Source organism: Heteronotia binoei, chromosome 3 (assembly GCF_032191835.1).
Source record: "Heteronotia binoei isolate CCM8104 ecotype False Entrance Well chromosome 3, APGP_CSIRO_Hbin_v1, whole genome shotgun sequence".
NCBI lineage: Eukaryota > Metazoa > Chordata > Lepidosauria > Squamata > Gekkonidae > Heteronotia > Heteronotia binoei.
This window is the reverse complement of record NC_083225.1, coordinates 45,751,534-46,904,966: the sequence shown is the minus strand read 5'-3', so window position 1 is coordinate 46,904,966 and position 1,153,433 is coordinate 45,751,534. Positions and strand designations below refer to the sequence as shown.

The window sequence follows — 1,153,433 nt, the reverse complement described above, 5'->3', positions numbered from 1 at the left end:
TGGACGTTTCTCCAAGCTAAATAGCCCAAGCATTTGAACCTTTCTTCATAGCAAAAGTGTTCCAACTCCTTAATCATTCTAGTTGCCCTTTTCTGCACTTTTTCCAATGCTATAATATCTTTTTTGAGATGTAGTGACCAGAATTTTACACAGTATTCCAAATGAGGCTGCACCATCGATTTATATAGGGGCATTATGATACTGGCTGATTTGTTTTCAGTTCCCTTCCTAATATTCCTCTATGGTTTGATTTTCACCACACACAAAAAAAGCCCCTTAAAAATAGGTAAATACCTAAACTTATGTTATTCAGAGTTCCTGCTTTCTCTCAAGTCTCACCAGATTGCACTGATATTTTGTTCACTGTGGCATTTTGAGTAGTCTTAAGTGTATGCAATGGTTCCATTGAGCACAGAGGCTATCCAGGTAGCTGTTGAGGGCACACGCTCAGAACTGACTGGCCTTCTGGACTTACCTACAGTGAATCATCCATCAGTTACATTTTGAATGTATGTGCTGCTTTTGTGCATGTGAAGAAGAAGATATTGGATTTATATCCCGCCCTCCACTCCGAAGAGTCTCAGAGCGGCTCACAATCTCCTTTACCTTCCTCCCCCACAACAGACACCCTGTGAGGTGGTGGGGCTGGACAGGGCTCTCACAGCAGCTGCCATTTCAAGGACAACCTCTGCCAGAGCTATGGCTGACCCAAGGCCATGCTAGCAGATGCAAGTGGAGGAGTGGGGAATCAAACCCGGTTCTTCCAGATAAGAGTCCACACACTTAACCACTACACCAAACTGGCTCTCCAGTATATGTGCAGTATATAGCATTAAAAACAGAATTACAGAGTTGGAAGGGACCTCCAGGGTCATCTACTCCAACCTCCTGCACAATGCAGGAAATTTACAAATACTTCCCCACACACACTCCCAGTGCCTCCAGGGTCTAGTTCAGCCCCCTGCACAATGCAGGAAATTCACAAATACCTCCCCACACACACTCCCAGTGACCCCTGTTCCATGCCCAGAAGATGGCAAAAAACCCTCCAGGATCCTTGGGACACAGTGTTTGCAATCCAATTCAGAACACTCACTTATCATGAAATGTGCTGGACTTTGGGACTCAGGCAGGCAAAACATAGAAGACTGGAATATCAGAGAAACAAGCTGCATAGTTTTCCCGCCACCATGCCAACAAATTTGAGACAACCTAGGAAAGCTCTTACACATTTCTTGATTATGTTGGTTATTGTTGTTGGAAGGATTGAACTGATATGGACAACCATAAAAATCAAAGCAAGAACATGTGTGTGCAAAACATACAATACAGTTAGAACAATTTTGAGCATTTGGGTGGATTTTTTCAAATCTTATACAGTTCAGTGACCAAATGGAACAGAGGCCTTTTTGCTCCATTTATGAGTATCCTCTTCAGTTTTGTGATATATACTGCCAATGGGAACAGAATAGAGGACTGAAAGTGACTTATGATAGATATGTGTAAGTCCCAGTCTCCTTGAAATGTAACTTGAAAACACAACCCTTTACAGTGTGCACTCGACTGATAGCTTTTCTACTTTGAACAGAGGTGAGAAGTTTGAATAAGAGAGTCTTAATGTATGGGCATTTGGGTATCCATACAAAGGGAAAGATTATAATCTTCCCGCCTAATGTAGCTCTCTTGGAACATGGTGAAGAAAAATGAGATAAGAATTATAAAACTCTTCCTACACGGAGAAACACTTCAGAAAGACTATCTCACAATAGCAGGAAAGAATATATAAGGCTCACAAAAAGGACTAATATAACTCCTGCTTTTCTCTTAGACGGCTGCACTCAGATGTAAGCATTTAAGGAACTTGTATCTACATTACACTGTAATAACAACATCCTTTAAAATCCCTCCAGAGAAATGCTGCCAAAAAGCCAGTCAAAAGGATGCAAAGAACCAACATCTTGTAAGTGGGCATCCTGGAAAGAAATGCTAGTATTCAATTCCTTACTCTGTTCCAGGGGGGAAAGAACTCTTGCAGCAATCCTCAATGCAGGGGGTCAAAAGATGATTACAGTGGCAACTAAACTATGAATGGAACCAAATATTAATGGTTATAGCTCAATTGTGGTCATTTTGTGCTGAAAGCATCTGTACTCCAAGGAAACCTCCCTCACAGTGAATGCCTATTAACTAAGCCATTCAGCAAAGTAGGATGGAGAGAGTTGGATAATGAGCACCCATCCGCACATGCAGAAATAGAAAACTCTTATATTTCATATCTCTTTACCAAGCTGTATGCCATTATTGTTAAAATGCAAATATTCTCTCAGAAGAATGGTATCATTCTGGTGTTTCATTGTGCTCCACTTCAAGGACTCTGAAGGGACTACTATCTGATATGGCTAATTCTACCTATCACTGTGCTGCATAAAGTGGCTGAAATGGTAAATGCACAAAGGCCAATTTCTCACTACGGGTTATAAACCTATGTCAGGGCTATCCCACTTCACCCTGCAGGGAGTTTTACAAGATTCAATGATTTTGCATCCAGAAAATTCCTTCCACATGGAAAACAAAGTGTCTAGAAGAAAGATTCTTCTTGATGTTCATGTATCACCCTTTTTCACAGGGGAGCATTATCTCATGTGATTGCTCACCTGAAGTGGTACAGTCCAGACACAGGTTTACTACTTCAATCTCCACTACCTAACCATTCCTGTGTTTGCAGTTACTATGGAGTAATTGTTGGGTGCATTGATATGCTGTTGTCACTGCATTGTGTTTAGTTGTAACTGACTTGTATCCCAGTGAGAAAAACAAACTGTAAATGAAGTACACAAATGTGACTTAAAAGAAAAACAGCAACTTTACTAAAGCTTCCCTGCCTGGTAGCCTTAAACTGCTTCTTGCAATGCTTACAAGAGAGAATGCTTCACTGATTGTCTCTCCACACACAGACACAAAAGTAACCAACACTCACTGAGAGAAAGAAACTTTCTTTCCAGAGTTCAGGGAGCCCTATAGCGCATGTGGCAGCTTGCCATTGGGGGAGGGGCAGCAGGGACTGCAGTAGAAGTGAGGGCTAAACAGTATTTATTAAAATCTTTTAATGCTGATTTTTCACCTGACCAGAGTCCATAAGGCTGCAAACATTAAAGCAACATTAAAACATTTCAGCAATTACTAACAGTTAAAATTATAAAGTAATTGAATTAAACCACAGAGACAAACAACACTAGAAGGAGGGCAAGTTATTACTGAGTGATCTCGGGGGGTACTTCGGCTTGAGCCAGCTGCTAAGGGATCTTAGATATGATTTTTGGTGAACCGCCACATAGCAAGCTACTTCTGAAACTGACAGAAATTTGAAAATGGGATTGCTGATGTCACCAGAGCTTGCTCTGGACACAAATAAGCTTTCAGCTTGATCAGTCTTGTCTGCATTTACATGAGCATCAGTAGTGAGAACTTCCTTTTTGGGGCACTTTTCATATATTTTAAAGAGCATGGATCCAAAAAACTGCCCCATCTATGCATGAGGAAATCATTCCATGTCTTTTTAGGCAGATATCCCAGATGTCTTCTTGGTAGTGTTTCCTGTGCAGCTTCTATTAATGGTGCATAATGGACATGCAGAGCTTCATGGGGCTGATTCCAACGATCAATCTCTCCTAACAAAAGAGGTATCAAGTTTCACCAATTCCCCCTCCCACAGCAGACCCCCACCCACTTTGCCACTCGTGGTGTTCCTTACAATGCCCCAGAAGCAACATGGTGGGATGGCAAGAAAGTTTAATTTTGCTGATAGAAACCCCTGCATATTATCATCAGATGCTTCCTTACTTGAGTACAAACATGATATGACTATGAGTTAGTTGTCTAATTTATATGCCTGCACTACCTCCAACTCCAAGTACTTTTTCATATGACTGGGAGCTATAAGCAAGGTTAGTAACAGGTAGCTAAACATGCATTTTTTCATCTACTCATCCAGGGCTTTTTTGTAGCAGGAACTCCTTTGCATATTAGGCCACACACCCCTGATGTAGCCAATCCTCCAAGAGCTTAGAGTAGGCCCTGTACCAAGAGCCCTGTAAACTCTTGGAGGATTGGCTTCATCAGGGGTGTGTAACCTAATATGCAAAGGAGTTCCTGCTACAACCCCCCCCCCCCATTTTAACCCATCTAAGCAAAACTCTATCACCTAGATGACAATGTCAACATTAAATTTAGATTCATTGCATGGGGCCAAAGGCCATTACAAAATTGGTATGCAAGAAATAAAAACAAGGTCAAACAACACTAGCAAAAAACAGTAAAACCAGGTTGATTCTGGACAATGTTAGAAGCAATATTAAAAGAGAAAATTACAGAACAGTTAAAATTGATTTACTAAAATTGATCCTATAAAACCTATCAATATTCTGCCATCAATAAGAAGAACTATGGCAAAACATAAGCCTAGACTGCAGGCTCTAATATAGACTGAAGAAACTCTTGTTTCCCTGTCGCAGAACTTGAGTCTAAACTCGCCATGACTGACTCTAAAAAATTTTGCCTAGAGGCTGTATATAGCAGACAGAAAAGCCGATAGTGGGAAATATCTTCCAATTATAGGGCTCCACAGATGCATAAATGCTGTTCCACAGCTTTATTTGTGTAACATCTTATGAGTATGGCAGATTACATACTTAACTACTGACTATAAGGGATGAACAAGGTTTGTAGATGATGATCTCAGATAGATAGTATGCTCTATTATGATCCCTTTTTAATTAATTGGAACTAAGGAGATGATTTGGAACTTAAAATCACTTGCCTGACAAAAATGGCATCATGTGCTAATATCCAGACCTCATAAAGTCAATCAGAGCAGCCCTCTCCCCCCAAATAATAGCAGGCAACTTATAAAGATGAAGGATTTTAGAAGAAGAAGAAGAAGAATTGCAGATTTATACCCCGCCCTTCTCTCTGAATCAGAGACTCAGAGCGGCTTACAATCTCCTGTATCTTCTCCCCCTACAACAGACACCCTGTGAGATGGGTGGGGCTGAGAGGGCTCTCACAGCAGTTGCCTTTTCAAGGACAACCTCTGCCAGAGCTATGGATAACCAAAGACCATTCCAGCAGGTGCAAGTGGAGGAGTGGGGAATCAAACCCAGTTCTCTAATTAATTATAATCCAAACAGGGTCTTATTGGAATAAAATAAAACAGAGATTTAAAAGACGACTAGTTGAAGCTCTCCTTAGTTTAAGCCAATAATTAATTAAGGTAATGTGCACAAGAGCCCAAATGGATGGAAGACCTAATTCATCTCTCACCAAAGCAGCAAGAGTGCTTGGGAGAAAGTGCTAAGAGTTTTTTTTTTCATAAAGAAGTTCTGAATTTTCTCCAAATTACCAACCAGGGTATCATTCCATCCCAAGAGTTCTACAACATAAAGAAGTTGAGAGATTACCTTGCTCTAGAAAGGTTTCAGGACAGGCTCAATCAAGAAGCTCTCTTTAGTGTGATAAAATTTTAAGATGTTCCCATTGTCCAAAGAGCTGATGATTTTGTAGAAACAAAATAGGCCTTCCAAGGAATTGTGTCACTAAAGGTGATAACCAGATATTTGAAGCTTCTTCACTGGTCAACTGGAAAATTATCAATTGATCACTAGAAATTATTTCATCTCAAACATCACCTTGGTCTTTGAGTAATTGATATTTAAAGACTCTTCTTTACAATAGTCACTAAACCCAAGCAGTAATCTTCTTAGCCATTACGAGTAAGAGACAGCAGAACCATATAATCTGCATACAAAAGAACTGGAATTTACTGAGAACCAAGAGAGGGAGGGGGGAAATCTGGGTCAAACAGTCTCTTACTAATATTTTTGGTATAAAAAGTCAAAAGTAATTTTTGATTGGAAAGATGTGCCTCTTTATAATTCCTTCGCAGCAAACCGGTTACTTTTAATTTCCAAGCACTCAATCATTCCCTTTTTTCTGTCCTGAATCACAAGAACATCTATCCAACGTGTTTTTAACAAACTGTGCATGCTCATTAGCCAAAATGTTCTTGCTGAAAATACTTAAATATAAAAGAAGACTCCAAAAGGGATCGATCTAAAGATCTAATCAGTTGGGTAGATTGTCCATCTGTTCCCTTAAAGACTCAGATCAATCCACCTTCAGTAGCGCATTCCATGGAAGAGGAGCTAATTCATTCTTTTAAAGCCTTCTCAGATATTGAGCAATTAGATATTACAGTAAAATTGGTATTACAGAAAAATTACAGAAAAATTGTAATTGGTATTTCTGTAATTGGTATTACAGAAAAATTGGTATTACAGAAAAATCTTGGAAAGGGGCGGTGGCTCGGTGGCAGGGCATCTGCTCGGTAAGCAGAAGGGCCCAGGTTCAACCCCCAACATCTCCAGCTAAAAGGGTCCAGGCAAATAGGCATGGAAAACCTCAGCTTGAGAGGTGCTGCCAGTATGTGTGGACAAGGCTGACTTTGATGGACCCAGGGTCTGTTTCAGTATAAGGCAGCTTCATATGGTCATATGTTAATTTACGCCCCCCCCCCTTTTATGTATATGTAAGTAGAGCTGATAATTTCCAATTCCTCATATCAGTAGTATTGTGTGGGCACAAACGATTTGATAACTTGAACACAAAGCCTTGTTGGTCTTAAAGGTGCCACTAGGTTCAAGCGTTGTTCAGAGGGAAATCAGCCTGTCAAGAGGCAGGCCCAGCAACCCAGTTCCCCGGGTGCCTTGGGCATGGAAGCCCAGCTTTGGCAGGCCATTAGGGGCCAGAAGGATGTTTAGGAGCAGCTGAGGGGCGCAGCAGGTGATCCCATATGGGAAGGGCGCCGCAGGGCAACAGGCCGGTAGTCCCAGCTAACTTCTGAGAGGGAGGTTCTTGCTCGTCTTCCTGCGTTGCAGGGCGGAGCCAGGGACGCGGACTTGAGGCTAGAATGGTGGTAGCGTGGTACCTTCATGGGCCTGGGGTGTGCTTTTGCATTGCCTCAAGGCCAGAGTTTTGTTTGGTCCTCCACGTAGTTCCCTCTACTGACAGTTGCTAAGTTGTCGTCGCAAGGCGCCTCTGCTTATCAAGCAGAGCTGGGCGAGCGGTCATTGTGGGGGCTGCACTAGTAGTTGGTGATACGGCGTTGCCCTTGGGGGACCACTTTGCAGTGGCGACCTGGGATAAGAATTTGTGGGGCGAATACGTGACGTGCCCAGCCCCTCTTTGGTGAGGTGGAGAGAAGGACAAAGGTGGACCTAGACGACAAGGAGAATAAGAAATTGCACCGGGGAAAGGCGGATAGGACCTGGTCCACAGTTTTCCAATTCTCATGTTCTCCTTTGTGGAGATTTTAATGCAAATATGGAGTTTGGCCCTTCAGATTGCTCTAACAATCAGGCCATCTTGCAAGTCTGTTATTTGGACAAATAGTCCCAAAATTCAGTTATAAATTTTTCAAAGCTGCTATTTTTCAACTTCACAATCTCCACGGTACTAGCTTTGATTCTTCCTACCATGGGACTTACACATATCTATCTTTCCAGGGTGCCAACTCTGTTGATTATACAGTTTCATCCTCACGTACCCCACATCTATTACTTTGGGGTACTTGATAGAGATCACTATCCACTTGGCCTTATTTTTAAGATTCTCCACTAAACTTTTTCCCACTGTTTGGTGAAAGGAGAATCAGATGGTCATTCCAGCTATGTTCTTCTGTCATCCAGCTTATGGAAAGTACAGCTGTTATGAAGTTGTGTCAAGAACTGCCTATAAACAGGTTCTGGAAAAAAGCTCACTTTTGCTAGATACCAATGGAAAGAGTTAGGGGCAGCAGTATGCGAAATTCAATTCAATTTTAATACAGTCAACAACAGTTAACACAAATCAAAACAGTTAACATAAGTTAAAATGCCTTAAGGTATTCAAGAGTCACTAAAAATGACAATATAAACCATTTAAAATAATAAACATTTTTCTTCAACACACAAAATATCTTTGCAAATTTTACAAGCAGCTGAACATATGAACATATGAACATATTGAACATATGAACATATGAAGCTGCCTTCTACTGAATCAGACCCTGGGTCCATCAAAGTCAGTATTGTCTTCTCAGACTGGCAGCGGCTCTCCAGAGTCTCAAGCTGAGGCTTTTCACACCTATTTGCCTGGACCCTTTTTTGGAGATGCCGGGGATTGAACCTGGGACCTTCTGCTTCCCAAGCAGATGCTCTACCACTGAGCCACCGTCCCTCCCCATAAAAGAAAAGAACCTTGTGCATGAGCAGTACATAAAAAAAAAGCCACAACTCTTGAACTTGGTTTTCTCAGGTATGGGTAATATATTCCCACTGTTTTATGGCCAAATTTTGTCCAAAGACTGTTACCGTTTTTGCACACAGTTTACCAAGCGGTCACATTCCTGTTCTCTCTTTAGCGTCCATCGGATTTCCCACTATCTGCACCAAAGTTAAAGGAAGTGCCGCGGCTTTTGCGTAGCAAATGCAAACCGCTAAAACCCAGTTAATGTTTGCTACGCAAAAGTTGCGGCACTTCCTGTAACTTCGGCGCAGATAGTGGGAAATCCTACGGACACTGCGGAGAGATCAGGAACGTGACCGCGTGGTAAACTGTGTGTGAAAACAGTCTGGCTTTTTCACTTTAGTCAAGTCGGGGGTCCTTCTTTATTGTCTGACACTGCTAGTTGACATACTTTGTGTTTTAGTTTCTTTGATGTGCCACAGAGACCTCCAGTTACAGTTTATGAGGTAAAAGGACTCATTGCCTCTCTTCTTCAGGCAAGGCTCTTGATTAAGGCATGTTATTCCCAAAGATGTTTAAGCTTTTCTCTCACAGGTGGGCCCCCAGTGTTGGCAAAGGTGTTCACACAGATAAATTCTTCGGGACTTCTCCCCTTCAGCTGTGTGTAGTCATTCCCATATTCAAAAGGGGCAATAAACAGGACTCACAAAATTATATCCCATTAGTCTGTTGAAACATTTTAGTTTAGAATAAAACTAATGTCACTTACACTTGAACAAAAAATGAAGTCAAGAGTTTTTTGTTTTTAAAAAAAAAATGAAGTCAAGAGTTTTTGTTTTTTTAAAAAAACAAACAAACATGTGTGGCAAAAAATTAAGGAAAACAAATGACAACTCCTAAGGAAATTGCATGATACAGTGATTGATCATAGCTGGTTCTGTCATGAGCCCTGACGAGGAGGAGCTGGAAGGGTTAACAAACCTGGAAGAGTTGCCAGTCAGTTCCTCAGCTGAACAAATAGCAGCTGGCCCATCAATCACTCTCTAGGCACCAGTGTCAGCTGTTGATGATCAATCTCATCCAAGCTCTCCTCCTCCCATCTCAAGAGTTCGAAGCAGGCTCCGGAAAGAACTTTCAGAGCGAAGACATGAGGCATGCCAGTGCTTCAGATCTCTCAGCCCTGAGTTCTAGCAGAGTCACTGCCACCCAGGGAGCCCCATCACCCCTGCTGACTGACTACCAGGGCTTTCTGGATCATATGGCGGTAGCCTTTGCTAACCCCCAGCAAGCAGCCACCGCCAATCGGAAGATCCGGACCCTGAAGCAAGGTAGGGACATGGTTTCCCAGTACTCCACCAAGTTCAAGCTTCTGGCCCAAGACCTGGCCTGGAATGAGGCTGCTCTCATTTACCAGTATATGGAGGGGCTGGCTGACGAAGTCCTTGATGAGCTGGCACGAGTAGACCAACCAGCTACATTGCAAGACCTAATCATGCTGTGTCTCCGCATAGATGGCCGCCTGGAAAGCCACCGCCAAGCGTGAAGCAGCGCCGTCCCTCTCAGCTGCCCTGCCGCCTAGCAACAGTGACAACCCCAATGCACACCAATCCCGAGACTGATGACCCTGAGCCCATGCAACTCGGGGCTGTACGGCAGCAGCTCACCCCCGAGGAAAAAGCATGGCGCCACTCACAGAATCTCTGCCTGTACTGTGGAGGGGCGGGGCACTTCACCTCCAGCTGCCCCGCCAAGCACACCCAGTCCAGTACCGTGCCACCACCACCAGTAAAAGATCAACCCCAACTTGGGACCCCTGACTTGGGGCACCTAGCCAGGTCCCCTGAACCCTACGTTACTGTCCAGGGCCTGTTACTTGTACCGGTCACACTCGGCTTGCCGGACGGGCACTGGCTGTTCATCTATGCCGTGGTCAACTCTGGGGCCACCCGCTGCTTCGACGACGTGGTCTTTGTGAAGCAACACCAGATTCCAGTGCAGGACAAAGACACCCCGACCCTGGTCAAAGCCATCAATGGGCGCCTCCTCCACTCTGGTCCGGTGACCCAGGAGACCCACCTGGTCACACTCCAGATCCAGCACCATCATGAGCAAGTACAATTCTATGTTGCTCACATGCCTCACTTTCCCCTCATTCTGGGACTCTCCTGGCTCGTAAAGCACAACCCCTTTGTGGACTGGGCACATGGAAAGCTGAGCTTTAAGGTCCCTTGTCCTCACCAGGCCCAGTCAGCCACCCTGGCCGCCACCGCCCCAGCTACTGGTCATCTACTTCCCCCAGCCTACACAGAATTTGCCGATGTCTTTGAGGAAAAGGGGGCCGACCAGATCCCCCCGCACCGGCCTTATGACTGCGCCATCAATTTGGTACCAGGGGCACCCCTGCCCATGGGGCGGCTCTACCCCATGTCCGAACTGGAGCTAGCAGCCCTGTGGGACTTCCTCGCCAAAAACCTGGAATGGGGTTTCATCCGGCAATCCACGTCCCCACTGTCCGCCCCCGTTCTCTTTGTCAAGAAGAAAGGTAGTGAGCTCCAGCCTTGCAATGACTACCGGGCCCTGAACAAATTTCACCGTCCAGGACCACTACCCTTTGTCACTAATTCGCAGAACTATTGAATCACCTTAAGGGGGCCCAGGTCTGTACTAAGCTGGACCTCTGGGGCATGTACAACTTGGTGCGGATCCACGCAGGAGACGAATGGAAGATGGCTTTCGGGACCTGCTATGGCCAGTACGAGTATCTCGTGATGCCCTTTGGCCTGACCAACACCCCCACTGATGAACGACATCTTCCACAACCTGCTTGACCACTTTGTGATCATTTATTTAGATGACATTTTAATTTATTCCCAAAGCCCTGCCCAGCATGCAGGGCACGTCCGCCAGGTCCTGCAACACCTGCGCAAGGATGGTCTCTACACCAAGCTAGAGAAGTGTGCCTTCGACTTAACAGCAGTCGAGTTCCTTGGCCATATCATCTCACCCCATGGGACACGGATGGACTCGAACAAAGTCAAGGCGGTCCTGACCTGGCAGACACGGTGGGACCACAAGGATGTACAGCAGTTGCTTGGCTTTTCCAATTATTACCGCCAGTTCATCCCTGCCTATACCGACATAACCACACCTCTGACCCAGCTCCTCCGGCCCAAAGAGCCATTTCACTGGACTCCAGAGGCAGACCATGCCTTCACCACCCTGAAAACCTGCTTCACCACCGAGCCGCTCCTGCATTACCCAGACCCGCAGCTGCCGTTCACAGTAGAGACCGACGCCTCCAGCAAGGCCCTCGGTGCAGTGCTATTCCAGCGGGAGGACCCCTCCCAGCCGCTACAACCCTGCGCATATTACTCACGGCAGCAAACGCCCGCAGAGCGCAACTACACCATCTGGGAGCGGGAACTCCTAACCATCAAGACCACCTTCAAGGTTTGGAAGCATCACCTTGAAGGGGCCCACCACCCCATCCAGGTCCTGACTGACCACCAGAACCTGAAGCATCTACAGACTGCTTGACACCTCACCCAGTGTCAGATCCGGTGGTCCCTCTTCTTTCCCGGTTTGACTTCCAGATCACCTACACCCCACAGAACCAGAACTGGAAAGCGGACACCCTCTCCCGAAAACCAGAGTACGCTGTGCCTCTAACGGAAGAGACCCCAACTGGGCTCATACTTGCACCCTCGGTCTTTGCTGCCACCACGACTCACCCGACCTTGGCTTGCAGACATCCAGGCCAGTCAGGCCCAAGACCCCTGGGCTCAGCAACGCCTCCTGGAAGTGCAAGATAGCCTGGCCAGGGACCTCTCTACCCGCCAAGGTCTCTACTGCACCGTGGGTGCCTATACATGCCTCCAGGGCCCCTCCATGCCGATGTGCTCCACCTGACCCACAACTCCCCTCCTGCAGGGCACTTCAGCCAACACAAGATCCTGCACCTGCTCATGCGGGAGTTCTGATGGCCTCATGTCCGTGCTGACGTGGCCCGCTATGTCAATTCCTGTGAGGTCTGCCAGCGGGCCAAGGATGTACCAGCCAAGCCCCCAGAGCTTTTGTATCCTCTACCCACGCCTGCAGGACCCTGGGACACCATCTCCCTGGACTTTATCATCGAGCTCCCCAGGTCCAAGGGGCACACTTGCATCCTGGTGATGGTGGACCTCCTCACCAAGATGGCTCACTGAACAAACAGCAGCTGGCCCATCAATCACTCTCCAGGCACCAGTGTCAGCTGTTGATGATCAAACTCGTCCAAGCTCTCCTCCTCCCATCTCAAGAGTTCGAAGCAGGCCCTGGAAAGAACTTTCAGAGTGAAGACATGAGGCACACTGATGCTTCAGATCTCTCAGCCCTGAGTTCTAGCAGAGTCACTGCCACCCAGGGAGCAGGCTGATTGAGACTCCCATATAGCTCCCACCCAGGACCTGGTAACCTTGTGGAAGCAACAAGTCTATTCTCTGACTTGCATCCACGGTCCTTCCTGATTCCTGATCCGCTTGATTTCCTTGGCACCCTGACCTTTTGGCTTTTGGACATTGACTTCTGATTCCAGTTTGTGATTCTGCTTTGGTGACTTGGCTCCTGCTTGACTTCCTGGACTTTGACCTTGGACGGGCTTTGGACTCCTGCCTGCCTGAACCCTGAGAATGTGACAGGTTCTGTTGTTTATTGGAGCAGTGGCAGGCAATGAGCGGTGTCATAAGGAGGTCTCCCACCAAAGCAGGAGACCTGGCAATGGGGATGAAAATTCACCATCTTGAGATCATTATGCTTTAAAATGGCTGCAAACCATGAGGAATAAAGATACAGAGATGGGCATGGGAGTTGCAAGAATTTAACGAGAATCTTGAACAAATTGTGGGAAGGGGAAAAAATGCTCTGACAGACACCAAGAAAGGAACCAAGAGAAGCAGAAAAATACATAATCTGTCCTCCTCTAATGGAAATGACACACTGAATGCTGGTGCTGAGTGGATAAAATGGAGCTTCTCTGCCAGGCTTGGGAAATGAGGGAACAGGATCACTGAGCTGGGACAATGTGAAGGCAGAGGTGGAGCAAGCACTGTGTTACCCTCTCCTGCTCTATGAGCCTTGATCAAACATTCATTTGGAACATATAGTCCATCCTTCACTGCACAGTGAGGCTGCTCATCAGGGGCCATGCCAGCACAGCTGAAATGGGGAGCAGCAGGAGTACATGAGTGACCAGGAGCCAAACCCCAAAGTCACTTGAGGGTAGGAGGTTTCCTCTGGCACGAGCCCTTCAGGACAGTGGGCAGCCTTCAGGCAAACTTCCTGGTGAGTTCAATGGCCAGCCCTCCCTTGTTTGTGATGGCGTAGCTGATGTTTCCCAATCCTAGGTTTGATAAATTAGCCACTATATGACACTAGTTCTATCAATACGGCTGACATTACTCTTAGTTTGTTTCCTTGGGTTGTCCTACATGTGAACAAGATGAGGTCACAACAGGATGGTGATGATAAGGATTTTAATAGTTCTCATAGTGTTTCACACACATTATTTCAGAAGGCTTACAAGAATCTGTCAGCATAAATCATTAACTATATCTCTACTAAGAAGGGATTAAAGTAGTATTGTAAGTCACTTTGAGTTCTGCAAGGGAGAAAGACAGTTAATAGATATTTTAAATAAACAATTTTAAAACCTAATGTTAGCTATTAGACAACAAGAATCCAGGTTAACTAACAGACAGAAAAAAGCTCCAGAAAGTTCATTAAATATATTAACAGCTAGAAAGTTATTTTAAGCATTTTGGTACAGTTTGGTGTAGTGGTTAAGTGTGCAGTGTAGTGGATAAGTGCGCGGACTCTTATCTGGGGGAAAAGGCTTTGATTCCCCACTCCTCCACTTGCAGCTGCTGGAATGGCCTTGGGTCACCCATATCTCTCATAGGAGTTGTCCTTGAAAGGGCAGCTGCTGTAAGAGCTCTCTCAGCCACACCTAGCTCATAGGGTGTTTGTTGTTAGGAGGGGGGAAGGTATAGGAGCTTGTGACCCCTCTGAAACTCAGAATATAGGGCAGGATATAAATCCAATATCTTCTTCTTCTACTACTACTGATACTAAAATACATTTTTAAAAAATTGAGAAACACTAGGGTGCCAGCCTCCAGATGAGACATGGGAATCTCCCAGATTACAGCTCACCTCCAGACTACAGGAATCAGTTCTGCTGGAGAAAATGGGTGCTTCAGAACATGGTCTCTATGGTACTGTAGCTCAATGAGGTCCTTGTCCCCCCTCAAGGCCACACCCTCAAATCTCCAGGAGTTTTCCAACTGGGATCTGGCACCTTTACCACTCCATCCACCGCCAGTGGCTAGGGGGACCTGACAAACCTAAGAAACAGCCTTTGCTATTTGGTCATCTTATTCAAAAGCGGTGACTTAGTACAAGCTCCTAGCTGATATAGGATAGCAAATGATACAGAAAGCAAAAAAGAATTTATTATCTCTGGCTTCAACAATAAATATGTTAAGTTAAGTAACATGTAGCACACTTTCCTTTTTAGTCCATTATTGCTATAATCTTACCTTCAGTGGTCCCCTGTACCTTTAGAGTATAAAACACAACCTACTGATGCTAAATGGTTTTACTAACTTGTACATTTGTATGCTAGCTTTACCCCTATCCTCTTCTATGCTGTCCCTGTTCACTTAGGGTTTAATCCTACCGACAAGTAACTCATAGCGAGAAGGCAGATCCCACCTTCCCTTCCCTGGCCAACGATCAGGGCTTTTTTTGAGCAGGAACACAGTTCCAGCTGGCTTGGTATCAGGGGGTGTGGCCTAATATTCAAATGAGTTCCTGCTGGGCTTTTTCTACAAAAAAAGTGCTGCCAACAATTACAGCCTCATACATTCTGTCCTTAGAATCATGAAGGGTAGTATATAAAGGTCTTATTCCAAATTTTCCTCGTGAACATTGAACTGGATTTCATTCCTGCATTTGGGTTGTGTGTATGTGTATGTGTGTGTGTGTGTGTGTGTGTGTGTGTGTGTGTGAAGATCGTGTCAAAAAGAGTTATCAAGAGGAAGGGATCAGTTTTCATTCTTTTGACATTTTGGAACTTTGTTTTATACCAGATGCATTTATAACTGCATTGAAGCTTATAAGTGTTTGCATCATGTTGCTTACCTCCTATGACAACTTTAACATCTTCCCTCATATTTTTTCTAACTTTGTTACATCACTGTTTTTCTTGGTACTTGGTTTTTAGTTGGCCCCAACATTTTGTTCTGGGGGGGGGGACATCTTTTATCTCTTACATTCCAGTAAGAATTAATAGCTCCATTTCCAGACTTTGCTCTAATGAAAAGGTTAAGTACAGTGAAGCTTTCAAGGGAAAGCTGAACAGTAAGTCGCATTTGTCAAGTAGAAAAAGGCCATTTATCTGTGCTGTACTCCTCATACTTCTTCAGGAATACACACAAGCTTGGATCCTACAAACAAGAGGAAGTGTGCTCCACACAGCAGAGACTATCTGCGATGCATGGAATTTGTTTAGCTTCCATCCATTTATACAAGATTGATGGCTTTCAATAAGCTTTTGTGCAAACAGGTATGCTAGTGAAGGAGGAAGCATTCTTCACGGCAGAGACTATCTAGCAGGCACAAAACCCATTCCTTGAACCAAGTCGTTCACTTCTACACCCAGCAGGAGAAAAGCAAGGCAAGGAGCCGCTCTCTCCTTTCTCATGTGATGTTTCAATATCAGTGTTTGAAAGCCTTGGCCCTGGGAGGATTCTGTTTTGTGCTGTTGTCTTTTCTATCTTCTTTTCAAAGTATTAAGCACAGGCCTCAGATTCAGCAGGAGCTCACAGAAATGCAGCTCCTGAACCTTTTTGAAGGTTCTCCCTCTTCCTCCCCACCTAACTTGTCCATTGAATAGTAGATGCAGCTGCATAACAATCCCTGGATTAGTCAGCCACCAGGGGCTTTGTCACACCCCAGCAGCCCTCATTAACCCGTGAAGAAGCCTGTGCCACCCTTTCTCCACATCTTATGTGATTTTGGGTGGCAGGTGGCTTCCTGGCCTTTTGACTGTGTGTAGGAGAGGAGTGGCCAAGGAGTGCCCCAGGTGAATGAGGCCTGCTTGGGCTGGCTGAATCTCTAGCCAGCCCAAGCAGGCCTCACTCTCCCAGGGCTCTCCTTTCTTGCATCGGGTAGCTTTTGGCCAAGGTGTGGTGGCATATGCAAATGAGTTATGCGAATGAGCTCTGCCACCTATTTTTCTACAAAACGACCCCTGATTAAGGAGACTGACTATTCTGAGTTAATTGACAGAATATAAAAGCAGTAAATAAACAAACCAAGCTTTACTGTTTCAAAGAAAGGGGAGAAGGAAAAAAAAATGAATAGTACAGATTGAATTTCTATCTTAATAATGTCAAGGGAGCTGCCATAAAGGAAACCAAGTGGGCTGAAGGTTTTAGAATGACCAGCCATGAAGGTAAAAAGTTTCATCTTTATCCAATACCCCAGCAGGACAGGACTGGATCTACATACTTTTTGAGGGGGGGCAAAATTAAAAAATGGCACCGCCTTATGGGCCATTCTATCTTATGGTCCCATAGAATACAATGGACTCCATACCCAATTTGGCACCCCCCCTGGTCGCCGCCCGAGGCAAGCACCCCCCTCTGCCCCCCCCAGATCCAGCCCTGCAGCAGGATATAGTACCTGTGCCTTTAAGAATAGAGGAAGCAGGACCTAATAACTGTCACTTTTCTATTCCTTTCTCTTCCGCAGTCTCAGTGTCCATCTGATGATCCCTGACATTCTGTCATGCTTGAAAGAGGCTATAAAATGAGGACAGCAATGCTTCTGCTGCATCAACTCCTGTTTCCCTAACACTTTTAAAAATAAATGCAGCCTATCCATTACCACCTGACAATTCTGCGTTGGTTGTGGCATTCATTTCTGCATACAATAACAGAAAAATTACCTAAGAACTCAGAAGTTCAGCACAGCCCTTAAGGAAATAATCCTTTGAAATTATATAACATGAACACTTTTTTTTCTAGAATAAAAATACAATACAAGTGAATCAACCAGGGAAAGCAAGTAGAGAATGAAGAAGTAGAGGACAAAATATTGTTAAGATAGAGAGGTAGACACTTTTTAAAGTGGTGGTGCTGAAATTTTGCAGTTCTCTTCCCCAAGATTTGTATTTGGTCCTTCCCCTCTAAGTTTTAGGAAACTACTGAAAAGTGTGCTTGCTCACACACTCTCTGCCTTTAGAATTTTCATTGTGAAATTTCATTCTGGTCTCCATCACAGTTTATTGTTTCAATGGGTTTTTAATACCTTTATGCTCATTCATTACTGGTTGAGAGATATGTTTGATGACTTGTTGATGAGCTTTATGCAGGGCTTTTTTGTAGAAAAAAGTCAAACAGGAACTCATTTGCATATTAGGCCACACCCTCTGATGTCACCATTATTTCACGCCAGGCTTTTTTTGTGGAAAAAGCCCAGCAGGAACTCATTTTTTGTGGGAAAAGCCCAGCAGGTCACACACCCTGATGCCAAGCAAGCCAGAACTGCATTCCTGTGCCTTCCTGCTCAAAAAAAGCCCTGGTTTTATGAGATCATTTGATAGATGTTTTAAATATATAAGTTGCCTTGGTAGTTTTGCTGAAAAGTATGGCATGTTTATATAACAAATAATAAGTAAATTAATATTTAAAAGATTAAGTACTGGGCATTTGTTCATCCCCATGATACAGCTGAAGAGCACATGATACAATAACTTTAATTTACTGCAATAATGTCTTCAGATTAACTGCAGTATATTTCATTTTTAAGGCAGCAGCAGAATCTCCTGAGGATTAGCAGTGTGATGTGACCCTCAACAGTCCACCACTCTTTGAAGACCATTGGTTTGCATCCAGCATGTTTCCACTGGCAGGTATATACACCTTTAAAAGGGGATTAGACAGACTTATGGAAGAAAGGGTCTATCAGTGGCTGCTGGCCATGGTGACTAAAAGGAAGCTCCACATTCAGAGGAAGTAAACCTCTGAATACCAGTACCTGGAGGGAACATCGGGGAAGGCCTTGGCCTCTTTGTCATCTTGTTCAACCTTCAGAAAAATTTGTTGGCCACTGATAGACAGGGTGCTGGACAACATGGACCACTGGTCTGATCCAGCAAGTCTCTTCTTATGCTCTCAAGGAACAAAACTTTTCTAGCTGTCCTCTCCAAGGCAGCCCAAAATGCCCCCATCAATCCTGATGTTGTGGGAGAGAAGACCTGGAAAAAATGCTGTGCTGAATCCAACCCATTGACTTCAATTAATTTAGAAAGGCATAACTACTGAAGATTGCACAAACTACTGAGGAGTGCATCATTTAGATGTGTGCCTTGCATAGAAAATCTCAAGTTGCAGAGATGCAGAAGACGTAGAAAAGACCCTCCTTTTGAAAACAGTGAACAAAACAATAATCTTCCTCCCCAACATCAATCATAACTAACAAGTCAGTTGGAAGGCAGAAAGGCAGAATTAAAGAAAAATATATCATTTTTATATTAGCAAAGGTGGCAATTAATGCTAATAAATGCATCAGATAGAGAGTCAAAATTGTCAAAAGCCCCCACTGGCCACATTGCCTAACCAGGGCAGGGGTCTTTCAGAAGGGCAGGTCAAGTAAGGCAAAAGACCCACACTGATTTCTCACTACCATTGCTCCACCCCCAGACTTCTGTTTTCACCGGTGCAAGTGATCAATTTCCCACCAGTTGCTCCACAGGTGCATTTTGAGGTGCAGCTCCCTCCAATTTCCCTCACATCTTTGGGAAGCTGTCTTTTAAGGATTAATAAAGCACGAGGGGAACTGGAGGAAGCTGTGCTTCAAAATGTGCCCATGGAGCAACTGGTGGAAAATTGATCACTTGAACTGAGAAAAACAGAAGCCTGGAGACAGAGCAATGCTAGTGAAAAATCGGTACCAAAAAGGTTGATGTGTGAGTCCTCACACCCCAGGGCAGAACAGCCACCAGCCCTTACATCCAGAGACCAAGAGATGAAGCCTCAAGCCCTCCTGCAACTAAAGTCAAGAAAGTCACCCTTGCAAGGTACGATGTTTACATGGTGAGTTTTGCAAACCAACTACTTTGGTAGCTATAGCCAATGAGGGCTAAAGTGTTGGATTCAAACTGAAGGTCTGTGAATTCAAGAACTCTACAAAATATAAATGAAGTGATTTATTTCAAAATTGCACCGAAATAATCAAAACAGAGCAGTAAGGATTATATAACAAAGCTAAAAGTCCAGGCCTCAGATTCAGTGGGAGCTCACAGGAGCACAACTTCTGAACCTTTCTTAGAGTTCCACCTCCTTATTCTGAGAGTTCCACCTCCTTGTCCATTGAATAGTAGTGCAGCTGCATAACAATTCCTGGATGAGCTCCACCACCTATTTTTCTGCAAAACAACCCCTGTAAAAGTCTAACTAAGCACTTTTGCAAATAAATTCCACAAGCATCTGACAAAGAGAGCTCTGTTTCTTGAAAGCTTATGCTACAATAAAATTTGTTAGTCTTAAAGCTGCTACTGGACTCTTTACTAAATTCCACAAGGACAGCCTTGTTAGCCTGTTGCACCAAAAGCAAACTGGAGTGACACCTTAAAGGCTGTAAGCATCATCATCAATGTTTATTACAATCAAAGATCAGCCAAGCAGTTTACCAGCACAGTTTACATACAAATATTTAATTATACACCAGGATTAAAATTTATAACCTTATAGGTTTAAAGGTTTGGAATATCTGTTTTCTTATGGTCAAAGCCTCAGCCCAGAATTTGGCCTCTTTAGAGGTGGGGTCTCATTGGACTGGTTGCCAAGAAGGTGACAGGTATAGAATTTATCAGATATTCCTGGGAACTTGGATAGAACAGGAGACCGATACATAGAGGCAGTATAAGGCAGCCCTAAGAGTCCTGTAAACTCTTGGAAGATTGGCTACATCAGGGGTGTGTGGCCTAACATGCAAAGGAATTCCTGCTACAAAAAAAGCCCTGTTTATTCTAGAATAAAAGTTCTGCTATAGTCTTTAAAGTGCCATAAGACTTCTGCTTGATAATGGTATTATTTACAATGGAACTGCTTCAAACTGGATGAGTTTGAGCAAAATGCTGGCTGGATTCAACCCATACCTCCATGGTAGAGGACATGCTTCAGTTTACAAAGGTTAAAAACTGTATACACGCTATATAGCTGAAGTGAGCAATATCATTCCTGCTAGCCCTGGCTCTTCTCTTGGCATTGCAAATTAAGAAAAATGGCTGTTGCAAACTCAACAAAAACACAAATGCAATACAGTCCTAAGCAGAGTTACACCTTCCTAAGCCCATTAATTTCAATGGACTCAAAAGGGTATAACCAGTTAGGATGGCACTTACTAGTTACTATCTCATCTGCAGGACTGGGGATGCTGATTTTGCAATCTTCCTGGGCTCCTGAAGGGCATAGGGCTCACTGCAAGTGGTGAGTTGAATACATGGACCTTACATGCAGCGGCTATGTGATTGTGGAAGAAAGGAAGTATTAAACATGTTCTTCTGTATTGTGATTATTACTCTGACATTCGTGTTAAGTATTTAGATCAGTTGTTAGTGGATTTAATAGGCCAATCTGATAACTATAAATCCCTTTTTCTTCTTTCCTCAAAAACACTGTAACTATTGAAATGGTGGCGATTTTTTTGTATCTAGCTTCAAAAAGGCATGATTTGCTTTAATTGTATTAAGTACTCTTTATCTCCTGTATACTTCTTAATGTATAATGCCATTAAAGGTTGTTGTTGTAGTAAGAATACATGGAACTTGGGAGCAGAGAATGTATGATCCCACTACCTTCTCTGCAGAAGATGTGCCCTATTGCTAACACCTGCCCTGTGCTTCTGCATGTGAAAGGATTCCTTTTCATATTGTGCAGGTTCTAAGGCAGCAAGATTGGGGAAAATCTCTGCCTGCAGCTCTGGCCAACTGCTGTTACCCATATGAGACTACTGGACTGTATGGACCAATGGACTGAGGCAGTATAAGGCAGCTCCAAGTGATGGTGCTTTCGCACTCACAAAGTATTTCCTGTGTGCGGAGAAGGACCAAATTTGCACACGGAGAGCTGTGTGCATATATCAAAGCCCAGCAATCTCAGAACTGATGGAAGAGATTCTCAATCGATTCTCCATTTGTAAAATCAAGAAAAGAAAGTGAGAGTGGTTTGGGCAAGTATGCTCCTAGTAAATATTTTAACCAGGACCTTTTTTGAGCAGGAATGCACAGTTCCAGCTGGCTTGGTGTCAGGGGGTGTGCTCTACAAAAAAGCCCTATGTGAAACAATGGTGACATCAGGGGGTGTGGCCTAATATGCAAAGGAGTTCCTGCTGGGCTTTTTCTACCAAAAAAGCCCTCATTTTAACCATCCAGCGTACAGCTAATTCTCAACCAACTACAAGCAGAGAACTCCATTAACATGTCGCTAAGATGACCCATCATTCCTTTCATTCGTACAGCAGAACGTTTGAGCCCAGTGGCACCTTTCAGACCAACAAAGTTGTATTCAAGGTATAAGCTTTTGTGTTCAATGTGTGTCCAGTGGAGGGGCCATGCAGATAGAAGGGGGAGTTTAGTGGAGAGGCCTGCCCCCCAACAGGGTGCCCTGTAGCTACAGGCCTGGTGTGCTTGCCCATTTCTTCAGACACATTGAAATGGAAGTTGCCAAATCATACATATGGGTAGCAGATTAGCATACAGTATAAAAAGGTGTTTAACAGATGCAAGGACCAAACTGGAATGACAAGCTTAGTTTATATGGTGACTTAAAGGTGCCACTGGACTCGAACTTTGTTCTGCTGCTTCAGACCAACACGGCTATCCCCTTAAATCTATTGATACAGTAGACTAACAAAAGCTCTCTGAAACATCTAAATTCAACAGTGAAGGTGCTTACCTTACCTCTTATGGGTAGCCCATTCCTGAGAGCCAATGACCAGGCAAAAAAAAAATCAATGAAAGTTTTCCTCTATCAGACATAATAGCTAAATGGAACCTCCACATTCAGAAACATCTTTTCAGCTATTACTGGAAGCAAAATGCTTGTTTCAAAAAGCTTGAAGACAAGCAATTTGCCCAAGAATACAAACTTGAGTACAGAACAGAAATAGGTCCAAATGATCCATCGCTTTTCCATTAAATTACCTCCATTTCTTCCCTGTGTCCTCCCTCACCCCCCACAACTGCTTTTCTCTCACCTTACTCATGCCTCCCCAGAGTGCTTCTTCAATAAGGGGACTGATACTCTGTTTCCCACCCTCCAGCCTAAAACAGCCAGACTCAAACAGTGTCTGTCGTTTCAGCAGCCACCCAGTGAGTCAGATTGCCTCTCCAAGATCCTTCATCAGACAACTCCACAGAAACCAGTGCAATTGATACCATATTGCAGGCAAAATGCAGATCCAATAAACCTACTGTGCTCTCCTGCACTAGTTTCAGAGGTTAAAAATGTCTCAGTCCACCATCTTACGAGTAGAAGAAGCAAATGTTAACTTCTGTTCTCCTCTGGATGGTGCTTTGTTGCTGTCTGTGCATAATGTGCCTTGAATCATTATATAGTTATCTCACATTATCTTATCAGGCTGGAAAGCCAAAAGGCTCTTGCTTGTTTCCTATTAAGGGGTTTCAGTGAAAAAGTTTCAGGACTCTCTTCCCATATCCATAATTTCATACTATATACATGAGCATGCTACATAACTGGCGAAGGAGGGGAGGAGGATGACCATGGGTGCAGTCACACTCACCATTAAATCCATCTGCAACGCACCTCTATTATAATCCGCACAACCAATTTCCCAATCAGACAACAGCCAGGCTCCCGTTCTATCCCATGTGGGTCCCATCGCTGGTCGATCAGAGTGCTCTACTGGACTTCGTTTCATGAGACGTCAATCTGCATTAGCGCAGGCGCAGTGATGCCCACTATCTACATTATCGAGTAGATCCAGCGTCTCCTCCCTTCTCCACGAGAGACCTCGCACACCCACCATGACCTCGTTCTTGAGGGCGGGGATGCGCATCACTTTTAAATGGGTCAGATCACTAACAGTTTTGCTAGTCCGTTGGCACTACTTTTCCAGCACGAGCACTACACGTGCAGAAAAAACCCCAGGAATTCAAATCAGTTCACATCTAGTTCACATCTAGTTTCAAAAGTGAGTTTTGTTTCCTGACATAGGGGAGGGTAAACTATTTATCGAGCCAACATTCGCTCGCTCATTCACTGGCGCAGTGATATCACTTGCAGGGGGCTTTGGACGGGAAGCGGTGGTGCACTTCCAATGAGTCACCACGATGGAGCGTTCAAGCAGAGAAATTCCGCTCAGGAACCGTCAGAAGAATTTTGTTCCAGATTTAAAGCAGTATCAAATTAGTCCGCACCCAGTCGTCTCAACACGGGACTCAAACGAGCTAACCACCATTCGCAGATGCTGACGTTTGGACAACTGCTTAAAATCCGACATACTTCCAGACTCCACTCATGCCCGTAGCGGGATTTTCTGAATGTCTGACCTCACCCCTTGTTAACCAAAAGCTAGCAGCAGTCAAGCTTTATCTGTACTACATTTGTCTTCGTTTCCTTACAGGTACTCAAAGCATGAGCAAGGCCAGAGGCACAAGCCAAGGACAAGAGACAAAGGACTCTTCAGGGTTGCCAGATCCAGGCTGAGAAATACCTGGAGATTTGGGGGATGGAGTCTGAAAAGGTTGGGGTTTGATGAGGGGAGGGTTTTAGGAATACTGATGCAGTTACTGCACACTACAAAAAATAGTAAAGTGATATGGCTTGAAGACAAATATACATTCTCCTCCACTATTTTTTTCAAACTAATATGGGTAAACACAATATAAGCTAACTATTACATAATATATCAAGAGTTATGAACAAATTCTTGAAGAAAGTATAGATACCATTTTAGTATCAGAGAGACTTACAAATCCAAAACTTTCTCATGTACATCTTAGATTTGGTTTTAGTGAGTTAAGCTCAGTTCACTGATGAGACAAAAAGTGTTTTTCAGGCCAGGCATTTCTTACATTGAGGCTGTATATCAGGGTGGTCAAATTCGCTTAACGTAAGAGCCACACAGAATAAATGTCAGATGTTTGAGAGCCGCAAGACGAATATCAGATGTTTGAAAGCCACAAGAAAGGAAGGAGAGGAGAGGGAGGGGAGGGAGAAAGGGAGGAAGATGGGGGAGGAAGAATGGAAAGAGAGATAGAAAGAAAGCAACTTTAACTTTAAATACATTCTCCAAGCCACCAGCTGGCTTGGCTTGGACAAGTGATTTAAAGAGACAAATGCCTTCTCCAAGCTGCCCGAAAGGGCAGTGGGGGCTTTGAGAGCCACAAAATATATGTGAAAGAGCCACATGTGGCTCCCCTGCTATATATTATAAATTAAGGAACAAAGCTTTACAAAGCTACTGAAGGGGAAGCACACTTAGAACTTCAACTACAAGTAACTTGAAGTTATTGGGCATGATCAGCAACCACAGTACTGACACAGCAGAAGTGTCATTACTTTAAACATCCCTAAACCATGACCAGCTGAACTGGACTGTGTCCTTGAGATGCAATCCTCTCTTCTCATTCCAGCCCAGCTCCACTGCCACTACCATGATGCCTACAACATTTCTGAAACAAGGAATGAGGACATCTAAGCAAGTGCATGGTTATGCCTGTAACAGACACAAGGCATGAGTAAGCCCTTTATAACACCAGAAGAAGTACAGTCCATGCTGTATTTCCATGTGACTTTTCATTGTATTTGTTTAATTTGTACAGCAGATGCTGGTCCACTGAAAGACACTAACCAGATTCCTCCATTTCACATTTCTTAAACCTTCCCATTTCATTTAAATAGTCACCTTCTACAATATTCTTGGAGCATCCTGAAAATCCTCCCCCCACCAAGTAAAAGGACTGAAAGGAAAGTTAAGGTACATGACACTTTTAGTGAACCCCCATGCAATTATTAAACAGACATAGCCCAATATCGGGGATCATCCAGCATTACTTACAAGTAGGCTCCAATGAAATAAGTGAAGTTTAGGCTAGATCTACTCAAGTAGAATTAAGCAAATGGTGAGTCCAGGTTTTTAAGCCTAGAGATAGGGAATATCATTTTTAATGTCCCCCCATTTATATATTTTAAAAACCCAGAGAGTACATATCAAGAAGAACAGAGTCTGTTTCAGGCATTTTCTTGATGTACCCGTCTAATTTTATGCATTTTATTTGAACCTTTGTATCCTGAATTTGTATCCTGACTTTACAAGGAGATCTGGGCAGTTTGCTCCATAGCTTTAAAGACATCTTCTACTTAAGGGAGTTTTTAAATCTAGGGTAGCACTGAAGATATAATTCCCCCTCCACAACATACTCACAATCTGAAATGGTACACTCCATTCTACCACCTCATGCAGACTTACAGTCATTCTACACATCATGCAGAATGAGGTGGTAGAGCCCTTGGATGTAACATTCTGTATAGACTTTCTAGAGATAATGTTGGATATGCAGGGAACTTTATTACTGTGGGGAAAGCATTCAGCAATGCAGCCCCCGCCAATGTGCAGTCTGAAATGGCACCATCTCACATTTTACCACCTCAGCTTTCCACCTCATTCTGCATGATGTGTAGAGCTTTACCACCTCTTAACTTGTAAGACAGCTGTTATGCACAAATAAAAATTTTAGGGGTCTAAGGAGGTAGTGGTCCCTCAGTGGCTACAAACCCAGACCCATAGTCCAACAGAACCAAAATGACTATCAAGCAAGTGAATTCAGCCCTGACAAGAAAGAAGGTTGTTTCAAAAATTATCAAGTCCTGTTTTATTCACATGCTAACAAAACAGTCACATATATAGCTGATCACACATTATTTCGTATTTGTGAGAGTCAGAAAGAGAAACATATTAAATATCACCAAAAAAACCCATGCTGGTTTGTACTAATTGGATAATAATATACATTAGCATGACTGTCGATTACCACTGTGCATATGGAAGTTCTTTTACTTAGCCATATAATTTCATCACTGAACCGTATAAATAATTAGCGGATATTAAGACTTTCAACATGGCACATATTCATCCATCTGATTCTTTCCTTGCAAGAAACAAGCACTTAAAATTTCTATTTTTAATTCTACTTCTCCGAGTCTATGTGAGCATTTCAGAGAACCTAACACAAAGTTTGCGAGGATAAGCCTCTAAAGAATTACATAGCAAACATCTGGGCTCTTCATATCATAAGAACTGAGTTTATACACAGATTGCTGTCAATAGAGTAACCCCCATTGTGAGACATGCCGGAGGGGGGGGGGAACAGGTTCAAATCCAGCCATAGATCATATCTTATCCTGTTGTCTTCCAACATGTTACAGTCCTTTTCTGTTATGTTCTAATGACACTAATCTTAGTCTGTTTGGAAACTACCCACAACAGTGTTGTCTGTGCTTGGGGGGTTGTGGATAATACCTGCAGATTAATCAAAACTAACCGCAAGTCTTTAACCCAGAGAAACAATTCTAGATGACAACAGGATGGGTTGCTTTGTTAAAGGTTGCATATAACCTGTGCAAATAATAATAATTGCCTCACAAACAAGACCTGTAGTTGATTTTTTTAAAAAAATTGTTCATACATATGTACTCAAGAACATAACAGTTGCTAGAAAGCATCCAGTCTGCCCAAATTAAAACACACACACACCAAATCAACCAGAACTTCTCCTCCCCCAACCTCTCCTCCAAAGTTCAAGCAGAGAAAAACATCCACTTTCGACAATAATTTCCCCTCACAGTGCATCTCACTCTTCAAAAACAACATATAACCCAAAAGTGTCTCTCTAAAGTACCAGGATATCCATGCTGTGATACAGAACAACAGATTCAACCCAAAGCCACATGTTACAATTATAAAATAATAGGACAACTGGTGCATCTTCTGGCAGGTATCAAATAAAAGCAGCTTGCTAGAACCAGAGAGTAATTTCTAAAAAAAAAAAAAGTAAAAAAAATCTCACACAAAATTCAGCTTGGTGTTAACCAGGCATGCTTCTGTGAGCAAAAGACCCTTCAGTTCCAAGAAAGTAATCAAGCACAAACTATCTTCTCCCACGGTTTCTTCCAACTGACCATTTCTTCAACATCACTTCCAAGTTCACCTACAGAACTTTCCCGTTTCCGTACCTCTCTCCTTTTTCTTGGACTACAACTTAAAAGCAGGGGGAGGGGGGGATTTCAGCCTACCTCTGGTATCTTGCAGTCCAGTAGTCTGTACTGTATGTACACAGAGATGGAGAGCCAGGAACTCTTCGGTGATAATCAGTGCAGAGAGGCTGCTCCTGTGAATAATGTACATCCTCCAGCAGCAGGCTCTGTTTCCCGCAGCTGGCAGCAGCCTTCACAGCAGCAGTGATGAGCACAGCTTGAGACTATCCACAATTAACCAAATATTGTATGGCAGCAACAAATCAACAACTCCAAAAAAACCCATTAAAAAAAACCCACCAGCCCTGCTTATAAACAAGAGCCAAAGTACAATTTCAGATGGAAGCGGAAAAAGCTTCAAGTCACCGAGCACTACATTTCGTCTTGAAGATTATTCCAGCAAAGCTCCTTCTGCTATTTTTTTTTACTGTACCATAATGCACTAGGTCTGGCTTTTACCCTATTGAAAGAACATGAATATATTATTATCCACACAAAAGAGCAGGTTATTGTTTATGAATTACCAGCCTTCCCAGCAACAAAGGCTATTTTCATAAGAAAACTCAATTTCATTTTAGCTCCAATTTGATTACCAGCTGAAGAAAAGAAACCCTGTGCCTAAACCTCAAAGGATTTTTATTCATGCCACTGAATGGGCTTTATTGCTTCCCTTTCAAGACTGACGTAGAAAGCTTTTAGAGTAAAACATTGACAAAAAATTATTGCGCTGCTATTTTGTGCAATAACAGAGCTGAAGAGGGGCAATGATTTCTCAGTCATCCTTCACTGTACTTCAGAATAGCAAAGGCTGGAATTAATGACAGACCATAGAGAGGAGCCAAGCTAAGGTCTCACAATGCATGTCAAATCTAAATGATCACTATACATTGAAAAGGCCCCAAAAAAGAGCCTGCAGCTGATTGATTCATGGCTTTCACAAGAAAGACAGGCTTGAAGAGTTTATTGCACCACAATTTACTGGGAATTATCATAAAAATGAATGTAGAGGCTGAATGTCACCCCGGCACACTCCAAAATCACACATCCAATGACAAAGTTCAACCAGGAATTATAGCAAGGCTGTTCATGCTACTGTAGTTAAAGGTCTGACAGTTTTCTCTCCCCCGATTATAGGCTTTTTTAGCTTACTTGTAAAACTAGTATTTAAAAAGAAGTTGGCACAAAGGGTCTTTTTATTTTAAAAGGAGTATTCTTTTAACAAATTCACCTATTTTTTTTTTCTTCCTGCCTGTTTTTAAGTTAAACATTTGGAAAGGAAAAACACAGAGCCACATCTTGGCAGTTCCTTCTGACTCTACCATTTTGTGTCACTAAAGAACATTCTGTGGAGTAGGCTTGGTGGATTGGCTGCTGTTTTTGAAATAACCTAAACTACTATTGTAAAGGCTGAGCCAGATTGGTTCAAATGGGAGCACCTTTTTGAGAGTGGATTACACAGAACATAAAAGGATTACACAGAACACCTCTAACAAATCAATTAATCTCAAATTTGTTTCCTCAAAGTTGCTTATCTTTTGCATTATGGATTGCAACTTGACTTGGACATGGATCAATCAATGGCCTGCCGAAAAGAAATCTTTGGTTTCTACAGGAATATAATGCAAGTCTTAAATATTGGTAAAATGCTGTAGTTGCATTATGCAGTTTCATTCTGTAGTGAGTTAATTTTATGTCACCACATGAATCTCAGGCTAAGAAAGACAAACTACATAAGTTTGGTTAATGGAGATTCTACAGGGAATCTTCAAAAATTTCAGACCCTTCCTTTGCCATTATCCACCACCACCACCACCCCGGGCTTTTTTTGAGCAGGAACACACAGGAATGCAGTTCTGGCTGGCTTGGCATCAGGGGGTGTGGTTTAATATGCAAATGAGTTCAGCAGGAACTTTTCCTACAAAAAAGCCTGTGAAACAATGGTGAAATCAGGGGTGTGTGACCTAATATCAGGGGTGGAATTCTAGCAGGAGCTCCTTTGCATATTAGGCCACACCCCCTGATGTAGCCAGTCCTCCAAGAACTTACACCAACACCAAAGCAATTTGACCATAGGCCTTGCCTTGACCAGTAGTTCTTACAGACAGATTAAGGTTATGGAACATGGACACCTTGATCCTAACCAGTTCAGGAACCCTCTGTGTATACATATCCATCAAAATATTTGCCTTTTAATTGCTCTGACATTAACTATTTAATGGGGAGGAGAAAAACATTGGTCAAAAAAACTCAAATGGAGCATTCCCGCACATTGAGTGAAGCTGACTCAGAATCAACTTGAGAGAAAAGTTGAGGTCCAATCAAACCTACACATGAGGAATAGCCTCAAGTATGTAGTGTAGCTATGTCCAGGGGTCGTTTTGTAGAAAAATAGGTCGCAGAAGAAAGGAGAACCCCAGGCGAGCGAGGCCTTTTTGGGCTGGCTAGAGATCTATCCAGCCCAAGCAGGCCTTGCTCACCTGGGGCTCTCCTTGGCCGCCACACTCTCTCAGTCAAAAGACCAGCAAGCCACCCGACACCCAAAATCACATAAGAAGTGGAGAAAAGGTGGTGCTGGCTTCTCCAGGGGTTAATGAGGGCTGCTGGGGGGATGGCTGGCTGGCTGCCCTCTCTCCTAATCCAGGGATCGTTATGCAGCTGCACCTACTATTCAATGGATGGTAGGTGGGACAGGGTGGTTGTTCAGATCAAAGGGGAGGAGAGGAGAATGATGTAAGCTGCTTTGGTCCCCCTCCCCACTGTGAAGAAAGACTGTCCTTTTCCTATGTAGAGGCTGCAGGGTTGCCAACTTCAGGTTAGGAAATCCCTGAATATTTAAGAGGTGGGACCTAGATGGTGGGGTTTGAGGAGGAATGGGAACTCAAACAGGTATAATAATTTCCTCCTAGGAAACCACAGTGGCCAATCTCAAGGTGAGGGCTGGAGATCAGTCAGAATTACAACTGCTCTCCAGTACCTCCTTCTAGAGCCCATTGTATTTTTCTTCACAAGCCTTACTCCTAGTGATTTTATAGACTTCTATCATGTCCCACCTTAGTCCCTCTCCCCCGCCCTTAGAACACCCAGCTGTGGGCACTTGCCAGTATTCTTCCAGGTGCCCATTTCCCTTTTCACTTGGAGCAGGTGAACCCAGAAACAACTAACTTTATAGTAGGACACTTACCTCACAAATTCCCAACATTCTGTAATTTATTTTACTGTTTACTGGTGGCTCAGGGTGGCTAACAGCAGCAAATTAAACCACATAAAACATTAAAAACAGATTACACAATAAAATCAACCAGTAAAAATGGCCTCAGTATTCCATGGCAGCCATTTGTGCTTGGCCCTGGCCCTCCAAAGCAGCCATTTTGTGGTGATATCCATGCTCTGTTCTCAAAATTCTAAAAAGTGTCATCAGGTTTGATTTCAATCAAATTAAAATATACTCTGACTGGCAGTGGCTCCCAATATCGGAAGCAAAGATGGAGTGGGAGACTCACCAGGGTGGGGGGCTCAATGGCAACATTGTAATATCATTGGGAATGCTGTGCTGTCACTTCTGGTGCAACCATTTTTATAGTTTTAAAGGGGTCTTTTCAGCAAGAGACTTTTTGTACAGTTGTTGCCATGTAGGGCTCCAAGAAAAAGAAATACAAAGCAATACAAAGCATTAATTTTTATTGGTCGCATTTCTTTATTTACAACAGTTGTATATTTCTTTTTCAAGAAGTTGGTGCAGAAATGGGCAAGTTTTCTAGTAACAGAATAATTTTTCAGGACATATGGAACAATTTCGTGATTCATAGGAAAGGTATCTCCCTCTCCCTCACCCCAAAAAGAAATTGTAGAAGGAAAAAAATGGAAATGGTTTTTGGTAAAATGGGTTTGAAAGAAACACAAAAGAACTAGCCGGCAGCCTTCCTACTCTTCTTAGTATAGTGCATTAAGCTTGTTATGTATCAAAATATTAAGAGGATTTCTTTTTTTCTTTTCAAAATCCGCTGTTATTGAACTTGAAACCTTTAATGGTGAGCAAAGCAGTGTTTTTCTTTAATATAATTCTACTATTGATTTCTTCATTCATTTAATCTGAATGATTCTGACAGTTTTGTAAAAAGATACATTAACTTGATGAAAGATGCAATGTTTCCTATCCAAGGAATCAAAAGCAGGTAGCCTTGCCTACCATAAGCTGCAAAAGAATACTTAAGCAAAGTTTCATAGCATCAGGAAATGGGGCAATATGCTTGCATTCCTTAATGATACGTAACATTCAGCAAGCCTACATTAAAATGCCTTCCACCAGTCATCTCTTCTCTCTAAAGCAGAGAAACTTTTTCTTGTTATGATGCCCATGAGATGGCATATTCATCAAATACATCCCCCCCACCCCATTTCAGATTATTTATTCTAACCCTTTTGCCAGCTTCTGGTCCCTCCTATATGAAAAGCTTAACTTTACTCCATGAACTGCTGTCCTCCAAAAAAGAAGCTTGCTAGAGGACAAAGGATACATATTTCATTGTCTTGTCTAGGTGATATGAAAATCCACAGAATTAATTTTTCATGGAAGAGAAAAGATCTGGCCCTCAAAACCAACTTACTACATGGGTATAAACCATGGAGGGGATTCAGGCCCCCACCAAAATTTTTGAATGGGACAGTGCCCCCTTAAGTTGCCAGGGTTGCTAGGTCTGTGTTGGAAGATACCTGGAGACTTTGGGGGTGGGTCTGGGAAAGATGGGGGTTTGAGAAGAAGAGGGGCCTCAGCATGGTACAATGCCATAGAATCCATCCTTCAAAGCAGCCATTTTCTCCAGGGGAGCTGATTTCTGCCAGCTGGAGATCAGATGTAAAGCAGGAGATTTCCAGGCCCCACCTGGAGGTTAGCATCCCTACAGCAAAAGATGAACTCATTGTCTTAGCCTCTGCTTCCTCCTGGCTTGGGCAAATGGTGAATATCACAGGTAAACTTATAACATGGGCTTACTCGTGAAAGTTACACCCATGGCCTCAGTTCTCTTCCTGAGTGAAAGAATCGAGACTGGACTGTTCTTGAGTGGCAGAAGGAATGCTGCTGACTCCTACCATAAATTTTGAACTGTCTAGGTAGATAGCTGGGTTGACTTGGCCATAGATGTTTCTCTTCTCTGTGATATACTAGTGGCAAACTGAAGAATGTTGTGAAGCCATGAGTTGTTCATTCACAGTTGAGTCCTAAACAAAGTCACACCATTTTAAGCCTATAGGCTTCAGTGGATTTCAAAGGGTGCAACTCTGCTTAAGATGCAGCAAAATGCACTGAAACCCACTGATAATTAAGTAGTGCTGAGCTGAGATTGCAATGATTTGTGGGAAGGGGAGGGGGTCTGTCATTTTCACATGGTGATAAACCTTCATTCCAGAAAATCCAGGACTCTTTGGCGGTTCCTGAATGAGAAAAATCAGAAAGGGGAAATTTTGCCAAAAAAGAGCTTGTCTGTCAACCCTGATCTTCTTTAGCAATGCTGGGACATTCTGACATTGCAGTGTCCCAGTTGATCTAAACATGCACTGTTCCAAACATGCACTAGATTCTTGCAAATCTAGTCAATATCAAAAAAATCCCCTGGAAGAAGGAAACAGCTTTACATTACTGATATATGGTAATGCTGGAAAGTATGGTCAAGTTGCTGCCAACTTACTGTGACCTTGTAGGTTCTTCAAGACAAGAGATGTTCAGAGACAGTTTACCATCACCCATCTCTCTGTAGCAACCCTGAACTTCCTGGACAGTGTTCTATCCATACCTGCTTAGCTTCTGAGATTTCATAAGATCAGGTTGTGCAGCAACTGCACAGAGGGTTATTGCCTTCCTGCCCTGTTTATAGGCTACTTAGCACCACTGGTCTGACCAATGTGAGAAACAGGAATTTTGCCTTCCTGCCCTGTTTATAGGCTGCTTAGCACACTGGTCTGACCAATGTGAGAAACAGGAATCTGGATTAGAAGACCATTTGGTCTGATCCAATGGGGCTCTCATGGCCTTTACATGGAGAACATTCCAACACAAAAATGTACAAAGTAGTATATACAATCCAAAACTCGGCCAAGCATTTTATGATTGCTGCCAAACCCTTCCAGGCCAGGAAAGGGTGAAACTAATAGTAAGGCAAGTAGTTCTTGGCTGCCATCTGCCACTCAGACACCCAGAAGCAGCCCCTGATGATCCAATAGCATATCTAAGCTCATAGAGAGTGTTAGGGTGGAAGAACACAGTATGATTTCTAGGAATGGATGCATGCATTTTTTTAAAAAAAATCATCAGACTAATAAATGAATAGGAAGAAAATAGGAAGAAGGAGAGGCAGTGTAGAGATAGCTGAACTGGAGACTAAAGGAGTTTCATTGTCCAGGAACAGGGCTTTTTTTGAGCAGAAACACAGTTGCGTCAGGCTTGGCATCAAGGGGTGTGGCCTAATATACAAATGGGTTCCTCCTGGGCTTTTTCTACAAAAAAAAGCCCTGCTTAGGACCATACCTAGACCTCCCTCCTGTCACAGTCTACTGGAGCCCATCAATTGAATATGAAGACAAGAGTTGGAGAAAGGCAAGTAAGCATAAAATTTTGCCCCTTGCAAAGCACTACTGGTCGAAGCTTATTTGAAGCCACCGCAGGACAATAAAAGCATTGTCTGCCATTTAACTGGCCTCTTGGCTTCCATGACAGATTTGCCTGAGGAGATCCAGGTAGAACCTTGCCAAAAGAGGCATTTGGACAGAATCTATGGAGCAATAAAGCAACACAGTAACAGATGACATCTGTGTAGGTCAAAAGCCTGGGAGAAATCCAGAAGCCCTGCACAATTTATTCCATGAATTATTATACTGTTGGTAGGAAGTGCCAAATCAGTATTATCCTATTTCAGTACACTACAGCTGAAAACAAATGTGAATTAAACTCCAATTATAGTAGCCATAATGCAAAGATGTAAATGTGTGTAAAATCAAAGAAATCATTTATCCCAGGCCAACCAGAGGAAACACACAAGCCAACCAGTGCATCCCAAACCTACACCCAGGATTGGCAAGAGCCATTCAGGAACTGGAAATGCCCATTTGCAACCATGATAATCTTGTCTCACTTACCAGTTTGTTACAGAGAAAGGAAATCCCTCTTCTACCCTACCCCATCAAAATATAATTGTAAACACCTAAATAACATGAACATATATGCACTTTGCATGTGCTTTGGATCGCTTTTTATTCCTCAGAAAAGTGCCAATTTTCACATGCTTCCTCCAATTGGATCAGGACCAATAAACTGATGGATCCTCAACTCTATACCAGACTGTGGTCTTTGGGAAGGATCCAAAAGATCACAGATATGGACTTTTAACTACCACCATCACCAAGCAAGAGCTCAAGGTATACCTTCCTCAGAAATATTAGGACACCCTCTGGAGCATGCGCTGACCTCAGAAGCTAAGCAGGGTTGGCCTTGGTTCTAGTTTTGGATGGGAGACCTCCAAGGAATGCCAAGGTCATGACATGGAGACAGGCAGTGGCAAATCACATTTAAATATCTCTTGCCTTGAAAACCCAAGGGGGTTGCCACAAGTCAGCTATGATTTGACAGCACTTTTCACCACCACTCTGGAACATGACCCCATGAATCACTGAAAATTAAAATTGGATACTGTCACCATTGGGTTTTGAATGTGGAAGGACAGACTCATGTACACACACACACACACAGAGATCATTCCAGATCCTGTCCATTATTTAGTATTTTAACTCTATTTCAGTTTATTGGTTAAGTTATAGCTCTAGATGATGTTGGAGCTATCACTTGTTGATAATTACCTGGCTTCTGTTACATTGAAAATACTGAATAGAGTAACACCATGGAATTGTTAAGATTTCTAGACTAATTTGACAAACATGCATGAAGCTCCCTCATACTGAGCAGCCCATTGGTCCTTCAAGCTCAGTTCATTCTGACTGGCAGCTCTTCAGGATCTGAGGTAAGGTCTTTCATTTGGGGGGGGGGGGGCATCTCAAGCTCGGTGCGGACCGCAGAGCTCACCTTCAGTGGCCCCCCTGAACTGGGCGGTAGGAGGGGTGCCACAGCTGTGGCTTCTCGAGGGAGACCCTGGAGGGGTCTTTTGACAGCAAGGGGCTTTACAGGAGCCAGGGAAACAGTGGCAGCTAGTCCCTGTTCCTCCTGTCCGCTCCAATGCTCCGCTGCCACAGTCGCCATGATGGCAGCAAGAGGTGAATGCCTGACTGCTTTCTTCTTCTAACAAGCTTTTAATACATCATACTTCTACCTTAAACATTGAAATATTATCATGCAAGTAAGTCTTTTTTTAATACTACCGACTAATGGATCTTCTACTATAACGCCAATTGGGACTGTTCAAAAAAAGGGGAAGGTTTCAAAAAGACAAAGAACAAACTTAAGAATTCTCAGTAACTTAAACTGGACTGAACATAGATTTGGCTTACAATTAAACAAGCTATAATGAAAACATTATTTTATTACAATATGATCTGAATAAAAGCTGGATATAGCTTTAAGAGAAATGCATTTGATACTTGATTGGGACTGAAACAATTACAACTGGAATGTAAGAGAAAAGCACACAGCTGGAGGAGATTTAGAAAGATAGTATATCTGGGACTTTGAGTTATTTTTTAACTTTGATTATTAGACTGAATTATACTGTGAAGAACATGGCATTGCAACTTGATAAAAAAGATGTTATGGTTACCATATTCTCCTTAAAGCAGGAAATCGGTCTGCTGACAGAGCTGATACAAAACAGGGTGGAAACTTTTATTTTGAAATACAGCGAAACTGAAAATTTACATGAACAAAGTGGTAGAGAGACCCCAGTGATGTCTACGGAGTCGAGAGAAGTTGATTAAGATCCGTTGGGAAAGGAGACTGACTACTGGGAAGGCCCTTTGGTGAGACACTGGCAAACAAGTTAGCTGTCAGTTTTGTTACAGCAATATTTTGCAATAGCCATGCATTTTGCAATGTTCTCTAACATCTGGGATATGTATGGCTGCTCTTTATTTGACAAGCAGGTCATCAGGCAATAACTTGTATGTGCAAATGAGCTGTCATAGATCCCACACTACAATTGGAACTTTTGTTCTACTCCAAACACAGTATTTTTCCTTAGAGGCAGTTTCTATATTCAGTTAAAGAATCAACTGGACCTCAGGGAAGAATAGGAACTTAGGATTCTCATCTCATTACAGATGCTAGCTTTCTGCCCCCCAAGCATTTCTCCTCTGCTCTAATCAAACTGATTACAATATGCATCGTACCTTTGCATGTTGAGTTCCTTCTTTGCAACACCCCTCCCACCTTCTGTTTGGGATATAAGGACTCAGATCTCCATTCCAACTTGTATCTGACAAAAAGAACTTTGACTCTTGAAAGATTACACTCCAAAACTCTTGCTCATCTCTAAGATGCTACTGGAGTAAAATCTAGCTATCCAATATTAAGTAACTAAGTAAGCAATAATCAAATTATAACAATAATCAAATTATAACCAGCTCTTTAGGAGTTCAGTAGGATTTATATGATCCAAGAATCTGATAAAATGAAAGGTCCCTTGGATGAGTTCTCTAGTCCCAGCTAACATCACTCATGATTTCTCTAAACAATGTATCCTATTATGTTTGCTGAGAGACGGGAATTCTAAGGTGAAGAAAATGAAACTGAAAGGTTTGACCATAAGTCTTGATTGGACTGTTAAGAAGGATCAAACTAAGTTGGTTCAGCAGCCTTATGAGATACAGTTCCTGGAAACAGGTGCGCAGTATATGAACTATGTTCCTATTTGGTGTAGGAACTTCGGTGTAGAGCCAGTTTGGTGTAGTGGTTAAGTGTGCAGACTCTTATCTGGGAGAACCGGGTTTGATTCCCCACTCCTCCACTTGCACCTGCTAGCATGGCCTTGGGTCAGCCTTAGCCCTGGCAGAGGTTGTCCTTGAAAGGGCAGCTGCTGTGAGAGCCCTCTCCAGCCCCACCCACCTCACAGGGTGTCTGTTGTGGGGGAGGAAGGTAAAGGAGATTGTGAGCCGCTCTGAGACTCTTCGGAGTGGAGGGCAGGATATAAATCCAATATCATCATCATCATCTTCTTCTCCTCTCAAGGGTCATTAGGATGCTGTTGGCACAGCTGGATCAGGGGAAAGGAGGCAAATTTAAGCAGAATCTGTTCATAGAATCATAAAGAGATAAGAAGGGCCAAAGAAAAACCCAAGTCAAACACTTTCCCAAGGTCATCCAATACTCAATCAATCAAGGCTGTCATATGCTACAAAGTAGAAATATGTTTTCAGGAGAAGGCATCCTGTGAGGCAAGACATATCCTCAGGGGCAATGCCACTCTAATCTTAGCACTAGTCAAATAACATACACACTAAAGAAACAGAGATAAGGAGAATGAAAAGGGAAAGTACAGAGCAGAGTTATTTAGTTTTATTTACAAAATTTGTATCCCATCTTTCTCACCTTACAAGTTATCCCAAGCTATCCCAATCCTGATAATTGTGAGATTCATAAAATATGGGGCAAATTAAGAACAACTCTGGACCATTATGGGTGCAATTCCTGAAATTCTTTATTTCCATTGCTCTGGAAACTTTCTTTTTAGAAACTATAGCTGAAAATACAGACATGCACCCAGCCTGGTAGCTATTACTATCAAATCCAAAACAGCTGGCTGGAGTCTAGTGCCTCTAATTTTCACTCCTGCCATCTTCTGTGGATGTTGTTGTTGGTGCTATTATATAGAGAAAGGCAAGCTGAAGTGATACACCTGAACTTTGCTTGTTAGCCTTAGGGGGGAAAGGAAAGGTCCCCTGTGCAAGCACCAGTTGTTTTCCAACTCTGGGGTGACGTTGCTTTCACAACGTTTTCACGGCAGACCTTTTACGGGGTGGTTTGCCATTGCCTTCCCCAGCCATCTACACTTTTCCCCCAGCAAGCTGGGTACTCATTTACTGACCTCGGAAGGATGGAAGGCTGAGTCAAGCTCGAACCGGCTACCTGAAAACCCAGCTACCACCGGGGATTGAACAGAGCAGAGTTTAGGAGTGCAGTACTGCAGCTTTAACACTCTGCGCCATGGGGCTCTTCCACTTGTTAGCCTTACTAAACCTCTAAACAATCTCCTTGGACTTCTGATCTTGAAAACACATGAATCATTTCCTACTAAAACAAAGCAATAAATAATTTAACATTTCACTGTACTTTGTACCACAGGGCCCTTGTTACCCATTAGTATCCCATCCAGATCATACCAGAGGTAGCCCTACCCTGATTAACAGCAGCAAGAGAATGAATAAACTCGTTAATTCCATTGGAAGTGCAATTGTCTTGGAAGTGCATTGGAAGTGCAAAGTAATGGAAGCTGTAAAAGGTAAGAAGGATTCCTTTAAGCGGTGGAAAACCAGTCCAAGTGAGATTAGTAAAAGGGAACACAGGCTGTGGCAAATCAAATGCAAGATTGTGATCAGGCAGGCAAAAAGGGACTATGAGGAGCATATTGCAAAAAACATAAAGACCAACAATAAAACTTTCTTCAAATATATTAGAAGTAGGAAACCAGCCAGGGAGGCAGTGGGGCCCTTGGATGACCATGGGGTAAAAGGATTACTGAAGGAGGATAGGGAAATGGCTGAGAAGCTAAATGAATTTTTTGCCTCCGTCTTCACTGTGGAAGATGAGAACTTTTTGCCCGCCCCAGAACCACTAATTTTGGAAGGGGTATTGAAAGACCTGAGTCAGATTGAGGTGACAAAAGAGGAGGTCCTACAACTGATAGACGAATTAAAAACTAATAAGTCACCGGGTCCAGATGGCATACATCCAAGAGTTCTGAAAGTTGAACTTGTGGATCTTCTAACAAAAATCTGTAATCTTTCATTGAAATCTGCCTCCGTTCCTGAGGACTGGAAGGTAGCAAATGTCACCCCCATCTTTAAAAAAGGTTCCAGAGGAGACCCGGGAAATTACAGGCCAGTCAGTCTGACTTCAACACCGGGAAAGTTGGTAGAAACCATTATCAAGGACAGAATGAGTAGGCACATTGATGAACACGGGTTATTGAGGAAGACTCAGCATGGGTTCTGCAAGGGAAGATCTTGCCTCACTAACCTGTTACATTTCTTTGAGGGGGTGAACAAACATGTGGACAAAGGAGACCCAATAGATGTTGTTTACCTTGACTTCCAGAAAGCTTTTGATAAAGTTCCTCATCAAAGGCTCCTTAGAAAGCTTGAGAGTCATGGAGTAAAAGGACAGGTCCTCTTGTGGATCAAAAACTGGCTGAGTAATAGGAAGCAGAGAGTGAGTATAAATGGGCAGTCTTCGCAGTGGAGGACGGTAAGCAGTGGGGTGCCGCAGGGCTCAGTACTGGGTCCCATGCTCTTTAACTTGTTCATAAATGATTTAGAGTTGGGAGTGAGCAGTGAAGTGGCCAAGTTTGCGGATGACACTAAATTGTTCAGGGTGGTGAGAACCAGAGAGGATTGTGAGGAACTCCAAAGGGATCTGTTGAGGCTGGGTGAGTGGGCGTCAACGTGGCAGATGCGGTTCAATGTGGTCAAGTGCAAAGTAATGCACATTGGGGCCAAGAATCCCAGCTACAAATACAAGTTGATGGGGTGTGAACTGGCAGAGACTGACCAAGAGAGAGATCTTGGGGTCGTGGTAGATAACTCACTGAAAATGTCAAGACAGTGTGCGTTTGCAATAAAAAAGGCCAACGCCATGCTGGGAATTATTAGGAAGGGAATTGAAAACAAATCAGCCAGTATCATAATGCCCCTGTATAAATCGATGGTGCAGTCTCATTTGGAGTACTTTGTGCAGTTCTGGTCGCTGCACCTCAAAAAGGATGTTATAGCATTGGAGAAAGTTCAGAGAAGGGCAACTAGAATGATTAAAGGGCTGGAGCACTTTCCCTATGAAGAAAGGTTGAAACGCTTGGGACTCTTTAGCTTGGAGAAACGTCGACTGCGGGGTGACATGATAGAGGTTTACAAGATAATGCATGGGATGGAGAAAGTAGAGAAAGAAGTACTTTTCTCCCTTTCTCACAATACAAGAACTCGTGGGCATTCGATGAAATTGCTGAGCAGACAGGTTAAAACGGATAAAAGGAAGTACTTCTTCACCCAAAGGGTGATTAACATGTGGAATTCACTGCCACAGGAGGTGGTGGCAGCCACAAGTATAGCCACCTTCAAGAAGGGTTTAGATAAAAATATGGAGCACAGGTCCATCAGTGGCTATTAGCCACAGTGTATGTGTGTATATAAAGTTTTTTGCCACTGTGTGACACAGAGTGTTGGACTTGATGGGCCGTTGGCCTGATCCAACATGGCTTCTCTTATGTTCTTATGTCTCTACATGGGGCTGCCTCTGTACTGAACCCGGAAGCTGCAGCTGGTGCAGAATGCAGCAACTAGACTGTTGCTAGGGCTTCCTAAATGGGAGCACATACAGCCTGGGCTGCGCGAACTGCACTGGCTGCCAGTCATATACCGGGTTCGTTACAAAGTGCTGGTCATTACCTTTAAAGCCCTATATGGTCGAGGACCTGTCTACCTTAGGGACCGTCTCTCCCCACATGAACCCCAGAGAGCACTGAGGTCAGATGGGAAAAACTTGTTGACTATCCCCGGACCGAGAGAGGTGAAGCTGCAAAGTACCCGTAACCGGGCCTTCTCCTCTATAGCCCCGAGCCTATGGAACCAACTTCCAGAGGAAATGCAGGCCCTGTGGAACCTTGAACAGTTCCGCAGGGCCTGCAAGACCCTCCTCTTCCGACTGGCTTTCGCTGATGAAAATGGAAATTGCTAAGGAAACCGCAATCATAAACATAAACAGCAAACATAGCATTAGCACTTTACTAATTTTAATTTAATCAACTTTTAAAGCTTACGCAGAATTTTAATTAAAATGTTTACAATGTTTAAATGTATTTTTATCTCTGTATAACTAAACCTAAATTGTGTTGTTAGCTGCCCTGAGCCTGCTCCGGCGGGGAGGGCGGGATACAAATAAAATTTTGTTGTTGTTGTTGTTGTTGCCTCCATCATTCTCTGGCAACAGATAGCCCAGGCTAGCTCGATCTTGTCAAATCTTGGAAGCTAAGCAGAGTTGGCCTTGGCCAGTATTTGGATAGAGGACAACCCAGGAATACCAGGGCTGTGACATGGAGGGAGGCAATGGAAAACCCTCGTTTAAATGTCTCTCACCTTGAAAACCCTACCAGAGGTTGCCAATCAGTTGAGATTTGATGGCAAAAAGAAGAACTATTCTCTACACAATATCTTCGAAGGAGGGAAATTACACATGAGCGCAGGCAGAGAAGAATCCTTCCTGATCACAGGAGGCCATAACTCCAGAACCAGAAAAGTTGCCAGGTCTTTGTTGGAAAATGCCTGGACATTTTGGGGGTGGATCTGGGAGGGGGCAGGTTTGGGAAGGGGCTTCAGCCGGGTCAATGTCATAGAGCCCACCCTTTAAAGCAGTCATTTTCTCCAGGGGAGCTTATCTTTGGCAGCTGGAGATCAGTTGTAAAATTGGGAAATCTCAAGGTTCCACCTGGAGGCTGCCAACTTTACAACATGTGTTTGTTAACGCATACAATTCTGTATCCTCCCAATTGCCACGCACCTGATCTCCCAAACACTTGCATATTCCCTTACAGCAGTATATAATCATTCACTAACATTTTACTTGTGTACACACATTACTAAAAAAGACCTGGCCTAGCACTGAGGTAGAAATTAATCTAACAGAAACTAGTGGATAAGAACAGCACAGACCGTATTCTGGTGCTATTCATTCCCAATGATAGGTTTTTAAAAGGCTATAAGAATATATTTAAAATATCAAAAATTAGAACCAAAGTTCAGAAGAGACAACCACTGAGAAACCAACTTTGCAATCAAATAATATTAATTTTTTGCCTTAACTGTTCTTAAATGACAGGACCAGCAAACATAGGCTCTTGCATTCAAACACTGTAGAATGAGTACCCTTTAATCATCCTATAACTTGATCATTTCTACATTCTAAGAGGGCAGGGAGGGGTATCTATTCTGCACATTCTTGGACTAATACAGTACAACACAGCAGGATTAGGTAGATGCTCCAGCTGGTCAGGAAGTTATGTGGTAGTAGTGTAAAAAGCCTGCTCCACATCCGTCTCCGTGTGTTAATGTTAGACGTATTCTTCCAATGAAAGGGGAAATGCAAATTACAGGATGCTATCCATTTGAATAGGTTTTTCTCCCCCTATTGTTACCCTGTTAAGCCCTGCTGGGACAAGAAATAAGCAGGCTATCTGAATGTGAATTTGGTGGCATGCTCTCCTACCTCTATTCATTTTTTAAAAAAAAACATTAAATATGAAGTGCTTTTCTTGTATTTTGACATTCTTTAGAGTCTTTCAAATAATTGTGCAAAGCTCTATTTATTTATTATTCAGGATCTTGGATTCTCTCTTTGAATTCCCCCTGCTGCCATGTCAAATATCCAGGTCTCTCTCAAGTTAACTAGAAATATTACTGGCGCCTTGCAAAACTGGTAGCGAACACTAGGAGATTTGCTCTGGACACAAACACATATCAAAGGACATCCACCGCATTTAGTATTGTAGACTTCCCAATTCTGCATTGCTTGGAAAATTATCTTTGCTGCCTCAAAGCTGTTGGGCACAAGAACTCCAGTTTCTACCATACTTCCTTACACCTGGGCTGTTCCCTAATAGATAATATAATTATCAGTCAAGCCATATGACTCCACCTGGAGCATTTTTCAACCTTATATCACAATGTTGATCTTTATTTTAAACATAAAATCGGGCGATCATTTATGTCTCCCATGTTCTTTGTGTTTATTCAAGAATATTTAACGGGAGACAAAAGGTGACTTATTCATTATTCATCCCGAACAAGGGAAGTATGGCAATTTGAAAAGGCTGACATTTGAGCTTTTCGCCAACACTAGCAAAATTATATCCTTCCCATTGTAAATCAATGAAGTAGAATCATTGTGCACAAAAGAATTAAATTGCCTTGTCACTTTAATAAGGCCACCTTATATACACCCTTCAGCCAGTGCCATTGTGCAAAGAAAGGGTGCATCCTTTGCCTCAGCTGCCTTAGATCTCAGTAGGCTTTCCAATTAAATGAACATCCTCTTAGTCTTTTGCTCTACTCCGCTCTCAATAGAGAGGAGCTACCATGCCAGAATGTCACTGGCAAAACAACTCAGCAGCACATATGTGAACCAACGTGAAGAAACTCTCCTCCAAAAACCTGCCTCTTGTTTATTTATCTGCAGCTGTAGACATTGAACAACACGTGAGAGAAACACTGGAGAAAGATCTCCTGAAGATTTGCCCTTTGGGGTTAAGAATGGAAGAGAAAGATGGAACAAATATTAGTATCCTGGGCAGGTAACCATGAATGCTGAAAAGTACCACTAAAACACTACGTCTAATCAAGCAGAATGATCAAGAAGGGGAACAGCATCTGGCCATTGTCATTTGATTAACTACAAACCTATTATTATAATCAGACCTTATTTTTCCCAAATACTATTCTTCCTACAGTGTAAACCTTTTCCTTGCCATCTTCACAGGGGTGGCCAAACTTGCTTAATGTAAGAGCCATGTAGAATAAACATCATATGTTTGAGAGCCACAAGACATGAATGTTTGAGAGCTGCAAGGAAGGATGGAAGGCAAATAGATGGAGGGGAGGGGGGAGGGAGAGAAAGTGGAAAGAAAGCAACTTTAACTTTAAATATGTTCTCCAAGCCAGCTGACAGGGCCGGTTGGGCTTCAAGAGCCAGTCAATATGTGTGAAAGAGCCACAGTTTGGCCACTCCTGCTCTAGAATGAACTGCTAGTGCAAATCTGTTCCTGTCTTCAATTCAATGGAGCCACATGGGATGGTTCAAACCACATTTTTCTCAGTAAGAAAAAACTCTCTTTAATAATCTCACTAGGGGGGGAAGATCCTGATCATGCTTCATATTTCAAACACAATACACAAACTGCTGCAATGTCAAAATTCTTTTGTATCAATTTCTTGCACTGTTTTGATAGTTTTCTGGAAATATAGTCAACAGCAGAGTTGAGAGAGTAAAGAGCATATTTTGAACCCTGCCAACATCTCAAGTTTGAGTCAGAAAATATTTGTGTCAAATGACCTTTTTTCTGAAGGGTATTTTAAGGAGACCAAGCAAAAAAGGTCATTTCTGTAATATGGTTACCATAGTGATCAGCCCTTTTAAAAGACTGGAGGGAAAATTGATGTACATTTGTAATCAAGTAGTGACTATAACAACAAATGGGCTTGATAAAGCAACACTTTGAATTAAATTCTAAGCAAGAAAGATACTGTGCTTGAGATAGCAGGGAATAAAAGAAGCTATTCAAAAAGCCAGACAAAAGGGACCTTTTGGTAACTATTTATGATTAACTGGGAAGCATTTTGCTTGAGAAGAATGAACTTGCGCATAATAGCTGCCAGGTTTCTTCCAAGGTACAATTTCACCATATATGCTGCAATAATGAAGCCTTTGGTGCACTGTTTCCCAAATGGTGTGTTGTCAGGGCACACTAGTAAGTCACAAAAGGGGCTGAATTGGGTCTCGGAAAACTAAACCCAACCTGGCAGATGCTTCTCCCACTGTATGAGGCTGGGAGCCCCATTCAGGGCCAATCTGGCCTCTCTCAACCAATATATAGCCAGCAACATCATACAAGAGACAAAGGATGTCTTCATACCAAATAGGGCTATGGGTGCAGGGCAAATCGCAGAATCACCAATGCTTGCCAGAAACCTAACTGGGGAAAATGCAGGGTAGGGGGTGGGAGGCAATAGATTAACTGTATTATCCTGTGGCTGCAAAGGGGGACAATTGCCTTTGTCCAAGAACAGACTAAGAAAATGCATAGATGCCTTGAAGCCTACAGTGAACTATGCTTCTAATTTTAATCTGGAGGAGGGAAACGTTCTCAGAAATTTGAAGATACTGATATTCCCAGGGCTACAGTATAGTCTGTTGTACCAACACACATTTCCCCATTGTTGCTTTCTTTGCATTCTACTTGGTAATAAATAAAAGTTTAAGGCAACCATGCAATTTAAGAATGCAAAGCTGAGCTGATATTTCACCAGCCAAATCAATCTCTAATTATGCAGAAGTTCCAATGCCTAATGCTCCAATTCTTGTAAGTGCTCGGCAGGAACAGGCCTTTTGCATAATGCTTTAGGTTTGAAGAGCTGATCCAGATACATTACAAACAACAGGACTTTTGCCACTCAATGCAGTGAGATGTAGAACTGCATTCACAGCTGTTTTCCTTTTAATGCTACTCACTAGATACTCATGAGCTTGAAAGCAGCCTCTTACAGCTAACTACTGATAATAGCTTACAGATTTCTTCCAAGGTACAATTTCACCATATATGCTGCAATAATGAAGCCTTTGGTGCACTGTTTCCCAAATGGGCAAGTCTAATGTCATCAATTGGTCTTGGAGTCAGAACTTTTGCTTCTCTGCAGCATTTGATTTGTGCTGTTAACCTGGAGCATGTCTTGCACAGCATGTACACTAAACTATTCATGTTAAATATTTTTACCTTGAAGCCTAAGGCATGAGCTGAAGGAAATCTGAATTTAAAAAATAGCAACATACAACCTTAGTTGAGCATTTTGTACAGATCACTTCTCAGAAGTAACTAGAAGCTGAAGTTGCAGTAAGAAGCATCAAGAGGGTGTGGTTTACCAGGCCATGCAATCTGACCTTCCCACATGAAAGCAAATACATGCCCCAGGCAATAGAAGGCTTCTTTCTCACAGATACTCTAATGTAGACATAACCTCAGACATTTTGCTGCTCTAATCAGCTATGCTACATGAACCACACAAAGCACCCTGAGTTAAGTGTACAGGGACAGGCCAGAGAGAGAGCCCACTTACCAGAGACCAGGAGGTGTTCCTCATGAGGAAAGCCCCAAGGCATGCCTAGAGGCAAAGGGGTACACCAGCAGGCTTAGAAAGCTGGCTTAGAAAAGGCAAGACAAGTGCCAGATGGAGCTGGTGAGGACTAACACCATGGAGATGGGCCAGGTCAGTAGCTATTAACAGCAGCTGGGAATAGGGTGGAGCAACAGGTCACCCAAGCCACAGTATTTGTTAAGGCAAAATCTAAAAGCAGCAGTGAAAGGTCTGCTGTGTGTGAACTGATGGAATAATGAGAGGAGCTTCTGCGCCATGAGGCAGGAAGAGTGTTGGCAACTATCAGCTTGCACAGTATGCCTGAAGAACTGAATAAATTTCTGACTGGAGAGTTCTGGGTGTGCTTGGGGGAATGGAACCAGTGGACTCTAGGTCCTTACCCAGAAATCACGCAATCCTGTTCAACAGGATAAGGGGTTGCCAGCTCTGGGTTGAAAACATCCTGGAGATTTGAAGATGGAACCTGGTTTTGAAGGAAAAGGGAACTCATAATGTTACGCCATGCCATAGTCAACCTTCCAAAAGCAGCTATTTACTCCTGGGAAACTGATCTCTGCAATCTGGAGATTAGTTCTCATTCCAGGAGGTCCCCAGGCTGCATCTGGAGGTACCCTAGTACCAACACATGTTGGTTTATAAGCCTTCTGAACATGTCTTGGTTCATACACACATGAAAGGAATGAGAACTATCCCTCATCATCCTTTGTGACATTACAAAGAATTATGGGACCAACAAAGGCCATGTTTAATCTTTACAGGACTTTACCCCTTGCCAATGAATGCAAGGTATCATGTTTGAATATGTCATGATAAAATCTTTGACCTGCACATAAAAAGCTAGAACATAAGGGAGAAAGTCTCTAGCTTAGGCTTCTCTCTCCTAAGTATCTCTAACATTTAATTCCTCCAAATCTGTTCCCTGCTTTTTGGGGTGGGGGAGAGCTTGACCATCCCATTGTCTAGACCAGGGGTGGCCAACGGTAGCTCTCAAGACATTTTTTGCCTACAACTCCCATCAGCCCCAGCCAGCATGGTCTAGACCTATTAGCATTTGTATTAAAGTGAGCTCAGCTAAGTCTGGAAAGCAATTGAACTGACTTCCCCCTTCCTGCCTGTTCTCTGCCCAGAGAGGTTAAAAAAAAACTTTTAAAACTCAGAGTGAATGTTTTGCTCAGTTCAAACCAGGGAGCTGGCCAAGTAGGTAGCTGCTTAGGATGACACCCAGCCTAGGGGTGCCAAAAGGCACCACCTCTCCTCACTGCCTGGTAGCTTTTGCATTTCCCGGGTCTGTTACAGACCCAGGGAATGCGAAAGCCAGCAGCATCTGCGCAGTGCGCCCCTTGGAGCCTAGCTCCTCGAACCGCACTGGACAGGCACTGCCCGGCCACCTCTCCGCAGTCTTCCCGAGACTCGGTGTGGCAGCAAGTGCGCTCAGAGTCCAACTCTGAACGTGCCTGCTGCCATCCTGATCTTGCTGAGGCTTCCTGAGACTCAGGAAGCCTCGGCAAGGTTTGGGGGGGGGCATGGGGGGCATGGCAGCGAGTGTGCTCAGAGCCCGGCTCTGAACACACTTGCTGCTGTCCCAATCTTGCCAAGGCTTCCCGAGGTCATTGGAGGTGGTGTGGCCAGCCGGGGGCAGGGACTGAGGCTCTGCCTGGGGTGGCAGAACCCCCAGCACTGGGCCTGGTTCAAACCTGCAAAGAAAAAATGCATTTGTTCACATCTTCAACAGAGCTTCCAGAATTCTCATGAGAGGAATTTGTGTGAGCATCCTGAGCATTCAATTGGGCTTGTGCCTCTTGTTGCACTGTGTTTAAGGACACCTTTGCAAGTGAAGACAGAAGGAACTGCTCTGGCTGTAGGTAGGAAGGAGCAGGTGAAGTAGAAAAGGATACAGAATTTGGCAGGGAAGCAAGATAGCGTTGACAGTGGAGGCCTCCAAAACCCGCTATCCAAGGTCAGCCCTGCAAATATTACTTCGCCATCCCTAAGACAGCTACACAGTACTGTTATTCCACTGGCAACTCTTCTCCCAAGGATGCTCCATCTGCTTTATTGGTTTGGTTTTCATTTAACAGCCCTGTGTAAGAGCCCCGTGGCACAGAGTGTTAAAACTGCAGTACTGCAGTCCTAAGCTCTGCTCATTACCTGAGTTCGATCCCCGGAGGAAGCTGGGTTTTCAAGTAGCCAGCTCACGATTGACTCAGTCTTCCATCCTTCCGAGGTCAGTAAAATGAGTACCCAGCTTGCTAGGGGGAAAGTGTAAATGACTGGGGAAGGCAATGGCAAACCACCCCGTAAAAAGTCTGCTGTGAAAACGTTGTGAGAGCAATGTTGCCCCAGAGTCGGAAATGACTGGTGCTTGCACAGGGGACCTTTCCTTTTCTTGCATTTAACAAAGCCAGAATGCAATGTTTACTTTTTCATATTTATGCAGAATTTTTACAAAACGTATGGTCCTCTGGTAATTTGAAAAACCGGGTTAGTATACAACATATAAGATTTTAGGAATTACAGTGAGGTTAAATAGTAATGCAAGATGGAATGCTTTAAAACATAACAGATTCCAGGCAGCAGCAGAGAGAAAGATTTATTTTATAACTTCAAGTGACATATTTTCATCTTAATTATTTTGAGTGTATCTGCAAAAAGAAAATCATATAAAGTTATACATCAGCAATCATCAGCAGTGAGATCTCATTTTATTTATGGAGATCTAGTGGAAGAAATGATACATTGGCCATGGATAGCTTTTGACAAATATTCTGAAAAGGCAGGTTGGGAAAGACACATTTTGTTTGTGAAACCATGGACTAATATTTCTAAAACTGAATAATTGGCTTCATCCCATGCCTCCACACCTTTAATCTGGGTATAGTCAACCATCTGCACTAGGGGGATCTGTAACAATTCCAGGTAGCAATTCCAGATAGGGTGAAACCTTCCCTAGCTAATCTGTACAGAAAGGAAGCAGCAACATCATGGATCCTCTGTACAGAAAGGAAGCAGCAACATCCAGTCTCTGCTCAGCTTGTAGACTAAAGAAATCTTCCACCCTTCCTTCCACTGGTTTCAAGCATCCTGCTGTGCTCACAGAGATAACAGCAAAAGGGTGGCTATTTTACCTGAAACCCCCCTATTCTGAAAATAGGTTCTCATTCATTAAATAAAAAGATGTCATAAACAAACTCACTTTTTAGGAAATCCATAAGTGGGGGGGGGGAATGCCCCAGATGGGCAGTGCATTTGCAAGTCCCCACCTGGGTACAGCTCTACTCCTTAGATGCTTCAGCCTCTTTCTATTTCATCATCTTTATATTTCATCAGCAAATTATATAGTGCAGAAAAGAGATGTAAGGAAAGCCCCCTACTTTTCATACATATGGACATCGTGATCACCAGTATGGTTGACAGGGTGCCTGGAGTTTTGACTCTCACACATCTGCTCTAAGAAGTGAACTTTGCTTACAGTTTCTAAGGCTTATGTGGATACTATAAACCTCAGCTTTGCAGCTGTATTCTACATCTCTGATGGGTGTTAGCCAGAACTCTGCTCCTTGTGTGCCCAGTCTTGGCCGCTGCAGTAAAGGAAGCCATGCCACCATGAACTGTACAAGCAAACAGTTTCCATCCTGTTTCCATGAACCAAAGGCTAACACCACCAGAATCCATCTTGCTTTCCTGACTCCATATCCAACAGCTGCTTCAGCTTTTGCATAAGGCAATCAAGCTTATCCAGGCATGGATCCTGCCAGACCACTCAAGCCTTTGTCTAACAAAACCCAGGACAAAGATTGGTGCCAGGAAGAAGACTAAGAAAGAGGAAGACCATCTCCTGCATGAGCCAAGTCTTTTGTCTAAACCGGGTGATACTTAGGTCAATATTTGATTCTCTATTGTCACCTTTTCAGATGTCCATCTAATCTTAAGTGTTCCCCACCCAGTAATCACTTCTATTCTGTCACTTTGGAGCCTACCCCACGGCCTGTTTCAATCTGGAAATTCTTTCAGGTACCCAGGATCCAGGCAAGCTCATTGGTCAAGACAGGTACCCAATTAGGTGCCACCAAGAAACTTGCTATTGGCTCTTCAATAGTCCAGCCCTCCTGGTCATTGCAGAGCCTCCCCTTTCTCCTCCCTCCCATCCCTTGAGGGCTCAAGGGAGTCCTTATAACCTCTGACCCAACTCCACTCATGTGTGCTTCTAGCAGTATCCCAGTTCCGCTGTCTAGATCCATCCCCAATTCTGGCCACAGTTTTGGGTCCACTTCCCCCATCCTCTTTTGTCGCCATTGGAGCCTTCCTTGAAGACTACGATAGGTAATATTACCCTGTGTGTCTACCCTTTATGTTCCCCTATCGATCTATCTATATTTCTAGGACTGTGTGTGTATGATTGTATAAATATTTTTATCTTGTATGGAAGACTATATTTTTCTCAATAAATTATAATTGGTTTTACTAAATTAGAGTCCCTAATATTTTAAGCATCACTCTCTGGTTGGTTGAGTCTTGTATACATTGGGAAAGATCCCTCGTGAGCCAGGTGCCCACCTAACTAATTCCCCAACCTCGTTTGGAGGGCATTTTGGCTTACAGAGAAGACAAGTTAAAACAAACACATTCCCACATCTGGAAGATACATCCTTAATATCTCTCCCCATAAGTACACCTGGGAAGATACATCCCTCCCCATAAGTACACCTACAGGTAGGGATTTGGAGTTTTTTGGTATACATTTATGTGTGTGTGTATGTGCACATACACCTGGAAGTCATGTTGACCTCTGGTGACTGACCCCTATTGGAGGCCTGGAGAATATTCAGAGAGGTGGCTGAACAGAGCCTGCCCCTGTCTTCTCGACTGGGTATTTCAAGGACAGTCTCCCACTCAAGTACTAACCACAGTCAACCTTGCTTAGCTTCTGAAATCTGACAAGATCGTGCTTGCTTGGGCTATCCAGGTGAGGGCACCTATAGGTAGGTGTGAGGAGGAACACAACTGGAATTATACTGTTTTATTTCTGTGCATCTGCTCTCAAGATGTGTTTTGAATACCCCACTTATCACTGCTGGATAAAGAAATAACCACATATTGATTTATTCGCTGGATTTGGCAATATACAGCAAATGCTTACTTTTTATACACAGTGCTTATTTTCCTCATCTTGCTTCTAAGAATCGGTACTAGTGGTAGTGCTGGTATCAGTACTACTTGTATTACTTAGATTCTCCTTTTCAGCTGACTTGTCCTTTTTAGATGAGCTTTTATTTTTAGGCATCTTCTTACTTTTACCTGCAAAACAACTAAAAGGAAATTTCATGATTTGACATTTTACAATAGCTTGAAATCAAAGGCATATGACTGAATTCTAGAGGCAATACTAGGCATGTGGTTTTCAAACTGTGGAAGCCCTGGTTTTCTCAGAAACTCATGAGCAGTTCCCCAATGAGGAGGCTAGGAATGACAAATTCCCTTGAAAGTCAGTTTGTCTCCCCTTGTTGATCTTAATCTATACCATATAGCCAAAAAGAGTGTGTAGGTAGGATTGCCAGCTCTGGGCTGGGAAATACCTGGAGATTTAGCAGTAGAGACTAGGGAGAGCAGGGTTTGAGAAGGACCGGGACCTATAATGCCATGTAGTCCATCCTCCAAAGCAGCTGTTTTCTCCAGGGAACTGATCTCTATTGTCTAGAAATCAGTTGTACTTCTGGGAGATCTCCAGGCCTGACCTGGAAACTGGCAACACTAGCACCAGTGTATGTTGCATGTTCTGGGTTGAAATTCTGCAAGAATGAGTTCCATGGCAGATGTGCAGGGGTCCTTCAACAAAGTGGTCAATACGGAAAGCGTTCCTTAAAAGAATAAAGTCCACAAACTACTGCACAAGAAGAAGAGGCCGGTAAGCACAGAAGATGGTTTAGCAATCATTTAGCAATGTTCATAATACTTATTTTGAAATTATCATATTAGGATATTACACATTTCTGCCATGTATGGTAATTATAAACGATTATCTGTCAACTAGGAATAAGGCCCATTGTGATGAAAAATTCAACAGGCTCAAGAAAGAAGCTCTGAGTAAGTGCCTGCATCCTTGGTGTCTTCCCACCCACTCATCCAAGTGAAGGCATTCACTTTCCCTAACCTTGGTGTCTTCCCACCCACATGAGGCAGTTGTTTTCTGTAGGGGAACTGATCTGACTTCAGCTTTCCATCTCCTCCCCCCTCTCTGCAGTCTCTATCTAGGAAAAGGAAAGTCCTCCACTGTAAGGACCAAAGCAGCTTATATCATTCTCCTCTTCCCCTTTTGAACTGCACAACAACCCTGTGAGGTAGGTTAGACTGAAAGTCTGTGACTGGTCCAAAATCACAGTGTGGACCAAAGCAGGAGGGAGGTTACCATCAGCAGGATATAATGACACAAAGTCCACCCTGCAAAGCAGCCATTTTCTCCAGGGGAGCTGATCTTCAGGGGAGCTGATTTTCAGACTCCATCCCTCAAATCTCCAGAAAACTCCCAACCTGGAGTTTGCAATCCTATCTCCTTCCCAGCAGCAATAGCAAGCATCCAGGCATAGGATAGCCAACCTCCAGGTGAAGCCTGAAGATCTCCTGGTATCAAAACTGAATTCCAGACAACAGATCTCTCTCCCCCTGGAGAAAATAACTGATTTGGAGGGTGAACTGTGTGACATTATATTCAGCTAAGGCCTCTCCCCTCTCCAAACTCTGGCTTCTGTAGACTCCACAGCAAAATCTCCAGGAATCTCCCACCAATCTGGAACTGGCAGCCCTAATCAGGACTGGATCCAATGAGTTCTCCCTCAAAGGCCAAAAAAGCCTCCTTCCCCCACCTTTTACTGACAGAAGCAAACTTGGTTGCCTAGCAACAGCTACTGCTTAGCAGTTTCCCCAGTGGCCCAGTCCTCATCTGTCCTGGAGCCAGCAGTGGGCAGGCGAGAAGAGCAAACCCAGTCAATGGCATGCAAGTTCTCTTTACTGGTGGTTCATGGGCCAATGGCTGATGTGGTATGCACCACAGCCAATGACAGAGCCAGAAAGTGCCAGCTTGCAAGGCTTTTATATATGATTAGATAGATAGGAGAGAGAGAGAAAAGCATTGTGGATAACCTAGACTCCTTTGTGGAAAGGGAGCGGCCAGTCTTAGCAAGGGTGCTGCATATTTTTTGGATATGTCCCTAGATTCAACATTTTTTTTTCAAAACAGTAATTAAATGCAGATGGTGCGGAGTAGTCCAAAGTAGTCCAATGAGATCTTGCTGAGTAGTATTCCTCTGAACCCTAAAGTTATGCAATTTGATTATCTCAAACAGTATGTAACCTCAGAGACACAGAGTTCTGAGTTCAATCACAGCTGCAAAGATAACAATAATGGAAAATCAGAAGCAGAGAGAAGCAACTGCTTTAACCTTGTGTGGCATATTGGACTGCTGTCAAAACTGACACAGTATCAGTATCTTATCGTTTAAATAAGCATTAAACTTATTTAAACTATAAGATACTGATACTGTGTCAGTAAATGTTATCTTTTGGAACAGGAAAGTACAAGATAGAGTTATTCCTTGCCTTTTAAGAATTAATATAATTTTGCTTTGTTTTTTTCTTTGTATTTTCTTTATACAGATTTGTGATGATATTCTAGTAAAATTAGGAACTCGACAAATTTTTCAGTCCTATTCTAATGTCTTAATCATTGACTGCCCTTTTAGAATAATTAAATCACCAAATTAGCAAGCTTCTCCAATTAATTACAATTATAAATGAGCTACAACATAATACAAATAAGGTTAAACAAGAGCAATTTGTTTGTGTACATTTAAGAATCTAAGTAGAATTAATCCCAGGTTTTTTTAACACACATAAGCCATTTATATAGGGAATCATGTATGCCATAACACATTTTATCTTTTTTACATCTCCAAATCCTAATTCCTTATTCTTTATATGTGAAGGATTTTGGCTGATCAACATTAATAAGCAAAATAATCCTGTTCGCCTTTTTACTAGCAATATTTTCTTGGAACTTCTTTCTGAAATGTCCTTAAGAGTCTATGGAAAACTATCAAACATTCAAGTTGAACTAAAGTTTCAACTCACCAATACAGCACAAATAAAATGAAGATCATGAAGATGAACACTATTAAGCCAATAAACGCTTTCATATATTCTAAAAAGAAAAAGCAACAATAATCAGAACTCTAATTTAAAAACTCTACTTATGCTGCTTATATAGAACATCTAGGGTACAAGCATAGCACAGGATTTGTTTCAAACATTTCTAGCTGCCTTTTAAATACTAAAATTATAAAAGCAGCAATTAAAAACAAAAGCCACAAAACAGCTACTTACACTTGAATCAAAACAACCATAACTATTGCCTAGGGCCTGAGAAAACAGAAATCTCTTCACTTATCTCCTAAAACAAAAGAGAATAGGTGACGGGCAACTGATGTAGGCAGAAAGTTCCACTACCACAGAAAAGACTTTATCTTTTGGGACCACCTAGCAAATTTCAGAAGATGGAGGGATATGAAGATCATTGCCAAAGATTAGGATTGCCAGCCTACAGGTGGGGTCTAGAATTCCAACTAATCAACTCCCCCCAGAGGAAACAACTCCTGTGGAGGGTGAACTCTGCGGTACCATATTCTTACTGAGCTTCCGTCCCTCCGCTCTCCCAGGCATCATCCCCAAATCCCAAGGAATTTCCCAAGTCAGATCTGGCACCCCCTAGTCCAAGTGTTCCCAACCCTAGCTCCATGTCCAGTTTCAGAGGACTTCGACAGTGCCCACCAGATTCTGAAACACTCTTCTCTTTTTCAGCTGGATGTTATCTTTAAAGCTGTATTTTATTTATATATCAGTACGAATGTATAAAAATGCACATTCATGAGAACTTATTAAAAGCTTTACAGTGGTCCTAGGAGATGCGGATTGTCTTCAAGGGAAGCACTATGAACAACTCAAGCCCTTGAAGCTACAGAGGCAACCCTTTCCCTTGCCATTTAAAAAAGGATCCTGGGAAGGAAAACTGGATTCAAAATCTGTAAATCCAGTTTCGTTTCCCTCCTCCATCTTTTAAGCCCTAGGCTGTCCCCAGGTAATCTTCAGTTCTGGCTGGGACTTCTGAGGGGAGAAGAGGGGTAATTTCTAAAATACAGTATTTTCTCCATTATTTTGGAATTCCCCTGAGGGCCTGTTTCTGCCCAATTCCTCCACTTTTTTGTGCCTAGTATAGCTGCACTTTACTAATATAACAAGTTATCATTAATTATGTGAAAATACAAACAGACACCAAGTTATGATCCACAGAAATTACAGACTGTCTCATGTAATGGGGGTGTTCAATGTCATGCAGAAAATCACTCCTGGGAAATCTTCTGTTCAAAGAAAGAAGCTCAGGTTACCCCAAAGCACTCTTGGGGAGGAGGGGGATGGAATAGGCCTTCCAATGGGCCATAACTGGGTCAGCCCAGATGGCCTTGAAAGAATTGTTCTCTCTCAGTCATCATTCACCTCAGCAAAATGAGAATCAGTTTCTCTGTCAGATGGTGAATAGCAGGCAGATTGTAAAGGGCTTTACATAGTGAAAAATATGATTATATAAACTGTATACAGAATCATTTCAATACACATCCACGCCTGGATGAAGGGCTCAGACGACGAGAGAGGCTGTGGCGGTGCACTCGTGACGAAGCGACGAGAACATCCTATAGAACGTTTATGAGGTCTTATGAGACGGCAGTCAAGGCTGCGAAGAAAGATTACTTCACGGCCAGGATTGCGTCTGCAAATTCGTGCCCGGCACAATTGTTTAAAATAATTGGACATTTAACTATACTGCCCCAAGGCGGACCAAATGTTAGAGAATTAGAAATAGGCTGTGAGGCTTTTGCGAAATTTTTTGCAGACAAAATCACATCGCTCCACCAGGACCTGCCCATCACATTGGATACAGTACATGAACTGGAGGCTCCGTGCCTGTCTTCTGGTTTAGTCCTGGATCGCTTCGACCCACTCAGCCTGGAGGAAGTTGACGGAATTCTCTCCTCTGCACGCCCAACAACTTGCGATTTGGACCCGTGCCCCTCTTGGCTAATTAAATCTTGCCTGAGGGAGCTTAGATGTCCTTTATGGGACATCATAAATAGATCCCTCCTAGAGGGGCATTTTCCAACATCCTTAAAAGAGGCCATGGTCCGCCCCCTCCTGAAAAAAAGTACAGCAGATCCGGCCGAATTGGCAAACTACCAACCGGTCTCCAACTTACCGTTTTTAGGTAAAATTATTGAGAGGGCAGTGGCGTTGCAGCTGCAGGGTTTCCTTGATGACACTTCCGTCCTAGACCCTTGCCAGTCTGGCTTTTGTCCGGGTCATGGGATGGAGACAGTGCTGGTCGCCTTGGCAGATGACCTCCAGCGGCATCTGGATCAAGGTGGTGTGGCGGTGCTGATGCTGTTAGATCTGTCGGCCGCATTTGACACAGTCAACCATCGGCTACTGACCCGCCGCCTCGCCGACGTAGGGGTTAGGGGGATGGCTTTATAATGGCTCTCCTCCTTCCTCAAGGATCGGGGACAAAGGGTGGCAATTGGGGGTGAGCTGTCCCAGAGGCGCACACTAGATTGTGGGGTGCCTCAGGGAGCAGTTCTCTCACCGATGCTATTTAATATCTATATGCGCCCCCTTGCCCAGATTGCCCGGAGGCATGGGCTTGGGTGTCACCAGTATGTGGATGACACCCAGCTCTATCTGCTAATGGATGGCCGGCCTGGCTGTGCCCCAGGGAATTTGGACCTGGCACGGCAGGCCGTGGCAACTTGGTTAAAGCTGAGTGGGTTGAAGCTGAATCCAGCGAAGACAGAAGTCCTTTGCATGGGTCGGGGCACTCTGGGGAGGGAAATATCTCTCCCGGTTTTTGACGGGGCGCCGCTGAAGGCAGCGCACCAGGTCAGGAGCCTGGGAGTCCTACTGGAGCCTTCACTATCAATGGAGGCCCAGATAGCAGCCACTGCTAAGTCAGCCTTTTTTCATTTGAGGCGGGCAAGGCAGTTGGCCCCTTTCCTAGAGTGTCAGGAACGGTCACCTCGAGACTGGATTACTGTAATGCCCTCTACATGGGGCTGCCTCTGTGCCGAACCCGGAAGCTGCAGCTGTGCAGAACGTGGTGGCTAGGCTGCTATTGGGGCTCCCAAAATGGGAGCACATACAGCCAGGGCTGCGCGGACTGCACTGGTTGCCAGTTATATACCGGATTCATTACAAAGTGCTGGTTATCAGCTTTAAAGCCCTATATGGCCGAGGACCTGCCTACCTGAGGGACTGTCTTTCCCCATATGAACCCCAGAGATCACTGAGGTCAACAGGGAAGAACCTCCTGACCATCCCAGGGCCGAAAGAGGTAAAACTACAGAGTACCCGCATGCGGGCCTTCTCTGTTGTGGCTCCACACCTATGGAACCAGCTCCCAGAAGAAATGCGCGCCCTGCGGGTCTTTGAACAATTTTGCAGGGCCTGCAAGACCATCCTTTTTGAGATGGCCTTCACCGATTAAAAGAGAGAGACTGCTTAAGTAATTTTACCATCTGTTGAAATAGCACCAGGATGTTAATTTTATTAATTTTAGAATTTTAATTAAATTGTTAAATCAGTTATTGTTTTTAAACATTATTGTATAACTTAATGTATTGATCTAATGTTGTTAGCCGCCCTGAGCCTGCTTCGGCAGGGAGGGCGGGATATAAATAAAATGATTGATTGATTGATTGATTGATTGATTGAAGAAAGGACTGACTTTGATTAACTTCAGATTCACTCTTCTGCAGCAGTCTCTTCAGTGTGGTGTGAAGCCAGACAAATTTTTGCCACTAATATTAATTAATTAATTATATTTTATCCCACTCTGGATCTAAGCTGGTCATGGCACTATAAATACCACCCCGCTTTATTCTCAAAGTCATTGAAAGAAATAGGATAGGCTGAGAAATAGTTGCTGACCCACCACAGAGTTATTTGAACCTGAGCTTTGCTGTTCCAAGTCAGAAGATGAGTCCATGGAGTGGTATCCATGGTATCTCCAGGCTTCTCTGGGGTAATTACAAGTCAATTTGCCAACGCCCCAGAAAAACTTAACCTTTAGACTCAGCTTTAAACCAAAAATATTCTTATATGAAGCAAAGAAAACTGAGAGTAATGAAAAAAAACACACAAGAGTTCTACAGCAAGGCAGGTTTCACTGAAGACTCCATTATGTCTTTCTTACCTGGTACAGCTTTCTTATAGCAAGCTTGTTTGTAGAAGCAGCATCCTAACTCTGAACACTCAATTCTTGACACATTTTCATGACATATTTCATAAAAAGGGAGTTCACACACTATAAGAGAAATACCAAAACAAGAAATGGTAAATACCATAAACTGCATTCAATGGCATGAACCCAGCCATTCATGTCCAAAGATGTAATGACACCTCTTTGGAATAAAGGGTGGCACTTGCTGCCCATTATTGCCACTGCAGATACTTACTTTGCCCACCAGTTCTGCCCTGCAGGATCTGCTAGCACCCAGGAACAAATTTCAGGTGGGAAGGGAATCAAGGCCTAACTACATGTTACTAACTAACTACGTTACATCAGATTTTGTTAAGAGTTCATGATGGCAGCTTAATAGCGACTCTCTCATGGGCCCGTTTAGATTGGGATTGCAACTTGCAGGGAGAAAGAGTTAATTACTTCTTCCCATACCAAATCCCTGATCTGAAATTGCCTCAACTATCTGCTGTTTCCTCCAATGGGAAACCTACACATAACCAGTCAAGTACATACGCAGCCCAGGGTTGTTTCAGGTTAGGAAAACAAGGAAGAGGATGAAGACCCCATAAAACTGATTAGAGGAAGGATAGCTAAAGCCTTGCAAAAAGCTGATATGTTAGCTGGTGGCTAGTACCAACAGCTACCAGATACTTTGTGTGGTTTGTATGTGCAGGTTCTATAACCTTGTGGAAAGAGGGAAGAGATAAAATGGTCCAATTATGTATGCCATCTGTGATTAGGTCTTCAGATATCACCTTTAAAAAACTTCTGTAAGCCCCCTCCCCAAGTTTGATTCAGTTGAAGGGGAGTCTTACCCTTTCTCCCCTCCCCATTTTATCGGTCCACTGGGGAAACCGAGGAGGGCACATGTAACTGGGATCCAGCCAGTGTACTTCCTTTATATGCTTGGTAGAAAATTCTATTTAATCCTTTTGCATGGCTCTACCTTGTGTGGCTGCCTCTTTCTGCCCCCTGTAGCAAAGGAGGTGGGAAAGTAGGGACTGAATGCTGGACTGGGTCCAGGACCTACGCTGGCAGGATCACGGGTCTAATTCTCCCTACTGGACCGGAAGGACCCTTCCATTGACTTTTTAGCCATTGCTGGTTAAACAGCTCCCCAAGCTAGTTTGTGCTGGACAGCTCCCAGTTGCAAGGTCTTCCTCACATTACTGTCACTTAGAACTTTTGTCCTATTAGCACATGCCACTAAGAATCAATTATGACAATGCTCATCATACCCACCTTTTTGTAAACAAGTGTTAAAGACATTCTGCTTTTACGACATTTGAAGAGATCCAGATGTATTGCTGTCAGTTGGGTTTGACTGGCTGGAAATCTCAGGATAATTCCAGGCTAATTGAAGAAAATGATGGGAGTTTGGAAATTGAAATATCGCCTGAGGCATTGTCTAATGTCAGGCTGAAGATAAACTCGAACCTGCTCAGCTACTGAGCAAGTGTGTTTAGGAGCTGCATCTCAACAGCCATAATTGGTCTCTTGATGTGTTTAACTGGTGTTTTAAAATATGCAGTGATTTGGAGGTCTTATGATACCTTTATAGTCCTCAGTGAAAATGTCTGAAGAAGAGATTTCATAATGAAATAGGAAGATAATCAAAGTCTATATTTGCATATTTGTTTACCACGTACATGATCATTTGGGTTTTTTCCAATTTAATATACAAATTTGGTTTTATATGCGCATACAGATTTGCATTGGTGAGGTTGTGCTTTTACAAAACATCAATCATAAAATAAGGATCAGTGAAAGAAGGTCAGAGGTAGGAGCTTCAAGATGAATGGGCCCCTATATCCTGTTCCTGTACCAAAATTAGAATGCTTATGTGCCCCAAGGCACCTTGGTGAAACAAACAGAGTCTACAGTCCCATTAGTACTTAAACACAGAGTTATTAACATGTGTCTACCTGATTCTAAGGGCATGGAATATAAGCCTTGTTCTGTCCAGAGTTACACTTCTGTCATTGCCAGCCAAAAGATATGACAGATGGAAATCATGCGAGCAGCAGAGAACCTGCTCAATAAAGGCTGTATGAAATTGGCTCTTATAGAAGAGTACAGATGGCAACTAAATAGGAAATATATAAAGGGATGTAAAGTTTTGGTTGCTGCTCTGACACAAAGGCAGAATCTCTTATGACAGGTAATACTCTCACAACAGCCTGACAATTCTGTGTGGTAAAGGATTTGTTCTAGCCAGGAAGAATAGTTGGTGATAAAGTGGAACTGTTAAAAAGGTAAAATAATGTGGCAAAACAGGAAAAAGAGGGGCTGAAGACCCTCAGAAAGAGAGGGACCACATCTTTTGGTAGCCTCTGGATCTAATCTCCTCAGCAAATTAAAAGCCATCTTTCTAATTTCTGGGGCATCCATGGGGAACAGACCCTGATTAAACCCCAGACTCAGCAGCTTGTCTTTCATTAACTTATCCCAAGATGACTAAGTCCATTTTAAAAACTCTAGTAAGGACTCACGTTATACCAGGAAGAGTATAAATTTTATTGCAGCTGCCAAGGCCATAAGAGAAATTTAACTACAACCTGTTTCCAATAATAACTTAGAATTAGAGCTGCATTTGGGGGCTTGCAGAAATGTGTGCAGGAAAGAAGCCTATAAACTCTTCAGCCCACTTAAGGCTGCAGAGATCGAAATAGGCACTCCATATAATAGGAAGGGCAAGATTTCTGCACAGTAAACCTCCACTGCCATAGGAACTGATTGGCCCCTGTACTGAAAAAAAGACTCTCAGAATAGCATGATAAAGATGGGAAGACTAAATGTTGAAAGCTGTAAAGTGGAACCCGAGGAAGGGCCTGTATATAATAGAGCAAAACCAAAATGGCTTATTTTTTTTTTTTGCCAGATTATAAACACTTTTTAAAAAAATTATTGTGATATCAGTATTCTAAAAGGTCTTTCCATGAGACTTTGGAGAGTTACTTGACTTTATAATATGACTTTATAACGAAAGGCAGAATTTTTGAAACTGCCCACTGAAAGTTGCATGACTCCATTTACTCATGTACACTTCAGTTTGTTAATTCTTCCCATTCTAGTATGTTCATTTTTACTCCTTGCAGATGTATAGGTAGCTTCCACCAGAGGGAGCTGTCCAGCAGGTTGTAACTTCTGTGCAAAAGACATTTTACAAAGTATAGTACTATCTTGCACTGCTAGATGATTTAACTGTGGAATAATTTCCATACTTTTGCTATTTTGGCCCATAAACAGTCAATGATTACAATAAAGAAACACCAAGGCACAGTAAAGCCAAAGAAAATAATTCCACAAATTTTATTCCCCAAAAAATGTTTAACGTGTTGGCTTTTTATATGCAAGTTTCATAGGAAAATGAATCACATTACAAAAGAGAGAGTTATTATGTTGGCGGATTTAATTGAGAATATTCCAGTCAGTAACATTCATTTCAATTTAGATTGTTCTTGGACCTGTTCAGGCAACCTGGGAAAGGAGTCACATAAAACCATCAGTGTCTTAGGAAAGCCACATTAATTACCAGTATCAACGTGCTAGGTATCAGTGTTTTAATTTTTTTTTAAAAAAAAAAATAGATCTCAGGGATAATTCCTGATGGATACAGAAAACCCCACAAGGAATATGGGATACTGATTTGTCGCTCTGCAGTCCAAATGGTACACTCTTCAATTAAAAGGTTCTCAGGTAGAACCAGTATTCCAAGAGGTCTTTCCCTGAGGCCTCAAATTGCTACTTGTCATCACAGCATATAGTACTACACAATGGACCAATGGTTTGGTGCAGAATAAAGCTTCTTTATCAGCGACTGCAATAACTCTCAATTATTAGCTGGTTTAAGGTGATAACATAAGCATTCTTCAAATGAAGAGAGGAAGTGCATTGGCAGATGGCCACCACATGGTCTCCATCTGTGATACAAATTACTTGTTTGCACAATGTCCTAAATGGCCCTTGTTACTCTATCATTTTCTGAGGACAAGAAAATTATGGGTTCTGGGTTTCCTATAGAAAAATACACTGAAACTATCCATTGGGCCAAGCAAGGCAGCACTTGGTGGCTCATGTGAATGCCATCAAAAAAGAACTCCATGGAATAACATTATCTGTAAGATGACAAACCAATCAACAGGGTGGCTCCTGTATGTTTTAGAAGCAGATAGAGAGGATTCCCTGTGATTACAACATGAAAGAATAAAACTAAAGTTGTTTTAGGCGCATAGTTTGTACTCCTCTGATTGCTATTGATGTAGACGTCTATGCCACCTCTCTAGAGACCTACTTCAGACACCTCACAAAGTAAAAACAACACAATAAAATCAGAAAAATAAAAAACCCTCCACATTAAAACAAGCAATTAAAAAGCCTTCAGGCTGGAGGTAGACCATAAAAACAGCTCAAGCAGATATAACGCTTCAGTGGAAAGGGTGAGGAGAAACATTTTGGCCCAAAGATTAGAGAACAAAGCAGTAGTCACCAAGAAAGTAGGCACTCGAAAGAAGAAATGTTACTGTGATGTATGTGTCTTTAAGTAGGAGAGTCTCTATCCTGCCTGCCGAACATTACAGTTACCAATGAAAGAGCCCTGGTCTTTGGTTGCCACCTAAAACTACAGCATTTAATTACTTTTAGATTCAGAAGCCTTGGTTCTAATTGCCTATTAAATGGGGATTCTTTCTCATGTCCACCTAAAATTTGGCAAAGAGGATTTTTTTGGAGTTACGGTCCCTGAAAAACTGAACCCAAGTAGAATAGAAGAAGTTGCAGCTAGAAATAAGTTTCCCAGTGAGATCAATGAAAACAAAAATCACTATAACAGATAAAGACTGGTAATGATATAATAAAATTAATAAAACTATGTATGTGTATTTTTAAAATCATACTTTCCTAAGTAAATTGGACATATGCACTTTAACCTATCCTTCAATTGCTTACATCAAATCCAGGGTGAGATAAATAGAAGAAGTGTTATTCCTTTGTCATGACATGAAGGGAAGAATAGCCCAATAAGTCACCTTGCAAAAAGATAGAGATAAACAGAATGCATCAATGCACATCTCAGGCTACTGTCTGGTGTTATGAACAACATATTAATCCAGACCATTAAGCACACCGCAGGTATCTTGGTTTTAAGAACATTTCCTAGCAGACATTATTGCAGAAACTCTTGGTCTGCAACCCAGCATTAAATTTTTAACACACTATGAAGTTAACATTTCATAAAAACAGTCCCCATTTATAGTAGGGTGATAAGCCGAATTCCATACTCAACTCCATTCTTACCTGCAAAGCCACGACGGAAAATATTACCTCTTTTCTCCAGCTGATGACTCAGCGGTGTAGACTTTGTTGCCCTTTCCATCTTAAGAGGCAATTTAGCATGCACACCAAGAGGCCACAGTGTTAGGAAATACAATATGAAAATAAACCTTGGATTCAGCCCAAGTTCTTCCAAGTCTTTTGTTCACAGAATCAAAGAGAATGGCCTGTAAGAAGTCTTCAATACAGCTGCAAATGAAAACTCTCAATGGAAAAAAGTCCTCAGAAAATTACTCTAGGCAGTTTCAATAAATTTTGAGCCAGTACTGGATGATTTAAACTAGCAAGGAGAACTGGCTGACTTACGACTTGCCAACTGAGATTTTTCACCTGTCAAAGTTCTGTCTTGTCTCTTCCTTGGTATCATGGTTAGCAACTGAAGGATGTTGTAACGTGACATCACAAGTAGAGCTCTGTGTTGTCATTTAAGCCAATTGTTTACAGAACTGATGAGTGTGTTAGGTACAAAAGAAGGAAAGGAAACACAAAAGCATGAGCCAGAAGGTAAGAAATCCAGAAGGTAAGGAAAGAATAAAGACTTGGCAGCTAACCTTGTGCCTTGATCAGCAGCTCCCTGTGGCTTGCAAAAGATTTCCCTTTGATTCCAATTGTTACATAAGAACATAAGTCATGTTGGATCAGGCCAATGGCCCATCCAGTCCAACACTCTGTCACAGTGGCAAAAAACCCCCACAGGTGCCATCAGGAGGTCCATCAGCCATACCCACATCATCCAGGTACAGATAAATAAAATTATTAAGATATTATCTGAATTATTGTTCATAGGCCACCATGAAAAAAAGAAAGTAAGTTTATACCCTGAAACTCTGGTTGGTATTTAAGGTGCTATTGGACTCAAATCTGTCTTACTATAATAACTATTTGAAACTTCTATTAGTAGGTTGTTATCATCATAATGGCAGATTCAGCTGGTTATGCTCTCACCTTTATGACAATGGACAATCAGATGATGAGGTAAAGATACTTTTTTTGCAGTTTGGCAGACAACTACCCATTTAGAGGAGTCTCTTTTCCTGCTTTCTGCTATGAGGACTAAACCACTCCCCCACATCTTTCCCTTTCTCCCCCCCAAGCCAATACCCCCTTTCCCTTTTTCTCTCCTCCCAAGTCAATCCCCCCTTCTTTACCCCCCCCCTTTTCCCTACCTGGCAGTTGTGGCAGTGCCTGGGAGGAGCTGTAAGCCTGGAGCAGCTCCCAATGTTGGCCAGGTTTGGAGCAGTTTCTGGCCAACATCGGGGGCTGCTCCAGGCTTACAGCTCCACTGTCATGGCTGCACCTGGAGTCTCTGCTGATGTTCTGCACTGTCGCAGCTAGGCCTGAAGCCTCTCCCAGCATTCCCCACTGCACAGCTGGCCCCAGAGTGGCTCCCAATATTCCCTGCTGCTGTGGCCAGGCCTGGAGTGGCACCCATTCCGCACCTTCACAGCTGGGCCTGGATTGGCTCCACAGAAGCAGCTGCAGTCGGGCTGTCAATGGAAAGTTGTGTGGTCTGTGCATGTGTAGACAACACTTTTTATTTTGAGCAGAATTTAAATCCCCCCCCAATGTATTTTTAAAAAAACTTTTTGGATTTTTCCAGACCCCCAGAAAAATCTGGGGGGAGTGTGCTTTTTGTTTGAGGAAATAAGTATCCACACACAGAGGCGACTGTTGGGAATTAGATATGTAGATGGATCTCTTGCAGCTTTATATTTACTATGTTTACAAGGTAAGATTTGTCCAGAAGTTACTATGGGCGACCACTGCACTGATCAGCCTACTTCCAAGAGCCCTGTGGTGCGGAGTGGTAAAGCTGCAGTACTGCAGTCAAACTCTCTACTCACGACCTGAGTTCGATCCCAGCAGAAGCTGGGTTCAGGTAGCTGGCTTGAGGTTGACTTCGCCTTCCATCCTTCTGAGGTCAGTAAAATGAGTACCCAGCTTGTTGGTGGGAAAGTGTAGATGACTGGGGAAGGCAATGGCAAACCACCCCGTAAAAAGTCTGCCGCGAAAACATTTATGCGACGTCACCCGAGTCAGAAACAATTGGTGCTTGCACCGGGGACTACCTTTACTTTACTGCTTTCTTTGGAAGTGTAAGTATGCTTCCACATTCAGGGGAGGGCCGATCCTATTTAAGTCATGCTGATATAGCCTCTTCTTACACAAAAAAGGCCGTTGTACCCTCAGACTACAGATTCTAGTTTCAATGTGCTCAGTCATAACGGAGAGGCTTCAGTTGGGCTATACTGTGGAGGTGTGGCACTTAAATGGAAAAGAGGCCTGCCTCCCCACTGGGAGCGTATGTGGATAGATGAAATGGTTTAGTGGTGATCCAGCAGGCAGAGCTGGATGCGAACTTATACTTCTTGCTTTTCAGCCAGCCCTCAGCTTTACTCTCTGAAATGGTGAAAAGTTACTGTATGAAAAGAAGCTTAAGCATCCATCATGCTAGCACCAATATTTGCAGATATATTGTTTTTTTAAATCTCCCTTTTCGCCCAAAGAATTCTTGAAGGGGTTCAGGTGTGCCAGTGTGGTGTACTTTTTAAGACCAGCAGACGCTAATCTGGACAACCAGATTTGACTCCTCATTCTGCTACCCAAAGAGGCGGTCTCCTTCTTAGTTGGGGGAATTAGCTATAAGGAGACAAAGCGAGAGGGGGTAATTTCTCCACCTATATCTATGGGGATTATTCCCTTGAGAGAACTCTCAAATAAACCAGGCAGGTGTTGAACCAGAAAGATTTTTATTAAGAAAAAGAATTTTAAAAATGCACATAATAACCACACACACAAGAACTAAGAGAAACTGAGAAGGAGGGAATGTGATTTTCAGGAAAGGATGATAATTAACTATCTTGGAGAGGTCTGCAAGCAGCAAAACCACCAGCATTTTGAGAAAAGAGAGCCCAGCAAAGTGGGGCTGTATGTGGAGGATCCAAGGCACACACATACGTGCACACGCACACGCTGCTGGGAAGCAGATTGTGTCTGATGAAGGGCAAAATGTGCCCTCTGGTGGGTATGGTGTGATTGCCAGAAAAACAATAACTTAATGGGCTTTTCTGAGGTGGAAAATGATGTGTGAGAGGCTTGATGACCATTCAAGTACCTGGCAGGAAGGGCTGTTTAGGTGAATAGAATTAAGCACTGCTTAATTAAGGTAAATGGGTGCAGAGAAGTGAGGCTGAGTGTTGATGGGATATGCCCAAGGGTGAGTCAGTAGGTTTTTGGGAGATCCATTGTCCTAAATTATGCATCTACCTGGGGCGTGCAGGGGGCAGAAGACAGTCAGCCACTCTTACGCACACTTCTAAACTACATGCCCAGGCTTGTTTCTGACTGGCATCCATTTTGTGTCATTTTGGGCCAGGCCATGTCTTGCACTTACGATTTTTGAGGTGATATTTTAAGAAGGGTGTTTATATTCTAGTATAAACTGTCCCTCAGAAAGAAGAGGGGCCTGACTGCTAACAACTCCTTCACATGATGCTTGCTAGGTGATATCTTGAGCCAGTCACTGTTCTCTCAGAACTCTCAGCCCCACCCACCTCTCAAGGAGCCTGTTGTGGGGAGAGGAAGGGAAGGCAATTGTAAAGTATAAAAATCAACTCTTCTTCTCATCTTCAGCCTGTTTCACATTGCAGTTTTCTTAAGAGATGGTCTCTCCACTGCAGGAAGAAAAGGGGGGATTTCTTACTGCAAATTGCAATCCTCATCCAATCTTCTGGGATTACCTGTTGCCAAAAAGTAAAAGGGTCAGCTTTCAGCAAATGACTCCTCAACCAAGGAGAGGGCCTCTCCTCAAATTGCTGGAAAGGAAAACAGTCTGCAAATAACACTTTTAACAGGATACTAGTGGGAGCCCTGTGGCGCAGAGTGGTAAAGTGGTAAAGCTGCAATACTGCAGTCGGAGCCCTCTGCTCACGACCTGAGTTCAATCCCAGCGGAAGCTGGTTCAGGTAGCCGGCTCCAGGTTGACTCAGCCTTCCATCCTTCCGAGATCTGCAAAATGAGTACCCAGCCTTGCTGGGGGGAAAGTGTAGATGACTGGGGAAGGAAATGGCAAACCACCCCGTAAAAAGTCTGCCGTGAAAACGTGAAAGCAACGTCACCCCAGAGTTGAAAACGACTGGTGCTTGCATAGGGGACTACCTTTACCTTTTTAGTGGGAAGATAGAAGAGGGTTAATCCCAGGGTACCTCTTTTACTAGTGACATATCACCCAGAAGGAAGAACTGATACAAATCAGTATTTTCATGGAAAGAAGAAGGACCTTTCCCAAGGGGGTAAAAACAGGTTTCCTACGTGTAACTGATGATCTTCGAGTGGTCATCTGTGCATTCACACTCATGGGATGAAGCACCAGCGCCGATCCCCTATCAGTAACTCCAAAGTCCGGGATTTTTCACAGCCCGATCCCGGTAGGCATGCGCATATGCCTCAGTGCGTATGCCCACCCGATGGGCACAAATATCCCGCCAGTTCCTTCCCATCGCCACCTATCAAGAGTACCATGACTGGCAGCAGAGGGGAAGAAGGGCGGGTAGTGTGAATGCACAGATGACCACTCGAAGATCATCAGTTACAGGTAGGAAACCTGTTTATCTTCTTCGTGGTCTCTGTGCTTCACACTCATGGGAGATTAGCAAGCTAGGCTTACCTGAAGGAGGGAGCTGGCGGTTATGCAGAAGAAGTGGCTTGAAGGACCGGGGTACCCAGTTGTGCTCTGCGACACTTCCAGATATCCAAGGCATAAAGTTGCATGAAGACATGAGGAGATGCCCAGGCTGCAGCACCCTTCAGAAACACTGTGGACGTAGCCATAACCCTAGTGGAATTCACAAAGATCAGCCCTGGCAAGGGATGCTTAGACAACAGGTAGCAGAGTTTAATGGCTTCCGTGATCCACTTAGAAAGCCTCTGTGCAGAGATTTTGAAACCCAACCTAAGGGCCACATAGGAGACAAATAGATTGGGATCCTTTCAAAACGGCTTGGTGCGATGCACAAAAAACAACAACGCCCTCTTAATGTCCAGGGCGTGCAGATGTCTTTCTTCCGCAGAAGAAGGAGAAGGGTAAAATGTAGGCAGAAACACTTCCAAATTGAGGTGGAAACTAGACACCACTTTAGGGAGGAACGAGATGTCCGGGGCCAAGGATACCCCATCGTCTTGAAAAGAGATGTATGGAGCATCACACCGCCGAGCCACTAACTCACCTGCCCTCCTGGCTGTAGTGATGACCACTAAAAAGGCAGACTTCCAGGCGAGAAGATGTAATGGGCAGGTAGCCAAGGGTTCAAAGGGCTGCCTCAAGAGCCGTTATCAGACCAACGGCAGATCCCAAGCAAAAGGAGGAACCTTAGACAGTGGGTGAAGCCATAGAAGACCCTTCAAAAAACGTTTTGTATACTGGTGTGTGAAAACCGATGTGCCATCCACAGGATCGTGATGAGCTGAGATTGCAGCCAGATATGCTTGAATCAAGGAATGATTAAGCCCAGCATCAACAAGAGTCAGTAAGAACTCAAACACAAGTTCAAGACCAGCATTACATGCACTGATACCCTTGTCCCTCAGAAAAGACAGGAACCTAGACCACTTTCCTGCATAGGAGCAGCGAGTTGACAGCTTTCTACTGTTCAACATCACATGTTTCACTCTGTCAGAGAATTCTAGAAGCTGACCCTCCAAGCCGTCAGTTTGAGATGAGGGATGTCGTAGCAAAACAGGCAACCTCCTTGAGCCAAAAGGAGGTCCGGTTCTGACAGAAACTTGTGGTGACACCCCCCTCTCCACCGCCAAGGCTAGGAGGACAGGAAACCAGTTCTGTCTCAGCCACCACGGAGCAATTAGGTTGCACTCCGGATGCTCCTGGGCCAATCTGTGAAGCACTCTGGTGAAAAGAGGCAATGGTGGAAACAGGTAGAGGAACTTGTTCGCACACAGTAGAAGACCATCCCCTAGGGACTTTGGGTCTGTCCCTCCTCTGGAACAGAATTGTTCGCATTTTCAATTGTTCGCCGTGTCAAATACATCTATTCTGGGATGACCCCAAGCCCGGAACAGAGGTTCGAGGTATCTCCATTTGTGATGGGAAACCACCCCCCTGCTCAGGGAGTCCACCTGAACACTGAACTCTCCCGGCAGGTGGGTGGCTACAATGAAGGTCTGGGAGGCTATGCAGGCCTCCCAAAGCTGCATCACCAACACACACAGTTTTCTGGACACAGTCCCCTCTTGATGGTTTATATAACTTACAGCTGTCGTGTTGTCTGACATCACAGCTACAGTCTGACTGTTGATCAAGGGTAGGACTGACCTTAAGGCCAAATGAACTGCCATGAGCTCCAAGAAATTGATGTGATGGTAAGCCATTGACGGGGGCCATGGGCCGCCTATGCAAAGATCTCCTAGGTACGCTCCCCATCCCCACAGCGAGGCATCTGTTGTTACCTTGACTGAGGGCAGTGGGAGATGAAATAGAGCTCCTCCACAAAGATTGGACTTCATCCTCCACCAACCCAGAGAGCGTAGCACCAGCGAAGGAATTTGCAGAATCTTGGACGGGAGATCTCTCACCGGATTGTAATTCCTGATGAACCAGAGCTGAAGGGTTTGCATCCTCAACCTCACGACATTTGTAGTAGCTGCCATGAGGCCCTAGAGACATTGGATCTGCAGAACAAAAGCGCATCTCACCGTTGATGAGTGTAAGGATGCTTTGTAGAGTCAGCATTCTGAACTTCTGATAAGCGATGAATTTGTTCAGTCCCCTCAGATCCATAATCGTACAAAGTCCCCCGTCCCGCTTGGGAACCATGAAGTATCTGGAGTAAAACCCTTGGCCCCTGAGATGGTCAGGAACATGTTCTATTGCTTGCTTGCTGAGAAGATTTTGAACTCCCTCCAGTAGAACAGCTGTAGGGTGTGTGATCACCAATCTGGGATGAGAAGGGGGCTGAACAAATTCTATCGCATAACCCTCCTGTATGATGGACAAGACCCACTTGTTAGTGGTAATCACCGCCATGCTTGCAGAAATCTGTGGAGGTGGGTGAGTCCGGGGGGGGGGGTGGTTCCAAAGTCAAAGTCCCTGCTTGGGGTTCCTGTTAGTCTTGGACTTTCCCATGTGAGAGGAGAAAGAAGAAAACTTGGCTTTTCCTCCTGCAATGAAAGAACTCTTGGCCTCATGCTGTCCCGCACGCGGCTTCCATGAACTCTCAGGGATTTGGTGTGGTACGGCTTCTTAGACCATTGCTTGGACCATAGATGAGGCTTGCCAGCATGAGAGGAAGATGCAGGTACTCCCAGATTACATGTCATCTTAATGCTCTTGTCCATTTCTTGTAGTGGAGCTGAATAGACCCTCACCTTCAAAGGGGAGATCCTCAACCCAGGATCTGGTGTCTTAACTGGAGGGCAGTGGGACGAAGCCAGGAGTGATGACGCAACATAATGGCCGAGGTAAGTATCTTAGCTGCAGTGTCCACCATGTGTTTTGAGGCCTGTAGCTGTTGTTTTGCCAGGAGCATTCCCTCCCTCTGAACCTTTTTGGCCAGGTTACGTTTATCCTCAGGCAGAGCGGCTAACAGCGGTGAGAGTTGCTCCAGAGGGAATACTGGTATCTCGCCATGGAGGCAGAGTAGTTAGAAATTTTTATTCCAAGCATGCCTGCAGAATAAAAGTGCCTTCCAAAAGTATCAATCCTCTTCCCCTCTTTATCTGGAGGCAAGGAGTGGGTCTTCTTAGTCTTGGACGAGGACGACACCACCACAGAGTTGGGGCGTGGATGGTAAGGTAAGGTAAGGTAAAATTTTATTTGTATCCCGCCCTCCCCGCCTAGGCAGGCTCAGGGCGGCTAACAACATCTTATACATATACAATAATAAGTGTAAAAACTTTAAATTTAACAATAAAACTTAAATTTAACATCATAAAAACCCGTTAATGTATTTAAAAGTTCATAATTTAGTTTAATCTGGCAGCAATGGTGACATTCTGACGCTAATTTCTGCCAATGTGATTAATTCCATGTTGACATAGGTCCTTGGACAGGACCATGTTGGCGGATCTTTAATTAACAGCAATTCAGCAGTCGATGTATGCTTGTTTAAAGAGGGCAGTCTTGCAGGCCCTGCGGAACTGATCAAGGTTCCGCAGGGCCCGCACCTCCTCAGGAAGCTGATTCCATAGGGCGGGGGCCGCTATTGAAAAAGCCCGTGCTCGGGTATTCTGAAGCTTGATCTCTTTCGGCCCAGGGATAGTCATTTTATTTTTTCCAACTGACCTCAGTGCCCTCTGGGGTTCATATGGGGAGAGACGGTCCCTCAGGTAGGCCAGTCCTCGGCCATATAGGGCTTTAAAGGTGATAACCAACACTTTGTACTGGACCCGGTAGGTAATTGGCAGCCAGTGCAGTCCGCGCAGCCCCAGCCGTATGTGCTCCCATCTCGGGAGTCCCAACAGCAGCCTGGCTGCTGCGTTCTGCACCAGCTGCAACCTCCGGGTCTGGCACAGAGGTAGCCCCAAGTAGAGGGCATTACAGTAGTCCAATCTTGAGGTGACCGTTGCCTGGATCACTGTTGCGAGGTCGCGACGCTCTAGGAGAGGGGCCAGCTGCCTTGCCCGCCTCAGGTGGAAGAATGCTGACTTGGCAGTGGCTGCTATCTGGGCCTCCATTGATAATGAAGGCTCCAGTAAAACACCCAGGCTCTTTACTTAGCACACTGATTTCAATGGCGCACCATCGAAGGCCGGGAGAGCTATTTCCCCTCCCAGAGCGCTGCGTCCCACACAAAGGACCTCTGTCTTCACTGGGTTCAGCTTCAGCCCACTCAACCTGAGCCACGTCGCCACAGCCTGTAAAGCCTGGTCCAAATTCCCTGGGGCAGAGTCGGGCCGGCCATCCATTAGTAGGTAGAGCTGGGTGTCATCTGCGTATTGATGGCAACCCAGCCCAAACCTCCGGGCAATCTGGGCAAGGGGGCGCATATAGACGTTGAACAACATTGGGGAAAGAACTGCTCCCTGAGGCACCCCACAATCTAGTGTGTGTCTCCGGGACCGCTCATCCCCAATAGCCACCCTTTGTCCCCAACCTGAGAGGAAGGAGGAAAGCCATTGTAAGGCCAACCCCCCCAACCCCAATGTCGGTGAGGCGGCGCATCAGCAGCTGATGGTCAACTGTATCAAATGCCGCCGGCAGGTCTAGTAACATCAGTACCGCGACGCCGCCTCGATCCAGTTGCCGCCGGAGGTCATCCACCAGGGCAACCAGCACCGTCTCCGTCCCATGGCCAGGACGAAACCCAGACTGGCACGGGTCAAGAACGGAGGCATCATCTAGAAACCTCTGTAGCTGCAACGCCACTGCCCTCTCAATAATTTTACCTAAAAACGGTAAATTAGACACCGGACGGTAATTTGCCAATTCGGCCGGGTCCGCTGTACATTTTTTCAAGAGAGGGCGGTTAAAAAGAAACTCTGCGCCCTGTTCCTGGATTCTGTACATATGATCCATACGTTTGGAAGAGATAGGGGTTGAGGCAGGCTTGGACCAAGGATCTTTAATGGCTTGCAAGATGACCTTAGTAATGGGAAGGGCTACAGCTGTCGAAGTGTCCTTCTGCATAATGTCAAAGACTGTGTCGTCAATGACCAGTTGAGGCTGGACCATTGGCAGAGACAAGGAGTTCACCATTCTTTTAATTAGCTCCCCATAGGATTTCAAATCCTCGGAAGGAGAGATTGGAAGATCCTCAGCTATCTTGGATTTTGGTGACGACCCTTCTTGCTGATAACTCAACTTGTCCTCCTCATCGTTGTCGGAGGTCAATGGAGAGGAAGAGGCACTCTCCGCAGATGGTAAACCTGGGACGTCTATGGTAATCCTAGTTGAGGAAGTTTGCTCGACGTCAGGAACACTGGAATGTGCTGGCTTCCTGACCAACTTCGGGGTCGAAGTCGGCATCGATTAATCCCGTCAACCCGGTGGAGAATGTGCCAAGACTCTGGAGTGCTCCTCAGAACGCTGATCCCAGTCTGGGTTCTGAGGAGGGTACCAAGGGTATGGTGAATGATAGGGATAGCCCCCAAACGGATAAGCCCATGGTTGTGGGTCCCAGTTGGGCAGAGGATGCGAACGTTGAAAAGGGTCTGAAGTTTCCTCAAACCTCTCAGGCTGGAGCATCAGCGGCATCTTCGGTGTCAAGACATCCCTCGGCTACGAAACTTCTAAGTCCGATGCTGAACTAGGATCGCCACCCTCCTTCAAGTCTGCTGACCGTTCTGTAGGGTCAACCTCCTGGTCAGAGCCGGAAAGGGAGGTGTGCGGAACATCCATCGGACCCAAGGGGCTCTTCAGTCGAATCGGTGAAGCGAGGATTTTTTCCGGAAGCTCCCCCAAAACAATCGCCGGGTCCTTCAGTGGCAGAGAAGGGGTTTGCCGATCTTGGCGCCTCTTCTTCTCCTTCTTATGTTTCCTAGGCTCAGCGGAGCAAGAGTCCCGGACCCCTCTGGCCTTCTTGGCTGGAGTCGATGCTTCTGACTGGGATGCCGAGCCCGCACACTTGTGGGGGTGGTCGGCTCCCTGGAGTAGTTGAATCGGTTGGCTCGATAACAAGGCCGGAAACGATGCCGGGATGGCCATCAAAGCGCTGGTCGATGCCAATGTCGACATCTGCGGTGCGAGAACGCATTTTAAAATTTCAAGCAGTGATGACAAGATTCCACCTGGTGACCTTCCCCAAGGCACAGCAAACAAAGAGACTGTCCATCAGGAAGAGGAATCTTGCTCCTGCACTTCAGGTACCATTTGAAAAACCCCCAACGCCTTTCCATAGACAAAGAATGGGGGGGGGACCCCGAAGGGTTGCAACAACTAAACTAACAGTCTCTCTCTCTCTCTCTTTTTTTCAATAACAGGAAATGAAGAAAACAAAGAGAAACCCAGAGAAGCAAAAATGGTAAGTAACTACCGACCGGAGTGACGACGAACGTGTCTATCCGACACGGTGCTAAAGAAGGAACTGGTGGAATATTCGTGCCCACCAGGTAGGCATACGCACTGAGGCTGTCACACATGCCTACCGGGGTCGGGCTGCAAAAAATCCCAGACTTTGGAATTACCGATTGGGGATCGGCACTGGCGCTTCATCCCATAAGTGTGAAGTACAGAGACCACTCAAAGATCTAGAATTTATGGTAATAAATTGGATTTTTCTTTGGTAGGGGAAAGCTATTGCAGAACATATTCTTTAGGTGGGATTTCAGATAAAAAACCCAATACTTTTAACATTAGAATCTTTTGTAGACTCTATGTCTGCAGAGGAACCTGAATTGGCCTAGTAATGGTGTGTACAGATGTCAATATGGTCACACTACAAAACTCATCCAGAAGGGAAGTTACATCAACCCCACCAGAATGAATGGAAACAGCAATACTGAAAAGTAATCTTGACAGCTAAATGATGAGCCAAGGCTGATAAATCCATCTTCTGATTTACAGAGCACAATGCCTTTGATGCACTTAAGAACCTCAAGATGGATCTCCTCTCCAGGAAAAGAAGTTAAGTATGGGAGAGGGAAAGGGATTTTCACCTATAACTCCTCCTCCCCCTTAATTTAACTCCTGACAACTTCTGGCGATCCTGTGATGGCCTGTAGTGACACCAATCTCAAAAAGACAAACACGAACCTGAGGTCTTTTCAGCAGGAAACTTGTTGGAATATAAATTGCCAAAGCCACTCTAGTCAAATCCAATGTGAACTGGAAGAGCTTCTTGCAGGGCTTATGGGCTAAGGAACAGAAGTAATCAAGTGTTCATGTAAGTCCCTCCATGGGACTGAACTCCCTCACTTTTAAACTGAAGTATGTAAAAAGCATGCCATCGAACAACAAGCCACGTGAGCCCTTTTATCGTGACAATTAACATTTATTTGAACTGAAGTATAGCTGCCGTTTCTGGCTGCTGCCAGCAGGAAACAATAAATAGCTGAGTCTTATTGCTTCAGGAGGGAGGAACAGGCTTCGTCTGTTTAATACAAGAATCAATTATACAACACACAGTATATGAGACAAATATAATCATTTGGGGTGGAAACTATACATTATGAGAAATATGAGTCTGCCCTTTGTAACACCACCGCTATACTTGTTTTTTCCTCCTCTATAATGTGCAATAAAAGCCACCCCTACGTCACAAGGTTGTGTATTTGCCCGGTCCACAGGTAATACACAAGGGTGCTGTGAGAACTCTGGGTGACTTTCATCACTCCATTATGAAAGGGGGAAACTCAACATGAAGATGTTTCCAGCAGCCTCATTTTTCTCACAAGACTTGGATCTGCCCTAGGACTCTGCCCCAAAGCCAGCAGGAAGTTTGGAATCAACATTAATGGCATTGAGATTCACTGAAAACAATTAAATCAGGCACCCTAGCAGTGCAATCTTAAGCAGTTCCACGCTTCTAAATCCACTGACATCAGTGGGTTTAGAAGGACGTGACCCTACTTAGGACTGCACCTTTAAAAACCCAAACACATTCAGGAACTTTCAGTTTTGGCTAAAAGCCAAGTTATTTGACCACAGTGGTAATTTCTAAAAATACTGCCTAAACCACACATTGTGGAGTTCCAAATTTCCAATGCAGAATATTATCACAACACACTTAACATGGGAACCACACTGCCCAAAGTAATTGCAGCTTATTTATATGGGAAAGAGAAAATTAAACAGGTTTTGTCTCATGAAGCACTGCTGTCCTTTTTTAATTTGTTGCATAAAAGGACTTAATGATGTGGGGGGGGGGAGGAGGGAGAGATTATTCTTGCACGTTAGTGGAAGACCAGGTGTCAGGCTCCAAGTCTAGAGTTCTCCAAATGCTCTACATGCAAATGTTAACCAAAATCATCTTATGGTTACAATAAAAATAAATAATACATTTTATTCACAAGGGGAAAAAAGATCCCCCAACCAGAGAAGAACTTTTGTTTCGACCAACAGTACTCGAGTGTTCCATTAAAATACCAGCCAGCTGTACGTTTAGGTATAAGCACAATCATGTAAAAATGTAGTAGACAAGTAATCTAACAACTAACAATTAAAAAAAACAAACAGCATGTACATAATTTATGTGGCTATTTTGCATATTGGCATGCCGAAAGAAATTTAACTTAAATCAGTGTCAGATCTTATTAGCTTTCCTATGAAAGTGGTGCCAACAAAGAATTTACTGCATTGCATCTTTGTATTACTAAAAAGTACATTTCATTGTCTGAAGGTTTATACAGACACAAACATTTACATTAATCTTTTAAAACAGGTGAGTGAATACTGTAAAATATAATGGGGACATTACCCCCCAAAAATGCATTTTGCATCTCAAATCTAATATGTCTAGAACACAGTTCAAAACAAGTTTTATCTTGGTGCAGTAAAGAATTTTCATTTACTTTTTGGGGGGTGAGCAACCACGGCCATAATGTCTGCTGTTTGCAGCATCACAGAGGGAAAAAAGTTTTAACACTGTATCAGTTCTGATACACTGATCATACACGCATTCAAAATTACAGATATTTACAAGGGGGATAAAAGATATATTTATTAATTTAAAAAGCTGTTGGAAAACATGGACTTCTTTAGCCAGCTGTTGCACTTGCTGCAGAATGAGGTAATTTAAATGCAAACAAGTTAAGTCTAGTAGAGTTCAGGGTCCATGCTATCTACACTTAAGCACAGACAGCTTCAGTGAATGGATTGGACATACTATGCATTGTAAGGAAGAAGAAAAACCATTCGATCCAGTTAAATCTTGCTTTGCAGTGCTCTTTATGCAGGACTGACTAAATGTCAGAAGGCTTCCCAGCTTGATTTGACAACTGGTCTTTCAATAGAAAGAAAAAAAAAACATGGTAAATTCATTATAAATTAGTTTCATCCCAGGAAGGATCATTCATGCTCTTTAGAACTTTCCGGACAAGCTTTTCAAGCTCCTTGCGAGCTCTTTGTTCTTCTTCCAATGATTTCTTCATCTTTTTGTTATCCTGGCAAACAAAAGATAAACATATTATGCTAACTTGTCCTGAATGGCTAAAAGACTGCTTCTCATCCTGGTGCCTAATTTTGCCAAGGGGAGGCATGGGAGCTCAGCTCAGTGCGGGTCTGATGCAGACTTCTGCTCTTGTGTTGCCTTGCTTTGTTCTCTAGAAAAAAGGAAATCTGGCTCAACTACTAATGGTGGCAATGAGGTTAAAAAGCCCTATTACAACTAAGATGGTACACCATTCAAACACACTGGGCAGTAGCTTGCCTTGTAGTGGAGAAGTTCCTCTAGAGCAGGGGTGTCAAACATGCAGCCTGGGGGCCAAATCAGGCCCCCAGAGAGTTCCTTTAAGGCTCCTGAGCAACTGGCTGCCATCTGCTTCCTTCTCTCTCTCTCTTGCTTCCTTCTGCATGACAGCTTGCTGTGCCAGGCTTGCTCAATCGCACAGCAGAGCTACTGAGCAAGTCTCTCTTTCTTCAATTGGATGAAGATCCTCCCCCCACCTGGTTTCCTGAGGAAGGAAAGAGCCAGAGCTTCCTTTGCCCAGTTCCCTGGATCCCATGGGAGCAATATAAAGAAAGCGCCAGTAAGACCAACTAGTGCCGATGCTTTAAAATAAAATGTTTTATTTTAAGTTTTTTAAAAAAATCTTTGTGTTTGTCTGTATCCTTTATAAAGTTTCTATCTCTGCTACCTGACATTGCATTTTATGACACACAAAGCCCAGCCCAACAAGGTCTCATTCATGTCAGATCCAGTCCTCATAACAAATGAGTTTGACACCCTGGATCTAGACTAAGCAGCCTTTGGGTGTTTTTACATTGGCCGTTTTCGCACTCACGTTTTACTGGCGCCACGACCCTCCTGACGCCGGCGAATCTGCATGGATTTCGCACCAGAAGCGCCGGCGCACCCAGAAGCGCCGGCTACTTCCGTCGCTAAGCCAGCGCAAACGGAAATCGCAAAGATGCAGGAAAACGTTTGCGCTGGCTTAGCGACGGAAGTAGCCGGCGCTTCTGGGTGCGCCGGCGCTTCTGGTGCGAAATCCATGCAGATTCGCCGGCGTCAGGAGGGTCGTGGCGCCAGTAAAACGTGAGTGCGAAAACACCCATTCAGTTTGATCCAGTTTTAGAGTCTTCAAATCGCCTGCCACAGTTCCACTTTATTTTCCTTTCACATTGGTGGATTTGCTCAGCTCATTTTGCGTAGCCAAACGTCTATATTTCTTGCTGAAAGCGTTTCAATTTTTTTTTTTTGGGGGGGGGGTCTCTGATCAGAGGGCAGACGGAATACCAGTGCTTAGTTAAATGTATACAATTGCTTGGAAATCGTGTCAACACTACAAAACCAATACAAATTTAAATTACAAGATGAGGCAAGCAATGATAGGTAAACATTTCAAGTGCTCTCAGTTCTCATGGAAATTACTGCACCTTGTGGCTTTTGGAGGAGTCTTTTAAAATGCATGAAAACTTCCACAAGCTTGAAACGCCTGTAGAGAAATGACCGGATCAAAACTAGTTTTGAGAAAAACATTGTAGCAGCAGCACCAAAACTCATCTCACCAAAACAAATGTAGATGCTTTGGGCAGCAACGATGCAAAACAGTTGTGAGAATGTTAGGTAATGTAAAAGGTGAGTTTCCAATGTGATGATAGAGAGTCACAAACTGTCAGTGTAAAAACACCCTTCGTCTAACTTGAATGGCTCTTCCACTGGAGAAAGGCTGTACTTAGTTGAAGCACTGCCTGTCCAGCAATGGTGACCCATAATAGCATCTGCAACAGCAGCACAGTAAAGTTATGTGGATGCTTGACCCTCACTAACACCATATGCAGATGGAAAAGAGCAACAGCCCAATAGCACCTTAAAGACTAACAAAATGTGGCAGGGGATGAGCTTTCACGAGTCACTGCTCACTTCTGCAGAGCAGTGATTCATAAAAGCACATATCCCTGCCACAAATTTGGTTAGTCTTTAAGGTGCTACTGGATTCTTGCTCTTCTCTACTGCTACAGACTAACGCAGCTACCACCTTGATATGTAGATGGATATGAGAAGAGTCAATAAAATCATTCAGTACCAACTACCTCCCTAAACCCCTTGCTTACACTAGACACAGTACAATACATGCTGGTAGAAGCACAAATACCAATGTGCCTTCCATTCAGTGATACTAGGAAAGAGCACTGGCACCAGGGCTTGCAAACTTTCTCTTGAGCATAGCTATGAAGTGATGCTTTACCTTAGGAATCCCCAATGCGGTGCCCACTGCCACCATAATACAAGGATCATAATGGTATGAGTGAAGGCAAGCTATGACACACATTTTGTGGCTGGTTCCGCCTCCTGTGGCAGCCATTTTGTTGTTGCTCTCACCACATTGTGCCAGGATTCCAAAGATGCCTACAGGCTCAAAAAGGCTGGGAACTCCTGCTTTATCTGTTATCTGCCTTAACCACTGCATGCTACCTGTCCTGACTCTTGAGTGTTGATAAAGAATGCTATGTATCTTTTACCAACCTGTCTTAATTCCTGTACTTCATCCTTTAATGCATATACTGTGTCAACAAGACTTCTGGAACAGAAAATTAAGGTAAAATAGTTTCACAATGTGTAAATGAGCTCCGTAAAGTCACATCAAGAATAATCAACAGGTTTTAAATTACAAAGCATGTAATTCAGAATGAAAACAAAAGTAACTCAACAGTCAAAACATTACTCCCTCCCCCACCCTGTCTACAGTACATTTCAATCTGTTCTGTAATATTTTCAAGTCCTTATCCTTGAGTAAATGCATATCTATGCAGCATAAAATCATTGCCCAGTTAGTGTGTGATCCACTACCAGATGCTGTTCACCTGAAATCCTGTTTGACTGAACAGGGTTTGAGCTTAAAAAAAAGCACCTGTTAAGTGCCTTTAATACACTGTACATTCCAAGAGATACGCAATGCATTTATCATCACTAAAGCATCTATAAACCCTACAAATTAATAATCCCATAGCACTCAAGAATGCCACCTTACCCACAAAATTGATCAATTCCCAGCTGGTACAAGGATGAAGGAAGAAAGATGCAAAAAGAAAAGTTAGAGAACCCAAGAAGGTTGACATTCATCAAAATGGGCTACACAGGACTGGCAGTGCACACTTCAGGAAATTCAGAAATGAATTCCAGTAGGATATTCATCTTTTTAAATACAACGGTAAATACTATGTAAAGAGTTCACAGAAAGCTAAAAAATGATACACCATTTCCTACTTGCAAGAATGTGAAGCTGACCATTTAAAAATTCATCATTTGCTTTAAAAAATTCTTACTTTTCTTCTATCACAGTTTGACCATTACTTTTTGTTTCTTCTACAATAATTTTCTCTTCCTCTGGAAGCAGCACTTGGGGAGCAGATTCTTTACGGGAGCCTAATGCAAAATAATAATAGAATTAAAAGATAAACATCCAGACCACGGTAAGGCGTTTGACAGAATGCAATTTTTAAAAACTCCCAAGATGACGATGATGATTAGGAAGTTCATTTGAATTAGTGTTCATGGAGCAATATAGCATCTAACTCACCAGCCCTTTAACTTTTAAAGGGTGCAGTGATCACTACCATAGTTCCATTCCCATTTCAAAGAGAATGGCCAACGAATTGCTACATGTTTTCTTTCCAGTGAGGAGTCAGTCACTAAGGTTTGATTGTTCTGTTCAGTCAATGAAAACGTTACACACAGAACCAGTAGCAGATCACAGAACAAGGTAATAATTACCTTAAACAAACATAACATAGTTTAAAACATCTATTTGTGGCAAACCTGCCCATAGTTTGACTGACACTGACCTCACGCAGCATAAAGCACACAAAATAAAACAGGAGCCCAAGTGTCACTTTAATGACCAAGACGATTTATTCCCACATAAACTTTTCTGAGTCAGAGCTCACTTCATCAGATGCAGAGGCATATAAATGCATTTCATGTTTTCTAAAAATATTTAGGGATTGCAAGTAACAATGGAGTGAGGCACCCTCCTGTTGCAGTTAGTTACTCAAAGCAGAATTACAATATTTCATTCTGTTGCATCTTCCACACAACCCAATGAAAAACAAAATCAAAAGAAGCCAGAATTTGCCTCTGCCTTTACATTCCCTTTTTGTTAATACACTCAGAGATAAATGAAAATATAGAGGGCACCTAAGAGTAGTTGGGCCTAACCTTGTTATCTACTGTGGCCACTGTGGTAAAAGACTTCACAACAGCTGTGTTGCCAGGCCTATGCAAATATCAGTTTTACCACACTTTACTGCATGTACAGTAAAATTCTCCTTACAACCTGGCAGTAGCGGGAAGAAGAGAAGGAGGAGAATGTGCTATAAAGTTGCAACCAATTCATGGCAGCTCCAACTATGGGATATTCAAGGCAAGAGATGAGCAGAGATGGTTTTGCCATTGCCTTCCTCTGTGTAACAACCCCACAGTCTTCCTTGGTTTTCCGTCCAGGTACTGATCATGGCTGACGCTGTTTAGCGCCCAAGCCTTGGCAAACTTGAGCCAAACTAGAAATTTTGGGCTAATGACAGTAGATTACCAAGTGCTTATTTGCATATGGTGGCTAAGTCCCCTTTTGGTAAATGACCACTGGAATCTATGGTAAAAGGGAAGTTAGACTCCTCAACAAAAACACTTACACTGACATTGCTGCGTTTCTACAAGAAGTACAGCTGCTGAAAGCAAAAGCAAAACCATTTTTATACTGCAAAACACAGAACAAGGAAGATATGAAACAAGTCTGGTTTTGTTCTATGTTTTTCCCTAACTTGCTTTATTTCTTGGAAATTCAAAGTAGTAACACAGAGGACAAATAGGGGAATATAAACCTCATGGTGCTTTTTAAAATCTCACAATACACAAGTAGCAGATTGTGTTCATCCAAAACAATTAGGCAGGAGAAACACTTCTGACCCATTACCACAGCAAAGGATGCTCTCAAAGAACACACAACTAATCAAAAAAGGAACAGGCTGCACTGAATGGATTCTGTGTGGCTTTGCAGACACAGTCATAATACATCCTTAAAATCCCTTGTGTTGTAAATTCAATTCCTGCATATTGTACTCTGACCACTGAGCTGAAATAAAAGCTATCATTACATACATTTAAAATACTGAAGGCAATGAAAACATTTTTGCTCATTGTGCGCCATAAGTCACAAATAATATATATTATTTCCAAACATCTTGAACAGGAGCTTCCTAGCAGCAGCTAAAAATCTAAACATAGTGTCATTTTAATCTACTCCCAAATAAATATGAATAAGTATCCCATTGACCCATTTCACAAATGCTACAATAACTGCAGAGAGAAATTATGTCAAAAATTAATGAATTATGTTAAAATAACAAAATATTCTTACTCAGGGGCCCCCTGAACATAGTGCCCAGGAGCACTATGTCACCCACCAATGCCTTTCTTGGTGCCCACCAAGTGTTTCTAGAAAGTTAAGTGGGGCCAAGTGGAACTGCTGCCCTACAGGGCTTCTGTCTGCTCACGGAAGATTAAAATAATGTTTAACTGAATTTTAAACAGATTAAATAACATTGTTTCAGTGGCAGCTGCCATGACAGTGTTTGTTTTATTTTGTCTCATCCTACTGTTCCAATGTTTGTTTGTTTTTAAATTATTCCTCTTCTTCCCTGCTCTTGGGCTTCCTCTCTGTGTGACGCACCAGCCATTTCGTGTTGCATCCATCACCCTTTGTCAGAATTCCAAAGGTGTCCACAGGCTTAAAAAGGATGGCCCCTCCCTTCTCTTATCAATACATGGTAAATAACGATTATAGAAAATAGTAAGAACATAAACCATGAAAAATGCCAGGACCAAACAGACCCTTTAGGTATGTTATCTCTATTTCTCTATAGCAGTGACCATAACATGCCTCTAAAGCTTCAGCCTGAATTCAGTCATGTTTACTCAGGAAAACATTTCAACAATATGCTCCCGCCCCCCGCCCCCCCCCCCCCCCCCCGCAAACAACACACAGACTATTCATGGTTAAGACTGCAATCTTGGAGTCTCAATCATCTGAATGCTTATAATAATTAAAGCTGATGGAAATTTTTAAGAAGTCTTCCATGCTGTCTTAACAGAATGGAAAAGCATGATTTTGCACTGAAAGAACTGACTGAAATGAAGGCACAGCAAAGCTCTATATGCAAAGAAAATGCTTTTGGTCATCAGAAGTACCATTGTTTTAAAACAGGTGATTTCCAGATAACTAATTGAATTCTGAAAACATCTACTGACATACAGATAATTCCACAATTCAGTCACGTTTAATAACAATGCAGTGAGTACCATCAAGGTATTAAACGAAAGGGAGAAATTATGGATCGGAGTGTTAATTTAATCCTAACTTAAAATGTCATTAAACACCAAATAGCGAGAGTGATGGTAACCTACAAAATGAGAATCCTGTGTTTAAATCCAGTTCTCTTTCCCATAAATCAGAAATCATAGAACTATTCATGCTGCAAAAATACATTATGCAGCCAACAATGTGCAGACTTTATCAACACATACACATGTATTTATCATTACATGAAACGAGGTACAAAATATACAAAAGTTTGACAATAAATTGGCAGAAGCTTAACTAATTTAAAATCCAGTTTTTACAGAGATGTGAGGCAATGTATCTTACTATACACAGATACATAAATTCTGAGCTACAGACACTCAAGATGGTTGTGTGAAAAAAGAAATTTTGACATACAGAAAGGGCCCTTCAGTTCAACTTCTTCCTCCCTCTCCAGCACTTCCGTCAGAGTTTATGAGATGTGTGTGCTGCTGGCTCCATGTTATTACAGTGTATATGAATAATGTAAAATCTAGCTGCTGGGTTTGCAATTTGATCCCAGGACACACACTCTTGCACGTACTGAGTGCTTCCAGCAAGATGATTCTCGTATAAGAGCTTACTTCCATATGCAGCTAAGTCCGCACTGCAAGAGGTGATGACAGAGAGGAGGCCTGCACACATACTCCATATCTCAAATGAAGCAAACCAAGCCAGATGTGCAATCTATTAAGACCTACTTAAGTCACATTGTGAGGGGTTTTTTAAACTCCTTAGAGACCTTAACACGTTACAAGGAAAGTCGTGCCTGGAAATACATGGGGACTCCAAATAAATATTCAGCTGAAATACCATTCCATGCTTCTGTTTCATCAGTTGCTCTTATACACATACATATATATTGCACATCTATACTATTTCTAACGATATCAAATTTCCCTCCACTTTGCAGATGTATTGATGCATTATGCATTAGGACCATTTCAATTACATTACTCTTCAGCCCTTCAGTCAGATCACAGGCAACTTGTCATTCCTGTTATTCTCATTATGCAGGCAGCACAGCAATGAAATGCTTATTACCTCCCCAATTTTCTCTTTGCTTTTCTCTGAAACAAATCTATACAAAATGAGGACAGCTTCTCTTTATTCCACCCATTTGTATCCTGTACATTACAAAAGAGGGGACCATAATTTTTTTACATTCAAAACATTTGTAAGATAAAAATTCCTATGTGGGAAATACATACAGTAAGTTTTAATATTACCCTTTGAGATAATGATTCTTGAGTCCCTCACAAATACACTCAATGAAAAAAGTTATACACACACACATCCAACAAGTGCCATTAACAGCTACAGAACTACTGATAAAAGTAAAAACTAAATAAAAATAAAAACCCTGAGAACAGAGCGCAGCTTTCAAACATCCTACAACATATCACTGGAACCAGGAGCCCTCCTTGCAGAACTACTCATATAAAATGATGTGCTTGCTTCCCATTTTGTATGGCAGGGATTTGAGATTCAGCAGAATTCAGATCACAAAAATCTCAAATTATTTGGAATGAGACTTAAGGGCACTCCATTCAAAATGAAAAAACGAGAGGATTCAACTGAAAACTGCATGCAGAAGGAGGGAAAGATACCATTCAAACCTCAAAACAAAGTCCTGGAAAAAAAGCAACAAAAAAAGGAAGTTGACTGTGTAAGACCAGGAATAGGAATAATGGGATGCAACTTTAATATTGTGCCACAGCATGTCTTGTGGTTCATTCTCCTTCATGTCTGCTCCCACTGTTCTCCACAAAGGGATCCAAGACAGAAACTTCCAAACAGAACTTCATAGCATTTGACTCACAGAGAACTACTGGAGTGTATCCAACATTCACAGGCTTTGCCGAAGAGGGCTTTCCCACTGCCCCTTCCTGCTGCAGCACCCTGAGCCCTCTGAAATTTTATTCCTGGGCCTGCAGGAGTAGCACAGAGAGCAAAGTGGGAGCTTCAAGGAGGAGAGGAGAAATGGCAGAAATCGTTCCCCATCTTCTGAAGATTTAATTCCACTTCAAAGCCATGTGGCCATACATGTCACTGCGGGTGAATTAATGTTTATGGTAACAACTGCTTATTCACCAATTTGTTAAAGTTGCATGTCACCCTTCCTCCTACTGGCTAAGAGTACTATTTGACCCTCTCTAAACAACCCCAGCAGGCAGGTCAGGCCTGGTACCAGCATCCTTCACAAGCCAACTTAGGGAGCTTCATAAATAAACCAGGATTTGAATCAAGATTTTCTCACATCTAGAACCATCTGTGGCTAATTCACCATTGCCAATTAGCAATGGTACTCTGTTTTTTTGTTTTACATGCTTTGGACCAGTAAAGTGATCTACGCCATGGCAAGAAGTGACTGGATGCACTCACTTAAGAAACCACACACAACTTTAATTGCATTTTATCTTCTCCTGGGATATTTCCCAACCATCTGGGCCCTTATTCGTGATCAAAAAGCTTGAATTGTAAGGATTTCTTTAACTGCCAAACACATTATGCTTAAGGGGTTTGGAAGACTAAGCACACTCTTGGCTATGAAACATATTCATTAGAATCTTCTGCTTGGCAGCTAATAATAAAATGTTATCTAAGCAAAGTAGCAAGAAATATTAAGTAAGATCTGGCAAGTATATCTGGATTACTTTGTTAAAACAAAGGCCCTAACTGTCTTTTGTTATATGCACATTGTTTGCTTCCTTACACACACACTTGGCCCTTGGTCTAATGTGGTATTTAACAGAGCTATTGGGTCTACTCAGAATGCACGTCAGGTCACTTTGATGGGGCTTACTCCCAGGAAAATGTTCTGTGACTTGCTACTATGAATGAGCAAGGAACTCCCTAGGTGCAATAAATTCACTACATGGCCTTTGCTACACCAACCATTTTCTCATCCTCACCAACCTCCCCTGCCATCTGCAAAATGGAGTTAAGAGATCATAAGGGTCACAGAAATAATTATATTATACTGGGTGCTCTGACAGCACAAAAAGTGTTATATACATGTTATGTGTTATTTAAACAAGCACCTATGTAGTTATTTCTTCAACCTACCATCATCTTGAGCAAATTTGATGTGACCATCAAACATGTCAAAGTACATTAAATATTTTCCTTTTAAAAACAACATTTGGTATTCTGCATTGATACTATCATTGCTAATGTGCCTGGTGTCATTATAAGCAAGGCCTAATAATCTTACCTGAAGCATTCATCACCAGATCACAGAAAATGACTGGCACTTGAGCACAGGGAAGTATTTAAAAATGCAGGATTGGGTGCTACAGTTCGTAAGTCCCAGACTTACCTAAGGTTGCTTTTGAGGCTAGGGGGCTTGGGAGTGAGGGGGGAGTTTGTACCTAGCTCCCCAGTGGAGGTTAAGGGGCAGCAGTGATCCGACCTGGGCTCCAAGATAGGAGCCCATCAGCAGCAGGCCAGTTGGATGGGGGCAGGCCCCCTCCCCTGGCTGGACCAGGACAGCTGAATCTTCACTGGAATTCAATCCCAGAAGATTTAAGGAGCTGCTTTTGTGGACCGGGCCATTTATTCTGCATGCCATTTGCAGAACGGAGAAAGATCTCACACAGAGGAAACGAACTACAGGATGCAACCCCACTATACCCAATTCTAAGAATTAGAATTCTAAGTTTTTAGAACAAAGTGTATTTCCTTCAGAGAAAACCTTTGTGTGGAATGTTTTACTTTTAAAATAAAAAAAAATCATTAATTTAATGCAGGAAGCGAAATATGTCAAGAACCTGATGAATTAATGCAAGATTTTCTCCACATCACTCCAAAGTGTCTGGAAGAGATTTCTGTGAGTATGCAGAAGTATTCTTAAGGACAGATCACTACACTACATAAAAATATGCCCGAACAGTTCAGGTCAGTCTGTAAATTAGGTCCTAACTAAAACATGATTTTGGGGGGGGGGGGGGGCACATTTAACAGCACAAGGTGATCAAGGCCAAGAAAATTCTCCTCAGGATTTGGCAATCAGTTAGATAACTTTTTAAAGAAATCACAAAAGACTACAAGGTAATATATGATTGGCTCTTTTACCTATCATCATTCCAATTCCCTTGCTATACTGAGCATGAGAAATACAGGTCAAATTTGATCTTGCTCCATTGGCCTTAACCACCTAGCAGTGAATGTAAAAGGGAAGAGAGAGGTTGCCAGAAAGCTGCTCACCAGTTTTTCCCTCTGAGTTTTATCTGACAGCAACACTTGATAATCTGCTTGGCTCTTTATTTTCTTACTATCTGCACAGAGTGGCAAAGCTGCCGTACTGCAGTCCTAAGCTCCACTCACGACCTGAGTTCGATCCGGGCAAAAGCTGGGTTCAGGTAGCCGGCTCAAGGTTGACTCAGCCTTCCATCCTTCTGAGGTCGGTAAAATGAGTACCCAGTTTGCTGGGGGGAAAGTGTAGATGACTGGGGAAGGCAATGCAAACCATCCTGTAAAAAGTTTGCCGTGAAAACGTTGTGAAAGCAACATCACCCCTGAGTCAGAAACGACTGGTGCTTGTATAGGGGACTACCTTTACCTTTAGAAGTCATGAAAATCTCATTGCTGCAAACTAGGATGTTTATTATGCAGATTTTATCAAAAATATGCTAACATCTCCAGCACACACTGTGATGCCACTATTCTTCCCTGGTACTTAGGCAGGAGTGACATCAACGTATTGTCTCTGTTGCTTCCTATCCTTTGCTTCACTTATCTTGTTGTTCCTCAAGAGTCACTTTTTTTCTTTGTTATCCTCTGTCTTCTGAATGGGCTTCCCTGCTGCCCAGGGGCTGCCAATCAAGGCCCTCATCTTGGTCTGGAATGAGAGGTTAAAGCCTTTCCAGAAACACCCAAGTATAAACTGCTCTGATATGGTAGCACATTTCATAATCATCTGGAAAATAAGAGGAGGAGGAGTGGGAGATTGGATTTATACCCCACCCTTCACTACCTGAAGGAGTCTCAGAGCAGCTTACAATCTCCTTTCCCTTCCCCTCCCCACAACAGACACCCAGTGAGGTAGGTGGGGCTGAGAGAGCTCTCCCAGAACTGCTCTTGAGCAGAACTGCTTTGAGAGAACTTGTGGCTGACCCAAGGTCACATCAGCAGGTGCATGTGGAGGAGTGGGAAATCAAACCCACATAAGAGTCTGCCCACTTAACCACTACACCAAACTGGCTCTCTGTGAAGCATTGTAATCGGAGATACGAGTATGTGAGGAATACCAGTCAGTTTTAAACTGGACAGCAATAGAAGCCAACACTAAGCCAAGGTAGAGGGAAGTTCTCAGCTCTCACTGCCCTGGATGATGCTCAGCTGACTTGTCTTGCAGCTTGGTTTAAACTGATATGCAATAGGAGCCAGCCTCAGTCAAGGTGGCAGGGAGCTCTGAGCTCCCACTGCCCCAGTTGATCCTCTCTTGCAGGTCTCCTGCAAGAGATCCTCTCCTGCAGGTTTAAACTGACCTGCAGGAAGAGCCAGTCCTAGCCGAGGCTGATGCTGGGTTGACTTCTCTTGCAGCCCAGTTTAAATGAGGCTGCAGGAAAAACCAGTCCCAATCTGAGGTTGCGGAGGTTGTCTTCTGCAGCCTCCTTAAAGTTTAAAGGGACAGCAGAAGCCTGACAAACAGATGAGAGGCAGAAGATCCTGCCTATTGCTGTTTTCAGATCTACTGGTAATTCCCAAATATAACCAGGGATTTTTCTAGGATTTCTCCCTTGTTTTCCCAAAAAAACCCAGATACATTTGGATGCTGAAATATACCTGAAAAAATAACTTATTGGCATTTGGGGGGTATATTTTCAACTTAAGTAGATCTAAATGCACACCTCTACCCTAGAGGTACAATATGAAAGTGACACAGAAGAGAATGAGGTTCCTTATCGTCTCTGATACAGGCTACCCTTCAAAGAGAATAACACCAAGCAGACAACAGTTGTGGAGAAGCCAATTGCCCTTCCCACATTAGCTTCAATTTTATCCCACAGTTCTTTTCATACCGTTATGTAAACCTGAAAATATACTTAATGTAGTTCATGTACCAAACTCAACAAGCAAGGTGTATCTGATGTTAGCCTATTCAATATCTTAGCAATCATTCCCCCATTGTGGTCTGTACTATAAAAGGGAGGGGGGGGGGGGAAAGCCTTCTCAAGCCCTTCTGAAGAACACTTTTTATTTCTCCTTAGGCTGCTTCATATCATCTGCAAGGTGATGCAACAACCAGCAGCTAAGGAGCTCATTAGCATTCATGGTGAAGAAAAAAGCTTCAGCATATAGTCTTGAAAGTGCTTAATGTACTTCACTTTTGAGTCCAAAATGCACTTCACTCAAGTCAATGGAAGAATGCAACACAGGACAATGAAAGAATACAGGTGTTTTGTGGTGTCGTTACCTACAGCAACGATATACCACAGCGACAGAGAGAGAAAGCATTTGCTGCACCACACTAAATACTGGGCATGTGTAAGGCACTGTAAGCTTCTGCAGAAAGCTCTCCTGATAGTGAGTGCCTGAGAGCTCAGCATGTTGAAAGGGTAGCAGTTGGAGGGGGGAATTGGTTGTGAGAGGGCAGAAAGCAGAGTAAAAACATTTATCTTTATTGTTAGTTATCAGTTATTTAAAAATAATTTACTGTATTGTTGCTTATTATCCTATGTGATAAATAATGTGTGTGTGTATAAATAATTGCTGTTTATTTATTCAGGATATGTATATGCCATCTTTCCAGAGACCTGCTCAAGGTGGCTCATAAACTAATACAACAGTGAGCCATACTTCTGATATGAGAGAGGCATGTCTGAAATTACTTGAATAGAAATGCTACGGAATATGATTCCCAGTTTTAAATGGATTAATCATTCCTGTTATCATGGATGACAGGAAGAAAGAAGACAGCCATTGCCAAAGAATTCCATGCTACGCTAAGCTTTTTAAGGAAAATGGTATAAAATATCTTAAATTAAATGACAATACATTGTCAATGATAAAGCCTATCAAAGGGCAATAGGAAGATATCAAAGAGCAGATTTTAATGCTCAAGGTGGTTTTCAATAAGGCTACAGAATTAACACGAAGCAAAATGCACAGAGGAGTTGAGGAAACTGGTATGCTGAAAGTTCTGACTAATCAACAGCATTTCAAAACAGAACACACAGACAGATGCCAAATGGTTTTCAAGCTGTCTTTTACAACAGCTGGTCAAACAAATTTCAAGAAAATGGAAAAGCCACAAATGAAACAAAAGCTACAACTGATTGATATACTAAACATAGAAAGAACTGGCAAATCACAATAGAACTGGTACAATTTAGAATGGAAATCACTGTTTTTACAGGATTGTACACATACATGCCCCTCCTTATATATACAGATGAAGTTCACATCAGGCTACTTTTCAGTGCATTTAAAGATTTTTGAAACCAGGAGTAAACGATGTTATACCAACAATGGTGATTTGTATGTGGGAACAAGCTTGTATTATTTCCCTGTTGCTGATGCAGCTGCTCATACGGTGCAGTGCTATAGCAGTAAATGTGGAGATATGCCTTTCCTTCTGGCAAAAGCGAGTTTGGTGTAGTGGTTAAGTGCAAAGACTCTAAACTGGGAGAACTGAGTTTGATTCCCCACTCCTCCACATGCAGCTGCTGGTGTGACATGTTCTCTCAGAGCTATTCTCAAAAGAGCTCTCAGCTACCTCACAGGGTGTCTGTTGTGTGGAGAGGAGGGGAAGGAAACTGTAGGCCGCTCTGAGACTCCCAGTGAAGGGCAAGGTATAAATCCAATCTCTTCTTCTTCTGTATCCCTTTGCACCTCTGAAATTGAAGATTAACTTTTTTGGAAAATGAGAACTGGGAATTCACAGGCCCTGTTACCCTTGTTGTTGTAAACGTACATCAATATAACAATATGAAACTGATAACTTCTTAAAAACACAAACAGCTGTTCCCCTGCCATGACAGGGGGGGAGGAAATAGCCACTGGAAGGACACAATGCTGTGGAGATCAGTAAAAACACCTACTTTCCAATTGCAACGAACTCCAGGCAGATAACCCATGTAGAAATAACCCAAATGGAAATGGCCCTAGTTGTGTTTTAAGAGCTTCTTTGGATAGGATACACTAGAAGTGCTTGCAAGCTCATTGTCCACAACTTATATATTTTGGATTTTAACAAGATTATTGTGTGCTTATGGAGGAGTATTAGCACAGGACCATACTAGAGAACCTTTTTCTCTGGGGAAGCCATGGGATCAAAGGACTATGATCTTGAGAAAGGGTTAAAATTGGACTTACTTTACAAGTGTATTTCATATAGGAAAACCACACTTCATTATTAGCAATTACATATAAAGTCTGGCAACTTTTAGGAATATAAACACATGGCATCAGGGCTGGCCAAAGAAGAGTCAAGTTGGATCAAGCTGCTACCATTTTCACTCGCAGAGCTTCTTATGTCAGAAGAAAAGGAAAAAAGGGCAATTTCACCCAATTTTGCCTTCTTTAGACAGCTCCCCATGCCCTGTGGAATTTTCCCCATGAGGTTCCAACAACCAGAATTATTTTTAAGAGGTCTCAAAGGTCTCTGAAGTTGGGAAAGGCTGGAAATATCTGTGGTCCATGTGTGCCTTTGCATTCTTCCTACATAGGACCCCTCAAAATTGTTCATTGGTGATCTCATCCTCAATGTTACACTTCACATCTTATTTCATCTTATTTCAGTTTCTAGAGTCCAAGAGACATACAAGGTTGAATTCAAATGTTGGTTTCTTATCCTGGCAATCAAGTGGTCCTTTCTTGTACGGTAACCAAAGATATTAGCTATATAAGCCATACTTAGCTGTAAGGTTCCATAATCTTCAAATGGAGGGAGATCATTATCACTATCATTCAATACATCATAATCCAACAAAATCACAGAAACTAAACCACCACATGCCAGATACAGACAACAAGGTATATCCCACCAAGGTTCCCATAAAGGAGGCAGCTCTAGGAAACCCAAGCAAAATTGAACAGCACATTAAGACAGAAATATGAAGACTACCAGTCTCTCTCTGTCTCTTGTCCATCTAACTCAGGGAAAAATTCCTTGCCAGCCTTGTGTACTGACTAGTTAGACTGTGAACACAAAGCAAAGCTCATCTACAGAATCTCCTCTCACAAAAATTGCACCGGTCTATACCATTTAACACTATGCCACTGGAACCCCACTCTTCCCAGCACCAAGTAACTAAGTAACAGAATTTTTTTTTAAAGCCCATAAAAAACAGCTGACCTATTTGGCTGGCAGTGTCACAATTAAACAGACAGCACTTCCAAGGAACGTTATGTCATTTTTAGTGCATTTATCAACTTCATAGTTTGGTATTGTTCCGAATGCCCTTCAGTTATGCCTTTATTAGACAACTAGAAGCAAAATGATTAGTGGAGAAAACAAGAGGAAGGTTATGGCTCAATGATAGAATGAATTTATCGAATACAGATGTTCTCAAGATTCAGACCTTCACTCTTTAGTAGCAGGTGCTCTGCATTGGACATTGCAGAGCTGCTCATAGCAGAATAGACAATATTAAGGCAGCTTGACCTATTATACAACTGACTTGTCAGGAATGCAGGAATGGGATCTCAGGCAGGCAGCTAAGACTGAGCCAAGCTACAGCTGTCTGCCAATTCACAAGGAGACTTTGGATGTCCACAAGAAGCATCAAGAGTTGCCCAGCAGGGGCATGTCCAGGTGAAAGTATGAGTTTCCCACCCACCCCCATGCTAAACCACTACAGGCTAACATTCAAACATTATATAAGGAACTGATAGCCCAACTCTTCCATATAGCCAGAGTAGGGTCCTTGATCCTGCCAAACCCTAAAACAGGGATCTCCAAAAACATGGTGCATATGGGTGCTCTGAAGTCCTACCAACTGTTGCTATAAAGTGTGTGGGACCAGGTGGGGCTGCCCTGCAAGGTTTCTGTTTGGCCACTGGTGATATGATTGAATATGTAGATTTTTTTTTAAAGCACTACATAGCACAAGGATCCTCACTGTGTGACTGAAGGTAAGCTGCAGCAGTCATTTTTTGACAGCCATTTTTATGAATGGTCATTTTGTGACAGCCATTTTATCAGAATTTCAAATGTGCCCTTAGGCTCAAAAAGGCTGAGGGTCTCTGCCTTAGAATTCTAGGCTCTCCTTCTCAGTAAGACTGCAGTGTAAGAGGCCTTGAGCTGCCAGGTGTGTGCTTCTCCTCCTAGTCTAAGTTTCAGTTCTGGCTCTGCCTTCTTCAGTTCTGGGAAGACTGAAGTGGGCAGGTCCACCCAAGAATTTCCTGATCTACCTGTACCACTGGGTCTTGAACAGAAGCCTGCTGTTTGTAGAAGAGGTTTGAGGGGGGTTTTTCCTGGAGATCCTACAGTGCATGGAGCCTTGGATCAAGCAGGGAACCATGGGAGAGTCCTCTATTCTTGAGAAGCCTTCCTCTCCCTCTCAGAAATCTCTTCCCCTGTTGAGGATAGCCTTCCATGACTTTGTATGTTCCTACGATAACAACTTGTATGTGATTATTATTTGCTTGAGCGGATGATGCACATTCTGGACCAGTTTACTTCTCGCACAGAAAGGTATCCATTTAAGAGAAACTGCTAGCCCAGCATTTCATTTCTTCAGTGGAGCATAACATTCTGGAGGATCCTGTTGAAAATAAGTGTACTTGATACTGGATGGAGCCCTCAGCATCATTCCCAGCTATGACAACCTGGGTTCTTCCAGGAAACATAACATAGCATGAAGGAAGTAGCCTCTCTCCTTTCTAGGCAACAGCATTCAGAAGTATACTGCCTCTGAATATGGAAGTGCACACCATGGATTAGCCACTGATATGCCTATCTTGCACATAAATTTGTCAAACCCTCTTCCACAGCTAAGTGGCAATCTCTACATCTTGTGACAACAAATTCAAAAAATTAATTACACATTATGTGAATTGTTTCTCTCCCCCAAATTTCTGATCCTCGGTTTCAATGGATGATCTCAAATTCTAGCACTGAAAGAAAGACCTCTCTATCGCCTCCATCCACTTCATGCATACTACTATGAACTTCACTGTGTCCCCTGCTCCAAAGTCTTTCTTTCTGAAAGACCCAAATACTTTCAGTTCCTTTCCTAACAATCCCTTCTAAATTCCTAGGTTGGATTCAGTACACTTATCTAGATAGCCCTGGTTCATCAGGTATGTTGAGATAGTCCAGATATGCATAAACAAGTATGCCTTAGAGACAAACATGACCTACTAGAGAACCATGAGGTCAAATTAGAAGACCTTTTACTTAATATGTTCTACACCAAGGAAGGAACCCGCAATGGCTGTAAGTAAAGAGCCAGTTTGGTTTAGTGGTTAAATGCACAAACTCTTATCAGGGAGAACTGGGTTTGATTCCCCACTCCTCCACATGCAGCTGCTGGAATGACCTTGAGTCAGCCATAGCTCTCACAGAGCCCCCTCCCCCCACCTCACAGAGTATCTGTTGTGGGGGAGGAAGGTAAAGGAGAGTAAGCCGCTCTGAGATTCAAAGTGAAGGGTGGGGTATTAATCCAATATCATCATCAAATGGGAATATGACAATACGCTTTCATGAAATCTATGGGAATGAGAATGTTTCCTTTTCAAAGAGTTTCTTCTATTGTTCAGAGTGCTTCCATATGAATTTGAGATGTCTGATGAACTTGTTGCAAAATATCAGGTCTCAGATGGCTCTGTAGTCTTCCTTTTTTTAGACTACAAAGATTAATACATTTTTCATGATGGTAGTTTTTCAAAGGTTCAGCATCTAGGGTTCTTAGCTTTCAGCAATTTAAGGCACATCTCACATGATCTAAATCTAGGTGAAAGTATTTGTTGGGAGGTAGCAAGGAATGACTTAGGAGTATTGCTATTCCAAATATCCTTCACAAAGTTGTTCATGGAGAACTATTTCAAGGCTTAGGAAAGTGCCCAAGTCTCTGTCTACAGGTGAGGCCTGGTATCGCGAGGCACTGTTCCCTGCCAACATGGGAAATCCCTAGAATTATCAGAGGAGAGTTTAAAAAAGGAACTGAAAGGGAGGGAAATGAACTCTTCAGGTAGTATTTTTGTGCTTATTACTGAATGGGCTGGTATTGTTGTAATCTTGCCAACTAAGCAGAGGCTTATACGACACAAAGCAGATTACACTCAGCCTCCACATTTCACTACTTCAGCCACAAAGTGTTGCATATGACTGAGACCAAAACTAAATGTATGAACACTGTTGTGAAACATGTATGTAATCTAGGCTGTCATCAGCCATGAATATGGACAACTTTAGCGATCTTGTCCCTCTCTCAAAGTCCATCTTGTAGGTGCTTGATGCTGAAAGGTGTAAGTACTTTCTCTAGCAAATCTGCCACTGTGGTCTGGGGATTCTAGTCTTAATATTCTGAAAAGCTGTCACAGGGCCCATTGGCATATCTGGTGCCAGGGCTTTTTTTATTTTAATAGAAAAGGCCAAGCAGGAACTTATTTGCATATTAGGCCACACCCTCTGACAGCACCTGTTCAGTAGGTTACTTTCCAGAAAGAATAGTACAGTGCCATCAGCTGCATTTCATAGATGTGTATTCTCACACAGCCCAATGAGAGACCTTGTTTTGCCCCCAAAAAAACATGGCCAGAGAGAGCAAGCCATGTGTGGCAAAGCAGGCAGCAGCAGGTCTAACTTCTCCCAGGAGGAGGTGCTCATGTGTGGCTCCATGTTTCTTGCTCTCTTTGCAAGCTTGTTAGAGGCTGGAGGCAGCAAAGAGGACAGAGTGTGAGGTCTGGGAGTGCATGGCTGCCTAGGTGCCTTCCCTCTGCCAGAGACCGGGGGTTTTTTTTGAGCTGGAGCCCTGGCCAAGCCAGCCGGAACTGCATTCCTCCTCAAAAAAAGACCTGTCTGGTACCAAATGTTTGTGCTCTACTTTGGCAGCCTGGCACACTCTTGAAACAGCTACCACACTGAGCATTTTAGAAGATTTTGGTATTTAAATACTGCACCCTTCTTACTTGTACCTGACACCCTTTCTGTAGCTACCAGCGAGTTTCTTAATTGCAGGCTCTGGTGAGCTGGTGGTCATCAGCACACATTTACTGGCAAGTGTGTGGTGACTCCATTCACAACCTGACCATGTATATTCAAGGAGAGGATGAAAAGAGACAGAGCAAAAAGTGATCTTCCTAATCTGAGCCTTGCCTTCTTCACTTGGCACAAGTAGGGCTGGAAATGGGTTGTCCTCCCACAAAAAGGAACAATGGAAATTTGAAAAATCCTGCCTTTGTTGCAAGTGAAAAGAGGAGCTTACTCTCAGATACCCTTTCTCCATCAAAGAGGTTTTTTTTAACCAGCTTCCCCCACCATCATAAATTACTATGCAAATAAGTAAAATTAGTCAGTCGAGCACAATCATCAGTCAGAGGACTGATAAAGCACAAATTAGATAAACATATAACCAATAAGATAGTTTCAGAGAATAGCGATTTTGGTCTGCAACAGAAAGGCTAGATTCGCATCCAGTAGCACCTAAAAGACTTTCAGGGTCTGAGCTTTTAAGAGACAAATATCCTTCCCATATCCCCATAATCTTGTTGGGTCTCTCAGGTGCTTCTGGACTCAAATCTAACATAGCCAACAAAACATTTTAAACCACAAAGTATTCTAAATAAAGTTAAGTTCAACAATACAAAACCTACAATAGCTTAAATCAGTTTTTCAAAAACACACCTACAACATATAAGCTAACATCTATTCACTTGTCACAGCAAACTACATAACTCAAGGTTATTTGCAGTTATCAAATTACACACCTTATACAGACTTCCCGTGTAGCCTTTTCAAAGAAATGCTTCTGGGTTGCCGACCAACTGAGAAAAGGATTACACATTTTAACTCAGGAGAATGCCTACATTCGTTCTTTTATATCAGTAGGCTGAAAGGACATTTACTACCAAAACAACTGTCAAGTATATACTTTAATATTGCTTGGTTTCTTTTTCTGAAAGCAACCCAAAGGCCACAGCAGTAAAAACTGTGAGACTGAAAAGAACAAAAGCAGCCATTTGTTCTGGATCACAACCAAGCAGTTTCAGTAAGGAACATCTAAACAATTTTGGGGTTTACACTAAGACAGTCATTTAAATTTGGCATAGCTAAAGATATACTCTGAAATACATTTAAATTAAAAATATGATAAAACCTGCATTTTAATAGAACATCTACAAGAGCTAACTTCACAAAGTATCTTGAGTCAAACACAGACACCAGTGTTATTTGCCAAAAGACTGATCTAGTCATATCAACTATTATAGGAAGACCTGTGAAACTCACAATGGGGGTGATCCCTCCAATTGCACTCCACAGCAGCAGTGGTGTCTGGGAGCTTCTCTGAACTTGGGAGCAACTCCTGGCATATGCTGCTACAGCTGGGCCTGGAGCTGCTCCCAGGGTCTGTTGCTGTGGCAGCTGCCCTGCAGCAGCAACTGCCCAGGCCCCTCTCCAGCTGTTCCACAGTAAGTGCATTCTCTGTGTATGTGCAGACAACACTTTTCATTTTGTGGGGGAATTTAAACCTCCCCAGTGTATTTTTTTAAAAGTTTTCAGATTTTTCTGTAAACCTAGAGAGATTGCAGAAAATACTATTTGGGGTAAGTGTGTCCCCTATTTGTGGATTTAGGTACCTACAGATAGGGGGCACACTTAGGAATTTGATATATAGATTCTATTGTATTTTTACTAGTAATTTTCTTCTTTCTTCCTTACTTTTTTGTGTCAGTATTCAATTTGGCTTTATTTTATGGCTATAGATTACTATTACAATAAAAAATCCCATTTCTCCATGAAATTCTATTGCCTGAATATTCTTCTATACTAACACAACACTAATCTCTCTGCATTTCACTCTTCTTAGCTGAGTAGACTGTTACATACAATGTAGCTGTTCTTGAGGTTTGAACTGTTGACACATCAAATTTCCATATGTGGAACTGGATTTTTTTTTTTTTAAAGAAACTGACCCAGCTAAACAGACATACCAGAGCCCATTTAAAATCACGTTCTTGGAAAGAATTATATGCAAAAACTATACACATTGCATGCATAAATTAGCACAATATAGGGTTTTTAATTATATACAAATTGTGATAATAAAGTCTGTTAAGTAAGTTCACCGTGTGAACTTACATATGAATATTTAAAATCTCAGCCTTTCAAGTACACAAAGAATCATAGATTCAAAAAATGTTGAATTTCAAGATTAGAAACCTGTAAACTGCTCCCAGATGGGAGCAAGAATCAGAAATCCTCAAGCCTGCATTCTTCTTCCTCAAAAAAAGCTTTTAGACTGAAGCCTTGCCAGATCTAACAAACCACAATTTGTTGTAACATTCAGTAGAATTCTGCAATTCATTTTTGCAAAGCAAGTCTCCAACCCACAGATTAACCTAAGTCTGCAATGAGTATTTGCAAGAAGAAAAACTGGGAAATTATTATCTCATACAGCTGGAATGTTAAAATGAATCACAAGTCTGAGGACTTCCAAAATATTGTGGATGTGGTCTGGCCAAATAACACACACAGATTAACCTAAGTCTGCAATGAGTATTTGCAAGAAGAAAAACTGGGAAATTATTATCTCATACAGCTGGAATGTTAAAATGAATCACAAGTCTGAGGACTTCCAAAATATTGTGGATGTGGTCTGGCCAAATAACACACACTTTGTAGAGTCATCTGAAATTCAGGCACACTCACAGCTTTGAAAATTAAGGCACATCTGTGAAAATGTACTTGGGTACACTCTTTTCACCTTCTGAATTACAATAAAGAACACCACTTAAAATACTTCAGATAGAGATCTGTTCATCATTACCTAACTAACCAAGATGCTGGTTTTCTTCTAGTAATCACACCTATGTCACATGACTTGCAACTATAGCAGTAAAAGTGATACTTTCTGTGTATATTTGTATAACAGGTCCAGTGCATATTTGTATTATTTAGCTCACAGAATGAAAATTTTAGCAATTATATTAATGACACAGATGATTTTTAAAACTTAAAATAAAAGATAAAGTAAAAATTCTACCATAATTAAGAGTGAGCTTACAGATATATCATACTCAAATCCTTTGATTTCTCATGGGTACATGAGCACTGATGCAAATGCAAGCTCCCTCACTCACCTGAGATGTCATTGTGCATATGGATCCCCTTCTTCTTTTAATACTAGTAGATCAGCCTGTGTGAAATAATTCTAAGGCTATATTTATATATTTTAAATTTTACCCAGAAAACACCTGAGATGTCCTTCATTTAAATATCTGGACACTTTTCTCCTAGATAAGCATTAATAAGCATGCCCCCTACCAATATACAACAACAATGTTTAAGAGCACACACTACCTCCTTATACAGAATCCTGATAATTTGTGCTTGATCCAGCACCAGCCACATATTCTACTGATACGTAAAATGGGTTCGATATCCACAGTTGTAACAGAAACACTGGATGAAATGCATTTCCATCTGGAGCCACTAGGTGTACACAGTGTGTGGTTAAAGCAGGCTCAAAGTCAAACTCTCCAAATCAACAAATATCTGAAAATATATTCTCATAGAAAGTAAGGAACATGAAAGTATATCTTTGTGAAGTCAGATCTTTGGGCAAAAGATGATTATATTAGAGTACATTAAAGTTATAAATTAACATCTTTCCTGTAGCACTCTGATTGACCACACCAATATTTTTATAAAAAAAACAACAAATGAAATTATGAGGTACATCACCCCCTTCATGGTACAATAATTTAATATTAAACTCACAGGATAGTAAATGCAAAATTTATTTCAACTGTACATAACAGATACCTTTTAAAAAAACCCACTTAGTTGTTATATGCCACCACAAACAATAAAATGCAAACTGTACAATACAATAAACATTCAGATATACATCTATATTTTGTTTTCAAAAGTCAGTAACTTACTAAAAGATGGCTTCTCCTGTTAACAAATGAAATGCACAATATATAGAATTTTTCCCATTTTTAATGTCATATATACATATTACCGTGTTTTGGCATGATAATGCAAAACACACAATTAATATAGCTTAATGTCAACTTATCATAAATACTAATTGAATGCCAATACCATTTAAGCCATGTGAAAGGGATCAATGATGGCTCACACCTACATTCTAATTCAAATTCTGTACGCCTTCATTATAATACTAGCTGTACACACTTATCTTACAGAATTGCATAACATAAGGTACCATTAATTTAATATAATTGAGTTCCACAAAATTGAAAAAAACACTGAAACTTTGGGGCTCAATACCACCATTTTAACACTGGAATTTCTTTAAAATGCTTGTTACATTAATACTTCAGATCCATTCATAAAAAATCAGCGGTCTGCAACAGTGAAAATACCGGCAGGGAACTTTTTAATTGTAAGGTTACAGGGAAGAAAGTCATGGATTGGACCCTGGTGGTCAATCAGAGGAAGGCACTAATGGTCACAGATCTTTCCTGCATTCCCCTCCTGCCAAGCAGTCTTTTCCAATGCCAGGAAAGTTTATTTCCAGGATTGTGGTAGCTTTTCTGTGGTCCCTGGACCTCTGCTACTAGGGCAATTTCACCCCTTTCCCTCTCCGCACTGTGGCCTCCTGAACTACCTGGCTATCAGACCATGCAGTTCACACAACCCCAAGAATTTTCTGAAGCTGGAAAGGACTAGTGGCTGGAGGAGAACTTAGGACAGATATGTGATCCCTGCATCCATGGATCTTGGGATCCAACCCAGCAGCATGCCATCATTGTGATGATGACCCAACAGCTCTTGCAATAATTAATGGTGGTAAATGTTCAAAGTTTGAATATTCTGTTACAGTTAACAAGCATCCTTCTGAGCGGGAAAGTAAAGTTCTGGGGCAGACACAGAATTTCAAAAGATACATCAAAAAGCAATATAAATGTATTAATTAAATAAATAGCCTTTTCCTTTTTTCCCTTTTGTGTTTGTGTAAACCAGAGAAGTACTGCTAAATCACTGGGACAACGGTTTATGCCTTCACTGTCATCATTAAGAAGGGAATAGTAACTTTGAAAATATGAGAATTAAAAGGCTGATAACTACACTATGAGCATACAAACATTCTCCAGGGGTGGCCAACGGTAGCTCTCCAGATGGCCAATGGCTGGGGCTGATGGGAGTTGTAGGCAAAAAACATCTGGAGAGCTACCATTGGCCACCCCCGTTACCACTTCTTCTCTTGACTAAATAGGTCATAAGATGTGATTGGAGAAGAAGCTCCAAAAAGCTTCCAAGTTTGAGTGGGCAGAATTGAATTTCCTTTAGCTTGCATCCTCTCCAGCTCAGAATGTTCCATCTCAGCTTTCTCAAGCACTCAGGATGAGATACAGGCACTTGTACCCTTTGCCCTCACCACTGATGGAAAAACACCTGAGCAGGGAAGTGTTTTGAGAGGAAAATCCAGCCTGCCCTCTCCCAATTCTCTGATCAAACTTGGTGCCTTCCACAGCTGATTTTTACTTTTTAAACAGGTAAGAGTTCACTACTTGCATTTTCTGTGTCATGTATGCTTTGGACCTTAGCACTCTTTTTAAAAAATATACTGTACTCTGTAAGCTACAAACACACCCTAGTGCCACTGCAATGCCATAATCAGTCTCCCTCAGACTGGAGTAGGGAACTGAGCCTGGCCCTACCAAAACAGGAAGTACCTGAACCAAACTTTGGTGCTGTGCCTTGGTGCTTCCAGCTCACCACTGAGTTGTACAAGATCATATGGAAAGTGGAATAAGTGCCCAGCTGTGACAGCCTTAGAACTCTCTAAAGGTGAGGTTGCCTTTGGAACTTGAAGTTCCAATATTAATTCATTAATCAAGGTCTCAACAGTTCTAGCAGCAAGTCTTCCATATCACTGCAGCCACAGCATGAAAGCAAATACCCTCTTTCTGGCCTAAGGATCAGGCTGTCGGTTAATGCCAGGTTCAGCATACAGATACATCTGGCCTCCAAGCTCTTTGGCTCACTGAATAAGAACCCTCTTTCAAATACTTCTATTTAGTAATGTTTATTTATGAATTACTTTATGTAAAATTAAATGCAAGTAATTTTATGCTGCATATCTTTATATGTCAGTTCCAATACCTTTGCTTAAAACAGTAGGTTACCAATACTATATTCTACAATTAAGCAGTGAAAACTGCAGTCTACCTGTATCATCTGAGGATCTGTAAACATTTATTATCAAGCTGTCAGAAAGCCCTAGGGCTTGATTTAATGTGCTTGTAGTGTTAGAACACTGGGTACAGCAGTTTTAATAAATCTGGTATCTTGTGAAAAAAAATATTGCCTTCTCAGGATTTCTAGTCCTTATTAAAAAAAATTAACTCCTAGTAATTTCTTCCTGCACATCAGAGCTACCTGCAAAATCATCAGATTCTATTTTATAAGAACAGAACAGAAAAAGCATCCCATCTCTTATTCAAGAATACTGGTAATCTAATGTATCAATAGATGCTGGAATAAAAACAACAGGGATCTATGAAATATATAAATTACATGTTGCAGATGTAACCTGAAATATAAAGAGGCATCCCTAATTCTACCATTATGGGCTAAAGGGGGGGGGGGACAAAATAGGAATACATGACTTTGGTACTTTGAAAAATTCGACACCCCCTGCCCTGTGGCCTACAAGGCACAGACTCTTCAAAACCAACATAAATATAAGAAGAAATCATAGATCCCTTTTTGTGAAAACAGGAAGACCATCCCAGATTCTACCTGGAGAAAAGACTTAACAAGAAAATTTTGAGAGTGTCTTGCCTCCAAGAAGAACTTAGGGTTTCTCTCCCACCTTCAGAAAATAGGGATCTATGATTTCTTGTAAGTTTACAGGACGTTGGAATGTCTGCAACTCATGGCCCACAACCCAGAGAAAAACAACAATGAAATACATAAGGGTTTTTGCACATGTCCAGAATATGGCTTAACTTATGCCAAGAAGGAAACTACACATTTATGCTGCAAATTGGTTTTGAAACTCTCCTCAACTTCCTGTGTATCTAGGAGAAAAGAGGATCTGCTGTTCAGGATACACGTCTAACTCCCTCCTGGAGGAGCGGAGCTGATTACAACTCACTGGATTATGGCTGGTTTCTTCTACATTGTAGCATAAAATGGCAAAATCTTACTTTGCCAGCAGTTATTAGAGCAATGAAGAACTTTCCAATTTTTGAAAAATGTACTAGCTCAAACTTTTGAAGTATATTATATGGTAAACTGACAGTAATACCCACCAAACCTGCTTCTTTTTTTAAAAACGAACTTGTAATTGGCCAAGATCGTTAGGCTTTTCTTTAATTATTTTGTTTTTTTGCTGTTCATAAAGCCTGTAAGGCTAAATTATTTCCATGCTCATGGCACAAGTGTTGTTTTACAAAACACGAGTAGGTGCTATAAAAAAGTGGGACTGTGCTGGGGAGGAAAGAATAGCTAAAATGATACTTTAAAAACCCCAGACCATTCAAACTTACATATCAATGCTGCCAGTTTTTATATTAAAAATATCCTGTAGGTTTAGCCCGCCAGGTATGACCGAAGTATCAGAAATTTCTTCCAAAGGTGATTCAAATATCACATTAAAGAGACAAGGAAACTGCAAGAAAACATCTAAGAAAAGCAGGCTGTGATACAACAAGCATTTGTTAAGAAAAGCTCAGAAGTGCATTAGTTCTGGTGAGAGATATACGAGCAACAGCTCTTACGAGATGTAGACCCCATTCTGTAACTATGGGCTGTCCATATACTGTCATAGTCAGAGTCTTCAGAGAGGTCGGAAGGCTCCAAACGAGAAAGGCTACTGCGACGACCCAAGGAGTCTAGACTTGATTGGTCATCATCAGCCAAGACGTGATTATGCATCAGGTCAGTGCCTTGCCATGCTAAGGATGTATGGGTGAAATGAAATGGCAGATGTAGACAGGCAGAGGTGGGATGAGGAGGAGAACATACAGGATAAGCCACAACCAAAACACATGAAACAAAAGCAAAAGGTGACGGGAAGAAAAGGAAAAGAGAAAATATTGTTAAAAAGGCACCAACGTTTGTTATCCCCATTTGGGTTGGGTTTTATATAAAAATTATACTTTTTGCACGTACATTTTTTTTAAAAAAACATAGACACAATAAGATAATTCTTTTTTAAAAAAAAAACTCTTGTTTATAAGGTGCCTCTGTTTACATACTCTGTTTACATACTTTGAAATAGAATTGATTACTTTTGTTAAAAAGATTTTGAAAATAGGTGGTAGAAATTATGCTAATATAATAAATCAAATAGCAGCCTTTTTTAAAAAATGGGGAAAGTCCCATTTTGGCTGTGCTGCTTTGCATTTCCATAAAAGGTGTTTTCTAGAAAGAGCTAATGAGTCAAAACATTGTAAACAGAATCAAGTTGTATTTGTTTTTTTTAAGTATTCTAGATTACTGGATGGTGAGTGCATTGCTAAGCAGGTCTACTCAGAATCCTAGTCAGATCTAGTAAATGGAACTTACTCCCAAGAAAGTTTTATCAGAATTGCGCTATCCAGCTATCCCTTACCCAGGACTATCATTTACTCCCTCTAAAGCACCTTTAAAGGAAACACTCATTCTGGCATAGTATTTCCACAATGTTGCTAGAGTGCCTCACAACGTCTACAACACCCCCAAAAGATCAGTGAGTAGGAGCCAGCACTTTACTATCCTACCTAATGACTTTTCTTCTTCTTTTTTTGGGGGGGGGGGATATGTGAGGAAGAAGGGGGGGGTCTTGCATTAGTTCTACATTTATTTTGGAAAAAAGGGGGGACTCTGAAAATGACCTGAGGTCAGAGAAAATCATCTAAGCAACTGCAAACTTAACTATGCAGACAGGTAACATACTAACTGGGCCTATCCAGTAAAAAAGTAGATTATGTGAGAGTGTCAATAGGTCAGTAATTCATATGTGCAGTCTGCGGCCTGTTGTGTGTTTGCAAAGTGCCATCAAATCATAGCCAACTTATGGAGACTCCAGCAAGGGGCTTTCAATGCCAGTGAAAGCAGAGGTGGCTTGATTCTGCCTTCCTCTGCAGTCTTCCTTGGTAGTCTCCCTTCCAAGTACCAATTCTCTGTGCCCCCTGGAAACAACCATATGAACAACCCCATATGATATTAGACTGTATGAGCTGGTTTAACTACGACATCACAAACCCTGTGAAAAAGAAATTTTATGACAACTTGGGGTAGAACCACATGGGGTTATAAAAAGCTTTGCAACATGGAGCTCTCTCTATGCAATTATGTTTTCAGTGATCCCCCATTTCAAATATGGCATATGAGAACTGAGCCAAAATTCTGTGCCCACTAATGGATTCCCCACTGATTTTAATGGAAGGAACCAAGTGTATGCTGTGTTGATAAGTACTAATTATTTTACCTTGACCTCAAAAGCAAAATGATTTACTAGATTTAAGAGAGCTGGGCTGCATCCATTTGTTTCTCCAGTTCTTTCAACGTTACTTCAGGGTCTTTTCACATAATCAGTCAATGGGACACTACAAAAAAAGTCTAGACTTTGGGCAGTGTACCTCAGACAGACCTTATTCAGTGAAGGCATCACAACATCTTGACGACATATAAGAGGCAAGACAGTCTTGCTGAACAAAAAGGTTGGTGTAGGTATGCTGTCTTTCTTATTTCCATCCTAATACAGCCAGGTGTGCATTCCATGTAGAAGGCAACATATCTCTTAAAGGGAGGGTTTTCTAGATGTCTTCAATTTAAGTGCAAAGTTAGCTAAGCACTCCCAATGTTGGAGATTAAAAACAAACAAGGGGAATGCCACAGGCATACACAGTTAGTTCAGGTGCAATGTTCTCAACAACCCAAACTACAGTTAGTGATTAGAAATATGCTGCAAGCTCAATGTGTTCCCTCCTTACTATCCCCTCCCTATAGCACTCAAATTTCATCCTGCCCATCCTCAAACAGCAACCTGAAATTACATGTGAAGAAAGAAAAGGGGGCAATCAAAATATGTGAGTAGAAGGGAAGCACATTGAGCCTAACAATGCGTTTCAACCAAGCCAGGCATTTGTGGCTGCTAGCCATGGTGACTAAAGGGAACCTCCACATTCAGACACTGCCAGCCTCTGAATCCAAGTGCCAGGAGGCAACATCAGGGGAAGCCTTGGCCTCTGTTGTTGAACCTCCAGAGGAACTGGTTGGCTATAGCGTGAGAGAGAGTGCTGGACTTGATGGACCACTGGTCTGATCCAACAGGGCTCTTATGTTCTTAAGCCACAATCTAAAGATTTGTTAAAATAAAGAAATAAAAAACTACAGAGGTTCATAGATCTAAAGGAGCTAGACTGCCTCCTTGGGATGAAATTACCACCAAGGAGAAAGAAAACGCGGTGTTCATCACCGCTCACTGTATCAAAACCCAATATACGAAGATTGTCATGAGAGCAGCGAATGAACTACCTCTAGGAAGAATAGCATTTTCCCCACAGACACAAAATATACATTTTAGTGCTGAGAAAAATGCAATAGTCCCTCCTGAAGAGTAGCAAATCCTTGAAGGAAGGCGTTTAGATTGTACGTAACAAAGGAGAAATAAATGCACACTTGCTGCACAACAAACCAATCCTACCGAAAGGCCCTGAGAGCAGCAGATAGCGCACAGAGAAGAAGACTTAGAAGAAAATAACAAAAACAGATGCTCTCATTTCCCAGCAACTTTGTCACAAAATGTACCTTCCATTTGGAAACTCCTGTCCTATCTCTGATGTCACTGAATGTCAGCCCACAGAGTCCCTCAGTCATGCTGAATTTGCTTTGCTGGAAGCAGCAGCTCCAAAAGAACAACTGGAGATGCTACTAGCAGAATTGCCAGGTCTGCACAAGGAGGGACAGGGACATGAACACAGAACTGATGGCAGTCAGCAGACAAAGAAACTGCATCACATGAAAGGGTACTCTTGTATGGACTCTTGAGGCCAGGGTACAACATTTCCCTGTTTGATAAATATAAAATATTATATGTACATAGGTCTTGTTCCCATATCAAAAGGCCAAAGCCAATTTCTTTTGTCCATTATGGTTTTAAAAATTACATGTGAATAGATGGAGAAAAATTATATATAATTTGAACAATATCAGCAGCCTGGGGGAAAAAAGAAGCCGTGCATCTAAATGCTATTATCTTTGTTTTCATTGCAAATAAATGCAAATAAAAGCTGTCATTCTTAAATGTGAGCAATGAAATTTACTGCACTATGTATATTTACAAAATATACATAGAAAGGAGGGACAGGCAAAAAAGCAAAAAATATTTTACGCCAGTTGTGTGTTTGTAAGCACACATATTTACATTAACTTTTAAAAGTACGCTTCAAAACACATTTGTCATCACCTTGTATTTTTTAAAAAAATTACACACACCAACTGAGCACAGTTGTGCCATTTAAAGCACCAGCAATTTTATTTTATATTTTCTCTCCCACCCTGTACAATCATTCAAAAATATCCTGTACAAGATTATTGTAGGACTGTGAACAGTAACATTTGAGGACAAGGTTTGAATCAGCAGAAATTCATAACATAGCCTAAACAGAAACATATAAAACTATAACACAGCAAGAGACAATTTTACCACTTTGATACCAATAGTTTGTTGTTATGGTTCACAGAGTGTTTATGAACCTTCTCATAAAAGCCAGAAAATCTAAGTATCAAAAGACTACAAAGTAGTCCTACAATAAATTACCACTAATAATGAATGGCTAAATCTCATAGTATTCATGCATGAACTCTAACTGAGGTTTAAAATAAAAAGTAGAATGATAATCAATTGCCAGTCCAATACATTTGGTATAGAAATGTCTACATGCCACTGTATTCATTAACCAACATATCTAACAAAACAGTTAAGCATTAAGGAGCTTAATGGATGAATACCCACCAGTATCTACATCAATTTCTGCCAATAATACTATTCGATAATTTATAATTTGATAATTTGGAGCCTAATGCTATTAACTAGGTTTATGATTAATGGCAAAACTGTGCAAACTGGAACATACCAGAGAGAGTGTATTTCCTCCCTTATGCAGCTATATAACACATGCTGGCAGATTCTCCTGCTAGGTGCAATGCTTTACTTACAATAGAGGATCTCCACCATTGCAGCCTTGTTTAAGATTAAATAATCTGGGTCCCCAAGACACAGTGTAAGTTGGGTATATATCCGAGTAACTCAAAACAGCAGCTTTGCTAAACATACAGATATGTACAAAATACATGTATCTTCTTCTGGAATAAAGGGGAATTATTAAAAAGAAATATTTAATCTGCTATGAACTGTTTATAGCCAGTTACATATTCTCTTAATGGAAAAAAGTCTCTTAAATGTTTTTTTAAGTACATCTCTATTAAAAAAACAAACAAAAACAAAATACAGAGGTCTAAACCAAAAGGCTGAAATACTAAGTGAGCTAAATTCCATATGTACACTTACCATTTCTATCTATAACTAAAAGTAATCAATATCATGTATTGCTGAGTAAAAGATTTATACAAATTTCATATTATGATAGTTTTGCAAACCCAACTCTAAAACCTGGTGAGCATCCACAACTCTGCGGGATTGGCACAACATCAGGAAACTGGACAGCCTGCAACAATTGCAGGTTGACTGTTCCAGCACTGGAAGTTTTAACACTGGGGCGGAAACTCTTGGGCCTTCAATTGCCAAGCGTTGTGCTATGAGAGTAGCTGGTGTACCCTGAAAAATTAACCCAGTGTGTTGGATGCATCTACCATTCTAAGCTCCTCCATGCAGCACTAATACCTTCTAACTTCCAATACATAGACAGTGACAACATTCTGAGGGAAGGGGAAATAAGAATGCTTTGGCAGGTGCTCAACACTGTCAGTGAGAGAACCTACAAGCATGGGGTGTTCCCAGAAGCAACATGCTAACACAAAAATACCCTCCTACTTCTTGGCCTGTGCAGATTATACAAAAGGGGAGGCCATATTAACTAGGCTACTCCAGAAGGATGCCGGCACACTCTCTTCTAGAAGCTAATCCATAAAACATGTATCTACCTTCCTGACTTCAGTGAAATGTGAAGCCAGCTTTAAACCACCCCCATCCCCTCTCCTATCTCCCAAATGTGAGAAATTTGGGGACCCTGGCGTAGGGTCAGCTCAGCAGATTGCAATTCACACTCCTGAATGATCTGTGAGCCTTTTCATGAAATTATATAAATCAGAACTAAATGGAATTTGAAGTACATTTGGTCACAAAAACAAAAAACGGAATATGAGAATAGATTTCTCAGACTATACTAATACCATACCATGACAGCTCCTGCAGTATTACCATAGTATATGTGGTATTGCTGAATCAGTATCACAGGCATGAAAGTGCACAAAGAACTATAAAAAGTAACGGGCTAAAAGGCAAGCATTTACCTATTCTTTTCTTTAAGAGTTTACATGTATATTATTTCCAGCACTTAGATCTCTACAATTAGCTGAAACACTCAAAGAAGACTAGCAATGTCGCCAATGCTGTACTTTTATTTTTATGCCAATAAAGGTATTTGGATTTGGACTAGCAATACTATTTGCTGAATTAATAGGACAGCAACAATTGTTTACTTTTTTCAAAACTTACTTGAATTTAACGTTTGGCGTGTTTTGGCACTTGTACAGTAAGCTTCAATAACTTTTAGAATCTGAGCATCTTCTTCTAATGCAGCTGTACCTGTGTAAAACAAAAATCCAATACATTGTAAGAGGAGTTCAACAGGCTTTTGTATTTTGAAAAGAACTTAAAGGCCAAAAACAAAGTGCATGATTCCATTCTACTGTAGGACTACTGTAATTTTTCCTCTTTTTGGTTTCCTGTTTTTTTCTTGGCTGAGCAGCCCCTTTTCTTCTTTGTCTCTCTCTCTCTCTCTGTCCCATCCAGTTGTTCAAATTCATATAGATATACACTGAGTCAACCTAAGGAATTGAAGGACCAACTAAAATCCTTCATTTGTCTTTTCTGATAATGGCACATTAGATGCTGATGGTAATTCAAAACTAACAAACCTCTTTATTTCACTTTTGAGGGGATATCGTCAGATACCTATCAGGTTTAGGACTTAGAGAATAGGCAACAAGAATGAGGTAACTTTTTATAACTTCATATAAACAACAGATAATTTTTCACAAACAAGTAGGTGTTTTGTTATACAGACAGGTCTTTAAATCAGGAGAGAAATTTCTTGAGTTTCTGCTTAAATAAACAAACAAGCTTTTTTCTCTCAGATACTTAAGTTGGTGAAGGCAAGTTCCAATATCCCTTCTTAATCACTTAATAGTGATCATCCCCCTTTTACTAAAAGCTATTTCCCTCAGACTTGATAGAGATTATACCCCTTTACTAGAAGCGATATCCCTCAGAAAAAGGCCACTTGTCCCGCTTTCATAACTCAGGATCCTTCTTGATCCTCTCATTCCACTTATCTCGCCACACTCAACTGTCAGTCTTAACTGCCACTCTCATCTACAGAATTCTATTTCAATCCTTTGCCACTCAAGATTCTCAGACCGAGTTACAATATTAACCATTTATTGTGTGTTACAGCTAAACTGCACAATGCTATAAAAATGCAGATGATCTTCAGACCAGTCCTATATGCATATCTGTGACAGCAGATAAAGGGCTATGTGGCCACAGGATTCTATGCTTGGATCTAACCAGTGATTTTAAATGCTTCTCTGGGGTAAGCCAACTTCATAGCTTTTATTGAAAGGCAAGGTACACATAACAAATAAATAAATGAAAAGGGAAGAAATATATTAAAATGATAGAAGCCTGCCAGGGATTGCAAGGCAGAATACAGATACCTGTTTGGAGTGTGATAAGCAGTTTCTTGAGAGATTGAATAATCTATATTTGTAGCCTGATCCTATGCTAATTTACCTGAAAAGTCAGTTCTAGTGAGGTTAATAGGGCTGGAAGTACTACGGCCATTACGTTTAAAAAAGTAACACTTAGAACTGCAGTCCTATATGTATTTACATGGGAATAATCCCAACTGAACCAACTGGGACTTGCTTCTGAGCAAACATGCATAAAATCAGGCTGCAAGAGGGTAACACCAACTTATTGCCCCTAATTAATTTGTATTAGTGAACGAGTGCCAATTACACTTTTCTCTTAAAGACCTTTAAAATTACAACTGGCATAAAACAGCAGGTTTCCAAATACAATCAGTCTTTTAAAGACAGACAGCTGAAACAAAATTATTAGCGGTTATACTGCATGTTGTAAATTGTGAATTCTCTGAGATGTATGCTTGACAAACAAGTGCAGCAGCCTGAAGTTGTCACAGCCCCTGTTCAAGCTGCATTACTACAAAGGCATAATACCCACTTCTGAAAATAGCTGAGAATACCAATGTTTGGGTAAGCAAGAGGAATCCTCTGCTCCCCTATATTACAAACACACTTACTTTTTCTCAGTGCAAACTCTTCTTCTGATGGTTTCCGTTCAGGTTTTCGCTTGGGCAGCAATTTTTTCATTGTTTTAGGGCTTTTGCTGAGATCCTAGGAGGACAAAGCACAAAGAGAACTTGTTTGTTCCACATCCTGCAAGATGGCTGCTTATCTCCTGCAAAAAACACCTACGCAAAAGAATCTTGCATCTTCTTCAAAACTTACAGATTTACTGAGGCATAACATCAGTGAACTAAAGTCCACCAAACCCACATTATTTTGAATTATGATTAGATACTACTAACTCTGGTTCACACAAAACTGTTTAGCTCCCTTCCTGAGCCTTTTTTACACTGTCTCCTATCAGTACATTGCAGCATGCCAGTGTTAAAACTACAACAGAATCTAAAAGACATTGTTTAGTTCACTTTGGCTAACAAAAGTCAACTTGCAGAAAGCAGCTGCCATAATCATCTGCTAAACGAAGCAGTGGTTTTCTGTAGGGTGAGCACCACCTCTGAGAAACCAAGAGTCCAATGTGGCACTTCCCTCTGCTGCTGCTGCTGCTATCAACTGACAAAGTTAATAATGTGACATTTTACATTCATTTGGGATACTTAAATTTCTGTTAAGAAGAGACCAACAGACACACACAAAGTCTGCTTACCTATAAATGATGTTCTTCAAGTGGTGACTTGCGCAGTCACACCAATGGGCTCAACACTTGCTCAGAGTCTCAATTCATAATGTTCCAGAGCAAGGTTTTTAGATAGGAAAGCATGGGGCAGTAGATTAACATGTCAGACTTGGAGATGGAAGATTAAAACTCAAATCTCCATTTTGCCACAGAAGCTTTTTGTCACACCCTACCTCCTCACCAGGGGGACCTGATTGGGGAGGTCTGGGGGTAGTCTGGGTCGAGTCCTAGCCGTGGCGAGACAGGATACTTATTGAGTAACAGTTAGCCACTCTTCCTCAGCCTAGTTCACCTCATACACTATGCAAGGATTAAAATGGAGGACACGAGAATGATGTATGCTATTCCAAACTCTTTGGAGGAAGGGCAGGATTAAAATGTACTAAATAAGTAAACAAAACCGTTCTCCATATCTCTCACCTAAGTCTCAGTCAGATTCAGCTGTAGTACTGCACTGGACCAACAGGCAGCAGATCACGGCTGAACTGTCACCAAAACAGGAGGAGGATTCATTTGGCTTGAGGTCAGAGGAACCAGCAGATGGCTGTTGCAGACAAGGCTTAGTTGACACCAATAACATGGTCAATACCAAGACAGCCATGGCTACAAACTCAGTCAGTAGAGCCAAAGCAGACATGGTTCCAGACACCATGGCTAATGGAGCTGCAGAGAAAGACACTGCAGCTTTTTGCCCCAAGGACTGGTTTCAAGAGGCTAGTCTATAGAGTGAGGGTACCAGAGACTGAGGCTGATTCCACAGTAGCCTTTGCTCCGGATCCACGGCTTATTTCCCCTGGGGCAGATGTCGGTTTCCACATGTTCTGCCCCGCATCGTCTGTTTGCCCTGCCTCTAAAGTGGGGTCGCCCCACACCAAGCAGATCCTCATTTTGTGGGAAGTTTATTTTTGTTCCTGGCTCGGGGCTCTAGATTTCTGAGCAGAACTCATACGAACTCGCTGTCAAGCTTCCACAGCAGCAGAACACACCCACAGAAATTCCACACCCATGATTCCGCCCTGTTATTCGTCATAGATTTCCCAACTTGCCCACCTCTACGAATTTTTTTTTAAAAAATGCATTTTGTGTTACAACGTAACCTTTTAAAATGTAACGCGATTACCCTTCTCGTTCCTGCATCCTACGAATGCATCGTTATGTGCTTCTGCCCGCCCCCACTCTTTGTTTTCCACGTGAATTTAAAAGGGTAACCTTTTAAAAAAGAAGGGAGCGGAACAACAGAAAATCATACTCTGCATGGTGGTATGAGGGATGAGCCAATCAGGATGCAGCTGGGATGTGCATGGCTGCTGCACTAATCAATATTCATTTCCCCTCCCCTCCCCCCCAAAAATTTGCATTGCTACGTTATAACATAACCACACATATGTAAAAAAAGAGGGGGGCACGTCCGAGGAAGGGAGGAGGGAGGGGAAAATTGCTCTGATTCTTAGGGCTAATTTATATTATTTCTCTTTTAGAACAGTGTATCAGAATTTTTGTTTGTTTTTTTGTATTGACATACTCAAATGGGGGATATTGGCTGTTTGTCTTATTGCATATACCAACCCATTCTATGGCAAACTATATGGATGTTATAATCTCTTGAGTAAACGTGCCCTCTATTTAAACTAACAAAGCCAGAATGTTACCTAGATTTATGGCACCCCTACGACAGCAGTCTGTTTTTTATCACCTTGTGTTTTTTCAGCCATTTTGTCCTACACTAACAAACACAGATCCTATCTGTGATTCTTTTAATCCGCTAAAAACATTTGCATGATTCCACACTGCAAACTTATATTAAGAATTGCTGCGTCCATTCCCATTTGTTTGATGAAGTCTGCTTAAGAGCATACGAAAGCTTACATTCTGAATAAAACTTAGTTGGTCTTAAAGGTGCATTTATCTACTGCTTTGTTCTATTGCTTCAGACCAACACGGCTGCCTACTGGGATCTGTTTAAGAATATAGCTAGGCAAGGCAAACCACACCTCTCTCAGATTCAACCCATTCCCCCAGATCTGCAGTATGGATGTAATAATACTAACCCACCTTTTGTGGTAAGGATTCCTGATGCAGTGCTCTGAACATGCTATCATAAAGATGGTCAAAGAGAAGAGGCATCTATCATTCAAGCTAAAAGCCTGGTTAATTTCCACAGTACTGACTACTAAAATAATGATTTGTTAGCTTTAAAAAAATAATCTCATTTTGTTAGTTATGACAGTTCAACACTAGCTGAACTCTAGTTTAAAATGCCCACACTCTGCGACACAGTTACAACACAGGATGCACTGAGACTTCAGAGAGGGCTACTCATTCTCACCTCTTTGTAACAGAGCGCTGCTGAAGGCCGCAGTGGTGGTGCCGGTCGCAAACAGCTCAAACTCCATGGCTTAGGAGTCTTAGGAGGCTCCAGGGGTCCCCAGTTTATAGTAGTGTGAGGCGTCCCATGATGTGAAGGATGTGGAAGAGTGTGGTATACTGGAGTCAGTGGTATTTGCTTGCTATCTGAGTGTTTGCTGGACGGTGTTACAGGATGAGAAGGAAGCTGCCAAGTGAGCAATGATTTACAGAAGAAAAAAAAATGACAGAAAAATGACAGTTGTATACGAGATTATGCCAGTTAGCCATCAACATCATCATCATTATTATTACTCTGCTACACAGCCTGGGGCCAGGTTTAAACCAGTTAAACGCATCTGTCAACAGTGTGGCTTTGATCCTTTCTAGAATTGCTGTAGCAACAAGGAAGAGGTGCAATTTCACTGCTTCCTCCAAAGGCAGTCCAGAAATAGCTGAGAATAGGGGAATCAGAGGTCCCCTATGGGAGGGGTGGAAGGAAAAAAAATCAGTAAAGTTTGTCTCACTTTCCTAGCAGCAAGAAGCGGGGTGGGAGGAGGACCATGACCAATCTTACTTCCTATGAGCCAACACTTTTGCACATGACTTTTGCACATCAATTCATACATTGCAAAGTTGCTGTGCTTCCATAATATCCCAAACTGCACCATTGCATCTGTCAACAGGATTGCTATGGCTCAAGCAAATGTCATAGCTAGTTCCCGTGACAATGACCCGACCCCCCCCCCCCTTTAACAGAGGAGCAATGCCAGCTTGACAATAAGCTGTGTCATCTTCCTGGTCCACACTCCTGTTCAAACATCAGCAAGACAGGATGCAACTGATCCTACGGAGGCATGATCTACGGTGGCTCAGTGGTAGAGCATCTGCTTGGGAAGCAGAAGGTCCCAGGTTCAATTCCTGGCATCTCCAAAAAAAAAAAGGGTCCAGGCAAATAGGTGTGAAAAACCTCAGCTTGAGACCCTGGAGAGCCGCTGCCAGTCTGAGAAGACAATACTGACTTTGATGGACCAAGGGTCTGATTCAGTATAAGGCAGCTTCATATGTTCATACTCTGCTCTGCCAGGATATGACTCTGTAAAATTTCTACTGTTCACTCAACTTTATCAACTGAAGGCACTTTCTATACAAACATTTCCATCCTTGGACTAATGACACGCGCCACATGTTGCTTTGCCCTGTAGCTTTAGAGAAGCTGAAAGAAAAGCAGTATAAGGAAAGCCCTGTTACTCTTCCAATTGCAGCATGGATAATATGCAGCAGAAATACAGAAGAGATTCTACCAGCTTCCAAGGGCATGTGCTCAGGACAGCTTCAGACTTAATCTCAGATATTTAAATAGCTGAATGGAAAGGCAGTTTTCCGTATCAGACAATGCAGCATCAACAGAGCTGAGATGATATGAAAACATTTTCATAAATGTTTTCAACAGTGCAGAAAATTGACAAGGGGGAAGGGGGTAGAACCATACTTCAGCATTCCTGTTTATCTTTACTGCCAACAAGTGGCAACCTCATTCTCAATTATTTGTATTTGCCCTCAGCGACATGATTTGACTAGCAAAATTTGACTAGCTCCACTGCAACATCATACCACTCATTGAATAAGCTTGGTTTTCTATCCAGCGGTGGCTCTCCAGATGTTTTTTGCCTACAACTCCCATCAGCCCCAGCCAGCATGGCCAATGGCTGGGCCTGATGGAAGTTGTAGACAAAAACCATCTGGAGAGCTACTGTTGGCCACCCCGAACCGATTTACAGAAAACTGAATTATTCTGACAGGCCTTTAATACCTAAATGGGAGAGGACTGCCACTCTACAATGCTGAGCGGCGTCACTCATGAGGATCATGAGGAATTATGATCACCATAGCATCACTGTCAGAAGAAAGTAAGTTATGATCCTGCCTATACTGAAATTTTGAGTAGCACCATGAAATGTATTTTAACTGTTAATTTTATTGTTTTTAAACTGTAACCTTAAATTGTGTTTTTAAATTGACTGTTAGCCGCCTTGAGTCCACTTGCGGAGAGGGCGGGATAGAAAACTAAAGTAATACATAATACATAATAAAATAAATAATATACACCATAATCTAATTTGATCCAAACACTGAAATTAGAAAATATTTAATTCTGCCCCAAACTAAGAAATATATTAGCACATATCCAGCTACATAGTTCTGTTAGCAGATTGACAGCAATATCCTCCTTCTCACAGCAGCTCCACCACCATTCATTGTCCCCTGTGCTGATCCTGAGAGTTCAATGATACCCCAAGAGCTGCAGCAGAAGGAGGGAATGGTAAAGTCCCACACCGTCAAGTCAACAGTTAGGTTGGAAACATGTTGCTATATTGCATGAGAGTTCAGCTGATATTTCTGGATTTTCATACACTACAGCACAAACCCAAACATGCTGGAATTCTTTTACAGTGAAATCAACAGACTGCATGATACAATAGACTTATTTATAACATTAACAGCTGTTCCTCCAACACACACACACTCCCATACTGTGCTCGCTTTAAGCCAGGTGGTCCCTTACCGTGTGAGATGGCACAGAATGAGGTTTAATAGTGGGAGTCCCAATAGTTGTTACTTTGGTTTGTTTCTGCAGATGGTCCACCCATTCATGCAGATCTTGTTGGTTGTTACAGGATACTAATATTCGTTCAATCATATTTCCTAGATCAAAGCACAAAATTCAAAAGGAAAAAGGTAAATGTGATTCCATTTCTAGCTGTTAAGAATTCTTTCACAAGCAACACACCATATGCTAATATCATTTATGTTCCCCAGATGGACAAGTTATGCTTCTTAACTGATCAGCATTCTTCTACAACCTTCTACTTCAAATCTGACTATCAGAATCTGATAATAATAGTGAACTTCTGGTTAAGAATTGTGCTTTTTTTGTACCCCTGGCTTTGGAGGAGAAGATGAAATCGGATTTATACCCTGCCCTTCACTCCGAGTGGCTTACAATCTCCTTTCCCTTCCTCTCCCCACAACAGACACCCTGTGAGGTAGGTGGGACTGAGAGAGCTCTGAGAGAACTGCTCCTGAGAACAGCTATGAGCGAACTGTGACTGACCCAAGATCACCCAGCAGCTTGTGGAAGAATGAGGAATCAAATCTGATTCTCCCAGATTAGAGTCCACCACTCTTAATGACTACACCAAACTGGTTCTCATCTGTTGTGTTACTTTGGTCCACCTACATCTTTTCAGAGATGAGTAACATTCCTTTCTGGGCAACTGATGACAGAATCTATGGGAAACCAACAAGTTAAAATGCACAATCCTCGCGTTTCTTTCCCTATTGAACATAACTATGTGTACAAGATGATGGCCATGGTGTAGTGAAGTGCTGTCACATATTACAGCATGAGCATAGTACATCAGACAGATGCTTGACTTTCTAGTGTATTAAAAACTGCAGTTGATGCAGGACAAGAGTCCCACTGTGGTGCTGGTGGGTACCATGCTGCTCGTCACCACTCTTCCTGGTGCCCACAAAGTGTTTTTAGACAGTGTGAAAGGGCTCCTGTCCAGCAAGGTTTCTGATTGGCCTCTATATACCTGACTGGTTGCGTGAATTAAAATCTTGTTGTTTCACTAGTGTTGCTTTTATTCTTTCCCACACCACTATCTCACTATATTTTTAAATTATGTATTTTGGGTTTCCTTTGTGTGTGTAGCTCTGCCTTCTGTGGTAGCCATTTTGCACTTGTGCCCACCACTCTGCGTAAGAATTCGAGAGGTGCCCACGGGCTCGGGGACCCCTAATGCAGCATGTTAGTTTTAAGTTGGTGCTGTGTGCTGATTAAAATCAGTAGAAATAATATACAAATACTGATAGACCGTCTACTGTTAATAGCTTAGCCTGCCAGGAGCTCTTATTCAAAGCAGAACAGGGCATCCATTTAAAAGTGACTAATAAATAGAGCATGATAAATAGGATCACTTCAACTTGCTCATTTTTTATTGTAACAATTCTTTTAGGGGACTCTGTAGAGCAGATGCTGCTTGCCTGAAGAATATGGGGACATGCACAGAAAGACAGGAACACAAGCGGATATTACCTGATATTTCAAATGCATTTCTGTGATTTTCACTGTCTTCTAGCTTTGTGATGGTCATCCCTGTCAGTGGTAGTTTTCCCTAAAAGCAAACATATAAAAGATATTCTAGCAAATTAAACACCACCACCAAAAAAGAAAAAAAAGAATAGATTGGTTGCAGGCTCTGATGACCAGCTTGGAGTCTTTATAGATCTTAATCTATGTAACTTTAAAAAAAATGTGTGTGTTCCTTTAATTTCTAAACACTGGATCTCTTGTTCTTATGAATTTTAACATAATCTTTTCCTGCACAGTCTAAAGCTAATTTGTTATATATACTCCTTGGGAAAAAAATAAATGAAGTACATGCATCACTATTCTGAACAGGTTTTTCCCCCTAATACAGTGAAACATGGTTTGTAGCAAAAAAAATTCCTTTTCTTTCAATAACGAGTGAAGTTTCAATAATGCAAAGCTGTATCCAGAAACACTGAGAAACAAGATGGTAACAACCCAGAACAATTCAGAGGTGGGTATAAAAGGAAGGCCTCTAACCAGAGGGTAGGTACAGAGGACAAGCCTCTCTGTGATTTTTTTCTACATGCCATTTGCACACGTGTGCTTTGGCTAAGGATTTATTCTATCTTCTAAACACAATATATCTTGGAAAATACTCTTGGCCAGGGCATTCAGAACTGTTGCAAATATGTCTGAAACAGCAGTTGCATAAATGTCATAAGCATTCCTTGGGTCTGCTCCATGTTTTCTACCCCTCCCTCTAACATCCAATTGCATTCCTTTACTTGACACACCATCTGAGGCAACATGTTTTGGTTTAGTTCTTCAGGGGCAAGGGAAAGGCCTCTCCCTGTCCAACGTGTACAAGACAGCACTTTAGTCTGAGGATTCTTGTTGGTCGTTCTGTGACTGTGCACTTGCAGGCTATCCAACTCACAAAACAGTGCACTATGGCATTTTAAGAACAGCAAGAATAGCTATGCTATCCACCAGCCCACACTCAGTACTCATTTCACACACACACACAATTACTTGCACAGACTTTACAGGATTCATACAATGTTGTTAGGGTACACTTGGCAATATAGCCATTGATGTTCAATAATATTTTGCATTGTACAGACGCTGCCTGTTATGATTCGAAATACTTAAACACACAGCTACCATAAATGTTCAATGAAAGCTTTTTCAGGATTTACAGGAACATCTCAAGACCAGAAGATAGTTTAAAGGAAGCCAGAGACCCAAATTAAATTAAAAACCCCTTTTACCTGATAGATAAACCCACTCATTCTAGGGCTGGCAGACAACATGAGCAAAGTGTTTGGAAACAGAAGAAGGTATCGTTCATTCTTTTCCTTATAAAAAGAGAGAGAAATAACACAACACAATTAAATCATGTGACAAAGCAAGTTAAAAATTCACATGGCATACTGTGGTCACAAACACTGTCCATTCTTTCTAACTTTAGCAATCCTCAACTAAACTTAAGGCATTTTTCAAACCAGAAGTCCAGCCATTTTTGGATTTGTTTTGAAGCAGAGATGCAAATTCTATAAGAAGTCTATCCTAAAATATTTTATATACATGGCAAAACAATAGAAATGGGGAAGGGGCTTGGGAAAAAGGAGATGCCCAATCCTGTTCCAACGTGCATGAATAAACGCTATACTGGACTTCAAGAACATCCTGTTAAGACTTTGCAAAAAAACAGGGACCAAAATAACAAACATTTGCAAATATTGCTTTGGGGGATTCCTTTGGCAGGTTTCATCCATCCCTAACATTTCACTTTCATAAAGAAGACCAAAAAAGTAAAGAACAGAAAACACTGAAGTCAGTGGGTTTAGACTTGAATAGCGCTGCATACACGGCATGGCTAGAAAAGCAAAACGGTATTACCTCGCTACCAGCACACTGTATCATGACTTGTGACATGTAAATAACTGTCCCAAGTGTCTTAATGTCCTCTCCTTCCCAGCAGCGGATAGCTTCTGTTAGTATCTGGAGTTCAAGTTCCTTTCTTTTTCGTACTTCTTGACATTGTGCCTGTTGGACAAGGAGAAAATAACATTGCACAAAGTGCAAGGTCAACCAACCAGAAGTTATTCAGTACTATGTCTTGCAATGCCGCATTATGTCCATTTTCTTTTAATATACCTGTTAGCATATTCTGCTTCTCACAGAAACAGCCATAACCCGGACTCTATAGACAACCACATTCCAAGCAGCTTACAGGTTGCACAGGATGGCAAAGAAGCACAGTGAAAATACATTTAGTATAACAAGTATTAATTTATTTATTAATGAAAATTTGCAATGTAACAAAAAATACATTATTAATTTTATTTCAGTTGTAGCAAGATTGCTCATTGTCCAATGTTGGAAGAACACTGAAGAGATTTCTTTGGACAGGTGGCATATTAAATTAAGGAATATAGTGGCTCTTGAAAAATTAACAAATAAGATTAGATCAATTCAGGAGAGAAAAAAGAAAGATGATTTTAAGATAGCTTGGAATAGTGTTATAATTTATTTAATGAAATTTCCAGAATACAGATCGTTTTAAAATGTTCTTTAGTTGGATGGAAACCCTTATCTGAAAATTTGACTAAGGTATGGAATAGCTATATTAGATGTTACTATCTACAAGAAGTGGTTTTAATGAATTTGTCTAAATTATAGCAAACTGGATGGAAACTCCCCCCCTTTCCCCCCATTCTTTCTTCTTACTATTTACTTGTTCTTGTTTATAATTTTTTGCTTACACATGTGTTTTTTTCTTGATTGGAACAATGCCATAATATGAGGGTACTATCTATAGACTGGATAAAAAATTATGAGATGGTTTTGTTATGTTTTGCTTTCTTCTGTTGGTACCCATTGCGTATGTGAAAAATAAATAAAAATAATTTTAAAAACACGTCTGAGGCAATTTCTGTCCTGACGGCCACTTCTTGAGGTTCAAGCAGAAAAATCCTGGTACATGACATTTGCTCTAGAATATCTATCAAGTAATTTTTCTTTGCATCCCTCCCCCCCTTTTTTTTTTTAATGTTTCCTTCATTTCTCACTCCTCTACTGCATTAGGTCCATCTCAGAGAGCCAATGTGGTATACTGGTTACACTGCTGGCTTGGGATCCAGGCTTGAATCCCACTTCTGCCATGAAAGCTTGCTGGTATAAATGAATAAATAAAACTGTAAATCGATGGGCAAGGACTGTCTATGGAAGTATTCTATGGCCACTCTGCTGTAGGTGACTGACCTGAATTAATATTTATGAATTACAAGGACTGCACCAGCCTAACATGTAACTCATTTTTTAAACCACATTCAATGACAACTTTCTCAAAAACCATCTTCAGGCTTAACAAGCTAAACATTTAATATGCTATCCAATCTATACTTTCTTGTAAGGCTTGCTGACCAGAGAGAGGGAGATTCTGGCAACAAAATTCTGGGACACCCAGGGGAGGCACAAAATGGGACCAATCACATGATCTATGTTTATGTGTTTGGAGTCTTGAGGGGAGCCAGAGGGTTCTTTCTGACTGAGGATCTGGGGCAGGTCTCAGCATCTCTGCCGTCAACGAACACCCTACAGCAGATTCTCACATTTCCCATATTCCAACCAAAAGACACCAAACACAATAAAAGTTTTGTACCTCATACTGTGAGATCAGAACGGAATAAGAACATAAGAGAAGCCATGTTGGATCAGGCCAATGACCCATCCAGTCCTACACTCTGTGTCATACAGTGGCCAAAAAAACCCAAGTGCCATCAGGAGGTTCACAGGTGGGACTAGAAGCCCTTCCACTTTGCCCCCCCCCCCCAAGCACCAAGAATACAGACCATCACTGCCCCAGACAGAGAGTTCCAACAATATGCTGTGGCTAATAGCCACCGATGGACCTCTGCTCCATATTTTCATCCAATCCCCTCTTGAAGCTGTCCATACTTGTAGCCACCGCCACCTCCTGTGGCAGTGAATTCCACATGTTAATCACCCTTTGGGTGAAGAAGTACTTCCTTTTATCCGTTCTAACCCGACTGCTCAGCAATTTCATTGAATGCCCACGAGTTCTTGTATTATGAGAAAAGCAGAAAAGTACTTATTTCTCTTCTTTCTCCATCTCATGCATAATCTTGTAAACCTCTATCATGTCACCCCGCAGTCAACGTTTCTCCAATCTAAACAGCCCCAAGCGTTTTAACCTTTCTTCATAGGGAAAGTGTTCCAAACCTTTAATCATTCTAGTTGCCCTTTTCTGGACTTTTTCCAATGCTATAATATCCTTTTGGAGGTGCAGTGACCAGAACATAGAATAGAAAATACTCAACTAGCTAAGGACACAAATCCAGACAACCATAGAGTTGTTTCCAGAATTGGTTTGCCCTTGAATCAAGTTAAATTTAACCAAACAAGATTAAAGCTCTGATTTAAATGTGTAAAAGATGACTGCACGAAAAGCACTTGCAAGTCTTATACTCTACAAAGCAAGATTCCCATTTAAAATCAAGCTACTTAAATCAATGCTATATTTCCATTAGTGATGGAACTAAAGTTCAGAAAGTAGATCAGATTATGAACCTATCTATACTTCAGAATTTCTGGACAATTTCCAAGCTAATCCCACACCTTTCTAAATTTTGGCCTCTGCTCATACTTAGAACTGCACTAGTCACCTATAACACTGTTATTACCAGTGTTCCCTCTAATCTGATCTAGCTTACAGTTTTTTGGCCTCTGGCTCACACATTTTTGTCTTAGCTCAGGAAAAATGACCCCAGAACGAACTAATTTACGCAGTAGCTCACAACTTTAATCCCAGTAGCTCACAAAGAAGAATTTTTGCTCACAAGACTCCACAGCTTAGAGGAAGTATTGGTTATTACCCATTCTCTTTCCCACTGAAAACTGCATGACAAGAACTGGAATTCAGAATAGGTCCAGACTTAAAAAGAAGGCATTTTTGGTTCAACCTGAATCTTAAGTCATGCTTGGGGAAGCTACCCTGTTAGTTGTTGACATACCAAGGATTTATGGAATGGACAGATAACTGGCTAAGACCTGATACATATGGGAATTTAAACAGTAAGCTGTTGGAATGGACCATGGGATGACTTACAGCCTTATACAGAAATCAAGGGCAAAGATTTGTTTCAAGGGAAATAACAGATACCCTTTGAAGGGACCAGGAAACACTGCGCCAATATCATCCCTCTAAAGCATTGAAATGCACTGTACTGTCTCTCTACCCAAGGACTGTGTGCACTAGAGTTTACTCACTACTCTCCTTCATGTAGTACCACCAGGGACATCGCTACGATGTTTAGAGGGATTCCGTAGGGCCTGTAAGACCCACCTTTTCAAGATGGCCTTCAACTAGCGAAAAACTGTGACAAATCTAGATATGCTGCTAGAAATGCTTTTATTCCTGAAATGTTTTTACTTCTGAAATGTATTGAAACCTGTTTTAACGCCATACTGTTATGTTAATTTTAATATTCTGTAATTGTTTTAACTATTTTATAAGTATAATTGATGTAATGTGTGTTTTATGTTGTGAGCCGCCCTGAGCCTGCCCCGGTGGGGAGGGCGGGATAGAAATAAAAAATTATTATTATTATTATTATTATTATTATTATTATTATTATTATTATTATTATTATTATTATTATTATTATTATTATTATTATTATTTCCTTCTCAAATTAACTGTCTGCCCCTTGAACTCAAAACAAAAAGGGCAGTGGAAATATCTTTTTTTAAAAAACTATACACTCAAAATGGAAGTCCACTTTGTATGTTATCACTATACCCTGTTTAGCTTGCAATCTTATTACTCACAGAAAGATTTTTGAAGGCTGTCATAGACTTCTGAATGTCAGGTCGATCTGGATGGTAATCCTAAAAAAAATTTAAAAGGAAGATTAGTCTGCAATTTCTGTTGATGGTAGCATGAAAGCACTCCTCTTGCATTCCATTCCATATCCTTTCCTGTTTTATCACAACGAAGCAGTACTAATACTGGTATAGAACTAATAATATAAGCATGAACTCAAAAGGCCCATTTGGCCATATGAAGCTGTCTATACTGAGTTAGTCCCATCTTGTTTAGCACTAGCTAATTTGACTGGGTCTTGGGTAGATAAAAGTCTTTGCCGAGCTTGCTATCTTGGACTGTTTAACTGGCAAAGGCAATGTGTCAACCTGCAACCTATTGCAAGAGAAGAGTTACAAATGCTACTTCAAAATTACTCTATTAAATTGTTTAAAAATTGGTGTGCTTAAAAAAAGTACATTGATATTTTGAGAAATGTATGTGAGCTAAAATTATATTCTACTCCTGATCTATGTATCTATTACACTTATTCTATATATTAGAATCATTCCCTCACTAAATGGAAAGTGTAAAAACTTCTGATGAATAATGCTTAATGATTTTTTGTTACTCCTTTCCCTTCTTTTTTGCTGTACCCCATAATTATATAATCAAAATAATCAAAAAGTAAAGAAAAGCATGTGCTATGCCACTGAACCGAAAACACTACACTGAAACATTGCTTTAAACAGCTAAGACATATTTCTCACAATGCTTTATACAACAAATGTATAGTTGTGCTAAGCCATGCTGCAGGAAACATTTTTAAAGACTGTTCCCAAAATTCCTCTCTCTTGACATGTGCAAATGTATGAGCATTTCTCCCACCCTTCCTGTATGGAAAGCTATTTCCTAGTACAGAATTCAAAATTCTAGAACTGGGAATATTAACAGAAACCTATATCCCAGAAGGAATTCTGCTCCAGCTCTAAAGCTACTGAAATGTAATGTTTGAAACTGAGAATCATAGTATTCATTAAGATTTAAAATTAAAACTAAGATTTCAGCCCAGCTGTACATTAAAAAGTACTGTTAAACCAAAAATGCTGTATTATTTTGACAGCAAGGTCCAAGTCTACAAGTCAGACAAATTATCTCTTTTCCAAACAAATTATACAAGAAAATTCATACCCAAAGTTCAGCAATATTGAAGTGTGAAAATACTGGGAAAGCCTTGTGGTAAGCTATTCCCGAATGGCAAGAAAAAAGCAAATATACTCCAAAACCTTATTTTGTTCTAAATGCATGGCAGCTCAACATTCTGAACCAGAGGGGCAAGCAATGAGAAGTGCAAATGCAACAGGGGCTTCTTGTTCTTTTCTACCCAGCCGGGCATTTCTTAAACAGCATAAACAGTACCTATAGAAGCTATATTACATACTATGTGAAAGCTAATGGTGATTTCCCATGGTTTGAAATAAGGCACACCAACACTAATATTAACTGTATAACAGGGCTGTCACAGGCAGAGAGGTTGAAGCAATCATGGGTTCAAGATGGCACATATTATTTTTCTGACAACGATCTCAGAAATTCAATGGACTCCAGCTTTCCAGATGATTACTTCTCTTACACCAGAAGAATGAAAGTAAAGTAGCATAGTTTGGGACCTGTCATTCTCCAAATGTACCTTTAAGATAATTTGTTGCCAAATCATAAATGCTGCTTAGATATACCTCCATGTGTCTTTCAAGTTCTTTGAGTAAAGTGGGATATTTATCCAGACGCATAAAGGGTTTGCTCAGGCCTGTGGTCAATACAAGAATCCCAGGACTGTTGGCTCCTTTCATCTCCATGAATTCTCCTAGCTCTTCACTGTATGTTTTTAAAAAAATGACACAAAGAACTAATCAGCACAACCGGAGCAAAATAACTGTTTCCATTCTTCAGCAATAAACTGATGGGTTCCCCCCACACATACCCCAAAAGGGCAAATGCTAGTAAATCAATGAAAAGGCCTATTTTATGTGACTGTTGCTTATGGTAAAGAAGGTCTTCAAGGCTCAGCTTTCTATCTATCTAAATCTTAACTGAAAAAAATAATTTATTAATTTAGAAGATAGACCAAGATTTTGTTTTTGTCATCAAGTTGCAGTCAACTTATGGTGACCCACAGGGTTTTCAAGGCAAGAGACATTGGTTTGCTATTGCTTGCCTCTATACAGCGACCCAGGTTTTCCTTGAGGACTCCCATCCAAATACTTCCCAGGTATGACCCTGCTTAGTTTCCAAGATCTGATGAGATCAGGCTAGCCTGGCCTACCCAGATCAGAGCAGAATTATGACTAGTAAAAACAAGTTATTTCAAGCAACCTATTATTAAGATTCTTAATAGGAGATAAAATGAACTGTTTCCTCATACGTATGTTTACTCAGACTTTTGTCCCAAGAGACCTACTCTCAAAAAAGTCCACAAAGGATTACAGTTTTAGAGAACTATTTTGAAGAACCAGATTACCGATTTGCCATAGTTGCCTCCCAATCCTCATTCTGAAGAGAGGACAATCTGAATATTAATCTAATTCAGTGAGAATTCTGAAGACTTGGAAAGGAGAAAAACAAAGTAAATTTTTATGAAGCCTCATAAAGCTTTGTTTGTCTAGTTGCAAATCTCCCACAGCAATTTTGTCCACCCTAGCACAACACAAAGAATGTTTAGAAAGCATTTCCAGATAATCCTTTCTCAGCTTTTCAGCACTAGTGTATAACATTTCTTTAACAAAAAATCTCATGTACGTACTCAACATGCATAGTGCCGCATTTAACTATGACATGCTCTAAATAACAGTTAAACAAATACTATTGAAAACGTAGATTGAGTCTCTTTAGCTACTACAAGGTGATACAAACAGTTCCCTTTCCAACCAAAGACACATGTGGAAGCCTTCATATAGGCAATCTGAGGGATAATTTATACAATGTATAATAAGCACTGGATCCCAAAGTGCTCTTCTTCTGGCATAATGGTATGGCAGATGGTGAAAGGGTCATGTTTTTGCCATCCTCCCTTCCTAATGCAGATCCCCGCTATGTTACCCCGCCATGCTCTTCACTTGAAGATCCTTTGCCCCACAGGGATAAAATTTCAGGGGCCCTGCAAACTACAACAGAAAGAGGAAGGCTTCACTCCATTCACAGCAATTTCAGTCTAACCCTATGTAACATATTAGACCACAGCAATGTGTTCTGTGTTGGACTGCCCTGGAAGACTGTCTGAAAGTGATAACTGGTACAGAATGCTACAGCCAGAGTGCTGATCTGAGTGGATGCAGGGACTGTATTGCTCTAGTTTTGTTCCACCTACACAGGCTTCCAATTTGCTTCTGGTCTCAATTCAAGGTGCTGAGGTTGACTTTTAAAAATACAGACCTTTCAAAAGATAGAATATTCTAACAAACTTTGAGTATCTTCAACACATGGAGAAAACATAACTTTTAAAAGTACATTGGTCATAAAAGTATTTTGCTTCTTGAAAAAGCATACTACTTGAACCTAGTGAACTCTGAAAACAGTGTTATCAGTATAATGCATTTTCTTAACAGAGCATTGTATCTATAAAATCAGTGCAGTTAGTTCAAGATCACAGCTGTTTTGGCTAAGACAATAGCTCTTTATAACATGCAGTTTTGTCTAAACGCTGTGAAGTACTGCACAGTGAATCCCCTCTGTATTTAACTAAATGTAACTGAGGAAGGAAACAAACGAGATATACAAAAGACAATCATTTATATAAGGAACAACAGAACAGTGAAATGATAATACTGTGTTATGACTAAAACCTTAACCTATTATTTATTCAAAACAAACGAGCTATACAGAATAAATATGCAGAAAGTATGCTATTCTAATATCATCATACTTTTCTGGAGTTGCTGCATAAAAGGACTTTTTTTCAAATCACTGCTATAAAGATACTCTAATAATTTACCAGTATTAAGTTTTGTGGCTCAGAGAGAAATCAATCCAGAGTCAGTCAAGTATTAAAACAGAGGTCACAGGTTACCTCTACTATCGAATACATTACACTATGCAACTAGGAAGAATGGATTAAGCCACCCTACAATCACTTGTAAAGAAGAGAAAGTTAACCTACAATTCCTAAAACAGAAAATAAAAGACAGTGAAGAACATTTAAGCTCCAACTTACACTTCCAATTCTTGTCTATAATAGACAGAACATGGACTGTCACTGCTGAAAGGTCTAAAGATGTCACACAGACAGTGCATGCTGAAAACCCTCTAGCGAACACCCTTGGCTGACTTAATAAGCGTCTGTGCTGCATTTCGAGATAGAAAGCCTTATTCTTGGGCTGTTGCTTCAAGTATGACATCACCCTCTATGTTCACAGCCTCTGGGAAACAAAGTGGAGGAGGGACAAAAGGTTCTCTGACTCAGATGCTTATCTGTATTCCATGCTCCAGTTATCTCCTATAAACGTGCTTGTCTGAGCTTCATGGTTTGAAACCTGGCATTATTAAAAAGCTATAAATGCAACAATTAAATCTCATATTTAGACCTAGCCATAATACCTAGCATTATGTAAACTGTATGGTGGATTTAAAGCTTGCTTGCATTTACAGATACAATTGCTCATTTGAAGCATGCAGCTTACATTATAAGAGTTTAAATATTTTAAAAACGACCTGCCTTTTTATCTTAAAAGAATCAGTCATATTTAAGAAATATATTGCCATTTTCCTGCATAGGAAATTGCCACTGCATCAGTCTCACCGACCTTCAGAGTTTAACTGTACATTAGAAGAGATTAGGCATTTTAAACCAATATTAAGTGGTGGCAGGAAAGCCATTTTTAGCACAGCAGATCTTTGGCAAAAGAAAATTAATGTTCTTAGCAACGGTTAAAGGAGCTGGATCAAACTGAAAAACTGCACAATCCTTCCCACACCCTGGCCTCTCTTGTGAGGTAGTGCTTCCACTCTCCACATTTGTTGAGCATTGTGACAACCATGCATTTACTTTACTTCCCGTCTCCCCAATGGGGATCCAAAGCAACTTGCATAATTCTCCTCTCCTCCATTTTTCCTCACAACATTGAAAGGTAGGTTAGGTTAAGTGCATGTGACTGGTCCAAGGTCACCCAGCAAGCTTTCATGTTAAAATACAGATTCAAGTCTAAGTCTCTGTATGTCCTAGCTGAACATTCTAACCATACCACCATGCTGAGTCTTGACCACAACCATTAATAACCAAGATTAGTACTGAACAAACTGTCCTTTACCCCCCACCCCTGTCCAGTCTCAACTCTATGCTGAGTAGCAAGCAGGAGGAAGATGGAGAATTGGTATACAAAATGAGAGGGGGCTGGGATTGGGGCAGATTCTGGAGTCAGGAATATAAATCTTTTAAACAAACAAGACCTCATAACCTGCTCTTGATCACTTTATCCAAATTAAGAATAATATGTGCACTGGTCAAAACTATTCATTAATTCTATGAATAGCCACTTGGAAACAAATTCCATAGATAAAAATGGGACCAATATACCAGCAGTGCCAAACTCTGTCTGACCTTTAAAGAACTGGGGGAGCAATTACTTCCACTTGTAGTAGCATGGCAGAGCATTTACCTGCACATAAGAACAGACAAGCAAAATTGTTTAGCATTTTCTACTGGGGAAAAAAAGATCAGCTGCACACTCAAAGCATTTTGACTTAAAAAAATATCTGGAGCAAAGATACGTGATCATCAGATCACGGAGCTGCACTGTACTACTTTACTTCATACAGCATATGGAGGATCTCATATTTGAAAACACTGAACACAAAGAAAGCTCATGACAGGAAGGAGGTTAGGCTAGATCCCTTTCCTTTATGCTGCTTCTCTGTATCCCTCCATGAAGTACTGGTACATGTATAAAATCAGTGAGCATAAGAAGGGCAGCATGTTACCCCTTCAGATGCAGAACTGGTCTTGAGCCTACTTGCCATTGTTAAATTGGCAACAGCAGCCAAATAGAAAAAGATGGTTCCAGCATGTGCAGCACATGGCCTTATTAACTCTATTAACATACTATCAAAGGGATCAGAGAAATCATTTTCCGTGTTCATATGGATCAGGCATTATTTATTATGTTTTGCAATTAAAAAGTAAGACAGAAAGTGTTTCCTTACATTTTAAGAATTTCTTCTTTCTGAAGTGTGTTGTATGAAATGTGTTGAATATTGAAAACCCAATATAATTTTTTTTAAAAATCAACGGGCATAGAGGGGGTGAAGTCACAAACATGGTGTTTCAAGGTGTTAGTTCTGACTTTTAAAGCCTTACACGGCCTGGGATCAACATACCTGTGGGACTGTCTCTTCCCGTATAAGCCCCAGAGGTTGCTTCATTTGGCCTCCCAAGACAGGCTGACTGACCCCGGCCCAAAAGATGCCTGTCTTTTCTCTACCAGGGCCAGGTCCTTCTCAGTCCTAGCCCCAACATGGTGGAATCAGCTCCCTATAGAGATCCGGGCCCTACCTGGCTTGCTAGCTTTTCGTAGGGCCTGTAAAACAGAGCTGTTCTGGCAGGTCTTCGGGTGAGGTGGTGGGCATCTATCCATTAGAACAGTTGGCCTCCCCTACTGTACTATCCTACTGTGCTGATTTGCTGTACTGTCCTGCTACACCATCTTATCATATTGTTCTGCCGAACTATTCTGTTGTATTGAATATTGTAATTGGCTTTTTTAATATTAAGCTGCTGTGATTTTATTATTTATGTTGTGCTCCGCCCTGAGCCCCTACGTGGGAATGGGCGGAATATAAATAAATAAGAACATAAGAGAAGCCATGTTGGATCAGGCCAATGTCCCATCCAGTCCAACACTCTGTGTCACACAGTGGTTAATACACACACACACACACACACACACATATATATATATATACACCTATATATACACACTGTGGCTAATAGCTACCGATGGACCTCTGCTCCATATTTTTATCTAACCCCCTCTTGAAGCTGGCTATTCTTGTAGCCGCCGCCACCTCCTGTGGCAGTGAATTCCACATGTTAATCACCCTTTGGGTGAAGAAGTACTTCCTTTTATCCGTTCTAACCTGACTGCTCAGCAATTTCATTGAATGCCCACGAGTTCTTGTACTGTGAGAAAGGGAGAAAAGTACTTCTTTCTCTACCTTCTCCAGCCCATGCATAATCTTGTAAACCTCTATCATGTCACCCCGCAGTCAACATTTCTCCAAGCTAAAGAGCCCCAAGCGTTTTAACTTTTCTTCATAGGAAAAGTGTTCCAAACCTTTAATCATTCTAGTTGCCCTTTTTTGGAACCACAGTTTTAATCATGTGCCATTTTATGCAGTGTCACTTCAAAGCTGCATAATTAACTGACTTTAACCTTTATTTAACTCATATCAAAGAAACACTCATACCCTTTCACGGGTTTAAAATTCTCCAATTATAACCACTGGACATATTAATCCCTCTAATATATTGGTGGCCTGCAGATCACAGTTGTATTATTATTATTATTACTGAAAACAGATACTATGAAATGTTAAGCTGGTCAATGAAATATATTAATGGAAGGGACAGTATGATGGTGCCAATGTCTATAGTTGATAACATTCTAAGCATAATCTGATTCATTCAACACTACCAATAGGGTAACTTGACATGCCACATCCATTCAGCATGACTAAATGAAACTTCAACCCCCAAGCTTTGAGAATGCTGCAGAATACCTAAGTCATTCAAATAATGCATATCTTTTGAAAACATACATGGTAAAAATGCTTTTAGGAAGTATGTGGTTTATGCTTTTTTTCAAGATTCCAATACTAGTACAGGAAAGAGTTCTTGCTCTCTTGTCCACAATCGCACATTTAAAAGGGGCACTTGAAAGAGATTTTAAAAATGGTGCTATGAGAGTTAGTGAAGGAATTTACATTAGATTCAGACTGCCCAAAGATACATTGGTTGGAAAAAGAGCCCAACTCAATGTTCTACTATTCATGTACACAACAAAAGTTTGCATGAATTTCAACCACAACTCACTATAGAAACATATCAGAAAATCCTTGTTCTGACTGAAACAATAATAGCTGTTTTCAAAAACTACATCCTGAAAAATTGTTATAGCTATAATAATACAATGCATACTTTAAATTAATTATGACTATGAAATTATTCGTTCAGAACCCACACGGTTAGTTCCAGGTACTCAAGGGCATTTTGGCCTTCTGTTTCTTTATCAGGTGCCCCTCATAAAATTAGGCAAACGCCTTAGATACTAGAGAGCCAGGGAGTCAGAGAAGAGAGTGATGTAATCAGGGCTTTTTTTTTTAAAGCAAAAAGTCCAGCAGGAACTCAGTTGCATATTAGGCTACACTCCCTGATGTCACAATTGTTTCACATAGGGCTTTTCTGTAGAAAAAACCCAGCAGAAACTCATCTGCATAGTAGGCCACACACCCTGACTCCAAGCCAGCTGGAACTGTGTTCCCATGCATTCCTGCTCAAAAAAGGCCTTGGGTGTAATATTTCAATTGATAAACCACAGTGACATTTACCAGCTCTGTTTCTAGAGATTTTCACTAGAGACTGGAGTGCTTAGTAGGAGCTCTAAAACATGATTTGGCCTAATTCTTCTTGTCTACCATGGGCTTTACAGCAGAAGTCTGAAGAGGAGTCTAATCAACTTATGGAAAGCCTACTGTTTGACCTTTCAAGAAGTTTCTGATTTAGTTTTTACAATATGTCATTAACTTCTGTTTCATAACTGTCATTAGGGTTGCCAAGTCCAATTCATGAAATTTCTGGGGACTTTGGGGATGGAGCCAAGAGACTTTGGGGGTGGAGCCAGGAGACATTGGGGTGGAGCCAGGAGCAATGTTGTGACAAGCATAACTGAATTCCAAAGAGAGTTCTGGCGATCACATTTAAAGGGACTGCACACCTTTTAAATGCCTTCCTTCCATAGGAAATAATGAAGGATAGGGGCACCTTCTTTGGGGGCTCATAGAATTGGACCCCCCAGTCCAATCTTTTTGAAACTTAGGGAGCATATTGGGGAGAGACACTGGATGCTACACTGAAAATCTGGTGCCTCTACCTCAAAAAACAGGGCCCCCAGAGCCCCAGTTACCTGCAGATCAATTCTCCATTATTTTCTATGGGAATAAGCCTCCTTAGGGAATCATGAGTTCCCAGCAGACATTTCCCTCCCCCTGCTTTCTGATTACCCTGAAGCGGGGGGAGGGCCTCCAAACCGGGGATCACCTGCCCCCACCTGGGGATTGGCAACCCTAACTGTCATTCCATAATCTGTTTGGGGGAAAAAAGAGTTGCATCATCACTAAGGCAACTTCTTCATATACACTCACTCATTGAACAAAACTGACCTACCTCCTGTATATAAAAAAGTATAGGATCAAGCTTATAAAGTTGCAGGCTTATGCACACAGGTGTATGTTGCAACTAAAGTACTGGGGCTTACTTATATTTATAATAGGGTTCGGTTAAATTTTTTTTAAAGACCATGACTGAAAAATGCTACTCTACTTTCACTTTATTTTAATCTTCAAACCTGCACTTCATAAATTATACTTTTGCCCTAAGCAAACAACTGATCTGAATACTAAGAATAACCTTGTATTTGCTTGCAAACACTTCTTTCTACAAACAGAACCAATAGGAAAATATAAAACACACAGGATTAACTATAAGGTGTTTGGCATTTTTTCATGCTTTACACCATTACAAGATGCAGGTAGGACATACCTGTGTTCTGTGAGAACAGTTACTGCTGATGGGTGGTTGGCACAGTACACAAGATATAAGTTTTTCATCTGTGGCATCAGATTTAGAAAGCAACCACCAACTCTCTGCTGAGCTTCAGGCAACCTGAAATAAAGGAACATCAATGTAACTTCTAAATTCTTCTGAGACTTAATGCATAATGCATTCCAAAATCGGCAAGGCAGATGTCACCTTTACCTTGGTAGTCTTAAAGTCTAGGTGTCAGGGACAAGTAGGAACCTGAACAAGTGGCTACTCTGAAACAATAAACTAAGGAGAGGTGCAAAGCTTGGAAAGAGGTTTTACAGAACTTCAGTCCACCTTGTTTGCTGTTTCCCTGGTATATTTGATATTTTGCGGTGTGATTGTATTACTTTATATACAACTGGTATCTTTTTATTGATTTACTATGTTACTTTATATTAGTAGAAAAGTGTAAGAGTCCAGTAGCGCCTTAAAGACTAACAAAATTTGTGGTAGAGCTTTCGTGAGTTGCCACAGTAAGCACTGTCTCATACCCTACCACAAATTTTGCTAGTCTTTAAGTGCTAGTTGACTCTTACTCTTCTCTACTGCTACAGAAAGACTAACATGGCTACCCATCTTGTGGTATTTGAGTCCTTTATATTTAATCCAGTACATTTCTTATTCTGCCCTTCCTTCAAGGTGCTCAGGGGGGCATACACCATCTTCCCTTCTTTCATTTTATCCTCACAGGCACCCTGCTAGGTAGGTTCAACAGAGAGAATGACTGGGCCAACATCACCCAGAGGGCTTCATGGCATAGTAGGGCTTTCAACATAGGTCTCCCAGATCCTAATCCCACACTATAATCACTACATCACACTAGTGTTTGCATTTCTGATTTTCCTGCACTGCATTTGCCAAAACTGTGTCTTGCAGTGAATCATCTAGTAAACATACTTATCTCTGCTGAAGATAGTGGGCTTAAGAGAATGTAACTGAATTCAAAATTTCAGTAAACATTAAAGTTACAGCTAATAACAACCAAAATCAATGGCTCCTTTCAACATTTATTAACAAATTCTTGCAACTGTTTCCCAAGGCTTGCCATTGATGCTGGTGTAATGAAAGCCAGCTCTTAACTAGGTTTAATGAGCAGGCTGTGGGAAGATGCATCCCCACTCCCGTCCCAACATTACTTTCCTTCTTGCACTCAAACCCCTCTATGGCTCCTGATTCTGAATCTTAGTGCTTGTATTGTGCTCAGGCAGGTGTCAAAATTTTACTGGTCAGAAATGTAGCACACTAGGCACTGGTAGCATTTCAAAACAAGATGTGATTTATTTAAAACAGACTGGCAGGGAAGGGATGTGATTTGTACAAGGTTTTTGGGATTTAAAATCTGTGGAGAGACGGAACAAAAATGAATACAGAACTCCTTCACAGGCAACTTATTTCATAAGACACAGTATTTCTCTCAGATGGCTCAACATTCACTAAAAGTAACTTTGATGTTCAAGGTTTATATTTTTATAATTATTCTAGATCTCTGAGGAACCTTCCCTCTTTCTAGTCACACAAGCTTGAGGGTATCTGCCTCACCCTCTTGGGTTAGAAGACACTTCTAGACCTCTTTCCTCTGGCAAACTAGTTATTCTGTTCTCAGTAAGAGCAATAACTCTGGACTTTGGCACCTTTGAGGGCCCTTCTCTGACACCTCAAAACCCTTTGCCAAGTCCTACTCTACCAGACTAGCAGTCTTTCCCTTGGAATACTAAGCTTAATACAGGAACCTCTGAGCCTCTCAAGATGTGTTTCTTTTTTGGTACATAATCAGAGACTGCCCTTAATTTCTGGGATCAATCTCCCACCAGTCTCCAGTATTCAGAGCTATACCACATTCACACTGAAACTGTTTCAGTGACACACTGTCACACACTCGAGAGCCTCACTGTCTCTTGCAGACCCTCTTCAACAACAAAACCCTCCTCAACTGATTCCCTAACTCCCAACTGTCATAGCTTGACTGTTAGAAGCAGTTGCCCAATCACAGCGAGTTCCATGCCCTGTCACTCACTGAGAATTCCATCATATGCATTGCCTCTCACTCATGCATAGGCTTGCAGTCTATCACACCAACCATACAATTGTTAATGCTATTTCAGCAATAAATGAAAGACTGAGCACAAAACAGAAAAACAATACATATTCCCTGTTACAATTCATGTAGCATCATCTGGTTTAATATCCTTTAACACATTACATAAAACTATTAGTGTGTTCACACACTCAAATTCAGTAAGCCTTACAGGATTTTTACATTAATGATTCTGAAATCAATATTCCAACCATGTTTTCTCACATTTATATATTTTTCAATTAAAATAAATACCACACTTAAACCAATCAGTAAAGAACAAATTCCTTTAGATAAAACAGAGTCAGTCTAGACAATTCCAAGAACTGTTTAGTTAGTCTTGCAGTACTCACTTGGTGCATTCTTCTAAAGACTGCACAAGCATTTGCTGAAAGGAACTGATTTCTTCTAGGTTTCCAATTAAATATGAAGTATCCGTAGAATTTAACCTGAAGCCCAGAAAAATGAGAAAGTTAAGAATAAGCATGCATACAAAAACATCCACACACACCCAATAATTTGCAATATTTCTTAAAGCTAGGAAAGACAGGTTGCTTATCTGTAACAGTAGATCTTCAAGTGTCATCTGTGCATTCACACTCATGGGATATAGCGCCTGCGCCGATCCCCCAAATCAGTAGCTAAAAAGCCCAGGATTTTTCACGCTCGGCACCAGTGAGCATGCGCAGGCATCCTAGTACGCATGCTCACCAGAGCCAGCGCGAGGATCCTGCCAGTTCCTTCTTGACCGCTGGAAGCCCCCCTAACATAGGGAGACCATGAGCAGTGGGGAAGGAGGGCGGGTAGTGTGAATGCACAGATGACCACTTGAAGATCTACAGTTACAGGTGAGCAACCTGTCTATCTTCTGTGGTCTCTGTGCTTCACACTCATGGGAGACTAGCAAGCAAGACATACCTGGAGGCAAGAAGACAGTCAACCAGAAGAAACAGCTTGCAGCACCACAGCTCCCAGACGAGTCCTCTGATGAGCATGCACATCCAGAGCATAGTGCTTCATGAAAGCATGTGGAGAGAATCAGGTGGTGGCCTTGCACACATCCGTCAAGGAAACACCCTTCAGGAATGCCACCAACGTCACCATCGTTCTAGTAGAGTGTCGACGAATGGACCAAGGCAACGGCTTCTTTGCCAGCAAGTAGCACAGTTTAATAGTCTCAGTGAGCCACTTCGAAAGCCGCTGAGATGAAATTCTGGAACCCAACTTAGGAGCAGCATAAGAAACAAAAAGATGCTGATCCTGACGAAAACTCTTAGAACGACTCAAATAAAACAGTAACGCACGCTTAACGTCCAAAGCATACCACCGATGTACCTCATCCGAGGAAGGCGTGGGATAAAACGTGGGTAACCAAACGTCCAACTTACGGTGAAACTGGGAAACCACCTTAGGAAGAAAAGAAACATCAGGAGCCAACTACACTCCGGACTCATGAAAAACTAAACATGGATGGTCACAACGCATAGCCATGAGCTCCCCTACATGGCATGCCAATGTGATTGCCACCAGAAAAGCAGTCTTCCAGGACAGAAGCTGTAGAGAACAGGTTGCCATTGGTTCGAAGGAACGCCGAGTCAACCTGTCAAATACTAAAAACAAATCCCACAACTGTGGGGATGATCTTGACAGGGGATGCAATCTGAGTAGTCCTTTTAGAAACCTCTTCGAATGAGGATGAGCAAAAACTGAATGCCCCTCAACAGACTCATGATACACTGATATTGCTGATAAATAAACTTTAACAGAAGAAAAGGAAAGTCCAGCATCCACCAAAGATAACAGAAAGTCAAAAATCACCGATAGACCCACCCGTTGGGGTGAGACTTTAGGGTCAGCCAAAAACTGAAGAAACGTCCCCCACTTCCTGTTACAGGAAGCATGAGTAGACAACTTTCTACTATTTAGAAAGATGTGTTGGACTCTGCTGGAGAACTCACAAGGTCAATGAACCACGCCATCAGCTTCAGATGAGGCACGTTATGATGAAACACGTGTCCTTCCCAGGCTGACAGAAGGTCCGCTTTCACCGAAAACTGATAAAAAAAACCTCGCTAATTGAAGCAAGATCGGAAACCAGTTCTGCCGAGGCCACCACGGTGTCACTAGAATGCACCGCGGTCTCTCCCTCGCAATTTTGTTGACAACCCTTGTCAGCAACGGCAGAGGCGGAAACAGATATAGGAACCAATCATTCCATGGGAACATCAGGCCATCTCCCAATGACTCTGGATCCGGGCCCCCCCCCCCCCCCGGAACAGAACAGAGCAGATTCCACTCGTGCGGAGATGCTGCTCCTCTGCTCAACGAATCCGCCTGCAGATTGAGCACCCCTGGAAGATGCGCAGCCTTTATGTAGATGTGATGCTCCAGGCATTCCATTCACAGTTCTATTGCTAGTGCACAGAGCTGTCGAGAGACTGTCCTGCCCTGCCTGTTGACATAACAAAGGGCTGTAGTATTGTCTGTCAACAGGGCCACCACCTTCCCCGCCACCATAGGACGGAAAGACCGAAGGGTGAAATGAATTGCCAACAGTTCCAGATAGTTTATGTGGCAACTAGTCAGCTGTGGAGGCCAAGGGCCCCCCACACACAGAGAATCCATGTGAGCACCGCAGCCCCACAAAGACGCATCTGCGGTGATCGTAACTGTCATTACAGGTAAATGGAAGGGAGCTTCCTGACAGATGTTGTCTCTGCGTCTCCACCACTGCAGGGTCCGGAAGATCGAGGATGGAATTATAAACCTCTTCAGAGGTGAGTCCCGTAAAGGCCGAAATTGTCGGAGAAACTACAGTTGAAGTCCTCTCATTCTCAATTTTGCGAACAGCAGCACGCTTGCAGTCGCCACCATCAACCCCAGCATCTGCTGCAGTTGCTGTGCTGTGCCCCATTTTCGACTTTGGAAAAGATGGATGAGATTGATAATGTCCATCGCTCTCTGCTGAGGCAGAAAAGCGTGGTGAAGGTTTGTGTCCAGCAAAGCCCCTATAAATTGAACTGTCCTCGCTGGTGTAAGATGAGACTTTGTCATGTTGACCTGCAGACCTAAGGTGTGAAGAAAACGAAGAGTAGTTGCAATATGGCCGGATAGACGTTCTTCTGACTCTGCCACGAGGAGCCAGTCGTCGATATACGGAAAAACGACTATACCTTGAAGGCGAAGATGTGTGGCTACAACACTCATCATCTTGGTAAACACCCACGGTGCAGTGCACAGGCTGAATGAAAGGGCTTTGAACTGAAAATGGTTGGAACCTACTGCAAAACGAAGGAAATGCCTGTACGAAGGATGGATGCTGACATGGAAGTTGGCATCCTTGAGATCCCGTGAAAGGAAGGTCTTCAACATAGGCCCTGGTGTCAGGCTGAAGAGCTGTGGACCGTAGTCAAGAGTGACGTCGCAGGGAGACGGTGGAAGTGAGGGTCTTGGCCGATACATCCACCATGTGCTTTGCTGCAGCCAGTTGTTGCTTAGCCACAGCAAAGCCCTCTTTTTGCAGCTTCTTGAATGAAGAGCGCTTCTCCTCGCTCAACGAAGACATTAGTGGTGCGAGCTGCTCCCAAATGGAGTATTGGTAGCGAGCCATGCATGTGGCATAACTGGAGACCTTTACTCCCAATGCTCCAGCTGAATAGAATTTTCTGCCCGCATTATCTAATTTCTTGCCCTCTTTGTCAGGTGGAGAAGAATGGGTTTTATGCGCCTTAGAGGATAAGGAGACCACCACCGCGTTGGGCTTGGGGTGGGTGAACAAAAACTCAGCACCAGCCTCCTGAACACTATACATATGGTCCAGTCTTTGCGTAGAGATTGGTGTAGATGCCGGCTTTGCCCAGGGCTCCTTCACTGCCTGCAGTATAACTTTGGTCACTGGAAAGGCCACCGCCATCGATGTGTCTCTCTGCATTATGTCGAAGACGGTGTCATCAACGACTGGCTGCGGTTGAACCACTGTAGGGAGAGGGAGTGTGCCATCGGCTTCACCAGGTCACCATAAGACTTCAGATCTTCCAATGGAGATGTGAGAAGGTCCTCAGCAATATGCGACTCTGGCGAAGGTTTCACTGCCCTGTCAGGATCACGGTACCGACCTCAGAGTTTGATGACAAAGAGTCTCCTCTCACCGAGTAATCAGAAAGTATCGGGATCGACGCGTGCTCGGGTGACCGGAGCAATACCAAAGAGAGAGCTTGCGCTTCCTCCACCCGCTTTCTGCGTCTCTCTGCCACTGCACGATGCGTGGAGTGATGTGAAACCCTCAAGAGATGCGAGGCTTCTGACCGCTGATCCCATTCTGGAAAGTCACGTGGAGGGTACCACTGGTATGGCGGTGGGTATGGGTATCCATAGGAACAAGGCCACTGACATTGATCCCATAGCAGCCGGTTCAAGCTCTCTCCGTCCCATAGTCGGTAGAAGAGGTGCCAGGGATTCGTTCGGCGTCAAAGCCTCGATCTCCAATACCCAACCACTGTCACTCCGACGACGCAATCTCGATCTTGATGAATGGGTGCGCTGGGTCAGGTCTATCTCCTGCTCAGATTTCGACAGACAGATCAGCTGCGAGCCTCTGCTTCTCGACACTGAAGGACTCCGTGGACGTGGAGATGCCAGGATCTTCCAGGGTGGAGCAGCTTGAGTTGACATCAAAGCATCCCAAGAAGGAGAAGGAGTGCGGGAAAGTCTGTTCTTCCGCTTCTCCTTCGATTTAGACTTCTGCGGGAGGGACGATCGAGTCCCCAAATCGTCCCAACGTTTCTTAGGCAGAGTCACCACTAACCCTTCAGAGGGTCATTCTGTGGGTCGGCCTCACTCGGTCGGCATGTCAGTCTGTACCGGTGACGATGGATCGACCGATGTAACCGTCAGGGCCTGGGTGGCTTCCCCCATCGATACCAACGGGCCCGTTGCCATTTTCGGCAGACGAAGAGCCGATTCTACAAGTGCTGCCCGATAGCCTTGCTGCCCGGTTTTTGCGGGTTTGCTTCAAGAAACTCGAGCAATGTGGGCACAAGTCGACTCGGTGCCCCTCGCGCAGACACAATAAGCAGTGGAAATGACCGTCAGGAGGTGCAATTTTGCTACCACACTTGCGGCAACGTTTAAAAAAAACCCAACGCCTTTCCATAGGCACCGGAACCCACACAGAAAGATTTCTAAAGGAATGGGGGGGAAATAAAGCCCCGAAGGGCAAAGTCCAACAACAAGTCTTTTTTTAAAAACAACTAACTATAACACTTAACTACTAACTAGGAAAACAACAAACGGGCTATATAACAGTGAAAAAATCCAAAGGATTACCAGTACTGACCGGAGCAATCGAAAGGAGATCCTATCAACGCGGCAGTCAAAAAGAAACTGGCAGGATCCTCACGCTGGCTCTGGTGAGCATGCGTACCGGGACGCCTGCGCATGCCCACTGGTGCCGAGCGCAAAAAATCCCTGGCTTTTTAGGTACCGATTCGGGGGATCGGCGCAGGCGCTATATCCCATGAGCGTGAAGCACAGAGACCACAAAGATCTTGGTTTTTATGTGAGAGGTAAGGAATCTTCTCTCTCATGAGCTCTGGTTATCCCTTTCACTTTCAGTTCACACATATTTAGAACCAGTTCGCTTTCTTTAACCCAACATGAAAGAGGCTCTTTCACTTGCAAGCCCCTTAAAAAAGTCATTGAAGTTCATTTTGGAATTGCTTAAGGACAGCTTCAGGACCAACGTTAATGTTACATCCCCTGTTCCAGCTTTCATCCAGTAGGCATAATATTTACTGTGTGCTGTCACTCCTGTAATGTTGCAAATGAGCCAACAGATGTGGCAAAGTCCTTTAAAGATTCTGCCTGTTGGAATGCTGCCAAAAACATACTGAATTTATGAATATATCAAGCTGCCTTATTCCAAGTCAGACCACTAGTATCGAGAGTGACTGGCACCAGCTCCTCTGTGGTCCAAGGGAGAGGAAGGTCTTCTCTGGCACCTTCTGCTCAAGATGTTTTAGACACAGATACCAAAGACTTACTTTTCACTGGCTTGTAAAGGCCTTAGGTAGTTAGAAAGCATGGTCTGTAGTTCCTTAGCATATTCATTTTCTGTTTCTAATATGTTTTGTAGCACCTGTAACACAAAAAAACCCCTTGGTTTTAAAACGCAAAAACAAATGCCAAACACAACTGGACTATGAAACATTTCCTCTCAAACATTACCTCTCAAAAGAGTCTAGATGCAAGCTGGATACGAAAAGGAAAACATCAAACCATTATGTAGGACCTTACAATGAAGGAACTTAAATTAAGTCAGGAGTAAGTAATGCGATGAAGTTGTGAGAAATGGTTAAAGAAATGGTATTGTACAAAAGTCTTGCTTAAAATGCCTTGATTGTTTAAAGCAGCACTGGCTAATCATTTTGGCAAATGTACATGTCAAAAGTTTAAGGCAGTACCATACTATACTGTATCCTCCAGGCATGTCTTGGTATAATTTTGACAGTATATAGACAGCAGCACAACAGCAGGAGAGGTAGGCAAAAGCATGGGCCTGATGAAACGTGTCACAGCTAGGCCAAAGAGATTTCTACTGCATCCAGACGCACTGCAAACCCCTGCTGCACAGACCATTTGTGTCTCCTGGGTCACCAACAGTAGGGCCCACGATTTATAGATTCATATAAATTATATGTACATGGAACACTAATTCTTCTAATGCACACCATCATAAACGCACATGCAAAAACACACAAATCCAAGTTCAAATGGCTCACTGAGCTCCTTTCAGCTTTTGGGAGATTTATACATAACACAAAGCATAGGGACTGGTTCACACACTCCTTAATTTCCCAAAACTAGATTGTTCCAGTTGAATGTGTAAACTGACTCCACCCAAAGTAATGAAAGTTCTATTTGCGGTCTTTGATTTGCAATTCAAGTCACCACTTGATGCTGTGTCATTGCTTCTTGGAAGTCACCGCCGCCTAACATCAAGGGTGTGAAAGTGGTATCAGCTTTCATGCTTTCAAATAAAGCCTCCGCACACTGTAGATATGGAGAGACTGCTGCTGCAGAAGGCCTCCACCCAATCGTGTAGCACAAAAAAAAAATAATCCAATGCTCTGGGCCTTGCGATTCTTTAAACTGAAGAGAACTATGTATGCTGATTTGCAGCCCCTCTTAAGCCCTGCAGCAACAGCTACCTGGGTAGAGATGCCACCTCAGGTGAGAACCATGAACGTTAATGCCTAGATGAAGGTGCTAAGGGAAAGGAATATTGGCAATTCAGAAGCAGCAAAACACAGAAGAAAGTCACTTTCTCCATGAGATACATAATTTTATAAACTTCTTTCCAGCCCCTCAAATTAGTCATTCTTGTCCCCTAAATTGATAAATCACAAGCACTATAACGTTTTCTCAGAGGGATAGTAATTTCTGATTGCCCTTTTCTTTCTGTTCCCCAGTTCCACAAAATACTTCTTGACTTGGGTCAAATAGAATGCAAAGTATTCTAATGCAGTTACGTCACAAAGACATAATGAGGAGGATTTTTTTCTGTCTGCTGTCCAAAATTTCCTTCATGGATAATCACTATTAATTAAGACCCATTTGATTATTCCTCCTAACCAGTGTTCCCTCTGAGCTGAGTTAGCGTGAGTTGGCTCACAGATTTTTAGCCTCCAGCTCACGCATTTTTGTCTTAGCTCAGGAAGGATGACCCCAGAGCACACTAATTTATGAAGTAGCTCACAACTTTAATGCCAGTAGCTCACAAAGTAGATTTTTTGCTCACAAGTCTCTGAACCTTAGAGGGAACACTGCTCCTAACATACACAAATTTGCACTTACTTAGGTTTAAATTAGAGTTATGATTTTGTTACCCATTCATCCTCTGAGAGAGCCTTTCCAGGTCTGTGAGGTCTTCATGGGATTTCACCACTCATAATTTTATGTCAAGGCAAACTTGGCTTCCTCAGTAGTCATCACAGCACTAACTCTATATGGCTTACAAAATGCAGAGAATATAGTTCGTTTGAGGACCCTCGTTCCCTCCACTGAGAGAATAACTCATTTATTTCTCCCCATTATCCACTCTCTTTAAAATTAGGAACTGATCAGTGTTACCTCTAAGCTCAGTTAGTGTGAGCTAGCTCACAGTTTTTTAGTTTTTGGCTCACACATTTTTGTCTCAGGAAAAATGGCCCCAGAGCAAACTAATCTATGCAGTAGCTCACAACTTTAATGCCAGTAGTTCATAAAGTAGAATGTCTGCTCACAAGACTCCATAGCCTAGAGCAGGGGTGGCCAACGGTAGCTCTCCAGATGCTTTTTGCCTACAACTCCCATCAGTCCCAGCCAGCATGGCCAATGGCTGGGGCTGATGGGAGTTGTAGGCAAAAAACATCTGGAGAGATACCATTGGTCACCCCTGGCCTAGAGGGAGTATTAGAACTGATCCACAAGAGGACTTGTATTTTATTCCACAACTGCTGAACTAACTAAGGAACCTTTGGTATGGAGCTTCTCAGAGAGTCAGTTTGGTGTAGTGGTTAAGTGTGCGGACTCTTATCTGGGAGAACCGAGTTTGATTCCCCACTCCTCCACTTGCAGCTGCTGGAATGGCCTTGGGTTAGCCTTGAAAGGGCAGCTGCTGTGAGAGCCCTCTCAGCCCCACCCACCTCACAGGTGTCTGTTATGGGGGGAGAAGATATAGGAGATTGTAAACCGCTCTGAGTTTCTGATTCAGAGAGAAGGGTGGGGTATAAATCTGCAGTCGTCTTCTTCAAAAAAAACTTTTTTCTAAAAAAAAAATCTAAGTATGTAAGATCAACAGGGCTGCTACTATCTAAATATCTGCAGGCACATGCCAACTCCAGGTAAGACTTGCCTTTGCAAAAACTATACTAACTCATCTTTGGCCAGGCTGCTTCTTTAAAAGTTTGTTTTTAAAAGTTTAGCATTAATAATGACTTCTACTAACTTACCTGAACAGTTAGGTCTAAAATTTCTCAAGCTCCCACTGGGTTCCTTTTACAAATAACATTTTACATTGAGTAGTTTCCAATCCTGTGAGGAAAAGCTCAGTTTTCAAGCTGACTTGCATATTTTTGTTATTAAAAGAGCAATCTCACTTTTAAGGGCTATTTAGTGACCGCCCTGGGTTCATGAATTACCTATGAAATGCTCTCTTTTGTTCCCTCTGTTAGGCATAGGTCATCAGATGGCATCCCTGAGATCCAGCATTCAGATGCAGGAAATTTCCAGGATTTCCCACTGTGAAGTCCTCTTTGTAGCTTCCCTGTGCTCCTTCAGAACTCTTTCAAACCTTTGTCCTGTAAAGATTTCTATATTGCCGTATCTTTACAGAGAGATCTTTTGGCAAAGAATAAGTCTAACCACCCCATACAACAAAATGCAGGAGCATAGGGACTTCCGTGAGGTACAGCAGAACCATCACTGGGCACATTTATGCTTGCAGAAAACAATATAATTTTACAAGTTTATACTCAGGGCTTTTACTCCTTTCGAAACAGAAGTCTTAGTTGCTTTAAGAACTCCAGTATACATGCAATTGCGCTCCCAGCACTGGTAAGGTTTTTTTGGACACACTAGACTAGCTACATGCAATAAGTAATGTGTTCGGGATAGACAAGTTATTCATGCCTCTATGAAAACTTGATGAAACAAGTGACATGCTGAACTATTTAAAACAGGAGAATTCACTGCTTCTTTCATTAGCATTGCTGGACTCCTGTTTATTTCCTTGAATGGGCCTATTCAATTGCAGAGGGGAGGAAAGGGAGACTATTTCTGAGTTCATTCTTTTGTTGGTAACTTGACTCCTGCCCCAAAGATTAAAATGTCTCTATTCTACAAAAAGCACTACAAAAATGTCACAATGCAACCAGGCTATTAATTAGCCAGTTACAAAGAACAATCCTGCACAAGCATACCCATATACAGAAAAATTAACAACTCTTATCTTGCAACGTAAAGATGAGGAAACATCAGTAGACTACTGCAAGTCTACATACAATTGCAATACGAAGCTAAATGCAGAGGTGGGAGAGGCTTGAAAAGAAGGTAAGAGGACAAAAACAGGGATCCCAGACAGAATCACTTTGTAAGACGTGCAGGTATTCAGCTTATTACACTCACAGAACTACACAGGAAGTGAGCATTGGGTTGCCTAATTTCAAAACAAGCCATTAAGAGTTATTTTCATATTCCCATCTTGGGGGCGGGGGAGGGGGAACCCTGACAACTATATTGTGTCAAGTAACTCCTAAAAGGAAGACCTTTCATGGGATTAACCCTATATAAAAATAAGACAAGTTTGTCAAAATTAAGAAAACAAAAAAGAAACAACCATTATATAAACGTAAACAATTTTATACCATTTTAAAATGGCCATCAGCTACTATGGCGCCTCTTTTTCTCCTTGTACTTCCTGGACTCAGCAGAGCGTGAGTCCCGGGCCCCTTTGGCATTCTTGGCCAGGGTTGATGGTTCTGAATGGGATGTCAAGCCCACAGCTTGGGCTTGCTGCAAATTAAGTCCCTAGATTCAAAGTCTGACTATCCGACACTTCTTACATATATTAAGGACTTGTTGCAGAACAGTCTTGAATTTAGATTTACACACAGATTGTACTTAGGTTTTAAACTGCCATAATTCTTGTATTTCCACTATCTTCAGATATACTTTTTAGATAAACATGCCAGGCAGGGATGCAGCACAGGGAAGGCTGTGAAGACTACATCATGTTTACAAACACACACACACAGAGATTACAAAAAATACAGTAACTGCTGCATTTTCAGATTGCAGTGCTTCACGACCTGAGTTCGATCCCCGGTGGAAGCTGGGTTTTCAGGTAGCCAGCTCAAGGTTGACTCAGCCTTCCATTCTTCCGAGGTCGGTAAAATGAGTACCCAGCTTGCTGGGGGGAAAGTGGTGCAGATGACTGGGGAAGGCAATGGCAATCCACCCCGTAAAAAGTCTGCCATGAAAACGTTGTGAAAGCAACATCACTCCAGAGTCGGAAACGACTGGTGCTTGCACAGGGGACCTTTCCTTTTTCCTAAGTGAAGGTCCCTGTTGAAAATACCCCTTGGAGCCACAGAAACCTCATGACAGCTTCTGCCCTTGGTTTTAACATACCTCAGAAAACAGGCCCCTGAAGTTAAGCCATAATATGCAAATGATATTTAACAGTTTAAAAATGTAACGGGAAAATTTTAAACAACAAAAAAGGTAAAAAGTGATGAGATGCATTTCAGACTAAACATTTGAGAGCTCAAGATATGAAAACTGATACAGAAAAATTACAGGTAACACAGGCAAATTTCCACTCAAACTTTCAGCAATCTGTAAACTAAACTACTGAAATCATTCAAGCCATGAACCTTACCAAACATCCTTGTTTACTAAACCAGTTCAGTTTGTAAGGTTCAGGGGAAGATCTAACATCTGCCCTTTCTCAAAGGAGGGAGATCTTGCAAAAGCCATAATAAGGGACTATTCCATTTAAATTGTTTTTGCAAGAAAGCGTTGTGTGCAAATAAAGTCCAAGTGCTGCTTAGATTTCATTCAAACACAGCTTTAAATGGCTTTTGCAAGAGAAGTCCAAACACCTGGATTTAACTCACATGTGGCATCCACTTGCAAAAGTCATTTGAAGTGAATGTTGAGAGAAGAGGGGAACAAAAGGAATTGTTAAAATGGCTTGCATTCTGTTAGGCTGAAACAAATGCAAGCCATTTCAGCGATCCCTCTTGTCCCCCGCCCCCGCTTCCCAACACAAACCCCATGAACCTCCAAAAACATATGGAGGGTTGTGGTCACAGGGATGGACATGAACCTCCAGTTTATGAACTATGAACCAGTGATGTAAGTCCTTCTATCAAGGCAAGATAAAAGTTAAAAGATTAAAACAACTTAGCGTTAGTAGGAGCGAAGAGACAAGCGGCTGCCTTCCTCCGAGTCTGCGCAGCACTCCTCAATGATGTTAGTCACAAAATTAAACTTGTGATGAGGTTTGTGCCCATCCCTAACCCTAAGATCCTTGGAGGTAGGCCTGGGGAGAACAATTAGGTAGATTTCTTTTTGAGGCATCAACACGTTTCCCTAGTGGCTCAATCAACCTGCTTCTTGATTCATTTAGGATAACCCCTTTTTATTTGGGCCTACACTTTACTCATTTGAAGGAAAACCTGCCAAAAGACAGGGCCTGTTTGAACCCTCAAACACAAGCCTATATTTCATATTTTTAAGAGAAGCACTGTTGATTTTGCGCAGTGGTGAAAGTGAGCTCATTCGCTCTCCGCTTTCCATGGTGATTACACTGAAAGCAAAACAAGTGGTCCGTGTGTATGTATGCACGCATGAGGGAGGCACCACACAATGGGCCTCTGTGAGATAAGACATTTGCAGAGAGTGTCTGCTTTGCATTTAGCACGATCACTTTGGCCTAAGTGGAAAGAAAGAGCTTAAGACTGAACAGATCTTTCTACATGTATCAGCCAGTATTGATATATGGAAGTGGGAAACTTCCTTAAAGCTGTCTAAGCCTTGCCAGCTTAGGTCAGATCTACCTCATAAAATGAAGGCCTGACTAATATTCTTCCCCTCATGTGTCCTAAGACCATGAACAGAAATGTCTAACTAGCCTTCAAATGTTTAATCTTTTCAGATGCCAACACAACAACCTGAAGGTCCTATTAGCAGGCATCCTACAGGAAAGACTTTTCAAAATCTGTACTAAATTGGTGTGCTATTCCAAGTTAATCTCCACAGCTCCCCTCTTCTGCTGCTACAATACACAAGATTTTGGAGTGCAGAAAACTTTCTGCACAAAGGATCAACGCAAACATTTTCTCAGCTTTGAAGAATCTGCAATAAGAAGAAAAACTCAGCAGAACTGCCCCTCAATACTGAGTCCAAGGGCAAATCAGAACAGAACCAAAGCCAAGATGAAGCACAAAGGACAAAGAGTTCAAATACCCACCCTAATAACCTTCACATCTAAATACATTCACATTCACATGCAGTTAATCCATCTCATACCTATTACGGCATGCTACAAGCAGAGTGAGTAAAGCGCTCTGCATGTGAAATGCATACAGGTGAAAAACAGAAGCGGCACCTAGTGTCACTGGAAGGTTGTATGCAGCTTGGCAAAGTATTAATTGTACATACCTGGTTTAAGATCATAGGTTAAGAAAAAAGATCATATGTTAAGAGAAAAGATCACTCACCACGTTGTAATAGCTTTTGCTAATAGCCGATGTATCAAATCCTTTTGGAGGACTCTTCAGCGTTCCTGATTTGGGGGAGACAGGTTTTTCTGAAATAGAAAATGTTGTAGCAATAGGATGCAATTCTACAGTTCCAACACTAGAGGTCAAACCAACTGCTGTTCTTAAAGCAATGATGACAGGATTCAGGCTATTTACTTAGGAATGGGACAATTTAAATATGTACTCATATAAGCTCTGTCAAATCAACCAGCAAAGATAACTTTTTTTTTAAATGACATTTGTAGAAGAAACACATTATAACAGGTTCTCTGTGATCACAAATACTGTGACTACCACATTTCATATGAAGGACTATGTTTACTCAAGAGTAGGACAACTTCCAAATACCTTTCATAGAATACATTGCACGGGAGGGGGGGGGGGGAAGTGGTATGAATTTTGACCGCAAAGACCATCATTCAGTGTTTATTGCAGAACTGTAAAATACTGTAACAGCTTCTTTGTCGAAAAGGCTTCCAGAATTGCACTAAAAGATTCATAGATTGCCATTAGAAAGAAAGCAACTTTAAATTCATTCTCCAAGCCAGCTGACAAGGTGGTGGGGGTTTCAAGAGTCACACGGTATGTGTGAAAGAGTCACATATGGCTACTGCGACACAGTTTGGCCACCCTTGGACTAACAGAAGGACTAATGGCTTAGAGACAAATACTTGCACCTCTTACACACATGTACTGTTCAACATCAAGAGACATAGTGATTTACATCCGTAAAAGGCCAAAATCTGCAAAATTAAAAGTGAAACTCTTAAATTTTAAATACTAAATGTGAATACTTTCTCTTTTGGAAGAAATTAAGCATTCAAGATGTTCAAAATGCTTCCTAAAAACTATGTAGTTTTAATATTGCCAGGGACTCTACAAGAATAGAAGCCATGTAATAATACCATTTATTAAGGCCAACCAAAAGAAAACACAACTCATTGCACAAGCTTTCAAGTTCTTCAGAACTCTTCATCAGAGCAGAAGTTCAAAGCAAAAGTGGAGTGCAGAACTCAACACCATGGTCATGAGACCTCTCTTTCCAATAATAATTAATAATAATTATCATTATGACATTGTGTTTAGAATAGCCAGGAGATCCTAAGATGGTCTGGCAGCCAAAAGTTGTAGCACTTTTAGCGTTATGCACAAAGTGGTAAGTTATACTCACCACTTTTTTAAGGCAAGAGACATTTCAGAGGTGATCTGCCATTGCCTGCCTCTGCATCACAACCCTAGTATTCCATGAAGATTGTCCTTCCTAATACTAGTCAAGGTTGACCCTGTTTAGCTTCCAAGATCTGATTAGATCAGGCTATCCAGGGCACATGCTAGCGCTCTCTCTCTCTCCTATGCAAAATGCATAATTGATTATCAATAGGTACCTAGTTGTTATTAAGCTGCACCCTCAGCATGCCGCAAAGAAGCAGCAAAAATGGATATCATTCAATTGGAAATATAAAAACAGATGGTACTGTTTTGGGGTTTTGCTATGGACCAATCCAGCTATGTTATTATCATATGGAAAAGTTACAGACAGGAAGCATATAATTATATATATACCAATACAGCTACTGACTTTTTAATCAGTCTATAAAATTAGGTAATTTGAATTCCAAGGTATACTGTAGGCACATTCAGCATATTTTCATAATTTTCTCCACAATTAATGATACAAGCACATGATGACACCACACTAATGAATCAGGTTATCCGTGGCAGGCAATTTTCCACCCTACCCTGCTTTCAAGCAAATTAGTGTTGGGAGAAAATTGGGGGGGGGGAATGATGCCGTTACTTTTGGTTGCCATATCCATGATGCTCTGGGAATTTCCCCAATCTCTATGGTCCATCCCATGTAGACTGGGGAGAATCCTATAGTATTGCTACCATGGCAACATTACTCCCAGGTAATCACCCAGAAGTGACACTGCCACATCAACAATGCTCCCCCTTCCCATCATCCACTTGTAAAAGCTCCCCAGGGGCTGCAAAGCACAGGGATGGCAGTCTGTTACTGAAAAGGTCAGCATTTTCAATGCTGTCAATATTCAAATATGGTGATAGTCAGATACAAATGACCACTTCCTAATTATTCATTATTTCTATTGCCAGACCTCCAGAGGAACAGTTTGGCCACAATGTGAGACACGATGTTGGACTACACGGACCACAGCTCTGATTCAGCAAGGCTCGTCTTATGTTCTTATTTTCAATTTTTATTTTCCCCCTACTTCTCAGATGCAAAACTTAATGCTTAGGTAGTGGAAGATGCAGCAATCTGCAGTGCTCTCTCTGGGCATATTGCAAATCTTGTTTGAATAAAACAAAGGCACTTACATATGCCAAATCATACTTGATATACTAGCAAAATTAGGAATGATGCATTTGACACCCTTAAAACATTAAAATTTAGGTTTGATAAGAAAATATTGCATCTCTACTGGTTACTCAATGGGAATTAAAAGCCGCTTACATCATTCTCATCCATTTTACCTTCTCAACCACACTGTGAGGAAGCAGCAGAAAAGATCAAGAGTCCATTAGCACCTTAAAGACGAACAGTATTTGAGGTAGCTTTCATGAGTCACTGCTCACTTCTTCAGAAAGCTCATACCCAGCATCAAATTTTGTTAAGGTCTACAAGGTGTTACTAGACTCCTGCTCTTTTCTGCTGCTACAGCTTTTCAGCTGCTAACATGGCTACCCATCTTGATCTACCTGCAAAGCAGATTAGGCTGAGAATGTATGACTGGTCCAAGTGTCATTCACTGAGCACCCACGGCACCATTGGAAGTCTCTCGGATTCTAGTCTAAATTTCTAACCACTACATCATACTGGCTTTTGTGAGGTAGCTGCTCTTGAACATTAACAAGCGCTCTGGCCTGGGTGAGTCATGCAAGTCAAGTAGTAGCAAGTTGCCCAATTATTGCTGCTAGGCCTGATCCCAATGAGTTTTCCCTCAGAGGCCAAAACATCCTGGAAAGGACCCTCCCTTGACTTTTTCTGAAAGAAGCCAGGGCATAAAGGTTTGCAATACTATTACAGTTGCTAACAGCAGCCACTGAGGGCATTCATTTCTTAAAGTTACAGGTGCTCCTATATCATTTGGTAATGCTTTAACTCCCCGAAGTATTTTTTTAAGCTTTTAGTTTTTTCTACAGTCACAGACTTTTCTTGGTTTTCTGGGCAGACCTGTCTTGTCTGCTGTGGCCCCAGTCTTCTAATTTAATATATTGATACAGGACCTCAAAAACAACAAGACTAGACAGAATCTTGAAACTCACCATTTGATTTTACTTCTCTTACATAATTGCTGGGAAACCAACCCGTCTTGCCATTGTGAGTTCCTTCCCACCAGCCTCCTTCTTCCACTCTTGTTACATGAATAATATCTCCTTTTGAAAAGGAAAGCTCATCTTCATTGGTCTGCTGAAAATTAAATTTTGCTCGCACCACCAATTGATGGTTGCTGTTATCGGTCATGTCCTAGAATTGTGGGGGCAAAGAAAAAAAATTCAGGCATGTTCAAAAATACAATACAAGTTTAAAATCTAAGTAAATGAAATATCTCCTGACTTTGCCACAAGACAACTAAAGAACTTTTCACTTTACTGCAAAAGACTGTTAAACAACTGTAGAATTGCAGGAAAAAGTCTTTTCTGTAATACCTAAAGAGCATTTGTGAGTCTCAGAACATCTGACAAAAAATGCTTCTGGCATATAGTTATTGAAAATATTTATATCTCACTCATCTCTTGAATCAAGGCAGCTAATAAAGCAACAAGAGCTGCAGAGACACACACATATACACATACAAACAATAAAAAAATGATACGCAAGTTAAAAACACCAACTTAATCTGGCAAAACAGATCACCCTCCACCCCACTTTCTGAAATAAAACTGACTTATAGGCCGTCCCAAATGCAGCAAGTGAAAGATCTCTCTGCCCCTGCTTTAGTAGGCCATTCCAGAGGAATGAAGCTAAACCACAGAAAATCTAACTGCTGTCATACGGTCAATCTTGGGAGAGGGTACATTTAGGAAATGGTTGTCTGAAGAGCAAGAGAGATCAGAATGCCTAAAAAGATACACTAACATTTTATACAGTAAAACAGTGTCTTTGTTCATTTAAATGAAAGGCCAGTAGCTAGGGTTTCCAGGTCCAACTCAGGAAATATCTAGGGACTTTGAGGGTGGAGCCAGAAGCAAGGTTGTGACAAACACAATTGAACTCTGAGGGGTGTGCTGGCCATCATATTCCTTTTAAATGCCTTCGTTCCACTGGAAATAACGGAGGATGGGGGGCACCTTCTTTTGTTGCTCATAGAATTGGACACCCAGGTCCAATCTTTTTGAAACTTGGGGAGTTTTTTGAGGAGAGGCACCAGATGCTAAGCTGAAAATGTGGTGCCTCTGCCTCAAAAACAGCCCCCCAGAGCCCCAGATACCCACATATTGATTCTCCATTATATCCTATGGGAAATCGGTTGCCATAGGGTATAATGCACAGTGGACACCCCCCTCCAGCTTTCTGATAATCCTGAAGCTGGGGGAGGGCCTCCAAACCAGGGAATCCCCTGCCCCTAACTGGGGATTGGGAAGCCTATCACTAGCACCTTAGAGACAGACAAAATTTGCAGAAAATAAGCTTTTGAGAGTCAAAGCTCCCTTCATCAGACATTTGTCCATTTAAACACTAGGAACAGGGGCACCTAAATTCAGTATCAAAATATTAACAGATCTGAAAAAATCTATCTTGGGATGGGGAAAGCAGATGTTTCCTTCCACCCTTCTTCCTTGTCTATAAAGTTCTAACCATTTGGAATAAATCTTTGTCTAGAGTGTGGTATGCAGAGTTACTTGGGGTCTCTTGGAGTGTGGAATACAGTTACTTCAGTCTAAGTCTAACTACACTGCTTACGACAGTAAAATATGCTACCTGTTATCCAAACAAGATAATTTCAATGCTAAATCTGAGGGCAACAAGCTTAATTATGCAGACAGACTTTAAGATAAGGGATTCTAAGTGTCGCTTCTGATTAACTATTAAATTCACCTAATTATTTTAAGGTTCTGTCCTAATTTTTTCCATTTAGATCAGTGTAGTTTTTCCAAGAAACATTCACAACACTACTTTGCCTAATGACTTGTCCTGTAAGTTTTACTACCGCAAACTGCTATCACTTGCTGATATTCAAGATCTGCATGAAGGAACTGCAAACAGTTCCTCATATCAATAGATAGAGTCATTTAAAAATGACTGGAAGAAAGTAGGAGCCTGATGTATTAGTATTTCTTTGAACGTTTGTGTGGGCTAATACCAACTAGCCAGGAGAAACTCCTGAATAAGGGTTAAGAGGAAACAGTACAGAATGATCTTAAAATGTAGTTGCTTGATCTCTGCTCATTTTCAAAACACTGATGCCAATCAGTTGAGCAATCGCATTTATTTATTTATTAAGCACTAGACAGCTATTGTTCTGCACAATATAGCATTACTGGATGCTAGAGGATTCCTGGACCACAACAGTCTCACCTCTATAGCAAATACTGAGACTATTTACAAGGTGCACTGGAAGGAAGCAACACAATGAGTGATTATGAGACTTCTCATACAGGCCTATAGTTGATTCATCTGTTATTTTGCCCATGGAAAATCATGTCCAAGGACACAGAGAAAGCAATCTTAAGCTGGTCCACTCAGAACCCTACTCAGTTCTTACTCCCTGACCTGGATAGCCCAGGCTAGCCCAATCTCATCAGATCCCAGAAGTTAAGAAGGGTTAGCCTTGGCTAATATTTGTAAGGACAATCTCCAGGGAATACTAGGGGTGTGATACCTTAAAAACAAGTCTAACTCACCACCTACTGGTGCATAACACTAAAAGAGCTAGAGCGTCTGACTGCCAAACAATTTTAGAATCTCCTAGCTATAGTGCTCACAATGCCATATGACGACAATCCCAGAAAAGTGTTCTTAGGATTGCACTGATAGTGAAGACAAAGTTTATAATGTTGACTTACATAAAATTCATGAGAACTGAAGAAGGTGGCATCAATAACAAGAAAAAGTCTCAAAGGCCTCTGTAACTGATCATTACCTTCTCACCTATCAAGTATCTGTTAATGTGAGTCAAGCTTCTCACTTTGCATTACTCATTAAAGAGAGTAAACAACATTTTTAATGAAAGAGTGAAAGAGAAAAAGAAATGGGTCAGTACTTACCAGACTTCGATACTGGCCCTGAAAAAGTTTTGAAGTTCTGCTGTGTAAAGACTGGGATCCCAAGGAATCAAATGATTTTATCCGGTGAGAAGATGGCCTTGCGCACACAGAATCACTTCCTAGCCCAATGTCTGGAAAGGCAAAACACACTTGTACTTCAGAAAGGTAACCATAATTGTCCTACAGACAAGCATTTATGCTTGATTTCCTTACAAACTGTTAGCATATTTCTCTCCCTTACAAAGAAAATGCTTAAAAAGTAGCTGGAAGACAAGTCTGAAACTAATCAATGGCCATTTACAAGTCATTCTCCTACTAAATGAACTTCTCAAAACAGTTAAGGTATTTCCATATCACTCAGAAACCTGTTAGCAAGTAGCCCATAACATCCCAACTACTAACAAAGTCTGGGAAACTGGAGAGTTCAACATTAACATGCAAAATCAAATGAAAGTAATGAGTAATTTTTCTCATCATGAACTCTGTTACAATCGCTAGCTAATGTTTCTTATCTAACACAGCCATTCAGGTAGTACCACTTCCATTATTTAAAAATGTGAGTGGAGTGGGGGACAGAAGAAGACAGCAAAGCAAGGAATGAAACACACTGATATCTTTCTGCACAGTGGTAGCAGGGATGCAGATATCAAGACAATTAGGAGCATACAAAATTCCACTTACCTGCTGTTACTTTATTTAGAGCCACTAAGGAGCTGAGCACCTTGTTGAAGTTTTGTCCTTGATAAAGATCATTTGCGTCAAAGGTCTGAAAAAGAAAGGAAAATACATCAAGTGAAAAGTCATACCACTGAGAACAAGTAAAGTTACTTAAATAAAAAGACCTGTCATTAAAAAAAAATTCATGAGCTTTACCAACAGTTATATTATTTCATAAAATGGCCTTTGAAGATAGTCCAGAATCTGAAGTTGCTGCAAGATTAAGATACCCAGCTCCTAATAGGGGAGGGGGAATTTTACAAATATATCCCATTGCATTTCAGTTGTACTCATTGTCTAGCAGTAAAATAGCTTTGACATTAATTCAAAACAGCAGAACAATTTCAGGCCTGGGTATAATAACACTGCTTAAGAAGTTGTTTCATTATTATTCACATTCAAAATTTATACCCTGCCTTTCTACTCTCACCAGGGCCATCAAGGTGGCTGACAAATAAAAACCACACACAATAAACATATCTTAAAAACCATTAGAACTGATCAAAAACATGTCTTCAAAACAATTAAAATCAAAGTCAAAATACACGTACAAAAATATTAAAACAATTAAGACATAAAGCACGCTTCAGCTTGGGTTTTATTTTTTAAAAATAATATCTGGGAGAGGAAATGGCTCCACAGCCCCCTCTGGAAATCAAAATTATTAGTCCACAAGTGACATAACAATATGTTATAACAAATGGGTGGGATTGTCACTTTCCAACTACATCAGATATTTAGGAAAGACCTGAATAGGTGAGGAACTGGGGCTCAGCAGAAGCTGTAGGGGTGACAAAGAGGCAGCCACTGCTCTCCAGGACACAGGCGACCTCAGCAGATTTCCCAGGATGCTCCAGTAAAGGAAACAAACAGAGGTAGCCCACTGGTAGTTGCTATCGCTCCAGGTGCCACGCCATAAGTCATAAATTCATCCAGGATTAAGCTGTTAATAACATTTATGTCATAACTGCAGCCAAACACCTTCAAATATAGAATTAACGTTAAAATTAATATGCAATGTAAAACCTGTTTTAAGTAATCTGGCTTCTCTTCCTCTTTTTAACCTGTATGAACAACATCCTTACATGCCACAGATACTAGGAAACGAAAGGTCCCCTGTGCAAGCGCCAGTCATTTCTGACTCTGCGGTAACTTTGCTTTCACGTTTTCACAGCAGACTTTTTACACACTTTCCCCCAGCAAGCTGGGTACTCATTTTACAGACCTCGGAAAGATGGAAGGCTGAGTCAACCTCGAACCGGCTACCTGAAAACCCAGCTTCCACTGGGATAGAACTCAGGTCGTGAGCAGCGCTTAGGACTTCAGTACTGCAGCTTTAACAATCTGCGTTGTGTTAAATATTCTCACCTATGGCCACATATTTTTTTGGGGGGGGGGACATGACGCTCAATTAAAGCACTAAAAGCCACCTTCTTCTAAGCAGAGACAGCATCTCCTGTTTACTTACTTCATCTATATTCCCCCCCCCCTTTTCGCCCTAATAAGGAATAGCTTTTAGCATTCTCCCATTCTCCATTTTATTCTCACAACTTTGTGAAGTGGATCAGACTGAGAATTGGAAGGTTTTACAGTATGGTTTGTGCAAGTATATCCTATGATGACTAAAGCACAAAGAATTATTAAACACATAGCAGGATTACTATAATGGTGATTTGGGGTTACAGCAGTCCATAGCTGTACTGGAGATAGGCTGCGCCTTATATAGTACCACATACTTTTTAATGTAACATGAAGTAACAAGTTTTCAGAGAAGTAAATTAAGCAAAGATACAAAGCCCTCCTACCACATGCAGCTTAAACATAGCTTTTTATTAATCATCTGTTTATGCAGGCTGCTTTTTAGTTATATTTGTGTTATATTTTTAATGTATATCCATTAATATTTTAGCTGCTGTTAGCTGCCTTGGCAGCAAGAGGTAGCATATGTTGTTGTCGTAAGAGGCGGCATATGTTGTTAATAATAATATTATATTATTAATAATATTATTATTATTATTATTATGCATATTTTCAAAAATGTGCACATTGATGATCATTAAAATGACAAGCAAAGATGGTGCAGTTTTTCAAAACATAGCAAAACATACGTTATCAAAAATATGTATTCATCAAGAAATGAATCCAATACATTCTACTTTTTATTTTAAAAATTCAGCATCCACAAGGTGACCCATGAAACCACAGATTATCACCGCAAATAACCAGCAGGACAGTTTTCTATGGAAAAAGAACTGTGAGAGACACAAAATCCTTACATCAACAGTTTTCTCTGACTTTTAACGTACGTGCATATTGTACCCAGGATATGTTAAACAGCAGTAAATCTTGCACAGTCACCCAAACTAGAACATTCATTTTCTAGATTAATTTATTTGATTTCTATCCTATCCTCCCCACAAGCAGGCCCAGGGCAGGTTACAACATAACAATACCTAACAATATACCAACTTATAACCTAAAAATCATTCTTAAAACCATGATGGACAATACAGGATGGCATTCTAAAAGAATCATGTCCTGGCTCTGTTTAATTTAAGAAGTTAGGAGGTCTAATCTTGGGCTCTCAGCTGTCTAGGTCTCTGCCAGAACAGTTGAAAACACCCTGGCCCTAGTTAAGGCTAGGCAGATGATATTTTGGGCCAGGGATTACCAGTAGGTGGTGATTGGCCAAATGCAAGGCCCATCAGGTTACACAAGGGGAGAGGCAGATAAAGTTTTCCTGTTTTCACTCTAAGCAAAATTCCCAAGGCACACCAACTAAAAAAGATTCCCCCCCTCCCACATACATGTGGTGTCCAGTGAGGCATACTGAAAATTAAAGCTTTGGAGGAAGAGACACCATTCATAGCAATGGAGACTAGTATCTCAGGCACTGCTGCTAAGTACAGTTCACAATTCTCATATACAAGCAGAAAAATAAGAAATGGGTAATCACCAGTGAGGATAAAGAATCTGTCTGCTGAAAGGACACACAAAACACTCAAGAGTACCCTTCAAAAGTCCTGTTATTTTTAATATGTGTTAAGAAGCTCTCTTTTATTTTGAAGTAAAAAGGAGTAAAGATATTGTATTCCCAAACATAAACTTTCAAAAGTATAGCATGAACACAGTCTCTAGCATGTAGGGACAAATCTTGCATAAGGGCAAATACCCACAAGCACAAAGCTGCCAAACGGATATGCTAATTGCTTTAAATGCTTTTAAAACAACAAATTAATGGATGCAAAGAATCCCTATAAGCAAGAGAAATTGAATTTAGGCTTACCTTCATGGTGGATTCTCACTTAGCAAAAGTAGTCCACAAAACCAGTATGTTAAAAGAACTCAAGAAAAACAGGATGTTCAGAGGCTTATGTTTCCTGTCAAGCTGAGAGTAGCTGGGATAATAGGAGCAGCGATTGGCTCATCCCAACATTCACATCATCATCTTTATATGCGCCTAGTCTATATTAATCGACAGGAAACTGAACAATGGGATCTAGGGAATGGGAGGGAAATAGTGTATATGTAATGCTCTTTCTTCTATCTTCTCACATCACTTTGTCTGACTCTGAATCAGTAGGAACTCTCTGGAGTTTAAGACTGCTAATTATTTAAAGATTTATTCCCCAAGTGCTTTTAATCCACAAAAGGTTCCCAAGGCATTTTCCAAACAGCAATTTAAAAAGTCACAATAAAAAGGCATAAAATTCAACACAAAGTGGCTCAGAAGAATAATTAAAGGCCTAAAATACAGCCAAACCCACATAAATAAAATGGCAATAGTGTGAGGAAAAGCCCCCTTTTCCCCAATCATCATAGTCACCAGTATGGTTGCCAGGGCGCCTGGAGAAGTGAGGTCGCACACGTCTGGCCAGAGAGTGTGGGCAAAGCTATCCAGGAACCTAAAGGGACTTATGTGTACGAGCAGCCCCGAGTTTGCAGGCATTCTAACCCGGTACAGAGTGCTTGCTAACACACGCAGACGTTTCCCCGTCACTGCATGGGTCCGCCATGGAACGGAAGAAGCTGCGCCGCCACGGAGCTATCCAGGCGACCGGTTATGAAGCGCTGAGCATGGAATCCACCGTGTAACGCTAACACCACTCGTAGCCATCTTCCCGCCAGGCTGGACTTCATCCTTCATAGTAGAAGGCTCACGTACACACCCCATGTCACCCTTAGCCCGCAAGCAACCCATCTGCCCCATGAATGGATTAACAGCTCCACGGTTGTTCCTGATTGTCTGGCAAAACCCTAGACAATGGTTCCTGCCCAGAAGATGATGGGATAAGAGGAAGAACATCTCCTGTCACAGCCAAGTCTTTTGTCTACACCAGGGATACCTAGGTCAATATTTGATTCCCTATTGTCACCTTCCCAGATAAGCCCATTTAATCTTAAGTATCTAGCCATTCCCATTCTTCTCCCTGTCTGACACCTTGGAGCCGCCTCAGGCCCTGTTGCAACTTGGAAGTTTCCAGGTTCACAGGACCAGGGCGAAGTTCATTGGTCAAAAGCAGGCACCCAATTAGGTGCCACCCATGGACTCGCTATTGGCCCTGCGGATGTCCACCCTTCATGGTCATCACAGAGCCTCCCCCTTCTCCTCCCTGATACCTCCCATCCCCTGAGGGCTCAAGAGAGTCCTTATAACCTGTGGACTAGCTACCCACAGGCGTGCTTCTATCAGTAACCCACCTTCCGCTGCATAGATCCATCCCCGATTCCTGATCAGTTTCGGGTCCTTTCCCATTCCCTCACTTGTCGCCACCGGAGCCTTCCTCGAAGACTACGAGAGGTAATATAACCCTGTATGTCCATCCTTATATGTTCCCCTATCTATCTGTCTATATTTCCTAGGACTGTGTGAATGTGTGATTGTATTTGTATCCTGTATGAAAGACTATATTTTTCTCAATAAATTACAACTGGTTTTATTAAATTAGAATCCTTTATTTAAGCATCACTCTCTGGTTGGTTAAACCTTGTATACATCGGTAAAAAGATTTCTAGTGAGCCAGGTGCCCACCTAACTAATTCCCCAACCTCGTTTTGAGGGCATTTCGGCTTACAGAAGATATGCTCAGTCAAAAATGAAGAAACAAAAGCAATCAAAAATCTGTGGGAATCCTGTTGCTACAACTATACAGACTTGGCACCAAGCAAATTTCTGCAAGATTAATAATGCCAAAGGGAAGAGAACAATTAGACACTAGAGGTGCAAAAGGACATTTCATACCAGCACCAAAGATGGTAGCAGGAGCAGAGGACCGTGGCTTACAGTGTGCAGTTACTGAATGTTCCAGGAAAAGAAATGTAGGGCAGAAACGTTTCCATTTTGAAAAAACAGTGCTTTATTTTTGCATGCACTGTTTTCCCACTCTGAAAGAATCACTGGTTTCAAAAATTAATAGCAATTAACAGATGCTACTGCCAATATTCCTCTCATGGATTGTGATCCACTGGAGAAGAAAACGGCAAACCACTCCAGTATCCTTGCCAAGAAAACCCCGTGAACAGAAACAAAAGGCTAAAAGATATGGCGCTGGAAGATGAGCCACTCAGATCAGAAGGTGCCCAATATGCTACTAAGGAAAAACATTCAAGTAACCACAGAAAGAGTGAAGCGGCTGGGCCAAAGCTGAAAGGACGCACAGCTGTGGATGTGTCTGTTGGTGAAAGAACAGTCCGATGCTGCAAAGAACAATACTGCATCGGAACGCGGAATGTAAGATCTATGAATCAAGGTAAGCAAGATGTGGTCAAATAAGAGATGGCAAGACTGAACATCAACATCTTGGGAATCAGTGAACTAAAATGGACAGGAATGGGTGAATTTAACTCAGAGGATCACTACATCTATTATTGTGGCCAAGAGTCCCATAGAAGAAATGGTGTTGCCTTTATAGTTAACAAGAGAGTGAGGAAGGCAGTAATGGGATACAATCTCAAAAATGACAGAATGATCTCGGTCCGTATCCAAGGCAAACCATTCAATATCACAGTAATCCAAGTCTATGCCCCGACCACAGATGCAGAAGAGGCTGAAGTGGACCAGTTCTATGAAGATCTACAACACCTTCTAGATTTTTGATTAACACCAAAAAAAGATGTCCTCATCATAGGGGACTGGAATGCCAAAGTAGGAAGTCAAAAGGTGACTGGAACAACTGACAAGTTTGGCCTTAGAGAACAAAATAAAGCCGGACACAGGCTAATAGAGTTTTATCAAGAGAATAAGCTGGTCATAGAGAACACCCTCTTCCAACAACCTAAAAGGTGACTCTACACATGGACATCACCTGATAGGCAACACAGAAATCAGATTGATTATATACTCTACAGTCAAAAATGGAGAAGCTCCTTACAGTCAGCAAAAACAAGACCTGGAGCTGATTGCGGCTCAGATCATGAGCAACTCATCGCAAAATTCAGGCTTAAACTGAAGAAAACTGGGGAAGCCATTAGGCCATTCAGATTTGACCTTGATCACATCCCTTATGAATATACAGTGGAGGTGATCAGGTTTAAGGAACTAGAGTTCATAGACAGAATGCCTGAAGAACTATGGACGGAGGTTTGTGACATTGTACAGAAGGCAACAATCAGCACCAATCCAAAGAAAAAGAAATGCAAGAAAGCCAAGTGGCTGTCTGATGAGGCTTTACAAATAAATGAGGAAAGGAGGAAAATGAAAGGCAAAGGTGAAAAGGAAAGATTCACCCAACTGAATGCGGATTTCCAGAGAACAGCAAGGAGAGATAAGGAAGCCTTCCTGAAGAACAATGCAAAGCAGTAGAGGAAAACAACAGAATGGGAAGGACAAGAGATCTCTTCAAGAAAACTGGAGAAATCAAGGTAACGTTTCGTGCAAAGATGGCCATGATAAAGGACAAAAATGGTAGGGACCTAACCGAAGCAGAAGAGATCAGGAAGAGGTGGCAAGAATACACAGAAGAATTATACAAGAAGGATCTCAATGTCCCGGACAACCATGACAGTGAAATCAATGACCTTGAGCCAGACATCCTGGAGAGTGAAATCAAATGGGCTTTAGAAAGCATTACTAACAACAAAGCGAGCGGAGATGATGGTATCCCAGTTGAGCTATTCAAAGTCCTAAAAAATTACGCTGTTAAAGTGATGCACACATTGTGTCAACAAATTTGGAAACCATAACAATGGCCTCAGGATTGGAAAAGACCAGTTTATATTCCAATCCCAAAGAAGGGTAATGCCAAGGAATGTTCAAACTATTGCACCATTGCACTCATTTCACATGACAGCAAGGTCATGTTAAAGATCCTACAAGCTAGGCTTCAGCAGTATGTAGATCGGGAACTACCAGAAGTTCAAGCTGGGTTTAGGAGAGGTACAGGAACTAGAGATCAAATTGCCAACATTCGATGGATTATGGAGAAAGCACAGGAGTATCAGAAAAACGTCTATTTCTGTTTCACTGACTATGCTAAAGCCTTTGATTGTGTGGATCACAACAAACTGTGGCAAATCCTTAAAGAGATGGGAGTACCAGACCACCTCACATGTCTCCTGAGAAACTTGTATAAGGATCAAGAAGCAACGGTCAGAACGGGATATGGAACAACTGATTGGTTTAGAATAGGAAAAGGAGTTCAACAAGGATGTATATCGTCACCCTGCTTATTTAACTTATACGCAGAGTACATCATGCAAAATGCTGGCCTCGATGAAGCAGAAGCCGGAATTAAGATTGCTGGGAAAAAATCAACAACCTCAGATATGCAGATGGCACTACTCTTAACGGCAGAAAGGGAGGAGGACCTAAAGAACCTCTTGGTGAGGGTGAAAGAGGAGAGTACAAAAGTAAGCTTGAAACTAAATAACAACAAAAACTAAGATCATGGCATCTGGCCCCATCACACCTTGGCAAATAGAAGGGGAAGACACGGAAGTAGTGACAGACTTCACATTTCTGGGATCCAAGAGCACTGCAGATGGTAGCCAAGAAATTAAAAGACGTTTGCTCCTAGGGAGGACAGCTATGGCGAACCTGGGCAGTATAATAAAAAGTAGAGACATCACCCTACCAACAAAAGTCCGTCTAGTCAAAGCGATGGTATTCCCAGTAGTAATGTATGGCTGTAAGAGCTGGACCATAAGGAAGGCCGAGCACAGAAGAATAGATGCTTTTGAGATGTGGTGCTGGAGAAGAATCTTGAGAGTCCCTTGGACTGCAAGAAGATCCAATCAGTCAGTCCTAAGGGAAATCAACCCAGACTGTTCCCTGGAAGGACAGATGCTGAAGCCGAAGCTCATATACTTTGGCCACCAAATGCGAAGGGAGCACTGCATGGAGAAGATCCTGATGCTGGGAAAGACAGAAGGCAAAAGAAGAAGGGGGCAGCAAAAGATGAGATGGCTGGATAGTGTTACTGATGTAACAAACATGGATTTGAGCAGACTTCAGAGGACGGTGGAAGACAGGAGAGCCTGGCATGACTTTGTCCATGAGGTCGCAAAGAGTCGGACTCGACTGTGCGACTGAACAACAACAAACTGCCAATATACCATTTGACAATCTTGGCTGTTTCAAATGTATAATTACTGTTTTTCAAGCAATTGTCCCTAGGAATTGCCAGAGAGGGTTCGTGTAAGTGTTATCTATTTGTCCACCAAATCAGATTTAAAAATCAGGAATTCACTTGATTGACTAACAGGTCTTTTTTAACTTAAATGTAAAACTATAAGATACTGCCTTTAAATTGTTCAAACATTTATTTGAATAAATAATGGATCAAGAATCCCTGCTCTTCCTGGCTCTCCCCTTCTTCCAGCAGTGATTTCCAACCCTGGGAAAGAGGCATAAGGGAATGATTTGGCCCCCTTCTCTCTCCCTTAAGGTACTTTCTTTTATATGTGTGTGTGTGTATTAAAAACTAATATCATTCCAAATAAACATGCTAGATCAGATCACATTTTATTGATGAAACCAGGAAAATTCCCAGTAGTTCCAGTTTTTGTGGAAAGCCTGTGTCACTGCACAGAAGCCAAAGAAGCAGGTTTGGCAACTGTGATAGGAACCAATAAAAGGAAAGGACAGGACAGGTCCCCTGTGCAAGCACCAGTTGTTTCTGACTCTGGGGTGACGTTGCTTTCACCTGCTCCTAAATAACATGAGCAGATGAGAACTGCAACATCTTCTCAATAAATTTAAGACAAGAGTGCCTCAACTCTGTGATCTTCCCTCACACAAAGACATCAGTCATGCCCATCAGTGACAAGGAGCTTGCTGCCACAGATCTGGCAAAGCTTAAATGTAGGTTACTGTATCATTGGTGCATGACACGTAACCAAATAAATAAAAAAGCATAGACCACCTTTACTAAATAAAGGGAAGGATATTTAGAAAGGAGGAGAAAGAGACTAAAGATGAATACCAGAGAACATTCCTTGGGAAAAGAATGCCGTGAGAAGCAGCTTATGTAGTGGATAGAAAAGAACCAAGCAGAAAGGTTCTTCACTGTCCCCTTGTAGCATGTGCTGAGAGGCAAACTTTTCCCTTGAGGAAGGGATTTGAGTACAAATTGGCTCTAGAACATTCCAGTACTACTTCCACCCAAGCACAGTATTCATATCTGCACAGAGACCAAGAAAAACAGCTATCAGCAATATGCAACAGCATCAAAATCAACTAATTCCTGAACGCTTGCCAAATGTAGCAAGAAATGCACCACTTAAAACCTTACTGACATAAGGTTGGGTTGTGACCAAATTTCTTGAGACATGCTCTAACACAAATATGGAAGCTAAAAACAACACATACAAAGGAGCTGATTCACAATTACAGAAAAGTATGCTGCAGAAGGCCCCACATGAAGCACACAATAAAAGGTAAAGATAGTCCCCAGTGCAAACACCAGTCATTTCCAATTCTGGGGTGAATTGAATCACGATGATTTCACAGCAGACATTTTACAGGGTGCTTTGCCATTGCCTTCCCCAGTCATCTACACTTTACCACCATTGCCGGGTCCAGAGGATTGAGGGTGGAATTGTAAACCTCTTCCGAGGTGAGTCCCGTAAAGGCCGAAACTGTCAGAGGAACCACAGTTGAAGACCTCTCATTCTCAATTTTGCAAACAGCAGCACGCTTGTAGTTGCCGCCATCAGCCCCAGCATCCGCTGCAGCTGCTGTGCTGTGCCCATTTCCAACTTTGGAAAAGATGGATAAGATTGATAATGTCCATCGCTCTCTGTTAAGGCAGAAAAGCACAGTGAAGGCTTGTGTCCAGCAAGGCCCCTATATATTGAACTGTCCTCGATGGTGTAAGATGAGACTTTGTCATGTTGACCTGCAGACCTAAGGTGTGAAGAAGACGAAGAGTGTGAAGAAGACGAAGAGTAGCAATATGGCCGGATAGACGTTCTTCCGACTCTGCCACGAGGAGCCAGTCGTCGATATACGGAAAAACGACTATACCTTGAAGGCGAAGATGTGTGGCTACAACACTCATCATCTTGGTGCAGTGGTGCAGTGCACAGGCCGAATGAAAGGGCTTTGAACTGAAAATGGTTGGAACCTACTGCAAAACGAAAAAAATGCCTGTACGAAGGATGGATGCTGACATGGAAGTAGGCATCCTTGAGATCCAATGTTGCCATCCAGTCCCCTTGGTTGATGAGGGGAAGGATTGTTTGCAGGGTGGACATCCTGAATTTCTGGTACACGATAAACTTGTTCAGATTTCGAAGGTCCATAATTGGTCTCAATCCCCCATCCCGCTTGGGAGCCAGGAAATAACAGAATAGAACCCCCCCCCCCCCCCGTTCTGGCCTCTACGGGGACAGGTTCTACGGCTTGTTTCTGCAAAAGGTTGCTCACCTTCGCCAGCAGAGGTGGGGGAAGGGGGTGTGGTGACAATCACTGACTGAGTTGGAACCTGAAAAAAGTCAATCTTGTATCCTTCTGCAATGATGGAAAGAGCCCACCTGTCCGTGGAGATGGACTCCCAAGCCGGAAGATATTGACGGAGGCGGATAGGTGACAGAGGGGCAGCAATGCGTGCTACAAAAAAGTCAAAGACCCTGCTTCTGTGGGCGGGCCCCCTTAGATTTGCCAGTAGCTGCAGATGCTGAAGAGCGAGGTCTCCAAGGCTGGTCAGGGGAGAATTTCTGGTAGAGCCTCTTGGGCCAAGATTTATGCCACTGCTTAGGCTTGCCAGCCCAAGATGAAGCCGGGACACCCAGGTTTCTTGAGGACACTGTCAGTGGTTGAACTAAAAAGACCTTCCCCCTTGAAAGGCAGGTCTTCAACATAGGCCCTGGTGTCAGGTTGAAGAGCTGTAGACCTTAGCCAAGAGTGATGGCACAGGGAGACTGCAGAAGTGAGGGTCTTGGCCGATATATCCACCATGTGCTTTGCTGCAGCCAGTTGTTGCTTAGCCACAGCAAAGAGTATCAGGGTCAACGCGTGCTCAGATAACCGGAGCAATACCGACGACCACACTTGCACTTCCTCCACCCGCTCTCTGCGTCTCTCGGGGGGAATCAACGCCGATGCCAATGCATGATGCATGGAGTGATGTGAAATCCTTGAGAGATGCGAGGCTTCTGACCGCTGATCCCATTCTGGGAAGTCATGTGGAGGTACCACTGGTATGACGGGTACAGGTAGCTGTAGGAACAAGGCCACTGACGTTGATCTCACAGCGGAGGTGGCAGAAAACATCGAGCCATTGTAGCCGGTTCAAGCTCTCTCCGTCCCATAGTCAGTGGAAGAGGTGCCAGGGATTCGTTCAGCGCCAAAGCCTCGCTCTCCGATACCCAACTACTGTCACTCCGACGACGCGATCCCGATGAATGGGTGCGCTGGGTCAGGACTATCTCCTACTCCAATCCCGACAGACGGAACGGCTGCGAAACTCTGCTTCTTGACTCCGAAGGACTCCGTGGACGTGGAGACGCCAGGATCTTCCGGGGTGGAGCAGCTTGCGTCGATACTGAAGCATCCCGAGAAGGAGTGCGGGAAAGTCTGTTCTTCCGCTTCTTCGAGAGAGACGATCGGGTCCCCGAATTGTCCCGACGTTTCTTGCCCAGAGTAGCCACTAACCCTTCAGAGGGTCATTTTGTGGGTCAGCCTCACTCGGTCGGCATATCAGTCAGCACCGGTGACGATGGATCGACCGATGTAACCGTCGGGGCCTGGGTGGCTTCCCCCATTGATACCGACGGGCCCGTTGCCATTTTCGGCAGACGAATAGCCGATTCTACAAGAGCTGCCGACAGCCTTGCAGCCCGGTTTTTACGGGTTTGCTTCGAGAAACTTGAGCAATGCAGGCACGAGTCGACTCGGGTGTCCCTTGCCCAGACACAATAAGCAGAGGGAATGACCATCAGAAGGTGCAATTTTGCTACCACACTTGTGGCAACGTTTAAGAAAACCCCAACGCCTTTCCACAGGCGCCGGAACCCACACAGAAAAATTTCTGAGGAAATGTGGGGGGGTTAAATAAAGCCCTGAAGGGCAAAGTCCAACAAGACATCTTTTTTTAACAACTAACTAACTTTAACACTTAACTACTAACTAGGAAAACAACAAACGGGCTATATAACAGTGAAAAAATCCAAACGATTAACAATACCGACCCGAGCGATCGAAAGGAGATCCTACCAATGCAGCGGTCAAAAAAAACCCTGGGGGGATCTGCATGCTGGCTCTGGTGAGCATGCATACTGGGACGTCTGCGCATGCCCATTGGTGCCGAGTGCAAAAAATCCTGGGCTTTTTAGGTACCGATTCGGGGGATCGGCGCAGGTGCTATATCCCATGAGTGTGAAGCACAGAGACCACGAAGAAGATCTTCTAAGACTGAGTAGCTACTACCAATCAGAATTGACAATATTAAAGTAAGTGGCTGCTTTAGACCAGTGTTTCCCAACTCGTGGGTCAGGACCCAAAGCTTCTGAAAGTGGGTCGTGGGCCAACCTTCCCTAGTGGCATTGCTCTTTTTTGTATTTTGGAAATGAAGACCTTGGAAACAACATCTTTCCTATCATTTCATGTCATACATTAGCTGGTATTTTTTCTTCATACATGTTGATTAAGTAAAAGTCCTGATGGTTACTAGACGGAGTTTCTTAGAACCTTAGGGACGCTAGAGGGAGTAATAGGGAAGGAAAAGGTAATCAAAGGCTGGAATGTAACTTCCATATGCAGTGGTTATATATGTCAGAATGATACTTGCTTTAGGTTCACAGTAGGGGCAGCTGCACCCTTTGTGCAATGTTTGCTAATTAGCCACTGTAGAAAATGGAATGCTGAATGAGATGAGTACCATCATTTGCCTAGGGTGTCAAAAACCCCTGAGCCAGCTTTGGATGGGTCGCTATACCAGGCATATTTGGACTTCTGGGTTTTCACACCAAAAATGTTAGGAACTCCTGCTTTAGTCTGATTCAGTGCAAAGCAGTTTCATGTATACTTTGGATGTCAACATGCATTCATATCAATATGACCAGTCCTGCAAGGATTTAAGGTTGAAACAATGCACAGAATCCCTTGGAAAATGTTTGAAATAAGTGTTAAGAGCACTGATACTATCAACGTTATGTCATGCCAAAATCTTCTAGATTTAGGGGCTAAAGTCATTATTTCTGTGTAGGAGATGAGATCCAAAGATAGCTAAAGAAGCTCAGCAGATGACTCCAAGCAATGAAGTAATTGGCAGGTATCACCAGAACTTGCTAGAAATGTGTGTGCAACACTTCCTCATGCAGTCCAGCTGGGGAAATAGACAGAGAAATCCTAAACCAAGCTACTCGGAAGAAAATCCCAATTTACCCAGAGAGCCTCTCACTGAGGAAAGTACTCTTAAGATTGCAGTCATATTCTTGTGTGGAGTGCAATATGCATAGCACAAAACATCTTGTATGCTTCTTTACCCATAACAGGTTTCTACAGAGCTCCCAATCATTAGGAATATTCCATTGTCTTTTTCTTGTTGCACACAACTCCCTACTTTTCGTGGGAGGGGGGTTAGCTGTTTGTAGCTTTATGTCTGCGCCTATTGTAATGACCCTGTCCCCTCCTTCAGCTGATACCCCCTTGGATAGTAGGGTCCCCCCTCTTATTTTGAATTTAGCTTTACTAGGCACTCCTTTTACAGTTTAAGTGCCAAGAGAATCTGAAACTAGAGGGGTATCATAAAGGCACCTGGTTATAGCACTGACATTGAAATATCCCAGGGAAGACGACGAAGGATGTGCTGTCATTAGAAACCGTAACACGTAATCTCCCCCAACTCAGTGGCATATTGTTCTCAAATTACAAAAGACTTTTCAACTCTGCAAACATCACCTAATATCCCAGAGGCATCCACCCAGCCCAAAGTAGTTGATATTTCCTTAATCAATGCCTGGTTCCTTTTTTTACTCAATCAAGAAGGCATTCAAGTCATTAATTCACACTATATCTTGTTTCTAGAGCTTCCTAACTCACCCCAAGTTTGGTATCAATGCAGATCTGGCTCACTTCAATCCAGGCTCTCTGTGCCCATGCAGATTTGGCCCACAATAGCCTAATCAGAGTATTTCCCCCACTTTTTCTTGCCGAAGTTTGACATTAACTTTAAACCAGCTTGTGAGGTTCAAACTTTTTATCTTGATCCAATCCAAAGCCAGGATGGCTGAAATCCCACCTACCCTGGGGATCTTCTGTTCATAAAATAAAGACCCCATGCCACAGCAAATGGTACTTCAGATTCAACTTTAATAGAGGGATTTCCTGTCTTCAAAATCTGCTGGTCAGAACTCTGGTTTCCTGTTGAGAACCCCTGCAGCACTTCTCCTTGCTTCGCTGGCTCCCAGTCTGCTCTTTGGCCTTCATCTGTGTTTGGCCCCTGTCCCTCTCCAGACCTCAAGCCAAGAATTTCAGGTCCTATATGCCTTTCCTAAAACTTTCTAATTTCCTCCTTCCTTTCGTAAAAAGTCTGCCATGAAAATGTTGTGATGCGACATTACCCCAGAGTCGGAAACAACTGGTGATTGCACAGGGGACTACCTTTACCTTTTTTTACCTTTCATAAGTGTACCCTTTTGTTGATGTATGAATGTGTGCTTACTCAAGGAACTAGTTCTCAGGTGCCTAGTGAAGGCTATATACGTTTTCACTGTTTTTTTCTACTTTATTTTGTATACAACATGCACTCTCTTCCTTCATAATTTCATTTTGGGGTATCCATGCAAAGATCCACCCTGGTATAAACAGACATACAAGGTCCTGCAGTATTCCTTTCCAGAACCCTTTCAAAGCTAATTTCCCCTTTTTTAGGTCCAGTTTGGGTAACACGATGTCAATGGTAGCCTTGGTTCACTTCTAACCAGAGCTTGAAGCTTGCCAACATTGATATTAGCCAAGCATTGTCAGCATTAGCATCAATGCAGACTTAACTCTTGCCAATTAAAATTCAATATGCATTGATTATGGAAGGTGATGTACATAAACAAAAATAAGAAACAAACTTTTTCTGTAAGTTTCACAAAAAAAGACAAGGTGCAGAACTAGAGGGAGATATTTTGACAATACCAGTAAGATGAATTTTTTACAGGCGATGAATTGTCCGCATCCAGTTAGTGCCACTCTCACCTTCACTTGCTGAAGTTCTTGCTGAGATGGAGGTGCTGTAACTACAGGTGGCTTTGATCTCTGGGCCAACAACAAGGGCCAAAATGATCTAATCTCATTATTGCCAACACAAAAACTGTTATAGAGAAGAGATCCCCCCCAAAAAATTCAGTGTTTTATACACAGTCACTGATTCCTCTTGTTTCTTTCTTTCTTTTGCTCCTTCAATAGAGGGATTTCTCTGTTATTTCTCTTTGTACAGAAGTCAGTGCATCCTTTTGTAACATCACCTCTTGCAGTGCTCCATACATCACAGGATGGTTCTCTAGCTGGAAGATAGGAAGATCTGGGAAGACACTGCCTGCCTCTGATCATCTTGCAGGGATGTCGAACTCATTTGTTATGAGGGCCAGATCTGACATAAATGAGACCTTGTTGGGCCAGGCCATGTCAGGCCAGGCCATGTGTATACCTATTCAAGATTAGGTAATAGTAGAGATATAAACTTTATAAAGGACACAGACAAACACAATTAATTTTTTTAAAAAAAATTTAAAACATTAGCACTTGTTGGTCTTAAAGGTGCTTTCTTTGTATTTCTCCCATGGGATCTAGGAAACAGGGCAAAAGAAGCTGTGGCTCTTTCCTTCTTTCCCCAGCGGACTGGGGGAGGAGCCTAGGCCCATAAAAGGAAGACAGATTTGGCTCAGTAGCTCTGCTGTGTGATTGAGAGAGCCTGGAAGAACAAGCTCCGTCTTTTCCCCTTCTTCACCAAGGAAGGAGCCTCAGCCAATTGAATAAAATAGAGGTTTTGCTCTGTAGCTCCTGTGTGATTGAGCAATCCTTGCAAAGCAAGCTGTTATGCCGAAGGAAGCAAGAGATAGAGAGAAGGAAGGAAATGACAGCCAGTTGCTTGGGGAGCCCTCCAGGTCCCTGATTCAGCCCCTGGGCTGCATGCTTGACACCCCTCATCTACAGGGTGAAATTCTGCAGAACTTCAATTCCTGCCCCTCCTGTCTTCAAATTTCTCTTTGATCAAAGAACTGATTAGAAAAGGCCTCCACATTCCTAAAAAGAGGGAAAGAAAAAGGGTTTTGGATTGGGTAAAGGGTTTCTCTTAATAATGCTAGTGACAAATAATGCATACATGCAGAGACAAGGAGAACTACTATAATAACCAGTGTAAAGAAATAGAAGAGAACAACAAAAAAGGAAGAACAAGAGATCCTTCCACAAGATCCAAGAGATTATGGGGGAGTTTAGAGCAAAATAAAGCATGCTGAAAGATCAACACAGAAACACATTAACTAAACAGGACAATATAAAGAAAAGATGGGAACAATACACTGAAGAACTAAACAGAAGAAATGAAAGGATGACAAGTTCCTTCCAATAAGAATCTTTTGAAGAAAAACCTGCATCTTTAGAAAGTGAAATGAAAGCTCCACTCAAAGCAGTTGGGAGAAACAAATCACAAGGACCAATTTCGCACTAGAGTTTTAATCCTGGTTTAACTCTGTCCTCAAACTGACCTTCAACAGTAGAATCATAGAAGCAGAGAAACCAACTTTATGACTCTATGATTCTATGGTTTTAGTGTAGAAAGTCAGTTTGGGGACAGAGTTAAACCAGGATTAAAGCTCTAGTGGGAAATTGGCCAAGAAGTAGAAGCGATATCAACAGAATTATTTTGAGCCACAGAAGTGGAACCCATCAGCATCTTAACAGGAATATATGAACAAATATGGAAAACAAGAATAGTTCACAGAGTGGAAATGCTCCATCTACACTCCAGTTCTGGAAAAAGACTGCAGTCACTATTGGACTATCACATTAATTCCTCAAGTGAAGCTCAAATCCTTACAATAAAGACTGTTACTGTATGTGGAGCTAGAATTGCTAGATGTTCAGGCTAGATTCAGAAAAGGAAGAGGCACTAGAGATGATATTGCAAATTTACATTGGTTACAGGAGCATATGCAAAAATTTCAGAAGAAAATCAACCTGTGTTTCCTAGATTACAGCAAAGCTTTTGACTGTGAGGATTATTAAACACTCTAGTTGGCTTTAAAAGAAATGAGCATGCCACATCTGATTTTTTGATGTACAGCCTATGCGCTGATTGAGAGTCTACTGTTAATGCAGAATATGAAGAAACAGAATAGTTTACAGTTGGCAAAGGGATCATACAAGGATGTATTTTATCTCCTTATCTCTTTGATCCATATGCAGAACATATCAAAAGGAAAACTGGACTGAATTTTGAAGAAGATGGAGTGAAAACTGGCAGAAGGAACAATAAAAATCTGAGATATGCAGATGACACCACATTACTGGCAGTAATAGTAAAGGCTTAAAATGACCACTAATAAAAGGTAAAGCAGGAAGTGCCAAAACAGAATTACAGCTGAACTTCAAGATGACTTTAAGGCTGACAATGAAGAAACTGAAATTGTTCAAGGTTTTCTATTCATTGGCTTCATCATCAATCAAAAGGGTGACTGCACCCAAGAAATCAGGAGACTGAAACTGGGAAGGGCAGCCAGGAAGGAGCTAGAAAAAGATCCTTCGGTGTAAGGATGTGTTGCTGGAAACCAAGATCAAGGTAATGAAGAAAGCTGACAGAAAGTTGATTCATTTGAAAGGTGGTGTTAGAGGAGTTTTATGGATACCATGGACTACCAAAAACCAAATAAGTGGGTTCTAGACCAAATCAACCCTGAACTCTCCCTAGAAGTTAAAATGACTATACTGAGTCTATCATACTTTGGTCACATTAGTCATAGTGACAAGAGTCACTGGAAAAGATACCAATAATAGCAAAAGTTGAAGACAGCAGAAAAGAAGAATACTCAACATGAGATGGATTGACAGCGCTCAGTTTGCAAGACCTAAGCAAAGTGGTTAACAATGGGATGTTTGGAAGGCTGTGGTGCAATAGGCCAGCTCTGGCCTGCAGCCCCTGTTCCAGCCTGCCTATGGTTTTCCCTAACACCTGGAGAGGCTCTTTTTTCTCTAGTCAGGTAACCACTGCCACCACCTGACCTTTGTAAGGAACTGCCTGTAGGTCAGGACTCCCAGCTTCCCTTCCAAGTTGCACAATCAGCCATTTGACACTAAAGACAGATGGACCCAGAAGTTTCAAACAAGGGACACTGTAAACTTTTCTCCCTAAATACAATTAAGTCATTTCATAATACAGAAATTCCCCTCACCTCTTCCCAAAAGATAAGCACAGATGGGGCTTTCTCCCTAAGCAAATAATGATCGAGGTGCAATTGTCTCACATTTCTACTTGTTCATAGGCCTGTTTCAACAAGTTTGCAACATAGCTATACTCACTTGCAGTGTTATAATACAGAAGTACAATTGATCAAATGAGCAAAACCCAGTTGCTGCCTTCAAGATCACTACATTTAAAAAAAAAAACACCAAAAAACAAACAAACCCACATTTGCCAAGTATTATGGCTTGACAGCTTTCCATTCACAGCAGGCACTACTTTCACTACCCCAAGGCAAAGTCGGCAAGCTTAAGACAAAATATTGTTTTAAGTGAAAGCAGAGAGAAAAGAGAAGGGAGGGGGACAGTTCATCAATAAGTTGACTATGAGTCAGCAGACTAGCATCACTGCCAAAAAAGAATACACTATACTCTTGATGGACTATCAGGAGAATCAAGAGAAATTGTGAACTCTAAAGGCTAGCAATTAAAAGGATCTGGTGTGTGTGTATATATGTCAGTAGGTAGGTATGGCCTTCAAAGATTGAAGAAGTTGAGATGGGAACTTAAGAGCAGGAGCGTGGGAATCTGGGATAAAGCAGACTCATTGAAAGTAAATATGAAACAGCAATAACTTAGGTCTATGACTGTAATCATATGGCTGTTTACTTGGGAGTGAACTCAGTAGGTTAAACTTTTGGAGAATTGGACTAAATCATTAAATTAACTTCAATAATGCTTAAGCGTTGGAAACTTGCCAATCATCCTGGTGTCTTTGCACCTGCTCAAACTCGAAGCCTGGATCTTACCAAGCAATTAGGAAAGAAAATGCACAAGCAGTATTCTGTCTACTTTTGTGAGGCTATAATACATACACACTTATCTAAGAGCACATCTACTGAATATAGTGAGACTTGCTTCTGTGTAAACATGCATAAGAGCAGGTTGAAAGGAAAAAGTTACAGTTTCATACAAAAAACAGCAAGGTGGATGTTCAGCAAAGGGCTCTGAAACATCCACAAAGAAGGCAACATTCTACAGGGTACCATGATCTAGGCCAGTGGTTACAGTCCTAGAATCTGACAGTGGTATCAAAATTACCAGAAGGTCAGAGATAAGCAACAGTTTACCAGGAACAAGACAAAACCAGGACAGTAAAACACTGTGGTACAATCTCCATCGCTTAGTCAATAGCTGGTTAAACTAGCTAGAGCTAGACAAATACCTGGTTAAACTAACTAGAATTGATTTAATCCTTGAGGCAGGAGGAAACCGAATGAAAAACTACTTTGTGTCACTTTCACTTCTATTCAGGAACCCAGAGCAATGGAAATGAAGGACACATAGGACTTAAAAAATAATATATTTTGCTGCAATTCCTGCCTAACACATTCCTTTGGATCACCTAAAAATTAATCTACAATGAGAAGTTCAATCATTGATTTCATTGGTTTATTTACTTCATTTATAACTTTCTCCATAATGGGGACCCAAAGCCAATTATACCATTCTCCTCTCTTCTATTTTATCCTCACAACAATTCTGTGAGGTAGATTAAATTGAGAGTGTAACTGACTGGAACAAGGTCCCCCAGCATGCTTCAATGGCAAGAGTGGGGATCTGAACCTCGGTCTCCGAGATCCTAGTTTGCCACTTTAAACACTATCTGACACTGGCAATCAAGCTCCTTTGGATGAACTATTGGCCACACGCAGATGGATGCCACAAGGATCTGGTGTGTGTGTATATATGTCAGTAGGTAGGTATGGCCTTGAAAGATTGCAAGGAGCCTCCACGGTGTACTAATTACACCTGCATCAGCTCCCACTCGGATACGATCACAAATAATACAGTCAACAGCATTCAATAATTGATTCATAATAAGGCAACTGCATACATAACATTGAAAATCTCATTTTTAGAATATTTACTCTTTCATTTCTGGTAGAGACTGCAAGTTCTTAGCCCAAAGGAGGAGTCTATTCTTTGATATGCCTCACATAGGAACAGGCTTGTTATGTTAGACTTCAACCACAAGACTGCTGCCTATCTCGGCAGGTTTCTGTCAAAAGTTCAGGAGAATGGCTGGGGCACAACACCCAGAAAATGTATGAACTGTGCACAGCCAACTTGATAGCTGCTATGCCTATTTCTTTCCACCACCATTACATGCAATGACCCAACTACATCAGGTAAGTGCCAGTTTCAGACAGCCAGGAGACATGTAGTATGAAGTGTGACAACACTGAGGGCACTTTAAAATAAAGACATTTGCATTCATTAAGCAGGCTAGGTCAACATGACAAACTCCAGAAAGTTCCAAGGAGAAAATGAGAATCAGTATGCTGATCCAGACTAGCAAGACCTGTGCAGGTGGCATATGCCAGATCTGCAATTGCAACGCTCCAAAATCTACAATAGTTGATACCTCTTCATATCCCCAATGCAGCTTTCCCCCATCATTTCCTGTTTAATACCACTGTCAGTGAGGGAAGCTGCTGTCTGGACTCAGAATGACACTGGTTTCGATATGTACATACATTTTTGGAAAAACAGGATATATGCGAAAACGTGCAAAATTTACAGAGCATATTCTTAATCTGCCTCTCTCCATAGTTCTCCATAGTTCTCCAGCAAGGAGAATGGAATAAAGAACAAAAAAAAAGATCAAGTACTGTACTGAAGGCAGAACAGAAAGGCAAAACCTGGAGACACTCCCATGCCACCCCACCCCATTGGTGAGTATTGATTTAAGTAACAAAGTACTAGTGTAAATAGAATAAAATGAAAATTAATGTTTTATGTAGAGCTTAAGACCATTGGTCAAGGAAGCTAATAAATAAAAGGAAAGGAAAATTAATACACATAATGATTTAAAGTCAGCACCGCAAAGGGGCAACTTCAATAAAGGAATTTAAATCAAATTTCCCACTTTCTAATTGATCAGTTTCCTGAACAATCATGTATAATAATTGGCTGTAATAAAAACTAAAACATATCTACATGCAACTAAATAAAGTATTTATGCTACCTGGGAGCATAAAATCTGTGGTTATAAACACAGATTTTTATAACCACTGGCTTGTATCTGCTTTGAGGGGGAACATCAGTGAAACAAAACATTTTTGTTTGGTTCTTTTTCTCTCTGACACTGCACAAGATCATTTGTTTGAAGTCTGCCTGCAGTTTGCTTGATGAAGACTAAATACTCATTAGCTGAGTAATAATACTTATTCAGGATCCATATATTCTGAATCATCTTACTAGGTAGTCATAATTTGTGGTCATCACTAAGGCCTCTTGCTTGCAAGCCTTATGTGTTCTAGAAACAGGTCACTGGGGTGGAAGAAACAGAAAGACTACATTATTACATTAGGCAAAGAGAGTATGAATTTCAGTGTCAGCCGTATTTTCCTCAGATATGAAAATCTCTCACCCCTCTGAAGCTGTGGCAGGAGATGTGGGTTTTCTTCATGCTGAGAAAAGGCCCCCAACCTAAAGGGGCAATTGCTCCTGGGAACTGGATTTGTAGAGACCTAAGTACAGCACTGGGGAAGGCAATGGCAAACCACCCCATAAAAAGTCTGCCGTGAAAATGTTGTGAAAGCAACATCACCCCATAGTCAAAAACGACTGGTGCTTGCACAGGGGACTAACTTTAACTTTAAGTACAGCACATAACCTATTGTGTAATATAGAAAATCTTGGACAGCAAAAAGGGGGACTCTGATTTATCCAGTTAATAAGCAAGTTTTAACTTACTGTGTTCAATACAAAGTCACACACCAGGATTCTATACATGATCTATATTACATTCAAATACGAACTTAAATCACAGCAGAGTTATTTAACCAAAATTATTAAAAGTGTCTTCATTCATACCACACCTTTCTTCCCTGATGGGGATCCAAAGCAACTGAAAAGCGTTCTCTTATCTTCCATTTATCCTCAAAATAACATAGTGAGGTAGGTTAGGCTGAGAGTGGGAATTTGAACCCGGCTCTCCAAGAACATAGTCGGACACTATGAAGTTTGAGTCCAGTGGCACCTTTAAGATCAACAAAAGAATCATTCAAAGTATAAGTTTTTGTGTACAAACACACTTTTTGTTGGTCTTAAAGGAGCCCCTGGAGTCAAACTTTGTTCTGCTACTTCAGACCAACATGGCTACCCACCTGAAATAGTCTGACACTGTAACTAACTACACCACAATGTTAAAAATCTAATTTCATTTTCTAAAAGTAACTGATTTTTACTCACCCTGACTTGCCAGTCAAAAAATAAAACGTCAGCTTCTTAGCATACTGAGTTCTGTGTATCCCTGACTGAAAGCAAGCCCCAAATGAAGATTTTATCTTGAGGAACTGGCCATACCTGGAGGCTGACCACATAAGTATTACATAGTATCTGAAGCCATCACAGGAAGGAGTGGCGAGGGGGGGGGGGGAGCGCTCCTAACAAAGACAACTGAAAAGAGGCTAACAAATAAACATAATGTGCTTGCTAAATAACTTTATGGGTAAAAATTCCGGCAGTACAGTTTGGGAAAGAAGAAAAAGAGTGAATAAAAAGAACAAAATACAGAGAAGCTTGTACCGCTAGATACTCCTTAGATCAGTGCTTCCTCCCTTGCATTCCTTAGTCCAGATTGCAACTCCCATCCACCCTTAGTCCTCCTCGGTGTACACCCAACCTCCAAGATTATATATATCTCCCCCATTTCTCCCCCCACCCACCCCACGTTCTCACCTCCAGGCGGAGGGTGGCGCCGCAAGCCCGAAGGAACTCGCGGATATTGCTCAGGCACTCACTCTCGGTGCGGGGCTCCGGATAAACCTGCAAAAGAAAAAGCAGCAGCGGTTCAGTCAGAGGCGGTGAGGGCTGCCCCCGAGGGAGGAAGGCAGCCGGCGGAGCGCTCCAGTCTCCCCGGGCTCCCGGCTGCTGCAATCACATCCACCTTCTGCTCTCTTCCCGCTGAGCGCTTCACTCAGAGGCAGCTTTGGATTTGCTTCGCCCGTGATGGGAGTGTTGAACCGGGAAGTAAACACGACGGCAGGAAATGGCGTGTAGGGAGGAGGGGGGCGACAAGGGAAGCCTGAGTTCACTAAAGGGGGATTTTTCCTTATTCCTACTCCACCTTTTCCAAATGAATGGTGAGGAAAAGGCAGCTGGTGGTCTTGGTGGATCTCTCTCGCTCCTCTCTGCAGCCAACCCCACAAGCGAAAGGAGGGACTAGAAAAGGCGAATAGGCTTCCAATCAGCTAGTTTTTTTCCTCACAGCTGGCAACCTTTGCTTCCTAGATGGACTTCTTTAAACAACTGCATCCCAGGCATGAATGGAATAGGTTCCCCCGTTGCAAAGCAAACAGGGAGAAAGCTGCACCCACCTGCTGAACGTCTGCTATTTATTTAAGGCATGGGAGAAGAGGTGGCAGTCTTGTTCCCGCCCCCAAAAAAAGCAACGGGGTTGTACGAATTCTGATTGCATTACTCCTCTCACCTTTCCCACAGATGGTACTTGCTCAGACTTGGCAGATCCATACAACTGGGAGAGGCGCCAGAACGTCCTATCGTCACATACGGCCAAAACAGAGCCATCTGTGCCAGAACAGTTCCTGTGTCTTTCAGACCATATTTTACCATACACCTGACCTAGCAGTAGTACTTTCCAACAAATAACTGGATGTCAAACAAAGCCAAGCCAAACTCCCTACAGGGGGAAGCATTTGATGGATCAACGACCACTTCCAATAGTACAACCAGCTACGTAAGTCTGAACAAAATATGTGTGTGGGATGATATAAGACTCAAGGGTCTCAGAGCAATATATACAAGGGCTGTGCCCCCCATGTGGTTTCTTATGTGGAACCTACTGAATTTGAAACTGCTTAACATATAGCGAATAGCAAAAAAAATACAAATCAATGTTTCTCTGTAAATAATGTTGGATTGGTGGAAGGTGTGCTGGCAAACTTGTCCTCAAACCAGCACAATTTTCTGTACATTAATATACATTTTTTTCTCATACACTTCCAGAGTAGGTGAAGAAGATGAAAAACGTATCTCAGATATCTACAAGCCCACAGTAAATAAGTAGTGCTGAAATGTCCATCCATGGGGAAAATATATTTAAAAGAACAAAAAAAAATGGACATTGGAATACACTGGAAATGCACCTGAATGCATTTCTGTGGCTATCTGAAAGCAAGGGGGCCCCACCAACACTATGCATTTAATGTATTTGTACCACTCAATTCCAAATATGCTCAAAGTGGCTAACAATCCTTAAAACATAAAAGACATGACCAGAACGAAACAGATTCAGATGGGTAGCTAGCCGTGTTGCTCTGAAACAACAGAACAAAGTTTGAATCCAGTGGCATGTTAAATACCAACAATGTTTAATTCTGGGTATAAACTTTCATGTGCAGCCACACTTCTTCAGATACATTGAAACAGACATCCTCAAGCATTACATATAGATAGAGCGTGGGGGAGGGGCTAGTTGCCAGAAAGGGCTAATTAAAGACAAGATGCATAAGTAACTGAGCAATAAAAGTATAGCTAAAATTGGATTAATGCAATTGGTAAACCCTGTGGATAGCAGCAAATTAGCATACAGATAACAAAAGAGTTACAAACAAGTCAACAGTATGGAAACAGCCTCCTTAAGTCAAGCCATTTCAGCCCCTTTTATCCACTATCCAAAGATTTTTAAAGGGGCCATAGAATACCTGCCTTGCATGCAGAAGACCCCAGGCTCTGCTGTCATTTCCAGTTGAAAAGGGATTTCAAGTAGTAAGCGCTGAGAACATGGTTGCCTATTCATCTGTTTAAAAAGAATGTAACTCTATTAGAGTTGCCAACCTCCAGGTGAAACCTGATCGTCTCCCAGAATTATATGTGATCCCTAGAGTACAGAAATCAGTTCCCCTGGAGAAAATGGCTCCCTTCTAAGATCCTTCCCCTCTCTAAACCCACTCTCCCAAGCTCTACTCTCCAATTTCTAGTTGTTTCCAAACCTGGAGTTGGCAACTTTACAGCAGCACCATCTCTGGCCTGAAGCTAGACTGAATAGGCTGTAGAGCAGTTGAGTTATCTAAGAAGATTGGAGTTGGTCCACTACTCCTCTCTTAATCACTTTGCCAAGAAAGGGCAAGTCAGCGACTGGGCAATAATTGGCCACATTTTTCTGCAGGAATGCTTTTTTTTAAGCAGGTGATGGATTACAGCATCTTTGAGTGGTCAAGAGAAGATGCTCTGAGTTAGTGGGCACTTTCACACACATATAACACATTTTCTATGGACTCTTCAAATGGATTTGTTCTACTGGATTTTACTGTATGAAATTATGAAATCCACTTGCACAGTCACTGAAATGGATTGAAACTGCATTATTTAGCATGTGTGAAAGAGCGTAATACACACTAAGGGTTCATTGATGTCATCCTTACATAATTTTAGCAGCCAGGATGGGCAAGGGTCCAGGGTAAAAGGAGTGGCCTTTACCAAACCAAGAATCTTGTCAATATTCCCCAATGGAAGCTTTAGTCATTCACTCAGGCTTAAAATCTAGCAGAACTCCTCTAACGTAAAGATGCCAAAATGATCTATAGCAGAGGGCAGCTAACTGGTGAAACACAGCTCCCATTCAGGTCCAGCATGGCTCTAGGCACTAAGAACAGACCCAATTCCCTAGTCCCAGAACTACCAGGACAGCTGGTGTTAAAATTCATTTGATGCACTAATGTTTGCAGGACCAGCTTTCAGAGAATTGTAACATTGTAAACAAGCAGCTAATGTCCACCATTATTCCCTGAACAGATAAAACACAGCTGTTCTGCACAGATTATTCCTGTCAGGAACACACATAAATTTCTCCAGGAGTCCGTGCACAGTGGCTATTGTCAGAGAAAAACACCATATGTGTACAAATGTGCAAGCTATGCCTTCTGTCCCAAAGGTAAACAGCTCCTGAACAACTGTCACATAGGATCTATCCAACAGTTTCTCTATGATTGCTAGGATAGCAAAATTCTGCCTCTGGATCAGGCCTCGGATTCAGCAGGAGCTCACAGGAGCACAGCTCCTGAACCTTTCTGAGAGTTCTACCTCCTCCTTCCCACCTTGTCCATTGAATAGTAGGTGCAGCTGCATAACAATCCTTGGATGAGCTTCACCACCTATTTCAATTATGTGTGTGTTAAGTGCCATCAAGTCGCTTCTGATTTATGGTGACCCTATGAATTAATGTCCTCCAAAATATCATTAATAGCCATTCTCAAGTCTTGCAAACTGAGGGCCATGGCTTCCTTGACAAAGTCGACCCATGTCATGTTGGGTGTTCCTCTTTTCCTGCTGCCTTCAACTTTTCCTAGCATTATTGCCTTTTCCAGTGAGTGACTCTTGTCTTCTCATAATGTGACAAACGTACAAGAGCCTCAGTTTAGTTATTTTGGCTTCTAGGGAGAGTTCAGGCTTGATTTGGTTTAGAATTCACTTATTTGTCTTTTTGGTGGTCCACAGTATCCATAAAACTCTCCTCCAACACCACATTTCAAAGGAGTCTACTCTCTTCCTGTCAGCTTTCTTCATTTTCCAACTTTCACACCCTTATAAAGTAATGGGGAATACTATGGCATGAATTAGCTTGATCTTGGTCACCAGTGAAACATCGTTACACTTCAGGATCCTTTCTAGCTCCTTCAGGGCTGTACTCCCCACTTTCAATCTCCTTCTGATTTCTTGGGTGCAGTTTCCCTTTTGGTTGATGATGGAGCAAAGGAATAGAAAATCTTGAACAATTCATTTTCTTCATTGTCAAGCTTACATTTGTGTAATTCCCCAGTATCCATTATTTTTATCTTTGCTTTGTTCAGCTGCTTTGGCACTTTCTGCTTTCACTTTTTTGGGGGGATAGTTGTTTCAAGTTTCATTGTTTTCTGCATATCTCAAATTGTAAGTGTTCCTTTCACCAATTTTCACTCTAACATCATCTAAATCTAATCCAGTTTTCCTTATACAGATTGAAGAAACAGGGAGATTAAATGCATGTTGACCCCTCTGCCAACTGGAAACCATTCTGTTTCTCCATGGTCTGTCCTAGCAGTGGTCTCTTGTCCAGAGTATAGAGATGGAAAGGCCCAGAAAAAAACTGGGGGGGGAGTGTTCCTCAAAGCTATTTTTTTTCCTTTGAAAAATTGAAAAAATGGGTTATCGAATGTTTTCTTTTATTATGACAAGTGTTCATATATTTAACCCCCCATATTATTTCTAAAAACTATGTAACATTAAGACTTTTATGTAAGACTATGTAAAGTATCAAATCATTGCAATTTCTGAACACTGAAGATAAGCTAGGGTTGCCAGACCCCCCTGGGGGAGGCAGGGATCTCTGCTGCCAGGCCTCGCTGTCCCCCCCCTCATCAGCTGGCCAGCAGGGAAGTAAACTTACCCCAAAAAGAGGGAAATCCATCCGATGTGCAGCAGCATGTCCTACATCACGACCTGCATGACCTGGAGTGATGTCATCACATCCAGGTTGTCAGGGTGACCCTATAGTGTTTGGGCAAAGATTTTATGGTAGAAGCCAAATTCACCATAGAAGTTTTACCCAAATACCAGAATGTTGCCCTGATGTTTCAAAAGCGATGATGTCACTTCCAGGCCAAGTAGTTAGTGACATAGCCACATCGCTGCACATTGGATGGGCCTCTTTGCTGCTCCTGGTAAGTCCTCCCCATCCCCTGTCATTGGCCAGGAAGGACCTGGCAACCCTAGGATAAGCAAATGCTGAAATATAATTCAAATACTGAGAAAATGCTGAGGATACAATTCTCAAATGCAAGAGAAAGATGCATTTCTATCTGCAGAGGGCACTGAAGTTGTCACAAGAGAAAGAAAAAGAATTGTTTCTTTTTTTGCTTGTGGACTTCATCATGGTATAGTTGGTGGATCTGTTTCATCCTATCAGCTTGAAAGTACTACAGAGCAACCAAAGGAGCTGAAACTATATTTAATTCAATGGTAAGAGTTTAAATTTATCTGAATTCAGAAAACTGAACCATATTTTAACTGCATTAGTTTATTTTCATAACCTTTATCTAAACCATAACTTAATTCCAGTTAATTTTCTGCTTTGATGCACACACCCCAAACATATTGTTTACTTGCAAACTGACAGTTGCCACTAAATTGGTTTTTGTTCTCATCCATTCAGTAAAATGGTGAGACCAGAGGTGGCCAAACTTACTTAACGTAAGAGCCACATAGAATAAATGGCAGATGTTTGAGAGCTCCAAGACATGAACAAATATTACACACAGATTTCTTAAAACTCTTAATACTTTCTTTGCACAGAAAAATAAAATACATAGAAGACTTTTTTAAAAAAATGCTGGGAATAACAGTCTCCATAAGACCAGCATAGAGAAAAGTTAGGGAATTATTTTTTTGCATCAGTGGTAAAAAGAAACACACATGTACCACATAAATGACTGATCACCGTTGCCTCACTATGCATCTCTCTTTGCCTTGACACCAAGGTTAGTAAATACAGCTCCTACAAGAGCTATGAAACTAAGGGGGAAGCCTGCGGGGCCCTTTTTAATTCCGTCATTGACTCCCTCAGTTCTTGTGCTTTCTTTCTCTAATCTAGGCATCTGAGCAACCTCTGCAGTAGAGGAGAAGAGCTTGCAAGCCTACCCATTTCCCCCTCTTTTCCCACTTCACACACAGAAGAAATATTTGCCTACATATGGGTTAGACCTAGGAGGCTGACTGAGGTCCCAGTGCTACGCATACTTACTTGAGAGTAAGCCTGCATTTCCTTCTTGACCTCTGGGAGTCACACAGTATGTATGAAAGAGCTCTACAGTGGGTGACATAATAATGCCCATTGTTTGCATCACTGAACGGTGTGGCCCTATCATGCTGGCTTTTCACAGACTGATGAATGATCAGCTTGACATCCAGTTTGCTGGATGATGCAGTCGGTGATCTAATAATGCCCACTGTTAGCATCAATGAACTTTGTGGCCTATCATGTTGGTTTCTAGTCAAGTTTCCTGGATGATACAGTTGATAATCTAATAATGCCTTTTTTTTTTCTTGCATCACTGAACTGTGTGGTGCTACTATGTTGGCTTGTAGTACAGTGAGGGCTGCTGAGCTTGACATTCGTTTTGCTGTATGACGCAGTGGGTGATCTAATAATACCCAATGTTTGCATCACTGAACTGTGTGGCCCTATCATGCTGGTTTGTAGCACAGCATGCTCAGCTTGACTTCCAGCTTTATGGATGATGCAGTGGGTGATGTAATAATGCCCAATGTTTGCATCACTGAACTGTGTGGCCCTATCATGCTGGTTTGTAGCACAGCGAGCGCTGCTCAGCTTGACATCCAGTCCAACCCCCTGCTCAATGCAGGATCAGCCTACAGCGGGGGTAGCCTATTTCCCCCTCCTTCCCCACTTCACACATGGTGGAAATATTCACCTAAGTATGAATCAGTGCTCAAAGGCTGACTGAGATCCCGATGCTAAGAAAGCGGACTTGAGAGTAAGCCTGCATTAAGTTCCTCCTTGACCTCCAGAAGCCACACAATATATGTGAAAAAGCTGCATGTGGCTCCTGAGTTGCAGTTTGGCCACCCTTGGGTGGGATCAACATCTAGCATCTGGAAACATTTCCACAATGCAAGTTCTACTGCGGAAAAAATGCAATTTGCAAATACTATCAAATGAAATATGCTTTTCCAAATGCTACTAGGATGACAAAACACATTCTTGCAAGTCAGAAGTGTCCTGAAGAAACTAAAAAATGAGAACCACAGCAATGAAAGTGACTTTCAATCTGTAGAGGACTAATATTGCATTTTTTTTCAATTTTCCAAAAATTCCCTTTTTTTCTGCGGGGAATATGTGGGTAAAGTGTCCCCCCCCCCCCCCCCGGATTCAAAATTTTCAAAAATGTCACATGTCCAGTTGCACATCAGAATAATCAGATGCTGTGGCACACCCAGTACAGTAGTCAACCATAGCTTTTCATGATCCACATAGTCAAAACTTTGATCTATTAAACACAAGCTGATTTTCTTCTGAAGTTCTCTCGAATGCTCCAGTAAGCAATGCTAATTTGCAATATGATCTCTAATGCCTCTTCCTTTTCCTTTAAAAGCTGGTATTTCACGTTCCATATACGGTTATAGTCTTTGCTGTAAGATTTTGAGCACACCTTACCTTGCATGAGAATTACTGTGATGGTCTGATTGTTGCTGCAGTCTTTGATGTCCCCCTTTTTCAGACCTGGGATTTTAATAAGTGTTACCAGTCTGTGGGTCACTATTTTGTTTTCCATATTTGTTGGCACAATCTTGTTAAGATTTTGATGGACTCCGTTTCTGTGGCTTGGAATAGCTCTGTTGGTATCCCATCTACTCCATGTTTCTCCCAATTTCTTTCAGTGCAGCTCTCACTTCACTTTCTAAAATTGTAGCTTCAAAACATTCTTTTTGGAACAATCTGTCATTCTTTAGTCTCTTTTGTATAGTTCTTCAGTGTATTGTTCCCATCTTTTCTAAAATTTTGTCCTATTCAGTTAATATATTTTCATGTTGACCTTACAGCATGCCTAACCATGATTTAATTTCCCCTTGATTTCTTGGATCCTGTGGAACAGATCTCTTGTTCTTCCTTTTTTTGTTGTTGTTCTCATCTGTTTCTTTATATTGGTTATTGTAATAGTTCTCTCTGCCTCTACATGTGAGTTACTGGAAAGCTGCATTTAACAGCACAATCCGGGGGGGGGGGGGGGGGCTGAAAGCTCTGTGGAAGTGGACTTACTGCTATGCCGGCAGTATGGAGACCTACAATGGTGTATCCTTTTCTGTGCCAGCGAAAATGGGGCATGAACCACTCTCCTGCTGCCGCAGCATGCCACCACCACCAGCTAATGGCACCACACCACACTTGGGGCACAGCAGAGGCGCAGGCAGGCACTTCGACGTGGCCACTGCTGGTTGGCTCCCAGAGAGCTTTCAGTGCGAGAACACTGTGCATGTGAGTAGTCCTGCCACAGGGCGGTCTCAAAGCCACAGGCCCAGCATAATGAGGCGGGGGAGTAGCTCGCTAAGCCAAGCTGCCTCCGCTGTGTTCTGAGGCGGCTTACAGCTGCTACATGCCGGGGGTGGGGTTGGTCCTGGCTGAGACTGTCGGCATGATCGGTTCCTCCCAGCCCCCTTCGGAGCAGCCTCTGTGGAATCACACAGGGGCCACAAGCAGGCGGCAGCAAGGGCTGCCACAGAGGCTTCTGGATATGCAAATGAAATAAACCTATGGACTTGAAGGTGCGCCTGCTCAGCCGAGGGAGCAGGTGGGGAGGTGTGACTAGCAGCTATCGTCCCCGTTGGCTGCTGTTTGCTGAGGTGCGGCTTCATCTGGGCATTGAGTCTGTGGCCATTCACACCTCACAGAATGCCTACCATGGTGCCCTGCCTGACAGTTCCATGGCCACGGCATGCGGGAACCCTGCTGAGGCACGCCTGGCATTGCACAGGGGTTCCCAGGTCCCTTCCCTATGTTTTTCTACCTTGTCTTTCTTTTTTATGTCTCCCCCCAGGACTTCAGCTCTGCCTGCCATTTTGTCTTTTTCCTTATGTCTTTTCCAACAAGTGCATGAATTTTTGAAGGGATCCCGAGAGTGGTCCCAACACTACTGGTTTAATAATAGACTGAAGTGCTCAAGAGGCATCATCATATATGGGAGCGCGCAGTGTCCCACTGGTGGCCCCGGGTGTGTGAGCAGCTGCACTCACGGCATGCTCTCGTCCCTGGGTGTCCTGCCCGCGTGCCAACTGGCCCATATGTGAGCTCGCACACAATCCCGACGCAAGTGCCCCCCAAAGTTCTGCTGCGTGGCGGCCCATGCCCCCCTCCTCATTCTCCCCCATCGGCAACCAGGGGTCTGGGAGGGGAAGGTCCTGAGCGGTCAGCAAGCATTGGCAGGTGGTGATGTTGTATAGCATGATGCACACAGCAACCAGCTTAGCCACAAGCAGCGGCTGCATGCTGCATTGGCCACCTGTGTGGTGCAGTCAGCGAAACCTCATCTTCAGTTGCCCAAAGGCATGCTCAATGACCATTCGAGTAGTCCTGTGCGCCTGGTTGTATGCTGCCCATCCTCGGGAGCATCCTCCTGGTACTGCATCAGCAGATAGGGCAGCAACAGGTACCCTCGGTCATCTGTGGAGGACAGGAAGGTGAGGACAGGGGATGGGAGGGGCGCCCCACCCCGCCACCTGGTGGCTTTACCTAGCAACCACCGTTGCCCATCCAGCCAGGCTGCCAGGAGGCGATTGAGGCCTGAGGACATGAAGATCTGGGCGTTGTGTACACTCCCTGGGAGATCTGTGAAGATTCCCCGGTGGTCGCAAGATGCCTGCAAGTTGAGGCTGTAGAAGTGGTGCCTGTTCCAGTACACCCGCAGGGCCACCAGAGCAACATGCGTGCAGTCCACAGCCCCCACGACATTGAGGAACCCTGCAACCGCCGCAAAACCAACTCTGGCAGTCCGGAACTCCTCCTCGCCTGTTGGGAACCGCACATGCTGCTGGAGGCACTGAAGCATGGCGTCTAGGAAGGAGTGGAGGCAGCGTCTGGCCAACGACTGGAAGACCTTCAGGACCTCGGCCACCACACCCTGGAAGGAGCCGGTCACCAGGAAGCGCAGGGAGATGAGGACCCGCTGCAGGATGGAGAAGGGGCCGGTCATCTGGCTGCAGAGGCTCGGCCCGAGCTGCTCACACAGGTCCTGGATGGCAGCATGGTCCAGGCGAAAGCAGTCCAGGCAGGTGGCATCCTCAAGACGCAAAGTGCTCAGACACACACTGTGACACTGGCGGCCGACGTGGTGGAGAACCTACGGAGGGCATCCTCACGCAGACGTTCGATCCTAGCTGCCTCCCTCATGCTGTGGACCCTGGATCTGCCCACATCCTCTCCCCATGCCCTGGGGTCCAGGAATGCGGGCACGGCAGACTCATGTGTGGGGCGGCCCCCATCTTCCCCCCCTGGACCCGGACCCGAACCAGGGGGAGCCGCTGGGGGATCCAGCAGGTGGCAGTGATGCGAAAGGCTGTTCAGATAGCCGGGAACCGGGACCCAGAGCTCAGGGACCATGGCCAGCTCAAAGAATCCCCACAACCCTGTCCTCCATGTGGGCAGCCATAGAGCAGGACTGGCTGGAGGGGCACCGGGAATGGCGGGAGGCCATGGCCCAATGCTGGATGACAGGGATGAAGGGGACTGTGTCCACACCACTGGCCACCTGTCCAGTCTCCTGGCCATGGCGAGGCAGTGGGGCGCAAGGGTGGAGTGGCTGCTCGCCAATATTGACCAGTCCCTGGTGGCTCGCGGAGGGGCTGCTCCTGCCGCTCCTGAGGCGAGGCCCCCGCGGTGAGGCGGGCAGGGAGATGCTGCATGCAGGCACCATCGGGGACAACATCTGGGACAATGTCCGGGAAGCCATTGCATTGAGTCCTTATTCAAGGGGGATCTGGGGGTGGGGGGAAGGCAGGTCCTGCACACAGCCACTTCGAAGCTGTCTCACGCCCCTCATGGGTGTCAAATTCTCAGCAGGCGGGCACTAGCACAAGCCACTCTCGTGACCATTGCCAGCACCTTTGGTTCATGGGTGCCTGCAGCGAGTGGCCTCTTGTGTCTTGGCAGGGGGCCCCCACGGCATGGGGGACGCCATCTGGCCATGCAGCCCACAGGAGGGACACTAACAGCACTCTCTGCTGCCAAGTGTGATGTGAGCCAGCTCCCCGGCCGCCACCAGCAAATCCTTGGCGTCCCTGTGGCAGCACCCCCTCCTGTCCCCACCCTCAAGCTGCTCTGGGAGCCCATGCTCCAGCATATTTAACACATCTACAGGCAGCGGCTGGGGCTTGGCTGCACCGCGCTCTGGTGCCCCAAACTCCTTTGGAAACCAACGAGCAACGCCTTAGATCTGCTCACACCCGAGTGGCCGGCTGCCACGTATGTCTGGATTGGGCTGCCCATTTCTGATTCTCTTTTTGTCATCTTTTACATCTGCTTCTCATCTATTTTAACAATTTTAAGAGTTTCATCAGTGTTCATCAAGGCTTTTCTTTTCTTTCAGCTTTAGTCCAGTTGTGTCATTAAGAGCAGCAATAGTCGTACTTGACTTCATCTCCACCCCGGTGGCTGATTGAGTGACCTGGAGGTTCCATCTTCCAGCTCTATATCATTTTTCATTTTGGATTGTCTCATCATATGGTTTTTGGGTTAAAACAATTTTATTTGGTAACATATGGTAACAAATTATATTTCATGCATCATTAATAACGTCTTTTATCTATACCATATATTACTTTCTACCCACCCATCCCCCCGTTACTTGACCCCCGCCGGTGTTATTTACTTAAAGTACTAATGTTTAAAGGTACCCTTAACTAATAAAAACAAAAATTAATATTCTTCTTTTTTCTAAGACTTAATCATTATCAAAAATTGTCCAATGTCCTTTTATTTTCCACTCTTTTTCTACATATCTTCTGAACTTTTCCCACTCCATCTTAAAAACTTCTAAATCATAGTCTCTTAAAATTCTTGTTAATTTGTCCATTTCACTCCATCTCATAACTTTTACAATCCAATCCCATTTCTCTGGTTTGTTTGTTTTTTGCTTCCACAACTGTGCATATAATGTCCTAGCAGCTGAAAGCAAGTACCAAATTATAGTTCTATCTTTTTTTGGTAAATTTTCCATTTGTAATCCCAACAGAAAAGTCTCTGCAACTTTCTTAAATTCATATCCCAAGATCCTAGAAATTTCTTGTTGAATGATCTGCCAATACTTTTTTGCTCTTTCACAAGTCCACCACATATGGCAGAAAGAACCTTCATGTTTTTTACATTTCCAACATCTGTCTGGCATCTTATTATTCATCTTTGCCAATTTCTTAGGAGTCATATACCATCTATACATCATTTTAAAACAGTTCTCTTTAATACTATGACACGTCGAAAGCTTCATAGAGTTCTTCCACAAATATTCCCATGTGTCCATCTGTATTTCTTTATTTACATTAATTGCCCACTTAATAATTTGAGATTTCACTACTTCATCTTCCTTAGACCATTTTAAAAGTAATTTATATAATTTTGAAATTAATTTTTCATTGTCTCCAAGCAGAACTTTTTCCATTTCTGTTTGCTCTTTTCTCATATGGTTTTTGAGATAAGAATTGTTCCTTGCCTTCTTCTGCTCAATATTAACCAGGGTTAGCTCAGCGGTAGCGTCACTGTCATTGTTTATGAAAGATCCTCCACCGATGTCACCATCCACTACTGCTGCTGTCCAGTAGCTATCCCCTTGAGAATTTTTCCACCCCCATCACCATTGGAACTGTCTGTTCTCTTCTGCCACTGTGGCCATTGATCCCTGAAGGAGTTGGATTCATCTTAGTCTGGTGTGGGGTTGCCAGTCCCTAAATCCAAGCAGGAGATCCTCGATTTCAAAGGCTTCTCCCTGCCATGGACCAGCTGGCCAGTAGGGGACACCCTGCTCCTAACAGAAGCATCGCTGTGCAACATCCCCCAACACAATGACATCACCTGGAAATGACACTATTACATCGGGTACCTTGTGTAAGGATGCTCTCTGGTTTGAGAGCAAATTTAACGTAGAGTTTACCAAAAGCCAGAGCATTGCCCCTGGCATCACCAATGAAATGACATTACTTCTGGATGACATCAGTGCATTGTGCAATGTCCGTCCCCCCCAATGACTCCCAAATCCCCCCCTCTGGAGCGACGAGGGACCTGGCAACACTAGTCTGGTGTCTCAGCTGTGACTATTCTGCCCTGTGTGACTCTGCTAGGAGGTTAGACCCCTTACAGCATTGCTCTCAGCTTTTCTGACACAAACAAATCCCCTCACCATTTTAAGGTGTGCATCCAAGAAGGGCTCATTACTTAATAATTTACCCAACAAAATACTGTTTCTTCCTCTGATCCCTTCCCCCTCCACAATTGCTTCTCTGCTTCAGATTCCAACACACTTTTATCACTCGTAACAACAAAAATATCATATTCCATCTTAACAATGGTGTAACTAAAAAGGCGAGAGCACACTCAAGGCCAGTTTATATATCCAGTAAAGTCAAGTCATAAAGCTTTTCTTGGGCTGTACTATGTTCTCCATGTGTGTGTGTATGTGCATGTGTTAAACTGTTAAACTGCATATGCGTGTTGAATTCTTCTCTGTTAATAAAAATATTACTTGAAGAAAGGAGGACTTTCAAACCACTCTGTGTGCTACTTTTAAAAAAATGATTGGATAGTATAATGGACAAGCCTTCAAACACATTATTTCCCTGCTGCAGCTCAAAATGGTACAATCCAATGAAACCTGTACAGTCAGATGCTGATGAATATATATTAGTACACTTAATGTTTCTTCCTATGGTAAGAACAATTTTTTCATGCTTCCCCTGAGAAAACGAAAACAAAACTAATTGCTGTTCCGATGTAACCCCTAAATTCACCTCTGTTTCTATGATACAACATGAGAGATCCATGATCAATACTGCAACCATTTACTTTAACGTTAAAAGAGAGCTGTAGAGAGAATTAGGGGCACTCTTACAGCACCGGAGCCACTCTCAATATTAATCAATCAGTTAATTAAAAAATGTTTCCATACTGCCTTTCCTCATCCACACTCACAAAAAGCTCAGAGTGCTGCTTATAAAAACAGATTACATAAATAGTTTCAGACTCAGGTTAGTATAGCAACAGGGGTCTCCAATCTTTTTGAACCTTTTGAATTATATAGAAATGTGGGCATGTTTGGAATTCTGACATGGCAGTGTGGGAAAAAAGCTTTCCTGTGCTACATTTTGGTTTGCAAAGCACAAGATCTATGCTCAAAAATAATGTATTAATATCCTAATAGTCGGATTATATATATATGTGGGCATGTTTGGAATTCTGACATGGCATGGTGGTGCAGTAACAAAATGGCTGCCACAAAATGACTGTCGCAGGAGGCAGAGCCAGCCACAAAATTATTGCCACAGCTTAACTTCAGTAATGCAGTGCAGATCATTGTACTGTGATAGAAGCTGCTGCCAGTGCAACATTTTAAAAAATCCACGCAGCCAGTCAGATCTTTAGCTGTCAGTCAGAAGCCTTGCTGGGTAAAAGTCATACCTGGTCCCACCCACTTCCTAAAAACATTTGACGGGGCACCAGAAAAGGTGTTGGGGGTGCCAGCCATGAGCACCACAATAGGAGTCCCTAGTGTCACACAGGAGGAGACCAGGAAGGGGCTTCTACTGGCTACCACCACTCTGGTAAGTGTCGGTATGGGAGGGCCCAGAGCACCCCCAACCCCTGTATCTTCCCTCTTAGTAAATACCTTTTAAATATGACCAAACAGACATGAAGACCCAGGCAATTTAACAACAAGAAATTTATTATAAGTGCTCTAGAAAAAGTGAGTAGTAAAACATTTAGTGCACAGTGAATATAGAAAATAGTAAAGGTTGGTATAAAGAAATAAAAGCCTTGGCATATCTAACTAGATGTTCGCTTCTAATACCAAACAGACTCGCCTTCTTGGGTGAGAGAACTCACAAACTGCCTTCTCTCCAGACTGCAGCCTCTCTACAGAGAACACTCTCCCTCACTAGCAAAGCCTATTTATTCTTTCCTCCCACACCCCACCCTTCTGATCTTTACTGGGCAAGTTTTCCCTCCTAAATCTCTGTCACCCAGTCAGAAAGACAGAAGGGAACCTGGGAGATGTAGGCCAACTAGCAACTCAAGGTAGGCTTGAGCCCAGGGCATGACACCTAGCTAGGCACCAGTGTTCCTTCTAAGCTGAGTTAGTGTGAGCTAGCTCACAGTTTTTTAGCCTCCAGCGAAAACTAATTTATGCAGCAACTCACAACTTTAATGCCAGTAGTTCATGAAGTAGAATTTTTGCTCAGAAGACTCCACAGCTTAGAGGGAGTATTGCTCGGCACCCCTAGTGTAGTGGTTAGAAGGGCTGGACAATTATTGGTCAGACTAGTATTCAAATATCCACTTTACTTTGAAACTCACTGATCTTGGGCCAATCACTTTTTCAGCCTAATCTATCACAAAGGATTGCTGTGACGGGCTATGTGCACTACCCTGAACCCTTAGAAAATGGATGGGACAACTATCAAATCATAAATAAATCTACACCCACTCAAGCTGCTAGTTCCCTGCATGGGAAAAGATACCAGTATAGTATCTGCCTACTGGAGCTAGTAGCAGCTCAGTATGGATGTTAATTGGTTTGGGGGGGGGGGGCGGGGATCTCCCTACCATGCCCCCAGTCTAAATTAGGGTCTCTGTAGCCATTTGTTAACATTACAGAAAGCACCAGGAGATCTGATCAGAGACTTCTCACATAATCCTCAGTGCAAAATCTATAAGAACTTTTTACATATTTATTTCATGCAAACAATAACAAGTAAGGTTTTCATTTATTAAAAATATTTTTAATTTTTATTTATTAAAAAAAATAAATATTTCATTTATTTATTTATTTTTAAAAACTGCTTTTCTCATGGCATAAAAAAGCTATTGCTAACTGCTATATTGCATGGCAAGCAAACATCTGAAATTTTCCAGACATGCAGATGCAGTGTGGAAAAAAGCTTTCCTGTGCTACATTTTGGCTTGCAAAGCACAAGATCTATGCTCAAAAATAATGTATTAATATCCTAATAGTCAGATTATATAGAAATAAAGGGAAATCACAGCAAAGGAATAATAATAATCTTTAATTTGTATCCTGCCCTCCCCGCCGAAGCAGGCTCAGGGCGGCTCACATGGCATAATATAATGTGCTACATTACAACAGTTAAAACAAAGTGATTACAAAACATATTACAGATCCAATATATATCCTACATTAAAATCGTCTAATTAAAAACCATCCGTTAACATTGGTGCTAAAATCTCAGTGTTACCCATCTTAGTTTTTCCTTGGCAACGGTATTTCTTCTACAGTAACTTCCATATTAGACAAAAGCCAGCTGGAAGAAGGTGGTCTTGCAGGCCTTGTGGAACTGAGTAAGGCTCCGCAAGGTCCGCACCTCATCCAGTAGTTGGTTCCACCAGTGGGGAGCTATAATTGAGAAGGCCCTTTCCCTGGTGACTTTCAGTTTGGCCTCCCTTGGCCTGGGGACTACCAAAAGATTTTGAGAACCAGATCACAGTACCCTCTGGGGAACATATGGGGAGAGACAGTCCCTAAGGTAGGCAGGTCCTCGGCCATATAGGGCTTTAAAGGCGATAACCAGCACCTTGTAACGAATCCAGTGCACCATTGGCGGCCAGTGCAGTTCCCGCAGCCTCAGCTGTATGTGCTCCCACCTAGGGAGCCCCAACAACAACCTGGTCGCCGCGTTCTGTAGTAGCTGCAGTTTCCAGGTTCGGCACAGGGGCAGCCCCATGTAGAGGGCATTACAGTAGTCCAACCTCGAGGTGACCGTCGCATGGATCACTGTTGCCATGTCGTCACGCTCCAGGAAGGGGGCCAACTGCCTCACCCACCTAAGATGAAAAAAAGCGGATTTAGCAGTGGCTGCTATCTGGGCCTCTATTGACAAGGCAGGCTCCAGCAGCATCCCCAAGCTCTTGACCTTGTGCACCGTTTTCAATGGTGCACCGTCAAAGGCTGGTAGGGGGATTTCCCCTTCCAGACCGCCACGTCTCAGGCAAAGGACCTCTGTCTTCACTGGAATCAATTTCAACCTGCTCCAATAATATTCCTGCTCCTAAAATACACTGAAATTCCTTGTACCTGGCAAACAGAATTTGTCACCACAGTGTAAATTGTTGATAAAATGTTTTAAGCCTCAATTGTGTTAACAAGCTCTAGCTGTGATTATTTGTCTCATGCCTGGAAAAAGGAAGACAGAGTAACATGGGAATATGTTCATAAAATTATGTTGTGAAGTCCAAACTTGAAAGATGTGTGTTTTCCTGCCGTCCCAGCAAAAAGTGTGCGCTGAAGGAACAAAATTAATAGGGTGCAAGTTGTCCTGTGGCATGCCACAGAATTCTACCATCTGCCCCATGTCCCTCAATAATTAAATGAGACTGTCCAGAGCTTCAGAGTTGGGTCTCATCGTTATGCTCTGTATTTCATCATCTAAGCCCAGGTATGTCCATCTCCTGGCTTTGAATTAGTACTTGGAGGTTGTGCTCAGATGACTAAGGCAGAACAACCTGAATCTGGATCCAGACAAAACAGAAAAGGAAAGGACAATGTTGTAGAGGGATTGGGTTCACTTCTAGCGGGAGGAGTGAGACCCTGTTAATTCCCTGGGTCCTCTTGATGCTTTTTGATACCATTGATCATAGCATCCTCCAGGATTGCCTTTTGGGACTGGTGAGCACTATTCTGTGGAGGTTCCAATCCTAACTCCAGAGCAGGTTTCAGAGTATGGTGCTGGAGGACTTCTGTTCTGCCTCTTGGCCTTCGGTTCCCCAGGGTTTCATCTTATCCTCATGCTTTTCAAAATTGATGTAAAGCTGCTGGGAGAGGTCATCTGGAGATTTGGGCTGAGTTGCCACAATATGCAAATGACACAGTTCTATCTTTCCCTACCAACAGATTCCAGGGAGGCTGAAACTTAATTCTGACAAAAACAGAGATGCTGCTGGTGGAAAAGGTTCTGCCAAAGGAAATGAGTTGTCCCCTGTTCTTGATGGGGTTGCACTCCCCCTAAAGGAGCAGGTTCACAGCGTGGTGGTGTTCCTGGACTCAGATGACATCAGTGGCCAGCATGCCTTTCACCAGTTTCAGCTGGTGAGCCAGCTGCAGCTCTTCCTGGGCAAAAAAACCCACCCTGTCCTTATGGTGTATGCCCTGCTAGCATCTAGATTAGATTATTGCAGTGTTCTCTACATGGGGCTGCCTTGCAGACTGTCTGGAAGCTACAGCTGCTACGCAATGCTGTGGCGACAGTCTTGACTGGAGTAGGTTGTAGGGACCATATTACTCTAGTCTTCTTCCATCCATCTATATCAGCTTTCAATTTGATTCTGAGCTCAATGCAAAGTGCTGGTATTGACCTGTAAAGCTTTGTATATTGTCTGGGACCAAGGTACCTTAAGGCCTACCTCCTCCCATACAAACCTACCTGTACATTCCGGGTGCAACCTGAGAAAGTGGCTTCTCGGTCATGGCACCAAAACTTTGGAACTCCCTCCCCAGAGAGATTTCGCTGCCTCTCTCTATCGGTGTCTTTCACCAGAAAGTGAAATGTTTTTGTTTCATCTGGCACAGTTCCAATAGTGGTTACTGGTCCTCCTTCTAACATTGTTTGCTTATGTGGTTTTAATTGAATTCTTTTAAATTTTTAATTTTATTGAATTGCTGGCGTGTTTTATATGTTCACTGCCTTGAAGACCCTGATAGGCAGCATAAAAATGTTTTAAATAAATAAATTTCTGCTTGACAAGCCGACTGGTGTCATGCTAAAGAGTGCCATCTATCAGCTGTACTGAGTTAAGCAACTCATTACTTTCTTACTCAGCTGATCCATGCTTTTGTGACCTCCTGGCTGGATTACTGTAATGCATTCTATGCTGGGTTGCCCTTGAAGACAACCTGGAAACAGAATGCAAGAGCCACATATTGTCAGAGGACAGCTGACAAGGACATATGTCGCCTGTCTTAAAACATCTGCATTGACTAACAGTTTACAGGGAACTCAAGGTGTTGAGTTATGATATTTAAAACCCTTTACGGACAAAGATCACATATCTAAACGATCATCCCACCCCCCTCTAATATGTCCCCCTGCACCAAAACTGCTGTCCTCAGGCTGCCACCTACTGGCTGTTCCCCCATTTAAGGTAGTCTCGCTAGCATAAATAGTACAGATGCCAGCCTCCAGGTGGGACCTGGGGATCCCCTGGAACTACAACTCATCTCCAGACTACAGAGTCTCCAGAAGACAATGGATGCTTTGGGGCTATGGCACTGTATGCCACTTAAGTCCCTGTCCTTCCCAGGCTCCATCCCCAAATCTCCAGGAGTTTCCCAACCTGGATCTGGCAACCCTATCCTACACATACCCCATCGGAGGCCAGGGGCCCTGGCAACCCTAATCAGAGCCCATGGCTTCTTTCTGTCACTCCCACTTTGTGGGAAAGACTCACTAAGGGGTAAGGGGGACATTTTAACATATGTGCCTCCCCATAATGTGTAGTTTGGATCAGTAAGAGATCAGGCATTCCAGGGAGAGGTTCACTCTTAGGATCTTCCTACTTTCTTCTTAAATTTAGATTCTAGAAGGGTAGCTTGTGCTCCAGCCAAAATTACAAAGAGTCTTCTTGCGACACCTCAAGAAACTGACAAATGTACTGCAGCAAAAGCTTTTTCTGAACCACAGCCCACTTAGTCAGATTCTTAAATTCAGAGGCCTCTAAGAGAAACATCCCACTGAGCACACACTCGCTTTCTGCACACATAAAGGTTCTCTCTGGAGAAAACTTTTATAGCTGCAGGGTGGGGGGAAGGAGGGGGAACCTCCTAATAGTCTGCCAAAGTCATTCTGGCAGCTTCTTACAGGGAGAGGCTATTTTTGTTAAGAGTCCAACAGACTAGTTCAGAACAGAAATTTGCACCCCAGCATGGTCTTTGAACACAGCCATGTGCGGAACAGAAACCTGACTCTACAGGTTTGTTTACTTTACTGGTATCCTGCTCTCAGAGTAACATATGATTTCCATGTGGTCTCCATTCAGGCAGCTTACAAGGAAAGACCTTTAGCAAAGATCCAGCAGTGTTCAACAGCTGAAATGTGCTTTTCAGAGACTGTTCTCATGATACATTTTCAAAAGATCTATTAAATTCAGTGAGACTTAATTTCATGCGTATTTATTCATACATTTATATTCTGTCTTTCAAATAAAATCATTTCCATTTTCTTTTCAATTCAAAGCTTTTTTAAAAAAAGAAGAAGAAAAGGAGAGTGCAGACTTGAGGGGGGTGGGGGGAAGTAGACATAAAATTTAAAAGAGTGAAAATGAACACTATAATTGCCATGGGAATACTGCCAAAAATGCTATTCCCATGCAGAGTTCTGTCCCACTCCTTCCATAGCAAAAAGAAACACTTATCTGTTGTCCCCTTTCCACGCTACACCCCAGCAACAGACACCATGCCACCACAGCTACAAAAGTTAAGTGGAGGGCAGGGGAACAAAACATGTGATGATGTCAAAACACAGACAAGTATTCCTGAACATTGCTTAAAAAACAAACAAACCCTGTAACATGTAAGAATAGCCATATGTCGTTTTAAAATTCAAAATAAATCCCATAAAAGATAGGTTCCAGCTTAGCCAGTTGCAGGTCAGTAACCACTAGGGATTTATTTGTGAAACCCTTCACAAAGTGCACTGCAGGATACAGGATAAGATTAAGCTGTAATTATTCTTACTGAATACTACGGTATGTGTTTGGAAGAGACAAGAAGCCAACCTGAGGATCTGCAATCGGATCTAATTTGCAGCCAGATCCAAGAGAATGTAATTTATGTTTAAAAAGCAAACTGAGGAATATGATCCAGATCAAAGACATGGTGCTCAGGCAGCTAGGGTTGTCAACTCCAGGTTGGAATATTCCTGGAGATTTGGGGACAGATCCTGGGGAAGGTAGAGTTTATGGAGAAGCACAACTCCAGCAGGGTATAATGCCATAGAGTCTACCCTCCAAGGCAGCTACTTTCTCCAGGGAAACTGATTCTGTAGTCTGGAGATCAATTCCCCTGGAGAAAACAGCAGCTTCAAGGGCAGTCTCTGTAGAAGACCATAAATTCTAGGTGCTCAGAATGTAGAAGACCATAAATTCTAGGTGCCAGATAAACCCTGTGGAGACCTCTAGACAGTCGAAATCCCGGGGCCCCCTTGCACTTTCTCAAAAGCCCCCAAAAGGGAGAGACACAGAGAGGCAAACTTAGCAAGGACATCAACAGCAGCCACACCAGGCAAGTCGGGCAAACAGCAGCTCAATTACCGGCTGTGCATGCAAGCTGGGAGGGCTGCAGGGGGGAAATTGGGGGGGGGGGGGGGGGCGGGAAGCTGGCTCGGGGGCCCTAAAGGTGTGGGGGCCCATAAGGCAGTGCCTAGTTGGCCTAATTGTTAATCCAGCCCTGAAAGTGGGCCATAAAATCTCCAGGGATTTCCTAGGCTGGAGTTGGCAATTGTACCATAAACAGGATGGAATCATATCAACAATGGCAAATAGCTGTATGTCTCAGTGCTTGAAACGACTGGTACCTGTATTTACCTCAAGGACAGTAATGTGAGTCATTGAAAATGTAATCCTTGGACCAGGCATAATTTTATTTTTCACTGTGGGTTTGCCTCAAGTTCCATTTACTGGGCCACTAACTTCAGCAGAAGGATCTGTTGTTGCTATTTATTGGTTTAATATGCAAATTTAAGCAATATATATATATACAGTATTAATTCTTTACTCTGGGTCCTGTTCTTCTCCATACTCCCAGGCAGACAGATAGCTTAGCGGAGAACCTGGTATGAGAACGGGGTTGCTGTAGAGTTGCCAGATCCAAGTAGGGAAATATCTGGTGATTTGGTGGATGCAGAGGATGTGGAGGGCAGAGTTTGGGCAGAGGGGGATTTCAACGGGGTATTATGCCATAGATCCAGATTCCACAGCAGCCATTTTCTCCAGGTGAATTGATCACTGTTGCCTGGAGATCAGTTGTAATAGCAAGAGATCTCCAGGCCACCACCTGGAAGTTGGCAAGCCTAGGCTGCCATTATTTAACTAGACCCCTCTAGCCATCCCTTTAATACCAGTGTGATCTGCAGCAAATACCAGGTGATATTATTTATCTCCGTGCCAGAAAAAGTTTCAACTGCCCAACTCCATTAAAGGGACAGTATGTTTTTCACCAGGCCTGCAGGCCTAATTTCAGCTTCAATAGCAGAAAGGAGTAATTGGAAAGAAATTTAGTAGATTTTTACTAGTTCGCTGATCTATTAAACAATTGGGTGGGTAGGATAGAAAATCACATTTACGGAATAAATGTTGCATTTTGTAAGAGATTGCACTATTATTTTTTCTTTTCATTTTTTCAGACCATTATACTTTTAACATTCTCCTGTATTAAATTTAGAAATATATTACTAAATATATACCTCGGTGGGGTAGGGCAGGATATAAATCGAATAAAATAAATAAATAAATAAAAATTATTTTCCAGCTGATAGGAAATATGACATTGGCCTAGGGTAAAGAAGGGAGGGGGGTTCAAATGAACATTCAGCCCCAATATTTTCAGTTTTTAAAAAGTCCACATTTCCTGACATGTAATTTAGTCTCAAAAAGCAATTGCAAAGAGCCCCAGTTTGGACTTGGATTATGGATTGGGACAAGGTGGGGAGGGGGTTAAGTTCTTTCCCCCAGTGCCATTGCATCATGAGAAATAACTCCCTCACCCCATCTATTAGGCACCAGCATGGAAAACAGACGGGTCTATTGTGGGCTTTTTAAGCAGAAGGAAAAGGATAAAAATTATAAATAATAATTAAAAAATAAAAGCAGGTAGTGGTAGGGTTGCAAGGTCCCCTCTGTCTACCAATTTGGGATGAAGGGATGGAGGAAATTTGGAGATGGAACCTGGAGAGGACAGGGACCTCAATGGAGTACAATGCCACATAGATCATGGGTGGCCAAACCTGCTTAACATAAGAGTCACATAGAATAAATGCCAAATGTTTGAGAGCCACAAGACATATTTGGAGCAGAGAAAAAAAATGTATTGCTTTTAGGTTTTTTGACAAGCAAAGGTTACAAAGCAATTCTGGCAAGACAATTTAACAGTAGGAGACATATTGCTATCTGCTGCTAATTATGTTGATGTATGATTCTGTTGTGTTCATCAGCTTTAGTCTTTCTTTGCACTTAGGCAGCATCAAATTGCACTGCCCAAATGTGTTTTACTGGGTGGGGGGAAAACAGTTATAAAGGGGAGGGGGGTAGAATTATGATAGCAGAAGTCACTGGCTTGGATCCTGCAGTAAAATTCCACTGGCTGAGGACATTTCCACCAGTGGAGTGAGACATTCTCACTTCCCCCATCATTCTCCAAGAAATCTGTTTCTAAACTGAAACTGAAATAAACTAAAGGCCAGGAGACCCCCAGGAACTGCATAAGAGGGGAGCTGGAAATCTGCAGGAATGGCAAATTGACAAAAAATAGCTTCTCCCTTCTTTATTAGCAGGAACCTCTGCCAGAGCTATGGCTGACCCAAGGCCATTCCAGCAGGTGCGAGTGGAGGAGTGGGGAATCAAACCCGGTTCTCCCAGATAAGAGTCCGCGCACTTAACCACTACACCAAACTGGATCTCTCATAAGTCACTTTGACCTTCAGAGCAAATTGACAAAAAATAGCTCCTCCCTTTTTTATTAACAGGAACGATCTGCAGGATCCACTGCACTAATTTGTTACTCTCCATAAGAAGAAGATATTGGATTTATATCCCGCCCTCCACTCCGAATCTCAGAGTGGGTCACAATCTCCTTTATCTTCCTCCCCCACAACAGACACCCTGTGAGGTGGATGGGGCTGAGAGGACTCTCACAGCAGCTGCCCTTTCAAGGACAACCTCTGCCAGAGCTATGGCTGACCCAAGGCCATTTCAGCAGGTGCAAGTGAAGAAGTGGAGAATCAAACCCGGTACTCCCAGATAAGAGTCCGTGCACTTAACCACTACACCAAACTGGATCTCTCATAAGACACTTTGACTTTCAGAGTTGTATTATGATACAGTTATGCTACTTCTATCACTATAATTTTGGTTTTCCTAATTGTTGTCAGATGCATTAAAGGAATTTATCATAATCAAGACAAACCACCATATGTACAACAAAACGGCTCTGTGCTAACATACATAGCTTCCCCACATAATCCAAAACATACCAAAACAGAGTTGACATTTCCAGCAGAATGGAGCCCACCTATGATGCAGGGGACAGAAGGTTGCCAGGTGAAAGGGGGGGGGGGGACAAGCACAAATAGATGCACAAACGTCCCTTCTCATGCAAAACCAGAAATTATGTCATTCCATTGAGGCAAGTTTTGAATAAATCCCAGAGTGTCATCCTCCACGTGATGACATCACTTCCAGCTTTGCACCGGAAGTGACATTGCACATAGATGTGGTGCTGGCATGCCCCACCCCATTGTCCCCCATTTTTACCCTGCCATCCGAAGCACTGGTAGGGAATAGCGGCAACTGCTGGGGTGTGTCCCACTCAAACGGGTCAAGGATGGGTCTTCCTTTCCAGCAGCACTGTCATAACTAGGAGGCCCACCTGTATGTGTTGATTGTGTATATGTCTATAGGAACTATTATATATAGAAATACAGTGCGCTCACCTCTAGAGTCTGCATGTGGGGGACACATTTCCTCCCATACAAAGATCCTCCCTCCTAAATGGATAATGTTGACAGACCCATTTTCTCACACACACCCTCTTGCTGGCAAGGGTGGTCCGAGTGATTCTGGGGTTCTGGGCAAAAGTCCAGATTGGGGACACAGAATCACCATGACCCCCATCACCTGCCAAGGCCATCCCAGGCTCAAGCAAACAGACAGCCATATCCCCATGCTTCATGAGAGAGTCAGTTTGGTGTAGTGATTAAGTGCGCGGCCTCTAATCTGGGAGAACCGGGTTTGATTCTCCATTCTTCCACATGCACCTGTTGATATGACCTTGAGTCAGTCACAAGTTCTCAAACAGCTGTTCCTCTCAAGAGCAGTTTCTGTCAGAGCTCTCTCAGCTCCACCTACCTCATAGGGTGCCTGTTGTGGGGAGGGGAAGGAGATTGTAAACTACTTTGAGACTCTTTTGAGTAGAGAAGGCGGATATAAATTCAATCTCCTCTTCTCTTCATGTAAGGCAGTGTGCCGCATGAGTCCTGGAGGGTGATGGTGCTGAGCTGGCTACCTGATAGATGGAGGGGGTGGGCACGATCCTACTCCTCCCTTTCTTCCTTTTCTTCTTGAAACTCTGGGGTTTATTCAAAACTCGCCACAATAGAATGACATAATTTCTGGTTTTCTTCTCCTCCTTCTATTGGGGGAGGGGCATTGTGGTTGAGGTGTCCCCAATGCCCCATGGCTAAATGCGCACCTGTTCTCTGGCTACTTTTTGAAGCGCAGAGACAGTTTAAGGAAGAACTCTTTCAGCCCTTTATTTATTATTTATTTCTCTTTAAAACAAAGCAACATATGAAGCTTTACATACAAAACTGCTTTTTAAATGCAAACACATGGGCAATGTTTTATATGGCTCTTGTTAAATTTTCTGTGCATTTCACATGCAGGCTCTGCATTTCTCATCTGTTTCTAATTAGTACATCCATTTGGATGGAAATGTTCCTGTTGAGGGCAGTGTGTATTATGTTTTACTCAGTTAATGAGCTCAACAGTTAAAACAATGAAAAGAACATATGGGTGGGAGAGTGCAGGAGATAGAAAGGTGTTTTAGCTTACTCATGAAAAGAAATGGGAACCAATCCAGCAACAGTTAAAGGTAAAGGTAGTCCCTGTGCAAGCACCAGGGCTTTTTGGGTAGAAAAAGCCCAGCCAAAACTCATTTTCATGTTAAGCCATACCCCCTGATGTCACCATTGTTTCACATAGGGCTTTGTTGTTTAAAAAGCATAGCAGAGACTCATTTACATATTAGGCCACACCCCTGATGCCAAGCTGGCTGGAACGGCGTTCCTGCTCAAGAAAAGCCCTGGCAACCACCAGTTGTTTCCGACCCTGGGGTGACGTCGCACCATGATGTTTTCAAGGCAGACTTTTTTTTACCAACAGTTAGGCAAGCCTATATCCCATTAAAATCAGTAGAAATAACAGTGTTGGAAACCAGTTTAATTCAGTGAGTATTAAGAGCTTCAATACAATAACCTAGATTTTTTGTAGGTTTCGTACCTGGAGAGGAAAAGGTTGCCAGGCTCCAGGTGGGACCTAGAGATCTCCCACTTTTACATCTGATCTCCAGCTGGCAGAGATCAGCTCCCCTGGAGAAAATGGCTGCTTTGAAGGGTGGACTCTATGGCATCGTATCATTCTGAGGCTCCTCCCCTCCCCAAACCCCGCCTTCTCCTGGATCCACCCCCAAAGTCCCCACATATTTTCCAACACAATCCTGGCACCCCTAAAAAAGGATGCCTAATGGCATTTATTTGATTATTTCAGATGTGTTAACCACTTCATCAGGTAATTTCTACCATCCAAATATGATACTGTAGAGAAAGAAGAATCATCAACAGCTTATTACATCCCTCTTGAGCTCCCCAGAAAGTGCACTAACACCAGCAGACATTTGGCAAGGTAAGAAACATAACATCCACAAGGTCTAGACAGCTTGCATTTATTTTCATAATGATGCACGTCTCTCCAGGGTGGATGCAAGAGCACATGGTAGGAAAGATACATGTATAGACTCTGGAACAGTACAGCTATGGCACCTTTCAAAGTAGTATGTTCAAATACTGCACAAAAGCTGCTTCTGCAGAGCCACAACTCCCTGTGTAGATTTCATTACTGCTGTGCAGCGCAGCGGATGCAATGGAGCATTCTCATGGCAGTTTCCCCTGCATTTTGCCTTGCATTACCCCCTCACAGCCATCGTTTCCCTTCACAACACCAGAGGTGAGGGCAGAGTGGAGAATTAAAATGGCCTCAGGAGCAAACCAAGCTGATTGGTCCCTGCAGCTCTACAAGCCATCATTGAAAGAGCTGCTCAGCCCAGACCCAGCAGCAGTGCAACTATTGTTGTTGCCTTTAAAGGCTCTGAATTGGGCCCATGTAGCACTGGCAGCACAGGCAAAAAAGGCAAATGCAATTTTGGGCTGTATTAACAGAAGTATAGTGTCCAGATCACTTCAAGTACTTGAAGGGCTGTCATACAGATGGTGGTATGGAATTGTTTTCTGTGACCCCAGAAGGTACGACCAAAACTAACGGGTTGAAATTAAATCAAAACAGTGTCCAGCTCAACATTAGGAAGAACTTCCTGACAGAGCGGTTCCTCCGTGGAACAGGCTTCCTCTGTGGAAATAGCCCAAGGTTCTCAGTACATTGAAAATCTAGTGCTCTACAGTACACAGAGTTGCCAGCTGAGGACTGAAAATACCTGGAGATTTGGTGGGTGGAGTCCGGGGAGGATGGGGTTTAGGGAGGGGAAGGACTTCAACAGGGATGTCCTACAGCAGGGGTGACCAACGGTAACTCTCCAGATGTTTTTGCCTACAACTCCCATCAGCCCCAGCCATTGGCCATGCTGGCTGGGGTTGATGGGAGTTATAGGCAAAAAACATCTGGAGAGCTACCGTTGGCCAGCCCTGCCCTAGAGTCCACCCTCCAAAGCAGCCATTTTGTTCAGGGGAACTGCTTTTGGTCACCTGGAGACCAACTGTAATAGTGGAAGATAACTGTAATAGTGGAAGATAATAGTGGATTGGTAACCTATGTGCAGATATATATACATATGAAGAGCTGCTTTTCACTAATTGCTTTACTGCAAAGAAAAAAAATTGTCCTTTCAGACATGTGTCTATAGGCATGAATCACAACTACAAAATAATAAACTTTGACATATTACCTCCATTCCAACTTCATAGTGTCATGGCACAAGCTTTCCAAATCTGAATTCAGGAAGTCCATGATGAAAGAAGGCCTTACTTACAAAAGTTCATGCTACAGTATTCACTCTTGGATGACGCAGGATTCTTCCTCTATTTTAATACAGATTTTTCTGCTAGTAGTTAAGAACCTGACAAAACTCTGTCTTCATCCAATCCAGTGTGAGTCAAGTTGAGCAGTGTGATAATACTGAGAGCCAACCTCCTTCAACATCCACCATGGTAACAGAAGCCTACATGTGCCTGATCTCTCCTTTTATTTGAACTGAATGCCTACTGAGATCTTGGCCGTGTGTGGAACAATTCGGGGCGGAGGGTGGGGGTTCCAGACATACTCTGCATGAGGAATGCAGCAATTCTGAAAATGATTTAAAGACATGATGGTATTTCAAATTAATGAATATAAGGCTACAAAGCATATTTCTCAAAGGAAGCAGGGAGAACAGCTGCTACAGGAAATTCAAGTTTCTACCTTGCCCTCTCCCACCCATTAGCTACACTGGCCTGCAGTCAAAGATCAGTCTGGTCCATGACCCATATAGTGTGCCTCTATGAATAAGCAGCATCCTATGCTTCTGACCTTCCCATGTTCTTCTTTATTGTCCCCTATATGATATTATACGACTTAGATTTCTGGATCCAATTTTGTCCAATATGACAGGCTGCTCGGATGCTGTAAAGGTTTGTCGTCTTCTGATTGATTTGTCATCTGAAATAACTGAAAAGGTTGCTTTATTCTTGAGTTTGATAATCAAGGATTGATTGTCCAATGTATAACTGCATATGTTTTTGTTATTTCTGTATCTGTTTGTTTATAATCTGATATATGCCAATAAAGGCTTTTGTTGTTGTTGTTGTTGCTTGTGACCTTCAACCTACGGATTGGAACTGCTGGATGGGTCACAGAAGCTCACCTATTGTGTAGTGAGTCCCCATAAGGCATTTCTTTATTTTACTGTTGCTGTTTTTTATAAGGACATACTACTATTCCACATGTGCAGAGGGCAAGAACTCTACTCCAAAGCACTGGTCCTCTCAGAATGCATTCTAAGACACCATTATGTCTCCTGAGACCCTTCCTGGTAGGCCAACAGCTTCCTTACTGTGACCCCGGCCAGCCCAGTGGCAGAAGGAGTGTTCCTGACCCTCACCTGACACTCGTACAGTAAGGGGAAGGTGGCACTCACTTGACTCTCATGTAGGGCCCTCACAACAAAGGGGAGGCAAATGCCTGCATGGCCCTCATGCAACTCGCCTGGCAAGGGGGAGGCGGTGCCCATCCAGCTGGGCAAGCAGGTTGCCTCTTCCTTCCTCTGTCCTTGTTGTGGGTGGGGTCAGAGCCTGGGCAGTCAGATTGCCTCATCTTCCCTCCATCCTTTGGGGTGCAGGGCCCTTTTCCAGGGCCATTTTCCTGTCCAAGTCAGCCTCTACTCACTGCATGGATTCTGAGAAGGGAAGCAGGATGGTGTGTCAACATCACTCAGTGATAGAAAGGATTCCTTCATGGCTGTGATCTTTGGCTTGTTCCTGACTGTGGCGTACCTCAGCTTATTTCCTGTCCTCAGCTCTCTTGTCTGCTGCGGATGGCACTAACCTCAGTATGGATGACATCGTTTACTTTAGCTCCCCCCCTTTCCTTGTCATTTGGTTTCATGTCCACGTGTTTGCAGTCTGATAGACCCCTTGCTGCCACCAAGGGCAGGGGTCTGCAACTTCCTGCTTAAGGTAGAGCCAAACATAGCCTGGCACAAAACCAAGTGTGGTTCTTGCGGGGGGGAAAGAAAATGCAATCTTTAATTTAAGGCATTGGAAGGGTAAGTGGGATGCAAGAATAACCAACAGTGTAATCCATCCCGATTCTCAGTGAGAAAGGCGACCCATAAATAGCATAAATGAATAAAACACAATCAGTATCTGAAGAGAATGTTAGGGACTAAAGGGCTTAGAGACGCTTTACAAAAAAGTGAATGATATAAGAGTTGCCAGTAACCCCTGTGCAACTATGTGCAGATTTATGCCAGATTACTCAAACCATTGTGCAGGATGTATTTATTGCATATTGTGAGGCCTCATGTGTGCCACTTCCAAATAAAAGACTCCCAGCAAGCAGCATTTGGGCTGTGGAAAGGTTATGGATTATTAATCAATGTATCAATATCAGGAATGCCAAGTGGTACATTTTCAGTCATGCAAACAGCCTTTCTTATACTGGCTGCTTGTTTGTCTCTTGCTCTGAATTTTGACAGTTTAGCTCTTTAATTATAGAAGGTGGCTGACCCTGGTGCTAATTGCGAGTGCCTGGTCTGGAAAAGGCTGGCCATCACTTTCTTGGTCTGCCTGCTTGTAACAGGCATCTCGGCTTGTGGCTTGACATGGAAGTTCGCTCACAAGTACAATATCTGTACAGACAACCTGAGGGACATTATCTGAAAAGTTAGCAGCTCTTTAATCAGGTACTGGATTTCCTGCAAGAAAACTCAGAAGAAAACTCAGAAGTTGTGGTGCAAACTAGGGCTGCCAACTCCAGGTTTAGAAATACCCGGAGATTTGAGGGTGGAGAGGGTGAACTTTAAGAACCTCAGTGGGCAATAATGCAATTCAGTGCACCTTCCAAAGAAGCCATCTTCTCCAGGAGAAGTAGGAGAAATGTTTTGAATAAATAAACAATAAGCTATCTATGTAGTCTAGAGTTCAGTTGTAATTCTGTGGGATCACCAGTCCCCACCTGGAGGTTGGCAACCAAGTGCAAATGGTGCCTGCTGTTTGTTCCCAGCATGCTGTGTGACATCATGCAGGAAAATAACCACTACAGAAATCATAAAGACAACTGATATACCAAGCATCTTAGTTAAGGTTAAGGTAGTCCCCTGCGCAAGCACCAGTCATTTCTGAACGTCGCATCAGGACATTTTCATGGGAGACTTTTGACAGGATGGTTTGCCATTGCCTTCCCCAGAATCTTATCTTTTTGCACTTCGATCTCATGCAGTTTTAAACAGCCATATAGAAAGAAACTAATTATTAAGAAGTTCTTCAGAATCACTCACCGGCTGGTAGCCATTCTGAGACTTCAGGAGTTTGCTCCTAGAGCCTTGGTCACATCAGCTTCCTGACTAGTAAATCATAACGTACACTACATTTAACTAATCTTCATTAGCCCCTGCCTAAATCAAGCAGGGCTAACAGGATCGAGACTCATCAACCCCTGTCCACATGACCCCATCCAGACTGCTCATTTCAGAGTTAGAAGTGTTCCTTCAGTCCACATTACTGTATTCCAATTATGACCCTTGCAACTCTTTGTGCAGCCCATAATGGACATTCTGCCCATGCCAGGAAAACAGCCAAAGTCCTCTCCAGGTGGACATCTGGCTGCTGCAGCATTTCCTTTTCCTTTTCCCTTCCCTGACCCACCTGTCTTGCTCACCCAAGTGGGACAGGTTGGTAAAAGAATACCCAAGCACCACATTCCCCTGACTGCTCACAAATAAGGTTCTGAGTATATCAATAACACTACAGTAATTTCAGCTTCTAGTGCTTGGCATATATGAGACTTGTAGCCTGATCTTATGTTTTTGCTCCCATCATGTTCAAAGAGGCTTGTTCTCCGGAAAACATTCATAAGAGTATGGCTTCAGTACTTCAGGCATTATGAGCTATCCCTTCTGATAAAATAGCATGGGGCTTGAACTATTCCAGCATGACAATTCTATCCACTAGGATGGACAAATAAACCCAAACAAGGTGATTAGCTCCTGTGACAGACTAGGGACAAGTAATTTATTCATTTCTTAAAACATTGGTATCCTGTGGTGGGATCAAGAAAGCTTAAAAAGCCAGCTAGGCAAGTAACAGAGCAATTAAAATGTCAGAACAATTCAGTTATAAGAAACTGAAACAATAAGCCACCCATGTTGTCTCCACAACACAAAACCCCTCGTATTCTTTAGTCTAGACAACAGTCTTTTTACGTTGACAAAACCCAGGGCTTGTTTTGAGCAGGAATGCAGTTCCGGCTGGCTTGGCATCAGGGGGTGTGGCCTAATATGTAAATGACTTCCTACTGGGCTTTTTTCTATTAAAAAAAAAAAAAAGCTCTGACAAAACCAAACCTTACTGCCTCAGGAAGAGTGTCCCAAAGGGTCAACATCACTGCAGAAAGAAGTGGCCCTGAACAGTGGTGATAGCTTCAAGGGGAAGGCACTTTCAGTAGGAAACTGAAAGGATCAGAGATGGCACATGGATTCATAGCAAGAGAGATGATCACTCAAGAAGACAAACCACAAACTGATGAATAATCCACCACTTGCTGTCAGTAACTCAAGACTGGACACTTTCCTAAACTTTTGCCCATCACATCTTGACAACAGTTCAGGCAACTGGTCAGAAGGACTCTATTATCCAGGCTCCTTGAAGATCATCCTTTGATAACCCAGTTGCTTGCTAATAGTTAGAATTCACAAAGTGATATTCCTTCAAAGGAAGCAAAGGTCTGGAGTTAACACTCTGCTAGCAGGATAAGACCCAAGATTATTGTTCTGCCAGTTGGGTAGATGTAACAAAAAGATGGTCATTATTGTCTAAATCAGGGGTGGCAAACTTGCTTAACGTAAGAGCCTCACAGAATAAATGTCAGATGTTTGAGAGTCACAAGACATGAACATCAGATGTTTGAGAGCTGCAAAACAGGAAGGAAGGAAGGAAGGAAGGAAGGAAGGAAGGAAGGAAGGAAGGAAGGAAGGAAGGAAGGAAGGAAGGAAGGAAGGAAGGAATACAGATGGAGGGGGAAGTGGAAAGAAAGCAACTTTAACTTTAAATGCATTCTCCATGTCAGCTGACAGGGTGGGTTGGAATTCAAGAGCCGCTCAATATGTGTGAAAGAGTCACATGTGGCTCCTGAGCCACTGTTTGGCTACTCCTGGTCTAAATTTATACCTTAAACTGAGAGCCAGTTTGGTGTAGTGGTTAAGTCAGCGTACTCTTATCTGGGAGAACTGGGTTTCATTCCACACTCCTCCACTTGCAGCTGCTGGAATGGCCGAGGGTCAGCCATAGCTCTCACAGAAGTTGTCCTTGAAAGGGCAGCTTTTGGGAGAGTTCTATCAGCCCCACCCACCTCACAGGGTGTCTGTTGTGGGGGAAGAAGATAAAGGAGATTGTAAGCCATTCTGAGAGATAAAAGAGATTGTAAAAAGATTCAGAGAGAAGGGCGGGGTATAAATCTACGGTCTTCTTCTTCTTAAGTTTAGTTCTCAGTTATAACTGGGATGCAGTTAAAACTGAAGCACATCACAGTGCAGATGCAATCTTTGGAAATCAAATGTTGGTGGTTTTTAGGAATCTGCTTGTGTCCAGAAGACTCTATTTACATATTTGTCAGTAAACAGATTATCTCAAACATACATTCTCATCTGATGGATATGAAACCCTGGAGCTACCACTGAATTTTTCACTGCTTAGAAAGGACAGATTGCCTAACTGTGATTCCCATTTGGTAACTCTGGTTTGCTACAAGACCACTGAAAATAGATTCACCATAGCCTATTACCAGTTAGAATTATTATTTCAGATTACTGTTACTTTTGCTTGTTTTTCATGCACATTAGCCCAGAACCTAATCTTTACTGAATGCTACAGGGAGATGGAAGAACAACATGTTACACTCACTTTGTGAGAGCAGACCCACTGTAAGACAGTTTTATATGCAGAGAATTCTGAAGGCTCTTGCCCAAAGGCAAAAGAAAACACAGTGGATAGAAAGCAGACGCCTATGAAGGATGAGCCATTGGCTGCCTTTATTGCTGATCTCCCCTGATTTATTTTCTTAGTAGCTAATTTTTCCTGCTGTTCCTTCTAACTTTTAAGCAGAGCTCTCATGTAGACAATGCAAATCAGTTAATACCTAGGGATGTCAAAATCAAAACAGACCGTGGGGAGCAAACTCCCCACCCACCAGATATTCTGGGGCCTTACCCCTTGTTTTCTGCTGGGGAAAAAATGTTTGGTTTGTGAAGCAGCTGTCTTACCAGCAGTAGTTAACTTCTAAAAACACCTCTCCCAATTCTATCCCAACATTCCTTCTGCATCACGCCTTCTGGATCACCCTTCTTCAACACAACTGCATACTGAAGGCTACTTTACCTTAGCCCTGGGCTGAAGCACCCTCCTACAACTCACAGTTTCCCAGCATCCAAGCCCCTTTTCCACATGTATTACTTGGCCTCCAAAACCCTCCTGCATGCCAAAACACTTCCCTCTCCCAACTCCTGCCAGCCTAAACATCTCCCTGTCAGCAATGCTTTTTCTCTCCCCCACCCCACACACAGATTTCAACATGTTCCAGTATTCCACATGCTCCTGTACTTTCCACACACTGTAAATTGCCAGTTCTGTGAGAGCAGCAATAGGAGAACAAAGTAGGAGTCCAATAGCACCTTTAAGACCAACAGAATATAAGCTTTCGTATGCATGCATACTTCTTCAGACGAGGAATGAGGTACCTCATTCGCTGTCTGAAGAAGTATGCGTGCATACCAAAGCTTGCATTCGGAATAAAACTTTGTTGGTCTTAAAGGTGCTACTGGATTCCTACTTTGTTCTGTTGCTTCAGACCAACACAGTTGCCCACATGGATCTAGCAATAGAAGTTGGTGCTGAGACAATACCACATCAGCTGATCTTGTACTATCCCATTTGCACTGATGGCATCACTTCCTAGCTGTTAAATAGTGGGATCAATACATGAAGAGGCTTGGTTGCGGTGAATTAAGCTCTTTATTGTGATTACAGCATGGTGACAGTTAAACTAGACTACTGTACTGGGCCAATGGGGCCAACTATATACACTCCAAAGTTTCCACGCTAGAGCGTCATTGGGTCATTTGAACCAGCAGGGCGTTGGCAAATGGTCCAGGGAAGCAGAGATTTGGATCCTGCTTTCCATTGTTCCCAAGGCCCCAAGCTCAGTCCTTAAGGCTCCAATGAGTCAGGCAGGAACTAACAACGAAGTCACACATACACAACACTAGCCCTGAAGGCAGCAAGAGTACCAAGATCAGTGGGACTCTTATAGCTCTGATAAAGTCACCAGTTTGTTTTTTTATGTCTGACCAAATCAAAACCTACATTTAAAGTTGTTGTTTTGATACCTAGCAGCCTGCCTCTGACTTCTGCAATTCCTCAGAAAGCTGCAGGGCAGAGGGAGAAAGGGGGAAATGTACAAGCTTCCCCACAGGAAGCTAGGAGGTGTCACAGCTTCATAGCCAACAGCCACAACACCCTCTAGAGGTTACTACCATACAAAATAATCTTCTGAATGCATCAACCTCCCCTAGAGTAGTACCAAAACTTCTGGCTCAGAAATTATTTTTCCCTTACTGAGGTCACTCTATTTTTAAGCATGGTGATTTTCTCGCAATCTGGAAAACACTTAACTCTCCCTCTCCCTTCCCACCAGCCCACTAGTAGAAAGGTAAAGCTTAACGCAATATGTGGGTCAAAGGTCATAAATCCTTTACTCTGGAAAAAAAATCAATGTGAAAATGCCCATGGACCTAAAAAATGAAGATCCAATATGCTCAGCTGAATAACTCGCTTTTATACATGGAATAAAGAGTATACATATTCCATGCTCATATGCAGAATATGAAGAACAACCTTCTCTTCTTTTAAGCTTGTTATTGGAACAGAGAAATAGGCAAGAAAATTAGCTCTTAAAACCATTTTTGCACAACAGAACCGAAAATAAAATGGTCATGTGTTTGTTTTTTCGATGTAAACAATGTTGGCTCTATTAACATGTTATAGAACAGGGGTGGCCAATGGTAGCTCTCCTGATGTTTTTTGCCTACAACTCCCATCAGTCCCAGCCAGCATGGCCAATGGCTGGGGCTGATGGGAGTTGTAGGCAAAAAACATCTGGAGAGCTACTGTTGGCCACCCCTGTTATAGAAGATGCTAAAATTAAACCTAAAAATAACCCTTGCCATAAATCAACAGTGCTTTCAGCACTTCAAAACTAGGTCAACATATTGCAACATGAGCAATGAGGGTTTTTTTAAAATATAAGAAGCCATATAAAAGGATCAGGAGTGTGTGGATTTCCACTCACATACACCCCTAAAGATAGAACTACACATCTCTGAGCATGGAGAATTTTTCAGAAATATATAGAATCTGTCGACTTTTGTGAAAATCAAATATTCAGTACAAAATTACATGCCAGAGCGTCTGTTCCGTACCATCCCATTTGTACTGACGACATCACTTCCTATGTCTATACTTATCCTTTGTCTATGCTTATTTCCCACCCTCCAGGCCCCAAATGGATCTTTGTATTTGTGAAAACTTCAACAGGTGTCTATTGTAGTATCTTCAGGTCACATGCCTATCAGGATATAACAGTTGCCTTAATAATTACTTCTTAAGAAGGAAAATTAAGAGGTTACAATGCATATGCCATTTTAAAACTATAATTTACACTAATAGCTTAAGATGAAAAAGAAAACTATCTTTCTTCAAGCTGAGTGAATGCGGACAAGAGGCCTTAAGATTGTGGCCTGAAACTGTCTGTATGCCTCTCTCCTTCCCTGCTTTATTTTTGTGTTTATTCTTTTAAACCTTCAGTCTGATGAAGAGTTCTGGGGAACTCAAAAGCTTGCACACTACATAGTGATAGTTTGGATGGTCAGAGTAAGAAAGGATTTCATGGCTCTTGTTTCTAGATTCTTCCTATTGCAACCTAGAGTAGAGTACCCATCTTCCGACAATCGTTTATTATTATTATTATTTTAGGTTTTGTTCATCCTATGCATAGGAAGGAGCTTCTCATGGAACTTGCATGGGGTAATCAGGAATACAGTTCTCTTTCATTGTCCAAAGGCATGTTTGTAAACTCTTTCTGGAGTTTCTGTTCCTTTGGGGAGGGCGGGGGGGGGGGAGTGTTGTAAAAGTCCAGCTGCCCACAAATTCGGCTCCCAACTCCATGGGCCTGTGTTTTCCCCACCCATTCCCCTCACACTCACCCCCAACCCCAGTCTTTGACAATGGCGCCTTTGCCGCTTCTCCCAGCTAGATGAGATATCCGCGCTGCTGGCTAAAGACAGGCAACAGATTCCCAAGGCAAAGGCCGCACGCTTCCTGCCTTTGCAAGGGCTGGGGAAGGGGGGGGGGAGGAAGGATCACTGGACAAAGAAAAGGACGTGGATCTATTTTAATCCCCGCTCGGCTCAATTTCCAGCATGTCCAGCGCGACCAGAACGGAAGGCGGCTGCGGGATTTGAACACATGTGTGTGCCGTGCGCGCCTCTTTCTTTGGCAAGGAATCGTCGTCGTCTCTCTCCCTCCCTGCCTAGCTGACTGTTGCGCCTTGTGCCAAAGGGGATCGGAAAGTAAACTGGTGTGTGTGCCGCTGCATTATTCAGCAGCACTCGACCCGGGCACCACGATGATCTGCAAGCGGTTACCGGATCCGCTGGGGCAGGCAAGGGGAGAGGCCAACCCCGGGCGAGAGCTCTAGCGGCGGAACCCAAGGAGTCCAAAGCAGCGGCTCCTTTGCCGGAGAAAGGCTTGCCGGCGGGGAGGAGGCGGAGGGAAAGGAGGGAAAGATAAGAATAGAAGCGCCACTGACCTTATCGATGGTCCCCGGCAGCAGGCGATCGAGCAGCCTGCACAGCACCACCCCGTCTTTCAGCGAGGCTTGCAGGAAGCCCTCCGGGTCCGAGATGCTCTTTTTGGGCGATTCCAGCACGCCCAGGGTGATCAGCCATGTAACGGTCTGCTCCGCCGAATTCATGGCTGCTGCTGCTGCCGCCGCCCGCCTTGTTAATCCCGGCGAAAAGCCACCGCGGGGAGAGGAATCGCACCCCAGCAGGGGCAGCTGGAGGAAAGGCTCGGCTCCTCGGTTTTAATCGGCCCTTCCTCCCTCGATTCCCCCCCCCACCCACGATCACCCCCGTTTGCCCCCTCACGCTCGGTTTTTGCTTGGGGTTTCACATTGAGGCAGCCGATGCTGGAGTCGCCGCCGCCCCCTCCTCCTCCTCCTTCCCCATGTAGTTGCAGATGATGACGATTCGCTTTACGAAATCCAGTCGGTCCAGTTTCTCCCTCCGTGCGTTTTGGCAGATTGTCAAATGCCTTTTCATTATATACACATGAACCTGCAGTGCCTCCTCCTCCGCCGCCTGCTGCCTCTCCATGACATCACTGAAGCAGCAGCACCAGGACGAGGCGGAGAGGGGAGGCGCAGGCGGGGGCCCTTCGCAAACCCGGACCTCCCCCCCCCCCACCCTCGAGTCCGCGCCCCCCTTGGCCAGGCGCGCTGAAGGAAGGGCAGTGGTGACACGTGCGCGCGCCGCTGCTTTTTGCAGAAATTGCATATGCAAATCTTGGCCCTTCTTCCCTGGCACGGCTCCCAGGCCGCCTTCCGCGCCCATGCAGACGTTCCACCGAGCGCCAGTCCTGCACGGGTAAAGGGGGGACATACACGGGTCCAGCCAGACAGCGCCCGGGTGCGTGTTCAGACTATGCAATCCCTGTCATTTTGCTCGTTAATCTGTAGCTGAAATGCTCGCTAGTCTGAGATATTCAGGTAGGCGGGCAATATACTGGAACACCATTTTATAGCCCTGTTCACACAAAGGGGTTGAAAAAACAGCTAGAGCGTTTGCTATATATGAAGCCCTCCGCCCCCCAGCTGAACATTCACATTACGCGTTGAACTACAAAGAGGTCTCCCAAATCCGGCTTTGCTAAACTGGGTCAAACCGGGAGAGGGGAACGACTAGATAATACTGCAGCTGCCTGACCACCTTTTTGCGCATGCCTCCCCCAACCCAACCCAGAGTGCCGAAATCCTGGCTGCAAAGCCGTCCTCGGGAAGCCCGTGCTTTGCAAGAGGGTGGCGAGGGTGCTGGCTTCCATGCGGCGAGGCTGCGGGGGTCTCTTATTCCGGGAGGGAGGGGCGGGGGACAAGGGTTACACTTCTGGGGGGAAAGCGGGGAGGAGGGGTCGCTGCCATAAATAAATGAAATGGGAAGAACAAGGCGCTGCTGTCATGTTCAACCAACAGTTCCTGCATTGTGCGCCCTCCAGCGGAGGGTTAGTATATTCATGCCAAAGGGTGAGCTCATCAAATGAAATCGCAACTAACGGTTTTCAGGCTGAATTAATAAAAGGGAGAGGTGGCACCCCACGGCTAAAAGGAATATTTTGCTGTATAGGAGAAAACAGTAGGCAGAGTTGTTATTTAACGTGGTATGACATCTCTCCAAAATTTTCCAATACTTTCACCAGAAGGAGCAGCTTATCCTCTTAATATCAAAGAACTTGTCAGAAATTGCTTCCTTAATTATCCAATATCTTCTTCTTCTTCCTTAATAGAATGGCTTGGGTCATGGACTAGCAAATACATCCACAGACTGTAAAAGCATTTGAACAGATTCTCCAAGATTATCTGGAAAAATAATTTTATTAATGAAAAGGTAATTGAAAGGCAGATCATTCCTCTCCATTTATTTAACTAATGCCACCTTTAAAAAACAAAACAAAAATAATGAAATGCCAAAAAGTCCCTCTAGCCAGATCTTCATTATCTTCATTATTCATGCTTACTCATCAGAGTAGCTTCCCCCCGTACAACTCAACATGATTACGCTTCTGTTTATCTAAACTGCTGATTATCCCTGCCTATTTGATGAATTAGATGTACCATACACCTTTTTCACAAATTACATTGTATGGAGACTGAATTATTTGTGAGATTTGGCAAGAGAAAGGGACATTTTATTTATTTATTTGGTTGTTTATTTATATTTATTTCCCACCCTCCCTGCAAGTGGGCTTTGGATGGATCTCAACAGTAATTTTACAAAAGCTTTAAAAGCAATTATAACAAATTAAAATTAGGGCTTTTTTTTAGCAGAAACACACAGGAATTCAGTTCCAGCTGGTTTTGTGTCAGGGGTGTAGCCTAATATGCAAATGAGTTCCTGCTGGACTTTTTCTACAAAAAAGCCCCAATTAAAACAATTTAGAAAGCAGGTACTACAATAAATTAATAAGGGTCAACAATCCCAAATGGCTGGAAGAAAATATTCATCAGGGCTTCAGATAAAGAGAAACACTCCCTTGCTGTCCTTCAGGCCAATCAACAATTGAGAGAAGGTGACAGCGAGGGAAGTTTCCAGATTTTTGAGGACAGGACTTGGGAACGGCCCCTATTTGAAACTGCCGAAACTGCCGTTGCCTTCTGGGGAACTGATCTCTGTAGTCTGGAAAACAACTGTAATTCCAGGAAAACTCCAGGTTCCACCTGGAGCTTGGCAACATTAGTGACCTACCCTATTTATTTCAGCATGATTAAAGCACGTATTTTGCAATGCATTTTCCCTTTTGGTGACTGAAGGACTACGGAGCCTTCATGTTTCCCTCCATCCATTAAAACTTCAAGCATTAAATTTTTAGTATTATGGAGACATACAAATTTTGGAACACTGGTAAAAATGTACCAGTGCAACCAAAATGCCACAGGTATATATCCTTCAGAACATTTTATTTCCCTCCCTTGCATTGGATACCTTACCTAACTTATTTTCCTACGGACCACTTCACAATATGCCTTCCAAATGCATAAGTAGCCACAGTCACTCACAACCTATCTTAAAATAAATGTCTTTCCTTAAGACCAACCATGCAGCATGCAACAATGCAGCATGCAAGCATTTGAGCTTTCCAGAGCACTTTATCAGACTGGATGTTAAAGGGGGGGGGGGGGTAGAGATCTCTCAGGCTTCTTCCTCATCACAGAATGCTTTGCTGACCTCAGCAGCCACAGAGTGTGGTATCAGGTTGCACCCTTGCAAGGAACAAAAAATGGCAGCCACGTGATTGAAACAACAACTAGTAGTTGATGAAATGTCCCTCTGCTACCACCAAACAGAATGCACAAGTTCCTTAATACGCTGAAGGGAAGATGCCATAACTCTTGTATTAACAACACTGCAAATTAATTCTAGTTGATACACTAAAGAGTCTGTGTAAACCCAACTGTTACCTGGTGAAACTTTGAAAGTTCTCTTTCTCCAGTTGAAGTGCCCTTACTTTATTGGCTAAAGGACATTAAAAGAGTAGGTAGCCATGTCAATCCATAACAAAAAAACTCCAGTATCCTGGATACAGGTAGGTGTATTCAGGGCTTTTGGGGTAGAAAAAGCCCAGCAGGAACTCATTTGCATATTAGACCACACACCCTGACGTCAACATTGTTTCACATAGGGCTTTTTGTGGGAAAAGCCCAGCAGGAATTCATTTACATATTAGGCCACACATCCCAACACCAAGCCAACCGGAACTGTGTTCCTGTGCGTTCCTACTAAAAAAAAAAGCCCTACATATATGGATATATGACTAACAGATTTGTTGCATTAAGATTTTTTAAACGGCACCTGTAAAATAATTAAACTTATTAAACAAATAATGTGAACTGTGATTATACTTGAAGAGAGATCAGTATATTATAATCTGGAAAAGGAAACATTTTTATTTGCTAACAAATGCTAGAAGAAATGTGACATTTCATCTGTGTACATATTTAGATGTTGTTATTGCTGTTACTTTATTTATATGCCTGTCTTCCTTTGTCTCCCCAAGTCCTTGTGGGAGGGAGAAAAGGCTGATTTTAGTACTCTCAGGGCTGGGCAGCTGGGCTGGTAAGGATCACTGCCGTTACCACTTCCCTCAGGCTGGCGTTGTGGCAGCCACCAATGGTGCAGGGCTGCACTGGCACAGGCTGTGCTGCTGGGGCCCCGGATGGCTGGTTTGGGCGGGGAGAGGGAGGAGCGGGAGGCTTCTGATGGCTCTGTTGCTGGGTGCACAGGCCCAGGGTTCTTGATCTGGATCGCCTTTTTTCTTCTCCTCCTCTTCCTGCAGGGCCCCAAAAGACCATCTTTCTCCCCTCCCCGCCCAGCTGTTTGAGTCATGGGGGGGCAACGGCAGCAGTGGAGGCTGCAGATCTCCCTACCACCAGATGTGGGCTCCTATACAGCATGTTAAGTAATTTAACTAATGTGTGTCTAAGCTTGACCAGATCCATTTCTCCAGAAATGGTTATGCCCATGGCTTGTGAACCCACCATATGTTTTTCAAGCAGCAGAACTAGATCCTATAGAAACTCCCAGACTGCAAACTTGATCCTTCACAGGAATGGAATCCCATTCTGAACAGGCTTACCTCCAACCAGTCCTGTCTGGATTAAGCTTCAGTTTGTTCACCCACACTTAGCCCTCTATCATCCCCCAAAACTGATTAAGGTTTCACTCATCCTTTATTATAAAAATGGAAGAAAACAGCATCATTTTTAACATATTAATCCTGCTCTTGTTAAAGAAAATACTCTTACTTTATTCCCATGTAAGAAAATGGAAATTTAATAATATATTATTTGTGTAGTTTTAGAATTATAACTGTCTAGAGAAACTCGGGATGGAAAAAATGTATAGGACAAATACAAAGAAATAATGAAAACATTTAGAATACGAATTAACAGTATATTGTATAATTCTAAATGTTTTTACAGTCATCCACACTTATTCCTAAGGGTATGCTTTTGGAAAGTAATTAATCCAGAATCAGCTGAGCATGCCCTGAGCATGCCCTCAATGCACAGCAGCCAAGAAGGTCTGAGCGCCTGCTCCGGCTGCAACGCCACTGAGGATGTTCTCCACAGCTGAGAACGAAACGTCTGGAAGGAAAACGTTCTCCAGTAGAACACAGCACTTGTAACGTAGTCGAAGCGGAGACGAGAGTAGGGCAACATAGTTTATTAGGAGCACGTTGCAAGAGAGAGAACACGCGGGCCGGGTCCCACTTATATACAATTCCCGGTACAGCCTACTGGGCCGGTCAGGCCAATCCTGACCGGTTGAACTTCCCGCCACAGCTGTTGATTGGCGGGGGATTCCGCGCCCGGCGCTGGGACGTCTGGGACAGCCCAGTTGCCCCCGCGCCTGGTCGCATGTTGTTACTGATACACTACACCCCTCCCCCCCTGGTTAATGAACATAGTCTTGCAGATACGCGGGAGGACGGCGCTCCCGGGTGGACCGTCTAGGGAGGTCCTGTGGGGGAGGCGCGGCTACCGTGGCTGGTGCTTCGGTGGGCCCTGGTGCGGACGGAGGCGGCGGGACTGGTTCTGCGGATCCTTCGGGCTCTGTCGGTTCCGGTGCTTCCTGCGCCGGCGTTATGGGTGTTGGGGCCGCGTCCTCAGGCCGGCCCCTGGTTGGCTCCTCCCCGGATCTTGCCTCTTCTGTGTCCGCCGGCCCCTCCGGTAGCGTGCGGCGCCGCAACTGGTCTATGTGCCGTCGTAGTACCTGGCCCCCCTCGGTTGATATATCGTAGTGGCGGGACCCGGTCACCCGTAGCACTTGGCCCGCCACCCAATCGGGCCCCTTTGCGTAGTTCCGGGCGTAAACCGGGTCGCCCGCAAAGAAACCCCTGACTGCGTCCCGGACCTCGGGGCTCTCGCGGGTGTCTGAAGCCCGGTCGGGATGTAGTCTGTCCAGTCGGGTTATGAGCTTGCGCCCCATGAGGAGCTCTGCCGGACTAACCCCTGTGACCGGGTTGGGTGTGATCCGATTATCGAAGAGGAACGCGGCCAACCTGTGGTCCCAGTCGCCCTGTACAATTCGGCTCAGGGCTTCCTTTGTTGTGCGGACCATCCGCTCTGCCTGGCCGTTGGTGGCCGGGTGGAAGGGGGCCGACCTTATGTGCCTAATCAGATATCGCTGGAGGAACGCCTGGAAGTCGGCTGAGGTGAACGCGGTCCCGTTATCGGAGACTATGGTGTCCGGGATACCGTGTGTACATAAGACCCTGCGCAGCGCCTTGATTGCAGCAGCTGACGAGGTGGACCCTACGGGAATGACCTCCAGCCATTTGGTGTATGCGTCCACGATTATCATGAAGATCTGCCCCTGGAATGGCCCCGCGAAGTCGAGGTGGAGCCTCGACCATGGCTTCCTGGTAGACTCCCACCGTGTCGCGGGGGCGCTGGGAGGCTCGGGCCGCGTTTCCTGGCATGTCTGGCACCTCCGAACCCAGGTCTCAATCTCCCCGTCCATCCCCGGCCACCAGACGTAGCTCCTGGCTAACGCCTTCATTCGGACTATGCCGGGATGGGTCTCGTGTAGGGATTCCAGGACCCGCTTCTGCAGCGGGGGCGGGACCACCACCCTGCTTCCCCATAATAGGCACCCTTTGTGGGCTGCTAGTTCCTCCCGCCTGGTCTTATATGGCTTGAATTCTTCCCCCATGTTCCCTTCTGGCTAGCCCCTCACCACCCAGTCGAGCACCCGTGCCAGTGTCTTGTGTTTCTGTGTGGCCTTGGCTACCTCCGCTGCGTGGAGGGGCTGCTCCGGGAGGCTCTCCATCAGCATGACCTGGTGTGCGGGGGCGGGGTCTGGACCCGTTTCAGGAAGCGGCAAGCGGCTGAGCGCATCCGCGTGACCCATAGCCTTGCCGGCCCGGTGAACCAGGGTGTACGTGTATGAGTTGAGGAATTGGTTCCACCTCAACACGCGCTGTGAGAGTATTTGGGGGGGTTGTCGGTCTGGGGCCAGTAGACCTAAGAGGGGCTTGTGGTCCGTGGCAATGGTGAACCTTCTCCCGTATAGATACTCATGGAACTTGCGGACCCCCGCCACGATTGCCAGGGCCTCCTTATCTATCTGCGCGTAGTTGCGCTCGGCTGGAGTGAGTGTGCGGGAGTAGTAAGCGACCGGTACCTCCCTCCTGTCCGGAAGCTGGTGCCCCAGGACTGCTCCCACCCCATAAGGCGACGCATCGCAGGCCAGGATGACGGGGAGGGCCTCCTCAAAATGGTGGAGCACCGCATTGGACACCAGGACGTCCTTGACCGCCTGAAACGCGGCGGCCTGTCGTTTGCCCCAAACCCAAGGGGCTTTTTTGTCCAGCAGCCGGTGAAGGGGCTCCGCCAGGGCTGCCTTGTGGGGGAGGAATGAATGGTAAAAGTTGAGCACCCCCAAGAAGCTTTGTAGCTCCGCTTTACACGTGGGGGCCGGGGCTTGCACGATGGCTGGGCGGCACAGCTGGTAGGCTTCTTCCTCCTCTGGGCGGTCGTGGTCCAGCTCCTCGCGGTGGATGGCGTCTGCCCGAGCCTTGAGGAAGGTCCTCGCGTTCCTCTCGAACGCCACTGCTTCGTTGAAGGCGCTCTGGAGGGTGAGTTCTTCTTTGGCGAAGAGCTTCTGCTGGAGCCTCTCGTCGCGGAGGCCCCACGTGAAGCGATCGGCCAGGGTGTCTTCCAGCTGGGGGAAGTTGCAGTTCCCGGCGATCCTGCGGAGGGCCGCCAAGTAGTCGGCGGCCGATTCTCCGGCCGCCTGGTCCCTTCTGTGGAACAGGAACCGGCGGGCCACCCGTGAAGGCTGAGGTAAGAAGTGGCTGGTGAGGAGTCTGCTGACCTCGGCAAAGGACTTCTCCGTGAGGCGGGCGGGGGCCGAGAGGCGGGCGGGGGCCGCCCCGCAGACACTCAGGAGAACGTCCCTCTTCATTCTGTCCTCCGTGACCTTGTTGGCCCTCAGGTAGCATTCGACCCGTTCCAGGTAGGATTCCCAGGCCTCTGGATTCGCGGGTCGAACGGCTCGACGTGACCGGTGTTTCCGCCCTGGCTGGCCATGGTGGCTGCGGCGGCGGTCGTGGCCGGGTGGTGCCCTTGGTCTCCTTCGTAGCCGGTGAGGCTAGTATCCCACCTTCGTCGCCAGTGTAACGTACTCGAAGCGGAGACGAGAGTAGGGCAACATAGTTTATTAGGAGCACGTTGCAAGAGAGAGAACACGCGGGCCGGGTCCCACTTATATACAATTCCCGGTACAGCCTACTGGGCCGGTCAGGCCAATCCTGACCGGTTGAACTTCCCGCCACAGCTGTTGATTGGCGGGGGATTCCGCGCCCGGCGCTGGGACGTCTGGGACAGCCCAGTTGCCCCCGCGCCTGGTCGCATGTTGTTACTGATACACTACACCCCTCCCCCCCTGGTTAATGAACATAGTCTTGCAGATACGCGGGAGGACGGCGCTCCCGGGTGGACCGTCTAGGGAGGTCCTGTGGGGGAGGCGCGGCTACCGTGGCTGGTGCTTCGGTGGGCCCTGGTGCGGACGGAGGCGGCGGGACTGGTTCTGCGGATCCTTCGGGCTCTGTCGGTTCCGGTGCTTCCTGCGCCGGCGTTATGGGTGTTGGGGCCGCGTCCTCAGGCCGGCCCCTGGTTGGCTCCTCCCCGGATCTTGCCTCTTCTGTGTCCGCCGGCCCCTCCGGTAGCGTGCGGCGCCGCAACTGGTCTATGTGCCGTCGTAGTACCTGGCCCCCCTCGGTTGATATATCGTAGTGGCGGGACCCGGTCACCCGTAGCACTTGGCCCGCCACCCAATCGGGCCCCTTTGCGTAGTTCCGGGCGTAAACCGGGTCGCCCGCAAAGAAACCCCTGACTGCGTCCCGGACCTCGGGGCTCTCGCGGGTGTCTGAAGCCCGGTCGGGATGTAGTCTGTCCAGTCGGGTTATGAGCTTGCGCCCCATGAGGAGCTCTGCCGGACTAACCCCTGTGACCGGGTTGGGTGTGATCCGATTATCGAAGAGGAACGCGGCCAACCTGTGGTCCCAGTCGCCCTGTACAATTCGGCTCAGGGCTTCCTTTGTTGTGCGGACCATCCGCTCTGCCTGGCCGTTGGTGGCCGGGTGGAAGGGGGCCGACCTTATGTGCCTAATCAGATATCGCTGGAGGAACGCCTGGAAGTCGGCTGAGGTGAACGCGGTCCCGTTATCGGAGACTATGGTGTCCGGGATACCGTGTGTACATAAGACCCTGCGCAGCGCCTTGATTGCAGCAGCTGACGAGGTGGACCCTACGGGAATGACCTCCAGCCATTTGGTGTATGCGTCCACGATTATCATGAAGATCTGCCCCTGGAATGGCCCCGCGAAGTCGAGGTGGAGCCTCGACCATGGCTTCCTGGTAGACTCCCACCGTGTCGCGGGGGCGCTGGGAGGCTCGGGCCGCGTTTCCTGGCATGTCTGGCACCTCCGAACCCAGGTCTCAATCTCCCCGTCCATCCCCGGCCACCAGACGTAGCTCCTGGCTAACGCCTTCATTCGGACTATGCCGGGATGGGTCTCGTGTAGGGATTCCAGGACCCGCTTCTGCAGCGGGGGCGGGACCACCACCCTGCTTCCCCATAATAGGCACCCTTTGTGGGCTGCTAGTTCCTCCCGCCTGGTCTTATATGGCTTGAATTCTTCCCCCATGTTCCCTTCTGGCTAGCCCCTCACCACCCAGTCGAGCACCCGTGCCAGTGTCTTGTGTTTCTGTGTGGCCTTGGCTACCTCCGCTGCGTGGAGGGGCTGCTCCGGGAGGCTCTCCATCAGCATGACCTGGTGTGCGGGGGCGGGGTCTGGACCCGTTTCAGGAAGCGGCAAGCGGCTGAGCGCATCCGCGTGACCCATAGCCTTGCCGGCCCGGTGAACCAGGGTGTACGTGTATGAGTTGAGGAATTGGTTCCACCTCAACACGCGCTGTGAGAGTATTTGGGGGGGTTGTCGGTCTGGGGCCAGTAGACCTAAGAGGGGCTTGTGGTCCGTGGCAATGGTGAACCTTCTCCCGTATAGATACTCATGGAACTTGCGGACCCCCGCCACGATTGCCAGGGCCTCCTTATCTATCTGCGCGTAGTTGCGCTCGGCTGGAGTGAGTGTGCGGGAGTAGTAAGCGACCGGTACCTCCCTCCTGTCCGGAAGCTGGTGCCCCAGGACTGCTCCCACCCCATAAGGCGACGCATCGCAGGCCAGGATGACGGGGAGGGCCTCCTCAAAATGGTGGAGCACCGCATTGGACACCAGGACGTCCTTGACCGCCTGAAACGCGGCGGCCTGTCGTTTGCCCCAAACCCAAGGGGCTTTTTTGTCCAGCAGCCGGTGAAGGGGCTCCGCCAGGGCTGCCTTGTGGGGGAGGAATGAATGGTAAAAGTTGAGCACCCCCAAGAAGCTTTGTAGCTCCGCTTTACACGTGGGGGCCGGGGCTTGCACGATGGCTGGGCGGCACAGCTGGTAGGCTTCTTCCTCCTCTGGGCGGTCGTGGTCCAGCTCCTCGCGGTGGATGGCGTCTGCCCGAGCCTTGAGGAAGGTCCTCGCGTTCCTCTCGAACGCCACTGCTTCGTTGAAGGCGCTCTGGAGGGTGAGTTCTTCTTTGGCGAAGAGCTTCTGCTGGAGCCTCTCGTCGCGGAGGCCCCACGTGAAGCGATCGGCCAGGGTGTCTTCCAGCTGGGGGAAGTTGCAGTTCCCGGCGATCCTGCGGAGGGCCGCCAAGTAGTCGGCGGCCGATTCTCCGGCCGCCTGGTCCCTTCTGTGGAACAGGAACCGGCGGGCCACCCGTGAAGGCTGAGGTAAGAAGTGGCTGGTGAGGAGTCTGCTGACCTCGGCAAAGGACTTCTCCGTGAGGCGGGCGGGGGCCGAGAGGCGGGCGGGGGCCGCCCCGCAGACACTCAGGAGAACGTCCCTCTTCATGCTGTCCTCCGTGACCTTGTTGGCCCTCAGGTAGCATTCGACCCGTTCCAGGTAGGATTCCCAGGCCTCTGGATTCGCGGGTCGAACGGCTCGACGTGACCGGTGTTTCCGCCCTGGCTGGCCATGGTGGCTGCGGCGGCGGTCGTGGCCGGGTGGTGCCCTTGGTCTCCTTCGTAGCCGGTGAGGCTAGTATCCCACCTTCGTCGCCAGTGTAACGTACTCGAAGCGGAGACGAGAGTAGGGCAACATAGTTTATTAGGAGCACGTTGCAAGAGAGAGAACACGCGGGCCGGGTCCCACTTATATACAATTCCCGGTACAGCCTACTGGGCCGGTCAGGCCAATCCTGACCGGTTGAACTTCCCGCCACAGCTGTTGATTGGCGGGGGATTCCGCGCCCGGCGCTGGGGCGTCTGGGACAGCCCAGTTGCCCCCGCACCTGGTCGCATGTTGTTACTGATACACTACAGCACTTGATCCCGAAAGATTCTACAAACCCTAATCATGCCCTGTTTGTTTACCTAGGAAGTATAACTATCCTGAATTAAATTTCCTTTGGCTTTTGGACCTGAAAAGACTAGGCCAGTTGTGGCAGTGTCTATGGTTGTCCATTGCTTTTAAATTAATTACATCATGCTTTCTTTAAGGTTGTTTCCCAGGGACAGTGAAAGGTAGTGGAAGACCAACAGCAAAGGGGAGAGTGACACATCAGATATGTTCCTGATATCCACAAGGTCAACCAAAATACTCCACCCATGTTCACACCAAGCAACATTGTTCTTAGCTGCTATTTCTCCCAATCCAACTGCTAGCTCAATGGCGTGAGAAGACTCTAATTCTGTATAACCAAGACTGCTGCTTGTCAGAGTATGTTTAGGTATTGGGTGTTAGTCTGATGATAGACGTGGCTGCATTCTCTGCTTTGAGTGGTTGCATGGCAGAAGGCAGGCTGGGCAAATGGCAGAGAAAGAGACAAAGGGTGTTTTTACATTCAGTTTGATCCAGAATTTTAGAGTCTTCAAATCGCCTGCCACTGTTTTGCTTTAATTATTTTCCTTTTACATTTAAGCATTTCAATTGTGTGTGTGTGGGGGGGGTGTCTCTGATCAGAGGGCAGCTGGAATACCAGTGCTTAGTTAAATGTATACGATTGCTTGGAAATCATATCAACACTGCAAAAACAATACAAATTTAAATTACTAGATGAGGCAAGCAATGATATGTAAAAATTTCAAGTGCTGTCAGCTCTCATGCAAATTACTGCACCTTGTGGTGGCTTTTGGAGGAGTCTTTTAAAATGCATGAAAACTGCTACAATACAAGTTTGAAACGCCTGTAGAGAAAAGACCAGATCAAAACTAGTATGGAGAAAAACGTTGCAGCAGCAGCTCCGAAACTCATCTCACCAAAACAAATGTAGATGCTTCGGGCAGCAACGATGCAAAACAGTAGTGAAAACGTAATGTAAAAGGTGAGTTTCCAATGCGGTGATAGTCACAAACTGTCACTGTAAAAAAACCCAAAGGCTTTCCCTGTAGGCTCTGGCAAGCGGGAAGAGCTGCCATCCTACTGGGAAGGGGGAGCTGAAGAGGCCAAGACTGTTTTGGGCTGCTTTCAGTTTCTACTTCACTTCTTACTAGTTGTTTGCCAGCTTTGTAAAGTAGATGTTATTGAGTTTGCATCTACACAAAAGTAGAAAGAGAAACACAAGCAGGCACACATGCAGATGTGGGAACAGGGTGACAGAAAGAAAGATAAGACCTTATCTAAAAGAAGCCCTGGGAGATGCATGTGCCCTGACCTAGACCTCTTCAGATCTCAAGAAGTTAAGCAAGGTTGGCCCTGATTAGCATTTAGATGGGAGACTATCAAGGAATTCCAGGGTCTCTTATGCAGAGGAAGGCAATGGTAAAATACCTCTAAATAGCTCTTGCCTTGAAAATCCTATGGGGATGTTGTAACTCAGCTGCAATCTAAGGTGCTATTATGGGCATTCATACCCAAATCCATTCATGTGTAAAGCATGGGTGGAGATGAGTGCATCTCTTTTACAAAAGCAAACTTGCAACTTATCATGTTGTTTGAAGCAACTTGCCATGTTGTTCAAAGCATTTGATTTTCTACAAGCAAGGTCACCAGGCTTCTTGGTGAATAGTTCCAAGTTGAGTTAAGCAGGGACTGATGAAATATACTGAAATGACTGAAGGCAACTAAACCAGCACAGAGTCCATATGCATGTGCAGAGTTTAGTGTGCCTTCCTAATTCTGTTTAAAAATATGGCCTCATTGTTCACTGCATAAGGAACAGAAAACAACTGAGACAGTGGTGGAGGAAAACGTGAACCAAAGCAGGCTAGAGCAGGAGTGGCCAAACTTGCTTAACATAAGAGCCACATGGAATAAACATCAGGTGTTTGAGAGCCAAGAGACATGACGTCAGATGCTTCAGAACTGCAAGGAAGGAAGGGAAATTGAGGGAGAGGTGGATATAAAGCTACTTTAACTTTAAATGCATCCTCCAGGCCACTGGCTGGCTTGGCGAAAAGTGATTTAAAGAGATAATTGCATTCTTCAAGTTGACCAATAGTGTAGTAGGAGCTTTGAGAGCCACACAATATGTGCGAAAGAGCCACATGTGGCTCACAGGCTGCAGTTTGGCCATATCCGGGCTAGAGCTAATTTGTTGAGCCTGCTTCATGGTAGTGATGTCAGCAAATAAATCTTTCTTTCTGCCATTGCTGTGTTTATTTTGAGTGGTGTGTGACCTGTCATATTCTGGGACAAGGCAAGAATTGGTGAAACCCTTACTGGCTTGCTGTGGCTGATGTGATAAGCAATTTGCAGATAAAGTCCAGTATACCTGATTTGGCTTGGATTCTTTATTAATAACTATCATGATGGATTCAGGCAGGTAGTCGTGTTGGTATGAAGCAACTGAATAGAACATAATATGTGCGTGCACATGAAAGCTTATACCCAGAATTAAACTTCGTTGGTCTTAAAGATGCTAATAGACTCAAACTTTGTCATGATAGATGTTCCTGAGACTTCTCCTTGCTGTTTCTATGTCTATTTTTCAGCTTGTACAGTCTGATGATATGAACAGAATTGTTGGAAGAAGTAAAAAACCCCAAATGTTCTCTATTCTTGCCCTTTGTAGTCAATTAGCAGTGCAATCCTAAACAGAGCTACAACTACTAAGCCCATTGATATGGGTGGATTTAGAAGAGTTAACTCTGTTCAGGGTTGCACTATGAATTGGCTAGGGAAGGACTGGTATGGAAGAGATAATTAATGCCTCATTCCTAAGGGCTTAAAAGAAGCTGTAATAAGACCTTTATTTGACAAACTATTTATAGATCCTGTAAACTTTTGTGTATATATTTTCTGCCCTTACATGGGTGGAAATTCAAGGCTGATTACAACATATTTCAGATAAAGCAAAACCAATAGAAATAAAACTAATCCAAATAAATAACAACCTATAAAGCTTATCAATAAGTTAAAAGCTATAACAGGTACCCATAAAATATGTATTGTAAGAAACCACAGCTGGAATACAAGCAGAAACCAGTAATACTATTTATAAACCTTTAATAGTTGCTGCCAAGTTTAAGCTTATTTTTAGAAATCATGCTCCAGCATTTTAATTAACTGGAAAGGCATTATACTGCTCTAATAAGAAGTCCCATTTCAAAATGAGGACAAATGGGTTTTCCAGGCCTGCTTTAAGGGCTGCTTCAACTGCAGTGTCATGGATCACTGGTATGCTGTTTTTCAAATTAATTTTAAAAGTAAGTTGCACGCTTGGGAGTCACAGCCATAATGTCAGAAGTATAATACATATTTCATTTGGAGAAAATGTGTGATACTCATAGAATCATTGAGTTGGAAGGGACACGTGAAGGGTCATCTAGTCCAACCCTCTGCACAATGCAGGAAATTCACAAGTACCTCCCCCCCCACACACCCCCAGTGACCTCTGCTCCAAGCCCAGAAGACAGCAAAAAAAAAAATCCTCTGGCCAAAATGACCTGTAGAAAAATTGCTCACTGACCCCGAAGTGGCAAACAGCATTTCCCCAGGCATGTAAGAAAGAATCATGAAAACTAAACACTGATGCAACCCTTCCTGCCCTCTTCATGATCTGCCTAAGTTCATAGAATCAGCTTTGCGGTCAGATGGCCATCTAGCCTCTGTTTAAAAACCTCCAAAGAAGGAAAGCCTACCACCTTCCAAGGAAGCCTGTTCCACTGAGGAACCACTCTAACTGTCAGGAAGTTCTTCCCAACGTTTAGCAAAAAACGTTTGGTTTAATTTCAACCCATTGGTTCTGGTCTGACCTGGAGCAACAGAAAACAACTCCGCAGCATTCTCTATATGACAGCCCTTCAAGTACTTTAAAATGGTGGTTATATCTCCTCGGTCATCTCCTCTCCAGATTAAACATACCCAGCTCCAACCTTTCCTCATAAGACTTGGTCTCCAGACTCAAAGCTTTCTTGTTCTGCTTGCTTTTTCTGTCTGTAATAAACACTTTTATTATAGTACTGAATCTATGGGTCTGGTCTTCATAACTCTCTGTGGACTGTGGTACATGCAAGTGCTCAAATAGTTCCACATAAGCACATCTTCAGAAAAATTCTTCATCCACCTTTAGAAGGCAAAGAAGATTTATACAAATTGGGCTTAGGCATGAATGGATATGAATGCAGAGTACTTTGTACGTATTTGTAGGTGTCTGTGCCTGATTCTCACCACATGGACACAATTCCTGTCAGAGTATAATACTTGACCTCTAGTTTTATTAGCCCTCGTGGCTTCACTCTCCAAAATGCACCACACTCAAAAAGAATATAGCTGTCTAAAGGTGTGTATTCAGTTATGTCTTCCAGAAATATCAAAATTGGGAGGGGGTGGGATGGAGAAAAGTTCCCTGTATCCTAAATGAAGTGTACATTAATTCATTTGTTTGGCCCTGCATGTACTCATACAAAATGCTGTATCTTTGCTGAAAATTGAGAAGTTGGAATGGTATTTGGTATACATTCAAGATAATTTTACATTAAGTTTAAATACTAGCTTGACTCTCCTGTCGCAGACCCTGATTGTCATTGGTTGAACATACCAGGCCTGAGAATATACAGCAAAGTTCTTACTGTCATATCCTTGGAAAGACACCTGTGAATCATCAGATGTTCGCCAAGAAGTAAATATTGTAATGTGAAGAATGAACAGATGACTGGTTTGCAACTTTGCTGTGGGAAAGTTAATTCTAAACACTGAAATGCTTACATCATAGAATCAAAGGAGGTTTTGATAGGATCTTGTTAGTTTCATGTAATTGGGCCTGTATAGCCACATCCAAAATACTGCTGAATCACTCAGATGCAGGTCACACGAGACTAGTCCTTCTGAATTATGCTCTGCTGAGAATCTCAGAAACGGTATTTTATCTTTTAATTCAGATAAGATAAGGGATGGTATGTATGGCTACTGATTCTGATTTTGTTTACATATACAATTATTTTTATTCACTGTGAATCTTTCATGGTTACTAATATCAAGAGTAATTAGATTGATTTTAAATAGAGATCTTTAAAAATAAACATAAGTGATTATTGGCTGCAACACAAGGAATAATAATTATCGAATGGCAGTGTGTATAGTATAGCCAGGAGATCCTAAGATTGTCTGGTAGTAAGAAGTTCTAGTTCTTTTAGTGTTATGCACTACTGTGCTGAGCTAGAATTGTTTTTAAGGCAAGACACATTTCAGAGGTGGTTTCCCATTGCCTGCCTGTGTTATGCCTCTGGTATTCCTTGGAGGTTGCCCATCCCAATACTAGACAGTACCAACCCTACATAACTTTTGATGTCTGACAAGATTGGGCTACTCTGGACAATCCAGGTCAGGGCAACACAAGGTTTTCATTTGACACCTGGACTTAACCTGTACTGAAAAGAATAATCCTCTCAGTATAACTCGGTGGTTTGGTGGTTAATGAGTTACTTGTGTCTGTTTACAAAGGAATGCTTCGGGGGGGGGGGGGGATTATATACCATTATACCCCAGCACCAATTTTCAAAGCAAATGGGGAAATATAAAATATATTGTATTGTGATCCTCCCTCGGGCACTGAGAGATTACAGTAAAACTTTCTGAATACATTTATCGCATAATGCTATGTGTAAGGTTCTTTCATCAGCCTGACCACCTAGAAGGGAAAAAACAGAAAGCACAGATCCAAAATACATTGCAATACAACAATATCTGAAGCAAAGTTTCATGTACATTGTGGCTCTGCTGTGCTGTGTTATTTACATGTACTATATTGCACATTATTTTATTTCCATGCATATTGATTTCCAGGGCCTTTTTTGTAGAAAAGGCCCAGCAAGAGCTCATTTGCATATTAGGCCACACACCCTGACACCAAGCCAGCCGGAACTGTGTTCCTGGGCGTTCCTGCTCAAAAAAAAGTCCTGTTGATTTCCATTTGCATTCAAGTATGACAATATAACTTCTGCATGTATTTTTATAGTAGGCACCCAGATTGATGTACCACTGTTTGGACAAGTGCTATATTTGGACACAGAGTGTAAGTCTATACCTACTACTGAGCTGTACACTTGATTGTCCAACATAATTTCTGACAGATGCGTATTTGCTTCTTAGGTTCACTGTACCTGCATAATATGATAGTATAAAGATAGCAATATACCCCACAGCCTAATTAAATTAAAGCAGCCTCTGTACAAACATTCTAGTGATCAAACACAGCACCAGGATTAGTTTCTAATCAAGGGCACCTCTTACAAAGTTCATCTTTGACCTCTATTTGACTGCTTATTCACCTGTCTGCCTCTCTCCATTGGTGACTGTGTTGTGAATGCCTATTCCAGCTTTGTTTTAACTGAATAAACTGAGAACTTTTGGGAAGCAACTGATAAAAAGCTACTGAACAAGCACCTTGGGCAAGAGCAACTTTAGGGAACCCTGGTTCAGGTGGAATAGCCATGTTGGTCTGAAGTAGCAGAGCAAAGTTTGAGTCCAGTGGCACCTTTAAGAACAACAAAGTTTTATTCAAAGTATAAGCTTTTGTGTGCAAACACACTTCTTAAGATACAAACAATGGAATAAAATCTCAAGTTTTGCTTACAGGAAAAGCAAGGGGGGCAGCTATTAGGAAGGCCAAGATGCATTTGGCCAGTAAAATCAATGAATGGCAGCAAATTAGCATGTAAACACAAGAGCTAACAAGGAGATGTGAGAAGAAAGATAGAGTCCAGCAGCATACCTAAAACAAACCAAGGTCAATCCTGGGTACTTGCGAGAAGAGAGCACTGTTATTGTCTGATAGTTGCACTCATTTTACAGCATAATCCTAAATATGCTGATTTAGAAGCAAGCCCTGTTGATTTCAGTGGGACTTGCTTCCAAGTTAGGGTTGCCAGGTCTGTGTTGAAAAATACCTGGAGACTTTGAGGGTGGATCTAACAGAAGGTGGGGTTTTGGGAGGGGAGGGGCCTCAGCATGGTACAATGCCATAGACCCTTCAAAGCAGACATTTTCTCCAGGGGAGCTGATCTCTGCCAGCTGGAAATCAGTTGTAAAAGCAGGAGATCACCAGGCCCCACCTGGAGGATGGCAATCCTGTTAAGTCAGCACTGCTGCCTAAGCAACAACCAAGGCAGAGATGTCCAACAGCTCACATCTCCCCATTCATGTATATAATACAAGAATTGAGTCAACAATTCTCCAGCTTTCATGGTCAAGGCTTGGGGTCTCAAATCAGTCTGGCTGTTTCTTAAAAGCAATATAGCATTCCAGCAAGGATTGCCTGCTGCCCAGTACCTCTGGCAAATGACATCTAGTGCAAAAACATCACTAGTGATCCTGGGCAAGCATTCCTTAGACTCAAACCAGGTTGCCACTGACTCTGCTATTCTTAAAAAGGCAAAAGATGAGGCCTAGCTTTTATCTGAGATTCCAAACATATCTGTTGGAATCGGAATCCAAGATGTAGTAATTGTCTCATCAAATATAATGGAATGGGGATTTTTCCCATGCTAGAGCACAGCATTACACTATGATTTCCTTGCAAGTGATATCTACTTTAGCTGCAATTTCTTCAGCAGGTAGTATTTTCAGGTCTTCAGGATGTTCCTTGTTCCTCCTTGGTATAAATAGTTTTCATAACTATTTTGTTCCACTGTACCTGCATAATATGACAGTATAAAGATAGCAATACCCCACTCTAATGGGCTAGTTCTTCCTTCTCTTCACTTGTGGTGCATTAAGTATTAGGAATAATGGACTGCTGCTCCTGTTTCCTGTCCCCATTGCCCTTCTGTGCACAGTTCAAACTCTTTACTGATCTTAACGATGAGGCCATTCCTTGACCAAGGATGACAGAGTCCTAACAAATCTATGCACTGAAGGAAGGATAGCAGTTAAACTGCCTACAATCCATGCAATTCCAGGTTCAAATCCCTGTTCAACCATGAATTTGGGAAGTCACTTGCCTCAACCTAAGCTCCCTCACGTGGCTGTTGCGAGAATTAAATGAAGGAGAACTGAACTATAGATGCTCCCTGAGCTTCTTGAATGAAGGGGGGACAGGGGGCAGAATGTACTATGCAGATGAGAGTCAATCTGCATAGTTTGCCAAATAACCAGTTGATTTTCTTAAGATTATCTTTATTGGTATCTTCATGATAGGAGAGTAGGGAGGTGCCTGAAGGGGGGAAATTAGCTTTTTGTTTCTTTCCATGCTCCTCCCACATTATTTCATCACAGGTATATTTAGTCTACATTTTACATTTGACAGAGATAAGTTTATCTATGAATATGTAGTGGCCCTTGCAAGGGCAGAAAGGTGGTATATAAATTTTGTAAATAAAAAAGTAGACTTCTGAGTGCAGCCATTCACTTGAAGGCAAGAAGAATGTACATAAATGGACAGCAAAGATTAGACATGTTGCCTGGTTAATATGCATAATTATGACATGAAACAGGAAAGCATTTTAGAATAAAACAAATCTATCTGACAAAAACATAGAGAATGGATGCCTCGAGCATCATGGTGATGTCACTTCCTGGTTTTCAGTTGGAACTGTTGCACAAGGTTTTTTTGGTAGCAGAAACTCCTTTGCATATTAGGCCACACACCCCTGATGTAGCCAATCCTCCAAGAGCTTACAATAGGCCCTGTAGAAGAGCTCTGTAAGATTTTGGAGGATTGGCAACATCAGGGGGTGTGGCCTAATATGCAAAGGAGTTCCTGTTACAAAAAGCCCTGTACACAATGCCATTCCATCTCCCCCCTCCCCCACTAGAGCCTGGTAAGCATCCCTCTGGTTGCCAACCATAGGGTACAACTCATACAATACTTGTAGATCATTTAGTTTTTAGTAATTGTGATTGTGAATTGCCTTAGTGTGAATGTGCAGGTTTTCCATTCAATTTGCATTGACCACAGCAGATGTATAATACCTAAGTTTGGAGCAGCATGGTGACTTTCTCTGCCTCCAGTTTCTTAATCAGTTTTTCTTTTCACATATACTTTGGCAGAAAGAAATACAAAGACATCCAAAATTCAACTTATGCATTCATTTATTCAAGCATCAAAAATCACATCATCAGCATCCTAATTAGAATGACTAAAAAAGAACCCTGCTCAGTAAAAGCTTCCTCTCCAGCTCTGCTTTATGTAGAATTGCTAACAACCTAAGGAGCTCTGGAGATACACAGGCCACTAAAAATGCCAGCATCTGCATCAGAATTTAAACTGCTCTCTGAACAAATTGGACCGGTGCCAGTATTTTCTTTTATAAAAATAGAATCTTAGATGTAACATCCTTGGCAGGCATTAATTGAAAGGAAGAGTGTTTCCTGCACTATGTACTCACTGAACTATTCAGCTTTGCAGAGGATGTGCTCAGCTGAACGGAAGCTGATCTGATCTATCTCCCCACAAGCAGGTCTATCATAATCCCAAAATAAGATCCGGATGTTCTTGTCAACATTGTAAGCCTACATTGTTTACTGGGAATACAGTGTTGACAGCAGGAGTGTTATGTTATATCTTAGCCATGCTGAATGATCAGGAATTACTTTTATTTCCGTTTGGAGCCTCTTGAGGATTTTTTTCACTGTAGCAGGGGTGTCAAATATGCAGTTCAGGGGCTCAATTAGGCCCCCGGAGGGCTTTTATCAGGCCTCCAAGCAACTGGCTGTCATCTGCTTCCTTCTCCCTCTATCTTGCTTCCTTTTGCATAATAGCTTGCTTTGCAAGGCTTGCTCAATTGCACAGGAGCTACAGAGCAAAACCTCTGTTTTCTCCATTGACTGAGGCTCCTTCCTTGAGAAGGAAGAGGGGAGGAATAGCTTGCTTTGCCAGGCTCTCCCAATTGCACAGCAGAGCTACTGAGCCAAGCCCCTCTTCCTTCTGTTGGCTGAGGCTCCTCCCCCTCAGTCCCTTGAGGAAGGAAGGAAAGAGCCAGATATTCTTTTGCCCAGTTCCCTGCACCCATGGGAGAAATACAAATAAAGCATCTTTAAGACCAATGAGTGCTAAGCATGTTTTAAGTTTTTAAAATGTATATATTTGAGTTTATCTGTGTTTTTTATAAAATTTATATCTCTGCTACCTAATCTTAAATAGGTACACACATGGCCCAGCCCGACATGACTTGGCCCAACTTGACATGGTCCGGCCCAACAAGCTCTCATTTATGTCAGTTCTGGCCCTCATAACAAATGAGTTCGACACCCCTGCACTATAATGTAAAGAAGGGAGGGAGCTTCCTGGCTAATCAACTCCTGAAACTCAGCAATTTAGTATATACATATAGTACAGTTACTTAATAGCTTAGTTTCAGGTTGGTAGCCATGTTGGTTTGAAGCAGCAGAACAAAGTTTGAATCCAGTGGCACTGTGGCACTTTTAAAGCCAACAAAGTTTTACTCAAGGTATAAGCTTTCTGAAGATAATCCATTCTTTATATAAGTCGCCTTCTGCTATTCTTTCTATTAATAATTTGGATTCTGAAGAATTTAATCTTTTCAGAGGGACGAGGCAAGGTTGCCCCTTGTCTCCTCTGCTTTTTGCGATCGCAATTGAACCTCTTGCTAATGCTATCCGTAATACCAATATTATTGCTGGTATCCCTATTATAAAGAAACAAATTAAGGTGTCTTTGTTTGCAGATGACCTAGTGCTTTTTGTTACAAAACCTAAGTCTTCTTTACCGGCTGTCTTTGATTTATTATCTGTATTTTCTTCTATATCGGGTCTGCGAGTAAACCCATCCAAAACCATTCTTTATCCCATCACAATTTCAGATGCTCTCCAAGATTCCATCTACTCTAATTATCACTTCAAAAAAATGGATAGATATTGGACATATTTGGGGATCAATATACCTTTAAAATTGGGAGATATTTTAAAAGTTAATCATCACTTATTGATTAAGGACATTCTTACTATGCAAAGAAATAAAAATTCTTCACTTATTCCCTGGAATGAAAAAATTCAGATTATTAAATCTTTTTATTTTTCCCAAATTTCTGTTTTTATTTCGAGCCATTCCTATTCTTATTCCTGAGGATTTATTTGTGGGTTGGCGTAGTTCGTTCTTAAGATATATTTGGAACAAGGGCTTATCTAGAATAGGGTATGCAACTCTTATCCATTCTAAATCCTCAGGTGGTCTGGCTCTTCCGGATCTGCATAAATTTTATGAAGCTGCCATTTTAGGTGGCCTTATCAGATACCATGATGCTGATTTAAATTCAGGCTGGAAGGCCCTAGAAGATACCTATCTAAATAACAAATCGTTTCAATCTACATTATGGGAATTTCCGAAGAATAGACCTCTTAATATCTCCTCCAACCTTTTCCTTAAAGCTATTTTTCAGATTTGGGACAAACGTCGCCTCTCTTTAGCCCCTCCAATGTCTCCACTATCTCATTTTATGGATGTTTCTTGGTTTCAACTGGGGTTTTTTTACAAGTCTTTTCCAATTTGGAAAAAATATAATCTTTATAGGTTTGTGGATATTTTGTCCAATGGAAAAATGCTCGACAAAAAATCTTTAGAAGAGAAAACTGGTGGGACAAAAATCCCATGGTTTGAAAACTTGCAAACTAACAACTTGGTGACATCACTCTCAAAGAAATACAATTTCAATCGACCTCTTACTTTCTTTGAATACTTGCTATATTCTCCTTTTTTAAAGCGGAAGCGACTGCTAGACATTGATGCTGTTGATTTGTTATCCTATCAAGACATTTGGCAAAGGAACAGTTCAATTAATTTTCAGGAGGATGTTTGGCAACAAATCTGGTCATCTCCTTCATTTGTTTCAAAATCATTGAATATACAATTACAAACTCAAAATTTTTTGTTTCGGTGGTATCTAACACCTCAGAGATTAAGCCATATGGCGATGAATCAATCCTCCAAATGTTGGGAAAATTGTGGAGAGGTGGGCACATTTATACACTGCTGGTGGTCTTGCCCGAGGGTGCAGTCGTTTTGGGCAGTAATTGTGGCAAAAATCAAGGATATCACGGGCTATAGTTTACCCTTAAGATTGGAACTCATTTTGCTTGTGTCATGCCTGCCCCTGCTGACTCAGAGCAGGTGCCTGCTTCTGACCCCGCCCCTGCTGTGCAGATGCCTTCAGCAACAGAGGACGTAAGTCCTGAAGGAGCCAGCCAGCAGCAGGGGCCACCTGAAACCAATCTGGCCACACCAGGTACTAGCTCATCTCCCCCAGACTCACCAACACCTGGGGCCCGCCTGCGCGAGAGGAGACGCCTGGAATTCAGGAACAGGCGTAGAGAGGCGCGCATGCGGGCTAGAAGAGATCTGAGCCCGGAGTTCTAACGAGCCAATTAGCCAGCAGTATATCTGGGATCCTGGCCTCAGGCCAAACTGTGCTGGCAACAAGCGAACACCCTTGGATGTGTCTGCGTCTCGCACCCCTTGCTTCGGACAGAACCTGTGCATTCCTGACCCGGCCTGACTCATAGACTGGTATTCTGGACTCTGGCTTTGCTTATCGGACTGGCTTAGGTATCGTTTGATCTCGGCTTTGCTTCCCGGCTTCTGACTCTCGGCTCTGTTTCCCGGCTTCTGACTTTCGGCTCGGCTCCCCGGTTTCTGACTCTCGGCTTCCCTGACCAAGCTTCCGTCTCACCCTCCAGCCTGCCTGTTTACGTTATCAATCAACTGGACTGTTTTACGACCACTCCCTGTGCTTCGCCTGAGCTGTCTGCGAGAGGTCCTGGCTCGTTGCCAGGACGATAGCAGCCGCAGCTTCGTGTCAGAGACTCGGGCCGTGACAGCTTGCCAGCACCCAAAACTCACCAGGCACGCTCATGACGGACCAAGCGGCAGAAGGCATGGACCCCTTGCCGGGGCTCCTAGACCAGGTGCAGCAATTAACCCAAGCGGTGATTACTCTGCAGCAGCAGACTGCGTCCAATGCCGTGGCCTTGGCTGCCGCCGCCGCTCCCCGCTCTCGCTGCCCGGTGAGCATTCCTGAGAAATTCGCAGGAAACCTGGAAGAGTTCCCTGCCTTCCTCGCCCAGTGTGAACTATACATGGAGATAAGGCAGGGCGACTTCCCTACAGACAAAACAAAAGTCTGTTTTATCCTGAGCCTGCTTAAAGGGCCAGCGGCCAAGTGGGCCACTCCTCTGCTGCTAGAGCCCTCGCCGCTGCTAGCAGACTACACACGGTTCAAGGCACACTTCCAGGCCGCCTATGCCAACCCTGTGCGTGCTGAGACAGCTAATCGCAAGATACGGGCTCTGCACCAAGGCCAGAACTCTGTGTCTCAGTATACCACAGAGTTCCAGCTGCTGGCTCAAGACCTGGCCTGGAATGAAGCTGCCTTGGTGGACCAGTACACTGAAGGCCTCTCGGATGCCGTCCTGGACGAACTGGCACGCACCGACCGCCCAGCCGCCCTCCAGGACCTGATCCTGCTGTGTCTACGCATTGATGGGCGACTGCAAGGTCGGCGCCAGAGGCAGAAGAGGGGCGCTACTCCAACAAGGCCCCCCCCGGCGGCTCCCGTTCCAGGTACCCCAGCTTTACCGCCGGCTGTAGAACCCATGCAGCTGGGCGGCGCCCGCCCTCGCCTGACCCCCGAGGAGAAGAACCGACGGCGCACCCACAACCTGTGCCTGTATTGTGGAGGGGACGGGCATTTTGCAAGCTCCTGCCCGGCCAAATCAAAGCGCACCCCGTTCCTGGTCCCGATCCGCCTGCAGCTTCCCGACGACCGGTGGATCTTCGTCCATGCCATGTTGGACTCAGGGGCTGCCTGCTGCTACATGGACAGCCACTTTGCCAAGGAGCATGGCGTCCCCGTTCGGGAAAAGGGAACTCCTACACTGGTCGAGGCAGTGGATGGTCGTCTGCTGCGTTCGGGGCCGGTCCGCCACGAAACTCTACCACTCGTTTTGTGGGTCCAACAGCGCCAAGGGAAGCAGACCTTCGATTTGGCCCGCATGCCACGCTTCCCTGTTATCTTGGGCCTGTCCTGGCTGCAAGCCCACAACCCCCATGTGGACTGGGTGCAACGTGAACTGAGTTTTTCGAGTACCCTCGCACCCTGTTCCCCGCTACCACCCGACTCGACTCAGGTGCCGCCTGTCAACCAACCCGGTTCCCCACGCACCACCAGCCTCCTGGGGGCCGCCACCACACTCCCAACTCCCTACCAGGAGTTCGCGGACGTCTTCAATGAGAAGGAAGCAGACCAGCTTCCCCCACATCGGCCCTACGATTGCGCCATCGACCTGGTGCCCGGCGCTCCGCTACCCGCAGGCCGCCTGTACCCCATGGCAGACCCGGAACTGGCTGCCCTCCGGGAGTACTTGGACAAGAACTTGGCCCGAGGGTTCATTAGACCCTCCACCTCGCCCCTGTCTTCACCTGTCCTGTTCGTTAAGAAGAAGACCGGGGACCTGCGACTCTGCAACGACTACCGGGCCCTCAATAAGATTACCATTCGGAACCGCTACCCGCTCCCACTGATCCCTGAGCTCCTCGACCGCGTCAAAGGGGCCACGATCTACACCAAGCTCGACCTTCGCGGGGCCTACAACTTGGTTCGTATCAAAGCCGGGGATGAGTGGAAGACCGCTTTTGGCACCAGGTATGGCCAATACGAACATCTGGTCATGCCCTTTGGGCTCACCAATGCCCCCGCCGTCTTCCAACATTTTATGAATGACGTTTTCCGTGACCTGCTAGACCGGTTCCTGATCATTTATTTAGATGACATTTTGGTCTACTCTGCATCCGAACAGGAGCACATCCACCACGTCCGCCAGGTGCTACAGCGACTCCGAGCCAATCGCCTGTATGCCAAGCTGGAGAAATGTGCTTTCCACCTCCAGTCCGTTGAGTTCCTGGGGCACATCATTTCCCCCCAGGGAACCCAGATGGATCCGCGGAAGGTCGACGCCATCCTTCAATGGCAGGCCCCTCGAAGTCGGAAGGACATCCAGCGCCTCCTGGGCTTCGCCAATTATTACAGGCAATTCATCGCGGGCTACGCCGACCTCACCAAGCCCTTGACCAGACTCCTCCGACCGAAGGAGCCCTTTCAATGGACCCCCGAAGCCGACCGGGCCTTCCGCCAGCTCAAGCAGAGTTTTTCCTCCAGTCCCCTTCTGCGGTACCCTGACCCGAGCTTGCCCTTCATGGTGGAAGCAGACGCCTCCAATGTGGCCCTCGGAGCCGTGCTCTCCCAGCGGGACGAGCCTAGCCAGCCATGGCAGCCCTGCGCCTACTACTCCCGGCAGCTCTCGGCTGCCGAACGCAATTACACCATTTGGGAGAGAGAGCTCCTGGCTATCAAGGTGGCCTTTGAGGTCTGGCGCCACCACCTTGAGGGGGCCAGGCATCCGGTCCAAGTCTTCACCGACCATCGTAACCTGGAACATTTGCAGACCACCCGCCGGCTGAACCAGCGGCAGATCCGGTGGTCCCTGTTCTTCTCACGATTTGACTTTACCATCACCTACGTCCCGCACTCCCAGAACCAGAGAGCCGACGCTCTGTCCCGCCGGCCGGACTATAACACCTCTAGTGCCACCGAAGCCCCCAGGGCTAGTATTCTGCCACCCTCGGTCTTTGCCGCCACTCTGACCGCACCCGCCCTGGTGGCCGAGATACAGGCCAGCCAAGACACCGACCCGTGGGCGCAGAAACACCTGCAGGAACCGCAGCAAGACCCTGCCGGAGAACTATCCACCCGGGATGGGCTGCTCTACCATCGGGAGCAGTTGTACGTCCCTCCCGGGCCTCTCCGATCCCGCATCCTCCGGCTGGCCCACGATGCCCCCCCGGCTGGGCACTTCGGGCAGCACAAGACCGCCCATCTGTTGACCCGGGACTTCTGGTGGCCTCGCGTCCGAGCGGACGTTAGTCGCTACGTGGCGTCTTGCGAGGTCTGCCGCCGAGCCAAGAACGTACCGGCCAAGCCCTCCGGTCTCCTGCAACCCCTGCCGACTCCCGCCGGTCCCTGGGACGTGGTGTCCATGGACTTTATCGTAGACCTGCCACGATCCCAGGGCCACACCTGCATTTTCGTTGTGGTGGACCTGTTCACCAAAATGGCCCACTTCGTCCCCTGTGCCAGAGTACCATCCGGGCCGGAGACTGCCCAGCTGTACCTAAACCACGTCTTCCGCCTGCACGGGTTACCCACACAGGTCATCTCGGATCGGGGCCCACAATTCACATCCCGCTTTTGGCAGGCCTTCCAGCACGGTTTGGGGACAGAACTACACCTGTCTTCCGCCTACCATCCCCAGACCGACGGGCAGACCGAGCGGACCAACGCCACCTTGGAGCAGTACTTGCGCTGCTATACCAGCTATCAGCAAGACAACTGGGCCACTCTGCTACCCCTGGCAGAGTTCGCGTATAACAACGCAGTCCACAGCTCTACGCGGACCACGCCGTTTGCCGCCAACTATGGACTGCACCCCCGATTCTTCCCTCCGCTCGGCCCCTCCGCCAACGTTCCCGCAGCCACCGACCGACTTGAGGAACTCCACGCGCTCCACGCCCTCCTGCGCACCCAGCTCCAGCGCGCCAAGGACGCTTACAAACTGGCCGCGGACCGACATCGCCAGGACGGAGCCCCCCTCAAGGTCGGAGATTCTGTCTGGCTCTCGACCCGGTACCTCCGGACTCCTGGCCGGTCCTCCAAGCTAACCGATCGGTTCATCGGGCCCTTCCCCGTAGAGGCGCAAGTCAACCCCGTGGCATTCCGCCTACGCCTTCCGGCCCACCTCCGGATACACCCCGTATTCCACCGCTCCCTCCTCCAACCAGCGGCAGCGCCGGACCCAAACAGGGACGTTCCACCACCGCCTCCACCACCGGTGCTGGTGGACGATGAGGAAGAGTTTGAAGTCCACCAGATCCTAGACTCCCGGCTGCACCGAGGTCAACTCCAGTACCTGGTGGACTGGGAAGGCTACCCTCCCGAGGATCGCTCCTGGGAACCGGCTGCCCACCTGCATACCCCTGACCTGCTCCGGCAGTTTCATGAGGCCTACCCAGATAAGCCAGGCGGCTTGGATGAGGGGGGGCCTGAGGGGGGGGATAGTGTCATGCCTGCCCCTGCTGACTCAGAGCAGGTGCCTGCTTCTGACCCCGCCCCTGCTGTGCAGATGCCTTCAGCAACAGAGGACGTAAGTCCTGAAGGAGCCAGCCAGCAGCAGGGGCCACCTGAAACCAATCTGGCCACACCAGGTACTAGCTCATCTCCCCCAGACTCACCAACACCTGGGGCCCGCCTGCGCGAGAGGAGACGCCTGGAATTCAGGAACAGGCGTAGAGAGGCGCGCATGCGGGCTAGAAGAGATCTGAGCCCGGAGTTCTAACGAGCCAATTAGCCAGCAGTATATCTGGGATCCTGGCCTCAGGCCAAACTGTGCTGGCAACAAGCGAACACCCTTGGATGTGTCTGCGTCTCGCACCCCTTGCTTCGGACAGAACCTGTGCATTCCTGACCCGGCCTGACTCATAGACTGGTATTCTGGACTCTGGCTTTGCTTATCGGACTGGCTTAGGTATCGTTTGATCTCGGCTTTGCTTCCCGGCTTCTGACTCTCGGCTCTGTTTCCCGGCTTCTGACTTTCGGCTCGGCTCCCCGGTTTCTGACTCTCGGCTTCCCTGACCAAGCTTCCGTCTCACCCTCCAGCCTGCCTGTTTACGTTATCAATCAACTGGACTGTTTTACGACCACTCCCTGTGCTTCGCCTGAGCTGTCTGCGAGAGGTCCTGGCTCGTTGCCAGGACGATAGCAGCCGCAGCTTCGTGTCAGAGACTCGGGCCGTGACAGCTTGACTGTTGGAAAGGTATTTCTATTACTTCTCTCAATAAATCCCTGATATCCCTTTTACTAGCTGCTGCTAAAATGGTGTTAGCCCAATTTTGGAAATCTCTCAATATTCCTCCAGTTAAAGCCTGGTATGCTAAAATCTGGGAGGTCTATGCTATGGACAAGATAGCAGATGGTTTATGCAATATAAACAATTCAGAAGGTAACGATTCTCTGATGTACAAGTGGCTTCCATTTCTTAAATTTTCTTTTGGTCCTGTAGATCAGATGCGTACATGTATACCTGGTACATATTATGACATTATTAATTTGATGTAATTAATATATGGACAGAGTACTTATTTTTTAATTCAGCTGCCAATTATGTATGTGTGTGTGAATATATGTATATATATGTGTGTGTGTGTGTGTGTGTGTATATATGTGTGTGTGTATATATATATAGTGTTTTGTTGTTTTGTTTGTATTTTGTGTATATATATATATATATTGTTTTCTGCTGGTATGCTATGCTTATACATAAAGAATGATTACAGATACAGTCATAGATTGCTTTATTTGTATGTTTATTAAATTCAATAAAAAAGTTTTTGGACAAAAAAAAAAGGTATAAGCTTTCATGGACATAGTACAGGCTTTCAGGTGCCCCTGGACTCAAGCTTTGTTCATAGCATAGTGTTCAGATTTGGGTCTCAGTGAGCAGGAAGCTCACCTAGCTATGACCCAAAATGGCATAGTAGAAAAGAGGAATATTTTATCTCTCTCAACCTATTCTGTAGAACAGCACTCATCCAGCATAAACTTTTGTGTTAAAATTCACTGCATTGTATGCTTTGGAGTCTACATACATCTGGTTGAGTTACACAAATAAAAAGTGTTGGGGGGGTGGAATTACAAAGAAAGTCCTCTAAGAATGGGTATAAGACAGGCAGAGTCCCACATATTTCAACTAGCTATGGGTAGGAGGGGGGAAAGCCTCCATCCCCTCAAAAGGAGCTATAGATCCTTCGAATCTGTGTCTGCCAACAGAGCCCCTTCGGCTAGTTCAGAGGGCAGCTTGAAGGCGGCCAGCCATATCACCTTGTCACTGAAGGGTGGGCAAAGAGGGGTGGCCGTTATCATATTTGCACTGCACCCCAGAATGGATGTCAGCAGTCCATCTGACTTGTGGCCCGGGCAGGGAAGGGCATGCATGAGTGAGGGGCAGCAGTTTAGAACCCAGATGGACAAGAGAATTAAATTCCTGTGGTTGCGTTGTCTGGGTGTATGTGGCAGCAGAGTTGGCACTTGGGTTTATTGCAAGCTTTGGTACCAGTGTCCATGCTCAAATGAGATGTTGTATTGTAGGTGAGGAGTTGTTTGAGATTAGGGGGCTGTCTGTGGGCAAGAAAAGGTTTGCCCCCCAGCGTTTTTTGAAAGAGAACTGTCACTGTCCAACAGAGGTTGTAAGTTGCTGATGATACATTGAACTGTTTTCAGTTGAGAGTTGTGTGTGACCACTAGTAGTGTTCTGTTATTGTCTTTTTTGGGTCTGTCTTGTAATAGGTAAAAGAGAAAATACATATGTATGCATTTTATAACACAACCATGCTAAAAGAAGACCTTTTTTAAAAAGCTGAGAGAAACAGTGCCCATAAGACCAGCATAGGGAAAGATTAAGGAATTCTTTTTTGGCACCAGTGGGTGAAGGAAATCCACATGTACCACATAAACCACTCACTACCATTTGTGTCATTATGCATCCAGGAGACAAAGATCAGTTAATCCAGAGGAAACTGCTGCATTGGAAGGTCAACTTTACAGCATTATACACCCATTTTACCACACTGAAGTCCCTACTGTCCCCAAATCCTGCCATCCACTGGCTCCACCTCCCCCAAATCTCCAAGTATTTCCCAACTCAAGAACTGGTGGCCCTAACCATCTTTCTATTTATTTAAAATGAATCAAGTATTTCAAAAGAAATTTAATTTAGAACCTGTTTTGTGATTTTCCATGTTAAATAAATGTGTAGTTTAATTATTTTAGCACATTCATATTCATTATATAGATACAATGTAAGCCATATGCAGTCCTGATTGGGGTGGGGCGAAACAGTGCAAATGTTAAGGTAACAAACAAATACACTTTCAGGTAAATTTCATGTCTATAGATGGTGTCTTGATCCCCTGTACCTCTGACCATCCACCAAGAAGCATCATGGCCAATTTATAGGTTGTCAAAAAACCCATTGGTCAGCAAAAGGCAAATAAAATGTCCCTGTGTCCAGTGACTGCTCAACAGCTGTGCTGCTTCAGGCTGTCACATGGAGAAAGCAGCAAGCCACACATGCCTGATGAATGCTCCATTGGGCACACATGGATTGGTGTGCTGTCTTTAAAGGTGCCTGAGGAACAAGGACAGAGGAGCCTTAGCTGCACTGGCATCTGCATGCAGAGGCGATGGCTGCAATGGGAGGCAGCGGTGCCAAATTCTGCCACCATCTAGAATAATCCACCTGAAGCCAATGCCCTACCCCACTTCATAGGACAGGCAGCCATGCCCATAGGTTTGATGAGATTGTTTTTGATATTTTTAAATCTACCCCTAGGCTCAGCAAGAAAGCCAAGCTACAATGAAGTAAATAAATAAATGAATAAATACAATGAAGTAAATAAATAAATCTCTGAGCATGTGTCCTATGAACAAAAATCATCTCTCCCTTCTTTGAAAACAGTTTCCACTTAGATTTATGGTGAGGGGGTGGGGGGAGGCGGTGCTTTATCTCCCCAGCATACATGCAACCCACATCTACAATCACCACATGTATTGTAAAGATCAGGAAAATTGAAATGTGCTTGTAAATCACCTCCTGCATGGCCTTCAATCAATTCTGAAACACAATATAAGCACACATTAATTTTTTTTTCACCCATCAAAAACCTAATATTTGCACTTTTAAAACTGTTTTTCCATATAAGAATACCCACAGCGGATGAAGGACTCAAATGCACTTTAAGTGGCACATGTGAATTCAGCCTTGCATAACATTTAAATGCAAGTAGAAGCAACCAAATGAATTCACTCTCTTTGTAAGCTCTGCCATTCACAGCAGACAACAGCATACAAGGGTAAAATGAATCACAAAAGACTACTAGCTAAGCCCGCAAGACAACAGTTGTGCATATACATAAAATGCTAGCAAAAATGACATAATAACTCCCTTATTAGCAAAATAATGTATAGTGCTTTTTCACATGGATCAGAAGATTGATTCATTTAGAAAACCTTGAGTTTGTAAGGTACAAAGGATTCAGTTTCAGTATCACATCATTCCTATTATTGATCACTAATACTTTTATTCCAATGTACAGAGTCATTACAATGCTCTGAATCATAAACAGAAGAGAAGAAACAGTTGTACTTCAACATTAAATATTTATTCTGTAGTTGGAAGAAGACTTTTAATGGAGGTGTATCTTTAGCTGGGTCTCAAGAAAATGAGCAGCAATGGAAAATCACAAGAAGTATAGAAATGCGGTGGTAGAGAGACAGCAGGGGTGGGGGGTAAGGAAAGGTTGCCCAGAAAGTCATGTGGAACATAATTGTTCTAAGAGAGCACTAAAGAAACCCTGTCTTGGCTTCCCTCTAAGCAGTCTTGCAATTAAAAACATATATTAAATGACACTTCTGGGCTCACTGAGTTCTTCAGTAAGATAACTAAAAGAGATGTCAGTCTGCAAGAGGAAAGCACAGAGTCATCATAATTTTACAAGGGAGATTTATGCAAGTATTAAAACTTTATAAAGTAATACCCAGTGAATCTTTCCTTTCCATCATGAAAAAGGAAACTGCAGTACAGAATTCCATGAAGAAAACATTTACTGGAACTAACTGAGCTTAATTTTGCAGCCAGCAAGCCTGGAGACAGCTGAAGCAAGCTTGACTAGCTGATTGTTAAGATCTGACCTGCTAAAAAAAAAAAATCTGTATTGCTGTGAAAGAATGGCTGAAAAACTAGTGCAACTAGAAGACATTATAATTTAAGCCTACTTCCATCTTAAGCACACTGATTTGAAGGTCCATGGGAGGTATATAGCCTGTGTGGTTGCTAACTAAAACATAACAGCAACTCACATGGGTGGAAGCAGGCCCACAATTAGGCAAATACAAACGGAATTCAAGCAGCTGTGGCTACAAAAAGAATAACAACACATACCCATACTATAGGCATTAACCTTAAATCTGCAGTACCAGGGCAGTTAAATTCACAGCTGGTGTTCTGGACTGAAATGTGTGCTCCCACATAAACACATGCAGCCCACTGGAGATCCCTGGCATAAATCCAAGCTCTTCAACATACGTTTGTACAAACAGCATTTATTAATTTAATTTATTTATTAAATTTGATTTAGAACTGCAGTCCCCTGCAGGATAGTACTCAGAGCAGTGTACAACACAATACATTGATACACCATTAAAATACATCAATAAAAAAACAGATAAAATTAGCAACACAGTAAATAACCTAAAGATGGCACTAAATGTTCTAATAGTGCCACTGTCTCACAAGGAAGTAAGGGGTGTGGGCGTGCAGACGATGATGATTGATGGGTGATGATGATGGGTGTTGATGATGATTGATGGGTGAGAGGGAATGATGATGATGGGGGATGGTGACAATGACTGATGGGGGATGATGGGGGATGGATGATGGGGAATGATGGGTGGGGATAGGGGATGATGGATTATGGGATGATGGGTGATGATGGGCAATACTGGGGGATGGGGGACGATGGGGTGTGCTGGATGGATGGGGGATGATGGGTGGATAATGATGTGATGAGGAGATGGAGATGATGGGTGGATGATGAGGGTGGGTGGATGGTGATGAGGAGAATAGGTGGGTGATGGGGTCTGTGTGGTGTGGTGGGGGATGATGGGCGGTGGTGGTGGTGGGTGGATTGATGATGATGCTGTTGCTATCATCAACCAAATGCCTGGTGAAACAACTCTGCCTTACAGGCCTTGTGGAACTGCATCAGGTCCTTCAGAGCATGGATGTTGTTCAACAAAGAGTTCCACCAGGTTGGAGCCAGGGTAGAAAATGCTCTGGCTCTGGTTGAGTACAGCCAGACATCTCTAATATAATGCAGTTAAAAGCAATGCAAAACTTCCACCGTCATCAGCAAAGGCAGAATGTAATATGCTTCATACTACTCCATATATTCAATCTGCTATCTGAAATGTATAAAAATCACTATGCAAAATTCTTTTTATTGGTTCTGATGTTGAGGGTTGTGCATCTATTTTAAAACTACAGAACTGATGGTTAATTATCAGACGCACACACTGATAAATATCTAGTGTCCCAAAATCACACACACAACTGCTTCAAAAAGACCCCAACAGCTGTTGCAGAACAGGAAGAGAAGACAGCTGTTAGTTCTTAGGCTCCCTTCTTATGTTAGCTTTGGGACATAGAAGATGCAGCAGTTAGGCTCCTTCCCACACTGCTCAGATAACATGAGACATCCCAAACCACGTGGGAGAAGCCACAACCAGGCTCATATTACCTCATTGGTTTAACATTACTCAAGTCGTGTGGGACAGAGCTATGCTATAGCAGTGCCCATGCCACAAAGAAAGGGGGGGGGGGGACAGATTTTGAGTCTGTATCTGAAGAAGTGTGTGTACATATGAAAGCTCATACCTTGAACAAACTTTTGTTGGTCTTAAAGGTGCGCTGGACTCAAAATCTGTTCTACTGCTTCAGACCAACACAGCTACCTACTCACCAGGATCTATAAGAAAGAGGGGGGAGGGTTTGAAAGGTGCTAAGAAATCTTGCCAAACCCTTTATTTATCCCCTTACACCTCTACCCTACCATTATAGCTACAGTAAATGGAGGGGGAAGAAAATCTCCATTACTTCTATATTGTGCCAGCTAACATGGCAAGTGGCCAAAAATTCTACCTACTGCTCTAAAAAGAGTTAACTGGCTTTCTGCTTCAGGTTAAAAAGGTAAAGGTAGTCCCTGTGTAAGCACCAGTTGTTTCCGACTCTGGGGTGACTGTCGCATCATGATATTTTCACGGCAGACTCTTTACAGGGTGGTTTGCCATTGCCTTCCCCAGTCATCAACACTTTCCCCCCAGCAACCTAGGTACTCATTTTACTGACCTCGGAAGGATGGAAGGCTGAGTCAACCTCAAGCCGGCTATCTGAGCCCAGCTTCTGCCGGGATAGAACTCAGGTCGTGAGCAGAGAGCTTGGACTGCAGTACTGCAGCTTCACCACTCTGCGCCAAGGGGCTCTTCAGGTTACTACTCACTAAAGTTATTTAGCTAAAGTACACCCGATTGGCCTCAATGAGGGCCAGGGCCTTTTCAGTCCAGGCCTGTAGCTGGTGGAATGAGCTCCAGCTGGAGATCTGGGCCCTGCGGGACTTATCTAAATTTGCAGGGCCTGTAAGATGGAGCTCTTCCACCAGGCTTTTAATTGATCTAATGGGTGTCCTCTGAAATTTTCACTTCCCCCATACCTTATTATCTAGGTGCTTAAACTGTGCCAATTGTCTGGATTATGGTCCTAAAATGTGCCAGTTATCTGAGGCTGTGCCAATTATCTGAAGCTGTACCAATTGTTTGAATTGTGGTCTCAGGCTGTGCCAATCATCTGAATTATGGTCAAAATGGAGTGGCGGAATCCCTATCAGAGACTCCTGTGAGAGTCGCCCATTTCCCGTGTGGGAGGAGCCTCGGCATGGTCAGACGGTTGTTGTGCACAATCCCTTTGGCACGGTTTGCATTTCTTTTTTTCCATACATTTTTAGTGGTCATGCTCATATGCACTCATGTACTCTGGGCAATTAAAAAAAAAAAAAGAATTCCAGTGAGTGCCTAGAGTGGATTGGCAGGTTCACACCACCAATCTGCCTTGCTTGCATGCTTCTGTGTTCATATGCTGGAAATGCGGAGGGTGTACGGTGCTAAAATTTGCTACCACTTCAGAAGTGGTAGCTTTTTGAGTCATGGCTGAGACACCTAAGGATGGGGTGGATACGGGAACAGGATGGGAAAGATGTGCAGCCCTGGTGCTAGGTGTTCTGCCACCCCAGGCCAAACCTCACCCTCTGCCCCCCAGTCATGGCACAATGATGTCACCCGGAAGTGACATCATCACAATGGCACACTTTGCACAAGTGTTCTTTCTCGGCTCTGATCACTCGCCCATTGCCCAGTCCTCTCCCACTTCAGAGGCAGCAGGCTGGGCAGGGGCTGCAGCCTTCTTTCTTTGCTCTGAGCAATCGGAGTGAAGGAAGAAGGACGCAGGAGGCCACTGCCCAGCCTGCTCCCTCTGAAGCAGGGGAGAGGGCTGGGCAAGGGGAGGGTCAAGCGTTCTCACTTGGCCTGCAGGGAGGGGGCGCCTGTCTCCACCCCCGTGGTGAGGTGGTACCCTAGGCAGCCACCTACCTTGCCAACTCTTATGTGCCGGCCTTGGAGGTCATCTGGAGCCGGAAGTCAGAACACCGAAAGGTACAAACAAGAATGCAAGCAAGGGCTGTGGTGGATGCGCATCATGCCAAAAGTGACTGTAGCACCATATTAAGTTATATTGTGGTTTTAAATTATTTAACTTAAATGCTGTTTTATATGTGATTATATTTTAATTGTTATTGCTTTGAATTTTATTGTTGTATCATGGTACAAAGTACAATGTCTTGTGAGCCGCCCTGAGCCTGCTTCGGCGGGGAGGGCAGGGTATAAATAAACATTTTATTATTGTTGTTGCTTCCATGGAGAGCCCAGCCCTGAGCAGTAAATGGGCCTCCAGTAGTGCTCCAATTAACATGCGGGGAAGCTCCTGCTCAGCCCCTTAGCCAGAAAATTGTGGGTAGAGGGGCCTAGGAGATAAAAAAGATTGTTGGGAGGGCTGCGGGGCTTGGTTGCTTCTTCCCTCCTGCAGCCAGCCCTCCTGGCCCCAGCTCTCTCTCACCTGTAGTAAAACACTTGGGTTGATTGTTTTTTAAAAAGTGGGTTCAGTTCAGATCAAGGTCTCCATAAACGTACAAGGAAGGAGATGATCGGAGGCACTAGGAAGGATGGGTAAAAATGAAAGGAGGGAGGGGGAGAGTTCCCATGGTGTGCTTGACACCTTAATAAATAAAAAATGGGGTGAGGGGGTGGTGCGCGGGGTTATTTTACAGTGTGTCTTCTCTCCTGTGGACTGTGCATTTCTGATCCAGCCCCAGGCTCTCTCTCTCACACACACAGTTGCTCTCTCTCTCTTCCCCTCCCTCGCTGTCCCACACTCTCTCTCACTCTCCCCCTTGCTGTTGCTCTCTCCTCTCTCTCTCTTGCTGTTGTTGCTCTCTGTTGTGCGCTTTCTTTCCCTCCCTTTTCCTCAGGTCCAATGGAGCAGCCCTACAGAGGGAAGGGGGGTCAAATAGAGTGCCTGCCCCCCCATAGCTACTGGCCTGTTCCTGCTAGAACTCAGGACTCCGTGATCGCCTTCCTCGCTCTAAGTCTCAGCATGATTGCTCCCTCAACCGCGCTACCTCTGGAGGTGAGTCAGGTGGGCTCCCTGCTTGCATCTGTGTCTCTTCCTCTTCCTCTGCTGCTGGGTCAGGTGCAGGGGAATGCTGGTGACAAGCTGTCAACCACAGAAGCACTAGAGGGACCGGCTACAGGCTCAGAAGCACTAGAGGGGCCAGCTACAGGCTCAGATGCCAGCTCGAGTGTCATCATTGCCCTGAAAGCTTATACCTTAAATAAAACTTTGTTTGTCTTAAAGGTGCCACTGGACTCAAATATTAGTCTCCATGTGGCTTTCAGGTGCTAGGCAAGCATCACGCAATACACTGGAAACCTTTAATCTGTAAGTGTCCTAAGAAATAAGTCCATCTCTAATATTTACATGTGTATGCATGCATGCACCTTGTACAGGTCCTTCAATTTCCCCCAGGCAAGCCATGAATTAACATAAACCTGCTAAACAGGCCCTTCATCATATGGTCAATGATCTATGTGCAAATGGCAGCAGCAATACCTGTAATTCTGGTTGTCTAAGCAGTCCCAAAAACAATAGCAGTGGTAGACAAATATAACGCTGTAGATCTCAGATCTTCCTTAGGGTGGTATAGGTCAGGACACTTGCTGAGGGAAACATAATTTTGTTGTTCAGCTCCAGTGCCTACTGTCTACTGTGACTTGATCAGGAGACAGATTGCCTAACCTGTCCGCCCCTTTAGGGAAATCTTTGGTATGTAGAGCTTCTGTTTTGTTTAGTCTTCCAAAAGATTTGTCTTTTTTTGCAGCCTCTGCCTTAAAGACTGGATACTATAGGGTTTTTTTGACCAAAGACACTCACAGTACACACTCACTTTTCCTTTGATCTCCATGTATCCATATGTAGGTTGTAGACATGCCAACAACTGAATTATTTCTATAATTTTTCTTCAGGAGAAACGGAGCAAACATTTTTTTTCTTTTTAAAATAGACTCAAGGGCTATCTCACAATGTATCCAATACATGTACTACAGAATATAAAAGGGGATAACATGTATGTCTTCACACAATTTTAAGGTTGCCAACCTCCGGGTAGGGGCCTGGATATCTCCCAGAATTACAACTGATCTCCAGATTACAGAGATTAGTTCCCCTTCAGAGTGGAGAGCGCACTCTACAGCATTATATCCTACTAAGGCCTCTCTTCTCCCCTTCCCTTCCCAGGCTCCACCTCCAAAAATCCAGGAATTTCCAAAACTGTTGTTGGCAACCCTGTCACATATGCAGGAACATTGAGCACGTTTGTAGAAACTGCTGTTGAACTGCAATCTCCCCAGCATGTGTGTGCTCAGAGATGCAGGTGGTCTCCCCTTTAAATTTAATGGTGCTTAGCACTGCAAACACAATTTTGTATACATATGAAGTGCGCTTGTCTTGATGTGCAACGTGTGTACATCTGTCCGCATGACAGTCTCTGATACCTTTCTACCAAAACAAGGAAAGCCCTATGTTCAGATTTTCCTGCAAGTTGTACTTAATCCCATATACCTATGAAGTTGCTGTGTCTATGGTAGAGTTAGTGGCACTCTTTCCTTTTTTCTATTCCAGATTGGAGTTTTATGAAAGCAGAAGTAAACCCTGTTGGAAAACTAAGCCCAAGATTCTCTGATATAGAACAGCAAACAGAGGGTGTTTTTTTTTTTTATGTTTGGTTGAATGCAAGGATAAACAGTTGAGTCATCCAATATTAGGAACTCCCCAGTGGAAAATTACAGATCTTTTTACCACTGCAGTCCCAGCACTAGAACTATCAGTGACCTGAAACTTTTCCATTACAGTGGGACTTGGGCAGCTTTTCCAAATTTATCTGGAGAGTCTTGATGGAAAGACCCAGCTGGTGGAACCATGAGCATCTTGGCTTTTGCTCAGGCAGACATAAAACTTAAAGACTTATGTGTGTATACAAACAAGCCTCATTACAAACCCCAGAATGAACTGCACGATGTATCTTTTACATTCACTACATCAATTTAATGATTTTGCAGCATGGCGTAATTTTGCAGGATGGCTTTGGTAAGAACCCAATAGTACTTTGCACACATAATTTCAGAAAGATCCAAATAACCAAACCCCTGGTTAAATGCACTGCACAAGGGACTTTTAGCTTTGTGCTTCACTGATAGCAGCACACAGCAAATTGCATTTAAAACCAATGGACCATTCAAAAGAAGCAATTGATGACAAAACTGGAGGTGTCTTTGGAGGGGGGGGGGGAGCTTAAAATCCTACAGGACATGCCCGAACCCCTGAGAGTACCTAAAGTAGCTTTTTGTATCCCAATCACTGTAGGTTATTATTAAGGTCATCACCTTGCCTCAAAGACTTTATAAAAATTGGAGCCCTGTCGCATCTTTAAGACCAACAATAAAACAATCTGAGAATTATTAATGGGAGACTGAAGATATAGAACTGTATTTATTTGGCACAATGGAGAAATTGTGTTTGTAATTGGTATGTCTCTGTTAGCCACAAGTGCCCATGCCAGGGTAACAAAAAGAAACATTTTTGGAATGGGGAAAGGAATATAGATCCACAGATGCCTAAATGACCATCTCGCATGGCATGAATGGAGAGTCTTTGGGGTGGTGAGATGACTTGAGCTGCTCTACCCATGGTTGTTTTAACATACCGAAATGATTCCTTTGGTATTAAGAATAAACAGGAGCCTTTGTGGCACTTTAAAGACAAACAGTGTTAATTTCAGCATTTGTGCAATAAGCAGAGCCTCAAGATTGCAGGAATTGTAGGTACAATGATAAGTGCAGGGCCAGCCCTGCAGCTAGGCAAACTAGATGATTGTCTAGGGTGCCGCCAAATTGGGTGCCCCCCACATGACTCGATTATGTTATCAGTACAGTAGGGGGGGGGCGGAAGTTAGCTCTGCCTAGAGTGCCAGATAGTCTAGGGCCAGCCCTGAATAAGTGAGTTCTGTTCTATATTAAACCTACGCAGCAACCTTGATAAATGTTTCAGGTGCCACAAGGCTCCTGCTTCACTTTCCAGAAACATGAGCCCTATTTCTTAAAGACAGACCCTGGCCGAAGATCTTGCCAGCTATGAGAGTGCCCAACTCCTACTTTATTTGTCACTGCAACCAAGGCCAACTTATTTATTGGGTACCGTAGACTCAGCATCTAGAGCCCACAATACTTTGAAGGGCCCACAAAAATGTTTTAACTTCTTTTAAAACCAGAAAGGGAGGGGATTTAACTTTTAGAGTTAAAGGTGTTTCACTTTTCCTTTCATATCAGAATAAAATAAAATTTTAGGGCCTGCAAAAATCTATTAAATTTTGCCCAAAACGGCAGGTAAAGAAGAAGATATTGGATTTATATCCCACCCTATACTCTGAATCTCAGAGCTGTCAAAATCTCCTTGACCTTCCCCCCCCCTCACAACAGACACCCTGTGAGGTAGGTGGGGCTGAGAGAGCTCTCACAGAAGCTGCCCTTTCGAGGACAACTCCTAGGAAAGCTAAGGCTGACCCAAGGCCATTCCAGCAGCTGCAAGTGGAGAAGTGGGGAATCAAACCGGGTTCTCCCAGATAAGACTCCGCACACTCCACCAAACTGGCTCTGAACATGTTGAAGGTTTTTTTTTTAAGGTATATAAAAATAATTTTCAATATTGATACTGCTGTGGTGGGAGGGGCCCACGAAAGTCACAGCAGCAGCAACACACTCGCACAACTCCCTCTCTGGGTTTAATATCACTGGCAGCGCTAAAGCTCGCCTCTGTCCGGCATTGGCGGGTCGCAGCAGCTTCGGGCTTCACCTCGGTGGCCAATAGAGCCGCGCAGGCCGCCCCGACCGGGGACTGCGCTTCGTCGCTCCGCCTTTGCGAGGGGTGGAGCCCGCTTGAAGCCGCCCGCCTGCCTTCCTTTGTGCTCGGCAGTTGCGGCGCTGTGGTGGCAGTCGGTGGCTCGGAGCTCGGCTGCCTCTTTCACGCCGTCGCCGCTCGGTTGGACGGAGCCCGCTGCCCGAGCGCCATCCTCGGGAGAGCTCTGCCGCCATGTCGCTGGGATCCGGGCCGGAGGCGGGCTTCTCGAGCGAGGAGCTGCTGACCTTGCGCTTCCCGCTGCACCGCGCGTGTCGCGACGGCGACTTGCCGGCTTTGTGCGCTCTGCTTCAGAGCGCGCCCCGCGAAGACTTGGCAGCCGAGGACTCTTTCTACGGGTGGACGCCCATCCACTGGGCCGCGCATTTCGGAAAGGTAGATCGAGAGGGGCTGAAAGGAGCCGGTGCGGCGCTGGGCAAGGCAGATCGAGAGGGGCTGGATGGCCGGGTTTTGGCGGGCTGCGAGGCCGGCCAGCCTCTGGCGCTCTGCCTCAAGGCGTTCGTGGAGAGCAGCGCGCGCGCCGCTGCGGCCGCCATTTTAGAGCGTTTCTCCCGCCTTGTTCTCCTCAGCGGGGTCTTGGCCAAGAGGGGGCGGGAAGGAAGCAGCCATTCTCTTTTATGCGTCTCGCTTTTCCTCCGTTGGGAAGCCTTCCTTGTCGCGGGGGTGGGGGACGACGACTCCGGAAGGATAGAAAGTGTGCCCTCAAGAGGGGTGGCGATGGCGCTGGTGGCGGTCTCCAGACTGCCTACCACCGCCTGCCCTTGTTCATATCGAAACTTACAATTTTGAACCCTAAATAATAATTTTTTTAAAAGTCTCGTGACGCTGCAAAGGCGAGCGGCATTGTTGATGCCTAAACTGTCGTGGACTAGGGGCCCCCCTTCCTCCGATGAAATGGGCTGTAGGCCAAAAAAAAAAGCTTACACGCCTCAAGGCAGTCTGCTAGTGGTTTTTGTTTATTTGCGTTTGCTATAGCAGGCTTTCCGCCTCTACCCCCAAAGCCTATTCTGAGCTGCAACGCACTGGCTGCTCGCTGTCGAAATGTTTTAGAACTCACGCGCAGTTCAGACGTGGGGATTTTGAGGACCGCAAGAAGGCCTCGGTCGCCTAAATCTGTTGATTGCCTTTCCGTAGTGTATAGGTGTAGATGGGTTGGGTACAATCCGGGTGGGGGGTGTCAATGACATTGGTCCCGGGGCTTTGGTTTTCTGGTCTGATTCCCATTTTTCCGACCCTACTTGATTTGTTAGGATGAAGGCCAGTAGTTTTGCTGTGTAAATGTTATAGGCTACTTTCTTTCAACCAGGAACAAGAAGAGCTTTCCGAGGTTTACTAATGTCCCAGCCCACCCCGCTTCTCCTCTCCTCTTCTGTGGCTTCAGCCTCAGTATTATTTGCAGAAGACTTCCTAACCCCACCGTTCAAAAAAGCAGGTGTCCTTTTTAATTTAAGGTTGTTGCCGCGCACTTCCTATTAAATGTTTAATGGCAGGTCCTTTTTAGTTCCTAAGGGAGTGTTGTTCATGCTGCAATGTTCTAATATCTGGGGAGACTTGGCTGTTTCTTGGTAGATTGAAAAGTAGGTTTTTCTGTGCCTTCTGGTCTTTGAATGGACTTTCCTACATGAATTTTGTGTGTTCCTCCCATTTTGCAGGTTGAGGCACAGAAGTACTAAATAATACTGATCTCTCGATCATAACTGCCCCTGTTCCTTTCCTCTTCTGAAAGGGTAATATAGTTCAGCCACCCTAAGCCTAGGAAGTTTTAACACAAACAAATCCATAAATTTCAGCCCAAAACTTTTGAAATATGTAGATGTCCTGTGAAGAGTAAAGAGCACTATGTCTGACCTGCTGTTTTAGTCCATCAGCACCTTACATTGTTTAAGGTTGGGTGTAGCCTCTAGATTACACCAGTGGTGTGTCCCTTTTCCCTTCAAACTTTTATCAGGGCTGCTTTGAGTTCCCTAAGAGCCACCTGTGTGTGTAATCAGGCTTTTGAACGCCTGGGGACTGTTTTCCCTTGTTCTGATTTATCTGTTGCTACAACAGCAGATAAATCTGCTTCAACAGTGTTCTTCAGAGTCTTGGAAAGACATAAATGTTTGTTCCGATGGCAGGCAGGTCTGGGCATGTGTTTGGCAACAATAAAGCTCTTTCTGATAGTAGATGGAAGTTAATTTAATCAGGACTCTTACCATATCTCAACTATTTGTTTCCTTGGCAAGTATCAAGTGTTGTATTGTTTTGTTGCATTTTTGTGTAAAACCACACTGAATCTGCTGTGTTGGTAAAATATTTGTGTTTCAAAGGAATAGAGTAGTTTTAAGCAGTATTTTTGCTTACAATTTTAATTGGGGGGTCTATTTTTGAAGGCTTGCTTTTATTATACATACTCTTTTTTACATAAACACTGTTTCTTCCTTACAAGGGCTTAGAAATAAACCACTTGGATTTTATTAACTCCGTAATCTAAAATTATGTTTTTTCAGTAACGTAATGATGTTATCTGACATTGGCCTTTGAGCCCCCTGGGGGGGCACTTTTTCAACTAACAGAAAAATCACTTTACATCCACATAATCCTAGAGTCAGATTTGAATGGGAAGCTTATTGAAACGCTAAGCTTGTTAAAATTGCACCAGGACATGGTCTTAAAGCCCTTTCTTAGAGACTCTTAGCTGTTTCTGGTCAGTGCCCAAGAAGTAGGTTTCAGAGGCATATGCTACTTTACATTAAATAAATTAACTACAGGAAAACCAGGATGTAAATATAATATTCCATTTAAAGAATATTACAAGAGTGGTTTTTGTTGACGATGACTTATGCATTCACTGCAGCTAATCAAATTTGTAATGTATGAGGAAACTGAATTTGCAGTGCGTGATGAGCCGTAATCTATTTATTTAACTTTAGCATCATACAATATTCATTTGATGTTTTTCATGATTTAATAGGATGCACAGATAGACTGGTCAGAGGTTAAAGATAGAATTCTGCTGTCAGTACAACCAAATGCAAACAGCTTTATAAACTGATGCTGGCATGTCAGGCTTGTACTTGTGTGCTATTGTATTGCCTGTTTTTTTTTTTTCTTTCACTCTTGGTAGTGTTTCTGATTGTAAGTACTGGGTTCTGACATTCTGTACAGGCTTGTCAGAAAGATTAAACCCAGGATGTTGTTAGGGAGGAGGAAATGCACAGTATGTGATATTTTTAGCCCTGAGGAAAAACATGACTTGTTTTATGTTTTAGAATATGTAAATTCTTCTTAATGTTAGGATTGTCAGACTCAAAATGAAAATCTGAGAACTTTGAGTTCATGTGGCACTTTTATAGTACCTAAGTATTATTTCCATAGCTGATCCGGGTTATCATGCAGTTTATTAATTTTAATTATGAGTATATTGTCACTAAACTATAACTTTAATTGACTCCTTGTAACATGTGATATGACATGTTACAAAGAGTCAATGAAAGTTATAATTTAGTGACAATGAAACTTCTACTGATATTATTTTAATACTTTCCCCATTTCATTACACTGTTATTACTGTATGTCATGAGAACCTGGAACCTCTGACCTTATTCATAATCCATTATGTGTAACTACAAATCTGTTCCTGTCCCTTACACAGGGAATCATTCCAAGCCTCTTAACATTCAACTCCTGTTCCCTGCTTCTGTGACTCACATCTCAAAAATATTTTCCTTCCAGTAAGCACTGGAAGAAGGGAGCTCTGACTAGTGAAAATTCATGCTGGAATTCTTTAGGGTGCCTCTGTTTTTTTCATGTGTAACTTCACCTACCACATAGTCCGTATTTCAGATGTAAAGTAGTGGAGGGGAGTCAAGAAATGGACTGCTGGTCAATTTCTTGTTCTTCCATTAGACATAGAATTAAACTTTGATTCAGGCTTTTATCAAAGGCCAGGAGAAACATCTGGTGTTTGTTTTGAGAAAGTTAGCAAGTCCCTTTGTACATAAGGCACCAGTGCTTCACAACACTCTTGTAATTTATGGGGTAAATAATAATACATTTTATTTTTTATCCCGCCCTCTCAGGGCGGCTCACTGTTGGAGCAAGAATCTACATAAACCCAGTCTGACAGCTACAGTATGACAGCTGGTGATCTAGCTACCAGGCTAGGTCACAGTGACCTGATCAGCAGACCGGCTTGAGCCGGCAGAAGCCAAGTGATGCAATCTGCTGAGTCAGCACGGCCAGGATTGGCTGCTTGGACTATATATGATCTGTGTGTGCATCACACAGCTCTCTCCCTGTGAGATGGTGGTTAGGCGAAGCACTTTGTCTGTGGAGGTGATATTGTATAGACTGCACAAGAGAGCACTTGTTGTGTATATATGTTAATACACCTTTTGGCACTAGTTGCACGTGTCTGCCTGATTTTCTTTCCTGAAGCCCTGTGTCGGGCAAGTCATCTCCCTCACTCTGCTACTCCCGCTCCGACAGGGTTATGGGCCCAGGGCGGTTCCGCTGCGCGGAGGAGAGAGTTGAGAGTTGAGCTGACTGTGAGTTTGGAAAGAGCCGGAGGCGAGGAACGCCGGTGAAGGACACAGAAGCACCACCGTTCTCCGTTTGAGAGCCAGAGGGACGTCGGCAGCCAGCTGTGAGGAGGAGTCGGCACGATGGCTCAGCAACAGCTTGGAGTAGCCGTTGAGAAGCTCACCTCAGCCAACTACGCGGTGTGGAGCCTGAGAATGCAACACTACCTCAAGCGTGAAGGGCAATGGCTGTTCGTGAGTAACCCCCCTGCTGACTTATCTCCTGCCGAGACTGTGTTATCGGATAAGGCACTGGCCAACATAGTGCTATCTATAGGAGATGACCAGCTGGTTTATGTGCGAGGGAAGGACACTCCCAAGGCGGCCTGGGACGCGTTGAGTGCGGTGCATGTTAGCACCACTGCTGGTTCCCTCATGGCCTTGACAAGGAGGATGTTCCGCACCGTTATGCCGGCTGGAGGGTGTGTGAAAGATCACATCAAACGGCTAACGGACTGTTTCGTTGAGCTGGAGGCAAGAGGCAAGACTGTAGCTCCAGACGACAGAGTGTACATTTTGCTGTCGTCGTTGCCACCTGAGTACACTCCCCTGATAACTTCTCTGGAGACGGTGGACGTAGCGACCCTGACCATGGAATACGTCTGTGCCCACCTGCTTGACTTCCAAGAGAGAATTGCGGCCGTGAGCTGTCCGGGGGTGTCGGCCGGGCAGCGTGCTGTTATCGGTGTGTCCGGGAAGACAGCCAAGAATGAGCCAGCTTTTGCTGCTGGCAGGCGTCCGAAGGTGGAGGAAGTGGAGCCGACTGCGTTTGCAGTCCGTCGCTGCTATGGATGCGGGTCGTCGCAGCACCTGCTCCGAGCTTGCCCTGAGAGGGAGAAGAGGCGGGGGCGTGTGCGGCGAGAGCGGAGGACCGCCAGCCCGTGTGAGGAAGCAACCCGGCTGGTCACGTCTGCAGTAGAGAGCACAGGGTCTGCTTGGATTTTAGACTCCGGGGCAACGAGCCATCTCTGCTGCGAGAAGGAGTTGTTGAAAAACATTGACAGTCCTGAGCATAAGTATGTGAGATTGGCTGATGGGACCACTGCCAATTCTGTTTGCTCAGGCAATGTGGAATTTCCTGCACTGAACTGTATGTTGCAAAATGTGTTGTATGTACCCTCACTGCAGTCTAACCTGTTGAGTGTTAGTACACTGTTTGACCAGGGATACCAGGTGAGATTTGAGAAAACCTGCTGCAAAATCCTGGGAGGTGGGGGAAAGTTGCTTGTGACAGGAAAGAGGGAAGGTAAACTGTATGTGGTCCAGAGTGATTGTGCCCAGGTGGCTCAGGTGTCGAATGAGCCTGTGCACAATAATTGTATACATTTGCTCCATAGGAGACTTGGGCACTGCGGATTTAGGGCGTTAAAGAAAACCCTGGAGCTTGTGCCTAGTTTGAAAGTAAATCCTTGCAAATGTTACTTGGATTGCCAGGTCTGCAAGAAGACCAAAAGCAAGGCGTGTGCTGTTGCTAAAGAAAGCTCAAGGGAAAGCACACGAGCCCTGGAACTAGTCCATTTAGACGTTATTGGCCCATTGCCAAAGAGTCTGTCGGGGAGGAGATACTGCTTGGTGGCCACCGACGACCACACGAGGTACGCGTGGGTTTTCACCATGGTGCATAAGTCTGAGGTGTATAAGACATTCACCAAGTGGGTCAAAGCAGTGGAGAGACAATTAGGGGTTAATCTCCTAGCTGTACAAACCGACAGAGGGGGGGAATTCTTATCTAACCAGATGAAACGTTGGCTGGAGAACAAGGGCATCGCCCACCGTCTGACGAACCCGGCAACGCCCCGAGAAAATGGGCATGGGGCTGTATTGCAGAATGTGATGTATTGCATGTTAGAGGATGCACAACTGCCAATGACCTATTGGGCAGAAACCATACATGCAGCTGTTTTTTTGCAAAATAGGGTTTGGTGTAATACTGTGAAAAATGTGCCTTACAGGTTACTGTTGAACAAGACCCCAGATTTGAGTTCTTTAAAAGTCTTTGGGTCACGGGCTCGGGTTGGCATCCACTCCACGAGTAGCGGGGAGGGGGATGTCCGGGCAGAGAGCCTAATTTTTCTGGGCTACAAGCCAAGGGCCAGGTGTTATCGTTTCTGCAATAGCAAAAGCAAGATAACACTTAGTAAGAGTGCCCAGTTCAATGAAGAAAGCAGCTGGCCAAGGTTGCACTCCTTGCAGAAACAATTTGTCCTGCTGCCAAGTAGCGATAACGATGTTGGAGCGCAGCCCAGAACTCCAGCCCAGGAGGTGGCACCCAGTGGGGCTGGAGAAGGTGAGCCGAATGCTGGCACAGAGCCTGACGAGCAGAGTCAGGAGGCAGAGCCTCAAATGCAGGAACTGGAGGTAAAGTGTGAGAGTCAGGAGGTTCAACACCCAATTACAGGGGCAGAGCAACCAGCCCAGGAGGTGGGAACAGAGCAACCCGAAGAAGACAAAGCTGGTCCAAGCACAGGGCCACGGGTGTCTGCCAGGTCCACCAAAGGCCAACGTCCCGCTAGGTACAAGTGTCCCTATGTCACTCTGACTGTCAATCCAGACCCACCCGGATTTGAGGAAATGTTAAAAGAAAAGGCTAAGAAATGGAAAGCCTGGGTGGCAGAGTGCGAGGCAAGGGAGAAGGAGGCTGAAGCCAAGCGTCTGAAAGAGCTGGCTGAACAGGAACACGATGATGTGTTTTACAATCATGATGAGTTCCTGAACGAATTCCGGAAAGGGTTCCGAGCTACGTAAATATGAACTGTAATGTCGCTGGTGGACATGTATGTAAACTGTGTAAAGTGTTTTGGTGCACTGGGTTTAAATAGATTAGGAGGTGTGTTGGAGCAAGAATCTACATAAACCCAGTCTGACAGCTACAGTATGACAGCTGGTGATCTAGCTACCAGGCTAGGTCACAGTGACCTGATCAGCAGACCGGCTTGAGCCGGCAGAAGCCAAGTGATGCAATCTGCTGAGTCAGCACGGCCAGGATTGGCTGCTTGGACTATATATGATCTGTGTGTGCATCACACAGCTCTCTCCCTGTGAGATGGTGGTTAGGCGAAGCACTTTGTCCGTGGAGGTGATATTGTATAGACTGCACAAGAGAGCACTTGTTGTGTATATATGTTAATACACCTTTTGGCACTAGTTGCACGTGTCTGCCTGATTTTCTTTCCTGAAGCCCTGTGTCGGGCAAGTCATCTCCCTCACTCTGCTACTCCCGCTCCGACATGAATATACAATAAAATCATATAATTCAACAAATACTACATTATATAAAACCATCATTTAAACCAACATTTCTATAAATATTTAAACATTTGTGGTGCTATATTACAGATATTCGATAATCTAGTGAGTGCCTCTGGGACAGTTCTCCCTCATTTGCCACCCTTTGTCCCCATCCATCAAGGAAGGAGGAAAGCCACTGTAAGGCTGACCCCCTAATCTCTGTGTCGGCGGATCAGTAACCGATGGTCGACCGTGTTGAACACAGCTGACAGGTCAAACAACATCAGCACTGCGATGCCACCTCAATCCAGATGCCGCTGGAGATCATCCACCAAGGCGATCAGCACTGTCTCCGTCCCATGGCCCGGGTGAAAGCCGGACTGGTGAGGATCTAAGATGGAAGCATCATCCAGAAAACCCTGCAACTGTAACGCTACTCCCCTCTCAATAATTTTACCTAAAAATGGTAAATTTGAGACCGGTCGGTAATTTGCCAATTCGGCCGGATCTGCTGTACTCTTTTTCAAGAGAGGACAGACCATAGCCTTTTTCAGAGGTGTTGGAAATTTAATCAGCCAAGAGGAGCATGGGTCCAGATCACATGTTGTTGGGCGTACAGTAGAGAGAATTCCATCAACTTCCCCTAGGCTAAGTGTGTCAAAGTGATCCAGAACTGAACCAGAAGACAGGCATGGAGCCTCGAGTTCTTGTACTGTTTCCAATGTAGTGGGAAAGTCCTGGCGGAGTGATGTGATTTTATCTGCAAAAAATTTTGTAAAAGCCTCACAGCCTATCTCTATTTCTCTCACATTTGGTCTGCCTTGAGGCAGTGTTGTAAGATTTCCAATTATCCTAAATAATTGTGCCGGGCACGAATTTGCCGACGCAATCCTAGCCGCAAAGTAATCCTTCTTTGTGGCTTTGACTGCCATCTCATAAGACCTCATAAACGTTCTGTAGGATGTTCTCGTCACTTTATCACGAGTATGCCGCCACTGCCTCTCTAGTCGTCTGAGCCCTTGTTTCAGCTGTTGTAGCTCCGAGGTGTACTATGGAGCCAACTTAACATGAAGGCGCAGAGGACGTTGGGGTGCGATCTTGTTGATGGCCCTGGATAGCCAGCCATGCCAAGCCTCGACCAGGTCATGAAGGGAATCGCCAGGGGGCCAGGGATCCCACAGAGCCATTTGGAACTGCTCAGGGTCCATCAGACTCCGCGGGCGAACCAAAATAGGCTCTCCGCTCATACAGGGTTGGGGGTGGTGCATTCACACAGGCCTTGAGGGCAAAGTGATCCTACCATTGCACCGCTTCTGCAGCAATATCGTCCACCAAAATCCCAGACGCAAAGATCAAATCTAACATGTGTCCTGCCTGGTGTGCGGGAGTTGTAACAAATTGGGAGAGTCCCAGTGTCACCATGGAAGACGCTAGGCCCATCGCCTGACTGGAGGCCGCGTCATCGGCATGGACATTGAAATCACCCAGGACCATAAGCCCTGGGTATTCCAATGCCCAGTCTGCCACGGCCTCCATCAGGGATGATAAGGTGCTGGCCGGTGCGTTAGGCGGATGGTACACCAGCCGGATCGCCAACCCCTCCCCAACATCCCACACCAGTCTAGCACATTCTATACCATCGATCATTGGGGCCGGGAGAGCTCGGAAGGAGTAATCCTCCCGTATGAATAGCGCCACCCCTCCCCCCCGCCCGCTGGTCCGTGATTGGTGAAAGACCAAGTAACCCGGGTGGGAAAAGAGATTGTAGATGAACATTCCATCTCATAAAATGGCCATTCCCCTCTCCTCCCCCCCCCCCCCCAGCAATTTGTTATAACACAGTCACATCAACAGAACTTCAAATGTCTGGATTAGACATGGAAGTTTGGGGTTTTCATGCACCACAAACCTCTACCAAACTCCTCCATTGAATGAACAGGTTTGTGGTTTGTCCAGTTCGTCCAGTCCGCACTGAGCTCCGAAGACATTTAAATGCCTTCAGAGCTAACTTCTGTGCAGCATGGTCAGTTTCAGGTCCAGATTAAATTAATTTAAATCTGTAAGAAAGACTTTATTGCTGCCAAGCACAGGCAAAGACCAGTTGTATACTACAGGCAGAGACAAATATTTTGGTATTTCCAAGATTCTGAAGAAACGCTTGCTGCAGATTTATCTGTTGCAACAACAGATAAATCAGAACAAGGGAAAACAGTCTTTCAGACTTTTATCGTTGCTGCTATGAGTGCTCTAATTGCCACTGGTGTGTGTTCAGGTTTTTGAATGCCTGGGGACTGCTCACACCAAGGGACCCCTGGTTTGGGAATTCTTAATAAGGGGAGAGAGTTGTATACACCACCTGGAGTTCCTTAAAGGAAGGACAGGATAAATATATATTATAGTCGTCTGGGAGAAAACCGTCTACTAGCTTTTTTGTGAAAGCTTTTGATGCTGCCCTTTTCAGTCTATGGTCTTGGTTAGTTCTAATTGTATGTATTCAGAGCTTAGTTACCCTGGTGTTATGTGTTCAGAGACACATATGAGTATCCATTAATTTATTCCTCCACACGCATAAGCTGTTCTCTAAAGGGAGTACTGTAGTGTGTGGAACCATGGTGGATTACTGCCAGTGTTCAAACCCCAAGTGCCAGGTTGCAATGGCAACCACAAATTGGCTTCTGGCGAATGGCAGGTTTACAGTTTTTGCTGTGATGGATAGTTTGGGAAAGCTCAGCGCAGGCTGTTGAAGTGTTTGCTTAACTGTCAACTTTTCCTGGTGGGGTTTCTTTCAAAGGTTCGAAAGGCCAGTTTGCTCAACACCAGATTGAAGAGTGGGACCAGTCTGATCATGTGTGTGTTTACTCAGAAGTAAATCCCATTGTAAACTCACTCATGTATGGTTTGATATTAATTCCTGTATAACTGCATAGGATTTCAGAGGGGTAACTGTTAGTCTGTTGTAGCAGAATAAAACCAGTCAAGTGGTATTTTAAAAACTAACATTTATTTCAATATGATCTTTCATGAGTCACTTACTTCTTTAGTTTATTGTCTCACACATTCAGCATAACCCCATTGTCAAATGTGACTGAAATGGGCTTTGGTGTAAGACAAGTGCTCCTTTGTGTCTCTGACAGATCTGCTAAAGCAAAGATTTTTAAAAGATCTGGCAGTCTAGTCTCTCTGTCAAATTCATTTCAGTATCTTTGTTGTTTTGGGTTTTGATATGGGAAAAGCAAGTTACTACACAGCTGATGAATATTAACAACTGAGAAACATGAAGCATGGAGAAAGGCACCATGACACGCACTTTGGGAAGGGGAAAAATCCTGCAAAGTCTCTCCATCCACTGCCCCTTAGAAAAGCACTTTCATTAGTATTCTTTGCTGTATTTATTTTTGGATTTTTCTTTGGACTAGTGTGGCTTTCTTGGACTTCTATTTTCCATCCTTCATAATATGTGCTCAGTGTTACTTTGCTGGAAATTGTGGTTTCTTGCTGGTTAGTAGGCCTTGTTTGGTTAAATTAGGATTGGTCACTAGGTAATCTTGAAAATTAGGTTGACTGTGAAACAACCGTGGCTTAGCATTTCCAAAAACAACCTTTGCAACCAAACATTTGTAATGAACAGTTTTTCCTTAGTGAGTGGTATGAATTCAAAGTCCTTAGAGAAAGAGAAACAAACTCAGTGAGCTTCTAAATTTGGCACTAGCTTAGTCTCTTCAGAGATCTGCTCAGTGTGTTTTGCATTATAATAAAAATATTGTGTTTGTTGCAGACAATTCTGGTTCCTGGATTAAGGGGCTGGCTTCTAGGTGCAAAGATGGGTTAGTTGTGTTTACATGCCTGTGGTACTAAGGGAGAACTATGATGTATTTCCAAGGTGTTAGAAGAAGTGATCTCTTTTAAAATTCATGAGATATACAGATTAGCTGCTGGGGTTTGTTTTTGTACTTTTTGTGGTTTTTAAATGTCATTGTGGTTAACTTATCTGAGTGAATTTTAATTGTCAAATGTAAACATGTTAAAAGAATTGTGTTTTCAGTGTAAAATTTGTATTTTCTTTATAATCTTTGACAGTAAAGAGTAGAACAAAAAAGGTGCACAGTTTTGTTAAAATGATTAAGATGTGAAGAAAAGATAAACATGTTGCTTTTTAGTTTATGGAAGGGGAAAATAATTTATTGACTTATTTGTATGCTTCAACGTTACTTGTAGAATCAGTACATCTACTGTCTTGTAGTCTTTTATGTCCTACCCCCACCTGTGATTGTTGCAGCACTAGAAAGACCTGATATATATTGGCTCAAATGTGAAACACACGGAAAAGCACCATGACACACAAAATCTCATTTAGGATTATAGCCAGACAACGTATTCTAGAACATTTCCCTTATAAATTTTGTAGCACTAATGTGAAACTGTTTTTCTAAGATTATGGCATACCAGCTTTTAGCTGTAACTAAGAAAGTAAGATAAAGCATCATATAACATGATACCATATGGGGAATGGTTGGCTACTTGTATAGCAGTATCGTTATCAGACTTTGCACTTTCCTGAGATGTTCATACATCATTCTGTAACAGTCATATATTCACAGCCTGTGGTCTGCATATGTTATCCAGCAGTGAATGGCTGATCTTTGTGGCTGTACATTAGAAAAGTCAGATCCCTGTGGCTGCATAGTTTAGCTGCTTTTGTTTCAGAAGGGCTGTTTAATCTATGTCTGAACAGCTTAAATGTTGTGGGGGTTGGCAGACTGAACACTGAAATGCTAAAAGATCCAAGAATCTGTATAACCTGATCTGGTGGATGAAAGCCTTTCTGGCTGTTCCCTTTCAAATCACATGGTCAGATTGAAGGATTCTGAAGCTTTGTAGCATTCATTGGCCAAAGACAAATAAAGTTATAGGTGACATATGTGATATTGGGTTCATATAAATGTATAATTAAATCTCTGTGCTTCTCTCCCTCCCCCCCCCTTTCTAAAGTTGGAGTGTTTAATACAGTTGGTGAGAGCGGGAGCTACTGTAAATGGATGTACCACACGCTTTGCCCAAACACCAGCCCATATTGCTGCTTTTGGAGGGCATCCTCAGTGCCTCATCTGGTTAATTCGGACAGGAGCCAACATAAACAAACAGGTATCATTTTGTTTTAACCTGTTCTTTGCAATCCATTGGTGATTTCGGGATTGCTGTCTGTAAACCCTGCATCTTCTTCATCATTCTTCAGTCAAAACAATACTGGAATTGCTTAACAAATTACTAAATATACTTAATAGTAAAATAAATATCAGCTGTCATAAATTAGTCATGAGTAAAATTAAGCTTTAGTGATTGCTGCATATCACACCATTGTTAGAAGCAGAACACACACAGGTTGCTACTCTTCCTTCAGTCCCCAGAGCCCCTGGGGTTCCCTTTCCTTCCTTTTATCACTATTTGTAAAAATGCAACTGGGGCCTTCATGGCAACAGCCAAACTAGTAAACTGCCATCTACTAGGGGACTTTGGCTGACAGTCATTCATAAGCACTTCAGTCCTGAAGTCCCGATGGGCAACTTCCCACTCACCACTGAGCAGCACAGTGATATGTGTGGAAAAGAAAATCTTTGTCTGTTGCTGCAGTAATAGAACTGTTTTAAGTAATCTCCTGACATTGCCATTATGATAATATTGACTCTGACCCAAGTTTGTTTATTGTTTTTTCAAGACATGGGTTAATATTGCATGTTACGAGAGTATATTTCATTTTATGTAGTATTTTTAATTGCAAGTAAGTACTAGGAACACTTCAGGCTTTCATGGCTTACTTTGGTTTTACTAAAGCCCTGTGGAACTCCAGCTGAAGCTGGGCGCAGAATGGCAGCCTGAGGGGGGATGGGGAGAAACTAGTCACATTTACCTGGTAACTGTTACATTGAACAAAACAGTTATCCCTGCTTGCAACAAATCCACATCTGAAGTCCACATCTGAGAATGTCAAAAGCTAAATGTGCTGTAGCAGAACTGTGCAAAGATCTACTCAACAGGCAGTCAGTACTTTGATCTTGCACACTTTGATCTTACACATGAGGTTGAGAAATGGAGCTAAAAAATTGAATTTCAAAAATTGGTTGAGAAATGTGTGATTAACCTAATGCTGGTAATTAAATTAATGACAAGAGATTCATGTATTTACAATTCTCTGTCCTGATTTCAATGAGACTTATTCCAAAGTAAGTGTGTATAGGATTACAGATTATTTGTGAACACATTTTCAGCCCTGACGCTTTAGTGGGAGAACCTGATTTAGAGCCTAATGTTACATATATTGACATTGAGGTAAGTCCACATTAATTTAGTAAATTTTGCATCTGGTAAGTATGAATGGGGTTGTAACTTTAGAAGTTGAATAAATAAAACCAGCATAGTGGTTGTGAAGCTTTCTCTCATAGACTAAAATATTGCTGTCATTGCAGTCTTTTTTTATTACTGCTGCTGCTACTGACATTTGGAGGAGGGTACAAACCTGTACTTCTCTTTCTTTGGCCAGATTCAAAATCTGTCTGTGGCATGGGAAGCTCATCATGCCTGGAGAACCAAGGGTGGTCATGGCCTCTGGCTGCTGTCATGAGGTCCATAGGTGGAGGTCCGGTGGGGAACCCCATTGCAGACAGGAGAAGACTGGGACATGGAGAGGAAAGGGTGTCTGCAAGTGGCACAGTTGTAGCAGGTTATGCACTCAGTGGGGAGAGGCTGGTTAAGGGCTGCAGCTGCTGTTGGTGGAGAGGGTGTGCTGTTAGGCATCAGATGATGATGATGTTGGATTTATATCCCATCCTATACTCAATCTCAGAGTAGTCACAGTCTCCTTTACCTTCCCCCCCCACAACAGACACCCTATGAGGTAGGTGGGGCTGAGAGAGCTCTTACAGCAACTGCCCTTTCAAGGACAACTCCTGCGAGAACAATGGCTGACCCAAGGCCATTCCAGCACTTGCAAGTGTAGGAGTGGGGAATCAAACCCGATTCTCCCAGATAAGAGTCTACGCACTTAACCACTACACCAAGCTGACTCTCAGGGATCCAAGGGAAGGCAGAAGCAAGACGAGTAGAGGTCATCAGTACAGTGCTGCTTGTTGGGAGGAGTACACCACAAATTAGGGTGGCCAGTTGGGGGAAGTTAAAAAAAAACCCTGTATTTTTTTGGTTTGGGTATACTGAACCTGAAAAATATCAGTATTTCCCAATATCCCTGAATCCCAATACTGATACGGTATTTGGGAAATCCATCTCCGCCCCCCCCCCCCCAGCTCCATTATACCCTTTGGGGCCAATTATAGTAAATGGTTCCCATAAGGTATAATGGAGAAGTGATCCAAGGATAGGGGCTGTTTTTTGAGGTGGATGCATCAAATTTGCAACATCGCTGCTGGTGCCTCTCCTCAGACCCCACCCCACCCCCCACCCCCTCGTCTCAAAAAGATTGGACTGGGGAGGTCCAATTCTGTGGGCCTCTAAAGAAGGTACCTGCATCTTCCAGTGAAACCAATTGAGAAAAAAAGACATTTAAAGGGATTGTGGCTCCTTTAAATGTCTTCTCAAAGCCAAGCTACTCCAAAGTCATTTAAAGGGTTTGCAGTCCCTTTAAAAAACATTCCAGGTGAACTTGTCAGCCCAGGATCAGCCAGGGTGGCAGTAGCTCAGAGCTCCTACAGCCCTTGCTGATCCTGGGTTGGCTGCTCTTGTGGTTCTGTTTAAACTTATCCACAAGAGGAGCCAACCAGCCCTGGCCAAGGCAGTGCGGAGCTGTCAGCTCCTGCTGCCTCAGCTGATCCTGCACTGGCTCCTCTTGGTTTAAACTGAGCTGCTTAGGGGAGCTGTCCAGCTCCTGCTGAGGCAACATGGAGCTCCCAGTTCTGCACCACCGCAGCTGATCCTCTCTTTCACTTCACGCCACCTCAGCTGGTGCTGTCTCACAATATAGCTGAACACACCCAAATAAAAGCTGGGAGAAAATGGGCTTTTTTAGGCTTAGCTATACCAGAAGTCAAATACAGATATTTGATCTGTATTCAGCTTAAACCATATCCCCAAAATACTGATAAAGTGGTTTTTTCCTGTTTATGCTGAATGCACACCCTGGCGGCCAGAGGACAAGCATACTATCAGGATACATAATAAGAGGGGCTGGGTAAAGCTGAACTGCAGCTCTGGTGAGAAGGAGCCACAATAAAGGTGTTACTTGGAATGAATGCATCTTCCGCATCGTTGCCTGGGAAGGGGCCAGCCAGGATGGAAATATACTCTCTGCCAAGTTTACTGAGGGCACTAGTGCTCCGCATGTCCCAGCAGGGAGCAAACACCCCCCCCCCCCCCCGCCGAGGGGAAGGGATAACAAGTTGCATCTGTGTGTGCAATTTTGTTTCAGATTTACGTCCAGGAGTTTCAGGGACAAAGGGTCAGATGAATGGAGCTTTGGCCCTCAAAAGCATATGCTCTGAAACTCTTGTTGGTCTCTGTGGCACTGCTGGACTTGAAGCCAGCTGCAATTCTTGTGATGTTCTGACCATGGCAATAACTAAAATGTTGCAGAGCAACATTTCATCATCTACCACAGAGGAACTTTTCATCATCTACCACAAAGTATCCAACAGGGATCATGGATATTCTGCCCAATACATTCAAATAAGTGTTTACAAAGCTGGTGTGTACAGTTGATGTCTCTTATCACTGCATATTTATCCTATAGTCCGTTCTTTGTTTATTTGATACTAATTTCTAACATTTTTTGCAGGATTATGTTGGTGAAACCCCTATTCATAAAGCCGCTCGATCTGGCAGCATGGACTCCATAAGTGCCCTTGTGGCTCATGGAGCTCAGATAGAGTAAGTAAGGTTTGGGGATGTTCTTAGTAGTTGTGTGTCTAGTTAACTAACATAGAGCAGTATACACAGATATTAACTAAATCAAGAAGCCGAACAGTTGGCAACTTACCAAGAGATTTTAAATTAGACATGTTGAATTACACTAAGTACTATATCTTTAACATGTCTAGTAATTTACTTTTCAAAGGGATGTCAGTTTGGAGCCTTCATTATAACTTTTGAGTTGATAGTATTAATTTCACTTCTTAGAGTTTTTAAAATACTATGTATCTGTCTTTAAAATATGACAGAAAAGCCCAAATAGAATTGTAGATATGCATGTTCAGTACCCTTTTGTTAGAGAGTTCTGTTTTGCAATTTAACTTTTTCTTTAAAGGTGTTCAGAAAATCTCACAAACCATGGCAATATACAGCATGGACAAAGTGGCTGCAGTATTCACTATAAATGTTGAGTATAAGCTATATAGCTTATAATAATGTAAATAATTACATTAGTAGTTTCCTTTTCAGCTAGTTTTATATAAGTAATATTTTGTATCATATTTTGGAAGATTAAGTATTATTAGTTTAGTGAAATAAGAGAATTTACTGCTTGTTTAACCCTTTGGTTTCCATTAAATGATCAGCTTATATTGAAACTCAATAGTTGCATTACATCCTTGTAAATATTTTCTGAATAATTCAACAGTGGGATTTTAAAGAGTATATCCACTTTAATTGTTCCCCCAGAAAACTCTGACTTTGTAAATGTCTTCCTTGAGAATTGACATGTTCCTCTTACCACATTTTAGGGCCTGCTGTCTGCTTTCAGAGATGGATGTCTAAAATGAAGCTGTTCATATTTTTAAGGACCAAAATTGTGTCTTAGATTAAAAACCAGAGATCAGTAAAGTGAATTAAACATCAAAAGGGTTACCAGATTTAATGCTTCAAGATAAACTTTTTATATTAAGACTTTAGTGTAAAACCCCAAAATAATAACATTAAATTGTTTTCAATTCATTCAAGAATTGCAGCTACAGGTTACTTGGTATTGACTTGTTCAGTTCACTGTACTTTCAGACATCATATATCAGGTGAACACTCATTGTTTGAAACCACACAATTCAGTTAGGGTTTATTATGGTTTTACCTGCAGTATTTTCCCCCCATTTATAGAAGCGTTTTCATATAATTCTGTGACAGGCCCATTACTTGGAGCCCATGGGGCTTGGTTTCTACCTCTCTTCTTTACTTATAGGGTCCACCTGAGGGAATTCCAAACACCCATTATCTGCATCCGTTTTCTAGACCAGTAAGGTGAATTCTCCCATCAGTTAGTCAGTACTGCTCCTCTGCTCCACAAAGTCAGAGTTGTATAGCAGTCACTGTTAGTTTTAGAGCTTATTGTAGCCAGTCATACTGCCTGTTTTGCACCTGAGATTTGTTCAGTGTGTGAAATAACAGGAAAGTGAAAGTTTTTAGTGTTGAAACTCAGCCTGGTGGAAAGGAGGAAGGGGAACAGCTTGAACATAGCAAAGCAAGAAAGAAGGGGGGCTCTAAAAGAAAAGGGTACAAAAGAAGCTGAGGTGGAACAGCAGGGGCACTGTACTGGAAAATGGAGTGTGTGAGTAAGAGCTTCAAGTGAGTGGTGGGGTACACTGTAGAATAGTTAACTAACAGAGGGGACAGAGACAGACAGTGTCATGTCTTTTGTCTTCAGTATTATTATTTTCCTTTCAAGCCACTTGCTAGAAAAGCAAGAGCCCAGCTTTTTTTCCTGCTCAGCAGGCCTTTTTCAAAGCTATAAGCTTTAGGTGGGATAAAAAGACTTTGTCCTTCTTGGCCAGTATCAAGATAGCAGAGACAGCAGATGCAATGAGGAAAAATAGGGGTGATGCAGAAGTAGAGTACAGAGGAGAAAAGGAAGGCTATGAGGGCTGCAGAGAGTCCTGTAGGGAAAACTGTAAGAGGAACAGTCATGGGTAGGGTTGCCAGCACTGAGTTAGGAAATACCTGGAGACTTGAGGATGAAGCATGGGAGGGCAGAATTTGAGGAAGGGAGGGAGCTCAGCAGTGTATAGTGCCATATAAAGTCCACCCTCCAAAGCAGCCTTTTTCTCTGGGGGAACTGATTTGATCATCTGGTGATCAGTTGTAATAGCAGGAGATTTTGAGGTACCACCTGGAGATTGACAGCCCTATGGATTAATGGTTGTAGACTTCATTAAGCCACAGACAGATCTGTTTCCGCCGCATCATCCTTGTGATGAAGCTTATAACTTGGTTTCTGAGTGTTTCCATTTCTGAGAAATTACTTAACTGCGGTCATTTAGTTCATGGTGGATCACTCTCTTTCATGTATCCTTAAAGTGAGTCACTGAGGTATATTATGAAACTACTGTACATCTTGGATGTACTAGTTGTAGTGCTCTCTTGAAACTAAAGTAGCTCAGGAGCATTGAAAATACATTACAGACACCATTCACTGGTATAGGTAACCCTATTTTTATATACTATGTCAGCTTCATTAAATGAGTTCTGTGTTTGAAGAAGATGCAGGTGTCCATATCTTGACATTATATTTCAGATGGACATAGAGAAAGTATGTAGAGAAATTATTGTATATGAGCAGATGTGAATCCTGTTGAGGGCTAATGTAAGGTAATATACAAGCAGTCATGTACACCCTGTCCAGCACTCACTTCCCTGGTACTGTTAAGGCACAGACCATACAAAATGTGCAAGTTAATGCCTGTATTTAAATATAATGACAAATCATGCCTTGTTCTTGATGAGAATGAGCCTTGGAGATCATTGTTCTGATTTAGACAAGAATGCAAATCTGGGGACATCCAAGGCTTCTGTGACAAACCGTGCATATGCCTGAATGCAGCCCATAGGGTTAGTAGAAGAGAGCTGAAGTTGCCAAATGACACCAAATTAAAACTTTAATTGATGTCTACTTTGTATCTTTCCAAATAAGTTAACAAAAGTTAATAGCCCACACGTTTTTTAAACCTACCTACCTACACATGTAAATAGGACATGAGATTATGAGTGAAGTGACTGTTCTACCATGTATTTGTAATTGGATTGCACACTGGGATGTGGCAGAAAAGACTACTTAGAAAACAAAACTTCAGGAATCTACCCACCAACCTCTTAATTCAAATATCTGCTAGTGAAAACAGGAATAAGAGGCTTAAGCTTTGAATATTCCAGGTTGCCAAAGACAAAACTCTTTTTTCCTTCTTGACCACGTTAAAACAGATCAGCATGTCACAGCTGAAGGTTTACATTCCTGCCTCACAGCCCAATGCAGAGGATTGTGAAGCAGTCTTTAATCAGCAATTCAGTTTACAGAACAGGAAAGCCTGAATTTCTTCCCGTCTGCTTTTTCCCTTTTCTTCACACACAGAAATTTTAAGCCTGTGACCCTTCTGAGTACACACTGCGTGAAAATATGACCCACAAGCACTTGTTTCTGCTTGTATGGGAATGAGAAAGTTATTTAGCTGTCCCAGGTCTCCAGCCGAGCTAGACTTCTCATGTACTCTTGCTCTTTCTCCTTGCGACCTACTCCAGGGGAGTAGGATATAAGTGCCACCACCCTCCTTTTTTTCCTTTTGTATGCATTGACAAAGAAGTTTAATAAGAAAATTAGGCCCTAAGAAGGCGGGGAAAGTAACTTTCTCTGTTTGGTAAAAGGAAGCAGATAACTTCTTTTAAGAAAGTGCTGTGCACTAAAGGTTAGTTCAGCCTTTTACTGAGGGTATGCAACAGATTTTTTTTTCTTATTAAAAAGCTATAGGGATATCCAATGTTCCATAGGACAATTTCTACTGGGTTTTATCCAATTATAATTTGCAGATCTGCTGAATAAACTCTTATAGCTGTGAAGGCTTTAAAAACCCTGTGAGTCATGTCCTTTGAGAAAGTCCTCAGCAGACATGGTAATAAACAAATTGTTGGATTTTAAAATACTTATATGCTGCCTTTCCTGTTTACTATGGCAGCTCAAAGCATATTGCAAAGCCCAGACATTGAATAAAACCTAGATAAAGCAGCTGTGCAGCTTTGCTGCAGAATACACTCCTCCCCCCACCCAGTGAGGGAATTAACTGTAGAATGCCCACCTAAAGACAGTGCTTTCGTATATCACAAAAGCAGACAAGCTAGGAGCTCACACCTCAGGAAGAGACAATTTCTGCATCGGATACAGCCAAAGAGAACTCATCCTTTGCCATTAGATTTAATAGATCATCTAACAGAAGTGCAGGATCCAGAGTTGTCCATAAGTGCTTTACAAAGGTAGCCAAACATGTTGATGACCAGCAGTTGTAAGTGTAGCAAAAATAGACTCACATGGAATTAAACTGGTATAATGTAGGCATAAAATTAAACTGTGATTAATTTTCTCCTAAACTAGCTCAATCTCTTCAGGATGTAGTAGAATTTAAAGTTTATGTGACAATAAACATACTGTTTGATACTGAACAACATCAGATCTGAGGCACAAACCTCTAATTCGTCTGAATAAACATTCTGTTTGTTTGGCAATTGTTAAAGCAAGGAGTTTTACACAGGTTAGGGATACAAGTCCTGAAATGCTCGTAATTTTTAAATCTAGCTATTTAAAATGAAGATAGCCTAATAGTAGTATTCTTTCGTTCCCGTATATGGCTTTGGCAATTTTAGGCATCCAGATCTGAAAACCCAGGCTTAAACTTGTTCATACTGTTTTCTTACTACCTTGGAAAAGTATAAAACACTTTCACAGTGTTGTCTTTACCACAGAATTAAAAAAAAAATCTTAACTAACGTGGTATGCATCATAGTGTGTTCAGTCAATCAGTTAACAGTTCTTATAAAATCATGTAAAAATATGAACATTATATAGTGTTAACTGGATCTCTACTGAATTTGGTTGCAGCTACCTAAGGAGGTTGGTGTTAACCATACAAATTAAAATGTTATTGACAATTATTGATAATATTTAGTAATACCCCCAGTATTTTCATGTAACTATCATTTTACAATTAAATGAGATAAGCATCATGGTTCTTGAAGAAACATGCAGCTACAAGATTTCTCAATGAAGGCTTACTGTTAAATAAGTATACAATTTTATATTTAAAATGGTTTAAAACATGAATAACTTGCTACCTACAGCAATTTATACTAAACAAATTTATACCAGTTTTGTCGGGAACCGAAGGTCCTTAGCTTGTGGTAATTTATTTGAAACTTCTAGTCTAGTCCTATAAAAAGAACGACCTAGCAATTCTGAAATAAGGGGAATTAAAAGTTTTAAACTAGGGTTATATGTTGCTTTCCCTGTTGCTGAAATTGGATCTTTGAACTGTGTATATTTAATAGAAAGCAATGTTAAATGTACCCAGTGAAAAATATTTTGATATGTTTGTGGTATTTACCTTTTTATTTTAGCTGGAGCATATTCTGTGCACAGTATGCCCAACAGACATAAACATGGTTGCTCCATTAACTTTGGTTCAGTGTTCAAGGACACGTGAAGAGGGGAAGCAGGTGGTCCCAATGTCCTCATATCAGTAAAAGGTTTGAGGTGTAACTTTTTAATGTGGATACATATTTTGGATTATCCATAGTAGTGAATTCATTATGCTGAAATACAAGAATAATACAACATATATGTCAGTATGTAAATTTGTGCCAGCATATATACAGCTTTTGGTGCCATGTTTTCCTTTGACTTTTTAGCTTAACATTTAGTTACACTAAATATAAAATGATTTCTGAAATCCACATTTTATAACCTTATATTCTTTGCTTTAAAATATGGTTTCATAGATAGCATGTAGTTTTCGGAAAACAGGAAAAGGTTATAGACGGCCTTTATAACTTGCATATAGAAAAACAATTTGGAACCACAACAATGGGCCTCAAACTGCATTCTTTGTAGTCTTTCTATATTCTTATGCCTTTTCTATTAGTTATCTTCAAGTTTCCAAGTACCATCACCATTTGGGGGTACTATCTGATGAAGGTTCGGTCTGGATTTTTATTCATCTGAACTAATTATTAGAGGAAAGAGACTGATGCAGATAAAATGAAGAAAGGGTTTAATATTCTGTTAACAACAAAAGATTTCAAAACCTGTAGGTGCCATATGATCATTTATCACATATGAATTTTCAGAACCTATGTAGAGCACTACAGGAACCCTCACAGAATAATGATTCAGTGTGCAGTGTCCCCAAAATTAGAAGCATTGTCTGCAAATCTAAGTTTTGAAAGACAAAATAAGATTGTGAATGTTTGAAAGTTACTGTTTTGTTACAGCCAGTATGTAATGCTATTAAATCAATAGTACATACAGGTTCAACTCAAGACATGATTCCAAACTATTGGTTTTAGAATGCAGGCTATGGTTTCCAAACATGAAACAAGTAATGACTTAGGGCTGCTTCTTTGCTTCCATTTTCCATCTTCTCAGTCAGCATCCCAGCAGATCGCTCCCATCTCCAAGATGCAGCAGCTTTTGGGGGCTGAATGATGACAGTAATTGTTCAGACATCCATGCCAAACCATAGTAAATACTTTCACAATGTACCAAACATGATTTCTCTTTGGGGGCTGAATTCTGTTATGTTAATTATCTTAAATTGTTCATGTTCTTGGAATCTTATTCCTCTTCAACCTTTGTACAGTGGTGACACACAAAGGTCCACATGCAAATATATATTTGGTATTGTGTGCATAAATCACTTCATCCCATAGCATTTCTGCCATAGGCTCCTTCCATTATCTTAGTACCTATTTAATTTTAAACTGAACACTCCAAGATCAACTTTCTAGATTTCTGTTTTAATGCAGACATTCTGGTTGCTTAACTGTAGGTGGCACTAATGAGGGCAATGTTAGTGAGGATTTGTAGATGAGGATTGACAAATCAGTCTTTATTGCAGAGCATCTGGTGTTCATATCTATTGGGATTAGATTAGAATTTGAAGACAGGAGATCTCTAAATTTAGTCATGAGCTGTGGAAATCAGCACTGCTGCAGCTGTTTTGTGATAAATGTTTCCTGCTGAGCAGCATCAACTTCATTTCTAGAAAGCTGTTAGGGAGAACGGTGCATTAATTATCCCACTGCAAGAGCAGACATAGAAAATCATAAAATCTCCAAAGCAAGAGAAGTAATGGAAGATAGAAGACCAGTGTATGCCACCCCAAGTTCCTTTGAGGAAGGGTGGGATAAAAGTACAAATTAAATAAGACACATGTTAACCAAGTAAAAGGAACAGGAGACATTACTTTTTGTCATGATTGGGACAAGGCTTCTAATTTTTTTGGTGCTTGTATCAGTTTTTTCAGAATTATTTTATCTTTGACAGCCCTTCATTTTTATGAGTAGGTTTGCAGAGGCAAAAAACAGATAAAGGCAAAATGATATAGTTTTGCTGAAAGCTGACTGTTCAGGCTAATCATATTCTGGGAATCCCAAGGAATCCTAACCATTCTTCTTTTTGCCAATTGCACTGCTGTTCATTTTTATCCCTGTTTTGGCTTTCCATTTTTAACTAATGGACCAATGCTTTTAGTGTAAAGATCATTGTGTTTTGCCATATTAAGCCTTTATAATTATTACATTTGCTCTAACTCTAGTAATAATAGCACATTGTTGTCTTTTCTCACCCTTTGGTTGCAAAGGCTTTCAAGTTTCTGTCTCTATGTGTAATCATGTAGGCTCTTCTAATGTAGGGCTTAGTTATATTTATCTTATTGAATTTAGCTCCCTGAAGGCTTTTTCTCCCAGGTTTCTTTCTCTCTCTTTTTAAACTGTTGATCTCAGATGACGAAACTGATATGAAATTACTGGTGAATAAGGAAGGAGGTTGCAACTACTAAGCTTGCAAACAGTACCAAGTAATCTTAACAATCTAGTTATTATCTGTGGGCTTTATTTCTTTATGTCATCAGTGATATTACCGGCAGGAGGTGTCACTGTCCAGTAGGTATCCAGTCGCATTCCAGACAGCACTAGCAACAGCAATGGATGTGCTAACTGAAGATGAAAAAGTATTATCTATAAAACCCAGTATTACTGCTTCGGCATTAGGTAGATACAGTCTCCTTTGATAACAGAAGTCTGTACACAATCCAGATGTTTTCCTCAAAAATTGGTACATCTGTGGAATACCCTCTATCATTCAGTATTCAGGAGCATGTAGAAGACGATCTAAATGTTTTGCCTATATACTGCTCTTTACAGCTTCCACAATCTTGAGCATTTCTGTTTTTAAATCAGACCTTTAATTTGCAAGCTAATAATGGAAAGGTCACCTTTCATATCTTATAAATACACAGTTGTTTTATACAGAATGAGTAAGACATGCGTGGTTGTAAGCCACTACTTCTTTTCACTTTTGTTTAGAGCAGAAACAGCAACACTGTCTTTGTCTTTGCTCAAGTAGTCACTTGCATTTTTTGTAGACCATCTGGCAGGACTAACTAGCGCCTATACTTGTTCTGTGTGAGATATTGCCATCTGAGCCATTTTTATTGGTAACTTAATCTTCCTCTTCTCAGATACATGTTCCTCTAATAGAAGCACTATATTTCACCCCACAAAGACAGGATGCTTTGCTACAGGCTTTTTGGTTCTCTTTTTTAATCCCAAACATATGATCTCTATTCTTATTTTTTTCTCAACTAGACTGAAATTTAGTACTTAAAGAAATAATCATTATTAAAGTTCATGTTGCTGTGCAGGCAGTGGCATAGTTACAGGCCAGGAAGCGATATTCTCTCTTGACCACATTACAACTGGCAGCTCCTTAATCCAGAGATTCTTAGGAGAACAGAATTCCTTATCACCTCTGTACTCCTTTCTCAGGGTTTGTTGAAACACTAACGCTGTTCTCTATGGTGTTAGAGAACAGTATTCAGGAATGGTAGAAACTTAGTCAGTAATAGCTTCTCTTAGGACCAGCCAGTGTTCTCTCTCTCACTGCTTTGTGCTTTTAGCAACACTGAACTCCTCCACTTGTTGAATGTCTTAAGAAGAGTGGAAGGGGAAAAGAAAGGTTCTCTGTAAAGTCCTGTGTTAAATTCTACTACAAATTATTTCAGCCCTAAAATGATGGTGGAGGAAACTTTTACAGACTTGATTTTATGAGAAGATACTGTGTTGTACAGGAACAGGTTGGTAGGTATGAAAAAAAGAGGATCTCATTCAAAAATATGGCAGCTACCATATTGGTCTCTAGTATACATTGGAATTCATAGGTCTTTGTTTCTCAGCCTTTCAAAGGAAATCATAGCAAAACTTCTATTAGCAAAGCTAAATATTTTAAATAATATTGTGATAATTAATGTGAAATGAAAACATAGCACCAAAATATCTGTGTCTGCATCAGTTTCTGCAGTAGTTTTCAAGGAATGATTTCTCAGTTTTTCATTAGCTGTTAAATCAGTATTTTGAGATCATTTTGTTGTGCTTAATATTCGTGGATGCCAAAGGGTTAAAACTTTCAGTTTATTGTCTTAAACATTTTGTTTAATAGCCTTGGGCTGGTGGTCTGAAGATTCTATGGAAAACCCTTTTTTACTGTAGGAATAAAGTAGCAGGATAGTTTTACTCTTTAACCCCATGTATTAGCTAGCTTTTCATGTAGGCATAGTTAGTAATTCAGTTAAGATGCCAATTACCAAATTTTAAAGTAACAGAAGCCATGAATTGACAATTTGTTTCTAGTACCTATCATGTTTACATTTCAGAGAACTGACAGAATTACATTGGGCTTCAGGATGAAAATCCGTGCTTGAGAGTCCGTGCTTGAGTCAGGCGCGCTGTCTCATTATTAAGGTGGTCACATGATGATGGCTTAATGATAATGAATTATGTGCTAAAGCACTTTATGTATGTTAATATAACTTTAAATCTTAATGTTGCCTGCAAATATGTGATCCCTTATGCTATAAGTTACCTGTTTTATGCACCATTGCCCGTTTTTTTTTAAATCAAAAAGAAGATTCTGAAACTATAAAAACTACACATGTCAATGTTTTACAGCTACGTAATTCGAATTGACTTGATTTTTTCAAGTAATCCTAGAAAGGGGGAGCATTCCATATAGAAACTGCTGAAACTGCCACAGGTGCTTCTCCGAAAACCTTACAGTTGTGGCATTGAATGTTCAGTATCGCTTCCTTTCTGCACACAAGGCATACTGTTGAGGTATTTGTTGCGGTGATTGGTTTTAATGCTAATCTAGGAATTCAGATATAGAATATATAGATTTGCATGCTTTTGCTTACCCTAATTACAAGTATCTATATTTTATTTGTAAACTAACAATATATTATACGTTTAAATATTTTAAATGGGCATTAAGAACTAAGGTTTTATTTTCTTAAATTGTCTTATGGCATTAATGAAGAAAATGTTTAAGCTGAAGTTATTGTGGCATTTTAGGGGGTTATTTTCAAAATGAAACTGTTTACCCCTTTATTAAAAATAATGTTTTAAGTGGATCAGTGTTTTTGTTTGAAGTATGTGACATTATAAATGGATGGTACCTTCATGTGATCAAATGGCTCATCTACCACTTGCTAGTAGTCTTAACTACTTATCCCCAGCATGTAATAGATCTTCACAAGGAAGAAAACACTAGATTGCCAATGTCCTTCACTAAAGCCAGACGTTTCATATAACTAGACTGATATTTAGGAGACACTTAGGAAAACCATTTTTGAAATGTCACTTATGCATTGATCAATACTCCCTCTAAGCTCTGGAGTCTTGTAAGTAACAATTCTACTTTGTGAGCTACTGGCATTAAAGTTGTGAGCTACTGAAAAATCTGTTTGATCTGAGGCCATTTTTCCTGAGCTAAGACAAAAATATGTGAACCAGAGGCTAGAAGCTAACATGATAACTCAGCTTCGAGGGAACACTGGCCTTGATAGTTGTCCTTGCCGTACTGGTAATTTTGAATTTAAATGTGTCACATTCAGAGGGCTCAGAAGGTGATCTCAAATTTTTATTAACCATTAGCTTCATCCTATTGGAAATACTTGGGAAAGTATGTTATCTGATCATGTGTATAGGATGGGTTATCTTGTCCTTATTTCACATTATTGAAATTAAAATACAGTTATGTATAGTAGATGGAAAAATCTTCAGGTACCTCACAATCTCAGAGTAAAATCCAAGTCACATTTTGATTAATTTTTGCTGAGGTACAAGAATGCCCGCTTGATTTGCTTCAGTGGGATTTGATTTGCTTATGAATCTCTTATCTGAGAGTATTGGAGAATTTATATTCTTTAAAAAAAATTAACTGAATGGAAGTCTAGTGAAACCCACAGATGAGATTCTTTGCTGAGTCCAATCATAGGTCAGGACGATTCTCTGAGCAGCACATCATGCAAGAAGAAAATGGATGAGGCAGATGAGAACTCTAATCCTTACTCTTGCAAACACACATGTACATATACATCATTCTTAAATGTCAGATTTTAGCTTTTAATTCAGATGACATCACGTATGCAATACATTTGCATGCCATTTGCATACATTTGAAGCAAACCAGTAGCCATCTGCAGCTGAGCTCAGTAGCAGCGATCATCTTGCCCTCCCCCCACAAACACTTCATATTATGCACGCAAATACTTTCACGTGAGCATTTATTATGCTCTGGAATTGGTGCCTCCCACAGCCAGACTCGGTCTGAAAAAGTATGAGATCATCTTTGAGTGTACCTCTATTTTTTATGGTAGTATTCTCTTCTCCATTTGTGTAATTTATTTTTATGGCAGAAGTCATTATTGGCAGAATACATTTGAAGAAGGTATTCTGCACACATCTATAGTGATCTTTCTAGTCCACCAGTGTACAGTAACTTTGTTTCACAGAACTGCTGTAGAAGCTAACAAGTGATTTCTCATCAGTAATACACATTCATTGTACATCTCCTTGACATGGTTAGATGAGCTGCAAAACTTTGATAAGATGTGTTTTTTCAGCCATTTTTTTCTATTAAAACAAAATTCAATCTTTTGAGTAATGTTATTCCTGATTAATTATATCTCTGGAGCCCTGCTTTTCTGTAGTAGTATAAAGCTTAGATTAGCTCTATGTGAAACCTTTAGGAAACCTTATCAGATATATATTGAGTTTAAACAAGTATGATTTATTTCAAGCAATCTTTGCAGGACAACTTGTCAGATGTCCTTTCTTTGAATCAAAAACAGATCTTGATTCTTCTGAAGAAGTCATATTTTAAGTAGGTTTCAAAGACTGTTACACTAAATCATTTTTCTAGCATGTTAACATGCAGAAGTGTATACTAATGTTTCATCTACATTACTTTCATGTGAACATTTATTATGCTCTGGAATTGGTGCCTCTCCCCTCTGTTGTTCTAATTAATTTTAATAATGCACTGAAACTTACCCAGGTAATAACTACATTTCACTATTAATATTGTTCCATCCCTTTACTTTGTCATCTTTTGAGTATGTTCGAAATCAAAGCTTTCCGATTTCGTATAATAGGAATAAATAGCTTCTTTACCATTCTCTCCTTGAAGACCTCCTTACAGATTCTTATTGAGTACTATTATTAAAATCATTAAATACTAAGTTTAAATGAACCTTTTTCTTACATTAGGTAGTCCCTTCTTAGTAGAAAATAAGTCTTGATGTGGTTAAGAAAAGGGAGTTTTTGCTGAAGGACTTCTTTAGTTCTGTTGCACTCTCTTAATTTAGAAAGGTTTTGCTGAGTAGGGTGTATTTTGCTGAAACTCAGCACATTTCTTCTGAAAATTAGCTTGCTTTTTTTCTTTCTCCACCTATCCCTTCCAAGAAATAGCGTTAACTGTCTCTTCCTTGTAACTCAAAATTATTGACATGTTTTTGTTTACAGAGTTGCATTCCATCTTTTGTGTTGCATCCTTTGAGTGGACAGCTGCCTTTAATTAATTTCCTACAGTTTCACATTCTTAAAAAAATAATATTGATTCTTTATGATGGTCAGTGTCTACTTGGGGTTTTGTCTTTTATAGGCTTAAGAGATGCATAGAGGCCTGTAGATATGGCAGCTCAACTTTTAATTTCTGTAAGAATATAGTGACATACTTCCTAGGAGCTAGCCACTAAGCTACCATCCCACAGGAATTTTCTTTCTTGTCACAATACAATTTCCCACCTATGAATGAAGGAAAAATGGGTTAAAGGGGATAGGATTTGAACCTGAATATAACTCACCCAAACCTGGATAGATAACTGAGATAAAGTGACAAGCATGAGATATCTCTTTTTTAAAAGTGACAAAGTTTGTTTCAGGAAAAAACAAGGTAAATATTAACACTTAACCAGGAGTTGTAGGATTAATCAGGAAAACAGTCTTGGACAAGTTTATAACATATCACCCAGCACTCTGCTGTACCTGACTTAAACATCAGCCTTAACAAACCCTACTGATTTCCTGACTCACCTCAGTATACTTCTTTCCCTTAGCCAGTTTGGTGTAATGGTTATGTGTGCAGATTCTTATCTGGGAGAACTGAGTTTGATTCCCCTCTCCTCCACTTGCATCTACTGGAATGGCCTTGGATCAGCCATAGCTCTGCCAGAGGTTGTCCTTGAAAGGGCAGCTGCTGTGAGAGTCCTTTCAGTCCTCACAGGGTGTCTGTTGTGGGGGAGGAAGATAAAGAAGATTGTGACTCTCGAGATTTGGGGTGGAGGGCAGGATGTAAATCCAATGTCGTCGTTTTCTTGTAATCCAAGGGACCTCCAGGGTCATCTAGTCCAACCCCCTGCATAATGCAGGAAACTCACAAATACCTCCCCCTAAATTCACAGGATCTTCATTGCTGTCAGATGGCCATCTAGCCTCTGTTTAATAACCTCCAAGGAAGGAGAACCCTCCATCTCCTGAGGAAGCCTGTTCCACTGAGGAACCGCTATAACGGTCAGGAAGTTCTTCCTAATGTTGAGCCAGAAACTCTTTTATTTTAATTTCAATCCATTGGTTCTGGTTCTGGACCTACCTTCCAGAACAACAGAAAACAATTCCACACCATCCCCTATATGACAATCCTTCAAGTACTTGAAGATGGTGATCATATCACCTCTCAGCCGCTTCCTCTCCAGGCTAAACATCCCCAGCTTTCTTCATAGAACTTGGTCTCCAGACCTCTCACCATCTTTGTCGCCCTCCTCTGGACCCTTTGCAGCTTGTCTATAGTCATCTTAAAATGTGGTGCCCAAAACTGAACACAGTACTCCAGCTGAGGTTTTACCAGAGCACAGTAAATGTCATCCTTCTCTCCCAACCTTCAAAACCGAACTACTTCAGACTCTTAACCTTGTCAATTCTTAACTTTTCCTGGTACATCTCCTATCGGCTGATTCAGAGCACTGCTCTAATTTGCTGGCGTGCCTCTGGATGCACTTCTATGCTCCACTTCTCACAAATATAGTCTTTCTTGTTTGTCATTATTTATTACAATTTTTCATATCATTTGGCAGTTTTTTTCTTTGTATGCGACTTCTACCTGTTTTTTGTTTAATATAAAACTTTCAGTGGCTACTAACTTGAGACACAGATCTATGCATGGGGGATGATCAGCATAGGACCTGACAGGGTCCTGTTTGCTTCAACCAGGTAGTTTGCAGGCTGAGAGGGGGAAGGTGTTGCTTTGAACCTTATGCCCATCGTGATTGTGTCGTTTTTTAGTATTTTTAAGATTTTTGCTCAGTGATACGTTAACTTTTGGGGCTTCCAAAAAGATGTTTAAGCTGAATAGCTTTCCCATTTGTTTTCCAGCAGAAGCCCTGAGTGAATATGCCAGCTTTTGTTGCTAAGAGAATGCAGATTTGTAAACATCCTAGAACTCATCAATCAAAGACAGTTCTCAATTAAAATTGTTGCTAATATTGAAATTCACCCTCTGGAACTTACTGCTTATTTATTTCTTGGATGAGTTAGAACAGATGATTACTTAGTCACATCAAGCAGAGCTTTAAAAAGTTAGCTGCCATCATTACATGCTTCTTTCATTGATCCATTTGGTTATTCACAGTAATAGGCATTGTTTCTTAAGTTTCATGATACACAAGTTAATACATCTGTTCTTAGTTATAGTCTTCTCTTTCTGTATGTGGTAGCTATTTTGTGGTTTACTATTACTGGCTATTCTTATACTTCTGCTATGATAACACTTTATTACCCTTTAGTGTTCATATTTACATATTTAAAACCCTTAACTGGAAGTTGCAGAGTTCTCTCTCATCATCTTCTGAATTAGTAAAATTTGTTTTTTTGTAGTGAATGGAAATACATCATAATTCTTCACCTTCCAATCACTTTGTCTAGTCTTGGTTTCTGTTTCATAAGCTGACTTTCTAATGCTGCATCTTTGCCAAGGAATGATCATAGGTCGAAATAGTGGATAATCCATTTATGATGTCACATATCTTGAAATAAGAACTGAGCTGAATAAAAGAACATAAACAGTAGGAAAATAATGTATGTGATACATATGTAAATAATTGATTACACATGCATACCTACTTACTTTAAAGAGCAATAGTGATGTATTTTGTGATGTTAGATTCTCAAATGCCATGGACAACTATTCAGTTCTGTAAATATTGTTTTGGATATTTATTTTCTTTTAGATTATTCCTTTTATCACATTAAATAGTAGAAGACAGGACTTGCACCAGAAGTCTGGAGTTTTGTGTAATGTTTAGATGCTTCAGACTGCAGGCAAGAAACTTTAGCAGTTAAATAGGAAGCTTTACATTTTTATGGCACATAATTATTCTTAATTGTACTGTTTCCCAAACGTTGCTTAGAATACAGATATGTGCTAAGAGATAGTTATATAATTAACATTTGATAACTTAAAAAACCCTTAATGGGGAAGTTGCAAAGTTCTCTCTCATCATCTTCTGAATTAGTAGAATCAGCAGCAGCCTGGCCCTATTTATTATGGGGTATAATTCAATATATTTGTATTGTACAGCTTGAGAAATGCCAGTGGCCTGACAGCTGCAGATCTTGCACATACCCAGGGCTTCCAGGAATGTGCTCAGTTGCTCTTGAATCTCCAGAACTGCCCACTGAACCATTTCTATAGCAATGGCACCTTAAATGGGTTCCACCAGAATACCAGCCCCAGTCTACTCAGTAAAGGCACAAGTCGGAAGCGATCTTTTGAAGATATGGAGAGTGCTGGTATAAAGAAAGCTAGGACTGAAGGTAAGGCATTGGGTTCCTGAAACTAAGAAAAACAGTAAGATAAATATTAGATCATACTGGTTTTATACTTAATCAACATGAAACAGATGGAGTACTGCATAGGTATTGGCCTTTTTATGTTTCTATTACTGAGGGGTTTTTTCAGTTTCTAGACACGCTTCCTTGTGCATTTTAAGAGTGACATTTAGATGGAAGTGTCTAGTAGACTACATGGAGATTTATTTCAAATAAATGCATTGTAAATCATAACCCTTTAAACTATGATTCACTAGATTTAAACCAGTTCAGCAATAATAGTCTTTATGTAGCTTTCTTGTGTGTTCCAGTTTATGTACAAAAACGTAAAGCAACCTTGAAACCAATAGTAGCCCCGTGTTACTGGGAGAACTGGCTAGGATTGATAGAGGATGACTTGCCTCAAGTTCATGACTAAGTTTGTGAATGAGCTTGTGTTTGAAGGGAATCACAGTACATTCTCTTACAGTACAAATGCAAGCAGAGTTACACCCTTCTAATTCAATTTAAGTTAGTGGACTTTGAAAAGTGTAACTCTCCTTAGGGATAGCAGTATAAATCACTTATTTATGAGCCTAGGCATGCATCCTTGGAAATAAGGATACTTCCAGAATTTCAAGGGATGCTGAATTGGTTTACCTGATAAGAACATAAGAAAAGCCATGTTGGATCAGGCCAGTGGTCCATCCAGTCCATCAGGAGGTCCCCTAATGGGGCTAGGACACTAGAAGCCCTCCCACTGTTGCCCTTCCAAGCAGCAAGAATACAGAGCATCATTTTCCCAGACTGAGTTCTATCTATACCCTGTGGCTAATAGCCACTGATGGACCTCTGCTCCATATGTTTATCCAATCCCCTCTTGAAGCAGTCTTTGCTTGTTGCTGCCACCACCTCCTGTGGCCATGAATTCCATGTGTTAATCACCTTTTCTATCCATTGGTAGAAACTGGCTTATTATACTGCTGATTGCTGTAGGGTGGACTAACAGGATCAACACAAGTGTTATAGCAAATGTTGTGCATAAGCAGTGCTGGTAATACCATGCTACTTGAGAGAATATCTTCCCACAGTGTGTCGTTACTTCCCATGCTGACAGGAAACAGCTAACAGAAAGAATGAGTTCATGTTTATCCTTTAATACATGAAAATCCTGTGATAATTACAGGTATGGAATAGCTATCGCAGATCAAATGCAAGGAGTTCTTAGTTCATTACAAACCAAGACAGTATGTAACTTCATGTAGTTAACTGTTGTGTAAAGCACAACCTCCCCATAGAATTTAATTATTTTTTTACCACAGGATCAAAACTGCACAAAATTTTGTTTCTTGTCCATATCATCTCGTTGGTAGTTCAGCTAGAGCTTGGTCTTCCTTAATTTAGACAAGCATATATGTTAGGGTGATGTAATGCTTTTAACTGCTGAAATGATAAGACAATTAAAAAATATTCCTTCAGAAAACTGCATATGTGTTTTTCGTTCTAATCTACCAGACTACTTTTTACTATTGTTGCTATTTTTAAAAGGCCTGTGATAGATATATTATTTTCTTGGCAAGCATTCCCAGTGTTCAGAAACTGAAATTCTTAATTTCCTGTAAATCAAAAAATTGTATGGTGGATGCTGCCTTTAGGCCAGGGCTTCCCAAACTTTTCTTTCCCGTGTCCCGGTTATTTTTACACTTCTCCTTCGCGGCCCACTAAAATTTGGGGGTGGAGCCAGGAGACTCTGGGGGTGGATCCGGGAGACAGGAATTATGTCATTTCCTGTGGTGTCAAGGATCAAGTGATGTCACTTCCGGGGCACACTGAACCAAAACACCTTTTCCTGTGATGTCACTTCCAGGGCATTTTCCCAAACCTGCCTCTTCTTCAGAACTAAATTCATCTTCAGAAAAATCTCTCTGAAACTCATGCTGAGCCAAAATGGAGGTGGAAAGTGGGCGGTCCTCTCTTTTCACCCCCACATCTGCGTGCACTTGTCTGTTTGTGTATTCTTCTCCAGCTTGCAAGCACTCCTAATGCCCATGTTCAATTGCCTGCACCACCTACACATCCCTTCCTCAACAGCACTGGCCAGTGTATGCAATTGGGAGTGCTGTTGCCATTGCCACTAGGAATGGCAGCACTGTGTACCACCCACACTGAGCCCGGGCAGCTGCTGTACCTCAAAATATGTTTACACATTTAGTAGGCCCTTCCTTCAGCTGCTACTACTGGAACCCTGGCTCAAGCTACAACCAAGCTTGCTTGGTTTCAAGAAAATCTTTCGACAGCTATTTTTCATACTTTTCTTTGGTTGAAACACGGGGAAATTGCTGTGAAAGGTAGCAGAGAACTGCATTGCAGTTAACGAAGTAATTTCAAGTTATATGTTCATACAAGCTTTTCTGGAGTTGTCCCAAAAAGGATATTAATGAGGGGCTTGCAGCTTTTTACTGGCTGTGTTTCCGATGCCTTTAAAAGCAACCTGTTGTGCAGATACTTAGCCAGTGAACTACTTTCATCCTTTTTAATATCTACAGGAGGAGTTTAATTTTGGTGTCAGACAGTTGTTAAAAGCAGGACCAGTTAAATGGTGCCAAGTTCATAGTACCATCTCTGCCACTGCTGTTGAGATATACCGCAGTAATCTCCAATAATCTCTTTCTGCCCCACACCTCTTACTTTCACTCACTCACACAGAAATATCGTAGAAGGCCACCTGGCTACAACTGGGGTGCCAACTTTTCATTGGCAGAGATCCTATGAGTGCAACAACAGTATGATGAACAGAAAAGTTTCATCCAGTAAAAATGGAAGGAAAGAAAGAGAAAGGGAAAGAAAAAAAGGGAAAGAATGAGATGGAAGGAAAGGAAAAGAAAGACATGGAAAGAAAAAACATAAACATAAGAGGAGCCATGTTGGATCAGGCCAGTGGACTATCCAGTCCAAAATTCCCTCATACAATGCCCAAAAAGCACTAGAATGTCCACCAGTGGGGCCAGGGCACTAGAAGCCCTCCCAGTGTTGCTTCCCCCCTCCCAGCACCAAGAATACAGACAGAGCATCACTTAAAAAAAAATAGCTACTGGAATGCCCACTCCCCACCCCTCCCGGCTGAAAAAAAACACACACACCCTTCTTTGCCATCCAGGCCTCCCGGGGAAATCTCCCCAAAAGAAGATACTGCAAGGCACATGAAAGCTCATACCTTGAAGAACACTTCACGGGTCTAAAGTGCCAGTGGATGCCTTTCTCTCGAACTCTGGGAGTGGGGGAGAAGGAAGGAGAGGCAGCCCAGCTCCTCTCTGCACAACACAGAAATGAGGTGGGGCTAGCTTTGCTGGGGGTGGGGCTAGCTTTGGCTTTTCTTGTGACCCAGTAGTGAGGCTTCTGTGGCCCGGTACTGGGTCACGGCCCTGTAAATGGGAAACACTGCTTTAGGCTATTAAACCTGAGGAAAGATTAGAGAAGTTTCCTATTCTAGTTGGTATTTTTATGAATGATTTTTTAAATTTAATTTGTATCTAAAAATGCAGTAGTACCACTTTCAGACTATAGTCTTAACATTTCTCATAATTAAATGTGAAATATTCTAAATCTGTTTTAACAGGTCAAAATATTGATGGCTTAATACCAATGACAAATGGAGGAAATGAAGATGATGCTGAAAATATGCATGTTGATAGAGAGTTTGCTGTGATACCAGGTGGGAGTGGAGAGTTGCCTGTTAACCACAACAACATTCAAACGGTTGAAGATACCAAACAGAAGAGTGGTTCTGTTGGACCCAAAGAAATTGAAATTTACACAGTTTCTGCAATGCAAACTCCTTGCCGTTGCAAGAATCAATATGCATTTTATCTCTAATTTAATCTGCTTACTGCCAGTGTCCCAAAGTCTTAAAACTGTTGTGCTGTTGAAAATAACTATAATAAGGCTTTTAACTAGCAATCCACACTGGCGGTTTTGGTAGAGGACATAGCAAGAATCAAGGGAGCTGTTGATTATGGATCTGTTTAGACTGCTAGTGGTTGTTCCACTTCAGTTAAAGATCTGCATGCCATGTGCCTTGATCATAGTTGATCATGCTTGCTTCTTCCAAGAGAATTCATAATTTGTGACAATTTATTATAGAAAACGTATCTTACTGCCCTCATGATAGTCCTGCCTGAACATGATATTACAAAGCTAACTCAACAAATGTACAAACTCTGCTTGAAAATCAGTATGTGTACTTAAAAACAGTATATCTCTTTTGGAGCTATTGTTTGTTGATCTACTGATGCTTTAGGACAGTGAGTTCCATTTAAAACCTAAAGTACCATGGAGGGGGAAAAACCCATCCACATTAGTTAAAGAACAGTTGTAAGTATGATCTGCCAGGGATTGTGAATTTTCCCAAATCAAGGACTCCTGCAAGCACATTGAAATCTCCCTGCCCATAAAGAGCTTCCTGTTCACTGCAGTGGAAAAAGCAGCTCAGTGTCCGCAAAGGGTTGCATATACAGAGTTGCCTTCCCCCTCTCCCTTGGAATGGATGGGGAAACTGCATTTACTTTGGCAGTGAACATCAAGACTCCATACAAGACTTGGGGCCTTTCGTACTTTACCTAAGATTGCATATCAGCACAATTTGCCAAGCCTCAATACCTATATTTTTAAAGGCTTTAGCTTGGTGCATTAGAACACTTTGAAATCTGCTGTTGTACACAGCAGATTGGATGACATAGTCATTACAGTGGGAAAGAGAAGAAAATCCAATGTTAATATTATTTTGAAATAGAAAGCTAATTTAAACTTTTTATATTGTGGTGTCTTTATAATTTCAACATTTACCATTGTGCTCATTAGAAATACTCCTGCCTTTCAATAAAATCATGGCTCTAGAACCATACTAAAATTTTAATAAGCAGTAACTTCTACCTTCTTGCTTAGTAGGCTGTTCCATGTATCAGTCATAGCTCCTAATAGTGCACTTTATTATGTCTTTCACAGTTCAGCAGTGATTTCCCAATAAACTAGGACTGCAAGTTACAAAAATTGACCTGGTCTCTCGTCATTATATTTAGTGGTTCAGTTCAAAATCAACATAAAGCCATGATTCACTTTAATTATGGCTAATTTGTGAGACCAGAATTTGGTTCGGTCCTCATTTGCTTGACATATCCTAGTTTAAGTATTTTCAGTCTCTTCCCTTGCCTCCTAAAAAGGAGCAGTTGCTATTCTTTGGCATCATGAAGCTTAAGGAAAGCTTTGCATCCAGCCTCAACTTCCAACAACACTGGCTATTAGGAAGAACAGTTCCTTTCTGTATGGGTTTGAACTTTAATTCTTTCCTCACATCAGTTCCAAATTGAATTAAACACACAAGCATGCATACTCCCTTGTTCTGTAGGGATAACATACGTCCCAGAGCATCCTTACCACAAGCTGAGAGAGACCTAGCCTTGTGCCCCAGCAGCAGTGAGACAAGTCAGAGTGGGTGGTTGACTCGCCTCCCACACTTGCCCTGGTAGTGCGAAACAATTTGAGCTGTTAAGCAAACTCAGCTGCCTTTCATGCTGTGTGCATGTAAGGAAGAACTGCCAGCATTCCTGGACCTTTAAGAGGAAGGTGGGTAACAGCTGAGCATGGGAATACTAGTGAGAGACAGTGAAAAATAAAAGGGTTAGAGGTTGAGCTTTTCTTGCCAGTTGTTTCTGTAGCCTAGGGAGTGTGAGAATGGTGATGTGGACCAAGCCAGGATTAAATCTTGATGTCGCCATTCAGATGTCATGCACAGCTAAGGTTTAAAGGCTAGCCGTGATTAATGAACCAACTTTAGGTCCTGGTTGGATGATTGTCTTAACTGTTATTGGAACAGGATAAATGCAGATATGACATTTTTAGTCAAATCAAAGTGTGGCTTTGTGTGACATTTGAAATAAGCCAACAACTCTTTAAATAGAGAAATAAAATAATGGCATACCAAATGAATTTTGGTACCTCTTTGCTGTATTTTTAGTATTATCAAATGTTTGAGGTGAAAAAAGATTAGGTATTTTGCCAAAATGCTGCACTGAGATATGAAGCAAAAATATCCTTTATTTGTACATAGACATGTATTCATGTTTACCTGGACCCAGAGAAATCTAGACATTAATGTAAAGTCCTACAATTCTAAGCAGAGCTCCCTTTTCTTCTCTCTGCAACTTAGAATATTTCAGCATACCAAAGTTATGCAAGTTATTTTAAGTGTCAGAACAATACTATTATGGCCTGCTATTGCTTCTAGTCACATTGCATACAAGTTCTTATGTTTAGGAAACTATTACCAGTAAAATATTGTTTGTGGAACAGGCTGTAATTATTGGAATAATTTCTGCAACTGAAGTCCATTGACCTGTTTGAGATTTTAAAAAACTTTCTCACAATACTCTGGTCATTTCCCAATCACTATTTCTAGCTTTTTTTCAAATGGATTGTGTAAATTCATAAAGTTCCTAAATTCTTTAAAAAAGAACATGGATTTATTCTCTATTGCTGGACTTTGAATAAAAAGATAATATGAATTTAGTTGGTGGCACTTGGCATAAACATCCTCACATTTGCATAAGACTTTCTACGGTGCCTACTTAACCATGTGTTCATCTGAAATCCAATAAAATTAATGACGTAACTTTTGCTGCTCTGAAATGTCATCCTATTCACAAGGCTAGATTCTATTGGTGATATTAAATCATGTACATTCTATTTCTTAGCTTTAGAAATACATCTAAAACTGGCTTTGCTGCATTTTCCAAAATAAACTTTGATATTTTTATGATCTATTTATATTGCTATAACTTAAAAATGTGCTTACAGAATGATCCTCTGCATCTTTACTCAGGAGAGAATCACACTGTTTTATAGGGCTTACTCCAAAGTTGCTGTGGGTAGGATTGCTACCTTCATAGTTAATCAGTTTAAACATCTGTTTAAGTGAGAAGTGATATATCAATTCAAAGATAATAGTTAAACTTTATGTAGCAATTTGATCTGTAATGTTTCTTTTTTAGCACATTAAGCACAAATGGCCTTATTTTGAAGATGATTTAGTAAACTGATCACAAGGCCAAAAACGGTGGGATCTGTTTTGGGGTTTGTTTTGATGTTGTTAATTTATAAATTCTTAATAAAAAGTGTGGTATAGCGAAAACGGTTTTTATTTTTGAGTTGATTTGTGGTGACAGGTGTATTTCTTAACGCAGATACGAACTGCAGTAACTCCATATTGAATGCCTTGGCAAATGGATATTTCATCAATGGACAGTTGGACTTCAGCTCCCCAGCACAGCTCAATGGATTGAGTGCCAGGCGTGAAGAATGCTTAACATTGATAGTACCTAATGACATAGTCTCTGCCAATAAGTGCACAATTAATGTTGGTAATGGCATTGAGGAACCAGAAAAAAATATAAATAGTTCTGATATGTGTGGGTTTTTGCATCTGAACGGAAGCCCAAGTAGCCTTGTGTCAAGTAGGCCCTCGTGGCTGGAGGACCATGGAGATACATTGCACTATGGACATTATCATGGTTTTGGTGATACTGCTGAAAGCATTCCTGAACTTAGCAGTGTTGTTGAGCATTCCAATTCTGTTAAAGTTGCACAGAAGTACGAAAATACTGTCTTAGGTACAATGTATCTTTATCATGGTTCCTAAGTTATCAAATTACATTTTGTGGATGTCGAAACATATTTTGGAAAACTACTAAACAATATAATGTGGGAGGAAATATCTGAAGGATGTAGCATGTAACAGTTTTTTTTACACCATTGTTAAGAGAATTTGCCACTTGACAGCCTTATGCTTCTAGTTTGCATGCCCAGGGTTCAATAGTTATGTGAATAGGTGCTTTTACAATTGAATGTTTGGTCTTTTTTATAACAGGTTCTAGTTTTGTACCTTTTTTATTTCTAAGCTATAGACACTGTACCCTAGAGAACTGTGTTCACTTTCATTAAGCTCTGTCAAGACTACACTTTGTGGGAAGAAGTTGGTTTTGGATTTTAGCGAAGTACAAATTCTCTTTTTAAGGTTTTCTGTTGAGGCTATGGTAAGTAATATGCGTACCAGCTGTGAGAGTGACAGGCAAAGACTTTTATATGTCCTCATTTCTTGAAGGGATTTTCTGTTAATCTGTCCATATATTATATGCTAGAAATGCAGTGACAATTGGACAGTTCTTTCAATGTTTCTCTTTTAAAATTACAGTTATATCTAGGTAGCAGTCTGTCCTACTTAGCAGAAAACGCTAACTTTCTTGTATTAGAAAATTCGGAAAGTATATTTTCAGTGTTGTACTGAAGGAAGAGCTTGGGGCTTCTTGATTTTTCACTTTCCAGATATTCACAATATTTTACCATAGCTCACAGAATGGCATGTTAGCATTGTGTTTTATTGTGTATGTAAATTACAAATAACCGTTGCTTGTTGAAATGTTTGTCTGGCCAATATATTTCAGCTTTACCTTTTGTTGTATGCACATACTGTGTTCTTGTTTAAGGAAATTTAATACTGTGTGTGCCCGACCTAAAAAGATGGGCTGGTTTTTGTTTTGTTTTTAAGCCAAGTTTAGTGGGAATTCGTTGTTTAAAAGTTGCATAAATAGTACAAGCAGAATACATAATACATGCACTGCATAACTTTTCTAACATTGTTTTTCTGCTTTTTGTTTTTGTAAAGTTAAGCTGGATAAAGAAAAAAACTAAAGGCAAACCAGGTGTGCGTTTAACTTGTGTTGTATGTTTTTGTTTCTAAAGGGACCTTTACAAATCGAATTTAAAAATAAACTCCACCTTGCAGTCTACTTCAATATTGTTCTGAAGCAGTTGTATTTGTATTTTCTCTGGCTCCTACATTATGATTTAATATAACACTACTTATAAGTTTCCCCTTCAGAATATGGTGAAATTAAACGACAGCTTATGCTGGGTAGTCAGGTGATATTTGCAGAGAAGTCACTTATTTTTAGAGAGAGAGGGAGTATAAGTAACAATCCTGAGTAATTCTGTTCAGACATAGGTCCCATGTACTAATTTAGTGTGTCTCATTCCCAGGGAAGTGTCTTCAGGCTTGCAGCCTAAATCTCTTTCAGTCAGTCAAATTGGCTATAAAGGGTTGGACCAGATTCTCTACCCCAGCAACACTGGAGCACTCCACTGGTAGAAGAAATATGTGCCTCCAGTGTAAGGCTCTCTTATTTAGAGTTGCTGACAGACCTGGAGAAATATATCCTGCCCCTTGTAATGGGGCTTCAAAATACTTTTAGGATCATGGGCTTTCTGTAGCTTGAAATATTAATTAAAATCACTTTGTTCATTAATGCTAGCCAAAATTGTTGCTCAGAATCAACAAGTTGCAAGTGGGTAGTTCCAATTGGCAGAGTTTGGTAGATTGGCTATTTGAATGGCCCATGACACAAAACATGGTTGGAAAGGAATGAATTTTAGTTGATTATAATGACTGGAGGGTGTCAGACATCTAAAATGTGCAGGGTGAAAAGACACATTAGAATAAATACTGTTGTACATACCTCCAGAAGTCTGTAATGCGACAGTTTAGCCTTAGCTTGGTACTGTATTTTTGGCTCTTCCTAATTGCCTTCCCAGTCCCAAAAGTTCTGTATGGACAATAAAGGCATTTGATTTCCCCACTTGTTATGAAGTTAATGCTGAGCCTCCAAAGCTAGCTAGTTCTTCCAAAAAAGTACTTGGGCTTTCTTTAGTCTGTAATGGGAAACAGTTCCTTATATATTGGAGCATTTGTTCCTTACTCAAATACTATCTGGAGTAAACCTTTGAGAGTAAAAACAAATGGGCAAGGCAGTTTTGTGTACAGGGTTGTCTAGATTTAATGGTCAGTTTGAAGTTAGATGTTAACTCCTGTCATTGCTGTAGAAATTATGTTCTGGGCATGTGGGACAAGCACAGAGCCTATTAAGGTCATGATGGGTGAGTCAAACGCAAAACAAAGTGCTGGAAGGTCAATCCAGAGTGCCCAGGGTAATGTGCCATCACCAGCCGCTCTGCTGACTGACCCTCCAGCTGAGAGACTAAAGTTGGGACACTTGTAAGTTGAGTTCCAAAAACTAATGTAGGCCGTAGTACTGGGTTTAGATTTAAACCCCCAAGACCCCAAAACACCACAGAAGTATAATAAGCCTTGCTAAAAGAAAGGTACAAGGAAGAAAATAGTAAAATCTGAGTAACTAAGCTAAATATTTAAACAGGCTGTGGTCCTCTGACCCAGGTGTTACCTGTCCAGACTGAAGGCATGAGACCAGGTAAAGTTTCTAAATCTAAGAACAGGTATTCTGGTTGAGCAAGGCCCAACCTGGTCAAAAGAGTGACCAGTTCTGTGTGCTACTAAGACACAACCGTCTACCATTGTGAGTGGTGCATGCTCACAATCAAGTGACTACTTGGCCCACTCAGAGTTGCTTGGGCTGATGAGATGCAGTGTGAATGCCGTACTCCCTCTTAGTCTCTGCCTTAAAGCTGCCATGATCTCACTTGACCCAAGTGTCCATTTTATCCCCTCATAACAGCAAGTCACCAGCCTGAACCAAAGATTTTAAAAGCTAAGAAATTGCTAAGCAAAGTTCCTTGACAGAGCCACCCATTCAAATTGGCCTCATCTTTGAGCAGAAAAATTACCTACCTTCAGAGTGTGTAGCATTGTTCACAAAGCTTAATAAATTTAATACCTACCTGTCCCACACCATAATTGTTTTATATTCCCTTTGCAATATAGAAGGAATAGGTCAGGGGTGTCAAACACGTGGCCCAAGGGTCACAGAGGGCTCCTATCAGGCCCTCGAGCAACTGGCTCTTGTCTGCTTCCTTCTCCCTCTCTCTGCTTTCTCCTGCATCTCAATTTGCTTTGCAAGGCTTACTCAGTTGCACAGGAGCTACAGAGCAAAGCTTTGATTTTCTCCATTGGTTGAGGCTCCTCCCCTTCCTGGTCCCCTGGGGAGGGAGGGAAGGAAAGAGCCAGAGCTTCCTTTGCCCAATTCCCTGGATCCCATGGGAGAGATACAAAGAAAGCACCTTTCAGACATAACAAGTCTTAATATGTTAAGCATGTTTTATTTTAACAAAAAATTTAGTTGCGTTTGTGTCCTTTAAAAAGTTTATATCTTTGCTACCTAATTTAAATAGGTACACACATGGCCTGGCCCGACATGGTCCAGCCCGGCCCAACAAGGTCTCATTTATGTCAGATCCGGCCCTCATAACCAATGAGCTCAACACCCTTGGAATAGGTGTTCTCACCTAATTTAATTTTGCTATATTTCGTTATCTGGGGTGTAAAGTCATAGCAACAGCCATTGCTCCATCTTTCATCTGCCTTTCTTTAGTTGTCCTAGTTGAACCTGTTAAAGAATCTTCCCTATAATTCTCCATACAGACTTGTCATAGGTTCACCTAATCTCCCATTGGCTGAGCACCCATTGCTCAATCTCAATTAAGAGCAACCCCCACCCTCAAGACCCAGGACAGACAAGGACTGAACCACTGCTCAGAGGAGAAAAAGAAAGTTTTCCCTCAATTGGCTGAGGAGGAGGAGAGAAAGAGCCAGAGAAAACCTTCCCTCGATTGGCTGAGGCTCTCCTCCTCTGGAAGGAAAACAGCCAGAGGCTGGATGGCAGACCAGATACAGAGAGAGGGAGGGAAAGCAGGAGACAGAGATTGAAGTCCTGTACTTAAGACCAACGTTAGAGGCTAGTCCTGACTAAGGCTGCCAGTTCCAGGATGGTGGGAAATTCCTGGAGATTTTATGGTGGAATTTGAGGAGGGCATAGGAGTTAGTGTTCAGAGTGGGATCTGCCAGACCCAAGTTCTTGCTGTGGAAGCTGACTGGATGATTTTTGGACCAGTCACAGACTTTCAGCCTAATCTACCTCACAGGGTTGTGCAGATCAAAGGATGGGAGAGATGAGAATGATGTAAGCTACTTTGGTTCTCCCCCCCACCCCAAAACTGTGGAGAAAGACTGGCCTTTCCCTAGATGGAGGCTACAGGGAGGGGGGAGGCAATAAAAAGCTGAAGTCAGAAGGGTCAAGTGAAGGAGATATGGTTGCCAACTACAAGTTAGGAAATTCCTGGAGATTTAAGGGATGGAACCTGGAGAGGGGGGTGTTTGAGGAGGGGGGTGGACCTCAGACAGGTACAATGCCATACACTCCACCCTGCAGTCATTTCCTCCTGGGGAACCACTGTTGCCAATCTCTAGGTGAGGTACTGGAGATCACTCAAATTACAGCTGCTCTCTCGATGGCAGACATAATCTCCCCTTGAGGTGGGGGAGGTAGTGACTGCCTTCCCTTGGGTGGGAAGACAGCAAGGGGGGGGGGCGCTCACCCAGAGCCTCTCTCTAGAGTCGGTAGTATTTTTCTTCACAGCAGGCCTTTTTCCTAGTATCTATATAATTCTCATACCAGACTGCGATGTTTATTTTGCTGTAGTATAGAGTATTTGGATCTGCATGAATTGTTCCCCGTGTGCTTATACAGAAAGCCCCTCAATAAGCATCGGCCGGCAGCAAATATTTGGCTGGTTGTTTCAAATCATTTGGCAATCTCACTTCTGCAGCTGGCAATTATTTGTCATACCCTTCTGGACATTTTCTCTTCTAGATTTTGTTCTCTCCAGCTTCTTCCTCTGGTCTTGCCATATTCTACTGGGCAACAGCCTTTCCAGATTCTCAGAATGTATTGCTCTTGGCCCACTGTTGTCTCAAGTCCCCAAGTAATGCGTTTCCAACTATTCCCTTTGCTAGGCTCTTCTGCCAATGTGCTTGTCTTGAATTTGATTTTTCTGCTTGCCCCACTCCACCCTAACATGGAACAGCTCACTGTTACAAGCTGCTGATCCGCCACCTTCCACTGTCCCATAACAAGTGCAATATAGATTTGTTGCTCATAGTCTGCGATATTTCTTTTAAGCAGGGCTTTTTTTGTAGGAAAAAACCTCACCGGAACTCATTTGCATATTAGGCCACACCCTGATATCATTGGTGCACACAGCTTTTTTGAAGAATAAGCCCAGCAGGAATTCATTTGGATATTAGGCCACAAGCCTGCCGCAAAGCCAGCCGGAACTGTGTTCCTGTGCGTTCCTGCTTCCCCCCCCCAAAAAAAAAAAAAAAAAAATCATGCCTTTAAGATAGTTCTATTACAAAGGCAGGAAATTGTGGAACTCTTCATGATCAATAAATGGCCATGGAAATTGTTGCCTAATTTAACCAAAGAAAGGCACAGAGGAACAAAGTTAGATATCTTTGTGTATGTTGCAGTGATCCCCTCATTGCAAGGATGGGACAGAAATGGCTGCTATTTATGGTGTTCTCTGTTTTGTATGACATGTAATCCACAGATTATTATAATTCTCTGTTTAGAACGTGGCATTAGAAAGTAGCATTCTTACACTGTTTTTTGTTTTTGTGCATTTTAAAGTTGAATATATCTGCAAAGAGCTGTGCTTTCTGTTGTCTTAGGGCTTCATCAATTCCTGGTGTTTCATTTATTTATTTATTTATTGCACTTGTATCCCCACCCTGCCTGAACAGATATGTCTTACAGGCCCTGCGGAATTGTGATAAATCCCACGGGGCCCTAGTGCCCTCAGGGAGGGCATTCCAGAGGGCAGGCGCAGCCACAGAGAAGGCTCTTGCCCTTGTAGTGGTCAAACGGGGTTCATGAAGGAACTTTAGGTGTTTTCACCTGAAAAATAAGCCAAAAAAGGTTGAGGAGCATAAACTGTTTCAGAAACCTTTAACTACACAAATTATAAATAAAACCATCCAAACAGGCAATCATACAGAACAGAGTTAGGAGATGTTCAGATTAAAAATCATATAGATCAAAAGTAGCAGTCTTCTTTAATGGTCACAAAACACAAAAGTGGCGTAACTTCTGCATGTCTATAGCTGATAACCTGGCAGTATATTTTATAAAACCACTTTTCCACCCTTCCAGTCATCACTCAACACTGAGGATCATCTATCCAGTGGTTCAGGAGCCGCCTGTGGCTTCTCTGGCACTGATATCTAATGTGGCACTTGCCCCATGCTTCAGGGAAAGGGGCAAGGCCCAGAGGGGTTTGTAGTTGGCAGGTGGCTCCGAGAGGCAACTGCAAATGTGGCTCCCTGAGAGTTGTGGAGTGCCACCGATCTAACCCTAAGACAAATAGGCCTCCCCAGTGTGTTTTGCCCCTATAACATGAGGATTATTCCCACAATAAATACTTGCATCTGGTTGGAGCTGATCTTTCCCCCACCCCGCAGTGTTGCCTGCATGGAGCAAGTGTTTTCTCCTCATCCCTGGCACCATAGCTGATTCCCCTCCAAACGTCATACTTGTAGCACGTCCCCCGGAGGGAGAGCGGACGATCTGGCAGCTTCGAGTGCGTCTCAAGGGGGTGGGGCTTCAATGTTACTATTGAAGCCCCGTCCGTTGCCGAGGCAGTCCTCTCGGCATCTTTGGCCCACCCGCCCGCCCTGTGTTGTTATGTAGGCAGCTGCTGGTCGCTTCCATTTGGAGGGGCCAGGTAGGAATTTTTTACTCCCTGGCTATTTGGCATTTGACTGGGGTGTGTTTTTTGCCTACCCTGCATAACATATCAGTGGATTGAGGAATTGGCTTCGGGTTGGTGCCGTGTTAGAGTTTGGTCACTTTTGGGCAGGTTTTTACGGGGTTTATGGCACCAGGCGGCCTGGGGAGGACCGGTTAGCCTCCCCCTTTTGGGGAGTTAGGGGTCTGGCAGGATCAACCTTTGGTGTGGCCCGAGGTGTGTGAATGCAGACTGTCCCGGAGACTCGATTGGATGGGTGCCTTTCGCTGAGACTCGCGTCTGGTGTTTGGGCCCTCCAGTGCGAGCCTCCCTGCTGGGCCTGCCTAACAGGAGCTGTGGCTCACAGCTCCGGCTGGGGTGCCGGGTCTCTAGCCCGCTGAAAAGGCAGGGGAGCGGTCTGAGGAGACCCCTGGCCCTGACCTGGCCGCAGTTCGGTTGCCCTTGCCGTTGCTGTGTTATTTAATAAAAGTGGCCCATAGTTTCACCAATCTAATTGTGTCCGTCTCTTTATTCCGACTTGGGGGGGGGGCAATCTTCATTTCTCATTACAGTATGCCCACAGTCCAAGATACAGCAGCTCATGCACTTTTATTTTGAGATTTCTATCCCCCCCTGCTCCTGCAACGCAGGGCTCAGGGTGACTCACAACATTGTCAAATACAACATCATAGGGCTCATCGTTAAAGCAGTTAAAATTTTGACATTCTCCTGATACCCAGAAAATATTCAAAAGAAAAAAAAACATCTGGCAACCAATTGCCGCTGAAAACAAAAGGATTAACTAAAGGCCTGCTGGAACAATTCTGTCTTGCATGTGCTGTGGAAACTTGACAGCTCTGATAAAGCATTCCACAGGACAGGGCTATGATGCAAAAAGTCCTCACCATGGTGGAAGCAAGGCCATGCAACTGACCAAGATCAAAATGGTCAATTGTATCAAATGCTGCTGAGGGATCTAGTAAAATGTATACTTCTTTAGCCTGTCTTGACAAGATGTGCTGCAGGTGAACGCTATGATTATCTTTGGTGCCTCCTGACTGCTGCTCAAAAACAGTTCTCATTTCTCCACACCCTTGAGTTTTCCTGTGACCAGTACCAGGGAGGGGTAGGCAAAAGTTTTTGCTCCATGGTTTGGTTGGTCATGTCTCTGGCAATCTTAAGGAGATATGGAAAAAATGGATAGTAATTCATGAAAATGCAGACTTTCCCCACCACCACTACCACAGGCAGAGAAAGGTACAGCACTCCATTCTTCTCATTCCAGCTCCAACACCCTCCAAGCTGTCCTCACAAAGTCTCTTCTTGGGCATGCTTTGTGGTCTGGTTCACCTATTTCTCAGACCCAGCGAGCTCACTGGCTCCTTCCTCTAGCCTAGAGTATATTCCCACATCCAGAGATGTATACACTGTGCCAACCACTTGTGGCCTAAGTGCCTTGTGTGTGGCCAGGCTTGGGCAATCAGCTTTTCTTCCTTTGTCCCCTAGTTCCTGGCCTTTGCACCTTAGCCATAAGAGTGTCTACCTTTCCCTGCTGACCTGTTCTACTGGGTGTGTATTCTGCTGTGGTCGAATCACACTCTCCTTCAAGATTGTTTTAAATTCTTTTGCAAACTTGCTGCTGTTATCTCATCGTTACTTTTAACTAGGGCTTTTTTGTAGCAGGAACTCTTTTGCATATTAGGCCACACACCCCTGATGTAGCCAATCTTCCAAGAGTGTGCAGGGCCTACTGTAAACTCCAGGAGGATTGGCTACATCAGGGGTGTGTGGCCTAATATGCAAAGGAGTTCCTGCTACAATAAAGCCCTGCTTTTTAAAATGTCTCCTCCCATCATCTCCTATTTCTGTTAGAAATGCTAGTTTCTTGAACTTGACTTACCTACCAATTCACAGTTTCTGCTGCAAGCTAACAGTATCCTGAGACTCACATTAGATGTTCCTCAGATGCTTGTACTGTGAGATGTGCAGAGGCAGCACTACAGCATTTATTTTCCTTTTGATGGGATTTATGATATCTCAAATAAATGTACGTGTTTTACAATTATACATGCAAAAGTATAGCGGACAACACAAATGGACTTCTGCAGCAGGTAATACAACAGGGACTCCTGAATCAGACACTCAAAGCAACCTCATGGACCTTGTCAAGATAGAATTACAACTCAAAGCTCACTCTCTGTCCTGGTTCTAAACTGCAGCAAATGTTTTCTTTGTCCTTCTAACCCCAGAGTATTATATTTCAAAAGCAGATAAGAAGCACTTCCATTCATTAAGGGCATCACAGTATTTCATTAACTCTCTTTTGTTTACCCATTAATTTGTCAGGCAAAGCTGTACTGATAGCCTTACCTGATCTGATGTAAGAATCCATTTCCTTCCTTGTGCTGTGCTGGTATAGTTGTAGACAAAACATATATAACGAAGACATAAGGCGTTCAGTCCTTTTTGTACTATCCTGTATGTTTCGTCTAACATTTCAGGTTAGATTTTATATTCTAAAGCATCCTTGAGAATTTGGTACTGTTTATTTTTGCATATTCATTTTCTGATTAAACAGTTCAGTACCTGTATTGGCATACATTAAAAAAAACAGTGAATACAGACTGGAAAGCTTCAGATTTGAAATATGTGAAACAGTTTATATCCCTTAAATCCCCCAAGCCTTGTAGCCTGACTGACAGAGGGACGTGAAGGAAGGAAAGTTTGAGTCAGTTTAACCATTCTGACAGAGATATATCCCAGTAGCATGTTTTTCACTGGTGCTACACCAGCAAGAACCACGTCTCGGTGTAATTAAGCCCGTTCACAAGTTGCTTTCTTTGCATGGCTCAGCTAATGGGGCTACCCAGTATAAGAGTCTGCAGGCTTTTGAATGCTATTGTTCAAAAGCAGAAAGCAAAAACACTAGTATGAAGTTTGCGTAGGCAATCCATTCTAAAATAATGGCAGATGGGAAAAGGATGTATGTATTCTACATAATACCAATATAATTTTAATCATAGTTTGTTTATATAACCAAAGAGCTGTTCCCTGCTCTATAGCCCCATCTAGCGGAAACAGAAATCCATACTCCAAGCCAGTTTTCATCGTCATTCCGGTTTCCAAGGGGAGGACTTTCTATGGGCTCAAGAACAAAGTGCACTTCAAGCAATTTGATAATTAGCCGGTTGTGATTGGTACCAATGGCAGAATATTTTCTGTCTACAGAATGCTACTCAGAACAGATATGCTGCTTTGAACAAGTGAGAGGTGGGGAATGCTGCCTGGCTGACCGAATGTTTCAGAGTTGGCCCTGCAACGGACATGAAAAGGAAATTCAAATAAAGGTAGCTGAAAAGGTGAAAGCTTAATGTCCCATAGTGGACAGATTTGCTGCTAGAAAAAAAAAACCAAACCCAGCTGGCCCTGGATGAGTATCACATCAATGAAATACTAATGATGCTTCCTTTTATATGGCACTTTAAGTGTTCATTTGGATTCATGCATATTGAAACCCTTACAGCAGATCTGCATTCTGTTGCAGGAAACACAATACTACAGGAAACTGAAAACGCATGCTGTGGTTATTTTCTTGTTTGGTGTTGCATAATAATATAATGTTGGCAGTGCCTTTGACATATATATCTGGTAAGAATATAGGTTCATTTAATTATTTGTTAACAATCATTCAGTGTGCAGAACCACTAAAGAGTAAGTGAAGGATGCAGCTATAAGCACTCATGTTAAATAATAAATCTCCTATGGTCTGAAATTGGGGAAGAGGAGGAGAGACAGTTTTCCCTAAGTGGTACCTGTGATGGTCACAATGACACACAGAGACAGTCACATTTCATACAATAAACATAAAAGCGCAATGCAGACTATACAGGGAAAGAGCAAATTCAGCATATCAAGGGCTGAGAAAACAGATATTCCCACCACTGACATGCAACCTACAGAAAAGATGTCTTGAATGTGTTCAGCATATGGGTAACATAATTAACAGATCCCAGGAAAAAGGAGGCTTTTAAAGAGGGGGCTCGTTTAAGCTTTTTAAAACTGGTGTCCTTGAATTGCAGGATAATATTATGGTTGTCCCTGATGTTGATTACATTTCAAAATTTCACACATTCATTGTGGACATGTATTTGTTAATGTTCCTTGGGATCAAACATTAGTCCGCATATATGAATGACATCATTCTAAGGGGTGGATGGAGACACAAAAGCAACCCTGGAGTTCAGGAGAACCACGTGGTTGCCTCAGACCCAACTATAATAACCTTCTGTGGTGCTACCAGCCATGCAGCTGGGCTGCTGCTGGCCTCCAGGAGAGCAGAACCCAGGAACTTTCCTGGGATGCTAAAGGGCTCATCCAGCTATGCATAAGTTTGACAAAGTGATTTAGGTTTTGCACTGAGGTCTGCACATACTCATTTCTTTATCTTTCTAGAGGCCTGAAGGTCCAAAAGGGGAGGGGGGGGGAGTTGCTCTTTTTCACTCTCTCTTTCACTTACCCTACATAGATAGCAGTAGTCTTGGATAAAGGAGACAAGTACTAAGAGCTCCAAAACCAGAACTCCTGGGAGTGTACTCTTCAGTTTTAGTGTCATCCTCTCCTCCTGGGCTACCACCATTTCCTTCCTTCCTTCCTTCCTTCCTTCCTTCCTTCCTTCCTTCCTTCCTTCCTTCCTTCCTTCCTTCCTTCCTTCCTTCCTTCCTTCCTTCCTTCCTTCCTTCCTTCCTTCTTCAGCTCCACACAGCAGCTCAGTAGGTTTGCCTTATAATAATAATAATAATAATAAATTTTATTTATATCCCGCCCTCCCCGCCTAGGCAGGCTCAGGGCGGCTAACAACAGTTCAATAAAATTATACAATATAGAATATACAATATAAGGTGATTTAAAACAACACTGAAATTATACATTAATTTAAAACAACAATCTAAAATCTTATTATTGTGGCAGATGACAACTACTAGTTGGCAGAGAATCTCTGAGGTTTTTGAGAGGCACCTGGCTGCTCTGGATGAGTACAAATCCCTAGGTATGCACCTGAGAGTGCTCCAAGAACTTTCTAGAGAGCAAACAGATTTGGCCATCATCTTCAAGATCACTTGGAAGACAGGAGATGTGCCACAAGACTGGAGGAGGGCATGTTTTATTCCAGTTTTAAAAAAAGGGAGGAAGGATGGCCCAGGAGACTACAGGCCAGTCAATCTCACCTCTGTCCAAGTGAAGATATTGGAGCAGATTTTAAAGGGGACAGTCTGTGAGCATCTGGACAAATAGGTGATCCGTGGAAGTCAGCATGGACCGGGGACTGTTCAGCCTTCCCTTGGACTGTTTTCTCAACTGAAATGGCTCACGAGACCCGTTTACCCCATCTGTGAAAAATACAGGTGTTGTTTCCCAGTTTTTTGGGGGGAGAAGGTGGGGGAGAACAGGCCTTCAGTGTCTCACATAGCTCATTTCCCCTCCCTTGAGAAGCAAAATCAAAATAAATTATGCAACTGTGTAAAAACTGCAAACTATGGCTTGCCAAATACGGAATGAGAAATTGGTAATTTACTCAGTTTGTATAACTTATGCATTCATCTTAAAAAGTTGGGTATGGATGTGTGTATTTCAGTTCTTAAACATGGTACACACAGCCTTAAATAGTACCATACAACCATTTGCTAGAACCAATTCTCAGTATATGCAAAAATCAGTAACAGCATCTGCTTGCCATGCTTAATGTGTAAAATCTCATAGTGTTGTGTAGTGGAGGATAGGCCTATCATAAGAACATAAGAGAAGCCATGTTGGATCAGGCCAGTGGCCCATCCAGTCCAACACTCTGTGTCACACAGTGGCCAAATTTTTTATATGCCTTTTCTTATACCTGTTTGTGCCTTTACTAACTTGTGGTATATATGTTATCTGAGCTTCTAGGATTGTAGTTTTAAATAGCCTCCAAGCTTCCCCAAGGGTTTTGACTGTACTTACCTTTCCTTTCAGTTTCCTCTTCACATGCCTCCTCATCTCAGAGAATTTACCCCTTTTAAAGTTAAACGTGGTTGTGCCGGTCTTTTGGGGCAACTCTGTATTTATACAAACGGTGAAATCAATAATGTTATGGTCACTGCTCCCAAGCGGTGCGATCACTTTTACATCTCTCACCAAGTCTTGGGCATTACTTAGGACCAAATCCAGGATCACCCCACCCCTGGTAGGTTCTGAGACCATCTGCTCCATAGCATAGTCATTGAGAGCATCAAGAAACTCAATCTCTTTCTCTCGACCAGAACACATATTGACCCAATCAATCTGCGGGTATTAAAATCACCTATTACGACACAGTTTTTTACGTTTAGCCGCTATCTTTAAGCCTTCCATCCTATTATAATCGTCCTCTATCTTTTGATTTGGTGGGCGATAACCAACTCCCATAGTTAAATTTCCTTTTGGGCCCTCTATTTCAACCCAAAGCATTTCTAGAAGGGAATCTAATTCTCTTACCTCAGTCTTGCTGGACCGTATACCCACTCTGACATACAGAGCCACCCCACCTCCAACCCTTTCCTCCCTATCCTTCCAATATAACTTATATCCAGGAATCACCATGTCCCACTGATTCTCCTAATTCCACCAAGTTTCTGAAATTCCCACAATGTCTATGTTTTCTCCCAACACTAAACATTCCAACTTACCAATTTTACTTCAAACACCTCTTGCATTTGAATACAAACATCTATAATTTCCCAGGCAAGCTAGGCCCGCAACCTTCCGCCTGCCACCTCGAGACTTTGGCAGACAGTCCATACCGTTTGTCGCCATCTCAGTGGACAACTCTGATCCATTACCCGGTAGAAAAGTAACAGCTAACCCTTCATCTCTTTGAGATGAGTCCTCTCGAACCAGAGACATTTCATCTCCAGTCGGCTTTCCCCCAAGATTTAGTTTAAAAACCGCTCTGCCACCTTTTTGATTTTAAGCGCCAGCAGCCTGGTTCCATCTGGGTTATCATTGGCTACTGGCCGTGGTAACTAAAGGAACCTGCACATTCAGAGGCAGTCAGGCATGAGGCATGAATCCCAGAGCCAGGTGACAGCATCAGGGGAAGGCTTTGGCCTTTATGCCCTGTTGTTGGCCCTCCAGAGAAAGTGTGTGAGACAGGATGCTGTACTAGATGGACTACTGGCGTGATCCAGCAAGGCTCTTCTTATGTAGTAGTTAAAGTGTTGGTCTAAAATCTGAGAGACCTGGTGCATTGTTGGCTGACCTTGGGCCAGTTCCTTTCTCTTGCCCTGACCTCCCTTACAGGGTTGTTGTGAACATAAATTGAGAACTCTGTATGCTACACCAAACTCCTTGCAGGAAGGGTGGGGTAAAAATCCACTAGATAAATACAAATCTAAAAATATTCCTGGTGAGGTACACAGACTTCAAGCACATAATTGTGTGTTTAGATCTGTATCATAGACTGAAGGCTCTTCCTCATTCTCATTTTTGTAGCTTGGGTGTTCCTAATGCTTTGGGTTTGTTTGTTTTTAAATTTTCCCCATATGCATTTTGCTCCCTCTAGTGGTTGTTTCTACATTAAAGGTAAACCCTGCGCAAACACAAGTCATTTTCGACTCTGGGGTGACATTGCTTTCACAACATTTTCACAGCAGACTTTTTACGGGGTGGTTTGCCATTGTCTTCCCCAGTCATCTACACTTTCCCCCCAGCATGCTGGGTACTCATTTTATCGACCTTGGAAGGATGGAAGGCTGAGCCAACCTGGAGCCAGCTACCTGAACCAGGTTCCACTGGGATCGAACTCAGGTCGTGAGCAGAGCTTAGGACTGCGGTACTGCAGCTTTACCACTCTGTGCCGCAGAGCTCTTTTATATCACTATATACCCAGCATATTTCCTTGCAATCGCACGCAAGCAATGAAAATTAGAATGCTGAAGAACCCTGAAATAGGAGGCTGAAACTTTGCCTGCCATGTTTAAGTGCATATTACAGTTTAGAGTCACTTGCCATATATAGTTTGGTCATACAAAAGGTGAGGATGGGAAACCTGCCCAACCACTAATAGAAAGAGAACCGAGGACCCCAAGACCTAACTGTATGTCTGTCAGGGAAAAGTAGGAAGTGAATCAAACACTTGAAACAGAATGCATTACTTGAGCCAAACATGTAATTAAACAGAAGAGGAATGTGTGCTCTTGAAATAAATTTATTTGCTACCTTGCAAGAACTGTAATTGAAAAGAAGAGAAACTTGTTGAGTGGAGCATTTGAAATTGACTTCTGTGAGAGCAAGACTGGGAGAGCGCTGAGCAGGAAAAAATTTCCTGGTTGATTAGTAGAGCTGAGCTTTTGAAACATTCTATACCAATTAACTTGAAAGCGGTATACACTGCCCTAGAGAACCAGGATTCATGTGGAAAGGAGAAAGGTAACATTTCATACTACTCAGAGCAGAAATCACCTACTGATGCTGCCCAATTTTTAGTGGATATCTTATAATATTGTGCCTGTAAGACTTGTCTATATATAGCCAGCCAATGCCATTTCTTGGCCATGCTGTGTTCTCAACATTCCCTGCCTGTATCTCAGCATTCTGTCATTACTAGAAACAGGATCTGAGCTATGAGCAAAGTCAAGTAGCTCAGTTCTCAATGGCTCCCCATGGATTCTATAGGCAAAAGTGAATGAAATGCAGTCTGGGACACCATGAAGAGTGGTCAGACCTAGCTTGTTACTTCAAACTCTGAGATAACACTTTTCAGGGATCGATTTTGCTTTTATCTCCAATGCATTGTTGACTTTGAGGGTTGCTTTTCAGTTAGTTTCTCCCATGTAAATTAATAGCTGCCCATAAAATGCAACACTGGTATGCAGAAGCTAGATCTATCTCCAGTTCTTGATGCTGGATGGACTAAGCAGGGATCCCATTTGTCCCATTGAAGTGCCCCTCTTCCCTCCAATGTGCCACAGTTGCTGCGAATACAGTTAAAGGGACACTGTGCTAATTAATCACTTTGAATATGAAGAGTTTGGAATAATTTAATATTATATAAACATCTTTCCCAGACAGAAGGAGATTGGACAGGAACCAGTAAATAATATATCAGGAAATGTTTGCTTAGTTTCAATAATTAATCCTACATCTCCAACACTGGGGATCATATTGCAATAGTATTATTCATTATGAGAGATAGTATTACTAGAGGCACTGGCTGATTCATTATTATGGTACACTTCTGATTTTAAGGTGTATTACAACACAACTGCATACTTGATTTAGGACTAAAAAGGTAAAGATAGTCACCTGTGCAAGCACCAGGTCATTACCAACCCATGGGGTGATGTCACATCACGACGTTTTCACAGCTGGGTACTCATTTTACCAACCTCAAAAGGATGGAAGGCTGTCAGCCTTGAGCTGGCTACCTGAACCCAGCTTCTGCCGGGATCATGGTCATGAGCAGGGCTTGAACTGCAGTTCTGCAACTTACCACTCTGCACCATGGGGCAGATTTAGGACTAAGACATTACAAAACATATCACTGTTAAATTATGTTTGGTGCCTCATTTGGCACAAATAATAAAACATGCTGTAAAGGTTTAAAGACCAGCAGGGATTCTTCTCACATACCATCAATAAAAAGTAAATTATCACCATAACGTTTACTATATTTGATCATTATAGAGTTTATCATTGTCACACACACACACACCCAAATTAGAAAAAAAACACATCCTAGCCAGGTGTTGGAACTCTCATGAGGGAAATGAAGGAGAAACACATGGTGTCCCTCATGAAGTTTTAAACATTTTTTGAGAATTTTGTTTCCACTAAGAGGTTCTGGAACTCCATTCTGCCATGTTCCCCCAGAAAAAAAAGCCCTGGTCCTAGCTCCAAATATTTCATAAGGGTGAGAGAGACAATCATAATATTTCAGTGGTTATGTGTCAACAGAAAGAGGTATGGATTCAGCATAGGTATCTTTAGAAAATAGGATTCAGTGGTATCTTTAGGATTCAGTGGTATCTTTAGAAAATGATAGCTTAAATTAATTATATTCTGATGTAAACCTTGGCAATATAACAATATAGTAATAGAGCAAAGGTGCCACTGGACTCAAAGTTTTATTCAATGTATAAGCTTTCTTGTGCATGCACAGTTCTTCCGATACAATTAAATGGAAATTACCCATCCATGTGTATAGGTAGAAGGTGAGCATTAAACTAACAGCATAATCAAGAAGTTTAACAGATTCAAGGACCAAACAGGAATAACAAGCTTAGTTTATATGGTTACCATTTGTTTGGATTTAATTCCAAGGGAAAACACAAGGAAATAAATATGTCAAAATTGGAGATTGATGGGCAGATGTATCCTTAATTGTGGAATGCTGAGAGCAAATAACCGGGACCCTGCCATTACGTTCCATCTGTCTGCTCTCAAGCATGGAGGCAACTTTACAGCATCTTCTTCTTTGAAGTGGGGCAGTTGGCTGTTTAGAGTTATCTCCCCTATCGCCAGACCAGAGAAATGCATTCCAATCTACCATTCCATGTTACATTACATTCTACAATTCATTACATTATATTACAATCTACTATTCTAATCTATTATTCCAAATAAGAAATAAAATAAAGAGAATGTATGGCTCTTCTGGGGGATTGGTGGGGGAAAAAATGTACAGGTGGAATGAAGGCTCAATGAGGTCAGCAAAACCAACATCCATGTTAAGTCCAGGGGATTCCAGTGTTCTGAGTGCAACTCACCAATTTCCCTTTCTAGTCTGTTCCTGAAGTTCCTTTGCAATAAAACAGCTAATTTGAGGTCCCCCATTGAATGTTCTGGATGGCCGAAGTGTTCTCTTACAGGTTTCTCAGTCTTGTTATTCTTTATGTCGGATTTGTGCCCATTTATCCTTTGGTGTAGGGTTTTACCTGTTTGCCCTGTATAGAGAACCAAAAGGCATTGTTAGCATTAGTGGCATATACAATATTAGAAGATTAGCATGACAGTAAGCCTGAGATGATGATGTCCTTAGGTCCAGTAATTATGTTGTCTGGGTGTGTGCAGCAGCAAAATTGGCATTTGGGTTTATTTCAAACTCTGGTACCAGTGTCCATGATCAAATTTGATGTTTTATTATTGTGGGTGAGGTGTTGTTAGAGAATGTCATATAAACTACCATTGGTGCTTTCTGGGAACTCTAAAATACAGGTGTCTTATTCCTCCAAATTATTTATTTATTTATTTATTTATTTATTTATTTATTTCATTTATATCCCGCCCTCCCCCACCTTGGCAGGCTCAGGGCGGCTAACAACAATCCATAAAACACACCATAATAAATAAAACATTAGAATTACAATATAGAACAATAAAACATTAAAATAAAAACCAGTCTAGTAAATACAATTATACTGCGGTATAGATCTTTAGGCCGCATTGGCAGATCTTTAATTACCATTTTTCTTAGCAGTCCGAATATGCTGATTTGAAAAGGATGGTGTTGCAGGCCCTGCGGAACTGTTCAAGGCTCCGCAGGGCCCGCACCTCCTCGGGGAGTCGGTTCCATAGGGTAGGGGCCGCGATCGAAAAGGCCCGTATTCTGGTGCTCTGATATTTAACTTCCTTCGGCCCAAATTACTGTTGCTAGCACAATCATTTACTCATCTTTGGACACTCCAGAGAAAGTGAGGCAGCAAGCCCATGAATTGGGATTGCTGATTCTGAATTTATGGGTGTATCCCTTAAAAAGCTAAAGGATGTATATAGAAGGTATGGGACTGTGATGCAGCAGTAACTTTGGGTTGGGAAATTTGGCTGTGGATCCTGAGAAGGGACCTCAGGGGAGTACAATGCCATAGAGTCCACTTTCCAATGCGGCTGTTTTCTCCAGGGGAACTTATTCCTGTAGCCTGCAGGTCAGTTGTAATTCTGGGAGATCTCTAGGCCCAACAAAGGTTGGCAACTGTAGGCTGTGATCCTACAATGCATGGATTTCCTACATACAAAACATGAGGGATGTATACATGGCCTATGCAAGAATGAATCCATATCTTTTCCAGGGGGCACACAAGGCATTCTAGTCTACAAGCACGAACTTCTCTGTACCAAATCTGAAAATGCTTGCTCTCCGCTCTGTCTTGATGCATAACAATGCCTCAGTGCTTTCTTTTCCCTTAAATGTACCATTGTGGAGCACAATAGCTCCAGTATGAACAGTTACAGACACTTTTAAAAGGAAATGCTGAAAGAATTTACTGACTCTAATGCTCATTATAATGTGTTGGTAATGTTTTGATCACAATGGATATTTATATCGCTTTTAGTGTTTTTGTGTAGTTTTAAATTGTTTGTTCTTTACTGTGTATGTTTTTTGCTGTCTTAGCATTTTCCTGGGAGATTGCTTGTAAAAAAGAAATAAGATTTCAAGGGTGACAATATTTGATAACTCACTGAGTGCCTATGCTGAGCACTCTCAGAGAAGGGCATGGTGTTTGAAAAATTAACTTCAAACTCAGGGCTTTTTTTGTAGCAAGAACTTCTTTGCATATTAGGCCACACCCACCTGATGTAGCCAGTCCTCTTGGAGCTTACAGTTGGCCCTGTAAGCTCTTGGAGGATTAGCTCCATCAGGGGTGTGTGGCCTAATATGCAAAGGAGCTCCTGCTACACAAAAAGCCCTGGATGAAAAGCAGATTGCACTTCAGATTGTGTTTTATTTTAATGGCTATGTGCGTTTAGGCAAAAGATTGGATTTTCCCCCAAGGATTATAAAGGCAGATTGCTGAGGACAAGATTTCACAAACACTTCAAAATGTTTATGGCTTTCTCTTTTCCCTTGTATGTTTCCCAAGACAGCCCTAGCGTTAAATGTAAGTTCAGCAAAACTGTGTCTCAGAGTTTCTTCATGGCCCAGCATTGTAAACTGATGCACTGAGATTGTATCATAGTATGAGCTTTAAGGGCCCTTCCAGATCTTTGTTGACTCCTGTGTTTGTTTTTTTTAAAACTTTATTAAATTTCAAAAATAACATAAGACAATTTATACAAAAAACACAGCATAAAATACAGTGCAAGACTGACAGAGTCAATAAGTTTACACATAGCTGTAGTTTAAAATGTGTGCAAAAGAATTATGTCCATGGCTAGAGATAAAGAACATTTACAACAATAGATATAATTTAATAATAGTTAACCACAGGAAGAGCAAACCCCTCAATTAGAATCCATAGTAGATCTACTAGAGAAGGCAGATGTAGGAAAAGGTTGGTATGTGAAAAATAAGTAATTACCAGAAGTCAGGTTGAGACAAAAGTAGTGATGTAGGAATGACTCCAGTGTTCAAGTGCTTTATGATATGCTGATATTTCTGGAACACATCATGGACTCACTCCTGAGATATTGACCCCTACTGGGGGCCTGGATGATATTCAGGGAGGTGACTGAATAAAGCCTGCCCCTATCTTCCTGACTCCTGGAATTGCAAGGAGGTTTCCCACCCAAGTACTTGCCAGAGTTGATTGTGCTTGACTTCCAAGATCTGACGAGATTGGCCTTGCCTGGGTTATCCAGGTCAGGGTGCTTAGTATCATTATTAATGTTACTCTTAATGTCAACAGTTAGTCAACAATTAGTAATATTCAGCAACACTCAGCTGTAGCACCTTGCTTACATTCAGGAAAGGCAGATATATATATCTGATAGGGACATTTACTTTACAGCAGAGACCACACAGATGTTGCCACCAGAGTAGGGTTGCCAATCCCCAGGTGGGGGCAGGGGATCCCCCGGTTTGGAGGCCCTCCCCCAGCTTCAGGGTCGTCAGAAAGCGGGGGGAGGGGAGGGAAATGTCTGCTGGGAACTCTATTATTGTCTATGGAGATTTATTCCCATAGAAAATCATGGAGAATTGATCCACAGGTATCTGGGGCTCTGTGGGGGCTGTTTTTTGGGGTAGAGGCACCAAATTTTCAGTATAGCATCTGGTGCCTCTCCCCAAAATACCCCCAAATTTCAAAAGGATTGAACCAGGGGGTCCAGTTCTATAAGCCCCAAAAGAAGGTGCCCCTATCCTTCATTATTTCCTATGGAAGGAAGGAAATTGAAAAGGTGTGCCGTCCCTTTAAATGTGATGGCCAGAACTCCCTTTGGAGTTCAATTATGCTTGTCACAGCCTTGATCTTGGCTCCACCCCTAATGTCTCCTGGCTCCACCCCCAAATCCCCAGATATTTCTTGAATTGGACTTGGCCACCCTACACCAGAGAGGATTGTGCTAATAGGCCTTTCATTCCAAACGTTATTTATGTCAGTTACTTTGCTGCTCACTGGTTTGGTGAGAGGTCTTTGGGTTGATTCTGTATAAGCAACAGTGTCCCCTGTTTGCTTCTATTCTGGTTTCTCTAGGACTGCACTTCCTCAGCAGAGGGGAAAATATTTGTTTGGCAGTGCTGCAGACAGGGAAGAGAATATGTGGGATGCTGTTCTTCCCCTTCCCCAAGCAATAGGCTGAGGGGCTACTAGCCAGACAGAGGCATATATTTTGTTTGCATAGACTAGCCTATGAACAGGCAGTGCTGCAGACTGTGTGGGTGGGGCTGAGAAAGTATGCAAATGTCATTTGTGCTCCCCCTCCTGTAATAGCGTGTGCATACACACACAGGGTTTGCCCATTGCACCAGAAGCTCTTTTCATCGCCTAGCCCTCTGAGCATCTCTTGGCTGCTTTTGTCCCTTATGACAAGAGTTCCCAGACTCTCCTGCCTCTGCCTGTAGCTAATGTGTAGTTGTGCCCAGGACTTCTTAGTCCCCATCTTGCTCACATATTTTAAGTAGAGACAAACTGACTACTTTCTCTTTCCTCAAAGAAGTTGAACTGCAAACTGACTAGTTTCCTGAGCAGCTGTACATTCCTTGCTCTCATACAAGCTCAGCTGAGTAGTGTCACAGGCTCCAGTGCCACAAATGCAATATATTCGGGTTTTAATGTCTGTGTATGCACCAATTTTGTTGTCATTCCTCCCTTGTCCAGGAAGTAGAACTGACAACATATTTAACCATAATTCTGCTTACAGATAATGTAGTTCTACAGCTAAAGCAGAATTCTTTCCAGAGGCATGAGGCAGAGCTATGCTAAGCCGAACTGATGGGTCACCCAAGGTCAGAAGCTTGGGGGTGCTACTGGAACCTTCATTGACAATGGAGACCCAGATAGCATCCACTGCCAAATCTTCCTTTTTCCATCTAAGGCAGGCAAGGCAGTTGGTCCCTTTCCTTGACCGTGGTGACCTGGCAACTGTGATCCATGCTACGGTCATCTCAAGATTGGACTACTGTAACGCCCTCTACATGGGGCTGCCCTTGTCTGAAATCCAGAGACTGCAGCTGGTGCAGAATGCAGTGGCTAGGCTGTTATTGGGGCTCCCCATGCGGGAGCACATGCAGCCTGGGCTGTGGGAAGTGCACTGGCTGCCGATAGTGTACCGGATTCACTACAAGGTGCTGGTTATTACCTTTAAAGTCCTATATGGCCGAGAACCTGTCTACCTTAGGGACCATCTCCTCCCATATGTCCCCCAGAGGGTACTTAGATCAGGGACACGGAACCTGTTATCGATCCCTGGGCCCAGGGAGGCAAGACTGAAGATCACTCGGGAGAGAGTCTTCTCTATAGTGGCCCCCTATTGGTGTAACCAACTGCCACAAGAAGCAAGAGCCCTGTGGGACCTTGTTTGTTCCGCAAGGCTTGCAAGACAGCTTAATTTCAACTTGCTTTTAATGGATAGCCACATATGAGGGTATTCAAGGAGACTGAAATTACTGGAATGTATTATTGTTATTAGCACCAAAGTGTTTTAAAAATGTTTTAACTTTTTTAACGTAAGATTTTAATTAATGTTTAGCCTGTAAATGTTTTTACTGTTGTGAGCTGCCCTGAGCCTGCTTCGGTGGGGAGGGTGGGATATTAATCCAATAAAATAAATAAATAAATAAATAATAAAATAGGAGCTCCTCTGTTGGCACAATGGCTTAGTCTAATAGTTCTCAAACTTTAGATCCACTTTTAACCTGACTCTATTTCCCAGGACCCATTCAAATTAACTCCATGCTACTCTCCATCTCTCCAGCATAAAAATGCAAAAATTTCACATCCATTAACATGGAATGGATTTATATTTTAGTTTTCATTTTCAATATTTATACATTATTGTTGACCAACAGGCTGTATTTCATAGCCATTACATAACATTATGCTGAGACCAACCCAAATTTGTCATCAAGCCTTCTGATGTCTCTTCTTCCAATTCCACTTGTTCCCCCTCCTCCACCCGACAAGCCACATGTGAGAAAAGCCAGACTGACATTTGGGTTCCAATTAACTGTTGACAAGCTCTGGCTAAGTCCTAATGTGTCTTCGCAGCTTCTCTCTTGTGTCGTTATTGATCACGGAGCTCCATCAATGATTCCTTCTTACCGACTGTCATATCCAGTCAGCAAAATGCAGAGATGAATTTTGACAAGTTTCTTCTCCTCTGTGCTACCCAAGAATGGAAGCCTGTTCTATCATCACAGATGTGTCACAGCCCCTTAGGAAAGTATCATAAGAGTTATCTGATTGGATTGGCCTTTGGAGATCAGGGTTAAAATGAGGACACAGGAACAAATCTCACTTTTAATTGTGGTAAAGTTATGTTTTGCTGAGCAGGGGCAGAACTGTTCTTGACTTTTGTGACTTACCTCAAAACTATGAGATGGAGAGGGCTGGATATAAAAAAAATGTGCTTGCTCTAGGAAGGACAGAGCTGTTCCTACAGTCCCTTCTTTACCACCAGATCACCTCAAAGAAATACTTTTGCATGGCTGTGGGGCCTCCCCACAAAATGTGCACAGCTGGACTGTGACTGTCTCAGCAGAGGATGGTTGAACTAAGTGAAAAGGAAAGCGACATGTTTGGTGTATTTAAGCTTGTATGAGGCTGTACAGAAATTGCTCAAGTAGTCTTGAGCCCAACACACTCTTAAGCCTGGTTAAGAGGGCCGTTGGAGGATTAAAATAGCACCCAGAAATACAAATGCTAACAAATAAATAGGCCTGCTCATGTAATTGTTCTATGCCCTTGCAAATTACTTATGTCATTTCATTTTTCATTACATCTTCTCCAAGTAGCATTTGTTCATTTCAGAGAACCATATAATATGGGAACTGGGTGACAAGAGTAGGGAAGACACAGAGCAACCTCAAGGCCAGGGAAATTTTTTTTAAATTGCAGTAGTAATTCTTCTCCCAAGCACAAGTGTGAGAGATAGCTGCATCTAATTTAATTTCTTCTTGGGAGATTCAATATAGGAGAATTCACATCTACTTTAAGTGTATATTTTACAGACCACTCACCACCATCTTTGAAGCCTGCAGGGACCTATTTGAATTTCAAGTGGGAAAAATATAACTTCAGATCTTTTTCTTTTACAGCCTGTTAATTTTCCAGGGGCACGAATGAACTATAAAAACAATTGGGGGACCTGCAAGGATTTGCGGGGGACATTTCATCCCCCCTCCCTCACTACATCCTTTCTCTTTCCTAAAAGCTCCCAAAGCCTCTTCCCTTTTCCTGTTTCCTTCTTTCACCCACCCACCAACCTACCTTTATCTGCCACTGTCTTTCACTTTCTTTCATTTCCTTCCTTCCTGTGGCAGCCTTTCCCCAGGAAAGCTATGACCCATTTGCACTAGGGGAGAACCTGCAAGTTCACCTTTGTCCTACATCTTCTTCTCACGCTATTCCCTCATCTTAGCAGCTCCCATATCCTCACCTTCGCCTGCTTCCTCTCTTCCTGCATACTCACCCTCCAATCTACCCTCTATCTGCTCCCCATCTTATTAGTTCACTTAATTTATATCCCACCTTTATTCATAATAGCGACCCAGGTTCAGCTTACACCATTCTCATCTCTTCCATTTTATTCTCGCAACAACCCCGTAAAGCAAATTAGGTTGAATGTGTAGCTGATCCAATGTCAATCATTTCCACAGCAGAATGGAGACTCAAGGTCCTAGGCTGAGACTGTAACCACTACACCAAACTGGCTTTTTGTGGAGTGGCTTCTGAACAGTAGCAAACAGCTAGACCTGGATGAGCTATGCAAGTCAGAAGATAGTAAGTTGGTTGCTAGTTGCCACTAGGCCTGACCAGGGCCGGTGCTAGGCTTTCTGGCACCCTAGGCAAATCACCCACTAGTGCCCCCCCATTATTAAAATTTTTAATTTTTAATATTTATTTAAGGAATTAGAGTTGATAGACAGAGTGCCTGAAGAACTATGGATAGAGGTTCGTGACATTGTACAGAAGGCAGCAATCAGCACCATCCCAAAGAAAAAAGAAATGTAAGAAAGCAAAGCGGCTGTCTGATGAGGCTTTACAAATAGCTGAGGAAAGAAGGAAAGTGAAAGGCAAAGGTGAAAAGGAAAGATTCACCCAACTGAATACAGATTTCCAGAGAACAGCAAGGAGAGATAAGGAGGCCTTCCTGAAGGAACAATGCAAAGCAATAGAGGAAAATAATAGAATGGGAAGGACAAGAGATCTCTTCAAGAAAATTGGAGAAATCAAGGTAATGTTTTGTGCAAAGATGGCCATGATAAAGGACAAAAATGGTAGGGACCTAACCGAAGCAGAAGAGATCAGGAAGAGGTGGCAAGAATACACAGAAGAATTATACAAGAAGGATCTCAATGTCCCAGACAACCATTACAGAGAAATTGATGACCTTGAGCCAGACATCCTGGAGTGTGAAGTCAAATGGGCTTTAGAAAGCATTACTAACCACAAAGTGAGTGGAGATAATGGTATCCCAGTTGAGCTATTCAAAGTCCTAAAAGATGATGCTGTTAAAGTGATGCACATATTATGTCAAAACATTTGGAAAAAACAACAGTGGTCACAGGATTGGAAAAGATCAGTTTATATTCCAATTCCAAAGAAGGGCAATGCCAAGGAATGTTCAAATTATCGCACCATTGCACTCATTTCACATGCCAGCAAGGTCATGTTAAAGATCCTACAAGCTAGGCTTCAGCAGTATGTAGATCGGGAACTACCAGAAGTTCAAGCTGGGTTTCAGAGAGGTAGAAGAACTAGAGATCAAATTGCCAGCATTCACTGGATTATGGAGAAAGCACGGGAGTATCAGAAAAACTTCTATTTCTGCTTCATTGAATATGCTAAAGCCTTTGATTATGTGGATCACAACAAACTGTGGCAAGTCCTTAAAGAGATGGAAGTACCAGACCACCTCACATGTCTTCTGAGAAACCTGTATAAGGGTCAAGAAGCAACGGTCAGAATGGGATATGGAACAACTGATTAGTTCAGAATAGGAAAAGGAGTTCAACAAGAATGTATATTGTCACCCTGCTTATTTAATTTACATGCAGAGTACATCATGCGGAATGCTGGCCTGGATGAAGCACAAGCCGGAATTAAGATTGCCGGGAAAAACATCAACAACCTCAGATATGCAGATGACACTACTCTAATGGCAGAAAGTGAGGAGGACCTAAAGAATCTCTTGTTAAGGGTGAAAGAGGAGAGCACAAAAGTAGGCTTGAAACTCAACATCAAAAAAACAAAGATCATGGCATCTGGCCCCATCACACCTTGGCAAATAGAAGGGGAAGACATGGAAGTCGTGACAGACTTCACATTTCTGGGATCCAAGATCACTGCAGATGGTGACTATAGCCATGAAATTAAAAGACATTTGCTCCTTGGGAGGACAGCTATGGCGAACCTGGGCAGTATAATAAAAAGTAGAGACATCAGCCTGCCAACAAAAGTCTGTATAGTCAAAGTGATGGTATTCCCAGTAGTAATGTATGGCTGTGAGAGCTGGACCATAAGGAAGGCTGAGCGCAGAAGAGTAGATGCTTTTGAGCTAGGTTCTAGAGAAGAATCTTGAGAGTCTCTTGGACTGCAAGATCAAATCAGTCAGTCCTAAGGGAAATCAACCCAGACTGTTCCCTGGAAGGTCAGATGCTGAAGCTGAAGTTCCAATACTTTGGCCACCAAATGAGAAGGGAGCACTCACTGGAGAAGATCCTGATGCTGGGAAAGACAGAAGGCAAAAGAAAGGGACGGCAAAAGATGAGATGGCTGGACAGCATTACTGATGTAACAAACACGAATTTGAGCAGACTTCAGAGGATGGTGGAAGACAGGAGGGCCTGGCGTGACTTTGTCCATGGGGTCGCAGAGTCGGACTCGACTGTGAGACTGAACAACAAATTATTTTTAAAAATAGGGAAAATGAAGAGCCCCAAACTTGAAACTTCGCATTTTTAATTTACTGATTTTTAATTTTTTTTTAAAAAAATGTGATATATTATTTGAAAATTATGAGAATAAGTGCTTGCTGGCCACAACAGGAAAGAAGGTGGTGGGATAGGATGAGGTGGGAGAACAAGTTGCACATCACGGAGATGGGGGTGACGTGGCTTTGTTGAGGGCAGCTTGGTGATGGGAGAAGACAAGGCGACAGTGGTCAGGAGCCAGAGTAATGTGTTTGGAAGGAGGCACCCTAGGCAACTGCCTACTTTGCCTACTCCCACACACCGGCCCTGGGCCTGACTCCAGTGAGTATTCGCTCAAAGGCCAAAACATCCCTGGAAAGGGCCTTGCCCCATCCTTCACTAACAGAAACTAAGCCCAGAATGCTGTCCAAACTGTTGTGGTTGCCTACCCACTGAGGGTGCCTGTTTATTAAAAGTACAAGTACTATAATTTTGGGTTTTTGAACTCCCCTATGTTTTTTTATTAAGATTTCAGATTTTTCTGCAAACCTGAGAAATTTTTCGGGTTTGTTGAAAGATCTGTCTTGTCTGTTCGTGGCTCCAGTCTCAGGATTTAAGTATCCTCAGATGGGGCCACATTGCACTATTAGAATATACAAGTGTGGGACTGTGAGAATCACCCCCCCCCCTTTCTTGCTGGGCATTTTGGGACTCCTGGTCTCTGCTGCAGTTCTACCACAGCTACCATCAAGTCTGCCATGGCTCCACTGTAGTTGGGCCTACCACAGCTCCAAAGCTTTGCTACAGCTCTCACCGGGCCTGGTGTAGCTTCAGTCTTTGCTGCAGCTACTAAAGACCATGCAGGAGGTAGGTGCATTCTCAATGCTTGCACAGAGAATGATCTTTCATTTGAGGAAAAATTTAACTCTCCAGTGTATCTATGATAATGTTCACACATACCACTCTGAGCACTATTAAATTAACAGATAGCAAAGAGAAGGGGATGTTACACCAGTTTCTTATTCCATGTTTCCCTTTCTATTCTGGACATTTATTAGCAACTAGCTCATATTAGAGACAGTATGGCTTGGGTAATATCAGTTTAGGCTCTATGAGACCCAGTTTTGAATTCCCACTTTGCTATGGAAGCTTCCCAGGTGGCCTTGGGCCAGTCATAAACTAACCTCACAGGGCTGTTGTGGAAGAAAACAACATCAGTGAGAAAGGCAAGGTGTAAATAAAGAAAGAGGTGGCTGAATTGCTGTTGTTTTTGAACAGAAACAGAATTAAAAGAAATCCTGGCCAGGAATATGGCACAATTGCTGTTCCCCACTTAATATTGCAACTTCATGGCTATGAGACAGTTTGGATATCAAGACAGCAACAATGCACTTCTTTTGGTAATTATGGGGTGGTGTTGTGGTTAAAAGTCGTAGACGGGGATCTGGAAGACCTCTGTTCAAATCCACTTGTGCCATGAAAGTTTGCTGGGTGACCGTGGGCTGGTCACAAACTCTCCGCCTAACCTACCTCACAGAGTTGTTGTGAAGATAAAATGGTGGAAAGAACAATGTAAGCAGCTTTGAGTCCCTGTTAAGGACAAAGGGGGAAATAAATAAAATACTAGTATAGAAAAGAAAAAAAACAACAGTATATTCTTCAATAGTACTGAGCCTGGAAGGGATAGAGAAGGAATGGCAGTAGAGTGCTTTGAAAGGAGGAAAAGCAGCAGCAGCAGCAGGTGTAGGGATGTGCATTACTATGTGTGTAAGAAACACCTCTGAAGACAGAAATTGTAGGGAGTCACAGGAAGACTCACTAAGGTGAACAAATATCCACATGTGTTCAGTGTAACCAACATGTGAAAAAGTTATCCAACTTCTTTAATTTATTCCTTAATATCACAGCTGTACAGTTTTCATACATACAGAAAGAAATGCATATTGGCTACACCATGGCATGTGGATGCATTTCCAATTATAATACAAGTTAAGTGCAACTCTACTTGAAAATGTACATTTTTTACAACTTATACAAAGTAAAGACTGCTACGCTATTATCTGAGGACAGTATAAAGGTTGATTTATGATAAGGTTCATTACTAAACCTCTTCCTGGTTAAATACAAAATATACTAAACCATTTTTAAAAAGGCCTTCATGGTACTTGGCCAGTATATAAAATATGCTGTGTAAAATTTAACCATTTGCATTTTAAAAAATAAACTTGTAACTGTGGTTAAACATTTGATATTGAGCTGCTAGACTGGCAGGTTGAACAGGTGTTATACTGCAACTTTCTTTTTGCTAATGCATTGATCATGACCAAACAAATTTAGCACCCTGGTCTCAAACACATCCCTTAGAAACAAGACTCATTAAAACTAATGGGCTTGAGATCCCAGTAACATATTGAAAAAAATGGGGTGCAAGGCTGTAGTCCTAATTCTGGGAAACAACTGTGACTGAAACAACAGGAACTTACTTCCAAGTCAATGGTCACAATCCAACTCAAGAGTTAAAATGTGTCTGTGCTTAATCCCACCAAAATCCAGTGAGATTAAGAATGTTTCACTCTGTGCTTAATTGTAGCCAGTGCATTTAGAATAAGTCTGCAAACTGAATGTTGAACAGTTTTCTGAAAAGACAAATAGCATTCATCTCTGAGGAAAAATGGAATGCTATCCAATACGTGTTTACTATCTACATTTTAATGGGCAGTCTTACCAACTTGTGAAACTGTATTTTTTTCCCCATAAAATGAGCCTGGGCATTACAATGTTAACTCATTACTTTATTATATGTTTTGGCTCACAGACTATTTTTGTGTTAACAGCTATATCAAAGGGGAAACCCCCCAAAACATTTCTTATACTGCCATCCCTGTTAACAAGAATGGTTTGATTTATAACCTCCTTTAAAAATATACATTTTACAGTCCTTGCACCTCAACAAAAGATAACACAGAGAATAAATATATGCTTCCATAGCTTTATCCTCCTTGGATTTAGAAACTACCTATTGTAGGCCCTTTCTTTTTTAGACTTTTCTAGTGCCTTGTCCATTGTTTTCTCATTTTCTCCTCTACATTTGGGGCAGTACCATTTGCCCTTGGGTTTATGATTGAGTCCCACACATGAGAAGTGAAACCATTCAATTGGGCATTCCTCATTATCACAGCCAATCATTTCTCCATAGGAGACCTGATTACACAAACAGTATGTTGGCTCATTGGGGTCAATAGGGAGATCTGCGGGGGACGCCTCTCTCTCTGCTTTGGCCTTGGATCTCTTCTTTTTCTTGGAAGTTTTTGCCTTCTTCTCTTTTGGGGTTCCTGAAGTGATATCATCGTGATCATGGTTATTAGAAGCATTCTCTCGATTTTCATTATTTCTTTGCCGTCTAGACCGCTTGTTGTTGGGCTTCTCTGCCTGAGTGATTGTCTCATTCTTTGACTTGTCTTGGTTTGTTTTGCCACTGTTCCCAGTTGTGTCATTGATCTCTTGGCAGGTTTCAAACAGTTCTACATGACTGTCAACTTGCCTAGTTCTATTCTCAACAAGTTCTACCATCTGACTGACGATCTGGATCTTTTCATCTCCTAGTTCCTGGCTCCGGATCAACGCTCTCTGTATGCAGTGCAACAACCTCCTCTTCTGTACTGCATCAGTCTCTCGCTTGAATTTTTCATAATAATCATCCAGTTCCTTTAAAATATCTGTGAAGAAAGGATAAGACGACATAATTTGCCAGCAAAGTTTCTTCAGCTTTATTAGAGTACTGGTTGGGGGTGGGGAGGGAGGAGGGAAAGTGATAACAACTCCCCAAACTTTCTACAGTATAACTAATACTGTTATTCCAAACACAGATACTTTGGAGATGCATGGAAATATATGACCTTGCATTGAAATGAATAATTTAATGTTTCTAAAACACCAGTATATCTCCACATAAGATTTGTTTGATTTTGCACTAAGCTTCACTTAAATTATAACTGGAGTGGCATCAACTTCTCGCGGAAGTGATTAAAGCTGTACACTAACATTAACTGATTCACACCCTCCCCCCAAATATCTCAACAAGATTTATTAGAGGCTGTTTCTGCACATTTTAGCTGTGCTTGTCTGAATTTGGCTTACACCCAAAAAAGTAATGTGAGTGAAACAAAACAAATTTAGGGTAACAGCTACAGGTATAATCTTCAGAGATCCAAAATGAAATCATTTAAAACCTGGGTTTGCTCAGCCTGTAATGTACGAATATTCTTGTTATGCCAATAAAGGTTTTTGACATTGGAATGAATATTCTTAAAGCGGGAATGAGTGTTCTGGACTTTTTTTTAACGCGCTAGTTTCGTGGTTCCATGAAGAAAACTTTTAAAAAGAAAACAGATTGCTGAGGGGAAAATCCCGCCCCCCGAAGACCGCTCGCTAAGAGACTCTGATAGGCTCCCCCCCCCCAACTGTCAGGCGCACCGTTGAAATGAAGGCACCCCGAAATGGGGGAGGGCCCCCCTCATAGCAACACTAAGGGGCGGGGCTAGAATACCGCGCGCGCTCCTAAGCGGGAAAGGGAAACAAAATCTTTCCATGCCCCGCCCCTCTACTCTTAGCGGGCTCGTGCCTATTCAGGCATTGGAAGAGCGGCTTGTCATTTCCCTCAATTCCCGCCTCCCCATACGAATCACCTCTCCTAGTGGCCCCACCTCTTTTCCGGGAACGAGGCCATCTCCCTCTCCCCTCCCCCGGAGAATGCGATTTCAGACCCCATTGTTCTTAGTGGCGCTGTTACAGTGAGCGGGTTTTTTCCTCCTCCGTCCATCTGCAGGTCGACACACGGCGAGAACCCGAATCCCTTCAGCCACCCAATCGTGATCGATCCTCCATCGCTCTAGAGCCCGCCTCGGAAGAAAGTGACCACTCAGGTTAAAGAACCATGCTAGGAGCCCCACCTACGGCCTCAAGAGCTCCTACACCAATCAGAAGGGAAAGCCCCAAAGTAGTCTCCGCCTATTTCGAAAGCGATTGTTCCGCTTAGGCTTCGAAGGAGGAGCGAGGACCAGCCCGTCTTTCACATCAATGCGTCAGTCACAGAGAGGCATCTTACGCTTCCTGCAACTATGGGAGCCAATCAGCCTCTGAGGAGCAGCCGGGGCAGTTCGAACTATTACAAGAAACCCTCACGGTTCCTCCACCCTCCCCTTACCGTCCGGTTTCGTCAACGTCAGTGGAAGGCGGGCCTCTGTCGAGAATTGGGAGGGGGACTAACCAGAGAGCAACAGGGCGGGGCCAAGGGTGGTCCCTGAGGGATGCTTCAGCCAATCATGGCAGAGGGAGGCGGAGCGAACACAATAGGGTAATAACGGTATCCTATAAAAGCCGCTGTGACGGCGCTCTTCACTCTTTCTAGCGCTGAGAGGTTGTGGCGCCTCCCTTTAGCGCAGTCGAGAGTGTTTAGAGCGGGTAGAAATGCCCGCCCTGTCCTTTAACAGTACTCCTTTCCAGTTCCTTGCTCCGGTCCCTGAACATAACACCCCTTTAAGTTGAGCCCCACCGTGTCCGCCTCCTGTCCCTCACGAGAGGCGAAAAACTCATACCGCCACCAGAGAAAGCTCTCAAAGGGGGACTTACTGCTCTTCCCCACCCCATAAACGCAGCAGTAATCGGCCAGGTTTTCACCACACAAGCACACGCCAGCGAGGGAAAGGAGAGTTAAATGCGTAACGGGCGCTCCAGTGTCACCTCTACCGCCGGCCGTAGCACTCTTTCCCCCCATCTACCTCGCACAGATGACAAAGAGCCTTTCCTCTCCGCCTCCCCCCCCCCGCACACACACTAACTAAAACCACCATTTCCTCCAACTGCAGAGTGAGCGGGGGGGGGGGCACACGGTCTCTCTCCAAGAGCTGCAAAAATACTGTATGAGTTTCTGCGGGGAGGGAGAGGAAAGGGGGGCTCACTCAGCAAGCTGCACATCCCCAGCCCACACAGTATTTATATAATCTACCTCCCACCGCCCCCCTTTTTTTTGCATTTCCCCCCCTCGACTAAGAGACTTGACGGGAGGGAGACTTGCTTTCAAAAGCAAACCCCATTGAAAAAAAAAAATAAGGAGAGGGAAACGAAGGCAACAAGCCCTGCCCACCCCCCTTTTCCACTCTCAGTCTAATTCCACCCTCCCTCTCTCTCTCTCTCTCTTACTAGCACCCTCTCCTACTACAGCCATTGCGAATACTAGAAATTCCTCAATGTTGTGCTGTAATCGCTCTCTCTTTCTCCACCTCGCCTCCCCTTCTTCTTCTTTCTCTCTGCTGTTCACCCCAGCACTTTCCCACAGTGGCCAGCAAACATTCTCTCTTTCTCTCCAGCCATACACACACATACACAGAAAAGAAACAGCCGCCTCGCTGCCCCATGCGTCCTGATTCCCTGCCCCTCCTCTTACCCTGCTGCTGCTACCGCCGCTTTTTCTGTGCCCAGCGTTTTAAAAACCTTTTGTTGCTTAAAAAAAACACACACTGTAGGTCAGTCCCGCTGCCTAAACCCCCCAAAGAAGACCTTTTGTTCCGCCCCAAGGAAAGGGAGGAAAAGCTACCGGCTGCAAAGCAAGCAACAGCCCCCCACATTTCCCTTCGCTTATCGAATCTCTTCGTATGCGTTCTAACAACAAATACACTATTATTTTTGTTTAAAGCTGCCATCCGCTTTGGGATGAAGCGCGGGGAAAGAGTGGGGGGGGGGGAGCAGGAACCCCACAAGAGATCATCTCTGCAGGAGAAATAAAAGGGCTAGGTAGCCTCGAACATACTCTTCCCCACATAAAGGAGCAAGCAGTTTACCTTGATATTTGGCGTCGATTTCCCTCATCAGGGAGACATTTCTCTGTAGATCGAAGGGCAGGGATTCGATGGAGTCCAGGTAATCCTCCACATAGTTCGCTAGATGAAGCTGCTCTCCGTTTGCAGGATTCAACATTTTCATCCGGCCGAAAATATATGTGTGTGCTGTCTATCTCCTTCTCCTCCTCTCACCCCCGAACGGGCGAGAGTTTCCCTTTCAAGCACAGCAGCTTCAAATGGCAGAGGCTCAATCCTCAAGCCGCCTCTTCTTTTCTTCCCTCTCTTGTGCCTTGGATCCAACCGAAAAGACCACGGCGAAAAAGGGGGAAAGCCACCTTGGAGTCTTTTCTTCGGAGATCAGAAAGGCAAGGCAGGCAGGCGTTCACACACCGTCCGCGAGTCCCTTCAGCCAGCAGCTGATTGAATGGCTGTCGTTGTCGGTAACTCACCGAGGAGGTGGTAGGAACAATCAGAGGGATTTGTGCGCGTGTGTGTGTGTGTGTACAGGGGAAAGGAGGGAGAAAAGAGGGAGGGGGGAGGAAGCTCTTTAAAATCCCCGATCGCCCAAAGACAAGCGAATAATTTGTTGGTTTTTATAAAAGCAAAAACCCGGTCGCGAATTGCCTGGCCGAAAAGGAAGGGAAGCGTCTCTCCGCGTACGCAGCTGCTCCTGTTCCGCCGGTGATATTAATGCAGCCTTCCCTCCCTGTACGCCGCACTTGATCCAACGTGGAAAACCCAAATACCAGTTTCAAACACTTGGGAAACATTCAGCCCCGCCGCCTAATGCGCCTGCGCACCACTCCCATTGCCACCACCAACTCCCCCCCCCTCCTTCCCAGCCGAGACGCTTAATGTGCTTCTATCTATATAGTCATTCTTTCCACCCCCCTCTTTCTTCCCCACTCTCTGAGGAGGAAGTGAGATTGCAAAAGGGGAGAGCTTTATAGGTCTTTTTTGCTGCCGAAAGGGCACGGCGTGTGTGTGTGTGTGTGTGGGGGAGTCTTGTGTACACAGCAAAACAATTCTGGTGCGTGTGGGTTGCTTTAATGCACAAAGAGGTGAACGATGTGCCCTCCGTTGATTTAGGATATGAAGCGGAAAGTTGGGGCAGTGTTACAAGACCCCTAAGTCAAAGAGGCGTGCATGTGTGTGATCCAAAGCAGCAAAAGACTGTGAAGTTTGCGGGCACGGTGTTTTCGCTAGACTGTTTGATCCGGCCTGTGTATGACTCGGTCGGTCTAGCGACCGGTAGCTTCAGAGACGCCGAACAAGAGTTACGTTGGTGCTGTTGCACTTGGTTAGCAAGAGCGACACAAACTTTGAGGAGTTGACTTCCACCCCTGCGGTAGATGGCCAAGGTCTCCTCTCTCCTACCGTTTTAGCCTGAGTCTTCATTTTTGACAAATGAAAAGACAAAAGATACAAAGGGGGGGGGGAGAACCTCGCCGTCTGCGCACACTAAGTCATGCACCCCACCACCTCTCTGCGCACTGAGTGCCTCCACTTTAGAGAACCACTTTTGATTTAAACGAAGAGAATTTCTCCTTCCCTCTCTGAAACTAACCACCGGAGCAGAGCAACTGCATCAATAATTGTAATCCTGTAAAGACAGCGCCGTCGCCCAATCAAACTTCAGTTCTTACTCCACCCCTCCGCTCTGCTATCCAATGGCAGGCTGAAATTATAAGGCCGGAAGAGAGAAGCGACGAGGAAAAGACGAGTACATGCGCAAATCTGAGCCGTAGGCGAGGAGAAAATGGAGGGCGGGAGGTGACCAAATGAACTACATTTCCCTACAGCCCCCTTTTTTTCTTTTGCAATGCCGCATGCGCCTGGGCTGTCGCCATTGCAGTCTTAGATGAGGGTAGTCCCAGGACTTTTAAGGTTGCCTGATCTGAAAATCAAAGCACATTCAGCTGCAGAAAACAAAAGGAAGAAAGCGTGTGTATTTAAGGAGCAAGACTACTACTCGGGCCAAAGAAATGTCCTGAATGATAGCTGTTGCTTAATTCATTCGGATGTATTCAAATGCACTTTCCCAATATCTTAAAATTGTCGCCGGGGTAATGATCCCTGCAATAGCCGTGCTGGTTTAAAAGTAGCCTTGTGATAACCTTGGGGTGGAGGAAAGTAGACGGGGGCGAAAATGAGCGCATCGAGGTAAGACCAGAATTGCGGTCTTTAGTTCATGAAGAGGCAGCAGGAGAGTTCTTCTACTGAAGGATTTTTGCAGCCATAGAACCGAATGGCCTGGAGCGATGTAGTTGATACCGGTAGTACAGTGAAGCAAATGTCACTTCTGAAGTCTCTCGCTAGTCTCTTGAATATATCCAAAAGAATTTTCCAAGGGAAAAAGCAACAGGCGTAGGTTATAGGGATTATTTTCAACGGTGCTTAAATCAGTTGCATGTTTTGGAACAGATCTCCCATATTGACTTACTGGGTTGTTCAGAAAGTAAGGCATTCTGTAGCCTGGGATAAATGAACGACAGATGCAACGAAAGCAAACACAAAACTCCCTCCTTTTTGCTCACAGAATTCTGCAAGGTGCACAGAATGAGGGCCATGTATCCCCATATTTTTAAAGTTTAAAAAGACTTGGTGGTAAATGGCTCTGTGCTTAACTGTAGTTAGCCTATGTGGCAGAGATGGCGGTAAATGCCCATTGCAGAGATAAAACATTCAGCAAGCATTGGTCACAACTGAAAAATCCTCGCTGGTATATTTGGGAGCAGAGGAATTGAAAACAACAACAGGCAGCTTCCCTTCCATCACCAAAGAGTGAGACACAATGAAAAATCTTTACTGAAGATGCAAGAGGGAGACATACATGCATTGCTGCCCCACTACACAGATTTACTTATCTGATCTAATATCTCAGCTTCTGGAAACAGAAATCCTCATGAAAGGGGAGGAAGGCTTATGTAAAAGCCAAGATCTCCCAGACAGACCTGTTAAAGGAAGCAGCATCCACAATCAAACTCTCCTCTTCCCCCCCCCCCCCCAAGGCAGCCCAATTATAATGCAATCAGGAAAGAAATCCCCCCCCCCCCAAGTAGCTTCCTTTCTTCTATCTTCTCTTCTCCCAAGGAAAGAACACTGGAGCAGCCCTGATTTTTTTTTTGGGGGGGGGGGAATGTTTCTCAGGAGGTAGAGATTCGCAGCTCTGCTGTTTCTTCTACGATCAAACAGTGAATCACGGTGATGGCAGAGAGAGGAGGAGCTTCTTCAAAAGACCCGGTGCTTTGTTATCTTTCCATGGTTACCAATAAGTAAGGGTTGATTCTCTTCTCCCATCTGCATTTTCTGCACCAAGCAACAATAGCTATTACATTCAGAAGCATTCTAAACCAGTCAACCAACCACCGCCGACAAAAATGTATAGAAAATAGGAAATACATCTCCCCCATTTTTTTTGTGCTTGCTTTGCTGTTAGCAAGCACCTTTCAATCAGTTAGTGGGCATTTCATGCATTCCTTCTTCCCAAATTGTGTGAAGTAATTCTGCCTGGCAGAAAGTGGAACAGGGTCCGCTAAAAGATGTTTGGTGATTGCAGTCTTCAGGAATCCAAGTGGAGCCAACTGTGGCATGGAGGCAAAAAAAAAAATCTGCTGCAAGGCAAGGTACAGTGTGGGCACAGTATTAGCTGGGGCAGGGAGGCTAATCCTAACTTGGTCTGACTTTTTTTTTTTTGGCCACCATGCCCATGATGTTAGTGCTGTTGGTAGTGCTTTGATCCAACCTCATTTATTTGACTGCAACTGAAAGTGTAAAAGCATCTTCACTCTTAAACATTTCTCTGATACATCCTTTGTCTAATTCAGTTTATTTATTTCCTTCATTTATATTCCTCCTTTCTTCCCAAGTGGGATTCAAAGTGCCTTACATAATTCTCCCTTTCTCACAATACAAGAACTCGTGGCACTCAATGAAATTGCTGAGCAGTCAGGTTAGAACGGATAAAAGGAAATACTTCTTCACCCAAAGGGTGATTAGCACATGGAATTCACTGCCACAGGAGGTGGTGGCAGCTACAAGCATAGGCTGCTTCAAGAGGGGATTGGATAAACATATGAAGCAGAGGTCCATCAGTGGCTGTTAGCCACAGTGTATTGTTGAAACTCTCTGGGACAGTGATGCTCTGTATTCTTGGTGGTGGTGGGGGGAACAGTGGGAGGGCTTCTAGTGTCCTGGCCCCACTGTTGGACCTCCTGATGGCACCTGGCTTTTTTGGACACTGTGTGACACAGAGTGTTGGACTGGATGGGCTATTGGCTTGATCCAACATGGCTTCTCTTATGTTCTTTTCTTCAAGTTTACCCTCACAACAATCCTGCAAGGTTAGGTGAGGCTGACTGCATGTGAGTGGCACAAGGTTATCAAGGTAGGCTTCGATAGTAAAGTGGGAATTTGAACAGGGTCTTCCAGGTCCTAGTTGGACACCATTAGCACAACAGACAGAAAAATAAATTTGACCAATGTTTAATAATGTTATTTTAAGATGCTGGCACACAGCGAACTTTGCATTACTGAGGAAACATTCAATAGCCAATGCAATAGAAATCAAGATGTAACCAGAAGGGAAGCAGAGCATAAGTATTAACATAAGTGTTAAATGATGCAAAAATTACATAATAAGATCCTATTTACAGCAACAGGCAGCATGAGCTATACATAGTACAACAGACCACAGTCCATACACTTTATCTAGGTATCTTTTGGATCCATTCCCATTCCATTTCATTTATTAGTTTCTATGACCAAAGGTGTTAAGCTCAATCAGGATGTAACACTTGTCAAAACATGTACTGATATACAACATAACTAACTATATTCACAGAATTCAAATGTTAGTCAAAATATTCAAATCTAAAAGTGAATAAAATGTTAAAACAGGAATTTCTAATAAAACCCTTTGTACAGTTAAGTAAACCTAAAATTGTCATGTTAACCACATATATGCCAGATTCCATTACCATCAGATCAATCCAGATTTCTGTTGTATTACAGAAAAGATTATCGTTAAAAATTTTGTAACAAAATAGGTGGTTTCAGGATTAATATCTGCCAGCAAATAAGGGACCACCCATTCAGTTGGTAATTGGTGTTTAATAAGAACAGGCGTTATCCAAATTGATCTAGGAATCGACCACTGATGACAATGTAATAGAAGGCGGCCAAGATTGCCTATGAGTAAATGCATTATGATTGTGCACAGTTCTGGTTACCATACATCAAAAAAGATACTGCAGAGGTGGAAAGAGTACAGAAACAGACAAAGTAATTAAGGGGCTAAGGTAGCTTTCCTTTGAGGAAAGACTTCAATTTAGAAAAGGGATGACTAAGGGGGGATATGATAGAGGTTTATAAAATACTGCATGGGACAGAGAGTAGATCCCTAATCCCAGGCCACCCAGTAAAACTGACAGGCAATAGAGTCAATAAAAATGAAAAAAGTTCTACCTTATATGAAGAGTAGTGGACTTCAGAACTAAATAATATAGCAATGACAGCTATTTTACTTGGCTTTGAAAGTAGATTAAACAAGCATAATCGGCTGGCCCTGGTTAGTTTTACAATGGGAAGCCACCAAGGAATTCTAGGGGTGCTGCTTGGATGAAGTGTGATGCTGGACTAGATGGACTGTTGCCATGTTCTCAACTGAAACACACTTTTACCCCCCCCCCCCCCCCATGAAGCCTTTTCCCTTAAGAACATATTTGGGAACGGCTTTTTCACATTTAAACTTCAACCTTTACAGAAACGTGGAGCACGTGACTGTCACATTTATGGTGCAGTTCTAAACAGATTACACTCTTCTAAATCCATTGAAGTCAAAGGGCTTAAATTGGTAGAACTGTTTAGGATTACACATAGCATTCTGATAGCTACTTCAAAGGGTGGAAGGATTCCTCCCCCCCAGAAAGTAGCATATAGCAACATTTTTGTTAGATGGTTTCCCCCCATTTTCCCCAGGAGAAAGAGGGTGCATGGCAAGAGAAATGGCAGTCAGGTAGGCTAAATTACCAGGATCACACTGGGATTATTCAAGTTTACTGCAAGGCAATATGGACTCTGCATCTGTGATAGGAAGATGAGGAAGTTTTTATGTCTTCTCGCTGCAGCCTGTCTCCACCTAGTACAAAATATTTACCATGGTAAAAGATATAATTTATGAAATGTGGTGATGCACACAAACAAAAGGAAAGAGATATCCTGGAACAATAATTGAAGTGGTTTAAAATGCACATATGATTTTGTTGTACCACCAAATTCATCAGGGCCCAACATGCTTAATGTTGGCTGGAGCATGGTATTTCTAACAATGACAATGCTTTGGGGAGCGATATAGATTTTGACAGCTTTTGGGGACAGGGTGACACTCAAAGGTATCTTTCAAGGGCATTTCATTTGCAGCATGTTGTACAGATTAGTGCTGGATTTGCATCTGGGAGACCCAGGCTCGAAGCTCCACTGTGCCATGGAATCTCCCTGGGTTTCCGCCGTGGGACTCTAATGAGGATAAAAATGAAGAAGGGGAGAATGTTGGCAATCACTGTGGGCCCCCATTGGGGAGAAAAGTGGGCATAAATGAAATAAATATGAGAATTCTCATATGCCAGCCAAAAAAACTGCTATCAAGAATAGTATTAGCAAAGCTTACAGCCAAAACAAAAAGATTTCCAACCATTTTTCAATATTTTAAACTACCAAGCACTTTTGTTCTTTTAGTAATTGTTGTGGGATTGTAACAAAGCAGTAGACGAGTACCTTTAAGACCAACTAAGTTTTATTCAGAATGTAAGCTCTTCTATGCTCTAAGCAGACTTCATCAGTCAAAATTGGAATGGAAAGCAGCAGTTCTTAATATAAGTGGGCAGTGAGTTGGTATGTAGAATCATGGGAATGTTTTTAGCAGATTAAAAGAACCACAAATTTGGGTCTGTGTTTGTTAGTTAATGTCAAAAAACATTGGAGGATAAAAAGCAGATTGATGTCTTAGGTCAGGTGTGAAGTGAGGTAGGATTGTGTTCTAGGATTCAAGCTGAAACTATATATTTATATCCATATATATTAAATAACTTTTTAAACATTCTGATATTTTGTGGTACAAAATACAGATGATGATGCAATGCCCTTTTCTGGTACAATTTCTGATGATAAAAACATATTTTATATGTTAATCCACTAAAAGGTATCATTCTCATAACGCTTGAAGGGTCTGGCATTTCTATAGCATTCTGCTGAAAAGCTTATAATATATTTAAAAGCTATATTAAAACAATAACGAACGTTCCAGCACAACTGCTTAGAGTGATTGTCATGAACAAATAGAACATTAAAAAGCTGTTACAATGCTTAAATATGCAACATCACTGTTTCACGAGTTAAACCAGAATACTCTTTGGAGTTAGCGGGGGGGAAAAAACTTGATTTTTTGAACAGTTTACCAGGAAGTAAACTCCCTTGCATGCTTCTTCCCTACCCAATCTATATAAGTTCCAGCCGCTGAACTAAATTTATTATGGAAAGACAGTGAAAACCTACACCACCATCGGGAATCCGAGGAAGAAACAGAAAACTGCAAAACGCCGCGGTACCCGAAGCCGTTTATGACGGCGGGAATCACCCCTCCATCCTCCTCCGCTTTTTCCTACCCACTCAGTCAAGGAGCTCCGAAAGCTCCTCCTTTTCCTGCTGGTTTCTGGCTGTAGCTACAGCTCTCCGCAGTAGGGCGCACAGGCGGCGACAGTTGTGCGCTACAGCCGGAGAGGGTTGTCTGGAGCTCCCTCCTTCCTGCCGGCAGCTACGCCTCTCACACAGCGCCTCCCTCCTGGGGGAGAGGAGGAGAAGGAGGAGGCCGGTGTGCGGCTCTGCGCTTCCTTGCACGCCCGCCACGCGTCTGGTGCGTTGTTGAGCAGCTGATGCTGGAGTAGCCATTTCTGCAAGCGCGGCATGTTGGGCGCCCCATGGCTTCCCTGGGGCGGCTGTGCGAGACACGCCGCTTTGCGGTGGTGGCTGAAGCGCTGCAGAAGGCCGAGCTGTGCCGCGGCTGCTGGAGGCCGGCGGGTGCCCGGCGACGAGGCTCCCCCGAGGAGGTGGCGCTCAGAGGAGGGGGCGAAGTGGATCAAGCCCACGGGCCATGACACCGGCATCCAGACCTACAACAGCCTGAACAGAAGCAAAGCGCCGCTCATAGTGGGCAACGCGGATGTGGTGACTTGGTAGACGCTTTCGGAAAGGGTGGTCTTGGGGGTCGGGTTGGCATCGCCACAGCTGGCTTCTGAATTCGCTGCTTTTATTAACACTGCAGGCAGCCAACTAGGCGCATCACTTCGCCTGGTGTGGAGAAAGGATAATTGGTGGAGGTGGGAAAAATCACTTGGGATTTTCTGCTTGCCACACTGTTCATAAAAAACGTCGGGGGATGTGGCAGCCTTTTATAAAAGTCCGCATTTGTTTAAAAACCGGAACATGAAAGGCTTTACCTTGGAAGTAAGTCTGATAGTGCAGTCCTAAACAGAGCGTAGAGATAGATTTAGGTAGGTAGGTGTGTTGGTTTGGAGCAGCAGAACGCAAGGAAGTTTTATTTGGTATACATTTTCATGTGCACACACATCTGGGGTTTCCCTGGAATTACAGCTCATTTTCTGACTACAGAGATAATTTCCCATAGAGAAAATGGATGATTTGGAGGGTGGACTGTATGCCATTATACCTGACTTAGGTGCCTGTTCTGTGCTGGCTTCATCCTCCAAATCTCCAGTCTGGATTCTGGCAACCCTAGCAGAGTTACACCCTCCAGAGTTTTAGACATATGTCACTGTGCTTGGGATTGTGCTGTAGATGAGGCTGTCTGGTTCTAGGGCTTGCTCCTTAACCTGTCAGGCAGTTCTTGACTCGCTTTCAGAGCACCAGACAAACTGCCACATTATTTAGCCCTGAAGTTGCAAAGCATAGTGTCGCAGCCTTATTGCTAAACTTGCAGAGTAGGAAAGAAGCAGCAGGCAATTAGAAGGATTCTGCAGAATAATCGCCTCTTCCAGAGGAGAAGGTAAAAAGGTAAAGGTGCAAGCACCGAGTGGTTACTGACCCATGGGGTGACCTCACATAACATTTTCCTGGCAGACCTTTTGTAGTAAATTGTAAGCAGATCAGGGTCACAGCAGACTTCAGGGCTGAGTAAGTGGCAAATGACACAGAGGATGAATTTGAAAAATGTGTTAAGGAGTGAGCTCTGATCCAGGAGTAGTCTCAGGGAGTTCAGTTCTGATGGCCAGGCAAGGACAGACTCTGGGTTGAAGGTCTACTCCAGAACTTTGTTGCTGCTTGTATATAAAAAAGCCTGATTTGAAGAATCCTTGCTTGGCCTGAAAAAGTCTCTGAAGCCTTAGTGTTCTGCATAGGTCCTGGTTCTTGCCCTGTGTCTCCTAATTGGTGCTAATCTCCCATTTTGAGGTCTGAACCAGCAACTTTGTAAGGTTTGAAAGGTATGCCAAAATTAGTGTGGCTTAGTCCCCTCCCCCCCTTACTTTGTCTTCGCTTTAGCAAGTCACAACATCAACATCCATTTCATTCTACTCATCCGGCTGACACAGCAGTTGATGAGCCTTTTAAAACTGTACATCATTTCTTGTCATTGAAAGCAAAGCATCTCTGTGACTTTCTCAATAGATCTCAATCTTGTTCACAGGTACAGCTGTGGCCCAACAGTGTATGATCATGCACACCTTGGGCATGCTTGGTGAGTTTGATTTTGTTTACATATCCTGAAGAGTGCTTTCCGCAAGCCAGCCTCAGATTATGTGCATATTAGCAGTGATTAATGATATTCAAAATATGCTTTGTCAAGCACGTAGAGTGACTGTAAGCAAAGTGTAGTCTGTACGATGCCTGCAGGATGAGCTGTAAATCTAGTTAGAGGCACCCAAGTGAGATGCAGAGAAGGTGGGAAACTGGGAGAAAGTACCTCCCTGAGAGCGAGAATATAATTGGTCACATTGTCCTCAATCAAGGAGTCAAGAACAGTCTTTCTGCTTTCAAAGCAAAAATGTTCTTAGCTCTCACTTAAGACTGTCATTTATCATGAAATGTCCCGTGTCTCTTCCTAGTGCAGCTGTCTCTGATGCTGAGGGATGAACAAAGCACGTTATATTTTCTAACCCGCAAGGGTCTTTGTGGCACATTTTTTTTTTACGTTATGGATGTATCTTACTCTTTCTTTGAACAGGTGGGAGCAGAACATTTGTCCTTTTCTTTGTGTTCCACCTGTTTGAAATAAGGTCACGAGAGATGGGACCTTTGCTGTTGTACTTGGTTGCAGAATGCACACTCTGCAGCTGTATGACTGGGGCTGAGCCTGTTCAGTTTTGGGTGCACCTTATGACCTTTCTTGCTCATCCTGGCTTTTATATATTATATACCACTGTACTTATGTTCTGTTCAGTAGCCTACTACTTTGACCTTGTTGCTGTTTACTTATTTAATGCTTTTGCTCTTTTAAATTAACTATTTGTTGCTGTTGCAGTTAGATTTTTATGCCTGCTGTTGGTTTAATGGTGTTAATTTTCATTGTTTTTTAAAAAATTTTTTACAAAAGCTGTCTTAGGCTGTTTAGCTGGGGATTAAAAAATAATGTTTAAGTAAATAAAACAATAATGTGAAGGAGGGAGGTAATACTGAACTAAGGCAACTTGCTCAAGACAGCACATTAAAATGGATAGCTAAGATGCTGAATTTCTCACACATCTAAACCTGACACTCTAGTGTGTTTGATGCTCTACTGCAGTTCTTATAGATACACAACTTTTAGAAGCTCTTATGGACATTTATGTACTTGCTGCTGATGAAACCCAGGCAGACAGAGCTGGCAGTAGCAAGGAAGGCCCAAAAGGAATTCTGGTACACACAAGGAACCTGTAGATTGAATCCTAAGTATCGTCAGCAGAAGGTGATGACCTTGGCCATGTTCCATTCCCCTAGCAGTCCTTTCCAAACCCTAGAAAGCAGAATCATGGGACTCGTGTATACTAACAACCATTTGGACAGGGCAACTTGGGTTTGGGAAAAGGGTGAAATCCCATATTTTACTCTAACATCATAAAAGGGGAACACAGAAAGGCCAACTTTCATTTCACTGACTGTTTCCAGTTGGGAGGTGTAAAGAAAGAGACAAAGTTCAGGTTAGCACAGCACTTGCTATTGTTGCTCTGTGATCTGGCCTGCTGAATTACGGTACTTTGCAAAGAGGAAATCAGAAAAGCTATAAAACATAGCAACAGACTGTTTACTGATATTACTTCTCTTCCCTTTTGCTGTGATGAGTAAAGATCAGACCGTGGATTGCATGTTCCCTCTCCACCTTGTGCAATTTCTTATTTGCATTTTTTAAAAATTTCATCATTTTCTTTGTGGCATCTCATGTTCTTTGTGGCATCAACAGAGAAGGTTGAACCCCCTGCCCTCTTGAACTGAATCTGATTGCTTAGCCAGGCTGTGTAATTGAGGGCATTGTTCAAAGAATGCCTTATTGAGTCAGATGTAAAAGCTCCTTCCTTTAATTGTGCCAAGGCACGGTGACCCCTCTGTAAGCACATGAGTGTATCTTAGCACTCCTCCATTCATCAGAGATGTCTGTGGCCAAAGAACTTAGGTACAGTTCTTGGCAGGGAGCAGTGCTGGGTGTCTTGCAGTCCTCAAGCTACTGGTTGATAGGACTGAGCTGTTGGCTGGGATGTTTTCCTGTATGGAATGGAGGGAAATGGTTGAGGAAGCATTGTGCTTTGTTCTGGTTCGAAGGACAAACTGCAGGAGGGGAGACGGAGCTAACCAAATCTTTCAAAACAGTGTAAAGGAGCTTGCTGCTGTATACCATTTTCCCCCACTGTAACCTTGGCATTTTGCTCTTTTCAATTTAGCAAAGCGTGTGTGTGTCTGTTCTAAGGTGTAGGTAGGGGAGACTGATATAGTCACTGTCTTATGCTTTTATGCAGATGTGATGGGGGAAAGGAGAAAGGTTGGAACAGCATTGTGTGTGGGGGGAGGGAAGCATCAAGACACTGTTCAGCATAACTCCATGCTGTGGCTGCCATGGCGGAGTCATGTTTTTGCTTTTTTGTCATACATAACATTGTAAATTTTAAAGCGAATTGTAGAATATGAAGTTCACACCATTTATTGAGAATCATCTTTATGGATTGTCTGAGTAAAAATATCTGAAGCATAACACTTGTTGCTAAAGATTTGCCATATACAATTTTGTTTGCCTGAACTTCAGTTTGTGGCTGTGATACCAAAATGTAGAATATTTTCTTCCTTAGTGATTCATTATGACACTGTTCACACGCTCCATACATGTGTGTGTGCAGAAAAATATAAAACTATGTACCAATTTACGTTAATACGTGTGTTTGCTGGAGTGGTCTCTAGTCCACAGAACTTGCAGTAAATCAAATCTTAACATTGCTGCAAGATTTTTGGGATTTATTACTGCATGCAGGTTATTATTCCCACCATCCAAAGAGACTAATAATTGTATGTCTGTAACCCTTTAATGTGCCATGATTATTTTTATGTTTCCTGTAACATACATGCCCTTTTCTTCCAGCTCTTATGTTAAGTTTGATATTATTAGAAGGATAATAACCAAGATATTTGGAAAGGAAGTAGTAATGGTGATGGGGATCACAGACATAGATGACAAAATAATTAAAAGAGCTAATGAGGTAAGTGGATGAGTTAAATCGGTCAATCAAGCAAACCTTTAATGGCATAATAATACAATAAAACAAGAATAAGTCCAAAAACTAGGCACCTAAAAATATAAAAGGTCACCACCAACCAGAACCCATTGAAATTAAAAAGGCAGAGCAGGCAAGCAGACTAGATCTATTTTGTTGTATTCTCTAGAAAAGTGGATGAGTTATGGAAACATTACTGTTATGCTGTTTATACATAATGCCTATTATATCATATAGGCCTATACATTTAACCCATGAAAACCTTTAGGGCAAAAGTGAGTTTTGGAGAGAAAAACTCTTGCACGTGTGCACATGAACTCACACTCGCACACTGCTTGCCTTTGTCTATGTTGTTCATATATTCCACCCCCCCCCCCAACTGCAGCTTTGGTGCCATTCTTAAAAAATGAACTTATGTTCTAAGCTAATCATGGCTTGCGTAGGCAGTATGGTGGTGGTGTATTGATGCACAGCCAGTTGCATGTGGCTGTATTGCTGAAGGGAGCACTTCATCTTGTACAAACCCACCTGCTGATCTTCTCTGCATGACCTCACACTTTAACAGGCCTTGTGGATGAGCAAAAGTGCCTTGGTTTTTCTGTAGCGGCACCAAAGCTCTGGAACTCCATCTCTGCAGATACTGACATTCACAAGTGTTTAGACAACAAGTGAAACTCTTCCCCCCCTCCCACTTTCAGCATTTGTCAATCTTTCTCACTTGTGAAATTCTATTAATTGGTTTTCGGATTGTCTTGCTTTTATTCCATGAGTCTTTTTAATAGCTGTTCTTGTTTTAAATGTATTTATTGTGTTTTTCTCTGTATCTGCTGCTTTTTCCCATTATTATTTTCCTGGTTATTGTTTATTGTTGTTGTTGGCTCACAAATATTTATATGGAGATGTAGGGCATAAATATTTTAAATAAATAAGTTGTGTCAAAGCCAATTTGGAGTGAGGAAAGGAGGCAGTGCCTTAGCTATGTTGTATCATCAGAAAGTCTATTTGGGGGAAGGGAAATGCTTCTTGCTCTCATCTGAAGTGGTGAACATTTTCACCCTGGCTCCTTTAAACTATAGTGGGTGGGTGTTTGTGTGTGGCAAAGTATTCCCTATTGCAAGGAAATCACTAGTTATCTGTTATTCCTATCTGTTATTCCTTATGTATAATTTTTTTTACTAAAACAAGGTCTTTAATACCCCCCTTTATTTTGGAAATGTTTTAATTTTATATTTGCAGTGCAGGCAAATTTCTGGGGAAAGGGGTTTTTATCCCTGATAAGTAGAATGCTTAAACACTTCAGTGCAGCAATTGATGAGGCTTCTTGGCTTTCCCTTGAATTCATTTCTTCTCATCTGTTAGCCTTTAGTTCTGATAATATTGTGATATTTAAAACAAAGAATAATTTAAGTGTATGCTTGTAGTTATGTGCCTCTCTGTTACAGATGAATATATCGCCAATGGCTCTTGCCCGCTTTTATGAGGAGGACTTCAAGCGAGACATGGAGGCATTAAAGGTATAGATGGTTCTTTTGAAGCTTTTGCTTTGACCGTGGAACATTTTTGGTGATGTTAAATGAGGCTGATTTAAAGTACAGTTTTAGATAAGCCAGTAGGTAGCCTTTTCTTTGGTCTGGTAAGTGTTTCTTTCCTCATGGAACTTTGAACATAATTTATTTGCAGTAGTTTTGGTCATAGTTTTGTGTTGTTTGTGTAATGATGTGATATTGTGGCACTGCTCATATCAGTGTTGCATGAACTGAAATGTATGGAAGCCCTTAAAATTCTATCAGGGCCAAGTTAGGCTTCATATAGTCCACCCCCCTTTACTTCTTGGTGTTGTTTAATCTTTGAATGGCTTGCAAGTGTAGTGGTTTTGGATGAGAGCTGTAAGTGAGATTTACAAGTGTTCAGTTTATTTTGATACAAGATCAGCTTGATGTAAGTATTTCAATATATCTTGCAAGTCTCTTAAGCCAAAGTGATTTTACTGGCTCAAGCATCCTCCCTTGAAAGAAAACCTACCATAGGCCATGAATCATGAATACCTTTGTGCTATCATTTGGAAACATTTTTTTAATATGGTAGAACTTCAGTAGGCCTCATTTGCAGCAAGGGATTTGGAGAGTGTAGACTTGGAGCCCAAACCGAACCATGTTTTCTCAGAACTGAGTGACACCTGTTTCAGTAGGGTTTGATTCCAAGTAGGCATGCTTTGAGGAGCTCCGTGGTGCAGGGAGGTAAGTTTCAGTACTGCAGTCCAAGCTCTGCTCATGACCTGAGTTTGATTCCAGTGGAAGTTGGGTTCAGGTAGCCAGCTCAAGATTGACTTATCCTTCCGAGGTCAGTAAAATGAATATCCAGCTTGCTGGAGGTAAAGTGTAGATGACTGAGGAAGGCAATGGCAAACCTACCCGTAAAAAGTCTGCCATGAAAATGCCATGATGCGACATCACCCCAAAGTTGGAAACAACTGGTGCTTGCACAGGGGACTACATTTACCTTTTAGGCATGCTTAGGTATGGACCCAATCCTTTAGGTATTCAGTTATCCTGCTGCATTCAGTAGTCCAAAATAAAGTGGGCATAGAATTGAAGTCTTTTGAGAATCACTAGTTGCTTTCGAGTTTGTATTTTATTTAAAAGTTGTTATTGTGTTGCAGTCATGCTCCCGATAGTCTTGATTAATCAGATGTAAAGCAAAGTTACATTTTTCTCCCCCTACTTAAGGTTCTACCTCCTACGATATATATGAGGGTAACTGAAAATATTCCTCAGATAATTGCTTTTATACAGCAGCTCATTACCAGTGGACAGGCTTATGCAACCTCCATGGGTAAGTTTTCCAAATAATACAGCCAACAGTTAATGGTGTGTGTGAAATGTTTCTGCATCTGATAATGGTTATTTTTTTAGGTCAGCTTAAAATACAGCTGATCCATTTAAGAAGCAAACAGCGTAAATATTGGTAACCGAACAGCACAAGTTTAATGTTGTCTCTTTGTTACAGTTGAATATATATTAGTTGTTGACCATTCATATCAAACAAAACAAAAAGGGATAGCCTATCATGTCTCTAAGAGTGTGCCCACCCACAGATTTATTATGTTCCCTTCCTCCTGTACAATGTTATATCTCTGTGTACTTGTGAGCCTTTCTGTTTCGAGCTTTCTTTATCCTGGCCAAACCCTGGTGAGGGTTTAAGGTTAGTAGGGCTCTTTGTCTCTGTTAAGAGATGCTGGAAACGGGGGACGCTACAGGCCTACAGAACCATTTTTAACAGTAGCTCTGTGATGTTACCAATCTTTGTTGTTCCAAAGTAGAACTGCACTTTAGGGAAACAGTATCATATTGACTTTGTTTTGCTTGTAGCCTATCTTACCCATTATAGGCACAATCAATACCTTCCTGTTCCACTCTGAAGTGACCCACCAGTTTTCCTTGTGTCTAGTCTATAAACACTTGCCCACTTGCAGTGCCCAGGCAAGGGGTACTAATTAATCCATGCTGGTTGTGCAAGGAATGTGGTGCCACAGGTTTTACACTTGCTGGCCATGAGCAGTGGCAGCTTCTGTGGATGGTCAGAGAGAGTATCAATCAATCAACCTTTAATGGCATGTAATCAGAGAGAGTAGCATCAGTAGATGTTGCGATGTTCAGCCTGTTCGTGATACATACTCACTGCAGGGCTGGTGGGATACTTCAGCACTGTGGCTTCTAGCAAAGGAGAGCCATGTGATAACATTTGTTAAGATGGGTATATAAGCATAAGCACGTTTATAGATTGTGCTGTTAATGAGTAGAACAAATCTCTTCCATCTTTGTAATAGAATTGTTTATTTTCAACAGGTAATGTTTATTTTGACCTCCATTCTTGGGGAGACAGATATGGAAAACTCAGACATGTTTATCTTGATGCTGAAGAAGAATTGGGTAGGTGAATGCTGTTTGTTGACTTCTGTAGAAAGTTTGAATGTCCTTGATTAATATGATAGCTGTAATATGGTAAGTTAGATCTGCTGGGTATGAAGTAGCATTTCTTTTCAGTTAGCCAGGGTTGTTTCCCAGGTATTGTTCTTCAACCTTGTGTTTTGAAGGAATGTTATTTTCATTGTAATTTGTGGTCTTCCTTATTGAAGAATTCAATCTACCTGTTAGATTATATGGCAACCATGAAACATATTTGTCTTCTAAGGTAAATCTTGCAAAACATGATTCAATTAAGGGCAAAAAAATGTAGAAAATGACAACAAAACACTAGTTTTATGATATGTTCCCTAACAGGCAAAAGTAGTTTTACAGTAGAAAAGGCAGATGAAGCAGTGAGGGCTATAGTAGAAGTATGGGATGTCATAAACATGACTGAAATTATTTTTGATATTCATGAAGCTAAAAGCGAGGAAAAGCATTCTTGCAATCTTCATCGAATATTTGAGATTCACTGATTGTGGCATTGGCCGGCAGTACAGCTGCATTGCAGACACAAAAATCACTAGTTAATTGAGGTGGTTCTAAGCATGCAAGCTTTTGTTAAGATAATTCATGTTAAAACCCAGAATTTGTTTATACACTTTCTCAGCAGCAGTCAATTTGCTATTTGGAGTGACTCAGTGCCACTCCAAAGTGATGCAATTCCACTTAGGACAGCACTGTCAGCAGCTGAACTATATGGGCCAGTGGTCTTTACCATAAAATATGAGTGGGTGCCGCATGGAGGTCTGCTTGCCAAGCACCACCCTTTGTCTGCGTCCCCGGAGAAAAGAGGAAAACCATTGCTAGGCTGCCCCCCTCCCTGGCCTCCGGCGATGGCAAGGTGGTGGGTCAAAAGGTCATAGTTGATCATGTCAAACGCTACTGACAGATCCTTCCTCCATCCCTCCCTCCCTCATCTAATGTTCATGTCAAACATCTGGCATTTATTCTGTGTGGTTCTTACATTAAGCAAGTTTGGCCACCCCTGTTCTGGAGCAAGGCTGCTCACAACAGGAGTCATAGGATCCAGTCTGTTTTTTATTTCAAAGTAAGTCTGTAATAAGGGATGTGCTTTTCCTATGGAGACTGCATATAAGTGTACAAAGTAGCATGCAACACATGTATAGGTCCTTCATATATTATCACCAGCAAGAAATCTTTTCACTCTATATGTTCCTGATATCACATGGGGCAATATGGCACAGCTGCTTCTTCACCCCAAAGTGTCTAGTCTGCTTACGTACCTATATGTGTGTGTGACAGGATAGACACACGTCCCATCACTGTGATTTGGATGCAAGCTGCCTTGGTATTTTCTTCACCGGTGTTCTTCCCATGTAGAAAAGTGTGTAAAGAGACTGCAAATCAGTTGTACATTACAGTTGTGATGTTTTAATTCAATAACTGTATTCTGAGCTTCCACTTTGTTAACACATTGCCATTTATTATTAGCCGTTGACAGCGATAAGCATCACGCAAAGGATTTTGTACTTTGGAAGGCAGCCAGACCTAAAGAAATGTGCTGGGATTCTCCCTGGGGAAAAGGAAGACCTGGCTGGCATATCGAGTGTTCCACAATCTCCAGGTTAGTTTTCTTGGGCTTCCTTAATCTTGTTTCTTTTCAAGCAAGTGCTGACAGCTTCCTCTCTTGATCAAGAGAAGCTGCTGATTAAAAAGATTAACCTCCAAATTAATATTAACAGCAGTCTGGGGAATCATACTTTTTAATTTCGCATTTGAAAATATGGGTTATTCTCAGATAGAAAATAAGCATCAATATATTTTTGTTGTTGTCGCTTCTTTGCACACCCAGATATGTTTGTTCTAATGCTGCCTAACACAGTAAAACACCAAGTAAAGTGGTTTGCTGAAATACTTGCAGCATCCTGTTGGAGCCAAAAATACACAGTGGAGCCAGATGAGTGATTCTTGAACTGTAGTTTGTAGCAGCTTTTAAAAATCTTCTGGAAGACCACGGTGGAAAGGGAGAGGCTTACATAAATTTAACTCCTTCTGTATTCTGTGCACTTGTAGCAACAAAGAAGCTGAAGGTAAAAGGGAAGCACTGTTGGGTAGCAGGAAAAAATCTTACCAATACGTAGCATGCACAAACCTGGTAGTGTCTTCCTCTACCTTTTGACCCTGGATGTTCAGAAGTGCTGGAGTATGTAAGAAGTTCTAATTTGGAAGCCTTTTTCTGTGTGCAGGCTTCAGTGTGTACAAACTGTAGCATCTGACAGGCAAAGTAAAGAACAGAACCATTGCTCTTGTGGCATTCCATGTTGTGTACATCATGAAAGAGAATTTATGGAAATGTCAGATGTACATGGAAGAAGGGGGGGATCTTCTGCCAAAGAACACATGGGAGGAAATGGCATGTGTTTGAATACTTGTTTTGCCATCAATATCAGCTTTAGACTCCTAAAGAAGGTGTGTTGCCATAATAAAGCTCCCACCAGTGCCTGGAAAATGCTCCTGTTTAGACTATGTGACTTAATCTCTAGGGGCTGACAAAAAGAGCTGGGTTCTTTTAGATGTTTTAGGGATGTTTCATGCAGTGTATTTCTAATGTGCATGAGCAAAAGATTTCACAGGTAAATACAAAAGTTAATGTGTTTGCATGCAATGCTCTTTCCTGTCATCTGCCTCCTATGGGCTTATATGCAGAGAGCAGGGATAAATTGCAGCATCTGCTATATGAGAAGAGCATGCAAGTCTTGGAGCCATCTTTGGAGTTGCTGCCAGTTGGATCTGTGATTGGCTGCATCATGCAATATGGGCCAGTGCAGTGTGTAAATTGAAAAGTTGGATGTCTTTCTAACAGCGATTCCCAGCTACCCTTTTTACAGCTCTTGCAACTAGAAGTTTCTGCTGGTTCAGCATTCAGGCATATTACATTTGTGGACTGAAAGCACATCCATCAGCAACAGGGAATTTAATGAGTACAAAACCAGTTTGTATGGACTGTTTACAAAATTAAACCTCAGATTCTGTACTGCTGTGTAACATGGATGGTAACTAGGCAAAGGACTTCTCTTAAATTAACTTTGTCTTGTAATTTGCTTTCAATTGGTGACTGTTTATGAATTTTTTTTGCCTGTGATGAGGATGGGGTTTTCATGAGTCTGCTTGGATGCACAGAAACTCTCCTTTGGAGGTTTTTAACAGAGACTAGATGGCCATTTGACAGTAATGCTGATTCTGGGAACTTAGGCAGATCATGTGAGGGAGGATAGGAAGGGTTTCATAAGTGCTTAGCTCTCATGGCCCTTTCTTACATGCCCAGAGAAATGCTGCTCACCACTTTGGGGTTCGGCAGCATTTTTTTCCAGGCTTCCTGGATCCTGGAATTGGATTTGGGGGGGGGGGGGTTGCCATCTTCTGGGCATGGAGCAGGGATCACTAGGGTGGGTATGGGGAGAGGTATTTGTGAATTTTCTGCATTGTGCAGGGGGTTGGACTAGATGACCCCAGAGGTACCTTCAAACTCTATGATTCTGCGATTCTATAATTCTGTGAATGACCACTGCTCCTGCATCTACATAAAAAAAAGAAAAGGAAGTTTGCAACACACACAGGCTTCTTTTAAAAAAAACTCAAATAGACGTAAAGTAGAGGAAAAAATTAGATGAATTGTATCCAGTTGCATCAAGCATTTACACAGTGCAACCCTGCACAGAGTTATTCCAGTTTAAGTTCATTAAAATCAATGGATGGAGTTGGAATCTATAGGCATTGCACTAACAGCAGCAGCTTGCAGTTTTGCCACATTGTTGTTTCTGTGAGAGAAAAGACACCTTGTGCCAGAAAAAGGTACTTACTGCTAATGGAAGAAATGCAAAGGGCCCAACTCTTAGACTAAAGTAACTCCTGCATTGTTACTTTCTGGTCTCCCCAGTGACATTTTGGCTGTCAAATCAGAAATACCTACTTCTAACGAGAAAGTGTTCAATACCAAAATATAGCTCTGAAAGGAATCCCAAGGATCATGTAGTCCAACCCTCTCCTCAATACAGGAAATTCACAGCTGCCTCCCTGCCACACACACATGCCTAGTGACACCTGCTCTATGCCTACAGAAAGACAAAAAACTTACAGGCTCCCTGGGCCCATTTGGCCTAGAAAAAAATCCTTCTTGACCTCAGTGTTTGGCAGGTGATGCTTGGAAAGGTGCTGTGGAGTTTTGAATGAATTAGTAGCCTCCGATTCATGTCTCTTGATCTGGAGCTTGAATTACAAGTCCTGTTAGGTCCTATGCTCATTTATTAATATTCCAAGGGTAACACTGAGCTTCTTTTAAATTTATTGAATGGTATTCTTACAGCCTGGTCTTTGGACGACACTTGGATATCCATACTGGTGGAATAGATCTTGCATTTCCCCATCATGAAAATGAGATCGCTCAGTGTGAAGCTTACCATCAGTGCCAGCAGTGGGGGAATTATTTTCTTCATTCTGGTAAGTTTAGAGTTCAATATACCCTTTCGTATTTTGCTTTGGATTTCTGTAGTACCTTTTTAATTTGATGACTAGAGCATTGTTCATAGAGCTATACTGCATTGGAGGGTGTAGCTCTCCCCCCCCCCCACCAAAGGAAAACAAATACAAAGAAAATAATGCAGAATTAATAGTGGTAATTTAACAAAGCTAATGCTCTATAATGCTTCTCTTACTTCCATTTTTCTGAGACACCAAAAACTGTTCTGTAGTGTGCTGATTCACAAGATTGGAGTCTAAGTTTGCCAGGAGCTTATTATTCCCATTAGCCTAATTTTGTGGAGCATTAGGAGCCAGATTCCCCCCCCCCCCCCCAAAAAAAAGGATGTGTCAGTGTAGTCTGTGTAGTTGGGCTGATTCATAGATGGAGCCTAACATTGTATTATTTTGCATCCCAGCTTTCTTCCATTATGGGCATACAGTAAGCAACTGTATCTGGTTTTCAGGAGGTCCCCTGGCCACGTGTTGATCGAATCTAGACCTGCTTAGCTTCAGAAAGATTGTTGGGTCGTGTACCTTCTAGCCATACCCTGAGCGCAAACAGTGCATATCCCACTGTGCACAGAAATATTTTGGGGCAAGTGGGAGAAGTAATATTGAGCCCACAGAAAGGAGTTAAAGTACAATTGGTGTCCCTACTTTTGAATAGATAGTTGATGGGACTGTTTTGCCGAGCACAGCCTCTCCAGTGTGACTTTTGTCTGCCTCAGAGAGTGACTGTTCCCTCTCTGGAAAATGGAATGAGGGAGAGAATTTCTGGGGTTTATCTCTGAATACAGTTCTCATTGTAGGAGTGCAGAAGAAAGCATGCTCTTGCGCATAGTGTAGGTCTATGAACTAGGGTTGCCAACCTCCAGGTAGTACCTGGAGATCTTCCACTATTACAGTTGATCTCCAGATGACCAAGATCAGTTCACCTGGAGGGAAATGGCTGCCTTGGAAGATGGACTCTGTGGCATTAAACCCTGCTGAGGTCCCTCCCCTCCCCCTGAACCCTGCCCTCTCATGGCTCAACCCCCAAAATCTCCAAGTATTTCCCAACCTAGGGATGGCAACTGTGAGAACTGTGAAGAATAACACACACGTTTGTGAATAAAAAGCACCCCAGGTGCTCTGCTTTTGTTCATGTGAAAAGCCTGTTAATGCAGCTAAGTTAGATCAGTTATACCTAGAGCTTTTTTTGTAGCAGGAACTCTTTTGCATATTGGGCCACACACCCTTGATGTAGCTAATCCTCCTGGAGCTTACAGTAGGCCCTGTACAAAGAGCCCTGTAAGCTCTTGGAGGATTGGCCACATGAGGAGTGTGTGGCCTAATATGCAAAGGAGTTCCTCTACAAAAAAAAACCCGGTTATACCAGTAGTTCCATTTCTGGCTCCTTTTGCCTTAATGAAATAAATGGAACACTAGCTTTACAGCCATTTTGCTGAATCACCAATAAGAAACCATTTGGCATCATACAAAGGATTTTTATTAACTTTTGTGGAGTTTAGCAGCTATTCCTGATTAATACTTTTCTGCCATCTTTGTAATGATTGTGCTTAGGAAGCAGCTGCCTATTTGTGTTATGCTTAGCAGAGTACTGAAAGATTCAGCATTTTCCTAATAAGCAAGAGCTCAACTCCACTGTTTTTAGTATTATACTTTTTTGCATTGTGAAAATCATCATCATTTGTACAGAACAATTTTAACTTTCAAAGTGCTTGAATGAGGTTAATTCGCTTAACGCCAGTAGCACTGTGATGGAAACCAATACAATACATTCTTTAACTGATTTTTTAAACATATCTTTTTAAAATGAATTATTCATAGACCCGTTATTCATGGTGAGAAAATAAATTTTCAGTGTTCCATAATGGAATACCAAATTTCAGCAAGCTCATTAATGGAACCCTATTCAAGAATGTTCCCTTTAGCCTTTTTTGAAATACCTGTGGAAGGTGTTGCACAGTGAAGATACACAGCACGTTTTAGCATTGTACTGTGCTGAACAAAGCTGAAAAGCAGTTTCCCACAGAGCACTTTTCCGGCACAGAAAGCTCTCTTTAGGAGGAATTTGAAAGTTGTGTGGAAATGCTCACATGGGATGATTGTGTGTCTTCATGTTGTAATGTGTTTTGTAAGGGAAAAGTCAGTCATGAGTTTCTAGCACCTTTATATTACAGTGGAATACATATGTGTGGTAAGTCATCTACACGTAGGTTTGGGTTGCATTTGTTCCTTGTTATCCATTTTTGTCCAAAAAACCCGCTGCTTTCTTGAGGTAATGTAGTAGACATAAGAAGTTAATATTTACTAAAAGTTACTACTTGATGTTTGAAAGCAACTATCTTACAGTAATATGCAAATGTTTAAACAAAATCAAATGGCTCTTGAAGAGAAACACACTGGGGCTGTTCAGATGCACAGTTGTCGCTGCTGTTTCATACCGGATTAAAAGTGGCTGATCAGACAGCAACATCTGCCTCCTGGTATTAACTCGTAGTAGCCCCCCCCCCCCAATCCTTCTCCGAATTGGAGTATTTTGTTACCTGCTCCTTTGCAGTGTTTTTTGAGTTCTCCGGTTTCACCTCGTAGTTTCCCTGCCTGGATAGTTCTCAACCAACTTCCGGATGTCTGAAGGCTGTCCTGGAGCAAAAGGAGCCTCAGACATCCGGTTTATGGTCACCATTTTTTTTTTTTTACTACTTAGCAATATGCGCATAACTGCATAACCACATAATGTTTTAACCTATGTGCATGTGCGCATAAAAGTGGAGAAAAAAAGAACTGCATAGTACCATCGTGTGGACGGCAGAAGACGGTTTCACCGTGGAGTGATTCGAGTTGCAGTATGGCAGTCTGATCGATAATATCCGGAACAAAGATATTCGGAACAGAACCGGGTCAGTTTAACACGGACTCAACATGCTGTGTGAACAGGGCCACTATAGAAATTTTTAGCTGGTGAACCCTGATTTTACCATGTTGTTCCTCTGTTCTTGTTGAATTATTTTTATCTGTTTCTTGATACATTAACAAGTTGGTGAGAGATTGGCCATGACTAATGGAATATGTTTGTTTTTTTAATTTGCTGTTTTGTTGCTTCTTGAATTCTGAAATATAATTCTCCCTTGCTTTGCCTGTTAATTCAGTAGTAGAAAGTGTTAATGTGCTCTTGTCATTCCAGGACATCTACACGTTAAAGGGAGTGTGAAAATGTCAAAATCACTAAAAAACTACATTACAATTAAGGTATTGTAAACTTGTATGTACGCTGAACTTTATACTTGAAGCCCCATGAGCACAATCCACCAGGAGTGTTTCCACTGGAAGCTCCACTAAACAGATAGAGCTGCAGAAGAACAGGGCTATTTGTTTATTTACTTTTATACCCTACCATTCCCCTCCAGTAGGGACCCAAAGTGGCTGACATCATTCTCCTCTTTTCCATTTTGTCCTCACAACAGCCCTATGAAGAAGGCTAGGCTGAGAATGTGTAACTGACCCAAGGTCACCCTGCACACTTCTGCGGCACAGTTGGAATTTCAGGCTCAGCCTTCCAGATCCTAGTCTGACATTCTTACCACAGCAACACCATGCTAGTTAGGGAGAAGGGCCTTCCTGTTAGGTGCTAGCATGGCAGGAAGCTTGGCCCCTGGCATTATTGGACGTGGAGAGAAAACCCTTGATGCAGTCCACCAAACTCCGCCCCTGATTTAGCCTCAGCGGTCGATTAAATAGAAGAGAAGCAGGGAATCAAGAACAAGGACCTACGAAGTGAAAACTGTGCTGTTTATTTATTCACTGTTTGTGGTCCCCCTGCCTTTTTTCCTGGGGGTTCTCTGAAGGCACAGATGGTACCAGGACGTAGCTGGAAAGCCTGTGACGCAGCCAAAACCAAGGATGTCTGTTTGGTGCCTGGATGTGAGACCACCTGGAAACACTCACACGGAGCTGCCTTATACTAGGTCTGCCCTTGGTGCATCTGCTCAGACTGAGAGCAGCTTTCCAGGTTCTCTTTCATATCACCTGCAACCTGATTCTTTTAGCTGGAGATGCTGGGTAGTGAACCTGGGACCTTTCTGCATGCCCAGCACAGTCCCTCTCTAAACTCTGTGTATATTGCCTTAAAGTCCTTGATGGAAGAAAAACAATAAAAATATGAGAGCCAGTGTGGTGTAGTGGGTAAGGATGTCAGACTAAGATCTGGGAGACCTAGGTTCGAATCCCCACTTGTGCCATGGAAGCTCAGTGGGTGGCTTTGGGCCAGTCATGTTCTCTCAGCCTAACCTAACTCACAGAGTTGTTGTGAGGATAAAATGGAGGAAAGGATAATAATGTAAGCTGCTTTGGGTTCCCTGTAGGGAAGAAAGTCAGGATATAAATTAGTTGAATAAATTAAATTAGTAATAAAGGATGGGATAAATGGGATTGTTGCATTTCATTTCCTTCCCTTTCCCGAACTGTTCCTTGTATTGGCCTTTTAAAAATGCATCCAGTTGTATCTATTGCAAGCCCTTTCTTCAGAGTCTCTTGGTAGTCCCCCTCCAACAGATGTTTTATATCCACAGCTAACCTGTAAAGTAGACTGAGATGTGGGGATTGGCCCACGGTTAGCTAGGTAGTTGAGCTGATGTCTCCGAGGTCCTGATCCATCTACTAAATCACCTTAGTTTTCAAAGCACTGATTCATATTTGCCAACAGACAGAAGGATGCATTCTTTGGAAGGCAAAGTTTTTTCTTTGGCATAGATTTGCTTTTGCATTTCAGATACGTTCATCTCTCTTTTAATAACTGCATTCCCGATGCCTTCGCATGTAGGCTTCAGTCCATTGACCCAGTCTTCCTCTAAGCTGTGAGAGAACCCCAGGTGGAAATTTGCTTCTGAAGATCTGCAACACTGACTTCCTTTTTTCTTTTGTCTTCTTGGGCTTGGAATTAAGCAGATTCCAAATGACTAGTGATGCATGCTTTTCCCTTTATGCAGTTACACAGAATACCCTCTGTCCAGCTGTGCTTGTTCTTTGCTTCTTTCTTCCCTTATTCTTCTACCCTTCATTCTGCATTTTAATTCATTTTAAGTAGAATAGCCGTTTTACACATATCTGAATATTTATTTACCACCTCATGAGCACTGTGCACTGTGCTGAAGATCTTACTTGTTGCACTGACCAGAGGATAGCTAAGAAACAGTGACATTAATTTTAAAACTCCTTATTGAGACTGTAAAATGAAGCAAACAAATACAGTGTCGAAGATACACAATTTGTGTTTGATGATAACTCATCTGAGTTTTATGTTGAATTTGCAGTCTTAAGTTCCTGCAGAATTTCAGTCTTACTGATTTGTAGTTCCGTGGTAGGAGGAAGAGTAGGGCTACATGATATGAACCTAATTAGGCATTATAATCTTGTAGGACACAAAAGTTTTCTCCTTAAGCAACGGGCCTTTCTTTTGCAGCCACTCTGTATGTGAATCTAGAATGTAATGTAAACATTTCTGCAGCCTTGAGGGCATGAAACTTCATTTACTTTCAGGGAAAGCTAAATTTTTCCAAATTTGTTGTCAGTTGTTTAGAGCCCGTGAAACACTGCAGAACCTGTGGATTTGGAGTAGACAGCTTGACTGTTGCTGTGTAATAGTAGTGAATGTGGAATTTCAGGGTATTGGTTAGGGCTGGGAAGTGTTCTGAGATAAAGAACTTCTTTCAACCAGAGGTTCTGTTTAAGATCCCTTGTGCATGTGCACATGTGCAAAAATTATCAGTATTCTGGTTTTCATCCACAGTTCTGTAAGCTGGAAGTATGCATGAACGTATGATTTCTGGGATTCTGTAGACTGTGTGGGGATTCTGGGGCAGGGGCCATTCTGCTGTATTATCACAGTTATGCAATGTCTTGACTTTTTTCCATGGGTCTTTAGGATTTCCTAAAGAAGTTTTCACCTGATCAGTTTAGAATGTTTTGCTTGCGAAGTGGGTACAAATCAGGTAAGGATTCCTAAGGTTAGAAATTGGGTTGTCCAGTTCATTGTACATTGTGTTCTTCTCAGAAGCATGCTTTGTATTTTCACATTTGAGGCTGAGCTGAAATGTTCCTTTCATTTTAATTTTTGTGTGGGAGAGAACTGATTGGGAAGGGGGTGATTAGTGTAAAGTAAATAACAAATATATCTGAAGATGGGCAGCAGATAAAAGGTGGGTCGGTTGGAGAAGGAGGGTGGGAAAGAGAGAAGGAAGCAGGGAGAGCTGAGGATGTGGGAACTGCTAGAGGAGAGAAAGAAGGAACAGTGAGATTCCCTGCTGTGCAACTGGGCTTGGCCCAGCAGCAAGTACTGCATAACAGGGCCATACTTTCCCAGGCAGAATCTGGGAAATGAGGGGGCTAATAAAAATAGGTTGCCTGGTGAGTAGAAAGGAGAGATAAAAGCACAAAGGTGGGGAGAACCTATGGAGGCCTTCTCTGTCTATTAAGCAAGTGCGCAAACTAAAGATCTCATAACATTCAAGGTTTACCAAATTGCATTTAGTGAATCTGAGCACAGACTTAAAAAAAAAAGTGTGGAGTATACTGATGGATCAAACTAAGGTGCATATAGTTCAGCATTCTCTGCAAGGATTTCAACAAGTCCATTGGAAACATGATTTACAATGTTTACAGTGCAATCCTAAACAGAGTTGCACCCTTCTAAGTCCACTGAAGTCAGTGGGCTCAGAAGGGTATAACTCTCCTTAAGATGGCACTGTTAGTCATTGCCAGAGGTGATCAAAAAGGTATGCTTGGATTCCTCAGAATCGGCCTGTTCTTTTTCACAAAGTGTGACTCCTCCCTCAGCTTCCATCTTAATTTGCTCATAAGCTCGAGGTGGATAGAGCACAATTGCCTTTCATCACTGCTGTTTGTATAATATTGCAGAAACATTTGTCCCATCACATATAATTGCATCTTTCTTTTTAGCTACAGAATATAGTGATGAAAGTATGAATGAAGCAAAGAACATCCTTCATACCATTTCTTCTTTTATGAGCAGTGCAGCTTCCTACATGAAAGGGCAACTCGCCTGCGAAGCCATTAGGGATGATATATTGTGGGAAAGGTGAGTATGAGGGCCTGTTTTTATCATTTGTGTGTGTGTGTGTGGTTTTCCTAGTCCACACACGCAGAAAGAAATATAAGACAGCTGAGACAATACAGTGGGCCCAACCACTTCACATTTTGTGGGTGAGTGGAGGGGTGGGGAGAGCTGTCGCAATTTTTTAAAAATGTGCTCTCCCTCCCTTTGAAAAAATTGCTGAAGTAAGAAAAAATCTAGCACATTAGGGAGAGTGGTTCTAAGCCAGCCTACTTCCTGCATGTTGGTTTTTTGGTTTCAGGAATTTTTAATATAGAGGAACTCCACCTGCAGTTTGAAGTAGCAGAGCCTGTTCTACGACCACATTCTCCTCCATCTTTAGACGGCTGCAGAACATACATGATGAATCCAGACATTTAATATTGCTTGTGTGAATTCACCCTTGAGGTCCAGAGCACAAGTTTTTCAGGCTTCTAAAATGTAGGGCGTGATTTGCGTAAATGAATGAGGGCTTGGCTTTTATGCCCTTCAGAAGGAATCTCCAGGAAGAAACCTCGGATGAACCACCGCTAGTCCCAGCTCATTCACAAGTGTGGTCTGCATACTGTTTACATTTCCCCTGTCTGTTGCATTCACACTACATGTTTTGGTGTATAGCTAAAAATATAGCATAAGAACATAAGAGAAGCCATGTTGAATCAGGCCAGTGGTGCATCCAACACTCTGTCACACAGTGGCCATAGAAACCAGGTGCTATCAGGAGGTCCACTAATAGAGCCAGGACAATGGAAGCCCTCCCACTGTCTCTACCCTCTGCAACATGAATACGGAGCATCACTGCCCCAAAGCTTACTTTACTTTTTTGCCAGGGTGTCTTAAGGCAAACAGTACAACTTTGTCTTTTTCTTTTCCAGTGCTGTCATTGGCTAACTACATCTAATTGCATGAATTTCAACTGATAGGTTAAAAATTTAAATCTGCATATATTTGCATATGAATTAGCCAAACAAGCAGTCTTTATTATGGGATGGTGCACTTGTATGTCCCTGCAAGCACAAGAAGAGGCATTCCCTCCTATGTAAGGGAAGAAGAATGCCTCTTCTAAGTGGGCTCCTACTGCTCATGGATTCGTTAACTTCTATTAGAGATAGTCAATGGTACCTTTTAATTGATGAAAAGAGGTTGCGGTTCTAGTTTTAACCCATTCTGTCATTCTGATATGCTAACACATGTCTTCCTGGGTTGTCTTGCCTTGGTTGATTGGCGGGCCCTGTTCTGAGGGTTTTTTTGTAGTTTTCTCCATTTTCTTAATTGCTTGTACAGAGCCTAGTCTGAATGAGAACCAGTCATGTATCACTTCTGCTGATTTGTTGTATGGTCATGAATCAAAATCAAGTTGGACACATTATGAAAAAGAGCCATATTCTCCAGAACATCAGCTTCTGATCGTTCATAATTCTTTTTCCAATGATGTGTAAATCTCTGATATTCTTCAAGATACAGATTTATAGATCTTTCCTTAAATGTAATGTTATCTTCACAAATGTGAATGTATTATATATTTAATCAAAATTTAATGCTAGGAATTATATTTGTTCTCTAGTTATTTGCTGTTGTCATGTTTGTAGAGAATAGCAGATTAAATGTCTGCTGTGTTGAATCTTTGTTCCTTTCCCTTTGTTCCCTTCCCTTCATCATGTTAGATATTTGAATATTGAGATGGTGCACTTGTAGGTCTCTAGATCTGTTGATGTTTATTAATGACTTAATTCCTGCTCCAAAATTTGTGAATGGGGGAGTGTGACAGGCCTTTTTCAACCAAACAAGAGGACTCCACAGCCTTTTATAACTTTTGTGAACCAGGTTTGTTTTACTCTGTAAACCTTCACTTTGGTTATAAGATGCTATTAGGGTAGCAATTGTAAAGGTTTTTGGTTTGCTGCTGTGAGGTAACTTTTGTGATGAGCAAATAGAACAGAGAGGCCACTGAGGCAGGAGTTGTATTCAAATAACAAAGAAGATTTGATTATGTACTAGTTGTTTTTAAAGAACAGATCAGCAGCACAGGTGTCTAGATAGACAAAGGAGAAACCTGGCTGAGGCACATAAATTTAAGTTTGTTTTGACTTCAGAGTGTGGTCTGAATTATCTTTAATGCTTTCAGGTACAAAGAGGCTTTCACTGTCTGGCCACTAGGCTGGATCCTTTCACACACACACAATTCAACCCAAACCAGCCTGCCCTTTCCAGAGAGTCAGACAACTGGGTTCTCTGTCCTTTTTCAGAGGTAGTGCTAAACCACTCTGCCACTCTTATCTGGCAGAGCTTCCCTTCAACCTGTCTGCTCCCTGGCTGAGGCAGACCTGAACGAAACTCCCGCTGTTCTTCCCTCTAATATTCCACCTCCTCTCTGAAAGGTGTTTGGATGCTGGTGCAGCATTCCCATAGACCCAGAGATGAAACTGCTGAATGGCTGTTTTTACCTTCAGGAACAGGACAGCTTCCTGTTTGTTACAGAGGAGGATCTGTTAAAGAAATATATACATTCAAGTGGGGACCCGCAAGAAACTTGTGGTGGGGGACATCCCCTTCCTTTGCTTCCTTCCTTCTCTCCCCTTCTTTGTCAAAGTTCTCTTTTCCTGCCCCTCCCCTTTATCTATTATCTCCCCTCACCCCTTCTGTCTCTGTTTCCCCCTTTCTTTCTCCTGCCATCCCCTTCTCTAGTAAACTCTTATCCCCCTTTCTTTCCTCAACCCTTACCTCTTATTTATCAATCTCCCCTATGTCAGTTTCCCCCTTTCTTTCTCCTGCCACTCTTCTCTAGTAATCCCCTTATCCCCCTTTCTCTTCTCACCCTTGTATATCAATCTCCCCCTTCCCACCCTAGCCCTTCTCAGACAGTGTCTTCCTATCTTCTCCCCTACCCTTTCTCAATCTGCTCCCTCTCCCCTGTTTCTCTCCCCTCTCCGTCAATCCTTCATCTTTCTGTTTCTCCTTCAACCAGCCTTTCTTCTCTGTCTCCCCCCTTCCTCATACAATCCCCCTTCTTTCTCTCCCCAACCCTCAGATAATCCCCCCTTCTCTCTTTCTCTTCCCCCAGACCATTTTTGAGTTAAATGATTAAAAAAAATCATTTGACTTGGAAGTACAGAAGCTTTATGCAGTATCCTGAATCTTCCATGTTTCCCTGTTAAGGGGAAGATGTTCAAACAAACTACAAAGGTGATCTGTCTCCAGTGGTAACAAGAGAAAGAAATTTTACTTAAAAAATAGAAGCATATCTCACATGACATATTCATGTAGGTACATTTAGTTTATTGTGAACAGATTAACTTCAAAAAGTTAACTTGCTACAGCTCCACACCCAAATAGGAGAGAGAAGACGAGAGGTCCTATACATGATAAAACAGAAGTCAGCAAGGGCCAAAGAGGCTCAAAGTCTAACCAATGAGCAGGTGGAGCCAGCTGCTAAGTTTACCAGAGTGGGAGAATTCTCTTAACCCTTTCCCTCCCGGATCGTCTTGTGTGCAGAGTTACAGTACCCAACAACAATCTCCCCCTTCTTTTCCCCCTACCTTGGGTGCTGTTGTGGCAGGGGCCCCCCAGGAGCTGCTGTGACTGTGGCTTGCTTCATATCCTGTTCGGAGAGCCGGTTTGGTGTAGTGGTTAAGTGTGCGGACTCTTATCTGGGAGAACCAGGTTTGATTCCCCACTCCTCCACTTGCACCTGCTAGCATGGCCTTGGGTCAGCCATAGCTCTGGTAGAGGTTGTCCTTGAAAGGGCAGCTGCTGTGAGAGCCCTCTCCAACCACCACCCACCTCACACCCACCTCACACCTCACACCCCACCCACCCTGAGCATTCTATCCCAGCTGTAATGACAATAATTGACAATTTCGGCAAGTTAGCTGGGTATAAAATAAACTGGTCTAAATCTGAGCTGATGCCATTAGGGCGTGGAAGTTTAGACTATAGCTCTTTCCAGTTAGCAGTTACAACAGGGCAGGTGAAATATTTAGGCCTTTTTTTGCCCAACGATCTATCGCAGCTAGTTAAGATTAATTTAGATAGGGTATTAACCAATATAACGACAGATCTAGAAAGGTGGAAGGGCTTGACCCTGTCATTATGGGGGAAAATTAATACTTTAAAAATGTGCATATTTCCAAAATTAATTTATATTTTGAGAGGCATTCCTATTCTAATCCCTAAGAAATGGTTCAATAAAATCGATGGGATCCTATCTAAGTTTATTTGGGGCTCCAGTCGACCTAAGATCTCTATGCTTAAGCTTCAGAGAGAGGTGAAGGAAGGTGGTTTTGGGGTTCCGAACCTGTTATTATATCACAGAGCCCTTTTATTAGCTGCAGTTAAATGGTGGAATCTTGTCAGCTTGGATAACGCACCGACCTGGGCATCGCTTGAGGGCGCAATGATATTTCCATTGGAGGGATGCTATGCACTAGGTTCGACGTTCTCTGTGATAAAACATCCACTGAGATCAATTACTTCAGCTAGAAAAGTATGGGAGCTGACACTGAAACTGGTTAACGCTGACCCTTTCTCGCATGAAAAAGCCTCTTTGTGGGGCAATCCTTTAATTAAGATAGGCAATAAGCCGGTTTTTTGGCTTCGGTGGATGCACGCCGGTATTGTTTCTTTGGATCAGTTAAAAAATCAAGAGGATGAGTTTATTGCACACTATGAACTTCCAACTCAAATAACATCTTTACCATTATATCAGTGGAATTTTATGCAAATAAAACAAGCCTTGCGAACTGTGTTCGGGCCTGATGCGTTGGCGGCATCACAGTGCCCGCCATTGTTTGGTCAACTGTCTGAGGCATTTGAGCAGAAGAAATCCAATTTAGTGTTGTATAATATACTGAAGGAGATTACAATACCTGACCTATCTGCACTAAATCAAAAATGGAATCTAGAGGTTCAATGTCACGTGAACTTGGACCAATGGGAAGATTGTTGTAATAAAATTAGGAAGTCCACTTTGGACATCAGGTTGATAACTATACAACAGAAAGTATTGCATAGAGTTTATTGGACCCCACTTCGTATGTTTAAGAGAGCAATGCTATCCTCAGCAGAGTGTTGGAGATGTAAGAGCAGAGAGGTAAATCTCACACATATGCTATTTAACTGTGAGGTGATTCAGAATTTTTGGCAACAGGTGTTATTGAAAATAAAGGATACAATTAAACGTCAACTACCATGGCAAGATAGTCACTTAATACTAAACTTTTTTCCGAAAGAATGGAAATTAAAGAAGGGGCAAAAATTATGGTTAGGAAGGGCTCTGTTGATAGCAAAACGCCAAATTCTTAAACATTGGAAACAAAATGATGTAATTCCAATTCTTCTTTGGGAAGATGACTTATTGAAACTTGCAGCTTTTGAAAAAATATCGTTTTCTGGTCGTAGACAAATGTGTCGTTTTAATGAGATTTGGAGTCCATTTATGCAAATGATGAATGTTTAGTTGATTTGATTTGATATCGTTGTAAACTGTATCGCTTTACTTTTCTTGTATTCACTATATGAAAGTTAGGTTGATGTTCTTCTTTCTGATATCTATTAATGTTTAACTTGAGTAACTATTGTAATTTTATGCACTGGGGTTTCACATGTGGGGTTTTTAAAACAACAATAAAATAAAATAAAAAAAAAAGGGTGACTGTTGTGGGGGAGGAAGGTAAAGGAGATTGTGAGCCGCTCTGAGACTCTTCGGAGTGGAGGGCGGGATATAAATCCAATATCATCATCATCTTCTTCTTCTTTTGTGATTAAATCTGTGGTTGCGTTGAGCCATATGTGCTTTCCTGAGCTTTTTGGAGACAGGGCAGGGTAAAAATGTATAGATATTACAGCATATTTTCAATGGAGAAAAAGTAGGAGTTCACTGAATTACAGAATACTGGCTTGGATCTTGCGTAGCTTTCTGCAGGCACAGTGGCATTTTTGCCAGTCCCTTCCACAGCAGCCCAAAATGCACCCAGAGCTAATGTTCCTGGAGAATGGTAGGAATAGCTGTGTGTGTGTGTAGGGGGGGGGGGAAGGTCTCCTGTGCGGGGGTGGATTGGCAAAAACCACCTCTCATCCTTCTGCCTTCATAAGTCTAGGGAGGATGCAAACCACTATGGGATCTGAACCCACAAATGGTCTTTTCACATTCCTCTTGTCTTTTGGACACCCTTTCAGACCTGCTCCTTCACTTGGGTTAAGTTGACCAGAATTCACCAAGTTGGTTTCACAGAGGAGTGAGGAACTGAGCCATGGTTTCCCCAGTCCCAGTCCAATGCTCTAACCATGGCAGCACACTGGTTTAGCTGTCTCCTTCTTTTCCATAGTGAAGCACACTTCAGTGATTGTCACCATCAGTTGAATGGCCAACAGCAAGTGAATGTGCAGTCATGTTAAGCATTCGTGCATCCCTAGATTGTCTGACACCCTAGGCAAGGCAAACTTCTGGCACACACACACCCCACACTGATAACATCATTGAGTCCCAATTTGACGCTCCCAGAAGGCTGGCACCCTAGGCAGTCGCCTAGTTTGCCTATTGGTGGGACTGGCCCTGCATCCATGTTGCAATAGCTGCTCACCTTATAGCAGGAATAGGCTGCCTTGTGAGAGGCCTCTGCCTCTCAGCTGAAACAATTCCACAATTCAGACAGGAAGCCCTGCAAGGTTATGATAGATGAGATTTAAAAGAAAAGGGGGGGGGGAACAGGAGGAGGAAGAGATAGTAAAGCACTGCTTGGAGTTTTTTACCCAGTTGAAGAATGTGTATACTGTTGCTTTTCTCTCTTGCATTTCAAGTTTCTGAAATACTGCCCCTGATTTGGCTTTGAAGGAATAATGCACAGTTTGCACAGTAGGATTTTTAAAAAGGAACAGGTGAATTGCACTTCAGATACTTTAATTTTTTAAAAAAATTCCTAGTCTACTACCATATAACAATTTCTCAGTGATAACATATATTGATGTAATTTACTGTAATTTAAGAACTGGCTTTTCTCCATCTAAAAATCATGGGCATGACAGTGTGGTTTAAATACTTTTATACTCCAGGGGAAATGTTTAAGCCTGTGTTTCAGCTCTCTCCAAGTGAAAACAGTGATAGATAAAAGTGTTTTAACATTAGCTGGATTATGCTGCAGATACACGCTTCTATTAAGAACTCATTTTGGGTAACTGTTTGGTGTGTGTCTGTAATATTAATGACTTTTATTTGCTTCCTTCTTATCTAAGGCTGTCCCATACTAAAGCAATGGTAAAAGCTTCCTGTGCTGATGACTTTGACACCCCCGAGGCTGTTGGTGCAATTATGGACCTCATTCACCATGGCAACAGACAGCTTAAGGCCGTCACTAAGGTAACCCATTAGGATACAAAGATCAAGAACCAACAGTTGTCTGTAGCTCGGTACTGACAGATTGGGTTATTATGAGAAACCAGCTGGGGGGGGAAAGCAAATGCCCCCCCCCTTTTTGATGAATACTTCTCCAAACTGCATTTCTAGTGAACTAAAAATCTTTTCTTTGTTAGAGTTTCACCATTGCTGTTCTGTATTCTTGCGAAAAGGTGCTTCTTCCTCTTGACACTATTCCACAGGAGGGTGCTGTTACTCCCAGTCCATTGAATTCCTCTGTTTTCTTCATTATCTTCCTATCTCCCCCCCCCCCTCCAATGCTGTTTCTATCATAATTTTTTTCCAGTAATGAAAATGAGGAAAATCCTTCACTTTTAATGTCACCCAAATTCTGCACTAAAAACTGAATTTGAAAAGTAAGCAATTTGCTTCTTAGACTGCAGTCCTGGGCATGCTTACTTGGGAAAAAATCCCACTGAACATGGTGTATTTACTCCTAGAAAGCAGGGGGTAAAGTGTAGATGACTGGGGAAGGCAATGGCAAACCACCCTGTAAAAAAGTCTGCCAAGAAAATGTCCTGTGACATCACCCCATGGGTTGGTAACAACCTGGTGCTTGCACAGGGGCTACCTTTTCCTTTTTAAGCAAGCAAAGGATCAGGCTGTCAGCTGCTCCCCCTCCCACCCCGTATAACTTATTCTGCTCTGACTTGTCATGGAGAGGGGGAAAGATACCTTGCAGTCTTCTCCCTCTTTCCAATAGCAATCTTTGTCTTCCCCTTTGGTTTCTAAGGGCCAAACTAGGCAGTATAACTGACATGAGTTCCCAACCTATTTTACAGACAGATGTAATTTCAGAGAACTAATGTTCCGCAGCACCCTGGGGCCCTTTTCATCTTGGGAATGTTATTGGCAGGGTCAGCTTTCATCACCATAATAATTTCTGTTCAGGAAAATGACAAGGGGCGGGGGAAAGCTCATCTTCCCTCTGTCCTGGGTGGAGTCAGGCACCGTAGTGCTTAGGAAAGTTAGGTCTCCAACAGCATGTTTGCCCATAAAATGGGTCAGGGAGTTCTGACCTGGCACACGGCAGACATAATGCTTTATGCTTGTCTTTGCTACCTTAGAAGCAAGGATAGAGTGTGAAGTTTTTTAAAAAAAATGACCACTGATGATAGTACAAGCTAATAAATTGTGCTGTTGTAAAAAAATCAAATAATACTTAATGGTATGCATTCACCCTCCACTGTTGTTTCAGTTGTTCAACTAACAAACACAGACCCCAATTTGTGATTCTTTTAATCTGCTAAAAACATTCCCATGACTCTACATACCAACACAGTGCCCACTTTCTCTATATTAAGAACTGCTTGCCATTCCATTTTTGTCTGATGAAGTCTGTTTGAGCATACGAAAGCTTACATTCTGAATAAAACTTAGTTGGTCTTAAAGGTGAAACTTGTCTACTGATTTTTTCTGTCCTCACATATGTAATTCACATGCTCTTTTCTGTACCTTTCCATTGCTGGAGAACTAAAATCATGCCTTTGGCAGAAGCTGCATGTAGTGAAAGCCTAGAGATTCTTAAGCTTTGGTTTATTTATTTATTTATTTTTGCTGGCAGATTTCTGGATTCTTCTGTATCTTTATCCTAAGGCAGCCACTTTCTCTACCCTGTTCTGTGCATCCCCATCACAAGATACACACAGTGGGTCAGCCCCACTTAGTATATTTTGTACTCTTAAACATTTCTTGGTGTTGCTTTGCAGCCAGTGAGCATAACTGGGATTTTTTTTTAACTTGGTGGAATAAGAGAGTTTTGATAAGAGGTTCAGATAGTGAGATCCCTGCAGAGCTGCCTTCCACAACCAGAGAGCTGTTCATTTTACGCTTTTGTTTGAGTGCAGAGAATTGTCGATTACTGTAGTGAACAGTCATAGTAACATTGTCTTTTTTTGTGGCTCAGAATCAGGAAGCTGGGTCTCCTAGAAGTGCTGTGGTGTTTGGAGCTATTATCGTCTATATACAGGAATTTCTGAACACAGTGGGAATCAGCCTTGATGACAGACAGGTAGGAGATTATTATGATGGGTTGTAAATGTGGACTCAGCTGCCGTGAGGCCACACATTCAGACTTCTAACTAGCTTTTGTACTGAGTAAAAGCTATGCCAAAGTGAGTCTCCTTTTATCACCAAAGGAAAGCTGGGTATATGAACATACAAAGCTGCCATTGTTCCTTGGCCTGTGCTGTTCTCCTCTTACTGGTGACAGCTCTCTGAAGTTCTTTGCCGGAAATCTGGCATTCATTTTGAATGCAGCTGCTGGGGATTGAACCTGGGACCTTCTCCATGCAAAGCATGTGCTCTACTAACCAGCTGTGGCCTTTCCTTCTTAGGGCTGCCTTGGTTGCTTAGGGCTGTGCTATGACTCATTCTGCCTTCTAGCTTAAAACAGCTGTTTCAGGGCTTCCCTGCATCTGTCTTGAGCAGCGAAATATAATGACGACAGCAAGGCTTCCATATTACTTGCTCTGCCAGATTGCTTTCCTTGGAGGAATTTTGTTACCTTTGAAGAGGATCTCCATTAGCATTAGGAAGATGCTGCCACACTATACACATGCTGTAATGGATGTGTTGTGTGTTTTATAGTCGATTTACATTTTTGACTTATAGGTTGCTCTCGAACGCAAGCACTCAGCCATGCTCACCAGTGTGATTGATGAGCTAGTGAGCTTCCGGGGCCAAGTGCGTGATTTTGCTCTTGCTGCACCTGAAACCACAAGCGTGCCTGCTGAAGGCGCCATCCTGTCCAAAGAAGCAAAACAGCAACAGAAGGAGAAAAGGCACCAGCTATTACAGGAGAGAGAACCTCTTCTGCAAGCATGTGACCGCCTGCGCCAAGACCTAGCTGTATATGGTATCAACATAAAGGTTCGCACTCTTCCTCCAGCCCTGATACTTGGCTGTGTTTTTAACCTCGGTGGGTTGTGGTAAGGGTTTTAATATTTTATCTTTTCTTCACCCAGCTAAGAAAAGGTAAGGCAGCTTTTTTGCCTTTTGCTCCCTAAATGGTTACAGTGTGTTTGAACTTGCTTTGTGACATTTGATTGAATACAGACCAGCTCTCAGTTCTGTTTTTGCAGAAGCGGAGCTGTTCGGCACTGGAAGACCCTTTAGGAAGTTGCAGTACTCTAGTATTCCATTAGGAAGTTCCATTGGTCCCATTAGGAAGTTGCAATACTCTAGTACTCCTTTAGATACAGTAAATGAAGGCAAAGAAGGTGGTGCTGAATTGAGCACCAGTACCCTGCAAGTGATTTAGCTCGCATGTAATAACATCTAAGAAAAAGAAAAGACTTGCAGGCCATTTTAATTATACCCACTAGCTTTCTAAAACTTTATTAACTGTAACCACAGTGGATGTTAAACATCTCCGGAGAAACCTGATTTTCTTAACTTCTGCAAAGTATAAACATGGTCTAAGGCAAAAATCATGCGCAGGGTTATCAGTGCCAGAAGCCCACTGCACCAGCAGAGCGCTGCAGTGTCCTGAGAAACAGAACCAAAGATTCAACTACAGAGGCTAATTTACAATAGAAATTAAAGTAACAGGTTTAGGAGGGGACTGAGGCTCAGGACAGGCTCTAACTCCACAACAGTTTTAGAGAAAGCAGTCGAAGCACTCAAACCAAGACAATCTGGGTTTTAGAAACGTGCAACCAGCCTACCAGTCCTATGCATGCTGGCTTTGGAAGCAAGTCCTCCTGAATTCACTAGGAATTACGTTGGAGTACATGTATATCAGAATGGGTTTAGGTCTTCCAGCTCTGAGCCATAGGCATTAAATAAAATAAGTTTAACCTTTTGTTGTTCATTCGTGTGTGCACAGGACAGAAGTATAACTTCCACGTGGGAACTTGAAGAGCCCATTAAAGAACAGGAGAAGAGCTGATGCAGATGCGGAGTACAACTGGACTGATAAATACTGTGGAGATAGCGAGAGGTTAAAAATATCTATGCCTTGAATTGCTATACTTCCATATCAAGGTGGTCTCAATGTTTCTCGCGTTCTACACCTTAAATTTAGAAACTGTATGCCTTTGTCCCTTCTCTGAAAAGACTGGTACTTTTTAGAGTATGCTACAGATCCATTACCCATGGTTGTAGGCCTTTCTGTTTTTGAAGACTTTCAGACCTCTTCTCATCACTATCAGTGTTGGAGCTAAGCTGCTTCGTCAGGGATCTCTTGAAAAAGAAACCTCTCTGGGGAAGTTACCATCACCAGGTCTAGAAAGGCCAGTGGTAAGTTGCTTGTGTTCATAAGTCCCATAAAAGAAACTTTGGTAAAACTTAGAGCCATGATTTACTTTAATATGACCAGAACCCCTCAGAGGTTGATAGCAAGGCAATCCTAGCCTTCTATGTGCAAAGACATATTGTGTATTCATGGGTTTTATTACAAATATTCCATAACTCTTTTCTCAAATATTCCAAACATACAGCAAAAAGAGTTCCAATCAAGCTGGAAGACTATTTAAAAGAAGCAATAAACCAGTGTGGGAGAACACCTATAATCACCAGATAGAGAACTTGAAATCTTATCTGCAAATCAAATAATTCACGTTTTATTCTTCTTCAGAGTATAATTGGGAGTTGAAAGGATCCCCAACACATAGCTCAGAACTTTAAACAGCAGGGTTTCTGGATTTTGTTTTTTTTTTAACTGATGGACTCTATCTTCAAGATCCAGACAACACCTGATGTTAAAGTCTTTTTCCTCCCTTCAACTACAAAGGTTGTGTGAATGCCCAGCAAACTGTTGTACTCACAGGTGGTAGAGGAGAGTCTGTGGCCAAAGATCTGGAATTTGGACACCTTTCACTGGCAGTGGAAGGAGAAATGCACTCTTCCCACTACAAAACATTCAGCGTGAATTCCTGCACAAGCTGCTCAGATGAAAAGTGCCAACAGTGGACTGGGAAAGTTCAGGGTATTTGTAAAGATGTGAAGCTGAAAATGTTTTAGATGTGTTCTATTGTGATAACAGACAAAATTCAACACAGATGGTCTTTGTATGAGAGTCCTGCTTGCAAACTTGCAGACTGTTGTTAACGGGCCTGTATCGCTTAACCTATATATCATTAAATAGCTGGCACTGTTGCTCCTTTTGTAAGGCTGTTTCTGACTTTGATGAGATTCAGTATGCGAAGTGTAACTTGGGAGAACTGCTTTCCTTAACTTTTTAAACACAAAGCCATGACAACTGATTCATTTGCCAGATTTTTATTTCCTTTAAAACTGCTACATCTTCAGATTGTTTGTTGTAAAACCTTTTACACACTGATGAGCAACATATTTGCAACTTCTGTAATACAGTTAAAACAGGCAGATTCAACTCTCGCTGTTCAGATACCAGTTTAACAAATCCAAGTTTTTATATCGTTTCCCTGCAGATATAGTTTTAAATCTCCTGTTCTATATAATGACAGCTCAATTTTAAATGACAGCGACCATTTTCACATTGCATTGTAGTGCTAGCAAAGTGTAGCAGAAATATTGTTCAAATATTTAAAACAGGCCAGATTCTTGTTTTGCCTTCCTACATGGATACCCAGGGGGTCTCTGCTCATTCCCAAGCATGGGAAGGCTGGATGGGGAAAGGGGAGGTGCAACAAGGTCCACCATTTAGGAGCCTGTGTGTATTGCATGGGAAATACCATATGCCTGTATCAGGAAGGGATCATACCCTGCCATAAAACTGATTCATATGTTCAGAAAGAGCACATTGTACCTACCCATATTCTGTACCAAGCAAAAGGATGTTTTCTATTGTGAGAACAGATCCCCTCCTGCATCGTTTACTAGTAGGTACCCTGCCATTTTGAGGGAATGTTTGAATTGGTGCTCTGAACTTTGATGGAAGTAAACAGTGGGAAATGCTTTCTATAAAAAACAATTGTGGTCTGAGGTAGTAGTCACAGTGCCTCCAAAATATTAGTTGCAAGCACAAAGAAATTGATGCAAAGCAGTCGTCATTGTAAGCAGAGTGCAGAGCCCAACCACTCTCAGCTGTAGCAAACTGTCTCTATACAGCTGGGAATGCTGGTTTAGAGCTAGATTGTGGAAAAGAGTTCGTAATCCTGTGCACGCTTACTTTGAATTCAGTGGTGCTTACTTACTTCTGAGTAAACATGCATAGGATTGGGTTGCAAGTCATTCAAGGAAAAAAAAAAGTATTCTACCAGGTGGAATTTCTTCTGTGGAAATAGTGCATAGATCCTACAAAATTAAGTTTATACCTAAACCCTTAGCAGCTAAAACTAGTAAAAATACACCTAGAGTTGCTATTGTATTTCCTCTTGGATGCTTGTGCTGTCTTTGTATACAAATATATTCAAAGCCATTATGTTAAGGAAAAGTTGATACAGCAAATCTTTGAACAACCTACTCTCAACCCTATTCTCTGAGAGGGAACTGTTTAGTAATGTTACATGACTTAAGGCAGCCCTTTTGCCTTTCACTCTCCAGTAGTCTATGCTGGTGATTTAAAAAAAAATTGTGTGTGTATCACTGAACGCCAACAACTGGAGAACACTTTATGCTAGTATAAAAGCATGAAGGGCACAGTTCATCAACAACCTATTCTGTGCACAGTCCTTATCAAATGTGCATAGATGTTTGTTCATGGTAGATTGTTTCCTAAGCCTTTATTTTTTAAAAAACCAACAGCAATCTTTGATCAATGTGTGCTTAATTTGTATGGTCTGCAAATGATTTGGTTCCATGTTCTAAATTAGCCCTGAACAGTAGATGACACTTTACATTCTTCAGCTAAATAAATACTATCTTGCATGCCAAGTTCTGCAGCTTCCTGTATTGTTAAAGACAAAAAAAATTGGTGGTGCCCATCCCTTTTCTCCTCTCTTTGCATCCCCAAAACAGGGAATTAAAATTGGTGCTTTTGTACCAAAGATTTGATGACAGCAACTGGCATGCATTCCCTGCTCAGCAGCAAATTTCTGAAAGCAAGCACAATATTTTTGCAGAACTAAAACCTAGTAGGAGTTCTAAGAACAAAATAGAGATGGCATCGGCGCAAACTAAGCTGAATTGATGGACAAATATGATGACATATTCCAGCCACAGTTAAGGTCTTTTAAATCCTATTTGTTTCAATGAGTGATATGCAATCTTAAACAGAACTGTAACTTCCTAAATCCCTTGAAGGAATGCATTTAGAAGGCAGTAAAACTTTGTATAGGACTGCACTATAAAATGCTTATTTTTCTTACTATTGGCTGGATTATACCCTTTTATCATTCTAAGGTGCCTTTTTTGCTGCTAGCAGACAGTTAATTATTGCTCAATAATTGTGAAATAGAACAAAGGAAATACTTTCAGTTTTGTTTTATTATATTATAACTTCTGCAACTACAGCTTATTCAGCTGAAAAAAAAACCCACCTGTATTCCAAACTCTTTAAAAAATATCTACAATTTTTCCTATCTTTAAAAATTAAAAAAACTACTTAGTATATTGCTAACAGCACTTGAAAAAGGGTTCATTCTGCACGGATGTCCAAGAATAGTTTCCTTGACTGCCAACGCTGTGTGTTCTTCCTCCTCTGTTGCTTTGGTTTTAGGTTTCAAAGAGTTTATTAAAAGCTGCTCCAATTTCTAAAACCATGTCAGAGGCTGTCATGGACCGTCCAAATTTCTGGAAGGCTTGGTTGTTGCACTGCCTGGTAAGCGAACATGCTCCAAATGCAGCCACTAGAAACGGATTTTGACTAGAAAACAAACACAAGAATCTCAAAACATGTGCGTGCACAAAACACCCACACCATTTTCTAGGATTTTAAAAACCCCTAAATGATGCAGCCATTCAGATATACAATAAACTCTCATTTAACATTACTTAATTTCTGTCTTCTGTGGATAACTGACTGGAATGTTACATGGCATTTTTGGAGCTTTCAGTTATTAATTTTCTTTGTCTCTCCCCCAATAACAAAGTGTTTTCAGTAGCCTGTTTCTTTAATGGCACTGCCATATGTACGAGAGAACAGAGGAGCACCTTACCCATTTGTTTTTTCTGGCCCAGCAAGGAAGGCCCAGTGTGTTAGGACTCCAAGAGACCCTGAGAGGAGATCCCCTTGTCCACCACACCTTCTGCTGCTTCCTTCATGGCTACATACAAGCACTACGAGGCAAAAGCAGTTGAATATACTTGAGCTTTTAAAATAAAATAGCTTGTGGAAGAGAAGAGAAGCTCAAGAAATGCTGACACAAAATAACACTTTATTTGGGAAAAGGATGTCAGCCATATGAGACCTAAAGCAACAAGATATCAGTTATTTATTTTGTTTCCCTCGTGAAAAGTTTACTTCTCAAGTCAATAGGTTGTTAACTTGGGACAATAAATTCCTGGTTTTTGTATTGGAGCAATACTTCTAAGAGCCGATTGTTTCTTTATTCTGGATGAAAGTAACTCAAAATAACATGACTATCCTGGAGAAAGATTATGAAAAACTTAACGGCTTGTCTGTTCAGGCAGCAAATCAATCCTAGGCAGAGTTATACCCTTTCAAGCTCACTGGGGGGTGGGGAAATTATACTGCTGTGTGAGAATGACACCTAAAATGGTGCATCATTTTATCCCAAAAGTAAGGTGTGTGCCATTTTCCTTGTTAATAAAAGCTTAAATCTTCAAGGGTTTTTCTTTCTAGTCTTGCACAACTTTTACTCTAGTTTTTGAAAACTTCCTATGCTTTATGTGTGATTACTAGGGTTAAGGAATAAGCCAACTGGCATTAAACAGATTCTTCAATGGGCAGGTTATGTAACCAGTCAAAACTCACAGTGATTTTGCACACCAAGAATTCACTAATTTCCCCAGATTTAAGATGCTGCCACATATTATCTTTGCATGATTCGTTATTTTTGTACAAGATACCTTCCTAATGCTTACCTCTCCCCATTCTAAGGGACCAACTGTATCTCTCCTGTATCTAGCTAAGTTTGTCCCAACATTTTTCAAAAGAGAAGTTGCTATAGTAACATAACTAGCAAACATTAACTGGTTACTCTAGTAAAGACTAATTGGTCAATCCTGACAAGATTTTATAGACAATAGTTTGCAAGTCTGAAAGTTCTTAAAGACTCAAAATTAGAACATAAAAGATTTTTATTCACACTTGATTTTAAAATAGCTGCAGTACCTTTCTTCCTGTGCTAATTCACCATAAAATATTTTATCCTGCTGAGTAATAACAGTCATTTATTTTAGTAGACATTTAAAATCATTTTGATCAACTAACCAATTCTAACCAGCATTCATAAAGTATCTATTTTCCTATTTTTAATAACGCTACTCCATCGCCAATATATAATGTATATCTTCAAACTTTTGTAATATATTTGCTGAGTCTCTTCTTTAAACGGCAATGTCTTACCTTTTTCTCCATCTGAAATAAGATCTCGCTCTCCTTTCTGAACAATTGTCAAGTTTCCCAAAGCTTGGCTGAGTCTTAGCACACACCCATGATGATCATTACTATCTACAGGGTCTCTAAGCTAAGACAAAAAAAAAGTGAAATGAAAGATGTAATTCAGTAATAAAAGGAATTTTTTTAGCTTAAATGTTCTCAAATTTCTCATGGAATTGTTTCTAGATATGTATGGGGCCATTCTTGCAGAACTTATGTGCACTACTATGTTTTACTTGAATATGGACAATATTAAGTGTGGTTAGTTTCTTTTTTTATAAGAGCTCTGTGGCACAGAGTGGTAAGCTGCAGTACTGCTCACTGTTCTGTACAAGTTCTGCTCATAACTTGAATTCAATCCTGGTGGAAGCTGGGTTCAGGTGGCTGGCTTGAGGTTGACTCAGCCTTCCATCCTTCCAGGGTGTCTGTTGTGGGGGGAGAAGATAAAGGAGATTGTAAGCCACTCTGGCTCTGATTCAGAGAGAAGGGCGGGATATAAATCTGCAATCTTCTGCCAAGGTTTTCAAAATGAGTACCCAGCTTGCTGGGGGTAAAGTGTAGATGGCTGGACAATGGCAAACCACCCCATATGTTGCCATGAAAACGCTGTGATACAACATCACCCCAGAGTCGGAAACAACTGGTGCTTGCACAGGGGACTACCTTTACCTTTTAGTTTCTTTCTGAATCTCTTTTGTATAAACTATATAACTAAAAATATGAACTCACCACAGCTTCATACAGTCTGCTAAACTCCATAGCATTTGGAGTGAGAATAGCTCTAGGGTAACCCTGAATGAGAGAAGGCTGTTGGACAATAAGCCATAAACCATCCTGCACAAGAAAGAGAAGCATTTAGTGCGAAGAACACAATTATGCAAACAAGCTAATGAAAACTGAATACTTACAGCATCAATTACAATAGGGATTCCTTTGACCTTGGATTTTTCTATAATACCCTGTTTAAAAAAAGATTTTAATTATTGTAAGTTCACTTGTAAAAGTGCAAACAATTTTACCCTTTAAAAATCATGAACAGGTTTTAAGAGTTTCAAAATAAGGAATATGAACACAGATGCTTCTAAAAAAACTAATAGTTCAAAATCTAATCTGTTTTGTATTCTCAAGGATTTTTTTTTTTTTGCACGATACACCCCCAGGCTTTTTCATCATAAGCTTGTCCAGACTAAGGCAGCTACGCACATACATTTTTTAGCAGATCAAGTTCAAAGACCAAGATATCACCCTGCCCAACCAAACTCCCTACATATATTAAAACATTTGCAAAGCTGTCTGGAATATGCCGCAGTGCAGTATGGAAGAATATAAATACTTTGGGGAGTCAAACCCTATGGCTGAGATTTCCCCCAGCTGCTGGTTTATATTTTCACTGAAAAAGTGCTCTCCAAGCTCTAGTAATGCATTGTCCTTAAGTCAAGCCCCTGCCAATAAACTATGCTAACCACCCATCTCCCATTGTTTAAATATTTGTAGAATTTAAATGTAGAGTATTTTGTTAGATGCAAATAGGGGTTGCGCACAAGACATCTTTATTAATAATTTCCTATCACACACTTCTAAAATCTACTACTATCCACACAGAGCTCTGATCACATAGCAGACTACAAATTTCAGTTAAATACAAAAATATGTTTCATATTGTACTAGAAAAGGTATTCTTAAAGCATACTACATCCAGTGGTGGGATCTCTTCTTTCTGGTCAGTATAATGGCTAAAGTGAGAGATAACATTAAAGCCTTGGTTTTGCACTGACTTCAAAAAAGTGCTTTCTCTAAATCTGGGAAAACTCAGAAGAGAAGGCTTAAATTATCCCCTTTAAGGAAGTTAGCATTCACTTGTCATTAACAGAAGGTTCACACAGAGGCCAATTTTAACAACCATTCCTGATAGTTTTGCCAGTCTATTACTCCCTTGATTTTCATTTTTAAAAACTCTCAATAGTTACCAGCGGTGAACTTACAACAGAAATTCAGCTTCACAAAAACAAAGGACAGTATATTCAAAACCATTACCTTGGCATTCTCAAGTAGTATGTCGTCCCTCCCTAATCCAGGCCCTATGACAACGGAGTGTAGTCGTGGTAACCACTTTTCTACTTCATGAACAGCATCAGGGCTGTCACTGAGGAGATAAAAAGGAGCACAAAGTGGCAGATTTCCAGAGTCTTTCATATGCAAGGACCCTCACTTTCCCAATGAGCCACAGTAAATACCACCCACTCTATAACATCTGTACTGCAAACAACCTGGAACAAATGATACCATTTTCTCTTATACTGGTACCAAAATAGATTAGTGCTGTCCATACATGAAGAAGCAAATTTGTGTGCTTCCATCCCAAGTAAACATGGATGCCCATGCACCTATGATATGGACTGTAACACATTCAGGTGCTCTCCTAACAACCAAGAGGGTAAATGCCAGTCCATTCCTCTACGGGGAATATTAGGTTTCATCAAAGAGCGGAGAAGAAAATTTCTGAAGGGAGACTCCAAAGACTAAGTGCAAGAATTACCCTAATGTTAACAGTGTGGTAAGGCAAGGCAGGTTTGTCTTTTCTCTTCTAAAATATTGATAGGAAAAAAAGAAGAGAAGGAATCATCTTGTATGTTTATGCTTTTTGGGAGGGTCAAGTTCCATTTCATACCTTACAGGCACCATATTTTCCATTTTACTTCCTGGGAGTGTTTTCCCTTCCTTGTATTCTTGTTTCCATATTAAAGGTGTTAAAGTGACCAATCTCTGCCTAAAAGTTTGCATACACATTGGTCTCAATTACACATGGCATGCAGGCATACTTATACATGGAAAATTTCAACTAATAGAAGGGTCCTTTCTGTATCTCACCTGTGTTTTTTTTTTAGCAAAACCATTGTGTTTTGGGTTTTTTTGCCATCAAGTCATAGCTGATTTATGGTGACCCCATAGGGTTTCCTAGGGAAGAAGTGTTCAGAGGTGGTTTGCCATTGCCTACCTCCACATCACAACCCTGATGGCTGTGACAACAACCCATCCAACTACTAGCCAGGGGCAACCCTGCTTAGCTTCTGAGATCTGATGAGATCTGGCTAGCCTAGGCTATCAAGGTCAGGGCTTTTAAACCATAGCAAGGGTCTATTTAACTAATCTGGACATACCATTTGAAAGATAAGTTGATTTGAGGCCCTGAGCACCACTAATTTCAGAACACAGCAGTTGCCACTGCCTCCCACTTACCTAAAAATAATAAATAAGTTCTGTTGTCAATATGGTGCAGTGGTTAGATTGCTTGACTAAAATCTGGAAGACCTACATTCAAATACCTATTCTGCGATGAAAGTTTGCTGGGTTACACCTTGGACCAGACACTCTCAGCTGCAATAACCTCACAAAATTGTTGAGGGTAAAAGTGAGGGAGAAAAAAAAAGTGAGCTCATGAAGAAAAATAATCTTGGTAATTCTATAGTTGGCATGAACTGCAGCAACACAGAGACTTCAGCTACTACGACTAATGCAGAATGAAATTATGGTAAGCATGACAGGATCATCGCAGCAAATACTAAAAATGCCAGGTACACTGTGCCTATCCGCCAGGGTCTAGAGAGAGACTGCATTTTGACCCTGAGTAATAACCTTGAGCTAAGAGAATGTGAGTGCCAGAATGCCACATAAGGGCTGCAGCTCAGTTCCAGGTTGCCTTTTGGACTGGTTCTGGGGCCTCAGCTTTGAGCTTTCAAGTCACACACAAATGTTCATGGGAGAATGTATAAAGGACAAAGTAAAACAAAAAGTTACTTACAGAACTGGATGAACAATTAGCTCTGGGCTGTAAGACTTTATTACAGTTGCTGCATCTTTGGTACAAAATACGTGGGACAGGTCTGCACCCTAAGAGAGTTAACAAACAGTTGTCCCATTAGTACTAGCACTGAACCATCACGAACTAATTATTCATTCAAAACTGAACAAGCAAATAAGAAAAGCAGTTTCTGGCCTTATACTGCCACCTGACAGAACAAAATGGTTTCTTAGGTCTTCTTTCCATACTGGTACCCAATCCCAAATATATTTTCTTAGAAGTCAAATGACTTCACTAGAATAAATGTTCATAGGTATAGAATATAAGTGTAATCTTAGGCTGTGTTCTTACCAGCCCTCTCAAAACAGCAGAAGATTACATCAGTAACTTCAGAAGTTCATCTTGAATGATGCTAATATACCCAGCATCTATACCCAACCATCTATCCAGCTGTTACGGTGATCATGTTGTAAAATATTTGTTGCTATCTTTCAACTGTATTAAAGTACTTATTGTAATAACTGGTTTTTGATGTTTTATAACTTTGATCTTACCCACCCTGAGCTTGCTTGCAGTAAGGGCGGAATAAAAATCCAACAAATAAATTAAAAAATAAATAAACATCAATTGGGATAGTAGATTCCTCACTGAGTTTTCAGTGCTAAGAACACAAAAATGCATTATTGTAAGGGTAAATGCTGTTGTAAGTTAACACCTTGTGGAAACCTCAAGGACATAAATATGTCTGAAGCATCATCGTACATTCTCTGAGCAAATTATTTAAAATTATACAAAAAATCATTAGCAAGTAGTATTATTTTCTCATTTATATATTTTTTTAAGTTTTAACATTTAGCTCATGAAAATTTCTGTACTCCAGAAAGTCAATTTAACATGCAATCATGTTAAGTCTGTTGCAAAACAAACAAACTCCAGTGGCACCATAAAGACGAACAACGATTGTTTCGAGTTTTCATGAGTTTCATAGCTAAATAATCATTTTCAAAGACTGAATATTACACAGGATATTATACCAATTTGCAATTTATTATCAAACTGGTAATAAGCCATCTAAACAAGGTACAGTCAGCTTCTATCAGAGTAGTCAAAGTCTCATTCATTTCAATGTGTCTTAAACATACTTAATATTAAACTGTTGTATGCCTTATGCTCATAACGTCATGCCTAATGCCATTTTCAGGGGGCTTAGTTAGGCTTAACTCAGGGCTGTATAGTGGTCCAACTCTTTGAACAGATACCTCATGCAAAGACAGAAAACCACATACCACTTTGAGAGCTGAAATTGCAGCAAAATAGGGTGCCCCTGTGTACCTGCAAATGAAAAGGCTTAGCTTAAGAAGCGCATCTACTTTGCAGATAAACTAGAATGAAAATAACTAATTAAAAGACAATCTATCTTTTCCTCCTGTTAATTACACACCCACTTTAAAGTTTAGATTTAAAACTGATCCTGTCACAACTATGTCAAATCTAGCAGAAAAGACTAAGATAATACTATCAGTTGCTGTGATAGCTGCCATGCGATATACTGTTATTTCTTGAAACTGCTTCTTTTGATAGATATTTTGTTTATAAGGTAAGAATTTATTAATGAGAAGAAAGAAATCATTGGATTGTATGAAACAGCTTTCTTAACTGCAAATATCTTATGACAAACAGGACTGTATGACTGCATTTAATCTACTGATAGAGAACTTGAATGTGACCTCTCTGAGACACCGTTATCAGGCTGTTCGATCTAAAGATGCTCTTTCAGTCTGGCCAAGCTTTTAGATTAGTGAAACAACAATAACAAAATAAAACAATCACAATCTCTATCTCTACACACACACACAGAGTGTCAGACAGTATTAGTTAACACAATATAAGGGGGTACAGAATATTTCACAAAATAGCTATCCCACCTTTCTGCCCCTTCAAGAGCCAACAAGGTGGCTAAAAAAATTAAACATATATAATGAAAGTCACATTTTAAAACCAGTTAAACCAGCCAAAAGAAAACCCCAAAAAAGCATAAAACTGCAGCTAAAATACATACACAAACATAAAAAACAACAATTAAAACACTGGACAGGAAGGAGGATAAGAGATGCAGACCTCCAAATTTCAATTCCAATGTCCTCTGCTATTCAGATACTTATTAGAACCGGGAAATGAGTTGGGCAGTGAGGATCAGGGCAACTTTTATTATGAAACACTGACATGTTTTAAATGTAATTTTTGAGGGTCAGAACTTCACTTTTCAAAGTAAAATCAAGCTTACATTCTCAAGATTCTGGAGCTCTGCTAACAAGACCTCTAAAGCTCCAGTTTGTTTCAGATATCAAAGCAAAAACAACTATCATCACATAAAATAAACCTTGAAAGACCTTGTATAATTCCATTATTTTCCTTTCCTCATGCTTTGATGGAAGATAACAGTTTTGTGCAAACTGTGCTTGTGCAATGAGTTAGGATTCCAAGCATCCTCCTTTTTAACTGTCTGACAAGGAGGATACTAACTGGCTGGGGTTACTACCCTGTCTGGGAAGTCCCTTCTGTTCCTTTCTGTAGGAAGAGCACCACACGCATGTAGCAGGAGCTTCCCTCCTAAGTTTCAGACAAATTAGCAAGGCAAAAGAATTCACAGAACTGTAACCCTGTATAAGTCCCATCAGTCTGCTTTGAGGCAAGCAGGGCTGAAAGGGAAGGGGTCCTCCAATGGACAAGTTAAAAGTAGTCTGCATGGTCCTTTCTCTGAAGCAACAGGAGGAGCAACCCTCTCTTGAATAAACCCTACCACTGAAGTTGAAGAATATTCTACTAGAATTCTAAAGACAGTGCCACTTAATCTTCTCCTCTGACTCACACATTCAACCAATTTAGTCTCAAAATTGAAAAAGCTCTGAAGTTATTCATAATCAATCTTCTGGGAAGTTGAATCTCAAATTAATGCAGATGACTGAGTATGACCTATCATGCCTGCATAGGTACTGAATAAAATCACATGTTGGCAATACATGTGCCTCAGGCCTTTAAACAGAAACATACATCTTGCTTGGCAATGGCCACTCAGCTGGTCACCACCTGTAGAAAGCAGGAACAGTTTTCCAGGCAAGGAAAGATTTGTAAAAATGGAAGACATGTTTTCCCCTTCTAAAATCTTATGGTGCCATCAGTAGTAACTAAAGTAAGGTTTGAGGACTTATTTGCAAGGAGGGTGATGTATAATTCCCTTTAACTTACTCTTGGCATCCTCCAACGATCCCTATTCGTCCATCTTGGCCTTTATGTTTTTTGGCAGTTAAAGGAGGAATAACATTTCTCACCAACTGAAATATATTCTCCATTTCCTTTATTGAATGCGCTTTGTGCACTGAAAATGATCTCTCTATAACTGGAAAGGAAACAAGCAAGTATGGTTACATTACAAAAGTGAATGATTATATTCAACATGAAGACTCGTTAACTTTAAATATGAATTCTGACTACCAAGAAATTTAAGTATTAACAGTTCTTAGGCATACCTTTAAAATCCTGCATGACAGGAGCATTCTTAATTTTAAGCACTGCAAGCAATCTCACTTGCTACTAACAACCTTTGCAGGTCTGGGTAGGCCATAATCAATACAAATCATCAACCAAGCAAACAAGTGAACGCATTTGTGTAGCTTTGCAAATAGTGTGCTGGACCTGCATATCCAGACCCCAACCTTCCATTCTCCCACAGTGGCCACACACTTCTGGAAACACTGGAAATATACTAGAAAAAAAGCACAGTTTCCTCAGGAATATCCCTACACAGTAGGGAACACAACACGTAGGTTATATAAATCATACTAAGCCTGTTGGTAGTCTCGTCCTTGCCAGATATGGCAGTTGACAAATATCAGCCGAGGAGTAAGGAGTCTGTATGACTGTCCTTTCAGGCTGAATGGCTGACACCGTACTTTAAGCTCCCACTCTCTGCAATTTGACAATGTCCATGTAATACAGGGGACAGTCAAACAGGAGCATGTTAAGTAGCAGCATGAACTAGGATTTTGCATCTGCTTAGATTCCACCCCCCACATCAACAGTGGTATTGGAATAGCCACACTGATTCTCTGTTCCCTGCAGTGGCGGACTGGGTCTAAAAATACTGCTTGCCAGCAGACAAATGGGGCCCACCCACAACTATAAGGCTATCATTTAATATTTATAAAAAATAAAGTTTTTGAAAATACATAAGTGGAGAAAAGGTACAATTAAAACTTTTACAAAATAAATGTGTATGTGTATATATGTTTGTGTGTATATGTTAGTAATTACAATGTACATATAGTGTACATTTTACTGGCAGTCTGCAGTAGATATTAAATGTAAATACAGATTGCATTTTCTCCAGGGGAGCTGATCTCTGCCAGCTGGAGATCAGTTGTAAATGTGGGAGATCCCCAGGCCCCACCTGGAGGCTGGCAACCCTAAATACAATGTAAATTTTAGTTGTATTACAGTAATAATATTGGAACTTCTATTATATTTTCAAACTACTAAAAGAAAATTAACATTTTTAACATATTGTCTAATGTTCAAGGGAGCCCACTTTATCAGGGGCCCACTTGCCATCGGGCAAGCTGACACCGTGGCCAGTCCACCACTGGTTCCCTGCCCCCCAGGGGACCTCTGTTCTGTATGTTTATTTAACCTCCTCTTGAAGCTGCTTATAGCTGCTGCCATTTCCTGTGGCAGTGAATTCCATGTGTCAATGACTCTTTGGGTGCAGAAATACTTCCTTTTATCTGTTCTAACCCTACTGCTGGTACTGTAGAAAGGGCAGTGTATAGAGGAAAGAGAAACAAGTGAGGGAGGATGGTGGTGCTCTATCCCTAGTCTAAAAGCCATCTTGCAATGAACTCCAAACTGTAATTACCCCTCTCTTCATTTGATGCAAGGCAACTTTTACACCAGGATGCAACCAAATCCCACAACTGAGAATTGCACAGGAGAAATGTGTGTTGACAAAAAGCATAGACTGGTCCTTAATCACTTAAACCTCAAACTGCAAATCAGAAAAAAAGATTAATTAATTCATACTATATAATAGCTACGAATGTTGTCCTTCATTGGTGTTTCTCTTGAAGTTCAAGCTACCTACTTTTAAAAATTCAAATACTGCTTATTTGTCACTATCAAATACATTTTACAAGTAACACTAATTTCCCAGAGGGGAGAAAAAATCTCTAAACATCTATATTCAACAAGACAGCCTAATAATTGCACTATCAACAAAAAACTCCTTTACTTCATCCTCAATACAATCGAACAAGTAACACACTAATATATGCTGAGATAGAGCCTTACAGGTCAATAATTCTAGCTCATCATTCGAAATAGAAGCCTTCCTGCAATAAAGTCATTTCTCTGCCACTGAAATTACATATACAACCTTTTTAAAACAGACCCAGAATACAGTTATGAAACCTCAGAGCATGATTTAATCTAGTTGCACTTAATTTTTGTTAAAAGCCAAAAAGGAAGGCTAGTTAAGACCATAAGAGAAGCCATATTGGATCAGACCTATTGTCCATCTAGTCCAACACTCTGTGTCACAAAGTGACCAAAACCCAGATGCCATCAGGAGGTCCACCAGTGGGGCCAGACTCCAGAAGCCTTCCCACTGTTGCCTCCCAAGCACTGCCCCAGACAGTGTTCCATCTATACCTTGCAGCTAATAGCCACTGATGGACCTCTGTTCTGTATGTTTATTTAACCTCCTCTTGAAGCTGCTTATAGCTGCTGCCATTTCCTGTGGCAGTGAATTCCATGTGTTAATGACTCTTTGAGTGCAGAAATACTTCCTTTTATCTGTTCTAACCCTTCTGCTCATTTCATTGTGTGCCCACAAGTTCTTGTATTGTGAGAAAGGAAGAAAAGTATTTTTTCTACTTTCTCTATCCCATGCATAATTTTGTAAACCTCTATCATGCTACCCTCTCTATCATTATTTCTCCAACCTCTTTAGCCTATCTTCATAGGGAAAGCGTTCCATCGCCTACATCATTTTAGTTGCCCTTTTCTGCAGTTTTTCCAATGTTATAATTTTTTTTTGAGATGCTGTGACCAGAACTGTACACAGTATTCCAAATAAGGCTGCATCATTGCTTTATACAGGGGTATTATGATACTGGCTGATTTGTTTTCAATTTTCTTTCAAGTAATCCTCAGTACAGCATTTGCCTTTTTATCGCCATCGCATAATGGGTTAACATTTTCAGTGAGTCATCTACCATGACTCCAAGCTCTCTCTCCTGGTCAGTCTCCCATCAGTTCAGACCTCATCAACAATGTGCATTACTTTGCATTTGCCCACATTGAGCCTCACTTGCCACATTGATGCCAACTTGCCCAGGCTCGACAGATCCCTCTAGAGTGCCTGACAGTCTTCCCTGGTTCTCACCACTATTAACAACCTAAGTGTCATCTGCAAACCTAGCCACTTCACTGCTTACTCCCAACTCCAAATCATTAATGAATAAGTTAAAAAGCACCAGACCCAGTACAGAGCCTCGCAGTTCCCCACTGCTTACCACCCTCTTCTGTGAAAACTGCCCATTTATACTCACTACCTGTTTCCTGTTAATTAAGCAGTTTTTAACCCACAGAAGGACTTGTCCTCTTACCCCATGACTACTAAGTATACTTAGGAGCCTTTGGTGAGGAATTTTATCGAAAGCTTTCTGGAAGTTTAGGTAAACAGCATCTATTGGGTCACCCTTGCCTACATGTTTGTTCAGCCCTTCAAAGAAGTTTAATAGGTTAGTGAGATAAGATCTTCCCTTAAAGAATCCATGCTGATACTTCCTCAATAGCTTTTGTTCATCAATGTGCTTATTAAATCTATCTTTAATAATGGATTCCACCAACTTACTGATATCATTGTTAGACTGACCAGCCTGTAATTTCCTAGATCTCCTCTGGAACTTTTAAAAAAGATTCATATTACATTAGCTACCTTCCAGTCCTCAGGAACGGAGGCATATTTTAATGACACATATTTTTGTTAGGAGATCCACTAGTTCACATTTCAGTTCTTTCAGAACTCTTTAACGTATTGAACGTATGCCATCTGGGCCTGGTGATACTAAGGGCAAACAGAGTGAAAAATGGACAAGAAGTCGTAGTTGATGGTGAAATCTCTTTGGGACTCCTTCAGGTTCTCTTAATGTTAACAATGTATATTTCAGTTCTTTTCCATAATCATGGGAATTAAAAACTTCATTATTTTCAAAACAGAATATCAACTAAAATGGACACAACTCTGATTAGGAGACTCAGTTTTATGCTGGATATCTATATTATCTGTATTATCATATCTATATTATTCCACACCTTAAAAACAATGTAAACAAATGGGATGGGGAAGATCAAGAAGCTTCAGATGCAAATACCTATAGTTTAAGTGAAGAGACTAGACATACACACACACCAGAAGCAGCAATGAGTACTGCTCTTTTCTCTTTTAGTAGATAATCACTGTGCTCAGCCCTACATATATTTTCCAGAACAAACAAACATTGCTTTCCTTAGAAATTCCCCAAAAATATCAAGCTTTATAACTATAGTGTAGTGTCAGATACCTAAATAAATTACTACCAAGGGTTAATAATTCACAGTAAAAGTGGTTATGAAATCAGACTAATGCCAAGACACTGAAGGCTTAAAAACAAACTCCAGTGAACCTAGAATTTAATTAAGGGCACAAACACAGAATGAAGGGCACACAGACAAGATTGCTTAATATAGATTATTGACCCATTAACACCTTAATCACTCTGTCATAAAGACAAAGGAAAGTTAAACAATGGTAAGGGATGTGGATTTTCTTCTCCTCTTCTGAAAAGGTTTTTCAGCAATAGTGAGAACAGAACCAAAGGCCAACATCTACCTCAAATGAATCAACAACCTAGTGCATGAAACCTATTTAAACTTGACCTGGCATCTATCAAATACCTATAGGTTGGATCCTACAAGTAAATGCAGAAACTTCCCTGTCTTCTCCTTGCCTCAACAGGCCCTTTTGTGACTCCTCCACCCCCAAAGCTGATGTTATGGGGTCTCCTGGCACAAGAGGGAAGTAGCAGAAATTTCCCCCAAATTTCTCCCCAGTGCCATTTCGCCTATGAGACTCCCTTGACTCCCAGCATCAGTTCCCCTCTTCAGGGACAACAAAGGGCTGCTGGAGCAAGGGGAATGCAATCTAGAAACAAAAATGGTTTGCTTTGGTTGCCCCAAACCTTGACAAATACTAGCACAGTCCCCATGGAAACAGAAAGGGGTTTTACCTGAAGATCCCTTCCAGTTTTCAAGTTATGCTACAAAGACTCTCAGAATTTCAAGAGGACAACACAAACAACAACACTAAATCCTTGCCTACCATTATTAATTTTGAACTGCAAAACTGAACAGGAGTAAACACCACATACAGGTCACAAGGGCTGAGAGCTGGGCCTATGGAATTTATAATCACCCAGCATAAATTTAGAGTGTCCCTTTGGACAAATTTCAGAGATCTTGGCAATATAATGGAGTCTTGGAAAAGATGGATGTAGAAAGAGTTCTTTGAGGATAAGAAGTTATCTCTTACTATACTTGTTTGGCAGAATACATACCACTAACTGAAGGCAGCCTCAGGGTCATTGGGGGTGAAATTATTAGAATGCTGTTTAATAGAGCAGGAAATGAAGTACCTTTTGAGGCTGTAAATCACAAGCCTTCAGAAAGGAAGATTTCATAGTGGTGCAGATGAATGAAGGCCTAAAAAAATTGAGAGGGACAGGACTGAAGAATTCCCCAAGGGCCTAAAACAGATTATTTCCCACCTAATGCAAGACAGCAATAAACTTGCCCAAGTAAGGTTTGTGAGGATCAAATCTGAAGCATGTCAGAGATCACAGTCAACCTAAGAGCAAAGTATGTACAATTTTGACCGATTTTAAAAGAAGGACATCTAATTACCAGAATGGGAGGGCAAGAGTCTGTGTGTATATATTGCTCTTGAACTAAATACTTCCTCCCAAACTAATATGAATTACAAATTATTCATATATTATACTTCTAATGTAGTTCAAGCTGAACACTCAATTACTAATTCCATCTCTCTGATAAAACACTAAATACGATATGAATTATTTAGCAGGTGAACAGAATTTGCTTTTATGCCACCACAATCATTATAGCAGAAATGCATACTATATACTGCCACAACAACAGAGATATGCATACTGTGTTACTGCCACGATCTATCCAAAAGCAAGTCTATAGAACAGCACAACCTTCAACAAATGCCATGTCTATGCCTCAGAACACAACACTAACCAACCAATTTTTTAAAATAATAATAATTCACTACCAACATGAACAATATTACTAGCTACCAGGTCCAGGTATCATTTATGCAACAGAATGAAATACCTATGGGTGGAGATAGTGCTGCTGTCATAGAATTATAGTTAAAGTTATCTCTGTATGACTGGTGGTTTGATCTCTGAGAAGGGTTGCTTGATATACACTGTGACCTTTGAGATACCATAGAAGAAATTCCTGCTAACATCTGTCCCAACATCTGCAACATCTGGAGCTCTCTAGCATGCTCAGCTTCTCTCCTCTTGTCTTCAATTTTAAGCCGCTGCTCTTCATATCTGTAGAACTTGTCTTCAGTCTCCACACTTTGTTGCAGAAACCTTTCCATCATTTTGTCCACGGTTAAGTTTGTGTGGCGTTTTTTTGATCTTTTAGTCTGAGACAATAGGGGTGATGCATTGGTGTGAGCATTCATTTGTTTAAAACCTAGAAGAAAAGAAAGGTTATTTTTTCCTACTTTTGAATGTTTTTAAAAAGATGTTACAACAATTTACTTATGTCATTTCTATTCCACCTTTCTTTTTCCAATGTCAACTGTGTTCCCCTCTAGTCACATTTTTTTTATTAACTAACCACTACTGACAAACATTTAATCACATGTATATACTTGTTAGTTTGAACCTTGAAACTGTGATGTTTTCACAACTAATATATTTACTACTTCATTTCACATCCTGCTTTTCTCCCTAAGGTAGAAAGTAGGTTACGTTTCTCCCCAAGGCAGAAAGTTGTGAGGATAGGCTGAGTGTATGTGTGACTGGTCCAAGGTCACTCAGCAAACTTCCTTGGCAGAGTGGAGATTTAAAGCTGGGTTTCCTAGATCACAGTATGACATTCTAACCACACAACCACATATTTATAATTATAGTAGACAGTTGTAGTAAAAATTGGAAAAAGGTGAATCCAAAGATTCAAACAAAATTTAATACTCATAAGGATTTTTCAGGTAGCATTCTTGGAAAAAGAAAATAACTGTTTTAACTATTTTAACAGCTCCGCTTTATTTGTGTATTGCAAGCAATTACCTAGTTCAACACACTAATTCTCTGCTTCCAGATCTGCATTACAAAGGGATCTAACTGTAAACATTTCCTCTTTGATGTTATTTATGTGTAAAAATAAGCTTTTTTAAAACTGCAAGTTGATGGGCCGAAGATGTCACCTTTCTAATCTAGATGTATACAAAATGCATACACATGTGTGTACTACTCAGTTTGAAATAAAAGTCAACTGAAAATCAGGAAACATGTGCAAAGGGTATAGTCTCATTTTGCTCTCCAATATTTTTTCTAAAAATGAGATGCCTACACCTGTATTTACATGTTTAAGATGCTGCCTCTGCTATCTGTTTGTATATGAGAAATTAAAGAGTACTTGTGAAAAAGGCCTGCAGCTTTATACACATCAAGGGATGAATGGTTTTGTTTTTACCTGAAGGGATTACTATTCCCTCCCTATATGTCAGGCTGCATGTTTGAAAATGCAGACAAAAAAAACATTGAACTGCATGGAGCAGCTAAGAATTTCCTCTTGAACCAGGATAAGTAAGACAGGAAACATATTCTCCTTAAGAGAAAAGACAGGCAAGACAGTCTGATGTAATGGTCAGATCGTCAGACTACCTAGAAGACCCAGGTTTGAATCCCTGCTCTTCCATGAAACATGCTGGGTGACTTTAGACCAGTAACTCCCAGCCTAGCCTACCTCATGGGGTTGTTGTGAGAATAAAGAGAATGAGAAAACAACAGTGTGTGCTGCTCTGAATCCCCATTGGAGAAATAGGTGGATATAAATATCCTAAATAAGGCTGTCTGCAAATTCATCAAATGTTCAGTGGAGTAAGGACTTGCTAGAGCAATAATCCTGCCACTTCCTGTTTTCTGAAAGGTTGCAATGCATTGCACATGCAAATATAATGCAGTTTATTTACACCCCCTGAAGCAAGCATTTCTACATCTCATGAATGTGCACACCACTGTCAGTGTCTGTAGACATGAGAGGTTCACATGCATGTGTGCAAAGATTTTCCCCAACTGTAGGTCTAGTATAAGTGAGAGATTAAGGTCTGCAGAGTTATGCCAATAAAGGTTTTTGGAATCGGAAATGGTCTGCAGAACTTTGGATTGGTATGAAATGTGCTACTGGGACAACCACATAAAAGTCAGGTGTTAAATGTGCTATCAATTAATATGTAACTGGCCTATTCAAAACAAGAGTCCCCCTGCTTATATGTCTAAAAAAGTAAAGGTAGTTCCCCTGTCCAATCACCAGTTGTTTCCAACTCTGGGGTGATGCCGCATCATGATGTTTTCATGGCAGACTTTTTGACAGGGTGGTTTGCCATTGCCTTCCCCAGTCATCTACACTTTACCCCCAGCAAGTATAAACTATATGCCTATATCTATATCTCTATAACTATATCTATATACACATACTGAAGTTTTTAATAAATTGAATGGATGTCAGAATGAAGAACACAGTCAAAACACGTTTAGCTGTATTATAGGGAACTCTGCCTAAACCTCTCATAACAGGATGAGATTTTCCTTCTGTATTGTGTGTCATTAAAAGCACAGGAAGAGATTCCCATCCTCTGTCTAGACGAGTGGTGGGGAAGGAGAGAATAATGCTTTTGCAGTACAGCCAAGATTCCACCAACACCACCCTGGCGGCCCCTTTCAGGAGCTCAAGACAAAATGATGTTTAAAATGTGTGTGTGTGTGTGTGTTTTGAAGCTGAAGCTGCACACGATTCTCTGCAGATGCAAAGATGCACAGCAAGAGGTCGGTGGGCGTGTTTGGGGGAAGCGGGTGAAAAAAAGGAGATGAACTCACCCTCAGCGGGCGGCAGCGGGATGGCGAAGGGGGGACACTCCACTTTGATGGCGTGCTCGGCGTAAGAGGAGCATTCCCCGGAGTTGTGGTGACGGAAGTTGTTCCGGCGGGGGGACCCGAGCTCGCCGCCCTCCTCGTCTTCCTCCTCCTCCTCCTCCTCTTCGTCTGGCTCCTCCGGGTCCGCCTCCCGGCTGTTGCGCGGCGGGACGCCGGGCCCGACCGAAGGGGGCGCGGCGAAGGCGGAGGGCTGGCGGTGGCAGCCATCTGCTACCGCCCCGGGGGTGAGAGGCCGCTCGGCCGCGTTGTGCCCGTCGACGCCGATGCCTCCGCCGCCCCCTCCTCCCTGCCTGCAGCTGAGGATCCGGTCCATCTCGTCGTAGTACTTGCAGATCTTGCGGGCGTGCCCGTTCTTCTTGAGTCCTTCCCGGGCCTGGTAGTACTGGCGCTTGAGGCCCTTGATGCGGATGCGGCACTGCTCCGGCGTGCGCTCGAAGCCCAGCTCGGCCAGGCGGCAGGCCACGTCCCGGTACACATGGCTGTTGCGAAAGTTGCCGTCCAGGGCGCTCTGCACGTCCGCCTCCCCCCAGATCTCCAGCAGCGCCCGCGTCTCCAGGTCCGACCACAGGAAGCCCCGCGTGTTGGTGATCATCCTCCCCGCCGCCCACCCGCGGGTGGCGGGACCGCAATGGCCGCGCCCGCCTGCCCGGCAGAGGGACGCGACGAGGACAGCGCCGGCGCCGGTGGGCGGGAGGCTCAATGGAAGGACGCGAGGGAGAGGCGGCAGCGAAGCGGAGGAGATTAATGCCCGCCGCCCCACTCGCGCCCCCTCAGTCCCTCCCCTCGCAGCCCCTACTGGGTCCCTTGTGAGGCGACGGCGGCCCTCGCCGCATCCCCTCAGACGCCGCTCCCTGCCCTTCCCCTCGCCACAGAAGCCAAACTGTCACTCCCCCCCTCACACACACACACACACGCGCCACACGCAGCAGAAAAGGAGACCTCGCCGGCTAGCGGGAGCGAGAACCGGGCCTGGCCTTTCAGCCCTGCGTGCGGCGGGAGCTCGGCGGCTGCACAGACGACCGCGGCAGCTTGGAGGAGGCCAGGCCCCGCTGGCGGCTCATCTCCTCGCGGGCTGCGGCCCACGGAGAGGCAGCGGCGGCTGCTGCTGCTATCCCGAAGTGAGGCGGAGCGCCGAGCCGGCCTCCCTTCCCTTCGCCGCTCCCCGGCGGGCCCACACCGCGCATTGCGCTCGGTCCCCCCCTTCCTCCTCCCCTTATGTGCGCGCACACCAGCCAGTCACCCAGGTTCATGCACAAAGCGGCCGCTTGTAAGTGCCTGTGTGAATGTGTTTGTGCAAACGCGAACGGCAATAAAGCAGCAGCGAGGGCGCCTCAGCCTGGCCGGCGACGAGGAAAGGAGGCGAGTCTTTGAGAGAGCTGGATTGCAAACACGCCTGCGCCCTGGAAAGGAGGAAGGTCGTTTCAGAAAAGGAAGGCGAGGGGGACGCGAGAGGAGACCCCCACGGAGATCTGCTGCTCCCCTAGGATGTGAATGCAGCCATGCTGCAAAACAGCGGCCATAGAGGGATCACTAACGCCTGATAATAACGCCAGAGAGGAAGCAGCAGCAAACGAACCAGGAGCGCGGCGACCCCTAAAAAAGGAACACAGTTTATTCCGGCAGAAGCTTCCCGCACTCGAGAGCTCCCCGCTTCGTCAGACACACACAGTGAGGCTCCTGTCAGTCAGCCTTTCCTCACCCGCACTGTCAGTCAGCCTGGCTCACCTATTAAAATGGAACCAGCCCAGTCCCTCCCAGCAGCAGTCTGTCGGCCAGAGTTGGAACCCATCTCCTTCTGGCAAGCTCCTCTCACGGTGCAAACGCAAAAATCATCTGGCACAAGGAAAGAAGGTGGTTCGCACTTTCCCCCTCCTAGAATTAAACAACGCCTTTGCGAGACACCTGCTTGGCACGCACATTCAGTTGCTTTTTATAAAGGTGCCAAGTAGAATCATCCCCTTCCCTGTTAGAAAAAAACATTCTTGAAACCCTATCCGTATCACATCTCAACAAGCGCTGCTGCTACTACTAAACGCTTCTTTAGCACACCCAGAGCATAATAGGTGCTGAACACTGCGTAAGAAATCACCGGGTCTACCAGGGGGCTATTTAGTACCCCACCCACCAGTTAGGATAACCCGCACCTGTGATCAGCCAGGCAGTGATGGATCTAACCTCACGTTCAAGAGGGGCCAAGTCACGCATTCAAGGGCCAACGCTCCTGTAGAGACAAGAGCATTCATATAAGGCCAGCCTTTATAAGCAAGGGTTTGTTGGGTGTGCTCCGGGATTCCAGAGCTGTCATCTGTGGGTGTGAACCTACATCTCCGACCTCGTTAGCTGTTTACATTCTCCCTGACCTCAACCAAAGCCACGACTCTGCAATACAGTGAGAAGCTGCAGTGCTTAAAAAAACATTTAATTGTAATATAGCACATATTTAGGCCAAGGCCCCAGACAGCCTGGGCCAGACTACATAATGCCAGATAGACTGATAAACATTAGTATATGCCATCCATTTGCACCAAGCAATTTACCTCAATTTGTTTGCAATACCCTGCAAGGATTTCACCCCCCCACCCCATCTGCAAGTGCGTGTGTTTTAAAATCAGCCACACTTTTCTGTGTGCTATTTATGGGATCCATTTTAGGCTCATTGCCATAAAACGAGGTACTGTATAAGCAGACGGGTTCCATTTTTAAAACATTTTTTTTAAAGCTCTCCTTTATGGCTTGTGGCCATAGCCCGCTCTCGAAGACTGATGGCCACCCGCCCAGGTAAAGGGAGAGAACCCCACGGGAAGGCGGTGGGTGTACCTTGCGTATAGCGGAGCCAAATCATAATTGCCGCCGAGGCCAGAGCTACGATCACACAGGCGCCCTGTCCCCCAATCATCCCTCAGCAAGGGGCGAGGCCTCTCCTGGGCCCTGCTAGCCAGCTCGGCAGAGGCGCCGAGTCACACGCTCACTCTCCTTCTTACCTAGCCGCCAGGTGGGGCTCACAAGGCCTCCTGCCAACCACAGGGGCAAGCGGCTCACACGCACCATCGGCGCCGCTTCCGGATCCACGCCTTGGCAAAGGCAATGCGCAGGACACGCTATTCCCGCCTCCAGCGGGAAGCCAATCCTAGCTGGCTTTCTCGTTGATTGACACAATAAAAATAAATAACTCGCTGGGAAGGGGAAAAGGTTGCTTTGCAGGACCAGAGGTCTTTGGGTTAGGTGGGTGGGTGTTGTTTTGAAAGAGGGAGAAGGCTTATTTGGAAAGAGGTTGGCTGGGATGGAAGCGAGCCGCACTGAATACCCCTGAGTAGACCTGATTAGGGTGACGCTGTCAGTGGCTTCGATATCCACTATGGCTTACTTGGAAACCACTCCCATTAATTTCAATGGCATTTATTTCCAAGTAATTTTGTGTAGGATTGCAATGTTAATCTCAGCCAGAGTTCATCCCCAGATCAGGAACAACCTGTTTAAATAATAATGCAGCCTGGAAGAAGATGAATAATAGGTGTCTTTTGAGCTCACAAAAGAGTTCTATCACACATGCACATCCACAGACCTACCATCAAGCTTGAGAAGGGGGGGCAGGCGGGCAGGGGATGACATAGAAGCAGGCTGTGAAGGAGGTTAGGAATTTGGAGAAACCAGGCTGTCTATATATTGTATGTACATTCTTGCTTATCTTCCCTGCACTGTGAGATTTATTTATTTTAACCCAAGGAATAAAATCTCTTTCTCTTCCACTTTGTATGGAAACCTAACGCATTATTTGTCTACAATATTAATAGAAAAGAGCAAAAGTCCAGTAGTACCTTAAAGATTAACAACATTTGGGACAAGAGATGAGCTTTCATGAGTCACTGCTCATTTTTTTTCATATACAGCTAGAATGCAAGTCCATCGGTCCTATATTTTGGAGAGTGGAGTGATTTCAGATGTTGAATGACCTTAGTGGCAGATGACAATAGGTGAATGACAACAGCAGGTGTGATTGGAGTAGGTGTGATAGGCATGCAGAAATCAAGAAGAAGAAGAAGAAGAAGAAGATATTGGATTTATATCCCGCCCTCCACTCCGAAGAGTCTCAGAGCGGCTCACAATCTCCTTTATCTCCCTCCCTCACAACAGACACCCTGTGAGGTGGGTGGGGCTGGAGAGGGCTCTCACAGCAGCTGCCCTTTCAAAGACAACCTCTGCCAGAGCTATGGCTGACCCAAGGCCATGCCAGCAGGTGCAAGTGGAGGAGTGGGGAATCAAACTCGGTTCTCCCAGATAAGAGTCCGCACACTTAACCACTACACCAAACAGCATTGGTAATGATTTGAAGTCCTGATGCGGTCCAGGAGGATGCATTATACCATAATATTATAATATAATATATTATAATATAATATAATAAGCATATTGTATGCTTCCTGTGTATAACTCTGCCATACAATAAATAAATAATAGGAGGATGCATTATCTTTAGCTCCATTAGCAGTTGCAATTCAGTAGTATCTCTTTCTAACTTTCCTTTGAAATTCCTTTGTAAGAGAACTGCTGTTCTTAGGTCAGCATGTGATTGTCCTGGAAAGTTAAAATGCTCCCCCACTGGTTTGACATCTGAAATCACTCCACTCTTTAAAATGTGGGACAGATGAACTCACATTCTAGTTGTATCTGAAGTAGTGAGTAGTGACTCATGAAAATTCGTGCCTCACTTAGTCTTTAAGGTGCTACTGGACTTTTGCTCTTTTCTGTTGCTACATGGCTAACCACCTTGATCTATCTACAATACTAGTGTCAGGTTTTTTACTTGTTATTTTTTCCCAAAATCCTAATATCCTAAAAAATTTTCAGGATGTTCTATAATGGGAAACATTCTGTATCCTCAGTTTACAAAGAAAATATTAAGATGCTTTTCTATCTCTCAATGTGTAGTAAGTTCAACTATAAAGAGGAAAAGGCCTCTTTCTCACAAAGCAGCTCTGCTGATGTTACAATTTAAAATAGGATTAACCCGGGGTGGCCAAACTGTGGCTTGGGAGCCACATGTGCCTCTCAAAGCCCCCACTGCCTGCCTAGCTGGCTTGGAGAGGACATTTCTCTCTTTAAATCACTTTTCCAAACCAAGTCAGCTGGCTGCTTAGAGAATGCATTTAAAGTTAAAGCTGCTTTCTTTTCCTTCCTTTGGCTCTCAAACATCTGACGTTTATTCTATGTGGCTCATATGTTAAGCAAGTTTGACCACCCTTGTATAAACTATTTAACTGGCTCACAACCTTAACAAATGTGCGCATGACTGGAAGGTGCCAAGAAGAGCTTGTGTTATGGCAGGCATTTATGGGCTGATACTCTTTTCAGATAATCTTATTATATATGCCTGCACGATGTTGTGTAAAATTCACCTTATCGCTTGGCAGGATGATACCAACAACCAGCTTACCAATTGGTTATATACTTGTCATGCTGGTTTACAGGGCTTTGTTTGTAGAACAAGCCCAGCTGGAACTCATTTGCATATTAGGCCACAGTCCGTGATATCACCATTGTTTTACATAGGGCTTTTTTTGTAGAAAAAGCCCAGCAGGGACTAATTTGAATATTAGACTACACCCCCCTGACACTAAGCCAGCAGGAACTGCATTCCTGCTCTAAAAAAGCCCTGCTGGTTTATACATGATAAAAGGTTAAGATATTTTCCAACAATCCTGATTGGTTTTTTAAAACAACAACAACAATGGAAAACCTTAGAAATAACTGTTTTAATAATTCCCCTTAATATATTGGATGTTTTTTGCTGAGTCATTGCTCTGAACACAGGTTGCCCCTTTGCAACTTGATTCCACAATGGTCCAGCAGGAAAAACCCAGTTCCTCCACCCCCCCTTCCCTTTGAGGAGTGGAAAACAAATGGAATTATCTTATCTAATGTTCAACTCAGCTCTGTCTCTGTTTCTTTGTCTGAATGGCTTGTCCTAATGTCTTAGCTTGTCCTCACAGTTCACATAGACTCTTGTCAGCTCCTGAATGCTTTCTTTGGTGTCACAATTTGTCCTATTTCTCAAGGACTGGGAGGGACCTTATCTTCAATGAACACCTGTTGTTACCATTAACTGCAATTTCATCACAATTATTATATATCTCCCTTTAACCTGTGTAGAATTTCCAGTCCAGCAATCTTCCTACCATCTAAACACATAAGACTAGCATTATTTTCAAAGGTTGGATATAGTGTTCACACAAAGACAGGGTGGGTGGAGGAAGGGAGGGAAGGAAGGAAGAGGGGATAAGAATAGCTTGCTATTCAGAGAAGCAACACCTTTCATTTTGCTCATCTTTTTTTCTCATTTCCAGGTTATTTTTATCAGGGTATGATACCTTGCAGTCTATAAAACTGTTGGAGCAAGAATCTACATAAACCCAGTCTGACAGCTACAGTATGACAGCTGGTGATCTAGCTGCCAGGCTAGGTCACAGTGACCTGATCAGCAGACCGGCTTGAGCCGGCAGAAGCCAAGTGATGCAATCTGCTGAGTCAGCACGGCCAGGATTGGCTGCTTGGACTATATATGATCTGTGTGTGCATCACACAGGTCTCTCCCTGTGAGATGGTGGTTAGGCGAAGCACTTTGTCCGTGGAGGTGATATTGTATAGACTGCACAAGAGAGCACTTGTTGTGTATATATGTTAATACACCTTTTGGCACTAGTTGCACGTGTCTGCCTGATTTTCTTTCCTGAAGCCCTGTGTCGGGCAAGTCATCTCCCTCACTCTGCTACTCCCGCTCCGACAGGGTTATGGGCCCAGCACGCTTCCGCTGCGCGGAGGAGAGAGTTGAGAGTTGAGCTGACCGTGAGTTTGGAAAGAGCCGGAGGCGAGGAACGCCGGTGAGGGACACAGAAGCACCACCGTTCTCTGTTTGAGAGCCAGAGGGACGTCGGCAGCCAGCTGTGAGGAGGAGTCGGCACGATGGCTCAGCAACAGCTTGGAGTAGCCGTTGAGAAGCTCACCTCAGCCAACTACGCGGTGTGGAGCCTGAGAATGCAACACTACCTCAAGCGTGAAGGGCAATGGCTGTTCGTGAGTAACCCCCCTGCTGACTTATCTCCTGCCGAGACTGTGTTATCGGATAAGGCACTGGCCAACATAGTGCTATCTATAGGAGATGACCAGCTGGTTTATGTGCGAGGGAAGGACACTCCCAAGGCTGCCTGGGACGCGTTGAGTGCGGTGCATGTTAGTACCACTGCTGGTTCCCTCATGGCCTTGACAAGGAGGATGTTCCGCACCGTTATGCCGGCTGGAGGGTGTGTGAAAGATCACATCAAACGGCTAACGGACTGTTTCGTTGAGCTGGAGGCAAGAGGCAAGACTGTAGCTCCAGACGACAGAGTGTACATTTTGCTGTCGTCGTTGCCACCTGAGTACACTCCCCTGATAACTTCTCTGGAGACGGTGGACGTAGCGACCCTGACCATGGAATACGTCTGTGCCCACCTGCTTGACTTCCAAGAGAGAATTGCGGCCGTGAGCTGTCCGGGGGTGTCGGCCGGGCAGCGTGCTGTTATCGGTGTGTCCGGGAAGACAGCCAAGAATGAGCCAGCTTCTGCTGCTGGCAGGCGTCCGAAGGTGGAGGAAGTGGAGCCGACTGCGTTTGCAGTCCGTCGCTGCTATGGATGCGGGTCGTCGCAGCACCTGCTCCGAGCTTGCCCTGAGAGGGAGAAGAGGCGGGGGCGTGTGCGGCGAGAGCGGAGGACCGCCAGCCCGTGTGAGGAAGCAACCCGGCTGGTCACGTCTGCAGTAGAGAGCACAGGGTCTGCTTGGATTTTAGACTCCGGGGCAACGAGCCATCTCTGCTGCGAGAAGGAGTTGTTGAAAAACATTGACAGTCCTGAGCATAAGTATGTGAGATTGGCTGATGGGACCACTGCCAATTCTGTTTGCTCAGGCAATGTGGAATTTCCTGCACTGAAATGTATGTTGCAAAATGTGTTGTATGTACCCTCACTGCAGTCTAACCTGTTGAGTGTTAGCACACTGTTTGACCAGGGATACCAGGTGAGATTTGAGAAAACCTGCTGCAAAATCCTGGGAGGTGGGGGAAAGTTGCTTGTGACAGGAAAGAGGGAAGGTAAACTGTATGTGGTCCAGAGTGATTGTGCCCAGGTGGCTCAGGTGTCGAATGAGCCTGTGCACAATAATTGTATACATTTGCTCCATAGGAGACTTGGGCACTGCGGATTTAGGGCGTTAAAGAAAACCCTGGAGCTTGTGCCTAGTTTGAAAGTAAATCCTTGCAAATGTTACTTGGATTGCCAGGTCTGCAAGAAGACCAAAAGCAAGGCGTGTGCTGTTGCTAAAGAAAGCTCAAGGGAAAGCACACGAGCCCTGGAACTAGTCCATTTAGACGTTATTGGCCCATTGCCAAAGAGTCTGTCGGGGAGGAGATACTGCTTGGTGGCCACCGACGACCACACGAGGTACGCGTGGGTTTTCACCATGGTGCATAAGTCTGAGGTGTATAAGACATTCACCAAGTGGGTCAAAGCAGTGGAGAGACAATTAGGGGTTAATCTCCTAGCTGTACAAACCGACAGAGGGGGGGAATTCTTATCTAACCAGATGAAACGTTGGCTGGAGAACAAGGGCATTGCCCACCGTCTGACGAACCCGGCAACGCCCCGAGAAAATGGGCATGGGGCTGTATTGCAGAATGTGATGTATTGCATGTTAGAGGATGCACAACTGCCAATGACCTATTGGGCAGAAACCATACATGCAGCTGTTTTTTTGCAAAATAGGGTTTGGTGTAATACTGTGAAAAATGTGCCTTACAGGTTACTGTTGAACAAGACCCCAGATTTGAGTTCTTTAAAAGTCTTTGGGTCACGGGCTCGGGTTGGCATCCACTCCACGAGTAGCGGGGAGGGGGATGTCCGGGCAGAGAGCCTAATTTTTCTGGGCTACAAGCCAAGGGCCAGGTGTTATCGTTTCTGCAATAGCAAAAGCAAGATAACACTTAGCAAGAGTGCCCAGTTCAATGAAGAAAGCAGCTGGCCAAGGTTGCACTCCTTGCAGAAACAATTTGTCCTGCTGCCAAGTAGCGATAACGATGTTGGAGCGCAGCCCAGAACTCCAGCCCAGGAGGTGGCACCCAGTGGGGCTGGAGAAGGTGAGCCGAATGCTGGCACAGAGCCTGACGAGCAGAGTCAGGAGGCAGAGCCTCAAATGCAGGAACTGGAGGTAAAGTGTGAGAGTCAGGAGGTTCAACACCCAATTACAGGGGCAGAGCAACCAGCCCAGGAGGTGGGAACAGAGCAACCCGAAGAAGACAAAGCTGGTCCAAGCACAGGGCCACGGGTGTCTGCCAGGTCCACCAAAGGCCAACGTCCCGCTAGGTACAAGTGTCCCTATGTCACTCTGACTGTCAATCCAGACCCACCCGGATTTGAGGGAATGCTAAAAGAAAAGGCTAAGAAATGGAAAGCCTGGGTGGCAGAGTGCGAGGCAAGGGAGAAGGAGGCTGAAGCCAAGCGTCTGAAAGAGCTGGCTGAACAGGAACACGATGATGTGTTTTACAATCATGATGAGTTCCTGAACGAATTCCGGAAAGGGTTCCGAGCTACGTAAATATGAACTGTAATGTTGCTGGTGGACATGTATGTAAACTGTGTAAAGTGTTTGGGTATACTGGGTTTAAATAGATTAGGAGGTGTGTTGGAGCAAGAATCTACATAAACCCAGTCTGACAGCTACAGTATGACAGCTGGTGATCTAGCTGCCAGGCTAGGTCACAGTGACCTGATCAGCAGACCGGCTTGAGCCGGCAGAAGCCAAGTGATGCAATCTGCTGAGTCAGCACGGCCAGGATTGGCTGCTTGGACTATATATGATCTGTGTGTGCATCACACAGGTCTCTCCCTGTGAGATGGTGGTTAGGCGAAGCACTTTGTCCGTGGAGGTGATATTGTATAGACTGCACAAGAGAGCACTTGTTGTGTATATATGTTAATACACCTTTTGGCACTAGTTGCACGTGTCTGCCTGATTTTCTTTCCTGAAGCCCTGTGTCGGGCAAGTCATCTCCCTCACTCTGCTACTCCCGCTCCGACAAAAACATCAAGAGGAACAGCTTACCAACAACAGCTTTAGAATACCAATTAGGCAATTCCGTTCTTACATCATGAGTGAACAATGCAAAAGTAAGACGCCCTCTCCTGAATCATATGTACACATATATATTTAACACTGTTAATTTAAGAAAGTAAGTCAAGCATATTAAATTTCATGGCTGCATCTGGGTTTCTCCGTGGTTTCTAAAGAGTCCCCCCCCCCCCACTACCTAGAATAGAGAAACTGAAGTAGTGGAGTTAATTATAATGGCAGGTGATATTCATGGCTTTCATTTTTAAGCTTTTAATTACAATGTTCATAGTTTCAATTGGATGCTTGTCTGGATAGGGTGTGGGAGTTTTTAACATTGTATAGTAACAGCAGAAGAGGAGAGTGACTGTGTATATCTGTCAATGGAGGATAACACTTGATCTCTGGTTGCTCCTGATTTAATGACCAGTGAGAGGTAAACATAAAAAGGACCTTATGTGTAGGAACATTTTCTACTTTCTTCTCTAAAATGCAGGGCTTTTTTTGTAGCAGGAACTCCTTTGCATTTTAGGCCACATCCCCTGATGTAGCATATCCTCCAAGAGCTTACAGGGCCTACTGTAAGCTCCAGGAGGATTGGCTACATCAGGGGTATGTGGCCTAATATGCAAAGGAGTTCCTGCTACAAAAAAGCCCTGCTAAAATGACTGGTGGTCTCCCCATCCCCCCAATACATGGTGTCAGAATTGGTTAATTCTTGACATATAACAAAGGAGCATAATGAAATGAATATATTAACTGAATTATTAAAGAAGTAGAGAAACAACATTATTCTGGTTCTTCTTTTCTCAGAGAAAAGCAGAAAGTGACAAGGAAAAGTAAAGAACGGATCAGTTTTCTGAGATGGTGAAGTGAATGTTTCCATTCCAAAATGAGAGCTCATCTCTCTCTCCCCCCTCCCCCCTTTATCATGTCACTACACATGAATCTAGCACAGTTGGAAAGTTTACAAGCTTATGTAAAAATAAATCTGTTAGACTTTTGGGTTCACTGATGCTGTTTCATGTTTTGGCTCAAGAGAGCTAACATGGCTAATCGTCTGGTATATTCAAGTTATGATTGGTAATGAAGAGTTATTTATATATAATAGGGTGTCAGCTATGAATTGATTCTCAGAACAACTGAGTCCTTTGGAATGAGTGCAAAGAAGGAATGGAGACTGTGATTTAAAAGAACTGCTCTCTTAGCCTTAAGGGACTCTTTCAGTCTTGCTGTACAATAACAGAGAGGGGTTGGGGGAGAACAATTTTCCGGAAATGTGAATATGCATTTAACCATAGCTGTTTGAACTTCAAAACATTTGTCTAAAAACACTGTCTTAGTGTTTTATGTAGCATACATATACAAAATGTGTCCTGGAAACTATTTCAGCAAATGATGGGGTGAAAAATGACACTCAGCCCCAATTAAACCCACAACCACCACCCCCCTTTTGCCATCAAGTCACAATTATGGTGACCCTGTGAGGTTTCCAAGGCAGGAGGTTAACAGAGATGGTTTGCCATTGCCTGTATCTTGCATAGTGACCCTGGACTTTTTGGTGGTCTTCCATCCAATTACTGACCAGGGCTAACCCTGCTTAGTTTCTGAGATCTATCAACTGAACGAAGCAGGAGTCAAGTTGCACCTTTAAGATCAACCAAGTTTTATTGAGAACATAAGCTTTCGTGTGCTCTCTAGGCACACTTCATCAGACGAGGGGATCAGGTATTATGGGCTGAAATGCATGCAGTTTGTTGTTTAAGAGTGCAAACTGGCTGTGGTCACATGATACAACAGTGTGGCTTGGCCACATTTTTCATGGTATGCTAATGATGGGCAGTACTTGTAGGAAAGAATCAGTCAGTGAGCACGAATGCTTGACCCTTCCCATTTAAAGTTCTCAGTTAGTCAGAAAGAAACTGGTCTGGCTGTTTTGTTTTTTGAGCCAGTTGCCAGTGTAGCAAAGAGAAGGCTAAGATCAAAAATCACATGTGAAATCTAATGCACAGGAAAACAGAAACATAGTTGTAAATCAACCTGTGCATTTATTTAATTCATTTATAACCCACCCTTCTCTCCCATGGGGACTCATCATGGCTTTCATCATTCTCCTTTTATTTTATCCTCACAACAACCTTATGAGACAGATCAGGCTGAGAGAGTGTGACTGGCTAGAGGTGACCCAGCAAGCTTCCATGACATAAGAGGGGATTCGAACCTGGGTCTCCCACAGGGTCAGCCCTACCAATAGGCAAATTAGGCATTTGCCTAGGGCGTGGGCCTGTGGGGGGTGCCAAATTGGACGCCCCCCACGTGACTTTAATCCAGCTTCTTGAAGGATGGTTGTGCACTGATGCTTCCAGGTCAGTTGCGCCGCTCTTGGGGCCGCCCCCTCTGCATTCATTCTGTAAATGTGTATCCTGTTTGTATTTTGATGTAAGCTCTCCTGTAGTGCTTTTGATGGATAGGACTTTTGTGCGTATTTTTAAATATATTGGTTGGATTGCCAGCTTTGTGTGTTCCAAGTGTGGTTGGTCGTGCTAAGCAGAAAGTGAGCATGTGTAGGAATGCACAGACTGTCCTTGCGCCCCCTCCTCAGTCTGCCACAGTTTTTGCCCACTAGTAGTTCAGCACTTAGTAATCCCCAATTATGCAGGGGCACAAATCAGACCCCGAGCGGTGTGTGTGTGTGTGTGTTTCGCAGACTCCAAGCCATGGTGACAATTCATCTGTTTTCAAAAATTGGTTATCTGTGTGTGTGTGTGGGAGGGGGGGGGGAGTTAGTCTTGCCTAGCACGACAATCAGCAAGTAGTCTAAGGCCAGCCCTGGTCTCCCAAATACTAGTCTGACACTTTTAACCACTATACCACACTGGTTCTCCAGTGTGATTACTGATTGATTCAGAAACTTTCAAGAAGAGCCCTTTTGTTTTCCCCCAAAAGCAAAAAGGAGTGAAGTAAACTTTAAGTGTCATGTATGAATTTGGTCTGAATGTTTACCCTCAACAGTGTTTAAATTAATCTGGCTCAAACAGATAGATTTTACAGTGGTCTCCTTACCAAACTTGTCTAAAACCACAGGTCTCCTAACCAATGCCACCAATAATGCTAGACTCTACCCTGAGACTGACTGAAAAAACTCCACTGCAGTCTGCCCGCTAGTTTAGTCCTGGAAACACTTCTGGCTCCACACAGGTATAATTTTGTTTTTAAAAATTCAGGATTCCTTCCCACAAATTCCTGTGGTTTCCTTGATACAAATTCTCTCTATGTTTTAATTGTTTGTTCCTATTCATCTTTGTTCCTATTCATCCTATTCATCTTTGAAAAATATCTGACTTTGGGGGAAAATAGCCTGAGGGATAATTGGACAAAAGGATAGATGGACCTGGGTATAGTAGCACATCCTTCCTCTTCTCTCCAATTCTAGAACTGTGCGTGGTGGTGGGACAAATTAAAGACATTTTGAAGTTATTTAAAGCTGCTGATGGCTTCTCTGATCTCACTTTTTAAAAGATGTATTTGAAGTGGATATCTATGACAAATATGGGGGTGAGAGATGAATGAACTAGGGAGACCTGTTACCTAGGAATGAGATCAGCATTTTCTACAAGAAGCTTTATTTTTCTCAGGCAGTTGATATTTCCCCTTCAACAGCAACACATACCCACCTTTTTGAATGTATATGTGTTTCTTTTAACAAAACCACATGCCTCTTCTGTTTATCAAGTGGCAATCCATGTTAAATTGTTTGCTGCCACCATGTGGAGATTTAGTTGAATAGAGGGCATGGAACAAATGTTTTCTCATGTGAAACCTGTCTGCTCTAGTTCCAAACACAAGGAGGTGTATCATCTAAGATGCTCCAGTTCCATTGCCAGAAGTGGGATTTATATTTTGTGTTTTTGATATTAAAAAGTTTGCTTGAAAGTGAAAGCCTTGAATGTCCTGTAGTCTTGTCACTTGAAAGCAGAAGAGTGGTGAGGAATTCAAAAGTTTGCACACTGTGTTGTTTTATTTTAGTTGATTGGCATAAAAGGTAGTACACAGGGCGCTTTTTGGGGGGGGAGGAGGGGTTGCATGGCTGCCTTCTCTTTTTTTGTCTTCTTTGGACATGCCGGCATTTATTTGATAATGGGTCACTTCAGTTGGAGAGAAAGAACTTTCTAGGTTTCACTGGGTAATACCTTCACAATTTGGCTTACACTGACCCTTTACTTAGTGCATCAATTGTAATTAAATTTCAGTATTATCAATATAAGAGTCATAACATCTTCCCTTTGCTCTCGGCCTATCAAGGGATCTGTGTATTCTCTTTGGTGGTGTCAGAGAGGCATTTGATCAACTATTGGTTGTGTCTTCAAATGCATGGCTGACCTTTTTTGCTTCTTACTTTGCTTCATGCCGAGTGATGTGCCCAGTGAGGTCAGCAAAGCATTCTGTCATGAGGAAGAGGCCTTAAGATGATTGGGATTGCTCTCTCACACACACTCTTAACTTCCAGGCTGATAAAGAGCTCTGGAGTGCTTGTGCTTGCACGTTGCATTGTGTTATTTTGATTGGTCTTAATGAAAGGCGATACTTGGCTGTTGCATTTGAATTTTGATATGGACCAATATGATTTGTTAACTCTGAAGCAGTATCACGATAATTATTTTCTTCTTAAACATGAATGATGTTGCATTCAGAACCAGCTTTGCCTGGTCCTGGCAACCCTTTACCATGCTGATGATACACTTTAATCTAAGGTGTGTACATGTGTAACCAGAGATAAGCACAGGCAGGCCTCGGATTCAGCAGGAGCTCACAGGAGCACAGCTCCTAAACCTTTTTGAGAGTTCCACCTCCTCCTTCCCACCTTGTCCATTGAATAGTAGGTGCAGCTGCGTAACAATCCCTGGATGAGCTCCACCACCTATTTTTCTACAAAACGACCCCTGAACACAGGAACTTTTGCCAGACTTTGCCCACATAGGTCAGTATTGTCTACTTTGATTGGAGGCAATCTAGAAGATCTCATGTGGGAAAAGATCTTTTCCTTCACCTTCTACCAGATATCCTTTAACTGGATGTATTTATGACTGACTTTGGGACATTCTGCCTACAAAGCCTTTCTCCTTCCATAGCAAAATCTGCAAAGAGGTAAAGGGACGTGCATATGTGTATATATGTGTGTGCGCATAAATATGCACTCACCCAATTCCCTCCTTGCTTTAACTTTATCACACAGGTCTTTTATCTATACAGGTCGCATGACCCCCCTGCCCTATCCCCAGGATAGCTTTCTTGCTTGTCAAAGAGGACTGTTTCTTCCCCTTTTTACCAACAGAAAAGCTGGTTGGGGCAACCCACTGGTTGAGGACTAGCTGATGAAAATTACAGAATTAACTAAATTAATTGGGATAGAAAAGGCAGAGAAAGCTAAAAATAACTATTTGACTAAGCAGTCTTTTGTTTGACAAACTGGAATTGACATTTGCAATGTAACCTTATTTTTTCCTGCAATATGATTTCTGTTTGTTTTCCTTTAATGTATATTTCAGTACTTTTCTGTGCCCTGAACATTATATAGCAAGGCAACCATTTGCAGTGAAGGTTCCCATCTGTTCCACCCCCTTTTTTAAAAAAAGTTTTGCTTTATTGAAATTGACTGTGGTTGTATGTTTTGATTGCCGCTAGATGGCCTCTGAGTGCCGCTTGAGCATTTGCTGTTGATGAGTCCTCCTTATTACATTTGTATTCAACACTGTTCCAGTGAGCTTTCTCTTGTTTTTGCCATGCTACATAACCTTGTGAGTGAAGGTAAGTTGAAAAGTAGTAGCAGGCCCAAATCCCGCTTATTAGCTTCCTAAGTGAACAGAGATTCAAACATTGATTTCCCTGACCTGAGTCTCACACTCTTTCATTGTACTTTTTGGGGGTAGCTTTTGCCTGGTTCTTGAACACTTCGGACCATTGTCTCACACACACTGCTAAAAAGTCCATTTTGAGCCTCTCTTGCACTGTTGGTGTCACCTCTGAATTCAAAAGAGAAATAAAATGAATATTCTAGGCAAATGTGTGCTTTGCATTAGGTGAGACCAGGATCCAGGTCCAATTCAGGAAATATCTGGGGCTTTGGGGGTGGTGCCAGGAACAAGTTCTGACAAGCATAATTGGACTCTGAAGGGAGTTCTGACCATCACATTTAAAGAGACCATGCTCCTTTTAAATGCTTTCACTCCACTGGAAATAATGGAGATGGGGGCACCTTCTTTTGGGGCTCACAGAATTGGATCCCATGGTCCAGTCTTTTGGAAACTGTGGGGTGATGTTGAGGAGAGGCACCAGATGCTGTACTGAAAATTTGGTGCCTTTACCTTAAAAAACAGCCACCTGAGCCCCAGATACTGTCAGGAACCGCTCTAACTCAGACTATGGCTTAAGCCTATTTTTTTGTTTATTCAGGTATTATTGTCACTGCTGGTTAAGAACTAATTGATTTCAGTATTTCATTGAGTAATAGATTAGTTAATTTGCATGATATAAAACAATAGGCATACAATGAATATATGGGTTAGGTGATGATAGTGTTATTTGTCTAACCCGTATATTCATTGTATACCAAGACTGGTATTAACCGGAAATGTGTACAAAGAGGAATGCAACCTTAAGAGCAACCTCAGAGGCCTGAGAAAGCAGTTTGAATGACTTTTGGCATAAGGTTTGGGCAGGAGAATGCATGTCAGTTATTTTGTTATCTATATGTGAACCAGAAGTTTTGTTTTTACTTCAGTCTGGCAAGACAGTAGTCTTGCTAACATCACACAAGTGTTTATTTTGCTGATTCACTTCAATAAAACTTATTCTGCTTTGCAAGAGAAGTCTATCTGAATGATACCTGAGCAAAACCATGGATCGATTCTCCATTATACCCTATGGGGACCAGTCTCCATAGGATATAATGGAGTGCTTAGCAGACATCCCCCTGCTTTCTTATAGCCCTGAAGGGCGGGGGGAGAGCCTCCAATTGGGGATTGGCAAGAAGAAGAAGAATTGCAGATTTATACCCTGCCCTTCTCTCTGAATCAGAGACTCGGAGCGGCTTACAATCTCCCATATCTTCTCCCCCCACAACAGACACCCTGTGAGGTGGGTGGGGCTGAGAGGGCTCTCACAGCAGCTGCCCTTTCAAGGACAACCTCTGCCAGAGCTATGGCTAACCCAAGGCCATTCCAGCAGGTGCAAGTGGAGGAGTGGGGAATCAAACCCGGTTCTCCCAGATATACCAAACTGGCTCTCTACACCAAACTGGCTCTCTACACCAAACTGGCAACCCTATGTGACATCCAGAAACAGAAGGAATGCTCATTGGCTGAGTGAACTGCCCTTCATTTCAAACTCATACCCAATCAGGCAAGCAGCCCAACCAAAGAGCAGAAGCTTAAAGGGCTTAGATTCAGTTTGCCAATCCCCAGGTCTCAGTGGTGGTTCCCCTGATTTTGCAGGCTCCTTCCCACCCCCAGTCAGCTGACCGGTGAAGGGAAGCTCCGCCCCCACAGCCACCATGTGCCTTTCTACTATGGAAGGCTTAGATGACTTGAGAAAGGCTTGCTATTTGAAAGGTGTGTGTGCCCTTAAAACTCTGGAGCTAGACTGAATGGGGGCGGGGTGAGCCTGCAGAACAACGTTGTTGTGAGAAAGGGAAGGGAAGGAGCCCCCTCCCTCCATTTGTTCTACAGCCCCTCCAGAACTCGTTTGCACAGTAAAATAGGGAGAACCTCTGGTTTCCCTGTGTTAATCTGAAGAACTTTGTGGTCTCACTGGGGCAATTTACTCACCATGGGAGTTGTTGAATGCTGTACACTCAACTAGCATTCAACAACTCCATGGTGAGTAAATTGCCCCAGTGAGACCACAAAGTGTATGCTTCCAAACTGTGTTTATTTTGGCTGCTCACTCTCTCTGTGTGTGAGTGTGAGAGAGAGAGAGAGAGAGAGAGCAGTCAGCTGCTGGGGACTGAGGGAATGAAACTGTATTCAGGGGAACTACACTGCTGTATTTTTATTTCTTTATTTTAAGGAATGGGAACGTCTCCCACCCCCAAGTCCCTTGGTATTTTCTGAGTTAAACTTGGACCCATAGGTTAGATTGGGACTGCTGGGGAGCTGGTAGGGAAGGGGACAGAGATGGATTAGAACGACATGTGATTCATATACTTCCTCCATTTCTTCCCCTTGTGCACTTTCATAATCTCTTCATCTTTATTAGGTTTATGGTAAAACCATAAGGAATATCCTCAGGTCCTTTCTTTCTGTGTTGGAACATTTATTTTCTCTTATACAATGTGCTTCTCATTAACACACATCAATTTTTATTTACTTATTAATTTTCAATCTATTGCTTCTGATGGATCTAAAATATACTGTTAGGCGTGCCCAACTTCTTCACATGGTAAGAAGTTCCAGGAGTGGGCACATGCCCAGGTTGGTTCCTGTGGCAGGGGAGAAAGCTCTAGGAGCCTAAAGTGCCATTGTAGTATTTGCTAATTTGCAAATATATAGGTTGGACCCAGGTGGAGGCAAAGAAGCTCTCTTGCAAGGCAGCAGATCCACCACCCTATCTCACATCCCTAAACAAAATCCTACAAGCTCCCCCCCCCGCCCCCCACCTTCCCATAAGTTTCAGCCACCTCTCCCCAAAGGCTGTGTTTCTCTTGCCATTATTAGCCAGCATTCAAAAGCATTGCCCTTTCTCATCAAACAGACACATCGGCTCCCTCTGCCAGCTAGAAAGGGAAGCCTTTTCAGTCCAGATAGGCACCTGGCTGTAGCCATTTCTCAACAATTAAGAGCCACTGAGGAGAGAGCCACATTGAGTCACATTCATTCCACACTGTGATTACAATCCAAGCTGGAACAATATAATTCTCCATAGGCTTGCACAGATTATTTTTAGAGCATAGTTCTGCAAAGGTATAATATACCATTTCCAGTATTCAGGAGCAATATACCCCAGTGCCTAGACAGAGGGTTTTTTCGTTTTTTTAGAATTTGACTCCCATTGATATACAAGGAAGTCTACTGCTGTACTGGTAAATATAATATTGAAAATTACATTTTTAATAGGCACAAAGTCTTTCATGAGTCTTTAAGGTACTTTTGAAGACTCGCTGCTTCATCCTTTTAACTGGGAATGCCATGTTTGTCACAACCTTGATCCTGACTCTACCCCAATGGCTCCTGGCTCCAGCCCCAAAGTCCTCAGATATTTCTTGAATTGGACCTGGCAACCCTAGAAAGAAATGAAGTCTGGAATCACAGGCACCATGTTCCAAGTTCCATCAGACCTAGGTATAGCAGATCAATGCTGTTTATGAAAACAGAAAACCCAGGGAGAAATTATTCCAAAGATTGCAGCACATTTCAGCTTGGAAAAGAAGAAGCCAAGATGGCCGCTTCACTTTCATTTTCAAAATGGCAACAATGCCAGGCAAGTGTTTCTTCACTTTTAACAATAGATAAGGACTTAATTAATTCTCTCAACACAGTCCTGGAGGGTGCCCCAGTCAAAAGCAACCCGCTTCTGCTCTCCCGGTCTCATATTTTGTTGGGTTATCAAAGTGAAAGTGAATGACAACAAGATAGTTTCTCATGTCCACTGTCAGTGGTGGCCATCATTCCCTTTTGAATTAATGAGCCTGTTCAAGGAGACCACTGTCAGCTTCCTAAGTACAGCAGCATGTGTTAATTACCTCCAAGAATGGGACTATCAGTAAAATACTTGGCAATGGCAGTGAAGTGAACTTCAAAAGGAAATGAAAGTGCTAAACACAACTTTAGAAAGCAACCAACAGCAATATGCTTGGTGGCAGGGAGATAAACAGGTTATTTATACGTTATTTTTATTTTTTATTTTATTTTATAAGATTTTTAGCCTGTCCTTCCCATAGAACAGGCTCAGGACAGGTTATATAAAAAAAGAAGACAATCAACAGTTAAAACTAATTAATATATATAAAATCTAAAATTACAGACTAAACAGTGAAAACTAAAATGACAAATTCTGCCTCACAAGCATGGCCTATTGCTCAGGTCCAGTAGGTCCTACAGTACTGAGATGGAATGAAAAGGGGGAGGCAACAAGAAGTGATGTCTGCTGCCTGTAACATGATCTTCAAGTGGTCATCTGTGCAGTCACACACTGGGTACTACGCTTGAACTGTAGCCCTCACTGGGAAAGTTCTGGAACTTAGACTTTAGGCGGGCTTTCTCTCAGCTCTGGGGAGCAGGTACCGACTGCACATGCCTGGAGGTGAGGAAAACCCCACCACCACCTCAGTTCCTTCTTTACAATGCAAGGAAACCCTGGACAGAAGGTAAGTCAAGGAGAAAGCCAGCAGTGAGGCAGGATGGGTGACTGCGCAGATGATGACCACTTGAAGATCATAAGTTACAGGTAAGCAACCTGTTTATCTGTGCAGCCCACACACTGGGTGACTGACGAATTGTTGAAGTATAGATGGAGGGTGCTGGCAAAAAATCACTCAAAGACGAGATGACATGCGGGTTTCAAGTAAACCTGTATTGTTATATTAAAGAACAAGGCAGAACAGACATATTCAGCAGGTGTGCATTTGAGATTGCAAGCAATGAGTAGCAGCAGGAAAAAATGCATTGATATTGCTTCCTCCTTTCTTTTTCACAAATGCAATTCTGGGGAAGAGGGACAATTTTGCCTCCTTTTGCCTCCTCAGTGGAGCCTGAACCCCCACAGCTATATGGGTCCCATGACCCCAGGGATCAAATTTCCCAGGGATAGACGGGATTGCTTAGGGAGATGAACATGGCAAAGATCCATATTTCCCAATGCCTTTCATTGAGATGGATCTGCAGATTACAAGTGGCCATGTTACAGCCTAAACAACAATCAAGAGGGCTCAGGGGAAACAAGGCAGCAAAATACTTTGAGAGTTATGTGTGAATAGTGCAAAATACTTAGGCTTGAAATAGAAAACAGCTGTATCAGATTAGGAACTTCCTGAACATTGGTGTCACCTCGGCATCACCCTGGAGAGAGGCTCTGGTAGAGTTTTGCTCACCTCAAACAAAACTAGCTGATGCTTAAAAGAAAGCTTTGTAGCTGCCCACAGAGAAATGAAGCGGTAACCTGTGAATTCTGCAGTTTAGGGCTTGAAAACGAAGAGCAGACTCACAGACACCCCTATCTTTTAACAATATGCTCAGAGTAAATATACTTTGAATAAACAGAATGTTTCTGGTATCGGGAGAATGAAAGTGAACATGTGATCAACATGCCTGAAGTAAGAAGATCTTTATATCAGGTTTTACACATTGTCAGATCCCTACTGAAATCCTGGAGAGAAGGAGAACAGAGTAATTAAATGGCAGAGTACTAAAAAGATTTCAGAAGCCAGATTTTAAAATGTATTTCTTACAGTTTTACTTTGCCCCCCTATTTAGCAAATTTGTCAGAGATCATTTTTCCTCAACCTCACAAGTATCATCTTTCATGCCCTTGCCCTTACCCTTCTACAAGATGTAGAAAACGTGCAAATTGTTTTCCTAAAGAAGAAGGGGGAAAAATCACTTGATCTCATGACAGCAGCACTAGCCTAACTGATAGCTATGAAGGAAGCCTCTTGCTGCAAAAATAATGACTGTCCACTAATGACAATCTGTTGCCTTTCAAAAGAATTTAAATTGGAAAAGAATTTAAATTGGAGAAGGGAGGGGGGCTACATTAGTAGTAATCCCATTCAGTACATATTATTTACATGTTACTTTTTATCACTGTATCGATCCTTCCAGTTGGTGATAATGAAATAGTGAACCATTAACAGAAACATCCCAGTTACTGAATATTGCCATAAAGTGTGTGGTGGACATCTGATCTTTTCTTAGATCTGCTGTGAAAGCCAGCATGATATAGCGGTTAAGACAAACGGCATCTAATATGGAGATCTAGGTTCAATTCTGCACTTCTCCACATCAAGCCAGCTGGGTGACCTTGAGTCAGTCAGCTCAAAAAAATAAGTTTAGTCCATCACCTAGTGGTGCATAATGCTAAAAGAGCTCAAACTTCAGGCTGCCAGACAATCTTAGGATATCCTGGCTATAATACACACAATGCTATATGATAATTATTAATTGTTATTGGAGCTGCTGCCCAAGATGAGTGAATGCCTTCATCTTGAGTCAGATCACAGGCAACTCAGTCTGGTTCTCTGGGCTCTGAGAAGGACAACAGACAGGTACATCTCTCTGTACTGGTAAATACTGATTCATATGGTTGGTTGTCTCTTGGCACATTTCCCTTGTGGGTATTTTCTTCCATCTAGCTGTCACTGAGGAAGAAGAGTGCAGGGGCAAGTCTTAAGTAATACCTCTGACTGTGGTCTGCAGTTCTTCATGGTAGGGGTCATTTTCACCAACAAAGTCCAGCAGGATGGAACAAATTCCCACTGCCTTCCTTGCCTTCCTCTCTTGCGAATGGCTGCTGTCTTATTCCAGGCAGAGATTAAGCTAGTCCAGTAAATGCCTGGAACTGAATGTTTCCCATTTGGATCAACCTTTGATCTAAGAACATCTAAGGCAGATGTCATTTCTGGACATAGCAGACAACAACCAAACTGGAAGGCAGGATGGCATGCAGATAGTAAGCAATTGGTCTCTGGTTTCTGTGAGAATTTTGCCTTTTTTAGGCGTAGCGGCAGATATATGGACAATTTTCATCTACTACTGAGCCCAGGAGGCTTGTTACAGCATGATGTAAAATTTGCTGTCTTCAGATCTAAGGTTGGAAACTAATTTTTAACTGGGAATCTTTTTTCCCTGGAGCACCCCATATGATAGCAGCAGCCACAGGGGTCATGGGATGAGCTGGACTAATAAAGGTTACATTCCACCTCTGTGTACCTCTTTAATCCACCACCATCCCTTTCATGCACAAAGCTGAGCTGAGAGCTGCATTCCATTTGGCTGGATGAGAATTCCTGCCTTTGAGAGATAGTTACATCTGATGTTGGTTGGCCACATACTTTCTGAATGGGAGGATCATTTCCCCCTGGTTCACTGTACCATAAAGAGCCATGAAGACCATAAAAGCATTGGTGGAAGCACCCAAGAAATTTAATGTCATATGCCATCAGAATATTGTTCAGCTGCTGCACGTTCAAGAGACATTAACCCTTTTGGTTAGCTTGACCAAGAACCAATTCAACAAGTACATTTTCTAGACACCATTCTACAAATGTATAATGGTTACATAATAACTACCTTATATCAGAAACCTATTGATCGACAAATGTATCTACAAGCCTCCAGCCACCATTCTAAGCACATCAAATGACCCGTTGTCTACAGCCAGGCTCTACACTACAACCACATCTCTTCCAGTCCCTCAGACAGAGATTTTAGTCACCATATCTCAAAAAGGACATTGCAGAGCTGGAAAAAGTACAGAAGAGGGCAACCAAGATGATTAAAGGGTATGGAGCAGCGTTCCTATGAGGAAAGGCTGAAGAATCTGGGATTTTTCAGTTTAGAAAATAGATGACTAAGGGGGTACATGATAGAGGTTTATAAAATTATGCACAGGGTAGACAGAATTGACAAAGAGAAATTTTTCTCCCTCTCCCAATGAAGCTAATAGGCAGTAGGTTTAGGATAGACAAATGGAAATACTACTTTACATAGAAAGTTATTAAAATGTGGAATTATCTGCCAAAGGATGTAGTGATGGCCACAGCAATCAATAGCTTGGAGTGGGGCTGAGAGAGCTCTGAGAGAACTGCTCTTGAGAGAACAGCTCTGAGAGAACTTGTGACTCAAGGTCACACTAGCAGCTGCATGTGGAGGAGTGGGGTTCTCCCAGATTAGAGTCTGAACTCTTACCCACTACACCAAACTGGCTCTCACCATTAAAAAAATGGTGGTGGGAGGCCCTGCTGCCAGGGGCCACATGTTTGTGGAATTGAAGTGTCTGATGTTTTTCCCAACTCAACCCACAAACATGTGGTCCCTGGCAGCAGGATATGCAGGGCCTCCCATCACCATTTTCAGTGGCCTAAAGGGCATGGGGTAAAATGGAGAGAAGACTGCTCCATAGCAACAGTGTGCTAGGGAGCGGAATAGGGGCAATAAGTACTTTTAAAGGTGAGTCTTCAGTCACTAGGGCCGGTCCTAGACTGTCTGGCATCCTAGGCAAGGCTAACTTCTGGTGCACCCCTCCACACCCACTGATGATGTCACCAAGTCACAAGAAGGGTGCCCAATTCAGTACCCCCAGAAGGCCAGCGCTTTAGGCAATTGCCTAGTTTGCCTAGTAGCAGAACCAGCCTGAAGGAAGTCAGGTTGATGTGGCCTATTGTCAAGAGTCATCCAGCCCAGTCTTGGTCAAGCATGCCAGTTCAGATTGCTCTTTCAACAGAAGATCATCTAAAATAGCAGTTTATTATTATTTTTTACATTCATTGTTGTGATGGTTAATAAACCCACTTGTGAGGAGACATTACCTTAAAACAGGTAAATGGCGATTAAAGCTTCTTTGGATGAAGTCAAGCAACATTAATCAACATTACTTCCTTACACAGAGAGTGATTAAAATGTGGAATTTGTTGCCAGAGAATGTAGTGATGGCCACAGAAACAGACAGCTTTAAAAGGGGATTAGATAGATCCATGGAAGACAGGTCTATCAGTGGCTACTGACCATGGTGACTGAGGGGAACCTCTGCATTCAGAGACACTAAATTTTTGAATCCCAGTGCCAGTAGGCTACATCAGGGAAGATCTAGGGCTCTGTGCTATGTTGTTGGCTTTCCAGAGGAACCGTCCCGGAAACCATCCAGGTCTGTCTCTCTCCTTTTGAGGGACAGGGTTCCTTAGGCTGCAGTCCTCAGGCTAAGAGCCCTTTGGCTTGTACCAATGGCTTGCACCTTAGGGTGAGCTCTGTCGGAAAGACAAATGCCCGAAAACAAGGCAGCAAAGACAGATGAGTCATTCAAAGTTGTTATATAGGCTGTTACAAGCTGGGTACTTAGCTCAACTGCTTCTTTCAGTCCCCAGTTTCTGTCCCTTTAGAAATGTATATCTTGTTTTTCTCCCAAATGAAGACCCAAAGTGGTTTACAACACCATTAAACCCTCTTCTATTTTATCTTCACAACAAACTTGTAAGGTTGGTTAGGCCGAGAGTGTGTGATTGGCCCAAGGTTACCCAGTGAGTTTCCACAGCACAGAGGGGATTTGAATCTCTGTCTCCCAAATCGTAGTCCAACTTTCAAACTATTACACAACATTGGGGTATATGTGGGGGCCACTGATACAGTTTAAAAAGAAGCACTTGGCAGTGTTTTGCTACATGATGGCAACAGATCCAAGAATAGATCTTCTGTGGTTTTATAAAGCTAAAAACCATCCACATGGGATGTATTTTGGATCTGGGACATAACACTATGGGACAGCTGGTTTAAATCAGCACCTCCCCATACCATTTTCCAAAACCAACGTTGTTCTACCTTTGAGCATGTAGGGAGTTCTATTTTTCCCATGGGGCAAATACCATCTCCATCTGCATCTGAAAAGCAGATTAAGATCATAATGGGAGAAAATGGGAATTGGCGACTAGGCTGGCAGGCAGTTGGAAGCTCCCTGTGGTTGCATTGAGCCCTAGGGTTATTAGTTGCCTATCACAATGTCAGATCTAACTGGTTTTAACACTCAAGGCTTTGACTAATTCACATAGTTTAAAAAGAAAAGCAAACTAAACTACATTTTGGAATGATTTTCATAGGGTGATCCTCAAAATGCATCACTATCTTCGTTGTCATATCAGTTTTATATAACTAAAGCTCAATTCATCTGTACACCCAACTTTTGTAACAAAGCTGAATAGAAGGCACACTGACAGGTATATCCATGCACATGCATCTACTAGAATAATTTAAAAGCTTGCTGGCAAATTCAAAAGGTCATGCCCAGAACATGCATGTTCTTCAGAGATGCCCGCACCAAACCCTCTTCAGTTTCCAGTTTTGTTTCCTAACAGCTATGGAGGAATACAATGCTGACGTATTAGCAATGAAGGATAATTGTCACAATTGCTGCCTTTGGAGAGATTGTTTCCAAAATAAGCAGCCCAGTACAGGGAGGACAGACTGCAGATGCCAGATATTGCCTTCTCAATGAATGACAATTAACCTAAACATTATTTTTCTCAAGCAAGCCATTCATGACACAATAAACAGATAGATTTGCTATATATGGCAACTAAGCTGCTACGAGGAGGTACTATTGTGGACAGTTTTTTGGATGGGGTCCCTATTCTGAGAAAGCCCATTATCCCACAAGATAATTGTAGGCACTTGGTGTTTTTATTTCCTTATGGGTCTGTTGGCTCTAGTTATACCTTTTTTTAAAAAAAAAAAATCAAGAGTTGAAAAGGAACAGTGTTTGCCTGAGAAGCTACTTTAAACATAGCATCTTGGCGTTGTCAGCCTCCTGCAGTGAGCTCTGTGAGAGAACAGCAGGCTGTGAATCGCAGACAAATGCAGAAATCAAATGGTCTTTTTTGCCTGTTATGCCTCATTCCTACTAAAAGCAGCTGAACAGGGCAGAAAATAACAGAGAGGGGAACAGCAGAGAAGCTGGTGCGAGAAGAGTCAGTTATGAACATTATCTGCAAGGGCAACCAATAAAATTTCTGACAAATCATGGATGCTAATAAGACAAAGAAGTCCATTGGGGGAGCTTAGGTGAGAGGCAGGTTATCCATGAAAGAAAGGACGGAAGAAAGAAAATTTGGGTAAGGCACAGAACTGCTCAGTGCAGATTAAGTATTTGCAATCTGGCATAAAGGCTGCTTGTTGCAGAGGGCCTGCTTGCCTCCTTTGTTTGCTCTAGTATCTCAGAAAAGCACCGTGCTATAGGAGGAAAGTCTCCTTGGCCTTTCAGCACTGGACAGAGTCTTTCATGTTACCATTCTTGGAAGACCTAAAGGAATAGTAGTATGGGGACTAGAGGGATTTGGCAGGCCTGCCTTTCTGCCTAAACCAAGAACATTCTAAACTAGTGCTTGCTACTGAAGCCTCCTTGCCATTATTTTATTATTTATGTAATCATACATTCTAATCTGACTCTTCCAAGATCAGCCCAATAAGTAATGCGCTCTCTCTCTCTCTCGGCTTGACTTCGCGAACGAAGATTTAAGAAAGGTGCAGTAGTCCACGTCTGCTGCAGGCTCGCTGGTGGCTGACAAGACCAATGCGGGACAGGCGGGTCCGGCCACAGTGGCTGCAGGGAAAAGTCTGATTTGGGGTTGGTGCTGTAGCAGTACGATTCTTCCTCGATCTCCTTTTGTCCTCAAGACCAACTATGCGTGCGTTCTCAAAGGAAGAGACAGCCTGGTGGATGGTGTGCCTCCATGCTTTGCGATCTGAGGCTAGGTCACACCAATGGTGATGGTTAATGCAACAGGTACCAAGGGATTTCTTCAAGGAGTCCTTGTACCTCTTCTTTGGTGCCCCTCTATTTTGATGGCCGGTGGAAAGTTCGCCATACAGGGCAATCTTGGGAATGCAGTGGTTTTCCATCCTGGAGATATGCCCTGCCCAGCGCAGCTGCGTCTTCAACAGCAATGCCTCGTTGCTTGTAACCTCCGCCCGCTTGAGGACTTCAGTGTTGGTCACAAAGTCACTCCAGTGGATGTTGAGGATGGTGCGAAGGCAGCGCTGATGAAAGCGCTCAAGGAGTCGCAGGTGATGACGGTATAAAACCCACGATTCGGAGCCGTAGATGAGAGTTGTCATCACAACCGCTTTGTAAACATTGATCTTTGTGCCTTTTTTCAGATGCTTGTTGCTCCACACTCTTTTATGCAGTCGGCCAAATGCACGGTTTGCCTTTGCCAGCCTATTGTGTAATGCACATTGCAAAGTAATGCACATTGGGGCCAAGAATCCCAGCTACAAATACAAGTTGATGGGGTGTGAACTGGCAGAGACTGACCAAGAGAGAGATCTTGGGGTCGTGGTAGATAACTCACTGAAAATGTCAAGACAGTGTGCGATTGCAATAAAAAAGGCCAACGCCATGCTGGGAATTATTAGGAAGGGAACTGAAAACAAATCAGCCAGTATCATAATGCCCCTGTATAAATCGATGGTGCGGTCTCATTTGGAGTACTGTGTGCAGTTCTGGTCGCCGCACCTCAAAAAGGATATTATAGCATTGGAGAAAGTCCAGAAAAGGGCAACTAGAATGATTAAAGGGCTGGAACACTTTCCCTATGAAGAAAGGTTGAAACGTTTGGGACTCTTTAGCTTGGAGAAACGTTGACTGCGGGGTGACATGATAGAGGTTTACAAGATAATGCATGGGATGGAGAAAGTAGAGAAAGAAGTACTTTTCTCCCTTTCTCACAATACAAGAACTTGTGGGCATTCGATGAAATTGCTGAGCAGACAGGTTAAAACGGATAAAAGGAAGTACGGTACTTCTTCACCCAAAGGGTGATTAACATGTGGAATTCACTGCCACAGGAGGTGGTGGCGGCCACAAGCACAGCCACCTTCAAGAGGGGTTTAGATAAAAATATGGAGCAGAGGTCCATCAGTGGCTATTAGCCACAGTGTGTGTGTGTGTGTGTGTGTGTGTGTGTGTGTATATATATATATATATATATATATATAATTTTTTTTGGCCACTGTGTGACACAGAGTGTTGGACTGGATGGGCCATTGGCCTGATCTAATATGGCTTCTCTTATGTTCTAATAACCCAATAGCCCTGTGAGGTAGCTTAGGCTGAGAATGATTGGCCCAAGGGTGCTAAGCAGGTATCACAGCAAGTGGGGGGATTTGAACACAGGTCATCCCAGTTCAGCACTCCAACCACTCTTCCATGCTTGCTCTCTAAATATAAAGATTGTGGCTCATGTCCATAACCATATACTCCAGCTTTACCACCAAGCTCTGAGAAACATTGGTCAGCAAATCTGCTTCATTTTCTGCTTAGCAAACAGAAGGTTCCCAAACCTTTAGATTCTAAGAGGAATATCACATTTTTCACAGCCAACAACCATTCATTTCTCATCACTTCTCACTCCAGAGAGGTGTAATAGAGCTCTTTGAGCTCTCCTCACCTGCAATTGAATAGACTGGAAATTTAGATATTAGTATTTAGGGGGATTGCCCAGTCGGTCTGCATAGCATTGTATCAACTTATTTATGTATTTTATATTATTATATGCTTCCTATGTGTAACTCTGCCATACAATAAATACATAAATACTTCTCACTCCCTTCCCCTCCCCTTCTCCCTGTCTCCTCCACCAGTTCCTGCCTTCTTCACCTATATCCAACATGGAAACTGGTTGAGTCTGTTCCACAGTTTGTATTGTTTAGACATCATACGATTCCCTATTGCATCATGGGATAGGATTCACTACAGTCCATCATTTGCTATACTTTGAAACAGGAGACTCCATAAATTTACCAGATCCTCTCACCCCTTCTTGCTAAGCAGCTGACTACTATTTAACACATCCAGAAGGAATCTGAAACCTCATTGTGAACACTTGGGAAGATTGATGTCTCTGCATATTCAGAAACTCATATTGAGCCACTATTGATATATACATAAAAAAAACTTGTACTGCATTTTACTTTTCTTTATGCATTTGCCAACTCATCTTGTTATGAACAACTCTTCCTGTTGAAGACCTGCCAGTCCCACTTCTTTAAGAGTTAGATTACCACTATTAGAACTGCTATACTTCCCTTCTACTGGAATCTGTTCCACCATCTGGCAATTTGCTTTCCTTTTGAGATGAGATTCATCTCAAATTTCTTACATTACCATCTATTAAGAGAAGCTAAATGTTCGAGGTCTAAGCTGCCTAGATAAAAACCAGAGTTCTTTGCAAGTGTTTATAAACTTCCTCTCTGTGATCTGAAATTTTGCAGGAGCTCAGCTGTAAATTAGAGGAGATTGAATTAGTAGACATAGCATGGCAGAATACAAGAGTGGACTGGGAGGGGTGAAAGGGAACTTCCAGGGAAATTTCCAGGTGGCTACTGCCCTAAAGGGCTGCTGGCGGCCAGGAGCAAACAGAGCCAAATCCCAGCAGCTCTGAGGATATTCAGAGAGATGGCTGAATAAAGCCTGCCCCTGTCCTCCAGACTACTGGCATTTCAAGGAGGTCCCCCATCTAAGTACTTGCCAGAGTTGACCCTGCTTAGCTTCTGAGATCTGATGAGATCAGGCTTGTTTGGGCTATCCAGGTCAGGGCCATTTGCTCCACTATTCAGTAGCCTGTTTACTTACCCATTTAATCTTTGTTCAAAAGATTCTGGGTCCTGTTGCCTTCTATTGTGCCTCCCAAAGCAAAGAGTCAATTTGTACAGCTGGGAGGTGGGCATGGAGACAAGAGGGGGTGAAAGTGAGAGGAAGCCACTGAAGTAGTTTCATTTTCTGTCTTCTGAACTCCCATCTCTGAGTACAGACCAACCTTTTAGGCTGGAGAAATGTTAGTTTGGAAGTGATACTAAAGCGCAGTTTTAGAAAATTGTGGCTGAATGACTTCAGATTCTGGCTACTTGCAAACCACAATCATTCATATGCACCAGTTGAAAAACCAATTTTGCATTTGGAATAAATTGTGCTATTTAAGCAATGCAATTTACTGGAGAAGTCATAAGTGATGACTCTAGAAGAACCTAGTTGCTTCAGATTACTTTGTATTTGCCCCACTATTCTTTTTTGGAGTACTTTTTGGATTTTTTTCAGGGGGGGGGTGTATGTGTGTCTGCACCTGGAAGTCATGTTGACAACAAACTACAGTTTTGGTTTTGTATCAGAATTTTTAGTTGTCTGTAAGCATGAGGACTAGAAACCTCCTATCTTACTCAAAAGCTAAAAGTGAGTTTCTTGGAATTCCAATTTGTTAAGTGACTGTTAGTATACAGCTTCTTCAGTATGATCTTATACAAAGTACTGGATGGGTTGATTTTTAATCTTAGAAGACTGGATGGAAACAGTGAAATGTGGGCCAGCAATAACAATTGTATTAAAAAAGATACTTCCGTTGGGAGAAAAAAAAATTGTTAGATTTTCTGATTTTATAGACGACTGGGGAATTGCTTTCCTTTGACTCTTTATAATTCATCATAGAAGCAAATTAGCAAGGGTTTATGAAAGAGGAGAGCAACAGAGAAAAGAGCAGCAGAGTCAATGTGGTTTCACAGGAACATTTTTTCTAGCTTTCCAGAGCAAGCTATTGTAGTTATGGTGAGGTGATGAGGATGTCAGGCAGGCTTTGAATATCTGAGGGCTGTTTTTTAAAAAAGGGTTATACAGAGGGGAACTCATCCGTTATGTAACAATTATTCCTAAATTGAAGGCAACTGAGACCTGCCAGTGTGCATAAGAACATGCTTGTCATGTCCAAGTTGCAATAGGGAGGGCATCTGTAGGCAGAACTGCTGGGAGCTGTAGAGATAAACAAAGAGGATGCATTAACGCTCGTGGACCCCAGTGGGTTGCTCCATTTTCCCAGCACCATTTCTGTTTATTAAGGCTGCAATGTAAAATAATTATAGCCATTTGCTTGGTTCTGTTCTGGAAAAGGAAGGGGAATACTATGAATTAGGCTGGGTCTGCTCTGAAAACATCTGTGTCTGAAAGCAAAAAGGGAGATAATGGTTATTGACTTTCTGCAGAAGCTTGCAAAGGAAGCAGAAGAAGCATTTTGAATAATGGCCAAGACAAAGCATATGAGCTAAATCAGCACCAATGAATGACTGCAAAAGAAAACATCAGGTCAAGGAGGCTCTGGTTCTTACTAGAAATGTTGTGGTGCATATGTTTTGAGAGTCAATCTTAACTGTGTTGGTCAGACAAGAGCTGATCACTGGATCTGTTCGGTTTGGTATGGAACAATTCAAAATGCTTGCCGAATGCATCAAGCGTTTTGCAGATCTGAGTCTGCGTGAACTTGCTACCCATCCACTATTAAGTTTGGTAAGGCCTGCTTAGATGAAACTGAACTGTAGAATTTTTAAAATGCATTTGTTTATGACTAATTTGTATGATTGTGGTCCGTCCTGGTGGAAAGGGCATGTTAAACGTAGTTCTCATGCCCACACAAACCAGACACCATGCAGGAATGTGAGGGCAGGCAGCATTTAATGTTATCAGTCACAATATATTTGCCCATGGTTGCAAGTATAAAATTATTCTTCCTCTCCTTTCTTCCTGCTGTCTTTGCCTGAGAAGCACAGGGGACTCTGCAAGTGTGAGTGAGGACTTCTTCTTTTCCCAACTCTCCCTTCTCACTTTCTTTTCTTCACTCAGTACAAAGTGTGTGTCCCTATGTTTCCACTAATCTTGATGGCAGCTTTTAGCATGGTTGAACTGAAGCAATATAGCCTATTAGTAAACACTTTATTGTGTGGGATTGGAGCACTAAAACGACATGGTGCTACTTCACCAAATGATCAAATAAGTCTTCTACCTGCTGCCTCACCCCCACCCCCAATTCACTGGAATTAATAATAAAGTCTTCATCTTTATGGTGGAATTTTAATGTCTGAAAGTAAATACATAACTGGAACGAGGCTCAGAAAGTAGTCAGTGGTGCTTCTTTGCTCAGCTCTCATATGACCTTCTCTGGAGTGTTGCATTCAGTACTTTCCACTAAAAGTGCTGTTGAGTTGAAAAGGATGTAGAGGAAAATGATAATGCTGATAATTAGACATTGGGAGCACAGCTGCCAATGTTTCACGGATTCAGCTGGTAGCTGTGCAAGTTTAGGAAGCTAGGATGGACATAAGCCATCTCTGTTGCTTGGCTTGACTATTGGCACAGCTCGGGTGCAGTCAGACGTACCATTAAAAGCGGGTGTGTAGCGCTCAAATTTGAACCACTGAATATTGATTCAATGCAAAGCCATTCAGACGAGCATCCAAGAATGCGACTCATTCTGTTGTTGAGCGATCAGACGTCCAATACTATCATGCTCTTTTCTTGGAGCATGTGTGATCAGATGGTGATTTCTGGGAGGCGGGGGTCCATTGAACATGCACCCAACTGTTTGGAGGTGGGAAATCAAACATTGCTTCAGAGGCGGGGGGAAAGGGGGGAAAGCTTCCAGAATTAATGTTGCTGATTCAAACCAAGGAACTGCCAGGAATTACTTTTCTAGAAATTGGCAGTGACAATGATATCTGGAAATCCTCCAAATTGAAAAAAAAGATTTTTCCCCTCTGTTCTGAATAGTGGAATAATGTCCCCCACCCCGATCCTGTGTTGACTGGAGAAGCAGAAGAGTCACCTCAGATTCCCGGATGATCTGGCAATGCGCATGTCTGCTGGGGCTTTTTTTTTTAAAAAAGTGGGAGGGGCGGTAAACATTCCAAGGGGCAGTATCGCACGTGAGCTGTCCAAACAGGAAAAAGCTGATCTTGTGCCGCTTTTTTGAAAAAGGGCTGGACTTTCTGCGCTGTCAAATTAATGCGGCATTGATGCACAGCAAGCTGGGATGACCCTGGATGACGCTCAATTGCCAGATGTTGATGTCTGAACGAACACATTTAATCCATCAGCGAGACGGAGCTGTGTCGCCACTAATGGTACGTCTGAACACACCCCACTACTACCAGTGCTTTGGTTGCTTAGGCAGAGATCTGGCCATGAGTGCCATCCATGAGTGTTGAATGGTTTGGTGTGTTGCTTTCAGCACACAAGTCTGGAGTTACTTGCCCCTGTTTTAGACATAGTAAACTGTTTGTTGACTGAACTGACCACTTCATAAGGTGTCACAATTCATAATACTGTTGGTGCACTGGGTAATAAGTGCTTGAAGCAGGAAGATTAAAATGACCAGAGGGTGTGAACTCAAAAAATGGGAGATTCTAAATTATCAGAATAATCTTTCTCTTATATTAAGGCTTTTGAATAGAGAAGCACAAGCAATGAAGGACTAAGTCTTTGTCTAGGTCTCCATTTTGTCCATGTAACCAGGGTTAGTGGAAGAAACCCAGTTCTAAGACTCAAGGTAATGATGGACTTCTAAATGCTGCAACTTCCAAGATTTACTAGCCTATCCAATCAAACGTTGTTTAGGATTAATATAGAGTTTAGGGTTTGGAGGACTGTGTATTCTAACCTTTTCTTTGTATCCTTGCTCAGCTATTGCTGGAACAGATCATGTCTACTCTTTTTATTTTTGCTTATTAAACTTTCTTATATTTTGAACACTTAAAGCCTGATATCTGTAAACCCACCATATTTATTTGGTCTTGCTACCCAAAGTGTGATAAAGGTGTGGGGCAGTGGATGAGTTACCAAATCCCTTGAAGACAACCGTTCAAAATTGCAAAGGTATGATTGATTATCCCCATGCTAGCTGGTAGGTAGAACCTTTCCACAGCAATGCTGTTATAGAGTTCTAGATATGAAAATCTGGCGAGCAGGAGATATTCAGTTTTGCTAGTGGAAGGAATCACTATGCAGCAGGGCGTTTTTTGTAGCAGGAACTCCTTTGCATATTAGGCCACACACCCCTGATGTAGCCAATCCTCCATGAGCTTACAGTAGGCCCTGTAAACTCTTGGAGGATTGGCTACATCAGGAGTGTGTAGCCTAATATGCAAAGGAGTTCCTGCTACAAAAAAAGCCCTGCTACCCAGTGACAAATTTAGTATTCCCTGGGAGTAAAGGTGGCTTCAGCAAGTGGAGACTAGGGTTAGCTGTGGAGTGTTTATGACTGCCCTGGACTCAGGGAATGGAGCCTGAAGAAACATACTTTCACAGCATTATTTAAAAATAAATTGGAAAAGTTATAGTAGAGATTATCTGTGGAGACGGAGAATATAGGATTTGTCTGACCTTAGTAAAACAAGGATAATCCAAAATCAATTTTTGAGATGGCTTGTTTTTATTCCACAGTACCCCTGTAGCAGGCAATGTTAAGGGCTGAAGTAGTGCTTGTGAGGAGAAGAGATGAGCCTTAGGAAAACACACATACAGCTGTGAGTTCAGCAATAAAATGCTTTAAAGTTACATCCAGGAAAATGATAATCAAGTGTATGATGATGGATGAGCTGGGAATCAGAGATAGTCGGGGGGGGGGGGGGGAATCTCACAACTTGGTCAGGTTGACAAGAGGACCAGAATGAGTTATTTCTGATTTTCCATCCTGAAGCCTTAAAATATCTTAAAACCCCTAAAACTTTCGGGGTGATTGGCCAGAACAAGCCTGGGGAAAAGTGAGCCCCAAGAGTAAGTACAGTTCCTCAGCTCCTGCCCAAATGTATCCTTTTAACACTGTACAGTATAAAGGAATGTATCTAAATTGTAAGTTCTATCACTTCATCAATATATCTCAAGCAGGGTGCGTTCAGACCTACCATTCGTGGTGACACAGCTCCGTCTCGCTGACAGATTAAATGTGTTCGTTCAGACATCCACATCTGGCAATCGAGCATCATCCAGGGTCACCCCAGCTTGCTGCGCCTCAATGCCACATTAATTTGACAGCGCAGAAAGTTCGGCCCTTTTTCAAAAAAGCGGCACAAGATCGGCTTTTCCCTGTTCGGACAGCTCACGCGCGATACTGCCCCTTGGAATGTTTACCGCCCCTCCCACCTTTTTTTTTTTTTAAAGCCCCAGCAGACATGCGCAATGCCAGATCATCCGGGAATCTGAGGTGACGCTTCTGCTTCTCCAATCAACACAGGATCGGGGGGGGGGGGGGAGGGGGGGACATTATTCCACTATTCAGAACAGGGAAAACAATATTTTTTTTCAATGTGGAGGATTTCCAGATATCATTGTCACTGCCAATTTCTAGGAAAGTAATTCCTGGCAGTTCCTTGGTTTGAATCAGCAACATTAATTCCGGAAACTTTCCCCCCTTCCCCCCCGCCTCTGAAGCAATGTTTGATTTCCCAACTCCAAACAGTTGGGCGCATGTTCAATGGACCCCCGCCTCCCAGAAATCACCATCTGATCACGCATGCTCCAAGAAAAGAGCGTGATAGTATTGGATGTCTGATTGCTCAACAACAGAATGAGTCGCATTCTTGGATGCTTGTCTGAATGGCCCTGCATTGAATCAATATTCACGGTTCAAATTCGAGCGCTACACACCCACTTTTAATGGTACGTCTGACTGCACCCATAGAGAACTAACGTCAGTGCTTTCTAACCCTATGGTTTACTATAGAGTTTCCAAACAGAAGCTGGGGGTAGGGGATCCTGTCCACCAGGGCGCTGGCAACCCTGGGAGGGAAACAACAGGTTCCCTGTGGCCACCCATTGGGGCTGTGGTGCCTCCTGGTGCTATTGTTTGTGATGGCTGACTTGGATGTTCTGGGCAGGCAGATGGGTGGGAGGGACAGGGTAGGTTGGTCTAGGAGCACATAGTAGATGGGTCAGCGCTTCGTACTTTCAGTGTGGAAATCCCACTTCAGTTTTTCATAGAGGATCCTGGGTCTTCTTTGAAAACATTTGCCTCGTGCAAAAAGCCTTGGAAATAGGTTTTGAGAAAAATGTGTAGTTATGTTTTCCATCCACTTATTTTGTAGAACTGAGCCATTGCATCTGATTAAGACAAGTATATAGTGAAAGTATTAAGACAAGTATAAAGGAAGTGAAAGAGTTGGTGAATTATTAAGTAGGTAAAGAAAGTGAGAATAATACTGTGCTCCTTGTACCTATCCTGTAGAGCTGAAAATTAGCAAAGGACCAGGCTTGATGAACATGTAATACTACCTCAGGACAAGGGATGGGCACAGACCTGAACTTGAGCCATAGTCCAGGCCAGATTTTGCTCAGTTCAGAGTTTGTGACCCTATACAATCACTGAGCTTTTCTGCTCAGTTTGGCAAGCCATTTCTGGCTGGCATCAGGTCCTGTCCCCAGCACACCCACATAATCTGTAACACAAGTGCCTGGTTCATGTGCCCCAGACCAAACCAGGCTTCCCCGGTCTGTGTGCATCCCTAGTCAGGACCATTGGTCCTTCCATGGCTAGTAGCAATTCTCTAGGATCTGAGGCAGAAAGTGGTATTTCTCCTCCTGAAGTGAATTTAGGTCTGTCAATAGTTATAGTTTTGAATCCTGAAGTTCCCCCAAGGAACTGGCATGTCTCAAATACTTTTATTTCTAGCAATTATGATTCAAACTGACTCAAATTCCAGTATATACACAGCGCCTGTCTTTTAAACACTTCTTCATTGTGTGTCATACAATTGGATCAGAAGATGAAGCCGTAAAGGTCTGGTAAAATTGCAGGCCCTTTGGGACTTATAGACATTGGCAGCTTGATAGCTGCCTTTCAGTTAATGTGACAGACACCAGATGAATTGAAGAAACAGATTAACAGAGAAAACCTATTGCAAGACAGGCCCAAAAGAGACAATAACAGAACACCACCAGTGGTTACATACAGCTCTCAACTCAAAACAGTTCAATGCATCAACAGCAACCAGCAACCACTAAGGAATGACAGTTCTCTTTTACAAGTACTGTGGGACAAACCTTTTCTTGCACACATACAGTTCCCCAACTTTAAACAACTCCTCACTCACAATAATACAACATCTAATTTGGACACGGACATTGGTACCAGAGCTTGCAGTTAACCCAGATGCCTGCTTTGCTGCCATATACACCCAGACAACACAACCATTGGACCTAACCACATTAACTACACCACCTTAGGCTCATTCACTTGCTCATCTTCTAACATTATATATGATATTAAATGCAAACAGGTCAAACTATACACCAAAGGATAAATGGACATGGATATGACATCAAGAATCACAAAAATGTGAAACTTGTGGAGAACACTTCCACCTCAAGGACACTCAATGGGGGACCTCAAAGTAGCTATTTCATTGGGAAAGAATTTCAGAAACAGATTAGAATGAGAGATTGCTGAGTTACAAGTTATTACAACACTCAGGACAATGGAATCCCCAGGGCTTTACAGAGATATTGGTTTCTTAGCTCGCTTAATATAATTTAATTCTCACATCTGTTTGTAAACTTTTATTTTTCTGTATGCTAATCAGTTGCTATTCATAGGTCTTACCAGTTGCCTTAATCCAATTTTAGCTATATTTATTGCTATTCGCAGGTCTCACCAATTGCCTTAGTCCAGTTTAGCTCTAATTGGCTCTTCCTGGCAACATCCTTTTCACCTGCTACCTATAAGTAATAGTTGGTGAATTCTGTTTCAGTGTATCTGAAGAAGTGTCATGCCAATGAAAGCTTATACCCAGAACAAAAGTTTGTTGGTCTTAAAGGTGCCATTGGACTCAAACTTTGTTTTCCCATTTTTATAAGCATCAGTTCTGTTGATGAATATATAACCTAGTTTAAATGACTCATAGAGGAATAGATATCCTCCTGGCAAGATCATTTTATTTGCATAATGAGTGTCAATACACTCATTATGTGAATGAGACACACAGAAATAAAAGCAAGCATGAGGAAAGGTAGTAAAAACAGTTTCAATTTCAGTTTCCATCTTTTGTTTTAATGACTTCACCCATTCCACTTGCCCATGCACTACATCTCAGTCTGTAGGATTTATCTGCAGTGTAAACCAGGAGGAGAGTGGTGTTAAATTCTATTGAATGATCGTAGCTTCCCACATCAGTGTTTCTAGCACACACTCAGCAGAAAGCAATAGTTCATTTTTGTTTGGATATTACAATCAAGTAGAACTCAATTCTTTGTGTCATTTAAAATCACAATTTTAAAATGTGGCAGGGAGATAGATGCATGTGGACCGTGGTCATGTTTGGTTTCTGAAAAATAAAACATTAAGTTAGAGCTTGTAGTTGAAATCCATGCTGCTAAGTCCTGTTTCAAGAGCGGTATGCTTCTTTCAGATGAAAAATGCTTTCAGTCTTAAAAAGATATAACTTCTTGGGGAAAGGAGTTTTTATTTATTTATTTGGTAAATTTATATTCCGCCCTTTCCCAGACGGGCTCAGGGTGGATCACATTTTGATTTTTAAATTCCTAAAACTGAAATATGAGTGTTTGTTTCCTGAGATGAAATCACTGACATTTTATTCAGAAAACATGACTAGTGCATTTGAATAGAAGAACTCAGAACAGACAGATGTGGTGTGGTTCTTCTCACTAGCCACCTCTTCTTCCTGGGATCCCTACCCGCAAAGTCAAGACTTGTGCTAAATGGCTATACTGAGAAAGTGGTGGTGGTGGGAGGCGTTTGAACTGGAGAGACAGATGGAGGGCCTGGTCACCCCCCACTGCTGCCTTGGTGCATGTGTTTCTGCTGTTCAACAGGGTTTAAAGAAAAAAACCTTTTTATTAAACCACCTAGAGATGGCCCCAAACTTGCTTGAACACTCATCCTGTGCACAGTTGCCTGCTCTGGGTTGGGAAATACCTGCAGGTTTTGGAGATGGAGCCTGAGGAGGAAGGGGCTTGGAGAGGGGAGGGTTTTCAATGGGATATAATGTTATAGAGTCCAGGTGAACTGCTCTCTGTCACCTGGAGATCAGTTGTAATAGTAAGAGATCTCCACCTGGAAGTTTAATAAAACAGCAACCTGGGATCACAGTTCATATTACAGGAAATACAAATGAACACTGTGATATGTTGGCTAACACATTTAGTAAAACTTTTAGAAGAGTCATATAAATCTTTTGTACATGTTATTAAAAAGTACAGCTTTACAATATTACAAAGAAAAGTCCATCCAATGAGCACCCAGATATAGGCTCATTTTATCATGTCTTCTTCAGTTTTCCTATTTTCTTCAATATTATCAGCCTCTTGGTACAATTCAGCATTGACACTGGGAACAAACCACACCTTAACCTCTTTTCTAAAGAGATGCAAAAGCCTCCTGAATTTGGCTGACAAAATGCTCTCTGCAACCTCTTTATTTTCTTCAAAAATTATCTTGGAATAAACCATGGTAATTATAACAAAGCTGAATGGAAGTGAATAAATTTTAATTTTTTTAAATTAATATTTTAAATATAGTATTGTTTATTATTAAGAACATACCCCTTAGTACCATTTAAGTGTTTGTTTATATTAGGAGCAATCCAGTCCTGAATGCCTTCTTTAGCCAGATGCAAAAGCCTTCTGGATTTTGCTGACAAAATGCTCTCTACAAAAACCTTGTAAACAAACTCTACTTAAAGAAAACTGTTCTAGGTAACTCCATGCAGCTGTGTGCTGGACATCTCTTTCTTAAAGGTATAAAATATAGTATAACACAGATAAAAGTTATCGTGGGCTGAAACTGTATAATACTTCTGCTTAAATGCAGTTTAAATATGATAGAGACGAACTAGGCTCTATTTAGTAATCTATGGTTACTATTAGTAATCTTACATTTGCTAAATAGCTGCAGAACCATTCCCTTTACTGATATATGAATGAAGTATTTAGAACATTTTAAAATCATACCAGAAACTTATTACTTCCATGAGAATCTAATGAACATGAGAACATAAGAGAAGCCATGTTAGATCAGGCCAGTGGCCCATCCAATCCAACACTTAGGGCGTTTTCGCACAGGGCTTACCCCAGAGCAACGTCCCTCTTCACCGCGCAGCGTCTGCGTGGATTTCGCACCAACTGCTCCACAGAACCCGGAAGAGCCGCAAAGTCCCGCGGCTTTTGCGTCGCAAATGTAAACTGGTTTTTGGTGGTTTACATTTGCGACGCAAAAGCCGCAGGACTTTGCGGCTCTTCCGGGTTCTGCGGAGCAGTTGGTGCGAAATCCGCGCAGACGCTGCGTGGTGAAGAGGGACGTCGCTCCGGGGTAAGCCCTGTGCGAAAACGCCCTTAGTGTCATAGTGGCCAAAAAAACCCCAAGTGCCATCAGGAGGTCTATCATAAGAACATAAGAGAAGCCATGAGCCTGCTTCGGTGGGGAGTGCGGGGTATAAATAAAAATTTATTATTATTATTATTATTATTATTATTATTATTATTATTATTATTATTATTATTATTATTATTATTATTATTATTATTATTATCATAATGGAACACCATTTATGAATATTTATTACAACTACATCTTTACTAACCCCATTGATTTCTTAATCTTTGTTACTATAACCAAGGGACTAAGTCTAATTGATCTCGATCTCCTAAATGGGAAACTTACTTCTAACAAGGGTGTTTCATTAAAAAAAAAATTCTCAGCGCTTATGTAGTTCTAGATATGACAATTAATAATTCCCAATGCTTAAAACTCTTAAAGGGGTACAAGTCTTTAGTCTTCTTCACTTTTGTAATTTGTGAGTTTAGAGTGTTTTGAAAAATGTTTTAAAATTTTAAAGAAAATATCCCCCAAACAAAGGAAGAATTAAAAAATTCTGGGAAGAGATAGAACCTTTTCTAAACAGAGTTTACTCCCAAGGAGACAAATAGTGGGATCTTGACAGAAGAATACTACAGCGCTACATTTAAGTACTGTATGGCTTTTTCATTCTATTCCACTTAAAGGTGGTAATGGAACAACTGAACAATGTAAAGAGATTGTATTGTAGAATCACCCTATCTCTGTATTGGGTATGATCGGATCTTTTACTCATTCTCATTGCTGCAGAGATACACATCTTCCCTCAGAAAAGACTGCCTCTTGCATTGTTGCTATCAAAAATCTTGGTCAGAATACTGATTTCTGTGAAAGCATAGGGGGAGGACTCTGTGGAAAGCGTACACATGTCTGCCCTCTAGAAATAGAGGTGTAAAGGTGCCGTGTGCCTTTAATTCATAACAAAATCTGCTCTCTGAACTAACACTTTGGGAAACGGTGATGCTGTATGCTGTCTCATTAGTTTATTGGGCTAAGGTCCAACTCACAAGCATGCTTCACAGGAATAATCAGTTCTTAGGTGTTCCACCAACACCAATGACATGGCACTCCAAGGTTAGTTCAAGAGTAAGACAGAGGGCTTTAAAATCCAAGGCTAAAGTCTTTAAGTGTCCCTTCATAGAATGATGTTCAATTGAAACCACCGTACTTTATTTCCATCAAAGATTTCAGGCTTTGGTGTAATCACCACTGAAAATGATCATGTCGGCTCTTAAAATTATTTACCTGCTCTTGAACATTTCCCCCTACTTGTACTTGCAAAGCAATCAGAAGGAAGAAATGAACAATCATAATCCAATCAAATAACAACAACAACAATGAGAAGAGGGCAATCAAATTGCTGTGATTTAGTCACCAGAATTTCCTGGTCCCCCCCCCCCCTCTTTTGTATCCTCTTTTATTCTTTGCACAGAACTTAATTTACCAAATCAAACAGCATTTAACCTTTCTCAAATAAATGGGTTCTTTGGCTTGGAAATGGCAGCTCAATCTGAACAAATGCATGCCATTTCTGTCCCTTTTCATCCACCCTCACAACCTCTGTGTAGGGGAGAAATCATAGACAGTCTTTCCAAACCCGAATGTTGCAGGTATATTAACTGGTATCCCTCAGCCTTGACTTCTTTTATGATCTTCTAAGTTAAGAAACATATATAATACCATAAGAGGGTGGTCCTAGTACAGTAGCTGCCAGTGAGGCACTGATGTGTTTCCTTGGACCTTGCTTTAGTCTCAGGGATTAAGTCTTGACTGGAACAACAACAACAACAAAAGAGGTAACTTTAGATAAATCCTTACCAGATGACTAATAAACAAAACTTGGATCACATTCCAGGCACACACTTTACAACTGGACATTCTTCTATTCATTGATGTAGAGCATTTCTTATTGTCCCTAATGTGGATCCAAAGTGGCTTGCCAAAAATATACTATTTGAGAACAGAATACAGTTTCATTTTTAACAGGAGTGGAATTCTCTCAGGAGCTCCTTTGCATATTAGGCCATACACCCCTGATATAGCCAATCCTCCAAGAGTTTACAAGGTTCTTTTTTTGTAAGCTCTTGGAGGATTGACTACATCAGGGGTGTGTGGCCTAATATGCAAAGGAGCTTCTGCTAGAACTCCACCCCGATTTTTTTAAAAAACAGAAAAAACAAAAGGCACATGAAACATCCTGGTCTAGTCAGATACACACTGGGGAAATGCATTAAGATCACAGGATATAAAGGAGTCGAGCCCATAATTTAAGTCCCTGAAAGAGGAAGAAAACAACAGCTCAGCTTGGATCTTATACAGTTGGGCCATCATCTTCCTACTATTATTCCCCTCCCCCCTCCCACACTAGACTTTGACTTTCTTACATTGCTAAGCATGGAAACTTCTTCCATAGCCATGCAGGAGCAAAAGTTCTCTTCCCTAAAGGAAAGAGCTGATGGTCTTCTTCCATTCCCTTGGAGAAGAAGGTGCTTTAGTAGAGAAAAGGAAAGGTCCCCTGTGCAAGCACCAGTCGTTTCCGACTCTGGGGTGACGTTGCTTTTACAACATTTTCATGGCAGACTTTTACGGGGTGGTTTGCCCTGTGGCACAGAGTGGTAAAGCTGCAGTACTGCAGACGGAGCCCTCTGCTCACGACCTGAGTTCAATCCCAAGCTAGTTCAGGCAGCCGGCTCCAGGTTGACTCAGCCTTCCATCCTTCTGAGGTTGGTAAAATGAGTACCCAACTTGCTGGGGGGGAAATGTAGATCAGGGGTGGCCAACGGTAGCTCTCCAGATGTTTTTGCCTACAACTCCTATCAGCCCCAGCCAGCATGGCCAATGACTGGGACTGATGGGAGTTGTAGGCAAAAAACATCTGGAGAGCTACCGTTGGTCACTTCTGGTGTAGATGACTGGGGATGGCAATGGCAAACCACCCCGTAAAAAGTCTGCCGTGAAAATGTTGTGAAAGCAACATCACCCCAGAGTCGGAAACGACTGCACAGGGGACTACCTTTACTTTTTACTTGCCATTGCCTTCCCCAGTCATCTACACTTTCCCCCCAGCAAATTGGGTACTCATTTAACTCGGAAGGATGGAAGGCTGAGTCAACCTCGAGCCGGCTACCTGAAAACCCAGCTTCCACCAGGGATCAAACTCAGCTCGTGAGCAGAGCTTAGGACTGCAGTACTGCAGCTCTAACACTCTGCACCACGGGGTTCTTCTTTAGTAGAGAACACACACTCAAAAGCAACTGCCTCTGTCAAATGATAACCCCAGGTCTATTAGACAATTTAAAAAAGAATGGGCAGATATGTGAAAGCCAGTATTTAAACTCTAATGTGTTTTTTTGGGCACAAAGTTACCATGGCAGATACATAGGAGTTTCTTCCTAGAAAAAAAGCTGTAGAAAAGCTCCCAGGAAGCTAGTAGTAAGTTTGAAACCTAGGATTGTTAAAGGATTATTTTTAAATGATTGATAAAAATATCATTGCTAAAGATTATATAACTGAACAGAACCAAAATCTCTACTACCATCCTTAAGTTTTCCTAAATAGCTGAAGAATTTCCTTGACAACCATTTATTCAGATTATATGTTAGTATATATATTTATGTTTAAAGCTTTAAGGGTGATCAACAAATTTCAGACTCCGATCCAGGCATGGTCTGCTTAAAAGCCCGTAATCTGAACCATCTAGCAGTTCATATTCAGTCATAAAGCATGAAGAATTATTGGTTCTGCAGTTTATATCAATCTTACTCGATGCCCTCATACTGCCGCGTTGTGGAGACTGTTAAAAGGGCATCAATGCAACATCAGTTGCCATGGTAACTCAAACTCTTCTATGAGTGCCACACAGATTATGCCCTTTTCCTGGGTTTGCCTTCTAGTGGTGTCATAGTGACTGGACAGACAGATTTTGCTCAGTTTGGGAATATGTCATTCATAGCCTGTTTCTTTCCTGGACTCTTAATATTTTTTACAAAGTAAACCTATAACTCCCAAACACACACACACGGAAGCCTGAATTTTACTGTCTCTGATTGTAAATGAGAACATTCTGTTTCCTTGTAATTAAGCTGAACTCTACACATTAAGGAAACTTACTTTGCTTTTACCACAAAATTAATCAGTTCCTCTCAGCACATGTGCGAAGACAGGTATGACACTCTTGTTGTCTACACATGTGCACAGGCGCTTGCACCTGGCTGATAGGTAGAAAGCTGGCCACTGCTCACCCACTGTCATGACTTAACAAATATATTGTAAAGGGTTTCTGGTATGGATTTTTGTGGGGTGTGGCTTTTAATTGAGGGGGTGGGCCCCCATAATGCCCCAACGTAGCTACAGGCCCGATACTTACCATGCCAGAAAAAGGTGCACCAGAAAAAGTCGTAGTAGATTGTCCTGGAGAACCACTAGAGGTCAGAGCAAAGCTGAGCTGAATGGTCCCAGTGACATTATGCAAGGTATGTCTATGCATAGATTAGGAGATATCCACATGGCAGAAAAAGCTCACTATATTGAGCCTTAATTTTTATTGAGACTAGTCCTCATTTTGATACAATCACATCATAATCCTAAAAAGAACACTCTTCATTTGACTTAGTAGGGTATAGCTTTACTTAGGAGCGTAATGTCAGGGTAGTAGAATGGGGAATTCTGTACTTGCTGGGATGGCCAGTCTATTAAATGATATTTATGTTATGGCTGGGGCTGATGGGAGTTGTAGGCAAAAATCTGGAGAGCTACCATTGGCCACTCCTGGTGTAGATTACTGGGAAATTAGCCTTGGAGTTCCAATTATTTTTTTTTAAATTGCTTATGATGAACAGATTCATGCTGATATCAATTGTACTTTCCTAGCCATACACTTTAAACATTATAATAGCTATTATATTTATGTATATTTTACTCAGAGCAATGAGGTCTGTAAGAAAAGTCTATTCTTGTTTCCAAGATGAATCAAAGATAATAAATAAATTACATTTGACTACTATAATTCTTAGCTTTAGCATCTGTCTAAATGCAAAGGGGCCCTCAAGATATATTTTAAAGCACTAGAAAACATAATGTTTAATTCATTTAATATAAACTGTTAACTTTTTTTTTCATAGGTTTTAGATGAAGCTGAAAGTTTAATGTTAAATTGTTGCAATATTTCCAAATTATAATATTTGAAGATCAGTCTGTGAAAATCCACAGATCCTTACAGAACCTTCGTACAATATAATTTCTCCCTTCCCCATTTTGTACCAAAGCGTTCCCCAACCTGTAGGTGTGCTTTTGGTGCCCACATATACTTTCCCAGGTGCCTGACATGTCCTCAGAAAAATAGGCATGGTCATGGTAAAAGCAGGACCAACGTCTGGCTGCCTTCATACAAATAAGGGGACTTTTTAACTATATTGTTCTCACTGCTTGAGAAGAATCTGGGATCCTGTTAAAAGGATCTGCATAACTTTTGTGAGATGGTTGGGGCCAGGAAGGACCAGAGCTCCTCCTCTGATGTCAGCCATTTTGTGCTTGGCTCTGCCACCTGTGGCAACCATTTTGTAGTGACCACTTTCCTTCAAAATTCCAAAGCTGCCCCAGGCTCAAAGAGGTTGGGGAGACACTGTGTATATATAAGAATGCAAGGTAGAGAGGGTGCCATTTTTGGAGGGTCTTGATGTGAAAACAGTTCTAGGAGCCATGTTTGGCTAAGAATGTGGGCCAGAAATATTTCACGTAAGCAAGCAAACAAACAAATAGAAAAGCTTTCGTTCAGTCATTGCTGGCCTCTGTCAACTCTATGGCATACTTGGGCATGCACTTTGGGGATCTGTGTATCTCAGTTAATCTCAGCCCGCCTCGGTGGGGTAGGGCGGGATATAAATCGAATTAAATAAATAAATAAATAAATTTGTAACAGTTCTGCTCCAGACATTCAAGTTAGACAACAGGCAGTCTATCTATGGAAAGTTTATCAGGACAGTCAGGTTGCTGCCCAGGATAATGGTGCTTGTATGAAATGGACTTTATATTAATTAAACCTATATAGGAGGATGGAAATAGACATACTATTTTATGTGATGATGATTTTAGAATTTTTAAAAACTCTTTTCCAAATATAGCTGCCAGGGCTACTTTTTCAACTGGAAGGATGGCACATGGAAGAGGAATTGTTTAATTCTGGATGTGGAGCTGCCCCCCCCCCAAAAACCCCTTTTCAGAATAGCTTGCCCTAAACTTTTAAAGTCTCAGAAATAATCCCATTCAGGTAGGCCTAGGCTAGTGGTTCTCAAACTGTGGATCAGGACTCAATATTAGGTAGTAGTCACCAGGTGGTCCACACAACCTGGAGGGAGAAGGTGAAACAGAGTGGGTTGAGTGAGGGTGCTCCAGGAAGGCTTAATGGCAAACTTGAGTTAGCCTCTGCATAATGAACATGAATTGCAGCCTGTTGCTCAGTAACACTATGTATCTATAAATTTTAACTATGACTGTGATCACACACACTAAATAATGCACTTTCACTCCACTTTAGATGCACTTTCCAACTGGGTTTTGCCAGTTTGCACAGTAAAATCCAGTTGGAAAGTGCATTGGAAGTGGATTGAAAGTGCATTATTTGGTGCATTATTCACAATCTATGAGAAACAAAATATAAACTTTTTCATGTTTAATTGACATGAGATTCCTGTGTTTTGTGTTGAAGAGTGGGAAAGTAGTGTTGAGTTACTTTGCAAGTGGGTTCCAAAAGTACAGCAGATTTGCAAGTGGGTCCCACTAAAAAGATCTAAGAACCACAAGCCTATCCAGCATAGTCACTATTGGTGCAACCTGAAGTAGAGTGGCAGCCTTCTAAATCCATTGAAGTAAATGGTTTTATAAGGGTGTAATTCTGTCAAGATTGCACTGTAGAAGTCCGCAGTGAAACTAATATTGCCTGACTCCTACCAGATATATTTCCTATGTATTCACCATGAAAAGAGTTAAATTAATTTCTTATTAAAATTAAGATTAATTTCTAATTAAAATGCAAGTGCCTATAAGAAGAGCATAGTTCATCACATTTGTGCTTGAAAGATTTAGGTGCTGAGAGTGGCACATGTGGGGCATTTTCCATTTTATTTCCTGAGCAATCCAATTCAGTAGATTATTTTGAGACTATTACTAGTCTAAGGTTCACGTAGAAAGGTTTGTGGCCGAGCAGGGATCCATGCATTGGTATATCCAGTCCAAGCCCAATCACTATAATCACTATACAGCACTGGTTCTCCTATTAAATTTAATTGACCTCAGGCGTCTAACAGGCACTAGTGGGACTTAGACTCTGCCTCTCTGGGGCTACAAGAAAAAGGTTGTTCTTGTTAATTATCCCAGGAGTTAAATGGAGCTTTGTGACCTTCCTGGTGTTCAAGATAATCACCAATAAAACATCTGAGCTTCTTTTTTTCAAAGTGGCCTTCAGACTGACCTTGACCAGAAGCCCCATATAAATTTCTGGACATTTCACTGAGAACTCATTATATACTTTTTTAGGACAACCTCCATTCTTATTACAAACCTTGTGATCTCTTCATTTGCAGACAAACATTTCCTGTCCTGCACATCCTTTTAATATTGACTCAGATGAGCTAGGCATGCCCTAACACTAGGTCATACTGCTCAGTTTGGCTTCCATTGACACTTTAACTTGTGCATCACCAAAAATTCATCTCTTTAACTTGTGCATCACCAAAAAACTACTGTTTTCCCTTTGCTCTCAGCCTTTTAATGGTCTTGTGAGTTCCATTTGATTCTAGAAGGGCATTTGATCAGCTATTGGTCTGTGCATTTCCAATAGGACAGCTTTCATTTTTGGTCTTCACGGTTTAGCAAAAGTCAGATTCCAGCCTTCAACCAGTTTGAGTGTATTCTTGCATGATAGGTAAGAGTCTAGTTTGTTGTCTGCCTTTCTTTGTATATTTCAGTAAGCTCACTATATCCTCGATACCTGTGAAGCAGTTTAGGGGAGTACATAACCAGGGCTTTTTTTGTAGCAAGAACTCCTTTCCATATTGGGCCATACACCCCTGACGTAGCCAACCCTCCAAGAGCTTACAGGGTTCTTATTATAGGGCCTTCTGTAAGCTCTTGGAGGATTGGCTACATCAGAGGTGTGTGGCTCAATATGCAAAGGAGTTCCTGCTAAAAAACCCCCTGCATAAAACAAGCAATATAAGAAAGTTAACTAAGGAAAGTTAATTGAATTTTTGACACAATTCATGCATGAATAACAAGTTACATGAGTGGCAAGTTACATGATCACCAACTGCAGTAATTCTGTATTGCTTTGCTGTCTCTAATGGAGCTCAGCAGATCATACACCAGCCAAGAACATTACCCTTAATGTCATACCAAGGTGACTACAGTTTCAGCGTATCCATAAAACGTGCCTATGTCTTCAGACTGCTGAGATAAAAAACAAACAAACTGGCACTTGCTCATTTTTAACATGTTTACACTAGGAGATATTATTAAAAGACATATAAATAGAAACAACTGCAGGCTGATTATTTGAAAGGGAACAAAGGTCCCTTTTAAAACAAGCAGATCCCGCTATCCATAAGATAAAGAGAAAACGACTGGATATTTGCCTAATTTTTGATATTCTTTTGTAAATCAGATCATTGACTTCGCATGAATCACTTCGCTTAGTAGTCACAGAGAATCTGAGTTGACCATATCAGCCTGAAGGATGGTTCCTTTGAGTTTTATGGATTTAATTGCCCAATCAGTGAGGCTCTCTATATTAATTCCACTCTTCTCTTGTCTGCATTTATATGCAAATATGCTCCCCAAGATTCATCACAAAGTGTGGTCTGTAGTTGTGGAAATTATATACATCTAAACCCTACCTCTTACTTGACTTTCCAAGATATGGTGTAGTGAATTAGACTGTTGGGCCAGGATGTAGGAGACCTGGATTCGAATTCTCACTCTGTCATGGAAGCTGGCTGGGTGACCTTGGGGCTGTCACAGTCTCTCAGCCTAACCGACTTCACAAGGTTATTTTTAGGATAAAATACAGAAGGGGAAAATGACAAGTCCTCACTGAGACAAAAGTGAGTTATAAATAATAAATAAATGAAAATATCCGAACATCAAACTGATTTCTATAAAAGCTAATTAAGAATTTAATTTACTGAGGCAATTTACGCCACTTTTCTCCCACAGTTTACAAAAATACCAACATGCACTTTGAATAAACAGGCAAAAAAACAATTTAAATAAACAGAACAATGAGTGTACTAATGACATTCTGCTATATTAGGGAAATAATTGCTGTTTCATTCCTGATGCACAAATGGTCCCAATGGTTTTTTGGCCTGAGGTTGGTGTGCTGTATCATGCAATACTTCTCCCACCCAATAAATATGATTGTTAATGTGTGAGAAAAGCATCTATGCTATATTGTGTAAGTGGTCTGGTTACATATACTACATTGTATAAATGTCTCAGTAAGTAAGTATCTACTTTGCTCTGGATGAATTCATCAAGATGCTTTCATTACATGCTAGGATTACCAACCTCTAGGTGGGGCCAGACATTCTTCCAGAATTATAACCCATCACCAGACAACTGTGATACATTCCCTTGGAAGAAATGGCAGGTTCGAGGGACAAAGTCTGTACCTGGAGAAGCAGAAGTCTTACAGTGACATCACATCACTGCTGAGTAGGGTTGCCAGGTCTGTGTTCAAAAATACCTGGAGGCTTTGGGGGTGGATACAGGAGGGTGGAGTTTGGCAAGGGGAGGGGCTTTAACATGGTACAATGCCATAGAGTCCACCCTTCAAAATAGCCTTTCCTCTAGAGGAGCTGATCTCTGCCATCTGGAGATCAGTTGTAAAAGCGGGAAATCTCCAGGCCCCACCTGGAGGCTGGCAACCCTAAATGCTGAGCTCCACCATCTTCCCCAACTCCACCCACCTCTGGCACTGGTCCTGAAGAACTCCCGCCCTCATGGCATTTCACAAACTATGCAAACCTGAATTACAAAGGCAATAGGATTTTTTAAATAACAAAATCGATTCAGGAAGGATGATTTAATAAACAGAAAGAGACTGTGGGCTATACTGCTGTGTAATAGGTACTATTCTTTGCTGTATTATCCTGTTATGTAATTACTGCATCCTTTAATATATCATATTAATAATTATGCTTTGTTTCAGTTTTGGTCCAGTTTTTTAAACTTGGTTTTAATTTATGCATGCTGATCATATTACATTGCTTATAGGATGCCCCATCCTATTAATTGCATTGACTTACACTGTGTGCTCTGCCTTGAGTCTCAAAGAGAAAGGTGGACAATAAACAACAGAAGCAAACAAAACAAATAAATCTCCAGGAATTTCCTGAGTTGGAGTTGGAACCTCTAGTGCACAAAAGAACATACGCACACGCACGGGCACACACACACAGGCACACATCCTACAACAGACTAAGCTGTGACCCTAAACATGTACTGTTGTTGCAAGACACTGAAATGTCAGAAGTATTAATCAGTGGTGCAGATTACTTCGGAAATTTAAATCAAATTATTATACTCTCATTTTGCCTGAAAGTACTGTGCTGAACTGAAACCTCTTAATCAGATATGATTGGATTATAAAATAAGAGATAGCACTGAAGAGCTTGATGGAGAGAAAGTAGTTCTCTTGGGATATTATCTTACTCAGAAGCAAAGTCTTTCATGTATTCTTCTTGCCTCCTCTTCATTAGATATAAAGCATGGCTTAGATAAGGAAGAATGGCATCAATGAATTAATTCAACAGAGCTGCAGTGCTATACAGCTCCATATACCGATAGCTAGTGTGATGTGCTGGTTCCTCCTAAGAGCTGGGAAATCCACATTAAAATCCCTAGTCTCACTGGATGACTTTGAGCCAGTTATTCTCTCACACCTTATCCTACCTCACAGGGTTGTTTTGAGGGTAAATAGATGAGGAGGCTGATGTATGCTGCCCCGAGGTGTTTAGAAGAAGAGAAGGATAAAAATATGTAGATGAACATATGTCTTTTTTACTCAACCACAGATATGTAGGGTTTTGGACACAGTATTCATTAACCTCAGAATCTCACCTTTTACTTTTTAAAAAGCAAATTAGCACCTGAAAATGTAGCCTTTTGGAAGTGTTGTCAGCAGTAAACACATGAAAACATGCAAGTTATGGGTAGAGTTTGCTGCTGTGATATCCCCTCTCCCCAACTGACATTTGTAAGAAAGATTATTTCCTGGAACACAATTTTTTTAAAAAACAGTGCTGGCTATTGAAATGATGCCATTCATCCACAGTCAATGAAAGATTTGTAATGGTTTGGTGGTGGGAGGAAGGTGGCATGGTATAGCTCAGTCTCTTCAGATCTCAGAAGCTAAGCAGTGTCAATATGTGAAAGGGAGACCACCAAGGAATATTCTGCAGAGGAAGGATATTGCAAATCACTTATGCTTCTGACTTGCACCATATATTGGCTGCAATTTGGTGGCATTTACACACATACACACACACACAAACACAGAGGTTTGAGGAAAATAGTGAATATCTTGGAATAAATTATCTTTAAATGCAGCACCTCTGCAGATACTTCTAGATTAAACATGATTGGTTCTAGGATTAGAACAAGAGGAATCCTAGAATGTCCTGGAACCATGCCTGGCACAACAGCCTTTGTTAAACTTTTATACTTCATACAGGTCCATGATAATTTCAATTGATACCTCCCAGTTTGGCTTAAAGTACACTGCTCTTAAGATATATATAACTGCTGGTAACCAGGGGCATTACATTCAAATCACTGATCAGTGCATATGTGAGATTTGCAGTTTGTGGAGCAACTCAGTATATTGTTTGCTTGGGAAGTAATTGGTTGATACAGACAGACAATGACTGCTAAAAACAGACCACAAATTGTTCAGCAAATCATTGAATAACTGTACATTATGGATTCTCTGGTATTTACACGCAAATCTCTGTTTTAAACTGATGTACTCGCAAAGGTAGCCAATCCCAGTGCTTCAGCAGAAAATATTTTGGAAACCAGAATGTTAAGCAATGTGGATCTAAATTCATCTATAACAGTAGCACATACCAAGTAACAGTATATTCAAGAGGAAAATAGATTTTAAAAATAATAATGAAGATCCCAAAACAGTTTGTGGTGAGTGGTAAGTACTCAGAAACTAAAGAAAGCTGTGATCTGATTATGTACAGAAAATTAACTTGAGATATATGTATTAACCCAGGGTTAATCCAGATTCCTATGATGGACTATGTTATTGAAACATTTTATCAAAAAGAACAGAAAAAAAATCAGAATAACTCATATAGGCAGGGTTTTTTTTTGAGCAGGAATGCATAGGAACGTCGTTCCAGCTGGCTTGGCACCAGGGGTGTGTGGCCTAATATGTAAATGAGCTCCTGCTGGGCATTTTCTACAAAAAACCCTGTGTGAAACAATGGTGATGTCAGGGGGTGTGGCCTAATATGCAAATGAGTTCCTGCTTGGCTTTTTCTACAAAACCCCCCCTGCATATAGGCAAGACTTATATACTTATCCAGTGCTGGGACTGGAGCCCTGGCCCCTGGACCCAAACTCTCCAAACCTCCAGCAAGAAATCTTAGGCCCAAGGTAATGGGACTCACATGGACTAATGACCACAGAGTTAGGGAGGCTTAACTGAAGAGGGACAAAGGAGGTAAAATTGCAGCAGAGCTGTGTTAATAGAAGATTCAAAAGCTTTCCTAAAAACTGCTCATAACCCAGGAATATCCATAGCATTATCTAATACATCAACATGCATGTCAGACCATTGGTCTATCAAGATCAGTACTGTCTACTTGGATTGGCAGTGGCTCTCAAAGTCTCATCTGGAGGTCATTTATATCACTTGCAGCCTAATCTCTTTTAACTGGAGATGCTGGAAACTGCGCTTGGGGGACCTTCTGTGTGCCAAGCAGATGTTATCCAGTTGAAACACCACCTCATCCTAAATCAAGACTGACAATGATAATGTATTGCACTGTAATCTCCATGATAGTAGAACTTCCCCACAATTCTCAGAGTCTTCAGAAAGTAATTATTCTGCTTCCAGTCAAATGACAGTAAATACATCCACTTGAGGGGAATCTAATCAGCCAATGACAGTCCCACCAGATTCCCACATCAGGGCTTTTTTTCTGAAAAAAGAGGTGCTGGCACTTTCAAGAGGGAAATGAAGGAGAAACACATGGGTGCCCCTCATGAACTTTTGAACCTTTTTTTAGAATTTTGTTTTCATAAAGTAGTTCCAGAACATGGTTCTTCTGTGTTCCACCAGAAAAATAAGCCCTGCCCATGATGGACTAATGCTGCTGAGGCTTTCTGTCAGGGGGTAGGAGAAAACAACATCCAGAACATCTGATACAGGTACACATGTTACCTGATACAGGTACACATGTTCAACTTTTTTTGAAAATAGTAATTTGAGGTCATGTCAGAAAGTCAAATGAGGATGAGAAATGAAAAAAGAGGCTTTTGAGGCTGCTATACGAACTCGTCAGTCATTCTTCTGATGAAAGTTGTGTTCTGTGCCATTTCTTCTTTCCATTGTTTAAACTGGCGGACTTCAAAATACTTTCGCTTGAGTTGGATAGATATATTAGGAGATATTTCATTGGCGTTAGGTGGTATTCTACTGGAAGAAGAGCCAGCCATTTCCATCAAAGGAAGTTTCCTTGGAGTGGAATAATCATTCAAATTTTGCTTAGTAGAATGGTAGGATACAAGCCATTGTGCATAGAAATACAGAAATCAAATTGGAAGCAGAAGACACAGAAGCTCTATTTTTCTTCTAAAGTAAGAACAGAAGCCAGTTGTGGTATAAAGCATGAACTGTTAATATTGAAAATTAGAATAAAGCTGAAATACACCAAAATATTTACTGTGCCAAAGTACAATCTAAATAATATCCCTGAAGAGCTTAAGGACCATGTATAGAATATATTAGCATTACTAAGTTCAAGTGAACGTGAACCAGAAGAACTAAAGGTTGAAACCAAAGACAGTATCAAGAAGAATGCACAAAGACAATTCCTGTAGCCAAAAGAAATGAAAAGTCTCAATGGATGACTGATGAAACTCTTTAAACTATGAAGGATAGAGGATTGTTATAATTATTGTTTGGCATTTTGAGTAGTATAGCCAGGAGATTGTCTGGTGGTCAGAAGTTCTAGCTCTTTTGGCATTATGCACCACTAGGTGATGAACTAGACTTGTTTTTAAAGCAAGAGATGTTTCAGAGGTGGCCTGTCTCTTCATCACAACCCTGGTACTCCTTGGAGGTTGCTCTTCCAAATACTAGCCAAGGCCAACCCTGCTGAGCTTCTGAGATCTGATGAGATCAGGCTAGTCTGGGCTATCCATGTCCAGGTTAGGATAGAGGAGAAGCAAAAAAAAAAATGGTGAGAGACATCAAATCAAAAGTCTAAATGCAGTGTTCCAGCAACTAGCACACAGAGACAAAAGAGAACTAGTACAATAACTACTGTTAAAAAAGAGAGAGAAGAGAACAACATCATCATCATCAACAACAACAAAAGGAAGAACAAGAGATCTGTTCCACAAAATCCATAAAATCACAGGGAAATTTCAAGCAAGGTTAGGCATGTTGAAAGATCAACACATTAACTAAACAAGACAAAATAAAGACAAGATGGGAACAATACACTGAAAAACTTGACAGGAGAGCTGAAGGATGACAGATTCCTTCAAAGAAGTAACTTTTGAAGAAGAACCTACAGTTTTAGAAAGTGAAGTGAAAGTGCACTCAAAGCAATTGGGAGAAACAAATCATCAGGATATCAGCAGAGCTCTTCCAAGCCATAGAAATGGAGTCCATCAAAATGTTAACAAGAATATTCCAACAAACATGGAAAACAATGGCTCACAGACTGGAAATGCTCAATTTACATTCCATTCTATAAAAAGAAGATATCAACAATTACACCAGCTATTGGACCACTATAGTAATTTCTCATGCAAATAAGGAATAGGAAAGGTCCTCTGTGCAAGCACCAGTCATTTCCGACTCTGAGGTGACGTTGCTTTCACAACGTTTTCACAGCAGGCTTTTTACGGGGTGGTTTGCCATTGCCTTCCCCAGTCATCTACACTTTCCCCCCAGCAACCTGGGTACTCAAATAAAGTGATGCTCAAAATCTTATAACAAGGACTGTTGCCATATATGCAATAAGAAATACTAAATGTTCAAGCTGGATTCAGAAAAGTATTCCTTTGAAATGTGGTGTTGGAGGAGAGTTTTATGGACACCATGAAATTTTAAAAGACAAATAAGTGGATTCTAGATCAAACCTGAACTCTCCCTAGAAGCTAAAATGACCAAACTGAGGCTCTTGTACTTTGGTGACATCATGAGAAGACAAGAGTCTCTGAAAAAGACAATATTGCTAGGAACAGTTGAAGGCAGAAGGAAAAGAGGCAGGCCCAACATGAGATGGATTGACTCAATCAAGGAAGCCACAGTCCTCATTTTGCAAGACCTGTGCAAGGATGTTAATGTCAAGACGTTCTGGAGAACATTAATTCATGGGATCGTCATAACTTGGGAATGACATGACAACGCACACAAACACTGTTGCCTACTTTGTAAGCTGCCTCAAGCAGGTGACTGAAGAGGCAGTAAATGGATTTTCTCAATAAATAAATATACTAGTGTGAAAGAAGATGACCTAACAAAAGGGGACCAGTGGTGGGGGACTATGACAGCAGTCTTTTGGTAGAAGGTGAGGGGCAATTGACAATATAGGAGAGACCACATCATTAGAAAGTAGGAAAATAATATCTTGTATCCTTCTACTTTGCCCAGCTAAGCTTGAAGCCTTTGTCCAACCTAAGAAGTTATCCTCTGACATAAGTGGTTCTGCCATTACATGATCCACCAAAGGAAGGACTTCTAAGAAGCAAACTATATGATTTCTCAGAAGTTGGGTCCAAGAAACAGCCTTCTTCCCTCATGCTGTTTTCCTCCAAAAAGAATAAGTGAGCAGTAACTCGCGAAAGCTCATACCCTGCCACAAATTGTGTTAATCTTTAAGGTGCTGCTGGACTCCTGCTCTTTTCTACTGCTACAGACAGACTAATATGTTTACCCACCTTGATTTATCTCAGTCAAGGGTCTGTTCCATTCAATTCTCCCATTAAATATGTGTAGACAGTATGTTTTCTTTTTCTCTTTAGAAGGAATGCATGAGTACTCTGAAAGGAAGGTAAAAGTTAATTATGTTGAAAGATGGAAAAGGGTGAAACTTTCTTTTGGAGTTCTAGACCCTGACCTTTTGTCTATTTTATCCTATTAAAGAACTTTGAATCTTGTTCAGTATGCCAGCTTGTTCTTGTTTGCATTAGAATGATTATTCTAATAAAACTGCATGCTTTGCCAGCCCAAAGCCTATTTTCTCTCCTAGATAGGAAAAGGGGGGTGGGAGCAGGCTATATTACGATTTTGAAAACTCCCCTAACAAAAAGCAAGTCTAATCTGGAGAACCTGGGCCCCACCCATTAGAAATCATATCCCAACTTCCATTTGGCAGAGTTATATGCTTCTTAGTCCACTGGCATCAGTGGACTAAGAAGGATGTAACTGTGCTTAGGAGGATGGCACTGAGAAGCCATTTCTGAAGGAGGAAGACTCCCTAGGTTGCAGGAAGTCTTCAAATATTATTGAGTGAAGGGACAAAACACAAGCCATTGTCAGGGAAGGAGGGAAAAAGAAGTGATTCTGTCAGATTCCCCCTGATTTCACTGCAGTGCTCCATGCTGTTGTTCATTTTATTTGTGAAGCTCTGCCACCAACCCAAGAAGAATTTCAGAATAAATAGCAGGTTGCTTGGGGAGGCAGGGAATGATCCACTCCACTAACTCCTCCATGAACTTTTCTGCTGGATCCTGCCCTCCCTCTTTATTGATTTGGGGGACGGGGTTTAATGCCACATAGCAGTGCTTAAATTGCCTAAATAAACATAGCTAAATGCTAGTGTTGTTTAAAATAAATAATAATGATTTTATTTAATGCCCAAATACTTGCTTTTAAAATTCAAATCGATATAGCCTCAAGTTGTATATCCTGGTAGAGATGAAGGTACCCAGGTAGTGGAACTGTGGTGAGTTTTCATTTCAGGGTAACATGTAGCTGATGGTTTCTAACATATTATTCTAAAATATTTATTAGATTTTAATTTCTTTATAATTTTCTCTCTGCTTTCCATTAGAGAAGGCTGCTGGAGGCATTCCAAGAAGCCATTTTGCCTAATGAAAGGTTAGCAACAAAAATGTAAACTTCCAGCAAAGGTTGGTGTTTGTTATACACAAAAATTATCCTGAGGGTTGTTGTGTTTTGTTTTGTGTTGTTTTTCAAAAAGAAAGCAAATGGCAAGTCCAGTTTCACTCCATGAATTCAAGTAATATTCATTTGGGGTATAATTAGCTCCAGCAGCCAAGGCGGAGGCTGTGTTGAAATGGAATAGGATTGTTATGGCCTGTATTCAGAGAGCAAAATTAATATTTGGATTCAGGTTTGTGATGAAATTTATTGAGTTTATAAGCCATGAACACCCGCTGTTGATTTACAGGCTGGGGGGAAAAGAGACATTATAATGCCTAATATCTATTTCCAGATGTTGTTGTCATTGTTTTCTGATTGTGTCTTTAGGGGGAGGAAATGACTATGTCATAATACATGAAAACATAAGGCACACAACTGGGAAAGCTCTTTGAAGCTGACCTTCTAATAGTTTTCATCTAATACAAGAAGCTGTCTCTGTAATGAATGTATAAATTATAAGTTGTAGCAGTAGACTTTGGATCAATAAACAAGGTTTTTTTCCTGTGATGGTGCTTCACTGTACAAATCAGACACATTGATGCTCTCTCTCTAACATGTTGACAGAAATAGGGGATAATACATACAGGCTGTGATCCATAGGAAATTAGTGGGCTGAGAAATAAGTGACCTACCCAAGTATGCACGGCGAATTTCATGCCCAAGCAGGAGATTTGAAATAGTGGCTCCAATCCACCTACTTATAGTAGTAAATAATAGTGTGATTTTATGCTGGCTGATGTTTTCTGGTTGGGACAGGATTGCTTTTAAGCCTTCTCGCCCCAGTGGAGCACAGCACTAAGCCGGTAAAAAAAGAAAAGAGAAGGAACAAATATATTGGTGTGACAAAATACCCACATGCTTGGGGAGGGGGATATATAGAGTTTACAGTGAAAGTTCTCCACCAGCACAAGAATGTACTGTTCATTTATTTAAGAAGAGAAACTCAGAGGATACTGAGCAGAAAGTAAGCCTTATTGTCACTGCACTGACTTGAATACAAGTAGCTGCCTTATGCTGAGTTAGACCCATAGTCTATCAAGGCCATCATTGTCTAGCTCTTCAGTCTCAGGTGGTGGTGGTGGGGTCTTTCACATCACCTATTGTCTGATTCCTTTTAACTGGAAATGTCTGGGATGGGCAGTGTAATCCTAAACATGGTTACTCCAGTCAAAGCCTATTGAAATCAAAGACCTTCTTCACGCAGGCAGATGCTCTACCATTGAGTCATGGCCCTGCCCCTAAAGTAATCATGTTTTAGATCATACATTGTCAAAGGCAATGTGCCTCACACAAGCTGGATCATATAGTTTTGGTCAAATGCCAGTGTGTCACTGGCAATGCTATGATATCACTTCCAGGTCACACCAGAAGTGTCATCATCATATTGCCATTGATGTTATGCCACCACCAGCAAGGCTCCCATACAGTCAGTGAATCTCCCACCAGTTGCCAGCTTTGGGCTGGCAACCCTAATATCAACCCTAATATGTGATAGGTTGATGGTACAAAACATCCATCAGAGACCATCTGCTGCTAATAGAGCTTGTGGCTCCAGTGTCAAGGGGAGGGGCCAAGGCAGGCACCCCAGGCAAAGAAAAAAAAAGATGGCAGGAGGAGGGGGTGCTGCGTCCTAAGTAGCTGGTGGCTGCCCCCTACCCTCTGACCCAACCCAAAGACATCCTATAGGGCCTGTATCAAGTTAGGGCGGGCCCCTGATTCCCGTGCTTGGTCCGGCTATGCCCCTCTCCACTAGCAAAGGCTGTCTTGCCTCTTACCCTCCCCATGGCCCCACAAATGGGGATCAGGGTAAATCCAGATCTCTGCTTCTTATTATTGGCCTGGCCTGTATCCTACCCTTCCACTAAGTGTTCTAAACCCAACACTTTTCTCCAGCCTAAGAAATTTTTGTCCAACTTAAATTGCTCTTCCTCAAGGAAAAAAGCCGTCAAGTTGGAGGAAGTCTCCTTAGGCTGGAAGAAGTTCTTCCAGGCTAAGGTCGCGTACAACCTTCTCAGTTTAATTGTTTCTGCAACAGCACCAATGAACATATGCAAAAACTCCACTTTACATATGCAAAAAAAACCCCAATCCAAGACTGCTCTGCCTCCATGGCACTTACAATGTAAAAATTATATTACTGGTCACTAGAGGCAACTATGTCTAGAGCTGGATCTGATCACTTTTATTCCCAGCAGGGATACATGATCCTGTCATTGATATAAAAATATCTGATCTGCAACATACTAAATGACTGTACATAAATGGACTTTATTCTGTCTCTTTCGGTCATCTGTTTCTTCAGTAGTAAATACAGCTAAGAGGGAAATCTTTCTCCTCCCTCAGTTGCACAATGTGTTGCTGTGAACACCAAATCAATTTTGGAACTGGGATATTTTTCAACCCCCCTCCTTCCAATCCGGTGTCTGTTGCTAGATTCTTCAGTTGCCATGGTGAACGGGGTATCCTTCCAGTCATGGGGGAAAAACTGCATGAAGTGAATGCTGATGTGAAGGAAGCAGGCAAGGCATTGTTTTAAACCCAACAGTGATTTGTAAATAAAAATGGACCTACCTCAAGCATCGGTGAGATAAACTAAGAAAAAAAAACTTTGTTAAAGGATAAAAGCCACCCTATCCCCAAATAGTTCATGTATTTGTGATCAAAAGAATCTGAAATTCTGGTATGTTACTCTTATGTCATGGAGTCTAACTTTGGCTATGACTTATCTACAACCATCAGACATTGCAGTAGGGAAAACTTATAGAAATGTGCAATGAACAAGTCCACAGAAACTTAAAAATGGCAAGACTTCAGCAGCTGTAAACTCAAGCTGAATAGTCTGCTTGGTCATTGTGAATTGGGGTACAGAAGACTTCCCTGTTCTCTCTGTCCCAGTTTCTGTTGAGCACTGCAAAGGGTAACAGATTTACTGGCCATGATGGGGGCTGTTCTAATTGGACATATTAGTTTGGTGGTAGAAGCCTGTTCTTGTACTGCAGCACTGTGCAGGTGTGTAAGGGGGGGGAAAGAGACTGCCTGGAAAGGAATTTAAATGACTGAGAGGTTCCCAGCTAGACACAGTTAGATATTAGGAGATATGGCAGGAGAATTCCATTTACAGGAATGGAAATAATGAGCAAGCAACCAGGAAGGTAGCTGTGGGTAATATTTGCACCACTCAGTTCCTCTTTGGGAGGAGAAACAAGCCATCTCTCTTTGTATGTCCGCTTCTCCCAGAAGAATTTTGCCTCATTCTTTTTCCTGTACAATTATTTCTGGATGTGCATTACAGACAAATGTACTCAGTTTGGCCATTTAACCTTGTGAAGCTGGTGACTTAGTATGCCTGTTCCAATACCTTCTCTTTTGGCTGAGGAATGGGATTTACAGAGTTCTTTGCTACAACTTTTTGGTAACCCGCAAGCCAACCTAGATTTATGTACAAGTATTATGAGGGAATCTCAAAATACAAAACAGTTACTAATAATTACTAATCTACCATTTTCCCGATAACACTATGGGTCCCTTTAAACTTTGTAGAGTTTGGGCCCTCTGGCTCTGTCTGCTTGAAGCTGATGATCTGGGTGCACCCTGTATTGGAAAGGATTGCATGCCTGCATTTCCTGGTCTATGTTATAGATTCTTGGAAACTAAGCAAGTAATCAGAACCTGATCAGACCACTTGGAACCCCATATAAACTACCATGAGCTTTCTAAAAGAAAGAGTGGCATAGAATAATGAATATAAAACCTTGCCAGAACTCAGTCAAGGTATTTAATGTCTCTTTTATAGCAGCAGTTTTGTAATTTTTGCAAGCTAAGGGCCTTTACTATGATTTTGATAGGCCTCTGTGGTTATACCTGACCCTTGGAGGCTTCAGCCATTGTTTCTCATGCTGGGGTGTGTACAGTCTCAGAGGAGAAATGCCACCATAAAATATGAATGGAACTCAGATTACCCATATAGCCCTGTGAAGTACCTCAGATCCCTGATGTGTTGAAACTTCTTGCTACATTTACATCCTAGCTTCCTTCTGCTGTGGGACTCAGATAAGCTTACCTGGGGCTCCAGAATGCAGATGAAGGAGGCAAGAGAAAGAAAAGTAGTCTGCACATGGTTGGGGAAATTCTCAGCAATATTTAAATGAGATGCTCTGGTGCAGGTTTAAGCCCCCAGTCAATGAAAATAAAGGGGAGGGAAAAGCTATGTATGGAAAGAATACTGGTGTGTGGGGCGAACGGGAATCCATAACTAAACAATCCCTGTATCTTAGGAACAACCTCACTCCTGCCATTAACAAGGGAGATATGTATCCCTTCCACCCCACCGCTTTTGCACACTCCATTATAATGATAATTGTGGCTTCCCTGTGAAAGCAACTGGGGTCCTGATTCTCACAAGAGTTCACTATGAGACTTGCAGGGCCTAGACATCACCTCTTCCTGCTGCTATCAACTTTCCTTCTGTCCTGGCTACATTGCAGGTTCTGTTCTTGATTTAAACTTCATGTCCTATATGCTGAAATTCTCCACTGGGGTAGCACAGCATACAGCACAGGGGCTCCCCCATCATCAACCCATTCCGTGGACTCAAAAGTATCTTTGTAGACACCCCCCTCAGGAGACTGCAGGTCTGTTTCAGAACTGCTGCCTGACAGAAGAAGCAGAAGACTTAGAGCCCCCATCTGCTTCCCTTCTTCTCCATTTATTATATCTAGATTTATGCCTTGCTCCTTAATAAAAATGTTTTATATAAGGAAGGAATACTGGCTACATGGTTGATGTGACTGGTTGCAACTCTTCTATACAGCATAAATTCTGGAATTTTAAAAATTATCTAGCATGTACCTGTTTGCGGGGAAACTCTCATCATATATATTATCAGCAATCCTGCTACAAGTGTGAAACCTTCTTGTCAGTTGTGCATAACTAAATCCCAGTGCAATGTGAGCATTAGAGAACTGGCAAAGGATTGCAGCTCTTAAAAACAATACTAATCAAAAAGTAAAAAACAGTTAAACAGGCATTCTGGCTTTGAAACAATCGTGCTGCACTCTGAACAGCAGAGTGCAGAAACAAAAGATTAAAAAATAACTAACAATTCTTTGCACACTCTGTGGTCCAGCAAACATAAGTAAAGCTTTCTGGTACTCAGGCATTTCTCCTTGTTCTGTAAACAAAATAAATCATTATATCCTACAGTCCACTGACCTCTCCTTCCTACTCATTTTCTCCATAGCTAGGCATCAGCTAAGGGTGTGTGGAGCATCATGTAGAATTAAATCAGGTGGAAAGTCTCCCCTTTCCCAAATAGCCATTGTAGGGATACAAGCAGGGTGTGGAAATGGAGAACAGCCATTTACATGCTGTACTGACAAGGTTGACCTATAGATCAGTCCTTCCATCAGATCACACACTTCTGGGTTCTCTCTGCATGGCAAGCATCTCATTGTTAAATGCCAGTGCCTCTGGTGTAGTGGTTAGAATGCTAGCTAAGATCTGGGAGTCCCAGGTTCAAATCCCCACTCTGCCATAGAAGCAGACCTAACCTAACCTACCTTTATAGGATTGTTGTAAAGATAAAACGGTGGAGAAAAGGATGATGTAAGCCAGTTTAAGTCCTCCCTGGGGAGAAAGGCACCCATGTCATACCCCAGATGCTGCCCTATGAGAAAGCTCCAGAACTTCACTGGCAGGTCACAGTGGTGTTGCCAGTAAGGCTTTGCACCTACGTATCTTCAAGACACACTAGTATATCTCTGAGGCCCCCACTAGACATGATGGAATTCTTGCGGCCACCGTGAGGATGCTGCTGCCATTTTAAAGTAGTTTTAAAATGCAGTGAGACCCAAATCCTGATTGAGTTGCAATGTGATCCTCTTGTTTTGCTACCTCCACGTGCCTTTTCAGATGCCAAAATAGCCATAGGAGACAGGGGTTGCAACCATTTTAGAACTTTAGGGTTGTCAAGTCCTATTCAAGAAATATCTGGAGACTTTTGAGGGTGGAACCAGAAGCAAGGTTGTGACAAGCGTAACTAAACTTCAAAGGGAGTTCTGGCCATTACATTTAAAGGGACCTTTTAAATGCCTTCCCTCCATCGGAAATAATGAAGGATAGGGGCACCTTCTTTTGGGGCTCATAGAATTGGACCCCCTGGTCCAATCCTTTTGAAATATGGAGGGTGTTTTGAGGAGAGGTATAGGAGGCTATGCTGCAAGTTTGGTGTTTCTACCTCAAAAACAGCCCCCCCAGAGCCCCAGATACCCACAGATCAATTCTCCCTTTGGGAATCAGTCTCCATAGGAAATAATGGGATGCCCTGCAGAATTTATATCCTGCCCCCCGCTTCTGATGACCCTGAAGTGGGGGGATGGCCTCCAAACCAGGGGATCCCCTGGCCTCACCTGGGGATTGGCAACCCTAACTTAATAAAGTGTGTTTGTGTGGGAGGGAAGAGCTCCTAAGCTTGCAGTATTGGGGACCCAATCGGGATGCGTCCTTTGAGCCATTTGCAGATTGCTATAAAAAGGCATTAGTGTTCCCTTGGCAGGGAGCTTAGTTTGTGCCTGAATGACATTTGAGTAGGGCTTAGTCCAGAAACTAATGCTTTTGGAGACAGAAATGTGTTAAATTGTACATTTGTATAGGTTAAAACACTGGTTTTCTTTGTGTTTGTAAAAGCTAAAATCATGTTATGTTTTCTTTCTTTTAACGGCAGCATAAACAAAGCTGAAATGAGTTCCTAAAAGATTCCAGAGCTCTTGACAATATTTGTTCTCAGTCATCTCAATGAGACATCTGCCCAGGTAAATATTTTTGAAAATTTCCCCTTAAATATTCACCAGCAGGAATTTCATATGAAGTATTTGATAATAATTAAAGTGATCAGCTGTTCAGCCTGTACTTCCAGTGAGGTTTTATTTACTTTAAAATGGTCTTCTACATTTCTCCTTTTAAACATCACTATTCTGATAATATTTCCAGTAAAATGAACTGTGAGTTGAAAAGTTTGAAATGACCTCTGTCATCCAGTGTAACCCCAGACTCTGAAAGAATATTAAATATACCAGATCAGTCTCTTACAGATTAAACAACATGGCACAGGTTTGAAGTTGTTATAAATATGCTTCTTGATTCCACAAGAATAACCCCCTCTCTCTGAGTTTTATTTCATTTATTTCATTAATTAATTAAATTTATTTATTCATAAAATGTACATGTGGAGGACCTATAAGGACCCATGGAGGAGGGGAGATCCCACTACTGGTAGCCTTCTCTCATCCTTTGCCAGCTCCCCTTTCCCCCAACCCCATGCCTGCCCGGTCTTCCCCATCTGGCTCCAGCTGCTGTGTTTCTTCACCATCACTGCTGCCCACCTTCCTATTCTGTCATGTTGCCTTTGGCTCTGCTTTCCTTCCTTCTCTAGTTATTCAGGTGCTGCTTTCTCTCTCCACCCTACCCTGTTTTACTTTCACCCCTGGCTGCTATTTCCTCCCTCTCTGTCCCCTCCCCCATTCTCTCTCACTTGCACTCCTTCCCCACCTCTTAGCAGACCCCATTACTAGGGATGGGCATGAAATGACCTACGAATGAAAATTTGTTATGAACTAGGCTGGTTCGTTAGATTGTGAAATATGATTTGGGAAATTACAGTTCACGAACCACCAATGAACCACCATGTTTTTTTGCAGTGGTTCGTTCAGTTCTTGAAAGTGGTTCTTTGGCCAGGCCAGACATGCTGGCACTCATGAACAAATTGTCAAGGCAATGGGGTGGTGGGGGAATGAACTTCTGAAGCCTAGAAGCCACCAATCTTAGCCCTCCAAAGCTTGATAGGCAGCTCTGGCTGCCAATCAGTTAAGTAGCATCCTGCTCTATGGGAGTAGAAGGGATATATACTCCAGCTCATGATTCAGCTGCTTTCACTTTACATGAGAGAGAGGGAGTAACTGTTCAGAGGCAGAGACTAGGGAAGGAATGGAAGGCTGTGTGATTCTGAACAACAGTGTTGGTGCTTCAGGGCTCTGAGGCAGCTGTCTCTATGCTACAGCCAGGCAGAGAGGCAAAGCTAGTGAGTGGATTCCTCACCTGAGAATTCACACATTCACCCCTGATTTTTGAGCCCCTTTCCCTGCTGGGAAGGTTTCTTGTGGTCTCAGGGCTCTGAACCACCACCTATATCTCTGCTTAAGCCAGGCAATGGGGCAAAGCCAGTGGGTTTCTCCCACATACTCCCCCTTGGGTGGGGTTCTTGAGCATTTGTCCTTGGTTGGGATGGTGTTTTGTGGCCTCAGGGGCATGAAACACCACCTCTGGTCCCAGGGGGAGGGTTGACCCCAGAATCCATGTCCACAACGAGGTGACCACCTCCTGAGCATGAAAGGGAGTGTGGTGGGCCACACTCCAGACCCCAGTCACCAGGGGGAGGCAGGCCACTTCCTGGGCCAGAAGAGAAGGGTCAGCTGTGATTTCCCCAGAGAGCAGTTTCCAGAGGGCACTATTTGGCCTCCTCCCAGCCAACACTCACCCAACTTGGAGGGCAGGAAGAGGGACAATCTGAGGAGGTCTTCTGATGCCTCTGGCTTGTGAGGGGTTCATTTGACAGAGTTCTCCTGAAACTACGGCTGTGATTTCAACAGTGAGTGCTTTCTGGGGGTCCTTTCTTTGTAGAACTGCTACTCAGCCCTCCCCCCCAGCCAATCCTCAGCAAACTTGGAGGGCAGGAAGAGGAGCATCCCAGGGAGGTCTTCTGCAAGTCTGAGGACTCTGGTTTGCAGGGGGTCCATTTGACACACTCATAAGGGAGCACTTTCCTGGGGTGCCTGAGTCTCAAGACAGATTACTCAAAATATGCCTAGATAATCAACAGGATGGGGCATCCAATAGATGATGAAATAGGATTTGACATGCAGAAACCCAGAATCAATCAGAGACCTGAGATGGAGGTAAAGCAAGCCATAAATATTAGCACAGAACATTAAACTATGCAAAGATCATGTAGTAGTACTAGGGACCAATTTACAGCAACACGTAGTACAAATATGGTTCATTCATTTTGTAGGAATAAAATGAGGACTTTCATTTGAGGGGTGGTCCTTGGGACTTAAGCAGATTTCTGCATGAGCAGATTCTACCTTGGTCACTGTAAAATATGGAAATTATTTTATGCTTTTATTGTTGTAAGCTGCCTTTAGCATCTTACCGGTCAATAAGACAAGGACAGTGTTTTAATAAGCAAAATATCCATGCTTAGTGTCACTGATGTCCCTGAAGGGCTCTGTTTGTCATGGGTGCTGGGGACCCTGCAGAGGAAGTTGAGCCTGCAGAAGAAACTGTGCCCCTGCCACCTGCACCAGTGCCCCTGCCTCCTGCTGGAGAAGATCCCAGCCCCCCTGCCTCGCCCTCTCGGGTGGCGCGTGTGCGTGACCGCCTCCGTCAGGACCTCAGGGATCGGAGGAGGGCAGCACACTCACAAGCAAGACGCTCCCTGAGCCCTGAGTTTTGAGAGGATTCTGGCCCTTCTAAGAGCAAGGATGCTTGAGTTGCAACAGGATCCTGGCTGCCTCTCTGAGCCAGCAATTAGCCCAAATGGGCAACAGCCAGCAGAGGGCTATATAGCTGTAGGCTTTGGGAGGAGGCGTTGTGGAAGCAACTAGTCATCTCCCTGACGTTCTAGCATCCACTCCGGCTTGACTTTGGTTTCTGGACTCCCTGACTTTGGCTTGTGATTTCTGGACTCCCTGACCTCGGCTTCTGGACCTCGGACCTGCGATACTTGTACAGTGATTCGGATTTGGCACCTCGGACTCTCCTGCTTACTGGCTACCGACCTCGGACTGCCCCTGGACTTTGCCTGACCCGGCCCCAGCCGTGACACTGTTCTTACTGTCCTGTTGTTTCAACATCCCACCTATTCACTGTTTTCCCTCAAGTTTCCAGGCAGACCAATAGATCAGCAGATAACTTTGATGATGAGCAAGATGATGAACCATCACAGAGCCAATGGCAGAAAGCAATACTGGCTGAGCTCAGGCACTTTCCCACAGAATTTCATAATCCCCCTTCTGCCATATTTTTTGAATATTTTCTGAAAAATAAGAGAATTACTAAACATCACTACACAGTGAGTAAAGCTCTTTTGATATGAACATAATAAAAAGGTAAAGGTAGTCCCCTCTGCAAGCACTGAGTCATTACCAACACATGGGGTGATGTCACATCATGACATTTTCTTGGCAGACTTTTTTATGGGGTGTCACTTGTTTCAGCCAGAAAAATCAGCTGTAGCTGAACATGCACTTCAAGAAGGAGACCACATCATCCACTTTGAAAGAACTGAAGTCCTTTCTACAGTCTCACATTATCATACCCGCCTGAACAGAGAAGCTATTGAGATTTACAAACACCAGCAAAATTTTAACAGAAAGGAAGAAGGCAAAACACCCTACAGACTATAAATTGCAGACAGTCTCAGAACAATCAGCAAATTCCACAGAACAATCAGCACAGTCAACAACCATCTTCCTTATCTTCACACCCCTTCCAACCCTCCCAGCAATTAACACAGAACAATGGTCACATTCAACAGCCAGTTTCCTTATCACTACCCTTCCAGAAAGCCCCACCAAACAATAGGCACATCCACAAACCAATTACGCTTTCATCACACCCCCTCCAGCCTAGAAATAGCAGCTCTCCAGCAGCCCTGGCCCCACTCAATGCACAGCAGCCAATAAGGTCAGAGTGCCTGCTCCGGCTGCAACGCCACTGAGAATGTTCTCCGCAGCTGAGAACGAAATGTCTGGAAGGAAAACTTTCTCCAGTAGAACACGGCACTTGAGCTCGAAAGATTCTACAAACCCTAATGATGTTACCAGCCGTGAAAACCTGAAATCTTTGATTCAGTAAGTCTGTTCTTCCATCTCCCAATGTGTGGTTTAAGCTGTTAGCTTCATAGAACAACAGTAACCCCCAGAAATTATGATTAGTCACTATAAGCTTCACAGCACTATGTCAGATCAGCAAACTTATATTCAGAAGTAACATACGTAATTGTATATCCGTTTCTCAAATAACCAAATGTAGTACAGAGTGAATAAGAGGAGGAAAAAACAGTGTGACTGTGCATTTGGCACAAATATTCCTCAACACAAAAAACAACTGGGCATCTGGCAAATTTTCTCTGCATCTTTTGTAAGTAAATTTGGAATTAGCCTTTCCTTAGTTTTTAGGGATAAAAACTTGTTAATCTGCAGTTCTGCTGAAGCGTTTCTCTTTAAACGTAGCATACTAGATGAAAGAAGGTGAGCTCCATACAACCACTATGCAATGATTCTGTTATTCAAGAAGAATTATCTCTTGTTGCCAGTTGGCACTGTGGCCATACTAGTACATCCCAGTTCCTTGGGAAACTATGTGAGATGGATAAACCTCCATCTGTGTGGCCATGCTCATTGGAGTCTTTGAGGAGTCTGTCTTGTTATGATTAGTAGAAGCATTCAAGAGATGTGCAAACTGCTGAAGTGTTTGGCTGCTAAGTGCTGGCATGCTCTCATGCCGTTCTTTTGAAAAGACTCTCTTGACTGAAACAAAAGAAGGGCATTATCTAAATTCAGGAGATGATGAAGATACAAGGGTAGTAGCAGGAGAACTACAAAGACCACAGACTGCATCATGATATTACTGCTTTACTCAACAGATCACATAGTTAAGGCTTCCACATAGAAAAAGAAGAGTATTTTGCATTCCTCCACACTTTGCACTGATATAGCCATTATGGTATAGTGGTTAGAGTGCTAGACTAGGATCTGGAAGGCTCAGGTTCAAATCCCCACTCCATCACAGGAGCTCACTGGGTGACCTTGGGCCAGTCACACTCACACAGCCAAACCTATCTCACTAACTTGTGAAAATAAAATGAGGGAGAGGAGAGCAATGTAAGGCACTTTGAGTTCCCTGGGGGGAGTGGCAGGCTATAAATGAAATAAATAATTATATATTAACAAGGCTTCATCTTGGAGTAGGGTGGCCAGAACGTCCCGCCCTCCCGGGAAAGTCCCGCCTCCGCCTCCTGAATCCCTCGTCCCGATTGGCCAAGCTCGGGACCATTCAGAGTCCCGGATTGGCCAGTGCCCCGTCCGTCATTTTTTCTCCATTATTTTTTTAATGATGAAGCCAATTACAAGGCAGCCTGCCTCCCCCAGCCAATCACAGGGGCAGCTGAAAGGCGAGGGGGGCATGCCAGGCACCAGGGCTCTCACCAGATTGGGCCCTGCTGCCTGCCCTGGAGGCTCCGCCTCCAGGCTTCCCGCCCGACTGCAGTTAACCAGAGAAGGAAGAGCGGAGAGAGAAGAAGGTACGATGGGGAGGGGAGGGAAAACTGGGGTGTTTGGGGGAGGAGGGAAGCCCCAGGACCATGTGCTTTTGCACCTCCTGTAGCAGCAACTCGTGAGTAGACAGGCCAATCCCCCCTTCAGAGGCAACTAGCCAGGAACGGAGAGGAGGGAAGCTCCAGGACCATGTGCTTTTGCACCTCCTGTAGCAGCAACTCGTGAGTAGACAGGCCAATCCCCCCTTCAGAGGCAACTAGCCAGGAACGGAGAGGAGGGAAGCTCCAGGACCATGTGCTTTTGCACCTCCTGTAGCAGCAACTCGTGAGTAGACAGGCCAATCCCCCCTTCAGAGGCAACTAGCCAGGAACGGAGAGGAGGGAAGCTCCAGGACCATGTGCTTTTGCACCTCCTGTAGCAGCAACTCGTGAGTAGAGAGGCTAATTCCCCCTTCAGAGGCAACTAGCCAGGAACGGAGAGGAGGGAAGCTCCAGGACCATGTGCTTTTGCACCTCCTGTAGCAGCAACTCGTGAGTAGACAGGCCAATCCCCCCTTCAGAGGCAACTAGCCAGGAACGGAGAGGAGGGAAGCTCCAGGACCATGTGCTTTTGCACCTCCTGTAGCAGCAACTCGTGAGTAGACAGGCCAATCCCCCCTTCAGAGGCAACTAGCCAGGAACGGAGAGGAGGGAAGCTCCAGGACCATGTGCTTTTGCACCTCCTGTAGCAGCAACTCGTGAGTAGAGAGGCTAATCCCCCCTTCAGAGGCAACTAGCCAGGAACGGAGAGGAGGGAAGCTCCAGGACCATGTGCTTTTGCACCTCCTGTAGCAGCAACTCGTGAGTAGAGAGGCTAATCCCCCCTTCAGAGGCAACTAGCCAGGAATGGAGAGGAGGGAAGCTCCAGGACCATGTGCTTTTGCACCTCCTGTAGCAGCAACTCGTGAGTAGAGAGGCTAATCCCCCCTTCAGAGGCAGCTAGCCAGGAACGGAGAGGAGGGAAGCTCCAGGACCATGTGCTTTTACACCTCCTGTAGCAGCAACTCGTGAGTAGACAGGCCAATCCCCCCTTCAGAGGCAACTAGCCAGGAACGGAGAGGAGGGAAGCTCCAGGACCATGTGCTTTTGCACCTCCTGTAGCAGCAACTCGTGAGTAGAGAGGCTAATCCCCCCTTCAGAGGCAACTAGCCAGGAACGGAGAGGAGGGAAGCTCCAGGACCATGTGCTTTTGCACCTCCTGTAGCAGCAACTCGTGAGTAGACAGGCCAATCCCCCCTTCAGAGGCAACTAGCCAGGAACGGAGAGGAGGGAAGCTCCAGGACCATGTGCTTTTGCACCTCCTGTAGCAGCAACTCGTGAGTAGAGAGGCTAATCCCCCCTTCAGAGGCAACTAGCCAGGAACGGAGAGGAGGGAAGCTCCAGGACCATGTGCTTTTGCACCTTTTGTAGCAGCAACTCGTGAGTAGAGAGGCTAATCCCCCCTTCAGAGGCAACTAGCCAGGAACGGAGAGGAGGGAAGCTCCAGGGCCATGTGCTTTTGCACCTCCTGTAGCAGCAACTCGTGAGTAGAGAGGCTAATCCCCCCTTCAGAGGCAACTAGCCAGGAACGGAGAGGAGGGAAGCTCCAGGACCATGTGCTTTTGCACCTCCTGTAGCAGCAACTCGTGAGTAGACAGGCCAATCCCCCCTTCAGAGGCAACTAGCCAGGAACGGAGAGGAGGGAAGCCCCAGGACCATGTGCTTTTGCACCTCCTGTAGCAGCAACTCGTGAGTAGAGAGGCTAATCCCCCCTTCAGAGGCAACTAGCCAGGAACGGAGAGCAGGGAAGCCCCAGGACCATGTGCTTTTGCACCTCCTGTAGCAGCAACTCGTGAGTAGGGAAGCCAATCCCCTCTTCAGAGCCGACTAGCCAGAAAGGGTGGGGGCGGAGAGAGGGAAACATCTTCATTTCCTATGAAAGGAAGACATTTTAAAAAGGTGTGCTGTCCCTTTAAATGTGATGGCCAGAACTCTCTTGGAGTTCAATTATGCTTGTCACACCCTTGTTCCTGGCTCCGCCCCAATGTCTCCTGACTTCACCCCCAAAGTCTCCTGGCTCCACCCCCAAAGTCCCCAGATATTTCTTGAATTGGACTTGGCAACCCTATCCTTAGGCCAGCTTGCTTTTTAAAATTGGGGTTTCCTCTCCCACTTTGCCCTGTAAAATTGTCTATCACAGGGTGCTTAGGCTGCTTGGTGTAAAGATTGCTTGTTTGCTCTCTGGATGTTGTTGTGGTGGTGTATTTTTTTTTTTAAAGAGAAATAATATCTGTCTCCGACAAGAGGCTTGTTGTGGAAAAGACCAACCCCCTGTTGTCTTTCCCCCCCCTCCTTCTCTCTCTTCTTTCTCTCTTTCTCTCTTTCTTTCTTTTGTAGGGATCCCTGGAGGTCCCTTCCAACTCTGTGATTCTTTGATGCTAAGCAGGTGCTCTGCCACTGAGCCACAGACCCTTCCAGTCTGCTGTAGACTGACCTTTTGTCTAGCGAGATGGGTATTGTCTGCTCAAGCTAGCATTGGCTCTCCAGGGTTTCAAGTGGAGGTCTTCACATGACATGATCCTTTTAACTAGAGATGCCAGGGTTGAACCTGGGACCTTCTGCATGCCAAGCCAAAGCCGCTTTCTAGCTGCTTATACTGCTTTCTAGCTGTCTTATACTGACCTTTGGTCTATCAAGATGGGTATTATTCAGAGGTGGAATTCTAGTTGGAGCTCCTTTGCATATTAGGCCTCACCCCCTGATGTAGCCAATCCTCCAAGAGCTTACAAAAAAGAGGGTCTAGTTCCATAGAACTTACAGCAAAACCCAAAAAAGAGTTATAGTGTTTTAAAGGCAATCTTTTTGTGTGTGTGTGTGTGTGTGTGTGTGTGTGAAATCCTTTTCTGTTTGCCATTGGAAGTTGTGGAAAGTACTTCTGAGCATCTTTTAATAGAGGCATGTGAGAGTCCTCAGATCTGGGGTGGCAGGGTGGCATCAGGAAATACTTCTTAGTTTTAGGAAAGGAGAATCTAGGTTGTTTTTGTAATAGTTATTTGAGGGTGGAAGATAAAGTGAGTAAAAGTTTTACACTGCCCACAAATAACGTTCCTGAAATGACCAATAATATTAGTACTGGGATCAATGACTAGGAGTTGTTGCATTCATAGGATGTAATAGAATGCGGGCAGAATGAATTACTACAGAAACTCTGAATGTGCCAGTATTCTCTTAATGGATTGCAAAGCATGTCTCTCTGCTGGGAGGGAGGGCTGCTTTTGCTCTTTCCTCAGGATCGGAGGAGCGCCTGTGGGGGGAGCGCGGCAGGGAGGAAAGCCGGACGAGAGTCGAGATTGGCCAGCCGCTGGCTGTGAAAGCAGCCTGAGGGGATAGGGTTGCCAATCCCCAGGTTGGGGGCAAGGGATCCCCCAGTTTGGAGGCCCTCTCCCCACTTCAGGGTCATCAGAAAGCAGAGGGGAAGAGGGAAATGTCTGCTGGGCTCTCCATGATTCCCTATGGAGACTGATTCCCATAGGGTGTAATGGAGAATTGATATAGGGTATAATGGAGAATTGTCGGGTGTCTGGGGCTCTGGGGGGCTGTTTTTTGAGATAGAGGCACCACATTTTCAGCATACCATCTGGTGTCTCTCCTCAAAACACCCTTCAAGTTTCAAAAAGATTGGACCAGGGGGTCTTATTCTATGAGCCTCCAATGAAGGTGCTCCTAGCCGTTATTACCAATGGAAAGGAAAGGTCCCCTGTGCAAGCACCAGTCGTTTTTGACCCTGGGGTGACGCTGCTTTCACGTTTTCACGGCAGACCTTTTTAGGTGGTGGTTTGTCATTGCCTTCCCCGGTCATCTACACTTTCCCCCCAGCAAGCTGGGTACTCATTTTACTTCCTGTTTCCGGCAGTGGCACTTGGGGGAAATGATGTCACAGGAAGTGATGTCACTTCCTGCTTCCGGCAGGTGGCACAGGGAAAACGATGTCACGGGAAGTGATGTCACTTCCTGTTTCCGGCAGTGGCATGACGTCACCGGAAGTGCCGTCACCGGAAGTGACGTCACTTCCTGTTTCCGGCGCGCGCGCGCGCGCACACACACACACATTCATCCCCCCCCCTCAAGGTGTCCCTGGCTGGCCTGCAGATATTATGGCCACCCTATCTTGGAGCATCATTTATTATAATGAGCCCAGGGATGAACAAATGGCAATCCCAACTGCATAGTGGATGGCCAATGTCTAGATTGAATGTCCCAATGTCTAGATTGAATGTCCCTGGCTGGCCTGCAGATATTATGGCCACCCTATCTTGGAGCATCATTTATTATAATGAGCCCAGGGATGAACAAATGGCAATCCCAACTGCATAGTGGATGGCCAATGTCTAGATTGAATGTTTATAACTAATTTTTTTTAAAAGTCTGCACAAGGCCATGGAATATCCATCCAGAGATGAATAAACATTGGTAAGAGCCAGTTTGGTGTAGTGATTAAGTGCATGGACTCTTACCTGGGAGAACCAGGTTTGATTCCCCACTACTCCACTTGCACCTGCTGGAATTGCCTTGGTTCAGCCATAGCTATCACAGGAGTTGTCCTTGAAAGGGGAGCTGCTGTGAGAGCCCTCTCAGCTCCACCCACCTCACAGGGTGTCTGTTGTGGGGGGAGAAGATATAGGAGCTTGTAAGCCACTCTAAGTCTCTGGTTCAGGGAGAAGGGTGGGGTATAAATCTGCAATTCTTCTTCTTCATCCAGCAACTGTGCCAAATTTGGGGGTCCACTTGCATTTCATACATTGCTCATAAGGATGGGCACAAACTGGGGAAATGGTCATTCATGTTGGTTCATGGTTTGTTTGACTGCACAGACCAAATGAACCATAAACTTACATGAACCACCATTTTTCTGAACTGGTTTGTGGTTCATTTGGTTCAGGAGGTGGTAGAACAGTCCCTTCATGAGTTAGACATCCCAAATTGACAGAGATGCCAAACTCAGTAGGCTCTCCTCCAGCTGCCCTCCAAATTTGGCAAAGATTGGGGATGTCAAAGTTACAGCCCTCAAAGCAGGTGACCCTAGGAAAGCTCAGTTTCAGTTCTAGCTTCAGGTTTGGTACCTGAAAACACAGCAAGGAACACCTTCCCAGTTAGGAGAGGTGTTTAAAAAATTGTCCCATTATATTGGGAAAAATTGAGTCCCTCAAAGTCTCCCTAAAGCAGCCACACAGCAAACAATTCTTCTTCTGCTCTCATGACAACTAACTTTTCTCTCTTTGTGCTGCAAAGTGAAAGCAGCTGAGTCATGGTGTAGTATTATACCTCCTCCCATAGAGCAGAATGGGAGCTCTGTGGTTGGATTCCAGAACTGCCAATCAAACTATGGACAACTGCTTTGGGTGTTTCTGGGGCTTGCCACAAGTTCACCCCCAGCATTGCCTAGGAATTGATTGAATTGGCACGAGGCTATCCTGGAAATGTGCAAAAACAAATCACCTGAAACTCCATGGAAAAAAAGGTGGTTCATTTTTGGGTTTGGAAATGATGCAACCAAACAAACTGGTTCAAAACAAATCACAGGCTGTGATTCATTTTTTGATTTGTGTTGATCCCTAATTGCTCATTGTTTTCTAATTTTGTCACTGTAGTCCTATTGCATTCTTTACTGGTTGTTTTATACTGTTTGATTGCACTGTTTTATATTCTGTAATCCACCCTGAGTCTCAGTATAAAAGGGGCAATAAATATAGTAACTAAGCTAAATTAATAATACAACTAGTACATTAAAGTGAATTATATAGCGATATAGTATGGTGAAGTGCATGGTAGTTTATTAACTCTCAGCAGGTGGCAGTATTATTGAACTGCAATAAGACTCCCCAGTTTCCCAACCGTTATGTTAATTTATGACCCCCATAATAGGGCTGGGTAAAACTTATATATTGCTATTATAGAATATGCCCCCCTAATTGCCCATGGTGCCATTTAATAGTGCAGTCCTGGCACCTTATCGACTACATTCTGGTGCGCCAGAGAGACCTTTGAGATGTCTTACACACCCGAGTAATGCCCAGCGCAGAATGTCATACGGATCATCGTCTTGTACGCTGCAATCTCCGTCTTCACTTTAAACCCACACCCAGGAGAGGAGGTATCCCTCGGAGGAAGTTTCAGGTTGGCAGCCTCCAGTCAGCCGAAGTTAAAGCTGCCTTCCAGGCAAAATTCCAGTCAAGAATTGAGGACCCCAGTTGCCCCACAGACCCTTCTCCAGAAGCACTCTGGGAACACCTAAAAACTACCATCCTGCAGATCTCTGAAGAAGTCCTCGGGTTCTCCACAAGGAAGAACAAGGACTGGTTTGATGAGAACAATCAAGAGATCCAAGAATTACTGGCAAAAAAGAGATCTGCCTACCAAGCACATCTTGCTCAGCCCTCCTGTCCTGGGAAAAAAGCAACCTTTCGCGCTGCATGTAGCAACCTCCAGCGCAAGCTTCGAGACATTCAGAACGAGTGGTGGACCAAGCTTGCAGAGAGAACCCAGCTGTGTGCAGACACTGGTGATTTAAGAGGGTTCTACGAAGCCCTGAAGGCAGTATATGGTCCATCATATCAGGCTCAGAGTCCCTTGCATAGTGCAGACGGCCAAGTGCTCCTCACAGACAAGGCATCCATACTGAACCGGTGGTTGGAGTATTTTCAGGTTCTCTTCAGTGCCAACCGCGTAGTTCAAGATTCAGCAATCCACCTCACCCCACTTCAACCGGTGAAAACAGAGTTGGATGAGATCCCCACCCTAGAAGAGACTGTTAAAGCCATCAAGCAACTGAAAAGTGGCAAGGCAGCGGGAGTTGATGGAATTCCACCAGAGATCTGGAAGCATGGGGGCACAGTACTACATAGCTCACTTCACAAAGTACTTGTCACCTGCTGGGAACAAGGCAAATTACCACAGGACTTTCACGATGCAATCATCATCACCCTATACAAGAACAAAGGGGAAAAGTCAGACTGCTCCAACTACCGGGGGATAACCCTGCTCTCCATCGCAGGCAAAATCCTTGCCAGAATACTCCTGAACAGACTGGTGCCCACCATTGCAGAAGAACTCCTCCCAGAGAGCCAGTGCGGCTTCAGAGCTAATAGGAGCACCACCGACATGGTATTTGTTCTCAGGCAGCTCCAAGAGAAATGCAGGGAACAGAACAAGGCTCTGTATGTGACTTTTGTCGACCTTACCAAAGCTTTCGATACCGTTAGCAGGAAAGGCCTGTGGCAAATCTTGGAACGTTTAGGATGTCCCCCAAGGTTCCTCAGCATGATCGTCCAGCTACACAAAGACCAGCGAGGCCAAGTCAGACACTGCAATGACCTCTCGGAGCCCTTCCCAATAGGCACAGGTGTAAAGCAAGGCTGCGTTCTCGCGCCAACTCTCTTTACGATCTTCTTTAGCATGATGCTTCAAAGAGCCGCAGTAGATCTAGATGATGACGATGGTGTCTACATCCGCTATCGCACCGATGGCAGCCTGTTCAACCTGAGGCGACTAAAGGCACACTCCAAGACAATGGAAAAACTCATCCGAGAGCTACTGTTTGCTGATGATGCTGCACTCGTCTCCCACTCGGTATCAGCTCTGCAGCATATGACGTCCTGCTTTGCAGAGGCTGCCAAGCTATTCAGCCTAGAAGTTAGTCTGAAGAAGACAGAAGTTCTCCACCAGCCTGCACCCCAGGAAGATTATCACCCTCCCTGCATCACTGTGGGTGAATCAGTTCTGAAGACAGTCCAGCAGTTCAGCTACCTGGGGTGCATCATCTCCTCAGATGCCAAGATCGACAAGGAGATTGACAACAGGCTGGCAAAGGCAAACCGTGCATTTGGCCGACTGCACAAAAGAGTGTGGAGCAACAAGCATCTGAAAAAAGGCACAAAGATCAATGTTTACAAAGCGATTGTGATGACAACCTTCATCTACGGCTCCGAATCGTGGGTTTTATACCGTCATCACCTGCGACTCCTTGAGCTTGAGCCTGTACAGAGTTATGCCAGTCGAAATCAATTGATTCTAGTGGATTTAGGCTGGAGCAACTCTTCGTAATATTACACTTTGTTTGATAGTACCTTTGTCAAGGAACACTTGATGTTCTTGCAGGTTTGTTGTTCCAAGATTCCAAAGAAGGAACTTCTGAACAGCTCCCCAAACCAGTTTTCCCTGTGAGTTCCTCAAGGTAGTCAAGCACACAATTAACCAGACTTTATAAAAACAATTAAAGATTTATTAAATGAGCTCAGAAATGATTAGCTATTAAGTACAGTCCTGTCAGGTCTAGATAACAAGAAAAATAACAAAGCTAATTGTGTATCCAATACATTGCATACTTGTGTCACAGATGGCAAGTCTCCTAGGAGCATTAGGAGGTAATACAGCATAAAAGCTCAAGCAGTAAAGTGCAGTAGCATAGCAGCATTCTATCCATAGCAGCCAGCCACAGCAAAGCATATCTCTTACTGACTTTTAGCCCCAGTTATAGTCCTTTGCCCCAAGGAGTCAGGTGGTCTCTCTCAGACAACCAAGGTCGTCTTCTCAGGAATCTTCAAGGAAAATGCTAGTCTTTGCTTCTTCCAGAAAATGCTAGCTTCTGCTCCTAATTCCCCCCTCCCATTACACTATCCAATTAAACATAGATTCCCTTGATGTACCCAATTACTACATTCCATTGTTGGACTTTGAATGCAATAACACTAGTGACAGCAGCAAGAGCTCTGAAATCACAGACACCTGTAAGCTCAAACAAGGCCTAACAATATTTACATTGGCTCTTCTGATGGAGTGAGGATGCTTGAGCATCACAACCTTCATGCAAATAGTGCTTCCTGAACTGAGCATTTCCCAGATTAATAACCTAAAAACATTTATCTTGCTGATTCAAATGCACAGATCAGTTAAGAAGATGCAGCCCTCTGCTTCCACAGAAATGTATGGGCAGAAGGTGTATTTTTTGAATACTTGTCTTTTTTTCTTTTAGAGGAAGAAGAAGAAGAAGAAGATTGGATTTATACCCTGCCTTTCACTCCGAGTGACTTACAATCTTTTTTCCCTTCCCTTCCCCACAACAGACACCCTGTGAGGTAGGGAGGGCTGAGATAGTTGCAAGAGAACTGCTCTTGAGACAACAGCTCTGAGACAACTGTGACTGACTCAAGCTCACCCAGCTGGTTGCATGTGGACGAGTGGGGAATCAAACCCGGTTCTCCTAGATTAGAGTCTGTGCACTTAACCAGTACATCAAACTGGATCTTTTTGGAGTCTAGTAAAACAGAAGAGAGTAATTTTTATAGATTTACAGTTGATGCATCATTGTTCTACTAAAAGTAGTGCTCAAGGCAGCCAACAAAAGAATGCAGGAGGCCAAAAATGTAGCAGTAACAAAACGGTTTAGTGGCAACAATTATATACAGTTATATAAAACTGCTATAGAAATAAATTGAAATTAAACCAGCTATCACTACTCAAGCGCCTATATGAGGAATGGCTGTAGCCAGCCAACCACCCTGAGCAAGTGAAAATGCCGTCCTGGTTACTACCACAACCTGCTTCTCAAGCAGTAGAGCTGGATCCAGAAGCATTCCTCAAGACAGAAAACTGGGACAAAGTCAGGTCATATATAATCTTGTACAGCTGCTGGAGTACATACTCAGACTCTAATCCAATAAACTACTGGAGAAAAATTCCATTAAAATCAAGGGAACAGTGTCACAATCAGTATAAGTGGAATTTCTTTCTTTCTTTAGATATTTAGACTTCACTTTTCTCCTTGATTGGGACCCAAAGCATCATTCTCCCCGCCTCCAATTTATCCTCACAAGGAAGGCTAGGCTGAGAGAGTGGGGGGGGGGGGAGAGAGAGAGAGAGGAAGGAGGAAAAGAGGGAGAGAGTGAATCAATGACTGGCCCATGATCCCCCAATGAGCTTCTCATGACAAAGTAAAGATTCATGCTCAGCTCTTCCAAATTCTAGAGTTAGCACACGAATTACAGCACCGTATTGGCTCTCTGCAAGTGAATTTGTGCACTTGCTTCCATAATAGTACATACCTCTATTAAATATATATATATATATTCCCTTTGAATTGCAACATATGGATGTCTCCCTCCACTTTGGTTGGTACATTTTTTGGGGGTAATTCTTGTTTCTGATTGATAGGTGTCATTATTGTGTTGTTCTGCTAATAGCACCATAACACACAAGCAAACGAGCATCAGCTCATAGAACAAGCAGGCTTCATTTAAATTTTGTGTTTTAAAAAATGTTCATTAATTTATTTCCCTGGGAAGAAGAGAAAAGATCTTACTTGGTTAATCTACTCTGACTGTTCTCCATAGCTGTTTGTATACGGAGGAAAGACTTTGCAGAACAGCCATATATTTTTGCATGAAAGGGACCCAAAGCAGTTTCCATCATTTTCCTTTTCTCCATTTTACCCTGATAACAACCCTCTGAGGTATATTAAAAAAGGTAAAAGTAGTCCCTTGTGCGAGCACACGTCATTTCTGACTCTGGGGTGACATCACATCATGACGTTTTCACAGCAGACTTTTTTACGGGGTGGTTTGTCATTGCCTTCCCCTGTCATCTACACTTTCCCCCCAGCAAACTGGGTACTCATTTTACCGACCTCGGAAGGATGGAAGGCTGAGTCAACCTTGAGTCAGCTACCTGAACCCAGCTTCCACCGGGATCGAACTTAGGTTGTGAGCAGAGCTTTGGCTGCAGTACTGTAGCTTTGCCACTCTGCACCTGAGGTACATTGGCTGAGAATATGTGACTATCCCATGGTCACCCAAGCAAGCTTTCATGGCAGAATGGGGATTTGAACTTGCATATTCCATGTAGAGGCTGGCATTCTGACCATTATACAGCACTGTTTCTCAGTAATCACCCAATCCTGGCTAGTGCCGGGCTCTGGGTGATTAACAACAATGGATAAAATACAGTAATGTAAAAGCCAATAAAACAATTCACTAAGATAAGTTATAAACCCCCAATGGCATCCAATAACAACCTTCTGTTCCAGATTTCTGGATGCTACATTGGTGCGGAAGACCCAGTTGAGCTGGGGGAGGGAGATACCAGCTCAGCAGCTGTTGCTGTTATAATCAAAAGCCTGGCAGAACACCTCTGCCTTACAGGCCTTGCGGAACTGTAAAAGATAGAAATATAGGAAGCCCAAGTTCACATTCCCACTGTGCCATTGAGTTCATTGGCTGAGCTTGGGCCAGTCATTCTGTCTCAGCCTAACCTACTTTGCTGAGTTTTTGTGAGTGTAAGATGGAGAAGGGGAGACTGCTTTCCACTCCTTGGAGGAAGGGTAGGATTAAAAAAGGTAAAGGTAGTCCCCTGTGCAAGCATCAGTTGTTTTCGACTCTGGGGTGACGTTGCTTTCATAATGTTTTCACAGCAGACTTTTTACGGGGTGGTTTACCATTGCCTTCCCCAGTCATCTACACTTCCCCCCCTTCCAGCAATCTGGGTACTAATTTTACCGACCTCAGAAGGATGGAAGGCTGAGTCAACCTGGAGTCGGCTACCTGAACCCAGCTTCTGCTGGGATCGAACTCAGGTCGTGAGCAGAGTTTAGGACTGCAGTACTGTAGCTTTACCACTCTGCACCACTATACTATACTATACTATACTATACTATACTATACTATACTATACTATACTATACTATACTATACTATACTATACTATACTATACTATACTATACTATACTATACTATACTATACTATACTAAGACTGTTTTCACACACAGCTTACCACAGGGTCACATTCCTGTTCTCTCCGCAGCATCCGTCGGATTTCCCATTATCTGCACCGAAGTTACAGGAAGTGCCGCGGCTTTTGCGTAACAAACGAAAACTGCTAAAACCCAGTTTACGTTTGCTGCGCAAAAGCCGCAGCACTTCCTGTAACTCTGGCGCAGATAATGGGAAATCCGACAGATGCTGCGGAGAGAACAGGAATGTGACCGCGTGGTAAGCTGTGTGCGAAAACGGTCTAAATAAATAATATACTATACAAAATAAATATACATACATGATCTTAATGAATTCAACTGATTTTTTTTTTTTTGGCCAAACCTTCACTTTGGAAATGCATCTTAGATGTTGGAATTCTGCTCCAGGGATGGCATTTAGATATCAGCTCTTTATCTAAGAGAACTCTTCAGAAGTGTGTCATTTACGTAAAGATAGGATCTGTTTAGGAACATGGAGAGTATTTTCATTAGGGTTGACTATTTCTGAACAGGGAGGGAAGGTGGTATGGTATAGCCTGATCTTGTCAGATCTCAGAAGCTAAGGAGGGTTCGTACTTGGGAAGAAGAAGACGTTGTTTCACTTGGAGTCTCAGAGTGGCTTACAAACTCCTTCCCTTTCTCTCCCCACAGCAGACATCCTGTAAGGTAGGTGGCTCTGAGAGAACTGTGACTGACTCAAAGTCACCCAGCTGGCTGCATGTGGAGGAGTGGGGAATCAAACCTGGTTCTCCAAATTAGAGTCTGCACTCTTAACCACTACACCATGCTGGCCAACAAGAAGGACTCTGCAGAGGAAGGCAATAGCAAACTGCCTCTGCTTGATCACTTGCTTTGAAAACTCCTCTCTGGAGTTGCCATAATTTGGCTATGACACACACATTTCTAAACATAATGTCTTCTACTCTTGAAGTGTCACAAAAGCCAGTTAATTTAATAAAAATACAATTTAGAGTAATAAAAAATTGCAAATGTGAAAATTTATGAGGTGGCCATGTAGAAAAGTGTGGAAATGTCCTTATTAGTCCAAAGCCTTAGGGGAAGAAGTTACTTAAGAACTCACACACAGCCAATAATCTCAAATCTGTTTTGCATGGCTAATGCCATAAATCATTCACATAAGCCAAGCACAGTCATGTGGCTGGAAGCTTTATCTAAGGGCTTGCATGAGTGTTCACTGTATTGTGCATAGATTTCTAAGGGGAGAGCATGACATGGAAAAATCTTTGATGTTTATGTTCTCAACACAATGGTGAGGATAAAAAAACAGGGAAAGAACTGGATTTAGAGGGCTCACCTGGAACTTGAAACTGCACCCATTATTTTGTGTTCCCAGTGACTGCATAGATCTGTCAAAAGAAGAGGAGGGCAAACATTGCCTTGAAAAAGACTCTCTGCATACACTTCATCAGCTTTTGCACTAAGATAAAATGCTTAATAAATCAGCTGCATTGTGCACCATGAATCAGAGAATTAAAAGCATATCAGCTTTTTAATTGCCTAGCTCTCTGCTGAAAACACAGCAAGTCAGAGTTACACTGCAGTGAAACAGACCAGAGACATCAGACGGTGGAACATCTGTTGACCCTTCCTTCTGTGGAGAAAACCTTGTAGGAGTTTCCTCAGTCTTGCCAATCTTTGTCAAGCATGGGGAGTAATAAGTACATGGAACAAGGGATGCCATATTACAATTGGGGCAGCTTGAGAAATCCCTGTTTATCTTACTATTTCACTAAGCAAAGCCTTCCTCCAACTTAAGTAGCTATTCTGTTGAGCTGCTTAAGTTGGAGGAAGCTTCTTAGGTTTAGAGGATCTGCCTCTGGCCTATTGTAGGATACTGCTCACCATGAGCAACATGATTTAAAACAGAGGAAATAGACATTAATAACAGTTACAAACAATAGGTGCTTCAGGAGCATATGCATAGGGATGGGGAAAGTAATAGCTGAACTCCTGAAAGCCCTAAGGTCAAGGCAAATGGGCATATTCTCTCTAATGTTCTATTTAGGGTGTTTTAAACACCTTAATGCTACCATTAAATACTGGGTTCAATACACAAGGAGGCACGTAGCAAAATGATCAGATCACTTTATTGTGATTACACTATCAAGGCAGAACTAGAACTGTCTGAATGGGCCAATGAGGCCAATTATATACATATTGGATTCCCATGCTGGCATGCCATAGGTCTGTTTGAACCAGCAGGGAAATCCTGATTGGTCCAGGGAGTGCAGGAACTAGGATCCTGTTCCCATTGCTATTGCCAGTCCTAAGCTCAGTCTTACATCTCACTGAGCTACTGTATGATCACCAAATGCACAGAACTTCATACACAGCAGCTACATTCATACATTGGTTTCATGTCCTTGAGCATCTCTAGCTGATTATCCTGGGATTTCAACTAAGTGTTGAATGGTAACCTCAAAATGCACAAAAACAGGGTTAATTAAAATGCATCTAAAATACTAAAACATCAGCATTAAAACTAACCAATGCCTTGATAGATATCCACCCAACTTAGGTTTGCCACATCTTTAATTAATATACCTGGAGACTTTGGGGGTGGAGCCAGGAAAGGGCGGGATTTGGTGATGGGAGAGGCCTCAACATGGTACAATGTCACAGAGTCCACCGTTCAAAGCAGCCATTTCCTCCAGGGGAGCTGATCTCTGCCATCTGGATATCAGTTGTAAAAGAGGGAGATCTCCAGGCCCCACCTGGAGGTTGGCAACCCTAACCCAACTGGGCCCATGGTCACTCAGACCTGAGGTCACTGGAGGGGAAGCCAGGCATAAAGTGAATGCTCATTGCCTCAACTAAAAGCCTGGCTGAAGAGCTCCATCTTAATGGTCCTGTGGAACTGAAATAGGTCCCTCAGGGCCCTGATCATTTCATGAGGTAGGGGTCAAGGCCTAAAAAAAGAGGCCCTGGCGCTAGCTGAGGCAAGACGGATGTCCCTGGTGCCAGGAACTACCAGGAGATGTTGATTTGTAGATTATCGAATCCTATGGGGTTCATATGGGGAGAGGCGGTCCCGGAAGTACACTGGCTCCTAATAAGGCAAAGCTGTGTGTGTTGCCTTGAATTCCTTAGAGGAAGACTGTGATATAAACTACAACGTTTCTTTATTTTTTTATTGTAAAAATGTAGCTTAATGCAGCTTCTGCAGAAAAAATTGCAACAGTAGCAAACGGGACAACTGCTAATTACTTTATTTGTATTATGGCACTGTATCCCTCATACCCAACTACCTTGCTCCCTTCTTATGTGACTCAAAGAAATCCCTGTGAAGTTTTCTGGCTTAACACTAGGGGTCATCAGATACTTGAACTGCAGCAGTTCAGCTGTAGCCAAATCCTTTCGCTTGTCTGCCTGCTGCAGTCAGAAATCAGTGATACTCTCATTACTGTGAGGAGCAGTGGGAGTTTTCGGCAGAGGAAAGCACCACAGCAACACCCATCTTTCACTCGTGTGCAGTTCTAGACCAAAGGAAAGTGTACATGTTACCAGAATGATGTTACTTTACGCTACCAAAGATTGATGGCAAGTGGAGGGGAGGGAACAAACATGTGATTGCCTCTGGTACATGTAAAGGCTGTAAAATATTATACCATGCTATTAAAAAAAAGGAGATTGTAAGCTGCTCTGAGACTCTGATTCAGAGAGAAGGATGGGTATAAATTTATGGTTTTCTTCTTAAAAAAAAAAACCCTCTAGGTGTATCCTGAGGAAAACACCTTAAGAGAACAACCAGAGTTAAAAGGTCACAGGTTGATATCAACTGAGAAAATATAAATTTTCTCACAGGAGTTTTGGTTAACCATTTAAACTGTTCTGTGTCTTATCCTTTCAGAATCTTCTGTTTACAAAGAGATTTTTTTGAACTTCCTGTCTTCACATACAAAAAAAGCAAACTTGGACCTCTGTATATATCCCAAACATTCAAGGACATAAGAGAAGCCATGTTGGATCATACCAACAGAATCTCTCTCATTCTGACTTTGGCCATGGCCAACAAAAAAAAATTCTGGAGATGGGCACAAAGGGAAAGGGGATCTTATTTATAATGTCGAATGTCTACCAAATGTAGTTGCTCCAAGATAGGGTTTTAATTTATAGGTAGTAGCAGGGGTCATTTTGTAGAAAAATAAGTGGCGTAACTCATTAGCATATGCTGCCCCCCCCCACAGCCAAAAGCAACCCAATGCAAGAAAGGAGAGCCCTTGGTGAGCAAGGGGCTCACTTTTGGGGGGCTCTCCTGGGCTGCCCCCCCCAGTCAAAAGCCACCCGCCATCCAAAATCACATAAGAAGTGGAGAAAAGGTGGCATGGGCTTCTCCAGGGGTTAATGAGGGCTGCTGGGGGCATGACAAAGCCTCTGGTGGCTGACTGGCTGCCTGCTCTCCTAATCCAAGGAGAGTTATGCAGCTGCACCTACTAGTTAATGGACTAACTCAGCTTAGAGGAAACACTGAGAGCCAAATTTGATAAACTTTGACATTGTGGAATCCACATAATAATTTTGTTTCCCATCTGCTGATGCCTATAGCAAAAATATAGCTGCTCTACTTTTACCTATAATACATACCTGGCACTTTAGCAAGCTCTGAGGTAGCTATGCTGCTAGAAACTGTTGAGCTGATCCCTGTATCCTAAGAGATCCCACAGGATTAAACCTTGCATATGAGAAAATGCCAGATTGTTCATGGTGGCATAAACAGAGGCATATTGTGCCTCTGACTGACATAGTGATTACCTTCTCTTGTAACATTAAAAGGAATCTGTCTACCTTTCAATTAGTCTATCAAAATAAAAATTTATGCACAACTTCTGTGACATACGGAACTTAATTAATGTATTATGCTTCCCATCTGCTATGCAATAACTTAATGACAAACTGTAGAAGGGGATACTGGAACTGCAATAAGAACAGGTCAACATGGGTATGTAATGGGGAGGGGGAAATGCGCACAAGCATAATTTAGCATATGAAATACGTCCACAGGAAAAAAAGAGGAAGAGTTGTTCCGAAATACAAATATCTTCTTCCTCCCTGTTGTAATTGAGAAGGATAAAAGAGACAAGTTTGAGTATTGGTAATCTGTGTATTATGAATTCAGTAAAGGCTTTGGCCAAAAATCCATATTTTTAATGTACAGTGAAGGACTATTTTATGCAGTCTGAGCCTTGAGGGCCAGAAAAATATTGTGCTTCTATAGCAGAAGAAAAGTTGATTTTCATAGCCTGCTTTTCTCTATTCTAAGGAATCTAAAAGATGCTTACAATATTTCCATTCATCTCCCTGCAACAGGCACCAGGAGAGGTAGGTGGGACTGAGAGTGCTGAGAAAACTGTGAGTGTCTCAAGGTCACCCAGCAGGCTTCCTGTGGAAAAAAGAGTGGATAATCAGACCCAGTTCTCCAGATTAGAGCCTGCCACCCTTAACCATTAAACCATGCTGGCACCACATTGTAGTCAATATAAAAAGTAAATAACAACTTGGGATGACATATTGTGTTGTTTTAATTTTTAACGGATAGATTCCATTTAGTTTTGTGGCACTTGAATTATATAATATGCAACCCTGTGCAGAAGAACAGACTTCACATTGTGCTGTGCCAAGTGTCTCATGAGTGTTACCAGATTTGGCTCCTGGATCATCATCTTCTTCTTCTTCTTCTGCAATGGAATGCATGCACGGTGGGAGGGCCTCTGTGTTGGCGGAAGTGTTTGAAACAGCTAGGCAGAGATGGATCAGATTGTGTGAAGCATCATCTCTAAAAATGTGGACTCTCTGTGCAAACACAACATCTGTGACAGGGGCTGCCTATGGGGTGAGTAGCTTTCAAGTGTTACATATCCCTCTTACAGAATGAAAGACCAATACTTCCCAGACACTTCCAAATAACAGTCATAATGTAAAAGCAGGTCTAGGAGAAGCTGCACATGTGTCAGTGTAGCAGAACTAGCAATTAAAAGCTCCAAACTTGGAAGTGTATAACTTTATAAGGACATCCTGGTCTTTGGGCCCCAGAGACAAATGTGTAGATAATTCCTTATCGGCAATTCCTTATATGGAGACGTGAGCAGCCCTGACTTTGATGGAACCCAGGAAGTCACCCTTGGCATCCGTTTACCAATTCTGCAATGCATGGCATGGAGGCACCTTTAAGGCAAAGCCTGCTGCTCCTTGTGTTGGCAGGAACTGGCCCTTTAACAGCCTAAAGTCATTGGGCAGGCAACTTAGAGCCAGGGGTGGGAAAAGGAGGGAATGAGTGAAGCTGAGATGCAGCTCCCCACAGGGAATCCATCATCAGGTCTCATGGAGTTCCATAGGGATGGAGCCTCCAAAGGGTGTTCCAGGACCTTCGTAAGTCAAAGGGAAACAGATTGCGGAGGACATACTGGCTCTGGCTCCTCAGGTTGAGAGAAACCCCCTTCCCTCTCAGTCTGTGAGAAGGTACACAGTGCCTCTGCAGGCAAGGATCCACCAGTCCTGGGCAGGACTTCCACAGCTCAGCAAGTTGAACATAATGTGTTTTTCCAGATAGGATTCTGAACTCAGTTTAGAGGAACAGTTCTGTACTACTCCAAGATATTAATGTATTCCATAAGCTACAGTAAAGCATGGCACCTATTTGCCCACTTTTGAATCTGTCCATTTTCCAACTAGTCAGTGTAGTATAGTGCCACACTGGGGCTGGTGAGGCTTGGTTTCAGATCCTCCCCATGCTTTAAAGCTTAGGGAATGATAGTGGGCCAGTTATTTTCTGTGCACTTAGCCAAACTCACTGGGTTGTTGTGAGGGCAGGATGCAAGGAAGGAGGCCAATGTGCTAAGCTTTCTTGAGCAAGGGTAGTTTTGGAAGACAAATGTTTTCTTTTGACATGAACAGAAGGGGCACACTGTCTTCTAAGTTTGGGTGGTACAAGATTCCTCTGGCCAGATTGCTGGTCCTTCCTCCTCCTCTTCCTTTGCAGATAGCACTGGATGAAGCCCTTAGCAGGGGCGTCAAACTCATTTGTCATGAGGGTCAGAACTGACATAAATGAGACCTTGTTGGGCCGGGCCATGTCTGTTATAAAATGTAATGCCAGGTAGTGGAGATATAAACTTTATAAAGGAAACAGACAAACACAATTAAAGATTTTTTTTAATCTCTCCTGTGTGATGGAGGGAACCAGGCAAAGGAATCTCTGGCTTTTTACCTCCCTTTCTGGGGGATGTGGGGAAGGAGCCTCAGCAAATAGAAGGAAAAGAGGCTCTGCTGGGCAACTGAGAGAGCCTGGCAAAGCAAGCTCTGCTGGGCAATTGAGAGAGCCCGGCAAAGCAAGCTCTGCCACCCCTCCTTTCTCCCCAAGGGAGGAGCCTCAGCCAATGCAGAAAATAGAGCTTTGCTCTGTAGCTCCTGCAGGGGTAATTTTGTAGAAAAATAGGTGATGGAGCTCATCAGGACTGTTATGCAGGTGCACATACTATTCAATGGGCAAGGAGGTGGAACTCTCAAGAGGAGGAGGAACTCTCAGAAAGGTTCAAGAGCTGCACTCCTGTGAACTCCCACTGAATCTGAGGCCTGAGCTCCTGTATGATTGAGCAAGCTTGACAAAACAAGCTGTGACACAGAAGGAAGCTAGAGAGACGAAGAAGAAAGCAGACTTGCTTGCAGGCCTGACAGGAACCCTCTGAGGGCCTGATGTGGCCCCTGGGCCACACCGTTGACACCCCTGCCTTAGGGAGTGTGAAAAAAACAAGGGCTGGCTTTCTACTGACTGTTGGTCTGAGCCAGCCATTAAACCAAGTTCTTTCCCATCACGGTTTCTGTAGCATATCAGTAGCTGGTTTCTGATGTTGGATGGTTCTGTTGAAGCGAGGGCGGGGGGGGGGGGCGGAGTATATTGTGGAAATAGACTAACATTGTCTTCTTTTATTCTTCAAAGAAAAAAAACTTTAAAAAAAAGGCCCGAGGAGAAAGGGTTAAGCACTCCCTCTCATGCTCCGCTGAAAATTGCAGCATCTCGCTGCTCCCCCCCTCCCCCCAATAAATAAATACAAGCGGGGGAAGGAATAGTTTGCCACCGAAGCCAATGGTCAGACTTGGCAGAGTCGGGGGGGGGGAGGGGGATGCCTCTACGGGACAGCAACTTGGCGCGCTCCAGTCCAGAGCCGGAGGGTTGGGGGGGGGGTGGTCGCCAAGGAAGTCCTCAGGCGAGGCATTCCCCCCAGGGCTCCGCCGTCTCTTCTGAGGTGGGCGGGGAAGAGCGGGCGAAGAAGCCCCTTCTCCTTCCCAAAGGCTGGCGGGGGGTGGGGGGGGGCAGCGCGTGGCAGGCGCTTCCCGGTCTCCCTCCCCCGGCCGAGAGGAGGCAGAGCGAGCCGCCGCTGCCAATGCGCCAGGCTGGCGGCGCAGGAGGAGATGACGCAAAGGGCCGTGCGCTCCCCCCCCCAAAAAGTGCTTCTCCCGGACGAAGATGGCGGCAACTTAGCGCAGGGCCCCAAGATGAGGGTGGCCCCCGGGCAGCAGGAGGCAGCCAGATCCACGCCGCGAGCCGGGGGGGACGGTGCCCGGCGGGAGCCTCAGCAGCAACAGCAGCAGAAGCCGCAGCAGCAACCGCAGCGCAGCAGCAACAGAGGCAGCCGCAGCAACAGCAGCAGCAGCAGCAGCAAGCCCCTCCAAAGCAGCAGCAGCAGCGGCGGCGGCGCTCCGGAATCCCCTCAGCAGCAGCAGCCCCGGCAGGCGGGCGGGCGGCGGGGCTAGCGAGCCGGGAAACGAGGGGGGGGGGCTCTCCCCGCCAGGCGAGGGGAGGGAGGGGAGGGGGGCGGGTGGGGGCGGCATGAGGCGCAGGGCGGGAAGCGGCGGGCTGGCCGCCTTGGCGCCAAAATGGGGGCCCGCGCCGCCGTGACCATGCCCGGCTGACAGGGCAGGCGACGGCCAGCGGCCCGGCCCAGCCCAGCGCGCAGGAGCAGCGACGCCACCGCCGCCGCCCGCACCAGCGTCGTCGCCCTTCGCCGAGAGGAGGGGAGCCTGGCGCCCCGCCGCCGCCGCCCCCCGGCGTCCATGCCCGTGGGGCCGCCGTCGTCGTCGAGCCCGGCTGCCGAGCCCCCCTCGCCGTGGAGCCGGCCGGGGCTGCTGCTGCGGCGCGCTCCCGAAATATGAGCAGCCGCCCCCCGGGAGGAGCCGGCTCGGGCGTGTGCTTCGGCCCGCGGGAGCCCGACAAGCCCTTCGCCGACTCGGAGCGGGCGCAGAAATGGCGCCTCTCGCTGGCCTCGCTGCTCTTCTTCACCGTGCTGCTCTCCGACCACCTGTGGCTCTGCGTTGAGGCCCGCCAGCTGGCCGCCGGGCCCCGCCGGCACCGCCACGCCGCCGCCGCCATGGCCCCCGGCCAGTGCTTCAGCCTGCTGGGCGACGCCGAGGCCGCCTGCCGCCGCCTCCAGCAGCCCGCCCCGGCCGCCGCCGCCGCCGCCGCCGAGCTCTACCTGCCCTTCTGCAATGCCTACACGCTGCGCGAGCTCTTCGCCGGCCTCGCCCGCCCGCGCCAGGAGGACGACGCCCGCAATTGCTCGCTGCCGCCGCCGCCGGCCCAGGGCCCCCGCGACGACCAGCAGGCCGAGTGGCTGGGCGCCTGCCGCCGCTGCGTCCGCGCTTTCCAGAGGCACGACCAGCAGGCGCAGGAGCGCTACCGCGAGTTCGAGCTCGTCCTCCAGAAATACCTGCAAGCCGAGGAGTACTCGGTCAAATCCGGCCCGGAGGACTGTAAGGTAGGCGCCGCTCCAGTGGCCAAAGGGCGCTCCCGGTTGCGGCGCGGCAGGGGGCGAGCCTGGCTCCTCTGGGCCCCTTGCCGGGGGGGGGGGACTCGCGGCTCCGCCTGGCCGGGGCCTGAGAGGAACAAGGAGGCGCCGCGGCACAGGGACGCGTGGGCTGGAGAGGGCGGGCGGGGGGGGGAGACGGCTTCCCCGGCGGCTTCAGCGCTTCCTAGGAACCGCACGGACGGCCCGCCGCGTGTCCTCGGGAGGACAGACAGCGCGCCCCTTCGGTCGCTGTCGCGGGCGAAGGGAACTTGGTGGGGCCGGAGCCTTTGCTTTCCTCGCGTTGTCTTGGTGGGCTCTGGGTTTTACAGAGAGGAGCCCGAGATCCTGTGAGCGCCGCCAGAGAACTCCGCCCCGGTGCCTTTCCTTGAACTTCAGGCAAACAAGATGCTCGACCAAGGGTCACCGAATCTCTTGTGAGCATTTGCTGGGAAAGTGCTGCGTGTCGCGTTCGAAAGTGTTTCTTGGAACAGGGAATCAGAGCTTGGTAATTACCCGGCCAGTCCTGGAGAGTGTGGTTATTGAGTCATAGAGGAGAGGGAGGAGTCCCAGGTGACTCTTTTTCTGAGTACCTTTAGGTTTCAAGTCTGAACTTGAAGAAAAAAAATCTCTGGAGTTTCCAACTGGTTTCAGAAGTCTAGCTCCTGCTCTGCAGCCAACTGTGTTAGAAAAGCGGTTGGTGGCTTTCTGATTGCTTGTTCTTTGTGCATATTTCCCATTGTGGCTTAGCTACAGATTATGCTTTTGTACAGAAAGTGTCATCCCCTTATAAGTGCGAGTATAGCAAAGTGTTCATTAGCTGCCTGCTTTGCCCCAGAATTGTTGTTTGGTGCTTGAAATCCCCAGGGTCAGCAGCAGCTTTTAAAAACATGCACAATTGCCTAACTGTTTAATACTGAACTCAACAGAATTTAGTTCCAAGCGAGTGTGCTTCTGGAATACACAGGTTTTCATTTGAACGGGGACTACAGCATTTTAAGAGCTTTGCCACCCTGAGAGAACAGATCATCCAAAGACACTCTCAGATGGTCATGTTGGAGGGACCTAATTAGGACTATTCAATGTACTGTTCCAATTAACGGTACTGCTTGGTAAGTACATGAGCCTGTTAAGGAAAACATCTTCTTTTCTTTACAAGGCCCAAAAATGTTTTCACATGAAATACTTTTTAAAAATCATCATTGCATATATTATCTTTATTTACAATACAGTGCACAAGCTTTTAGAATGCAAAGGTTTTTAGGGTTGCAAGCATCCGTTCAGCTTTACTAATTTTTTGGGACCAAAGCACTTAGTGTTAAAGCAAAAGAACAAGTTGTTAGTGTTCTGAATTGAAATCTTAACGGCATGTTTCACTGGATCAAGATGCAGAGAGTTTGTGCGGTGGAATTGTGACTACTGCATGGTCTTGGTGCTGTCCATGGTGCTGATATTTTGGAGCTGTCCATGGTGCTAAAGTGTTTATTGTTGAAATATAATGCAAGTATTGCTGGGGTTTATATGTGCCTGTCATAGTCCGTCATTTAGTTGTTGAAGTATAAGAACTGAGAACTAGAGTGTAATCTGACCAGACCTGAAATATAACTATGAAGTTTTGGCTCTTCCATAGTTTGAAATGCTTATCTTAGGAAAATGGGTCTATGACAGATTGTGTAATACTGACTGAGTACTATGTCTATGTATGTTACAAGAGCCTTTCAATATATAACAGCCCCTGGTATAATGTAAATAGGTGGCCATTGTTATGGTACAGCTTTTGGTAGGCCTTGCATAGAGCTCCACATGCTATGCCACAGTATGACTCATTTAACTGTTCTGTGTGTCCCTGGCTACTTTTTACTGTGCATTAAATGAAGCAGAATATTGAATTTACTGAGTTGTCATGCATTTAGGTAGCAAAGCTGTAAAAATACCCTTTCTGAAAATGAAACTATATTACTAGAGTAATATTGGCAACAGTAATTGGGAAATGCTCTTAATATTGCTTTGTTCTGATGTTCCATTATGAGCTAATTGTGGATGTTTTCTTTTTCTGGACTACAGTTTTTATGAATTACAATGTAATCTTGTGCAGAGTTACTTCCCCAGTGATTTCTGTGTGCTTAGACCTGTGTAATTCTGCATTGGATTTTACTGTTACTGATCTTTCCTTCCCATACAAAACTTTATACTTCATCACTTCCTCTATAGTAAGCAGTACTTTTGGAGTTATAGTTCACAGTCCTCTCCTGTTAGAAACTTGTGATGTGTTTTAGGAAATGAATCTGATGATCAGAATTGGATTTAGTTGATGCACTGGCTTGACTTGCTGATTTAAATGACAGCAACAGTATATTAACATTACATCTGATGTGGTTAGATGCTAGTTATATCTGCTTGTATTTGTATTATATGTGAAATTACTTGGGCAACTCATAGTAATAGTTTTGAATTACCCGCAAGTTGTTACTGGCAGAGTACAATGGCCTGCCAGGGACATAGCAGAGAAGACGGTCCCTTAGATACATTGGTCCCAGACCATTCAAGGCCTTAAAGGTCAGCACCAAAACTTTCAACATGGTATTATGTCAGTGGAAACAATGCATTTTCCAGGGCCAATCTGTTATGATGTAGCTCTGTTTCATTTATAAAAATGCCCGCTTAAACAATTATGGTTTACATAGTTGATGAAATACTTGGAGCACGGGAACCTTCCTAGCCTCCTTTACAGAGAAGGCTTTAATTTTTGGGGGGTGGGGAAAGTGTGCAGCCCATTATGTCATCCGAACAGTAATGTGTGCATTTTTCATGATCCTGCCCACAGTGGTGCCATTTTCCTCTGTTGGCCCCTTGTGGATGCTATTTTCTGTGCTATGCCACTTTTTAAAAAAAAATAACTCTGTATTCAATTCAGTTTGATCATTGGAGTAATGGCTGAAGTGCTGCAGTGTAGGCTGAAGTTAGAAAATATGGGTGACATTCTCAGATCTTTAAAAAGCCAGATTCCCAGTTTCCATAGAAAATTTAAAAAAATGGGAAATAAAACTTCATTTTTTCCTTTAAAGCCTCTTCAAGCAATATGCTCAAGCCTTTCTTAAGTCAGTAAGTTGTTTATAACCATAATGCTGTCATGGAATAAAGCAAGCTTCTTGCAACTGCTAAGTGAGAACTGGGTCAGCTAATAAACTACTTGGAAACTGGCTTAAAAGAATTCATTGATGCCAAATATTGGAATATGTGAATTTTAACAATATTGCAGATGGACTTTTCTTTTTCTGGTTTTAATTTAGATTTGAAGTTATCTTCTTCACTGCAAGCTTACTTTGTTACCTAAGAAACAGAGATCAGTCTCAATAACATCTTTGTTGTTTATAACATTATATGCCATCACCAGACTGTAATTAATAGCCCTTTGGCTCCTTACACCATCAAGCATATTGGTCAGGGGAAGGAATTACATGCTGTTCATTTATTCTACAAATCATAACCCTCCTTGCCTACAGATTGAGATGTCTTTAGATGGTGAATCTAGTATCAGTGAGAGGTAAAAACTGCTAGGGATTACACATTCCCTAGGGAATGTCACTGGTGGGACCACTGGGTTCACTCTGTGTTACTAGACAACTAGCCATTGGGCTTAAATTCCTTATATTGTCTTCACTCTCATTTTCCTGTATCATGTTTTCTGATCTATATCGGCAAGAGTCAATATAGTTCTTTTTAACATTAGTGGTCAGGGACCACTAATGTTAGTGGTCAAGGACCTGAGAGGTGCCCAATGCAGATATTTGTATTCACTGAAGATGAATACACTGAAGATTCAGACTGAAGATGATGGGCATTTCCCTTCCCTCTGGGGACAGAAAGAGCCACTTTCTGCCTGCCTGCAGAGATTGTGGGTAGGAGAGAACCTACTTGATCTTGTCAGCTTTCACAAGGGACTCCTTTGGGAACCAAGTGCCTAATATATTACACCAATTATATTTAAGCCATTCTGTTTTTATGGTATCGTTGGCGCTAATGAGAATGGATAAACACTCATAATAAAAAAGGTTGAATGTGGGGTTTATGTCTTTCTCTGTTTCCTTCTTTCACATAGACTACAATTTCATTGGTAAGCCATTGCATTTCCAAATGCATTCCTTTATCATGTTTCAAAGTAAAAATAGATATAGGTGCATTGGGCTTATTTCTTAATTACAATGCCCTGTTTGTTGAACCTTACTGATTAATACCAGTGCAAGTAAGCGTGGGATATTACTCCTTTGCCAGTTATAAAAATATACTTGGACTAGGCTCAGATGTTCACTCCTTTGGCAATGTGAATTGATACATACAGGCATGTGAATTCTTTCTGTGTCCATATCCATGAATGGGCTTGGCTCTTATCTCTGTATTTTGTCAATACTGATCTGGCTGTGACCTGCATGTGAACATATGAAACTGCCTTATACTATCATATCACTTAACTGTCCAGCCCATTGTTGTCTGCTGTGAATAGCTATAGGAAGAAGCCTATCTTTGGTACCCAAGATCCTTTTCAGGTGCCAGGAACTGAATCCGGGAGCTGAGCACAAAACATTTCCCCTAAGTTATGTGGAGCAACTGCAAAGTGAAAGATGATATTGGAATGTATAGGAGATGCCTTTCTTTGTTATCCACTCTGCTTTCACTTCTTTACTAGAAAATCTTTAGGGCAGACACATCCCATTCTGTTTCCTGCATCAAATGGATACGGCCAGAGGTCATTTTATAGAAAAAGAGATGCTGAAGCTCATTAGCACAACTCATTTACATATGCCGCACACCCCTGACATCACTGAAAGGTGTACTAAATTACATCAGCTAAGCATCTACCTTAAAATGCTTCTTGAATTATATCGGTCATAATAAAAGCTTACTCCTATCATACTTTTTAAATTACTTTCTTCTATGTGGCCACAGTGGCATGAGGAAGATTTCCATCTGTCTGCTTGATATGTTTTGGTTATTTTCCCATTTTTGGTGGGGGAAATATTAGAAAGTTTGTCAAATCTAGAGTTTAGCAAAATTCTCACAGGGGGGTTGAATAATGGAGCCCAGAAGCAAGCATTTGGAGGGCCGGGGGGGGGGGGTAAGAAAGAAAGAGCACAATACAATTTAGAGTTCTGGAGCTCCGCTCCTGTGAGTTTCTGCCCAAAATGAGGCCTGTATATGACTTACAAAGATGAATTTGAAAAGTAGATCAAAAGCAGGAAGGGCAAAATTAATACATGCTGTGGGGGAGTTGAAAGTGTCATGATAGAGGAAGTCTGATTTGATTCATATGCTTGCTTTAATGCTTTGATTCAATGAGATTTTAAGATTTCTCATTGAATGCAGTGATCAATGAATGACATTCCTAAAGAACAGCATGAGCAGTGAATCAAATATTTAAAGAGCAGCAAGCAAACAACATTCAGAGGGCAAAATGTTATTAAGGCCCCTGCGTAATTTTTAAAAAATTCTAGTGGAAAACAAGAGGTCACTTTACTCATGAGCAAGTAGTAAAGATTGTTGTTGTGACTGATTTTGAAAGTTCCTTGGTTCTATAAGAAATGGTTCAATTTAAAAAAAAATGTATAAAAATACAACAGGAACATAGTATTGCTATCTTATCTTAAAGAAACCAATTTCTCATACTACAGGTGGTAGAAAGAAGACAGTACAACTCTCAGAAACTCCAAGTTGCATAATATTTTGAACACTGGCTTGTGTAAAAACAAAAAAGCAATTATTGAACAAAGCAGGAGTCAAGTTGTGCCTTTAAGACCCACCAAGTTTTATTCAGAACGTAAGCTTTCGTGTGCTAAAAGCACACTTCTTCAGGTGAGGGGATCAGACACAGTGGGCTGAAATACATGCAGTTTGTTGATTAAGGGTTTGTTGATTTCAGCCTACTGTACCTGATCCCCTCGTCTGAAGAAGTGTGCTTTTAGCACACGAAAGCTTATGTTCTGAATAAAACTTTGTTGATCTTAAAGGTGCAACTTGACTCCTGCTTTGTTCAACTGCTTTAGACCAACACGGCTGCCCACTTGGATTTAAAGCAATTATTGATAATGCATATAACGCAACCTTTCTGACTTGTTATTTGAAAGGGATCCACAAATATGGTTGTTAGGCCATTAATGGGAATAACTGGCAACCAGCAGGAAAAGCTTATTGTTTATTCTACAGCAGGCATAGGGGTAATTCAGAAAGACAGAGAATGCCTCTGTTAAAATTGCACCATATATCAAGGTCATAGGTTGAAGTGGAGGGATTGCTATAATATATGCGCCCACAATGCATAAGTGCAGCCTTTTCTCCTGTAAAGCTTCCTAGTCCAGTAGTTTAGCATTAAAGTGATACAGATTGACACTGTGGAGCAGGAAGTGAGGAAGCTGAGTCTCTGAGACTGCAATCCTAAGAATATTTTCCTGTGAATAAGGCCCGTTGAATAAAATGGGGTTTACTTCTGAGTTGATCTGCTTAGGATTGCTCTCTGAAACAATGAGTAGTTACTAAGCCTAGGCAAAAGTTTTTTCGAGTCTTTTGACATTATGACTGAATTCCTTAATCATGGAACTGCTGATATGTGTGTGAGAAAAAGCATTATCCCACAAGAATCCACAGCCGTCTTTGCATTAATTCATACTGCTTTATGACAGTTTTCTGGTTATCTTCTGCTAGGTCATAAAAGTAATTCTTCATGTTAAGATGGATTGGTGTTTATATATTCATCTACTTCTGAGGAAAAGAGCTATGTTAATTTTTTATTTGATAAATCATTAATGTTTTTCATTGGAAGCACTAATTTGCACGGCACTAATTTGCATGGATCTGAAGTATCCCTCACACCAACCTGCTCCTATTTTTATTCCTGTCAGAGGGTGACAGCCTAATAGATGTTTGCTTTGGTGACTTTGTTAGGAATGTATAGAGAGAAATGCAATGTGAGGCATTGCACAGAAAGTCTGGTTCACAAAAGAAATAGGTTTAGGAATTCTAGTGACTTCCCTTTGTTTAAAATGTAGTACCTTGGAACTTGTCAAAGTACATAGAGTATTATGCTACCATGATAGTTATACTTCTTTTTGTTGTCATTACTGATATTCCACTTTTCTCCCTGACTGGGGACCAAAGCAGCTTTTTATATCATACTCCCTTTCTCCACTTAATCATCACAAAAGCACTCTTGTGGGAGTAGATTAGGCTGAGGGATAGTGATGAGCCCAAGGTCACCTGGCAGGCTTCTGTGATTGTGTAGGCCAGGGTTTTGAGCCTGGTCATCCCCAGTCAGATTGTGACGTGTTAACCATTACACCACACAAGTTCTTATGTTGAAGAAACAGGAATCATTACCACCATGTCATGTCTTCTACAGGAACCACAGGCATAGTCAGCCAATTAATCCAATTATCTGCCATATTTGGCCCTGTATTTTCTTTCACATTTTTTTAAAACAGTTGACATATTATTGGATCCAGAACAGCTAGGACAACTTCAGAGATTGCTGGGTGACAAGTTGCATCCAAGGCACAACCAAGGCAGAGTTACATTGCCATTAGATTTCCAGATTCTTCTTTTCTGCTCTTTTCTTGAATACTTTAATGCCGATTTAGTAGATTTAGGCCATATCTAAACACTTCTAAAGTCTCATATAAAAATCCTGCAGTGGATTTGCACTTTAAATGAACTATTGCCTTAAATACTGATAGTGGTTCATATTTATTTAATGCAGTATTAAAAAAAAATCCACAATACCTGATTAATAAAAAAGACATGAGAGGTATTTCTGATCTGGAGGCAAATGAAAAATCATTTTTAAGCTAGCTGTAGTCTCTAATTATAGCAGCCATAATCATAAAAAAGAGAAAGTACATCCTAACTTTAAATGGTATTCTCAATTCTAATATAAGGATTTAAAAAATACAATATAAAAGAAATATTAAAAATGTTGAGCCCTAGCTGGCAGCTAGTTTTTGAGTCAATATGGCAGGTACAGGTCTTTCCTTGGTGGGAAGCTTGCTTGTAAACCTACCTAGGGCTTCCCTTCCTCATTGATGTGGAGGCAGCAGGACAAGGGCTGGGAGGGGTAAGTTCCATGAAGGAAGGGCACATTCTAGAATCCAGTGCATTCTTACTCTGTATTGGGTCAGATGGCCATGATAGGTTGCATGGGTTTGCCACTGGCACTTGTAGGGCCCGCCAGTGTTGTTTTTGGCCTATTTACTGGTGTTTCTTGTGCAGGATAGGAGCTCATTCTCATTTTATATGGGGAACAATGCTGGTAAGAGAAAAAAACACATGTAAGGCACTAACCACATTAGGATTTGGCTGATGATTAAATATTTCTTTATGTTTATTATTGATTTATTTGGAGCATTTTTAAACTGCCTTTTCTCTGAAACTGACCTCGAGGTGGTTACCTTGATAATGAAAATATAGTGCCAGTTTTGACCTGGATAGCCCAGATAAACCTGATCTTGGAAGCTTGGCTAGTATTTGGATATTCAGCTAGTATTTGGATGAGAGATCTACAAGGAATACCAGGGTTATGATACAGAGGCAGGTGATGGCAAGCCACCTATGAACATCCCTTGCCTTCAAGTCCCACTAGGGGTCAGCAGAGGTCAACTTGACTGGATGGCAAAAAAAAAAATCCACTGGGGTACAGTCTCACAGTGTGGACACTACCCTACTTTGCTTTTCATCTTCACCCTGCATTACTCTGATTCCTCTTATGAGGAGAGGTATTACTGACCAGGCTAGACAGCAGGCATTTAGGGTAGAAGACAAATAGTGACTCTTTCATTGTAGTCTTTCCAACATATGAGCAGATTCTCATCAAAGAGATAACATTTATATGCACTTGCAAGGAAGGTTGTTATCAGTGAACTCCATGAACAGCGGTTCTTACAATGCAATCCTAAACAGAGTTTAGTGTTCATTGAAGTCAGTGGGCTTAGCCAGATCTCCCTCTGTTTAGGGTTGCATTGTATGCCAAGTTCTGGTAAAACCAACAGGGAATATGGAAATACGTGATCCATAAGTCATTTACTTGAATGTAGTCCTTTAAAGCATGATGAGTGTCCCTGAACTTAATAGGTGTGGTTTGATTTTATTTTGATGAACATCAAGTTGTTTATGAAAAAAAGTATCATCTACAGGCTAAAATGTTCCTTTGGATCAACTTGCAAAATTTAATCTGTATTTTATAAACATTCAGTTTCAAAACAAATTTTGATGCTGGTTTTCATTTTATATGGAAGATTTTAAACAATTCTGATATGTATTAAAGCAAATTAGAAAAGTTAATCAGATTATCTCCCAGATTAACCATGATGGAGTAATTGAGTTCTAAATATGAAGCTACAAACCCCCAACATTTAGAAATGTGTTACTATGATCATCTTCCTTAACTAAAACTCTAAGCTGCCGCTTACTAATATATTTATATGAGTGATTGACAAGATAGCCTGTTCTGTTTAGACTTTGCTTCAAAACAAAATGAACACATGGAGAAGCAAAGCAGATAATGAGGTCGGTGGAGTATCTGAGCATGTAACTTACTGACTTATATTTATGACAATTTATTGTGGGAGGAAATGGTTAGTCCTCAGCATTTCCTCAAAATGAGTCCATATTCAGGGGAGTGCCGTGATAACATCTAGATTTCTGTTTTTAGAGATATTCTATTATTTTGTAAAAGGAAAATTTTCCAGTTTATCTGTTCCTTAGAAGGCCTTAGATTAGAAGTAGAAACCTTTAGAAAATAATATGCAGATCCTTATACTGTGCCATAAAAACCACTTGGCAAGGGTGCACTTGTCATCTTAAGGTTCTGCTACATTGCGGGATTAGAAGTCATAAACTGTAAACCAGGGATTCAGTCAGGCAGGACATGCATGTTTGACCTTTATGCAAAATGTAATAATAGTATAATGTTTGCAGTCTGATAGTTTATTCCAAGTAAAACCATACTGAGTTCAGTGGGATTTACGTCACAATAACACGCATATATCAGGTGATGCCTTGTATTGGAAACTCTCTTGATACCATTTGAAAGCAGTCTTGGGCTGCTTCCACATGGAAACGATTCTCTGTGTAGCTGTCATTGCTGTTGCAAATGCAGAGGCATTTGGAAACATCAACATGTTTTTCATCTTTCCATGTCTGCTGTTAAGCATCCCTACCCACAATAAAGATGCTAGACCTACTATAACAGAGGTGTTAAATATCTTGTCTGTGACCCAGAACCAGTTCGCCCAGGGCTTTAATCAGGCCTGTGGGTACTCTTTTCTCCCCTCCCCCACTCCTGTCCTCACCCTTTGAAGCTCTGAGGCTGCCAAAGTCCCCTACTCTTTCTGCCTTGTCTTTATCGGCTACAGCAAGAAACAAAGCTGCAGAGACCTTAATGGAAAATCCATTCCACATTTTCCTTGCAACTTTGTCTGCGCTGCAGTGTTCCTCTGGCCAGCTGAAGCTGTTGCTTCTTGGAGTGGTGTCCTTGCAAATAAAGAGTTGATGCTTTGAGCCAGCTTGTCTCTGCTGAATGGACTGCTGCCTAGTGAGTACTCTACTTTGGGAACCAACAGCCAAAGGGGAATAGTACACTGGAGAACCATTGCCAATCTGAGTAGATGGGGGTGGGGAAGAAGTTTGCAATGCCCAGCCATTTTATGTTTTCTTAGATAGAACTTTTTATATTTTAGTTTCTACCGTGATCCTTGTGCTTTTTCTCAACGTTTTATTTTTAAAATTGCATTGCCATATCCCAGTGTTCCACCACCTTTCCATTTTAAACAAAATATTACAACACTTTTAAGCATGTTTGTATTTTAAGTAAAAATATCTTTAATTGTGTTTTTCTGTGTTTTTATAAAGTTTATATCTCTGCTACCTAGTATTACATTTTATGACACGCATGGCCTGGCTCCAGAAAGTCCCATTTATGTTAGATCCGGTCCTCGAAACAAATGAGTTTGACACTCCTGCACTATAGTCCAATAACAATATACTAATCTGTTGCAACAATTTACTTTGATTTTTAAATTAGCATGCTACTAGCCCCTTGCATTGCTGAGTTATAGGGAGAGATGTGCAGCCAGTACCTTATGGTTTTGTATAAAAAAGAGAGACCTTACTTTTTCCTTAAAAAGCACAAAAGTTTGGAATTAGTATATTGTTAAAATAGATCAATATAAGAACATAAGAGAAGCCATGTTGGATCAGGCCAACGGCCCATCAAGTCCAACACTCTGTGTCACACAGTGGCAAAAAATTTTATATACACCCATACACTGTGGCTAATAGCCACTGATGGACCTGTGCTCCATATTTTTATCTAAACCCCTCTTGAAGGTGGCTATACTTGTGGCCGCCACCACCTCCTGTGGCAGTGAATTCCACATGTTAATCACCCTTTGGGTGAAGAAGTACTTCCTTTTATCCGTTTTAACCTTTCTGCTCAGCAATTTCATCGAATGCCCACGAGTTCTTGTATTGTGAGAAAGGGAGAAAAGGACTTCTTTCTCTACTTTCTCCATCCCATGCATTATCTTGTAAACCTCTATCATGTCACCCCGCAGTCGACGTTTCTCCAAGCTAAAGAGTCCCAAGCGTTTCAACCTTTCTTCATAGGGAAAGTGCTCCAGCCCTTTAATCATTCTAGTTGCCCTTCTCTGGACTTTCTCCAATGCTATAATATCCTTTTTGAGGTGCGGCGACCAGAACTGCACACAGTACTCCAAATGAGACCGCACCATTGATTTATACAGGGGCATACTGGCTGATTTGTTTTCAATTCCCTTCCTAATAATTCCCAGCATGGCGTTGGCCCTTTTTATTGCAGACGCACACTGCCTTGACATCTTCAGTGAGCCATCTACCACGACCCCAAGATCTCTCTCCTGGTCAGTCTCTGCCAGTTCACACCCCATCAACTTGTATTTGTAGCTGGGATTCTTGGCCCCAATGTGCATTACTTTGCACTTGGCCACATTGAACCGCATCTGCCACGTTGACGCCCACTCACCCAGCCTCAACAGATCCCTTTGGAGTTCCTCACAATCCTCTCTGGTTCTCACCACCCTGAACAATTTAGTGTCATCCGCAAACTTGGCCACTTCACTGCTCACTCCCAACTCTAAATCATTTATGAACAAGTTAAAGAGCATGGGACCCAGTACCGAGCCCTGCGGCACCCCACTGCTTACCGTCCTCCACTGCGAAGACTGCCCATTTATACTGACTCTCTGCTTCCTATTACTAAGCCAGTTTTTGATCCACAAGAGGACCTGTCCTTTTACTCCATGACTCTCAAGTTTTCTAAGGAGCCTTTGATGAGGAACTTTATCAAAAGCTTTCTGGAAGTCAAGGTAAACAACATCTATCGGGTCTCCTTTGTCCACATGTTTGTTCATCCCCTCAAAGAACTGTAACAGGTTAGTGAGGCAAGATCTTCCCTTACAGAACCCATGCTGAGTCTTCCTCAATAACCCGTGTTCATCAATGTGCCTACTCATTCTGTCCTTGATAATGGTTTCTACCAACTTTCCCGGTATTGAAGTCAGACTGACTGGCCTGTAATTTCCCGGATCTCCTCTGGAACCTTTTTTAAAGATGGGGGTGACATTTGCTACCTTCCAGTCCTCAGGAACGGAGGCAGATTTCAATGAAATCTTTCAATGAAAGATTTCAATGCAATAGAGATCTATCTGCCGATTAAGTTTTTGAAAAACCACACAAAAACTCACTGGTGGTGGTGGGGAAGGAAACAGTGGCTGCTGGGACTCGGTTAATGAAATGGCAGCACTATATAGCTGGGACCTGCAGAAGTGTGTGTCTTTTCATTCTCCCAGCACCCAAAGGCTCTTTGACTGTGATCTTTCCAAAGACAGTAGAGAAAACACAGAAGCAGGACGACTTGCAGACAATGTCATGGGGATGATCTTGAAAAACAGTGCCGCAGTAAGGAAGTTAAGGCAGAGTAAAACATCAGTGGACTATCACTGGCTCCAGCCGGCCTGCAGCTAAGCTGGCTGTTTCTTATTTTAAGCAAGTGTTCCTTGTTTATTTCAGAAATAGAAGAGATGCATTGTGACTATAAAAAGCTAATTTAATACATTTACAGGGATGGCATTTTTCTAATAAAGTACTGGTAATATTCTGACACAAATAATGCATTCTTTTCTTATGGCATCGCAACGGGTTCCTGGTGTTGGAGCTCTTTGGGTGGCAGCATTACCAGCAGCTTCCTATAAAAGGAAACAGGAAAAAGCTACTGGCAGGCTGGTCAACAGCTTGCGTTTCAAGCTTCTTGATTGTGCTAGCCCCTAGACTTGTGTCCCTGTTTTATTTCTTTGGTGTCTTCTTCTCTTCTGCTTTGCTTTGGCCTGTACTTTGATTGTCTCTTTTTAGAAGCTTTTTATTGGCTTTGAATTCTGTGCCGTTCCATGTGTCTTCCGTGCTGATTTGCCTCCTCAAATAAAGCAGCTCTAAACTGAACCAGACCAGTGGTCCCTCAAAATCATTGTCACCTGCTCATATACTGGCAGTGGCTCCCCAGAATCTTATGCTGAGATTCTTTGTATTATTGATTATCTGGTGCTTTTAACTAGGCATGCCAGGGTTTGAACCTGGGGCTTCTGCATCCAGTGAATGTGCTGTACTGACCCATAGCCTCACTCTCTGACCAAGATCCTGCCCACACTCCCCCCCCCACTTTTCCTTACATGGCTCACACATGATACATGAAACTGCCTTATACTGAATTGGACTGCTGGTCTGTCACAATCAGTATTGTCTACTTAGGCTGGCAGTTGCTCTTAAGGGTCTCAGGCTGTTGTTCTTAAGGGTCTCAGGCTTAAGGGTCTCACATCACCTACTGCCTGGTCCTTTTCACTGGAGATACTGGAGATTGAACCAGAGACCTTCTGCACGCCAAACAAATGTTGTGCCACTGAGCCATGGGTCCTCCCCAAATTTCTTCCTCCTCGAATTCCTACCAAGACATAACTGCAACTAGTGAAATTATAGGAGGTAGTCTTGTGTAAAAGGGTTAAAATGTTACAAATATGCCATTTGTTTGTTGCAAAAGGGTTAAAATGTTGCAGGGTTGCAAGAAAAAACATTTTTGTTGCTGTTTGAATGATAAGAATCTGATCAAGGATGAATACACTGTAGAGTCATCAAAGGCATTGAACATATCAGTACTGTAACTGGAATTTTTCAGAGTAAGATTTGGGCTTACCAGAAGTGCAAAGTTTAATATGAATTGTGAATTTTAATAGGATGTCTAATTCAAAGCAAATGCAATACATTTATGTGGTTGAAGTTCTCTAGGAAGAATTGTTACTTCCTTCTCAGCTGAAACTATGATGAACAAGGACATTTGTTAGTATAAGCAGGACAAGAATTAAGCTTGTATATATTTTATATACTTGAAAAATACAGAGCTAAAACAGAGTTTGCGGGTTGCTAATTCTGTAGGAACTTTTGTTATATAAAGCCAGTGCTCCTGGTTGTGAGTGCCAAGTTTTCTGGTTCTCCACCAGTGGCAGTAATTTACTGTTGACAGATTAAATGCGGTTCCTGCTCTTCCTGCCATGTGTAACCTTGATCTTTCCCTCATAGTCTATTGATTTCTTTTTTCAGGCATCTAATGGCAAAATATGATGCACCTCATTTGTTAAAGGCAAGAAGGGAAATATTTATGAGAAGCTCACCAGAATGAATTCCTCCCCTTTCAAATGGCTGAATAGCCCAGATGATTAGACAGGTGGCAACATTATTTTGTAAATGAGATTTAGGGAGTGACCACAGGCAACCAGGCAGAGGCTGTATTCAGATGTTAGTTATGGCAAGGTGACATTAAGCTTGAATGTACATTCAGTTGGCTTGTTTGCTGGGCTCACACACAGACCTCTCTCGCCTTCTGTCTCTTTTCTTGTGTTGGAACATGTATGATGAAAGAAATCTGATTTCAAGCTAACTCCATTATTGATAACATGCAGATACATATCCCAGCCTGTGGCTTTCACCAGTTTAGAATTAAGCCACACACCTATCAGAAAGAATCAGAGTTAGTTTTAAAAACAGAATTCCTTCATTGGGTTTTGCCTGGGAAGAGAAGGGAGAAATGGGAAGAGTGAGGAGCATGTATGAACCTGGCATCAACCCAAGGTTTGTGCATGTTCAAGTCCTGTTACAGTGAACTCAGTATAACCCTCTTGCACATGGTACACCTGTTTATGAGAAAGAGATGACCTGTATTAACTTTGTAAATGAAACTGGGAACCAGAATATGGATAAATGTGGGCAGGGCTTTTTTTGTAGCAGGAACTCCTTTCCCTATTAAGCCACACACCTCTGATGTAGCCAATCCTCCAACAGCTTACAGAGCTGTTAGTACTCCAGGATGGCTACATCAGGGGTGTGTGGCCTAATATGCAAAGGAGTTCCTGCTGCAAAAAAGCCCTGAATGTGGGGCTTCTATCATACATTTAGCTGTAAATGTATTACAAGTAATGTGAGAATTACTCAATGCACATTTAAAGAGCATTCAAGTGTACACTGTACACAAATTGTATGTGTGTTCACTGTAACTTGTGAACAGGACTATTGACTTAATAGTGATGTGATGTCAGCTGCTGAAATGAAAGAATATGCAAGCCCGAATATCTAAAAGCAGATTTGCACCTGGGTGACCAGACTAGATATGAGAAATAAATCACACTTGTCCTTTTTCCTCTGATGCCAAGTAAGAGTTAAGATAACGTAAATGTTAAATCTAATATTTCAGTAGACAGAGTGCAATAGCTCCTTTAAGACCAACAAAGTTTTCACATAGCTATACCTATATTCATGCCAAATGCTGAGAAACAGCTAGAGATCAAATCAATGTAGTCCTTTCTTATTAACATAGGTCTACATTCTTCATTCTTAGTAGGTGCTTATATATAAATTGCCCTCTCAGAACATGCTAGTTTTATGGGCAGGTCTGGGCTCAGTTGTCAAAACAAACATGACCAGAATGGAATTGTCAGATGGCGTAACATTAACAAAGCGACAGTGCCCTCTCTGACAAGATGTCGTCCTAACAAGCTAATTACTGCAACATACTGCAAAGTATGTGAAATCTAAAAATGGTGTGTAGTTTGAAGAAATAAAGAAACATTACATGTTAAAAGGAAGCAATTAACCTGTATGGAAGACAAATCACACTTCTTAAAGCACACCAATCATTTCTAAAGTGTGGTGAGCAAGTAAAACAATTTGCCAAGTAACTTTTATGAAAGAGGTAACAGCAAGAAGAGCAGGAGGCAATACATACCCTTTCACCAGTTGGTATAATTTACAAAGAAGTGGTGATTGCAGTTCTTTAATATGGGGAACTGACTATCCATGTGATGAAATCTGAGAGTGAAAGTATCCCACAAATGTGTTTGTACATATGAAATTCCTTTAAAAACCCTCAGTTCTCAAAACTTCTCCAGAAACAGCTTACAAAAATAATAGCAATGTAATAGAACTATAAAACAACTAGCTAATTGGTAATAACAAACTAGGTGAAGCAAAAAGTTCTTCCTTAACAGGATGGTTTTCACCATTCTTCAGAACAATAATAAGGATCTGGCAAGATGATCCTGTCAGGGTAGGGTGTTAAAGGGCAGAATGGCTACAAAGTAAAATCCTGTATTGGTACTATCAATTTTATTTCAGACACTGGCAAAATTTCAAAAGAGTTTTGCCAGAGAATCTTGGAGTATGGAAGTAGTGTTGGAATATGTCTTCATAGAAACACAGCTGAGTCTTTTGCAGTAAGAAGAGTTACATCCTTCAAAGTCCATGGGCTTAGAAGGGTGTAACGCTTCTGAAGAGTGACTTTTAGTGCTTTGAAGATTCAAAGCAACTTTTAAAGTCTGCTAGGAATGATATGGTATAATATAGACCATTGGGTTCCTTCTTGTAGACAGCCTGCTTATGCTATTTCGAACCAGCTGGAGTTTCTGGACAGTCTTCAAAGGCAGCCCACATGAGATTGCATCATAGTAATGTAATTAGGAGGTTACCAGGGCATGTGTGGAGGCAGCAGGAGTGAATTCCAAGAAATCAGCCATAGCTGAATGGAAAAAAAATCTCTCCAAAAATATAAACAAAACCAGTCTTGCATCATGCAGCAATGCTGGATTGAAGCTTCAAACCTGATCTTTCAAGAGGAGTATAAATACACCCCATCTACTTCCATATTGACTATCATCAACATATCCGCTTACCTTGATCAAAGTTTCAATTTATTTCTGACCGAGTTGACTCCAAAAAAACGGTGACCTCGTCATAACATTCAGATAGCATGAATGGAAAATAAAAATGTGGAAGTTCTTGTTTGAACAAAGAAGACACAGGAGTTTTACTCCTTCACTCGTTAGAGAAAAAAAACCATACCTTTGTATGATTGGCTGTTAAATACATAACAATGCTGCACTGTGCTACAATTGACACTGTAGAGAAAAGTTCATCCAAGTTGGCACAGTTGTGAGGTATCTTATCAGCAAAGTGTGTTACAGACAAGTCATACACTAGTCCCTGTTCCCTTAAGAAACAAGGCCATAAAACCACTCCTCTGGATGACACTGTGCAGATGATGTTCTTTATTTAATTGAAATTTTGACTGCCATTTCTGATAGCCAGGATCAGTGTGGTTCATAACAAGTCATAGTTCAAAACAAGATAAAAACCAATTTTGTAAACGGTAAAGACATTAGAGTTTCCTAAAAGTAGATGGCATCAAGTCCAGGTGGTGCCACTATCTCACACTGGGAGTGAAAGTGGGAGTGCCAAATGTAAACCATAACTATTCTCAGCCAAATATCTGGTGGAACGTCTCTGCTTTGCAGGCCCTGCAGAATGGAAGTAGTTCCTGCAGGGTCCGGATGGAAGTTGGCAGAGAGTTCCACCAGGTTGGGGCCAGAGCAGAGAAGGCCCTGGCCCTGGTTGAGGATAGTCAGATGTCTCTCAGGTCAGGGACCCCCAGCAAATGTTGGTCACTGGAATGTAAGGCTCTCTTGGGGTATACCAGAGGAGGCAGTCCTGAGGGTATGTGGTTCCCTGGCCATTAAGGTACATGGGTCCCTGACTGTTAGGGTACGAGGTACATGGCTGTTAAGGTATGAAGGTACATGGGTCCCTGGCTGTTATTATAGCCAGTTTTGTCATAAATTTATCTAAAGACTTGTGGGAATTAAAATTTAATGACTGTGCTGAGAGTGTGCCATCTTAGACACAGTTCCCACAGCTGCCTGTGTAAGGGAATAGCTACCAAACCAGTGTAGTTGTTACTACACTGAGAGTTGTGAGAGAGCACTCTGACCAGCACTTATAGTGAGGTAGGGTTTTGTCTAGGCTGGCAGTTTTTCAGCATAGAACTTTCAGTTGAGTATCAGTGATATATGCATCCTGGTATTTTCACCTCTGGCGTCTGCCTTCCCCCTTATGCTTGTTAAGTTCCTGTGCATGAGTGGTAGTATATTTAACAAAAGAGCAAACCATACATTCATATGTACTCTTCTGGACACAAAAGCAAATAAAATAAAATGAAAATTATATATGTATATGTGGACAAATCTGTTCTATATAAAATGACATTTTCCCCCATCTCCTCCTTCTTGCCAGTTTTTTATGCCCCATGATACTGTAGTTTTGTGGGTCAGTGGACCTCAAGGTACATCATGGAGGTGGAACTGGGGAGCTTCAGTAGGAGAAGGAAGTGGTGAAAACAATTCTTTCCTTCTGCGAGTGAAAGTGTCTTCTATCAGCAGAAGGCTGACTGTGGTTGCCAATTTTGCCTGTTGTATGTGAACAATTGTTGGCTAATTTTCATGTTTTGCTCCATGCCATTTTAACTTGCTAATTTCTGCACCTCAAACCTCTGATAGACATATAGGCTGCTTTCTTTTTCCTGACTAGTGTGCATCACTGTGTAGGAGTAAAGGAAGAACAGGTGAGAAAAAGCAAACACACATAATCAGGCAATCCAACAGAGCTGACATAGCCAAAGTCCCATTTACTGTGGCGAAATCATTTTAAATCCAGGTTCTTTGGCAAAGGCTTGCTCTGTCATCTTTCATATTGAATTATCACTTTACAGATAAAACAAATCTAGACTTTCTTCTGTACTGAGAGAGCAGAAAAATATACAAAAAGTGCTAGTAGAAATACAGTTTATGCTTAGGAAAAAATAAGCCGGTCAGAATATAAGATCTGACCTTCTTTATTGGATTTCTTCTGTATCTCTGTGCTTGCTGCACTGTCTTGTCTTTAAGCCCAAATAGAAAAAATAAAGATTACTAGGCAGTACTAGGACACTCTTCACAAAAGGCATAATGTTGGTAACAGAAAAGAAAGAAAGAGGAGGGAATACCCTGAAGAAAAATCATGTTACAAGAAAACTAGATCTCTGCTCAGCCATTGTAGGCCAGCTTTTGTACCTCAGGATTGTTTGTGAAGTTAACATGGGGCATCACCACCACCACCATCATCTATCCTGAATCATTTGGATACTGTAGGAATGTAATTTGTCCCCACTCCAGCTGCTTCCACATGACTTTATTCTTTTTATCAAAGGAACTGTTTAATTATGTATAATCAAGCAGCAAGTACCGTAGCTGCAACGGGGTCCCCAGACCCCAGGCACCATGATACCCACCAACACCTTTCACGGTTGAATTATACAAAAAGTCCTTTTCGAGATGGCCTTCACTGATTAAAAGAGAGAGACTGCTTAAGTAATTTTACCATCTGTTGAAATAGCACCAGGATGTTAATTTTATTAATTTTAGAATTTTAATTAAATTGTTAAATCAGTTATTGTTTTTAAACATTATTGTATAACTTAATGTATTGATCTAATGTTGTTAGCCGCCCTGAGCCTGCTTCGGCGGGGAGGGCGGGATATAAATAAAATGATTGATTGATTGATGGTTCCTGTCAAGTATTTTTTAAAAATAGGTGGGGCCGGTTGGAGCTTTTGGCTAGCAAGGCTTCTGATTGGCTGCTGGAGATTTGACTGGCTGTGCAGATTTTATGAAATGTTGCTTAGTAGCAGCTGCCACCACAGCACAAGGATCTTAACTGTGTGACTGAAGGTAAGCTACAGCGGCCATTTTACATCTGACTCTACTTCCTGTGATAGCCATTTTATGGCTGTTCCCACTATGCTGTGTCATATTTCAAAAGGTGCCCATAGGCTCAAAAAGGTTTGGGATCCCTGGGCTAAAGTTTGCTTTCAGGTTCTCATAGGATTTCAGTGGTTAATGACACGTCCTAATAAAGGAGTGAAATTACATAGCTCAGCTTGACTACTGCTTTCAACATTCTGTAGCATGCTTTTGCATTGCTGCCAATTTTCTTTTAGTGTATTCCTCTTTTAGAAACTCTACAAAGCCCATTGAAGTAAATGGGTTTAGAAGGGCGTTAACTGTCCTTAGGATTGCACTGTAAATCTCTCTGTTTCTTTTATCAACCTCCAGAGAGGTTTATAAAATATACTTTCTCCTTGTTTTAATTGGCTTATCATACTTGGGAGAGGAATGAAAGATTATTATTTAGAATGGAATACAAAACACTCCTATGTATATAAAAATTTCTGAAGTTATGATTATGATTATTGAGTTGCTTTGGTTTTGTATGGGGGCTGTTCCACATATTAGATGACAACAAGGCCAAGTTTGTGGCTGCGTTTTTGCCTGACATGAAATGCAGCTAGCTTTGGATATGTGAATGTATAATATGTGTGTTTCCTGACCCAGGTTCCTCTGTTTTTTTATTTATGTTTATCATCTGATTAGATGATAAATGTGAGTTTACTCGGGTTTTCCTCCAACCTAACTCATCTAATCAGATCCTTAAAAATAATGTGTGAATTCCCTGCAAGTTAATCAGAAAAATGCAAGAATTTCAGTCCTTTGTTGTTGTTGTTGTTTACATCTTCATATATTTTCCAAGTTGCCAGATCCAGTTAGAAAGCTTCCATTGGTTTGGATTTTTGCAACACTGCTGCTGTGGACCTTCCTTCCTTCCTTCCTTCCTTCCTTCCTTCCTTCCTTCCTTCCTTCCTTCCTTCCTTCCTTCCTTCCTTCCTTCCTTCCTTCCTTCCTTCCTTCCTTCCTTCCTTCCTTCCTTCCTTCCTTCCTTTTTCACTGACACAATGGATATGACAAAATACTGAAGGTAAGGAATCCAGCTGATATAAAGGGATGTGCTGATCAATATTATTAATAGCTTACAAACATGTACTCTTGTTAAGTGGCTTACGGTTAGATGATTACTAGACTATTTTTGTAACAATAGAAGTCTTCTGATTATAGTGTTTTATTATTTTGATCAAGAGATAAGGCAGTGATCCATTTATTCCACCATCTTTCTTCCACTGCAGACAGCACAAGACACTCCAGATTAAGATGAAAGTAGGGTTGCTAACTCTGGGTTCAGAAATATCTGGAGATTTGAGGATGGAGCCTGGAACAGTGAGGATGGGAGGGATCTTGGTAGGGTATGATGGCATGCAGTACACCTTCCAAAGCAGCCATTTTCTCCAGGAGAATTGAAATAAAGGTTTTAAATAAATAAGCACAATTTATATAGTGTGGAGATCAATTCCCATTCTGGGAGATCTCCAGTCCCACATGGAGGCTGGCAAGCTTACCTGTAAGTGTGCATAACAATAAAATGGGAACAGGGTACATTCTTACAATGTTTCTCTTATACTGTAAATTAAAAGAACTCTTAATTTGAAAGCATCTCTATCATCATCTGTCTGTCTGTCCATCCTTCCTCCTTCTCTCTCCCTATCTATCATTAGGAAAAAGAGGATATGCTAGCTTTCTGTGTGTGTGGAGTTTTTGGAAGGGATGAGCATTTGGACATATAATCTCCATACCTGCATTCCAAAGCAGTACAGTCTGGGGAAAAACATACTGCATGCTCCCCCCCCACTTCCAGTTTAAGTATAAGTACTTCAAGTGATACCATTCTTTGGGTGTGCTTTTCATTTTTCAACATTTATATTTACTCATGTTACTCTGTTTACTCAGGAAGTCTTCTGCCCTTTATGTTTTATCTGAAGCAAAACTAAATCATCTGAAGCAAAACAAATAAATGTAGATTTTTATCATCTTCCTGTTCTGTCCTGTTGTGTAGTTGCTGAAGAAGTCTTAGCATACAGAGCTCGGAGGCTTGCCGCAGCCGCTATTACCTTGAGGCAACTGTTCTAAAAACTGACCATTTATGTCTGCTCTTTGCTTTCTTTCTTTTTATTACAGCTTGATTCTCCAAACACCCAGCTTAAAAATGAGTGGAGATTGTCCACGTTGACAACTGACAGGCCTGAAATTATTCAACCTGCAGTTAAAGTGGCCTTGCCACAGAGATGAAACAGTGGCTTGTACCGTCACAGCTAAAGCAGCTTTCTGCACTTGATAAATAGGACAGAGCCACCCACCCCCATGTCACATGTCATACAGAACTCTGATGCTCAGAGCTTCTGCATCTTCTTAGGATAGCTGATAGATGCAAAGGAGATTTTTAATACTACAGTGTAGTAATAACTGCTGCTATACCAGTGCAGGTTTGGGATGGAACACTAAGGTACAAACTAGATTCGAGTCTGTTGGGTCCAACAAGATTTTGAACTTTGAGAGTCAAAGTTGCCTAGGATGACTCTCGAAGTTCCTTGATTCTCAAAAGCTTATACCCTGAATATCTTGTTGATCTTTATGGCGCTGCTGGACTCAAATCCAGCTGTTGTACTGCAGACCAATATGGCCGCCATCTGAAACTATCTTCATGGAATGTACAAGTTGTTAGTGAGCTTTCCATAAATTATAATACTTTTCCACATGAACTTCAGTGGATAAGAGACAGGGCTGTCAACCAGGAAGTGCCCAGTTAAAATCTGGCTTCTGACCAGTGCTGTTTTGTCCAGTGGGCAAATGTGGCTGGGGTCAAACTTTCATGTATTACTTAGAGAGCTATGATTTAAGTTTAATCTTAGTTTACAATTTAACATAAGACCAGCCTGAGAAAATGTTCCATAGAGTGATGTGGGTTTTCTGGGAAATAAGTGCAGAATTTAAAGAACATTAGCTAGAGAAGGCCCTGAGTTTGATAGCCCAGTCTAGCCTAATCCCATCAGATCTTGGAAGCTAAGCAGGGTGAGCCCTGGTTAGAATTTGGAAGGGTGATCTATGAAGAATACCTGGGTGGTGATGTGGAGCTGGGCAATGGCAAACCACCTCTGAACATCTCTTGAAAATCCTATGGGGTGGCTATAAGGCAGCTGTGACTTGATGGGCAAAAAACCCGAAAAGGGCCAAAGAAGGCACATGTACAAGCACTGATGGTTTGTTCATGTTTCACATCCAACATCTAGTCCTTCTAATATGACTGATTTGTAGCACAACATGCCTGACAACGACAGATAAACAGACTGTATTTATATGTAGTAACACAGGGCAAAAAAATTTCCATGGAAAAACGTAGCACTGGAAAATTTTCCACCCCATATCACTGGTTCTGTGATTCCACAGTTCACTGTTTTTACTTTACAAATTTTCATATGGCCCAAGTAAATCTGGTATAATCTTATTACCATAGTATGATCCTTTTTTTTACTTGCAAGCAAGTTCTACTGACAGTCTGATTCTATGCGTGGTTAGTCACTCAGAAGTAAATCGCATCATGTGCAATTTATGGTACATTTTATAAGGTTTAATAAGTATGGCTTGGGTACAGGCAGCACAGTCCTTAGCAGAATCATATAATCATAAAATTGGTAGGTACCTCTAGGGTAAATTAATCCAACCGCCTGCACATTGCAGGAGGTTCACAAACACTTTCCTCGCCCACCTCCAGTGACCCCTATTCAGTACCCGGGAGATGGCAAAAAACAAACAAACAAACAAAACTTCAGGATCTCTGGCGAAACTGACCTGGAGGAAGATCAGCATTTTCCTGGGGGTGTAAGAAAGGGCCACAAACACTAAGCACTGATGCAACCCTTCCTGCCCTCTCTCTTTGCTTACATTCACAGAATCAGCATTCCTACTGTAATAAAATGTTGTTAGTTTTTAAAATAGACTGTGTGATATAGAACTTAGAGGGTTGGACTACAATCTGGGAGACCCAGGTTCGAATACCCACCCCACTCTGCCATGGAAGGTCACTGGATGACCTTGTGCCAGTCATCCACACTCAAGCCAACCTCCTTCATAGGGTTGTTGTGAGGATTAATTGGAGGAGAGGAGGATTATGGAAGCCACTTTGGGACCCCACTGGGGAGGAAGGCGTGATATAAATGAAGTAAAAAATTATTTTAAAAGATGCCATGAGACTCCTGTTTATTAATATAGCCCTGGGTCTTTTACAGTGAACTCATTGGGTGGTCCCATTCAAGTTCCTGTCTCTCATTAGTAGCCTCCCCACCCCCTCCCCAAATCTGTAATACTGATTTACCTTGCAGGGTTGTTGCAAAGATTACTGAGAGAGTATATGTAAAACAGCCTGTACAATGTATATGTTTTACATAGGCAAAATTAATACAGTGTCCTGGGTAGCTGAAAATCCAGAAGACATCTTTAATTGAAAACCTGTCAATCCATCAACCTGCTGTTCAATAAGCATTTGGTTTCAAGCACTAGAGATTTGATTTTAAAGCATTGCTTTTGCCCTGCTTTTCTCTCTGACAGCCGTTTCTGCAAGTTTCCACACTGATGCAGCTGCACAGAGGTGCACAGAGGTTCACAGAGATTATGTGTATTCATCATCAGCATAGCCCTTCTTATCCACTTTTGTTGACGTGGGATCAGCAGATTTTGTGGTGAGGGCTGCACAGAAACGGAATGCACCTTGCTCTCTTTAAATGGGCCACAGTGCTTGTCCTTTGTGCGAAGTGGGGTTTCAGTGTCTGAGGAAGCTGAGTGAAGAGCAGGAGACAGTTCTGGCTAGATGTGCTGCAGATTTGATGGTGCGGCCTTTGGCATATCTAGGTTCACATTAGGGTTGCCAGGTCCAGGTTGGGAGATTTGAGGTTGAGACTGAGGATGGCAGGGCTTGGGGTGAGGAGGGGCATCAGTGGGGTACAATGCTATATACATCACCTCTCAAAGCAGCCATTTTCTCCAGGTGAATTGATCTGTGTTGCCTGGAGATCAGTTGTAATCCCAGCCACTACCTGGAGGTTGGCAACCCTAGTTTACATCCTAGTCCCTACTGAGGAGGGTAGAGCATCTGCTTGGGAAGCAGAGGGTCCCAGGTTCAATCCCTGGCATCTCCAAAAAAGGGTCCAGGCAAATAGATGTGAAAAATAGGCAAATAGGTGTGAAAAACCTCAGCTTGAGGCCCTGGAGAGCCGCTGCCAGCTTGAGAAGACAATACTGACTTTGATGGACCAAGGGTCTGATTCAGTATAAGGCAGCTTCATATGTCCATATCCCAACAGCTCATCTGCTTTTCATTCTTCGTGGTAAAACAAGATAATGGTAGCCCAAAATCTATCAGCTTTTCTACCACTGGTAAAATGGGGTTTTGCGATTGTGGTCATTAGTACGGTGGACTTTGAAACAGGTTTAGAAGAATTTATGAAAGAATGGAAGCTTCAGCATCTAGAGGCAGGATGCCTTTGAGTGCCAGAAGCCAAGAACAAATAATAGAAGATGCAGTGAAACTGCTTGCAGAGCGGGTGGGCTGCTGCAGGACACCATATATTTGTTGCATTATATGAATGCCCTTTCCAGGTTTGAGTGTAAAACAAGGAATTTCAAATAGTAATGAAATTTTCCCATTGGACTATTTACAAGTCCCTATGCCTTCAGGCAATGCTTAACTAGATGGTCAACAGTGTCATGTTATTGGAGGATTGTATATTGCAAGATGCTTGTTTCTGTATTTCATAAGACGTCAGCATAGCAGAACTTTCCCCTCTTTTAGAACACTATCTGCAATCCTAAACAAAGTTATATCTGTCTAAGTAAACTAAAATAAATGGGTTTATCAGAGTTCTGTTTCTGGTATCTCCAGCTGAAAGAGTAGGTGATGTGAAAGACCTCAGCCTGAGACCCTGGGGAGCCACTGCCAGACTCAATAGACAATACTGACCTTAAGGGACCAGGATCTGGTTCAGTATAAGAAGTTTTATGTGTTCAGGAGTGGAACTCTGTTAGGGTTATACTGTATACTCCATATGTATGCTGGTATTTATTTGTATTATCCTTTTTTTTCTACATCAAAGGTAATATAAGGTATATATTTTTCTTTTAATTCTTAGGATGTGAACTTGCCATCCATCATCCCATATTATATTAAACAACAACAAAGCAAGTCTTATTATAAATATTTTTTCCAAAAGACTACCATGTTTGGATGATTCTCAGCATCAAATTATGTATGCTTTGATGTGTTTTTAGAACAGAGAAAGTCTTGAGCTTGTAACACATCAGAAAAAGTATCTTTTACCTAATAATCAATTATGATCAAAGCTTCTTGCACCTTGGTGTCAGCTCCTGTTCTATTGGAATTCTTCATTGGAAGAAAAACCGAGGATATAGTGCAGGGGTTCTTAATCTTTTTTGGGTCACAGACTCCTTTAAGAATCTGATGAGAACTATGGACACCCTCCCCAGAAAAACAATCTGTGGATCTGCCAGATCAGTTAGTGGTCACATACCAACTTTGATTTCTTTATATTACACTGTAAATATGTGCTGTTTCCTTGACTTCCCAGCATCAAGCATCCACAAGTATTAGGGGTGTCAAACATACTACCCAGAAGCCAGAACCTTGATTGGCTAGTTCCGGCCTTCAGGCAGTATGTTTGACACTCCTAATACTTGTGGATGCTTATCCAGCATGCAAGCAAGAAAGAGAAAGGGGTGGTGGTGGCAAGAGCAGAGAAAAGACCCACATCCAATTGGCTGGCTGGAGGGTCCATCCCCCCCCCTTCCTCTCTCTCTTGGTTGGGTCAGGCTGCACATGTGCAGCCACTGCCCCCTTTCTTCTCCTGTCAGAGGCAGGGGAGTGTCTGCCTCCTCCCTGTCAGTGTGTGTGCGTGATGGGCCTCCCCCTTCGCTTCAGCAGCAGAAACCACCTCTTTTGCCACTGTTGCCATCACCACCTTCTTCTTCCTTGCCTGCCTCTCTTGCTCTTTCTTGCCACAATTCCTGAGAAACAGACCTTTGGGAGGAGGGAAGGAAGGAGAGGGAGAAAGTCATTGTGTGTAAAGAAGCTGCTGGTGGAAACGGGTGTTAGGGACGTGTAGAAATGAGAATGCAAGTGTGTGCATCTGGGGAGAGCGGTATAAGGGACTGTAGGGAAGAGCATGGAATGGAAGCATTGACGTTAACTGGACATAAAAAAGACCCCCAACCCACACACACTAAGGCTACTTTTGAAGTAACAGGAAAGAAATCAAAGGGGGAAACCGCCCCCCCCCATTTTTGTGTCTGCTTCATGAACTCCTTGAATCTCATCCATGGAACCCTTGGAGGTCCATGGACCACAGATTAAGAACCCCTGATTTGGTGTAAATACATTCAAATGATTGAATGCTGGCTGGCTTCTGAAGGTTTTTAATGTGTTCTTATATTTTGGGGACCAATCTTGAGGCTACTGTAGAATGAGTGGATGGCCGATTGAGTTTGAAATTACTTACTGAACAGTAATACTCAGGACAAGGAAATGTGATGTACGGTTGCCATTTCTAGGGGCAAATTCACATTTACCACTGCATCAAACTCTGCACTAAATTAAGAACCATAAAATAATTAAAAATTATTTTCCTCAAGAGCATCTCGTTGTTCTTCCGCTTCTCCCTCTGGCCCAAGTAACTCCTGAGTGCTTTTGAGACTCCAATGAATGTTTAAAGCTTCCTTTTATTTTATTTTTTTCCCTTCAAGTCATTTTGAGGAATGGAGGTTTTAATTTAAGGCTAACACTTCAGGCTATTGAGGATGTCTCAGCTTCTTCTACTTGTTCCAAAGCCATGAGTCAGAGCTGTACCAGCTGCTCTGTTAGTGTCAGCTTCCAGCACTGAACTGAAGTAGGGAGCAGTTAGTCACATATAAAAAATGCATGGGAATGGATGTGCATCCATATGTCACCAAGGAGATGTCAGGCTGGCCTCTCTTCAGGCTCCAGTGCACCTGACAGAGATGTTTGTAGATTCAGGAAGATTTTATTCTAGATAAATGTGTATTTGGTGAGTTTGACTACATCACCATCTTACCATAACTCAATAGTCTTTGCTCTTTGCAGATCTTTGAATCAATAGTATTGATTTTATGAATTCCCCTTGTTTATGTCCATCTTTCTTTTTCTTCTCTCTATAGGTTGATGGGAGACAGACATGGCTTCTAGGTTTTCAGTAGTATTATAGAGAAGCAAATTTGGCAGTTTGGTTGTGCAGGTATAAGTAGAGTTGTATCTGTTGAATTTATCTCTTCTCCACAACTATTAAAGGGCCTTCCTCTTGTGCTACTCTTTCTTCTGCTTTCTTTTGCCTTTGCAACTCGTGGAGATTCCACTGAATGGTTGAAATGCCAGTGACTTTGCTCATGCCCACAGAACTTGCTCATTGCCACACAGGTTTACAGAACGTCATCCTGTTCTCTGTTTGTAAGTTACAAGCACACTTGCATGCTTATTGTGGGCTGCTGTGTACAAATTACCTCTGTTTATTTGCAGTTCCTTACAGATATCATTATGTTTTCTTCTGAAGTGTTTTACAGATTGGGAGGGGAAGCGGCATGGTATGGCACAATCTCTTCACATCTTGGATGCTAAGCAGGGTCAGTACTTGGAAGTGAGACTACCAAGGAAGACTCTGCAGAGGAAGGCACTAGCAAACCACCTCTGCTTCTCTCTTGCCTTGAAAGCCTCTTGCCGGGGTCACCATAAGTTGGCTGCGACTTGATGGCACTTTACATGCACACATTACAGTTCAAGGCTTTTTTTTGTAGCAGGAACTTTACATATTACCCCCCCCCCCCAATGTAGCCAATCCTCCAAGAGCATACAGTAGGCCCTGTGTACTAAGAACTCTGTAAACTCTTGGAAGATTGGCTGCATCAGCAGTGTGTGGTCTAATATATAGAGGAGGTCTTGCTACAAAAACCCCCACCTGTTAACAGATTATTAAAATGTTCCAACTGTAGTGGTGATGGAAATAGTACAGTCCACTGTATGGCTGCTCCACCTCAGAGATCAGCTGGGCATTCAAAAAATGAGGGCTTTATAATATGGTGGCAGTTCCAGTCACGTGGTTCCTTATGTTTGTTTGGAGGAGTCCAAAGTGGACGACAGCTGTACCACATTTTGTTTAATTCATTTATATCCTGCCTTTTCCCCTAATGGGGAACCAAGTGGCTTACGTCATTCTCCTCTCCTCTGTTCTGTCTTCAGTGTTTTGAACATTTGAATTGGTTTTGCATCAAGCAAAGCAACTATCTCCTTCCTGTGCTGCAAACGAAGGGGATAAGCTTAGCTGGTATTATTGTTGTTGTTGTCATTGTCGTCGTCATCATCATCATCATCCCAAAAGGAATAATCAACAGCAGTGCAAGCAAAGGGGTGGAAAGGCACAAGGATAGGCCAATAGTTGGCAACCAAATCCAGATTCAGCTCAGTTTTTACTTTCTTATGCTTGCAGGGGAGGGGGGTGGGAAAGGTACATACTGCAAACCTCTGATTTACAGATATTATTAGAATAGTTACTGCAGGTTAAATAGAGCCTGTTCTGGTGGAGAGGGCGGGATATAAATTGGGCTAAATAAATAAATAAATAGCGCTGACATTAAATTGAAACTATAAATCCATAATTGAAGAAAAGGTGTATCTGTGTGTCAAAGAGGAAGTGGTGAGTGGAGACCCAGTATTATTTTTTAAAATGTTTGATATTCTATAGTGTTGTGGAGGATTTGGGAGATGCAGTCTTGAATCTCCACTGTCATGGAAGCTCACTGTGTGACCTTGGGTGAGCCACTGTCTTTCAGCCTAACCTGCCTCACAAGGTTGTTGTGAGGATAAAGTGGAGGAAAGGAGAGTGATGTACGTTGCCTTGGGTCCCTGCTCGAGAGGAAAGTAGAGTATAAATAAATAAACAAACAACACTGAGTGTCCTTGGGCTGGCAGGTGACTTTGAGCCCAAGTACCACACAGAAAGCATGTTGAACTGCTCTTTATTATTCATTTTAAATTATCTTCGTTCCGTTGTCAAAGTCTGAACAGTTGTTGGATTTTGTAAAATCAAAGCATGATTCATATAATTACTGTGTTATGATTAGCTTTATTAATGGACTGAACATATTTTAAAGGTTTGTGACAAATGAAAAGAAAATGAAATGTGAAGAAATAGTTTTCAGGCAGAACTGCTACATTCAATATTTAAATGAACATAGTCATTGTTGGGTATTCTCTTGCACAAGATTAGGACTGAATAGAACAACTGCATAAGTGAAACCAGTATTAGGAGGTGATTCCATCCAACAAATTTAGAGCCTTCTATGGTGGGTGCCTTAATTTTATGTATTATAGTAATTCAGAATTTTATCAGTTATTAAAACCATTGGAATCAGAGCAGCATGTGAAGTTGTGTTCACTTTCATGTTGGAAATTAACAATAGGAAACTATGCACATTGTTAATAATCTTCACTAATAGTCAGAGGTTTGGATTTGGACCTAAAGAAATTATATATTATTTTGAGCAATGTTTGGAGTAGCATTGTCAAGAAAATATTACCTGGCATAACAGCATAGGTTGGTACTGTTTTGATAGCAACAGCTGTCATCTCTCTGCAGTGATGCTGTTTAGTGTTGCGGAGTAGAGTTGAAATTTCATGGTCCCCAAATGCATGTTTCGAGGGTATTTTAGGTATGGGACTGGATATGCTTATTAAATGCCATCTGAATGGTATTTCACAGAGAGTTGGTCTGAAGCAGAGGTGGCAAAACTTGCTTAACGTAAGAGTCACAGAATAAAAATCAGATGTTTGAGACCCACAAGACAGAAGGAAGGAAGGAAGGAAGGAAGGAAGGAAGGAAGGAAGGAAGGAAGGAAGGAAGGAAGGAAGGAAGGAAGGAAGGAATGGGAGATGTGGAAGGAGAGAGAGGAAAGAAAGCAACTTTAACTTTAACTGCATTCTCCAAGCTGCCAGTTGGCTTGGCTTGGAGAAATAATTTAAGGAAAGAAAAGCTTTCTCCAAGCCGGCTGATAGAATGGTGTGGGCAGCGAGAGCCAGACAGTATGTGTCAAGGGATGGGGAGGGGTGGCCCCAGAGAGACTGATAGCCATCCCCAATCCGCTCCCAACAGACAATGGAGCCAATGATGGGCAGACCATCAAAGGCAAAGGAGAGACGTCCCACCAACACGGGGGAGGGAACAGCAGTGAGGCTGGGCATGTGCGCACAAGAAGCCTGGCTTGGTGGCGGGGTGGGGGTGAGACAGGCCAGCACGGGTCCACAGAGAAGCCGTCAATCCCCTCACACCCTCCCACTGTCAGAGACTCTGCAATGGCAGGCAGACAAGCAGGAAGTACCAAGTGCAGGAGTTCACTGTCTTAGACAGCGGCTGGAATGTGTGTCTGGGAGTGAGCAGCCCAGCAGCAGAAGATATTGAAGAAGATATTGGATTTATATCCCGCCCTCCACTCCGAAGAGTCTCAGAGCGGCTCACAATCTCCTTTACCTTCCTCCCCCACAACAGACACCCTGTGAGGTGGGTGGGGCTGGAGTGGGCTCTCACAGCAGCTGCCCTTTCAAGGACAACCTCTGCCAGAGCTATGGCTGACCCAAGGCCATTCCAGCAGGTGCAAGTGGAGGAGTGGGGAATCAAACCCAGTTCTCCCAGATAAGAGTCCGCACACTTAACCACTACACCAAACTGGCTCTCCTGTTTGACACCCCCTGTTTGACACTCCTGTTTGACTCCTGTTTGACAGCAGACACCCCCCCACCCAGAGACCCCCTGTGCTGCCCTGATGCCCCCTGCTATATGCATGGAACACCTCCCCCGGGGGCCACAGAACTCAGAGTGTGAGTGCATCAGCCACAGAACTCTGAGTCCACTTCATCAGCCCCCCCTTAGTGCCCTGTGCACAATGGGCCTGTGGGGTTGGGTAGGCTGTCAGCCCAGGCAGGCTAAGGGGTGGCACTCCCTTCCCCTGTCCAGCCACATGGGGGCAGTGTGGCGACTCATAGACCGTCCCCCCTCACCCAAACCAAGTCTGTCCACCCTCCCAGGCATTCCCTCAGAGAGGCCACTGACGGGGGTGGTTGCCCAGGGAACGTGCAGCAGATGCCAAGCAGGAGAGACAACAGAGGGCACAGCTCAGACTTTACTTTTCTTCAACAGAGTGCAACATTCTCTCTGGCGCGCGCTGGGCAGTTTCGCAGTGGGCGGGGCTCCATTCAGAGCAACGAGCAGAAACAGCTGAGGGAGTGGGGGGGCAGTGGAGCGACACATGTGGAAGCCTCTGTGTTGGAGTCCCACCTGCAAAACGGAGACAGAGATCAAGAGCACCTGCAGGGACAGTGGCTGAAAGAGCAGACTGCGTTACAGCCGGGCGCTCTCTTAAAGGGACAGTCTCTGACCCACCTCCCTGCATCGGGGTAGCTGCCACACACACACACACCCTGCCCTTCCAGGTGTTGGGAATGCGGCAGAGGGTAGACCAAGGGAAGGGAGCAGGCGGCAGCACAGAGGAGTGGGGTCAGCAAATGCTCCCTGCCGGAGCCCACTACCTGGTTTAAGTGCCAGAGACGCTCGCACACCAAGCAGTCAAGAGTGAGGGGAAGCGGGAGGCCAGGGGGGGCAGTGGAACTTACCCAGCCATGGGTGACGGTCGTCGCATGCAGAGCCTCTGGGAGCCCAGAACCTGTGGAAACCTGGAAACAAGTGCAGTTAGTCCCAGGGGAGAGACCTCTCTCTCCCCCTTGCAAGTCATAGATACTGTCAAAGCAACCATGCGGTGCAAAACCCGTCACCAGCGTGCCTGCCTGTCCCTCACTCTAAGTCTGTATCGCCGGGAGCTCACCGACAGACCTTCCTGCCACGCGAACCTGTCCCTAACAACTGAGTTGTGCGAAGCAGAGCAGAAGGGGGGGCGCAATTGGGTGCCGGGGAGGGGGCTCACCAGGCCGAGGCGCGAGGGGATTGGTGAGGCAATCATGCAGCTCCCTAAGGGGTTTGTGAGCTTCCGCAGTGGCGGAGGCAACCTTTGTTTTCTGTTTCAACGAGTGCCTATGGGACACGCCGCTATTTTTGCCAGCGTAATGTTGGGGGGTGTCATGGACCAAACTGCTCAGGAAACGGCCTAAGCCTGGCCATGCCCCCAACTCCACCCCCTTCTCTGCCTGAATGCCGTGCTCCACCTCACTTCCACCTTCACTTGGGCACAGCTCACAGGCGCCGCTGCCCTCGGATGGAGTGGCGTTCGGGCGGCCCCCACCCACGTAACTCCCCTCCACTGTGGCGGCGCTGGTTGTACGTCAGCACACACCCTTCCTGCGCCCACGTAGTGGCTCGTCTGCTCCCAAAAGACTTTCTGTCCCCCCCCTCTGGATTGTGCTGCTAGTCACCTTCTGCTATCTGCCATTCTTCACCTATAAATGAAAATAAAGAAGTTGCAGTTAATGTTTTACCTGTTGTAAAGGATTGTGTGAGTTATTTGAACATATAGTACCAGCATGGCAGAAAGAATTTCTAGATGTTATCATATCTTGTGCTGAATAGCAGTTATAAAATGCCATGTATTATTTTATATAAAGACTAGATATAATACTGAATATAGGCTTTTAAAGCCTTTTAGTCTTTAGCTTGTAACACTGAGCAATAACATAAGGGGCGTTTTCGCACTCACCTTCAGCCGGCGCGACCCCCCTCTTCACCGCGCAGGATCTGCGTGGATTTCGCTCTAAACGCCGCGGAGCAGCCGGAAGAGCCGGAAAGTCCCGGCGCTTTTGCTGCGCAAACGGAAACTGCTTTTTGGCGGTTTCTGTTTGCGCCGCAAAAGCGCCGGGACTTTCCAGCTCTTCCGGCTGCTCCGCGGCGGTTAGTGCGAAATCCGCGCAGATCCTGCGCAGTGAAGAGGGGCGTCGCGCCGGCTGAAGGTGAGTGCGAAAACGCTCAAGGTGAATAATTTTTTAAAAGAGTTGTAGGATGGATATGAGTAAAACTAAAAAATGTTACATAAGGTAAATAATTACTTTATGTATTATAACAAAGCAGGAATCAAGTCCAACTTTAAGACCAACCAATTTTTATTCAGAATGTAAGCTTTCGTGCGCTCTCTTAAGCAGACTTCATCAGATGAGGGAATCCCCTTGTCTGATGAAGTGTGCTTAAGAGAGCGCACGAAAGCTTACATTCTGAATAACAATTGGTTGGTCTTAAAGGTGAAATTTGATTCCTGCTTTGTTCTACTGCTTCAGACCAACACGGCTGCCTACTTGGATCTATCTTTATGTATTATATTTCACTTTTACTCATATCCATCCTACAATTCTACTTAGGATGCCATTATAGCTCTGCTTTGCCTTTTTTCCTTTCTCTTTCTTTCCACCATCTTACTTGACTGCCAGTTTGCCATATTTTTAGCCTGTATTTTCTCCAAACAGTTCAGGGCAGATGTAGCAGTATATTCTGTGAGCTAGCTTAGTTTGTGGAAGAGCAAATGGACCAAAGTCACCCAAACAGCTTCATGGGTGAACATGTTTTTCCTGCTTTTTTTCATGGCATGGAGGTAAATAACATTCACAGGTAAATAACATCCCATTCATTGAATTGGGTTATCTCAGGGGTGGCCAAACTGTGGCTTGGGAGCCATATGTGGCTCTTTCACACATATTGTGTGACTCTCAAAGCCCCCATTGCCCGGCTTGGAGAAAGCATTTGTCTTTTTAAATCACTTCACCAAGCCAGCCAGCAGCTTGGAGAATACAGTTAAAATTACCTTCTTTCCACTTCTCCCTCCCCCCTCCCCATCTATTTCCTTCCTCCCCTCCCCTTCCCTTCCTCATGGCTCTCAAACATCTGACATTTATTCTATGCGGCTCTTATGTTAAGCAAGCTTGGCCATCCCTGGGTTGTCTGTTTACTTTCCAGTGGGATTTAGAATTTCTTGCATTTTGAATGACATGGTATATTGGAACTTTATCAAATCAGAAAGATTGAATCAAGGTCCATATCCTGGCTCTGACCTGGGTGGTGCAGGTTAGCCTGATCTTGTCAGATCTTGGAAGCTAAGCAGGGTTGGCCCTGGTTAGTATTTGAATAGAAGACTACCAGTGAATTCTAGGATCTCTACGCAGAGGCAGGCAGTGGCAAACCATCTCAGAACATCACTTGCCTTAAAAACCCCAGGGCTTTTTTTGTAGCAGGATCTCCTTTGCATATTAGGCCACACACCCCTGATGTAGCCATTCCTCCAAGAGTTTACAGGGCTCTTAGTACAGGGTCTTCTGTAAGCTCTTGGGGGATTGGCTACATCAGGGGAGTGTGGCCTAATATGCAAAGGAGTTTCTGCTACAAAAAAAAGCCCTGGAAACCCTATGACTTGATGGCACACCACTGTGTCCTAGGGGAGATGGAAGAAACACAGGGAATGCATGCATCTGTACATCAGCAAGCTCTGTTTGTCCCTGATCCCAGTTTTGTTGCAGTTCTCTCCTCATTGTGCAAGCCATCTCTCTCTTCCTTCAGTCATGTGTGTTTAGTAATAACTAATATCCTGTGCTTTTAAAGTCAAGCTGCATTCAGTGACCATGGGCCAGGAAGCAGAAGCAATCACTTTGAGAGAGGAGTGTTAACAACTCCTCTCTCAAGGGCATGCAAGTTTGGGCCTTATGGATGTTGTTTATTTCCCCCATAATGTACTGAATCATGAGACTGTATTAGAGGAGAAAGAGCAGTTCTTCTGGGTTGTGGAGTGTGAAAGCCAGGGATTAGGGGAACTGTAATTTTTATTATCTTCACACCTCTCATTTTTTCTGTGTGCTGCGGGGTTGGGAATCTGTACCTGTCTCCTTGTGACATTTTATTTATTGATTTTTTTTTTACTGCAGACTTAAAAATTCTTAATATTATCTGGCACGTATATCATATTATGACATGCTGGGACTTTTTCCCTTTTGTGGCATAGTGTGAATATGGTTGCCAACAGGCCTGGAGAAAAATGTCGTGGCCCCCCTTTTTATTTCATTAGATTTGTATCCCACCCTTCCCTTACAGGCTGAAGCTTTATGGGATCTTGTGTTCTCAAGGTTTGTTGGCATCTTTGACAGAAATTATAGGTTTGCTTGTATGAAAGAGAACAGAGAAAAGAGTGTTAATGTGTAGATGCTATTTATTTATTTATTGTATGGCAGAGTTACATGCACTAGAAGTATATAATAATATAAAATATGTAGCCAAGTTGATACAATGAATATGCAGACCAATTGGGCAATCCCCCTAAATATTAATGTCTAGATTTTCAATCCACTCAGTTGCAGCTGGAGAGAGTTCAGAGACCTCTGTCAGGTCTCCCTGGAAAGCATAATGCTTACATTCCTGTGACAGATGGAAAATAGTTTGGCGGGCTGCACTACAGCTGCATTTGGGTCTTGGTATTTTGCCCCACTTAAACAACAGGTCTGCACAACTGCCAAAGCCTGTTCGTATTCTATTAGCCATCTTCTGTACTTTACATGGGAAGTCAAACCCTTCAGGCCTTTCACTGGTATTTATCAGGTTATGGATATCAGGTGGAGCTGATTACACCCATGTTTGCAACCATTCCTGTCCTAGAAAGATTTTTTTGTGATTGTAGGATTTATGCAGATTGTACTGCTGGGTGTCAAGATCTTTGAATAGGCCTTCATTAGCCATGTCTTTGTAGATGGGAAACTTTCTGTATTTGTTGATCAATCTAAATTCACAAAGAAGTGCATCTTGTCTTTGGATATGTAGGGGAGTGATGTGGCACAACATAGGTAGCCAATAGATTGGAGTGGGTTTAATATAACCACTGATGATTTTCATTGTTGTGTTGAGTTGGACATCAAGTTTGTGGACATTGGAACTGTTCAGCCACACTAAACACACACCCCTTCAAGTTGTACTACATACTTTTTGTAGAATGTTGTTTCAAGTATGTCCAGGGTAATGCCAAGGTACTTAGAGAGATGTATGATTCTGTGTAAGTTGCATGTCATTAAGGTAGACATTCAGTTCACGTTTGGCAAGATTATTATTGAGATGGAAACAGGAGCACTCTCTTTTTCCTTAACTTGGGATAAGCTGCCTTTTATGGTAGTAGCCAGCCAAAATTTCAAGGTCCCTTGTCAGTATTTCCTCAGTCCTTTCAATTGATTTTTCCTTACTGCAATTGTCATGTCATCAGCATAAGCAAACTTGGACCGATTTAGCACTCAGCTTACCCCGCTGTCATGTTCCTCTTCTCTGCGCAGCGTCCTTCAGATTTCCCACTATCTGCTCCAGAGCTGCAGCAAATATCGTGGGTTTTGCGCAGCAAATGGAAACCGCTAAAAACCAGTTTCTGTTTGCCCCATGAAAACCGCAATGTTTCCTGCAGCTCCGGAGCAGATAGTGGAAAATCCGAAGGACGCTGTGCGGAGAAGAGGAACGTGACAGCGGGAGAAGTGGATATAATCTTGGGAATATTTGCCAAGATGTTGCCAAGATGGAAAAGAACTAGAGCAAGGACTGAGCCCTGGGATAGACCATTATTCAGTTTCTTTGACTTGCTGATTGTCTGACCCATAATTATTTGGAAAGTTGTATCCCTTAGCATGTTATTTAGGAGTTGAAAAGATGTTTTTAAGGGGAAAACTAGTAAAAACCTGTACAGCAGACTATCCCTAGATGCTTCTAACTTATGGCAGGAATCTGATGCACATGCAGTTGGCATTGTTTTGATTATCAGGGCACAGTTATAAACCATTGCTTGTCTTTGAGAGAACGTTCGGTTATCTCTTTGCATCTGCTTTATTGATCGATTTGAGCATCTACTATATGAAGGGAAGGGCGATGGATGGAGCCAAGGCTCATCCTTGAATGGAGCTTGTGTATTTTCACAGAGTCTCAACAATGGAAATACACTCCTGAAGTGAGTTTGTCCTGATTACAGCCAAACTTTGTGAGAACAAGATCTAGAAACTGTTTTTGGTGCTGAGGCTCAGCATGAAAAAAATAAAGTGACAGCAGACTCACAACTGGCTCTAAAAATTGCACAGGGTACCCTTTTCTCATTGTGAATGGGTTCAGGTGGAAGAACTTTATGTACAAAGGAGGAAAAAACAGGGACAAGAAAACTTATCAGGACTGTCAACTATATCAATATGGAAATTAGCTCTCTGAGGTAATAGCACATGGCTTCTTTTACAGAGACGTGAGGGATGAAGTCTGCAGAAAGCCCCAGCAGGGATGAACTCTGTACAAATAATATAGATAAGCAAAAAAAAATAAATCCCTTTAATTCGTGCCTTGCATTATGTCGCTGATGCACAGCCTTCAAAACTCTGGTAAGAAAAAGAAAATCTGTGCATTTTTCTTTGTTTTTACTGCAGGGATAGTTGCACCTTAGTTTTTACTGCTAAGATGAAAACTTTTTTTGTGTGTAAAGCCCTAGGTGAGTATTTTTGCACTTTCAGGGCATGTCAGGGAATGTTCATATTTTGTTTTAATGGCCAGACACAACAGGGGAAGGCTTAAGGGACTATTTAGTAGCAATATCACAGGCGCCATTATTACTTAAGATCTCAAGGGCTATCATTGCCTGTGGGCAACAGGGACAGCTGCACTGGGTCCCATGCTAGGAGGAGCCTCAAAGAACCATGGTGCCACCTAGGGTTGCCAGGTTTGACTCAGAAAACATCTGGGGCCTTTCGGGATGGAGCCAGGGGACTTTGGGGTGGAGCCAGGAAACTTTCCCATTCCCTAAATAAAGAAAAAAAAATACAGGAGTGTAGTTCCCCTGAATACAGTCTTCATGTCCTCATCCTCTTTTTTTGCCTACCCTGGCAGCTGCACTTATACTAAATGAAAGTGAAATTTGTCATATCCCCACAAGTCTTCTTGTCAGGTTTTGGAAACATTTCCAAGCATGGCTTTTTAAAGGGACATGCATACCCTCTCACAAAGTAACCAAAATAAACAGAGTTTGCAAGCCCTCCTGTTTGTGATCTCACTGGGGCAATTTATTATTGGAGTTCCTGAATGTAACCATCTGCTGTATTTCAATCAGCTTCTTCATATAAGAACAGGAAAGTAGAGCAGCCTAGGAGTTTTTCTCCATCCCATAATCAGGTTCTTTCCTATCCGTAGAAACAACTTCTGAAGTTAATGACAAACAGAGGTACACTGCTGTCTACCTTTCTCACAGCTTCACACACTGGTGGCTCTGCCTGCTTGCCTTGCCCCCTGCTTTCCTGATGCTGAGATTTAAAGGCACACACATGTTCCAAAACACAAACAGTTGCAAGCATTTTCTAAGTCTGCCAGAGTTTAAAGGCACGTAGTGGCTGTTGGGGTGGGGCTTTTCCCCACTGGCCAGCTGGTTGGTGGTGGAGAGGAGCCTGCAAAAAATGGGGGATCCCCTGCTGGGACCTGGGGGTTGCCAGGTCCAGTGCTACACACTCCCCCACATGAGAGAAGAAAAGAAGAGCAGGGTCCTTCCATCACTCATACCCACCTTGCCTAGAGTTGGGACAGCCAGCTTCTGGTGGTAGTTAGCCATTCCTGCCATCCTCACAGGGGGCAAGGACTGCCCCTTTTACTTAGCCAGACATGTGTGGAACAAGCCAAATCTCAGGGGCATAAACAACAGCTGAGTGATTTTCCTTGAACTTGGTTGTTGTTGGTGCAGGTCTGGGAGGTGATTCTGAGCACAAGCCATGCTTTTTACCTTCTCCTGCCCTGCTGGCCCTAACAGCATTGCCTCTGGCTTGGTTACTTTGGTGCCAGGCTGCCAGGGGATTACCTAACCCTCGAACATGGTCAGCCTTCTAGAAATGGTTGCTCTATGATGTTTGCAAAAATTGCAGACCTTCTCAGGCAGGCCATTTCACAGATTGGGAGCTTTAACTGAGGAGGAGCAAGAACTTTCAGAGGAAGTCTGCATCTAGTTAATAAGTTGTACAGACTACGGTAATAGCTCACAGGTGCCTGTGAAACTTGCAGCACTACAATTTTGTATGCATAATAAATATGTACAAATAACATTTTCCAAGCATTGTGGTTTGAGAATTGCGTAATTTCCCTTGCAGAATATAGTGAAAGAAGCTGACTTTGCACACTTCCTTTTTATATACCTACTTGCTATGTTATCATTACATATGAGAACATGTATATTGCAAATATAGGAATTCTGCAAATCTTGGCTTGGCTTAGTAGCTGGAATCATTCCTTGCTGCTCTGTTTTCTCTCCTTCCTTTGATTTTCCTAAAGAACTCGTAGAACAGAAGGATGGGCTTTGAAGACAGTCAGAAGCAAGAGACTTACTGCTTCTCTGCCACTCTTCAAAGCCCTTTGCTAAGTGAGATGAAATCCTACCCCTCTTTCTATATATTCTCTGCCTATCTCAGAAGATTTGGGGGAACATCTATGAGGAGAAACCTCATCCACTCTCTTAACCACCTGGAATAAATAATATACATCTGAATATTGGGGGCTTTCCAGGCTGTAGTTTTATTGTTTTTAAAAAATCAGTCATTTTTCAATGTAGGGAAGCTAAGTTTCCTTATTGTTGTCTTTCTGTGTCCCTCTCTCCCTTTTCACATAGTCTACTCAGTCATTTGGCTAAGACCTGTGGAGGCATTGTGATTACATGAAATGGGAGCCCACCAACTGCTTGTATCAGGAGTGTATGATCTCCGCAGTGCACCAATACATGTGATCTCTGTATCTTGTGAGTTGGGCAACATGTGCTGTTGACGTATGTACTGCCTCTGTACATGTGAACCAGAATCCTGCTTTTCAAAGTTCTCATGGAAGCAGCATGGAAAAACCTTGCCTTGCATAGTTCATACAATATGGCAATGTGCGGACCACATGCTCCCAATATGCATGGTCCGTGGGCTTCCAGTCCACATTAATCTATCTTCTACGTCTCTTGTGTGACCTGGGATTTAACATTTAATTGAGAGGGTTGGTTCTGCAATAATTAATTCATATTGCAGAGCATGCAAGTCCTTCTTTAAGATCCAGGGAGGAAGCCATGTTAGTCTGTTGCAGCCAAAACAACAAGCATTCTTGGGCTTTAATTTTTAACATATTTATTGAGCATAAAGGCTTTTTTTGAGCTACAACCCACTTTGTCAGACACAGATGTATGAAGTGTTGCTACACATTTTTTTGGTGGGAAGGAACTGCTCCTGGAAAGGGCAGAAGAGAAGTCCTGTGTGTGAGTGGGATGGTGATGATGACAGGCGTTTGGTTTCTGTGGAGTAGTCCCTTTTCCCTGAGAAGAGATTATCCCTTTGTAAGCCTGCAGCTGCCATAGAGACAGTTAGCGTGGAACTGGTACAGTGTTAGTTAGGAGGAGATGGATTCATGGAGGATTAAATAGTTCTGGCAGCTTGCAGAGAAGAATATGGCAAACTATCCCAGGTGTATGATGCAGAGGCCGGTGAAAGAGAGACTGGTGCATGTCATGTCATAATAGAGGATTGTTTTATGTTGCAATAGCATGAAATAAGTTTGTTTAGTATTAAAGTTAAAAAAGCAAAATGATTAAAGATGTGACTTCCTTTGCAGACCAAGGACAAGTTCCCTGTTTCTTGGCATGGAGGAAACCTCATTGACATCGTCAGCAGGGGTCCAATAAATCATTGTGCCTCCCCTTTGTAGGTGTGTTGGTAAACAGGAGGATTTGCTTTTGGAAAGTAGAGATTGAGCACTTTTGGGCTTCGGAAGAGAAAGCAAACACAGGAAATTTACTGCTCAGCAGGGTTCAGATAGACAACACCAGGCTGCATTTACAGCAGGAAAATTGTTTCTTTTCCCCCCTTAGCCGAAGAAGCATAAATACATGTAAGTGACTGCGTTCTTAGCATTATTATGCTGGGCTGATTAGGAAATCTTAGTTGCAAGCTAGAGAAAAGCAGTTTAAAAGAACTCAGAGCAAGCAGGTAAGAATCAAGATGCAAATGTCTGTGATGAGTTGCTCAGACAATGGACTCGAGAGGAAAGGAAGGGAGGTAAACTAATGCATCTGGTCAGTTGGCAGCAGCTTCAAGAGGATAAATTGTGTTTTTAAATTTTGTTTTTATTTAAATTTTTTGAGCCACCTTTCCATCCAATGTAGGGCTCCCAAGGTGGCAAACAATAAAAAACATTAATACAAGATTATAAATCTATATAATATGTATAACAAATACTATATATGTATGTGTGTACACACACACACATATGGCTTTTTTGTAGTAGGAACTCCTTTGCATATCCAAGAGCTTACAGTAGGCCCTGTAAGAACAGCCCTATACACTCTTGGAGGATTGGCTACATCAGGCCTGTGTGTGTGTATGTATGTATGTATAGATAGGTAGGTAGATAGATAGATAGATTGTCTGTCTGTCTGTCTGTCTATCTGCTAACTAACTAACTATATCGAACAATTAGGGCACATAAAAACATGCATGGGAGGAAGATAATCAATGATGGAACACCAGTGATGGAACACCAGATGAAACAAAAAGGTCTTTATCTGCTGGTAGGGAACAATGATAGAAGTACATGAATATCCCTGGGGTGGGAATTCCATAATTTTGGTGCCATAGTGGCAAAAGCCCTTATTCTGCCATGCATCCAGATGGTGGGGGCATCTGAAACAGGGCCTTTGAAGATGATTGTCATGGTCAGGTAGGTTCACATGGGAGTAGGCAGTCCTTAAGATGGCTCCAAGCCGTATAGGATGTATAGCAGTGGAACTCAGTTCTTGGCTCATGGAAAGTGACATTTGCAATTACCATCAACCAAGAGAGCCATATTTATGTACATCTCTGGCATGGGCCTTCACCTCAGGTAGGCTTACAGCTTACCCCTTTCTCTGGCAGTGGTTTCCAGGTGGGAGCACCTGGCAACCACAAGCCCAACTCCTAACCCATTGAGTATCACTGATGTATAGCATGGATGAGATGTAACGGCTGCAGATTTTTGTATAGCCCAGGACTGCTACAGTATGCCCACTTCCTGAAGCACCAAACAGGGAAATGGGTGATGCTGTGATGATGTGACATCTGTGTTGTTCTTCTGGCATTGCTGGTAAGTGAGCAGACATGGCAAAGAGCAAGTGGTATGGCAGCTGTAAAGGAAAAAGAAGGGTGAAAGCTGGATACTGTATGGTAGATTTCCATGAGACAAAGGATATGAGATAGTTGGGGCCGTGAAAACAACCTGTGAATATTGTAATAATCAAACATGATTTGTGTGTTCTTTTTACTTCCTGCAGTCACTGTTCTCTGTCTGGGCTGGGCTGTGATAGATGTATAGAAGGAGCTTCACCCTCCTCCCTGCCTTTATCTTAAACAAAAATGGACCAGGGAGGAGCTGTTTGGCTCTTTGTAGAAGGATCTGTGGGCCTGGGATTCCTGTACGGTTGCCAGGTCTTTGCTGTGGTCAGAGATCTCCTGCCAACATCCAGCACTTCCTGCTGCTTCCTTTGGGCAGTAGGAGAAAAAAAATGCCATTGTGTGTGATGTGACATCACACCTGGGGAAAACCCAGAAGTGTCATCACATCAATCTTTGGAATGGGTGGAAAGTCTGTGGTTTTACCATAGGACTTCTGGTGATTCCTAGAGCAACATGACATCACATCCAGTTTTCCCTGAATGTGATGTCACATATCATGCAATGAGGACATCCCCAATATCCTCGCCCTCATCTCATGTCAGGTTCCACCCATCAGCTGGCAACTCTAGGTTCCTTCCCTGTGAACTCCATCTTTTGGAAATCAACCTTTAAAGGGCTAATAACAGCATAGGGGTCAGTTTTGAATAGTAAAAGATGTGTGGCAGTGTAAGAGTTAATGACCCTTTCCTCTTGCTCTGCTGACTCAAATCAGATTTGTAATGTATACAACCGATAGAGACCTATATCATGCCTCATTGATGCATAGTTTCCCCGATTCAGATGTCATAGCAAACTATGTTTTGAGTAAACAAGAAAACGGGTGAGGGGATCCATGTATGAAGAGGAGGAAGAGAAGATGTAAGTCTAAACCTAACCCAGTCTTAAAAATCAAATTTGTCATCTCTCTAGAGACCTGATGTCCATGATGTCTGAACAAGGCTGTAGAATTGGTGGGTCTGTGCAAGGCATAAACACAATCTAGTACATGTTAAAATCTTGTATATAAATTGACCCTGTTTCTGAATGAGTTCTTGTTTTTCAGGCTGTGATTCTCAAAATAGCAGGCATCTGATTCAACACCCACTGTTTTTGCTCCTTCCTCTTCCTTCCTTTCTTTTAAAAATCCATCAAGATTTATGAGCAATCCAAGTAATGATCCCTCCCTATTTTGTGCTTTTAAAATGCTGGCATATGATAGCTAGCTTTGTAGGTTATTTGCAGTAACATGACTGTTTAACTTTGGTATGTTATCTGTATTCTCGATCTAAATGAGCATCCTGAATATGTGAGTAATCTGTTACATGAAAGCGATTTACTGGACAGTGCTGCTACCCAAAAATGCTGCCTATAAAAGAAAGTCAATGATCTGTAATAAGGAAAAGTACAGCTTTTTTGATGCTGAAATTGCAGGCCATTTCAGGAGAGCTTTTATAGGATTTTTCAGAAGTTCAGTGTCTACCCATCACTAGAAAGATGCAGTAATTATTCCAACAAGCTTGTGAATAGTTGGTTATCTGTGGGGATTAAATATAGCTTCCAGGAGACCAAGATGGAAATCTTTGTAAACTAGGTATCTCCCTCTTCTCCTTTCAGCCTTCTGAGGTGGCACAAAGGACTAACAGGCAGGCAGGCTATTTGTAGCACAATCCTAGCCAGTTTTTCTTGGCCATCTTAATGCTATTGACTTCAGTGAAAGGCATAACTCTGTTAGTATTTTTGTGGACTTGAAAGGTTGTGTTAAGAATCTAGCATGGAATATTAGGGATAGTTCCAGGCTTAGATTTTAAGATAATATTGCTGAGGCAGTGCTTAGTTTGACATTTTGTAAGGTAAAAAAAAAATCACTCCAAATTTATAGCCATTTTTTAAAAATACACGTTTATTTAATGAATAGATCCAGTGGCCAAAGTCATATTTTTCTGACTACATGTATTTCTCAGAAGTGGTAGAACTATAGGCGTCTTGCATGTTTTCCTCTCTTAACACCAATTCACATAAAACTTTCTGTCATAGGAACACTTTTGAAGTGATTCCTGTGGAGGGATGAGTCCTTTTGTTGTATAGCTTTTTCAGGAAAACTCCGAGTAGCCTGCTGGTGAAACTTTTCCTGAAAATATTCATTTTGTTGTTGTTCAGTCGCACAATTGAGTCCGATTCTGCGACCCCATGGACCAAGTCATGCCAGGCCCTCCTGTCTTCCATCATCCTCCGAAGTCTGCTCAAATTTGTGTTTGACTGCGTAGCACTGTGTAACACTGTCCAGCCATCATCTTTTGCCATCCCCTTCTTCTTTTGCCTTCTGTCTTTCCCAGCATCAGGATCTTCTCCAGTGAGTGCTGCCTTCTCATTTGGTGGCCAAAGTATTTGAGCTTCAGCTTCAGCATCTGACCTTCCAGGGAACAGTCAGGGTTGGTTTCCTTTAGGACTGAATGGGAGAAATTTTGCCAGTCCTGTTCTCTCAGTTTATACCCCCAAGTTCTCTCTCATGCTGTCCTGTAGGTCCTCATATTCCAGGAGCAGCATTTTGGGGGGAAGAGGAGATTGTGGACTGCAGTTGGAGGCTAGGAAGTTGCACTGTGCTAATGGAAATCCTTCTGTCAGCAGATATTTTTGGCAGGATCTGCTTATATAGTTCCTGGGAAGTAATTGTGGAAGCCCTCCTGGGGGAGTGAATGATAGAGTACCAGAGGCTGCAGTAGGAGCTTTTGTAGAGGTAAGAAAAGAGTGGAAACCTATTGATAGCCAGGAAAGTGTTGTATCAGTAATTCTTCCGTTTTCTAGCTTGATAGGAGGAAGTTTTGCTTCAAGGCCTAATTTTATTTCTGAGACTGTGAACATATGAAGCTGCCTTATACTGAATCAGACCTTTGGTCCATCAAAGTAAGTATTGTCTTCTCAGACTGGCAGCGGCTCTCCAGGGTCTCAAGCTGAGGATTTTCACACCAATTTGCCTGGACCCTTTTTTGGAGATGCCAGGGATTGAACCTGGGACCTTCTGCTTACCAAGCAGATGCTCTACCACTGAGCCACCATCCCTCCCCTACCTACCTACCTGCATTTTTTGGACATTTTGTCAGCCTTCTAGAAAGTGACAAAAACACATTTATACACAATTTATTCACTGTTTTCCTGTGTACAGATGTGCACTAATTCCTTGACATTCTGAACTCAAAGTTTACTTGTTCTTCTTGAATAGTTATGGCCAATTAAGGCTAATTCTAACATCTCAAACTTGTACGGTCTTAAGAAAGTATTTTGCTTTCCAGATATTTATGTCCTTTAATTATTCTGATTGATAGGCACGATAGGCATGGTATATTTTACTGTTATTTTAGATAGAAAACTCAGACTAAGAAATAGGAAAAAAATCCTACACACTTAAAAGTCAGTCTTCAAAAGCAGATTTTATACAATTGTATCTGTAGCCCCATCTCTTCAAAATTTGGTTATCATTTCTCAGGCTTTGAGACTTTTCACTGTCATATAAACCCTTATATTACTTTGGCTTGTTTGCCTTGTTTCCTTAGAAACCTTTCTGAACAATTTCCTGTAAAATAAACACTATCACCCTTCATTTTAGAAGGTATAGCTGCAAATGAATAATGTTTTGACAGAATAATCAAAATTAAATTGTATTCCTCATTTTAGTATACCCATCTGAAATAATCTAACGTTTATTTACAGTTCCTGTATCACATTCATTCATTCATTCATTCATTCATTCATTCATTCAGTTTAGAAGAAGAAGAAGATGAAGAAGAAGATATTGGATTTATATCCCGCCCTCCACTCCGAAGAGTCTCAGAGCGGCTCACAATCTCCTTTACCTTCCTCCCCCACAACAGACACCCTGTGAGGTGGGTGGGGCTGGAGTGGGCTCTCACAGCAGCTGCCCTTTCAAGGACAACCTTTGCCAGAGCTATGGCTGACCCAAGGCCATTTCAGCAGGTGCAAGTGGAGGAGTGGGGAATCAAACCCAGTTCTCCCAGATAAGAGTCCGCACACTTAACCACTACACCAAACTGGCTCTCTAGGAATTGGGATTGAAGAAGGAATTGGGATTGAATCCATCAGCTGTTTTTTAGTGTGGACAGTGATATGACAAGTGTGACTTCTGTTTGTGCTGTGCCAGAGTTATGAGAAGGCTCCAAAAAGACTAGGGATAAGAACATAAGAAGACCCCTGCTGGATCAGACCAGTGAACCATCTAGTCCTGTATCCTGTTTCACACAGTGGCCAACCACTTGACTTGGAGGTCCAAGTCAATGACTTGCACTGGTATCCAGAGGTTTTTGCCTCTGACTGTAGATAGTTAGTAGCCATTAATGGACCCATCCTGACCTCCATGAACTTGCCACATGCTCTTTTAATGCTTTCTATGTCACTGAGCCCCTTGGTAGTGAATTCTGCAAATAATTACTCTGTGAATGAAGAAGTGTTTTTTTTTGTCTGTCCTGAATCTAGGGTTGCCAGCCTCCAGGTGGGGCTTCGAGATCTCCCGCTGTTATAACTGATCTCCAGCTGGCAGAGATCAGCTCCCCTGGAGAAAATGGCTGCTTGGAAGGGTGGATTCTATGGCATTGTACACTGCTGAGGTCCCTCTTCTCCCCAGACCCCTCTCCCAGATCCACTCCCAAAGTCTCTAGGTGTTTTCCAACACGGACCTGGCAACCCTACTTGAATCTACCCATCAACTTAATTGGGTGCTCCCAGGCCTTGGATTCAGTGGTAGCTCACAGGAACGCAGCTTCTGAGCCTTTGTGAGAGTTCCATCTCCTCCTTCGAGAGCTCCACCTCCTTGTCCATTGAATAGTAGGTACAGCTGCATAACAATCCCTGGATGAGCTCCACCGTCTATTTTTCTACAAAACGACTCCTGGGTGCTCCCCAGTGTTAGCTTTATGAGGAGGAGAGTGAAAGTTCTTTAGTAGCCTCTTAAAACTAATGGAGCAAGACATGCAATGTGGCAAGGCCTGAACTCTATAAAAGGTTCCAGATCAGGTCTCTTTTTTAGGTCAGCTTGCTTTAAGTAGTCTTACTCAGCTTGTATAAATTGAAAGAATAAATGAATCATAAGTGTGGGAGTTTTTGCCTGCCCACTTTTTGTTGATGGTCATCACATTGGGCAAAGTAAGCAAAGATGTGAAATAATAATTAAAGTTCTCCTTTGTTTGCACGAACAGTTTAAAATCATTATCTCTGAGTGGCTTCCCCTCTGGGGAAGGGATGACATGGCAGCTGCATCACTGTTTAGATTCTAATAATTTTGGCGAAGAGAAAAAAAGGGTTAATTTGAAACTTCATGGGAGAAAAGGGCTTATTTATGTTAGATGTAACATTCTAAACATATTGACTTAAGAAAATTATTGCTGTGTTCCATTTGCACCACGGGATTCATTCATGTGTTCATTCAAGCCTGTGCTCCCCCTCTCTCTCTCCTCTTCCTCTCTCCCTCTCCCTGTTCCTAGTCCAACACTTCAACCACTACTGTGGTAAAGACCTTTGGAGACATCTGTTAGGCAGCCTGTTTGTGGTTTGTGGTATATATTTGTATAGCTAGTTTTTAATATAAGAGAGCCAGAGTGGCATAGTGGTTAGTGTGACAGATTAGAATCTGGGAGACCCAGGTTTGAATCCTCACTCTGCCATGGAAGCTAGCAGGGTGATCTTGAGCCAGACTTATACTAAGCCTAACAGAGAGACAGTTTGGTATAGTGGTTAAGAGTAGTGGACTTTAATCTAGAGAACTGGGTTTGATTCCCCACTCTTCCACTTGAAGCCAGCTGGGTGACCTTGAGAAAGTAATAGTTCTCTAATCCCCCCCAAATAAACCTAAAGGTAAAGGTAGCCCCCTGTGCAAGCACCAGTTGTTTTCGACTCTGGGATGACGTTGCTTTCACAATGTTTTCATGGCAGACTTTTTACGGGGTGGTTTGCCATTGCCTTCCCCAGTCATCTACACTTTCCCCCCAGCAAGCTGGGTACTCATTTTACTGACCTCAGAAAGATGGAAGGCTGAGTCAACCTCAAGCCAGCTACCTGAACCATCTTCCGCTGGGATCAAACTCAGGTCGTGTGTAGAGGGCTCCAACTGCAGTACTGTAGCTTTTCCACTCTGTGCCACAGGGCTCTTTAAAATAAACTTAGTTTGCCATAAAAAGATCTAGAGTTTCAGGCTGCCAGACAATCTTTGAATCTCCTGGCTATACTGCACCCACTGCCAGCCTAACTTATGTCACAGGGTTGTTGTGAGGATAAAATGGAAGAGAGAAAAACTTCTCCCCATTGGGAAGAATGTGGTATACAAATGACATAAATAAAAAAAATGGTGCCTCTGCCCCAGAGTCGTAAATGACTGGTGCTTGCACAGGGGACTACCTTTACCTTTTTTACATTATAGTTGATGTATTAGTTACTTTATTTGCAGCAAGACAATTTATTTATTGTCTGCCTTTCTTGCTCTACTAAGCTGTACCACACAATTGAAAATACCTTGATATTGTGGCTATATAAGAAGTGCTTATTATATGGCACTTTCAGGGGGCAATCCTTCCTGTATTATTCAGTGGGGCTTACAACCAGAAAAGTGTCCTTGGGATTGTTGTCATAGTCCAGAAACTGTTTTATATCCTTCATCTTCCTTCTCATAAAAGCTCCATTATTCAGGACATGCTGAAAACAGGATCCAGGAGAGGTAAATGCTCCCAATTAGTGTAATACAGAAGAGCTGACCTTTCTTGGTTTGTTTACTGGACTTTCCTTTATATTTCATATGCTCTGTGTTTGCTTTGCTATTTTTGTAACTTTATTAAATTTAAGTCTGCTTAGAAACAAAGGAGAAGGGGGATAAAAATAGATTGTTTATAAGGCTTTTCTTTCAGGGCATGAAGACTGACTGGATCCTTGAGTCTTGTTAGCCTTAGTGAGGGAACTGACGCCAACCAAAGTAGTTACAGTTAAACAGTGGGCTACATTTATAAAAATATATATACATATCTAAGCTGCTGATATTTTCCAGATGCCTTCCTACTGTCCAAACCGGTTGGTGGAGGAAATTCTTGACTCTCAAGCATCCCATAAGATGGACAGAAAATCTTGCTAGGCAAACATCATAATTGCTTTATGTGAGGAGCATAATTACTCTGTGAATCTTCCTCTCAACAATAGCAAATGACAAATCATGTTGGAAAATGAAAGTTGCCTATCTGCAGATGAGGTCTGGAGTTCTCCTGCAATTACTGCTGCAATCTCCAGACAACAGAGATAACTAAGCTCCCTTGAAGAAAGTCACTTTTTTGGGGATGTGTGTATGTACTCTATGGCATTATACCTGCTGAGGTCTCTGACCTCTCTAGGCTCAATCCCCCAAATCTTCAGGAATCTCCCAACCTGGAGTTGGCAACCCTAGTTTCATAACATGTCTCCTGGTTCTGTTTGTTTATTTAGGAAAGGTTGTGGTTTTTATATTATGGGGTTTAAAATGAAAACCAGTTTCTTCAAAGGTTTGGGAGCCAGTGGGCCTTTTCTATTGCAAAAACCCTGTCCACATCTCTGTTATTCCCAGACAATAATATTTTTGATATCATCTTTGGCTGAAAAGATAGAGTCTACTTCGTATGATGGCTTGGGCCTGGTCTGAGACCCAGGAAAGAGAGAGATGATGGGATAGCTTGTTCTCTCCCCCCCTAGTCTAAGTTCTAGGGGTGTGGCTTTCTAGAATGAAATCTGCTATTTCAGTCTTCACTGGTCTTCACCATGGTGTGTTCATTCCACCTTCTGTACAAGGTGTTTGCCTTGAATTAAAACACTGTTCTTTGTAAAGTGTGCATTTCAGCCAGCTTTCTAGCCACTCATGAGTTACCATAGAAGTCTCACCTTCCTCTGCTTCTACCTCTTAGACTTCAGTAAAAACATTCTGAAGGTTATGAAATTTGGCCTCCTCTTTTATATTAAGAGAAACTTTGGTACCTGAAGTCCGAAGTGGTCTTCAGCTTTTGCTTAATATAAATTAACTTCATTAGAGGTGTATTCTTTCAGTCCAATAGTTGTCAAGCAAGGAAGTTAATTATATAAAATATACAAACACTTCGGCATGGCAGAGGAAGGAGCATCTGAAAATAACTTTAAATAGATTGACATATGTCACTTTGAGCCATTAGTTGGTCACATATGAAATTGAATAAATATTATTAAGTGTTACATGCACATTATCTTATTGTTTCTCTCCTTTCACTCTTAAATTTTACATTTCTTTGCCTCTGATTTCAGCTTATCACCTTAGTGTTCCATTTCTTCTGTCCTTCTTCAGCATTCAGTTTTCTCCTTGGTTTTCCATTTTACTTATAAAATATTCTTCTTTGGTGCTTGATAACTTCTGTATCTAGTTTACAACAGCGGAGAGATATCCTGTGTACAGGGCTGTAACCAATGACTTGTCTTTTTTCCTGTAGCAAGACTTTAGCCAGCTGATCCAGGAAGGTTTTGTACCTTGGCAGAATGGGTTCTTTTTCTTTCAGACAGCTTGCAAGCGTGGTTATATTAAACCAAACTTGTTTAATTAAAATTTACCTATCCCGCCTTATCTCCTTAGTTTCAAGGTGACTAACAACAAGTTGCAAATGCATAAAACAATACATCAGCAAGATGGAAACAAGCACACAAGTTGAAAACAGCACACCCAGATCCCCCCTTACAAATTTACTCTCCTCCATATCTGTTTTACATACTTTGCTGGAAGCAGAAACTGAAAAAGCCCTCCTGTTTGGTGTAGTGGTTAGGAGCCAGTTTGGTGCAGTAGTTAAGAATGGCAGACTCTAATCTGGAGAACTGGGTTTGATCCCCACTCCTCTACATGCAGACATCTGTGTGTCCTTGGGTCAGTCACAGTTTTCTCAGAGCTATTCTCTCAAAAGCAGTTCTCAGCCAGAGCTCTCTTAGCTCCGCCAACCTCACAGAGTATCTGTTGTGGGGAGCAGAAGAGAAGGAGATTGTAAACCACTCTGAGTGAAGGGTGGGGTATAAATCCAATCTCCTCCTCCAGTATTTCATAGGGTTGGTCCTGCCACAGAAAAAGCCCCAACCTGATGGTTGCCAAATGGTTCAGATAGTTATCTGAAGAGTGCAGCTGGCATGTGAGTATATCTTGGGAGCTGTGCATCAACACATCTGAGTGACTTTTGTACATATGTCCTGCCAAGTCACAACTGATTTATGGTGACCCTAGCAAAGTGCTTTTAAGGTGGGGTTGCCAGCTCCAGGTTGGGAAGTTCCTAGAGGTTTGGGGGTAGAACCTGTGGAGGGTGGGGTTTGGGGAAGGAAAGAACCTCAGCAAGGTTATAATGCCATAGAGTCCACCAAAACAGCTCTTTTCTTCATGGGTACTGATCCTTGTTGTCTGGACATTTTATAGGGATGTGTCTGCAGGCCCAGGTAGAGGATCCCCTGGTTTTTGGGAAGAAACTCTGCTCCAAACAGCCATGTCCCTGTGTGACATCCCCAGTGCAATGACATCACACAGAAGTGATGTTATCATGTTGGCAATGTTGCACGGTAGCCCATTGCTTTTTGAGCAAAACTCTATGGTCTGAGCCCAATTTTACCATAGAGGCTACCCAAAAAGCAGAGCATCACCACACAATGTTGCCGCTATGATGACATCACTTCCTTGTGATGTCATCAAGCTGGAAACATTCTTGCCTACTCCTGGAATGCCCCCCTGATCCCCCTGCTGGCACAACAAGGGGATCTGGCGACCCTAGGACATTACTTGTACTTCTGGGAGATATCCAGACCTCACCTGGAGGTTGGCAAACCTATTTCAAGGCAAATGAACTGGTTTACCATTGCCTTCCTCTTCAGAACCTTTCTTGGTGGTTTCCCATGCAAGTACCATTACTGCTTAGTTTCTGAGATCTGACAAGTTTGTACTATACCATGCCACCTCCCTTCTGCCTTAGGCCTTGATATAGAATAAATATAGTACAGACACAAACAATTTTTCTGGATTCATTTGCTAAGATGTTCTTGCATATAAAATGCACTATGCTATCTCCAGTAAGTAGGGAAGGCAAAATGCTTGGAAATGAAACTAAAGAACTTAGATGACTACCTAGGTGAACACTAAAAGCAATTTCATCCTTTAGGTTTCATCCACTGGGTGTAGGTATAAGATTCATTGCTAAATTCTGCTTTGTTAATGAAACAAAATGTTATGCCATCACAGAAGATTTATGTCAGTATAGTGTTATCTTTCAACCCTGATTTGAAATACTGGCGTAAGTAGAGTACAGAAGCAATATAAGAAGTATGAAATGGCAGAATTCAGGATATGATATGGCAAGTGTGGAGAGTTGTCAGATTTCTGTAGTTGCTCAGAGGCTAGCCAAAGATGCCATTAGGATATACGGTACTTCCAAAAGAGGCCCTGACATTTGCATGGCCCTGACATTTCAGAATAGTGGATTGCACTGCCAGCTGCTTGAAGCTGTAAGCTTTCTATAGGGTTGTTGTGAAGGCAATTGCATTCCGCTCTTTTCTTCTATTGTCCTGGATATTTTCCTGACAAGAGAGTTTCTCAGCTTATGGAAGTCTTTGGACTGCATGGGAGATTTAAATCCCTTCCTGAAGGAAGCCAAGAAACTTAGGTTTCTTCTGAACTATCAAGTTATGGCATTAGATACCTGGGAGAAGGTGAAGAAGAAGAGTTGTTTTTTATATCCCACTTTTCTCTATTGTAAAGAGTCTCAAAGTGGCTTACAATCACTTTTCCCTTCCTTACCACAACAAGCACCTTGTGGGGGAGGTGAGGCTGAGGCAGTTCTGAGAAAACTTTGGCCGGCCCAAATTCATGCAGCAGGCTTCATGTAGAGGAGTGCGGAATCAAACCTGGTGTTTTGTTCTTAACCACTATACCACACTGGCTCTGTTGGTGGCATTGTTATGTACTTTGTGCATTGGAGAGGGTACAGAGGGGTTAAATAGTATTGTCATGGTTCTTATACCATCTTTGTTTGCTGATTGGTCTCTTCCATGTATGCCTAGCACAGCAAATATTGAGAGCACTTTTGTGGATGGTGATGGTGTTGCTATGGATTCTGTAGGAGTGGTTGCCATTGCCCCCCCCTTCTGTAGTTATCATTTTGATGCTGCTGTGAGATAATAGGATCACCAAGATCACACCAGTACAGTTCTGATGCCACTATGATTGCTGTGCCCATATTTTAACTAATGAATGCAATAATTGCATTTCAGTTTTATAAATACATTTCCTCTTAGGGTTTGTCTTTATGTTGCAGTGGCTCTTGGAGAAACTGCATAATTTAGATCTGCAATGTTAACTGACTACAGCTTGCTCTGAGGTTTTGTTTCTAATGCCTCTTTTATGGTAAGTTGTAATGAAAAACTGAAGCAGAAACTAAAGAGACAGATACTGGTCATGTATTGTGCGTCACTGAACCACAGTATGCTGTGAGCACTTCTGGGGTTTGAATTGCTTAATGGTTTTATGGAAAGGTGCTCTTTTAAATAATTATTTTTTGGCAGAAAAAAAGGAAGCATTGGTTAGGATTTTTTCTTTAAAAAATGGAATTAAGTTGATTGCTGCAGCATGGATATTTGCCTTTTCGTTTAGGGATAAATCCCTTGGTAATATGCAAGATACAGGTTTTTTTCCTCTTCCAAAAAAAGGGTTAATGTTAAGCCATTTGGAGATTCTTGATTGATACTTTATGTTTGTGAATAAGCTAATTGTCAAAACAGGAATGCTTCTGAAATTAAGAGTCAGTTCTCCAAGAACTCATAAGGATATGCTTGTCTTTCTACTAATTCTGTTATATTTCAGGCTTTGCAGACATTGTGTAACATTGCTTGAAGAATTAAATGAAGCTTGAAATGCTGTTCCATGGAACATAGGGCTATGTACTGGCATTCTGAATAAACAATTGGTGAAATATTAAAAGATTTGGGATTGGAGGGGGAGGAAACTACTAAATGGAGGGTGGCCCTAAGCCATAGGAGGTGGCATTAGAATTCATTTACAAGAATGGGATGTGGGGGTAAGATTTCTGCAGCCTAGATATTTTTTGCCATCCCAAACAGAAGCTGATGCTAGGAAGAGATTTATGTACTTTGTGATAGGGGCCTGCAATGAATTGCAGGAGGGTAGAGGAGGTGAGAGGAATAAATTATAAGGAATTCTCTTCCAGTAGTGTGTGGTTGCTGAGCTCTGGGGAGAGCGACGTAGTTTCTTACTTACATAGTCCTAAATGTCAGCAAGCTGGCACAATGGTTCTATAGCGCTGATAGTTCAGGCATTGGGAGATCAGTAGGGTTTCCAACCCCCAGAAGATGGGGGGGGGGCAGAGATTCACCAGAATGGCATCCCACGATATCATTTCTGGCTGTGTAACTGACACCAACACATTAACTGTGATCAGACGGGCATTTTGACCCAATGACAATGAACATGTCAGAACTGTACAATGATGGTAAGGGTCTGTCATATGCTTACTTAATTGTTCATTGTCTTTGCTGTTCCCCCCAAATGAACCCATGTAGATAATAACCAAACCAAACATGTCATTCTTTTAATCTGTTTAAAACATTATCACTATTTTGCATGCTAACTCACTGCCCACTGCCTATATGTAGCACTGCTCACTGTATTCCATTTCATCATCCGACAAAGTGTGCATGCACATGAAAGCTTACACCCTGAATAACACTTAGTCTTCAAGTACCATTGGACTCTCACTTCATTCTTTTAAAATAATAAACAGCTTCTTGGAAAGCCAAATAAACAAACAAATACTGTGTGTAAAGCTCATCCTAATTATATTTTTAGTATTACTTGATTCATACAGATAACAGTCATATCCATGTAACCATGTGAAACCATACAGATTCCCACTTCTCACATCTACACAAGTAACAGTATAACAGAGTCCCATACATTCATCTGGGACTATAAAAAACAGGCATAAATGGTGCTACAGTCACTCCTAATAACAGTCCTCAATGCAATGGAATACGTGGACTCTCTTAAGTCTTCTCAGTTCAGTCCTGAGAACTCCAAGAGGCTGCCTTGTCCCTTGCTAGAGCCCCTTTGCTAGTAACCCATCTTTCACCATTAAGGTACTGGAATTTCAGTGACTGATTCTCCTGAGCTTCTGTTGTTGTCTTCAGTCGCTGCATTCTATATAGTGAATGTTGGTAAGCTTTGTAGAGGTTTCTTAGTACTGAATTAATCCGTGCAAGGAATCTTGCATTTATATTTGCACATAATACATTCAAGTTTATCTTGCGTGTAGTTCAGTGAATACTAATCAGATATGGCAAATTCAAAGGCATTTGAGACGCCAATCCATTTTCTACACCCACCAAAGTGGCCACTTCATCAGTCCCAGTATCATCTAAGAGATCAGAAGGTAGGCAGTATGAAAGCTTTGGGGTTCGTTTCCAGTTCACTTTTAACAGCTTCCAAATTTCCATCTGCAATGGCGTTATCAAGAGGAAGGGTGGATAAGAAAACTTCTTTTGCTTCTGTGTCTTCAGTTTATCTTACATGCATACGGTATGTCACAGAAGTGAGTACACCCCTTCACATTTTGTAAATATTCACGTATATCTTTTCATGTGACAATACTGAAGAAATGACACTTGGCTACAATGTAAAGCAGTGAGTCTACAGCTTGTATAACAGTGTAAATCTGCTGTCCCCTCAAAATTACGCAACACACAGCCATTAATGTCTAAACTGTTGGCAACAAAAGTGAGTACACCCCTAAGTGATAATGTCCAAATGGGGCCCAAAGTGTCAATATTTTGTGTGGCCACCATTATTTTCCAGCACTGCCTTAACCCTCTTGGGCATAGAGTTCGCCAGAACCCTATTGAGCATCTGTGGGGCATCCTGAAACGGAAGGTGGAGGTGCGCAAGGTCTCTAACATCCACCAGCTATGTGACGTCATCATGGAAGAGGACTCCAGTGGCAACCTGTGAAGCCCTGGTGAACTCTATGCCCAAGAGGGTTAAGGCAGTGCTGGAAAATAATGGTGGCCACACAAAATATTGACACTTTGGGCCCTATTTGGACATTAACACTTAGGGGTGCACTCACTTTTGTTGCCAACAGTTTAGACATTAATGACTGTGTGTTGCGTAATTTTGAGGGGACAGCACATTTACACTGTTATACAAGCTGTAGACTCACTACTTTACATTGTAGCTAAGTGTCATTTCTTCAGTGTTGTCAAATGAAAAGATATACTTAAATAGTTACAAAATGTGAGGGGGTGTACTTACTTCTGTGACATACTGTATCAGCTCTTTTATCAATATATCCATCCAGCAATATACTTACATAATTCTGGCCTTGCAGTTGTTGTATCAGAGCTATGTGACACAAATTTCTTGCACCTTTTGGAATCATTATATCTATTTCATACTTAGACACTCAATTTATTTATCAATACCAAAAGCCCTTCAATATTAACAATCTTGAATGCTGCAATGAAAACACTTGTCAAATATACCAACATTTTTCTCCATCCATTATATTGTCCATTTTTCTCATAGATATCAAAAAGGGCTACCTTCTGGGAATGCTTGTGCTTGATTTGCTACAGTGCATTTTTGATGTTGAAATGGTTTTTGTGTGCATTTTGCTTCTAAAATTTTCCAGTTTGAACAGGCCAGTAAAAGCTGGTGGGACTGTAGAGTAATTGTCAGACAATCTAGAAAATGTAGCACAGGCAATCCATTATGCAACACCTGTGTTTATGTGGAAGGAGAGAAGTTTCAAGTAATTCAGACCAGCTATTTGAAGTTCTACTTTCTGAAGGTCACAGTGGTTTTTAAAAATGTTCTAGGGCATCTACTGCCACCTTGTTTTCTGCTCTCACTGATAAAAAGCTGTCTCTAAATCTTTTCTTGTTAGAGGAACCATAAAATAAATTATCCATGTGGTTTGTTTATGTTTTTTGTTTTTCAGTACTTTGCAGAGGTAGATAAAGTTATAGGAGAGGAAGCAGGAAGCAAAAGAGTCTCCTCCTTTTCTGCCCCCACCCCCACTAAATGAAAGCAAACCGTTTCTCTATCCTGTGTCTGCTAGCTCATTGCTGCAATCACTGGCCCTGGTAGGAGAAGAGAGACATGGCCTCCTGGGCCCAAGGTTCAATCCCATCTGCTTGGTGTCCATCTTGACATCACTTCAAACCTCTCTCTCTCTCTCTCTCTCTCTCTCTCTCTCTCTCTCTTTCCCTCCCTCCCGACTCTTCACCAGTCAAAACCTCATATAACAAACCAGATTTCTCTTGCCCCGCAGCACAAACTTATGCTTGCTTTCTTGTTCTTTGCTGCTGTTACCACCCGCTGTGGATGTGCTTGATGCAGCTACTGGCAGGGTGGATAAAAGACAGTTGATGATTTGAAGTTTAAAAAAAAAGAATTAATTTTTTTAAAATTAGAACAGACTGCTATATGCCGTCCAGTGGAAGCTGAGGTTAGATAAGAGAATGACTTGTCTGAGGCTGTGGAGGTATACCTAGTATGTGAGTAGGGAATTGCATTTTTCAGGATTGATTTTCCTGCTGAGTTACCTTTGGTGGGAGGAACCCTGTGCCCTTTCACGTTTTTGTAACATGCCACCTTATTTCCACTTAATCTAACAATGTTACATTCTTCTAAGCCTGCTGACTTCAATGGACTCAGAAGGGTATAGTTGTTTAGAATTGTACTGGAAGTGCCTTTTACCACATCAAACCACTTGTCCTTCCAAAACTGTGAACTCTGATTGACACCAGGTCTTCAGAGTCTCAAACACAGATTCCTGAAACAGGGTCCTATTGGTTAATAGCCCTAACAAACCTGTTTTAGACCAGGAGTGTCGAACTTATTTGTTATGAGGGCTGGATCTGACATAAATGAGACCTTGTTGGGACAGACCATGTCGGGTTGGGCCAATCCATGTTGGGCCAGGCCATGTGTGTACCTACTTAAGATTAGGTAGTAGAGATATAAATTTTATAAAGAACACAAACACAAATATGTATTTTTTAAAACTTAAAACATACTTAAAATGTTAGCACTCATTGGTCTTAAAGATGCTAACTTTGTATTTCTCCCATGGGATCCAGGGAACTGGGCAAAGGAAGCTCCGGCTCTTTCCTTCCTTCCCCAGGGGAAGAGAGGCTTGGCTCAGTAGCTCTGCTGTGCAACTGAGAGAGCCTGGCAAAGCAAGCTATTCCTCCCCCCTTCTTCCCCAAGGGAGGAGCCTCAGCCAATGGAGAAAATAGAGGTTTTGCTCTGTAGCTTCTGTGCAATTGAGCAAACCTTGCAAAGCAAGCTGTTATGCAGAAGGAAGCAAGAGATAGGGGGAAGGAAGCAGATGACAGCCAGTTGCTCGGGGGGCTGATAGGAGTCTTCCAAGGGCCTGATTTGGCCCCCGGGCTTCATGTTTGACACCCCTGTTTTAGACTGTGTTGGTGTATCATATTACTAAACCAGTATCCTCTTCTGTGTTGTATTTGCTGAAAAACTGCAAATGACAAGTTCAGTGTCAGACATATACAGACCGCAGGTGTTAGCAAATGCATTTTTCCTTTTTTATTTAAATGTGCAGATGTTGAAAAACCAAGGAAATTGCCTATGAGCTAGATTCAAGTGGTGGGCAGAACTCAGTAATAGTATCAAGATAGAAACATTTAGTTACATTTTTAATAACTCTACAGGACAGAAAAAAAGTATGCTTGCAGATTGTTTTACTGCTGCTATAACAACAACAAAAGCAACAACAACAGCAGCAGCAACTACAACATAGTTATATTGGGCATTTAGTCAGCTGTATGCTCATTCTAAAAGGAAAGACTACTACAGAGGGAATATGGGCAGGCTACAGACTGACCTTGTATAAAGGAATGTTCTGTAACCTTTTATATAAGGACAGGAATCCTGCTGTGTTCCAAGCTGAAAAGAAAGATGGATCAATTAATTAGTTAATTAATTACGTTTTTTTATTTTCATGAAGAAGACGTGGCTCGGTGGTTAGGGCCAGCTCTGTAGCTAGATGCCACAGAGGGAGTGGGCCATTGGGGGCCATGAGGGAGGGGACCCTTTAAATTGTGCAGAGGACTGGTGACTGCTCCTGCCACCCCTCCTGCATAATTTAGACCCCACCAATCACCTGATACCATACTGTTGTTTTCCTCCAGAGGAGGGAAGGAAGCGGGTGGGAGTTGCAAGGCATGTCACCTCCTTCTCCTCATTCCAGCCTGCCGCTCTTGTGACACGTGTGGTGGTGGTGAGGAATGTGTGACAATCTCCTGAAACGATTACGCTCTAGGCACAGTGCCCCTGCCAGCACTCTGTGCCCCTGCCCGCCCACCTCCCCTCCTCTCCCCACAAAGCGCAGGGAAGCTGCTCTGCTTGCAAGGTGGGGTGGAGAAGGCATCCCTCCCCTCCGGCTCCCTCCTTCTGGGAGCAAGCGAGACGGCGGCTTGTACACCAAGTACGTGCATGCTCAGCCTTCTCATTGGCAGCAGCTGCAGCAGCAGGGGCCTTGGAGGGTGGCGGTGGCTGCTCTTCCCTCCCCTGCAGACAGGTAGGAGAATGAGCGCAAACAGTACTGCACGCCGTGGATGTCTCTCACTCCTTCTGTAGCCAGCAAGTTCTTTCCCCTCCCTCCCACCACACGTTCCTCCATAGCAAAGGTTCCCATCGCCTCCGCTTTCCTGCCCTCCCCTCACGGAGCCAGCTGCACAGTGCGCCCTTACCTGAAGGTTGCCTGCCTGCATGGAGCCGCCTGCTTGCCTTTACTCCGATCACGCTAGGCAGATGAGCCTGCCCATTTGATTTAAATCACATAGGAGGGAGGCAGCAACCAGAAGGTGAGGGGCAACCCAAAACTGTCAGAGGACCGAGCCCCGTGGGCCCCTGGTTAGCTATGGGCCTGGTTAGGGCACAAGCTTGCATGGAGAAGATCCTATGTTTAGTCCTTGGCAGGTAAAGAAGCTCAGTGGCTGGGAAAGGCCCTGAAAGGTTGCTGGGCATGGCAAGAGCAAATAGAATTTCTGATTTGCTGAAAGGAAAGACCAACAAAGAGTGCTGTGGCAGTAAGTTCTATAATAGTGTTAAGTGACATTATGAGGACAGAGATCACATCTGGGTTTGGTTCTAATCTCTGGGTATCTGTTTGTTGATAGTCAGCATCTGTTCTGTCTGTAAACAAGGACTGCACACTTAGGAAATCTTCCCTAATCTAAGATGACTACTTACCAGCACCAGTGGACTCTCAAACAGATAAACCCAGGGATCTGCAGCCAGATGTCTTCACAGACAATACATGTCCAAATAAAATCAACTTATACCACCAGCGGCTCATTCACTTCAGTATATGATATATGCCATCAGCTGCCAACAGTGCCCTTATGGTGACTACATAGGTCAGTTTCTATATAACAGAATAAAATCGACACAAATTTGACATAAAAGATGACAGTGCTCGACAGTCAGCAGAAGAACATTTCATACTCCCGGATTACTCCACTCCTGACCTCAAAGCTGCTGCTGTTCAGTAATAACAACAGAAGAACCTCAGAGAGAAACTCTAGTGTGCTGAAGTAGAATTGATCAGTAAATTTTGTTCTTTTTGGCCTGGGCTTAATTGGGAATTGTGATTTCTTTTCTAAGTAACATAACAGTAGGCAGTATTAACAGACATTACTTTTATGAATCTGTTCTTACTTTGTAAACAAAGATTGCTTTTATGAATCCGTTCTTACTTTGTAAACAAAGATTGCTTTTATGAATCTGTTCTTACTTTGTAAACAAAGATTGCTTTTATGAATCTGTTCTTACTTTGTAAACAAAGATTGCTTTTATGAATCTGTTCTCACTTTGTAAACATTTGGTCTCTATGTGGCAGAGTTTGCTTCACCCTTTCTATTTAATATCTTTTCAGCCTACTATTTACAGTTGTTATCTCAGTACCCATGTAGATATATCCGCTCCGCGAAGAAACACTTCATGGGTCTAATGATGTGGGTTTCCAGTTCCATGAAATCATGTGTCGTAATAAATTTGTGTCCGCAAGGTTCCATAATACTTGTTTTTGTTATAATAGACTAACATGGATTCTTTTGGGGGGATGTGTCTGTGGATGGAATCTTTGGTTCACATGGACTCCTTCTAAATGTTTTAAGACTAATTCATTATTTATTTTACATTTCTGACTTTAGATGTTGTGACAGTAAGTAGCAAGTACAGCCAGCTATACCAATTGATTTCTAGAGAAAATATTGATGGAAATGAAAGAAATAGAAGTTTTGACCCTGGCCTTGACCAAACAGAATTTGTCTGATCTCTTGAGTCTTATGTTTGTTTATGTGGGCAGAGTCCCTGCTGACCTCTTTGCCAGGATTAAAAGGGAAATTTTCCCACAGTGTTCCAGACCGGAGGTGCAGTAAAAGTTCTGGGGACAGGGACTCTAGCTCTCAGTTTCTCTTTGGGCTGAGTTGGCATTCTGACATCTTCCCTGGGGACTTCTTGTTTGTGTTGTGCACCAGTGACCTAAAATATATTAAAAGCACATGACATATATTAAAAGCACATGGAAATTTACATTGTAAATAAAACTTCATTGGTCTTAAAGGTGCTACTGGACTCCATTGCTTCAGTCCAACACGGCTGCCCGCCTGGATCTATCTGCATGGAAGGCTAAAACATATTATATTATTAGCATTGAGTTTTTGTTCAGTACAAATTGACTACTTCACACATGGGCCCTGGCATACACATTGTCATGAAGCTGGGCACAGATGTTTTTTTCACAATAAATTAATTGTGCACAAAAGGACTTATTTAATAGAAAAGGCCCTACAAGTCAGGATCCTGAACTGAGATCCTCTTGCATCAACATATAGGATTAGGTTTATTTGATTTATATTGCGTCCTCCACACCAAAGCTGACTCAGGGCGGCTGGGGGTATGCATCCAGTAAGCGTGAGAGCCTTCTTCAGGTGTCCTAGTCAACTTCATCTGTTCATAGGCATCTGTGGTTCTTGTTTATGTTATACACATAGTAATGCTTATCCATTAAGCTCTATTTGTGATATATCTGGGTGCTCATGCCACATATTCCAATATAGTTTTGTGTGCCACTCAGCCAATAATTTAGCTTGAGAGGTTGTTTAAAAATTAATCTAATAAAAGCTTTGATGTACTTCTGTTCCTGAAGAGAATTTGTATTTTAAAATAGGTCCACTCTGTTAGTTTAAAGTACTTTTGCCTGGGAGCATAGCAGGATATTCATGCAAAGCTGTAAAAGTCATAATCTGTTTGAAATAGGAAGCTAAATAACCACAAAGAATCAATAAAACTGTGTTTTAATCCTAAAAATGTTAATGTATTTTATTATGAGGGAATAATAATAGAAGCACATTTCCAATACCAGTGACTGATTTTCTTGATCAGTAGAGCAGTACTTATTTTCCTTCTAGTTTTTGTTTCACCTACTGTTCAGGTTGACAGATGCAGAGGAAAAATTAATATAACAAGTGAGGCAGATAATGAAAGTATAATGCTACTTGCCAGAGAAGCTTTTTACCTCTCTTTGTGTGTACGTGTGTGTGTGTACACATCCCTGCACATGTACATGTGGTGTTCTTATGCTAATTTCATATGTCTAATATGATTTTAAAATATTTTATGCAGCTTTAATATTTTAATATTACTTTAATGTTTTGTTGTTCATTGCCTTCGGGCTCCAATTTGGGTGGAAAGGCAGCACAGAAATTTAATTTATTGAACTTTCAGCCCTCCCTTCCCCGCAAGCAGGCTCAGGGTGGGATACAGCAAAGTAAGCATGCTTATATCAAACTGAAACATAATAACAATTTAAAACCAATGCCACATTTTTTACTAGTAATAACCCACTCAAGAACAGGGGTGGCCAAACTTGCTTAATGTAAGAGCCACATAGAATACATGTCAGATGTTTGAGAGCTGTAAGACATGAACATTAGATGTTTAAGAGCTGCAAAGGAGGGGAGGAGGGTGGAAAGAAAACAACTTTAAATGCATTCACCAAATTGCTAGCTGGCTTGGCTTGAAGAAGTGTTTTAAAGCCGGCCAACAAAGTGGTGGGGACTTCGAGAGCCAAACAATATGTGTGAAAGAGCCACATGTGGCTCCTGAGCCACAGTTTGGCCTCCCTTGCTCTAGGGCTACCTATATGTGTACAATAGATGTGACTAATCTGAGAGGGAGCAAGCGGATGAGATTGGTGCCAGATGGAAACAGTGCCGATGGAATGATGCAAACAGAAGCAAACCAGAGCAGGGGAGGCCACTACAATCTAGGCATTCACTGCCTCAACCATAGACCCGGTGGAACAACTCCATTTTACGGGCCCTGCAGAACTGCATTAAGCCCTGCAGGGTCTGGATCTCACTTGGGAGACTGTTCCACCAGGCAGTGGCCAGTGCTAAAAAAGTCCTGGCCCTAACTGAGACTAGGAGGACTTCCTTCAGTCCAGGGATCCCCAGTCGATATTGGTCTGTAAAATGTAATGCCCTTGAACAGGACTTTTTTTGTAGCAGGAACTCCTTTATGTATTAGACCACACACCCCTGATGCAGCCAGTCCTCCAAGAGCACATAGGACTCTTAGTACAGAGCCTATTGTAAGCTCCAGGAGGATTGGCTACATCAGGAGTGTGTGGCCTAATATGCAAATGAGTTCCTGCTACAAAAAATGCCTTCCTTGAATAATAAATAAAATAGATAATAAATATCAGCTGGTTTCATTAATAGAAAAGGATAATCCACCTGAAGTCTTTGTTATCTGGATATAGTAAACATCAGCTTCATTCCTAATGTTCTCTGAGTAGGATTGCCAACCTCCAGGTGGGGCCTGGAGATCTCTTGTAATTACAAGTGATCTGCAGATGACACAGATCAGTTCCCTTGGAGAAAATGGCTGTGGTGGTGGACCAATATAAAATAATCTCTGGTAGCTTCTCCAGATCAAACTCAATTTTATTAAGCATTGTAACCTCATTATTATCAGCTGTACCCTAATACGCCAAACCTTTCTGGGTCTCTCTTCCCTAGTTTTAGGAGCTGTAGTATATGTGACTATCCAATGCTGAAAAACAAAATTGATTAGGAATTAGTGGCAGATAGGGCAGGTCTGGGATCCATTCATCTTGGTGGTGCAAAAATCCTGCAATATCACAGCAGCATCTTAGATAATGACCTTGTAAATTACAATGTTTCTATCATTCCTGTTCTAATTATCTGTTCTGGAAACTGTAGAAGGGCTAACAGTTCTTTATTCTTAACATTAGATTGTAGCATGTCTCACATTTCTACACTAGGTCCTCTGTGCACATAATATAACATTAATGTATTATAATAAATGCATAACTATGTTACTAAAGATTAACAGCAACAAGAACATTAGGAAGTGGGTTTTGCTGTCTAAGGTACCGAGATGAAGAGCAAGCAAAACATCATTAGCCCAGTCTGTTTTCAGACATTTGGAAATCGCTATAACTGGTTGTCAATTTTTTTTTTTTCACTCTTGAGATTCCTGAACAGTTCTGTAAACTCTGTCACAGACACTGTAGTTCATTATGCCATTGTTGTTGGGGGATTTTGCAGCCCCACCAAATTCTCCTGTTGAAAAGTTTGGTCTGTTGCTGAGCTGGTATCCGTCCTACTATTTAGGGCTCACATGGTACAGATCCCAATTAGCAGTGCACTGGTAGGAGAGTAGATAGTCTGAATGCCTGGGTATCATTTTTGGCATCATTTAGAGTTTTGTTTTTATTCTGATCAGAACAAAAAAATGTTAACCTCTCTGTTGCCCCACACTTCCTTATCCTGGATACTCTATTGATCTGCTTGTGCCTGAGCTCATTAAGCATCGCTGAACTCAATGATTAGGAGGAACAAGCACCAAAAACAATGTGAGAAGTGACCTGGTTGTCAGCAGGAAAGCATAATGGTTGCTTTGTGCCCATTCTGTGTGTAGCTTTCTGGAAAAAGCAACAGTTTCCTGATGATGCCTCACAGCCAAATGAAGCCACCAGAGAAAACAGTGGGAAACAGAAAGGCATATACTTTTTTTGAGTACTAAAGTTTGCAGTGGAAACTTAAGAACATAAGAGAATCCATGTTGGATCAGGCCAATGGCCCATCCAGTCCAACACTCTGTGTCACACAGTGGCAAAAAATTTTATATACACCCATACATATATATATACACACACACACACAGAGTGGCTAATAGCCACTGATGAACCTCTGCTCCATATGTTAATCCAATTCCCTCTTGAAGCTGTCTATGCTTGTAGCTGCCACCACCTCCTGTGGCAGTGAATTCCACATGTTAATCACCCTTTGGGTGAAGTACTTCCTTTTATCTGTTTTAACCTGACTGCTCAACAATTTCATTGAATGCCCACGAGTTCTTGTATTGTGAGAAAGGGAGAAAAGTACTTCTTTCTCTACTTTCTCCATCCCATGCATTATCTTGTAAACCTCTATCATGTCACCCCGCATTCGACGTTTCTCCAAGCTAAAGAGCCCCAAGCATTTTAACCTTTCTTCATAGGGAAAATGTTCCAAACCTTTAATCATTCTAGTTGCCCTTTTCTGGACTTTTTCCAATGCTATAATATCCTTTTTGAGGTGCGGTGACCAGAATTGCACACAGTATTCCAAATGAGACTGCACCATCGATTTATACAGGGGCGTTATGATACTGGCTGATTTGTTTTCAATTCCCTTCCTAATAATTCCCAGCATGGCGTTGGCCTTTTTTATTGCAATCGCACACTGTCTTGACATTTTCAGTGAGTTATCTACCACGACCCCAAGATCTCTCTCTTGGTCAGTCTCTGCCAGTTTACACCCCATCAACTTGTATTTGTAGCTGGGATTCTTGGCCCCAGTGTGCATTACTTTGCACTGGGCCACATTGAACCTCATCTGCCAGGTTGAAGCCCACTCACCCAGCCTCAACAGATCCTTTTGGAGTTCCTCACAATTCTCTCTGGTTCTCACCACCCTGAACAATTTAGTGTCATCTGCAAACTTGTCCACTTCACTGCTCACTCCCAACTCCAAATCATTTATGAACAAGTTAAAGAGCATGGGACCCAGTACTGGGCCCTTGGGCACCCCACTGCTTACCATCCTCCACTGCGAAGACTGCCCATTTATACTCACACTCTGCTTCCTATTAATTAGCCAGTTTTTGATCCACAAGAGGACCTGTCCTTTTACTCCATGACTCTCGAGCTTTCTAAGGAGCCTTTGATGAGGAACTTGCCCACTATTTGAGATGATCTCAAAACTATGCATGTTTTAACAGGAGAAACCAAATCCTTTGGGAAATTTTCCTTCACAAGCTTCACTAAAATTGAGCGTCAGCTACTTTCACTATGGTTTTTGCAAAAGAACTCAGAGAGTACGGTTGCCAGGTCTGGGTTGGGAAATACTGGAGATTTTGGGGGTGGAACCTGGGGTTGGGGTTTGGAAAGGAGAGGGATTGTAGCAAGATATAGAATGCCATAGAGTCTACCCTTCACAGCAGCCATTTTCTCCAGGGGAACTGATCTTGGTTGACTGAAGATCAATTGTAATAGTGATATTTGTTTATTTGATTTGTATTCTGCCCTCCCCTGTAAGTAGGCTCAGGGTGGGTCACAACAGAAACATAATAATAAAACAACAATCTAAAATCATAACTAAATGATGGTGAGCCACTAATAATCGATTGTGCAACTTGTATTGAAGACCAAGTGGGTCGAGATATAGTAGCAGTCAGGTTACAACTGATAGTGACAACTGCTGCTGTACCATAATGCGATTTAAGGGCAGTTTGGGCAGGAGGAGCCAAAATAAATGGACGCCTGCCAGTTAGTTGAAAGCCTGGTGCAACAGCTTCATTTTACAGCCCTTGTGGAACTGTAACAAGTCCTGCAGGGCCCTGATCTCAGTTGGGAGCATGTTCCACCAGATTGGGGCCAGGACAGAGAAGACCCTAGCCCTAGTCGAGACCAAGCAGACATCTTTTGGGCAGGGGACTGCCAGTAGATGTTGCTCTGCCAAGCATAAAGCTCTATAGAGCACATACAGAGAGAGACGGTCTTGCAGATATGCTGGGCCCTAGCTGCATAGTGCCTTAAATGTTAGCACCAAGACCTTGGACCTGGTACTCAGTTGGAAGTCAGTGCAATTGGCACAGCACCAGTTGAATGTGCACCTGCACAGGCAGAAGGTACATTGCCATATTTTGCATCAGCATGAGTTTCCAGATCAAATCCAAGGGCATTTCCAAGTGCCACCTGGGGGTTGGCAACCCTATCAGAGAGCTGTGTCTACATGTGTAGAGTTATGGGTAAACTCCAGCAGCTCAGCTCTGGATTGGGATCACAAACTCTTCTGGTGAAATTATGGTATGGTAAAGTTCATTGCCTGTGGCCAAAGGCCATTACAATCTAACACACATTACATATAACATAATTGCAAACCTCCACATTAAAACAATCTAATCAGAAATACTAATCAAATAAAAGCATTACCCCTTTTAGATAAAATTCTAGCCAGTATTTTCTTGGTTGCAAAACAACGTCCAAGTTTATAAATAACTGGGAGTTACTTTCCAGCGGTCACTCTCTTGGGTTTTGTACAATAAAGAGATATCTATGAAAGCAAGGAGCACAGTGGTAATTTTGAAGATCCCCCCCCCCCCGGGTGCTCAATTTGTTCCTGTAGCTTTTGATGCTTTTGGGGCAAAATAACCTCACTGATGCTTTTTTTGGGCAAAAATAACTGGTATGGATCCACTAGTGTGGATTGGAAGTCTGAGTATGTATCCAGATATAATCCAGATGAATTTTCTTAGATTGATTTTAGCATGTCCTAGATGTATCACCTCACCCTTCCAGTTATTGGAAACTGGGCAGAAGACAAATTTATCTTATAGTCTGGTTAAAGGTAAAAAAGTAAAGGTAGTCTTCTGTGCAAGCACTGGGTCGTCACTGACCCATGGGGTGTCGTCACATCATGACATTTTCTTGGCAGACTTTTTTATGGGGTGGTTTGCTATTGCCTTCCCCAGTCATCTACACTTTACCCATTATGCCAATAAAGGTGTGATAGTGATTGATTGTACCCCGAGCAAAGCTGGGCACTCATTTTACCAACCTCGGAAGGATGAGTCAACCTTGATCTGGCTACTGAACCAGGATGCCACCAGGAATCGAACTTAGGTCGTGAGCAGAGCTTGGACTGCAGTACTGCAGCTTACCGCTCTATGCCATGGGGCTCCTGGTTAGTTTGGTCTGGTTAATAGTCTGGTTAATGACTGTTAAATATTGGCTTGCAGTTAAGCTAGAGAGTAAGGAATCAAGTTCCACTGTCAGTAATAGATTCTTTTAAACCTTGTTGGGTTTGCCTCCTCATAGATAAACTGAACTCAGTCGATTTGGATTGTAACTCTCTTCTGGATTTAGGAAAGACTGGTGGTTATAGTTTGGTAAGTCACTGTCTTGTGGTGGAAGAATGGCATGGTCTTCAAGGAGGGAAATGGAGCGTATGTTCGCCCATTGTACTCTGGATATACATATTCTAATCACAAACCTATTTCTATAGTATTATGGTTCCAAGCTATCAGAGATTTTTTTTTCTTGCAAGAATGAATTCACTTTCACTTGCTGTTTTACATGGACAATTTACAGTCTAAGAAAGAGGTTCTAGAGTTTGTGTCTGTGATAGGTCTTCAGTAGAAACAAGCTCTTCTTCAGATGCTACCCATCAGGGCTTTTTTTGTAGCAGGAATTCATTTGCATATTAGATCACACGCCTCTGACATAGCCAATCCTCCTGGAACTTACAGTAGGCCCTGTACTAAGAGCCCTGTAAGCTCTTGGAGGATTGGCTACATCAGGGGCATGTCCTAATATGCAAATGAGTTCCTGTTACAAAAAAAGCCCTGCTACCCATGAGCCTTTAAATCCTTGTGACCCTTGAAATCTGGACACTCCATTTCCCTTCCTATCTATCAAGTACTGTTATAGCGGTAGTAAAAGCAGGAGAGGAAGGGGGGGGGGTGAATTTCTGTTAGCTTCCCTGTGAGGTGTCATCCCCCTCTTTCCTGTGTCTTTAATGTTGGTACAGGATCCCAGATATCAGGAACCTTGGGAAATGTAGTTTGTTCAGTGCACCTGCAATGTTTTAAAACACAAGAGCCAGAGAACAATTCTCAGAACTATAATTTGCTTCAAATTGAAGGCAAACATGGCAGACTATCATGTTTAGAAGCCTAGCCTAGTAATTATAAATGTTGTTGCCATCTCTAGTTCTGCTTCAGGTATAGTGTTTCTTGTGTTAGTAATAAGTAGCTTTACCAGGTTTTAATTAAATGAATAAATATTTGCAGTGCAAAGCATTAATATGTACACCACTTGAGCCAGTTTGGTGTAATGGTTAAGTGTGCGGACTCTTATCTGGGAGAACCAGGTTTGATTCCCCACTCCTCCACTTACAGATGGCCTTTGGGTTAGCCATAGTTTTTGCAGGAGTTGTCCTTGAAAGGGCAGCTGCTGTGAGAGCCCTCTCAGCTACCACCTACTTCACAGGGTGTCTGTTGTGGGGGGAGAAGATATAGGAGATTGTAAGCCTCTTTGAGTCTCTGATTCAGAGAGAAGGGTAGGGTATAAATCTGCAGTCTTCTTTTTGAAGGTATCATACTTTTTCTAGGACACACATATGGTTCTTGTGAGAAAGCCTGGACCTGCTGCTTCTCACTTTCATCTGACACAAGACTGTGCTTCTTCTGTGGCACCCCACAACGTCCCCAGGGAGGTATGCCTGGCTCCTCATGGTTGACTTTCAGGAGGCAATTGATGAGTTTTATTTGGAATTACATTTGGATTGATTTAGCTTTTTTTTCTTGTGAATCCTTGCTTGAAAATCCTCATCTGTGACTTTTATAGGTTTTATAATTGCTGTTTTTATTGTGTTTTTGCAATGTTTTGTCTATGCTGTAAGTTGCCTTGAGTGCTGCAAAGGAGAAAACAAGTATTTTAAATAAATAAATAGTGGTCTGCTGTGTAGATGAACAGTTAGGTTCTCTTCGACAGTGTAGATGAACAGTTAGGTGCCTGAGATCTTTAAAAGGAAAAAGATCTTCCTTTACAAAAATACAGTCTCAGTTCACTGGCGCACAAGGCACTGAAAAACTATACCAAAACAGTACAAAGTATTAAAAACAAAGAACAGAAATAAAACAAGAGACTTAACTAAGTTGTTCAGACACTGGTATTTAGTTATTTCTTTAGAATATTTCTATGCCTCTTCTTCAGAGTCCTTCTTGAGGCAACTTATAATTAAAACCACCACAGTATTAAAAACAAGCTATTGGACATAAGCATAAAACAGAAGCAGGCCAATTAAAAACCTAATTAAAAGCCTGGATTAAAAAATGGATGTGTTTTGGCCTGGCACCCGAAATAAAGTAAATTAGGGGCCACAAGGGCCTCAAGGGAAATGGTGCCCAAAGGCAAGGTGTTTTCCCCCAAGTTTTATGGCTGGTTTTCATTTTGATTAGTTAAAAGATAAGTAATGAGTTCCAGATTTCATCCTTCAATTTCTTGTGTTCCAGAAACATCAACAATGAACCTGAAGGCATATCTTATTTATTCATGTCTTCTATATTTAATAGTAAAGATTTCATTAATTCTATTTAAGCCATCCCAAAAGATAAGCTGATTATCAGATAAACTGAAAATTTGTCCTTCGAATTATGCAACTTCAACAAAGATCCATGTTCTTAGATAAAGAATCTGTTTTAAATAGTAGACATTGACAATTTTTTTTAATAAAAAATGTGTGTGATGATATAATTGTGGATATTGCTGGTCTGTTGGTTCTAAATCTAGTGGTTTTCAGTCATGGGGAAATATTAGCCGGCTCTTGCATTAAAGCCCATTGATGATGACTTATACTTGATGAGAACCTTAGAAATCATGGAGTAGAAAGAATGGGTGTAAGGGAAGGCAGTTGCAAATGACGTGCTTGATACTATCACATTGCAGATATCCATGGCTATATTTAGTCAGCAGGCTGAACAGTGGAGATCTACCAGTGAAAATGCCATGCAATTACTGCCTTTCAGTGTTAATTAGGGTAGGAAATTAAAATCCATGCTGATTCAAGTGAATGTTATGTTGGCAACACAGTGTGCTCTTTCACTTACCCTCTGACACAGTGCTCAATGAAAAACCTCCCACCTCTAGGATTAAAATCTCTTGGAGACTGGTAGCCTTTAAGTGAACGCTCTTAATTTTTTAGTGATAGCTGTCAAAGTACCACTGGTTCCAGCTACCTCTTTTGCTATGTCTCTGGTCATCTTTGTTCCTCGTGACCTAAGAGAGGAGCAAAGCATTCCCTGTGACTTGGCTTTATAATTGCAGCCTGTTAGTAATTGCTCATTCATTCAGAAGCTTTGCTGCAATATTTTGAAACAAATTGCCGTCATTCTGGTTGTGTAATTAATCTGCTATTCAGAAAGGTACGGGAGGGTGAATTCTTATTGCTGTGTAAAAGTACATGGAAAAGCAAATTAGATTTAGAAGTTCACTTTGAATATTGTGTTAGAACTGCTAGGTCTAACAGACAGCATCTATCTTTCTGATAACCAAAATGCCCTTTCTTGAATAAACCTTGTTTTATTTAATAAAATAGAAAGAGGGAGAGGGTCTGTTTATTAATGTTGCCATATCTACTGTGTTTTGACTCTGTGTTCCTGAGTGACATCTCATTCATTCATTAAACTGAAAGGAGAAACTGAAGCATTAAAGGGGAAGGCTCAGAGTTACATCACTAACATATAACCGTGCTGATATAACGCAAATTGGTTTCCTGCAAATGAGATGGGGGTTAGCTTCTCTGCAGCTGTTTGCTGTCTGGGAAATCATGCAAACCATCTGGATTAAATAAGGAAGAATGCATTATTCTATCTTCATAGCAGAGCCTTTTTTCAAAATGTTAGACCCTAGCTACGTGTCAAATGCTAGCTCACAATGTTATGCTGCATGGCAAACACCACGAAGTGCCTGAGTGCCTGTAACAATTTGGTTTCATCTTGTTATTCAGGAACAATAAAAGTATTTGACAGTAAAATGCCTGACTTGAATAACATTTGTATTTCTTGCTTAAGTGTAAGCTGTGGAATAATGACTGGCAAAAGAAAATAAATACTAAGTTCCGCCCCCCCCCCCCTCCCGGCAGTGTATACAGCATTCTAACAGGATGGCTCATCACGTAGTTATATTAGAATTCAGGCAATTTGAACACATTGGCTGCATTTAGTTTTCAGATATCATGATAAAGCACTGTTTATGAATCATGATTTGATTAAATGCTGATCTGTTGTGATGTCCAAATGCAGGTTTGTTTGTTTTAGGGTTGTCACGTCTGTGTTGGAAAATACCGGGAGACTTTGGGGGTGGATCTGGGAGACAGTGGGGCTTGGGGAGGGAACAATGTGGCACAATGCCCTTCAAAGCAGCCATTTTCTCCAGGAGAGCTGATCTCTGCCAGCTGGAGATCTGTTGTAAAAGCAGGAGATCTCCAGGCCCCATTTGGAAACTGGCAACTCTAGTTTGTTTGATTGTTTTCATACTAAGCTGGGATTCTACAGGAGGACTTGTGCCTGGCTTATTAACTGTAGTCAGCTCTAGTCTGTTCCAGTAGTATCCTGCTATCAGTAGTGCCTTCTTGGGAACATGCTCTCCCTCCTTGCTGTTGATGCCTCACCAGTTTGGACCATGCAAATCCATCCTCTCCCAAGGGAAGTTTAAAAGGCAATTGGACAAAAGGATTATGGGAGGTTGTGAAGGCCACTACCTGCAAGGCTGATCCCTGGCCTTCATACTATGTAAGATCATTCCAGAAGAAAATTAGGGTTCTTGTTAAAAGAGGTTATCACTGGTTGCATGGCCTGCCATAAATATTAAAGAACTGCATGGTTCTGATCTTCTTTCCTCAGGGCTCTTCAATACTTATGTCTTTTGGATTATGCTGATGACACCAACATTTGTATTTCAGTAGCAAAGCTTCTGGAAGTGGAATCTTCATTTTGGGCCAGTACTGGAATGGAGAGGTCAGGCGGTTAAGAGACAATGTGCTAAAGCTGAAACCAGACAAAATTATGTTGTGCTAGTTGGTGAGGTTGATGTGCTATGCATAGCCTTGATGGGCTGCAGTTAACCCCTGGGTATTGCAGACATGCCATGTGTGATGTTGGCCTTGTACTGAGCGCTCTTGTGCAAGATTCTCAGAACTGAGTTTTGTAGTCAAGAGAAAAAAAATTGAACTTTATTCTGAAGAATTCCATTTTAGAGGGGAAATTCAGAGGGAGGTATGAAATGCATTCCTTTTTACGGCTGTAGTCATTCTAACAAACGTGGAAGGACACAAAACCTTTTTTCAAATACAGTTTTGCAGCTCAGATAATTAACCCAAGAAAGTCTTTTAAAAAACCCAAACCCTAAACATCATTGTATGTTGTTGAACTATTGATAAAGTGCTTGTTTTTGTTGATGAGTTACACGGATGCCTAAATATATGTAGGTGCAAATGGTATGATGATTTTAAATTCCAGTAGAACTTGATTCAGATTAATTAACTTCTATTCTAAAGCCGTCCAAATAAAGTCTTCCAAGCAACGGAAGTGGGAGGGAATACTCTGTGGAACAACGATAGAAGTTTAATTTGTTTTTGCAGAAGTAGAGATGGTGATTAAAATTCAGATACAAGGAATGCAGAAAACGAGAGTTAAGTGCATGTGCAAAACTACTAATTTAACCCTCCCTTCATTTGTATAATTACAAATGATTGACATGGCTCAGAGACTCAGTCCCATTTATCTTTATTGCAGTGACAAACTGTATGCAGTTTTTTTTGTTTCATTACAGCCTCATTTGCAAGCTAGTCTACTTACTTAAAGCATGCCAGTTGAGGTTTGGAAGCCAGGATTTCATTCTTTGTGAACAGCACTTTAAACATATATCAGTGTTAGAAAGTATGGATTGACTCTAGGTGAACATCTGGTAGGAACAAGCTCAGTTGTTGTTTCTGCTTCATGTGTATTGATAAGCATTTCCTTCACGGAAGAATACAGAGTAGCCTTTTTGCCTGTTTGTGTGCTCCTTTCAGTACTTTATTTTCATTAAATAATAATAAAAAAAGCTTACAGTCTTCAGGTCTTTTGCTAGGCAGGCCCTGCTGGGCTCACTAAAGGCAATCATTATAATGCCCTACCGGGCCCTTTATCACAAGACTCTTGTGAATGTGACTGTTCAGTATGAAGTCTTGTTAGAAACCCTGTCTGATCATGTTCACGGCACTAATTAGAGAGAGCCAGTTTGGTGTAGTGGTTAAGTGAGTGGACTCTTATCTGGGAGAACCAGGTTTGCTTCCCCAGTCCTCCACTTGCACCTGCTGGAATGGCCTTGGGTTAGCCATAGCTCTGGCAGATGTTGTCCTTGAAAGGGCAGCTGCTGTGAGAGTCCTCTCAGCCCCACCCACCTCACAGGGTGTCTGTTGTGGAGGAGGAAGATAAAGGAGATTGTGAGCTGCTCTGAGACTCTGAAATTCGGAGTGGAGGGCAGGATATAAATCCAATATCTCATCATCATCTTCTAATTAGCAGTCTAGGAGGCTTGCTATAGAAGTTTAATATATTTAAACTGGACTGGAGTTAAAACACACAAACACACACACACGAATAGTCAACATGCAGTGGTCATAGCCTTGGAATTTATTAATTGCCTGCTAGTTTGGCCATAACATATATGTTTGGCCATAACATAACATGTATATAAATAATAATGCAGTATTTGTATTCCATGGTGGGTTTTTGAATTTATGAAGCCTCTACCTTCTGCTGAGGTGCCCTTGTGACCCACCAAAATGGATGTACTCATTAGCCATGTCTAGTGGATTGCCACAGACCTGCCAAGACCCCCCAACTGATAAGCAGTTTTCAAAAACAGATTGTTTTTGTGAGGAAAATGTGCATCCAATTTGGTACCCCCCGAAGGCCGGCGCCCTAGGTGATTGCCTGTTTCACCTAGTGGCAGGGCTGGCTCTGGCCAAGGGTGTTTACTGTGAGTCCAGCACCACAAAACCAGGAAAAAGTTATTATACAGCAGACTACAAAACATGGAGAGCCACTGTGGTTTAGCAGTTAAGTGTGTCAAAACTTGGTGGTTTTTTTAATTCTCTTTTTAAAATTAAAGTTTAAAAAACCAACGATATACAAGAAGTGCAGTCAAATATTCACAAAATCTTAACCCTACTCCTTTGTAAAGCATGCTGGATGGCCTTGGGCAAGGCACTGTCTTTCAGCCTAACTTATCTGGTTGCAGGGATAAAAATCAGGGAAGGGAGAAGTATGTACACTTCCCTTGAAAGACGTGTAGGATAAAAATGTGTCAGATAAATAATTGTGAATTTGCCTTTAGCTTAGTGTATTGTAAGTTGTATAGGTGTACATTAAACACACAATATTAGACAGTTTGGGACATCAATGTAAGAATAGGTTTCAATTGATCATATTTCTGCTATGTTAATGGGAAAAAATTCTATTATTAATTTAGGGGAAGGTATTTGCGAGTTTCCTGCATTGTGCAGGGGGCTGGACTAGATGACCCTGCAGGTCCTTTCCAACTCTATGATTCTATGTTTCTGCGTTCCTTGCATAACACTTACTGGAATGAAAAGGGGTTGTCAGTTTGGAGCCGGTGTAGTGGTTAAGTGCACGAACTCTTATCTGGGAGAATGGGGTTTGATTTCCCCACCTCCTCAGGTCCTTAGCTATGGGGGGCCTCAGGGGGGCAGGTCACTCTGTTTAAACTCCCCTTCCCTCTATAGGACCCCTCAATTGGTCAATGCCTTATCCTCCTCAGTTCACCTAAAGCACTGCCTTAGAGAACAGCTGTGTTCTAGGAACCTGCCCTGCCTTCTTTCTCAGCTTCAGTAGAGCAGCTACCACTGCCCAGCCCCCCCCCCCCTTCACTTCGGCAGCTCCCTTCAGTCTGATGGAGTAAAGCTGTGTTGGTCCTAACCTGTGCCATGGTGTGTTCACCCCTCCCTCCAGCTTTTAAAAAAATAAACTTTTGGAAAGAGACTCCACATTCGAGGGGGGAGGGGGAGAGAGAGAGCGCAACATCGGGGGGGGGGGAAGGAGAGAGAAAGCGACAGTGAGAGACTGAGCAAGAGAGGGAGAGGGAATGACAGTGGAGGGAAGCAAGAGAGAGTGACACCGAGAGAGCAAGCAAGAGATAGAGAGAGAGAGAACAATAGTGGGGGAAGTGAATAAGAGAGAGATAGAAAGCAAGTGAGAGAGAGCGAGTGTGAGAGAGCGATGGGGAGACAGCAAGAGAGCAACAGCAAAGGAAAGCGTGTGAGAGAGTGAGGGGGAGAGAGCGAGCGAGCAACTGTTAGAAAGAGAACGGGAGAGACAGCTGGGGAAGCTGAGGAGGGGGTGAGCTTCTTCCCTGTCAGCATTCCCCGCCCTCCTGCCTGCTGTAGGCTGTTTGGGTGGGCAGGGGTTTTCTCCTGAGTAGTAGGGTGGAGGCCGAAAGCAGAACTGGGAAGAAGCTGCCAAGCCCCATGGTCCCCCCACCAAATTTTTAATCTCCTGGGCCCCTCCACCCCAAATTTTTCTGACTACAGGCCTGCCACTCCTCCACTTGCAGCTGCTGGAATGGCCTTGGGTCAGCCACATTCCAACATACAAGGAGTTTGCAGGCTTCTTTTAAACCTACAGAGATGTAAAGGCACATCCTGGCTGTTGGGGCGGGACTTCCCTCTGCCAGCCAGCTGACTGGCGACAGCGTGGAGCCTGCAAATCCAGGGGATCCCCTGCCCTGATCTGGGGGCTGGCAAACCTCTTGTACACTTGATTTTTAAAAAAAAATTATTTTCATTTTATTTATTTGATTTATATCCCACCCTCCCCGCTGAAGCAGGCTTACTTTTGACTAAGTAAATATTGCTTTTCAGGTGTTTATTGCTTTTGTTTAAGACATTAGAAAGTTTTTCAGGATATTTCTCAGCTCTAATTTTTTCAGAGGACCCTCCTGACAGTTTACATGGTGCAAAAATTAAAGCCTTAACTTACATTTCCCATGTTTTCTGGGCACGAGTGGATTGGTAGGAGCTTTAACTCTTTTATTAAGATTTTTTTATTCTAGAATTTTCTTAGAGAGTTGTAACTTGTAAGATAAATATGTCAGTTCTTCTTTGTGCTTGTAATTTAAATGAGAAAACAAAGCTACTTTCTTTCACTGTAGTCTAAGGAAAGAAATACCCAAGCAAATGAAAATTTAATTGTATACAACCAGTGTTTTTTCCTGAATAATGTAGTTCTTGTTACAAAATAGGTACTTAGGTACCATGGCAACTGGTGTGAATGATAGAAAAAGGATACCATTGGACAAGAAATTCTTTCTCTACTCTTGTTTCGAATCCTTTTTCAAGGCCACTTTGTATTGTTCAGTTCCCTTAAAGTATAGAGCAATTTCCTCATACAGAACAAATGGGAATGGTGTATGAAGAGTAACGGCATGTAAATATAACCTTTGCTTGACATAGCTACCTGAATGAAAGAATTAAGTCTGGCAAAGAACATGAATATAATTTTTCCAGCAGTACGGATGACGCTATTGCATGGGTTGGGGGCAGCTGTTGAAATGGTGAAAGCTGGGTCCAGTTTCCCTCAGAATGAACCTCAGAATTGATGGAATACTGAATTTAACTCCTCAGAGTTATGGAAGAAGTTTATTTGTATATTAGTGGAGGCCTGATCTGGGTGACTCCATTGTCAGATCTTGGAAGTTAAGCAGGATTAGCCCTGGTAAGTATTTGGATGGGAGACCTCCAAGGAAATTCAGGGTTGCTATGCAGAGGCAGGCAATGGCAAATCAGCTCTGCTTATCTCTTGCTTTAGAAACTCAACAGGGGTGCCATAAGTTGCTGCAATTTAAGAATATGCACACATCAATGACAGGACTTACCTTATGTGAAAGAAATCCATCATCTGCTCCCATCTCCTCAAAAAAAGGACATGAAAACAGTTTAAAATATATGAAGGGAAAAAGAAGAAACATCCTGAACTATGGAGAATGCTGCTCAGAGGGGAATAAAGGTTAAGATGCTTTTTGTGAAGACAGAAAGTTTTAAATAACACAAGGTTTGGGGACATAATTTGGTGCAGGTAGGAAACAAAAAACATCAGTAAACTATGCCCTCTTTTTAGAGTAGCTCTCAGTGGGACTTAAAATAGAGAGATGTTTCTAGGTCAGCAGTCTAAATTTGAAATAGGCTGATATTGGGGAAAAACAAAAACTTTTGGAGATATTTGGGTTAAATGTGTCTGACCAATGCAATCTGTTCAGGATACATGAATACCTGAATATGCCACAGATTTTGCTCCCAGAGGTTGCTGCTCGCACAGATGTTTTTGAAGGTATGTTAATGATGCTGCATGTGCACAGCTGCTGAATTCATCTTTCTCTTGTTCAGCTGAAAGCATCTTTTCTTAGGTATGACAAGGAGAAGGGAGGTAAGCAAGATATTCACTTTGACTTACAAAGACATAATGTTGGTACTTGATTTTTTTTTTTTTGCCATCAATACAGCTGGTTTATGGTGATCCTGTAGGGTTTTCAAGAGATGTTCAGAGGTGGCTTGCCATTGCCTGTCTCTCTGTCATGACCCTGTTTGGAGGTCTCCTATCCAAATATTAGCCAGGTCTGACTCTGCTTAGCTTCTGAGATCAGGCCTGCCTGGGCCACCTGAATTAGGCTGTGCTTGATAATACAGAGCTAGAAAAGTACCAGATACTTGAATCTTGACAACATGTGTTGACTGGATGCATATGAAGGAAAGAGAGATCTTACCATGGAAAGTATTACAGCTAAGTTACATCAATAATGATACTGCAGCAATGATTGGTAAGAAGTTGTTGCTACTGATGACAGGTGTTTTTGGTTTTTTGTAACCTTTAATACTTTAAATGTGTTCTACCCAATTTTTTTTAGTTAGAATTGAACTTGAAAAAGTGAGATGAGAAAACAGAATTCTTGCATGAGTAGCATTTCAAGGACCTCTTAAATATGAATTTTGCTAGCAGAATTGTGAACAGTTTTATTCTGAAGGCCACTGGGCTGGAATTCATGCTATTCAATGCAACACACACAAAAAGTTGCATTCTGTAGACCAAGGACTGAATTACACCTGATATTTAGCATTCATGATCAGCTTCCTTGCAAAAAACAACTGCAGCATGGCCTGGTATGGATTGGGGTCATATGCCTGTCTGTGTTGTTGATTGCCAGGTTGGTATTTTCTGAGTACCTGTGAAATATAGTATTTGCATAAAGTCATGGATGTCCTGTAGTTAGGTAGGTATATATTCATAGAGTTATATGGTGGATGGGGTTTATATAACTGACTTTTCACATGTCAACTATGTCTGAAATAATAGTATGTACAGATTTTCATAGCTTGCTCCTGTACTGTGCAGTGCATATTTGCTATAGTAGAACATTCATTCATTAGGTTGCGTAGGTCTTTCCGGCACTATCCCGTTGGATTTGGAGATAATGAGCTATAAAATGTGGCATTGGAGAAGCAGCTCTCTCAGGCTTCTTGAGTCCCACTGGTTCATTATCAAGAACCTTTTCTTTGTCTGTAATCCCAGAAGTGTTTCTGGGGTAATGGATAGTGTTATGTTATGCATGGCTGAGACTGTATGGCATGTAATGCTGTGTATGAATGATCTTTGCCTGAATAATGAAAGTAGTCTGCATAAAAATCTAGTCTTGTATGGCAATACCAGGATGGATCCATGCAGGATTCTACTTTCTTTAGTGTTGAGAGTCTCTCTCTTTCTTTCCACTGATTCACAAGTTATGGAGTGCTCAGGTGTTGTTCTCACCCTGTATATCAGATACGATTTGATGTTTCTCCTCAGATCCTGTGGGTGGGATGCCCAACTTAGAGTATGACCACAGTGTTCATGGAGAAGGGACTGCTGATTTCTCCTGAACCATTTTGCCATTCTGTAACAACTTCAGGGAGTGCTCTTTGGCCTGTTGTAATTACCTGTGTTTAACCAAAGAAACATGTTTGGAGAAATGGTATGTGTGGCAGGGGAGGCTGAAGCCACTTCTCCATATATACCACAGTCCAAATTGGGTACTGTATGCACAGGGGTTGAGTAGAACTTGCAACTCACATCTGACTGAGTTAGGACCTCATACCCAAGCTGGATTCTCTATAACACATGAATCAATGGTTTTATGCTCTCTCTCGTATTTTTGTCATGCTGTTTCTCGAAGGAGCTTGTATGTTGTTGCATTCAGTGATGTAGTGAAGAATTCCTTAAATCTTAAATGGCAGAAATTAGCATCCAAGTCACAGAAGAAAACTAAGTGGTTGCAGCAGGGAAGGCACTCTAAGCCAGGCAGAAGAATCTGTTCTGTCTTGGGGACTCTCCTTCTGGTTAGGAAATGATAAATATAGAGTTGAAGTGGGTTCCAAGCCACAAAAGCCAGTGTCACAATACATCTGTTACCCTTTAAGATAACATTCTTCAGAATTTATTTTAGCACATCTCTTTTATCAGTCTTCTGAAAAATTAATCGCTACAGAAACTCAGGGCATTTTGGACCTTAACTCAGTGGCATAGGTGCTGTTATACTATATGTGTCTGCCATATCATTCTGGTTATAGCAGAAGATATAATCAGGTGGGTATTATGTTACATCTCCATGTTCATACTGGAAGTGAAACAGCCCCAGTGGTTCGAATCAAAGTAAGTATACCTGAGCTGGAAGTACCATGTTTTCTTTATTGCTAACCCATGGACATCCTAACTATTATGGTATACCTCTGTCTTGACTGTGTTGGAATAAAGGTGAGATGTACAAATGGCCCAAATATGTTAGTTAATTAGTTTGAGGAAAAGATTGGCCAAGTCCTCTGTGAAATTTCAGTTGAACCACAAAATCTATTATTATGAGATGAGTAAAGCAGATAAGCATCCTAGATCTGGAGAAGGGGAAATCAGCATGCAGATGGCACACCTGGTTATCTTTCACAATGACCTAGCAAGCATCAAGCAAAGGTAGATCAAATGAACGTTTTCTTCTGTTGGATACATGTTAAAAACCCCCTTGATCTCACCTATTTTCTTTGTATTCTGCATTATGTGCAGAGAACCTCATAATCCCAGGAATAGTTTATTGGCTTCATTCTGCTCTGCAAGAACTTTGAAGTACCCTGTTTTCTGACTGGGCCAAGATAAACTCCCTTCTGAGTAACCCTTTAAATATGAGCTGGTGGCGGATAGTCTCATCAAGTCCCAGCTGACTTATGGTGATCCTGTAGGGCAGGGGTGGCCAATGGTAGCTTTCCAGATGTTTTTTGCCTACAACTCCCATCGGCTCCAGCCATTGGCCATGCTGGCTGGGGCTGATGGGAGTTGTAGGCAAAAAACATCTGGAGAGCTACCATTGGCCACCCCTGCTGTAGGGTCTCCCAGGCAAGAGACAAACAGATGTGACCTTCCATTACCTACCTCTGTGTAGCAACCCTGAAATTATTAATCAGTTACAAGATTGGCCAGTCTAGACATCCAGGTCAGAGTAAATATGAGATAACAACGTCCAAACCTTTGTGTCTCTTTTGCCATACTCTCTTCCAGATATTTGCTGTGGAAAAGGTAATCCATCTACAGCAGGTAGACATCTGAAAACTTATACTGGTTTAGATAGCAAGAATCTGTGTTTTTATTTTTGCATTCCGTATTTTCATCTCTCAGATTTCTTCCTTAACTTGTTTAAGAGCATAGGATAAAGCCCTTTTAAAAATTGGTTTTTTGATTGTGAGATACTCTCTGAATTATTTTTCCTTACAGCCCTGTAATTCAAGTTTGCCCAGCAAATAAGGGAGAAAAGGGGGAGGTGGGATTCTTACCCTCATATCTCTCTCTCACACACATGAACAGATTATGTTCAAATGGAGAATTATTGACTGATCAAGAGCAGCCTGTTACTATACTTAAAACCTCTAGGTGGCAACAGGTTCTACTATGAGTCTAAGAGCTTGGATTTTCTGCCCTAGGTCTCACAGGCACATACACAGCAAATCCAGGCAATGGTTAACCATAGCACAAGGAGCCCCAGGAAGGAATTTAAACCCAGTAACTGATGAGTAGCCAATCTAGTGACTGTATAATAGTAGTAATAGGCATGCTTCGCCTAGTTCCTGATATAACTGAGCTGTTGTGTTTACTTCAAGGGGAGACCTATGTAGAGTGCATTACAGTAGTCTGCTCTCAGTGTTACTGTGGTATGGATCCAGGTGGCCAGATTGTCCATGTCAACGTAGATGGCCATTTTCTGGGCTAGACTGAGTGGTGGTGGGGGAAGTGTTTTTTGCAGTTGCATTAACTTGCTTTGCCAGCAGTAATGTTGAATTCAGTATTACCCCAGGCTCTGAACTGAATCAACAAGAGTCAGCTGAACCTCATCCAAAGTGAGGAGCACAGTGCCATCCCAACCAGCATGACCTCTGTCTTTCTAGGACTTAGTTTCAATTTCTTCAGTCCTAGCCATTGAAACATAGCACTTAAGCAGTGACTTAGCACATCTACTGTATCACCTGGGGATTTGGCAAAGAACTGGGTATTGTCAGCATATTGATGACAGCCAACCCCCAAACTAAGAATGATTTGACCTAAAGACATTACATAGAGGTCAAAAAGCATGGGGGATAGGATTCCACCCTGTGGAACAACATGGAATAAATCCCATGCTGATAGCAGGCTCCTATGGCAGCCCTTTGCATGTTGTTTGTGAGGAATGATTTGAATTTTATCCAGCAGTGAGCCTAAGTCCAAGAGCACCTCCAGATTATGGACCTATTCATTTAAGGGGAGTGCACCAACATCTGTAAGAGGTGACACCTTAATACCCAGGTCAGGCATTCCACCAACCAGTAGCACTTCCATCTGGTTGGGATTAAGCCTCTAGGCACTGGTTCAGGTTTTCTACAGCCTTCCTGGGACCAGCTGGAAGTGCAAGACATAGCTAAGTGTCATCCACATATTGGTGACAAGGGATCTAAACATTTTGCCTTATCTGGGAAATCTTGGAGTTGTCCAGCTACTGCACTGCACCACACTATATTGTACTGTACTATACTATACTGTAGTACACTACTCTGATTGATGGGTCTGGGGACATAGATGTCTAGCCTGGTTACACTGAGTATTTTTGGAATATATCAAAATTCCTATTAATTAAATAGATCCAACAATACCAGCACATCAGAGCTAATACGTATACCAAAGTTAGGAGCAGACCACATGGTCACATGTCACACCTCCCACTTTTTCTCTGATGTGAATTTAGTACTTAGCCTAATATTAAGTGCTTTATCATTATTCTTAAAAATTATTCTTGCCAACCTCCTCTCACCACCAGTCTCAGCAACTGTGTTACCATTAATAGTAATGAAAATTTTGATGTATTATTTATGAATGGTATTTAAAATAATCATTGCTATATTTTATACATGCTTGTGAAAGTAGGTGAGAGAAATTAATCTAAAACTCCCCTACACTTACATCTCAATATACTATGATAAATATAGCCATGTCCAACATACACGCCAATCAAATTCTGTGGGGAAAGAAATTGCACATCTCCCATGGAGATGGGAGTCACATCTAACTCACAAACCAACAAAAGCCAAATTTGTAACAAATTTATTACAGTTAATGCATTAACTAGAATTTATTCTTAAACAGGATTTAAAGAGAGCAGTCTTAAGAAGATAGAATCCTACACAGGTCTGTTCAGTGGGGTTTACTCTTAGAAACACATTCTTGGGGTTGTACTGAAAGTTTTATATTGGTAAGGCAGCCCTGATTAATATTAACAACAGTTAATGGAAGTGGGTGTCCTGCAAGGACTTGTAAAGGGCATCTCATTTTCTACTGTATCCCTCTCTCCACTAATTTTTCTTTCCCTTCTCTGGCAGCCCCCATAGCCTTTCCCATTTTACTGCTTCCTTTTCTTCTTCCCACTCAATTCTACCTATGTCTGTCTGCCCCCCTGTCTTCAGCTTTCATTTCTTCTGTACCCCTGGCACCCTCCCCTCAGAAAAAAGTCTGACCCAGGTACATGGTAGCTTCCAGCACTGGGCTGATCCCAGATGTTTGGTGGCTGTTTGTACCTGGCCAGGATCATTTGTGCCTTGGCCAATGGTAGTGCCGGTCTAGACCCAGCTGCACAGAGGCTGCTATGTCTTGGCTTGCTTCCATCTCTCCTTCCCATCCACTAGCCAGCCTGCCTTTATCAGCCCATGTGTCTTTAGCTTTTGCTGTTTTCCCACCCCTGACAGCCTCTTCCCAGGAAAAGTGTGGCTGGGTCCAGTTGTGTGGTGGCTGCCACTACCAGGTCAATTTGTGTGGGTAGTGAGTTTCTGATACTGTTTGGTTTTCCCTGGTGAGTCCTTCTCCATCAGGGCACATGGCAATGGAGGGGGAGGGCCAGGATTTTCTCAGGGCTGTTTTGGCCACCCGGTCCACTCCTGCTCCCTCCTTTGGTTTCATTTTATAGAAACCAAGGCTTGGAAGGGTTGGCAATATGGTTGTGATCACCTAGCACCTTCAACAGATGCTGAAAGTTTTGTGTGCATTTTTTTTAAAGCTGCAAGTGTTGTTTCTATTACTTCAGGGAGTTTTAATCCCTCCTTTTTAAGAGTTCTGGGGTGTTTTACAATCCTGGGACTGCCTTCAAATTAGTAGATAAATCCCTTGGTCTGTTCTTAGCTGTTTGGGCCAGTTCCACAGTAGACCTTATTCCTCAGCCCTGCCCCCAAACTGATTTTCTACACTAGAATCATAGACTCATAGAGCGTTTTCGCACTAGCGTTTACTCTGGCGTAGCACCCCATTTACCTCTGGATCTTTTCCTGGTTTTCGCACCTGTTGCTCCGGCGCTGCGGTTTGCTCCAGCGCTTCAAGGGTTTCACGCCGGAGTATGTTTTTCAACATGCTTCCGGAGTTTTTGAAAACCTCCGGATCCACACCGGATCCACTCCTCGGAGTTTGCTGTGGGAAATCCATCCACGCCGGATCGACTGCTTTGTGGGCGTCACCCTCTCCCTTTCCGTCCTCCCACCCCATCCACCCCCTTGGCCAATCATCAGCCGTTCGCGGCGCTTCCCAAAAGTGCCCGCACGGCCATTTTTTTTAAACTTCATATTTCTTGCGTAATAGCGATATTTTGAAATTAACAAATAGAAAAAAAAAACTCCTCCTGGAATAGCCTCAATTGCCACTTCAATTGGTTTCATTAGAATTTTTTTTTTATTATTATTGACTTTAGTTGCGTTATTTCGCTGTTGCGTTATCTCGCAACTACATTATACATTGTTGGGGGGGGGGAAATCTAGTGCCGGCGCGGGCCAAAGCGTTCATGTGTGTGTGTTTTAAAAAGGCAATGCCTCCCTCAGCTGTGCCACCAGGGTTTCTGGACCTGCACAAAATCGCCATGTATAAAATGGGAAGTTGGAGTTCTGCATTCTTCTCCCTGGCTACATTCTGCTCGGTTAGAAAATAGACGCGAGCTCGCTCTTCACACGCGCCACAGAAGGGGAAGGAGAGAATGGTGCGGGGGGGGGAGCTCTGGCGGCAGGAATCAGTCAGGTCCCTGTTGCAAGCGCCAGCCGGGGAGGGGGAAGAGCGCGGAGGAAATCCCAGCTTCACCACCCGGGAGGGAGCGAGGCTGGGAAAGGAAGAAGCTGCCACACACACACACACACACAAACCCCTCGATTTCTCTCTCTTCGTTATTGCGATATTTCGCAACTTCAGAATTTGGGGGGGGGGGAATCTAGTGCTAGGATTCTCCACTGTGAATGCTTCTGTTAATACATAAAGGGCTATGGAGGATACTACAGCTGCAGCCAATCCATAAGCAGAAGCAGCACACGTGATGCGGTTTGTCCACGAAAAGAAGGGGAAGGAACAGCTGTGACTGCTCGATGTTACGTTATTACATCCTTACGCAACCAGACTTGCGCTTAAAAAAAAAAAGATTGACAGGGCATCGAACTCAAGTCGATGCCAGTGGGAAAACGATTTGAGCCGGGGCTTCATGGAAAGTGACTCCGCAAATGAGTCCATGTGCGAAAACGAGGAAAATGAGCCGGACATAATTGCGCCGTGGAATAAGGGGAGCAAACGCTAAGTGCGAAAACGACCATAGAGTTGGTTTCTGTGATGCTAGTGTAGAATGTCAGTTTGGGGACAGGGCTAAACCAGGATTAAAGGTCTAGGTGGAATTGGCCTTTTTTGGGTCTTTATCAATCATATCCCAATCAAGTGGTTCAGAAATAGATATTTTGATTGATACCAGCATGATATTTAATGGTAGTTAAGGCTGCCTAGGGGGTAGAATCAAGGCAGGGATATAATGGGAGATAGACTGTTCCTCATATTTTAAACATGGTTGGGAGATGGGGGAGTATTACATCTGTAACAGCTTTCTGACATACACTTGCAATTCCATTTCAGATGTTAGCTTTGTATATACTAATCACAGTCACGAAAAAGAGTTCAGTTTCTGGAGAACCTGCTTCCAAGTGTTAAATCAGATGACTTGCAACAATTTACAATGAAGCAATTAAACCAGAACACTACCATAATTTTGTCACAATTATTCTAATTTCTGCGTGCATGCAGGAATCTTTTGTGAAATTAGTTGTTTTCAGTTCTGCCAATTCTTTACATAATTTTTTCTCCATTATTAAGTAAAATACTGAAACCAGTCTTGTATACAGTTAATTTGCATAATAGAGACATGAGATGAATAATGAGATCATGAACTTCTAACATGTGTAATTGTCCTATCACATAAAAGTATACCAATTCATGAGAGAGTTTAATACTGTATTCACAAAATTTCCATTGGGACATGTATTTTGAAGCCTCTTAAAAGCACTGGGATTCCATCTAGATAATTTTGATGAGATTACCTCAGGTCAATGTTTTTTATTGTGGGTTTGCTTGTTATAGCAAGATATTTCTTGACTAGTAATGATATTTTTTCCTCTGTGAATTCTGTCCCTCTCCAGTTATCCAAAACTCTTGTCACTGAACCAATGCAGGCCCAAAGTAAAGCTGAAAACAGGAAAGAATTTATAATTATCCAAGTTATTTCTAAGGTGGTTGCTGTTTTTGGTCACTGACTTGGGCTACTCAGATGACCTGTGGGATGTGCCATAAATGAAATATGATACATGACATTTCCTTTTACTGAAGCCTCAGAAACAAAAGTCAGCCTTGGCCAGATACATAAACCTCCTGAGTGATAAGACATCAAAGGAAACTGCTCTCCCTCTGTGGCATTCTTATGCAGGTAGCAACAGTCAGAAATGACAGCGGTGGCTACATTACAACTGGAAATGCAATTGTCTCTCTGCTGTTGTCAAAGTAACAGCACAAGGTAAATCACTGTTCCACCTATCCTAGGTGTTCTGGGACTGATATACTGATTGACAGGATTGAGCTTAGGAGCACTAAGGTGTCATTCAAATGTAACGGCATCTTACTTCCTCCTCTCTTTTCCCATTCTATGTGTCAGTCTAATTAAATTTTTTTGCTTTCACAGCCAGCCTTGGTTGTTTATTATATCTGAGACCACAAATAATGAACTGTGCAAACCAGGTTTCAAAAAGGGTGGTTTGATCTTAGTTTGTGGGGAAAAGCACAGTCAATAGTTTGTGGTTTGGATGTAACAGCAAATTTTGTGGTGAAAGCAGAAATCTTTAATTAACTGGTTGTTTATGCAAGCGGAGAGAAGAGAATGTATGTGGACACGAGGGTTCCCCATGCATAGTGTCATAGTGACAAACTATGGTTTGTTGCAGTGACTGAACCATGTCTGTTCAATGCAAAGTGCCATGGGAGTAATTTTCACAGAGAGAGCTGACATAGTGTAGTGGTTAGAATGTGAGAGTAGGACCCAGGTTTGAATCTCTTCCTTGACATGGAAGTTAGCGGGGTCAGTCATGGTCTTTCAGCTTAACCTTCCTTGCATTGTGATTGTTGTAAGAATAAAGTGGAGGAGGATGTGACAAGCTGTGTTGAGTCCCATTTAGGGATAAAAGTGGGAGATATAAGTAAAAATAAATAAAAATCAGCATTTTTGTGGAAGGATGAAGTTTGTCATAGACATGTAGTGTTGCTTTGAGTTATTTATGCATCTTGACTCTAACTAGCCTTTCCTGGCAACTAACACCCCTCATCCATCTGTAAGGAATGAAGAGGTCTGTTTTAAGGTATCTGAAGAAGTGTGCATCACACAAAAGCTTATACCTGGTCAGGGGTTGTTTTGTAGAAAAATAGGTGGTGGACTCATCCAGGGATTGTTATGCAGCTGCACCTACTATTCAATGGACAAGGTAGGTACTAGGAGGGGAAACTGTCAGAAAAGTTCAGGAGCTGTGCTCCTGTGAGCTCCTGCTGAATTCAAGGCCTGTCTGGAATTAAACTTCGTTGGTCTAAAAGGTGCCACTGAATTCAAACTTTCTTCTAGGTAAGATTACTGTACAGCTTACTATACTAATATTGGTGGTTATCTAAAGATACTGTTTCTAATTTAAAACTGATCTTCCTGTCCTGAGAAATAGCTATCTGTGCTGCATAGCAAATTGTTTTTAAAATTTATCTCACTTCAAAAAGCAACTTAGAATGCAGTGTGGGAAGCTGCTGTTCAGGAATAGCGGCCTAGGCTCAGTGATGGATCTTTTTTGCATGCAGAAAGTGGTAAGCTTAATCTCTGCCACCTCCATTTAAAAGGGTGAGATGGACGATATGAAAGACCTCAGCCACAAGTTCTCTCAAAGCTGTTCTGCTCAAGGGCAGTTCTGGGAGAGCTCTCTCAGCCCCATCCTGCATCACAGGGTGATGGTTGTGGGGAGGGGAAGGGAAAGGAGATTGTAAACCGCTCTTAGACTCCGAGTAGTGAAGGGTGGGGTATGAAACCAATCTCTTCTACTTCTTCTTCTTGAGATCCTGGAGAGCCACTGCCAGTCAGAATAGAGAGTACCAACCTTGACAGACCAATGCTCTGATTTGAGATAAGTCAGCATGGTGAAAGTATCAGACATCTATATGTGCATGCAAATGAATTTCTTGAATTGGACCCTCTGCTTGTCCGTCCATACGTCGGTCGATCCACCCACCCACCCACTTATGTTTAAACTCTATAGCATGGAATGTAATTTGTGCAAGATATTTTGCAAGCTATTGTGGAAAGCTATTACACTGTAAGACAAACTATGACTGAAACCAGACGGCCGGTTTGGGGTGGCTTGCAGCCGCCCTGAAGAAAGCCAGCCAGAAGAAGAGCATGCTGGAGCTTCCGGATGGTGCTGGAAGAAGGGGCGGGCCTTGGGCGGCTGGGGAGTATCTGGAACGCTCATGCATCCCGCTCGCAGCTCCCTGGGTGCTCGTAAGGTGCCTTCCAGACAGCCAGACGCCGCCTCGGAGCCACCCCAGCGAAAAGGAATCACTTTTCAAGTGGTGCCTTTTAGAGGCGGTTGGAGCATCCTCAAGGACGGGGTAAGTGTGGGACAGGGGCAGGCCGCAGATGTTGCCATCTGGACGGTTTTTTGGGGTTGACTTCAGAGGCATCTGAGTCGACCTAAAGTGCCGATCTGTAATCAGCCTATGAGACATTTTTTTTCAGTCTGAGCTCTATTAATTAAATGCAGGGTTTTTTTTTAAAAAAATATTGTATTGATGAGACTCATCTATATCTATAGGAAACAAATAATTAAAAACATTAGCCAAAAGGATCTGCCTGTCTTACAAGTAAATACCCTCAAACTCTAGAAAATATAAATATAAGTGACTCATAAGGTTTTCTAAAGGTCAAGGAAAATTGATATAGAAGTAAAACCACAAAAGAAACTAAAAGATGAAATGTCAGAGGCAATGATGAGATTGTGGGTAGGAGGAAGTTAATAAAAACTATGAAGGATCAAAGCAAAGAGAGAGAACAATTAAGGTTTTACTCCTGTTACGGTTAAGTGACTGGCATTCTCAGGAAACGTAGATATAAAGATTCTCCTATAAACAGTCATTCTAACCTTGGGAAAATATTAAAACATTATGACTTATCATTATTATATATCATATATCATTTCTGCCTAGATATCTGTATTTCTTACTCCATGGCTGATAACAGATGGTCAGTTTGGAGCAGATGGGAGGCATCCCAAATCAGGCTGGCTCAAAAAGAAGTGTCTCAAAGCATCCAAATGCTCCCCCGCAAGCCTTTCCCATCCCATCTGCAGGGCGACGGGGCAATCAGACAGCTGTTGCACACCATCGCCTGTAGCTTGGTGTGGGCTTCTTTTTTCCCATTCATTTTTTGGTCATGCACATGGGCACCCATGTGCCTATGCACTTGAAAGCAATACATTTTTTAAAAAAGCTGGAAGTGGCTTGGCAGGCTCACACTGCCAAGGCACCTCACTTGCATGTTTCCGTGTCCAGACGCTGAAGTGGCGACTGGCTTGCAGCTCAGAAATTTGCTACTACTTCAAACGTTGCAGCTTTTTGAGCTGCTCTGAGGAAAGGTGGCAGGGTAAGAGCCGTTACAGAGCGAGGCTAGAACACCATGCTTTTAGATATGCCATATCGTGTGCAGGGAACGACTGAAAACATCCGGTCACAAGAATACGCAGACCAATTAGAGTAGGAGTGGATAGGCCACTATCAAATGATAAACTGACTCAAGGAAGATTAAAACTGTACAAAAAAGCTCTATAAAAGGCACCTCATTGAGGCAGAGAGATTAGCATCTCAGTTCGTGCCCCAGTCAGTGACTGGGAGATATAATGGGACTATGTGGAGGTCTAGAAGGAATTTGCACATGCTCAGGAAATTGTGCTTTCTAAACATTGTCTCAGGGCCTTAAAAAACATCAACTACTGCACAAAACTGGGGTTAATATGATAGGCTTGCCAGTCTGTAGGTTGGGGGGTAGGGGAATCCCCTGATTTCATGGGCTCCTTTCTGCCATTGAGCAGCTGACCAGCAAGGGGGAAACCCACCCACTGCAGCAACCCGCTGGCATCCACCCCTCTTCCTCCTCTGCTGTGAGATTTAAAGGGCCCTCCAGTTGATCGGCGGCAGCATGTGACCCACCAATCAGCTGGCGGGCCCTTTAAATCTTGCAGAAATTTAGGCTTGTGTGGCACCTGTTTGCAAAAAACATTTACAGTTAAATGGGTTTTGCAAGTGGGCAATGCTGGCACCTTCCAAGGGGCTGTGTCCTAACTCAACAGCTCCCAGAGCAAGCTCCAAAGGCCTTTATAGAAAGGTGGCAGGGTGAGCCATTACAGAGTGAGGCTAGAACACCACACTTTTAGATACACCATATCTTATGCAGAGAATGACTGAAAATATCCAGTCACAAGAATGAGCAGACCAATCCGAGTAGGAGTAGATGATAGGCCACTATCAAGTGATTATAGGCTTTTGGAGCTCACTCTCAGAGAGTCCGGCCTGACCTGGAGGTGGCTCCGAAGGCATTTAAATGCCTTTGGAGCTCACTTGTGTTGGATCTGAACTCCAGACTGGACGAACTATGAACCGGTTCATCCAGTAGAGAAGTTGTTCGAGATTTGTGATTCAGGGTTTGTAAAAAACTACATACCTCCAACAAAACCTCCATTTTCCTGGTTCATGCCTATTTTTGAGGCTCACTCCTTTTTCTTTTTCTTTTTTTTTTGGGGGGGGTCTTTCTTACTCAAAATCTCCCCCCCCATACTATCTTAACCATCCCATGTTACCGCAGAGCTTTTTTTTGTTTGCAAGGCTGAACGTTGTGTCTACAATGGTTTTGTAGGGATGATTTTTGAATAGGCCATACGCTGACAGAATTTGCCCCTGTTGCCTTAATTGGATTGACACATCCTTTCTTGCCTCGCTGGAATGCAGATTTTTTTATGTTATGAGGGATTACTATATTAAGATGCTATTTAACCAATTGTCCTCCCATACTCTAGAAAATCTGGCTCTTTTGCTGAGGGACAAGGATCCTAAGATCACTCTAGCAACTGCAAAATTTGTCTCAGTCCTTTTAACTCTTGCATCTAAAAGATAAGAAATAAATGTCTTCTGCTGCTCAAGATTCATTAATCAAATGATTCTAAGGATTGAAAGGCAAGGCAAGGCAGATTCATGTGCTTGTTTCCATTAAGTATATCTATTTCTGTCCGATGAGGGTAATTCTTGCTTATTATTTAGAGTATTTAATTCTGATTTTCTCCCCAACAGGGACCTAAAGCAGTTTACAAAATACAAATACAATTGACATAAATGTAAACAAACAAAATAGCAGAAAGAAACAAGCAACTCCCCCTCCCCCCCCCCCAAAAAAAAATACAGAAAACACCCTGGAAATGAGATGGGCACAGAGACCTTAATGGAAAATCCATTCTATGTTTTCCTTGCAGCTCTGCATCCTGCTGTAGCTGGCAAAGATGAGGCAGAAAGAGCAGGGAACTTCATCAGCCTTGGAGCTTCAGTAGGTGTGGACAGGATGGGGAGGGGGGGGGAGAAAAGAGCCCTGCGGGCCTGATTAAAGCCCTGGGTGGGCTGATTCTGGCTCATGGGATGGACATTTAACACCCTTGCCTTAGAGTTGGGCACAATTCAGTAGGGGACATTAAATAAAGTGTTTGGAATTAAATTCCTGATGGCAGCATCACATGTATTAAGAGAGAAGTTGCAACAGACCTTGTTTGTATCTATCTCAGGACCCTACAAATCTGTTTGTCAGTTCTTCAGAAGCAAGTGACCCAGCTCTGGAATGCTCAGTAATTGCACAGAACTTGAGGAAGTCTCTTACATCATGCTGAGTGTTGGTGCAGTCCTAAAATTCTGGCACACAGAGAAGGATTGAAAGGGGAGAAAGAAGCACTTATCTTATTTCATGCTGAGATTTGGAGGAGAACAGTCCTGAGTCTCCTAACATGCTTAGATGAGGGGAGAGATGTGAGTTTCTCATATCCTGCTGAGATTTGGAACATGCAAGAGACTCACGTTGCTTTTGCATAATATGAGGGGACTCCCTTTCCCTAAGTTATCTCTAAGGAGAAGGGAAAGCATTGATGAAAGAGATGCACAATGGCTGGCTATTGGCTAAGCCTATATTAATAACTTTCTAAATATTTTACTCCTTACAGACATATTTCCTCCCAGTGTGGAAGGAAATGTTGTCTGTTTGAATGTTAGTCCTAACAACCTTCTCCCCAGCTGAGAAACATCTTCTACCACAAAATTCTTCAACCCTTTCCCTTACATTTGACCAATATCATGCTGTGCCTCTAGGATCAAGTAGTGTTGAGAAAGAATCTGCAGCCATCGCCTCTGAAATGCAATCTGTAAACAGCCTTAAGAGAGTCTGCATTAACATCTTCTTTCTAAAAGAAATGTCTTGCACTAAATGCAAGTAATTTGTCAGACACCATATCCTTTCAGGATGTTGAGAAAGATTTAACTTGGAGCACTTTTCAAATACCTTTGCCTCCTACAACTACCTTTGTGTCCTATACAATATTTATTAGGCTACTAGATTAAACATACACACAAAAACAATACTTTGAACTTTGTCTAGTCTGGTTTGAGGATTTATAAATAATGTAGACTAAGTATTTCTTTCTAGTTTGTTAATCTCTTCTTTGTAATACAAGGAAGAGAGGAGAAAACCCTTTTTTTTGTTAGCAGAAGAACAGAGATTCAACTTGTGTTTAACCTTGCGCTTCTTAAAATATGGCTCCTATTTAAACACATGCAATCAAAAAGTAAATTAGAAGGGATTTGTTTGAATTGCCTCATTAGGTTCTACTGTCTAGCTTTAGGAAGCTTAGCTGTTTATCTTCTGCACAGTATTTGTTCATTCAAGGTGCATACAGTCCTCCACTCATTCTCTACATGGAAACTATACGTATCAACCTCCTGTTGTTTTTATCTGGCATTAGGATTTAAAGATATGTTCTTGCTGGAGAGATCTACAAGGTGTGATGAATAAATCTTTCTCCTAGCTACATGTATCAACTGTTGCATTAAATCAGAGTTATTTATGGAGCAGGTAGTAAAAATTGCCATTAAGCAAATTACATTAGGTTAGGATTGAGAGAAAGAATTCTTATGTCACTGTAGTCTGAGAATATTCTGTAGAAGCAGTAGTAGGATGCTCTGAGAGCCAGTTTGGTGTAGTGGCTAAGTGTGAGGACTGTGATCTGGGAACACTGGGTTTGATTCCCTGCTCCAGCACATGCAGCTGCTGAGTAACCTTGGGTCAGTTACAGTTCTTGGAAGAGCTGCTCTCTCAAGAGCAGTTTCTGTCAGAATTCAGCCTCACCTACCTTACAGGGTGTCTGTTGCGAGGAGAGGAAAACGAGACTGTAAGCCACTCTGAGAATCCAAGTGAAGAGTGGGGTATGAATCCAATCTCCTCTGCGCCCCCTCCTCCTCCTTCCCCTTGTCATTGCTGTTTGAAAAAGATATGCTTGCTTGAATACCATGTCCTGTTTCCTTTGTATTTCTCTCTTAGTATTTATTTTGAAGCCCCCAGCAAATATTTATTTATTCACTTTATTTATAGCATATATTTCTTGCTGCTGACACTCAAGGCAGATTATGCAGTGTAAAACAATGTGATCAAATAACATGAGACACCCATCAAACAATGCAAGAGGACTTGAATGACAAAAATTAGAAATGATTTAGGGTTGCCAGCAATCTGGCAAAGATGGGTCCTGCCTTTAAATGAGACATGAAAACCAGGAGATATTATTTACCTCCATTACATAAAAAAGCATTGACTGTGCATTTTCACCCATTAAGGTAAAATGGAAGACATTTTTTTCTCCAGCTTGTTGACAACTTCTAAGTAGTAGTCTGAATTGAGGGGAATCTCAGAGAGTTGTAAGTTTGCAGAGATTGTATCATTTTGGTCAACTCATTGTGAGATAGCCTTTTATTTGGCTTTGTTTCCTTCAAGGGTCGATCAAAGTTTCTTGGCCTGATTAAGGTGGAATGCTCCCGCTATATCACTGTCTTCTCTGGACATGGGGTTCTGAGCTCTGTGCATGAATTAGCTAATGTGGTACTAAGCCAAGTGATTTCAGATGCTGTTGGCTGCTTAAGAATGGTTCACGTTGCTGTATATAGTGGCATTCTAAAACAGCTTTCAAATGTAACACCAAAAGTAGTTGCTTATAAACTACTGCTTTAAAGGCATACAACTATTGTTTGGCATACTCCTTTTCAACGAAAGCTAAAGGAGTTCTCTTGTGGCTTAATCTGCTAAGTTTTGCCACTAGTAACATGTCATTCCTCCTGTCACTTTCTAGCTTTGCATTGACATTTCAAGCTGATAGATTAAAATTATGTTATTGATTTTTTCTAAAATCAGGAGCCTGAACTTTTTAATATCATTGTGGTTCCCCCTTATTATTTTTAGATCAAGACAATCTCCAGCTGCTGCATTTTTAACACCCCCCCCCTCCCCTGGTCATAGGTGTTGTTCTCCTTAGGTCTCTTGGATAATGACTGAATTTAGTTCCCCTATTCTCTGTAAAGAGCAGTTGCCAGGTTAAGTTCTAGAAAATGAGACAGGCAGAGGAAGCAAGGAGCCCCCAAAGTGCTGTAGCTCCTTAGAAACAAGCTAGTTTATTGTGGCATAATTCACTGTAAACAACAGTCAGCTTTTGTAGCACGTGTGTACCAAAGCCCAGAACTGTAGGGTAACCCTGTTCTAACTACGCATGTTGCTAGTCCATATCCTATTTGAACAAAAATATGCAACTCCACAATGTAGAAAGAATTCGTTTCTAGCAGCCAACAGCATGCTGCTAGGTTGCTGGAACATCTTTGCCTCCCTGTGAGGAAAGGGAGGACTTTCACGGCCCATTTGGGTGTGTTTTTGAAGGGGCAGGGCTTGCTGTGATAGCAGGAGCACCATCCGCTCCCTACCTCAGTCTCCAGGCTGAGATCAGCCCTCCCTCCTGCCCTGTTTGTTATGTAGGCAAGTGCTGGTCACCTCATGGTTTGGGGGGGGCTGGGTAGGAATTTTTTGCTCTCTAGCTGATTGGCTGTTTGCTGGTGTGTTTTTTCGCCTACCCTACATAGCAGGTCAGTGGACTGTGGATTTGGCTATAGGGAGGTGCTGTTAAATAGGTTGGTCACTTTAGTTTGGCATAAGAACATAAGAGAAGCCATGTTGGATCAGGCCAATGACCCATCCAGTCCAACACTCTGTATCACACAGTGGCCAATACACACACACACACATACACACACATGCACTGTGGCTAATAGTCACTGATGGACCTCTACTCCATATTTTTATCCAATCCCCTCTTGAAGCTGGCTATGCCTGTTGCCGCCACCACCTCCTGGCAGGTTGTTAATGGATTTATGGTTCTATGTGGCTAGGGGAGGACCAGAAAGCATCCCCCTTTTGGGGATTTAGGGGTCTGACAGAATTGGCCCTTGGGTTTGATGCCCTTGGGTGGGAGGATGCAGACTGTCCTGGAGGCTCGGCTAGAGGGTGCCTTCCATTGAGATGTGCATCTGGTGGTCAGGCCCTCTGGGGCTTGCCTCCTTACTGGGCCGGCCTGGCGGGAGCTGTGTCACACAGTTCCAGCTGGGGGGCTGGGTCTCTTGCCCATTAATGGCAGGGGAGCGGTCTGTTGAGACCCCTGACCCTGACCAGGCTGCAGTTCTTGTTGCCCTTGCTGTTTATTATTATACTTAATAAAGTAGCCCTTAGTTATATCAATACCATGGGTCCAACTCTTCATTCCGACTTGGGGGGGGGGGTAATAGCAGTTTCACTGGAGTCCATAGCAACTTTGCCATAACCCCCCAATGATAACACAGTGCATAGACAATGCTCTTGTGTCAATCAGAGATGGAAGCAGCAACAAACTAATGCTGGTATGCCATCCTGATATTAGCCTGCTGCAGCCACACAAGAAGGGGATACAACAAGGGAACACATCACCCCTCCCCCAACAGGGTATAATTAGAAGCTGGGTGTCATAGATGTGGCCAGAACTATAGGGGAACATTTTCTGGACTTCACCAAAAAGACATGGAAGATGTTTTTACTTACCAGAGAACAAACTGGCTTAATCTCTCAGCTAAACATGCCAAAAGAGAGTTTAAAGACGCAGAGTAGAATAGCCTTGGAGGGGCAAGAAACAAAGTACTAACACAATTATATGTCCTTTTGTAGATTAGAAGCCATCTAACCCGTAGCAATAGACGTGGCCAAGAGTGGCAAGAATGTACAACTTTATAGCAGTGAAGATGTTGTTCAAAGATGGAGTGTATTAGTTGAGGACCCAATAATAATAATAATATGTATGATAAACTTATAATCACTTTTTAAAAATAAACTTTAAGATAAGAAATAGCAAGAATAAACAAGCAATTGTTTATATTTTCAAGTACAGATAACTTTGTTTAGTGTTTGAAGTTAAAAGATAATTAGGTAGCCAAGACAAGGTAGCTGACGATGCTGCACTCGTCTCCCACTCGGTATCAGCTCTGCAGCATATGACGTCCTGCTTTGCAGAGGCTGCCAAGCTATTCGGCCTAGAAGTTAGTCTGAAGAAGACAGAAGTTCTCCACCAGCCTGCACCCCAGGAAGATTATCACCCTCCCTGCATCACTGTGGGTGAATCAGTTCTGAAGACAGTCCAGCAGTTCAGCTACCTGGGGTGCATCATCTCCTCAGATGCCAAGATCGACAAGGAGATTGACAACAGGCTGGCAAAGGCAAACCGTGCATTTGGCCGACTGCACAAAAGAGTGTGGAGCAACAAGCATCTGAAAAAAGGCACAAAGATCAATGTTTACAAAGCGGTTGTGATGACAACCCTCATCTATGGCTCCGAATCGTGGGTTTTATACCGTCATCACCTGCGACTCCTTGAGCGCTTTCATCAGCGCTGCCTTCGCACCATCCTCAACATCCACTGGAGTGACTTTGTGACCAACACTGAAGTCCTCAAGCGGGCAGAGGTTACCAGCATCGAGGCACTGCTGTTGAAGACGCAGCTGCGCTGGGCAGGGCATATTTCTAGGATGGAAAACCACCGCCTTCCCAAGATTGCCCTGTATGGCGAACTCTCCACCGGCCATCGTAATAGAGGGGCACCAAAGAAGAGGTACAAGGACTCCTTGAAGAAATCCCTTAGCACCTGTCACATCAACCATCACCAGTGGTCTGACCTAGCCTCAGATCGCAAAGCATGGAGGCACACCATCCACCAGGCTGTCTCTTCCTTTGAGAACACACGCATAGCTGGTCTTGAGGACAAAAGGAGATTGAGGAAGAATCGCACTGCTACAGGACCAACCCTAAACAGCGAGCCTGCAGCAAACGTGGACTATTGCACCCTTCTTAAATCTTCGTTCGCGAAGCCAAGCCGAGAGAGAGAGAGGTAGCCAAGAACATGCACCCGTATCAAGTGGGAAAAGTAGGTGCTGTTAGGAGATGATTTTAAGAACCTAAGAGGGTGGAAAGCATTGATTGGGAGCTTTTTCTCAGAAGGGATTCCTTGCTTGTGACTTGCTTAACTTTGGGTAAGAAATTTTTATGGACATGCAATCACTCTCATTAATTATGTAATTATGATTTTCTGTTGGGTTAGTGGTATAATTTTCTGTTGAGTTAATGTTAAAAACTAGGGATGGGCATGAACCGAACCACAAATCACAATGCGTGCATGCGTCAGGCTGATTTGTGATTCATTCAAAACTGGTCTGGGTTTGTTTGTTTGGTTTTTTGTGGTTCATTTTCCAGACAGTCTGGCACTGATACAATGGCAATGCTCTCTGCCTGGAGCCCTAGATGACACCCATAGCTGTTGTCCATAGCTTGATTGGCAGTTCTGGGAGACAATCACAGAGCTCCCATTCTGCAACACAAAGAGTTGTTATGAGAGCTGAAGCTGAACTTTTCTGGGGGCACCTCCTTTGGGACACTATAAGTCAGACATTCCAAATCCAATCTTCACCAAACTTGGAGGGTGGGTGGAGGAGAGCCTGCTGAAGACTCCCAGTGAGTTTTTTTAACCTCCTGAACCAAATCAACCAACAAAACATGGGCTGGATCAGAAATCAAATGAATCATGAACTGAAACGAACCACCATTTACCCATCTCTATTAAAAACAATACAGCTGTCACATTCTCAGGGTGCAGGTAGGCCTGTCCAAGATCACAGTCCAGGAAGTCAAGCAGGAGCCAAGTCACCAATGCAGAATCACAAACCGGAATCAGAAGTCAATGTCCAAAAGCCAAAAGGTTGGGGTGCCAAGGAAATCAAACAGGTCAGGATCAGGAATCAGGGAGGAGCGTGGATGCAAGCCAGAGAATAGACTTGTTGCTTCCACAAGGTTACCAGGTCCTGGGTGGGAGCTATATGGGAGTCTCAATCGGTCTGTGCCCTGGGTGGCAGTGATTCTGCTAGAACTCAGGGCTGAGAGATCTGAAACATCGGCATGCCTCATGTCTTCACTCTGAAAGTTCTTTCCAGAGCCTGCTTCGAACCCTTGAGATGGGAGGAGGAGAGCTTGGAGGAGATTGATCATCAGCAGCTGACACTGGTGTCTGGAGAGTGATTGATGGGCTAGCTGCTGTTTGTTCAGCTGAGGAACTGGCTGGCAACTCTTCCAGGTCTGTTAACCCTTCCAGCTCTTCCTTATCAGGGCTCATGACACGAGCTATGTTTTAATAAAAGTAAACAATAGTTTCACTTGTGTACTTGACCCACAATGAATGCAAAATGCTGTTGGGATGTACCTCTTAGCAGGATTTAGATGATATAATATAGAAAAGCTAATTATACTCCTAGGGCTTCTTAAAAAAACATGCCTGTATCTGAATCTTTCCTGACCAAAGTCAGGTGGAAGGTTTAGAGGAGTGGGTATAGGTGTCATTCCAGCACTGCAACACCACTTCCAGCTTGACTTTGGAAGTGACATCATTGTGTGAGACCATAATGTTTTGGGGGAGTCCTAGGGTATTGCCCTGATGCAATAATGTCATTTCCTGGTTCATGCCAGAAATGCCATCATGGCATCAGAATGATGTTAATTTCCCTGTCCCTCATTCTCCCCCCACCCCCGAAGTTCTACTGAGCATCGGTAAGCAACTGAGATTGCCAGAAGGATGGTGCTTCTAGGAACCTTGGGGAAAGCACAGTCAGAGAACTCTGTGGAAGTGGATTGAAGTCCCTTCCTACAATTATTTTCCCTTTTGTCAGGCAGATACTCAGGGAAGGAAACAGCCTATCCAACCACATCACCTGAATGTTTGGCAGGGGAAACCTGAATTAAACAGCTGCCCCATGCATGGGTTCTATCTTGAGATGGAGGGTGGCTTAGAGGGACCAGACCTTTGCCAGGCAAGGGGGGGGGGAATGAAGACATTGGGATAGAAAGTAGAGAAGATGCAACTACATGTATACAGGCATTCCCATACAGACATTCCCATCACCTTCTCAGTAGCTCACTGGAGAAAGGCACACGCATATGGCAAACAGGAGGCATGGGTTCAGAATCATCATAGAAGATGCATATGAGAACCTCATCTCTCATACCTTTGATGATCTTTGATGCAAAATTTCTGCTGTGCCTGGGACTTCGTACAGTACTGCCTGGTAGTGAGCCTCTGCAAGGCTTGAACCAGGGATCGAGAACATGCTATACCTGTGCATTTCAAGTGTGTTTGCCTTACTCTGTTGTCTATCCTGCCATTATATAAATGGCTACGTATTTTGTGAGAAATGGCTTTTTTAGGGCTGTTTTATACATTGTGAACAATCCTAGAGCCCTGTCACTGAATGGCATAGCAAACAGACTAAACACTAACACAGAGAACACTATAAAAGTAATAGCCAAAGTGGTACCATTTACTGGAGCTATGCCAATTAGTTAAGGCACAAGTATAGAGTGTCTCTAAGCCTTTGTTGTGCTGTTTGTGAATATTAATGCAGAGCAGAAAATTAAGATTAAGTAAGTGTTCTCACCACAGTCTAAAATATGTTGTGTCCCTTAAGAGTAGACATTGAGCAGCACCATTTATCATGTTTCTACAGGCCAATCAATTGCCAGTTTTAATTTTAGCTGGGAATCTGCGTATTACAGCTGTAATGAGACACCCACAAGGTTAAACTGTGCCATGCTTGAGATGAATGCTTGATACCTACTGGTAAATGGCTGTACAGATTCCTGAATGCTTGGATGGTATAACTCAGGACTGCTATTCAATTACCAAGATGCTTGACACTTTACATACTATTACCATTACTATGCATGTGTTCCTAAAACTGGGAGGAGGGAAGAATCCACAGATAGGTTTGCTATAGCAAATATGGAAAATGGAGGTAAAGCCCTTCTTCTTCTGTTATGGCTAGGATGCTTTCCGTTATTGCCAAGATATTTTGCAGTTTGCGTACTATGATCATTATTGTGGAATCACAGAAAAAATCCAGACACGTAAGTTTAGTATTACCAGGTTTGCCCTGGCCAAGCGATGGAGGATGGGGTGGGGTTGCCAGATCCAGATTGGGAAACTCCTTGAAATTTGCGGGGTGGGACCTGGGGAGGGCATGGACCACAGTTCTATACAATGCCAAACACACTTGAAATGCACAGGTATAGCATGCCCTGGATCCCTAGTTCAAGCCTTGCAGAGGCTCACTACCAGGCAGTCCTTTAAGAAGTCCCAGGCACAGCAGAAATGTTGCATCTTCCTAATGTTGCATCCAAATCATGTTTTCTGCAGGGGAATTGATCTCTGAAGTCTGGAAATGAGCTGTAATTCCAGGAGATCGCCAGGCCGAGTTGAAGGCTGGCATCCTTACATAAATTGTGCAATATCTTGCATTAGGATCAACCAAAATATCAAATAGTATGCAAGATTTCGAGTTCTGTGCAAGTCTTCATCTAGCTGGGTATTCAGTACAAAATTAAAGGGATTGGGGTTGGGGAGAATAAGCTGTCTATAGCATGGTGGCAAAAACCCAGATCTCCCACTTCTTTTCTGAAAATGGAAGCCAGAATGTGTTGCAGGCTTAATTGGATTAGATAGCACTGGGTTCAAAACAGAAGTTAAGTTGCACTAGCTTTCTGGGACAAGGAAGCGCTTTTGGTATAAATAAAGTAAATTTTCGTTTTAGTGCTAAGAGTGCTAAGCATTTATAAAGTCATAGGTCTGGGTTCAGGGAAGGTGCTGTCTGGTCCAAGTCTTTGTCGAACCTTGCACGATTGCTCTGTGGCTGTCAGCAGTCTTGTGACACAGCTGGAATTGCATGGGTGAGTTATACAAACTGCTGCCTTATAATGATGCAGATGGGCCTCAGTTGGTACAGCAGATGGACACAGAGGTGCCTGAATTGGTACAACACTGGCAGCTTTGAAAAAAGACCGCTGTGAAAATGAACATCAAAGCAGATACCTGCTGCAAACAGACACCTCTGCATAATCCCTGCTGAATTGGCAAACTTGATGCTAATCACACATACCCCTATGGGCAATTGTGTGGGACACAACAGGAGTCTGGAACAGGCCAAAGTGGAAGTTTTACAACAAAACACTCTCCAAGAACCCGTACTTGTGGAAAAACATAGTTTTGAAACAAAATACAGACTGCATAGGAACCATTTTTGTCGTTATATCATCCCGTTCATGTTATTTCCTGATTTTAAAAATCACCACAAGATAGATTATCCTGGTGTTTTATTCTCCCTTGAAATCTTATTGATGGTGTGTTGATGACCTAGCTTTGCCTGGAAATAAATCATGTTATTCTTCTATTCTGTGGGAGCAGAAGAAGAAAAAGATTTTTCACATAGGATTATGCTTTCAGCTGGGAAATAAACTGAAGCTACAGACTGCCACTGAAAAATACATTTTTCCCTTTACCCCTAGTGATAAAGAAAACTATATCATTCTACTGAAGTTTTAAATGAGTTATAACTTTTCCTTGCAATTGCAGAAAACCCATTTCCTGACAAACGGCTTTTAAAATATTTCTATAAGGATTCAGTTCTAGAAAATAATCAGCTCTGATTTTTTTTATTTAAAATGTTAACTGAATAAAAGAAGTATTAAGTAATTTTTTTTAACATGCATTTTTGTCTTTTATGCTCTGAAGTGGAAGTGTCATGGAGAAATAGGACTCATGCAGTACTCATGCAATTTTTGATAATATGATTGCTCACTCCTTTCTGCCATATTGCAAATGTGTGAGCTTGTTTCATCTGAGAAGAAAATGTATATTCTTTCCATTTAAGGTACTGCTAGCATTGGGACATATTTCAGCTAATCTCTTGTAGGTAATAACAAGCATGAATTTAATTTTCACAGAAATTAACAATACATACAAGCAATACTTCCTGTAAGCTGTGGAGTCTCTTGTGAGCAAAAAATCTTCATGAGCCACTGGCATTAAAGTTGTGAGCCTACTGTAGAATTTGCTCTGGGGACATTTTTTCCTGAGCGAAGACAAAAATGTGTGAGCCAGAGGTTAAAAAAAACTGTGAGCTAGTTTACACTAACTTAGCTTAGAGGGAACTCTGCATACAAGTATATAAGTATGTAAGCACTGCATCATATGTACCATTCTTACTGGTACGTTATGGAATATATAGGAGTTATGACCAATGTTCCCTCTAAGCTGTAGTGTCTGAACAAAAATTCTATTTTGTGAGCTACTGGCATTAAAGTTGTGAGCTACTGCATAAATTAGTGTGCTCCGGAGTCATCCTTCCTGAGCTAAAACAAAAATGTGTGAGCTGAAGGCTAAAAATCTGTGAGCTAGCTCACACTAACTCAGTTTAAAAGGAACACTGGTTATGACTTGTATGTGGGCATACACAGAGAGTGAGTGAGAGAGCCTGCTCCAAGACAGAATTGAGGCATGATGATATTCTGTGTCATTTAGAAAACAAGGACCAGTGAGAGATTTGATCCAGAAGACCATGCCTTTATTAAAGGCGTACATACACGTTTGGGTTTTGAGCCTGTTGGAATCATAGAGTTGGAAGGGACCTCTGGGGTCATCTAGTCCAACCCCCTGCACAATGCAGGAAACTCACAAACACTTCCCCCTAAATTCACAGGATCTTCATTGCTGTCAGATGGTCATCTAGCCTCTGTTTAAAAACCTCCAAGGAAGGAGAGCCCACCATCTCCCGAGGAAACCTGTTCCACTCAGGAAGTTCTTCCTAATGTTGAGCTGGGAACTCTTTTGATTTAATTTCAATCCATTGGTTCTGGTCCTACCTTCTGGGGCCACAGAAAACAATTCCACACCATCCTCTATATGACAGCCCTTCAAGTACATGAAGATGGTGATCATATCACCTCTCAGCCACCTCTTCTCCAGGCTAAACACCCCCAGCTCCTTCATTCTTTCCTCATAGGACTTGCTCTCCAGACCCCTCACCTTCTTCGTCGCCCTCCTCTGGACCCATTCCAGCATGTCTATATCCTTCTTAAAATGTGATGCCCAAAACTGAACACAATACTCCAGGTGAGGTCTTACCAGAGCAGAATGAAGCGATACCATCACATCACGTGATCTGGACACTATAATTCTTTTGATACAGCCCAAAATTGCATTTGCCTTTTTAGCCACTGCATCACACTGTTGACTCATGTTCAGTGTACAATCCACTAAGACCCCTAGATCCTTTTCGCACATACTACTGCTAAAACAAGTCTCCCCCATCCTATAACCATGCATTGGATTTTTCCTACCTAAATGCAGAACTTTACATTTATCCCTATTAAAATTCATTTTATTGATTTTAGCCCAGTTTTTCAGCATGTCAGGGTCATCCTGTATCCTGTTTCTGTCTTCTTCTGTGTTTGCAAGCCCTCCCAATTTCTGCAAATTTAATAAGCATTCCCTATAAAGATGTTGAACAATACAGGTCCCAGGACAGATCCTTGAGGCACTCCACTTGTCACTCCTCTCCAGGAGGATGAGGAACCATTCACAAGAACTCTTTGGGTGCAATCTGTAAACCAGTTACAGATCCACCTAATGGTAATAGGATCCAAACCACATTTTACCAACTTGTCAATGAGGATAGTATGTCGAACTAAAGCCTTACTGAAATCAAGATAAACAATGTCTACAGCATTCTCCTGATCCAGCAAGGTAGTAACTTTCTCAAACAAAGAGATCAGGTTAGTCTGACATGACTTGTTCTTGAGAAAACCATGCTGGCTCTTAGTAATCACATCCATTCTTTCTAAATGTTCCAGGACCGACTGTTTGATTCCAGGTATAAACGTCAAGCTGATGGGTCGGTAATTACCCGGATCCTCTTTTTCCCTCTTCTTGAAGATGGGGACTACATTTGCCCACTTCCAATCTTCTGGCACCTCTCCTGTTCTCCAAGAATTCTCAAAAATAATAGCTAGAGGCTCAGAAATTACATCCGCAAGCTCTTTTAGAACCCTTGGATGCAATTCATCTGGCCCTGAGGACTTCGTTTCATTTAAAGAAACTAGGTGTTTATGTACTACCCCTATGCTGATCCTAGGTTGGAACTTCATACCCTCCCTATATGTTCTGTTTTTGCCATATTGAGCACCGTTTCCCTCAGAAGAGAAGACTGAGGAAAAGTAGGAATTGAGCAGTTCCGCCCTCTCTTCATTACCTGTTACGATTTCACTTTCTTGCCCTCACAATGGCCCTACTATATCCTTGCTCTTTTTCTTACTCTGAACATAAGAAAAGAACCCTTTTTTTGTTGTTTTTAGCATCTTTGGCCAGCCTAAGCTCATACTGAGCTTTAGCTTTCCTAACTTTTTCTCTACACGCACTGGTGATTTGTTTATATTCATCCTTGGTTATAAGGCCCTTCTTCCAATTCCTAAAGGAGACTTTTTTATTTCTCAAGTCTTTAGAGAGCTGTTTATGGGGCCACTTCAGCTTCTTTAGGCTTTTTCCATTTTTTCTTCTCATAGGAATCGTCTGTGATGGTGCTTTCAGTTATACTTAGTTCTGGCCTTTAAAAGAGCTACGTTGTAGATATAAACAACAATGGAGTGCTGTTAACAGATAACCTTACAAAATCTTCCTTGAGTTAGCCATATTAAATGGTTTCCTTCTAGTGCATGTGACACTTATTGAAAAACCTTTATATAATTTTGCTTTAAAGAGGCAATCAGCCTCTTTTACCTTCGTGTGCTCAAAGAAATAAATTAGGCACATTATGTTACAGTTGTCTAAAAGGCCATCTGATCTGACTTCAATTGAGGTTATAACTGGCAATATGGAATTATGGATGGAACTACATGTACAAATCTTAACAATTCTGTATTTACCTTATGACACTAACGTTGGGGAAGAAGGACAAGTGGAAAGAATGTATCTAATATTTTCTCTACCATTTGATTGTCTACTATTGCAAATACCCCTTTCCATGCTGTTTTGTTTTTACAAAGCTACCCTTACAAAATCAGGCTCTGAGAAGCATAGATGTGGAGAATGCTTCTCTGGTGACGTTGTGATATCTGACCACAACCAAAATGATTAAGCATTTCCTTCTTGAAGATCCATATTAAGCAGAAAGCACATGTTCCAGAAATGTGTTTTGCCAGTATTATAGTTTTACCCTATGTGTATAAGAAATTAAAAATAATCTACACAGAGATGATGTGTGACACTGAAATTCTTGTTTGTTTCAAATAGTTTAATTTTTATTTCCAGTAATTACATCCACTTTCTTAAGTACTTCATCAGGACTAGGGATGGGTGCGAACCAGAAAGATGGAGGTTCATGGAGGTTTCTTGTCCGTGGGGGTCTCACAAACCATGGTTCACAAACCTCCATGAACTTCTCCATTTCATGAACTGATTTGGATTCATGGGGGCTTGTGAAGGGGGGGTATTTTAAAATGCCTCCTGCTCCTTTCTCAAGTCCAGCCACACAGGCCCAGCACGTCCATTGAGCCACAGTAGGCAGCTGCCTGGAGTGGTGAGTTGGGAGAGACTAGAAATAGTCCTTAGAAGCAACAACAAGGCTCCCGGTATCAGTGTGTGCGCTGCTGCTGCCCGCTGTCACTCTGCTTCTCATGTCACAGATGCAAAGGGCAGAGCAATGGTGGGCAGTGGCAGGGCGCACTGGGAACACTGGGAACCTCACTGCAGCTGTGCTCACCCTCATCGGTGCTGGTATTGGGGTGGCAGCAGCACCTTGCCTGGGGCACTGGCCTCAGGCTGGCGTCCTAGTGTCACCACTGCAGCCGCAGCTGTGGCCCATTTCCAAGAGTGAAGGGAAAACAATTGACCTTCTCTTCACTTGAGGAAGCATGCCACCAATGCAACAGGACTCCAGAGGGGGACGGACAGATTTTTAAATGTCTCTCCATCCCTCCCAGAGTTGTGCTGCAGTGGCAGTTTGCCTTCCCATCACTTGTGAAGCGTACTGCCAAGGTGGTGCAACTCCAGTGAAGGAGGGGGGAGTACAGGGCTTTTTTGTAGCAGGAACTCCTTTGCATATTAGACCACACCCCTTGATGTAGCCAATCCTCCAAGAGCTTACAGGGCTATTGTTGGAATACAAGTTATTTACATTCCAGCCATTATAGAGTTAACTGCTGTCATTTACCTAAAAGAGGAAGTGATGTATTGTAGCCTAAACCCAATTAGGTACTGAGTCTTCTAAGCCTGGGAAAAATGTAAAGACTAAATTGGTCAGTTGGCACTTTGTGCCTGAAACTCTTTTGGAGTTCAGCTCATATGCAAGCTGAATTGCTCTTCTTCCTGACACATAGTTCTCTGGGGAAAAGAAACCAGCTAACGAAGAATAATAAAAGCAGCCATGTAGCAGATTAGATGTAGTTAGCTATGCTAGTAAACTAAGTTTTAATTCTTTTGTCCCAAGTTTCTTTTCCTGATGTTTTTCTAGTAAACTTTGTTTCTTTTAATAAGCTTAAGTCTAGTTTCCATTTATTGCAACCTCTGCACCTCTAATTTTTAAACGCATTTCCAAACAGCTCTTAGTACAGGACCTACTGTAAACTCCAGGAGGATTGGCTACATCAGGGGTGTGTGGCCTAATATGCAAAGGAGTTCCTGCTACAAAAAAACCCTGGGGGATTTTTAAATATCTCACCTCCTTCCCAGAGTTACACTGCAGTAACAGCATGCTTCCAGGAGTGAAGGGAAGGCAATTTGTCTTCTCGTCGTTTGTGAAGGAGTGCCACTGAGGGAAGGAGACCCACAAACTGAGTGAATTGCCACAAAAACCATGGCAGATTGTGAACCACGAATCAGCCTCGTTCATGATGAACCCTGTTTCATAATTTGATTCTTCTCATACTTAGTCAGGACTACTACTGACCCATGCTGTGTTTGTGAGAACTGATATTCACTGCATTGCTTTAAACCTTAACAGCCAGACCAAAACCTCAGCAAAATGACTGACACATATACAGAGGCCTAGAAATCTAGGAATTGCAAAATATTGTTACATTAGCCATGTTATGACCAGCTAAACTGAGATCAAATGAAAGCTTCTGTGAATCTGTTTTTTAATCAGTAATGAGCATCACTTTGTTAAGATACAGGCAAGTGTAAATGACTGGGGAAGGCAATGGTAAACCACTCTGTAAAAAAGTCTGCCATGAAAATGTTGTGAAAGCAACATCACCCCAGAGTTAGAAACAACTGGTGCTTGCACAGGGGATTACCTTTACCTTTTTAATGTTGGAATACCATCAATATTGTGAGTATACCAAACTGTATTGTATTGTATTTTGGTGTGAACCTATTTTGAGAGTCTAGTTGCATAAGCATGCTTTACCCCATCAGCCTCTCTGCCATTTTGTCTTCCAAAATACAATTACCACTGCTTTCCTTCATACTCTGTGTTTCCACTTTTAAAACACGGTTAGAATCCCTTTTAAGACTATGTAGATATAAACACGCATCCCTGGAATCATGTATGCCTGAAGAAAGTATTTTTTTTCCTTAACAGATGATACTGATTTGAAGGAGTCTGTGATTAAAATAACCAAGCTCACATGGGAATCCACATCACACACACAGACAGCTACATGCAGATGGGCACAAACAGAGATCTATTTATGTAAGTTTTTGTGCGGTAACATTCCACAAATGTAATTTACCTTCGCCAGTTTTCATGACAGATTATATAGAGGACAAACAGAACTGTGTCATGATCATTGGCTATCAGTATTACAGTATTCATTGACATCTGCTCTTGGAAGTCTTAGATCAATAACTTAGGTCAGTGTTTCCCAAACTGGGGGGCACAGAAACCCCCTAGGGGACTGTAAAGTTATTGCAAGGAATCCCCAAAGCATACATGCACTAAGCATTATCATTTTGATATTTTTGTCATTATACATTTCCTTAATCAATGGCTACTAATAGTACAACTGCTCTTATGTGGTCTGCATAATTTTTTTATGATAAAAAGGATGTCCTCATACTCCAAAAAGTTGGGAACAACTACCTTAGGTTGCCCTTGTGCTTTTAAATATGTTATTGCCTCATTCTCTTACAAAATCAAGTTTGAACAATATTAACCATCTCTGGACAGGATTTAATCTGACAGGATTTAATCCTTTTGGCCTACTGTCTGTGGATTCTTATAACCTTAAATCCACCTCCAGCCACACCCCTGTATTCTATTTTGTTTAATTCTAGAGGGGTAGCTTTATTTGTCTATCACAATAAAGAGTATTGAAAAATGTATTGTGGCATATGATGGATTCTGTAGAGACATATGTGTGCCAGACCTGGTGTGTCTTGAGGTAGAGGTCCCTAGCCCAAATCTCTTTACAGTTCAGCTTTCAAGGAAGCAGATGATCAGAATAAAGAAGAGCTGAAATTCTAGGGGAATAGAGGGTGAGTGTTAGGAATGAGAGGAAGGTAGGCATAATCAGACCAGTTTACTTAGCCAGATGTAAAGCTGCAAAATTAGACATAATTTGTTGGTACATGGGAGACTGAAGACTTGCAGAGAAGGAGTAAGTAACACCCTTAGAACAATGGTCTTAAACCACGGTTGCCAACCCTAAATTGGGAAATACCTGGAAATTCTGGAGGTGGAGCTTGGTGAGGGTAGGGTTTGTGGAAAGGAGGGATCTCAGCATAATATGGACTGTTGATCCTTACATATTGGATTTCAAGTCTCTAGATTTCAAATTTCTAGACTTCTCTTGAGGTTATAAAGAGAGCTAGGGAATCTCCTGCCTACCTTTGCATGCATGCTGAGAGGATGCAGCAGGGCAATGAGGCAAGGGCCCCAGCAGTAGAAATGATTCCTGCATGGTTCTGGCATTTGGCCTGTTCTTTACTGTGGCACACCTCCTGCTGCTTGGCTTATGTGTCCCTGGTTCTTTTGGTCTGGCCATCATCCTGGTCTTGACATTAGTGTGTTTATAACTCTGACTTCTTCTTTTTGTGTCACATGTACTTTCTGTCATGTGCTTGCAACTCAGTTTGCCCTAGTTTTGGAAATGCTGGAGACAACTGTTCTAGAGGTGGGTTGGTACAGGCCTTGAATTCAGCAGGAGCTCACAGGAGCACAGCTCCTGAACCTTTCTGAGGGTTCCCCCTCCTCCTCCTTACCTACCTTGTCCATTAACTAGTAGGTGCAGCTGCATAACAATCCCTGGATTAGGAGAGTGGGCAGCCAGCCTGCCACCAGGAGCTTTGCCATGCTCCCAGCAGCCCTCATTAATCCCTGGAGAAGCCCATGCCACCCTTTCTCCACTTCTAATGTGATTTTGGGCAGCGGGTGGCTTGCTGATCTTTTGACTGTGGGGGGTGGTGGCCAAGGAGAGCCCCAGGTGAGATGGATCTCTAGCTAGCCCAAGAAGGCTTTGCTCGCCCAGGGGTCTCTTCTTTTGCATTGGATAACTTGGCTGGTGGAGGGGGTGGCATATGCTAATGAGTTATGCTAATGAGCTCCACCACCTATTTTTCTACAAAATGATCTCTAGTTGGTAGAATGTCTGAGTGAGCAGGTATATGTGTTTGCAAGTTCTGTCTGAGAACAAACACAAGAGAGCTAGCCCATGGAGACCCACAGAAAAGAAGAAACAAATTAGAAAGGACTGCATACTGAGAGACTGGCTATAGAGACATCTGTGTGACAACACCAGCGCCAGGAATGCATCATGTAGAACCAACTAGCTTTCAAAGTTGGGGAGACTGGCCAAAGGTGAAGTAAAACTACTTCTACCTTGTTGCCACTAGTAAATTCTGGCATGGTTTGAGCACACAGTAGATTACAGCCGAAGACTGGGGGTCATGGTGCATTATTCAGAAGAACAAGCGTTTATTAGGGGAAAAAATGGCTCCCTAAGGAGGATGAATGAGGGGTTTGAGTTATAGTTTAAAATATGTGTACCTTGGCAGAGAGCCATTTGACAGAAAGTGCCAAAACATGTATTTCAAACCCTGTGTCTCATAGTTATCTCTTGCTGCTTAACTGTGTCCTCCTTAAAAGGTCTGTATTTGTTGCAGAGTACTTGCCAGTACTGATTATTGAATTGAATTGTGTATATATCTCATCATTAACTGAAAACTGCATGTTTCTTAAGAAATCCTAGCTGAAAGATTTTATGTTTGAAAAAAGACACTTGGACTGCTAACAGACCGGCACTTTGGCCAACTCAGAGATGCCTTAGGAGGTGACCCAAAAAACCCCCTCCACACACAAACATCTGGTGGGTGTCTCAATCCCCGTACTCACCCCATCTTTGAGGCCGCTCCACCCACCTCAAAAAGGCACCATGGCAAAAGTGGTGCCTTTTTGCTGGGGCGTCTCCGAGGGAGTTTCCAACTGCCTGGAAGGCTTGGAAGCACCTGAAGAGTGCCTGGGGAGCTGCAAATGGGACACATGAGCATTCCAGACACTCCCCTGGTGCCCATGGCCCGCCCCTTTCTGCAAGCACCATCTGGAAGCTCCGGGGCGCTCTATTTCCGGCCAGCTGTATTCGGGGTGGCTTCAAGCCACCCCGAAGCGGCCGTCTGTTATCAGCCTTGGAGTCATAGTTCTTGGACAACCACTTGTGCAGAAACCATTTGTTGCGGTTGAATCATAAATTGTGATGATCCACTGTCTTCAGTTATACAATCCCTTTACAGTTATGATAAGCATTTGTATAATAGGTGATTTATGTTGTAGGTATGCTTTTAATAGGCCATTTATGCGGTTCCTGCTTTTGTAAACAAAGTTCACTTTGTTAGATTTATCTGCTTTGTCTGACCTGTGAAACAGACCCATAGCCATGGGGGGGACACAGCCCCCACCTAAACCCCCTTGGGCTTTTATGGCCACTCCTTTCCTTGGCCCCCACTCTCTTCTCCACCACTTTTCTGGTGGCCTGATCTCTGCGCCACCCCCCTCCATGTGGCACCTCCCACCCACCCAACTCACTCACCTGGGGCTCTTTCAAGGTGCCCCCCCCGTCAATCGTGATCAGCGGGAAAAGCTGTGCCGAGGCTGGCTGTTCCTACGCCAGCTTTCTGGCACACTAAGTTTAGCGCTGGCTGCCCCAGCAGAACCTGACACGGTTTCTTTCTGTGTAGGGAGAAGGGTCCGCAGAACAATCTCCAGGCCGAGTAAAGGTGGCGAAACCAAGTTAAAATGAGAGGGGGGAGACAGTGAGAGAAAGAGCAAGAAAAGAGAGAGAGCAATGGGGGGGGGGAAGCAAGAGAAAGACAGACAGCGAGAGAGAGCGAGGTGGCAAGAGAGAGAGAGTGACAATGGGGGGGAGAGTGAGAGAGCAATGGGGGGAAAGGAGAGAAAGAGTGACAGTGCGGGGGGGGGGGAGAGACCAACGGGGGGGGGAGCTAGAAAATGATGGACATAAAGCCAACACTGCCCACAACTAGCAAAAATGTGGAGCGGGGGACAGAGTACGTCTGCGCGTGAAGGAGATGGCTGCTGGGACACGTTCACCTTGCAGGGTCACATTGCGGCTGCAACACCCAGGGCAGGGGTAAAAAAATGGTAAAGGTAGCCCCCTGTGCAAGCATCAGTCTTTTCCGACTCTGGGGTGGCATTGCTTTCACAATGTTCTCACGGCAGACTTTTTATGGGGTGGTTTGCGATTGCCTTCCGCAGTCTTCTATGCTTTCCCCCCAGCAAGCTGGGTACTCATTTTACCAACCTCCGAAGGATGGAAGGCTGAGTCAACCTGGAGCCAGCTACCTGAACCAGCTTCCACTGGGATCGAACTCAGGTCATGAGCAGAGGGCTCCGACTGCAGTACTGCAGCTTTACCACTTTGTGCCATGGGGCTCTTACAGGGGTAGAGTAAGGTTAATCCAGCTGCAAGCAATGCAAGACTCGCTACTTTCCTTCCCTTTCTCTCCCTCCCTTTCTTGCCCCACTGGTGGCTGGCGGCCGGTTGGAAACTTTCAGTGGAATTGACCGGGGAGGGGATGTGCAAAAGAAGCTGATGCTCTTTTCTCCCTCTCTTGTGCCCAACAGCTCTCATCATGACCTGGGGACATATAATATGCTGTTGGGCCTAGGTCAGAATGGAGAGACAGCCCCAGGGCCCCTGCATCCATTTATTTTCCCTCCTGGGCCCCTCCACCCAAAATTTTCTGGCTATGGGCCTGCTGTGAAAACTTATGTCACAGTATATTTGTTATTTTTAAGATGATACAACACTTGTTGATTTTATTTACTGTGTTCCTTGGCCTGGCCACCTCTCTGGTGTGGTCTATTTCTGTTTCTACTTACAGTACATGACTGTACGGTTGTTAGAACTACTTAGAGTGGTGAAATAACATCTCATTACATAAGAACATAAGAGAAGCCATGTGGATCAGGCCAACGGCCCATCCAGTCCAACACTCTGTGTCACACAGTGGCAAAAAATTTTATATACACACACACACTGTGGCTAATAGCTACTGATGGACCTGTGCTCCATATTTTTATCTAAACCCCTCTTGAAGGTGGATATACTTGTGGCCGCCACCACCTCCTGTGGCAGTGAATTCCACATGTTAATCACCCTTTGGGTGAAGAAGTACTTCCTTTTATCCGTTTTAACCTGTCTGTTCAGCAATTTCATCGAATGCCCACGAGTTCTTGTATTGTGAGAAAGGGAGAAAAGGACTTCTTTCTCTACTTTCTCCATCCCATGCATTATCTTGTAAACCTCTATCATGTCACCCCGCAGTCAACGTTTCTCCAAGCTAAAATCCCCCAAGCGTTTCAATCTTTCTTCATAGGGAAAGTGCTCCAGCCCTTTAATCATTCTAGTTGCCCTTCTCTGGACTTTCTCCAATGCTATAATATCCTTTTTGAGGTGCAGCGACCAGAACTGCACACAGTACTCCAAATGAGATCGCACCATCGATTTATACAGGGGCATTATGATACTGGCTGATTTGTTTTCAGTTCCCTTCCTAATAATTCCCAGCATGGCCTTGGCCTTTTTTATTGCAAACGCACACTGTTTTGACATTTTCAGTGAGTTATCTACCACGAGCCCAAGATCTCAGTCTCTGCCAGTTCACACCCCATCAACTTGTATTTGTAGCTGGGATTCTTGGCCCCAATGTGCATTACTTTGCACTTGGCCACATTGAACCGCATCTGCCACGTTGACGCCTACTCACCCAGCCTCAACAGATCCCTTTGGAGTTCCTCACAATCCTCTCTGGTTCTCACCACCCTGAACAATTTAGTGTTGGACACTTGGACACTTCACTGCTCACTCCCAACTCTAAATCATTTATGAACAAGTTAAAGAGCATGGGACCCAGTACTGAGCCCTGCGGCACCCCACTGCTTACCGTCCTCCACTGCGAAGACTGCCCATTTATACTCACTCTCTGCTTCCTATTATTCAGCCAGTTTTTGATCCACAAGAGGACCTGTCCTTTTACTCCATGACTCTCAAGCTTTCTAAGGAGCCTTTGATGAGGAACTTTATCAAAAGCTTTGTGGAAGTCAAGGTAAACAACATCTATCGGGTCTCCTTTGTCCACATGTTTGTTCACCCTCTCAAAGAAATGTAACAGGTTAGTGAGGCAAGATCTTCCCTTGCAGAACCCATACTGAGTCTTCCTCAATAACCCGTGTTCCTCAATAACCCGTGTTCATCAGTGTGCCTACTTGATAATGGTTTCTACCAACTTTCCCGGTATTGAAGTCAGACTGACTGGCCTGTAATTTCCTGGATCTCCTCTGGAACCCTTTTTAAAGATGGGGGTGACATTTGCTACCTTCCAGTCCTCAGGAACGGAGGCAGATTTCAATGAAAGATTACAGATTTTTGTTAGAAGATCCACAAGTTCAACTTTGAGTTCTATAGTTGTATAAATTTACACCTAGGAAAAAAATTCTATTGCACTCTGCTGATGGTCAGAGGTTAGTCTAAAATGAGATTCTCAGGTGGTACAAGAGCTGTAAACCCAAGGTTTCTCTCCCTGTGAAGCACAGGTTCATAGCTTGGGGTGCTATTGGATTCTGGGCTATGACTGAATGTTCTGGTCTCCTCCATGGCACATAATGCCCTTTTATCTGCTCTGGCTGGTTCACTGGCTATGATAATTCCTCAGAAAGTGTAATGCACTCAGCATGATGTGATGCCATTGAAAATGGTTTGGAAACATCAACTGGTCAAAAATAGGCTTTGTGAAGTAGATTAGGCTAAGCGTGGGTGATTGAACCAAGGTTTCCTGGTGAACTTCCACAGCAGAGTGGGGAGTCAAACCTGGCTCCCCCAGATCTTAGTCTGAAATTCTAACCAATGTACAACACAACGAAGTTGGAGTCCAGTAGCACCTTTAAGAACAACAAAGTTTTATTCAGAATGTAAGCTTTCGTGTGCACACACATTGCATCAGACAGTGAAATGGGGTTCAGTGAGCAGAGTTGCATATAGCTGGTGGGCGGTGATTAAGCCTGCAAAATAGTACCAAGTCAGAATCTATGCCAAAATAGTACAATTAACAAATTGAAAGAACAACCAGTTTGGTTTATATGCCATTTGTTGTGTTTGAAAACAGCAAAGTCAATAAACATGTCAGAATTGAAGAGTGCTGGTGAGAGTGTCACAGGCCATAAATGCAGAGTCTTTTAATTGCTCTATAGCTACATAAGGCTGGGTTAAACTGAGAATGTTTTCTCAGAGGTGTTCCTGTCCACCTAGTTTACTTTTTAACACATAACACACATTATAAGCATCATTCCAGTTTGCCAGTACCAAAAAGAATATGTTAGAATGTAGTGGAAGATGGGTTTAGTATATTTAATGAGATAAACAGCCAATATTGCTTATTTAAGTTTTTCAATTAAAAATATTATTCTGATACTCTATTCTAAAAGAGAAATACATTGGAATACTGTGGCTATATAGTTCTTCTTGACGAGAATGGTTTTAGCATATGTAATGAGATTAGAAACCAACATCCCTGTTCAGTCCCGGGGAGGTGTTTGTTTCAAGTTTCATAATATTTTGTAATACAGCAATTTCCCTCTCCATTCTGTTCTTGAAGCTCCTCTGTAGTAAAACAGCTGCTATGAGGTCATCCACTGAATGTTCTAGAAGGTTAAGGTTTACAACACAGGCTTTTATCATGGCTGCTGTTGAACAGTAGAAAGCACTAGGCCTGGGTAGTGTGTAGCAGGAAATTAGCTGTTGATTACAGCAGTAGAGATGATTCAAGGCCTGGCCCGGATGAGTCCTCCCCCAGTTGCCAGAGCAGTCCTGGAAAGAGCCTTGCTCTTTCACCCTGCCTTTTATTGACAAGAAAAGAAGATGTGAACACTGGCAATATATTCTTGACAAACAGGGTTCAGATTTTTCTGCAAACCTGGGGCTTTTCACACATTTGTAGAAAGATCTGTCTTGTCTGTCAATAATCCCAGTCTCTGGATTTAAGTATCCACAGGTGGGGCACAATGATAATTAGATATGTTGATCATATTGAAATACATGCTGATTTGTGATCCTGGAATGGAAAATAAAGTGTACAATGGTCTGTAAGAATCAATCACTACTTGAAGCAAGGTTCATAGGGGTATTAGGGAAGGAAAGGAGAGAAGAGGGAACATGTGAGCAAGAGGCTTAAGTCATTTAACTGACCCATTGTACCATGTTGTCTTTGTTATAAAAGGGTTGTGTTTTATTCATGCTGTAGAATATTCTCATGTCATCTTGCTGCTCTTGTCACATGGAATTATCACAGATTATTAAGGATTCATATGGGATCTCTGGTGGTTATTGTAGAACTAGGTGATGTCATGGTTCCATTTGTCTATGGAAGCATTCCTCACGACCTTAATTTTATCTTGTTGAAAGCTGATTATTTCATGATCAAAATAAATGGGGGAAAAACCCCTTGGTAATATTAAAACTTGCTTTTGGGGTTGTTTTTGTGTGTGTGTGATGAGTTACCACATTGAAATGTTTTAATATTTCAATCTTCTGAGCTGTGATTTGCAAACATCAGTCTGTTTCCGGGATGTTGGTATCACTCAGTCAAGTTGTTTCCAAAATTAGGTTTTATCACATACCAAGTTTTTACCTGTTCATTATATCAGGATTCATTTTTGGTCCTGTGGTAGGAGTCAGGGTGAGGACAACACTTTTTTTGTTTTTCTTTTTCTTCATCCCTGCTTTTACTTTATCCCTGCTCCCTTCCTTCAGTGGTATCTATGTGTATGTTTCATTCTCTTCATGGTTTGATGGTAAATCATTACCACACACACAGAGATTGACCATGTATTATGAAATAATCTCTTAACTATTATTCCTCATTGATCTAAAAACCACTAAATGCTTTGGGCTGCTAAGGGACAGTCAGCCAAGAGATAGAACAATACTAAATAAATAGCATGTGGGAAATTGCTTGAGAGTAATTATGATAATTAAATCAATATAAAACTGATTATATATTTGTAGGGCAGCTGTAATCTTATGCTGCATTAGCATTTTGCTTCTTGTCTGATTTTAGTTTGCTGTTGAGATGTGAAAAAACTTCTAGTCCTGGTGACTAAATTCACATATGTCCAGTTCTGAATTTTGAAACGCATTCTGACTAAGCAGAAAGGTTCAGTACTTGTTGGTATTGGCTGCTACAGAGATGCTTATGTATCTGTCTGTGATAAAAGTCTTCTTGAAAGTGAATAGGACTATTTATCTTGTGCCTTTAGGTCACAATAATCCAGGTATTTTTTAGGAAAGAAGGCTAGTGAGGGTTTTTTTTTTTTGTGGGCTAATAAGTATTTAAGGACTTATTTCTTAGAATAAGGTAATATCTTTCCTTTTCCCTTTCTCTGGAACAATGCAGTCACGGAAAGTCAATGGTTAGGCTTTGACCATCCTTTGGTTGTAACTTTTGATAGTGCTATTCTCTGCTTTGCTCTGCTTAGTTAGGGATGTGTTGGGCAGCTGCTCAGTAATCAGTATGATTAGAAAAGGGATCTGATAGATAATCCAGAAAAGATTGCTTCTAAAAGGGTGTTTGTGCATATGTGAGAAAGAGGAGGAGACAAAAATAAACAAGTCATTTCACAATGATAATTGAGGTGAATTCAGCACTATTTGGGGCATATGCGAATTACTTTGAAAACACTAATTGAGCTGAGGGATATACAAATGGATCCACAGTTGTGGAAAGAAACCCACAAGTGTCCAAAGATAACAGATGCCAGGCAATATCATTTACCACAATTCATTTTATTATTTTATGCATTCAGACAAATTTGTGAGAGCCAGCCAGCCAGCCTGGGGAAAGAGAGACTGTTTTTATCAAGGGCAGAAGTGCTACCACTTGCTCTGCCTTGTGAATTAGTTTGTTAATGGCCAAGTAATGTTTGTGGAATTCAGTTGTTTTCTGTGGTGATGGGGCTTGCACACTGTAAGCCACTCTGGATCTGCATTCTGTGGGGAAAAGCAGGTTAAAGATGAAAGAAAGAGTTAAATTAGACATTTCCCAGTTCTTGGTGTCTGTGTTTTATTTTGCTCAGAGTATTTGCTTCAGATGCAGAAAGAACCGCTTCCCACATTGTGACCATTTTTCCCTCAATTTGTGCCAATGGTTTAACTCATGTGAACAGTTATAGTGGAAGATGGGAGACAGCTGCTAAAACTGCCCTTTTAACATAAGGGGAAAGAAGTATGGCTGGCCACAAACAGCTCCCTCCCTCCCTGAATATTTAGAGTAGGGTTTGAAAAGGGTATCACTGATCCCAGAATGTACAGTTATTCCACTTTTAACTCTGATATCAAGAGTCTGTGATTCTAGAGCAAAATCTGGCATAGAATCAGTTCTTAAAAAAAAGAAAATAGTCTTTAAGTTAAGGTAAGTTGAAGAAGTATGAGTAGCTAAAGTAACCAGTGTATGAAGGGGATAGCAAACAAAGATTTTTGTGGAACTTAAAGAGCTTCCTAGGGATGCTTTACAGTTGTCAGTGATCTAACTGTGTGAATGACATGCACCTTTTTGACTGCACACTAAAACAGTCCTGCACCATGCTCCTGTTTGTTGTGGCTTAGTGTGAGACCACGTGTGTATTCATTGCTTGTGTGTGACTACGTGTGTGATACTGCCTAATAAGCAATTTGTAACAACCAGAGTTTGGCCTTCAGAAATTTAAGGGATTCTTAATGAACGTGTCAGTCATTTGCTATGTTAAATTATATATTTTCAGTTATTCAGATGGGCTTTCCTATACTGACTCATTGTTGATTTGAACTTTGATATAATGTGGCTCTTTAACAGTGAAATTTTTCATCATTATCTCAAGGTTTCCAAACCACTTGATCCATCTTCAGCACTAGAGGCCAGTTAGCTGTAAAATAAAACAGAATTGCAGTGTTTTCCCACAGAGACCTAGCCATAAGGTCTCTACACAATTAATGCTAGAGGCAAGTAAGGTTGCCAACTCTGGGCTGGGGAACAGCTGGAGATTTTGGGGGTAGAGTCTGAGGAGGGCAGGGTTTTTTGGAGGGGGACTTTAATAGGATACAATGCCACAGAGTCCACCTTCCAAAGCAGCTATTTTCTCCAACAAACAATCTTTGTTGCCTGGATATCAGTTGTAATCCCAGGAGATCTCCAGCCACCATCTGGAGTTGGCAACCTTATTGGCAGGGATTAGAGTGAGCTTTTCCACAGCCTCATAGAATGTTGTAAAAGTTTGCTGCTGTTGGTTAAGAACTGGAAATATTTGTTCTAGTCTGGATTAAATTGCTGTTCTTTGTCACTCTTAGTTTACCATTCTTACATATGGCCCATCTGAATTATTACCCTGTGATAGGTTTTAAACAACAAGTTGAATCTTTTTTAGTGTGTTCTTTAATAGAGTCAACATCTGTTAAACATGTGATAGGACTCCACATCAACCCTTAATAGAGTTCTGCTGTTATAAACCTTAGATTTATGAACCGTGTTGCCTCCAATAACTAACACCCCTTGTCATAACAGCATTCAAAACAAGAATGACATAAAAAATGTTCCAGGAAATAAGCTGATTGTATATAGAAAAACAAATCAGCAATAATTAAACATTTGCTGCTGCGTTGCCCTCAAATCACAGTGGGAAGCATTTTCTTTGGAAATAAAAATTGTCTCCAAAGTGAATAATTTGTTTATGATGGGAAATGAAAACCATTTATACTGGCCTTTTATTTGTAGTTTACATTACATCATATACAATTTGTACTCATTATGGACAGCTGTCTACTTGGAAGAAGGAACTGTAACTAATTGCAGTATCTAACGATATATATTAACCCATATTTTAAAAGAATAAAGTTACCAGTGAAATTAGAATAAGACCTAAAACATAATGCCTATAACTATTGGCAGTGCTGTCTCTCAAGACAAAAATCTGCCTTTTTTCGCTTCTTCTCATGATCCCCTGGTCTCCTGAATACCAGGACAAAATTGATAAGGGTTTATTAGCGACCATGCTGGAAGGTAAGAAATATGCCAACTCACACAAAGTTCAATATTACTTTTTTCCTAGTAGAAGTATGCTGAGAATTAGCTCAGCAGTACCTCAGTTACTACTACCTGTTCGCATAGGTAGTTGATCCAGGGAGGGTGCCTCACTTACTGCCCCATCTACCTGATCCCCACTGTCACTGTTCAGAGCTATTATTTAAAGTTAAGTTGCTGAGTATGTATTCACATTATGGACAATTTACTTTCTGCACAATTCCCTGGTACATCAGTAATAGGTGTGGAAAGGTAAGAGGATAACCAGTTTCTTGAAAAAAGAAGCAATTTATTAGGAAGAAAAAACACAAAACTATTCGCGCTGTTTTATCACCATGAGCAATTGGATTGATTCTGAAGTTAATACAAATGCTTCTTTATACATACTTTCCAGCCATTTAAATATTTGATATTCATATTTGAACACATCCTTAACTGTAACTGTTTCTTTCTGATACTGTTTTTAACAGTGAATCTTTTTCTCTTTCTAATTCCATTGAACCAAACCAAAACCAAAAATTTTTCAGCCCCAGCCAGTACACAATCTGTAACTGTCATATTCTCAACTGACATTTGTCACCTGTCCTTCAACTGTCTTTCTTTAACTTCTGCAAGGTTGTAAAAGGATTCTGCCGAACTGGTTTCCAGGGTTACTGATCTATCCCATGTATACCAGTTCTTTGTTAACCTGTATACTAATTTCAAGAAACATGACTTCATATTCTCTTTTTATATAATATTACAAAGCTATCTAATTTAAATATCAGAAACATCTAAAACTGTGCAATGAGTTTTTATCACAGAGCATTCCAACAATATTATCTTCATTATCTACAATTCAATGTCCTTTTCACTTCTCAAGAGAACAGTATAGAAGGAAGGAATAGTATAGAAGATTAGAAATCATGCTAGGTTTGGGAGTTGGCATAGGCATGGAGAGCTTCAGATACTCACATGCTCTGGTCAGCTGCTTGGAGTTGCTATGTGTGAAACAATCATACTAAAGCTTCTCTGCACAAGTAGGTTAATATCCTATTTGTTCAACTTATGCTTCACTTTCAGCCATTTTCATTCTCTTGTGTACTGGTACTTTGGCTGATAAGGGACCAGAAAACTATTCATTGTTCACAACTCCCTATTTGTTTAGTAATTCCAGATTCAAGGAAAGAAGAAAATTACATCTGCCCTGCAAAGAGATACATCATCTGGCCCAATTACTATGTTAAAAAGTCAGTGTAAACCTGCTTCTATATATAATATCAAGAACATATTATCTTATTTATCACTTAAAGTGTCCAGCTGATATGATTCTTTCCCCTGCCATTGCCATGGCCCCATTGGGAAGGAATCAGATGAACTAAGCATCCCATGTGAATGATGTATTCATTAGTACAATGGGAAGATTTACCATGGGGAAGTAATTTTTCAGCAAAACATGGCACACATAATATTTGCTGCTGCAGAATGATTCCACAGGATACTGAACTGCAGAACAAGCAAAGATCTATTTGACACTGAATGACTCTTATTAACACTGATGACAATATGTCTGCATCCCTGGGTTCCAATTATCTGGTGGAGTTCTCAAGAGTTCCTTCCCTCCATGCATGAAGTCATGGAACACTTGGTTCCTGTTATCATTGCAGCATTAGTAATGTGTGAATTGAAGTCTTGTCACTACACGTACAGGAGTGCAGGAAAGTAGCATTAAGAGAAAAGAATAGAAACTCTCTCATAATCTTCTGGGATGAATGTGATTCAGTCCAAAGGCTTCCTCCTAACTCAATAGATGACTCAGATTGAGAGAATAGGAATGTATAACTAGGCATAGATGCATCCTGTCATTCTTCATTTATAGTAAAGGAGAATGACTTTGTAGGAAGTAGGCCATAGAAATTGTGTTGGGATTCTGTGGTCTAGAAGACCTTTACAAGGTTGGATGTGGCGGGGACTTGTAAGCAGAAGCAAATCTTCCTCTTGGAACAACTTGAATTGATCTAGTGAACAAAGTTAGTGAACAATGCTAGGGGGATGCTTGGAAACAAATGTTTTAAATTGATGTTTAAATTTCAAGTTTAGTTACACAGTATCTTACTTACATAACAGCACATGTCCTATGTAGTTTGAAAAACTAAAACCCATTAGTGTTTGCCAAGGGTTTTAAAGGTGGATTACTTGTAGCTTCTGTTAATTACGTTGCCAAGAGCTTCATGCCTGCCAAAAGATTTGGGTCAGATTAAAGGTTTATGATCAGTTTTGAATGTGCCGTTCTGAATTTAATCCTTACAAGTTCCACATCAAGTCCGAGTATTGTGGTGTGTGCTCAGAAGACCCGTGTACCCTAGACATATGTCAAAGTAAATGTGTGGCATTTTACGCTTGCTTCAGGTTGATAGAACTGTTAGCTTTGGTTCCAACCCAGTCAGGATACAGTAAAAACAGAACTAACATTTAGTGAAAGGAATGATACAACTGTCTGGGCTGGGGAATGAGCAGACACAAGCATTCAAAGAATATTGAGCATTCACATGTCATTACTGGCAAGTTCACGTGATCAGCCAGTCACTTCAAGCAGCTAAACTCTGTGCAAGTTATTCCACTGGGAAGAAGCAAGTATAGATAGTTGTCTGTTGAAGGTACAAGTGGGTGACAAGCACCATTACAGGATCTGACAGCAAGTAATCCAAAAGGAGAAGTAACAAGGACTTGTATCAGAAGTGGGTTAGGAAAGTTCATTTTGGAAAGAGATTCTGGCCCCAGTTATAAGTGAAACAGGCGAGTCTAAAATGAGACCATTCTTTTCTTTTCAGGCTCAGAAAATGAGAGGAGAAATGTTGGTGGAAAGGGTTGCGTGTACCTCATGGCTGTATAAAGGGGAAGAATAGATGGTTCAGTTTCCCAGGAACGCTTTCAAACAAAGTTAAAAGAGGTGAGGTATCCAGGCCGACAAGTTGCAATCAGTTCTTGCCCTGATAAAAGATTTAAGACAATTTTATTAGATTATTGCAATGATATACCTATACATATTTGATGGGCAATATGAATGTGGGGGAAAATCCTTTTAGCTAACATTGCAGGTTCTTGGTTGTGGCTAAAGGCAACCTGATTAGATTCTCGGATTCTTTAATTAATCTTCTTATGGACAGATACTGGACAAGACAAGGGTTCGCCCTGGGACAGTCTGTTCTTCTACACTTAGTATAGTGAGATAGGCACAGTCCTGCTCCTCTGCTGGCTCTTAGCCTTTAGTATTGGAAACGGTGAGAAACCCTATTTACTGGCCTTATGGGATGTGCAGAGAGCAGCTTCTTCTGGCATCACACTGCGGAAGGGGAGAATGTGAAGAGTGGAGACACTTTGATAACAACTGGTGTGATACCTAGTCCACACATACACATGTATTTATTTTTATTTATGTTTATTTATATTTATTTATTTAGTTTTATTTATATTATTTATAGTCCTCTTTTCTCACAGGGACTCAAGACAGATTACAAAGAGTGAGCCAACACAGTCAACAAAATGAGACAGTCAGTAAACAGTGCATTAGGATTGTAGAAGTCTGGAACCAACAGAAATCTAAAAATCAGCACTGAAGCATAGCATAAGTATTAAGATGGCAGATAAAGGATTGCAAAAATTATGCAATAGGATCCTACTTACAGTAAGCTGTATACAACAGTGTAGACCACAGACCCTAATCATTTATCCAAGAAAGTTTGTGAACCATTTTGCACAGTGCAACCCTATGACCTGTGTAGAAAAGCCTTCTTGAAGATTTCAGTTTTGCATAGTTTGTGGAAAACCAGGAGATTGAAAGCGTTGCTGACCTCCTTGAGCAGGCTTCCCTCACAAGCTCTGCACTCTGTGCCCCCACCTTCAGAAATGTGGCAGGTGGCAACCAGAGATAGGGCTTTTCGGTAGTGGCTCCTCCCTGGTGGAATGCTGAAGCTGTCCGTAGTCAGTTTTTATGATCTGTCTTTTTATGCTGGACTGAGACATTTTTTATTCTGGATTTTAATTAAAATCTTTATGTTGTGTCCTTATTGTTTTTATTTTGTAAGCAGCCTTGGAATGCTTTCTGGAGAAGCAGCATAAAAATGTTCTCTAAAAAATGCCTATGCAAATACATTCCAGACACCACTCTACTCTGCACAGGTTCTGCTCTGGAAGTGCTGTAGTGTAGAGAATTCACATCCATAGCATTATTGTCTGAAAATCTGTCCATAAAACAAAGTGTTTTCTTTGGGAAAAATGTGTAGAACTCATGCAAGTACCAATTTGTTATGCATTATAATCCAGAAATGTATGTTTTTATTTAGTTCTTATTTCCTCCTATATATTCCAGTTTATTCCCCCCCCCTTACTCATTTTTGGAATCTTCATTTATGCTAATGTTTACCATAGAATTTTCAGCAATTCCTAGAGCTACCCTATGTAGAATAACCAGAGACATCACCGCCCCCCCCCCCTTCCCCGTGCCCACTCCAACCCGCCTGGCTGTTTGTCAGGCTCAACAACCCTATGCTATCAAGTTCAAGTCTTTCTCTCTCTTTAAACAGACAGTAATTTGCCACAGTGAGCTGTGAGGATGTGCATTGTGCCTATGTGTGTCACTGGAATAATGGATGTAAAATTAACATGCTGGGTTACGACAACATTACCTTTATTTATGAGCCAAATAATTTCCTCAAGCTTCAAAATGATGCATCTGATAAATTATCCTTGGTGCTAGTACACAACAGTGTAGCTGCATAAACAGCAGAAACTACAAAAAATGCTGATTTCATAATTACTATTTTAATATAATATTTTCTATGCATTTTAATAAAATATTATCTTTTCATCTGGATAAAATGTTCTCTTCAATATACCCTATCTCTTCTTTTTTTTGTAATTTTAAGTCATACAACTACAATGTAATGATAATTGTTTTCTAGCCTTTTTGAAACATAATTTGCTTCTAATGAAGTGAATAAAATGAAACAAACTTCAGGTCAAATCTCATTTACTGAATATAAAACAACTAGATTATGCACCAGTAAACCTTTGCCATGGAGGTCCTTGTTGCACAGTTCTCACTAGCTTTACTTCTGGCTGTGAAATAATTAGGACATGAACCAATATGAGTCTGCTTGCTGCTTTGAGATCCTTGGAGAGGGCCCTGCTTCAGATGCTGTTTGCAGATGCTGATTACACTATAAATGCTGTAATCCTAAGAACATTTTTTGGGGAGTAAGTCCTATGGCATAAAATGGAATTTATTTCTGAGTAGACTGGCTTAGGCTTCTTCCCCAAATCATCAAAGCACAAGGTGGAGTCTTTTCTGAAATGTCTTCAGCACTGTGGAACTCAGTTACCAGGTCGGCCTTTCAGAGCCTTCAAAGTTCATCAGAAAAATGTATACAGGATTTTGTTCTCTTGGAAAGTATTCTATAACTTTGTTTGAGGTTTTTATTAACTACTACATTTTATGTTTTGTGATTTACACACTGGACTGTCTTTGTTCTTCTGTGAAAGGTAATATATACTTTTAAAATAAAGATATGTACAAATCATTCTACACAACTTTATTTGAGTTTCATAATTTTTCAGGAATCCACAAATTTTGATAGTCCCTGTTTCAATTAGCAGGCAAAACTTGACCCCCTTTCTCTACTGCATAAATGCAAAGTAAGTGCAATTTCAGTGATCTATACCTTTTCCACCTCTACACTTTTCTTTGTAACACAAAATGTGCATCATCCCACACAATATTTCAAATGCTTCCTAGTTTAGTTTAGACCAGGCATCAGTATATTGGTTGTTTTATTTACCATTCCTTTCTTTTATAGCATGAAATAGGCCAAATTCACTGCCACTGTACTCCCAAGTTGAGATTTTCAGTTATCGTAGCAGTTCAGACACTGTCAATGTGTATGTGATGAGAGGTTTCTTCTCCCCCCCCCCCCCGCCAGTGTGCATCTCATTTGACAATCTGTGGCCTGTTCAGAGAGATCTTTTCTAGAGCTCTTCAAAGCATGCTAGAATCCCCTTCCCATCACCTAACCATTACCATTGCTGAAGCCATTGGAGTGGGGTGGGGAGACAGCAAACTGTTTTTTCTGCCTAGACCCAGGCTTCCCAATATAGTACCTGTGGGCGCCTATCTTTTTGGGTGCCCATCAAGTGTTTTATGGCAAGGTAGTAGGGCTTTTGACCAGCAAGGCTTCTGATTGGCCACTGGAGATTTGATTGGCTGTGCAGATTTTTTTTTTTAAAAAAACCCACTGCTTTGACAACATAAGGATCTTTTCTGTGTGACCAAAGGTTAGCTGTTGCAACCATTTCGTGGTTGGCTCCCCCTCCTCTGGTGGCCATTTTTGGCAGCCATTTTGTTTAAAAAGCATCAACCATTTTGTTTGAATGCTGTGCCCATCATGCTGTGTCAGAATTCCAAAGGTCTCCACAGGCACAAAAAGTTGGGGATCATGTGCTAGATCAGGACTCTCCTTCCAGCTCTTGACTGAGCCCATCAGAAGAAAGCCAGTCATCATTGTGCTTGGACTCAGCTCCAGTCTAGGATTCCCTTTCTCAAGCTCACTCCTGCCAGTACTGAGGTCATTAGAGGGAAAAGTCACTGAGGCAACCTTCCATGATGTTGAGCAAATCCTCCTTGAGGCATAATTTGCCATTGTTCCTTTTTTATTTCAAGAGACCTAAAAAGAGAGCCAATCTTTGAATGAAAAGTGGGTTAAAATGCAACAATTTAAAATTAATAATGCTTAGAAGAGTTCTGCTCATGGAGGCCTTAGCAGACTTAATTTTTCCCCCATAGTAGCAGACTCTTTCAATTAAAAATTATTGAAAAGATGATATATAAGAAGGGTTGCTTTGTGTTTTTAAAAAACTTCCTTGGCAAGCAGATAGAGTGCATTTGAGCCTACCTTGGATATTCCAGCTGGAAGATGGTGGTAGCCATCCAGTTTCCAGGTGGTATAATTCACCCTCCTAAACAGCTTGAAGGAAATAACCAGAATGCACTTTATGCTTTCAAGCAAAACAAAGATGTTAAAGAAAATTGTTCTGGCTTTTACAGCTTGTTTTACATTTCAATTAAATTTATAACCTGCCTTGTTTAAAAAAAAAATTCCGGTAACTCTGAAAGTCTAGTTCCATAGAGGAAAGAAATTCAGTTTCTTTTTGCAAAATAAACAGAATCATGGATCTTTATGTAGTTAAGTGTGTGAGGGGGGAGGGAATGGGAAGAAGATGCTATGAATTATTTGAGCTCTTAAAGTGATAAGTTGCACATCCATTGTATTCATACTATTTTACTTGTCCGGCAGCCCAAAAGGTGTGTTTTTTTTAGCCCCCAACAAGTTAAGCATATGGAATGTCTGTAATTGCATTAAACTAATAATTCTCATTTGAGGAGAGGAGGACATCCTGATGGCTGAGAGACAGGATATTAGGTTATTTTCTTCTTGTTCTTCAGGAGAGGAATACTTCCTTCTTATGTCTTTGCATGTGCAGAACTCTGGGAAGCTCCGATTGTCTCTTGGTCCTATTGTTTTGTTGTGGAGTTCCTTTTGGTCATTCTTCTTTCCCTCTTCTGCCTTACTGTATGTCTTCTTTTCTATTGTCTTAGTTGAGGAAAAAAACACTCTTTGTTCATCCTTCCCACTTCAACCTGTGCTGAAGTGACTAGCAGCCATAGACACCCCTCATGTCATTTGCATCTCAATCACCTGGATTTGAAATGTCCAGCAGACTAGGAGGAGATTCAAGAGTTATCCTGCTGGACGCAGATGACTGTGGATTAAAAGGGGAGGTATAATTTGGTTGCTTGGAATGCTATAGAGCTTCAACCAGCTGCAAAGAGCACTTTGGTGCCCAGAGCCCTGCTCTCCTTGTCGCTGCTGTTGCCAGTGCTCGGCATCAGCTGCCATTTACCCTACAGCACAAACCCAAACTTATCAAGAGGTGGTGAGTGTGAAGATCAGTCCTGATTCCCTGGGTCCCTCATGAGGGGATGGAGATGCCTTTGTGGGGTTTTCAGGAGTTGCTGACCAACTTTTATAATAATGAGAAGGTCAGAAGAGAGCAGTCTTAGGACAGAAAGAGGAACAGCTCTTCAGGCACTCGCCTCCAACTCATCAGCCTATGTTCTGTCTAAAAGGCAGTGCGCTCAAAAGACCAGGGACTCTCCTACTGCCCAGACTCAGATCACCAGAAAATCCTCTTGGGCAAAATGGTGCCCGCTCGTAGACACACACACACCAAGAAAAAAAACCTTACCCCAAGCCTCCTGAGGCTTCATCTTCAAGGTCTTCCCAGATGGGGGAGCAGATTTACAACTTTCTTTCTGAGCACTCAAAGTCTCACTCAGACAGGGAGAAGGGAGCACTATCGGATGAAGAACCTCCTCAACAGGCTGCTCAGTCTCACAAATTGCTTTCTCATGATGAGTTGCCACCATCACTCTACAGGTCCCTAAAGATTCTGCAAGTTTCCACCCCCAAAGGAGGTCCAGAGCCTGAGGAGGAGGAGGATGCTTGAGGTGTTTGGTATGTCCCAAACCTTGGTCTCTACCATTTCTGTTCCTTACTTTTTCACTAAAAAGGTCCAGGGAGAATGGCCTGAATCGCCAGATCAGCACTTACACATTGGACATAACAAAAAACTATTCCACTAAAGGTGTCTTTTCTCCTCAAAATTCTGATGGTAAACCTCCTAGTGGCCAGTCTGGCCTCAGGCATGACCTTGCCAAAAGAGGGAGAAAACTTCTTAAAGTATTCCACAGATTTTTTTTTAAAAGAGAGAGGTAGCCTTATTACAGAACTCATGAAGCAATGTCCTATGCCATTAGAGCTTCAACTGTCATCTCCCTCATGGCTAGAGCCTCTGTCATGTGGCTGTGCAAACTCTAATTTATCAAGGAAGCTCATGGGCTACCTCTGTAGACTAGAGAGGGCTACAGCTTTCATGGCTGCTGGCAGTTTTGATTCTGTGAAATTTTTCTCAAAGGCTACAGCTTCCATTGTGGTGACAAGGATGAATTTATGGCTGAAGAATAGGACTGTTTCCAAGGCTAATGTAGCCACAAGGCCTTTCCTAGGGGATAAACTATTTGGCAAAATCCTGGGTGATATCCTTACAGAGACCAAGGCCCCTTTTAGACAGCCTTTGTAATTTGTTTTAGTAGCAGGGTGTTAATGGATTTTTTTGTGATAGTTCAGACACAACCGTTTTAGCAACCGGCTGCTAACGGATTTTACTTACCTGTTCATACAAAGCCGCTTGCATCCCATTGGCAAAGTGGGGGTGAGCAGTTTTTGAGGGAAACTAATGTTTTCCATTTTCACCTCTTCATTGTGCTTCTGAATAGCTGTGGAGTGCTCTTTAAAATATCCGTAGCGCTTCTTACAGTGCTGCTTTTCCCTCTTCACAATCTTCCTTATGCTTCCCTGTGGCACCATTGAGATGCCTTGATTCCATCGAGAGACTATATTGGTTTAGCGCTACAGTGCTCAACTTAGAATATTGGTTTTTTTGAAAGGGTGCGGAAGATTGCATGGTGAAAAAGGGTGGGGAGGGGAAGTGGCACAGTTTGAAATGGCCGGGGATGGCTCAGAGGTGGCTCATTAACAGGATGAAGTTTGCTGTATGAAATCCCTGTCCCTATATGACTTTACTTGGAACCATGAAGGGTGCTTCTGTTTGAGGACATCCTGGACCCTTCCTGAAATAGAGAGAACTGGTTGCTTTGTGGATAACAGCCTTTTTGCCTCAATTGTAATTTTTTTTTTTTGCTATTACTGTTACGGTTAAAAGTTGTTTCATCTGTGAAATGGGGTTGGCTCTTTGGCCTTGTCCTATAGTTGTTTAATCTTCAGATCAAATTCTGTTGGCAGCAACAAATAATGGGACCCTTTATGGTTTTTTAGTGGACGTCCCTGAACTGAAAAAGGAGATAATCCTTTCCTCAGGCATGAGAAGAAAATGACTTAATATCCTGCCTCCATGGACTGTGGCACCCAAGTTGGGAAATTCCTGGAGATTTGGGGGTTGAAGCCTGGGGAGGTGGGGTTAGTCATAGACTCCACCCTATGAACCAGCCATTTCCTCTATTAGAATTACCATTTCCAAACTCCAAATGGTCGATTCAACCTCTAAGAATATTGAAGCGTTGCTCTCCTAGGAAAGAATTTTATTAATGTACTCTTGAAGCTCGTTGAAGCACTATGTGAGACAGAGAGAATAGCGCAACTCTGTCGTGTTCTGATGCCTTGCTGCATTACATCATTCTACTTGTCTGTTCACCAAAAAAGATTGGAGCGTTGTTCTCCGTTATGAATATTGACCTTTTTCACCACACCCAGACCTTCAGTTTGAGAATCTTCATGTTCAGAGACTTAAGTACTATGGGCACGGGCGTGGTCAGTGTTCTGTCACTTTAAAAAGTAATTAATTTTACTTTTGATATGTTTAGTTTGATTATAAGAATTTTTGAAAATTACACTTAAATTTCTTGATTGTTGGGGCTGGTTCTCATGGAGGTTTTTGTACCTTTAACCTCCAGGTGAGGGCTGGAGATCACCCAAAATGACAACTCCTCTGCAGCTGACAGAGATTAGTTTCCCTGTAGAAAATGACTGCTTTGGAGGGTGGAGTCTCTGGCATTATACCCTGCTGAAGTTGCTTCCCTCCCCAAATCTCAGTTTACCAAGGTTCCACTCCCACATCTCCAGGACTTTCCCATTCTGGAGCTGGAAACCCTAAGGGGAATTGATCTTTGTAGTTAGGAGATCTGTTGTGCTTCCTCAAGAGCTACCGCTGCTGCTGCTGCTGCTGTGTGTGTGTGTGTGGAAGCAGGTGAGCACTACTGCTGCTGCACGGGGGGGGGGGGGGGGAGGAAGCAGGCAAGATGCTGAGAGAGAGATGAGGCAAACAGAGAGAGTGATGGGGGGCAGAAAGTGATAAAAAGAGTGATGAAGTGGAGAGGCAGAAAAACAAAGAGAGTGATGGGCAGAAAACCCACATGTGTTTGTAATGCTTCTTACCTATAATTACTTGTCTCTGTTTATTACACTTTTTTGTTTTCTGCTAGAGATTGTATTTCTTACCACCTGTTTCTGTGGTCATCATGAGCAGGTCATGCATTATTTTAAACCAGCTATTGTTTTATGTGTGTGTCCTGCTTTGGTGCTTGCAGTTGTTGGCATCCCTCAATTGGCAGCATTAATCCTACTGGAAAGCATTTCTTCCATAAACTGTTTTTTTTTTTTCCTGACAGAGTGGATTAGACAGATAGGGGACAAGAAAATGGGGCAGGAGCAGCCATGGGAAAGCTGTACAAGAGCACACATATGCAAAGTGTTTGTAAAATAATTTTGGGCACTCAGTTTTTAAAAAAAAATGCCCCCCCCCCAATCTGCTCATAACTTGTGATCAAGTTATGATTTGAGCAGAAGAATGTTCATACTTCATTGGCTACACTGAACTGTAGATTAGTTGTGTACTTTATTAGCTTGTCATCACTTCCGATTATAAGCTGAATGTTAAATACCACACCCATAAAGTAGTAGGCAAAGGTGGTTGATGCTGAAAATAATGAAAGATAAAACTTTTGAAAAGGATTGCTTAGCGAACATGCATATTAATTACTCCATTCCTTTTATACTTACCTGACTAGATTTTACATTTTGACTCTTTAATAAAACTAACCTCTGATCTGTATGATAAATGCAACATATATTTTGAACACAGGCACTGGCATCAGAGTTTGCAATAAACCCAAATGCCAACTTTGCTGCCACATACACCCAGACAACACAATCACTGGACCTAACAACATCAATTATATCATCTCAGGTTCATTCACTTGCTCATCTTCTAACCTTGTGTATTTCAGTGGTGTCAAAGTAATTTGTTTTGAGGACTCGATCTGTGACTTTGTGGGGCTGGGCCATGCATATCATAAAACATAATGCCAAGTAGCAGAAATATAAACTTTATAAAGGACACAGACAAAAGCAATTGAACATATTTTTCCCTTTAAAAACACATATGCTTAAAACTCTTGCAATATTTTGTTTGAAATGGAAAGGTGGAAGAATAGTGAGATTTGACAATGCAGTTTTTAAAACAAAACATCAAGAAAAACCACAAAGGATCACAGCAGAAACTAAAAATATAAAATGCTTTGAGCCTAGGAAACATGAAATGGATGGGCATTGCAAGCTTCTCCCCCCAGTCTACTAAGATTGGCAGTGACTCTCCAGTGTAATATCCCTCTTTGGCTGTGGGTTCCCAAGTTAGAGTATTCACTAGGCACTGGTTCTCAAGTCCATTCAGCAGAGACAATTATTGAAGCATCAAGCCTTTATTTGCAAGGACACAACTCCAGGAAGCAACAGCTTCAACTGGCTATAAGAATACTGGAAAGTGAAACTGAGTTCCACTCCACTGAAACACATTGCAGTGCAAGGAATGCATGGAATGGATTTTCCATTAAGGTCTCTGGGGCCAGATAGACTATCTTTCTGGGTGCAGAGACCTTAATGGAACATTCATTCCACATTTTCTTTGCCACTTTGCAAGCCCAGAAGAGCTTCCTGCTGCATCAGGCAAAGACAAAGAAGAAGGAGCTGGGAACTTTGGCAGCTTCTGAGCTTCAAAAGGGGAGGACAAGAGGGGGAGGGAGGGGGAGAAAAGAGCTGTGGGCCTGATTAAAACCCCAAACAAGCCAGTTCTGGCCCAAGGGCCAGCCATTTGACACCACTGGTATATGCCATTAAATGCCAACAGTTCTATACATAGGTCAAACTGGTGAAACTCTACGCCAAAGGATAAATGGACACAAATATGACATTGGGAATCACAAAACTGAGAAACTTGTAGTTCAGCCTTCCAGGACATTTCAGTGTGTGACCTCAAAGTAGTTGTTTTATTGCAAAGGAACTTCACAAACAGAATGGAAAGGGAAACTGCTATATACAAATTATTACAACACTTGGAACAAACATCTCCCCAGGACTCAACAGGAATATTTTTTTTCAATCTTATTACATATGCTGAACCTATTCTCACCATACATTTCTTGTTGTATTTCTTTCTGTATACTGGAATAATTTGTAATACATATTAGAGTAGATTTTTCTGACAGAAACACCTCTAATAAAAAGATGTTGAGAGGAGACAAGAGACTCTAAATTTATTATTCTTTACAATTAAGGAACCTAATGACATAGTCTCTCGCCATCAAGGGCACATGAATCTCTAATTATTACATGTTTATTGCCTTTGCTGTTTCCCCTCCCCACAGTTGGACCCAGGCGGATGATAACCAGAAACCAAGCTTGTTATTCTTTTAATCTGTTAAAAACATTTTCACTATTTTGTATGCTAATTCATTGCCCACTCTTTATATTCAGGACTGTTAATTCCATTCCATTTCATTGTCTGATGAAGTGTGCTTAGCACTCGAAAGCTCACACCCTGAATATAACTTTGTTGGACTCTTGGACTCCATTGGACTCTTAATTCTGAAATGTGTTAAGAGTTTATACAACGTGGTGGCTCATGAGTATACTATGTTACCCTTGTTCTAGATCTGAAATGGAAACAAGGTCAAAGCTACTTTCCTCTAAAGAGTGCCTCAGAAAAGCATTTCAAAGTCATTAAGAGCTTTTTGACAGCTCCCTCTGTTGTGTTGTTGTGTAAGGAGATCTTTCTGTCACTCTCAAAGAATTTCAGTTGCTGTAGAAAACTGCTTCCTCGGTTCCTGTGATTATTTTCCCCCACCCTCTCTCTCTTTTCTTCAGCGAGCTGTGCATGATCCTCTTAAATGCTGCATGAATATGCTGTTCATTTCAGCGGCACTTCATGAGTTAAATATCAGGGCATGATGTTCGGCTAATATCTGACAACTCCTTCGGTGTACAGAATCGCTGCACTGCCACGTAGGGCTTTTTGTTGTTACAAACATCCGCAGTCTGTAGCAGGTGGAACAATAACTAAGCAACTCTTTCTCCCCCTTTCTCTGCTGCAGAACAGCTATCCAAATATAACCTCTTGCTGGAAAACCACCTGACAAGTCTTCAACAAGCAGTTTTGCATCTAAAGTGTCTGTTTATGTATTTTGTAGCTGGGCTTTCAGATTACAGAATGTGCGGTTTCGGCAGCTGCCTCTGCTGCTGTTTGCTGCACAACTCCAAGCATTTCCTTCTCTGTTTTGTCACATTATAAAACGGGTTCCCTACAGAGGTTTTATATGCACTTGGATTAGTTCCTTGCTAGCTTTCTTTCTACTATTCTATATTAAACAGTGCCTGCAATCTGACATTTTCTGGTTCAGCTGCAGTTTTTTAAAGGGTGGGGGTGTTTTTTTTTTGGAAGGGGAAAATTTTCTTGCTGTTATAAAATCATTCTAATATTATGATGGTTTAGTCTGCTTTTACTGCAGTATATTTACTTTGCGCAAGCTGGCTTTTAAAAAGAGGGTGGGGGGAAGACTGGGTTAGATGGAATGGATTGCCCTTTGTGGATGATATATAAACTGTCTGAATTTCACAACTATGGCACTGGGCAGGATACATATGAACACAGATCCTACTGCTGCAGAGTGGACCTCTGAAAATGTATTTATTTAAAACTTTTATATACCCTGCCTCATCTTCTTACACTTGGGATCGTAAGCAATGAAAAAGAAAATGGAAAAAAGAAACTGTGCGAGGACACAAAAATGATAGTTAATTTAAAAATGTACAAATTAAAGCTACACAGATTGAAAATGCAGTCCGATCTGCCACAGTAGTTTCCTTTCCATCAATTACTCCCTGAAATAGAACACTCTTGTGTGCCTTACTATATACAGCAAGGGAAGGTACCCCCCCTCCCCCGATCCACTCTACTTGGCCATTCCAAAGCACTGACCTACCACAGGGAAAGCCTGTTTGCTGTACAGATAATTCTAAAAGAGGGCACCACAAGGAATGTACAAGTGTTCAAATTAAAGCTGCACATTGCAAATGCAGTCAGATCTGCCATAACAGTTTCCTTTCCATCAAATACTCCCTGAAACAGAACAGTCTTGTGTGCCTTACTATATACAGCCAGGGAAGGTACCGCCCTCCCCCAATCCACTCTACTTGGCCATTACAAAGCACTGACCTACCACAGGGAAAGCCTGTGTTGCTGTACAGATAACCCTCAGAGAGGGCACCTCAAGAAAGAGGTTGTCTGAAGAACATAACTGGCTTGGAAAGTGTGGTCTGATAAGACTGAGGTCCTTAGGCTGTGAATTTATTCTCTGCCCTGTCACAAAGGTCAATGCTAATTTGTTAAAAAACATAAATGAAAATATCCCAATAGAATCCAATCCAATTAAACTGAGTTTAAATTGAATTATGTTATAATTTAAGAATATTTTAATTGCTCAAATGTTTTATTTTCTGTTTGCCACCTTATGGATCCTGACCATGTGGAAAGGTGGCATAAAGATATTTTTAAATAAATAAAGTATGAACAATAAAACCAACTTAGCTTTAGCTGAGACTACCTTGTAAGAAAAAGCCCCCTACTTTTCATACACATGGACATCGGGATCACCAGTGTGGTTGCCAGGGTGCCTGGAGTTTTGACTTTGCCCACGGTTTCTAAGGCTTATGTGGATATTATAAGCCTCAGCTTTGCAGCAGCATTCTACATCTCTGGATGGGTATTAGCCAGAACTATAGATGAGCTTCCAGCTGCTCCTTGCATGCCCAGTCTTGGCTGCTGCAGTGGAAGAAGCCACGCCGCCATGAACTGTACAGGCAAACAGTTTCCATCCTCTTTCCAGGAACCAAAGGCTAACACCACCAGAATCCATCTTGTTTTCCGGACTCCATTACAACAAAGCAAGAGACTCACGTATCCAACAGCTGCTTCAGCTTCTGCATAAGGCAATCAAGCTTATCTTAGGCGTGGATCCTGCCAGACCGCCTAAGCCTTTGTCTAAGACAAAGACTGGTGCCAAGAGAAGACTGAAGAAGAGGAAGACCATCTTCAGTGAGCCAAGTCCCTTTGTGTAAACTGGGTGTTACCTAGGTAGCAATTTGGCCATCTATTGTCACCTTTTTAGATAAGTTTTAGATAAGTTTAACAGTGTTAAGCACACCTCTACCCAGTAATTTCCCCCATTCTTTCCCCCAACAGTTATCCTGGAGGCTCCCCCTTGGCCCATTGCTACCTGGACAACCAATCAGGTAACTAAGGCCAAGTCCACTCATTGGCTAGCTATGAGCGTCCAATCAGGGGTTGCCAATTAACTGGCTATTGGCTACTGCACTAGTCTAGCCCTTATGGACACTGCAGAGCCTCCCCTTTTCTGAGGTCATGTACCAGCTGACCACCTGTCGTCCACCCCTGTATCTCCCATCCCCTGAGGGTCTAAGGTAGTCTATTTAACCTCTGACCCAACTCCACTCATGTGTGCATCTAGCAGTACCCCAGTTCCGCTGTCTAGATCCATCCCCGATTCTGGCCACAGTTGAGGGTCCCATTTCCCCCGTCCTCTTTCATCGCCATTGGAGCCTTCCTTGAAGACTACGATCGGTAATTATCACCCTGCTTTTCTACCCATGTGTTGTCTCTATATCTCTCTCTATTTTTCTTAGGACTATATGACCCCAGAGCACAATAATCTATGCAGTAGCTCACAACTTTAACGCCAGCAGCTCACAACTTTAATGTCAGTAGATTATGAATGAATGAATGAACTTTATTACAGTCATAGACCAATATAAAAACTATAACACATCATATAAAACCCTCCTAAAATACCTAAGATAGTATAAAATACCCTTCTAAAAAACATAAAATACAATAAAATACATAAACATTTCCCCACCTATACAATCCAAGATAACTAAAATATAATTGAACCAATTTTAAAATTCAAGTCAGTTCCAATTTATATAAATCCTTTAAATCAGAGTATATAAAAACATTTATAAACTAAAATTCCAAGAGATCATACAAGACATGCAGTTTCTTGTTTCTTAGTATGGAACTTCACAAGATAATGGCAAAATTTGGCTATCTGTCTAGAGATAGTTGGACTTGCATCCACCAAAAGTTTCTCCAAACATGCCTCGTCCGCGTCTGCCATTGGTTTAACTACAAACGGGGAAACAAACCTATCCCTCTGTACCTGGTGAAAAGGGCATCGAAAAAACATATGAGTCATCGACTCCACCTCTCCCATAGCACAAGGACAGCGTCGGTCTTCATACGGGACTTTTCTATATTTCCCTTCTAGCACCTTTGAGGGCATGGCTGCGCATCGAGCCTTTTTCTTAGGACTGTATGTATGTCTCATGAGCACATTGCCTTGTATGTATGCCTATATTTTTCTGGAATAAATTTTAATTGTTTTACTTAATTAGTGTCCCTGATAAATTTAAGCATTAATTTATGGACGTGGAATCCTTTATACATAGGTAAAAAGATCCTGATTAAGCCAGGTGCCCACCTGACAATTCCCGAACCTCAGTTTTGAGGGCATTTTGGCTTACAACCTAGCTTAATCAGACACTTTACAGTACTTGTGATGGGTGATAAACTTGAAACTGTGGCTTGATTCGTATATGTGTGGCCACTTTATCTGGAATGTGAATGTGTTAAGCCTCTGTAAAGGGGAGGGGAGGGTTTCTGTTGGCATTCTGTAAAATTGTAACAGAAATGGGACTGCTGTTCTCACAAATTGCCACTTACAGTTCATTTCAAGCTAGGTTTTGCTTGCTGTCCTAGGAAGCAAATTGTGGGCCTACATGTGGAACAGGGGCGAGAGGGAGGAGGACAGCGGGGAGAGGGAGAATTGGGGTGCGTTCACACTAAACTACATAATTCATTTTGTAACTCAATTTTTGCTATTCTTACACAGTAAAAATCCAGTTGCAATATGCATTATTTAGTATAGTGTGAACACACCCTTGGACAGACTGAACTCAGTTCAGTGGCTGAACTGACTGCAAGACTACATACAGTGGCAAGCTGTTGCACTGGCTCGCATTGATACTCTTTTCAAAATATTGAAAATAATACCATAATTCTTTTCGATTCTTTTCATAGCTCAGTTTTATGATTTTATGAAACAGTAGGATTTGCTATGGAACTTGAGTTGAGACTGGTTGGAGACAACTCATACCACTCTCTTTCTTTGTATGATCTTATTTAAGAAATGTATCAGAAAAGATCTCAAGCGTTAATACGAAGAGTTATAGTTTTTATATTAAAAATTTTAATGCGCTATTTCATATAAAGTGAGTAGAGTAATCAATACTGGAATGGTAAGACAAAAGGCAAAACGCCATTGAACAGCAACACTCAAGTTAGTGTTTTCTCATCAAGATTTATGCAGTTGGCCATATTTGCAGTGAGCATGTCTTTGCTGTTCCTGAAGAGTTCCCGTGCGATTGGATCTGCTTCTTTTGCAGTAATATTTCACCCATCAGAGTGAACCATGTACCTGACTGCTCAACAGCAAAAACCAATTCACCTCAGTAGGGTGACTGTAAGGAGTCAGCCAACAGAACCCTCTTTTCCAAAGTGTGTCAGAGATCTTTGTTAAGAAACTAAGAAAATTTCAATGGTCTAATCAAGTTTCCAGGAAGTAAAGAGAAAAGCTATAAAGGTTGCAATTTTGGAAATTCTACTAAATTGGGAGTTGGTCTCATCATTTGATCTGCTGCTGCCATTTGTTATTTGGTTTGCATTTTAATGCTGACGTTCTGAATCCTGTAGATTTTCTATTATAAACAAAATAGTTAAATTTATTGGTTTTATTATTTTTAATGTGATTGATTGTAAACTGCCTTAGGAATAATTTGGTTTGTAGTTGGGATATGTATTTTAACGGTGTAGCACTCAGGGCATGGAACACCATACAAAAATCAATGTGCTGAAGCAAACAATTAAAATCAGCAAGTAAAAGTAATAAAAGAATAATTAGCGGCAAGATAACAAAACTGCATATTAAAAATGCAACAACCATAAACAACTAGAAATGTAGAAATCCATTCCAAATGCCTTCTGCTACTATTCCATCAGTTGGTCTTCCTTGTTGTGACATCATGCTGTATTGTGCTATCTTATTTATTATTACCATTATTCTGTTATTGGGTTGATAAATTATTTTATTCTGTAAAATGTGCCCTTCCTGCCTATGACACATTTTATTTTATTGTTTTTTGGTTATGCTAATTTCATTGCATTGTTTTTAGTTTTAATCTGTAGATTTTTATTGTTATTTAATTCATGTTGTGATCCACCCTGAGCCCATTTAAAGAAAAGGGTGGAATCTGCAAAATAAATAAAATAAAATAAATTAAAGTGTCTTCATGGAGTGTTGAATGACCAGAAGCAAGAGAGCTGTTTGCGCTTCTTGGGAAAGAATGTTTCAGTGCATAGGAGCTGTGGCTGGGAAAGCCATAATCCATATGCTCAGCTTTATCTCCTCATGGATGTGCATTATTTGTGATCGCCAGTATTGGATGAATTCATATGGGTGGAGGCCGCGTGGTACCCATAAACTATTGTCCAAAGGGCAGTATGGTAGTCTTCTAGCACCATCTTATGAGATATACCCACCAGGAAAACTAGAGCCACTGTAATACAATGTTTCTGTAGAAGGTCAAATTTTGCCTGTGATCATTGTGGGTTATCGCACAAAGCTGTGTGATATAAATAAAAACTGAGTTTATCCCATTGACTGTACAAAGGTTCTTTGTGCAGGTTTAGAAATATTGAAACGAGCATGAAATGACAGTTCATGTGGTATTCTGGCAAGCTGTTTTGTTTGGACTAGGTAAACCCTAGGAATTCTCTTTCAAACTGGTTGTAAGATGAAGGATGACGTTCTAAGCATATTTACTTTGAAATAAATCCCACTGAAATCAAAGTGGCTTACTTCTGAGAAAGGATTATATCATATGAACAGATGAAGCTGTATACTAGGAAAGGCCTTGACCAATTTTCTTTGGATGTAGGCAGGTGCCATCCCTGAAAATTTAGGGGCCTAAATAATTTTCTCTGGGAGGGAGTGGGCTACGGTGAAATCAGATAAATAGATAAGTAGTGTATAACACTTGCTTGCAAGCTTCCTTAGCTGTGTGAAGAATAAGGCAGTCGGGCTGTATTGCCAAAATCCCTTATTTGAGCCAAGAAAGACACGTGAAAAGCCACTTGATTTCTCTTTAAACATTAAGTCTGACTTCATCCAGTGATGAATCCTGGCAAACTGCCTCAGTCACAGCTCCAGGTCATATCGCAGACCATTCTTAAAACAACTGGGGCAGTTGTATTTTTTGTTTAACTTTCAGTACAATTTGAATAATGGCATGATAAGCTAGTGAAGTAAAAGGACAAAAGAGAGCAAAATAGGACAGCCAGGCACTTAATCATACAGTGAAAGCAAACATGACTGGCCTCCTATTTCAGTGGACAAATGTTATGTGCATATACAAGGAGAGAAAGATTGAATACCAAGGGATAAGGAGGTGCTACTTTGTTTTGAACGAGAAGAAATAAAAGTATTTCCCTGCTTTGAATGGGAGCCAGCCTTGTATCTAACCTGGAGGTGGCACCATTTGTGAAGGTGTGGGAAAAGGTCACAGCAGTTGCACGGTTTGCCTTTTATCATCTCCAGCAGGTCAAACAACTAGCGCCCTATCTGGCTCCCCAGGACCTAGCCACAGCGATCCATGCAATGGTCACTTCTAGGTTGGATTACTGTAACTTGCTTTACGCAGACTTGTTCTTGGGACTGATCTGGAAACTCCAGCGAGTGCAGAATGCAGCAGCACGATTGCTGACTGAACTGCCTGTACGGGCAGGCAGTCGGCCGCTGCTGTGCAGTCTGCACTGGCTACCGATTGAGTACCAAATCCATGTCAAAGTTTTAGTATTAACTTTTAAAGCCTTACATGGCCTGGGATTTACATACCTATGGGACCATCTCTCCCTGTACGAGCCCCGGAGACCTCTATGATCGGCCAACCAACATCTTCTGACTATCCCTGGCCCAAAGGACGTCTGGCTTGTTTCAAACAGGGTCAGGGCCTTTTCGGCCCTGGCCCCAACCTAGTGGAATCAGCTTCCCAAGGATATATGGGCCCTACTGGATCTATTGCCATTCCGGAGGGCTTGTAAAATGGAGCTGTTCCACCAGGCTTTTGGCCGAGGCAGGTGGGCGTCCTCACACCATCTAATCGGCCTCCCTGCACTGACCACATCCTGTGTTTTAATTTGTGAATGATGTTCATATCACTGACGCTGCCTTATTTTATTTCATTTTAATGGTTTTAACTGTTTAATTTTAACTGTTTTATTGTGTGATTTAAATGTTTTATTATGTTGTAATCCGCCCTGAGCCCAACTTGGGAAAGGGCGGACTAGAAATCTGCAAAATAAAAAAAATAAAAATAAAACCCCCCAAACCATTAACTATGCATTAATATATGGACCTTTTCACATTACTGTTAAACTGGCTATTTTTTTTTTTTGGCCCAATTTTGAGTAAAGTGATAGAAGGACGGGAGTTTCATATAGCAAATTTCCTCTTATTAATGAGCTGTCTCTGAAGTGTATGGTCATTTCAAACAGTGCCACTTAAGCACTGGTATCTTACACTGGTCCAACTGAATCATACAGATGCTTCCAAAACCTCACTGTGTTGGAAGCAGTGTGGATGTATGGGTTCTTACTTGCATTGCTGGTGGCTTGTATCCACATTGCTAATGTAAAAATGTAATGTAAAATTTTATTTATATCCCGCCCTCCCCCGCCGAAGCAGGCTCAGGGTGGCTAACAGCATTTCAAGTAAACAATACAATAATAAAAACATTAAATTCACATTAAAATTCACATTAAAACCAGTCAATAGTCAATAATTAATTAAAACATTCCTAAATTAACACTGGCGGTAAACGTTATTAATCTGGCGGTAAACATTAAATTCAGTTATTGGTGAACGCCTGTTTGAAGAGGGCGGTCTTGCAGGCCCTGCGGAACTGGTCTAAGTTCCGCAGGGCCCGCACCTCCTCTGGGAGTTGGTTCCAGAGTTGTGGGGCCGCAACGGAAAAGGCCCGAGTGCGGGTGCTTTGAAGTTTAACTTCTTTTGGCCCAGGGATATTCAGTCTACTTTTCCCCACTGCTAAATTCTAGTGTATGGTTACATGCACAATTCACTCAGTCACAGGATATTCAGTTGCAATAACTCCTGAGTGAATACCTCTAAATCTATGGGGGACCAGATTCAATGGGTTCAAAAATGCTGATAATCATTTTACTCACAGAGGCTAAACTAGCAGTAGCTTCAAAATGGAAAGAAGATATGGTCCTTGCAAAATAACAACAACTTATGGCTAGAAAAAATTTGAGATTGCTTTCTTATGGCACATGTAACAGAAATTATTACAATTGGAACTTTATAATTACTGTTTCACTTTTGTGGAACAGTGGTCCCCATTCTTAGATTATATGGTCTTCTGCCTTACAACCTATGCCTTATGTGTGGTACCCTGTACTAGGTTTTAATGCTCATTTATTTTTTATCTATTGGATATAAGTAGAACAGTAAGTCTCATTCACCTCCTCCTAACATAAAACTTGATTGCTTGCATACTTTGGTATGTTATTGTTATAGTCGGTTGCTTTGATGAATGTTCATCGGATTTCAGTTCTATTGTGCTGTATTGCAATTGTTAAAATTAATAAAAAAATCATTATTAAAATAAAATTGCCACTTTTCCCTCCACTCTTTCCTGCTACTCGGTCTTCCTCAGACTTTTAAAAATGTTCTAAGGTGAGCGCTATAGCAATTTAGTGCTGTATCGCTCACTTTAGAATATTAAAAAGTCTGAGGAAAATTTTGTGGTGAAAAAGGGCAGGAAAAAAGCAGCATTGTAGAAAAAGCTATGGACATTTTAAACAGCATACCACAACGATTCAGAAGTGCAACGAAGGGATTGAAAACAGGAAAAAGTGATTTCCCTCAAAAGTGGTTCAACCTTGCTTTGCAAATGTGACACAAGTGGGTTTGTATGAACAGGTAAATAAATTCCACTGGCGGCCAGTTACTAAAATGGGGGTTTGTCTAAAATGACAGAAAAAACACATTAGCAACCAGTTAATAAAATGTAATAGAAAGGCAGTTTGGAAAATATCATCTGTTGCTGTGCCTCGAGCGTGGTCTGCACAGCTGGCATGGATAGCAAGAGGATCCCTTCCACCCAGGCCACTCATTTGTAAAGGACTTTCCCTAATTGTATGAAATCTTAATGTCCTTTAAAATTAAAATGTCAAGTTTGATGTTAACATGCCTTTTCTTGCACTAAATGTAAAGAAAGTGTTCGCTCTTTTAAAGTCAAAATGTCTAATTGGTATATGGGAGTATAAAACATATTTATTTTAAATTTTTATCCTGCCCTCTCTGCAAGCTTATTTTGATGTCCTAGTTTCTTCTGTTTTTCTGATAGTGGTTTTTCTGATGGTCCTCGTTCCTCATTAATGATATTGCTCAGCAGCATAGAAGTATAATAAACAAAAAAGGGAAACACAGTTAATGAGACAAGAAACAACAACAAAAAAACAACTACTGTGATATGCTGGCTAACTATGTGCTCATAGGACTTTTTTGTAATATGGGAATGTGAGAATTCGACCTCTGTTACAATATGAAGTATAAAAAGATATTATGAAGGTTTTTAAATTGTTTTATTAAACATTGTCAGCAAGTATTCAGCGGTATAGAAGTGGCAGCCCTCTCTCATTTAGATATTGTAGGCCATTTGGAAAAGTTCAGTTTTCCAGGCCCTGCAGAATTGGGAGAGATCCTGAAGGGCCCTTATGGCCTCTGGGAGGGTGTTCCACATCATTGGTGCTGCCATTGAGAAGGTTCTGGCCCGTTTAGAACTCTGTCTAGCCTCCCTTGGTCCGGGGATGGATAGCAGATTTTGTGCTCCTGAGCACAGAGCTCTCTGGAGAATATATGGGGAAAGGCATGTTGGTGAGAGAGGGTTCTGAAGACGCAAATGAATCCAGTCTTGTACACAGCTGCGATTAGACTAGCCATATACATTTATTTACAATTATAATACAGACTGACAAAGTGCTCCGCATACAATTCACCATCCAACCTCCACAAGTAGCAGAGTACTACTGTACATTTATACATGTCCTCTAGGTGAGTGACCAATCAGGTTTAGTGCTGAGTCATGCTCACATCACCCTGGCTGATGCAATCTGGCAGTATGCCAAATGCCTCTGTCAGCCAGATCATCTACTGTCAATTAGATCTTTTGCTGTCAGCAGTGGTCTGTCACCTGCACATACACTAACAAGGCAGTCCCATAGATAGACAGGTCCTTGACCATATAGGACTTTAAAGGTCAATACCAGCACTTTGAAACCGACTTGGAACACAATAGGCAGCCAGTGCAGCTCTCAGCACTGGTTGAATGTGCTCCCACCGAGGGAGCTCCATTAGCAAATAATTTACTATGATAAATATAGTATGCAAATAAAATCATATATTCAATTTGTGTATGCTGAGTGATTTTCCTGGGGAAAAGAATTTAAGAATGAAATTCCATACCAAATGAAAACTGTTCACATTATGCACATAATGGAGTGAAAGGTACTTTACATTTTAAAATAGGGTTGTTCAACAAGTGAAAAATAATTAATGGTATTAATTTCTGAGATAATTGAATTTTAATATTTAATCATTTGGCTTAGTTTCATCATTTCAGGCCCTATTGGTCTTCTGTCTCCATCTGATATATTTACCAGAAATATACTTACCATTAGCAAGCATAAAGAAATCACCAGGTGGTTGTAAAATACAGATTAACAGTATTCTGTGACCCAACATCATTTGTAGAGAACAAAAGTATTATTTCCAAAGTTTTAGGGTAGGATTCTATGCTTAGAGGTGTAGAGAAACAAACCTTTAAGTCTTACAATACTTATAGAACTATTGAGTTAGAATTTGTGCTGTGGCACAAGTGGACAACTTCCATAGGATTTGTTAGAACCGTGTTTTCCATGATCCCAGTATACATGCAAATTGATTGTGCAAGTGGTGGCTGGAGATCTCACACTTGTAGAGCTGATCGCTGCGTGACATAGATAAGTTCACCTGGAGAAAATGTCCACTTTGGAAGGTAGACTCTGTGGAATTGTACCCAATTGTAATTCCTTCCCTCCCTAAACCCCACCCTCTTCAGGCTTCACTCTTAAAATCTGCAGGTATTTCCCAGCCTGGAGCTACAGACTATTTTTATCCCTGCCCTGCCCTGTCTCTCTATACATTTCAAATTATTTGTGCTCTAGCTGGTAAGACCCCAGAAAAGGTTTTGAAATTCATCAGTGTTCTACAAAGTTTGTGTAGAGTATTGGAATCAGCACAGCGCCGCGCAACCCGAGCCGCCCGCGGGTCGCCTTGCGCAGCGCGGGAAAGCCACCCCAATCAGCTCCAAGGGCGGGAAGTTCAACTGGCCAGGATTGGGCTGGCCAGCAAAGGGGATGTTCCGGGATGCTTGTATATATTAGCGGACCCGACCGCGTGTTAACCAGTTCGGTAGTGTGCTAGCTATTAAATACTTATGCCTTCACCACGACTCGTCTCTCAGTACACTACACTGGCGACGAGGATGGGATCTGGCTAGGCCAGGCCACCCCGCGGGGAACCAGCCCTGGCCGGAGACGAGGAAGGCGAGAGACCGACGACCGAGCAGCCCGCCGCCACCATGGCGAACTCTAGCGTAACGACGGGCCACCTTGCTGAATTCAACCCAGAGCACCCCGAGAGATGGGAGACCTACACCGAACGGGTCGAGTGCTACCTGAGGGCGAACTTGATCACTGATGATGACCGGAAGAGAGACGTCCTGCTGAGCGTCTGTGGGGAAGAGACCTTCGAAATCGCACGAAACCTCTCCGCTCCAGAAAGGCTGACCGAGAGATCCTACGGGGAGATCGTGAGACTCCTCACGGGCCACTTTGCGCCCCAACCCTCCATCGTCGCCCGCCGATTCCTCTTCCACAAGAGGGACCAGAAGTCGGGGGAGACAGCGGCGGTCTACCTGGCGGCACTTCGGCAAATCGCCGGGAACTGCAGTTTTGATAAGAGGGACGAAGCCCTGAGGGACCGTTTCGTCTGGGGCCTCCGAGACGAACGGCTGCAACAGAAGCTCTTCGCAAAAGAAGAGCTCACCCTACAACAAGCCTTCAACGAGGCGACGGCGTTTGAGAGGGCCACCAAGGCGTACGGCCAGCAACGCGGGGAGGCAGTACACCAGGGTGAAGCAGAGCCAGAGGTCCGAGCAGAGGGAGACGCGTTCCAGCTCCGACGACCGCAAAGAACCGACACACGGGCCCCCGCGAGGCCACGAGCAACGGAGAGGCCCACCGCCACCACCGGTTCCAGGTGCGCCAGCTGCGGCGACCCCCACGAGCGAAGGGACTGCCCGTACCGCCACCTGGACTGCCGCAGCTGTGGGAAGACGGGCCACATCGCCCGGGCTTGCCGGGCCAAAAACAGCCGCCGCCAACCGTCAGCGCATCACGACTCCTTGGATGCCTACACGACGGCTTCCACCAGTCTACAGGTACTGAACCTGCCCCTTGCAGCCCCCGACAAGGTCAAAATGTCGGTCCTGATCGAGGGCGCCCCATGCCTCATGGAAGTAGACTCGGGTTCCTCCATCTCGATCATTTCGGAGGAAACCCTCAAGAGACTATGCCCCCGCCGCCGCCTCCATACGAGGCCAGCGGACTTCGTATTAAGGGACTTTCAAAAAAACCCGGTACACATCGTGGGGTGGGCCCGGGTGAATGTGGAACGAGGGAGTTTTAGAGGACCCCTAGACATCCTGGTGGTCAAGCGCCAACTGACCACACTCCTAGGACTGGCTTGGTTCCAGCCTCTGGGAATCCAGCTAGTGGGGGTAGACCACATGCGGACCAGCAATTTCGACGGGGTCTGCCGGGAGTTCCCAGAGGTCTTCGACGGGTCCCTGGGGAGCTACAAGGGGCCGCCCATCACCCTACCGATCGACCCAACGGTCCGGCCCATAAGGCTCAAGGCGAGACGCGTCCCGTTCGCCCTAAAACCGAAAATAGAGGCGGAACTGGACCGCCTCACGGCCCAAGGCGTCCTAGAGCCAGTCACATACGCCGACTGGGAGACCCCTATAGTGACACCCGTAAAACCCAACGGGGAGGTGAGGATCTGCGCTGATTACAAGTGCACGATCAACAAGGCTCTACAGGACAATCCCTACCCAGTCCCGGTGGTCAGCCATGTCCTCGCAGCGCTAGCCGGGGCGAAGGTTTTTGGGAAGCTGGACTTAGCTCAGGCATACCAGCAACTGCCGGTCGACGCTAAGACAGCAGAGGCACAGACAATCGTGACCCACAGGGGGGCGTTCAGGGTTAAACGGCTGCAGTTCGGGGTGAGCGTGGCTCCGGGGATTTTCCAAAGCATAATGGACTCTCTCCTTAAAGGGATCCCCGGAGTCCAGCCCTTCTTCGACGACGTTTTGATCGCCGCCCCCACCGAAGGAGAGTTCAGCCGCCGCCTGCGAGAGGTCCTCAGACGGTTCCAGGCGGCGGGGCTGAAGGTGAAAAAAGAAAAATGCTTGTTGGGTGTTCCGCGAGTGGAGTTCCTGGGCTTCGCAGTGGACGCAGCGGGAATCCACCCAACCGCGGACAAGACCAAGGCCATTGTCCAGGCCCCTGCCCCCAAATGCAAAGCAGAACTACAGAGTTTTCTCGGATTGTTGAATTTTTACCACTCATTCCTGCCGCACAAAGCCGCGGTGGCGGAACCATTACACCGTTTGCTCGATAAACAAGCCCCATGGGTCTGGGGAAAGCGCCAAGCCGCGGCGTTCCAGGCGGTCAAAGACCTCTTAGTCTCAAACGCGGTTCTTCATCACTACGATGAAAACCTTCCCCTGATCCTGGCTTGCGACGCCTCTCCCTACGGGGTGGGAGCGGTCCTGGGGCACCAACTCCCGGACGGGAGGGAAGTGCCGGTCGCCTATTACTCCAGGACTCTGTCCCCAGCCGAGAGGAACTACGCCCAGATCGATAAAGAGGCCCTGGCGATCGTGGCGGGAGTCCACAAGTTCAACGACTACCTCTACGGTAGGCGCTTCACCATTGCCACGGACCACAAGCCACTCCTCGGCCTCCTAGCCCCCGACCGGCAAACCCCCCAAATCCTTTCACAGAGGGTTTTACGGTGGAACCAGTTCCTGAACTCGTACACCTACACGTTGGTCCACCGCCCAGGGAAAGCAATGGGGCACGCCGATGCCCTCAGCCGCCTGCCGCTGCCCGCCACAGACCCAGATCCCGCCCCGGCCCACGGGGTGATGCTTATAGAGTCCCTCCCCGAGCGCCCACTACACGCCGAAGAGGTGGCTCGAGCTACGGGCAGAGACCGCATCCTAGCGCGGGTCAGGGACTGGGTGGGAAGGGGGTGGCCAGCGGGCAAGGTGGAAGATGCATTCAGGCCATTCACGTCCAGGAAGGACGAGCTATCGACCCACAAGGGGTGCATACTCTGGGGGAGCCGGGTGGTGGTTCCCCCCCCCTTGCGCAGACAGGTGTTGGAAGATCTCCACGAGACCCACCCGGGCATCGTGAGGATGAAAGCCCTGGCCCGGAGTTACGTGTGGTGGCCAGGCATGGACGAGGAAATAGAGGGGTGGGTTAGGAGGTGCCAACCCTGCCAGGAGTCCAGGCCCAATCCGCCGTCCGCCCCGGTCCACAGGTGGGAGTCAAACGGGCGGCCGTGGTCCCGCCTCCATTTAGACTTCGCGGGGCCGCATCAGGGGCAACTCTTCTTTATACTGGTAGATGCTCACACAAAATGGTTGGAGGTGATCCCGGTCACCTCGACCTCCACCGCAGCAGCCGTCCGGGCGCTCAGAAGGGTTCTCTGCACACACGGGATCCCTGACACCCTAGTGACGGACAACGGCACGGCCTTCACCTCCCGGGAATTCCGAGAGTTCACCGAGAGGTACCTGATAAGGCACATAAGGTCCGCTCCCTTCCATCCAGCCACCAACGGCCAGGCGGAGCGGATGGTGCGGACCACCAAGGAAGCCCTAGGGCGCATTGTCCAGGGGGATTGGGACCACCGCCTCTCCGCGTTCCTGTTCCACAACAGGATCACCCCAAACCCCACAACTGGTTTCAGCCCCGCCGAGCTGCTCATGGGGAGGAAACTGACCACCCGGTTAGATAGGCTCCACCCGGACAGGGCGCCGGAGGTCCGCGGGTCCCCCGAGGTTCGCGAGGCAGTAAGGGGATTCTTTCCGGGCGACCCGGTGTACGCGAAAAACTTCGCAAGCGGCCCGGAGTGGGTAGCCGGGAGGGTCCTGAGAGTAACCGGCTCCCGATCCTACGAAGTGACCACAGCAGGGGGCCAAGTACTGCGGCGACACATCGATCAGCTGCGCCGCCGCACCCTGCCCGAAGAGCCGGAGGCAGCCGGGATCAGGGAACTGCCGGAAACGGAGTCCCCAGAAGGGGCCCCGCCGACTCAAGAACAGCCCATATACGAGGTCCCCGGGGCCGCGGAACCCGTACCAGAGCCGCTACCCGACCCGGACCATCCACCGCCAGAAACGGAGCCACCCGCAGCTGGGTCGGGCTCCACACCAATAGCAACCCCGAGGAGATCAACCCGGGAACGCAGGGCACCAACGTACCTACAGGATTATGTAGTTTAAACTAGGAGGGGAGGAGTGTAGAGTATTGGAATCAGCACAGCGCCGCGCAACCCGAGCCGCCCGCGGGTCGCCTTGCGCAGCGCGGGAAAGCCACCCCAATCAGCTCCAAGGGCGGGAAGTTCAACTGGCCAGGATTGGGCTGGCCAGCAAAGGGGATGTTCCGGGATGCTTGTATATATTAGCGGACCCGACCGCGTGTTAACCAGTTCGGTAGTGTGCTAGCTATTAAATACTTATGCCTTCACCACGACTCGTCTCTCAGTACACTACAGTTTGTTACAATTTGTGAGACTTAAGTTTGGTAGCTTAAAGCCAGAAAACTGCAACAGATTGATTAGTGAGTACAGCAGAACAGATTAATGTCAGAGAAAACTGACAACTCTAGAGAGGCATCAGAAGTCTTTAAGATGCTTTTGTAAGACAAGGAACCCCTTTCCTGTTTTCTACCAATGCTTTTATATGCATTGTGTTTCTCTGTTCACACCACAGTGTGTTTAAGAATTTATATAGTGATGGTTAAGGCCTGTGTTTAGGGGCTGTGGTTCTGTAGAAGAGCCTCTGCTTTGCATGCAGAAGGTCCCAGGTTTAATCCCCAGCATCTCTTGTTAAAAAGATGAGGCAGTAGGTGATGTGAAAGACCTCTGCCTGAGACCCTGGAGAGCCACTGATGTTGATGGACCAGGGTCTGATTACGTATAAGACACCATCATGCAACCATGTGATATGAACATACATCAGAATGAGTAGGCTCTAGTAGTGCTTGAGATAATAAAATCCAGGCTTGATACTATTACAGAGGATACCATTGCCCCCCAAGTCGGAATAAAGAGTCAGACACAAGGTATTGGTATAACTAAGGGCCACTTTATTTAAGTATAAGCAATAAGCATCAAGGGCTAACCGAAACTGCGGCCTGGTCAAGGCCAGGGGTCTCAACAGACACCTCCCCTGCCATTCAATGGGTGAGGGACCCAGCCCCCGGCTGAAGCTGTACGTCACAGCTCCCGCCAGAGGGTCCAACCACCAGATGCAAGTCTCGATAGAAGGCCCCCTCCAGTCGAGCCTCAAAGGACGGTCTGCATTCTCCCATCCTGGGTCATCAAACCCCAAAGTTGGTCCTACCAGACCCCTAACTCCCCAAGAGGGGATGCTTTCTGGTCCTCCCCTAGCCATACAGTAACATAAGGACAGTAAAACCTGCCAAAACTAAAGTGACCAACCTATTTATTTATTTACCTTAAATTTGTATGCCGCCCACTTCATATATGGACTCTGGGTGGCTCACAGTCATAATATAATAATAACAATACGTTATGATTATAAAATCAACACATATAAACAATTTATAATTTAAAACTTAAACATGGTGCTATAAAATTCCTTACGAAGGCAGTCCAGCTTCGTTTTAGCTCTTAATTCTCTGTATAGCTCTATTGGGTGTCATATAGGTAGAGGATAGTATTTAACAGCACCTCCCTATAGCCAAATCCACAATCCTGCTATGTAGGGTAGACGAAAAAACACCCCACCCTACCTGCTATGTAGGGTAGGTGAAAAAACACCCAGCAAACTGCCAAACAGCTGGGGAGCAAAAAATTCCTACCTGGCCCCCCAATACTATGAGGCAACCACCACTTGCCTACATAACAAACAGGATGATCATCTTTTGAAGACTGAGGTAGGGGGTGGATGGTGCTGCCATTACAGCAGCAAGTTCCACCCCCTCAGAATCACGCTCAAACGGGCAGCAGAAGTCCTCCCTTTTCCTTCCAGGGAGGCAAAGACATCCCTGCAGAGAAGCAGCAATGCTGCTGGCTGCTAGAGATGAATTTGTATATTCCTTCCAAATAAATGACTTGCAAGTAAGAGAATAAATAGGTGCAAAGGCATATGATACAGCAAGTTTGCAGGTGCTAAAGAGATGTAGGTCTGGAGATCACCTGGAAACCCTTTATAGGCCATTCTGACTCTTGTGATGAAGAAAGATGGAATAATAAACAAACAAGGGAGCAAAGCCAGAAGAGAACTTGGGGAGAGAATTACGAATAACCATAACTGCATATCCTGTGGATGGCCTTTCTTGAGCCATCTGACTTGCCATTGTTTGAAGAAAAATTTTGAGCTAGATGAGGTTGCTTTTGCAAGACAAGAACTCTTTGATGAAAATGCATGTGGCCACTTTATATAGATCAGAGATGAATGAAAAGCTTCCTGTTCAGGGTAAGGGAGAGCCTTAATGTGGCAGAGAAGTTAGCATTCTTTGCACAAATTCCCTGAGGGCTGGAAAAAAAATTGAACCAAATACAAAATGTTATGCATTATTAATGGTTTAAATAATGAAGAACCTTTATTCATTTCAGTGCTCTTTTATTTTTCAACAACCTCTAGGAGTAGGAGCAAGTCCTGTTAAGTATAAAGAATATATGTTTTATTCAATTGATGAAGTCTTTGCTAAATAGAAACTCAGAAGCTATCTTCATCTTTCAGAGAATGACGGACCTATGATGAAAGCAAAGTTTTAAAGTGTGGGCCTAAGAGACCATGAAATACAAAAGATTGAAGCATATTTCTGACATTTCCCTACATAGTTCACATCATAGGGATGCTAGCCTCCAGCTCACATTATAGGGAGCCTCCAGCTCATCAAAAGATAGGTTTGCTTGACCTTCTGCCCCCCCAGTGTGGGCAGAGGTCCCCTGGTTTTGAATGCTCCTATTTGCCTTCTTGCCACTCCCCAAATAGGCAAGGAGCTGGAAATAAATGTGATATGCCTACGTCACCTGGAAGTGATGTTGGCACATCGGTGATGTGAGGGGCAGCCCTCTGTTTTTTGAGACAAACTTTATGGTTGGAAGCTAATTCTACCATAGAGGTTTCCTCCCTGACTTGCCTACATCATTTCTAGGTGATGTAGGCACATCACGTTTATTTCTGGCTTCCTTCCCTGTTCCTGACAAGTTCTTTCCCATCCCCTGCCCACTGGTCTGATGGACTCTGCAACTCTATCTCCAGGCTACATACCTCAGTTCCCCTGAAGAAAATGGATGCTTTGGAGGGTAGACTCTATGGTGTTATACCCCACTGAACTTCCCCAGGCTCCACTACCAACTCTCCAAGAATTTCCCAACTTGGATCCCTCCCCCCTGCCGGTGGCCAAGGAAGACCTGGCGATCTTACTTTGCATGTATGCATGCTAAGAATAGTTTGAAACATTTCCAGCAATAGATGTTGATAATAAAACTGATATGGTACTTTAACACCTAAAGAAGGAACAGTTACTTTTTATAGTGCGATACTCTCCCCTCCCCATTGTCACTGAACCCAACTTTGACAGAATAAACTTTACTAAAGCTGTTCAGTTAATTTATTAGTTTTAAACTTTCATATCCTGTAGTCTTTCAACTTTCATATCCTGTAGTCTTATGAAGAGGCTTACAAAAATATTGATAATAAAAACATGTTAATAATAACTTCAGTTGTAAATGCCCAGAAAAAATTGTTTTATACAGCAATAAATATATAAAATGACATATAAAAGAGAATGTACATGCAAAACAATGCATATTCAAGTGGGCCCACAACACAAAACAAAAAACAACACAACAGTGGACAACACAACACAAAGGCAACATAATTGCTTTGTCTTCTCCTGGGGGTGAACTTTTTAAACGTTTTACACCAGGGAGCAGATAGCAGAAGGATGTTAGAAAGGTGGAACACCAGAGTCAAGAAGACCTTGTTTTTGTCATCAGTCATACTAATTGCTTAAACTTTCTTCAGGCAATGTGTTTGAGCCTTTCTGTGTAAGTTGTGATATTAGAAAAACAGTCCCGATTGAATGCTCGATTAATTTATTTTACAATTTATTCTAGCAGTTTTAATTGTGGAAACAATTGATGGTAATGTGGCATTCAGGTTAAGTTCTAGCTCAGTAGAGATATATATGATGTTAACAGCACCATCCTAACAAGATCTACTTAGAGTCCAACTCAGATCTATTCAATGGGGCTTTCTCCCAGGAAAGTATTCTTAGGATTGTACTGTAAATCTTCCAGAACACCAGCTTGTAGACTTTATACAGTGTAGAAACTAGTGGATTGTACGCAGTTCACGTGCACCTATACTGAATTAATGCTTGCACAGAAAATTGATATGTAATTTATATGCATAGTTTTGTCATGTAAGTCCCATTAAAATTAGTGGGACACAACAATAGATAAGTATGCTAGATTGCACATATATAATGTGACAAGTGAGCACATTTGTTTTGTCACATGTATGTCATGTTCAGCAATCTCTGTCTTTGGCTTTAAGGCTCCAGATTATTGACTCACTTGCAGTCAAGTAGCAGAAGGAGAATAAACTTAAACTGAATTGATAAGATGGTGGTGATGATGTTTGATAAGGCAGGTGTTCTGGAGATCAGTGTGTAGCCTGAATGGAATGAGTTTGTCTTTTGTAGTTTTAGTGAAAAAATTTAGGTGTAGTTTAAGTGGTTCCATCCTTTGATGGAAGAGAAGACTGATATGGTGGCAAAGAACAGCTTTTAAAATTATATTTGGTGAACTGGCTGTTGTTCCTCCAACGATGAATTGATCTGGCTAGGCTGATTCATATTATTGTTATCTTGAGGCTGAATTACTGCAGTGGAGCTGCCCTTGAAGACAGCTCAGGGACTTGAATTAGTAGCAGCAGCTCATTTTGGGGATATAGTGAGCTGTTTCAAATATATTAAACATGTTCTATAACATCTGTATTGACTGCCTGTGTGTTTCTAGTTTCATTTTTAGGCCAGGTTTTTACCTTTAAAGCCTTTTAAAAATGTAGTGGTGTAGTGGTTATGAGTGGCAAACTCTAATCTGGAAAACTGGGTTTGATTCCGCTTGCCTCCACATGCAGGCAGCTGGGTGACCTTAGGTCAGTCACAGTTCTTTTAGAGCTATTTGCTCAAGAGCAATTCTCTGAGACCTCGTTTAGCCCCACCTACTTCATAGGAAGTTTGTTGTGGGGAGGAGATTGTAAGGGATGAGATTGTAAGCTACTCTGAGACTCCGAGTGAAGGGTGGGGTATAAATCTAACTCTTCTTCTTTACACCCTGGAATTCATAGGCCTGCATACCTCAGGGACCATGATATGAACTTGTGCATCCATTTCATTTCTTGGAGCAATCTTTATTTACTGTGTAATCCCTCAGGACTATTAGATCATTGTTAGCCCAGTTATGGGCTCCCTAAGGAGATCAGGAGGATATGCTCTTTGCTAGTCTTTGGGAAATTCTGAAAGACCATTCTGTTTCATTGAAGATTTTATTTTAATTTGTGGCATTGCTGATAGTGTTACTTGCTAAGTGATTGTGTTACTGGTTTATATTGTAATATCTGTTTTATGCTTTTGTTATCATGCTAGCCACCTCTAGACAAGTGAGAAAGGCACACAAAAAAGGTATAAACAAACTGTTGGGAAGCTTTGGCCATTTTATACAGTTTTCAACAAGAACAAATGAACTCTCTATCAGTATTGTTTCTACAATGAATAAGCATTTAATTGAATGTAAGACTTGCACCTAGCCTAAAAAGCTCCTTAGATATGTCCTCTCTTCCAAAAAGAAGTGTGTGAATTGCTGTGTGAAGATTTGTTCTCTATTATTTCTTGCCCATAGTTTTATGTTTAAAATTTGGATTTGTTCTGGAAGGGTTGAGAATGATTCTTAAATTCTAATACTGGCATTCCAGCTAAGCCCCATTGACTGTAAATTTAATATTTTGGTAGATTTTCATAAACATAAGGGAATGAAATACATGTGATTTAGTGGAATATATAGAATTGCTTTGTTAGTTGTAACTCTTGCAGATTTCCAGCTGGTTAATTTATTCCGGCAGATACAGTATTTTGTGCGACTGATGGCCATCAGAGATGTAGCATAATGATTTGTAAAACTTAATTGTGTGAATTCATTTTAACAAAGACCTTCCATTCTTTTGTAGTACTTTCATTTGGTCTTTTTCTCCTCAGGACCCATTATTTGAATGAGTATTATTGAAAAGGCCCAGAAAAGTGCTTGGAATAAATCTGCGGAGCCCCTCATATTCCCCAAGGTTTTTAAAATTCATTTTGGGGAATGCTTTAAAAAAACAACTCCTTTTAATTTTTTTAACCTTTGGAATTAATGAAACACTTTTAAAGCCATGCTTTGCTCACCCAGATTATGGAGATTATTATGTCAAATAAAAGAAAAAAAATGTTAATTTTTGTATATACTGTAAACATATATAGCATTTTCAGAGATTGCTGAGATGTGGCTAATTTGGTCAACACTTACTGTGCTTAAATGTGTATAATGCTAATACACTACTGAATAATTCAGCATTTTCAATGTTATTAAGTTTAACTAGATACCTAGAGATGCTGCTGCTCCTGTTGTGGTCATGTTATCTAAGTAACTCAGAATTCATGGCTGCCATGATAGTAATGGGTCTATGTCAGCTGAAATTTCAGCAGAAGGCTGAAACAGGTCAAAATTATCTGAGAGTGGAGAAGTTTTCTGAAACTGGGAGACTTTTGAGTAATGAAAACAACTGTTCCCTGGCACCCTGTCTTGAGTTGCCAGATCTGACTCAAGAAATATCTGGGACGTTGAGGTAAAGCCAGGAGACTGTGGAGGTGGATCCAGGAGCAAGGTTGTGACAAACACAATTGAACTCTGAAGGGAGTTCTAGCCATCACATTTAAAGGGACCGTGCTCCTTTTAAATGCCTTTCTTCTATTGGAAATAATAGAGAATGGGGCACCTTCTTTTGGGGCTCATAGAATTCGACCCCCTGGTCCAATATTTTAGAAATTTTGGGGGTTCTTTGAGGAGAGGTACCAGATGCTATGATGAAAATTTGGTGCATCTGCCTCAAAAAACAGCTCAAGAGGCCCCCATATAACCATGGATCAATTCTCCATTATACTCTATGGGAAACCAGTCTCCATAATGGAGTGCCCAGCGGACATTTCCCTCCCCCCCTTTCTGATAACCCTGAAGTGGGGGGAGGACCTCCAAACCAGGGGACCTGTCCTGAACTAGGGATTGGCAATCCTAACTATGTCCCACATACTTGGGACCATTAAGCATCTCAGTTCTTAAGGAAACTAGAGCGGTGGTAGAGAAACACTTGACCAGAATCCAACCAACTTAGTTCTTTAAGCGCCCATTTTTAAGTCTACACTCTGTTAGTGAAGCAGTGAAAACTTATCTGCCACATAGGGTCTGCTCAATGTTGACTTCTGCTGTGGAAGCAAACAAGAGAACATTTCAAAGACTTAAGATAAGATAAGATAAGTTTATTTTTATATCCCGCCCTCTCCCACCGATGGTGGGCTCAGGGAGGCTCACAGACACGGAACACCGTGATATAAGTAAAATACAATATAAAACAAACAATTTTAAAATACAATTCAATTACAATTCAATTACATAGTTAATCATGCACAAGATGGCTGGATGGCTACAGATCTGTTTAACCAGGTTCTGTCCCAAAGGCAAGCTGAAACAGAGAGGTTTTGCAAGCCCTGAGGAACTGGTTCAGGTCCCGCAGGGCTCGCACCATCTCTGGAAGTTGATTCCACCATCGAGGGGCCATTACTGAAAAGGCTTGCTCCCTGGTTGTCTTCAGTCTAGCCTCTCTTGGCCCAGGGATTTTTAAGAGGTTTTGGGAGCTAGATCTCAGTGCTCTCTGGGGAACATATGGGGAGAGGCGGTCCCTAAGGTAGGCAGGTCCTTGGCCATATAGGGCTTTAAAGGTAATATCCAGCACCTTATAGCGAACACGGTACACAACCGGCAGCCAGTGCAGGTCCCGCAGCCCAGGCTGCACGTGTTCCCACCGAGGTAGTCCCAGCAGCAGCCTGGCCGCCACGTTCTGCACTACCTGAAGTTTCCGTGTTCGGCATAAGGGCAGCCCCATGTAGAGGGCATTGCAGTAGTCTAACTGTGATCTGTTTGCTAAACATTTTGTGGAAAAAAATCTCTCACCTGATCCAACTTGGATGCCTCTACAGCTGTTCTGAATCATCAAATCTTTTCCTTTTTTAAAGATTAAAAAGGTATAATTCATTTCATAAGAATACAAAACACTAAAATAAATATTACTGACATCATTGCTCTAACAACATTAATGAATTTAAAAACAAACATAAAAACAAACCATCAACCATCACAACAAAAGAAATTAAAAATCTTATAAACTTTCAAAGAATTATACATGATCAGATAATCCATAAACTCCTATTCAATTTATTCCTCATTATATTACCACATACTACTTACCTTTTTAGATGGCATGACAAATGCGATCAATGAATCCTATGTAGAAGACTCAGGTCTTCCATCTTTTAAACAAATGTTCACAAAACAAATTTAAAAAATCTTTGTATCCAGCTGAGCTAATAACAACTAGAGACAAGTACTGAATATGCTTTTTTAGGGCAAGGCCTTGGAGGAGATTGTTGCCATGCTGCTCCAAGTATGTATAGAGGGAACTGACTATCTTGATCCATTTCAGTCTGGCTTTTGCCCTGGGCATGGCACAGAAACAGTGTTGGCCACTTTTTTTCTCTGATCCTCTGACAAGGACCACCACGGTTGGTTCTCCTGTACAATACTAGGATTGCCAACCTCCAGGTGAGGCCTGGTGATCTCTCGCTTTTACAACTGACCTCCAGCTGGCAGAGATCAGCTCCCCTGGAGAAAATGATTGCTTTGAAGGGTGGGCTCTATTGCATTGTACCACGCTGAGGCCTCTCCCCTCCCCAAGCCTCTCCCTCTCCCAGATCCACCCCCAAAGTCCCCAGTATTTTCCAGCCCAGACATGGCAACCATACTTGTACCTCTCATTGTCATTGAGTACTATAAATCACAACATCCTTTCTGAAGCACCTAGACAAAAAAAAAGCATTGCTGGTGCTGTGCTAGGCAGGTTTAAGTCCACCTTTCAGAAGGTGGTGATGGGAGACTTCTCCTGGGTTCCTGCAAGATTTCTTTTGTCTCCTATGCCTTCTAACATGTATGTGGAGATCAATGATCTAACATTTAAAAAAAATTAGAAGGGTGATTTCCATGTGAAGCCTGATCTCTTTGGGGGGGGGGAAGTCTCTTATCTGCTCACCCCTCACAGCTGCTGTTTACTCTGACTGAGGATAAAAGATAGTGCCCTGCCACTTCCAGGATATTCTATATTGCCTCAAGCTATTGGCAGGAAAGGAAATAGACAAGATGCTAAACAGACATAAGCCATGTACATGAAAACTTCTTTTTTCAAGAGTCCAGTTTTCTTTACACATGGTGTTATCCCTTTTTAATCCTCCATTCAAATCTGAAAGAAAATTTTCACTGTCAGGAAAATTCATAGCCAATATAACTCAGTATTACCTTAATAATGTGAACTGTACTTAGACCTTTGGTAACTAGGGTTGTCAACTTTGGGTTGGCAAAGTCCTGGAGATTTAGGGGTGGAGCATGTAGAGGGCAGAGTTTGGGGAGGGACCTCATTGCATAGAGTTCACCATCAAAAGCAGCCATTTTCTGCAGGGAACTGCTATCTTTAGTCTGTAGATTAATTGTAATTCAGGGAGATCTCCAGGCCCCACCTGGTGGCTGGTAGCCCTATGTTAACAAAGACAAATGTGCCAGTTGACATAATAATGTATATGATTTGATATTTTTTCCTGACAACACACTCCTTATGATATTTTTGAAGAGCAATTACATAGGAAACTATGGTTATTTTGGAATCTTCAGTTCAGTTGCCCTTGAACTATAGCTAATTTTGAAATCTTCAGTAATCACAGCTAAAGATGGTAATCGCTTATCTCATGTACACATTATTTTGTAATCTTTCTTCATGTTCATTGAAACATATGGCAAACTGTCTCCTTTTTTAGACGTTGGGAACTAGTAGGACTTAACTACCAAAAGAAGAATATGTTTTGTGTCAACAGAATGGAATCTAAAAATAATGCACAATTTGATTTATGTTCCGTTGTGTCAAAACAAACCCTACTCTTCCTACCTAGTATGTCATATGCACATTAAGATTGCAGTCCCAAGAACACTTTCATAAGAGTAAGCTCCACTGAATAAAATAGGGCTTGGCTTCTGGCTACACCTGCTCCAAGTTGCTCCTTAAATGTATTCTAGATAGATGTTTAAGAAAAATCATGTGTTTCTAATCAAGCACATAGCTGCTTCCTCTGGCTTCTGTATTAATATTTTCTTGCACATCCTTTTGTTTTTTTGTCAGGATGCCAATTGTTTATAAAATGAGTAGACATTAAGCTGTTTAGTCATTCTTCATAATTTAACCTACTGGGCTATTATAATTCTGGTTTCTGTTTCAGTACTTGAACATACAAAATATTAATGTTATAATACGCTTGTCAGAGCTGTAAGCCAGAACACATTTTAAGTTGTTCTAGAGAAATGGAAAACTTAAGAGACTTTGTTATTTGTACCTGTAGTGTTAGGAGTTTTTTCATGATAGAGCCATATATGGTTGGGTTTTTTGTTATATTTGTGCCACCATAATCAAGACATTTCCTGGATTGCCTTGACTACCCAGGAAAATCCAGAAGTGAATAAGTGCTCTGTGGCACTGGTAGTGCAGTATTCAATCATCTATAGAGCCATCCTAAAATCTGGCTGCTTATAAGCAGAGATTTATAAGTAAAATTCCCAGAAAGTTAGAAGTTCTGTGGGAAAAAAATTGTGAGTTTTTTTTTGGGGGGGAGGAAGTCCCCAGAAATGGGTGGGGGGATATTGAAATAAATACAATACTTGCTTTCATATCAAACCTGAACTTCTTTTACTGATTTAAAGAGAAAAAAATGCATTGTATAATGTTGCTAACAATTAAAATTATACTATGCAATATTTATGCAATTTAAAATTAAAAATTTCTTTGTTTTCTACACAAAAAATAGCAAGTACCTTCAATATGCAGCATCCTTTGTTGTGATAGCACATGGATCTTAACTTTTGCTCTCTGAGAGGAAGATACAAATAAAAGTTAAAGGTAGGAAAAAAATGCTGTAGTAATAGATCAGTTGCCTCAGACAAACATGGCTAATTCTGTAGGCTGTTTTACATAATTTTATAATATTGCTGACAATTAAAGGTTGCTAAGTAAAAGCTTGTCTTCTATTTCATTTATTCAGAAGGGATCAAAGTGTTTGCCTGACCTCAGTCAAGGTATGTAGTTGGATCTGTTGAGTGTATTTGCAAGCATAGCACATGTGTGTTTGCAGAAATTATAACAGTTGTAGACAATTGCTATATTATAGTCAACTAAAGACAGAGCTATTCCAACATAGGCCTGTATAATTTGTGACCAAGTACACCAGACATAGACTATCCATTGTGTATAGGTAGCTAACCAGGGGCTTGGTGTTTTTCGTTCTTGTTGTTTGCTGGTTTTGGTGCAAAATCAAGAGGTTTGTCTGTCTGGCAGTCCACAATAGGTACTTTCTATTTAGTATTCTGGGCCACAAATTGTTATCATTTCTGCAAAAACACACGTGCTGTGCTTGTAAACACTCAACAGATCCAACTACATATCTTGACTGTGATCAGATCAACACTTTGATCCAATATCGTTGCTGTTCCCTTCTGGATTTAATTTACACTCAGACAGCAAAATCTGCCTCCCATTCCCCAGTTGCTGGCATCCAATTCTGACCTGCCTACGGATGTCAGCACTTTCACCTCCTCCCCTCCCAATTTCTGCATGACTGAACTCCCCTGTTGTGAACTCAGTCCAGTTGAAAAGTCTGAAGCTTCCCATCCATTTCTGCCCCCTTTATTTTTGATCAGGTAGCAATGTGGGTGTTAAGTGCATAATTGCCTCGGGTCATCAATCACTACTTTTGTGTTTCTGCACCCATCACTTTCTCAGGATTGGGAGCCTCCAGGGGAGCTGTTTCTGAGTGACAATTCCCACCCCACCCCCCCAAAAAAACCCCTCCTGTTTTTTGAGGTTGGAAAGCCATGGAAGTAGTCCCTAATTAGGCTCCCATACCAGCAGGGAGCCTGGTGAGGCTGGTGACCCTACTCCCTTTCCCACTTTCCCCCATGCAAACTGCGCTAGCAGGAAAAGGGTTGCTGTTTGAGAGCATGCCATGATTGACACAAGAGTAAATGTTCTGAGGTCAATGGGGCTACTCTCCTGTAAATGTGAAATTGTGAAAATTTGTGACTAATGTAGTTTCTTTTATTGTTGACATACTTGGTCTGGATTTGGTTTGTCACATTCAGAAAACCCGGACTGCTTCCACGTTCACAAGAATTTATTATTTGGGTTGGCTTGATTTCTCTGAATGGGATTTGGTTGGTTCTTTGAAAAAGATTTCACAGTCAAACTTCTAAAATGGCCACAAGAAGGTCACTACCAAGTGTTGCTTTTGCCACTGTCTAAGGCATATTTTCTACTTATTATCCAGTATATCAAGAAGCTTATTGTTAGATCTGTTAGAGTCTTTGAACTGAAAACTTTCCAAGATCAGATTTCTTATTTGACTGTAATTCTTTTCTATTAATCTGGCAAGTTCATAGACTTGAGTGGCATCGGTGGCTGACTTTATGCCTCACTGCCTCCCCACCTCCTGCTAGTATATTTCTTCAAATCTGATCACCTTCAGTGTCTATTCTGTGCAAAGGTTTTGTTCTTTTTTTTTTTAGAGGCTGCAGCACTTTGATTTGTATTTGTGAACTGGCAGTATCCAGGAAAAGGAAGCAGCAGCTGTGGGAAATGGGGCGTATGGGGTGTGTGTAGGGGAGGGGGAGGGAGAAACATGTTACAGAGTGACAGGAAGTCATAGTTTGGCAACTCTCTGGAAAGCAATGGTTATGAGCTCAATCATTTTATCTATACAGTATTTCTTATGATCTTTCACATTCTTCCGTGAATTGTTTGCTTATTGTGTTTTTAAGGTCAGGAGTGCTGGTGCATAATGGGATATGACAAAGCAAAAAGCCACCCATCTCTGTTATCAGTATATGAAATATTATTCATTATCTTCCCCCATCCCCCTTAGGAAGCAGGTTTTCTTTGAATCACTCAGTAAAAATTCAGGACAAACAGAAGAACAAACAAACAAACAAAAACACTGTTGAAAAGCACAGTGTCTGCAGACATTGTTGGTAGATTATGATAAGTTTTATGTGAAATAAAGTGCCGTTGAAATAAGGTGGACTTAAGTAATACGGATATGATCAAATAGTGATTATGGGAGTTTGAGTATAATCTCGGTAGCTTTTTAATGTGAGGCTTTCTTTATAGGTTGTTGAAGATTGTTAGTAATGTTTACTAATACAGACACATGATTTGCAATCTAGTCTGATGAGGAAAACCTTACATCTGTGAGAGCTGTATATGTGGTTTCTTCTTAAGTCTAGCTACTGGAGCTGCTCATGCATACTCTGAATGGAAAACATATGTTATTTGGGATAGACCCTGCTTCTCCTACTGTTAGGGTTGCCAGCTCTGGGCTGGAAAATACCTGGAAATTCTGGCCGAGGTGGCTGGGGAGGACAGGATTGGGAGAGGAGATGGACCTGTGCGGGGTACAATGCTTTAGAGTCCATCTTCCAAAGTAGTCATTTTCTCCATGGGAACTGATCTTGGTCATCTGGAGATCAATAAGAATAGTGGGAGATCTCCAGGTGTCACCTGTTACAGGTGTTACACCTGTTACTCTCTGTTACACAGTTGATTGGAGTGACTGCTGATTTTCTACCATGCATACACTTTGGGAGGCTGCATACATGCACACACTGTTGGATTCAAGGCTCAATGTTAGCCAATATGTCTGTGTATGAGAAGGCTCACATTTGGATCCACCCTAGCTTTTCCATGCAAGAGCCTGCACCTGCAAGAAACATTAGTGTGGACCCAAGCCTCTGTGTTTCTATGCCTCCTCTGATCTGCTTATGGCATTTTACATGGGTAGGACCCTCTTGGTTAGTCGCTGGGGTCAACACCACATGAATGTTCTGTTGCATACCTGGAGTCACAAGTGGGCAGCTGGCAGTTCACAGGACAAATATGATCTTCAGAGTATCATAAACATGCCCTGGGTCTGTGTATGCTTACATTCATGTTGCATGCTCCTGTGTATGTAGAGCATACTCCTCTTCTTTGTGCTACCACCCCAGGTTAACAACCCAGCCTCCCGCTTTACCAGTGATTGAGAGAAACACTGGTAAAGACTGCCTCTGATCAAGTACAAAGGGCAGAGTCTCCCAGTTATTCCAGCTTGTGTGTGTGTGTGTGTGTGTGTGTGTGTGTGTGAGAGAGAATCTAAGCGTGATTAAGGGCAAGTTATCTAAGTCATTGAGGGAAGAACTGAATCGCAGTCTGCTCTCTTAAACAGGAAAAGGCACTAAAGCACAAGGCAGGAAAAATGCTGCCATGCCTGCTGGTTGGAGATCTAATGAAATGAAATCTAATGAAAAGAACATGAAATATAACACAGAGATAAATGTAACAATACAGAAAGTTTACCTTCAATATCCCCCTGGGTGTATGAAGCAAATGCATGTCCTGCTCCCCTCCAGGCAAATACCTCCTATATTTACTTCATGAGCATAAAATTAGGAAATCAGTAGAAGAACAACTAATTCATCTATCTAGAAGTTCAGACTTAAAAGAAAGTCTGCATCATTATCCAGCTACAAGATGTTTGGATTATAAAACAGGATATAATTTTTTATACTGAAACTCTTTTTTGGTAATGGGAAAAATGGCTTTTTAAAAAGTATGTTCTGATTGAGAAATGGGTATAATTAAAAAAAACAAACCTCTGTACCATAAAAAATTGAAAGATTTATGCTTGTTTTGCTGAACTAAAATAAGCTGGACATGAAAGCTTCATTCTCATGTGGTATGAAAATGCCTTCTGCCCCAAAGCAGGAAGTAGTCGTCCCCCCCCCCCTCGGGCTGTCAGTTTATTGGCAAATTAGCACTGGATATGGGAATTATTGTATAGTATTATCACACGGCTGTAGATTGTATGTATTTACATATCTGAAGCAAATAAAGTAGGGTGGAAACTAACAGTGATGTTATTGTGGCTTGACTATATGGGTGAAGAACACACTTGGGCTCTCACAGAGATTACTTTTAAAACAACAAAGGAACAAAACTATCACTAGGATCATAAAATTGCTGTTAGTTTAATTGGTCTATTAGAAAAAAAGACTGAATCTGCCACAATCGCCCATGAGTGGTTAAAGTTTTAATTTTTCCTCAAGATGAGAATTCTCAGGAGAAAATTAAAGCCAGATGACTAGTTTCCTTTTCAACAATGAAGGCAAAACTATAATACAACAAGTCTTGATATACAGAAGGTTATTGTAGCTAATTTGAGGCTTTCATGAGGGAATTTCTCAGTGCAGGTGCCTGAATTTAATATTATCATTCTAATGTCTTCTACCATCTTAGAGCTGTTGTGTGCAAGATCAAATTACTTCCAAAGAAGTCATTTATGTATTAGAAGTTGTATGAATCACAATTTGAAGCACAGTATGAATTTCAAAGGGAGATTAGAGAGACTGCTGAATTGCGACTGATAACAAAACTCAAGACAGTGCATCCACCTGGATTGAATCAAGACCTAGGTTTCTTCTCTGTATATCACACCTTATCCAGTCGCACCTTCTTTTGTTATTTACCTGTGAATGTCATTTGGCATCTGAAATTACTTTCCAGTATATAGGACAGATGGACACACATTCTAGCTGTATTTGAAGCAGTGAGCGGTGACCCATGAAAGATTATACTTTGTCATAAACTTTGTTAGTCTTTAAGGTGCTAATGGACCTTTGCTCCTTTTTACACACACACATATACAGAGCTGCCTTGGACCCTCAATCCATCATAGTATTGTTCAAGCAGTCTGGCAGCAGTTCTCCAGGGTCCCAGGCAGAGGACTTTCACATCACCTACTACCTGGTCCTTTGAACTGGAGATGCCGGGGATTTGACTTTCTGCAGATGTTTTACCACTGAGGCCATTCCCTCCCCAAATACTATATTTCATAATTTTAATGCTTTTGCATTTATACAAGACTTTATTGAATGTTAAAAGTTGTTCAAGTTCTTAAAGGAAATCATTGACAACACGGACTTTAGACACAAATCCTCAAAAGCAAAAACATTGTTGTATGATTCTCCTATTGCATACTTGTCAATAAATGGTCAAAACTCTCAAGACTTTAGGCTATCAAGTGGTACAAGGCAAGGCTGTCCTTTGTCACTCTCTTTTATTTGCCTTGTCAATAGAGCCATTAGCAACCATGATTCGTGAATCAGATTCTATTAAAGGTCTTAAAATTGGTACTCAAAGCTATAAGAGTAGTCTCTAAGTAGATGATTTTGTGCTATATGTAACAGTTTCAGTCTTCCCTTCAAGGCCTAGATAAAATATAAGCAATTTGAAGAAATATCAGGCCAATGGGTCAGCCTATCTAAAACAACTCTGTATCCCATTAATCTTTCAGCCTATATGGTACATTTTTTTAGAGAAAAATATCCATATAGCTGGATCACCAACAATTGGTCTTACCTTGGGATTAAAATAACACTGTCCTTGGAACATCTTATTCAAGTAAACTATTCATGACTTTCACACACAATCAGGAATCTGTTAAAAAATGGAATACAGAAATTGTCTTGGTTAGAGTGAATACAAATTATAAAAATGTTTATTCTCCCCAAATTTACTTACTTGTTTAGAGCTCCACCTATACATGTACCTATAGTTACTCTCAAGAAGTGGCAAGATACATTTGCCAAATTTATTTGGTCCTATAAAAGACCTAGGGTCCAATTTGATACAATTAGAAGGATAAAATCAAACCGTGGACTAGCCTATATTAAGAAATATTATTGTATTATGAAGCAACACTTTTACTGAGCCTTCTCCCATTATTACACCTAGGGCCCTTACATGATATCTTGAACTTATAAGGAAGTGATATGGTCTAAAAAACAGAATCAGGAACTAAAAGTCATGGAAAAATTTTTCACCAAAAATCTGCTTTGGGATAACTGGAGAAAAAAGCCCTAGATATATCCCCAGTGTCCACTTTTACTGGTCGAGTGGTTCCCTCCAGCTAAACATCCAAAAACTTTCCAGACATGGAGATTAAACCAATTTACAACACTTTCGGCTATTACTAAACAAGGGATAATTCAAGCAAAAAACATTCTAGAAGAGAAAACTCAGCATATTCCCATGGTTTGAACTACAAAATCTTTTGAATACTCCTACAGTTAAAGACTGTTTAACTCACTCACTCACAAATTTTGAAGTCCTAATAAGGAAATATAAATATGATAGCAAAGGTTTGATCGCTAAATTATATAGAATTCTTATGGACTCAGAACAAAAAAATCTTTACCATCGTACACTGAAGTATGGCATAAAGATTGTGGGCTAACTTTATTGGCATCACAAAGGGAATAACTCTAGTCTTCTGCAATTACATCAAAATATATAAATATATCACAACAGAACATCAAAATTGTATTAAGATGGTGTATATAACACCTCAACAAATACATTATTTGAATAAATAGCTCCCTGCAAGTGTTGGAGACCCTTTGGCAGTGTAGGGTCCCTAATTCACTGTGGGTGGCACTGTTCAGTGATCAAAAGCTTCTGGAGCAAAATTCTACAAGAACTTTAAAAACTGACAGGATATACAATTTCAGAGAACCCAAATACAGTTTTATTAAATATATCAATATTCCTAATATCCTGAAAGACTTGATTTTAATACTATTGATCGCTGCCAAAACATGTATAGCAGGAAAATGGAAATCTACAGATTCTCCTACTATTAGCCAATGGTACTCAATTATTTGGGATCACTACATTATGGATAAGATCACTGTGGGTATCTCCCAAGCAGACCCGTATCAGGAATACCTTAAATTTATAACAAAAATGTTCACCCATAATAGAGAAATTAGACAAAACTATACAAATTACAAGTTCATTAGAAATCATAAATATTTCGATTTTATGCAATGTTATTAAAAGTGATGGGTTACCTATACTACTTATGTTATAGATTTTGCTCATAGTTTTTAAAGTTTCCATTTTTAATTGTTAATATTATTTTTGTTTTAATAATGCTGTAGTTGTCTATATATTTTAATCTGTCTGCGTAATTGAAATATCAATTAACAACAACAATAACATAAAAACATAAGAGAAGGCATGTTGGATCAGGCCAGTGGCCCATCCAGTCCAACACCCTGTGTCACACAGTGGCCAAAAAACCCAAGTGCCATCAGAAGGTCCATCAGTGGGGCTAGAAGCCCTCCCACGGTGACCTCCCAAGCAGAGATCTGGATTTACCCTGATCCCCATTTGTGGGGCCACGGGGGAGGGGTAAGAGGCGAGGCAGCCTTTTGCTGGTGGAGAGGGGTGGGGCCAGACCAAGCACAGGAAGCAGGGGCCCACCCTAACTTGATGTGGGCCCTATAGGATGTCTCTGGGGTGGGTCAGAGGGCAGGGGGTGGCCACCAGCTACTTAGGACACAGCATTGCCTCTTCCTGCCCTCTTTGACCATCGGATTGCTTGAACACATGCACATATGCTGCTCCAGTCCCAGGCCAAGCATGTGGCTTTGTTGCTCAGGAGCACAACTGGCACAGATGAGAGGTCAGGATAAGGACGCAATGAGGGAAGGGACAGAGCAGACGAGTGGAGCAAGCTTACTGGAACAAACTTACATAAATGATTGTTACTTCACCTCTGCAAGGGTACTCCAGGAGGGTAACAAACAACCCCTCCCTCACAGCCTCCTGGGCCCCCTAGCAGCTCTATTTATTCCACAGCCAGATCTGTAACCCCAGTTGAGCAAGGAAAAGGGTGGGGGAGGAAATCATTCCAGGAGTTAAATCTGCCTTGATGAGTCAAATTTTTTACAGCGCTGCTGCTGAGTGGTTTGGGATTCATATGACTAGGGCTGCCAATCCCCAGATGGAAGCAGGGGTTCCCCCTGTTTGGAAGCTCTTCCTCCACTTCAGGGTCACCAAAAACGGGGGGGGGGGGACATCGGCCAGGCACTCCATTTTTCCCTAGAGAAACCTGATTCCCATAGGGTATAATGGGAGAATTGATCTGTGGGTATTTGGGGCTCGGGGGGGGGGGCACCACAGCCAGGCCGCTTGGGTTGCTGCTTGTTAACGATGCCTATGTGTTCCAGGGAGGCAGTGCTGTGGGGTTGCAGGCACAGTCTTGTGCACCAGCAGCCATCTTTAACACAGCCAGAGACTCTTCACCAGATCTATTCAGTTTACGGTGGCAGCACATGGGGTGGCATGGAGCATGGTAAGCTGAACCTGAGTGGCCTATGGATGCAGTTAGGCCTTTGGTCAGGTTGCACTGGGCAGCTGATTGTTTACAATGTCTATTCAATTCCATAAACGCAGCATAAGGAGCGCAGAGTTGCGGGCACACTCTTGTGCACAGGTTGTGGACTATTTAATCTATTTACAATGTCTAATCAATTTCCACAGAGGCAGCGTAAGGAGCATGGAGTTGCATACACACACTTGTGCACAGACTGCTGACAATTTAGTCTATTTGCAATGTCTATTCAATTCCGGGGAGGCATCGTACAGAGTGGTGGCACATTGCACAGGCCACAGACTATTAACTATGCCTTATTCAGTCCCAGGGAGACAACAAGGATGGGCGATGACACTTAGACCTATGGGTTCATATGCACAGCATTATGCACATGATGGACCTACGCTGCCTTATATAAGTAGGTTGCCTGACAGGATTCAGCATGATGGAGGATGGCGTGCACCCTTCAAATGTAGGGCCATGAAGATGAAGATGTCACTGAGGTGACCAGATGTACATGGATCTGCAACTGGCTTTAGATGTGTAACAGTGAATTATTCCATTTCAGGGGAACAGCTGATACCTAACATCAATTCATTCATTTCCAGGGGGCTGGCAGGAGTCCATTTGGATCTGTGGGCACAACATGGCAAGGCTGTGTGGCATAGTGCTGTACACTGGTCAAGCATCTATGCAGACTTAGTTGGGAGTCAATTGACATAGGGAGGCATGAAATGGGATGCCCCTGGTTCTGCCATTTAATGTTGACTCAGAGGTTTGCAAAACTTATCTTAGGCGGCATTGGGTTCCTGCTGTGTATTGTTGCTCTTTACAGTTGACTCCATCAGTTTAAGGGGTCAAGGCCGGTCAGCCTGGATTGGCAGACGCAGCATTGTCTGACTTCTAGTAGTCCATATCTGGTTCTGGCTATGTTATTTTAACTCTTTACCATTGACTCCTTTACTGTTAACTCCTTTAGTTTCAGGGGAAGTGGCACCAGTCAGTCTGAATTTGCAGACACAAGTCTGGCTAGGGATGTGACGCTGGCCTGCAGGACAAAGTGGGAATCACTTGATGAGGTTAGTGAGAAGTGAAGTGGAGGGACCTCTCCCTCAGTCTGTGGTCTCATTTGGTCACCCATGGTCCCCCTTCCCAACATGCTGTTGATGCAACTTGGTGAGAAATACTTGAGGCCCACTCTGGCAGAGGGCTGGTACTCAGGCACGTTGAAGACATTGGGGGAGATACTTCTGGTGGTGATGATCTTCTGATTGAACAGCATGGGGCTGGATCCATTCTCTGGAAAATCAGACTGCGTACCCACTTCCAGAGTATGAGGATCCTCTTAAGGGATCTTGGCGTGAGGGGCAATTGAGGTGCCCAGCCCGGGAGCATGTAAACCGGGATATTACCCTCATGCTCAGGTGGCAGGGGAGACCACCCCTGGGCTTCCCTAACCTGCCACTCCTGGGAATCCCTAGCCTGCCATCCCAAGGTGACCAGCAGAGCATCAACTGGCAGCTGGGTCAGTCGATGAGTGGGATCCTTACCCCATGCTGTGCCAAGGCTTGCTACAGCTGTAACCAATAAAAGTTGTGGCCAATTTTATTCCACTTTTTCTGAAAATGGTGCGGTTGTGTGTTATTTCAGTTGAAACTGTAAACTAAACTAGAATGTGTTAGCAGGGAGGAATTTTGCCTGAGGTGCCTGCCTTGGCCCCTTCCCTTGATGCTGGAGCCACAATACAGAGCATCATTGCCCCAGACAGAGAGTTCCAACAATACACTGTGGCTAATAGCCACTGATGGACCTCTGCTCCATATGCTTATCCAATTCCCTCTTGAAGCTGTCTATGCTCGTAGCCGCCACCACCTCCTGTGGCAGTGAATTCCACTTGTTAATCACCCTTTGGATGAAGAAGTACATCCTTTTATCAGTTCTAACCCGACTGCTCAGCAAATTTCCACGAGTTCTCATATTGAATGTCCACGAGTTCTCATATTGTGAGAAAGGGAGAAAAGGACTTCTTTCTCTACCTTCACTAACCCATGCATAATCTTGTAAACCTCTATCATTTCACCCCGCAGTCAACGTTTCTCCAAACTAAAGAGTCCCAAGCGTTTTAACCTTTCTTCATAGAGAAAGTGTTCCAACCCTTTAATAATTCTAGTTGCCCTTTTCTGCACTTTTTCCAATGCTATATCTTTTTTGAGGTGCAGTGACCAGAATTGTACATAGTACTCCAAATGAATATTGTTCATTTTTCACCTTGACTGGTGTCCAATTTATAATTTTCATGGTCACAATAGGCAGTTTTTTGTGGATTCCCCATTATACCAGGAACAGCAGGGAAGGGAGAGGAATTGGTGAAAAATACACTTTTTACATCTGCATAAATTCTAGGCATATGACAGTGGAATTTCAGTTCACTTTATTCATCAATCTTAAATTTAAAAAAAAAAATCTCATATAGTAACAAGACATTAAAATGCATCTTTAAATGCAATATATATATATATATATATATATATATATATATATATATATATATATATATATATATATATATATATATTTTAAGAACTTCACTAAATATAATACAGATCACCAGTATGGCAGTCAATCTTAATAGGCATTCAGAAGCAAAGGTGGGATTTCCAATCCTGTGTTTGTCTCTAATATACAAAGCAGGTCCAGGGAATATTTGCATGGAAGAACTGTTATCCGGGGAAAGGATTCATGATTCTCTCCTTTGCTTATTGTTCTTCTGTAACACCTGTTTGGACACTTTCGCATCAATGTGTCTCGAAGACTGGGCCAGTGAATCTCACCCCAACCAAATTCACAGTATCACTGTGTGGATAAAATGACATTAATATGTTGGTACCCTGAGCTCCTTGAAGGAAGGATAGGATAAAATGTAGCAGTTGGTAAAAAGATAGAAGGTATACTTCTAATCATAATGTCATCTTCCTTGCCAAAGGTCTCTCCCCCCCCCTTTAATAGTTAGTCTTCAGGATTTATCTCTAAATAAAAGATAAGTTTTCAGCCCGCAACACACCTGCATATGGAATAGTGTATTTGTCAGTGTTTAAAAACATCTCTGCAAGCATTCTGATTTCTAAGGACTTTCTTTCAGCTGAGGTGCTTAGATTTCTGACTCAGACCATTACCTTTAGGTTCCTTTTTTGCTTGTTTGTTTTTTCTGGATGTCTTCCTAAGAGGCTGATCAAGATAGGTAGCCGTGTTAGTCTGTCTGAAGCAGTAGAAAAGAGAAAGAGTCCAGTAGCACCGTACAGCACAATCCAGAGGGGCGGGGGTGGGGGGCTAAAAGTGCTGTGGAAGCGGACTTACCACTACGCCGGTGGTATGGAGACCTATGCCAGTGGATCCTCCTCCGCGCTGGTGGAAATGGGGCGTGCGCCACTCTCTGGCTACTGCAGCATGCTGCTGCCACGGACTGAAGGCTGTGCGCCACCACGTTGCACTTGGGGCACAGCAGAGGCGCAGGGTGGTACTTCGGAGTAGGAGGGGGCCGACCCAGGGGCGTGGCCACTGCTGGTCAGCTCCCAGAAAGCTTTTGGTGCGGGAACGCCCCTTCACCAGGCGCAAACTTGCACCACGCAAAATGCTGCCATACCCCATAGGCACTAGTTGAATCAGAAAGCACACGCCGCTCTGGGAGCCCACACTCCAGCGTATTTTACACATCTACAGGTGGCGGCCTGGGCTTAGCCGTGCTGCGCTCCGGTGCCCCAAACCCCTTTGGAAGCCAATGAGTGGCGCCTTAGATCCGCCCACGCCCAAGCGGCCAGCCACCACGTATGTATGGATTGGGCTGCCTAAGACTTACAAAATTTATGGTAGGGTAAGAACTTTTGTGAATCACTGCTTACTTTTTCAGACACAGCTAGAATGTGAGTCCATTTGTCCTATATATTGGAAAGTGGAGTAATTCAGATGCCAAATGACATAGCAGGCAAATGGCAATAGCAAGTGTGATTGAATTAGGTGTGCTATGCAGAGAGGTAGTAGAGTGTGGATAAATCAGTATTGGTAATGAGACAGGAAACGTAGGTCTCAATTTAGTCTAGGTGGATGCATTGTCTTTGCTCAAGACAAAGCTGAGGCTAATGTAGAATTTAATAACCCCTGTGTTAGACATGCCATTTTGAGAAAATGGAATAAATATAAATGTAGGATCTCTTTGAATATACCGCTGTGGATATCATCACAAGAAACTCATTACTGAATAGATATGACAAGTTTGCATGAATGGTTAACATATCATAATACATTAGAATTTTTGCAGGATGATTATAAAATAAAATCAAGACAAGATCTGATAACAGATGGCTACATTCGCCACTGGGTTTTTTATTTCAAGTCTGAGAAAGGTTTAAAGCATTAAGATTTTGAGCAATCTAAGACTGAATTTGAAACAGAACTATGTACAAATGAAGAACATGTTATTTCCAAAATGCACAAACTCTTGTTGAAATTTGAGACAGAGGAAGAATAAATGAAATTATCTAGATAAACTGGGCTAAAATGTATGGATATGACATATGAATGGAACAATGGGGAAATATGTGGTTAAAAGGGTTGAAATTTACATTAATTCAGGGATGTTAAACATGCGGCCTGAAGACAGATCAGGCCCTCAAGCAAGTCTGCTTCCTTCTTCCTCTCTCTTACTTCCTTCTGTGTCACAGAAGCCTTTCTTTGCCAGACTTGCTCAGTCATGTAGGAGCTAAAGAGCAAAACCTCTATTTTCTCCATTGTGTCAGACTCCTCTCTTGGGGAGGAAGGGGGGGGGAGAACTTGCTTTGCCAGGCTGTCTCAATCACACAGCAGAGCTAATGAGCCAAGCCTCTCTTCTGTTGGCTTGGGCTCCTCCCCTTCATCATCCCCTGGAGGAAGAGGGAAAGAGCCAGAGCTTCCTTTGCCCAGGTCCCTCAAACCCAGAGAAGAGATACAAAGCATCTTTAAGGCCAACAAAGTTTTATTCAAGGTATGAGCTTTTTGCCTTGCTACAGAAAGAAAGACAAATAGAGTGATAGAGATATAGAATTTTGTTGGATTAGACTGAGAGTGTGTGTCCAGACCAAGTTCACATAGCACATGTCCTTTGTAGATTGGGGATTTTTAACCTAGGTTTCCCAGATAGGTAGGCAGATACTGTCTGTCTAATCTTACACTGCCTCATAAGAGTTGTTATTTCTTTGGGGGAAGACTATAGTTTTGTAGAGAAACACATAGCCCTCAGTCTGTGTCATGGTGCATTCACATCTTTTTGACCAGCACATGAAGCAACTTGTGTACAAAAGCTGGCAATGCCCAGCCATTTCACTTTTTCCTCTGGGTCTTACACTCAAAGCATGAGATTTCTGTAATGAATGTCAATAAATCAAAAGAAGGTTTTCAATTTACAGATAAACACCCCCCCATTTAATGTTATTGAATTTTTAAAGTTAACTAACATAACAAACATACGGGGTTTCATTCCAAACTTTATAAACAATTAGTGTGTGAGATCAACTTATGTACCCATAAATCAACATTCAAACAGAGTCACAAAGGAAGTTGCACATTACTATATTGATAACTCCTTATTTATTGAATTTACATTTTAGGTTTCCTGAAGAGTTAATGAATTAATTTAGAGTAAGAGGTGTCAGTTATCATAGACCGTTAAATAAACAAAATATTGCAAGAATGCTAATTTTTTAAGTATCTTTTAAGTTTAAAAAAAATCTTTGTGTTTGTCTATGTCCTTTATAAAGTTTATATCTTTCCTACCTGGCATTTATGTTTTATGACACAGATGGCCTGGCCTGACAAGGTCTCATTTATGCCAGATCTGGCCCTCATAACGAATGAGGTTGACATTCCTGCATGAAGTTCTAGCCATAAAGAGAACTTTTGCAAGATGATGTACCTCTGGTATATGTCTCTGGAGAAACGGGCAAAAATGTATAATGGTACTTTGAATCTCTATTGGAAATGTGAATGACACCTGGTGGACATGTAAGAAAGCAAAAGAAAACGAAAGAAAGAAAGAAAGAAAGAAAGAAAGAAAGAAAGAAAGAAAGAAAGAAAGAAAGAAAGAAAGAAAGAAAGAAAAAAAGAAAATAAATTCTGGATATAAGGCACTTTTATCAATTCAGCAACTAATAATAATAATAATAATAATAATAATAATAATAATAATACTTTTTATTTATCCCGCCCTCCCCGCACAAGCAGGCTCAGGGCGGCTCACAACGTATACATGCAATACAATAAAATCATACATAGCAATAAAATCATCATAAATCAATTTACAAATTACATTAAAATTAACATTAAGTCGCTATAATAGGTCTTTCATAAGTTCAGTGGGAAAAACATATACAGCGACACTATCTTGGCTCGGTATAGGTGAAGGCTATTTTAAAGAGGTAGGTCTTACAGGCCCTGCGGAATTGGTCTAAACATCGCAGGGCCCGTACCTCCTCCGGGAGTTGACTCCACAGCAGTGGAGCCGCAATGGAGAAGGCCTGATCCCAGGTGGTCTTCAATCTGGCCTCCCTTGGCCCAGGGATATTCAGCCGGTGCTTTCCAGCTGACCTCAGCGCTCTCTGGGGCTCATATGGGGAGAGACGGACCCTCAGGTAGGCGGGCCCTCGGCCATATAGGGCTTTAAAGGTCATGACCAGCACTTTGTAACGGACTCGGTACACCACTGGCAGCCAGTGCAGTCCGCGCAGCCCTGGCTGCATGTGCTCCCATCTTGGGAGCCCCAATAGCAACCTAGCCGTCGCGTTCCGCACCAACTGCAACTGCCGAGTTTGGCACAAGGGCAGCACCATGTAGAGGGCATTACAGTAATCCAGTCTTGAGGTAGCATGAATCACCGTTGCCAGGTCCCGGCGCTCCAGGAAGGGGGCCAACTGCTTTGCCCCCCGGAGATGAAAAAATGCGGACTTGGCAGTGGCCGCTATCTGTGCCTCCATTGATAATGAAGGCTCCAGAAGAACCCCCAAGCTCTTGACCCTGTGGGCCGCTTTCAGAGGCACACCGTCAAGAGCTGGGAAGGGGATTTCCCTTCCCGGGGCACCGCGACCCAAGCAAAGGACCTCCATCTTCGTTGGATTCAACTTCAGCCCACTCAGCCTGAGCCAGCCTAATCTTTAATATTTTAAAGATTAATATAAAACTGAAATCAGAGTCTTTTTTGGGGGGGGCATTAATGGATACTCAGCTGGAAAGTAGTCATGGAACTTTGTTTTTACATATGACAATGGCAGTGAGGTTATATGCACAAAAGTGGAAGAGCACGACATTGCCAAAAATTGTGGAATTGTTGGTGAAAGTGCTAAAGGAAATATAAACGGAAAATTTTCAAAGGCTACTGATTGCTCTAACTTAATTTTCATGTCCAATTTTTGCTTAAATCGAAGAGTTTTCTTGAAATGATGGGTTGGATCCAGGCTAAATTTCTCTTAATAGAAAGTGTGGATAATTTTCACCATGTCATGGGTGCTGGGGACCCTGCAGAAGAAACCGAGCCTGCAGAGCCTGCAGAAGGAACGGTGCCCCTGCCACCTGCACCAGTGCCCCTGCCTCCTGCTGAAGAAGATCCAAGCCCCCCTGCCTCGCTCTCTCTGGTGGGTCGTGTGCGTGACCGCCTTCGTCAGGACCTCAGGGATCGGAGGAGGGCGGCACGCTCACAAGCAAGACGCTCCCTGAGCCCTGAGTGGTGAAAGGATTCTGGCCCTTCTAAGTGTGAGGATGCTTAAGTTTCGGCAGGATCCTGGCTGCTGCTCTGAGACAGCAATTAGCCCAAATGAGCAACAGGCAGCAGAGGGCTATATAGCTGTGGGCTTTGGGAGGAGGCTTTGTGGAAGCAACTAGTCACATACCTGACATCCTAGCATCCACTCCGGCTCTTGACTTTGGCTTTTGGATTCCTGACTTTGGCTTGGACCTCTGGACCCCCTGACTTCGGCTTCTGAACCTCTGACCGGTGATACCTGGATTGCGATTCTGTTTTGGCGCCTTGGACCCACCTTGCTCACGAGTTGCCGACCTTGGACTGCCCCTGGACTTTGCCTGACTCAGCCCCAGCTCGTGACAGATTGCTTCCACACCCACAACCAACACCCATTCCACAGGATGGATGCTGAAGCAAGTGGAACCACAGGACTACTGGCTGCGCTCCAAGCCCAGGTACAGCAGCTAACACAGGCAGTAGTGCACTTGCAGCAACAACCTGTGGCCAGTGCTCCAGCCAAGTGCCCAGTTCCCCCACCTGACAGATTTGGGGGTGCCGTGGAAGAATTTCCTGCTTTCCTGGCACAGTGTCGGCTGTACTTCGAACTAAGAGCTCGGGACTTCCCCAACGACAAAACAAAGGTGTGTTTTATCATTAGTCTGTTAAAGGGGCAGGCGGCCAAATGGGCCACACCCTTGCTGGTTGCGTCCTCTCCCCTACTGACTGATTACCAGGGGTTTGAGGCCCACCTGTCTGCTGCCTTCTCCAACCCAGTCCAAGCAGCCACAGCCAACTGGAAAATCAGGGCCCTGAAACAAGGCCAGTCCTCGGTGGCTCAGTATGCCACCGAATTCAAGCTCCTGGCCCAAGACTTGGCGTGGAATGAGGCTGCTCAGATGGACCAGTTTACCGAGGGGCTGGCAGAGGAAGTCCTGGATGAACTGGCCAGGGTGGAGTCGCCACCCACGCTCCAAGGACTTATCACCCTCTGCCTCCGCATCGATGGCCGCCTGGAAAGTCGCCGCCAAGCCAAGACCCGAGGGCGCCAGCTCCCTGCGCCATGCCACTTGGCTCCTCTCCCATCCCCAGCTAGTACCAGAGACGAGGGTGAGCCTATGCAGCTTGGAGCTGCTCGACCCCGCCTGACTCCAGAAGAGAAGGCCAGACGCCGCACGCAGAACCTGTGCCTCTACTGCGGCACGGCAGGCCACTATGCCTCTGGCTGCCCTGCTAAACATCGGATACCTGGACCTACATTGCCACCGCCGCCAAAAGGCCAGCCCCAGGCGTAAGTGGACCCTCCAGCCTGGGGCGACTAGCTGGGTCCTCCGAACAGCAGACTGATACCCCGGGCCCGTTCCTGCTACCAGTCAAACTCCGTCTGCCTGATGAACGCTGGCTGTTTGTATATGCCATGCTGGACTCGGGAGCGGCCCACTGTTTCGTAGATGCCGCCTTTGTAAAGCAGCACCAGATTCCAGTGCAGCCAAAAGAGACTCCAACACTGGTGGAGGCTATCGACGGGCGCCTCCTCCGTTCTGGCCCCGTCACCCAGGAGACCTGTCCCATCACCTTCCACGTCCAGCAGCACCAAGAACAGCTGCAGTTTGATGTCGCCCGCATGCCTCGCTTCCCGTTGATTCTAGGCCTTTCCTGGCTGAAGCTGCACAACCCCATCGTGGACTGGGCCCAGCAGGAACTACGCTTCCGAGACCCATGCCCCCATCTGACTCCTCCCACCACTCTAGCAGCCGGCATCCCGAGTGGTGGTCCTCAGCTCCCTCAGAAGTATGCGGATTTCGCCGATGTCTTCGAGGAGACAGGAGCGGATCAGCTTCCCCCTCACCGACCCTATGACTGTGCCATTGATTTGGTACCTGGGGCACCACTCCCGGTGGGGCGTCTGTACCCAATGTCGGAGCCTGAGTTGGCAGCTTTGCGAGACTACCTGGACAAGAACCTGAAACGCGGATTCATCCGACCCTCAACTTCTCCCCTGTCTGCCCCAGTCCTCTTCGTGAAGAAGAAAAGTGGGGAGCTCCGGCTGTGCAATGACTACCGGGCCCTGAACAAGATCACCATCCGCGACCGGTACCCTCTACCACTGATCCCTGAACTCTTGGATCGTTTAAAGGGGGCCCAAATCTACACCAAGCTGGACCTCCGCGGAGCGTACAATTTGGTGCGCATACGGCACGGAGACGAATGGAAGACCGCGTTTGGGACCCGATACGGGCAGTACGAGCACCTGGTGATGCCCTTCGGATTGACCAACGCCCCCGCTGTCTTCCAGAGGTTCATGAATGATGTATTCCGGGACCTGCTCGACCGCTTCGCGATCATATACCTGGATGACATCCTAATCTACTCCCGCAATCCTGCCCAGCACGCCGAGCACGTCCACCAGGTCCTGCAGCGCCTACGAGCCCATGGCCTCTACGCCAAGCTGGAGAAGTGTGACTTCGACCTGCGCTCTGTCGAGTTCCTCGGTCACATTGTGTCCCCACAAGGGATCCTCATGGACCCGAAAAAAGTAGAAGCGGTCCTGACCTGGCAGGCTCCTCAGAATCGCAAAGACCTGCAGCGATTCCTTGGTTTTGCCAACTATTATCGGCAATTCATCCCGGCCTATGCCTCCCTGACAACACCCCTGACTCAACTACTCCGCCCCAAAGAACCCTTCTGCTGGTCCCCAGAGGCCGATAATGCCTTCTCCACCCTGAAGACTCGCTTTGCCACCGGGCCACTCCTGAGATACCCTGACCCCCAGCTTCCCTTTACGGTGGAAGCTGATGCCTCCAACGTGGCCCTGGGAGCAGTGCTGTCCCAGCGCGAGGAGCCGTCTCAGACACTCCAGCCCTGCGCCTATTACTCGCGCCAGCTCACGGCTGCGGAAAGGAACTATACCATCTGGGAGAGGGAGTTGCTCGCGATCAAGGCGGCCTTTGAGGTTTGGAGGCACTACCTCGAAGGGGCTCGCCACCCTGTTCAAGTGCTCACTGACCACCGGAACCTAGAGCACCTCCAGACCACCCGCCGTCTCAACCAGCGCCAGATCCGGTGGTCCCTATTCTTCTCTCGCTTTGACTTCCGGATCTCCTACATCCCCCATACCCAGAACCGGAAAGCAGATGCGCTGTCCCGGAAACCAGAATACGCCCCTGCTTCAACTGAGGCCGCGCCCGCTGCTCCCATCCTGCCGCCCTCAGTATTTGCAGCCACCTCCACTTCACCCACACTCGTGGAGGACATTCGTGCTAGCCAGGCCAACGATCCCTGGGTCCAGCAACACCTCCAGGCACTCCAAGACAACTCGGCAGGCGAGTTCACGACTCGAGGCGGTCTCTTGCTACACCGCGAACGCCTCTATGTGCCTCCCGGGCCCTTGCGGGCAGAAGTGCTTCGCCTGACCCATGACTCGTTACCCGCCGGGCACTTTGGACAGCATAAGACCACCCACTTGCTGACGCGAGAGTTCTGGTGGCCACGAGTTCGCTCCGATGTTGCCCGCTATGTCAGCTCCTGTGACGTCTGTCGGCGGGCCAAAGACATCCCGGCCAAACCCTCGGGGTTGTTACAGCCCTTGCCCGCACCCTCAGGACCCTGGGACACCATCTCGATGGACTTCATTACAGAACTCCCACGATCCAAAGGTCAGACTTGCATCTTGGTGGTCGTCGACCTATTTACCAAGATGGCCCACTTCATTCCGTGTCCGAAACTTCCCACAGCTCAGGAGACAGCCCAGCTCTACCTGCAACACATCTTTCGTCTGCACGGACTCCCAGCCCACCTGATCTCAGACCGGGGCCCCCAGTTCTCCTCTCGGTTCTGGCAAGCCCTCCATTCCAGCCTGGGTACTCGAGTGCACCTGTCCTCAGCCTACCACCCACAGACTGATGGTCAGACAGAGCGCACCAATGCCACACTAGAGCAATATCTCCGCTGCTACACCTGCTACCAGCAGGACGACTGGACCAGTCTGTTGCCTCTAGCGGAGTTTGCATACAACAACGCGGTCCACTCGTCCACCCAAATGACCCCTTTTGCTGCAACCTACGGGTACCACCCGCGGTTCTTCCCAGCGATCCTGCCATCCACGAATGTCCCTGCCGTCGCGGCCTACCTGCAAGAACTCCGTGCCAGCCAAGACTTGCTCCGAGAGCAGCTACAGCAGGCCAAGGAGGCATATAAACGGGCTGCGGACCGAAAGAGGCAAGAAGGCCCTCCAGTGCAGCCGGGGGATCAGGTGTGGCTCTCAACTCGCTACCTGCGCCGGCCTGGTCGGTCTCACAAGCTGGATGCACGGTTCATTGGACCCTACCCCGTCGTAGAACAAATAAACCCCGTCGCCTTCCGGCTCCAGTTGCCACCCCACCTCCGCATTCACCCTGTGTTCCATCGCTCCCTCCTTGTTCCAGCTGCACCCCCTGACCCAGCTCGGCCTCCTTCCCCACCGCCGCCACCACCGGTGTTGGTGGATGACGAGGAAGAATATGAGGTGCGCCAGATTCTGGACTCCCGGTACCATCGTGGAGGCCTCCAGTACCTTGTGGACTGGGAGGGATACGGCCCAGAAGACCGGTCCTGGGAACCTGTGGACAATCTTCATGCCCCGGACTTGGTGCAACAATTCCACAGCGACCACCCCGACCTCCCAGGCCCCTCGACGGAGGGGGGCCCTGGGGGGGGGATAGTGTCATGGGTGCTGGGGACCCTGCAGAAGAAACCGAGCCTGCAGAGCCTGCAGAAGGAACGGTGCCCCTGCCACCTGCACCAGTGCCCCTGCCTCCTGCTGAAGAAGATCCAAGCCCCCCTGCCTCGCCCTCTCTGGTGGGTCGTGTGCGTGACCGCCTTCGTCAGGACCTCAGGGATCGGAGGAGGGCGGCACGCTCACAAGCAAGACGCTCCCTGAGCCCTGAGTGGTGAAAGGATTCTGGCCCTTCTAAGTGTGAGGATGCTTAAGTTTCGGCAGGATCCTGGCTGCTGCTCTGAGACAGCAATTAGCCCAAATGAGCAACAGGCAGCAGAGGGCTATATAGCTGTGGGCTTTGGGAGGAGGCTTTGTGGAAGCAACTAGTCACATACCTGACATCCTAGCATCCACTCCGGCTCTTGACTTTGGCTTTTGGATTCCTGACTTTGGCTTGGACCTCTGGACCCCCTGACTTCGGCTTCTGAACCTCTGACCGGTGATACCTGGATTGCGATTCTGTTTTGGCGCCTTGGACCCACCTTGCTCACGAGTTGCCGACCTTGGACTGCCCCTGGACTTTGCCTGACTCAGCCCCAGCTCGTGACACACCAGTTCTTTCTTTCTGTTGCAGATCCCTGATTTGCCTGTTATTAGGGTTACAGGATCTTATTTGGCTTCCAGCGGGGAACTCCCAGGTCTGTTTCAGGATGTTTTCTCTCTTGCACTTTGCACATGCAGCACGATGACATCACCCAGAAGTAATGTCACCACCCTGAGCACATCATATATTGGTGCTCTAGCATTTTGGCCAGAATGCTAGAGTGCTGACACATGCCATGCCCCATGTGATGACATCACTATCATGATGTTATTGTGCTGTTAAAGTGAGAGGGGGCTGTTCAGAGGTGGGACTTCTCCCATTGCCAACTGGCCAGTGGTGGATTGGAGCCCCTGAAATCAAGGGAACCCTGTCCTGACCAGGGGACTGGCAACCTTACCTCTTATGCTGTTCCTCAAGGCGCCCTGTCCTCTAAAAGGAGGATTTGGGGGAGGTTAGTGGGCTGCAGTGGGAAAGGAGTGGAAGGCAGGAACATTCTGTTTCACTGACAGATGTATTGTGTGAGAACAGAAAATTTACTCCAGATCCAATCCAGTAGGGGGAGGAGGGGTAGAAGACAGCTAAAGAACAACACCATTTTACAACTTAACTTGACCCCCAGCCAAGACTCTGTTTGTCTTAGGGAAAAATACTGAGGAATCTGTCAAATTTGACCCCAACATTCTGGCTCTGTTCATTTTTATTTTTAACTCCTTGTCTTTGAAACACAACTTTTAAGTTGCTTTACAATAGCGCTTATGTATACATCCCAGCGTGCACGCATGGGTGCGCGCGCACACACAAACAAACACACACACACACAGCTTAACAGTGCAGGGAGATTTTCAATTATATATTTTTATTTGTATTTATCTTTGTTTCTTTTATCTAAATGATAGTTTCTCTGCTGATGGAGCTTCCAGCTGCAGTAATATGTGGACAAAGCTTTCCATCACTCGTATAACTTTCCACCCACTGCATCTTCCAGGCTCAAAATAATATCCTTGTTGCTTAATGTGACTCATTTTTATGCTAGTCTGTCCTTGCTTAGCTGTAAACAAAATTGCCTAACCTTTGCATTAAATACCCATTGATATTCTGTACACAAAAAGAACATACATACGTTTGGCAAAATTATGGCCATTTTGTAAGAAAAATATTTTTAACTTCTTGGTAATTTGCAATTTGAGGGCTTTGCAGAATATATGATGATTATTCAATGTGAATATATTGAATATTAGTTATCCTTCCTTCTCTGTCTCTGAAAGACAAAAAAAACCTACATGCCAAAATGTTGTTTTTCAAGGCTGAACATAATAAATGGGCAGACTAAATAAAGCAGAGGGAATGTGATAGCTAATTTTGTTGCCAAATAAGGACTTTTGAAAATGTGAAATCCCAAATTTGTGTTTCACAAAGCGTATAATAACAGGGCCCATTTCAGATTGATGAATAGCATTTTGGGGTGATGTCAGTTTAACTGTTTATTGTTGGAAGAGAGTAGTCCATGTCATAATAGGTCCTTTGTAAGCTTTGTATATAAACATTCTTAATTGATTAAAGAATGAAGAGATGACAGGAAGAGGAATCTCAAACCCCTGAGGGGAGGTTTCAGCATTCCAAGTTCTGTACTTATGAGAGACACTCAATTTTGTGCAAACATTGAGTTAGATCACATCAGCTTTTCCAGTCAATCTTGCGTGATTTCATTCAAAACTGCAGCCACTGTTCCATGTGGCTTTTGTATGTCTGGTCCCATAATTCTCCAGCATAAACAGCTTTTTAGTGTTTGAAAGAGGACTGTTCTCTCTTTCACCAGCAGAAGAAGCTTGATCAGATCCAACAATTATTATTATTATTTTTTTGCTGTAGATACAAATGTCTTAGTATCTTAGGTTTTAAAATATGTTTTAATATCCTCCTCAGTCACGCACATGCAGAAACAGTTTACATATGACATTCACTGTATGGATTTTTAAATTCAAATTTTTACAAACCTTATATGCCACATTTCTGCCTTCAGAAAAGCCACCAAATTAGCTAATAAATTAAACAGTACACAATAAAATAACTTGTGATTCCTAAAAGATAGCAGCTGTGAGCAAACGTATTTGGGCCAACCTTATTGTGTGAGAATTTCTTTCATAGAACAACTAGATTTGAGTTCATTAGCACCTTAGAGAGGGAGTTTGGGGCATATGAGCTTCTGAAAGTCAAAGCTCACTTCATCTGATGAAGGGAACTTTGACTCTTGAAAACGCATGCTTCAAAAATCTTGTTGGTCTCTGATGCAATTTGACTTCAGTGCACATGCAGACCATGTTCAATGAGCAGACCAACATGGCTACCCTCTAAAACAGCCTTTGTAATGATTTTTCTGTTTCTGTTCCCATGCAGCACAGAAGTTGGAGTAGATTTCCACTTTTCTTGGAGACTTCCGATCAGGGTGATTTAAATAAAGCAAATTTAAATTGCAAAGGATAATTGTATAATTGATAATTATATAATTGGCTTATGAAAGAGTAGAGTGTTTGCTTGGCATGCAGAAGGTCCCAGGTTCAATCCTTGGCATCTCCAGTTAAAAAGACCAGGCGGTAGACCTCTGTCTGAGTCCCTGGAGAGCTGCTGCCAGTCTAAGTAGACAATAATAATAATACCTTTTATTTATATCCCGCCCTCCCCGCCGAAGCAGGCTCAGGGCGGCTAACAACAAAGTTCAATAAACATAGTACAAAAACAACATCTTAAACCATAATAATTAAAACTATTAAAATTCTAAAACAGTAAAATTACAATACTGACCTTGATAGACTAGCTTTATTTAAATAGTTTATTTGTTCATTATTTATTTATCTAAAATATTTATTCCACTTCTCTTGGAGAAAGTGATTGCTTTGAAAGGAGGACTGCATGGCATTATACACTATGAAGTCCCTCCCCAAATTCTACCCTCCCCAGGCTTCACCCTCAAATCTCCACATTATTTCTGAACCTGGAGTTGGTAACCAATTCGGCAATTATGACAACTTGGAAATAGGTGACAATTTCCATAAGATTTGGTGCTTTTTGTAGATCTAAGCCTCTGTGTAGGCAAGCTGGTTTTTGAGAAAATCTGTCATGGAACAAGTATTTGTTTATGGCTTTTTTACTTGCCTGAGTAAATTCAGAAAAAGTTTTTGTTATGCTTATATTTACTATTTAATGGCTTTGTATGAATATCATATATGACTGGTATAAGCAATGCTGCTGAATCACTGCCTGAAAAAATTCTCCGTGTACTTCAAATGAAAGGGTTGTTATTCCAAACAGAATATAGATATTTTAGAATCCATGCATGAAATGCCTGCTGGCCTTATGTTGTTTGTAAAGCCAACTCAATAAAAGGAAGCACTGCATTATTTAGCTTAAAAATGGCTGTTGCACAGTAGAACCTAATAGTACACAAATGTACATGTAGTAAGGTACTGTTGGATTCATGTAGAGAAACTGAGACTAGTAGTATAGGGTTTCAAGTAGTATTTCCTTACTTGGAGCCAACTAGGGAGTTCAAGGTCAAGATCAGTAGTCTCCTGATCACAGCTCATTCTCTTAGCCACTACATGCCACACTTTCTCACTGTGCTTCTCAGACTTCTAATCAGGGCTTTTTTTTCCCCTGCAGAAAAAGCCAGCAGGAACTCATCTGCATATTAGGCTACACCCTTGACATCACCATTGCTTCACACCATTGTTTCACATCACACATTGCTTCTACAAAAAAGCCCAGCAGAATCTAATTTGCATATTAGGCCATACCCCTGGCACCAAGCCAGCTGGAACTGCATTCCTGTGCATTCATGGTAATCATGGTAATAGCAGTTTAATAAGGCTAGAACTTGGGCTATAAGTTTTGTCTAACCTCTGTCCATAAGCTCAGGTGGAACTTCACACCTATGGACAGTTGGAAGACTGAATTGTTATGATTCCAGAATAGCAGGAGGTAATCCACAACTGCTGCAGGAAATAAAACACACCCACCTTTATTGGTTCAAATTCTCATACTATGATTTCTGTGCGTGGCCTCAGTGTAATGGTGCTTTTTATATGAAGTCTGTATGTTTTGAATATTTCTTTGGAACTGTTAAATAAGTGTGTCTCAACTATGGTTAACATTTGGAGTCAGCACACTACTATAAAATAATCGTTCATCTTTAAACACAGTAAGATAGCAATTAAGATGAAATCTTTCTGAAAGAGCCTTAAATAATTAAAATGAGGGTGAATATTTTTGGTTTGCTAAACAGTGCCTTTTTGTTTCTTTTGAAGCTAATGCTTTGCTTTATTATTTATTTATTTACTTACTAAAACATCATCTTTTTTGTGGTTCAAGGCAGCTTAAAATAATAGTTTTAAACATTTCCAATTAAACCAAAATAAAATAACAGCCCGCAAGGATTACCCTCTGTCCCCTGCCATTCAAACCCCCAAATATGACCCCAAAATGTTGTTTGTATTTTTCTGTAAGTGTCATAGTGATTAAAATAATATGTGACTGTACAGGAAACTACAACATAATAGTCTGCAAAATAGCTTGTTTCCTAAAAACCAGTTTTAAAAGATGATCTGAATGAATGAGATATTATATTGAATAACCATATATATGACCCAAACAATTATTTATTTATAAAAAGTTTTAAATATTAATTTTTTAACTTTGATTTGTAGCCTGCTTTTTAGCTGAAGTCCTGAAAGTAGCTCACAATATTCATAAAATGAAACAGATTCTTTTAAAACATATAGAAATATGTTCAGTTTTAAAAAATTATCCCATTAAAAAAATTATCCCATGAGAAGAGAAGTTAATGTGGAAAAACACAAATGGAAGCTCAAGGCATTTTGCTGCTTTAGGCACCCCATGCTGCTGCTGTCAACACTCCTACTGAGGATTGAGTACTTCCCTCTTTGATCCTACATACCTCAATAAAACCACGAGCCACTGTAGAACCATTTTAACAGAGCTGCTCATGTCCTATAGGGCTTCCTGAACTCCTGCAAGATTAATCTGTTACGAAAGTCTCGATATCATTTATTCTCTAATTAAAATGTCTTATGAGATTTTGGGGAGCCATATAGAACATATCTGGAGGGAATGTGGCATGGTATAGTCTGATATCCTCAGATCTTGGATGATAAGCAGGGTCAGTATTTGGAAGGGTGGAACATAAGGAGGACTGCAGAGGAAGGCAAAACCTTTTCTGCTTTTCACTTGTCTTGAAAGCCCCTTGCTGGGGGTCAGTGTAAGTTCATTGTGACTTGACAACACTTTATAAACAAATAGAGCATGCTCAGCTCTCTGCAGATTCTTGTGGGAGAGCAAAAAGGACCAATATCTGGACAGGGGTTAAGGCAGCAACAAGGTAGGGGTGAAAGTAAAAATGGCAGAGAGGTAGGGAGGATGTTCCTGCCCACCTCAGATGACCTGCTTCTCCCTGTCTTATCAATGGACCAACAACAGAAAGACGGAGTGACAAACAGAATGTTACAATACTGATTTCATTAGACCCTGGAAGCTAAGCAGGTCTGGGCATGGTTAGCACGATGAGCAACTGCCAAGAAAAACTGAGGTTGCTATGCAGAGGAAAGAAGTAGCAAATCATCTTCTGCTCATCTCTTGTCTTGAAAACCCAATGGTCCTGAGGTCACCATGAGTTCTTTGTGAGTTGATGGCTCACAAGTATTATTATTATTAAATTCAAAAGGAAAACAAAACCCAATAAAGCAAATTGTAATGGACTAACAAAACCCTTCCTCACATGGAAAACAGGTGGGATGAGAAAGTAGAGAGACCTTCTCCTGAGCTGTTCCAGGAGCAGATATGTGGTTTTTGTCTTTGCTAACTTCACATCCTCTCATGATACTGCCACAGCCCAGTTGGTCTTCTGTGGCTGCTCAGTGTGGGAGGAGTGAGTCCAGCTACATTAAAACCAGGTATCTGATAGCATATTTGACAGCTTCAGTCTCTATTTTACATTTAAAAAATTCTGAATCAATATTGGGTCTTGAATGTGTTCACTTGGAGTGTTTTCAGGTGATCAGGACTTGTTGGTCTATGCATTTCTTCTGCTGATTGGATCGGCATCGATTAAAGGACAAAGCTGATATTCTACTAAAACTGTAGTTGTAGCTCTAAATTTGTGTGAATATATAAAAGATATGTTTCCTGTTATTTTTCTCATTTGTAGACTCATCAGTAATAGGAGCAACAAAACAAATTAGCACAATGTGTTTTAGGAAAAAGCAAAGCTAGTACTTGCTCATGAGATGGGCAGATAACTAAAAAGCTTTCAGGTGGTTCATCAGTGCCCACATTTTGAGGGAAAAATTAAAAGATGCAGGGAGCAACTTAAAAATCCTGAATCAATATTGGGCCTAGAGTGTCTTCACTTGGAGTGTTTTCAGGTGATCAGGGCTTGTTGGTCTATGAATTTGATCAGTTTTGACATTTTATAAATTCAAAAGCTTGTCTTCTGAAACAGAACCTGCATTAGTTTCTTTACACAGGATAGAGAAGGTCTTCACCACCAACTTCTTATAGAGAGAAGCCTTTCCATATCCTGGTTAGTGCATGGATATCCTCTCTATGGCAGCCACACAGAGAGGGAAACGCCAGCCGTAACCAGCGAAGATGACATCTGGCCTTGTAAATACCATGTCTTGAGAACTGCCCCTCAGTTTTAAAAAATAGAAGCTGTTGGGTTATATCAGTTAAAATGTGCATTTGTTTTAATTTACAGAACTTTCTCCATCTGCTGGCTCTGTATGTACTAGCAGAGATTTTCCTCTTGACAACAGAGCCACATGTTGTCATTGGAAGCTCCCTGGACATTAAAGCTTTTTGAGCAGATTGAAAGGGAGAGAGAGAGAGCGCTTGGCAACAGCTGCTCTCTATGAAGTTCAGTAAAGCAGAGAGAAAGCAGCGAAGCAGAAACCTCATTTGGATCTGAAATACCTTTTCCCCTCTTCACTGTCCATCTAGCTTCATTTCAGACTGATAGGCCTGTTGCTTCAGCAGTCTCAGTTGCACAAAGGAGTAACAAATCTACAGAGTCCTTTTCTGAGGTGGTGGATTTGGGCGGGGCTGGGGCACAGAAGATACTCAAGGTCAAGGTGCAAAAGGAAAAATATGAAATTCTGTTTAAAGGGCAGTTTCAAGAGCTGATATGAGAATAGTACCTCCCTTGTCCTTAGTTTGGAAGCTTCTGTTCATTTCCCCTCCCCTCCAGAAGACATTCTAAAACAACATTGGTACATGATTTCTTTAGCTTTTATAAAATTCAAGTCAATGAAAAATCAGTCAAGTTCCATTCATTAATTTTCTCTATTTTGCCTGGCAATCTTTAACACTGGCACATGATTTCTCTAGTCTATAAAATTCAAGACAATGAAGAACCAGTCAAGTTCCCTTCATGAATCTTCCCTAGTTTCATAATTTGCCTGACAATCTGCATTCTGGTTCTGAGTGTTTTCTAGAGCTGTCTGGTATTCCTTTGAATACCTTAAACTTCACTTCACTCCTTAGACATGAGAGGTCACCTGCAGTGGACACTTATCTCTGGTCTCATGACAAATTAAACAACTTTGCAAGCAGTCAGAGTCCATTTGACTTTAAGGTATTTTATCCTTGTGGTTTGCTTTTTTTTTTTGGTTGAGTTTTTAACTTTTACATAGCTATTCATTTTTTTGCATAAAGATTGAAATGTGCATGTACTGAAGAAAAGAAACATTTCTCTATTATTGTCATAATCTGTAGGAATGATCAGTCGACACGTGTATTTTGAGGAAGCAGAGAGGTCTGACTTTTCAACCAACCCTTATTTTATTTATACATGCTGTCTTGAAGCTAAATTTAACCTAGTACATAGCACTTGAACAAATAACAGGAAACATCTGTTCAGTGGAAGCAGACCATATCTATACAGTTTACAGGATTTAATACAGTCATCAATTTGTCAATACTGCATGTGTCAGCATAAGGAAGTGAGAATGTGGGTGAACATGGATGTGAGATGCCTGTGCCCTTTTGACTCTTCAGACACAGTGGGGAACGTAGGCGCTCCTGGATGGTGTGCCAGACACATGGTCTCACCCACGTCCCTGTCTGGGCCTTTGTGGGACCCGGGAACCAAGCAGCCTTTCAGACGCATGATTCCCACAATAATCTGTAAATGACACATGCTTTCCAGATTCCTCTCTTCCATCTTTTTGTGAGTGGAGCTCCTTAGAGTTTGCCAAGCAGCATTTTTTGAAAAAGTAGTTGAAGGGCTTTGGATTAACAATGGTAAATGACTTAGGTTCAGTTTGGACATAACATCACATTTGGCAGTTCAGATATGAGGTTCAGCCTCATAAACTTTCTAAGGTTCCTTTGTTAATGAACTGTTGTCAGCTACTCCATAAAGACTAATTTTCTGTGTGCAAGCTACAGAAAATGAAACCACAGCATCAAGCCTCATTCATGCTTATTTTATTTTCAGAATTAATAAGTAATGCTACTTTAGGGGGAATGCTAGAATAGACCATGATTTCCCCCCATAAGATGAACAATAGGAGTGTATTTGAAAACATAACCAAAAGGGTATCTGAAATTTTAATCAGGAGTAAAAGCACAAGACTAAATCAGAAAGTCAGTTTGAGTCAGTGTAGAAGTTTAACTGTGCAAGAGAAACATGGTATACTGTATAACAGAATTGGAGCAAAATAAACACAGAAAGGATCCAGGAGGATTCTGACTAACACTAAGAACAACATGGCTGATCAGAATAGACTGCATCACTTCAGATGGCAGGTAGAACAATCTCATTTTTTAATGCTATCATAGATGCTGTTGTTTAATGCCACTATCCTCCAAGTAGAAGACTACACAAGAGTGAAAAGGCTAAGCTAAAGACTGGGCTCTGATGTACTGGGTTCTGGGGAAAAAAACCCAGGGAGTATTGCATGGGGAAACAATGAAAACTGATGCATTGCTACTTAAAGTCCAGAGTGTTATAGCCCACTATTAAGTTTGTACTGCGTCAACCAGTTGCAAGCATAGACTTGAAACTTTCTGCCTCAACTGAGAAGGGAGAAAAAGTGAGGGCCAAGAACTTAGCATGTTTAACTTTCATTGTTAAACTAACAGCAGAACATTAGCTTTTAACACAGATATTTGTAAAAGAGAGAGATAAAGGTAGATAGCCTTCAAAGAAAACTTGAGATGAAACAAACACATGACTGTCAACTGCAATCCTCAATTAGTTCCATTGACCTTAATAAGAATACTGCAGAATATTCAGTTTGAAGATTGCTGTTAATGTACACAGAAATAATATTCTAGAAAATAAATTTTACACATAAATAATAATATTCAAAAATAATTTTCCCAGTTCAAAGAATTTATTAAAATTAAATAATTTTTTAAAAATTTGTTTTTTTTTTATTTGTACATTTATAGTCTGCCCTTTCCCATAAGGGCTCAGGGTGGATTCCAACAAGCTAAAACAGTAAAATCAACAATAAAATATCAGAATAGTTAAAACGATTAAACAAATAAATTAAAATTAATTATTTAAGATGGCTTGGATGGTTTGAGCACATGGGGCGTAATTATCATGGGCAGCCTTAGGTTGCCCTAAGATGTCAACAGTATTGGCCCCAGTTGAAGTGGCGATCATTGCTAGGAGGCCAGTTAGATGGTTTAATAAGATGAGGACATCCGCGTGCCTCAACCATAGACCTGGTAGAACAGCTCCATTTTGCAGGCCCTCCGGAATGTTAACAAATATGGAAGGACCTAAATCTCTATAGGGAGCTGATTCCACCAGGTCAGGGCCAGGGCTGCGATGCCCCCCATGTGACTTGGGCTTATAAACTATATATTCATAATTATAATTTATAATTATATATTCATAAATAATATTCTAGAGAAAATTTTCTAGACCAAGCTAGGTGTTTTTAGGGCCGATGCATTTCAAAGGGAAATTTTTTTATCATGCACTGAATACCCCCTAAAAATCAGTGGTACTTAAAACTCTTTTAATGTGGCTGGTTCATTTCTGTACAGCACATGTGGGCAGCTGTTGTGTTACCTCAACCAGCTTTTTATTGGGGAATATAAATTTTTCTTAGTTCACAATGACAAGCCTATGAGAGGTGTGGTAAACAGCCCTTGAAAAAGGTTGAAGGAATTTTTACAGCTTTACCTCCTATATTTCCTTATCTGAGCCTGAGTCTCTCCATCCCCAGGATCAGAAAATGGATGCATCTTTAGTCTTTCAGCACAGCCAAATGTTTGCCAAGCCTGTGAACCTGACTCAGTGTCATGTCAGCCAGCTTAGGGGCCTAGAGATTGGACTGAGTTAGCCTCTCCTTTGTGGAAAAGAGTCCATCATAGTTCAGATGGGCATTGCTGTGTCATATTCACATTCTAGGGTTACATTGCAATATCACATTCCAGGGGTGCATTGTATGGGTATCAGTCCAGGGGTGTCTTTCTGGATATCAGTTGTTCCAGGATTCCACCTAAGCTGTGGAACAAGTTTAGACTGGAGATTCCAAAGAAAATACCACTGAGCTGAAGAAGCACGGGTAACATTTTGGCATTTCATGCTTCATGAGAGATGTTTATATTCTGTGCTCTGTACTATTCCTGGTGGTAATCATTAGGATATTTGCATCCATAGTGTTCTCTGTGGTACCATTTCAAACAACTGTATCAGGAAAACGAAGATATTATTTCACTTATTTAGCATTTCTCATAAAATTCGGAAAGAGGCTGGTAATCCTGGATGGAACAAGTCAAAATAAAGTTGCTCTGCAAGCATTGTCACATTGGTAATGATGCCGGGTACAAAGCAGGCCCAGCCCCGTAGCCAGGATTTGAAGAATTGAGGGGCCCTGATTTTTTTCAGGGGGCACATAGTGGCCCCAACCTCCATGACCTTCTCTCCTACCATCGCTGAGGAGGAAAGCTGCCAGCTTGCTGCCATACAGCCTCCCCCCTCCCCACAGCTGCCCCAAGGTGATCCCTTTCCACCCCTCTTCCAGCAGCTCTGGTGGGGAGCCACTCAGAGGTTTAGATACATGCCGCGCGGTCTCCTGCCCTTACCTGTAGCATGATCCAGCTAGGCAAGCCTGGCAGGACAAGGGGTGTGTGTGGGGTGTCTGTGTGTGGAAGGCGCCACCAAGTCGCAGCTGACTTCTGGGGCTACAAAACCTCCAATTTGGATTTCTTCCTGTTGGAGGGCGAGCTGAGGCTGCCCAAGCGCAGCTCCCACCCTCACTTGGGTGACCAGCGAGACCAGGCCAGAAAACCCCTGCAGGCGAACATCACCTCTCCACTGATCTCCCACCCCAGACTGCAGCCGGGACCTCCACTTGTGCCAGCCTACCCTACCCTGCTGTCCCTGGCAGAGAAAGCCTGCAATGGAGCCATCCGCTTCCTACCCCCACCGCCCCACTTGAGGACCAGAATGGCCTCTTCTTATAGGCACTCTCTAGCCCAACGACAGCCCAATGTAGAGCTTAACTTTCAGTCCTGGGCGCTGAAAGTGCCCTGTTGTTTCTGCTTTCTGAGGGGTCAGAGATTTCTTCCAGCCCCTAAGCAAGCAGAAGCAACTTGGAGCTTAACTTTCAGTCCTGGCCACTGGAAGTGCCTTGTTGTTTCTGCTTGCTGAGGGGTCAGAGATTTCTTCTGGCCCCTAAATAAGCAGAAGCAACTGTGTATGATCACGTCCCCTAAGCAAGCAGAAGCAACAGTGTATGATGACGGCAGAATGGAGAAGGATGCAGCCAAGGCACTGGAAGCTGGTTAGGGGCCCCAAGTCAGGGGGCCCATCCTAACAGTCAGGGGGCTGTGCCCCCACAGGCCCCCTCATAGCTACGGGCCTGAGCAGGCCCCCAGGACAAATGACATATATATTTTCTAATAATTAATGGAAGACCCCCCCACATCACTTCTAGGTTTACAGTGTTTAAGAGACAACTGATGCATTGCCACTTGACAGTGTTTCCAAGGTTTCCAAATGCAAGAAGACAAAACACGTACACACACCAACTACCTTGAGATTTTCAGGATCTTGCAGTTCAGTTTGCTAGAAGGGTGCTGGTGTTGTTTCCATTGTTGCAGTGTTCAGCCAGCTGCAGACAACTTGTGATCTAATAGACATGTGCTGAATATCCCCCCTCCCTGCATTCTGGTATCACAGATCATTAAGCAGATTCTCAGCTAAAGGCACTTATTTTGGTTCTTGTTCCATTTGCCTAACATACTTTATAAATCACAGCAGGTTGCTGAAAATATAGATACTGAATGCAGCATTAAAAGAAAATGGCTACCTGATTGCATGCCTTATTTTCTATTATACCTTTCCTAAAACGTTTGAAAAAGGCTGTTATTAAGATAGACTGTAGAATTGCCCAATTAAGATTCTACCACTTAAGAAGGAATAATTTGAAACATTTAGTTCAGGGATTCCTGGTGTGGTGCTTGTGGGCACCATGGCACCTGCCAACACCTTTCCTGGTGCCCACCAAGTATGATAAGCAAGTGGGCAGGGCCTTTTTTTACTTTTTCCCAGTACAGCAATTGGAGACCTTTTTTGGCCATGCAGAATTTTTGGAAGTTGTTTCAGTAACAGCTGCCACTACAAAAGCTCAGTGATCTTTACTGTGTATGTATGCAATAATTCCCTCCCCCCCCCACAAAAAAAAACCCTGTTCATTTTTAAAGGCATCCTGTTAAGTAAAACTTCTGCCTGAAATGTTAGAATATTATTATAAGCGTTTATTTATTTATTACTTTACATTTATATCCTGCCCTCTCTGCAAGCGGACTCAGGGCTGGATATAAATGTAAATCAATTATAAATGTAAATGTCAATCAATTATATAAAACAATTTAAAACCAATAAAATACATTTAAAACATTTTGTGGTACTATATACTTGATATGGCGGGATCTTTTTTTTTTCCTGTTAATGATAATGATAATAAGTGTTGTGGATGATTTCACTCCCTGACACTTTCTAATGGACTTTACCTCCTGTGGCAGCCATTTTGGTTTGAATGAGAAGATGTGCTTTACCCAAAGTAACTGTCATATTGGGATCATTTTCTATCCCTCAGCCCATTATGTCTGCCCTTCCCCCCACAATATCATCAGAAGGCTTGTCTGGTGTTTTACACAAATGCTAAGAGTTAGATTGTTGTAGTCCTGACCTGTATGGCCCAGGATATTGTGGTCTTGTCAGATTTTGGAAGCTAAACAGATGTTGGAAACTTAGTACTTGACTAGACTACTAAGAGACTACCAAGAAAGTCGAGGAAATAGGCTTAGGAAGCAGGCTTCTGGCCCTGGATGGACACTGCTGGTGCCAGTGCTGAGGGTGAGGAGTCTAGAGGTGATCCTGGATGCCCTTCTTTCTATGGAGGCCCAGGTCATCACTTTTGCCAGGTTTGCCTTTTATCATCTTTGGCAGATCAGGCAAAACTGGTTCCATATCTCTCCTCCCAGGATTTGGCTACAGTGATCCACACAATGGTAACTTCCAGGTTAGATTACTGTAACTCGCTTTATGTGGGCTTGCCCTTTAATCTGATCCAGAAACTTCAGCTAGAGCAAAGTGTGGTGGTGCACCTGCTGATTGTGACATCTGTGTGGGTATGCACCCAGCCGATGCTATGCCAATTGCACTGGCTGTCAATGGAGTACCAGATCCATTGCAAGGTGATGGTATTAACCTTTAAAACCTCATGTGGCCTGGGACTGACATGTCTAAAGGACCATCTCTTCCCACATGTCTCTTGGAGAGCCTTGCGGTCTGCTGACCAACATTTGCTAGCTATATCCGGCCCAAAGGATGTCCGCTTAGTCTCGATCAGGGCCAGGGCATTTTCTGCTCTGGTTCCTGCCTGGTGGAACATGCTCCCACCTACAGTTTCTCAGAGCCTGTAAAACAGAGCTGCTCTGCCAGACCTTTGGTTGACGCAGTGAACTTACTATATTTGCTCTTGTAAAGAGATGTTATCACTTCTGTTGTGACTCTTTGCTTTGTTATCTATTAGCTTTGTTGGAACATTTGTTATACATTACTATATGATATTGCCATCTTTTAATGGTTTTAAGCAATTTGTTATGATAATTAGTTTTTAATGGTTTTGTAAAATCTCCTGTTGTTACATGCCCTGAGCCCACCTGTGGGGTAGGCAGGATATAAATCACATCAATTGGATTGCTCAGTAGAGGCAGGCAACGGTAAACCACTTCTGTTTGTTTCTTGCCTATGGGGTCACCATAAGTCAGTTTATAGCCATGTATTGAAACAATGTGCCAGTTCCTGTGAGTGCCAGCTTTCGTTTTAACAAGTCTCTAGTGCTTTTTGTTGCAGGGTTACATCTTTTCCCTTCTATATTCATTTAAAAAAGGCTAAAGTTCTTTATGTTTCTTTTGTAGGGGGAAGCTGGGACTTCAGACAAACTAGTGTACTGATGCACTAGATCATTATATTGCACAACTCTAAGTGTTTTCTTTTCCTTTGTCCATTAAAAGCTTTGTAATTTTTTAATATTTATTCATACTCACAGTCCAACATGTCATATGCATACAAATTCAGTAATTCAAAGATACAAAATAATGTAATCCAGTAATATAAAAGATAGTCAAATAACCAGAGACACTGAATATAAAATATATCGTTAAGAAAAAAGGTAATTAAAAAGCCATAGATAAAAATTTTGCCACAACAAGGGTTACACTTGCATCAGTAATCAGCCAAAAGTTTTGCAACTACTTCTTGTTCCAAGATACATCCCCACTTTTAAATGCATTCTGTGATCTATTTATCTCTGGCAAATTTGTGCTTCTTACAATCAATGAAAAGGTACCAAATAGTATCTAGATCCCCTGATTTATTGTCACAAAGCCGTTCAGAGAAGGGAATCCCTAGGAACCTGCCTGCTAACTCCCCTAGTGGTAAAACATTTAATTTAGCCTTAGTAAAGAATGTTCTATATTTGGGACAGTTAAAAATTTGCAGTACGCAGGCAGAGATCTTGCAATAGGGAGACCCAAATAATACAAGGAGCATACTTTACGTGCTCTGCACTTGGGTGCTCCATTTATCAAAATGTAACACTCTGGATTTGATCAGTTTACATGCAGAGGAGTATTCCATTTGCTTTAAGGTCTCAAAAGACAAACTCAGTCTCTGTAATCTATCATTGACTAATTTTTGCCAAGAACTCCGAAAACCTTCTCTAACAAGTAAATGTAAATAGTTTCCTTTGGAGAATGAAAAAATATTAACCTAAAAATAAATGCCTCTGTCTAGGCTTTAACTTCTAATGATGGTTCCACAAATTCCAGCTAGATAGCTGGACCAGAGGTACATTTGGTAAACAAGACAGGGAGCGTAAAAAGGAGATTATGTAGGAAACCTATTTCTCACTTACTTTGGCAATAGTCAGAGATACTCCAAATAGCAATAGTGGGACTACCTTGGCTTTGAATGCTTGGATAGCAGCTGGCAAGTAGTTGTGTCTGAAAGAATCTCAAGAGGGCTGCTGAAGGTACTTCATAGTGACAGTCATATAGCCAGTCCATGACATAAGAGAAAAGGACACCTAGGTACTGAAAAATATTAACCTGTTCAATTGAATGGCCATCCATATTCCATGAGAAATGATGAAATAGAACACCTTTACAAAATATTATATCTAAAGACTCTAGGGAGCAGTATAGCATAAATGCATCTAATAGATGTCTTAACCCACATGGGACTGTGAATCAATATAGCATCATCTACATAAAACAAATCTGCAATAGAAGAAGACTGCATATTTATACCCCACCCTTCTCTCTGAATCAGAAACTCAGAGCGGCTTACAATCACCTATATCTTCTCCCCCCACAACAGACACCCTGTGAGGTGGGTGGGGCTGAGAGGGCTCTCAGAGCAGCTGCCCTTTCAAGGACAACTCCTGCAATAGCCATGGCTAACCCAAGGCCATTCCAGCAGGTGCAAGTGGAAGAGTGGAGAATCAAACCCGGTTCTCCCAGATAAGAGTCTGCACACTTAACCACTACACTACACCAAACTGACTCTGAAACAAGTGAGGGGGTGAAAATGTTCACCCAAGAGGATACTGTTGAAAAGGAAAGGGGCCAAGAGGCATCCTTGACAAACACCTCTATTTACTTCAGTGTTCTTAATTGACCACTATTTCCACATCATACCTGTGCCATATTATTCTAATGCAGTTTGTAAATTAGCCAGAGAAGCCGGCGATCAATGGAAGTCTTTGTTAGTTTTCCCCATAAACCCATATGCTATCAAAAGCATTTTTAAAATCAATAAAAGCTGCATACAATTTACCTCCAGGCAGTTTACAATACTTCTCAGTCAAATGCGCAAGAACAGCACAATGGTCCAGAACAGAGGAATGTCTCTTAAAACCAATCTGGGAAGGCATAATAATCAGGTTGTCTTTCAGCCAGGTTTGTAATTTTATAACTAAATATGAACTAAATAGTTTCTCTAGGCAAGACAATAAGTTAATTGGTCTATAATTTTCTGGAAGAGAGTGATCACCCTTTTTATAGATAGGAACAATTATTATCTAACCATGATTGTGGAATAAAACCGTAGTTACAGATGTTAGAGAAAAAGGAAGCCAAGATTCTGCTCCATCCAGAGACATTACTCTTAAACAGCTCATAGACAATGAAATTTGGGCCAGGGGCTTTACCCATATTAAAATTTCTGATAAGGCTGACTATTTCCTTCACTGTTATTGGGGGCCAGGAGGGGAGGTTGACTGAAAAGCTAAATATGTTGCTCTTTGTGGGCATAATAAATGAACACACCATTTCCCCCAAATGGGTTTCCCATAGAATAGAGGCAATATGGCAGCATATTTGAGAGAGTACTACCAAACTGCTATTAACAAGTGCTCCAAAACCAGAAGTATCATGATTGTAATCAGCTTTCCCCAGTCTTCTCTCAAAAGACCTTGAATGATTTTCCACTTACCCTATGCTGCTCTGACGTTCCTCTTTTCAGCGCGGCATCCTTCCACTTTCCCACTGTTTGCCCCGGGCTTCAGCTTGCGTCGGCATTTTTGCGCAGCAACAAGAAACTAGTTTTTAGTGGTTTCTGTTTACCACGCAAAAAACAGTGACACAAACAGAAGCCCCAGGGCAAATAGTGGGAAATCGGAAGGACGCCACACTGAAAAGAGGAACATCAGAGTGGCGTAGGGTGAGTGGGAATTCGGCCCTTGTTTTTTTGTGTCAGATGAGGCTTTTATATTGTCTTTTTAGAGTAATTAAAACACCTAGTAACTTCCTGGAGTTAGTATATCTGAAAGCTCTATAAGTTCTGTGAATTTCTTTAAGAGCATATCGGCATTCCTTATCAAACCAAGATTTGTTACTGATTTTGTGGGCATCCTCTGGTCGTGGTGCTATTTTAACCAACAGGTGTTTTTAAAAAAGAAAAAAACAATTCTCCAAAAGCTCAAATTGCACAACAGGTAAAGGTAACATTATAAAACGTTCCCTTATCTAATACAAGATCTATAGTGATCTAGCTTAGTGGTTCCCAATCTTTTTAGTATGGTGACCCACAAGTTCAAATTTACTTGGTACATGATCCACTTAAAAAACAACTGAGCATGCCCAAATCAATACAACTTCAAAAGCCTGAAGTTCACTTTTATAGGGGTTGCAACCCATTTTTGATTGAGGACCTGCGGACTAAGAAATAGTGATCTAGCTATTCCCATTTAAAAAAAAAAACCCTGACAAACTCTTCCAGTGAGTAAGGCAAGGAAAGCACAAGGAAAGGGCTATATGAATGTTCCATTGCTGCTGCGAATGCCTCTGCAATGAGAGCTATGTGGAAAATTATCTCGGTGTAGAAGCAGCCCTTAGCTTAGGGTTGCCAGGTCCTAAGCTCTCACTGACAGGGGGTGGAAGGGGGCTTTGCAGAAGTGTGTGTGTGGGGTGACTTAGCTGTACATGACTCACCTGACATGATGATGTCGCACAGAAGTGGCATCATCACACTGAGGATGTCATGCAGTGATACTCTGCTATTTGGGGCAAAACTTTTGATTTTTGCCCCAAATACCATAAGAACATAAAAGAAGTGGCCAAAAAAACACAGTGGCCAAAAAACCCAAGTCCCATCAAGAGATCCACCAGTGGGGCTAGAAGCCCTTCCACTCCCCCCCCCCCCCAAGCACAAGAATACAGAGCATCACTGCCCCGGACAGAGAGTTCCAACAATAAGCTGTGGCTAATAATCACTTCGGAGGATGGTGGAAGACAGGAGGGCCTGGCGTGACTTTGTCCATGGGGTCGCAAAGAGTCGGATTCGACTTTGTGACTGAACAACAACAAAATAGTCACTGATGGACCTCTGCTCCATATGCTTATCCATTCCCCTCTTGAAGCTGTCTATGCTTGTAGCCGCCACCACCTCCTGCGGCAGTGAATTCCACATGAGCATCAGCATGCAACATACCTGTCGTGATGGCTTCATTTCCATATGATGCCATGTCGGGGATGTTGCACTGGATCATGGCTGTTGGGGATGGGGTTTTCCCATGCTGGCCAGCAGTAGACAGGAGCCTGCAAAATTGGAGGATCTCCCACCTGGCAGCTGGTAACCCTACATGTGCTGCCATACATGATTTTGCCCCCAATATGAGGTTGCCTGTGCTAGATGTGCACATCCCTTTGTCCCATTGTGCACATTCCATGTCTTTCTATCTGCCAGAACTCTTGCTGCAATTATGGGGAAAACTATTTGTTCCTTCCTCAGTCATAGGTAGGTAGATGCTGAGTTTCTTGAGGTGTTTATGCTTTTTTGTGTGTTCATGCTTTAAAGCATGCTGTATGCTGATGGCACTTTAATAATAACAACAACAGACGGGCAGATGACAGAACACACTAAATACATTTTATTTTTGGTAAGTAACAGGCTTGCTTTTCACTTGTGGGAATACCGTGCAGATGAAAATGAGCCCATGCAAACTGTACATGTACATCTGCCCTTGGTTCTCCTTTAAAACATAAATATTTATCATTATTATGCATACCAGGCTTTTGGTATAACAGGAGAAAAAATCCGTAGGAAGAGCATTTTATAGCAGAATTATTTCTCCATCCATTATGCACATATCCCTTTTTGACCTGCGAAGGATATGATGCAATCTGTTGCAGTTGCTATTTAACAGGAGAGCAAAATTAGGTTTAGCTCTGAACATTTGGCTTATTCATGCGTTTTTGCAGATACTGGTGAGTTGCTCAGCAGATATGATGTGTGTGCGTGCATGTGCGCGTGTGGGCATAGACAGGGGTTGGGTTCTCTTCTGTTTTGGCTGCTGTTAAATCTGAACTGCTACTGCATCAGGCACACAATTAGTAGAATTCTCTACCTTAATTTGATTGTCAGCGAGGAGGATACGTGTGGGAGTGGCACAGACCATGGAAACTAACTGCCTCACTGCTTAACAACCTGGCAAGATTATGCAATGAAGAAATTAGAGGAAGCAGGAAGGAAATTTTATTTTCACTGACTGCCCTGGATGTTTAATACATTCTTTATGCATCCCACTGTTTGAAAACTCTAAAGTGGGACTTCTTGTCAGAAATCCATATTCCAAATAAACTCCAAAGTTGATATTATGTTACATGATTGCCTTCTTGGCATCTATGATATAATCGCTAACAGACTCTAGTGTTTATGTAATATAGTTACTGATTCCCTGATGTTAGATCTATGAGATAAAACTATATATTTATCCATCTTCTGCTCTTCAAAACAAAACAAAAACTTTTGTTTGGTGGTTATTTCTCCCTTTGATGTTTAAGATAGAAACATTTATCTGTGAGTTTGTAAAAATCAGTCTTGACAAATATGTATTTTTCTGTTTTGAACCTTTGCATGCAAGGCATCATAGTATAGTCTGATCTCGTCAGATCTTGGAAGCTGAGCAGGGTTGGTAAGTTGGAAGGGAAGGAAGACTCTGCCAAGGAAGACTCTGCACAGAAATGCAATAGCAAACCACCTCAGCTTTCTTTCTTTCTTTCTTTCTTTCTTTCTTTCTTTCTTTCTTTCTTTCTTTCTTTCTTTCTTTCTTTCTTTCTTTCTTTCTTTCTTTCTTTCTTTCTTTCTTTCTTTCTTTCTTTCTTTCCCCCCTCTCTCCCCCCTCCCTCCCTCCCTCTCTTCTCTTCTTTCCCTCCCTCCCTTCTTCTCCCTGCACAGCAGGCTCAGGGCAGGTTACAATAATCTTAAAATGTATAAAAAGTTACAATATAACAGTCTTTAAAATCTTTCAGTTACTAAACAGTACTAATACATGGAGCATTAAGTGGCATCAGCTGCATAATTTGATGAGTTGAAGGAGGCCATGGTTATGTGTAGTGGCAGATGGAACAGGGCAAGGTAAGTGAGTGGGTAAAGAAAACAGCTGTAATGGACTAAAACAGGGGTGTCAAACATGCAGCCCGGGGCCCAAACCAGGCCCCCGAGCAACTGACTGTGATCTGCTTCCTTCTTCCTTTCTCCTGTTTCCTTCTGTGTAACAGCTTGCTTTGTAAGGCTTGTTCAATCACACAGGAGCTACAGAGCAAAACTTCTATTTTCTTCTTTGGCTGAGGCTCTTCCCTTGGTGAGGAAGGGGGAGGGATGGAGAGCTTGCTTTGCCAGGCTTTCTCGATTGCTCAGCAGAGCTACTGGGCCAAGCCTCTCTTCCTTCTATTAGTTGAGGCTCCTCCCCTTCCTGGTCCTTTGGGGAAGGAAGGGAAGAGCCAGGATTTCCTTTGCCTTGGATCCCATGGGAGAGATACAAAGAAAGCATCTTTAAGACCAATAAGTGCTGATGTTTTCAGCATGTTTTATTTTAAGTTTTTTTTTAAATTGTTAATTGTGTTTGTCTGTGTCCTTTATAAAGTTTATATCTTTGCTACCTAATTTTAAATAGGTAGACATATGACCTGGCCCAACATGGCCCAGCCTGACAATATCTCATTTATGTCAGTTCTGGCCCTTATAACAAATGAGTTTGACTCCCCTGGATTAAAGCAAAGCAGCTAAAGCAGGGTAGAGGAGGCCATTGTAGATAAGTTAATTCTGCTTTAGCCATAGGCCTGATGGAACATCTCTGTTTTACGGGCCCTGCTTTTCACTTGCCTTGAAAGGCCCTTCTCTATCTGTCTGTCTGATTTATAACCTGTTCCCTCTCCCCTGTATGGGTCTTGTGGCAGCCAACAACATATTAAAACTCCTGATAAACTTTAAAAATATAATATGATTAAAAATTTGTCCCAATTAAAATCTATCCACTATCAAGCTGAGGTCACCATAAGTAGGCCATAAGTGATGGCTATTCACTTACACAGTCTGCTTTCTATAATCCTTTACATCAGGAGCACTTCCCTCAGCACTTCTTCACAGTCAGCACAGAGATCTTTGAGACTCACTGGAGTTATTGCCATCCTCAGTGGACGGGCTGCTCACTGGCTTGCCTACCCAGCTGCAGCATGGTTACCTCTACTCACATGGCAGTTGGCAGAGGGGAATGAGGTGGCTTCTGCAGTGGTCACTGCACCGCCACATGCCCACCTGTCTTCTTGTTCCTCCCACCACTTACAAGCATAGAGATGTTTGTCAAAGATGCCTCTTGGCCCTTTCCTTTTTAACATATATAAATGACATCAACAGTAGCCTCTGGGGTGAACATTTTCACCCCCTCACTTGTTTCAGAGCCAGTTTGGTGTAGTGGTTAAATGTGCGGACTCTTATCTGGGAGAACCAGGTTTGATTCCCCACTCCTCCACTTGCACCTGCTGGAATGGCCTTGGGTTAGCCATAGTTCTGGCAGAGGTTGTCCTTGAAAAGGCAGCTACTGTGAGAGCCTTCTCAGCCCCACCCACCTCACAGAGTGTCTGTTGTGGGGGGAGAAGATATAGGAGATTGTAAGCCGCTCTGAGTCTCTGATTCAGGGAGAAGGGCGGGATATAAATCTGCAATTCTTCTTCTTCTTCAGGGGGAGGGCAGGATATAAATAAAAGATTATTATTATTATTATTATTATTATTATTCAGTTGAAGGGGTGAGCCACTGGCTCCCATTCACCCACCTGTCCACTTGTCTGCCTACCTAGCTGGTTCAAGTCATGGGGAGGGAAGCAGTGCTTCCTGCTTCTCCTTTCCATCTGCAGCACAGCTATCTTGAGGGTGGTGGTGGCAGCAGTTCCTGATCCTCCTTGCCAGCCTGCCAGTCTGCAATGTATTGGCGGTGCATGTGCAGAGTGTAAAACAGAGAACTGTGCAAGAGTATACTCCGGGAAGAAGTTGAGCCACACACCAGCACCTAGTATAAAAGTAGTGTATTTACAGACTATATACAACACAACTAGTGCGGTGAATAACATTAAACTGAGTGACAAAGTGCTACGCCAGGAACCAACTCTCGACTGAGAGGAGTACAGTCTGGCACTGTAGTGCTTATATATACAAGTCAGCCAATCACAGCAGTCCATACAGTTGCTGACTTCAGCAGGTGCTTTCCCCTGGTTACAGTCCAGCCAGAACCGGCTTGCTCACAAGGTTGATCTGACCTGACCTGTCAGATACTGTCAACGTAGATCCACCTGCTGCTTCTTGCTTCTGTCATGCTGTGGAAGGAGGACTCAATACACTGACAGTGCCTGAGTCAGCTCCTTGGCACATGGGCTTGCGTGGCTCCTTTGTGGCTTAAATTTCTTTGTGGAACTTAAATTTCTTGAACTTTCATATTTTTCTGCAAACCCAGAGGGAGTTCCCCGAATTTGCAGAAAAACATCCTTTCTTTCTACATGGCCCCAATCTGCAGATTTAGTATTTGCAGATTTAAATATTTAATGGCTGGGTCCAGACTGGCAGTTTAAGCAGACACAGAGATGGCTCACAGATGGATTAAAAAATCAAGTCCAAACGTGCACATCTGCTTCCTGTCTGGCTCCTGTACTCACCCTGTCCTCTGATGGCTCTGAGGCGGCTCAAAAAGCTACCATTTACAAAGTGGTAGCAATTTTTTTTGCCACACGCCATTCCCCTTTCTGGGCTTCTAAAGGCCAGAGAGTGTGAGGCAGATTGGTGGTGTGAACCTGCCAATCAGCTCTAGGCCCTCACCAGTATTCTTTTTTTTTTTTTTAAACTGCCCTAGGCCCATTGGCGCATGGGCTTATGAGTGCATGGCTACTAAAAAAAAGTAAGGAACGAAAGAAACTCAAACCACACTAAAGGAACGAAGTAAGGAACAGAAAAGTAAGGAACGAAAGAAACTCAAACCACACTAACAACTGTCTGACTGTGCTGAAGTGCCCCTTGTGCGAGATACAGGCACGTTGCACAGGAGCATCTGATTGCTCTTTGTCCGCTCCAGTTTGGGATAGCACAGTTTGGGGCATTTTTGGTGTGCCCAGCCTGTTTGTACCCAGCCAAATATTTGCACATGGGGCTATTTTGCAAATTAGATTGAATGATTGCAGCTTGCAGCCACATTCTATTCATTGGAGCTTACTCCCAGGAAAAGTTTCTAGAATTGTAGCCTTTTTCTTGTAAATAAAATATTCATCATTTTTCTCTGCATGATTCCCAGTTTCAGGTATAAAAGCACTCACTTCCAGATATGATACAGTTTAGAATGTAGGAAGATTATGTGTAAAGTTGCAAAAGCCAGTCACCTGGATGAAAAGGGGAACATCTCTTTTTGTTGTTCATTTCATATCTTACAATTCCAAATCACAAGGAAAATGGTGAGATTATTCATGTGAGATGTCGTGAATCAGTAAAAACTGTAAGACATCTCTTATTGCTTTAGAGAAACAGATAGGGAAAGAAATAATTTGTTTGATCATATTACTTTGTAAAAAAGTGTAGTAATTGTCAACACAAATTACCATCATGACAGAAGAACAGGCTTTATTGACATTTACATTGTGTGGATCAGTGGGCTCTTTGATATCTTGTTACATATTTCATAGGAAATGGAATTTGTTTTACACAGTAAATGTTTATTTGAAAGCAAAATATACTTGTAGGCTTATGTTTGACAGATAGCAATTTCCGAAGCCATTGCTTGTGTTATGTATTTTAGGGAAAAGTTTGCAAAATGACAGTATGAATTTGGGAAAGGGGTCATTTCCTCAAATGTGCTGCCTTGAAGGGATATTCTGAATATTAAATAATCTGCCTGAAATACTTTTAGAGATGCCCTTGCATAAGAAAATATAAATGTTTTATTTTTCTTAAAAATACTCCTTTTTAAAATGATCTAACAAAAATCACTTGAAGCAATTTTAAAAATGTATTATCTTTGATATGCAAAATTGGTGGGAAATTGTATTTGGCTAATTATCTGTTCAGCTTGCCATATTCCAGGAAGTGCTTTGTTATGAATACATATTTTAATAATGAGCAATGTGGTATATAGAATATAGCAACTCCAAAGCATTTTTGCATTGATTTCCTCTCCTGAACACAAAAGAAGAAAAAAACTAAGAGCTGTGGAAGTTTGCAATTAAAATCTATTAGTTATAAGAAACATGAGTGACCTAACTTTCTAATTGAGTCTAACAAAACAGCAAGAGATCAATTAGCATAACCACTTGATGTTCCGTTGGCAAGAAAATATACACATCTGTATCAAGGGTGGCCCTACTGAGAAGAAAAATAATAGGAAGGAAAAAAAAGATAAAAATCGGTAGCCTAAGTCCAAAGTTTGCCTCGAACCTTTAAGTCTGTCCAGCAAAGTGCATGTAAGGCAGAGCATAGAATGAAATGATTTATTATGCTAAATGATCAGAGCATGACTCTTGGAAGTCTTTCTGAAAATGAAATGTCATACATTGAGAAGATGTTGGGTTCCTGTTAAGAAGCTAATAGATTTTCATAAATTTTGCATTGAAAAATGGCTATTCTTAGTCCAAACAGCTGCCTTTGTAGGGCAGGCAATTACCGTTTTTCTCTGTGCTTCTTAATGGATTGCAGTGTCCTTTTGGACATAGAGTTTCATGTTCTAGTGGCAATATGATTAGTGCCTGCTGAGAGCGCTGAACACTGTATCAAGAGTATCAGCAGCTGGTGAGAGTGGTGTTTCCTGACCTGCGTGCCATTTGTCTTGTAGGTCTTTTTTATTTGTGAAAGCAGAGGAACATCTTAATGTTAAATGACATGTGGCAGTCTGAGGCACCGTGAGACATTTTAGTCATGTCTAAAACAGCCGGAGTTGTCAAAGATCTTTGAGTTAGATTCTTGTCCTGTTAACAGAATACAGACTCTTAGTTAGTAGCAGCAAGTAGTGACATGCATGTATGGATCAGCCATTAAAGGTGAACTACAGTTAAAGTTTCATACTCTTTCAGACATCTGCTTTTTTGAATGGAGTCACTTTCTTCACTCAGCTGAGTACCGTTAAGCACTGACCTATCAGTTAAAGACAAAATTAGTTATGCATGTGCTTGTATGAACTATATTGGTACAGATGAAGTCAGCAGTGAACTGATTTCCATTGCAAGGGGAGTGCTGATGCATGGGACCAATTTGGATAGGTCACATCAGTAAAAAGATTATATTCTGATACATCCAGGTTCTAAGGGTATATTCCTATATTACCTGTACACACATTCTCAGCAAACTTAAGGACACTTTCCCATGGTTTGATCTCATTTGGCTAAATATTATGATCATCTGTCACTCACAGTCGGTATACACTGAATAGGAAGCTGGATGGAGAAGATACTTGTGATTTGTCTCACATGCAGGGAGCCCTTTATTGGGGAAAGAGTACTACTGCCAGTGTTCCCTCTCAGTTTTTTAGCCTCCAACCCACACATTTTTGTCTTAAGCTCAGGAAAAATGGCCGCAGAACAAACAAATTTATGCAATTGCTCACAGCTTTAATGCCAGTAGTTCACAAAGTAGATTTTTTGTTCACAAGACTCCACAGCTTAGAGGGAGTATTTTAACGCCTTGTGATTTTGTTAAATATAGGAGTGCAAAACATTTAGGATACTCCTACAAGTTCTTCTAGCTTCCATTCTTAAATTTGAAGAACTGCAGAAGCTAGAAATTATCCAGAATGTAAGCTTTCATATGCTCTTAAGCAGACTTCATCAGACATATGGGATTGGATGCAGCAATTCTTAATATAAGTGTGCAGTGTGGAATCATGGGAATGTTTTTAGCAGATTAAAAGAATCACAAATAGGTTCTGTGTGTGTTAGTGTAGGACAAAACGGCTGAAAAAAAATACTAGGTGATAAAAAGCAGACTGCTATTGTAGGGGTGCCATAAATCTAGGTGACATTCTGGCTTTGTTAGTTTAAATAGAGGGCATGTTTACTCAAGAGATTATAACATCCATATAGTTTGCCATAGGATGGGTTGGTATATGCAATAAGACAAACAGCCAATATCCTCATTTGAGTATGTCAATACAAAAAAACAAACAAAACCCCCAAATATTCTGGTACACTGTTCTAAAATAGAAATAATATAGGTTAGCCCTTAGAAAAACAGGGTGCATTAAAGTATAGTGGAAGATGGGTTAGTATATATAATGAGACAAACAGCTCACATCCCTCATTTGAGCATGTCAACACACACACACACAAAACCCATTATTCTGATACACTGTTCTAAAAGAAAAATACATTGGAACACTGTGGCTGCACAGCTATACTCAGTGAGAGTTGGTTTAGTATATGTAATGAGATAAAAAACCAATATCCCTGTTCAGTCCTGGGGAAGGTGTTTGTTCCAAGTTTCATGATAATTTGTAATTCAGCAGTTTCTCTCTCCATTCTGTTCTTGAAGTTCCTTTGCAGTAAAACAGCTTCTTTGAGGTCATCCATTGAATGCTCAAGAAGGTTAAAGTGTTCTCCAACAGGTTTCTTAGTTCTGTAATTCTTGATGTCAGATTTGTGTCCATTTATCCTTTGGCGTAGGGTTTGTCCTGTTTGCCCTATGTAGAGAACTGAGGAGCATTGTTGGCATTTAATAGCATATATAATATTGGAAGATGAACAAGTTAATGATCCTGAGATGGTATAGTTAATGCTGTTAGGCCCAGTGACTGTATGGTCTGGGTCTATGTGGCAGCAAAGTTGACACTTGGGTTTATTGCAAGCTCTGGTCCCGGTGTTCCTGCTCAGATGCGATGTTGTATTGTTGTGGGTGAGGAGTTTGAGATTGGGGGGCTGTCTGTGTGCAAGGAAAGGTTTACCCCCCCAGTGCTTTTGAAAGAGAGCTGTAACTGTCCAATAGAGGCTGTAAGTTGTTGATGATACGTTGAACTGTTTTCAGTTGAGAGTTGTGTGTGACCACTAGTGGTGTTTTGTTATTGTCTCTTCGGGGTTTGTCTTGTAACAGGTTTTCTGTGGGTATCATTCTGGCTTTGTTAACCTGTCCTTGACTTCATCAGGTGGGTATTTTAGTTCCAAAAAGGTTTTTTGTAGATCCCTCAGGTGAGAATCTCTGTCAGTAGCATTGGAGCAAATGCGGCTGTAGCGTAGAGCCTGACTGTATACAATGGATCGTTTGGTATGTTTGGTATGTAGCTGGAGGCATGCAGGTATGTTTGTCGGTCAGTAGATTTCCTGTATAAGGTAGTGTCTATGCGTCCCTCATGTATTTTTACAGTGGTGTTTAGAAAATGTATTTCTTGCATAGACTGGTTCATTGTCAGATTGATGGTAGGATGAAAGTCATTGAATACTTGGTGGAATGCATCCAGGGCTGCTTTACTGTGTGTCCAGGCCATGTTCTATTGTCCTGTTGCTTCAGACCAACATGGCTGCCTACTGGGATCTATGCAGAAGCTAGGGTTGTCTTGGCAGGTCTGTCTTGGCAGCTGGCAGGCTATGCAGAGTGAGCTCACCTGATGTTTCCGTAACATGTCCATGTGACTTCCAGTGTGACCCAGAAGTGACAAAGGCATGTCAGGGATGTTGGGGCCATGCTTTGGCTTTTGGGCAAAAACTCTATGGTAGAATGAGCTTTTTGCCCAAAAAACCCAGAGAGTCATCCAGAGATGCCTACATCACTTTTGGGTCACATTGATTGGTGGTGGAGAGGTGGGTCCTAGGAGTGGGCAGCCCCTACTGGGGGTGGGGTCCACCTTAAGAGAAGCGCCAGGTCCATTGACATTAATGCCATAAACATATGCACTATTGAATTGTGATTGATGCCAATCAATTCTGTGGAGATTGATTTTCAGCCCCGCTTGGGGTGGTGGTGGTCTAAAATTGAATGGAAGAACATTTTAAAACAACAGTTAATCAGATTTATAAATGGGGCTTTGCATCAAATAGAATCCTAGGTTACTGTGCTATGAAATAGGAATAAAAATACAGTGTTTTGTATTTTAACCACTGTATTGTAACCACATCACATGTATAGTAGTTTTTTACAAACATAAGTCACAGCATCAGAACATGGCAGTCTTGTATAGACAGTAAAATCACTACTTGAAGGTGCCACCCCATAACATCTTTCTTTTCCTTCGACCTTACTTCTGGGGTTCCCAGCCTCCAGGAGGGGCCTGGAGATCTCCCGCTTTTATAACTGATCTCCAGCTGGCAGAGATTAGCTCCCCTGGAGAAAATGGCTGCTTTGAAGGGTGGACTCTGTGGCATTATATCATTCTGAGACCCTTCCCCTCCCAAACCCCACTGTCTTCTGGATCCACCCCCAAAATCTCCAAGTATTTTCCAACACAGACCTGATTACCCTATATAATTACCTCCTATTCTGTTCTGCAGCATTCATGAATCATCTCTTCTTTCTGGAGAGAGCAGGGGCCTAAAGTATTGCTTTATATTATGTATTCAATCAAAGCCACTGATTGTCTTAAAAATATTTTCCTTTATTGTTATTTTGTAATGACACTATTATGATCACAAACAATAACAGAATTATCATCAGTGACTCTGAATGATTGCAAAATAAAACACAGAACTTAAGACTTGACCCATCTTCTCAAGGGAATGGGAAATGGTAAGTAATAATGTATTATGCCCTGAGAAAATCAGTAACTAAACCATGGATGTTTGTTTATGGAATATTTATTATATCTTGAATATTTATATCATATATTCATATATTGAATAATCTTATGTAAATGTAAAATATGTAGTAAGTACATAAACACCGGCCAGTGATAAAATGAGCTGTTGACAAACAGTGCCATCCTAAGAACATTTTGAACATTTGAATAGACCCGAATAGGATTCCAAATTGACCTACTTCAAAGGATCCTTTTAAACTTATAGGAATATAGGTATTGGTAGCATTATATTTTTTATTTATTTTCTCTTTGATAAATATTGAGGTCTCAAACATTTTATTTGTTTTGCTGTTTGTCTCCAGTTAGGAATGTCAAGGTGGTTTATAACAAAATTCAAAACAGAAAAGTTATGTATTTATTAAAAACAGAAACTCTGCTATATCATAGATGATAATTTCCTAATGGAATTGGCACAGTCCACCTTTCCCATTGGCTGTAGTGTGCACTCCATTAGTGATTGGCCCGTGAACTCAGTTGCTCTCCCATGGTGACTCAGTTGCTCTCCCATGCCATTTGCTGGCTATGCTCTGCTCCCCCACCCACTGCTGGACCCAGGACAGATGAGGATTGGGCCACTGGGAAAACTACTTGGCAGTAGCTGTTGTTAGGCAACTGATATTGCTTCTGCCAGTAAAAGGCAATTAAGCTAGGTTCAGTAAAAGGCACGGAGGGGAGGCCCTTTCCAGGCCTCTTTTGGCCTTTGAGGGAAGACTCATTGGGCCCAGTCCTGTCTAAGGTTGCCAGCTTCAAGTTGTTGGGAAATTCCTGGAGATTTTGTGGAAGAGTCTATGGAAGCCAGAGTTTGGGAGAGAGAGGTCGCAACTGAATATAATGCCATAGAGTCCACCCTCCAAAGCAGCTGTTTTTTCCAGGGGGAGGGAGGTCTGTTGTCTGGAGTTCAGTTGTGATACCAGGAAATCTTCAGTCACCATCTGTAGGTTGGCTACCCTATGCGTGGCTGCTTGTTACTGCTGCTGGGAAAGAGATTGGGTTGCCAACTCCAGGTTGGGAAATTCCTGGAAATTTGAGGGGCGGAGTCTGGAGAGGATGGGATTTGAGGAGGGGTAGGACCTCAGACAGGTACAGTGCCATAGATTTCACCCTTCAAACCAGCCATTCCTCCTGGGCTACCATTGTTGCCAAACTTCAGGTGGGGGTTGGGGATTACTCAGAATTACAACTGCTCTCCAGATGACAGAGATCAACTCCCCTGGAGAAAAGGGCTGCTTTACAGGCTGGACTCTGTGTCATTATACCTTGTTGAGGTTGCTTGCCTCTTGCTTTGATCCACACTGTGATTTCAGACCAGTCACAGACTTTTAGCCTAACCTACCTCACAGGGTTGTTGTGCAGATCAAAAGAGGAAGATGAGAATGATGTAAGCTGCTATGGTCCCCACTGTGGGAAAAGACCATCCTTTTCCTAGGTAGATGATGCAGGGAGGGGGGAGGAAATGGAAAGCTGAAGTCAAATCAGTTCTACAGAAAATGGTTGCCTTGGGTGGGTGGGAAGACACCAAGGCTGGGGGGAGTGAATGCCCTCACTTCGGTGAGTGGGTGGGAGGCAGCAAAGTTGGGGGGCATTTGCCCAGAACCTCTTTCTAGAACCCACTGTACTCCCCCTTCACAAAGGGCCTTATTCCTAGCCTAATATAAAGAGTAGAGGTTAGGACATCAGAAGGGTATTAATGAAGAGCAGCATGGAAAAACAAGGAGCAAATAGAAACAAGATAAATATTTCCCCTAATACTTTGGATAGAAGAGTTAATAACTTTTAAATGCTTTTAAGATTTTGCTTTTGTCTACCTTTGTTTTTTTGGGGGGGAGGGGTTGCATTACCACATTTAAGTCCTGAACCCAAAAACATTTAAACATATAGATGCTTAAACTGCAATCCTAAGAACACTTTACTGGGAGTTTGTCCTTTGAATCAAAAGGGACTTGTTTTCTAAGTAGAACAGTGTAAGATTGCTCTTTTAGAGAGCAAGAGACCTTCCTTAAAATAAATTTTGTTTATCTGAGTCCTTCCCTCACCTGCCTGAAAGAACGATGCCACAAATGTTGTATAATCAGTTGTTGTGCTTGCAGATGATGAAAGTGTGGAAAACTGATTTTAAGAGAGACATTGCAGACAGTAGATAGCACAATGTCAGAGGCTGGGAACCATGCTTAGAGGCTGTTAGCCATAAGTCTTACAGGAGCTTATAATGAGACCATAAAACATTCTGACAATAGTTCTGAGTCTTATTCTTTTGATCCGCACAAACAACCAATGCTACTTGTTAGGTAGCTTTATAATATTTCTAGATACATAACGTTTTAGTCTTTTTTGTGGTTGGATAATTCTTTGAATTGCAGTTGAGGTGATGATATTTATTTGTTTGATGAACATTTTCAGCAGTATCAAGAACTCTCCCCTCTCCTATTTTGGAAACTGTTTCAGACAAGTTCACTCATCCAGAGGGTGTATTGTCAATGTCAGCACATAGCCAAATCTGATTGGTTAGATTGGTTAGATGGTTAGCCACTGTGGGATGGCTAAGGCCAGTTGACTTAATGGCCTCTCCTTGGGTTGTAATTGAATTACCAAAGAGGGTTGTATTGGGAAGGAGATCTTGGGATCTCAGATTCAAATCCAGTAGCACCTCTGAGACCAACAAGCTTTGGGGGCTATTAGCTTTTGAGAGTCAAAGTCTGCTAACAGACGGTCATTATGGGGCAGAGTGGAAGCGTCCCAAATCTGGTTGGCTTGAAAAGAGCTATTGCGAAGCCTCCGCATGCTGTGAGGTGGCCAGGTGCCTCCAAACGGGGAGGCACCTCAGAAGCCGGACTCCTATTCCCCCCCCCCCATGGGCCAAGTGCTCATGTGCTCAAGCACTCGAGTTCTCTGACTGGGTTTTTTTTTTTTAAAGCTAGAAATGGCTTGGCGGTTTCACACAGCCAAGTTGCCTTGCTTGCACCCTTCCCCATCCAGATACTGAGGATGCTATGAAGTTCTTATGTTGTTCTCCAGCTCAAGGGTTTGCTAAAGTTGTAGCTTTTTGAGCCACTTTCAGGAGCCTGGAGGATGGGGTGTGTACGGGAGGAGGACGGGCGGTAGAAGTTGCTGTCTGGAGGGATTTTTGGGGTTGATTTCAGAGGCGTCTCTGAGTTGGCTCAGAGTGCCAGTCTGTAATAACCCAAATTTTCCTTCATTACGTACCAAGGAGAGCTTTGACTCTTGAAAGTATATACTCTAAAGATCTCTCAGGTGCTATTGGATTTGAATCCAGCTCTTCTACTGCAGACCAGTATAGCTGCTCTCTGAAACTGAGACCACTTGAATCATTTACTTATGGCCACAGGTATGAGGGCTGTCTGGAGACTTGGATGAAAGGTGTTTGATTAATGTGCTCCTTTGGGCAGTTGGGTTCCTCCCACCCTAGAGCATCCAGGGAAGTTCCTGCCAGTCTCAGCAACCCTGTTTTGATATTGTATGGAGGTGTTTTATTTTTAAAGCTAGAGCATGTTGGGGTGCACATTGATATGGGGGTCTTTGTGCGGAGGAAGCCTCTTGTAGCAAATTTTCCTTCTGTGAAATTTAGGACTGCCAAGCCTCCGGTCTGGGTGGGGTTTCCCCCGCCTGGGAGGTTCTCAACCCGCAACGTCGCATGGTGGCCACTCTAGGCATTTCTGGGAAAACTATATGGTTTTCCCAGACCCTCTAGCCATTCAAGAAGGAAAACTCTATGGTACAATCGCGCAAAGAGAGTCCCCCACCAGAGGTTGTGAGGGACTTGGCAACCCTAGACATTACTGCATAGCCAGAATGGATTAGCTACATAGCATCATGATGTCATCCCATTCTTTATGTGACCAAGACTGTCAGGGATCACCCTCTCAGTAATTTAGGAGAAAGCACCAGGAATTTCAGAGAAAGCACCAGGAATTATTACAAAGGGAAGAAAACTTGTCCTTGCAGCAAGAGACAGGGAAAATAATGGCAGTTAACAAGATTAAAAGTACACCATTTACAAGTAATGTTTTATTCTGATTATTTCTGGCCCCCAAAAACATTATTCAAAGCTTTATTTTGTATAGGAAGATTGCATTGATAAATAGCTATTTTCCATCTGATAGTATGGGGTGGGGTTCACAAAGAAATATACTTGACCTTCTGCCCAGTATATAAGTAGGTTGGGCATGGTTGCTTCTATGTGCAGTGCTATACCTTATGTATCAGAGATCTAATGACATTGTCCTTTTTTCTCATTGCTTTCAGATAAATAAATAAAGTTCTTGGTTCATCCAACTGTATATTCATCAGGAAATTTTGAAAAGTCTGGGTAGCCTTTGTGTGGTACAATAGGTCTGACTAAGAGAATCATTAAGAATATGAGATAAGACCCGGATCAGGGAGATCAGACTCACCTTCCAGGGTTGTCTTGAGAATAAAGAGATGACTGCCACCCTAAAATATTTGGTAGGAGAGTGGATGGCAGACATCTCATAAAATGACAGAGATGAGGAAGAATTTTTGTGCGATTTAAAAACGTGATCACGCATTATGATAATGCTATAGATGCTGTGGGTGACTTCTAGATGCAAAAGCTGTCATTGAGTCTCTTGTTTCACCAAGGGAAAAATGCAATAGGGGACAAACTGTGTTCTGATAGAAAGAGGACCTGAGATTCTGCTAGAGGCCTGAATTGCCAGTTATCTGAGTTCAGAAGCAGGTCAGTTCTTGTCTCTGTAGGCTTCACAGCAGTCAGCATCAACTACTAGAGGTTTTATTGGGCTCCTTTTCTCAGAGTTATAGGACTCATTCTTGAAGCCAAATCTCTGATCAAATAAACAGGGTCTATCTTGGGATATTTACACTTGTCAGCACTGGTCACTAGTATTAGAAAGGGCACAACTGGGATGTTCTCACAGTTGCATTCTAGTTTACTTAAACCATAGGAAGCTGCTAATGTTGCCAAAGTCCTAGGCAAAAAAGACTGCATGCTGAGAGAAGGTGACATGGCTTCCCTTATTTCAGGGGAATCCGGTAGATTGGTTTATGTGCTCAGAAGATAATATCTATTTTTTCAAGGACAGATAGGAAGATAAAAGTTGATTCCCAGTCTTCTGTCCCAGTCTCCGATGTTTCGCTACACTGTGAACTGCATGACCAGAATCAGAACCCAGAGCTATTTGCTGCACTGCGAAAGGTGCAGCTAGGTAAATAACAGGATTTTTACAAGGGAGCCAATAGCAACTCTGTGAAATGGTTAGTGGACACAAAAAACAATGTGTGCGTGTGTGTGTGTGTGTGTGAGAGAGAGAGAGAGAGAGGGAGGGAGGGGGGGAGGGAGGGCAGGAGTGACTAAAGCCACTTCTCCCTGTGTGCTACAGTCACAAAGAGAAAAGAGCCAGTCTGAGAGGCATAAATCTCCCATCACACATGTGGTATGAAGGTCTTATGTTGTTCCCCAACAAACACAAGGAGTTTATAATGTTTGAAGAAACTGAGAGCAGTCTGGATTGTTAATGACCAGGGAATTGGAGGAACAAGTTTATCCCTCAGCTGTGAGGAAAAGCCCCCTTATAGAACATCGAGATTATCAGCTTGGTTGCCAGAGCAGCTGGAGAAGTGACTCGCACACGTCTGGCCAGAGAGTGTGGGTAAACCTATCCAGGGGCAAAAGGGACTTATGTAGTACAAGCAGCCATAACGCTACAAAGTCATTCTAGACTGGTACAAGAGTGCCCACAAGGAGAACGGAAGGCTTCCTGTCATTCCGTATGACGTCCATCCCAGCATTGGAGCGAAGGAAACTGCGCCGCCAGGAGCTATCCAGGCGAACGGTTATGACGTTCTGACCATGGAATCCACCGTGGAGGGCTAACACCACGCAGCCATCTTCCTACCAGGCTTGACTCCATTCCAGCGAAGCGGACGGGTCACATACACACCAGATGTCACCTATGCCTGCAAGCAACCTACCCACCCCAGGAGTGGTTAATCGTCCAACCGCCACTTTCTTTGTTTAACGGAACTCTAGACAAAGACTGGTACCCAGGAGAAGACAGAAGAAGAGGAAGACCATCTTCAGCCAGAGCCAAGTTCCTTTGTACAAACTGGGTGTTACCTAGGCTATGATTTGACTCTCTATTGTCACCCTTTCAGACAAGTCAGATAGTCTTAAGCATCTCCCCACCCAAGTAATCTCTCTATTATTCTCCCCAACTGTCACTTTGGAGCCTCCCCCTGGTTCGTTTCAATCTGAAAGTTCTCTCAGGTATCCAGGATCCAGGCAAGTCCATTGGTCAAGAGCAAGCACCCAATTAGGTGCCACCAATGAACTTTCTATTGGTTGTCGCAGTGTCCAGTCCTTATGGTCACTGCGAAACCTCCCCTTTTCGTGAGATCACACACCAGCTGACCACCTTTCTCCTCCCTTGTACCTCCCATCCCCTAAGGGCTCAAGAGAGTCCTTATAATCTGTGGACTAGCTACTCACAGGTGTGCTTCTATCAGTATCCCGACTTCCGCTGCATAGATCCATCCTCGATTCCTGATCAGTTTCGGGTCCCTTCTCCCACTTCCTTGCTTGTCGCCATTGGAGCCTTCCTCGAAGACTACGACAGGTAAATATCACCCTGTCTGCCCATGTGTCCCCCTATCTCTCTATCTATGTTTCCTAAGACTGAATGTGTGTTTTGATGAGTATTTTATCTTGTATGGAAGCCTATATTTTTCTTAATAAATTTTAATTGGTTTACTTAATATTAGAGTCCCTAATCTGTTAAGCATTACTTTTCTGGACGTGCTAATCCTGTATTCACAGGTAAAAAAGATCCTGAGTGAGCCAGGTGCCCACCTGACAATTCCCCAACCTCGTTTTGAAGGCATTTTGGCTTACACAGCCCAGTTGCGAGCCGTTTTACCTTGTCTCATACGGTTGACCTTTCTTCCAGTGTGATGAAGTATGCGTGCATATGAAAGCTTACATTCGGAATAAAACATTGTTGTTCTTAAAGGTCCTACTGGACTCCTACTTTGTTTTTTTTTTGTTACAGTGTTAAAGCAAGCGGAGAGGCTGCCCTACACTTGTGACAGTGGAAGGGCCAGCTTTCACTGACATACCTTAAATGCATTGATCAATGATGCAGCAAGGAAAATGTACTAATGCTAATATGGTTGCTTAGGCAGATACATACTCTCTTTTGTGTTGAGGAGAAAGAGAGACTGGGGAGAAATTAAGGGAAGGAGATCTGCAGGAGTTCAGAGCGTGCTTCCTTTTTATGGGGGGGGGGGGAAGTCAGAGAAGGAGAAAAATCACCCATGAAGTCAAGAAGAGCAGGGGATGAGAACTTGTGCTTGGCTAATCAAGACTATTTTCACCTTATGGTGTTTTGCAGTACTTTCTTCCTTGATAGGTCATTTAAAGCAGGGTTATCTCACAAGGAAATGTTCCTTCCTGCACTCTGTTCTGGAGATTTTTTTTTAAATCTAAACTAAAAATGAAGAAACAAAAAAGGCAGTGGTTATTTTATGTAGGTATCTTACAAATAGCTCTTCCTTGAAAGCTGCTAGAGGTCATGTTTACCAAATGTGTTTGCTATTTTTTTTTTCACGAACAATTTTTTATTTTTATAATTTTCAATCCAATGTATTACAATAATCAGTCATTAGTTTCATACACAACATTATATTCTGCCATTATTTAACAGTCAAGCATAAATAGCCTTACAGTTACATAGTACATTTCCTTTACAACATAATTCAAGACAATATGGGTGTGGTCAGACATTGCACTAAAAGCGGATGCATCACGCTCCAATTTGAACCGCCCAATTTTGTATCGGCGCATTTCTGATCAGATGACCACCCTCAAAAGAGAGCAGTCCCGCCCTGGTCCCATATTTGAATGATCAGACATTTCAGACCTTTATCGCTTCTTCCTTGTGCTTGAAATAACAAGTTCCGGCAAAACGTGGAGTGGAGAGAAAAGAAAACATGTGCACACATTTGGAGGGGTGGGGATGAAGAGATCCCGATTGCCTCTTTCCCTAGGAACCATTAGCTGGATTGCACGTTGCACCCTCAGCTGAAAGCAGCATCCCCGAATTCCCTTTTTCTTCCTCTCCCACCATGCGCACACACATGCACACACCTCCCATGGGGGGGGGGGGGTTGCAATCTCTTTGTCAATATGGTTGCTCTAGAACTCAAGACATTTGTAGATGGATGACGAAGGAAAAGGACTTGGGTTCAGACCCCGGGCAGTGGCGAGGGCTTTCTTGCTTTCCACACCTCCTGCAACCCTTCCCCCTCTCCCGTTATTAGTGTTGTTGCTAATGACAGATCACTTTCCAAGAAAGAAAAGCAGCCCTTTCCAAAATCTTTTTAAAAAGAGAAAGAGTCAAATCTGGATGATGTTCTTTTATTACAGGGCGAGCTGAAGGATGCAGTTAAACTTTTGGAAGAAAGTGTGTGGGGAAGCCGGAGTGTTTCCTGGAGAATGACAATTTAAGTGTGTGTGTATGAAAAAAAAAAGCCCGACATAGTTGCAATGCATTTTGTGCAGTTGAAAAACAGTGGGAAGGGATCCTCACGAGGGGAGGGGGAAGGGAAGCCTAGCCAGACACATTCAAATTGCCGATCAGCAGAGAACTACTTTCAGGGAGAAGTGGGACTTTGACACATGGAGATCCCACATAATGGGGATATTATATTCCAGTTCCTCTAAAAAAGAAAGATTCTGCTCCCATGTAGCCTGTATTGACAGGGAAAATGCAAAACTCTGCTAAATGGTTATGTGGTCATGCGCATGCATGAATTCGTCTGTTAATAATGGCTCCAGAAACGGTTGCAGTTTGAAGGAAGTGCAAACCGGCTGCATTGCAGATGAGCCGTAACTCGATTGTTTGCCGCACCAAGCAGGAAGGACCGGACTTTCTCTGGGGTCAAATTGCAGCGAGATCAATCCAGGGCAGGTTGGAATGACTATGAGTTGCTACCAAGTAACAGATGTGGAAGTCTGAAGTGCTCCGAATAGGAAACGTGCCTATGTCAGAACTAAAGGCATGTCTGAACACATCCTTATAATAATCTTATGAATTGCGCTTTTATTAATTGAACCTGTATACAGGGGGTCTGTGTCAGTTTTGTCTAATACCGGGTACCATTTTGCATAGAATTTTCCAATTGCTTTTACTGAGTCATGCAAATCTGTGTCAGCCATGATTTTCTCTAGGTTAATGTACTCCCATATTTTGCACATCCAGTTATCCACGCTCGGAGGGTTAATGGATTCCCAAGTCTGAGCAATAATAGTTTTGGCCGCTGTTATGAGTGTAATAAGCAGTGAGATTTTGGAAGAAGATGTCTTGACAGGCTGCCAGTTGTTTAAAAGAATAACATCAAACTGCTTGGGGACCTTTACACCTGTGATATTTTCAATTAGGGGTAGTACCTTGCTCCAGAAAGTTTGAGTGACTAGATAATCCCACCAGCAATGAGTAGGGGAAGCTACATTGTCTCCAACAGAGAGGAGAGTAAAGAGGATCAATGTGGGCAAGCTGGTGGGGGGTACTGTACCATCGTGCCATTGTTTTGTAATTTTGTTGAATTATGTTTATTGCGTTTGTGTGAAAGGCTTCCGTCTCCCAAATGGCTTCCCATTGGGAGCTCGAAAGCGAGATTTTGCATTCCTGGTGCCAGCGTGTACAGTATGCAGGTAACGTGCCATAGGCTTTGGACATTAATATATCGTAAATTTGGGAGATCAGTCCATTTGACTTAGGGTAGGATTTGGAAGAAAGGCTTTCAAATTCTGTCTGAGGCTGGGAAGAAAGTTCACGGCCTAAGGGACTGTTCATGAAGTGGCTCAGCTACAAGTATTCAAACCAAGGAATCTTGGTCATCATTTTTTCTTCTATTTGAGCTTTGTCTAGTAACTTTCGTTTTGAAAAAAGTTGAAAAACATATGTAACGGCTGCCTTTTTCCAAGTAGGAAACAAGGATGAGTGTGTTTGCTATTAATGTTATTGTAGGTCTGTAAGAGTATGCAACCCATCTTCTGCCTAAAGAATTGATAAGGCAGCTTCTTGTATATATTTACAAGAAGGTATAATACTCTTGCTGTAATTGGATATTAGGGTTTTTGGGGAATATAGGGCTGTAGGTATTTGGCTGCCCATATTTACTTTCTGTATGATTTCTCTCTCATTTTTTCTGGGATAATATCAGTAGGAGAAACTGAGGAGCTGGGATGGAATAAAGAAGGCAAGCTGCAACATGGGCTTTTATTTATTAGTCAGCCAAATGAGAAAATGACAGTAGCCTCAAGTACGGCTTATTATATTTATAAAGTATTTGTTAAAAGTGGGGGAAATTATTAGTTTAGGCTAGAGTGTTTGGACTAAATCCCTGCAATCTGAGCTAATTATTTCTCCAGTGTTCCTTTTGCTCAGTGGCAGAACAAAAAAGCAGCACTCGTGGAGCAATGTTGTGCAAGAACTTGATTTATAGTTGTTTTGTTACATAAATATTGCTTGGCAAATTACATGTCCTCATGTGCAAAATTTGTATTATGATGATTCTATTGTTTGTATCTCTTAGGTACATAGAGCCTTGAGTTATATCGCCTGGGCTCATGTTCCCATTTCCTTTCCCCCTGCTTTTTCTCTTTTACTTTCTCTTCATCCTACTACATCCTTCTTTCTGTATCTCTTGATACAATTTTTACTCAAGGTGTGTGTCCAGACTAATTTCTGTGAGGCTGATCTCCAAAAAGCTTTGTGTGCATAAAAGAGAAGTCTAGTGGCATCTTCAATACAAACAGTATTTCCATGAGAGCTTTCATGAATCACAACCCTCTTTATTGGAATGATAATGTGATGGAAAATCATACCTGGAAATATTATGGAGGAAGGTTAGGAGGTTGTGAGGAGTCTTGAGAGAAGCTCATATTGGACTTTTGGGAGGGAAAATAGTCACATCTAGTCACATCTCAGAAGCTAAACAGGATTGGTACTAGGAAGGTGACTACCAAGGAATACACTGCAGAGGAAGGCAATGGCAAACCACTTCTGCTTCTCACTTGCCTTAAACCCCTTGCTGGGGTCTCCGTAAAACAGCTGTGATTTAATAGCAATTTACACATATACATATTGGACTTGCATTTTATTGGGCTACAACAGACCAGCACTGCTACCCCTTTGCAGTCATCTCTGAGTATGTGCCCTGCAACTCATAATCTATACATTTTACAGTTTCATCTCAAGGTCCCTTTTTTTAAATTTGTTTTTTTCAGGAAATTGTATCATTTCTCTTAAGGGAGGGGTTGTCATACTGGCCGTACTCTGCCATTTAATGAGCCGGTTCTATACATATAGTGAGACCTGTGAATTATTTTTTACTACTTGTCTTCACTGTCTCTACCCAGCCACATCACAGAACTGTCTATGAATATTTTAGCCTGGAATGTTTTCAAATTAATTGAAAATGGTGATATACAAGAAAGAAAAGCCTCCATTTCATGGTTGAGTGAATATTGCTTTAGACTAACAATTGGAGAACATTGTATAATTTTAATAGTAACTAGTTGTCATACAGAGATCATTGACAGTTGTCAAAAACACACCAGTTCCAATAAAACAGAGCACTGTGTTATTTAAATCAAGGATCTCCCCTTACCTTTGTCATGCCTTTAAAACATTCTTTTTATGAAAGTTTTAAAAAAATTATTCTTTCTTCCTTCTGTATTAAGTAGGAATTTTAAAACGCCCATTTCCCCATTCCATGCAAGGTTTTTGTGAGAATGAATTAGTCAATGTTTCTGCCAGAGTTTTGAAAGTGCCAAATGCCACCAAAGTGCTAATTAATGCGATTATTATTAGCTCCATGTCATTTGCACTGTCTGGAAATCTGCACCTTAATAACCGACTGCTGCAGGTCTGTTTAATGCACTGTGTTGCTCAGCTAATGTATGCTTCTCAAGGCAAAGAGGAACGTGTGTAGAAATGAAGAGATCTGTTGCACTTAAGTGCTATACTTTTTAAATAGCTACACTGCAGCGGATTTTAGATAGCCAAGCAGACCATTAGAGCAGACAACACATTCTGGATTATCAGTCTTCAGAGACAGAGAAAATAGAAACCTACATAGAAAAATAAATGCTTGGTGTTCATTAGCATTCTAGCGATTAAGTAGTTGTCAAATCATTTATAAAAGTGAGGAGCGGCAGTGGCTCACCATCTGCTTGGCATGCAGAAGGTCCATGTGCAACCCCCATAACATGAAAGACCTCTGCCTGACACCCTAGAGGGCCACTACCAGTCTGAGTAGATAGTACTGACCTTGATGGACTGATGGTCTAATTCAGCTGTCTCAATATAGGAATTTGTGTGGCTGAAGCTGCTTCACATGTGTTTAGTGTGTGTCAAAGTTTGGGCAGACTTTCAGACCCAGATACAGGCAGAATAACTTTTATTCTATTCAATAAGTAAGAAGTAAAATATTTTTCCTTCTCCAAATGACATTGATTGTTGATGCGGGTGGTTGATTGAACCATTCTCAAGTGTGAAGCAAAGTGTTGTATCGTGGAGTCTCATTTCTTGTGATGCATTTCTCTCTATCTAGATATTTAACCTCTAGAGACTCAGAAAAGGAGAGTGTGTGTGTGTGTGTGAGATGAATGCCAATTCCAGTTCACATTTGTAATGAGCAGGGACAAAACATGGACAGTGATTAACTAGGGTGCCACAAAATGGCCATAGTCTGCAAGCCAGACCCTCTCCAAGGTGATTACAACTTACAATCACTTCAGATGTGGAAATATTCCTAAATGGAAATTGCCTCAGCATATAATGTCATAAATGATAACAGTCATTCGACAGATGGGATGCATACAGTTTCCCATGTTGAAGCTCTCTCTATATGGGAATTTGCGTGCTTGAAACAGCCTTTAGACTTAGACCTTGGCCAGATTTTACTCTCAGGAAGAAATGTCTGTGTGCATGTTCTTGATCTTCTTCTGGTACTTAGGGCTATGGCTCAGTGGTAGAATATCTTTTTTTTTTAATGCAGAATGTTCAGATTAAATTCCTGGCATCTGCAGTTGAAAAGGATCAGGTAGCAAATTATATCTGTTTGCTTGTTTATTTCATTTATAATATTATTGTTATTATTATTAGTATTATTATTGGTAGTATATTTATATTCCGTCCATTCTCCCATAGAGGCTCAGGGCAGAGCACAACATAAATAATAAAATCACAGCAGCAGAATAATAAAAAATCAATTATAATATTCAATACAACAGAATAATCTGACAGAACAATATGATAAGATGGTGTAGCAGGACAGTGCAGCAAATCAGCACAGTAGGGTAGTACAGTAGGGGAGGCCAACCGATCTAATAGATAGATGCCCACCGCCTCACCCAAAGACCTGGCGGAATATCCTAATTCCACCCCTCCCAGTGGGAGCCCAAGGCAGTTTATATCTTTCTCTTCTTCTCATTTTATCCTTACAACCCTGTGTAGTATGATTTATCCATCAGGGTCATAGCAGAATAGGGATGTGAACCTGGATCTCTGTTACCCTAGCACAACTCTACCCACCACCCTACCGTGGATTTCTTCTTGAGACCCTGGAGAGTAGTTGCCACTCTGAATACAAAATGCTGACCATGACAGGTCAATTATATGCCATGGTATAAAGCAGCTTCATGCTTATGTCAGTGTGTGGAGAAAGTAACTAGAGAAGCTGATTTAATTGCATGTATGAATCATAGGCTGGGTACAGATCTTAAGTTTAAGTTGACATAGGCACAGCCCCAGGCAGATTAAAAAATCAAGTCCAGATACACATCTGCCACCTGTCCAGCTTCTGTACTCACCCTGTCCTCCGGTGTCTCTGAGGAGGCTCAAAGAGCTACCACTTCCAAATTCATCTACCACACACCATCCACTTTTCTGGGCGTCTGAATGCGGGAGCATGCAAGCAAGGCAGATTAGCACAGTAAACCAGGCAATCCATCCATGGCCACTTCTGGGGATTTTCATGCATATGTGCATGACCGCTAAAATGAAAGGGGGGGTGGGGAAGAAACCCAGACTGAGCTTAGGGGATATTGCATGACAGCTGTCTGACTGATCCAAAGTGCCCCCTGTGCAGGATATGGGCAATTCCGGTGGAAGCCTCCAACTGGGGATGGTCTGCTCCATTTTAAACTGGTCTGATTTGGGATGCTTCTGGTGCTCCCATAGCTGCCAGTCTAGGCCCAGCCATACTTGTGCAGATGAACATTTCAGCTCTTTTCAGTCAGGTGATGTTAAACTTTTTTCAAATCAGAAAGGTTTGCTTACTTGTTCTACCTGCAATTACTTTAGGCTCCTTCTTTCACCAATATGATTTTCAAGTTACACTAACTTCAAAATACTGAGGTAACAGGAGAGCAGAACAGAGATGGTGCCTCTGATTCCTGAGTGGACCTCACTTCTTTTTTCACTCAGAGATGAAGTTATAAGGACAAGGTTCTGACCACTATTGTGATACTTTAGGAAGGTGACTACATTGAGCAGAATTTGAGGAAAATTTGCTATGAGAAGAACTGAAGATGCTCACTACCAAATAGTAATTTAATCATAGTCTCTGTGACAGAAAAGTCCTTAAAGGTATTTTTGGTGCCTAAGTAGAGTGTTTGGGTAAAGAAATTTTGTTAGAAGACTTCATTAAAATAAGGACTCAGTTATTGTTAAAAGATCTTTTCATTGAGAAATCTGTAATTTTGAATATGTGTTGCTTATAATATTATTGGTAACATTGATAAACATGAACCTCTTCACCTGCTCACACCCTGGCACAATCTAAGCCTGCATTATCAGTGGATGGTGTTGGATGCTGCATGATAATGTACCATAATTTCTGTTGGTTTTCCAACATGTCACCAGCATCAAAACAATAGGCAAATTCACCTCAAAATTACATGGCAGGCATACAGATGTTCTTCTTCAAGGACTCCTCTTATTTATTGTCACAAACAAGCATACCTCAAGATAGAACAGAAAAGCTGCAGACTGCTTCCCTTTCTAGGAGTTGGAGGATCAACAAGAAGCTGCCCTGCTGTTCTGTGTTTCTAAAATATACCAGGAGCTCTTGAATGGGAACATCAGAGTTGTTGATTTCCCATAGTTTGTTTACTGCGCTTGTCTGCCAGAGGCCTATATTTTAAGTTCATTCTAACAAGATAACCTGGAGGGAAGTTTCATTTTAAAAACAAACATGTTGTTTTAGCACTCTGCAAATTTGGTCATATATATAATCTTCTGCAGTGGTTTTTAATCATAATTATCTGCACCATCTGGAGGAATTTAATTACCCTAAACTTCATCACACTTTGCAAATCCAACACCACATTTGGATGTCACAATAAACATTGTTTGTTTGCACTGGGCCTGGCCACAGTTTGTTCTCCCTGTTTGCATATGTTCTGTCTCTTCTACTTGGATGCAGAGAATGATTTGAAAACATCTTGGTTTGGGGACTTTTCAGTCTAACTTTCATTTACAGATGGAGGCACCTGAACTGAAATCCCCCCTCCCCCCAGTAGGATTATAATACTGGAAATTCTAAGCAGAGTTTATCAATATGTATAATGCTTAACATGGTCCCATCTGTGGATATATAATTCTGGAGACTGGAGTCATGAACAGACAAAACTGAGAAAAGCCCCTGGTTTGCAGGAAAATCTGAAGTCTAACAAAAAGTACATTGAGGATTTTTTTTGGAAGTACAGCCCCTCAATAATAGAAGCAGTGTATGTAGCTTTAAGAAATGAATGTCCTTAGTGATCATTGCTATGCAGCCACAATAGTATTGCCAAGCCTCCCAACCTTGGTTTCTGTCAGTAAAAGGCAAGGGGAAGGGGTCAGGTCCTGCAGAAACTATTGGGCAACCTGATACTGTGGTACTTGCATAACTCACCAGGACAGGCTGTGCTCACTACTGTTCAATAGTAGCCACCCCACAAAAGCCAGTATGTGTAGTAATCAGAATTTCAGGTTGGATCTAAGGAGACCCAGATTCAAATCGCTACTCTGCCACGTAAGCTTATTGGGTGAGCTCAGGACAGTCACACATTCTCTCCCTCTTTTGGTATTTTAAAATTTCTATGTGCACATGTGTGCGTGCATGCACATCTGGAAGTCATGGAGACCTCTGGTAACTGACCCTTACTGGAACATATTCAGAGAGGTGGCTGAATAAAGTCTGCCCCTGCCTCCTGACTTCTGGCATTCTGAGGAGATCTCTCATCGAAGTCCTTGCCAGAGTTGGCCCTGCTTAGCTTCTGAGATCTGATGAGTTTGCGTGAGATGACAGTCACATATTCTCAGACTATCCTAACTCACAGGATTGTTATGAGAATAAAATTGAGGACAATGACAGAAGCTGCTTTGGGTCTTGATTGTGAAGAAAAGTAGGCTAAAAATGAAGTAAAGAATTAATAAATATAACTGAAAAGTGGGGGCAAATAAAGGGTGGGTGGGTGGGGAATGAAAGGAGGAAGCAGCAAAGGTGAGGGGACTTCCAAGAGGAGGTTAATAGGAAATAGTGGGGAGGGGGGTACAGGGAAAAGGTTGATGCCCCCACAAATCCTTGCAGGTTCCCCACCTGCAGCTGGACAAGCCCAGCAGCTGGCGCTGATAGTGGGCTGATGGCTGGACTGGCACTGTATAGTGGCTGGAACTGAGCAGAGTTTTCTCAGGAAGGGGCTGCCAAGGGAGTGAAGGAGGGAAAGCTGAAGATGGGGCAGATAAAAGATTGGTTGGCTGGTGGGTGGGAAGGAGTGAAAGAAGCAGGAAATGGGAATGTGCTGTGGGGGCTTTCAGGGAAAGGAAAAAGGACAAAGTGTTGGAGGGGAAAATGAGATGCCATCTCCCCAAAGTGCTTATACATCCCCCATTTGTACTCTTCTACTAAGTTCATTAGGAGCCGCATGACCCAAAGTGGTAAAGCTGCAGTACTGCAGTCCGAGCTCTCTGCTCACAACCTGAGTTCGATCCCGGCAGAAGTTGGGTTCATGTAGCCGCTGAAGGTTGACTCAGCCTTCCATCCTTCCGAGGTTGGTAAAATGAGTACCCAGCTTGCTGGGGGGGAAGTGTAGATGACTGGGGAAGGCAATGGCAAACCACCCTGTAAAAAGTCTGCTGTGAAAACATCATGATGCTACATCATCCCAGAGTCGGAAATGACTGTTGCTTGCACAGGGGACTGCCTTTACCTTTTTACTAAGTTCTTTGCTTGTAACGCTGCTTAGGATTGCACTGTTAGATATCTGGGTGCTTCTTCACTAAAAAGCAGGGTTGTGCAAAGAAATCAAACTCCAATTTTTGAAGGGATTTGAATATTGAAGCAAATTTCATTTTGATACTTCCCAAATCAAGATGCTTTCAGTCGTGCTTTGCACAAGAGGAAGGGCAGAGTAAAAGAAACGGCACTCAGACCCATTTGGGCAAAGATAAGTTTATTGTGACCAGGGCTTTTTTTCCTGTATAAAGAGTTGCTGGAGTTGTGAAGACAAGTAGGGTAGAAATGAAGGAGAAACACATGGGTGCCCCTCATGAACTTTAAAACATTTTTTGAGAATTCGTCTTCACAAAGAATTTCTGGAACTCTGTTCCACTATGTTCCTTCAGAAAAAAAAGCTCTGATTGTGACATCAAATCAAATTTATTGTTTGTTCAAAAATCACCAGAGATTGTGACATCTGAAAGTAGTCTTCAGTAGGGATCATTTAAAAAAAACCCTCAATAGAATTAATTTTGTACATTTTAAAATATTATGAATATATATTATCTGACTGTGACCGCACAGTTGTCAACCATTGGTGTTTCACCTCTCCTAACTTGGCTGGAAAGGAACATGGCCAGACTGGAAGGGATGTTGGCAGGCAGGGGTCATTTTGTAGAAAAAGAGGTGCTGGAGCTCATTAGCACAACTCATTTGCATATACTACACACCCCTGACATCACCAGAAGGTGTACTAAATTATACCTTAAAATGCTTATTGAATTGTAATTGTCATAATAAAACTCCCATCATAATTTTAAAATAACTTTCTCCTATGTGGCCACAGTGCCATGATGAAGATTTCCATCTGTCTGCTTTATGTGTTTTGGTAATTTCCCCTTTTTTTGTGGGGAAATTTTTTAGAAAGTTCATCATATCTTTAAGTTCAGCAAAATTCTCACAGGGGTTTGAACGATGGAGCCCAGAAGCAAGTATTGGAGGGGGAGGGGTAAGAAAGAAAGAGCACAATAAAATTTAGAGGTTTTGGAGCTCTGGTCCTGTGAGCTCCTGCCCAAAATGAGGCCTGTTGGTAGGGCAGCCCCAGTGGAGAACCTGCCAGTGCATTAAGATTAGCAGAGGACAATGAGGAGGAAGGATTTGAGTGGGAGGAGAATAGGTCTGGCAGAAGCCTGTGTCTCCTGGAAAAAAACGTACCAGTTCAAGGGGATGGCATGCTGTCTCTTTATCCATGGACAAGCAAGTTGGCTGACATGCAAAATGTTGGCCCTGCTGTGGGACTCAACGTGTATGAATAAAGGCAGGTTAAAGCCCATGATGAGCAGAAAGCTTGCCTGAAGCATAGAGAGACATTAAGGAAAGTGGTTTATTCTGAGTTTTAAGCAATTGCTCCCCTCGCACACACTGAGGGTGACAATTACCATTTTCGCACACAGCGTACCTTGTAGTCACAATCCTGTTCCTTCCGCAGCGTCTGTCAGATTTCCCACCATCTGCCCCAGAGTTACAGGAAGTGCCACGGCTTTTGCGTAGCAAACGTAAACTGGGTTTTAGTGGTTTACGTTTGCTACGCAAAAACTGCGGCACTTCCTGGTGGGAAATCTGACCGGACGCTGTGGAGGGAACAGGATTGTGGCTGCGAGGTAAGCTGTGTGCGAAAACGGTCAATATGTTACTCATTTCATTTATTAAACAGCCCTATAATCAATAGAACAGGTACAAATGAAAATTGAGGCCAGCACAGAACTCTTGTGTTCTTTTTTTAATGAGTGACCACCCAGATGCTTTTGGGAAGCACATAAGCAGAAGGCTGGCAGACATTTCTGTTTCCTTCCTCCAGCACCAGCCATCTTTTCTATGGTTTTAAAGAAAATAAAACTCCAAAATATTGCATCTCTAGAGACAGTGATCACTGTTAACTTATTTCAGACAGTTTAGGAGCATCTTTTGTTTGTAAAAATTTTAATCTGTCAGCCCTAAATTTGTCTTGGTCATTTCAGTGCGCTGATCCTGAAAACACTTACTGACATGAGTCATCTGCTCAAAATCAATGAATGAGCTGTCCTGTTAAAGCCAGATAAGACTATGCTGGTGTAGAGAGTCATGCGTCAGTAGAAAACTTGGAGAAAAAATAACAGACCACATTGTTTACATTTTTGATCAGTGGGTAGACTGCAGTGAGGTTAGGAACAAAGTGGGTAATATTATTTTTTAAAATTAATTTACTGCCCTTTGCTATTCACATCTTTCCATTGTGTCCTGTACTTTGCAAAGTCTGTTCAATCCTAGTGATGATTTATAACTGTGGCTATATCAGCTGTGAGCCAAAAGGATTTAGTACCCTCATTTGGTCTCTCAGGAGCCAATTTTTATGGGATATTAGATTTGTAATGATGCTGCATCTGAAAATGGAGGGGTGATATCTGAGGATGTTGTTCTTTCACTTTTGATTGATTTCCAAGCTTGTTTCACCAGTTACAAATGGGAAGGATGTTGAACATATGTTTGCTTCCTGTATCAACAATTGAAAAATCCTGACCTGTCTTTGCAGTGATGGTTTTCTATTTTTTTCAGACAAATGGCCCAGGTTCAGATGACATCCTGGATCCCAGGTTTGCCTAGGACATAAAATTTGTGGATAACATTTATGGTTGTCAGCCTCCGGGTAGAACCTGGGGATCTCCCAGAATTACAGCTTATCTCCAGACTACAGTTCCTCTAGAGAAAATGGATGCTTTGGAGGGTGGGCTCTATGGCATTGTTCTCCACTGAGATCCCTGTCCTCCCCAGGCCAATTGCCAAATCTCCAGGAGTTTCCCAGCCCGGATCTGAAACTTTTACACCCCCATTTCCCACTGGTATCCAGGGCAGACTTGGCAACAAATATCATTGTACCTAGGCAAAGGAACCACTGGTTTAAAGGACAGCCTTAAAATAGTGCCATAGTATTGCAAATTTACACTGCAATCCTAAAGAGCATTACATCTTTCTAAGCCCATTGACTTCAATGGACATCACAGAGTGCAGCTCTACTTAGGATTGCACTAGTAGAGTTGTCTTGCATATATTGGCACAGCCAGGAGGAAAAGCAGTGGCTGTAAGGAATGGGTAGAAAGCAAGCATAGACATAAGCATATTTTCTGTTAAAGTGAGAATATATTTAGGTTTTTCATTTTGTCACATCAGAAAGCAGCCTTTGCATTGTGATATAAATCAGGCTGCTCTCCGCTGAATTATTAAGACAGTCTGTCTAGTATTCATGTAGTTTCATAGTATTTTCTAATACTTCCTAAACTACCCATTTGGAAGTTTCAGAATGACTATCAACTTATGGAGATATCTGCCAGTTTGGCTCATGCCTTGTTTGCTAGTTGTGAACAGGGACATGGGCTGTGATCAGATGGGCAGCTTGGCCAGATATAATTGCTTTCCCTTAGCAGATTAAAAGGGCTCTCTCACACAGCTACATCTGGCAGCTGTTCCACACTCACTCTGTCATAAGATGAGTCAGATTGGAGTAAATAGATAGTAGTTGTATTCCAGTACTAATGGATCCTCACACATTCACCCTGTGTTTCCAGATGTCTGAACTCCCCCTGCGCATGCTCAAACCAGTTTGAAAGTGTGAACCTTTAGTTCTGGTTTCACCATTCTGTTTTTTTTTTCAAAATGGTAGAGCATATGTGCACCCAAAAATGTTTTCCAAAAGGAGGTCAAAGGGTTTTTTTTTTTAAAAATAAGACCCAACCTGAGCACTCTGTAGTTGACATGCAGCAGCACTAATTTCAATAGTCAACCACAGAAGAAGCATGTGGTGTGGTCAGATCTGGGTGAGAGTATGAGGGCGATTTACCACACAGCTTACCGAGGAGCGAAGTCCCTTTTCACCGCGTAGCGTCTGCTCGGATTTCCCACCAACTGCTCCGCGGATCCAGGAAGTGCCAGACCTTTTGCGTTGCTAATGTAAACTACGGTTTTAGCGATTTCCATTGAGGCAAAAGGTCCGGCACTTCCTGACTCCGCGGAGCAGTTGGTGGGAAATCCAAGCAGACGCTGCGCGGTGAGGAGGAACTTCGCTCCTCGGTAAGCTGTGTGGGAAATCGCCCTGAATGAAAAGCTCCATCACAAAATGCTGCAAGGTAATTAGGGGCATGTCCAAAGTGCACTAACCTGCCAGTCTGACCGCAACCATGGGTTTTCAACTGTCAGTTCAATAGATCATAGAGCTGTTTGTGGGAATTCTGCAGGTTGCTTCACTCTATGCCTTACTAAGCACAAGGTACATCACAGTTGGCTTTTTGCACATGTGGGTTCTCATACAATTCAATTGAAGTCATATGCTTTCCCATCCTTGCTACATAACTGCTCTGCTCAGTAGGCAATTAGATCACTCACAAATTGTATAAATCAGTCATCAATAAATGCTATTTATTTATTTAATTTCTATCCTGCCCTCCCTGTGAACAGGCTCAGGTTGGATTACAACATAAAATTATAATTATCATATTAAAAACTTTGAAAACATCCAATTTTCAATCAGGAAATAATGGCAATTTAAGGATCATGCCACACTGGTTCTATTTCTGAGTTTGTTAGTATTCTGATAGTATGGCCAGATCTGAGGGTTCCATGTTTATGCCAAGGCAGACTTGTGGCAGGACTGTTCACACCCCCACACCCCCACCCCTAAAGGTAAAAAAAGAGTAAAGGTAGTCCCTTGTGCAAGCACCAGGTCATTACCAAACCATGGGACGATGTCACATCAGGACGTTTGGTGGGCAAACTTTTATGGGGTGGTTTGCTATTGCCTTCCCCAGTCATCTACACTTTCCCCCCAGCAAGCTGGGTACTCATTTTACTGATCTTGGAAGGATGGAAGGCTGAGTCAACCTTGAGCCAGCTACCTGAACCCGATTGAACTCAGGCCGTGAGAAAAGCTTGGACTGCAGTACTACAGCTTACCACTCTGCGCCACGGGGCTCTTACCCTGACCCTTACCCACCTGCAATCCAGGTGAAGCAGTAGAATAAAGTTTGAATTAAATGAACACCTTTAAGACCAACAAAGTTTTATTCAAGGTATAAGCTTCTTCGGATACCTGAAGACGTTTGTTTGTGCGTGAAAGCTGATACCTTGAATAAAACTTTGTTGGTCTTAAAGCTGCCCCTGAATTCAAACTTTGTTCCACATATACACTAGTGAGGGAAGCTTTCTTTTGAAAACAGACGCATGGAAACAAATTCTCTTTTTGCCAGTTCTTAAGCAGTGCACTAAACACTAAACCACGAGGCTATCAAATCTGGGAGAACTGGGTTTGATTCCCCATTCTTCCACTTCCCCATTCTTCCACTTGGAGAGCCAGTTTGGTGTAGTGGTTAAGTGTGCGGACTCTTACCTGGGAGAACCGGGTTTGATTCTCCACTCCTCCACTTGCACCTGCTAGCATGGCCTTGGGTCAGCCATAGCTCTGGCAGAGGTTGTCCTTGAAAGGGCAGCTGCTGTTATAGCCCTCTCCAGCCCCACCCACCTCACAGGGTGTCTGTTGTGGGGGAGGAAGGTAAAGGAGATTGTGAGCTGCTCTGAGGCTCTTTGGAGTGGAGGGCAGGATATAAATCCAGTATCTTCTATCTTCTTCTTCTTCACTTGCACCTGCTGGAATGGCCGTGGGTCAGCCATAGCTCTGGCAGAGGTTGTCCTTGAAAGGGCAGCTGCTGTGAGAGTCTCCTCAGCACCACCCACCTCACAGGGTGTCTGTTGTGGGGGATGAAGATAAAGGAGCCGCTCTGAAACTCTGAGATTCGGAGAGGAGGGCAGGATATAAATCCAATATCATCTTCTTCATCGATATCACAGCGATTATGCTTCTATAACCAACCTCTATAGGTTATCAACCCTTCTGACGGAAGAGATGAGAAGTTTACTTTTCCGTGTGTCAAGTGAAAACCTTGTATCCTAGCCAAAGACCACTCATGTTTATATTTTAATTTTTTTAAAAAAAGAATCAATCTAATCTCTCTTGAAATGAGTAAACAGGAAGGAATCACGATAACACAAAAATAATTGCATATGCAAATGAAATCAGAAACAGACAGGATTACACACCATCCCTTATACTATCTATTTTAAGATTAAAAGATGAAATTCAAATTATGAGGTTCTCAGTGCTTTCAGAAAGATTAGTGTGTCTCATCTCAATTATAACCATTTTTTTAAACCTAAGCTTTGCTTCCAATCTGCTTTTCCATCTGTTGTTGGCGGGGGGGGGGGGGGGAGGAATGTGGATATCCACCTTGCAGGATTGTTGTGTGGCTAAAATGGAACAGGCCCATGTATTGCATCCAGATTTCCTTAGAGGAAGGTAAGCATACAGACATGGTTAATAGAAGGATGTACCCTGCTCCCCTTTTCTTTATATTCATGACAGTTCTGAGTGCTTCCGTGTTGAGATGTTATCAATGATATCAAACCCGTAGTCACGTAAGGTAAAGACTGAGCGGGATCTTTTATTTAGTAACAGATATTCATATTATTATCATTACACAGGCAAAATGCTGATTAATTAATCTGAAGCAGTTTTTTGGAGAGGGGGAAAAAATCCTCCTTGCTATTTGCGCAGGCATACAGCTATTTAAAATAAATTCTTGTGGGACTAAGATGTGCTTAGTCACTTTTAACTTCATTCCAAGTCTTGCAGACCAGAAACACTGCAAGAAATGTCAGATTATGTTACCTTCCTGAACTCACGAATGTCACAGCTGATGCTTTTGTCAATATATGATAGCTGAATTTCCGTAGGAGCTGATTGCCAGGGGCTACAAAAATAAATAAATCACCCAATATTTAGCATAACTGTCTATCATGAATTGTTTGCAATTTAGAGTGATTTCTGCCTCTTTTATTGCCTCAGTTCAGGGGAAGTTATTAGTGCTGAAATCCCATTGAAGTCAATGGGTCAGAAACAAATTTTAATCCTCGTAATTTCCCTGGGACTTTAGCAGGATTGATTGTTCTTGGATTGGGATTAGTATTTTTCTAGAAAGTCACATGGGAGGAAAAAACTTCAGATAATCATTAACATAATGTTATTTGAAACAATGTCAATATGAACTTGTGACCAGCAGCGGAGCCTTTTTTCCCATTGATGCTAGCATAGTATTTCTTAACTGTGTACAAGGTTTTCAATTGGACAGATAGCTCATTTGCTTCAGATGCTGGTTCAAAGACTCACCAACAGTCTGCTTGATCCATGGAAGCATTCACAACCTTCCACGATGGGGTTCCTATCAACTCCTTGCAAAATTTTAAGAGCCAAGAAGGGCAAGGATCCAGTCATTAGTCTTTCATTTGTGTCCTGATAAGCTACAACAGTGTAACAACACTCTTATTTGTAACAACACTCTTATAGTCTGTGCTAGCTGTGGTGACTAGGGCATATACATGCTCTTTTGCTAATCTGATGATCAGTCTTAGTCAAATAACCAGACACTTGTTGTTGATGGTCAAGGCTGCTGCTAGAATCACTCCTACATTTTTCCATAAGGGCTGGAAAAAATACATCTTGGTAATTTGCTAGTCCATTCTTGGAGCTGTCCCCCAACTTCTTTCCATTGAATATTCTGGTAGAGAGCAACTAGGCACTTACCCTTACACCTATCATTAGTGGGTTTTTTGCTTGATCACATTTGAGACAAATGAAGGCTTTGGGCTGTAAAATTGAATGCCTTGGTTTGTTCCAAAGTGGATCTTGGGGCTTTGCCAACTACTGGAAATGATATATGGCATCTGCGTAGGGTTGTGCAGATGGGCTGCCATGCATGGACATGTCTTTGGATTTCATGCCTGCTGATTTTGTCAACTTGTCTCTTTTCTATTATCCATGACTTCCTTGGCAATTTGGCCTCTTCCGTTGTCTTTCCACAGTTGCTGAAGTTCCTATTCCAGTTTTTCTTTCTTGTCTGAACTGCACCAGCAGTTGAAATGACTTCCCGTGTTACTGTTTTTGTACACAGAGGTCTTTAAAGCCATGTGATTTTTTTTTTTTAATAATGGGTGAATTTCAGAGTACTTGGACACATGAAGCTGCCTTATACTGAATCAGACTCTGGGCTCATCAAAGTCAGTATTGTCCACTCAAGACAGGGAGCAGCTCTCCAGGGTCTCAGGCAGAGGTCTTTCACATCACCTACTGCTTGGTTTTCTTAACTGGAGATGCCAGGGATTGAACCTGGGACCTTCTGCATGCTCTGCCACTGAATCATGGCCCCTCCCCATGGTCATGGTGGAAAAAACCTCTCATGCTGTCATTCGAACAGTGAATGCAATGGTCTAATCCCCTTCAGTTGGGCAAAAAAATGATGCCATGCAAGATGGATTAGAAGATGAAGAATAAGAAGAGCTGGTTTTTATACCTCATTTTCCTCTACCCTAATGAGTCTCACAGCAGCTTACAGTTACTACAAAAGCCCCGGATTTCTCTTAGCACCTTTTGGCAGAGATATGGAAACTACATCGTGTTGCTGATGGGTCCACTTCCTGTAAAGGTGACAGTTTCACACAGACTTTCATGTGGCAGCCATATTGGGAGCATGAGCCTATAAAAACAACAATTCCTTGTTTAGAGGCATTTACTGTCTTTAACTGTTATCCGAAAGCAGATGGCAGGACCTATCAGAGAGGTTATAAGGTCCTGCTAGCAAGGAGAAGGGATGACAAATGGATGGTAATTTCCCACAGTGGATGGATCATCCACAACGGTTTGCTCTAATGAATAAGCCTCCAATGCTGTCTGAAGAATCTTCTAAGATTACCTTTTTATTTCTTTCAGTTTCAGCCCATGGCTAAAAGCAAACAAAGAAATCTGCAGTGATCTTGGCCTTTTGCCATGGTGATATCTATATGAAAAATGCTTCCCAACATTCCACTCAAAGAGGGTGATATAAATCACTTTTACTAAGGCTAATGGTTGTTTCTCCCCATGCAGCTTACACCTCTATAAGTATTCAGTAGTAGAAATGAACCTTCTAGAACAACCAGTTGGCCACTGTGGGAAACAGGATGCCAGACTACATAGACAATCACCGTGATGCAGTAGGGCACCTCTTATATTCAGATATATTTCTTGGAAAACTTAAATATAAGGGGAACCCCCTAATCTTCCCCTCTGACTTTGATGATAAACAGTTTAAATATAGAATTAGATTGACAGCTTTTACAGTAGAAAAAATTGATCACAGAATGATATGGTTTGAAGAATGAAAGGTACTGTCCTTTCCTGATTTTGTCATAAAAAGATTAAGGCCTTGTCACCAGTTTTTCCCCCTATCCTTCCTTTGATCAAGTTGTTACTTCTGAAGCATATTAGCCCATACTCATTCCTTTGAACTTAAACTGAATTCTCCTAAGTACTGAAGATAATGTGCTACTTGGATTTAGGCTTCTGCACTAGCAGTATCTGTATTCACAAGTTACGATGAACACATGTACAATCTTGCCCAGTTTACAAATTACAATAAATGCAAATAAAATCAATGTACATGTTCTCATGTTATATCCAATACATGTATAGTTCAATGTGTGGTTTAAAACTGCACATTTATATAGGTACAGGTTCCCAGTTTCATTTGTAAAATAAACACACTCTACTTATACTGCTCTGGTATAAGTAGATACATGTATGTACAAAGGTTCGGTGTAATGTATGAGCAGGACTTTTGCAATTAGTCTTTGCTCGATTTTTTTAAAAAAAATTGCATTAAATAATTCTCATATTACATTCAGTGCATGTACAACTGCACATGTGATATAAACCCCAGACTGATCCAAGTACTGATCCCTGGTTTCAGTTGCTGGTAACCCTAGAGGAACACTGGCACAAAATGTTATGAGCGAAATAACACAATTTTGAAAATATAGCAGTGGCTTTGGTTTTATTTGTATTACAGGAGAGTTGTTACTTTAAGTGCAGGGCAGTGTTTCTGCTTAGATACCTGTTTGGGGTGAAGAGGAATTTTCATGGATGTTTATAATTATGCCCACCAAAATCATCTGTGTTTGTGAAAACTATGTATGGTAAGATTAATTTATTGGTTTTCTTGTTTATAGTGCTATTTCCAGCCTTCTAGTAGCAGGAAATCATTTTAGAACAACATTATATAACAGCTGATACTGCTGGTGACCAGCATGTTAATGTTTTCTTTGTGTCTCTCATGTTGCTGTCAAGCTCATTTTGCAGCATTGTGTTCAAGGACCTCTACAGTGAAAAGAAAGCAGAGTTAAGGGTTATGCAACTTCATCCTATTTACAAGCAAATAAGTAATTGGTAACTCAGTCCCAGAATTGTGCTGTCATTCTGACCTGGAAATGTCATGTCAGAACAGCATTTATTGCTGCAGCTGTGTAGGAGTTATGTGGGTTTTTAAAAAATTGATTATTCTTTAGCTGACTGATTAATACCAAGAGCCACATGCAGAGCAATGTGGTCTGAGCTGTATTGGAGAAGAACCATATGTAACCCAGTGGATTCTCCTGGATTTCTTAGTAGCTTTTAGCACCATTGATCACTGTATCCTTCTGGACCACCTTGTGGAGGTAGGATTGAGAGGCACCATTCTGCAGTGGTTTTGGTCCTACCTGGAAGGTAGTTCTCAGAGTGTGGTCCTGGCAGACTTCTGCTCTTCAACTTGGCCTCTGGCTTATGGAGTCCTTCAAGGTTCCAACTTGTCCTTTATGTTTTTAAATAAGTCTACATGAAGCTACTGGGAAAGGATCATCCAGAGATTTGGGCTGACCCTAGAGAGGTTGTGGAAACTGTGGACTAGTGCCTGAAGCCAATTTTGGGATGGATGAGACTAAAGCTGAAATGTGATATCATCAAAGTGGAGATACTGCTGAAGGAAGGAAATAGAAGAATGATTGACCCATGAATTAAGGTGTCTCCAGTTCTAGATGGAGTTGTACCCTCCCTAAAGGAGGAGGCTGGTAGTTTGGGTGATGTTGCTGATTCTGTGTCTCCTGTTGGATAAGCAGATATCAGTCACCAGGAGTGCCTTTCGCCAGCTTTTCCTGGTGAACCAACTATGGCTTTTCCTTGGGGAAAAAATGTGATCTTGAAACTGTGGTACATGCTGTGTTAACATCTAGCCGCCCTGAGCCTGCTTCGGCGGGGGAGGGCGGGGTACAAATAAAAATTTATTATTATTATTATTATTATTATTATTATTATTATTATTATTAGATTAGACTACTGCAGTGTGCTCTACATGGACCTGTCCTTGAAAAGTGTCCAGAAGCTACAGCTGGTACAGTAGGTTGTAGGCTGGGTTTTTTTTAATAGAAATCATTTGCATATTAGGCCATACCTCCTGATATCACCATTGTTTTGCATAGGGCTTTTTGTAGAAAAAGCCCAGCAGGAACTCATTTGCATATTAGATTACACCCTCTGACACCAAGTCAGCCGGGACTGCATTTCTGAGCATTCTTTCAAAAAAACAAACAAACCCTGGTTGTAGGCACATTTCCTCTCCCATTTTCGGCATTTCCTCACTGCCATTCAGTGTCTGAAATTTATACCCTTATGTGTTTTGTTTAATTGTTTTATATAACTATATTGTAAACCTTTACAGTCAGATCTGACTTTTTTTTTGTTTTAGTAAACATTTCAACAGCCAATATTCTTCATATGAGGGAAAAGCATTATAGCAAAAGCCCAGGGATCCCCGATTGTACCCCCTTCTATTTGCTCCCATCCTTTAAACGTCTGTAGTTAAATGTTTGGACTAAACCATACCTTTCAGAGAATTATGCAGATTATCTTTCCTCGCTGTCCAACTGTAGTCATAGGTAAAGCATAATCTAAGTCTACATCAAAGGGGGGGTGGTTGCTTTCTGGTTTCTCTGTGATGGGTTTTTGTTATGGGTGGGAAGGTGCCTATTCTCTTTTGGTTAAGTTTACCAATTCCTAGCTTGAAGTCCTTGGCCAATCTCTAGCTTTCTTTAAGTGTCCAGTGTACCCCAGTGGGAAGAATTCTTATCATCTGCCCTAATCCCATGGCCATATGGCTCGCCAAAGGGACACAGCCATGGATCCCAGTGCAGGACCCCATGGGTGAAATCCATGTCTTCCTGTTCCTTCCCATTTCCTGCCTGGGGTACTATAGGTATCCTTGCTTATGGCAGCGAAAAAGATTTTCAAAGTAGCCACTGATCTCAAGGAGAGTATTCCACTAAGTGGTTTTAAGGCAACTGTCCTGTGATCCCACTTTACTTATTTCTAAGTAAATGTGAATACAATAATGATCTGTGTAGACTACTTGGCTATTTTAGCTGATTCTTTACCTTTAAAGGGAAGAGAAAGTAGAAAATACCCACCCACACCAACATTTTATTGTACTGTAGTCATTGTATAACTTTTTGGTTCTTTGCTGTTTGAATTGCTGCTATTTTGTAGAACTACTTAATATTTTAACTTGGTTTCGAGCTATCCTTCTGGCAAGATGATGGAAGTTATTCTTCAGGATTTCTGACTAGCTAGACATCAAAAGATATTATTGAATTATCAGAGCCAGATTTGAGTCCAGAAATACCTTAGAAACCAACCAGATTTTTTAGGTATAAGCTTTCAAGAGTCATAACTCTCTCAGATGAAGGAAGCTCTGACTTTCAAAAGCTTATGTACCAAAAATGTGATTGGTCTCTAAGGTGCTACTGGACAAATCTACTACTTCTACTGCAGGCCAATATGACTACCCTCCTGAAACTACTGAATTATCAGAGGTGGATAACTTAGGCTGCAATCACACACACTAAATAATGCACTTTCAATCCATTTTGAATGCACTTTCCAACTGGATTTTGCCAGTTCACAAAATAAAATCCTGTTGGAAAGTGCATTGAAAGTGGATTAACTTTAAGTATCCAGTTTCAGACACTATTCAGTTCATGGTTCTCCAGGTAGTTGATCCTAAATAGATTTCATGATGGCACAGTGTGTGGGAAGAATGGTACAGTATTTAATATTTTTAACCTCTCTTTCAGAAAGCCAGATGTTGTTGTTCCACTTAGCTCATACTGTGCTTGCTATGAAGTAAAAATTCCACCTTGAACCAGTCTTCTGTTTTTCTTACGTTGGCCATAATTTGGCCACAACCTTGGTAATAATAACACAGTAAATAGTACTGTGTGAAATGGCAAAATTATTTGCAAACAGTTGCAGAAATGGATTGAAACTGCATTATTTAGCATGTGTGAAAGTGCTCCAAGAGACCACTGGAACAAGTGCTTACAGAAGCAAATTATTTCATGGCTTATCAGAAGACAACACCCAAAGTCTACAAAATATCCAGGGATCTATAATGAATTACCTTCTCCAGAGGACTGTTTTCATAGTCATACATTGGCTATTTCTTGCAAACACATTGTTTTGGCATTCTTTCAAAGCAGAACAGAAATCTTTCCTCTTCAATCCCCATTCTCTTAGTCTCCTACACTTTCTCTCGTTGACAAATTTTGGGCCACTTAATACATAAAATAGTTTTGGCGTAAACCTAAAAGCATAAAGTGAAAATTTAAAAGTCTGCTTTAAGTATCTAACTTATGAAAGCACTGTTCAGAGTCGAGGTAGGCTATAGATCCCTACTGAGTATTCATGGTGGCAGCAAAACTGTGTTTACCACAGTCTAATGTATTAGATTATCATTACCTCTCCCTCTTCTTGGCCCTACAGTGGTAGTGTCCATAAGTAGTGCTGTACAATCTTCATTGGCAACACATTAGACTTGGCTATTGTATTTCAGATATTGATGTGTTTGATATTTCTGGCTAGCTCAAGATTTCAGTAACATTTTATATAGTGGAGATGTGGAAAGAAGGGGTTTGCTTTGCCAAACCCACCACTTAACTGTACAACATTAATTGTCCAAAGAAGTAGGATCCCTTGTGATAAAGCCAACAACCAAGGAGACTTGGACTAACTTCCTGGCTCATTTAACAACCTGGAAATCCACCCTGAAATTATATCTCATCTCTAGAGTACAGAGATCAGTTCCCCTGGTTAAAATGGCTGCTTTGGGGGGTAGACTTGATGGCATTGTAGCCCACTGAGGTTCCTGTCCTTCCCAGACTCCACCTCCAAATTTCTAGCAGTTTCCAAACCTGGATCTGGCAACCCTACCCTTCCATCTCCTGCTGGTGGCCTGAGGGGGCCAGACATCGCTGTCTAAAGCAACATGGCCTAGCTGCTGTTCTCTGTATGAGATAATGGCAATGGTAGTTACCTACTTCAGATGACATTGTGAGATTAAAAGATAATTAAAATGTTACCCAAGTTGATGGATTTGTGTGTTTACATTGTGTGGCTTTTACACATGCATCTCCTGATCCTGGTGCAGCATCCCACAAGGCACAGGCTTGAAGTGATATTTGAGGAAATACAAGTGAGAGAGGAAGGGAGAGAGAGGGGGGAAGGGAGAGAGAACCTTTACTTGAATTTATGGAGAAGGGATCCAGTTGAGAAAAGCGAACAAGCAAAGGGGTCTATGATGGGGGGGTGGGTCTGGTCCAAGACTGAGAATGGCAGAGAGAGAGAAAGGGGGGGAGGAGAAGGGGGAAGAGGAGTTAAGAGATAAGGGGGAAAGATCCATATTTCCTGATCTGAAGCATGAGTCTAGTCAAGAGTCATGGAAGAGGTTCCTGAAGTGTCAGTGGTGCAGAAACAATCTGAAGAGAAAGTAAACAATCTGAAGAGAAAGTATTAGGGTTTGTAGAATCTTTCGGGCTCAAGTGCCATGTTCTACTGGAGAAAATTTTCCTTCCAGACGTTTCGTTCTCAGCTGTGGAGAACATCCTCAGTGGCGTTGCAGCCGGAGCCTTCTTGGCTGCTGTGACCTTCTTGGCTGCTGTGCATTGAGCAATGCACATCACTCAATGCACAGCAGCCAAGAAGATCAGAGCGCCTGCTCCGGCTGCAATGCCACTGAGGATGTTCTTCGCAGCTGAGAACGAAACGTCTGGAAGGAAAACTTTCTCCAGTAGAAAACGGCACTTGAGCCCGAAAGATTCTACAAACCCTAATGACGTTACCAGCCGTGAAAACCTGAAATCTTTGAAAACCAAAGGTATCTTGGTGAGAGTCATGATATTGGAGGAATCAATCCTGGGAGCAGCAGATAGTGAAGAAACTGAACCTACTAAACTTAACCTGAGCCTTTAACAGTTGCAGCGGTGAAGGAACCACTGACACTTAAAGGGGGAGGGGTTACTTTTATTTATATATCACATTTATATTCCACTTCCTCTCACCCAAATGGGACCTGGGGTAGCTAAAAGCATACCCTCAATAAAAACAATACAAAGATACAATAAATAATCTTTAGAAGAAGAAGATATTGGGTTTATATCCTGCCCTATACTCTGAATCGCAGAGTCTCAGAGCAGTCACAGTCTTCTTTACCTTACCCCCCCCCCCACAACAGACAGTCTGTGAGGTAGGTGGGGCTGAGAGACCTCTTACAGCAGCTGCCCGTTCAAGGACAACTTCTTCAAGAGCTATGGTTGACCCAAGGCTATTCCAGCAGTTGCAGGTGGAGGAGTAGGGAATCAAACCTGGTTCTCCTAGATAACCACTACACCAAACTGGCTCTCAAAATATAAAACAATTAAAAATCTATCCCCCCTTTTATACATAAAATATGTACCCGTGGTGCAGGAGATAAAACTATTCTGTTGATTAAGGACGTGATTTGATTACTGGGCAGGATTATATTGTGAGTAGTGTTCCTTCTAAGCTGAGTTAGTGTGAGCTAGCTCACAGATTTTTAGCCTCCAGCTCACACATTTTTGTCTTATCAAAGATTTCAGGTTTTCACGGCTGGTATCATTAGGGTTTGTAGAATCTTTCGGGCTCAAGTGCCGTGTTCTACTGGAGAAAGTTTTTCTTCCAGTCGTTTCGTTCTCAATGCACAGAGACTCAATGCACAGTGAGACTCAATGCACAGCAGCCAAGAAGGTCAGAGCGCCTGCTCCGGCTGCAACACCACTGAGGATGTTCTCCGCAGCCGAGAACGAAACGTCTGGAAGAAAAACTTTCTCCAGTAGAACACGGCACTTGAGCCCGAAAGATTCTACAAACCCTAATTTTTGTCTTAGCTCAGGAAGGATGACTCCAGAGTACATCAATTTATGCAGTAGCTCACAACTTTAATGCCAGTAGGTCACAAAGCAGAATTTTTGCTCACAAGACTCTGCAGCTTAGAGGGAACATTGTGAGGTATGCATCTTGAGTGAAAGGAACACTGAACTATGTTCCACAAGCACCAGTTGTTCGGTTTGGCCTGAGTGGGGAGATCCCATGGAGACAACTGACAATGCCTTGATTAAGTGGGGTGACAGTTTTTCATGGAGACCAGGGTCTCTTACCATGAAATGACATTTTATTGCATTTATTTCCAAACACGCTTCTCTGGTTTAATTTAAGGTGAAGTCTGCCTCCATCTCTGGCTGCATTTGTCCTAGAGGTATAGGTGGCTCCAGGGGAAACCACAACCTGTCCTTGTTCTTAAGCAGTTGTGAATTATGAGCCTGTATCTGGAATGGGAAAGTTCTACGCAAGAACATACAATTTGAGTTAAAACTGCTGGCCTTCAAAAGCCAATAATTCATATTTCCCCCCAGAGATATTATATAATATAACATCAGTATGTAGACTCATGCTTCTTGATAAGGTATTGTTTTGACATAGTTAGGTATATAGCTAATATTTTGCTTGTATTATAGACATGTTTGTGGTCTTGACCACAGTGATTTTCCCCTTTTCAAAAACAGCCTTTTGTTCTTAAAGATCACACTGCTGCTATAAGGAACAGAGTATTAATATTCACAATGGGCCTTTTGCTGTAGAGCCAGTTTAGTGTAGTGGTTAAGAGCGGCAGACTCTAATCTGGAGAACCAGGTTTGATTCCCCACTCCTCCACCTGCAATCAGCTGGGTGATGTTGGGTCAGTCACAGTTCTCTCAGAGGAGTTCTCTCAAGAGCATTCCCTCCTCTCTCAGCCCCACATACCTCATAGGTTATTTGTAGTGGGAAGAGGAAGGGAAGGTTTGTTGTAAGTTCCTTCGGGCAGTGAGCAGTGAGGTATTAAAACCAACACTTCTTCTTTTACCTCCAGCTGCGTATTTAATTCTGTTGGATTCAGGGAGGTCCAAAGGAAGATGCGCTCATTATGCCAGTCAATTTAGCATTTTCCAGTATACAAATGCCCATTTGTGAACTCTGTCTTTCCTTCCATCAGGTGGGTAATTGTGTTGGTCTGAAGCAACAGAAAGATATTTGAGTCCAGTTTTACCTTTAAGAATTCTGGGCAAAAGCTTTTGTGTCCATGAACACTGAAGTGTGCATGAACATGAAAACTTATACCCAGATTTCAACTATATTGGTCCTAAAGGTGCCACTGGACTCAAACTCTGTTCTTTTCCTTCCCTCAGTTTGCTTTCCCTCCTCTGACTTAGGCTCTTTCTTTGCAAGGTTTTGCTCTGTGCCCTTTATTTGACTCTTGGCTCCTCCTCTTCTTTCCCTGCTTCCTATGAAGGAGCATACCAGTACTTTGTTTCAGCTTTCATCTTCATCTGCACTCTCCCTACAGTACAGTCCTAGCTGACTGACTGGGATTTCGCCTGAGTTCTGGTCCAGATAGCCATTTGACTAGGCACAAGGAAAGGATGAAGTTACGTTGAAACTACTGGGCTTATTTATTTATTTGTTTGTTTTGACATGGTAATAGAATACAGACAGACTTTGGCAGTTGTGCCGACTTCTTGTTTAAATGGGGCAAAATACCAGGGCCCAAATGCGATTGTGGTACAGCCCACTGAATTATTTTTCATATGTCATAGGAATGTTAGTGTCATGCTTTCTAGGGAGATGTGATGGAGCTCTTTGAACTCTCCCCAGCTGTGACTGAATGGATTGAAATGCTAGATATTAGTATTTAGGGGGATTGTCCAATTAATCTGCATATTCATTTTATCTTGGTTACATATTTTATATTATTATATGCTTCCTTTGTGTAACTCTGCCATATGATAAATAAATGAATAGTGTGCTGGGTCAACAACTCTAGTTTTAGTGAAAGCTTCCAGTCATTGGTTCCTTAACTTCAGGGACTATATTCCATTCGTACTATCAGTGGGCTAGCCTAGGATATTCATTAACATGAAAGATTAAGAGCTTGCAGACCACTTAAAAAACCTACTGCAGACTTTAGATTAGTCTATTGCAAACTTTAGGCTGGAAGAATTTGAGATAAACAGAATTAGATTTAATACAAAATTTTCCCCATATTTGTAGAGACATTTATCATCTTTGGCTCTCTTATCTTCAGTCCAGAAGAGTAAAGGTTTGATAAGGCATATACACACAGCTTGATAGCACTTCTACAAGAGGACAGGGAGAAATTGACACCTTTTCCAAGGTCACCTTTGTCAGCTGTAGGGAAACAGTTTTTACAGTGCAGAAACCAATACCCTCAAACAACAACAGCAGCAGCATTCTTAATGCTGAACCTTTTCCCTTTAGCTAAGTTAGAACTGTGTCATTCTCACAGTTTTGAGATGTTAGCCATTTTGTTTTGTCTCAGGTTCAGTAGAAACATAGAGGGCATCCCGGCCAACATCAACATTAACAACAGTCAGTGGTAAACATTATAAAGGGGCAACCAATTCTTTGAAGCTGTCATGGTTGATGGTTTCTCCACTTCTGTCATTTCTCTGAACACTGAGAAACATTGGATTAGACTAGTGGTCTAATACAGCATCCTGTTTCACACAGTAGCCAAACAAAGTTTGTGTTCAGTGGCACCTTTAAGACCAACACAGTTTAAGCTTTTATGTGCTTTGTTGGTCTTAAAAGTGCCACTGGGCATGAACTTTGTTCTATTGCTCCAAACCAACATGGCTACCCACTTGAAACTATCTTCATGAAGTGACCAACCAGTTGTCCTCCATGGCCAAAAGGGCATAGAGGCCCAGGTCTTTCCATGAAAGCTGCCTCCTAGCACTGGAATTCAGATGTTTGTTGCCTTTGATTATGGAAGTTTCCTTTAGTCACCATGGCTAGTAGTCTTAATTAATTAATTATATTGACTTCTAGCCCTCTCTCCCTTGTGTAGCAAGGTTCAAAACAAGGTACAACAAGTTAAAACAGTAAACAACTTTAAAAAAAACAACCATACAGTAATAATCAAAGCTTAAATCAGATGGTGCCATAGCTACTAACTGTACAGTATCCAGTTGGATTTATACAACTGTGTGGTTTAGAGAGTTGGTACACCATGCAATGAGTGGTGGGGTGGAGGAAGGAGGAGAGCTTAGAGGGGGCAGGTTAGATAGAAAACCTCACTGCCTCAATCATATGCCTGATTTTTGTTTCAGTTTTACAGGCCCTGTGAAACAGAGCCAAAAAATCTCTGGCCCGGGTTGAGGCAAGACAAATACTTTTGGGGTCATAGACTATTAGGAGGTTGTTGTTTGTAGGGATCTCTGGGAGATATGGTCCCATAAATATGTTGGTCCCAGGCCATGCTGGGCCACCTCGGTCCAGCTGTCTATGGACATGATCCATGAAGGCAACCAGTGCCATCCCATAGCCAGGGCAAAAGCCAGATTGGAAGGGAGCAAGGGCTGAGTAGTCATCCAATAATGTCTGGAGCCGTTTAGCTGCTACTTTCTCAACTACCTTGCCCAGGAATGGAAGATTCAAAACTGGGTAGTAGTTTGGATAGTTCAGTGGGATCCAGATATGGCTTCTCTAAGAGCAGCCTCACTGTTGTTTTCTTTAAAGCCCCTGGGAAAACCACTGAGCTCAGGGATAGATTGATAAAATTCACCAGGGAGATCTGGATTCCATCTCTGCTGGCTTTCACCAGCCATGATGGACATGGGTCTAGGATGCAGGTGGTGGGCTTAACAATGCCCAGAACTCTCTCAACCTGGAGCTGGTATTGTTGGCTGAATTGGTTTATTTCTAAATCCAAAGGGTCCTCCAGTTCACATACTGTATCAACATTGGCAGGCAGGTCCTGGCAGAGCAGCAAGATTTTATCTGCAGAACAGCTCACGAAAGCTTCACAGCTAGTTTCCAGATTTCTAGTTTTTTGGTTTCTCTCTGAGAGGGAAATTAATGATCTAACTATCCTAAATAATTGAGCTGGACAAGAGCTAGCAGACACAATAGAGACCACATAGAATTCTTTCTTTGCTTTCACTGCCATCTCATTGGCTTTCATAAATGTCCTATAAGATGTTCTTGCAGCTTTGTCATGAATCTGTTGCCAAACTCACTCTGGCTCCCATTTCATCCTCCTGAGCTCCAAGGTATACCAAGGAGCCAGTTTGGTGGGAGCAAAGGTTGTGTTTGTCAAGGAGCAATCTTATCAGTGACTTCAGAAATATGGCTGTGCCAGTTTTCTACCAGCACATCAGATGAGTCTCTAGGGGACATTGTATCCCACTGATCATTCTGGAAAGCAGTTGGATCCATCAGTCTCCACAGGCAAGCATAAATTAGCTTGTTGCCTGAGGAGAGAGAAGCTGGAACAGTCAGATAAACTTCAAGATGAATTGGTCCTACCATGGGCCTGCATCAATTGCATCCTGATCCACATCCATCCCTGCCCCAAAGACCAAATCCAGCGTGTGGCCTGCATGATGCATGGGGTCTGATACAACTTGGGAGGGTCCCAGTACTGCCATGGAAGACACTAGGTCTGTAGACTGTGAGGAAGCCCCATCATCAGCATGAACGTTGAAATCCCCCAGCCTAATAGTACTCCAAGATCCAACCTGCTACAGCTTCCAACAGGCAGGGTATCTGCTGGGACAAACCTGTCCTCTATGAAACTATCTAGTTTGCTTTTAAAGCCATCCATGCTTGTGGCTATCACTATGTCCACTGTGAGAAAAAAACCCCTAATTTCAGAACATCGTAGTCACCTGTTTGGTTGCCAGGGTGCCTGGAGATTCAACTCACACACATCTGCCAGGAGAACATGGGTTTTGTGTACCAGAATGTAGGGACTTATGTGAATACAAACAGCCACAGTGTTGCAGCAGCACTCCGTGTCTCTGGAAGAGTGCTAACCAGGAGAACAGATGAGTTTCCAGTCTCTCCGTGCGATCACCATCTCAGCCGTTGCAGCGGAGGAAGGTGCGCCTCCAGGAACTGTCCAGGCAAGCGGTTTCCAGCCTTGACCATAGAATCCATATGGGAAGGCTAACATCACCAGCAGCTATTTTCCTGTTGTGCCAGACTCTATTACAGCAAAGCGGGAGGCTCACGTACTCAACAGATGTCACCCATGCATAAGGCAATCAAGCTTATCTTAGGCGTGGATCCTGTCAGACTGCCTAAGCCTTTGTCCAACGGAACCCAAGACAAAGGCTGGTGCCAGTAGAGGAATGAAGAGGAGGAAGAACATCTTCACCCAGAGCCAAGTTTCTTTGTATAGATCGGGTGTTACATATGAACATATGAAGCTGCCTTATACTGAATCAGACCCTCAGTCCATCAAAGTCAGTATTGTCTACTCAGACTGGCAGCGGCTCTCCAGGGTCTCAAGCTGAGGTTTATCACGCCTATTTGCCTGGACCCTTTTTTAGTGGAGATGCCAGGGATTGAATCTGGGACCTTCTGCTTCCCAAGCAGATGCTCTGCCACTGAGCCACCATCCCTCCCCAAGGTGTTACCTTAGGTAGCAATTTGGCCATCTATTGTCACCTTTTAGATAAGTTTTGATAGCCTTAATCACCTCCATCCCAATAATTTCTCCCATTCTTTCCCTTAATGGTCATTCTGGAGCCTCTTCCTTTGGCCCATTGTTACCTGGAAGTCCAATCAGGTAACCAGGGCCAAGGCTGCTCATTGGCCAGGTATGGGCATCCAATCAGGTGCGCCCAATAAACTGGCTATTGACTACTGCATAAGTCCAGCCCTTTTGGTCATTGCGGAGCCCCCCCTTTTTCTGAGGTCATGTACCAGCTGACCATCTGTCCTCCGCCCCTGTACCTCCCATCCCCTAAGGGCTCAAGGTAGTCCTTATAACCTGTGACCCAGCTCCCCACAGGTGTGTATCTAGCAGTACCCCATTCCTGCTGTTTAGATACATCCCCGATTTTTGATTAGTTGAGGGTCCCTTCCCCCTGGTCTTCGTTCGTCGCCATTAGAGCCTTCCTTGAAGACTGCGATCGGTAATTATCACCCTGTTTGTCCATCCTTATGTTACCTCTATGCATTTCTCTCTATTTTTATTAGGACTGTATGTGTGTTGTATGTATCCATTAACTTGTATGTGTGTTCTATATTTTTCTGTAATACAATTGTAATTGTTTTATTTAAATAGTGTCCTTGGTAAATTTAAGCAATAATTTCTGGAGGTGGAATCCTGTATACATAGATTCTAGGTCCTTTTTAAGCCATAGGTGCCCACCTGTCAATTCCCCAACCTCTTTTGAGAGCATTTTGGCTTACACCACTGACAGTGAATTCTATAATTTGATTACTTATTATTTCCTTTTCTGTAATTTGTACCTTCCCTTCCCTGCCCTGGATAGCTGAGGCTAGCCTAAACTCATCAGAAGCTAAGCAGAGTTGACCCTGGTTTGGATTGGAGACCACCAAGGAAGTCCAGGGTCACTACATGGACAACCTCTGAATGTCTCTTTCCTTGAAAATTCTCTGGGGTAGTGACTTGATAGCACTTCCCACCATCAGTTTATACACATATATATGTAGGTATGCATTAGCAAATTCTTATTTGTTTATTTAGGGTAATTGAATTTATATCCCGCTCTCTCTATGCCCAGGCTCAGAAAGGGTAACATAATTAAAACATTCTAAAACATAATACAATAAATATACTAAAATACCTAATATTACAGTACATTATAACTATTATATAGTATAGGGGTGGAGAACCTTTTTTCTGCCAAGGGCCATTTGGATATTTATAACATCATTTGTAGGCCATACAAAATTATCTATTTGAAGTCATGTGGGGTGAACCTAATTCAGCACACACACAGACACACACCCCACCCCACCGTCCTAGGCAAATGCCTAGGTGCAGGCATATTAGATCATATTAGGTGCAGGCATATTAGGAAGGGAAAGGGAAAGAAAAATGGGTGGAAGGAAGAAGAAAGAAAGAAAGAAAGAAAGAAAGAAAGAAAGAAAGAAAGAAAGAAAGAAAGAAAGAGTAATAAAGGAAAATAAATAAATAGGGGGAAGAGAAAGAAATGAAAATAAAGAAATGAGGGGAAGAAAGGAGAATAAGGGGAAATGAAGAAATAGGGATAAAAGGGGATAAAGAGAAATAAAATGTGGGGAAGAAATGGAAAGAAAGGAAAAGAAAGAAATGAGGGAAGAAAGAGTAATAAAGGAAAATAAAGAAAGGGAGGAAAGGGAGAATTAAAGAAAACAAAGAAATGGCGGAAAGAAATAGAAAGAAAGGGAAATAAAGCAATGAGGGGGGAACTTACCTGAATTTCGACACTGACTTTTCCAGACCCTGCAGCGATCCTGGCCAGCCAGCCAGACCCCAGGGAGGCCGCAGCGTGGCTGGGCCCCATGATCCCTGCCAGCCAACCAGTCCCTGGGGAGGCTGCTGCAGAATGCAGCTGGGCCGCACGATCCTTGCTGGCCAGCCAGGCCCCAGAGAGGCTACCATGTGGCTCGGCCCAGCAATCCCCAAGGGCCAGACCAAGTGATCTCAAGGGCCGTAAACAGCCCTCGGGCCTGACATTCCCCACCCCTGATATAGTACATGATAACTGTCAATATAATAAATAACAATGAAATAAAAGATGGCATAAAACTCAAGGGGGAGTGGTGTACAATCTGTCTGGTCTAAAAGGGGAAGAGAAGTGAGATGGGAGGTCAGACAAAGATGAAACCTGCTTTGGGACATTCTTGCATCTTATACTGTTTTGAGAAAAACAATTAAAAGATTACAATTATTATAGATATTCAATTTAAATGTTCAGAATTCACAGGACAGTTAGATGTCTTGTTCAGGAGAAGTCTGACTGCTTTATTTCATGTCCTATAACATTGCATTGTGTTTCCTGAGGACAGTGTTCAGCTTTTAATTAATGACATTCAAACAGCCTTTATTTGTTGTTGGCCACAAGTAAGGACAACAAAGCACTGTTAATACACGAAGGGCAGCATGAATCTTTTGAGGATGGTGAGCTTTCTGTTCCGAAATACAGACAGCAAGTTTTATTTAACATGTAATTATAGTCATAGTTTTTGGCTTGTTGAAGGCTGTATTTACAGCAGGGCTTCTGTCCTGTCCTTCCAGCAGAATCCCTTCCATTGAACTCCAATCTGCTTCCAAAGCCCAGAAATCTTAATAAGATCCTCTAGATGCACAAGAACAATGTTCCTTAAGGTTTCCAGCCACACAAAATGTTGACCACTTCCTAAAGTGTTTCCCCTATTCTTCCCTCTGCTGATTAAAATAACATTTTATAAAAGACATGCTCTGTAAGCAGCTGCTAGCACTGTCTTCCCTCCACACAGTATGCCAGTAGCTAGAAGGTGTGCACCATTAAATAATTATGTAATCAGTTGAATGATCGATGGGTTGCTCTAGTTGCTGCCAAATGAGATAATTATAGCATAGCAACAATCACTCAAAATAAACTGATTGTTTTTCAGGCTTCCCTCAAGTGTTATAGACCTGTATTATTAGAAGAAACCTTGCTAGCTGTGTTCTGTCACTAGGTAGTATTTGCCGTGTGGCTTTTCTGAATAAACACATGTACTCAACATTTTAAAATGCATACTATGGTATCTGCTGTGGTCAGAAAATATTCTTGGTATTCCTTCTGTTTTAATGCTCTAGTTACTTTCCTATTTAGGTATTCCACATAAAGCTCCATGAGCAAATTGAAATTCCAGCCCTGAGGCCAGGCTGATTGTGCATTCTGCAAGACATTGGACCTTCACTACACTTCACAAATGGCAATATTTTTCATTACGTCCACGCACTGCACGCAGTGAAAAAGGAAGAATCACCCAAGTGCCCTGTAAAACAATGGCCAGCCGTTAGGCTTGTACAGATCTTCCTGAAGTTCATGATTTTGTAAACACTAAAAGATCTCCCAATAAATTGCATGCAAATAACACTGTCTCTTGCCAGTGTCCATACCTTGGGATAAAGTGAGGATATGGAATGCAGAGGGAAACTGTTCTTTTTCTCTTTTGTGAGCATTTCATTACCTTTCAGAGTTAGGCCTGATTCACAAAATCTGGTGAGCTGTAAACCAGAGGAAGTTAAAAGAGTCAGTGGAATTTAAGGGACAATTCAAGAACACCTCAGCACTTTGAGTGAAATTTAAGCATACATAATTGTTTCTGGATTACATTTCTATTGAGGCTTACTTAATAAAAACAAAGTGGATGCGCCTGTTAGTCTAGTGTTGCCAGCTCCACGTTGGGAAATACCTGGATATTTGGGGGGTGGAGCCTAAGGAGGGCCAGATTTGAAAAGGGGAGGGACTTAAGTGGGGTATAATGCTATAGAGACTACCTTCCACAGTGACTATTTTCTCCAGGTGAACTGATTCTGTTACCTGGAGATCAGTTGGTAATAGTGGGCAAACTCCAGGCACCACCTGGAAGTTGGCAACTCTGTGTTAGTCTGTAGCAGTAGAAAAGAGTAAGAGTCCAGTAGCTCCTTTGAGGCTAACAGTCTGATAGACTCAGGTGAGTAGCCTTGTTGGCCTGAAGTAGCAGTTCTTATAAATTATACTTTTTTGTATATTTTTCTCTGAATTTGGCTGGAGTCTTGAACAGTGATTCTCTTCTTGTGGCGAGAGTAATATCATTGGTGTGTCTGTCTCAATATTGTATTCTCTGACTGGCAGCAGCTCTCAAGGGTCTCAGGCTAAGATCCTTTTCTGACATGTCCTGCATAGGAACCTCAAATGTATGGGTTGGATCCAACCAACTATTCTGCTGGTGAAAAACAAAGGAAAAGTCCCTCTTTGAAACAAACTAAAAGGTTATACTGTGATTTAAATGTACAAATGTAGAATGAGGCTGCAGCATGGAGGTGAATTGAATAAGAATGAGTGAGGGGTAAAATAACCTCTGCCTAGATCTAACCCTGTGTTTACCCCAGTGGGAAATGGAGTTCTATGAGGCCATTTCAGGAGTGGAAAATGGTATGGGGGTGAATCCGTTAAAACCACCCTCCCTCCATGACACAGCTCAGTCCTAATTGGGGCACCATATGCCTACTTTATAAAGGGAGAAAATTGCTTAGGAGCTTGTTTGCAAAACTTCCAGCATCATGTGGGGTTTAATTCTTGCTCACTTCACTTACTCTCTCTGGCAATATAAAAGGGAGTTGGGTTGAAGGGGGAGTTCACAGGGAAGAAGCTATGATGGTAAATGGGTTGTGAATTGCCATAAAAATGTTTTGTGTGGAATAATTTCTGTTGCGTGTGTGGGCATGAGATCAAGTGAGATCTAAGTGAGATCTTTTCTGTAGCTGCCTTTTAAATTTCTTCTGGAAGAGGCTGAAACCATACATCCTCCTTAGTAAGGCATAGTGTGTGTGTCTGTGTGCCTCCCCAAACCAGAAGAAAGAGAAAATAATGCATCAGTTCAAGAGGAAATACCAAGAAGTTAGAGCCTAAAGTATGGGAATGATTGGTAATGGAAAATTTGACACATGAATTGAGAAAGGTCCTGGCAAGTCAGAAGACTTTAAAACTAAGTGGTTTCTCTCTTTTTTTAAAAAAATACATGTGTATGTGTTTGTGGGGGGGGTGTAATTTGACAGGTGCTGCATAAATATTGGTTATTGTTAAAGTACTAAAAGGGGTTCTTTGAGCAATCTCTTTTGATTTCAGCTTACAGCCTGCATACTTGAGCTTTTGAAAACAGTTTGTGTTTATTTAGTAGTAGTTGCAAAACACTTATGTTTGTCACTGGATGTAGTGTCATAATATTTTGACGTGACTTGTGTTTTGTATTAAGGATAAAGAAAAGCTTAATTCACCTTTACATTTTTAAGAGTGGGGGTTTTAACAGTAGCCTTGGGAACATAGAATTTAAGTTTGTTTCTCACTCATGAAGTCCAGTTTTTTTGTTCTTGACCTGTAATTTTACTGCTTTACAATATGTTCTGATAACATCTTTCTTATTAATAATTTTTTTCTATGCAGCATCAAATCCATTTCCAGTTTGGAAGCTTTAAAAAAACCCCTGTAAATAAATGCTATTTAACATGTTGGAGACCTGGCAAAACTGTGTCTTATCAACCACTTAAACAAATTTATGGACGATTGGACAACTGCAGAATAAATGAAAAGCTAATATCATTCTAGCAGTTATGGCTCTGATAGCTTGTAGCACATAAAGGATATGAAGAAGAAGAGGGGACTGGATTTATACAAAGGAGATTGGTTTACAATCTGCTTTTCCTTCTCTTCCCCACAACAGGCACCCTGTGAGGTAGGTGGGGCTGAGAGAGCTTTTCCATAACTGCTCTTGAGCAGAGTAACTCTGCCAGAACTTGTGGCTGACCCAGGGTCACATCAGAAGGTGTATGTGGAGGAGTGGGGAATTAAACCTGGTTCTCCCAGATAGGAGTCCGTGCACTTAACCACTACACCAAACTGGCTCTCAGTTAATTCTCACATGTTGCAAACCATTAAAGGAAAAAAATGAAAGGCACTGAGATGTGTTGCTTTGAAACAAACCAGTCTTTGGCACATTTCATGGTCAAACACTATTGCAGTGCAACAAACTGTCTTCGTAAGTAGAACCTTGGATCTTTCCAGTAGAATTCTGCTCTTAATTGATCCTGGGATTATGCCATTTTAGGGTCCAAACAAAAAACAACAACAACCAAAGTCAAGACTGTAACTTGATCACAGCTGTGGATCATTGAGAGAGCCGCTCTGCCTTATTCTGAGTGTCTTGACTAAGCCAAGGACTATTATATAAAGTATTAATAATGAATGCCTCTGAATATTTGCAGGGTTGGTTGTATCTCTCAGTTTCAACAAAATACCCACAACCCTACTGAGGGGGTAAGAAAGCATGCAAGACTGAAGCATTAGGACATGTTTAATTTTAAATGCCTATATATTGCATAAGCATAAATATACAAGTCTGATATCTGATGTGTTCACCACTCTTTAACTTTTTTTTTATGGAAAGCGTGGTGAGGAGACCTAAGGACAAGACCTTCATTTTGTATTATCATTTCTAGGCAGCACTCTGTTCATTCCTTTTGCTTTCTAATATTTTTGGTGGTTTATAGCGGCATCACCCTCTCCTCCATTTTATCCTCACAATAACAACCCTGTGAAGAAGGTCCAGGGTTCATCTGGAGAACTTCCATGGTAGAGTGGGGATTTGAACCTGGGTCTCCCAGATACCTGCCTCTCTAATCACTATACCATGCTGGCTTGATCTATGCTCATTACAAAACAAACTCTCCCGGAAGTAGCCATTAGTTCCACCAGAACACCATCCAATCAATGCCAATTTATACAACAGCATAAGTATGTTAGAAGTAAGTACCGAACAGCATATGGGACATTCTTATTTTTCAGCATGTAAAATGATCTCCCACATTTGAGGATTACAAAGGAACTTTATAGTGTAGTCCAAAGGTGTCAAAATCATTTTTAATGAGGGTTGGAGCTGACATAAATGTAACTTTGTTGGGCCAGACCGTGTGTGTCATAAAATATAATGCCAGGTACTGGAGATAGAAACTGTATAAAGGACAGCAGCTGGTAAGCTCCGAGTTGGAGTATCCTCATTGCAAAGCCCTATGGGCTAGGAGGAGAGTGCAGAGGAAAACCAGCATAGGTGGACTGGAGAGGCAGCAATGCAGTGCTGGGCAGATGCTCCTACACTTCTTGACTGCTGCAGGCAGGGCCATTCTGCTGTACTGAAGCCACAGTGGAGTGGCTCCACCCAGCACTCCCTCACTTTCACCAGTTGCTTGAGGGCTGCATAAGAGTCCAGGATGAGCAGTTTCCATGCCCCAGGCCTTATGTTTGACACCCCTGGTCTATTGGGGTTGTCTATATTCTCTACTATTTGAGGGGATGGACAACTAGGTTCACTTTCAGATAGTATGGTTTATACATAGATAAAAGGTTAAAATATCTACAAGCACAGAATTCTGAACAGAAGACAGAATGGGGAGCCAATTCAGAATTACTCTGGATTGATGACTTTCATTGGGTTTAGCCCAGAATAACTCTGCATTGGACTGAACTGTCAGAGAAGGAAGAAGAAAGGGTGCTGCAATATTCAGTGAAAGAGGCAGCAAATGTGGTCTGAGGGGGAAAAAAACCTGCAGAAAGGAGAAAGGAGCAAATGTTTAAAATGTTACAAATCTCAAAACAAGATTTATCAAGTGGACGCAAAATGAGCGTAGGGCCTCAGGACCCATGGTGCTTCGATACTGTTAAAACTCATTCTATTGGCCTCAGTTCTTCCCAGCCTTTGGAATTAATTTCCATGAAGGTTACGATGTCCTAAAGAACACAGAGAATCTCCAAATATAGCATACTATCTTCTGCAGAATTTGAAAGTGGTATGCCTACATCTGCAAAACACTCCGTTATCACATAAGCAGCATGGACAAGCCATGATGTAGAGTTCATTCCTGTCTTCTTTGATGTAATAGATATAATGGGTTGGATCCCACTTCTGACTACCCCAAAAGACTATGATAGGGTTCTTGAGGCCTGCAGGAACAAAAGCCATGTGGGATGAGGTTGTAGTGAGGACGACAATTGGGCGAGAGTGAACAAAAAGTTGTCTGAATCCAACCAATCTGGAAATGAAATGCTCCAGTAATTTGTCCAAAACTGAACCTAATGAAAGAATTCCTGTATCTCTCAGTGTAGTGTCTCTAGTAAAAGGTGATAGATATGACCTTAGGACCAAAAGGTGATGACACATGACGAATTCTGAAATATTATGGTAGTTTTAACGGGGAGAAAAGTGGAACAACAGCCAATAAAAACCTTTTCACATCCTTTCTGTGTGCAAATGAAATGCAGCAGTGGAAGATGTGGCAGTTCCCCAGTTTATTTTTAATTAAAATTTGGCCACAGCTGTGTTTTATTTTCAGAGAGACCGGTCTGCTTATGATGTGAATTAATGTCCTGTTCGAGAAGCACCCCAGCACATTTCTCTGTCAAGACCAATTAATCTCCTGGGAGCCTTGGGGTAAAAAAAGATCAGGGATCAACATTTTACTACTCAGAGAAGCTGGGAAGTTATAGAGCTGTAGGCAGAAGGGTGAAAATAAAAGTCATAATAGCACAGGGATTAGAGGCCCTGGTAAAAAAAGAAGAAATAATAAAGTTCACCTGAAGGTTTTATAAAGAGACTGGACAGCACCTGCCATTGAGTTGTGCTGGGTAGCTCTGGTTTTTAGACATCTGCTTTTCTTTAAATAGAAATGTAGTTTTACACACCTGGTTAAATGACACCTCACTCTGCTTATTGGGGGTTAACAAGACCATCTCTGTCTCTTGCATGGTCATCAGAGCTTTTTTTGTAGAAGGAACTCCTTTACATATTAGGTTACACCCTCCTGATGTAGCCAATCCTCTAAGAGCTTACAGGGCTCTTCTTACAGGGCCTACTGTAAGCTCTTGGAGGACTGGCTACATCGGGGGGGGGGGGGTGTAGCCTAATATGCAAAAAAAAAAAAATCTGCTACAAAAAAAGCCCTGATGGTCAGTAAATACTGAGAAGCAACAAGCCAGACCACATGATGGATGAGCAGCCCTGGTTAGTAAATCACAAATTGTGAAAGCCTGCCTTAGCCCTAGGTGTATGTCCTGTAGCTTTCAAGTGTAATTGCAAGCTATAGGACTCATAGCTCCTCCCAGCATTCAGTTATATAGACACAACCATAATAATGATAATTAAGTACTGTTAAGTCGCAACCAACTTACGGTGGTCTCTCATAGGTTTTCAAGGCAAGAGATGAGTGGAGAACACTGGAGATGGTTTGCCATTGCCTTGTCTCTGCATAGCAATTCTGGCCTTCTTTGATTTCCCATGCAAGGACTGACTTTGACCAACCCTACTTAGCTTCCAAAAGTCAGCCCAATCTGCACTATTCAGGCTATTACAAGCTGCTATTGAAAGCACAGGAGAATACCAGGATACTGAAAAACAGGGCTACCGTGGCTTGTTGAAAATGTTTGCAGTAATAAGCAGGGCTTTTTTTGAGCAGGAACGCACAGGAGCACAGTTCCGGTTGGCTTGGTGTCAGGGGCTGGGGCCTAATAGGCAAATGAGTTCCTGCTAGGCTTTTTCTACAAAAAGCCCTGTACAAAACAATGGTGATGTCAGGAATGTGTAGCCTAATATGCAAATGAGTTCCTGCTGGGCTTTTTCTTCTAGAAAAGCCCTGGCAATAAGCAAAACCTAATGCAGATCAATTGGATTTTGTCCTACCATGAGAGCATCCTAGAGGAATGCAGCAGAGAACTGATGTATCGAAAATAAAGACGTGTGCTTGTGTCTAGAGTCAAATTATTTGCAGCTTTGCTGTCTGTGATGTTTCTCCACCAAGCTTCGGTAGCTGTCGGGATTCCCTAACCACACCCAGCTGAATTAATATAAGAGTTAGCTTGGGTAATTTGATAGTAACTACCTTGTTTGATGTAGGATGCAGCCATTCCTCCAGCAGCATCTCAGGTTCAGCAAACTTCTCTGCTTGTGGACTAGCCAAGTTGTTGGGAATCCTTTCAAGATGTCATTTGATTGGCCGCAGCTGTGTCCGTTACAGCTAGGACACAGTAAAATATTTCTTTCTTATGTCCTCAGCACAAAGGGCATGGTTTAGCCTTTGGCAGACTTTACAGTATGCCTTCTTATAGTTCCAAGTTGGTGCCAGTCAATTCAGAAGTTATTCTCCCCTTGCCGCAGTTAAGTTCAGACAAAACTCTGAACTACTGCTTGGAGGACTGGAAATAAAGGATTCCTCCTCTCTTTTCCGTTCCCTGTTCATTCCTAGCTGCTTGTCAGGATATCTGTCGTGACCTGTAACTGATTAGTACTTTTCCTTCAAAGCAGAATCAGAAAACCACTGTAGAAGGAAAGGACTGGCTATGGATTGCTGCTCATGGCAAACTATGATTAGTGTTAAACAGGAAATTGAAAGGGGAAATAACCTTGAGAAGGGGGAAGAGGTGATGTTAATGCCTTTTTCTGATTCTTCAAACCATTGCTGAAAACAGGGCTGTGCAGTCCCCATAATGACAGCAACAGACCAGATGATTTTGCTTAGAACTCAGGGCCAGATCTCTGTTCAAGTAAATGAGGAAGTGGCACTACTGCTGAGGACAGTGGGACAGGAGCAGCCAGTGGGCATCCAGTGACTTATTTAGTTTCCACAGGGCATGCAAGGATAAATTGTTTAAGTGGGACTTTGGAGGGTAACCACATGTTTGGACTGTTTTTATTAGAGGTGTGGTGATAGCCACATAGTTTAATAATTTAACATTTCAATGTTAATACTTTATATTTGTTATTTGTTTTTATGTTGTTTTACCTTAATGTTGTAAGTCAGTGGTCCCCAACCTTTTTGGCACCAGGGACCAGTTTTGTGGAATACAATTTTTCCATGGACCAGCCCGGGGGCGGGGGAGGATGGTTTCGGGATGATACAGTTGTGCACTTTATTTTGGTGTGGTAGTTAAGTGTGTGGACTCTTATCTGTGAGAATTGGGTTTGATTCCTCCACTTGCAGCTGCTGGAATGGCCTTGGGTCAGCCATAGCTGTGGCAGAGCTGTCCTTGAAAGGGTAGCTTTTGGGAGAGCTCTCAGCCACACCCACCTCATGGTTTCTGTTGCGGGGGTGGGGGGAGGTAAAGGAGATTGTGAGCCACTCTGAGATTCGGAGTGGAGGACAGGATATAAATCCAATGTTGTCTTATTATTATTACACTGTAATATATAATGAAATAATTATACAACTCATGGCCTGGGTGCTAACCGGTCCATGGCCCAGGGGTTGGGGACCCCTGTTGTAAGTCACTGCAAGATCCTTTGAATGAGTGGCAACTAAAACATCTTATTTATTTTAGAACATCCTTCCCTGTGGAACAGGGCTCAGGAAGTGTAATTATAGCCTGCAGTTGTCAGCTTACTTTTTCTGCAGGAGATCCTGTACTTTTGGACAAGTCTGTTAGGAGAAACTTTGCTGATGTGTTTACAGAGCTGTTAAAGGCATGCTCACCTTGCCAGCTAATACACAATTGTAAAATGTTGATTCTGAATTAGCCTCTCTGCTTTCCATTCCCGTGGCTATCCATCCATTTAAGAAAGTGAGTAGTGGAGACGAGGGAATGGCAGTGATTTCTCCTGTGCTGCACATTCCTCAAGCACTTCTGAATCAATGGTAAGGCAAGTGTATATTCAGAGAGTGAGTCAGGTTTTCACACAGGCTGTAAAGGCCCTTATTTACATTGCCCTCAGGGCATCTCTGTGCTTCTACCAGCAGACGTGCTCCTGGAGTGATGTGCTCTCATTACCACTCATTTCATTGAAATGCAATCAAACCCGCCCCCCCCCCGCCCCCCTAGATTCATAGGCTAACAATTTCCAGGTATAAATGTTTGCTTTCATGAAGTAGAGCCCTCTGCTGGTATCTGTAAAGATCAGGGATATTCACTGTTGGCTTTTTTTTTTTTTTTTAACATGAATGCATAGGAACGCAGTTCCGGCTGGCCTGGTGTCAGGGTGTGTGGCCTAATACGCAGATGAGTTCCTGCTGGGCTTTTTCTACAAAAAAGCCCTGTTCACTCCGGATTTGCACCAGACAGTGCCTGGTCTATTGTCTCAACAAAGCTGTGTGTTCCACTATTCTTATCACAAAAATGCTCCAGCTTGTACTGTGAGACCTCTTTTGGAAGTGCCAAAAGTTACCATGTTGCCATTGAAAACCAATGGGACAGCGGTTTACAGAATTCCTGCAATCCATTGGCATTCCCAGTCCATTTTATTCTTCTACAGTAATTCATTTTGGTAAGCATGATTGCTTGCTCTTTCTTAAAGCAATAAAATCTCTTACTGCATATATGCACATGAGAAGACTGTAACAGCATTTTGCTTTTATGCCCTGAATTGACATGTCTCTTTCTGACAGCCTTATCAAGACAGCATGTTAGTTGGACTGTTATAGCCTACATCCAAGTACCTGATTTCTAATTCTCAGGACAGATTTCTCTGATTGTCGAACCACACACATTTATGTGTCCATCAATTAAATTAGATGATTTTCATTTTTTGTTTTTGCGCTCTCATGTCACAGCCAAACCCTTTAGGGTTTTCAGGGCAAGAGACATTCAGAGGTGGTTTGCCATTGCCTGCCTGTGTAGCAACGCTGGAATTCTTATCCAAGTAATAACCAGCCCTGCTTAGCTTCCGAGATGTGATGAGATCAGGCTAATTTAGGCCCATCCAAGTCAGGGCACTTTTAATATACACAGATGCTATCCTATTAGTACATTGTTTTCCAGTGAAGGGCAGTAAACAGTACATAATATTTTGCTTTACTTCAGCAAGGAGTTGAAATTAAATTTGGTACACAGATCATTAGTATGAGTCTATATGGTGGACTGAAGAGCCTCGTGGTGCAGAGTGGTAAAGCTGCAATACTGCAGTTGTAAGCTCTGCTCACAACCTGAGTTCGATCCCCGGTGGGAGCTGGGTTTTCAGGTAGCCAGCTCGAGGTTGACTCAGTCTTCCATCCTTCTGAGGTTGGTAAAATGAGTACCCAGCTTGCTGGGGGGGAAGTGTAGCTGACTGGGGAAGGCAATGTCAAACCACCCCGTAAAAAGTCTGCCGTGAAAACGTTGTGAAAGCAACTTCACCCCAGAGTCGGAAACGACTGGTGCTTGCACAGGGGACCTTTCCTTCCCTTCCATATGGCTGATTACAGACCGGCACTTTGTGTCAACTCAGAGATGCCTCTGAAGTCGGCCCAAAAAACCCTTCAAGATGGCAACATCTGGTGGCCATCCCAATTGTGTACTCACCCTGTCCTTGAGGCTGCTCCACCCACCTCAAAAAGGCACCATGGCAAAAGTGATGCCTTTTTGCTGGGGCATTTCTGAGGCAGCTCCCAGGCGTCTGGAAGGCTGGGGAGCTCCTGAAGAATGCCTGGGGAGCCGCAAATGGGACACGTGAGTGTTCCAAATGCTCCCTGGGTGCTCACAGCCCGCCCCTTTTTTGAGCACCATCCAAAAGCTCCGGGGTGCTCTATTTCTGGCTAGCTGTATTCGGGGCGGCTGCAACCTGCCCCAAACCAAATGGCTGTTATCAGCCTATGTGCGCCAAAGGAACATACGCATTCTTATTTTTTTTAAAAATGGTGAATGTTTTTACATTTGTAAATAATATGCTATAGTTCTTGATAAGTATTTAAATAACAGTTGGACTAAAACTTGTGAAATATATTATTTTCTGGGTTTTGATTTTTTTTTTTTTTGCACCTTAACTTTGATTTTTCTTCAAGGTAATCTCTCTAAGACTAGGTACACATGGGCAGCTTGGGGCAGCACCTCCCAGCACAGAAAAAAAAATGTCACTGTCTGAGGCACCCTGGGGCGGTCAGACAGTGCATGCCCCATTTCTGAAAGAGGGATGGGCTGTGCATGCTCTGGAGAAGCCGTCAGACCACTCAAGCGCATGGTAGGCACTTCCCAGGTGCTCCCCACCTATTCAGATGGCTGGGAAAGGTGACAGGGAAGCCCTTGGGAGATTTGCTACCACTTAGTAACTGGTATCTTTTTAAGGTGGGAGTGATGTGCACATTTGACTGCACAATTTAAGTCCAGCTGTGGGGAGTTCCTGTGTTGGCCCAAACAGGCCATCTGATTTCAGCCTAAGTCTTGGCTCTTTCCACTGCAGTGGTGCCCAGGACTTAGCTTTTCTGAAATGAGGAAACAGTAGAATATGACTGTGTTGCACAAGAACCTCTGAAGGACAAAGAATAGCAGGCAGTAGAAGCAATAGTCATATGCTTATAAAAGGAATTCTCCTTGATGTTGCATAAAGGCCTGCTCCTATTTAATCTTTGATGGGGGAGTAATTACCTACTACATTTACGTGGCTATTGAGGGCCATAAATCTTACAGTTCATTCTTGTGTACTGGAGAATGATGCCTGGGTGGTATTTAATTCATTCAACATTCTTGTTAATAAGAGTGTCTAATTAAGAGGTCTATAATGATAATTCCTCAGGAGAAATCCTAATGGGCTGTTATTGCAATTGTTTTATAAAGCAAGTCATGCGGGTTCTCTATATATTTATTAATCTGGATATATTGTAAGTATATGTGTTCTTTTAAAGAATTCAACGACATACACCTTATGCAAGTCCCACCTATGTGTGTGAGGTCGCAAGATATCTAAAAGCTTTGAGGATTATGCCCAAGTCATATACCATTAGTTGGATCCTATGACTTTTGGATCTAAAGTGCTCATAAGAACAGATCTCCTTCCACTTTTCCGTGGCATTCCAGGGAAATTTGTTGCTGGAGATCAGGGAATCAACATGGATGAAGGCCAATGTGGTACAGAAGACTACACTGAGGAAGGGAAGTGACCACGTCTCCTTCTGCCAGTGCAGCTTCTCCAGGATCAAAAGGATCTGTTGGTAGAAGGGGAAGATGGGAAGTTTTCTTCCATTATATATAGCTTTTTGTCCCCAAGGATCAGCCCATTTTCCAACAATTCCTTTTCTGAGATTGCTATGGAAAGAGGAAGGTGCGAGTTTACCGGATTCAACCCCACATTATCTATTAATGTTGAACAAAACTTGAATAGATTATAGGATATTATATTGCCTCTGTGCCATCACATGCAGGAGTATAATAAAACTTCATTAATCCTGGCTGTTAAGAAAATGCCTTTATACTTTGTGTTTTCATGTTAAATCAGTGTGTGTGGGTTGGGTTCTCTGCATGGCCCGATCTGTGGATAATTATCCAGAGACTGGAGGCACAGACTGACAAGACAGATCTTTCTACAAACCCAGAAGGCATCCCAGACTCACAGAAAAATCTGGGTAAAAACCCATTAGGGTTAAAATGGCACAAAACAACAAGAAGTGCCTGTAATTTTAAGAAACTAATGCTCTCACTGGCTGTTGCTAGGCAGCCAAACAGTATTACCAGCTTTCAAGCCTTGGTTTCTATCTGAAAAAGTCAGGAGAGAGAGCAGGGCCCTTTCCAAGGGTATTTTGGCCTTTGAGGAAGGACTCATCAGAGCCAGATTTAACAGCAGCTCTTGGGCAATTTGCTACAACATGACTTGCATGACTCACCAGGACTGGATGATTGCTACTGTTCAACAACAGCTCCTCATTCCACAAAAAAAGTATTGATTAGCATTTCCGACAAGGATCTGGATGACACAGGTTCAAATTACCACTCTACTGTGGAAACTGAGCGTCCTTGAGCCAGTTACACATTGTCAGCCTACCTTACCCCACAGGGAGAAGAGGAGAATGATGTAAGCTGCTTTGTGTCCCATTATGGAGAAAGGTGGAGTCCATTCACAAAGAGGGCAGGATAGAAATTTGAAGAATAAATTAAAAAATAAATAAAATAGCTGAAGAGGGAGGGCAGATAAATGTGTGTGTGAAGAATGAAGGAAACCAGAAAGAATGATGATAGAGGTTTCCAGGAAGAGCAAAAGAGAAATACTGTAGGGAAGACTATGCAGGGGAAAATGAAGTGTGCCCCACATTTCCTTGCAAATTTCTCACCATGCAGCTGAACCTGGACTGGTTGCCAGAACCACACAATTAGGGTATAGGGTTTTTTTGGGTAGAGGTTGTCAGGGGTAGGTAAGAAGGGAAGCAGAAAATGGGTGCAGATAAAGGAACAATTTTTTTGGTAATAAATTTATGTTTTACTAATTAAAACAAATAAAATACAGTACAGTATGATAGGACATATAGAATAACAGGCATTCAAAAAGGAACCTATATTTGAAGGGGATCTCCCCACCACTATGATATTGATTCCCTCCAAATAATAATTGGCATCCATGTGTCCAAAAAAAAGAAGAAAAGAACTTAGAATCTAAAACTGTAGGGTTAACCATTACAGAAATCTTCTTCATAACCATAAGATCCCAAGTTTTAACATTCTGCAATGTTAAATAGGGAGGTTTGTCCTCCCAGTTGGTTGCAGTACACAAACATACTGTTGCCAAATGTACAATTATTGGTGGGTGGGAAGGAGAGAGGGAAGCAGGAAAAGGGGAGAGGCTAAGAGGGCTGCCACGAAAAGGGAAAGAAGAAATAGTGGGAGAGAGGGGGGAAATGTCCCCCAGCAAGTCCTTGTGGGTCCCACTTGTACATTTATAAAATTATGTGTGGTATGGTGAAAGAATTCTATCCCCTTTCCTGTATTACAGGAATTCAGGGTTACTCTGTAGATTCAGGACAAACAAAATAATGAATTATGAAATGCATTTTGTAGCTTATAGAACTGAATACCTCAAGATGTGGTAATGAATACTCAGCAACTTCTAGCCATGGTGATTAAATGGAACCACCAGATTTACATACAGAATCCAGGATTTTTTGTGACAGGGGCCAGCAAAAGAGGATGTTACCCTGTTTGTGGTCTTCCTTAAGCATTTGTTGATCATGTGAAACAAGCTGCTAGATCAAAGAGAGGGATACCTAGTCTTATCTATCAGAGCTGTGGAGGCACGTATCTGAAGAAATGTAATGTAGAAAGCCTACATTTCTTAAAGAAGTGTTGAAAACTTGTGGCAGCTGAAATAGATATCCAGTATTGAAATGTCTAGTACAAAGAATTATGCTGATCTACAAAGATCACTGGTGATGGACACTGACCTAAATGAGTTTGTTCTACTTCGGCATGATAAACTTCATTACACCATCAATATTGTCTCAATATTTTGAGTTTCAGAAAATTTTATTCCATGGAACAGTATTCAAGGAGCTAGAAGAACTACTAATTAAAACATACAATGAGAAAGAACCAGTAGCTGTGCCAACAGATGCCTTTTTATAGGGTGACGTGTCAGATTGTTGCAGAAGTCCTTCCTTCCCTATTGTGAATGTTTCCAGCTGACTGGCAGCTAACCAACAAATTTATGTCCAAATGGAAAAAGAAATGTTTGCAGTAGTGTTTAGATATACAAGATTCCACTAATTCAGTTGGGCTGTTATTTTTTAAATATAATTTTCACAAAAACCTTTGAGTGTAACAGAGCACTATTACAAGTGAAATATAGATGAGGCAAAGGTTTAAGAGTTACTGATGCTCTACTCAGGGCCTAAGTAGAAAAAGGTTGAGTTACTTATGAGGAAGTTGTTGTTGCTATACATCATAAGAGAGCCCAGTCTTAAAATCAATAGATACAGAGCATTAACATATAGATAATACAGGTTATCAAAAATGCATATATTTATTACAAGTGATTGTGCTGTATGATTTTAATTCTTACTGAGGCTACATTTGGGCTAGAGATGCCAATCTCCAGGTGAGGGCAGGGGATCCCCTGGATTGGAGGCCCTCCCCCCGCTTCAGGGTCATCAGAAAGCGGGGGGAGGGGAGGGATATGTCTGCTGGGAACTCGATTATTCCCCATGGAGACTTATTTTCATAGGAAATAATGGAGAATTGATCTGTGGGTATCTGGGGCTCTGGGGGGGGGCTGTGTTTTGAGGTAGAGGCACCACATTTTCAGCATAGCATCCAGTGTCTCTCCCCAAAATGCTTCCCAGGTTTCAAAAAGATTGGACCAGGGGGTCCAATTCTATGTGCCCCAAAAGAAGATGCCCCTATCCTTCATTATTTCCTATGGAAGGAAGGCATTTAAAAGATGTGCAGTCCTTTTTATATGTGATGACCCTTTGGAGTTCAATTATGCTTGTCACAACTTTGCTCCTGGCTCCACTCCCAAAGTCCTCATATATTTCTTGAATTGGACTTGGCAACCCTAATTTGGGCCTATAACTGTTTTTAAATCATTTGTAATAAATACATGCATTTTTTATAACCTGTGTTATCTGTGTGTTAATGCTTGTATATCTATTGATTTTAAGATTGGGTCCTCTTATTTGTGGGTATTTAACCTTTTAGTTTCTTAATTCATATTTGTTCCCCTTCCTTTTTCGTTCTCTGCTATACACATCATGACATCTTTTTTGCTGATCTTATCAACACCTCTGAAAGTATTTGAAATGGGTACTGCAGATAATAGAGTTTCATACATCCTTTAAAAATTACTGTTTCTAAGGGGTGGCCAGAAAGAGGTTCCAGAAAATATCAGGACTTACTGGCATTCTGAAGAAGAATTAACTGTATATGGTAGACACATTATTTAAAATGATGGAATCCTAGTGCCATAAGACATCAGGATAGAAATATTGCCTACTATACAGAAGAGTCTTAGGGGATTTGTTGAACTGTGTAAAGGAAGGCCTTGAGAAATTATTCATCAGCCAGGCATGTGAGCTTGAATTGAAGACTCGGCACAGCCATGCAGCAGATGTCAAACGTTCAGGAATAAAAAAAGATCAGAAAGAATCTATTCCTCATGAAATTCCAAGAAAGACCTTGACAGAAACTGTGAGGATGACATGAGTCTATATCAGATGCAGACAAGCCGGACTCTCAAGTCAGAGCAAATGAACATGTTGCAGCGCAAAGTGCCACTGAGACACTAGGCAAGGTTTGAGCTGTAGATACCTTGACTACATCTAGGGTTGCCAGGTCCTGCCTCACTGCTTGCAGGGGGATCCTGGACCTGGTTCATAGAACTTGTCAAAAACAGAGTGCTGTCGTGCAACATCAGAGACGTGATGACATCACTTCCGAGTGACATCATTGCATCAAGGATGTTGCACAATGACATCCCTGTTTGGGGGTGGTGTTTCCCCCACTGGCATCTGGTGTATTGGAGCCTCAAAAACTGGGGGATCCCTTGGCCGGAGTGGGGATCTGGCAGCCTTATCTGCATCAACAGTAGAGTGATGAGAAAAACTATGAGATACAAGAATGGTAGTCCCCCCTCCCTGGGGAAAAAATGGGAGAAGTGTAACGAGAGTAGGGAAGTCAGTGTTCCATGAATGGATGCATGGATAAAAGCAGTCCAGGAGAAGATTGACAGAGAACTGAAACCATTGTGAGGCTGTTCGTAGTAAGTGTTAATGTTTGTTTGATCTCAACTTCATTATCCTTTGGCACATGTTATAAGGTTTGCAGCAGCAAGTCTGTGTTGTGGAGAATTTTCAAATCAGTTTTGGAGTCACAGATTTTACTAAATATTTTTACTTTCCTTTAGATAGAATTCCCTTTAGTAGTTCAATAATGGCTATTTTTTTAAGGCAAAGGACATATTAGAAAAGTTAAAAAGAATTTTTTCCCCAAAACAAATATATAGGGCTTCAGTCTGTCATTCTATTTAACTGAGGTGTGCTTCTTTGGAACATGTCTCTAACAAAGAAGCGGAGGAGGAGAAGAGCATCTTTTTGTATCCCGCTTTTCTCTACCGTAAGAAGTCTCAAAGCAGCTTACAATTTCCTTTGATTCCTCTCCCCACAACAGGCACCTTGTGAGGTAGGTGAGACTGAGAGAGTTTTAAGAGAAATGTGACTGGCCCATGACCACCAAACTGGCTTAATGTGGAGAAGCAGGGAATCAAACCCATTTGTCCAGATTAGGATCTGCCACTGTTAACCACTATACAATGCTGTCTTTTGTATCAGAGGAAGAGTTTTTGTGGTGGAAGACTGTATTGTCATTAACTGAATGGAGTGCTAAGATGCAGCCCAAGTTATGTCAAAATATGTCAAAACTTTCCATAGCTAAATGCTAATACAGGGGTGTCAAACATGTGGCCAAGGGGCCAAATCAGGCCCCTGGAGGGTTCCTATCAGGCCTGTGAGCAACTCACTGTCATCTGCTTCCTTATGCATCACAATTTGCTTTGCTATACCAGGCTTGCTGAATTGTACAGAAGCTACAGAGCAAAGCCCCTATCTTGGGGAGGAAGTGGGGGAAGGAGAGCTAGCTTTGCCAGGCTCTCTCAGTTGCACAGCAGAGCTGCTGAACCAAGCCTCTCTTCCTTCTGTCGAGTGAGGCTCAACAAACCAGTGAAGTGAATTAGGCTGTGTGTGTGTATTTGCCTGTATAAAGTTTATCTCTCTCCCATCTGGCATTACATTTTATGACACACATGGCCTGGCTCCACAAGGTCAAGATCCAGCCCTTATAACAAATGAGTTTGACACCCCTGTGCTAATGTATAGCACATATAGAGGTCTGTCACTGTGCAGATCTTTCTGACTCTGAAAAATTGACTGGGTAGGACATTGACACAAGTACAGCAATGAACACTTTAGGGTTCATTGATTATCCCAGTTGTAGAACAAGCATTATACCTAATTCCAAACTGGACCATAAATTGTATGATCATTAGGTCTGCAAAACGGAACTTGAGGCAGATGGGATTTTCATTTTTACAAACTTGAAGGAAGTCTCTATATTGCAGGAAAATCTTTTTTTTTAAAGAAAAAACAGGGAATTAATACTTCCCCAAATAACAGAAGCAACACCTTTAGCTATAAGGAAATAATGCCCTTTGTCCTATCAGTGGCCATTTTGGGGATTGCTGGGCAACCATGACAATGTTGCTGAACCTTCCAAATCTTGACTTCTATAAAGCAAAACTGTGGAGGAGGAGCAGGGGTAAACTGGGAGGACAAAGCAACCTGGAAAGAGGAGGAAGACTTGTCAGGCCTGGTGGCCCTTGTGTGACTCAGACATAGGCACAGTAGCTCCCATGGACTTGAATTTGCCAGCCACTATGCAGCTTTTGCAACTTGAGGAAAGACTTTCTGGTGCTAAACATTTTGTTCACGAGTTACGGTTGCCACCCTTGGCTGCCACCCTGGCATGAGAATTTGGGGTGGTGGAGAAAAACTCTTCAGAATGCAACTGAAAGTGATGGCCTCATGTTGGGGTAACATTCTTGGATTCACTCAAAACTCTATGGTTAAATGTGCTAGGGTTAATCCTAGAAATGTCATCTCGACAAGATGACATCACGTCCAGTTTTGTGGTGGAAGTCATGTTGCATGCTGGCACAGCACTTAAAGACTCCCTCATCCCCCCCCCCCCCCGCCAGCTTGATGGCAGGGAACGGAGGTCCAAGGTCAGAAAATCTCTCCCTACAGAAAGAGGCCTGGCCCTCATGGCATGGGTGGATGTGCTGGAAGTTTAGGAGTAATTCCCATTCATTTTGTGTCAGCTTGTGGATTAAGTAATTAATAGATGTGATCAAGGAAAGTCCCATCTACTCCACCTCCGGTATTCATAAACAAACTCTGCCATTGTCTCTGCCAGTCTCGGAATGTGTATTTTATGCACCATTGCCTAGTTTAGACTGAATAATTTATAGGCATGTTTCACTTTAACTTGTAATTCAAACTGTTGCAAGAAGCCAGACTCTTGCATGGATGATTTACTATAGGAGAACTCTAATTGCATTTTTTTTAAAAAAGAGACAATATGAGATTCTCAGTGCATCCACCCCTTCCACCCCCAAACATGGCCAATAACAGGCCTGTTTCAGATTTGGAACAGCATGTCAGACACAGGTGCTAAGCACCAGCTGCAGTGGGGTTATCTTTGTCCTACTCGTTCCCTCCAGGTTTGCTTATTTAATTCAAGCAGCAGCAGCAGTTCTACAGCAAAATGAGCCATTCACTCCCATAAATTAAACAGCATGGGGAAAAACGTGATTTATGGTACCTTGTCACATAACTCAGAACTCATTGCCTTCTGTTCACAGCCACTTCATAGTCCCATTGGGCACTTAGGAAATCCCAACCTGTATATTAAAACATGGGCGTCAGTTATCAGACGATTTCCTAAACGGAATAGTCAGTGTGGTTAGTTCCAGCTTTATTAGTTGCATTATTGATTTGCGCTATACTCTTGCACGTGTAATTAGCTTGATTATTAAAAGGCATGTGGAAGTGAATTGTTCCAGCTGCTTGCTTTGATACAGCATGTAATGCAGTGGTGTGGTTGCTGTAGCTAGCATCTAATATAGTTACTGACAGTACCTGCCTAAGACGAATCAATGGGCTTAAAAGGTGTAACTGTTATGGTTTACACTGTTATTTAATGAGTATTACTCTTGGCCTAAGTTTCAGCTGTAGCTGGGGGTGGGGAATTACAGGATTGTGCCTGTTAATTTGGGAGCTTAGTTGAACCATATTGAACAACACTCTGGCCTTGTAAATTAAGCAGATTTAATTTTGAACCATGATTTAAATCACCAATAAGAAGGCCCAACTTTTTAAAAAGATCACTGATTTAATGCACATTTTCCATTGGTAGTATTCATCATTAGGGTTTGTAGAATCTTTCGGGCTCAAGTGCCGTGTTCTACTGGAGAAAGTTTTTCTTCCAGACGTTTCATTCTCAGTTGTGGAGAACATCCTCAGTGGCGTTGCAGCCGGAGCAGGCGCTCTGACCTTTTTGGATGCTGTGCATTGAGTGAGGCCAGGGCTGCTGGAGAGCTGCTATTTCTAGGCTGGAGGGGGTGTGGTGAAAGGGCAATTGGTTTGTGGATGTGCCCATTGTTTGGTGGGGCTTCCTGGAAGGGAAGAGATAAGGAAACTGGCTGTTGAATGTGACCATTGTTCTGGGTTAATTGCTGGGAGGGTTGGAAGGGGTGTGAAGATAAGGAAGATGGTTGTTGACTGTGCTGATTGTTCTGTGGAATTTGCTGGTTGTTCTGTGACTTTCTGCAATTTATAGTCTGTAGGGTGTTTTGCAGAGCTGGATACCAAGGTTGGTGGATGGAAATGCCTTCTTCCTTTCTGTTAAAGTTGTGTTGGTGTTTGTTTTCATGTATTCATGAAAGTAGTATTCATGTTTTCAATACCCAATGCAGCTAGTGTTGCTGGCTGGCCATGCCTGGCAACTGGCAGGAAGTTATGGAGAAGGGACATGAGGGGGCTGTGATGCTCTGTGCACCACTACATTTATTCCAGGGGAAACCTGGAAGTGATGTAGAGTAGCTCTAGGAATTGCTGGAAACTCTATGGTTTTACCTGATTCCTAGAACTACCTCACATCACTTTCAAGTTTCCCCAGTGCCTGCCAGTGGGAAGTCTCCTGACATAGCAGTAGACCAACCTTAAATAAAGCATCATACTGCTTAGTTAATCTAACTATTAAAACTTAATATACAGCCAAATTGAGCATTAATAATTTTTGAGGCTATACTTTGTATAGTATGTTTATAATGATATATATATATTTTAACTTATTTCTGTTGGACCATGACAAAACTGCTTGAGGACTAAGAAGTCACCCTCAAGGGTGTGGCGCATACCCCAAAGGAGCAGGTTCATTGCTTCAGGGTTCTTGTGGATCCTGGACTGTGGTTAACTTTGGGGTGGATTAATCCTCCGCTACCAGCCAGTTGGCCAGCACCAGAGGTGGTGATGGTGAAGTGATGGCTTGTGAATGGTTCCTCATCCTCTTGGACAAGAGTGACAGGTGGAGTGCCTCAAGGATCTGCTCTGGGACCTGTTTTGTTCAACATCTTTATACATGATTTGGATGAAGGAATAGAGGGAATGCTTATTAAATTTGCAGATGATACTAAATTGGGAGGGGTTGCAAACACGGAAGAAGACAGACAGGATACAGGATGACCCTGACAGGCTGGAAAACTGGGCTAAAATCAATAAAATGAATTTTAACAGGGATAAATGGTAAAGTTCTGCATTTAGGTAGGAAAAATCCAATGCATGGTTATAGGATGGGGGAGACTTGTCTTAGCAGTAGTATGTGTGAAAAGGATCTAGGGGTCTTAGTGGATAATATGCTGGACACGAGTCAACAGTGTGATGCGGCAGCTAAAAAGGCAAATGCAATTTTAGGCTATATCAACAGAAGTATAGTGTCCAGATCACATGATGTGATGGTATCACTTTACTCTGCTCTGGTAAGACCTCACCTGGAGTATTGTGTTTAGTTTTGGGCACCACATTTTAAGAAGGATATAGACAAGCTGGAATGAGTCCAGAGGAGGGCAATGAAGAAGGTGAGGGGTCTGGAGACCAAATCCTATGAGGAAAGGTTAAAGGAGCTGGGAATATTCAGCCTGGAGAGGAGGCATCTGAGAGGTGATATGATCACCATCTTCAAGTACTTGAAGGGCTGTCATATAGTGGATGGTGTGGAATTGTTTTCTGTGGCCCCAGAAGGTAGGACCAGAACCATGGATTGAAATTAAATCAAAAGAGTTTCCAGCTCAACATTAGGAAGAACTTCCTGACAGTTAGAGCGATTCCTCAGTGGAACAGGTTTTCTCGGGAGGTGGTGGGCTCTGCTTCCTTGGAGGTTTTTAAACAGAGGCTAGATGGCCATCTGATAGCAATGAAGATCCTGTGAATTTAGGGGGAGGCATTTGTGAGTTTTCTGCATTGTGCAGGGGTTTGGACTAGATGACCCTGGAGGTCCCTTCCAACTCTATGATTCTATAAGTGCTGGAAACTGGGGGAAACCCCATGCACTGGAGGGACCTGGCAACCCTCACTACACCACTGGAATGGCTGCTCCCTTAATGATTGTCTGATACTTATTATACTGTTCTTTAGAGACCTGGTCAAAACATTTCCTTTTGCCAAGTTTTTAACAAAGGGTTTTTATTTTAAAAAAGCCGTTTTTATGGTCTGCTTCTAACCTGAAGACTGCTTTATGGATATTTTAAGCCGATCAGTGCTATTTTTATGTTACTGGGATAGTTTTAAAATCACTTTTTAAAATATTGATGATTATGTTGCTGTTTTTATTATTTTGTCATACTGTTTTTACTTGGTGAGGTTTGTGAAGCAGATATCTGGAGACACAGCATATAAATTTTCTAAATAGCATAATAAAAAAAGAAATATCCTTGTTTATTTATAGAGAATAAATATTAAAAGTTAGAGAGGAACAAATTACTGAACAGGTAACGCTTACCACAACTGAAGTATGCAAGTTTTGGGCATCATGAATAATTATCCTACCGATGTACCAGATGGTATCTCTTGGACACAAAGACTACATACAACTGAACTGCCAGTCCCTGGCTTCCTATATTGTACAAACTTTTATTTATTTACTTATGTATTCAAACAATTTATGTGCTGCCTTTCCACTCAAATAGGGTCCCCAAAGCTGGCAAACATCAAAACATTGGAACATTTTAATATTAGAACAGCCTTCAAGATAAAGTATATATTCAGTATTATTTGATAAAAATGTATAAACACACATAATGCCACAACCAGGGCCCGGGACCAATTACAGTTATTGAGGGAATAACAAATAAAACAATGATGTCTTTCATTGTTTGAAGACAATGATAGAGGAAGATAGAATCCATGGGAAGGGAGGGCCAAAGTTTTAGCATCACATATTAGAAGTGGTTTTTCTTTTATATATATATATATATATTTTTTTTTTAAAATATATATATATTCTTGTGTTGTTAATTTGCATTGAAAATTTGACTTTAACATGTTTCTACATAGCAGCATAAATTGAGTTTTTAAGAGATTTATAGAACATCCCAGGCAAAGTTGTGCCATTGTAAGCCCATTGACTTCAAAATGGACTTAGAGGGGTTAGGATGACACTGTAGAAGTGTAAGTTTAACATCAGACTTATAACCAAATTTAAACTCCAGGTATCTGGAATCAGGTTGCTTGCCAATGGACCCAGTCTTGCTGCCACTCAACTGGCCAGCCATTACTGTGTCTTCATGGAACCATGGTGGCCTGCTAGCGGCACGCCTGTAGCCCAGCAAGGTAATATCAGCTGAGCATCCATCCCAAGGGACAAAGAGAAGGCTGAGAGTTATGGAGACAGCTGAACCTTTGAGGGAGGTGTCTGCAAGACTGGCTAGGCCTGCAAGATTGGGAGTCAGGTTTGGGGGGTCCTGGGCAGAGATTGCCCAGGGGCCATCTTTCCTCCTCTGAACATCTTCCTTCCAGCCCATCCACATCCCCACCTGCCTGTGTCTCCCTCTCACTCATCATATGTCTTTTCCCCGAGAATGCTGGTGGCATGTAGTATACCACCACTGTGTCCTCCAGGAGTACACTATTATACACCACCTGCATGACCTTCCTTGAGAATATGTGGTGGTGGGGGGCTGTGGATTCTCTCAGAAACCCTGGATCCTGGCAGTTGCCCCACTTCAGGGTATTCTGATGCCAGCCCTGTTGCGAGTGGAGAAACAGGGAATGTCCAGGCTTCTGGGAGCTATTTAAACTTTCTCAGCCAGAGGGGGAGGACAACGAGGTTGGGTTAGCTTCTCTTCAGGATACCAGCACTGAGAGAGATGGGGGAGTGCGGGAAGCAAACTGACCAGAGGCAGAGGAGGAGATGGGTGAGGCTAAATCCTCCACAATCTGAGACCTCTGGAGAGGGGAGAATGAGAAAGCTGCAAAGGTGTGGAGGGGACAATATCTCACATGACCACCACCCTGTTTTAATTCTGAACAGAAGAGGGGTTGGAAAAGATAGTCGTAGACCTGGCAGATTGACTTTTACCCTGCACTTAGATACAGAGTACACTGAGTGTTATACTAAAATAGTATTGCTCCAACAGAGGCAGGTCAAGAAATGAATTAAGTTAGTCATATCTTTTGCTTCCTCAGTTATGTTAATTACTAGTGATTGTTCTTGGCTATTTCTGTGTGCAACTGCATAACTGATTATAAAGTATTCCAAGGACAAGAAGAGGATGCTAAATTATGCAGAGAAAAATCCACAAAGGGAGTGTTGTACCCTTAGGCCATCCTAGAGTTTCCAGCAGTAACTTCATTCTTTGACCATTTTCTTAGTATATTAATGATTTTTGAGTCCCTTTAAATTCAAAATTAAATCATGGACTGATAATTCTCTAGGGCTGTGATCACACACGTTAAATAATGCACTTTCAATCCACTTTCAATGCACTTTCCAACTGGATTTTGCCAGTTCACAAAGTAAAATCCAGTTGGAAAGCACATCAAAAGTGGATTGAAAGTGCGTTATTTAGTGTGTGTGATTGCAGCCTAGATGTCATCAAAATATCAGTCGTATACAAGATTGGGCATGTCTGGTTGCTTTTGATGTGAGGTCACACTATACATTGCAGTCTTACAAGAAGAAGCCTTGATTGAGTCTGAACAGATATTCCTAGGAGGACAACATTAAGCCTTCCTACCACCAACTGCATTGTAGCTTTGGCTAAAATAATCTTATGTTGGAATAAAAATAGAACAGTCATGAACTTTGTTGGCAGATGAGAGGACAGACTAGAATTTCATGATGAAACTTGGTCCTCCATTTATACCCCACCTTTCTTCCCAAGGGGGAACCAAAGTACCTTATATCATTCTCCTTTCATCCACTTTTCCTCACAATAACCCTGTAGGGTAGGTTAGGGTGTGACTGGCCCAAGGTCATCCAGAAAACTTCCATGGACAGAGTGGAGATTCAAAGCTGGGATCCCCAGACCCTAGTCTAAGTAATACTCTTATCACTGCACTTTCCCTCTCTCTGAACAGTTTCTGTGGAGAAATAATGTTTATATGAAGGACTTTAGAAAGGCCTCTAGACTTCTGAACCATCTTATCCTTAGGGAACATATACTAGAGATGGAGCACAATATCAGAACTGAAGTCCTGTCAACCAATCTCTACAGATAAGCATTCCTCAATGCTGGCATTAGTTGCAAAACATAACAGGATGTGAGGTGAAGGATACTAGTATTTATTCCAAGGGCTTGGAATATTAAGGACCAATCGATTCAGAGTCATACACAAGTTCAGTCTCAATTGGACAATCACATTTCTTGGTGCTGTTTTACTGCAACATTTTTTTTCCATTGTTGAAACTGCATTTATTTTAAGTCACCTTTCAGGATGACACTTTTTAAGTAGGCAGTATTGTTGAAGACATTACTCAACCTGCAGCAATTCCAAAGGTTTTATTCTATGACATGAGTGTGCAATAAATTGTATGGCAGAAAGACCTCTGGGAGCCTGGCAATCTGTTGAAAATATAATAATGGAAGAACTGATACCTTCATTTGGTTATTTTTAGACTCAGCTAAAATCATAGCTAATAATCTTGCCTTTGGAGCAGTAGAAAAACAACAACACACCTAGTGACACGTAATCACAATATATCTTTGATGAAGGAAATAATGAAGACTTTTTCTGCAGTGCTTTATATACGAAGGAGTAACCGGAGAATGAAAATCTTCACCATTTTCCTAATGAACCAATACAGTATATAATGGGAAAAAATCATTGGCTGTTCTGTTATTTTGTAGAAGAAATTCTAAAAACAGCAGTAAAGTAATAGTTTTTTATTTTATTGGGACCATCCAAAAATAGTGCAGAATGGTGAGAAAGCTTTCAAATTATTCATAAGGCTAGATACATTATTGTTGGTTTTATTACATAATGGTGTTTCATTATTATAGTTGAGAGACCTTTCACAGTAAATTCTTATGTTCCTATTTAATGGGGAACAGAATAAAAGTAATTTCCTATTGTTATTGTCCTTATGGAAGGGACACAAGATGGCTGTATGTAAAAGTGGCAAATGGCTCCAAGTACCAATCATCCCAGCAAGTGATTTCAGCGAGCGACAGATCCCTTGCATGCCAAAGTGAAGGGAATTCATCCCATACATTTAAAACTGATCACATTAGACAGTTTCTGCTTTGTAGATAAAAGGTGCCTCTGCCACTTTCTTTCTCATCCCAAATTTTCCCTATCATGCATTTGGACTCCTCAACAAGATGAGCAGATTTCAGCACAGCCTTGTGAGGCAATATAGTCAGTCTAGGATGGGATTGACATGATAAGCAAAAGGTAAGCCCTGGTTTTTATTCCATTTTGTTTTGTTTGCTTCCATAGTTTTTCAGATATCGTAATCCATATACAAGTTTTGTTGCTGAACAGGTTTTACTCACATGTTGGACTGGCTTCCACTCATCAGAATTGTTAGTGTATATTCTCTATTTTGCTCCTTGAAGTTTGACAAATGGCTAATATTTCCACATGTAGATGTTTTAACATCATTTAGTATATAATGCCAGTTAGAATTTAGGGTGTGCCAGATAATCCTAACCCATGGTGTAAAAGGTTTATGAGGCAGAAAATAATATAGGATACTTTTTGAAATAAAAAATGTTAAGTTTTAAATCATTTCTTAGGAGACATGTCTTAGTTATTTAGGCTTAGATTCTGCCTAACATTTTCATGGTCAGAAAGATTTTTTTATTTGTGGGACACAGCCTACCATCTTTCTGCAGCATAAAATATTGCCTGAAATGCAACTTCTGGAGGGAGGGAGGACCCTGGGAACAGAGAGGTCAGAAATGAGGTGGGAGAATCAGTATAAAATCACTGCTTTTGATCTGTAGAATTTTTAGTTGACATCCAAGTCTTGGTCTATAATACCCCATTATGTATATAATCAGATTTTTTTGTTTTGTTTTAACAGTCATTTTAAAACTTTTTGTGTTCAAATAACCATTTTCATAATCGTCTCTGGAAAAGGTTTCATACTGGAAATGCTTCAGGCTTATTTTTATGAGGCAAGTACTTGCCGAGTGCTTTCCTTAACTACAGTTTTCTTTTCTTAAGGCTTTGGTATTGCTCTTTATTTTTCTCCCCACCAAATTATGCAGGCAAACTTTTTTTTGCAGGCTTATAAATAAAATATCTGAAAGAAGCCATCTTTCTGGAATTTTTTTTTTAAAGTGAGATGTTTACTGCTCCAATTTAACTGCTTCAAGAAAGTTATGGATGGGTTGAATAATGAATCCCCCCCCCCTGCCTCTTACAAGGCATTTGTCAAAGTGAATGGTGATTTGTGTTCTTGGTAAGGAAGGATATGATCAGTGGTAAAATAGTTCAATTGACAGGCAGTACTTACAGTCTTTCAGTTCAACATACATGCTGCATATTGTCCTCTTTATCAAGGCAGTTTCACTGCTTGTGTTTCTTTGAAAATTTAATTCATTTGTTTTGCCCCAAATGCGTAAGAATACAGCTGATGTCAGGTGCCACAGGACTTGAACTGGTCCTGGCTCCATGAATCATTAACGTATAGCCTATTTCAGCTAAAAGGTTGACATCACAGCTTCCAGATTCACTGGTTTGAGAAACAGGTGAAAGGGGAAAATCACTGCCAACTATAAAAATTCTTAGATCTGCTAACTTTCTTCAGTTAGAATCTTCCCCTATACCACAAGATTACATACTTATAATAATAATAATAATAATAATAATAATAATAATAATAATAATAATAATAATAATAATAATAATAATAATACAATGAGGGGTGGAAGTGAAGGAAGAAACTAAACATCTGCAATTGTGAAAAATTTCTTTTGTCTGATTTAGAACAGGAGTAAAGATTTAGTCCTGTTCTCTGCCACCCTCAAGAGACTACTGGTGGATTGTCCCTTCATTTAAAAAAATAAGAGAAAAAAATGTATGAGATGTATATGTTAGGTATTTCCCCTGACAAACTGTACCACTTTTGCTGCAGAAAACTTACAGGTGAACAACATATACAGAAAATCCTCCATACAAAAACGGCTACACCAAGCACTCATGAAATGTCCATTGCTGTACTTTTCCCTGACTGGAATAGCTCAGGTTAGCCCAATCTCATCAGACCTTGGAAGCTAAGCAGAGTTGAAGCTGGTCAATATTTGGATGGGAGACCTCCAAGTAATACCAGGGGTGTGATGCAGAGGCAGGCAATGACAAAGCTTACCTCTGAACATCTCTTGCCTTGAAAACTCTATATTGTCTCCATAATTTTGCTGCAATGTGATGGCACGTTCTACCCCCAAACCACCTCAAGAATCTCTATAGTGGTGTTCAGTGGCAGGAACTCTTCCCCTCCCTCATATAGACATTCACTGCAACATCAAGTGCAGTGTATCCTAACAGAAATCAACATTATACTAAATGTGTACTTACCTTATAATCCTGAAATGATCCTCTTGGAAAACTGGACTCATTCTGCAATACCTAAAAGAGAAAGGAAAAGTACATCAATCTTATTAGCAATTGCAAGGACACTCTTGGTGTATAACTGGAAATCCTTCAACATACTGTCTGTAAGCACGTGGAAAAGCAAGATTTGGGACTGTTTCATCCGTACCAAGATGGCTTACTTAAACAAAGACATGCCCCCAATTTTATATGAAAAGAAGATTATAGACTTATGGCATCCGGTGGTGACTTACCTAACTGAACAAAGAAATTTTACCAGAAAACATACTGTATTTATTGTACTTGATTTATTTCTAGATTACTGTTTGTAAATAGTTATTTGAGTTATCAAGATTGTTGACAAATTAACCTATCTGTATATGTTATCCTGGAAATAATAAAAAGTTGATTCTTTTTTTAAAAGTGCAGTGTATCCTAACACATTATATACTGCGTTTTTCAAAAAATGTTTATCCCTCTGGTGTTGTTGACTCACAGTTTAGTCATTCTCCAAAGGTTTCCACCCCACTTCCCTTCTCTGTGTTTCTTTGTGGGTTGTAAACAATCTGGCCATGAAACACCCTGGCTATATTGTAATAGCATGCAATCCCTATTTTGGCCAAACACCTCCCTTCTTGTATTGGTTTCCCTTAATGAAATAAGAAACACATTGTGGCTCAATAGAAATTTATTTAAACAGTGCCAGAGAACAAACAGTGCCTCAGATGCAGATGAGAACATGGAATTTGCAAAAGGGTAGGTAACTGTGTCCATAATTAAAAACAACATAAACTAGTGATAGTTTATGTTCAACTTTCATCATGGGGAGTACCTGTCCTTAATGAACTTGGTAATGGCCCTCATGATTCACCCCACTTCTTTCAAGATGCCAGGTTATAGCTGGGGAGTGTGGAGTTGGCAGCAGGATAAAGAAAATGTAGCTTCAGGTTCTCCATAAGCAAGAAATGCCCCCTTTTTCACAAATATTGTGGAATATGTACTGGACAAGTATTACATCATTCTTGATGCCTTTTGACTAATCCAGAGATACTTTCTACAGGCCTTTGTTTTTCATGTGGCTACTGCCTTTGGATAGTTGTGGGAGAGTGGATGGTGCTGAGAGGGGATTTGCTCCCAATGGTGATGGTGTCTGGTGCAGCTGATGACCTCTGGTAGGAAAAAGTGAGTGGTTTGTTGGCATCATAGGCTGGTGCATGAGGAAGTATTGGGGTTTAGTGATGGATAGTCAGAGATGTGCAATCATCCTTCTGTTCAGATTGCAGTTTGTTTAAAAATGGCAAGCGGGGTCCTCATACTTTGAAAAAAATGTATGCATGATTGTCAGTGATTTGAGATTGGATTAAAAATGTTCTGCATTTGTGTGTTCACATATTCCTCTGCTCATTCCAGGAGAACTGATGAGCTTCACCTGCTCAAAACAGCATAGCCCAACTGCCAGTGGTATGCACTGGTACATATATGAACATATGAACATATATGAACATATGAAGCTGCCTTATACTGAATCAGACCTTTGGTCCATCAAAGTCAGTATTGTCTTCTCAGACTGGCAGAGGCTCTCCAGGGTCTCAAGCTGAGGTTTTTCACACCTATTTGCCTGGACCCTTTTTTGGAGATGCCAGGGATTGAACCTGGGACCTTCTGCTTCCCAAGCAGATGCTCTACCACTGAGCCATCGTCCCTCCCCAAGGTAAGGCAAGATCAAAGAGTACCCATAAGCAAGACTGTAAATAGTAGTGGTGGAAAGTATCATCAAGTACCACTTAACAAATAATATAGGAGAACGTTTACTCTTACAAGGTGGGACGTTCTCCCTTCAGTGGTGGTGGAGGGGAGATACAAAAAAGTGCTGTTTCAAGAACGATTATGTCCCTGCTGCAATGGTGGCATTGAATCTTTAGTCCATGTCATATTTGACTGTGAGGCTTATAATGTCCATTGTGAAGTTCTTCCATTTCCATGGTACCTTTTACCAGTACCAAAAACTGCAGCTCCTTAAGAATCTTCTTGATGATAAGAACCCTGAGGTTACATACAAATTAGCAAAATTTGGCTGGCTTGCCTCAAGAATAAGAAAAACTCGATTAGCTCAGACAGGAAATGGCTAAACACCTTTTGCTAATCTGTTTAAGAACATAAGAGAAGCCATGTTGGATCAGGCCAATGGCCCATCCAGTCCAACACTCTGTGTCACACAGTGGCCAATGTGTGTGTATACACACACACACATATACAAACACACATACGTATATGTATATACACATATGCCTTATGGCTAATAGCCACTGATGGACCTCTGCTCCATATTTTTATCCAATCCCCTCTTAAAGCTGGCTATGCTTGTAGCCACCACCACCTCCTGTGGCAGTAAATTCCACATGTTAATCACCCTTTGAGTGAAGAAGTGCTTCCTTTTATCCATTTTAACCTGACTGCTCAGCAATTTCATTGAATGCCCACGAGTTCTTGTATAGTGAGAAAGGGAGAAAAGTACTTCTTTCTCTACTTTCTCCATCCCATGCATAATTTTGTAAACCTCTATCATGTCACCCTGCAATCGACGTTTCTCCAAGCTGAAGAGCCCCAAGCATTTTAACCTTTCTTCATAGGGAAAGTGTTCCAACCCTTTTATCATTCTAGTTGCCCTTTTCTGGACTTTTCCCAATGCTATAATATCCTTTTTGAGGTGCGGCGACCAGAATTGTGCACTGTATTCCAAATGAGACCGCACCATCAATTTATACAGGGGCATTATGATACTGGCTGATTTGTTTTCAATTCCCTTCCTAATAATTCCCAGCATGGCGTTGGCCTTTTTTATTGCAATCGCACACTGTCTTGACATTTTCAGTGAGTTATCTACCATGATCCCAAGATCTCTCTCTTGGTCAGTCTCTGCCAGTTCACACCCCATCAACTTGTATTTGTAGCTGGGATTCTTGGCCCCAATGTGCATTACTTTGCACTTGGCCACATTGAACCTCATCTGCCACGTTGACGCCCACTCACCCAGCCTCAGCAGATCCCTTTGGAGTGCCTCACAATCCTCTCTGGTTCTCACCAACTTGAACAATTTAGTGTCATCTGCAAACTTGGCCACTTCATTGCTTACTCCCAACTCCAGATCATTAATGAACAAGTTTAAAAGCATGGGTCCCAGTACTGAGCCCTTGGGCACCCCACTACTTACCGTCCTCCACTGTGAAGACTGCCCATTTATACTCACTCTCTGCTTCCTATTAATTAGCCAGTTTTCGATCCACAAGTGGACCTGTGCTTTTACTACATGACTCTGGAGCTTACTAAGGAGCCTTTGATGAGGAACTATATCAAAAGCTTTCTGGAAGTCAAGGTAAATTTTGTCCACATGCTTGTTCACCCCCTCAAAGAACTGTAACAAGTTAGTGAGGCAAGATCTTCCCTTACAGAACACATGCTGAGTATTCCTCAATAACTTGTGTTCATCAATGTGCCAACTCATTCTGTCCTTGATAATGCTTTCTACCAACTTTCCACCAACTTTCCCGGTATTGAAGTCAGATTGACTGGCCTGTAATTTCCCGGATCTCCTCTGGAACCCTTTTTAAAGATGGGGGTGACATTTGCTACCTTCCAGTCCAGGTAACAAATGTTTGCTGTAACTGCATTGTTTTGTTATATTTGTAGTTTTACAACTGTATTTTATGTTTTTATCAACGATTTTATGGTCATACAGTTTTAATTTTGTATGTTTTTACCACTTTAAATCTGCTTTATAGCTGACTTTCAGGAATATCCTATTAACTGTACGAATGACTTATCTAAAACTCTCATCTAGCATTGTGAAACTTTAGGGTCACAGAACTATTACATGGATTTATTGAAACGGCTGATAGATTACTATGCACCAGAAGTATTATGCACTTTTTATGGTCTTTTTTCTCTGTTTTGTTATGATGTATGTAATAACTAAACAAAGATAAATCGTGCAACACAATTCATCTTTAGGAATATAGGTCACCAGTGGATTGTTTTCTCAGTCTATGAATGTTTCATATAAAGTATTTTCTTAAGGTTAGTGTAAAAATGGATCCATTTCTATCATGTGCTGTTGTTTTAACTTACTGGACATTATGAAAAACTGTGTCTACTGGAATGCTTAAACATGCCTTTGATTGTGTGTATTCTCCAGAAGTAGCCATTGTGAATGCAGCTTTGATCAGAGTACAGAGATTTATGCAGAAGCACCAGGAAGTTTATCACAAAGAACCCTGATATTACATGCAAACTGTCTGTTGGGAGGGCATATTTCAAGATACACTCTTTTAAAGCATAAGTGGTAGAAGGAGAAAGTGCAAAATACTAATGTGATATGTGCTGAGGATGCAATGCAAGTACAAAAAGTTTCTGTAATGCTTTTTTTTTTAAATCAAAAAGTTTGTACAGTTTAAACATTTTCAGTTTCTTCCCCTCACCTATCTCTTCTAAAATTCCCAGGCACAGCCTCACACTGAAATTCTTGTTAGCGTTCAAACAAAGTTAGACAGATGTGCTGCTGTTTTTCATACCTAATACAATCAGCAGTCTGGGTGGTATGCTATCAAAAGCGGCAGCACATTACATTAATTTGTTCAGGTTTGCTTCGCCCAGTGGTTTTACTGTCTGGAAAGTGGAATATCTGATTAGAGTTAGCATTAAGAAGATCGAATGCCTTAGGACTGGGATTCCATTTATTAATATCTACTGTTAGCTCAAATTGAATTGGCTCTAATGCATTGCATTGTTGTGATTATTTATCTGGCCTCAAACGACAGGCAAAACAACCCCCTCCCTTTCTCCTTCTCCTAATTTTTGTTTTGTTTCTTGCTTTGTATTGCAGCGGTTAAAGCACTTGTTCCTGAGGATTTCCTAGCAAATAAGATTCTTTAGAAAGGGTTTATTGGAAAAAATAAATGATTGGAGACTGCTTTTATTGAATGCCTGTAACCTTTCTCCCGAATTTTTATTAGGAATCTTAGTAACTCACATTCCATTTAATAGATTTAATTTTCTTTCCAATTGCATTCCGAGGGAAAGACCCTGCAGATAACAGTGCCTTAAAATCCCAATAGAAAGGAAGCCACCCAGTGTGGACATATATTGAGTGTGGACATGGAGGATTCAGGTTCAAATCCCTGCTCACCCATCGTGTTTATTAGGTGATCTCACAAGGGTCACTTGGTCTTCCCCGGATATACCTCACATCACTGTCGTGAGGTTTCCTCCTTGGAAGAAGAGTGAGTAGACATCTTACGCGGAAGTAAAATAGTTTACAAAATAAACCTAAGATGCTCCTGCCCAATTTGGGTATGACCCTTTATCGAATGTGCTTGGCATTCCTCAGTAATAAGAATGGATTAATTAATAACTCTAATTCCACAGATCCTGCACCCTCAATTAATAACTCTTGCCTGCTCCCTCTATGCCTCTATAAATTCTGACTTGGAGGGTCAAATAGCATCTTTCTGGGAGCCACTCGTGACCAACAAGCCTCCTGTTACTCTTGCCCTTGCTAAATACAAAGGTGCCTTACTGAACTGCCACAAAGTTTCATTGGGTCTAATCAGGGCTTTTTTTGAGCAGGAATGCATATGAACAGGCTTGGTGTTAGGGGGTGTGATATGTAAATGAGTTCCTGCTGGGCTTTTTCTACAGAAAGAGCCCTGTGTGTAACAGTGGTGACATCAGGGTGTGTGGCCTAATCTGCAAACAAGTTTCTGCTGGGATTTTTATATCAAAAAAAGCCCTAACTGGGTCTAATCAAGCTGGGGAATTGCTCCAAACATGGGAAAGAATCACTACTTACAGGCACAATTTTCTTTTAAATTTTGAAAAGCACAGCATGACGTAACTTGGGATACATCTGTAAAATAAATTAAATTTTGACTGATGTTGAATTTGGCGTAAAATGTAACAACAAGGGAATGATAGTTGAGTTTCTGGCTCTACATTAGGGAAAACTTCTTGACAGAGCGGTTCCTCAGTGGAACACCTCCTTGGGAGGTGATGGGCTCTCCTTCCTTGGAGGGTTTTAAACAGAGGCTAGATGATTTTAGGGGGAGGTATTTGTGAATTTCCTGCATTGTACAGGGGATTGGACTAGATGACCCTGGGAGGGGGTCCCTCTCAACTCTTATGATTCTGTGATTCTATAGAATAGAACTGCAGCAACTTTAATAGTAAGTGGAGTGGTCTGTGTCCATAGTATAGGGAGGAACGCGTGTCACCACATGGGTTTGCCTATTCAGGAAGATCAGTCTCAAAGATTTGTCTCTGGATTCCGTTCTGTTTTGATGTGAGGAGGGTATTAGCTGGGGACAGGGCCTTCTGGTACTCTTACCTGATGCCTTCAGTGTGGACCTTGAAGTTCAATACCAAGATGTTTCTGTTTTGTTAGGCCTTTAGTTGGTAGGATTTGACTGCTGTTTGATGCTTTCTTGACACATTTTAACTTTTGTTTTCATTTGGAAAAGTGAGATACAATGAATTTAATACACAGTACAAGGATTTTCTCTTGTCCTTTTCAGAGACATCACTTTGAAGTTTTTGTGTGATTCTGTAATTTTATAACCTGCTTAGAAAGAGTCCTTTAAGAGAATGAAAGCAAATAACTCAGAAAGCAGTACTTATATTTCCTCTTCATCCATCAAAACAGCCTTTTCCTCCCTTCCTTTTTCCTAAAGGTACATGAAGTGGATACTTTATTTAAAGGAAACCCTTGAAAGGTATTGTTTTCAAATAAATTCTTCTGCTTTTTGTCTGCCAAGGAACAGAGGCATAAAAATTATTCTTCATTTGAAATGGAAAATAAATACACAAGCAGATTCTGAAATGCATGTATCCTGGAAGTGTGCTAATCTTTCATTTTGTCACCCACTGCCATAAATTAGACCTGCAAAATTATCATGTAAGAGTTAAACTATGCTGTTCAGACTTAATGCATTGAATTTGATAATGACTTTGTTTTAGCTTGTCTTGCAAAGAAATCTCTTAGATCTCTTCTATGCCAAACAAAGACTTCTTGAAGAGCACTACAAACCACACAAAAAAATTCAAATTCTGCTAGGACTACAGAAAAGGGTAGCCTAGTCTTGTAAAAGCTACGTAAATACACAAAGCTGCTTTATACGCAGTCTATCAAGGTCATTATTGTCTACTCCAGGGGTGGCCAATGGTAGCTCTCCAGATGTTTTTTGCCTACAACTCCCATCAGCCCCAGCCAGCATGGCCAATTACTGGTGCTGATGGGAGTTGTAGGCAAAAACATCTGGAGAACTACTGTTGGCCACCCCTGGTCTACTCTGCCTGGCAAAGTCTCTCCAGGGTCTTCAGCTGAGGTCTTTCAAATCATCTACTACCTAATCTTTTCAAATGGAGATGCAGCAGATTGTCTCAGACTGAGGTTTTTCCATATTTTTTACTAGCTGGTCCACTTAACTGTAGATGCTGAGGATTGAACATGGGTTCTGCATGTTATACCACTGAGATGCAACCCCATCCCATGCACTCAGAGACATGACTGAGGCATATTTCCTCTTTCTCCTCATCAAACAGGTCAAGAGGGTTTGGGCTATGCCTTCTCAAACCTTGGAGGGGAGTAGAAGAAAAAAACAGAAAATAACTTATATTTTGCAAGCTTTTGCCTTGAGGGTTCTTATGGTCTGGAGGGCTTTAAATGGTTACTGGTCTGCAAGACACTAAGTCAGATTGTACCAAAAAATATGCATTATTTACAAAAGTGTAAGGGAAGGCAATGGCAAACCACCCCTTAAAAAAGTCTGCCATGAAAATGTTGTTATGTGACGTCACCCCAGAGCTGGAAATGACTGGTGCTTGCACAGGGGGTTACCTTTACCTTTTTAAGGGAAACATAAAACAAACATAAGATATAACAGTGTAGAGAGAAGAGAAACAGTCAAAACAAAAGACTTTTGGCAGCTAGCCAAACTATCTCCTACACTTAACTGTGCAATATCTCCTGGCTGCTTACCCTTAGTCTTAACTCATTTGACGCTCTTTGGTCAGGCACAGCTCCATTTCATTGTCCAGATGATAAAGAAGCTCTCCCTTTCATGTGGCTTCTGACTGGATTATATTCTAGTTGTTATCATTGACAGGCTTAATTCATTAGCCAATCCCAAACAGGATCTAATTAGAGCTTTAACTTGCTGTTAAAGCTAAGATCTAGATGATCTACTGTCAGTTGAATATCATACAGTTGAGACTAACCAACCTTGTATCTAATCAGGTAACTGGCTTCTGGCAAAGCACACTTAAAGGTACAAATCTTTACACTACTTAACCATACTTAAAGGTACAAATTTTTGCACTACTTTACACACTTGACCACTAACCAGTTTGGTGTGTGGACTCTTATCTGGGAGAACTGGGTTTGATTCCTCATTCCTCCACTTGCAGCTGCTAGAATGACCTTGGGTTAGCCTTAGCTATCGCAGGAGTTGTCCTTGAAATGACAGCTGCTATGATAGCCCTCTCAGCCCCCCCCCCTCACAGGGTGTCTGTTGTGGAGGGAGAAGATATAGGAGATTGTAAGCCACTCTGAGTCTCTGTTTCAGGGGGAAGGGCGGGGTGTAAATATACAATTCTTCTTCTTCTTCTTAGACACGATGATAATGACTGTTACAAACACTTACACATTGTGCATGTAAAGTTCGTTTTTTGACCCCCCCCCCCAAAATAGCATCCCTACAAAGCTGTTCTGTGCAATTAAGATGTGATTATAAGAAAGTGGAAGTCTGATGGTTCATTGGGACTCTTCAACTGTTTTTGTCATAGGTTTTGCCAGGTAGGAGCCAAAGGCACGGCTAGGAAGGCTGCTAGCAAGAGACAGTAAAATGTGAGAGGCACATAGTAGTGGCAGGGAGCAATGTAGGATTAAAAAAAGTAAAACCAGGATTCCACATTCATGCATAACATTAGCCTAACTGTGGTTAGTAACCCAGCTTCAGATCCTGGTATGATAGACTCTGAGGCTGTGGTCACACTGGAGGCTTGGCACAATCTGACTGTGCCTCTGTTTGTGGCAGTTTAAATAGTTGCAGGAAGTTTTGATCAGACAACTCACCCTGAACTGGCTTCATTGTGTGCTCGCCCCATTGTCCACCATTCAGATTGTTGTGGCATTTTCTGGGGTGGGGGAAAGGGTGTATTTCACCCATGCGCATAAGTGTGTATAAAAAACTCTGGCTCCTTTTTGACAGCTCCGCAATATCTCTGCCAAGTACTCTGGCCCCTGTCAGTCTCTTTCCCTTCACCTCTCTTCCATGGAATACTTAGGGAGAGGGCAAAGCGCAGATGTACACGAAAGTAGTCCTGTTGACTTCTGTGCATTTATCCTTGTGTCAAGCATGGGAAACTCTCAGACTTTAATGCAGAAACAGGAGGGAGGGCGGGGGGGGGGGTTGTTGCTTGAAAACAAGTACCCTGGAGACTCCCAATCCAGATTGACTACTTGACTGTGGTGATTGACAACACTAGGGCCGATTATGTGCTTATGCGAATATTCAGGGCCGGCTTGACCACTATGCAAACTGGGTGATTGCCTGCCTCCCTCCCCCCCCCCGCCACCCCTCCGCTGCTGCCCTCCTCCCTCCCTTCGTCGTGTTGGAAGCCAGCGCTGTGCTCCACCCCTCCCCCAGCTGAGCCAAGGCTGGTCCTTACTGGCTTCAATGCGGCTGGCCTGGCTTCTAATCCTTTGAAGAGCCTGTGAGAGGAGAGTTTGCTCCCCCTCACTTCCGGTTCCAGGAAGGAGGGGGAGTGAACTCTCCTTCCTCAGGCCCTTCAAAGGATTAGAAGCTGTACCAGCCTCACTGAAGCTGGTAAGGACCAACCTCGGCCCAGCGGCGGTGGGGGGCGACGAAGCATGGCGCTGGCTTGCAGCACTGTGATGCGAGGGAGGGAGGCAGGGGTTGCGGGGGTAAGGATCAGCCTGGGGGGTGGGCAATGGAGCGTGGTTCTGCAAAGCAGTGCCACGAAGGGAAGGAGGGGGGGTAAGGATCCGCCTCAGTGGTAGTGGGGTGACGAAGCGTGGCGCTGCCTTGCAGCACCACGAACGGAAGGCGGCCACAGCAGGGGGAGGGCGGCTGTGAGGGGCAGCGGCCAGGGAGCCTGCCTGGGGTTGTCACGCACCCACGGGCCGTCACCGCGAACATTAGTGCCTGATTCCCCCCCCCCCCCCAAAAAAAAGGAGGCAGAAAGGGAAAAGAAGGTTCAGACTTCCCAAATGGTTTGACTTCGCAAGAGGGGAGTTCAGGTAGCTGGAAACACAGAATGGAAGTGCTGGCATTGACAATACTGGATCTACAAGGCAAAGCAGTGTGCTGATGATTGGGGCACAGAAAGCAAATGTTTTTGTCTGATTGTACTCTTTAAATCTGCAAAGCTAATGCAACTATACCAGCATGAACTTCTCGCGTGACCACTGTCTGACAATTGTTAGTAGATTGTTCCATGTCTGGATGATCAGCTAACCTTTGTCACTTTAATTAAATCAAAGTTTCGTATTACATTTCAATCCAAACAGGATTGTGAAAAGATGGATTTACTCGATATGAATCAGCTCCTGGCCGTTGGGATATCAGTGTACCGACTGTATTTTTTACATGGATCACCTACTACTGTCTTTTGACAGCTGTTTTAAAATATGTGTATTTTAGATGATACATGTGCTTGTTATTCTTCAGATTTGTTTGTATATGTATATTATAACAGATTCCCTTGAAGCATAGGTGTAAGATGTAATGTATGTCAAGCTGAATAATTCCACACCCCCCCCCCAATTCACCTGTCAACCAAACAAAAGAAAGTAACTAGATGCAAGACTGAAGCCTTCTGTCTCCAAAGAAATAATTCTGGGCACGATTTTCAAATTGTTCTAAGGAACCTAGAGGAAGCTGGATACCCAGTGAAAATATTGATGGTTATTAGTAAGGTGCTCCAAAGACTTGAACTGGGTGGCCCAGGCTGCCTTGATCTTGTCAGAGCTCAGACTCTCCATGGAGGAAGTCCAAGGAGAGTCAGGCAATGGCAAACCACCTCTGTTAGTCTCTTGTCTTGAAAACTCTGTGGGGTTGCCATAATTTTCCTGTGACTGACAGCACTTTACACACACACTGAAAAAAAGAAGCCCTCCTCTACCAACATTTTTCTTGCAGTGTGCGCACCTAGGCATGTCAGGCAATGGTGAGGTCCTGGAGGTCTGGAGAAGACCTTGCATAAACTGTGTGGCTCTGCACTGTGTCCTAGGATAGTCTATCCAATGTGCGGGTATTCTGCAGTGGATTGGCTTATTCTTGTATGGAAGGTGGTCTCTGAAGTGAGAGAACTTGAAATTCACTGTTCTATGAAAAACCCAAGAGGATACATTTTTGCACTCCAAAAAGTGTCATATAGCACATGATAGTGATATATAATTAAGTGCTTAAATTAATAATAACAATAGCAATATTTCTTTTGAGATGTGGAAATGTAAGATAGTACATTCTTCCAAGTGATCAGTTGTTAAAAAATAGAGAAATTTGTGCAGAGAAAACTTATTTGTCTTCCCAGACACTGACTTGAAATTTCTGTAAGTTCTGGTTTGCATTCTACTGACTATCTGTCCTTGATTGGGACATCAGGCTGCCCGCAGACAGCAAGAAGAAGAAAAACGCTAAAGGCACCTTTTGTTAGTTTCATCTGTTTACCTCCAGGGGTGAGCCAAAGTGCTAAAGCTTCTTTCAGAATCCATTGTTTTATATGTATAGTGACTACTTATTCTTCATATATTCGACATAAATTGCCTGTTTCTATTAATTTGCCTTAAACACTTGGTAGGAAAAGGTTGTTTTGTTCATTGTTTGAGCTTTCTAACAATCTGACAGCAGGCTTTCACCCAGTGCTTTAGATGTCTGTCAAAGCTGAAATCACATCCTTGTGAAAAGAGCAGCCTCTAGCAGTCTCACTCTTGTGAACCCATATGCATGATAATAAAACTTCTCTTTGCTATCCAGATTCCAAACAAATCAAGTTTTGAACACTGTTTTGAGCAATGGTGAAACCATGGCTGCTTAATCTTCATGCTCCTCTTTATTTTGACAGCTGGTGGATAAAGCTAGATTACAACTGAAACTAAACTGTATCTTTTGGCTTTGGGTGTGTTTTCCCAGCATTCTGGCATCATGCTAGTGGAAATAATAAATTAGATCAGTTTATGTCATGTTTTTAATTATTATTATTTCAATACAAACATACACTCAGTACATACAATCATACGTATACATGCACATACACAAAACAAATTCTCCAGTACTTGTACAAGAAATCATAAGTAGCAAATGGGTATATCTTATCATATTTTTTCATTAAAATGAATAATAACCAATACTTAGTAAATAAATCTGATTCCATAAAGTTACTAGTCCAGTTTGGTGTAGTGGTTAAGTGTGTGGACTCTTTTCTGGGAAAACCGGGTTTGATTCCCCACTTCTCCACATGCAGCTGCTGGAATGGCCTTGGGTCAGCAATAGCTTTCGCTGGAGTTGTCCTTGATGGGCAGCTGCTGTGAGAGCCCTCTCAGCCCCACCCACCTCACAGGGTGACTGTTGTGGAGAAAGAAGATATAGGACAGGGGTGGCCAACGGTAGCTCTCCGGAAGTTTTTTTGCCTACAACTCCCATCACCCCCAGCCAGCATGGGCAATGGCTGGGGCTGATGGGAGTTGTAGGCAAAAAAAACATCTGGAGAGCTACCGTTGGCCACCCCTGATACAGGAGATTGTAAGGCACTCTGAGTCTCTGATTCAGAGAGAAGGGTGGGGTATAAATTTGCAGTCTTTTTCTTCTTCTTCTATAGTGTGTTAATTTAGAATTTTAGATAATAGTGCAGTAAGCCAAATCTTGTTAAACCACTCACTGACAGCTAGTAGTTCTGGCTTTTTCTAGTTTAGTTTAATAACCTTCTTTGCATCTGTAAATAAATTTAGTACTAATTCCAAATCTGAATCATCTACATAGCCTCTAAAACCCCCCAGAATAATTAATTTTAGTTCAAAAGGTATTTCCCTTCCCAGCATTTCATTAACATAATTTACTTGAGTCTTAGGGCAAGAACTATATTGGAACACATCTGCAGAGGAACTATTACATCTCCAGCACTTATCCCTATGTGTGTGTGTGTGTGTGAATCATGGGGAATTAGGTACCATGGAAAAGTAATTTATACATGTTTTCTTTAAGACTAATTGACAGTAGTCTAGAACAGCTGTTTTCGAAAACCAACCCCATTCCTCTTCTATGATCATAATTTGCAAATACTTTTCCCATTTTCTAACATAGCTCAATGTTACTAAGTACTAATTAACGAAAACTAAATACTAAGTAACAAAAATGCAATAATGCAAAAGAAGAAGAGTTGGATTTATTCCTGCCCTTCATTTGGTGTATCAGAGTGGTTTACAATCTCCTTCCCTTCCTCTCCCCACAACAGACACCCTGTGAGGTATGTGGGGCTGAGAGAGCTCTGAGAACTGCTCTTGAGAGAACTTCGACTGGCCCAAAGTCACCCAGCTGGCTGCATGTGGAAGAGTAGGGAATCAGCCCAGTTCTCCAGAATAGAGTCCACAGCTCTTAACCACGACACCAAACTGGCAATAGCACCTTTGACATTACCAGAGAACAATACTTCAGAAGATGTTGTAGATCTTAAACTTGCATTTTCTTTTAAAAGTACATGAACTAAATGTATGATCATTATGTATGATAATTAGTGTACAAGGCAGAGGTATTTTTTATAAAATCCTGATGATGCTGTGCATGGTATTTATTTTAATAGGGTAAGTTGCATTTCCAAATGTGCATTTGTATTTTTCTGAGAGTGCCAGTGATGAGAAACTGTCCTCACACTAATGAAAATACTTGAGCATTCTCTATTGTGGTGGAATGGCCTACCTGAGGAAGTCAGGAATGCTTCTGCACCACTAGGATTCTGCAGAACATGTAAAATGGAATAACTCAGGAGGGCATTTGCATAGTAAAATTAATGGATTTGGGAAATGAAGCGCTGTAGTTTGTTGTTGTATTTATTGGTATGTATTATCTTGTTTTCAATGTACAGTGTTTATATGGGGAACTACAGGTAGCCGGCTGAAGGCTGACTCAGCCTTCCATCCTTCCAAGGTTGGTAAAATGAGTACCCAGCTTGCTGGGGGGAAAGTGTAGATGACTGGGGAAGGCAATGGCAAACCACCCCATTAAAAAGTCTGCTGTGAAAATGTCATGATGCGACATCACCTCAGAGTCAGAAACGACTGGTGCTTGCTTTTACATTTCATATTCATGCCCTGACCTGGATAGCCCAAGCAAGCCCAATCTTGTCAGATCTTGGAAGCTAAGCAGAGTTGACTGTGATTAGTACCTGAATGGGAAACTGTCCTTGAAATACCCAGTCAGGGGGACAGGGGCATGCTTTATTCAACTACCTCTCTGAATATCCTCCAGGCCCCCAGTAGGGGTCAGTCATCAGAGGTCAAATATCTACAAATATACAAAAAATAGCAAAAAAGCAACAGCATATTCATGTCTATTTATCCCCACTGTATAATATGATGCCATGATGGTATGAGTTTTCCCAGCCTTGTTCCACATGACTAGCTGGCAGGGATGGTGAACATGCAACAAATTGCTGAATCTTAGGTTCCTTGTCTGAAAACTGGAGTTAAAAAGTCATGATCTGCTTCACAGAATTCCTGTGAAATAAAAGAAAATTATATAAACCTTACTATATGAATGATTATTATAAATTGACAAGTTTCCCAAACTGGTGTTTCAGTCACTAATGGCCACTAATATGCATGTGCTAAGATGTTCCACTCTGTTTTTAAAAAAGCTTGTGCTTTCTTTTTCTCTTTCTGTCTGTCTGTATCTCTTGGTTATGTTTTAAATGAATAGAATGAGCTTAAACCTAATTTTCACCCATTTTCAAACCCTTAGGAAATCATGCAGAGCCTGTCCTCTTGAATTTAATGGCAGAGCTGAGTGTATGTTTTAATCTCCCAGATGAACTTGATGAAACTAAAAGTGAAGCTGGAAAGAATTTGCTTCAATATGTTTTTATGATATCTCCATTTTCTCTCCTAAACAGAAGCAGTGTTGGGGTGGATGAGGGCTAACAAGCTGATATTAAATCCTGACAAAATGGAGGTGCTACTAGTGGGCAAGGTAGGGCTGCCAAGTTCTCGGGCCGCCCTGGAGGTTACCAGCCTGCTGGCCTGCATTGGGCCGGTGTGTGGGGGGGAATCCTCCCCCGACGTCACCAGCATGATGACATCATTCACAGTGATGTCATTGTGCCGGCGACATTGCACGCTGGCCACTTTAGGAGCTTCTGGGAAAACCATAGAGTTTTCCTGGAAGCTCCTAGAGTGACATTGTGCACACGAAAACATTCCCCCACCGGAGGCTGCAGCGGACTTGGCAAACCTAGGGCAAGGGGAGGGGGGGAGATTGACCCAGGAATTGGGACATTTCCTGTTGTGGATGGGGTTGCACTCCCATAAAGGAGCAGGTTTGGAGTTGAGGAGAACTGCCAGCCTCCTGTTGGATAAACAGGTGATAGCAGTAGCTGGGGTCAGCTGTGGCCTTTTCTGGGCAGAGAAGGCTCCCCCCTCCGGGACATAGCTGACACAGATGTAGTTATGTTGTGAAATGCAGGTCTGCTACAAAGAAGAGGGCGGGGGAGGACTAAAATTGTTTTGCTTCTAAGTTACTATATGCTTACCAGAGTGGAGTGCAGTGCAGAGCTATTAAATTTTACGAATGGGTGACTTTGTCTTCTGCAGGCTTCCTAATGAGCTTTGGAGGGGATCCATCTCTTCAGCAGGAGCTCTGCAGTTTGAAATGATATGCCTGGTATAAGCAGAGCTTTGGAGTTCTGGAAAACAAAATTGTTGAGGGTTTCCCCCTCCCCCAAGTAGATTCCATTGCAAAGCTTGCAAAGAGAGTAATTCAAGGGCTTTCACACGAATGGTTTGTGGTGTATTTTGCTCCTTATGATGAAGGTGCTGCACTCTTTCTGGCAAAGCTCATTTACTTGAATGGCGCTTGAGCATAAGAACTCTGCTGGTGCTAGTGGGTGTTCTTTTTTGGTGAGGGTTTTTGTGTGTGTATGTGTGTATATATGTATATGGCGGCCCCTATTGAGGCTTGGATGTTCAGAAAAATGGCTTTCTATTGCCTACCTCTGTATCCTGGCCCTGGTATCCCTTGGACGTCTCCCGTCCAAGTACTTGACAGTTGGCCCTGCTTAACTTCTGAGATCTGACAAGATTGGGCTTGCCTGGGCTATCCAGGTCAGGGCTAGTAGGGTGTTCTTGATGCAGTTCTTCTTAATTTGTTTTAATCACTGCACTGTACAGGATTATTCAGCTGAATGACCTAAAACCTTAAAGACTCAGAAGTTTAAAAACAATAAGAGGGACTTTTGACATGAGATGCAATATTATACTGGATTCTTATTTCTGTCCTAAATTAAGTTAATGCTATTAAAAGTGGGGGGGTTTTGCCTTCAAGTTCCAGCTGATTTATGGCAACCCTGTGGGATTTTGAAGCCAAGAGACAGGCGGAGGTGGTTTGCCATTCCCTGCCTCCATTGAAACACTATTTGAAACATTTTTATACCACCTTTTCTGGCAGTTAAATGCTTCAATACCTAAAAATCGAATCTGTGATAAACCAACAGGATCCTGGTGAGTTGAAAGAGATGGTGCGTCTTACACCCACTTCTGAAAGCAAAAGAGAACCAGGAGCTGTACACTTCTGAATAGAGCCTGCTCCATAGTCATGGAGTAACTACCACGATGAGGCTTTTATCTGCTGCTTGTCATGATAAATCTTACTCTGTGTAAGAGCAGGGCATGACGTACAGCCTGTTTCAAGGAGTGTAATTAGCATAGGGAGGTGTCCTGAGGTACATGGGGCCTAATCTAGGAAGGGTTTTTAAGGCTGTTTTCAGCAGCTTCTTTGTGCTCAGAAGCACAATAGGCAGCCAGTATAGTTTTATAGTACATGTTGAATAGGTTCATGTCTTCCAGAATTCATCAGGAGACATGCAACTGTGATCTTTTGAGTCATCTTCAAGGACAGACTATGTGAAGAGCTATACAGTAGCCATGTCTGGAGATTATGAAATCATGGATTAACGTAACTAAATCCCTCCTAACCAGAAGAAGTCTAAATCTACATAAAAGAAAAAGTTGATAGAAAGTATTTCTAGCTGCCATAGGCACAGGTTTATCAGAGCCAGTGAGGTGTAGCTGTTCAGGTGTTAGATTAGGATCTGGGAGTCATAGATTCAAATCCCACACTGGTTTGGAAGCCTACTTGGTGACCTTGGGCCAGTCACACACTCTCAGCTTGATTTACCCCACTGTAAGAATGAAGAACAGGTGAACATTTTAAACCACTTTGGGCCCCCAGTGGGGGAAAAAATGGAACATGAATAAATGGTATGTGCTCCAACTTTAACCTCATCAATAGCAGATAATTTTCTCACTTAAAGAAACTGAGGGCCTGCTGTGGGTATTACCTCTGACTTGTCTAGATTCAGTTTTAGTCTACTCTGCTTCATCCATCTGGCTACAGTGTTCAAATTCTGGTTGAGTACAGATGTGGTACTTTCTGGATGTATGGTAACAAAGCTGTAAAGCTGAGAGACAGATGACAGCTTATGTTGAAACTACAGTAGATTGCTCATATAGATTGCTTTATATAGACATATAAAAAGACTGACATGTCATATGACTCTGTGATACTCCGTAGTGTTCTGTCTAAGCTGAAATGTCATTTCCAGTGGCCAGTTGCTGTGTGTTTTCAGACAACAGAAAACTCAAACCTAAACAGAAAGTTGGTGATAATGTTAAAAAACACCCTGCATGAGCCACATAATCAAACGCTTCTGAGAAGTCTAATTGGCAAGGATACCTGTCAATATTCAAATGAAAGATATGCACACGAACAACCAGGGCTGTTTCTGAACCATAATCAAGCCAGAAACTAGGTTAGAATAGGTTGAGATGTGACATCCAGCAATTCCTGGAGCTGCTCTGACACCACAACCACAATTAATTTTTCCAAACCTGGGAGGCTGGATATAGGTCCAGTACCAATCAGATCCACTTACATAACGTTGATTTCTTAAGGTGAAGAGAAATCACTACTTCTTTAAGGTGGATAATCAAGTTTTGCATCATTATATATAATTCCTTTATTGTGGTGGCCAAATGGAGCTCTCCCATTGGCTAACAGATGCATTCCATGCACTTGACAAATAATTGGCCCATCATGGCTCTTTCAGCATCTCTGGCCTCTCATTGGCTGACTCCCCTGCCCTCGCCCTACTGCAGGCCTGGAAATATTGAACCAGCAAAATATTCTTAGCTTAGAGACACACATCTGCAACTCTTCTCTGTCTCCTGTCTGTTGACTGGCCTCATGAAAAGCATTGCTGGCAACAGATCTCTGCTGCCCCATCAATGGCCCACACAGCCAGCCTCCCAGCACACGCAGTCTCTGAAAGCTGCAGAAATAGCCAGTGAGCCAGTGCCGCCATAATGCGACTAGGCAGCAAGGCCACTCTCCTTGTCCCTCTCTCCCTCCTTCCCTCAGCTTTGCCCCTAGCCAGAGGCTGTTGCTAGGCAACCATCTTTTGTCAGTAAAGGGAGAGGCCTCAGGTGAATAGAATGCCATAGAATCCACCCTCCAAAGCAATTATTTTCTCCAGAATGGAGAGAGAGAGATCTGTTGCCTGGAGTTCAGTTGTGATCCCAGAAGATCTTCAGGCTTCACCTGAAGGTTGGCTACCCTAGGCCTGGCAGCACCCTCTGGGTGACTTGATGCCACCCAGCTGGCATAACTTAACTAGGCCTGGCTGCTTGCTCCTGTTCAGCAGCAGCCCCCCTATGACAGCCAACTGCAGGTTGACAAATTCCTGGATATTTGAAGGGTGGAGCCTGGAGAGGGTGAGTTTTGAGGAGGGGGTATGACCTCAGACAGGTAGAATGCCATAGATTCCACCCTACAAGCCAGCCATTTCCTCCTGGGGAACCATTGTTGCCAATCTCCAGGTGAGGGCTGAAGATCACTCAGAATTACAACTGCTCTCCAGATGACAGACATTAGCTTCCCTGGAGGTGGGGGAAGTGAATGCCTTCACTTGGGTGGGTGGAAAGACAGCAAGGGTGGGTGGAGGCACTCACTCAGAGCCTCTTTCTAGAGCCTGTTGTATTTTCCTTCATAATGGGCTTGCTCTCTCTCTCCCCCCCCCACCCGCCCGGTTCCTTGCTCGTCCCATTGAAGCCTCCTTTCAGCATCTTGCCAATTTTGCTTATGGGGACTGTAAGACAATCTCCATACAGGGGACTGAAATCTCACAAGTTGGAGGAGAGCTCTCTGTCTTTCATATACCCCTGGTCTTTTTAGATTCCGCCTACCCCTGCAAACCTAGGGTTTTCCCATCTCTGTAGTTTAGTCCTATTGTGTGAATTTTTTCATCTTCCTGCCAGACCCTATATCCTCATCTTTCCCTGCTTCCATCTCTCTTTCTCACCCTCCAATCAAACTATATTTATCTGTCTCCAATGTGAACCCAATGCATCTTACATCATTCTCTTCTATTTTATCTTCACAACAACACTGTGAGATAGGTTAGTCTGGAAGTATGTGATTGGCCAAGGTCACTTGGCTAGATTCTGTGGCAGAATAAAGATCTGAATCTATGTCTCCCAGATCCTATACTGACACTCAACTACTACACCACATTCGCTTTTATATGGTGGCTTCTGTTGAACAGCAGCAAGCAGCTGGGCATGGGTGAGTCGTCAAACTTACGTGGTATCACCTAGTGGTTGCTGCCAGGCCTGGCCCATAAGGCCATAAACAGTCCTAGCAGGTCCCTGCCTCCTCCCCATCTTTTACTGACAGAAACCAAGTCATATAGTAATAGTGTTGTAGTCACCTAGCAATGGTCAGAAAGGGCATTTATTTCTTAAAGCTACAAGCATTACTTCTATTATTTTGAAGGGTTTTTAAACCACCACCCAGTGTTTTTTTTTAAAAAGACATTTCAAATTTTCTGCAAACTTGGGGTTTTTCTTAGGCTTACAGGAAGATCTGAATTCTCTGTTTATGGTCCCAGTCCCTGGATTTAAGCATGCACAGGTTTGGTCACATTGAGAATAAGATATCTTGATGATGTTAAAGCTCACTGACTATATTGGTCAATATATGTTTATTCTGCTTGTACATATAGCTCAAGATTGGCCCCTGGAATCTTTGGGAAATTATCACCAGTCCTCAGATGAAGAAAAGAGTTATGAAGTTTTATCTAAAAATTCTAGTACAGTTCAGAAAGACACCTGAATTTCATATAAAACAAATAATTTGAGAAGCTAAAATCTCACTAAGGACCAAGAACAAAATTACATATATGATGAACATGCTCTACCAGGGGCATCTCATGTCCTAAGAAATAAGCCAATGCATAGTTTAGGCTGGGAACAGACAATACTTTTTAATGAGAGCTGAAAGAGATATAACTTTCCCCCACACTCTAATCTCTGAGGGTTTGTTCCACGCTCATCTCTGGGCAAATGGAATGTCAAAACAACATAAAAACCTGTTCTTGGGGATAAAGTGGATGATTACACACCCTATGGACAATGCTTTCTCCTTCAAACTATTTTTTACTCTCTGAAATGGAACTGTTTTCTGTCTCGTAATCATGATCTGGGTTTGTTTGGGACAGCCTGGTAATAATAAAGTGCTAAATTACCTATCCTATGTAGGAGCAGTGGTGCTCTTCAAGTAATCTGAATGAGAATACATACATCTTTTATTTTTCTTTTAGACTTACAAACCAGGTCTTACAGAACTGGTCACCTAGACAAATTTTCCTCAAATAGTCTTGTGAAGGAAAGCAAGCTAGAAGTGTGTCATGCTTCCTGAATTATACTCCTGGAAAGCCAGTTCTGACATAATTTTCCAAAGGAATACCTGGGGAGACAAACTTTTTGCAGGGACTATCTCTCAGTGAGTGAATCCAATTAAATGCACAGCAGGTCATAAACAGTGAGTGAAAAGTCACTGAAGTTAGAATATGCAAAGGGTATTCTCTGTGAAATACAGAATACTGCATCCTTACTATTTCCTGATAGTCAGGAACTGGTTTTCTTTCTTTCTTTCTTTTTTAAAAATGGGCTAGAGTGCTCATATCCTTGAAAAATTCAAGTATTGAAAGTACCATAAGGTTTATTTCGACTAAATCCACAAGGCCTTCTGTGCAAACTGCCCCCCCAACCCCCCCCCCCCAAGAATGAGGAAGAAATAAAAGTTTTGTAAGACTTTTTTTGCACATCACCTCCCTTTTACAATTATTTCTGTCACTAAAGAAATAAGAAGGAGGTCACAGAGTTGATGCTTTATCAGAGTCAAGAGGGTTGTTTCTAAAAATATTTTTCAGCTACACTTCCCACCTGGAAGTGCCAGGGAAAAAAAATAAAATGTTCTTTAAATAAAACAGCTGTGCACTTACGTTCTAAACAGTGTTTTCTTGTGAGGCTTATTCCAAAACCATTTATATCTAATATGAAACAGTTAAACCAATATTGATTTGTCTGCAGTTGGACCCCTCTTGATACACTCTCATGTTTTGCTGTCCATTTTTCAAGGAACAAAGGTCTGAAAAAGCTATTGTCTAGGGACCAGTGTGTAGATGTTCTACATTCAGCAAGCAGGGAACTGGGCAACAAGACCTTTCATTCTATTGGGGGAAGGACACTGAAGGGGTTTTACAGGTAACTGGACTGAAATGTTAGAGTATTGATTTGTAAGAGATCATTCTAGTAAGAACTGTTATATGGGATATGCAAGGAATGAGATCCTTCTAGCAGCAAAACCACAGATTTGCCTTCAGGCTCACTTGAATCAGAACTTGTTCCTTGTTTATTGGACTTTGCTAAGCACAGACCAGTGTGTCTCTCCTTCCATAACCTTTAGAGTTAAACAGAATCAATGGTGGGCAGATGGGCCTGGACTGTGGAGATTCGGGACATATGCTCTCATGTGCAAGTGTCCACTTCTTCAGGTTCACACAATCAGATCGTTTTCAAAACAATTCACATCATGCCAGTCTATCTTCTGTGCCAAACCGTCTCAAAGTGTAAGGCTGATCTCTGCTGAGAAACATAACAATCAATAGGGGTGTCAGCTCTTCCATTAATACCTATTTTCAGTGCTTGTTTGCCAGATCCACCCCCAAAGTCTCCAAGTATTTTCCAACCCAGACCCAGCAACCCTAATCAGACAGCACAATTGATATGCATAATTTCCATAATTGATTGATTTTTATTTTTTTAAAAGTTTTTAAAAATTCTCTCTGAGGCTCAGAATATGAAACATTAAAAACAAAACCTCAGTTGGATTAAAAATGCAGTTTATTGTGTCTAGGTCAGTTTTGTGATTCACCAAGCTGAATACAGCACAGGAACCATGTCTTGTGTCTTGCCAAGTACTGGACAACTGTCCTGATTTTGCAGTCCAGGTCAAGCAACATGAGCAGGAGATTTATGAAGTCCCTTGTGAGCTGCCGCTCCTGCCAAGAGAAGCACAAATTATCAGGTGTCTGTTAGGTTGGGTTGGGCTTGATGCAGCAGTGAAATGTCTTGCTGTCTTGCAAAGAGCAGTGCAAATGACATCAGAAAGGGAGTTTGTGGGATTTCTTCTAAAAGCCTTGGGAACATTGCTGACAAATAGGCTGAAGTTCTGAAACCTGAAAGAATTACTATGTTATTTTGTCCTGAATTGGACTAATCTTAGCGTATAAAGCACATTTAATCCCTCTCACTGCAGTGATGCAAATGGTGGCATCACGGCAAAAGGGCGCTTCTGTCCAGCACAATCCTGCCTCCCCACTTATTGCACAGGAAGTCATTTGCAGTATTGCAAACACATACAGTAAATGGCAAGGAAAGTTCAGATAGCTGGAAATGCACACTGAACCCAGATAAATCTATACCCCCCAGACTTTCACTGGTGTCAAAAAACTCCAAATTGGATAAGGTGAGAATTGGGGGAGAGGGATGACTGCGGGACAGGATGGGGATGATGCAGTCTGATTGTGCATTTTAAATCCATAGCAATGGCATCAGATCAAACAGCCCATCTGATCACACCCATGGTAATGCTAAGGAGACGGAACTGGCCTTCAACAGATGCAGTATCTTCTGGGTTGGCACCTGCCTGCAGGATCACTGTTCTGATAATGTTTTCTACATGGAAAAGAATCTTCACTACTTTTAAAAGTTGTGTTATTCATTTTTATTCATTTAGGCATCATAAATATATAGAAACAAACATTACATCCTTAGTGTAATAATAATAATAATAAAAATTATTCTTATATCCCGCCCTTCCCCGCCAAAGCGGGCTCAGGGCGGCTCACATGACATGGTTTACACCATGATTACACTAAAATCCAATCATTACAATTAAAGTCAATTAAAATAGTTAAATACATTAAATTAAATAAACAATTAAAATTATTAACAGCTACAGATTAAAGTGCCACAGTTTAGTATATGTATAAGATGGCTAGGTGTCATTTCCGGGTTCCATCTTAAACGCGAGCTGACAAAGGGTAGTTTTGCAAGCCCTGCGAAACTGATTTATGTCTCGCAGGGCTCGCACCTCCTCTGGTAGTTGATTCCACCATTGGGGAGCCATTGTGGAGAAGTCCTGCTCCCTTGTTATCTTCAGTCTGGCCTCCCTTGGTCCAGGGATTCATAGTAGGTTTTGGGAACTGGATCTCAGTGCTCTCTGGGGAACATATGAAGAGAGGCGGTCCCTAAGGTAGGCAGGTCCTCGGCCATATAGGGCTTTAAAGGTAATAATCAGGACCTTGTAACGAACTCGGTACACAATTGGCAGCCAGTGCAGCTCCCGCAGCCTAGGCTGTATGTGTTCCCACCATGGTAGTCCCACTAACAGCCTGGCCGCTGCATTCTGCACTAGCTGTAGTTTCTGCATTCAGTACAAGGGCAGCCCCATGTAGAGGACATTGCAGTAGTCCAGCCTCGAGGTGACCGTTGCATAGATCACAGTTGCCAGGTCGCCGCGTTCCAGGAAGGGGGCCAACTGCCTTGCCCTCCTAAGGTGGAAGAAGGCGGATTTGGCAGTGGCAGCTATCTGGGCCTCCATTGTCAAGGAAGGCTCCAGTAACACTCCCAAGCTCCTGACCCTGCGCACTGGTATCAGTGACACACCGTAAAAGTCGGTAGGGAGACCTCCCCTCCTGGCCCGCTGCGACCCATGCAAAGGACCTCTGTCTTCGCTGGATTCAGCTTTAGAGGGCAGGATATGTCTATATTTAGAGGGCAGGATATGTCTATATTTGTGTTTGTTTGATTTTAGACTGCCCGCCCTTACCAAGGGGGGCTCAGGGCATGGTGTACAACATATCAGTCTTTATACCACCTCTTACAGACATGACAAATCCAAGCCAGCTGTTTCTACTTACTTACTTATTTATCCACAAATGGGAACCATGTATCTAAAGTGTCCACTGTTGTGATAAAGGTAAAGGTAGTCCCCTGTGCAAGCACCAGTTGTTTCCAACTCTGGGGTGACATTGCATCACAATGTTTTCACGGCAGACTTTTTATGGGGTGGTTTGCCAGTCATCTACATCTTTCCCCACAGCAAACTGGGTACTCATTTTACTGACCTCGAAAGAATGGAAGACTGAGTCAACCTTGAGCTGGCTACCTGAACCCAGCATCCATTGTGATTGAACTCAGGTCATGAGCAGAGAGCTCAGACTGCAGTACTGCAGCTTTACCACACTGCACCACGGGGCTGCTTACTGTTGTGATACTGCCCATCTAATCTTAAATACCTGCATCAGTTTGTACATACTGACCGATCCTACTCTTTTTAAACAGCCATTGCATTACTGAGGGTAGAGCTGGCTTTTGAAAATATTTTACAGTTATATGTAAAACTTATTTGTATGTTGCATATTATTTTACAGATCCATCTTTAAAAATATGAATGGTCTCATAAGCACAAATGTTTTTCTGCATACCTACACCTTTCTAAGTCCATTGAAGTCAATGGGCTTGGAAGGGCGTAGGCTTGCCAGTTCGCCCTTTGCCACTGGCAGGAAATGGGGGGTGGGGAGGGATGTCAGCTGTAGGTTGAGAAATGCGGATCTCAGTGGTATACATTGCCATATAGTCCATCCCTCAAAGCATCCATTTTTTCCAGGGGAACTGATCTCTGTACTACCCCGCCTGGAGACTGGCATCCCTTGAAGAAGAAGAAGAAGAAGAAGAAGAAGAAGAAGAAGAAGAAGAAGAAGAAGAAGAAGAAGAAGAAGAAGAATTATTGCAGATTTATATCCCGCCCTTCTCTCTGAATCAGAGACTCAGAGCAGCTTACAATCTCCTCTATCTTCTCCCCCCACAACAGACACCCTGTGAGGTGGGTGGGGCTGAGAGGGCTCTCATAGCAGCTGCCCTTTCAAGGACAACCTTTACTCAGAATCTTACTCAGGTCTTTTCTGTGGGCTTATTCCCAGGAAAATGTTTTTAGAATTGCCCCGTCTGACTTGAATAACTCTGCATAAAACTGCTCTGTAACTCTCACTGTCCAATATACTGTGCACAGTCCAGGTTTGCCACTGCTGTCAGGTTGCCAACATCCAGGTGAGGCCTGGAGATCTCCTGCTTTTACAGTAGATCTTTAAATTACAGAGATTAGTTCCCAGGAGAAAATGGCTGCTTTTGAAGGCATAGTATTCTGTTGAGGTCCCTCTCCTCCCTAAACCCCATCCTCACCAGGCTCCACCCCCAAACTCCAGGTATTTCCTAGCCCAGAGCTGGCAACTCAATTCACTGGCCATATTTAAGTTGTGAGGAGCTCTGTCTGATTCTTTTAAAAATGATAGGTTTAAACTGGCTTTGTAAAATTCTTTGTTCCTATGTCCAGCTGTGCAGACTTGAAGATAAGACTTCCATCTTGGTCTCTTTCCAGTTCTCTCTATCCCTTTTCTCTTTCAACTATGTCCTTTGCATAATAATTGGGGGGGGGGGAGAATAATTGAGCATTATAAAATTGAGTGTATGCTTCCCTACACATTTCTTGCCCACACTGCTAGAAAAAAATATAGCTTTAAGATATGGTTTTCTTAACATTGTAACATCTAGTATATAGTTCAGGTAAATAATTGGTAACCAATGACCTTCACATTCAGTGCTTTTCCTATATAGCCCAGTTTGTTTGTTGATTTGCATTGTTGTTGCAATATTGTAACATTAAACTACAGGTGAGAGTTCTAGTTTACTAAATGTGGAAATCTCCTCCTCCTTCATATCCTCCCCTGTGTGATGTGGCTCAGGGTGGAGGATAACACTTTGAATATACAAATTCAGTAAAAACAATCTAACAGTTCAGCAACAGCATATAGATGGCACATACAGTACAGGTTAGTAATCATTCTGCATTGGGAAGACAAGGCATGAAGAGAAAGCCAGGCTAGATAGAAACCTGTTGCTGTCCTCAGCCATAGGCCTGGTGGAACATCTCTGTCTTGCAGGCCTGCAGAACTGCATTAAATCCTGAAGAGCATGCAAGTCATTTGGCAGAAAGTTCCACCAGGCCAGGGCCAGAAAAGCCTGGCTCTAGTTGAAGACAACTAGATACGTTTTGGGCCAGGGAACACCAGCAAGTTCTTCTCTCTCTTTGGGGGATGGTACCAGGAGATGAGTGGAAATATTGAGCAAGAACAAAATACATTGATCAAATAAACATTTTTGATTCTACACACACACAATGTAGTATAAAAAGGGTGATTGTTGTTCTAAAAGCAATACTGAATTATATCATGTTCAATCCAGTCCTGAAAACTATATAAATTTAGAAAGTCTGCTGTGGAGGCTAAATTCTAGATAATTCTGAAGTGAAACAAAAAAAACCCATGACTATCCTGCAGTTTTTAGGTGGCTTCTTATGGAGCAGAGAGGAAGAGATATAAATAGGGTCATTAATGAGTCCAACAGGAAATAGTCAAATAATTAACTTCTCCAACCTGATATATTATCTTAATTAGGATATTTTATGAACAGAGCTCAGAACAAAACCTGAACCATAGCACATAATAGAAATTGGTAATACTCTACAGCAACTGGTGGTGAGAGCAACACTTGAAATATTTATTTAAATATATGTACAGGGATTCACTAATTTTATAAAAGATTTTAAAGGGACTTCCTCTTTCTCACAGTATGCTTATCACAAAGCTATTTTGCATGCAAATATAAATGAGCCAGTTGTTTCAGTTGTCTTCCAGCAAACATAAGCCACCTAGCAATTTTGCATAGAAAGCACCAATGTGTGGCTATAGGCTGATTGTCTTGCTGCGAAACCTCAACCATTCCCTCCACACAACAGCTAATGAAGTTCCTAAGACAGGATAGTGTAGCCCTCATCTCCATGAAAGTGCTTCTCCCTGACCAAACTTTGTTGGGTGCAAAATTCCTTTTCTGGGTAACTTTGTAAATAAGCTAGTAACATACCTGAAGAATAATACAAAATTTTGCTACAGCCAGTTCCAGGTTCTGAGAATACTCAGCCAACCTTAATGGCAAGACAAAGAAAATTTACTGCTTCTGCGGAGCATGAAAAATTTGCCTGCTGAAACTGATAAGCGGAAAAAAAATGTGAGAAACGGAAAAGATTTGTTTGTTCCGGGCCAGGTACATGAATCTAACGAAACTTTCTTCCTCATTTGGTTTTTCTTGTGAGATTGTTTCCCAGTTATTCAAAAAAGTGATCTAAAGTCAGCTGAAAACAAACATCATGTTCTAAACTTTGAACCACTGGTAAATACATTTTTTAAAAAATGAATTGTCTAAGAAATCCCACAGGCCTGGATTTTATTGAGAGAAGGATCTGTTTTGAGGACAGCATACAGTATATCAGGAAAGTAAAACCAGCACACTGTCTCAGTCTGCTTTTAACCAGTATTTCCTTGTAGACCTAATTCTGAAAAATTCAAGACATCCAAAATGAAGTTATGTTCAGGAAGCCCTAGTTATTATACCTTTAGAAACTGAATATTCAAAGAATTGATTAGGAACCATAGCATTCCGACAATTGAATTAAAGAGTGATTGACTATTCATTATATAAAACAATTTCCTTTTCATTATATTCATTTTGGAAGGAAACAAGTATCTTAGGCTTCAAAGTTGCCTGCTAATGTTTGCACCGTTCCATACTGATTCTGACAAGAAGGACAACTCTGACATATTATCCATACATTTTTTTTCTTTGTAGAACCTTTGCTTATAAAAACACAGTGAAGTTATACAAAGACATTAGTTTGAAAAAAGCCAAATGGGTCATAATTCAAAGCATCTGTTCCATATCTCCTGCACATGCGCTGTGGGGTGCCTTGTCTCTGTTGGAGCAAGAATCTACATAAACCCAGTCTGACAGCTACAGTATGACAGCTGGTGATCTAGCTGCCAGGCTAGGTCACAGTGACCTGATCAGCAGACCGGCTTGAGCCGGCAGAAGCCAAGTGATGCAATCTGCTGAGTCAGCATGGCCAGGATTGGCTGCTTGGACTATATATGATCTGTGTGTGCATCACACAGGTCTCTCCCTGTGAGATGGTGGTTAGGCGAAGCACTTTGCCCGTGGAGGTGATATTGTATAGACTGCACAAGAGAGCACTTGTCGTGTATATATGTTAATACACCTTTTGGCACTAGTTGCACGTGTCTGCCTGATTTCCTTTCCTGAAGCCCTGTGTCGGGCAAGTCATCTCCCTCACTCTGCTACTCCCGCTCCGACAGGGTTATGGGCCCAGGGCGCTTCCGCTGCGCGGAGGAGAGAGTTGAGAGTTGAGCTGACTGTGAGTTTGGAAAGAGCCGGAGGCGAGGAACGCCGGTGAAGGACACAGAAGCACCACCGTTCTCTGTTTGAGAGCCAGAGGGACGTCGGCAGCCAGCTGTGAGGAGGAGTCGGCACGATGGCTCAGCAACAGCTTGGAGTAGCCGTTGAGAAGCTCACCTCAGCCAACTACGCGGTGTGGAGCCTGAGAATGCAACACTACCTCAAGCGTGAAGGGCAATGGCTGTTCGTGAGTAACCCCCCTGCTGACTTATCTCCTGCCGAGACTGTGTTATCGGATAAGGCACTGGCCAACATAGTGCTGTCTATAGGAGATGACCAGCTGGTTTATGTGCGAGGGAAGGACACTCCCAAGGCTGCCTGGGACGCGTTGAGTGCGGTGCATGTTAGCACCACTGCTGGTTCCCTCATGGCCTTGACAAGGAGGATGTTCCGCACCGTTATGCCGGCTGGAGGGTGTGTGAAAGATCACATCAAACGGCTAACGGACTGTTTCGTTGAGCTGGAGGCAAGAGGCAAGACTGTAGCTCCAGACGACAGAGTGTACATTTTGCTGTCGTCGTTGCCACCTGAGTACACTCCCCTGATAACTTCTCTGGAGACGGTGGACGTAGCGACCCTGACCATGGAATACGTCTGTGCCCACCTGCTTGACTTCCAAGAGAGAATTGCGGCCGTGAGCTGTCCGGGGGTGTCGGCCGGGCAGCGTGCTGTTATCGGTGTGTCCGGGAAGACAGCCAAGAATGAGCCAGCTTCTGCTGCTGGCAGGCGTCCGAAGGTGGAGGAAGTGGAGCCGACTGCGTTTGCAGTCCGTCGCTGCTATGGATGCGGGTCGTCGCAGCACCTGCTCCGAGCTTGCCCTGAGAGGGAGAAGAGGCGGGGGCGTGTGCGGCGAGAGCGGAGGACCGCCAGCCCGTGTGAGGAAGCAACCCGGCTGGTCACGTCTGCAGTAGAGAGCACAGGGTCTGCTTGGATTTTAGACTCCGGGGCAACGAGCCATCTCTGCTGCGAGAAGGAGTTGTTGAAAAACATTGACAGTCCTGAGCATAAGTATGTGAGATTGGCTGATGGGACCACTGCCAATTCTGTTTGCTCAGGCAATGTGGAATTTCCTGCACTGAAATGTATGTTGCAAAATGTGTTGTATGTACCCTCACTGCAGTCTAACCTGTTGAGTGTTAGCACACTGTTTGACCAGGGATACCAGGTGAGATTTGAGAAAACCTGCTGCAAAATCCTGGGAGGTGGGGGAAAGTTGCTTGTGACAGGAAAGAGGGAAGGTAAACTGTATGTGGTCCAGAGTGATTGTGCCCAGGTGGCTCAGGTGTCGAATGAGCCTGTGCACAATAATTGTATACATTTGCTCCATAGGAGACTTGGGCACTGCGGATTTAGGGCGTTAAAGAAAACCCTGGAGCTTGTGCCTAGTTTGAAAGTAAATCCTTGCAAATGTTACTTGGATTGCCAGGTCTGCAAGAAGACCAAAAGCAAGGCGTGTGCTGTTGCTAAAGAAAGCTCAAGGGAAAGCACACGAGCCCTGGAACTAGTCCATTTAGACGTTATTGGCCCATTGCCAAAGAGTCTGTCGGGGAGGAGATACTGCTTGGTGGCCACCGACGACCACACGAGGTACGCGTGGGTTTTCACCATGGTGCATAAGTCTGAGGTGTATAAGACATTCACCAAGTGGGTCAAAGCAGTGGAGAGACAATTAGGGGTTAATCTCCTAGCTGTACAAACCGACAGAGGGGGGGAATTCTTATCTAACCAGATGAAACGTTGGCTGGAGAACAAGGGCATCGCCCACCGTCTGACGAACCCGGCAACGCCCCGAGAAAATGGGCATGGGGCTGTATTGCAGAATGTGATGTATTGCATGTTAGAGGATGCACAACTGCCAATGACCTATTGGGCAGAAACCATACATGCAGCTGTTTTTTTGCAAAATAGGGTTTGGTGTAATACTGTGAAAAATGTGCCTTACAGGTTACTGTTGAACAAGACCCCAGATTTGAGTTCTTTAAAAGTCTTTGGGTCACGGGCTCGGGTTGGCATCCACTCCACGAGTAGCGGGGAGGGGGATGTCCGGGCAGAGAGCCTAATTTTTCTGGGCTACAAGCCAAGGGCCAGGTGTTATCGTTTCTGCAATAGCAAAAGCAAGATAACACTTAGTAAGAGTGCCCAGTTCAATGAAGAAAGCAGCTGGCCAAGGTTGCACTCCTTGCAGAAACAATTTGTCCTGCTGCCAAGTAGCGATAACGATGTTGGAGCGCAGCCCAGAACTCCAGCCCAGGAGGTGGCACCCAGTGGGGCTGGAGAAGGTGAGCCGAATGCTGGCACAGAGCCTGACGAGCAGAGTCAGGAGGCAGAGCCTCAAATGCAGGAACTGGAGGTAAAGTGTGAGAGTCAGGAGGTTCAACACCCAATTACAGGGGCAGAGCAACCAGCCCAGGAGGTGGGAACAGAGCAACCCGAAGAAGACAAAGCTGGTCCAAGCACAGGGCCACGGGTGTCTGCCAGGTCCACCAAAGGCCAACGTCCCGCTAGGTACAAGTGCCCCTATGTCACTCTGACTGTCAATCCAGACCCACCCGGATTTGAGGAAATGTTAAAAGAAAAGGCTAAGAAATGGAAAGCCTGGGTGGCAGAGTGCGAGGCAAGGGAGAAGGAGGCTGAAGCCAAGCGTCTGAAAGAGCTGGCTGAACAGGAACACGATTATGTGTTTTACAATCATGATGAGTTCCTGAACGAATTCCGGAAAGGGTTCCGAGCTACGTAAATATGAACTGTAATGTTGCTGGTGGACATGTATGTAAACTGTGTAAAGTGTTTTGGTGCACTGGGTTTAAATAGATTAGGAGGTGTGTTGGAGCAAGAATCTACATAAACCCAGTCTGACAGCTACAGTATGACAGCTGGTGATCTAGCTGCCAGGCTAGGTCACAGTGACCTGATCAGCAGACCGGCTTGAGCCGGCAGAAGCCAAGTGATGCAATCTGCTGAGTCAGCATGGCCAGGATTGGCTGCTTGGACTATATATGATCTGTGTGTGCATCACACAGGTCTCTCCCTGTGAGATGGTGGTTAGGCGAAGCACTTTGCCCGTGGAGGTGATATTGTATAGACTGCACAAGAGAGCACTTGTCGTGTATATATGTTAATACACCTTTTGGCACTAGTTGCACGTGTCTGCCTGATTTTCTTTCCTGAAGCCCTGTGTCGGGCAAGTCATCTCCCTCACTCTGCTACTCCCGCTCCGACAGTCTCTGCAGCAAGGTCTATGGTAGTTGCTGCTGTCTCTGTGCTTGAGCTAGGGTGCAGTCCAGTTCCTTCCAGCACTGTGTCCACTAGTGTGATGGGTCTCAGTGCCCCCCCCCCGGATTGTAACAAATGGAAGGATGCCCCATTTGCAGCCTGCTGTGCTTAATCGCGATGAACTCAAGTTCTGCTGTGGCAGTAGCTCTGTAGGTTGTGTTGGAAGCTCTTTCAAGAAACATAAGTTCTTGGATTTCCTTCTTGGATATTTTTTTATAGTCCTTTGGTATTTTTTGATTAATTGAGACTATAGTGGGCATTATTGCAAACCATTCTCTAACCATTCTATACTAAAGATAGCTTGTGGCTGTAGGTGATGCAATAGACCAGTCACATAGGATGGCATGGTGGATAACTTAATCTGGTTAAATGGTCCTGAATTTAATGTTTCTACAGACAGTGAACTGGGATTTGGGAAAACCAGGTTTGAATCCTTAGTCTTCCAGAAAAGCTCTCTGAGTGGTTCTGGACCACTCCTTTTCTCTCAACCTAACTTACCTCACAGGGTTATTGTGAGGATAAAATGGAGGGAGAAGAGCACTGTTGTAAGCTGCTGTGGTCCCTACTGGGGGATAAATATCTACATCTGCCTGTCTGTCTGTCATCTACCTACCCAACCATCTGTCATCATCATAATCATCATCATTCTTCGTCATCATCTCCTCTCTCTCTCTCTCCCTCCCTCCCCCCCACTCCGCATACTATTCTATATTAAACTGTTGCTGTGTTCTTGCAGGTATGTCAAACGTCCTGGATATTTTGATTTCTCTCATGGTAGGGCAAAAACATGAAATGAATTAATAACATCCAATTACTGAGCATGCTGCTGCTGTAAGCAGAAGTGGTATTAAAGTGTCTAATTAATTTTTACTAATTGGCAATCATTGGGAAAGGGAGAGCTAAAATTCACCTCTTTTCATTGCTGCTATGCAAGCATCAAGGCATCAAGCATCACCATCGATAAAATTTTAGTTTCATAAAGGTGGCAATTATTCATGATGCTGCGTGTAATAAAATCCCTGATATCACAGCTGCATATTGAGTCTAGTGCTGCAGAAAATTAATGTTTACAGCCACATTTTCTTTAAAAACTTTTGATTGGAAGACTGCACAAGAAAGCATTTTCTGGCTCTTGAATTGTCGAATTGATCAACACTGATCCTTCTACAAATAGACTTCTTGTTCATTGTATACATTGAAAATTTTAGCTTAATCTCACTTAGTATTATATTTCACTGAAAGAATTACTCTAATTTTCAAGAAGATACATTAAGATCTGACAAGGGTTCCAGGGAATTTTGGCATTTGACACAAGTATGGCTACTTCTTTGCACTTCACCAGCTTATGAGAAAAAAAAAAATTAGAAATGTGGCCAAGTTACATTGATCGTATTTGCATAATGTATATATTATTTCAGCAGTGATGGGGAAATTGTGCAGACATGCAAAGTCCTGTATTACATGGTTTCTGACTTCTTCATAGCCACAAACATGTATTTGAGCTTCCCTTTGCAAGCAGCACATGTGTATGTTAGAGTTGTCAGTTTTGGGTTAGGAAATACCTGGAGATTTTGGGGGTGGCCTGAGGAGGATGGGGTTTGGGGAAGGAGAGAATTTCAGTGGGATATAATGCAGTAGAGTCCACCTTCCAAAGTAGCCATTTTCTCCAGATGAACTGATCTCTGTCACCTGAAGATCAGTTGTAATCCCAGGAGATCTCCAGCCACCACCTGGAGATTGGGAACCCTAGCTGTGTTAAGTGCCATCAAGTTACTTCTGACTTATGGCAACTCTATGAATTAATGTCCTTTAAAACATCCTGTTGTTAACAGCCTTGCTCAATCAAGTGCTATAAACTGAGGGCTGTGACTTCCTTGATTGAGTCAATCCATCTCACATTGAATCTTTCTCTTTTCCTGCTGCCTTCAGCTGTTTCTAACATTATTGTCTTTTCCAATTACTCTTGTATTCTCATAATGTGACCTAAGTACAATAGCCACGGTTTAGTTATTTCAGTTTCTAGGGAGAGGCTAGGCCTGATTTGATCTAGAACGCACTCACTTGTCTTGAGTGGTTCATGATATTTATAAAATTCTACTTCAACATAACATTTCAAAAGAGTCTACTCTATGTCAGCTTTCTTTGTTGTCTAACTTTCACACCAATACATAGTAACGGGGAATATCATGGTATGATATGTGAGACAGACAAATTTCTTTTTCCATCCAACATTATGGTCATCACTATATGATTTAGGAAAGCTAAGGACTTCTTCAAAAGTAAGGGTAGAATCCAGCACGATTGAAAGCTGTGGGAATTTTGGCTTCAGGAAAAATGAATTGCAACATAAATTAATTGACAAAAAGAAATCATAATATCTTTACTTATGTCCCTTCTCTCTGTATGAAAACTGCCCTGCTTCATGCCAAGAACTGGCATAGCATATGTTTGAAACATAAGGAGGAGTAAAGTGACTGAGAGACCATTGAGCAGTTGAGTTCAGTTGAGTTCTGCTTTGGTAAAATAAAGACTATGCTATGCTGCTAAGTGAAAATGTAAATGTCTTGAATTATGCACTATAAGGTAACTCTGTGTATTCACCTTTGTGCGTGTTTCAGGTTAATTACAAATTTATGAGCTTTTTCTGTGTGACTTTATTAATTCAGTCCTTTAATGTCCAATAAGACATTATATGTCTTTATCTGAACTAATCTAATTTCAAAGGGGAAGAAAAATATTGTTTGGTTTATTTTAAACATTATAAGCAGAATATCTTTTAACAGAATCACTTTAGAAATGCTAACTTGGAAGGGATTTATTGATTGTAGGTCAGTTCCCATCTGCTTTTGGGAATTTTAGACAAAAGCATGTCCACACTGTTATAAAGGAGTATGACAAAATTAATACATTTGAATGCATACATTCTGGCTATTCTTTATCATGGAAACCTTAAAACATTTAAAATGTAATTGCTCTCCAACAGAGTTTATCAAGCACTTAACAGGAATCAAAAGATAATATATATTCATGATAGGTTTAAAAGCAATTAATGAAAGACAGAAGTACAATTATGGCTTGAAGTTGCCAGATGTTTTTTCAGAAGTCCTTAAAAATGATTATAATAAATACTCTATTTTTGACCTTCATTTTCTTTGCCAATGTCAAGGAATTTCATTGAATCTTTTTTTTAGTAGATGTTTTCAGAGTGAAAGGCAAAAGAAGATATCTGTAAATGGTTTTAGTTTTTCTCACCATTACAATACAAAATACATTCTATTGTAAAGATATAAGCATGATGTAAGTATAAGTAAACAGGAAGAAAATTTACATGTAATTTCAAAGGGAAATATACACAATTTGTTCTATTCTCCTCCAAACTCAGTAGCTTTTCTCATCACCTTTTAATCTATTTTTCCTCATACTAATCCTCTTTATAAAGAGGATCATCATCCTAATCCTAAATACATATGTTTGTAAAAATTATCCCATAAATAATAGCAGGATCTACCTGGATAGCCTAGGCTAGTCCAGTCTTGTCAGATTTGGGAACCTAAGCAGGGTCGGCTCAGGCTAGTATTTGGATGGGAGACCTCCAAGGAATAACAGGGTCATGATTTGGAGGAGGAAATGGCAAACCCTTTCTGAATGTTTCTTGCCTTGAAAAACCTAAGTCAGTTGTGACTTGGTAGCACTTTCTACCATGACTTTTAAGTTTCAAACCTGCAGCTTAGGGCAGGGGCGTCAAATGTTTATTTATTTATTATGTTCGACTTATATCCCGCCCTCTCCGCAAGCGGATTCAGGGCGGCTCACAACATCATGTCAATACAATTAAACCAATAAAACATATCAAACCATAATTTACTTTTTCAATTTTTAAAAACCATTCTGTGGTGCTGCATCAGTACAATATAGTCGGCATTGAATTTTCAAACAGCGATCACCAGCATTCTATATGATGTCCAGTGGCAGTCCTCTTTCAGTTAAACATTGAAGGCCTGCTTAAAAAATCCGGTCTTACAGGCCCTGTGGAACGCAGACAGATCCCGCAGGGCCCTTATGGCCTCTGGGAGGGTGTTCCAAAGTTCTGGTGCTGCCACCAAAAAAGCCCTAGATCTTGTCACACATAACCTGGCTTCTTTTGGTCCGGGGGCGGACAGTAAGTTTTTTGCCCCTGAATGCAGTGCTCTCTGGGGGATATATGGAGAAAGGTGGTCCCGTAAATAGGCAGGTCTCTGACCATAAAGGGCTTTAAAGGTCAATACCAACACCTTGAAGCGAACTCGGAACACAACAGGTAGCCAGTGTAGCTCTTTCAGCACTGGCTGAATGTGCTCCCAGTGTGGCAGCCTCATTAACAGCCGTGCCGCAGCATTCTGCACTAGCTGTAGTCTCCGGGTTAGCGTCAAGGGTAGCCCCACGTAGAGAGCATTACAGTGATCTATTCTTGAGGTGACCGTAGCATGGATTACCATCGCTAAATCATTGTGCTCCAGGAAAGGAGCCAGCTGCCGCACCTGCTGAAGATGAAAAAAGGCAGATCTAACAGTGGCTGCTACCTGGGCCTCCATTGTAAGGGAGGACTCAAGGAGCATGCCTAAGCTCTTTACCTTAGGGGCCGGTATTAGTGGCACCCCGTCAAGAGTCGGCAGATGGATCTCTCCCGTTGGACCACCCCGACTCAGGTAGAGAACCTCCGTCTTCGTCGGATTCAGTTTCAGCCGACTCAGTCTGAGCCAAGATGCCACGGCCTGTGGGTTGGATCAGGCCTCCAGAGGGCTCCTATCAGGCCTATGAGCAACTCACTGTTGTCTGCTTCCTCCTCCCTCTCTCTTGCTTCTTTCTGCATCACAGCTTGCTTTGCCAGGCTTGCGCAATCGCAGAGGAGCTACAGTGAAGCCTCTGTTTTTTCCATTAGCTGAGGCTACTCCTTTGGGGAGGAAGGGGAGAGCAAGAGTTTACTTTGCCAGGCTCTCAATCCCACAGCAGAGTTCTCTCATAGGAGAACCACAAATGCAAAAACAGAGCTACTGATCCAAGCCCCGTTTCTATTGGCTGAAGCTCCTCCCCCTCCTTGTTCCTTGGGGAAGTAAGGAATGAGCCAGAGCTTCATTTGCCCAGTTCCTTTGATTGCATGGCAGCGATACAACGCATATTTAAGACCAACAATGTTTTATTTATAGTATGAGCTTCTTGCATTGCTACACAGTGTGTGTGTGTGTGTTTTGCTGGCTTGTTATGCCAAGGCTCTCCTGTGTGCAATTGGATTTTCACTGTATTCATGACTTCATGATCCGACCTTTCTCAATAAGAAAGCAATGGCTGCTTACAGAGCGGCTCTTTGGACGACTCAGAGACGCATCTGAAATTGACCAGAAAAATCCCTCCAAATGGCAACATCTCCTGCCTGTCCCCATCCCATACTCACCCCGTCCTCTAGCCTCTGGAGAGGAGCTCAAAAAGCTACCACTTTGAAAGTCGTACGTCAGTTGCCTCCTCGCCATCTGGAAGTGAAAGGCTGCAAGTGAGACGCCTTGGCATATGAAGCAGCCAAGCTGCCCCAAGCCACTTCTAGCTCCCCCCCCCCCTTAAATACTGCCCAGAGCACTTGAGTGCATGAGCACTTGAGTGCATGAGCACTTGAGTGCTTTACTTGTTGAGGGAAAAAAAGAGTGGTCCTGTTGCACCAAGCCACCTCACAGATGGGATAGGGCCACCTCGCTGGGGAGTGTGTGGAGGCTTCGGGACAGTTCTTTTTGATATGGCCCAATTTGGAAACCTCCAATGTGCCCACAATGCCCGTCTGTTAGTAGCCAATGTAAATTCTTTGCATTAGGAATAAAAACAAGCCAGTGAGGAGGATTAGTTTGCGAGCATGTATCCAGACGAAGTTCACCCAGCATATTTCTTTTGCAGACTAGGGATTTTAAACCTAGGCTTCCCATATAAATAGGTTGATACTGACCACTATACATTGCTCTTTCTGTATTCTTGTTCTGCCTCATAGGAATTGTAATTATTTCTCTGGGAAAGAACATAAGAGAAGTCCTGTTGGATCAGGCCAATGGCCCATCCAGTCCCAACACTCTGTGTCACATAAGACAAACACATAGCCCTCAGTCTGTGTCATGGTGCCTTCACATGTTCTTGACCAGCACATGAAGCAACTTATGTTAAAAAGCTTGCAGTGCTCAGCCATTTCATGTTTTCCTCTGGGTCTTAGGCTCAAAACATTCATCATGTCTGCAGCAGCCATATAGCTGAGAGGGGTGGGGGAAGCATTTAAATGTCTCCACCTTCCTTCTGCATCCCATAATCTCTCCAATGTACCCTGTGAATCCATAGGGTACAATGGAGGGATCATGCCACTGCTGCGGCGTGACTCAAGAGAAGGGGTTTAAACTTTAAACCCCTTCTCTTGAGTTGCACTGGGTACAATGGAGAGATCTCTCTCCCTGATATCTCTTCCCTTCCCCTGGCTGGCGGGGGAATGGAAGAAAGATTGGGAAGGGGTTTCTCCACATGCTCTGCTGGGCTGCCTGTTTGAAACTGGACCTTCCAGCAGAGCCCACAAAAGAGTTGATCCTGCAATCAGAGATCTCCCCATTGGCTCAGCTGGGCCTCAGATAGATGTTCTGGTATTCTACATGCTCTGCTACTTCCCTGTGGAAGCCAGTCCAGGGAGGGAAAGCAGTTCAAGCTGCCTTCCCTTCCCCTCCCCAGGGCGGAAGGCTTGGGGAAGCACAGGAGGGCAATTTAAACTGTTTCTTTTCCTGGGATTGGCCTGGGGAAGCCAAGGGTAGGCATGAACTCTCAGGGACAGTTTGTGGGAGGGTCATTTCATGAATTAGTGATTCCAGTTCATGTATGAACCATGGATTGTGTTTCTGTCTGTGCCCATCCCTAGATATAATCTGTAATAAAATGCATATATACACTGCTGTATCAAAGTCAATGCTGTCTATTCTGATAGTGACCATGGTCTCAGATTGAGTTCTTTCACATCCCTTGCTTTCCAAATCCTTTGAACCGAGTATACCACAGATAGATGTTCTGGTATTCTACATGCTCTACTACTAAGCCACAACCCTACCCACAGACAGCTCAACATCCACAGTCTATCCTGACAAAATTGGAGCCTAAGCAACTACTTAACACCAAATTTAAGGTTGGTGTGTGTGTGCTTCACACACTTTATTTCCGGAGGCACTTGCTGTCACAGTGAGTCATTGAGAACCGGCGAAAAGCTGAAAATGAAAACTCATTGGATCCTTTGGATTACTAAGCAGAGAGATTTGGAAATAAATGTCTTTCCAGGAAGCTGATATAATTACTGCCCATTAAGTGGAATCTTTCCCTTCTTAAATCCCAATATAGGCGGAGGCAGTTAGAGCTCTACAAGGCTCAGTGTAATAATGACCCCATGAATGGCTAATGTCCTCATTCATTGCAATCTGATTGTTTCATCAGTCTTTATGCACCATACATTATGGAGTTGTTATTTAGAGGCTCTGTGGAACTCTGACAATTGAGCACAGCTTATAAATTATTTCTCTGTATGGGGTAGGGGGAAGAGGTTTTGTAGCAAAATTGTGTTGATATATTCTGTGCCCTAAACTGTGTATAATAAGCGGTATAACATATGGCTGTCACAATAACAGCCCGATCCTGTATGTATATTTTTACAAGTTCTCATTAGGCCTTATCCCAAGGTTAGTGTGCAAATGGATGCAACTTAAATTTACAGGTGTCATGTGTTCTTTCCTATGTTATTGATCCATGTTGATCATGAAGGCTGCTGTATTATATCATCATCATCATCATCATCATCATCATCATCATCATCATCATCATCATCATCATCATCATCATCATCATCCCTTTTAGTGGCATACTCAGGCATAATGCAAGATAAGGGCTGCTGCTGTATATCTCAGAGCTAACTGTCAGGATTTAATTCAAGAGCTACCACCTTCTTTACATAATACAGCATATAAAATTGGGGAAAAGCTATGTGGACCATTTTCTGCTTGACAGAAGCAACTACTTACCTTCTCTATTCCCCACCAAACACATGTGATTCAAATGTAGGAATCTAATAGCTCAGAATCTATACCTATAGATTCCCTGCAGCAATGCAAACAGAGGAGAGTGTGTTACCTCCTGAGATGGAGAGATGTTTTTCCTTGGATGTTCTAGCTGATGAAGTACTTTTTTAAAAATTTACTTTAAGTATACAGATTTAAACAGTTACTTACGGTAATTTTATCACCATTGAAAGCTCTGCTAATGTGGGGACAGAATGCTCCAAGAAACTTTATTTGACATATACACGGGAACATATTAATAAATAAGATTATATATTTATTTACTAGAAATATATATATATATGCTGCCTCTCCAGAGACCTGCTTAATTAATTGGTGCAGTATTTGAAATGAAAGTATCAAGAAAAATACAAATTATTCCTATCTGTTATTGTTTGCTAGACACTGATATTCAGACATCACCAAATAGTGAAGGAGAGAATATGATATAATGTAACCTTACTTTTACAACCAAATATGCAATCTGTCCCACACTCCCCAATCTCTTTAGGTGTCTAATCAACCAACTATTTCTAACTCCTAACTGGTTTCAGCTAATGTCATTTCTAGTCCTCACCAACCCTATCCTTCATCTAGTATAGAAACCAGTAACATTCTTCATCTACTGCCACCACCCCTAAGCCTCCTTAGTCAATAGGAACAGTGAATCCTTGATTCCCTCTGTCCCAAAGCATCATCCTCTGTGATCTATAATTGTTTCATTCAGACAGTTCTCTTTATGAAAAATAGAACCACACAAATAAAATAAAATATTACATGCAACCAGCATATAACAAAACAATTTGCATCAAATCAAAATCCTGTTGCACTGTTATTACTTTTTGACAAAGAGGGAATAGTAACTGAACAGTGAAAGAGAGAAATTGTTTAACCTAGCCTTACTTTTAGAAGTATGCATGTATAATTGTTTTAATATACAACAGAGCTCTTCATCCCAGGATTACTTTAGTTCCTCCCATCAATATAAATGAAATGTGTGCTGCCAATTGTATTACTTCCAGGAAAAAGCTTAACTGTGGTTTCTAGAAGATGAAGAGTATAGCACCAGTACTATACATAGAATTCCTAGTTCCTAACAAAATAGAAACACATACTTTGAACAACCAACTTCTGGAAAATACACAGCAAAGGTGTTTCACTATAATATGTAAGGATTAATAGAGAGCAGCTTATGCTGTGAAAATAAATACTGATAAAACCTTGCGTTCTAAGGAATGGACACCAGGTTACTGTTGCCATGGTGACCAGCATGTTCTTGGTGAATTTAACCCCCCCCCCCCCCAGCAATAACATGTTCAAATCCTTATCATGTTGCAATGCATTCCCCCTCTTTTGCTGACAAGTCATAGCCAACTTATGTCAACCCCATATGGTTTTAAAGGCAAGGGAAGTTTGAAGGCAGTTTACCATTACTGCCTTTGCATCATGACCGTGGACTTCCTTGGTGGTCTCCATCCAAATACTGACCAGGGCTGATGCTGCTTAGCTTCTGAGAACTGAAAAGTCCATTGGGCTGGCCTGGGCCATCCAGGTCAGGATATATAAATTTACAGGTACAAAATTATAGAAAGATGTGAATTCACATAGAATGACTCATTTAACATTACATTTCTGAGTTTTCATGCTGCTAAAAGCTACAGAAAAGCTACAGTAGAAGATGGATCCTTTCCCTAGGTCCAAATAATCATCAGAGAACATAGCCAATGCAAGCTGTTTAAAGTTTTCGGTAACTGGAATGTCCCATAACAAAGATTTCTACAGTACAACTAAGGTTTTATTGGCTCCTTAGGGAATGCCTACCAATTGACAATATTTACTTAAAAGCCCCTTTAAGACTGTGCAAATTGTCAATGGCAGCTCTTGACTGCAATGTGATCTATATAGCTGAAGATTGTAAACACAGTGGCTAGGGAATGGAGAGAGATTATTTTCCCAATGAAAGTAACTTGTTGGTCAGACCAATAATAACTTCTAAGTGGGTCATCATATTTGTTTCATTGTTATTGCATTGTTATTAATGTTTATCCTACCTTGTCTATGTTGGTTATCCTTTATGTGTGCCACACCTGCAGTTTGAAGTATTTGTCTGGGAGAACTGTTTGTGTCCTGCTGAATAAGCACTGCACAGCTATTCTAAAAAGAGATGTAGCACCACCTTTCTTTCCAAAGATATCCTTAATTGATTATACTTGAAGACCTGCAGGCATCCCAATTAAATCAAATCGCCATACCAATTAAGCAGCAGTTCTTCTGATAAGTGTCATTAGGTTTATTACAGCTCTCCGAGAAATGCCCTTATTAAGGTAGTCCTTCCCTCCATTTACTACTGTGAAGTGTGTTTGTTAAGGAGCAAAGGAAGTGGACACAATGAAACTAAATTATATGAGCCTGGAAAAAGGAAAACTTTTTAGAGGATGGAAGTGTTACACTGGCTTGTTGGTTTGAGAACAGGTGGTAGCTGACAAAAGGGAGAGAGACAAAAACACTTCTGTTATACCTGGAATATAAATTATTCAGCCAGGCAAGACAAAATGTTCTATACACACACCATAGTTTTGAAATTTTTAAAAACCAACCACATCTTTCTGGTTCTTTCGGAGTAGGTATCCACATGCTTGCAAATGATTCAGCATGGATGGCTTCACCGTATTTTAAAGTCTTTAGGACTTGATCTATGATCCGAATACTAAAGAAAGCCATCTTAGAAAATGCCACTTCAGTTTGAAGTTTCATATCTGGAGAAAGGCGTGCTGCTCCTGATTTTTAAGTACGTAGTAATTAGCAACTTTGGTAGGGTGAAGATTCCTCAGGCCTCTCTTGCTTCTTTCTTCCCTGGTGAATCTCAGTGATTCCACCTAGTCAGTTTGAGAGCCAGTTTTGTGTAGTGATTAAGTGCATGGACTCTTATCTGAGAGAACCAGGTTTGATTCCCCACTCTTCCATATGTACCTGCTGATGTGATCTTGGGTCAGCCACAAGTTCTCTCAAGGCTGTTCTGCTCAAGAGCAGTTTCTGTCAGAGCTCTCTCAGCCCCACCTACTTCACAGGGTGTCTGTTGTGGGGAGGGGAAGGGAAAGGAGCTTGTAAGCCACTCTGGGATGCCTTTGGCTAGTGAAGGGTGGGGTATAAATCCACTCCTCCTCCCCCTCCTCTTCTTCTTCTTGTCAGGGATCAAGTAGCCAACAGGATTACATTGTTGCAGCAGGTAGACAGTCAGATTCAATTATATGCTGATGTCACTGTCACAAAAAAACCCAGTTGATTTAAACAAGTTGGTGCAACAATGCTGACAATTCTTTGGAAAAAAAGAGATTTTGTTTTGAGCACTGGAAGAAATATTTGCAAAAAAAAAGAAAGAAAGAAAAAGAGTGGCTTGAGCTGAACTGTTATTGCATTCAAATTGTCTGTCTTATCCACCCATGTCGGACTCCAGTGGGACCCTAAGAACTGAACATGTTGCACAGTTCCTCCAAGACTAGTCTATGTCTTGGAACAGAAAAGGGTATGTGATACTCAAATCCTTTTACAGTACATTTTTGACACTTTGAACTAGAAGTCTTTTGGGCAAATAGATCAATATATGTACTGCATTTTTTCTTTTTTTAAAATACCACACTTCTGAGAGCTGAGTGCGGCACTTCTTGAGATGATCTTTCAGCATGGTAGTCTGCCATGCTCTGGTGCATTGCTGTATCTTACATAAATGATGCCAAGTTATATAAGAAATGAAGCACTTAATAGTGCCAAAAACACATTGTTCAGTACATGAGTATGAATAGTACTGGTAATAAAAAATGTGAAAAGGCTCCCAGTGAAGAACTAGTTCTCCAGACTTTAGGAAAGCTAAACAACCATCATTTTTCCAGTGGACATAATTCTGCCAATAAAATGTATGTTCTGTGATGGCATCATGGCAAAGGGCCATTCTTAGATACAGACACAAGCTTTAAAGCTTTCCTCTAAGTTTATCAGTTATGCTAACATGGTATTAGAAGCAGAGCTGCTGGCTATGAAAGCAACTGACATCAAAGTTTTCCAGGATGCCATCTGTAAGGCAATGAATGTTCTGTGTCCTTCTACTATATATTTCTGGTTTGAGAAGATTAAAAAGAACTGACAGTCTCACATGGTGACCTTCTTCTCATCTTGTCACATAACTGCATTCTGTAATATTTCCTAAAGAGCTGCTTTACACGCAATGCAACTGACACAGATGCAGTATGTTTGCTTTAAAAAAAAATCTATTTCTGCATGGTAGAGAGTCCACAGTATATTCTGCATAATTCAAGAGAGGCTTGCCACATTGATTCTTACAAGTAGCAGCCACCATAGGAAGGCATGATGTGAAGAAGATGAAGGAGTAGATATTGGATTTATATCCTGCTCTATACTCTGAGACAGATTTCGCACTCACCTTACCCCGCTCTCATGTTTGTCTTCTCAGCACGGGCAACTTCCAAATTCCCACTATCTGCGCCGGGGCTGCAGCAAGGATCAGCATTTTTGCACAGCAAACAGAAACTGGTTTTTAGCGGTTTCCGTTTGCTGTGCAAAAATGCCAGTCCTTGCTGCAGCCCTGGCACAGATAGTGGGAAATCGTAAGAAAGCCGCGGTGAGAAGATGAATGTGAGAGCGGCATAAGGTGAGTGCAAAATCGATCTGAATCTCAGAGTCTCAGAGCAGTCACAATCTCCTTTACCTCCCCCCCCCACAACACACCCTGTGAGGTAAGTGGGGCTGAGAGAACTCTTACAGCAGCTGTCCTTTCAATGACAACTCTTATGAGAGCTATGGCTGACCCAAGGCCATTCCAGCAGCTGCAAGTGGAGGAGTGGGGAATCAAACCTGGTTCTCCCAGATAAGAGTCCACACACTTAACCACTACGCCAAAATGGCTCTCTTAACACAGAACATTTTTCATGGAATTATGCTGCTGTGTGTGGAAAGTTGATAACAGATGTTACAGATCTCACATAAAAATGCCAAATTAATCAACAAGGGTAAGATACACACAAACTCTTTTCTTTGTTTTTTTTGCTATCATGTTGTGGCTAACATGGCAACTCCCTAAGGTTTTCAAGGCAAGAGATGTGCAGAGGTGGTATACTGTAGCTGCCTCTAAGTAGCAACTCTGGTACTGCTTGGTGGTCTCCCATCAGTCATGGCCAACTCTGCTTAGCTTCTGAGGTCTCATGAGATCAGGCTAGCCTGGGCTATCCAGGTCAGGGCATACAGTAGAAAAATTCCAGAGGTAAATTAGATATATGGACTCCCCCATCTCACACCACATACGCCACCTAAACTGCTTAAGTACTTTGACAAGTGAAGCTATTAAGAAATGGCTTTAATTGCTTCACTATAATTTTATGTTCCCCAGATTTGTTCCAGAATTCTCATTTTAATGTACATTAAAACACTTAACATTTTAGCTTTAGCCAGTTTGGTGTAGTGATTAAGTGCATAGACTCTTATCTGGTAGAACTGGGTTTGATTCCTCACTCCTTCACTTGCAGCTGCTGGAATGGCCTTAGGTCAGCCATAGCTCTTGCAGAACTGTCCTTGAAAGGGCAGATTCTGTGAAAGCTCTCTCAGCCCCATCTACCTCACAGGGTGTCTGTTGTGGGGGAGGAAGGTAAAGGAGATTGTAAACTGCTCTGAGATTCTGAGAATGAAGGGTGGTGTATGAATCCACCATCTTCACACCTGCTTCTATAATTTGCATTTTATTTATTTATTGTAGTTTTATTTCACCCTTCATTGTTGGAGTTCAGCCATTTTATATTTTCAACTTACAGAGGCTGATGGATCTAAAGTTACCTAGGGAGTTTCATGGTAGGTGACAACTGAACTTGGGTCTTCCCAGGGTATAATCTAGCATATCGATCTCTGTATCACACTGGCTCTTGGTTGTTCTCTTTATATTAGTCAACAAGTCTCTTTATCAACAAGTTAACAAGTCTCTTAGTCTCTCTATCCCAGTCAACAAGATGAATGTAATGGGTGTTCTTCACAGGACACTGTAACAAACCAGAGATAAATAAGAGTGAATGCCAATTGAGTTGAATGCCTGTTGCATCTCCTGAATGGATCCTGTAGGGATCCCTCTGGGGGAGAATAAGTATAAAATAACGGGTTGTTCTTACGAATTGTTTACAACCCAGGTAAGAGCTTAAAATGTGATATGCTTGCAGATCTATCCACGCTGCCTGAAAAATCTATCGACGCTGCTATCCACTGAAAAAAATGTTGGAAGCTGTAACTTATTGTAAGGATTTGTTATTTAATCATATTCTTCTGATGACTCTTAATGTTAAACAAGAATTTAAGCACTGACTTTCAAATCAAAAGTCCACAAACCAATATGACACATTTCCATTTTACTTCATGGAACTTCAAAATTTAACAAGGGGAGCCATGGATCAAAATGCTCCTGTGCTGCAACTGGTGGGGAATTGATCACTTGAGCCAAGGACAGGAGAAGCCCTGAGGCGTGGAGGGGAGGGAGCAACTGCTAGTGAGTAATCGTTCAGAGTCTTTACCACTGACAGAAGGCAACAACAGATGAATATCTCTGCAGAGAGAAGGCCCTTGTTCACATTGCCAGCTGTCTAATCTTAGGAGCAGGGTCCCTGAAGATGACCTTAGTGGTTGGGTTTGTATGGGAATAGCTACCTTTAGGTGTGCTGTTCCCAAGCCAGTTTTAGTACACAAAATATCTGGTTTCTACAGATCTGCTTTTAGGGAAAATAAATATTTACAAGATTCAAATAGATCCAAAAAGTTAGTTGTCTTGAATTTTATTTAGTTGATGGCCTTTTGATTTAAGATCTGAAGGCAGACTCCAATCTAGCTATTGTAGCGGAGAGTGAAGACCAAACAGATTTCCTCTGAAACAGGTTTCCTTATGTCTCTTTGGACAACGTAATTACAGTAAAAGGCAGATGTACAAAAATAAGGAACTCTGAAGAAGAAAAAAACTTGCTAGTATTTTTTTCTCCCCCCCCCCCCCGAATATCATAAATGGCTCTCTGTTAGAAAATGCTCACACCGTACAGTATGTGTTTGTGGATGTTCCTTAGCTTTAACTTGTCATCCCTGCATCAGAGCTAGCACATCTAAGGCAGGGGATTCCGCTCCCACCCCCATAATTTCAAGAGGTTCTCTTGGCTTGGCATAGCTTTTATATTCTTAGAAGAAGAAGAGTTGGTTTTTATACCCTGCTTTTCTCTACCTGAACGAGTCTCAGAGCAGCTTACAGTCTCCTTCCCTTCATCTCCCCACAACAGACACCCTGTGAGGTAGGTGGGGCTAAGAGAGGTGTGACAGACCTGTGACTGACTCAGGATCACCCAGTTGGCTTCATGTGGAAGAGGAATGGGAAATCAAACCCAGTTCTCCAGATTAGACTCCACTGCTCTTAACTGCTACACCATACTGGTTCTTGTTAACATTTTATTCTAAAACTCTTGTGATCAGGGCTTCTTTTTTTTTAGCAGGAATGCACAGGAACACGGTTCCGGCTGGCTTCGTGTCATGGGGTGTGGCCTAATATGCAAATAAGTTCCTACTTTTTCCCCATTAAGAAGCCCTGTACGAAACAATGGTGATGTCAGGGATGTGGCCTAATATTCAAATGAGTTCTTGCTGGGCTTTTTCTACAAAAAAAGCCCGGCTTGTGATGACAGATCAGAAATGAACAGAAAGCACCTTTGCAGCTATGTAGCATTTCATATCAATCTAGGTCTATGCAGCAGTGATATATCAGTCAAATTATTTAACACAGTATTCTCTATCATGATCAATTATGAAATAATCTCCATTTAATGGAAATACATTTTAACATAAGTGCTGTGAATAAATTTCTGTTCAAATAGCATGCCCAGTTTTGCAAGAGCAAATTTGTTTGGGTTTTATATTCTTAATTTTAGTTTTCAACTCAGGATTATACTGTACAATGGGAAAAAAATAGATACGTGGATGTGCAATTGAGCCGTAACTGCTGCTTCCTCCTACTTCCCCCTCCCCACACTTCTTTGGTCAGCACTACCTGCTTTCTCTCTCTCTTTTTGCTGCTGCTCAGTTGTTCTATTCATGTGATAATCTTAGTGTGAAGAATGAATTGGTTTTGAATGAAGTTAAGGTTTCCTAGTACACAAGGTGTGTATTCAGTATATACCATTTTCCTGTACTTAATTTCAGTTCTGATATGGAAAATTACAAACATGCTGTTTGTAACACTGGCTGTGGTACTGCTTCTGCTTCTTCTACTAGTTTTCTAAGATGACAGCTTCCATTACAGAGAAGATGCTTTCTTAGAGCGTTTTCGCACTGACCTTACTCGGCAGCGATGTCCCTCTTCACCACGCAGCGTCTGCGCGGATTTCGCACACGTTGCTCCGCAGAACCCGGAAGAGCCGCAAAGTCCCGCGGCTTTTGCGTCGCAAATGTAAACTGGTTTTTGGCCAGTTTACATTTGCGACGCAAAAGCCGCGGGACTTTGCGGCTCTTCCGGGTTCTGCGGAGCAACGTGTGCGAAATCCGCGCAGACGCTGCGCGGTGAAGAGGGACGTTGCTGCCGAGTAAGGTCAGTGCGAAAACGCTCTTAGTGTCTGTTGGATCTTCTAATTATTTTCCATTGGATCCCCCCCTTTTATTCCCCCTTTACCAGTAGGGAAGAGTTTAAAGCCAGAAAAAAACTGACAAAAAAAAAGATTTTAAGGGTGTTTTAATGTGGCTTCCATGTGGCAAAATTAGGAGTGTCTCCAGAGGAAAGCACTAACGTAAATTACTAGCAGTAGGACTGATTTTGGAAGTTAGAAGTGAGGGACCCACAAGAACATTTCCCTCTCTCCTATTTCCTCTTTTCCTTTCCTGAAATCGCCCATATGGTCCCTCTTTCCTGCTTTTCCCCCTTCACACCCACTAGACAGCCTAACTTTATCTCCTCCCCCCACAATCTACAACTGAATATTGGCAGAACTGTAGTGGTTGCCTTGCAACAACTGCCAAGAGCATTCATTTCTCAAAGCTACAGGTACTGATTCTATCAGTTGGGTGAGTTAAGCCCTCATTTTAAAAATATTTTTAAAGATTTCAGATTTTTCTGCAGTTCTGGAGCTTTCTTAAGGTTTGTAGAAAGATCTGTCTTGTGGGTCCATGGCCCCAGTCTCTAGATTTAAGTATCCACAATAGAGCCATATTGAGAACTGGATATATCAATGTTGTCACTAGGCCTAGTCATTGGCTTACTGTGGCATGAAACCCTATTATGCAATATATCTGTCTCCTGCCTTTACACTGATATCCATTAAGACAGGTAGCAAAATAAACATTAGCCAAACCATGGTGCCATGTCTTTGTGGGGATATTTAGTTAATATAGCTGAATTTGCCCACTCATAGAAGTATGATAGTGAGTATAGTAAATAAATCTCCCCAGAAGTATATTGCAAAAAGTAACATTTTATTCAAGTTGTCATTCCATTCACATTCAGGTTGCATTTGAAAGGAGAGAGAGAAGCCTAATCTAAAGAGTACTTTCCCTATCTCAAGTGGCCAACTGTTCCAGCATCATGTGTAAGAGGGCACTGTTCCTCCAGGAGAGACATGTAGAGGGGTATGAGTCCATGAAAAGCTATGTGGAGAATGGAAGAACAAAGAACAGAGGAAGGGAGAGAGAGGGAGATGGAGGGGGGTGGGGTCAGAGGGCAGCTCCCAGAGAAGCATCCCATTTACATATGGATAAACATATGGAGCAGAGGTCCATCAATGGCTATTAGCCACAGCGCATTGTTGGAACTTTCTGTCTGGGGCAGTGATGCTCTGTATTCTTGATGCATAGGGGGGGTCGGCAAAGTGGGAGGGCTTCTAGTGTCTTGACCCTATTCATGGACCTCCTGATGGCACCTGGGTTTTTTGGCCACTGTGTAACACAGAGTGTTGGACTGGATGGGCCATTGGCCTGATCCAACATGGCTTCTTTTATGTTCTTATGTTCTTAACACTTAAATACACTTAGCATGAAGTAGCAACTCCCCTCCCCCACAATATCCAGGCATGTTGAGTCACTCATTCCAATAGTATGTACGTGCATGTCTACATGTACATACCCCACCTCGCTCCACTGCATAAAATTGGATATGGCACCAGCACCCTAAGAGAAACAGCAGGGAATAGCAACTGAATCAGATCTCCTCCTATATTAAAGTCGCAGCCACACCTGGTAGAAGTTTCTAGCCAAGAAGGGCCAGTGGCCAAATGCCAAGGGCTGAGTCCATCCCAGGAACATAACTGGAGCAGAATTTGGAGGAAAGGAGACAACCCGACAAACAAGAAGAGTTGTGACAGACCCCAGTAGATTCTTTTGATAGGAAACCATAAGCACCAGTAAACACTAGTACTCAGGTAAGAGCTGAAAGGCAGTATTGATAACAGACAATAATGAACTAAATCAGGGGTGTCAAACATGTGACCTGGGGGCCAAATCTGTCCCCCAGAGGGCTCCTATCAGCAACTGGCCATCATTTGCTTCCTTCTCCCTTTCTCTTTCTTCCTTCTGCATAACAGCTTGCTTTTCAAGGCTCGCTCAATCACACAGGAGCTACATAGCAAAGCTTCTATTTTCTCATTTGGCTGAGGCTCCTCCCTTGGGGAGGAGAGGGGAGGCAGAACTTGTTTTGCCAGGCTCTCTCAATTGCACAGCAGAGCTACTGAGCCAAGCCTCTCTTCCTTTTATGGCTGAGGCTCCTCTCCCTTGTGGTCCCCTGTGGAAGAAATGAAAGAGCCAGAGCTTCCTTTGCCCAGTTCCCTGGATTCCATGGGAGAAATACAAAGAAAGCACCTTTAAAACCAATGAGTGTGAATGTTTTAAGCATGTTTTAAGTTTTTTAAAAAAACAATCTTTAATTGTGTCTGTGTCCTTTATAAAGTTTATATCTCTGCTACCTAATCTTAAATAGGTACACGCATGGCCGGGCCCGACGTGGCCCAGATTGGCCTGACACGATCTCATTTATGTCAGATCCAGCCATCATAACAAATGAGTTCAACCCTCCTACACTAAATGGTCCATGGGTTGTTCCACTATAAGACAACATCATGTAATTTGAAGTGGCTGTCGTATTCAAGGACAAACCTGTTTTCAAACAGCAAGGAGCTTTTGGTATTTACCAACACAGTTAAATCAACAAACAAATGTTGCATTCAGGGGAGAGCCTTGGGCTTCTTACTCCACTTGGGAATAGGGTTGAAAGGTCTGAATCAGGAGATATCTGGGGAACGATGGTGATGTCAGGGGTGGGTGGCCTGATATGCAAATGAGTTTCTGCTGGGCTTTTTCTACAAAACAAGCCCTGGATAAGTGCAAGGTCACAAACCGGTACTGAGTCCAAAAGCCAAGGGTTCCATCCACAGGTCTGAGGAAACAAGGAAGGCAGGAATTCAAAATCAAGGCTTGGGATTCAATTCAGCATGCATGGTCTGGATTCCTAAGTGAGAAACAAACACGGCATAGCAAAACAGGATTTCAAAGTAGCAAGACCAGGCAAGACAGAAGTCTGTTCACTGAATAATCAGCTCACAATTGGGGTGGAAGAGAGGTTGCTTCCCATTTATTAGCCTAATGACACACAGGTGTTACTTCTTTACTGCCTTGCGATTTCAGTTCCTGTACCAACTCTGCAGCAGCCATTAGTGCTGATCGTTGTTGTGCGATTAGTTGGGCACTCCGCCCCTCCTGAACTTTCAAAGGTACCGGAAAGACCAACACAATTTTATTCAGAATGAAAGCTTTCATGTGTATGCACACTTCATTGTCCGATAAAGTGTGCATGCATGTGAAAGCTTACATTCTGAATAAAACTTCGTTGGTCTTGAAGGTGCTACTGTTCCAGCTTTGTTCCGTTCTTCAGACCAACGTGGCTGCTCACTTGGATTTGTCAAAGGTACCTGATAACTCCTATGTTCAGCTGGTTTGGGAGACTGAGGCGGTGAGTGGCAGTCTGATTTTTGTCCCATTTCTTTCATCTTCTTCCAGAATGAGCAACCCTCATCACTGGATGTGTCTTGCTGGCTCTGCCTCTAAATCCAGCTGTTCAGACAGGCATTCCACCAGTACAGGGCCTGACTCTTCCATTTCCTCATCCTCAGAGGAGGAGGTAGCTGACTGAGTTTCCGACTCAACATCAGGAAGAACTTCTTGACCGTTAGAGCGATTCCTCAGTGGAGCAGGCTTCCTCTGGAGGTGGTGGGCTCTCCTTCCTGGAAGGTTTTTAAACAGAGGCTAGATGCCCATCTGACAGCAATGAAGATCCTGTGAATTTAGGGGGGAGGTGTTTGTGAGTTTCCTGCATTGTGCAGGGGGTTGAACTAGATGACCCTAGAGGGCCCTTCCAACTATATGATTCTCTGATTCTATGACTCACAACAGTGACTTTGAAAACATGGTCACAGCAGAGTGAAATAATAAAAGGGGGAGAAAGACTATTGTCCTGCAGATATTGAAGATGCAAATGTAAAAAACCCCCACAAATCTACAAATTTCTGCATGTAACAAAATGCTCCCCATGGATCTGTTTGCAGAGAAGTATTTTAAATCAAGCAAATCAGAGAAAAATATTAACCATGAAATGCAAATATGTTCTCCATTAGCTATCATCATAGCTATGTCAGATCAAAGCGTTATCTTAATTTAGTCTGATCTCAGATGCTTTCTAGTAACAGCCTTACCTGAAACTACCTTGATCATCGGCCTCACAGGGGCTATTATGATAGCACAGGATTAGACATGTAAAAACTTTATCCGCAAGAGATTGTTTTTGATAGCCTTGGAGCATTTAAATCATGATTGTACACCAGTAGGAAGTTTGCTCCCAGTACCTGCCGGCATTTGTCAGATGCACTTGTGTTTCATTACTTCTAACAGTATGGAGTAACCTGCAAAGCACAATTGGAAAGATTTTGCATCTCCTTATTTTAGTGTATGCCTATCTTGCAGATTATTTTTATTTTAGTTACAAATCTAGCTTTTAGTTACAAATCTTCAGAATATTGCTGATTACTATGGATAGATCTTTCCTGGTTTTTTAGTTATAGTCACATCTGGCATGAATGAGGGCCTTTTATGAAAAAAAATGTTAATATTCTTAAATGTTTGGCATTTCTGTTTTTAAAAGGATTTCAGTGAGAAGGCTGGGAAAGCCATTGGAAATCTGCTGCAACTCTGAGTAGAAGATTCTGTGTTTCTAAGGTGACTCCTTAAAGGATGGGCAGGTGTGTTGATCAGCCTGTGTATGCAAAGAAACAGCGATTGGACAAGGAAAGAGCAATAGGAGTGAACTATTAAGTGGCTGAAGTAGAAGTCCTTTAGAATACAGAATCTCTGTCTGAGAATCCAATGGAGGTAGTAGATCTTCTGCTTTATATAAATTCTGCTTTCCCAAGCAACTCTACATTTATCCTCAGATAAAGTAAATATTATATACTTTCCAGTACTCTATTGTAACTCCTCATCAAAACGCCAAAGACCAAAATCAACCTGAGATAGTGCTACTCCTATAACGTTGCAGTCTGCAGTGGTATATTAGAACAGTTTGATATGGAAATCGACTGTAACTGATAAGATAGTGATTATCTGAGCCAAGCAGATACAAATGGATGGTGTGTTCCAGCACTCAGTGTTCATTTGGCCTATACATTCGGAACTGGTTATGCCGAGTGAAAATAGCGTTAACTTGTTACTGTTGCTCCAGTTAAATTCATGTGTTTTTGTGCTGATTCTTTCATATTTCTGCAATCTAGGATATATTTTGCACTCGAACACAAAGCTTGTGCTAGGTACTTGGTACACTGAGGCTGTTTTTGCACTCACCTTAATCGGTAGCGACGCCCCTCTTCACCGCGCAGGATCTGCGCGGATTTTGCACTAATTGCCGCGGAGCACCCGGAAGAGCCGGAAAGTCCCGCGGCTTTTGCGGCGCGAATGGAAACTGGTTTTTGCCGGTTTTCATTTGTGCCACAAAAGCCGCGGGACTTTCCGTCTCTTCCGGGTGCTCCGCGGCAATTAGTGCGAAATCCGCGCAGATCCTGCGCGGTGAAGAGGGGCGTCGCTACCGATTAAGGTGAGTGCGAAAACGCCCTGAGAGAAAGGCAAGTGATTTTTTCATGGGGTCAGAGCAGGACAGGGAAGAAAATAAAAACCCAGACTTCCAGTGAAATGTGGTACTTTTTTGATTGATATATGAAAACACTTGTCTGTTTCAGACGGCAGGGAAGGAGATTTCTCCTTATACATGAGGTGTGCTCTACTTGCAGAGAAAGAGACCAGAGAGAATTTTTCCTGGAGTTTTGTCTCCTTGAGGCAGATGGCCTAGTCTCTGCTTAGAAGTTGCTAAAAAGTTGTCCTCCATGGTAATGCTCTGTTTAAAGATTCTTATATATTGCCTGGTTTCATGAATCCAGGGATATGCAGTGCTGATGCGCAGAACTGCTTGTTAGGACAGCAAGGAGCATTACAGAATCATCAACCCAATCCTAAGGGCCACTGTGGTGGAAGCAGCTGGCCACTGTGCATCTGAGGCACTGCTGGTCCATTTTCTGTGAACATTCCACATGGGAAAATAACACATGAAGCATAGATGACTTAGTAACCATGCCAGAGTCTGTAGCGACCCTGGTGGCACCCACCAAGCAGACAGTGACACTCAAGGACATTTATTTATTTTAAGCATTTATTAGTTGCCTTTCCCCTTGTGGAACTCAAAGTGCAACTCATCACTGCATGCCAGTATATCTGCTGCCATTCAACACCACTCCAAGTGGGGAGGCAGAAGACAGGAAAGAAAGACGTGACATCGCAACCCCCAGAGAGGCCCATGACCTGACCATTGTGCCCCCAGCCCACAGGAGAAGGGCACTCATATGGTGAACAGGACACCCACTCCTCCCTGGTAAGGATATGACTGGTAGTAAAAGTGCTGCTCACACACAACTATCCCTGCTCAAAGCCACACACATACCTTTAAGTTTTTCAGAAGTTAAAAAGGGGGAGGGAGACAGATGAAGCCTGAACCCACAGCTCCCATGCCCAAGACTAGCATCCTAACCACTGAATCAGTAAAGCAGATAGAAAGGAGATACTTTCACTGCAGCCTAGATGCTGCCACCAGCCACATGGGGTGCAGCAGAAAGTATTGTGCAGATAGGAATGGCTCAGTTGAAAGTCACTGGGAGAGCACAGTCAGGGCTCCTGGTTCTCTCCCCCCATGGGGAAAGGTATAAGGCAAGCAAAAGCCTTGGAGCATCATGCTCCCTCCTCTCAAACTGCAAAAGGAGGGGCATGATGGTCCAGCTGATGGGCTGTCTTGTGGATCCTGCATTTGGACAGAGATGCCTTTTCAGTACCCTGGAAGTGTGTCCCTTGCACCTGGTCCACCTTGGTCCCTTGTACATCAGTACCATCAAGCTGTATGATTTCTCCGATGCCAGCAGTGCTGTAGGGGAGAATGGGACCCAGAGATGCAGAAACTAGTGGGCATTTTTTATGTGGAATGTTTAACTCATGTCTTAATTAGGGGTATGCAACCCCCCCCCCAAAAAAAAACCCCTCACCTCCCCCCACCCCCAATTTGGGCCTGTTGGATGCAACCCCCCCCCCCGATATTCCCAAACATTCCCAAATCCCACTATTAATATTGTTTCATTTTGTGTTTTTTGAAACACAAAATTATTCATCTCCATTATACCCTATGAGGACCATCTTCATAGGGTATAATGGAGTTCAAAAGGCACTTAAACTTTAAAAGCCTTCTAAGTTCACTTGCTGAGTCATGCACTGAGGCAGCATGACTTGGTGCATTCAGGAGGCATTTAAAGAAACCACAGTCTCTTTAAATGTCTTCTACCCATGCCTGAATAAAAGCCAAATAATGATGGCTTCTATTTGGGTGCAGGTGTTTTGGTAGTAAAATCAGATTCTCTAATCTGATTCAGATGAATACATTTTTCTGACTTGGCATATACCAAGCGTACACCCCTACTCTTAAGTTAGACATCAGAACTTTTCTTGATTCTGTAGGAACTCTTTTAATGCTGTGTGGCATGCTGTGTGTTTATGGTGCATGCATAAGCATATACCGAGGCTCTGTACACACGGCATCTTTTTAGTTAGTTAGTTTAACCTGTTTCTGATTCAGTCTTTAAATAGCTTTAATATAGAGCTGTGTTATCTGTGCTTTACTATACTAGAAGATAATTCATTTTTGACATTAAAATGGATTTCCCCCCTTTTATTATGTTTAAGCCAGTTCTCCCTCCATCTTCCCCCCCCCCTCAGTTAATTACAGCATTATGTTTACTCAGGAAGAAAAAAAAATCTTGTACTAGGCTTTTAGTGCTGCTATGAAGTATTGAGTGAATCTTCATTTACGTTTCCAATGGAAAAACGGATAACTATTGCCTTTAGAAGTATAATATCAGACCTTCCATAAGGTCAGTATGGTGAACTTATTTCTGATACAACCACTGAACACTTGTTTTCTCAGCTTCCGGTGAGTTCCATCAAGTTTATTATTATATCAATTATAATGTGATAATGATTAACATATGCGATAGATGATTGGTATTTGATACACTTTTTTCTTGAAACGCTGGCTGTTTCCCTGTGCAATGCTATAACAGCTAGGCAAGTCAGAGCACAAGGGTTTTTTTTTTAGACTCTATTATTCTGTTGTCACTACAGATATCGCTATGACTGGTTTCTGATCTTCTGCTAGGGACATTTTTCTCTGTACTTAACAACGTTTTTTGAGTGATGGGGGAAGCATCAGGAGCTGATCCCAATCTGACTGTAGCCATCAACTGGCAGTCAGGTTCTTCAGCTCTTCCATCCTGGAAACTTTGCTGCATTCCAGACTTAACGAGATGCAACAAATTTGATGATATATGTGCATGTTCCACTGATTTCCCCTCTCTTCTCATCACCCTAATCTCACCCTCATCTCTTCCCATCACCCAGTTTGAACTGTAGAGAAAAGGACAAGCTCACTCCTCTTCTCTGCAGCCCGAACTCTCAGTTTGGGGTGAGAGCAAAGCAGCAGATCACTTCTTTTCTTTGCACCCCAAGCTGGTAGCAAGGGTTGCAGAGAAAAGGACAGAAAGGACATGGTTGTTTAAAGCTGCCCAGGGGACAGGAGGCAGGTGGACCAAAAAAGCGTGTCCACGCACGCACATCTGCCTCCTGTCCTACCCTGATCCCACCCCTGGCTTGCTGGGAGCAGGCTCAAAAAGGCACCACTTTCAAAGTGGTCCCTTTTCACTGGGGTGCCTCTGAGGCACAGAGGCGCCTCCCCGGCTGTCTGGAAAGCCGGGAGGTGCCCAGAGAATGCTTGGGGAGCCGCAGATGGGATGCGAGAGCATTCCAGATGCTCCCTGGGTGCCCACGGCCCGCCCCTTTTCTGAGCGCTGGCTGGAAGCTCTGGGGTGCTCCATTTCCAGCCAGCTCTCTTTGGGACGACTTGAAGCCAACCCAAACTGGCTGTCTGGTATCACCCAAATGGGGTCTTTTCCCCCATCTCCCTTGTGCAGTGGGTAGATCAGAAGCCTTACTTCTGTTTCCATCACATGCTTTGAGAGAATGAAAGAGAAATTATCTTTCTCCCTTCCCTTTTGTAAAGGCTGATGGCTTCTGATCCCCATTATCACTATGTAGAAATTTTTCAGAGAGATGGGTCAGGAGCCCATTTCTATCTGATCCCCCATCAGCTGTGAGTCAGCTTCCAATACCTCACCTCCAAGCTTCCCTGTGACCTAGCACAAGAAGATCAGAACCCCACTCCTAACTGATCCCCTGGTGAACTGACCACCATACAGCTACAAACTTATTCAGCAATTGTTTGAGTTACTTAACATAAGTTGAAAATAGCCTTGATCAGTTTACTGTCAGTCTGATTGTGAGTGTCAAACATGGTCAAAAATTCATGGTATTAAGAACATAAGAGAAGCCATGTTGGATCAGGCCAACGGCCCATCAAGTCCAACACTCTGTGTCACACAGTGGCAAAAAATTTTATATACACACATACACTGTGGCTAATAGCCACTGATGGACCTGTGCTCCATATTTTATCTAAACCCTTCTTGAAGGTGGCTATACTTGTGGCCGCCACCACCTCCTGTGGCAGTGAATTCCACATGTTAATCACCCTTTGGGTGAAGAAATACTTCTTTTTATCCGTTTTAACCTGTCTGCTCAGCAATTTCATCGAATGCCCACGAGTTCTTGTATTGTGAGAAAGGGAGAAAAGTACTTCTTTCTCTACTTTCTCCATCCCATGCATTATCTTGTAAACCTCTATCATGTCACCCCGCGTCGACGTTTCTCCAAGCTAAAGAGACCCAAGCGTTTCAACCTTTCTTCATAGGGAAAGTGCTCCAGCCCTTTAATCATTCTAGTTTAATATATATATTAAAGAGACTGTTAGAATGTGAGGAAAAGCCCATTTAATCTAGCAAATGGCTACTGTTACTATTTTGCATCATCTGGGATAGGAGCTTCACCCCCAATGTGCTTTACATCAGAATAAGACCACTGAGCAGTCAACAGTGGGTAACAGTCAATTCAATTAATTTCAGTTAATTTTACTTGCTGAGACATTAGGTGGCAATTGGGCTTACACAGCTTGAACTGGCTTCTGTCTTTTCCCCCCTTCGTGCTCATTAGAGCTATACAGAGGCCTTGTGTGATGGAAAATGCTGAAAACAGGCATAGTGCAACAGCTTCTTTACTTGGTTCTTAATCTCATGCCACCTCCGGTATAAACAAGTATTCAGATGGCTCTTTTTATAAGCAAAACCATGGAAAAGAAGATTTTGGAGCATTTGTACTGGTAGGAAATTACCTATTTCTTCATGCAATGTGCTTGAATATTGGCTTGTGTGGAGTACAGGACTGAGTGACTGTATACCTGCCACCAATCTTTGTTATAGTTGCTCACCATCTGCATTCATCTGGTGTTGAAAGTTCATTCTCAACATTCTATCACATTCCAGCATGACCAAGAAACAGAACCCTGGATAAGTCGCTGCAGATCTGAATAGGCTTGATTTTAAGCAGGGGTGGAATTCTAGCAGGAGCTCCTTTGCATATTAGGCTGCACATCCCTAATGTAGCCAATCCTCCAAGAGCTTACAAAAAAAGAGCCTTTTAAGCTCTTAGAGGATTGGCTACATCAGGGGTGTATGGCCTAATATGCAAAGGAGCTTCTGCTAGAATTCCACCCCTGATTCTAAGTACCTGAAATTACCATGGACTAGGAATAAGGTGTAGTCTTTGTGCCATTGGTGCCCCCTGTGGAGTGAATGGTTTCTCACTGCAACCAAAAATCAAAAAAGCTGTATTGGGGAAAGGCAAAACCTGTCTTTCATCCCTGATGCCAGAGACTCTCTTGCACTGACAGGGATCCTGGATGAACATGAGTTGTGTTTCTGTGTGCAGAACATGCACAGTCCAGGGGTGCAATCTGACACCAGCACCATTTTAAATCTCCATATCAATTCAGCATTTCACACTGAATACCTGCCACCAGTCTTTGTTATAGTTGCTCACCATCTGCATTCATCTGGTGTTGAAAGTTCATTCTCAACATTCTATCACATTCCAGCATGACCAAGGATGCTTAAGATCATGGCCTGAAACATCTCCACCCCCCACCCCGGAACCCCCCCCCCCAACCTGCAGAGAACATGAAAACTTGTTTTGTGTCATCATTACCTAATAAAAGAGTTACATGGTGTTTGCCTGCCCTCCTCCCAAATCTCTGCATGCACAAGTTGCACTGCATGCAAGTGGAATTCACTGCCACAGGAGATGGTGGCGGCCACAAGTATAGCCACCTTCAAGAGGGGTTTAGATAAAAATATGGAGCACAGGTCCATCAGTGGCTATTAGCCACAGTGTGTGTGTATATATAATTTTTTTTGCCACTGTGTGACACAGAGTGTTGGACTGGATGGGCCGTTGGCCTGATCCAACATGGCTTCTCTTATGTTCATCTGCAAAAGAGATCAGTTTCCTTCTCTAAGTTTTTAAAAACCCAGAACCCAACATTTTCTGAATGTCAGGCAAGACCAAGAGATGAAATTGCAGCGTGCAGACGAAGACATGAGACTCAGCGGATAACAATGTCGCTTACTTGAAGCAGGAGCAAGTTTGATCCCAGTTCCAGTAGTGTCACCCCTTATATATAAATGTGAATCATTCGTATTCATTTATTTGACGGAAAGTAAAGTGTTGCATTTAGTGGCGATATTGTGGTGAGAGCTATTCTATCTCCACTTCTGACACTAGAGTGTCCTTCAAAATGCATACCATCTGATATAAGGAGAAACCTTTAGCAAGAATAGCTATAGCAACGCAGTCTTATCATTGACTTGTAAAGGTATAACTGTGCAAAGAATTTCATGGTGAGTCTCATTTATTCATAAGTTTAACAATATCCAGATATTCTGGCAGTCCAGTTCTGAGTATGAGACTGTTTCTGTCCAAGTAATACTTTTATTTATTTAAAAAAATTGTTTTCTGATTTCATCTTTTTTTTTCTGCCTCTTAGCTGACAAACCTTGATACATATTTATTGAGGTGATATAGGGTGTAGAACTTAGCAGCGTTCTTTCAAGTGCTGGATATGTTTTCAAGTATGCTTGTGGAAAAGTAAGACATTTACAGTTTTAAATTATACAAATATGCCAAGCAGTACAGTTTTATATGCTGATTAAGTTAATTAAATTTTAAATGATCCATTTTGTGCTGTTAAATCGGTAAATTAAATTTGAGTTTGATAGGAAAGTAAGGACTGCATATTCAGTTTTCCTCAGAATTTTCTCCCCCCTCCCCCCTCCCCCAAATCCCATCTTCATTTTTTCCATGGCTTCAGCTTTTCTAGGTATTTTACATCTCTCTCCCAACTGCAACAATGCCTAATTTTACATAAGTACATTTGCTGATATTTATACCTGGTAATTCTTTTGAGAGCTAGTTTGGTGTGGTGGTTAAGAGCAGTGGACTCTAATCTGGAGAACCAGGTTGATTTCCTGTTCCTCCTCATGAAGCCTGCTGGGTGACCTTGGGTCAATCACAGTTCCCTCAGAACTCTCTCAGCCCTACCTTCCTCACAGAGTGTCTGTTGTGGAGAGAGGAAGGGAAGGTGATTGTAAACCACTCTGAGAAGGTCAGGGTATAAAACAAACTCTTCCTCCTCCTCCCCCTTCCCACCTACTGTTGTCTCACTTTTATAAAGTCAGAATTTCATCTTTTTGTTGCTTAAGTTACTCTCATGATGAAGCTATACTACTAATGGCTCTCTGAGTTCTAGTCAAGGTATTCCAAACAAGTATTATCCAAAAGGTGTCAGAAATTACGGGTGTTCGCATTCCATATACTCCAGATTTCATATTATTGTATAACTGGTTAGATTCAAAAATTCCATCTAGGCATCGCTCATTGTTGGTAACTCTGCTGACAGCAGCGAAATCTGTCATAGCTACCACATGGAAAAGCCGTAATTATTTAAGTGTTGATCAATGGTTTTCCAAAATTTGGGACCATATGGCCATGGAAAAAATAGCATCAGGTCTTAATTCTATAGATCCCTACATGGCCCATGAAAAGTTTATTGCAAAACGGTTTCCGATAATTGAGAAGTTAGATAACGATCCTTGCTATGTAAATTCGCTCTTGAAATGTGAGAGTTATAAATTTCTGTTACTATTGTAAATATGTTAGTTCTGGGCAGGCCTTTTGGTTTTAATTTGAAATATTTGGTTATAGTTTGTCTATTGGTTTTTGAGGAAATATGTATACATATATTTAAGAATGACTCTTTTGACTCTTTTGTATGTATACAACTCTATTTTATGTTCGTCTTTCTGTGGTGTTGAATAAAAATTAAAAAACAAAACAAAAAACAAACAAGCTCTGAAGTCCAGGTGAAACTTTGTCATGGTCATTTTGCAGCATATGTAGCTTGGCTCTTGTTCAGCATCCTGTGTTATATCTGCCCCAGGAAACAAGGTCATATTAATAGGAGATCAGCTGTTCCATCAGCAGCCAAAACTATTCATACTAATTTCCAATAATGTCCTCACATTATCTTGCAAAATTGCAGAAAATAACTCTGGCCTTCTCTTTGGAAGATAATTGGGCTTCGGTGTTGTTGAGTGAGTAATGATGGGAGTGCCTTTCATGATAATGCTGCCCTGTCCAGAATTAGAAGAAAGTCATAGATCTCCAGCCCCCATTATTTAGCCATTACAGGTCTACGGAAAGATGCTGCTACTAGCTCTTAAGTTAATATTGTCTTGGAGCCATGAATTTCTAGTAGGGCACAATAAAATGATTTGGGAAGTCTCTTCACAGTTTGTTTATGAACTATCAGAATTCCTTCAGGATTATTCCTGCGCCCCCCACACCCCCCATGATTGGTAGCTTTGGCCTCTAGAGATTTTGGGATATGAAAGACAGAGCTTACATGTATTTCAGAACTAGAAGAGGGATCAAATGGCCTAGGCCTTAGGAGTACTTTTAGCAGTTACCTTTCATTTACTTTATTCTGTAGTGATGATAGCTTCACAAAGACTTGATTACACCATTAGGGTCCATTCACTCAAAACTGGAGTATTATACAGATGGAATGGGATGTTCTTGAATTTGTTCTTAAATTTGAATTTGTACACCTTTAAGGTTCAGCATGTTCTTCTGTTAAACATCTATAATCTTAGTGTTTCCCTATGTTCTCTGGGAAAGAGACTGTTGATGTTGTCTTGACCTGTCACTTGATAGTAACTTTGTTTTATGTTTATTCTTTATCAGGCTTTAAAAATGCCAAGCTATATTGTTTATGACTTACATAGAGGTGGCAAGTTTTATTATACTCCTTTGTTTACTGTGGAGAACACAAATCAAATGTTATGCAAGACAGGAAGGCATTTGTTTGGAATCTCCCTCACTTCATGACATTTCAAATGAATATAAACAAAAATTAAGGTCTAAGTTACATGTTCACCTCTCCTAACAATTTCTAGCATGGATTTTGCTTTTTTCACTGCCGCTACACACTGTTGACATTTTCACTGTACAATCTTCTGCCACCTCAAGATCAGTTACCTTTTCTGTCAATGGCAAGTCAGACTCTATATGCATATATAATAATAATAATATATTTAAATAATAATATTTAATATATTTAAAGCTAGCATTTTTTTTTCTTATTGCAATGAGCAATGTGCTCTGATTCCAACATAGAACTTCATTTGCCTCATTGTTGCCCACCCAACTTGTACTTTCACATGTGTGGTGTGATGTGCTGGATTCATGTGTGGACCTTGAGTGTTTATAATGGCCATCCAGGTGCATGCTCATGCTATCAAAACACTGTGACTTGTCAGTTTTGATTTGCAATGCAGGAAAGACCATGTCTTTGGCTTTAAGTCAGAGGGATCCTCCCCTCTAGCTGGATACTGAGGCCCCTCTTGTTGGAAGCTGAGCCCTGAAATAGGAAGAAGTTATGAAAGCAGCCAAGGGGAAAATACAACTTATTCAGGGCTTTTCTTCTTGAAAAAGAGGTGCCAGTACTCTCAAGAGGGAAATTAAAAGAGAAACACATGGGTGCCTCTCATGAACGTTTAAGCATTTTATTGAGAATTTTGGTTCCACTAAGAGGCTCTGGAACTCCATTCCACTGCTTTTCCCTGGAAAAAAGCCCTGCCTATGCTTTGTTTCTCCATGCATGTGTTAAAGCTGACTGTGCATGCATGCAGTTGTGCTAGTATACAGCCATCCTGCAAACTTCGACAAATGGCTTGGGGATCGTACAATGCTATTATTGATCATTCTGGAGGATATTCCTGATTGCCAGTTACAAGACAGAATTAATTTGGGCATCTCTAGTCTGCTTTAGACTTCAAAGACCATCTTTGCCTTCAGTTTGAATTGTGCTTGTAAACAACCAGGCAACCAATACATTTGACACAGTGCTGGGATTATCTGTTCCTTATCTCATGTCCCTGTCAGGTCTTTTGACATTGCATTTGGAACCACTACTTTTCACAGGCAGCCTCCTGTAGAGTGCATTACAGTAGAATGACCTGTTACCAATGCATATATGATCCTGGTGAGAACTATCTACTCCAGAAGTGGCTACAGTTGGTGAAACAGCCTATGTTTGCAAAAGGTGCTCCTTGATGTATTGGCAACCTGTTTATCCAGAAACATGCTTTCTCCAAATGTTACTAGTGGTTCAAGTCTACAGTACTTTCCCTCTGGGGACTCCATCTGCAGATGAAAGCATTAGAAGTACATGCATTAATTTCTATATGGAATTGCAGCAGTTCTTGCAATCTGCATAGGTCTACCAACTGCTGCTGAAATACAGACAAAGCATGTTTGGATGTCATGTGTGCATGTGAGCATTTTGGACAATTACAGTGTAAAAACACAGAAAGAGTAATTTTTTCGGGGTTACATGCATACACAGCTAACTACTTAAAAGGGCAATGAAGTCAATGCAACATTTGTTTGCACTAATTAACCATCAGATACTTTATGATGTACATTAAAGACACTGGGATGTTTTCTGTTGGCTAGTGTGTCATTTGAGATGTATTCAAAAGCCTGCTTGTGGGTCAGGTGTATTCTGTTTCATTCCATTTAATTCTTCAAACATCTTAGATACTAAGGTTGGCTATTTCCCTGAGCACATTGGCCATGCAGCCACCATTATGTATTTTAAATTGCTTTCAGTGTGTGTGTGGGGGGGGATAAATATGTGCCTACCTATCCTTTTGAAATCAAGGGACTTAATACTACTTAAATTTGGCTGCACTCAATGCTATTAGAATTTGGCTGGACTTAATATACTAAATTTGGCTTTTGGAAGTCCTACTGATTTTACTTTGAGAGATAAAAGTGTTAAAAGTCGTAGGTTGAAAGAGCTCAGGATGGCATCCAAGCCCTGGTCTGGCATAGCTGACTGTTCTTAAAGACTCTATTAAACGATCTTGGAAGTATATTCAGACTGAATAATTTTGCCATGTTAAAAAAAATGATTTAATGTGATGGGAATTCATTTTTAATTTCAAGATTCCATTTTATGAATAATAGGAAAGTCTAACATCTTGGATGAGAACCCCAAAATTTTGGACCTGACTCTAGCAGACAAGAAGAACTGAAGAACAATTGGCGTGCTTTGAGTATATATTATAAAAAGTTTGAAATATGTTCATTGTTAAATACTAATTTGGATTTCCATTCAGTGAAATGTTCCAGGGACTTCAGACTTTTGAACTATTGCCATACCTGAACTAGCGTCTGATTGAGCAACTGGATGTAAAAGATATCCATTTATTTAAACATGCATTTGTACCTTCTACATATAAAAATATTGACTATGTCTGTGCTGAACATGGTTTTTATATTGCTGTCATCTACGTTGATCTGTCAGGATGTAATGGGTTAAAAAGCCAAAGGACTACTTAGAAAGACAGCTGTCCCAGTAGGAACATATGACAAATTCCTACTTGGCAAGAGCATATTTTGAGCTGAGGAAAACTTTAAGCATCAGACTTGGGGAAGGAGAGAGCAGTAATGCAGCCAATCAGGAGCTGGGAAGGGGAGACCTTTTAATGCTGTCTAGGGTTGCTGGGTCCAACTCAGGAAATATCTGAGGACTTTGGGGGTGGAGCCAAGAGCAAGGTTGTGACAAGCATGATTGAACTCCAAAGGGAGTTCTGGCCATCACATTTAAAGGGACTGCCCTCCTTTTAAATGTCTTCCTTCCTTTGGAAATAATGAAGGATAGGGGCACCTTCTTTGGGAGCTCATAGAATTGGACCCCCTGGTCCAATCTTTTTGAATGTTGGTGAGGTTTTTGAGGAGAGGCACCAGATGATATGCTGAAAATTTGGTGCCTCTACCTAAAAAAACAAACCAGCCCCCCGGAGTCCCAGATACTCACAGCTCAGTTCTCCATTATATGCTATAGGAATTGGTCTGCATAAACAGAGGACATTCAACCCCTCCCCCACTTTTGGATAACACTGAAGTGGGGGGGGGGAGCTTCCAAAGCAAGGGATCCCCTGCCCCCCATCTGGCAACCCTAATGGCTATCCAGCCTTACCTAGGTGCTTGCTTGGCTGTGAATCCCCACTGTGTACATTTGGCTTTCTTCATGGAAGCCAGCCTTTGACTGTTAGATGTACAGTCTGTTTAGCACAGAGAGTGGGCGAATGTATCTTTTCCTCATATACTCTTATACGATGTCAGGATATGACCTCTACTTTCAGATGTCCTGTCATTTCTTTTTCCTCCCCTCTGGGGATATTTCTCCTTTGTAGTCCGAGGTGCTTTTTGAAGTTTAAGTTGTGAAGGAAAGCTTTATTATAATTAGCTTGTTAGATCAAAGTGACATCCATAGTTCAGTACCACAGCATTTGACCAGGAGCACCACAAATTTACAGAAATGTTGGATTAGGATAGCCTCCAGAGAGCTTGCAGTCCAATAACTACACATCAATAAAACACATCACACCTAAGCCATGTTATTACAGATAGTCAGTTTAAACTTGTCTGCATCTTTGCAATATTTTCCCACATGATTCCTGGCCTTTTACTTCCCCTGGGCAAATGTAATAAACTGGGAATGTGAGAGAAAATGGTAAGAGGTGTCAGCCATCTGAAATTTATGTCCATCAGTGTAAAAACACTGAAAAATAATGTATTTGCTCTACTTGGGATTTTGTACTGTGGAGGAGCCACTTTATTGATTTTTAACCATCTAAACACTACCCTATTCCTGACAGTATATTATAAAGTTGGATAAGACATCATGAAATAATATTCTCTGCCACAACAATGTAAAACGGTTGGCCAGAAGTGAGAGAACTACAGGCTTGGTAGTGTATTTATCCTCTTAAGAGCCAGTTCCAGGTTTACAGAGGTCCTGGGGTGAGAGTGGCCAGTGCTTCCCCATGCCCACTACCAGCCTCCCCTCCCTTCTTACCTATCTACCACCATTGCCCCCCATGCCTGTGTCTTTTCTCTGCTCACTCAGAAACACTTCCACCACTTATGGTCACAGCTGCCCACATTGCCCGCGTGTCCATCCCTGTTGGTTGTGGGCAGTGGGTACAGCTTTGGGTGCCATTGGCATGGCCACTAGGTGCTCCTCTGCTATGTACCTCACCTGCATGCCCTTCCATGGCAGTGCTAGGCAGCTGGGATCATGGGTGACAAAACACAAGCAAGCAAGCAACCAAGTAAGGGAAGGAAGTGAATGCTGGTGTCAGAAGATATGTGGGTGTCACCAGCAGTGGGCCCTATGAAAAACCCTGGACCCTTGTGGCAGCCCTAGCTCACGGTATGCTGATCCTTTATTTTTTTTTTTATTTGTGTGTGTGTGCATGTATGCCTGGACAGCATGGCAATTTCTGGTGATCCCTGCTGGGGCATAGAGGACATTCTTACTGGGGCATGGAGAAGTGGCTTGATACAGCCCTCCTCTGCCTTCCACTCCTGGTATTCCAAAGAGGTCTCCTATCCAAGTACTTGCCAGGATCGGTCCTGCTTAGCTTCAGAGATTTGATAAGATCAGGCTTTCCTAGGCTATCCAAGTCAGTGCTGGCTCTGATTCTCATCATGTAACTTCTCTGTATCTTGGTGCAGTTCCACAGTTTTGAGTGCCCATTTGCTATCCTAAATACAGGAAGGATTACCAGAATTTTCTGTTTTCCAGGTAGAACCACCCATTCAGTGGTCAGATACACATACAAACCTATTCAAAGGAAAGTCCAGCGAGCGGTAACCATTGATCATCATTTTCCAAGTATAATTCTTATCTGTTGCCAGGAGTGGTTCACAAAGGCATGGTCATTACTCAGTGATCCTTAGTGACTTTCTGGATTAATTGAACCAACATAGATTAAAAATAATCAGTCGTTCATATTATCTTATATCACTTTAGCAGAGTTAGTTTACACATTCATTTTTGCACAATCAAGTGATATTTAAATGTGCTTGAACTGTTGTTCAGAGATTGCCTGTTCAGTATGGGTGACATTTGAATTTTACATTGGTATGATCTAAACTTTGCTTCAGTTAGGAAACCAATTTTGTACACAGGTATATCCCAAACCTCTGTTTTACTGAAACTTCCTCTAATACAAGCCTAAGAAAAATAATTATTTTGGATTAATATGGTCTGTGATAGAAAGGTGTGTTCTTGCACCTCAGGCAAGGAGATATATCTAGTTAGAGCATGGCAAGCAATTGCAAGGAAATGCTTTTATTGTGATGTATTGCAGTGGAATCCTATTATAGTGAATAAGGATACAAAAACTCATTTTGCAGAATGCAAGAAATCAAGGTTTTAATTGTTGACATCTGCACAAGCTTGCCTTGGTGCAGATCTTCCCCATCCACTCCCTCCCTCTTCCTCCTCTTCTAGCTGGGAAATGTGAACCATTTGCCCTGCGGCTGGGTGCGTGCCCCATCCAGGAGAAGCTTGACTGTCTCAGGAACCAGTCAGAGGTGGCAGCAGTGGTAAAGGAAGAGTGAGCCAGAATGGAGGGAGGGACAAGATTTGAATATGATTCTCTGATTTGATCACTAAGTTGAATATGATTCTTTGGTGTTTGCATATGTAGTTGTGAAGGCAAGCTTGCAGCATGAACTGCAAAACTGCACTCTCCCTTTTATATTCGGGATAGGGAGGGGCAGTGACTCCATGGTAGCGCATCTGCTTTGCCTGCAGGAGGTCTCAGGTTCAATGCTCAGCATCTCCAATTGAAAGGATTGGGTAGAAGGTAATGTAGATGTCCTCTGTCTGAGAGATCCTGGGGAACTACTGCCCATCAAAGCATTGTATAAGACGGATTCGTTATACAACAACTTCATATGTTCCTAAATGCTCATATTACATCTGTCTTCATCTGGATACAAATGGATGCACCTCGAAGGAACTGACTTCTCAGCTCTGCTTGATTTCATATCTTCCCTGCTGTATTGGCCTGGGTGACTCCATCTTTGCTACATGCTGGTGCTTAGTTGCCTGAGTCTTGGGAGAGGTCAGTGTTAGCTGCTCTCAGAGGACTATTCCCACTCCCATGCTTGTTAGCAGAGCCTTATCTTCAAAGCCTGGGATGTTTCTACCCCCCACTGGAAGCAAGCTGTAAGATGGCCTGGTTCATCCTAGCGTTTGAGATTAGGGATGGGGGAGCCTGGTTTGGGACTCATGAACAAAACCCGTGCTCCAGCTGAACCAGCTTGGGTTCCTCTGGCAATGCACTCACATCATGTGCTGGTGGCTTTGAATGCCACCCCGATGTGCTTGCGTTATTCAGACGTGATGCAAGCGTGTTACCCCCTGATGTGCTTGCATCACTTTTGGATGACATCGATGTGACACACGCAATGTACTCAGGCAGTGTACTTGTGTCACCTCCAGATGACATAGGCATGCCAGGGGGGTGGCATCCAACACTACCTGGAAGTGGTGTGTGCATGTCAGGGGCTGAACACCCAACCTGTTTCACATGTATATTTCATCATCCAATCTCTCTGCACTTTTTTTTGCCATCTAGTCATAGCTGACTTATGGTGACCCCATAGGATTTTAATGCAAGCTATGTTCAGATGTGGTTTGCCATTGCTTACATCTGCTTCACAATCCAGGTATTCCTTGGTAGTCTCGCATACGAATCCAGGTCTAACTCCACTTAGCTTCTGAGGTTCATGTTAGGGCACACATTTTTTTTATGCAGAACTGAAAATTGAGGTCATTTGGTATACTGCAGGATCCATGTCCCTTTTTCACACTGGCTGCCATGCCAAAGTTGTTATCAGTAAAATTATTGTCTACAGAGGAGCTGCTAGCTGCATTACAAACAATGGTATTTCAGAGCCCTCCAAATATTCAAACTGTTGTTTACCACAAATGGCTTATAGCTTAGTAGTCATTAGACCAGAACCTTTCTCTTTTCCCCAGGTCAAAGAAAACTTGGAATTCTTAAGTCAGCATTGAATGTTGTAGGAAGATTAGAGCTTTGAAATCTGAATATACAGACTGAGCAGGAAAAAAAATGTGTTTGGAACATTATAATCCCCCACTTCTGAAATAAGCATAATTCAGAAGCAGTAGACGTGTTACTCTTACTGTGATTTAAATTTCAGCAACAGAATATACAGTTGCTTAAATCTCAGGTCTGTCATTTTTAGCTGAGCATGAGAGAATGGATCTGTTTCAGTTCTTCAAACTAATTACAATTAGCGCCACTGGATTTAATTTGAATTGTTTCATTAGGTATTCAGTGTTTTGTATTGTTGAATGAATGAAGTAGGCTCTGTATGAATACAAAGGACTCCCTGGATATACAGCTGCCCTCCGAAACTATGATTTAGATGGTCTTCAATCTCTTCAATATCTTGGATTTCCAGTTGTCTGGGTGAAAGGCAGGCTTAAATGCTTTAAATAAAATAAATTCAGGGAGCTTGTTGCCACCTCTTTATCACCTAGGACCCACAAACTAGGACCCACAAACCATCTCCTCCTAGTCTTAACACATCCAGAAGCTTTGCCCCCAAGATACCAGCTCCTGTAGGATTGTTCGGTTGGCTGCTGCCAGATCAAGGGTATTTTCAGTGGTCATTCCCACTTTTTGGATCAGCCTTCACCAAGATATTAGGAAGAACTTCTTGTGTAGATTCTATAGACTGCATAAATTGAAGCTATTCTGGAGGGCTTTTCTCATCCCAGCAAAGGTCCTGCTCCTTTGAAAGTTATAGAAGCTTTTCCTGCTACTGTATGCCCATGACAGGTACAGCTTTGCTGGTCAAACAACTGGCTCTTAGACAGCTTGTAAGTGATTTGGGAGATAGGTTGGACAAGAGAGTTTCCAACCCCACTGCAGGTAAATGCACTGTAGTCACTGCAGCTCTTGCTGTAGGTCTCTTCTTTTTAACATTTACATCAGTAATGTGGTTAAAAGAGTTTCCCAATCATGATGATCCCCTTGTGCTCATAATTATAATATGCCTTTATATGCCATTTATATAGCACTACTTTCAATTACCAAAATTGGCCTATGAAGGCTATTAAAAAAGATTGGGAGCTTCTTGATCTCCATAGTAAGTTTATTAATTATTCAAAAACTAAATGCAGTCTTTTCTATATACTTCAAAATATATAAGTGGTGAATTCAAGGTCATCAAATTGAACAAATTAAGGGTTTTACCTAACTTACAGTTCATTTCAGCCTGTCTGCTTCTTGGAAATCATACTTTCTTTCTGGTAAACTGTCAACAATACCCCGTTTTCCCCACCCTGAAGAAAGAAGTTAGATGCATGGTGGGTCCAGCAGTAAAGATTTTTTAGGGAGATTTTTTGGTGCAACTATTGTAGGACTCAAGGGTTGGGGTTTTTTTTGGGGGGGGTGCTGGAATATCTTGTGATATTTGATACTTTAGAGGCCCCCGACTTTTTTGTGCCTGCAGGCACCCTTAGCAAAAACTTTATTCATAATACATATTTTTAACAAGATGCCTTGATGGTTCGATCAGTATTGGAGCTATTTATTTTCCATTTTGTTTTGCTTCTTAAAATACTGATCACTCCTTCTAGGTAATTTCAGTCTTGCTGAAAGCATTTACAACCTTAAAAGTTCCAAATTTACTAACAACTTATTCTGATCCCAGTAATTTCATGTTCATGTCTATGTTTGTCTCTCAGACAGAAATCCTAAACATGTCTATTAAAATCCTAGTCGGGTCTTTTAGTCCTGATTACTCTCAGGAAGGAGTTCTTAGGATTGCACTGTTGGTGCGGTGGAGAATAGTTAATAGTTTTATGCAGTCTGCTTTATATTGGTCCCACTGACACTTCTGTGTTCCACTGTCAAACACGGATATAACAATGACACATATGGCCCTTTTACGCATGCTAAATAATACAGTTTCAATCCACTTCAGTGAGTGTTTGCATGTAGAATTTGCCATTTCATCCAGTAAAATCCCATTGCAAAGTGCATTGATAGTGAACTGAAAGTGCATTATAGCACCAAAAGAATAGCATCATATGCTGAAGTAGCCAGAAAGATTTGCAGAAAATATCTGCAGGCTGTAGCTATATATTGTCTAAAAGGACCTCCTTATCTAGGAATATAAGCAAAACGGATGGCTTTTGCAATGATGACACAAGTGTACAAATCATGCGAACAGGGTTTAGGAGAATTTTGCAAAAGTAAACTGTTTGCTTTTTTAAAAAACTATTTTTACTCTGCCTCTGCATACAAATATTTGCTAAGAAGTGTACCAAAAATGCAACAACAAAACCATGATGTGATGACTTTACACAATGTAAATAGCAACTAGATAAAACAACAGTGACTAGAAAATTAACAGGGCACCAGTTAGCACAGAAAGACCTTGCAAACAGCAAAATGTATAGGTAAAAGCAAGTTTTATCAAAAACATCCAGATAATTAATTATGTAGAGATTTTTTTTTTTTGTCTTAATGGGTTTCTAACTCATCTTTTCTTCTAGAGCCCAACATGCCCAAGAGTAATTTACTAACAGTGCGTTCCTCTGCAGAGTTACTCTGGTCTAAGTCTGTTGACTTCAGTGAGTTTAGACTGGAGTAACTCTATATAGGATTGCACTGTAAAAGCATATTCTAAACAGCCCAGCCATTGGTTATTCCTCAACAGAAACTACCATCAGACAAATATCTTCTGTTATAAACCAACAATGAAGATATCTGTCTGACCTTCAAAGGAAGTTTATTGCATAAATGTGGCAGAAATGTTGGTTAGTGTTCGGGCTCATAAAGGAAGACGTGATCCATTAGATAGGTGGATCCCAAGTTGTGAAAGGCTTTAAAGAAAAGGACCAGCACTTTGAATGGAAGCCAGACAAGAAAGCCAGTGGAGCTAGTTTAAATGGCAACATCCTATACAGCTGTATTAGGGATGACTCACCTACCCTCCCTTTGGCTGAGTTGTGTGTTGCTCAAAGAGCAACCCCACCCTTCAGACCCAGGACAATTGAGGATTGGGCCACTGGGGAAGCTGTTAGGCAGTGGCTGTGACTTGGCAACCAGGCTTGGTTCTGTCAGTAAAAGGGACCAAGTTTGGTTTTGTCAGTAAAAGGCAAGGGAAGAAGGCCCTTTCTGGCCTATTTTGGCCTTTTAGGGAGAACTCATTGGGGCCAATCCTGACGAGAGTTGCTTGCTAATTCTAGGTTGGTGGGAAATTCCTGGACATTTTGTGGTGGTGTCTAAGGAAGCCAGAGTTTGGGGAGGAGAGAGGCCTCAGCTGTAATGCCACAGAGTCCACCTTTCAAAGCAGTTATACCAGTGATACCAAGAGATCTTCAGACTTAGTACCCTTGGAGAAAATGGCTGCTTTGAAGGGTGGACTCCATGGCATTGTACCCCACTGTAGTCCCTGTCCTCTCCAGGGTCCATCCCCAGATCACCAGGAGTTTCTCAGCCTGGAGCTGGCAACCCTATCCCCCTATCCATCACCAGAGACCGGGAGTGACTGGCAACCCTAATTAGTGCCAGTAATCCATTTGATGGTTTTGAGTGAAACAGTGGAACTATTAGTAGTAGTACAGCTTAGAAGATAACTTAGAAAACCTTAAAAACTAGAGTTTTCAGGGATTCACATTCTATAACTGTATTCATGCATGATTAATATTTAAACCTGATGCATATATTTGCAAATGAACTGAGTACAACATAAAGCAAACAATTGTTAACTATTTCAATACCGCTCTTACAATACCGCTCATACATAATAAAATAAATATCTTTTATTAAAAGACTTATTAAATTGGCTTAAATCTATGTACCGTGTAAGTGGGTGAGACTTAGAGCTGTGCATTCATCTATATCTGAGCCAAAATAAAATTTAAAAAAATACCTTATTGTTTTTTTCCCCAGCTATTCTTTCAGTCAGATGTAGATTGGTTGTTGTTGTTGTCTTCTTTTTTTTGGGGGGGGGAGATTTTTTTCTTTCTTTTTTTTTGCTATATGAAATGATAAAGCCCCAAATACCCTGAAAATATTTGGAATTTTTTGGGCTCACTTGATAGTTGAAGTTAAAGGGCATTTAAAGAGACTATAGTCTCTTTAAATGCCTTCTGGGTGAGCTTGCTTGTAGAAGGTATTTAAAGGGACCGTAATCCCTTTAGACACCTTTTTCCTACTCTATTGAAACCAGTGGAGAATGGAGAATGGAGCATCTTCTTTGGGAGCCCATAAAATTTGTGCCCCTGGTCCAATCTTTTTGAAACTTTGGGGGGGGGGGGGTTAGGAGAGGCATCAGCAGCTATGCTTCAAATTTGGTGCCTCTATCTCAAAAAAACAGCCCCCCTTCCAGATACCCTGGATCAATTCCCTGTTATACCCTAAGGGGACCATTGACTTTAATGGTTCCCTTAGGGTATAATGGAGCTGAAAAAGATTGGGATTTCTGAAAAATCCCAAATTCCTATACCATACTGGTATTTGGTAATATCAGAAAATATCATTTTTTATTCAGTAAACCTGAACCTGAAAAATACCAATTATTTTTTGCACACCTCTAGTCAGGCTGTTCTGTTTCATCCAATTCATACTGAAATATGTTAACTGAGTTCACCCAAGGGATTGAAGCCAAGAGCAAATGAGTATTACTAATGAGGATGATTATATTGCTAAAATATCTATGTTGGAAAACTGCTAAATCAATAAAAACAGAGCAAAAGGAAGCTTGTAGTAGTAGAAGTAGTAGTAGTAGATGATTGGATTTATATCCTGCTCTTCACTACCCAAAGGGAGTCTCAGAGCTGTAGGTGGAGCTGAGAGAACTCTAACAGAAACTACTCTTGAGAGGAACAGCTCTTTGAGAACTTGTGACTGACACAGTGTCACATCAGCAGGTGCACATGGAGGACTGGGGAATCAGACCTGGTTCTTCTAGATAAAAATCTGCGCACTTAACCGCTACACCAAACTGGCTCTCAAACATGTAGTCCATTAATATTGTTTTTCAAGGTGTTGTGTGGGTCAATTTTATTTATTCTTTTGGTGATTTCATTACCACTTCATGTACTGAAGCACTAGCGGCAGGAATTAAAGTCTGGTAGATATGATGATAAGACCTGATCTCATGAGAAGACTCCTATTTAATAACTGAATCAATTTTTAACCATCATCCTTCGTTCAAACATTCAATCTCAAGGGATCTTTTCCCTCTGGGGGCGTGGCTTCAATCAGCGGCCAACTAGAAGCCATTATCCACTGCTCCCTGACCTCTTGCTGTTTAATAAGCTCTAATTCACTATGCTAAAACAAACTAGACTTGAAATATGTCACCTAAGGCCTCTAAGGGTAATCAAAACCAAAAGAAAGCCAGGGGAGCTTCCTCGTTAGCGGAGTTTTTTGCCTTGGCTGAAGTAGCTAGCATCTCCTTGGCTCCTTTGAGCCATGGAGATACAAACACTGCTGACTCTGTCCTAAAAACAACATTTGTGTTAGAAGTGTTGGGGAATGTCAAGAATTAAGACAAGATATGATGAATATGATAACTCCCTTAGCTCAAGGCAGGCCTCAGATTCATCAGGAGCTCACAGAAGCACAGCTCCTGAACCTTTCTGACAGTTCCACCTTCTCCTTCCCACCTTGTCCATTGAATAGTAGGTGCAACTGCATAACTATTCCTGGATTACAGGAATAACAATCCCTGGATGAGCTCCACCACCTTTTTCCTACAAAATGACCCTTGGCTCAAGATATGGATGAATTGGAGACTGAACTTAAGCAAACAGCCCAAAAAATCCAAATAAACCGTAAAGAAAGTTGTGCCTCCCTGTAAAAAAATGCTTGGAACAATATCTCAAGACGGCTGGTCTAGAGAAAGAATTATGATGCTGGAGTCTCGTATAAGAGATAGAAACTTTAAATTCCATGGTTTTTCACCAAATGAAGCAGCAACTGATCTTTCTATTTTTATAGCTTCTTGATTAGCCACTTTGCTAAAACTAGAGAAGGGAGGGATGCCTCTTGTTCTGAGAGCTTATCGTATTGGTAAAACAACAAACATTTCTAAGGTTGCCTTTTCCAGCAAAGATATAGTGGTGGAGTTTGCTGATTATTGAATTAGGAGAAAAATTTTGATGGAAGTGTGTCAGCAGAATGGTTTGGATTTTCAAGGAAGTGAAGTACTTGTATTCCTGGACCTCCCTTAAGAAATGTTCAAGATTCGAAGAGACTTAAAATCCACCATATGTATTTATTTATTTTATTTTATTTTAAACTGTTGGCTGCTGGTATAAAATACTGCTGGTTGCGGTCCAGCAAAATGCTTGTGAATTATCAGCAAGTTCAATATAATGCATATTACCATTCATCTGGATCAGCTTTACTAACAGCACTGGGCTTGCCTTCTTTGGAGCAAGCGTAAATTAGAGCTGTAAAAAGGAAGACTCAATCACCACTAACTCCAGTCAAAAGGAATAAATCTCATGTTTCTGAAGAAGCAGAGGATGATGAAATAGAATTAGATGTACTGTAAATAGGCTTCCCAACCCCCCCCCCGGGTGGGGGACCCCCAAATTTGCAGCCTCCTCCCCCGCTCTCCAAAAATCCGAAAGCGGGGGCGGGGGGGAGAACATGTGGGTAGGCATCATGTAGTTGTAGAGCTCCTGATCCGTTTGCAAAATGTGAGCCTTTAAGGCTGCGCAGGAAACAGGAAGGGCTTCATTGGAAAGGGTCAGTAATAGTTTCCATGGAGAACGGCTCCTCCCTTTCTTTTGCTTTCATTTTCACAGCAAGTAGAGTTCTGCAGGAAGAAGATCTAGTAAGTATTTGTGTGTGTGAGAGAGGGATGTGGCAGGGATTCCCTGGTTTGGAGGCCCTCCTCCCCCTTTAGAAAGCGTGGGGGGGGGGAGGGAAATGTCTACTGGGCACTCTATTATTCCCTATGGAGAACAATTCCCATAGGGAATAATGGGGAATTGATCCATGGGTATTGGGGGCTCTGGGGGGGCTATTTTTTGAGGTAGAGACACCACATTTTTCATATAGCATCTAGTGCCTCTCCCCAAAATACTCCCCAAGTTTCAAAACAATTGGACCAGAGGGTCCAATTCTGTGAGCCCCAAAAGATGGTGCCCCTATCCTTAATTATTTCCTATGGAAGAAAGGCATTTAAAAAGGTGTGCTGTCCCTTTAAATGTGATGGCTAGAACTCCCTTGGAGTTCAATTATGCTTGTCACATCCTTGTTCCTGGCTCCACCCCCAAAGTCTCCTGGCTCCGCCCCCAAAGTCCCCAGATTTTTCTTTAATTGGACTTGGCAACCCTAACTGTAAATTTTGAAGATGTCTTATTGTAAATAGTAAGTTGTATACGTATTAGTTTTGAAATATGTATAGCTTAAAGAGCCGGGAGGTGTAGGCTACAGTCAAGTATGTGCTCCCATATTCTAGGTCCACGGGCAGGGCAGAAGTTTCTTCCCCAGCCCGCAGTTCTAGGGCTCCCCTAGGCCTACTCAGTTATCTGTGTTTCCAATGTATATCTTATATGTTAATCTACTGTATTATCAGATCAAAACAAGAAGATAGAAGACTTCAAAAATTTAAGAACTTGGGAAACTATTGTTGTTTGGTTTAAAGCATAATTAATGATCATTTTGGGAAGCAAAGGGGGGGGGGAGAACAAAGTGTAAATACAGGACCATATATAATATGTTGATTCTGAAGAATAGAACAGTTAACATTTAGTACTCATAAAAAGTAGAGAGATATAAATTATTTAGATACTTCTAGAGGAGTTGTAATATTTTACTTTAATCTTGTTTGAAGTTATATACATATAATGTAGGCTGTTTCTTTTGGTTATATATGATAATTTAATCAGTTGTATGCAGTTCTTCAATAAAATTCAGATTGTAAGAAAAAACTTTCAGTCTCATATTTTGAGTACTGAATTGAACCAGATTTTCTCCTTTTTCTTAGCTTCTGCTGGCCAGGGGTGGGAGGCTTTTGTTAACATATGTGCAGAAAGCATATTGTGCATATTTCAGGATTTGTGCTGTACTGGCACAGTCTCCCAGTTTTTATCCTGGGGTTGATGACAGGCAACAGTGAACATCAACTGTTGTTGTGGGGTATGGAGAACTGATTTGACAACAGGAATAGATTATATAAATTGCCTTCACTATTGTTCATTGTGTGAAAGGTGGGTTGAAATAGGAATGGACAGATTCCTCTTATATATGATATTTTTCTCTCTGTGACCACGGCCCCTTGGACTTTTTGGTCCTTGAAAGAAATCAAACTATTTAACCTTTAGGTGTTAAGATGTGTGATCCTGCTGTGTACATCCTCAAATTGTGAGACACAGTGTACGTGACTGGGGAAAAAAGAATGAAAAGCTGTAGGGATAGGGTTGTCAGCTCTTAGTAAAGAAATACCTGGGTGTTTGGGTGGGGGGGGATGGAGCCTGAAGAAGGCAGGATTTGAGGAAAGAAGGAACTTCAATGGGCTATAATGCTTTGGAGTCCACCTTCCAAAGCAGCCATTTTCTCCAGGTGAACTGATGTCTGTTGCCTGGAGATCAGATGGAATAGTGGGAGATGTCCAGCTACTACCTGGAGACTGGCAACCCTATGTAGGTAAGGTGATTGATCACCAAAATTCTAATTTGGACCCAATCTTACTGATCCATGTGAAACACAAGATGACAAATTTTCTGTACTATCCTAGCCAAGCTATGACATTCTAACAGTCTGTTTAGGATGACATGGTCAGTTTACCAAATGGGACTGAAGAAAATCAAACCTACCTGCACACTGGCTGTCTTTATGTACTTGTGTTCTTTCCCTTGTGCATGATGAAACATTCTCTACAAGTTGCACTAACTTAAGAAAGGATATAATATTACCTACTTCATCAAATATCTTAGGATGTTTTCACACACATTAATGCACTTTCAATCTGTTTTCAATTCACGTTGCAACTGGATTTTACTGTATGAAATGGCAAAATCTACCTGCAAACGGTAACTTCATATTGGAACTAATGGGAGCCAGTAATGTCAACTGACTTGCATGGGCTCAACTGAAATACATTGCAGCACAAAAACGTTGCAAAGAAAATGTGGAATGGATTTTTCATTTACAGAGTAGTCTGTCTTGGACCAGAGACCTTAATGGAAAATCCATTCCATATTTTCTTTGCAACTTTTTTTGTGCTGCAGTGTATTTCAATGGAGTCCATGCAAGTAAATTGACATTCTTGACTCCCATTATCTCCAGCGGGCCTTCAAGCCTCTCCCATCTCAAACCAACCTGTAAAAAAAAAACAAAAACCCTGAGACCCTGGAGTGTGGTATATTTATTGTAACATGTATGTTTGTAATGGAACAGTCTTCTCCCCCCTTAATATCTGTGTTATTTAGTTTGGTCCTATTGGGTGGAGCGCTTGTTTCAGTTTCCAGTTTTGTACCTTAGCTGCAGTTGTTGATTGTGAGACTGTTGCAAAAAAAAAAAAAATGTTTTGAGCCAGCTTGTCTCTGCTGAATGGACCTGAGAACAGGTGCCTGAGTGAGTACTCTAACCTGGGAACCCACATAAAAGTATTACATGGAGAGCCAATGCCACTCTGAGTAGACTGGGGTGGGGGAAGAGAAGCTTGCAATGCCAAGCCATTTCATGTTTTCCTGTGCATAGAGCATGTTATATTTTTAGTTTTTGCTATGATCCTTTTACTTTTTCTTGATATTTTATTTAAAAAAAATTCATTGCCCAATCCCACTATTCCCCTACCTCTCCATTTTAGGCAGGCATCTTTTAAGGGGGAGGGGGAGAAGGTTTGAGACCAACCATGTTTAAAATACAGAGTTCTGCAAACTCAAGGAACTCTGGTTTTGCAGAGAAATATTAGTTTTAACACACGACACCTCTTTATATTCTAATGCAGAACATGTGCTGAAAAGGACAACCAAAATTATTATCTCAAACCACCCTGTGAAAAAATCTGGGACCCTGGGGAAAAATATAATATTTTTTGTTTCTGCTGTGATCCTTGTGCTTTTTCTTGATGTTTCATTTTAAAAATTGCATTGCTAGATCCCACTATTCCTCCATCTTTGCATTTTAGGCTGGCATCTTTTAAAGGTGGGGGGAAGGTGTCAGATATAAAAGTTTTAAACAAAATATTGCAAGAGTGTTACTGTTATAAGCATGTTTGCATTTTAAGTTAGAGAAACCTCTGTTATGTTTGTCAGTGTCCTTCACAACGTTTATATCTTAGCTACTTGACATTGCATTTTATGACACATATGGTCTGGCTTGACAAAGTCCCATTTATGTTTATCCAGCCTTCATAACAAATTATTTCAACACCCCTGATCTAGATGCACTGAGGAAGTTGGAGGTGTAGATCTCAGACAGGCTGACGCTATTGATGATCTATAATTGTGTTTTATTTTTTTTTGTCTTTGTTTCTCAGTTGTTCATTTAGGGAGATATAAACTGAGCTTTGCAACAGACTTGCACTTCCAAAAAGTACTTTGGAAGGCAAGTTCATTTTTCTGTTGAGTACTTTTATCTTAGTAGAGCAAAGACTGAGAGTGTAAATGGATCTATTTACACACTACCCTTGATCGGTTTCTTGCTGTTTATGGATTTTGCTGTAATTATAACATGAGTAGGTTTTTAATGCATAATTAGTCTCATTAATCATTGTATTGAACCTGGTAGGTAATTTTGTAAGTTAAAACAAAAATTAATCATTTCATGCATGAAAAACCAAGCTTTGAGCCTTAATGGGATCATGCGGCAGCCATCCCCAAAAGCATTAATACATTTGGGGCTCGAAAGACAGACAAGGCAGAGACAGAGCATGAGGGGTGATTTTTACCTCATCTGTGTTCAGAGCAGACAAACAGTGTTGTTATTTAAAATGGCTCACCGGAGTTCTTAAATTAATCCCCACTTCACATTTTCCTGACGTTTTATTTTTCAGTGATGTCGCTTTCAATGTTCTGCCTTTTAGATGGAATGTTGCTGTAACTCCATATTTATCAGACTTTGTGAGAATCCCATTCAATGCAGGTGTTGTATCTCAGCAGGAAGATCCATTGCTGCCAGGAAACTGGAAGGAAAGTATAGGGTTGCTAGCCACTGTGTGGAAAATTCCTGGACACGTGGGGGTGATACCTGGGGAGAAGAGGAAACACTGTGGAGATACGATGCTGTACAGCTTGCTATCCAAAGCTGTTGCTTCCTCCATGGCAACTAATCTCAGTAGTTAGTAGGTCAGTTGTAACTCTGGGAGAACTCCAGGCCCTTCTGGTAGACTGGTAACCCTACTTGTTGACCCTGTTCATTGAACATGAGTGACCAAGACTTAATGGTGAGGCCCAATCTCAACAGTCTGTTTCTTCTTTCCTTGCAAGCTTTGCAGGAGGAGGGGAACAGGAAACATGGTGGGAGTATCCCTCTAGTGCACAGGCATTATGAACGCTGGCTCTTGCCCCTATCCATAAATCCTTACAAGCACACACAGTAAACACATCACTACCTCTTAGGATCTGCACAGATATCCTTGCTGAACAAATAATCAACATGATTATCATTTTGATAGGCCAGCTCACCCATTGTGGTGGGTGGGTGAGAGGGCTGCCAGGATCCCCTGGGCACCAGTGGAGAGGGTTGTCGGATCCAGGTTGGGAAACTCCAGAATATTTGGAGATGGAGCCTGGAGTTGACCAAGACTTCAGTGGGGTACAATGCCATAGAGTCCACCCTTCAACGCACCCATTTTATTCAGGGGAGCTGATCTCTGTCATCTGGAGGTGAGCTGTAATTCCAGGGGATCTTCAGGTCCCACTGGGAGGCTGGCATCCCTATTTAGTGCTTCAGCTGCTACTGTTTTCTGGGAACAGTCCCCAGTTCTCTGGTAACCAGTTCCTAGTTATGCTATCCCTATTTGTTTTTTTTTTTTCTGGGAAGATATTGGGTATTCTTTTTTTTTGACATTTTGCAAGTATGCAGAGAGTTCTTAAGCTTTCAGCTCTTTTCAGAAGTCTTTAGAAATTAAATCTTTAGTGTACTAATCGGCATCTGTTCCAGCTAGAAGTACTTACCCTGATTGTGGAAGTCACTGAATAAATTTGTGTTGAATTGTGGGTTCTAAGTACAACCAGATCTATTATGAAATCAAGCATTTTGTTAAATATGCTTTTTTGAAAAAAAAGCAGCCGTCCCTTCAGCAATGTGGAGGATGAAACTCTTATGAGTGAATGGTTGAGATGCAACATATACTCAACTGGAGGAGTGCAAGTGTTCTCATTTGCAGGCATTACAAACCTGCAAGGTACTCTAAAGCCACTAAATGATTATTGGAACTGGCAAGGCTGACTGCACAAGCCATTCAGTCCATGAATGTTTGTTACACTCTGACCCAGCAGGGATCACTGCTAAGTGTGTTTTTGTATATATGAGATTAGTCTAGAGGAAAGTCAACTAAGAAATCCTGCCTTCTTGGAATTGCCAACATCTATGTAGGTACTACACATGATCTCAGCCAAAAGGTAGGGCCTGGAGAGCTCCTTGAATTGCAATTGATGTCCAGATGTCAGAGATCAGTTCCCTTGGAGAAAATGGCAACTTTGGAGGGTGTGGATGTCAGCATATGCTTGCTGCTTAGTAAGACATCAGGCTGGAGTCAGATGCCTGATCTGTGACAGCTCCTGACATCTTCCCTTATCTGGTTTATACCGGTTCTGTCCAGAGTAATTGTGTCTATGCAAGATGACTCAGCACTGAGTGCTGATTGGTGCTTCTGTATTGCTGAATGTACATAACTGTGAATAGAATGTACAGTTCATCTCTGCTCTCAATCGTGTTGTCTGGCGAAGCACTTTGTCAATGAGTACCAGCATAACTATATATTTGTAAATAAATATAAATAGCACAAGTCAGTGTGCAACTGTTGCTGTCTATTATTAAGCCTCACAACTCCAGAGCATACCAGCACACATGCCAACGGTGGAGTCTATGGTATTATACCCTGCTGAGCTCTCTCCTTTTTCCAAAACTGGACTTCCCTAGGCTCCATGCCCTAAAACCCTGGAATTTCCCAAACAAGAGCTGACAGATTTACTCCTGCATCCCAGTAATCTTCACTTATTTTAATGATTGAAAAAGCTCAGCTAAACAACCTATATTTTCAAATGTGGCAGCTGTTGGTGGACACACAAACATAACTGGAGGAGTGCAAGAAATCTGGAGGACTTCATACCTGATATCTGTTCCCTCCAAAGTTATTTGCTATTTTTAAAGAACAGCTGGGTTTTATGGGGAAAAACATTTTTAAGATGGTGCAGTTTGTGCAATCTATATCTTTCTGCCATAACCAGGGGCTTGGGTGACAAGACTTATTTGCAGGCTTCTCTGGTGTGAATTATCAATAAGGAGGATATAGGTTTTTCCACCCACAATACTTAACAGTGCAGCTGCATGTTTTTCTGGGGAGATTTCATTAGATTCAAGGTATTGTTCCCATCTTTCGATATACGTAGGTCAGTCTTCTCCAGCTATCAAAGACCCCCATTTGTCCAATACAGCCAGCTATCTATCCTTGTTTCCCTGCTACTTTCAGTTCTGTTTCATAAGAAGCCCTTTTCTATCCCATTCTCATTGCCAGCTGTAAGATATTCATAATGGTACCAAAATCTTCCATAGAATCATAGAGTTGGAAGGGACCTCCAGGGTCTTCTAGTCCAACCCCCTGCACAATGCAGGAAACTCACAAATGCCTCCCCCTAAATTCACAGGATCTTCATTGCTGTCAGATGGCCATTTAGCCTCTGTTTAAAAACCTCCAAGGAAGGAGAGCCCACCACCTCATGAGGAATCCTGTTGCACCGAGGAACTGCTCTAACTGTCAGGAAGTTCTTCCAAATGTTGAGCTGGAAACTCTTTTGATTTAATTTCAACCCATTGGTTCTGGTCCTACCTTCTGGGGCCACAGAAAAAATTCCACACCATCCTCTATATGACAGCCCTTCAAGTACTTGAAGATGGTGATCATAGCACTTCTTAGTCGCCTCCTCTCCAGGCTAAACATCCCCAAATCCTCCTCCATGAAGACTCTCACTCAAGGCTGAACTGAGAACTGATTGTTTTTACTAAGACACAATGTCCTCAACAACATTCAACATGGCAAGCAACTGAGTGAAACTTGACAGCAGTTTCACTTAGACACATTCAAGTATATAATACCAGTTACGCATATATTCCTGAGGTTGAATCACTTGCTCCACAGCCTTCCCAGGAAATTGTAACCAGACAGTGTTGGGCAAGTGTAGCTGTCAGTCTGGAAGGCTGCTGTCTGAACATCAGAAAACCTTTTGTTTAGTTTCAGGTGTGCAATTTTGTTCAGAGTGCAATTAGTAAAGTTCTTCCCAGACATCACAAGTTTCACCACTGTTAAAATCTTGTAGATTTGAAAGAGGAAAAGAATGCTTACTTTTCTTTCCAGGTTTAATCCAGTTTGCAATAATAATGACTTTCTTAGTTGGGCTTCCACATGACTTTTAGGAGGACAAGACAGTAACATTTTCTAGTTTTCTTAAATGGCTAACCAAATCTTAATTAAAATCTATTCATACAGAAGTTATTTCAGTGTAGTTTTTAAAACATTATTTCTAAGAAGACCATACACCTTAAAGGCTGGAGTACCTTTCTATTGAAACATTATGAATCCTTCACAATTGAGGTTTTAAAAGAATTGGAGGGGGGGGGGGAATCTTCCAAGCAAAACAATTTTTCTTTCTGTCATATTTGACAGGGTGCTTCTCCCAGGCACTATATTTAACCAAATAATAAATTCAGGAAAGTTGCATAATTATCACTAAAGTTTTGAATGCTCATATATTGTAAAAGTGACACATTGCAGAAGGAACTGGAGCACTGATACAACAGACAATGTAGTAGCAGAAGCAAATGGGAAAGAAAAGGAAGTGATAATTTTCTACAGTTTACTTTATCAAGACTTCTGCCCCCTCCATGTATTCAGAATAATAGCAAAAATTAACAACTACAGGTTCGACTGCTAGGTCCTACCTTGCTGCTGATGGGGGGATCCTGATTCAATTTGGGAGTCTTCTGCCATGCATACTTTGCATGCACAGTATGATGATGTCACCCAGAAATGACACCATTGCAACACTTTAGTTTTGGGCCAAAAACATTATGATTTTTTTTACTACAAAACCAAAGGGTTTGCCCAAAACTCAGAGCATCATTGCATGATGTCGATGATGCAATGGCGTCACTTCTGAGTGATGTCATAGTGTCAGTGATGTTACATGTTTGGGGGTGGGGTTTCCCCTGCTGGCCAGCTGGGGGCAGCAGATTGGAGCCCTGAAGACTGGAGGAATCCCCTGGATGGACTGGGGGTCTGGCAACCCTAGAACCACCAGATGAATTCATAGAAGGGGTTGACAAAGAAGTTCTTTTCCCACTGTTGCCGTAAATCTCCTCTCTGCAGCAGCAATTGGGGGGGGGGGGGATCCTTCTTTTGCTCTTTTCAGTTGATGCAACCTGTGAATGGAAGGGAGAGAATAAAAATGAGTTATTTTTATTTGATTTGAGGCAAATTTTGCTCGCACGGCATCTTCAGAGAGGAGCTTCAGAATTAAAGGCAGGCTGCTTGAGGAGGGGGAAGTCTGGGAAATATGTGGTCTGCCAACCAATGTTCCCTCTAAGCCAGGGGTGGCCAAACTTGCTTAACCTAGGAGCCACATAGCATGAACATCAGATGTTTGAGAGCCGCAACATATGAATGTCAGGTGTTTGAGAGCTGCAAGACAGGAAGTAAATAGACGGGGGAAGGGAGGGAGAGGTGGAAAGAAAGGAACTTAAATGCATTCTCCAAAACAGCCAACAGAGCAGTGGAGGCTTCAAGAGCCACACAGCATGTGTGAAAGAGCCATGTATGGCTCCTGAGCCGCAGTTTGACCATCCCTGCTTTAAGCTGTGGAGTCTTGTGAGCAAAAATTCTACTTTGTGAGCTTCTGGCATTAAAGTTGTGAGCTACTACGTAAATTAGCTTGCTCTAGGGCCATTTTTCCTGAGCTGAGACAAAAATGTGTGAGCTGGAGGCTAAAAAATTGTGAGCTAGCTCACACTAACTCAGCTCAGAGGGAACACTGCTGCCAACACAATGAACTTTTCTGGTGGCTCCCACCCTGCCTCTTCAATCCAGCTAAAGTTAGCCCTGACTGATTTATTCTATTTGTTTCAACTTGACTCAGTCAAGTTTTGCTGGTCTTGGGTTTACATTTAGAACTCAGTGAAAATGTTTGCTATGATGTATCCATAGGGAAGAGTAGGATCGAAAAGGTGCTATTTGAGCCATTTTGAAAAGCTTTGAAAGGTAAAGTGTGCTGTTGAGTCATAAGCCATGATTTCCACCTCAAGGGGTTTTCAAGAGATAAGCAGAGGTGGTTTGCCATTGCCTTCCACTGCATAGCAGTCCCTGTCTTCCTTGGTGGCCTTGCAGCCAAGCACTAACCCTGCCTAGAAGGGAGGCTAGTTTGGCCTATTATGGCTGCTACTGGATTGTATTTATATTCATGCATTGAACTGAATAACACTTTCAGTGCACCTGTTTCCCACTTGCTCAGAAAACTTCCAACTCACGATTCTGTTCCTGTTTAAAACCTTTTGTGTGGTCCAGTATTTAAAGATGTACCAAGCATCACATCATCCCCTCTATGAAATGCAAACAGTAGATGCAAAAGATCGTTATTCCATCTGTGCGTCTGACCAGTCTTCGGTTTGTCTTGGTGCCACTTCTTTTATAACACTACCATTATCCCCCTCTCTCTCGGCTTGACTTTGCGAACGAAGATTTAAGAAGGGTGCAGTAGTCCACGTCTGCTGCAGGCTCGCTGGTGGCTGACAAGACCAATGCGGGACAGGCATTTTTACAAATACTTATGTGCTCTTTACATGTGTCTTTTTGGTTCTATCCACTGTGTCCCAATTGACTGCACTAATGGGAACTTTTCATGTGCTCCAGTATTAAAAAATATAATTACAGAAGTAATGGGTCAGCTGTTAATTCTATCCACTTTTTGAAGCAGAGGGCAATGCAGTATTCATGCTTATATTTATTAATCTCTTGAGCTATTATTAATCTCTAGAGCCAGTGTTGTTTTTTTAACAGGAACGCACGGGAATACAATTCTGGCTGGTTTGGTGTCAGGGGGTGTGACCTAATATGCAAATGAATCCCTGCTGGTCCTTTTCTACAAAAAAGTCCTGTGCAAAACAATGGTGACATCAGGGGGTGTGGTCTGATATGTAAATGAGTTCCTGCTGGGCTTTTTCTGTTTTTTAAAAAAACCCTGTCTAGAGCTATTATTAATCTCTAAGGCAAAGAAGGCATTCAGGATGATTGGTGTACCCAAGAGGGCACATTTTTAAAACTCTTAATATTGTTAGGGTTGCCAACTATATGGAGAAAAAAAGTCCTGTCCCTTTCATAAAGACATAGCATAATGACATTTACCTGGTAGTGTTAATTACTTCTGTGCTGTGCAAAGCTTCACCTGCCTATTTCCACATATTAAGCCTCAGGGCATTTTTCTCCGGGCCTGTTGGCAAACCTAATAGAAGTTTCTGAGTTCTGGAGAATCCAAGCCTTTATCTTTGATAGCATGCATTAAATTTTGAATATGTATGGAAATCCAATTCAAAAGGAATATGAGCGCAGTAGGAAAAAAACCCCATCCAATATCTATAAAACATCGTACAAACTCTTCCCTGAAATAATTAACACTGTTTGTTTTATATAGTTGTACTTTTGATCCCTGATTTTTTTTTTTTAAAAAAGATGTGTATGTGTTCTGGCTCTAGTCCTCAAATTACTTATTCCCATGATGTCATACTGAGTTCAGTGGGATTACTTCAAAGAACACAGTTTGAGGACTTTATGCCCAAGGTAAGAAGCACAGAGAGTTGAGACTTTATAAGAATTCTTCAGATCCAAACAGGAAGTCAGAAGCAGAGGAGGGCTCAGAACCCCTGCCTTGTTTCAAAATCCATTCCACTGCAGCTACCCAGTTATCACAGAGAAACATTCTCTTGCATTTAAATATTAAGATGCATTGTCTTGCTGCTGTTTACATTTTATCTTCAAGGCGAAATAAAAATTATACAACTCATGTAGATGTTGCTCTACCCTTATCAAGCTAGCCTCAGATGGTAAGTACAGTATAACACATATAGTTAGATTAGCTGGTTTAGACCTCACCTAGAGAATTGTGTTCAGGTTTGGGCACCATAATTCAGGAAGGATATAGAGAAGATGGAACGCATCCGGAGGAGCGCAATGAAGATGGTGAGGGGTCTGAAGACCAAGTCATATGAGGAAAGCTTGAAGGAACTGGGTGTATTTAGCTTGGAGAGGAGATGATTGAGAGGTGCTATGATCACCATCTCCAAGTACTTTAAGGGCTGTCATAGGATGGTGTGGAGTTGTTTCCTGTTGCCTCAGAAGGTAGGACCAGAACCAATGAATTGAAATTAAATTGGAAGAATTTTCGACTAAAGATTAGGAAGAACTTCCTGACAGTTAAAGCAGTTCCTCAGTGTGGAACAGGCTTCCTCAGAAGGTGGTGGTTTCTCCTTCTTTGGAGGTTTTTAATGAGAGGCTAGATGGCTATCTGACAGTGAGGCTGATTCTGTGAATTTAAGCAGATCATGGGAAGGAAGGGTTGTATTAGTGCTTAGTTCTTGTGGCGCTTTCTTACACGCCCAGGAAAATGCTGATCACCACTTTAGTACAGGAAGCAGTTTTTCTCCAGGCCAACTTGTATCTGATGCAGGGAACGTTGACTGTCAAAAACTTAGACCCCCAAAATTTCGTTGGTCTCTAAGATGCTACAGAACTCAAATCTAGCTGTTATACTGCAACACAGCTACCCTCTGAAATTGGAACACATGTATAATACATACTTACTTTGACTATTTGTCCTCTGCTGTTCTCCTAAGCCACACACTATTTGCTAACTACAAGAGGTTTCTGGGATTGAAGAAAAAATAAATAGACATAGCTGTTCCAGGATTAATTTCATTAAAAGAATTACTCCTGGTCAGGGCTTTTTCTGTATCAGGAACTCCTTTGCATATTAGGCCACACACCCCTGATATAGCCAGTCCCCCTGGAGCTTGCAGTAGGCCCTGTACTAAGAGCCCTGTAAACTCCAGGAGGATTGGCTACATCAGTGGGGTGTGGCCTAATATGCAAAGGAGTTCCTGCTACAAAAAAAGCCCTGCTCCCAGCCCTTGAAAAAGACTTCATTTGTTGAAACAGCTGTTGGGCAGCGGAGACCTTGGAGAATATTGTACAAGCATTTTTCAGTCTCCTAGGGGCTAATGAAATTGATGGACTTTTATACATGTTTGTACACCTGAGAACCCCTTTTGGAAGACTTAACTGCTTCTATGTATAGGTTTAGAAAGAGTGCTCTGTTAGAAATATATATGTTCTCTATGGTTTTAGTATCTTTGTTACTGTTTTATCATGTACCTTTAAGTATACTATGTGTTATTACCTATTTTGTTCCCAGTGAGATGTCTTCTCTGCTAAGCTAACATAACAGCAAAAGAACAAAGTAGGAGTCCATAGCACCTTTAAGACCAACAAAGTTTTATTCAGAATGTAAGCTTTTGTATGCATGCATACTTCTTCAGACAAGCTACGCATGCATACCAAAGCGTACATTCTGAATAAAACTTCGTTGGTCTTAAAGGTGCTACTGGACTCCTACTTTGTTCAGGCTAACATGGCTGCCCACCTGAATCTATAACAGCAAAGTTCCATGCAAACTTTCATTGGACAACACAGCAGAAGAAACTCAGTTATGAAACCATGGGCCCAACTGCGAAATAAGCATATAAAAATATGGAGAGATTGTACAAAGCTTTTTGTCCTTTGCTTCTTGGGATTTTGGTTTTTTTTAGCCTGTTAGAAAAATCAAGGCCTTTTCAGTTGCTATGCTTTGTGGCAAAAGTTTGTCAGAATGAGTAGGCCACCCTCCAGCTTTTATTATCACAGTTTTTATATATGCTATGTAGTCATGTTTCCAGTTTGAAAAGAATATCTTTTGTTTAAATTCAGTGGGAAATATAAGACTGTGAGGACAAGTACAGAAGAGGTCATTATAAGCTGTGGGAGAGATTTAGAGCAACCAGGGTTTCCTTTTTCTCCTTGTAACAAGGACTTGTCATCGCTCAGAAATCTGTTGTGAATTTTTCCCTTTAAATGGCACAGGTAGTTAGCTGTTCTATCAGACAAGAGAGCATTTTGGATAGTTTGATGCTATCAAGGTGATAGATCCAAGCGGGCAGCCGTGTTGGTCTGAAGCAGTTGAACAAAGCAGGAGTCAAGTGGCACCTTTAAGACCAACCAATCTTTATTTAGAACGTAAGCTTTCGTTTGCTCTTAAGCACACTTCATCAGATGAGGAATCCAGCTATCAAGGTGAGCCACTCAGTTGTAGGGTTTTTGTTCTGTTTTCACCGAAGATTGCTGTTAGAAGCTGATGTGGTGTAGTAAATGTGAGTATGGAGTGTGACTGGGCAGATCTGGTTCCACTCAGGCAAGATTCTCATTACATTGCCTTGGCAAGAAACTCAGCTGCGGAGGTAAACTGAAATAGTACTACTGCTGAGGTACTTTGAGAAAGGATGGGATACCAACCAACATAAAAGTATACAATAAGAATACAGGTGATTGTGCCTACTTGTTAAGTGAATATAAAACTAGGTAAGGTAGTGCTTTATTGCCCAGTTCTTATTCAGGCGAAAGAAAAAATTGTTGAAAAGAGGAACAGAAAGTGAAGGAAGGCTTAACTTTTGACTCTTGGCCAGTATACACCATCACTTTGATTTGATGGTGTTGACAGAAGTAAGCCATTTTAGATTGATATTTTTTGTGTAATTATTTTTGTGTGGAATTACTAGGAATGGAGAAATAAGTTGGTTGGGTGAGGACTTTAAATGAGAAAGTGTGGAAGGTAAAGCATCCATAGCATTTCTTTCAAATCTTTTTTTTTTGTCTGTTGGCAATAATGAAGACTTCATCTTTTTATATTACTTGTTTCTTGGGATGAAGAAAATGACAGACTTTCTCCTGACAGTGCCTTCCTAAGCACAGTTACACCCATTGATGTTTTAGCTGTTAAAAAATCTTTCATATTAATTTACTATGATGAATCAGGGATGATACAGTCAACAAACAGAATTATGGTAAAGGGGTAGACTCAGACTTTTACACACATTAAATAACACACTTTCAATCAATCTGCTTTGCAACTGGATTTTACTGTGTGAAATGGCAAGATCCACTTGCAAATAGTCACTGAAGTGGATTGAAACTGCATCACGTAGCATGTGTGAAAGCAACTCTGCAACTTCCATTTTTGCCACTTCAAAATGTCTGCACCAAATGGCTAATAAAGCACCCTATGTTGGGTAGTGGAATTTATGGGGCAAGATTACAGCTCACATCAACACCATTACAAATATACTTCATACAGAGCCTGTGCGGTTTAGAGGTTAAAGTGCTGAATTGGTATCTGAGAGACCCAGGTTCAAATCCCCAGTGTGTCATGGAAGCTCACTGAGGACCTTAGACCAGTCACACACACTTAGTCTAGCCTACCTCACAGGCTTGTTGTAAGGATAAAATGAAGAGGAGCCTTTTCGGACCCCCATTGGGAAGATACAGTAAGGCAGGATATAAATGAAGTAAATAAATATCAAAACATGTAAAAGAGAAGATCTACTGTTTTTTCTTACTGACACACAAACACCCCCCCCCTTACAGTTAGACATTTAAAAAAAACGTATTAAGATACTGGACAACTCCTAAATTCCTTCCATGACAAATGTGTAGGAGCTGGGTGTTCATTCATCTAAAATGTATTGCCATAATCACACATGCACACACTTGTGTGTGTGTGTGTGTGTGTGTGTATAGGCATGAAAAAAGTGATGGGACCTCATTCATTTCAATGATCGCTGCAATAGAGGAGAAACAATTGCATACATTAGAAGGGGTTATCCTAGCAGAGTAACACCTGCACCTTAGCCAAAATAAGGAATATGAAAAGGAAAACATGTCAGTGGATGCTGAGATCATTCTGCATGACAAGAAATTTCTTCCAGTAGCAGATGAAACAAAACAGAAGCCTTTTCGATCTCCTGATGGTGGCTTATCCTGCATTGTTTTCTGCTTCTTTTTCTTGTAGATGCCTCTCTGCGGCCTCCATGGTAGTGCTGGTGAGTATGCTTGTTCAATTCCAACAATCCCAATAATCACTGGAAACATCAAAGCAAGTCCTAACTATTCAGCCACATTTTGTGGCTTCTAACAAGCCTCACCATGTTCCTTTTTTTTCATCCAGATGCTGCAACCTGTCTGAATTTTTTTTTCCAGGTGTTGATTTTTGCTATTTTATGGCAGGTAGATTTGAAGAGCAAAGATTTGTCTAGTCACATTTCCAGTCGTTATATTTGGCCCTGCTTCTGTCCTAACCGGCAGAATTTTACATATTATACATTAAGAAAGCAATTTTAAGAAGGTCTGCTTAGTATCCTACTGAGGCGCAGTCCTGTGAAGAGTTTGTTCAGTGCAAGGCCCTTGACTAGAGTGGCCTTGGGCTGGAGTAACTGTGCACAGGGTTGCAACCGACTTTTATATTAAAATCACGCAAATGTAAGAAAACTAAAGGAGTTCTGCAGACTAAGTCATGACTTGTATTAATTACTGCTGGACTCATGAGATAGTTCATATTGTGAACATTTTTACTTTTCCCCTTTTCAATTATTTTAATGCTCCTTTTGCAAGGTGGCTGTAGAACTGTTTCCAAGGAAACGGGTATCAGGAGGAAAAGGGAATAAGTCCCTGTTGCTAAGGCAACTGGGCCAACCCTGCGTTGCCCTGATCCAGTTCATCTGGTTGACTAGCTGAAACACAGTGTAGATTGGGATGTGCATTTAAAAGAGACAATGTTGAAACAAATGCAGTTCAAATTGATGACATCCCCATATTCACACTTTTAATCACCATCTGCATCCTGCCTCAAATAGTTATGTATAGGTACACTCAGCTAGTTCTGGATCAGAACAAAAGTCTTGCATCTTAGAGGTAGCAGGTAATCGAAGTACAGTAAAAGAACAGATCAGATGAGCAACCAGAATGCATTCCCTTTTCCCCTCATGCATGCATGTTGAGGTTAGTGGGAAGGCTATTTGCCCTCAGTGGTGCAGTCATGTAGCCAAAGCCAATGTGCTATGTGCTTGCTGAGACATCAGCATATTTACAATTCCCAGTTGGCTTGAATAATAAAATAAAGACCTCAAATAAATGGTGTTGAAGTAACAGCAGTTTTGGGAAAATAGTAACCTCAAAAAAGTATGAAAAATGCAGAGAATAGTGAAAAGTGGATTCCCCCCCCCCCCCCAAGACTACTACCCCCCCGCCCCCTTTTCCTGAAATGGCAATTTTCGCAGCGAAAATTAAACATCAGTAACATTCGGCACCTTACTAGCATTAATGTGTATTGGAAGAGCGTTAAATTGTTCGGTACAAATTAACTTCAGCAAGACTGGTCTTGTCATTCCTGAGGGGCCAGTTCTTTCTAAAAGTTTACAAGACACTCTTATATGCGTGAAACAGAATCTCAGTCAAGGTCTTTCGTGTATCTCACTCATTTCCTAACCACCATTTCATCCTGATATTTGTCCATATAATTTTCTAGTCGAAAATAATGTGCTACTAATTCCTTTGCAGTTATTTGGCCAAAGTCATTTTAAGAGGGCACTGGAGAAAAGATTTACCATTTTACTTGGAGATGTAAAAGAGTAGACCTTTTGGCATAGAGTAAAATCTACCCCTAGCTAAATTTTTCATTGTTCCAGCTGACTTTTATTTTAGGTCTGCTTGGTGGTTCTCATAAGAACATTAGAGAAGTTATATTGGATCAGGCCAATGGGCCATCCAGTCCGACATTCTGTGTCACATAGTGGCCAAAACCCAGATGCCATCAGGAGGGCCACCAGTGGAGCAAAAACTCCAGAAGCCCTCCCACTGTGGTCCCCAAGCACCAAGAATACAGAGCATCACTGCCTCTGACATATATCATATCATATAAATTTTATTTATATCCTGCCCTCCCCGCCGAAGCAGGCTCAGGGCGGCTAACAACACAGATCAATACATTAGTTTTACAAAATATTTAAAACAAACTAACTAATACTTTAATTAAAATTCTACTAAAACTCTAAAATCAATAAAATTAATATACTGGTACTATTATACAAATGGTGAATTTCATTAGCAGTTTCCCCCTTAGTCAGTGAAGGCCAATCGAAAAAGGGTGGTCTTGCAGGCCCTGCGGAGCTGTTCAAATTCCCGCAGGGCCCGCATTTGCTCCGGAAGCTGGTTCCATAGGCGTGGAGCCATAACAGAGAAAGCCTGATCACGGGTGCTCTGAAGCTTTACCGCTCTCGGCCCGGGGATAGTCAGCAAGTTCTTCCCAGCTGACCTCAGTGCTCTCTGGGGTTCGTATGGGGAAAGACGGTCCCTAAGGTAGGCAGGTCCTCGGCCATATAGGGCTTTAAAGGTAATAACCAGTGTTCTAACTGTATTGGCTGATTTGTTTTCAATTCTCTTCCCTTCTCAACTGGAACTGAGCCATTCTTCTCATTCTTTTTGACAGGCAGGAGATGTATATATCAGAGTAAGGTTTCAGACATGTTAATATGATAGGATTATATAGCACCTTGTATCTGTGAAAGATACATACTGCAACCCTTTGCAAAGTTATTTCAGTCTAAGCCCCATTGATTGTAATTCTGCAGAAGACTGTACGGTAAAAGTTCTAAGTAAAAGAAGGACATTAAGAAGTAATAGAAAAGGAAGATTTGTAAAATGCATGACTCAGAGAACTGAGTCATAGTTCATAAATTTTCTTTTTATGCTTTAGTATGGCTATATTCTTGGATTCAGGTATGAGGGGTGTTTCATGTTCAGTGGCTTTACTTATCTTGTGCTAGACCAAGGGATCCCACCCTTCAGCCATTCCTGGATGAAGCAGATTGTTTGGAACCTTTCAGTTGATTTCCAGATCTGGTTATGGCACTGAAGCATTGCACTGGTGGGTGACCTGTGCCAGGACATGTTGATTCTTCCTGATCTCTCAATTGCTTTTGATACCATAAATTATGGTATCCTTCTGTATTGTCTTTCTGGATTGAGACTGAAAACTGAAAATCTTAATATGAGAGAGAAATTATGACCTGATTGGAATAGCTGAGACTTGGTGGGATGAGATGCATGAGTGGAATGTAAAAATTAACAGGTATAACCTCTTTTAAAAATAATGTGATTTATAGGAAAGGAGGTGGAGTGGCATTGTATGTTAAGGAAGTTTCTGGCTGTGAAGAATTTCATGGTCTGATAGGAGAGAGGTTGGTTGAAAGTGTTTTAGTGAAAATAAAAAGAGAGAGAGTCAGGGTGGTGATGTTGTTTATCATAGTGTTTATCATAGACCACCAAATCAGACACAAGGATCAGATAAGGTCTTTTATGATGAATTATCATTTGTTTGTAAGTGGAGGAAGGTTGTTCTGATGGGAGATTTTGTTGGGTTTATGATTGTCAGGGAGGAGATTATGAGGAGGCCAGATGTGTATCCTGGATTTTAGAACAGCTAATTTTTAGGAATCTGAAGAAAGGATTGTATTGTATTTCATGGAGCAAAGTTCTTCAAGGGAAAGAGTACAGGATTTATTTTTTAAATTGCAAGATACAGGTGGCATAGTCACAATTCATTCCTACAAGGAAGAAGAAACAGAAGTCATGGTAGAAAACTAGACTGGTTTCATGAGATTGAAGAGGGTTAAGTACAGGGAGTGGAAGGGGCTGGGAATCTTTACCTTGGAAAAGAGATATCTGCCAGGTAAAGTGAAGTTGGCACACATAATGATAAGAGGAGACTACGGCCGATTTCGCACTCACCTTACGCTCTCACATCCGTCTTCTCAGTGCGGGTCCTCCCGATTTCCCACTATTTGCATCAGGGCTGCAGCAAACATCATGGTTTTCGTGCAGCAAACGGAATCTGGTTTTTAGCGTTCTCTGTTCGCTGCGCAGAAACCGCGATGTTTGCTGCAGCCCTGGCACAAATAGTGGGAAATCGGGAGGACGCCGGGCTGAGAAGACAGATCAGTCTACATTGCCACTAAAAAACTGCTTGCTTCATACTCATGGCTTGGTATATTTGCGGGATAAGCCTACTTTGGGGTAACTCCGCTACGCTTGAATGAGCTTCTGTTTAAAACTGGGCCATAATCTTGGTGTATTTAGATTATTGCTTACCTTGATATGTAGTTGGAAGCAGAATAAGACAAATTTCTTCCTCTAGATTCCAAATCAAATTTATAGCCCTTTGTTTAAAGTGGAGAGGGACAACAGAACAAAATGATAGACATTTAAAGAACTGATTTCCACTCTTCAGTTTCTAGATACTACAATACAGATAATCTAGAGAATGAACATGTTTTAAATTCAGCAATCCTATATAGTTTAGGAAGGTTGCTAGAATATTGAATGAAAAGGCTAGAAATATTATACATGCATAATTGTATAAAAGGATTAAAATAATGTTTGAAGTTTATTGAGGGGATTTTATTCATTCAGGGGATTTCATATATATCCATGCCCCTGTTTTTTATATTTAAATCCCATTTTTCATTTGTTTCTTCCTGCCCATTTAATTAATTTGCTTTTAGTCTCTTTATAAGCAAATGTTCCCTAGGCATGATCCATGAAGTGCTATACATATAGGGTATTCCCAACGTAATTTTTCCAGCTACAGAGGAAAACATAAGTTCTCCAGTTGCTTTTTGCTACTGGTCAGAATTTAGAAAACTCTTTAGAATTCAATAATCCCCCAATATATAACTAGGCAGAGAAAAATACTTTTTTGGAGGATGGGGATTTCTTTTCTTTTTTTATTCCTAAAATTACCAAAGTGACAAACAAAGTTGTTCTTTGTACATCTGTCATGTGAGATTCAAAACCATTACAACTTTGCACAATGCGCTGCTAGTGACTCCAACACAAAGTGATGGCAAAATGTTACCTTTTTATTAAAAATGCCCTGCTGTGTCTGCTCAGCACCAATTTTGCTACAATGTTTCCATCAAAGGCAAGTGAGCTGCTTGAATGATTGTTTCTTGCACTCCCCCCCCCCCAATTCTTCAGTTCTGCAACACTACTAGCACCACTGTAATAATTTTAAATGCATAAAATGCCTAGAACATATATAAGTAGAAGTACACATACATAATGAACATAATGTTATATGTTTTCTAGTAACCCTCAGTTTTGTGCAAAATCTTCATGTTATTAATTACGACATAATTCCAACACATTCATAAATATGAAAAAGTATTTTAAGACAATTAAGCTCTAAAGAAATTACTGGGTCCCCCCCCTCTGCCATTTGTTGCTACTGTCATTGGTATAATGCAGCAGTGACCATTGCTGGCATGCAACTTAGAGTTTTACCCCATCAGCTCTCTCTGAAAAGTGTACTAATTAGCAGAGAAAGAAGCTTGAGATAAAAATTTTCCTTTGATTGGCCAGTACCACTCTTGGGTTTCCTACCCAAGTGTGTTATTGTCTCCTTAATAATATGTTCCAGTAGTCTCCTGAAAGATCTCACAAAAGTCCTCTCATTATGTTTCTGAGTGTGTTGGGGCAGGGTGTCATCATTCCAGAATGGAAATAAAAGACTGGTGCTGACCTGACAGTGTGCAGGACTGTTATCTGGTTTCACTCCTAGTTGGCCAAATGAGGATGATAGAGACAGAGGCACAAAGGTCATTGTATGGGCTCATATAGTGGCAATTAAAAAAAAATGAGAAGGCAAGTTAGTTGTACTGGGTGAAGATAGGATTTTAAGGGATATAGATTTAGTTGTGGATATATTGAATATGTAAGAGGTATGGTGTGCAACCATATCTCAAGAAAATACCAGTAAAACTGATGGGTTGAATCCAAGGATTATGTAAGTTAATGTATACAATGTAATATTTTTATTTATTTATTTATTTATTATGTATGATTTATATCCCGCCCTACAGTACAGTAGACTAGTAGGAGTTATTCTTCCTACAGTAAACAAAATAGCCTTTGAGGTGTAAACCAAATTATCTGAGATATGTTTCGATAATGTGAGGTTCTTTGATGTGGGTTTCTAAGGTCTGTTAGTCTCACTTTGCACAAACTGAAACTTGCAGTTTCTCAAATGTCAATTCATATGACAATATGGCCTAAGTACTCATAGGTCTTCTGGTTGTTCCTTTATAGCTTTCAAGAACTTGAGTTCTTGAATTAAATTAAATGGGAGTTCACTATAAAGCAGGGCTGTCAAACTCATTTATTATGAGGGCTGAATCTGACAGAAATGAGACCTTGTTGGACTGGGCCATGTGTGTCATAAAATGTAGTGCTAGGTAGCAGAGACGTAAATTTTATAAAGGACACAGACAAAAACAATTAAAGATTTTTTTTAAAAAACTTAAAATATGCTTAAAACATTAGCACTCTTGAAATATTTTGTTTATTTAACAGTTTCCAATAACTGACACCTCTTGCTCTGAATTATTGCATCAGAATCTGGAGTCAGTGTGCTGTAACTATCTTGAGTATGCTGTTCAGGTATTGTTCAGGTGTGTATCTCTAAGTTGCAAACCTACTTTTAATTTATTTTCATTACAGAAATCTCATGGTCAGTGCTTTGAGCCTAGGACCTAGGGGAAAACAATAAATGGTTGGGCATTGTGAACTTTTGTACATAAATTGCTTCATGTACTGGTCAGCCAATGGAGAAAATAGAGGCTTTGCTCTGTAGCTCCTGTGTGATTGAGCAAGCCTGGCAAAGCAAGCTGTGATGCAGAAGGAAGCAAGAGAGAGAGAGAAGGAAGCAGATGACAGTGAGTTGCTTGTGGGCCTGATAGGAGCTCTCCTTCTATAAATGGTTGCCCAATTCAAACTATAAGGGGTTGCAAAAGGCATTATACCCTGTAGTATGATAAAAAAGGATCCTAATTCTTTTTACTGATTACCGTGCCCACTCATCACCTGAGCCCATCTTGTTCCCAGTTGAGGGGAAATCTGATAATCACATTGGCACTAGTTATTATGGACTATAGCAATAGATCTGTAGAATTTATAGAATTTTGACATCCAACCTTAAACTAGATAGCTACCCTATGCTATTACAGCCCTAACTGTAGTAAAACAGGCAAAACTGAATTACAATGTGCAGGAACAGTGTAAAGGAGATTTAAAAAATAGTGTCTTGTTCAGGTCCTCTTAAAGGGGACACAATACTGTTACTTACAGATTTATCTAATTAAAGGAGAAAAAGTGACAGAAGCCATTGTTCCCCAAGAACCGACACTTTTCAGGATGGGATCACTATGCCTGAGGCAAGTGAGCAGCTAGTGAATTTGCTATTTGTATGTATGGGATTTTAATCCTAGTCGATGACATACAAAAGTCTGATTTTAAGAAGTAATTCATATTTAACAATCTGTGTTTTCCCAAATGGCTAATAGGATACATCTATATTTCCTTTTGCTGTCCTGTAGATGAGAGTTTTCTTCTTAACTAAGTTGCTCAGACAGCATCTCTGCATTTTACCTGTGTGCAGGCTTCCCCCAAACATATCCAAGGCAAATAAAGCTTTAATCTTTAGTTGTTTATTTTCCAAGGTAGATTAGAGGTATTTCCATTGTTGATAGGATTTGTATCTTTAATCCACCCCTACTGAAGTTTCCCTATTGAATCCAAATTCTCAGCCCAGTATCATGTTGGATTGTGGATTTATGTTAGACCATGGGATTGCTCATTAATCCACATGAACGAAACAAGATTTGCCTCCTCCCCTTGGGCCATGTTTCTATTTGCAGTGTATACATGGAAGGTAATTATTAAAGGTATAAAAGCCTTGGAAAAAGCATGTAAAATTCACAATCTGGTTTGTATTCCATGGTAACATGAAGTAAATATTTCAAATAACCTTTTCAAAATTAATGCTACCAAACAAATTACCAAATCTTTCCAAACATTCATTAAACCAACATAAAACTGTGGTTTAATGAAACTAACTCTAGTTAGTTGATCATTAAAGCTCTGGCCACTACATTAAGTATGGTTAGCTAGAGTGAACTTGGTTTATTAACTGCAGTTAGTCTTGAGATTTCACATTACATACATGTGTTTAACCCAGATTTGTTTTCCACTGGTGCACTGCACCTGCCCCAGCTACAGAGAACAGCTCAAAATTGAAACTGCTCTTGTCTTTTAACTGATTCTCGTTAGAAAGCTTTCTTTGTCTGCCCTTTGCTCTGCGTCTGCCTGGCAATGAGTTTGCCTCTTACTACCCACATTATCCATATTTCTAAAGGCCCAGCAGTGTGATGTGCTCCTTCCATGATAAATGATAACAAAACCAACACCACTCCACATATATTAAAAAATGGGCACTATCAGCAGATCACATATCTTTGAGGGCATAGTCATTTTGCTTCATATTTAAAGAGTTCCTCTGACTAACTTGCAGTTCTGGTAAACTGATTGAAGCTGTTAGATTGTGTGCCACATGCTACATTGGCAAGACATTGTAATGTAATGTGTGGTCACAAGTCTAGAAATGGCTCACAATAACTGTTATAAATTGGCGTTCAATGTCTCATATCCAGAACTGAGCAATTAGTTTAGGACTGGTGCCTCCAGAACCTGAGTCATCTTCAAGGAATGATCTCTGTGTGTGCGCGCATGCATGCTTGTGTGAGAGGGGAATCAACAAAATTTTCCATCTAGTTGTAATAAAACTGGGCTAAGAGGAGGACTTGATGACTGAGAGCCAGTGTGCTGTAGTGGTTAAGACCGGGATAAGTCAGCTATGTATAATTGAGTTTTGATTCCCTACTCTTCAAAGTGAAGCCTGCTGGGTGAATTTGGGCCAGTCATTGTTCTCTCAGAACCACTCGGCCCCACCTGCTTCACAAGGTGTGTGCTGTGGGGAGAGGAAGAGAAGATGATTGTAAGCTGTTTTGAGACTCCTTAAGGTAGAGAGAAGCAGAATATAAAAACCTACTCTTCTTCAAGTATTTATGTCCCAGGTATGAATGAATTCCAAGGAATTCTTCATGAATGTCTATAGCAGTGAGTCTGGCAAGAATTATCTTTTGGAAGTTCCCAGTGATTAACAAGCTCCCCTTAGGAGAGGGGGGATATATGGTGGCCAGAAATGAGAAACTTCTTCAGAGATTGATTTTAAAAAATGGCAGTCATGCTGGGGTAGATTCCTGGGTGGGAGTAAGGTTCCTCAGTGAAGTTCTGAAACACATTATTTAATATTTCACATGTTGTGTGGCTCAGCCTTGATTTTAAAAACAAATTCTAGAGCCTTCCCTGTCAGAATCCTGCACAAAACTTTTCCAGCTGTGATTTTAACACTGGGTAAACTGGTTTGCTTTTAATTGATTCAATCAAAGACTCATAGGGAAAGAAACAAGTGTACTTTAACTAGTTCAAAAGGAAGATCTAGAGTACTTCTACGATCACGAACTAAACTCCACATACTTTTCCTTGATTAGAGGTTTAGGAGGTGTTAATTAGATTGAGTTAGGTAATTAAGCATAATCACATTTTTAAGGTTTTAAAGGGATGTTTTGACAAAAGCTTTGACATTCTGTTTGGAACAGAATGAAGCAGAGACTTTGTACCATCTTTAAAGCAAACTGAACTGCAGTAAAGGAGTGAGCTGGATGTTGAGCTTATTGTAGCGTATGCATGTGATACATATAATGAGTATTGTCCTAAAATTTTGTGTTCTGGAACTAGTTGCCTTGGAAGAAATGGGACCACCTTGTAGTTATCAAAGGATATTTACAACTAAACATGTTGAAATCAAAAATTATGACAGTCCTTTGTCTCATGGAAAATGCTGCCAAGTTCTAGCCCATCCCATCGCAAGAGACAAACAGAGGTAGCTTCACTTTTCAGTATCTGTGTTTCAACCCTTAGTTGTCTCCTATCCAAATACTAACCAGGACTGACTCTGCTTGACCTTCCAAGATCTGATGAGATGGGGTCATCGTGCTGAAGGCACCCTTTTTCTAATGTCTCAATTTGAATTGTACAAGACAGATTCTGAGAAGGTGAGCAAATTCATAAGAGGAAAATGTGCTAGTACCTGAACAAGGAGCAGTTTTGCCAGGCAAACACAGTTTGCTATGCAGAGATTGAAAAGTGTTATGTCCACTGAGACTTACCATAGCTGTTTAGCTTGGAGTCACATTTCTTCCTACAGATCAGACTCTGGCAGGGCATATGTACTTTCAGGATCCTGGTGTGGTGATCTGAGCCTTGGTTGGTTTGCCAGCCCTGTCTTTTTCTGGAAGTACAAAAAACTTGCAACCATTATACTTGCATTTGTCATTTCCTGGTCTGGTGACTGTAACAGGGTCTATGTAGGCTGCCTTTGGAGACTGTTCAAAATCTGCAGTTGGTCTGGAGTTTAATTGGCTGACTTTTGCTTGGGGTCAGTCATGTGGCACATAATACTAAGCCAGCTGCACTTGCCATCAGTTAGTTTTGAGCATAATTGAAACCCTAAACATAGAAATAGTAATAACATAAGAACATAAGAGAAGCCATGTTGGATCAGGCCAACGGCCCATCCAGTCCAACACTCTGTGTCACACAGTGGCAAAAAATTTTATATATACACACACACTGTGGCTAATAGCCACTGATGGGCCTCTGCTCCATATTTTTATCTAAACCCCTCTTGAAGGTGGCTATACTTGTGGCCGCCACCACCTCCTGTGGCAGTGAATTCCACATGTTAATTCTTTGGGTGAAGTACTTCCTCTTATCCATTTTAACTGACTACTAACAATCCTGTTAGTACAACATGTAGAATCTCTCTCTCTCGGCTTGGCTTCGCGAACGAAGATTTAAGAAGGGTGCAATAGTCCACGTTTGCTGCAGGCTCGCTGGTGGCTGACAAGACCAATGCGGGACAGGCAGGTCCGGCCACAGCGGCTGCAGGGAAAAGTCTGATTTAGGGTTGGTCCTGTAGCAGTGCGATTCTTCCTCAATCTCCTTTTGTCCTCAAGACCAGCTATGCGTGCGTTCTCAAAGGAAGAGACAGCCTGGTGGATGGTGTGCCTCCATGCTTTGCGATCTGAGGCTAGGTCACACCAATGGTGATGGTTGATGTGACAGGTGCTAAGGGATTTCTTCAAGGAGTCCTTGTACCTCTTCTTCGGTGCCCCTCTATTTCGATGACCGGTGGAGAGTTCGCCATACAGGGCAATCTTGGGAAGGCGGTGGTTTTCCATCCTAGAAATATGCCCTGCCCAGCGCAGCTGCGTCTTCAATAGCAGTGCCTCAATGCTGGTAACCTCCGCCCGCTTGAGGACTTCAGTGTTGGTCACAAAGTCACTCCAGTGGATGTTGAGGATGGTGCGAAGGCAGCGCTGATGAAAGCGCTCAAGGAGTCGCAGGTGATGACGGTATAAAACCCACGATTCGGAGCCGTAGATGAGGGTTGTTATCACAACCGCTTTGTAAACATTGATCTTCGTGCCTTTTTTCAGATGCTTGTTGCTCCACACTCTTTTGTGCAGTCGGCCAAATGCACGGTTTGCCTTTGCCAGCCTGTTGTCAATCTCCTTGTCGATCTTGGCATCTGAGGAGATGATGCACCCCAGGTAGCTGAACTGCTGGACTGTCTTCAGAACTGATTCACCCACAGTGATGCAGGGGGGGTGATAATCTTCCTGGGGTGCAGGCTGGTGGAGAACTTCTGTCTTCTTCAGACTAACTTCTAGGCCGAATAGCTTGGCAGCCTCTGCAAAGCAGGACGTCATATGCTGCAGAGCTGATACCGAGTGGGAGACGAGTGCAGCATCATCAGCAAACAGTAGCTCTCGGATGAGTTTTTCCATTGTCTTGGAGTGTGCCTTTAGTCGCCTCAGGTTGAACAGGCTGCCATCGGTGCGATAGCGGATGTATACAACATGTAGAATATTTTGTATGTAAAACACAATGTATGTACCTTAAAACCTTGCCTTGTTTCCCTTGTAACCTGGGGAAAAATAAATTTCAGTAGTACAGGATATACTACAAGGCACAGTACACCCAGCTTCACAATATAATCTGTTTAGATTGGGTTAATTAGTGGTGACTGTGTATTCCTTTAAATTACAGTAGGCATGAAGTACATCACAGGGAAACTCTGAGATATGCATTGCCAGCAAATTGGATTGTCTTTCTTCCACACAAAACAGCAGATTGGGGGTAATCCCAACACTTGATACACTTCTCTCAGATCCAGTTTATATATTAGATCATTTCACAATGGACTAATGTGAAACGAGGTACTGATGGAGTGGGAATTGCTGATGATATTGTAGAGGAGATCCATGAATTATGTAATGACTGGTTGCTGGGGATTCCCAGTTATGATATCACAGCATTGAGGAAAGGAAAAATGTAAGTCATTCATGTAGGTCTCCCACCACACACCATGATTTTGTGTAGTGTTTAAACTAGATCTTGGTGATCCAGAGAAAGGAAAGCTACCCATTTCTCCACTGCTTAGAGTAGTCAGTTGCTTGCATGGGGCATCTTCAGAATTTGTTATTCTGAAATCATAGTGGATATACCACTAGGACAGAGCACAATTAGGCAAGATGTGGGGTGTTCCATGATTGAAGTCATGCCATGGGAGGAGAGGGGACTTAATCCTTTGGCCAACAGAAATCTCTCCCCTGAACTATTATTAGCATTGGTGGTCATAGAAAGTGCTGTTGAGTCACAGGTGACTTACGGTGATCCCACAGGGTTTTTAAGGCAGGAGACATTCAGAGGCGGTTTGCCACTGCTTGTGCCACATCACAACCCTGGTATTCCAGGTATTCCGTAGTGGTCTCCCATCCAAATACTAGCCAGGGATGACCATGCTCAGCTTTGAAGATCTGACAAGATTAGGTCAGCTTGGGCTACCCAGGTCACAACTATTAGCAGTGGTTACGGGAAACACTCCCCCCCCCCAAGATATGTCTGTCTTTTTCCTACCATAGCTCGTAGCAGCTCAGGGGGATTTTTCAGTCAGAAAAATGACAGAGGGATAGAGTTAACCACCTCCTATTGTCACAGCTATTTCAAATTATGAATTAGTGTGGTTACATTTATTTTTTCATTAATTCATTCATTCCTCTCATTTCTTCCCCATGGGGGACCCAAAGCCATCTAAATCATTTTTCTCAGCGTTAGGCTGAGAGAGTATGACGGGCCCCAGCAAGCTTCCATGGCATAAATGGGGATTTGAATTCCGATACTAGTCCAACACCCATAACCACTAAACCACACTTGCTCTTACAAAATTATGCAAGAAGGTAGAGACTGTAAGTATCTGTTTTCCCCATGTTATCCAATATTCTACCATTTCCCTTTCTTTTCCCTTGATACTGGAGCATGTTATCATTGCACAAAATGCAAATTGAGAAAGTGATGCATGTGGATTTGGATTTCATTACAGCATTTCCAGCTACTAATAATACAGTTTTGTGCATAAACTACAAAAGGGCAGCCAGTGGAATATTCAGTTAAAAGCATTATTTGTCTTGATACACAAAGACTGATCTTTGGAAGTTGGTTCAGAAGGCCCATCCTGGATCACAAGCCATCGGCTCCACAGTACATTTAAAACAGTCTAGTCCAGGAGTGTCGAACTCATTTGTTATGAGGGCCGGATCTGACATAAATGAGACTTTGTTGGGCCGGGCCATGTTGGGTTGGGCCACGCCCTGTCGAGCCGGGCCATATGTGTACCTATTTAAGATTAGGTAGCAGAGATATACATTTTATACAGGACACAGACAAACACAAATATATGTATTTTAAAAAACTTAAACCATGCTTAAAATGTTAGCACTCGGTCTTAAAGATGCTTTCTTTGTATTTCTCCTATAGGATCCAGGGAACTAGGCAAAGGAAACTCTGGCTCTTTCCTTCCCCAGGGGACTGGACGGGGAGTAGCCTCAGCCATTAGAAGTAAGAGAGGCTTGGCTCAGGAGCTCCACTGTGCAATTGAGACAGCCTGGCAAAGCAAGCTATTCCTCCTCCCTTCCTCCCCAAGAGAGGAGCCTCAGCCAATGGAGAAAATAGATGTTTTGCTCTGTAGCTCCTGTGCAATTGAGCAAGCCTTGCAAAGCAAGCTATTATGCAGAAGGAAGTAAGATATAGGGAGAAGGAAGCAGATGACAGCTCAGGGGCCTGATAGGAGCCCTCCGGGGGCCTTATTCAGCCCTTGAACTGAATGTTTGACACCCCTGGTCAAGTCTGCTTGAAGACAAGGAGACTGCAGTTGATTTAAATGCTGTCACTTTGGTTTAACTGGTTTGCAAATATGAGAGTATGTCTGGCTGTAACAATAAGGATTAGGATAATTTGCACAACTCTCTCCTATTTGCTATTGCCTCTATTGAAAATATACCTTGAAAATATATTTTCTTTGAACCAAGACAGAAAGACACATAACTGAGGTATCATTCAAGATATGTATATATACATGACCTGGGTAGAAGGTATTTAAAATGAGGCCTCTGTATCATATCTCTGCCTTAAGTCAGAGAGATGTATTATAAAACAATTTCCTTTTGGTCCTAATTTTAGTATTTATTGTATTATCTGGAGCCAATGTGGAATAAATACATTTAGCCACCAAGGAAGGCCAAATTGGCTGAAATGTGTATGGTCTTGGTTACATATGATTTATGCTTGACATTGTTGTGTGATTTTATCCTGATCTGAGACTACTATTTGGGCCTACATCTGTTTTTATCTGATGCATGTATTTTTGTATACTTGACAACATTCATGTTGTAGGTTTATAACTGATATCATTTGGCCTTTAGATTTGCTAACCTTTTGGTTCTTAATAAACATTTTGTGCTACTTTGCTTATTTTGCTTCTTAATGGTACCAATATAATGACTGTCATAGCTTACAGGATTTGATGGGCTCCAGTATTAACATCCTGTTTTTACTGTAAAAGAACTTTTTCTCCTAAACTTTTCCATGTGTAAAACAGTCATTGGCAGCAATTTGCAAGTAGTGCAGCTTTTGTATAGTGAGAGCCTGGGTCAGATTAAATACTCTTCCAGACAAGCAACCTTATTAAAATGTGTGCTTAGTCTCATTAGTTGTTATTCTCACCAAATCCTGTTTGGGCCTGCTCCATGCTTAACACTTCCAAACCTCAAGTGGGCCAGCTCTGATAATGTGAACATCAGAAGGGAGGACGAGACCACACAGTAAGAAACCCCCACTTCAGCAAATGAACCTATAAAGTACGTCAAGTTACATCAAAGGCTTCTTGTGTATTTTTTACTGATTTTGAAAATACTGTTCTGCATCTGTGCTTTATTCAGTTCAGCAAATTTTAGTGAGCTTTGGGCAAGAAACTATATTTTTAGCTCTGACAAGTTCCTTGGTGGAAAGTGGTATTAGAAAAATACCTGAAATACTTCCCTTTCTTCCTTAGCCACACTCCTCAACATTACCTCAGTAGTTGTTACAACAACCCTTGTAGAGTAGGTAAGTATCATTATCATCACATTGTAGGTGACAGGCCACAAAGTAGGGTTGCCAGATCCCTTTTGGCAACCAGTGGTGGATGGGGAGACTTACCAGGAGAAAAAGGAGGGCCTTGGTCATGTTGCTAGCATTGCACAGGAAGTGACATCAACATACTGTGATGTTGCTGTGATGTAGTATTTGGGCAAAAACTCTATGGTAAAAACAGTTTATATCATAGAGGTTTTTACCCAGATACCAGAGTATTGCCCAGATGTCACTGATATGATGACATCACTTTCTTGGCAACATGGCCTGAGCCTTCCTCTTTCTCCTGGTAAGTCTCTCTGCTGGCCAGCTGATCCACAGCTGGAGATTGGGCCTGGTGGCGGGAGACCCCTGCCTCCACTTGGAGGTTTGGCAACCCCACCATTAAGGGTAGCTTATATTTGTTATTTACAAAATTTATATCCTGCCTTTCTTTCAGTAGGGGCCACCAAGGCAGCTAACAATTAACACATAGCATTATAAAAGTACCTCATAAAACAAATGAAAAGTAAAACTAAAACACATCTAAAAGTAATTGAAACATGAGGCAGGAAAAAGGGATCATTTAGGAAAGAGCAGACAGAATAAAAAACAGTCTTCACCTGTTGATAAATGACCATGATAGAAGTGGACAGACAGATATCTCTGGGGAGGGAGGCACATAATTTTGGCATAATGACCAAGAAGGCCCTCTGTCAGGTTATCACCAATTCAACTTAAAAACCAAAGCAGGGCTTCAGAAGATGACCATAGAGATGAGCCTGGTTTATATGGGAGTAGGCAGCTCTTATGTTTTGTTGGTTCCAAATCATATAGGGCTTAAAAGGTCAATGCCAGCACCTTGAATTGGGCATGGAAACAAACTGGGAGCCAGATGGGCTAAGACTGGTGATATTTATTTATTTATTTAGATTTTTCAACCACTCTCTCCTGGCAAGCTGGGCTCAGATGGTGTACATCATGTACAAAAAAATTACTTTAAAATGTGTAGCAAACAAGTGTAGCAGAAGATGGTGCAGAAACCAGTAATGCAGAAATCTTACAGAAAGGGGAGGAGATGTGGGAGTTCCGGAATGGAGATGTCGCTGTCCTCACCTCAATGCCTGGTGGAACATCTATGCCTCACAAGCTCTGTAGCAGGTCCCGCAGGATGTTTTAAGGCAGAGAGTGTTCTGTCAGGTTGGAGCCAGGGCAGAAAAGGCCCTGGCTATGGTCGAGGACAGCTGGATGTCTCTCAGGAAGGGTACCACCAGTAGATTTTGATCTGCAGAGTGCAATGCTCTTTTGGGGGTATACCAGGAGAGGCAGTCCTGAAATTATGTATGTCCCTGACTATTTAGGGTTTTAAAGGTCAATACTAGGACCTTGAACCTGATCTGATACTACACCAGAAGGATGGATATGTACTGTGTACAGTGTCCCTGTAAGGATTTGCACCACTGCATTCTGTAACTGTTGGAGTATTGGGTCAGCCTCAAGTGTAGGCCCACATACACTGAGTTACAGTTATTCAGCCTAGAGGTGACCGTTGCATGGATTACAGTGGCTAGGTCAGGATGAGACAGGTACAAGGCTAGTTACTTGATCTGGCACAATTGAAAGAAAGCCAGAATGGCAACATTTGTGACCTGGTCCAGGATCATACCCCAGGCTCTTAATGGTAGGTGCCAGTCTCAAGGACACCCCATCAAGAATTGGGAGCTGGCAGCACCAGAGTCCCCCACCCCCATCCCAGCCATAGAACCTTTGTTTTAGAAGGATTCAGTCTGAGCCAGCTCTGCTGAGAAGGATTTAGTCTCTGCCTGTCCTAAGACTCATTAGCCGGATGGGAGGCAGATGGACCAAGACTGGGGTATTTATTATTTATTTATTTATTATGTTCGACTTATATCCAGCCCTCTCCGCAAGCGGACTCAGGGTGGCTCCTAGGGATATGGTCCCTAGGATCCACTAGTTTGCTTTAAATAATGTAATAAACTAATGTTTGAGTTTAGAACGTCACAATTTATATTCTTAAATCTCAATCTTATGCATGTTTATAGCTTAATCCTGTGAAGGATGGTTTCATTGCCCTAACTGTATACAGAACCAGGCTGTTCCTGAATTCAGAGGAACATAATTTGAAGAAAATTGTACAAGAGCAGTCAGCTAGTTACTTCACCAACTTTATAGGGTCTAGCCAGTCACCCAGAAAGGAAAAATAAGGAATTACATGAACCTTCCCTATTTGTTCTGATGCTAGGAAGAAATGAGAGAACTCAACAATCATCTTATAAATCATGCAGCTGAGGAAACTATATTTTCCTTGGATCATGTTGTCTACATGATTCTTTATCTGTCAACCAATGAAATGTTTATTATCTCTAGTTCTGCATGGAAATGATTCAGTAAATAAAAGAACTCAACTCGGACAGTAAGTGCATCCATAGTCATTCAGCTTGGAGGCTGAATGTGCAAAGACTTGAGAGTTTTTAATTATATGACTTCAGCCAGACCTTTTGCTGTTGGTCAAAAGCCAAATGTGACTTTCATGGCTGGATAATATACCATTAGCCTCTTTTAACCTTAATCTTTTTTAATAATGTAGTTCTTATATAAGGAGTGCTAAAGGAGGGCCTTGCTCCTACTTGTGCTTCCCTTTTTCTGGTAATTCCAAGGGGAGTTAAGTGTTGATGGTGTGACATTGAGAAGAATCTATGCTAGGCAAAGATGGATAGCTCTCACTGACTATAAGATAGCAGGGGGAGGGATTTCTTTAAATGGCAAAGATTTCCTTAGTAGGACATACAGAATTTGATTCAAAATACTGAAAAAGTCCTAGCTGGTTTTTAGTCTTGGTTGTGCGGTAAAATGTTAAAATCAGTTCAAAATGTCATTACTTCTAATTTATTTTCTGACAACTTGATCTGGAAGTCTGTACCAAAAGAAGTAGTGTCTTAACAGAACAAAAAGAAAAGGACAAAAGGAGGGAGGGAGACAGCTGAGTTGAGAAAATGGTTTGAATTAGTGATATAGTGCAGGTGACTGCAAGTAACAAAGAAAGTAAAAGGTAGTCCCCTGTGCAAGCACTGAGTTGTTACCGACCCATGGGGTGATGTCATATCATGACATTTTCTTGGCAGACTTTTTACAGGGTGGTTTGCCATTGCCTTCCCTAGTCATCTACACTTTACCCCCCAGGCTCTTAATGGTACTCAGGGTTGTGAGCAGAGCTTGGACTGCAGTATTGCAGCTTGCCACTCTGTGCCGCAGTTCTAAATGTTTTACAGATTATTTGTGAAAGTCAGCAGTTCAGTACACAAGTATACTAGGATACATAAAGCAGGAATCTTTTCATCAACTTTTTCCTAAGTTGTGAGTGTGACAGAAATTCTTACTTTGGATGTGTATTTTGAAAAGATTGGTAAACAGCCTTAAAACCTTACTGCTGACCTAATCAGTGTGTATAATATAAATGGTATTAGAAAATGAAATATCCATAGTTTACAATATTTTTAACTTGAGTGAAATATTTCAAAAAATGTTAAGGGGGAAGGGAGAGAATGATCCACCATTTGATTGACTTCAGGTATTACTCTAAACAGTGACATTTTAATGATTATGACCGTTTTTGCACACAGCTCACCTCGCAGTCACAATCCTGTTCCATCCGCAGCGTCTGGTCGGATTTCCCACCATTTGCGCTGAAGTTACAGGAAGTGCCGCAGCTTTTGTGTAGCAAACGTAAACCGCTAAAACCCAGTTTACGTTTGCTACGCAAAAGCCACAGCACTTCCTGTAACTCCGGCGCAGATGGTGGGAAATCCGACAGACGCTGCGGAGGGAACAGGATTGTGACTGCAAGGTAAGCTGTGTGCGAAAACGGTATGTATTTTTGACAAAACTAATAGGATTCTATATACTAAGGATTGGCAGTATATTTTGTGTGCTCATTTTAAATGGAAAAAGAGACAGCTTAAAAAGATTAAAACATAGCTAATATTTTATGCATTGCAGTAAACCAATTAATGCAGTAAGCAACAAATGAGCACTGCTTTTCATTGGGTCAGACGCTAACACTGAACATTTTTGTTGTGAACTTTTTAGACATCTAGAACTGGAGCAACAATATAACCAGTTTTTTTTTTGTAGCAGGAACTCCTTTGCATATTAGGCCACCCATCCCTGATGTAGCCAATCCTCCAAGAGCTTACAGGGGAGTGTGGCCTAATGTGCAAAGTAGTTCCTGCTACAAAAAAAGCTCTGAATATAACACGGTGTTTACATCCACAGGTTTTAGTATTTCTGCACTAAAGGCATTGTTTCCATGTTGACCTTTCTGCTGAGGATGTCTGCCATGGAACCTTTGGGCACTGCAGAATTAATGGTGTTCTCATTCAGTTCTCATGGGTCACTAGCCAGGCTCATTGTCACCATGTATGAATCAGCTTCATTCCAGGACACATCTGATCATCCCCTATTGTTGGTTTTCTGCCTGAGATCCTAGCAGTGTTTGAAAACTGCTGATTTCCATGTTCTCGGAAGTCCCCATTGCTCTGTCACTTATATTCTATAGTGTGGGTATGCTTTAGCATGGTATGTGTACAGAATGTGTATAGTTAGGATCACTGACTGAGTGCTGGCAAATTTTTGGAGGTCTAGGGGTGGACAGGGTTTAGGAGGGGGATGGACCTCACCGGGGAATAATGCCATAGAGTCCACTCTCTGAAGCAACCATTTTTTTCTTGGAAAACTGCCCTCTGTAGACTGGAGATCAGTTGTAATTCCAGGAGATCTCCAGGCCCCATGTGAAAGTTGGCCATCCAGATGACCTGGGAGGAGCCTTGGAGGCACCTCAACATTTTGGTATCACTTCGGTAGTGATGCCTTTTTGAGCTGGCCAAACTGCAGGTAGGGACAGGGTGAGGGTGGGGGCTGGACAGTAGCCAGATGTGTGCATTTGGATGTGTTTTTTAGATCTGCTTGCCAGCCAACCCTGGAGCGGCTTTTACTGCCTGTCTGGAACCAGCCTATCTCATCTTAAAATGAAACAGAAATATTATTATTTAGTTAGTTCATTTATGTAACTGATGTAACAAACATGAATTTGAGCAGACTTCAGAGGATGGTGGAAGACAGGAGGGTCTGGCGTGACTTTGTCCATGGGGTCGCAAAGAGTCGGACTCAACTGTGCGACTGAACAACAACAACAACAGTTCATTTATACTCTGCCTCCCCCCCGCCAGTAGGGACTCAAAGCAGCTTATATCATTCTCCTGTCCTTTATTTTATCCTCACAACAACCTTGTGTAGTAGGCTAGACTGAGAGAATGTGACTTGCCCAAGATACCAAATGACCTTTTAAACTAATCACCTCTTGAATGTATAAATGAATCAAATATTAAAGTGAGTTAAAAGTTTAAAATTCTATAATAATTTTATGTAAGCACCACTTTTAATATAAGTGTCTCTCTAAGTTCAGACCTCTGCTTCCAAGCCATGGAAGCTGCTAATGCTTCAGTATTAGTAATTTGCATGGCAATATGCAAGGCAAACATTCATTTCTATTCCTTGCTTCTGAACATACTTGTACACACACATTGGAGCATGATATAGACAGCAGAGGTTTTATTGAGACTCCCCTGGGGGAGAGAATGGCTGCAACAAAAACAGAGCTTCTGGCTAACAGTGACTTCTACATGACTGCTTATTAATACCTGAAATGGCCTGAGGGAAATAATTGCCTCTTTCAGGCATTCTCCCCCAACCGACAGGCAACTCAAAAATGGGCTGCAGCTTTTAATCTAAATGTCCATGGTACTGGGCCAACGGATTTAGTGACAATAAACAAAGGCTTTTCCTATCAAATATTGATAGCAATTGTTCCACAGAGAGGAGGAAATAGGAGGAAATCAATTTTTGTTCACCTCAAGAGTTAACTAGAGACTTGTCACTAGAAATTACTGCCTCTCCTCTAGTCTAAAAGATTCTTTCTAGCAGATTTACTGATGACAGTCTTGTCAGAACTGTTAGAAGGCACTCCGGCCTTCCTCTTTGTTTCTTAGTTTGCCTGCGGCTGTCTGAGAAATGGGAGAAATCTTTCCCTTGATTTTGTCCATTGACATCGCTGGCAACTTGAAAGTTACTGAAAACCATTTCAAAAAACCTAGTCCTGTGGTACAAAACAGATCATCACCCTCATGTATTAACCATTAATCTTGTCTCTTAAATATCAATTCAGAACATTCAGAGGCAATCTGGAGTAATACAGCCTAGCCAGAAATGCACTGTAGCTGTAGCCACACATCACTGGATATTGTGGCATTGATAGGGTTGCCAGTCCCCAGTTGGGGACCTGGAGATAACCATGCACGACATAAATAATTAATCTAATGACTTACACTGGGACTTAGCCAATTATATGCTTCTACAAATTACTTTATACACAACAGTTTACAACAATTATTACAATTAATTATTGCAATTATTTATTAAAACAATACATGATTGCCTTAGAACATATAATGCAATGCAATGAGTTGGATAATCGTACAGAGCCTGTTGACATCGGAGTTAATTCTTCATTATTCTCATGAGTAGGTAAGGTGCCAATAATTCTTCCAAAAATAAGTGACACACTTCCGGTAAAAATATAGGTGTGTTTTGGTAGAAGAGTCCTTCGTCTGACTATTAATTTGCTGTTCTGGAACCAATGCTCAATTCATTGAAAACATGTGCAAGACATCAATTTCCAAAGCATAAGGGTTCTCCCTCACCGTGTCACTTTCCTTTATTGCCAGCAATCCCCAGTTGGGGGCAGGGGATCCCCTGGTTTGGAGGCCTCCCCCCCTCCACTTCAGGGTTATCAGAAAATGTGTGTGTGTGGGGGGGGGAGGAAATGTCTGCTGGGCACTCCATTATACTCTATGGAGACTGATTCCCATCGGGTATAATAGAGAATTGATCTGTGGGTATCTGGGGCTCTGGGGAGACTGTTTTTTGAGATACAGGTACCAAATTTTCAGCATAGCATCTGGTGCCTCTCCTCAACTCCCCCCCCCCAAGTTTAAAAAAGATTGGATTGGGGGTCCAATTCTATCAGCCTCAAAAGAAGGTGCCCCTATACTTCATTATTTCCAAAAGGAGGGAAGGTATTTAAAAGGTGTGCAGTCCCTTCAAATGTGATGATCAGAACTCCATCACATTTGGAGTTGAGTCATGCTTGTCACCTTGCTCCTGGCTCCACCCCTAAAGTCTCCTATCTCCACCCCCAAAATCCTTAGATTTTTCTTGAGTCAGACTTGGCAACCCTATGTCATCATATTATCATTCACAACTTGATTTTCCTGGGTGGATCAGATAATCCACTTGAAAATTATTGCTATAACATAGAAACACAGTATCTAATAAAGTGTGGATGTCGCTTATGTACTCTTCAGATCAGGCTCTCTGTTTAGATTTAAATTTTAAAATTGTCTCCTTTGAGCATTTTTAAGGTTCTGAACAGAGCTAAAAAACCCAAAAAGACACGAGGCTAGTGCAGATGTATTAATTACTATGTCTTACCTGTTTTCAGGACTACCTTTACCTGCTTTCAAGAGAATCAGGAACAGGCAATGGAATTCCATGCTTCTTTCTAATTGCCCTTCCTTTCCTGGTTAAGAATTTCAGTGGGGAACCTTTCCGTTGATGTTCATAGTGGTCCTGTAACTGCAATGTTATTTGGAGGGAAAATTTGCTTTGGCAGAGAGTGAGCTGTGGGGGCAGGGTCAGCACACTTCTCTTTGATATCTTAACTGGATTCCAGAGAGGGGCCCCTGTAAAAACATAGGGCCTCAGCCTGTTAACATGCATGAACATACCACTGAACTAACTTTGCATATTTAACAAGGTGTTTTTTAACAGTACTGATTTTTCATCAGACCTGGAAGATATAGTACTTATATTTCAGTGCTCAGCTGCTTCCCTTGTTAAAAGTTCCACTGAAATGAGCACAGAGATGGCATATTGAAACACCTTCACCATTAAGTATCTGCTGAAATCAGATGCATCTTTATACTTTCACATTATAATGAGATCAGCTACCAGGTTAATTCTGTTCTTCCTTTTTCCTTCTTTCCAATAAAATCAGCAGTTGACATGTTTTCTTCTTCACTGCAACCTTCTGGGACGTTCAATGCCAAATGACTGTCTACAAAGCGCAGCTCTACTGCTTTGCTTTATCACAGCCCAGAATGCTGTAATATCTCCAGATGAGAATGTTTTTAAGAACTAGATAAGGCTTTTGCTGTGGCTTGATCTAATACTTCAAGAGCTCTTCTCTCTCCAGCCACTCTAAATGGTAAAGCTAATTTCCCTGTCCCTTGATGGCTTTTATGAGCATGTCACACCATTGATCCAAAATACCAGGAATTATCTCCTAATAACTTGGCATTTTCTTTTAAGAATCCTGTCTTTATATTTGACTCATTCCTCTCCAGTCTGGCATTTTTGTATCATATTATTCTTAGCTTATCTTAAAGGATCCCCCCCCCCTGGAAATAGGAAATTCTCAAGGTGCAGAAGATTCCCAGCTCTACCTAAGCAAGTAAATGAAACAAAGTTTGAGTCCAGTGGCACCTTTAAGACCAACTAAGTTTAATTCTGGGAATAATTTTGGTGCAGTTGTTAGGAGTGCAGACTCTAATCTGGGACCACCTTTAAGACCAACGAAGTTTAATTCGGGGTATAAATTTAGTGTAGTGGTTAGGAGTGTGGACTCTAATCTGGGAGAAACAGGTTTGATTCCCACTCCTCCACATGCACCTGCTGGTGTGACCTTAAATCAGTCACAAGTTTCTTTCAGAGCTATTCTCTCAAGAGCGCTCTCAGCCCCCCCCCCCCCCTAACTCACAGGGTATCTGTTGTGGGGAGAGGATGGGATAGTAAGCCACTCCAAGACACCTTTGGATAGTGAAGGGCAGGGTATAAAACCTCCTCCTCCTCCTCCTTCTGTGAATGTGGCTCTACCTCAATAAAATTTCTTTTTGCATTATACTTGTTTGAAATGTGTTTGAAAATAACAGAATACTCCTAAAAGTAATGAAGCAATAGCAACTAGTGAAAGAATCACAGAATCTTTAATATAAGAATAATAAACAGTCAAGAAATATACATATATAACTGAGCAACTAATGCATAAATACACAAACCCATATGGTACATGAAGAAAAATTCCAATTCCACCTTTGAAAGTACAAAGAAAACAGTCATAGGGGTGTCAAACATGAGGCCCAAGGGCCGAATCAGGCTCCCGGAGGGTTCCTAACAGGCCCCTGAGCAACTGGCTGTCATCTGCTATCTTCTCCCTCTCTCTTACTTCCTCCTCCATTACAGCTTGCTTTGCAAGGGTTGCTCAATTGCACAGAAACTACAGAGTAAAACCTCTGTTTTCTCAGTTGGTTGAGGCTCCTCCCTTGGGGAGAAAGGTGGGGAGGCAGAGCTTGCTTTGCCAGGCTCTCTCAATTGCACAGCACAGCTACTGAGTCAAGCCTTTCTTCCTTCTCTTGGCTGAGGCTCCTCCTCCTCCTGGTCCCCTGTTGAACGAAGGAAGAGCCAGAGCTTCCTTTGCTCGGTTCGCTGGATCCCATGGAAAAAATACAAAGAAAGCACCTTTAAGATCAATGAGTGCTAATGTTATAAGCATATTTTATTTTAAGGGTTTTTTTTAAATCTGTAATTGTGTTTGTCTTTATAAAGTTTATATCTCTGCTACCTAATCTTAAATAGTTGCACACAGGGCCCGGCCCTAAATGGCCCGGCCCAACAAGGTCTCATTTATGACAGTTCCGACCCTCATAACAAATAAGTTCAACACCCCTGGTCTACAAGATAAGTGCAGTCTGCAGAAATTCCATAAGTGGCAAGCACTATAAATCCTGATGATCCAGCAAAAGGAATCAAACAGAATTAAGACACAGCCAATTATAATATCCCGTTTTTGGAGAACAAACCTTTCTCAAGAGAAACACAAATAGCCTTCACTTATACTATGTAAATAGCAGACACAAGCATAGTGACATAACATTAAATCAATGTAGTTCTCAAGCCTCAATGAAAATTCCCGGTGTAGTAGCAACAGTCTAAAGGGTTTGCTATACAAATAGATATATCCAATAAAATCATGCCAGATGTTGCTGCAAAATTGCATGCGATTTTCCAGTAGATATAGATCAAGCATCAGCAATCCAGGCTGGCCTCCATGTCCCACCTGAAACCCTACCTTGAACTGATATTTGGGATTTGCAATAATAATATTTTCGGGAGACTGCTTCTGCTGAAATGCTGCAGATCCTGTTTATATGGAGAACTGCCTTTAATCTCAAAACACTGATTTCAATTGAACAAGACAGCAGTAGACAAGCAAGCAATAAAACCCAGTCAACTCCAGTTGACACCAGGACATTAAAGGTGTTAGATAAGTCATGTCCCATTCTGCAGGTTTGAGTGCTGCTGGATCATTTTAAAAAAGGAAGTAGGACTCAACTTTGGCTGAACAAGGCAGGGGGAAGGAATGACAAAATGCAACCACCTTTCATTAGCCCTTTTGTTGTTTTTAAGCAAAAAAAATAGTTTGTAAAATTGTACAATGGTGGTTGCAGTTTAGCCTTGAAAATTAATGCATAAATGCAAGGAACACATGCACTATGGAAGCAGAAGGAGCAAAGGCTGGTTGTAGTTTCCTGTTAAGTGTGAGTTTATAGTAAATCTGGGTTTGCTGCCACACAGGCTGACCTTTTTCAAACTGCCTTTGTATTGTGTTTTAGTAACTGGTTGCTAATGGATTTTTTCTATATTTCTAGATGGACCTGTTTTAGTAACTGGCTGCTAGTAGAATTTATTTACCTGTTCATACAAACCTGCTTGTGTTGGGTTAGCAAAGCGTGGTTGAGCTCCTTTTGAGGGAAACTCCCTTTTTTCATTTTCATTCCCTTCATTGCACTTCTTAATCACAGTAGTGTGCTATTTAAAATGTCTATAGCGCTTTCTACAATTACACTTTCCTCCTCACTGTCCTTTTTCACCTTGTGAACTTCCTCAGACTTCTAAGGTGAGCACTACTTCACTACTATAGTGGCACAATTGAGATGCATTGACTCTAAATCGCTATGGTGGTTTAGTGTGATAGCACTCACCTTGGAAGGGGAAAAAAAAGTCTGAGGAAAATCACATGGTGAAAAGGGAGGGGGGAATCAGCACTGTTTGAAATAACCATAGTGCTTCAGAGACACCTGATTAATGGATGGGAACTCGCTGTATGAAACCCCTGTTCCTGTATCAGTTTACTCAAAATCGGGCCAACAATGAATAACATCCAGCTTAAAATGGTAATGTGAAAAGGGCAGCTGTGAAATGCCCTTGCTGCAATGATAAAAAAAATGTGCTGCTTAAAGAAGAATCTCCAGAGGTCAAAACCTGAAACAGAGTCACGATTCCAAGTAGTGGTTTGCAGACATGAAGAAAGAGTATGTTCCTGAATCAGAATATATTTCCCCATCTCTCCCTGTATCCCTTTACCTATTTTTTTTTAAATGAATGAACATGTTTCTATGCAAAACAACAGGAGTCCAATGATACTTTACAGATTAAGCCCAGTTCCTCACCAATCCCTCCAAAAAACAAGAGCAAGAAACAGCAAGGAAAATTGGCGGGAGCTGCAGATCAAAATGTGCCTGTGTAGCAACTGGCGGTGAATTGCTTGCTTGAGCTGGGGAAAGCAGAAACCTGGGGGTGGAGCAACTGTTAGTGAGGAATCAGACTAACAGAATATGTTCCAGCAGAAACTTTAATGAGTTTTAAAGCTCTCTTCATCAGGTGTTTGAAGCCAGCTCTGATTTACAGAACCATATATTAGGAACTTATTTATTTATTTTAGTCTTTAAGTTAGTACTGGGATACTTTTTCATTGCTACAAACATGTTCACCTATATGGAATGTTTCTATGTGACTGCCTTATTATATGTGTGAAATTAAAGCAAGTACGAAGTACATACCAGCCATCAGCTGGCAAACAGCAGGAAAAGGAGGGGACAGGCAATGACATCACATTGATGGCTTGACATCACTTGCCAGAAATATCCAGAAGTGACATCACCAATCGGTAAAACCATAGAGTTGGGTCCAAATCCTAGACTGTCACATAAATTATATGATGATACTTCTGCACATTTGTTTGAAGTGATATCACTCAATCAACATGATGTTGATGTTTAGCATCAGATGTCAGGGGCAACTGAAGCTGGGCCTCCAAGGATGACCAGAGTGAATGGGTAGTTTTGCATGGGAGAAGACAGTTAGTCCCAGGCTGTGTATAGCTTTAAAACTCAAAAATAGCACCTTGAATTGAGCCTGAAGTGAACTGGAAACCAGCATAGGTGGAATAAGACTGAGGTGATTTAGTCCTACAACCCACTCCAGCCAATGCTCTGGCCTCAGCATTTGTACCAATTAACTTTTTTGGACAGTCTTCAAGGACAACCCCACTTTGATTTCATTGCAGTAATCTAATTTAGATGTCATGAGGGCATTGGTTACATTACAGCCACTCAAAATAATAAGCAGTTCCTATTGTTTGGTCCCATTTTGTTGCAGGTGTGTTAAACCCAAACCATGCTATTGGAATTGAAGGGATTTGCTGTTCTTTGAACAGATTTCATCTGTTGTTTTTTTCTAGATTTAAACCATCAACCCATACTATTCTTAACTTCCTTTATTTCCAGTGTTTTCCTGAAATCTCATGCAACCCTTGAAAGTTCCCAACTGAAAATTCAGTCTGCCACTTGAACTACCACCAGTGTGTTTGATTCTGCTGTTCACAGTTGAGAGGTTGTGTTTTAGTTCATTTTTTCTTCAGAACTGCGGAACTCCCCTCCGAGTTCCACATGACTTCTGAGTGGGAAAATCTCTTAGGAAAGACATTTCATCTGCAACCTTCTCCATCCTTTTTGTTCTTTGTGAAGTTTCCTCATTTCAAATCTCACTTTTACGCCCATGCTATACTGTGAAAATCCACTCTAATTTTGATTATGGATTCAAAAGTGAAAATGTCATGGTTGTTTTTAAAAGCCACATACTTCGCTCTGTACAATGCAAAGGGCATTAATGAAGCCCACACCAAGTGAGCATTCAAGGGTAATGATGTAAAACTTCAACACTGAAATATGAATACAGTTGGGCATTTTCTAACAATGCCCCCCTGATAATATAAGTCATTGAACAATACCAACACAGCACTGAAATTTTCAGCAACCTATCATTTGGTGTATGAATGCTGTTTTCAGAGGTTACAGATACTCAGCCATATGTCAGTAAAGTTCATAGATCCTGATAGTATTTGCAAGTCCAGATGATGCCACTTATAAGATTCTCACATGCTAGCTATGAGGAGGCCTATTATAATATTTTAACTGCTGTTGTTTTTCCCTTGTTTTCAGTGGAAAGAAAACAAACTTGTGGAATCAAGACTCAAATATTGATGGTCTGGTTTACACTTTTGAGCCACCTGGGTAGGAGACAGAGTTATGCACTTTTTAATGAGAATGACCCCATCTATCTTTTAAAAGCCTACATTTTACTAGGAATGGGAAAGTGTTTGACATAAAGACAATTTTCTAGTCTCTCAGAGTTCTAGTCCCTTTCAAACTGTTTTCTTGGAAAGTTATAAGAGATTACTCATTGAGTTTTGTAATGAAAGAAAGCTTTCCTGAATAACATGTTCTTACTATTACCTGTCTTCACCTCCAAGAGGTCATTGAATGTATATTCTCTGTGAATCTGGAAATAATGAAGAGGCCAGTAGTCATAGGCAGTGTCCTATATTGCTTTGGAATACATCAAAGAAATATGTGTGGGGGGGGGAGCTTTAGTAAAGAGCTGATTTATGATTTTTCAGAAGGTAGGAAGTTTGAGCATTACCATTCTGTCCATTTACAGAATTTCAGCTAATTGCAGAACTTTGTAACTATGAGTGTTTAAGGAATGGTGGGGAGAAAGCCATGTATGCCTATGCTTCTTGGAGGAAGAGTAGGATCAAAATAGAGAATCAGAAGAATTAATGTGCAAAATTGTGTTTGTCTTTATTTGTGTGTTTGCATGCACACACCATTGTTTTCTTAGCAGCAAAGCACAGTTCTATTTTTTCTTTAATGTATTTATTATATCATAGGGTTAGCTCCAGTTGGTTGTGTCCTTCTCTCAGCTAATGACAGCATCTCCCCCTATTTCAACAGGTTCTTCCACTGAAAGAATAGCCTCTTGCACTGGAAAAAGGCAGTACCTTTAGCTGAGTAGAATTTTTGGGCATGGCTTGATATACTATACCGAGGGAAAGTGATTCTGCCCCAGATAATACTTCTGCTGCTATAAGACTCTGAAGGTTACCAGTTTCTGCAGTTTCTTATTCACCATATTGTTAGAGATAGAGTGACCTCGGTATTCTGCTAATGCATGACAGAACATTCAGCAAGTGCTCTTGGGTCTCAGCTTAACTACCACTTTAAAAAACATTGCATTGTTAGAACAGAGACTTCAAGTAATCCCTTTGTAAGGTTCTCTCAGCATTGTGGTACCAAGGAAGCCATTAGCCTGTATTATGTCAAAAACGTAGCTATTTTTACGTGATGCAAAATTTCCTTTGTTGTCACAAATTAGTGACTGAATGTTTTGATGGTGTGTCACTTTCAAGGTTCCCTAGGCTTTAGAAAACCAGAATACTTCAAAAGCACTATGCCCTGATGGAAGTGCCGGGAAGCAAGCTGCAAAACACAGTACTGAAACAGTTGCCCCTTTTCTTTCTCAAGTCTAGGTGCAAATTATTAGCTTTGATCAAAGGAAAAGTTGAATAGAACTGGCTTTGGTCTTGCAGTATCCTTCTGAGAGAGTCTTCTGCCCCTGCTGTTGCTGTCACCAGAGGTATGTGTGACTTGGACTAAGTATTGGCTATTTGAGCCTTAAACCTATGACACGTTCTCCCCCTGGAACAAGGTAGTTGCAGCTCTCTGCTCCCCTTTTATCTTTTCTCATTTTACTGCTACATTTGGAATGACTATGTTACTCAAGTTGGCCTGTTTTCTTCAAATTCTATTCCAAGCCCCACTTTTTCCTAAGAAAACTAGATCTCTGATGTTAATCTAGTAGTTTGATCTGGGGATTTATTAAGAAAGTATTATTTTTTCAAACTAACTGGGCAGCTATGTGTGGCCGACTACCACTGCCCATTTGTTGAAGCACCCAGCCCCTCTGTTAAGATGGCTCTTCTCTACTCCTTTGCATCAACTATACGTCATAGTAGCAGTAATTGCTAGAAGTCCTTAGTAACTCTGGTAGATATGGTTAGCAGTTTTAATATCATTAACAAAGTCCTAAGTATGTGTATCTTTTGTCCAGCAAAGGTTTTGATGAGGATAATTTTCACTCGAGAAATGGCATGACTGTGTAGTGGTTAAGAGTGTGGACTCTAATATGGGGGAATCTGGTTTTATTTCCCATTCCTCCAAATGCAGCTGCTAGTGTGACCTATGGTCCGTCACAAGTTCTCACAGAGCTGTTCACTCAAGAACACTTCTCGAAAGAGCTCTCTCAGCTCACCTACCTCACAGGGTGTCTGTTGTGGAAAGAGGAAGGGAAAGGAGATTGTAAACCATTCTGAGACTCTGAGTGAAGGGCAGGGTATAAATCCAATCTCCTCCTCTTCCTCCTCCAGATTAAAAAGCCTTTGGACTTAACTATACATTACAACATGGTGCCCAGTGACCTGCCAAGCAGACCTCCATTGTGCATTCCCTGTTGGAACTTTAGTTGGAGAAACTGACATGTACTTCATCAGTACAGATAGTTTTTCCTAGTGGATCAGGTAGAAGTTCCACATGGATGTTTCAGTTAGGGCAGGGGTGGCCAAACTGTGGCTCAGGAGCCACATGTGGCTCTTCCACATATATTGTGTGACTCTCAAACCCCCACCACCCTGTCAGCCGGCTTGGAAAAGGCATTTCTCTCCTTAAATCACTTATCCAAGCCAAGGCTGCTAGTGGCTTGGTGAATGCATTTAAAGTTAAAATGGCTTTCTTCCCACCTCTCCTTCCCTCCCCCCATTTATTTGTTTTCCTTCCTCCCTTCCCCACAGCTCTCAAACTTCTGATGTTCATGTCTTGTGGCTCTCAAACTTCTGACATTTATTCTATGTGGCTCTTACATTAAGCAAGTTTGGACACCCCTGAGTTAGGGGAAACAGTGCACGAGGGGAAGGTTTAAGTACTCTCTCTCTCCTTCTGTGCTGTGGGATCCCAATCGAAATCGGGCCCCTGAGTGCCTGTGAATCATTTAATGAGAAGCTTTTGATGCTTGTCTACTTCACAGGGCTGTAAACAATGTTGTTTCACAGAAAGACAAACACGCAGTGCAAGTAGTTCAAAGTAGCACCCATTCACACCAGACCTGTAAGCTGTTTACATTTTCTTTAGGCATTCAGTGAATTATTCCTGTTATCTTTGTTAAGTGGAGCGGGGTGGGGGGTGGGGTGTGTGTGGAGAAAGCATTGTGCACTGTGGCTGGTACTTGTACACAGCAGTGAGGGCTTTTTGCCTTGCCAGCATCGCTTTTAAATCAGGCCTCCAACTGGCAACTCTGGGTGATGCCTCCTGAACTGCTATTGACAAGGTCAACTTAAATGTACGCTTGGCCATCTGCATGAAAACCCATTAGTCTTAGAGGAGACTAGTCTCTGTATGCCAAAACGATGCTAAAATGTGAGTTCTTTTCTGTTTCTTAACAAAATTGCTTGCTGTCTGCCTGCCTTCTGAATATGTGTGTGCACGCTGGTGTGTGATAAGACCATTGCTATATCTGACTTGCTTCTTAGTACCTCTCTCAGGCAATATAAATGACAGGAGCCCCATTGCACATCAGTTGCTAAAGCCTACTCTTACTAAAATGCCACCTCATCAATATGTTTTCCTTGAGGCTCTCCTATATTTCCTCCTCTACATGGAGTTATCAGTGGCTCCCCAGCAATTATGAGGGAATAACAAAAACTTTATTGCCTCTTGGCAATACTTGGTTAATACTCGGACCTGCCCTGCATTCTTCACATCAAACAATATAACACAACCTTGTAAAGATACACTTTCTTTTCACACTTCAGATAGTGCTAAAGCACTATGTTGCCTGAATGAATTCCTTATTTGAAAATCTGAAGACCCCTTTTTGTCTTTTAGTCCTTCTTTCATGGTCCCCGAAGAGGCTGTAATTTAATAAGTTTCTGCTGTCACTGTTGTGTGTAGGTTATCACTCAGCAGTTACTCATTTTAAATGAAAACCTTTTATGAAAAGAAAACAGATGGTGCCCTTTTAAACTGTTGTCTTCTTTGACAGGACTATTATTTCTTATCGGATCTTCCTTCCCATCCCTTCATTCATTGTGTCTGTCACGCATGCAGACATGTTTACAAGAAATCATTGTCTGTGCTTGAGTTGTCCACTGAAAAATATATGACCTGTATGAAGCATGAGCCCTGGCCTGGTTGTCCAGGACTAGCCTGATCTTGTCAGATCATGGAAGCTAACTTGGGTCAGTCCTGACTAGTATTTGGATGGGAAACCACAGAGAAGGTTCAAAATTGTGACCTGTAGGCGGGCAATGACAAAGTACCTCTGAATGTCTCTTGCCTTGAATACCCTAAGGGGTAACCATAAGTTGGCTAAGACTTGACAGTGAAGAAGAAGAAGACACGTGAGTCATGTCCATAGGGATGGGCACAAACCTCGTCACTAACCTAAATTCATCATGAAAATCACCCAGTTCACGATTCATGAGCCAAGGTTCATGCAATTGCATCTCCCACAAACTGCCATGTTTTTACAGAGGTTCGTATGGTTCATGTCAGCAGTTTATGAGGCAGACAAGCTGGTGCCAAACAATTAATTGTGAAATCATTGGTGAAGGGGGATGGACAGACTTCTGCAGCCCTGGAAACACTAATAGTGGTCCTCCAAGGCTTGACAGGCAGTGCTGGCTGCCAACAAGAGAGCTCTCATTCTGCTCTATGGGAGCAGAATGGCTATATACCCCCAACTCACACGGCTGTTTTTCTTGGCAGTGGGCAGTTAGGCAGAGAGGGAGTTAGAGGCAGAGAGAGAAGGGGGCTGGAAGTAATTCCTCAGTGTGGAGTTAGGGATGTTTGGTGCTTACTCAGGGCTCTGAGGCACCTGTTCTTCTGCTCAAGCCAAGCAGAGGGACTCAGTGCCTTGGCTGAGGACCCACACTCCCCCTCCATGGAATTTTTGAACACCTGTTCCCAGCTTGTGCAGTGTCTGGTGGACCCAGGGCTCTGAGCCACCACTTGTCCTTCTGCTCAAGCTGAGCAGAAAGACTCAGCCAGTGAGTGCCTCTGAGAAAGATACATCCTCCCACCTAATTGTCAACACTCCTTTGTGCCGTGAGAGTGAGAGTGTGGGACAAGGGGTGCTCATCATGCGGGGAAGATGTTCACCCCTTGTTCAACAGGCTCCCAACCAGGGCTGGTCCGTGGGAATTGGCAAACAAGGTAATTGCCTAGGGCACCAACTTCGGGCAGAGGGCAGGCACCCTCTCCCCGCTCACACCGTCCCTGAGCCTCTCGCTCATTTTTTCTCGGCTCTGAGGGGTCGGTGCAGCTCCCCCAATTCCTCAGAGCCAAGAAAGAGCAGCATTTTCCTTTCCCAGCATCCTCCGAGGGCACTGGGTAAGTAAATGGCCAAGGTTCCTTCAGTTCTGAGGGATTAGGGGAGCTCCCTCGACCCCTCAGAGCCAAAAGAATGGCTCGGAGGATGCTGAGGAAGGGAAAGGCTGAGTGATCTGTCCCTGCTCGGCCTTTCCGCGCTGCAGGAGGGTCGAGTGTGTGTGTGTGGGGTGTTTGCGTGGAGGGCTCCTCAAGAGGAACCCTTCATGTAAACGGGGTAATCTGTCCCCACTTGGCCTTCCTGTGCCGTGGGAGGGTTGAATGGGGGGGGGGAGGTGTTTGTTCAGAGGGCTTTCAAGAGAAGCTTTCCATGCAAATGGGGCCTAATTTGGGCTGGTGCTGGGGGCCCTCCCCCACTGTAGGGCTGAGGGTGGAGCCTTGCCTGGCAAAACCCCCAGCACTAGCCCTGCTTTTGACCCTGTGGAACAAGCTCGTCCTGCCAGTGCCCAGCTGTACTGGAATCTCAGTAGGGCCTCCTTCCCCTGATGTGTTCTTGGGGATGGACTTGGAGACAGAAGAAGAGGAGGAGGAAATTGGATTTATACCCCACCCTTCACAGAGAGTCTCAGAGCAGCTTACAATTTCCTTTTTCTTCTACTTCTCATAACAGACACCCTGTGAGGTAGACTTCCGGAGTTGGAACATGGAAAGTTGAGCCGCTTCTCCCAAGAGGAGCGGATTGGAGCCTCTGTTCTGGGTAGAGAAGGCGACCTCAACACCTGCTGCCTATTTTTCTCAGCGAGGGAAAAGGCCAAGATGTGCTCAGGAAAATTCTGAGGAGATTTACTTTGGCTGATGAGGAGTCCCAGTGGGGTTCCTTGTAGGCTTTGAAGAGTCCCTGGTGAAGAATCTCATTCCAGCATCTACAGAGGATTTCCGTGGTCATTAAATTGACTTAAATTCATCATGTTTCAAGCTTTCTTTGGACTATTCTAATATCTAAACATTTATTTCTGGCAAGAATGGTGTTAAGAAGGATATATTGGGTTGCAAGGTAAGAAGATCTTTATCTATCATTCCGGGACTAAAATCAATCTTATTTGAGATAAAGATTTTGAGTTAACAACATTACTCTAAAGTTGTAAAGAAGTGGCGTCATAAAGGTATCGCGAGATCTCTCAACCATTGAGAACGTGAGTTCATGGCAAGAAAGGAAGGAAGGAGCCATTTGAAGAAGGGAATTTTTAAACCCCCTGGCCTTCTCTAGGATTTTAAAACCATAGAAAAATTGCAGTGGCCATTAAGGGAAGGTAAAAAAAAATGATGATGAAAGTGATAAAATACTTAATTACTGAAAATAAGAAGCAATTAATTAAATAATTAAAAAAAGATATAGAATCAAGTGCAGAAGTGGTGAAGACAGAAATCAAAAAAGAAATTGAGGATCTCAGAAAGGACTCATAAGCAACATTAAATAAAGTACATGTGGTTGAAAATAAAGTGAAAGATCAAGATTTCATTATTAATAAATTGCAGGAGAAAATAGTTCTGCAGGACTGTAATCTAATGGAAAACCAGATACGTCTGAGAGGAGTACCTGAAAATGAAGGATCTGATTAAAGAACATATATAATAAGAATCATTGCTGAGTTTTTGGAGATGGATCTTGATCAATCTAGCTATCTTTATTATATATACAGAGTCAATTCATTATTTGCTAAGAAAAATAAATTACCAAGAGATGTGGTAATAAAATTCATGTCACAAGATATGGTGGGAAAGATCTTAAGTAAACAATTTGAGAAAACATTGGAAGTGGATGAAAGCAGAGTAAGAATCATGAAAGAATTGCCAAGGAAGGTCATAAATGATAGAAGACTGTATAAAAAACTAACTGACAAGCTATGGGAGAACAAAGTGAGATACAGATGGATATTTCCAGAAGGTCTAAGCTTTGAATATGGAGGAAAGAGGATTACAATTACAAATGTACAAGAAATGAGGAGGGGTGTTTTTTTTGAAGAAAATAGGGGTTTTGGGGACACAGAATAAAAGGAAGAATCGCTATGGATTACAAATTAATATCTTGGAACGTAAATGGACTAAATTCACCACAAAAAAGAAAGGCTACATTTCATTGGCTCAAGAAACAAAACTGTAGTATAATTTGTTTACAAGAAGTACATATTAAACAAGTGGATTATAAATTTTTGTGGCTAAAGAAATTTTTTTTTCATTGGCTAAAGAGAAAAAAAGGGGAGTGATTTTTTATATTAAACAAGAATTGGATCCAAAATTGATTTTTAAGGATGATGATGGAAGATATTTAGCTGTGGAAGTGATGTTGAATGACAAAAAGACATTGTTATTGGGACTGTATGCCCCAAATGGGGCAAAAGACTCTTTCTTTAAAGATATTGGGCAACAATTAGACCAAGTGACTTATGAACAAATAATGATAATGGGAGACTTCAGTGGAACAATTGTAAATACTTTGGACAGATCAGGAAAAAGAAATAAGGAGGGGAAATTACCAAAGTCATTTTTTTTATTTAGTGAAACAAGAAAATTTGGAAGATATATGGAGGAAATTTAATCCTAAGGTGCATGACTATACTTTTTTTTCAGCTAGGCCTAACACTTTCTCAAGAATCGATATGTTATGGACTACAAAAGATCTTGGACTTATGAAGAAAAAAATAGAGATTCTTTCTAAGGTTGGAACTGACCACAATCCATTGATGTGGTCAGCAAAAAAGTGTGAAAAAGACTAGGAGATGGAGAAGAAATGAAGATTTACTACAGAAAACAGAGATAGTGGTGTCTCTAGAAAAAGAAACTAAAGCTTTCTTTCAGATAAATTTCAAACTGTGTGGGATGTGTATAAAGCAGTAATGAGAGGTATTTTAATTACAATGAACAATAAAGATAAGAGAACCAAAGAGAAACAAATGCTGGATATTCAAAAAGAGATTGGAAAAAAAGAAAAGGAACTTAAAAAAAGACCGGGAAAGAAGAAGATAAGGGAGATTACAATATTGCAGAATCAACTGAGACATTTGTTAAATAAAGAGGTAGAATGGAATCTTAAGAGATTGCAACAGAAATCTTTTGAAGGAGCAAATAAGCCTGGAAGGTACTTGGCTTGGCAAATGAAAAAAAAAAGGGAAAATAAATGTATTAATAAAATTGTATCAGGAGCCAAAGAAATTGTTGACCAAGAGGGAATTAAAAGGGAATTTTACAAATACTATGATAAGTTATTTCAAGCTCAAAAGGTGGAGAAAAGGAAAATAGATGCATATTTACAGAAAATCCAAATAAAACCCTTAACAGGAAATATGGAAAAGGTCTTAAATGAACCAATTGAAAAAACTGAAGTTGAAGCTGCAATAAATTCAATGAAAATGGGAAAGGCACCAGGTCCAGACGGTTTTACAGCAGAATTTTATAAAGTCCTCATGGAGACGTTAACACCAAAACTTCAGAAGTTGATGAATATTATAAGGATTGATGAGAAAATATCAAATACATGGAAGGAAGCAGTAATTTCATTGATACTGAAAGAAGATAGAGACTCTACAAATGTTAAAAATTATAGACCAATCTCACTACTTAACAATGACTATAAAATATATGCTAGGATACTAGCAGAACGATTCAAACAGCATTTGAATAATTTTATTAAGGAGGAGCAAGCAGGATTTCTTCCCAGGAGACAAATCAGAGATAATATTAGAACTGTTATAGACATTGTTGAATATTATGAGAAACACCCTGAAAAAGAAGTGGCATTATTTTTTGCAGATGTAGAGAAGGCTTTTGATAATGTGAATTGGGACTTTATGTTTGCAGTGATGGAGAAATTGGGATTAGGAGAAGATTTTATAAGAATGGTTAAAGCAATATATACTGAACAACAAGCAAAACTCTGTATAAATGCAGATCTGACAGAAAAAAATGGTAGTTAGTAAAGGAATGAAACAAGGTTGCCCTCTATCTCCATTGATATTTATAATGACTTTAGAGATTTTGTTTATGCAAATACAAGAAGATAAGGAAATAGAAGGACTGAAATTAAAAAGGTTTTTCTTACAAGTACAGAGCATTTTCGAATGACGTAATTCTTATCAATGAAAATATATGTAACACCATTGCTGTAACACCATTGCTGCTTCGTAAGATACAAGAATATGGAGAACTGGCTGGATTTTATATAAATAAAAAAAATCAAAAATTTTGTGTAAAAATCTGACAAAGAGCCAACAGGAAGAACTACAAAAGGTAACTGAATGTGAACTAGCGATGAAAGTAAAATATCTAGGCATGGAAATTACTATGAAAAATATAGACTTGTATAAAAATAATTATGAGAAGCTTTGGCGTAAAATTGATGAAGATTCTATTAAATGGAACAAATTGAACTTGTCTATCCTGGGCAGAATTGCTTCAATTTTGATACACTCCTGAACCTGCAGCTGTGATTTCCTTAGAGATCACTTTCCTGGGGGCATTTGCTTTGGGGGACTATAGCTAATCCCCCCCCAAATCCCATCCTCACCAAACTTGGAGGGAAGGTAGAGGAGAGTCAGCTGAAGATTCACTGCAAGTTTGCATCTCTATTGCATCACGAACCTCATAAAGTGAACTGGTTCAGTAAATGGGAAGGTTTGTGGTTCTTGGTTCATGAGATGCCATGAACCACCAACCAGGATGAACCTCAATTTTCCTGATTCGTGCCCATCCCTATCTGTCCATATACATAAACTGTTCCAGGCTTTGGAAGCCTAAAGTCTGATAATGTCCCAGAAGACTGCCCCGGAAAATCGCTGAGTGACCTTAGGCCAGTCAACCTAACCTATCCTACAAGATTAGGAGGATGGAGAGAACCACGTGTACTACTTTGAACTCCTCAGCGAAAGAACAGGATAAAAACATTACTAGATCTATATATACCTAGAATGATTTTGTAAGTCTCTTTGGGATCCTGTGTGTGTGGGAGAAGTGGGGTGTAAATATCTAAATAAATTAGCAAGTTCTAAAGTTGGGCACAGTTTTGGCAACTCATACCCTCTGATTAATTTTCAGTAATTTATAATCAGAATGTTGTTGCACTTTGATGTATTCTTCTAATCACTTTAAAAAGTCAATTATGACAGTTGCTATCAGAAGATCTTGTAGCAATATATTCCAAACTGTAAGCACCAGATAAAAAATAAAGGCTCTCTTCAGGGAAAACTCTTAGAATGAGTAGGTGCTTAATTTACACACAAAAGTGTAAGGTTGGATTTGAAAGGCTTCGATTCAAATTCCTGATCAGCTATAATGTTTACTGTTTGGCCAAGTCTCTGGGTTCAGTCCTATGACTCCCTTCCACCAAGTTTTTCTTCAGCAGAGAAATACTTCCTTCAACAAAGCAAAAACATTTCTCCATCAGAGAAGTCACTGGAGGCAGTATTTCTCTGTTGAAAGAAAACTTAGTAGAAAAGAGGCACAGGATGCATCTTGGCATGAAAGACTCATAAGAACCAACCCTCTGTCTCCTACTGCTAACAGAGATGCAATAAGGTACATGCCTTAACCATGTGTTGTTGTTGTTGGGGTTTTTTGTTATTGTTGTTGTTGTTGATGATGATTTCATTTATCACCTGCTTTTCTCATTGAGACTCGAGGTGGATTACAGAATATGGAAAGCAATTCAATCAGACAGCAAAGACCAGGTTTCCAGACCCTGATTAATGGATATGTTTAAATGAACCACCATTAAACATGTGTGTGAATCTGTTCTCCATAGTGGAAAATGCTTGCCCTGGCCTGGATGGCTCAGGCTAACCCAATCTCATAAGATCTCAGAAGGTAAACAGGGTTGGCCCTGGTTAGTATTTGGATGAGAGACCACTAAGGAAGTCCAGAGTCACTATGTGGATGCAGGCAATGGCAAATCTCTCTGGTTTTCTCTTGCCTTGGAAACCCTATAGCTTGCTAGCACTTTCTACCACCACCAGGGGAAAATACTGAGGGAGAGTGTGGCTAGTGACGTATTACAGATATGGGGGTGCTGGAAATTGTGGTCAACTGACAGCTGACTCATGGAAAACCTGAAGGAATTTCAAGGCAAGAGACATTCAGAAGTACTTTGTCATTGCCTACCTTCATGTCATGACCCTGGTAGTCCTTGATGGTCTCCCATCCCAATACTAACCAGGGACAACCCTGCTTAGCTTCTTCTAAGATCTGAAACAACTGGCCTAACCTGGGCTAACCAGATCAGGGCTACAGGTATACCAGTCTCCAAGTTAAGCTAACTCACACATAATTGAAATAAGGATCTATTTCAACATCCTGAGGTTTTTTTTAACAAAACAGGAAAGAAATTCCAATAAATAATATAACAATTACCCACCCCTTTAACAATTGTTCTCTGTCCCTTATAATAAACCCAGTCCACAAATCCAGTAACAAAGGAGAAACATTTAATACTGGAAATGCAGTCAACTGTCACAAGAGTAATATGTTTCAGAAATCTCCATAAGAGATCTTTCCACTAAAATAATAATAATAAAACTCTTCCGTTACAAAATGAAAATGCTCTTATGTTCGCTTTATCTGTCATGTTATTAGCTGCTTGCAACTGTTTGTTAGAGTTATCACCAGGAATTCCTGTATGCATAAATAGATGTGCAGTTGAATTAAAAGAGTATATGTGATGGAAAGATTACAAGGGCAGCGGTGGGGAGGAGGTTGGAAATTGAAGATGGTGGACAGTTCTCAAAAAATGCAGAATGCACTCCTGTCACTGGGCTAGAGAAGTTTAGCACAGCCTTTGCTCCCTACGGAAATTGGGAGCAGCTGTAGCTGGACTAGATGTCCTAAAGAATGTTCTTGTTTATCCCTACCTATTCAGCTCTCCTCTTTCTTCCCCAACTATGCTGTATTTTAGATTGCAAAGTCCATAAAGCACACTGATATATCCTATTGTTATTACTGCTGCTATAGCTAGTACTATGTATGTATGTACCATCAAGTCACAACTGACTTATGAGCAATCTCAGCAAAGGGCTTTCAAGGCAAGTGAGAAACAGAGATGGTTTGCCATTGGCAACTGACACTACTACCATTACTACTAATACCTTTGGGTTCTGGGCTACCCAACATTGAGTTGATCAGCCAAGCAGATCCCAAGAAAAAGCTGTGCAAGAAAGTTCCTGTTAGTGGTTTAAAAGGCAGTGATGCTGTGCAATAAACTGTTGTTGGTTTCATTATGCAGTATTATCACCATGGCTCTTCTATTCTATGCATCAAAATTCTGCATCAAGAGAATTTATGACCTGTGGGGTACATTATGCACGTACTGCTTCTTTTACATGCCTTGCTGCACTTCTGTCAGCTGTGGCTGAGCATGGTAGGCCTCTGCCCTTTGAAAATTGTGTTTCTCAGGCAGCAGTCCTAAGACCGCTTCCCAGGACAAAGCCCCATCACCCTGCTGCTGAGGACTGCTTTCTCTGTGAATTTAAAAACATGTTAGCAGTTCTGGAGGGAGAGTTTGGACTCAAAACTATGGCACAGGAGGAAGGTGATTTTACCCTTTCCTTCTGCATTGTTTCCTGGACCTCAAACAGCCCCTCAGATGTTATTTTTTTAACTTATTTGGTGAAAATAAGCAAGAACAGGGATGCCAACATCCATGTGGGACCTGGGGATCCCCCAGAACTAGAGCTCACTTTCAAACTACAGAGATCAGTTCTCCTGAAGAAAATGAATGCTTTTGAGGATGAATTCTATGGCATTGTACCCCACTGAGAAATTTGGAAAAGCCCTGCTGGACCAGACCAGGCTCCAACCCCAATTATCCGGGAGTTTTTCAATCTGGATCTGGTAACCTTCCCACCCGCCACCCCCCATTCCCTGCTGGTAGCCAGGGAAGGCCTGGCCACCCTAAGCATAAAGCATAAGACAATATGTATGAATCTGGTGTGGCAGCCCCCCACCCCACATATACATGCTCCAATCCATATCAGGCACCAGGATCTTGTTTTTACTACAGCTACAACAACAAAATTCATTCACAAATCTTGCAGCATATGGTTTAGTTTGACCTTTAATTTTTGTCTAAAGAATTCCCTCTCCTGGGTAGCATAAATGACAGAGATAAACTGTGATCCAGCTTGGAGATTTCACCGGGCACTGCCAGCCTGCTTGTCAACCTGTCTGCACAGTCTGGATGCTAAGAACTTGCTTTTGCTGGGGTGTGGGGTGTGTGGACAGTGCAGTCCTCTCCTGACAGTGGAAATTGATTTCATTGGATTCTCTTGTATTATTTTATTATGTATCTTGACCTGAGTTTTCAGCTTCTTTTAGATGGTTTGAATTGACCATGTTAACAGCTAGATAAAAGTAATATAAATAAAATAATGTTAATAGTAGAACTCATGCTTGGAAGAAAAGCACAAAAATGGGTTTGATTAATGATTAGGAGAACTTTGAAAAAGCCATACTGGACAGACCAGTGGTCTTTCTAGTCCAGCAACATGCTTCACGCTACAGCTAACCAGTTGCCCTGAAGGGCCAACAAACAGAGCATAGAGGCAAGGCCTGTTGTTGCCTCCTGGCACTGGTGTTCAGAGGCTTGCTGCCTCTGAATGTGGAGGTTCTCTTTACGCCCCATGGCTTATAGCCACTGTAAGAACAAGGAATGAGTGCATGTAAGAGGCAAAACAGAAACTAGTGAACATTATTATTTAAAAGTTTAATGAAGTAAAAATGGGAAATATTTTGAAAAGCCAAGGAAATTGATCCAATTTGTATATGCTTGTACATTTAAAGAGTGTTGAAATTTGATTTTTTTTTAAGGGAAGGACTGAGAAATGTGTGTACGTTTTTATTTATTTTTAGTGCCCACTTCTTTTTGCATCAGAAATCTAACAGAGAGCTCTAACATGAGCTATGCTTTGCTGTGATTAGGTTCCAGACCTACACACACACAAACTCTGAAGTTCAAGAAAATAAGTGGTATCAAGGATTCCCAGTTCCACACTACCCTCCATTATTGAAAGGGAAGAGAAGAAGAGGAAGATTAGAGAGAAGGGTTTCTAACTCTTCCAACTGTTTTTACTCTGCATTCTATCCCATCTTTATCAGCCTCATTACTCCCAGCACGACTCCAGCACCAAGTTTCTGAGTGAAGCAAGGAAAATGCTCTGGGAAGAAGATTTGCAAAAGCAAAGTTGTAAGAGGAAAGCTGAGCATTCTTTCTCAAGACTGTTACTTCTTCCCTAAAAATTCTTTCCCAACTCTGATTTATTCACTGGAACCAAACATAAAATTGGGAATTCTGTTTTTTGTTGTCTAGTTCTCTACCCACACCTCTTCCCATGTATAGGAGAAGAACAAACGAGACTGAGATGTTAGGGAACTAGTAGTCATTGTGACTACTAATCACAGTGGCTACCAGTCATCATGGGTAAATACTCCCTCCAGTACCAGTGGCAGTCTGCCTCTTTGTATCATTTCCTGAGGAGCCCAGGTGGGAGGGTGCTTTTGCAGTTGTCCAGCTTGTGGGCTTCCTAAAGGCAATTGGTCAGCTGCTGTGTGAACACAATGCTGGACTTGATGGGTACTTGGTGTGATCTTTTTATGCTCTGAATCAGATTACTATTATGGATACTGAGAGTCTATTGAGCAAATGCCAGGAATCAAAGGATCTTTTACATGCACAGCACATGCTCTAAGGAGCTGTTGTATTAGAATGTGCATTGATTTTTGAGGATATTTATACACTTTTAACCTCTTTGCCCTTCTAGACTAAGCAATGGTCAACGAAAATGGACCCTCTGTGCCCTTCATGCCAGCTAAAGACTTGCATTACAACATTAGAAAGATAAACACCCACCACTGGTAAATCAGTTGATTGAGGCCCTTAAAATTCTATCAATATTTAAACGCATTATATATAGATGGCAATTGTGTATGGATTCATTTTTTTGATATTTGGAAACTGTTTATAAAAACTTACATGTAAATCTGCCACCACTGTAATTATATTGTGGTCTTTTTATGCATATCTTTTCCCTTTTCAAATTATATTTACTTGCTGGATTTTAAGTTTTATTCCCCTTGTTATTCTTTTCTGTGGGTTTAAAAAATATATATTTTAATGCTCTATGGAGCTATTAAACCAGTGACCATGATGACCACATATAAACAAAAATAGGGGGTTCTCACTCACACTGTTTGATAGTGAGACAAATGAATGGTTCATGTAGTTTAGGGGTATCTGGGCTGAGTGGCAGCAACTCTTTAGGGACTCAAGCAAAAGTATTTCTGAGTCCAGGATTTGAACTAGGGCTGCCAAATTCTGTTTGAGAAATTCCTGGAGATATAGGTGTGGAGTCTATGTGGTGTGGGGTTCAATGGGAGACCTCATGTGGTATAATGCCATATCCTTCCAGGCGGCCATGTTCTCCAGATGAACTGATCTCTATGGTCTGGAGATCTGTTATAATTCCAAGAAGTCCCCAGGCCCCACCTGGAGGTTGGCAACAGTAATTCAAATCTGTAGGGAAAGTACATGCTTTGGCCTCTGAGCTGTGTCTCTCACTGTCTAAGAGCAGAGCAGGAGCAAATGCACAATACAGCATAATCTTCCCTGAGTAATTCCCCTTGTGTTTTGAGCTTCCAGCAGACATTCCCAGCACATTTTCAAATTTAACTTTTCAGCCATGGAGGGGGTTAGAAACTTTTGTTTTAAAAAAGGTCAAATCTCAGAATCTTTAGAGTGCAACCAGTGGTGTAGGGAGGGGGGGCGTGGGGGGTGGGTCGCCCCAGGTCTGGGGGGTCCCTGCATTGCCAAGGGGGGCCCCGAACGTGTTGCTGTGCTGCGTCATTTTGTTCGCTCGCCTAACGCCTTGAGGCATGAAAAGTATTGCTACCCTTGCCAGCCAACCAACCTTTGCCTTTCACCTCTCCTCTCGTTGATTGGGCAGAGGCTGCTCTTTGACAGAGGCTTTCTTTTTTTGGAGGGGGGGAGGCCCAGGCGCTTCCTGGAGCCTCCGCGCCTCGAAGCGGCCTCCCTCCGTGCGTGCCAGGCGCCCTCCCTGTGTGCTTCCCCCGGGGTCCCCCTCTTGATGCCAAGCAGCGAGCCTCGCCAAGAGGCGGCGCTGCGGTGGAGCACGCAGCCAGTCCCCCGGAAGGGGGCGGAGAGCTTGGGCGGGCTGCTCCGTAGCCCCAGTCCCCACGTGCAGCAGCAGCAGCGTCGCCTTCCCGGGCGCAGCGATGGGGCCTCCGGCGGGGTGCTTGCGGGGCTCCTTGGCACTGCTCACCGACCTCTACCAGTTCACCATGGCCTACGGCTACTGGCGCGCTGGGCGGCACCACGAGCCGGTTGAGTTCGAGCTCTTCTTCCGCCGGTTGAGTTCGAGCCGGTTGAGTTCGAGCTCTTCTTCCAGGGCGGCTTCGCCCTCGCCGCCGGCCTCGGCGAGTGCCTCACCTTCCTGCGCGCCTTCCGCTTCTCCCAGGCAGGTAGGCGGCCGGGCACTCGGTGTGCGCGCAGAGGCTCTCTTGCAAGCCTTGGGGGGGGAGGGGGATGCCGGGCACCTGTAGGGTTGCCAATCCCCAGGTGGAGGCAGAGGATCCCCCGGTTGGGAGGCCCTCCCCCCCTCTTCAGGGTCGTCAGAAAGTGGAGAGGGTTGGGAAATGCCTGATGGGCACTCCGTTATTCCCTAAGGAGACCGATTCCCATAGGGTAGAATGGAAAATGGATCTGGGGTATCTGGGGCTCTGGGGTGGGGCTGTTTTGGGGGGGATAGAAGCTCCAGATTTTCAGCATAGCATCTGATGCCTCTCCTCAAAAAATGCCATCAAGTTTAGAAAAGATTGGACCAGGGGATCCAATTCTACGAGCCCCCAAAGAAAGTGCCCCTGTCCGTCATTCCAGATGGAGGGAAGGCATTTAAAAGGAGTGTGGTCCCTTTAAATGCGATTGTCAGAACTCCCTTTGCAGTTCAGTTCTGCTTGTCACACCCTTGCTCCTGGCTCCACCCCCAAAGTCTCCTGGCTCCACCCCCAAAGCCCCCAGATAGTTCTTGCACTGGACTTGGCAACCCTACACTCGGCATGTGCTCATCACTTCCTGTTTCCAGCAGGGCTCCCTCGCAAGTGGTGGCCATCTTGCGGAAGTGACATCACTGGAAGTGACATCATATCCTGTTTCTGGCGGCGTGCACACACATAGGGGGACCCACATAAATCTTGGGCCCCAGGCCCCCAAAGCCCTAGCTACGCCCCTGAGTGCAACTTCTCTGTCAAATATCAGACCCTGCACAGGATGATACCCACAGATATGAATGGAGAATGAGAACTGATAACTAACTGAAATAGTACCAACAATAAGCTCCTTTTCATGGTTTCATCATGCTTATGTGCTCCATCTGATGCAGAGGCTAAACACATTTTACATGTTGGCTGTCAATGAGAGTTAAGGCGGCTGGAGGTGTAGCAGCTTTCAGGCATATTGACTAGACACTGGCTTAATAGATTGTCTCAAAGTGGCTTTCGTTTTTACGTGCTGACATTGAGCAAGACTCTGTGGCTGTTTCCTGAATTACCGAGCCTGGCAGATACTCAAACCAATTTAGTTCAGGCTGGCGTAGCAGTTCCTTTTCTTTCATGTCCATGATTGCTATTCTTTGAAACAACTGAACCAAAAATACAGACTGCAAAGTCCAGCCAGCATTTGGACACTGCGCATATTATTTGGAAACAAAAGTCATTAGGCGGCTGCCAGTTGTTTAGTTGAATGTTAACAAGGCAAAGGAAATAACCAAAGTAGCAGAAGCTTGCTAAAAAAGAGAACTATGGTCATTTTTTCAGACTTCACCCAGAATATGCACTTCTAGACCCCAAATGGTGGTCCAGCAGCTGGGTGACTCCTCCCACCCCCAAATCTTATTTTCCTGTTTCAAGTACACACTTTTGCAAATACATTCTTTAATCATATTCATTATAAATGTGAAAGCTCCACTTGACATTTCCACTTCACTAAGCCAATGCAGATAAACTGAAAAAGCTGTGTTACATCCCCCTTGTCTCAAGAGGGTTACGGCAAGAGCAACACGCTCAGTTCAATTCACAGGAATGCTAATTGTGGAAAAATAACCATTCTGGCTTTATTATTATTATTTTCCAAAACTAAACACAGCGAACAAAATTACCATTTTGGCAAATTCTTCTCAATCAGGCATTCTCAGGCTGATATCACACGCACTAAACAATGCACTTTCAATCCACTTTCAATGCACTTTTTCAACTGGATTTTGCCAGCTCACACAGTAAAATACAGTTAGAAAATGCATTGAAAGTGGATCGAAAGTGCATTATTTACTGTGTGATTGCAGCCTCAGATTTTGCTACAAAGAGCCTGTCCATATTGAGAAACAAAATTGTCCAACTATAGTAGTGATACATTCTCACATGAACACACATAGTCCCCTCTCTTGTCTCACTTAACTCTGGTCCAGGGTGTTGGTAGAATTGTGATCACAAATAGTTAATTATGCACTTTCAGTCCACTTTCAGTGCACTTTCCAGCTGGATTTTACTGTGTGAACTGGCAAAATCCAGCTGGAAAGTGAACTGAAAGTAGATTGAAAGTAGATTATTTCTAATGGAGGAGGGGGGCACCTTCTTTTGGAATTCTCATAGAATTGGACCCCTGGTCTAATCTTTTTGAAACTTGGGGGACTTTTTGAGGAGTAGGCACTAGTTGTTATGATGAAAATATGGTGCTTCTACCTCAAAAAAACAGGCCCCTCCCAAAGCCCCAGATACCCACGGATCGATTCTCTATAATGCCCAGCAGACATTCCCCCCCACCCCGCTTTCTGATAACCCTGAAGTGGGGAGAGGGCCTCCAAACTCTGCCCCCAACTGGAAACTGGCAGCCCTATTTTTGAGCCAGCCTGCCTCCCCTGTGGGCTGCTGCTCCTACAATCCTCTTCCAAGTTTATACTTATTAGTAATTCTCCAAGTGTCCAAGACAAAACAACATGAAGGATCATTGTTTAGCCAGCCACATGGCCAAGTCGATCAAGAGAAAGACCATGTACCCAAAGAATAAGGTTCAACAGAATAACAAAATACTTGGGAAAACTGAAGCAAAGACAATTTTTGAGTCCAGTGGCACACTTAAGACCAACATAAGTTTATTTAAGGTATGAGCTTTTGTGTGCAGTCACACTTCTTCAGATACATAGAACTGGAAGTTAACATTTCAGAGAGAGAGGGGAAGGGAGAGGGAGAACTCTAGATAGGTGAACAGCAAATTAGCATGCAACTTATAGAAGAAGTTTTGATATATGCAAAGACTAAATAGCAAAAACGAGCTAAGTTTATAGGTCACGTGATCTACCAGCATTTTGAGCATTTTAGAATTGTTCAGTGGTTGGGGGATATTTGCAGCTTTAAAATTCAGGTTTTCCCCTTGCTCCTGTACTGGATCTGATTACAGGTTATATAAATGCAAGTTTTATCAGGACAGCAGAGCAGAACCAAGGCTGCATACTAATTTATTCATTAAAGATTAAATGAGTAAATTATGATTGGAGGTGGTTTTCTGGTTTGCTCCCGCTGTTGCTATAAACCATACATGTACATTCCAGATATGGTGTGAGCATGGCTCACCTTTATGGCAGCAGTGATTAGAATGGCTCACTGAAGAGGCATTGGAATATATTGTACTGATTTTCAGTCATCTGAAGATCAAGTTAACTACAGTGTTTCCTGAAAATGAATCTAAGTGAATAAGCTAGTGGGCCATAGCTTGTTGAATTACATGTTCTACAATTCTCTTGGGAGTGAAATATTGTGCACAGATAAACAGCATGCGGAGCTCATTAGAAATCTGCTTATAGAACCGTCATTGAATGTCATCTTTGATTAGTTTCATGATCAAAGTATTTATATGGCAGTTGTCTGGCATGGGGTTCCAAAAATATGAGGTAGTTGTATCGAGCTAATCAATCTCTGCTGTGTAAGATGACAGTTAGAAAGCATTTATAGTAATATGATCAGAAAACTCCACTCCTGATAGTTTTTGTTCTTAACCCATTCATTTTGTTAGCCAAAACAAGGACTTTTTTTGTAGCGGGAACTCCTTTGCATATTAGACTGCACCCCCCTGATATAGCCAATCCTCCAAGAGTTTACAGTAGGCCCTGTAATAAGAGCCCTGTAAGCTCTTGGAGGATTGGCTACATCAGGGGGGTGTAGCCTAATATGCAAAGGAGTTCCTGCTACAAAAAAAGCCCTGGCCAAAACACATGGATATTGATGGGAGAATTAATTGTTAAAGCGCTAGCAGTTCATTTTGCTGTCAACTGAACAAAGTTTTGAGTCTGGTGGCAGCTTTAAGACCAAGAAAGTTTTATTCAAGGTATGAGCTTTTGTGAGCATGCACACTTCTTCAGGTACAATGAAACTGAAAATACCAGTCAATACATATAGAAGAGAAGGAGGAGATTGGGTTTATACCCTACCCTTCACTTGGAGTGGTTTACAATCTCCTTTCCCTCCCCCTTCCCACAACAAACATGCCACAAGATAGGTGGGGTTGAGAGAGCTCTCCCAGAACTGCTCTTGAACAGAACAGCTCTGAGAGTTATGAATGACCCAAGGTCACTCCAGCAGTTGCATGTGGAGGAGTGGAGAATCAAATCTGATTCTCTGAGGTAAGATTTTTCACAATCACCACACCAAACTGACTAGGTAGAGGGTAAGCAGTAAATAAGCATACAACATAATGAAGATGTTTAGCAGATTCAGGAATAACAAGCTTAATTTATATGCTTGGGTTCAATTCCGGGAGAAAACATCCAGGAAATAAATCTTTACATAGGCCTAGTGTGGGAGGCTGAGGAGAGTTTGGCTATCTGGGCAGTGTACCGAACGCCTGATGCACCCCCGGATAGCCTGCCTGCCCTGCTGGATGCTGTATTGACCTGGGCTTTGAACTTCCCCAGGCTGTTGGTCCTGGGGGATTTCAATGTCCATGTTGATGATGCAGCATCCGTGCAGGCTCAGGACCTAGTGTCATCCATGGAGACACTAGGATTCATTCAGATTATATCAGCTCCCACTCACTGGGCTGGTCACACGCTGGATTTGGTTTTTTGGGCGGGTATAACACCGGATCTTATAGCTGTAGATGCAGTTCCATGATCAAATCACCATGCCCTGAAAGTCCGACTGGATCTGCAGCCCTCCTCCTGTTTAGGCAGTGAGTGAATTTATGCTCACCCGCAGAGCCAACTGGACCCTGAGCGGCTTCGGAAGCTCTGCGGGATCCAATGCCCCCTGGCGGGTCGTCGGATGAGCAAGTGGAGGACTGGTACTCCCGGCTCACTACAGCCATCAACAATATCGCCCCCCAGCACCCTCTGCGCTGCCGTACCAAAGCAGCTCCATGGTATCCCCTGGAACTGCAAAGAATGAAACGGCAATTTAGACAGCTAGAGCGAATGTGGCGGCGCTCTTACGACAAGGAGTCAAGAACTTCTTACAGAACGTTTATGAAGCTCTATGAGAAGGCAGTGAAGTCCGCTAAGAAGGAATTCTATGCAGCCTCCATTGCGTCTGCGAAGTTGCACCCAGCCCAATTGTTTTGTCCAAAAGGTTAGGGAATTGGATATTGGCAACCAACAGGTTAGGGAATTGGATATTGGCTGTGAGGCTTTTGTGACTTATTTCGCAGACAAAGTCTTGGCTTTCTGCCGAGATCTTCCAGCCACAGTTGATACAGTATGTGAACTGGAAGCCCGTTGTCTGTCCTTGAGCCCTTCTTTGGACCACTTCAGCCGGCGTTCTCTGGAAGACGTGGACAGGATCTTGGCTGCAGTGAAGCCTACCACTTGTTCTCTAGACCTATGCTCATCCTGACTTGTTAAACCAGGTGGTGCTGAAGTCTGGAGCCCTCTGGTTGATATTATTAATCTGTCCCTGTCATCAGGGACTTTCCCAGTTAGTCTCAAAGAGGCAGTGGTACGTCCGCTTTTGAAGAAGCCATCTTTGGACCCTACGGTCCCGGCCAATTACCGCCCAGTCTCGAATCTTCCGTTTCTGGGTAAGGTAATTGAGAAAGCGATGGTGGAGCAGTTTCAAGCTTTCCTGGAGGACACCTCTATCCTTGACCCTTTCCAGTCCGGCTTCCATCCTGGGCATGGCACAGAGACTGTCTTGGTTGCCCTCACAGATGACCTCAGAAGGCATCTGGCTCAAGGCAGGTCAGCGCTGCTACTATTGCTAGATCTTTTAGCAGTGTTTGACATGGTCGACTATGATTTAATGACCTACTGCCTTGATGACATAGGAGTCCAGGGGATTGCCTTACAGTGGTTTTCCTCCTTTCTCCATGGTTGAGGACAAAGGGTGGCCCTTGGTGAGTAGACCTCTTTGCGACACCCACTTGAATGTGGTGTACCACAAGGAGCTATTCTCACCAATGATGTTTAACATCTATATGCGCCCCCTTGCCCAGATTGCTCGAGGTTTTGGGCTGGGCTGTCACCAATATGCAGATGACACCCAGCTCTATCTGCTGATGGACAGCCATTCAGACACCACTCTGGAGCATTTGGCCTTGGAAGCCGTGGCTGGATGGTTGGGACAAAGCTGGCTGAAACTCAATCCAACCAAGACGGAGGTCCTGTACCTGAACCGTGACTAGAGTTGGGCCTCCAACTCCCAACCCTGGATGGTGCATTTCTTGTACTGGTTCAGAAGGTGAGGAGTCTGGGAGTTATACTGGATGTCTCACTTATCATGGAGGCCCAGGTCACAGCAGTTTCTCCATCTGCCTTTCACCACCTTCAGCAGGCCAGGCAGCTGGCGCCCTACCTATCCCCCCAGGATTTAGCTACTGTGATCCATGCAACGGTCACGTCCAAGTTAGATAACTGTAACTCGCTCTACGCAGGCTTACCCTTGCGGCTGATCTGGAAACTCCAGCTAGTGCAGAATGTGGCAGCACGGCTGTTAACTGCATTGTCTTTACGGGCAAGCATTCAGCTAGTGCTGCGCCAACTGCACTGGCTACCTATTGAGTACCGTATCTGCTTCAAGGTTTTGGTACTGACATTTAAAGCCTTACGCAGCCTGGGACCAACATACCTGAGGGACCGCCTTCCCCCATATACGCCCCAGAGGTCATTGCGATTGGCTACGCAACACCTCCTGACCACCCCTGGCCCTAAGGATGCCCGGCTTGCATCAACCAGGGCCAGGGCCTTTTCAGGCCTGGCCCCTGCCTGGTAGAATCAGCTCCCTGTGGAGATCCAGGCCCTACCTGAATCACTGCCATTTCGTAGGGCCTGCAAGATGAAGCTGTTCCTTCGGGCCTATGGTTGTGGCAGCGGGCATCCTATTATTCCATCATTTGGCCTCCCTTGTGGTAACATCATGCTTATTACAGTGCAACTGGTTATTGATATGCTGTGCCCTGTCCGCCGATGGTGCGTTTTATTTATTGTTTTTACTGTTAATTTTAAATTGGTGTTTTAACTTTGATATGTAGGTTTTTATTGCTATTTTTATTTGTTGTGATCCGCCTTGAGCCCGTTACGGGAAAAGATGGAATATAAGCCTATTAAACAAACAAACAAACAAAATAAACAAACAGATAGATAGATAGATGATAGATAGATAGATAGATAGATAGATAGATAGATAGATAGATAGATAGATAGATAGATAGATAGATAAATAAAGTTTAAATTGGAGATTGATGTATCCTTAATTGTGGAATATTGAGAGTCATTAACTGAGACCCTGCCATTACACTCCATCCATCTCTTCTCAAGCACAGAGGCACCTGAAGTGTCTTATTTAGTGAGTGCATGTGTTTCCTCTCCAGAGACCTGAGCAATCCAGAGACCTATGAAGTAATCTTTACATAGGTAGTAATACCAGGAGAGATTTAAATATAAAATACAAATAAGAGATGGCATAAGATTTCAGTTAAAAGCCTGAATGCTTAGCCTAGTGTCTAAAAGATAATTGAAGATTTAGAGGAAGGGCATTCCAGAGATGGAGTGCCACCACTAAGAAAGCCCCTGCCTATAGATGCCATCCACCACATTTCTGCATTTAGAAGGACAGGACAATGCTTGGAGTATTCCTCTGCTTTTCTGCAACAAAACTAGTTTCAAAGCCTTTCTCTCATTTTTGAACATACTTAGTAGGTAGCTGTTTCAAAGGAATGACAAAAGAAAATGCAAGTCATGTAACAGCAATTTTGCCGTATGCACATGTTGATGTGTATGTGACATCACAAATCTCTTGTACCACTTGCCATCAAGAGGGACAGATGGCAACAGCCAAAGCCTTGTGCAACTTCAAGTACTAGTTCCACGTGGACTGTGATCATTCACTTTTGCCAGCCCATAGCAGCAAAAGGGATGGGCAAATATACTAGAATAGAGCTGACTCACAGAACTTAAAAGAGAAATGTTGACAATCTTGCTTTCTGAGACATCTGCTGCAAGCAACTTGCTTACTAACTAATTTACTTAGTTCTCTTCTTAACAGATTTCAGTTTGCAATTATAAAATTGCCAATTCCTTCAGCAGCCACATCACAAAGTCATTTCTTAAAGAGTAAAAAGAAAGCAGTAGCACAGAATCAGTTAGTTGATGGCAAGGCTCAGTAAAAATACAAGACATTTCATAAGGATAACTGATGCTTTTTAGCCCACATTATTATTGCTTTTAAGAGTGACTGTTTCTTCTTATAAAGAGTCCTCCCAAGACACTGGGTGCCACTGAAAAATAGAGGCCAGGTAGAAATGGCTTCTTTGCACTTGAAGGATCCTGGAGAATAGTTAGGTGGGCATGAGAGAAATTTAAGGTATTGTATTAAAAATAGCATAGCATGGTATGCAGGCTTTCAAGCTCTTAAGAATTCTACATCATACTGGATATTAAAAATAGAAAACTGAGGAAAAAACGTTTTTCAGGCAGTCCAGTTGAGAAAGGGAGGGATTTGCAATGCAATTCTAAGTGTGTTGTTGACTCAATAAGTCCAGTTGAGCTCAGTTGGCCCTACCCAATAGGAAGTGTGAAGCCCTTGTGTACAGCATCTAGAGGAAAACTAGATAGGTGGGTTACAGACAGTGGAACAATAAAAAAATAATTTCAGAAACTGAAAGTAGTTAACCTATAGTGAACTAGTTTGATATGTTAGTTTGCTATAAATAAGGTTGTGAGTTTTCAGTTTTTTTAATTGTAAATTTATTTATTTATTTATTTATTTATTTATATTTCGATTTGTATCCCGCCCTTCTCACCAGAGTGGCTCAGGGCGGCTTACAGCATATAAAAACTGACATAGGTTTGGCTTTAAAACATTACATAGCAGCAGTTAAAACAGTAGGTTAATAAAACATAAAAACGAGCCGTCTGTTAAAGTGCACACTACCTCCATCCAAAATTCTCAGTGTCGGTTAGTTGTAGGCCAGCCGGAAGAGGACAGTCTTGCAGGCCCTGCGGAACTGCCCGAGGTCCCGCAGGGCCCTCACCTTTTCCAGCAGCTGGTTCCACCAGTAAGGCGCCGTTACCGAGAAGGCTTAGGGTTGCCAATCCCCAGGTGGGGGCAGGGGATCCCCCGGTTTGGAGGCCCTCCCCCCGCTTCAGGGTCGTCAGAAAGCGGGGGGGGGGGAGGAGGGGAGGGAAATGTCTGCTGGGAACTCTGTTATTCCCTAGGGAGATTTATTCCCATAGAAAATGATGGAGAATTGATCAGTGCGTATCTGGGGCTCTGGGGGAGCTGTTTTTTAAGGTAGAGGCACCAAATTTTCAGCACAGCATCTAGTGCCTCTCCCCAAAATATCCCCCAATTTTCAAAACGATTGGACCAGGGGGTCCAATTCTTTGAGTCCCAAAAGAAAGTGCCCCTATCCTTCATTATTTCCTATGGAAAGAAGGCATTGAAAAGGTGTGCAGTCCCTTTAAATGTGATGGCCAGAACTCCCTTTGGAGTTCAATTATGCTTGTCACAGCCTTGATCTTGGCTCCACCCCAATGTCTCCTGGCTCCATCCCCAAAGTCTCCTGGCTCCACCCCCAAAGTCCCCAGATATTTCTTGAATTGGACTTGGCAACCCTAAGAAGGCCCGATCCCTGGTAGATTTCAAACAGGCCTCCTTTGGCCCAGGGATTACAAGCAGGTTTTGCAAACCCGATCTCAGTACTCTCTGGGGAACATGTGGGGAGAGACGGTCCCTAAGGTAGGCAGGTCCTAGGCCATATAGGGCTTTAAAGGTAATGACCAGCACCTTACATTAAACTAAGGCAAAGCAGAAGTAATTATTCTTTGTGGGACATAATATGTGAAAGAAAACTTTTCTGAAGAAGCGGCCGCAGTGGTAGTTACAGAGCAGGTAATCTCAGATGGGGGATCTTGGTAGAGACAGGCTGTGTAAGGGAAATGGTTTGTTCAGGGAATAAAGTTATCTGAGAAGACTTTTGGAGATGATAGGTGTGTTCTGGGGCACATTCACAAACCAAAGTGAGGGGGGCATTCCAAGATACCTTTACCCCTTGAATAAACCTTGTGCAGAAGAGCAGTAACAATTGTCATTGTGTGCTTTACTATCAGAAAGATGGGGTGTGTGATTGTGGGAAAGGAAAGGGAATATATGTATGCTTGTAAGAATGTTGAAGGTGAGGAGGAAGCATGAGCATCTGCTCGCTTCCATCTCATGTTGGGCAGGGTTGGCCACGGGTCCCATGAAGTTCTGAAAGATGCAGTGCTGGAGATGGTGAAGCTGAGCTGAACGTTTCAGGCTTGAAGAACCAGCTTGAGCCAGGGCAGCCAGGCCAATTCAGGAGCAACAATAATAATTTTAAAAAGATAGTCCCCTGTACAAGCATCAGTCGTTTCCGACTCTGGGGTGACGTCGCATCACAACGTTTTCACGGCAGACTTGTTAGGGAATGGTTTTCCATTGCCTTCCCTAGTCATCTACACTTTCCCCCCAGCAAGCTGGGTATTCATGTTACTGACCTCGGAAGGATGGAAGGCTGAGTCAACCTTGAGCCGGCTACGTGAACCCAGTTTCTGCTGGGATCGAACTCAGGTCATGAGCAGAGAATTTGTACTGCAGCTTTACCACTCTGTGCCACGGGGCTGCTTCATGGTGAAGCAACATCTTGCTCACCTGCTGAGCTGAAAGTTACAGGCTTGAGGAGCCAGTTTGAGCCAGGGCAGCTAGACCATTTCAGGAGCAACAATGCAGCTGTGCAAAGCACAGTCACTTCCCCCATGATAACGTGAAGCAGAAACTCAGTGGGTGCATACCTAGCAAACTGCATCTACCCAGGCATTTCTGTAGTTGTTGCTGTATGGGGTTAACATTACTCCTTTTATAGATGTGTTGAGAAATTCATTAGCTGCAGATGCAGCACCTGTTCAAGAACATTCACAAGTTGAATTTCAACCTGGTCTCACTCTCCTAGCTAATGTCAAGGTGAAAGACAAAGGCCAAGTGTGGTGGGCATAAAGCTTAATTAGCAAACAAGCACAATATAATACTGTGCAATATAGAAGTTAGGGTGTGCCTAGTTTGTATACTTTGTGAAGCATAAATCAATTTCTAGGAGTCCCAAAACCCAGGGTTATTTTTAATCCTAACATAATCCATATACAGAATCCCCACCTCCATAAATAAAAAATCAGTGCAGAATTTTGGCCAAGATATGAAATGGTAATCTTGCCTCAGATGAAACAGCAAAATCTCCGAACATGGTATAAATAGCATTCGGCGTACTTTGCTGCAACCCATCATTAGAATGTGGGCCAAATTACATAGGACAAGTTGCGAGATAAGAACCCAGTATGTGATATTTGGCATTAGCAAGCAGTTGAAGGGGGGAAGATTTGGAAGATGGTGGTTCCATCATTTGAAAATGCCATCTTCCATTGCTTAACCCCCCCCCCCCCCCTTTACAATTAATGCATTTCCCCCCTTATCTGGTATCAAGCAACCCATTCTTGACTGGGGAAACAGCATAATAACAAGCATCCCCCCAGTGCCATGTCCCCAATCTGAGTTCCTTTGAGGCTGCTGCGATGGAGCTCCAATATAATATATGGTTTGACTCTAGGATTCAAGGACAGCATCTTAATTTATTACAAAATCTGATGTATTCTAAATCCATGTATTGCAGAACTGGGTGATATGCCTCTGTATTTCCCTAAAACAGTGTAACCACTGGGTGAACATAAAATTATAACAAAATATTTGAATAGCAAAAAAAAAATTACTTTAAAGTTGAGACAATCCTTTAGGAATAAAACTTATTAATATGTTTAATTTTCAACGTGACTCCCATCTGTAAATACTTGTGTCTGGAGATTGGGGCCATATAGATTTTTTCTATAAACTGGAAAAAAAAAATCCCAAATACACAGAACCTAGGTTTGCAGAAAAAATTGAAATCTTTAAAAAAATACATTGAGGATTAAAAAAACCCAAAATGGCAGAAGCAGTACTGGTAGCTTTATGCATGAAATCAGTGGCTATTAGTAGGAACTAGCAACTGTCAAGCCTTAGTTTCTGTTACTTCAAGGAATGGGGAGAGGTCAGGGCCCTTTCCAAGGTTGTTTTGGCCTTTGAAAGAGAACTCTTCAGAACCATGTTTGGTACAATTTGATACTACACAACTTTCTTGTCTCACCTCAGGCAGGGGGAGGGTCTGTTTGCTACTTTTCAACAGCAGCCATCCCACAAAAGCTTGTGCAGTACAGAGGTTAGAATTTCAGATTAAGATATTGGAGAGCCGTAGAAGCTAGGTAGGTGACCTTGAACTAGTCATACATTTTTGGCTTAATCTAACTCACAAAGGTTGACAAAGCTATGGTATAAATAAAGTAAATAAATAATAAATATTGCTGAAGATGTGGGGAGCAGATGAAAGGTACGTTGGTTGATGCATGGGAAGAAGAGAAGAAAACAGTGAAAGGGAAGGACATGGAGCTTGCCAGGAGGATAAAAGAGGAAATCATGTGAGGGAATACAGGGGAAAGCAAGGCTTCTTCCAGAAGTCCTTGAGGGTTCCCCACCACACAATTTGGCCTGGCCCAGACTAGCAGCCAGCATCATGTAATTAGGGCAGAATTTTCCCAGGAAAAGTCTGCTAGGGGGACAGAAGGAGGGAATGCCTCAGCCAAGGGGGGGGGGGGGGTAGATAAAGGTAGATTGGGCGGTGGGTATGAAGGAGAGAAGGAAGCAGGAAAAGGGAAGAGGCTATGGGGACTTTCAGGGAATAAGCAGAGAAAATAGTGCCAGAGGGGGAAATGAGATGCCTCCCACATGTCCTTGTCAGTCTTACACTTGTTATATATTTTTTAAAAATCAATAATTTCAGCTGAATACAAATGTGATTCACCATGTGTAAGGATCACAGACTACATCTTCTGTTGGGCATAGATGAGGTGAAATTAGATCTGTTTGGCTTTTCTTTTTTTTAAAAGAACATGTATCTTTTCAAGCAATGGAATTTAGTGATAGCGCACTCATTTAACAAACAGCATCCGATGTTTTCAGACCATTGAATAATGGTCAATCAAGTTCCTTCAGTGCAGCATCTATTGGCTGTTGTTTAAATATATTGTATATATGGATCCTTCATGTATTTTTCAACTTATGTCAGTGGAATGAGATAATGGTATAGTGTGTATGTTTTATGAAATGAGAGCAAAAGTGATTCAGTGACTTAGTAATGTCAATAGATCCAAGAGGGCAACTGTGTTGGTCTGAAGCAGTTGAACAAAGCAGGAGTCAAGTTGCACCTTTAAGACCAACCAAGGTTTATTGAAAACATAAGCTTTCGTGTGCTCTCTAAGCACACTTCATCAGATGAGGGGATCAGGTATTGTGGGCTGAAATACATGCAGTTTGTTTTTTAAGAGTGCAAACTGGCTGTAGTCACATGATAAAATGGTGTGGCTTAGCCATTTGGTCTGGATATTAGTAATGTCAAACTAATGTCAACTTGACATTAGTAATGTCAAGAAAGAGTATGTATATTGGAGGGGGAGCTCAGATTATTTGGAAAAATGCATAAATTGGGATCTTGAAAGACATGCACACAATACACCTAATCTATAGGATCGGAGACAAATGATTGGAGTTATTATAAGAATTTCTTCCTCTCCCCCAAGTGAGCAAAGTCAAAGCACAAACATAAGCATTCCTTGAAAATGACCTTCTTTTCATTGGCAATGCAAATATTCTGAGCAAGCATCTGCAATGAAGTTGAGATGTCCCTACCGTTGATCTTCATCCTGGCAGAGAAGGCCACTTCTGTTGCCAAACGGTGATTTCAAATGGTGTTTGCTTACTTTGGAGCTTTTACTCAAGGGAAGTGCCAGTCTATCAATAGTCTCTGCAGCTTGCTGCATTGTGGAAGAGGGTCAAGAGTGGCAAAATTTAACTCTGCATCCAGCTGGCTGGGATTTTAGACTTTTTAAACACAAAAGGCCAGGCACAAATTTGAACCCACCTTGCCAAACTGGGATGATTTTAATCTATATGCGTGTAAGGATAGCAGACCAAGAAGACCCCTTCTATCCGTACAGCAAAGACTTAGAAACTTTGAATTGGGCAGCTCCATATTTTGCAGTCATCATATACCTGAAATGGATAGTTTTGTTCTGAAGGAAGTTGGTAGAATGATACATCAGAGATTCAAGATCATTGTGCGAATAGGTTACAGTTCCTGCTGGTTAGCTAACCATTAGTTTTCTTATGATGGGTTCAAAGCCATCTGCTTTCTTATTTGTAGAAACAGAGGGACCCCATCAATTATAAAATGTGCATTGGGCTGCATAGTCTCTCTGTAAATAACTTCAGTCATACTGAAATAGCTGGAAACCTAGAAGCCTAAAGAAACCAGGTATTCAAGTGCCATTTGCAAAGTCAGGCATTAGTGAGAACACAGAACCACAAAGACATAATCTTTGTGCTGTACATTCTTGCTGAAATCTCCATTCAGTGTCTCCCCAAGAACATGGCACTCCTACCTACTCTAATATAACATTCCATCGGTAGAATTTTTAATGTATTGGTGTCCTACTATATGCAATAACTTAAAACTTGTGTGCAATGAGTCTCCTTTTAATTTAAACCAGAACAAAGAGATGGTGTCTCTCTGTGCTAAGACTTAAATGAACAGTATTGGTGGAGGTGCCCACCCCAAAATGTCAGTATTGCCTACTGTGGCTTCACGAGACTTTTAAATGGGCTCTTAACCCATTCCTTCTTTACATTCCAGGTTGGAATATCCAGTCTCTGAAGTCTCTCTGATGAGAGGGACGGTGATTGTGAGAGTCCCTTCCATTGTCCCTTCAACATGAAAGCTGTTTCCCCTCTTTCATTCCCCACTTGGCCCACTCATGCTCACAAGGCAGTGCTCCAGTGTTACGTGCATGTGTGAAGCCCTCTTTCCCTGAGAGAGCTTACATCTTGCAGGTAGGATGCTCCAATCCACAAGGGTAGGTGACATTGGACAGTTGGTGGGAGGGGCTGTGGCTCAGTATTAGAGCATCTGCTTGGCATGGAGGCAGTCCCAGGTTCAATCCCTGGCATCTCTAGTTAAAAAGATCTGGCAGTAGGTAATTATGTGAAAGACCTCAGCCTGAGCCAATCTGAGTAGACAATACTGTCCTTGATGGATTGATGGTCTTATTTAGTATAAGGAAGCTTCAGGTGTGTTCAAGTGTGACCATTGGTCAAGGTGGCTGGGCCAACCCAGGCTGGGAAATGAGAAGGCATAATTATCACTTTGCTTTACAAATGCATGTGGAGATGAATGAACATACGGAAGCCCTATTAGATGCCATGATGCTTTGGTCTTAAGCATATCCAAATTTGAGTCCAGTAGCATCTCTAAGACCAACAAAGTTTTATTCAAGGTATAAGCTGCCATGGGAATGCCCACTACATGTGTTTGAGAATTTGCTTCTCAAGGATACTTATCTTGCAAGTAATCTCATATTGGCTGCAATGCCACACATCCACAGAAAATTGAATGAGCAATGCTGGGGATAAACTTGGATTTCTAGCGAAATGATTGATAAAGTTGTCACACACCAGGCTCAAGATACATTGAATTCTGAAAAGATCAATTCAATCCACATTCTCAGCCCACTTGGTGTTAAGCCAGTTTCACATCTGGAACAACAGCACTGTGTTCTCATCAAGTTATAACAAATTGTCATTCATCAAGGGGTTGGTTCCCACGGAACACTTGTGCTAGCAGAAGAGCTCTTGTGCAAATGAATATGTAATAAGTCATTGCAAGGATTCCTTGAACTAAATCAACTTGTCTGTATCCCATTTTTATATTTCCATTGTGCAAGAGACTGCCACCATAATAATGATCTTAGATCAAATCATATTGCACTTTAAAATTAGGCTTTAATGTCTGCTTCATGGAGCCTTTTGCCTTTTAATGTTTGTAAACAACAATGCCAACCTAAAATGCAAATGTTGGCTTGAGCAAATAGAACTGCGTTAAGTGAAATTTTGCTTCCACTATCAGAGATCCAACCCCAGATGATGGAGAGGGATTATTCTTGACCCCTTCTTCCTCTTTGATTACAAGAAATCAGACCAGCACTGCCTTCTGGCTCAGGCATAGTATGCATAGATACAAAGGAAATTTCCTCACACAAAGAAACTGAAAGAGTGAACCACTACAGATAAACCAAGGGGGTGGAAATCAATATATTAAGATTATGACTAATGTGAGCATATGTCATACATATTTCAGCCAGAAGATGATAACTAATAATCTGGATAGCCCAGGGCAGCCTGATTTTATCAGACCTTGGAATCTAAGCAGGGTCAGCCCTGGCTAGTAAATGGATGGGAGACCTCAAAAGATAGCAGGGTCATAATGTGGAGGCAAGCAATGGCAAACCACCATTGCACGTCTCTTGCCCTGAAAATCCTGAGGGGTTCTTCCCACCACCGCCAGTGAACTATAATCCAAGTTTATATGGGTGACGGCACAAAATCTAAATCCAAGAATGACAGGAGTTTGATGGTTAGTGGGTCACTTGATCTATTTTAGGAGCAAATCTAGATGCAGAAGTATTAACAAATAACAGTAGTCCTACTTTCCAGTCCTGGCTGAGCTGAACCACTTCCATTAAATGAATTTTATAAATACTGAAGAGACAATATAAAAACAAGCTACGAGCAAAGAAAAGGCAAATTCTCTGTGCAAATAATTAGCTTGAAATTCAAGTCCAAACTTCAGTTCCAGTAGCTTTAACTCACAAAGGCTTATAACCTAGAAAATGTTGTTGGTCTTTGTGTGTCTGTAAAGTGCTGTCAAGTTGCAGGACTTATAGCCACCCTGGCAAGGAGCTTTCATGGAAAGTGACAGGAAGACGTGGTTTGCCATTTCCTTCCTCTGCAGAGTCTTCCTTGGTGGTCTCCCTTCCAAGTATCAACCTTGCTTAGCTTCTGAGATCTGCTGAGATCAGGCTATAGCATGCTGCCTTCCCTCCCACTGTTGGTTTTTAAGGTGCACATATGAATTTTTATAATATATATATATTGTCAGTGACTGAGAATTTTACAGAGCCTAGAGAGCTACAGTGTCCTCCACAAAATGAACACTCCAGCTGCCAGTGGGAAGCTGCAAGTGACTGACAGCTCATTTATTGAATAATGAATTTCAAATGAAACAGCTTTCCATTTTAAGGAAGTGCTCACTGGACCTGATGCTACTTTTAATAGAAAGAACCAACAAAGATGACGAGCTCCTGGAATCCAAAAGAGGACACTACTGAAACAGTGGCGGCCAAAAAAAGCAGATTCATACCAAATCGCCATCAGATTAAGTGTCAGAAAGAAAGAGATGAATTATTTTTCAGTATATGAAATCTGTTAAGAAGTGCTGCAGGAATGGCCTGGGTTATGCTAATGAACAGGTTAAGCCCTGGGTAGTTGATAAAAGGAGATGAAGGAAATTTGACCTTCCCATGATCCTATCGGTATTTCAGTATTCATTGTTTTAATATATAATGTTATATACAAATTGAGTCCCTGTCATTTACATCACTGGTTCATTTTCTTTTAAAAATAAGATTGTGCACCAGGATATTGGATTGACAAAATCAAGGAGTTTAACCACTACTGGGGCAAAAAAGTTCATTGTAGTAATGTCTGTGTTTAGAATCTTTTACATATTTTTCTCTGTGGGATGGATCAAGTTAAGAGCTTTATGGTAAACTAGGACCACGATTTGGTAGATTTGTTCATTATCATACATAGGAACATATTTGGAAATACAGCAGCATTTTTGTTGTGAGCAAAATTAAGAGAGACTTATTTCAAAGTTATCTTTTATTGGCATATTGCATACAAAATAAAAATAAGCAGTACAAATCTCCCTGAGAGCTGGAAATGTCATAGAATCTAAGATAGTTTTTGTCCCCATGTATGGTGGATGTGCTCTAGTGGCTGGAATAAAATTAACAGATGTTTATGAGTTTATTTTGTTAACATACCCTATACCAGTCGTTTATTGTGAATTAATTTCATATTTGTTTACTGTTATAAGTTTATGCTAGCCAGATCATTAGAGAGAATATGTTACATCATTAACTGAATGAGAAAGTAAATTATATGACTGTACTCTTATATCTAAATTGATAAATTATATCAGAGTGGAATATGTAAGAGAACAATGTAATCACTTTGTCAAAGTTCACATCTCTTGTGAAAAATACAGCTAATTTATTGTAATTAAACTGTTATATGAAATTTAAAATATATATGTTTTAAAAAGGAAAGCAAAAACAAGCTTGGGAAGAAAGGTCATTAGGGATTTCTTTACCCCCCTCCCCCCCAAAAAATCAAAGAAAAATTATTCCAAGGGACAGATATAAGAATATATAAGACTGTAGAAGCACTCTGGTGGCCTGGAATTGTCAGTAGTGAAAAAAGAAAAAAGCCTATGAATCAATGCCTAAATGAAGAGCCGTTGTTACTGAAACATATGTGCTTGTTAGGGCTTTTTTGTTAGGCACAGCCTCAGTACGGCATATTCTGTGCTGTGAATTTTGATTACAGTTTCTTTCAAGAGTCACTAAAAAGATGGGAGAGGTCAGAGGGGATGTTCTCCACAGAGAATTTTGTCATTGGAGCTTGGGAGGAAGCCCTTATATCTGTCAAGGACTTTTCCTTCAGATGCTTTAGTTTAGCTATATATTAGTTATAAGCTACCTCAGTATTCTTCATGTACTTATCTGTAGCTATAATATTCTTCTCAGTCACCATATGATGAACAAATATAAGGGGAACGATGTGTATGAAAAATAAGCCTTCTATCAGGGCAGTGTTTCTCCAATTCCCCATCAGCAGCAAGCCCTGGGATTCTTGGGACATTTCCACAATCCCTGAAGCCTCATGAAATGTTCATCATATCCCACATTCTGTGGGCCAGGCACTGTTTCCCTTTTCTGTAGTCCCTCAATTCTTCCCCTTGTCCAGGGCTTATTGTTTTCCATTTGCTCACCCGCTTCCATCCTTGTATTCTGACAGAGGACAGAGGTGAGACTGTGTCCATCAGAACTATTAATTCATACACAGGCATCTCATCTGTAAAACAGGTATAACAGGAAGAAGATAAAGTTGCACCAGTGGGTAGGAGAGAAAAGAAACAAGGTGCAAGGTTAAGAGTTGTGCATTTTACAAATGCTTTGTCAAGGGATCTTGTATAGAAACTTCACTGGCTCCCACCTTGATCAATTCGATTAAGTATACAACAAATTCCGAGTGGGTCAAAACTAACATAAGGGCCATAGATACCATTGAAATATCACAGTCCATGTTCTATACAGATGATGATGATGATGGAGAATCCCATGCTGCCTGTTTTGTCCAAAAAAGTTAGGGACTTTTTCTTCCTTTTATTTCAGATGGAAGATTTTGTGTGTCAGTATCATATCAACAAATAGTGAATTGAAGATTACTTGCCAACATCATCACATGCTGTCAAAGTATGGGAGGTAGAACATATCCCTCCCCCTCACAAAAGACTTGGGAAGCACTGTGTTTGCCATTGTGATTAGGTGGTTCACAAACATTTCTAATGCCAAGACCCAAAATATTAAGTTTTAAGGGTTGGCTACAAGGTGCCTAAGAATTTAGTCCAGGGGTCCTTCTGAAACTGTAGGCATCTCTGGAAATTTGGGTACCGCAGGAGGCAAAGCTAAACATAAAGGTCCCTCCCTTTGCAGAAGAATCACAGAAGAAAAATAAATGAAGGAAAACCTTAAGGGGGAATAAAACCACAAGTCCAGGGGCTTATCAGCCTTCCTGATCTTCCAGTGGCTGCAGCTGCTATTGTTGCCTGGGAAAAGCCTTTCATTTGAAGGAGGACAGCAAATAACAAGCCCTTCCTTACAATGGCCTTGCCCACCTTCTGAAAAACTCTGCAGACATCAAAGAAAGTTCTGACAGGCACCATGGCACCCATGGGAAGCACACTGGGCAACCCAGCATATAAAGCTTTGTCTCTGTAGGCTGTTTTCAGGTTCATCTGCAAGTTGTTACTGTTATTGCTGTCCTTATTCTTGCTTTAAAAATAAGATTTTTTTTTAGCATTGTTTACTCTTGCATTTCATGTTGCATAATTCCTACTGTAGAGGCAAGATTTTATTTTCTCAGAAGCTGAAGAGAGCTTTAGAAAATGGAACATCAGTAATACCTCCACTGTGATCTATGGTAGCATCCAGGGCTGTAGTCACATTGAAGGCTTGGTGTGATCTGACTGCACTTCTATTCGTGGTGGTTTTAGTAGTTATGGGAAGTTTTGATCAGACATCCTACCCTGAACCAGCTTCACTGCTCGCTCACTTCATGGTCAATCATTCAGATTGCTGTGGCATCCCCCCACCCCTTTCTCTTTCACCCATGTGTATAAGCATGTATCCAAGCTCTGGGTCTTTTTTAACAACTGCACAATCCCTCTGCCAAGTACTCCAGCCCCTCTCAAATCTCTTTCCTTTCACCTCTCTTCCTTGGAATACTTGGGGGTGGAGGAGTATGGATATATATGAGAGTAGTCTCATTGACTTCAGTACCTCATTAACTTTACCCTTATGTAAATCATGGAATGTTCTCAAAACAGTAACTGATGCAGAAACCAGAGAGGATTTGTCTTTTATCAATAACTCCTCCAGGGACTTCTGATCCAGAAGGACTACTTGGCCTCAGGAATCAACAACGCCAGGGGCAATTATGTGCTTATGCACACATCCCTACCTTATATTAAAGGGGGGGGGAGGAGGCAGGAGCAGAAGGGAAGGTTCAGACTCCCCAAAAGGCTTGACTTCACAAGAGGGGAGTTTAGACAGCCAGAAATACAGGATGAATGCGCAGGGATCAGTAAGCACTGAACTTCCATATCCAACTTGTCTTACAACGGGGTGAGTATGACTGAGGAATGACTGCCGGATGTGGTTGTGTGAACACGCCCATTTAATCAATTAGGGATCAGCAACTATATTAGGCCAAACTGCCCATCTGACTGCAGTCCAGAACTCCATACTTGGTCAGTTTCAAAATATCAACTGTATTCTGTAGTGGGCTTTGCCCATAGAGTCCTTCAAAAATACTTCCTGCTGGTTAACATATCTGGTTTGTACGCACCGTAGATTTGAACTGGCTTAACCTTGGATGATTATGGACAGTGGTAACAAGTAGTGTCTCTCTCCCTGGAATCTTTACTGCTTGTAGCAGTTATGCAAAACAAAACAGTTGGTATTCTGGAGGTGGGCAAAACCCTTCTGAAGTATCTGAAAATAATACAGCAGTCTCCGTTAAAATAGCACCCTCAATGCAGTCTTTCCTGGGAGTAAGCTGCACTGAATAGACCTGTTTAGGATTGCACCGCCTGTAAACTACATCACACCAACGAGGATGGGTTCCTTCTGCCTCTTACCTAGGGAAAGATGTGTAGTGGGGTATTATTCAAATGAGCAAGTAAAATGGCTTACCAGGTAGTGCTGTTCTTCTAAAGAATTATATTCTCTGTCTCTAATAGTTCATTGTTGCACTGTTGTTTGCAGCTGGATTTTGAATAGAGGAAGGAAAGAGTCATCCCAAGGCTGGTCCTAGATAGAGTCTGGGGCACAATACATAACTTTTGTTTTTTGTTCAGTTTTCCAAGAATGTTTGGCTCCTTTATGTGGAGCATAAACTAAGCTAGTGAGTTGAGAGAGTTTGTCACAATGCAGCAGAAAGCTGTAAAAAGGGAGTAATTTTATTGCCACAGAATTGGAAGAAAAGGTTATTGCCCTGCAGGTTGTTGGGTACTTCTATTTGTCATGTTAGAGCTTTCATGTAGCTTTCCGACTTGCTGAATTGCATGTGCTGTGCTTTTATTTTATTCTAAAATGATACCAAACTGCTTTTATTGAATTTATATACATAGGTAGGAGGATCAAATGTTTTGCCTCCCCCATTTTTTTGCTAACTTTTTTGTTATCATTTGTCATGGCAAATAAATCGAAGATGATTACAATATTTTGCTTTTTCTGCAACACAGATTTGTAATTTGCGGGTGCTGAGTGATCAAGTGTAGCTTTAGGCAATATTTGAAATTCACTTTAAGGCATCAGAATGGCAAGAAATTAGAAGGAAAGGCAAATCCCAATCTGGAAACAAAAAGTTTCGACAGAAGCTTTGGGGACACCTCCCCCCCACCCACTGGAGCAATTAATCAATTTGAAAGGATCAAAATGCCTAAACTTAGGAACCTCTTTTCCAGATAGAATGGCATATTTATCTAAATGGAGATAACTGCTCCATCTAAATGAAGATAGCAGTTCCTAACTGCTTCTTCCTCCGTTCTGCCGTGTTTTGTTATTACGATAATATTTCTGTAGCCTACAGCTACTTATAGGCTTTCCACAATGAGTCTCAAGACTAAAACTGTGCCATCCCAAATAGAAACGTTACAAAGGGAATTATGTATTTGTGAGGGACTTGTGTTAGAAATGCTTCAGAATTTCAGCTTACTATGTTACATTTTACAAAAGGAAGGCAGTGGACTTCCTGAGTTACCCTCTGGAAACTTCCAAATCCACTTTTAGCCACCTGTGCATAGGGACCATCACTGTATTATGTGGCAGTGAGTTCTACATGTTCACTGTATGTTGTATGAAGATGGAAAGAATGCCTTTTTTCTGTCCTGAATCTACTACCCGGCAATCCAGCTCTATCAATCATAGGGTGCTCCTGAATTCTCATATCTTGGCAGAGAAAGAATAAAAATTACTTCTTTCCAGCTTTTTCTACATGTTGTGTAATTTTTCAACTATTATTATATCCCTGCACCATAGTTCTATACAAGTACATTATGGTACAAACTGTCTTGTTTTCAGTCCCCTTTTCAATAATCTCTAGGACAGAATCAAGCTTTTTTTGCAAGTGCCCTGTTAGTTCCTATTCACTCATTTTGGAGAGAGAATCTCGTAGCTCTTGACAATCTGCTTTGATTCCCACTAATCTCAATAATTTGGTGTCCTCAATTAACTCTGCCACTTTTCACTTCCTGTTTCATTTCTTTTGGAAAATTTAAATAGTACTGCACCTAATACTGATCCCATGAAACTGACTGGTACTAAGTCAGAATATTGCTCTACAAAGGTCAGTATTGTCTACTCTGACTGGCAGCAGCTTTCCAAGTTCTCAGGTGGAGGTCTTTTGCATTGTGTACAATCTGATTAAAAAACAACAACAACACTAGAGATGCTGGGGATTGAACATGGAAGCACACGCTCTGCCACTGAGCCATGGCCCTACTGCCATTGCATAACGCCTTCAGCTGTGAGAACTGCCCATTTACTTCTCTCATTTAACCAGTTTCAAATCCATGGGAGGACCTGCCCTTATCCTATGGCTGCTAAATTAGAACTGTTGAGGCTCTCTGTGTGTGTGTGTCAAGTATTTAATGCCTACCAGCTCACCTTTATTAAAGTGCTGTTGATACTGTCAAAGGACTCCAAAATGGTGGTTGAGGCTGGACTTCCCTTTGCAGAAGCCATCCTACTTCCTCCTTGGTATTTTCCTCTTGTCTTCCGGATGTCTGAAGGCTGTCCCAGAGCAAAAGGAGCCTCAGACATCCGGTTTACAATAGCCATTTTTTTTTCACTACATAGCAATATGCACATAACTGCATAACTACATAATCTTTTCTGACCTATGTGCAGGCACATATGTGCATAATGAGCTTAATAAGCTTAATGTGCTTATGTGTATTATGCGCTTATGTGCATAATAGTAGGAGAAACAAAAAAAAGAACTGCATGGTGCCATTGTGTGGACAGCAGAAGACGGTTTCACCGCAGAGTGATTCAAGTTGCAGTATGGCAGTCTGATCAATAATATATGTAACAAATATATTCAGAACAGAACTGGGTCAGTTTAACACGGACTCAACACGCTGTGTGAACAGGGCCTGAGACACCTTTTGAGGAGAGCAGGGGAGGGCACAGGTGAAGGCAGTTTCCTTCAGCCCACAGGGGCAGAGAGAGTGGCTCTTTGGGGGCAAAGGGGAGGATGGTGCCGGGGAATTGACCAGCCCTCCCAGCAGCCAATTGGCCAGAGAACCTGCCGCTATGCCAGGGCCTAACCCAGAAATAAAGGAAGTGAGTGAATCTGGAAATGGACCACCCCCTAAAAGGCAGATTCAGAGAAGCCAGGGAGGGAAAGGCCAGACTGGTCTTTAAGAGCTCCAGGCCAGCAGTAGGAAAGGAACATGGGTGAAGAGAAATCTTTGCTCAGTTCTGAAGTTCATCTGGGACCATCATTACCAGAGGTGGCCAGATTGTGCCTCGGGAGCCATATGTGGCTCTTTCACACACATTGTGTGGCTCTTGAAGCTCCCCACTGCCCCATCAGCCAGCAGCTTGGAAAATCCATTTAAAGGTGCTTTCTTTCTACCTCTCTCTCCCTCCTCAAATTATCTCCTCCCTCCCTCCCTCCCTCCCTCCCTCCCTCCCTCCCTTCCTTCCTTCCTTCCTTCCTTCCTTCCTTCCTTCCTTCCTCCCTTCCTTCCTTCCTTCCTTGCAGCTCTCACACATCTGACATTCATGTCTTACAGCTTTCAAACATTTGATGTTTATTCTATGTGGCTCTTATGTTAAGCAAGTTTGGTCATTCCATAGTCCATACAATGGCAAATGCTGGAGGGCACAACGGCTCTGGACCCTGGCCAGTCCCTGCTAGAGTCAGACACCTTTAAATGCTTATTTATTTGTAATAACAGTATTGACCAATTTATGTAGAGCCAGTGTTTGGCTAACTGGCATGTAATTTCTTTGATCCCCTATTGAAATGGTTGCTATTCTCTGGATTGTGGACCATCAGAACAGGTGGCAAATGAAAGTTAAAGAGTACTTATAGGCTAAATTTTCTTAGAGTGTACATTGTCTAGTTACCGGCTTATCTAACAACTTGTAAACTGATTACAGACCTGCACTTTGGATTAACTCAGAGATGCCTCTGAAGTCGACCCAAAAAACCCGGCCATATGGCAACATCTGCCAGCCGCTCCTATCCTGCACTTACCCTGTTCTGAGAGATGCTCCAGCCGCCTCAAAAAGGAACCATTGGGAAAGTGGTCCCTTTTTGCTGGGGTGGCTCTGAGGTGGCGGCTGGCCATCTGGAAGCCCAGAGAGCGCCTTACAAGCGCCCAGGGAGCCGCGAGCGGGACGTGTGAGTGTTCCACACGCTCCCTGGCCGCCCAAGGCCTGCCCCTTCTTCTGGCGCCATCCAGAAGCACCAGGGCGCTCCTCTTTCAGCCGACTTTCTTCAGGGTGGCTGCAAGCCACTCCAAAACGGCCATCTGTTATCAGCTGTATATTAGCATTTTACAAAAATGCCAGGACTGCCCCAGCTGTATAAAGGGTTGTTCAGGAATCTATCCATTGACAGCAAATAAGGTTTGTCCAGTTTCTAATCTCTTGCCACTCAGAAAGGGCCTGGAAAATAAGCGGTGTAGCAGTTAGAGTGTCATACCAGAATAACATGAGGGCTGAGTGCCAGTATTGTTTTGTGGGAGGGTTACATAGGTTGCTTTTTTATTATGTTTGATTTCAGTTTACCATTGTCACCTGCTTTGAGCCACAAGGGAAAGGTGGGATATAACTCCCAACATGACATGATATTATTGTCAGATTCAAGACAAAGTTCTCAGAGCATCCTGATCAAAGTAGGGTCCATCTTTGACAAAACCACAGAAGAGATTGGATTTATACCCCACCTTTCTCTTTGAGTGTCTTTCAGTCTTCTTTCCCTTCCTCTCCCCACAACAGATACCCTGTGACGTAGGTGGGGCTGAGACAGCTCTCTGAGAACTGCTCTTGAGAAAGCAGCTCTTTCAAGAACTATGACTGACCCAAGGTCACTCAGCAGGTTCATGTGAAGGAGTGGGGAATCAAACACGGTTCTCCCAGATTAGAGTCCATGCACTTAGCCACTACACCAAACTGGCTCTCCAATTCTGTAGAATTACATGGCCATTGCTATTGTACCAGCTTACAATTCTGCTACCACTGCAGTGATTTTATGCCAGTTCAGGGTGCGCAAGTTCAGTGGATCTTCAATATATGCCAACAGTGAGAACTTGGCATTTTCCAGCTCTCCATATGGTATAAATTGACTGTAAGCTTTTGCCAGTAGACACATCTTTTTAATATGCTAGCATATTAGGGGGGGGGAAGCATTTCACTCATAAATAGTTATAAGCGCTGCCTGGGAAATTAAGAAAGAAATGAAAGTGGAGTTAGTAATCAATTCATTGTCCTGATCTATGCAGCATCATCCCTAGCCCAGGCAGTCTGAACATATTACCATTTATGCTGTAGTTCTGTCTCTAGAATCATTACTGTGAGTGGCAGGGCCAATATTTGTATTCTAGTGAGGTAGAGCAATGGCCTCTAGCAATGGAGTGGGCCTTTCTTCATAATTCCATAGCTGTGAGGAATGCCATCTGCCACAGCAGGGGAAAGAGAATGCCCTCTGGCCATATAGTTTCTTCCCCTGCCGCAGCTCTGTAGAATTCACCTCCAAAAAAAAAAGTCAAGTATTTTTTCTTCTTCTGTGTTTGCGTTCCCTGGATATTTTCTTGTGCGTATGAAAAAAAAAAGTCTTCTTTCTGTGACTAGTGTGAAAGAATAATGGTTGGATTTTGAAAGGTACATGAACAACATCAGAAGTTTAAGACATTCAGCACTTAACACCTTGGGCATTTTCTTAAATTTAAGGAAATTAATATCACATTTTTGTTCTCTGATCAGTTTTTTAAAGGTGCTGTAATATTATTTCGTGTGAAAGAGTTTGTGACACTGCTTTAAAAAAAAAAATCTTGGAAGCAACATCAGTTGGACTGAGACAAGAAGAACTGACTCTCACATTATGCTATGACACAGTAAAACCAAGACAAGGTGACTTTCCCCTGATAGTTTTGTGGGGTGGATATATTGTTTGAATGCACCCTCATGTGGTGAAAACTGTTATGCCACATTTAATGATTTGGGGAAAATCATTTTCATGTTGGCTTCGTAGCATCATTTCTGTTCTGAAAATTGATCATTAGGCACATTGTATTCACATTGTATTTTGCTTTTCCTTTAGGTATGCATTTGTGAACATACATATTGATGCTGAAACCTGTAATAACTTTCCCCTCTCAACCTAGTTCCCAAGTTTCTTTGAGGGTCTCTTAAGTACGACAGGTCAAAGCAGGAGACATAAATAGGGTTACTAGCCTTCAGGCAGTGGGTGAAGATCTCCTCATTGGAGTTGTTGGGTTTTTTTAGCAGGAACACACAGGAATGCAGTTCTGGCTGCTTTGGTGTAAGGGGGTGTGGCCTAATATGCAAATGAGTTCCTGCTGGGCTTTCCCCACAAAAACCGTGTGTGAAACGATGGTGCTGCCAGGGGGTGTGGCCTGATATGCAAATGTGTTCCTGCTAGGCTTTTTCTACAAAAAAGCCCTGATTACAAGTAATCTCCAGGTGACAGAGATCAACACATCTAGAGAAAATGTCTGCTTTGGAAGGCAGACTCAGATCAAGATGGGTAGCTGTGTCTGTCCATAGCAGTAGTAAAAAGCAAGAGTCCAGTAGTACTGCTAAGACTAACAAAATTAGTGGCAGGATATGAGTTTCTGTGAGTCACTGCTCACTTCTTCAGAAGGTGGACTTCATGGCATTACACCCGACTGAAGTCTGTCCCCTCCCCATACCCCACCTTCCGCAAGCTCCACCTCCAAAATCTCCAGGTATTTCCCAACTGAGAGCTGCCAGCCCTAGACATAAATAGAATATTGGAGAGCAATTATTGTTATATAGAGTGATGTCTTATTTATAAAATAAATTATGGCCCTTTTACAAACTTGTGAAATCATCAGTATTTCCATTTTACAGATGGGAAAATAATGCAGAGATCTCAAGAATTTGTACTCACATCACACAAGCACCAAGTGGGGGAGGAAGAAACTTAAAATGGAATCTGCTAGCCACTCAAATGAAGTGGCAAAACTGTCTGCAAGAATGCTTGCAATTGCAAATGTTTCGGAGAAGACCCACCGGGCATAAACAGTGTTGTTGAGTCAGTGAATTCAGTTACACAAGGGAGGGCCCACAAGACTCATGGGGGGATTTCATATCCCTCCCATTGTTGAGCTGTTGAAGCTCCAGGCTTGACAACAATGAGCCCTTGAGTTTTCAGCAGCTGCTGGTGTCTGCTGTGGCAGCACTCAGATCCAGAGTGGCTGCCAATGTCCAGCGTGGCGGTTCTCGGGCCTGGAGTGGCTGCTGATGTCTGCTGCCTCCTGGCTCAGTCCTGGAGCAGCTGCTAACATCTGCTGAGGCAGCGACTGGACCCACAGTGGCTGCTAGTATCCTCTGCTGTGGCTGGGCCTGCAGCAGCTGCTAACACCTTCTGCCATTAGGCATGCAGCAGTTGCCATTGTTGAGCCCAGAGCAGTAGCCAGCATCCTCCTCTACTGCAGTGGCCAGCTACTGCCATTTCCTGAAATATTTTCCAAATTGTATTTTGGAGGAGATTTAAATCCCCCTATGTATTTTTTTTATTTAATATTTTTCTGCACTGTTGGAGAGTTCCTCAAGTCTGCAGAAAAACCTCTTTTGCCTTCACAGGGCCCCGATCTGCAGATTTAGCTATCCTCAGATGGGGGACACAGGTGGCTATTAGGATATAAAATTTTATCTCCATGCCACCTGTTATTCCAGTTATTCCTGAACTGATCACTGCATTAGCCATTTCCACTGCTTCCCACTGCAGACACCCCATCATGTCATTCCTCAGGATACCTTATCCTCCAGGAGGAGCTTTTTGTGGAGACCAAGTAGGGGGGGAGTCAGGAAAGTTCCATTTTGCCAACGGAAGATTTAGTCTGGACTTCCAGGAACACCATATTTCTCAACAAAACTGAGTACCAGGGTAATATGCAGGAAGTACTTCAGACTGAAATATGAAGGATATTGTTAAAATTATGAATAGGTCATTATGTCTTATTTCATACTTCATCCTTTTGCATTTCAGAACTGCTTAACTGGGTCATTTTGTGGGTTCCTTTATAAGTTGTGCACAGCATAACCCTTTGTTTTTATGGAACAAAATCCCACACTGCAGTTTAAAAGAAGAGGATTGCACTTGCAGGCTCATTCTGTAAACCAACACAGAGAGCAAAACAGATGGTACAAAGGAGTTGACTCCAGCAAGAAGTTTCTTCATGTGCTTGGGAGAATTATGTTAGCATAAATCTTCATTTCCCCCCTCTTGTTTCAGGCATTATATCAGCCTCCCTGTCACAGGTTTTGAATTCAGAGCAGCCTCCTGTTCAAATTGAAAGATGCAGTTCAGCAGTTTGTATACAAATTTCCCCATAATTATTCCAAGACCAAATACATTCCAGAATGCCAGTGTTACCATAGTTACAAATAACCCTGATGCTTTAATGTAGAAAGAGGGGGAATCACCCAGCTAGAGGAAAGCACTCCCGATAAAGATTTGTTTTTAATATTTCTCAGAGCAGCGAAAGTCAGATTTGCCCTTGGTTTCATGAACCATTATTGTTCATTTTATGTTAAGTAATTAAGCTGTGTCTCCTTCCCCCCTATCATATTTTCAGATCTCTAAATAATCTTTGACTGTATTTATACTGCTGACATTCTGAGTGCCCTGAGGTTTTAGCGTGGAGTGAATGTAAATTTAGAGGGTATTTTTTAAAATCAGCCAGTGTGGTGTGGTGATTAGCGTGCTGGACTAGGATTTGGGAGACCCAAGTTCAAAAATCCCCTCATCCGTGGAAACTTGTTGGGTGACCTTGGGCCAGTCACACATTGTCAGCCTAGCCTACATCATGCGGTTTTGTGAAGATTCAATGGAGGAGAGTATAATGTAAGCTGCTTTGAGTCCCTGTTGGGAAGAGGAAAGTAGGATACAAATGAAGTCAATAAATAAATTTAGACTGTTAGACTGTCTTCCTGAAGGTAGGCTTCTCTTATTTGGGTGGACTTCCCAAAAAGTACTAGAAAGCAGCACTTGACAGTATGAAGTATTATTACATACATGATTAATACACCTTGAATCAAAGTGAGAAAGGCAGGTGCTAAATGTAGAGAGCAGTCACACAACTATTGAGAATAACCTGTGACAAAAATTACAAAGTACTCTGAGGTATGAACTTATATAAAACCTTATATGCAACATGTCAATGTACCAAAGGAATACATAAACTGATCTCAAAAAAAGAGAGTCCAAAACACATTAACCCACATTTTGAGCATGTTGCCTTCTTGAAAATTCTTGTGGAGACTTTGCGTCCCATTTGAAACACTGTATAAGAATTATAACAAGCAGCTTGTATGAATATAATCCCTTGCCTGAAGAAAGACAACTTTGAAACAAGCGTGCACAAGTTGACTACCTGTCGCATATGAATGGGATTTAAGAACTGTAACTTTTGTGAAAGGTCGTCACGTATCCTTCAACAACTGCATTGGAAGACACAGCACCATTGAGGAAGTTGTTTATGTTATGCATGGGTCTTCTAGGACTTTGCAGCACTGAGCCCACCTTATCTTCGAAGAAGAGGATTATCCCTTGCAGACTTGTGGGTTAATGTATTTGGACTCCACAGACCAGGTAACCCTAAATGCAGGGTATAAATAATGTAAATAAAATAAAATAATATGAGGCAAGCATTCAGGGAACAGTTTCTTTGACTTCCATTGTGGAGATTTTGAGGGCACCTTATTTGTTTATTTATTTAAAACATTTCTATCCTGCCTTATCTCACTGGACTCAAGACATCAACTGGGCTCTAGGGAGGGAACCAACTCCAACTTGTCTTCCTACTGTGAAATCCTTAAACCAAAATACACCATGAAAAGATCTTCTGATTTTAACAGGCTTTTAATTAGGAGGATAAGCTCTCTTTTGATGGATTCAGGCGGGTAACCACATTGGCCTGAAGCAACAGAGCAAAGCCTGAGTCCAGGGGCACCTTTAAGAACAACAAAGTTTAATTCTGGGTATAAGCTTTCTTGTGTGTCCAGCTTATACCGTGAATAACATTTTGTTGGTCTTAAAGGTGCCACGGGAGTCAAACTTTGTTCTCTCTTTTTATGATTTCTGCACCACCACCAATTCTGGTGTGTTAAGGGTCAGTTCCTTCTGGGCTTTACTGACTCGATGTGTGAGCAATGCAGGGTCTGCCTGGCCTAACACCCATCAGGACTGGATTAGGGAGGAAGGCAGATCCCAGTAGGTCATTGGATATTGGGGGGGGGGGAGTTTTTTTGTAAATTGATGAGGCAGATATCAGTCAAATATGTTTAAAGCATCACGCTTACTAGAATGACAATTTTTAAAAAAGTAATCACCCACAGGTCTGATACTTCTGCTAATTAAACCAAATTGGTTAACTGCTGTTCTGTAATTATCAAATTAACTGTTCATCATTATGAATTATTATAACCATGATCCTATTAAGGAAAACTTCTATAAATAGGAACATTTTCTGCTCAGTTTTTCTCTCAGAACAACCAGGTTCAATGTTATGCTTTTGAAATGAAACAAAACTCAACTTACATTTTTTTTTTTTAAAAGGGAGTTGTGTGAATAGACAACAGTCAATTCTTCCAGTCTGGAAATGCCAGCAGTGCTAGCAGGTGGTCAATTGAAAACATTTGGTTAGGCTGCTGGATTCCTCCTGACTACTACAGGGCTAGAGAACAAGCAGCACTCAGTCCTTCTCTGCGAATACAAATCTGTCTAAGTGACCTTAGGCCAAATATTCCATTTCGGCATAACATTCCTCCTAGGGTGGATAGTCTAAAGCAGAGGTTGTTAGGGTAAAAATTATGCATGTCAACTTGGAGGAAGGGCAGAAGAAAACTAATAGATATAAAGCTTATTCTACTGTCCTTTTTTTACTTCCTTTTAAATAACCATGGAGTAGAATTAGAATGGTGACTCTTTTAAGCATTATACAGGGCTTATCCTTCCCTAATTCTTAACTGAAGAAGTGTGCATGTACACAAAAGTTTATACCTAGAATTAAACTTTATTGGTTTCAAAGGTGCCACTGAACTCAAACTTTGTTTTTTTGCTTCAGACTAGCATGATTTCGCATCTGAATCTACTTCTTAACTGGCTACCCTTAACTTATCCTCTACTTCATCTGCAGGAGTAATGCATGTAGTGTCTCATAAGCAAGGTTCAAAATACTAGGGTGTCATGTTTCCGTACAAATTTAATTGCTGAGTTGCAGCAATATCTACAATACATATCCTCTTTCTCATCCCCCTTCCCTACACATCTTTTTATGATGACTTTCATCGATTCTAGGTGTTGAATTCTAGAGGCCAGATCCGGCTCAAGAGAAAACCAGATACCTATTTTAAAGGGTTTTTTCCCCCTTACATGTGTCACTTTTATAAGTATCTTGAGTTATAACCTCTCTCTTTTTCTTTCTTCTTCCTGGCAAATGCAACTAATGGCTCGTTAACCATAATTGATGTTGTAGGATGCAGAATCATACCATCTCTGTCCCCTATTAGTCATAATACTGATGAAGCACCTTTGAGGCATAACTGGCAACAACCATAATATTAATTAAACACTAACGAGGTCACACTCTTCAGGATTTGAAAACATAATTTCATGATCAGCAGTGTTACCTGTGGCCAAGTCCTTTCCATCTTTTTCCTTCCCTCTTTCTGTTTGTCCAAGAGATTGTTGGATCACCTTAGGTAAGGTAAACCCCCCCTCCATAAATGAGCAGGAGTCTTGCAGCATGTTAAAGATTAATAATTTGTTAATACAGCATCAGTTTTGTGGGTTCCTAGTTCTGTGTGCCTAGTTCTTCAGAAGCATTGAGTGGATCTTTGCAGTGCTGTCACTAGCTGTAGGAAGTATGAAATAAATGGTGTAGTGGGGTCAAGTGGCCATGAAATGAAAGAAATGAAATGTAATTGTGTTAAATTCAAGTTTAATCATGAAAAACAGACCATTTGTAATTATGTCAAGCTAGTTATTACCTGTATTAGGTGGGGGTTCCCAGGCTTTGCTAAGATAGTCACCACTGGTAATGTCTTTATTCAAGGGGCAGAAAGTGTGAATTTCGTTAGTCTTCAAGGTGTCACTCAATCCCTATTTTTGTTACAACAGACCAGCACAAGTCCGCATGCACACAAAAGCTTATACTCAGAATAAAACTTTGTTGGTCTTAAAGGTGCCACTGGACTCAAGCTTTGTTCTATGGCAATACTTTTGTGAGGTAGCAACCAGTTATGAAGCGTCATCTATCAGTCAAAAGGCCCAGAACTCCATGACCCAGGCTAGTCCAGTCTCATTAGATCTTGGAAGCTAAACAGGGTCAGCTCTGATTAGTACTTGTATGAGAGACCACCTACAGAGGCAAGCAATGGCAAACCATCTTTCTCTCTTGCCTTGAAAACCTTGAAGGGTTACCAGAAGTCAGTTGTAATCTGACAGCACTTTTGACCACCACCTGTTGAAGATTGGTGCTTTAAGTTGTTAGCTACTAGCTATTCCTTTAACTCAGCCTTAATAAATCTCTAGATTAGACTGTATAAAACATCCGATGGAATGAGTAAACATAGCAATCCCCCCTCACTATATTTCCCCCCCTGTGGCAAGTGAAATTCTTTTTCTTTGGTCCAGTTTTAAGAACTTGTTTGGTCTTTGCCTCTTGAACTGCATTGGAGATCCCTATATCCCATGCTGTTTTCATTTGGAAGAAACAACTGCACATTGCGTGTACCCTGCCAGGCAAAGCACAACTCATTAACTGATGCCATAGATATCAATGGCCTTTGTTTGTCAATGAGGAACAGCTTGATCCTGATCTGAGGAAGCACAATTGTGTCATGACACAAATTGCCAATCATGTATACGTCTTTACAATTCAGATCTTTTGTCCCAAAGCAAGATTAAAATTCTTTGGAAAATACATTTTGTTCCCATATTATTGTGTGGGCTTTTAAAAAAAAATGGAACGCAGTCTTAACTATTATGCAGCTTTGAGTAATAATCTTCATTTTATAGAGAGCCAAAGGGAAACCACACAATATGACTTTAAAAGCAGCCCATGTAAATAAACATGTGTACTTACGCAACTGAACCTCTTGTGCTTTGTAATTTGTGAAATTAATACGTGGAAGGCAATTCTAGAGAACAGCCCTGGGCCCTCTAAACAAGGAATTTCCAGATTTTTTCTACACAAGGGCTGGCTTCTGTGTGTAAGAAAACTCCCACCTGCTGAGTGATTTCTGCTTATGTATCACTCTCCCACTATGTATCTGCTTCCCATTTTGTAGCTATCTGCACAACACTTCATGCATGCTTGTTCTGCTCTGGGAGAACCAGGAAGATGAAATGTCCTTCATGACCTCTAGCCTCATCCACTGGCTTTTCATCCCCCTAAGGGGTTAATAATGTCCCTTAGATGGATGTGTGCATTATAGTCACTATAGCACTGTGATTTTCCATTGCAAATTTCATTACTTACGTTTAAAGTGCTCAAGTCAACACAAATTGAATGTTTCAGCTGATTAGCACATGATTAACTAAGCTTGTGAATGACTCAACATTTGTCCTTATCTTGAGTCAAAATGCCTTGTTGAAGATTTTGCAGACTATGTCGAGTCATTCACAAGATGGTTAAAACACGTGCAGAATTTGGGAAGATAACATGACAAAATTGACTCACTTGGTATGATCTAAGAATATATTTTGTAACCAATCTGAAAGTTTTGTTTCATTTGCAGCTCTAAGTTCCAGGACAAAGTCTATCCATATCCATGCAGGGCCAAATACGAATTAATAATATTGATGGCATCTTGAATTTTAGGACTGAAACTACAAATGTATTGTATGTGTACAATGAATTTTTAATGATTTTATTGTATTTTATTTTAACACTATGTATTTTAACTGTTGTTGGCCACCCTGAACCCAATAGGGGAGGGAAGGATATAAATATAATAAAATAAATAAATTTTGATTGGATTGGATTTGTAAATGAGGGCATTTATTAAGTTTTTTTTTAATGTGCAGAATGAAAGCCAACTTGTCTGGATGTAGCTATGATTCAGGGGAGGAAAGCTCCTTTATTCTACATTTTGTTAAAGGATTGGACTTCCATTTGCTCAGTGCTTTCTGCTCTTGTACCCATTATCCTTTCATGTTGTGAGACACAGGCCTAATGGATTCTCCTAGGCCAACCTGGGAAGGATTTCTGACTGGTAATAGCATGCAGACCATCTCAGCAGCACAGACACCTGAGATGGGATGCTGAAATACATTCCATTCTTATCAGTGACAGGATTGTTTATAGTAGTAGCTTGCATGAAAAGAAGAGGCTTTCTATCCCCCTTCAGCTGGTTTTGGCCATCATAAATAGGGACAGGTGCACTGAATCCATTGAATTTTATGCTGCACCACATTTGTTAACCAATATTATTCCACTGTAGCCCTACCCTATAGGGATGCTTCATGTCATGTAGATGCGATGCCATTGTTACGAATATGTAATCAATTGTCTTGTCTATATGCCAACATGTGCCAAGGTTCTTAGGGTTCTGACCTCCCGGAAATGGGTAGCTTGGTTCGCTAGCTTTGGTTTAGCTCTGCTCTCTGCCTTTTTTACACAATAAATTCAATTTCCTTCCTCCTCCACTGGACTTCACTGAGTGTTTTTATTGGTCAAGAGCGCTTAAATCACAGCATTTGTGTTACAATATCCTCTTTCCAATTTGCGATTGCCCACATTTTTTTTAGGCTCACTTGTTGAAAATGAATAGTCATGTTTGTCTGATTTTTAAAAATTAGTGGTGTGCTGAACATATGCTTTCATGTAGGCTGAAATGTCTCTGAAACATCACTCTTGATATGGCTTGTTTAATTTTAAAATTCCTTATAGCAGCTCAGTTGGTTGATTTGGTGCCATTTTTTTCTGGTTCTTCAACACGTCTCAACTAATCTAGGATTATCCAGCAGGATAACTTTATGTACTGCATGAGCTGACAACATTCCAAGCAAACCTTTGCCTTCCCCAAACTCAGAAGGGGGTGGGGGGAATACAGCCCTGTTGCAAGTCAAGAAGGCCCAAACTGCCAGCCCTGCAGCCTGGAAATTTCCTTGGACAGATACCTGACCACCCCCATACAGCAGGTGAATGCTGTTGCCTTCCTTTGCCTTCCTTTGCTGTGCTTTGCAAAAGGCCATCAAATGGAGAGGAATAGTTTTCATGGTAGTTAAAACAAGATCAACTGAGAGTCCATTGTACCCTAAAGAAATGATTTAGAAGGATGTAGTTCTGATTAGGAGACTCTTACCTACAAAAAGCTTGTGCTAAAATTCAGCTTAACTTGTTGACCTGAAAGACCCACAAGACTATTTGTTGGCTTGAGGGTCTTGACTATTTTTGGTCTGTTTTCCAGCCTGTTTTATGGGACAGAGACAGCTTTTGTTGTACCGATGAATGGTCTTCAGCTATAGGGGTAGAGGGGGTGGGGGTTCAAACTCCTGATTGCATTTGTTGATGTTGATCTTACAATTCTGTTGAACTGTTTAGAGGGAGATTTAGAGGAGTTTCTGGCATTGCTTTCCATTAATTTTGCTCTTTACTACCAGGCAGTGGCAGAAAGTTTTATTTTGAGAGGCTTATTTAGCATCATGGGAGTCTCATATGGTGTATTTCAAGCCTTGGTACTCTCATCTATGCACTTCAGTAGGGATGGGCACAAACCACATTTTTGCAGTTTGGTGAACCACGAACCTATATAAACTGGGAGGTTGCTTCCAAACCAACCTGTTCTATGTCAGTTTGTGAGCCATTCAAAATTTAAACCCCTGCTTTCCGCTCTCTGCAAAAGAAGGAAAGGCAATTGTAAGCCACTTCAAGACTCCTTCAGGTAAAGAAAGGGGGGGGGTATTAAAAACCCTCTTCTTTCTGCTCTTTACAAACCACCACAAACTGCATCTAAATGCATGAACAAAGTAAAAATGACTCCGTATGAGACAACTGGATGTAAAGATTGCTTGTAAAGTTTATTCAGGGGATAAATCCAGATTAAAATGTCTGATTGACTCTTTGAGATCAAGTGTAGAGTCTGGTGTTCTTTTGGATCCAGATCTGTTTTTTGAAAGTGATTTTTAAAATATTTATATCTTATTTGAAAGCTCTGAAGTACTGTAGCATATTCTTTGTGAGGATACTCCTGAAGATGGCCCAGAAACTTTAATTCATGCAGATTATAGTCGCCTACTTTTGGGTGGTGTTGGGGGAGCATGCACACACTGTATATTGCAATAGGTTTGTTTCAAAAAGCAAGTCAAATTGTTGGTTTCAGTCTTAAAGAATACTTTATGATGGGGAAATCTAAATATTTTGCTGTATAGTTTCACACATTCATGTGCAGTAAGTCCAAAAAGCTGCTTTCAAAAGTGCACTCCTTTAGGAAGTTTGATCCACTGCCTTTTCAGTTGCTGGCATTGCATACCAGATAAAATACGTTGTCTGATAAGGGTTTTGTAAACTCCACAGGTGTATTTTACTTCAGGAAGTTTTCTGTGATTTTGGCTCAAGTTTGTTTTTTGAGTCTTTGGTGAAATTGGCCACTGTTATGCTATAAGTCTATTTTCGGGGGTGGAGGGGATGAGGAGAGTGATTTTGAATGTTTTTATTGTTGTTTGTGGATTATACATTGAAAGCTAATTCAAATGTAGTTTGAAGCAGGACATACATTTTAAATAAATAAGATAAATTATCAGTAGTTTAAATACAGAGGATATGAGAGCTCAATGTTCACTTTGAGGCACATAGGTTCTTCACACCAACAACTATGGAAGGTGAAGGGAAAATGCTTCCTTCATTCTAATTCCTAGCCTGCTTCGGTGGGGAGGGCGGGATATAAATCTGAGAAATAAATAAATAAAATAGCAGACAATAAAATCAACAACTGTTGACACTTTCCTGACCATTCCTTGCCTCTTTGTCAATCTGTGTTCCTTTGCTTCTGGATAAGAGACAGACACACAGACAGATATGGTCACACTCTGTATTTTCTGTCCGTGCAGGGAAAACAGCATGCGTAAAATGCAGACAGCTTACAAACCATACATGAATGTATCTAATCTCCTTTTAAAGCTGTTTATTCCTTTTGGGCATCACTACATCCTCTGGCAACAAATTCCATGTTTTAATCACTGTGTAAAGTAGTAATTCCTTTTGTCTGTCCTGAACCTACTGCCCATAGCTTCACTGGATGCCCTTGAGTTCTAGTATTTTGGGAGAGAGACATTTTTTTCTCTGCAACTCTCTCCACCCCATGCATAGTTTTATAAACCTCGGTCACGTCCCTCCTTAGTTGCCTCTTTTCTAAACTGAAAAATTCCAGACTCTTCAGCCTTTCCTCATAGGGAAGGTGCTCCAACCCCCAGTCCTCTTGGTTGCTTTCCGCTGTAATTTTTCCAGCTCTGGAATTCCCCTTTTGAGATACAGTGACCGGAACTGTACACAGTATTCCTAATTAGGCCACATCATAGATCCATACAGGGGCATTACAATATCAGCCATTTTATTCTCAATCTCTTTCGTAATTATCTCTAATAGTCCCTGTCAGAGCAAATGATGCTGGCCTTAGTAAAAAATAGTTTACCAATAGGCTAAGGCATCTCATGTGTTCATGCGTAAACAAAATGATAATGTGAGTAGGAATGACAACTCAAACAGGAATTGGAATGTGCATCGTAGCATTGCCCTGGGACACTTTTGAATGTTCATCTAGTTTTTGCTTCCCAATCCAACAAGAGTGTGCTTGCATGCCTGTAATCTCCTTACCTGGATGCAGGCAAACTTTTTTGGGGTAGCAAAAGTTGACACAAATAGACCTGCCATGATTATCATAAATACAAGAGCACGCATGGAAAAGGGTTCATAGCACATCTTGTTGTTGACATCATTTTGACTCTTATATTTCATTTTGGCCTGACAGCTTTTGAAAGAATGCAGTCCCTTTTAAAAGAAACTGAGTTTGGTATGTAGTACCAAGTGGCACTTAGTGGCAGCTTGTGTCTATACCAGTGAAAACATTTTGGGAAAGTTAAATGTTTAAAGTAGTTTTCCATTCTTGGAAGTTTTTCAGTGAATCTATTTGAAAAACATGCTGAAGTTTTCTGATGATTTTTTTTTACCTGTCCAGCATCCAGTATGGTTTTATTTTGAGACAGCATTTTTACATTAGCTTTAAAATGTAGGGAATGAACCAACATTCAGTGCAGACTCATCAGTCATAAGATATTTCAGTTGTGGGAGCTATGAAACACCTACTTTCATACATTCAATCCAACAAGGATTAAAATTACTTAAACTTTGGATGTCTCATTTCCATTACATTTTATGTAGTAAAAGCTCTCTGTAACTTTTCATTCAATATGAAGGTGTATAACAAAATTAGTACTTAGGGAAAAATCATTTCCATTTTAGTTCTTTCTTATCTGGTTTGATCAGCTTTGCATTTCTGAAAATGGACATTCATCTCTGCTTTGTAATAAGCTCATTAATAAGAATCTGCAAAGTTCTATGCTTTTTTATTGGAGAAGTGCCTAAATTTAATCAGTAGATTTCATGTTTGAGAGGTTGTATTTAAAAATGGCAGAACATTTGAACTGAAGTCTAAACATGCACCATAAATTAATGGTTATCTTAAAACAATGGAAATAAATTTTGTATTTAAGTTTTGACTCTGAAGCTCCATTTATCAGATAACTTTGTCCTCTCACTGGCTAAGAAAAATCAAATCCTTCTAACGTTTAGAACATGGCACTAAAGAAGGAAAAAAAGCTCTAAATTTTTAAAAGTCAACAGAAAAATCAGTCCTGGTGTTTTGTTTGCACATACTACTAAGAGCTCAAATAGACAAGATGTGGTAGATCCATGTTCACATCTTTGCATTAAAAAAGCAAAGAAAAAAAATAAAGTATTGGTGGGGTTTGATTTTGATTGGGGCAGGGGTGGAGGAGGAAGTGGTAACAACTCTTTTTTGTCTGCCTAACTTGTTTGTCTCCTACCAGTTTCAGAAATGAACTGAAGATGTGAAACAGAGTGGCAATGAGGTGAAATTCCTGCCATTTTATCCCTTCCTAGATTAGCATGTTACTTAGTGTCTGACTTGTCAGGATCTGAGAGAAGAATGGTGTCCTTCAGCAATGGCTTCAGGGCAGAAGTTCTTGATAGAGAAGTCCATTATCTCATCTGACTGGTAGCTGGCTGACATTAGAGCTGTTGCTACTACATGCCTCCAGGCAAAATAGAACCCTTTCTAACACTCATATTTGAAGAGGGGAAGAAATGAGGGAAAATATTTTGTGGCCCTTGGCACTGACCATGTAGCCAGCTTCTTGTTGAATATATATATGTGGCATCGAGTTGCAACTGACTTATGGCAACCCCAGCATAGGCCTTCCAAGGCAAGTGAAAAGCAGAGGTGGTCTGGCTTTGCTTTACTTTGTGGAGTCTTCCTAGGTGGTCTACTATCCAATCGCTGATCATGCTTAAGGTCTTAATGTGGCCAAGTGCAAAGTAATGCACATTGGGGCCAAGAATCCCAGCTACAAATGCAAGTTGATGGGGTGTGACCTGGCAGAGACTGACCAAGAGAGAGATCTTGGGGTCGTGGTAGATAACTCACTGAAAATGTCAAGACAGTGTGCGTTTGCAATAAAAAAGGCCAACGCCATGCTGGGAATTATTAGGAAGGGAATTGAAAACAAATCAGCCAGTATCATAATGCCCCTGTATAAATCGATGGTGCAGTCTCATTTGGAGTACTGTGTGCAGTTCTGGTCGCCGCACCTCAAAAAAGATATTATAGCATTGGAGAAAGTCCAGAGAAGGGCAACTAGAATGATTAAAGGGCTGGAGCACTTTCCCTATGAAGAAAGGTTGAAACGCTTGGGACTCTTTAGCTTGGAGAAACGTCGACTGCGGGGTGACATGATAGAGGTTTACAAGATAATGCATGGGATGGAGAAAGTAGAGAAAGAAGTACTTTTCTCCCTTTCTCACAATACAAGAACTCGTGGGCATTCGATGAAATTGCTGAGCAGACAGGTTAAAACGGATAAAAGGAAGTACTTCTTCACCCAAAGGGTGATTAACATGTGGAATTTACTGCCACAGGAGGTGGTGGCGGCCACAAGTATAGCCACCTTCAATAGGGGTTTAGATAAAAATATGGAGCACAGGTCCATCAGTGGCTATTAGCCACAGTGTGTGTATATATATAAAAATTTTTTGCCACTGTGTGACACAGAGTGTTGGACTGGATGGGCCGTTGGCCTGATCCAACATGGCTTCTCTTATGTTCTTATGTCTGAGATATCACAAGATCAGTCTATACTACAGCATTCCACATCCCACCCTTCTTGAATACTATGCTATAACTATACATTTAGAAATTGAAAAATAATGACCATAGCACTGGATTTGTGGAGGGGCATTTGAGGACAGCCAGAAATTTTCCCCAGGATTGTTGCCATGGCCTCATCTAAAGTTCTTTTAATGTTGGACAGGGTGGGGGCTAAACATTAGGAATGACTCCCTGATAGTTAGAGCTGTTTCTCAGTGGAACATGCTTCCTTGAGAGGTGGTGGGCTCTCCTCCTTGGAGGTTTTTAAACACAGGTTAGATGGCCACCTGACAGCAATGTTGATTCTGTGAACCTAGGCAGATCATGAGGAGGGTAGGAAGGGTTGCATCGGTGCAATTTTTCTCCATGCCAGTTTGGCCAGGGATCCTGGAGGGTTTGGTTTTTTTTGCCATCTTCTAGGTTTGAAGCAGGTGCTACTAGGGGTATGGGGGAAAGTATTTGTGAGTTTCCTGCATTGTGCAGGGGGTTGGACTAGATGACCTTGGAGGTACCTTCCAACTCTATGTTTCTATGAGGTGGCAGCACTGTGCAACCAGTTTCCTATTCCACTGAGATGAATGAAAAAGATGCAATTAGAAGATCTCAGTCTCGATGTTTCTACAGGGCTCTGGATCTTAGAAGAGAGTGCTGCATGGGAAATATGGGGGTGAAGTGGGGGAGAACTGAGAGTAATGATGCTATGGAGTTTGAAAATAATGGGCTCATAACACACATCCCCCTTGCTCATTCTATTGACTTCATTACAAGATGATCCCCATGTCCTCAAACTGTTACTCGGTTTGCAAATGAAAACAAGATATATTTTGTGCTTACATGCCTGTACAGTTGGAATTCATCAGACTAGCCAGCCAAAGGCAGTAATTGCTGCTGGTGCATGCCCAGAAGTTGGCACTTCAAATCCTTTCTTGAATTTTATGATGAATTGATTTGAGCTTTTGGTGAGTGAAATTAGGATTGCAATGAATCTGTTGCTCCTCCATGTGGGGATCCACACTGGCAAATATGGATCATGAGACAAGACTTAAGGTTATGAACATCATACATGGAAGGAAAGAGGAAGAAATTAGGTTGCTGGGAATTTGGGGTGAACAACATGTATTTATTTAAATGTATAACCTGCTTTTCCAAAACTTCAAGTAAACAGGGATACCGGCCTCCAGGTGGGGCCTTGGGATCCCCTGGAATTACAGCTTATCTCCAGGCTCCGGAGAGCAGCTCCCCTGGAGAAAATGGTTACTTTGGAGTGTGGACTCTGGCATTGTACCCCACTGAGGCCTCTGTCCTTCCCAGGCTCCATCCCCAAATATCCAGGAGTTTACAGTTGGATCTGGTAACCCTAACCTCCCATCCCCCACTGGTGGCCAGGGTGGACCTGGCACCCCTAGAGCATACAACTGGTGCTGCAATACCACAAAAGAGTTAAAATGTTCAGTTCATAAAATACAAAGGCAATAATCACCAAGACCACAAATGAGTAGACAACAACTTGGATATTTGGGATACTCTAAGACCAAACTTTTAAAACTCTGAACAAAAATCTAGTCACAAGCTTCCAATTAAATACATCATTTTACTAGTGAGGAATCTTGAAGCTGAATGATACAGGATCACTTCTTGCTTCTAGGGATTTTTTTTAAAACAGCAATTTGATGCCTATTTATGACTTTCCCAGAGAGCTGTGGTTGTAGTACAGCTGGCTAGGCTAGATGCCATAGCATTGTGGGGGGGGGGGGGGAGGTCTGCATTCACAGGGGAGAAGTATAGGCTTGTTCCAGTTTCTCCACTGAGCAAAGATGGTTTCATTTGACTCCTACGTCAGGAGCTCTTGGGAAAGCTCCCTGATGCAGCCTGGGTAGTTCTCCATGATCAAACATCTGCCCATCTCTGGCCCAGCTGACACAACTTTCCACGCAATGCTGCAAGAAGCCCTTTGTGCAGCTCCCCCTAGGGAATGAGGAGAGCCAAAACAAGTGAACTTTCTAAAGAGTTTGTAGATTTCTTTCATAACTGGTGACCCAGATGTGATCTGACTGGTAGATAGTTTATTCTTCATTACTTTAAAAACAAATTATGATTTCACTAAGAAAGACATTGTGTCTTTAGAATTATAATGAATACTGAACAGGGCCAGATCTAGGGGGTAGCAGAGGGGGTGCTTACCCTGGGCACCACTGTGTGGAGGGGCGCCAAATTGGTTATGGAGTCCATTCTATTCTATGGGCCCATAAGGAGGCATCATTTTTGCCCCCCCCCCCTCAGAAAACTTGTAGATTCAGTCCTGATACTGAATTAGGCAAGGCTTAGTTTAACAACCCCGAGGTAGGGTCTGTAGGACTCCTGAAATTACAAGTCATATCCAGTCTGGAAATCAGTTCTCCTGGAGAAAAGGGCCACTGTGAGGGCTGGACTCTATGGCGCTATACTTCAGTGAGGTCCCTCCCCTCCCCATACCACCCCCCAGGCTTCACTTCCAAATCTCTAAGAATTTCGAATCCCACAGTTGGCAGCCCTATCAAAGCCCTTGTCATTTGAGGAATATGCTGTAAGGTAGGAGAAGACTACCTGTTTTGTGCACCCTACTTTGGTCCGGCCAGCCTTTCTTTCTTCTTTTTTCTTAGATTCAGCTTTCAATGATAACAATGAAATCTCTAAAAGAGACAATTTACAGGGTTGGTGCAAAGTAGATTAATCAAATTCCATCATAATCCCTGATGCAGTCTCAGTGGCTACATTTTTTTAAAGCTACTCTTTCAGGGATATCTGCTTTCTTACCAGCAAGATAAAGGTTAACTAGAGTTTGTGCAGAACAGGCTGGGACACATCCCCAGTTCCCCAATTCAGTTATATCCCAGCCTGTCAAAAGTGTTTGAGCATGATGAAAATCAGAAAATGGCTTTATAAATTTGATTTCAGATTCTGGTTTGCAAGCCACAGGGAAAACTACATTTACATTTATCTTTATAGCAGTGTTTCACTGTTCCTTCCTGTGTCCTCCTCTTAAAAAAATGGTTGTCATTCTTTGAGATAATGTTGATCTAAAGACTATGAGGAAAAGGACCTGACTACATATTATTTGGCAGCTATAAATATAAGTGTGAAGAATTAGAGCAAAGTCTGCACTATCGATAAATAGCATGGTATTTGTGTCTAATAGAAAACCCATTACATCACTATGAGACTGAAAAATTGAATGGAATATATTAATGTGCTTGCGATAGTTTTATATCCGACTAGGAAATCATGCAGTTACTGTTAGATCCATCACCCTTTTGGATAGAAAGGAGTTGTGGATGTAAAGTGATAGATGTGGAATGGTATCATAACCCATGTGACCTGATAAAACTTTTAAATTTCTGGCTACATACATACAGGAATTTTAACAAAGCATCTCTTCGTTGCAGGGAGATAGCATAATCTCATCTACCCTACTCACTGGGTTACCTTGGAGTAAGTACTCATGCTCAGCCTAACCCACCTCCATAAAGCAGCAATGGGAATAAAATAGAGGAGGCCCCCTGGGCTCCTTAGAGAAAAGTCAGGGTAAAAAAAAAAAAGATAGAGCTGTTTCAAGTAGCTTTTATGTGATAACCGTGTTGTATGCCTCAGGTGCTGACTATTTCTGTAAATTATAGTTTGTTGATTTCTTTAATTTTTCTTGAGTAGTCTTTAGTTTGGGTACTCTGCTACTTCTACTGTCATGGGAAAAGTGGTACTGTCCCAGCTGATCACAATAAATATTGGACAAGGGAAAATATTTATTGAGGATTCATGACATCTTGAATTCCATCCAGCAAACATTCTCTGTACATTTCTCTCCCCCCGCTGCCATTTTGAAAAGCCCTGCTCTGTCTGAACCTCAGTTAGTTGTCACTGAGTCTTAAGGCCCAGAATGTCCTACAAGATGGTTCTGGCTGACTTAAGAACATAAGAGAAGCCATGTTGGATCAGGCCAGTGGGCCATCCAACACTGTCTGTCATGCAGTGGCCAAAAATACCAAGTGCCATGAGGACGTCCATCAGTAAGGTCAGGACACTAGAAGCTTTCCTACTTTGCCCCCCCCCCAACCCCCCGCAAGCACCAAGAATACAGAGTATCACTTCCCCAGACAGAGAGTCCCATCTATGCCTATTACATGGCTAATAGCCACTGATGGACCTCTGCTCCATATGTTTAGCCAATCCCCTCTTGAAGCTGTCTATGCCTATAGCTGCCACCACCTCCTGTAGCATCGAATCCCATGTGTTAATCACCTTTTGAGTGAAGACGTACTTCTTTTTATCCATTCTAACTTGACTGCTCAGCAATTTCATTGAGTGTCCACAATGGCTTTCCTCCTTCCTCAAGGGTCGGGGACAAAGGGTGGCAATCGGGGGTGAGCTGTCCCAGAGGCACACACTAGATTGTGCGGTGCCACAGGGAGCAGTTCTCTCCCCGATTCTATTTAACATCTATATGTGCCCCCTTGCCCAGATTGCCCGGAGGTATGGGCTTGGGTGTCAGCAATATGCAGATGACACCCAACTCTATCTGCTAATGGATGGCCAGCCTGACTGCATTCCAGGGAATTTGAACCTGGCATTGCAGGCCGTGGCAACTTGGCTTAGGCTGAGTGGGCTGAAGTTGAACCCGAAGAAGACAGAGGTCCTTTGTGTGGGTCGTGGCGCCTTAGGGAGGGAAATACCTCTCCTGGTTTTTGATGGTGTGCCTCTGAAAGCAGCGCACCGGGTCAAGAGCTTGGGAGTCCTACAAGAGCCTTCATTATCAATGGAGGCCCAGATAGCAGCCACTGCCAAGTCGGCGTTTTTCCATCTGAAGCGGGCAAGGCTTCTTGGAGCTCCGGGACTTAGCAACAGTGATCCATGCAACGGTCACCTCAAGATTGGATTACTGTAATGCCCTCTACATGGGGCTGCCTCTGTGCCGAACCCGGAAGTTGCAGCTGGTGCAGAACGCGGCAGCTAGGCTGATATTGGGGCTCCCGAAATGGGAGCACATACAGCCGGGGCTACGCGAACTGCACTGGTTGCCAGTTACTTACTGGGTTCATTACAAAGTGCTGTTTATTACCTTTAAAGCCCTATATGGCCGAGGACCTGCCTACCTGAGGGACCATCTCTCTCCATACGAACCCCAGAGAGCACTGAGGTCAGCAGGGAAGAACCAGCTGACTATCCCTGGACCAAAGGAGGCCAAACTTCAAAATGCTCGTACATGGGCCTTCTCCATCACAGCTCCACACCTATGGAACAAGCTCCCGGAAGAAGTATGAGCCCTGCGGTGCCTTGACCAGTTCCGCAGGGCCTGCAAGACCACCCTTTTCAGGATGGTCTTTGGTGGCTGAGAGACTATTGTTGGGCGACTTTTGCTACTATCATTTTATAAATGGAATTAGCACCTGGAAATCTGTTTTGTATTTGGTTAATTGAAATGTTTTAAAGCTAATGTGATTTTAAACTTTGTATAACTATATGAAAATGTTGTTAGCCGCCCTGAGCCCACTTTGGCGGGGAGGGCGGGATATAAATAAATAAATTATTATTATTATTATTATTATTATTATTATTATTATTATTATTATTATTATTATTATTATTATTATTATAAATTTTATTTCTACCCCGCCCTCCCCGCAAAGCGGCTCAGGGCGGCTAACAGTAAGTAATATATTAACATAAATAGTAAAACATTAGATTAGCAATTAAAATTACACATATAAAAACCCGTTAATTCAGTTAAAATACTTAATTTACAATTACATTATATATATATCTGGCAGTAATAGCTGTTCTGGCGCTGATTCTGCCAGTTTAAATGGTGTTAAAGATGGCGGTTCTTCGTTCATTGCAACTCAGCAGTCCGTATCTTTATAGGCGTGTCTAAAAAGGGCAGTCTTGCAGGCCCTGCGGAACTGGTCGAGGTTCCGCAGGGCCCGCACCTCCTCCGGGAGCTGGTTCCACAGTGCAGGTGCCGCAACTGAAAAGGCTCGCACCCTGGTGCTTTGGAGCCTGGCCTCTCTCGGCCCAGGGATGGTCATTTTGTTTTTACTTGCTGACCTCAGTGCCCTCTGGGGTTCATACGGGGAGAGACGGTCCCTTAGGTAGGCAGGTCCTCGGCCATATAGGGCTTTAAAGGTAATAACCAACACTTTGTACTGGACTCGGTAGATAACTGGCAGCCAGTGCAGTCCGCGCAGCCCCGGCTATATGTGCTCCCATTTCGGGAGCCCCAGTAACAGCCTGGCCGCCGCATTCTGCACTAGCTGCAGCTTCCGAGTCCGGCACAGAGGTAGCCCCAAGTAGAGGGCATTACAGTAGTCCAATCTTGAGGTGACCGTTGCATGGATCACTGTTGCGAGGTCGCGGCGTTCCAGGAAGGGGGCCAACTGCCTTGCCCGCTTCAGATGAAAGAATGCTGACTTGGCAGTGGCTGCTATCTGGGCCTCCATTGATAATGAAGGCTCCAGTAAAACACCCAAACTCTTTACCTGGCGCACTGGTTCCAATAGTGCGCCGTCGAAGGTTGGGAGAGCTATTTCCCCTCCCTGGGCGCCGCGACCCACGCAAAGGACCTCTGTCTTCGCTGGGTTCAACTTCAACCCACTCAATCTAAGCCACGCCGCTACAGCCTGCAAGGCCCGATCCAGGTTCCCTGGGGCGGAGCCAGGCCGGCCGTCCATTAGTAGATAGAGCTGGGTGTCATCTGCATATTGATGGCAACCCAGCCCAAACCTCCGGACAATCTGGGCAAGGGGGCGCATATAAATGTTAAACAGCATTGGGGAGAGAACTGCTCCCTGAGGCACCCCACAATCAAGTGTGTGCCTCTGGGATCGCTCGCCCCCAATGGCCACCCTTTGTCCCCGATCGGAGAGGAAGGAGGAAAGCCACTGTAAGGCCAGCCCCCTAACCCCTATGTCGGCAAGGCGGCGCTTTAGTAGCTGATGGTCGACTGTATCAAATGCCGCCGACAGGTCTAATAACATCAGTACCGCAGAGCCGCCCCGATCCAGATGCCGCTGGAGGTCATCCACCAAGGCGACCAGCACTGTCTCCGTCCCATGGCCCGGTCGGAACCCAGACTGGCACGGGTCAAGGACGGAAGCGTCATCTAGGAACCTCTGTAGCTGCAACGCCACTGCCCTCTCAATAATTTTGCCTAGGAATGGTAGATTAGACACCGGACGGTAATTCGCCAATTCGGCCGGGTCTGCTGTACATTTTTTTAAGAGAGGGCGAACCAACGCCTCTTTCAGAGGCGTTGGGAAGTGCCCCTCTACGAGGGATCTATTTATGATGATGTTATTATTATTATTATTATGTTCTTATATCGTGAGAAAGGCAGGAAAGTATTTCTTTCTCTGCCTTCTCTACCCCATGCATAATCTTGTAAACCTCTATCTTGCATCTCCTCAATAACATGTGGTTCAAAAGGATATATGCCGGGGCATCATCATGTTCTAGCCTCATTCCACTTCTTGTGATGAGCAGGTTACTCTGGAAATAGACAGAAAATGTGAACCCTTTGTCACAGCCTTATATTCCCAGTAAGAAGATGGGCTCTTGTTGATGTTGTGTCCCCGCCATGACTCTCAAAGCAAGAAAGGCCATTTGTGGAAAGATAGTGGAGTAGAATATTCATGCCATGTCAGGGGAATGGGCTCACCCTTAAACCTCTGTGTTACCACCATGCAGTTTACATGGTCTCTTTTTTTTGTTGGCTACAGTGCTGGTTTCTCCACTTCCCTTCCTTCAGTGTTTTGGCTCTCTTACTTCCGGTTTTAACCCATTTTGGTGGGAAGGGGATTCTTCAGGATCATCTAGTTGGCCTTCCTGGAATGGCTTTCCCAAGAACTGTCTTGGAAAGTGCAGCCTAGCAACTTCCTCTATTCCTCTTTCCTGGAGTGATGCCTGCCCTTGGCCTTTTCCTTGCAGGGTGTGAAAAGGCCCCAGACTGCCTTTCTTCCTTTCCCTCCATCCTAAGGGCCTGAGCTCAAGCTCAGGGCTTTTTATGCCCTTCCAGGCTGCCATCCTCTCATTTCTGCACCTGTCAGATGAGCATTGTATCACTTCCAGTTTTCCTGCTGATGCCTCACCTCTCTTCTTGAGCTTCCCGGCATTTCAATTCAATGTGTCGATGTTTTTCTTTTTAATCATATTGTGGTTAGTATTTGGATAGGAGACGACCAAGGAATACCAGGGTTATAATGCAGAAGCAGGCAAGCACAAACCACTTCTGAACATCTCTTGCCTTGAAAACCACAGGGTCACCATAAGTCAGTTGTGACTTGACAGCAGCATGACGATGATGATGATGATGATAATGATGATGATAATGCAGATCGAATCCCTTTTCTACAAAATCTGCTGTGTCTGTTACTCAAAGCACTTTGTAAAGCTCAGTCTTTCTCAGGTTTTCGGCTTTCCGTTAGTAAAAATTATTTCTTCGATTGCATTAGCTTCCTTGAACATTGTCATATTAGAACACACACTAATTTTGAAAATTGTAATGGAATGTTTTTACTTTTGCCTGTGCCTTTTATTATAAATGTCACGGAGAAGTACTTTTTTAAAATCAGAAATTGTTATATTATTCAATCAGGCGTTCATGTCCTATCCAATTGAAAGTCTGTCCATTTGCTGTAGCGCTTATGTATGGCTGTGTTATGGCATCCTGCTGACAACCACCAGGGCTTTTTTTGAGCAGGAACTCATTTGCATATTAGGCCACACACCCCTGATGTAGCCAATCTTCCAAGAGCTTACAGGGCTCTTAGTTCAGGGCCTACTGTAAGCTCCAGGAGGATTGGCTACATCAGGGATGTGTGGTCTAATATGCAAAGGAGTTCCTGCTATAAAAAAACCCCTGCCTGAGTCCATCATCAGTTGCTTTGACTGCCTCCTATTACAAGCTGCCTGCTGTTCTTTGCCAATGGATATGTTTTTAGAGTGCTCCATTCATTCAATGAGAAATACATATGGCTTATTCCTGCTTGTAACAGAAGGCGTTTAGCAACGTACTCTTGAAAAGCCTGGTAAACTGTAATGATGACGCCATTTTCTTCACAAGACTAACTCTCTCCCACCCCATCTATATTATATGCTTTATGTTGTGAGTTTTTCCTAGAAGTGTAGTTTTTTATGCCTTCTACCTGCATTCTGACAAATGCTGAGCATCAGAATGACCAGGATAATCTCATGATTTCCGGGATAAATTTAGAAATACTTAATTAGTCTTTACAGAAATCTTATTTTCTAAGTCATTGCTACAAATCTGGTTTGCATTTGGGAGGAGGGGTCCTCTGGATTTTACTCATAGGACTGTCAATGGCTCTGCTTCCTATCCATGAGGAGGGAACATGACTCAATGATAGACAACGTTTTTCCATGCATACTTAAATTCTGGACATCTCCAGGTAAAGACCCTCCAATAATAAGACTGGCTCTTATGGTGCACCAGGCAGTAATAGGTTTCTGGCTTAATCTGACTGTGCAGAAAAGGACTTTATGGGCTGGATTCCAGCTAGCTTTTCCTCAGGTAAAACAGGGAGAAGGAGCCCCCTTTAACCACCCATAAAGGCTGTGCTGGAGGCCATGGGACCTGCATGGGCCAATAACATAGGGACTGGAAGCTGTCGGAAGGAGGAGAATTGGGTGACACTGAGTGGAAAAACTGGCTGGACCCAACCAACATTAGTTCACATATGTTCTTATATTTTCCTGCCCAGCACTTCCACAGTGTTTCAGAGTTCACCGTTTGGTTACACATGCTGGATGACACCATCTGCTGCCATGAAAGGGCAGCTTCTGTGAGACCCCTCTCAGCCCCACCTACCTTACAGGGTGTTTTTTGTGGGGGGAGAAGATATAGGAGATTGTAAGCTGCTCTGAATCTCTGATTCAGAGAGAAGGGTGGAGCATAAATCTACAGTCATCGTCGTCGTCGTCGTCGTCTTCTTCTTCTTCTTCTTCTTCTTCTTCTTCTTCTTCTTCTTCTTCTTCTTCTTCTTCTTCTTCTTCTTCTTCTTCTTCTTCTTCTTCTTCTTCTTCTTCTTCTTCTTCTTCTTCTTCTTCTTCTTCTTCTTCTTCTTCTTCTTCTCCTCCTCCTCCTCCTCCTCCTCCTCCTCCTCTTCCTCCTTTGACTGAGTGGCAGCACCAGCACAACAGACTTGGAAAAAAACAAGGCCTGTGAGCATCTGCCATTGCATATGAGTAGCAGCACATTGTATTGGACTCAGATTTTTCTGTTCTTTGTCCTGTGCAGCTTTTTTTTTTCTTTTGTTCTACTCTTATAACTATTATAATTTGCAAATTCATGAAAAAAATTGCTTCAGTAAATTGTTTCAGTACTAACTTAGCAAAGCTTCATAAGGCAGCTTCTCTTCTCTCTTTTCAGTATCAAGAAGGCATTTCCTGGCTGCTGAGTTCTCTGCTGTTGATCAGAGTGTGACTTCAAATGACCTTTTACCAATAAAACACTAGAAAGAGGCTGCCCATGGATTAGTCTTGTCTTAAGATCGTATTAGCCCTTAATCGTTCCATTTAGGCATATCATTAGCCACAAGGAGAGTTCAATTCAAATCAGAAGCTGCCTTCCTCTCCTATTCTAGAGATCAAAAACAAGTGGATTATTCATCTTTGAGAGTATCAGCATCATCTACAAGGATATTTGTATGCTGAAATGTGCTTTTGCACTTGCCAACAGAGTACAGCACTTGATTTGGTGGTTTGGGGTTTTTTTTTTACATTTTCATAATGACAGAAACAAATTAATCTAATTTGAATTATTTGGAAAACTCCTATAGGCTTACAGGCAAAACTGTCAAGCATTTGCTAGTGATGAAGCTGCATAGGAAATTTCATTCTGTGAAAACAGCAAAAAAAATCCCATTTAATAATTTCAGTGGCCTGTTAACCCTGGGAAGGCAAAAATGAGCTATCTTTCTTAGGTCCTCTGTCTTAGGGGATAACATTGCTATCTCTTTATGTATTTGACTGGCTACATAATGTGAGTACCAAACTAAAGGAGGAGGGCTAGTTAGTATTACTACAGTGAGATCATGGTCTTGTTTTCTGTGGGTAGCCAGGGATGCTTCTGTTTCATGTTACAAGAGTTTCACTTCAGGACTAGCATATGGAAGAATAGCTGTGGCATCAATAGAGCACAGCAGTGTCCTTGCATCCTCAAATTTATGGTGTGCACCACCAGTTGTAGCCAGACTCACCCCATCATATTGTGGGAGGAAGTCTGATTCTGTCAGCAAGCTGATCAGGTAGATATTGATGGCTTTCATAGATTTCATCTGGAAACAAAGGGGTGAAGAGGATAATAATAATAATAATAATAATAATAATAATAATAATAATAATAATAATAATAATAATAATAATAATAATAATAATAATAATAGTAGTAAGAGATTGGATTTATACCCTGCCCTTTGCTTGGAGTCTAAGAGCTGCTTACAACCTCCTTCCCTTCTTCTCCCACAACAGACACCCTGTGAGGTAGGTGGGGCTGAGAGAGATCTTTCAGGAACTGCTCTTGAGATAACAGCTCTGAGAGAACTGTGACTGGCCCAAGGTCACCCAGCAGTTGCATGTGAAGGAGTGGGGAATCAAACCTGATCCTCTCAGATTAGAGTCTGCATTCTTAACTACTACACCAAACTGGCTCTCACATCTTACCTTTGCTTGTTCCTATACTCCTCCACACTTCTCTCTCATTGGTTGTCTTAGTAGGCAAGGACACCAACATCTACTACTGAAGAAGAAGACCACAGATTTATACCTCACCCTTTTCTCAGAATCAGAGTCTCAGAGTGGCTTACAATCTCCTTTATCTTCTTCCCCCACAACAGACATCCTATGAGGTAGGTGGGGCTTAGAGAGCTCTCACAGAATCTGCCCTTTTAAGGCAGCTTAACATACCCATACCGCTAGGATGACTCTTGCGAGAGCTATGGCTGACCCAAGGACATTCCAGCAGCTGCAAGTGGAGGAATGGGGAATCAAACCCAGTTCTCCCAGATAAGAGTCCACACACTTAACCACTACACCAAACTGGCTCTCTATTCCATCAAAGCAGAACATTTTCTGGTTGCACCATCAACAGTGAGGTTGTTGTGTGACACAATTAGTGAGATTTCAGGTCACAAGATGCAAGGTGCTCACACATCACATTTTTGCTGGTGTTTCTACAGATTTACTCACAAGAGTACAAAATATAGTTATCTGAAAATTAAACTGTTGTTTTTAGAACCTGTGACAGCCATGTTGTATTAATAAAAAAGGCAGACTGGAAATAAATTAAGGGACTGAAGTTCAAATGACTGTCTCCTTTTAATTGTAATGTTTTCTGTGATTTTACAGGCCTTACTCTAATGATGCTATCTTAAGTAGAGTTATACCCTCAGTAAGTTTAGAAGGCTGTAACTCTGTTTAGGATTCTGCTGTTAACTCTCCCTCCCCCATTCATTTTCATCTTCATATCCTGGTTTTTCTTTCTTTCTAAAATATGTAACAAATCCAGAAGTTATTGGTAGGAGCCTGCATTTGAAATGTCATGTTGCATTTTATGGCTATGAGATGAAATGAGATGGTCCCTTTTGTCTTTAATATTTGTGAGTTGTATCCACCTCAGTCCAGAAATCATTTTCCTGTTTTATCCTGTTAAATTATCTGTATAGGGTTTGAGGCAATTGGTTCAGTAAGTAGCTATATAGGTAGGCCTGCCTATGTCTGAAGCTGGCATATGCCAGTCCATGTTTTGGTCAAGAGGTTCATTCCTCTCCATTGGAGTCTGAGAGGCTTTTAAGCTATTGAAGCTATTTCATCTCCTGTCTGGATTAGATGACATACCATCTTCAGTAGGGGTTGAAGGCTTTTCGCTTACTCTGTAAGAAGCATTGTAAGTTCCATGAATGAATCTGTTTTTACAATTATAGGTTCCACCCAAACACACACCTCCCTTAGAAGAAAAGAGACCTGAAAGGAAATTTGTCCTGGGCAGCAGGGCTCTTTTTCTAGCAGGAGCTCCTCTGCATATTAGGCCACACACCCCTGATGTAGCCAATCCTCCAAGAGTTTAGAGGGCTCTTTGTGCAGGGTCTACCGTAAGCTCCAGGGGGATTGCCTGCATCAGGGGGGCGTGGCCTACTATGCAGAGGAACTCCTGCCAGAAAAAGAGCTCTGCTGGGCAGTATTGCATATTATTGAATATTATGCCAAGAATTCCAATACATCTTCTAGTATTAGCATGAAGTCACAATCTGTAGCAGTATGGGTATGCAAATATTCAGCAGGATATAAGAACTGTATTTGGAGCTGCCATTTTGGAAACTGCCGCTCTGTCTCCTGACACTGGTGTGTGACTATGTTCCCTGTCCATCTGCTTCCCATAATAATCATAGTAATCTTGTTTCTGTAGAACATTTATAATCTCTCATATGCTGTACCTAAATTGTAAACACATTTGGGAAAGGATAGGTGGCCAGAACTGGTTTCTTCAGTGTGTCAAAGAACGGTGTTACCAGCACCTCAGAAACTTGATTTAGATTGGATGGTGCCACAATAGGTCTGGGAGACAGTGAACACACACACACTCACACACACAAAACGGCCCTACACTGAATCAGACCCTTGGTCCATCAAGGTCAGTATTGTCTACTCAGACTGGATCGGCCTTGCAGGGTCTCAGGCAGAGGTCTTTTACACCTTCTACTGCCTGGTCCTCTTAAGTGGAGATAGCAGGATCTGAACCCAGGACTTCTGTATACCAAGCACAGGCTCTTCACTGAGCCACAGCTCCCCCACAGTACACAGTATCACATCCCAGCCCCAAGGGGCAGAGTGATACAGGGTGTGATGAAGACTGGGGTAAGCGGCAGTGGTCTGAGGAAGGCTGGGAACAGTAGGATGGGAGCGGTGACAGGTGAGAGCAGGAGTGGGCCAGAGAAAGAAGCAGAGGTTAAAGAAGGATGTGATGGAGAGGCAATGAACAACAACAATAAGAGAAAGCATCGTAGGGGTGAGGAAGGCAAAAGAAGCAGAGGGAAGGAGATAGTAGGAAGCAAAGGGAGAATCTGATCACCTCCTACATTTTTTTAAAATGTCATTGTTTAAAAACTGATAGAGGGAAGAGACTTTGCCCCAAGTTATTGTGAGGGCAAACTCCATCAAAATTCATCAGGCTTGCAATGTGTAGCACCAACAGCCATACACTGTAAGAGGGGACAGGAGCTTAAACTACTGTTTTCCATATACAGATTGTGTTAAAGTCTAGGAAATCTTGTCACTTCTTGTGCCAGAGCCAGTTTGGTGCAGTTGTTAAGTGCACAGATTCTTATCTGGGACAACCGGGTTTGATTCCCCACTCCTCCACTTGCACTGCTGGAATGGCTTTAGGTCAGTCATAGCTCTGGCAGAGGTTGTCCTTGAAAGGGCAGCTGCTGGAAGAGCTCTCTCAGCCCCACCTACCTCACAGGGTGTTTGTTGTGGGGGAGGAAGATAAAGGAGATTGTGAGCCTCTTTGAGACTCTGAGTGGAGAGCGGAATATAAATCCAATGTCTTCTTCTTGTTGTTGTTCTTCTTCTTCTCTCACAGAGAAAACCAAATAAACTAATATGGAGCTATTTTTAAAGACCCCCTTTTTAAAAGTGCAAAGACATCTCATAATCTGTCTTCTTTGCAGGCACACATGGGGACTGCGCATGATCAGGCCTGCCGTCAGATGTGTCTTTACAGCCAAAGGCCTCCAGGGGCCACTGTGAACCAGAGCTGGAAGCTTGTTCTCGTCCAAGGACCACATGTTCCTGCACAGCAGCACCTCCCTATCCTCAGTTCCTATTTTGCCACCAAAGGAGAAGGTCGTTTGGGCTTTTTTTAGTCTATAGATACAGTCAAGAGGATTTCATCCAGATTTGTTGAAAGTATGTTGGCTTCTGAGCCCCTTCTATGGCTCAAAAGGCCCTTTTCAAGAATTGTTCCCAATGTGGAGCAAAGATGACCCAGGTCGATGAACATAACCTTTGTTCTGTTTGGGTGAAGGACATACTGTCCCCACATGTAAGGCCTGCCAACACTTTATCTCTAAAGCTACAGGAATTCAGATGTCAAAACTTAATCCAGCATTGTGGGAGAAAGCCCTTAAAGCAGGGGTGTCAAACATGCAGTTTGGGGGCCGAATCAGGCCCCTGAGCAACTGGCTGTCATCTGCTTCCTTTCCCCTCTCTCTTGCTTCCTTCTGCATCACAGCTTGCTTTGCCAGGCTTGCTCAATTGCACAGGAGCTACAGAGCAAAACCTCTGTTTTCTCCATTGGCTGAGGCTCCTCACTTGTGGGGGAAGGGAGGAGGAATAGCTTACTTTGCCAGGCTCTCTCAATCACACAACAGAGCCACTGAGCAAAACCTCTCTTCCTTCTATTGGCTGAGGCTCCTTGCTCCCCCCCCCCCAGTCCCCTGGGAAAGAGCCAGAACTTCCTTTGCCCAGTTCCCTGGATCCCATGGGAGAAATACAAAGAAAGCGTCTTTAAGACCAATGAGTTTTAATCATGTTTTAAGTTTTTTTAAATATATATATAAGACACCCCTGCCTTAAAGCCTCAGAGCCCTTGCCCAAGTTAGCCCCGGAGAAAGCTCCCAATTCTGCGTCTTTGGAATCAATGCATTCGGCTCCACCTCCTGGATCCAGTATTGGTTGCACTCCCTTCAGGCTCATTATACCTCTTCTGAGCCTCCAGCTAAGCAAGCTAAAGGCATGCCAAAAGAAAAGTACATTGGTTCCCATCTGCACTCATGAGCCAAAGCCAACCTTGCAGGAGAAGCCCAGAACTCCACCTCTGGGTTCAGATCTCCACCTGTTTCTACCTCTGATGGGGACAGTTATACAGACTGACCACATGGTCAGGTTCCATATGAATCCAATATAGAGCAAATGGCCACAGTTCCATGGTCTCAGCCCCAACTTGCTATGTGATGGTCTTCACAGCTCTTCATGATGTCTTTGGAATATAGGGAGGAATGAAGTGACAACTTCACAAGCTCCAGGAATGTGAATTTGTACCATTACCCTCATTGGGTGGTGATGCATCTGCCTTCAGCAACCATCACACATAGGTTGTATTCTCCTATTCCTGCAGTGAGAGAGGAAGAAACAGCAATTGAATCCAATGGATCCTATACAACATTGCTTCCAAGCCCAGATGAGAGGGTAAATGAGCCACCCCTGGCATCTCCCATGGAGGATCTCTGAATGTTTGGAGAACAGGTGATTTGTATGGCTCAGTCTCTCGAGACAGAAGTTATTATTTTGGAATACAAACCCAAAGATAAGGTTCTGAGTCACCTCTATTCAGAGTCTCCCGGGACTATTTTGGTGTCGGAGACCCTCCCTCCTGCCCCACTGTATGTTCTGGCTTTGACAGCGTTAGAGGTACTGAGGGTAGGGGGCACTGCTGTACAGGAGCACATGGTTCCTGGGTGGAAACAAGCTTCTGGCTCCGGTGCACAGCAGCTCCTAGATGCTTTCAGCTGTAAAGACCTATCTGACTATCAGGCTTGGTCATGCACAGTCCTCATTGTGCCTGCACAGAAGGTACTTGATGAACAGTAGTCACAGGTAAGTGCAACTTTGTTTTCCTAACACTAGTGCAGCCTTAAATAGCATATTGTTTTCTCTCACTCACTTGTGGAGGTTGAGACAAAAATAAAACAGGTGATAATTTGGCAGAATTAGCAGTATTTTTCTCAGGCGCATAGAGAGACTATTGGAATGAGGACTATAATAGGTAAAAAAGGGTACTATGGTTACTTTATCCACCCCATGCAAGAAATTAACTTGGCATATAACGTATGTTCTGTCTCAGTAAATTAACTTGCAATAAATCTGGCTGCTGGGAAATCTTTCCTGAAAACCCTTCCCAGCTCAAACATATAAATAGATTGATAGGCTGCTGGAAAGGTTCAGTCAGAAGGAAATGAAGTTTGCTAATACCAGGCAGCAGGCAAGGCTTGCTGAGTCCCTGAGAATCCAAAAGAGCAGCATGGAAATTATAGCACAATCTAATATAATCCCTCAATGGTTCACTTTGCTGGAGTTGTATTCTGTCACATGAATTAATTCATACTACCCCCCCCCCCCCCAAAAAAAAAAGCAAAGCCACTCCCAGCATTCCTGGGATGCTGTGTACCACTTGTAGGATGGAAGAGATCTTCTAACAGTGAGTTAAAAATATAGGACACTTTCACACACACCAAATAACACACTTTCAATCCACTTTCAATGCACTTTGCAACTGGATTTTACTGTGTCAAATAGCCAAATTCTGGTTGCTGAAGTGGATTAAAACAGCGTTATTTATCATGTGTGAACGCACCTTATTAAGTACTGGGTTTGAGACGCATAGCAGTGAAACAGCTCTGCTTTATTAGTGAAATCAGCAACAAAGATTGGACCTCAAGGTAACCGGCCCTGCTTAAGTAGCCTACAAAACCCTGACCCAGTTCCCAATTTGCACACCACTATTGGTACAATAGCCAAGCCATTAGTCCCCATTGGCCACCATCCAGAGTCCAGGTGGCTATTGTTATGGAGCCTCAAGCTCAGTGAGTCTCTGGCAGAACATTCTTGAATGTTCTTGTTTTAGTACCCAACACACCCATAAAAAGAGCCCTACTGAATTGGATCAGTGTCTTGTCTAGTTCAGCATCCTGTCTCACACAGTGGCCAGCCAGTTCCTATGGAGGGCCAACAAAAAAGCATAGAGGCCAAGACCTTTCCCTGATGTTGCCTCCTGGCTCTGGTATTTAGAGATTTAGTACCTCTGAAAGTGAAAGACCTATCCGATTGCAGGCCTGCTCATACGTGGTCCTCATATGTGCCTGCACAGAAGATACTCAATGAACAGTAATTACAGGTAAGTGTGAGTTCCCTTTCGTCACCATGGCTAGTAGCCACTGAAAGACCTATCCTCCATGAATCTAATTTCCTGGAGTCTATCCTGTTCTCCTCTCCTGTCTACAGCCAAACTCCCCCAGACCCTCCCAAGATCAAGGGTCCACTAAAGCCAACAATGCAATGCCAAACGAAAGCATCAACAGCACCATCCTAAACAGAGTTTATTCTCTTATTCCAGAATAAACCTTGCAAAATTAGGCGGGTTTAGACACAAATACAATCTGCTGCAAGTAGGATGTGGTTGTCAGAGTAAAGCTTGCCATAGGTTCAAGTTGACACAGAATTTTACTTTAAAATTATTGAAAAGTTCAAAACTCTTTCTAGACATACCAGTGCAATATGTAAAATGCAATCATGTTAGGAATATTTTTAATCTGAATGTTAATAGATCATTTATGTCATGCAAAAGTGAGCATGCATCTTACTTTGTGTGGAAGTAATTTTACAGCTTCTTAACAAAATACATGTCAGTTTTATTGACATGCTATTAGCATTCAAGCAAAGCGCATCACTGTAGTGGCAAGTTGGTGCAACAATAGCAAGTCTCACAGTTGGCCAAGCAAATAAACAGTGGGGTTGAAGACATATTTAAAGAAGGAAACATGGCATGTTTGCAGAGGACTTGGAAATAAATTAAGATGTACATGTGCATTTTTAAAAGATAGGATCAAAATACCATGATTATTTAGTTCATTTCAATATTTCAGTTTTCCCTAGTTTTATTTCTCCTCTTCCTCCTCCTTTCCTTTTTTCCTTTAACAGACTCTCACCTACACTCCATTCCCCCTAGAATTTTCTTCAATCCCTGTCTGAACAGTGTTTAAGAGAGAGTTTTCTTTTTCATTCATTTACAGTCATGTTTTCCTACACATCTAGGAAGTATTTAGAATGCCCTGCTTTGTCTATTAAATTTTTAACATGCCGTTTTCTGTGTTGCCAAATTTGAGGTATTAGCAGTGCACTACTAGGCAGGTTTACATCCTTCTAAGCCCCTTGACTTCAATTAGAAAGAAAATATTAGCTCACAAATGCCATGAATTAAGTGCTCCCTTGTACTGATCTATAATAAAATATATTTTTCAAATATGCATGTCACATATTTATATGTGTACATATAAATCCGTAATATTCATATTTCTACAACATATACAATCTGGATATATCATGTATACTTCAAATGTATAATTTTTAGTATCACCATGTAGCTTTTGACCAACAGTTATAATAGACCCTAATGGGGCCACATATATATAATCATTTCATATTGCCAAACATATATAATCATTTCACATTGCCAAACAAGTGCCAAAGTTTAGTGTCCAAGTTCCATGCTCAGTAACCCAAAGAGAGTCTTTAATCTATTTGTTGGAGAGGATTATTTTTGGCTAGAGGTTTTGGAGACCTGCAGAAGAATTATGGGTCCTCTTTGCTGTAAGAGATGTCTGTGATGGATTACAGTTCTGTTTAATGAATTATGACTGATTCTCCATTGAGGAAGTGACACATGAAATGAATGAACTGCATTACCAGAGCCTTGTCCATAGGTCCAACGAACAGATTCAGGACTTGTTTTGGGTACAGTGCTACTTCATCCTGTTTTAAAAAGGTAAAGGTAGTCCCCTGTGCAACCATCAGTCATTTCCAACTCTGGGGTGACGTCGCATCACAGTGTTTTCACGGCAGACTTTTTACGGGGTGGTTTGCCATTGCCTTCCCTAGTCATCTACACTTTACCCCCAGCAAGCTGGGTACTCATTTTTCCAATCTCAGAAGGATGGAAGGCTGAGTCAACTTTGAGACGGCTACCTGAACTCAGCTTCCGCCAGGATCAAACTCAGATTGTGAGCAGAGACCTTGGACTGCAGTACTGCAGCTTTACCACTCTGTGCCTGTTTTATTCACCCATAAATTGCTGGTATATGTCTTTTTTCCCGTCCCAGGGCTAATAGCTTGGGGTTGTGATTTATGAGGGAAATGATCCTGATCACCTTTGGATTCAATTAAAGATGCTGAACAATTGCAGAAATTTGCTCTTTGCAGTTCTCTCATGTAGATTCTCTTTATCATTACTTTTCACTGGAGAGGAAAGGATTTGTTATCCAGCAGCCTGTCTTCCTGGAAGTATAAGCAAAATATCTGCTCCCTTCCACTTGAGATGTGCTGCCTCTTGTGGGAGGGGAAGGCATGATGAAGCCTTGCTCTTCTCTGCTATACTATACTGTAGGATAGGGGGGGATGTAGACTCTGACCCTGTCTTCCTGCTCCTGGTTTGCCTTCATAGAGTACAAGCAAAACAATTGCCCCTGTTTGACTGTAACACCAATGCAGAGGATGAAATAGCAACAAGTAAACAGGATCTACTCTTTATTGCTCTAGAACCACAGGCATGTATATGTATGCTTGTGAAAAGTGCCAGTTGTTACAGTGAGGATTTCTAGAGCTTACCATTTATTGTAACATTCAGCAATTGTATCACTAGATATTTGATTCAAATTTTCATTAGTTAATTCTGAAATGCACATCAGTCATGTAAATAACAGCCCCGCAATTAAAGAATAAGGAAAGCATATATGTACTGAAAATTTGATACAGTGTTCAAAAGCTCTGGAAAAATGATAGACATGATGGGGAAACAGCTGCCACATTCAAAAGAAATTTCCAAAGAGTGAAGAGAATGAAAAAGGTCCATATTTAACTGAAAAGCAGATAATTACGCTAAAGAACTCTTGGGACAAATCCCTTTCTATGTTATACTTAGCAAAATGGTTAATCTCTTTGCACAGAGAATCGTTGGGTATTCTAACAATCCCATCATTGAAACATCTGAGGAAGTGTGCTTGCACATGAAAAGCTTATACCTTGAATAAAAACTTTGTTGCCACTAGGCTCAAACTTTATTACCGAAGCAAGCTACTGATTGTGAATGCAGATATCCTTTAAACTAGAGAGTATCTAAATCTATCGATTTGTGATGGTAATGTAGAAACGTTTAACCAAAGCATCAGTGACACTGAATCCCATTTCACATCTTATGAGCGTTCTGCAACGTTATGAAGTAAACCAAGTAAGAATGTGTTGAGTGTAATAGGGGAACTGTTTTATGAACTACAGCTCTTTTTGATAGTTATTTAAAAGGTTGTAAAATGGAGCAAGATTTGTTCTAGGGGGCTACCACAGCTAGTGATGGAGTCATACAATGAAGTTTACCTCAAGACTGCACATAAATTCATTATGCAGTAGAAACTGGAACAATTTTACTGAAATCAGATTTAATATAAAACATCTGTTTTCAATTTTTTAAAAATCTGCACAGAGCATCTGAATGCCCAGGGAGAGAAACAGTATATGCAAAATTATAGAGGCTGTAATTTTAAGATTTCGGGTTATCTGATTTGAACTGATTGGCTAAGTGCTTTATTAAGTCTTTTTTCATGAATTTACATGTTTCGCTAGTGTAGCTCAAAGTCGGCTTGGGGCAACTATGTAATTACACATTTGACCCTTACTAATAGGAAATGAATGTAAAATTACATTATTTGTAACTGTAGCATCACCACAGATAGAGAGAAATTCATTATCACACTTTACGTGGAATGTGTTCTATAGTTCCAGAGTTTGGTGGGGAACTCTGGAAATTCAAACTTTCTGGCAATCAAGCTTATCACTATGGATAGATTCCTCCAACAGTAGTGATTGCAATTACTGTAAAAGGGCCCTGGCTTATAGATCTTCAACCACATGTTGGCTGTATCCTTGACAGCTGCTTTTATCTGCACAGGCAATAGTTCAAGTATATGCAGGCATTAGATCAGACAGCAGGGTAGGGGGAATGCTTCCATATGAAAAGATGAGCATCCTCTCTATCTTATAATAAAAGGGACAAGGTAGCTGTGATAGACTGTCAAGTGTTAATGTCTGACAGGTTCTGAGAACCTTTGAGTGACAGACAGTTTGAAGAGAATTCTGTTAAGAGAATCAGTTAAGGAATGACTGTTGGGAAATGACAGTTGAAGAAGAGACATGCATGCACTGACTGTGGACTGGGAAGAAAGCTAAGAGAGTGCGTGGATCAAGGTGGATCCTCATTCAAGCAAAAAAATAGAGAAATAGCTTCTAGTAAAGAGAAGTGATCCCTGCCCAGTTAAGAAGGAAAAGAAAGCCTCTCTCCACAAAGTTTTAAAGACCTTTTTGAGTTGCAAAACCCCTTACTTGTTGGCAACAAATTATTTGGGTTTTGTGTGGATACAAAGCTACCTCAGTTTTATTAGTTGTTCATCTTGTACACCCTACATCTGATTCCACCTGACCTTTTCTCCTCCAAATTAAATAAAACATTTTGTTTATTTGGAAGTTTCAAAAGCCTCTCACATGCCGTTGCAAAAGCAGGACATAAGAAAGTGATTTAATCTCTTCTATAGCAGTTGGGTGGGATAGCCATAGACAAATAAGAAGAAAATAGACATAAGGGATGCTCAGCAAGAAAAAAGACAGCAGGGGAAATCCTGCATGTAAGACCAGGGAGAGAGTATGAGATTGCCATACTAGCATTTCCAGGGTATGTGGGTATTTACTGGCTGTACATAAGAAGAGACTAGAACAGTGGTTCATATAGTCCAGCATCCCATTTTACATGGACCAGCAATCAGGATGTAGAGGCTAGGGCTCTCCTGTGATGCGGCTTTCTGGCACTGGGTTTTAGAGGTTTACTACCTCAGAATATGGAGGTTTCCATAATGCCAGTAGCTATTGATCCTTCATGAGTCTAACCTCCTTTTAAAGCCACCTGTGGTTGTGTCTATTGCTATGTCAACTTGCAGTGAATCCCACAATTTAATTCCACACACTTCATTGAGTAAAGAAGAATTTCCTTTTGTTTATTATGGGCCTATTGTCCATCAACTTAATCAGGTGCCCTTGAGCATTTTGGGAAAGAGAGAAAAAAGTTCTCTCTACTGCATAATTTTATAAACCTCTATTGCGTGATTTCACACAAGAGATATGGCCTGACCTAGCCCTGCCTCCCATTTGGATTAAATGCACATGAGCACATCTGCCCTCTGAGCTGCACCCATTCTCACCCTGTCTCCAGATGCCTCCTAACCAGATTAAAAAGCCACTTGGATTTTCCCAGTAGTTTCCTCCTGAATCACATTTAGGTTGCTTGAGCGCACATACTGGGAGGTTTTTTTTTTTTTCAATAAAAACCAACGTTTTCTGTGGTGGGTCTGTGGTTTAATCATGCTAGCAGTGTGAATGAGCAACCACGGACCACTGCTGGGATCCTGCCGCTTCAAGGGCGGCTCTCTGATAGCCTGGAAATGGACCAAACTCAAGCGGGTCTCCTAGATGCTAGTCTGGCACTCTGACCAGACTGGCTTCATGGATTATCTGAATTATGGGACAGGCAATGGGATGGAATCACATCAGTTTCACAGTGTGAAGTCAGTTTATTGTCTCTCACACTGTAACTCAGCTATAGAATAATCTTTATTCTACCTGGTAAAGCCCATGCCAGAGAACTGACTGAAATAGGTAGGCAGTGAAAGTTCCTTTGATTATGTTTTTTACATTCCTGAAGTCTGCATTGCAGAAGTTTAGGTTTATTTCCTGTGGCAATTCATTATGAGAAATAGTATCAGCAAAAAAAATAAAAATATGTATGTATGAAAACCCTACGTGTGATATAGTTGCAGCAGTGATGACTTGTATTTCCTACTTAGAAAAGCATAAATGTTACAATAGCGATTCTTAATATTTATTCATGTGGATTCTCTCGTTGTGATCCAATTAGGGGCCATACCTGGTTAAACATACATAGCTTTTGTGTACTTCATTACAGGATGAGAAACCACTTGTGCAACACAGGTCTGTCTCATAATTCAGATAATCCATGAAGCCAGTGTGGTATAGTGGTCAGAGTGCCAGACTAACATCTGGGAGACCAAGGTTTGAATCACTGCTCTGCCATGGAAGTTTGCTGGGTGGGCTTGGGCCAGTCACACACTCTCATCCTAACCTACCTCAGGTTATGAGGAAAAAATGGAGGAGAGGGGAACAATGTAAGCCTCTTTAGGTCCCCAGTGAGAAGAAAGATGGAATATAAATGAAGTAAATAAAAGAATTAGCTGAGACTGTGCATTAAGCTTGGTTAGACAAGGGATCAGAGACCTCATCTGCTTTTCAGAAAGGTGATGGGAGCTGTATTACTTCATTTCTCCCTCCCTGTATTACCTCAAACAGTGGATGGTTATTTGGCACTATGCACCCATCAGTGCAAATGTTCTGTTGAAGGGGGTCCTCTTTTGTTGGAAGCACACTGGATATTTTATGTAATATACAGTGCACTCCTAAGCAAGTTGTACTAACCAAAGTCAGTGAGCACAGAATAGTGAATTGCTGCTTAGGATTGCACTGATAATGCTCCAACAGTCAGCATGGCATGATGGGTATAGTCAGGACTTTTTTTTTTAGCAGGAACGCACAGGAACACGGTTCTGTCTGGCTTGGAGTCAGGGTGTGTCCTAATATGCAAATGAGTTCCTGCTGGGCTTTCTCAAAAACGCCCTGTGCAAAACAATGGTGATATCAGGGGTGTGGCCTAATATGCAAATAAGTTCCTGCTGGGCTTTTTCTATCAAAAAAGCCCTGGGTAGAGTGTTGGACTAGGGCTTGGGAGACACAGGTTTGAATCCCCATTCCGCTGTGGAAGCTCGCTTAGTGACCTTGGGCTAGCTACTCTCTTACAGCCTAACCGACTCTCATTAATTATTTTGAGGTTAAGATGGAGAAGAGGAGAATGGTGTAAGCCATTTTGAGTCTCCATTGGGGGGGGAAATGGGGCATAAATGAATGAATTAACAGCCAGATATGGTTTTAATTCCTAGTTTCCGAATCCTGTGTATTCAGTATAGTGCTTGAATTTGCTTTATTTATTCTTTCCCACTTAACATTAATTCTGTCCAGGGCTTCCATTTTTAATCACTACCAGTTTACTTCTCTTTATGGTTTAAATATATTTTCTGTCATCTTACGTTTCATATGTGTGCGCATGTGTATGTGTGCATGTATTTAAAATGCCTTATTTATTTTCCCCATTCTCTGATGTAATCTTGCACAGCAATCAACAGTAATGTATAATGTTGTTACAAATGTAAAACATTTAAAGCCTATCAATTTCGTGTTTGGTACAATCTCCAGCTTTTGTTTTGTTTGTTCATTTAAAAAGAAGAAACATTTATATTGCTACCTTATTTATTGGATTAAAGGATTAAAGAAACCTCTTTCAAAAGATGAAGTGAAATCCTCCAGTTGTGTCCATTTGTGGCAATTATTTGGAATCAGCTTCCATCAGAAAGCTCCTTAATCTGTTGGACCTGGTATCATGGCTGGCTCCCCACCCCCACCCCCTGCTGCAGGACTACCCAATCAATTTAGCCACATGCTGAATGGTCATCTGGGCCTCTGCTGGCTCTTCTAGCCACTGATGGGCTTTCTTAGCTGGGTTCCACTTTGCTTAAGTCCCACTCAGACTTTGCTGATCATTTTTACAAACTTGGCCACTTCACTGCTTCATCCCAACTCCAGATCATTAATGAACAAGTTAAAGAGCATGGGACCCAGTACTGAGCCCTGCGGCACCCCACTGCTTACTGTCTTCCACTGTGAAGACTGCCCATTTATACTCACTCTCTGCTTCCTATTAATTAGCCAGTTTTTGATCCACAAGAGGACCTGTCCTTTTACTCCATGACTCTCGAGCTCACTATGTATGTAAGAGTTGTTAGGTAGGGCTGCCAATCCCCAGTTGAGAGCAGGGGATTCCCTGGCATGGAGGCCCTCCCCCCACTTCAGAGTTATCAAAAACTGGGAGGGGAGAGAGTTGAATGCCTGTTGGGCACTCCATTTTATCCTATGGAGAATCAATCCATGGGTATCTGGGGCTTGGGGGTGCATCTTGTGCCTCTCCTCAAAAAAAACCCCAAGTTTCAAAAAGATTGGACCTGGGGTCCAATTCTATAAGCCCCCCAAAAGATGCCTCACCCTCCACTATTTCCAATGCAGGGAAGGCATTTATAAAGAATGCGGTCCCTTTAAATGTGATGTCCAGAACTCTTTTTGGAGTTAAATCAGCTTGTCACAACTTTGTTCCTGGCTCCATCCCTAAAGTCCCCAGATATTTCCAGTGTCGGACCTGGCAACCCTAGGCAGATGCCAAGCTTCATTCTAATATTAAGGACTATCTTTCAAAACATAGAAACATTCAAAGATGCTTTCAAGGACCAAGGAAATAGAAATCCTATTCCTCTAACTTCAATTTCCCATCTTCAGTTTTCCTGAAAATACAGATTCACTATAAGTAGACACATGCCTGACCTGGATGGCCCAGGCTAACCCCGCCTTATCAGATCTTGGAAGCTAAGCAGGTCTGCCCTGGCTAATATTTGGATGGGAGACCACCCAGGAATACCATTCAGAGGCAGGCAATGGCAAACCACTTCTGAACATCTCTTGCCCTGAAAACCCTACAGGTAAGTCAGCTGCGACTTGATGGCAATAAGTAAACAAATAAAATAAACAGAAAGACCTAAGGATTCATAACTGGGGGCCATGTATGCATAAGTAGCAGCACATGGATCTGTACACTTAAACTCAAGCGTTATTTACTGAAATCCAGAAACAAAACTTTTAGGACTCCCAGGATGCATTTTTTGCATACTAGTTTTAAACATATGACCCTCTAGTATGGCTAAGCAGAGCCTGAAACAGCTGTGTGATTCATTATTGCTCTCATTGTGTTAGCTGCAGGTGAAAAAAAGAAGAACAGTTTTCTCTGGTGACTTCTTGTTGTGCAAGAAAGGGAGATTTTTATTGAGATCTATGTCCATGGTTACAGGGAAACAAACACATTTGTAAAGGAGTAATAGAGAATCCATTTGTTACAGAGCTTGTGTGCTTCCCTTTCTGAATCCAAGGATGATAGCGTTGAATTCAGAAAATTAATCTACACCCCAGGTCTATATACTGAAACTGGGGGCAAGCTCTGCAATACCTACAAACTCTTCAGAAGAGGTTAGAGTGCTGAAATTCAAAACAAAAGAGAACTAAGAAAGCTCTCATAGCATCTCCATACTTTCTCCTGGCTGCTTTGTATCTGTATGAGCTGTTCTGTGGTGCAGGGAAATGAAGATTAATATTTCAGTCCCTTAGAACCAGGGAACTGCAGTGTATGTCATAAATAAGAAAGTAGCTTTTCTCTAGGCATTATGAAGTTCCTCTCAAGAATCTATCAGTGCCTTTCCTGAAGTGTCTGTTCAGCTGCCGAGGAACGATTGGTATTTGCCTTTGCAACTCATGGACGATGTGCCACACAGTATTCTTTGCTGGTTGAAGCACTTGTCAGTAGGATTCCACATACATGTTGGAGGTCTCTCGGCTTGACTTCGCGAACAAAGATTTAAGAAGGGTGCCGTAGTCCACGTCTGCTGCAGGCTCGCTGGTGGCTGACAAGACCAATGCGGGCCAGGCAGGTCCGGCCACAGTGGCTGCAGGGAAAAGTCTGATTTGGGGTTGGTGCTGTAGCAGTACGATTCTTCCTCAATCTCCTTTTGTCCTCAAGACCAGCTATGCGTGCGTTCTCAAAGGAAGAGACAGCCTGGTGGATGGTGTGCCTCCATGCTTTGCGATCCGAGGCTAGGTCAGACCACTGGTGATGCTGGAGGTACACTGCTATGAAATGATCATATAGTTTGGAAACACTCATATAGTTTGGAAATGGCAATCACTAAAAGTGACCTATCAAGGTGTTTGAGTGTTCTGTCTTCCCATGGCATGTAACCTGGGAAACAAATTCAAGAAGAGTTCCCCAGTGGGCATATAATATTTTTGTGTAATTCTTATCCTGTTATTCCAAGTAAAAGCACTCATTCAGAGTAACAAACAAAACTTTAAACGTATCAATAAAAGAACAAGCAGTAAGAAGCACCAAATGAATTAAACAAATATTAAAGCAATTTAGTCCTACTTAGGGATAAATTTCTCAACCCAATAGCTCTTTGGATGGGCAGAATGCTAGAGAAGGGGCTCTACAACTTTGTCCTTTTAGACCACTGTCACCTGCACATTAGTCAACTACATCCCCAAAGTGAGCTACTTACCACTTATTGTTTTCAACTTAGACCAAAACAGAACAAAATCCAAATAGCAATGCAGAGAAATTGAATGTCTGACTTCTTCCCCTCAAAGGTGCATAAATGGCAGTACTGAAGGTTAATCTCCTGGTGAAGATTATTCCAAATGTGTGATATGCCACTTCAAAGGTCCCGTGCTTGGCCACCTCCGCTACTTTAGAAGGCAGGAAAATCCAGAAAGGGGACACTCAAGCAGCTGTTAATGAATGGCAGGTTGACATAGAAGCAGACAGTCCTTTCTGCATCATCAGTCCACATTGTTGAGGGCATTATAGGTCAAAAGCAGCATATTGAATAGCATTTGGAAACAAACTGGAAGGGGTAAAATGTTATTTTTTTTTCAAGAATCTTGCCCCAGTTGAAGTTTTTGACCAGCTTCTGACAGGTCTTCACAGACAGACCAATGCATTATAGTAATCAAACTTTGACATTTCCAGAACATGGATTATGGAGGCAAGGCCACTCCTTACCAAAATGGAACATAGCTAGAGTACCAACTGAAGTTAGTAAAGGCAATTTAAGTCACAGAAGAAAAGGAGATTGGATTTATACCCCATCCTTCACTCAGAGTCTCAGAGCAGCTTACAATCTCCTTTCCTTTCCTCTCCCCACAACAGATGCCCTGTGAGGTAGATGGGGCTGAGAGAGCTCTCCAAGAACTGCTCTTGAGAGAAGAGCTGTAAGAGAACTGCGGCTGGCCCAAAGTCACCCAGCAGCTGCATGTGGAGAAGCAGGGAATCAAACACAGTTCTCCCAGATTAGAGTCCATGCTCTTAACCACTACACTAAACTGGCTCTAGAAGGCACTTGGGAATCTCTACTTCACAAGGTTCTTGCTGTGAGGTTAAAAGGAGAGAAGAACAATGTCAATAAGTTGCTCTCGATCCCCATTGGAGGACAAAACAAAGTATAAATAAATAAGTGGTTTCAGTGCTTATTTTGAAACTAGAGCCCATATAATTAGCCTTATTAAGAAGTCCTTGAAGCTATCTCACACCTTAAGCACCTTATCCAACTGGGGAAGGTACCATCAGTGGTAATTAGAACAATCCTTATAGCCCTGTGAGGGTATCTTTATAAGCAGTATAATGACTGCCTTATTCAAGGCATCTGGAACTGTCATGGAAGCATTTAGCCTTCTAACCGAGCCACTTACTCCTCCCCAGTTTATGAGTTAAACTGAACTAAATTGTATTCTTGGTGCTTGGGGGGCAACAGTGGAGGGGCTTCTGGAATTCTGGCCCCTGCTTGCAGACCTCCTGATGGAATCTGGGTTTTGACCACTGTGTGACACAGAGTGTTGGACTATTGGCCTGATCCAACATAGCTTTTCTTATGTTCTTATGTTCACAGGTCTAGTGGTCATGCAGCAATTCAGTCCTTTGTAGACACTGTCCAGACTAGGGATGGGCATGAACTGGAAAAATGGTGGTTCGTGTTGGTTCATGGTTCATTGGATTACCCAAACCAGTGATTTGTGGTTCATTGATTTTCCCCAAACAGTATGTGGTTCATTTGGTTTGGGAGGTAGTAGAACAGCCCCTCATGAGTTAGAGATGCCAAACTCACAGGAAGTCTTCAACAGACTCTCCTCCACCAGCTCTCCAACTTTGGCAAAGAATGAATGTAGGATGGCCAAATTATAGCCTCCTGAAGCAGATGCCACCAGGAAAACTCAGCTCTAACTTCATGTTCGGTCCCTGAAACCACAGCAAGGAACACCTTCCCAGCTGGAAGACATATTTAAAAACTTGTCCCACTGTGTGAGGGGAAAAAGGAGTCCCTCAAAGCCTCCCCTAAATCAGCCATGCAGCAAACAACAACTAACTTTTCTGTCTTCCTGCTTCGTGAAAGCAGCTGAGTCGGGCTGTAATATTATACTGGTATATAATCTGCTGCCGTAGAACAGAATGGGAGCCCTGTAATTGGCTTCCAGAGCTGCCCATCAAGCTGTGGACAACTGCTTTGGATGTTTTTAGGGCTTTCCATAAGTCCACCCCCTGTGTTGCCTACAAATTGATTGAATTGGCACCAGGTTGTCTGGAGAATGAACTGCAAAAGTGAACAAAACAAACCACCATGGAAAGAATGTGGGGTTTTTTTCCGGTTTGGGAATGATATGACCAAACAAACTGGCTCAAAACAAACCGTGAACTGGCACGGTTCATGTTTGAACAACCATGGTTCGTTTCTTGGTTTGTGCCCAACCCTAGTCCAGACCATTGGCAGTGCAATCCTAGAAACACACTTCTGTGCGTTCTTAGTGAACTCCTTTGATTTCAGTAAGATTCTGCATAGCCCTGCTTTGGGCTGCAATATGGATTGAATAACTGAACTTTCTCCAAATATAAAGTGGGGTTGGGGGGGGGCAGAAACCTTGGCATTTGAATTACTCAGTAGTGTCATGTTCAAATAATTTCTTAAGTGGATGCAAACTTTGTAACATTATTCAAATTACATTTTCAAGACATTGTTTACAGTACCCTGACAAACACAAGCTGCAGCTTGGCCTTTTCACTCTTTGTTCAAGCAAACAAGAGACTACTGAAGGGAAGCGACCCAAATTAAGTATCCTGCCCAAGTACAAGACACCAAAAGCCATCTTGTTCACGTGCCAACTCTTTTGGTTTCACCCATTAATCTGTGCTCTTCTAATCTGTTAATCAGAAAACAGTAGTAGTCAGGCCAACTCACCCATTCATTCAGTTGTCCTACAGAGCCATAGATATCACAAGAGGCCCAGTAAAACAAGCTATTAATCACACTTGGTTGTAACCATGCTTCCCAACAAGTATTTTTATCACTTTTGGGTGAAAACAATGGGAAAGCAGACAATATGACTAAAATTACTCTGCTGCTCCTGATAAAGGGGATGTAACTGGAGCACTTGTTAAACCTGATGTAAATTTGTGGGTTTTTCACAGAATACAGATAGGACCCCTGAGGAACAGGGCCATGGATGTTAGACTGTACCTTTGTTCCAAAGTGTTGAGCTCACATTTTTGCAATGACTATATGGAAAATATTCACACTGGGCTGAAATCAAATCAGTTCTGTTACACCAAGGCTGAATATCTAATCTAGAGGTCCTTTTCAACCGCACATTTTTTAATAAACCATCTTTCTTTCTGCACAATAATAATTCCTCAGACTTTTTTATGATAAGATCATCTTCTTCAGATTTTATACCATTACCATAAATATTCACCCTAGGCAAAACAATGTCTAGGACTGGTATTCTAATTTTGTGCTTTTCACAAAATAGCATATCAAAGAAAAAGTTGCAGATTTGAGAGGGGGGGACAAACAGACAGACAGACAAAGTGTCCTTGAACATGTAGTTTTGTTATTCTATTAAACTCATATAGGTAAAGAATGGTCAAATGGTGACAGTACAGTCCTAAACAGGATTGCACCCTTTTAAACCAATGAACTTGAATCAGTGTAATTCTGTTTAGGATTGCACTGTAAATATGCTCAAAGTGTACAGTGGAGACTACATGGGAGAAATAATGTAAAGAAAAGGATTAAGGTCCCTTCCATGGGTCCAATCATGATCTTCCACCACCTTATCTAGTTTTGCATTTCTTCTGACTATACTTTACCTGTTTTGCATTTTGTCTAGTAACTGCAGTGTAAGTGGTGGAGAAAGAAGAATGCATATGCTCCTGTAAAGGTCAACCAATTTTGCCTCAAACATTTCTCATGTGACCCTGTGGCCTGTGATAGAAGGATATGACAAGCTATAGCTGGGGGGCAGGGGAGGTTTCAGAAGGTTATTCTGGGTGTCATGGGACCAGCCTGGACAAAAGCCATGTGAGATGGTGACTGTAGTAAGGAGGAGAATTTGGCAAGGTCAAGCAAAACAGCTGGCTGGATCCAACCCTGTGGGACAAAAGAACTGTGTGCATTATTCATAGTTCCACTCATGTTGAGGCAGTGATCCTTGGTGAGCCACACATTCCAAATCCTGCCAGCAGTTCTGCCATCATTTAAGCATGGGTGAGACTCAGCAGCACAGCTAGGCATGTGGCAATCTAATTCACTTTTGCAGAAATGTCTCATGCTACTGTTCTTAGACTGTGTATATTTCAGTATGTAGGTAGCTGATAACGTTTGAATCCCCCCTCCCTTTAAAAAAAAAAAAATCTCCCTGCCCGTGGGGAAATAGCATGTCCCAGAGAACAATTTAAACCCAGCCTTCTTTGTTTCATGATAACTCTCTACAGATCAGAGGGGGGTTGTTTGTTTAGCTGCGAGAAGCATTCAAACATACCTGGCATAAGAAGAATTATGGCACATGCTATGTGGTGTTAGCTCTCTGGGCTCAAGCGTGTTGCCTCTGTTTGAATGACACAGCACAATTTTTGAGCTCAGTGGGATTCTCCCTCAGGCAAAGAGCAAAACAAGCTGCTGCTTGAATTCACAGTAGTTCCCCCCTTTAATTACTGCTTGAAAGTAAGGAATATGAGGTTTGGGAAGCTGCGTTCAATTTCAACAAGATCAGTCCAATAAAAGATATCACTGCGTGTCCCAGGGATGTTTGTTACTTACCAATACTCTGTGCTGTTAGAAATACAAAACAGGTAGTGACAAGTACAGAACCAGTCAGGAATTGTGGACAGGGTAAACAATGGTGCCTTTTCCCAGGCTCACAGAACAGTAGTGCAACATCGCTGAGCTCTGGGGCGCACTCTATAGTGTCTTCTTCATCTCGTACTGAATCTTAGTAGTCTATTGTGTTGCTCAAATGCCCTATAGCAGGGCTGGCCAACGGTAGCTCTTCAGAAGTTTTTTGCCTATAACTCCCATCAGCCCCAGCCAGCATGGCCAATGGCTGGGACTGATGGGAGTTGTAGGCAAAAAACGTCTGGAGAGCTACCGTTGGCCACCCCTGCCCTATAGCTCTGGGTTGCTTGTCTAGCTTGTAAACTGAACAGTACACTGCGAAAAGGGATACATTTTTAATTCCCTGTTCTCTATACCATCTGGGGCACATATCTGACCCCATTTGATCTGTTCTGGGATACTCTAAATTGCTCACAGCTTGAAGAGTCCAGGGGAGGATGCAATTAATTAGGATTGGGAGACACTCTTCTCCTCTGATCCTAATTAATCCTTCTACTTGACTTGTTTCCCTTCAAAGCAGTCAGAGTCCTTAAATGCTTATAGCATCTGGGTCTGATCATGGGAAGGAAGGGAGGAAGTTTCACTTGAGGGATGAATGGCTCACAGAATGCATTGCCCTGCCCTAATTTCTCCCCACAAGGAGGTTATAAGCTCTTAAAGGCTCAGACAGACCAATTACTCTCCCCAGACCCTGTTTGTGTCCCACTCCTTTATTTCAGTTTATGTTTAGCTGGCCTCAACATTACATGCTTCCAAGAAAGCAATGAGTATGCTTAGTCTTCATTGGGCCATTTTTATAGGGCAGTAGATTCCCTTAGTTTATAAAGTGTTTCTGCAAACCTGAGGAACAACCTGGCACCCTGGGGTTCTTCCACCCCAGACAGAACCCTGCGCCACCTTCCCTTGGGCTCCATCCTTGCACCCAGGCGGTGCAATGATGTCACTCAGAAGTAACGTCATTGTGCTGGTGCACTTTTCTCAAGTGTTCTTTCTCAGTTCCAATCTCTCTGATCTGTTGGAATTCTGAGTATTTATATTGCATGTCTGTGGCAATGTTTTGGATCTGGGAGAGCTGACTGAGTACCAAGCTTGTTAATGATAGAGTAAGGATGTAGTCTATAGTGTTATTATTTTAATCCCAGTGTCCCTATCCCTTTAGAAATGAATATATATATATTTCAATACTAAAGATCTCTCAGTTTCTTTTGTGATCCAGCAGTCCTTTGAACTGTCTAGAAAAGTTTAAATAATTTTCCTCACAAAATTTCCCAACATGATTGATCTGAGAAAGAACGCTCGGTGCACTCTCCATGCAGACCTCTCCAGGTTCGGAGGAAGCTGAGCAGGGGGCCCTTTGTTCTTTCTAGGCTCCGATCACTCAGAGTCAGGAAAAAATGACATAGAGGATCAGGGACAGTGCAAGTGGGGATGGGGTGCCCGCCTTCACCCTTGCAGCATGGTGGCACCCTAGGCAGGCCTCTACCTTGCCTACTCCCACATATCGGCCCTGCTGAGGAATCTTCCAGGGTGTAAAAAACTGTCTTTGTCTACAGGGGACTCCATTTCTGTACCTGCTGATATCCAGATTCTGCTAGAACTTAGATCGTTATAAATTATCATTTGTTTCAGTGACCAAAATTCTAGTGAAGTAGAATGATGTAAGTTTTGGTGTTAGAAAGAACTCTGCGACAGGCAGAACCTAAAGGGGTATCTAAGGAGGGGAACATACAAAGTTTCTCAAGGTGGAGACCAAAGACAATTAAAGAGGAACTTGTTGCCTTCTATAACCAAATATTATAGGGCTAGGCACTGGAGGAATGAAAGTGCCTGTGGAACAAAAACACCAAGAAAAGAGTAATTTGAATTATTATGTCTTTGTGCAATATAATGAAATCAAAACAAACAAGATTTGGGGGGAGGATATGGCATTCAAAATGTAAAACAGCAAAGGCATTACCAAAGGGGTTTTGGCCAGCAGTTTTATGGTAAATGATCCCTGCATTGCAAGGCAGGTTGCATGATGTATTAGGGACCCGTCATTTTTGATTGATTTTGCTTACGAACCACTGCCCTTCGATTGTGACTGGCAGCTGGAAGGTAGACGTAAACAAATGAATTTATCAGGGTGAGTTGGATACATAGTCATCAAATCCAATTGGCATTTGTACTTCATTTTTTTCATCCTTCTTGGGCAGGCAAGGGGGGAGGCTAGCAGAGAGAGAGGAGCATGAATCAACTTATTTTTGTTATATGTTTTGTCAGCACCTTAGACATTATCCTGATGTATTTTAAATTTAAAAGAAATAGCAGAGCTGATGTTTAGATACAGTATTTGGATGGAGCAGCATATGCTTTGAGATGTGTGTGATTGATTGATACAGGCTGAGAGATCAAGCATCCTCCATACACAAAAGTCAACACAATTACTCAGAGTTAGATCTATCATACAAGATTCACAAAAGAGGCATGTAAAGACACATGCAGTTTACATGTCAAAAATGTCTGGTATATCAAAAATGACCTTCTCTATGGGACTAAGACTTTGTTCTTTTGGCCATAGATGGGCTGACATATTTAATGTTAATTGCTGTGAAATTACAGTACTTACTCAAAGGCAAGACTTATGGGTTTTTTTCCTTACTGCAGGTATGCCATCAAAACCAAAAAAAGGAAGGTGCATACAAGTTACAGTTAAGTCTAGCAATAATTTTTGTATATAACATTTTTAAAGAGGTAGTCTTATATTCAGAGTTGTCTTCCTTTTTGAGTAAATGCCATGATGCTGTGCCAAATTTTCATCAGATTCTACTTTCAACAGGAAAATAAGACCTCAGAGTGTTGCAGAAAGCTCTCGCTGGAAAAAATTCATGTGTGCTGTTGCAACTATTTTCAGCATTGCTGTGCTGCTGCTTCTGTGCCATTTTCAGAGCTTGCTTTTTCTTCACTGCCTGATGCTAGCCAATCAGGGTTTATGTAGGAAACATGATGGTATCATGCCATAGCTACTTAACATCACTAATGAAGCTGTCCTATCAACTTCACTCTGAATGGGGAAAAGAAAGAAAGCATTCCTGTTACCCAGGTAACAATGCAGTATTTCATATCATGACCATTGGGCTGATGGTTTGATTGACTGCCATCACTATGACTTTCAGCCAATCCAGCTAAAGCTGCACTTATTCATATACAAGTGGTAAGATTGCACATCGGACTATTCACTGGACATCTCCTTCTGCATGCTATCCCAAAGAGTCAACCATGCCGAACTAGGAGAATGAACTGTTTTGCTTAACTTGGTAGTTTTGAAAGGGAATTGGTGTCAGGAGCAGAAAGAACATATTGAACAGTTTTATACCCTTTTCTGTTTTTAAAATCATTGGAAAAGAGGAGGGGGGGAATATTTTGCAGGTTTCTAAAACATGTCAGTATTTTGAATAATATTTTGTAAAATGGTGATTAGAAGTCCACACACCTTTTCCGATATTTGACTTATTTCTATTGTAATGATTTCACAATGATAGTCCCTTTGATCCCAAGATCTCCCAAAAAATTCTAAATTGATCAACTGTAAGGGAAAACTGTAAATTACTATTGGCTGCTTCCTACCAACTCTTCCTCTGTGATAAGTTACTAATTCTGCCTCTGAAATTTTAAGGGCTAATTCAGATAGGAGTGATAAATCCACAGTATGAAAATTTGAAACACAGTACAGTCAAAGTGGAATGCCATTAAAGACCCAAATTCTGACCTGTTCGATTAATGGCGAAATGATTACAATAGCACATTTTTTTAAAATGTTGAAAATGTACCAGTGGAAAATGATAGAGGTTTAAAAGTTAATTAGAAAATATGGCCTGTATCCTACCAACTTGCTTAGCGAAACTCTGAAGCATTTCTCCAGCCTAACAAGCCTTCATCCTACTAAAAGGGCTCCTCCTACAATGAGAGAGCCACTGAAACTGGAAGGAAGCTCCTTAGGCTTGTGGGAGGCTTCAAACATTGTTGAATGGAGTGTGATTAGGGAACATTTAATATAAGGGAATACTTAAGTCAAACCAGCCCTCCTAGTGATGATGGGGTAGAGGCACCCAGCATTTAAAGAGTCTCCCAGTCTGTCTGGATATCTTTATGGATTGTATTTTGTGTCATGCAAGAGTCACTCCTCATCCTTTTTGAGCTTGCAGGCACCTTTGGAATTCTGATACAGTGTGATGGGAGCAGTCAGAAAATGGCTGCCACTAAAAGACTGCCCCAGAAGGTGAAGCCAGCCACAAAATCTGGGGCTTGCAGCCTGCAGCATAGCTGCTAGGCTGCGTCAGCCCGGTTTGCCTCCCTGCGAGGAAAGAGTTAGGGGTCTCCCGTTTGGGTGCGCAATGTAAGGGGCAGGGTCTGGCTGTTTTAACAGCCAGACTTCCACTCCTTGTTGTCAGTCCTGGGAAGATCTGCCTGCCTGCCCTGTCTGTTATGTAGGCATTTGCTGGTTGCCTCATTTGGGGGGCCGGGTAGGAATTTTTTGCACCCCAGCTGATTGGCAGTTGCTGGGGTGTGTTTTTTGCCTACCCTGCATAGCAGTACTGTGGGTTGTGGATTTGGCTATCGGGAGGCGCTGTTTAAATAGGTGGCAGGTTTTTGGGGTTTAGGGCACTATGCGGCTAAGGGAGGACTGTGAAGCATCCCCCTTTTGGGGAATTAGGGGTCTGGCATGATCAACCTTGGGGTTTGGAGATCCGGGTTTAGAGAATGCAGACCATCCTGGAGGCTCGGCTAGAGGGTGCCTTTCCGTCGAGACGTGCGTCTGGGTTTGGGCCCTCTGGTGTGTGCCTCCCTGCTGGGCCTGCCTGGAGGGAGCTGAGTCACTCAGCTCCGGCTGGGGGGCTGGGTCTCTCGCCCACTAATGGCAGGAGAATGGTTGCGGTGACCCCTAGCCCTGGCCAGGCCGCTGGTTGGGTGCCCTTGCCGTTTATTTTGATATTTAATAAAGTGGCCTGATTTTATACTCTTTTTTCCGACCTTGGGGGGCAATGGCTGCTGCAGCTTATCTTCACTGACAGAGTGAAGATCCTTGTGCTGCGATGGCAGCTGCTGCCTAAGCAATATTTTTTTTTAAAGAAAGAAACCCGCAGAGCCAATCAAATCTCCATGCTCAATCAAGCCCTCCTGGCCTTGCACACTCTCTAAAAACACTTGGCTGGCACCAGAAAAAGTGTCATTGGGTACCTTGCAGCCCATAGGCACCATGTTGGAGACCCATGGTGTAGCGGGCAGTGTTTCATTTCCACACATGGACAATGCTGCGTCTCAGAGAATCTACTGTCCTACCTCCTTGCCCTTTCACTGCTTCAACCTGACTCTTTGCTTTTGAAGAAGCAGGTTCTAGTTCCCAAACGCTTATGCTGGAATAAAATGTCATTGGCCTTGAAGGGGCTGCAAGACTCCTGCAGACTAACACAGATACCCTCTGTGGAATGACTCAACCTCGTGGCTTGGCCTCCTTCTCCAAAACATTTCCAACCTTTCAAATCACTGCCTGGATCCATGAGCTCTACAGGCAAAAGCAGATTCTTCCCAAACCTTGCGAAGTGGACAGTGAGCATTTGTTTTCAAGCTTCTTTTACAAACAGAGCCCTGAAGGATTAGCAAAGCCCTTGTTAATATTTGCTTGGCAACATTCTTCACACAGCCCTGGCATTAGAGCCCGTTGTATTGACAGATAATGTTGGGAAGAACACTGGGGTTAAACAGCTATTCTTTCTTGCAGCTATCATGGGACTTCCTCCTGGACAGTTGCTTTACAGAGCTGGAAAAGGGCTTGTTCATTTAAAGGTGTTTGTTTATATATATATAATTGTAATTTGAAGAATGTAGATCTGGCACCCTGAGCATCACTGCTTTGATCACACACTTAATGGTTCTGTAGGGCAGTGAATTGTGGCTACCCGGTGGGAATTTCTGTATACCCTAAGAGTCCCTCAGGCTGTATACTGCAAAATATACTGCACTGTGTTATTTCATGTATTTTAAATACGGGAAGGGTTAAAAAAAAATGTCTTGATGAGAACTGACCATGCTTATTGCCTTCCAAGAGGCAAGAAATATTAAGGGCAGTACAACATCAACTGAAGATAGAAAGAGACAAAATGAAGAGGATGCAAAATTAGGCTGTTTTAGTCCTTAATTTGAGGAGGAAGATATTTGAGTTAGGGGATGCATGCCATGAGGCAGACATCCTTAAACCCTAATCCCCATCTCTTTCCAGAGAGCTCTTAGATGCTGAGCCCTGGACCTTTTGAAGCTAAACAAAAAAGGCCCATGGGGGTGGTTCTGAGACTGGAGGAAAACATTTCATTTGATTCCAATTTCACTCTCTCTCTCTCTCTCTCTCTCTCTCTCTCTCTCTCTCTCTCTCTCTCTCTCTCTCTCTCTCTATGAGTGCAATCAGATGGGCAGGTTGCCACAGTAGTATCTCAGTTTTAAATAAGCCATGTGAGTTTGGGGTGGTTTATGTTGATCTGACAGCCCCCTTCCTAAGTTGGCACCATAGCATTGTGGGCCCATGATTGATCATCCACTTTGCTGATGTGCTGCAACCACAGTTCCGTGACTGGGTTGGATATTTTTTCCCTAAGTCCCACTATGCAGTATGCAGAAGCAGCCAAGCGTATGTGCAGTCCTGGCTGGTTTTATGGGGCGCTGAAGAACAGATTGGAATTTGGCAAATGGAAATGTCTGGAATATTAATGCTATATCTTGTTTATTAATACATAGCTTTGATAAAACATCTCAGGCCTCCAAGGATTACTAGGTGATCCAAAAGCTACAGAACAGGCAACCCTGCTATCAGGATCTGACATGAATGGGCTAGCCTTGGCCATCCAGGTCAGGGTGGGATAATTGAGATTTATAACATTCTATTTACTTTTTGTCTCCGGGTCTGAATGTGGGTCACCACACTGCACAAAAACCAGGGCTTTTTTTGTAGCAGGAACTCCTTTGCATATTGGGCAACATCCCCCTGATGTAGCCAATCCTCCAAGAGCTTACAGAGCTCTTAGTACACCAGGGGTGTGTGGCCTAATATGCAAAGGAGTTCCTGCTACAAAAAAAAAGCCCTGACAAAAACTATTGGCATGTGTCCTATCATTCTGCCTAGCATAATTAGAAGTCTTCCTTCAGCCTAAGGAGCCTTTCTCCATCTTAAATGGTTTTGCCTTCAGTAGAAGGACAACTCAGGAAGGCTTCAACTTGTACTGAATAGATTGATAAGATGCATGCCACTAGGAGATTTCACAGTGTCCACCTTTTTCTTTTCTGTGGTAATGCACTGAAATAACAAACAAACAAAAAGGCAGGTAGAAATGTCAGAGCAGGAGAACCAAGGTCTGTTTAAATGTTTTTCTCAAAGCTTCATCCACCTCTCTAATTGCTGTAAATTACAAAGAGGCAACTAATCCACAGGGGCATCCATCCAGCCTCAGTATAGCCACTTATCAAGCCCACTGATTATGCATCTCTGGTCCTTTATCTTTTTCAAGTCATGACCCAGGAATGTGGCTCTTTAACCAACGGCTTCCAGATGATAGTAGAGACTCCATCAGAATTAGGGCATAATAGAACAATGCTAGCTTCATATGAATATTGATGAGGTCTGGGAGAAGTCAAAGCATTGTTACTCTGGGCTTGGGGTTAACATATCACACTCTCCCATTCTATACTTACAATTTTATACAAGTCGTGAAATAAAAATGTATATTTTTCACCTGAAATGTAATGAATGATCATATCATGATAGAAGGCTTGTAGTTCAGGAGAGCAAATATACTCACAGAGCAGTTCTAAGCAGAGTTATACTTTTTGAAGTTCATTGAAGTCAATGGGTTTAGAAGGATTGCACCTAGGCCTCCCATTTACCTGCTCAGGATGGGGACGCTCTCTCCCTCCCTCTCTCTCCCTCTCTCTCCCTCTCGCTCTCTCTCTGTCCAAGTTCACCCAGCACATTTTGTTTTATAGACTGGGTATTTTGAATTTAAGCCTCCCAAATAGTACACTCATACTGACCACTATACCTGGCTGTCTTTCTGCCTCTTAGGAGTTGTAGCTATTTTTTGGGGGGAAGACTGTAGTTTTGTAGACAAATACTTTAGTTTTGTAGACTCCCCCACTCCAGGCAGCACTGGGGCATCAGCAACAAAGTATTGCAAGTGTGTTAACGTTTTAAGAATGTTTGTATTTGAAGTAAAAAAGGTGTGTGTGGGGGGAGTATTTGTTATTTTCCTAGAAATATAGTGCACAATTGTATCATCCCAAAATCATCACTCCCCCCCCCCTTCCCTCCGGGTCCATGGAAAACCGGTCCCTGGTGCCAAAAAGGTTGGGGTCAACTGCTCTAAAGCAACCATTTTATCCAGGGGAACTGATCTCTGTAGTTTGGAGATTAGCTGTTATTCTGGGTGATCTTCAGGCCCCACCTAGAGGCTGGTAAACTCATCTAGCCACTGTGCTTCAGCCCTGATTTGAACTGGAAGTGAGTAAACAGGAAAGAGTTCTTGAGATTGATGAGGCTTAATGAAAACATTGACTCAGTGTGTGGCTGTGATTGAAAAAAGCCAAAATCATTGCTAAGGTTTATTAGGAAAGAAACTGAGAATGAATGTATCATCACCATCATCTCTTTCTTATGCTGCAGAAACATTTGGAATTCTGTGTACAGTTCTTATTTGCTATATCACAGAAAGACATTTATAGGGCTGCAATAGTTGCAAAAAAGAATTATAAAAATGATCAAATTGAGCACTTTTCCTACAAAGATAGGCTGAGGAGTTGGGGGCTTTTTAGTTCTGAGAAAAGATTACTGTGCAGGGTGCACAATAAAGCTTTATAAAATTATGCATGGGGGTAGAGGAAGTGAACAGAAAGGACTTGTTTTTCCTCTTCTGTAACACAGAAACTCAGACTTGTTTGACAGGAGATCCAGGAACAGACGGATGAAAGAACTTCATATCATACATGTGCTAAAGAGTGACACTGGAAGATAAAGTTCAGAAAGAATTAAATGTTGGAGGAGAGACCATTTGCCTCCTGGTGATATTTGGCAGGAAGAAGTGTTTTGTTTTGGTGGCTTCTAGAGCTGTTGCAGTTAGGATCTCTACTCCCAAGTTGTGCTGTAGATGAATAGTCTTGCCGAGCAACTTCACAAGCATCTGAGGCCAGTTCTCTGGGGCACCTCTGGGATTAGTTCTTTTGGGAAGTTCAAATACATAATAAATATTTGAGATTAGCTGCTACAGATGTTTTAATGACCACTGGTTCACATGGATTTAAAGACAATTTTGTGGAGGGATAAATCTATCAATAGCTATTAGCCTTGACGTTTAAATGAAACACTGTGAATACCACGGCTGGGAGCAATGTTGGGGGAGAAAAACTGTAATCTTGCCCTGCTTGTAGACTTCCCGGAGGCATCTAGCTGGCCACTATAAGAAGCAGAATCCTGAACAGGACGGACTTTAGATCTTTTCCAGCTGGGCTGTTCTTATATTCCTGTTTCTCTGCTTATGCCTTTCAGCTGTTCAGTCTAGTGTATAAACCAAGACACAAATCATTAGTAGTGAGCAGCTGAGATGTATAAAGGGAGAACTGAGTGCTGTGCTGAAGCAGCTCATACTGAAAAAGAGAAGTTGAAGGATACCCTTGCCTGCAGCTTGCCTGGCAACCAGTGGGAGACCAGGGAGTGGGGCACAGATATGGGGACAGACATCAGCAACAGCATTACATCACTTCCATGAAAAAAAACATGGAAGTGACGCACACAGCACCTCTGTAAGAGTTACTGAAAACTCTGTTTTAATACCATAGAGTTTTGGCAGTTACTAGAAAGGATTAGAAGCGGGAAGGTAGTATGGTATAGCCTGATCTTGTCAGACCTCGGAAACTAACTAGGGTTGGTAGTTGGAAGGGAGGAAGAAGACTCTGCAGAGGAATGCAATGGCAAACCACCCCTGTTTCTCACTTGCTATGAAAGCCCCTTGTTGGGACTGTCATAAGTCGGCTATGACTTGATGGCAGTTTACACACAGAGATAAAAGATTTACATCCCAACTTTGATGCTCCTTCTGTCTTTTACTCAACAAAAATATATATGTTAATCTGTTTTAATTGTTTGATTGCTTTATTTGTTGACTGTTTTATTGTTGGTTTTATTGTTTTATTGTGTTGGAACCCACCTTGAGTCCATTACAGGAAAGGGCGGGCTATAAATTAACATAAATAAATAATAAATTCCCCGTTCAAAATCAGTTTCTCACTAGGGCTGCAACTCACTAGGGCAGGTTACAGCATTGGGTATAAAAACAATAGAATCAAACTTTAAAAGCTATAGCATCTGTAACCTTAAAACTATGGTGTTCAGACTGTTGTCAACTAATTCCATGGTGTCCCAGTATAAACAATTGTAAACAGAGAGTACTGAATCCCATAAGGATATCCAGATGGTAAATATACTTCCCCTGACTAGTCAAGGCAAGGACTGTAATCCAAGTCCTTGAAAGATTGAAGCCCTTATAGATAGTAATAACAGGAGGGGCCAGGTGGTATTTGATGTTTGCTGCAACACCCCAAAAGCCTGGTGGAATAGCTCCATCTTTCAGGCCCTGCAGAACTGTAGAAGGTCCTACCGATCTCTTATCGCTATTGGGAGCTCATTCCACTAGGCTGGGGCCAGCGCTTAAAACACCCTGGCCCTGGTTGAAGCTTACAGTTTATTAATATTGTTTTGAATTAGTTTGATTTTATTTATTTAAATTTCTAGGCTGCCTTTCCACCTAATTCAGGGTCCTCAAGTTGGCAAACATTAAAACATTTCAACATTAAAATGTTTCAAACATTTTAAAGCATTTTAAGTATAAAAATATATAAAATATTTTAAAACAACATATATGAACACAACAAAACAAACAATGAGAGGGTTTATAATGGAACATCAAACAAAACAAGGAAACCTTCACCTGTTGATAGAAGACAATGATAGAGGAAGACTGATGAATCTCCCTGAGGAGATAATTCCAAAGTTTGGGCATGATGACCAAGAAGGCCCTTTCTCGGGCTGCCACCCATCTAGCTTCTTAGCACCAGAAGTGGGACCACAGAAGAATACCAGGGTAGCCCACTAGATTCATATGGAAGTAAGTGATCCCTTAAGGTAGGCTGGCCATAAACCATATAAGTCTCTAAAGGTCAATACCAAGACCTTGAATTGAACATAAAAGCAAATCTGGAGCCAATATAAAACTGGACTGATTTGGTCTCTACAATCCACTTCAGTCAGTGTTCAGGCCATAGCATTTTGTACCAACAGGAGTTTCAAGAAAGTATTTAAGGGCAGCCCCACATAGACCACATTGCATTAATCTAATCTAGATGTTACCAGGGCATGCACAACAGTGGCAAGATATTTCTCCCTCCCCAAAAGACTGCAGCTGGCTCACTAGCCAAAGATATCCCTGGAAGGTATCCCTGGCCACCACTACCTTCTGTTTATGCAATAGGAGGCCCAGATCTAGCAGCACCCCCAAGCTACAAATCTGCTCATTTGGGTGAAATGAAACCCCATCCAGAATGGAATACATCCCATTTCCTGGGTCAGACCTTTTTCCCATCCCCAGTAGCACCTCCATTTTGTTGGGATCCAGTTTGCTACCATCATCCATTCCAAAACTACCTTCACCTGCTCACAGTTTCTTCAGCCTTCCCAGGATTTGCTGGAAATGCAAGACTGAGTTGAATGTCATCCATGTATTGGTAGCAGCACAGCCCAAATCTCCACATAACTTCTCATAGTGGCTTCATATAGATGTCAAAAAGCATGGGGGACAAGATGGATCAAAGGTTATACTATTACTGACAATTTCCCAATAAACATCCCAAGGAAGTCAAAGCCATAGGGCTCCTTCTGCTCAAACAATACTATTTGAGAAATATTTGACACGTCAAACATCATTAGGGGAAAAAGCAAGAGGAGATGGAAGAGGGTGGTGAGCGTTCATCTGAGCCTGTCATCACGAATGATCACGTCACTTAACTAGTTCCTAACCTGCACAATAGGGATTTGCCTTTTAGTCACCAATCCTTGCAAGTGCTCTAAAATAACAGCATTTGAGTTTGAAAGAGAATTTGGAAACTGAGTGGGAAAGGAACAGTGCATCTCAGTCTTCCCCTCTTCTGCTAGCAAAACATTTCTGTAAGCTCATGTATGGAGTTTGTCATCATACATACAAAAAATTGTTGTTGGAAAGGGTGAGATAAGGCTGCCAACAGCTGATCTTCAAGAAAATACACTTGGCTTTTGATTTTCTCCTCCCCATATGGGGCTTCTGCAGATACAGCTGACAGCTTATTGCTGAGCTGAGTGTCACAGGCCTGTCAGTGTTTGATCTTTGCACCAGCTTTTATGCTTATAAAGACAGCATCACCACCCTCACCTTTGAAAGCAATACCAGCAACCCCCAAATAGCTCCAGGTTGAAGCGAAACAAGCAAATAGGTTAATCAACGCAATTTTTTTTAAAAAAATGTAAAAGCGGAATCCTGTTATTTGATCCAAGGTAGGCTGAGATGTTTTCTGTGTGCCTTGCATAGCATTTAATACCCCCTAAAGCAGCACAGTTTTCTTTTGTGAAGAACCCTCATAAAAACAGTATAATGAGCCCAAGGAAGGCAGGATGCCATTGAGAAACGAACAGCATGGAGGAATAAGGTTTCTAAAGAACAGAAACACCAACAATTAACCTCTAATTTCAGTGATTAAATAAAGGGTTTTGTACTTAGGTGACTCCTTAGGGGGGAAAATCCTTTGTGTAAGCTAACTTGAAACTTCAATTAATACATGTATCTGTATGGCTGCTTCATTGTCTTGTGTTCGTAAGCTAGTAATAGTACGACTGCTTAGCTTTGTTGCAGTCTCATTGACTCAGTAAGTGATAAGTGACTCATTTCCCAAGACGATTTTCAGGAAGGAGAAATTACTCTTCATGCGTTGTTCTTGTTCTGTACCCAATATGGAGCTTTGATCATTACTGGTAGGAATCAAAAGAGTTAAAATGGGTTCACATTCTTAAGACTGTGGGTGCCTGTTGTGGAAAATGGAGTGTTTCCATTCCCAGGATATGATTCTCAGACGCAGAGTGATTTGGATCATTCTATACAGCATCTGACACAGTCTCTTGTGACAAAATATTTCCTTATCCCATGTATCTGTATTACGACCTTGGCATTTTAGTCCTATTTACAGATTGGACACTCAAGGCAGAGAATTACTTAGTGGCCCAAGATCATCCAGTTAAGCTCATGACCTGTCTTTGATTTGTCTTTATTTTGGCAGAGTCTTATACCACCAGAAAGTAGTTATTTGTTGCCCCCCCAGTCGGAATAAAGAGGCTGACACAGTATTTTGGGTATAAAACCGGGCCACTTTATTGAAACAAACTTATCAAACTATAACTGGCAGGGGTAAGGCCTAGAAGGACAAGCCCTGCGGTCACCCCCTGACCCCGCCTTGTCCTGAGGGTGAGCCACCCTGCCCCCAGCACAAACCCCCATATTCGGGCTGTTGCTGAGCGGCCAGGCCCCAAGCCATTCTCCACCTGGGCTAGCATCAATCCCCCATGGAAAGATCCGCCCAGGTGAGGCTTTTCCGTGATCTGCATTCCCCGCACTGAGCCGAACAGCCCATCTGCGGTTCATACAGACCACCCGCACACTCAGTGCTAAGCCATAGGTGCTCACCTGAAAACACTGTGGCCAATACATCCTCCAGCCTGCGACCAAAAACTCATACTAACACCCTAACACTACAAGGCAGTACAAGGTAGGCGAAAAACAACTCCACATGGGCCAATTCTGTGAAGATGAAAAAATTCCTACCTGGCCCCCAATAAGGCAACCGGTAAAAACCTGTACTGCCAAAGGGGAGGGCGGGCGGGCAGAGAGCCAGAAGCAAACTGCGTAGCTCTGGGCAGGGTCAGGGGCTTATATAGCCTCGACGCCGCACCCAGAAGAAGCCCCGGATGAACCGAGGCTGTCAATCATCCTCTCCCTCCTTCCGCGCGGGCAATAATGGCCCCCCAGCCTGAACGCCAGCGTCGGCTTGGCTGGGAAGGGGCCGGAACTAGTCCACAGTATTAACTTGTAGAATTTGTGACACTCCCCAGTATTTTCTGTTAACAGGGAATTGTAATAGTAGACCTCTGCTTAGCATTACAAACCTATGCAGAATCATTCCAAACAAAGTATCTCGATTTCAGTGGGTTTAGTCTGGAGTAACTCTGCATGGGATTACACTGTAAGACTCTGGAAAGCCACTACCAGTCGCACTAGGCAGTGCAAACCTTGCTAGGTTTATGTGCATACTTTACTTTTGAATTTCTAGAGGCATCTTGTTGGTTGCTGTTGGAAAGAGAATGATAAAGGAGACTTTTTTTAGGAATTATTTGGTTTTTACGTTCACCCTATGTGGTGCAGTGGTTAGACTGTAAGACTGGGAACTGGGAGACCCAGGTTCAAATCTCTGTTCTGCCATGGTAGCGTACAACAGGCAGCTGCATACCTTCAGCCTAGCCTACATCACTGGTAGGAGGAGAGGAGAGTGATGTAAACTGCATGCAGCCTCGTTATACTTGCACATGAACCCAGAAAAACCCAGCAGTCAGTTTCTGCATACTATGTACATCTGCTGTTAAGGGAATTTCTTCCTTCTAAAGAAATGCCCTTCCCTTGAGATTTTTTTCCTTTTCTGATTAAGAGACTAAGGACTCTTGAGGACTCATATACTAGCAAAGCAAGTAGTTTATTATTATTTTTAAAATAATAAATTCATTCTGATACCAGACCATTAGAGGTTTTCACAACAAGCTGGCACACCTTTACAAAGTAAAATCATCCTTTATAACAAACAGCATACAAAGAGGGCAGGCTCTGATAACTTGAAGGACAGTAAAATCTCCATCTCAAAGTTCTCATCAATCCTTGTATTCAGAACACTTAGAATTTCTGAGAGAAACACGGAAGGAAAACAATCCTTCCTTTCCACAATAAAGTTACCAGAGTCTCCACACCATGGCCATGACTAAGCCTGCAGAAAGGGGCTGATTAACAGATCTGAGAGCAAAGAATAAAGAAAAGCAACTCAGAATTAAACTATCTTATGTTCAATTAAAAAAAAAAAAGTAAGGATACTGGATGTGATGTGATATTGGATCCTTCTTTGACATTTTCTTCCCCTTTTTACACAACATGACTACCGTGAATATTGGGACAGTCACAGGGAATGTGCACTGCTATTACTCATGGTTGGTAGCCTCTCAGTATAGGTGACTATATAAAGTCTGCCGAAAGATATATCATCTAATGTAGATATGAAAGGCTATAACTGCAGTTGTGACTATTTGGTCCAAGGTAGTCCAATGTCATAAAATGGCCCTGAAAATAACTTATTAGAGGTGTCTTCCACAGAAATAGAGGCTGTTCTCATTTGATCTAGAGCAAGTCTGTCTCACTTGAGACCTGTTAAGCCCACCAGCTGAGTACATTGGGTTACCATCAAATTGGAAAGGGGCATTTGTCAAGCATGTGAACAATACTCAGCTCACATGCTGATTTGGCTAGGTGGCCCCATGCAGTCTTCTCTGTCAGATGTAGGAGTTATTGCGGGTGACTGGAAAAAGCTCACATAAGAAGGGAAGCCCTGAATGAAGCATTTCGGAGGAATCAGACATATAAAAGGCTTCACTTATTATATAAGGCATTTTCACATTCTCTTCTCCCTGTCCTTTCTTACTTGTTTTCTCTCCTAACCCCCTTCCCTTTTTGTGCTTCAAACTCATCTGTATAACTGTCTATCAGGCCTTCTGCTTAGGAACTTTATCCACTTGTACCAGCTAGGTATGGATGAACTCTGCACATAAATAGAATGTATAAAGACGAAATAAAACATGTTTTTAATAGACTGCTGTAACAGCTGTTTGCGCATTTGTGGAATCAGCCTTTGTCACTCCTCTGGGAGGAATGGTTGGGTTTTCCCAGGTACAGCGCTAGCTGTAATAAAACTCTGCAAAATTACCTTGGCTGAAGGCTATAGCAGAAAGTGGGGAGAGGGGATACTGTCTGTACAGCAAGTGACCATTACTTTGTCATGTTGGTCCCTATTGGGATAAAAATGTTGTGTCTGTTCTGTACACAGCTTCAGTTCATTGAAAGCCAAGAATTCTAGGCTGTAGCTTAAATATTATATCCTTTTCTATTACATCACAGATAAACCTGAGTAGAAAGGACCAACCAATTAATAGTTGATTACAGGGGAGGGGCTGTGGCTCATTGTTAGAGCATCTTCTTGGGCATGCAGAAGATCCCAGGTTCAGTCCTCAGCCTCTCCAGTTAAAAGGACCAGGCAGTAGGTGATGTTAAAGAATTCTGCCTGAGACCTTGGAAAGCCACTGCCAGTCTGAGTTGACAGTACTAACCTCGATGGACCAATGGTTTGATTTAGTATAAGGCAGCTTCATGTGCATGTCTTCATATATCACATTTGTACGATAATATCTTTCCTTGTTTTTAGTTTAGAAAAATAAGGCTCACAGCCCCCTTTTCCTTATAAAGTCCTGCATAATATGTGCAAGTTTAATTTTGATGTACACAAGACAATTTATGTAATGTGTGAGTTTGTGTGTGTGTGTGTGTTTATAGACCTTATACTTTGAAGATGTCATACCAGCAACAGCTGATTTTATTCTTTCTAGTAAATGCATTTTGCTGGTACTGTCCATGTGTATTATAACAGCTGCTCACATACAGTAACCATCTGCCATAGGATGCAGCAGTTAAAGAACACAGATAAGAACATACTGGCAATTAGCCTTTACTCTATAAAGACTTGTTCGATGATAGTCATTTATGTATTGCAGAGTTCTTTTTCCACACCCCACTAAGAATTCAGGCATTCTCCAAATACAGGGATTTGCTGGCTTGGTGTTAGCCCTGTCCATCTGATACAGGGTTTTTTTGTCAAATAATATTGAGAATAGTGTGGGAGCAAGAAATTCCTGTGCTACTGTGAGTTCAGCTTCAGGCACAAAACCACTAATCAGGTTGGATCCAGGCCTCATCCCATATGGCTTTTATACATGCAGGTCCCATTTTTGGCATTTTGGGGTTTTAAAAGGAGACCCTGTCCCTTTTTTCCCTTGAAAGAAAAGCAGGTTGGATCCAACCTATCATATTTTCAATGGAGTAAGTGAATGACTTACCCTGTGGTTGAGAGCTTTGGTTGAGATGTGTGTTTTGATTGGAAGAGAGAGAATGAATGGGATCTGATTTCTGCCATTCCTTCTGGAAACCACTTGCCTATGGCTGAATCACTCTGACCTTGATAGTCTAGGCTAGTCTGATCTTATCAGATCTTGGAAGCTAAGCAGAGTCAGCCGTGGGTAGTATTTGGATGGGCAACCACAAAAGAAGTCCAAGGACACGATTCAGAGGCAGGCAATAACAAACCACATCTAATCATCTCTTGCCATGAAAACCTCACAGAGTCGCCATAAGTCAGCTATGACTTTATGACAAAAAGAAAAATATGGCTGGATCTCATGGTGTTCCAGTGAATAATTTCTGAATAACTGGAACATGCGGAGTGGGAAAGAGTTCCCATGTCAGTTTGGTGCTGATGGAAATGACTTGGCTGCATCCCCTCTGATTCCCCATCCAATGTGATTTGTTGGGCTCACACAACAATTCTGGATCCAGCATTATTTTTCTTTAGTCACTCCACATGTAGATCAATATATAACTGGATTTATGGAAACATCCAGCATACACTGGCATAAATAAATGGAAATTGAAAATAAAATGGCATACAGTGGATCCCAAATGATCATGAGAACTCATATTTTAACTAAACCGGGGGGGGGGGGGGATCAGTTGAGGCTAGGTAAACAAATCTTCTATTCCTTAATGAAATGCATTCGGAAGTACTTAATGGTGATGATAGTTATTACTAACAAATGAACATTGCATCAGGCATGTGCATTCATGTGGGAAACATTATTTAACATGCTTTTTCCCACTGCACCATTAGTGCATCCATTTTGCAGCAGCATTGTAGATTTACAAAATTAGGTTTATGTGCTTTATATCTTCATCTGCATTTTTTCAATTTTTTTTTCAGTTTTGCAACATTTTTTTTTCCATATGCATACTTTGTCAAGAAAATTTAATCACACAGCCAAACAGAATCACATTATGTAATTTTGTGCTGGAAAAATACCAGAGTGGCACTTCTATCAGTATTCTACATCTGGAGCATACAGAATTCTGGTTGCTTCCACACATGTGCAAATGGATGGGCTCCTGGTATATCCGGCTGTCTTTCAGGATGTTGTTCAAGGTGGGTCACTGCTATGCCTTTTCTTCTTGTCCCACAAATGACCCTGAGAAGCTCAGCAGTTTAGCTAGTGCATAGGGATAAAGTAGAAATGAGTTCAGCTTCAGGCACAAAACCATTAATCAGGTTGGATCCAGGCAGCTTGTACAGTCCCCATCCCATATGACTTTTATCTGTGCAGGTCCCATGATTATAAGCAAAGCATTTTGGGGTTTTAAGAGGAGACCATGTCCCTTTTTTCCCTTGAGGAAAAGCAGATTGGATCCAACCTATCATATTTTCACTGGAGTAAGTGAATAATTGTGAGTATACAGTGGCTCATAGCATTGGGCCCTCAGTCAACAAGAGTGTATGTTTCTGCTCTGATTTGCCTGCATGGTGGGTGAAGAGTCTGCTGTTTGCAGTGTGTAAGAAGTGACACAACCCCTTAGGAATGTCGATTCTAGCCTCCTCCACATTGGTCTTTAGAAGAGTTGGAGTGTAGTTTCATTGGCAAACATAGTTTCATTGGTGATGCCAACTGGCACACATGAGTGATTCAAGAGAAAATCGTATGTGAGATCTGTAGCTCTCCCACCCCTTCTTCCCAGTTTTCCTGAAGCATGTCCCACCTCCAGAGACGCTAATCTGGAAAACTGGGCTTGATTCCCTACTCCTCCACATGAAGACTGCTGGATGACTTTGGGTCAATCACAGTTCTCTTAGTGTTCTCTCAGCCTCACCTAAATCACAGGGTGTATGTTGTGGGGAGAGGAAACAAAGGTGATTGCAAGCTACTCCAAAACTCCTTTGGGCAGTGAAGGGCAGGGTATAAAACCAACTCCTCCTTCCTACACCAAATAACACTAATCACTACCTCCAAGTCCACCATTTTCCTGTGGCAATGGGAAGAAAAATTGGAAGACTCTTCTATTTTTCCTAAGGCCATCCGAATATTTTTATATTACCTTTATATGTTCAGTTAAGATTACCACTCATTTGAATGGAATCTTAACATCACTGATTTTGTGTTAAATCCTACCTAGTGTGCTTTGTTACACATTGATAACTGAAAATCATACAGCTGTTTTCAGGATCCATTTTCAAGGTTATGGCTAGATTCTTACATTTACAGTTAATGCATTTACATCTTATTTCCATGTTTTGATCTTGCCTGTCTTGTTCTCCAAATAGAAAGCTAAATCTAAGTGAAAACAGTTGTCAATAGGTACAATTCTCATTAACATTTTTATTGCCATTTTGTTAAAAAAAATTATGTTGTGGTGGTCAAGTAAATTTTTCCCAGGGCTAAGAAAATTGATTGCTTCTTTAAGTGTGGCTTGGACTTGTCACTGTGGTAGTCAGAAAATTTCATCTCTATCTGTCTGCAGCAATCACAAAGGTGATTGTACATTTATCGTTAATGATTCCTGGAAAGTGATCCAAAAGTATGTATGTCTCAACTGGCATCCAACATCATTTGAAGGTACATTTGAAATACAGAGAATCCCCAAACTAGCCTTCTGTTCCTAAGGAAATGTGCTGAGGTTTGCTTCCAGCTTTTCATTTTTTGGCTCATTGCATTTTTCATGGAGAAGTGCACTTCATAGATTCTGACAGAAAGAATCCAAGTTGATGCAGGAAGGTTAAACTTTGTCAGAATTGCTAATCACATGGCCAAGATGAAAAACTTCAAAGAAAGATTTAGAGATTTGTAAGGCTTGCAGTGAGGATACAGTGCAGGAATTTTAAGTGAGAAGTTTTGGATTAGTCATTAAATTACATCCCACTCATATTTTAAAAATCACAATAGCTTCAAAAGACCATTTGTGGTTCATACTCCATTAATGCTGCAATAGCTGGGCAAGCCATTTCACCAATGGAAAAGGATTCCAATTATAAATGTCCTAGACAGAATCAGGGCTTCCTTTGTAGAAAAAGCCCAGCAGGAACTCATTTGCATATTAGGCCACACCCCCTTACATCACTAGTGTTTCATACAGGGATTTTTTGCAGAAAAAGCCCAGCAGGAGCTCATTTGCATATTAGGCCACACATCCAGACACCAAGCCAGCCAAAACTGCATTCCTGTGCTTTCCAGCTCAAAAAAAGCCCTGGACAGAATGAAATATGGTTACCAAACACCCTGGTGGAGGCAGGGGTACCCTGCTGCCAGGCCTTGACAATCACATAGCTGGCAGGGTGGCGGGGGGGGGGGGGAGACTAACCAATAGAAAAATGAAAGGCTAGACCACATTGCCAGCAACTTTCAGGTGATGCTTTGGTATTTGGGCAAAAACTGTATGGTAGAATTAGTTTTTATCGCAGAGTTTTTGCCCAGATACCTGAGTGATGAAGTTGCTGATGATGGCATCACTTCCTGTGTGACACTGGCAATATAGCCTGGGCCCTTATGAACTTATGAAGCTGCCTTATACTGAATCAGACCCTCGTTCCCTCAAAGTCAGTATTGTCTACTCAGACTGGCAGCGGCTCTTCAGGGTCTCAATCTGAGGTTTTTCAAGCCTACTTGCCTGGACCTTTTTTTTTTCAGTTGGCAATGCCGGGGTTTGAACCTGGGACCTTCTGCTTATTAAGCAGATGCTCTACCACTGAGCCACCGTCCCTCCCCTTATCTTTTTCCTGGTAAGCCCCCTTCCCCCCAGTCCTTTGCTGGTTGCCAGGAGGGACCTGGCAATCCTAGAATGAAAGCCTTATTAATATGGATCAAAGTAGGTTATTGTTGTTATGTACCGAAGGGAATAACTAGACTTTCTCACAGAGTTCTAGTACAGAAATTATGAGAGTACTTTGAAACAGGACACCTAATTTTATTTCTGTGATACTCTCATGTTTTGAAATATGCTATCAATACACTTCACTAGTATAATCTGAAATAGTGACTGAGTCCCCATTAAATTAAATGTTTGGAGTGAAGCCTGACAAAGACATCAGGGAAGATAAAGGGACTTCAGCTGTACTACCATTGCTTTGCAGTATTACAGGAAATTATTATGTGTCATTCATAGAAACTACAAATGGCAATATCATCACTGTCTCTTAACAAAGTCATCACCACCAGCCTTTTAACAAAATGTTAAACATTATTACAGAACCACCTGTATCTCTGATGCTTAAACTGTCTACTCCTAGGCTTGCCAATCCCCAGGTCCCAGCAGGGGTTCTCCCACTTTCCCAGGCTCCTTCCCACTCCCAGTCAGCTGGCTGGCGGGGGGAAGCCCCGCCCCCACAGCCACCATGTGCCTTTCCACTTCTGGAGGCTTCAGATTCCACTTGGAAAGGTTTCCTCTTGGGATGGTGCGTCTGTGTCTTTAAGGCTGAATAGGGTGGGGGGAGCAGGCAGAACAACATGGCTGCTCCCAGTGGCTGTGAAAGCAGCCTAGACCCTCCTTTGGTTGCACAATCTTTTCAGAGGTCGTTTGCATAGGAAAGGTAAACTTGAACCTTTGGTTGCTCTGTGTTACTTTAAAGAAGTTGGAAGTTCAGCAACTCGTGAGTAGAGATGCCAATCCCCCGCTTCAGAGTCATCAGAAACGGGGGGGGGGGGGGGAATGTCTGCTGGGCACTTCATTATTCCCTATGGAGATTGATTATCATAGGGTATAATGGAGAATTGATCTGGAAATATCTAGGGCTCTGGAGGGGCTGTTTTTTGAGGTAGATGCACCAGATTTTCAGCATAGCATCTGATGACTCTCCTCAAAGTGTTCTCCAGGTTTCAAAAATATTGGACCTGGGGGTCCAATTCTATGAGCCCTGAAAGAAGGTGCCCCTATCCATTATTTCTAATGTAGGGATTTACAAGGTGTGCGGTTCCTTTAAATTTGATGGCCAGAACTACCTTTGGAGTTCAATTGTGCTTGTCACAACTTTGCTTATGGCTCCACCCACAATGTCTCCTGGCTCCACCCCCAAAGTCCCCAAATATTTCTTGAATTGGACTTGGCAACCCTATCTGCTCCTAATGGAACAAAGGGGAGCACACTAAACAAACCTAGAGCAGTTAGGAGCTATAATGTTTATTTACAAAATGTGTGTTCCAGCTCTCCAGAACCTGCTCACAGCAACTCACAGCTAAAACAATGCCAGCTAGTCAATAATAAAAATTCAAGGCAATAAAAATCCTAAATACAAGTCAAGCTGAGCCATAAAAGCAGCATAAAACAGAGCAGTATAATACAGTATTATCAGTCATCACGCTCAGACCAGCCCATAAAATAGCTTTAAAAGATGGGTCACTTTTGTTAAAAGCCCAAGGGTTTTTTTGTTTGTTTTTTAATAAAAAAAACCCCTGTTTTCCAGATTGAGAAATTCCTGGACATTTGGGATTAGGGCCTGGGGAAGGCCAAGTTTGAGGAGGGAGGGGCTTCAGTGGGGTAGAATTCCATAGAGGCCACCCTCCAAAACAGCCATTTTCCCCAGGGGACCTGTAGTCTATGGATCAGTTATAATTCTAGGCACCTGGAGAGCAGCAGCTCTCTTTCTTTCTTTCTTTCTTTCTTTCTTTCTTTCTTTCTTTCTTTCTTTCTTTCTTTCTTTCTTTCTTTCTTTCTTTCTTTCTTTCTTTCTTTCTTTCTTTCTTTCTTTCTTTCTCTAACCCATTCTCCACAATACTGGCTCAGAGTGGGTGACAACAGTTCATAACTATGCAATAGAGCACTTTAAAATACTACACAAGTCAATAAATAACAATAAAATAATGAAACAGTATACAATGTATACAATTTACAAGTTAAGATGGTGTAACTCAAATGGAGAAACAATATAAAACATCTGATGAAGGAAAGAAAAAAGAGGGGAAGTCGGGGGGGAAGAGAAGTAAGGGGAGGCCAAAACTTGCTTACAGTACCTATCAGCTTAGGTGCCTGATACTGTCCTCTGGATTTTATAATTTTTATTAATTTTAACTACAAAAAGACAAAGTATAAGCACAAGTACAGAAACATCAAGAGAGGAAATACAGAGTGGGAGATCAGAAACAGAGAAAGCTGCAAATATATCAGTTACATTTTTACCTCAAAACAAAATACCTAATCCTTTCTACCTGCAAGTATTGAGTTTTCCCCTTATGTTCTACCGTCTTCATTTTCCACTGTACACTTTTACTAAACTATTACTTAAAATACAAGTCTGAACTATTCTTCTTCAGCAAACATAGATATAAAAAAAATCACCAAGGTCTCAACACTTAACCATATTAAAAATACTTAAACTTAAGCTTAACCATATTAAAAATACAAACTGACTTGTTATTTTAGCAATGTCATCATTTAGATATGCATAAAAAACCAAATATTTCTTTATCCTTCTAACTTACGGGTAGAGAAAAAGATCAAATTTAAAATAACGTAAAAAGTGGAGATATAAGAAAGAAAAATGGTAAACAAGGAGCATATTAGTTTATCTATCTCAATATAAGCTACTTCTCCAAATAAACATATTAAGAGCAAATCTACCAGATTACAAAATAATTGTGTTGTCTGTCTGTCTTAAAAATTAATCCAAGTTGAGTTTCCGGTCTATGGCGGAGCGGCTGCGTCTCGGGGAGCTCTGCCGAGACGAGCCGAACTTAGGCTTCTACGGGGGACTCGTGAATCCATACAGACCTCCTGTTGAAGGAGGCTAGTATACTGAGGGGGCGAGGGAAAGTGCCTGAAGGAGCTCCTCTCCGAAGGCACCCTTCTTTCCCTGTCCCGAAGCCAAGCCGCGCCTTAGGGCGATTCAGCTCCGACCTCCGGAACAAGGAGGCGTCTGGTGGAAGGCGTTTGGTGGAGAATTTGAAGAAGTGCTGGACTCACCGTTTGACTTGGCTCTTTGTTTTCCTTTCTTATTTTCCACTTCCTTTTGTTTTGCTTCTCCGCATGGAGCGGAGAAACCTTGGCTGTTTCCTATGAGGGGGTGCTTCTGGGTGTGCTGTGCTGCTTAGCGTTACTTCTGTCGGGCGAGGAGGAGGCGAGGAGGAGGCGGAGAAGACCTGGACTGGCTCTGTAGTTGTGGTGGACTGGGACTAGAAAAATTAATCCAAGTTAACTGTTTATTTATCTAAATTTCTTTTCAGAACTTTTCAATCCTTTAGCTCTTATGTCCATATTAATCAGGGAAGAACAAACCTATTATGACCGAAAAATCTCACTTTGCCTTTTAAAATTGCATATCTTGCTGAGATTTCCATATTATCCAGTTACCTACAGAGAGGGAAAACAATTTAAAATCCATTCTTCCTGAAAGTTTTCCACGTTTTGATTTTTTTTTATGAAATGTGCATTCTCTCTCCTTAATGTAAGCACCCCTCTCAGTAACGATAGTAACTGCCATTAGAGTCCCCATTAGATTCTCTCAAAAAAACTTAAAACAGCCTTAACTTCCGGTTCTTCTTAGTAACTGTGCCATAAGGTTCCATTTTAGTTTTCTTCTTTTTGTTTCCCGACGGATCTTTTTCCATTTCGAACTCCACAGACATCACCAAGATTTCTTTGTCACTCTGCCCATGTAGATTCAAGTTTTTGCTAGCTTTCAACATAAAAGCTCCCATTTGCTTTTTATCAACTCTGTTAATAAACCAAGGTCCTGCTTTAGAGAAAATATGATAGTCATTGTATCTTTTTAATGAAACATTTTGCTTTGTGATGCCATTTTACTCCATAGAATAACTCAGTCTAATAATCAAAGTTGAAAAGTAACTCAGAGGTCCAGTTAGTCTATCCTTCCAAATCTCCACCAGCCGTATATCTTGATTGTTGCCATTTCAGTTGCACTCAGATGACAAATACCAATCTCTTTGGAATATATTTCATTTGTTCAGACCAAATTATAACCAAATAATAGTCTCTTTATCACTTATTCAATCATAATCCAGGTCGATTTAGTATCTATATTCAGTCAAATTCAGATTGTTGCTGGCATTCAAAGTTGTTCTTTTTATCTTTTGGAAGCCGGATTCATGGGAAAGTGTGTGTGGGGGGAATTCACCTCTCTCCGTTCCTTTGAACTGACCCGTTTGTTGTTATGTAAAATGACCCATTAGGCGATGGTATGAAAAGCAAACTTACTTGCAGAGTAGAATTTCCGTGTTTGAGGTAGGAAAGCAATGCGTCAAAGGCTTGTTAAACAGAAAAGAAAGCAAGCGCTTGGGTGTTCACCTCTTTTTGCCGTAATGGCAATCATGTCCATGGAGCACTGGAACACACAAGAAAGACAGGAGCCGCTGTATCCCTGTCTCCTTGCAAAAGCCCCATGCTGAAAGAAAACCCCTCCAGGGTCTCCCCTAGAAGTGCCACGTCTGTGGCACCTCTCCAACAGCCTGATTCAGGGGGGCCGCAAGAGACAAGCTTCACGGACCCCTGCTGAGCTCAAGGTGATGGAACCCGGAAACCCTGATACTGTCTTCAACCATAGGTCCAGTGAAACAATTCTGTTTTGCAGGCCCTGTGGAATTCTACAAGATCCTATTTATGTTGTACCTGAAGTTAGTTAGTTAGGCACCAGGTGAGTCTCAATGGACAGGCATTCCAAAGATAAGGCACCCCACCAGAAAAGTCATGTGACTGGTTGCTGCCTACCTCACCTATTGCAGGAAAGAGCAGTGAGAACAGATTTTTAGAAGGGGCTGGAAAATGCAGGAGAAGGGAATCTCCCACACAAGTCATCTAGCATGTTTGAAGCCAGTGTGCTGTTCATGAGGCAATTCCAGATAAGATTGTAGGAGAATATATTTTCTTCTCCTCTCCAGGTTATTGAGTGTCTTACTTGAAAACTACTTGACTTCAAAGAGCATAGAACTTTGATTTTTTTTTTATCTGTGCTGAAAATTCTGAAGGCATCAGATTATGGTGGCTGAAACACAAAATTATGATGGTGGCTGAAACACAAAATTAGTCTTGATCTATGACTGTGTGTGAAAACTAGATGCATTGGCTCCATACATTTTAGTCATTTACATGATATTTTCCAATCAAAATTGCAGTAGTTGAAGTTGAAAGGTTGACTAAACAAACATGAAATGATATTACAATATTGACAACTGATCAATAGTTATTTAGAGTAATAATAAACAATGTGGTTATATCCAGAGCAGTTCTCAAATTTCATCCCTGCAAAGGAAGAATGGATATATCACTTGGTTTCAAAACTCTGCTGATATACTGATGTTGAAGAAGGTTTGGATCTATAGCCTGTCCTTCACTACCCAAAGGAGTTTCTGAGTGGCTTACAATCTCCTTTCCCTTTCCCTCCACACAACAGACACCCTGTGAGATAGGTGGAGCTGAGAGAGCTCTGATAGAAACTGCTCTTGAGAGGGACAGCTCTGTAAGAACTTGTGATTGATTCAAGGTCACATCACCAGGTGCATGTGGAGGAGAGGGGAATCAAACCATGCATTTAACTACTACACCAAACTGTTGAATAATAGAGTGAAGATGCAATGAATTCTGCCTTTGGTGATGTTTAACATATATTGATTGATGAAAGTTTTTACAAACCCCAGATCACTGTTAGAAATACTGATATTTATTTCTGCTGTAAAAAACTTGAAAATCTTCTTCTATGAAAATTTAACAAGTCCAGAACACAGATGAGATAGTGCTAAACTAATAAATTGGTAATATACTATTCTACTTCCCTTCCCCTTCTTTTACCAAGCCCATATAATCTTCTGGTTTGTTTCATTAGAGTATCTCATAAATTAACCAGATGAAGTGTTTATGATCACCAAGAATTAATTTATGGACAGTAAAATGGAACAGCTCTCTTATAAAGCTTAAACATTCCTGTATATAACAAATAATAGCCTACCATAAAACATAGGAAGTCCTCAATGGAAGCCCTGCAGACAGTATGTATCTTCTATAAGACTTTGATTTAATTTGGCAGATGAGATTTAATGCAATAAACTCTTCAGAGTTAACCACAACTGAGTTTAATCTTACTCGGAGACAGCAAAACTGACAGAGGAGAGACACTGGGGTAATCTGTACTTGTACAAATTTGTAAGCATCAAGGAGCCATATCTGTTCTGATAGCTGGTGTTTCAGCACCCCCCACCCTGAAACACCCCCCCCCCCATTGACTTGCAAAGACACAAGAAGAAGAAGAACGTGCTATTGAATTGCAGCTGACTCATGGTGACCCCACCCATGGGGTATTCCAGGTAAGGGACAAGTAGATGTGGTTGCCACTGCTTTCATCTACATAGCAACCCCAGTTTTCCTTGGTGGTTTCCCACCCAAGTACTAACCACCGCTGATCCTTATTTCATCATGCACCAGTGCAAGTGCCATGCTACGTATTACATCCAAACATATGTAACAATCCCCCACTGGACATTCATTATTATTCTCTCCTCTGGTGCTTTTGCTCCCATGGCTTCTAGAGGCACATTTTTTTCCCTTGCAAATATATTGCAAGGCCATGTGGACAGAAACCACTCTGAGGAGTTCCCAGCAATACTCCCTCTAAGCTGTGAAGTCATGTGAGCAAAAATGCTACTTCGTGAGCTACTGGCATTAAAGTTGTGAGTTACTGAATAAATTAGTTTGCTCTGGAGCCAGTTTTCCTGAGCTAAGACAAAAATGTGTGAGCTAGAGGCTACTAACTCAGCTTTAGAGGAACTCTCAGAAAATTTTCAGACAGAGTATGGGTTATACATGTCTCTCTGTACTGCAGAACCAGCCACCCACCCCAACAGCCACTGGGAGTTTACATGTATTGTCACATAATCATTAATCTGGTCCAAAGTTTCATTCTTTTTGGTGGGACAGAAGTCTGCAGAACTGATTGAAATTGCTGATACTGATTCATACCGTAAGTGCATAGAGACATGCTTGAAAATAATATGTCTGTGACACTCATTTAGTAAGCTATAAATACTTAAAAGAGTTACCTGGAAGATTTGCTAGGAACAAATGATGTTATTGTAGAGGGTAATAAAAATTGAATAATTCCAAAGGCCAAATTCATATTTCTACAGTAATTAACCAGTAAGTTTATTGGCACTTAGAAAAGAGCATTCCCCCCCGCCCCCAAATTGTCAAAGTTATTTATTGGGAAATTTGGGAAAGATTTGTAGAGAAAAGTAGGCTGTTGCATTTGTTAATAAATTCACTTTTTTGACAAAAAAATATTTATTTTTTTAAATCCAGCCTGATGATGGATTCTGGAGAACTTGAAAGCCTGCACACTGTTATGACCTTGGTGCCTGCAGTTTTGTTTTAGACCAGTGCAGTGCAGCTACCTGCAGGCTGTTTCATTTTTCTGCAGAGACTCTATTCTTTGTTTCTCACCTCTTGATTGTTTGGCAGGCACACTCGCTCCCTTCTTTCTAGAAGAGAGTTGAAATTCATCATGGTGCCTTCAGCGATTAGATTAAAGAATTTCGGGGTTTCGCTGCAGTTTGTTCCACTTATTCCAGAGATCCCCAACCTTTTTGAGCCAGCTGGCACCTTTGGAATTCTGGCATAGGGAGGTGGACTCAGCCACAAAATGGCTGCAATAAAATAGCTGCCACAGGAGATGGAGCAAGCCACAAAATGACTGCTGTAGCTTACTTTCGGTCACACAATGATGATCCTTGTACTGTGGTGGCACCTTTTGTCAAAGCCATATTTTAAAAAAATCTGTACAACCAATCAGATCTCCAGTGGGCAATAAGAAGTCTTGCTGGGCCCCACCTACTTTTAAAAAACACTTGGCACGAAAGGTGCTGGCAGATACCATGGTACACATGGGCACCAAGATGGGGACCCCTGACATTCTAATTCTGTGTTGATTGCTCTGCTTGTTGTTGCTTTCTGTGACACTCTGTGTCATGATGACTTAGGTTCTTTTAAAAAAAGACTTACTTGGTTTGGGTTTTATTGTAAATCATTGGGAGAGGGGGGTGCTGTGGTAAAAAGAGCCTGTAGATGTAGTCAGTTATTAAATTGTGGGGTTATTCAGCCAGTTGTACAGCGTTCAGTCAGAATACATTTCAGCGTGTCAGTTTTATGCTTTTAAAACCAGCAAATATGAAAAATGAAGTAAGTTTATCTGAATGTCAAATGTTTTTTACTAATGTGAAAAGGTGTCAAAATTGTAATCCCAGACTGTGTTTGCTTCACATTTTATTTCCTCTATCTTTTTATTCACAACCTTTAGAAGAATGACAAGGGAAAAACAAATATAATGAAACAATACCAATTTCTTCATCAATAAGAAAACATTTTTTTTTTAAAAAAAACCTTTGCCACAATATCATCACTATAATCATAGTGAACACCTTCTTTAAATCCTACTTTTTAATGAATGGAATCCAAAACAGCTTACAACAATTGAAAAAGTAGTTTAAATAAAGCAAAAAAAATAAATCGCAAGCTGTATCTTGGGCCGGTCTTGAATACATGGTTCACATGCCTTGATAAATCAACTAAAGTTTTAGCCATATACCAAATTGGCAGCAAGGATGGATTCTGGTGGATTTCACATCAGAAGAGGTTATGAAGAATTGGGGCCACTGTTGAGAAATTACTACTGCGTGTAAGATTTTTTAGAACACTCAGAATGTTCCAGAACTCCTGGTGAATCCTGGAGATCTCTTCCAGGATTTTTCTCCCCTGGAAAAGGAGGTGCTGGAACTCTCAAGAGGGAAATGAAGGAGAAACACACAGGTGCCTCTCATGAACTTTTTAAACGTTTCTTTAGAATTTTGTTTCCAGGGAAAGGTTCCAGAACTCCGTTCCACTGCGTTTCCCCAGGGGGAAAAAAGGCTCGCATGAAATTATAACTGATCTCCAGATGACAGAGATCAGTTCCTCTGGAGAAAATGGTGCCTCTGGAGAGTGGACTCCACTAAGGTCCCTCCCTGAACCTCGCCCTTCCCAGGCTCCATTCCCAAACAATGGTCTAAGGCCATGCTGAACCCCATGGTGGATGCGTGAGCTCTTGTAACCTGTTAGGGTGGCTTAACATAGGAAGGATATTTCAGTGTGGCCCCATCACAAGGGTTTTTTGGATTAAAATCACAATCCAAGGAATAGTAGGGCACATGCAGGATTCATTAACACCAGTGGGATTTAAGGTTGTAGTTCAGTACTTCAATCATCTTTATATTACTGTAATTTAGGCATGTCTGTTCCTGAATGATGCCCATAAAGTAAAATCGTACTACAGTGAAATCAGCGTGGGCTCATAAGGATATGTGGCTTCATGGCATATTGCTTGCATGCAGAAAGTCCCTGGCAATTTCTAGTAAAAAAGAGTCACAGGGGTTGTGAAAGACCTTATGTCTGAGATGTTGTAGAACGGCTTGCAGTCAGAGAAGATAATACTAAGCTTGACAGGCGAATGGTCTGAATCCATATAATGCAACTTCATATGATCATAGGGTTACCATTCTCCAGGTTGGGGTGGGGGATCCCCCACTTTTGCAGACTCCTGCCCATCAGCAGCCAGCTGGCCCACAGGCGGAAGCTTCCCCCACCCCCAAACAGCAACATCACCCAGAAGCAATGCAGGCGTATTGGTGACACTCTGGGTTTTGTGCAAAACTCTATATTTTGAGGGCATTTTGCCCCAAATCCAGAGCATCACCCCTGATGTCATCAGTGTGCCTCCATTACTTGCACGACATCCCTGCTCACTCCCAGAATGTCCCTCCAACCCCCCCCCCCCCAGCAGCACAATCTCACCTGGCAACTTTATATGATCATGTGTGATCTATAGATTGGAACCAGGTATTTTGACACCTGTGCTGCATTCCGCTGGCTCACATTATGCCTGCAGAAACCCAGGCATCCCCCATGCACAATCTCATTCTCTTTTATGATAAGGAAAGACTCAGAGCATTCAGTTAGTCACAGCCACAGAGTTTCTCTTCTGTGTGTTTCTTTTCAGTCCTTTGAATTAGAAGCTTACATATGACACCTACCCATGGAGGGTTTCTACTGAGCACCAGGATAGTGAAGATGTTAGAAAGCTGTCAGACCTGGGTTCAAATTCCCACTGTGCCATAGAAGCTTGCTGGATGACCTTCGACGAAACTAACCTACCTCACAGGGTTGTTGTAAGGATAAAATGGATAGAGAAAGAATGTTGCAAGACAGTTGGTTCTCAACTGGGAGCAGAAGTGGGATATCAACAAAGTAAATTTATTTGTAAGGAAAGAGAAGAAATTACTACATAATGGAAGGATAAATCATTGCATCTCCAATCTAAAGTAGTTTACCATTTCAGGGCACAATGCAAAATGCTTGTTTATACCTTTAAGGCCCTAAATATTTTGAAGCCAGGGTGCTTGAAGAACCACTTCCTCCCATACTGACCCTCCTGCCTGTTCTAACCTCCTTTCCCCAAAGGTCTCTATGTGCTAACCAGCAGAAGCTGACAACCAGCAACAGGGCTTTTCCAGTGGTGATACTCACCTTTGGAATGTCCTCCCTTGGGAAGATTGCCTCATGCCTGTCTTGAGACTTATAACTTAGAGGATCCATCTTGTGATGCTGTTTTTATGGGTAGCCTGAAGACTGCTTTATGCCTGTTACTTTAGTCTGCTGAATGTTGCTTATTCAGTTTTGATGACCCTGGCTTGAGTCTATGGTTTGCTGTATAACTTATAATTTGTATGATTTTTTTTTTATGATTTCATAGTGTTGGTTTTAACTTTGTGAGCCACCTCGAGGAGGCCTTTGCAGAGGCAGTATTCACGTTTTCTGAATAAATATACAAGGCCTCAAATCCAGCACTAGCTTCAAGAAACAACTAGTGGCTTGGGACATAGATAAGATTAGCATCTCCATATGTATAAAAAGTTGTATCCTACCAGTTCATTGGGTCCTTGTTTATATCCCATCTCACTGCCATGTGAACAAGAAAACTGCATTAGAATAGTCTGTGTGCCTGGAAGCTGTTTCTTCACAGATTCTACATGCTTAAGAGCCAGTTTGGTTTAGTGGTTAAGAGCACAGACTCTAATCTGTGCTTGATTACCCACTCCTCTACATGCAGCTGCTGGTGTGACCTTGGGTCAGTCACAGTTCTCTCAGAGCTGTCCTCTCAAGAGCAGCTTTCGAAAAAGCTCTTTCAGCCCCACCTATCTCACAGGGTGTCTGTTGTGGGGAGGAGAAGGGAAAGGAGATTGTAAACCACTCTGAGATTCCAAGCGAAGAGCATGGTGGAAATTCAGTGTCCTCCTCCTCCATAATTTATGACTTGCTTTTTACGATTATTAACTATACTCAGAATGGCACAATATAAATCTCATGTATGTTTGAGTCATGTATACAGATAAACCAAATCAAGCTGTTCTATTTCCCTCCTCTAAAAATGGTGCCGTTTTAAATTCTGATGTCACAGGGTATGGTTTGTATATCTTGCTCTTGTTTAAGATTTCTCAGCTCTGAAATCCATTTAAAAATTGATTTTCTACCGCTTCCACAGTTTTCCTTAGTTTTCAGTGGAGCATAAGCCAAGATGTATGTTTTAGTGAATGAAGCCCTTAGACAGGAGATCAGAGTGTGGAGATGCAACTGGAGACCTACAATCAATGCAAAGTCTCCCGAGGGTTCTCACTGCTCCAGCAGTTTGACATACAGTCCCTTCTACTGCTCTGCCATGTTCAGTAGCTAGGAATGGTAAATAGGGGTGTATAAAAGCAAGAGGGGAAATGATAAGCTGACACAGCAGGAGAAAGAGTCAGAATCTTTGCATCTGGAATGACAGTGAATCATCTTTGGCATATTCAGTTGGTTTGCTGTGCAGTCAATACTACAGGAGGTGGATGTACTTGTATTCTAGTGACCATATCTGGGAGTCCAAGAGCAGTTTACAAAAATAATTAATAGCACAGTGAAAATAAGAAAAATTGGGAATGATCATGATTATTTTAATCATGAAACTGAACAGAAACCTCAGGGCAATGTTTCTCATATTCTGTGGGTTGTTCATATACATTCCAAATCCTGTTACGTAGCATCTCATTTCACCCCTGTTTACAGCGGAATAAGCACAGTTCCATCTTTGTATGTGTATTGAGATCAGTGGGCTTAGAAAGTGTAACTCTGCTTAGGGCAGCACTGTTACTTGGTCAGTGTTGTTACTATGCAATTGAGACCTACAGCCAAGAAGGATAAAATTAAGAATGACATAATAAGAGCTCTTTTAGGTTCTCATGGGCTGGGTCCACACCGCTAGCTCAGGGTGTCAGCGAGCCAGCCCTGAAGTAAGCCGGCGGAAATAGGAGCTTCCAGATGGCGCATGGCCTACCCTGAAACAGGGACGGACTGCATGCACCCTGGAGGAGCATCTAGAGCACTCATGTGCCTATCTGCCACTCCCAGGGCACCCCCAAGGCAGTTCCCAGCTGTCCAGATGGCCAGGGAGGCACCTCAGAGCTACCCTAGAAATTAGGTATCACTTTATACATGGTACCTTTCTGAGGCGGCTTCCTGTCGGGCCAGGATAGGTCAATACAGGACAGGGACGTCAGGCAGATGAGTGTGTTTGGACACACTTTTTCGATACACTTCCCTGCCATCCCCGGGGTGACTTAAACTGCCCGCTGTAACCAGCCATGAAGAAGCTTTCAAGAGCATCTGGGCAATAATGCAAGGATTTATTCTCTGTGTAGCTCCCTGCTTTTTGAGGAAGAAAAGGAGTTTAACAAAGAAATCAGACAGCGGTATGTGCAGAGGCAGGATTTCTGAATCATTCCTAGTAGATGATTAGTTAGAATTTGGTCTTCAGAAAGGAAGAACTATAAAGATGAAACTGAGTCTTTATCTTTTTTGTTCCTCCTCCAACCTCATAGCCGTACTTTCAATTAAGCTGTTTCCTCGTTCCTCTCTTCTCTCAGTACAAACACTGCCAAAAGGCCTGGAGAAAAATAATATTGTCCCTTTAACAGAAATGTAATGGGATGTTGTTTACCTCCATCACCTTCAGATGCCCGTTTCCACAAATTAAGCTTCTATTGAGGTCATTTTTCTCCTGGCTTATTGGCAACCCTGTTTATATCCCATCTCACTTCCCTAAATAATATTTCCTTGAAAATAATAATGCAGTGATCCCCAATCTTGTTGAGTTTGTGGGCACTTTTAGAATTTTGATTACAGGGAAGGAGCACCACCACAAAATGTCTGCCCTGGTGTACTGGGGTCAATCACAAAGCATTGGGAAGTTGCAAACCAAGCATTTACCCACTATGAGGTCAGTTGTTTCTGGATTCTCCTGCTCCAGTGAGGTGGAGGACAGCCAGATTTATTGCTTTGCTTTGAGTAAGAGATGCTTTGGGGAAAGAAACAAACAGTCCCCAGGAAACCCATTGGTGCCCATGGGCAACACACTGGGGATCAATCAGAACCTGGAAGATTCATGGTGGTGGTGGCTTTTAATCTGAACTCTCATTTTGAGCTTCATGGGTGCCAGAAATGGAATACTTGCACAAAGTGAGACAATATGGAAAACTCTGAGGCCACTGAAACAAGAGAGGAGGGTTGTGCTTTACTGCCTGGTTTCAAAAGCCATCTGTTTGACAGGCTCCCAAATGGCTCTCCTTCAATTCCACAATGAACCCCTGAAGAAGTTCTACAAAAGGTGCTTTTCCAACATCCTTCTAAAAGTATTGCTTGCTTAGTAGTCCAGTCAAGTACAGGAGCAATGCTATCAATGTTAGCTTCAAACACTTCACTTCAAGATTCTTGAATCTAAGATCTTGCAGCAGTGTGAACTGACTGCGTACCAGTATTAAAATATCACTTTTTAAAAGGGATTTCATTCATCACTCTAGAGGAGAAGGTATTTCATAAGAGGTTTTTATTCTTCTATCACATAGGACAGCTTTGAGGATAACATGAAGGGCTGGAATACAGTGTCATAAACAGCTTTGGGTTCCCATTGGGGGGAAAAGTGGCATATAAATATCTGAAATATATATAAAAATAATATAGTAAGTATTAGAGAAATATCTTAGCATACCCATGACTTACAGTGTCATCCTAAGCAGGTCTACTCAGAATCCTGCTGATGTATTTAGTAGGGCTTATGCCCAGGAGTAATTCCCATTGAGTAGACTTCAGTAGGATTATGAGTAGATCTTCTTAGAATTGTAGTATTAGTCACTCGTAAAATGCAGTAGGGGGAACAGTTTATTTTATCCAAGATTTCTTAGCAATCAAGTACTTTTATGGTGGGTAAAGGGGAGGATTTGGAAAAATAAAACCTGGAAGAAGGAAGTTGGGATTCAGTTTCCACATTCAGGGACTACTGGAGCCAAAAAGGGAGAGTTAAAAATAATATTCCCACTTTGTACATACACAGAGAGAGGTGGCCATAATTTTCTTTTTTCCAGATTTAGTAAAGGAAATTGTTTTGAGCGCCCACAATACATCATATTTTGTGAGCCAGGTGCTGTTGCTGCTGCATCAAAACACTTATGTAACACATAATACACCCCCCTGCCCACAGAATTCTTCCTGCCGTTGCATTCCAGTTCACACGCGTGCATACAATATATATCTGTGGGAATCTTAGCAGTAAAATATAACTAATTCAGGCCAAAAATAAATGAGGGTAGCTGTTTTTGTTTACATCTTGCAATAAAAGTGAAAAGGAGCAGCGACTGCAAGGATAAATTGAACTTACCCACTTAGCTCCCTGAAGACAAGGAGCTGCCTGCCAATATATACACAGCTGCGGTGTGCCTGAGTGCAGAGTGTGGCATAGCTATAACTTGGCTATTCCTGCCGCTGCTCAAATTCCAAGAGAACAGACGTCTTTAGGAGCTGAAAGCCCATCATTTCCAATTTTCTGGCTTTTCCTTGGGGGGCTGAAGAGTTTCATAACCTACATTAGATTTTTGTGTTTGTTTTAATGGGTAATCTGACTAGGCAGCAGAGCTGAACATCCACTTGTCTATAGGATACTTGGTGAGTTCACATGATCCCCATGGGGTTGTGAGCCCAGCAGCACTTCTGGATATTCCCACAGCATACAGCATGTGTCAGGAGAACTCATGGACTTCTTTGTATTGAGTAGACATCTTTTCTAAAGGCTGCCTATAAGATTACTATAAGGCAAATCCATACATTACAAAGAACAGATTGAGTCTGGGTTACTCCTGTGTAAGAGTCTCACATTAGGTGTTAGGTTCTCCTCAGTTCTCCCAAAGGAGATATTCAATTTGGATTGCAGCTGTGGCACATGTGGAGAAGGTACATCACCATTTTGCAACTTGCACCATTTTCCTGACCTGAAATGGTCTGGTCGGGGCACTGTTTGGTTTGTTGGGGAAACCACATAGGGTACACTTGAGTTTCTCCAGCAGGGGAATAATGCACTCCCAAGACCATTGCTGGTTAGGGAAAATGGCAGAGGAAGACATAAGTTGCTGTTTGTATATGCAATTCTGCTTCCAGCTTGAGATGTACACATGGAAACTTATTTGTTACATTATATCAGGCCTTGAATTCAGCAGGAGCTCACAGGAGCACAGCTCCTGAACCTTTCTGAGAGTTCCACCTTCTCTTCCCCACCTTGTCCATTGAATAGTAGGTGCAGCTGCACAACAATCCCTGGATGAACTCCACCACCTATTTTTCTACAAAATGACCCCTGCATTACATTATCAAATATGCTTAGTTACAGTTTGCATTGTAGAATATTTTAAAGCACTTGTTCTCTGAGGTTGTCCCACATTAGGGGCAAAGAATGGCGAATATGTAAAAAAGAAAGTTACCGTATTTATGATTGCTAGGCAATATAATGATAAGCCAAGTGCTCTCCTGATTTCATCTTCTTTCTTCTGATTCTTGTAAATGCTGACTCTTTGTCACTTTTAATTTACATGACTGAACTTCTGACAGCATATTCAATTAATGTTTTTGTAATTAAACATAGCATTTTCTATATTTCTTTTTATTAATTATTGTTCCACCGCTGAGTGCTGTGCTGAATATTAGTTATGTACTGTTACCAGGATTGCAATTGTGCTATATTATATTACAATCCCTAATGTCATCAAAATTATTATTGTACCCCACCCCCCAAGCATGGCTCTTTATTGCCACCACTGTTTTAAGGTCAATTTTGTTTAAAACTTGATGAAATAAATTTGGCTGTGGTGACAGATGTGGGTTGGATTATACAGCAAAGTTCCCAGAAAGGGGGTGGTCCTTATCTTTCCTACCTGGTCTTTTTCCTGGTGGTACCCAAAATCCTCCTCTGAGTGTCAGGACATCCTGATGCATTACAACGTGGGAAATTGCATAATGTCAGACAAAATTTCCTCCTCATCTCTCTTCTACTGGTGAAGAACATCCTTTGCTATTGGTAGAATAAGAGCGGTGGGATTTCTAAGGTGCTTCTTGGCTGTTATTGGTCATATCGGATAATTTGCATATACAAGAACCAATGGAATATGCAGAGCAAAGTCAGGCCCACTAGGAGATAAGCCTCTTCACCAGCCCCAGGAAACAAGGCATACTAGCTGCTATAGCTAATGTGCACCAATTGGACTGATAGCCCAGAATGGACTGGTTACCAGTTCACCACCTAGTGTGTAGAAGTAATGCATTAGCTTAGTGTCATGCAAATTCTATAGCAGCATATAAATGGAGGAAGGCCACTGTCCCCTTTTGATCACACTTAGTGAAGAAGCAAACTTCATGAGTCAACTGTTCCCTCACCTCTGGTAGCTGCTGGGATGATTCCTCACCAGATATTTTTGGCTTATCTCTGTGCAGTTTTTTTTGTTTGTTTAAATATACCCCACTTTTCTCTCCAAAAGGACACAAAGCAGCTTGCAGCATTTTTAAAAAAATCAACGTTGGAGGAGGGTGGGGTTTGCCATCAAGTCATAGTTTACTTATGGTGCCATCATAGGGTTTTCAAGGCAAGAGATGTTCAGAGGTGGTTTGCCAGTGCCTGCCAATGCATTATGACCTCAGTATTAGTGGTCTCCCATCCAAGTATTAGCCAGGGCCAACCCTGCTTAGCTTCTGAGATCTGAAGAGACTGGGCTAGCCAGGTATAGGCATCAATAAATATACTAAACAATACACTAGAACTTGGTCTGGTTGCAGATTCAGTGCCTGTCACCTGTCATCTGAAGTCACAGGGAGCAAACCATAGACAAAGAACCAAAGGGCCAAGAGGCCTTCAGCTCTCCTCTGGCCAAGCCTTAGCTTTAGAGTCCTTACAAGAACATGAAGGTAAAAAGGTAAAGGTAGTCCCCTGTGCAAGCACTGAGTCGTTACCAACCCCTTGGGTGACATCACATCATATCACACCAACCCCTGGGGTGACATCACATCACAACTCCATCCTAAGCCCTACAGGGAATGGGCAGAATAGAAATATACTAAAATAAACAAATAAATGTTTTCTTGGAAGACTTTTTACGGGGTGGTTTGCCATCGCCTTCCCCAGTCATCTACACTTTATCCCCAGCAAGCTGGGTATTCATTTTACCAACCTTGGAAGGATGAAAGGCTAAGTTGACCTTGAGCTGGCTACCTGAACTCAGCTTCTACTGGAATCGAACCCAGGTCATGAGCAGAGCTTGGACTGCAATACTGCAGCTTACCACTCTGCACCAGGCACATAATCACATCCCAGATAGAACTGAGCTACTGCGGCTGCATTGTTACCAGCAACATCTTCTTCATTCCACCTCCCTGAGGTTGAGCTTTTTAGATTCATTTGGGGAGGAGGCAACAAGTGGTGCTTTCACATGGCAACTGTTTGCAAGTGGATTTTGATATTCTTATACTGTGTTAGAATTGTAACAGTGCCCTCAGGCTCAAAAAGGTTGGGTACTAGGAGTGTGCATTCAGATACACCCAAACCTTATCAATATTTTTTGAATATATTTGGCATCCCAAATACACATGAGGATTTGGGGAGAAACCAGAAAAAAATGTTCCTGAAAAATCCTGGTATTATTCAGGATTTACTGGGAAGACTAGGAGCCAGCATTTGCATACTCAGGATGCCTGTTTCTTTTCTTTCCCCTTTGTTTCTGTGTCTTGGAGGGTTTCTATGGGCTTCCCAGGCAGCTTTTGTCAAGGCATCCCCTTTGCTGTTTTGGGGGGGGGGGGGTTTGCACAGTGCTTGCAAAATCTACCCTCCCTCGAATTTGTTCTTTGGTTTCACTTTGGTTCTGGTGAGCTTACCACAGTGGCACTGGGTTTTGCTGACCATTCCATATATTGCACTGCTTGAGCTTACAAAAATACCCCTCTTCAGTTTGTAATGCAGAATTCTCTGATTTGACATGAATCCTTTTGAGCTTGCACTGCCATAGTGGCACTGGTTCTGCAGGGCATTCTGTATGTTGCAATCAGTTCTGCTGGGCTTGCAAAAGTTTCTACTGCAGAGATTCTCTGGTTTGATTTTGGCTTCGTTTGGCTTGACACATTGGCTTGTGGTTCTGCTGGGATTACTGGGTTTTGCTGGACTTGGGCATATTGTTGGTTCTTCCATGGGAGACTTTTGAGCAGTGATTGCTACTTGCAGGCATGGCTTTTGCTCTAGAAGCAACCGCCCCCCTTCCATAGGAACTAATGGAAGATGGCTTGAAGTTATTTATAGGCTCCACTGCAATTTTGGTGCCTGTGCCTTTAAAAACACCCTTGCTACTTGAGAAATTTCCCCATAGGAAATAATGGATTTTAAACATTTGGAAACATAGAAAACCCCAAATCCTGAATACCATACTGGTATTTGGAATTTGGGAATATTGGGAATACAGATATTTTTGGGGTCCAGTATACCCAAACAGGGAAAAAGTGCAAACCCCTATTGGGGACCTCTGCTCTAAGGTATCAGAAAGAGATCTTCCTATACCCTGGTTATCTGGGGTACCTTTTATTGAAAAAATGAACCTGGGATCTCTTTTATGCACCATGACCCTTCTCCCATTTTTTAATTCCAAAAAACTTTAAAAAGAGATTAGACAAATTCATGTCATGTACGTTCCATCAACAACTATCAGCCATGATAGCCAAGCAGAACTTCCATATAGAGAAGCATTGTCCCTGAAGACCAGGTGATGGGAGCCCAAAGGAGTTCATAGCCCCCTTGAAAGCGCCCCAAAAGCATTGGTTGGGCACTGCTGAGGACAATGTTGGGATGGATGAACCTTGGCTTGACCTAGCAAGAATGATCATTCTTATTGTGAGGTGTCACCAATGAAGAGTGAATTAAGGGAATCTAGTTTGTCCAGGGATTCATAGAAATATGCCACATCTGTTCTGCATTAGGGGAAGTGGAAACTACTATTCAATAAGGATTCCAGGCAACAGAAACATAATATGTAAACAGGCCTTCTGTTGCTAGCTAGAAGGCACCCATCTAGGATTGTTAAGGTCATCTATTGAGTTAGCAGCCACACTGACCTGTTTCTTAGCATCTGTAAATCCTCGAGATTCAACAACCGCTTCCTTTGCTACCGTGGAGTTGAATGTAATAGGAATAATTTATTCCATATTTGAACTTTGCCAGCAGGGGCAAGCATACGAGATAAGATCAGTGAAAGTACTGAGAGCTCAAGAGAGAATACACAGTCATCTGTTTCAGAACCCAGCAAAATTTAAAAGCTCTTTTAGAAACAAAACAATAGAAGTTTCACCTAGCCTGCTGTCTTGTAAATAGTTTTTAATGGAAACTCTCCTTGTGTAATTAATATTGCATTTGTAATGTGCATTTGTAATGAGAATATTTTTCCTTTCATGGTTGAATGACTAAAACCCACCTGGAAGTGGTAATCATAAACCGCAGATTAGCAAGATTTTTTTTAAAACTGGTCACCTAGCAACTTTGCCACTACCTGCTGCCATTGCAAATAAGCCGAAGATAACAGCTTTGTGAGTAATTATAGAATTTAAACTTTTACTGACACAAATTAAAACTAGCACAGATAAAAATGAAATAGGTTACATTGAACCAGGTTCTCTGGAAAATTACACACTTTTCAATCTTCCAGCTGTTGCATTTGCAGGTTTATTCCCCTCCCCCCCCCCCCGGACACTTTTTTTAAATTTAAAGGAGGGGATCAGCCAGTCTATATTGCTTTTTACACTTTCAGGTGGGGAAAATGTCCTCCCAGATCCTCTCAGATGTTTAAATTAGCCAACAGCCTAGATAAAAAATAATAATAATGTTAAGAAATCTTAGCAGGTAATGTTTCCCCTCCCTACACACACACATTATTTTATTTATCTAAATGTGCATCCTGTGTAGTTCTAGAGGCTTTTGCAGGGCAAGGGAGGAGATTTCCCAACAGAGGCCGAGAGGAAAGTTTCAAAATACCACAGTCAGGAAATCCCAGCCTACAGTGAAAGTTCATACAGTGCTTCTGGAAGAAGTTTGGCTTTGAGTTTTGCTGAACATTTAAGGAAAGAGGTACGTTTGAACTCACCAGCATTTGGTGTAAGAGATATTATTGTGGATCGAACCTCCAACTCTGGTGACTTGCTCTATTGGAGGAAGAGCCACCAGTTGCAGGAAGCCTGGAGGAAGACTTCAGACTTTGGTTAGTGTATTGGTAGGATTTTTGCCACAGACTTTCCAAGGATAGGCAGGAATGAAATCTAGTGGGCAGAGGTTGGTAGCAGAATTTGGTGAGTCTCAAGGCCCTTTCAGACAGCTGTTGTAATCTGTTTTGGTAGCCAATTAGTAATGGGTTCTTTTGTGTGTGTGTCATTTCAGACACAACCGTCATAGTAGCTGGCTGCTAATGGATTTTGTTTACCTTTCCATACAAAGCCACTCGTGTCCGGTTAGCAAAGTGTGGTTGAGCCTTTCTTGTAAATTGCTTTCTTCCATTTTCATCTCTTCTTTTCGCTTCTGAATCACTGTAGTGTGCTGTTTAAAATATCTGCAGTTCTTCCAATAGTGCTCCGCTCCCCCCTACCCTTTTTTCATTGTATGATCTTCCTTGAACTTTTTTTGAACATTCTAAGTTGAACACTGTAGCACTAGACCAATGTAGCAGAGTTACAGTGGCACCATTGAGATACATTGAGAAGCGCTATATTGATTTAGCACTATAGAGCTCAACTTAAAATGTTCAAAAATAGATGGGGAAAAGTGAAATGGAGTGGGAAGCATGGTGCTGCTTGAAATGGCCAGATCACTTCAGAGATGGTTCATTAATGGGATGAAATTCGCAGTATGAAACCTCCATCCTTGTATAGCTTTACTCTGAATCAGGCCAACCATGAATAACATCCATTTTGGAAAAATGTGAAGGGGCCTTGGTTAGAGCCAGGCCAGAGTCTGGTAAGTGGAGGGGAGGAAGACTGAGGGGAATCTTATGGATTGGGAAAAGAGTTTGGTAGACTTATGATGGTGGGAGGCTACTACTAGGGATGTGCAAAAAATAAATAAATTCAGAATTACATGGATTCAGAAGTATACAGGGGGGGAAAAATTCAGAATCCCGTATATTTCTGAATTCCGTAGTCAGAATAGCCACATATACGGTAGATGTGCGGCTATTTCCGAATATACGGCCCCATTATTCCCTATGGGCCATTGAAATCAATGGCAAATAGGGTGTATTTGAAGCCACCTGGAGGGGAGGGGGTTTGAGGGAGAGCCCCCAAATTTGCAGGGGACCTGCAGGGGACTCTCCCCTACAACCCCCCCAAGTCCCAAAAAGATTGGCCCAGGGGATCCCATTCCAGGGGCACCCAAAGAGGGTGCCCCTATTCTACCATTGTACCCTATGGGCCATTGAAATCAATGGCAACATAGGGCATAATTAGAGCTTACTGGGGGGCAGGGGGTTTGAGGGAGAGCCCCAAAAACTGCAGGGAACCAGCAGGGGACTCTCCCCTACAAAACCCCCAAGTCCCAAAAAGATTGGGCCAAGGGGTCCCTGTCTTTGGGCTCCCCAAAAGGCCCAATGCTGGGGAAAGCCCAATTAGCCACTTCCTCCACTATAATTGCTGTGGGGAAAGTGGCTCTGGCCAGAGGGGGGTTTGAGAGAGAGGCCCCAAAACTGCAGGGCAGCTTCAGGGAACTCCCCAGCATGAAACCCCCCTGGCCCAAAAAGACTGCACCCATCTGTGGGCACCCCAAAAGGAACACTGCTCCCAATGGTGAGAAAAAACCAATTAGAGCCACTTCCTCACTGTAATTGTCATGGGAAAAGTGGCTCTGGGGAGCAGGAGGTTTTGAGGAGAGCCCCCCAAACTGCTGTGCAGCTTCAGGGCACTGTCCCATACAAAACCCATAAGGCCAAAACAAAAATTGGACCAGGGGGTCCAATTCCTGGGGCACCCAAAGCCAAACCTAACTTCACACCAGATAATCTCTATAGGACCCAAATGCACTACTTCCCTCTATCTACTCTATGAACCCTGCAGTGCAGGCCTGGAACCAATATAAACCCAGTTGCCAACATCACCGCCACACAAAACACAATCTGCTCAAGGTCTGCTCTGCAGACCTGGCTGCAGTAAACCCAGGTGCCAGCTCTCCAGCCCTGCCCCAAACAACACAGGGAGAGCTGGCCAAACACAACAAGCCTGCTGGTTCTGGGTCTCTCACCCAGGTGCCAGCTTCCCTGCCACAGAACACACAATCTACAGATCCCAGCTCTCCAGCCCTGCCCCAAAGAATGGGGAGAGCTGGCCAAGCACAACAAGCAGCAACAAATCAAACACAGAATCCTTTTAAAACAGTAAAAAACTTAACTTTTAACAATACAGGAACTTTACCAACCCCTCCCCCCCCCAAAAAAACCTTCACCCTAACTCCAAGAAATCCAAGCCACCCAAATCAGGAAAAGTAAAAGCACGCTGCACTTTTAAAAGTCCTTTCACTAAAGTAAGATATGGGCAAATTGGCAAAATCCCCCCACCCCAGCAGAACCCCCTAACCCCAAATAAGCTAGTACCCACCACCCAAATCTGGACAAGTAAAGGGACTCTGAGTCTTAAAAAGATCTTTTACCAACTAAAATAAAAACAAGAACCCCATCTTACCTTTTAGATGTGTTCTCTTACACCAAGCAAGTCTGGTAAGGCTGAGGCCAAGGGCCAGCACAGAACAATCTCTCTCACACAGAGACAAAAGAACAACATTGTTGCTGATGGCTGGAGGATCAGCTACACAAAAGCCCTTCAAAGCATGCATTTGCAATGCATTTTGTAAATGCATGCTTTGGATTGGCTGCTGGGGCTCCTCTTCCCCCCCCCTTCCCCAATCTCAGGGAGGCTATGGGAGAGGCAGGAAACTGCTACCAAAGGCAGGAAAGGAGGCTAGCAGCTCCCTTGAGGCTGCAGAAGCCACTTTCCCGCCTTTTGCATTGACATGTGTATACTTCCGAATATTTATATGGAAGTATACGGGGAGCTATACTCGGCTCCCGCATAATGGGCCCCAATTGGAATCGGCTGTATGTGATTCCGCATACAGCCGAATCAGGGGTGATTTGGCGGTTGATTCGGTTCGGCCGAACCGAATGCATACACCTAGCTACTACCTCTATGGAAGGAACGTGCATTCTAATATTAATTAATAAAATGATAAAACACCATTTTCTTTCAAAGAAAAGTCCTTAAAACCTAACTTTTTTTCAATATGAGCCTTCATGAGTCAGAGATCACTTCTTTGGATATGTATGGAAATCAAACTAAGAATACTTCTTAAATGGCAGGTTACCAAAGGGCAGGAGTTAAGGCAGGCAGCTGATCCGGCATTAACCCTCTGCCTTAATTCCTTTTTGTCTTTCCCTGTAACCTGCCCCATGAGAAAGATTTTCAGTTTGATTTCCATTCTTATCTGAAGAAGTGTGTAGTGACTCAAGGCAAGCTTATGTTGAAATAAAATGTTATTACTCTTCAAGGTGCCACTGAACTTTCATTTTCTTTTCCTGCAACAGGCTAATGTGGCTACCTCTTGGCAGTCATTTTCATTAGCCTTGCTATTATACAGACAATAATTTTAAGAAATAAAGATATTTGGTATTCTGGGCTCTATTCATTATTCTCATCCTAGTTGTCTGGCGTAGAGTTCACAAAGGTCAAAGGGCATGAGAGAATGAGAAGAATAAGTGGATGGTGGAACCGATAGTGTGTGGTTTTTTCCCCCAATCAGTAGCTACACAGACCTTGCTACCAAAGAGGAAATGCTTTCCAAAATAGTTATACTAACCATACTGCTGGCTCACTGGATTGGTGATATTAACTGATTCTGCATAAACCATGGCTGTTTTTGCTTTCTGTACTCTTTTGCTGCTTACCAGGCAGAAAGACAGATGTTTTGCTTGAACCCCAGTTAGGGATGCCAGCCTCCAGGTGTGACCTAGGGATCCCCTGGAATTATACCTCATCTCCAGACTACAGAGATCAGTTTCCCCGAGAAAACAGATGCTTTGGAGGGTAGACTCTACAGCAATGTACCCCTCTGAAGTCCCTGTCCTTGGCAGGCTCCATCCCCAAATCTCCAGGAGTTTTCCAACCTCGATATGAACACACTATCCCTGCTTGTGGCCAGTGGGGAACTGGCAACCCTAAGCCTTGGCCACAAGCATTGCTGCAGATGGGGAAGAAGGGGTACTTCCCATCCTTTTGACAAGCAGTGCTGTAATCTGGGGAGAGGAATGGCAGAGGCAAGTGGTTTGCATGCATCCTCAAAGGCAACATTGGAGATCAGGTAGGGGAACAAAGAGAAACAGATCACTTGCCCCCATCCCCTGGTGAAAGGTTTGGCCCAGAATCTATCACAAGACTTCTTGAGTAAATGCAGAAGAAGCTTTAATGAAGAAACATATAGTAGCATGTATATGCAAGGCTACTTTCTTTGCCAGACTGATATAAAATGAAACTTGCAATCCAAATAAAGGTTACAGGTTAACAGCCCATCACCCCTCCTGCCTAATTCTCCCACTCAAAAGTCTTTGAATTATTTCTCAGGCTGCAGTGTTACTTTCTTCAAGGTTGCATTCCACCTCACAGACATCTTTCGTTGGTACCTATCTTCCATTACCAGAGAGATGAGATTTGGCCCTGGCTTCCCACAGGACTCACCCTCCAAGGTGACCTCTCTTGTTGCCAATACTATTCCACATAACATCTTAAAGAATATAAGGAACATATATAAGGTTAGATAGATTAGATTAGATAATTTTATTTATATCCCGCCCTCCCCGCCGGGGCAGGCTCAGGGCGGCTAGTTAGTGAATACCAGTATTCTAATACATGGGCTAGTGCAGTCATGAATATATGTGTATAATGACAAATATAACTACAGACAACAATACAGTAATGGATGTATGAATACACTTTGGATAATTGGCTCTTTATCAGCAATGACAATACTATTAATCAGCAAACTGTTTCCAGCCCACAAGTTTGAAACAAATCCTTATCAGGGACTCGTACCTGACACCTGGGTGTCAAGCAATGTTTTCTCAAAACTGAGTGTGCACTTCAATCAATAATACAGACAGACCTGTTAACAGGGTGCCTTGAAGAATTTTTTCTCCTGCAGAGGTAAAAACACTGAATTTTTGGTGAGGCTACAGTATGGAGTGTTCAGGGAAAAAAAGAAGCCTCTCTTTCTCTATCCCCCATAGCAACACACTGGCTAAAAACAAAGAAGCAATGGTTAAGATCACAGGATTATTTACAGGAACATAGGATCACGGGATTATTTACAATTAAACAAACTCTATTAAGAGAAAGGTGGAAGAATCAACACTTTATGTGGCCCAGCTGTTAGAAGGATTATTATGTGATAGTTCTATCAGCAATATCTTCACCTAATGCTGGTGTGCTTGGTACAGACGTGGCTTCATGATCATGCAAAACATGACAGCAACAATTTGTGTCCACTCTGCCAAGCTACCTGCTTTATTGGATACCAGATGTCTCCCCCTTTGCATATAAAATGGACCATTTCTGTTATTCCTCTGAAATTTGTTAGGAGGATCCCTTGGGTGACAGAGGTACAAAATAAAACAAAAGTCCAGGGACATCTTAACGACCAGCAACATTTATTCCAGCACAAGGTTTTGTGAGTCAAAACTCACTTCCTCAGGTACAATGGAAAGAAAGAAAATATATTTCATTTTAAGAAAGTTGCAGAAAGGAAGGGGAAAAGATAGAGAAGCAAAGAGAGGGCCGATTGTGTAAATCAGGCGTGGTTCTCTAATTATACATAATGAATAATGAGAGAGGTCAGAGTTTTTAGCCACTTTCTCATGCAGTGAAACTAAACAGAAGGGGAGTGAAGTAGGGTAGATAACAAAATAACAAAGGAAGAGGCAGTCTGATGCATGAAAAAAAATAACCATAGTCAGTGGAGAGATACAGTATGGAACAATATGTTAAGAACAGTCTATAAACATTTCTGAAAAGTGGGTTCTGTTGGGTTATTCAAAATTACAGAGTGAGGAAGTTTAGGACTTAGTTTAAGTGAAAGTATTTCATTTCTTGATAAGTTCTGATTCAGCACTTTCACATTGTATATTCCTTTTGAAGTTTCTTTGTAGAACAGTGACTTTCAGATCTGCACCTGTATGTCCAGGAAGATGAAAAGGTTCACCCACTGGTTTCTTAGTATTGCTTTTTCTTATGCTAGATTTGTGTCTGTTGATTAAGGACTGAAAGACACAGACTGAGAATTTTGTACCAGTTGGAAACATTGCAGCCAGAATTGTCCCCCCTTCCCCCAAAACCAATGGAAATAAAGAACACAAATGAACATGCTGAATAACTAACTGAATTGCATTTAATTTTGAAATGAAAACAAAAATTTGTACAGTCCTTAATTACATGCCCATGCTGTTCAAATATAGAGGTACACAGGAAATATTATTAAAAGGGTTCTGATTGCAGTAGTTTCAATGGAACTCCAGGAAAGGAGGTAGTCTCCAAGGTGTGCATAGCCAAAGCATTTATGAATACAAACATGAGCATGGACTTTTGCTAGTAATAAATCTACAAATTGCAAATTGGTGCCATCAAATTGTTATTAAAGATGCAGATTACTTTAGCTTTGAATGGCATCAGCAGAAAGATTGGGGGAAGAGGGTTTAAGTCCTGGATATGAATGCAAGAGTGATTGTTTCTTCAGCTTTTTACAGACTGATGCTTTCATTCTGAGATCTGAGTGTTCGAATAATAATATAATAGTATTTGCATAGCACAGTTCTTAAGTGCTCAGCTCTCTAGAGATGCAGTCCTTTTAATTTCTTTGGCCTGAGTGTGATCTTCAGAAGCAGGGAACCAGCACCACCTTCTGAGAATATGTGTGATTTGCTTTACAAAGTGAAAGTGTAAAAGGAAAGCAGATCAGTGTCTCTCTCACAGAAACCCTTTCATTTCTAGAATTCAGCTGTGTGTGTGTGTTTGCCATCTAGAATCAGTGCTGGATTGTGGATTTTAAATTTCCTCTGTTAAGGGCCAGGATTTTTCAGATGTAGTCATAGCCAGAGATGTAAGATTCCAGGTTAGCATTAGTGGCAGCAGGTGTGGCTCTCTCTGGTTGGCCACAGCCTTCTCCTGACCTTATACATCATAGCCCAGCTGTGCTCCTGGAGCTGCTAAAGAGGGCCTCTGGGCTGGGTAATGGCAGTACCTGCTTGAGACTTGGAGTGGATCGGGTCTTTGTGCAGCCGAAGGATGGACAAGGCATTATCTTTAAAATATGTATGCAAAGTTGGATTTAGGCACAAGCTAAGTAAGCTATAGGTTAGGACCTCAGTTTATGTGGATCCTCTGAATAAAAAAATATTTCTAAATTAACATTTTTGGGTAATGCGTTGATGGTGGAAAGTGCTGTCAATTCACAGCTGACTTATGATGCCCCTATAGGGTTTTCAAGGCAAGAGATGTTCAGAGTTGGTTTGCCATTGCCTCACTCCGTAATATGACCCTGGTATTCCACAATGGTCTCCCATCCAAATACTAGCCTGTTTAGCTTCCAAGATAAGGCTAGCCTGCGCTATCCAGGTCAGGGATCCCTTGAACTTGACATAGAGTAGGGCCTCAACTCAACATGTCTTATGTAGTCACTTACTGTGGTTTCTGTTTTAGGATCCCATTCCTCCCTCTCGGGTGTAGTAGTCTCCGGCTGTTTTTATTATTTCATCCCTTGCATTCAGTGCCTCACTAGGTTGTTCTTTTAATGAGGCATGTCTCAGCCTCAAACCCTGCTTTCCCTCTCTAATTCTCTTTTCTTCAGTTTTATTTTTATTTTTCTTCTGCATAGTTTCCCTCCCTCATTTTTTAACTTTGCTTTCCCTCATTGTTGCTTTCTGGCCAGGCAGCAGAACAGAACATCAGTCTGGAGCTTCTTTCAGAGGTAGGGCTCAGCTTTGAGATACGTGAAGGCATGGCATGGTCATGATTGTGCCTGGTGAGCATATGCAGAATATGCTTCGCTCAGCACTTAGTTGCAACCAGCAGCCACTCATTAGCAGGAGCCCTTCCATGTTGGAAGCTATATTTCAAGCCCTGGTCCGTGTCGGTGACGCAGTGCTTGAAGGAATGTGTTGAGCTGTGAACGTTCCTGCTGATAGAATCATTCCTTTTAGCGGCATACTTAGGCCTTTCTCTCTACACAGGGACTAAGAAAACTTCCTTGGCTCCTGAATTTTGCAAATATTTGGTACCACCGGTCAAAGCATATGTCACCTTCCAAGGGAACTTGAGCAGCTGGCGTGATCATAGAATGAACAAACCTTTGTCTGTGTAATTTAGGGAAATGGTTTTCGGAAAATGAAAAGAGAGTAATACAGTAAGGGCTTCTTTTGCCTGAGCAAGAGTCGCTTAGAATTTTATTCAGGCTGGCATTCAGTATATTATACATGTCTCATCCTGCCTGTGTTGGTTTTGCTCATCTATACATCTGATGCTTCTCTTTCTCTCTCTCTTTATCTCTTCAGACTGTCTACAAAGCCTGGCTCTGTTCCCAGTATTTTGAAGTCACACAGTCTCATTGCAACAACACAATTCCTTGCAAGCAATACTGTTTGGAGGTTCAGACAAGGTGTCCATTTATATTACCAGACAATGATGATGTCATCTATGGAGGACTATCCAGTTTCATCTGTACAGGTATGGCTTGTCTCAGCACCTATTACTAGCTTCTTTTTGTACATAGCTCTGTAAGTTTCATAGTAATTACTAGAGATGGGAAAGATTTTTGAAAGATTTAAAAGCAGGGATGGCCAAATGCATCTAGGTTTGAAAGGAATAATATCAAGAGTATGGATATGGCTGAGAATCACCTGATAGCTGTCCTCCTTTGTAGGTAGGCTTCTGTCACTCTTCCCATCATTCTGAAACTACCGCTGTTTTCTCACTGCCATGAACTACAACCCGCCCCCCTTATTGTGGGTCTCTCTCACTGTGTCTACAGTCTTCACTGGGGAACTCTCATATGTGAACCATGCATGAATGGAGCTGCACACTCCATAAAAGAAACAGACTCACAGCTGGCTACGAATGTTGCATTCAGGCCTACATACGGAAACATAGATCTTCTCTGTTGCACATAATGCCTTTGTCCAGCTTTAGCTCATGCAGCAATTGTAGCCTTTCCTTAAGAAGCAGGATTTGGCTATGCTCTGATCAGATTCAAGTCAGATGGATGCAGTCTGTTTATGTGATGCTGTCTTTGAAGATGGTTCTGAAATAATAATATAATAGTATTGGAGGGAAATTGTCCCTGTTAATAGACAATGGAGGGGAATTGTTCCTGTTAATAGATAACAGTTTTAAAATAACCTTTTTAAGGGGCTGATTTGTTTTCAGGCCCATTCCCACTTCATACCATTAAAGGTTTCAATGGCCCAACAGCAGGGTTACCTAAAAGTTAATTGTTCACATACAAATTTACCAGTCCATTGAGATCATCCCCTGAGATGAAAGGTTATGGGTAGTCACTAGACATAGTACCTCTGTCTAGACAATACTGAGGTGTCTTTGATGATTATGAAGCCTGTTCTGGATGAAGTTACACTCCCTTTGACTGAGTACATTCGTAGTTTGGAGGTAATATTAAGTCCAAGCCTACTGTTGGAAGTTCAGGTCTGCTCTTTGACATGGAGTGCCTTTGCCCCACGTTGCTTGGTTTGCCAGTGGTGGTTTTTCATGAGAAGTGTGATTTGACTCTGATTATCCTTGTTCTAGTCTCATGCAGAGCAGACTATGATACTGAGCTCTATGTAAAACTGTTTAGAAGCTTTAATTGCTTCAAAATACAGCAGCAAGAGTATTAACTGGGCCAAATATCAGGAACAAGTCTTGCCAGTTCCAAAAGAACTGTATGGACTGCCTATTAACTTCAAGGAACAATTTAAATTCCTGATTGTTACTTACTTAAAGGCCACATGTATCCACATGTTCCTGAACTTTGGTTACCCTCTTCATGAGAAGGCCTGCAGAATACCTCGGTGGGGTAGGGCGGGATATAAATCGAATAAAATAAAATAAATAAAAATAAAATTTTCATGAGAAGGTTCATGAGTGTTTGGTGGGGGCCTACCAGCAGCAATAGCATTCTGTTCGTGGAATTCAGTATTTCAGTAGCATTCTTGGTGTTGAATTCTCTCTTCACAGTGCCTAGTTTTATGAACTTTGGGTACTAGGTGAAGACCCTCTTATTCACCTGAGCTTTTCGTTCATTTTAAAATTATTTTTACTACATTGTTTTCAATTCATTCATTGTAGCTGCTAGTTGTTTGCCATTTTGTACTGCAGTTAATTTTAATTTTAATCTTCACGTAAGTTATAGTTGTGAGCTGCTTCAGAAATGTACTTCTTGAGAGTTTGATGGTGGTTAAAATAATCCTAACATGCTGCCTTGTCTCTGAAACTCTGTCCCCACATGTTTGCATGGCATCAAACTTTACAAGTTTTCAGTGTCGGAGTTTTTTTGGTCACTTATTTGTTTTTCTCCTGACATCTTGATCATATGTGTTTAGTTAGAATTCTAGAATCACAGAGTTGGAAGGGACTTCCAGGGTAATCTAGTCCAACCCCCTGCACAATGCAGGAAATTCACAAATACCTCCCTCTAAGTTCACAGTAGTTGGGCTACTTTTAAAAGTTTTAACATTTTTTCATTTCTCTTGTATCTTAATGTAATTTTATTCTACCATCCTTTGTTGTCTAAGTATTTTAGCATATTTTATTGCTGCTAGGGCATGTTGAAGAAGCAGCCCTAATCTTCTCAGAAGTAAGTTCTATGGTATTCAATGGGGTGTACTCTCAGGAAAGCGGCCTTAAGATTGCAGCATGAATTATTTTTTATTATCAGCTGCTGGATTTCACTATAATTATTTGTGCTTCTGTAGGGTTCTTTTTGACAAAGAGTTGCTATTTGTTATGATCTCATTGGCTGTTGTAAGAGTTGAGGCTGCATTATTAGAGATTTATAAGCCATCTTTGGAAGTATTGGTTCAGAGTGCAGGGAATTAATGTTTCAAATGGGAAAATAAATAGATAAACTAATCCCAGTTACATTTCTATAACAGGCTAGCAACAAATGGAAAATTCTAAAAGCAATTCTTCTTTTTCTCTACCAAAAGACAGCTCTGTAATCCCCCTCTAGTTCTTCTGTGTCACAGCCTTACTGCTAAATACTTATTAATTCTCTCTCCTTCTCTATCCTGTACCAGCCTGACTCACAGTCCCTAAACATGACATCATGAAGACAGTACAGGCTCCTCTTCTTTATTCTACCTGTTGCTGCTTGACAGTAATTTCATTTTGATGTGGTTTACGCCCAGGAGTTCCATGAGGCCAGATCCCTTTGGCCAGTGCTCTTTCAGAGACAAACCTTATCAAGTTTCCTGTGCTCTTGGCTGAATGCTTGTGTGCTAAACCAAAATGTGTGGTATGTACAGAAAGGGGAAAACCTTGCTAAATCAAGCAGAAGATGACAAGGAGTTGGTTTTATACCCCACATTTCACTACCCAAAGGAAGTGGCTTACAGTTGCCTTCCCTTCCTCTCCTCATGACTCCACCTCTCCCCTGTGAGATAGGTGGGGCTGAGAGAGCTCAGAGAACTATGACTGACCCAAGGACATCCAGCTGGCTTCACACGGAGGAGTGGGCAATCAAACCCAGATCTCCAGCTTAGAATCTTCCGCTCTTAACCAGTACACCAAACTGTTTTTCAAAGACCTGGAAGGATACCAACCAGCTCAGTGGTAGAGCATCTGCTTGGTAAGCAGAAGGTCCCAAGTTCAACCCCTGGCATCTCCAACTAAAAGGGTCCAGGCAAATAGGTGTGAAAAACCTTAGTTTGAGACCCTGGAGAGCCGCTGCCAGTCTGAGTAAACAATACTGACTTTGATGGACCAAGGGTCTGATTCAGTAGAAGGCAGCTTCATATGGTCATATGTTCATATTAATTGCTATTGCCTGCCAGTTGTGGATTGGCAGCATTAGTCCCCTCCCTGCCCAGAACAAATAGTGCCTGTTCACATTGGTAGGTAATGGTGAGAGTTATCTCTAAGAGCATACTTGAGACACAGAAAAGGAAAAGTCCCTGATTTTTTTCTTTGCCATCTGTACAGTCCATTTAGCCCTTGCATACCCTGGCTCCAGGGTGGTGGTGGTAAGTGGGCTGTATGGCTAGAGCTTTTGTGAGAGGCTCCTGCTAGTTTAACCTGAACCCCTTGCAGAGGAATAACCACACGTCCCAGAGCCTAACCTCCCCCAACAGATCTGACACACATGGAATGCACACACTCAAATCCTGTATGAACAAACTGGTCCTATTTAATAGTCACTTTTCCATAGCTTAGCAATCAAATCACATTTCTTAAAAAATGCCATCTATGGTCATTTGGTCATCTTAACATGATGAGAAGGGGGGAAATATTTCAGTTTTGAGATATTTAAAAGAGAATCGTTAAAACTGAATAGCAGCTATCCTTTATTATACTGCATTTTGACAGTGCTATCAATTCTAACGTCTGCATATGATATCACAGCTCATTAAATCTGTTGAACGTCCCAGGCAGAACTTATTGCTCACTTTTTAAAGAGGCACAGTTGGGATTAAGATTGTAATGTGGTTCACAGCAAGTCCACAAAAGTCTGTAAATCGTTTTTCATAGAGCACAACTTCCACACACACAGGGTTGGCGAAGCAAATATTATCGACTGACTGGTCAAATATTGGTTAAACAATGGCCAACTAATTTCAAATGTTAGCTTTATTATAACAACAAAAGATACTGCAGTCATTAACGGATACAATGTTTATGCTGATAACAAGACAAATCAATTTACTGTTATTGTGAAAAAAAGGAACTTAATCTTTGAAATGTGATGATTTATAACTTGGTACAAGGTTGGCTATTGGAGCTATCCAGTTCTTCTCTTTGACTTTTATCCTAAAATAAAGGTCAGCTTGTAGCGACAGCAACATAAACTATAAAGACCAAAAAGTTAGTTTTTAAAAGCTGCCATAGTGAGCAGACAGCTGGCCCATTCTCCTAGATCTGAGTCCAGTCACATACAGGGGTTGAACATATGAAGCTGCCTTATACTGAATCAGATCCTTGGTCCATCAAAGTCAGTATTGTCTTCTCAGACTGGCAGCGGCTCTCCAGGGTCTCAAACTGAGGTTTTTCATGCCTATTTGCCTGGACCCTTTTTTGGAGATGCCGAGGATTGAACCTGGGATCTTCTGCTTAACAAGCAGATGCTCTACCACTGAGCCACCATCCCGCCCTTACAGCCAAATCGCATGCAGAAGGCACACCTGAGTTCTTGCAGTAAGTACTGGTAATCGCAGATCAAAGGAAAAGTTATGGAGATTTTTTATTGTAGAGTATGAAGTTCATTGTAGAAGGTGACTAGTGAAACAAAAACCCCCAAGCAAAATAGAATGAGGCCTCATTGGCCCTCATGTAGCCTATCAAAACCAAGCCCTATGAGGAAAGGCTGAGGGACTTGGGAATGTTCAGTCTGGAGAAAAGGAGGTCAAGGGGTAGGAACATGATTGCTCTCTTGAAGTATCTGCAGTGCTGTCACTTCAAGGAGGGCAGGGAGCTGTTCCTGTTGGCAGCAGAAAATAGAACTCACAATAATGGGTTTATATTAAGGGTGGGGAGGTACTGGCTGGATATCAGGATATATTACTTCTTTACAGTAAGAGTTGTTCAGCAGCGGAATCATCAACTTAGGGAGGTGGTTAGCTCCCCTTCACTGGCAGTCTTTAAGCAGGAGCGGGACAAAAACTTGTTAGAATGCTCCAGGGCTTTTTTTTCTTTTGTAGCAGGAACTCCTTTGCATTTTAGGCCACACACCGCTGATGTAGCCAATCCTACAAGAGCTTACAGTGGACCCTGTACTAAAAGCCCTGTAAGCTCTTGGAGGATTGGCTACATCAGGAGTTCTTGCTACAAAAAAAAAGCCCTGCTCTAGGCTGATTGAGCAGGGGGTTGGACTAAATGGCCTGTATGGCCCCTTCCAACTCTGTGAATCTATGATGGACAGTATTTCAGTACAGAAACAAAGGAGCTACATGGATGGAACCATATGCTTGCCAATTTAGGCTGGGAAATGCCTGTGCATTTGAGAGTGTAGCCTGCTGAAGGCAGGGCTTGGGAAAGGGAGAGACCTCTGCAGGGTATAATGCTATAGAGTCCATTCTGAAGCTGCCATTTTCTTCAGGGAAACTGGGATGGTGTGATTGATGGTTTGGGAACTTTGTCTGCAGGGCATTAGTCTCTGGACAGGAGGGTCAAGGATTGGTGCTAGACAGAGCCAGTTTGGTGTAGTGGTTAAGTGTGTGGACTCTTGTCTGGGAGAACTGGGTTTGATTCCCCACTCCTCCATTTGCATCTGCTGGAATGGCCTTGGGTCAGCCATAGCTCTCACAGAGCTGTCCTTAAAACCGCAGCTTCTCGGAGAGGTGTCTCAGCCCCACCCACCTCACAGGGTGTCTGTTTTGGGGGAAGAAGATAAAAGAGATTGTAAGCCGCTTTGAGACTCTGAGTGAAGGGTGGGGTATAAATCCAATGTCGTCATCTTCTTTTGCTGGAGTGGGTAAATGGATGCCTGTGTTAGTGGTACTTGACCTTGAATCCCTCTGGTTTCTTTTTTGCATGAGGTCAAGCATTCTATGCAAAAGCTGGTGCTGTAGGCAAAGCAAAATAAACAATTGCCTAGCAATGAAAAACAAACCAAAGCTTAGCATGGAAATTGGTGGTCAAATGGGGCAATTTCAAAGCACAATAATCAAACTCCATTTAGAAAAAAGTGACAGAAGTTTCCCAAACCCAGGAGAGTGGGCCTGCACACTCAATCATACATGTACAAATAATTGTTGATTTGATTAATTAAGACATACAAAGAGAAAATGTTTTTCAAAAATATATACACAAGCAATTTGCTTCCAAGGTCCTGGATGTATCATTCCAGGCAATAAAGAGTCCATATAACAATAGTTATTGTCCAAGATATGGTGCTCACAAATAACTGTAGGGCCTGACATGGGAGGGGGTACAGAAACCCAAACAACACAGTCAATAATTCAACAGGTAGAGCTGGGTGGATGAAACAAAGCAAAGAGGAGTGTTGAGTCCATTAAACACAACGAGCCTGGTTGGTGGCACAGGAGATTCAAAATGGGGAGTTCATTGGGCCAAAGTGGTCCATTTGTGGAGATTTCTGAGGAATGAAAGCAGTATGATGGACAGAGAAGAGCCCAAAGTAAGGAGGAAACCCATCACTAGAGCCCCTCCCTCTCCAAGTGACTTTGGTCAAGAGCCCATAACTGGAGCCCTTTGGAAGAAACAGATTTCTCTCACACAGCTGTGAGAGAGTAAAACGTCTCAAAGGCAGGGGCAGTGGGCTGAATTCTGTGCAGTTGCCTTATGAATTGCCTTGGGACAGGCTGCTCAGGAGTAAAGGATGATGGTTTTCTGGACTGAAGCAGTGCCAGCTAGAAATTACCTAAAGGACCAAAATCAAGATGTGCCTCTGTGACGACTGCCATCTAATGTGCTGGACTGGTGGTCTCACTGGGACTTAGTGGTGACCCACAATAGAGTAACATTTATGGAGAAAGAGAGGGGGAAGTGGGGAGAGAGACAGCCGATGAAAAAACTAGAGCAGAAAGAGTGGGGTGTTGGCTGATGCACCTCGTTTAGTTTAGTTTACCTTCAGGGGTTGAATGAAAAGAGGAAAGTCTGCATTTTTGGACTTATTTCAGTTAGGACGTTTTCGCACTGACCTTCAAGTGGCGCGACCACCCTCTTCACAGCGGAGGATCTGCGTGGATTTCGCACAAGAAGTGCCGGCGCACCCAAAAGAGCCGGCAACTTCCGTCGCGAAACCCGCTCAAACGGAAACCGCCAAGAAGCAGGAAAACGTTTGAGCGGCTTTTGCGACGGAAGTCGCCGGCTCTTTTGGGTGCGCCGGCGCTTCTTGTGTGAAATCCGGGCAGATCCTCCGGTGTGAAGAGGGTGGTCGCGCCACTTGAAGGTCAGTGCGAAAACGCCCTTAGTTTTTTAAAAATCTGTGTCATGAGGATCTGACCACATGGTACAAAAAAGTCTTCTTTTTAGCTGACAGCTGGGTAGAAAAAGAGAGGAGACACCATAAGAAGACACAGAGAGGTGAGGTCAGAGTCACAATAGCTCATGTTCAAAGTGTGGTAGAGGAACAGTGCTCAAAAAAGAAAACAAGACAGAAAAAACCCTATTCTGTGAAGAATAACACTAAATATCCTTGTGAGGATTTAAAAATAGCCAAAAACTTAACAAAATTCTTTTACAAAACACCTTTTTAAAACAGTGGGTTTTTCCTTTAAAAATGGTGCAAGTTAATAGCTGAAACTTCCAAAACTATTTTAAAAACGAAAAAAAGAAAACCTTTAATGTAAGAGGGATGGGAAAACCTTCAGACAGAAAAACCTTCTCGCAGAAAAGGGATGCCCACTTCGAGATCTCCTTGTATTACGTATTCCTTGGAGTTGGGGGCAAGTATCAGGCACATTTTCTGAGACTAGGGATCCCCGCTGCATTTAGGCTTTTAAAGGGGTGCTTTTCAAAATAAGCAAGAGGAGGGAGGACAGGAATATCCCACAGGTCGTACTTGGAGGTTGTCAAGCTTAGACAGAAATGCGATGGTTTAAGATTGCCATCAGCAGGAACTCTACTGTCCACGTAACTCCACAACAACAGGGCAAAAGCACCCCGTCAGAGCCATTTTCACTTAGGAAAAGAATGTGCAGAAGAAAGCTGGAATCTCTCCTCCTTCTCCTGTGTTGCTTTCCAATCCAAATTGAGCTCTGCTTCGGGAAGTATGTTCCCTCCAGCTGTCATGGGGCTACAGGGAAAACAAGTCAGGTCATGGTAACCCCAGCCTGACTTGTGGTCAAATGTATTGTATAGTTCAGGTCTTAAATCCCGCCTATTCACCCATTATGTGAATCGAATTTAAAGACAGTTATGGAGCTGTATAATTTCTGCAGTACAAAATTAAACACTGATGGAATTAAAATTTGATTATAATAAATAATTACCACTTTTGTGGCAATCACCCATTGGAACTCACAGGTGGAAGTATTGAAGTTGAGCACAATCACTGCATAGAAAAGCCGCCTGCCTCCATTCATAAAGTGCTAGAGACCCAGGGCACAATCACACTTCCTTTGGAATCTTTCATCCCTGCTGTGAACTTGGTACCCTAGATTCCTATCACTGTCTCCCTCTTGGATGCCTTCCCCATGAGCAGAAAGAGCTGTGCTCATAGAACAATTGCCCATATGTGTTCAGATGGGTCAGGGCTTGATTCTTTTAAAGGACTGAAAATTCATTTTAGGCAGCCATGAGACTGGGCACATGCACACAGCTGTTTTATCCTGAATACAAAGAAATAAGAAGCAAGCTGAGATGCAGTTTGCAGAAGACCAGCCATTGCAGCTTCCTTCCCTAACAACAGAATAGTTGGAACTAATATTTTAGGTCTCACCGTTCTACAAGATCCATGTAAGACTGTTTTAGTTTAAACTTGGAAATTCAGTCCCTGTGTCACAGAGCACAGACACAGCATTTTTCTAAAAGCCAGTGCAAAAGATACAACCCATCTTGCTGAACTTTAGTTGTATTTTAAATTCTGTAAGTTATGCACAAGGATCACCTCACCACCCTGTTTTTATCAGTTGTGGTAGGTGACTAGCGACACCTAGTGGAGAACAATAAACATTTCAAGTTTCAAACCTGTTAGATAACGGAGAAATCTTTGGACTGGAGAGAGCTTGTAGCTCCTTTACAAACTTAAGTGTGTTTAATATATATTCCCTCTCGCAGAAACAGATGAAGCTGCCTTATAACAGGTCAGGTTATTGGTCTGTACTATATCATCTGCTCTTGCTGGCAGCAGCTCTCCACAGAGTAGAGTAGCCAATCCCCAGGTGGGGGTAGGGGATCCGCCGAATTGGAGGCCCTCCTCCCGCTTCAGGGTCATCAGAAAGTGGGGGGAGGAGGAAATGTCTGCTGGGCTCTCAATTATTCCCTATGGAGAACAATTCCCATAGGGTATAATGGAGAATTGATCCACGGGTATCTGGGGCTCTAGGGAGTTGTTTTTTGAGGTAGATGCATCACATTTTCAGCCTAGCATCTGGTGACTCTCCTTAAACTAATTCCCAAGTTTCAAAAAGATTGGATTGAGGGGTTCCAATTCTGTGAGCCCCCAAAGAAAGTGCCCCTATCCATTATTCCAAATGGAGAGAAGGCATTTAAAATGAACGTGGTCCCTTTAAATGTGATGACCAGAAGTCCCTATGGAGTTCAGTTGTGCTTGCCACACCCTTACTTCTGGCTCCACTTCCAAAGTCTTCTGGCTCCACCCCCAAAGTCCCCAGATATGTCTTGTGCCGGACTTGGCAACCCTACCACAGAGTCTCAGGCAGAGGTCTTTCATATCACCTACTCACCTCTGATCCCTTTAACTGGAGAGGCTGAATCTGGGATCTTCTGTATGCCAAGAAGATGCTCTTCCACTGAGCTGAGGCCCCTACCCAATCCATGGGCCCACTTTCTGAGAAGCTGCAAAGGGATGGAATGATTCCCAGCAGAGAATCCTCTGCAACCTTGTCAAACTACAGCTCCCAGGATGCTTTGAAGGACTCTTTGACCTTTATGCTGGTAGAGAAGCAATTGTGTATATAGTACAGATGTTTCCCTGAATATGACAAGAAGAATGTTCTTCGCTTCCCCTTTAAGAGCAAAAACATTTCCCAACATAATTCAGCTCAGCATTAGTTTAAATGTATTTATATAAGTAAATTCTTACTAGCCAGTGAGAGGTTGGTACAATATGGGCATCTTCAAGGAGATTATTCCCCAAATGGGGTGCCACGGTTTGAAGATCCAGCCCACCTGCACCTGCTGATCTCTCCTCACTCATGGTCACAGCCAGACAAGTTCTTTTGAAGTTCATTTTCTTTTATATAAGTTCTTGCATGATGCTTTATCTTTTGTGTACTGGCCCCTGAAAATGTATTAAAAGTGTGTGGGGGTGGGAAAACAAACTAGTAGTTGTGTTAGTATGGGAAGGGGCACTTACCAGTGGAAATAGCTGTTCATACATGTTATCTTCTTAGCATGGTTGGAGTAAAATCAGAGAACAACATTCTTCTATAACTAACATTCTATAAAATTCTATAACTTTTCCCTATAACTAGAGAGCCGGTTTGGTGACATGGGTAAGTGTGTGGACTCTTATCTGGGAGAACTGGGTTTGATTCCCCACTCCACCTGCAGTTGCTGGAATGGCCTTGGGTCAACCATAGCTCTCATAGGAGTTATCCTTGAAAGGGGAGCTGCTGTAAGAGCTCTCTCAGCCCCACCTACCTCACAGGGTGTCTGTTGGGGGGGGGGGCGGGGAAGGTAAAGGAGATTGTTACCACTCTGAGATTCAGAATATAGGGGCAGGATATAAATCCAGTATCTTCTTCTAATGAAAAATTAAAATGGGTAGCTGTATTCTTCTAAAGTGTCTTATGTTCTTATGTATTAGTTTTTCTGTAGCAGTAGAAAAGAACACGAGTCTAGTAGCACTTTAACAAAATTTGTAGTAGAGGGTACATTTTAACCAGTGGTGGAACATTTTAACTTTCCAGGGCATTCAGTTCCTGACCTAAAAGTAGCAGTTATTTTACAAAGAAATTTCAAAGGGAGATTAGGGAGACTGCTGAATTGCAATTGATGACAAAGCTCAAGACAGTGCATCCAGCTGAACTGAATCGAGACCTAGGTTTACTGTCTCATTAACAATGCTGATTGCTCCACACCTATTACCTCTCTGCATATCATGCCTAATCCAATCACATGCCTAATCCTATTGTTGTCTTTTGCCTGCTAATGTAATTCGGCATCTGAAATCACTCCATTTTCCAATATATAGGACAGATTGACTCACATTCTTAGGTCTTTCTGAAGAAGTGAGCAGTGACTCACGAAAGCTCATACCCTGCCACAAGTTTTATTAGTCCTTCTCTTTTCTAAAGAAAAATCAGAAGAAAAGGAATTGCAGTATTTCGTCAGTTAACTCCTTCTGTGCTCCACAACACATATAGGTAGAAAACTCATGAGCAACTATTTCCACCGGTAGGCTGGTAATGATAATATTCAGCCCTCCATTTTGAAACCCTTCCTAAAATATTTAGTGGCTTTTCCTGGTTAAAATTTCAAGAGTAAAAATGTAATATAGTATATATGTGTGTGTGTTAAGTGCTGTTAAATTACTACCAAATTATGGTGACCCTATGAATTCATGACCTCAAAAACATCCTATTTTTAAGAGCCTCACTCAGGTCTAACATACTATGCCAAAGTATGTACATGCTGGACTTCTTTGCAGCTCTGATAGCATTCTACAAGAAGCAACAGTAAGTAGAGTTACAAGAAAAAAGTAACTAATAGCTAAATAAATGGTAATTATACTGTCCACTGGTATTTTTGCTAGTATCATTAACTGAATTGAACTAGATTAAATGCTAATACACTTTCTAAAGTGTCTTCAGATCATATGATTAAACCTAAATCCTAATGACAGTGTCTCAAAATCCAGTCCCATTGATTTTGAGAAAAGACGATTTTCTCCACATTCAGCCTCTTCCATACAAGCATATTTCAGATCACTCTTGCAGTAAAATGGGCCTGAAAGTTCAATCATGACATGAAAGTGATTATAGAGTGAATATATGCAATAATTTATTAATGATTGAGATTCTGGGGAGTAAGCTGTTTGATTTAAGTGACTTTTAAGACCATGCATTTTGGAGCAGGGAAGTACATCAGCAATTTTTGGTTTCCGAGTGCCCTGAACAGACTGATAAACCACTCTTTGCAATCATAACAACCATTGTTATTTCTCATTCAGATTATCCTTGAACACTCCTTTATGGAAGTAAAATATGCAACATGTAGAAGTTGTAAAACAATTAAAAACTGTCCAGCAATGTAATTTTATACCTGTCTACCAACTTTTGATGTGATTAAACACAGTTCAGGTCACTATGACTGTGGCAGATGAAGTGCTCTTCTGAAAGGTCTGACCTGCCTCAAAACCACAACTTCTGGAAAACTTTTGAACTGTGGGGTTTGTGCCAAGATATTTAGAAAACTACTATGTTCATAACAGCTATGGGAATTCACTTTCTGTTTCTTTAAATCCCACAGGGCTCTATGACAACTATCCAACCAATGCAGAACCAGAATGCTGTGATGTCAGATGGGGACTATTACCAGATTACCAATCCAAAGGGACTATAAAAACAAGTGACTCCATGATGTGTCACCGGACATCACTCACAGTTTCATCAGCATCAAGACTGTGTAATAGCAGACTTAAACTGTGTGTTCTCGTATTAATTCTCCTACATACAGTACTCACGGTCTCAGCAGCACAGAACTCAACAGACCTGGGTTTTGGAGGCATAACAACTTTGGAAGATAATTCAGCCAATGAGGAATAAAAGACCCAATTCATCTCCTCCCACAGGCACACAGCAGGCCCATATGTACTGCAGTCAGCTACACGAGACTGGGTCCTTTTGCCCTCTGCTCACTTCTCCAAAGGCCTTCTGGGTAAAACTCTCAACAAATGGGCCACAATCCAAACAAGGACACATCAAACACAGCTTTTTATTGACTAAAAGGCTGTCTGGTGACTTAAATTTCTCACACCATTTTATACACTGTGTTTTAATGTTTGGAGTTTCTTTTTTTGGTTTGTTTTTTGCACTTGTTAATACAGGATTTTATTTTTCGGACAGTTTCTCAGAGCTAAATTAAGTCTTTTCACTGTCTTATCTATTTCTAGTCATTGTGTGTGTTCATCCAATAGTTCTGTCTTTTACGTCTTGTCAGTTTCTATTTGAGGAAAGAACTGCTGTGGTTCCATGGCGTACCTAACAAACAGATGAAGAAAAATTCTGAATTGAACCCAGCCCTCTAGTCCATAGAAAATGGATCTCCTCCCCGATGCCCTTTCTCTACCAGTGCCCCGAGCAGACAGTGCCCGCTTGCTTTCCGTCTGTGTAATCACAATGAATGGGTGCCCAATTCAGATGAGCCTCTGCCACTCTTGAGAAAGTCACTTGACTGGAGTAAGCCCAAAATGGGGGTGTGGGAGGGGGGGCATTAGCAAGACAAAAAAAGTACTCTCCTCATTAGGTGGGATCGGACGGTAAACTTTTAACGTAAAGAAACCTATAACAAACTGTTGCTCCAATTCCCATTTTCAAAGAAGTCCAGTCCTTTCTCACTGGTCAGTTGAACAGGAGCAGCCTGGTTGAAAACCTGGTCTGTGGAAACCTACTTTAAAGAGCTCACCTAGTGAAATAGACAAGAGGCCTTTACAGTGGTAGTGAAAGTTTGGCATTCATTGTGAATTACGAATTCAAGTCCAATGCAGTCACACAACCGGCAGATGTTAATGTAATCTGTAGATGCAAAGAGGTTCAGAGAAATAAAGTCTCCCCCCCCCCCAGAAAAAAAATACAGAGAAACGCTTACAAGCATCTAACTTACACTAGCTCCATACATTCAGAATGCTGTGGAAAGTACCAATATACCCAACAAAAACACATGATGTTTGGATATCACATGAGTATCACAGTGAATGTAATTTAATCTCCAGGACATACCTTTCTGGTCATTCTTGGGCCCTTAGTTTTCCCAGATGGGTGTACACTTATGTTTCAAGAAGTGTATACCATCCTGTGGTTTGGATCCTATGTGTGTGCTAGATGGTCTCTGCCATGAAGCACGCTTCCTCTTGTGGAGCACTTCTATTTGTGCAAGGTCAATGTTTTTCAATGAGGCCATGCACAAACGGAAGTGCTAGTGGATCAAGAAGTGTGCTCCCCAGAAGAGATCTCGTGCACATGGAACTTGTTTATGGGATCCCAGTCTGTGTGAAGTGACATGCTGGATGTTTGCTGAGGGAAACACTAGTATAAGGTTCTCATTACACAAGATGAGAAATGCAGGCCAGGTTAGAGATTTCCCCAACCTGACTCAGATTTACATAGTGAAGGGGAAGAAAATTGGCTGCGGAGCATGGTGTGGCAGCAGGAGGGTCTGCAGGCCCCTCCTTTCCATCCCCTACCACCCCTGACAGCCAAAAATGGCAACTGAGAGACCGTTGGTCCCACTGCTAGTCCCACGTCTGCCCAGGACATGTAGGCAGGCAAGTGGAACAAACAAGACAAATGGCCATTTTTTTGCTGTCAGAAGTGGTGTAAGATCGAAGGGAGGGCAGGCTGAACACCATCTTGCTGCCAGACGGTGCTTCACTGATGATTGGGACACTCCCCACTATTTTGATCGTGAGTCCAGATCAGCCATGAAACATGAGTTGGTTTCACCGACTCACATTTCACCTCTTGTGAAATGAAACCCTAAGACTAGCATTTTCAACAGCACTCATGACCTATGAAGCTGCGCCTTATACATTATTTCTCTAAGTGCTACATTCTGTTAAAACTACCTTTGGAGCTCAAGGTGAACAGGGGCATTGTGAGGGAAAGCGATAGAATTCTATGTTAAGCATGGGGGGAGGGAGAACACCCTGTCTTTTAAAAAAAAATTAACAGATCAACCATTTTGATGAGAGTGCAATAAAACTTATTATGACGGCTATAAGTAGTCATGAAGGAGAAAAAACGGAATAATAAAATGGCCTTTTTCATTGCTTTTTTTGTAGGATCATATCACCTGCTAAGTGTATGAGAACTTGCTTTTTAAAAAGGCTTTTTAGAGTTTACACTAGAATAAATGGAAGGAAAAGTTAATAAGGGCTGTTTTTTAAAAAAACTTTTCATTCCTTCCTGTTCTCTAACTACACTTGGAAAGTGCACTTTAGAGCTGTTTGCTGTGTAGCTGAGAGATGAAGGAAAAAGATAGGAGCTATTCTCTTAGCAAACCAGTTACCTACTTTCTAGCTATGAAATCCCATCGTCTCGCCCCCTTTTGAGAAACATTTCTGTTCATCACTGCGGTGTGGATATGCATTTTTATTCATGTTTTATGGTTTGTGAAGTTCTGCAAAAAAAGAAAAACAAACAAAAAAAAATTCCCTACTGCTTTAGCAGGTTAAAATAATGCATTTGTTAAGATGTATAAGCTCAACTATTTTGCAAGACTTCTTGTTTTGATAGTGTTTTGCTATGACTGAGAATGAGGATCTTAAAATGACCTGTGCAAATACAGAAAAAGCACGTAAAATGCAGAATTCTTCAGCTTCAGTTTGTTTCCTTACCCTTCCCTTCTACCGTCCCCATTGCACATGCGCACACACAAGTATTCTACTCCACATTTTTTTTAAAAAAATGGTGCTTTTTTCCTGGAAGAGCACGTCTTATGAATTACGCTGTACTGTGAAATTGCTCTGAAATGGGAGGGTGGGGAGAGAAAGCTTTAATCAATGGTAGAATGTAGATTTCAAAGAACATGGGGGTGGGGTGGGATTGTTTGGTAAAGAGTAATGCAGCAATAACAGGGCTGGATTGCAGCACCAGAGGGATAAAACTAGAGTCCCACAAGGGAGAAAGCACGTAGGTGAGCTCTTGTTCAACTGACTTCTCTTGATCTTAAATGTAAAGGGTCAGTAAACAGTTTGTTATAAACCTTGATCTACCTCTGCTGTGCAAAGGCCATTCAACGACATCCATTTCTGTGGCATTCATGGAATCATTTGGGTTCGCTCATCAACTTCATGCGCCTCCATCTTCTTTTTCCATTTTTTTTTGCATTGCGCCAATACAACAGTGAGTTATATTCCTCCCACAGATTTAAATTGGCATCTGAAGATAAGATGCTGTCTGTACTCAATGGGACTCTATTTTGCCTCACGGTGACCTACTGCAGAGAATACAATTCAAGCATTTCAATTCCTGGTATCTCCAGTTAAAAGATCTGGCAGAATTGGTGATGTGAAAGACCTCTGCCTGAGATCTTGGAGAGCTGTTGCCAGTCTGAGTAGACAATAATGACAGACCAAGGGTCTGATTCAGTATAAGGCAGCTTCATGTGTACCACTCCTTGGCTTCAGTCAGTGGTGTAAGAGAAAGCTGAGGTAAAAACAGTAGCCACCTTAATCACATGGATTTTTAAAAAACCCAACAGACAATGAGTCAAATAAAACAGGAGCACAAACCATTTAAATTAAAGGTGTAATAAGTACTATCAACCTTTCCAAATAGGTGCCTGCAGTTACATGGTCTGTGAATTCTCTGTCATATTTTTTTCCTTTTTCAGTTTAATTCTTTCATTGATTTTTTTAAAAGGAATAATATTACATTCCTGGGGAGACTGCTGCTGTGATGTATGTTATCGTTTGAGCCAGGGTATTTTTACTCCAGCAGTGGGATCTGCATCTTTTCTTGGTGGCAGCTAAGAAACCACACCTAGACAAAAAGACTCGTTTTATGAAGTTCAGAGAAACGTAATCATGTATGATGCAACAACCCCTCATCCCATCCATTCCTCATCCGTAACAGTTTTCTTGGCACAAACCTGAGCATGCTTGATATTGTGCATCGATTACTTTTGCCCGAATAAATTTGCATCTTGCCGCTGTAACCGCCATCTTGTTCCATTTCTCCTTGTACTGTATGACTTGGACATACATGATGAAGAACTGGCTTCAAAGAAATGATGCTCAAATTACATTAGCAAAGTGACAAAAGTGGTATCTATTTCGCAGCCATATAGAGCAGATTTTTCCCCCCACCATGTGTTTATTGTTTTATTTTCTGAAGCAGGGAAAATTGAGAGTTTGTGCAATATATGAATACTGCAAAGCCAAATGTCATAGATCACTATCAGAGCTATGTTATTTCCTTATTGCATTTACATTTGAGAATACATTATATTGACTTTTCCTTTCATTAAAGAGATAGAATACTTTTTTTGCAAATATAGCAATTGAAGGCTGTCCTTCTGCACTCAAATATCTATTCAACCAAAAATGCAATAAAGATTGAGAACTGTACAAAGTGCAAGAGAGCCATCAACATCAAAAAATGGAAGACCAAAGATGAACTGAAGATGGATTTCCCCGAAGGACCATCATGTTGAATTTCCTGAAAGTATAGAATGCAATGAAAGATAAAAGGAATTATGAATCACCTAAAAGGGATGGGAAATATAACTAGCTATAATAGCAGCTGCGGGGGGAAAAGGGTCCCCACACTGACCACAATCCAGACAAATTATGTCGGTAAGGACAACTGTTTATTCCGTCTTTCGACATTTTACCTACAACAGTAATCACTTCACTCCCTTCAACTTCTGATTTGTGAGTTCAAAGGTAGAAAAAAATTGCTGAGTAAAATTAGTGTCTCTTGACTCAACACACTTTAATATGTAGAGGTAGCACCATGTAAACAATAGCAAGTTGCAATCTCTGATAGCAGAAAAAGATTTTTGCAACCATGGGGTGTAAAGATTACCCATGGACATAAGGAGGTGAATATGGTTTAATATCCTTTCCACACATCAGAATTACTACATCAGGGTGACAACTCTAAGGCTGCAATCAGACAAACTGTTTGATCTGGTGTTGTTGCTGTTCCCTTCTGGATTTTGAAATGCATGATCAGACAGCAACATCTGCCTCCTGCTCCCCAGTTGTTGGCACCCTGTTATGACCTGTCTTCAAATTGGAGTTCTCTGACACCAAAGAAAGTCTGGTCTTTATGGATGTCGGCTTTTCTACCCTACATTTCCAGCTGTCTGAACTCCCCTGTTGCAAAGTTAAGCTGTTTGAGAAGTCTGAATCTTGCCTTCCATTTTCACCTCCTTTTTTTTTCAGTTAGTGATGTGCGTATAAGTGGATCTTCACTCCAGGGTTTTGAATCACCGCTTGTGTGTTTCTGCGCCCAAACACTCTGTCAGGACCGGGAACCCCCAGAGGAGTTCTCTTTGAGTGACAACTCCCCCCCAAACCCCCCCCCCTCACTCTCCTGTGGAAAGAGTATCTAGTTAGTCTCCCATTTTTTTCCAGTTTCAGAGTTGCTGTTTGAGAGCATCCCATATTGACACAAGAGTAAATGTATTGAAGTCAATGGGACTACTCTCATATAAATCTGCATGATGCTTATACTTCTCCCCCCCTTCCTGGGGGATGGGAAAGGAAGACAGACAGTTGCTTCATGAAAAAGCTTGATCAGGAAAAAACTGTATGAGAGATGTGAAATTACACAAAGGGATGTCAGTGTAGAGAGGAGCAGATTACAACTGATCACTTTGCAAACTATGTAGACTGCCCCATAGGTATTTTCAGAAATGTAAAATGGCATTAGCCTAGTATTCTCAGGACCATCACAACAGTGGCTTGCCAAAGGCTCACAGCTCTGATCTTTCCAGGATTAGTCCAACATTTGTCACTGTATCATACTGAAACTATGTATTATAATATCTAGCATATTTCTAGGGGCTCATGAATTTGTTCTTTGAGGGTAGGGAGAGTGCCTACCACTTGGAAGTCATCATAAATGCTGACAGTACTCTTTGAAAGACACTATACATATGCAACACTTCTAAACTGACAAATAAGACGACACTATAAGCCTTACATTTTGTAATTTTGATTATCAGTTTTGCCACAGAAGACAATTTAAGAAAAGTCCTCAATTACAGGGGGGGGGGGGTGGAATTATGCAAAATATTCTCAGATCTCATAGTATGATTGTCACAGGTATAGCAAGTAGAAAGTATTTGGAATTGTTTATGACAAGTCATTCACTTGCTGTTTTGTAAGCTTGCTTATTGGAATTTGAGAAGACACCTAAAACATGGATGGTGGTGAGACTGATCCAGAAGTGTGCTAATAATGTTTATATGTTCAATTATGAAAGGTAAAGGTATAAGGTAAGTGAAGAGAAAAATATATCAATCTTTATTTTCCCCCCCAAATTTTGTAGCAAATTTATTCTCTGTTTTTGTGAGAGACGTTGTGTATATCTGAGTGGTGGACTACAGTACATTTATGTCCAAAGATACCCCTATCTAAGCACATTGGAAAGGAATCTACCCCAGAGTCCAAACAGAGATAAGTAGATACCATCTAGGATAATATGATCCCACTTGGGATTTCTTTGACTTGCATCACTGATTAGTTAAAACATTTTTTTTAAAAAAATTAATAATAATAATAATAACCAGGCATAGCTAAACATTTATTTACACTGAAAATTGGTTCTTTCTCTTTCCCTCCCCCCTTAATCAAGAGTACAGAAACTCAGTAGCCATAATGTCAATAATACAAGGATGCCTAAAGGTATGCAGAGTCAAAGGACAGGACTCCTCACTTTCTCCTGATTGGCAGACAACCAGCCCGTCTGCATTCTCAGCAGGGGACAGAGGTAAATGAGTTACTTGTATTATTTGGCAGGCAAGCAAAGACAAGAGAAAACAGAGCTGGTTCTCTCCTCACTTGATCTCCAATGTAGTAGAAGAAAGTGGGGGGAGGGGAGGGGATTGCATCGGAACCCAGAAATAACACCACTTCTAGATGATGCTTTAAGAATCTCTCAACTCTGTATGATAAAGTCTTTCTCCTGACCCGTCAGCAGTTAGTGAGCCCTGAACCGCCTAGCCAGTCAGTGGCTGGGGGTTGAGAATTTATTCCCAATAGGATGGGTGAGGAAGGATAAGGAGAAAATGTATGTCCCACTGAAACCAAGGGGCACAACTATCAGATTGATTACCAAATATGACTAGTTTTAACTCCAGAACTAAATCATCTGACTCAAGTATTTAAAATGATACACAACTCACTTATAAATCTGCCAACTTTCTTTTTGTACTCCCTTAATAGTCAGAAACATTTTGGCTCAACTGAACTCATTAAGCCTCTGTAAAGGGCAGGGTATTATTCTGTTTTGTTTTTCCCAGGTTGTGAGAAACTCAAGATCTCACAATACTACATGCAATGAGAACTGAAATGCAGGTCTTTATAGAAATGATCAGCTAGAAATTTTTAAAGTGGGTCTCAGGATCAATTCTGTTACTTTCTCTTAGTTAATGCCTCCTATCTCAGTCAAGCTGGGATAATAAACACATTAACAATTACAGAGGTCTTATTTTGTCTTTAGAATTGTTCCAATAACATTAGATCACACACTAACTGCTCTGCTGTACAGTTCCATTACCCTGAACATTCTTTTGTCATTCCCCCTGAGTCATTATGTAATAATTCTAATTTTTGTACATTGACAAATAATTAGAAACATGCTCTTATTCATAATAACCACTGGATAAGGAATGCTCACCTACTTAAGTCATAGACCTATCAAGGAGGCTTCAGGCCAGTTCTCTTTAAAGATGGCAAATCCTGACTAGAAATTTTCTGGAGATTTGGGAGTGGATCCAGAAGAAGATGGGCTTTGTGGGAGGGGAGAGACTTCAAGCTGGTTATTATGCCAAACAGCCTACCCTCCAAAGCAGCCATTTTCTCCAGAGGATCTGATCTTTGTTGTCCTGTAATAGGTTGTTATTCCAGTGTGGCAATCATTTTTAAAAATCCTACCTTTTCCCCAGGACTCTGAACTAATCTTTGTGATTTAGGATTCGTGCAAACCCATGACTGCCAGCCAATCAGAGCCCATGGAACACCACGGGATGAGTGGGGGTGAGCCGGCCTCAGGTTAAGAAGAGTAAAGAAAACCTTTTTTTCCCTTTTAGAGAGGGATTTCATGACTCTGGAAAGGAGCATCATCTTAGCTAGGTGTTTATTTGCTTTTTAGTTAGGGTTTGAGGCAACTAAAGGCCCACTTCAAGACAATGGAAAAACTTATCCAGAGCTACTGTTTGCTGATGATGCTGCACTTGTCTCCCACTCGGTATCAGCTCTGCAGCATATGACATCCTGCTTTGCAGAGGCTGCCAAGCTATTCGGCCTAGAAGTTAGTCTGAAGAAGACAGAAGTTCTCCACCAGCCTGCACCCCTGTCGTAATGCAGAAGCTGGGACCGAGTGCGTAGGTCCAGCCCACGCACTGGTGATGAGAGAAAGATTTACACCAAAAGAAAAACACACACACACATGCACACAAGGAGGCGCCTGGAAAAAGTTATCTAGTGCTGCGCAAATCAGTCAGAAGCTTCTTCAAAACTCAAAAACTCTTTATTATCTTCTTGGCACATTCTTAGTTCCTCCAAAGAGCCTTACAAAAGACAAAAGACCAAAGACGCTACAAAAGAAGAACCCCTCCCAATATCGAGGGCTGCCTTTTATATCTTTCATGACTTAATAACATGCCACCTGTACCAGCCAATTAATTACCCTGTGTATTCTGCCCAGAGACAGTAGCTCACACATGCGTACAATAAAAACAACAGCAAGTTTCTTTGAGACATAAATCAAACTAGGCTGCAAAACATCCCGTCCAAGTTCTTATCTCTTTCTGTCTTCTAGCCTGCATTCCAACACTCTCTGTACTTCTCTGTACTTAAACTGAATGCCCACATCTCCTCTGTTTTTATTTATTTTATCTTTAGTGGAAGTGTTTGATATTTTTGTTGGAATAATTGTCAACTATTAAGGCTAAAGGAAAACATTAACTACATAACCTAAATACATTGATTAATGAAGGAATACATTGAATATAAAAACAAGCTATTAATAATATGAATATCATAATCACTGCCATTACAAAATTTCCCAACTACTCCCAATTTTGAAACCAGGATCATATTTTAACCATGGCTTCCTCTATAACCCTTGATTCACTTATATAAAAACAACAAGATTGATTTAAAAAGATACAAAACCTCATTCTATAAAAGTAAGAAATCTAAACCAAGACAATTCTAAAAAACAGTATTCATTACAAAATTCATTTCAATCAGCAAAGCAGCAATAGCTATTTTTAAAGCATTAGTAAATAGTTCTATATCTTTAGAAATGGTTAACAATATCAAATCATTACTAACAAAAATCATAGTAAGAATAAAAACTTATAATATCCAATAATACTATCTGTAACTTATTCAGTGCTTGCTTATACATATATATGTGTGTGTGAGGATTATATGATACCATAATATCAGAATGCTTAACAGTATACATGTCATAAGAACTAAGAGCAATTAGAGTACATTTGCTTCTCTAATAAGAAAACAAAACCTTATAAGCACTATGTTTACAAACAAAAATATACCATCTTTCAAACCATAACTATAATTTTCAGTTGTTTCCACGTTTGTCTTTGATTTCAGAATTACATTTCCATCTCCAACTGTTACTCTTAACATTGAGATTACAAAAACAATCCAAATTCTTTACGCCATGGTTTGACACATCAAGCAGGGATCCATAGAACACCCTGCCACGTAGGGGGAATCCATAGAAGTGCTTTCTTTAATGCTACTACAATATATTCTCTTCCCCAGGTGATCAGGAGGACAGGACCTTTCCATTCAGGATAAGGAAACTTCTGATAGGTGACAAGTGGTCTAGACAGTTGTTCTTCTGACCTAAAATAAAGCTCAACAGGAATATGAGACCCTGTTATGGGAAATAAACAAAAATTTAATGCACAAAGCACTTTAGCCATGACTGTGGGGATAGCTGCTGTTGGAATCTCTTTCCCCTCCGTCTGGCAATACAATAGCGATTTAAAGATCAAATGAGCTCTCTCCACAATAGCTTGACCTGTTGAATTGAAAGGAATAGCATGAGTTAATTTTGTTCCCCACAATTGACAAAAATCTGCAAATGCTGTAGAAACATAGCTAGGCACATTGTCCATTTCTAAACATCCTGGCCTCCATAACTGCAAAAGCTCAAATACAATGTTGAATAACATGACATGATGTTTCTTCTTTAGTCCAGATAATACCCAAAGATGTGTTTACTGTAAGATGCAATGTGTTGAAAGGAGCTAATGCTGACACAGGAATCACATCCAATTTGCCAAACCTGGTTGGCCTGAGCTTCTTGAAAATTCACTGCATCAAAAGAAAGCTAATAGAAGTCTTACAATAAGAAAAACACACAGATACAATGTCTCTTGCTTGTAACATCGAGGTGAAAAACATTCTGTGCAAGGTCTTTGCAGACTGATGGAATGCAGCATGTGACTGAATAGGATTGTCAAATAAGGAAAAAACATTATTCTGAAGAGATGCATCTGCATGTGCATTTTCTTTTACCAACATCCCTGGTAGACCAGAGTAGAAACGAATGTGCGTGACAAAACAGAAAGCTCTTCTTTCCTGTAATAAAAACTGCACTGACAAAACATTTCATACAACTCTTTGTCAATAGATGAAACCAAATAAAACAAAAGTAAATGCATCATTAATCAGAACACATATTAAGTATCTACTACAAGAGTAAAATCATTATTTTTAAACAACTGAAATGCTAAAATTACAGCAGCCAATTTTGACCACTGGGCTGATGACTGTAAATCAGTAAAGTTCACTTCCCACACTCTGGAGATCCATCTGTAAAAAGAGTTAACACATCTTGCAAATGGTATGGAAAAAACAAGCTATTAGTTAGTAAGACATTTGGACAAACAACAACAAACATTTATCTTTGGGGGGGTGTTACAAAGAATTGTTCCCAGAAAACCCTCAAAAGCTATTTGGAACTCTGAAGCAGTCTGCAACAACCTGTGAAAAGGGAAAATAAACAACATTAATATCTCTTCCTGTTAACTGGATTGGATTACTTCTGGATTTAAAAAACAAGTCAGAGATTGCTATAAGCTTTGAGTACAAGTTCTTTTAAAAAGTATGTGGTAGATGAATCCATTCCACGACAGCAATTTCTTCAAAGGTAGACTTCAATCTTTTCTGCAGGAGATGAATGTCCAGCAAGTGCTAAAAATAAAGGTGACAGTTCCATGGTTGTAAACGCTAGGAAGGCCTAGCCCAATTAATATTTCCCAGTGTACTTTGTAATTGTATAACTGTCAATGTCTTTAAAAGCTGTACTTGTAGAAAAACTGGAATTAATGAAGCTGTGGAAAGCTTGTGCCTTAAATACATATAAGGACTTTGACGTTGAATCTTTTCTGGTGCAATCATAAGGCCATATTCTTGAAACACTTGTTACTAAAAAAAAATCCACATAATGACTTAATGTCCACTTCCAGCCAGCAGAATGTCATCCATATTTCCAGTGTATAGGCAGGGCATGTAATGACACTGCTGGATTTAATGATCCTTGAGCAGCTAAAACTGCAGCCAACAGGAGGCAAAACCCCACACTGTGGCACACTTTGAGCATAGATTGAATATCAGTGGTGGGATTGCTGTAGATAGGTGTCAAAGCTGCTTTGCAATCCTCATTAGCATTTTCAAAAGCCAATTGCTTTCCAGCCCCAGCACTGTCAATCTGCCTCTGCACTGCCCTCATAAGTCCATTAACAGATTCAGCATAGGGTTCTGTAGCATCTTGGCTTGTGTTCTGGAATGTATCAAATCTGCCACAAACAGCTAGCTGTCCTCCCTCACATGAGCCTTCTGGAAAAACAACTTCAGTTTGGCCTTGATGTTCTGTATTTGGGCTTCCTCGAATATTTTCACCCCCCTCCTTCAGCACAGCAGCTTGGAGATTTGTAGTTAATTGTGCTGGCCTCTGCATTTTTGGAACAAGAGCAATGCTGTTGAGTAGCTGCTCATTCGATTCTGAGCCATCTGGTGATTTAGGGGGTAGATGAATTTCATCACAGCCAGAAGATGTAACACAAAACTCTGAAGTCGATGGTAGCAGAATCTGAGGTAAGGCTCCAGAAAGCATTGCTCCAACCTCTGTCTGCTGATTAAATAGAATGTTGGTAGGCTTAAGCCCTTCTAAACAAGCTTTTACTTTGCCCCAGGTGCACAGAACTTTGGCTGTGATTTTTGGATGATCCTGAAAAGCATTCCCTATTTTTTGCCAGTCTTGTATTGTTAAAGTTTTACTCTCAGGAACCCACAGACAAATATCTGTAATAGATTTCACCAAATCAGAAACATCAGATTTTCTAACAACAAGTCCTTCTTTGGAAAGAAGACAGTGTAAATATTTTCTGAGGCTGGCTTGGCCAGCTGATAAGGAACAACCCATTTTTTCAGGGTCTGTGTGCTCTTTACTTGACAAATCACTCCCACTGTCGGGATCCTTGTCCGGATGAATAAAATGTCTTTGAAGCGGAGTGGAGTGATTTTCAAGCACTAAATTAGCCTGAGCAGCACATAACGTAGACCCCATCTTCACTACAGTGTGTGTGTGGTCTAACTTGACAAGCCAACTCACCCCGTTGAGACCTTGGCCAGGTGAAGTTCGACGTCGTTGGCCCTCGCCGGGCGGGAGGTGAGTGATGATCAATAAATCAGGTTATCTTGTCATGCTATCTCTTCTGAGCCTCCCTGAGGGGCACCAAATGTCGTAATGCAGAAGCTGGGACCGAGTGTGTAGGTCCAGCCCACGCACTGGTGATGAGAGAAAGATTTACACCAAAAGAAAAACACACACACACATGCACACAAGGAGGCGCCTGGAAAAAGTTATCTAGTGCTGCGCAAATCAGTCAGAAGCTTCTTCAAAACTCAAAAACTCTTTATTATCTTCTTGGCACATTCTTAGTTCCTCCAAAGAGCCTTACAAAAGACAAAAGACCAAAGACGCTACAAAAGAAGAACCCCTCCCAATATCGAGGGCTGCCTTTTATATCTTTCATGACTTAATAACATGCCACCTGTACCAGCCAATTAATTACCCTGTGTATTCTGCCCAGAGACAGTAGCTCACACATGCGTACAATAAAAACAACAGCAAGTTTCTTTGAGACATAAATCAAACTAGGCTGCAAAACATCCCGTCCAAGTTCTTATCTCTTTCTGTCTTCTAGCCTGCATTCCAACACTCTCTGTACTTCTCTGTACTTAAACTGAATGCCCACACACCCCAGGAAGATTATCACCCTCTTTGTATTACTGTGGGTGAATCAGTTTTGAAGACAGTCCAGCAGTTCAGCTACCTGGGGTGCATCATCTCCTCAGATGCCAAGATCGACAAGGAGATCGACAATAGGCTGGCAAAGGCAAACCGTGCATTTGGCCAACTGCATAAAAGAGTGTGGAGCAACAAGCATCTGAAAAAAGGCACAAAGATCAATGTTTACAAAGCGGTTGTGATGACAACCCTCATCTACGGCTCCGAATCGTGGGTGTTATACCGTCATCACCTGCGACTCCTTGAGCGCTTTCATCAGCGCTGCCTTTGCACCATCCTCAACATCCACTGGAGTGACTTTGTGACCAACACTGAAGTCCTCAAGCGGACAGAGGTTACAAGCATCGAGGCATTGCTGTTGAAGACGCAGCTGCGCTGGGCAGGGCATATCTCCAGGATGGAAAACCACCGCCTTCCCAAGATTGCCCTGTATGGCAAACTTTCCAACGGCCATCGAAATAGAGGGGCACCAAAGAAGAGGTACAAGGACTCCTTGAAGAAATCCCTTGGTACCTGTTGCATTAACCATCACCAGTGGTCTGACCTAGCCTCAGATTGCAAAGCATGGAGGCACACCATCCACCAGGCTGTCTCTTCCTTTGAGAACGCACGCATAGCTGGTCTTGAGGACAAAAGGAGATTGAGGAAGAATCGTACTGCTACAGCATCAACCCCAAATCAGACTTTTCCCTGCAGCCTTTGTGGCCGGACCTGCCTGTCCCGCATTGGTCTTGTCAGCCACCAGCGAGCCTGCAACAGACGTGGACTACTGCACCTTTCTTAAATCTTCGTTCGCGAAGTCAAGCCGAGAGAGAGAGTTAGGGTTTGGGAGTTGGCTTAGGGAAGAAAACTTATTTTTGTGTGACAAGCATCTTGTTAAGGGCCTATCATTCCTAACCATAGGTTCTGTGGAAAGATGCTCTGTGTGGGGAAAGGGCAGGTCTGTTGAGGTAATCTATTCCGAGAAAAGGGAAATCAAATTTCCCCTCAGAGGTTATTTACTTCATTTGAGAGCTAGCTTTACTTTATGTATGCTAGCCACACATCAAATTTATCTTATTAAATTTTGTTGCTCATCTCCATCTATGCCATGTCTGTCAAGCCAAAAATCTAAAAAAGCAGGAGTCACAGTTTACCTCACATATAAATACAGATTTATGTCTAACCTTTATGGAGCACAGAGTTTACATGCTGCTAATATTCATTTTAAAGCTTTTTGTCTCCCATTTTGATTGTGGGAGGTTAGGATATAAAGAATCTATAAGGAAGGCCAGAGTGGAGGACTGGAACTAGGGTTGCCAGCCTCCAGGTGAGGCCTGGAGATCTGCTTTTACAATGGATCTCCACCTCCAGAGGTCAGCTTCCCTGGAGAAAATGGCTGCTATGACATTGTACCATACTGAGGCCCTGCCCTCTCCTCAATCTACCCCCAAAGTCTCCAGGTATTTTCCAACATTGTCGTGGCAGCCCTAGGATATTCTTCACTCTATAAGTAGCTTTCCCAACCCCCTCCCACCTCATGGCCACAACACCAGGAGATCTCCAGGCCCCACCTGAAGGCTGGCAGCCAGTGATACCAACTGAGAAACATAAAAAATGAGCAGCTCATGAAGCTGTCTTATACTGTATCACACCATGTGTCTCTCAAGGTAAATATAGTTGACTGTGCCTGGCAGCAGATCTCCAAGATCACAGGCAGAATTCTTTCACATCAACCCCTACCTGAGCCATTTAACTGGAGATGCAAGGGACAGAGGAATTTGGGACCTTCTACGTGCAAAACATGTTCTGCCAGCTGAGCTACAAACCTACTCCCAAAGGAGACTCAGGAGGAGAATGCATTATACCAACCCACAGAAGGCATGGATATTAAATATTAATGAAAGAAGAGAAATTCTAACAGAGAGACAGAACAAAATGGAAACATGGGCATGTCTTTTCCAAAATATAGGACAAACCCACACTTCAGAGCTAAGGGGCAGTAATTTGGAATTCCATTAAGAAAGAGTGTGCTGCTCATGGCAATCCAAAGGGAATCAAGTTCTCTTGCGTTCTTTATGCCTACAACCAGGAAGAAGGTAGGTGTCATGAGCCAGCCACCTGCCACTTCCTCCTCCTTAGGCACTTAATGCATTTGCAAATTGCCATTTGATGGATGGATTGATTCCTTGTTATGTTCAATAGCATGCCAATAGCGGTTATTGAATTGAATTGAATTCCTCATCTTGGAGGAATCAGAAGAATTGAGCCACGCACTGATGGAATTCCTATCTGAGCAGCCGGGTCCAGCAGCAGACCCAACAGGGGAAGCATCAGGAACCAGCAGAGCATAGAAGAAAGAGTGCTGAAATTGCTAGAGAGAAGGCAGATGCACTCATCTGTTTTCTCAGCAATGATCATTGTTAATTCCTGGAGTGGAGTCCTTGCCAGGACTGACAGGCTGATATGAAAACAGTAAACACCTGCACCTGTAGGAAGGTGAACACAACTGTAAGAAGTCCATCTGGGTCTTAGGGGATGAGTCAGCAAAGAAAGCAGATAAAAGGAACATGCTGAGCAAAACTCATTGTGGAAGCTACCTTGCTTGCCACACCTCTGTAAAGCTGACTTGCCTAGCAAATAGAGCTCTACCCTGACTTGCTGCCTTGTACATTGTCTCTGGTAACCTGTGCTTCTTCCTACAGCCTGGGACCCAGACCCTGTATCCTGCACCTGTTCCCAAACCTGGAACCAGACCCATGAATCTTCAACCCTCCTTACCCTGACCCTTGGACTGGATGTTTGACCTCTGATTCCAGAATGGTTTGTAGACCTTACCTCTGTACCTATTGGTGTGATCATTGTCACTGTATCTGTGGATCCTGGAAACCCCAGGTAGAGCAACAGTGCCAGGCTGTATATAGGGCTGGCTTGCCCACTAGGCAAACTAGGCAATTGCCTAGGGTGCCGGGAAGGGTGGTAACAAATTGGGCTCCCCCCAACCAAGACAATTTCCTGTTTGTCTCCCCCCACTGCCACCACCATCCGCCACCTCCCCTCCCTTCCCCAGCACAGTGCAGGACCGTACCATGTTCCGTTCCCCCCAAACACACGCGATTAGAGGAGTGACGAGGCTCGGCCCTACCTACTTCACAAGGGCCTGGGCTTCTTCTAAGTTGTTTGAAGAGCACACTGGAGGAGCCTCCTCAAATGTGCTCTTCGAACAACTTAGAAAAAGCCCAGGCCCTTGTGAAGCAAGTAGGACTGAGTCTTATCATGGCGCTCCTCTGGTCACACCGGGCGGTGGGTGATGGAGCGTGATGCCATGTTGCACTGCTGCAGAGAATGGGTGGGGGCAGCAGCAGCGAGGGGGGGAGCAGGCAGACAGCCTGCCTGGGGTGCCACGCATCCTAAGGGTGGCACTGCCTGTATAAGATAGTGAGATGGCAAGGAGCCCTTTGGATCATGTTTCTGACTGTTTCTGGTGGGAAATGGGGGCACTACTTGAGTAAGAAAGAGAATAAAAAAGAAGGAACAAGGTGCCTGGGAAAGTTAATTTGACTTTTAAGATGGTAACATATTTCATGAAGAGCTTCATTGAGGAACTACTAAAATAAAATAGAGACCACTACATCAGTAAATGTGGATACAAATAATTTGTCATCTTACAATTATTATTTGGAATAACTTTAAAAATTATTTAATTGTTATTCTATACATTTATTTTAAATATCTTAACATGAAATATTTGTTTCCTCATTTATGTATTTTATATTATTTATACTGTGTGATTGTATCTATTTATTTTATTAGATACGCTGATGAAACTTAATGGAAAATGTGTTGAAGTCTAAAAGGTCAAGTAAAGTATTCTGCCTTGCACCTTGTTCCTACTTTGTTTTTTTTCCCCTCCTACACAGGAGCAGGGACATCACACACATGCCCCCAAGGACTCACTGGCAATGTTCCCTCTTAGCTGCAGAGTCTTGTGAGCAAAAAGTCTACTTTGTGAGCTACTAGCATTAAAGTTGTGAGCTACTGCATAAATCATTGTGCTCTGGGGTCATCCTTCCTGAGCTAAGACAAAAATGTGTGAGCCGGAGGCTAAAAAGCTGTGAGGTAGCTCACACTAAGCTTAGAGGGAACACTGCTCATTGGCAACAAAGGAGCATGAACATCATGGGCAGGTCTCCAAGGTCTCACTGTGAATTTAAGGCAAAGGAAGAGCAAGGTCTCCAGGGCCTCATTGCCAGTTCAAGGCAACAGAGGAACAGGGACATCACGCACAGGTTCCCAAGGACTCACTGTCAGTTTGGGCCAACAGAGGAACAGGGACATCACAGTCAGGTCTGCAGGGCCTTAGTGCTCGTTCAAGGCAACAGGAGGAGGAACATCACACACAAGTCCACAATGCCTCACTACCAGTTCAAGGCAAGAGAAGAACAGGGACATTACACACAGGTCTCCAGGACCTCAATGCCAGTTCGAGGCAACAGAGGAGCAGTGACATCAGACAGGTCTCCAAGGCCTCACTGCCAATTCAAGGCTGCCAGGTCCAACTCAGGAAATACTTGGGGACTTTGAGGGTGTAGCCTGGAGACTTTGGGGTAGGGCCAGGAGACTTTCCCATTCCCTAAAAATAATACAGCAGTGCAGTTCCCCTGAATATAGTCTTCATTTCCTCATACTCTTTTTTATTTTCAAAGGCTTCCCCATCTAGGCACTCCCACTAAAGGAGGGTGAAAGTTGTCATACCCCACAAGTCCCTTGCCATGGCTTTATTAAGGGTCACATGCACACACATGCAAAGAAGCCATAATAAACACAGTTTGCAATCCTGTACTTTTGTGATATGAGCTCACTGGGAGAATTTATTCACAGGAGTTGCTGAATGTAACAGTCCACTGTATTTCAACCAACTTCTTCAGACTAACTCAAGAAAATGAAAGTAAAGAACAAAGCAGTCTAAGGGGTGGAGTTTTCCTCCATCCCATAATCAGGTTCTATATTCTTTTCTGTTTCACTATGCAAATGTCTTCTGAAACAACTGCAAAACAAATGGAGGGACTGTGCTCTCTTAGTTTCTCACAACTTCACACACTCACTGGGAAGAGCCACATGGCTCTGCCTTCTCACCCCACCCCTGTCCAGCTTTCCTTCTACTGAGATTTAAAGGGACACTCCTTCCAAAACAAGCCGTTTCCAAACTTCTAAACCTGCCAAGATTTAAAGGTGCATGGTGATTGTTGGGGCAGGGTTTCCTCCCACTGGCCAGCTGGTTGGCAGTGGGAAGGAGCCTGCAACATCAGGGGATCAGGGACATCACACACAGTTCTTTGAGGACTCACTGCCAATTCAAGGCAACAGAGGAACATTGACATCACACACAGTTTCCCAAGGCCTCACTGCCAGTTCAAAGGAACAGAGGATCAGGGATGTCACAGGTCTTCTAAGATTCACTGTTAGTTCAAGGCAACAGAGGAGCAGAAATAAAAAATGAAGCCATTTGAAGCCACTCACCAATTGTAGAATTTACTCTAGGATGTCATCTAATACTTAAGACTAGTCAGGAGTGATCACACTGAGTAGCCACTATTCCTACTGTCCAACATCTTTTTTCTTGCTACTGTTTCATCTAGTAATGGTGAATGGAGGACCAAGAGCAAAGAGTTGCCAGGTCCCTCAGACCTGCCAGCAGGGAATGGAAAGTGAATTTAACAGGAGTGGGGAGGAACACTGAAAATAAACATGACATGCCCACATGACCTGGAAGTGATATAGGCATGTCAAGGACATTGGGGGGCAATGCTCTGGTTTTGGGGGGGACTCTATGGTAGAATATGGAGAGTTCTGGCACCTTTAACCAGCACTTATATGATCTCCAGGTTAACACATAATCCCCTGTTCTCCTTATGTGTCAGAACATCTGAAATATGTCATAAAGATGACAGAGCTGTATCTCAGCAGAAGGAATTTCCACCCCATGGAGAAAAACTGAAACATTTCGACCTCCATATATTAACCATCAAGAATTTCTGAAAGCTAGAACTACTGTGTACAAAGGGGCTATATATCAAACCAAATGTTTTACTGAAAATATCAATATTTGATTCTTTGATAATACTGTGACTGGTCCAATCCAACAAACTTTCATTTTTTATATATATTTCCTTTTTAATATTCTTATTTTAACAACAAAGCAGACTCAGGACTGGAACCGTGCTGTTACCAATATCTGACTTGCACAAAAATGCTATTTCAAATAAAAATTTCAATCCATCTTCCTGTTAGGTTGTCTCTTCGACTTAAATATCTTCTTCAACTGAGCTTCTAAAGTTTTCATTATATTGAAATGCAACTACATTGAAAGTCTTCACAGATTGTATCGTTTATTTCAATTACAGACAGTTCATGCAAGTGTCTTTGCTGTGAGTGAGGGCCACTGCTGAGCTCCCAGATAAGTATCGAAGGGGCTCACTTTGGACTTGGCAGGACAGATCCTGGAGATGACAATTAACATAAGCTATGCGCATTGCCTGCTGCTGTCTTGTCACACTGGCATGAAGCATACTGAGCCCTATCAGGGCTATAGCAACTCTAAAGCTCACCACAGACTTGGGCATGACCACAGACATGGGTCAGGAAGGCGGCTAACAGTGGCTGTTTTAGCGTGGAAAGTTTTAGCATGTGAATCAAAATGGTTACACCCAAGAGTGAAGCTTGCTAAAGATTCAAAGGGGAGGGTGGGTGACCTGCCAAAAGTTCAAGGAAGACCTTCAACCCTGGAGAGAAGAAAAGCATTCAAGAGTACCTGCCATATTTACCCAGCACACATGGCGTGACCGTTGGCTTTTCTGACTCAGGAGCCTCTTGGGACACATACAATCAAAAGAGATCACTGACACATTCACAGCAAAAGGCAGGCGTAGGAGGAGGTGACCATTTCTTGTTCCTTGGGAAAACAGCAAAAAGGTAAAATATTCTCACTTTTTTTTAAAAAAAAAAGCTATTTGTTTTTCTCTCCTATAATCTTCACATTTCTCCTCTCAAAAGCAACTCAAGCTCTAAGATTCAGCTGGTATTCTGCCAGATAATATAGTGGCAGATGGATTATCAGTATTCACACTTTCATTCCTATGAATGACATAATGGGACAGCACCAGCGCTGTGTGGTGTTATTTCAAGACATTGGCAAAATAAGAGGGACCCAGGGGTGGAATTCCAGCAGGAGCTCCTTTGCATATTAGGCCACACACCCCAACGTAGCCAATCCTCCAAGAATTTACATGGCTCTTTTTAATAAGTTCTTGGAGGATTGGCTACACTGGGGATGTGGCCTAATATGCAAATGAGCTCCTGCTAGAGTTCCACCCCTGGAGGTACCTATTGCTTCCAGACACTTGAGAGGCGATAAATCAGTTCCTGGCCCAAGACATCTGTCTGGAATGTGATGGGTGTCCTCATTCAATGGAAAGACCTTTGGAGGACCACAAATCTCCCCAAAACAACTGAATGCTGATCAATCAGAGTTTGGGATTTTTAAAATCAGAGATATCTTTAATAATTTGTCGAAACTGCATGCATCACTGAATTTGAGCCCAAACTTTTAGCTGCTAATCTCCCTCTTCATCTGAATCCTTCTACCAAGCCTCATAATGGATCGATGGATGAAAATATATTCTGAGACAATTTCACAAAGAGTAGAATTACTATTCAGGATGGGTTTTACAGTGTCCTTTTTAAAAAAAACTTCCAAAATGTAAACAGCAATTTGGTCTTTTTAGGGCACAGAGTTAAATCCAGTTTAGCATCCTGTTTCACGCAGAGGTTGATCAGTTGCTCTGGAGGGTCAATAAACCAGGCACAGAAGCCCCTAATGATGCCTCCTAACAGTGGAATTTAGAGGCTTACTCTGAAAATGGAAGTTCCTGTTTGATGGATCTATTCCCTCTTTTAAAACCCTGTGAAGTAGAATAGGCTGTGATGAATGGCAGGGCCATGGTCATTCACTCTAACCCACTAAAAGATAGCAATTTGAACCCAGATTCCTATTGCCTAGTTCTAATGCACCATGTTGCCACCCCCTACAAAAGACCACGATGGCAGCCTCACTAGGTAGTCTGCCTCTCATCTGGTGTTCCTCCCTGTATGCCAAAAGTGGTTTGATGAAGCAACACCCCCTTAAAAGTGGCCAAAGTGCTTACTAGGGGAGAACAACTTTATCACCCCACCTTTGGTAGGTGCAGAGACCAGAAACACACATTCACCTGTGTTAAGTGCTCACTGCACTATAATGTGTGTCTGCCCATCTATACTGCTGTATGCAGAAACACTCTCTGGTAAGTTAACAGGTATAGGGTCAGATGGTATGGAAGCATTTTACTATTAAACCTAAACCAAGGATCTTTCAGCAAAATGGAGTCAGGCTAGTAGCATTTGCATGTTTTGCTCTCAAACCCTGTTTTATTTTCATTATTTAGGTCCTATTTAGATTTATCTTTAGCTTTACTGAACTGACTAAATTAGAGTGGAGATGCTGATTGCAATAACTACTGGCTAATTATCTCAAGATCTGAAAGATATTGGAAGATACTAATGAGCACTTACTCCAGACACCTGGACGCTTACCTGCTCATTTTTCGCAAACTACTTGAAGTTTTGTTTCTACCCCTTGCTTTAAATTAGTTTTTAAAAATGCTGCTGGTTGGACTCTGAGTTCTAGGAGCAAATTAAGATGCCAATAAACTAAAGATTGATGAGCTGTTCGAATCTAAGAAAAATTCAAGCAACCTTGGAGTTCCCAAGCCTGTTTTGAGCTCCAACAGGTATGCAGTTAAAGGGAGCGCTCAACAGCAAAATCTGTTAGCTCACAAGTCTCTTCTGGATATCAGCGGTGAGGATTTGGCTCATAATGGGGAGAGAAATCTATTGTCTGGAGTTCAGTTGTGATACCAGATCTTCAGGCTCCATCTGGAGGTTGGCTACCCTAGGCTTGGTTGTTTGCTGCTGCGAAGGAGATTGAGAGGTGGAGTCTGGAGAGGGTGTGGTTTGAGGAGGGGTGAGACCTCAGACAGATACATAGACTCTACCATCCAAACCAGCCACTTCTTCCAGGGGAACCATTGTTGCCAATCTCCAGGTGAGGGCTGGAAATCACTCAGAATTATAACTGCTTTCCAAATTGCAGAGATCAGTTCCACTGGGAAAAAATTTGCCACTTTGCAGGTTGGATTCTGTGTCATTGTACCCTGCTAAGGTCACTTCCCTCTTGCTTTGGTCCACACTGTGGAGAAAGATTGTACTTTTCTTAGGTAGAGGTTGCAAGGAGGGGGAAGGAAATGGAAAGCTGAAGTCAGATCAGTTCCCTTACAGAAAACGGCCACCTTGAGGTGCATACTCTTTGGTATACCATAACACAACCAAGCCAGGCAAAAAACCCTGGATCACACCACAAGCTCATGCTGATGCTAAATGCCACAAGGATGAATATGACAGGAAAAGGCAGCAAAAATGAACTGCAGAAAAAAAGGAATGCTGAGGTTCAGCATCTGTGTGACTGTCATCATGCCCCCCCCCCCCAATAATTATTCTTCTTTATCTCCATTCTTGGTCTCTTTCAGGGCTTTGAGCCATCACAGACATGGGGACACCCACACATGTGGGGAGGGGAGGAAGCCAACATCTGTTTCGGCTGCAGGGTGGGTGGGAAGACAGCAAGGGTGGAGTGAGTAAATGTCATGGGTGGGGGGGAATAGTGTCATGCCAAGGGTGCAGGGGTAGTTGAGAGGAAGAGGTGGTTGGGGGTAGGGTGGGAAGACACCAAGGGTGGATTGAGTGAATGCCTTCACTTGGGTGGGTGGGTAGGAAGACAGCAGGGGTGGGGGGCACTCGCCCAGCGAGTCTTTCTAGAGCCCATTGTATTTTTCCTCACAACAGGCCTTATTCCTAGTTGATAATAAAAGAAAGGAATGAATTATTCTAAAACCAAAGAACATGGAATACTTGAGGTAGAATGAAGATAGATGTAAAAAATTTAACAGCAGTCACAGTTCATCTGCATTATGAAGTGTGATCCCAGGCTCTGGATTTGATTTGCACTTGAATGTGCCAATGTGCAAAGCATTAATTTAGTTGTCAGTCTTGCCCTTCAGCTCATGCATAGTGGCCCATCCATCTTTAAAAGACTTATTTTAAGGACAGAATATCAATGTATGTCCTAATTCATCCTGACCTAATTAAAAAAACCCCCACAGTGTTTTAAAAACAAGTGTAAAGTTGCTGTAGGACTGGGGTGGAGGTATATTGCTGATGTCACAGGCATTAGCCAACTGATGCTGTTCACAGTTGGCCCTTCCCCATTCATATAGAAACACTCCCAACAGCTGCAAGAACTCACTCCGGGGGAGGGGGGTACTCTTATACTGAAAGATGTGAGGCTACTGCTAAACCATAACCACTAGTCTACCAGTTACATCTGCCTGCAAAATAAATAAATAATTTAAATTAACTATTTTCCCCCTTTCTGTTGTCAACTGTTGTTTTAAATTGTAAACTTGGTGGTCCATTTGATTCACTTTTTGGTAACCCTGTGGAATGTCCAGTGATTCCCAGGGCCAAAGAGTCTAAAAGGTAATGTTTATATCTATGGCTATATCTACAGTTATCTAATCAGAAAGGTAAGAGCTAAGTTAGTATTTGCTCCACTGAAATAATGGCAATTTGCATGCAGACTTCTTTAGTGAATTAATACAACAGGAAGCTGAGGAAGTGGATGTGTAGAAGGAGAATTCCATCTACTTAGAACCCTCTGTTTAAACTCTAGTTGGTGGCTGCTTTCACTCCCTCTCCCCCCCCCCCCAAATAGTGGCTCCAGCCCTTTGGAATGTCCTCCCTGAGGATTTGAGTAGGACCAGCATGCTGGCCTGTTTTTGCAACTTCACTGGCTTGTATCCTAGCACTCCTCTAAGCAAAGTACTATGCTTTCCAGCTTAAGTGGCTCTGTCTCCAACCGAAGAGTCACTTAAGTTAGAGGAAGTCTCCTTAGGCTAGAGGAACTTCCTCCAGCCCGAGCCATACTGCCCATCAGTTACAACTGAAATCTGTGTATTCTGAAGATTTTTGTCATATGTCCTTCTGCCTTCCTTGATTATCTTCCTCCCTGACAACATCATTTATTCCCTTCTACCTGTCCTGCACTTTCCTGTCTAAGAGTTGCCTAAAGATACAATCTTGGGTGATCTGAGAAATTGTACAAAATGATTTGTGACCCAGCAAACAGAAAGCACTGCTCCGTTGATGTATGGCAGCCTGCTAGGCTCAATAAACCACCTGCTGCCTACCTGGGACTACAAAACAGATGCTTGTCAAACACCTGACAGGCCACCATATGGATGGTGGTCTAGATTCACCTTGATGAGTCACTAGTTGTATAGCTTTTTAATAAAATGTACATACCCGACCACTCAATAATATAAGCTGATGTAATACCATAGACTCCACCCTCCAAATCAGCCATTTCCTCCATGAGAATTACCATTGCTAATCTCCAGGTGAGAGGTGGAGATCACCCAGAATTGCATCTGCTTTCCAGATGACAGAGATCAGTTCCCCTGGATAAAAGGGTTGTTTTGGAGGTTGGATATGTCCTGCTGAGGTTGCTTCCCTTCCCAAATCTCACAGTCCCAAAGGCTCCACCCTCAAATCTCCAGGAATTTCCCAGCGTGGAGATGGCAACCCTAAGGGGAACTGATCTCTGTAGCTAAGAAATCCACTGTGATTCGTGGACAGCTGCTGCCGCCACTGCAGTAAGAGTAAGCAGCTGAGAGGCTGGGGCAGTGATGGGGTGGGGGCAGAAAGAAAGAAATAGAGTGATGGGGTGGGGGCAGAAAGAGAGCGAAAGAGTGATGAGGTGGGGAGGCAGAAAAATCAAGAGAGTGATGAAGAGGCAGAAAGAGAGAAAGTGATAGCTGTGGAGGAGAGAGAGTGAGAGTAAGAAGAGGAGTGGCAGGAGGGAGAAAACTGTGACAAAACAGGGGAGGAAGCAAAGGCTAGGGAATGGGATAGTCACCCCGTAAGTTTCTTCTGGGTTCCCACTTGTACTCATATATTTGTCTTGCATCAAGCAGAATCTAAAAAATAAAACAAATTCTTCAGACTTCATATTTGGCCTAGTAGGATAGAGGGGTGGTCACGGTCTTGGGAGAAGGAGAAAAAAGACATCACAGGGTCTTCTGCATTTAATGGGTTAGTTTTGTATTGTTACAGGTTAGTTTTGTGTTGTTTTACCTCTAAGTGGGACCTGCGGATCCCTTGGAATTGCAGCTCATCTCCAGATTACAAAGATCAGTTCCTCCAGAGAAAATGGGATGCTTTGGAGGGTGGACTCTATGGCATTGTCTATTTAACCCAATAATGCAACTGCAAGAGACAGAGGAGGAATCTCCCCCTGTGCCGCAACCCCCCCCCCCCCCCCATTTGATCATTTTGTGAGGCCTCTGGTATAGAGATAGCAAAATCAGGTGGTAGAAAGTGCTTTCTTACAATATACATTTTTGAGTACATGTAATATTTTTGTAACAAGGAAGCTTAAGCATGCAGACTAACACATCACACTGTCTCTTTCATTTCCCTTGCAAGTACGGTAGCTAAAACCAAGAAAAGGAGCAGCATTAGGAAAGCATTTTCTGGCTGCTTGATATGCTGGAACTGGCCACTAGATAGCACTGCTGTTCTATCTTTAAAACCAATTTGCTTTTCCACAAATACTCCCATTTGATACCAGCCCAAATGCCATCACTGCTATGCTTCTCCTGAAGGGGTCCCCAAAACAAATGAAAATAAAACTGATGCACTGATTCTTGGAATCCTTACCTGATTCAATCCAATTTAACTTTTAACTTTTGCATGTGGAAAAGGGGGAATTGAAAGGGGAGGGGAGTCCTGTGCACTTTTCTGTGCCAAAAGTGCAAGCTGAAGTTATTCGTTATTCTCCCACCAAGACTGGGATGATTGTAACATGCAAGGCAGACTCAGCAGCCATCTACTCAGGCTGCAATCCAGCAATGCAACTGCAAAAGGCTGAGGGAGAATATTTTTTCCTCATTTGTTCAGTCTGTAACTGCGTAAACTTCTTGTATGGACACAGTACAATCAGTACCGCCCCCCCCCCCCCCCCCTTCAGTTTGCAAGCCTTGGGCAAGGCTGTTAACCACGGGACATTTTGGAGAACATTAATTCTTACACTCACCATAAATCCAAAGCAATTTGACAGCATCTCTCTCTTTCTCTCTCCCCTCCATACACACAAGATAGGGGATCCAGGATGCTCCTCTCTTAGATTGCCAGCCTCCAGGTGGGGCCTGAAGATCTCCCACTTTTCCAACTGATCTCCAGCTGGTAGAGATCAACTCCCCTGGAGAAAATGGTTGCTTTGCAGGGTGGACTTTATGGCATCGTCCCATGCTGAGGTCCCTCCCCTCCCCAACCCTGCCCTCTCCCAGATTCACTCCCAAAGTCTCCAGGTATTTTCCAACACAGACCTGGCAGCCTGTCCTCTCTACATTCACTCTCATTTGCTTGTTAGACAGCATAAGAACTGTCTCTGTTTCTTAACCCCACACTACATAGAATAAAGTAGATATTATTTTGTTTCAACTTGAAACAGTGGCTCTGTGTAACTTTGTCACTTTGCAATAGGGCTGCCAAGTCTAACTAAGAAAATACCTGGGGACTTTAGGAGTGTGGCCAGGAGACTTTGGGGGTGAAGTGAAAAGACTTTCCCATTCCCTAAAACAAATGAATAAATAAATATACAGCGGTACATTTCCCCTGAATACAGTCATTTCCTCGTTCTCCCCAGCAGCTGGCTGCACTTACACACTCTCTCACACACACTCACTAAGGTTGCCAAGCCCCCTTACCTTTCCGGTGGAGGCCTTTGGGGGGGGGGGTGTTCTGGGAGGTGGGTGGGTATGCAAACAACATTTTGGACCACTTCTGGTAAAATCAGAAGTAGCCTAAACAGGAAATGGCTGGCAGCCATTTGAGTGGTATCTAGGGGGATGAAAATGGACCACTCAAATGGCTGCCAGCCATTTCATTGGCAGTTTCATTCCTCCCTGCTTCTAATCGGGGGGGGGGGGGGGGGGAGGAGCAAAACTGATCCCTGAAAAGGGATAGTTGCTAGCGTAAACTAAGCCTGCTCAGTGATCAGGATCACTGAAGCTTTGCAGCCATTTTGAGTGGTCCTTTTTGTTTCCCTAGGGGAAGCAAAAGGGATCACTCAAGTTGCTTAGCAGCCATTTGAGTGGTCCTTTGTGCTTCCCCACTCAAATGGCTGCTATGGGGCAGCACTTCCAGTTTTTCAGGCCATTTCCGGTTTTACCAGAAATGGCCCGAGAAACCTCATTTTGGGGTGGTATTTCCCCTGCTGGCCAGTGGTGGGAAAGCCCTCCCCAAATTGGGGGATCCCCCACTCGGACCAGGGGATTGGGATCCCTACCTTGCAAGCACATGGTCAGGTCTAATACAAGCTCTGCTGCATTAAAGCCTTGTGCACTTTGCTAACTAAGGGAGGATCTGGACCACCAGAACCAGCAGCACCCTTCCCAACTTTCTCCTCCTCTCCCCACAGCAGGCACTTTGTGAAGCAGGAAGGACTGATGTTGTTAAGATTATTAGTTAAGATTATTGACGCAACAATGTTTAGTGTTGCTACTCTGTTAGGCCTTGGGCCAGCAATAGGTCTTTGCTCCAGAGTGATCAGGAGCCGTCTTCATAGAGTCACGTGGTGAAGCCCTCAGACTGGCAGAGGGTTCACAGTCAAAATGGCCAGAAGCATTATGAGAGGATTTTAGTTTACATGTTTAGTTCTAAAAGGGAATTGACTGAAGTTGCCATGAGCCCCAGAAAGACACCATTTTGTTAGTATCTGTCTCTAACTCCCAGGGGTGAAATTCTAGCAGGAGCTCCTTTGCATATTAGGCCACACACCCCTTATGCAGCTAATCCTCCAAGAATTAGCTACACATGGGGTGTTCCAAAAAAGAGCCTTTTAAGCTCTTGCAGGATTGGCTACATTGAGGTGTGTGGCCTAATATGCAAAGGAGCTCCTGCTAGAATTCCACCCCCGCTAACTCCCTTATCTGGACTCATAACCTGTTGACTGATTGCTGCTCTCTTCGAGCCAAGTGTTAAAAACCTATGGGACTCTATGACCTGGGCAGAGACACTTTTCAACAAAGGAAAAGACTTCATCAAAGGAAGCCATTTGCCATCTGAAAGTCATTCCCCATTCTCTGTTGAAGGATGACAGCTGAAAATATCACCAAGTCCAATTTAGTGGAAGGGGCTTGTAGGACCAGCCCTGCATCAGCAGCTCCTGCTACCATCAGAGTGAGGAATAGCACAGGAAAGGGTTTCTTCCTTATTGGACTATTTTTTTGTTTATTTGTTTCATTTATACCCTGCCTTCTCTCCCCAATAGAGACCCACAGTAGCTTCCATTGTTGTCCTCTCCTTCATTTATATCCTCACAGCAGCCCTGTGAAGTAGGTTAGCCTAAGAGTGTGTGACTGGCTCAAAGTCCCCCACGAGTCTTCCATGGCAAGCTGGGGATTTGAATGGGGTTTTTTGGAAGGCAATGGCAAATCACCCCATAAGAAAAGTCTTCCAAGAACACATTGTGATGTGCTGTCACCCCGTGGGTTGGTAATGACTCGATGCTTGCACAGGGGACTACCATTACCTTCTCAGATCCAAGTCTGATTCTCTGCCATGCTGATTCTTTTGCATAATACAGAGTCCAGTTTGGGAAGGTCCAGGCTCATTCACACAGAACATTTGTTCACAGATTACACCCAATAACTTCCAGGACCCATGAAATTCTGAAGATGGAGTTGAGCATCACAGGATCGAGTCATTCATTTGGACTACTAATAGATGTTGCTCTGAAGAACTGCCTCAGCTTTATGAGTCAGAGGAGTAAGTCATGTGACCACACTTGTTTGCTCCCCTCCGCCCCGCTTTGTCCCAGAGGCCTAGGTAAGGGTATCCTTGCCACCAGCAGCCCAAAATTATAGTATTACACACCGTGTTAATCCACAGCAATAAAGTTTTATTATCTTAGAGAGGGGAGAGGAGGGGGAAGTGCTGGCTAACTTATGAGACATGTATTTTATGCCTCTGACTTTGCTTGCCTCAGGACAAATGTTTTATACCCTTGTTCTAATTCCAAGGTAAGATACTTTGAAGAATAATGTTATGGCCACAGAATCTCCAATTTGCAGAGGCTATAATTTTCCAAAAGCAAAACTTTCAAGGAAGATTATGGGTAGCAAGTGAGCAGAACCAGAGGGAATGAGAAAATGACTAAGCATAGCATTAATACGTGGTTGTAGGGTTTTTTGCACATTTTAACCCAAACAAATGACAGCAACTTATCAATCAGCCTCAACAATCTGCAGGGTGAAAAGGGTTAGGTGCTCTTTTTCGACACTGACCCAACTTCAGATGAACACATTAGAAGTGCGATCCTAAACAAAATTATCCCCTTCTAAATCCACTTAAATCAACATTAGAAAGGCTTAACTTCTCTTAAGGTCCCAGTATCAGCCTTCAACTTTGCATTCTTTATAGAGTCGTCATGATCTAGAGAAATTCTTTGTGCATGACATTATACCTTTGGTCAGATCACAGCACTCACTGGCCACACTTGAGTGCTGGTGACTTTCATGGGGCTGTGCAGGTGCGATGCATGAGTTCCCTTGGACCTTGCTATGTATCTGGAAGTAGTCTGCATATCTGTGCTGTGTTTGTTTGACAGGGCCAAGTATAGCAAACTGCTTTGAAGGGTGCTGTTGCCATGTAGATGGTTTAGGATTACAATGTTATAAGTAGGAGATTTGCAAGGGACATCTCATTTCTTCTCCCCCATTATTTCCATTTTGCCTACCCTGGAAGCCCTTTAGTCCCTCCCTTTTTCCTGCTTCCATCTCTCCTTCCCACTCACCAGTCAACCTCCCTTTATCTGCCCCCCCCCCCTCAGCTTTCCGTTCTTCCCTCACCCGGCAGCAGCTGCCCAGGAAAGCTATGACCCAGGCTAGTTATACAGTGCTGGCTACAAAGCTGGGCCAATTTCTAGCTGCATTGTGGGAAACCTGCAAGGACTTGCAAGAAGCACCTCATTTTTCCTTGTATCCCCTCTCCTGTACTATTTTCCTCTTCCCTCCAACTAGCAACCCCCCATTTCCTCACCTTTCCATGCTTCTACTTTTCATCTGCCTCCTCTCTCTAGCTATATTTATTTTATTTATATCTCACCTTTCTCCACAATGTAGACCAAAGCAGCTTATATCATTCTCTTAGAATCAGAGAGTCATAGAATCATAGAGTTGAATGGGACCTTCAGGGTCATCTAGTCCAGGGGTGTCAAACTCATTTGTTAGGAGGGCCAGATCTGACACAAATGGGACTTTGTGGGGTTGAGCCATGAGTGTCATAAAATATGTCAGATAGTGGAGATATTAACTTTATAATGGACACAGACAAACGCAACTAAAGATATTTTTAAAAACTTAAAATACAAACATGCTTAAAACTCTTCCAATGGTTTAAGTGGAATTTGGCAATGCAATTTTTAAAATAAAACATCAAGAAAAAGCTCAAGGCTCTGACTCTGTGGAAACAATGAAATGGCATTGTAAACTTCTCCCCACCAGTCTACTCAGATTGGCAAAACCTTTCCAGTAAAATATCCTCCTTTGGCTGTGGGTTTCCACATTAGAGTACTCACTAGGTTAGGTGCATTCAGGAGAGATAAGCTGGCTGAAAGCATCAACCCCTGTTTGCAAGGACAGAACTCCAGGAAGCATGAGTTTCAGTTAGCTATAGGAAAGCTGAAAATGTAACCATCTCCACTCCATTTGAAACCATTGCAGAGTACAGACAAAGCTGCGAGGAAAATGTGGAATGGATATTAAAATCCACCCCACATTCTCCTTGCAGCAGCCAGCAAAGAAAGGCAGGAAGAACCTGGAACTCAGCCTGCTTCAAAGAACCTGGGAGCTTCAAAAGGTAAGGACAGGAGGGGGAGGAGGAGAGAGAAAAGAGCCCCAGGGGCCTGATCAAAGCCTTGGGCAGGCTGGATGCGACCTGTGGGCCGGGTGTTTGACACCCCTGACAACCCCTGTACAATGCAATAAGCTCGGAAATACCTCCCCCCTAAATTCACAGGATCTTCATTGCTGTCAGATGGCCATCTAACCTCTGTTTAAAAACCTCAAAGGAAGAAGAGCCCATCACCTCCCGAGGAAGCCTATTCCACTGAGGAACCGCTCTAATGGTCAGAAAGTTCTTCCTAACGTTGAGCCAGAAACTCTTTTGATTTAATTTCAACCCATTGGTTCTGGTTCTACCTTCTGGGATCACAGAAAACAATTCCACACCATCCTCTATATGTCCAACATTTTATCACAACAACCCTGTGAGGTAAGTGAGGCTGAGAATATGTTAACTGGCCCAAAGTCACTCTGTGAGCTTCCACAGCAGAGTGATGATTCCAAGCAAGGTCCCCCAAATCCTAGTTTGAAACTCTAACCATTACACCACATTGGCTTTTGTTAGGTAGTTTCGGTTGAATAGTAGCAATCAGCCAGTCAAGGGTGAGTTATGCAAGTCGCATAGTAGCAAGTTGCCCATTTGACGCTGCCAGGCCTGGCCCCAATGAGTCCTCCTGCTATCTACAGGCTCTGCAGATAAATTAACAAAGGAATTGCCTTTCAGAGCTGAACTGAAAAATTCACCTTTAAAAACAGGTTTGAATTTTATTAGTTCTAGGCAGGCTTAGCCCTTTCCTAGCATATTAATAACCCCTATTCACTAAGCTGCCCATCTTTCTTCAAGTAGATGGAAAGGCACTGGTTCCATTACATTTCATTCTGGTCTAATCTCTTGTTGTTTGGAGAAGCGGAAAATGCAATTAAATGCACTTCTGAGACTCTTCCCTCAAGTGCTGTTTACTATATGGACTGCATTAAACAGCCTGCATTGCATTCCCAAAAGGAGCCCCCCTTCATGTACATACTAGCTGCATGGAATCATAGAGTACAATTTCAAAAGCAGAAAAACCAGGAAGCAGTTCCTACAAAAAGCACTGTATGAACACTGGGATGGGATGAATAGAAAAGGGGATGTCATGCTCCACAACATGAATACTGGTGTCTACTGCCTTTCAAACTGTGGCAGGAGTGGGAGAGAAGAGATAATCTTTCTCTGGAGGTCTTTGTTCTCAGCAGCCCTGCTAGCCACTATGAAAACCTGGAACAGCCATACAGGAAGAACTCTGTTAGGGTGTGAGACACTTCTAACTGTCCCAGAGTCTGTCTCCATATACAAAAGAACCTCCTCAGGAAAACTCCTCCATTAGCATGTCACAGCCTGGGAAGTTCCTACAAAGTAATGACTCAGCCCTACCCCAGCTTCCTGAATAGATATAAATTACCTGCCTACCATCTTCTTGCTTTGACCCAGAGAGAACTCCAGTTTCTGGGTTATACCTTCGAGGATGTCAATCACAGTTGCTAGCAAAACATCAGGTCTCACAATGCCAGGACCACGGCCATACAGCCCGGAAAATCTATAACTACTAATGTCCCAGAGTCTGTTTTGGGCTTCTTTGGGGCATAATGTCATTCCCAATAAAGCCTAAAACCAAGGCATTTTAAGTGTAGGTGAAATTGCAATGCCACATACTATTTCTTTCATAAATAGTTTAACAATAATGTTTTTAAAAAAGTGTTACTGACTGGTTTATTTCATCTGTGTATGCTTCAGATTATGAGTCCTAAATTCCAACAGGCTTGCCAACTCACCTGGTATGGTGAATGATCTCCTGCCAACACCTCCTAATTCCCACTGCTGTTCAAACGGTCAGCTGGGGAAAATAAGAGGGAAAAGAAAAGTTGTGTACATGTTGATGTCACTTTTGGCTGAAGCCCGGCTGTGATGTCACCAATGCTCTGGGATTTCGCCAATTATGGCAGAGCCTGGCGAAATTCTATGGTGTTAGTAACACCACTTCTAGGGTTGTAACTGGAACTGATATTGTCACATACACAACTTCAGTTTTTCCCTGTGAATCACCCCCATCCCCCAAGTCTGTCAGGGGTTGCAGGCAGGCTTCTGACTAGGATAAAGCAGTGGCCAGTGAGAAGTAGCAACTGAAGGTAAGCAGCAGACCCTGATGCCTGCACTAGCAGAAGATGCAAGATGGCAGTGACAGATGTAGTCAGACCTGCAGAAGTGTACAAATGCTGACTTGCTGAGAGCAATGTATGAGCACTGATATCAGCAATCCACACTGACCAGCGGCCAACTCTACTCAGATGCTTGCACAATACATGACACACCATGCTTCCTCTACTCTTTTGCACCTTGTACTAGTGATATCCCTCCATTGGCTTTTTTTCAGCAGTTGCAGCCTCTTTGAGTCATCCAAATTTCTTTGTTCAAATGACCTTTTGTAATGCAGGGTGGAGGCAGCCATGCAATTATGATCACTTATGAAGTATCTTGGTTTGTCACAGCAAGAAGAGCTGGAGTCTTCCATCTTGGTAAAAACAGTTTCACTTTAATTTAATTTGCGATTTTTACCCCACCCTATCCTGCAAAGCTGGCTCAGGGCAGCTTACAACATTAAAACATTTCAAGAACAATAAATAAAACATATCAAATTAAAAACAACAAATTTAAGATATCTTTTCATTTCTGGTTCAGGTAATTCTGGTAGCAGGTAATTCAAGGTAGTTCAAGGTTTCCTGTATATTTGTAGTCACAATAAAGTTATGTTGGTTTTAAGCCTCCTGTGTGGCATCATCTTGATGGTGCTGTGATCTAAATGCAAGTAGCGATCCCATCTAACATGCCTTTCACATTGTGCTTTTTGTCCTGTTTTTTAATCTATTGCTACCTTGTATTTGTCGAGGTAGGAAGGGTGGGGATGTTGATTTCAGAGAGTATTTAAATCCATTATGCAAGAAGGGCCTGCCCTGCCACTAGGTAAGCTAGGCAATTCCCTAGGGCACTAGCCTTCTAGGTCACTGAACTGGGTGCCCCCATGTGACTTGGTGACATTATCAGTTGGGGGTGGGGGTGGGCACCAGAGGTTAGCCTTGCCTAGGGTGCCAGGCAGTCTAGAGCCAGCTCTGTGTGTAAGTAACTGAAATAGCTATTAACTTTTCAGACTGGGGTATAGTTTCTTGCAATGGACACCTATTGTCTTGCTATAAAGATCAAACACTTTTTTCCTCCATGATGCCTCCTCGCCGCTCAGCTCATTTGGCTTACAGTTTGAAGACATGTTTGTTTCTTTCTCAGGTGACAGATTACAAGACAAATTGGACAGGCCTATGAATACCCTTAATTCTTCTATGTGACAACTAAAAGATGAGTTGTCGGTTATGTTGGGGCATAATAGCTTTTCCTAACGAAACACATATCCCATTTTTTTTTATTTTTTTTTTAGATCTTGAGCCATAACACAATGGAGAGTTTCCTAGTGCACCATCACGCCTCAGGCAGTCGCTCTACATTGCCCTGAATTAACTGGTATCTTCTGCGTATCGGGCATAGTACATCTCAGAAGCGCATCTCATATGGCTGAACCAGAAGATGTGTATCAAAGTTCTTGCTGCATTAAAGTTCCTCTAGGCCTGAGTTAAAGCATATGTTTTCAAAATTTAAATAATAGCAATCAGTAATCTTCCAGGGTCTGCTTAGAAAAACTTGTGGCAATGCAGAATGGCCATTTTCATTTTTTGTTCTAATTTTTGAATATCGCTGCTCAGTCTGCCATTCACAACCCATCTGCTCCCATGCAGCTATGGATTTTGCCTGTTAGGTTGCCAAGCAACCTATCCAGTCTGCCCATGTGATGTATTTTATTTTTCATTCAGCGTAACTGTTTAATCCCTTGCTATTACAAGATGTAAAAAAAAAATCACATTAAATTCAATTGAAAACATAGTTGGAAAGGGAAGTGGAGAGGTGAAAGGAAGAAGGAAATATTGTGGATCATGGTCAGTGAGATTGCAATAGGCTTCTTTTAGACATGCCATTGGTCTTAATCCCATATCTTTACTTGCAGTGGTTTTATTGATTATTGCAATGATTTGACTTGGGCACTTAGATTCAGGGTGTGCCTATATATCTAAACCTACATGTAATCCCAAAACACTTTCTATCAAAATCAAGCCAATAGAATCAGTGTTTTTTCTTCCACAGGATCCTTGCACCCAACATAATTGACATTGGGTATATTGGCCTGGTTTGGGGTGTCAGGGAAAGGGTGGAAGTCCTGCTGGTGTACCACCCAGCTCACCAGTGGACTCCCTTCTGAAACTATCGGAGGAAGTAGCTGAGTGGACACTGCGTTTTACAAGACTGTTGGTCTTGGGGGACTTTAACATTCACTCAATTACTTCCTTACCTGTGTAGTCTCAGACTTCATGGCTGCCATGACAACACTGAGACTCTCCCAGGTTGTATAGATGCCACACATGAAGCAGGCCACGTGCTAGATTTGATCTTCTGCACAAGGTTTGATCTGAATAATGCAGCTGTCTGTGAATAGGTACCATGGTCAGACCATTTCCTTGTAAGGGTCATTTGGGAGTGGCCATTCCTCCATGTAGGGGTGATGAGTGTATTTATGCTTGCTCATGGAGACTAATGGATCCCAGTGGTTTCCAAAATGTTCTGCAGGATTTATCTGGACCTACCGACAGTTTGTTCAATGAATTGACTTTGAGATATATACACACCCACCCTCTTGAAAAGATTGACAGAAGGTTTGGTGTTGGGTGCTATCAATATGCTGAGATATCCAGTTCTTCCTCCTGCTGGATAACCAGGCAGTGGCAGGGCTCTCAGCACTATTCCAGTGCCTGGATGTGGTAGTCCAATGATTGGGGGAGTGGGGGAGCTGGCTGAAGCTGAATCCATTCAAGATGTAGGTCATGTGGCTGGGAAAGACTGATGCTAGTTGGAAAGTCACCCCCAAGACATGATGGTGTTCAGTTGACAGCGGTAGTCTCTGTAAAAAGCCTTGAGATGTGGTTGGATTCTGCACTATCATGGATAAACAAGTGTCCATGATAGCACAGTTAGCAGTTTTTCATCTATGCCAGGCCTGCCAGCCAGCTCTTTATTTGTCTGGGTCAGACTTTGTCACATTAATCCATCCAATGGTCACCTCCAGATTGGACTACTGCAATTCACTTTATTTAGGGCTACCGTTGAAAATGCTACAGAAACTGCAGGTGGACCAGAATGCAGCTACTGGGTTGCTGACTGGAACATCATGGTCAGCTCATATTCCAATTCTGTGGCAGCTGAAATGGCTGCCAATTAGTCTCTGGATCCAAGAAGTGAATCCAACCTTGAAGAGCCAATCAAGTTGAGGAAAGGCTTCCAGCTTAGTAGAGGTGGTGTGGTAGGAGAGGGGTACCATCTACCACATGAATGAGCTTGTTTACAGCCTGAAACTGAATCAAGACAAAATGGAGATGTTGTTGGTTATATCTTCTCTGACCCTGCATGGTGATTTGTTGCTTGCTTTAGACAGGGCAGCACTGCCTCCATAGAAGCAAGTCCACAGCTAGGGATGCTGCCAGATACACCTTTGTTCACTATCAATGGAATACTGTGACTGCTCTAGGTAAACTAACAGCTGCTCTCCTTTTTAGGTTTAAACAGCCAGAGGATGAGGCTGAAGAGGTGGAGGGGAAACATTTCTCAGGCAAAGAGCAGCATGGCTCCAGGTAGCACCTCTCCTCCAAATAGGTTCCAAGACTAGGAAAATAGGTTCCAAGACTAGGACCTGAAACCTTGGCTACTAACATAGAGACATGGTTCAAGCTGAAGTGTCTACAGGACCATGGCTTGGATCTCAACTATCATTTATGACTTCCATTTACGTTTTTCCTAGTTATGCACTTATGGAACTCAAAATGCCCCCCATCCTGTTCCAGGGGGACAAGAAAACCCCAGAGACAAAGAAAGTCCTTGGACCTGTGTGAGGTGGGTGATTTTTGCCACTATAAAATGGTTTTGTAAGACTGGCTGTTTCAAATGCAATTACAATGCTACCATTTCTCAATTCAGATAAAAACAAGAATTTTAACTGTCTTCTACATTATTTTGACATTTTTTCATTTCAAGGCAAGCTGATTATGGAAGAGTCAGAAATCAGAATTGAAGTCTGGTACTATAAATAGAACATGTGGCAGTTATCTTCCTATTATAAGTCAACCAATGAACCTTTTCAGTTATTACAGCCTACAGTGTGGGAAGCCCTTCTGGAAATCAGTATTATTTGAGAAATAAAGAAAATGATAGGCTGGTTGGGTTAGCGCCCTTTGACCTGGAAAAGGCAATGCTGCTATATTCTGCAGCTCCATTCTCTACTGGGGGCTGAGCTCTTGGTTATCATTAACCTTGATGCAAGACAGCATGGAGCCAATCTGCTAGAAGGCTCCCAGTCAATCCCATTAGGAATTCATCTCTGTTTTTCTGCAAATATCTCTACCAGTAAAGAAGCTTGGAAAAGTAGCCCACAGTAATACCATATTTGATTGAGCTGGGACTGACTATGGCCCTTTGATTACAACTTTTCACTTTTACGTTGTCACAAAATGAAAAAAAGAATGACTGAAGGATTCCCCCTCCCCTTTCAATTCTGCTTGGTACCGTATCTTTTTATTTGTTTGTTGCAGCCACAGCTTGAAAGAGAACAAGGAGTGGAGCTAGGTTGCCTTTATAATATTTCAGCCCAAACTGTTTGTTTCAACTCATGGATTCCCGAGAGGACATCATTTTTCTACCTCCAATACCCTTGAGACAAAGTAGTTTTCTGTCTGTTGGTCATGGCAGGTGGGATCTGAGGACTTCGCCTGTCACAGGATCCAAAATTCCTCTTAAGAGTCCTGAGCACAGTCATAGTGGCTGTTTCCATGGACAACAGAGTAAGACATAGATATAAAAACAAAAGGTTGTCTCTGGCCTTGAGATTTTGCTTGTTTGAATAATGATTAATTGAACAAGATCCTCCTGGTAACTTTGAAGGAAGTCAAATAAATCTGTAAATCTAAAAGTGACCTACAAATATCCTTCCCCCACTTCTGATAAGGACCACAAAGCCTGCTTTATTTGCCAGCAAACATTTCTAAAGGCAAATATACTTGCTATGAATAATCCTTCGTTTAGATTCTACACATATATAGGGTTCCCATTTCCTCCTAGCCCTCAGGAGCATATTGGAATGATACAAATTGCATGCATGTTTAAGTTTGTGGGCTTTCACAGCTCATCACAAAATGTCACAACTACAATGTCCAGGCCACTGGGAAGAACCATGAGAGACCATTAGTGGACCATATAATACAATGAACTTTGAGAACTATGGTAATTCCCCAGCCTCCTAAACCTATATGTGTACTATCAAGATTTAGCAGACATCTTCTTGCAGAAGAGAGGTTTGGCCTGTTTTTAAATGCCCATTGTTTAACAAATCTGCTTTGGCAAGAAACAATAAACTGGAGCATCCTTAGCTAAATACTTTTCCTTAAATTATTATGCTAACTTCTTAGTTAAAATAAACACCAAAGGTTACATGTTAGAGTTGAGTATGAACCGATCCACAAATCATTATTGTGCACGAATCAGGCCAATTCATGGTTTGTTCCGAACTGGTTCGGTCGTTGGTGATTCATTTGGTTCATTTTTGCAGTTTGTTTCTCCAGACAGCCTGGTGCTGATTTAATCAATTCCTAGGCAGCATTGGGGGTGAACTTCTGGGAGCTCTAGAAACATGCGTAGCATTTGTCCATAGCGTGCTTGACAGGTCTGGGAGCCAATCATGGACCTCTCATTTTGTTCTGTGGGAGCAGACAGCCTCACTCAGCTGCTGTCACTTTGCAGCATAAAGAGAGGAGTTGTTGTGAGAGCTGAGGCTAAACTTTCCTGGGGGCACCTGCTTTGGGGGGCTATAACTCAGACATTCCAATCTTTGCCATACTTGGAGGGCAGGTGGAGGAGAGCCTGCTGAAGTCTCCAGTAAGTTTTACACCTCCTGACCCAAATGAACCAATGAACCATGGAGAGGTTCAGACAACCATATGAACCACAAACCAACATGAACCACCATTTACCCTATTGCATATCAAATGGATGAATTATGTGTTATAAACACTTGTATGAAACATTGCTCCAATACTGGGTTGGGTTTTTTTGTTTATAAAACCTCTTTGGGAATGCAGTCATGTTAGAAAGGGTGATGCTCTCCCCATTTCTTTACTCCAAATGTCCACATTGGCAAGTATCCCCCACAGGGTTCCAAATAGATGTTTGCCCCTCTCCCTTAAAATATTAAGGCATTATCTATGCTATGAAGCAAGAAATCTATATCCATCAGCAATTTCCCCATAAATTTGAATTTCAAAATTCACACAGTTTAAATGATTCATCCTGAACTAAACTATAACTTCCCAGCAACCACTAAATAATTCAGGAGAATTTTTTCCCCTTAGAACCTGGCATCTCCAATTGCAGTAACCAATGTACTCTGGGAAAGTCCCACTGACTTGATGGGGATATTATGTAAATTTGGCTTCCAGAGCTTGGGGCCTGTTATGCTGAACATTCACACAGCCACCAGATCATATATGGCCGTACATGAGGAATTCCATTAAACTTCCTGGCTTTCCACCTGACCAACACTGTATAACAGGAGAGATCTTAAAGTACCTGGCTGATCACATTATATGACTTTGGACCATGTCTGTTTTGGCAAGTCACAAGGTGGGTAAGCATTGATTTAAGCCTTTAGATTCTTCCATCAACACTTTACTTATTTTTTCCTCTTTGGCTCATTCAAACATCTTATGTTTCTTAATACTGGCTTTCATTTTTGCTTGTCTTTTGCTATGAACATACCCCTGTGTTCGGCACCCTCACCCTTCCACTCTGTATGGTTTCCCATCCTTATGTATCTCATTATTTTAGTTGAAGAATGCTGCTGGCATTACTCCACAGAGGGCCCAACTTGGCTATGATTTTCCAGTGACCCCCAACAACAGCATCCAATCGCAGAAATGCAATGATTATTATTCACACAGATGTATTTATGAAAGCAGGATTTCTGGCTCTCTCTGGTGTATTATTTTCTCAGCTGGCTCATCATGCATTTTCCAAAAGAGAAAGAAAATATTCTTATCTAGTGAGGGATTACTCAGGGGTAACAGTATATTATTTTAAGGAAAGACAGTTAATTTGCACTAACAGTGTGAATCAAGTCCTATGAAGGGTTCAGAAGCAACTGCCTGTCCCCAGGTGCCCTGCCAGTAACTACAAGCAATGCTCGCCTTAATGCTGTTTGGTCAGCCAACAGATTCCCCGCCCCCCCTTTTAATAAACTTCTGCTGCAAATCACACACATAATATAGAAGCCTGTTGGTTGCAGAGACCACAAGAAAGTGTCTACTTTACAAAGAGAAAGCAAAACATCCTGTGGTCCCCAGCTGTGCTCAGAACAAGAAAACATCCAAAAGGATAACTCAGCCATGTATCCTGACATCCACCAGTCAGAATTCATGGCAAGCTTTCTACGCTTAATCCCTCCCCTGTCCACTGTAAATGTTCATGACCTATGTCATCTTCCTGATGGCATGCAGATACTCAGCAGGGGTTCAGTAAGGTAAAGGAACTGGCTGTGTATCTGCAAGATGGAAACCATAGTCCCAGAGAAGACACGGATTTTGCTGCAGCCAGCATTTGCTAATCAGAATGGATTGTTCTCAAATGTTAATGTATATATCTGGCATTAATATGAGTCTAAAGACCAGAGAGTCAATGCATCAAATTCTCTATTTAAAAGTTGAAGAATCTTGAAAGAAGAGGTGATGCAAGTACTGCTCCTGTCCCAGGAGAACACAGTTCTCATGGGGGAAAAAAAACTAATACTAACTTAATGGGATTTGACCTCATGAACTTCCCTCCTCCTTTCTTCCTCTCAAACCTTCAAGGGAGCTCAGCCTTGCCACACTGAGAGTGCAGACATTTTTATATTTGAACTGGGTACAGGGAGGAAAAAATCAACTATGGCCCTGAAATTGTGCGCCTGCGGTATTTCTATGCTGAGGAAGCTTATTTTTTGAAAAGGCTATTCCTGATGTTTTCATGATCAAATGATGGAATGGTTCACCTTTGCTAGCAAGCGACCTGCAAGGCCCTCGGCCATGGGAGCGTTCAAGCTTGCGTCTGGCTTGAGCTGCATTCATGTGACATTTATGTCAGGCAGCAACACTTTTTTGAGCCTTCATAATCAATCACAAAAATTATTGTGGCCACAAATTGAGCTATGTGGAAATCTTGGTCTATACAAGGTCATGCTATCAGTCTGCCACAGCACTCATGTGGGGACTTTTGTCACATGTGAATTGGCCCTCTGTAGAAGTGATTAAAATGGTGTTTTGTTGAACCAAACCAGGGCTTTTTTTTGTAGCAGGAACTCCTTTGTATATTAGGCCACACACTGCTGATGTAGTCAGTCCTCCAAGAGCTTAGTACTCTTAGTGCTCTTAGTACAGGACCTACTGTAAGCTCCAGGAGGATTGGCTACATCAGGGGTGTGCGGCCTAATATGCAAAGGCGTTCCTGCTACAAAAAAAGCCCTGTACCAAAGAGTGTTCTAAGTTTTCAAGTCTGAAGCCTTCACCGGGCCTAATGATACTTCCTCCAATCTAAGGGCTCTTCCTCTAACCAAAGAGCCAACTAAGTAGGAGAAGTGGTCTCTAGACTGGCAGAAGACTCCATAGGCTAGAGCAGGGGTAGCTAAACTTACTTAACATAAGAGCCACAGAGAATAAATGTCAGATATTTAAGAGCTGCAATGTAAATGTCAAATGTTTGAGAGCTGGAAGGATGGAAGGAAGGAAGATAGATGAAGAAGGGAGAAGTGGAGGTAGAAAGAAAGCAGCTTTAACTTTTAAATGCATTCTTGACCTATGTCAGCCTTGCCACACTGAGAGTGCAGACATTTTTATATTTGCACTGGGTACAGGGTAACAATCAAAAGAGAGCTCCATGGTTACCTGAGTTGGAACACAGGTTCACAATGGAAGAGATGGTCCTTCAGACCATCATTAATGGCACAAAAACCAGGACACAAGAGGCAGAATATTGATACCAACAGCCATACTTATATTATGCTAGCACTGGATGGTTGTTATGATAGCATCACACACCTGTGTTATGACTAGACGTTTCTCTACCAGAACCATTATCAGACTAAGCAGACATGAGGGGAACCAAAAATTATTGTATCAAGCCTGAGACACCTTCTTTTCGCTCAACTTGAGAATTCCACCACTTTCTCATCTATCCTCTTATCTGTTTCCTTACAGAGCATGCAGTAAATTCTGTAATTTATTACACTGTTATTTCCAAGACACAGCAAGTTTGTCATTTCATTCACCTGCAAATGATCATTCAGAAGGCAAAAAAAGAGCAAAAAGACTTCAGAGATATGGTAAAGGTTGCTGTAACAAATGGAGATGAAGACAAGAGTATAAATCATGTTTTTTGACTGGATTAAATGCTCGACAGTAAATCCAGAGACATATATCCTGAGGTAGGAAGAATTTTGTCAAAATCCATAATTTGGTATGTGTGCAAAATAGTTTTCTATCAGACTTCTTGTAAGGCTTCTTGAAACAGGGCAATCATTTTTGTGGGCTTAAATCATCCCTGCTGTCTGCAATTCAGGTAAAGCTTGCATACTTAGATTTAGAGTATTTGCACTGAGAAGGAGCTTTAACTCAAGTTAAAACGTCAAGAGTGTGGAAAAGGTGCAGTGTGAATCTCAGCCAATAAAGATGCACATCTGAGAACAAACAGCACATTGCATTTGACTCAGATGTTAAGAGAAGCAACAAGCAGGCTGCAATTTTATCTTCTCTGTAAAGGTGGTTATTTTAAAACTGCACATTACAAAGCATGAAACCTCCATGTTATTAAGCCACATTTTATGGAAGGTGTTTCAGGAGCATATTTTCAGCATAGTGTTCCCAATAGACATGGAAGAGGCATAGCAAAACAGGTCATACACATACCTGTAGGAATGCTAAGTTATTTTCATGAGAAAGATACTAGATTCCAGGGCCTTTTTTGTAGAAAAACGCAGCAGGAACTCATTTGCATATTAGGCCATACCACCTGACATCACCATTGTTTCACACAGGACTTTTTGAAGAAAAATTCCAGCAGGAACTCATTTGCATATTAGGCCACACCCGCTGATGCCAGGCCAGACGGAACAGCGTTCCTGCTTAAAAAAAAAGCCCTGCTAGATTCCTGAATATTCCTGTTCCTGAATTAATCCTATTACCCATCTAACATTATTGCCCATGAGTGAACTAACAGTGGCTCCCAAACTTCATCCTAACATTCTTGAGATAAATATATTTCCTGTAAATTGGACTATTATAGAGTAAATTAGTTCAGCATTTTACACAGATTATAGGTAGTAGTGCAGGTCCATACAAAAATTCCTAAAGCAACAGTGATGCAGTACATTTTATTAGGACCAACCAAAAACCCCCCCAAAACATGAGCAACCTTTCAAAACTTTCAGTCAGTTTGCATGTACAGTACAAATAACAGCAACAAAAATAAAGGGGGGGGGGGGGAATACTTAAATATTTTCTTGATTACCAGGTACAGAGAATTGTAAACGGGTAGATTGGATCTGTCTTGTGGAATTCTGCTGGGTTTGATGTTCATATCTTTTAAAACATCTATTTCTTTAAACCCTTGGTGGACATTGTTGTCAGTTTTGGCATAGGTTGCCACCAATATGCAGATGATAATAATACATCTCATTATCTAAACCACTGAAGGGAGCTGTTTCTGCCATAGACCAGTGCCTAGCAGCCATAGTCAAGCGGCTAAGAGTGAATCCTGACAAGATGGAGGTGATACTGGTTAGGAAGGCTGAAGTCCTGAAGGGCCCTCTCAACTTTTGAGGAAGCAAAATCATCTCAGGAATTTGGGAGAGATACAGTTACTACCTCCTGATGGAAAAGCAGATATTATATTCTAAGACAGAAACTGATCCCTTATTTATACATAGCCAATGTGGCAATGCTGGTCTGTGCCACAGTAACCTTGAAGCTGGATGCTGCCTATTTATTTCTGGGATCTATCCAAGGAGTTGGTGTTCTTCATTACTTCATGTCTGCAAGATCACCTCTCTCAGTACATTCCTGTCTGGTAACTTCATTACTCAGGTCAGGGCTCCCCAACATGGCACTGTGATGGACAGGCTAGGTTCCACCGCTCTCTAAGGGCAACCAATGAGAGTGGACAGAATGTTGAGAGAAGAAGACTTGAAAACAGCAGCTGAGAAATGACAGTTGGGGGGTTAGCAGCAGAGAGAGAAGTTGACAGCTTAAGGGTTGAGGTGAAATTTTTCGAGCCAGGGAACAGTATAGAAGAGCTGCTTGAAACAGGTCAAAAATAGTCAATTTTTAACTAAAGGATTCCAATTGTAGGTATATGACCTCAGTTCAAAAGTTCATTGGAAGTGAAACATCATCGGTTAGACTTTAGGTTCCTCAGTGTTTTACATAAGAACATAAGAGAAGCCATGTTGGATCAGGCCAACGGCCCATCAAGTCCAACACTCTGTGTCACACAGTGGCAAAAAATTTTATATACACACATACACTGTGGCTAATAGCCATTGATGGACCTGTGCTCCATATATTTATCTAAACCCTTCTTGAAGGTGGCTATACTTGTGGCCGCCGCCACCTCCTGTGGCAGTGAATTCCACATGTTAATCACCCTTTGGGTGAAGAAGTACTTCCTTTTATCCGTTTTAACCTTTCTGCTCAGCAATTTCATTGAATGCCCACGAGTTCTTGTATTGTGAGAAAGGGAGAAAAGTACTTCTTTCTCTACTTTCTCCATCCCATGCATTATCTTGTAAACCTCTATAATGTCACCCCGCAGTTGACGTTTCTCCAAGCTAAAGAGTCCCAAGCGTTTCAACCTTTCTTCATAGGGAAAGTGCTCCAGCCCTTTAATCATTCTAGTTGCCCTTCTCTGGACTTTCTCCAATGCTATAATATCCTTTTTGAGGTGCGGCGACCAGAACTGCACACAGTACTCCAAATGAGACCGCACCATCGATTTATACAGGGGCATTATGATACTGGCTGATTTGTTTTCAATTCCCTTCCTAATAATTCCCAGCATGGCGTTGGCCTTTTTTATTGCAGACGCACACTGTCTTGACATTTTCAGTGAGTTATCTACCACGACCCCAAGATCTCTCTCTTGGTCAGTCTCTGCCAGTTCACACCCCATCAACTTGTATTTGTAGCTGGGATTCTTGGCCCCAGTGTGCATTACTTTGCACTTGGCCACATTGAACCGCATCTGCCACGTTGACGCCCACTCACCCAGCCTCAACAGATCTCTTTGGAGTTCCTCACAATCCTCTCTGGTTCTCACCACCCTGAACAATTTAGTGTCATCCGCAAACTTGGCCACTTCACTGCTCACTCCCAACTCTAAATCTTATAATGTTCTTATAAAGTTTTGTTCTTATAAATATCTTGTTTTGATTAATCCTGTACACTATGTGTCTAAGGGAAAGAAGCACACACACAATTTAATATCTTAGTCTACATACATATATTAGGGGATATGAATGAATGGTGGCAGTGAGTGATTGGGACAGTGCTTGAGCTCCAATCCAAATAGCTCTCTGTGAGTGCCACACATATGACTATCTGTTGAACAAGCTTTCAGGCAAACTCCATATTTGGATTTGAAATCCTGGATCAGATACATAAAGTGTAATTTGAAGTACATGTAACACAATTGACACTATGTCCGAGCATATCTGTAATATTCCTTTCAGGCTCTACTGAAAACATCTCCAAGGTATAGCTTACATGTCTCCAAGGACCATTATTTTGTAAGAACTAATTTCACAGCTTGATTCATACCCTGCATTTCCACTTTATTTAGAGAGACTACAGTTATCAAGTTGATAAATGCTGCTTTATGACAATCTATGTCTCCCCATGGAGAACTGCTATTAGAGGTTACAACTGGTGTGCCTGTGAAACTTGCAGGGACGGGAAATCCACTTCCCCCCATTTCCATACAGTGCAACTTCCTTGAAGCCCAGCCACAAACCCCAAGTTTGCAGAAATATCTGTTTGGGATAAGTGTGGCCCCAATCCATGGGTTTAGCTATCCACCAATGGAGGCCAGACTTGGAAAACAGATATATAGATTATATTACGATTGGCTGTTTTGCTAGATTGGAAAGTTCTGTAATCAAGGCAGTCATGTTTTGCATGTTTTATAGATCCTCAGCTTGCACTGTAAAATCCTTAAGACTTGTGTTCTGATATTTCCTATGTACTCCCACAAATATCCTTACTAATTAGGTTGATGCCTTTGCCAAATTTAGCAAGATGCTGCTGTTGGGGAAGGGTACAGCTCTCCAGTTTAGCACAACCAGAGCAAATTATTCCCTTGCATTTCTGTGGAGCTTCAAGTAGTTCTCAGCTTTGCATCTGTGCAGAGCCCTGACTCAATGAATGCCTTGCGTTTGAATGAGCTGCACCTTTTGTTCTGCCTGTATTGTTATTCATCCACAAGCATGAAGGGGTTTCTCTCTCAATGAAGTGGGTTTTTCAGTGCCGAGGTTTTAGTTGAGATAACCCACCCATTCAAGAGCCTGCCCTTTGGAGAAGCCCTTCAGATTGTTTAACGAAGCAAAGAACTGGAAAAGGACTTTGTTCTCCTTATTCACCTTTCAGATCCATAGCACTTAGCAGCTCACTAATGAATCCTGTGTGATGGGTGGGAAATGCTGTCGTTGTATCCAATGCTGCCAACTCCATCAGAACAGGCAATTTCTGAATTTTTGTACTGTTACTGTGCGCCGTTCAAATGCAAGCCAGGAAAAAAAAAATTAAGGAAACGATATACTGTAACATTTGACTTAATCAATTGGCTCTTTGTCTATTCAAAGCCTGATACAATTCCCTTTTTTCTGGAAATAATACAGTTTTATTGGGTTTTTTAAAGAAAATCCTGAGCTGAACACAATTTGGGTAGACTCTCCCCTTTTTTAAAAAATGCATCCCCAAATTAACGCAACAGTTTTACTTTCCTTGCGATCCAAGTGGTGAACTGCTATATGTGTGGTCTTGCCCTTGTTCCTTTAAATGGAGGGGGCAATTCCATGAATGCCATGCCAAGGACTGCATGTGTGGGGGCTGTTCCTTTGCACAAAATGAACAGGAAAAGCCCCAGCAAGCAGCTGGTTCTCTCTGAGAGATGGCTGGATTGGAAAGGTTGTGATGAACTTGCATTCACACATGCAAGCAATGCTGTAAAACAAAACTGCAGAGAGGCTATTCTATTCAAAGGACTGGATGTAGTGGATCACCACACATACCCTGTGTTATGTATGTGGACTCAAGAGAGGACTAAATGAGGGTGTTCCTGCCTGGCTCATTGGAGCCATATGAACGGAGTGTGGGGACTTAGGAATGGACAATGGACAGTAGGATCCAAATCCCTGCTGCCCTACACCAATCACAAGCCCCCGCCAGTTTGAATGACCCAATAATGTGCTTGTGCAGGAACCCTGAAGTGTATATAGTTGGCCCAGTTCCCCATTCCTTACAGTACAGTCACCTACAATGCTGTACCTAATAAAGAGCTGTTATTCACTGCCACCTTGCCTCTTTAATGCGTAGAACCCACTATATTATACCCTGCAATTCCACCACACTTCATAGCTCCTTTTTCAATTTCTACAACAATGGTGAAAAACTGTCTAGTAAACCAGTAAATCCCGTGACCGTTTGCCTCTCTTCTAAAGATTTCATTCCTATGCCCATGAAGTTGCTAAATAACTGTTTGTGGGACTAACTATCAATTGAGCCTGTGATTAGAAAACAAGAATTCTAAGGGAGGTTTCAGAGTATGACAAATAGGGAAAGTTGTGTATTACAAAAATAGCGGACAGCGATCTGTGTGCTTTATTTATTTATTAAAAATTATCTGGAAAATTCAGGCAAAATTTAAGATTAGTACAATTAAACAACAAAACACTGATGTTATTCCATTTGGGTCTGTTGGTGGTTGTTTTGTCTAGCTTGTCCTGTGACCTTGTCATGAAAAGTAGCAACTGATTTTCCCTGAAAAGCAATGTACATTGGATGTACTCTCATTGCCACAATACTGTGGGAAAGCACACTGCTGAAAAATGCAGGAAGACACAACAGAGAGATTAAGGATCTGTATGTAAAAGAGTTACTCAGAGAAATGGGATGAAAGAGATCTGGATCCCTAACCACTGACAGGTTAGGAAGAGCATATGTGTGACTTTCCAAGAAGGGGTGAGGAATCTTATGAGGCAGAAGCTCCAGAGTCCGTAGGATAGACTCAGAGAGGCACTGACATCTAATCCCACTGATCTCTAGTCGAACATGAGAATTTGTAGGGAACTAGGTGTACATAAGAGAACTAGAGTGGTGAGACAGTGAGACTGCTGGACTGGGGCTTGGGAGTAGGGTTACTAGCAGAGTGCTAGAAACCAGTGGGAGTATTTTTAGGAGTGGGGGAGCAACATTGCACGATGACACACAAAGTTGTGACATGACTTCTGGTTTATACCCTGAAGTAACATTTCAACACTCTAGGAATTCATCCATCCCTATTCTTTCACCATAGAGAGGGACAGGTTTCTAGAATGTAGTGACATCATTTCCTGGTATAAACCAGAAGTGACCAGAACATTTCATGTCCATCATAAAACATTGCTTCCTAGCTGTACCTCTTGTTTCCAGTGGAGTGAAGAGGTCCAGTAGGGCCTGAAGCCTAGGGATGGGATCTTGCCTGCTACCCTTTGGTGGAGATGATGCCTACCAAGGAAAGCTGCATTCAAAGCCCCAATCATGTAGTTCACTCAGTGACCTTGGGTTACTTACTATAAATAAAATGGGGTGCAGTGGTAGATGAAACTCCCCTGTAAGCTGCCCTGAGCTTCTTGGACAAAGAATGGGAAAAATAATCAAATGTTGTAGTTATAGAGGTATCTAGCATAAAGTTGGTGCTGTTACTGTAATACTTTCATATATTGTATTTAATTATATGTTCTACTGAGATTCATGAAATCTGAACAAGTACCAACCATAAGATTATTAATATTAAAAGAAGCCAGCAGCCCAACAGGGGCATAAAAACAACAGTAAACAGTCTAAAATTATATTTGTAATAATAAAAAGATATCTTTAGCTCTCAAATTAAATCAGACCATTAATATGGTGTATAAGGGGAAGGAACACTTCAACTAGATGGAGCAAGTTGCATGATCTATGCTGACTTCCATAAAAGCTTCTGAGTTAAGCCTGCTTTCTGGGGTAAACAACCAGGTGGTTGTTTTCTCTTTGTTTTCCTCATAGCAGAGATACCTATAATAGGTAGGGGGGCATGCAAACTAATGTTATTAGTATTGTGAAGTCATGTTCCTTCACTTTTTATCCTGCAGGTATATCTGGATTAGCATTGATCAATATGGGATCAGCTGGTCAGTTACAAGCATGCTACAAGGGATGAAGAATATCTAGAGGAACCTAACAATTTATGTGTGGTATACTCTCTGTTCATTCTAGGTTTTTCCCCCTGTTGTCCTGAGAACAGTTCATTAAAAATGGGAGCTTCGCTCTACTGATAAATATGAATATTGAACTGAAACATAAAAAAGCCAGAACTCTTGGTTTTGACCTTGAAAAGGCTTCCTCAACAAATCCTTTCCCCTTTTTTCATGTGGTTAAGAAGACCTCAAATAAAATACTACAAGATTTTGGCTTGTAACAATGACTGTGACCTACATGTAATAAATCTCAGAGAGCAAGCCTGGTTCAGTGGGGTTGTTGTTACAGCTAAAATTATTCTGAAAGTGCCCTGAACAGTGAAAATATATTCCGTAGTTTGGACTTTTTAAAAAAGCTTGCTACATTGAAACAAACAGCAGTCACAAAAAGTACAGAGGAACAGGAAATATGAAGATACAGAATTCAGAGGAAAGTATAAGGGAAAAGGAAAGATTTTTAAAAAGTTTATGGAAGTGCATGAGATACAAATGAGAATTGACTGTACGTTTTGACTCAGTTGCAAGCTCAGCAAAGCAAAATTCCCACACTTATGAATCCCTGATTCAGCTATTGCTAGTGCAAATGGAATACAGAGAGAAGAAACGTATAGACTGTGGTTCTGCCAACATATGCCTGCAGTGTGCACATATGTCAGTGCAGAGGGAAATAATTTCTGCTGATATAGAGATAGTAATGATCAGTGGAGGGACTCAGTCCAACAAAGGCTGAATTAGAAATAGTTGTAGACCTGTCCTGTGAATGCAGAAGCATTTCCTGTTGAGTGTGACAGGATGATATCCAAGGTAGGCAAACTAACGAGGGTTACAGAGAGGGCAAACATGCTAAGATGAGCCTTTATATCAAGTTCTCCCTTTGGGTCCAAGGGACCATCCTTAATCAGACGTTTCATCCTGTGGCTATACATGAGGGCATTGAAACAGGGACAGGACCATTGGACAAAGCTGCATGCAACATTCTGCAAGGCGATAGAAGATAATTTCAAGGACCCAAAAAACCCTGTTTGAGCCACCCAAAATCAGGTAACCAACCCATTAGCCAAGACTGCAGGTTGAACCCTAAGAGCCCAGCTAGCTCCCATGGTAAGTTGGGGGATCACAGTCTAGTGTCTACACAGTTTGCCACAGGTAATTTATAATCCATCAAAAAACATATTCCAAAATATAAACAGGCAATTCAGAGCTGCCAATGTCACATCAGTCAGCACTTACAGAAACAATGCTATGAACACACAAGACACAACATATCAAAGGTTCCTAAAAACAACAACAAAACCTATGTTCCAACCATCTCCAGAATGCATAGAATCAAGCATCATTACAGTGCTGCTACAGAACATTCCTAGCCCACTGCAAGTGACTGGACACAATTCCCTCCTGAACACCCTTTTCTTACTTGCTTCCTATTGCCCTGGCTCAACTGCCCGTCACTGCTAGCAGTGATTGAAGTGGGGCCTTGAAAGGCTCAGACTGCATTACTGCTGTTGTAGCATTCTTTCTCCTTGCTGCTGTTGTCCTGGCGGCATGAGGGTATGATTGAGCTGGAGCATTAAAGAGCCCATTCTGTGCTACAGCAGCAGTTCTTGTTGCTGCTGTCCTGGTAGGTTTCCCTGTTGCCAGCTTTGTGAGTTCCCATTCCCATGATTCCTGGGTAAGCCCAGGGGCAATTTTGGTGACAGGGGTGGGTCCAGTCCCAGACACATATAATGACCTCTATATCCATCCAATGATTGTCAAGAAGGGGAATGGTCTCCTCTTACCCACTTATGTGGCATCCTATGGGCCACTAAGGCCACAGTCAGACGCACCATTTAATCCACCAGCAAGGTGTTTTTGTTTTGTCTGTCCTTATTTGAAACATTGTTGCCCGATCAGACATCCCAAACATAATCTGCCTTGCTGAGTGCCTGTCCCGTCGTTGACCGATCAGATGGCCCGGCCTTTGCGCATGCGCATAAACAATGCTGCTTATTGACTTGCCCTCACCCTCGTAGGGACAATTTTCTAGAAGCATGGACTCCATAATGATTGTGTTAGTCACAAAACTCAACCTAAAAAAATTAAAAAGAAATGTTTGCAGTTGCTCAGAATGCATCTGTTGTGGTGCTTAAGACACCCAGGAGCCCCTGCTGCCTTTCGCTGATTCTGCAGTTGTGCGTGTATCGCTAAGATTAAAAGAAAATGGCCCCAATCTGGGATGCATGTTGCGACGACTTGCTAATGCTGGTGTAATCAGACAGTGAAAATTCATTTGTGGCCCATCATCAAGCGTTTAGGACTGGATTTTCTCCACTATCAAAAAAGTCTGACAGTAAGTCACAGCATGATGGGATACCCACAACTCACTGACTACTGCCAGATGTTGCTGCATGGACGTGCACTTTAAATCCAAAGAGCATCCGCTGCTGTGTGGGATAAAAATGTACGTCTGACAGTGGCCAAAGTGAGGAATCAAGACCTCCTGGACAGTGACTCTTCTCCATTTAATAGGATTTTGTGCTTATGTTGCTTGCTGTAGTTTATGTAAAAAAAACTGGACCAGGGTAAAAGTTATAATTATAAACAGAGCCCAAGTGCCTAGTTATTCCTTTCTTAAAACACAACAGCAAAGGGTATTAAATCAAAGGATTCTTCTGATGTTACATACCATTAAATTATAAAACAACAGCTAATCCATTTATACTATGCCAGATGTATGGCTAATCAGATTAAATTAGATTTCTAATGCATTATATTTTAGAAAATAAGTAAGTAACATGAAAGAAGAAAAGGGGTTTTGATTTCCAGGCTCCGTGGCTTTGAGGCACTGGCGTTAGTGGTATCTCTTAGTTTCTCAATATTTTCTTTTGCTTTTCATGATGGGAGGAAGATCAGTACATAAGAACTCATACTAGTTCTTGTATATGAAGTTCCATTTGGTAATGCCGTAATTAAAGGATGAAATAGTTGGCTTCTAATATTGGTAGCTTTTATGTAGAATTCACAGAGACACAAACTCACTCCTCCTCATAGGAAACATGACAATTCTTAACCTGTCAGAAAGACAGTGGAATCTAAATAATTTAAGAGTTTCTGTTGACTCAGCCTTCCATCCTTCTGAGGTCAGTAAAATGAGTCCCCAGCTTGCTGGGGGTAAAGTGTAGGTGACTGGGGAAGGCAATGGCAAACCAACCCATAAAAAGTCTGCCATGAAAACGTCATGATGCAACGTCACCCCAGAGTTGGAAACAGCTGGTGCTTGCACAGGGGACTATCTTTACCTTACCTACTCAATGGACTTCTAGGTTTGCTGAAAAATATTAGTTTTAATTTCTAAAAAATGGATGGACAAGTACTGGGCATGCTCATGAAATACTGAGGGTAGCTGAGCATAGGGTTGCCAATCCCCAGGTGGGGGCAGGGGATCCCCCGGTTTGGAGGCCCTCCCCCCACTTCAGGGTCATCAGAAAGTGGGGGAAGGGGAGGGAAATGTCTGCTGGGAACTCTGTTATTCTCTATGGAGATTTATTCCCATAGAAAACCATGGAGAATTGATCCATAGGTATCTGGGGCTCTGGGGGGGGTGTTTTTTGGGATAGAGGCACCAAATTTTCAGTATAGCATCTAGTGCCTCTCCCCAAAATACCCCCCAAATTTCAAAAAGATTGGACCAGGGGGTCCAATTCTATGAGCCCCAAAAGAAGGTGCTCCTATCCTTCATGATTTCCTATGGAACGAAGGAATTGAAAAGGTGTGCTGTCCCTTTAAATGTGATGGCCAGAACTCCCTTTGGAGTTCAATTATGCTTGTCACAGCCTTGATCTTGGCTCCACCCCTAACGTCTCCTGGCTCCACCCCCAAAGTCCCCAGATATTTCTTGAATTGGACTTGGCAACCCTAGCTGAGCATCAGCTGAAGGGAGAAAAAGAACAGAAACAGAATACTGTAAGTCATCTTAAGATATCTAAGGAAGAAAGCTGGCTAATAAATATTTTACATAAATAGATGAAATTAACGTTTGGAATTGCTGAGCTTCCTGGCCTAGTCTAAGGCCCTTCTCTAGAACAGTGAGAGAGTTCCTGTGCATTCTGTGAGTGAGACGGAGAGACAAGAGATTTGTTTTCTTCCATTTAATATGGTCTATCTACATCTAAAAGTTCCTTGTGCATAGGCAAGAGGGAAGGGCTTTACAGGTATCCCTCTGATCTTTTTGAGAATCATCTTTGGAAAATGTCACATTTAAAAAAAAATCTTCATGTCTACCTTGGGAAAAGAACTAACCCCCATTTATAGTATTAAATGAGATTTGCATAAAACAACAGCAACAGTGAAGCATGCATAGCCTTACAGATATTTTTTTTTGCGCATCAACTTTGTGTAACTCCAGAACTGTGGGGTTGTCAGTCTCCAGGTGGGGCCTGGAGATCTCCCACTTTTACAACTGATCTCCAGTTGGCAGAGATCAGCTTCCCTGGAGAAAATGGCATTGTATCATGCTGAGGCCCCTCCACTCTCCTCCCCAAACCCCACCCTCTCCAGAATCCACCCCCAAAGACCCCGGGTATTTTCCAGCACAGACCTGGCAACCTTAATGGTGTTTGTGGATGATGGGGGGGGTGGGCAGCACTCAGAGCAAAGGACTAAGTGTGTGGCCACTTCAGCCACAGAGGCTGAGGCAAAGGGGAAGTGGGGAAAGTCATGCCTGGAGGCTGAGCCACCAACCCTGAGGAGACTGGTGGGCAGGGCTTTTTTTGAGCAGGAACGTACAGGAACACAGTTCTGCCTGGCATAGTGTCAAGGGGTGTGGCCTAATATGCAAATAAGTTCATGCTGAGCTTTCTCTACAAAAAGCCCTGTGTGAAACAATGGTGACATAGGGGGTGTGGCCCAATATGCAAATGAGTTCGTGCTTTGCTTCTCCCCCCCCCAACACTGGTGGGGAGCAAATGGCCAGGGACCAGTGCAGTAGAAAAAAGTTGGCTGGCTGCAGTAGCCACTGTGAGGGAGATTAAATCCCTTTACAGCTATGCCATATATGGGAAGAGTGGACAGGTGGTGGTTTTCAACCACATGGAGATGGATGATAGGGAGGGCCTTAAAGGAGGCAGCAGGGTGAAACCTGGATAGGAAGTTGGAAGGTGAGGGAGGGGAGTGTATTGAAGCTACAAACCCTTCCCTCATTTTTTTTGCTGCTTCAGTCCACTGCGATCTTTTTCCAGGCAAAAGTTAAGTGATAAGAGTATATCTTTTACACAGGCAGTAGACTCATACAAAAATTTAACCTAGATATGAAAAAAATAATGGTGCTATTGTTGTGCATTCATGAATGTGTTCATTTTTAAAGGCTGCAATGTGGCTTCTAGCCTGACATTTATTTATTTTTTGTAGTGCTTCAAAAACCTGGAACACCTGTTTGACTTGAGACAAAAGTGGGTATAGGAAAAAAAACCCAATGTACATGGTTATGCATAGCCATCAATAGTCCTAACATTAATTAATTAATTAAACTTGATTTGCTTCCTGCCTTTCAATTCAAAAAGATCTCTCCAGGTGTTTCCCATAAAATATTAAAATATAATTAAACTCCACAGTCCCTTAAAAACCACCCAGTAAAACATGCAATTAAAGCCACCAATCAACCAGAACATAAGCATCGTCTAGACTCAGGGGAAAAACACCGTTTCTATAAAGTAGGGTTGCCAACTCCAAGTTGGGATATTCCTGGAGATTGGGAGGGTGGAGCATGGAGGTTTGGAGAGTGGAGGAACCTCAACAGGTTATAATGGAGGACACTTCCGCACCGGATCCATTCCAGTCCGGCTTTCGGCCAGGTCACGGGACGGAGACAGTTCTGGTCGCCCGCATGGATGATCTTATGCGACATCTGGATCAGGGCGGCTCTGCAGTGCTGCTGTTATTAGATCTGTCAGCCGCTTTTGACACGGTTGACCACCAGCTACTGACTGACCGCCTCACCGATGTGGGGATACAGGGATCTGCCTTGCAGTGGCTGACTTCCTTTCTCCAAGATCGGGGACAAAGGGTGGTGATAGGGGAGGAAGCATCCCAGAGGCACTCCCTTAGTTGCGGGGTGCCGCAGGGAGCGGTCCTATCCCCGATGTTATTTAATATCTATATGCGCCCCCTTGCCCAGATTGTCAGGAGGTATGGACTGGGTTGCCATCAATATGCGGATGACACCCAGCTCTACCTAATGATGGGTGGCCAGTCTGACTGTACCCTGGAAAATCTAGACCTGGCATTACAAGCCGTGGCCTCTTGGCTCAGACTGAGTCGGCTGAAATTGAATCCGACGAAGACGGAGGTTCTCTACCTGGGTCGGGGCGGTCCGGGGAGAGAGATCCAGCTGCCGGCCCTTGACGGGGTGCCACTAATACCGGTCCCCAAGGTCAAGAGCTTAGGCGTGCTCCTTGAGTCCTCCCTTACAATGGAGGCTCAGGTGGCAGCCACTGTTAGATCTGCCTTTTTCCATCTTCGGCAAGCACGGCAGCTGGCCCCTTACCTGGACCGCAGCGACCTAGCGACGGTAATCCATGCTACGGTCACCTCAAGAATAGATCACTGTAATGCTCTCTACATGGGGCTACCCCTGACGCTAACCCGGAGACTACAACTAGTGCAGAACGCTGCGGCACGGCTGTTAATGGGGCTACCACGACGGGGGCACATTCAGCCAGTGCTGAGAGAGCTGCACTGGTTGCCTGTTGTGTTCCGAGTTCGCTTCAAGGTGTTGGTATTAACCTTTAAAGCCCTTTATGGTCAGGGACCTGCCTATCTACGGGACCGCCTTTCCCCATATATCCCCCAGAGAGCACTGCGATCAGGGACAAAAAATCTGCTGTCTGCCCCTGGCCCAAAAGAAGCCAGGCTATGCGCAACAAGATCTAGGGCCTTCTCGGTGGCAGCACCAGAACTCTGGAACACCCTCCCAGAAGCTATAAGGGCCCTGCGGGATCTGTCGGCGTTCCGCAGGGCCTGTAAGACCGAACTGTTTAGACAGGCATTTCTGGTTGACTGAAAATGAGCTGCCACCGGACATCCTACAGAAGCTGGTGGTCATAGTCAGAACCCAATACCGCCAGACTGGATCAAGATAGCGTAATAGTTTTAAACTGATAAATGTATTATGGTTTTATATGTTTTATGGAATGATTGTTTTTATGATACTGTAAGCCGCCCTGAGTCCGCTTGCGGAGAGGGCGGGATATAAATGCAAAGTAATAAATAAATAAATAATGCCATAGAGTCCACCCTCCAAAGGAGCCATTTTCTTCAGGGAAATGGGTGTCCCTTATCTGAGAACATAAGAGAACATAAGAGAAGCCATGTTGGATCAGGCCAATGGCCCATCAAGTCCAACACTCTGTGTCACACAGTGGCAAAAAATTTTATATACACACATACACTGTGGCTAATAGCCACTGGATCCTCTTGATATGTGTGAATATGACAATGCATATATTTTCTACTTTTGGTGTGTGCAAACATGTATCCTAAAAAGATCTGGGCATCTTATTATGTGTACTGAAACTGGAAGTATACACATTGTGCTAATCTCACAAAATGGTGCAGACATGCATCAAGAGGATCACAGGAAGTGCTATTTCCCCTTCAACATGGTTTGACAGCCAAAACATTAACAACTGAAAAGGGCTATAATGGAGATGTGTTTTATACCTTGAATGTTAAAAAGGCCTGGAATAGTCTAGAGAATGATGCTACTGTAAACAGTGTTAAAGCTCAGCATCTTTCAGACTGATCAATGTCTGGGAAGAAGCCTGCCTCAGAATTCACAGTAAACTCCTCTGAGTTTTTAGAAGGAACAACAAGATACAGCAGTGGTTGATTGTTTTGTATACACATGTCCTGGAGATATATTTGTTAGAGAATTCTGTTGAAACAAATGGACAGACATGGGCCAAGTGGTTACTTAATGTGGTGTGTGAATATGGCACCTTTAGTAAGCCTGTTGCGTCTTATCCTGCTAAGTGGCACGCAGAAACAGAGAAGAAAACGCATCCTGTTACACCTGGTTCAGGAACACAGGGGACTAATATGATTTTCCTCAGTTCTTAGCAAGGCAGTAGAGACAAATCATCTTACCAAGTGGTTACCAGTGACTGGTTGTTTGAAGGTGATCTGAAACCTCCGACAAGATTAAGTGCTGTGGACTGGAGATAAAGCTGACTCAGGAACGGTTACAATCTCATCTGAATAGGGATAGAAATAGACTATTACAATAATTAGCTGCAATCTGTTGTATCTGGACTACAATGCCTGCTCTGGATCTATCTGAGAGTAATGAACTGTACCATCCAGAAATGTTATAGGCTCTTGACTCTCTTTTTCTCCAAAGAGGGGCACTGTGAAATCCCCCCCCCCCCAAAAAAAATGGCATCTTGTTTTTAAGGGTTAATGATTTTATAATATTAGATTTGGTTTTATTGCTGTGAGTTTTACATGTTGTAACCCACACTGAGACCGCATGTGGGAAGGGCAGGATTGAAATTAATTAAATAAATAAATAAGAAGAAGAGATTGGATTTATATTTTGCCCTTCACTCAGAGTCTCAGAGCGGCTTACAAACTCCTTTTCCTTCCTCTCACCACAACAGGCACCTTGTGAGCAATACTCTCTCTAAGATGTGGATTTTTATGAGCAAAAATTCTACTTCATGAGCAACTGACATTAAAGTTGTGAGCTACTGCATAGATTAGTTTGCTCTGGGGCCATTTTTCCTGAGCTAAGACAAAAATGTGTGAGCTGGAAGCTAAAAAGCCCGTGAGCTGGCTCACACTCAGCTTAGAGGGAACACCACTCGTGAGATAGGTAGGATTGAGAGAGCACTTTGGAGAACTGCTCTTGAGAGAAAAGCTGTGAGAGAACTGTGGCTGGCTTGAGATCACCCAGCAGCTGCATGTGGATGAGTAAGGAATCATTCTTGGTTCTCCCAGATTAGAGTCCACAGACTTAACCACTACACCAAACTGGTTCAAGTTCACTTTCTGGGGTGCTCCCAGATTCCTGTTCCTCAACATCATTGTTCCTTAGCATCCAGAGCCTGGTGCAAGCTGGGGTAGATGATAAAGCAAGTATTGTTGCTGTCGTTATTGTCGTCGTCGTCGTCGTCGTTATCATCATCATCATCATCATCATCATCATATTTGATTTATAGCCTGCCCTTTCCTGAATGGGCTCTGAGCGGGTAATAACAAGCAATAATACAAAGTTAAAATCAAATTCATATAATAAAACAATCTAAAAACAACACAATTTAAAAACAAACTCTAATTCTGCAGTTGGTGGTATCAGTTGCCTAAACTCCTTCCATACATCCCCCAGCTGGTATAAGATGACAGAGTTGTTGTTGTTTTTATGGATGTAGAGTTGGCCTGGTGGATATTTTTACTCAGTTAGGCTGATTTGCCAACTGTGATCATTCCTGGCAATGGTATACCTCATCATTGTCACTCATGGCTTAGTAACAGCCATATTAAACTAAGTGTGAGGCTGCCTTTGAAGACTGTTCTTTAACAGGTGTGATATAAAACAGTCAGGAGTTTAACAAGAAGCATGCTAGGTAATTTTGGGGCAGTTTCACTTTCTCTCTGCCTCATTGATTCCAGTTTGGTAGAAGAGTGGAACAAAATGTGAAAAAGGAAGGAAAGAAGGAAAGACAGACGGAAAGACAGAAAGACAGAAAGACAGAAAGAAAGAAAGAAAGAAAGAAAGAAAGAAAGAAAGAAAGAAAGAAAGAAAGAAAGAAAGAAAGAAAGAAAGAAAGAAAGAAAGAAAGAAAGATCCAAGTTTAAATTCCCAATCTGCCATGGAAACTTGCTGGGTGACTTTGAGCTATTGCAATGTACATACAACATTAATGTTTAATCAATTATACTTGCTTCAAATTTGTTTCCAGGTCCAGGATTTAGAGCTGTGCTGCTAAAGCAACCAGAAGAAGAAGAAGATAACAAAAAAGAATAAAAATAGTAGACAGATACAACCAAAGATTGTCAGCCTCTAATGCCTCCCAAAATGCTGCTGTGGGAAGATGGGCCCTCCAAGAACAGCATGGGGGAGGGGAGAGGCACTGGGTCCAACCCTGTTTTTCCAGATTACATTCCCATACTTTGGAGTGGAATGGTACAAGCTTTCTGTTATTTTCTCAACAAAAATTATTTCTAGTCCAGCAAGACCTAAGCACTTTAAAGTGCTATTAATGCAGTGGGAGAGTAAAGCACAGTCTCATGCATCTCCTACTATGGATAACTTTGGCTGGCTGGTGCCTTAATAGCTGATTATTTTACAAGCTGCTATTTCTCTACTTTTAGGATAAAGAATGAATGGCTTTCTTCTTGACTTTTAAAAACCCCTTATGTGTTTTTCCCCCTTGATTAGAGTTCCAGGCTAAGTTTGTTTTCCCTCTCCTAAGCTCACATACTTACTTGCCTGTGCCTGCCTTCCTGTTTTGGTGATGTCTTCCTTTTAAGACACACAATTGTAGTTACACAAACATCCAGGCAGATGTAAAGTTCTAATCTAACTTTGGTCTATAGGCAATCCCTTTATCACTGCAGCAGCTGGTCTGACTCCATCTTCTTGAATGCATTTTCTTTCTTTATCAGCCACTACATGGCTTTGTCTTTGATGAGTTAACCAATAACAATGACCTGACTGAATAAATATTCCCTTGTCTTGAGCTATAACTAAAGATGATTACTCATTTACAAGTATCATAATTTGGTTGCTACCAAGGATGAAATGTAGGAATTCCAACACAGCGATAGGTCAGTTGTCCCTGAAATCTCATCTCCAGAGCAGTAATCTCAGTAAACTGTTTCCAAGGAAGGTTTGTGGTGTACAGATTTAATCCTGGGTGAAGCTCTCAATGACCCTGTTTCATTACAAAGTGCCTCTTTCTTACTCATTTTAGGGTTTATATCCCTTATTAATTTTTAAAAATTGTAACCAAGATAGGAAGGTCCTCATCATCCCTGTTAATATTTCATTGCATTCCTATCTGAGTGTCATAAAGCTCATGGTCTTCCTGATATTTGAGGCAGGGGGAAGGAAAGGAAGAAAGACTAAGGAACATGTTGCAGAAGGAAGTATCCTCTTCAGGGGTTGCTTTGTAGAAAAATATGTGGTGGAGCTAATACAGGGATTGTTATGCAGCTGTACCTACTATTCAATGGACCAGGTGGGGAGGAGGAGGGGGAACCCTCAGAAAGGTTCAGGAGCTGCACTCCTGTGAACTCCTGCTGAATCTGAGGTCTGTGTTAACCATACAATAAAATTCTGAGTTGTGAGAATAATATGAGGAAGAGATCAAAAACTTATTTGCATGTAGGGCCACATCCCCTGATGTCACTATTGTTTCACACCAGAGTTTTTTGTAGAAAAAGCCCAGCAGGAACTCATTTGCCTACTAGGCCACACTCCCTGACACCAAGCCAGCCGGAACTGTGTTCCTGCTTTAAACAAAACAAAACAAAACAAAAAACAAACCCTGGAAGAGAGAATAATGTTATATGCTGCTATGGGTCCCCATAGGAGAGGAAGTGGGGCATAAATACCTAAAGAAGCAAATAAAGCAGGACAGTCCAATGTGTAGCACCCTGTGCTTCCTAAAAGCAAGGGATTGTTATGCAATTTAGAACAGAGGTTAAAAAAAAAAAAGTAAAGGTAGTCCCCTGTGCAAGCACTAGTCGTTTCCGACTCTGGGGTGACATTGCTTTCACAACATTTTCATGGCAGACTTTTTACAGGGTGGTTTGCCATTGCCTTCCCCAGTCATCTACACTTTCCCCCCAGCAAGCTGGGTACTCATTTTACCAACCTCGGAGCCGGCTACCTGAACCAGCTTCTGCTGGTATCGAACTCAGGTCATGAGCAGAAGGCTCCAACTGCAGTACTGCTGCTTTACCATTCTGTGCCATAGGGCTCTTAAGAACAGAGGTAGACAACCACAATCCCTGTTACAGGCTTGTATGTTGAACAGCAACACACCAGATCTTGTCCCCAAAGAACTGAGCTGAATCCCTGAACCACTGTTAGTACTCCTGGGGTAAGGTTTCCTGAATTTCTGGATACCCTCATCTGCCCATCTTCTGTACACCTGAACACCAAGAGACACATGCACACAAAGTTGCCCAATAAAGTTGTCCATTGGTCTATCAGTGTGAGTATTATCTGCTCTGATTGTCAGCAGTTTTCTGAAGCTTCAAGAACAGGTCTTTCCCATCACCTACTATTGAAATAAATGAGCCCCATGCACACAGAATTCTAAAAAGCCCCATGCACACAGAATTCCATTCTAAAAAGCTTACTGCAACAAGATCACAAGAAATTTAAACTAACTGTAGGCCTTTCAACAGCAGAGAGACATCCAGGACATATTGAAGTTATAGGCTGAGAAGAAAAAACTTTAGAGACGGAAAACAAGAGAAAGCAGTTTAGAAAATCTATCATTATTATTATTGTTGTTGTTGTTCTTTGTTTTGTTGTTTGTTGTTGTTTTGTTGTTATTTAATATATATAATTAATATAACAACAACAAGAACAGAATGTTGTGGCCAGAGTGTTCAATGGAGTGGGTCATATGGACTATATCATTCCAGTCTTGTTCCATCAGCAGTAGCACCCATTTTGCTACCGGGCTCCATTCAGGGTGCTGGTATTGACCTCTACAGCCTCAGACCAAAATAGCTTTCTGTCATATGAACCTACCAACACACTCCTATTCACTTCAGAGGCCCTGCTTTGGTTGGCCCCACCATCTGCAATTGGACAGGTGGCAACCCAATAAAGGGTTTTCTCAGCCATGGCACTGAAACTTTGGAACTCTGTTCCCAAGGGGATTTGTCTTTCTCCCTCTGTTGGTTTCATCTGCATACTTAGGGGTTATATCTCTTGGCTAGGAAATACCTGGAGATTTTAGGGGTGGAGGCTGAGGAGGGTTGGGTTTGGAGAGGAGGGTACTTCAGTGGGGTACAATGCCATAGAGTCCAAAGTTGCCATTTTCTCCAGGTGAACTGAACTCTGTCTGCAAGAGATCAATTGTAATACTGAAAGCCCTCCAGCCAACACAGGAGGCTGGCGACACTAGGCATACCCCCCCAATAATGGTTACTGGCCCCTCTTCTAGCGTTGTTGATTTATATGTTTTTAATAGAATTATTTTATTATTTTGCTGGGATTTTAATTGCTTAAACATTTTAATGTTTTTGATGTTTGCTGCCTTGTGGACCTGATCATTTATTTATTTAAAATAAATAAATGAACTAAACAGAAGAATGAACTAAACAAAAGAATACATGCATTATAGCTCCCCTTAGAGTCTGAATGGACTGAACGTGCCCTGTATCAGTATTTACATTAATCAAGCTCCTCACATGCTGTTGCTTCTCCAACATATGCTTAATTCTCCCAATAAAAGTAACAGGATTTAGAAATTATTACTTTGGGCTGGATCTTACCCAAACTTTCATGTCTGCCAGGAGAACTTTTTTCACATTACTCTTGATTCCTCCCCCCCCTCTCTGAGTAGGAAATTGGACTACTTCGTTTCCAAAACTGAAATAAAACAAAATTTAGAGCAATTACTATCTGTGATGGAAAATAAATTATGCATGTATGCAATCTACTATATGCATTATATACAGAAAGAGACATTAATAATGAAAACCTCATTTCTACAAAGGATAGATATTCTGAAGTGACATATTGTGCAATGGAAAAGTAATTACAACTTGTTTTCTGCCCCAAACCCATCAAAACCTAATACCACGCAGGTACCTATAAAATCAGCCTTAATGGAGATATAACTTTCTCTCACTAATACCTAAAAATATAGTTTGACCATTAATCTTCTGTTTGTTTTATCTTCCCTTCCAAAACACTATTTGAGTTAGTTAAAATAAATAATATTGTAAATACATATTTGTATAGTAGCTATATATATATTTTTTAAAAAAACTGTTCATGAAAAATTTGTAATTTACCCAGATCAGATTGCAGATTTGATAAACAGTTTATCATATATCTGTTTCTCTGTGGGTGGGCTACATTTGGGGTTGTTGGACAGCCATCATCACACCCCATTTCAGTATCTGAGCAAAGGTTATTTGGACAATACAAGCCTCTCCCAGCCTCCATCATGGTTCCTGATTGTGTGCACATACAACTGCGTATGTGTAGACTCCATCCATATAACAATGACTGATGGATACAGCAATCCTTTTTACTCCTACCCCACCCCCAGTGGAATAGCATCTGAAAATGGGGAATATCTTTGTGGTGTTTCTAAAGACTTGTTAGCATTTTTAACTATGTGGGGACAAGCTGTTGGTATATGTATACCAGTGGCAGCTGTACCAGTGTCTCAAACCTCTGGTTTCTCTAGGGCTCTAGCTCCTTCCCTCAACCTAATGCACATTAACACAAATAGGCCAGTGTTGTGGTCAAATTCCATGGTGGTCAAGCCCATTGCTGAGATAGTGGAACACAGGTGAAGGTGCTATGGCTTTGCCCATTTTTAGCAGATAGACCCTCTTAAGGCTTTCAGAAGGGCTGTTAACATATTTTCATTTTACCAAGAGGGTAATTCCAAAGGTGTAGCCAGTGTTAGTCTGCAGAAGCAAAAAACAAAAACAGGAATCCAGTGACACTTTAAAAAATGACAAAATGTATTCCAGCAGAAGCTTTTGTGAGTCAGAGATGACTTGATCAGATGTTACTCAGTCTCCAGTTTGAGGCAGGGGATCCCCTGGTTTGAAGGCCCTCCCCCACATCAGGGTTATTAGAAAGTAGGGGGGAGGGAGGGAAATGTCTGCTGGGCACTCTATTATACCTTATGGAGACTGAGTCCCATAGGGTATAATGGAGAATTGATTTGCGGATATCTGAGGCTCCAGGGGCCCTGTTTTTTGAGGTAGATGCAGAGCATACAGTGCATCTCCTCAAAACACTCCCCTAAGTTTCAAAAAGATTGGATTAGGGGGTCCAATTCTATGAGCTCCAAAAGAAGATGCCCCATTTTTCATTATTTCCAAATGGAGGGAAGGCGTTTAAAAGGCACATGGTCCCTTTAAATGTGTTGGCCAGACCTCCCTTTGGAGTTCAGTCATGCTTGCCACAACCTTGCTCCTGGCTCCACCTCCAAAGTCCCCAGATATTTCTTGAGTCAGACCTTGCAGTCTTACTGTTGGCACATGAGGGCACAAATTAAATTGGATGATGTACAAGAGGATGAGCCCAGGATGGTGTAGCTGATGTCATTAGCAACAGCATTGCTTTATTGTATACAGCATCCAAGTGGATATCTAGGTCTGTTACAGGGCTTGGGTCTCTGCTGGGTGATCCATGGCTTTTGGTGAGAAGCCATTTTAAATTAGGGGGCTCCTGTAAACAAGGGTAGGCCTGCCACCCAAAGCCTGTGATAAACAAACATCCTTATCCAGGAGAGGCTGCAGGTCATTCATGAAGTGGTTTAGGCTGTGAGCTATAGGTGGCAACCAGTGATGTTCTGTTGTTGCCTCCTTTGGGTCTGCCTTATAGCAGGCTTGCTCTGACAAAATAACTGCCCTCACTGACAGAATACAACACGCACTACAGTCCCACACTGCAAGAGATGGTGGGCAACCATAGTTAACAAAATATGTGGACTAGGAACCAGGTGTCGGTGTGTTGGTTACAGCCTTCTGCAAGCTTGGAGCTTCCAACGTTTGTGTGCTGCAGTGCATACTCGATCAAAGGACCACGCTCTAGACATTTTCATCAGTCGTATCAGGATACTTTTTTTCTCCTCTAAATTTTGGTGGACATAACTTTGAGAAACTATCCCACTAAGGTCAATGCTGGAGGTGGCATTTCACAAGTAGCACATAATCCAGTCAGAAATATTTGAAATGGTTCTGTTCAGAGGAATAGGCTGGAAAGTCATTCTTAAAATATACGGTCATTTGGAATGGTTTATTATTCAAAACTTTCTTGCTCGGTGCTTTATTTTCTCCAGCTTTTCAGCAACACTCTTCAGAGAAAGACACCAAATAAGTCATTCCTGCAGAATTTCTGTCGATTTTATGCAATGAGCTAGAGTTTAATTGCATTTGATATTTGCAATATTCAAAACAATTTTAAAATGCCACTTGATTGCAAAATAAAGCAGAACATTCTTTGGGGAAAAATGTTTTGCCTTTTAATGACATGTTTAGTGTTATCCTCTTAGTACCATTTCACACAATTAATTTTGGGAAAACTAAATCCCATTTTCAACAGTTCCCCTCCTCAACAGAAAATAAATGTTTAATAAAGCAGGCTAGGGTTAAGTTTGACTGTGGCAGCTGCAACCATAAATTTTCAGCAACCACGAATGGTAGATTATTGGGAAAAGTAATGCTGCTATATCATTAAAGGGGAAAGAAACATGTAAAGTTCTCAATTTTTCATAGTGTTTCACAGTATTGGTGTAAGACATTTGTGTCTAAAATATGTGTTTTGACAAAAGTAATTAAAGGGGGGACATTTTGAGTTATTCTAGGATTTGAAACTAAAGCTTGTCTCCTTTATTACTTCTCATCCATCAATTGTTTTCTACTTGGAATGACCTTTAAGCTACTCTAGCATAGTCACCTTGAAGGCAAATTCTAAAACTCTCATTAGAAGCAGGGTTGGGTTTTTTTTTTAATTTCCTGGTGACTCTCTTGGCTAGAACAAAAGCAAGAGAACTGATTGGGTTTATTTTGAGAGAAAAGGCCAAAAAGTCTGGCTGAGATTGGACTCTCTGATCAATGTCAGTGCCACTCAGGTGCATAATATAACCAAATAGAAAGCAGAACCGTAAGTGCTTTACCTAGAAGTGCTATACGTTTTCTGTAGCTAAAATAAATTGCTTGGACTTAAAAATACAGCAACTTCATTTTTTTAGCTAAATGCAAGACTTTACAACTTATTTCCAGGCAACAGAATACCCTTGATGGTGTACCCATCTTCTGTGTACTTCCACCTTTGTGGTCCTTAGCTTCACAATAAGTCCACTGCTTTGACAGTATTCTTTAGTTTGGAGACAGTTGCCTGGTAACTGTGACATGGACTGCTTCCAGATGAGGATTTTTCGTTTCCAAGGGTCACAGGGAGCCCCTGCACTTAAAGGAAATGTGTAGTATTCTTGGGCCTTTCCCCTTTAACAGGGCTTTTTTTGTAACAGGAACTCCTTTGCATATTAGGTCACACACCCCTGATGTAGCCAATCCTACAAGAGCTTACAGGACACTCAGTACAGGACCTACTGTAAGCTCCAGGAGGATTGACTACATCAGGGGTGTGTGGCCTAATACGCAAAGGGAATTCCTGCTACAAAAAAGCTTTGTCTTTTAAACTAGGTCAACCCCCATCTCTTTGATCCATTTCAAATAGAGCTGCCAAGTTCCTGGGTGGAGCAGGGGTTCTCCTACCCTGGAGGTCCCCAACCCACCAGCTCACAGTGGGTCGACAGGGGGATCCCCTCCCAACGTTGCTGGCGCGATATCACTTGAAAGTGACATCATCACGATGGCTGCTCTGTGAGGTTTCAGGAACACTCTATGGTTTTCTTGGATGCTCTAGCAATTTGGGAGGAAAACTCTATGGTACCAAAAAAGTCCCCTGCCAGAGGCCACAGGGGACTTGGCAACCCTAATTTCAAAGGTGTAGCTATGAGTGGCGTATCCAAGTGAATGTTCCACCCACATGCATTACAGAGATGGGGTGGAGCTAAGCTATCCTTTCAAAATGGCACAGGGCAGCTCACTGCTCCATGCCATTCTCCCCCTTTAAAAGGTGCTTTCTCTTCCCAATGTAGCTGGGCTGAGATAGCAGGGGGGAGTGGGTGTTTCTGGGCCATGAAGGGCACGGAGAGATTGCAGTTATGCTACTGTTTTGCTCTCATGGTGTTTTTGTGCACATGCAATGGAAGAAAGGGGGAGCAGTGGGGGTAGAGGAGCAGCAGGCAGAGCAAGAAAGGCTTGGTCCTCACCCTGTTCTCACCTGTTTTCGCCCTGCTTGTTTCTACTGCAGCCACAACGGCCTGCGTTCATGCAGATGCATTCGTGGCTACTCCATCTAACTCTCGAGGACTATCAAAATAATTGAACAAGGATTGAAGCATGCCAGTCAGAAGATGTAGCTTTTGTGCCCTTTCTTAAATTATCAGCTCTGGAGAGAGCAGTCTCATAATTATTTGTAGGAGGAACCACCTTCTGATCTTTTCAGCAAGTGAATACAGATGATTGCCAAATGGTAATTTATACCTGTGCATATAGCTGTTTAGGAGTCCTGTGTTGCAGTCTGAGCTCTCTGCTCATGACCTGAGTTCGATCCCAGCAGAAGCTGGTGCTTGCACAGGGGACTACCTTTACCTTTATATAGCTATTTACTAAAATAGTGGTCTGTGGGCACAGCACACTGCCACCATTTTAAAGCCTAATAAGGCAATGCCACGAGAACCCAAGGTGTGGCAGGATGAAGTGATCTTGTCTGCCCCATGCCTTTTCAAGTTCTGAAACAGCTTTTTTTTGGGGGGGGGGGATGAGGATGGAAAGAAAGCTGTTTCAGAAGTTATAAAGGTGTTGAGAGGAATAAGAACTCCCTGCCCTACCTCACCCAAAAGCCCTTGTGGCACTTTTAAATTGCCTTGTTAGGCTTTAAAACAATGAAAGCATTCCTAGTCTGCCCTGTCACATCTAGTTGTGTCTACCAGTTCTCAACAAACGCAAGGGAACCCAGTGATGAAGCACCAGTACCAATGACAGAGTATTTTTTAATTTCCTGGTGTCTCTGCCACAGTCCTGCCACATGGTAAGGATAAGATTAATGCTTTCTAGCTTCTGACATTTATGTGCTGGATTGTGATTTAAGTCTCCTCACTACGTGGTAGGATGATATAGGTAAGCAGCTTGTAAAGTAAGTTACCACAGGAAATTATTACCTAGAGCCACTTTACAGGTCTCTGGTGTTTCTAAAGTTTTATATATACAACACATTTTTCACAAGTTTTGGTGTACTGAGTATTTCTGCTGTTTTCTCACATCTTCCATTGGCTTTATTGGATGGGATCCAGGATCTCCCTTTTTATGACCATAAGAAAAGACTCCTTTGATGCCTCCTCCTCTATTGATCACAAGATCTCTGTTCCATTGCAGGGGGACCATTCACAAAGCAGAAAGGTGTCACTGGATCTATCCCACAGTTCTGTTTTGTTTGTTGATCTTTAATAGTGGCCAATTGTAAGCCATTTTTATCACTGTGGTAAATCCAAAATATAAATCCTACAAATAAATAAATAGTTTACTCATCAACCATAAAGTTTGGCACTCTAATGGTTTTATAACTTTGTGCTTGCTGTGTTTTTCATTGCATTCTTTAATGTGATAAGGGAGTGGAGCATACATACCCTATCAATTCCTTGAAGGGAAAGAATCTATATAAGCCTTTCTTTCTAAAGAAATCCCTTTGCTTCACAGATTATGACTAATGGTTCCCCCTTAAGTATAGACACGTTGCAAGATTAATATGTTTTGTCATTCTCTGTTATTCTATTTCTGCTGTGAGCACCTACCTAGAAAATTATAGTCCCTTCTTAAAAGTAAAAATAATTGGGGTACCCCACATTGTCAGCTAGGAGATAGGTTTTTTGTCATTAAAGCAAGTCATATTGTCAAGCTGTATTACATGATCTACCAGAATAATTTACTCCTGGAGTGTTTGAGGTACAGCTTTTTTGGGTTTTGTACTGAAGCACTTTCTGTCGTGTCAGTCTACACCTGTAGTCTGATATAGTGCATGGGGAAAGGTGGGGTGGGATGAACTCTGGATGCAGTGAATTTTGGGCCTCATCTCATTTTCACCTTCAGATAATAGTTTTGCCCTCCACAAGTTCCCATCTTCTTCGTTTGACCTGCCCATCTTCTGGCTGCTGGCAGGACACTGAGGCAGGGAAGCTACAAGGAAACCTGCCAAGTTGAAGCCTCATTGCCATTACTCAGTATTGGCAGCTGCAATAGAGAAACCACACAAACATATCCCCATGTGAAAAACACCACTGGGGCTCTGCAGGTGTGACCTAGAGTGGAGTTGAATCAGCAGGTAACCCACGGCTTTTTTTTTAATAGGAACATATAACAACACAGTTCCGGCTGGCTTGGTGTCAGGAAATGTGGCCTAATACACAAAGGAGTTCCAGATGGACTTTTTTTTGTAGAACCATATAGATTTACAAGTAATACGAACCATGAAAACATCCAGATTATTATCAAATAGACTCATAACCAAGTTTTCCACAAAAAGTCTTATGAACACACACAGCTGCCATATTCTGATCTGTCTAGTCTGGTACTTTAACTACCTCAAATACCTCAAAGGATTCTGGGGCCACGGTCACACTCACCATTAAATCCACCCCTAACCCGTTGCTATTATACCCCACAGCTTTTTTACAACGAATTTCCTGATCAGACATCCCTCTATCCTTCAGTTCTAAGCAGCGTTGGTCTCGCCGTTGGTTGATCAGAGGTCTCAACTGGACCTCATTTTTTGAGAGGGCATTCCCCACTCACGCAAGCGCAGTACCGTGGGATATTGTGCTTGGCTTTTTAAAAAAAAATGTGCCAGAAAAGGTGGGCGATCTGCCCCCCCACACACAATTTAAACACCCGGCCAGGGAAGGGAAGCCCAGGAGTTCTCTTTGCTGTCTCTCCGCCTGGCAAGGAGACAGCAAACATGGGTGATCTTCCTCCCCCCCCCCATTTAAACACCTCGCCGTGGTGTTTAAATGGGGGGGGGGAGAACAGCAACTCTCTTCGCTGTCTCTCTGCTTGGCGGGGAGACAGCAAAGGTGGGTCATCTTCCTCCCCCCCCCCATTTAAACAGAACAGGGTAAAGCCGGAATGGGCTGGAACAGGCATCAAACAACATAGACTGTCACAAAAAATGAACATGTTTAAATGGGGGGGAGCACAGGAACTCTCTTTGCCATCTCTCCGCCTGGTGGGGAGAAGGCAAAGGTGGCCGATCTGCCTTTTCCTCACATTTAAACACCCCACCTGGGTGTTTAAAGGGGGGGTGGGAAGCCCGGGAACTGCCTTTGACAGCAAAGGTGGGCGATCTGCCTCCCCCCCACCATTTAGAAAGGTCCCCTGTGCAATCACCAGTCGTTTCGGTTTTCGACTCCGGGGTGACGCTGCTTTCACAAAGTTTTCATGGCAGACCGTTTACGGGGTGGTTTGCCATTGCCTTTCCCGGTCATTACACTTTCTCCCCCAGCAAGCTGGGTACATATTTTACCGATCTCGGAAGGTTGGAAGGCTGAGTCAACAATTGCTGGTGCAATTATATCATTTGGAGTGGGCTCTTGCAGGGAAGCGGATGTGCGCTTGCGATGAGTCGGCTACAATGGAGCGTTCAAGCATAGAAAGTACGCGCGGGAGTCGTCGAAAGCATTCTTATTCTGGATTTAATGTACTATCAAAAAAGTCTGTGTCTCAGTCGTGGCAGTTCAGGACACGAACAAGCCAACGACCATTGCCAGATGCTGATGTTTGGACAACCGCATAAAATCCGACATGCATCTGGCTTTCATCCATGCCCATCTTGTCAGTTTATGTGCGTCTGACCTCAGCCTGGGTGAATTTTTCCCCTAACCCTAAGATCCTTGGGAACTTTTTGCAGTGCTCAGGACTGAACACGAGATCTTTTTAGGGTTGCCAGGTCATCCCTGCCCTCTGGTGGGGGATGGGGGGTAGGGTCGCCAGACCCAGGTTGGGAAACTCCTGGAGATTTGGGAGTGGAGCCTGGGGAAGACAGGGACTTTAGTGGAGTACAATGCCACTGAGTCCAGCCTCCAAACATCCATTTCCTCCAGGGGAACTGTTCTCTGTAGTCTGGAGATGAGCTATAATTCTGGGGGATTCCCATATCCCACCTGGAGGCTAGCATCCCTAGTATCTACATACAAACCAGATGCTCTGTCATTGAAATCCGGTATCTCCCCAGGATTATGGTTTTTCCTAAACTAGGAAATTAGACAGACAGAAAAAACTGCAGCTGAGTGCATTTTAGCAAAGCCTAAGAATTTACCATAATGGCATGTAGATTCCAGGAGTTATTAATGTGGTAGGTCTAGTAAAGCAGAACTTTATTTAATAAATAGATCTCTCTTCACATTAAAAAGTGGTGGGACAAGATAAGGTGACCACCTCTTCCATAATCCCTGTGTATTTAAAAGCTAATGAAGTAAACCTTTGTATAGCATTGATTAGCAAGAGAGGCTGTCAGGGACCAAAACATTATTAGGCTTATGGATTTCTGTAAGTGCACACACAATTCTGTACATTTTAAAAAAAATAGAGATGAAATGAATTTAGCTAAAAAGTGATTGTGTACTGTGAACTACTGTTCTTGTGTTCTGGAAAAAAGTTGTGTCCCAATTGCTTGCAAAAATTCAGGTCATATGGTCAGTACCTGAATTAATTATCTCATTGTGACTGATTGGGGTTAGACCAAATAATGGCTTGTTAGCATTCAGCACCACCAGAAAGCTGAGTTTGCATGCTGGAGCCTCGCCTGCCCTTTTCCATTTAAATATTTCTCTTTTTTTTTGTTATACCACAACATTCTCCATGACCAAGGAATGAAATTGCAAACAAGCAAATTAAAGGTTAAAAATAAGCCGCCAGCATGACTTTGCCTCACAAATGCACACCTCTCTGATTTACTAGATTAGTTCCATTTGGGGGAGGGAAAGTCTTCCTAGTCCTCAACAATTTCATTATAAACTCGAAAGATCAGTCTTTTAGACTTCAGTCTTCAGAGCTCTGCCAGGCAGATCCAAAGGCCCCCTACACATTTGGTGTTACACTGATCTTTGGCTGATTTCCGCATAAGGGAGAATTTAGGTCCCTACTCTGAGTCTTGTGTAGCAGTCAGATGTGAGTTCCTCAATTTTCATGCATGTGGTGCCTGATTAGGGTGACCATAATGTCTGAAGGCCAGCCAGGGACACTGGGGGTGGGGGGTGGGGGGGGGTGTGTGCGCGCGCGCGAAGCGCGCGCGCGCCGCCGGAAACAGGAAGTGACGTCACTTCCGGTGACGTCACTTCCGGTGATGTCATGCCACCACCGGAAACAGGAAGTGGCATCACTTCCTGTGACATCATTTCCCCCGCGTCACCTGCCGGAAACAGGAAGTGACTTCACAGCACTTCCTGTGACGTCCCCAAAAATCCCCCAAATATCACCGCCGGAAACAATTTTGTTCTCAAATCCTGTATATACTTCATCAGTATATGGGATAAGGCACTTTCTCAACTGTGCTGCATAATGCAGCCTATTTATTTTGTCCTGTTGGCTCTGTTGGCTCTATCTGCGCCACCTTCATCACTTTCGGGGTGTGGATCCCCCAGTGGGGTGGTCTCCCGACTCCCTCCGCCGACTGTTTCTGATAGCCCTGCGCCCCCTCTTTCATTTGATATGTGTCCCGTGCGGGTGCCACCCTCCCGCCGGGAGATGCCGCAAAATGAGCCCCCTTGAGGCTTATGGCGGCAGGGCTCGGGGGAAGCGAGCTAGACTGCTGTTCTTTTGAGGGGTTATAGAGTGTTTCGAGCCCGTCCCTGTGGCATCAGTCCCATCGTTGTGGGACCCAGGGGGCCGGCGCAGCGGCACACCGAAGCAGCCTGTCACTAATAACACAGGTCGAGATGCAGGACAGGAACCTGGAAGTGACCGACAGGCTGCTTCAGCGTGCCGCTGCACCGGCCCCCTGGGCCCCACAATGATGGGACCGATGCCACAGGGACGGGCTCGAAACACTCTATAACCCCTCAAAAGAACAGCAGTCTAGCTCGCTTCCCCCGAGCCCTGCCGCCATAAGCCTCAAGGGGGCTCATTTTGCGGCATCTCCCGGCGGGAGGGTGGCACCCGCACGGGACACATATCAAATGAAAGAGGGGGCGCAGGGCTATCAGAAACAGCCGGCGGAGGGAGTCGGGAGACCACTCCACTGGGGGATCCACACCCCGAAAGTGATGAAGGTGGCGCAGATAGAGCCAACAGAGCCAACAGGACAAAATAAATAGGCTGATTTATGCAGCACAGTTGAGAAAGTGCCTTATCCCATATACTGATGAAGTAAATACAGGATCTGAGAACAAAATTGCACTAGAAGACACAAACACAAAGCTCCCTTACACTGAATCAGTGCTTGGGTCCACCAAAGTCAGTATTGTCACATAAGAGAAGCCCTGTTGGATCAGGCCAGTGGCCCATCCAGTCCAACACTCTGCGTCACATAAGAACATAAGAGAAGCCCTGTTGGATCAGGCCAGTGGCCCATCCAGTCCAACACTCTATGTCACATAAGAACATAAGAGAAGCCCTGTTGGATGAGGCCAGTGGCCCATCCAGTCCAACTCTCTGCGTCACATAAGAACATAAGAGAAGCCCTGTTGGATCAGGCCAGTGGCCCATCCAGTCCAACACTCTATGTCACATAAGAACATAAGAGAAGCCCTGTTGGATGAGGCCAGTGGCCCATCCAGTCCAACACTCTGCGTCACATAAGAACATAAGAGAAGCCCTGTTGGATCAGGCCAGTGGCCCATCCAGTCCAACACTCTATGTCACACTTAAGAACATAAGAGAAGCCCTGTTGGATCAGGCCAGTGGCCCATCCAGTCCAACACTCTGTGTCACATAAGAACATAAGAGAAGCCCTGTTGGATCAGGCCAATGGCCTCTCCAGTCCACCACTCTCTGGTCACATAAGAACATAAGAGAAGCCCTGTTGGATCAGGCCAATGGCCTCTCCAGTCCACCACTCTCTGGTCACATAAGAACATAAGAGAAGCCCTGTTGGATCAGGCCAGTGGCCCATCCAGTCCAAAACTCTGCCACACAGAAGCAAAAAAAATCTAGGCACCACTGCCATCAGGAGATCTATCAATGGGGCCAGAACACTAGAAGGGGAGGAAGAAGAAGAGAGGAAATGAGAAGAGAGAAAATTAGAGCCAGGATACTAGAAATGGGAGAGAGGAAATGAAATAATTACACTTACCTACTTGATGTGTTGCTCGATGGAAGGTCCCAGCAGCCGCCGGGTGAGCGGGGCAGCGCGGGCCGCGCGGCCAGCGCAGCCAGGCGACGCCGAGGATCGTTCGGCCTGGGCCGGCAGGCCGCTGAGCAGGTGAGTGGGCCGGGGGCGGGAGGGGGCGGAGCGGCCAGCGCAGCTACGCGCGGCCGGGGATCGCTCGGCGAACTGGGCCTGCAGGCCCAGCCGCCGAGCAGGTGAGTGGGCCGGGGGCGGGAGGGGGCGGAGCGGCCAGGGATCGCTCGGCGAACTGGGCCTGCAGGCCCAGCCGCCGAGCAGGTGAGTGGGCCGGGGGCGGGAGGGGGCGGAGCGGCCAGCGCAGCTACGCGCGGCCGGGGATCGCTCGGCGAACTGGGCCTGCAGGCCCAGCCGCCGAGCAGGTGAGTGGGCCGGGGGCGGGAGGGGGCGGAGCGGCCAGCGCAGCTACGCGCGGCCGGGGATCGCTCGGCGAACTGGGCCTGCAGGCCCAGCCGCCGAGCAGGTGAGTGGGCCGGGGGCGGGAGGGGGCGGAGCGGCCAGCGCAGCTACGCGCGGCCGGGGATCGCTCGGCGAACTGGGCCTGCAGGCCCAGCCGCCGAGCAGGTGAGTGGGCCGGGGGCGGGAGGGGGCGGAGCGGCCAGCGCAGCTACGCGCGGCCGGGGATCGCTCGGCGAACTGGGCCTGCAGGCCCAGCCGCCGAGCAGGTGAGTGGGCCGGGGGCGGGAGGGGGCGGAGCGGCCAGCGCAGCTACGCGCGGCCGGGGATCGCTCGGCGAACTGGGCCTGCAGGCCCAGCCGCCGAGCAGGTGAGTGGGCCGGGGGCGGGAGGGGGCGGAGCGGCCAGCGCAGCTACGCGCGGCCGGGGATCCCTCGGCGAACTGGGCCTGCAGGCCCAGCCGCCGAGCAGGTGAGTGGGCCGGGGGCGGGAGGGGGCGGAGCGGCCAGCGCAGCTACGCGCGGCCGGGGATCGCTCGGCGAACTGGGCCTGCAGGCCCAGCCGCCGAGCAGGTGAGTGGGCCGGGGGCGGGAGGGGGCGGAGCGGCCAGCGCAGCTACGCGCGGCCGGGGATCGCTCGGCGAACTGGGCCTGCAGGCCCAGCCGCCGAGCAGGTGAGTGGGCCGGGGGCGGGAGGGGGCGGAGCGGCCAGCGCAGCTACGCGCGGCCGGGGATCGCTCGGCGAACTGGGCCTGCAGGCCCAGCCGCCGAGCAGGTGAGTGGGCCGGGGGCGGGAGGGGGCGGAGCGGCCAGCGCAGCTACGCGCGGCCGGGGATCCCTCGGCGAACTGGGCCTGCAGGCCCAGCCGCCGAGCAGGTGAGTGGGCCGGGGGCGGGAGGGGGCGGAGCGGCCAGCGCAGCGGGGGTGGGCAGCCACGTCCCACGGACCAATGGTGAGGGCCCCTAGCTGCCTGCCACGCCCCCAGACCACTTCAAGACTGCTTCCCAGTGGCTGGGCAGGCTGGCAGCTAACTTGGAGCCCTCACCATTGTATCCATTTTAGCTAAACCGGGACTTTTAATGGTCCCGGGATAGCTAAGCCGGGAGGCGGGATTTTGGCCGCGGGGGAGGGACAATCCCGGGAGCCCGGGACGATCTGGCCACCCTATGCCTGATTCAAATCACAACTGCAGTACAATGAAGGGGCATTAGCACCATCTTCCCACCTTCCCTGCACCATTTTTCCAACCTGAGATGACCTTGCCCTAGGACTGTTTCGGGATGGGAAAATGGAGTAAGAAGACTGAAACCCCTTGTCTGTGGATATCAATAACTGCAATATGAATCAGGCACCCCCCACATTTGGAAACTGAGGAACTCATGTCTTTTTGTTACACAAGGTAGGGCTGCCAGCCCAGTGCTGGCAACTGATGGACTCTGGTGGAAGATGTCCTATCAGCAGCTTCTGTTCCCTACCACTACTTGGTAGGGAACTGGCACTGTGATATCACTTCTGAAGTGGAACTGACATCATCATCGTATTGGAGCAACACTCTAGAACCCCCCAAAACTTATGGTTTTACCATAGCATTTGGGTGGGATCCTAAAGAGTTGCCCTGGTGCAACGATGTCACTTCTGGGTCTGCATCCAGAGTGATATCACAGCATCAGAGCAATACCGGTCCCTTTCCATTTCCTTCCCAACCAAGCACTGGAACAGGAGACCTGGCCGACAATAACTCAGGGTGGAGACCCCTGATCCAACCTCTGTAATATGAACTAAGCCCTATATACTAGCTAGCTTACACAGGGTGTCCTCCATTTTTAAGTTCCTCCTATCTGCCAGCCTATCAAATGTAAGTTTTGGGGCAGCATTTGTAAAGTTCAACATAGATGTCTGTCTTTCCCTATTCACACTAATACAATGGTTTGAATGGCACAAAGCTTCTTCCACTTACCTCTATAATCAGTGTAGCTTGGCTGCATCTCCTAAGGAGACCTGGAGACAGACCATAGATTTTGAGGAAGTTAAAAAGGAAATGATAAAGGCATATTTGGTAAACAAGGCTGGGTCCTATGGATCTGCCCCAATTGTAGATGATGAAGAAGAGTTGGTTTAACCCGCCCCCTTCGCTACCCGAAGGAGTTTCAGCAGGCTTACAATCACCTTCCCTTCCTCTCGCCTTCCTTCCCTCCTCTCTTGTAAGGTAGGTGGGGCTGAGAGAGCTCTGTCAGAGCTGTGACTGACCCAAGGTCACCCAACTGGTCTCATGTGGAAAAGTGGGGAATTAAACCTGGTTCTCCAGATTAGTGTCCACTGCTCTTAACCTCTACACCATGCTGGCTCACCAAATCACTACACCAAACTGGACAGTCGGTGATGCAAGAAATGTCAAGAACGTGCCACTCCTTCTTTCATAAATGTTCTGTAAATCAACCTTTTGGAACTCATCTATGAGGCAACCCAATTTCACACTGAAAATAATTTGTGATGTGTCCTTCCTCTATGCTGATTTAAGAGATACCGGTACTTAGGGACATGCAAAGTTGTGAACAAATTAATGGCTTGAGTGACTGTCTGGTGAAGCCAAATTACATGGGTAATGGACAACTTGACCATACCATTAGGCTAAATGTAGGGTTGTTTTCCTACTGGTCCAGTTCCTATGCCTTTGTTTATTCTTCATTTAAGCACTTGGCAGCAGAGTGTGGTAAAGCAGCTTCAGTGGGCTGGGCAGTTAATACACACTGTGCAATATGCAGTATGTAACCCAGTGAACAGGCTCAAGATGCTCACAAGCAATCCAAACTGCCTGTTGAGTAAACAGTTCCCTGCTCATGACAGGGGAGCAGTGTGTGAGTCAAACCAACATCCCTAATCATATGTGTGTGTAAAGTACCATCAAGTCACAGCTGACTTATGGCAACCCCAGAGGGTTTTCAAGGCAAGTGATTAAGCAGAGATGGTTTGCCATTCCCTTCCTTTGCAAAGTGTTCCTTAAGAACATAAGAAGATCCCTGTTGGATGAGACCAGTGGTCCATCTTGTCCAGCATTCTATCTCACACAGTGGCCAATCAGTTCCTCTTGAGGTCAACAGCAGGATACAGAAGCTGAGACCTTCCCTGATGTTGTCTCCTGGTTCTGGGATTAATAAATTTAGTGCCTCTGAATGTGGAGCCCTTCAGTCACCATAGCTAGCAGCCATTGATAGAATCTATCCTGCATTAATCTGTCTAATCCCATTTTGAAGCTGTTTATTCCTGCAGCCATCGCTACATCCTATGGCAGTGAATTCCACATTGCAATTACTCTCTGTATAAATAAGTAAAGAGGTCTCCCATTTAAATACCAACCCATCTTAGCTTTCAAGATCTGATGAGATCAGGCTATGCTATAGCATTCTAAATCCTCCTCCCTATCAATGATATAGGGTTGCCAAGACTCCCATGGCCTCCAGCAGTATATCATCATGGTACCATAAAGTTTCCCTCCCAAATTGCTAAAGCATCTGGGAAAACCACAGAGTTTTCCTGGAAGCTCCTAGAGCAGCCGGTGCACGACATCGCCATGATGTCACTTGTGAGTGACATCATCGTGCCAGTGACATCAGGAAGGGATCCTCCAATCGACCCACTGTGAGCTGATGGGTTGAGGACTTCCAGAGCGGGAGAACCCCTGCCCTGCCTGGGTGCTTGGCAGCCCTACCTGAACCATGAAAATCTTTAAGCATATTACCAATATATCTGTAATACTGCACCATAGCTAATGCTAACCAAGGAAGAAAGGAACATATACACAGGTGAGGAGGAAAGGGCATGGCCTCCATCTGCCAATCATGTTTAGGAGATAGCTAACATTATATCTGCAGTAGGGCGGGGAGTGGGGAAGGGACTGGAAAAGAGCATGCCCGTGGAACATATATAACATCTACTGTACAATACAGTACAAAATGTGCGCTATGTGGCTTCATTCATAAGAACACGGCTAAAGAAGAACTAACTGTTCATGAAATCAATATCAGCTCCTTTGGGGGATTAAAATTATTAGGTTAAAACAACACTTAAGCCTAATTAACTTAAATAACTAAAATCGATGTCTGAAGTGAAGCAGGGTGAAGGAAATGTCGCTTGCTCCTCCGCAGACCTTCGCAGCAGCATGCGTCTGACTGCCTAATCTATCACAGGTGCCCAAAGACCAAGGCCTCCTTCTCTGTATAAACTCTGACTGTGAAACATGATTTATTTCCACTCCAGTTTCACAGGGACTTTTTTTGAAGCACAATATTTTACAGGTGTGCATTTTAAAGGTTAAATGGGAAACAATCTTAACCATTAAACTCTTAAAACATCTCCTGTAACTACGAAGCAAGCATGCAGGCAACAGGGTATCCCCTCACTGAACAGTGGAACCCATGAAAGCTGTTGGCTGAATAGACAGGCCCAGTGTTCTTATGAGGAAACACACATGTTACAGGTGGCCTTGCTTCTTGTTTTATTCTGCCCAGTCTGTGTATTATGGCCAATTAATTTGTCATGAGAAATATATCCCAAAATAAAATGTAGGATATCAGCAGTGGAATATAACGACATTGAAAAACGTTTACTTCAAACATGCTGAAGGGTTTCCTATTAAGTGGCATGCAAGCAGGCATTCAAAGATGATTCTGTGTGTTATCATTTCCAAGAGGCACAAGAAGCCAGCAGAGGGACAAACAGCTCACCCCCATGGCCCTTTTCTGCAAGTAGGCTTCCTAATCCCCAGGTCCCAGCGGGGGATCCCCCATTTTACAGGCTTCTCCCCTCCCCCAGCCAGCTGACCGTAGGGGAAGCCCCGCCCCCCACAATCACCATGTAGTTTTAGAGCTCCTGCAGGTCCCTTTTTAAAATATGTGCCTTTAAGGCTGAGCAGGAAGCAGGAAACAGGAAGAGCTTCGGATAATGGCCCCGCCTTTTGTTTTGCTTTCGTTTTCAGATCAAGTAAAGTTCTGCAGGAATAAGACCCAGTAAGTATTTGTGTGAGAGAGAAAGGGATGGGGCAGGGGATTCCCTGGTTTGGAGGCCCTCCCCCCGCTTTAGAAAGCCTGGTGGGGAGGGAAATGTCTACTGGGCACTCTATTATTCTCTATGGAGAATGATTCCCATAGGGAATAATGGGGAATTGATCTGTGGGTATTGAGGGCTCTGGGGAGGCTATGTTTTGAGGTAGAGGCACCAGATTTTTAGTATAGCATGTAGTGCCTCTCCCCAAAATAACCCACAAGTTTCAAAATGATTGGACCAGGGGGTCCAATTCTATGAGCCCCAAAAGATGGTGCCCCTATCCTTCATTATTTCCTATGGAAGAAAGGCATTTAAAAAGGTGTGCTGACCCTTTAAATGGGATGACCAGAACTCCCTTGGAGTTCAATTATGCTTGTCACACGCTTGTTCCTGGCTCCCACCTCAATGTTTCCTGGCTCCGCCCCCAAAGTCTCCTGGCTCCACCCCCAAAGTCCCCAGATATTTCTTGAATTGGACTTGGCAACCCTATCTGCAAGGGCGTTTTCGCACTCAACTTCAGCCGGAGCGACGCCCCTCTTCACCGCGCAGGATCTGCGCGGATTTCGCACTAAACGCCGCGGAGCAGCCGGAAGAGCCAGAAACTCCCGGCGCAAAAGCGGCGCAAACGGAAACTGCTTTTTGGCGGTTTCCGTTTGCGCCGCAAAAGTGCTGGGAGTTTCCGGCTCTTCCGGCTGCTCCGCGGCGTTTAGTACGAAATCCGCGCAGATCCTGCACGGTGAAGAGGGGGGGTTGCGCCGGCTGAAGGTGAGTGCGAAAACGCCCCAAGTGAAAGAATGTGGGGTGGAAAGGAGGGAATTCTGAAGTCTCTCCTGCTGCCACACAATGCTGGGGAGCAGATTTGGTCCCCTGTGCTGTTTCTGAAGGTGAGTCCTGGGTCACACAATAAATGCCAATTAGGGTCCCTCCCAATCCAATTTGTATTCAGACCCAAGGTGATAGTTATGCAGCTCAATCCTATGCATTTGTATAAGGAAGTCCCAATGAACTGAAATACTTCTAAGTAGTTGTACTTGGGAATGAAGGCTTAATCATATCATGACATACTATACATTACCAGATGCAGCAGTCAACAAACCAAAACTAAGCAATTAAGTCACTGTGTGAGTTAGGTACATTTGTTGACTTTGAATGTTTGAATACTTCACACAATTTACATTGCAAAATAATTCTGATATGATTGCGATATATAGATGTCTTTCTTTAATTCATTTTTTATTTCATGTATTTATTTTATTGTATCTGGGTTTATGTTTGGCTCTTTGTTTTGGAAGGGGCTATATTTAATCAGAAACTTTGAAGTGCACCAAACACATAAGCAGACACATATGCAATGGCGTGGAAATTTCTTAAGCTGTATAACTCAATCCTAAACATTTATACTTGGAAATATATTTCACTGAATTCAGTTATTGCCAAGTAAGTACATTCACTCACTAATTCCGGCATTTTCATGCCAACGCTAACGTACTTCCTAGTTTATGTCAAGGGCTGCCAATTACCTACTGGCAGTGAGCAAATGCCTCCACCACAAATTGTTGCCTGCTGCCAGTAAAGTTGGAGGCAAAAAGGGAAGGGGGAACTGGTATTATGTGCACTATGGCATCATTTCTGGCTCAAAACAGGAAGTGATATTACCGTTGATGTCACTTCCTGTTTTCATCTACAAATGATGTTGCATTATCACACAACATCATTTCTTCCTCTCTACCCTTCTCCTAGAGCCCCTCCATCACCCCAGTAAACTTCCTGCTGCTTGCCAGCAAAGGACTGGTAACTCTACTCTAAAGGACTGGTAACTCTACTCTACTCTAATGGGTTTACTCAAAAACTGGATCATAGTCCCAATCCAGATTGGACTCCTACATATCTAGGAATTATGTTCCAAGCACAGAATTCCCAAACCATGTTGTTCCACCAGACCAAGAAAGATACACCAGGGACAGTGTACCCAGGGCTTTTTTGTAGGGAACTCTTTTGCATATTAGGCCACATACCTCCTGATGTAGCCAATCCTCCAAAAGCTTACAGGGCTCTTAGTACAGGGCCTACTGTAAACTCCAGGAGGATTCACTACATCAGGGGTGTGTGGCCTAATATGCAAAAAAGTTTCTGCTACAAAAAAAGCCCTAAGTGTACCTATGTCAAAGATAAATGGACACAAATCTGATATCAAGAATCACAAGACTGAGAAACCTGTAGAAGACTTCAGTTTTCCAGGACATTCAATGGGTGACCTCAAAGTAGCTGTTTTATTGCAAAGGAACTTCAGGAACAGGCTAGAAAGGGAAATTGCTATTACAACATCTAGGCGCCATAAAAGTTGACACCAGCCTGAGCATGGAACATCTCAAAGAAACAGTACAAGATTGGAAAATGTGGATAGAGCTGGCCCATAGAATTGTCAAGAGTCATACACAACTGAATGGTTAACAACAACAACACTCAGAACAATGGAATTCCCAGGACTTCTTATCTCACTACATATGCTAACCTCATTCAGCCCTTACATCTCACCAATCCCCCAGAAGGGCTTTATGTCCTCTTTATTTTATTTTATTTTATTTTATTTCTTATTTGGAATAATAGATTAGAATAGTAGGTTGTAATGTGATGTAATGAATAGTAAGATGTAATGTAATTTGGAATGCATTTTTCTGGTCTGGGGACAAGGGGGATAATTCTACACAGCCAATCACCCCACTTCAAAGAAGTTGCTGCAAAATTGACTCCATGCTTGAGAGGAGACAAATGGAATGCAATTACAGGGTCTCAGTTTTCAGCATTCCACAATTAAGTGTACATCTGCCCACCAATCTCCAATTTTGACATATTTATTTCCTTCACTATGTTTTTCCCTGGAATTAAACCCAAACAAATGGCAACTATACACACTCAGCTTGTTATTCCTGTTTGGTCCTTGAACCTAGAGATTTCCATGTTTTTATTGTCTTATTTACATCCTATTTATTTTATTGATGCTTTATATGATGGTGTTATATGCCACACTGAGCCTGATTCTACCAGGGAGGGTGGTTGATAAATTTAATAAACAAACAAATAAGACTTGCTTCATGTTTTCTCCACACCAACATGGTTACTACCACTTCTAGGCATGTGATTAGGACAGAACATGTGGTTATGTATCCTGCAATTAATCACCAGCTGGTAGAGTGGACATTTCTAGTATGATACCCACACTGCATACTTTACTGAAAGTGGCATAGAGAAATGCCAAGATGCTTCCAGCATGAGAAAAGAAAAAAGTGGGTTGCTCAACTTATCACCAGGAATGCTGATCTCACAGCATATTGATAAATATTAAATAGTTATCCCAGTTCTCTTGCTTTTACTTTGATCAGATTCATGATAATTAGTATTTTTGTTAGTATTCATTTAAACAATACCCAGGGCAAGCCAATGTGATTATAGAGACAGAAAGGGACTTACCTAAGGCCAAGTCCCATTTCACTGTCAAGTCTAATGGCATGGAAGCCCATTTCCCTGTAGTAGGATCTCCACATTACTGCATCAAGTGTGTGAGTATAAAAGGTATGCGAGAAGTTGACTAGTGGCATGGATCCAGAGTCCCATGGTTTTCACTGCAAGAGACTGAAGCATCTGCTTAGCTCTGTGACTGAAATCAATGGGTACTTAACTCTGCCTGGATTGTGTCCAGTATAATTAAACATACTGTAGCGCAAGGAGATGCTTTATCTCTGTTGGAAATTGCATTTATTCCCTGTAGACAGGAGTCCAGGTCTAGCGCTATGAAATTAAGCCTTTACAATTATCTAATGTTTGTCTTTCAAAATGTCCCAAGTAATTTCTGGTGGAAGTATTAGAGGTCAGCATTGTCAAGAGAAGTGTCATATAGAACACAATTATATATCAGATGCCATGTAAGGGAATTCAGGTCTTATTAACAAAATCAGAGAGACAATTTGGGGGTTTAAAAAGAGGCAAAAATCAATCCATTATTAAGCCCTGAGGCATCCTTGGAAAGAGAGAGAGTAATAAATCAGAGTGATCGCCTAAACACTCAACAAGTCTCCCTATTAACCAAATAAGATCTGAACCAGGCCATCATTCCTGATGAAAAGCAAAATTTAATTAGCTAATCTACCAGTGTCATTTAGTGAATCAAAAGCTTTTGAGGGGTCAATGAATCTTGCCCTCATCAGCTCATTATCTTCCATCACTAACAAGATATCATTAAGCAACTTCATAGGAGCTGTTAACCAGCCAGCACTGCTGGCTAGTACAGACATCATTAAAGGGAAACCACTATTTATTTTCAATTATAAGCTTTAACCCCCTCCCCCAATTTATTTTAAATGTGTATAAAATGTTCATCTCTTTGAAGTTATATTTTTACACTATTGCATCAGTTCATTTTTAGGTCAACTGTCAGTCCAATAAGAGTCGGCATGTTGCCATCAAATGAATGGAATAATGTTAGGTTTGTTTGTAGGCATAACTCAGTGCCTTACTTCTGTACTAATTGGACACTCTATGGAGGTTCAATATTCAGTTTTTCTTACATGTAGGATCAAGGAGGTCATGCAGGGCTGTCTTTTGCTTAGTTACATTTTAGAGAAGATATAATGAATTTCTATATGACAAATCATGGGATGAAAGCTGGTGGGCACCCATTGCATGGTTTCACCTTAAGATGTCCTTGATTTCTGTAGATAGTTTCAGGTGGAGTAGCTGTGTTGGTCTGCAGTAGAAGAGCAAGATTCAGATCCAGTAGACCAACAAGATGTCTATGCATAAGCTTTCAAGTGTCAAAGCTCCCTTCAAGAGCCGGTTTGGTGTAATGATTAAGAGCGATGGTCTCTAATCTGGACAACTGGGTTTGATTCTCTACTCTTCCATGTGCTGCCAGCTGGGTGACCTTGGGTCAGTCACAAGTTCTCTCAGAACTCTCTCAGGCCCCCTCCACCTGTTGTGGGGAAAGGAAGGGAAGGTGATTGTAAGCTGCTTTGAGACTTAGAGAAAAGAGGGGTATAAAACCAACTCCTCCTCCTCTTCTTTTTCTTCTGGTTTGATTCTCTAAAGCTTATACCCTAGAAATCTTGCTGGTCTTCAAAGTGCTACTGGACTCAAGATTGATTTCTGTAACGGCCCAACTAGATTTTTTAGAAAGAGCACATGATGCAGTCTTCCTAAATAACTATCTCTTCAGGAAGCAGCTAGGGGAACATATGATTGAATCAATACCAACAACATCCTGCCCATGGAAATTTTTGTGCCTCAGAGAAGAATTCTTATTTAACTTGCCAAACTGGTATACCTGGGACTGATGTGAATCCTTTGTTTAAATTTATATTTAAATATCACTCCGACAATAACAAACGAAAAGCATTCCTTACCCCATGGCTTTTTTTGTACAAAAAAACCAGCAGGAACTCATTTATATATTAGACCACACTTGACACACAGGGCTGTTTCACATGGGGCTTTTTTGGTGGAAAAAACCCAGCAAGAACTTACTTGCATATTAGGCCACACACCCCTGACACCAAGCCAGCCGGAACTGCGTTCCTGTGTGTTCCTGCTAAAAAAAAAAGCCCTGCCTTACCCTAACATCCTCACTAACAAGTTTATGTTCCAGTTCCATTTTTAGAACTTCATAAGGGTAAACAAGCTCTGGGATCTTCTTGGGGCTACCTATTCACACTCTACTTTCACCTGCATTCAGCCTTTCAGGACTTGGGCTTGTGCACAATCTCAGGTGTACCATTGCAACCCAGGCTGGATGCACAATTAAGCAGGAGGCCATGTCATGCCAATGAGAAGCCTTCTGGAGCACACTCCAGCCCTATGCACCTCAACAAAATTGAAGCATGAATACCAAATGTGCTACAATGTGCTGCTTTGCTGGCGCTGATTTGCACATGGATTGACCTGGGTCCATAGTGTGCAAGAGATTCAAAACAACAGGAAAAACCTCCAAATAAATTCTACAAAACTAATTGGGAAAAAAATTTAAACATAATAATGAAATAGATGATCGCTGTTGAACTATCAAGCAATTGTTACTTTTTGTATATATACATTTTCATATATTACTACCTATCATCTGCAGGTTAATGACTGCTGAGCATATTCTATTATGACAATCAAGCATATTCTGGTATGACATGCCATAACAGTCCCAGAGGATGTTTAATGATCAATTATGGCACAATCCACAAATTAGAGGACTTTTATAACATGCAGTGCTGCGATAAACTGTGAGGCCTTTGGAAAACCCTGTCATTCTATCATGCCAAATGATCCATGGCTTCGGGGCTCACATTTATATAACACATTCTAATGGGTCTGAAGGAGCTATCATGGTTCCTCTCGTCAATGATCCATGAATAATAGGAGTTGTCTGAAGAGTGTCTGGGCCCATGCTGTACTGCTCCAGGGCTGCATCAGTGTGGTAAGATTTAGCAAGCATTAATGTTCCCCAGGCAGTATCTTAAACTTTCCTATTCATACATTATGAAACCAAGGCTCTGAAATATACTACAAAGGCAAAACAGGAATGAAAGTTCCATTTAAGACAGCAAAACTTTATTTTATTTAGAGAGACACTTTAGCACCATGACGGAACTATCCCCCCAATTTTGCCTAGTGGCCTATAAGCTGGAGTCATGTTCCTCATTATGGGTAAGACTAAATGGACATTTTGGGTTCAATAGTACCAATGGGGCAGACCTGGTATAAGTCTAGATGGATCTGACTTTATTTTAAAATTTATAGGAAGACAAAAAGTTCTGAAACAGACCCAAAGTCTAGACCTGATCTGCTTCCAGTGATACAATCAGAGAGCCAGTTTGGTGTAGTGGTTAAGTGTGTGCACTCTTATCTGGGAGAAGTGGGTTTGATTCCCCACTCCTCCACTTGCACCTGCTGGAATGGCCCTGAGTCAGCCATAGCTCCGGCAGAGGTTGTCCTTGAAAGGGCAGCTGCTGTGAGAGCCCTCTCCAGCCCCACCCTTCTTCTTCTTCTTCTTCTTCTTCTTCTTCTTCTTCTTCTTCTTCTTCTTCTTCTTCTTCTTCTTCTTCTTCTTCTTCTTCTTCTTCTTCTTCTTCTCACCACTGGAACCAAGGGGCCTCCCAGAATACCTTTCTTGTCTTTGGAGGTGCGATGATGATGACAGCCGAGAGATTCAAAAAGGGCGCATGTAGCGAAGCACTTCTATCTGCATAACAAAAGTTACAGCTCCCATCCTGCTTGAATCTGTTGTCTAAATCCTTTGTATAGCTGTACAATTTCCTGAATGCTATTCTGTTTACAGCAGCTAGTAAGAACAAAGGGAGCGGGTGTAGAAAGAGTCTTTGCCTAGGCTGGGAGGAAAAACAGACTGCAGGGAAGTCTCTAAATCCAGGTAGGGCCCTAGAGTCATTGTCAATTTGAAACCAAACTATTTAATAATGGTTCATCTTGAATCCCTGCAGAATTAACCTTTCTCTCTTTTTTGTTATTAAACAAGCAGCACTGGGAGGTTTCCTTCAGCGCTACAAATATGTGTCCTATATCTGTCAACCAGTTAAAGAATTTTTATCTGAATATTGGGTACCTTTAAATCAATCAATTAATCAAAATATATTTGCATATCACAAGAACTAGGAATGGGCATGAACTGCATTTTTGTGACTTAGTTTGTGGCTCAAACAAAAACCCATATGAACTGGGAGGCTGTTTCATGAACTAACCTGGTTCATATTGGTTTGTGAGCCACTTAAAGTTTAAACTCCTGTTTTCTGCTAACCCATAGCTTTTCATGGGGAGCAGAAAGTATGGTTTAAATGGTTCTGAGCCATTTAAACAAAAAAAGTTGTTTCAGGGCTACAACCCTGCTTTCTTCACAAACCACCATGAACTGCACCAGAATTTATGGAAGTTCTTGGTAGTTCTTCAGTTTGCGAACATTGTTGAACGAATTACAGACTGGCAAAAATTCATGAACTTTAGTTCATCAGCTGGTTTGTGCCTATTCTAACCAGAAACTTAAAGACTTTCAGTGTCATTCTAAAGCAGGTGTGGGGAACCTTTTTTCTGCCAAGGGCCATATGGATATTTAGAACATCATTTGTGGTCCATAAAAAATTATCAACTTAAAAAACAGTGCTCCACCAAGGGAGAATGATTCAGGCTAGCAAAATTAATGCAAATCATTGTTTTTCTATTTGAAGGCATGTGGGGAGAGCCTAATCTGCCATACACACACACACGGTCTGCCGCCCTAGGCAAGTGCATAGGTCCAAGGCTTTTTTGTAGAAAAAGCCCAGCAGGAACTCAGTAGCATATTAGACCACATCCTCTAATATTAGCATATTAGGTCACACACTCATTAGCCTATTAGGCCACACCATCTGGGATAATCAAGTGCAAACTGAACTGTGACAGTAACTTTTCCAGGCCCTGCAGCAATTCTGGCCAGTCAGACAGGCCCCAGGGAGGCTGCTGCACAGTACATCTGAGCCCTGTGATCCCTGCCTGGCCTTGGGGAGGCTGCTGCACAGTGCGGCTGGGCCCCATGATCCTTGCTGGCCAGCCAGGCCCCAGAGAGGCTGCCACATGACTTGGTTTGGCCCAGCAATCCCTGAGGGCCACACCAAGTGACCTCGACGGCCACATACAGCCCTCAGGACAGAGGTTCCCCACCCCTGTCCTAAGGAGAGCTATGCCCGCTAAAATCTAGTGATGTCAATAGGTTTAATGTAACTTTGTTGATGTAATTGTAGTTAGGATGGCACTAATTAGTGAAAGTGAAGGCATTACATCAAACCTTACAAGTAAGTAATCAAAAGCTATCACACATGGTTAGAAAGAAAAATATAACATTAATATTAACTTTTTAAAGTATTTTGCTTTAGATGGTTTATTATACTGACATACTAGCCTCCACTGTTTTCCCCTTTGCCAAAATTAAAACATAAGGAGAAACCTCGTAAGCCTTCACTTCCTCACATGAAGCTTTAACAAACTTTTCTAACGTCTTTAAAATTCAGATTTTGAAATCTGAATAAGCCTGGAAATGTAAGCTAATTGGTACCATCTTAGTTTTTTGGCACAATTAGTTCTTAATATAGAAACTAAATGTTCTGGATACAGAATACAGCAATTTTAATGAAACAGCTTATGTTGCCTGGGTATGAACTATGTCTGAAGATTAAAACCCACTATTCCGTGACAAGGTAATAAAAATATTTGTTGGGAGGGAGGACATTTTATAAGTTAAAACATCTGAGGGTATGCAAAAGCTTTCTAAGCAACTGTTGAAGTATGTAGGTAGATACTGTGCTTCAATCAGACGTTGTCTCAGTTTGTTACTGCACTGCCTGGCATTGTATAAAAATGAAAGGTTACCCAACAAACAAAAGAATTCTGCTTCATTGCACAGAAAAAATGAGTTGGTATAGTTTCTTCATGAGCTAATAATAGCGAAACATGTAAGTCGTTCCAACATCTTTGTCCTCTTTCACAGTAGACCTTATTGTAAGATATCAAGTTAGTAAAAATACATGCGGATTATGTACTTTGTGAAAAGCGGAGGGGGAAAAGAAACTGAGCCATTTCCTGCTTGAATATAGCCACCGATATTTCAGGTGTTCTTAAACAATGTCGTAAAATGATCCTTTCTTTTTCATTTTGAGATCTATGGCTCCAACAGAACTTTATTTACAAGAATGATCCTTTCTCAAATATCTTAATTCCACTCTCATGCACAATTACAGAAGAATGTTGGGGAGGATACCCACATTGGAATGGTGATGAATAGAACACATGCTATTATCCTTTGCTATAGAGTATACACACCAAACATAATTCACTGGAAGCTGAGGTTTTTTTAAAAACACACAAGGCAGTTCAGGTCTGCAGACAAGGGTCCAAGTGAAACCTTTGATGATCAGAAACAAATAATACTGGACAAAAGCATTTCTAGAACTCTTTCTGAGGTTTTTGAATATGGGAAGGCACCTGAAAGTTACCTTATGTCCAAAGAAACATGGGTAACATGTATTTGAAGCAAGTTCATACTGCTTTCTATGTGTATTAATCTTGCTAACAGGTTGAAGAATGGTCTTCATGTCACTAAAGGAAGGCTTCCGATTAACCTTCTTTATGAACAGGGGTGGAATTCTAGCCAAAGATCCTTTGCATATTAAGCCATACACCCCTGATGTAGCCAATCCTCCAAGAGCTTACAAGGCTCTTTTTTGTAAGCTCTTGGAGGATTGGCTACATCAGGGGTGCATGGCCTAATATGCAAAGAAGCTCCTGCTAGAATTCCACCCCTGCTTATGAATATATGGCTAGATTTTCCCCATCTCTTGGTGGTGTGATTAAAAAGTAGAAAAGGGATTTTGGGCATCTGTGTGCTCACCCAGTGTTGGATGATCTTTAAGAAGCATACAGTTATCTCAGTACCCTGATTTAGTTATCAAAGACTGTAGAGGGTGTGTCACTGGCAGGTTGCAGCCACAACTCAGTGAAAAGCAGTCAAACATCTGCAGATGTGGGACTGTTGCCAGCTTAATGTGGCATTGTCCAAATAAAGTATTTAAATATTTTCTTACCAACCAGCAAGCAGAAAGTTTTAAAATACAGCTCATAAGGATTTGATGTAGTCCACATTAACCTTTACAAATGAATTATGTTGTAGACATTGGGGCCTCCGCTTCTAAGCGGTGATGTGGAAAAGAATATGCCACATTTCAGATATTGTTTCTTCCCCTCCCTGGATTTTCTTTGGGAGAAATAAGATAGAAGACCACAGATTGAGTGCTCCTTCCTCCACCCATTTTACAACAGGGAGATGCATAGCAAACAATTAAACTGGGAGACCCCACCACATCTATTCAAATGCAAGACCACCCTGGACTCTACAAATTAAACTCTTGTCAAAGAGCAAGGCCTGAGGCCAACTCTCATTCTCTTCCCAGATATAATGGGGGGGGGGGGAGATAGGATAACATCTGAAAAACCCATAGAGTAGATTATACAGCAAACAATTCCTTTCTCAGGAAGATTTTGGCAGTGTTTTAAAAAATTACCTTTGACATAAAATAGTTCAATGTGGTGGTGGTTTTCCATGTGTGTTATGGATATTACATAGCTCAAGAAGCTTCGGAGTATTATATGAGAAAATGTGATTTTCTATAGTGAAACAAAATGATCAGAGAAGTTGCCACAAAGCAAAAGAACAGAAATATAATGGGGAAATACTGTCACATTATATCTATTGCAGGTCACTTGTGTTGTGTGCCTTTATCTTAATACCTTTTAAAGCTTCTTGGGTATAGGCCACTGTCCTTCTAGTAACAGACTGGTTTCTTGCTTAAACTCTACAGTGTATTGGCAGGAGCTTTGCTGGAGAGGCTGCCAGCTTGAGTTGAGAAGCTACTATCCTTGTGGGTCATTACCTAACCTATTCCATTCTGTTAATCCTGAATATTCCAACAATATTTGCATCCTCTAGGTGCAGTGGGAAGTGGGATCCTCAACAACACTATATAGTAACATAAAAGGAGTACAGAAAGGAAGAAAGGGGTTATATTTATATTTATAAACACGGAAATAAAGAAATGCTTCTCCTCAACATCCCCTTCATTAGAATTTTGAAGATATTTTCGCAATAGTTTCATAATCTAAACACAAATTATAAAATCTGAGGATAGGGTTGCTGAGTCTGTGTTGGAAAATACCTGGAGACTTTGGGGGTGGAGCTGGGAGAAGGTGGGGTTTGGGGAGGGAAGGGGCCTCAGCATGGTACAATGCCAGAGTCCACCTTTCAAAGCAGCCATTTTATCCAGGGGAGCAGATTTCTGCTAGCTGGAGATCTGTTGTAAAATCAGTTTTCCAGGCCCCACCTGGAGGCTGGTAACCCCATCTGAAGAAGGTACATGAAATTCACCATTTATTTAGTTATTATTTATTATTTGCATTTATACCCTGCCCTCTCCAGTTGGGCTCAGGGCAGCTAACAACAAGTAAAACAGTAACACAACAATGTTGAATTATCACAATAAAATTATTACAAAATCATTACAATAAAGCATTATTAAAAATATATGACAATATAAATTAAGATATAATTTGTGGTTCCAGGATGAGGTTAAACAACATAAACCATGTTATGATTTGTAACATTCTCCCCTGATATGTGAGGAAGGAATGCCAAAATGGAAAGGATTGAAAAGAGATACAGAGAAAAGACAACTGGAAAGGCCAAATGCATTTTAAGATTTAACTTTGAGGGTGTGACACATATTCTGAAACATAAGAGAGCATTGGTACCAAATAATGGAGAATTCTTACACCCCAGCCCCATTTATTCTTTGGGCTTGTACTGTGTTTGCTGGACTTCTCCTAACTTTGAGCTGACATCCCAAGAAAAGGAAAAGATATTCAAGATACAGTCCACATGCTGTGAAGAATGCTTAGTAGTTATCTAAGAGAATATTGGTTGTACAATTGATTTACACATTGCAAAGAACACAGGTTGAATCTAGTATCCCGATCCCGAGTATAACAGTCATATGTGAGTTGCAGGTTCTCCTCAGATCAATGATTCAGACTGTGATTGTGGCACATGTGGAGAAGGGACTTCAGCCTTTTCCCCATACCATTTTCCTGACCTGAAACAGTCTATTATTGGAAAATCCACAAGTATACACTTAGATAATGCACCAAAAAGCACATTCTTCAGGGACCACTTCAAGTTGGAAAAAGGCATAGAGGGGAAAGCTGAAGCTCCATCTGCATGTGTATCACAATCCCAGTTTAAATTGGGTACCACACACTTGGGAGTTAAGGAGTACCTGCAACTGATATGTGACTGTTTGTTACACTGTACAGGAGACAGGGTGGGGACTGTAGACACAACCTGTGCTTTCCATAATATATGAATCAAAGACAGGCCTTGGATTCAGCAGGAGCTCACAGGAATGCAGCTCCTGAACCTTTCTGAGAGTTCCACCTCCTCCTTCCCACTTTGTCTATTGAATGGTAGGTGCAGCTGAATAACAATCCCTGGATGAGCTCCACCACCTATTTGTCTACAAAACAACTCCTGATCAAAGAGGACAAGGTCCAGCCAAACATACCTCTTTTAAATCACATTGATTTCTTAACCATTGAAATGGCTCCCCCCAGTACTTACATTTGACAGAACTGTGCTCAGACTGAATGAATGGAATCCTTGAAACATTCATTCTGCGCAGTCTTGTTTTAAAAAACCAAACTTCAAACTTTAAGTCTTGTTTTGCAGCCCATGAGCCAAACCTCTTAATTTACCTCTTATAACTCAGTAGCTAATTACTTTGACTATTGTTAGGATCTACATATTCTATGAAAGAATTAGAGTAGTAAACCATTTGCTTGCTGATTGTATTAGTGAGCTCTAAACATCCATTTTCAATTACCTTTCCTTGGGTAAATAAACTGATTGTCAAATAAAAATCTGCTAGCATTTTAATTTGTTTAAGAAATAGAGATTACCATCCTAGTAAGTCATCACTGCATATGCAAATTTGTTACCTCTATTTGGACAAATAATTCCTCAGTGGAATAGGCTTCCTTGGGAGGTGGTGGGCTCTCCTTCCCTGGAGGTTTTAAAGCAGAGGCTAGATGGCCATCTGACAGCAATGCTGATCCTGTGAATTAGGCAGATCATGAGAAGGAGGTCAGGAACGGGGTGTGTGGGGAAGTATTTGTGAAGTTCCTGCATTGTGCAGGGGGTTGGACTAGATGACTTTGGAGGACCTTCCAACTCTATGATTCTATTTATTTGGAAATGCAAACCTGAATTACTGAACATTCCACAATGATGCTGATCCTTACTTGTCTATCATTTGGACACAAGTTAGTTCTTCATGTGTAGCATGAGAGGCATGGAATTCCCAGCACCTGCAGGCTCACAGCTCTTGTGGCAACCATGAGGACTTTGTATCATGCGAATTGGTCCTAAGACATTCAAATTCAGACTTTCCTTGTTTGAATGACCATTTTATTCTGAGTCAACCATCTCATATGACTGCAAAAGATGACAGGCTCAATTTCAAATGAACCCTATTTGAAGTGGTTTTACGTTTGCATGATATTCTCATTTCTGCATTGAGGTTGGCCATCTATTGTTACAATCCTTAGGCTTCCTTTCATTATATATGTCCTCATAGACAGGTTACAGATCATTTTAAATCAGCCCACATTTCAAGGATACGTGCTGTTTTTGTGCCTGAATAGTGAGTGACATTCATCATATTGGCACCTGCTTAGATATGTACTGGATCATATGGCAGTTCTCAGGTAGCAGTGCAACAGTACACAATACAGTTCCAACCCAATTGGAAATCAGGGGCAATCTGGCCATTTAACTTATAGGAAAATTTTTTTAGTGGGCTTGAAAGTCACTGGTGGCCAGGAGTAAGCAGAGACAAGCTCCAACAACTCTGCCAACCGCTCAGGGGCTGATTAGCTCAGCCCTCTCATCAGCCTGGTAGTTGGGGTTGGCTCACAAGTTGTCTCCTCTCACACTGCTGTCAGTTTGGGGGAAGAAGCAATGGGTGAGGCTAATGCCCTTGGCTGGTGCTGCTGGGCTGACTAGCCCCTGTCTCACTGACTGGAAGCCCCACAGGGGCCTCTTCACTTGGCTTGCTCCGGGACCATTTTCACTACCAGGTCATCTCCTGTTCCTACAGAGATAAACCATGCTGTTTTTACCCCACTGCAACAGGACTGAGATGACCAAGGGCATCTTTTTGTACATTTCTGTTGTTCTAGGTGGGTTGGATGGACTGGAAGAAGAAGAAGATATTGGATTTTTATCCCGCCCTCCACTCCGAAGAGCGGCTCACAATCTCCTTTACCTTCCTCCCCCACAACAGACACCCTGTGAGGTGGGTGGGGCTGGAGAGGGCTCTCCCAGCAGTTGCCCTTTCAAGGACAACCTCTGCCAGAGCTATGGCTGACCCAAGGCCATGCTAGCAGGTGCAAGTGGAGGAGTGGGGAATCAAACCCGGTTCTCCCAGATTAGAGTCCACACACTTAACCACTACACCAAACTGGCTGTCCACACCAAACTGGCTCTCCAAACTGGAGAAGGAAAAAGAGACAAGCTTTAGGAAAGCAAGGGAAACACATATGACATTTTTTTTGGCTCAACTTCTCTGAATCCTGTTCTTTACTTTAACACTCGTCCCACATGGCTATTCTCCAGGGAGTATCAATTATCTCCAGCATAGCCATTCTGGGTGGTGAAAGGAGACCCCACTACCACCCATCTTCACCAGGTAAAAGCTGGTGCAATACCATATTTGTGTACTTTATAAAAAGCAACAATTATACAAGTGTTCAAAGTGCTGTTTGTTACATGCAATTTGATTGCAAACTGAGTGCTGGTCCAAACTGCAAACCTAATCTTTCAATTCAGTTAATAAACATTTATTTATTTACTTCTTTTATACTCTTTCTTTCTTTTCAACGGGGACCCAAAGCAGCTTACATTCTTCTCTCCCCCATTTTATCCTCACAACAATCCTGTGAGGTAGGTTAGACTGAGGGTGTGGGACTGGCCCAAATGAACAAGCTTCCATGGCAGAGTGGGGATTTCATCCTGATAGTTGCCTCCACATGATACTTATCAGTTCATACTGGGTGGGTTTTTTTTCACATGCTACTGCAAATCAAACTGATGCGTGCAGGCCTCAGATTCAGTGGGAGCTCACAGGAGCGCAACCCCTGGACCTTTCTGAGAGTTCCACCTCCTTCTAAGAGTTCCACCTCCTTGTCCATTGAATAGTAGGTGCAGCTGCATAACAATCCCTGGATGAGCTCCACCATCTATTTTTCTACAAAATGACCCCTGGGTGTATTGTGTGCATAATTCTTCACACAGACAATGAAGGAGGAGTTACGGAATTCCAAGGAGCTGGGCATGTTTAGCCTGGAGAGGAGGCAGCTGAGAGGTGATATGACCACCATCTTTAAGTATTTGAAGGGCTGTCATGGGGTGGAGTTGTTTTCTGTGGCCTCAGAAGGTAGGACCAGAACCAATGGGTTGAAATTAAATAAAAAGAGCTTCTGGCTCAACATTAGAAAGAACTTCCTGACCGTTAGAGTGGTTCCTCAGTGGAACAGTCTTCCTGAGGAGGTGGTAGGTTCTCCTTCCTTGAAGGTTTTTAAACAGAGGCTCGATGGCCATCTGACAGCAATGAAGATCCTATGAATTAAGGGGGAGGTATTTGTGAGTTTCCTGCATTGTGCAGGGGGTTGGACTAGATGACCCTGGAGGTCCCTTCCAACTCTATGATTCTATAATTCTAAGAGGACTTCAGAAACAAACCAACTCTATGATGATTTTGCTGCAAATATAGTACTTGCACTTTGAATTACAAAATCTTAATTACTTGCAGCACATTAGATAATGTAATTTCCTTTCCCAAAGATAATTATTCCCAGGATCCAAAGTTGGGACACAGAATGAAGGCTGCAGTGCTCCTGTCATTCAAATCTTCTTTTAAATATTCTGGGATGTGGAGAAAATTTTGATAGTAAGATCCACAAAAACTTATACAATCAAGGAAAGTATCTTTGTGGAGTGATACGTATGTAGAATGTATTAAATAAGTTTTAGTTTTTTTCAAAAAATCTCTTTTTAAGCAGACTTCACAGAGTATATATTTTTCAAATCTCAACCCAGCTTAAGGTTGCCACCCGGCCATGGGGTGGGATGGAGGGGTAAGGTTGCCAGATCCAGGTTGGGAAACTCCTGGAGCTTTGGGGGTGGAGCCTGGGGAGGACAGGGACCTCAGTGGGGCACTATGCCATAGCGTCCACGCTCCAAAGCAGCCATTTTCTCCAGGGGCACTGATCTCTGTTCTCTGAAGATGAGTTGTAATTCTCAGGGATCTCCAGGTCCTACCTGCAGGCTGGCATCTCTAGCCCAGCCCTTTGTAATGCAAACTTCACTGTTGACTCATGTTCAGCTTATGATCCACTAAGACCCCTAGATCCTTTTTGCACATACTACTGCTAAGACAAGTCTCCCCCATCCTATAAGCATGCATTGGATTTTTCTTACCTAAATGCAGAACTTTACATTTATCCCTGTTAAAATTCATTTTATTGATTTTAGCCCAGTTTCCCAGCTTGTCAAGATCATCCTGTATCCTGTTTCTGTCTTCTTCTGTGTTTGCAACCCCTCCCAATTTCGTATCATCTGCAAATTTAATAAGCATTCCTTCTATTCCTTCATCCAAATCATTGACAAAGATGTTGAACAAAACAGGTCCCAGGACAGATCCTTGAGGTACTCCACTTGTCACTCCTCTCCAAGAGGATGAGGAACCATTCACAAGCACTCTTTGGATGTGATCTCTCAACCAGTTACAGATTCACCTAACGGTAACAGGATCAAAACCACATTTTACCAACTTGTCAACAAGGATAGTATGTGGAACCTTATGTCTACAGCATTCCCCTGATCCAGCAAGGTAGTCACTTTCTCAAAAAAAGATATCAGGTTAGTCTGACATGACTTGTTCTTGAGAAATCCATGCTGGCTCTTAGTAATCACATCCATTCTTTCTAAATGTTCCAGGACCGACTGTTTGATGATTTGTTCTAAAACTTTTCCAGGTATAGATGTCAAGCTGACAGGTCAGTAGTTACCTGGATTGTCTTTTTTCCCCTTCTTGAAGATGGAGACAACATTCGCCTGCCTCCAATCTTCCGGCATTACTCCTGTTCTTCAAGAATTCTCAAAAATAATAGCCAGAGGCTCAGAAATTACATCCACAAGCTCTTTTAGAACCCTTGGATGCAATTCATCTGGCCCTGAGGACAGTTTCATTTAAAGAAACTAGGTGTTTATGTACTACCCCTATGCTGATCCTAGGTTGGAACTTCATACCCTCCTTAAATGTTGTTTTTGCCATGTTGAGCACCGTTTCCCTCAGAAGAGAAGACTGAGGAAAAGTAGGAGCTGAACAGTTTCACCTTCTCTTCATCACCCATTACAATTTCACTTTCTTGCCCTCGCAATGGGCCTACCATGTCCTTGCTCTTTTTCTTACTCTGAACATAAGAAAAGAACCCTTTTTTGTTGTTTTTAGCATCTTTGGCCAGCCTAAGCTCATACTGAGCTTTAGCTTTTGTAACTTTTTCTCTACAAGCACTGGTGATTTTATATTCATCCTTGGTTATAAGGCCCTCCTTCCAATTCCTAAAGGAGGATTTTTATTTCTCAAGTCTTTAGAAAGCTGTTTATGGGGCCACTTCGGCTTCTTTAGGCTTTTTCCATTTTTTCTTCTCATAGGAATTGCCTGTGATTGCGCTTTCAGTATTTTGATTTTAAGAAACTCCCACCCCTCCTGAACCCCCTTCCTCCTAAGTATTTCTGACCATGGGATTTTACCCAGCATAGTTCTAAGTTTATCGAAGTTTGCTGTTCTGAAGTCCAACCTATACGTCTGACTACGTATATCTTTTCCCTTCCCTAAGACTGTAAATTCCAAAATCACATGGTCACTACTGTCCAGGGTGCCCACTATTTCCACTTCTTCAATCAATTCTTCTTTGTTGGTGCGAATCAAATCCAAGATAGCAGATCCCCTTGTTTCCTTCTTCACTTTCTGAAAAAGGCAGTTGTCAGCAAGACAAGTCAGGAATCTATTTGATTTTTCACTTTTAGCAGAGTTGGACTTCCAACAGATGTCCAGGTAATTGAAATCTCCCATGATCACTGTATCCTGCTGTAGAAGTATCTCATCCAAGTCCTCTGCCTGACTTGGTGGTCTATACAGCAGACCCCCACAATAATATCACTGTTATTTCTTACTCCTTTTATTTTTACCCAGAGACTCTCAGCTGAGCTGCCATGCTCAGATTCACATATTTCCTCACAAGTATATACCTCCTTCACATATACTGCTATGCCTCTGCCCTTTCTCATTTGCCTGTCCCTTTTAAATAAGTTGTATCCCTGTATCCTAATATTCCAGTTGTGAGTGTCATCCCACCAAGTTTCAGTAAGGCCTCTTATGTGATATTATGATCACCATCAAGTACTTGAAGGGCTGTCATATAAAGGATGGTGTGGAATTGTTTTCTGTGGCCCCAGAAGGTAGGGCCAGAACCAATGGGTTGAAATTTAATCAAAAAAGTTTCTGGCTCAACATTAGGAAGAACTTCCTGACTGTTAGAGTGATTCCTCAGTGGAACAGGCTTTCTTGGGAGGTGGTGGGCTCTCCTTCCTTGGAGGTTTTTAAACAGAGGCTAGATGGCCATCTGGCAGCGATGAAGATCCTGTGAATTTAGGGGGAGGTGTTTGTGAGTTTCCTGCATTGTTCAGGGAGCTGGACTAGATGACCCTATAGGTCCCTTCCAACTCTATGATTCTATGATTCTATGTCATACTCTCCTTCCTTTATTACGACTTCCAGTTCCTCCTGTTTGTTTCCCATACTCTGTGCATTAGTGTAGAGACATCGGAATCCACGTTTTATGCATCCCGAGGATTTAGTTTCCGTACAAGCCTGCAAGTTAACATTACCTAGAGTATGTGCCACTCTGCAAATCTTTAATGTCGTCTGAAGGAGTGAGTCAATTATACTGCAACAGGGTACTTATCATATTTAATAGCAAAGGGAACTTCAACGATTTTTGTTTGTTTCAGAATGACAGTATACAGGAATATTTGAGATAGTCAAATGACACCTGTTCTCCCCATGAAGCTTGCTAGGGCACAGGCATCTTCCTTATTCAATATTTTGTTTCTGGGCCTCCTTTCTTGTATACACACGAGTCCTTTTATGGCTCACCTTTTTGTACAAAAACTATGCAAAAGATGACCGTTGCAATTTAACAATCACAGGGATTATTGTCCCATTCCCATATCTAGTTTCCTTCTTAATTTGGTTTGGCGATTCTGACCTTTATCCTGCTCAGATAATGCTTTCAAGAACGTAATCTCTGTACTTGTGGGATCTGAAACAATATTTGCTTTAGATTAGTTAGTACAGCAGTGCTAGTTATACAACCTTTCCCTCTGAGTATCCACCGGACACCGTCCTAAAATCAACTATTTACAGGAAGCCAAATCTTCCAATAACTTTTCCCTTTAGGAAAACATTTTAAAAATAAACAAAAGAGCAAAGTGATTGAGTCAGATTGACCTTGTTATTGCTTGTACAAGAAGATTCCACTATATAAATGGAGATATTTAAAATTTATAACCTTCCTGCCCACTCACCGCATTTTCTCACATCAGATTTCTAGGGCTATGATCCAAATCACAATTTATAATTACAAAGAAATGAGTTTAGCACTCAGTTGTAAAGCATCGGCAGCTGTCAGTTGCTTTGCGAATTGTGTTACATTCAGGCAGTTTGCCATCATAAAACCTACTCGGGTGTCTTCTGTTGTGTACAACTCATGGCAACACCTCCCACTCAGAACTAATATTTTTGGTGTATCAGTAGTGGCTAATGGCAGTTGAAACATTATTACAGGAGCCTTAAAAACTAGCATTTCCGTTATGTATAGTAGGAACATACTGGTAAATCTGTGCATAAGAAATGGAAGAAACGACTGAATGACATGGTTATTTCCTACAAGTGTGAACTCTTTGGATCGCAAAATTGGGATGTTTATTTATTTGTATAGCAATCCAAACAAACGTAGGCATCTAATGGTCTTAGAAGGATACAACTCTGCTTAGCCAGTTTGGTGTAGTGGTTAAGTGTATGGACTGTAATCTGGGAGAATCGAGTTTGATTCCCTACTTCTCCATATGCAGCTGCTGGGTTACCTTGGGCCAGCCACAGTTCTCTCCAAGCTGTTCTCTTAAGAACAGTTCTCTCAGAGCTTTCTCAGCTCCACACATTTTATTTATTTATTTATTTTGGTAAATTTATATTCCACCCTTTCCCAGATGGGCTCAGGGCAGATTACATCCAGGTAAAACCAGTCAAATACAATAAAACCAATAAAATGCAATTAAAACAGCAACAGAACACAGTACTGTATAACAAAGGCTGGCAGGCTCATAGTGCAGGTTGGAGTATAATCAGTGGCCCAGATATAATAGTTCAGATGACAGATCACTGTGAGGGAGGATAGCTCACCTACCTCACAGGGTGTCTGTTCTGGAGAGAGGAAGGGAAAGAAGATTGTAAGCCACTCTGAGACTCCTTTGGGTAGTGAAGGCAGGGTATAAATCCAATCTCCTCTTCCTTCAGATGGCACTAGGGTTGACAGACCCCCTGGTGAAGGCTGGAGTCCCCAACTGCCAGGCCCCACTGCCCTGCTACAGAACAGCTGGCTGGTGGGGAAGAAAACTTACCCTCTCCAAAGAGGGAGATCCATCTGATGTGCATTGATGTGTCGACATCACTGCCAGGATTACCTGGAAGTGTTATCTGTCTGGGTCGACATCACTGTCCAGGTTACCTGGAAGTGATGTCATCATGTCTGGGTCACTGGGACGATGCTTTGGTATTTGGACAAAAACTCAATGGCAGAAGCCAAATTTACTATGGAGTTTTTGCCCAAATACTTTAGTATTGTCCCAATGTCCTGGGAATGATGATATTTCCAGGTCATGTGGACAGTGACGTAGGCACATTGCTGCACATTGGATGGGCCTCTCTGCTGCTCTCAGTAAGTCCCTCTCCATCCCTTGCCAGTTGCCATAAGGGAACTGGCAACCCTAGATGGCTTGGTGCCCATGCATACCCAACAGGAATTGACAGACAACTCAGTCTAGAGAAACAAGGTAATGGTATAAATTGCATGGGGGGCAATAAAAGTTGGAACTGGAACCAGTAAAAGAGATTCTACTTGAACCATGTGAATTTTTGTAAATTTTAGGGTGGTTTTTTTCATAGCAAGTGATGGCTAAGAGTTAATACAAAGATTCTCCAATAGATTTATGTGTACAAATGCTAGACAAACACGCACAGTTATGCATAACACATTCTCTTTTTGCCCTGCTTTGCATTTTATTTGCAGTCTTGGATAAGTATTCCATCAGGTCTTTACATTTTTTATAAATAAACAACCAAAATAAAATGTGCAATATGGCACTATAGATTGTGGGAGAGGGAGTTGGCTCTATGATCACACGATTTGATTTCACAGAAGGTAAATTCTATCAATCACCTTGTCCTTCACTGTCAGGGGGGAAAAATCTGCTTCAGGTTTAATTCTATCAAGCAGGTAATAATAAAACGGGCAAAGAGTCAAAGCAGAGTTAAATTAATAGCCAAGAAGAAGAAAGATATCCTTTGTATATTTTTCACATTTAAATAAAAAAAAATCATTTGGCAATGAAGCTAAATGTGCAATACTTCTGGTGTGAATTTTTTGTAATAAAAGACAGAAAAAAAGTGTAAATG

The 1,153,433-nt window shown here is 42.5% G+C and overlaps 6 protein-coding genes and 1 non-coding gene across 16 annotated transcripts; 3 read left to right on the top strand and 4 right to left on the bottom strand.

Moving 5' to 3' along the window:
- Positions 1 to 76,249: 76,249 nt before the first annotated feature.
- ARHGEF7 (Rho guanine nucleotide exchange factor 7) lies at positions 76,250 to 219,992 on the bottom strand. Of its 6 annotated transcripts, XM_060233703.1 has the most exons (22): positions 219,793 to 219,991; positions 182,136 to 182,222; positions 158,522 to 158,606; positions 157,841 to 157,971; positions 154,898 to 155,099; positions 151,568 to 151,656; positions 144,344 to 144,438; positions 138,656 to 138,751; positions 136,184 to 136,306; positions 128,115 to 128,253; positions 126,405 to 126,464; positions 122,451 to 122,597; positions 121,820 to 121,906; positions 120,552 to 120,630; positions 119,013 to 119,152; positions 116,430 to 116,654; positions 113,424 to 113,517; positions 111,593 to 111,682; positions 105,648 to 105,824; positions 81,703 to 81,802; positions 80,903 to 80,957; positions 76,250 to 78,380 (listed from the first exon to the last, which is right to left on the bottom strand). In XM_060233703.1, the coding sequence occupies exons 1-22, from the start codon at positions 219,955 to 219,957 to the stop codon at positions 78,258 to 78,260; spliced, it is 2,589 nt and encodes an 862-aa protein (XP_060089686.1). In that variant the 5' UTR covers positions 219,958 to 219,991; the 3' UTR covers positions 76,250 to 78,257. The 6 variants fall into 6 exon arrangements, with proteins under 6 accessions (XP_060089686.1, XP_060089688.1, XP_060089690.1 ...); XM_060233705.1 differs by lacking the exon at positions 182,136 to 182,222; XM_060233707.1 differs by lacking the exon at positions 105,648 to 105,824 and having other exon boundaries at positions 219,793 to 219,990.
- Positions 219,993 to 261,576: 41,584 nt separating this feature from the next.
- ANKRD10 (ankyrin repeat domain 10) lies at positions 261,577 to 303,231 on the top strand. Its single transcript, XM_060233702.1, has 6 exons — positions 261,577 to 261,875; positions 274,280 to 274,432; positions 278,070 to 278,161; positions 294,165 to 294,400; positions 298,011 to 298,106; positions 301,630 to 303,231. The coding sequence occupies exons 1-6, from the start codon at positions 261,675 to 261,677 to the stop codon at positions 302,082 to 302,084; spliced, it is 1,233 nt and encodes a 410-aa protein (XP_060089685.1). The 5' UTR covers positions 261,577 to 261,674; the 3' UTR covers positions 302,085 to 303,231.
- A 27,912-nt stretch (positions 303,232 to 331,143) lies between these two features.
- Positions 331,144 to 336,949, bottom strand: ING1 (inhibitor of growth family member 1). Its single transcript, XM_060233701.1, has 2 exons — positions 336,110 to 336,949; positions 331,144 to 332,989 (listed from the first exon to the last, which is right to left on the bottom strand). The coding sequence occupies exons 1-2, from the start codon at positions 336,249 to 336,251 to the stop codon at positions 332,286 to 332,288; spliced, it is 846 nt and encodes a 281-aa protein (XP_060089684.1). The 5' UTR covers positions 336,252 to 336,949; the 3' UTR covers positions 331,144 to 332,285.
- Positions 336,950 to 343,930: 6,981 nt separating this feature from the next.
- Positions 343,931 to 376,918, top strand: CARS2 (cysteinyl-tRNA synthetase 2, mitochondrial). 2 transcript variants are annotated; one of them, XM_060233699.1, is made up of 15 exons: positions 343,931 to 344,337; positions 345,807 to 345,857; positions 348,720 to 348,837; positions 350,295 to 350,366; positions 351,579 to 351,684; positions 352,698 to 352,781; positions 354,273 to 354,405; positions 357,145 to 357,278; positions 360,487 to 360,551; positions 363,223 to 363,289; positions 364,257 to 364,395; positions 371,638 to 371,761; positions 373,731 to 373,829; positions 374,432 to 374,689; positions 375,648 to 376,918. In XM_060233699.1, exons 1-15 carry the CDS (start codon positions 344,069 to 344,071, stop codon positions 375,708 to 375,710), a joined length of 1,782 nt encoding a protein of 593 aa, XP_060089682.1. In that variant the 5' UTR covers positions 343,931 to 344,068; the 3' UTR covers positions 375,711 to 376,918. The 2 variants fall into 2 exon arrangements, with proteins under 2 accessions (XP_060089682.1, XP_060089683.1); XM_060233700.1 differs by having other exon boundaries at positions 344,112 to 344,329.
- A 2,232-nt stretch (positions 376,919 to 379,150) lies between these two features.
- Positions 379,151 to 492,760, bottom strand: NAXD (NAD(P)HX dehydratase). 4 transcript variants are annotated; one of them, XM_060233693.1, is made up of 11 exons: positions 397,281 to 397,968; positions 394,498 to 394,872; positions 388,291 to 388,441; positions 386,331 to 386,376; positions 385,045 to 385,133; positions 383,280 to 383,388; positions 382,154 to 382,204; positions 381,975 to 382,079; positions 381,213 to 381,333; positions 379,840 to 379,960; positions 379,151 to 379,547 (listed from the first exon to the last, which is right to left on the bottom strand). In XM_060233693.1, the coding sequence occupies exons 1-11, from the start codon at positions 397,927 to 397,929 to the stop codon at positions 379,397 to 379,399; spliced, it is 1,968 nt and encodes a 655-aa protein (XP_060089676.1). In that variant the 5' UTR covers positions 397,930 to 397,968; the 3' UTR covers positions 379,151 to 379,396. The 4 variants fall into 4 exon arrangements, with proteins under 4 accessions (XP_060089676.1, XP_060089678.1, XP_060089677.1 ...); XM_060233695.1 differs by lacking the exons at positions 394,498 to 394,872; positions 397,281 to 397,968 and adding an exon at positions 400,319 to 400,455; XM_060233694.1 differs by lacking the exons at positions 394,498 to 394,872; positions 397,281 to 397,968 and adding an exon at positions 400,155 to 400,339.
- Positions 489,071 to 1,050,533, top strand: NALF1 (NALCN channel auxiliary factor 1). Its single transcript, XM_060235238.1, has 3 exons — positions 489,071 to 489,676; positions 1,037,148 to 1,037,319; positions 1,049,923 to 1,050,533. Exons 1-3 carry the CDS (start codon positions 489,071 to 489,073, stop codon positions 1,050,216 to 1,050,218), a joined length of 1,074 nt encoding a protein of 357 aa, XP_060091221.1. The 3' UTR covers positions 1,050,219 to 1,050,533.
- Positions 1,007,812 to 1,007,882, bottom strand: TRNAI-AAU (transfer RNA isoleucine (anticodon AAU)). Its single transcript has one exon. It is a non-coding gene; the product is annotated as a tRNA-Ile (tRNA).
- Positions 1,050,534 to 1,153,433: the final 102,900 nt, after the last annotated feature.

Excerpts from the sequence above, each read along its gene's own strand:
- CARS2 (XM_060233699.1), top strand. The coding sequence starts at position 344,069 with ATGTTGGGCGCCCCATGGCTTCCCTGGGGCGGCTGTGCGAGACACGCC. Across the intron at positions 348,838-350,294 it reads TAATTAAAAGAGCTAATGAG|ATGAATATATCGCCAATGGC; the intron begins GTAAGTGGATGA and ends TCTCTGTTACAG. Across the intron at positions 373,830-374,431 it reads TCAGCCTTGATGACAGACAG|GTTGCTCTCGAACGCAAGCA; the intron begins GTAGGAGATTAT and ends TTTGACTTATAG.
- ANKRD10 (XM_060233702.1), top strand. The coding sequence starts at position 261,675 with ATGTCGCTGGGATCCGGGCCGGAGGCGGGCTTCTCGAGCGAGGAGCTG. Across the intron at positions 274,433-278,069 it reads GAGCCAACATAAACAAACAG|GATTATGTTGGTGAAACCCC; the intron begins GTATCATTTTGT and ends CATTTTTTGCAG. Across the intron at positions 294,401-298,010 it reads AAAGAAAGCTAGGACTGAAG|GTCAAAATATTGATGGCTTA; the intron begins GTAAGGCATTGG and ends CTGTTTTAACAG.
- NAXD (XM_060233693.1), bottom strand. The coding sequence starts at position 397,929 with ATGATCACCAACACGCGGGGCTTCCTGTGGTCGGACCTGGAGACGCGG. Across the intron at positions 385,134-386,330 it reads CAATTTCAGCTCTCAAAGTG|GGTGCAGACCTGTCCCACGT; the intron begins GTATGTGGTTTT and ends TAACTCTCTTAG. Across the intron at positions 383,389-385,044 it reads CTAATTGTTCATCCAGTTCT|TGACAGCCCTGATGCTGTTC; the intron begins GTAAGTAACTTT and ends TTATCTCCTCAG.
- ING1 (XM_060233701.1), bottom strand. The coding sequence starts at position 336,251 with ATGAAAATGTTGAATCCTGCAAACGGAGAGCAGCTTCATCTAGCGAAC. Across the intron at positions 332,990-336,109 it reads AATCGACGCCAAATATCAAG|ATATTTTAAAGGAACTGGAT; the intron begins GTAAACTGCTTG and ends CTTTCTTCACAG.
- NALF1 (XM_060235238.1), top strand. The coding sequence starts at position 489,071 with ATGAGCAGCCGCCCCCCGGGAGGAGCCGGCTCGGGCGTGTGCTTCGGC. Across the intron at positions 489,677-1,037,147 it reads CCGGCCCGGAGGACTGTAAG|ACTGTCTACAAAGCCTGGCT; the intron begins GTAGGCGCCGCT and ends TTATCTCTTCAG. Across the intron at positions 1,037,320-1,049,922 it reads ATCCAGTTTCATCTGTACAG|GGCTCTATGACAACTATCCA; the intron begins GTATGGCTTGTC and ends TAAATCCCACAG.
- ARHGEF7 (XM_060233703.1), bottom strand. The coding sequence starts at position 219,957 with ATGAATTCGGCGGAGCAGACCGTTACATGGCTGATCACCCTGGGCGTG. Across the intron at positions 122,598-126,404 it reads CAGCCTTCAAAAATCTTTCT|GCACAATGTCAAGAAGTACG; the intron begins GTGAGTAATAAG and ends CTTGTCCAACAG. Across the intron at positions 78,381-80,902 it reads AAGTACAGGAATTAAGACAG|GATAACAAAAAGATGAAGAA; the intron begins GTTGGTAAAAGA and ends TTTGTTTGCCAG.